The sequence below is a fragment of the Peromyscus leucopus genome, chromosome 2, assembly GCF_004664715.2.
Source record: "Peromyscus leucopus breed LL Stock chromosome 2, UCI_PerLeu_2.1, whole genome shotgun sequence".
In the NCBI taxonomy this organism is placed as follows: domain Eukaryota; kingdom Metazoa; phylum Chordata; class Mammalia; order Rodentia; family Cricetidae; genus Peromyscus; species Peromyscus leucopus.
Genome location: NC_051064.1, coordinates 73,955,351 through 75,108,783, shown reverse-complemented (window position 1 = coordinate 75,108,783; position 1,153,433 = coordinate 73,955,351). Strand labels below are relative to the sequence as shown.

Here is a 1,153,433-nt window from a genome sequence, read left to right as displayed (position 1 = left end):
GCTAACATGTATATCTTTGATTTATTCCTCTATCCATAGTACTGCCTCTTAATGTCTATAAAAGCATAGTAAACAGTTGTTGCAGGTTTTCCTTTTGTCTTTGCTGACAATAGAATTTTGCTTGTTTCTAAATTTAATAGAAAATTTTCAGTATTTTCTTTCTTCCTATCAATTAGCAAATATATTATGGACGTGTCCATCTCTGAATAATGTTGCTAAATCGAAATACATACTTTCTCTTGTCAAAAACCTTCTAACAAGGTCAATAGAAAACTCAGTCATGCCATAATGCAATCCACAAATATAATTTTAATTTGTCTATTAGCAATAATCTTAAAAGTAAAAACAAATGAGAGTATAATTATTTTAATTATAGTCTAAATACAGTAAACAAAGAGAACTCCATTTATAAGTAATTAAGATAATGAATATTCACGAACTATATTGTAATGTCTTTACTACTAAGTTTTTGACTATTGTTTTTATCTTATTGACAGCACATAACAGTAGCCCATGTTCAAGGCTCAGTAGTTACGGGGCTCTAGTATGGCTACTTACCTTTAACATTGTTTCATTGTCTTTAGAAAAATACCTATCTTATTTTTGCATCACATGCACACAACAGAGGGTTTTCTCCTGTAGATTCCATTTTGTTATTCTTCTCTGGACCTCAGAAAACCTATTTTCCTACTCAGAGCACCCTTGCTCTGTCATTGACTTAACTCCTGGGTTTCTATTAGTTCAGAGTCAAACTTACCTGATCTCAGGAAACATTCTGTGTTCTAAGTCTGGGTATATTTTTCTGCTTTCTGAATTTTTTCCTAACCTGTTTTCAAAATTTTCTTCTTTCCTTTCAAGATTTACAAGATTAACATATATATAGATATATAGATATGTATACATTTTAAATTTTGTTAAGATATGAATGGTCATATAGAGTACTAACTAATTCTAGAAAAAAGGCTTCAATTAGCTGCATATAGATGTCTTTGTGTTTGAGTCTCTTTCAGTTTTCTGCAGGAAATCACAGCCAGGTCTAACAACTGAAGTCTCCAGAAAGAAGATGGGGTCCCACAACAACAACAATTCCACATGGACAATAATAATATCATTAAGCTGACAAACATGATCTACAGATCAGCTTTGAACTACAAGGTGCTCAGAGCAATTTTGAGATGACTAGCTGAGATGATCCAGTCTCAAAGACTACTTGAATAAGGACTTGAGATAAACCCTGAACTTTGGCATTATACACAGACTGGATAATAATGAAGGATATAGTTACCTTTCCTAGAATTTGACAACTAACCTCAAATTTTCTTTGAGGATAAAGATAACTTCGCCCATACCCAGCAGGAAGCAATTTTAAGAATACAATGCCCACATTCCCAAAGAAGTGGTGTGGGCCATGTGGTTTTTTGGTCTTTTTAATGGGTTTTGGGTCTGGGATAATTTTCATTGTTTAGGGGGGTTGGTTACAAGTTGTTGTCAGGGGTTAGAAAAAAAGGCTAAGCAAAGGAGATTAGATTTAACGTTCTTGTTTAAAAAAAGAAAGAGAGAGAGAGAGAGAGAGAGAGAGAGAGAAAGGAAGGAAGAAAGAATGAAAGAAAGAAAGAAAGAAAGAAAGAAAGAAAGAAAGAAAAGAAAGACGAGAAAAAGACAATTACTAGTTTTAAATACTTTACATTGGATTGGACTGTTTTATATAGTATACAAATTTGAAATTGATATTGTTAGAAAATGCTATATGTATATTTCTAATTGTATTTATACCATTCATTTAACAATGTAATGCAATTTTCTGATCCTTGAATGCTATTATTACCAACTATTAGGATATAAAGAAATGAAAGTTAGTTAGACATTACAATAGAACTTGTAGTCATATTAGATATGTTTTAAAAATTGAGCAGATATATTTTAGACAGGTCATCTTCAAACCCTTCAGAGATCTACAGAATATGGCATTTAAAATTTTTTAATAACTTAGAAATTTTTCTTTTTTGAGACATGTCAGCTCCTGGCAGTACCAATCGACTTCAGAGAAAATTTGGGCATTGAAGAAACTGCATATGGAGTTAACTTTCATTGTGGCAGAAGTTAGCCACTGGACAACAAAGTATCCTCAAATCAACAGGACAAAATGGACAGACAGAACATGAAACAAAGGACTACTGATTCTTGCCAAAACAAGTGTGGTTATGGCTTTATCAAAAGGCATCTTCTGAGGCCAGGACAATATGGCACCATACCTAAAGTGGCCTTTGCAATTCGGAAAAGGTACAGTGCCCTTTCCTTCGAAGGCAGCTGAACAGGCAGTGGGCTGATGGCTTCTGATGTGCAATGGAACAGCAGCTGAAACAGTTATTCTTGAAGAGTAACTAAGCTCACACCTCTCAATAGTAGACTGGCATTTAATAGAGTGATGTGGAGAAGAAGGGGATGCTGAGATGAAGCCATATATACACAGCCAAGAATGGACAGCTGAATTAAAAAAAAACATCAACAATTTCCAGAATTGAAAATCCTGAATCATGACATGACACTAGTGGAATTCAGGTGTTTCTGGTACATGGACTGCTCTCACTCAATGTGAGGTGGAACTGTTGACCTTGTATACATCCTACTTCACAAATGAGTCTGTCAGATATGCCAAGCCTATCTAGAGGCTGAAGATGATGCCCCAACACTGCGGGGAAACCTCAGGTGACTGTACAGGCAGCTGGCTGTTTCTGTCAACTCACAATTTTTTTGGAAGTTGCTTGCATGCACTTCTTGTTTTTATTTTTGTTAGCTAATATTATTTCCTTCTTGGGTCTCTGAGGGAGTTGAAGATTAGTTAAAGTTGAAGATTAATTAGGATAGAAAGTGAATTAGATACATTGTGGACTTACCAAAATAGGATAGATAATGTAATTATTTTCTCTGATTTGTCAAATACAAATGGACTAGACATTGTTTCAGCATTTATTACTTGTTTATATTGGATATAGTTATTGTACTTTTGCATATAGTTTTTCTTTTGTTAGTTATAACCCTTTACTTTTTTTCTTTTTATTAAAATAGAAAAGGGGAAATATGCTAGTATTTTATTTGTACTGAAATGTGATTTTAACTGTATGTGAATAAATAAAGTTGCCTTGGGGTCAGTGCTATTAGAGCCATATCAAGAGCATGGCGGTGGTGGCACAAGCCTTTAATCCCAGCGCTTGGTAGACAGAGCTAGGTAGATCTCTGTGTGTTCAGGGATACAACCAGCATTGGAGACATATGCCTTTAAGACCTGGAGGGCTGTACTTACAGCCAGTGATGAGGCAATCATGTGTTTGGGTTTACAACCAATGAGAAGGCAGAACAGAAAGACTATGTAAAGACATACACACAGAAAGAAGCTCTCTTTCGGGGAGGTAGGAGCACTGCAGGAAGGGTAAGATTTTAGCTCTGAGCTCTGACCTCTCAGCTTTCTCTTTTACATTGGTTCTGTGTTTCTTATTTAATAAGACAGTTGGTTACATCTACATACTTGTCTATATTCTGTGATCTTGAGATCAGGGACTCCACTATACTACTCAAATTATATTTACATACATATGTACAATGGTCATAGTAGGTCATTGGCAAGTACTTACTTCATGATAAGGACATGTGATGACGATGACGGCTTGTAAGGTTGGGACTCCTGCCCAGCAGAGGAAAGCAATATGTCTTGGGCACAAGAAGAAATGGAAAAGTTTGGTCAATAGGAAGGAGGGCAGAAAGTTATATTAAAGTATTAAAAAAAAGTGATCAAAAAATGGAATGATACTTGGGAGGCAGAAGCTGGCAGATCTCTGTGAGTTCAAGGCCAGCCTAATCTACAGATCAAGTTCCAGGACAGCCAGTGTTACACAGAGAAATATTGTCTCTAAAAAAAAAAAAAGTACTGGAATCACACATTATTAAGACCCTATATTAAATTTCATAAATCATGACTTTTTAACATTTAGGTTATAGTTCATCAAGAACAATGGAAGAATGTGTCAGTATCTATCAACATATTATTGGGAAAAGAAGTGTAAATTGCAGGGAGCTGATGACAAAATGAACAGCTTTCTTCTGCTTTACTGCACTAGGAGCAGCATAAGTGTAAAGTGCCTTTTCCTTCTCTTTGTCTTTTAATGGTATGAGGAAAGGATGCTTTACCAAGCATTATCCTGAAGTTTTAGAGTATCATACCCAGGTAAAGTGAGCCCTTTTCAAGGCAGACTACTGGCCATAAAATCGTAGAAATGGGTGTTGTTGAGTGATTTTGATGTTGAAAATCTCTCTCTGCCTCTGGACTTAATGTTTTATATGTCTTACTTTCTAAGACATCTCTCATTGCTCCTAGAATGTTTATGGACTCTCAACAAAAGAAAGATGCATCCCTTTTCTGAAGATGACAACCAGCATGACCCATTTCTATATTTCTTTAGAAAATCACTGAATAATAACAACAATGATAATAATAATGGATGTCATGTCTACATACTTGTGAAATGTGTCAGATACTAGACTAAGCACTTTATCAACATCATTTCACTCAGACTACACAAGTTTTACAAGTAATTGATGAGTCTACAATTACATAGCTAATAATTTACTGAGCTGGGACTTGTTCCCAATCTATCTAATTTCAAAGCCCATATATCCCTATATTATATTTTATTACTTGCAGTTTGTCAAAGCATATAGAATGGTATATTGAAAGCCATTCATTAATCTCCACTTTTGGCTGACTCCAGAACATCTAAATATCACTTCAATTTGCTCATCTTCAGGGAGGACCTCATGCTTGATCACATCTGCCTTATGCTTAGACCAAAGAGAGGTGCTTTCACAGTCTGCTACTTCATTTTTCCCTCGTGAGGATGAGCAAAATGATTGGCCCAGAACCCTGCATACACGGAGACCACTGCAGCTCAGTCAGATACTTTCTGTGTAAAGATTAATTAAAATGTGTGCTTGATTTTAAACCAAAGAAATAAGGGACAGATGGAAGAGTTCAGTTGCGGTGACTGACAGCACTCTCACAGCTGCCGGGATGATGACATTGCCAGCCACTTGTTTTCAATGAAGATTGTATCTTGCTGATAACTCTTGAACAGACACAAAGTCATTTGTCTTTGAGATCTCATCTTTAAAGGCTCTAATGCTTACAGGTAGAAATACTGCCAGACACTCTCTGCCAATGGTATTCAGGTTAAACTGCACATTAGAATCAACCTAGAGAGCTTTCAAACTCTCAATGCTGGCTTAACACCCTAGGGGCCAATTTCCTCAGAACCCCTGGAGTGGAGAGTCAGGCATCAGTATTCACCATACCCTTTTTCCCCTGTGATTCCTGGGTTCAGTCAATGAGAAAATGACTGCCCTGAAAAGTATGTCTTGATTCATCATAATTATGGAAAAGAAAAAAAAGAAGATCCTACTCTTATTATCAATGTATAAGTCCATTGCACAACAGAAATGAAAGTGTCATCTTTTCATTAATTAATTCTCTGAAATATTTTGTAATTTAGTCAGGACCACATATCATAAAAGTACGTGCATCTGCTTGAAATATGTTTGCACTATGTATATTTTAGAAAATAATATAATATTTAATATCAGTGTTATTAAATAATATTCATGTATGCCAGAATATATAGAGATATATTAAATCTTATTATGTTGTTTGCTATGTATTTCTATTGAATCACTTAATATTTTTAATAAAAACATTTAAAAACTCTTATCAGTGATACAGTACTTGTAAATTTTATAAATGATGTATATTTATTTTTTCTGTTTTGAGGCTAGGTTGCTGAATGCATTAGTGTTCTTTATTATTTATTTTGCTGGGCATTTTTTTCTTTACTTAAATGATCCATTTCTTATTTCCAACAGTGTTACTTACTTGAATTTTATTTTCTGGAATGAATTATTGTCTCATTACTTTTGGTTAAATTAATAGATTTTTCCTTTCTTAACTTTCACTTCTGTTACAAATTTGATTTCACATAGTTTAAGAAACATTATAACTGGATTTTCGGAATATAGTCTGAAAAATGGGACTTAAAAGGCAATTTATATTCACTGGTATTAACTGGAATTATAGATATCTTTAGAACTGCTTCTGTTTTACTTTTAAATTTTTCTTCAACTTTCTCATTTCGAGATTTTGTATTTATTATTTTCATCCATACTTTAAGAGGGCCAAGGTGTATGTCTGCATTTTCAGATATTCTTCCATTTTTCTACATGCAAAATTATAATTTCAAGTGTTAAATACTCAAGTTTTTAAATTATCTTCTTATAAATAACAAATACCATAAAGCATGATTTACCATTAGCTACCCATTGTCATTGTTAGAAATGAGTCTGAGGTCCCAAAAAATTACCAAACAACCCAAACTATTTCAAAAAGGCAAAAAGATTTGGTTCTGCAGAAGGGTACATAGTCAAGCAGGCAAGACTATCCAGTTTTGACTGGAAGCAGTGTTCTTTCTAACTTGTGGTTCCTGTGCCTTGATATGAGGAGTCAGCGCTTAGCCCCACACTATTGTGTGGTTGTTAACTCAAAATGGTGCTGGAAAATGTTAGCTTTGAGGAACAGAACAACACCTTGTGCAGATATCTTGGTTTTAAGAAGTGCTTGACCCTGAAGGAATTTGAATTTCTGCCAAATGGCCTCTTTACAGTTTTTTAGTAGAATTTTGCCATTTAACCCTTTGATATAAAACAGTATATTTTGTTTACAGTTCCTGCACCACCATGTAAGTTATTGTTAAGCAATAATTTTAGATGTTTTATACAGCAATACTATTAAATTTACATGTAGTATTATTGGTGTATAATAAATCTGTGTTCAGAGAAATTTGGTTTTTCATTTGCCATTGTTTCTCAAATCCTTCTTACTGCATGTCTAGAAAGAGAATAAAAGTATTGAGTCCTCTTATATAATGCTTCATCTTCATTATATCTAAGCTAATAGTTTAACTGGGCATAAAAACGTTTTTTCTTCAATACATGGAGGTATTCATGGTTAGTTCTTTGAATACCATGAGTAACAAAGGAAAAGCATCATCTCTTGTCAGTCTGCATTCTGTTCCTCTCTTACCATCTGTCTTTTACCTCTGGGATTTTTAAAATTATTCCCTGTTTTTAAGATTATAATATAATTTCATCATTTCTCCATTCCCTGGACATTTTTTAAGCCTGGGGTTTTGTATTGTTCTGCACTTTTGTCCAGTAATATGCCATGGATTTGTTAACATAAATTCTTCTATGTAAACTCTTTGACAAATGGAATTGTGTGCCTTCAGTTCTAGAACAATCCAGAAATGATCCATTCACTTATTTTTTTCTTCCTATTCCTCTAGGAAATCAACTTCAACCCCTACATTGGAGAAGCTAAACTGGAACTTTTCAATCTGCCCTGGGAATGTATGTTGTCCCTTTTTATTTTGTTTCGGTTTTTTGTTGTTTTTTGTTTGTTTGTTTTTCTTAGTTGCTGGCCTCTCTGGAGACTCCTGGCTGAATTTCTGATATGCATTATATTCTAAATCACTGGCTGTCTTTATTTGTTAATTAATTCATACTTACTTCGTTATGTTTATGTGACTAATCTAATTTCAAAAAAATTCTGCTTTTTATGTTCATGATGTATTTCTCATTTTTGACTGTTTTCTAATTTCTGCTATAGATTCATGTATTATTCTCTGGGATCAACCTATGCATTCTTATTTTTAATCTTTGTCTAACACATTACAGCGATAAGTTACACACATTGCTTTAATGCTTTGATTATTAGTTTCTGACGAATTTTTTTAGCATTAACTTTCCACATATATGTGCCTGTGTTGTTTTATGGTAATTGATCTGTTCTATTTTTCCTTGTATCTGTCTTCTCAGCCATTCTAGGATAAGTCACACATTTATATGCAAATGTTGTTTAACTTCACTAAGCACTAGTCCCTATTCTGAGCTTTGGAGACATCTAGTTCATAAAACATGTAAAATTCCCTTCCTGCATGAGGATTACATTCCTAAAGAGTAAACAAACAACAATCACAGCATACTGTTAAATCCTGGTATCTGTTGATGGTCTGTATCTATTCTCACAGGACTCTACCCCGAATGTTCATTAGACCCTACTCTATACTGAACACTGGAGCTACAGACTGATGCTGATACATAAACCCATCCTTAGGGAAACAAGCACAGAAATATAGAAAATGGCACTGGAAACTTTTATATCAATTTGACAAAGTAATATTGTTTCTGTCATGTCTAACACAATGTGTCCTTGTATTTTGTATGTCTATTTTAATTTCATTTTCTATTTCACCTTAATTGAATTTTACTAACAACAAAAATATGCCTGAGGTTTAAGGGAAAAAAGAAGACATTTCAGCAGAGCGAATCTGAGAATCGTCAGTGTGGAAGTTCTTTGGCTGTGGCCACCAAGTCAGTCAGGCTTTACTGTATTCTCTGCCTCACACAGCTCAGTCAATGTCCTCTCCTCCTTCTTCTCTGTAATACTCTAGAAAGGTCTTGAAGCAGGAGCATGAAACAGGGTAATGAGAAGGGTGAATATGTTCTAATTATATTACACACGTGTATGAAGCACCACAATGAACCTTATTATCTTGTTTAATTAGCATATGCTAATGTTTAAAGAAAGCCCAGGAACAGTTAGATGTCTGTGCTTTTCAGCTCACCATTGTAGGGTGACTAGCCCGGTCCTCACTAAACTGTTAATTTGGGACAGAACCTTTGCCAAATGTCAGGCTAAAGAAGTCATTCATCTAATTATATCTATCACTAGCATTGTGAGGTAAAGTACAGATCCTTCTGCTTCTGGGGCATCTGAAGCAGTCAGATGAGATACTGAAGAGATGGGTAAACTCAGAGCAATGAAGCATTGATTTCCAAAGCTGATGTGAACACTGATGTGATGGTTGTCATTAGCTCTTCACTGACCTATTTCACCAGTTACTTTATAGATGCATTGTGCACCAGCTCTATGGTAAGTAAGAAAGTATTCATCTGTAAAGAACTTGCCCAGCCACACCTCAGCTAGATGAGTCTCTCCCAAAACCTTTATGCATTATTTTGTAAAACATCAAAGTTTCATGGAGCTCTAATATCCAAGGGAATATAATTCAAACTTTGTAAAATGCATCTTTATCAAGGCAGGAATGTGTGTGTGCTCACTGAGCCCTGCCTCTGGCTAGTTCAGTATTACAGGCAGATGCTTACATATTAGAACTGACACCCAATAAACTATTCCCCATTGTTGGGGCTCAGAAACTAATACTGGTAGATACTAGACAAGGTGTGGGGGGGCACATGACCTTGATGTCAAACAATGTGTGTTTACCCAGATATACCATGGGAGTTGCTGGGCAAAGGATTTGTATCACTGAGAGTCAGATCTGTACTGTCCTGATTAACGTATTGTTCTGTTCTTTTCTCCTCTTCATATCACTCTCTTTTGCTATCTTTAGTCTGCTGCACATTTTGAATCCAACATTTAGCCATATTATCTCTTAAGTAGACATCAAATTCCATTCCAAACTTACAACATAGAAGATTTCTGTAGAACAAAACAAAATTTTGGTATTTGACTGCTACGTGATATTTTGATTCATTTTTTCCTTTCTTTATCTAGTGACACTAAAATTTGAACTATTTTTTTTTACAAACACAATATTGATTCTTCATTTTCTATATAATAATCAGTCCTAAAGTGGTATTTTTTCCTGCAACCTCTGCTCATGGAAAGTCATATTTACAACCAAATGTCATTTGGCTTGAACTTGACAATAGAAATTGAATATTAATATGGGAAGTGTGCTTCTGTTTCACAGATTAGGGAACTGAGATTCCAAATAGATAGTCAACCAAGAATTTATAATTGTTAAAGTGCAGTAACACCATTTGAGGCCTTTAAGAATGTTCTTTTCTGTGTAATGTTCTAACACTATAGTTCTGTGAGAACCATAATTCACAGAAAATTGAGAATAGATGTATAAAAGTAGTAAATAATGTGTTTGTATATTCCCATCAAGGAGTAAATGGTACATAAAATTCACAAATGTTGGCTAGAGTGAGCTATCACTGTAGTGTTCTTTATTGTCTTTCTACCTCTGATTCTGTAACCACCAAAACAAAATTGGGAATTAATATATTCACACTATAGGGATAAGGCAGTAGAAATGGTACCCTTTCTTCCATTCTGGTTTAAGATACTAGAATTCCCTTCTGGAGCTGAGATCATCCATATTTGATCTTCAAGTTTAGGGATGTAGTGCTTCCTCCAGAACAGTGAAGCTAGTCTTAGCAGAAATAGCCAGAAATAGAAGCAGAAGCACCACTGCCACCAGCACACATTGTTCAATGTCTATAATGATAGGTTTCTAATCAAAGCAAAATCACTTCTCAGAGCAATATGTATTCTAAGCTGCACAGACTGGATGAAATATGTCCAAGCAATGCTATTCACAGAGTACAAAGGTGTAGTGGGTAGCTGTTCCAGCTTTGCCCTGGAAGTGCCACCCCCATTGAGGCTTCCAGTAACTGTCACACCTGCGAGGCAGGGCTGAGAGAGGAGCCCTTAAGACCCAAGATCCTAATGTGTGGGCTCTCTTGGTTCCTGGATCCTGGATGCTGGAGGTAGATTGAGCAGAGTTCTTCAGAGAACACTGCTGGACTGCACTACACCTTTTCTGGACACTGTAACCTATCCCTTTACTTGTAAGTTACCTCACAAAATAAACCTCCCTTTTAACTACATGGAGTTGCCTTAATACTTCCACCAACACAAAGGGTTATGCAAGTATTGACTTTTATTTCATCCATATTGAATTTCTCTACATGGCATGCATTTTATTGTAAAGAATGGGTTAACTTGTTGAGCTCCCAAACTTCAAGCATATATCATAGTAGTAACAGCAAATTAAAAACAGTTTGATCTTAACCTTATAGCAACTGTTTAATTTTTCTGTGTTGCTATATTCCTCATAGAACAGTCAAATAACATCTTGAGATAAGCAAGATTAGATATAATTAGGACTATCTAATTACACATTTACAAGGTGTGTTCAGGCACACATACATATCTTCACATTGTAAGTGAAATGCAAGTTCCTTGAAGTAAGGAATCAGATTTCTTCTGTCTGTAGCTTTCACAGAATTATAGATTGAAAAACAAATATTTACTATTAGGTCAGGAAAGCTTTGGTGTCCTTTAGAATAACACCCCCCCCCTAATTTTACAGGTAATGAAATAGGAATCTAGTATCTTAGCAAAGGAGGACTTGACTAAACTTAGAAGGAAACTGTTCTTTGATGTCAGCTTAGCTCCTTTTACACTCCATTATACTTTGTAGAAGGTATTGGACATACAGTTTTCCAATGAATGAGGAACAACCAAAAGGAATTCTGACTGGGTGTTTCACACAGTAGAAAGCAAATTCAAAGATTCAAAGATGGTTTCATAAATTCTGTGCTTCAAGAATTTTGTTTTTTATCAGCCATAATTTAAGAATCTCTAAAACATAATAATTCCATTCTGTGACAGTTCTTTGAACACAGATTTCTTTTAAATAACAAAAGCTATAATATATGTGTCCAATAATCAGAAATGGATGAGTACACTAGAATTAGATTACAATGACCTTAAATTTAAATATGGGCATGGCTTCTATGTCACACGGCATCACATGCCGTATTTACTATGGATGAAACTCCAATGTCAGTATCACCGTTCTTGCATCCTACTGGGCAGATAAGATGAACTGTCCAGAGCCTTGAAGGTTAAATATTTAGACCCAGAGACTCTGACATGGGGATTTTCTCCCCATCCCCTTGTGGGCTCTCTGTCTTTCTCTTTGTCAGTGGTGCCCTTTTTTCCTTTGGGACTGCATTTTCCCCTCATTTCATCCATATAATTTCAAATGAAAATATTTCCACGGATATCGACCTGGCCCTGTAGCAGGAGTTAAGAATTTTATCAGTGTGTGCCATATCCAAGCTGCAGCAACCTCCAAGATTTTCTCCTTGGAGCTCCTACTCTGCAGCTAAAGCTCATCTCTCACTGCTCCCCACCATTTTCATTTGCTCCCTACTCTCTAGACACAGTCCTCAAATATTCCAAATTATGTTCCCATTTCCTGGTTTTTCTACTTACTTCTTTTGCCCTGGAAATGCCTTTCCCTTAGAGATTTGCTGAGCTAATCAGCATGTGTTGACCTTCTGACTTCTTTACAGAAACAAAGCCTCAATAGACATAGTCTTTCCATAAGGACAAAAATATTTTGACATATTCACCTCAATTTCTCCTCAGATTGTAGCCTAGCTCATATTCATTAATTCATAAGTTGACAAGAAATCTCCGTGCTCATAAAACCTCTTAAGGTAGACAGTGTTGCTTTCCTTTTATAGTGGGAGAATCACAAACTCCAAGGGTGCAGTCATGCAGGTATGGAAGAAAGAAAATACTGGTCATCCCAACAGTGTCCAAACAGTTTTTCTAGAATCCATCCTCTAAACACTCACTGATTTCATACTGTTTGTATAGGACCCAAGGGGAGGAAGACCTCAGAGGAGATATTTGGGCAAAAGAGTGAAAGATCTGAACAGAAGCCAAATTCCAATCAAGGTATTTAGACTATGCTGGCAACACAAAGGAATGCAACCATACAACCCAAAAAGGCTTTTATCCCCTGTCTGTGCCTAGGCTTCACTCTGCAGCAGTCCCTGCTCTCAAGTCTGGGCCTAGAATATCCTGGAAGGCCTTAGATATTGCTCCTCTTCAGCTGCCAACCTCTAGCACAGATAACTGCTTTCTTGTCAGCAGGCTTGGATATGCATCAATAATAAAGGAAAAGGGATGGAAGCCTCTGGTACTCCCTGCTTTCATGTTGGGCAACAATGGGTCTTGCTTTACTAGTGAAATATACTTTTTACATATCCAGGAAAGGAAGCCAACAGATGGCAGACCAAGAGTGACCCCATGCACATGCTTCTTCCTGTGGGGATTTGGAATACAATTCTCTGTGTTTGATTTTCCACAAAGTTGGACCTCAATGAAATTGGCAGAGGAAAGTATTTCTGCTTTGACATAGCCAAATCAGAAAAAATAGCTGAGTTCTGTCCCATTCTTCATGTTGGATAAAAACCTAAACAGAGACTTGGAGTAGAATAAATTCAAAGTCAACAGAGAGTCGGATGTTATTAATCATCTGGAATGTTTTGGTTAATATCTGATATTCAACATATTTAATGTTTATAGCAATCTTGCAAAATTGACTTCGTTAATTTAAAGAAAGTTGGAAGCGAAAGAAGTTAAATGACTCATTCAAGATCCCATAGCTAGAAAATAACATTGAACTTGTTACTGGGAACCCTAGGTTATATCTATGTCCCTACCTATGTTAAGTTAATTGGTCTTGACTTTTGGAGAAAGTGTCACTTGAGATCTTTCCTCTTTGCTACAGAGTCACAGTCGCGTGTTCCTTTTACAGGCTTTTGTCACTGTCACCACCCAGTAACAGGGCTGCACAAAGGTTCCTGCATCTCCATGGCAACTGCCACCTCTGTTCTCATTCCCAGTTTCACTTTCCTAATCTCAAAGCAGTTTTGTAGACAGGTGTGATTCCAGGTTACAGACAGGGTGACACAGATGGTGGAAACAAGGTAGCCACAGATCTCAGGTCTCAAATGTGTGGCTGCCCTCCCAATACACAGGAGCTAGAGCCAGCACAGTTTATGACTCAGAGCAAACATCCAGAAAAATGGAAGTTTCCCCAACAACCCTTCTCTTCAAGACAAGTAATTGGCCTGGAAGTCTCCTAACCTGAGTACCCTGTGACCCCCAAGTAAATACTTATTCTCTTCAAGTCTTGGCTTCTCCTCTATAGAATGGTAACAATGGCAACAGGAAATGAGAAGATTAAGTACAACAATGCTTGTAAATACGCAAGGTGATACCTGACATTTACTCAACAAACTATAGTTCTCTCTCTCTCTCTCTCTCTCTCTCTCTCTCTCTCTCTCTCTCTCTCTCTCTCTCTCTCTCTTCTCTTTCTGATTTTACAAGCCTGCTACTTAGAATGACACTTCCAGTACTTGTTTTCATTGTTCTGGCCAAATGTTTGGGCTTTGTTTCTCTGAGAAGTTCACACTGTCTGCTTATAACTTCTTAAGAAATAACACAGAACCACGGGGCTCTGCTATTTCTAACACCCATAAGACCAGCCCTGGCCTAGTGCAAGAGTCTATGCTTCACCTGGATATGCCAACCCCAGAGACCAAAGTCAGCAGGTCTCCCAGGACTTCATTAATACCCAAGACATCTCTTTTCTAAAAAAAATCTTGTATTGATTTTGGTACATCAGAGATTAGCTCAAGTGTAAGACAAACAGAGCACTCATATGAGTTGCTGAATTTCTGTGCAAGGCTATATCTTTTTATAAAGTCCTTGATGGCAGTAACAACAACAGTGCAACAATTGAACAATAAGCATGATGAGACATTTCATGTACATCATCTGCAAGAGTACTCAAAGTAAATAAATCCTTTGTAGAAGCTGGAGAACTGACCTCAAGAGTGGGCCACAGAAACAGAGCCAAGACTGACCTTGGACTATCATATGTTAGAGAACTCCTTCAAAGATCATTTCTCAGTTTCCACTCAGGGCCATTCTATTGTTTCCAATCCAGCTATCAGAAAGCCAGCACCTCCAGTTGCAGGGAGCTTGCTACTGCACAAGGCAAGATGGGCTTGCCTCACTGAGTGCTGACTTGGTGGAAAGTTCTTCCTTTGGCTGTGCCTGATTATCATAGTTGAGCTTTTGTCCTTCTCAACTCTGGATCTGCCCTCTAGAAGAAATAGAAACAAACTTTCCTGCCTTTCCTATCTGCTAGCCTTATGCCAGAAATAAACCAGTTCCCCTGCTGACTCCACTCGGAAAGGAATATTCAAAGCAGAGAGGGTGAGCATGTATTAACAACAAGAATTGCTTAATAAAATATGCACAGACTTGATAATGCCTAACACGTGATCAAGTGTTTATTTTTTTAAGTGTGATTCTCCAAATAGCTAGGTATCTACCTACCAGATCCCTAAGAAAATTCTTCCATTACTATTGAAATAGTCATCTCTTTTATTATTGGAGACCTAGGGTCTTTGGCATAGCAAGTAATAGAAGTGCAATGCAGCAGAATATACAAAGAACAAAGAAGGGCTTTAATCAGACTTTAGCTCCTGAACAGAGAAAAGCCAGTAGTGACCAAACAGATCAGACTCCTCTAGCAATAAAGAAAAAGGCCAGCTTTTAATGATTTACTGGGATGGACTGGTGGGGTGATCAAAAGCCTAAAGAATTTCAGATGCCTAGCAGCACAAGGCTGGGATAGAAGATGGAGAAGTCCAGGAGTATAATCTGCTGCAGTTGCTGAAATTGCAGGAGAATGGAGGAAAAGCTCCACCAAGCACTCCACATGTGAGAGAATCAGGCTGAATGGAATTTGACTCACAAATGAAGGCCATATAAAAGGAAAAGGTGTCTCCTGTATCCATCCCATTCTAATCACAGATCTAGTCTCTGCAGGCCAAGTGAAGCTAGAGGTTTTATTTAGGTTTTCCCTCAATAGCAATTTTACCTGTGAGTCACAATTCCTACTGCTTTTTACCTCTTAGTCAACCATGCATTTGTATTCCATGAAGGGAAGCAGACTGGGTACAGTTTAGTGTATTGGAGTTAATTAGCTTTGTTTTTTTTTTCCCTTAAAAAATGTCCATGCCAGAGTGGATTAAAAAAAAGAAGAAGAATCTTTGTATTAAGAATAAAATCTGACAAACTGGTAAAGAAGTGCTCGTGGAAAAATTAGAATGATTAGTTAATAAGCCTTTCTGGAAATTGACTCTAAACGTCAATTTAATCTAGGGCTGATGATGATGCTAAGTGAGAAAGGACAGTAAGCATAATGGGGATATCTCAGGAACTGCCTCAGTGAAAGTGGCATATGAGCATATACTATGGTGTTCCTCCCATATCCCCTTGGCTCATGCCAGAGGTTACCAGACACTTCCTTTCCAACATGCTTGCATTTACCCACAAGTTCTTTGAAACAACAGGCATGGTATCAGCCCTCATTGCTGGGTTGGAGTGGGAAGAAAATGGAAGAATCAAAAGGGTTAATAGCTCAGAAACAAATTTAACAAGCAAGAGATGGGAATTGAAATCCCAAGTACTTCAGATTTTTTGAACTTCAGTGGGATAGTAAGACATGTGTTCTGCTTTTTCCAAAAGTGTCCTATGAAGGATTGGCAATCAATTCCATTTTCAACAGCACATCTATGTTCACTCCACCTCCCCTCTCCTAGATGACTAGTGTAGTCCCTCACCTTGTTTTCTAGGATGGCCTTGGAGATAAACTATTTGCAATCTAAAGCTTGTCCAGTGTCTGCCTGCAAAGAAACCTCACTGCAAGGTCCCTTTAATATTAAAATGGTGGCTGTAGCCTTTCCGTTTAGGATGAACATGAAACAGTATTTGCCATAGTTTGGCAAAGCCTGGACCATGACTTCTATTTAGTCTCTCCTTTATCTTCTGTTGGCTTCCTTCCTTTCTCACCACTTCAGGTGACTGAAAATTTAATCTGAAGGGGAGAGGCAATTAGTTACTGTGCAGAATGCTCAATGAACATTCAAGATAAACCAGTGGATACAAAAAATAGGTCTGGAATAGGAACACATATTCATAACTTTAAGATAAGAGGCTGTCATGTCACCTTCACTAGGCACCTACTGGACTGCATATAAATTTAACTGAGGAATTCCTAAAATGATAAATATTCCTCTGCTCTGTAAGCCACATATTCTATAGAAATTATTAAAGAAACATTGTTCTTTAATATAAAAATATATATAGAGAAATATAAAAAATAAAATCCTTTTGATATCAGATTTAGGGGACTTGGGAAAGGGTCAGTAGACTATAGTCCATCATCTGTTCTTATATGTAAAGTTTTTTTGGGACACAGCCATCATCACTTGTTCTTATGCTGCATGTGACTATTTCTGCATTACAATGCAAAGGAGGTGTAAATATTTGATATCTGGTTCTTTGAAGAATAATTTTCCTAAATCCTAGTCAAAGATACCACTTTCATTAAAATATATGTACACAGTAGAAGACAGTATAAATATGAATATATGTGGGTTCAGGGGATGGCCTAGCCAGTCATGTACCTGCCACACAAACATGAAGGCTTGAATTGGGATTCCCAGCACCCATGGCAAAAGCTGAAGGGAGTGGTTTGTGCCTCTAACTAATACCAATGCAGCGAGGGCAGTGATTAGGAGATACCTGGAGCCTAAGTGAATTGTGACCTCAGGTTCAGTGAGAGACACTGTCTCAAAATACAAAGCAAGGAGAGATAAAAGACACACAAAAATAAAATAAGTATATTATAAAAATGTGCATATGTATATGTACCCCTTCAATGTATATATTCCTTATATGTACATATTCCTTATATATGTGAAAAGTTTTTGTTTTTGTTTTGTTTTTTTTATAATTACACACTGTGAATTGCACATGATGTTCCAGTTTCCCAGTTGCATTTTTCTTTACTTTTCTTTTTGTTCCAAAGAACAATTTAGTGGGCAATAGAACGACCATTTAAAAACAAAAACAGAACTGGTTTTGCCTTTTTTAATTATAAAAGAGACATAAAGATTCACAGTGGAAATGACAAGATGTGACAAGGCAATATTGTTGAGCAATGGCTAGTCACTACACCCCCATCTCCTTGCTAATGGGCAAATAAAATCTATTCCAAGCGATGCTCAGGCCTTAGCAGTTCTATATATAACAAACACGATCCTTTTAAAAACAACCAAATTATACATAATACATGCTCATATTCTTAAACTGATCTGTTAAAGATGCTAAAAAAAGACTGCATATATTTCCATTTTCCCAAAATGTCTCATTCTCCAACACTATTTTTTCTCCATATAGAGTTCCCAAAAAGTCTGGAGATGTTTTCTTTAAAAAACATGCAAACCAGGTCTGAACATGTTATTCCATTATGTGAAAAACTCCAATGATTGCATCTATAGCCAGGATTACTTTAAAATATTTTGGTTCCCCAGGTCTGCTTAATGTGTCAATCTTTTATCCTGATGGTGACATGTCCATACTATGCTACCCTGCATACACAACATCACTCTTTCCTTCTGTTCCCTCACTTGTATCTTCTTGTTTTAGTTCACATTGCTCTTTTTATCCACAACATACCACTTTCTCTCATCTTAGTCTTTTTTTTTCCTTTTTTATTTTTGAGATTATAGTATAATTATAACATTCCCCCCTCCTTTTCCTTCCTTAAAACCTTCTTACATATTCTTCCTTGATCTCTTTCAAATTCAGGGCCTCTGTTTCTTTTCATTCTTGCTACATATATATGTATAAGTACATACAATATATTCCTAAATAAATTCATCTCAGTCTGAATAATGCCTAATCTCAAGACTGACCATTTGGTTCTGGGCAAAAATTGTTGTGCTCTTCCCTGAACAGGAGAAGCTACAACCACTTTACTAAAGCAGCACAGTCCCTAATGGTATTCTAGATGTTTGTCCATATACCCACAGATACGTGTAGTTCTCCATCTCCAACCAGGAATTTCCTGTTTCCCTCTGAGTGTTTTTGAATGTCCTCCTTCCTAACTTCTGTCCAGACATACCTACCTCAGGAGACTTGCTGAATTCTGTTGTTCAAAATTAATTTCTACTCCATCCCTCTCTACTTTGGTTATAGTTCTTTCACCTACCCAGTGATTTAAATCTGAACTTAAACTCATTCATAACATTCCTATTATTTTTTGTTTCCAATTAGTCTCCCAGCTTTGTCCACCTACTATAAACTGTTATGTGACTGTTGGTCAGCATGTTATCTTTCCACTACATTCTTGCTTTCTTCTAGTCTCTGTCCACTTCAGTTGATTAACTTTTCATAATATACAGATCTGACTACTTCAGTCCTCTTTTTTCAGCTTTCTTATGGTCTCACTTTATATTTGGAATGAAATTCCTATTTCTTAACAAAGCCTTCAAGGTAATCCCTGACACCAAACTCCTCTGATACACTTTGCTCTTATGCTAATGGTCAGTCAACAAATCTGAGGTTCTTAATTCAATACCTAGAATAATCTTTCATTCTTTCTTTATATTCTTATCCTAGGTTTTACTCATAACAAACAAAATGTCAAGTTTTTTGAGACATATTCCTCAACTCCTAAAACCAAACCATGATGCTCTTCATTCACAGAATCATTAAAACATTTCATCATGTGTTTAGCTATATGGTATTGGTTTGTCCTACCTTTCTGTAAGCACTATACTTATGAATAGTCTTGTCTTCTTCAACAGTCTTTACTTAATGCTTCAGTGTTTCATATTCAATAGGCCCTTATGAAATATCTGCTCAAAGAAGTGATTGAATAATTAAGGGAACAAGTTATAGCATTCACAATACCTTGATGAACTCAATTTATTGCACTTATACTAGGTTACGGAGATTCAGTTATCTTTAAATGCAGTTACCCGTCCCCCTTCTTAAATGCCATGCGTAAATAGTATCAGTTACTAAGTGTACTCTCATGAGTCCTAGTAGTTGGATCATAAATATATAATCAATAGGAATGCCTTATTCATTCAGCCATCATGTAATCTCCTTGAATATAAGCATAATATATACAATTTTTGTATTTACTTTTTGAATTTCATAGATGAGTACTGTATTTATATCACTTCCATCCTCCTCTCCCCATTCAAATTTCTCCAATTTCCCTACTCCTTTCAAATTATTAACCATATGTGTATATATATATATATATATATATATATATATATATATATTGCTTTTAACCTTCAGTATCTGATACATACTATAACTTAAATAATTACTTGATTAAAGGCCACATGTAACTTTCAGAATGTTGACAAGTTAGCCTTCTGCCAATGACCTCAGAAATTCAGAAACAAGAAATTTGACCTCTTTTTATCACTATTTCTGGGTCATTTTGCTTGAGATTTAGGACATTAAGCATGAAAGTTGCTGATACGAAGCACTTTACTAGTCATAAAGGACATAACACCGTAGGATCTTCTGAAAATGGAGAGGGATACATGAATGAATGCCAATGATAATTTGGAGTAGGAGATTGTTTGTAGCCTTACCCAGATGCTGTCTATAGTATGGAGTGCATCCAGATTCGAGGTTTTGTGAATGTTGACTGTTGTTTTGAGTTCATGGCTTCCTGTACTCTTTTCATAGGAGAACTACAGTTGTCTGTCCAAATCCACCATCTTTACTACAGGAATACCACAACCAACTAGATGCTGAGATAGCAGACAGCCAAGGTGCTCCAAGGAACACAACCTTGGAAGAGTTTTAGCTCTGGTAGCCTATCTGTTTGGACCATGCCAAAGCTAAGCTATGACTCAGACAGTGCCTGTGCTTCATAACTCACTCTTTCTTATACTTCTTCACTACATCTCTTAGAGGGTTTTTACTGAAGTTTTGTGAATATCCCTGAAGCCATCATGTCATATATATTTTCATGGGACACATGCTCTGCCATCACACGGCTGAGGTTTCCGGTATGGCTTAAAAGTCAAAAGCCTAAGACTTCCACTAAGGTGAGTGGTATTCTGTGTTCATCTTGTTCATGGGGACATATTTGAAGTGTATAATTAAGCCTGGTTGGCAGAAAAAAACAATGTAAGGAAATATATTTTCCAACTGCACTATTTGTATTTTTCACAGAAGCTTCCACACTCAAAAAGAATTAGTGAAGGCTGGGTGGCAATGGTGCACATGCCTTTAATTTCAGCACTTGGGAGGCAGAGCCAGGCAGATCTCTGTGAGTTTCAGACCAGCATAGTCTGCACAGAGTGAATCAGGACAGGCACCAAAACTGCACAGGGAAACACTGTCTCAAACAAACAAACAAAAAAAGAATTAGTGAAGGTGATGGAACAATGGCTTAATGCTTAAAAGCACTTGCTGCTCTAGCAGAGAACCAAGGTTTGGTTCCCAGAAACCAAACAGTGGTTTATAATCATAACTCATGTTCCAGGGAATCCAGTGCCCTCTCCTGGCCTCTGTATGCACAAGACCATGTGGTAAACATGCAAGTATGAAAAAAAAGTCACATAAATAAATAATATTATTAAATAAATAACATTTAAAAACTATTTTAAAGACATTAAAATTACCAATTCAGTATAGAAGTTTTACGTAGCCACTTTTAGTTCTAAATTTCTCTATCTTAAAATGATCTCTTTTACTTGTGACATGACAATTGTATTCCTTTATTAAAATACCCACAATGTATAGCACAATTGAATGTTCTATAAAATGTACATATATAATTTTATAGAATAAGTAATTACCACATATAAGCCTTGCCAATTTTCTCCTTTAGTCTGATTATTATGTTTTATAACCTACCCATGTAAATTCACATGAGTCTAGACATGCATTTTGATCATAAGACAGCATTCCATCAAGGATTCTTGTCTTGGTTTCATCTTCCCTTTTTTCTTACCATGTACTAGATTTATAATGTTATTCTTCCTAAGTTGAAAATTATGCATTAAACTTAGATTTAGAAAATATTCTTTAATTTGAACATGTATTCTATGTTTAATAAGGCTTGGAATTAATCAACACTTCTGCTTCCTGTGTGGCACATAAGACTATAACTATGAAATTCCTTTGGCTAGCTTCCATGTAATTGACAAGTACTTTACTTCTGGATCTTTGTAGCCTCTTTAGCGCACATGCCTATGTATAGATAGCCTGTGAATATGCACATATTTGAAGCTTATACTAATTTACAGAGAGCTAGTTATTTTAATATTATTTTTCAGAATTGAATCTCATATTCCATACTTTCAAGTTTTGTCCAGTTTCAGTTTTTTTTCCTCAACTCCTCCCTTAATATCATCTTTCCAAAGGCCAATGAGTAGACATCTTAAATTCTTGTTTTTCTGTCTGCATGAAGAGGCTATCATTTTATTTTAATTCCAAATGATACATTAATGTGGGTTGACCACTGTGAGGCAAATGATCATCTCTTGCTGGTGATCTCTCTGTCCTTTTGTTCCTGCTTTAAAGATTTTTTTCTTTGATATTCTATCATGTTGATCTAAAATTTCTTATGCATGGGTTTGTTTTTACTTATCTTGGCCAAGACTATGTGTGTTGTTTCATACATTTTTTAGAACTAGAAAAGTTATCCTGTTTCTGTTTGAATAACACTATCCCCTGCATTCACATTCTTACTATGAAGATATATGCAAGCTATCCTTGGTCTTTCTTATAGGTATATTTTTAAATAATTCTTTTGTTAGCCTCATAGCTATATTTCAGTTCACTAACTCTTTTCTTTTAGTCAGCTATACCATTCATTTTTAACATTTACTATCTGTACTAATTAATTTCTAGACAATTGGTTGCTGTTAACTTGTGTATTTATTTTCTTATTTTTTCAGTACTCTATATTGAGCATAGGGTCTCTAACATGTTAGAATATATTCTACTGAGTACATCACTAGCCCCCCTCATCCTTAGTTTATAGAATTTTCTTTCATTTTGGAGAGGTTTATCTTGCACTCATTTTTTAGGGCAGGCTGTCTTTGAACTTATAATCCTCTTTCCTCACTTAACCTCACAAATAACAGAAATTATAGGCATTTACTATCAATTACTACCAAGCATTATTCTTTTTAATTCTTTTCTTCTTACCTTACCCAGCTTTAAATCCAGTGAAATAAAATCACAACTGCTCTGACAAGATATGCCCACTGGTAAAATAGTGACATGGATGTCATGGGAGTAACCATATAATTTTCAGATTGGATTTAGGCTCATTCCAACAGTTGGATCCAATACCTGGCATGGTTATCAAGGCCAAGAACCTATGACCCTATAAGCAATAGTCTTGAAGGGAGAAGCTAAAATTATAATTCTTCAAAATGGAGATGGTATTAAAACAAAACCTAATAATATGTTTCTATACCCATACATAAGTGCTTTGCTCAACCCTCATCATAGAAGCTTCTTCTTGCAGTAGATAACAATTAATATAAAGATCCACAACTGGTTATAGTACAGAGAATATGAGATTTAGGAATTCTCATCCTTAAATGTACCATTTATATCATATACCTCCCTAGGCTCTGAGGTAGAGGATAATGGAAAGATTATAAGAGCCAGCAGTGTTGGATGACTACAAGGAAATTGTTTTCCACACATAGCAGTGCAACCACACATATGAACTCACAGCAGTTGAGGCTGCATGCATAAGACCTGCATAAGCTCAAGCCAGATAAACCTATCATAGCAGTGGAAGGCTGAACAGGAACTTCTATGCATAGCTGAGGAGCTATTGGCAATTGCTAGCAGCTTAGAAATGGAATGCCAGTTTTCTTTAGGATTATGCAAATAAAGAAATGGGAAGGTTTGTTCCAGTTTTTAAAACTGAACTAAAATGGTTATGACATATGATTCACCCTCATAGCCATTTTAAATGTACCATCTAGTGGCTTGCCACAAGTTCATCATCCCATAAAATTACAAACACAATATAATCCCAGGATATCAGCATCACTCAAGATATACCTGTACCAATTAAACAGTAGTTCCCATCCTTACCCCAGTCTCCCAGTGATATGGGGATTCCACATAAATGAGACAGTGTAATACATAGTTTATGATGACTGGAACATCCAACTGGCAAAATGTTTTCAAGATTCATACATATTTTGGCATGTCTCAGCACTTCATCTATTTCCATTGCTAAATATTCTCTTTATATGGATACTCTGCATTTTGTTTATTTATTTCTTGGTTCTTGGATATTTAAGTTGCTTCTAGTTTTATCATATATATATGTTTACATATATATAAGTATATATATATATAGAGAGAGAGATGTAGCATGAATCTTAAAAGTTCTTATTAATAAAATCAAACCTGAGGCCAGTTATTGGAGTGAACACTGGAAGATCAGAGAGCCAGAACAAGCCACAGCTACCTCACCTCGCCAGATCCTCAGGTGATCTTGCTTTCTTAGACTGGAGGCCTCTGAGTCCTCATCCAGAATGGGTCTCAGCTGAAATGCTGCTCAAAATCCTGAATGCTTAACCAGACCAAATGCTTAACCAGCCAAATGCTTCTAGTTTCCTGGTCCTCACGCTTATATACCTTTCTGCTTTCTACCACCACTCCCTGGGATTAAAGCCTTGCTTTCTGGGATTAAAGGTGTGATGAGTCACCATGCCTGTCTGTATCCTTGAACACATGGATTTCTGCCTCTGGAACACTAGGATTAAAGGCGTGTGCTACCACTGCCTATCTTTTATGTTTAATATTGTGGCTGCTCTGTCTCTGACCCCAGATAAGTTTATTAGCATGCACAATATTTGGGGGAATACAGTACCACAGATATAGATATAGATATTCAATATAAGTATGTGCAGAATATTTTGTCTGAACATGTTTCAATTTTCTTGAGTTTAAAGAAACTTATGGAACACTATTACCCAGCTCTACATTTTACCTACCTTTTACCCAGAATGTCTGCTTCACCCCACTGCCATAGAAAATAATAGTATAATTAATACTGCATTTTACTTATTTAAATTGTAGTTCAAATATTTTTTAAGTAAAACATGAATTAGAATATCTGGGGTGCTTTTGATATTGTTCTAATGGTCACAGAGTTTTGGTTAAAGTAAAAATATTCATCAACTGTTTGAAGAAAATTCATGTAAAGATTGGGAGAAAAGGAAAATGATGATTTTTTTACATATTAAAAATAGGCAACACACACTTCCATGACTCTCAGATATACTTGTTTTAGCACCTTTGAAATCATGATTCATTTTACGAAATCATGATTCATTTTACAACCAATGCAGGGCAACAGTTTAATTTGAAGTGATTTTTTTTTCTTAATGAAAAATTGAATTAGTAATGTGTGTACTTTGGTCTTCACAGATTGTGATATGGTAGAGCACCATCTACAATTCATGAGACATATTAAGATTTTCAAAAGGAGATGTGAAAATTCTTCCTGACTGGCCTGGGCATTTGTGAGTTTCCCTGCCCCTGATCTATGAGATCCTGAGATACAAGGGAGCAAGCTGCTCGGCACAGCAGGCAGCCCCAAAGCCGGTATAAATTATTTTTCATGCTCTACTCTGTCTCTGACTGTGTGGCCACCCTCACCCTAGAAAACCTCAAAGCTCCCACCATAATAGTTCAGTACTGGATAATCTCTCATTTCTTATTGTCCCTCATTGTATCTTAGACATTTAATTTTTTCCATTCATGTCCCCAATAACGTGTTTTACATTTCGGCACATCCATAGTACTGGATGCTTGGCGTGTCTTCACCACACACATGCCCTCCTCTGTCCCTCCTTCTCTTTTGTTCATTCAGTCCCTCCTCTTCAACAGTCTCACATTACACAGATGGAGCCACGGGAAAAGGAAAAGAAAACAAAACAAAGATTTACAAACAGTGTGCAAATTGTGAGGTTTTCAATGACTGTGTTTCTCCTACTAACATACATAAAAGGACAGAGAAAAAATAATAAGACCTCAATTTTAACAGAAGCTAACAAATAATGATCATTAGGAAGTCTTGGCAGATACTCTAACCTAGTCTGGGGTCAGCTGTGCTATTCATTTTTTTCCCTTTCCCACAAAGCAAGAGAGCTGGCTTCATGATCTCTTGGATCCCTCCACTCTTAACTTCCTACAGTTAGGCCCTTTCAAAAAAGTTCTGACCCAAACAATATACCTGTATCTTTTGTCCATAAAACAGTTCAGAAATCACTTGACAGACTGGAAAAGTGAACTCCCTTGCCAAAAACTTTAGAGGAAAAAGTAAAATCACAAGTTTTATGTTTAAGCTCAATAAAATTAGCTGTCCATTTCCAAAGTGTTCCACTCACTGAAAGAGGATCAGTTCACAGATAGGATGTAAGTTGGCGTAGTTTCCTAAAAGGCCAATCATCTTTGCTACCCCATTCAGTTACTGCTTTTTCTGTTGTTGCTTTTTGGTTTTCCAAAGTCATCCCTCATAAGAAGTCATTTCAAAACGAATGGACAAATTCATAAGTCTAATAAAAACAACTACAGGAACTTAACATGAATTATAAACCAGAGTATTCAATATCCCAGTGTCTCCTCTCAAGTAAGGGGAAGGAAACCACAGTGCCTCACCCATCCCGTTAAGTGTTTCTCCATCTTTTAACTTAAGTTTCCAATAAAAGAATGAAGTTCATGTCTTCAAAAACAAATGACTTTTGACATCAGGGCTTGCATCTTATCTTCTAAGAAAAGCATAGTTACTCTAGGACGAAAGAAACAAGTTACCTTTCATTCTGGTTGGCTAGTAACTAAAAGAATGACATACATGGGTTGAGACAAGCTTTCTAAATTTCTATTTAAATTCTGAGTGAATTTTAAGCTGTCTATAGAAAAGGTTGAAAGACTGGATTATTTAAATGAAGACTACTCATGATGTGAGTGATAGGACTACAAAGGAAACCATCTGTAAATACTCAAAGCACATTAAGTGAAAGAAAGATTTGACTCTTTCTGCAACCTCAAGGAAAAAGCTATTGGTACAACATGAAATGGACTGTCTGCAAATGTCTGCTAGCCAACTTTGCCCGAGAAATTATAGTGTACTTTAGAGAGAAATTGTCAACTGAAAATTGCCCACTGTCAATCAGTCTAGTTCCTTAATTGAATTTTAATAGTCAAATGACCACACTTCTTGACATTTAACACCCCTTTAAATCTGAGATCTTAATGACTCTCAATCTATGACAAGCATGCCAATTCTTAGCTGCCTCTGATAAAGAACAGAGGCTCTCCCAGCATCCAGGGGCCTCTGATCCAAATTGAAGAACCACTAAACGAATCAAATCCTTTGAAACCAAGGAAGCAATGGTCAGCCTCCCTTTCTCCAATAACCTTACATTTGCAACTCATAGACCACTCCTTTTCAGTGGCTTTACAGCTCCCTCTTGAATCCTAGCCCTCCCTGCAATTGATAGCAAGCCACTGAAACACCTGCACAGCTCCCACATCCTATTTGGAGGTATATTACTGGCCATGGAACCTACAGGGTTCAGACAAGCTGAGTTCTTTCCTAGTGCTGCAACTCCAGTAAAAAATAAATAAATAAAATGTTCTCTTTCAAGATGGATGACCCTCTTGCGAGCAATTACTTAGATGGAGTGTTCATTCCTATACTCTGGGCTACTTACCAGCTCTGAAATTGTGCAGGTAATTTCTACCTACCAATCTGTTGCTTGCCTACCTCACACCAGCTCCCATTCTGTCCTTCCCAAGATAGATGTAACATTATAAACACCACTTTAGGATTTCTAACACAGAAGGTGAAGTTAGAGACCTTCAACACCATATTAATAGGAGTTCTAATGAAGAACTCAAATAACCTACCTGTCACAGGAGTTGTGTCTCCCCCAGGGAAAATTAAAGTGGCATGGCACTCTACTGTGGTCTACTTTTATTTTTTCCCTTCATTCTTCTGCCTGATCTCATTCTTTTATTCCTTATGTATTATTAGTTCTTGCAGGATGATTTCTGCAGATCTCAGTTGGGGTTGCAAAATTGCCCATCCATTTGTGTGTCATTGCTGAGATGTGGCTCTGAGCCACTAAACTGAAGAGCTGAATAGGAGTTGCCAGCATCCTCTCTAGCTCTCTGTCCAGCAGGAACCTGTTATAAAGATAAAAGATGCAAATTCTCATCAGAATGACCCAATATCTGTGATATTGACTGCTGCAGATTCAGTATTGAAGACCAAGCTTCTCGACCCAAAATATTTTGTTTAGTGCAAGGGTCAGCAAATATTTTCTGAAATGAGACAGGTAGTAAATAATCAAGGCATTACAGGCCATAGAATCTATGCAGCCATTTATTTCTACCATTATATCCCAAGGACAGCCAAATACAATATTTTAGCATGTATCTATTGTGGTGGTTCACTAAAACTTCAATTAGGCTGTAGGTGTAGTTCAGTGTAGAGCAGCACTGGTTTTGCAAGTGTAAATCCCTAGATTCAATACTTACTAGTGCCATAAAATGAAAACAATAAAAGTTTATTCACAAAAATATGTGCTTGGTTGCATATGACCTTCAAGATATTATTTTACAAGTCCCTAAGATAATGACTTGCAGTAGTTTGAATAAGACAAACTCCCAATAAGTCTTAGGCATTTAAATACTTGGTCAACACTTAGTGGCCATTTGGGACGGATTAGAATGTGTGGCCTTGTTAGAAGAAGTCTCACTGAAGGTACATTTAAGGATTTTAAAGCCTCCTTTATTCACAATGCATCGTCTGCTTCCTGTACGTGGATCAGAAGGTGAGCTCTCAGCTGCTGCTCCAGGGCCAAGCCTGCCTGCCTACTGCCATACTTTCACCATGATCATGATGAACTCCTAGCTCTCTGGAATTGCAAGACCCAAATAAACCATTCCTTCCACAAATTATCTTTGTCATAGTGTTTTATCACAGCAATAGAAAACTAACTGGTACATGACTCAGCTGTTGAAATTGTGAAGTTCTCAGAAAAAGAAAAGCTATAGGGATTGATTGACTTGAACTTCTGTGTTTTGTAAGAATGGAATGTTGTATGCCCAGAGCCAAATTATCTTGGGCTATCTTAACCCACCAAATAGCTATGTGTTGCCAACCCCGATGTGTGACCTAACATCCTGTGATGGATAGGTAAATACATTTGAAATATACAAACAAACACATCCCTAGTTTCCACCAACCTAAAACCAAGACTATGATCAGGTATCTTTTGAAGCCTATAGCAGAGCTTCACTGGCTCTTCTATAAATCACCTGCCTCATGTTTCCATCAATGCAGGTTTAAAATTGTCTTGATTTATTTTTTTAATTCCATGACTATGAAGAAACTTCAAGTAATAGTTACCACAGGAGAACACAGCATTAGGTATAACTAGCATCTGTTCACAGGGTATGCTCACTCACATTTGGCTTCATAATAAACTATCTTTCATTTCCTTGGAGGTGAAAGCTGTGTTTTTAACATTAACTCAATGCTCAACAATGAATAATAAAATATAAGGGAAATTGTAGAAACCATTAAGGAAAACTTCTGCACAACAAATGCGTAGTTATTGGACTGAAAGGTATAAAACACTCTCCTGACACTGTCCAAAGATGTGAAGCCTGTTCTACTCCAAACTACTACTGAGTAGAAATATATCTGTGACAGAGAGTTCTTAGAGATTTCTAGTTCTTAGAACAAATGCTAGAGTAAGGAGACACCCAGAAGCATTCTCTCCTGTTCAGTAAGTGTGTGAGCTTAGACAAGTCACAAATCCAGATCATTCCTAAGTTTCAGCACATTCTTCTGTTAAAAAAGACATTAGAAATGGGAGAGGTATCTGTGGAAATCACTTACATTGCAAGCGTTGGGGATCTCAGTTTTTTTTCCCCAAAGCCATAAAAAAAAGTTAGTCTCTGTGCCATACACCTGATTCCAAGTACTGGAAATGTGGAGAGCAGTGGATCCTTGGGGCTTGTAAGCTAGCCAGTCTAGCTCCAAGTTCAGTGAGACACACTGACTAAAAATTAAGGTATAATATGATAGAGGAAGACACCTTGATTCCACACTCACAGGCACAGTTGCGTACACCCCTCATTCACATCTGCACACCCACATGCACACCCGTCCCCAGACCTGCAAAGAATAATTATAGTATATCCTGTAGCATATTATAAGGTTTGATTCCACTATTTTGAGTGGTTCTTAGCATAGAGTAAAAGATCCTTATATATGCTTGCTGTTATTAATATGACAAAACCAAGTCTAGTTCCTCCATAACAACCTTGTACTTCCATGGTGGGAGGGGCCAAGAGAAACTGCTGGTACATGCTAACAATCATTTGAAAATTCTAACCAACTTCTTCACTCCAGCCTTATTTGTTTGTTGTTTTAATCTCTCTGCCCTCGGCTGCTGCAGGAGGAGAGGAGTTGATTGACAGCTTAGCTGTTTAAAATCAATATGAGAAGCACTCGAAGATTAAAGCAATTTGAGCAAGGTACTTGCTACAGTTGGGAGCTAAAACTGCTCTTGAAGGAAGCAACAAAGTAGATGAAGAAAGTGGGTCAGAAACAGTGTAAAACTGTGTGAGTGGAGGTGAGATTACAACAATAGAGCAGTGAGACTTTGCCTTCAAAGACTGTTTCTTTTTATAAAAAAAAAAAAAAAAAAAAAAAAGAATCCAAAGCCCTAATCTCAAAATTGCCCCTGCCTAGTCCTGACTTGCACTAATTTAAACACGCCTGTCTCTAACCTCTCCTTACAGCCATGCCCCTGCCTACACATGTACTCACTCGTCACACCCTACCCCACCCTGTCTTCCATCTCTACAGGAACTGCCTGGTACCTGTTAGCAATGGAGAAATTAATATAGATCACCTTTGGAGTTCATGCTATATAAGACTGAATTCTATGGGAACTGAGCCATGGAGACTAGGAGGAGATGTAAGGGAAGAATGGTGGATCACCACTGAAACCACGCCTAACTCAATAGATGTTTAACATTAACCTAGTCTGATCCCCATAGTTAGGGACACCATTAAATGAAGGTAATTCCGTGCTTCATTCAAAGATTTTAAAGAAGCAAGAAAGTCTCATTGTCTTCATTTCCTATCTATCTCTGATATCCATAGAAACTTCATTTCTTGCTCATTCCCCTCTGCATCCTCCCATGTAGTCCAGGCTCACACAATCAAACTTTATTGACTTGGATAATGTTTAAGGTAGTTCTTTACCTACAATCATTCCAACCTAGCCTCCTAATATTTATTGCCATATTTGTATGCCAAAGGGGTTCCCTGCCAAGTTCCACTCATCCTGTAAAATGAATCCCGTACACACTTCACAAGTTGTTTTCTACTTTGATTATATAGATGACATAAACTTTTCAAGCAGCTTTGGTGGGGTGTGCTTATGTCCAGAAAGGTAGAAAGAAGAAAACATCTGTGGCACTGATCAACCAAAAGCTCTTGGAAACTTTAGATCACACAAAAGACCAATTATTAAGGAAAGAAACCAGCTACAGATAGAGTATTTTGAGCAGAATGTAGTCAACATTGTGGACTTCATGATTATGTACTTTGGGTTCTTTTTTAACATCATAAAATACACATGTACACACCTGAAATAGGAATTATATTTTTACAAAAGAAAACCAGTCAATATCTATCATGTAACTAAGAAGACACAATAAAAATAGAAAACGTCCTTTGTTAAACATCAAAGAATTAATTTGCTTGGCAAAAAGTCTATAGAAGTATAATATACACTGTTGTGTGAAAGTTATTGACAAGCAACATGCTCATTCAAAACTATCACCCTACATGTTGTCTAATTGCTGGACAAAATTAATCCCTTTCATTGTAGGTGTCCAGCAGCTACCAATATAGCCAACTGATCAAATATAGTAATAGCCATGATGGGATGAACTGACATTCTGAACCTGCAGGTATGACTCAATGCCAATTACACAACATCTTGTCTTAAACCTTTAACATAACTCGTCATAATTCCTTATGACAAAACCACACAAAACCCCACAAATTTGGCAACACTCTTAAGGGCATTTCCCTAACTAGTCCAGACTCTCAAAAATTTCCACTGACAAGACAATAAACACAGTATTGATAGATATATACAAACATAGATTGCACTCATTGCTTTTCTGTTGCTGTGATAAAATACAATGACTAAAACCAACTTATGGAAGAATTTGTTTGCCTTACATTTTTAGAGGAATAAGAGTCCATCATGACAGGGAGGTATGGCAGCACCAGGCATGGTGGTTGGAACAGGAAATTGAGAGATCACATCTCAACCATGAGCATGGAGCAGAAAGCAAACAGGAAGCAGAGTGTTTCTATCTCATCCCAAAGCCCTCCTCTAGTGATGTACTTCCTGCAAGAAGCCCACACCTCCTACACCTTTACAAATGGACCACTAACTAGAAACCAAGTGTTCAAATACCTGAGCTTATAGGGGACTTTTCCCACTCAAACCATCATCTAGATAAATAACCTGTATGCATGACTAGAGTAGATTAATGTTACATATTAAAAGAGAATGAATAAATGCATAAAAAGGAAGTGCAATAAGAGTTCTTTAATTGTATTTTGGGATTAATCCATGGAGTCTATTTAATGAGAAAAGGAATTTATTTGGGGGTGAACTCACAAGACAGAATAAAGGGATTTGTCACAGGATCCTGGAAGGGTGAGGCACAGTCCAATGCAGTTCTCTGGTGAGCTCTGCCCTGGTCTGTACCAGCATCCAAAACCATGAGGTAGCAAAGAGAGGAGAGCAATCATGAGTGCATTCCAGGTCTTAAGGGTCCCCCAATGGCCATCCCCAGGGGCATGTACTTCAAGGTCATAGGCAGGTGTGACAGCTACCTACTTCCTCACTAGGTACAGTGCTTTAGGGCATGGCTCAAATAGCCACCCAGCACAGTTGTGTCCTTGTTTTTTTCAATCACTGTGAAGGACATTTGAAGAATAATACTTGGGAAATTTTGTAGCTGTAAGTATCCTCCAATCTGACCCAGCCCCACCGTCCCACAGCTGCTTATCAAATAATCACTCAGGGGCTTAATATAATTTACAAACCTTATGGCCTATGGCAGGCCTCTTGCAAGCTAGCTCTTATATCTTAAATTAACCCATTTCTATTAATCTATGTTTTGGCATATGTTCCATGACTTTACTGGTCTGCTGGCATGTTGCTCCTTGGGCAGCAGGCTGGCATCTCCCTGAACTCTGCATTTCTCTTTCCTATCTCTTTCCATAAATTTCCCTCCTGCTTCTAAGCTGCCTTGTTATAGGCCAAAGTAGCTTATTTATTAACCAATGGTAACAACATATATTCACACTGTACAGAAAGATATCCCCCAGCAGGATTTGAATATGAGGTTATCTGTTAGACAGTTACTATCTCTGTGTAATTTCCTGGGTGTGATAATGAGAGCATGTTCATGAAAGACAAGGTCCTCCTGCTCTGCAAATACATCTTAAGGTATTTAAGGTTGAAATGTTATGTTATCTACTAGTCATTTTCCAATGGCCCACAAAGAGAATTTCCTCTGTGTCAGGGTGTGTACATGCATGTCCATGAGCTGTGAATCTAGGTGAAGGATAGAAATACTTGCCATAGTTTATTTTCAGCATATCTGAGGGCTGGACATATCTGATAAAAGTTTAGAAAGATGAGAATACCACCACCTCTTCCTTACAGGTATAGTGTCTTGAACTCTGAGAAAAACAAAAAAACAAAAAAACAAAATAAAACCACAACAAAAAACGAACAAACAACAATACATCTCCTCTGAAATTCCTGTGTCTTTCTCCTTCCTTTCCCAATCATTACCAAATGTTTAGACTTTGTACCTGATTTTCCCATTTTCTATACAGTTATAATTTATTATGTGGGGGATCAGTGATAGGTGTTGTACAGCTGATGCTGAATAAGAGAGAGAGGAGGTCAAAGTACATGGGATGAGGCTACAGAGGAGCAAGACAGAAGACAAAGAACATGGCTTGTAGTAATGGGTTAGAAATCATTAGGGAGGAAGGAGGGGGAACACCAAACATCTACCTCAAGATTTACCTCCACAAATCTACTCTTATTGCCATATTGGCCAGATGTTGTTCACTGCATGCCCTGTACCTGAATGAAGCTGGGTGTATGGACACCTCTAGCGTGTGTATCTTCAGATGTGATTATAAAGTCTGACTCTTTAAAGGCCTTCTTCTGATCCTACCCTCCATAAATTATAGTTTGTTTCATCTTAAGCTGCAGCAGGCAGGCATTCTTCCTGATTGGCCTGTTTCAGAGGCAGGAGACCCCCAAAATATGGAGCTGCAATCTCTCTCTCTCTCTCTCTCTCTCTCTCTCTCTCTCTCTCTCTCTCTCTCTCTCTCTCTCTCTCTCTCTCTCTCTCTCTCTCTCACACACACACACACACACACACAACACACACACACACTGTCCAGTTAAGTGACAGTTCACATGGTCTGAGCTCTACTTGCCTGGGTTTTGAAAGTCTCTCTGAACGTTGTGTCATAGAGAAGAAGCAAGGTCTCGGCACTTTTCTGCTTCTGTTGCTGTTGCTATTGTTTTGGCCTTTAATTAAATCTGACAACTCGGCAAGCATGTTTGAGCTGGAGGCAAAGTAAGGCCAAGCAGAATGAGGGCAGGGTGTTCCCCTGCTTGAGAGCTGGAGCTGCAGAACAAAGCAAGGAGAAATCAATAGTCCTCAGCCAGCCAGCCCCATTCATAATTGTGAGTGGGGCTTGCGATTAGTAAGGAGGTGTGTGCTGAAAAGTTTTTCTCAAATTGTATTTGTCACATTCATAGCTGTTGTTTTATTGTCCTTGCTGATCAGTCCAGTTCACCATTAATGTGAAACTTAGCGCTGAATCATGACTAGCTCAGAAAAATAACACATATTTAGGATATCTCCTCCTGTTATATCATTCATCATGTGATTTTTGATATCTTCTGAGTCATGTAGCAGCATGGTGGGCTTATTCTCCTCTGAAGGGAAAATGTTTATTGAAGGCCATTTCAAGTGCATAATTACTTACACAAATGGGTGCAAACCACTAAAGATGCCCCAAGAAAAGGAGCAGTCTACATGGAACAGGGACAGAAAATGCATTGGTGAGGAGATGATATTGGACTGAAATGTACAAAATGACAGCTCTGACCTAGGCATGGTGTGTCTCTGTGTGTGTGTTCTCTTGTCAGGTGTGTTCAGAGTGTGGCAAAGACTGTGGCTGTGAAGTAACCAGTGGAATATGCAGACACAGCACCTACCCACTTAGGAGGGAGGAGAAAGGGTAGATGGTGTATTAGCAGATTCACTCTACTGAGAGGAGCTGTGAGAGCTGAGAGGTGATATACATGTGGGACTAAGTGATGGTTGCCTGAGGTTATCTAGAAAGGCCTTTTTACCCCAGAAATATCCTCATTGTCCAGTATCAGCTGGACCTTAAATTCTACTACTAACCTATATCACCTTTAAATTACTATTGTTATTTATTCTATAGTGCAAAAAATAAGCCAATTATTCATTAACAGTTCTTCCAGCCAATATGCATGAAGTGCCTTCAATGGGCCAGGAAAAACTGATAGTATGTGCTGTGGGATCGTCTGTATGTCAAATTGCTCCGATTGGTCAATAAATAAAACACTGATTGGCCAGTGGCCAGGCAGGAAGTAGGCAGGACAAGGAGAGAGGAGAATTCTGGGAAGTGGAAGGCTGAGGCAGGGAGTCACTGCCAGCTGCCACCATGACAGGAAGCTTGTGAAAATGCCGGTAAGCCACGATCCATGTGGCAAGGTATAGATTTATGGAAATGGATTAATTTAAGCTGTAAGAACAGTTAGCAGGAAGCCTGCCATGGCCATACAGTTTGTAAGCAATATAAGTCTCTGTGTTTACTTGGTTGGGTCTGAGGGGCCGTGGGACTGGCAGGTGACAAAGATTTGTCCTGACTGTGGGCAAAGCGGGAAAACTCTGGCTACAAGTATGAGTAGAGGTTTTGGTAATGACCTTGACATGAATATTGCCTTCCTATATGGAATTTAAAGTTGGTCTTCCCACTCTGTAATGTCCCTATTGCTTGAAACTCCTTGTAAGGGAGCAAGAAGATAGGATAATCTCTCTCTCATGTACTAGTTTTTCCATTTAATCCAGTGGTTAAATTGATTGAGAATAGGCATTGTGCTAGCTGGGCCATGATGAAGAGAGAGCTTAATTCCTCTGAATTAAGAGGGCTTTGATTTTATCAGAACACTTCCAGAAAAGAAACGATGAGCACACTATATCAGTTAAATAAAAGGTGGTACTATGCTGTGTGTGTGTGTGTGTGTGTGTGTGTGTGTGTGTGTGTGTGTGTGTGTTTTCCTGGTGTGTATGCATACATACATTGTCATGGATTGGGTATTAGTCCAGAGAGGACATTAAGAATTTTCATGCCATAAGGATGGGTATCCAATGAGAAAATGCAGGTTTTATCATGGCCAAGGGCTTTAATTGAATAATATGTTAAATTTACATAGAATTCATATTATAGATTGAGGGAGATGTAATACTTATCTCTTCCATAGGGAACAAAGCACAAGGCAGAAAAGTGAAAGGTAACGACGCCCCATCAAAATACTTTACTACCTTCCAGTTTTGTTGTTAGCTTTCCTCCACTGTGACAAAACACTTGATATAGATCAGCTTAAAGGACAAAAGATTTATCTGGTTCATGATTTAAAGGTTTCAGCCCTTTGGTGGTTAACTCCATTGCCTTCAATTCTGAGGCAAAAGAGTCCTCATGGCAGGAGGACAAGGTAGAGCAAACTGCTCAAGTCATGTTAGGCAAAAGTAAAGGAATCTATGAGGGTATCCATAGCCAAGACTCCTAGTAATGGTGAGATGGAGCCAGAAGCAGCCATCTCTTGTAACCAGGAAAGACTTCCAATGGAAGGATTGGAACACCAACCTAGACACAAAAAACTTAGACCTACATTTTTTCATGCCTGCAAGATATGCTGGGGTAAAGGTAGCACAGATATCACAGGAATGGCCAACCAATGACTGGCACAGACTGAGACCCATGCCACAGGTTGGAGCCCACCCCTGGCACTGCCTGGAGGGCCAGGACCCAGAGGCTGGATAGCCCATAGATCTAGGATAGAACCAAACTCACCCAGCAAAATAAAGAAGAAGAAGGAGGAGGAGGAGGAGGAGGAGGAGGAGGAGGAGGAGGAGGAGAGGAGGAGGAGGAGGAGAAGGAGAAGGAGAAGGAGAAGAAGAAGAAGAAGAAGAAGAAGAAGAAGAAGAAGAAGAAGAAGAAGAAGAAGAAGAAGAAGAAGAAGAAGAAGAAGAAGAAGAAAGAAGTGATTCCTGGTAATATTCTGTTATATTCATAGACAGGAGCCTAACATAATCATCATCAGAGATGCTCCATCCAGCAAATGATGGAGACATGTACAGAGAGAGATACACAGCCAAATATTAGGTCGAACTTGTTGAATCATATGGCAGGAGGGAAGAATTGTAGGAGCCCGAGGGGTGAAGGACACCACAACAAAAACCACAGAATCAATTAACTAAGGTTCATAGGAGCTCACAGAGATGAAATCCACAATCAGGAGGCCTGCATGAATCTGACCTAGACCCTCTGCTTATATGTTATGTTTGTTGCAGCTTGATGTTTTTGTGGGATTCCTAGCAATTGGAGGTGGAGGTGTCCCCAGCATGCCCTTCCATAGCATGATCTCCAGTGGTCTGACTTCCTTCAAATGACGGCACATGCTAAAGCATCCACCAGTAGTCCACTAAGCTACAAATACATAAATGTGGGTTCATGAAGTGAATAATTCATTTTCTATGAGGTCAAAGATCTCATGACCCAGTCACTTCCCAAAGGCCACTCCCTTGAAAACTGTTATATCAGACACAAAACCTGCAAATTCCAACGTTTGAAAAGATGTTGCAGATACAGAGCAGAGTAGCTGACCACGATATGATTGAACTCTGTGAGAATGGTGTATTTCTTCAAGTGAGACAGATGTGAGGCCAGTGATCTCATGAGAGGAAGAAAGAGAACTCCTTAAGCAGTATGATAAAAATAATGCTATTTACATGCACATAGTTAGAGGAAGATGTGAAAGGAACAGTGTTGTAATCCCAGGGGCCTAATCATATTTTACGGTTCACCAAAGACACATTTGCTTTTGTTCTAGGGTTGAAAATGAACATGGGAGAATTCTAAGAGACACTTGAAAGGAAAAAAATTAGCTTCTTGAATATAATATGAATATAATGTAAGTTTCTTCATATCAACATCTCTGACAGTATTAGCTGTTTATTCATTTCCACTTCCAATAAGCCACTTTGTCAGACATATTTCCTTCTCTGTCTCCCAGAAATATTATTGAGTATGTGGAGTTTTGCCTACTAAATAATAGGAAAAACAAAACAAAGCGGCAAGCATGCAAAATATCATGGCAATTCTAGAGAGCTCAATAATTTTCCTCCATATTTACTGCAACTTACGGAAATTATCTTTGGAGAGATGAATGTCATAAACCTTGTGGTCTGTGTTGTCCAGGTGAAAATACATCCTATTGATTCAGCAATGAAGAAAGCAATGCTTGTAACCATGGAACGAAGTCCTCAGGAGGATTTTCTAAAATATATTTTACCACTTAAATTTTTCTTACTAATTGGGAGAAAAAGGTGAAAGAAGTAGTCTTCAACTCTCAGAGATACTGAGAACCCATGTATTTGGCAAGAACTCAAAGTTAATTCAAGAAAATTGGTGTTTCCTAGCAGCATAGGGACTCTAAACTGATGATTATCCCAGCAGCATCTACATAACCAAATACAGGTGGGGAGAATGTATCTCAGAAGCATAAATACATGCTCATTGACAGGGTTTCAATCACTTGTTAATTTTTCACATATACATAAAGCAGAGGTATATAAATATATGTGTGTATAGAATTGTTTCATATATATTTGTTTATATATAAGCAAATGTATCTTTGTAATACATATGTGTACACAAATACCTAATGTATATGCAGAGCATATAATAGGTAGTGAGCGTCTGTGTTTTATGTAAAATGACTACAAATGAAGCAATTTCTTGTTCACCTTAGGGTGTTCAGTTCTGAATAACCCTTTTTAGCCTGTGGAGATGGTTCATTGTGTGGGAATATTTGCTGCACTAGCACCAAAACCTGAGTTTAGATCTCTGGCACACAATGAACCACTAGGTATGACCAAATGCATATGTAATCCCATCTGTGCTGCAGGTCAGGAGTGTGAAGACAGGAGAATGGCTGAAACGTGCTGGTGACTAATCTTGGCAAAATAAAATTAGCTTCAAATTCAATGTGGGGTTGTCTCAGAAGCAGAGGAGGAAAGAAGAGGATATCTGATGTCTTCCTTTAGCATCTCAGTATCTGTGTACACATGCACACATACATGTACACACTTATTACTCATAAACTAGTAATAATAAAATAATAATAGAACTCCTTAACATGATACTATCCATTTTAAAACTTTGATATAAGTACTGTAGACTGTCTGAGACAGGCCACTTACCCTTAGATAATATGATGGTGCTAGCAGGAACCTCATTACCTTGAATATAGATCCTTCTAAGGAGCATTGGTATTGCACGTATTGCCTTATTTGTGTTTCACTGAGTTTCAGACCCAAATACTAGAGTCACCTTATATTTCCTTAACATTAGAGCCATGGTCATCAATAGCACTCACTCTTCCTTAACCACAACCAGATTGTTTCGTATAAGCCCATATGATTGGGTGTCCAGGACTCTAAGGTCAGCTGGGGAAATAGAGCCTGACATCTGCCAGTGCACACTCAGACTATGTGTGTGTTTGGAATAGCTACAAATTTAGCAATTGCATGGAGGGACAAAAGTAAAATAATGTATCTGGAGGTCATGTGTAGACTACCTTGTTTCCCTGCCAGAAGTTTACTTTTTATACCAAGTACAGACCATTGTAAATAAAATCATACCCAAGATATAAGAGAACAGTTTTTATCTAGCTCTCTTATTAACTCCCTAGCTGTTACAAATTTTTCTTCTTGTGCAGACCTACAAATTGTATGGTATGACTCATTTTGAAACAATGCTTCCTATTTTTCTAAGCCTATAAAATAGTTTTAGTATCCCTCTGGTTATTTTGCCCAATTCACAAGTTCCGTACTTTGAACACTGATGTCTTATTGGTAAATGTAGCCCATTATATAGCAGCTAACAACCCCTGGCTTGTACAGCGTGAGCCTGGATCTAATTTCCCATAGCAGTGCCCCAGCCAACCATGACCTCTAGAGCAGAGCTGTTTTCCACACTCAGGATTTCAGTACATCTACATGGTGAGTTACTTCAGTTTAACACTGTCCTTTCTTACATAGAATTTTTAATAGCTGGATGGCTTTGAGGTAATTTGGTATGATTTTATCTACCCTGAAGCCATGTAGATCCAGGCAGAGATTCAAAGGCTCCATCCTTCTGCCACGCAGTTCTGTTCTCCAATGGGGTCAGAAGGTTGTGCTCTTTGCTATGTGGGATTCCAATTATGTTGGCAAGTTCATTACCCCAGATCAAGTTGCACAGAGTGAATTCTTGAAGGCTTCCACTGCTTAGAGTTCTAGTGAACACTCTGGTCAACATTTTCTCATGTTAAGAAGTACTGCCCTTAAATGCATGTATCACTATCAATACTCCAGGATACTCTTTATAAGTTCAGTTTGCACATCCATAAGCTAATGATTGTCCTGTTGGTTCAGTACAGGAATTATCATTCACCCATGGACAGCCCACTTCTCACCTTCCTCACTTAAGAAAATGGACAAAATAACATGACCGAGGTTTCTGTGTATGTACACATCTCTTTCTATCCCCAAGCACACAGAGACATTAGCATTCTTCATATTGCCTTCCAGTGAGCAAGGATCATGTGTTTAGCGATGACCAATGGAATGTGAAAGGAGGTGGTGCCATTTCTGAATAAAACTTACTTCTGAAACTCTATATTCTTTATCCTGTTGACCATGGAAGCCATGCTTGTTCAGTAATACACCCATGTCACCATCTGGAGACAGTTACATTAGCTGGCCACTTGGAATTTAATGACTGAGTTATATCTGAGTTTTGCTAAACTACTGAGATTTTGAGATTGCTTATATTTGCAGCATGATTTGTCATTTATTAAGAAATAAAGATTTTTCTCACAGTTGGAGATCATCTCATATGGCCTCCCTTCCATAGCAGTTTGCTCTAGGGTTTTAACAGCATGTAGCTGTAAGTTTTATACTGCTGAGTCATACTCCATTGTGTATATGTGCTACATTTTCAGTATACATTCTTCAGTTGAGGGACATCTAGGTTGTTTCTAGGTTCTTGCTATTATGAATAATGCTGCTATGAACATAATTGAGCATGTGTCCTTGTGCTAAGATTGAGCATTCCTTGGGTATATGCCCAAGTATAGCTGAGTCTTGAGGAAGACTTATTCTAAGGGCAACACTCCTCAACTGTTGGAAAAACAAAAGTCTTTTTTATTTAAAATTATTTTTAAATTATGTTTCCCAGAGTACTATGAAACTACATGTTCAGTATTTCTTAGCTTTGTATTTACTTACTTTGCTTGTATTTACTTACTAAACCTTTTTTTCTACTTATTTATTTGTTTGTTTGTTTGGCCTTGGTCACTTAGTAGGTAATCTTTAGCTTGCCTCCTAATTTAACAAATAATATTTTCACATCATTTCCCACTTATTTTTAAATATGTATTTACTGATATGTATGGATTTTTGTCTACATTTCCTCTGTGTACCAAGTGCATGCCTGGTACCCTGGAAGGCCAACAGAGCCACCTGGAGCCTGGGGACTGCAGGAAGAGTTGTGATCTGCCATTATTGTCATAATATTGTTCCCTGAGTTGTATAAACAAAGATACATATTATATTTTTTTCCAAATTTACTACTGTTTGCACTATTGTTTTCATCTCTATACCAGTTAATTACAAAAGTTATTTCAACTTCTCTTCCAGTTGTGATTTTATAAAGAGAAATTTAAGATTCCTTTTTGGGTTTTCATTAGCAAGATCCCTAGGACCATCTCCTAATGAATGGCCATCTGAACACTTACCTTCTTTGGATACAGATGCGGAAAGCAAATCATCTGCTTGGAAAACTTGATGAAATGGCTAATTAGAAAATGCATGGTCTTAGAATCATAAGCACCTTGCCATAATTTCAGTTTGGATGTTTTGAGGTGAACAGACCTTACTGTGACCTCTGCATGGCTCCTCCAGGCTGCTATCTGGTAGTATGGCCCGAGGTAGAACAAACTATTGACATTCAGAATGGAGCCAGTTCTTTGTGTGCGTGTGCTGGGAATGATTCCTCTCGCCTTATTTCCAAATATATTTAGGAAACACCTGTGTGTTAGGCTCTGGTGTGAATTCTGATGACAGAGAAACAGACAAATTCCTAGCCACTGTGAAACTAAGATTTTTAATAAGATATTAAGGAAACAATTTATGTATTATATATGTGTATGTATGTATTTCTTAATAGCATACACACTATATCTATAACTACCTATCTCTATCTCTATCTTATTATCTATCTATATATATATATATATATATATATATATAGAGAGAGAGAGAGAGAGAGACAGAGACAGAGACAGAGAGACAGAGACAGAGACAGAGAGAGAATCTCACTATGGAACCCTGGCTGGCCTTGAATTCACAAAGATCCACCTGCTTCTGCCTCCTGATTGCTAAGATCACAGGCATAGGACACCATTCCCAGCTCTGGATACCATTTTTTTTTTTTTTTTTTTTTTTTTTTTTTGGTTTTTCGAGACAGGGTTTCTCTGTGTAGCTTTGCGCCTTTCCTGGAACTCGCTTTGGAGACCAGGCTGGCCTCGAACTCACAGAGATCCGCCTGGCTCTGCCTCCCGAGTGCTGGGATTAAAGGCGTGCGCCACCACCGCCCGGCTGGATACCCATTTTTAATCATTGTCTTGATTCTTCATGCATTTACAAGAAAAGCAGTCTAAGGAAAATAATAAAAAGTCTCTTCATTTGTATATTAATTTTACTCTCAGCTGAATGTGATCCCAGCAGCTTAAAGTATTTTAAGATTTTAAGAGGGTTGCTGCTAAAGATATAAAAGTGGTAACAGTGATTGTACTTTGTTTCCCAGGTACTGCTGATTGTAACAGTGCACATCCCTGGGGTTTTCCTCTAGAGGTATTGATTCTCATGTTTTTTGTGTGCCCTGGAATGATGATGATTTACCAGAGGTGGAATGGTGATATTTATGAGCTCCCTAACTTGAGAAACACGGCTACAGAGAAATGAAGCCATGGGCCCAGGCTCTGAGACTCATTTTCTTTATCCATCCCATCTTTTTGTCCAGACAGTAAGTCAAAGTCTCAAAGCTGCCCCCAGAGCCATACACTTCCAGCATACCACACTCTCTCTTTATTTGCTCATTGTTCATTCATTCACTCCATCAGTTCATTAAAGAAATATTTATTGATTCTTAGTCCTGGGGATATGATACATGAAGAGATGAATGAAAATGTTAAGAAATTTAAGGTACTCAACATCTACAAAGTACTCACCTTTGATTCAATTCTTTTTTTTTTTTTTTTTTGGTTTTTCGAGACAGGGTTTCTCTGTGTAGCTTTGCGCCTTTCCTGGAACTCGCTTTGGAGACCAGGCTGGCCTCGAACTCACAGAGATCCGCCTGCCTCTGCCTCCCGAGTGCTGGAATTAAAGGCGTGTGCCACCACCGCCCAGCTTGATTCAAATTCTTAAGGCATGCCACAGGAACTCAAAGGAGATGAATGATCAGCCATAGCTTGAGAGAGCCTTCCTAGAAAAGGTAACATTTGAGAATGTGGAAAGTTGGGGCTAGATTGCCTAGCATTGTATGTAGTAAGAATAGCATGTAAAAAAAAAAAAAAAAAAAAAAAAAAAAAAAAAAAAAAAAAACAGAGATTAGAAAACACAAATTACAGAGAATTTCATAAGTAAAGAAGGGAGATTTACACAGCCACACACTAGTTTTTGAACATTTGAAGCAGGTTGCACCTATGTAGCTAAGGATCTTAGAATCCCTTTGGAATATTAAAAGAAGAGTGATGCAGGTTTAGCTTTCTGTTGGGCATTGTCGACTGAAGCTAAGGCAGAACTTACACTTGTACTCTTTGCTTGAGCTCCCTACCTGGTGGGGGTAAGAAGTAGACCAAATGGCAACAGGAGAACTTAGAAGAGAGGTGGGGTTAGCCCCTGATGATTTCTTACCCCAGGGGCAAGTGGCAAGGGTGACTGATGGTTCTTAGTCTTCTGTGAGCTGCTTAAGTAAGGCCCTGCCTCTGTGGGTCGGTACAGCCAAGATACAGACACATCTGTAGATAAGTTTGCTCCTGCTTTGGGATGTATTGTCTGTTAAGCCTTTCAGGCAGTTTGTTCCACAGACAGGAAGTGGGAACATGGACAGGTATGGGAAGTTTGGGCCTGTGAACTTAACTGAACAGCCTTTTCTGACTAGGTAAACTTAATTGATGACTATGGAGTCCAACCTGTCCACTATCACCTTGGGGCCTGTGCAGTAGCTTAAATGTTAGCTCACTTTGGACAGCCAGGAAGGCAGAAATGATTTTCGGTGAAGGGAGGAGACCTACAGATTTCAAAGATTGCTTTAGCATTCTCTGAATCTAGTGATAAATGCCCCCACGGAGCAGAGTGAAGATAGGGAGGCCGAGAAAGACTATGTAAAGGAGACAGGGAGAAAGAAAACTGCAGAGAGAAAATTTCAGCAAATGTTGATTGGGCCTCTTTTATTTGCAGAGAACCCTTCCTAGTGGTCAGACTAGTAGCCAGACAGGTTTTGTGTTTTCCCTTTTGTTCCATTCCAGGGCTATTTTATTTTTTCTGTTTAGTAGACCACCAGAACTATAGAAATTATTTGTCACAATAAAAAAATACACATACATGAAATCCCCAGGTGAGTTAAGCCACAAACAGGTAGAAGTTCCATATCAGAAGCAGCCAGTTGTGTTCACCTAAACATGCTTGAGGCTGATTTTCATACAAAGAACTAAGTAGAGGGATGGTGATTTACTTCTGGGAAGTTGGGGTTATGACAAGAACATGAGTTTTAGTGCCAAGTTCATGGCTAAAAGCTGTACCTCCTCATGCTCTGCAGATGTCATAGGGCTTCCTATTTTGTAGGAGAGGCAACTGAATCGTCTCCTTTATTATGTAATATAATTTAAGTGAGGAGTGGAATTTACTGCAGTATTGTTCTTGATAGTCAAATTGTGGAGCCAGTTAATGTATCTATCAACAGAAAAACAGACAAAGAAAACATTATAATTATACTCTATGGGATTTTTTTCTGTCACAGAGAAGAATATAATTGTATCACTTTAAGAAGATGGGATAGAGCTGCAGATCATCATGTTAAATGAAATCTGTCCAACTCAGAAAGACAAATAGGTTTTCTCTCATACATTCATCCTAGACACACACACATACACACACACACACACACACACACACACACACACACACATATTAATATAAACGTATATACATGGCCTTATTTATCATATATACACACATACATATATTATTTGTGTGTTATATGTGGCACATATATATGCTGTTTATATATGTTTTATATATATATATATGTGTGTGTGTGTATGTGTCTATCACATATACACACGCACACACACACACAAAGCAAGATGACTCTTTGACACAGGAAGGAAATTACTAGAAGGAAAGACAAGAGTAGGGGTTATTGGTTATGGTCAGAGTACATGAAAGGATACTCTTCAGTCGAAAAAAATGTCTTTATTAAACCCATTACTTTGTACCAAGTACACATGTTAAAAGAGTTAAGAAGTCACATTTCAAGACACACAGTAGGCATTTTATACATAAGACCTCATTATCCCTTTCTAGCTTTCTTAACAACATTGCTTAAATCATTAGCAGTTCTGACTATTTCTGTTCAGTCTGGAGATTAGAAAATGGAATGAATTCGGGTCTCCCAACCTCTAAGTGAAAGCTAATGAAAAATAGATGTTCTCTTACTTCCTTATTTGGCTGCCTGCAAATTATGTTTCCTACTGCATACTGGCTCTGCTGCTATTCCATGACTTCAGACACTGAACTTTGAATCTTTGTCACATCAGCAGTGCCGAGTAATTCCATACAGAAGTCTGACATTTCCAGTTGAAAAAAATAAATTGATTAAAATTCAACAGGCATGTAGTGTTCGGCATTTAAAGGTCGAGGAATCTAGAGAACTATCAACTGTAAGATAATTCAACATTTAAGGTGGGTGGGGGCAACAGGCATGTGTTTCTTTCCTTCGCAGCCCTAGCATTTGACTGCTGGGAACATAATTGTGGCAAATTTAATTACAGCCCCAGACAGGCTATCCATCTTTGGCGTAGGGGTGTCCTTGGTGGCTGTGCTTCTCAAGAGATAAGTAAGATCGGTTTAAATTTCCATAGACTATGACTTCACCTTGTAGAGAAACAAAGATTTTCCTCACCTAAGCTTGATGGATCTAACCTTTTCATCCTGGAATTCCTGGGGTGATTGCAATCCAGCTGGTCATTTGCTTAAGGAGAAAGAGGAAATAGACATCCTATAGAGCACCAGTTTTGTTCTGGTTCTTTAACTTTATGGTTAACATGGTATGGGCAGGAGAGAGTTCTGTTCTGGTTATGGAGCAGATGTGTAGCACTATAGTGGCATATCATATTAGGTAAGGCTACAATAAATACTTACTAAAGAAATTAATTAAAAGGCTAAGTTGAAATCTAAGCTTTTTGGATGTTGTTATGTCTTACACAAGTTATCTACTCCAGGCCTCAAATTCCACCTTAGTAAAATAGAAACAATAATACTCATTTCAGTTTTGATGTCCATATACTGGCTTTCAGCTTTATTTTCCTCTCAACCAGTCAGTGAGTTGCTATAATAATGGGACTGGGCATGTAGGTTAAGGAAGCTTTCCACGTCCTACAGTGCACACCACAGTATCAGGAAAAGGGTAAGAGTTCAATCAATACAACATGAATTATAATACACATCACAAAGCAGCAAAATACTGACATGGAAGTTTGAAAATATGAGGTTTAAATCTTCATTATGTCACCAACGTATCACAAGACATCTAGGTCCCAGTGAATATTGATATGCTTTGATCCCATTTCTGTTTTGTGGGGGTTTTATTCATTAAATAAAATTTATTGATTTTAGCAGAGATTTCAAATTACAGCAAATAGAAGAGGGTTTTTTTGTGAAAAGGTGAGATAACTAAGAGATGACATAACTATTCTCTGTTAATATTTGAAAAGTCTTCCTGACAGGGCTACTGATGGCTTGCTCTCATTTTTACTAAGAGGTGTGGGCTTGGGTTATTCCAGGCAAGGATGCAATTAAATAGAACGAGAGATTTCTTGATTACTTCAGGGACGTCTACATTCAAACTTCTCTACAGGTGAAAGCTGGAGTCCCCAATGAATTAATCAATGAATCAACAAATATTTGCTAAGCCTGCTTGCTGCTCATTTTACTCCGCATGACATTTTACCCCAAGTATGGATCATGAACCACCTGCATCTGAATCACCTGGAGCTCATGTTCAAAATGTAAATTCTTATCCTCACTCCTGCTGAATCTGACTCTCGGGGCTAATGTCTAGAATCTGTATTTTAATAAGCTGCCCAAGTTAGATAAACACCATCCTTGAGTTCAAGAGTTCTCAGTAATGTTTTCTCCCAACCGTAGGCTATTAAATTAATAATAATGACAGACACCACTGTCTTATCTGTGCATGTATAACATTTAAATCTGCCCTAAAGTAGGCATTATGTCCACCTGAGAAACAGATAAATAGACACCAAACAACAAGGTGACACCATCAAAACTCTTCATCATCAGGAGTTGAACTCAGCTCTCTCCATTCTCAGCCTGCTCCTCCATAGCTGCCTTCCTGACATAATGACATGAAGGCATCCAGTGAGCACTATGTTCTATAGGCATGACCTTATTTGGGACTGAAAAAAAATGATATGAGGTTGAAGAAGGTCACAGAGGCAAGCTCACCCATATTCACTTAGGTCTGTTAACTTTGACTTTCATGGAGGTGACTGATTAAGAACCCGATGGCAAACTCCCTTTGCATACCTCCTAGGACAAGTTGCCTTAAAATGAAGGTTTCCCCCATTTCTATTAAGGAATAAAAGGGTTTGGTGTGTGACCTTACTGTGACCTCTACATGTTATTCAAAGCATAATAATGAGACCTCGGGGCCTAGGGAGGACTCCAGAGAGTGACTGTCAAATGGCCCCATTTGTACTATTCATTATAAATGCAAAGCAAGGACTCCCTCTAGACACTGTGTCTGGAGATCAGCAAAGGACATGAAGGGCTATCCCATCCCTGTGCTAATCAAGGAAGGTTAATAGATTATTAGCTAGTAAAACTACCAAGTAATGATTTCTATCATTGTCAGAGATTAGTTGTATGTATATTGGCAGTGAAAAACAAGTTTCACCCAAATGAAATGGGTCATGTTCAAATGCAGGTGATTTTAGAAGGCACCTACCTCCTCGTTCTTTGTACAGCATTATTGGAATATTTAGTAGACAGACACAGAGCATCAGTGTGTTTCCAGTCTGAGTTTTTAAAAGTTAAGATACCATCTAGAGACTATAGGCAAGTTGTGAGAGAAATACGATGGGTACAATTTCATTCCTCTGTGTAGTTCTTTCATTCAACTCCCCTTCTTGTAGACAAAGGGTCAGTGGAATTCAGGAGTTGCCTCATAAAATTCTCATTCTGATCTGCGGTCTTGCTTGTGGATTCCTGGAAATTTCCCTAGCACCATGTTTCTCTCTTAGCCCATAATGTCTCCTTCTATCAAGATAACTCTTACATTGCTCTCTCACTCCATCCATCCCCCAGCTTGGCCATCCCGCTCCCTTATATTCTCATCCTCCATCTCCTCTCCTCTATTTCCCCACTCACCCCCAGTTTACTCATGGAGATCTCATCTATTTCCCCTTCCCAAGGTGATCCATGCATTCCTCTTTGGGTCCTCCTTGTTTCCTAGCTTCTCTGGAACTGTGAGTTTCAGTCTGGTTATCCTTTGCTTTACATCCAGTATCCACTTATGAGTGAGTACATATCATGTTTGTCTTTCTGAGTCTGGGTTACCTCACTCAGGATGATATTTTCTAGTTCAATCCATTTACCTGCAAATTTCATGATGCCATTTTTTTTATTACTGCTGAGTAATACTCCTCAGTGGTATATATGTATCACATTTTCTTAGACTACTAGCAATAGACGAGAGGGTGCCTGAACTAACCTACTTAGTAATCAGATTGGTGAATATCCTTATTGTTATCATAGAGCCTTCACCCAGTAACTGATGGAAGCAGATGCAGAGATACACAGTCAAACAACAGGCCAATCTCTGGGAGTCTAGTCAAAGACAGGGAAGAGGGATTCTATGAGCAAGGGGCATCAACATCATGACAGGGAAATCTACAGAGACAACTGAACCAAGCTGAACTCATGAACTTTAGACCAATAGCTGTGGAACCTGCATGGGACTCTACTAGGCCCTCTGCAGACAGGAGCCAGTTCTACAGCTTGGTCTATTTGTGGGCCCCCTGGCAGTGAGATCAGGACCTATCCCTGGTACATGAACTGGCTTTCTCAAACCCATTACCTATAGTTGGACACCTTGCTTACCCTTGATTCAGCGGGGGTGGGGGGGGGGGGGGGGGGGGGGGGGGGGGGGGGGGGTGTCGGAGGGTATAGGGAGAGGATTGGTCCTGCCTCAACTGAATATAACAAGCTTTGCTAACTCCCCATGGGAGGCCTTACCCTTTTGGAGGAGGGGAGGAGGGGTGGGTCCCTGGGGGAGGAGGCTGGGGGAAGTGGGAGGAGGGATGAGAGGGAGATCTGTGGTTGGTGTGTAAAATGAATTTTAAAAAAATAATTAAAATAAAAAATCTCATCCTGAAAGCACTCGTGGTTTTGTAAGGGAAAAAAAAGTAACTTATACATGAGGAGCTTTCAATATTAGAAATGATAGCAGAGCAGGACTGTCACAAGAAAAAAAGGTGAAATTAAGGTTATGAAGAATGGACAAAGAGCAGGCCTCACAAGTAGCCAGAGAACCTTTGGGTGAGTTGTTTCACCTCCATGGACTCTGGCTGTGTTACCTCAAGTGGAAAGGAATCATACAAGGTGATATCACTTATCTTTTCATGCTTTAATAGTTCATGATCCTGTTTCTATTTTTGTAACATAAAAGCTACTGTAGTTAGATGTATGATTTGTACAAAAGATTAAAAAATAAAGAATTAAAATAAAGAATGGCCAATCTGAGTATCTTTGTGAAATTCTTCCGCCAAAGAATATAAGCAGGGACTGGGAATTATAGTTCAGTGATAGACTAACTAGCCTACTACAAAAGCATTATAATCCATTTCTCTACTCTTCAGAAAAATTGATACCTGCCTTATTATCTAAGACTCCTTATTGAGTAATTGCACTAATCATACACATTTAAATATGAGTATACTGAAGTTTGGAGTGAGAAAATAGTATGCCCAAGGTCATATGCAAATTAGTGATTGGCACTCTAGGAAGGCTGACTTCTCAGTTCTCAGTCAGAAGGAAGTTGACCAAATGCATCTCCACCTCCAACTTGGTAAGTTTATGCTAAGTCCTTGTGCATTTTAAATATTTTGTTTTAACTGGGCTTTGTGATCCTAGATTCTGAGAAGGCAAAAGAAGGAGAATCACAAATTCGAGGTCTGCAAGTATGCTTAGGATACAGAGTAAATTCATACCTCACTAGGCATCTTAGTGAGGCCCTGTCCCAAAGAGTAGAAATACAAACAAGGGAATATAGTTCAGTGGTATATTGCTTAACTAGGCTAGAATAAAATCATTAGTTTTAGAACATAAAATGCTTAACACAACATAGCCAGGATTGCATTGTGAACCAACATGTTTACTGATATAAAGGTGAAGGAAAAGTGGTTTTGTTTTGTTTTGAATACTTAATTTTTTCCATAAAATATGTTTTGACCACATTTCTTCCTCTCCATCAAGGGCTCCAACACCCTCCCCACCTCCTTACCAACCCAGTTTCATGATATTTCTCCTCCCATTTGATCATTTAAGGACAGCTGTTGAGAGACTAAAGGCAGAAAGATAGAGAGGCTTGGTCTGACCTTATGCAGGACGATCTTTGTTCACTGTGAGGGGCCATCTTTGTCAGCCATGTGTGTGAATGGCCAAAATGTCTACAGAGGAAGATGGGATGAGGCAACTTATAGGGGCATAAATATATTTCATAGTTGCAAGTTAAGGAGAAAAGTGTAGTATTTCTGCAGGAAAGTGTCATTCCTAACTCTAAGAGCATATTTTTTTTAAATGCAGAACAGAGGTCTTATAAATGTTTGCTGCTGAGGAAGATCTTCAGAAAGGTAGTTCTGGGTCTTCTGGTCATGTACCAGCAGAGATTCTTAACTTAGTAGCTGTGATGAATCCGGCAATTGCTATCCTGTATTCTTGAAGAGACTTGGGAAATTATTATTAGGAGGCTGTAAGCAGATGAGTTGGTAATGGAGTAATGGTGCCAAGGTAAAATTTAACAGTTGGCAAAGATCCAGAGTGTAAGTCCAGGGTAATAACTGTACATCTTTGTGGGGAACATTAAGAGGTAAATTTACAGGAGGCAAAATTTGGCATTGAGATTAACATGTTTAAATGCAATTATAGAACTGCCTGGACGATGTACCAGTGTTCTGTAGAAGGATAAAGTAATTATAATTAGCTGTTTGTTATATATCAGTCTCTTGCATAAGAGATAAGCACCTGGAAGCTTTGTGAAAGAAGTCAGGCAAAGTCTGTGGCTCATGAATGAATCTGAACAGGAAGTACCTAATATATTCCTTGTTTTTACATATAATAAATGTTATATATTTGTTTTAAATATTAACAATACCAGCTATTGCTTAATGAACAAAATTATAGTATCTCTAATTTTGATTAGAAGCAATTTGATAAGGGAAAATTTTTAAATTTGGGGCTTTTACATTAAATGACTATCTAGTATTTGAAAAGATGAAAATACATATTTTTGTTAACATCAAGTTATTAACAATATAATTTTAATTTATTTAAAAATTATGTTGAATTTTCAATTTAAAAATACTCCCAGAGATAACTGCTTTTCTTTCTTTTCAATGTGTACTTCTCTAGAACATCCCAAGTTACTACCTGAGTCAGTGACTCATGTCAGCAAATAATTGATTTTACCAAGTTTACAATGAACAACCAAAATGTTTTAATTAATCCTATTAATAGAATCTTTCAAAAAACTCCTCCATAACATTTTTCTTCCATATACTCAAACAACAGATGAAAGAAGAAATTAGTCAGTCATGGCAAATCTTTAATAAATGATTTATATGTAACTGACTGAGTTGACAAAGAAAGCTAAAGCCAACTCTTTAGTCCTTTTGTCAATGGGCACATCCCTAGGTCAACATATCCTGACAACATTAATCATGTATTTAACATTATTTTATTTAAAAGTAGATTGGTTGCTTAGGGGCATAATTTGTCAAGCAAGATAACCAAATTAAGTGAGTTTTAACAAGTACTGGCTTTTGGAATACTTTTTACAAAACAATGACAAGCACAGCTCAGCTCTTGGGAAAAAGTGATGTATCTTTTCCATTCACGCATTTTATTTTATTGACAAAGCCTGTATACTCTTTGTAGGCTTCAAGGTAAGAGTGTCAGCAATGGCCCTCAAGTTCTCTATCTGGGTAGGGACTGGATTTTATTTTCAAAACACAAGTGAGCCTAGGTTGGGGGCAATCCCCTTCATCTAAGTCCTTTCCTCCTGAAGAATCTGGGGGCTTGGGATATCACTTAAGAGAACTGTTAGTTGACTCTACAAATACAAAACCAGATGTCAAAGACACTACTTGACTATTCTGAATAACTTGCTAAAGCTGTGAGTTTGATGACAGAGTGTCTGGCATCCTCCTTAATCAGGGAATATGGAATTATCTTTTGCCAGGAGAAAGAATTGAACACCAGTGTAAAGGATACCAGTAGTTAAACTAGCATGCAGGCTTAGGCACAAGGTTCCCCTATTCACAGCACCCTCCTATTTCCATCCAGGAACAAGTGAGGGCAGAGTAATTGCTGTTTCCCTCTTTGCTGTTTGAGACATTCAGGATGTGGGTTCAGATTCTGATATCCTCCACTGGACAATTCCGTTGTCATGTGAGATATGAGGAGTAATTCATCTTTTCTGTAGATAAAAAGAGATTTTATTTTTCTGATTTGGTCTACATGGCCAGAGATGGTCAGGCCTACAAAGCTGGAACTGGTCAGCCCTGCCCAGTCAAAGGCAGTTGCAGCAGAATTCTGGCATACCTTCTTTGTTGTGCATCACTGTCCTGTAATGAGGCTGGTATGAAACTTACTCTGGTGGGATGGTGCTCCATCAAAGGGAGTTTGTACTCCATCCAAGGGAATAGCTGCTTGAGCCTGGGGGGTTTTCTTCCATTGAAATGTATTGTAAATTTAACCCATTTTACTTACACATTCAATTTTTATAACCATTTTTGTATACCTGATTCTGAATATTAAACAAACTTTAAGTTCACCTTAGATTCTTTGCTTTTGTGTTAATTTTTACATAACAAAGTTTGCAAAAAATTCAGTTTTTATATGATTCAGTTTCATCAAATAGCTAAAGTTTAACTAATGATAGCAAAATATTACAGTTTTTTTTTGGTATGGTCCAGTTTAAAAAAAAAGAAAAAGAAAGAAAGAAAAAGAAATCTCGGAAGCCTAGTGTTGCCTCCTGAGTTCTAAAACAGGAAATGTAATTGCAAGTAGAGGGACATCATGTGATCACATTAGATAAGATGGCAATAAAGTCTTGTGGCATGCTTCCATTCTGATGAGGTTACTAGACAAGACAGAGGAAAGCCCCCTGGTTGTTAGTTACTCCTATGTGAGCCCATCAGGCACACATTCTTTTCCTAAACAAGAGTTGAAACCAGTTTGTAAACATGGTATGCTAGAAAGTATTTGGTGCCTTCTACAAAGCAGGTATTAAGGCAGACAAAAGGAAGCTCCAGTGGGCTCCCAGATCTAACTAAGGCACATCTGAGTTATGTACACAGGTACATTTTGCTATGTTGCATTTGAGTTCTGATCAAATACAGAAAGACCTCCACCTAGCTCAGACTGTGTCAGAGTAAGACAGGAAGGTGAGAGAGAAAGGGCAGAGATAGAGAGTGAAAAATAAAAAAATGCCTGAGAGAAGCTAGTGACACCACTGGGCCCCAAGGGCCTGGAGCAAAAGCCTTTGCTTAGAGCTTTCAGTTAGGGGTGGGGAATGAAAGGATGTTCCACATGTCTTCCATTATACTAGATTAAGGACAGCTGTAGACAGTTGGAAGGCAGAAAGAAAGGCTTTGTTTGACCTTAGGTGGGATCATGTTTATTCACCAACTGGTGCCTGTGAACAAGATGCCTGCAGAGGATGATGAGATGTGGCATTTTATAGGGGCAGAAATGACTTCTGCAGTCTGAAATGGAAGCTGGGAAATGTAGTCTTTTACGAGGAAGTTATTATAGTCTCTGCGTATCTCTGTCTGTCTGTCTCTCTGTCTCTCCCTCCTTCCTTTTCCCACCTTTTCCCTCTCCCTTTTTTGTCTGTCTCTCCAAAAAAGAACAAACATACAAAAAAACCCCACAAAACAGGAAAAGCAGACTCAAAAATAAGTAAATAAAAATAAAAGTAAAACACATGAAGTAAAAACATGAACATCAAGAAAACGAACAGCCCAGTTTAAAAATGGGGTATAAAACTAAAGAGAGAATTCTCAGAAGATAAAACACAATGACTGGAAAAGACAAAGAAACACATTTTTAAGCCATCAGGGAATGAAAATTAAAACTACTTTGAGAATTTGTCTTTACCCAGGTCAGAATGGCCAATGCTGGTGAAGATGAAGGAAAAGATAACACATTTTCACTTCTGGTGGGAATACAAACTTGAACATCCAGTATGGAAATTAGTGTAGCAGCTCCCAGGAAGCTGAGAATTGATGTATCTCAATATCCAGCTATACCATCTTAGGCATACACCCAAAGGACTCTGAACCATACTACAGTGATAATTGCTCATCCATGTCCATTGATGCTATAGTTATAATAGCTAGAAATTGGAAAAGGGGGTATTTCAAAAGGCAAAAATATTAATGAAAAGCAAATATTTCCTCCACATAAGCCTTTACTTCTTTCCTTCACAGTTTGTTCTCTCAAGGACTTTGAGAAATGAGGCTGTGGATTTTGCAAAGATAAGCTTGAAAATGATAGCAGTTATGGAATAATGATATCAATACTAGGTAATGTTAGCAAAGTTTCTCAATTTGACTATACAAATTTCATATTTCAAAAATCTCAGGCTCAGAAAATAAAGGCATTCATTGCATCAAATACATAAAATGTGGACAGGTATACAGATAAGCTTCAGGTTAGGATAGATCCATTAGAACTCTGAAGTCACCAAAGAAAATGGCTTTGTGATTCTGTTTCCTCTTTCTACATCAACATAGGTTTTATATTAAGGTTGATTATGTTTATGATCTTTAATCTGGGGTGCATACCCAATTCTATTGTTCTGTTAAAGAAGACCATTTCCAATTTTTATTTTCCTATAAAATTCTGATTATGTTCCCTTTCACTAACTTAAATCACTTAATCCATCTCTGAACCAGTAACTACATAATTACTATTGTTATGTTTATTGGAATACTGAAATACCTGCCTTGGTTTTTCTGTTGTTGGTTATCTGTGTGCTTGCTTGTTTCTATTGTGAGAAATGTAGTGAATAGTCCAATTCTGTGGGTTCTACAAAATGGATAGGATAAAAATAGAGGCCAGAGAGATCATATCACATTGCCAAAGATAAAGGCTGTAGGTGTCATGGTATGGATAATAAAGGTGCTTATGATGAACGAGACAGTAAAGTCACTGAAATGATAAAGATGATGATGATGATGATGATGATGATAAAATTGAAGTTGATGGGAGTGGCAAGATTAGCAAAAAAAGCTATGCCAGTGAGCAATTATCTGGAGACAGTAAATAAATGAAGATCAGTGGATTTACAAGTCTGGCCCATGCACACACCTTAAAATTTGTCCATTTTGTTCCTTTGTATAATGTTTATATAACAAATAGGATTTTACCACAATTAATAGTCAATTATTTTAAAAACAGACACTTCAGGAAGACCAAGTCATTATTTGGGCTATACTAAATGAATATTAATAAGTCATTCCTATCAAGAATTTTTTAATATGATACAACTTACAGTTAAATTTGAAGAAATGACATGTTTGAGGTTATAATGCCAATGTGTTTTGTTATTATAGATCATACTGTTTGTTCCATTTCTATTTCTTTGTTCACCATTGGCATGCTCCCTCACCTGTTGACTTGGGGTGCTGCCATGTGGAAAGCCAGTGGAATTCAAAAAGTTAAGCTTCTAAGCTCCCCTGAACTTCTTTCTTCCACTTCAATCTGCTTGTGGCTTATCTGGGTCTTTATACTTTAGGCCAGTCTATGACAGAAGAATGTTCCAGGTACTGGTTTCTCTTTGAGCCTAGATTCTAGAATAGGAAGGCAGATAGAACCCAGCTGAATATAACAAATGTTTGGTTGACATAATCCCAAAGAAACCTAGTGAGAATTAAAAGAATGTGGATACAATTTTGAAGTGATTTGTTATACAGCATACCATATATAATCCTGACTGATACACCAATGGGTTGGAACTGTAATACTTTATGGAAGAACACATGCAAAGAACAGTTATGAGATAATGAAGAATCTCTAGGAACTCGAAGGAAGTTGTTCTACAAAACAATTAAGAAAATTTAATTTCTTTTGCAAGAAAACTGAAGGAATAAAATTGTGCAAAATATATACAGTAGCAGGTAAGATAGCTCTAGTCTTCAAACATAGCTGGACTTTCCTTCCTTCTTGGGCAATGTAAGAAGATTCATTTCCACGCTGAACTAAGGAGCTTCCATAGTAAGAGAAAGCTGACTGCTCACTGATGTCTTTCTCCTTCAGGGTAAGCCAAAGAAGAAGGCATCTCACCCCAGTGTACTCAACTGCTTTCCCTTACCAGTCATAATGTATTCTATAAATCAACATTGATTGAACCACATATAGTATTTCATAAATCAAATATCCTTTAGTCTGGGTCCAGTTTTGTAACACAAAATTATCTTCTGATTCATTTATAGATTTTGGTAAAACACAAGCATTCTGTGAATAGCTGCATTTTCTCCAAGAGAGAACTTCCAAAGGTAAGTTTGTTACACAATCAGAAGCCTTCCCTCATTTTTAAAAAAGATCACATAAATACTAGATAATCCCCACCAGAAATTTCAAAGATTACTCTAGACTCTCAATTTCACCTGTAGAAAAATAGGAATAAGAATACTTGTCTTGAGTATCCTGTGCCTAGAAAGTTTTCAAGTGCCTGTCAAATATTAAGCATTTCATAAACAAAAACTGTTACTAAAATTGAGGGAAACTATAAAGTGGGAGAGATGCAAGAAAAAAAAAAGAAATGGGACGAATTTTGGAATTGAATTGAAAATAGAGAGATCTACTTGGGACCTGTTTAGTGGAAAGGAAATGACAAGTTATGCAAACAGCAAACCTGTCCAATGCTAAAAGGAAAGAAGCCCAGAACGGATCCCATCTGTTCTCTGCTTGCACCTGCTATTTATTTACTTTTAGTTTCATCAGCAGAGGACACATTGTTGTTTTTTCTAAAACCATAAAACATAAGGAGGGAAGAGTTTAGGGGAAAGGAGAGCAAGAAGGGAGAGAAGGGAAATAAGGCAATTGTGGCCAATACTTGCTGAGCTCATACTATGTGCCTGGTGCCTGTAAATGCTTTACGTGAATTACCACCCTTACTAATAACAACTACTGGAGCAGGTTACTCTTGTCCCTATTCTTTAGAGAAGAACTAGCATAGAGATACAAATGTTTTTCATAAAATCTAGTAGCTGGGAAGCAGGAGAATTCACATTTATCCTTAACAATCTCTTTCCAAGGAATGACTGCTTAAAATTCAGTGTCAGGATGAGAGGAATGGCTAAGCATATAAAGATGCTTGCCACCAGGTCTGAGGATCTGAGTTCAATCTCTGGAAAACACATGATGAAAAGAGAGAACTGACCCCCAAAAAACTGTCCTCTGATCTTTGCAGACATGTACATACATATCCAAACACACGCTAATAGATAGAGAAATAGAGAGATGGGGAATACAGACAGGCAAACAGATAGACAGACAGATGTAAAAGAATTTAAACACCTACATCACAGAATGAGCTAGTATGGCATCAGATATTGTGTTCAGGAAAAAAAAAAAGACCAAGGGAAGGAATATTGTATATCAATTATCTGTGATTAGGCAGATTTTTTTTTGTGGGGGGAAAAAAAGATTTGATTTGAAAGCAAAATAGGTTGGCAGGTTAGAAACCATTCTAGGTGCATTCTCTACAGGTGACATTTAGTCAGTCATACTTGGGGGTTCAGACACCTTTGAACCTCAGTTTCCTAGTTGCTAAAATCTGTAATATTCTAGTTGAACTTTGGATATCAAATAACAGTAACACAACACTTTTGCAAATACACACAAAAAAAATGAATCATATATTGTAGGTAAGGAAATTAGTGCTCAGATGCTACTCAATAAATGATGGTTACTATTGTGGTAATTATATGTTATTGTTAAATTAGTTGAGTAGAAATAACAAAGAGGCTCACCACTTCACCAGGTTCTTGTGGGTGGAGAAAATATTTTCTAAATGTAAATAAGGGATTCCATGTTCTAGAAGGGAGAAGTGAGCATGGGGACACCTACAATCAAAGTTCGAAATTTTCTAGTTTAAAAATCAGAAAAGTATGTAAAATGCAATAGAATAGTCTAAAACAATTTAAAGAAGTGCTGAGTAGTAAGGCTGACTGTATTAGTTGAGATTAGTCGAAGGAACAGTAGCAATACCATGAACTTACATTCTGAAGAGTTTTTATTAGATTGGCTCACTCACAGAAGGCTGAGTAGTCCAATAATAAATGTCCATACACTGGCAATGCGGAAAACCCATGAGGCTGGATGCTTCAGCAGTAGCACTTTAGTACTAATGGCCCAGAGGATTCCTGAAAAACCTCTGGTCTTCAATTCACACTGGAAGGCCAAAGAAGCTGGCTTCCAACATGGACAATGGATGGCAGCAGTGGGGTAGATGTACCCACCAGCAAGTAGTGCACGTAGGCTGGCCAAAGAAGCAACAATTAACATTTAGAATAACACCAGAAAGAGCTGCCCACTTTATGGGGTCTTTCTATCAGTAGTCCTTCCTGGGAAGACACTCATTGTCTTGCTTAGAGGCATGTCTCTTAGTAGCTTTCTGGAGATCCTCTGGAACAAAGATAGATAAGATACAAGTTCTAAGTTGTGTTTAAATTGGGATCACATGTAATTGAGTTTCTTTAGATCCACCCATTTTTGTATCACACTTATATGGAAAAATGCCCATAATAAGAACAAACAGAATTGGCTTTCAATGAGAACCAGCATGCAAGGGTGAGATAGAGACAATAAAACCACACAGGACAATGCTGCTTCAAAGGATGAGAAACTGATGTCACAATTCTGGATGTTGCTTCACCCTCCTCAACTTAAAGACAGGTGATGTCTTCAATGGACATGGAGTCTAGGCTGTGAGAGAGCAGGTCCCTGGTTTGTCCTGGATTTTTCTTCTCTTCCGTTCAGAATTTAGGTAGCTGCCTCCAAACTCCAGTCCCTCATGTGCTCACCCTGCTTTGCACAAACAGTCTTTGTTCAGCACTCAGTACACTTCTTAACCAAGTTATCGCCTATAGGCAATTGAAGGCTTGGATAACTTTTAAAAACAGGAGAATCTCTGCTTCTTTTTTTTTTTTTTCTCGTATTAATGACGTATTGCTGATATAACCCCCTCAAAAGCCTTGTGGACTTCTAAATATCAGATTACAGTCCAAACATTTGACAAATCCCATATCTACCAACTTTTTAGCATTGCCTTCTTTATGGTAGCCATATTTTGCGTGTTATACTATTGTGCAAAAGATACTTCCAGACATTAAGAAACCCTATCTCTGAGAAGATTGAATATTCCAATGCCTTACACTCTTGTTTTTATAAAGTTCTTACAAGTTTTGTAAAACATGATTTTGGCCCCAAATTAGTCACTTATGGTCATTTGAACGCAGCATATGTGTGACAGAACACATTTTACACATCTTTAAGCCCTTTGGTCTGTAAATCACAGTTGCAGCTCTATACAGATTTGAAAAAGTTTCAAACCAGTATTCCCACAAATAATGTCTGGTTATAATGCCCTATTAATCATATTTTATTATCTGATTTGGCTTCACAATTACACTCCTAAAATAGGATTTTAATTTCAATTTCACAGCTAGAAAAAGAAAAAGAATTGCTCTGAGCAATTAATAGACATTGCAAACTCACACTGCTATCAGTGTAACTAGTATTTAAACTCCCATTTGTCTGTCTTCAGAGCTGGGAATTGACCACTTTGCTCTGCTCTATTTCACCTTCTTAAACTCCTCCTCTGGCATTATACTTTACCATTTACCAAGGATGATCTCATTTGACCTTATTGAATCCAAGCCTAAGATTAGAAAGGGAGTTCTCCATCATGGACAGAAAGACAACTATTGTAGAGTATAAAATGCCCTGTTCTTTTGCTATTTAAAACAAAATGATGTTGTGATAGAATATTTTAAGGAGTGTTACTTTTGGTTATATGGCATTTGTTTAACTCTGTGAAGCTCTGTTACTGTGCCTGTGTAAAACACCTGATGATTTATTTAATAAAGAACTGGCCAATAGCAAGGCAGGAGAAAGGATAGGCAGAGCTGGCAAGCAGATAGTATGTATAGAAGGAGAAAACTAGGGAGAGAGATGTAGGAGCCAGAGAAGGAGGAAGACTCCAGGGGCCAGCCATCCAGCTACACAGTCAGCCACAGAGTTAAAAACAAAGAAAGGTATTTAGGAATAGAAAGGGAAAAGCCCAGAGGCAAAAGATAGTTAGAATAATTTAAAGTTAAGAAAAGTTTGACTAGAAACTCAGCCAAGCTAAGACCAGGCATTCATAAGTAAGAATAAGCCTCCATGTGTGATTTATTTGGGAGTTGGGTGGCAGGCCCTATAAAAGAGTAAAATAACAACAACATAATGTACCTCTAAGCAACTTCCCTGGTGTTCTAGGGCTCCAGAAAAGTTATTTTACCTAATCATATCAACCAACTATCTCAATGTCATTCCCAGTAGGGAATACCTGATAGAAACAACACCATGGAAGAAGACTTCATTTTAGCTCAAAATTTAGTCATCAAGGCTGTGTTTATCCTGGGTCTGTGGAGAGGCAGAACATTCATTATAAGGCAGAAGCAGCCAGGAGAGAAGACTGCTTACTTCCTGGCTGACAGGAAGCAGAGTGTAAGGAAAGAAGCATGAGGTAGAAGAAATGTAACCCTGAAACAGTGGGACACTCTTCCTGAACAGATGTAAACAAATGTCTACTCTCTTCCCACAGGGAACCAATGACAGGTACCACCAATGTCCAACTCAGTGAACCAGTTGGCTTTATTGGAGGTGCTGACAGGAATAGAAATGATTCAAGGACAGCTGCACCACAAAAGCCCATTCGCGCCAGGGTACAGCTTACAGAAGCTAAAATTTGAAACTCACTGCACAACATGCAGGCAGATCAAGGGATTGGTGAGTATCATTTCTCAGTGGCTTAGTTGGTCTGAGCCTCTTCTAGGCAGCTCAACTGCTCTCTGCCTCTTCCAGGTGGCTTTGCTTGTGTCTGTTTCTGTTTTTCCAGTAAGTGTGGCTGGACTGAACCTCTTCTTTTAGCTAGATGTTTTCCTGTGTCCCACCTGGTCCATGGTCAGGACAAATCTCTCTCACTTGCATCCCCCAAGTAAACACACAGAAGCTTATATTAATTATAACTGCTTGGCCATTAGCTCAGCTTATTAAACTGACTAGCTCTTACACTTAAATTAACCCATAATTCTTATTTATGTTTAGCCATGTGGCTTGGTACTATTTCTCATTTCTGCCTTATCATCTTGCTTCCTCTGTGGCTGCATGGTGACTCCTGAATCAGCTCTTTCTCTTCCCCAAATTTTCCTCATGTGCTTACCCTGCCTTTCCTTCCTGCCTGGCTACTGGCCAATCAGAGTTTTATTTATCAACCAGTCAGAGCAACACATATCCATAGCATACAGAACAATATCCCATAGCACCTCCCCTTTTCTGTCTGATCAAAAAGGAAGATTTTAACTTTAACATAGTAAAATTACATATAATAGAACATTTATCAAGCAAAAATTACAGTTACAATATCTAGTCTATTTGTATTTTATAAAATTAAAGTGTTATATTAGCTATCTTATATTTGTGAGTCTAAAGTTTCATATCTAAAATATCTTTTATCATAACCAAGGAAAATTATAACTATGTAGTCTTCAACTATGTCAAAGACCCCAGAAGGATTTAATATTACTTAAGTAAACAGGAAGTGTAAGCAACTTCCAAGATTCTGGAAATGATAGAGACAGCTGTCTGCCTGGATAGTCATCCAAAGTTCCTCTGCAACATTGGGGCATCCTTCTTCAACCTATAGGCCTAGAGTCTCTCAGTCACTTCTCTGTGTCTCTGTGTTTCCTGTAGAATGTCTGGCAGTTTCCTCTGTGAAGCAGGAAACTAAAGGACCATCTCGCCTTGCAAAGTTCAGTGGTCACCTTCCTATGGGTCCTCTATGTCCAGTCAATACAACATTTTGTCAAGCAGTCCAGGCAAGAACAGTTTCTTGTCAAAAATGACTGTTTTTGACAAGAAGAAGATAAACTCCATATGGAGTGTCTTCCACACCCATCTTCCTCTTTGAAGTAAATTGGTGCTGCCAGGAGCAGATGTGCCTCACTGATCTAGAAAGTCTAAGATTTTAAAACATTTTTTTTTCTTTTTTTATTATTATTTTACAACACCAGTCAGTTCAACATAATAGCCACAGATTCCCCTGTTCTCCCCCTCTCGCCCCCCCTCCCCCCAGCCCACCCCCCATTCCCACCTCCTCCAGATCAAGGTCTCCCCAAGGACCGGGGTCGACCTGGTAGACTCAGTCCAGCCAGGTCCATTCCCCGCCTCCCAGACCAAGCCAAGTGTCCCTGCATAAGTCCCAGGATTCAAACAGCCAACTCATGCAATGAGCCCAGGACCTGGCACCAATGCACAGCTGCCTCCCAAACAGATAAGCCAAATGAGTATCTCACGCATTCAGGGGGCCTGATCCAGTTGGGGGCCCCTCAGCCTTTGGTTCATAGATCCTGTGCTTCCATTCATTTGGTTATTTGTCCCGGTGCTTTATCCAACCTTGGCTTCAACAATTCTCACTCATATAAACCCTCTTCTTTCTCACTAATTAGACTCCCAGTGCTCCACCAGGGGCCCAGCCGTGGATGTCTGCATTCAGATTCCTCAGTCCTTGGATGGGGTTTATGGCACAACTATCAGGGTGTCTGGCCATCCCATCACCAGAGTAGGTCAGTTCCTGCCGTCTCGTGACCATTGCCAGCAGTCTTTTGCCGGGGTATCTTTGTGGATCTCCGTGGGCCTCCCTAGCTCTCTGCTTCCTCCCCTTCTCACCTTCTCATGTGGTCTTCATTTACCATGGTCTCCTATTCCTTGTTCTCCCTCTCTTTTCTTGATCCAGCTAGGATCTCCCACTCTCTTTCCCTCGACCGTTGCCCTTCATTTTTCCCACTCATGACCAGGCTGTTCATGTAGATCTCGTCCATTTCTCCGTGTCTTTTTTTGGGGTCCCGTTTTCCAGGTAGCCTCACTGGTGATGTGAGTAGTAGTCCAGTCATCCTTGTTCCACATCTAGCATCTTCCTATGAGTGAGTACATACCATATTTGTCTTTCTGAGTCTGGGTTACCTCACTCAGGATGATTTTTTCTAGATCCATCCATTTGCCTGCAAACCGTATGATGTCATTGTTTTTCTCTGCTGAGTAGTATTCCATTGTGTATATGTGCCACAATTTATTTATCCATTCTTCATTTGAAGGGCATCTAGAGGGATGGCTCAGCGGTTAAGAGCACTGACTGATATTCCAGAAGATGTCGGTTCAATTCCCAGGCCATCCAGTGTCCAGTCATGTCAGAATTAAAAATTAAAACATTTTAAATGCCATGTTCTGTAGGTCTTTGAAGTATTTGAAGATTACCTACCTAATTGAAATATATCTTTGTATACCTAGAAAACTTAACTAACATTAACAATTAACTTTCAATTTTTATCAATTAACTAGAATCTATGGCAATGCAAAATATTTATCCTATATTTCTATATCATATCACCCTTTCTCCTTTAAGAAAGATATTTTATTTATAATCAACATGCTTTAAATAAAAATAAACATTCATAAATAATATTTTTGGAATTTTGGTGTAGCTTCTCATATTACTTCCTTCTGATAGAGGACACTGGTAATCTTATGGGGATGCTGAGAAAATTAAGAATTATGGCCAAGTCTTGACTGGAAGAGTCTGTGAGTCTACATTCTTGAGCCAGTTGCCTTGAAGCTGTTCTGGGTGTTGGATCATCTGGAGACCTCTCAGGGGTCTTGGCTGATCAAATCATATTAGCTTGGAAGCAATCCATAGGTTCTCACCTTCTGTGGAAACAAAATCAGAGCCTCTTTTCCAAAGCAACACATCCTTAGACACAAATTTTGAAGTCAAGATACTGTTTAAACGTACGTATTGGTTTAACTTAGTAGCCTTTACAATCAAATATCTCTCTGCAGTTAAAAATTCCAAAGACAATATAATCCAGACTCTGTGTGTGATTTCCATCTTTATGTGGCTTATTTTTTATATTACATTTATTGTCTCTTTAAAGACTTTATTTTATAAAACTTTCTATTTTTTATGTACCTGTCTATATTCCTCTTCCTATCTCTTCCAAGCCTACATATATTTTTACACACACTGTAAACTGTTTAAGGTTTATCCCATCTGAATCTGTCTTATTTGAATCTATAATCCTTCTCTGACCAGAAGAGATTTTAAACTGCTAAACTGCATGTTTAGGACCGAAGTAGCAGCCTTGGCTGCTGACTCTGCCCACCTCAGCTTCCTAATATGGATGAGGTAATTTACCAGCTCTGGGAGCCATGCTCTCTGCTGACTCTGGGAGGCAGTGGGTCCATGGCTCCATCTAGTAGCATGAAGCCCAGAAACCTCTTTTTTTTTCTGGTACTAGCAAAAGCTATATCCACCAGGTAACATGCTGCACAGCTTTCAGACACCACTGTGTACAGTGGCATGTATCTGTCATGCTGCTCTCAAGCCTACATACCATGAACCCGCCATACTGTAGCTCAAGTCCACATGCCATGGCTTCTCTATACCTTGGAGTGTCTATATCTTGACATACATGAGATATGAAATAGAAAGCTGTTTTTGCCTCTGTTACTATGTGTTTATAAGCCCGCTGTAAACTCTTTGAGGCATTATGGAAATTTGAGAGCCCCACATTGGAATGCCAAATGTAGATGGATGCTTTCCTGTGTACAATCCGGCCTGCAGTCTGGACAAATCTCTCCCACTCACATTCCCCAAGTAAACACACAAAGGCTTATATTAATTATAACTTCTTGGTTGTTAGCTTATCTTATTACTGACTAGCTATTATGCTTAAACTAACCCATAATTTTTATTTATGTTTGGCCATGTGACTTGGTACCTTTTCTCAGTTCTACCTTGTCATCTTGCTTCCTCTGTGTCTGGCTGATGACTCCTGAATCAGCCTTCTTCTTCCCAAAATACTCCTCATTCTGCTTACCATGCCTATACTTCCTGCCTGGCTACTGGCCAATAAGCATTTTATTTATCAACCAATCAGAACAATACATAGTCACAGTATACAGAACTACAACCCACAGCACTTCTTGCTAGCTCATCTAGTCTGAGGGTGTTTCTCAGTAGTCCTTAAAGCCATTTCACATCTAAAATATAATATCCACTAATCTATGATGACTGATGGCTGCCAAGTGTGAGCACTCAACAGCTTCTGATGCCTCCTTTCTTCATTTTATTTTCTTTACTAAGTTTAATAGAGTAGAAAAGGCAGATCTACAGTTAAGGAAACAGCAAACTAGGTCTTATCTATATTGTGTAGCTAATAGATAAGGCAGAATTATAGATATAGGAAAAATATCACTCACATAACTACTATGGTAGTCTGCTAGAAGCTGCTGTAGTTCACCACAATTTATTTTATTATAACCAGGAGGGAGTCATTTGAAGTTTACAAACACAAAGGATAAGAGGGAGGTGGAAATGATTACCCTGCTTTGTTTAGTGTGCAATCTATATTTCTATCAATTATTACACTGTACTTACAAGTATGATCCATTATTAGGTACCATGTTTTTTAAAGAATGGGTACTCTATGTGATGCTAAGGACTCATATATACCCAGATTTAAAAATCAATAGCAGCAATCTCCAAATATTTATTTAATATTGTTTGATATATGAAAAACTGAATACAGACCTCTGTGTATTTGCTGATCAGTCAACATTTAGACCTACCACTTAGGGGCACTGCCTGTCAGCAAAGGCTCTCAGTAGGCAGCTCTCCCATAATCTCTACACATCAGGCTTTGTTTATCCAAGTGATTGCCTTTATTATTGAATTTTGACCCTTGAATTCTGTATTTATGAATGGAGAGTGGAAAACGCAAGATCTACTACTTGCAGTAAAGGCAAGATATAATAAACTTAATATACCCAAGAAAAAGATGGAAATCACTTCAGCATAACACATGTCAGTAATCACACAGATTGTGAATAGAGACTCTACTTTGGATTTATATGCCATCAATTTGAAGCTTGATAATCCTAGCAAATTATGTTTCCTTCTGCTATAAAATGGCAACTATAATCTCTGTATGTTTTGTGAGGATTAAACTGTATAATTGTGAACAGTGTTGGTGACACTTAGCAGCAGTATCAGTGTATTCTGAGAACTTTTCTGAAATGTGATTTCTCAACCTCCCCTCCAGTATTCCCAAGACAGATACTTTGAGGATAGCTGCTTCAGACCCAGCCTTCTGGGTGATTTCAGGGCTTCCCTATGTTAGAACAGTGCTGCAGAAGGTAGAGTCCAGGTGGTCTGGGCTTAAGTCACTCTGCTTTTTACTACATGTAGATTCAAAATGAATTATGTCACTCGTTATTGCCTCAGTTTCTCATCTGCCAATTACAATGATGTGCTTCTCTAGGTCTGTAATGAGAGAAGAGCTGGAGAGAAGTGGAGAGAGGAGAGAGAGAGAGACAGAGACAAAGAGACAGAATCAGAGTCAGAGATATCACAGTAAGACCTGAATAAATGGTAGCTGGTTATTTTATGTTCCTCATTCTTTCATTATTTCTGATTTTAATTTCACTTAACACAATTAGTATCCTGATAAACTGTGAAAGAAAATAAAAATGAAAATGTACTTATAGAGTAATGAAAGTATATTATAAAAGGAACTTTTCTAATAATAGAAGCAATTAAGTTTTATTAGTCTTTCTGATTATCCAGGGATGGACCCTCCTCTACAGTATGATAGCCTGTGGTTTTAATGTTTCTGTTTTGACCATTATATGATTTGGGGAACACATCATGCCAAAATGTACTGTGCTAGTAACACATTGTAGGCCTGGGGCTATGTTATCTCTCCAAAGATTTACTGCTCTACCAAAAAGGAGAGAAAGGATGGGCAGAGATAGAGGGAGAGTGGCCAAGGTTTGTCAATCAGAGCCCTGAAGGCCAGGCCCTCCTGCAGTGTACTTGCTTTGGCTAGAGACTATTCCAAGAAATACCACTGGGACAGGAAACTCTGTATCCTGCCTCTCAGGTACAACCTGAGCAGGTGTGACCAGCAGGTGGTCTGATGACCAGTGCACCTGGGCCCAGCAGGGAAATATCACTAGGGATCCAAAAACAGAGGATACTGGAGAGAAAAGGCAGCTGCAAGCCAAATCACAGGGAGGGACAGACATGGGTCAGACAGCAGAGTACAATGCCCTCTTTGGGGAGGGAATTTCACAGAGGATGAGCTCCAAGAACCCAGTCCTCTATCTGCTACACAGTTCTTGTCAGGCTTTGGACAAATGATTGATACCTGCAAGTTCTTACACCTGAAAACTAAAGAAATTGCTGCTGTGAATACTCATGATTTTAACTATTTATATCTAAGCATAAACACTATCCAGAGTGGATATATTTTCTAAGAAATGTCCTTAACTGGTGATATTACCTTCTGTAGCTCAAATAACCACCCCCATCGCCAGTGTTGGTCCATATCACCACAGGTATCATTGCTGTTGTCATGGAAATCCTGGCATCTCTACATGCCTGGCTACAGGTCTTCTATCTACATGATGGTGTCCTAGGACTGCAGTGTTATATTGCCCCCAAAGTCTGGCCCATCAACAGCCATTGTCATATATCCCAAGATACACCTTTGCCCAAAGGCTTAATGATAATTTTTATAATATTTTCTAACTCTTAAATTTCCAGAAGGGTTGCCTTCTGGATTTCTCTGTCTTTTCCTTCTGTCTTCTCTTTGCTTCCTTTCACTCACATTTCCTCTAAGCCTGAATTTTGAAGAAATTGGTTATAGTTATGAATCATAGCTAAACTTCATAAAGTCATAAAACTAGAGTCCTCAACTTGCCTGTCTATAAAACCAGTATAATTATGTGTATCCCTTGTAACCTCTGGGAAGAGTAAATACATAAATAAGCACAGTGTATTTAATACTGGGCCTGTTTGCTAACCATTACTCAAAAATAAGCAAGCACTAATCCCACCATCTTCATCTTCAGTGTCATCATAGACTTATCTACACACACACACACACACACCTTTGACTGGTTCTGCTTTTTAACATGAACCCTATTAAACTTACTTCTGGTTCAACAACCAAAGGGAACAATTTGCATACCTATTCTCATGAAACATGATTATGAGTGTGTGTGTGTGTGTGTGTGTGTGTGTGTGTGTGTGTGTTTGCATGCATGTGTGTTGTGTTTGAAACACAATTTCATATAATCCAGGCTGGTTTTGAACTCTTCACTTGTCCAAGACTGGCATAAACTACAACCTTATCTTCCTGTTTCTATCTCCCAAGGTCTGGGTTATGCCTGAATGCTTGGCTCCAGGCAGACTCTTTTTTTTTTTTTTAATTAAGAAATTTTCTACTCACCCTAAATACCACCCACAGATCCCACCTCCTCCCTCTTCTCACCCCCCAGCCCTCCCTCCCAAGCCACCACACATCCCCTAAATCAAGGTCTCCCATGGGGAGTCAGCAGAGCCCAGCACACTGAGCCAAGGCAGGTCCAAGCCCCACCTCACTACACCAAGCCTGCCTAAGATGCCACAGTTGCAGCCACTGGGCTCCCAGAAGCCTGCCCATGCACCAGGGATGGATCCTGATCACCCTACCCGGGTGTCCTCCAAACAGTTCAGGCTAAACAACTGTCTCCCATATCCAGAGGGCCTAGTCCAGTCCCAGGGGGGCTCCACAGCCACTAGTCCACAGTTCATGGGTCTCCACCAGTGTGGCCAGTCATTTCTGCACATCTTCCCATCATGATCTCGAAGCCCCCCACCTGCAGAATCCTTCCTCTCTCCCATCGACTGGATTCCCAGAGCTTAGCTCCAGGCAGACTCTTAAAGTATGATGTGAGCATGAAGGTAGGTGTGTGTGTGTGTGTGTGTGTGTGTGTGTGTGTGTGTGTGTGTGTGTGTGTGTGTGTATGTAAAAGTACCTGTATATTTTGTGTCTGTTTTTGAGCTTGTGCTAGAGCCCTGGAGAGGCTGCTTTTATCCTTTCCTGCATATGTAGCTCAGCCTCACTGTATAGTGCAATCAGTTGGAATGGCTCTGTGGGAACCCATTAATGCCACTCTGATTTTGTGCCTTCCCAAATCATCAGCTTTGTCTGTCCCCTTCCCTAGGAAGTACCTCATGGCAACTAGGAACACTGATTGCATGTGCTTACAAAGTAATGTGAAAGAAAGGTGATGGCTAACAACATGAAGCTGATAAATAGTCAGCTTATCTATACTTAATGCTTTACAGAAGGAAGAGAAAAATAAAAAGAACTTAGGACCACTTATGTGATATTTAAAATCCCAAAACACAATTCTTTAAAAAAATTAGGCATGTCTTCAAGATATGCTAGAGCATTGGTGGCACAGAACTCATGGGAGTAGTCAACCAATGTCTGATTTGGTTTAAAGACTCACTCCATGAGGTGTAACCCATACCTGACAGTGTTTGGGTGAGCAAGAGTCAAAGACTAGATAGCCTAGGACCTAGGGTAAAACCAAACACTTCATTTGTTTAAAGACAAACAAATAAAATGTAACAATAAAATGACTCTTAATGCTATTCTGTTATGCTCATAGAATGATTCCTTATTCAATCATCATCAGAGAGGCTGTCTCTTATATCAAATGGGAACAGATACAGAGCCCCAGTTAAACTCTGCAGAGAGAAAACACACACACACACACACACACACACACACACACACACACACATACACACACACACACACACACACACACACACAGAGAGAGAAAGAGAGAGAGAGAATTGCAATAAAATATAGTGAAAGTGACAATGAAGAAAGCCCAGAAGACTAAAAAGCAACCATTTTACTGAAAAAGTCAGGAATTCTTTTTAAAACAGAGTAATACTTCAGCTAGGTTTCTTGGGAGAGTCTGAGTCACAGGTCATGAGAGCATGACATTAGCTGAGAATTTTAATTAGCTCAACATGAATGCTAGCAATGATTATAATGGTAATAGTAATTGAAGTGTACTAACTACTATGTGTATGTGTCAGGCCTGTTTTGAGTATTTTGAATATATTAACTCACTGACAGACTAGATAGAAGTAGAGCACTGGGGCTTGGAATAAGCTGGTAGAGGCAAGGCTTCAGAAATAGAGATGGGCCATAGCTTGATGTCCTCTGAATAGAGTAGGCATGAGGCTTAGAGTTTCATTATTGGGTTATAGATGTTAAAAATCATAGATGGGTATGAGTTGATCTTGGTCAACTTCCTATTCTCCAGTAATCACTGTTAATATGTATCTGGTGGTCATGAGGTTCAGATGGATGATGGTCAGACTGGAAGTTCAAAGGGTAGCAAACAGACTTCTAAAATTATTCTCTTAAGAAAGTTCAACATCTGAATTAGGGAGCTTGTCAGGAAAAAAAGAGGAATAACAGAATCTGACCTTTCATATATTAACTACAGAGAAAACACACACACACACTCAGAGAGAAAGAGAGTTGGCTATAGGGCATGAATGAGGATTCTCATTTACATAGGCATCTTACCAGTTGCTACACCACTGAGGAAAATGTCCCTCCTTCCCTGCATCAAGCATTATCTTCATGTAACTTTTCACAGATGTGTGGAAGCCCAGGAACCTCTTCTTTTTTATATATATCAATGAGGGTTAAGAAGTCTAATATTACACAGATCTTGTATAGATAATTACAGGTACTGAGTTCAAGTGTGCAACAGCCTGATAGTCAACATTCTGCACAGTTCCTCCTTTTACATCTTTCCAACCCTTCTTCCCTGACTTTTACTCTGAGCATTAGAGGAAAATTGATTAATATTCCATTTATAACTAGGCAGAATTTTTTCTTTTAGTCCTTGATTACCCCCACTGAAATGTGAGTTCAGTAGACCATTCTTCGCACATATTTGTAGTCCTTTTAGAAGATTGAATCTTAGTAGATGATTGCTGATAGCCAGTTTAAAAACCTGAACTCCCCAATATCCAAGTGTATGGAAAGAATTTTACATACACATAACCTTATGTTCAAACTTGAAGGCCAGAGGGTTTCAGTTTTTGTCTTACTTAATTATTCAGAGCAGAAGTTGCCAGCCAGGGGAAATGACTGCTTGAAACATGTAATTTGCCTTCCAAAGAAGCTCGTTTGGGCTTTGACATTTGACAGAGAAAGGTCTAGGGAGAAGAGCTGTTCAGAAAGTGTGTCTCTGCAATCTGACACTGCTTGAACTTCGGTGGGTTGATTTTTATAATCGCCAGATCATCAAAGGTTAAACTCATTTAAATTCTTACTTTACTAACAAAGAAAGAAAACAAAATGCCACAAGCTGCCTTAACCTACTGTCCTCAGCTACACATACTCTCCGGAGACTCTCAGAACATTTTGAATGTCTGCAAAAGGTGTAATGAAGTTGGCCAAGTTAATCTACCATTGTCTAATGGCGTTCACTTTCTGCATGATTTCTTCTCTTTAAAGATCCAGAGAGCAAAATCATCTTTGCATGAAGTTTTCTTCTCTTCCAATAGAAGCAATCCATTCTTACCTTTCCCCCTAGAACTATCCATTGCACTATTTGATGCCAGGCATGGAGCTGGGCACTAGATACAAACCACTGAATATATGCTTGTTGCTCTGGCTACTTTCCCAAGCTCTCTCTCTGATAAAGATATAATAATCTGCTGACTAATTTTCCTCTCCCATTGACTCTAGTCATTCCCTCACAGCACCATGAAATACCCTGATAAAGCACTTGTGTAACATCTTCCTCCAGTGATGCGATATCGCCACTTAGCAACTTAACCCTTTATTTTTTATTTAAAATATTTTTATAAAATTTTCAATATTAACAAAGACATTTCAAATAAAAAAATGATACACCAAAATTAGACTCAAAGTCTATGCAAATCAAAGAATGTCTATACAGTTAGAATAGCCGTTTGAAACAGAAGTGGTAGAACTTACACATTCATTATCAAATATATTTTATAACTTATCCATCATGTCCTTTATTTGATTAGTTTTTTTATTTTATTGTTTGTTTTTTGAGACAGGGTCTCGCTACATCATACTGGTGGTCTTGGAACTCACTCTGTAGACCATACTGGCCTCAAACTCACAGAGATCTGCCTGCTTCTGCCTCCAGAGTGCTGTGATTAAAGAAGTAGGCCATCACACCCTGGATTTTATTAGTTAAATTTATAAGCAATTATTTATGATTCTCTAGATGCCAGACCCACTATACTAGGTGCTTGGAGAAAAAAAATCACACAAAATGAAATGTATAGCTTCAAACTTTTTAATTAGGAAACACTCTGTAAAAATAAATAAAACAGGATTGCCTAATTAGATTTTTCTAGGAATGCCAAGGGAGGTTTCTATAGTCTAAGGAAGAGAAAATGTAGGGAAACTCAGAAACAAGAACAAGACAAAAGAAACTCCATGCTGAGCTGTAGGAGAGTACTATGTAAGCCTACATCTCACAGAGAATGGTTAAAAATGAGAATGAGCATGTGGGCAGGGAGCTAATCATGTAATACATTATAACAGTAATTCCTTGCTCTGAGTGAACATTTAAATCAACCAGAGAGCTTTAAAAGATGGCTGAGGGCAGAGTCAGTGAGATAGCTCAGTACATAAAGATGTTAAGCCTAATGACCTACCTGAGTTAAATCCGCAGAACAATATGTTAGGAGGAAAGAACCATCTCTGAAAAACTGTCTTCTGACCTCCATAAGCATGCCCTGGTGCTCACACACATGCCAGGAGGATAAAAATAGAAGGGATGGAGAGACTTAAAAAATAAACAAACAAACAAATAAATACATAGATAAGCATGTTTTTTTTTTTTAATTGTTGATGGCCTATCCTTAAAAAGTAAAGTCAATTAATTCTGAGTCATGGGAGGAGGAACTTAAATATAGGTTTTTAAAGATCCCCAGGTGATTCAAGCATGCAGTCAACATGAATAGTACTTGTTGTCAGGTCTTCACCATCTGTCCCTATGATCTCATCTCTGAATTACCCATAAATCCCCAGTAATATTCTATAATAACCTCTCTTTCCATTACACACTAGCTAGTTTGATTCTTTATCTATACTTATTTGGTTTTCTTAGCTTAAACTCCACTCTCTTTCTTCCCACTATTTGTTGGTAATATTTTTGGTTGCGAGTAACCCCAGGAATAGTTTAAATAAGCTAAGATTTATTATTCTCAGTTAGGCATTTCATGTAGTTGACAGGTGGTATTTTTCTGGCTTAGTAATTAAAAGACCTGGTGGTCACTCTTCAGTGAAGAATAAAAGGTGGGGGGCATGGATTTTTGGTCTGTCTCATAAGAAAAATAACTCCCCTATTTTATTTGTCATTTCTTTAATATAAGCCATCTTTAACTGTAAGGGCAGCTGGAAAAATTAAAAGTGGATATGACTTGATTGTCTTAGATATATCATGCCTGTCATCTCAGGCTTGGTGCTAGGATTCTCTTCAAAGAAATAAGAACAGATAGCTATTATATATAAAGCAAATACTTGATACCTTAAACTGGTAAATGAAGCCCTGTTGACTATAATAAATAAAATGTGTTTGCAACACTAGAAATATTACAAAACCAGGATAAGTCGTTCTAGAAGTGACAAGATGTAAAATGTAATGAATGTAGTTCTTGCCTCAAATTCCTCATGAGCTGTTTGAAGATAGAGAAAGTTGAGGATGAATGACAGTAGGAGTAGGAGCTCAGTGACAAGGGGAGAGACTTCTTTGTGAAAAGAAAAATGCTACCAATCTGACTGTCTACTTGGTAGTCTATGGATTAGAGAGATGCAGAAAAGCAAGAGAACAGTAATGATGTTCTATGGGGTGTCTTTGTGACTGTTCATAGAGAATTTGAGCTAAAGGTTCTGATAGGTAAGGAAGAGATTCTGTATTGAACTCCTGTCTTAACTGTGGAAATCTCTATAGATTTTAGAAGAAGTGCATATGCAAAAGGATATGTTGCCATGATGTTGGCATTGGAGGGTAAAGCTGCCCTTAATGGTTCCATCTTCCTTTGCGATTACTATACATGAAATCCCAGGAAGCAGACACTTTCTCCAAATGATTCTTTTAGCCCACACATTCATGCTTGGACCGCATCCCCAGATGTTCTCAAGCTTAGAGGAAAAACAAAGTATTCTATTCAACTTTCTTTCTATTGTGAATGGAAGAATAGATAATGGTTTCTTACTTTAGGAAAATGAGTGTGCCTTTCTGCCAAGAAATGTGAATGAAGTAGAAGCTTATCAAAATCCATTTCCATTCAGATCTTGTATTACTCAGCTTTGTGTTACTACAACAAAACATTGGAGGCAGCCAACATATAATAAGAAAATATTTATTTAGGTAACAATTTGGCAGGTTCAAAGTCTAAGATCCTATTGGTTTGGTCTCTACTGTCGTTAGCAGGACATCATAGCAAAAATTGGTGCAAGAGCAAAAGACCACATCTAAAACTGGAACAAAGGAAAAAGAGACCACATTTCCACAGTCCTTTTCAAGAGAACTTTCTTAATAATTTAATAGCCTCCTGCTCAGATCCACTTCTTAAAGGTACACAACACTTCCTGTAGTAGAAAAGATTTCTGTGTCCTGCCTGGCCTATGGTCAGGACAAATCTCTCAGCCTCAGTCCTGCAGCCTTTTATAAAATAATCACACAGAGGCTTAATATTAATTATAATTGCTTGGCAATTTGCTCAGGCTTATTACTGACTAGCTCTTACACTTAAATTAACCCATAATTCTTATCTATGTTTAGCCATGTGGCTTGGTACATTTTTTTTTTCAGTTCTGCCTTCACATCTTGCTTCCTCGGTATCTAGCTGGCAACTCCAGACTCTGTTCTTCCTCTTCCCAGCATTCTCTTTTAGTTTGCTAGCCCCACCTATACTTCCTGCTTGGCTACTGGCCAATCAGTGTTTTATTAAACCAGTGTACAACAGCATTATCCCACAGCACTTCCCTAAACTACAACACTAGGAAACAAACCTTTAATCCATGGGCCCTTAAATGACCTAAACTATTGAGCTTTACCTATGCCATAGCAGCTCCTGACTCAGGACTCATGTATAGTTATAATTTCATTTAATTTTTGATAATTCTAGATACAATAACATGTACTATCACTTGAAATATCCCATTAAATTCTTATTATCTCAAGAGACAGGTTACATGATTGCCATCATTTTTTTGCATGAAGAAGCAAAAGCAAAGAGAGATTGGCCATGTCTAACTGAAGTGGCTAAAGTTAGCCACTGTAGGATGAGAGCTTATGATTTTCACTGGTATGTTACTGACTTTAGTAAGTTCACTATATTACAATTACTCCCATACGGAATTTCTACCTCATATCTACTTGAAATTTATATTTCATTGACTAATCTAAAGCCAAAGCACTTATAATAGATTAATAGATGCATACCACCCATCATGTGAACAAAAGCCACCAGTGTGAGCCACACAAAAACCTGAATAATTTCAGTTGTCTCCTCTCTTTTCCCCATGTGCTTCTGACTTCCCATTCTTTTGCTTACTCAGTTTCTCTGCCCTGGAATTTATATCTTACTTGTGTTTAGTCCTCATGTTATGCTAAATTTGGTTTCTGGGATTTGAATCCATTATGTTTTTATAAGGGGTATCTGACATTCTGTCCTCAGATCAGGTCTCCTGGACACTGGCAAATTGATGGAGTCAAGTTAAGCTCCTGCAGCCTCAATTTTAATGTCAACCTAAGTCTGCTCCAGACCCTCAGAAAAGATATGCTTTGTCTTCCAGATAGGTTTTAGTCATTCTTACTGTTTATTTTTGCAGATAATATTTTTTGAGCTCTTACTCTGTATCAAGTACTGAATCTGTCTTTTCTAGGCTCATCTATCAACACTCCGAACCTATAGATAGGATTGGTCTCATTGTGCAGAAAAATGATTGAGTCAAGTGTGGTTTGGTTCATTTGTATAAGGTCACAGTGTTCTGTGGTTAGATAGAAAACAAATTCACTTTTATCTCTTTAAGACCAAATTTACCCATGTGGAGTTTCATAGAACAAGCTTAAATCTTCTTTGGCAGATAATACTTCCTGATAATTCTTGCATTTCCAGGAAACTCCCCTGGGGACGCATCAAGCTCAGGTCTTATATTCACATGATTTTACTTTCATCTCTTCATTCTGTGTTCTTTTTCATTAGGTTGCTTTTAGATTTTGTCTAGATTTCCTCTCACTTCTCCATGTGTGTTCTGATTAGCGCAGCATGTACAGTTGGCTAACATTTCTTTCTTACATACTTTATGGTCTTTTCTAGGCAACAAGGTCATATATAATTCTTGTAGCCCCTAAAACCTCCATCATCAGAAATGATAGCAGGAGAAAATCACTGCTGAATTTCTCTACTATTAACTATGAAATTGGACAAAGTATATGGAATTTGAAAAGATGCCAGGAGAAATTGTACCTTGAATGAAGTGTACCTGAGGAAACTTGCAATGGAAACAGAAGTTTTAACAAGTGTGCCTGTCTCTTATGCAAGATATTGTTCCACACACAGATGTCAATGATTCAGCTCTTTTCTGAAAATTTAGATGATGGTAAAGCTACCTCAAGACTATCTCCTATTCTTACCTTTGCGTTAGACTTAGGAGGTTAGTGTTTTGAATGCTGGGCTCTCTTGGTCCTTGTGATCTGTGACATAATGGAATCAAATTAAAGGCCCATTTACCAGCTTTATTGCTGATTATTTATAATACTCTGATTCCAAAGTGCTTCTTTATAGAGTGCTTAAGCTGCCATCTCTGGAAAGAGCTTGTCATAAATGCCTCCACATGTACTGAATGTTATGCCCCACAGTCACAGTAAGAAGGCAAAAAGATTATTCTCAATTACTTCATATAGACTACTTTATTATTTTATTGTAATAAATTGTCACACCTTATGCTACTTTAAAATCAATAGTTTGCATTAAAAATAATGAAACAGGGCTATTAATCTTGCTTAGCATTTCTATTACTTTTTGATAGTGAATACATAATATAGAAAAGATAATAATTATTCACTTCCAATCAATCAGTAGGAACATTTTCACATACTTTTCTGTGTCCTACTGTTATTGCACTAGTGAGAGCTGATGACAATGGGAGAGTATATATAAGAGCTCTTTGTTGGCATGAAATTCTTCATGCTCTCCAAGCACCTGTCTTTATAATTCCTGGCATACCAAACATCATTTTAAAATTCCTTAAGACAATACAATTTCATGGATGAGTGGATGGATTTTAGAGTCACTATTTTGGCTTAACTTCAACTTCAACATGTCACTAGTATGATTTCAAAGATGCTGGGAATGTATGGTGATTAATCTTAACTGTCAACTTGATGGGATCTAGAATAATTATGTATAGAAACATCTAGACTTATTTATGAGGGAGTTTTTAGATTAGATTGATTGATGTGGGAAATCCCACATTAAATGTGGACATTACCACATCTGTGTGTTCCAGACTGAGTAACAAGAAGAAAGCAAGCTTGAGTAGCAGCATTCCTCTCTATCTGCCTCATATTATTCTAAATGCAATGTGACCAGCTGCCTCCCACTCCTGCTGTCTTGCTTTCCTGCCATGATGGACTGAACACTCAAACGTCAAAGTAAACTTTTACTTCTTGGGGTTGCTTTTGTTAGGTAACTAGTGAAGAATAGCTGTTATTCACTGCCTCAGAATATATTTCTATAGAGGGATGATAAGGTCTACATTGCAGAATTATTGCAAATATTGCTTACAGAACTTTTTTGGATATATCTAAACTGCCAGCACTCTGCTCCAGGGTGAAATTTCTGCACAGAGTACTGGGATGAATATGTGAGTTTGCCAGTAAACTCAAGTCAAATAAGAAGAGAGTACAAACTGGGAAATGTGTATATCATAATTGATGGTGGGGCCTTATTTATTTTTTTATGATTCTATCTAACTCAATTTACCAGTTACTTATTGAGCAGCTAATGTGTGCCAGGAGAAAGTCTGGAAAACAAATAAGATATAATATTTACTGCTTAAATATCTTAACATTGAGCCAAAAAACACATGTCACCAAAATAATTTGAGTCCAAAGTTCAGAAAGACTGTTTTCTGATTTGGAAAGGTTATTTTAAGTAAAGCATTAAACAATGCATAGACCTTCAATAAGTAAAGTAGTAAAAGTGAAGGAAGAAAATATTATGGGGAAAGAGAACAACAAAGGCTAATATAAAAAAAGTTGGCAAAGATATGCCTTAATATCAGCACAAAATCCTCTCAGAGTCTTCATTGTAAAAAGCCCATCTCCTGGGCTCCGTAATCTCTCTTCCTAAGCTTCTATTCTGTGTACTATTCTTTTAACCCACACTATATTTCATAATATTCACTTAAAAAGAAAATATGTAACCTGTTTTTGCTTCTGTGAATTTTCACTTATTGTCAATTCAACTAGAGTTGATGTGTTCAACTGAAAATCTATTCTCCATGAAGACCCAGCTCATATTGCAGATCACCTAAGAAGTCTTCCTTGACACTCTCTGGTAGCAGCTCAGTGTAGTGAAAATTGTTCTATGTCAGATGCTCTGTTTCTTGGCTCTACAAACATATAAATTAATGAATAAATGAGCAGAAGTATGAAATCATATGTAGTATATTGAGAAAAGATCATGTGAAAGAGAATTGAGACGCCACCTATACAATGAACAGGGATTGATGATTATCTAAAACACTCCTACATTTTTTCATCTTTTTAGAGAGAACCATTGGAGACCTTAGCGGAAGTTACTTAGAATTGTTCTACATGAGAGCAATGTTCTACATGTTGTGCAGAACATCTTGTCATCAAATAAACTAGAAGCAATGTAAACAGTTCAGTTAATGAGATAATGAAATGAAATACGAAATAACTGCAGTGAGAAGAAGACAGTGGAGAATGTTTTGTGGGAAGATCATAGAAGTTGGATTGATAGATGATGGAAAAAATGTAAAAAAAAAAAAAAGATTAATCTTCTTTTATAGTCCCTCTTTGAACTGAAAGCATTATTGGGACAGGTTGTTCTCAAACCACTATCAATTTTACTGTGCCTTAGAAAGTGTGTTGCTAATTGCATCAAAGCAGACAAATAGTGTACAGATTTTGTAATGTATCCCTGTATTAGGGTCACTTGAGTATTAATAATTAATGCCTGAAAATGTGATGGTCCTATATATTCTTGCCTTTCACTCAGTCTAATCTATAAGCTAGTTTCTTTATCTCTCCTCATCAGCATCTCTAGGGCACTGATCCTGAAAGCATGATTTGTAAGGTAGCAGCATCAGAAGTACCAAGGAGCTTGTAAAAAGCAGACTCTTAAGTCCCAACTCAAACCCATTAAGTCAGAGTCCCCATTTTAACAAATCCCAAATAATTCTTATGCACATTATGGACCGATAAGTACTACTTCAGAATTTTAGCACTTTGATACCATAAAAGTAGCTGGAAAGAATGAATACAATTACTGGTATACACTAGAATCATTTGGAGAAAAATTTAAGCACTTTCATTATTATATTAGTATTTATTAATTATATAAAATAATGGTTTTTATGGCATTTTCATACATGTATATAATATATTTCAACCATATTGACATTTTATAGCATTGCTTATCCCCACTTCCTCTGACCTTCTTGATTTTTCCAAATAGTCTCCCTTCTGCTTTCAAGATTGTACTCTAGAATAGTTGTACTTGGAAGTTTTCCTGTGTCCTGCCGAGCGGGTGGTTGAGACAAATCTCTCCAACTCATATCCCCCAAGTAAGCACACAGAAGCTTAATATTATTTATAACTGCTCAGTCATTAGCTTAGGATTATTACTGACTAGCTCTTACACTTAATTTAACCCATAAATTTTATCTATGTTTAGCCGTGTGGCTTGGTACCTTTTCTCAGTTCTGCCTTGTCATCTTGCTTCCTCTGTGTCTCGCTGGTGACTCCTGACTCAACTCTTCTTCCCAGAATTCTCCTCATCTGCTTACCCTGCCTATACTTCCTGTCTGGCTACTGGCCAATCAGCGTTTTATTTATCAACCAACAAGAGCAACACATATTCACAGCATACAGAATGACATCCCACAGCAAACAGTTAAATCCAAATCTTTGACTAGATGTGGAACAAGGATGACTGGACTGCTATTCACATCACCAGGGAGGCTACCTGGAAAATAGGACCCCAAGAAAGACATGGGGATTGCCCAATGATAGAGAAATGGCTGAGATCTATATGAACAGCCTGGACATGAGTGGGGGTAATGAAGGGCGAAGGTCGAGGGAAAGAGAGATTGGGGGAGGGGGAGATCCCAGCTGGATCAAGAACAGAGAGGGAGAACAAGGAATAGGAGTCCATGGTAAATGAAGAACACATGAGAATAGGAAGAAGCAAAGTGTTTAAGAGGCCCACAGAAATCCACGAAGATACCCCTACAATAGACTGCTGACAGTGGTTGAGAGAAAGCCCCAACTGACCTACTCTGGTGATAGGATGGCCAAACACCCTAACTGTCATGCTAGAAACCCCATCCAATGACTGAGGGTACTGGATGCAGAGATCCACGGCAAGGCCCTGGGTGGAGCTCCGGGAGTCCAATTAGCAAGAAAGAGGAGGGTTTATATGAGCGAGAATTGTTGAGACCAAGTTTGGATAAAGCACAGAGACAAATAGCCAAACGAATGGAAACACATGAACCATGAACCAATGGCTGAGGGGCCCCCAACTGGATCAGGCCCTCTGAATAGGTGAGACAGTTGATTGGCTTGATCTGTTTGGGAGGCATCCAGGTAGTGGGACCAGGTCCTGTGCTCATTGCATGAGTTGGCTGTTTGAAACATGGGGCTTATGTAGGGATGCTTGGCTCAGCCTGGGAGAAGGGGACTGGACCTGCCTGGACTGAGTCTACCAGGTTGATCTCAATCCTTGGGGGAGGCTTTGCCCTGGAGAAGGTGGGAATGGGGGGGTGGGCTGGGGGCAAGGGGAGGGCACGGGAGGGGGGATAACAGGGAATCTGTGGCCGATATGTAGAACTAAATTATATTGTAAAATAAAATTTAAAAAGTAAAATTTAAAAAAAAAATCCAAATCTTTGGAGGTGAACAGCAGAGAATATATCCTTAATGACTGTCATATTATTCCAGCATCCAGCCAAAGCTAAATGTTACTTACCTAAAAGTAACATTTGGATATGGACATAAAGGAAGAAGCTGCCTTCTTTTCTCCTTCCTCCACCTAGATTTCATCCCAAGCTATGGGTGATAGCATGGTTTAGCAATTATATCATTTGGTTTCAGAAATAGGTCCTGAGAAAGATAATGGGCAACTTTTGATTTCATATTTGCTGTCATGATTTGTAGCTTTTATCCTCAGGATTCTTGCAGGAAGAATAGGTGATATGAGACAAGATTCAAGGATTCCCATGTATCTCCTAGGATATATTAATGGTAGTCCAACAACCAACCATTGCTAATATGAAATATGAACACTTGTTGTTTGAATATGAAGTATCATTTAAAGACCCATGTGTCAAAAACTCAATTCCCAAAGACTTGTTCAGACGTGGGAAATTTGGGAAGTGGTCAGATTATAAGAACTTGGATTTATCAGTGATTTATAACTTGGTAGCATTGGACGTGGTGGAATCCAGTTATCAGAGTCTGGTTGGAAGATCACCAGAGGCATGTTTTGGAAGGGTATGTCTTATACCCAATGCTCAAGTTTACATCTTCTCTCTCTCTCCTCTTTCTTCTTCTCCCTCTCTCCCTATCTTCTTCCTTTCTTCTCTCCCCACTCCTGCCCTCCTCCCCTTCTTCATGCCTGCCACAAGATAATCAGCTTTCCTCTTTCTTCCTTGGGTTGATTCTAAAAGCAATGGAGCCATCTAATAAGAAGCTGAAATCTGTAAAACCATGAACCCAAATAAATCCTGGTTCATGTCATTTTGCTTAGACATTTTGTCATAGAAATGTGATGAACACAGATGTTCATGCTCATGAAAATAGATATTCCATGGCAAACAAGGGAATGAGAATAGCTTACTTAAAGTGAAGCTTCACATGGAGCATGTTCTTCATTCCTTTCTTTCAGACAAACAAACACAATTCAGAAGATATACACTGGTATTAAATTTCACCTGTTGAATTCAGCTGATTAAGTTCTCTCCCACCCTTCAATATCATTGGTAAAACCTTCTGACCAGAGTTCCAAGTTAATCCATACTTCATACAATGTATTGTCAATTTTTAAAAAGAGAACATTAATTCTGGGATGTTATCATCAAAAATGGAAGGAAAATTCAAGGAAAGTTGGTTTTACTGTAATAATAAGGGACAATCTTTTATCTAAGTCAGGTTTTACAGCTGATTGTTCTAAACCAATGTGCCAACAAAGAACAAAGTGAATTATCTTCGGCCATGATTAAAGAACAGATAAGAGTTTTTAATAACCCAGGCCTTGTGTTGCTTTTTCATAAATGGTTTGGGTTAAGCTAGCTAGCTGAATGGTGAGGGAATGTGAAGACTTTTCTATAAATTAACCAAGTAGAAAAAAATGCAGGGATGGCCAAATGTATGTGTAGATGGATGGTAAGTTATATGGTTACAGAAATAAGTTGCAGAATCTATGGCGACAGAATCTTTCAAATGCCTTCAAAAATATGACAGGACTCCTTTGGGCAAAAAAATATGTTTCCAACATAAATAATAACAATATGTAACCAGATAAATCATAACAATAACTGTCAGTCATCATTTTCTGAACATCATTTCTGTGCCAGGCACTGAACAGATATACAGGGTAGGTATCATTTTTTAAAAGTAGTTTAATGCATAAAAAAATAATAATTTGTTTAAGAAACTTGTGGAGTTAGGATTTAAATGGATGTTTTTATTGCTTTTAAAACATGAGTTTCCTTTCATTGTACACTATTCCATTCAATTAGCATTAATGTTTTTCACCATTGGGGTGGAGGACAAGAAGACACTCTCACACATCCCTGTGTGTATAAGAAAATTTATCTCCCTGAAAAAAAAAATTCTACCAATATGCACCATTTATAAAATTTAATAGTTTCCTGACCTCTAAATTCAAATGAAAGTCCACACTAAGAAACATTTTGACAAAGACTAACAAACAAAGCATTAAGTAGAAATAGAAAAAGAGAAAAGCAGACAAGAAAATGCCAGAAGATAGTTTACAAAGAGTGTCTAAAACATACTCTGTTTAAAACAAATATATTTTTGGAATTCTGTTCTCTTAAAATTCTCTTTTAAATTAGCATATTATATGCATATATTTGCATAATTGTAAATTAATGTTTAAACACTCCTATCAGCCAAAATATAGCTGAAGCAAGGAGAGAATTTGCACCTTGCCAATTCGACTTTTGTAATGTCATAGTCATTGTCTGTTCAATTCCAGACCATGTTGTGCATGAAAAAATGATGTCTGGATCACACCTATATTAACCACAGGTCTTTTTCTACTCATGAGATTATGCTGTCATCAGTCTCCACTGTAATCAAACATGCTTTATTAGAGTGGAATAATTTTTTAAGGAATGCTTTCTTGAAATACTGCTTTTTAAGTAGACTACTGTCTACTGCCCTATACTTTCTCTTGCCTGTTTTGAAGCAATGTCATGTCATATATATAAAAACATTCTACAACATCTCTCAAAAGCCACAGCACTGGAGCGATGACTTTCCCTACTCTTAAATGTACTTTGTACCATACATGTGATATTCTGTGGCTTCTCTTGTGTATAGGCATGTGGATGCTGGTGCCTGTGTGCTCATGTATATGTGGAGTACAGAGGTCAACAGCAGATCTCTTCCTTTGAATGCTTGCTTGATTGCTTTCCATCTTATTTTTGGGAAAGGGTCTCTCATGAGATATAGATCCTTCTGTCTCCACATCCCAAGCACTAATATTATAGGTGAAAGCCAGCTTAGGCAACTTTTTACATAGGTTTTAAGGAATGGAACTCGGGTCCTGATGCTTGCACAAATACTGAGCTATCTCATCGACCATGACTTATCTTATTTGTATTCAATTCTGCTTAACTCATTCTATCTCGTTCCCTTCAAGGATGACTTCCATTTATCTCTCAATCTGAAGCCATCTAGATTAATTCCACTTATATTTGAAAGTATTTTGATTAGACATGACCTCCTAAGCTCTTACAGACAGTGTTAGAGTTGGGAAAACCATTAGTCACTTTTAGAGATGTATGCCATGATAAACAATGTAGACAATGGAATGAGGAAAAGTTTGTCTGAAGTTTTGGAATTACAGTTTGTACTATTGGAAGATGCTGTGATTAATGACACTTCTTTGATTTGATTTTTATATTATCAAAAGACAATTTTGGGATTCTGAGAAAATCATGGGGTAGGAAGCACCATGAGTCTGTCTCCATATCTAGTCAACTGCACAGGCAGAATCTGTTCACTAAAGATAGATGTTTGAGAATTCTGAGTTGATTGAAAGCTTGTAACTTGTAGGAGAAGGAAGGCTGGATGGGAAATTATGGTTAATTTTAGTCAATTTTAGCTCTTTTCATAGTAGCCACTGCCTGTGTCTGCCAGCCATGCACTTACTCCTTGCAGGAGCCAGGAAACAAAAAGCATTCTTTCTTCCAAATATCAGCAATTTATGCACTGGCTGATCACTAATTTCTGCTTCTGGCCACAGTGGTGCAGATGGGGAGGTCAGTATTCAATGTTGTTACCTATCCTTCCTTGTTGCAAGCCCCTCTTCTAGCTGAAGTGACTACTAGACAATGGGAAGAATCAGTGTACATTTTAATGTTTTTAATTAAAATAAAAATGTCATGACTTTCTCCCTCCCTTTCATCCTCCAGCTCCTCACAAATAACTTTCCTTGAGACTATCCCATGCTCCCCACTCTCAATCTGATTTCCTCTTTTAATTTGATTTTTATTGTTCCTTGTGTATGTGGGGGGAGGTACACAAATATATATAAATACAACCTGGTGAGTCTGCTTTTGATTTTTGTTTGTAAATGGTTTCAAGTCTGATAACTCTGCATTGGCTCAGGGAACATCAGGGAAGATGGTGTAAGATCCAGAACACCCGGAAGTTTGCTGTCAAGCCATATCTTTAACAATGGCTGCACTGTTCGAAACCTGAAGCAATGACAATATCAACAGACATTTCAACATTGAAGAAAGAAAAATTTTCAGGGTCCTACCCCTAGACAAAGGACTACAAACAACTAAAGACAGCTAGGAGAAGGAGAATTAGCATTTCCCAAGGATGAGTCCTGCCTTACTGGGTTTTCTTATTTGTAATGGCCTTCATCTCTTTATTTTTTCTCTTTCTTCGTTTGAGATGCAGATAATCCAAGACCAGAACATTCAAAAGCAACTCCATACATAGATTTATTTCTAAAGGACTACACATGCCCCAGAAAAGTAGAAGGCATAGAAAAGGCCTGGGATGGCCTTAAGGTTACACCACAGACTAGTGCTACAACAGCCAAAAAAAAGCAAACTTGGAAACAGCCAACTCTGAGGAGTGAAAGAATCTGACTTGCAGACATACCATATAACTCTATTCAAAATGTCCTGTGCTGTGGATATCGCTCTATATAAATAAAACACTGATGGCCAGTGACCAGACAGGAAGTATAGGTGGGACAAGGAGAGAGAAGAATAGGGGAAACAGGAAGAAGGAGGGAGAGACACTGCAGCCACTGCCAGGACAGGCAACATGTAAAGACGCATGTAAGCCACCAGACACGTGACAAGGTATAGATTTATAAAAATGGGTTAATTTAAGATAAAAGAACAGTTAGCAAGAAGCCTGCCATGGCCATACAGTTTATAAGTAATATAAGCATCTGGGTGATTATTTTATACGTGGATTGTGGGACTATGGGGTTTGGTGGAACCTGGAGAGAAGCCCTCTAGCAACAAATGGCGCCCAATGTGGGGCACGAGTTTCCACCTTAAACCTAAAAATATTTAATAACCAATTCTAAACAGAGCCAAAACCAGGTTCCTGCTTCATGTCTCATAAGGGCAGCTAGATACCACAAAACACTGGTTTGAACTACTGGTGGGTTCCTGGCATTTGCGTTTGACCAGCAGTATGGCGGTAATGAGGTGTCTGCCAGTGGCACATTACGCTGTATGGTAGATTTAGTCTTTACTAGTATTAAAAAAAAAAGGTTTCTGGGCTACACACTGCTTTGATAAAAGCTGAGACCCACTATTTCTGAGACTTGATGACTCACAGAACTGGCAGAAAATGCCATGTTGGTAAGCTGAAATGAGAGGAGCCAGCAGCCACAGCGCTGTTTCAGTCTTAGAATACTGCTGTTTAAACCAATAGATTCACGATATGTAGGCTTGAAAGAGACAAAAAAAAAAGATAAATTAATATAAAAACGTCACATAAAGATGAATATTACACAGACAATCTGGATTGTGTTGTCTTTGGGATTTTTAACTACAAAAAAAAATTGATCGAAAAAGATGTTGAATTGAACCAATATGTATATCTTAAAGGTACCTTGACTTCAAAATTTGGATTTAAGGATATGTTGCTTTGAAATAGAGGTTCTGCTTTTGTTTCCACAGAAAGCCAGAGGCTGTGGATTTGTTCCAGATTAAGATACATCATGTTTCACCAGCCAAGACCCCCTGAAAGATCTCCGATGACAACATGGCCCAGATGATCTAACATCCAGAGCGGTTTCAAGGCAACTGGTTCACACAATATAGCCTCACGGACTACCCCATAGCCTAAAATTTTCTTTGTGTCCCCATAAGATACAGCACCCCCCTTCAGCAGGAAGTAGTAAGAGATGCTATGCCCAGATTCCCAAATACAGCAAGCTGGCTTTAGAGGTGGAATTGGCTCACTCCCCCTCTAAACCCAGACATATTGCTTTTAAAAAAATGGTTAAGAGATTCTTGTGTCCCAAATCAGAAGAGCCCTCTGGTGTGGGACAGTGAAAAACCAATATTTTTATTTAAAACAGGTTGATTATAAATGTGATCTCTTTCTAAAAAAGAAAAGGGGATATGATATAGATATATAGGAGGATATAGAGATAATAAGATAAAAGGGTAGATTAATGAACCTACTTTTAAAGAACAACTTGTTTAAAATGTTTTACATTAGTATAGATTTTAGTTTATGTTTAAAATGTTTACATTGGTATAAATTTTAGTTTATTGATACAAACTTGAAGTTAATTTTGTTATACTGTATATATATATGTATATATATACATATATATGTATATATATACATATATATATTCTTGTTTGAGGTATTATGTTTATGTAACTCATTTAAAATTGTAATGGATAATTAAAAATAGTTTAATAATTAGTCATCTATGATAATCATATTTGTAGCCATGTTAGTTAAGTCTTCTAGGTATACATAGATATATTTCAGATAGATAGGTAATCTTCAAACACTTCATAGACCTACAGAATATGGCATTTAAATAACTTAGAATTCTGTTGACGTGAGACACAATTGCTCCTGGCTGCACCAATTTGATCTGGAGAGAATGTTGGGCTTCTAAGACATTTCCATTTGGAAGTTTGTCTTCTTGGCACAAAATGGTCTACTGGACAAAGAACTGCCCTTGCCTTGACGGCTGACAGTACGAATACAATGCTGTCCTTTCTGGACAAGCGGAACACAAGGAAAGTGACCACTGTACTCTGCCAAGACAGGGTAAAATGGTCTTTCAGAATTCCTGCTTCTGAAAATGGTCTGTCAGATACTCTAGGCCTGTAGCCAATTTGAATGCACCAAAAATGCTGAGAAACATTAGGTGACTGTCCAGGCTGCCAGCTGTCTTGGTCTACTCTTACATGATTCCCGAAAGTTGCTTGCATCCATCTTCCATTTCTCAGGTACCATTATGTTCCTTCTCAGGTCTTTGATGGGATTGAAGACTAGCAGTTATAGTTACAACTTAGTATATATAATATCTTAGATAGAACATATTAAGTATTAGATTCAGGTTCTTTAGGATAGGACACCTTTTGGAATGATCTTTATAACATGCCATTTACCTATGCTCTATACTTCTCTGGATTTTAGTATGTGTTTCTTGCTTGATATTGTTTGCATTGGTTGTAGTTCCATTTTATCTAGGTCATTATCCCTCATTATTCTTGGACAATATTTGATAACCATTCCTTTGTATATAGTCTTGTACTGGTTTAGAAACTTCTTATTTAGGCAAAAAGGGGGAGATGTAGTGGGTAGCCTTTCCAGCTTGGATCTGGAAATTCCAGCCCCCATTGAGACTCTGTCAACTGTCAAGCCTACGAGGTGGGGTGAAGGGAGGCATCTGGAGACCTGAGACCTGGATGGGCGAGTGCTCTCTCTGTTCCTGGAACCTAAACGGTGGAGGTTGACTGAGCAGAGCTCCAGAGAACACCGCTGGACTGTAATACACCTTCCCCAGACCCCTGTGATCTACCTATCCCTTCATTTGTAAGTCACCCACTAAATAAATCTTCCTTTTAACTATGTGGAGTGGCCTTAATAATTTCACAACAGGCTGGTAAGCCACCAGCCACGTGACAAGGTATAGATGTATAAAAATGGGTTAATTTAAGATAAAAGAACAGTTAGCAAGAAGCCTGCCATGGCCATACAGTTTATAAGTAAAATAATTGTGTGAGTGATTATTTTATATGTGGGACTGTGGGGCTTGGTGGAACCTGGAGAGAAGCCCCCTAGCAACAGTCCTGTTTCCAACATGTAGAACAAAAAGCATACAAAGAAAGAGGGAGCCATGGCCTGCTCCAAAGGATACAAGAAAAGCACAGCTGTCAGCAAATTGTCTCCCTGGAAAGGACCTTCTGCCAACTCCATTGAACAAAGGCTTTAAAACAACTTCTAAACAAATACTTTCTTTTTAGAGGGAAAAAAAACAGAATATTTGTTATACACTTAGGTTATGTTTTTCTATTTTATTTATTTATTTATTTATTTATTTATTTATTTATTTATTTATTTTTGAGACAGAGTTTTTCTGTGTAGTTTTGGTGCCTGTCCTAGATCTCACTTGGTAGTCCAGGCTGGCCTCAAACTCACAAAGATCCACCTGGATCTTCTTCCTGAGTGCTGGGATTAATGGCATACAATACTGCCGCCCAGCTGTTTTTCTATTTTATTGTTTGACATTTTTATTCACATATATAATATAACCTGATCATACTTGTGCCTCTATCTTCTCTTATGACCCCTGCCACCAAGTCACCATCCACTTTTGTGTCATTTGCTTTGTTTACCTTTTTGCTTTGAGTCCCACTGAGTTTAAGCTGGGTTAGTCCTATGGGCATAGGTGTGAAGGCATCCGCTAGAACATGAGTAACTTACCAAGGCTATGTTACAGAAGACAGTGACTTCCACTCCTTTGGTAGCTTCCAACTGTCACTGGTTCCCCTGAGCGGAGTTCCTTAAGGCCTTCATTAAATTGTGACTGAAAGGTGGCAATCTCAGTCTTGTACAGGCCTATGAAGGCTATTGCAGAAGTTATGAGTTTATGAGGGTCATCCTCCTCTGCCTCTGACATTCTCCCTGCCCTCTCTTCCAGAATGTTTATTGAGCCTTAGAGTGAGCAATATGGCTAATCACTCAAACATCACTTGTTCTCAAACCTTTCCTGACTATAAGACTCTGCATTAATAATCATTTACTGTAAAAAAAAAATAGCTTCTTTGATCAAAGCTGAAAACAGCACTAGTCTATGGGTATAAACATAAGGAGGAGGAGGTTTGACAACATTTCCATTGAGCAGAATGAAAGTAGTTAATTGCATCCTTCGTGCTTATGACCTCTCTAGTCATGGGACCTTGACCCGATTCCACAATACCAAGCATGAACTCTTTCAATTGCTGCAGTAAATACCTCTTGCCTGGCAACCTAAAACAACAATTTACTAAACAAAGATGAGGATAAAGGTAAGAAAACTGTATGAATATCAATGAAGATCTAAAAAACTTAAAAGCAAGAAAAAAATGTCTGGAGCTGAAATTCAGAATAAGTGAAGGGGAAAACTCGATGGAGTGATTCACAGACTAGAGCAAAAGAGGCAAGAAAATTGAAGATAAAGAAACATCTTCAATGACACACTAGACAGAATTGCTCACATCTGCTCAGATTCAAAGCCTGTCAATGAACTTCAGTACAAGAAGTGAGGGTAAGTCCTGGGGACTTCAGCTCCGATAAGCACAACTGGCCAATAAAAGCCAAGTATCTTGTGGCCTCAGGACCTTGGGCTAAAGCTGTCCAACCTAGTAGGAAAGAGATATGTGGACACTCAATTGGTAGAGCCTTGGAAGCTCCCAAATCCAAACTAGCCCCCTCTTCTTGCTGTGACCACAATGAGTGATCCTGGTTTCTAGGAAAAGAGAATGGTGGGGGAGGGTCCAGGGCAATGCAATATACATGCTATTTTTCTAATTTCAATGCTGACATAACAAACATTAAATGTTAAAACGTGCATTCTCATTCTGGTCTTAGTTGGCTTAAAACACATATTTTTTAGATGCTTGCAGAATTCCAGGTAATGTTGCTCAGTAGGGCCATGAATCACATTATGAATAGCAAAAGTACAATGGAAAAGGTCTAGCCTCACAGGGCCAAGTGATTTAATTATGATCAGCCTACTTTCTGTATGGGAGAATGGTACAGCTATTAGGATTATGTGAAGATTAAACAGAATAAGAGACAATACATGCTTACAAAGTGTAACAACATAATAAAATAAAGACAGAAAAGTCTAACATGCTTCTTATGCTTCTATTTCTGCCAGTTCCTTGGGAGCCAATCAGATGGGCTATTATAAACAGGACATTGAACTGGTCATGTCCACTGGATTACGAGGTTGACAGTTTTCCCATCTGGGTACATTTTGCCTTTTTAGAGACAAACCAAGTTTGTATCTGTAAATATACTTCATTTCACTTCTATCTATAGCTGAGTATCTCACAGTAAGATGCCTCTAATTTATAGGTGAATATTATCATATTGTCTTAGATGTCTAAGCCCCATTCACTAAATTAGCTTTATTTTTTCAATAGTACATTGCTCAAATGCCAGTCAAGACAAGTTTTGTTTCCTGTATTAAGTTTTTTTCTTATGTTCATAATCCCTTAGGCTGAAATCAAGCAGCATGTGTGATCAGGTAATGGCAGGCTACATTTAACCATCTTCATAGTGACTTCTGTCTTTCTGCAACCAGCTCCATCATTTTCACTGTCATCACCATCACCCTTTTCATCATCATCACCATCGTCATCATCAAGACTAAAACACAATTTCATTTGATTCAATTTCAGTGAAGCTCTTGAGTATCTGCATTGTGTGAGACACTGCAGTTCTGCCCTTGGTTTACTGGTGGGTGGACCAAACCATTTGAACAATCTAAGGGGGTTTGACCACTAGACACTGGGATACACCAGCAAACTCATTTTTTTTTTAATTTAGAAAATATTTTCATTCATTTTACACACCAATCAGCAAAGAAAAACAATGACACCATGAAATTTGCAGGCAAACATCCCCCTCTTCCCTCCTCCTGCCACTCCAGCCTCACCCTCCCAACCTCCCCCCATGCCTCCACTTCTCCCCACAAGAAGGCAAAACAGTAGAGGCAAGTCCGAGCCTCTCCCCCTGCCTCAAGGCTGCATGAGGTGACCCATCATAGATAGTGGGCTCTAAAAAGCCCGCTCATACACCAGGGATGGATTCTGATCCTACTGCCAGGGGACCCCCCAAGCAGATCAGGCTACATAACTATCTTGCCTTGCAGAAGACCTAGCCCAGTTTCATACAGGCTCCACAGCCATTGATCCAACTTTCTTGAGTTTCCACTCTACAAGTTTCCCCATCATGAACTTGGTGTGCTTGCTATAAAATCCCTCCTATCTCTCTTTGACTGGACTCCCGGAGCTCTGCCTGGTGTTTGGCTGTAGACCTCTGCATCTGCTTCTGTCAGTCACTGGAGAAAAGTTCTGTGATGACAGTTAGGGTATTCACTGATCTGGTCACTGTGGTAAGACATTTCAGCTCAGGCACCCTCTCCACTTTTTCTAGCAATCCAAGCTAGGGTCATCTTTGGGGATTCCTGGCAAATTCCCTAACACTCATTTTCTTTCTATCCCCATAATATCTCCCTCTATCATGGCATCTCTTTCATTGCTTTTCTACTCCAACCCTGTTCCAGCTCATTCCAGCTCGACCATCCCATCCCTTTATGTTCTCATCCACTATTCCATACCCTCCATTGCCCTCCTGTCATCCCCAGTTTATCCATGGACAGCTCATCTATTTCCTCTTCTGAGGGCAATCCACGTATTCCTCGTTAGGTCTTCCTTGTTAGTTATCTTCTCTGGAGTTGTGGATTGTAGTCTGGTTATCCTTTGCATTACATCTAGTATCCACTTATGAGTGTGTCCATACCATGTTAGTCCTTCTGAGTCTGGATTACCTGACTCAGGACGTTATTTTCTAGTTCCATCCATTTGCCTGCAAATTTCATGATGTCTTTGTTTTTCTCTGCTGAGTAGTACTCCATTGTGTATATGTACTACATTTTCTTAATCCATTCTTCAGTTGAGGAGCATCTAGGTTGTTTGCAGGTTCTGGCTATTATGAATAATGCTGCTATGAATGTAGTTGAGCATGGGTCCTTGTGGTATGATTGAGCCTTCCTTGGGTATATGCCCAAGAGTGGTATAGCTGGGTCTTGAGGAAGATTGATTCCCAATTTTCTGAGAAACCACCATACTGATTTCCAAAGTGGCTGTATAAGTTTGCACTCCCACCAACCATGGAGGAGTGTTCCCCTTGCTCCACATCCTCTCCTACATAAGCTGTCATCAGTGTTTTTGATCTTAGCCATTCTGAGGGGTGTAAGATGGTATCTCAGAGTCATTTTGATTTGCATTTCCCTGATGACTAAGGATGTTGAGCAATTCCTTAAATGTCTTTCCACCATTTGAGATTCTTCCTTTGAGAATTCTCTGTTTAACTCTGTAGCCCATTTTTTAAAATGGATTGTTCATTATTTTGATTTCTAGTTTCTTGACTTCTTTATATATTTTGGAGATCAGCCACTCTTAATCTTAAGGATAAAGGAGATCATAAGCAGCAGTTTAACTCAGTTACTGGACCAAATACAGCTCTCAGAGGGATGGTTTCCATTAAGAAACATAAAGCATGGAGGAATAAGAGATAAAAGCTGTAATTTCTCCCCATCTTACAAGATAAGATTGGGTTAGGAAGGAAAGGGAATGTTGACCATGAGCAAAGAGGGTGTCTGCTCCCACTTGCTACTGGATTCTTATCAAGCTTGGACATTATCTGAAATTAAAATCATACCTGACATATGAAGCCCTAGAAGAAACACACTGCCTTTCCTGCCTGAGATCTTATGCAGTAAGAAGGCTGACAGAGAAAGCTCAACTTCCTTTTTTTTATTTCTGGCAGGTAAGTGGTCTTCCTCCTATCATGGCTTTTAGAGAAAAATCTTCTGAAGGCAGCTCTCTTGGCCAGAAAGGTGTGCACAGGGACTTTTGTTAGGAAGAACTCATGTGTCTAGACCAGAATAAATGTCACCACCCATCCTTGTCTCTAAGTCTCTCTTAGAACTAACATGATCCTTAATGATTATTCTTTGTGGCACCAGGCCAGTTACTACTATATTTCTCACTCAAGCTTTTGGAAAACTACAGTAACTATGAATGACTAATTTAATGTTACAAATGAGTTATGGGTTTCAAATGACACACATTTTTTTAAACGAACAAACTTTAAATTAAAACTCAAGTCCTTTTACTAAGGCTCAATTTTTTTTCTTTACAAAATGGAGTTGATAAACTTACTTTTCAAAGATCATATAATAACTATTTGAGAACTTCAGCTGGAGATATACCTTAGTAGAGTGCTTGCTAGCATGCACAAAGCTCTGGAGTCAATCCTCAACTTGCATAAAACCATGCTTGCTTGGTGAGGTATGCCTGTCATTTTAGCATCCAGGAGACAGAGGCAGGATAAAAAGTTTAAGGCAATCTTCCATCACAGAGCAAGTTAAAGGTCACTCTGGAATACAAGAGATCTGGTCTCAAAAAAAAAAAAAAAAAAAAAAAGCCTAATAACAAAAAGGTAGTTGAGGCTTGGTGGGCCACAGGGTCACATCAGCAATTGTTCAACTCTCCAATTGCAGTTGGGAACCACCATAGATAACACATAAAAGGAGGGATGTTACTATGGTCCTATTATATATTATTTTGTTATTTATAATAGAAGTACTCATCCCATTCTATACTAGAATGTTTTTTTGGAATCTTAACTTATATAGGGATAACACATATGAGGATAAGACAAATGAATATTCTTCACCTCTTTATGACAAATAATACCTTGTTATCCAGGCCTGATTTAAAATCTTCAATCTCACACTCATAATCCGTGCATCAGACATGCCTCACATCAATTATTGACTCTATTGTATTTTTCCACTTAGACACAGACATAAATACAGAAGATGGATCATATGCTCTTTAGATTCTTGGTATTGCCTATTAGTTAACTTTAGCACTTCTATCACATGAGCAAAGAATTTGAGGACCATTGAGTTAAACAGGAGATCCAAACTTGCTTTCACTTTTCAGAAAAAAAAAAAAAAAATAACGCAGATGTGTTTTTGTTTTTTGTTTTTCTACTGGGAGGTTTTTCTATCAACCTTCTTTAAAGGCAAGGAGAAAAGTATTAACTTGTAACTCAAAAAAGTGTGCCATGGACCAAAGAGTATTACCTTGCTAGCAGACACTGGAGACAAATGGTTAGTTAGCAAGTCTATTAGACTTTACCAAAAAACAGATACTGTGAGAGAGGCCCTGAGAAGTTCTGGCTCTCATTTGATTCACAATCAAATCCTCTAATAAGGGCCTAGATCACAGGTAATTTCATTGTGGATTAAGGTAAAACTTACTGAATTTGATTACTCTGTGATACAGATAGAGAAATGCCAATATTCTACAAACACTTAAGAGTGTATCATTCACTTCCTACCCAGTGAAATGGCAGCTGGAATGGTACAAACATAATGGAAAGCCTTGATTTGGGATGTCAAACACCATCCTCAGTGTGTAGTGTTGAATATCAAGATCAAGAAAAAAAGCACGTGCATGAAATGGAAGCACAGTAGGGATATGGAAGAAGATGACTTGAGAAGTCACATACCATTATTTATGTACTTTGTACCCAGTTTCAATGTTTTAGTGCAAAAACACACCAGCCTTACCTGAAGGGCCAATACAGAAGGACAATGTATTTGTTGATTATAACCATTAATATTCAAGGTTGTCTTTTTATTATTTTTATTTTATGGTTGAAAGTACTTTATTCATGTGTATGTCTTTACTACATGCATACACTATCCACAGAGGCCAAAAAATGGCATTGGGTCCCCTGGAACTGGAGTTACAAACAGTTATGAGCTGCTATGTACATTCCTGGAATTAAATCCAGGTCCTCTGGAAGAGCAGCCAGTGCTCTTGGCCACTAAGCCATCTCTCCAGCTCTATATTCAAGGTTCTTAACAAGTAAAATCATTAAATACTAGAAATTTGGTGGTAATCTAGTTCCCTTGCAGTATACAGCAATACCTTAGTCAGCTTCTCACTGAGAAACATTTTCAAGAATCAGAAATCCAAGTATTTTGGTCATTCATTCACAGATTCATATATGTGTTTTTATTCATTTATGCATACAAGCATTCATCTATTCCTGGGTTAATTTGCATAGTGGCCTCCCAAGATCTATTTGAATGCATAAGTATAGGAATTCATTTATTCATCCATGCACAAAGTTATTTATTCATGCATCCATGAAACTTTGATTCACTCCTTCAATCATAGATTCTTAAAAGTACTCATTAATCTGTGCAGAAAATTGCCTTTTAAAACTTGCCGTACAAAAAGCATTGGATTAATCTGTGTGTAGAATGACGATTATTCCCTGTACTAGCAGACTGCACACATAGGAAGGAAGGAAGGAAAGATAAAACATGACTTTCAAAATGCTAAATATTATACCAATACAAAATATGTGTTGCATGTAAAGTCTGCAAGAAGTTCACAAGCAAAGAAGGTTTATGTCCATTTGAAGCAGATGGGTGAAGCACATCACTCAAGAGAACATAGTCCTCAAACTGATACATAGTAAGTAAATATAGGTTGGGAGCCAGGAATGTGCTGGCAAATTTTATGTCAACTTGACCGAAGTTATAGTCATTTGGGAAGAGAAAAACATAATTGAGAAAATGCTGTCACAAGACTGGCCTATGGGCAAGCCTGTGCTGCATTTTGTTGATTGATGATTGATGTGTGGGAAGTGCCACCCCTGGGCTTGTGATACTGGGCACAATAGGAAAGCAAACTGCACAAGCCATGAGGACAAGCCAGTAAGCAGCACTTTTCATGGCCTCTGTATCAGCTCTTGCCTCCAGATTCCCACCCTGTTTGAGTTCCTGTCCTGACTTCCCTTACTGAGAGACTGTTCTCTGGAGATATAAGAAGAAATAAGCTTGCTTTTCCCTGGTTGCTTTTACTCATGGCATTTTATCACACCAGTAGAAATGCTAACCGAGATCATGAATATGTTTAAAGAGATAAGAAAACATAGAGACATGGAGGAGAGTATGTTGAGTAATTACTGAGTTATTGCGTGATTGGAAAACAGGGATTAGAGTGTCATTGAGGCTAACAGAAGTTTTGAAGGCCGATGGAAGCCCTTTCATGAAGGATATCGGACACTAAAATAAGCTGGAAAACTAGTCTTGTAGGCACAAACAAGCTTCAGAAAGACTTTCAAGAGAAACTGTTCTGTCAAGAATGAGCTGAAGGAGGGCCTTGAAGAGATGTCTCAGTGTATAAAACAGTTGCTGCTCCTGAAAAAGACCTAAATCCAGCTTCCAGCACCTACAGAATACTTCACCACAATTTGCCCCTTGGTCCCAGGGGATTTAATGCCATCTTCTGATCTCCAAAAGCAACTGGCATCTATGTGATATACATTCATACATGCAGGCAAAACACTCACACACATAAGATAAAATAACTAAAAATGATAATGAGCTGGAGGGATTTTATTTAGGTGGTCATAGGTATGAGAATTAGGAGGAACTACTGTGAAGAGAGGGAAGACAGAGAAAAAAAAGAAGGGGAGGGGTAAGAAGGAGGAGGTGGAGTGGAATGGAGTGGAGTGGAGTGGAGGGGGAATATAATTGAAAGATGGCCAGAAAGAGAGAAGAACTTTCTTCTCTTTTGAAGTCTGTAATCTTATATGTCTGTAAATGGGATGCCAATTGGATATAATGAGGATGAGGGGAAGAGGTACTGAGCTGGGAAGAAGAAATGAAGCTTAGCTTGATATTCTATGACATCCTTGAAAGCAGGGATGAACGACATGAGCCAGTCCAGGATCTTCTTCCTGTGGACCCTTGAGCTGCACCCTCAGCTTCAATCTCTCTCACTTCCTTGTAAGAACCAGGCCGCTGGCAGCCTGAGAGAGAGAACAGGGCAGGATGGGGCAGTAGGGAGAGAAAACATACCCCAATGTAACTTCTGAAGCTTGCCTGTCTCCAGCACCTCATTTCCTGCCGCTTCTCAGGCTTGGCCTGAGCTAATGAACCTCAGAGAACAAAGCTGTCTTTTGTTTGTTTGTCATTTTGAAGTTTTCTAGTTGATTACGCTCTGTGCCAGCAGGAGGACATAAAATCCCCAGCAATTCTTAGCTGAGGATCACAGGGCATTTTCATCCCCTCTGACAAAATGCTGAACTCCATATAAAAACGCTGTCCCCGCTACTTTAGATGAGAGACACTGGTAAAAGGATTTTCCTCTCTATGCGTTTTTCTTTTCATCTGAATTGTTATTTTCCCCTCCTCTTATCATTTTCTGCTTTGTTTCACACCCCCTGTAAATCAGGTGCCTTTTTAAAAAGAGCAAAAATCGAATTCCTACTTACAGGCAAAAACTACAAATGAATCTCACTCTGCATGAGCCCAAAGGAAACAACAACACAAATCTGCTACCCAATGACACTTTGAGGTTGGTTTGACCTCATCAAACTGACGTGGTCTCTCTTTCCCACAGACCATTTTGCTACCCACCCTCTCTCTCTCACACACACACACCTAACCTCCATCTTCTAGACTTCTCACTTTAAGTGGAAAAGGAATTCTGCCTTAGCAGCTTTAGACTTCTGGGGGAATATAATTATCTAAACTGGCATGGATCCAGAACTCAGCTCCCCCATGAAAATGATTCCTTATTAAAGATTAAGCGGTAACAAGTATGTCAACAGCACTCCCAGTTCCAGAATAATTCTGAGCAAATAAGAAAATGGCAACAGTTCTTGTTTTCAGTCTGGAAACCCTCCCTGGGCCTCTTTGTACCCCAGGTGGCACAGACTTCTCCAATTTGTTCAGGTGTGGTATCATGGGAGCCAGTAGACAAGTGATGGGGACAGCAAATTCATCCATGGTGAGGATTCAGAGGATGGAAGCCAGGAAGCAGCTGGTTTTGAGGCAGGCTTGTGAAGCTTGACTGTTTCAGGGATGTCAAGCCAGGCCACTAGGCCTGCTCAATCCAGGCCTCCTTCCTGTTTCCTGCAGCCTCTGCCTTGGCTGACATGGCAACACTGCCCTCTGCTGGGACATCACAGTCATCACATGCCACCAGAGTTCCCATGGCCAAGGACAATGGCTGGCAGCATGATGGGGAGCAGAAAGGTTTCACAATTAAGAAACTTCTAGGGTCAGTTCTTGTGTGGCTAGAATGTCAAGTCGCCACATGTGACATCTACCACAATCCAAGCTTTTAGAATCAGACAGATTTGTCATGTATTTGTTATGTGACCCTGTGCATGCTTTACCTTTCTAAGAATCAGATGAAAAAGAAAGTCATCTTCAGTATGTGTCTATTGTGTATAAAAATCGAGGGTTCACCTTTTAGACAGGGTGATCATACCCCAAGGTTTCCTCAAGATTTTCTAAGTGTATACTGGTTATCCCAATGTAATTACTAACAACACCTTTGTTTGTTTGTGACAAATTATATAATAAGACTGTCCAAAGCACAGGACACTCTTGCCTGAAATAACCGGTCAATCGGTGGATCTAAGTTTTTCTCTTCTTAATTCCAGTGCTGGTCTTATTATGGATATGTCTGTTTGTCCTACCACTATCTCTCTCCAAGCAGCTCAGGCTAGCCTAGGACTCTCTATGTAGCCAAACATGACCTTGGAATCTTTGACCCTCCTATCTCTACCTTCTCTGTAGTGGTATGACAGGCATCACACCTGATTTATGCTGTGCTAGAGATCAAACCAATGCTCTATGCATGCTAGGCCCTCATGCTACCAATTAAGCTACATCCACAATTCAAGTGTCCATTTTGCAAAAGGACAGGTGTGGGGATGGATAGACAGCACAGCGGTTAAGAGCACTGTCTATGTTTTCAGTAGACACAGGTTTTATTCTTAGTACCCTGCCCCACTACAGTACCCACATGGTGGCTCATAACTGTGTGTCGTTTCTGTCCCAAGGGGTTTGATGCCTCCTTCTGACCTCCAGAGGCACCAGGCAGAGATGCAGTGCAAACACAGGCACACATGTAGGCAAAACATCCACACATATAAAATCAAAACAAAGGAAAACTTAAAAAGACAGACATGCCATTTTAATTCCTCTTCTTTCTGTGAGTCAAACTGGTTTTGGATGAAGAAAGAATATGACACCATTAGGAAAAATCAGTGGTAAAAAGTCTAAGCAAGGCACGGAGGGCGGGGGAACCCTTCAATGGGAGCCTGAGCAAATCCCTTCATTCTCTCATTGTAGGGGGAATGCTATCCTTTACTTGTCCCCCTGCAGGATTGCAGCAAGGCCCAAAACAAAGGGCATGAAAAGGCAAAAGTGGATAGCAGCAAGGTATCAGGGTCTCCTTCTAAGTGAGTTATCAACTACCCACAGCTGAAAACCTAAGAAAGAAGATGGAAAATTAAACATGTATAGGCACAAACTATGTGAATGTATTTATTGCTTCCAAGTCTAAGAAATGTAGAGAGTTAAAGAAATGTCTACTAATTTGGTAGTTCAAATCAGTGACAATGGCCAAATTTTGTAACATTGACATCCCTGAGGGGAAGTTGGCACCAATGCCAGGGTAGCAGCTGATCTGCATGTGTATTTGCATAAATTTGCATTGGCCTGAAGTTAAAATATAAATGCTGATATTAAGGAAAGTCATTTTCTCCCAGATTAAGGCATCTCAATATAGCAAGCCGCAAAGATGCACACTGGTCTTTTACCTTGTATTTGCATGACCTTGAGTGAGTGATGACCTCATAGTGCTGTTTCCTTATCCTGAAATGGGAATTATAATAGCACTCATCAAAGAAGGTTGGTGCTAGAATTAAAGGAGCTAATGTGACTGAAGGATTTAGAGCATGGTGTGGCTTATTAAGCACCCAGATATTAGCTACTATTATTATCCCAGAACCTGCCCATTGCCCTTCACCACCAACCCCTGTTACACAGCCTCTACCTTTTCCCTTCTGAAAAATCAGGAAAGCTGGACATTTAAAGCCAGGAGCAATCTCAGAACATGTAATCTGTCACTTTCAAACTTTTATTTTATTTCTTTTAAAATAACCATGGAACACTTTGGGAAAATGAAAGCTTACATGAAAACCCAGCATGAAGAGCTGCGGAGCATTGTGGTTAAGGAAATGGGTTCTGCAGACAGACAGGCCTGATTTCCAGCCCTGACAAAGCTGCTTATTAGCCTTCTGACTTGGGGCAAATGATTTACCTTGGCTTTAAGCCTCTGTTTTATAAAGTGTAACGTGGCAATAGTCGCTGTAAATATTTCATAACTTTGCTGTAGAGCTCAAAGACTTCACAATTATTGAGTGTTTAGTGCAATTCCTGGCACATTATAAGGACCCAATAATTACACTAACTCTTGAGATTTTAATCAGTGAAGTATATGCAACAGAAGCACTCTGATGTAAGTAGGCAAGAAAGCAACAAGTACACAGGGGGGCTCCATGGCTGCCTGTGACTGTGCTAAACCTAGTATAAAAGCTTCTGATAGAAGCCAACATTTAGAAACCAAGATTTAGGATGTTCTTGCCCCTACTCACATAGTACATTGATTGATACTTTCACCTGCTTCTTGCCAGGGTTCTAAGTATAATTGGCATTTGCTGGCTATAGTGACCTTCCTTTGCTTTTGAATCCAATCTCTTTGAGTTAACCATCTTTTCCAAGGCAGATTGAGCTGAATATTGTATGGCATCTCCTGCAGTTGGTTCCCAATGGTGTAAAAGTGTCCTGAACTTGTACTTTTTACATCCCCTGCTCTCTTCCTCTGCTTTTCACAGCTCACAACCAGAGGGAGGATGAGTCACTTTGTTAAAAATAAAACCACTACCCATCTTCTTTCTTTGTTCATGATCACTGCAGGCTGGCACTGATACACATGCCAAGCAGCCAAGGACAGGCAGTGGGCAACCCATAAAGCTGGCCTATCATAGCATTGTTATTACCTTTGTTCAGCTAAAACACAGAGATCTAGCCATGCTCACTCTAGGAACATGAGAATCTGGCTTGAATTAGCACACTCATTGTAGTAGCCAAGTTCTAGAAGAAAAGGAATATGATAAGCCCAGAGTATCTTGGAAGTTATAGGATTTGGGGTATAGCCCATCAGAAGATAATCTATAATAATCATGTAGCCTAGACCAAAAGTAGTATAGTAACTTCTCAAAGGTGACATAGGTTGTGAGTAAAATATAGCAAGATAGAGACCCAGGGATCCTGTCTGCCATAATTATAACAACAGAAGACACTACTATTCTTGTCCCTCCTTGCTATTTCCACTATCTAAGGTTTTATATTAATTTTATCATTTAGTCATCAGCACAGTTCTATGTGGTAGGCATTGTTACTTTCCCCCTATGGGAGAAGAAACAATGGAAATGTACAGAGAGGCTATTTGCCTATACTCCAGTAGAAGATACATGGTGAAAGTTACGTGAAATAAGTTCACTTGAATGCAGACAGAGCACAGTCTCAAGCTCTAAATCATCAGTGTTTGAGACACAAAGGGTGTTTGTTCATGGATGTTTGTGGTAACAGAGCAGGAGCATGCCTTAGTTATGGAATCCTCAGATCTTCGTACGTGATCAGAACTATGCACCATCAGAAACTGTGCAGCTCATATGTGATGGTGCGTCTCCCAAGGCCAAGCCGTTCCTTTAGCTGTCAAGAACTGGTGATTACCATATAACTGTTGTCAGGACCACTCCTTCTGGCTATTGTGGGGTGGTATTTTTTTCATACTCTATCAGATACTGTCGATAAACCCGATATATGCTGAAGCTAGTGACAGGGAATCACTGGTAGGGCTTAACTGAATTTCAGTGGATTAATGAGACAAGCCTTACTTCTGCTGTGGGGCTTTGGAAAACTTGCCCATATTCATTGACTTCATTTAACTAGTGTAAGGAAGCCAAATTATTTTCAAGATCCACTAAGAGTTTGATTTCACAATGACATGAAACAGAGTTTCTCAACACAAGATACCTTTCTGATGGGGAATCCTTCATTGTCAGAACCTACCCCATTCCTTGAATGAATCTTCTCAGCATCTTCAACTTCAGCCTAATAGATGTCAGTAGCTCTTCTCCTGTGACAAGTGAAAGTATCTCCAAACATTGTCAATATCTCCAGGAACCAGAATAAAAAGCTCTAGCATGAACCACCCAGGTTCTGCCCTAGCTTTGACATTATCTTGCTCAGTGTTTCCACTGAGTTACATTCCTCACTTCCTCTGGGCTCTTGCCTGTAAAACGAGGGAGGTTGCTCTATTTAGCCAAGATGACTGAGCCACTAAAGCTTCAGCTGTGATCTTTTGCTCCCTGTGTGTGTAGGTGGAGGTAATGATCAGTCAAGAGAATTGGAGCTGGATGCTTTGATGCAGGTATACACCTGTCAGATTGTATTGCTTGAATGAAGGGCAGTGTGGAGGTGTGGAGGGAATATTATATTCACTGTAATGATAAAACCTCACAAGTCATGTCTGCAACAAAAGGAAAATTGGATAAGCCTCATTTCAACCCCTGCCCCACTCCCAAGGTTGTGCACTCCAAGCTCTTTACCTTCATTTTCATGATCTGAACCCTGATTAACTTTGTGATAGATGCTAGATGGACAGATAGATAGACAAACAGACAAAGTAGGCAGATGAGATAGATAAATAGACAATGGATGTGCATATGGATGTTTAAGCAGAGATCTGTAAATATCTAGATTTAGATTTATCCACTAAGAACTAGATAATGGGTGGGTAGATGGATAGATGACAGACAGACAGAGAGACAGATGATAAATAGATTTTCATTTGTCTTTCTCTGGCTAAGGCAAACGGTCATCATCACCAACAATATTATTACATTATTAAGTCAGTTAAACATAAATGCAAAAAACTATCATAGCTTCCAGTAGTAGTCATGATTTCTCTGATGAGAGCAGAGAATTTTGGTTCTATATGTCTCAGTCACATGACCATGGACTTCCCTTTTGGACATGTTTATAACATGCTTTCTAACTACACCTCAGATTCTGATTAAGTTCTCCATAGGTGAGAAGTGGAGCAGCCTCCTATGTGCTTAGACCTCATTCTTGCTTGGAAATGATGTTTTTCATGGGAAAATCTTAATACCTATAGATTGTATGCATCCTTGCCTAAGCTGTATACTTTGCCCATGCTTTAAGTTCCTAGTCCTTATCTGAGTTCTATTTGGTATATAAATGAAATATCCTATATTCCTAGTGACCATCTTGAAATACCAAGGCAGCACCTATCCATGCTCACACTGAATATACAGGTATACAACATTCATACAAGAAAATCAAAGCAAGTCCAAACTAGGAGAATGCTTTTTCAGTTTCTCTTGAGCAACTGTTTTCAGATTTTCTTTAGAAGCAGAGCACTATCCCAATGGAAGCTTATCAGGAGTGCACAGCAGAACATTCAAGCACCTAAGGCCAAGGAAACACTGTGGAAGACAGGTAGAAAGATTATAAGAGCCAGAATGCAAAATTTGATCTGAACATTGATGACACCAATGAACGTGCCAAACTAGACAAAGAAAAGCCCATGAGGCCCGAACCCTGCACAAAGAATTGCAGGCAGCTGAGAAAGTTAGAACATGGAAAAAGCAAAACAATCTGTTGCCCACTGCCAAATGATCAATGCTTAAAATATGCATACAGACAGGGATATATGGACTAGATATGTTATATTTAGTAATATATATGTATATACATGTATGCATGCAATAATAATCAATGAAAAAGAAGCCATGAATTTGAAGGAAAGTGGGGAGAAGCAAATGGAAAGGTTTGGAGGGAAGAAAGGGCAGAGAGAAATTTTGTAGTTAAGTTACAATATCAAAACTTTTAAAATAAAATTAAATTTTAAAAAGAGTACACTGAATAAGACCGGAGACACAGACCAGTGCAAGTGCAGTTACCTAGCCTGTGAAGAGTCCTGGGTTCAATACCTAGAACTTTAAAGACTATATAAGACACTACACAAAATAGGAGCTATTTTTGGTTGAAGCATGTGTGTGGTGGTACAGGAGATAAAATTAGATCCAAAGAATCCCATCCCACCCACTCTGTCCCTTCTTATACTTTCTCAACTTTTTATTTTCTCTCTCCTACCCCAAAACCACTTTTGGCTTTTATTTAAATCTTGAGTCACTGAAAAAAATATATAATTAAGGAGAAGGGAAAAGAGATAACAAGATAGCTTACCAGGTAGAGGTATGTGTCATCCAATGATCAATGTGTAATTTCTAGAATCTATATTATGGAAAAGCAGAATGATGGACTCGGACTCTAGAAAGTTGTCTTTTGACCTTTACACACACACACAGACTAAATAAATATAATCCATTTAAGGAGAGCTGGAGAGATGGCTCAGTAGTGAAGAGTACTTGATGGTCCTGCGGGGGACTCAAGTGTGTTTCCTACACACAACCAACTCACAATCAGTTGTGACCCTAGCTTAGAGATCTGACACTACCCTCTTCATACTTTTAGGGAAAATTGCACATATGCACAGAAACAGATGCACACATGAATAAAAAAATGAGTATTTACAATTTTTAAAAGGAAAATATTAGCTACACAAAACACCTAAGAAGTGAAGGAAGGAGACAGGGAGGGAGGGAGGGAGGGAGGAGGGAGGGAGGGAGGAGGGAGGGAGGGAGGGAGGGAGGGAGGAGGCAGGGAGGAAGGGAAGGAAGAAGGCAGGGAGGGAATGAGGGGATGAAGGAGGGATGGAGGGGGAAGGGAAAGAGGGGAGGGTGGACAGGAGACACGTTGGAAGAAGAGGCAGTTGGTGGGATTGACACTGAAGTGATAGAGGGGAGTGAGGGGTAAATATCATCACAATGCATTGTATACAACTATATTTTCAAGTTTTTAACTAAAAAATAAAATGTTGAAAGAAATCCTGAAAAAAAAAACTTTAAAACTCTCAAAAAATTAGCCATAAATGTTTGAAGAGTTAAAAGAACATTCTGAACAGAATTCAGCCTAGCAGGCATCTGCCTCTGCCTCTCTGTGAGACCTCTCTCTGTCCAGGTATTTCCCTATTTGTGCCTCAGTTTCCCTTATCTAATGCAGGACGGTTGGAATAATACTTGGTGGTTCAAACAGTGGAACTGCTCATGTAAGCACCTGCATATTTTGTAATATTCTCTTTTCTCTTTACCTGCTGCTTCATCTCTTCCTCCCTGAAGAAATCTAGGGTCAAGGGGAGCCTAGTGTCACAGTGTCACATGACAGGACACCAACAGCCATCACAGCATGACTTTCTGTGGTTTCTGTGGCAATGCAGGTCCCAAACAATGCAATCAGATATTCACATGCAACAATCAAAAATGATGAGCAGGACAACAAAAGACCCAAAGTTGAGATGGGGTCTGGAACTCTACGCCTGGCTCCGGCAGATGGAAGCACAATACTGGGGCTATGTTCCAGGCAATTAAAGGAAATATCAGTGTCTATTTGCCAACTAATTGTAAAACGCCATTCAAATATCATTCAGCCAGAACCTGCTGCTGGCCCTCACAGGACCCTGATGGGTTTGGTTATCCTTTGAGTCTTTATATTACTCAGTTAATATTAGATGAGCATCTTGGAACTTCTCTGAGCATCAGCATGGCTGTGACTGGGACCTGCTTTCTCCAGAACTCTCTTATCCTACATTTATATGCACATTTTCTCTGTGCTGTTGTTCAATCTCAAGACTTCCAACTTCTTGCATTTTTATGCATCTGACAACTAAACCCATCCTTAAAATCTTTGGATGATGTTAGAAAACTTTTCTGAGCCTTGGATTTCACAGTTACTATTGACATCTTGGTCAGGTTCCTACATTTGTGAGATAATCAAATTATATTGTGCATTTTAAAGTACATTACAAATTACAGAACTATCATTCAAATGTTAGTGGGTTTTGTGGTCTAAACAGCTATTTACATTTCTAAAGCCCTTTCATCTCTGCAATCATTTCCCAAATTGGGTGCCAGGGAAATCTATTCCCATGAAATTATAATGAGAGTGCTGGGGGTGGTGGTAAAAGATTCAATAAAATTGGATTTTCAATTATGCAAATAAGTTTATGCAGACCTTCTCAGTACCTTTAAGCTAGTAATGGCATCTACCCACCAAAACTTGGGGGTTTTGCTTGTTTCTCTCAGATATTACATATTTCAATTTCCTGGAACAAATTTAGCAGGAAATAAATTTTGAGAACTATTGATCCATAGCAATGTCTATTAAAGGAAGTACATTATAATGGCCAGTTTATAACTAGAAATATTACAATCAGGAGAGCAAAAACAGTAAGGCATATGGAAATTAAGTCACCTGGTTTCTTCTAGGTGGTGTTAGTGTTTGGTTCTCTCTCTCTCTCTCTCTCTCTCTCTCTCTCTCTCTCTCTCTCTCTGTGTGTGTGTGTGTGTGTGTGTGTGTGTGTGTGTGTGTTTCTTTTACAGAATTACCTGGGAACGTGCCAGAAATTCCAACTCTTACTCTCCCCTAAAACTGAAGCAAACAGAAATAAAGGGCACAGCAATTTTTGTTTTCGGAAGTAAGCTAAAGTAATTTTTTTTTGTTATACATAAAGGGTTTTGATTGTCTGATTCTGAACCGCGGATTTAGTTATTTATTATTGCTAACTTTTAAAAATTATTTAACTTCACATTTGGACAGTCAATTGGAGGGTTACACCACATATTAACTATGGCAACTAAAATATCTTGCTAAATACTCCATTTCATTTGATAGATATTAATTGCACAAGCACACACACTCACGTACACAGACACACATGCCTGAACTCAAGGGTCTTCCTTCTCTATAATGTGCTGACCTCCAGACAAATGAGGCTAATAAAGAATGAATGTCTTCACTGAAGAGTCTCTTCACAAGAAATCATCATCATTACTTAAGGACAATTAAATGGCAGATGATAATCTCGGTACCTGCTATACAAGAAGAACTCATAAACAACACTTACATTTCCGGTTTTATAAGTACCTTCTCTATGGCATAACCCATGGTGAGTTGGAGGCATTAAAATGTCAAGAAGACAGCATGAGCCCACTTCCCAGGACTTGGGATCTATCTGGTGAGAGTGGCCACAAATGATCATGATATAGAGTGACACATTTGGCTGGGAAAATTACAGTTGTACAGCACCTCGGAGGACAGGCAACAGCAGGATATGGGGAGCTGGGTAGGCTGTAGGCGCCAACAATGACATATGGGGAAAAAGAGAACATGAGAGCAAGAGCCGGTATCACGAATCTGAGGAAATGGGAAGTGCCTCAGATTGACGAAAGCTTACTGTTATGTTTGGTATAATATGAGGAATGAGAAAAGATGAGCCTGAAGATGTTGGTGGAGGCTTGATCATCAGAAGCAAAATAATTTTGAGGGCAGCAAGGAACCATGCAAGGATTCTCAACAGAGGAGTGGTATGTTTAGATTAGTATTCTGTAGCTTGTTCTGGCTGTTGTACAACTGTGGCAATAACTGAGCTAGGAGCAGTCATGGAGATAATACTTCCCTAGGTGAGGTTAGTGGAGGGGGCATGAAGCCAGGTCTCTATAACCCCATTTACTGAATCTTGCTTCATACACTTGGAATGAGTATTTACTTTGAGTCTTTTGTTTTGCAAAACACAATGGTTTCACAGTACTCTGAGTACTTTGACCTTGTCATTGAGATCTCCTCTCTCGGTTTAAGTCTCTGATGGATGTCATATGTGCTGTTATCTAAGGATCTATATTACATTCTTGCTAATAATTCATTTGGCTTCTCATTTGATCCACAGCACAAATCGATGAGTAAGTGCAGGTAAAAGTGGAGATGGATGCCCTGAGAGAGTGGACCCTGCTGATGCAGATAGAAGGATGCCCACTGATCTTTGTTGGTTAGTTTGTTTGTCTGGGTTCCTTGCATTCACTGCAGCACAATGCTGCTGTCTTCCAAGTGTTACTGTGTTGAGGAAACTCTGAATGAGCTCCACTTTGACAGACAGAGGTCTACATGAAGGTTTGAAGTGAGCTGCTATATTTTCCCCAAACATCTGCATTCTACTTGGGCTTAGAAAGAGAGAGGTTAAGCAAGGACATAAATGGAGAATGGAGAAAGTGGGAAAAGAGACAGGTGCTGTGGCTGCCACCTACTAACACCACAGGGCAGTCAGTGTCAGAAGGCTCATTACAATAGATACACAGCTCTAAGTGGGATGACAGTCACCAAAACGTGCCTAAACTCTTCATAAGAGAGCTAGGAGCACATTAGTAAGAGGACTCAGCTGAGCCTAATTCTGCCATTGACCAGCTAGACAACCTCACTCTGTGTGAGCATCAGTTGTCCTGTATGTAAATGAAGACAATAATATCTATTCAAGATCTTAGCCAAGACTGTTGGACAGACTCAGTGAAAAAGCAACTGAAATGCTCCTCCCCTCAATGGCTACCTTTCCTCAGATGTCTCCTCTTCACGAGTCTATTCTTTTTTTTTTTTTTTTTATTGAAAATAGATTTTTTTTCATACCATATATTCTCATTGCAGTTTCCCCTCCCTAGACTCCTCCCAGGTCCTCTCCACTTCCCCCACAGACCTAATACAGGGCTAATCTTGTCTATTGCATTCAGTGGTAACAGTAGCATAGAGATGTAGCTCAGTGTAGAAGCCCTTGGTTCAATCTCCAGCAATTCAAAGAAAAAAAATTGCAACATAGTTCTCACTTTTTCTTTTTATTTTCCTTCTAACTTACACACACACACACACACACACACACACACACACACACACACAGGCAGGCATGCATGCACGCACACATGCCCCTGAGATACAGATTTTTTTTTCTTTTCCTCTATCGATGGTGTCTCATCCTTTCATATAAAATCAAGAATAGGTTGTATGCTTTGATCTTGGCTAAATCCCCAGTTCCTAGTGCAGTTCCCAGAACAAACTATGCAACAGACAGTGACTGAAGAACACTTGTTTATTTTTTGCATTTTCAGAGCTATTTGTTTTCTTGTTGGAATTGGTGCATTTTAAATATACAAATGGGGTCATGTGAAATCTATTAACCTACATGTACTGTTTCCAGACCAAACATGTAATAGTTCACCTTGACATTTAGGTTTAGAATCATGTCTTTCCATAATCACTTTAGAATACTGTAGAACAGGGGTTCTCAACCTTCCTAATGCTGCAACCATTTAATATAGTTCCTCAGGTTGTGATGACCTCCAACCATAAAATTATTTTGGTAGCTAGTTCATTATGAGTCAAAATGTAAATATCTGATATGTAGGATAAATGATATGTGACCCCTATGAAAGGATCATTCAAACCCCCAAAGGGTTCGTGAGCCACATGTTGAGAACCACTGCTGTAGAAGATTCATTCAACCTAAACCACCTTACAGTTTTATAATTCTATTCTTAGACCCCTTTTACCAGGGGATGAATTGAGAGAATAGCTGTATCTTTACAATTCCTAAATGTCCTCTGCAGTATCTTCCTCATTCCTCCACTGTTTACAGCCTTCTACTATCAGTTTTCAATCATCCTCTTTATTCTGTGAAATAGAGTGAAAACCTCCTTTTTAAGTTTCTCTATTGATCCCAAATTTTTATAAGTACCAATATCTTGATTCCTTGCTCCTTTGCACCAAGGAACAGATAACCTTCTTCTAAATAAGAATGTTGGAATGTGGAAAAATAATGACTTCAGTCTTTTGAATCAGCAGATACCTAGAGGATCATAATGATTCACACTTTTAATCTCATCACAGAGAACACAGAGATAGAAAGACTCTAATTTCAAGACCATCCTAGGCTACATAGCAAGGTCCTTTCTCAAATCTCCAAGGGCTGAAAATGTAGCCAGTAGTAGAATGCTTCTCAAGCACACCCTGTCTTAGTTCACCCATTGTGACAAAATACCCAAATAAAAGTAATATAGGGGAGAACTGGTTTGTTTTAGTCTACAGGAGCTGGTTACAAAGTATCATGGCCAGGAAACCAAGGCATCAAGTTCTTTGAGCAGCAGGTAACTGTGTGTCTACAGTCAGCAGAAGAGGGCAATAAATGCATGCATACATGCTAGTGTTCAGCTCTCATGTCCCACTTTAATCAAAACAGGTTCCCTTTCCCAGAGAATGGTGCTGCCCAGAGTGCACAGACCTTCCCATCTCAACTAATATAAGAACGGTAACTCCCCACAGGTTTCCAAGGAAGCTACAAGAGGAAGCAGTTCTGGCTATGTTGGGGATGTACAAATAGCTGGTGCTTTCCTACAAATCTTTCTACCTCTCTGAACCTTCCAGTTTTTCACAAGTTAAGTGATATTATCTCTCACCTCAGCACGTCACTTGTCTAGCATCTAATATTACAAAGAAATTGACATAATCTTAATGAGTGTCAATCCTCACACTAGAAGAGTGATTCACAATTTACATGGAGTGCAGAGAAGAGAGTTTTTTTCCTTAACATAACACTGCAGAGTCGACCCTAGTAGCTGAACACATCTAGCAAAAGTTCCTAAACTTTCTTCTCACTCCCTGGCAAGAAGAGTCCAAAAGGTGCAATGCCGTCTGTGAACTTGTCTCAATATTTCAAAAATGCTAACGGGAATCATATATTTCCTCAATAAAAATCAGACTTTAATTGCTTTTGGTGGGAATTATATCAACTAAAATCAGTACTTATTGGAAAACTAATTATATTTTAATGCAAGTAGCTTAATATACATACCTCTTGAGATATCAGCTATGAAGAGCATGTCACAAGAGGAGGACTTAATAGAACAAAGATGGGGGATCTTGGGCCTAGGAATATGAAGACTTAGCACATGTGAAAAGTAGAGTCCAGAAGTGACTTATAACCTGACTTTCCGGGCTTGTTTCCTCACCATGCCATCCCTAGACAAGACTTCAGTTATCCTCTGTCAAGTGTGTGCATTCAAGTCCCATCAGGGTGTACTCTGCCCCATACACTCCAAGCTACCCTTCAAACTTCAACCAGAAGGGACTTTTGACATGTAACTCTACATGCACATATACCCAGATGGTGTAACATTCTTGGATAACTTCTCCACTGGTAGTACTGTGGAGGAAAGGCTATTATTAAGAAACTAAACAATGAAGCCAGTTCCCATGAAGGTATTTTAACAAGGAGGGTTCAGGTACCCCAAACTGCTAACCTGGAATGACTGTTGCCAAGGAGCCCTATGCCTTGACCTTTGACCAGGACTGAACTTTGATCAATCAAGACTGTTATTTGCATGATCATGATTTACATGGCTCTTATTTCAATGGCAAAGACTACAAAACTAAAAATCTCATGAATAATCACCCATACTCACTGCTGTAAACTAATCACAGACCAATATAGACTGTACTCTTATGCATGTATTCCATTCTCAGAAAGTGTACACAGAGAAACTCACACTACCTAGAGAAGTAGTTCTCCCAAGTGAGACAACCCTCACTCCCCAACAACACACATTGCTCTGTGCTGAAGGCAGTTTTTTCCAACCTGATGTCATTTCCTTTCACAGGATGTCTAATAAACGTTTCTTCTTATTCAACCTAGAAGGGTAAATTTACTTATGGCTTGCATGTAACATGGGCATATTATTCTTCTTGGAATACAGTATTTTCATGGTCTTACCTGATTTATCACTGGATACTCTCGGTCTATTTCTATTCTGTTTGTGTCTCAGCTCATGGTTCCTTGTTCTCTATGCAGAAGGCCTTTCTCTTATTAATTTACTTCTTAACATTGATTCATCTTTCCAGTCTCAGCTTTGTCACCCCGCCCCCAGGAAGCTTTCACTGCTCGCACTCCTTTACTGCAGGAGAGACTGAGGGCCAGCTCTGAGCTTTCCACATACTCCCTGCTTCCCCGTGACATGCACTTCTCATACTGAATTTCCATCTTCTCAGGAAGCATGGATTTCTGAATGAATATGACAATTTCAGGGAGAAACAAAAGTTAACCACTGGGCCTCTGACTCCTGGCTGAAGGACATTTTGTGCCATCAAACATCACATGTGCTTTGAAAACCTCCAGCACTTGGCTTTTCCAGCAGAACAGGGAGAAATGATCTAACATTGAATTGATTTAGTAACAATTTTAGAACTAACAGGGAGGGTAAAAGACATACTTTCAGAGACACTAGCAGACAAATTCTGTCTTCTAAAATGGAAACACAAGGAGTGAGCTTAAGGGCAGAAGCCTAAAGTGGAAGGGCCTTCTAAGCAGAGGTGCTTAAAGCACTTTCACTACAAATATTGTTCAGATGCAAACTGAGCAGTTATTTGGATGGCAAAGAATGCACAAAGGAAAATCATATGCTCATACTAACTGCTAAGAAGTCAACACAGGACAGTCTAGACTGCACTCCTTTGAGTGCTTTGTATTCCATGCCAAGAAACTGTAAACACAGAAACTCACACAAACCAAAGAAGTCATTCTCCCGAGTGAGATTCCCAAAGTATGCTCCTCTGTGCTGAAGAAAGTACTTATTTTTCAAACTTATGGCATTTCCTTTGCTGGCAGAAATGAACTGAGCCAACAAGGTCCAGCACTGAGTCCCAGAGAGTGAGTAGGGTAGCCTAGTTCTATAATGCCAAGATCAGTTAAAGGACATATCCTATGATGCCCCCTGCTTTCCAGAATCCATCTAGCAACATGTTCTCACTCCTATTTACAGGTGCTTATGCTGTGGATAATTGATTGACAAATAAAATGCTGATTGGCCAGTAGCCAGACAGAAAGTATAGGTGGGACAAAGAGGGAAGAGAATTCTGGGAAATGGAAGGCTGAGGCAGAAAAACGTGGCCAGCCACTGTGAGGAGAAGTATGATGTAAGACACTGGTAAGCCAAGAGCCACATGGCAAGGTATAGATTTATAGAAATGAGTTAATTTAAGATATAAGAACAGATAACAAGAAGCTTGCCATTGCCATACAGTTTATAAGTAATATAAGTCTCTGTGTGTTTACTTGGGGGACGCTAGTGGGGGAGATTTACCCTGACTGCCAGCAGGCTAGGATACAGGAAAAATTAAGCTACATGCTTGTCTATGATCCACTGTATTCCCACACTTTTATTCTGTCTCAGTCTCACAGCCTCTAGGATGTGGCCACTAGCTGCTGCTTCCAGAGATAAGAAAATTAGTAGCAAGTAGAAATTCACCTCCAGCTTAAAATTAGGGGAAGTGGAGACTTGGGAAATCTGGGGTCTGTGGTATCTGGGAGGAACATCATTTCCATTTTAGGGTAGTCCCTTTAAACTCATTAATATATGTACATACATCTTTTTATATAAGATATATGTGTTTATCTTAGAAAGCTTCTACGGAAGTAAGTTTCCATATGGATTTATCTACTATCATTATTGTTAGTTATCCCCACTCTCAATACTCCCTCTTCTACCTTGTCCTGCCATTCCTACCTCAGTTAAGCCTTTGTGTTCTAAAATAGGATTTAAGGCTTGTGCCACAAGATGGAACCATTAAATGGGTCAAAATTCCATGGCTGGTTGTCACAGGGGAAAATGCAATACTGTTAGTCTTATAAATGAGCACAGTAATAAAATGGACCCTAAGTCTGTACCTTTGTATTCATTGATTAGGGCATCTCTCAACCTTCATCAGACAAGTTTCTCCTTGTAATATATGGTGCCCAATACAGAGACAATGAATCTCTGTATATGGTGATGAATACAGAGACACCGAGACTCTATTCATCATCTTAAATTGCAACAAGAAACTTCTCTGATGAAGCACTCTGTGGAGTGTTCACCTCTAAATGAGACATCTGTATCATATTCTTTCCTTGCAAGGATCATGGATTATGGAGAAACATGAGGTGGAATTATTATAAGAGCTAGAAGCAATGGACATCTGCAGCAAAATGGTATTTTCTGGACATGACAAGGATGTTGAATACATGGGCTTACAGTGGCAGTGGCTTCATGCACAATATCTGGACAAGATCAAACTGGCCCAAATGCCAGCATGGACAGGGAAAGGGTTGTAAAGCCAAATCCCTAGCTTAGAAGCCACTGGTAATTGATGACTGCTTGAAGGAGCATGAGTCAATTTTCTCCAAGGGTGTGGTCCCAGAGAGGTCACACATGTTCAAGTAGATGGTCCTTATACACATTCATATTCATGCAGTACTAGAAGGACTCAGTGAGCTTTAAAAACAAAGAACATGGAATTGAGAGGAAAGGGAGAGGAATTATAACAGAAAGATTGGGGAATAGATTTCACTAAAACTTACTATATGCATGTATGGAATTCTCAAACAATAAAAAACGTAGTTAAAAATATGTAGGGCCTATGTACTTCACATATTAAGCACTTTTTGCGTTGTTGAGATCTCTAATAATCCCACTCTAGTGGCAAGCTAGGGAAACTTTTAATACTACCTGCTTTTGTCAAATAAGGAAACAGGGACTAAAAGGAGGTTGAGTTTTGTGATCTGACTCAAGTAGAGACATTCTGAATGTATTCACAGGAAAACAACAATAATTAAAAGTTAAAGTTTGCTTCTGCTTTTCTAGAAAACATCAAGCAAGTTACTAATACTCTCTTCTCTTCTGTTTCTTCATCTGAAAAAGATGAGAGGACTTCTCCTAGTCTTCTTGGAGAATCTTAAACCCATTCTTTCAGGTGTGTCTTAACTTCTCTGCCTCTTCCAAAGTCATTGGAAGTAAAATGAGATAATGCAACTAGCAGAGTGTAAGATATGTACTGAATATCTTACATAAGATATTTGCATAGCACCAAAGATCCCAGCCTTGAACTTTTAACATCTCCTTTTCTTTTCTTTTTTTTATTCATTTTACATACCAACTACAGATCCCCCTCTCATTTCTCCTCCCACTCCCTCCCTCCTACCTCCCTAATTCTTCATCCCCTCACCCAACAGGGTAAGTTCTCCATGGGGTGGGGGGAGCTAAGCCTGGTACATTCAGTTCAGGCAAGACCAAGACCCTAACCACTTTATCAGGAGTGAGCAAGGTGTTCGACCATAGATAATGGGATACAGAAAGCTGGCTCATGCACCAGGGATAGATCCTGATCTCACTACCAGGGGCCCCTCAAACAGATCCAACTACTTAACTGTCTCCCATATATAGAAGGTCTAGTCCAGTCTCATGCAGGTTCCACAGCTATCAGTCTAAAATTTGTGAGTTCCTTTGAGCTTGGTTCAGTCTAACATCTCCTTTTCATGACCATCCTGGCACAAAATGTTCTGAGATTATGGGTGAAGGACTTTACCTACTGAGTGGAAGTCTCCCATCACTAAAGGAGGTCATGTGACTTTACACAGTCTCTTTCATCCCCTTTAACTTGGAAGGAAAAAACTTTCTCTCTGACAAGATTATTCTCATAGATAAAGATAATGCTTTGCAAGGGCTTAAATAAATACTTGGGACTTATGCAAGCCTAAACATAAATTTTCTACCATCTTTGTGGTTGTTATTTGCATCACTGGTTTCTTCTACCATAAAATAGGATGTATACCCTCTCATTCAGTGAGGTTATCAGACTCCAGTTCCATTTGGAAAAAAAAAAAGAGAGAGAGAGAGATGTGTTTCTAGTAATTATACTACCAAATGCCCCTCACATTTTTGTTTTCTTTCAATTGACAAAAAATCCATGGTCTCACAGATCTAAAAAAAAAAAAAAAAAAAAAAAAAAAAAAAAAAAAAAAAAAAAACTTTCAGTTGTGTCTTAGTCAGTGTTCTATTGCTGAAAAGAGATACTATGACCACAGCAACTCTTATAGAGGAAAGCATTTAATTGGGGCTGGCTTACAGTTTCAGATGTTTAGTCCATTATCATCATGGTTGGAAGTATGGCAGCATGAAAGCAGACTTGGTGCTGAAGAAGTAGCTTGAGAGATCTGCCTCTGGATCAGCAGGCAACAGGAAGAGAGAAAGCCCCTAGGCCAAACTTGGCTTCTGAAACCTGGAAGCCCATCCCTAGTAACAAGTTTCCTTCAGCAGGGCCACACCTACCCCAACAAGGTCATGCTTCCTAATCTTTTCAAATAGTGCCACTCTCTAAACTTTCAAATTATGAGTTTATGAGGGCCATTCTTATTCAAACCACCACAAGTGGCATCCACCTAATATTCACTAGCATATGCATCCTCTCTCTGATATTTCTGATGACCCTTAGACTTATATTTTAATACCTTTCGTTATGGGGGATCTTATCAACTTTTAAATCAGCCCAAAATCTACATTCTATATGCCAAGCTTCCTAACATTCAGTTCATCTGCAATACACATTATGCTGGCTTCTTCCTTTCTCCCACATCTTCCCTTCACCTCAACCTGGAACCACAAAAGTCACAAAGAATTTACAGAGCCAACCTTCTGCAGCATTTTTCTCAGGACTCTAACAAACTTCATTCCTATTTGTTACTCATTTTTCTCCCTCTCTTCTTCTGAAAAACATCTTAAGCACATTTTGCCATTGTAAAGATTTTTTTCTTACCCTTCTGCTAGTTCCCACTGGGATGAAAAGCAATAAAAAGTCAGAAAGAAGTATAGGTTTGCCTTCTGGCTTTGTCACTTAGACAAATAACACTGTAAAAAACAGTGAATGCTATCGGTTAAAGTGAACTCCTTCCTCAGTCCCGTGCATTTCACTGGATTCTGATGCAGAGGCTTTGGACAGGGAAATCTTTTCTGGAGATGGATTAAGTTGGTGAGTTAAAGATTTTGCATTAAAAACAGATTCTGGTTATAATATCCTCTCTAAGGTTGCATTTGGTCCCATGGTTTTGAGAGTCATGTAAATAAATCTCAGGGGTTATGGAGGGATATCTCAGAACATCTTGAACTCTCTGCCAATCAGGGCATAATAAATGGCATCAGCTCTCAGCCAGCCCTTGCAAGATATCAGAAAGTCTGTATGCATTCTTTCTCCCTTCCCGACCTTCCAGTATGGGATTTTCTTTATTTATGTGATGCCTTTTGTGTTTTAATCAGTTTCCTGGATCTACTACTAGCTTCAGGAAGTCACACGAATACACATCATGAGAGGATCTTGTAATATTTCACCTTCCAATGGAAGCTAAGTTGGCTGGGAACGTTAATATTTAATAACAGATAAAAGTATCTGAAAAGTTGTGGAAGAATTTTCCATTAAGATATAGAGATACTTGGAAAGAATTCTCACTTTGTTAGGAACCCTTATCAGGCAAGTAGGCAGCCTAAGGTGTTAGGAGAAGATTCTAGCAGAACTGTATATCTTCCCCTGTTGAAGGTTAATTGTGAATTTTAAGTTCAGAGCAAATGCAAAACAGAGAAAAGACTTGATTCTTCCTCTTCTGAGTAAGGTTGGGAGCAAAAATATGGACACTGCAACGTTGAAGTAGTGGGAAAAGTAGATGAGGGATTGACTTTGTCAATTGTCAGACTTGAACTGAAACTCTTTCCCTGGAGAATGTAGCCGCATTGGCACAGTGATACACCAATACACTGTAAGCAGAGATTCAATTTGTATCACAACATGTAATTTACTATATCTTCTTTCTGTTACATCATGGGAGACTCCATTTGGGTTTATTGATAAGAATCCCCATCTTTTTTCATCCAGGAGGGTGCCAAAGATCCGAGGCATGAAGTTATGAGCTAAAAGTCACAGGCTGTATATAGTTTGGGGTTGAGCAAGAGCTCTCTGACTTCAAGCACCTTACTTCGTCTCTTTTGTGTCTGTTTTCTCGCAGCAAATAAAAGAGATTGCAGTCTGGTTATGAGGGAAAATAATGGAGAGAGTGAAGATGGAGTTGACATCTGAAATGTTTCTGGCAACACCTTACATTATATTCAGGTTTTGAATACTACAAAGTGCCGTATCAGAAATCTCTCATTTCACTCTTACAACAACAATAAAGTAAACTTACTCTCATTATCTTTTAATATTATAGGTAAACAAAGTGTGAATCAAAGACATTTAGCAACTTTCTCAAAGCTATAAAGGATATAACCAGTTTTGAATAAATTTATTGTTTTGACTACCACCCCATCCACTCACAAATGTATGGGGTGGGTATAACTGTTAATTTCATTTGCCAATAACTGAGCTAAGAGTTTCCAGATAGCTGGTCCATTAATTACTTCTAGTTCTATCAATGATGGGGTTTCCAGAAGAGAAGACTTTTAGTATTTAGACTGAGTCACCATTGTGAGCAGGCATCCAGTCTGTTTTAAAAGCAACAGCCACCTTCTGATGGTTTTGGAAATCATCTCTCCTGATTTGGACTGGAATCATCTCATTGTCTGTCCTTGGGCATGTGAAATTCAGAGGTTGACAAGGAAAAACAATGCTAGTACTTAATCTATTCAGGACTTTGTTTGGTTGAGGATACTCGCAAGAGGCTAGCAACTAACAAGGGTTGGAAAGGATGTAGGATGTAGACCAATAGAGACAATTAGTCCCCAAGCAGGCCTTGAGCACCTCCTGCACACAATTCTAATATACAAAACAGCAAGTCAGATGTGGATTTCTGAAAAACACTACATTTTAAAATAAAATCATTTACTAGCGTGGATATGTATCATATCTGTAGAGGCAAGGGGCTAGATTTGTTGAATAGCAGTCATAAGGCTAAGAGAGAAAAGTCAGGCAACAGCAAAATTTGTAGTTAAAAAATGGGGGCACCGTACTAGAAAATAACTTAAAGGTAAGGTAAGACTTGATGATTTTCATGGGTTAGAGAAGAAAACAGTAGACAGGACAAGATTGGAGTTGTAGGAGAAAATGACTAATTAATGGGAGAGTGAAGTCTACGTGGGAAGAATACAAGTTAAGAAAGACAGTCACCCTCTTCTGGGGCTTCAGGCACATTCAGTGAATTATCCCAGATTTTTGCAGAGAGACAATCAGAGCATAAGCAAGGGAAGTCTACACTCAAACCCTGATTGTATCACTTTCTAACTCTGACCTTGCACAAGTCAATAGAACTCAGTCTCTCCATTTGTGAAAGAGGTGAGAAGTATATATGACATCACCCACCTCCCAAAACCAAAACATGGATTCCCAAGCTTTCTTGAATCACAGCATTACATTAGCATGTCCATAGTTCCCTTAGCCTGAAGCAAATTCAAGCAGTTTCAGTGATTAAGCAGGCCAAAACAATTTAATAAGAATGTATATTTTATCATTTAACACACATAATTTGAGGAAAAGCTAATATTATTATCTCATTCCTAAAGCAACTGATGGGTTGAATGAACTGTGAACATGGTATAGTTTCTCAAAGGTTGGTATTAGACTGGTATTACCTATCTCCTCTCTCGCTGTAATTAACATTTTCATCATTAAAATATGATCATGTAATCTGATGTCAAGACCATGAGTTATCTTTTAACTTGAATGCCATAGCAGCAATATAGTGTTAGTGGGTTATTTGGGCTGGTTATTTTGTCAATTTGTCACAAGCTAGAGTCATCTAAAAAGAGGGAATATCAATTAAAGAATTATATGAATCAGATTTGTTAAGCTAATTAAAACAAATAAGTTAGATCTATATGTATTGAACAAAGGAGATACTAGTGAAATAAAGGCAATATGCAGAGGAAATAGGGACAGTGCAGAATTTTTATATATAAAAAGAAGCAGGCTGGGGCATGATATTGTTAAGGGGCTTGCTGTGCAAAAATGAAGATCTAAGTTCAAATTCCCCACACCTATGTAAATACTGGGCACAGCTTACACATCTGTCACCTCTGAACTGAGAAAATGGATACAGGCAGATCCCAGGGGCTGGCTGGATATCCAGTTTAGCCCAAACAGTGAGATCCAGTACAGTAGGTGACATTGTCTCAAAAAACAGGGTGGAACACCTGGTATCTGCCTCTGGCCTCTATAGATTCACATGTAAACACATGTCCCTACATACTCATATGCAAGCCAATTTTTATGTGCAAAAATATATCAAAAAAAAGAAAACAACATCAGGCTTGCAAAAGCATCGGGGAAACCAAACCATATAAAAACTATATTTGATTGATGATATTTATTAAAATATATGTGAGGATGGCAAGATAGCTCAGTAGGTGCAGATGTTTTCCACCAAGGCTAGCAATCTAATTTTGATCCTTAAGACCCACTGTCAGTGGCATTAAACTGTATATGATCTCCACAAATGTGCCATAGCACTGTGCGTGTATTGATGCATACATGCATGTGTGTATCATAAACAAGAGAGAGTGAGAGAGAGAGAGAGAGAGAGAGAGAGAGAGAGAGAGAGAGAGAGAGAGAGAGAGAGAATCCAACAAAAAAATATGTGGCTGGAAGCAGGCAGATGCATATGAAGAGAGAAAAGGGAAATTGCTGACTTAATGTGTTTATATAGAAGTTGTTTTGCAGGTGGCAAGCAGCCTTTATGGCCCTAAGTAATTCTAACAGTAAATCCAGTGATGTGCTCGTGTGCTTCTCCCTTTGTAGGTGCACCAGACACACCTCCACCTACAGCTCTATGTCTGGCACCTACTGGGACTCAGTGGTTTATGTAGTCTCTGTTCTCCTCCCTGCACACTCCCATTACTGAGCTGTATTTCTCTGTATGCTTACATCTCCTTTTCCTTCATCTCCCATCTTCTTCCTTTCTACCCCTGGGGTTTTATGCTAAATGATGGAGACACCCACAGAGAATTAAACAGGGCACCTGCCCTTAAGGGGTTTGCAATCTGCCAGGCCTAAGCTGAGCACATTTTCAGATAAAGAGGAAGGTAGTCAAGGGGGATTGTGCCAGATGGATGTAATTTTAATGAAGGACAGGGTAAGTCATCTACTTAGGAAGGGAGGGAGTTGAGGACTTATAGGGAATAAAAGTGGCTTATATTGCAATATGGAGTCAACGGGAGATGAATGAAGGGATTGTCATTCTGTGATCCTCTCCGGGTGGTTTTGAAATTTATCTTTCTAAATGTGGGAGTCTTGGCTCGGGTGCTTCTGAAAGCCTCTGTGGAGTCTGATTGCTCCCTTCTTTAGGTCTATATCTGAGACACATGAGCAGAGAGGCTGAGCAGGGGTCCTTCCTCTGACTAAAGCTCCATTTATCAGTTAGGTGTACCAAGAGAGCACCCACTCCTGCTCATGTTCCAAACCCACTCCTGCTTTACACAAGCACAGAAACTCAGATTTCATCCACCTGCACCACATACCCTCCACTCACCCCCTCCCACTCAGCCTATTCACTGACCTCTTTTTAGCCCCAAGTCGACTAGTGCTCCTGCCCTGTTCCACCTGCCTCCTTGGACAATGGTTCTGGCAGAAACACAAGAAAGGTCAGATGGCAGGACCGCTGGGCTGGGTTCTCACAAGCTGTGTCCTAGTTTTTAAAACTAAACTGTCAGGGGTTACCTCTTATGGTCACTCCCCTTCCCTCTCCCAGATCCCTTTTCTGAGCCTGAAGAAACAGTTTTGCCAGCCCTAGGAGAAGCCTGCTGCCTCAGGCAAACCAGGCCTAAGGAGCTGCCATTGGTCCCCATTGTCTGTGTCCTGGGACCACTGCCAAGGCCTGTGCCTCTTGGCCGGGGATGCAAGAGGGCCCTGTTCAGTCCCATCTGTTCAGAGGTGGAGAGAGAAGCCAGATCTCCTCCTTTTCCCCCTCCCCTCTCTCCTCAAACCCCGAGCTCCATGGATGAGTGGCTTTTCAGAGATGAAAAACTGGAGCCCTGTCAGAAAAGTCTTCTTGCTTGACAAAGATAGGATCTAAATATAGTAAGGTACAGCTTAACTCCATAGCAGAGCAAGCAACCCAAACTAGCTCCTGGCTTCTGGGGTTTCCTCCCTTTGTGGCACCTAGCCAAGACCCAGTATGGGCTGGGACTAAGGAGGAGTCAACAAACATGCCAAATTGACCTACCTACATTTGGCCTAGTAACCCTTCTCCCACATAATGTAAATTGAGCAAATATCTATTAGGGCCTACTAAGGCATTCTGGAACCCTTCACTCCAATCCCCTAATACCCTTGGACTCGCTTCTACTACAAGCATGATAACAAAGAAATAATCAGCTTTTAAGGGGCCATCGCTAAGATGATGTTGAGGATCTACTACACCACACATATGTAGTTTTCCCTTGCAGAAGACTCTAAACATGCATGCATGCATGGCGTTGTTCAATCTTCACCATTACCAGGATATAATGACTCCCGTTTTACAGATATGAACACTAAGGCTAAGTAGTTACTGATTCATCAAAGCCCACACCTTTTTGGGAACTGTTCATCCCTTGCTCTGGAAAAGCCCAAGTAGATAGTGGAACTTTCTTTGATGGTTCCTTTTATAATTTACTTGAGGGAATATTTAATTTCCTTCTTAAATTATCTTTTTTTTTTTTGAAACAGTATTTCACATACCCAAACTAGCCCCAAATTTAATATATAGCTAAGACTGCCACTATACTCGATTCTTCTGTCTCAGCACCCTGGGTGCTAAGATTAAATGTGTGTGCCAGAGGATTTGGTCCACTATGACAGAGAGTGTGTGGTGGAGTGGAACCCACATCATGACCATGATGGGCCAAGATGTAGAGAAGGGGGAATGCATATACCACACTGGTCCTCTCCTCCTCTTTTATTCTGTCTAAAGCTGCCACCCCAAAGGATGGTGCCAACCACACTCAGAGTGGGCTAAGTGAGTACACTAAGCACAATAAAAATTAACACTAATAACTAATAGTAAAATAAATATAACGACATATTGTAGTAAAAAGTATGTGGATGTGGTCTCCTTTCAGAATAGCTTACTGTACTCTATTCACTGTTCTTATGGTACTATGGCATGTCACAAACAACAATGTAATGAGATGAAGTGAGGCAAATGGCAACATCACTATGACACATTGTTTGGCCACCACATAAAATTCCTTTGAGCAGCCGGGCGGTGGTGGCACACGCCCTTAATTCCAGCACTCGGGAGGCAGAGCCAGGCGGATCTCTGTGAGTTCAAGGCCAGCCTGGACTACCAAGTGAGTTCCAGGAAAGGTGCAAAGCTACACAGAGAAGCCCTGTCTCAAAAAACCAAAAAAAAAAAAAAAATTCCTTTGAGCAAAATTATTGTCAGTCTAATAAGCTATATGGTTATGATCCAATAAATGAATTGTATATACAAAGTAGATACTCTAGTAGACAAAGGATTAACCCATCTAGAACAGCATAGAGTGAGAGAATACTAGATTTCATTATAATATTCAGAAGGGTAAAAAAATCAAAGTATTTATTGGGCTAATAAGTCTCCACTGTCAACTTGACTTGATTAAGAATCAAAATGTGAACACACCTCTGGGTGTAGCTATCATGATGTTTGCAGGAAAGTTTAACTGAGGAGGAAAAACTGCTTCTGAATATTAGTGGCACCATCCCATGGGCTGAGGCTCCAGACTTAATAAAAAGAGCTAGACATCAATCAGCCTTCATCTTTCTCTACTTCCTGACTGTAGTGGGAATGGGACCTGATATCTCAAGCTCCTACCTCCATGGCTTCCCTTCCATAAAGGACTGTGTCCTTGAACTGGAAGCCAGAATAACCTCTTCCTTCCTCAAGCTACAGTTGTCAAGTACTGCGCCAGAGTCATAAGAGAAGTAAGCAATGCACTTGTGAGCTGTTTAGTTCTAGAATTTTCCATTCAATCTTTTTAAGCTGGAGTTGAACATAGGTCAATGAGATTGAAGAAAATAAATATGGGGAGCACAGTTTAACCCAAAACAGAAAATACTAAATGGTAACTAGGAAGGTGAACTATAATTCATGACCTGCCACTTGATCAGTTTATACTAGTATATCTCTTAGCCTCTCTGAAATCAATATTCACAGAGCAAATATAAGCATAATAGTGCACATTTAATAGGCTAATTGGAAGGAATCACCGAGATAATCCATACAGGGAACTGAGCACACTGCCTGGTATATAAGTGTGTGTCATATTCACTCTTCTATTGCTATGAAGAGACTCTATGACTGACGCAACTTTTTGTAAAGGAAACACATTTAATTGGAGGTTTGCTTACATTTTTAGAAGCTTAGTTCATTATCAGTGTGGTAGGGAGATTGGTGGCATGCATGGTGCTGAAGCAGTAGGTGAGAGCTACATCTTCATCCACAGGCATGGGGGTGGAAAAAGAGACTGACTGAGCCTGGCATGGGCTTTGAAGCCTCAAAGCCCATCCCCAGCGACACACTTCCCTATAAATCCATACCTCCTAATCCTTCTAATCCCTTCCAAGTATTATACTCCATGGTTACTAAGCATTCAAATATATGAGCCTATGGGGGCCATTCTTATTCAAACCACAAGGTACAAAGGAGCTTCTCTCACCACAGGCTGCTAGTTATGGACACAGATTCATAAGTCCACTGCCAGGGTAATCAGATATGGAGAAGTTTCTTCATCCCTAAAAGCCTCCATTTTATCATTATAAAATAGGACTAAGAATTATATCTATCTCATGAATCATAGATATGTAAGAGGATTTTGCAAGTTTCCAGTAGTTGTAGCTTTTATGATACTAATGTTTCCCATTTGAAACCATAAGATGAACTGTTTAGTTGTAATATGCTCATCCATCTGATGAAGACAGGCTGGGATTCTGGCAAAGAAGAACCAGAGCAGACCTTTGCAGGCCAGTATGAAATAGGCCTTTTCTGTTAAGGGAAGGAACTATAGGCCTGAAGTTCTGGGGGCAACCTTGTTTGTGATTGGTTGTGGTCAAGGAGGCTTTCTCTATATTTCTCTGTATTTGGTGAAGTCACAGGGTCACAGGAATGTGTAATTGCTTCTAGGATGATCATATACAGAGACAGACACGAAAACAAACACACAGTATACACATAGGTCTCCAGCTGACAGATGAAGGTGACCTAGGAGCGCAGGGTGGAGGATAGCTGGGAGCTGGGGGTGGAGAAGCAGCATGAAACTCATTAGTAACTGACTACTCTGGTGGAACAGTCCTCTCTCGGGAATCATAACTCTGTCTCCGGAAGAGAGAATGATGAGTGGGAAGTGGAAGAGACTGTGGCAGCACATAGCTGAGCCAGGCAGGGAGAGCAGAGCTGAGTCCCTGCTTCTCTACCCCACACACTCACCAAAAGAAAAGAGCTGCATCATGAAAAAAAAAAAGAAGGTGGGGATGGATTGAAAGAAATCTGGAAACTGGGCCACCATGCTTTATTTAAGTAAGCAGCCATCTGGAATGGCACCTGAACTATCAAGATTACTTCCCAGGCATGAAGAGAGAGTGTGGTACAAGGGAACATCAAGGATGTTGCAGCTCAGTTCCTCTGGATCCTGTTGAGTCTCCACAGTTATGGGTGTTTTTAGACAGCTCAGTTTTTAAATCCTCCATGATTACATCATATCTGTACAATGGAAATATTGTAGAGTGTTTCAGAGTTGTCATAATAATTAAATGATTTGACTTAAACTCATTCCTACCAGCCCATCAAACTCAGATTAGCTTTCCCCTTGGCCAGGATACCTTCCTAATGAGGTTTGTTTGGGTCTCTCTGATCAATGCCCTGCCAAGTCTTTATATCTCTCTCTGCCAGAACATTAACACTTGTCATCCAATTAAAATTCTATGTTTACTGCTCTGCCTTCTCAGACATGAGACTGAGAGGTCACAGGGGACAGAGGGTATCTTACCTTTAACATTAGTGCTATCCAGAATAACTCCTGGAAAAAAGTGGGTGAATAAGTCAATGAATTTGTCTTAAGTCACTTTGGAAAGGTTTGTGGGCTTTTTGTATTACATTAATATGTTTTTGTGGGGGGATGCATATTTGCTACAGCAAATATGTGGAGTCAGAAGAAAACTTATAGTACTTGTTCCTGTCCTTCCACCAAGATCCTGGTGATCAGCCTAGGTCATCAGACTCGTCAGTAAGTGCCTTTATCCACCTGAGCTATCTTGCTGGCTTTAGAAGGTATTTTAGGCAGTTGTTATAATCACAGCAGGCAGAAAGCACAATGGAGGGATACACTCACTGGTAAATGTTTCTCTCTTTCTTAGGGAGACTTTAAGAGAGACTCAGTAAGGAAAGGATAGGTTCATTTAGAAGTTCTTTAAAAAATGAGAAATGTTACTGTGTATTAAGTACCCACCTCTGAAATTTATGCGAACAATTCAAACATTTCCTATCCCCCTGTCACCATCCTTGATGTACTCAGGAAGAAACTGAGGCTGAGAATGATGCACTAAACTTACTAAGATCACAAAGTCATTGAGTGTCAGAACTGTCGATTGTAACCTCATATGCTCAGCTAACAGCTTGTTTTTTTTTCCTTCATACATAAAAATTGAAGTTTTCAATTGATAACTGGAGTTATATGTGGCATTCAATATAGATTAAAAATTGTTGGTGGGATTGTATTTAGACATATAAGCATAGTCACATGATTGCAAAAATACGTGTGCTTATCTTTATAAGTGGGTGATAAAACCACATGGCAAACAGCAGTACAGGTGGTTTTTATTTCTTCTTTTTAATAATTAGGATTTTTCCAATGTTCCGTAATGAATGCCTGTGGTTTTTGAAAAGTGAAAAAATAATTAACGCTTCTTTAGAACATGCATAACAAACATTCCAGCCACAAATTTCCTTTGATTGCATTAGTAAAAAGACCAGTTTACATGCACACAAAAGGGAGAAAAGAAATGTTATGTCTGCAGAGAAATCTGACTAAATAATTGGCATCTGCTCAGGGAAAGAAGAGTGTCTGCTTTGTGTCTCCCCAAGAGTGGATGTGTTTGAATGACAGCAGGATGGATTCAGGTTGAATACAAGGAAGGATAATGTGGATGCAATAGTTATCACCGCCCAGTGCAGACACATCTCCTATGGATGCTGGTGATCCACACAGACAGTAAAAGGAAGGCCAGGTTTGTCCAAGTAACAGGAACAATGTCAGCCATTGGGTGCAGCTTTTCTTATGAACTCCAACTGTCATTGGTCCAAGATAGCCACATAAAGATGAAGAAAACAGATCAATTAAATGCATAGCATAACATTTCTAGAAAATTGCAGAGGTAGACTTGGATCCCAGGTCTTCCAAGCTTCCAGCCATCTACACATGATGATGACTTTGGTTTGTTTGTTTGACCTGAAAGTATTCTCACCAAAGCTTGCTGTGGTGCCAATTATTACTTCAAAAATTGCTTTAAATTTTAGAATACACTGTGATTTATACAAAATCATGACAACAGTACCGAGTTCCCTTAAGTCTATATTTAAATTACTTTAACTATGCACATTGCACTCTGAGGATCACAGTTAATGAATTCATACTGATATGATATTACTTGTTAGCATTTAAGTGTTGTTTAGATTCTGTTAGGTAGTGCTGTGGGTAGCTGCATCCTGTGAATTTATTGCTCTGATTTATTAATAAATAAAATGCTGATTGGCCAGTAGCCAAGCAGGAAATATAGTATAGGTGGGCTAACGAGAGAGAATTTTGGGAAGTGGAAGGCTGAGTCAGGAGACACTGCCAGTCGCCACCATCAGTACCAACATGTAAGATACCAGTAAGCCACGAGCCACATGGCAAGGTATAGGTTTATAGAAATGAGTTAATTTAAGATGTAAAAAGTAGGACCGGGTGGTCGTGGCACACGCCTTTAATCCCAGCACTTGGGAGGCAGAGGCAGGTGGATCTCTGTGAGTTCAAGGCCAACCTAGGCTACCAAGTGAGTCCCAGGAAAGGCACAGAGCTACACAGAGAAACTCTGTCTCAAAAAATCAAAAAAAAAAAAAGATGTAAAAAGTAGATAGCAAGAAGCCTGAGTCATTAGGCCAAACAGTTTAAATAATATAAGCATCTGTGTGTTTATTTGGATCTGAGGGACTGTGGGCCTGGGCAGGACTAGAGATAACTCCAGCTACAAGTTAGTCTTGGCACTTTTTTGTCTCAGTGTCCTGTGGTACATTTATTTATCAGATCTCCTTAGGTTTGTTCTCACTGAAGCATTTTCTCAGGCTTTGTTGTTTTTTTTATTATGAAATCAACAAGATATCACTGAAAATATCGAACTAGCTTACATGGCCACAGTGGTGTTTCTTCAGTTTCTCTACTACAATTTTACTCTGTTTTTATGGTTTTTTTTTTTTTTGAAACTAAAATAGATTAAAAGGAAGCCATTATTTGCAGCTACCATTTAAGGAATAAGAGAAGCTGTACTCATCCTTGCGGAAGGTAAAACCTATACACAAATTATTTAGAAAGCTACATGGGATATATCTATATCCTCCTCTTTACTTAACTACCTCTTCATTGATTAAATCCACACAGATTCATGGCTATTTATCTTATGCTTTGGATTTAGCTCAATACAATGTAAACTTCTTGTATTTCCCAAATTGTTCCATGCTGGGCCATTGGGAGCTCTCACTATTGGCTCTTGTGTCTCTCTGACATGCCTCTATTACTGTGTGTGCTTACTTAAGGGAGCATCCTATTTTCTGGCATTATGAGATGCTGGGGATTTGCCTTGTATTGTTTTTTCACTACCCTTAAATCAGACATTTTTCCAAGAAGCTCTGGTTTCTTTCATTAGTATGGTGTTAGTAAACAAGATACAGATATTAGGCACACTTGTCACCATTATGTCGCAGGAGTGCCATTGCTTCTAAAGCCCCTTAGCCAATGAAACAAGAAACTATGTTCTATGCTGACCTACATGTGCATACACATACACAAGCACACACACACATACATACACATTAATACTTTTAAAACTTTGCATTTATTTATTTTGGGGTGGAGAGGGTACATGTCATAGTCAGAGGACAACTTTGGAAAGTTGGTTCTTTTCCTTTCAACACATGGGTCAAGAGTTCTGAACTCAGGCTGTTACATTTAGGGACAAGTGACACTAACAGTTGAGCCATCCTGCTAGCCCAAATATGTGTATATGTTATTATCTTTACCTATTTTCTGCAAAGCAAGACTTCATATGCTGATGTTTCCCAGTGTGACCCATCACCATTTTAACTTAGAAATTCAGTTCCAAAAGAGATAGACAGACAGATACACACAGACAGTCAGAGAGACATGTAGTGGTTTACCCTTATTAGCCTATTTCTCCTTGAGAAACAACTTTTTCAGCTAGCATCAGATTATTATCCACAGGGTGTTTTGGCCTGTAATCTCAAAGATTCCAGTCATTTCCAAAATAACCTGTCACCCCCCCCCCCACTCCCCCACACTTTTCAGTGCCATCATTTTTTGAATTTGTAACATAGTTAGATCCCTTTGTCACTTAATGCATTCCATCCTAGGATTCTTTGAACCTCTAAATTATTTTTTTAATTTGCATATATCAAGGTTCAATCTGTGTGGTGAAATAGTTTCACCAAATGTGTGTTTTAATGAGGCTGTGTCTTATGTGTCTTACTGCTATAACTTTCACACATTCCTTCCCAGTTCTGTAACTTTAGAAACTATGTTTAATTGACACACGATACTGTGCATCTCTCTGGGGTAAAGTGTGACAGTGCTTTGTGACAAGACTTTTCCTGGGAAGACTCAAAGCACATGTCTACTTACTCCAGATAGGGAGCCAGGACCAACCAGAGTACAGATACCAACAAAGCCTTACTTACAGGACTGTGGTGAGGGGTCATTTACAGGCTGTGGTGAGGGTTACATACAGGACTGTGGTGAGGGGTCACTTATAGGACCATGAAGAGGGGTTAGTTACAGGTCTGTGGTGAGGGGTCATTTGTAGGACCGTGGGTGAGGGGTCACTTACAGGACTGTGAAGAGGAATCACTTACAGGACTGTAGTGATGGTTCACTTATAGAACTGTAGTGAGGGGGCCACTTATAGGACTATGGTGAGGGGTTACTTACAGGACTATGATGAGGAACTACTTACAGGACTGTGATGAGCGGTCACTTATAGAACTGTGGTGAGGGATCACTTACAGGACTGCAGTGAGAGGTCACTTGCAGGACTGTGGTGAAGAGTTACTTACAGGACTGTGGTGAGGGGTTACCTACAGGACTGTAGTGAGGGGTAACTTACAGGACTGTGGTGAGGGGTTACTTACAGGAACAGAAATGACTGAGACAGCTACATCAACAAAGCCCCCGCCACAGCATGGGTGACAACTCATAGAAGCTGGAAACTTGGTGTATACCATCCAGCCTGCAGACAGCTCAACAGGCTGGCAAGTGTCCTTTGCCAGTGACTCGGTTGATCTAGACACCTTCCAGGCAGCTCTGCTCATTTCTGCTTCTTCAGGACAGCTAGTCTGGTCTCAACAGCCTGCTTTGCCCCTTGGCTTGTCTAAGAGGAGTGACTCTCAATGCTTCACTGTTTACTCTTGGGAGTGAGGAGCCTAGTCAATCTGGTCAGTTTCAGGGCCTTTCTGAAGCTGTTTGGTTGTTTGGGGTTTTGGTTTGTTTGTTTGTTTTGAGTTGTTTATCTTCTTTCTTAAAAAGCTCCCCTGCAGGATGGAATGTTTCATTCTTTGAGGAAACTCCTACACAATAGGTGTTTCTACTTACTGTTTATTCTCTTCCTAATCAAATTTTGCTTGAATCCCAGACCCCACAGTTGACTATGTTCTCCAATGCCCTACTTAGGTAAAATACGAATAGTAGGGGACAGGACTAATATGAATGACCTTCTCCCAGTTAGGTAAAGACCTGGTAAACTTTACAGCCTATCTTGTCTTGCTTTTAGTGCTATAATAAAAACCATGACCCAAAGCAACATGAAGAGGAAAGGATTTATTTAATCTTAAAAATTCCAAGGTCATAGTCTCACACTGACTGAATAAAGTCAGATCAGAAACTCAAACAGGAACCTGGAGGCAGGAACTGATGCAGAAGCCAGAAGCCATGCAGGAATACCATTTACTACCTTGTTCCCCATGGCTTACTCAGCTTACTTTTTAATTAACTCAGGAACGCCTACCTATCCATGTGGAGTACCACTCACAGTGAGCCTGACCCTTCACCATCAATCATTAATCAAGAAAGTGCTCCACATTCTTGTCTACAGGCCGATCTTATGGAAGCTTTATTTTTTTTTTTCTACTGAGGTTCTCTCTTCCAAGATGGCCCTAGCTTGTGTCAGGGTGAAGGAAAATCTAATTATGACATTGCCTATAGCACTAGCTCTTGCTATGGATCAGCAGGTCATCCATACACTGCAATAAACTGATGTGTGGGTGGGCCTGTCTGTACTCATCTAAGTCTTCATGAAGGGCTTCATCAAACTTGGTGGAGGAGTTCTTGAATCCCTGGGGGAGCCATGTCTAGATGAATTGTTCATTGCATTCCTTATCTGGGTCCTGTCATTCAAAGGTAAAGAAAGACTGGCTGGATAGGGCCATGAACAGGCTGAAGAAGACATCCTTTAGGTTTAGAATGGTTTAATATACTTTCCTTGGGGGAAGTGTGCTGAGGAGAGAGTAAAGGTTGGGGATCATAGGATCAGTATCCTCTACCCACATTTGTACCTCCCTTAGATCCTGCACAAGTCAATTGTCATTGGATTTAGGCTTTTTGACTGGCATCAGGAGTGTATTCTCAGCTGACTTGCAGTGATAAAGATGCCTAGGTCCCTCAGGCATCTAATGTAGAGGGCAATCACTTGCTTAGTATCTCTGGGCATTGGGTACTGTCTGATGTGGGCTGGCATAGCATTGGCCTTCACTTGTACCACCACAGGGGGCCCTGTGTTTGTCCAGTCTTGAGCCTCCAATCTCCATCCAGGCTTGATGAATTTCCTGGAGCCATTGCTGTAGCAGGCTCCCTGCCTACCCATTTCTTTCCCACCCTGGGAGATCTGTTAACAGCTTGTATTCATCTATGGGGGACACAGTGAGGATATGTAAAAGTTCTCCTTTTTGGTCAGTCACCATGATCCCAGCCTGGTCAAAGTGGATGTGCACCCCAATTTTGATCAGCAGGTCCCTTCCAAACAAGGGGTATGGACATCCAGTAATGACCATCACTTCCCTCTGTCCACCAGCCTTCGGGTAGTCCATGAATATTGGCTCATTCCTGTAGCCCCTTGTACCCATGGTTGCTTTGGGGACATTTGGTCCAGAGGTTGTTTTAGAATGGAATGTTGTGCTCCTGTGTCCACCAGGAAGTCAATGGGCCTCCCCTCCACTTTTAGGATTACCAAAGGCTTGGGGAGGATGCCAAGCCCTGTCCCCTTCAATCACTCAGTTCTCCTGGTTATGGTACCTTTGCCCCAGAGCTGTATCATTCAGGCCATTCATTCTTCCAGTATCGCAGCTTCTTGCAGTAAGCACATTGGTCTTTCTGTAGACAGGGTCTACTGTCCAGTCTCTGCTTTATGCCCCTCTTCCTACATGCTGAATCCCAAAAAGCCAATTTCTTCAGATCCTGTCTTTTTGCTTATGGGTTGGCTGATGCGGCTAGCATTATCTTAGCCAGCCCCCAAGTCTTCCCATCCTCTGGGGTCTTCCTGTTATTGTACACTTTCTCAGCTACTTCTGTAAGTTTAGCCAGTCTCTGACTTCAAAACCTTCCAGTATCTGTAACTTAGGGTGGATGTCTGGAGCCAAGCAGTTGACAAAAGCCAGGCTAACTGCAGGTTGATTCTCTGGTGCTTCTGGATTCAAAGGTATATAGATTCTACAGACTTCCATAAGTCTTTCTAGGAAGACTTCAGGTCCCTGCAGTACCTGACTTACTTTAGAAAAATATGTGGGCTGCCTTGCTGCAGCCTGGAAATGCCTCCATTAGAATCTGGCAGTAGACCTTAAGCCTCTCCCTGCCTTTCTCTGTGCTGAAGTCCCAGTCAGGCTGGGTCAAGGAAAACCCTCATTGATGAGGTCTGGATTTGTGGTGGACCTACCATCTGCACAACCAATTTCTGAGCCTCTGCCAGAATTTGCTCCCTCTCTTCTGTGGTAAAGAAGACCTGAAGCAGCTGGTAACAATCATCCCAGTTTGACTGGTGAATAAAGAGGACAGAATCTAACAGGTCAATGAGCTTAGAAGGTTTCTCAGAAAACTTGGGATTTTGCACCTTCCAATTATACAGATCTTTAGTGGCAAAAGGCCAATGAAGCAGCTGCTGTCTACCCTCAGCATGAGGAAGGCCCACAGAGCACAGGGGAAGGGCTGTGGAGTTAGATTCAGCTGACTGCCCTCCCTCCATGAGTGGGCACACATGCTTGGGGGGCTCCTCAGTACTTCCTCCATCCCTCTCCCTCCACACCCTTATTCCCCCCACCACCAAGTGCTACCTGTGGATAGAGTGGCATGGTGGAGGATAACTCTTCTTCAGGGTCCCTAAAAAGGGGAAAGATGGAGTAAAGAGGTGCTGAAGATTTCAGTTCTCCTTGTTGTTGGTTGTTCTTGCTCTTTCAGGGGACCCATCACCCAGCTCTTAAATATATCACACACACACACAGAGGCTTATTCTTAATTATTATTGTCTGGCCTTAGCTTGGCTTGTTTCTTGACAACTTTTCTTAACTTTAATTAAACCTTTTTCTTCTGGGCTTTTTCATTTTCTTACTTCTATAATCTTACCTTTATTCCATGGCTGGCTGCGTAGCTGGGTGGCTGGCTCCTGGAGTCCTCCTCCATCTTTGACTACTTCTTCTTCCCTCCCAGATTTCTCCTTCTATATATTCTCTATGCCTGCCAGTCCTACCTATCCTTTTTCTGTCTTGTTATTGGCTGTTCAGTTCTTTATTAGACCATCAGGTGTTTTAGACAGGCACAGTAACACAGCTTCTCAGAGTTAAACAAACCCAACATAAACAAAAGTAATACACCTTAAAATAATATTTTACAACGTCTCCTTTCTCCCTTGGTGGCATATTTTTTTCTGTCACCACTGCAACAATCATCTGGGAGATTGGAAGGAAGGGGTTTTTAACCATTTGGGTTTCTTTTTCTACCATCAACTGCCATGTGGTGATTTAGGGAACTTGGTTGAGGCTGTTCTGATGACCCATAGACTCTGTACTTAATCTGATAAATAGTTTAGTTGGGAGGTTAAAGGTTCCCTCCTCAGGCCATCCCACATCAAGTATAGACTATTCATTTCTGCAAAAGATGGAAGGCTTTTCTTTCCAGACAACAAGTCCCAGGTCAGTGGCCTGGGTCTGAAAGTCCTTAAAATGGTTCAACAAAAGACTTAGGATGACTGAGGTTGTTTGCCCCATTTCTTCCAGAAGAATAAAAGTGGATACAAAGCAAAGACACAGAAAAATAACATACCAGAAAAATGAACTGATATGGTAGGAGAAGAAGAAAACAAAATTAGGATTACAGCCTTTCTCAAGGTAAGCAAGCCCCATCTGGCAGGAGTGACCTGCTCTGTCCCACTTCAATGGGGACCCAGTTCCCCTCTGGATGGTCCAAATCATCTCACCACCCACCTGGCATGGGTGCCAATAACATGTTCACCTGACTCACCTGGGCCTCGAGGATTAGCTGGAGCCTTTAAGACAAAGACAAAGAACTGACAAAGACACACAGCTGATGATGGGTGATGCCGTTCTGTATGCTGTAAATATGTGTTGCTCTGGTTGGTTGATAAATAAAGCTGTTTGGCCAATGGTGAGGCAGAATAAGGTTAGGTGGTACATTCCAACTAGAGAGAGAGGAATGAGAAAGACAGAGCAGAGGCAAACACTGCTAGCCACCACCAAGAGAAGCAAGATATAAAGTACCAGTAAGCCACAAGCCAAGTGGCAAAGTATAGATTTATAGAAATGGGTTAATTTAAGATGTACAAGCTAGCTAGCAAAAAACCTGCCATGGCCATAGTTTAAAAATAATACAGGCCTCTGTATATTTACTTGGTTCTGAGCAGTTGCAGGACCAGGCAGGACAGAGGAATTTCATAAGTGGCTGTGGGGCCCCAGGAGCCAGGCAGGGCCAGGAAAACGTTCATCTATACACTGCACTCACTTACCAGCCCGTATTCTAAACAGTCAATGTGGCAGGGGTCTCTGGGGGGATTTTCGGCCCATGCACCAATGTTAGGGTCTGCAGGTCACTCCACAAAGACCACTACTCACACATGCAATCCATAAGAGCATTTACTTCTCAAGAGCAAATTCCAACATGCAGTGGCCAGACATACGACAAAATGGCAGTGATCCCGAGAGAGATTCTCAATCTCCTTTTATACACTGCTGAAGGAATTCCAGTGACAATTAGGTCATCTCCAGCAAACATGATTGGCTAAGCTAGCAACAGTCACACTAGTTTAAATTTGATTAGCTGTGGCACCTTTGGCTATATCATGGCAAGCCTGGACATGTATCAAAAAAAGAGGGTGGTTTGCAGCTTCTGTCCTTTTCTGATTGGTGGGCTCTAGCCTGCCAGGACTAGGCATGCTGTGTGGCTCAGCAGCTGGTAGGAGAGGAGCCCACAGTGCTGGCCTCAACCAAGAATGACAAAGTGGCAAACTGGAAGCAGAGCTGGAGGTTAATGTCAAAGACAGGGCCAAAGCAAGTGGGAGCAGCATGCAAGAGTTGGGCTTCCAGCTCCATGTCCATACTCACCTACGGTACCCTGCTTCACTGCAGCTTGACACTATCTCTGTCATAAAACCCTTACTCCATCACTGATGCCGTTCTCCATCCTGCCTTCAATGACATCTCTTCCCAGCACCTAGCAACATGATGGATCTAGCAACTCATACAATGCAAAACACGTGCACATACATGCACATGCACATGTGCACACACACACACACACACACACACACACACACACACACAGAGAAAAATATGAAAGAAAAAATGTGTTTTGCTTAGGTTTTTAATTAAGAGGACATAAACAAGTAGATCACTTCATGGCTTCCTGCATATAACTTTATAAGTAGGCAAGGTATTTTCTGCACTGAACAACAAAACTAGTTATATATTTTATTTTATCATTGTTTTCATTTAATATATTTTTATCATATTTATTCCTTTTATCAACTCTTCCAAGATACTTCCAACTCACCACTACCCATCCAACTTCATGTGTGCACCATCTCTCTCAAACAAAATCACAAAAATAAAAAAGAGAAAATTAAAACCAAAAGCTTACAAGACAAAAATATTAAATTTATTTTTAAAGATTTGAATTTTGTGTGTATGAGTGTTTCCCCTGCATGTAAATGCATCATGGGAATGTAGGGTCCAAGAGTGGGTGTCAAGACATTCTGAAACTGGAATTTCAAATGGTTGTAAGCCACCATGTAGGTGCTGGGAACTTAATCTGGGTCCTTCGTATAACAGTTAAACCATCTCTCCAAACCTGCTACTACATATTTTCTTTAATTTGGATCTGCATTATCTTTCAAGGCCTGTATGTTAAAATATTGGCCTCTAGAATAGTGCTATTTGGAAGTAATGGAATCTTTGGGAAACACGTAGGAGGCCCATGTATGATTGGGATCATACTCAAAGAACTGTGTGGCCTATCTTGTCCTCTTTCTCCTTCACCCCTAGCTCATGGTATAAGTAGTTTTGCTCTTTTATGTGCCCTTATGGTGATAAAAAGTTTCACCACGAGTTTTAGCAATGGGTCTGATGGATCACTGGACAACTTCTCCAAAATTTTTGCTCACAGTAAAGCCTTTCTTGATTTATCCTAAAAACATATCATACCACAGTTAAACATTCTTTTGCAAACTAATACATTTAAAAATTAAACAAACTTGATTACTGGTTAACTCATGCTAGATTATTTTGAGTTTACTTCAAGTTAGGTAGGCCACCCCCTTTTATTTTCTTTCATTCACAAAAATTCCAAGAAGAAAAGGTAGAGTTGATGATTTTCACAGCATATGTATGTAACTTAGTAATTGCTACCTAGCCACTCCAAACATAATGACCTCTAGTGGCATTCATAATTATTATTCTTGACTTTGTATATATCCAAATAATGGTTCTTGTCTTGGTTTGCCTACAATACCTGCCTGCAGTATACCTGCAGTCATCTGTGTACCAATTAGTCAACTCCAGTTCCAGTAAATTGCTCTTTGACAACCACAATTGTGTTTTCCTCTATAAAATAACTGATCTCACATCAGAATAGACACGAAGTTAGATAGAACAATAGCTTAACTCCCAAGAGCGTGAACAGAAGGTACCCTACAATGCCTAGACTCTGTCTTTTTGTATTTCTACTTCCACTTTATGCTCTTAGCAAATGTAAGTCAATGGCTGCACTTAAAGAACAAAGACTCCATCATTTATAAAAGAGAAAGTCAATTTGTTTTGCAAAAGTATATGTCCTGGGGAGAAATGGCATATTTGGGCTATGTTTACATTTGCTCTACACTTTTATAAAATTGTAACTATTTATCTTAAATGTGCAAAATGTGAGTTAGTGTTACATTATATGTATTCTGAGAGTTAAAAGTATCAAATCGGGGCCACTGTTCTGGTGGACTTATAACAATGAAATTTATTCAATAGCAAACTCTAGTAAAAGAGTAATCATGCTCTGTATCTTAGTTACTTTTCCTGTTATACACTACTCTGAGAAAACAACTTAAGGGAGGAAGTTTCAAGATCATAGTCTACCATGCTAGAAAAATCATAGTGGCAGGAGCTTTAAGCAGCTTGACATACTGCACCCACAGTCAGGAAGCAGAAAGCAGTAAGAGTATTTGCTCAGCTCACTTTGTCCTTTTAATAGAGATCATGATACCAGAAAGGGGATTGGTGTCACTTATAGTAGGCACATCTTTCTACTTCAATTAACCTAAAAATCAAGATAATCCTACATAGTCATTCACAGAAGCCTGTCTCCTAGACTGTTCTAGATCTCATCAAGTTAACAATTGATGTTCATCATTAAATTTCCTCAATCTCTGGCACACTGAGATGGTGTGACATGATATCTGATGAGCTGCTTATACATCTAAGATAGATGGAAAACACAAGCCCTAGGTACTCTCTGAATGAATGGTCTTATTTTCACACAAGTAAAGCATCATTCTGCAATAACAAGTTGCACATATCAGACCCAGATTATTTCTTTGATTTTGCAACTCGCTAATTATGAATATTTTAATAAGGTATATGATTTATATGCATATTCATGATTCAAATTGTTTTGTTTTTTGGACCAGCATTGAAAACTGAGCTAAAGATGATGAGAAATTTTATAAAGATCCCATAAGTTGGTCTTGAAAATATCTTTGTGACTTCTCTTTCTGTATGCTGTGAATACGTGTTGTTCTGATTGGTTCATAAATAAAGCTGATTGGCCTATGTCAAGGCAACTTAGTGGCAGGTGGGAATTCCAGGATGGAGACAGAAGGAAAAAAGGCAGGCACAGGAAACACCATCTCCCACCATCCAGAGAGCTGCATGTAATGGTACAGCCATGGAACACATGGTGACATACAGATTAATAGAAATGAGTTAATTTAAGATATAAGAGCTACCTAACAAGAGGCCTGCTACAGACCATGTAGTTTCTACATAATATTAATCCTCTGAGTGATTATTTTATAAATAGTTGCAAGAGCATGGGGCTGAGTGGGACTGGAGAAAACTTCTGACTACATATGGTGCCCATATATGATAGTAAGAATTCCACCCAAAACCCAAGAAAGCTTTAAAAAAAAAAAAGATTCTAAAACAGAGCTAAAAACAGCTTCCTAGTGTGTCTCTCAGACCAGCTGCAGACTGCATGTTTGAGCTATATAGTATGGCAGGTTTGTGGCATGTAGGCTTGACCTGCAGAATGGTGGATTCCTGCCACAGTACACAGAGGCATCTCCAAGCTGTGCAGTATGCTGCATGGTGGATTTAGATTTGCTAGTACAGACAAAAAAAAATATTTCTGGGCTACATGCTGCTGGATGAAGGCATAGTCCCACTGCTTCCCAGAGTCAGGGGAGAGCATGGCTCTTCCAGAGCTGGAGATGAATTACTTCTGCCATGTTGAAAAACTGAAATGTGTAGAGTCAGCAGCCAAGCTACACAGTTTAGCTGTTTAAAATCTCTCCTGGTCAGAGAAGGATTATAGATTCACCATAAAGCAGATTCAGATGGAATAAACCTCTAAATGGTTTATACATTATATGTAAAAATGTACATAGGCTTGGAAGAGAGAGAAGAGGATGTTATATAAAAATAATTTTTAAAAAATAAAGTCTTTAAAGAGACAGTAATATTAAAAATAAGCCACATAAAGATAGAAATTACATACAGAGTCTGAATTATATTGTCTTTGGGATTTTTAACAGCAGAAAGACATTTGATTGTAAGGGCTGCTGAGTTATCTTGACTTCAAATGTATCTTGACTTCAAAGTTTGTGTCTAAGGATATGTCGCTTTGGAAAAGCAGTTCTGTTTTTGTTTCTACAGAAGATGAGAACCTGTGGATTGCTTCCAGGCTAATGTGGTTTATCAGCCAAAAACCACTGAAAACTCTCTGATGTCACCATGCCCCAGATGATCCAACATCCCGAATGGCTTCAAGGCAACTGGCTCAGACAATGCAGCCTCACAGACTATTCCAAATAGGACTTGACCATAATTATTAATTTTCTTGAGATCCCTGTTAGATTGCTAGTACCCTCAACCATCAAGAAGTAGTATGAGAAGCTATGCCCAAATTCCCAAAATATTATTTAAAAATGTTAATTTTTATTAAAAGGGGTTGATTATAAATGCAATTTCTTTCTAATAAAGAAAAGGGGATATTATAGATAGATAGGATAAAGAGTAACAACTTGTTTAAAATGTTGTACATTGCTATAGATTTAGTTTATTACAAATTTAAAATTAATTTTGTATATATATATATATATTTACTCTCATTTAAGGTATTATGTTTATGTAGCTCATTTAAATTGTAATGGATAATTAATAAATAAAGATTAATAATTAGTCTTCTGTGAGAGTCAAACTTATAGTCATATTAGTTAAGTTTTCTAGGTATACATAGATATAATTCAATTAGGTAAGTAATCTTCAAACACTTGAAAGACCTACAGATTAAAGTATTTAAAATGTTTTAAAAATTTAGACTCTCTGAACAGTGAGACATATCTGCTCCTGGCAGCACTGATTTACTTCAAAGAGAAAAATGGGTATTGAAGACACTCTATATGGAGTTATATTCTTCTTGGCAAAAGTAGCCATTTGGGTAAAAAAAAACTGTTCTTTCTTGGACTTCTGATAATATGTTATACACACTGGACAAGCAGAACCCATAGGAAGGTGACCACTAAACTTTGTAAGATGAAATAGTCCTTCACATTCACAGAGGAGACTGCCAGACATTTTATAGAACACAGGGAAAAGCACCTGAAAAACTCTAGACCTATAGGCTGAAGATGGATGCCCTAACATTGCAGAGGAATATTGGGTGACTATGCAGGCAGCCAGCTGTCTCTGTCATTCTAGATTTTGGAAGTTGCTTACAATGCATTAACTGTTTACTTAGGTAATATTATATTCTTCTTGGGTCTTTGATGTAGTTGAAGACTAAATAGTTATAATTTTCCTTGGTTATGATAAAAGGTAAATTAGATATAAAATTTTAGACTCACAAATATAGGATAGATGATAAAATATTTTCTTTAATTTTGCCAAATACAAATAGACAAGATACTGTAACTGTAATACTTGCTGATAATTGTTATATATTTACTATATTAAAGCTAAAACCTTCCTTTTTGATTAGATAGAAAAGGGGAAGTGCTGGGGGATGTCTTTCTGTATGTTGTGAATATATGTTGTTCCCATATTTATTAAAATTAAACTGCTTTGGCCTATGGCAAGGCAGCTTAGAGATAGGTGGGAAATACAAAGAGAGAGACAGAAAAGAGAAAGGTAGAGTCTAGACAGAGAAGCCCACCTGCTGCCCAAGGAACAACATGCCAGCAGACCAGTAAGCCATGGATCATGTGGCAAAACATAGATTAAGATTAATGGGTTAATTTAAGATATAAGAGCTACCTAGCAAGAAGCCTGCCATAGACCATACAGTTTGTAAATTATATTAAGTCTCTGAGTGATTACTTTATAAGCGAGTCATGGGACTTCGGGGGTTTGGCAGGACCAGAGAAACCATCAGACTCAATTCTAACCTATCAGAGGCCAAGGCAGCATCCTGAACCCTAATTAAGACTGCACCCATGCCACTCTTCCAGCTTAACTCCAACCACATCTCTTCTCCTCATCACCATATCCCAGCACACACCTCTGGAGGAAGCCTTCTACTCTATCAGAAGCAAGGCTAGCTCCCTGAAAACCAAGTAAACCACCACCTCACCCAGCTCCCCACTCTGCCTTTACCTGCTCAGCATAACATTAACTGTCCCTGCTCTCCTTGCCTCCATATCCTGGCCCAAAGCATGACTGTAAACCTCCTACCCCACCAGGGGCCAAGCTAGAATCCTGAACCCCAGTTGAGACTACCCCTCTAACCTGCCCATAGCTGCCCAGCATGACCCCAACTGCTTCTCCTCTCTTTGTCACCAACCATATCCTGGCCCATACCTCTGGAGGAAGACTTCTACTCTGGGAGAGGCTAGATCAGCATCCTGAACCCAAGAGAACAAGCCACCTCCCTGAAAACTAGACAGAAGCCTCCTACCACACCAGAAGCCAGGCTAGAGCTCCAGCTTCCAACATGGGCAGCAGTTCTCTACTGGATCAGAAGCTATTCAGGCCATCAGAAGTCCAGCTCCCAACTGGAGCAGAGACACTCTACTCAACCACAGGCAACTCCAACCATATCAGAGAGGAACAGAAACTAAGGAAGAAAACATCCATCCAAAAAGACAAACCCAGAAAGCAGCACATAGACCTATAATGACTTCAAATCCAGATGCCTTAACATCAGTGTAAGAATACAACCAACAACAGCCAAGGCAATATGTTAGCACCAGAGCCCAGCCATCTCACTACAGCAAGCCCTGAATATTCAAACACAGCTGGATCACAAGAAAAATGACCTTAAAATCAACTTTATGAAGATGATAGGGGTCCTTAAAGAGGAAATAAATAAGTACCTTAAATATTGCCAAGAAAGAAAGGGAAAAAAAAAAACAGTTGAAGGAAACAAATAAAATTGTTCAAGACCTAAAAATGGAAAAGAAGCAATAAAGAAAACAAAAATAGAGGAAGTTCTGGAAATGTAAAAGCTAGGTAATCAAATAGGAATTAGAAATGCAAGCATCACCGACAGAAAACAAGCAAAGGAAGAAATAGTCTGAGGCAATGAAGTTATAATAAAAGAAATAAATACATTAGTCAAAGAAAATGTTGAATCTATAAAATTCCTGACACAAAACACTCAGAAAAATCTGGGCACCATGAAAAGACCAAAACTAAGAATAAAAGAAATAGAAGAAGATTCCCATCTCAAAGACCTAGAAAATATTTTAACAGAATCATAGAAAAAAATTTCCTAACCTAAATAAGGACATGTCTATAACAGTACAAGAAGATTAAAGAACACCATAGATTGTGCTAGAAAACAGAAGTCCCTGTGCCTCATAATAATGAAAACACTAAACACATAGAACAAAGAAAGAATATTAAAATCTGCAAGGGAAAAGGCCTAGTAACATATAAAGGTAGATCTATTAGAATTACACCCAACTTCTTAATGGAAACTTTAATAGTCAGAAAAGCCTGGACAGATGTGCTACAGACTCTAAGAGACCACAGATGCCAACCCGAACTACTATCCCCAGAAAAAAATTCAATCACCATAGATGGAGAAAGTAATATATTCCATGATAAAGTCAAATTTAAACAATATCTATCCACAAATCCAGTCCTATAAAAGGTACTAAAAGGAAAATTCTAACTGAAGGAAATTAACCACACCCACAAAAACACAGGCAATAAATAATCTCACACCAGCATGACCCAAAGAAAGAAAACACACACACACACACACACACACACACACACACTACCTGGAACAAGAAGAAGTGCAACAAAATAACAGGAATTAACAATCATTAGTCATTGATATTTCTCAAGATCAATGGGCTCAATAACCCAATAAAAAGACAGAGACTAACAGAATGGATGCAAAAATCTATCCTTCTGTTATATACAAAATCTATCCTTCTGCTGCATGCAAGAAACACACCTTAACATCAAATACAGACGTTACCTCAAAGCAAAATGCTGGAAAAATATTTTCCAAGCAAATAGCCCCAAGAAGCAAGTTGGTGTAGCTCTCATAATATCTAACAAAATAGACTTCAATAATCATCAAAAGAGTTGAAGGACATTGCATACTCATCAAAAGAAAAAATCCACCAAGATGATATTTCAGTTCTGAACACCTATCCTCCCAAATGCAAGGCTATCCACATTTATAAAAGAAATATTAGGCTTAAATCACACATGGAGCCTCACATATTGATAGTGGGAGACTTCAATACTCTATTCTCACCAATGGACAAGTCATCTAGACAGAAAAGAAGAAAGAAAGAAAGAAAGAAAGAAAGAAAGAAAGAAAGAAAGAAAGAAAGAAAGAAAGAAAGAAAGAAAGAAAGAAAGGAGTTAACAGATGTTACTAACTAAATGGACCTAATATATCTAAAGAACATTTCACCCAAATACAAAAGAATATACCTTCTTCTCAGCAGCTTATGGAACATTCTCCAAAACTGATCACAAAGCAAGTCTCAACAGATACAAGAAAAATGAAAAAAAACCCTGCATCCTATCAGAACACCACAGATTAAAACTGGATTTCAACAATGACAAAAGCAACAGAATCCTACAAACTTATGGAAACTGAACAACGCTATACTGACTACTGGGTCAAGGCAGAAATAAAGAAGGAAATTAAAGACTTCCTAGAATTCAATGAAAACAAATGCACAACATACTTGAATTTATGGGACACAATGAAAGCTCTGTGAAGAGAAAAAGTTCATAGCACTAAGTGCTTTTTATAAAGAATTTGTAGAGATCTCATACTAGTGACTTAACAGCACCCTTGAGAGCTCTAGAACAAAAAGAAGCAAATATACCCAAGAGAAGTAGATGGCAGGAAATTATCAAACTGAGGATAAAATCAGTGAGACAGAAACAAAGAGAATAATATATAGAATCAATGAAACAAAGAGTTGGTTCTTTGAGAAATCAACAAGATAGACAAACCCTGATTCAAACTAACTAAAGACAGAAAAAGAATATGCAAATTAACAAAATCAGGAAAAAAGTGGGGCATAACAACAGACACCTAGGAAATCTAAAGAATCAATTAGGTTAGACTTCAAAAATCTGAACACAAAATTGAAAACTCTAAAAGAAATAGGCAAATTTATGGATAGATACTAGTTACCGAAGTTAAATCAAGATTAGAGAAACAATTTAAAGAGACCTATAACCCCCAAGAAAATAGAAGCAGTCATTAAAAATCTCCCATCCAAAACAATCCCAGGGCCAGATGGTTTCAGCCCAGAATTCTACCAGACCTTCAAAATAAGAGCTAATTCCAATACTCCTCAAATTATCCCACAAAATAGAAACAGAACAACAATGCCAAATTCATTTTACAAGGCCACAACCACCCTGACACCCAAAACACATGACTCAATAAAGAAAATTATAGACCAATATCCCTCATGAACATTGATGCAAAAATACTCAGTATAATACTTGCAAACCAAATCCAAGAACACATCAAAAATATCATTCAGCATGATCAAACAGGCTTCATTCCAGAGATACAGGGATGGTTCAACATAAGAAAATCTGTAAATGTAATCCACTATATAAATAAACTAAAAGAAAGAAAAACACATGACTATCTCATCAGGTGCTGAAAAAGGCTCTGTCAAGATCCAGCACACTTTCATGTTAAAAGTCTTGAACAGATCAGAGACACAAGAGACATACGTAAAGTAATTAAGCAATATACAGCAAGCCCATAGCCAATATTAAATTAAATGGAGAGAAACTCAAAGCAATCCCACTAAAATCAGAAACAAGACATTCTTCATATCAATTCAATGCAGTACTTGAAGTTTTAACTAAGGCAATAAGACAGCTGAAAGAGATCAAGGAGAAACAAATTAGAAATGAAGAAGCCAAGTACTGTTATTTGCAAATGATACCAAAATTCTACCAAGAAATTCCTACAGCTGATAAACACCTCCATCAAAGTGGCTGGATTCAAGATTAATTAAAAAAAATAAGTAAAGTAAAAAATCAATAGCCCTCCTATATACAAAGGAAATTTGGCCTGAGAAAGAAATCAGGAAAACAACCCCATTCACAATAGCCATAAATAATATAAAATAACTCTAACCAAGCAAATGAAAGACCCGTATGTCAAGAACTTCACATCTTTGAAGAAAGAAATTGGAGAAGTTATCAGAAGATGGAAAGATCTCCCATGCTCATGGATTGGTAGGATTCACATAGTAAATATGGTCATCTTACCAAAAGCAATCTACATATTCAATGCAATCCCCATCAGAGAAATTCCAACACAATTCTTTAAAGACCTTGAAAGAAAAATATTCAACTTCATATGGAAAAACAAAAGACCCAGGATAACTAAAACAGTCCTGTGCAATAAAAGAACTTCCAGAGGTATCACCATCCCTGATTTCTAACTTTACTACAAAACTAAAGTAATAAAACCCACATGGTATTGGCATAAAAACAGACAGATGGATCAATAGAATAGAATCAAAGACCCAGATATAAATCCACACACCTATGGACAACTGATTTTCAACAAAGAAGCCAAAATTATACAATGGAAAAAAAATCTTCCAAAAGTTGTGCTTGTCTGTCTGAATGTTGGCATGTATAGTTTGCAATAGATCCATATCTCTCAGCCTGCTCAAACTCAAGTCCAATTGGATCAAGGACCTCAGCATAAATTCAGATACACTAAACCTGATAGAAGAGAAAGTGGGGAACACCCTTGAACACATTGATATGGAATACAACTTCCTGAACAGAACACCAATAGCTCAGGCATTAAATTCTAAAATTAATAAATGGGACCCCATGAAACTGAAAGGACACTGTCACTAAGACAAAATGACAGCCTACAGAATGGGAAAAGAACTTCATCAACCCCACATCTGACAGAGGGATGATCTCCAAAATATACAAAGAATTCCAGAAACTAGACCAAAATAATTAACTAGAAGCCAAACCAATTAATCCAGTTTAAAATTGGGGTACAGATCTAAACAGAATTCTCAACAGAAGAATCTCAAATGGGCAAGAAACACTTAACGAAATGTTCAAGTCTTTAGCCATCAGGGAAATACAAGTCAAAATGACTCTAAGATTCCATTTTCCATCTGTCAGAATGACTAAGATAAAAAACACAAGTGACTGCTCATGCTGGAGAGGATGTGGAGCAAGAGGAAGAATCCCCTATTGCTGGTGGGAGTGCAAACTTGTACAACCACTTTGGAAATTGTTATAGTGGTTTCTCAGAAAATTAGAACCAATGTACCTCAAGACCCAGGTATACCATTCTTGGGCATATACCCAAAGGCTGCTCTATCATACCACAATACATTTTCACAACTATGTTCATAGCAGCATTATTCATAATAGCCAGAACCTGAAGACAATATAGATGTCCCTCAACCGAAGAATGGATAAAGAAAATGTGATGCATTTACACAATGGACTATTTATTTTTCAGCTGTTAAAAACAATGACATCATTAACTTTGCAGGCAAATGGATGGAACTATAAAAAAAAATCATCCTGAGTGAGGTAATCCAGATCCCAAAAGACAAATATAGTATGTACTCACTTATAAGTGGATATTAGCTGTAAAGTAAAAGATAACCATGCTACAATCCACAAACACAGTGAAGCCTAGTAAAAAGGAAGGCTCAGAGCGTGGACATTGCTTGGATCTCCCTGGGAAGGTCAAATAGAATAGATTTTTGTGGGTGGGCTGGGGCAGGTGGAGATGAGAACAGGATGGATCAGGTGAAAGGGATGTAGGGGGAGAGTACTGAAAGAGATGACTGGAAAGGGTGGGTTCATTTCGGAGTGAGATAGAAACCTCGTACAATGGAGACTTCCAGGAATCTACAAGACTGATTCTAGCTAAGACTCCTAGCAATGGGGAATATGTAGCTCAAAATGGCGAGCTCCTGTAACCAGGCAAAATTAGTGGAGGCATTGGGACACCAACCCAGCCACATAACTTTCAATCTACAATTTGTCCTGCCTGCAAGGTGTGCTGGGATACGAGTGGCACAGAAATTGTGAGAGTGGCCAACCAATGACTGGTCCAGCTTGAGATCCATTCCACAGGAGGTAGCCCACCCATGACACTGTCTGGAAGGCCAGGAACCAAAGGCTGGATAGCCCAGAAACCTAGGATAGAAAGTACAGAACCAAATTTACACAGGAAAAATATAAATGAAATGATTCCTAATTATATTCTGCTATACTCATATACAAGAGCCCAGCATAGTCATCATCAGAGAGGCTCCATCCAGCAACTGATGGGAATAGATGCACAGACCCACAGCCAAATATTAGGCTGAGCTTATTGAATCCTGTAGAAGAGGAGAGAAAGGATTGTAGGGGCCAGAGGGGTCAAGGACACCAGGAGAAAACCTATTCAGTCAACTAACTCTGTCTCACAGGGCCTCACAGACACTGAACTGACAACCAGGGAGCCTGCATGGGACTGACCTAGGCCCTCTGCATATAAGTTACAGTTGTGTAGCTTGGTCTTCTTATGGGACTCCTAAAAGTAGGAGCAGGGCTGTCTCTGATTATTTTGCGGGCTTTTGGGACATTTTCTTCATACTTTCCCACCCTTCTTAAATTAACCCATTTCTATTAGTTTATACTTTGCCACACTTCTCGTGGCTTACCGGTACCTTACATCTCGTTTGTCATTGTGGTGGCTGGCAGTGTCTCTCTGCCTCAGTCTTCCACTTCCCAGAATTCTCTTCTCTGCTTGTCCTGCCTATACTTCCTGCCTGGCTACTGTCCAATCAGCATTTTATTTATACAGAGCAATATTCACAGCACTTCCCCTTTTACAGCACACCCTTAATATGAGGGGAGGTGCCTAGTCTTACTGCAACTTGATATGCCATGTTCAGTTGAATTTCCATGGGAGATCTGCCCTTTTCTGAATAGAAACAGAGGAGAAGTGGATGGAGAGACAGAAAAAGTAGAGGAGGAACTGATAAGAATGGAGGGAGGGGAAACTACAGTTGGGATGTAAAATAATAGTAATAGTAATAATAATAATAATAATAATAATAATAATAATAATAATGAATCATTCTTTAAAAGATAAAAATCTTTGTGAGCTGAGCTAATTGACTCACAGTATGGCCATATGTGGAGCTAGAACTCTCTGAAATTTCTTTACCCCTGGGCCCCCAATTTTAGAAGGTATCTTTCTGGCAATCTTCTTTTCTGAATTTCACAAAATAACCAACATTTGCCAATGTCTTAACAACTACATGTTGCAGCCACTGCCACTGTGGGCTTTAAAATGCATTTTTGCATACTGATTCATTTATTTCATTATCCTAAGTGGCCCTCAGGGACTATTAGGAGAAAGCTAAAGGAACACCAAAACAGGCAACAAATCCAAATCCAGTTGCATTTGGTATAAATAAAGTATTTACATTTCCTCTCCTCTTTCCCTATAAAGATTTGAAGAGATGAAGAACCTTCATTAACCTTATTTCTTATCCTTATTTATTATCAATAGTAATAATCAGATCTTTTGGGTCAATGGATCATGGATTGAGTTATGAACTCAATGATGATAATGTTATTATTCTTCATAATTATGATTGCATGATTAGATGCTACTCTTCCATGTTCACCTCCATTTCTGAACCTGCACTGATTAATTCTCACATCCCATCCTATTTAATTATCTCTGTTCTTATTTTTCACATGGTAAATTAAGGCACACAGAGGTTAAATGCCTTTTTCACTTCCATTGAAGGAAGTTGTTTCTAGATGCCGGTGTCTGAGCTCTGTACCCTAGGCAACCTGGAGAAAAGGAAACACTGATGATTTCACAGTTAGAATAAACATCATATGCAACCTGTTTCTACTCTATGACATTGAGTAAGGGGCAGATGGTGTGAGCCTCAGTTTCCTTTAGGTGACTTGGTAGGATTATTATACAGAACTTCTAAGGAAGTAGTATGCTGTGGATATCGCTCTGTATGCTGTGAATATGTTGCTCTGACTTGTTAATAAATAAAGTGCTGATTGGTCAGTAGCCAGATAGGAAGTACAGGCAGGAAAAGAGAGAGTATGATTCTGGGAACAGGAAGGCTGAGTCAGGAGTCACCAGCCAGACACAGAAGAAGCAAGATGTGAAAGCAGAACTGAGAAAAGGTACCAAGTCACATGGCTAAACACAAATAAGAATTATGGGTTGGTTTAAATGTAAGAGCTAGTCAGTGGTAGGCCTGAGCTAATGGCTCAGCAATTTTTATTAATATGAGCCTCTGTGTCTTTACTTGGGTCCAAGTTACTGCAGGACTGTCAGGTGAGAGAGATTTGTCCTGACCATGGGCCAGGTGGGATACAGAAAAACTTCAGCTACAGGAGTAGGAGACACTCTATAAGATTCTACTACTTCCCTTCAAGTTTGCTTCTGCAATTTCTTGAGATACAGAAATTTTAAAATAAACAAAAATTTCTCCAAGGTATATATACCTAGAAATTGCAAATATCTTTTTGTTTTTACTCATGTTAATTCAGAACTCATTACATTTATTTTGTGTATAAGACAAGTCTCAAAGCCTCCAAAAAAAGTGTTGTTAGGTTTATTTGGTGTTTTGTTTTGTTTTTAATACAAGGTCACTTGTAGCTCAGGCTAGCCTAGAACTTACTCTATCTCTGGCTTGTCCTAAATTCCTGGTTACTTGCCTCCACTTCTACAATGTTGGGATTAAAATAATGCACCAACATGCCCAAAACTAATAAAAGCCATTCCATAAATATAATCTTCAGATATGCATTAGAACCATCTGAGATAATTGCAATGAATCCAGTCCCCACATGCCATCAGGTGTCTACAGAAATACAATTCCTTTGTACCTTTAGAATTTCAACTTATTATTAAGAAACTTACAGAGGAGTGAACCATATATACAAATTAACTAACACAGTGCATATCAATTAAACACTCTAAATATTAATAGAGAGTTTGGAATAAGAGTGATCACTTACTCCAAAGAGCAATAAATGAATTCTCTCAGCAAAAGATGATATAACATTTTTTAAGGGGTAACTATAGCCAAAATTATTAAGTTTGTTCAAAGCCAATTTTATCCAAAATCACAAATTATTATGTTTACTCTATTATGACCATTAACATTATGGTAGCAAGAAATGAATCATTTACTTACCTCTCAGGCATATTGGGGATGCTTATATTTAATGTCTAGAATTATGAAATTCAAAATTTAATCATTTTTAAACTGCTGTTGAATTATGGGTTCCAAAATCTGACTCTGAAACTTAAAGGCTAAGAAGTGAGTAATTGTTTGTCTACATTCTCTTAGAATGATGTTTCCTAAAAGTATAAAAGTAGAATTCCCCATTCCTGGCCTAAAGAAAAGTTACAGCACATAAAACAAAGCCAGATAAGAAACATTAAAAGTCTCAAATATTACCCATTACACAGACCAGTATAGAACAACTCCTTTCTACAAATTTAGTGAAGATAATGCATTATGCACATCCATTAAGAATTATGTGATCATTTAATAATAAATATGTTCATTTACTTCTTACCCTGTAATACTTTTACAAGCACACAAATATATTAACTGACTCAATTAATTAATTTGAGCAATGGGTCTAGGAGGAGTAAAACCATGAATAATTCTCATCCCCTTCAGAGATATTTGTACTTAGCATTCTCATCCAGACATTTTCCTGGGAACAAATAGTTCTGTTTAGTAGATATGATAGGCAGTAGCAGGCAAGAAGCTGAAAATATTTTTCTTCTAAGTTCTGATGATAAAAAATGAGAAATATAAATATTAAGTAAAGCTGATCTTTCTCAAATCCTTGCCAGTAATGCATGGATGCTGCTATTGCAGCTCTACCTTTAAATGTGTATTTCCTTACTCTTTTTGAAACAAAAGAAGCCAGGTACAATTTGCAAAACTGAAAATGTGGAAGGAAAGAGTGTTCTAAAGAAAAGATTAATTTAAATGGACTAAGACATCATCTTGCAACAGCATCCATTCCATCATCTACCTTTATTAGATTTTACTGTGTGTTTTAGACAATACAATCTCTATTCTACATAGGAAACTTACAAGAGAATTACAGTTTCTATTGTTGTATCAATAGAGAGTCAAATACTCAAGGAATGTGATACTTCATTAGAGAAATGAAAATCAAAACAAAACCATCATGACACATCATTTCACCTAGTAGAATGGCTAAATATGAATGAAAGGAAGAAAGAAGGAAGGAAGGAAGAAAAGAAAGAAAGAAAACAAGTGTTGGCAAGAATGTAAGGAAATGACAGCTATTGTATATTGCTTGTAGAGCTGTATAAAAATGGTGCAGCTGTTGTGTAAACAGATACATGGTTCCTCATGAATGTAAATATAGAACAATCACAGCATTCAGTGAAAGCAAGCATAGAATGACCATATTACTTAGGAATCCTACTCCTAGGAATATGCCCCAAATAAATGAAAATGTGCCACAGACTCACACACTAGAGTTTACCACACATTACTCATCATTACTGAAAGGTGAGAGCAATCTGCAATCACTAACAAATGAATCTAAATGCAAAATGTGGCATGCACATCAAAAAGAGATATATCTTAATAAAAAAATTCTTGCATATGCTACAACATGAATGATCTTTAAAGGGATTACCTTAAGTGAAATAAAGGCAAAGCAGAATGACAAAGAACTTCCTCTTTCTACAGAAAGAGAATTACAGAAACAGAAGGAGATGAGAGCTTATCAGAGCCTGGGGTCTGAGAAATGGAAGTTATTATTTAATGAATATGGGTTTTCTGTTTGAGATGATGGAAATACTTTTAAAATAAAGAGTGATGGTGGTTTTTCAATATTAAGAATGCCAGTGAGTTTCTATGAATTCATGTCTACAACATGGATTGGAGATATTTGTCAGTAGGTCAAAGTGCATGATCCTCTAAGGTGAGAGGCTGATGGTTTGAATCCCCAGCCTCCATATAAAAGCTGGGCAAAGTCTGTCCAAGTCTTTACCACTAGTGTTAAGAAAGAGGCCAGAAAAGGTTGACCTTGAAGACTCAATGGCTAACAAGTGTAGAGAAAACAGAGAGTTCCATGTTCAGTTTTCACTGTCAAAAGAAACAGGTAGAGAATGATAATTGTGAACAAGGGCCTCCAAGATATTTAGTCACCACCTTCATCAAATCAGCTGTACCTGTTTACAAAAGACCATTAAGAAGAGGCATGTGAACTATTAATATTAACTATTAACTTAGAGAATGAGGAGTGTGAGAATGTCACTGGACCCTCACCTGATATTTCATTCATTCCTCCAAGCTATTTGTAAGCAATTCTGTCTTAAATGCATATGGCCTCAGGGTCTTCAGAGATGCTAGAGTGTAGAGACTATGGCAGATTAGCTGACAGGATTCCATCTACCCAGCTATAAGGAAGCAATCATTTACGTAAGGTGAAGGCTTTCCAGTATAAGGCTGATTTGGGGTTCCCCACAGCCATGCTCCCCTCACTCATGCTCTCTAAGCAACTCTACTAAAACTGTTGGTTCTGGAAGAGTCCCATCACATGGAAGAGGGTGGCTTGACCAACTTAGCTGCCACCTGGTCCCAGATCCAGCTCTGCAAGTCAGTCAACCCAACACCTATTCCATTTACGGGCTGCTGGAGGAGCTGGTGCTGCATAACCAGATCCAGCAGCATGATATTGCCACTGATGATAAAAACCTGAACAATGGCTGTGATCAAAGACCATGGCAGCAATTGTCTAGTATTTATGGTGCTTCAGAGGCCAAGAGACCTTGAGCCTGACCAATGACTTGTGGCAGTGAGTATTTGCACATAGAACCATGTGAGAAAAAAATATACTGAGTGAGGTGCTGCAATTTCCAATGCCACTGTCATGGATGATTTTGTGATGGGGTGGGAAGGTTGTAGGAACAGAATGGTGGGTACACTGTGGAGAGGAGGCTGAATCATGTCAAATCTGAGAACTGAGCAGCTGCTGGAGGCTATGTTGATATGCATAGCCTATAGTGCCATCTGAGGCCATATTGATGTCCATGGGCCAGGGTACCACTGGGGCCCATGTCTGGGTCCATGGTCCTGCTGCAGTTTATATGGCCCTATGGCCAGTGTTACCACTGAAGGCCATGTGGATGTCTGTGGTCTTTGCCACTACCTGAAACCATGTTGATGCTCTGGGCTGTGCTGCCACTGGGAGCCATGTTGATATCTATGGTCCATACTGCCAATGAGGGCCATGTTGGGGCTCGTGGTGTTGTTGCAGCTTGGGCCAACTTGATAACCATCCCATGTTACCACTGAAAACCATGGGGATGTTGTGGTCTGTGCTGCTGCCTGAAGCTATATTGATGTCTGTGGGATGGGCTGCCACCAAAGTCCATACTGAGGTCCTTGGTATGGGCAGAGGCCAGGTAGATGTTCATAGTAAGCGCTGTTGCCAGGTACCATGTGGAAAATCATGAGCTGTGCTTCTGCTGACTGTAAAGGACAAGGAAGATTCTCCTGCAATGGTGTCTATCACTGTAGACTCATAGTTGAGAGAGACACATGAAAGTCTTCTGTGACAACCTCCACCCCACCCCCACCTCACCCCCTGAAAAAGTAGCAACCTAGACAGGAAGTCATCTAAGATAACTCTTAAAAATTGTGATAAGGATGCTGAAGTGTAGCTCTCCACAACAGAGGACTACTGGTGGGGTGGAGGTGGAGGTGGGGAAGGACTCACTTTTCTTTAAAGGGCTTCCCATGAGGAATTTGACCTTGCTCCAGTTGCTGTGGGATAACACTCTTGTACACTGTAAGGATTTGATACTCAAATTAGTTTAATAAAACACTGATTGGCCCATAGCCAGGTAGGAAGTATAGGCAATATGACCAAACTAGAATTCTGGAAAGAGAATGGGCAGAATCAAGAGTTGCCAGCCAGATGCAGAGAAAGCAAGATGAGAACATTGCACTGAGACAAGGTCCCAAGCCACGTGGCTGAACGTAGAAAAGAATTATGGGTTAATTTAAGTGTAAGAGCTAGTTAGTAATAAGTCTGAGCGACCGCCCAGGCATTTATAAGTAATATTAAGCCTCTGAGTCAATCATTTTTTTAAAGAAATCTTTTATTCATTTTATATATCAACCACAGATCCTCCACTCATCCCTCCTTCTACTGCTCCTAGCCTACCCCCCACCAACCCATGCCCCAACCCTTCCTCCAGAAGGGTAAGGCCTCTCATGGGGAGTCAACAAAGCCTGATGCATTCAGTTGAGGTAGGACCAAGCCCCTCTCCACTGCATCAAGGCTGAGCAAGGCATCCCACCATTGGTAATGGGCTCCAACAAGCCAGCTCATGCACCAGGGATAGACCCTGATCCCATTGCCAGGAGCTCCTCAAACAGACCAAGCTACACAACTGTCCCCTGTATGCAGAGAACCTAGTCCAGACCCATGCAGTCAATTATTTAGGAAGCAACTGCCAAGTATTTGGGAACTGGTGGGCAGGTGAAAACCATCTGTCTACATCCAGTCACTATATGGACAATATAAACTGGACTTGTATTTCTTTTATCTTTTTTGGGAGGGGGGCCACAAGGTGGGGTGTGGACCTGGGGGCGGGGCTGGGAAGTAAAGGTCATCAAGCAAATTATGGGAAATTCTCAAATAATCAATAAAAATATTGTGTTAAATTAAAAAAAAAGTAATAATTGTGTGTTTCCCCTATGGTGAACTTTATAGTCCTCAAGCTTTGGTTTGTCTTTAGGACCATATGAGGAGTGCTAGACATTGTTTACATCTCCCAAGAGAAGGAGTTCTCACAACAATAAATGGAGATTTGCTTTTCTAAGTCATGCAGTGAAAAGGAGGTGGAGATGAGAAGGAAAGCCCACAGTGTCTCGGGCAGCTCTCTGTAACAGCACACTGCTCTCTCTTTACACACTCTGAAGGAGAGACAAATCACACATCGCCGTGGAAATGCACACCCACATTAACTTTTATCTGGTGTGGGAAGTATCTGGTTACTTACTTGTCATCAGAATATAGCAATTTGAAACAAATGGTTAATTTCTGTCATCTTAGATCCCAGGGTCCATGAACTTAGCTCCTCTCCTTCATCATCCCTAGAGCTGAAAACACCAAAAGCTGAAGAATTTTTTTTGTTATTCATGTTGTACAGCTTTGCTTGAGGAAAGATATTGTGCTGGTTATGAACTTCCTTGTTCCAACATTTGCCCCTTAATAAAGGATGTGTCAGTAACTAGTCTGTGGTAGGAAAGGCCATACTGTACACCACGCCAGATTAAAATACCGTGGTCTGTCCTGGAGTTCAAGAAACCACAGCATTTGTATTTTGTTCTTCTTTGAATTGTTTATAGATAAAAATAATAAATGAAACAGATTTTTTTATATAGTTCCCACTTAATGTAGGATTTAGTGTATAAATAATAGCTATGGGACAGGCTAGTTTTCAGCTTATTCTAACACTGACCAGCTTGGAAACATGACTGAAACATAATCAATACTGAATAAAATAATAGTTATTATGACTTTTAAACCCTGAGAGATGCTATAGTCACTATATCAATAAGCTAACATAGTGTGATATGAGAAGCCCAAAGGTCCCATTCTACCCATATTTTCTAGAATTCTAATATTTTTATGAGTAAAATTAGGAGAAAATCAATGCCCAGATCTATATCTTTCAATCCCTCTCTACTCTTGTTGGGGAAACTTTTTTCCTTACTTCTAAAGGTTGCTGTTGTTGTTAACCACAACTTATTGTTTCCACACTTGGGCTGGTTTTTCTTCCCAGGTCCCATTATCCCTCAGGTGAAATTGACACTTTCATGGCCTGGTGAGTGGAGTGTGAAATAATTAAATGTGACAAGCCTATTGCCTTCAGATTGAGTCCAACTCCCAAATAGTGGGATTGATTTTCCTCCAACTTATGACAAGACATGAGTCTGACATGTTACCACCATTTTTGTTTTTGTTTTTAGAGAATTACAAGCAGGCATTGGGCTTAGTATGAAAGCTGTCCATCATGTATCGATTTTGCTTGCATAAGCCAAGGCTAGAGACATTTACATTGAGTCAGACCATCATTTGTACTAAGTAAGAGAAGGTGAGAATATGTACTAATAGTCTGTGTATTGGAATTAAATTGAAGTCCCCATGGAACCCTAATGATGGAACTAGAAGAGTATTCATTGGTAACTAGAACACTATATGCTAGTTGTAGCACAGTGCTCAAAATCATGCTCATTTAAACTCTAATTGTACACCAGGGAGTCCACCAGGACCCACTGGACAATACCCAGGGTCATTCAGTGATCTGCTTAAACTCAGTGCATCAAAAAACAAAGCAAAATGTTGAGACCCTGGGAAAGGGACCCATATGTAGGAGGCAGGAGTAACTGGAGTGAGAGGGAGACAAGAAACAGTAAAGGTGAGAAGCCCTAACTTATGTACATGTATGAACTTGTCAAAGAATAAATTCAAATAAGAGAAAATACATCAGAACTCTATGATTGTTCTATATACTCTTCTACATAGCTTTAACTTGCTGATCAACCTTAACAGACATTGAAAACAAAGATCTTCATATGCTGTGAGTCAGGCCCCCTAAAATGATTGCTTTTAATTAGACTCACCTATTCTCAGCTTTGCTAGTTTTAATTTGGAGAAACTTCTACTAACATAATAGTCCCAGTTTTCCATATTCTCATTCAGAAGTGTCATATCTGATCAGTGAAATTCACCCTAAAATAGAAGTACCAATGCATTCCTAATTTCATTTTGTGTGTTTGTCATATATTGGTTGCTTTCTGTGTTTGTCAAGTGTTTGTTTATTTCAGGTGTGCCTGATGGGAGATGAATCCATTCTGGCCTTTTATTGTACGTTTAAAGTTAACTGGCCAGAGTCTGTCACAGACAGTAGAGGCCTGCAGTTGTTCACTATAGCAGCATGCAGGCAGGTGAGCTTATTGTGTTCAGAGACTTGGGCAACAGACTCCAGTCCCATCATCTGAGGTCCATAATAGTAAGAGAAATGATAGCCTGAATTGTTTCTTCTCATTCCTTCTAAAGGCATGTAGAATAAAATAAAATGTTATTTATTGGAACAAGCATTATATGTTCTACTGGTATCCAGGACAGAAGACTAAAATTAGCTCACTGGGTCTCTTTGTGACCTAGAAAGAGTAGACCTCTGGATTTCACACATTAGTGCAAAGGTCAAAACACTTGGAGGTTGGAAGATACAAACTGAAGCAGTGTTTCTAACTAAGCTGGGAGCTGGCCTGAATTCTGTGGTTAAGCTTCCTCTACCCACCAAGTTTCTCTAGGTTCAGGTCCATTATATGACTTTTATGTAATGTTCTTTCCTCTGTAAATGACAGAGTGTGGTGCCTACCAAAGGAGATGGCACTAGAGAGTAAATGTGATGGTTAGTGAAGAACCTGGCCTGTTGTTAGCATATAGTAATTGTTACAGTAACTATTATTCCTTCCCAAGTTCCTATACCATGAGAATGACCATCATTTTTGACCTTGGGAAAATTGCTTTTCCTCCTTACAGTTACTATTCTGTTACTTAGGAAGAAAATAGCTGTGTGAACCTAGTGCCAGTGTTGCTATAAAACCTATTTGTGATTTGCTTTTGCAGGCTCAGGATAAAAATGTGGTGCATGTGAATTTCTGTTTTTATGTAATTGTGCGATTTATTGCGTGCCTCTGGGGTTTATGTCCTTGCCTCACAAATTGTTGTCTCCTTGCTAAATCACCAAAATTTTATCATTACTGAAAAGCACCAACAGAGGGCATCAGGATTTAATTCTGGGTGAGTTGCTACTGGAGGCGAAGGTTCTTGTTGTCTGACAGGTCGCTAAGCAAAGCTATTTCCCAACAGGAACACTAACAATTTCACCCTCCTAGCCCTCCAGTAAACTCTGATTCCAGGGTGGAAGCTTAGGTTTCTGTTTCTGCGTTTGCTGTTCTATCCTTTTTGCCTTTAGCCTGCAGGACAGTGTGATGGCACATTAGGAAAACGGAGCCATGATTAAGGATATCTGAGCACTGCTGAGTACTGAACTGAGACATGAGGGTTACAGAACTGATCTAACCAAGGGCTGCTGTCTGGTCTGATGCTAGGGACTCTTTCAGCATGTGTACAGAGTGCGACAGCTGACGCAGAGGGGGAAGTGAGCAGGAAAACTGTGTCTTCACCCATTGCACTCATAGTCCTGTAAGATATGTGGCAAGTGGCTGGACTGTTTCATGCTTCCTCACTTTAATCTCTTACTAGAAGCTCAGTGTCACTTTATACGGAAAACAATTCAACATTGCACTAAGGAAAAGAACTACATTGGAATCAGGATTTTATATTGGGAAGTGTGTTGTTACAAAATCAATAAACTCCTAGAGACTCATTTTGTTAATCTGAACAATGGCAATGATTTCATCAGAACTTCCTATGACAGGAGGTTGAGAACAACGGGAAAATGTAAGAAAAGTCACAAGTGCCTACATGAAGGAAATCAGTACCCTCAGTCCTGGCAGATTATGATGGTATCAGCAGGATCATTATTAATAGTGTATTGGGCTATAGTTAGACTCAGCCATGCTGAATCTGGCAATTGTTATGAGTACCAGCAGGGTAAGTCACATAACCTCTCACATTCTTCCTTACCACACATATTGAAGCCTGCAAAATGAGATTCATAATAGTACTATCCATCTGTTTGGTAAGAACCATGTCAGAGACTACATGTCAAGCACTTAGTGCAGGTTGTGGAGTTGAGTAGGGATTTTTACTTGGTAGTTGTTATCAGTACCATAACTACTATTTCTTCCCAAGAAGAGGCATGCTCTTGGAACTTCCTAACACTTCCCATCCAGAAATTGACTGTGCTTATTAAAGGGCCCTCTGCTCCCTGTACTATTCCCACAACATGCTAATATTAAACCTCTGGCCAAAATTGTAACATTAGAAATATCCTTATCTAACCTACTTCTTCCATCTGACAGATAGGAATACTGCAGATGCAGACACGAAAAAAAAAAAGGCATTTCTAGTCCACAATTATCATGTAATTTGGATAAAATATGAAGTCAATTTGGTTTTTTTTTTTTTCTTCTTTCTGCACTACACTGGTCTTTAGAAGATAATGAATTCATTAGAGAACTCTAGCAGGTCTTCAATTCTAGGAAGCAAACCCAGACCTACCTTCAACATTTTCCTTTCTGATCATCCCAGAGACCAACACAGACACAGGTAATTGTGAAGACAAGTCACTATATGCCTGATGAAAGATAGATGGTGTGGGGGTTAGATTTGGCATAAAATGAAGAAAAGAAATAGGGAAGGAAGGGAGAAAAGAGAGAAGAAAAAAGTGAGGAAAAAATGGAAAAAGGTCTAGACAAGAAGGAAGAGAGGACAAAGCAAATTTCCGTGTGACAGGCACTGTGCTCAGCACGTAACACACATGTTAATTATTTAATCTGCATCACAGTCTTGAGCTATGACACCTAGGGTTTATTAACAACAGTAACAACAACAACAACAAGAAATGCTGCTTAGAAAGGCAAATAAGCTTTCACTGAGATTCCCAACCAAGCCTGTCTAACTACAAAATCTGCAGAGCTTTCAGCATTATGCCATCTCAAATGAAAGAACAAGCATTTCTAGGGACACAGATTTGTCAGCCCTTGACTTTGGATTTCGAGATATTTCCCTCAGCTTCTATTTGAGACACTTGTGTTTATTCGTTTGTCACGTACTCATTCATCCCATCATCTATTTATCCATTCATTTAATAGACATATGTTGTACACTTACCGCCACAGACGATGTATAAGACTTGGTGCCTTTTGCCTACCTATCCTGAGTGTGTGCATTTGTCTGTTCTGTGACTGTAAATGCATGCATGCACACGCACCCACACATATCATATCACCCATATTCATACAGACAAACCTATGAAGCTAGAGCACTCATAATGACCAGCTGACTTCATTTGGTCACTACAGAAAAGGGCTCAGAGAATATGAACTAGGAATACCTGGAGCCAGGCTGTGGATCAGACACACTCTGCGATTTACCATGCCTGTGCCCCTGGGACCTGAACTGAGGATTGGCCTGTGGCCAGAGTGGCTTTGATGGAAGGCCAGAGATGGTGTTTGCTTAAGTCATGACAGGTTGACCTGAAGAGGACAGTCAAAGAAAGAAAATATCCCAGCCAGGTAATTCATCTGCTTACAATAATGATAATAGTGATTGGTAGTTTAATTAATAAGTTAAATTTAAAAGGAGTATTTTGAAACAATTCCTTATATTCTTTTTATGTAAGAAAATTAGATGCAATGGAAGCATATAACAGAGTCAAGGGCTTTAAATATTTTGTTTACTTGGGTCAAAGTCTCATAGTCCTGACTCTCTGAGAAGTCACTCTATAGTAGAAGATATTTTTGAACTCTGCTTCCTGCTTTCCACCTCCCAAGTACTGGCAGCCTGTCTTTAACCACTCCGTGTGTGCTTGTGTGAGCATGTGTGTGTGTGTGTGTGTGTGTGTGTGTGTGTGTGTGTGTGTGTGTGTGTGATGCATACAATCATGCCGTGAGTGCATGTAGAGACCAGGGAAGTTTTGTGAGTTGGTTCTTCCTTCCAACCTGATACAACAGTCCTCTCTTGTTTCTGATGCTGTGCTGTGTACTCCAGACTAGCTCCCCCTGACTTTACCGGCATTTCTCCTGTCACTGCTCCCATCTTGCATTAGGAGTGCTGGGCTTCTGTGTGAATCCCCGATAACTGGGTTTTGGTTTTGTTGCTGGTCTATCTTGGTTTCTGGAGACTGAACTCAGGTTGTCAGGCTTGAACAGCTAACGTTGTCTGTGACCCAGTGAGCCACCTCTCTGACCCTTGACTACTGTTGTGTGCTGCTTTGCCTCTCTTGTTTCTGTGCTGCTATTTTGCTGCCTGTGAAATGTGAGTAACTTTCTATTGGATTCACTTGAGATTCCCCCACCGGGCTCATCATCAGCCACCACCCAAATGCTATTACAGAGACCACTCCAGGGTCTCTGGATTCTTCAGAGGGAATCAGTGCATGCTTTATATGGTGCTCCTGGTAAATAGGAGAAGCAATTACAACTGGAAAATCCACTGGCATGATCCAAAGGAACAACAGGCCTGAGATTTCAAACTTCTATCATCCTTTTACCTGTCAACTGGGAAGTCAGAAAGTAAGGGCTGAGCCCCCACTGGAGCCCTTGAAACTGAGCCTAAAGCTATTCTCAGCCCTCCTCCCATCAGCCTGCCCATAAATCTCAGCAGTTTGGGAACAGAGCCAATTCAGATCAGAGGTATTTTTCCCTTGAAGCATCTAATGTCTGGATATGTCAGGTAAGTGAGCCAGCAAGACTGTACAGGCATCACTGGCTTTCCATGGCAGCAGCTGATCCAGACCCATAGGACATTAATTAACACGATGTAGAATCTCTGTGCAGAAGACAGTTTCCCTGAATGCTGGTATCTGGCCTAGCTAGAGAGCCAGCTGCCAATGTCTCCTGCTTTCCATGCCCAACACAGTTTATCCCAATCAGCCTTAACTTTCTAGCCTGCCATCCCAAGGTAAGATGGTCTCTCTAGCATGGGCCAAGAGAGCTAGGTTCTGTTTCCCTATGTGTCCAAAGTTCTGTTTGTGTCACTCAAAAAAGTCACTGCTCCCACTTCACTTCTATATCTTCACTTGGTTTTTTGAGCTTTGGTGAGAATAATAAAAACAAGAGCTGGTTTATGCAGCTAGAATGAGGCTGTAAGTCATCATAACCAAGTATTTAAGAGACTTCTGAATCAGGCATACCTGAATTTCTGTCTCTTTTCTGCTGCTTCCCAGCTGTTTAACCTCAGGCTAGTCACTTTACCTTTCTGGGCTTCCCATTCATCACCTGAAATGTCAGAATCATGATGCTACCATAGTACAGAGGCACTGAACACATTAACTCATTATGTAAAATTCTCTTCTTTTCTGTGGCAAAAATCTAACTACTTTTGAATCATTGGTTTGCCATCAGTCCCAGCTGGTGGAGGCTGCATGGTGGCTTTCCAATTTTAAGAGCCACCGTAGAAACCATGACAAGTAGAATATGTCCTCCATGCCTGAGGCTATGGACCCCACTGCCTTGAACTTCACCAACTTTCTCGTCATGCTTGGCATAGGCTCATAAACATGCTTCAAGGCCTTTGCACATCACCTTTCTTTACACAAGCCCCAATGTACAATGAGAAAAAAATGCTTATTCATCCTTCTTCCACCTGGCACTACCCTCTGGAGACTTGTTTCTATCCTTAGCTCCTGCCCCTGTCTTCCCTGTTACCTCTCCTGGGACTTGAATTCATCTCTTCAATAGAACAGAAGTCCCTGGCACCCAAATTGCCTAGTAATGAGTTTGTCTCCCTTCTTTAGGTACAAAAGTCTCTGCTTTACTTCTTTGTCTTCTGGGTATTGGGACCCCTAATCTGATTTGAACCAGCTCTTCCAGGAAGCCTGGTACTCACAGACACATGCTCTGAGCTTAAATTATTCTGAGTGAAGGGTCCTCATGATCAGAGAACCATAAAAGGCACTTAGAAAAATCTTCATTTGTATATTTATTTAATCAGGAAATATTTATTGAACAAAGCCATGCAATAGAACCTGGGATATTATTTGAAGAATGAATACTTGCTCCCAGGCCTCAGGAAATTGATGATACAAAGAAGAAGATGATCAGATAGAAAAGTTCACAATGGGGAATGAAAGGGAGATAAAAAGCTGCCGGCACAGAGGAGAGAGTGCTTCCTTAGTAGTGGATGTTCCTAGCTGAAAACAACCTTTGCAGGTTATTTAAATAGAAAATTAATGAAAGGGATGTGTTAAACATTTCTCACGGAAAGCCAGTCATGTACACCATAGAAACCCACATCATAGTGTGAAATGTGCCAACAAGATCATACAGCTGTATGGTGGTTTGAGTCATAAGTACCCCTTGTAAGTTCACATGTTTGAACATTTGCTCCCAGTCTAGTAGTGCTCTTTGGGGAGGCTGTGGGACCTTTAGGAGATGGAGTCTTGTGGTGGAGGTAAATAATCACTGGAGGCAGGGTTTGAGAATCTATAATCTCACTGGACTTCCCATTCACTTTCTCTGCTTCATGTTTGTGGTTAAATAAGTGATCTCTCAGCTTTTTGCCCTAGCTATCTGCTGTGATGACTCCCTGGTCATTGTGATTTCGCCCTCTGAAACCATAATTTAAAATAAGCTATGCCACACATTGCATATATATAATATATATATATATATATAATTTTACAATACAATTCAGTTCTACATATCAGCCATGGGTTCCCCTATTCTCCCCCCTCCCACCCCCTCCCCTTACCCCCAGCCTACCCTCCATTCCCACCTCCTCCAGGACAAGTCCTCCCTCGAGGACTGAGATCAACCTGGTACACTCAGTCCAGGGAGGTCCAGTCCCTTCCTCCCAGACTGAGCCAAATGTCTCTGCATAAGCTCCAGGTTTCAAACAGCCAACTCATGCAATGAGCACAGGACTTGGTCCCACTGCCTAGTTGCCTCCCAAACTGATCAAGCCAATCAACTGTCTCACCTATTCAGAGGGCCTGATACAGCTGGGGGCCCCTCAGCCTTTGGTTCATAGTTCATGTGTTTCCATTCATTTGGCTATTTTTTTTCAATAACTGAGTAAAACTGAAATTTATTATAAGCCACAGTCGTCCTAGGAACCTCCTGCTATATTTATAGCCTCTATGGTTCTATGGGTTGTGGTCTAATTGTTCTTTATTTTATATCTAGAATCCACCTATGAGTGAGTACATACCATAACTTTCTTTCTGGGTTTGGGTTACCTCACTCAGGATGATTTTTTCTAGTTCCATCCATTTGCCCGCAAATTTCATGGTTTCATTGTTTTTCTCTGCTGAGTAGTACTCCATTGTGTATATGTACCACATTTTTTTCATCCATTCTTCCATTGACGGGCATCTAGATTGTTTCCAGGTTCTGGCTATTACAAATAGTGCTGCTATGAACATAGCTGAGCATGTATCATTATGGTATGAATCAGCATTCCTTGGGTATATGCCCAAGAGTGGAATGGCTGGGTCTTGAGGTAGTTCGATCCCTAATTTTCTGAGAAACTGCCATACTGATTTCCACAGCGGTTGTACAAGTTTACATTCCCACCAACAGTGGAGGAGTGTTCCCTTTGCTCCACATCCTCTCCAACATTGGTTGTCATTGGTGTTTTTGATCGTAGCCATTCTAACAGGTGTAAGGTGGTATCTCAGAGTCGTTTTGATTTGCATTTCTCTGATGATTAAGAATGTTGAGCATTTCTTTAAATGTCTTTCAGCAATTTGTAGTTCTTGTTTTGGCCACACATTGCTTTTGATCAAAATATTTTATCATAACAACAAAAAGCAACTAACACTGCTGTGGGATGGTCTGTATGTCAAATTGTTTTGATTGGTCAATAAATAAAACACTGATTGGCCAGTGGCCAGGCAGGAAGTAGGTGGGACAAGGAGAGTGGAGAATTCTGGGAAGCAGAAGGCTGAGGCAGAGAGACACTGCCAGCCGCAGCCATGACCAGCAGCATGTGAAGACGCCGGTAAACCACCAGCCATGTGGCAAGGTATAGATTTATGGAAATGGATTGATTTAAGCTATAAGAACAGTTAGCAAGAAGCCTGCCACAGCCATACAGTTTGTAAGCAATATAAGTCTCTGTGTTTACTTGGTTGGGTCTGAGCAGCTGTGGGACTGGCGGGTGACAAAGATTTGTCCTGACTGTGGGCAAGGCAGGAAAACTCTAGCTACATAACACTCTCTGGCCCCAGTCAAAGATGAGCCACCTCCCTCGATGACAGACACCACAGTTTTCACTTCTCTCACTTTAATGTTGTACTCTCTTTCTATCATTCTGGACAGGAAAGCCATTTTGTGGCTCTCTCCTTCCTTGTATTATTGACCAGGTCACTGACAAAGAAAAACTCAGTCAAATTGAGAATAAGTCTGGGTATTGCCCAATAAAAGAAAAAGATATTGTGTTTTCAAGCAGCTGAGTATTCAGAAAGCAAGTATCTACTGGAGAATTTAGAGACAGTAAGAGTGGAAGGGCATATTAAAGACTTCTGGAAGTTACTGCAATCTCCATTAAGCCTTGAAGAAAGAAAAAATTATTTTAACCAGTGAAAGACTGGCCTGAGGAAATACTCAAGGTAGATGTAATTCCAGATGCATGAACTTGGAGTTGTGTTTAAGAGAGCTGTATTCAGGGTACTGCAACAGTTTTCTATGACAAGAACATTGATTTGGAAAGGGATTAGAGTTGAGGCTGAAATGGTGAACAGAATGGCCTCCAAACCTTAACTCCTCCACGCTAAGAAATAAGACTACAAAACAAAGAAGCCAACATTCTCCAGAGACTCATGGCAGTTACAAAATCTAAGACCATTTTTAAGCATCTTTGTTATTTCATTTCTTTTTTTATTGAAGACACATCATTGCAACTCATTTAAAACCTTCATGTAAGTAGAAATCCCTTACCATTATGGAGAATTTCTTCCATAAAATCATACAGGCGTAGGCTGTTTATGGAAGTAGGAAACATTCCTTGCAGAAAGCATTACTTCATATCCTCAGTGAGAAAAATATCATCAGGCTTCCTTTAAAAATCAACTCAGGGGCTATGCTCTCTCACCTCTCTGGTCATGACTGCCTCGGACCTATCTTTTGCCTGTGCAAAGTGTATAACTATCTGCATACCCACTTCTATAGGATCACTTCTAACCCACCTTTCCCTAATCTTACTTCCTCTGACCCTCAGAACCTCACGTATCTCCTTCTTTCAAGTACATATGAATAATAATCTCATTATGCACTTTCTCAACGAAAAGCAAAGAGAGTTCTTGCCACTTTTTCTCTGTATTGATTCCTTATTGTGAGATTTTTCCAAGGCAAGATGCTCAAACCTAGTATGTTTACTTGGCATTACTGTTTGATGTAAACTTAAGGGTACCGAAAAGAGATTCTGTGCTCCTACAGAATTTAGCCTCAATGCTAAATTACAATGAGAGCAAATTCAAGGTGACCCACAGATATGTCCTCTCCCCCAAGATAGAATTACATCAATAAAACCACAGGGATGTGCCCACAGTTTCAAAACCTACTGCTCCAACCATCTATCATTGCAAATATTGGGGTTCAATGGGCAACATCATGGTCCCCAAGTTGTATTACTCTTTCCCTTTCATGACTTCTAGTAGATTTGAATGAGCATCTGCCCGGAGAAGTCATAGTTTCCTCATTTATGTTCCTATTTGTTTCTTGGGAGAAATATTTTCTCTATAAGTCACAATGGGGCCATGTGCAAGCCACTTTCTCTAAGTCATTCTATGGCTGTAAAACAAAGAGATGCCAAAAAAGGTGTATTATAGGCACCATGAAATACTTTCTCTTTGAGTCAAGTCCAAAACTCTGCCTCCAGGTAAGTATCCAAACATCTAGATTTACGAACGATTTTTGAAACTGATTTTGAACTCAGGATACTTTACAACGTAGAATCATTTAAATCAAGGAATCTGGAATTTCTTGAAGACCAAGCAGTTTGAGTTGGCACAAGAAGATTTTAAGGAGTTACTGAGGTCCTTCTGATCCCTTTGATATTCCTTTTCTCTCTTATCTAGATAAACAATTTTCTCATCAGTCCCAGGATTAATAGCCTCTTGCATTCCCTGTGTTGCAGGGCCTAACCCAACCTCAAACTTTTTCTTTCTTATTTAGCAGCTTCCACCTGAATTTGACTCCATCTTTCAGTAACACAAACACAAATCCCTGAAAGAACTGGGTGCATCTCTCTCATTGCGTCTATATCCAACTGCTTGTTCCAGCCTGCTGTCTCATTCCAAAGTGCTCACAGATGTGTTTTTCATTATGAGTCCTACTTTTACTATCTCTAAGTAAGGATGGGACTGAGCACATTTTAAGATATATTAGCTACTTGTTGCATGCCAAATGGCTGGGAACATAGATATTTATACCCATAACCCAGAGTGAGAACTAAAACATTGGTAGCATCTTAAGTGCATTATTGTAGCCCCAAATTTTCCATTCAGTTGGTGTCAAAATGTCAATCATTTAAAGGGGCTGGATGAAGGGATTGATGAATCTACATTGATTATGGATCTCAAACTCTTAAAAGTTGATATTCACTATTGCCAGAAGGAGTCAGCATCTCTCCATTCTAGTCTATTAATGGGCTAGTCTCAGTGAGTGATATTATGATATGGCTTCTGGTTTTCCCCTGAGTAAGCAACCAAAGATAGACTATAGCAAAGGCTACAATATAATTAAGAACCAAGTCATAGAAGTCACAGCTTTTTGTTTCTGCAATATCCTATTGCTTATATGAGTCATCTCTGTTCTTGGTGAGCTGGCACTATGCAATGGCATGGATACTAGAAGTGAAGAATGACTGTGGGACATCGTATAGGCTGGTAAATAAAGAACTAGCCACTGAAGAGGTTTCCAGGACAAATATGCAATATTCCCATGGAGTGGCTCCTGCCACACTTTTTTATTCAAGTGATCAAGAATTTATCTTTGACATTCAGTCTGGATCCTTGTTGTTTGAAATGCAGAGTTGAAACCAACTTTTTGTGCTTATGTGTATGGTATGTTGTGTAGCTGACTAACTACATAATAATGATTTGTTGGACATTATTCACTGAATAAATCTGCTCTAATTTCCCAAGAAATGTGTTGTAGTAACCTCTGCAGAGAAGAGAGCCTAGTTCAGTGTGAAATTCAACTCGCGGTATTGACATGTGTTTATTGATGGTAGTGATTGATTCATCATTGGAAAGCAGATACTCTTAAAGAAAGTAGAGGGGGAACAAAGAATTTCAGTCCTCTACATAGTGACTGTGAACACTCAAAGCTTTGACATCTCCAACACTGGACATTTTTCCAGAATCCAGAATTGGCAGAGAAAGCAAGAAGCTCAAGTGGAAAAATAATAAAAGATAATTGTATGTGCTCAGTGCCGAAGAAGAATGATTGCAGGGAAAGGGTTAAAATCAGAAGCTTGTACTGACAAAATGATGTGTACTTCAGACTTTTTGGATGAACAGAGAAAGGTTTAGTATAAGATGAGAAGTCAAGAGATCTGACTTTTTATCTTCACTCAGGTATATTGTCTTTGGTTAGTTCGATTGTTCAAAGAGACATGACTAAGAGTTCTGCTACTTGCTGGCCATGTAAAGTTAAGCAAGGAGTAGCTTTGTAAGCCTATTGTATATTCAAATGAATAACAGCCCCATACTCATCTTGCCTGCTTCTCAATACTGTTTAACATGCCAGATTCTGTACATACACAGCTAAAGGAAGTCCATGGGAGATCCTCATTGGTTCAATAAGCTTTAGAGACCCATGCAACCCTAACACCTTGAAAAACAGTGGCTCTTACACATGAGTGCTAGAGGGCAAATGGACCATTTCAAGTACCAGACACATAAATCAATATTGCTTGCCACCACAAGGGCCTCAGAAATGACAATCACCATCATTATCGTCATCATGGCCATCATCAGTATTATATTTTTACTTTGGGCTCTCTGGAAATAATAGAAACAAATGTTGGTACCATTTTACAGTGTGAAGAATAAAGACTCTCTGGGCTTTTGCTCCAGGGACTTGGAAAGCAAAACTTTGCACAATAAGAAGAATGGGGTGAAAAAAAGAGCTTTGAGAGACACGATGCATAGCTAGCACCCAATTTCCATTGTTTCTGGAGTCAAAATGCATAGCTGACCTTGAGTTCCTCAAAAGACTTCATCTCTCAATGAATTGAAAATGTTTCCTCTTCTTGTATAAGTTAAGTGTGTATGTTTGATTTCTGTTGTTCTGAATCAAAATAGCTTTAAACTATGCCATTCTTATCATAGAAGTCTATTTTTGAATTTATGATTCCACTGAAATTGATTTTTTACTTTCTCACAGCAAGGCTCTCTCTATTGCATTATTGAGAAATGGGGGAGCACAATAATTGGGTGTTTAGATTTAGGACACCAAATACCTAAACTTAAGTTCCCTAACCACTCCACGACCCATCTTCTTCATCTAGAAAAGGATGGTAATAACATTCCAACATGCAGGGATGTGCTGAGGATGAAAAGAGCGGTAACTTGATCAAAATCATTTACAGTTGATGCATCTGATGAAATGAAAATTTCTGAGTTCCTAGCTTTGGCTCCATTCTGAACTTTTCAAAGGCTAATTTATCATGTATACATTCAAGGGAAAAGAATACCTTTTGAAGGTTGAAAAGAGTCATTGTTCCCTGTGATAATGGGATGACTTCAAAGTAATCAAAATTTCATTTTAAGATGTTTACCACTGTCATTTGGAAGCAGCTGAGACCCCAGCCTTCCAAAAAGAACCCCCAAGTGAAAATTCATGTCCATGTTCAAAACCCCTGAAAATGGAGGTTGATAATTGAGATTCTGGTGGAAGCAGGATGAACAAAGATGCTCTAATTAAATTCTGCATACGAGCTAATTAACCCATTTATGTGTTTTCTTCCTTTGTTCAATAGCAAAATCACAGTACTCGCATCTATATATTTGCAACTAATAAATATCTTATGTGTGATTACACACACACACACACACACACACACACACACACACACACCTAGAGTCATGTGGGAAGCAGGGGATACTCTCTGTGGGATCTCCCAGACATCCTTCATCTGTCCAAGGTTTTTGCTTCAATTTGATGTTTAGCCCTGGAAAGCTGGTACATGCTTTGCTTTTCATGCAGAGCACAAAAGTCATCCTGCTTGGCTGTGACCACTAATCAGATCTGTCTCCTGACACAGGGTACTTCAGATAATGCTGTGGCAGGTAAACAGAGTCACCTTGAAGAAACAGCCTTGGAGCCTCTATCCAGCATGGACAGCCCTTCTGACTACTGCTCAATATGCAAAAGCTCTCCTTGTTTCTCTGCTACATGATTGGCAGTCAGGGTGAGTATTGTAGGAGGAAGAGTCCTCTCGCCCACTCTAGCCATGTGGCAAAGGTATTTGCTTCCTTGGGAAGGAAGTGATTTATCAGTGAAAGAACAATGTCTCAGCAAAGTTTGCGTAGGAACAGCCTCTGTGTCTGCAAGCTTGTGTGTGTGTGTGTGTGTGTGTGTGTGTGTATGTGTGTGTGTGTGTGTGTGTGTGTGTGTGTGTGTGTGTGTGTGTGTGTAAGGCCGCAGGAGTGGAAGGAAGATAAAGAACAGGCACTTCTTTATACAAATGCTGGAAAAATACAAGGCTGTGAGATTTCAGACCGGGTAAATGAATTGATATCTAGTTCAAACCATTCAACACACTCTCATTTCTTTAGAATTAGAGAGCCTGCATTAGCAGTTTTTATTATGTAAACCACCACAGAGATGGAAAAGGTCTTATAGAGAAATAGGTGGGAGAAGAAGAAAAGGGAATTAAAAAAAATGTTTGGTGGGGATAGAACAAAAGGAAAGCAAGTAGGGACATCTTTGCCAACCTTCAGGTGATAGCATTTTGAAGGATCTGCTGGTTGTCATGCCTCATGCTGGTAGGACATGTTGAAGACATGAAGACAGAGTGTGAGCGGGGGGATTAGGAGTTCAAGGCCAGCCTTGGCAACACATTTACTCAGTGTGGTGGTAAATGCTTTTAATTGTAGCACTTAGAAGGCAGAGATAGGTAGATCTCCATGAGTTCTATACCAGTCTGAGCTACACAGTGAAATCCTGTCTCAAAAACAAACAAACAAACAGCAACACCACACACACAAAGACATACCCTAGTGCATCTAATTAAGGATGGGCAAAACTAACTTTTTCAAACTGGTATACAAATTTAAGGAAGAAATACCTTCCTTGGAGAATTTTCTTAATGAACTGGAGATTCACTTTAGCAGATTTCAAGGTTAATCTACATATGTAAATAACTGTTTTTTTTTTCAGTTAGATGAATATAAAAGTTCATGTCATGGCCATTCATTTGTTTGTATAACTTATTCTTAACATAATACTAAACTATAAGAGTCTTGGCTTTTAACTGATGAAACGAACAACTCAGGAGGTTAATTAAGAAGATAAAATATCTGAGTAAATATGATTTGAGTATGAAACAGTCACATTTTTAGACTCTACTCAATATTGCACAGAATACTGCTCTTCTAGATTGAGACTTTACATCAGCAACTGCTGTCCTCACTATACAAGAATGTATCTCTTCAGTGGGTGGAGTTTATCTTCAATGGGCTAGAAGATATGAACTAATTAGCAACCAAGAGGTCTGGAAACATCTCTAGGTGGCTGACAATGGTCGTGTTTTAGGAAAGTGGTGTCTCTCTATGTACAGTGACTTTCTCATCTGTAAAATGAGCATAACAGTGTATTCTTTACTTACTTGGGATGATTTCTATGCAGAAGAAATGAAATATTATGGTTTCTTATATTTATTTATTTTTATTTATGTGTGTGAGTGTGTTTTACCTGCATTATATATTATTTACCTGCACCACATGCATGTCTCTTACCCAAAGAAGTCAGAAGAGTTTGTTTGATAACTTTAAAAGTCCATTACTTCAAACTGGATTCATGGATGGTTATGAACCCCAATGCAGATGCTGGGAACAGAATTCAGGTCACTCAAAAGCAACAAGTATCCTTAACCATTGAGCCATTCCTCCCACCCCAGAAATAGATTATAGTTGTGCAACCTCTTTAACAAGTTTAGCCTGGACCAAAATGGAAGTTTTAGTAAATCCACACAAACATCTAGTATTCATGTTCATAAATACATAATGGACACCACACTGAATATGCTGCAGGAGGTATTTTGTGCTTTGAATGTGTTTGCCTGGAGATCCCAGCTTGTAACAGCACATAATAGGTGTCCTCTGTGGAATGTAACCTAGGTGACACTCTGCTCGTTAAGCTGCACCTGAGCTCTAGCAGAAGGTAGTGTGCAGAGAGCAGTAAGGCATTCAACATATGACACGTTGAGAGAACAGCATCACTGGAACCTGTCTGCCCATCAAAAGCAAGCTAAAATGATACCTTCTTCACATGCTTTTCAGGCTCCTGTTATCCAAGGAAATTCCTTCTGCCCATGCCTACATAGTTACTTTATTTTATTAGTTTATTATTCCTTGCCTTCCTATCCTCTTAGCTCATAGTTGAAGAATTATGACCATAAGCCATATCTCTGATCGATTCCTTCCTGCTCTATTTGTGTTCTCCTGTCTTCCAAAACTATGTCACATTAATACTGATCTCTTCTACCTATGACCTCTCGTCTATGCTGTTCCTTTTGTTAGCCCTGGTCAGCCCCTCCACTTGTGTTAATTCATAAGATTGCATCTTATGTACCATTTCCTAGTGGAGGCTTCTCTGACACTAGATGACTTCCTTTTAACACAACAGGGCACTTATTTTGCTTCATTGAAATTGCTTGTTCAAACATTTGTCTCTCCCACTGTGAGTATCTCAGCATCATTACTGTTGACATTTCAGAGCCTACAATTCTTACTGTGGGTTCTACCCTGTACATGGGAGCATGTCTAACAGTGTCCCTGGCCTCTACCTACATGAACATAGTATCATTTTTCCCAGTCATGACAAGCAAGAATGTGTCATGAAAAACAAAATCCCTAACTGGACCTCTGTGTCAGATTATTCAAAAGACAAAAACATTGTCTTCTTCATTACTCTGTACCCCCTTTTTCCACAGCCTGACAAATATTAGAAGGCTACTAGCACATGCTGTGTGAGTAGAATTTCCTATAAGCTCCTTGGAGAAGATGGATATGGGTAAGAAGGTTGTATAGCAAGCTTTGGTAGTTCTGAGCTTGTGACTAAGTGGACCGTGCAAACATGGTGATCCTCTTTTGGTAACTGACTGTCTGTCCTGACAGATAAACCAACCAACCCGTCCAGACTCTTTCAAATGCACCTATCTGGGATGCTTTTCCCACATGTTTTCCCTCTACAGAACAGAAAAAAAAAAGGTGCTAGCTCTTGGAGTTTCCTGCTTCAAAGGCATTTAAGCTTTTAATGCATATCCTGATTAATTAACAAGGGCACAGGACTTACATGCATTTCAAGCTGCTTTTATCTCTGGGAGAATAGAAGGCTTTTTGGCAGATATTTTTCGTTCACTATCTAGTTCCAGCATTTCAAAGGGCAGACTTTGATGGACTGAGCAGGTTACCTTTGTGTGTGTGTGTGTTTGTGTGTGTGTGTGAAGGGCAATGACTAGTAATTAAGGGACAGGCCCCCATATGTCAACTCAAGGGGAAAAAATCAAATTCAATCTCAATTTCATCCACAACTTTTATCTGAACTGGAGGACTCTGGTTGGTGTTGAAAGGCAGAAGCCAGAGAGAAATGGGTGTGGGGCAAGAGAAAGCTAAACTCCTTCTAGCTCATTCTCATAGACAACATAACTAAATTTTACAGAAAGTGAGTTTAGGAGATGTTAAGTATATATATTAAGTAACTTATAAGTTATAAGTATATATATATATATATATATATATAACTTATATATATGATAAGCACTGAGGCATGAGCTGTAACATGGGATCATCACACTTATTCTTTCCTGTGGTTCTTCATTCCCTCAGTACACAGGCATTGCCCCTCATTCATGTGTGCCTATCAGAGTAGAACAATTAAAATCAACATTCCTTCTACCAGGCATCTGGTCAATGTCTCATCCACTTGGCGTTTCTAACACCCTTTACTCTTATCACAAATTTTTGACTAGTTATATTTTATTCTTCTTCTCAAGTCAAGTATTATGCCTTAGCAATTGGGAACTTTACCTTTCTTGTTGAGATATATATCGTTAGTGTTTCATATAGAAAATATCACCACATAAGCTCTAATAATTTCTTGCTAAATTTATTCCTTTCTGAAGATGTAGTGTGGTGAAATCACTGGTTTATTCCACCATAGATACCCTAATTACCCCCCCTTTTTAATAACATAATCTTCCATTTTTAACTTCAAGGCTTAACTCATAACTAAATGGTTAAAAAGCCTCCTCTAGATTTTCTGACATCAGTAACAAATATTTATCTACATTTGGCCCATGGAAGATAAGCAGGGGTACGTACGCTATTGTATTTTTGTGATGCTGTCTTTTATTCTGTCTCACTGAACAGCTGATGCCTGTGATGTCTGGAACTCATAGTCACTTTGAACTATGAAGACCAGACCCACATCTTGGGGCTGATACAGAGCTATAGAAGTGATTCACATCCATGACTACTATGGAATTGATGGGACAGTTCTTTCCTAGCTGTCCCTATGCTTGCTTTATGTGACAGACAAATGGATTTCTGTCTTATGCTGAGGCTTGTGAGGCACGGTGACATGGATGTCTCATGCTTGTGTTAACCTCACAGTTTGACAGAACAACAAATAGTGTCATGTCTCAGAGATCAATTGACACCTTGTCTTCCATTCACAATTTTTACTCAGTCTTCAAATGGCCATAACTGCAAGAGAAGAGAAGAGAAGAGAAGAGAAGAGAAGAGAAGAGAAAAGTGTGCATCCAAATCTGAATCACAAGACACACAGAGCATTCTCTTGCAGAAAAGGTCTTCAGTGATGGTCTTAAGCACTGTCTAGACTTGGGATCTACAGAAAACAAATGAGGTTGGAATGAGGTCAAATGATTCAGGATCAAAAATTGAAGAAGACACTTAGGAGAAGGCTAGAGACCTTCTTTCACAGACTACATGAAGAACACTAGAGAACTCATCAGTATGGGTCTGGAGGTAGACTGCCTGGGTTTGACCCCTAACTGTATTGCTTGCTAGCTTTGTAACTTGGGCTGTGGACTAACTTCTTTGAGCTCCAGTTTTCTCTGTGAATAATGAGGGTGGAAGCTTTTACCTTCATGGATTATTGTCAATATTAAATGAAGTTGTAGATTAAGAAGGGACAGAACAGTATCAGTTCCATATAAACAGTCCCCAAGTGCTAACTGTGGTGATCACACCTACCACCTGGGAAAAATTAGGAGGTAAATATTTAGCTAGCAGAGCCATGGAGTCCAGATTAAAAACTTTGGAGTGTTACTAGGGAGCTAGCAAAGAGCTTCTGTCAGTTTGTGAGCAAGAGTTTAGGTGACATCATCAGACCTGCTTCAGGAGTCTCCCTGTGTCAACATTTGCCATATTGTTGTGCCTTCTCTCCTGTTCCATGTCATCAGCAATATGACCCAGGGGCCTGTCCCTCCCAGGACACATCAGCCTTGGCAACTTCCCCAGGCTCCTTCCTGTCTCCACAACTCTCCACCTGGTGACTGACTTGAGCCAACTTGGCTGCTTTGCAGGGCCCTGGGGAAGGAAGCCCTGGGCTCACAGCCCATGGCCCTCATTCTTCCCTTGGGATTTGTTGAAGTATGTGATTCCTTCCTGCTCTCCCTGTCTTGGTAGACTGATGTTGCCAGGGCTGACATTCTGACTCAGCCCTGATGTACAGGCCACTGATTGGGTCAAGCTGGGAAATTTGAACTTTTCTTTCCTTGATGACAATGGGAATCATATAATGTTCCTAAGAGAAGGGCAACTGCACTGTTAGCTGTAGACAAGATTCATATGTGAAACCCAGCCAGAAGACCTCAATCTAGGAGACAGGGCCCTTGAGTGGGTAGGGGGATTAAAGTCAAATGTGATCAACATGATCATAGAGATGAGCTCTAATCTGGGCTACTGTAGCTTTATGAGAAGTTTCTCTCTCTCTCTCTCTCTCTCTCTCTCTCTCTCTCTCTCTCTCTCTCTCTCTCTCTCACACACACACACACACACACACACACACACACACACACGTCCTGTTTCCTCTTCCTTTCCCCAGCACATGTAACATACATGTAACATGCACCAAAGAAAAGCCAAATAAGAACAGTCAGAAAGCACGCAGCCACCCAGCTAACTCTTGGACTTGATTTTCAGCCTCCAAGAAAGCGAACATACAATTTATTTTGTCTAAATAACCTACCTTGTGATATAGCATGGGGTCACCCTGGAAAAGGCTAGCACCATGCTCATACAGCTGTAGTGAATTGTAATGTCTGCTACTGCACGTGCCTAACTTCCAGGCATAGGATTGAAGGGAGGGCTACCTGAGGCAACAAATCCTCTGTTGAAAACTCAACAATAACCTCCTAGTCTCCTAAGCCAGTGATAAAAAATGTGTTAGATTCTGTGGTACCCTGCCTTGGCTGCCAAGTTCAAGGTCAAAGAGCTAGTCTGCCTGTGACCATTTAGCACCTTTGAAGAGGTGCTTCCGCTCCCACCCCATACACACATACCTCTTTGCCAACTTAACATTGTCTTGATATTTTAAGCATCTTCTACTTAAGCATAAGGTATCTGTATATGAACACCCAGTGAGACACAAATCACAGCTATAGGAAAAAAATATTAGGAGACACTCTCAAGAAGGTGCTAGCCCTTGTACAGATAAAATAGGAAGGGGGAAAGAAAATGTCCCCTCCCCACCCCCAGCAAATCACATGGTGGTGTTTCACTCAATTTTTGTTCTTTAGAAAGTTAGCATAGGAATGAATATTCATGGTGGGAAATGTGAGGCTCTGGCCTTAGAAGCATAATTATTGTTGTTATTTCGAATTTCATTAGCGCTTTATAATTGTAAAGCCCATTTTAGTGGATAATTTTTTTTTCCTTCCTTCCTTGCCATTCTGATTCTGCTCCATGTTCCCACCCCTCTAAAAACTCCATCCTTTTCCAGGAGCTAACTCAGAGGCTGTCATTTTAACAGAAATGAAAAATCTGGAGCAAAGAGGAGAACTGTGTGTGGCATGGAAATAACCAACCATAGCTATGGAAATAATCAGCCTGTGAAAACCTGCCCTGGGCTGTTGGGATAGGCAATGTGCTGAGGTGGAGCTCAGTGCTTTGTATGCCCACCTCCAGCAGGGAGCTAAACTGAAAGCATTCACAAATGCTGTCCCTGAGTGCACTTTCCCCACCTTTGTGTAGGTGACTTTAACATGATTTCATCATTTCAAATTGGGAAGACATGAGTCTTTTCTCATTGAAGAAAGGCACCTTTGTCAACAGGTGCTGTGTGACAAAGACTAGACATGTGAATAGTTATTCTCTGTTCCAGTTGTATGTTTCTGCATCACACATTACCTAAAACACAGTGGCTTGAAAAAGTTATTTAAGATTATAGAAAAAAAAATCATCAGTGGGTTGGTTGGAGATTGACTGAGCTAGGCTGGGGTTATGAATGGTTCTGTAAGCACCCCAGAGATCAGCCTTAGGATGGGATTCATTACGACTGTGACACCCAAAGTAGGAAATCTTGGCTCTATGCATCCTCATCCTCTGGGACTGGTAAGCTAACATTTGGAGACATACTACAAGGCAGTGTCTTCTTGATATGTCAGGGATGCTGCACCTGTAAACTCTCAACAATATAGTTGCCTGCAGAAGACCTGTAGTGACACACTGACATGGATAGGGAAAAATTCATAAAGCCCAATACTTAAATGAAGGGCTAGACATTCAGTGGCTTTCAAAAGAGAGATAAACAAGTTTCTTTATAGATGAGCCCACTGATATGTTGTCCAATCCTAAGTTATCATTCCTAAACACATGCACACATAGGCAACTAAGTGGACTCAGAAAGTTTTGTGTATGTATTCAATCATCCACAGTATGTGTGTGTGTGTGTGTGGTTATACATATATACATATACACATATACATATGTAGAAGAGATCATGAATTTGAGTGGATAGGAGGGGCATGGGAAAAGTTGGAGAGTTGAAGGAGGATGGAGATGATATAGATATAGCGTACCCATGAATGAAATTATAAAAAATTAAAAATAAAAACTGACCACATGGTATATAACTTCCTCTTAAGTTATTGTGACAAGAGTAATCTCCAAGAGCAAACTAATGACAGAAGGACTTATTTTACAAACAATCAGAGAGGGTACAGTCTAACATGGTTGAAGAAAGCGTGAAGGACTTTATAACAGCATCGACTGTGCCACTGGCAACCTGATATCTTCAGAGACAAGAAAATAGAGAGCTCAAGTCTAAAGTGAAGCTCCCCTACCTGGAGGCACCTTCCTCCGAACATTTCCACAATCCCAGTGTTCAGACACAGGAGCCTAGAGATGTTATTTCACATTCTAATTGTATCCCGTGGTATTTTAACCAAACATTTTTTTGTTGTTATGATGAAATACATGACATAAATGATTTAAGGACAAAGTGGGGAGGGGTCATGATTTCCAAGGTTTCTCTTTGAGTTCTTGGCTTTCTTAATTCTGGGCAAACAGTGAGGAAGACTTTTATGGACAACTGGCACAGGAAGATGCAGAGATAAGATACATTTCTACTGGCTCTTGAGAACCTATTCTTCATGTTGGATTGCCTTGCCCAGCCTCAGTCCAGGGAGAAGTGCTTGGTCTCATGGCAGCTTGATATGCCATGCTTTGCTGAAGCCCAGGGGAGGTCTGCCCCTTCCTTAGCAATTATAGAGAATGGATGAATTGAGGAAGGGTGGAAGGGAAGAGGGGGACAGGAGTGGTAGGGGAGGAGGGAAGGGAGGCTGAAGTCTGGATATAAAATAGTTGTTAATAATAATAATAATAATAATAATAATAATAATAAAAGATAGAGTCCTACTGCATACATGCTTAGTGAGCTATTTTCTTTTGCTTGGCCCTACCACCTTACAGATTCAAGGTTATTCCAACCTCTAAATACCTGGGCCTTTGTGCCTTTTGTGGAGGAAGCACTAGTCAAACCACAATACACAAACAACCCCTGATTAAAGACATGATGCAATAGTCTCTACTACTTTTTAAGAAGTGTCTCTTAAATTTTTATTTTATGTGTATGAATGTTTTGACTTGCATATATGTGTATGTGGTTTGTGCCCACATGGGACAGAAGAGGGGTTTGAACTCCCTAGAACTGTTGTGAGAGACAATTGTCCTCTGCAAGAGCGGCAAGTGCTTTCCACTGCTAAGCTAACTCTCAAGCCCCTGCCCTCTGCTTCTTTAGGAAGAGAAATGCAAAGTCACATAGCAGAGGTCACAGATGAAGGGAAAGGGATGTTAAAAACATAACAAACTAACAATACAAAACAATGCATAGGTACATTCGCAGTACATATTTTATACTTTCTGTACCAACTTTTAGCTTACAGAAATTTATTTGAAATTCTGAAAAAAAAAATGTATTAAAACTATTTAGCCTGTACCAGACCTTGGGTTCAAGCCAAAAGACCATCCCAAAATGAAGAGGCTTGAAATGGCATTGGCATTTGGAGTATGGGTAGACACACATAATGGTTAATTTGTTTAACAAATGAATAGTAAAAGTCTGCTTAGCAAAATAATAAAGTAGATCTTAGTTTGATTTATTTAATTAAAGATGAAAGATTATCCAGGCATGAGCTCAGCACTGAGACAGGAGGATCTCAAGTTCAAAGCCAGACTGGAGTGCAGAATGTGACCCTGTTTATAAAACAAAAACCCACAAAATGAAATGAAGATAGTTCAGTGGTTAAGGCCTTTGTTCCCTAAGTCTTGACACTGAACTTTAATCCTAGGACACATACAATGGAAAAAAAAAAACTGACTTCTAGAAGTTGTCCTCCAACCTCCACCAACCACACACACACACACACACACGATAAATAAAAGTAACAAAAGTTATGAAAATTGTTTTCCATGTTTTTGTCAACATATTTTTGTGTGAAATCTTAATTTTAGCATTATAAGTTTTAAAATTGTCAGTTTTTCACAAAGTTTATTAAAGATGAGGATATATGCTGAATTAAAGTAATTTTACTAAGAAAAAAAGAACACAACAGACTTACTTGCAATATACGTGTGTGTGTGTGTGTGTGTGTGTGTGTGTGTGTGTGTTACAACAAACATGTGAAAGTCAGAGGACTATTTGTAAGGATCAGTTCTAGCCTTCCACCATGTATGTACCAAGTATCAAACTCAGATAATCAGATTGGCAACAAGAGCCTTTACCCACTGAGCTATATATGACCAGCCTCCCAGAATGCCCTATTTTAAGGGAATTCTTTGCCTGCCACTAGGTGGGTGAGGCAAAAAACCAAAGGCTTTTAAATTCTAGACACACTGTTTTCGTTTTAGCCAATTTTTATAGTTTGGCCCTAAAGGCCACATATAAACTCACATCCTTGTATTTTAATCAAAATTTTCTCTTAGTAATACTAGTCAAGACAACTGTACTCATTAACATTTCTTGCTGTGCTTCCTAACCATTTTTGATTATGGTTTTAGGTTTTACAAAGTGATCATCCTGTTGTTGGTGGTGATGCTACTGTTGATGGTGCTGATAGTGGTAGGGTATTAACTTCATCTCAACTGTGAGAATAAGGACTTGAAGCCAACAGCTGCAGTAAGACTACACAAGACTAAATCCTAGGTGTTCCTTCAAACAAAGACTTTCCCTTTTCTTAATTTTAGGTTCCTTGTGTATAAAATAGCAGTGCAGAGTTCTAGCTTTTAATGTTATTGAAAGGGCTAATTAAGATGGGATTTCTACAGTGTTTTGCACACTGCCTGCCATGTTCGGACCCAGTAAATGTCACTATCATTACTGTTGTTGCTAACATGCTAAATGGTGTGCACAACATACACCTTATCATCTTTAAGTTGGACAGTGATTAGAAAATAGATATCTGTGATATTTGTCTTCTCCACCAAAAAGTGTATTTCTTTACAGCCACTTTCCTCATTAGGATCTATTCGAACTTCAAAGCAGTAGTTATTAAAACTTGGCAATATGCCCCAATTTATTTTTTCAAGCTGAAAGGTGCTAGGATAAAGCCATGTGTTCTTTTTGGAGTATCATCTGAGCCCTGTGAAAGTTGTCTTTTCTAATCGTCCCTTTGTCTAAACCACCTGCTTCTTCAAAACACACACAAATAAACAAGAATTTCATTTAATAGTTAAGCACATGCCACATGCCGAATGGGAAAGTTTTACTGCCCAGTGGCTGCTGTCCAAGGCAATGGAGTCTTGATGTATGCCTGGGCTCTTTCGATGCTTTCCATGTCCTAAGAATTTCAGCCTACGGTCCTGGCTCCTGGGGTTATTCCTGTTCAAATGAAAGGCATCAGCCACAGGCTACCTTAACTGTATCTCTGGAGTGGGTGATGGCAGATGCAGGAGAATGTGACATAAATGCCTAGTCATCTGGAAAAGCTTCCAGAAAAAGACACAGGGTGATTTCTGTCTGAGTTCAGAAATAGTCCCTGATGGACAATAAGGTCATTGTCACATCTGGATGTCACAGATCCAGGTGTTTTTTTCTTCTAACCTACATCTGATGATACACTTAGACTCAGGAAGCTGAAAGCCTCTTTGTAACTGTAGAAAGGGACAGAGGTAGCATGCAGCAATCAGAAGATGACCAACCAATGCTTCTTCCGGTGACTTGTGGTGTTACCCCTTGGGCAGCTTCTACTAACTCATTTTCTTCAAATGGATGCGAATGCTTCTCTGGGATTTGCTCTTAACCTGAGATAATGGGAATCAGCAGTGAGAAAGGGATCCTTTTGCTCTGTTCTATCCATTATCTCTTCTCTGATTACTTTGGTGCCCTAGCATATGATTCAAGGATAATCAGCATTTGCACATTGACTGCATTATGAATCCTTGCTTGTGACATTCAGATCACAAACTCACATCTGCAAGCCAAATCTAGTGTGCTCTCACTTAATACCCTACTAGTAATACAGTTTTTGGCATAGAACTACTATTCAATAAATTCTCACTTGACTAGTAATTACCTTCTTCTCCTTGGATCTTGACTCGTTCTCTGGGATTCTTTCACCATTTGTACCAGGAATGTGCCCTGGAAGGTCACATGAGTAAAATGTGGTGAATCAGAATGTAGCTTCAAGAAACTCAACAATATAAGATGGGAGTTATGACTCTGGATCCGGCACAAAGATGTTGTGCAATAAAATTACCCTAGAACTCCTGACTGAATAACAATCAAATGTTTCTCACTCACATCTCTGCAGGAGGTCTGGGACAATCTATGCTTAATACTGGCTTAGTTAGGCTTGTCTTCAGTTTTAGGTTAGGTCCAGGTGCATTCTCACACATATCATCCTACATGAACCAGCAGGCTAGTCGGTGCATGCATGTCTCATGCATTTTACATCACATCAAGTGCATGTCACGTAGTCATGCCCATCATGAGTGGGCACTGGAGAGTAAGAACAAGAAGGAAGTAAAAACACGCTAAATAAATAAAAATAAATGCATCACAGTCTTAATTACGAACAGCATGTGTAACAGAAAATATTAAATGTGGGAAGATACATATATTAAAGTCAAAAATAGTATGTGGAAAATGTAAGAACTGGAAGTGATCCTGAGGAATTTCTGCCCTTCCTTTCTGCACACTCATCAGAGAAAAAAACCTACACAGAACTAAAAAGGAACATTACGTGTTTAAAGAACAGTAAAAGCATTTATAAATTTACATTTATTTGTGAGCGTGTGTGTTTGTGTGTGTGCATGCGTGCACTATAGGGCATGTGTGGAGACCAGAGGAAGACTTGTAGGCGTCAGATTTCTCATTCTGCATAGGTTTCCCAGGATTGTACTCTGGCTATAAGGCTGGGCAGCAAGTCCCTTTACCCACTGAGCCACCTCACTTGTCTGTATTTTGGAGAGCATGGCCTCCTCTTAGCAGAAAAGTAGTGAGAGAACAGACCAGAATGGGTCATATAAGATGCAGAGCAACAAAATTAATTAAGGAACAACAGTTGAGGATTAAATCTAACAACAACAACGAAAAAGTGTAGTGCCTTGGCTGGGTAGATGTTGGACAATATATTAGTTCCTAAGAATCTCCATAGTTGTCAGGCAGAATGAACTACCAGTAGGCTAAGGTGATAAATACCAGACATTATACTTTTTTCAAGTATTATTTTTTCTCAGTGAATCTTTGTGGGCATCTCAAACCTCAGACTTAATGCCACCACTGCAGTATATCTCCTCCTTCTGCAGCTCCCTCCCCCTTTCCTGCCTTGTCACCTTGAGGGAGAGTTTCTCTTGACTTGCAAGGGGAAGGAATCTCTGGAGCTGCAAGGGGAGGGCAACTCTGCAGCTGCAAGGGGAGGGCACCACCTCTGAAGCTGCTGGCCAGTTGCTTAGTTAGAAGTGCTTGTTACTGAGGGTCTAAGAAATACTCGACTCACATTTTTTTAAATGGCATTGATAAGTTGGAGTTGTAGCTCAGTGAGAGAGTACTTTGCTAAGCATGTATAAGGCTCTGAATTCAAGCCACCACACAAATTAACACAAACTTCTAGCTTACACAGGTATGTAATAATGTTTGATTTAGGGGTTTGAGAGATGGCTCAGAGGTTAAGAGAGTATACTGCTCTTCTAAGTTGAGCTGGCTTCCAATGCTCCAGTCAGGAGGTTCACATTGTCCTGTAACTCCAGCTCCAAGGGATCTATCTGACACCCTGTTTTGGTACTTACATGTATCTATGTGACACACACACACACACACACACACACACACAACACAGAGAGAGAGAGAGAGAGTTTTTAAATAATATATGATTTGAACTAGATCCTTCTTTTTAAATTGCAAATTACACACAATAGTTAACAAATAATGTATATTTATCCATTTATTTAACAAATACTTATTGTGTTGGGACAATCCTAAGTGCTGAGTACACAGCAGTGAATAGGACAGACAAAATCTTTCTTTTAAAGCTTGCTTACATTTGCTTACAAATCTGTGAATCAGCTCTGATGGGGAAAATATGATGTCAGAAATCATGGGAAATGGGTGAGTCTTTTGGTATAAAGAGTTGTGGGAGTGCCCTCTTAGGACATCTCTGTAAGGCTGGACAAAAAGGAACAAGTGAGCACCCTCTATTCTGGCATGATAAGCTGAGGCACGGAGCTCAATGTGCCCTAAGCTTGTTTCTTAGTCAGTATGATGGAGGATGAGTACATTCCTCCCACACAGGGCCCACCACCACCACCACCACCACCACCACCACCACCACCACCACCACCACCACCACCCACCACCACCACCACTTTCCCTTCCAACTTCATGTGCTCTCTTTTGAACCCAATGACCCCATTCAGTTCTTTCAGTATGTGTATGGATGTAAATCTATCCACAGGAACAGGAAAGCACAGAAGCTCCTGAGGGGCTGCATATATAGGAAACTGATGACCTCCCCTGGTAGCCATCATTCTCAATAACTTCTCAGCTTAGAAGTGAAACTTGCTAAGCCCCCTCTCCATCTGTGCTGGAATTTTGTCTTTCTCAGGTCTGGCACATGCTGTCACAGCCACTGTGAGTTCTTGTGTGCAATGTTCCTGTCTTGACCAGAAAGCACTCTTTCACAGAAGTTATCCCTTGACTCTGACTCTTACAATATTTCCACTTCCTCTTCTACAATTGAGCCTTGAGTAGAAGGAGTTCCTTTTAGATGTCCCATTTATGACTAAACATTCCATGTATCTTATTCTCTGTAGTTTGACCACTTGTACAAATAGATGGAGCTGAAAATAATCATTCTGAATGTTCTCTTTTGTATGTAGATCCTACCTATCCTTTGAATCTTTATATATCTGTGTTTAAATTGAAGTACAGTCTTATGGTTAGTTAATTTCTCCTATTATTTCTGGAATTTACTTTTGCAACAAGTTTAAGGTCTTTGGCATGATTATTCCTGTGTTATAAAGAACCAGGTCCCCAATGAAACACTATACCATGGCATTAGGGCAACATTAATACTTCAAGACAAGACACCAAACCACCCTATACCAAACACACAGCAACTTCCAATTCATTCACTAGTCTCCTGACCAAGAAGTTGAAGTCTGATAGTAACAGCAAATACTTGTAGATAGTAAATTTACTGATTATTGATATGCACTAGACACTGTTTCAAACTTATACTCTGTAAGATCATGCTATCTTTATCAGAGTCCACGAAGGGTGCACTCTTTTTATTCTCAAATCAAAAATCACAGCCCAGAGATAGAAAATAGTTTTCCTAGATTTAGACAGGGAGATTATTACAGTGAATGTCTTAACTTAAAGAATAAGCCTTATAGCAGAACCTATGAGCTTAGTATGTGTCTATGGTCCCCTTGACTCTAGGGTGGAAGAAGCTGGGTAAATGGAAATTGATGCTAATCAATTTTGTTTGTCTATTTCTGTGTGGTTTTGTGTTTGCCTTTATTTTAATACCAGAGAACAGTGAGGGAGCAAATAGGGCCAGTCATTCTTTGATAAAGAGGCAAAGATAAAAGACCTTCAGACACATGGAGGATCTTCATGGAAGTTGTTCTATGTAGCTTCCTTAGAATACAAAATTTGAATCAATAAGTAGTAGTTTCAAGAAGGAAGATATAAATCAGTACATACTATTGGTGAGCACAAGCAGGGTGGAAGCAGTTTTCAGTGGAGATAATACAATACCTTCTGTCTGTAAGCTAGCTTGGGGGCCTCCATGGTAGGGGAAGACTTCATTGAGCAAGGCTATATCCTGCAAAGAGTAGTACCTGGGAAATTGAGACTGGGTCTATGTTAGGCACCTCTATCTACTGTGTGTGTGTGTGTGTGTGTGTGTGTGTGTGTGTGTATTGTTTTTGTGTGGGTGTATGTGTATGTGTTGTATGTATGTGTGTTTGTATTGTATGAACACACATATGTGTTTGGGGGGCATACCTATTTTGCACATGTATGGAGGACAGAGAAAGATATAGGATGTCCTTCCTGCTCTTTTAAATTTTACCTTATTGCCTTGAGACAGGATCTGTCACTGAGTCTAACCCTTCCTACATATCCCAGGTTGGTACCAGGAAGCATCCTGCCCCTGCCTTTCCAGTACTGGGGTTACAAGTGGACATGTCCATGCTTGACTTTTTTAGGCAGATTCTGTGGGTCAAACTCAGGCCTTCATATTTACACCTAAGCTCTTTACCAACACAACTATCTTTCTATTGTTCCAACTGATCTTAACACATGCAAAGCCATTGTCTACAAAAGACAAAGAAGCATTTTAAAAATGTACATCAGACCATGCCATCTCTTCTCTTAAAAATCACCATGACCTTTCACATAAATTAGAATTAAATCCAGATGCCTCATCAAGGTCTACATGGGCCTGAATAATTGAAGCCACATTCATTTCTGGGTATTATTTCAGTCTCTGCTTGCCTTCCTTCTTAATTCTTTACCCATACTGGCATTAAAAGTATGGCCCCAAGACTTCTCATGTTTCTTTCAGGGTCCCTGTCCATGGCTCCTGCTGCTTTAAATCCCTACTCCTTTGCCATACGTACTGCTCATTCTTCATGTCTTCTAACTAATGTCACTTTTTTGCAAATTATTTCTGCACTTAGCATGCTGTTTCATAAAATCACATTCTTGTTTAGCACAATACATTTAGAAACTTCTAATTATGTGTTCTCTTTGTTGTCATTGGTTTTTCCCCTCCCCCCCCCCTCTCTCTCTCTCTCTCTCTCACACACACACACACACACACACACACACACACACACACACACACACACACTATAGCCTAGGCTGGAATTCATAGCAATCCTTTCTCTTCAGTCTACCAACCTATATTTATTTTTTATTATTGTGTTTCCTCTTGATTCTACTAAGAGCTAAATGAAGAGAGGGAACACTTTAGATCCTTTCTTGGAATAGCATTTCAGTGTCCCCCATGCCTAGAAATAGTGTTTTGTGGTATTCCATGACATAGAGGAGAGGAAGAGAAGCAGGGAAGGAAGAAGAGAAGAGAGTAATCTTGAATTTATTTTTCCTCTTGCCTTTGTAGACCAGAGGCTAAGTTTAAAAACAAAGTGTATCCCAGATACAGACTTCCCATAATTTCTCTTGAATTTCACCATCAGCCTCTTAGAAGAGGATGGAGTGAAGCTTCCCATTCAGGGGGACACAGAGAACATGCAGAATCTCAGCTTTGCTTAGTCTGCAGATTCTCACACAATAGTCATCAAATATAGCTTGGTAAGTGGGTCAGCAGCAGGAGTGGCCTCTGCCTCCCTGAGAAACATGCAGACATGGTCCTGGGAATCAAATCCATGTAAAGTTCCAGAAGATACCAGGAAAAAAGTGAAGGGTGTCTTTAGATTTGAAGGTCAGGGCAATGAGATTCCTGGTGTAATAGAATGGAAAGAGGCTTTAAAATCAGACTATTTTGGAGTTTCACCTCAGGCCACCAGTTAATTAACACCTACCATCAAAAAACAGAATTATCGAGTTCTTTAGATGAAGTAAAGATGTCTGCAGAGACAGAATACTTGTCTAAAGCATCAAGGCTACCAAGTGGAAGGGCTGGAGTTTAAATCCTGGATTGCTTGCTACTGACAACTATTACATATTACACAAAAATTGAAAAGAACATGGATACAACAGTACACACCACTTTTGGGTTCTCAGCCTTAAATAAGTCATACATACATCATATTGTAGAAAATAATCAGAGAATGCAGAGAACCCGGGGTGGGGGAGGGGAGGAGGTGGGCAGCTATGAAACACTACCCTCTGGATATATGCCATGGCCATAGTCATCGTGACCACACAGCAGTTGTGAGGAGCTATAGTAGACATGTACAAAAATTCACATAAAAATGGAAGGGAGACTAGTTGGAAAGCAGTAGTGTGGAGGTAATGGACAGGGAAGATAATCAAACTACATTATATACACATCTGAAATTGACAAAAATAAAAGTAAAACAACATTGATATGTACAGGATTTTAGAAGCTATCTTCTCTCTGCCTACTACATTGAAGTGCACAGATTTACTAAATGGTACAGTGGAAATGCAAATTCAGTTTGCTCTTATGTAAGAAACTGTGTTTCTAACCTGTAGGCATGCATTCATTGATCTATTCAACAATCATCATTGATAGTCTCAGATATATGAGGCAGCTGGTGGCAAGGGTGATAGGACTGTTACACTTATGGAAACTATAATTTAGCAGAGAGGACAAATATTAAATGACATACCTGTGGAAGATTCCTGACCATCTCTGCTATAAAAGTATGACACTCTTAGCTCTTACACTCAACTCTCTCTGTATGCCCCAAAGTTGGAAAGGCTTTAATTCATTTAAATTGCTGCGCATCTTTCAAAGCCTGCATTTTGAGTGTGTTCAAATGCTTCACATGTAAAACAAGCTTTTTAAAACCCAGTTTATAGTCTTTCAAGAATTCTATGTGAAAAAAAAAAATATGGTGCCTGCCTAACACATAGTAGGCACCCAGTCAATGTTGTGGAAACAATGACCGTATGCTGATGTTCTTTTCTGTTCAAAATATAACAATAAAAATAATGTGCTGCAGGCAGGAAAATGACCTAGTGAAGAGAACATAGCGGAGAATAAAGCTTACACTTTTCCTCAGCAGCATGCCTTTGAATGCACCAGGTTAGCAGTTCAGCTTGAATAAATACAAAGAAGGCACTGCAGCCCCCCTCCCCCAAATCAAACAGCATCTCAGAAAAGACTCCAGAAAGAAGGAGTCTGTGGGACTCAGAAGATGGACTGAGAAAATGTTCCAGGATTAAGATTTGTAAGAAGAGGTCCAAACAAGCATCACCCACTAATGTGTGTTAATGATGAAAGATTCCAGGAGTAAGAGAGGAGGAACGTGGATAGGTTAAATGATTAAAGAGGCAAAGAGGTACAGAGATTTGGGTACAAGCAAATGAATGATGGCAATGAATTAAAGATGAGTGGGCTAGAAAAGGGAAATGCAAAAGAATGAATGAGGACAGAGAGACTCTCACGGAGTACTGTGAGGATTTTGACTGTAAGAAAGATGTGAAAGAATTGCTGTAAATCACAGAAGAAGAAGAAGGGGGTGATTTAGAGGAGCCAAGACAGGGAAAGAAGGAGGTGGTGAGAGGTAGGAGTTGGAGGGAAAAAAATAAAGATAATAAATTTGAGAATTGTTAAGGGAAAGAGTAAGAGAAGTACTGAGCTGAAGCAGAAATCAGTCAAACAGCTGTAAGTAGGAATGAAGAATGACATCAGTGATTAAAATATCCTTTCATTTCTCATGAAGGAGAAGTTGGAGACAATGGTAAAAGTTTGCTCTAAAAGAGAACTAGCAGGAATGGTCTGAAAATGGAAGTGAGAAATGGAGAGAGGAAAGTAATGAGGCGACAGAAGTCACAAGAGGACCAAATAAATAGCTATATACAGGTGGAAACAAGCTACTACTACTATTACAGATGACTGACTATGTGTCGAACAGTAGTATGGGTACTTCCATTTGTACTCATTCCCTCATTCTATCTCCTCATTACCTTCTCCTATAGGTAAAGAATGAAGCCTCGACAGAGTTATGAGTCTTGACAAAGAATTTAGCCAGCTGGTGAATAGTAGAGAAAATAATTTGAACTTAAAGCACCAGGAGAGAACTCTGCCTGTACCAAAGAAATAGATAGCAGCAACAGATATATTTATAGTGATCTATTTTAGATCCAGCAACAATAAATGGACAAGCTTCAAGATTGACAGTAATATTGTCATTGATCCTAAACCTACTGATGGGGCTGGGCTCAGCACAGGCACCGATGGCCAGGGATTGGCAGAACTGAGGCTAAGAGGGCAAAGGGAATGGAGAGGAAACAGGCTATGCTCACTGATGGATGGAGACAACGTGCTGAGGAGAGCAAAGTAGGATTAAAAGGAGGAGGTGAGTTACCTAGAAGGCAGTGATTGAAACCCGAGAAAACAAACTGTGGAGATCCTGAGCACAAAGAGGATTGATGGAAGACTGAGCTCAGACAGAGTAGAGATGGAAGCTGAGATAGTATTCCTTTGTCCTGAACTGGAGTTTATTTGCAGCCCACTGATCATCTTGAGGCTTAAGAAAGAAGGGCTATTTTTATAAATTACTTGAATCATAGAAAACAGGGAGAGAGTGAGGAAAAGAGGTAGTGGGGATGTGCAGACAGACAGAGGGATTTGTTTTTGTTATATAATTTTTAAGAACGATGGTCTTTTATTTTTTGCAGAAGTAATAGTTAATGGCTATTTCAAAGACTGTCTCACAGTAATATTTCAAAAAATCTCCCATCATTTCTGGCACAATACTTTGTGTGTCTACTCTCTGGTGATTACTGCACTGGCTCGGGTGTACACAGAGTGGAACTAATATAGCTCTCATATATTTGTGTGTGTTAGTCTTCCTGTTTAAGGACGTGTGAATAAATGTATATGGGTGGGCACACGTGCACATGTGTATAGGTACATGCAGAGACCAGAGAACACACTTAGGGATTCATTCCCTAGATGCCACTTACCCCACCCCCACACACTTTTTTTCAGATACAGTCCGGTAGACTAGGCCAATTGGCTGGTAAGATCCTCTTGTGTTTGCCTTCCCAGCATTGGTATTACAAGAACATGCCACCGTGATTTGTTTTTTTATCTTTCCTGGGAAGCGAACACAGGTCCTTATATTTGCAAGCCAGCAGTTTACTGACTTATCTGTCCACCCCCTGCAAGTCCACATGCTTGGCATATTAAGGTTCACTGTTCTAGTGGGAAAATATATACAGAAACAACACTAGCGAATTGACTCATTAAAATATTGAATAAGCAGAAAAAAAAACTGTACTAAACCATAAAAGGATGTGGTGATGGAAAACTGAGAGTAGGTAACAGGCTGTTGCCCACTGGGAGGTCATATTAAAGAACATACTTTATTAATTGGCAAATAGAGAGTGGGATTGGCTAGGTGAAGGAAAGAGAGATCTATGTAGGCAGAGAGGGGAGTGGTTGGAGGTGCTGAGTCCAGGAGCTTGAAATACTTGGATAAGAGAAAAGAGATCTCTATAAGGGGGCCAGATGGTTGTGGTAAAGACTCTGTGACAAGAGGCTGGAGGAGAAAACAGCAGGAAAGATGCATAAGATGATTGGATTTACTTGTAACATTAATGAAACTTCATAGGTGCAGGACAGTTTCCTATGCATGGTCTCATTTATTTCCTATAATGACCCTGAGACATGGGGAGTACCTTGCCCGTCTCACAAATCAGAAATCAAAGGTCCAGTAGGTGCCTTTAAGTGGCCTAACCTAGTAGATAAACAGCAAGACTTATGTATAAGCAAAGGTTCCCTTCCCAGCCCCTGGTTTGCCAACCACTCCAGGTAATGTAAACAGAGAAAATGGGTGAGGTTATGAGAAATCATGAGAAATAGAAAGAAAAGAGAGAGAACCCTGAAAATTTGGCCTCTATAGCTAAATGTGAAATACAAGAGATGAAGTGACAGGAAATCTTTTGGGGGAAGAAAGCAAGAAGTTGAAGTCAAATTGTATTTTAGAATAGTAGAGTCAGAAATGGAGGTCTAGGGGACCATAGACAAGGAGATGTTAAGTCAATAATGAAATGAAACTAATTAAATCAATAATGAAGTGAATAGAGGACAGGAGGAAAGAGAGATACAACATGGGAAAGGAGCAATGTCCATCAAACACAAGGACAGGAATTTCAAGAGTAAAGGGACTGCCTATAAGGTGGGGGTGGGGCTGTCTTAAGCAGAATCAAAGTTGAAGAATCAGAATCTTCTGTTTTCTGCCTCTTGGAAAGTGTGAGATTAAAATCAAGTTTCCAGTTTTTTGTTTGTTTGTTTTTGTGGGTTTTTTTTTTGTTTTTTTAGCCTCAGAGCTCACATCTGTGAATGAATTGTAGACTAAAACGTCTTATTTCAGATGTTTCTAAGGTCATGTAGCAAAATAATAATTAGAATTTATTGCCGGGCAGTTATAGCGCACTCCTTTAATCCCAGCACTCAGGAGGAAGAGTCAGGCAGATCTCTGTGAGTTCGAGGCCAGCCTGGTCTACAAAGCGAGTTCCAGGAAAGGCGCAAAGCTTCACAGAGGAACCCTGTCTGGGAAAACACAACAAAACAAACAACAACAACAAAAAAGAAGAATTTATTGAGCACCCACCAAGTGTAAGACAGAAATTATCATCATCCACTGATACACATTCATGGTAATTTCTGGGGTCAGAGGTCATGTGTGCTGAAACCCTAGTTCTTTTCCTGTGGTCACTCAGGATTTGACACTAAAGTTGCTTCTGTGCTCTGTGGCAGACTTTTTTGTATTGCCCTCCTCCTTTCTCTCTATCTCCTCTTCCTCGTTGGACTGCCTCCATCTCCCATTATAATCTTTGCTCTTTCTGCCCTGTTTCTACATTCCTGGGTTCTCAGACAGATGTCTGAATGGCAAGCAACAGAAACTAATTCTGAATAATTTAAGTAAAAAGAGAATCCAAAATTCTGTGAGATTAGATCACACAGAATCACCAAATGAGTCCAAGGTCTGGTCTAAGAATCCCTGATTCCAGAGCACAGATAAAAATCACAACATAGAACCAGCCTGGTGGAGATATGATTGCAACAGCTATCATGCTATGTACCAGCCAGAAAAATTCACCAAGGATTTCCATTGGTTTATACCAAAAACACCAGGCTCCAAACAGTGAAACCTATCCTACAAGCAATGAAATCTGGATGTAATTGCCCCCAAGGTTGGCACTTTAGCCCTTGATGGATTCTGTGTGATGCCACGTTTCCTCTGACTCTGGAGTAGCTCAGTCTGATCATGTGCTCAAGTCTTAACTGCAGTGGAGCTGATACAGTATCTAGACATATTTAGATTCTTCTTGGTCTGTACCTCTGATGATGAAACACTTTCTGGTGCAGGGAAAAGATGCATTTAGAGACTGAACAGTTGCAATTGGAGTTTTAACCTACAACACCTACCAGGGACTGCCAGCCTTTATGGCTTAACTCCAGTGCTTGGCACCACCTCTAGGAAGCTTTCTCTGATTTTTCCAAATTGTAATCACAAGACACCTCACAGAGTCTGCCTTCCGGCCTGTCTGCCTGTGGTACCTGCGGTATTTCTGCACAGGTGCCTTCTCTAGACCTCCCCTATCCATCATTTTTTAGCTCTCTAAAGGCAGCAGTTGTGTTGATCCATCGCCACATGCCCATAGAGTGCTTGGTAGGACATTTGTTGGTGAATGAATGAATGAAGTGTTCATCTCATTTGACAGGCCTTTGTATCAGAGGTCCATGAAGGACTTGCACAGACTCTGCCTTACATAAGGGAGCCCTTTTTTTCCTAGTGTGCACTTCTATAAATGGACTATGTCAGCATATTTGAAGAAAGGGGCATAGAGAATCAGAAAGCCCCATGGCAGAGGATAGTGGCGGATTGTAAGGGCACAAAGGAGAGACTGAGGGAGTCAGGGCAACATTATCTGGTGGAGTAAATGAACTGGAGCAGGCATCAGGGAGGCAGGAGACCATTTAGAATCAGGACTTGAAAGGCTAGATGCCACTCTCCGCCCCTTTGCTTCACAGATAAGTAAATGAGGACAGGAGAGGAGTCCTCACAAATCTCAAAGCAGAAAGAGACTCAACTTCCAAGGTCACTGAGGACAATCCAAATTCATAAAAACAGCCTAGGTTTAGAGGTTGAGAGTTTGAATCCAGGTTCTTAGCCAAGCTACCTTGAAAAGTTTCTTCACTTCTCTGACTCCCTGATCTCAGTTTTCTCATTCAGAAATTGGAAATAATGACACCCACCTCATTAGACTATGATTATGTAGGAAGCTTATGTGTGCATATGTCTCAGACCTGGAGAAGGAGAACAGACCTGCATTTTCCCTGTGTTTTTAGATATCTGCCTTTATCCAAAGGCTTAGAAACAGATTTTAAAAATAGTGAAGGGAGATGGAAAGAGCAATCCACATGAAAGCTAACAGGGAAGAGTCAGAAAGGGAAAAGTTAGGGGGGAAAAAAAAGCCCTCCGATGCTAAGACTGCAGAAAGTACAGGTGGCCAAGCTAGACAGAGGAGGGAAATGGCTCATAAATTATAGGGAGGAAGCATTTATAAGATTAAAGTCAACGCAGGGAAGGAGGAAATGGGTGCAGAGATGAAAGAGAACAGAAAGAGGCAAAAAGATGAAGAAAAGCCTGAGCAGTCAAAGGAGAGAGGACAGACTCAACTCTTGAAGAGGGGATGTCTCCCTTTGGGGGCAGGTCTGAAGTATCTAGGTTAGAAACTGGAATCAGCCTAAGGCCACTGGGTGTGATATTCGAAGACCCAGATTTATAATTAAACTTGAATCTCCAGGGAAAAGGAGAGAGAGAGAGAGAGAGAGAGAGAGAGAGAGAGAGAGAGAGAGAGAGAGAGAGAGAGAGAGAGAGAGAGAGAGAGAGAGCATGAGCAAAGTTGGTGATTGAACAGCCCTTTCCTACGGGAACTGGGAAAGGACCCAGAAGCTTAGGGAGCCTGGATAGGTCTCTACCTAGCACCCTTTTCAGGAATTTCTCACTGAGAGAAGAAGCAGCCAAGTAGAGCTGCTCCAAGCTTAGAGCAGGGATCCAAAGTAAAAGTGCCTGAGTGGGCTGCCTGGCATGGAGGCAGCTAGGTGCCAGAGCTGCCTAGCTGGAGTCAGCTGGTGGAGAGGGTATTGGAGAATGAAGTTCAAAGCTTATGTGTTCACTAACATTTAATGCAATAACCCAGACCTGGATGGAGGAGTTAGGTGGTGTCCTGGTAGTGAGATTGGAGACAAGTGGTTGGGGAGGGGCTTCTGATGCCCACCGGAACTTATTTCAGACGCTACAACTGGGTAGAAGGTTGAAGAGACTTGTTTTTGAGACTGGGGTGGGGAAGAGAAAGTTACCTTGGCTATCCAGGGGCGCACTCAAACTCCAGGAAGGCAGGGCCCTGGTCAAGGCTAGGTTAAGGTGCACCCCAGTTGCAGCCTGGGGTTTGAGCCAAGGAAGACTTGAGTTGACCTAGGAGGCATTGGAGGAGACGCAAGAGGGCCCTTAAGTGTTAAGAATTTTAGAGAGGGGTGTTGGAGCTGAAGAACCCTGTGCAGGAGGCATAGGGGGGATCCTGGGAAAAGGGAGGGAGCTACTGGGACCCGCATGAGGCCGGGCGGAGCCTCAAAAACGCTCGGGGTCCGCCAGGGGAGCAGGTGAAGGGGGGGCCGGCGGCGGGGCGCGGGGAGGCGGCGCGGGGGGGCGGTCCAGGGCCGATCGGGAGGCGGAGCCCAGAGCTGGGGGCTGCTGGCTAGTGGCTCTCTAGGCTCCTTAGCTCAGGCGTCCTGGTTCGCTTCAGTGTCCGCCGTCTCCACCGCTGCTCCTTCTTCCTTCTTCACCACCGCCGCCGCCGCCGCCCGCAGCACCGCAGCCCCTCCCGCCATGGCCTCCGCCGGAGCCCGGCGGAGCCCCGGCCCCAGCTTGGGGCTTCGGGGGCGGCCGAGGCTCGGCTTCCACCCGGGGCCGCCGCCGCCACCGCCGCCGCCGCTGCTATTGCTGTTTCTGCTTCTGCTGCCGCCGCCGCCGCTGCTGGCCGGCGCCACCGCCGCCGCCGCCGCCTCGCGGGAGCCCGACAGCCCCTGCCGGCTGAAGACCGTCACGGTGTCCACGCTGCCCGCCCTGCGGGAAAGCGACATTGGCTGGAGCGGTGCCCGCGCCGGGGCCGCGGCCGGGACCGGAGCCGGGGCCGGGGCCGGAGCCGCCGCTGCCGCGGCTGCCGCGTCCCCCGGCTCCGCGGGCTCAGCCGGCACAGCCGCGGAGTCTCGTCTCCTGCTCTTTGTGCGTAACGAGCTCCCCGGACGCATCGCCGTGCAAGATGACCTGGACAACACCGAGCTGCCCTTCTTCACCCTGGGTAAGGGTAGGCGCAACACACGCGGAGTCCCAAGGAACCCAGAACCCCTAAGTGATGCCAGACGGGTGGGGGCGCCCTGGGGATCCCCGCTCCAGGCTGCCCCATCTAGGTTGTCAAAGGGCAGCCGAGGGGCCCGCAGGGCGCACAGGTGGTTGGAAAGGAGTGTGGGGCAGGAGGTCCTGGAGTGAGCGCTCTGGGAGCCCGGGGGCGTGCCAAGGATCCCGCAGTGGGGACCTGGCCCTCCGCTTTGCAATCCATTCTCTGAGCTCCACCCCTTGCACCCCGGACTTAGGAGACCCCAGGTCTGTCAGTGTGTTTTGACTAGGAACTGGGCAAGGAAGCCCCTTGTTCTAAAGCCAGTTCATGGTCAAGCTGCGCACTGCTCCTCTGGACAGCTCCACTTCTCTGCCCCCCTCTCTCTGGTCTCGGAGTTGTAGATTCTGCCTTTCCAGACGGGTTTTCTCAGGATTATAGCAGAGTAGCTACGCGTACAAGGAAAGCTCCAGTCCGCAAACGCTCTGCTTCCGTATGGGCTTGGTGACCTTGGCTAAGTCGCTTCCCCTCTGAGCTTCGGTTTTGGTCTTCTGTGAAATCGGGCTAGAATCGACTGAGTAACGTTTGAGGCACTGGGTTTCTGCGCCCAAGCTCTCCACTTTGGTGTTCTCTCTCCAGCAGCGTTATCCGTATCACCTTCTCCCTTCTCCATTCCTCCTGGTCGCGAGCAGGCTTGTCCTTGCTGTTCACTTACTGGGCTAATAATAAGAAAAGCAAGGAAATGGACAGGAGAAGAAGAAACTGGTGGGGGTAGGGGGCCTCAAATAGAAAAGTTAATCAGAAAGTTCGCCAGCAGCTTGCCGCCTGCTGATTCCCGGCGCGAATCCCGGAGGAGTCGGCCCTTCCGTGGAGCTGTGGGAAGCGCGGCTGATTTCCCACCCGGGTAATTGATAGCTTAATTATCTCAGAGAGCGTTTACAAAAATGTTGTTCCCCTTAGCTCTCCCGCGCTCACTCCTCGCTCGCTCTCTCCTCCCCTCTTGGGGGCGCGGGGCCCGATTGGTTGTCGGAGTCAGGCCAACCACAGTGCGGGAGAGGTGCCAAAGGCTCGCATGGAGAAGCTTCTGCAAGACCCCTGTTTTCTGGGGATCTAGAACTGGTTCCAGTGTCGTGAAGTGGCGGGCTTTCGTGGTTGGCATTCTTAGGAGCCCTTCCAGAACCTCCGGGGTTAACTCTATGCTTTCCGGAGAAGATCTATAGAGTAATGGACTAGATAGACTTCACTCCCCTGGGAGCCCTGATGTTTTCAAATGTATTTTGCAATACCCTCCCTCCTCTCCTTTCCATTTTGGCTCCCTTTTACGCGTTTGAGCCAGCAACTAGTCTGGCCACCAGGTTTGGAGGCCCTGTGCTGTTGTGAGTAGCTGTCACTTGAGTATATGGAGTTTTCTGGAGCGGGGGCAAAACAGGCAGGTTCCCAGGGGACTTCCCATGGCAGTGCATCTGGAATGACATGTGACACACAAGCACACACGCACAATCTCTCTGTCTCTCTGTCTCTGTGTCTCTGTCTCTGTCTCTCTGTCTCTCCCCCGCCATGCATCATAAGCACTCATAGACACACATACAAACTCGCAGTAGCCTTTCCCATGTGCACCCATAGGCTGCTCACATCCAAGGAAGGGGGTGCATAAGGGTCTAGGTGGAGTTCTTGAGGGCACTGAGCACTCTCAGGCTCAGTATTAGCTTCTGTTGCTTGGTGTGTAGGTGTGTTTTCTCCAAATACACAAAAGCTATCCTTACCACTTACAATCACGCCCCTTTTCCTCCATCCTGACAAACCTCTCCACCGGATAGCGGATAGCGTGAGATGCCCGGAATGGAGGTTCTCCTGCATGGCCATCCAAGTGAGGGCGACAGGGAGAAAAGAATGCTGGCCTTGGCCCCCGAGTAGTGCCTGAGTTGGCAGGCAGAACTCCAGAGCATTCCAGTTCATCAAAGATGTGGGAATCAAGTCCAGCTAGCTATAGAATTGCCTCAAAATTCCTGGAGCTAGCAGTCCTTGCCATTTTTAACTCTGGCTTTCAGGAGGATGGGTACCTCAGTAAGAGTCAAGCAAAACCCTGAGCCAGAAGTCTTGAGCCCCTCAGAATAAGCTTGAGAGTCCCTGGTACACTCCATTTGGAGCCTTTTATTGATACACAGGCAGGAACTGGTGACTGCGACCTTCTGCCCCCTGGAATGGCCAGATACTTGCCTCTTGGGCTGCACTAAGCTTTTTGGGCCCACATTGGGAATTGGGTTCCCAGCTCCACCCCCTCCCCACCCCAGAGTCCTGCATTGGCAGCTCAAGAGCTCCCGACAGGGATTTGGCTAGCGAGGTACTCAGCAGATGGCAGGGTATAGCAGGAGCTGTGTAGGGAGACGTGGGCTTTTTATTTGTGTTGGTCTTCGACTGTTTGCGTGTAAACACGGAGTGCACAATGAGCTCTTAGAGGGCCAGGCTGGCTGGCGATGAGGGCTGGTGGCAGCACCAGGAGGGGGCGGGCAGTGTGAATTATTTATAGTGACTTCTTTCCCAATGTCCTAAGGCAGCTCCATTGCACCTCTGGACCTTTATTTACGCTCTCTCTCTAGTATTTGCTTCTGGCCATTTAGGCTAGATTTTCATCACAACTTGTTCTTTTAGGGAGGGGTCATAGCTGTGTGTATAAAATTGAGGCTCAAATCCTGCCACTAGTGGGGAGTGTGGAGCCACCACTAGGGTATGATGGTGTTTGGTGCTTGGCAAAGCCCTCCCTGCCATGACTTGGGTCCTGGGCTTAGAGATGTTGACTGCATTAAATGTTGCAAAAATTCAAAAACCTAGTTGGGGCCCTTAAGGTACCTCTCTGCATATACTGTCTAGCATCCTCATTCATTAGAGTCATCTTCCCTCATTCCATTCTGTCTTTTAATGGAATTATTGGTAATTCCTGAAATTTTTTTCCCCTTTGGATCCATTCCTTTTTGTAGCTCTACATTCTCTCATGAAATCAAACCTGCTAGATGGGAGTTCATATTTAGATGTGAAAGATACCCTGAGTTTTCATGCTTGGGTCTCTCACTTTGCATTTGATTATGTCAATGGCATTGATAAAGTAAATTTTCCCTAAGAGTGATCAAGGAATAGCAAGTAGTTATTGAATCTTTAATGTCATGCTGAGAGTTTTACGCTTGCCATGTATTATTAGTTTGTGCAAAATAATATGGAGTATGAACTACTGTTATTCCCATTTAATAGATGAGGAAGCATTCTTGGATATTCCAGTACAAATTTACACTGTAAGTAAGTGGTAGAATTGGAACCAGGATCCTAATCTATTGGCTGCTTATAGTCTTGGCAGTTGTCAAGCTGGTATTCTGAAGGAAGCATACTATGTATACAGGACAGGTCCTAGGTAGAGAGACATTCTATGCATCAACAAGAAAAGAAACCATTTTAGTGGGAATCTCCACTATGTCAGTGAGCTGAGTAGGAGGGTTTGAAAGTGATGTTTGAATTAAATGATCAAGTGCTAGGATTCAGGGCTGTCTAGCATGGCTGATGAGTGTTATGATGCGACGTCAGGGAAGAAAGGCATCTCTATAGACTTGAGGAAATTTAGGGACAGTTTCTATACCAGAAAAAAATAGACTTGAGCAAGTGTGCACTGAGGATTGTAAAAGGAAATTTGAAGACAATCTGGGTGCTAAAATGTAGCAGGGGAGCTTACTTAGTGTTAGGTTCTAGTAATCTCTGACAAGGCTCCCTGTGACCTTGAACAGGTCACTTATCCCTCCAGAGATTCAGTTCTTTGTGCTATAATATGAGTGGGTAGATGAGCCCTAAAATAATCCTTTAGTGTAAAAGCTTCTATGAACTTGAAGTGCCCTGACCTACTCTGTCACTTTGACTAGCTCCTTGTGCTTCTCACTTCTGTTTGCCTTTGCTGGTAACATGGGGGTGTTGGTAGGGATAGATTGAAAAGAACGGGTTTAAATAGGAGTAAGTGCTAGTGCAGGGCTTCTGAGGTGAATCTGCATGTCACACGGTCCTTGTCCACCCTCTGGCAGCCCTTCGATCTGCTGCTGGATTTAACTTCCATGCCCATGGATAGGGAGATGTAATCCTTTTGTTCAGTTCATGATATTTGTGTGGCCAGACTGTTTACCACCTGCCCTGATTCAACCAAAGGAGAAAAAAAGGGCTAATACTGAGTAATCACCATTGTCAACATTTCTGAGTCATTTGATTTGCTGTGTAAACCTGACAGGAGAGCAATGTAATGTATAGTCAGTAGGGATGTAAAAAAAGAACAATCTTTCACTGTCTTTAAATGCACCCTCATGAGTAAGTCTTGCCAAATCCTGATGGTCAATCCTTGAAAGGATGCTCTACACAAGGAAGTGACCAGCTTGGGTGGAGAAAAAAACATATAATATGAAATGCCAATGTGATCTGTCCAATGGTCAGTTCAGTGAGAGTTTCTTGAAGTCTTCATAGAAATTGATACTCAAAGGTTGGGTAAGGGACTAGGCCCCTAACTGAGGATGGGTGAGAGCAGAGAATTTAATCAGAGAACAGTCTGCAGAGGGCTGAAGAGGTCTCCTTCAAATGTCACCAGTGTACAATGAGGAATCTGTGCGTTTGTGGGGAGTCTTTTTTAAAGAACATTCAAAAGGCTAAGATAGAAAGTAGATACAGGCTGGGGGAGCTGTCCAGCAGCCTTTGTGCTGACCCCAAGGTTATAGTACAAACATTCTGAGAGAGGATGAGATCACTGCTCACCGAAAAACTAGCAGCTTTCGGTTAAGTATTTGAAAAGGGGACACAGGGCCTTAGAGACTATGTATCTGTTGGAGTTTCTGCTTTGATTTTAAAGATCCACACCCTTCATTTGAAAGAAGGAACAACGGTTATGAGGGAGCTCTGTCTCCCAAGGAGATTTCTGCCTCCCAGAATATTTGTTAACATCGGTTCCATTGTTCAGTTGTGAGAGATTCTGAGATGGAAAGGGGGAGACTCTATCTCAAAATGTTTCAAGCAATGCTTGTACTCCACCAGTCACCAGGTTGGTTGACATTAAATGGGTATATTTGGGTAACAGTCAAATTTCGGTGTCCATGCAGGGATGGGGGTAATTGTAAACAGTGCCTTGGGCTGCAGCGAGGCAGGCCTTTGTTAAGTGAGCTCTTGACCTGCAAGTTTTTCCCCTTTCCTCTTCCTTCTGTCACTCCCCACCCTACTTCTTTCCCATTCAAATCTAATGAAACCTATGTAAGACTCAAGGCAGAGAGAAAGGCGCCATTTGCTCTCAGAGAGCACCATGATAGAGAGAAAGGAATGGAGTCATAAGTAGGGAAGGCCCCGTTACTCTTCAATCCAAGTCAGCCAGATTTGGTGTCTGAGGTGCTGCATGTGTGAGTATTGGGGTGTTGTTGACAGTAATGAGATAGCAGGCCTGTGCTAGCTTCGTGTGACCCAGAGCTTGACTGTGGTAAGAGGTGTGACCAGGCTGCTTGCAGATAAATCTGCTTGCTTCTCATCCCTTTGTTTGTTGTACCTTGGGTTTTATCTGATGTCAGAGGACATGAACATGTGTTCGGAGAGAAGGGGGGCTGGAAACTGACAGTGACCTCTTAGGTGATGTCCTGAAACTGATAGCATATTGTCTTCTTTGATTACAAACTGCCAGAAGGCATTGAATCCACTCTTTCCATGTCATATCATACAGCAACACCAGTGCTGGACAAAGGAAAGAGCCCCCTTCCACACCCCCACCCCCACCCCCACACAATTCACACTTGAACCTGGGGATCCTCTTACATAAAGAACTGGCTTTGATGCATCTCAATGCATGCAGTGTTGTTGATCATCATAAAGTATACCAGTCTTTTCTCCTCCACCATAAAAATAAATAAATAAATAATTTAAGGGGGAAAAAAATCTCCTTAGGGAAATTGAATTCGTTTCCTGCCCAAGTATCCAGCTGGTTGGCTTCAGTCTCACCAAAAGAGCCCTGTCAGATGATGTATTTTTGTCCTGGAGGAGAGGACCCTTTCCTTAGAGGGTAGATAGGAAAAGTCTGCTCTTCTCTAGAAAAAAGGAATGGTCATGTTTAACCTTGGGGTGGAGTAGAATCAGAGGCATGCGTGGTTTCCTGTGCTGACACTTTGCCTAGTTCTCTTACTGACCAGCTAGTGGCAACAGAAGATTAACTATAGCTGTTTTTCCCTTCCCTAGGAGTCAGAGAGCAAGCAGTGCTTGGCAGGGCTTGCTCTGTTTGTTACTACTTGCTGTCTGCTTCCAGCTGCCTTTTTCTACTGTCTGCAGGTATTTTTGGACAACAGCCTCCAGAAGGACTTCTCTTTAGAATGGAAGAGGTGGGCATTGTCCACAGAAATGTTAAGTGCAAGACTGATAGAGCTGTAGTTTCATCACTGGCATGCTAGAATATAGATGTGGCCAAATCTGTAAGCTGAAATCGGAGGGCATCGTATGCTACAAACTTAAGGTTTTAGCCATGAGAGGGAAGAACTCCCTCCATTGTATTGCTGCAGCTGATGGGCGGCTCAGCAACACTTCTCTATGCCACTACAGTTTCAGTAGTCAACTCACTTGTTTTCTGCTAGAAGTCCCTTTTCTAGTCAGTTTATCCTGTCCACTTGATTTTATCAAAACAAAACAAAACAAATATCATAATGGAAATTTTCACTTGGCATTTCCTTCTTGCTCTTAGACCATAGTTCAGGCTCCCTAAACTAGTGCATTATATCAGATTGTCCAACAAGGAGCTTTCTCCTCCAATCTCTAAGTGCCTCACTCCCTACCCTTAGAAAATTCCTATTTACCATCTAAGACTGAGTTCAAGTGCCAACTTACCACTGAAGTCTATCCTGAACTCTTTGCACCAGCAATGAACACTCACCATCAGTAGAAAAACCATCATGGTACTTATCAGTCCCTGGAGAGCTATAAAGCACCTATGATGTGCCTGACAGCTCTGGTATCATGGGACATTTAAGATCATCAATTACAATGTCTACTACATTCAGGAATTTTCTCCATCATCTGCATGTGTGCATATGTGTATGTACCCATGTTACTGTTCAAGGACAAAAAATATGATAAGTAAATTCTGAAGTATATGAAAGATGATAAGTTCTATAAAAGTAAACAAATAAAAGAAGGATAGGGAATTCAGAGTTCTGAGATGACGGACTTAGTTTTAATATAAAATACCGTAGATAGAGGAGTTTATTGAAAATGTGAGATTGGAACAAAGGCTTAGGAGAAATGAATTATTGTCCAAGAAAATCTAAGAAGGAATATCCTAAGCAGAGAGCTGTCCCAGAAATACCTGAATCAGGAGCACATCCTGGTCATCTGAGGCACAGCATAGGATGGTGAATGGAGTTGGAGTGGAATGGGCAAGCTGGCAAGCAGCAACCAAATCACATATGGCCCTGCAGAAATCTTTCAGGATTTCAGATATGGTTCCCTGTGCCATGAGATGTGCATGATTTGAGCAAAAGAAAGCCAAGCTCTGGCTTCCATTTCAAAAGCATTATACACTTCTCCCTAAAAAGAAGGACCTCAGGATGATGGCTTGGAGTAGAACAAGAACAGAGCTTATAGCACGTATTTCCTTGTCTGCCTTGTGCTACTTTGCTGTGCAAACTCCAAGCAGCCAACAGACCTCTTTCCTTTTGTACTACAGTGACTCACTTTGGTCTTGGCATGGCATAGTGTACAGAAGATCATAGATAATGATAACTTCATGTTTGGTACATCCCATTCCCAAATCCATACCTGAAAAAACTGGACAGGCATTTCAATCACACTTTTCCCCTTATAGATGAAACTGGACAGCACCTCTTCTTACATGGAGCCTTCTTTCTGCTGAGCTCCAAGAACCATTTCTGCCATTGTTTCCAGTGTCCTCATCTGCATTATGTGTATGATACTTAAGAGACAGCATGATTAGTGGGAATAGTGCTGGATTTGTGGAAAGGTCTTACTTTAAGAGTCTTGAAACCAGGTAAAGCATTAGAACTGAGTATTATGGCAAATAGAAAGAAATTGGACATTTGGGAAGATAACATGTTCTGGAATTATCAAGTGTCAGACATAGAAAGTCAAGATGTCCTTAGCAAATCAATGGTGGGGCAGACGTCAGATCTTATATGTACTGACTCGGTAATCTGCTGTGTCATCCTTCTGCTTTAGGGAAAGGCAACCATCAGGCAACCAGGGACGGGAGAAGGGAAAATCCAGTGGTGTCAAGAAACCAACATTATCCTAGAAATAGTGACCACATACTGATGACGATTATGCTCCATGTAACACCTGCTCCTGCTGCCTTTTTCTATGTGTTCTGCACATTGCTAAATGGCAAATGTTTTGTGTGTGTCACAAGCAAGAATAGACCTTAAAGGAGTTGAAACACATACTCAAAATTGCACAGCTATTATGAAGCTAAGCTTGGTCCAAACCCAAACCAGTTCTGCCTGGTTCTTCTGGTTCTGCATTTTCTCTGACTTTCATGCTGCACGGAATTAGGGGAACTGTCAACGTTGGTTTCTTGGTCCACCCCATATTACTTCTTGCCACTTCTCATTAGCAAGAAGTTTCAGCCATTTCTCATATAGGAACTAGGGTGTGACTGTCTTACAGGCACAAGGGAGCCAAGCACCTTGTTTTTGTGCTACATGGGGCTGACTCAGCATCTTTCCAGCACCCCCCCAACATGCGTGCGTGCGCGCGCACGCGCGCATGCGCACACGCACACACACACACACACACACACATTAGTGCTGCCTTGCTATGAGCACTGGGACTTGGTTCATATACTCTGGATGTTCCTGTCACCCATAAACTTGCTTGGGAAGCAAATTCCATTTCTTCTGTACATTCTAGGGTGCATCCTCCCCACTCTTGTTTCTTTTCTCTTCCAATCTTTCCTTTGCCCTCATCTTCCCTGCTCTTCCTTTCTCCCATGCCTTAGGGATTCCCCACCTTCACGCTGTGTAGTCTTATAGAAGACTTGTGACCTTGTCCTTCCAGGAATGTGTAGAAGTTTGATGTTCTCTTTCTAGCAATGACCAGGGCATCTGGTATCTGTGATACCCAGTTCCTATTTGACTGGGTGTACTTTCTTGTCACACTTCTAGACCCCATAAGGAACCAGTGCAAGAGGAACACTAGATAAGGTTTTCTGATAGAGAGGAAGTGAGCTGAAGTGAAGCATGTGCCAGCTTTGAGCATCCAAAACCTGATACAGACTCTCCAAGGCACTCATGTCTGAGTTAGGACTTACATATGCCATCTCTATAAGTCAACCTCTGATTGCTTATCAATAAGGTGAATGGAACAGTGCAATGATGTGTGTGGTTTTCTGCACTGTTTTTCTTTGGTGAACTCTCCATAAGCTAAACATTAGTCAGGACCCAGCACTGTGCACAATTTTTACTTACAGTGAGCCTTGTGATCCTCATGGAGGTCCTGAGTGCCCAGCCTAGCCCAGCATGTTCTGTGCCTCTTTGACACCTGAACTCTTTGTTGTTTTGTTTGGGTGGGGGGTAGAGGTATGAATAAATAATGGATGTGGACTCCACTTATTCCCTCCTCCTCTTTCAATATCTGGATTCATTGCCTATGCCTCTCCTCTCCCTCCCTCTTCCTCTCTCAGTAAGGCACAAAAGCATGAAACTGGCCATTGATCTCTGCCAGCTATGGGAAGGTGGGGGCAAGAGGGAATTCTGGGGTTGTCTGAGGACAGTTTAGGCAGAGAAGCACTGAGACACTGAGTCTAAGGCTGGTGAGTGTTGGCGTAGCAGGTGGGGGATATTCCTCTCCCTTCTGGTGGTGGCTGGCTGACAGAGCCTTACTCTCAGGCACGCAGGGAAGTCACGAGTGGCTTTGCAAGCAGCCGAAAAGGAAAGGAACATTTCCATTAGCAGAATCAGCAGTAAAGAGATTTCCAGTCACAGTAATAGCTGCATTTGGGGGAATCATTTCAGTGGTGGCTGTGGGTGGAGGAAGGAAGGATGTGGGATGGCAAGGAGAGGCACAGAAGATGTCTGCTTTACTTGATGGCTAACTGAGAGCCAGGTGTCAAAGGAAAAGTACCTGTTCAGTAGGACTGATCCTGTGACCAGCGTTCAGGATCTCCTGATCCTTTGTGTATGGACAGTACTCCCACTAAGGGGTCCTGGTGAGAGGATTCCTGTGTGTTGTCTTTGTTTCAATTACCTGGGTTCCTCCTTTCAGGATTTTCAGTCAGCAGCAGCCCCCTGGGCTCCTGAAATTTGCGCATGGAAAAAGGATTATTTAACTCATTTTTTTCTGAAGTTAGCATCTCGTATGTATGTGACACAGTCTAACTCGGGGGCTCAAAGCAAGAATTTCTGGGGCAAGTGGGTCAACAGGCTTGGGAACCTGCATTTTCATAAGGTGCTGACTTGGGTGTGTCTCTGGAGGATTTCTCAGATGCTCTGGCCCATGCATGACTCCAAATGACCTTTTGATGTTCAGTGCCTTATCTGAGGCCCTAGTCTCACTGAGGATGTGCACGTGGCTGAATTCCTGACCTCAGGGTGGAAGCACTACTCCCTTTCCCCCTAGATCACACCTGAGCTCTGAGTCCCCTGAGGAACTCCTAGGCTTGACCTCAGTATTGCTTCTTCCAAGATGCCTTGCTTCCTTCCCTTCCAGTAGGCTTAAATCTTCCCGCTGGATGCTTACACCTCCCTGGTAGGATTGCTACATGTAGCAATGGTAATATAAAATGGCTAACTCAGCTTTTAGATGAAGGATGAATATGCATTTCATATAAACATGTGACATGCATATTTGGGACATAGCTATGGTACTGTTATCTCAGTAGTTACCTAAAATCTCTATGTGAATGGGCAACTTGTATCTCACTTAGGATCCTTAAGGCCCAGTGTTTTTCGTTCCTGTTGGTGAATACACTGCTATTAGATTTGATTCCTAAACTCACTATACCTGTAGCTCCCCATCTCAAGAGATCAGTTATCTAAGCTAATGAATTACCTTCTATCCTTCCCCTTACCTCATGTTGTTTTAATTACCTAGTCCTCTAGAAGAATTCACTTGTAAAGACACTTTTTAAAGTCCCCTTCTCCTAGTTTCCACCACTGTCATCTAGGTCCAGACAGTGGTCCCTTCTAACAACCCCCCCCCAGCTTCTGATGTTTTCTTCTTTTTGTTCCTTGTAGCCCATGACTCATGGGCCAAATATAGTGCTGTGCTTGATTTCATATGACCCGTAAGCTGATTGACTCATCAAAAATAAGAAAAACAACATGTTCTGATACATGACAGTGACATGGGACTGTGATTCCCCTGACCATAGAAAAACAGATTGCTAGGACACAGTCACACTCGTTTGTTTCTGGGCTGCTTGCAACCACTGTTGCTCTTTGGTGGCACAGTCTGGTAGCCACAGAGAGTGTCTGACCTGTGAAGCTGAAAATATTTACTAATTGTTCTTTATGGAGAAGGCTGGCCAACCCCTGCTGTACAGACTAGCCAGGGTAATCTTTTCCAGGAAGCAAATTGCTTTTTGCTACTTCCTTGTTTAAAGTCTTCAATTACTCTTTAGATAAAATCCTAATTCGGCTTCAAGGTCCACAAAATCTTAAATAATTTGCCTTCTTCCTAGTTCATCTTCTACCATTTTCTCCTTGCCTCACAAAACTCAAATATTACCTCCTTTAAGATGTCCTCCCTAGCCAAAGCAGCACCTGTACTTTCTGTACCATTTGTTTCTAAAAGTCTTGACCCAGCAGCTTCTGGAAGGTAGGGAGGATTCTGTTTGTCCATTTTCTCTGTAAGACCTGAAGTTTAGGACACTGTATGTAATGTGTTCTGACTAAAATGTACAGGGATATTTAGGAATGTTTGTGCACACCAGGAAGCCCTCTGGGTAAAGGTCTCATGAAACCCAGCAGGTGGGTGAAATGGTCATATACAATTGGGTTTCTTGAGTTGGTGCCCACTCTGCTTGGTGTTAAAGTTGAGCCCCTCTTCTTTTCTGGGCTGTCTCTGTCTCGAATGTGATGTGATTAAACTAAGTCATCTGTGAAGCTCTTCTCAGCTATAGGCTTCTGGAGGGTGAGGGGTCTGTCTGAGCACTGCTGAGGCTGGAACTGCAGCCTGCCTGAAGCCTTCCTCCTTTCCCACTTCGCTTCCTTTGTGGGGCTTCTAAGATCAAACCCTCAGCTCTGAGCCCAGGTGTGACGGAAGTTTCAAGTCCAGTCTCACTAATTTGTGAGAGAACCTTCCTCAATTCCATCCTTTTTAGCTTCCTCCAGGGAGGGAGACTGAAGAAGCTGACCACTCAAAGTAACCAATTACCTGACTGCCAATAGTGGGCCTCCTACTGTCCCTACCCCCTCCTTTTCTCTCTCCTCTTTTTTCTCTTGCCTTTTTAAAACATCTCTCCAAACTCCAGAGGCCTCTGGAGAGTTGCTCCCCATTCACCTCCCTCCTTGCTTCCAGACAGAGAACAGAAGGTGTCTCCTGCCCTCAGAGGGACAGCATGTGTGAAAGCAGGAGGCCCGGGGAGTGGGGAGGATGAGAGTGGTCTGGGGAGTAGTGTAGGGACTGTGGTTCTGCGATGGCTGCAGCGAGGAGGATTAAAAAGCAGAACAGGTTTGCTAGTCCCAGAAGCATACAGCTCCGCTCAGTTTAGAGACAATGAAAGTCTGGTTCTGCCTCTGCCTCTGCATTTGCTCTGTGATTTCAGATGAATGGCAGTCCTTCTTTGAGTCCCAGCCAGGATTAAGCAAACTTCAAGAGGCTGCCCTTCTTCAGGGAGCTAGGGAAGATTGGGTCACATAGGCTATTCTGTCAGGAGAAATCATTCAGGCTGCTCTGCTGCTGGAATCTCAGGTGCCTGGAACGATGCCCAATGTGCAGTCGACAGTTAATAAATGTTTGCTGAGAGAAAGAATGAATGAATGATGAATGGAAAATACGTGTGGTCATACTGTCACTCTCCACTTCTGAATCCATGAGATACATTGCTAATCAATCACTTAATCATGGCTCCAGATTCCTTCCCGATGCAAGAACTCATCAGTCACTACCAGTCAATGGACGTTAGCATGGGTAATGACTTTAATTCACATTCCCTCAACTAAACCAGTTTACCCAAGGACCGTAGCCTCGTTGCCTGATGCTTACTCCTTCAGGCATTCATCAACTCAGACTGAACTGTAGTCAAGGTTTCTATTGCTATAATGAAACACCATGACCAAAACAACTTGGGAGAAAAGGGTTTATTTGGCTTACTTTTCTACATCATCAAAGGAAATCAGGACAGGAACCCAAATAGGAGCTAATACAGAGGCCATGGAGGAGTACTGCTTACTGTTTTGCTCTCCATGGCTTGCTCATCTTACCTTCTTAAAGAAGTCAGGACAACCAGCTAAGAGGTGGCCCACCTCACATACAATGATCTGGCCCTCAATCAGAAATTAAAAAGAAAAAATTGCTCCATAGGCTTGCTGATAGCCCAGTCTTATGGAAGAATTTTCACAACTGGAGTTCCCTCCTCTCAGCCTGTGTGACAAGCTGACATAAAATTAGCCAGCACAGACCCCGTGCCAGGGTCCCTGGAAGCTGGAAAGTGCATGGAGCTCTCAGTCTATTGGGATAATCACATTTGTATGTTTTGATCTGCAAAACACTTTTTCATGAGTATTTTTAGCATTCCCACATTATAAATGAAGAAATAGCCATTCAGAGAGATGAAGTCCATTACCCAGGGTCACACAATAAATAGTATTAGCAGCATTTACTTTGAAAAAAAAAAAAAACTTTGTATCACTGCCATGAATGGAACTCCAAAATAATGATATAGATAGAAAATAACATTTAAAAGTTATTATATAAGAATTTGTGACTGTTGAGTACCCAGACCTAGATGGGGCATCTATACCATATTCAGGGCTCTAGAAACATTGTGGAGGAGAGGGTGGAAAGAACCACAGAATAGGGAGGGATGCTGGGAAGTGTTTTCTGGAGATGGCACAGCTATTATACTCATGAAATCACAGAACCCGTGGTTACCTAAATAAGACCTTCTTGAGGCGCTATTGGCAATTAATACTTACAGAGGAAGAAGAATCATTTTCTCCATTGGTGGAGCCACTTTTAGGGTGCCCATGCCCCAGTAAATAGTAACTCCTGTTCATGCTCATGGGAGCAACCCCAATTCAACTCAGCTATTTGTCAAAACTAAATCAAGACCAAACTGAGTTAACCACAGGAGAGGGGATTAATGGAAGGAAGGAAAGTTCAATGAGAGTCGTCCCCAGGGTGATCAGAGGGGATAATTAGGGGTGAGATGGCCAAAGCACTTTGTATAAAGAAATACAACTATCAAATAGTAAATTAATTTATTAAATTAAAAAAGGGTATAACTATTGCCACACAGTCAATGCTACCTAAAGTTTTATCTCATGCATCAAGAAATAATGATCAGACCCAACATTGAAGACATGGATATTCTTCTAAAATTCATATTCATCCACTTCTAAGATTTCTTCTACCACATATAGTATATACACAATACATGTTTTGTTTAAAAGATTCATACCTCATAACTACTATCCCCTTTAAAGATCCAACCTGGATGTCATGTCCCTGGTTCTAATATCATTTTATTTTTGCTTCTCCAAGAAACAACTCCTAAATATATTGTATATCCCTTAGTACAGACACCCTCATTTTCAAGGTGTACGCTTCAGTTTTTCATCAACTTGACATAAGCTAGAATCATCTGAGAAGAGGGAACATCAACCAAGTAATTACTTCCATCAGATTGGCCTGTAGGCAAGTCTGTGGAGACATTTCTTCATTAATGATTGATGCGGGAGGACCCACACTGTGAGTGATGTTATACCTAGGAAAAGTGTTCCTGGGTTATGGAAGAAAGGTGGTTGAGCAAGCCATGGTCAGCAAGCCAAAAGCAGCACTCCTCCATGGATTTTGCTTCAGTTCCTGCCTCCAGGTTCCTGACTTGAGCTCCTGCCCTGACATTCCTCAGATATAGAGTGTGATGTAAAAGGGTAAGCCAAATAAATTCTTTTCTCACTGGGTTGCTTTTGGTCTTGGTGTTTAACCACAGCCATAGAAAGTTAACTAGAACACAAAGGGAAGATATTTGTCTCTCTTGCAGGTCTATAAGCTACCATAATTCAACATCATTTTTCTTTAATAATTGTAACTGTAGTAAGCAAGTGTTTATTGCATTTCTCTCCTTAATTTTTAATTTTAACACAAGGAATACAAACTTGTTATAGCCTTTATATAATTCAGGAATACAATGAAAAGTGTATATCTTTCCTTCAAGTTCATCCCAAGAGGTAGCTTGCTCAGATCCGTTTGCAGAAGTTTGCCTGAAAAACCATCTCTGATGCATCAGCAAAGGAGAAGAGACTCATGTAAGTTCACTCTGCACAGCTCTTGCAGGCAGTTCCTGAATATGGAAAGACTGTCTTTAGTAAGAACCTGGCTTTTTAACTGGGTTCCATCATAAGTCAGAGAAGCGTATTCAGTTCTGCAGCTCCATGAAAGAAATGCTCTCCTTTTATCTGTCTTTATCACTGGGATTCAAATTTCATTTGTACAAAAGTTTCTATAGCTTAGAAATCTACTTTGCAAGCACATCACTTTCCCTCAACTGCTGCATTGATACCCACTCTCCACATGGCAGATGAACACTAGAAAGATGGCAGCTGATGTTTCTGCTGGGTGTTTAAAAGGTTGCAGGACTAGAGAAAGCTCACTGACAATCTTATATTTAATTGAATTTATAATCTAACTTTAAATTTTACTACAAGGAATGCAGTCTTGTGGTAGAGTTCATATACTAGAAAAGAAATACTGAGAATGCCAGAAACACTGCGTTCCTGACAGGTGGTTTTATTGGGAGTATTGCTAGGACCTTTTTGGAGAAAATATCTGCCTGAAGAGCCATTAGATGTGACAATAAAGGAGAAGCAACTCATCCAACTTCACTGCACTTAGCTAGCTATACAAGACTTTCTTGAACATGTACTTATTGCACACAGACACACAGACACACAGACACACAGACACACACACACACACATGCACAGACACACAGATACCTTAAAGTCATGTATACATACACTTATATACTGCATCAGTTAGCTTATTGTTACAACCAAATATATGAGAGAAGCAACTTAAGGGAGGAGACTTAACTTGGCTCCTGATTAAGAGGATATATCCATCATGGCAGAGAAGACACGGTGGCTGAAGTGTCTTGGTCTGTGCTAATGGGAACTTTGTGATACAGCTGGTTCACATCATGATGGAAAAGAAAGCAGAGAACATTCAGAAAAGAACTAGGGTTGATCTATAACTCATAAGGCCTGACTCCATGACTAACTTCCTCCAGCTATCCCCACTTGTTAAAGACCCATGATTTTCCAAAACAGTGCCACCACTTGAAGACCAAGTATGCTAACACTTGAATCTATATAGGACATACATATATGTCTATATACAAATCATACATATATGTACAAATGAGATAGGGGGATGCTCTGAGAATATGATGCTTTTTCTGTCTGGAGAATTAAAAGGAGAAACTGAACATTTTTGGGAAAAAATCCTGACAGAAAGGGAATGATAGTCAGGAGTTCCTAGAAGAGTATTTGAGTATTTGATTTATGATGGATAAAGCCCTTCTTTTATTTCCTTAAACTTTTTACTTGAGTGGGAAGGTAGACTATTTTGGGAGGAGCTGTCTGGTTTAAGACTGAACCCTTGTGTCTAAGACCATTTGTATTAGCACTTAGAAAATCTATTAAAGCAGTGCACCATAAAAAAATAATAGATGCACATTAAAGATTTCATTTTAATGTGAAATACATAAGTGAGCATACATTTGCCAAGTTTGGGATGCAGGCATCAGGTCTCATTCTGAGTCTGGGTCATCTGGTTGTAGTTCCTTGCCATCTTTCGTGCATAAACCATGCTCATAATGCACCAAAGATGATCTCCAATGTTGGTTTCATTAAAATAGACTAAGGACTTAGGTGCTTGCCAAGTCATTCTTTTAGAGTTTTATGATTCCTTTCTAAATCTTTATGGTTGTCATGCCTGACCTAACTCACTAGCAGTATTTAAGTGACTTTGGCATTTTTTTTAAATACAGTAAAATCATCTTAGCCTCATAGAAACCACTTTCTTTGGATGCTCATAAATTTTTAATTTAGATTCTATTTCATGAAAATTTAAAATTGTAAGAAACACAATGAGCATAAATAGGTTTGGGAAACAAACTGATTCCCCATGGAGTGTGTGTGTGTGTGTGTGTGTGTGTGGCGGAGGTGGGGATAAAACTCAATTGGTGCTAAACTCCTTAGCATACTAGAGAGAAAATGCCTCACCATTCAGCCTCATCATGGTCTATAAACCTGGGATGTGCTACCTGTAGATATAACCTTTGATCTTGCAACATGATGTTGTCATCTAGAAAGTTTATGCTTGAAAATTACACAATTGAGTTAAAGAAGAGCAAAACAACAACAACAAAAAAAAACAAAGAAATCTCATAGTGTTTTATGTAAGTTTATAATTTTGTGTTGGGCTGTATTCATAGCTAACCCTGAGTGCAAGTAACTGGACACAACTGCCAGTGATGATGTGACACAGAGGCTAAGCTGACAGTTGGTGAGGCAATGCCAGATGAAAACTTTGTAAGTATATTTGGTTCTTAGAACTATGGTAGAGCAGTCTGAGCCCCTAGATACAGTTTTTTCCAAATCTTTATGTTAAGAAGAAGAAATAACACCTCAGAGATGAGTCAGAAATGTAATCTCTGGTATCTTAAGATTCATGACACCCCCCACCCACACCACACACACACACACACACACACAGAGTTGGGATTCCACTGCAGTTGCTCTTTCCTGTGGAGTTTGAGTGGTCTTTGGAGCAAAGCATCCTAATACTTTCTCTGTCTTTTGAATGACAGAACTGTGATATAATCACAGAGGTGATCCAAATCCATAGCTGTCAGGGCTCTCAGAGATCTTCCATAAAGCCTTCTGGCTGTGCAGAGTAAGGCCATGGCCAGAGAAGGCTCTCACCTTCCTGGAAGCCAAGGGATGGACTGAGGATGTTTCTTATTGCAGATGTGAAACAGCAGACCTAACTTCTTTCACATCCACCAGATTTTCCTGGATCCTTACCTTCTGGGAGAGATGAACACATGATGCAGGGACAGTGTATGTGTGTGAGGAGGGCTGCTAAGAGTTTTCCTGTTTTATGAGGTGCCAGGTATAATTCAAAACTCATTTTGGGGATGTCTCACCCCATAAAATCTCTTTAAGTAGGTATGGCTTAGAATTTGTTTTGATTTCCCCAGCATGTGTTTTTAATACCTCTTCTCTTCATCTCATGTTTCTTCTCCTTTCCTTCTTTCTGGTCTCTCACCAATTTCTCAAGGCATCTGCCCTGGGGTTTTCTGAGGGGACTTGGCTAGTGCAGGTGGCCTCGAAAGAAAGGATCCTGCAGTTTAAGTTAATGGGCTGGCAAATGGTTGTGAAGATTCTTGCCTTTCTTGGATGCTTCCTGGGCAAGGATATTGGTTCAGGAAATGACGTCAGTGATCTGCTTTCTGCAGCAATAGTTATACTTTTAGAAGGCATTCTTATTTGGGGCAAAATAAAACTCTTTTATGACCTACTACATTGCATCCTAAGAGCAGCTCCTCCTTCACTTTCCCTGCCTCTTTGAGGTGCTCTCAGTCTCTAACACTACCCCAATGCCTTCTTTAAGAGGGTGTATCATCTGCTGCCTCAAGAGTCATCCCCACATGTTTCTTCACCCTTGACTTGAATCTCCAATGGAGATTATAAAATTTGGTTATAAAATCAAGGGCACATTCTGTGGCATCTGAGACCTCCACATAAGAACCACCTCAGTAACTGTTCTTTGTTATAAGTTTCTGCCTATACTTCAGCCAAATTGGACATTTAACTGTTCTGGGAAAATAAGCTATCTTTCTCCATCTCTATTACGATGTCCTTACTCACCCCTGTTAGGATGTCCTCACCCACATGTATTTCTGCTGTTGGAAATCTATTGATGGAAACTTCCATTCCTGGTTCCTACTTCCCCCAATTAATCTTTCCACACATTGTTTTCATGAAACTTTATTTCAAATCTCTTTAAGCCCCATCTCCCCTGTTAAAACATTTATGCACATTGTTTCTTTACCCCTCTCCTTGTCACAGTGCAGCATTGTATACTTATGGTGACTGAAACAAAATCTGCAGAAATAGCCACATGTGGTCAGTGGCTTCTCCACCAAACTGCAGAGCAGAAAATTCAGTTATGCATCCGTGTATATGAGATTCGGAAAGGAGTGGAAGGAATCGTGGGCTTTTGGTTCTGTTACCTCGAACAAGATCTTTTACTAAATAGATGTCCATAAATGTTGGTAGAACTGATTTTTGTAACAAATGACTATGTAAACCCATAACTACCAAAAGATCTGGTTTTAAGTGCAAAGCAATTAATTTTTCAAACACACCAAGGTTTGCTAATAAAAATGCTACATCACGAGATTTCATTTGCAAAGTCTAGGATGTTTTCTAATCTGGGATATCTTATATTAATCCATTAATCACACTCACCAGTAGGAATTCTAGGCCCCTGGTGGGTCATTTCTCAGTACTTCTTTGCTTTCTCCTCTCCTCCTCCCCTGCATCCCAGCTCTGCTCACTGAGCATCTGAACCTTCCAGTGGATACATAGATAAGGGGCCCCGGGAGCTTTTAGTCCCTGCAAGAGGAGTGCAGATGGATCTGTCTAACATGAACACACAGGTTTGAGCGTCCATTGACGTTTTATGGAAGATTTATGAGCATTTCTTTGAGACAGAACTCCAGAAACCCCTCCCTGTGAGTGATGGCATGCAGCCTGAATACACCTGCTCTTCCCTTCTGCTCTCATCTCACCTCCCGTCTTCCTCAGCTTCTTCTTCATCCACACTTTCTGCATTCCTTCTTCTGTTTTCATTAGAGTCCTTTTCTCCCTCTTTCACTTTGCTCTTTAAAAAATCTTTTCTTCTCTCTTTACTCCCTTTCCTACTCTTTCTGCGTGTGTCCTTTAGGGCACTAGTATTTCTCCTCATTTTTTCATGTTATTCAGTGTCTTTTTGTCCTGTGCCCATCATCTAGAACATAGCTCCTCCCATCTTCTCACCTTGTCCAAAGGAGCTCATTGTTGATCAGATTGACCATTTCTGCAAACTGAAATACATACATACTGTTTAGAGCCAGTGAACCCTTACAGGTTGGTATTTTCAGTAGAGAAGATGGATGGACCTGGGTTGAGGGTGGCAGTGACTTGCAGGGGCAGCCCACATTCCTTCTGATTAGATGTCCTCCTAACTTCTAAGCTACCTCTACTGTCAAGCATGGTTCCAAATACGCTGAGTGACCTTAGGGTCCTTCCTGACCACTGGAAATATCACCCACAAAACTCACCTACCTTTTACATGTGAAACATATTTTTTGAACGCAGCTGCTGATAGAAAGGACCTGGGTGTTTTATTCCTGTTCCGCTGAATATTCAAGGTTATTTTTCTGTGATTCCAATGGCTCCTCTCTTTGCCCCCTCTGCTGTTCTTGTACTATTTATCACCAGCTCTTTTTAAAAGCTGTTGTCCTCAGGCCATGAAAACATCGACTGGAAAATTTCAGAAGAAAAGTTGCAAGACTCATAAGTCCTTTTAAGAAAGCATGGCTTCTGATGGGTGGTGACACAGGCCTTTAATCCAATACAGTGTCAAGCAGGTCTCTGTGATTTATAGGCCAGTCTGGTTTACATAGAAAATTCTAGACAAGTCAGTAGGAGAGAGAGACAGACAAACTGAGAGAGAGAAAGAGAGAGAGAGAGAGAGAGAGAGAGAGAGAGAGAGAGAGAGAGAATGAGTGAATATGAATGAGAATGAATGAATCTAAAATTTCAAGCCTTGAAATAGCCAAAAACTCTAAGAATGAGCTGAGACAAGCTAATATATAAAATATCATGTATTTTTTTATTCTGGGCAGAGGAATCTTATTTTGACCTTAAAGGCCAATGCCCAGTTGTGGTGCAAAGTCTAGTGGTCCTTTAAAGTAGCAATTGTAATGAGCTTAGAAAGTCCTTTCAACACTGAAAAAGCAAACGGAAGCACAAAATGAAGTGTGAGGTAAAGGGAAAGAAGACGGGGCAGACAAAAGTAAGTGAGTTACCTCCCATGCATTCTAGAGTGGACTTAAATTTACCTTTCCAGCAGAACTGGGGGTACCTGTTGTAAGTCTTTAATTTTTTCCTGTGTTTTGTTCCACTTTGATGTGTTACACCATTGACTCTACTGATTTCCCTCCCATTAGTCTATCCAGGTACATGCTACTGTTATGTGGGACCTGTAATTCAACAGTCTCCTATTTGGGCTCTCACTCTCTTGTTCTTCCTTTCTGTATAGTCTTGTGAGTCCCAACCTTCCGTGCTGCCAGAGGCTTTAGAAACATGTGCTTCAGGGACTTAGAACATCACTCAATCAGTAAGGTACTTACCTCGCAGTCATGAGGACCTGAGTTCAATTCTCAGAACCCATGTGAGAAAGTATTGAGATGGTCTGCTTGTAATCCCAAGACTTGGAGGGTGGAGGCAGAATGAGACTTGGGGCTTACTGGCAAGCTATCCTAGCCTAATTGGTGAGCTCCAGGAAAATGAGAAACTCTGTTTCTGTCTCAAAAGAAGTAAAGGGCACTTTTGTGGATGACAACTGAGGTTGTTTTTTACCTCCATACATGTACACACACACACACACACACACACACACACACACACACACACACATACACACATTTCAAGCATTCATGTGTGCACATATGCATTCATAGTTTTGATAACATGTTTAATTATGCCTCTGGTTATATTCATTGTGGCTTCCCACTGTGCTTATAATAAAATACATTACCTTTTATCAAGGCACAAAAATATTTAACCTCAGCTGTACATTAGAATAATTGGGATCTGCCCTGAGATAATTAAATTAATTAACTAATTAATTAATTAGGACTAGGCAGCTTGGCAGTTTCATATGAAATATTGTCTTACCATACGATCCAATTATTGTAGTTCTTGGTATTTATTCAAATGAATTGAAAGCTTATGTCCACATAGCAATCTGCATGCCTGTTTATAACAGCTTACTTGTAAGAATCAAAATCTGGATAGAAACAATATGTCTACCAATAGGTGAATAGATAAACAAATCGTGGTACATGTGAACAGTGGGCTATTTTCAGTAATAAAACATAGAGAATAAAACATAGAGGAAATAACATTGAGGAACCTTCAAAGCATATTACTAACTGAAAGAAACCAATCTGAGAAGGCCATACACTATGAATTCAACTATGTGACATTCTGGAAAAGGCATAGCTATTGAGATAAGGAAAAGATCAGTTAATGTCAGGCCTGAGGAGGAGGGGGCTGGGAAAGTGTCCTGAGAGAGCCATTGAGGACTCCCAGAGCAGTGGAACCTGTCTGTATGTCATGGAAATATTGGATGTGTGTGTTTACATACCCATTCAAAGCTAAAGATTTTGTATGTACCAAAAAGAGGGAGCTGTATTGTGAGCTACAGACTTTCATTCCTGACAGAATGCAGATGTGGCTCCTTGGTTGCAACCAATTCGTCACAGAAAATGCAAATGATGTGAAAAATGGTTGAGGTCAGGAAGGACAAAACCTGGAAACCTGCTGCATTTACAGCCAATCTCATGTAAATCTAAAATTCTAAAAACGTACAAAATGCAGCACATGCGCGTGCACGCGCACACACACAGCACACACAGACACAAACAGCACACACATGCACACACACAGCATACACACACACACACACACACACACACACACACACACGGAACAAACGAAATGCCTAAAATACATTGAGATTTGGGCCAGTCAAATCAGAATAAATGAAAACTGGGCCCAAGAATTAGTCTGTTTATTTTGTTTGTGATATTTCCAGTGATTTGTGTGATGCAAAAGTCCAGTTAGTTAGAAAGCCAGTGTCCACCCACACCTTGTCAGCCTTGCCCTGCACCTGGGTTACTTTCCTCTTCCTTGCTGGATTTTCTTCCTGAGCCCTTTGTCCACCTGATCTTAATCCATGACCACACAGACTCTTCTTTCACTTATTCAGGAATTTGAATTGTGTTACAGTATATGTATGTTTGCGTGTAAGTCCAGAGACATTACTAGTTTTCTTCAACATGCTATATCTCCTCTATCTCACAGTCAGCAAATATTTACAAAACAAATGATTGAGTGGACCATTAAGTTCAACCTACGTTCTCTGTCTTGTGGCAGGATAGGTCAGAGCAGTTCCCCAGGGAAAAGTGGTGGGAGGCAGGAATTATGAAAGACAGGAGTACCTCTACGAGTCTTCCATTCCCTGAAGGGGATTGTAGAACATGGAAGTAATTTCCTTCATGACTCAGGAACATTTCCCTCAATTTCTTATTCCCTGCAGTTGGTGACCAGAGTCCTGCAAGTAAGTAAGGGGAGTGATGAGCTAAATATGTCTCTGTCATTTTTATTTTCTTCCTCTGTAATAAAGTTAGTGATTGGTCAAACTGCTGTATAATACAATTAGGCTTGTGTGTTCCCATCTCCTTCGAGGGCCTTGGGGAGAGGCTTGTGCTACTGTTGGAAGCAGCTTTGTAGTCAGCAAGCAAGCTTAAAGAAAACAAATAAACAAACAAACAAACACCCAAAGTCTCCCCACTCCCACCAGTCTTCAGTCTCTTTTGCTTTTCTTTTTATGTAGGAAATTAAATTGCTTTTAGATTGTGAGTGAAGGAAAGAGTGATGTAGAAATTGGAGACTCACATGTGCTTTCTGAAGCAGGATAGATTGCAAAAGATTCCTTTAATCCCTACCTGAGTGGGAGAGAGAGGAACGAATATGCCATGGAGCAGCATGGTAGAATGCAGTTAAGAATTTATCTTGCTATTATTTGGCTTGACTTGCAGCTCCAGCATAATATCTATGCTTGCTTCTCTGCACACTCAATACATTCTTTTATGGGCAATGAGGGGTAACTGATCTGAGATATATGAGCAATGACCAGAGGGCAGGATAGCCTGTGAGCTCTGTGGTAGGATACATGGGAAGGAATGCAGTTATACTTTTAGTCTGTGTGTGTGTTGTAGTAAAAGGCTGGGAATATAGGACAGAACACTCAGGATTAAGGGTCCAATTAATATGCGGCTAAAAACCATTTCCCTGAAGCCATAGGCTGTGGTAGAGGACTGTGGTTTCTCTTTTTGGTAGTACTTCCTACTGAATGCACTGAGTAATCCCTCCCACATTCTAGCATTCTAGGCTAGCAGTCTGCTTTTAACTCCATTTACTTTGATTATTTTTAAGCAAATGAAACCTTCTGGAAGGATTTGGGACCATGCTACACAAGGTAGGGAAAATCGAGCTTCTCTGCCTAAGACCTTTCCCTGACCCGAAGTCTTCCCTTCCTTTTCCTGAAGTGGTTCTGGAGCTCCAGGAAGAACAGGGAGACACTGCAGGCTGTGCAATCCTTTCTACACTAGCATTTGCAGGAAAACAAGGCATCTAATTCAAGGACTGATCTAGAGGATGGAGTAGTTCTGTTCCACAGGGATAATACTGGTCCACGGGGATGATACTCCACAGGGATTTCTGGTCACCTTTTGTGGTGTGTGTGTGTGTGTGTGTGTGTGTGTGTACACAAAGGGCCAGTGTACACATGCTTGTGTGTGTGTGGAGGTCAATGTTATTTCTTAGAGAAAAGGTCTCTCACTGAATCTGGAGATGGTAGATGGAGCTATAGTGGCTGGGCAGCGAGTCCCAGAGATTCTCAGCCAGCACAGGGAGTGCAGGTGTGCATCAATGCACCTGTCTTTTTTTATCTGGCTTCTGGGGAATCAACCTTGGGTCTTTATGCTTGTAGAGGAAGTACTTTAGTCACTGAGCCATCCCCCCTGCCCTACTGATAATCTTTTGATGCCTCTAGTGTAGCACATCTGTGTCTGCCTCAGGGCTTTGCACAAGGTGGCCTTGAAAGGTCTACTTTTTTTTTTTTTTTTTTTTTTAAATGCTGGATGACTTGTGCTGATTTTTCAGATTGAAGTTGATGTCAACCTCGCAGAGAAGCTTCTTTTGATACCTCATGTTAGGGAGCTGTTCTCCCTGTTTTAGGTACAAGCTTCTGTGATGGGTGGTACCTCATTGGATGCTTCAATCATAAGTTTATCTCTGATTTTTTTTCACTAACCACTTAGAAACTCAGTGAAGATAAAAATAATATTTTGTTATGTAATGGATACTTGTGGAATGAAGAAATGAATTAATATTATGACAAAATTATGGATAGTACTTCAGCTCAGTGAACATTTATAGAGATTCTGCTGTGTACTAGGTCCTCTGGTAGAGGCCCAAAAAGGATTACAGAATGGTACACAAATCTAAGCGTAGAAGTTACTCACTTCCTTAAATTGGATAAATCCTCCACTTCAGCCTATATGCAACCCTAGGAAGTCAATAGGGTAAAGACTATGAGACCCGGAGAGTACAAAATCTTTTGTTCCCCACAGTTAGTCCGTGTCAAGGTAGGATTCAATGCAAAAGTGATTTTGCACTTTTCTCACCAATTAATGGATTTGATATAAAAAGACTATCTTGTACACAGCCCAAAGTTTCATCCTGCTTCCTCTTGGGAGAAAGGAGATTTGATTAGGCTATGATGAGCTGTATGGTGCAGGAAGAAGAAAGGAGGGCATGGCACTGCAATGGGTGTAGAATGTGCTGATCAGGAAGTGTCTACTGTGGTTCAGTGGTACCCAAGGCAGTTGAGGAACTGAGAGTCAGCATCCACAGCAGTATGGTGAGAGGAATGTCAGTCACCTCTATGGTCAGAGAAGAGCATTCATCTGAAGTCTTCAGTTGTTTGTACTCACTTAACCTTTTACTTCCTCCTTTTTGCCCCCTATCTTTTCTCCTCACTTCACATCACTTTCTCTATGTTCAAATGCTGAAGAACAGTCCCAAGATAGCATATGATCCTTTGTGGTCTTAGAGTACAGTATGGGATACATGCATCAGCTTGTCTTAACTTCTGCTGTTTGAAATGGGCATCCCTTTATGGGATAATGAGGTTTACAGGAGGAATTTGCAATAGAATCAGTGCACAGTCTTTCCCTCCTGACTTACCTATTTTACAGCCCGACTAACCATATGAAAGATGTCTGCAGCTCCCTGATAACTGGGAATAACTGTGGGTTCCCAGCAATCTCCAAGCTTGTGACATAATACAGTCCTGCTACAGACAACATAATCTTTGACTGTAGGCAGACTGTCTATGAATGTGTGACCTGGTTTATAATTTTCTTCTTGTCTAAGAGTATGAAATGTCTGCTTTCACTTTTTCTTCTCTCTTGATCTTTGTCAAAGAGTGACAGCTTCTCTAATTAGGCAGTTGACAAGGTAACCTTAGCAACTTAGATTTGGCAGTGGAGGGAAAGGCAGGGTTCCAGGTGTCCCCTTTCCCTCAGCACTGAGCACTCTGGGCTGGGCACTGTTGCCCCTTTCTCACTTTATCAGCTTCCAGTGTTCTCCAGCTAGGGCTGCTTCTTCCCGCTAGCCTTAGGGCATCCAATCATTGTCTTTTCTGGTCTAGGAACCAGAACTCCTTTGGCTCCCAGATTTTCCCACACATGTCTGTCTTTTGACTCTACTGAACCCTTCTTTCTCTTCAAAATTTCCTCAACTATTGTTTTATGTCTACATTTCTCTTTAACTTCCTTTAATCTCAACTCAGAAAGACAGAGGGCTAGAGTTGTATGCATGCTTCTTTGATCTGAACAGCCTACAACTAGCAATGACTCTCCTTGGTCTGAGTTAAACAATGTTCACTGCCCCTGACCCCCATGTCCCATCTCCTGGCAGTTTGGTTCATGACCATCTTTAAAATTTATTTTCTGATGAATATTTTTCATGTCCCCAATTTTTACAGATTCATTCAATTATTATTGTTGTAACCATATACTTTACAGATACTTTTAAAAAGTTATTTTTTTAACACTATATAGTTTCTTGAGTGTGTCTGATACTTTCCAATAGGTGAAAGGGACCATAAAGCCCCTTAAGTTCCTTTCACAGGTAGAAAATCAATAGGTATGATGCTTACCTGCAATTCAGAAACTTATTCTAAAACATGACGAGTGTGATGGTCTATTTTCTGAAGGGAAGGCCCCAGAAAACTTCAGAAACTCTGCAAACACATAAGTGGGGTTTATCCTAGTGAGTTCTCTATACACTGGGATTACATGTGGGAAAGGCAAGGAGGAGTTCCTGTGGATGATAATGCTCTCACATTTCTGTTGTCTAATATTTTACCAGGTCATTTTAATTCATTTTTCTATCTGTCATTCTATCACTAATCACTCCATCAGTCCTTCACCCAATTTTGCTTTCCCTCTCCCTTCCATTATACATCTTTTTGCTAATCATTAAGATATAAATGGAAGAATATGTATATTCTACTATACCCCAAGGTGCAATACGGCCAATGCAATGAGATAAATATTCTGCATCTTCTTTGCAGATGAGAGTAGGGAGTCCCAAATCTAGGAAGACCTTTAGAAATAGTTTTGTTCGCCCCTTAGACCACAGACAAGAAGAAATAACTTACCAGCTCATTAAATTATTCCATCAAAAGAACTTTTGAGGGCTTGAGAGGACATTCAGTAGTTAAGAGCATTTCTCTTCTAGAGGACCTGGGTTCATTTCCCATAATGTACATGATGTCTCACAACTGCCTGTAATTCCAGTTTGGGGGATACTGCACACATGTGGTAAACAGAGATTCAAGCAAACACACACACACACACACACACACACACACACACACATACACACACACATCTTTTTTTTTTTCTTTTTTTTTTTTCGAGACAGGGTTTCTCTGTGTAGCTTTGCGCCTTTTCCTGGAACTCACTTGGTAGTCCAGGCTGGCCTCGAACTCACAGAGATCCGCCTGGCTCTGCCTCCCGAGTGCTGGGATTAAAGGCGTGCGCCACCACCGCCCGGCAAACACACACACATCTTAAAAAATAACTTATCACCAGAATGTATTGCTCAGTCTATCCCCATCTCACTTTCCTAAAATGGTAGAGCAAGGATCAGAGGCAAGAAGGAGCTCATAGTCTCTCAATTCATTTACTTGGTAATAAACCAACATTTAAGCTGAGATTCCCCAACAGGTTAGACTCATGTCCTTTGCTAAAAAGAATCAGGGAGTCACTCAGGAGGAGCTTGCCTTTGTGTGGTGCTTTGAATAATAATGGCTCCCATGGGCTGATTATTTGAATGTTTAGTCATCAGGGAATATAACTCTTGAAAGAAGAATTAGGAAGCATGGCCTTGTTGGAGTAGACATGACCTTGTCAGAGGAAATGTGTCACTGGGCACAGGCTTTAGATTTCAAAAGCCCATGCCATGCCTAGGCTCTCTCTCTCTCTCTCTCTCTCTCTCTCTCTCTCTCTCTCTCTCTCTCTCTCCCTCTCCCTCTCTCTCTCTGTCTCTTTTTCTCTCTTCCCCACCCCTGTAATGGAGCAGGATGTAGCTCTCAGCTACTACTCCAGAACCTGACTGTATGCCTCTATATCCCCCAAAATGATGATAATGGAGAGAACCTCTGAGACTGTAAGCAAGCCCCCAATGAAATGCTTTCCATCATAAGAGTTGCCTTTATAACACCAGTAGCACAGACACTGAGAGAAACAATCAATCAATGGGACCTCTTGAAACTGAGAAGTTTTTGTAAAGCAAAGGATACGGTCAACAAGGCAAAGCAACAGCCTACAGAGTGGGGAAAGGTCTTCACCAACCCCACATCTGACAGAGGGCTGATATCCAGAATATATAAAGAACTCAAGAAATTAGACATCAAAATGCCCAACAGTCCAATTAAGAAATGGGCTATAGAACTAAACAGAGATTTCTCAACAGAGGAAGCTCAAATAGCTGAAAGACATTTAAGAAATTGCTCAACATCCCTTATCATCAGGGAAATGCAAATCAAAATGACTCACAGATACCACCTTACACCTGTCAGGATGACTAAGATCAAAAACACTGAAGACAGCTTATGCTGGAGAGGATGTGAAGCTAGGGGAACACTCCTCCACTGCTGGTGGGAATGAAAGTTTGTACAGCTACTTTGGAAATCAATATGGCTCTTTTTTGGAAAACTGGGAATCACTCTCCCCCAAGACCCAGCTATACCATACTTGGGCATATACCCAAGGAATGTTCAATCATACCACAAGGGCACTTGCTCAGCTATGTTCATATCAGCATTGTTTGTAATAGCCAGAACCTGGAAACAACTTAGATGCCCTTCAACTGAAGAATGGATAAATAAAATGTGGTACAATGGAATACTACTCAGCAGAGAAAAAACAATGACACCATGAAGTTTACAGGCAAATGGATGGATCTAGAAAAAATCATCCTGAGTGAGGTAATCCAGACTCAGAAAGACAAACATGGTATGTACTCACTCATAGGAGGATACTAGATGTAAAACAAAGATGACTAGAGTGCTACTCACAACTTCAGGGAGGCTACCTAGAAAACAGGACCCCAAGAAAAACACAGGGATTGCCCAATGACTGAGAAATGAATGAGATCTACATGAACAACCTGGACGTGAGTGGGGGTAATGAAGGTCAAGGGTCGAGGGAAAGAGAGCTTGGGGGAGCGGGAGATCCCAGCTGGATCAAGAACAGAGAGGGAGAACAAGGAATAAGAGACCATGATAAAAGAAGACCACATGAGACTAGGAAGAAGCAAAGTGCTAAAGAGGTCTACAGATATCCACAAAGATACCTCCACAATAGACTACTGGCAATAGTGGAGAGACAGCCCAAACTGATCTACTCTGGTGACAGGATGGCCAAACACCCTAATTGTTGTGCTAGAAACCTCATCCAATGACTAAGGGAACCGGATGCAGAGATCCACAGCCAGGTCCCAAGTGGAACTCCAGGAGTCCTGTTGGTGAGAAAGAGGAGGGTTTGTATGAGTGAGAATTGTTGAGACCAAGATTGGAAAAAGCACAGGGACAAATAGCCAAACAAATGGACACACGTGAACTATGAACCAATAGCTGAGGAGTCCCCAAATGGATCAGACCCTCTGGATAAGTGAGGCAGTTGATTATCTTGATCTGCTTGGGAGGCATCCAGGCAGTGGGACTGGGACCTGTCCTCAGTGCATGACCTGACTGTTTGGAACCTGTGGCTTATACAGGGACACTTGGCTCAGCCTGGGAGGAGGGGACTGGACCTGCCTGGACTGAATTTACCAGATTGAACTCAATCCCCGGGGGAGTCTTTGCCCTGGAGGAGATGGGAATGGGGAGTGGGCTGGGGGGAAGGCACGCGGGGGGGGGGGGGGAACAAGGGAATCCGTGGCTGATATGTAAAATTAAATTATAAAATAAAAGAAGAGTTGCCTTAGTCACAGTACCTCTTCACAGCAATGGAACAGTGACTAAGACCAAAATTAGTACCAGGGACCAGGTTATTGTGACAGGCCTCTGCCCATACTGCTTGTTGTGGAATGTGGACTTTGGTTTAGGAAACCAGTTGAAAACCTTAAATGTGGATGAATGGGTCATACTAGTAAAACATGGAAGACAGTGGTGCTGAGAGCAATGCAAATTATGGTTGCCCAGCACAAGAAGTTTTAGAGGTGAAGAATATTAGTAAGTGGCCTAGAAGAGACCATTGTGATATTGTGGCAAAGAATGTGACTGTTGTTTGTCCTTATTCTGAAAATATGCCTGAAGGTAAATTGAAGAGTTTTAGATTAATGGCATTGGAAAAGGAGATTTCACGACAGCCTATTATTGACGATTTCAGGCAGTTAGTGATTGTTCTTCTGCAGATCTATAATGGAAAGGGGAAAGGAGACAAAGAAAAATAAAAATGTACAGTGTGAGGAGAAAAGTAGTGCCAGGAAATGTGTTGTTAGAGTCAAGTTCAGTCCTCTAAAAGATGAAAAGTTTAAAGAAAAGCTCAATGCTAAATAAAATAAAGGGAGTGGCAGCCTCAAGGCAAGACCCTGCCCAGCTAAGCTTAAGCTCCCCACTTGTGAAAAGGAATTGAAAAGTTTAAGCTGTGGAGGAAACCATTAACAACAAAACGCTGAGGTAAATGCAATTAAAAGAGGCTGTGTTCCAGGCCCAGCAAGCAGCAGAATTTTGCATATTTGACCATGTGGTTCTGGCTTTATAGTCAAGCATACAAGGAAGAGGTTATAGAATTTCCTTTCATAGCTAAGGAAAGCCACTGAGGTCAGGCATGTGTCAGGGGTGTTGCTGCATGGAGGAACTGGAGATCTGAAGAGTGCTTTGTCTTTAAACGTGGAGACACAGCGTTTGAAATTTGCCCTGCTGGTTTTCCATCTTGCTTGGGTCCAGTATTTCCTCATTATGCTCCTTTTCCTCCCTTTTGGAATGGTAATGTATATTCTGTGCCATTGTATGGTTGGAACATGTGATCTGTTTTTTTTTTTTTTTTTAAACAGGGGTTTACAGTTTAAAGAATGCTCGAGTCTCAAAAGAGACTGAACTTTGAACGTTTCCAGGGTTGAGACAGTGATATACTATGGAGACTTCTGGAGTTGAACTAAATGCCTTTCTGCTTTATGATCTGGCTACAAGACTATGGCAGCCAGGGGGTGGAATGTGGTAGTTTGAATAACAATGGTTTTCATAGGCTCATACATTTGAATTGCTAGTCCAGGGAGTGGAAGTCTTTGAAAGGATTTGAATTAGGATATGTAGCCTTGTTGGAGGAAGTGTGTCACATGGGTGGACTTTTGAGATTTTAAAAGTTCTTTCCAGGCCTAGGCTCCCCCTCCACCTCCACCAGTGGGTCAGGATGTAGCTCTCAGCTACTGCTCCAGCACCTGCCTGGATGCCATCATGCTCCCAACTGTGATGATAATGGACTGAATCTCTGAAACTGTAAGCAAGCCCCCAATTTAATGCTTTCTTTCATAAGAGTTGCTTTAGTAATGGTGTCTCTTTACAACCCTAGAATAGTGACTAAGACACCTGTCTAGAACTTTTATCTTTGAATCAAAAGCCTCGTCCACTATCTGCAGGCCACCCTACCACTTAGACTTTCAAGGTACCTCATGCTCTGTACAAACCTAACTCTTCATGCATCCATTTGCTTTGCAATCTAGCCTGTCCTCTGTGGTCATGTTGTCTGTGCACTTTGTCAGAACCACCTTTTTCCCAAGTCTAGCCCTGCGCACCAACCCTATATCTCTGGGTACTCTTAAGTTGCCTTGAAGCTAGCTGCCAAAGCCAGATTGCAGGCGCGGAGGGAATGAGTTGTTGGACGGTGCAGAGAGATAAGTGGAGACGTAAAGGGTGATTTTCTGGCCTGTAAGCCCCTGTTCGTGGATTTCATCTTTTAATGGAAGTGCAGTAAATAAAAGCAGTTTTCACAATATGCCAGGCAACAGGTCAGGAATATCTGAGCCTCTGGAATTGATAGAAGGGAACTGAGCGTAACAAATCTCCCCAAATTGCACTGGGCTCCTCTTGTGCCAGCTCCCAGACTATATCTCCCAATTATTGTGCAGAGCAATTATTTCTGAGCTAGAGTCTTTGCAGAATAAGGCATGTGGATGAGGGTATACTTCCATTGCTTCTTGAAAAATAGAATTTTCATCCTATTTTTGTGGTTACTGTTCATTATTGAGCTTTGATTGAATTTTGCCCCTACTTTCGAAACATCCATTTTTTTTTCCATGCCTTGGAGGCCTTAGTCCTTCTTCAATGATCATCAGATGATACCTCATCCAGGAAGTGATGCCCCTGCTCCCATGTGGTTTCTATTCAAAGCTATACTTTGCAGTTGAGATTAGGTTCATACACAGTGCAATGCAAGCCACTAAATATTCATGTCAATAAGTTGACAGACACAGGAAACCTCACCTGGTCCAGACACAGACAAGATTGACAGACTGATAGCTCTTTCTGGACATTAATCTGATATCTAAAACTGTCCCATTTTATTTAAACATTTAAATTTTATTTTATGTGTATGGATGTCTTACCCACATAGATGTCTGTGTACCATTTGAATGCTTGGTGTCCCTGTTGGCCAGAAGAGGGCATTGCCTTGAACTGGAGTTCAAAGCTTGTGAGCTGCCATGCAAGTGTTGGGAATGCAACCAATGTCCTCTGGAAGAGCAGCCAGTGCTCTTCACCATGGAGACACTTCTCCAGCCCCTCTAACTGTCCTCTTTATAAATGAATACACATGGGGCGAGGTCAGCAAGCTATTGCTTGTTAAAGGAGTGCTGCCCATTGCCTCTTTCCTATGACTTTCACATAAAGAATAGCTTTTACATTTTAAATGGCTGGATAGAAAATGCAAGGAAAGATATTTCATACACAAATTTATGGTGCTCTTATTTGGGTGTTTATAAATAGATTCTTTGGCATACTGCCAAGCTCATTTGTTTACAGACTGTCATGGCTGCTCTCATACCATTTTGGCAGAATTATGTAGTTGTGACAGAGAGTGTCTGTCTCCAAAAGCCTAACATATTCAGTCTCTGGCCCTTTATACAACAAGTTTCCTGGCTTTCTATGGAGTAGACACTCTGCTGTTTCAGATCTCTTTGCTCAATATCACATTCCTGAGATTCACCTATGGCTGTGTGTGCCATTGGTTCACAGGCAGCCATTTGTGATGCTCTCAGCCAGATGTTCTCTCTTCCTCCTCTGAGCTCCCTGGCAGGAATAACAGAGATGCACTTCCCCACCACCACCATCTCTCTGTGCCCATGGCATGCATTACTGATCAATCATGGTCTCTTTTCCTGCTGGGACTGGGCTTGAGCTCAGAATTTGTCTCAACTCAGTGCTTCAGGCAGCCACTACTAAGAGACTGGAGTCGGATCTGTATAGAGAATTATTTGTTGTCTCTAGCTTTCAAGTTGCAGTGCAAGGCAGTAATGTAAAGAACAGTGGCATCAGACACCTGGATTTTATCCCTCTGTTACTACTTGGCTCTATCGGGAGGTTGTTTAGCCTCTCTAAACCTCTGTTTCCCTCTCTCAAGCAGTAGGAATAATAAAAATGAGCTTATTGTTTTTGTATGAGCATTAAAAGATGTATAGATATAAAATGCCTTATTCTGCTTCTGGCACACAGTAGGTAGTAAATGAATGATGCAGCAGTTCAGACTTCTCCTAGTTAGTGAACTCTGAACTCTACTAGTCATCCATTTACCAATCTCAGCCTCATTTCCTCTTGATCTTCCATCTTCTCTTGCTTGGCTCCATGCCAGCTGGTCAGCTCTTCTTGACTCTTTTTATTTTATGCTGCCCAACACAGGCAAAGAATATAATTATGTTATTTTCCTACATAACACTTTCTATCTGCACTACATTAGTGTGGGACAAAGACCAAGCCTAAAGGATATACATGATGTGCCCCTGCATTTCTGCCCTTATGCACTGTTAGTCTCCTTTGTTGCCATACACTTCAGCCACATTGTCCTTGACCTCAGCACTCTCTATCAATTATATTTCTTCTCCCATAATCATGTATCCTTTCTATTCCCTCTGGATGGAACGTTACTTTTATTTCACCCTCTTTACCCCATTGCATTTAAAAACATACTGAGAAATATTTCATGTGGGCTAACAGTCACTCTTTTAAATAAAATATACAGTCCAGTGGGTTGCAGTGAAATTGTAAATGCATGCAACTTTCACTACTGTGTATGTCTGGGACAGTTCATTGCTTTAAAAGAAATACTAATCACTTCCTTTCCCCCTCCATAGCCACTACATTTTGTGTTTTTATAGTTTTCCTATTTTGGATTGTTTTATCTTTAACAAAAAGATTTATTTTATTTTTTATTATGTATATGAATGTGTGTCTGTGGGGGTGTGTGCACATATGCACACAGTACCCACAGATTCCAGATTTATGATTTGGCAGTGCTCATACTCTATTCTTTAATATTATGGACTAATCTTCCATTGCTTGGATACATCTGGTTTTCTTTATTCATGCCTGTGCTGGTGGACATTGCGTTACTTCTAGCCACCTTGTGCTATTACAGCTGATGTGTCTGTGAACACTTGTGTAAGTCTTACATAAATATATGCCTTCATTTTCCTTCAGTATATATCTATAGGAGATTTTCTTGGTGCTATGATAATTTCATGCTTAACTTTTTGAGTAACTGTCAAAATGTTTTTTCATTTTCAAAGTAACTGCACCATTTTAACTTCACACCAGTGGAGCACGAGACTTCTAGTTTCTCCAACACTGATTGTTGCCTGTCTTTTTGACTGTAGCCTTCCCAGTTGAATGAAATGATGTCTTGTTTGCTTACTTCATTTAATGCATTCATTACTGGGATGAAATCCAGAGCATTATGAAAGCTAACCACACACTCTAACCACTGAGTCACACCCTCAGCCCTGGCTCTTTCATTCTAATTTATTCTTTAGGCTCTACTCCCTCAAAGAACACATCTTATTGCCCCTTTCCAGAAGACCTCAGTATTCTCCCTTAGTGTACAATGATTCTTCTCTCTAAAGTACTTATTATGCTTTCTGACTTATATATTTACTTTTATGAGCTTGGTGTTACTCCCATACTCAACTCTAAGCTCACTGTGGGTAGAAGACTATACTGTGTTCTGACATTCCAGTGAATGTATTGCACTTTAGTCCCTTCTGAGCTCACCTTCTCTTCTGGCCTGTACTCACAAACTCTTGTTTCTTGCTCTCTAAATCCTTTCCTGTTCTTCATATTTCTCCCTGGCAGTTACCCTGGTTTTTTCTTAAACATTTGGATTGACCTTTCTAAAATGCCCCTTTTTTCCAGAATCATGCCATTCCTTTTGTTTGTGTGGAAAACACATATAGCTGCCTGTGACATTTCAGGCAAAGAACACAGATGCCACCTCTTTCAATAGAAGGTGAGGCTGTAATCTGGCTTTTGATAAATATACAGAAAAGGAAGAATTAAAGAGCTACCATCCCACCATGTCGTGTGTTTGACTGGGCTGTCTTGTCTAAGGTTATTTGGAACACATTCTCCTTCCTACTCCTTGTGAGCTATAAGCTCCTGGAGGACTGGAAAGTGTCTTGTCCATCTTTGCATGCCTTACTATGCCTCACAAGTGCCTGTTTTGAAACTACTGTCAGTAAATGTTTGTTCACTTGAATTGAATTTTATTATTTCTCCCCAGAGAAACATTTATATGCTAACAGAGGCCTTCAAAGGCTTAACTGGAAGGATTAATGGTGGAATTTGGGGCTTTTAAAGCAGGCTGTTTGGGGAGATGTTCTAAAGCTAGCCAATCACCATTGTCTTACCTTGTCAAAACCTGTCCTAAACACAGACTTAGGGAAAGTTGGGGACAACTAGAGGATACATGCCTCAAAATGAATAGTTCAAATTTCTAGTGCCCTTCACTCATATGGCAGCATTTGGGAAACTGAAAATATTTTCCACATTTTAAGCTCACTAACTTTATTGAATTCCTTAGTTTCTTCCTACTTATGAAGAAGAAAAACAAATATGCCTTTGGGTAAAAATATGTCATCTGGGCCAAAGACTCCAATGAATTCCTAGTCACTGGAGGGAGCGAATCAGCAGAGAAAGGAAAGTATGAGGCAAAAGAACTGCCTGGAGGGAGAAAGAGATTTGATATTTAAAGTAGGCAAGGAGATGGACTAGACTGCTTTTAGACAGGCCAAGAACCAGCCCCAAGACCATGGACAGTACTGTCTTGTCCTTATCCATTGTCTCTGTCTGGGACAAGAAGGTCATCAATCACCTGCCAAACCTCTCCCTGCTCTCATGTATTGAGATACATTTCATTGTTTCATTTCTTTTGGAACTATAGACAACTGCCACCAGCCCCAAAGGTAAACTTATTGTTCAAAACTATGAAAACAACCAAATCACATGGTACAAAAGAGACAGTCTTCTCTCAGCTCTTGCCATCTCAGTTCCCTATCCAGATATCATTGTTAACTATTTTGTGTGTTATCTTCTCCATTTTTTATATCCATACCTGTGTGTGAAGACCAAATGCATCGGTCTTTCCTGCTACATTGAGTATCATTGCTTTATTATTCTGAAACGTGTGTATTTTTTTATTTAAAATGATAGAAAATCTATTAACATCAGAACATTTAGATTTACCTCATTATTTTTAATGACCTTATGTTATTATATTGATTACTATAATTTGTGTTCTATTGATATTTCCCATCATGGGCATTTATGTCAGTTTCTAAACTTTTATTGCTATGCATGCTTTAGAGTACAATCATGTGTGTGTACATATGTGTGTATGTACATATAAATCTGTTAATATTCCTATGGTATTTGCTTTTGCCTGCTAGATATCAAAAGGTGATATTACTAGGTCAAAGAATATGGACATTTTCAATTTGCATAAATGTTGTCCTCCAAAGAACTGTATCAATTTGTCCTTAAAGAGAGGCAAAGAGGAATTTTAGATGGTGTGGCAAAGGATGGAGATTTTTGTGAGTGTGGAACACTGTCCATCACCCCTTAAACTACCCTCTGCAAGCTGTTAGTGATTTTGTTTACAGGTGATTCAGGTCCTGCCCCATACACATTCTGGGCCTGGCTTCCTATAGTTGAGTGCTTGCATAGCTTCCAAAGCAGAGTTTTAGAAAAGGTTTTCCCAGAATGGGGATGTGGCTTGATTAACCTCCTGCCCTATTCAGAGCCCTATGTTTCCTGAAAAGTTCCCAGTGGATTGTCAATGGCTGGCAAACAGCTGTCTAATAGGGGCTATGGCATCTGGCCTTGCTCGGAAACCAGCCAAGTCCTGAGGAGTTCAAAGACCTCCGGTTCCCTTGTCCATTCCTAGCAGAGGCCTACCACTGAACTCCCTGAATAATGCATTGCATTCATCCTCTGCATCTGATGGATGGCTGCATTTTCCCTTCCCAGCCTGCTTTCCTTCCTTTGTCTGCTTTGTGACTTTAAGCCTGTGGCTAAGCTTTCAGCACAGGCGAGAGGAAGGACCAGTGGGTTTCTGAAAGATTAGTTGCACAACCATTGGTCCTTTTTCAAATGAAGCCCCGATGTCTTTGCTTCTATCTCTTGCGCCAGCGCAAAGGATAAGAAATAATAATGCCCACCTTTTATTGAGATCCTACTTGTGCTAGAGGCAATGCTATGTAACCCATAGGTTCCAGCTCATTCATCCTTCCTAAGGTTGCAGCCAGACTTCAAATTTAGACATTGATTTCAGAGAAATATCATTATGTCTTTATGACTAGCACTAGAAGAGCTGGTATGTGATCTTATAAGAAGCCCTGGCTTTATTTACCCTTTCTGTGTCTGGTTGCTGAGAAGGAAACATTTACCTTTAGTCAAACTCATCAGCATTCAGCTAAATCGGTGTGTGTGTGTGTGTGTGTGTGTGTGTGTGTGTGTGTGTGTGTGTGTATGTATTTCTTGGTACATCAAAGATACATCCTGGCAGATCATCTACCTTCATGTCCTGTCAACACAAATGACCACCTATTCTGTTTTAAACTGCCCCTAAAGACTCATTTTGATTTTGCTACTTGAGTGAAATATTTTATCAGTGCATGACATTCTCCCAGAAGCTGAATGTTGTAATAAGGTCAAGAGTGGGTGGACTTAGATGATATGCAACATTATGTTCAGATTCCAGATTCATATCTCACCATTTAAGCTTTTAAAAATTGTTTATTTATGTTTGAATGCTTGGCTTGAGTGTGTGTATGTGTGCACCACAGTGAACCTGGTGCCTATGGAGATCAGAAAATGGTGTTGAATGCCCTGAAACTGGAGTTACAGATGGTTGTGGGTACCCATGCAGAAAATGGGAACCAAACCTGGTCCTATGGAAGAAAAACCATTGCTCTTAACCACTGAGCCATCTTCCCTGTACCTACCTTACCATTTGGATTCCTTTCCCCATACACTCTCTCTATTACTGATGTGAAACTCAGTATTTACTTTAGGAAAATGTGTATTAGTTATCTCTTATATAATAATATTCCCCATCTCTTATTAGGCTGAATAATGTCATTCTTAACATGTTCATAATTTAATCCATTAACCTATAAACATGCTGTGGAACATACGACCATGACAAATAGGGTTAAATCAAAGATCTTGGCACAGGAAAATTATCCTGGGTCACAGGTACCTCAGTGCTGTTAAAAGAATCCTTGTCAGATTCAGATAGTTAGCATAAGAAACAAAGAGGGTGATGTGAAGACGGCAATGAAGTGACTAGAAGATTCTGTGCCATGTGTTTTGATGCTGGACAAAGGCACAAAGATATAAATGATAAAATTCTACAAGTTAGAAAAGGCCAAGAAACAGATCCCCTCTCAGGCATCCAGAAAGGAATATGACCCTCCTGACACTTGATTTGGACCCAGTAAAAGCCATTTTAGATTTCTGACCTCCATAACTATAATGACTATATGTTATTTTATGACTCTAAGTTTCTGGAAATGTATTATAGCAGACTGAGAAACTAAAACACAAAACTACACTGTGGGCATCCTATACTGTAGAATTGAGCTTGAATGTCTTGCTTCTCCAAAAAAGATGGTGTGAGACCTTTTGCCTCCTTGAGCCTTCATTTCCTGGAGTTTGGTATGGGGCTAATGATAATTCTTTAGCATAATTGATGAAGAGCATATGAGATCATGTGTTAAAGAGGTGCATACAATTGGCATATAACCTTGAAAGTGATTGGCTTTTTTGCCCTATGGTTGTGAATTAGTAATATAAACATCAATTGTGGAGGCTCTGGTAAGTGTTCATAGTTGAGTGAGAAAAAAACCATGAATTGTTGTGCAAGAAGTTACAGTACTGAAATACCTGTTCCGATCTTTGCTTACTCTGAACTTTAGATAATATATGTACATCTCTATGACAGATGATGCTCTTCTGACCGTAAATTTAAGCTATGTTAAACAAATGTACCATGTAAACTATGGTAAACATCCCCAATTCGAATCTGGAGAGCTGGGCAAGGACTTTTTGTAGATCCAGGTCTTAAAGACCCAGTCCAGAATATGCCACATTCTTCTTCCAGGGGATGTAGGTTGTAGCATCCGATTCCTGATAGGAGAGAGTTACAGCTAGTGGTATCATAATGCACTGTAAAATTCAGATGGCAGTCTAGGCAAGGTGATGGAGAAGAATAGGATTGGTCTTAAAGATGACTCATTAAATTTGACAATGAGAAAGAAAAGAATAGGGACTGGAGAGGCTAGATGGGACCAGATATAAGGGTTTTGAATTCTGTGTTGTTGGTATTTGGGTAGTTCATGCAGTCAGGCAACACACTTTTCTTTTGTGCCTTGCATATAGCTCCTCTTTACCTATAATAGGTTCTCATGGTGAGAAAACAAACTAGATTTTATTCAGCAAGATTCTGCTTATCCATTACCTTTGTCCAGTCCTGTTTAGGCAATGCCTGTTAACTAGAAGTACTGATAAAATCATACAGTGAGATCTTTGAGCTCTAGTGGATTTGAAGTTTTGTCTTGAATTTGAATTCTTTCCCACCTTAATTCCTGCTTCTTGCCTTTCAGTTAACTCCCAACCCTTGCAGCCACTCAGCCTCTCCCAGTCCATTTGAATTAATTTTTCACGAAACGTTTTCAAGTTATTGTGGTCCAGCTTAAGTCATTTTGTGATCTTTCCATCTGTTGTCTTTGTAATTCTACTGATAGCTATCATGTGTGTAAACTATGATCTGTGATTTTTTTTGTTTATAACCCCAGCCTGATGCAGTCTCATTTCTTTTTTATTTTTTCCCCTGTGTTGTATCCAGTTTGTTAATCCTTCTCATAGAAGACCGATTTAGAAAAAAGCAAAGCAAAGCAAAGCAGGGCAAGACATGGGCTCTGCAAGCATAAAACATGGGCAGAGTTGAATCCCAGCTTAAGCAATTGTCTCAGTTAAGGTTTCATGATGAAACACCATGAACATAAAGCAAGTTGGGGAGGAAAGGGTTTCTTTTGCTTACCCTTCAGCATTGCTGTTCATCACTAAAGGAAGTCAGGAGGAACTCAAACAGGGCAGGATCCTGGAGGCAGGAGCTGATGCAGAGGCTATGGAGGGAAGCTACTTACTGGCTTGCTTCTCATGACTTTCTCAGTCCCACTTCTTATGGAACCCAGGACCAGTAGCAATGGGATGTACCACCCACTATGTCTGGGCCCTCCCCCATTCATCACTAAATGAGAAAATGCCTTAGAGCAGGATCCCATGGAGACATTTCCTCAACTGAGACTCCTTCCTTTGTGTCAAGTTGAAACTTGTCAAGTTGAAGCTGTGTCAAGTTGAAACAAAACCAGCCAGTACAGCAATGATCAGTGGCTCTCCTCTGACAGTGACCTTCCTATCTAGAGACCTGCTTCCTAGCCTGGAAACCATGAAGAATACATAGGGATTGTATGAAATGCTGTATTTGAAAATGTCTATCACATGCCCGTTGGAAGTACTTTGCCCTTCTCTACACTCTTAAAGCTATTTCGTGTATTTTTCTCCTCTGTCTAAAAGATCAATATGACATTCAATGTTTTAAGAAATGTTAAGTGTATTTTTTTTCTGCTGCTGTTCTTCTGTGACTTTTCAGAAATAATTGTAAGTGCTTCAGTAACTGTATTAGCTCTCGCCTGGAACACCTCAGGATGCATGCTGTCCAACCCGCTGATTTGTGTTTTCCCCCAATCGCTAAGTATTCCCTTAACTGCATTCTGTCATTGTTGCTTCTGTGAGATCTTAATTACTTCCTAATTGTCCACATTTCTTCTCTTTCTTTCTTTTTCCTCTGGCTGGCAAACGACAGATTATCAAAGATGAGTTCAGGATCTTTGCCACCTTGGAGTCATCATTAATTTCCTCTTCCCTCGTTATGAAGCAGGGATATGTTCCAGTCTGCTATCTGATTTCCCACCTGGATTACTTCTTAGAACTCCTGAAAATCTAAGCATCTCTATAATCACATTTCCCTTCAAAATAAGCCATGCTGAATGGCTGTTTGTAACACCACAAGACGGTTCTATCTCTGAGTTTGACCTGAATGTTTTTCACTGCAGTGAATGACAATGCCTTTCTCCTTATTACACACAAGTCATATGAAATATGAGGGATGCCCAAGTAAAGAATCCTGTTCCTGTTCTGAGCATCTCGCATGGACAGATACACACTCAACTAAACAATAATTTGCTCAAGATCTCATCAGCATCCTGGAAATACAAATGAAGCAAGCATTAAGTTCATGAAATTTGAGCAAGGGGTATTACATTGAAAGCAATAAATGTTGTATTTTACTCAACTTATTTTTTGTTTCAGTTTTTCAATTGTTTAGCGCAATAAAACATGCCTGTGATCCATCTTCTTCACTGTGCTGCCTGCCATTCGGATTGTTCTTACTATGGTGGATTTGCAGTTATTGGAGGAAATACCATGAGCCAGTTCAGATCAGCAATATTTAGTGCACATCAAGAGCACTTCCAGTTCTTGCGACCATTCAGAAGTGACTTGGCAGCACATGCTTTGTTTTCTTGTTTCTCTAATAGCCAATGTTGGGCATTGGGATCTGGCCCTTGAATCCTTTCCTCACTTTCCTGTCCACACCTCTATGTTTCTCCCCATTACACTTAATTTTGAAATATTGCTTTGACTAGTGATGGATGAGATTTTTTTTTGTCCTCTTTTCCACAATATTGGGTTTCACTAGAGGTCTGAAGGAAGCCATGATACCTAGTGGAAATGGTAGCCATCTTTCAGGCAGAGGAAGGAGGAGAAAGTCTTAGCCAGCTTTTTTTTTAAGTCATAACTTATGCATTTGTAAAATGGAATTGTTAACAATAACTTTTCAGTTCGAGTATAAAGTTGTATAAAATTTAAACACACAGCTTATATTTAGTTCAATAATCACAATTTTTTTCTGGACTAATAAGTACAATATTGATCACAATAACAGCAGCAAAATAGTTGAACTTCTTTCCCCATATTTACGTTCAGGAGGCAGTTTAGGGAGTATATGTCCAATGTAGAGATGAGGAAACATAAGTCTCAGATAAGTTCAGTGCCTTTTCAGGCATAATATCACCACTAACATGTTCTGGGGGAATCAAGTAGAAATATTCTAGTTCCAAATACCAGCCTTTGCTTTCTGCCTCTTCATTTAAATGTGCTTGCAGATAGGAACTTGCTTAGTGAATTTGCAAAGGATTCTTTCCACAGAAAACACTAGCTAAGAGGAGCAGAGAAATATGGAAGCCAGATGATTTCAGCATTACTTAGTCAGATGCTATTTTAAAAAAAAAGGTTTTTAATCTATGAATAATATGTTAAATTAATATAGTAGCATTTAATGCCACTGTGTGTACCACACATTATGCTGTATGTCTTGTATTTATAATTTTATATGATATTGCAATCATTAGAGTTATGTACTTGCCAGAGTTATCTATAACTGTCAAGTTAACACAAACTTAGAGTCATTTGGGAAGGGAGAACCTCAGTTGAGGTTGCCTATATCAGACTGACTGTGGCCATGTCTGTGAGTCATTGTCTTAATTGCTAATTGATATGAAAGGACCCAGCTTAATACTGGCAGTGCAATACCTCTGCAGTTAGGACTGGGCAACATAAGAAAGGTAACTGAGCATGCCAGGGAAGCAAGCTAGTGAACAGTCCTCTTATACTCTTTCTACTTCAAGCTTCTGCCTCAAACTCCTGCTCTGGTTTCTCCTAATGATGGACACTGGATAAGTAAGCCTTTTTCTCCCCATGATGCTTTAGGTCAGTGTTTTGTCACATTAACAAAGGAGCAAATTAAGACAGCACTGCTTTTCCCAATTTATGAAAGCTAAGTTGGGATGATGAAACTGAAGTCCAACAAGAAATGGGTTGCCTAAAGATTACTGCTAGTAAGTGGCAATACTACAATTGGAACCATAAAGTCTAACATCCCAAACTGTAGAGTGGAAACATCCTTCTGCTCTCAAATGTCTATATGAAGGGGACATTGTGTGTGAGGACTTGGTAGATGTTTGATGCAAGCACTTAGTAAGGACTCAATGAGCCACAAAATGACCACTGGGTAATCCACCAGGGACATAATCAGCACTTAAGTCATTGCATTGGCTGGACATTAATGAGCCTACAATGGCCGTGGGGCTTGCAGTCTGGCCGTGTGCAGCTTCTGATTTGAAGATGTTCAAGAAGAAACTGGAAGCACAGTGATGACTATGCCAAATAGTATTAGGGAACTCCTCAAATCCTGTTCAAACAATACTAGCCTAGGACTCTTAAGCAAGAGATGGGAAATTGTGACCAGATGACCAGTCCTGGGATAAAGCCAGATTTTGAAAGAGGTATGCAGAAGCAGCAGTAGACACTGGAATAGGCAAAGGAGACTCATCCTAAGCTCTGAGTAAACTGAGAAAGTTTGCTCCAGGTCAGGGATGGGGGGACACTCCTCTTTCAAAGCCTCAGTAGCCCCCTTTATCAAAGAGAAAGTTAGGATTTGTGACCCTAGAAGGGACTCCCCGACTTAGAATCCTAATCCACTGATGTTCCATCAGATCTTTGGAGGATATCACAATGGCAATGACAAAAATATTATGAAACACTTCCAACTCCTGGAACTAAGAGCTTTGAGTATTATCCCATGAATCCTCATACCGACTCTGAGATAGGTACAATTGCTCTCTTCATTCCACAGGTCCGGAAATGGGGTGAGAGGAAGTTTTTATACTTGCTGAAGGTCGCACAGCTACTATAAGGGAAGTTAGAATTCAAACTTAGTTTGTCCAGTTCCTAAGTACACAATAAAATAAGGATATTTCTATATATTATTATATGTGTATGAATGTTTGCCTGCATATATGTATGTGTAGCACATGAATGGCTGGTACCTCTGGATACCAGAAGAGGAAATTTGATTCCCTGGAACTGAAGTTACAGGTAGGTGATTGTGAGCCCGCATGTGGGTTCTGGGAACTGAACTTGGGTCTTCTGCAAGAACAAGTGCTTTTAACTATGGAACCATATCTTCAGCCCTCAAGTGTACATTTTTAAGTTACCTGGGAACTTTCCTTCAAAATTTGCTCCCCAAAGGGTTGCTGGCAGATGAGAGGACACGTCTACAATAATAGCATCCAAGGAATTTAAGGAAGTCTATTTTTGCTCAACTGTTGCTTGGATGAACAAGACACCACAAGTAATGATGCTGCCTTATTAAAATATTTGCAACATTTTGGTTCTCAAATTGGGATAAGCATGAATCACCATGGAAATCACTCCCATTTGTGTGGAGCAGCATCCAGGTGGGTTTAGTCTTGGAATCTTTGGGAGGGAAGTTCTACATTTTCAACCCTAGTTGCACTGATAGGTTTTATGTGACGTTGCACAAGTCAAGAAACCTCCCTTTGGACCTGAAGAGTGAGGATAGCATTAGCCTGTGGTATTTAAAAGGAACTAGGTTCAAATTCTGGCAACCCACACATTAGCTGTATGTGTTTGAGTATACGACTCAATTATTCCAATCCAAATTCTCATTTATCAGGTAGGAAATATAATGACATCTACTCTGAAAGACTTTTATATTAAAGGTCTCAATGTAGATGGGATGCTTTCTAAACTGCAATTTCCTCCAGATATTCAAAGATGACCAGAATTCAAAATGACCCCTTCTTGGGTCAGCTCATTCTTGTCTTGATTCCTTGCTTTCTCTGTCTGCCAGGCCTACCATAAAGGCACGGAAACAGTTTAGACACCTTGTGCTTTGGTGCTCGCTCAGCCATTGCTGGGCCCCAGAGAATGAGTGTGATTGATGTGCTTACATTGACTGCACAAGATGAAAAGTTGTTTTTGTGCCCCCCTTCCTTCTTTGAGTCCTGGGAATTATATTTTTCTCAGAGTTGTTAATGGAAAGCACTGAACCAAATTCCCTCAAATTGAATTTGGCTGCCTGCATTGTCAGCTCTCCATCTCCTACCCTCTGTCTTCTACCCTCAAGCAGTAGTCTCCATGTTTATTTCATGGGCTCCCAAGCTGAACTGACAATGGGTGGGGTATGGAGGAGAGCATGCAAGGTACCTGAAGTAAGGTTCTGCCTGTAATTCTTGATCACTGCTTGTCAACCAATGTGGTGGGAAGCCACACATCAAAAATGCACATGCCTTTGATAGAGTAAGGAGACAAGTAGGCCCTTAGATGGCCAATGAGACTGGAAGTCAGGACCAGGATTATTATCTCTACTACTTAACATGCCTGCCTTCAGAGGAGTTGCTTTTTTGCCTAGAGCCTCCACATCTCTACATATTAGTAGGGAACATACCAAGCCATTTCCTTACCATGGAAAGAATAGCTACATCTACTCACTTAATTTCTGTTCATTTGCTCTGTTAGAGATATTTAAGCACCTATAGCACTGTGCTCAGGAGAGATGTTTCACCTTGGAGCAGGACCTACTTTTCTGCTTTCTGAATCATGAGTTGAAAAGGAAGACAGGTAATGGGTAGTAAAGTAGAAAAAGTTTAGGGTCACTGGAAATGCTAGACAAATAGTGAAAATAACCTGGATCTTGTGGTCATAAAAACAATAGTTGTATGGGGTATGTGATTTCCAGGAGCCTTAAGTTCCTACCTGGTATAACCTTCTTGCTAGTTTGTTATAAAGCTCACTGAACAGTGCCCAGACCCTGAAAAGCATACAGCAAATGGTAGCTATTATTAATAATGATGATGGTGTTAATAATGGATGAGAAAGTGCTTTCTAAGCTACAAAACCCTACACAAATATAATGAATCATTATAATCATGTTACATAGAGACTCTTTTCCCAAAAGGTTCTAAGAGCAATCAACATCACAAGGGGCTAGAATAATACAATAATATTATTATCCAGAAGTAGAAGGACTTCATGTGTGAATAGCACTTCTCCAGTTTTAACATATAGGCCTGGCATGGAGGAGCACTTAGAGACTTATTAATCCAGGCTGGCCTGTACGTTGGTTGGCAAGTATTATCTTCCATTTGTTGTAAGATTTTCTGTCTTCATTAGTAGCACTTTAGTTTCCCTTAAGTAAACGATGATTTATATAAAATTGCCCCATTTTACTTGACCTAAGTTCAAGCAAAACTGTTCTGTGCTGACACCTGCAATCAGGTTCAGGGCATTTCTTAAGCCGACAAATGACTATTCTTCATGCTGTGGTAAATGCACAGTAATCCTTTGTCAATGGGGACTTGGCCAACTGTGGATTTGTGATAATGGGATTTGTATTTATAAACCAACATGTTAAAATGTGTGTTATTTTTATATATGGGTTTTTAGATCCAGTCTCTTTAACGGTGTTCTATTCTGGTACTTTGGATACCATGGCATTCTACAGAACAGTATAGAAAAAGAGATTGTTCATTTTCACATTTTGATATAGAGCTAAAATATTGTCTCTCACTTTCTGCACCCTCACCATAGCACTACTCCATTTATCTATTTATTTAGATTTATATGTTTTATTTTATGCAGATGAATGTTTGCCTGCATGCATGCATGTGTACCATGTATGTGTCTGATGCCCATTGAGGCCTGAAGAGACTGTCAGATCTCCTGTATTAGGGGTTAGGGGTGGTTGTGAGTCACCATGTGGGTATGGAGCCTGAACCTAGGAGTTCTGTAAGAGGAGCAAACACACCTAACTGTTGCACCTCTGTAGTCTCTACAACAGTATTTTAGAAAGTTAACTTATCAATGGGCTGGGGAAATGGTTCAGTTGATAAAGTACTCACTTTGCAAGTCGGAGGGCCTGAGTTAGATCCACAGAGTACTCACTTTACAATAAAAATGCTCATGAATAGTATTGCACACCTATAGTCCTGGCACTGGGAAGACAGAAACAGAAGGATCCCTGGAGCTTGCTTGATATCTGCTCTGGATGAACTAGTGTGTTCCAGGTTCAGTATGAGACCCTGTATCAACAAAGCTTAGAACAATTAAGGGAAACACTCAACATCAAGTTCTAGCTTCTAAATGTAGGGCACATGTGTTTATGTACCCATGCACACACATACACAGAGTCACTTAAACACACACACACACACACACACACACACTCACTCGCGCGCGCACTGAAACAAACAACTTACCCATTATTAACATTGGGAAAACTAAGAAGCAAAACAGAATATAAAATCCTATGTTTACCTCCCTGAGCATAGGAGGTTTATTAGTTTATTCTCCAAATTTCAGAAAGAAGTGCAGGCCCCATAGCAGAAAACAAGTGTACAAAAATCTCTTTGTCAGTTCTTAACTTCACAGCAGTTTCTTGGGTACCCTTTTGTTTTGCTTTGTTTAAATAGTGCCTCCCTTAGCATTGAGCCTAAGATTCAGCTGTGAATGTATTTGGTTATGAGTGCATACAAGGATAATACTTATATTTCAAGGAATGCATATTTTGATAAAAAATTGTAGATCTCTCAAAGCTTTTCTTCTTGAATATTGTACTTCTCCAAGGTCGATGAATTGCTACATAAACGTTACATGAGTTTTGTTCTTCTTTTATTCTTAGCAGTGGCTTGTGCCCACTTGCAAATTGTTGACTATATTAATGTCATTTTCTATTCACCCTCACTTTCCTTATGGTCCAGTTGTGACATTGGAATTGAAATTCTATTCATAAACAAAACATTGAAGAAATATAAATTGAGATTGTGCATTAAAAGAGCATACATTGTATGGTTTGGAGAGAACTATGCAGAGATCAGCCTATGAAAACAAGACAAGTCATTGCAGAGGTTCCTGTTGTAGATGCGTGGAGTGTGACCTAAAGGTTTCTGAGATTCTAACTGAGCCTAAAAATAATCCTAGGTATACTCTATGTGCCAGGGCAACAGAAGCCTTTGTGACCTTATAAACCAAGTGTTTCCATGAACTCCATTAAGTTGCATGATAGTTCCATTAGTTTATAAAACATCAAGAAGAACTAGGGAAGTGTATGTATTTTGCTTTGTGGGGCCTGGATGACCTTGGAGTGAACACAGCATCTCAGATCTCCTCTTTTGAGGGAAGGTATATGGGAAGGACATAATGCACTTTTTTGATGGCTTATCATGATTGTTCATAAGAGTTTCATGAATTGCTACAATAATACTAAAATTTTTATGCATATGTCCATAGGTTACAACAAACAAATATGAAGCATAGATGTTGGTGAGTAGCAAAAGTCTGCAGAGCTCGTGTGTGATAGAACCGGTGTGACCACCTAAAGCTATCTTTCTTTCATGATGATGATTTCCCAAAGTACTAGACTGCCTTTTCTATTGATTAATCATGATAAACTTCTCACTCCTCTTCTGTGAAATGGGTGACCTTGCTTTTCCAGGAAACTTATGAGAGCAGCTGCACAGTGGTATGCCAGGTTTTCATGGTCCTTCACTAGTGTTTATTGTGGTTGCCAAGAAACAGCATAAAACAATGAATCTGTAAGACAACTTTCATTCTGCTTAGAAACCTCCTTGCTCATCACAAAACTCACAGAGAAGGAAGATGTTGCTGTTTGTGTTTCAGAGCAGTTGATATGAAAGGTTGTTCTTGCAGATATGGGATACTCACCAAGATTAACGTCACTGACATTGCTTGGGAGTTGAACAGGAAGAATGAAGGGATATTACAATAAAGGCCTATTTCTGTATTCCAAGGGCAGGAGAAGAAGAGAATTCTTACCTTCCTTGCACCATGGACTTCTGCTTTTTTAATTAATTAAATTTGTTCATTTATTTCACATCTCAACTAGAGTTTTCCCTCCCTCCTCTCCTCCCATTCCCTCCCCCATATCCACCACCTTCCCACAATTCACTCCGCTGTTTCTATTCAGAAAGGGGCAGGCCTGCTGTGGGTGTCAACAAAGCATGGCATATCAAGTTCAAGTAGGACTAAGCTCCTTCCCTTGTATTAAGGTTGAGCATTGTAATCCAGTAAGAGGAATAGGTTTAGGGATAGGTCTTGCTTCCACCGCTAAGAGTCCCACAAGTAGATCAAATTCCCCAATTGTCACGCATATGTAGCAGGCTTAGGTTGGTCCCATGCAGGTCCCCTAGCTGTCAGTCCAGAGTCCATGAGCTCCTATGAGCCCAGCTTAGTTGTTTCTGTGGATTTTCTTTCTTTTTTTTTTTTTTTGGTTTTTCGAGACAGGGTTTCTCTGTGTAGCTTTGCGCCTTTCCTGGGACTCACTTGGTAGTCCAGGCTGGCCTTGAACTCACAGAGATCCACCTGGCTCTGCCTCCCGAGTGCTGGGATTAAAGGCATGTGCCACCACCGCCCGGCTCTGTGGATTTTCTTGTGATGACCTTGATCCTTCTGGCTCATACAATCCTTCCTCCCTCTCTTCAACAGAATTCCCTGGGCTCTGCCCAGTGGTTGGCTGTGGATCTCTGCATATATTTCCATCAGTCACTGGATGAAGGCTTTCTGATGACAACTGGATAATTACCAGTTTGATTGCAGGAGATGACCAGTTCAGGCTACCTATCCACTTTTGCTAGGAGTTTTAGCTGGAGTCACCCTTATAAATTAATGGGTGTTTCCCTTGCACCAGGTTTCCACCGGACCCCAAAATGCACTCCCCATGAAGATGCTTCTATCGTTACTCTCCCACTTAGTCCACCTCCCCCAACCCAATGCTTCATGTTTCCATTCCTGCTGGTCCTCAGTTTGACTAGGAGATCTCTGAAGAAGAGAATTCTTATGGGACAATCATAGTAATGGTACAGAAAGCCTTACATTTTTATCCTGGCTGTCTGTTGACTGTTTGACCACGAGGAGAAGTCCACTAGAATCTTAGTTCCTTTCTATAAAGTAGATATAGCAATCTCGGCTTGCTTTCTGAAAGGGTTTATGGGAACAGAAAAGAGCAACCAAAGGAAAGAGGTCTGTCTGTATGTTGGAAGGTGCCCCATATGTATTATCTTTATTATTAATAATTTTTGCTCATCATTGACACTGTCAGAGTCATCACTGTTCATTCTAATTAAGACATCTACTGAGCTGGCTGAGCTGACTGCTGAAAGTCACTAGTTTCATGAAATTTAATCTGATCATTTATTAAATAAACATGCAGTGGGTGTCTCCAGTCAGTAAGGAGCTGTGCTAGGTTTTGCAAGATGAGTAAGACAAGGCTTGTGGCCTCCAGAAGTTTACAAGGGGAAATGAGCAGAGGCCTTGGATAACAACCGAATAGGGCTCGGTTGTGTAATGTGTCAGGAGCGCAGAGCAAGTAGAATGCTCCGTTAACTTGTCACATTCTAAAAAGGTAAATCCTCTGCTTGGGAAAATGCTGTGAAGGAACTCACAGAGCATCACCTACACACATCCAGCAAGAGGTGGAAATACCTGCCAAACGGACCTAGAGGCTCATAGCCCAGGGCCTCCCTGCTCAGGAATACAAGTAGTCTTCTCTCTTGACTGAGATCAAACACTTGTTTGGCCACCCTGTGTCATCAGAGAGTGCCAGACACTTCTGGGAGGTTCTGTTAGCCAAACTCTTAGAAATGTTTTCTTCAATATATGTGATTTCTACTTTTTCTAAGTACAAATGAAGGTTGAACTCTCTTATTTAGTGTTTCTATTGCTGTGAAGAGACACTGTGGCCACAGCAACTCTTATAAAGGAAAACACTTGGGGTTGGTTTACAGTTCAGAGGTTTAGTCTGTTGTCATCAATATAGGCAGATGTGGCACTAGAGAAGGAGCTAAGAGTTCTACAACCAGATTGGCAGGCAGCAGGAAGAGAATGCCAAACTGGGTATGCCTTAAGCATCTGAGACCTCAAAGCCTGCCCCTAGTGACACTTCATTCAGCAAAGCCACACCTACTCCAACAAAGCCACGCCCCTAGTAGTGCCACTCCCTATGAGCCTATGGGGGCCATTTTCTTTCAAACCACCACAAACTCCCAACATTTTCTTCACTCGATGACTTATATGTAGGTTGGAAGTAGAAATGGTAAATGGCAATGGTGAGCCATAGCATCATCAAAGACAACTCTCCAGAGTTCTCCTTTTCCCTTTCCTGTGTGACTTGGCCACATTTTGGATGGTCACTTTCCCATCTGCCTGCATTATGGAAAAACTGTAATGAGTTGAGGCCCATACTACCTTGAGAAGTGGATTGGTTATTAATAAAACAGAAGGTATTTTTGTTTAAGCCCTTGAAGATTTGTGTTGTCTCTGAAGCTGGCTGTAACTAATGTTAACTGATGCAGAAACAAAGCTGAGGCAGAGCTGGGGAGATTGCAGTTACTAAGGTCTGACTGTTTCCACACCCCTAGTTTATCTGTTGTAACCTAATCCCCAGTGTGGTTGTATTAAGAGATCTGCCCTTTGGGAAATGCAAATAATGAATGTATAAATTATGAAGCACTCAGGAATGGGATAAATGCCCAATAAAAATGCGTCACACTGAGGGAGGTTGTTCACTCTGCCCTTGCTATCACATGGAGATGGAACAAGAAGGAAGGCACTACTTATGACATGGTGTGTCCTGACCAGACACAAAATCAGTACCTTAATCTTAAACATATCTTCTGGAACTGTGAATAGTAATTGATTCTACATTATTTATAAATTATACAGTCTAAGGCATTTTGTTACAGTGACCTAAATGAACTAATACAACAACACTTGAAATTAAAGAGAATATTTGTTTTATTCTTGTTTATGGGTACATGTGTGTGGTGTGTGTCCATGTGGGTATATGCTGTTATAGACAAAGGCCAGGAAAGGGCATCACATCTGTTCAAGCTGAAGTTATAGGTGGTGAAATTCAATGACCCACCTGATATGTGTACTGGAAATTGGACTTGGGTCATTTGGAAGAGAAGAAACACTCTAAATTGCTGAGCCACCCTTCCAGTTCCTAATACTCTATTCGGTATTCATTGTACCATTCTTTGTTGTCCTTTAAAATGAATTTCGAGCTGGCCTTGACTTATTATGTGGTCCAGGCTGGCCTCAACGTTGTGATTGTCATCTCAGCTTCCTGAGCACATTGTTTTTCCAGATATAGACTGTAGACTGCCTCACGTAGTTTCTTGGGGAGGCCTTAGTGATGCTGTATGGTGGTAGTGGGGGTGGGGGGCTTAGAGTTCAGGGCATACTTGTTCACTCCTCCCCAAGGCTAGCTTGCCACACATCCAGGATAGTTTCCACAGGCTTGCCCAACTAGCATCTTTTCATTTTGGAAACTGTGTCAGACCTTTGTTTCCTGAAGCTTAACAGCCTCCCATTTGGCAACCACATCTCTAATCCCCTCCCAAAGTTGTTTATCTTCAGCTGTATGCTTTTTATAAAATACCTCATCAACAGTGTTTGGAAAAACTCAGTAAATCTTGCCTGCATTTTATGATGCACTAGATTAAACTTGTCAGAGAATTCAGGCAGGTTCCAAAGACTCATTTCGTCTTTGCTCACAGACAGAAAGAGCCACCTGGCCTAGCCCTTGTTTTACTCTTACGTTTCTTCTGATGAGTCACTTATCCTATGCCTTGCAATGCCTGGAAAATAAGCCCTAAGGATGGGTCTGTGTTAGAGTGATGTTCTGAAGGAGCCATTAATCTTCTTGAGTTAGACGTTGAACAAGTCACTAACTTCTTGGTATTTGATTGCCTAAGTTATAATAGGGGGAAGATGGACTGTAATTTACTTTTCTGAAATATATATTTGGTTGCTATCCTAGAGTGAGTGCTATGGATATTTAAGGAGGCAAAATATGATGACCAGAAGGTCTTCATGGTAACAATATGTGATATGGTGCTCTCTTGAGATATTGGGTAATGTCAGCAAGCTGCAACTCTCAGTCCCTATATCAAGAGGATGAGCAGAACATGATCTGTTGTTGATTTGTGACATTTCGCAGGTCAGGTGAATTAAATGCATTTTGATGAATGGTTTTCTACTGATGATGTGTTTACCTGGATATTGCTCTGTTGTAAAAGGAGAAGTGTTTATATATTGGCCTGTCTTCAGTCATTTGGCTTAAAGACTAGTGGAGGCAGGTAAGTAAGAAAATACATCAGATATTGTGCATCAGTGTCAGAAATTACTATCAGGATCCATTCCCAATTGTCATGCCACAAATAGGTTTAGTCCATATTTAGTAGGTGGATGTGGAAGAAAATCATCCACCTCTGATAGATGATGAGAGTGAGGTCCCTTAAAGACCTGATATCTGTGACTACAAAGATCTAGTGTGTTAAGAATAAAAGTATATTCATGACCGTGAATGAAGCATGTCTGCATCAAAGGGGCTAATGGTTAGTGATATGCAAGGTCTCTAATGCCAAGAGTCAGCCTTTCTGTCCCACATCTCTGTGTTATATCCTCAGCATTGATGACAAACCATCTTTATGTATTTCTGTCTGCTTTCCATGCTTCTCCTTGTGTTTGCCTTCAAATAGTTTCCATTCTTACATTCTTAGTATGTGTATACTTCTTGCTCTCAGGACTTCAGCTAAAACCAAGTTTATCCATTGCTCTTTTGCCACATCTTCTATGCATGTTTTACACAGGGTCTATGCCATGCTAAATGACTATTATCTTTCTTCACAAGGAGACATCACAGAAGAGTAGACTTACCTGAATTCTTGTCTCTGTTTTTCCATAAACAAGTTGTATTACTGTGAATATTTTTTTTTCTTATTCCATCTGTACTTTGGCTTGCTTGTAGGATGGGGTAATGATGACAGTTTTGCGAGGCTTCTGAAAGAAAGCGATAAGAGGATATTTGTAAAGTTCTTGTTTTATTTATCATACTGCACATAAGCTATCTTATCTGCTCTTCAGTATTCATCTTCTCTTAATTAACAAATATTTGAAAAGTGAAAAGAATTTGGGCCTCCTTCACTGTTCTTGCATGAACAGTAGAGGATGTAAGATAGATGTGGATAACACTAGAGGAACCAATCAAAGGTAACATACACTTCAGGCCAGCAGCAGGATGATTCAGTCACCTATAAAAGCATGAGGGAACAAAAACATACATTTGATTTAGGTGTTGAGAGTGATGATACTATACCTAACTACGAACATGCATGCTTGCATAGATAGACATACATACATACATAAAGACGTGCCAGGACTTACTGCTTGCAGAAATGAAAACTTTGTAGAGAATAAGGTGGCCCTAAAATGTGTTCAAGGCGCAGACAAGAAAATATTAAGCTGGACAGAGTTGTCCACACTTTTAATTTCAATCTCAGGAGGCAGAAGCAAGCAAATCTTCCAGTTTGGTCTAAATGGCAAGTTCCAGGCAAGCCAGAATAGTGAGACTCTATCTTTAAAAACAGTATAGGAAGCAAAACCAAACTACAATTGCTTGACACTTGAGAGTACTGTTATTTTAGAGGATTCCCAGTTTCATTTACAAAACACATGTTGAGTGACTTATAAACGCTCTGTAAGTATGCACACACACACACACACACACAAACACACACACAAGAGGGAGAGGGAGAGGCAACGGTTTGCATGGTTGGGATCAACAGCCAATGCTAAAAGGATAATGTATCTAAACTTGTAGGGAACATGGTGCAGAGAAAGATGAGACCTCAAAGCTGTCTGCAGTCTAACTCCATGAAAGAGTCAGACTTCTTCCCTAATCCAAAGTGATGCTCAGAGTGGTTCAGGGAAGAAAAGAATGATGCTACACAAGCAGGAGACGCCTTCGAGGTGCTGACAGGAAGACATTCCTCTCCACTGTTGAGAGCACAACAACAGAGATGGAGTAAGAGTTGTAAGTACTCCCCAACACATATGAACTGCAGTGCACTGATCTCATTAGCATCTTTCCTCACAGAAACCAAGGAAAAGAAGAAGGCAAGAAAAGCTGAATGACTTGTACATTCTGTGGAGGTCAGCATCCTAAAGAAGGAACACATAGCACATATCCTGGTGATAATGCAGGAGTAAATAGATGCTGGCAAGATGGTGTTCAAAACAAAGAAACCAATAAGATCATTCATCTTAATCTTACAGTTTATGTGATAAATGCTCCCAAGTTCATAACTTTGAATGTTGGCTCACAATGAAGCAGTGTTCAGAGGACCTTTGGGAAGGGAATGGATTATGAGGATTTTGACCACATGAGTCGATATTCTATATATTATTTCATAGTTTAATGGACTATTAGGTAGAAGATGGAACCTATTTTTTGGAAATAGGTCTTTGGACATGTCCTTGAATACTCTCTTCTGCATCTTCTATCCATGCTTCTGACCACTGTGAGACAAACAGTTTTGCTCCACTGCAGACTTCTTATTATGCTGCTTTATGTCTGATAGTCCTACCATCACTGAGGCAAGCTGACTACAACCAAACCATCTGAACCCATTTGGCAAAATATGTTTTCTCCTTTAAACTGATTTTCCCAGATATTTTGTCGTGGAGCTTTGACTAACATTAATTAGGCCTGTCTGGTTATGTACTTGTGTGCCAGGTGTGCTATTAAGCACTTTGTAGACAACATTTTATTTATTTATTTGTAATATTCTTCAGTAGGCTTTCATTTTCAACAGATGAGTTGGAGGGGTCAGAAATGTCTTAAACATGGGTGAAGCTAAAATTTGTCCTAAGCATGTAGACCCAATACTCCCACATATTATTCTGTGCTATGTGTTCCTTTTCATGTTTGACCATCATTCTCAACTTGTGGGTTGAAACCCCTTGGTGTTAAATGGCCCTTTCACAGGGATCCTGTATCAGATATCCTGTGTATCAGATATTGACATTTTGATTCATAACAGTAGGAAAATACAGTAGCAAAATACAGACATGAAGTAGCAACGAAAATAATTTTATGGCTGGGGATAACTACAGCATAAGGAACTGTATTAATGGTTGTAGCTTAGAAGGTTGAGAAGCTCTGTTGTATAGAGCCTGGGAAGTACCACATGTAAAGTCTCTGGAATTTCCTGCCAGCCTTCTGCAGAGGCCTAACCTGGTTAGTTTCATCTAGTCTTCATTAAATATTGCACATGTCCTGAGACTTTGATGGGTTTTTCTATATACTAAGATTTTCTTTTTATGTTTACAGCAGCTTCCTGAAGAGGAAATGGTATCTGCACTTTAGATCCAGGGAAACTAAGTCACAGAGAGAATGAAATGACCACTCAGGTCACACATGACCATGGGGCAGAAATAGATGTCTGAATAAGCCCTCAGAATGCACACATGGGAGTGATCTCTAACATTTGGCTTCCTCCCACTGATGCCCAAGTTATCTTTCACAAATACTAATCAAAGCCTAATGTTAAATGTTCTGCACCTGCTGGGAGTCTTTGAGGTACAAGCAGGGTGAAATGGCTTCTGTTGTCTTTTTAAAATGCCTAAATTTGTGTCTTTCTCTACCTTTCTCCTTTTCTTCTTCTTTCTTTTCTTCTCTCCTTTCTCTTTTGTTCATTTTTTTCCTCTTATTATTATTGTTTTTCAACTGTTATCCTTCCCCAGCAGTCTGACTTGGTACATTTTCCTTGGGTAAAGTGTTGGAGCCAAATCCCTGATGGAGGTCACAGAAGTGGCAGCCTCCATTTATCTTCATACTCCTGGGATTGAAAATTTATTTGTGATGTCAGGTCTGGGCAAGATTTAGAATAATTCAGGGATTTAAGTCCTGAGGATATGAAAAATAAATGTCAGCCATTCCATGTAAGAGGGAATAATGCAAAAAAAACAGAAGAGAAATGTGTTTCTACTAGAAATGCAGAGAGAGAGAGAGAGAGAGAGAGAGAGAGAGAGAGAGAGAGAGAGAGAGAGAGAGAGAGAGTTCTGGAAAACACTATGTCATTCTAAAGCAGAGAATTTTCATAGAAATCTATGCTTGATTATTTGATACAACCTTATCAGCTTGGCAGATGGAAATCTCCAGGCAGAGTGGGAGAGGTGGCCCTGGTCACAGAGAGAGACGCCAATACAGCAAGACTGACTGCTTAGTCCAGAGCCTTCCTTCGACCATTCCATGTACTGTGGTATCAGAGAAAGAGATGACAGTCAGCTGTTATTTATAAAGCTGATAAACATTATATGTGAATGTTTGTTTGCTCATCAGTCCCTCTATTAAACTGAAGTTCCATGAGGAATGAAGCCACATGCTTTCCTCTTTCCCTTTACTCTGCCAGGCCATCTTCCATTCATCTTTACATCCTCACATTCCATAGTGTTAAAATGAGAGCTCCTTGCACCTTCTGGCTAGGTTAGACTCTCATAGTTCTATACATGCATATTCTCTGGACTCTTCCTTCACTTCCATATTAAATTTCATGCTTACCCTCAGTGAATTTTCTGTCTTACCCACTGAGTCAACAATAAACTCCATGAATGTAGGGTTACATTCTTTACTCTTCTTTTTCTTGCTAACCTCCTATGACAGGAGGTGGTGGGCACATGCCTTTATTCCAGAACTAAGGAGGCAAAGGCAGGCAGATTTCTGAGTTTGAAGCCAGCCTGGTCTATCTCAAAAAAAAAAAAAAAAAAAAAAAAAAGAAAAGAAAAAAATTGACAGACAGAAAGAAAGAAAGGAAGAAAGCAAGCTTTCTTCTGACACAAAGCCAATGTTTGACAGATACAAGAAGTCAGAATAGTCCTAAACCAAGAAGGTAGTATAATTAAATGACCTCTATGTACTACATAATTATTCACAATCCCAAAGATTGAGAGATTAAGAAACCTATTCATTTCTATTACTTTACATATAATAGCTAGCACATGTCAATGGATTCTCATCTACTTTCCTTATTCCTTTGTTTATTCCCAATGATTAAAGCTACCATCCTTTAGTACTGGACTTTGTAAACCTGAGTGCTGTATGTTGTTCTTTTGCCAAGTTTATACCATGTTTATACAGTTGTTCCTCCTTCCTGACATCCAGAGGAAGTGAAGCTCAGAGTAGAGGCTGACAGGGGCTTTGTTGTTAAATCATAGCTGCATATACCATCCCCCACTCCATCCCAACCCTGTGCATCTGACAGTTTATGATCTAAGTGCCTGTACTCCTTCATCAATTCACTGTGTCGTCATTAGAAAATTCAGACTAAATATGAGGATCAGCATTTCGGTTAAATGCCCTTGGATGATTCGCTGTAATCTACAAGCCAAATAAGACCCTTATATCTCCCAGTTGCTTTTGGTCAGAGTAGTTTAGCACATCAACAGAAAGCTAACTAAGACAGAGACTGTTAGAATAGAGTGGGATGTTGCTGTGATGGATCTGAACATGTTGCTTTTGGGGGGATATTGTAGAAATGTTTGGAGTTTTGGACTGGAAGTGCTCAGCTTAATGAGCTGAAGTTGTGGGAGCTTAGAAAATAATGCAGATGGCAATACTGCCAATGGAGGCTTGGTTTGAGAAGCTTCAGAGGGGAGTTTTAGAGCTCCTTAAAGACTCTGTCAGGGCCATCTTTTGTGTTATTTTGAATAAAGAATTTGCCTTTGCTTTATTGGGACAATTGATACTGGTTAGCTGAGGCTAAAGAATCCACTGTTATTAATAATAGATCAGTTAAGTTAATTTTTTTTCTGGGAAGGATTTCCTAAGGTCAAAACACAAAAGCTGTAGTCCAGAGGAAGCCAAGCCTACATCTCAAGCTGGCAGCCAAGGTTGGTTATGTGTAAGAGCCTCCCATGTGGTACCAGTTTTGGCAGCATAAGATCTACAGGACTGAATGGGGCTGTAGTGAACAGTTAAGGCCTGGAACTGTGAAAATCCAGGAGATGCCCAGGGTGGAGCTACAGCATTTGGTGCATGGGGACTCCAGGATTGGAGAGGTCATTGAGAGAAGCAGAGTCTTGGCACCAGGTGTTAAGGTCAGAATCCCTGAAGAGATCATTGTTGAGAGTGAAACCCTAAGTAGTTTCATGAAGACCCCAGGATAATGAAGATACCTGAACTGTGGAACAGCCACAAGTATGAAGTTGAACAGGTCTGAGTCTGTGAGACATACTGTGTGTGCTGAGAATGACAGAGCCACAGAAATGGAGCCACTTCTGTTATTTGGAGGCCAGAAGATTGTAAATGGCTTCTCCAGTGTCAGACATTGAGTTACATCTTTGGACTTTGCCTTTGCTTAAGCATGGTTAATTGTTGTGACCTGGTTTTTCCTGGTTTGGAGTAAGAAAGTAATTAGCTTATTTATTTTACAAGAGTCTATAATTAAGTGAATACTTTAATGAGACACTGAACTTTTAAATAATTAGAATTTTAAAGACAGAATTTTAAAATTATACTCAATTATATATTAAGATCTTAATGTGAGATTGTAGGGACAAATAAGAAAGGAAAGTGTATAGCTTAAAGTGATGTGTTCATGTGCCAAGTTGACAAAATGTGGACTTGTGATGGCTAATTTTGGTTGTCAATTTGACATACCTAGGAAGAGGGAACCTCAGCTGAGAAACTGATTCTGCCACATTAGCCTATGGGCATGTCTGTAGGTCATATCTTGTTTGCTGACTGATGCAGAAGGGAATTGTGAGATGTAACAGGTGGTGCTGGCTTCTATAAGGAAATTGCTAGCTGGCAGAAGCAGGAAGCAAGCAAGTAAGCAGTGTTCCTCTTCTTTGGTCCCCGCTTTGATCTTCTACCTCAGCATTTCTCCTTGATGGACTGTAACCTGTAAGCCAAAAAATAAGTCCTTTGCTCTCCCATGATGCTTTTGATCAGTGTTAATATAACAGCAAAAAAGAGGGAAGGGAAATAATATATAAGGCTATATCCCCTTTTCCCATTTGATTATCACAGCAACACAATAAGTTTAAGCCCTTTCTTACCATTTCACAAATGGACAACTGAATGCTCAGTTATATGAGAAAAGTTACTTAGAAGCAGAGCATTTTGAAGGTAGAGTTAGAATGAGAAATAGAACAAGATTATCCACAGCATGTGTTTGAGCCTCTTTTTCAATGAGTTTTGCTGATTCTTTACCAGTGTTGCAGAGGAAGGGGTCAGATAGACCTGAGAATTACATCAGAATTTATTTATATGTCATTATATTTAGTTCTAATCCAACCCATGTTTACCTCACCTCAAATTCAGACATGGGTGATTCAGCATCCAAGGAAAGTTATAATGGAGGGGGGAGTAAGTTGGGCGGGCTAGGTTCTGACAGCAAGGTAGAATTTATGAAGGAATGTTTAGAAGGATGAGTAGATATTCAAGCAGAAGGTATGGGTGTACCCAGGACAGTATGAGGGATGTGGAGAAAAGAGATGTAGTGAGCTTTTGAAGGGAGTGTACTAGGCAGTTGATGATTCTGGAGACGACATTTCTGTATGCACTCCATGGGCTTTCTTTATTTCTCTGCTCTTGAGACTGACAGAAAACAGATGTTGAGAAACTTACTTTCAGACATGGCTTGCCATAAATTATATGATAATTTCTCCACTACGTATAGGTGCCACAAGAGGCTGGTGGTCTGCCAGTTTGTGATTGGAAGTGATACCCAGAGTGATGTAAAGACAATTGCCCCCAGTTTAATGTTGATCCATTTCTCATTCAAATGATTGGAAAAGAAATGAGATTTGTTTTGCTGGCATGTCCTAAAGCAGAGTTTGTAACACTGAGACTGAAATATCTGTAATATGATAATTCATGTAAGAGATGTAACCCCAACATTGACCCACTTTGTCCCCAGAACCTGAGCCTGGCATTACTCCAATTAATACTGCAGCCTTGGGTACATGTATGGATATACATGAACATGTGCATTACAATATGAACTTGTTGGGGTGAGGGCACTGTATAGTACATACCTTGTTTCACCCTTACCATTGTTCACTCTGGACATTGTTACTAAGGGTGTAGCTTGTTCAGAATCTTTTAGGTATATTTTCCTGGCTTTTGAGAAAACCAGAAAAAGATTTCCCAAGTGCATAAGTGAAATGATAGATCTTTACTGCAATATTTATTTTATCATAAGGAAGTCTGTTATAGGACTGTCCATAGTACAGCATGAGCTGGGCATTAAAAGAACTTGCTGGGGATGCAGAGATGGACGAGCAGTTAAGAACACTTTAAGCTCTTGCAGAAGACAGATGTTGAGTTCCCATCTCCCACCTAGTGTCTCACATCTGTAGCTGTAGTATCAAGGAAATCTGTCTCCCTCTCCTGGCTTCTTCAGATACCACATGCACTTGGCGCATACATATACACTGAGGCAAACATGCATGCACATAAATATAAATAAACAAACAAACAATTTAATGGCATTCAGGACCTGAAAATGATGCCTGATTGTGTATAAGCCTTGCCAGCATGTGACTCATATCCTTTTATCTTTATCAGGAAGATATTGAGCAGGATCTACTATTCTTTTTATGTTTTTTTTTTTTTCCCTCATTTGTACTTTAAACATCCCTGAGGGAACTCTTTTGATCTTCCCGTGTTTGTTTTTATATTTTAAGTGGTAATATTTTATCCAGAAGTCCATTGAAATGAGTTCAGTTCAACAGCAGTGCTACCATGCTGTAGTTAGCCACGTTGATTCAGGGAAAATAAGGAAGCTGCTTTTCTGCTTGACTTTTGCTTCTTAGGCTCTCTGAGTGAAGTCTGCAGGAGCTGATCTGATTTTAACTGGCAACTCTATCATCTATTGTAAAAAAAATTCACATTTGCTTTGCTATTTCAGTTCATCATACCAAACACAGGAGAATCATCATACTAGGGTATGAATAATGTCCCTAACTTGCCCACACTATGCACCTAAGAAACTAAATCTATGTTGATCTCTCAGGGTAACTGTAGCTCCTCCTTCTATTTTGACAGCTTTATTTAGTGTTAGGAACTCTTTGGCTTACACAAAATAGCAGAGATAATCAGGCACAGTTGGATTTTCATCCTGGCTCTTTCTACTTCAGCAAGACATTTCCTCTTTGACAGCCTAGGTAAGTGAATGCAACATGGTTGTAATAATGACTTTGATGTGACTTGGGAGATGGTCTGATTGATAATCTATGCTATAGTAACTTAAAGCCTTCTCTACACCTCCAATTGTAAGGAGTTACTCCCACATTTCCCTGTCTCTTACCCTAAGTATAGGGTACTTCCTTGCTTTCAGTTCTAAGTGAGAAGTAGTTTTCATTAGAGGTGCTGTGAATGGACAAGTGAGACATCTACCACTTTGACTATAGCCTGAAGCTGAGTGAACCTTGTCCCCCAGCGTCTTCTCCAGCTGCAAGCTAGCTTCTGCCTCCAGCTTTCCAATTCTGGCTGCTCAAAGGTATCCAGAGGGTGTTTGATTGCTGACAGACTCTGGCATCACAGCAGAATCCAATCAACTCTCTTTCATAAGAAGAATCTCCTTTAGATTGTAATCAGGGTCCATTCTGCCTCTCCCCATCGGTCATGGCCTATAGAAATCATGAGCACTTGTTTTGCTTCTCTGACTTGGCATCCCCCACTCTCACTCTATGCCTGAGCTTAGGGGCCAAGCTGCCAGCATCTGGCTGGTCACTTGCTCACTGTGGTACTTGTGTATGTCGGCCACATATACTCTCAAAACCCCAGTGGCCACTTCTAAAAGCTTTTTTGCTTTACCCAACATGTAGATTAACAAAAACAAGGTGATCTAAGTGTGCTTCAAAAGCATTTGATGAATGAGAAGAATCATTCTTATCATACTCATAAGCATTGTTATTGTTTCCATTTGCAGCAGCCTCTTGAGTCTAAAACTAAATAAGACCTAAATAGTTTCTACTGTAAAAAGCCAGAAGCAATGAAGAGCTTTGTGTAAAAGATTTCCAAACTTTTCCTTACATTTTTATGCAACAAATACTAAATTTGCTGTCTACTCATTGTGAATTAGGGAGTGTCCTAGGTTCTGGACATAAAAAATAGATAGTAATTTTGTAAGTACTTATTAAGTATCTACTTGGTCTATGGTAGATAGAAAACTTATTTCATTTTTCAACAAATACATATTAATAACTTCTTATTTGGCAGTAACTGTAGCAAAAACTATAAGGTGGGGTCAGAGACAGGACAAGAAGCTTAAATTCAAAAGGAGAAAATAAAGATAAACTGGAATTTTTCATAATTATTTAGTCACATTCTTTGTAAGTGCCTTAGAGGAAAAAGCATCAAGTATTTTGGGAAGTTATAAACAGGGCATTTATTTTAGGCTAGTAATTTAGAGACTTCCCTGGGAGGTGGGGTTTGAGCTGAAGATCTGAATTCCCTTTGGACTAGCTGCTCTCGGAGGAATAGACTGGTAGTGTTGCCGTTGAGAGTTGTTCTGTGAATGTGGCCTCCAAGATAGTGAAGAATCAGTTGAAAGTGGATAAAGGGGAGGAGGATTGGGACCCAAAGAACAATGTCAGGGCCAGATCCTGGGAAGTATGGGTGATACTGATAAAATCTACCCAGAGAATGTATGAACAGATTAGTAATAAAACAATGAGAGCCATGATACTTATTCAAGAGCATAAATACCAAAAGTATGAAATAGTTAATTCTACTTTCATAGTTAAAGGATTTATTGTTTGTTTGTTTTTGTTTCTGTTTTGGGGAATGGTTGGAGAGGGAGATTCTGGTCTTGGAAGAAATGATGCCTTCCAGGCTGCTATAGGAGAAAAAGGTAAGGAATATTAATTACATTTGGAAGGACTAGTCTCCTTGTTGAGAAAGAGCTGGGTGATTTAGGGAGTTAGTCCATGGGGACTGGGGGATATAGAATTGGAGGCAGTGAGAAAGGAGATCATAAGGGAGAGACAGCTGATTCAGGATTACCTTGCCCACAGAATCATAAGTTTCAATATCTTTTAGAAATAAGCTTTATTTTTAGAGCAATTTTAAGGTCATAGAAAACTTGAGCAGAGTACAGAGATTTCATGTCTGTTCATGTGAACCCCACTCCTCTGATAATCTTCCTCATTCTCAACATTCTTGCTCTATGGTGCTAATTCGTTGCTATCAACAAACCTATATTAATTAAGGCTACAGTTTACACTGGTTCATTCTTAGTGTTGAACAGTCTATAGGGTTTGACAAATGTATAATAACCTGTATCTACCATGATTCATCAGTATTGAGAACACTTTCCCTGTCCTCCAAATCTTCTGTTCTCTTTCTATTCATTTTTTTCTTCACCAATAGCCAATGGCAATTTCTGATCTTTTCACTTTCTTCATAATCTTGCCTTTTCCACAATGTCATTTTTCAGTCTGACTGAACATGTAGCCTTTAGATATTGGCCTCTCTTCCTGCCAAGATGCACCTAAGGATGGACTTAGTGGGATTCTAAGAAAGCAGATAACGTTATTAGGTTTGTTATTATCAAGATTGCTCTGAGTGATGGGTGGACTAGAGAGAGAGAACCAGAGACAAGGAAATAGGCTGAAGGACATGTGAATAAAATTCAGAGATTTTGGTATAAATTTTAAATTATGAAGTCTTAACTTGAAAGATTTGGATTTTTTTCAGTTGCCAAGATGTCATCTTTTTTGCAATAACATTACCTTAGATTTCTATGTGTCAACCCTTCAACTGCCCAACATGTAGCTATTATTTCAATTAGATAAAATTAAATTTTAAGTCACTCGGGCTCTTTTGCCATATTTAAAATCTTCAATAGGCATATGTAGCTGCAGCATACAGCATTGGGAAGGACAGAGAGCATTTTCATTGTTGCACAAAGTTCTGTTGGATAGCATTAAAATTATGCTTTTGTGAACCTTTTATAGTTTTCTAGACAGATTATTAGCTTTGCAGTGAAAGAAGGGTCTGAAATTACTGTCAAAACATTTATTATTGATGTAACCTTTTATTATATAAAATATATGATACATACTTTGTCCCTTTAATCACCTTCTAGTATACAACATAGTGGTACCAATTACCATCACTACCATTTACTTCTAAAACATTTTTCTGTCATTAAAAGCAGAAATTCTATAAACATTAAGACTCCCCAAGATCAAGCTAGTTAAAAGTCCAGCATGGATAGGGGAAGAGATTCAAAGGCCTCAGTTTTATTTGAGTTATTGGCAGTTGGTAAATGCTAGGGAAGAGTCACTTTTCTGTGTAGGTGTGTAAGTGGAGTTTTTTTTTTTTTTTTTTTTTTTTTTTTTTTTTTTTTTTTGGGACCACTGGCTCCCAAATAACCACCACACTTATTATTAATTTTAAATGTTTGGCCAGTAGCTTAGGCTTGTTTCTAGCTCTAGCATCTTAAATTAACCCATATTTCTTAACTATGCTCTCCCATGGGGAAGCATGCTGTTTTTCAGTATGGCATGTTCCTCTTGCTTCTGTCTGCATCTCCTTGCAACTCCACCCTTCTTCATCCCTGTGTTCTTTTTCCCTGTTCCCAATTCCTGCCTAACCTCTTCCTCCTTAGCTATTGGCCATTAGTTCTTTATTAAACCAATGATAGCATTACATTGTCACAGTGTACAAAAAGACTGTTCTATAACATGGGTGTGGCCAGTGATGTGTTACTCATGCTTCAGTACTTGGCCCCCATACCCATCCTGCATGTAGGTATGACTAATTGGACTCCGTGGGTTACATAAAAAAGGAAGAAAAGATATGAAATTTTGATGGCAATGTGATGGGGCGGGGTGTAGCATGCTTTCTTTTGGACCACTAATGAGCTCCCAAATCATGACAGGGAGACTTATTATTAGTTATGAATGCTTGGCCTTACCTTATGCTTGTTCCACTAGCTCGTGTAAATTAAAATAACCTGTTTCTCTTCATCTATGTTTTGTCTTGTGGCTTTTAACCTTTCTTTTATTCTGTATGTCATACTTCATGTTGAGCTGGCTGGCGGCTGCCTGGATGGCTGGTCATGGGAGTCTCCCTCTCTTTGTTCCTTGTTCTCTCTCCTCTCCTGTGATTCCTCCTACTACTTATTCTGTTTGCCTGCCCGCACCACATATCCCTCTACTGTCTCGCTATTGTCCATTCCACTTTGTATTAGGCCAATCAGATGCCTTAGACAGGCAAGGTAAAACAGTAACACATATTTCCATAACTAAACAAATGCAACATAAACAAATTAACACATTTACACACATCTTTAAGGTAATGTTCTATAACAGTGGGGGGACCAGGAGTTAGAATAGTACATGCATGCACATATGAAATATTTCAAGAGTAAATAAAAATTTCATCTAAAAATGACTTCCTACTCCTACACACATTCAAATTCTGGTAAACTCCAATCATATTTCTATTTCAATGAAATTTACTGTACTAGAGATTCCAAGTGGAATCATTCAATCTGTAATTTTATCATTTTATTTTACACCTGTCATTTTGTGAAAGCACCATCTTTGTTGAGTGACATATGCATTAGAACTTAGTTTCTGTTTATAGGTAAATGACATTCCATTGCAGGTACCACTCTGCTTATCCATCCATTTGCTGATGGGCACAGGCACTTCCAAACCTTATTTTACTGATGCTATTTGAGCAATTAACTTATTTGTTCTGTTCCATGTCAACAAAAGGGGATCTTAACCATTAAATACTATAAATGTCATCAGAACTATAAGAAACAGCTAAGCTGAAGTCCTACAATAATACTTCCAGTTTACATCAGTATTTCTCTTATCCCCATAGAACACATTTTCTAAAATCCCTGTATGTATGTCTGAAAATTAGGATTTTTCCCTATCTAGACTCTCTTATACTAACCATTATTAAATAAAACATGTTGTACTTGAAGATAAGCACTACAATACTACAACATAGATTTGATAACTCAGATGGCTATGAAATGATTAACATGTGAATTGTATGTATGATGACACAAAATAGTGCAACATATCATTATTCTATTAAGAATAGTATATCATTCAATATTTATGAATAGTTTATTTCTGAAATTTTTCATTTAGTATTTTTTTTTTATTCTGGTTGACTACAGATAACTGAAAGCAGAATCATGTATAAATGGAAATCATTATAGTGACCATCTTCCGGTTCCGCTTTTACTACTTCTATTTACCATACCCTTAGGGCCTGGATCATTGTGTGTTAGAAGTTCCTTAGTTGTTTATGAATTACTGAATCTCCATGGGCCCATTAGCTTAGTTCTGAGTATTGAACTGTAAAATGTGAAAGGGAGATTTTATTTGACCTCTGAGTGTTTATGTGTGAGAGGTTCCAGGTTGGTGAAAATAATACTTCCACATGTCACATGTCCTGAGATGCAGATGAGAGCCCATATTTCTCATTAAACTAATAATTTCTCTCAGGGGAAATGCTATGAAAATCAGTACTTGGCATTTAAAGGTAGTTGAAATTATAAAGAGATGATATCTTGGCCCGGCATAGCTTCCCTTGCGCCAGACTGGATTTCACATGGGAGAGTAATTGCTTTTGGGGGTCAGACCTATGCTCTCTTTATTCCAGGGCAAGAAAAAGGCATGGGCTATGATTCTAAGGAACAGTTTCTGGCTGGTGATGGTACATTGAAAAGGCTTTGGTGTTAGAAAAACCTACACATATAACTCATTTAGAAAGGTCTTAAGTATGTCTTCCATAACTACTACAGTCTTTATTCCAGGAAATTAGACAATAAGAACATTCTATTATTTCATGTGACCCAAAACTTAGATACAGTGTGACTTCACAGCTCAAGAGAGTGTCTTTGGTCTCCTCAGAGTTTCCCAGAGGAGGTTGGCCCACAAGCATTAACAGAACATCATAAATAGCCAGATGTGAGAGTACAAGCAGAAAACAGAGATCTCCCTGTGAGCTTTCTGCTTTTTAGAGCAGGTGTTTTTTAGAAGTTCTTCCAAGGATCACTTTAGAACTCTGTCAAAAGTGACTCACACAATCACCTTTATATGCAGAGGAGACTAGGAAAGTATAGTATTTTTCTTTATAGAGAAAATCCAGAAACACATAAAAATTGGCAGAAGGAACAGTTTGCAGTATCTGTGTAATTAGGGAAGAATTCATGACAATGGGAAAATATACATAAAATATTATTGAATATTGGTGTAATACTTGGGCCGAGAAAAGGCAGATCAGCCTCTAAGCACAGCTTATGAATAGGTACAGGACTGCGAACTCAAATTTATCTTATTTCAGTTCATTTTTTAAAAAGGATGTAAGATTGGGATACCAGTGGTGAAATTCTACATGGGGAGTGGAATATAAAAGTGATTGACATATGTGATCATTGATATTGAGTGGGAGTTTGCACTTGACTCTGAGATTTTCTGGGTAGATATGAAGGGTTGTGAGTGGGAGTTCCATGATCCAATATGCAAATTCTATTTTCTCATATTTAGTAATAGATTTTTCTGTCAGACTTAACCTTAATTTGTATTGTTACTCCATCTCATAGTTCTGTATACTTGCCTGTGTCCTTTACCCAAAATGGTATTCTTTGTTTCTGATAAGACCAATAATAAGAACAAGCAGGCTTCCACCTTTACATTTTCAAGTCAGTTCCCATTAAAGAAATTCTGCTTTTTTCTCTCCACCAACCAACATTGGGGGTTATGTCAGATCAGGGTACCCAGGGAAGGTTAAACTGGTATGTAACTTGCAAATTCCCCTCATTCCTTCTTTACAGCTGGACACAAACAACTCTCTGCTGTTTGTGCCAACTCATCTGACTAGATATTTGCTTTCCATGTGACAGGCTTTCTTTGCTTGAAACCCTTCATTGCCATGCTAATTTTCTTAGTAGTGCCCTTAAGAGTCCCTGTACTGGCATCTGTTTCCAAGCTTTATTTACCACCTGCCCAGCATGCTCTTACACCATACTAGATGCACAAGGGCTCAGAACACTCAGTTCTCTATCGTCCTGAGCATATGTTCCCCCTGACAACAGTGTCTTTGTTTGGTCTGCCTTTTTCTCCTCCAGACTGTCTTACAGGAATAATTAATCCCTCTAAACTCTTCTAAGCCACCTTGTGTTTTTTAAACGGCTTGTAATTTTGTAATTCTTATAAACTTATAACAAATGAGCACAGATGAAATAGTGCTACAGTTTGAATATGCTTTGTCTGCCCCCTCCCAATTCCTGTACTTTAACCCTTAAAGTCATAGGTTAGTGGCAATAAGATAATAGAAAGTTAATGTGATGTATTTCGATGTCCCTCAGGATTAGATGGATGACTGTATTGGATTAGGTTTTAAGATATAACGATTTAATCTTGGTAGTTTTATAGGGAGAAGGGATAAGTAGAGAGTCTAAACAAAGATACAAATATATTCTTGCCATGAGGTCAAAAGTCAAGGGGCTCCTAACCAGAGTCCTAAGCATTATATATGGACTTCCAAGCCTCCAACAGGTGAGCTAAAGAAACCTCTGTTCTTTGTACAGTATCTTGCCTTGAATATCTCATCATAGACATAGGCAGGTACATATAAATATCCTTTACTCAGAATGCTTTAGTGTTAGCATGATACTTGATCATGATCACGAAGCACATTCAAGCTAAGAAATCAGCATTTGTCACCATGCTATTGGTCAAATTACAGTCTGTATTCAGATTTCACTTGGTTTCCCCAGTGCCCATCTTCTCCCCTGTCAATCGATCCAATCACTGTTGATTTTTAGTCTTCATGTCACCTTGCTTTCTTCTTGATATGTTTCATTTTCTCACCTTTTCCTTTAAATAGATTACACTGTGAAATTTGGAGGTCAAGTGTTTTTCTCTTGTCATTGAGTTTGTCTGTGGTTTTCTCACCATTAGAATGAGAATATGTATTTTTGGGAAAGCGTAGCACTGAGCTGAAGTACCCTTTTCAACATGCCTATCAGGGTATGTATGATGTCACTTGACTTATCATTGCTGAAACTAACCTTTATTGCTTGGTGTTTTTTTTTTTTTTTTTTTTTTTCCTCATGGAAAGACTAATTTGTCTCTATTCGTTTACTCTGTCCATTAAAAATGAGTCAGCAAGAGCAGTTTACATTGAAGGGAAGAATTAAGTTGTGTACTCCTGAGATAGGCATTGCAAAATACCTCTTCTGTTAGAGCTTCATTTACTTCTGACTGGTAAGCTATTGTCTTTTGTGTGACTTGGATGTACTTATCTCCATGGAGAGCTTAGCACTTTACCATTAAACTGTGGACTCTTAAAGTCAAGGATAATACATAATGTCAAATCCTCATAAGTTTGTCCATGAGAGAGAGTGAATCTCAGCAACAAGTTTGATTCAAACTGTTTCTCCTAAATTGGGACACAAGCTGTGTATGTTGCTCAGCCCTTGCTTTCCTCACATTTAGTAAGTGTGCTGTTGAAACTCAATGGCCTGTGAGCTAGGCAGAGGTAATCATGGTTTTCTATCTAACTTTGACCTTGAAGATCTTTCCTTGGGCAAGGAAGTATTAAAGTAGAAGGGTTCTTGATTCTGCCTCCAGCTCCCTTCTGCAGATTACGTGAATGACTTTACCATTTGGTTTGAAGACAGAAGATAAAATCTGTTTTGACCCAGGTGCCTGATGATCAATGAGCTTCCTGACATGTTCCATAGCCCTTGCGGAGCTTGGGCTGTGGCACTAGTTGCCACTTGATAAATCCATATAAAGATAACTAAATTGTTCTGACTGGCCCACCTTTTCCAGTGATACCTTTTTTCCAGTTAATATGGCAGCTGGAGGAAAGCCCTAAGACCTGAAGCTGTGCACATTTTCTTTGTGGACAAAGACAGATGCTTTGGTGTGCTGACAGGATCATAAAATGTTAATTAGGGGATCGTTAGCAATGAAATATCCCAACTTAATATTATACCAAGGAGGTCCTGGCTTTGTGTAGTTTTGTCATTTACAAAATAAAAGCTTAGGCACAATTCTTTACTTTCCTTTTTTCCTACAGTAAATATAAACCAGAATTTTCTAAACCCTAGTCTAGAATGAAGCATGGTATACAGTGACCTATACTGAAATAAATGTACTACATATTGGATGAACAGAGAAAAATGAGAATATCAAGTAAATTAGCTTTGAGCAGCTTTGCAGCAAAAAGACTCATTGCTCTTTGCTTATCTCAGTGTTTCCAAAATTTATTTATAACCCTAGAATACCCTCCTTTCATTAATAGCCTATCAAAAGAGGGTTTGCTAAAACACATTTAAGCAAGGAGCTTTTACCAGCCCTTGCTAAGTACCTCATGGCTACCTGGGTTAAGAATAGAAAGTTGAAATCTGTATGTGTGGAATTTAAAGGGAAATAGAGCCAGTGTCTAATATTTTGCTTTTGTCTTCATGTGTCTCTTGTCTTTCAGAGAGAGTAATAATTCTACACCAAGCTTCTCGGTAAATTGCCTTGAATCTCTGCTTCATTTTTCTCTTGGCCAAATTGCTTAATCTCCCCTATCCTGGGAGCAGTGTTGACCTGAACTCCAGATCACAGACTGAGCAGGCCTCCCCAATTACCCACCTACGTTCTTATAAATAGATTATGTTCCTCTCTGATTTTAAGCTCAGTGCTGTGTTGGTTGAAAACATTAAAAATAATGAGAATGTAAGTTAAATGTAATCTTCTGATCTGGCAAAAGACTCTGATTAGATATTTTTTCATTTCCTCTAGATTCTACCTATGCAGTTTGCACAGAACTGCGGAATCCAATATGCCATTTTAAGCCTCACAAAGCTGTGCACACAACACCTAGGTCCCTGAGCCTTCTCTGCCCTTTAGCACATGGACTGTTGCCATCTAGGACTGAGGACTCAGCACAGCAAGAGGTGTGAGGGCAAATGCACCTTTTGCTCCTCTTAACAATTCACACCCCCTCTGCACCTCAGAATCTGTGTCTGTCTTTATGTAGCTACACCCTCCATGTTCTTACTTTTTAGTTATTTCTATTTCTGATTTCCAGAAGAAATGCTTACTTTATATTTATCTCTGTTGATATTCAAAGAACAAAGATTTGAGTGTAATTAGAGAGGAGAATTTCCTTAAATAAAGTGCAAGACTTTTTATCAGCTAGCTGTGTGATGCAGGCAAAATTCCCAACCTCTCGGAACCATGCCTCTTTGATTTCTAAAATGAAGGTAATGGTAGGATCTGCACACAGAGTTGCTATGACAATGTGAGGAGGCTGAAAAGAATGCCTGGCAAATCATACAATCAAAGAAGAGCCACGTCTTAAATAATTGGGTACCCCCTACCCTGCCCAGGTGGTGGCGTGGACAAATGAGATCCTGAGCCAGTGAGCATGGGGAGCTATCTATGTGTGAGCAATCAGCACAATGTATTTATGAAGCAATTTCTGAAGCATCTCACTGCAAAAACTCACCTTTCCACAAAGCTTGCTGTTTCACATGGAGAGTACTTCTCAACTGCCAGACCCTTAGTGATATTGGAGAAACGTGGCCATGTATGTTTTTCCTCTTGACCTTGCCTCTATTATGTTTTTGGTAGTTTCTACTCAAAGCCCCTCCTCCACTGCTTGAATGTCCTTGGGTGCCAGAATAGCAGGTCATCCTATCTCAAGTCTCTCTCTCTCTCACACACACTGATGAAGCAGCAGGGTGCCCTTTAGATGTTGGGTAGAGTACTGAGTCCTTCCCAATTTAATAATAATTAACTGCAGCTGTCACTCTTGGTCAGTTACCTTACGTTTCATTTTCCCCTAGAGTCAGAGGGAATACACACATATTGAGCACAGATGGCCAAGTGTTAAAGTCAGTTCTTCATGTGTATTCCCATTTAATTCTTTCAAGCAATTCTAAACAAGCAAGTGTTGGAATTCTCACTTCACAGACAATGAAATGAAGCTCAGACAAACTAAGGAAATTAGTCAAGGTCAAAACCAAGATTTATAAGCTTTGACCAAAGTCTATGTGATCTTGATATCGAAGTAATATGTCTGTTTCCTTGAGAGAACAGAAATGGTCCAGGTCAGATTCATCCACAACTCTAGCAGAAGTAGATGAAGAAGAACATCTTCAGGAATGTATGCCAATACATCATGAAAGGACTCTGGTGTTTCTTCTGTTTTCCTAATTGTGTTCCAGGAAGCCTAAATTCTATCCTGTCAACTTTTGTGCCTACACAGTGAAACAATTAGGCAATCTGTGTTAGAATAATATAGTAAGTCTGGAAAGAATAGACACAGTTAGGAGTTGGTTGGATAGTATGTTAGTTGCTCTCCTAATCACTGTAGCAAAGACCTGACAGAAGCAACTTAACAGAGAAAGGTTTATTTTGGATTGATGGTAACAGATGGAGTTGAATCAGTGTTGGTAGGAAAGGCATGATGGCAAGATCTCAGATGCTGGTGACAAGTACAAGGATTAGCCATTCACAAGGGATGGGTTGGGAGCCAAAATGCTAGACAGGAATCATGGGCAGCCTAACTTCAGAGGCCTTCCCTTGTTGACCTTCTCTCTGAGAAGGTCACCTTCTAAAGGCTTTTCAGGCTCCAAAGTTGGGGACCCTGAGCCTGTGGGAACATTTCAGATTCAAATCACAACAGTTGGAAAATACTTTCTACACAGGTAGATTATTGGCTCAGAGTTCAGAAGTATACAGTGGCATGAATTCTATTAGAGAAACCCGCCAATGTTACACAGGTCTCTGTATGTTTCCTTGCTTCCTGTGCCTTGCTTTCACTAGAGATCCATAAATCATTTTACAAAAATAAGTGAAATCCTGGTATAGTAGTAGCATGGTATATTGGACAAGGAGGCAGTATAAAAGAATTTAACTGTAATCTTCCCACCCCTCACCCCGCAACCATGCAGTTTTGAGAAAGTTTACTAGAACTCCCAAGCCTTCACAGCTGCTAAGCATTGAAACACTTGAGAAGTACCTAGTATAATCTCTGTTATTCTTTCTTCTATTTTATTGTTGCTTAACTGCAAAATGAAGACTAAAGTGGAGGTCATGAGGAGATGGCATGGTTGGTAATGTGCTTGTTGTATAAGCATGAGGGCCTGAGATCCAATTCAGTACTCAGCTAAAAAGCTGGGTGTGGCAGCATGCCAGAGAATGTGAGTAATTGAGGCAGGAAACTAACTAGAATAAAGAAAGGAATACAGAAATTCAAACCTTCAAAATTGAGAGTGCTGGGGGTGAAGATAAGGAAAAAGGTAAGGTGGGGAAAAACGTTAAGGCATAAGAGAAAGTGTACAAAGGAAGTATGTATATCTATCAAATATTTTTTTCTGTTGGTTGTACTTCTTTTGGATTCTTTTCACTTCTGATTTAGATGTTACCACCTCCAAGAAGCTTTACTGCCTTGCTCTAAGATGCCCTCTGCTTTAGTCCCTCTTGGTTATTGAGTTTCATTCATATTATATATGGCGATTGTTGCCTTGTATTTGTTTTTGCATAATTTCATTGTGGACTTTGAATACTGACCAGAATGTTTGTGTGTGTGAATACAGTTTGAATAAGGGCCAGCTCTACCATCTTATAGCTGTGTGACCTTGGGCATGTTCATCATCTCTCTGAGTATCAGTTTTCTTGTGTGTCATCTGGAGATTATCATAGGGTCTTTGTGAAGATGAAATGATTTACTTTATCTGAAACACACAGACTCATACCAGGCACCCTGAGAGCACTCACAGAGCAGCTATGTGTCTGATTCGTACATGTTGATGACTGTTGCTTATTTTAAATCAAGGAAGATAAGGGTTCTATCTTTTTATTCTCTCCTAATCAGCCACGATCCATGTCTGACATATATTAAGTATTAATTGTATATGTGTTGAATGGATAAAAAATAAAAGCATAATGAAGAAGGACTAGGAACAAGTATTATGGGCTGGAGGATATCTTGGCCCATGGATTTGGCTCCAGGTTGTTACCACCCAAGTTCCACTGTGCTGATGAAAAATATGGCTTCAATAAAAAACAGCCTCTTTTGCCTCTATACCTATCTGTCTTTACCCTGACTCCTTAGGATCTCAAACTTCTTCATTTAACCACAACTCTTTCATCCCCAGAGGGAAAATTGTTCTCTCTTTTTTTGCATAATGCACACACCAATGCCTATATCTACATTCTGGAGAAAATACTAAATTATTTTATGATTGGTTGAAAATGCATCAGGGTCCTTAGGAAGAATGAGAAGAGGGAAGTCACTGTTGAGCATTAGTATTGCATACAATACCTCCACCCAGCCTGTTCCCTCCCCTGCTTTCCTCTTGGCTCACCCTTTTCATTACTCTTCCGTCTAGAGTTGAAAGCATGTTCATTCTTTTCTCTTTTCTTAGCTTTAGGTTCAGGGATGAAGAAATGAAAACATAATCAATCATCAAGGAGTAGAAAGGTGGCCTGCATAAAGGAAACAGAGCTTTCCATAAGGGAGCTGTGTCTTCCACTGTGGAGTATGTGTGCATGGATTACATATGCATACATCTAGACACAGCTGCCCTGTTGTTTTCCAGAAGTCAGGGCTATTTCCACACTGTTTTTTGGTGCTGAGAGTTAATGGCAGCCCCTTTCTGTTAGGTTTCCTATGGTACAGGATGAATGCAGTTGAGGAAGAGTGGATAGTGGGGGCTGTGAGTTACTTTGGCTCTTGATTTTCCATGTTGCCTGTTCTTTCATGAGTCTTTGTGTATGACATTCTTCTCTTATTGAAACCTGCCTTCAGGATTCATTTCCATCTGAAGAAGGCTTTGCAGTTTTGTTAACTGAGTTGTGCTAATTTTCTCTCATTAATGTCTTTGGGAATAGTTTACTTTTACCTTCTCTCTGTTTGAATGTCTCTGTGTCTTTGTGTATCTCTCTGTGCCTTTGTGTGTGTCTCTCTCTCTGTTCTCTCTCTCTCTGCTGAAATGGATGATCGAGCCATGCTGGGGGATGATTTTTCCCAGGAGTTTCTCTAGTGGTATCTGAGAGGGAAATGCATCTCCTATCATTTCAGCTCTTCCCTCCATTCATTTTCTCTCCCTCTCTTCTCTGCTTCCCTTCACTGTCTCTGCCTTCCTTAGTCTCTTCCTTCTTCACTTTATCTTACTTCTTGCTCACTTAGCTATTAATTTATTCATGAAGATTATGCCAGGGGAAAGGGTACAAAAATGAAAAATACTCAATCTCTAAGAAATCAATATTTCAGTAAGAAGTATGAAGGTGGCATAGGACTAATTAACATGTGAGTAGGAAGGGAGAGGATATATGATGTATTGGTAACTGGGATCCTTCAACAACATCTGTGTGTGTGTTTGGATACAAAGCTTTTTCCACTCTTTTGTAGCTGACCATTGTTGGTTACTGACTCAATATCTCTATGCCTTGGTGTACTTTTCTGTCGATGGGGTTGAAAACAATAATGCTATCATCCACCTATTGAACTGGTATTTTTTGAAAGCCTATCCCAGGAAAAATTTAACTCAGAAACTGCAGCAACTGAGAAAACTTCTTGGATTAATCCTTTTAAAACTATTTCTTTGGGGTGAATAGGTATGTATGGAAATGGAATAGGAAGGACATAATTCCAATAAGGAAGATCATTGAGAAAAAGATAGCAACCTTAGAGAGCCATCAGCATGTCTGTAGTGTCCTGACAGTGAAACATCAGGTGCATCTGTCTGCAGCCTTAAAGGTGATGCTGTGACTCTGAACGAGGAAGAGCAGTGGGCTGAATGACACCAAAGGAACCTGAATAGTGTTACTTTACATGTGGAAATCATGTTTGCAGATCTACATAGGCTAATATTGAGATAAGGGGATCATCTGTATTATCTCGGTGGTTCAAACCCTTAAATAATAACAGCAGCCATTGACAGCCATTAAAAGTCAGAGAGACTCTTAATAATAACCTCAGGCATATGGGGCAGTGTAGTATATTCAGAGATGCAGAAATATTGAGGATGCAGTTACAAGCTGAGAAATTTCAACAGTTACCAAAACCTGGAAGGGCAGAGAACGCTCTACCCTCCTGGAGAACACCCAGAGGGAATGTGAACCTGCCAGAACTTTGATTTTGGGCTCAGTTGAAATGATGGACTACTGACTCCAGAATCAGTAGAGAATAATGTTCTGTTCCCTCAAGTCCCCAAGCAAATAATAAATTCTTTAAAATCACCCAAAGCAAACACGTTCAAACAGTAATGATGTGTGCATGTATTTCCACCAATGCAGGGTGGTCTTTTAGTAGATACACTACCCATATGTGGCAATGAAATGACCCCAGAAAGGACTGCTTGCTGCTTGTTGTTTCTTGAAGAACCACTTATTTCCTCAGCACTGCTGCCTTCCTATGGAACTGAAATGGAGTAAGGGGGAACCCTTGTCATCCAGACCCTCTATGCCAGCTTTATGAATCAAAGAGGAAGGAGCTATCCAGCACAGCAAACTTCTGAAATCCCCATGTGTTTCTGACCTGTCGTGTTGACTAACGTCACTGGATGGTGTCTCAGTGTCCTTGAGATATTGCTTTCCCACCAACTTCACTATATTCTATAATGCCCTGGATTTCTTATAGGAGATGCCATTAAGAATGGTAAGGAACACAGACTGAAAGGATGCTTTTGGCTCTATGGCCACTTTATACGCACTTTCTCTCTCTATTTTTTTTTTTGAAAGTTTAATTTTTGTATGTATTTTTTTAAAGTAATTCTCATGGCTGGCGGCATGGCTCAGGTAGTGAAAGTGCTTTCCTTGCAAGCCTAAGGATCTGAGTTTGATGCCCAAAACACATGTAAAAAGGCCAGGCATGATGGTACATGCATGGAATCACAGTACTGGAGAAGTAGAGACACGGCTATCGCTGAGTCTTGCTAGCCTGTGAGTATAGCCTAACTAGCAAGTCCCAGGTCTACGAAAGACCATGCCTGAATGAACATTGACTGCATTGCTAAGGATAATGCCTGAGGTTGTCTTCTGGTCTCCACATGTGTATGCATGCAACATACACAAACATGTAAACACATAAAATTGTTTAATAATTTCTGAAAATACAGTTTTAAACTTCTAGATTGGATAGTAAATCTATTTTCTGTTATTTGCTATGTGAAGAAGAGGACCTCATGCAGAGGAGACAAATGGCTAATGTTTTTTAGCAAATTAGGGCAAATGCTAGAAGTGGAACTGGACATGCCCATACCCACAAAATCATAGAGAGTGATGTGAGCAATAGTAGGATGCACTTTCAGTAACTCCAAATTAAAATTTAGTAATTTTTATGATTTCTGAATATATTTTAACTATCTTTGTTGTATAAATTATTACAACAAAGACAAAACTATTTTTGTTCATTTTTCAGCTAGTAATGCATGGGTTCACTGAGTATAAGTGTCTTGCCAACATTAAAGCAGCCAGAAGTGGCAGAATAGAGCATTCAAGCTTTTGGTAGGTATTCTCTAGCCTTTGAATTGAATTGTCTTGGTCAGAAAGTAGGAATAGCTTTGGCTGGGGTGAACCCTTCAAGCACTATATTCAGCTAATGTCAGTTAATGAATACCCATATTCTGCTTATGATATATGGTGTGAGATGGAGATGCAGAATTCTATTTCCTTTCCCATAGCGAAAAGGGATACTGACCAGGTTTCCACTAGCCATTCGTGGCTATCCCTGCAAACTTGGGTCCATACTTCAGCTTGAGTCAAACATCTCATATATTCTTGTTCCTCTAAATGAAGGATGCACTCAAGCAATTGAAAACAACTTCTGGGACAATCTTGTTCCATTACGTTAAATGGAATTGAGTGTATGTGGCACAAAATGTGTGCTGATATTTTGTAGAAGTGAGGTGGGATTTTCCCATTACTCTGTGGATGGATAAGACATGAAACTAAGTCCCCAGAGACCTCTTGCCTTGTCACAATACAGCAAGTGAATCATAGTAGAAGATTTGGGAAACAAAATGCATTTTCGACCATCTTTACCTGCAAATGCACTCTCTATCTTCCTTTTCATGAATTTCTCTCTCTGCTAATAAATTTGGTGGCACTAAGCCAATGTAAAAAGACCCCTGTGACAGAATTTGTCTGGCTATTTAAGGAAATGCCACTGCTGTTTGGAATACAATGAACCTGCTTTGAATGTGGTGTTGTTTCTGTATGAGTATTTGCTATTTTCCTTTTTTCATCTTAACCTCCCGCCTCATGAAGAATAGAAAAGTTTTCCTTCCAGCTCGGAGGCTGTGTCTGCCTCTGTCTCTCACCATCTGTCTGTGTATCTCTGCCTCTTGTGAGGAAAAAAAATGTTTTGGCAGATCATTCCTATCTCAGAGAATAAAGTAACCACGACAGAATGAAACACAGTGACAAAAAAATCAACTGTTTGATGCCTGAATATCTACCTCCTCTGGAGTCCATTTCTACCTGGCCATTGCTTCTTTCTCTCCACACTCACCTTTATTAAGTTGTCTTCTTCTGAGCATGACATGAGATTTTTTTTCTCTCAAGGAATTTAAGAAACACAAAAATCTAAGAAAAATATTTCTGAGAGTCCAACAAATACTATATGTCTCCACTCTGATCTAATAACCAAGATGACTCAGGTCCCCAGAGAAGCCAGCACCTTGTTGGAGCCACTCAGCAACCACATTTCTCCTGAAATCTCTTTAGTGTGTAGACACAACCACACAGGCCATGAAGGACTTTCTAGTAGGGTTTTAACCTGACCATGTTCTTGGGAGGACTCTGAAGTGAGCTTACTGGAGGATGTCTTTCATGGTCACTTAGTGAACCACTGGTAGAGCTAGGAGTGCAGCTTGCTCTCGTTCTTTCTTTGTGTATCATTGCACAGATATGAAGACTTTGAGATAGCTTATGTAAATTTTAACAATGTGCCTTCGATGGTACTTGGCAGTTTATATTAAGAGCTCTCTTCCCGGTAGTGAGCCTGGTGGTGATTCTGTATGATTTTCTGAGGATGCTGTTAGCATCACCATCTTACAGAATCATGAGGTGAAATACCCTGTCCAAGGTCATCACACAAGGAAGAGGCAGAGGCCAACACTTATATTCTATTCACTCCTTCTGTCTGTGCATGGCTTCATTTTCCCCCGTGGCCTAGGATAGCTGAAAGCAGTAGCCATTGCCTTCTCCTTCAGCAAGGCAGGATGAACTTGGAAGGAGATGCAGAGGATTTTTCTGTACAGACACTATCCCATTAGGTTAAGTATCCTCTGCCTTTTTTTCCTACAACCCCTTCTCTTGGTGTGGAGGTGAAGCCATGGGAATGTAACAACAGGCATTTGTACTGTACGTGCAGGGAACAAAGAACGTGCTCTGAACTGTACCTTTACTATGTGACTGCAGTTCTCATCTAAATAAAAGTCTACAGCATCAGGTAGCCTCTTTAAATTTTTTTTTTGTAAAAGAGAATATTTCCTGACTTAACAGATTGGTGCATTAAAATCCATAAATATTTGATCAGCATGTGGTCCTCAGAGAGGCTCCTGTCAGAATAGCTGAGTAGTATGTGTGCCTCTCTTCCCCTTCCTCTGACTCCCTTCACCTTCCTCCTCCCTTTACCCCAAACATTTGGGTAATCTATTTACTAATGAACTCAATATTAATGTATCCATTTTTCTCAGTTAGTGTCAGGTTTCATTAGGAAACACGGGAGGCCTGACATTAATCGCATGAAAAATGGGTCTCCGGGAAGCTGTTCGGTTCTTGCTTTTTAACAGGAAAGTTTCCCCAGGAAAAGTCATGGAGAAGCAATTAACTTACAAAATTTCCAGTATAAAGTGGGTATATCCTGGGTCTGTACATGAGAACAGCCCTCTGCCCCAATGTTTGCCTTGATTCTCCTTCTATTTTACTGAACTTTCACAGAGACAGGGCTTAATATTTATCATTATAATATAATTTATCATTTCTCTCTAAATCCCAGAGTATGCTGTATGATCTATTCTTTTCTACTAGCCACTGAGCCCCTTAGGGAAATAACATGTGCTTAGTACAAGGTAGGCCATCTATGAATGTTTTTGAAAGATTTGAAGATGTGACGATGAGTGAATAGATGGAGGGATAAGAACAAAAGTGTGAAGAGTTCTTTTATCCTAAAAGAAGTGAATTTGGGATTTTATATCAAAGAGGGAACAGAGTTAAGTATATTGATAATTTAGAAGTTCCATCTACCCAGGTCATCTCAAGTATGGGACTGGATTAGGACAACTGATCTTCAAACTATGGTAATTTGAATTTAAAACTAATAATTACAAGGTAGCTTATAATTGCATATGTGTTAGGCAGCCTTACCTCCCATTTTTAAAATGACATTCTTTCTACATCTACCTCCTCTATCCTGGTAGTCTCTATGGACGAGGAGATGATGAGGAAGTATTAAATGTGGTGAGGGCACAGGTAATATTTATTTATATTGTAATATAGTAACTAAGTTGGAATCAGATAGATTCATACGATGCAGATTTCAGTAGCAATTTTAATATGATAAAATTCATAGTACACAGGTTTCAGAAATATTTCTTACATGTCAAAGCTTGATAACATTTGTTACAGTATTTAGCTACATGAGGAAAGATGAGTGATCTTATTGTTCATGTTACACTGACTTTCCCAAGGTCATGAGCAACCCTCTTCATCCATTGTCCCACATATCCTGGGCCTTGGATATGAGGTTGGCAGTCTCTTGTGTTTCACTTTGACCATGATCCCATTCAATGTGCCCCACAAATTAGCTCAAAATGCTGTCTATTTGTTGGCATTTGAAGAGAACTTTCCTACTGCTTCTTCTCATGAGGCCTTATTACCTGACATCTGCACCATGGAAAGTGAAGATCAACAGTAGAAACATTCAAGGAGTCATACAAATGTGTAGAAGGTACTTGAGGGCTGTTCCACCTCTAGAAAATCATCTTTCTCTTTAATCCTCAATATATTTCTCAGAAGAATGGGTTTGCTGTTTCTAGGAATTTCCATGAGATTTTAGAAGATTTTAAGGAATCATTCTTCTTTTACTCCAGGCATGGTCATTTACATATCCTCTTAGGATATGTGGTAGATAATAAAGGAAAATCATTGCTCTTTTTTGTTTCTATTCTAACATTCCAAAGATTATTCAGACATGTCTTTCTGGTCTACAATTTTTATGCCTAAAACCCAGAAAGTATAATTTGCTCCTATGTGAGCAATAAAATCATTTTAATTCCTTGCAGACATGATCCAATATCTGGCCATTTGGCCATTGGCCTGTGGCCTCCTTGTTAAGTAGGTACTCTTATTGCATAGTATTTTTTTTTTTTGCATTGCTGTAGAAGTGCCTTAGAAACATAGTGGTTCCTTAGACTCTTCCAATTAACTGTGATTTGCATATATTATGTATTTTTAAAACCTGTCTTAATTCAGCATTAGCATTATTTACAATTATTTATATATGTTGCTTTGCTTTCCAAAAATAATGTCAAATTTCTTATTTGTTCATACTTGACTATGACACAAAACTGATATACAGCTAAGTAGAAAAGTAGAAGACTCATGCTTTTGAGCATGTTACTAGTGATATTTTAATGCTTTTCAAATTCAATCTTTATGAAAGAATTTTTCATGATGGCTGAAGCATCTAATCCTGGGAAAGTGGTGTGATATGGCCCCCTCAAAGGCACAGACTCTTCTGTACCTGGGGATTTAGAGGAAAAAACGAGGGATGGAGCCATCTGAGAAAGGAGTGAAGCAACAGGATAGTCCTTTGCACCAGATACTCCTTGACTGGAAAGCAGGGAGTCAAATATCCTATATCAGGGGCAGTGTATAAGACTTAATCTGTTCAGAACTGCAATAGCATTGGGTTATTGGAAATTGTCATGGTACTTGCAAATCACTCATTACCAAAGGGCTACAGAGTAAAAATGAGAAGGTATTATTAGTTCCCAGAATCTGGAGGCTAAGATGAGTTTCTTCACACACACAGAAGACTGCAGGAGCAGAGATGAGCTTCTCCTTGGTGCTGGGACAGAAGCATTAGAACAAAGGCCAATTACTCAGGGTTCTGGGTCCCAGAAATCCTGTTTTCCCTTTTTCAACTCCTAAAGAACTCACTTTGATTCATCTTAGCTCTCCCAAGCTAGATGTCAAGGAAACAAAGAGCAAATTAATCCCAGCAAGAGAGGGTTGGAGGTTAATTTGTATAAAGGATGAATGACAATTTACAAATGGATTATTCCTCATACAGTCTTTTGGGAGCTGTGCTCCAGCAAGTGTGTGTGTGTGTACACCTCCTTCAGAATCTCACTGTACCCCAGTACCTCCTGTCTGAGCCCCTGCTTTCCAGACAGACTTAGAAAAGAGCAGAATAAAACATTTTTTGCATGCCTGGTGGTCTTCTTCTTCTTTTTTTTTTTTCTCATTCCAGACCTCCTGCCTCCTTAAGCTGCCTACATTTGCTGCCAATTTGTTCAATGAAGCTGTCGTGTGTTGTTAATATTGTCAGGATTTATGAACATCACTAAATGTGTGCCTAGAATAATTTCATTTCCTTTCTTTCTGTCTTGTTTTTCTCCAAAGAGCAACATGAAGGGAGAAGGTCAGATTTCATCCCTGGGTGTATATAGACATTTGCTCTAGTAATAATCTTAACTGCTTAAATGCTCTATGATCTGGAGAAAACCCTTCTTTTCTTCTTGCTCTTTTTTTTCCATCAATTAGGGGTGGGGATTAGTTTGAAGATGATTATGGTGCCACTAATGTTTTATCTGCTGATTCAAGAAATTAATCATTCATTGAAGAACAAGACTATGAAAAGGTGCATTCTCTTCCTTTTTGTTTTGTTTTGTCAGTTTCCCCATTAGCAGAGTCCATAAGAAAGGATTAAACTAAAAACATTCACAGGCTTCTTTTACTATGGATGATAATGAAATGTCTTTTCTACAATTTGGATGCAATGCCAGTTCTTGGAAACCAATATCTGTAGAGATACAGATAGTTTGATATATATGGTTTTCATGCTCCAGGTAAGTCTGTACATAACTGAGGCATCATTACCAGACTGACCTTTTTAACATGGGGGTGCTTATACTGTGTTAAAACCAAATATTTCCTAATCACAGAGCTTAGATAGAGACTATAATCCATGAATTTGTAGCAAATTGGTGGGGGTCCATCATTCCTTTTGTTTTTGACTTTCAACAAGTATTTATTGAATGCCTACTATGTTCTGAGAACAATTTTATATGCTATTCCATCAGAGAGTTTCAATAAGATCCTTTCTAACCCAGAAAGAAACAAATAATATATCTTAAATAATAAGTGAGGAGATTTAAGCTAGCAAGAGGTCTATGAGGAAACATAAGTATGCTCACTGAAAAAAGTGCCTGAAGATGAGAAGTAGGAGTCTTTAACAAAAAACAAACAAACCAAGACAAAACAAAGCAAAACCCAGAAAAGGACAACTAGGAAAGTGAAAAGCATCAACTGCAGGAAGGTTTAAAGAAATACATGCCAATGTAAGGGAATGATTGGCATAAAGCCAGCCAGGCTTGAGAGAGCTTGATGTGCAAAATAAATTGAGCAAGGAAGATACCCTAGCAGAGCCCTAGAGGCAAGGTTATGGGAGTTGAAGGGTTGAAGATCATGAGAGGGTTTAACTTTACTTGTGATTATTTCTGTCCCTACTATCAAAGGTCAACCTGGCATATCATTTCTCATATAATCCTTATAATCTCTAGGATGTATACTATTGTTTGTATGTTGAACATAAAGTCTCAAAAAGTGACTAATGTATGCTGCTGTAGTAAGTCAGTGGGAGCCTGCCTCCCAAAGCATACTTATCTGAATTCACATCACTACACATCCCATGGGTACTAAGAAGGGACCATATCCCATCTTTTTTGAGGTTCAGTTAGTAAATGATCTTCTTGGTGGGAAGAGCAGCAAACTGACTACAGGCCAAATCTGCCCCCTCCCTGTTTTATTGGAATGCGGTCCTTCTCCCTTTCTGTGTACTGGGTGCTTTCTGGCTACTTTTCTCACTTCAATGGCCAAGTAAATCACTACAGAGCCCATATGGCCTGCAAAGATCAAAGTATTTACCATCTGCTCCTCACCAGGAACAGTTTGCTGACCTCTGGTATTGAATATGGATTGAAGCAAGAACTGATAGGAAAGTCCAGTTTCCCAGCCTGGTCTTTCACGAAGCAGGTTATTAATGTAGACTAAGAAGAACATGTGATATGGGAGTTTCAGAATATGGGCCTCATGCCCAGTACTATCTTTAACTCACCATACAATTCTGCAAGACATTATTCTTCTCCCATTTTGGTTATCTCATATTTAAAACAGGTAAAGTAGACAAGATCAGTAGCTTCAAACCTTCCAAATTATCTTAATAGTATTTCTATTGAATTTTTATATAGAAGCTCCATATCTAAAATAGAATTTAAAAACCACCCCAAGTGAACTTCTCCTATCTTCCTGCAGTGACCCCCAGCATCTTTATGACCACCCACACAATCACGGCATTTTGGAGGCAATTTGAAAATCACTAGACTGTTTTAGGAATTGTTGTGGCTCTTGCTTTCTCTGCTTATAATGAACCAGGGTATGTTCCTCATATATGGAGATGCTGAGAAAATCAGTTTTCTTCTCTGTAAATTAAATTTCCCTTTGGCAAGAGAACACATTATCTTTCCTCTATGGCCCTAAATTTCCCCGTTTATGAAATGAGAATAGTCATCCACACCTCATGGACTCATCCTTAGAATCCATTGAGGTGGTGCATGCCAAGGGCCAGGTGATGAGGTGGAATAAATGGCAGTTCGGAATAAATGGTAGCCTTCCAGGTACCAGGACTCTCTCTCTTTCTTTCTTTCTTTCTTTTTTTTTTTTTTTTTTTTTTTTTTTTTTTTTTTTTTTTTTTTTTTTTTTTTCTCTTCTCTCTCTCTCTGTCTCTCTCTCTCTCTCTCTCTCTCTCTCTCTCTCTCTCCCTTCCCTTCCCTCCCCCCTCTCATACACACCCTTCTCTCTCCTCTCTCTCTCCTTTTATTCCACCCCAGCTTTGTTGAGATAAAATTCACATACTATATAATACATAATCGATTAGGAGTGCACAATTCAATAGATTTTAGTATAATTCACAGATATATGCACTCAGTACCAGTCAATTCTAGAACATTCTCTTCACCTAAACAACTTACTTTTACATACTTCATCAGTGTCTTCTCTACTTCTAGACCGAGCTTAAACAACCACTAGCGCACTTTCTGGACATTTCCTATATGTGGAATCATATAATATAGAGTTCTCTCCTTGGCTTCTTTTGTTTAGCATAATTTTCAAAGTTAATCCCTGATATAATTTCTATCAATGCTTTATTTTTTTAAATCTTATTTTTATGTGTATGAGGATTTTGCCTGCGTGTATGTCTGTGTGCTGTGTGTGACCTGGTGTCCATGGAAGCCATAGGGTGCCACATCCTCTGAAATTGAAGTTATGGGCTGCCCTGTTGATGCTAGTAATCAAACCCAGGTCCTCTGGAAAAGAGGTCAATGCTCCTGACCACTGAGGCATCTCTTCAGCTCTAGCTTCATTGTTCTTAAGGTGCAGTAATAGCCTATTGTATGATTCTATCAGGCCTGGTTGTAGAATGTTCATCAAATGATGGATACTTAGTGTATTATTTACTTTTCCTGTTTCTCTGATAAAAATCCACTGACAAAAACAACTTTAGGGAGAAGTGGCTTATTTGGGTTCCAATCCATCACATGAAGGAACTCAGGAAGGTGGGAGTACCAGAAAGAAGCTAGTCACGATGCATCAGCCATGAAGAAACAGAGAGAGAGAGAGATGAATGTTCGCCCTCAACGAGTCTCTCCTGTTTATGCAGGCCAGGGCTCCAGCCTATGTACTGACATCACCCACATTTAGGGTGAGTCTTCCCACTTCAATTAACCAAATCAAGAAAATCTCTCAATGGCATGCCCAGAAGCTTATCTCATAGCTGATTCTAGATATGGTCAATTTGACAATTAATACAAACATCACATATGGCATGTCTCCTTTTGATTACAGGGAGTAGTAAACATCTGTGTACACACATTGACAGACATCAGCTACTTGTTCAGAGTAGTATCTTAAGCCCTCTAAAACCCCATCTTCTAGTTCTATATCCTCTGTATGTTTGTTTAAAGGTAAATACAGAATGACAACATATTCATACAGCTGTCAAAATGGAGATGTGAATTAATAGCTCCTTACCATTATTAAGAAGCAAAGTAGGATTTAAAAACATTAACTACAATAAAAAGACAAAATGTCTCATCCTTATTTTCTTTTCTTTCCTTCTATGTTAATCTCAGAGCTCCGGAGCTTAAGGATGCTCATCCCTACAACCCTACAACCCTACAACCCTACAACCCTACAACGAGACTTACTTTTTTTAGCTTTTGGGGTTCTGTGCCCTTGAGACAGAAGCTGAGGAGCCTGCTCAGTGAAGTCTGAAAGAAAATTAGCATCATAGAATATGTGTGAAAATTAAATGGGGCATGAATGGATGGTTATTGAAGAGGACTGGAAACACTGAGAAAGAGGAAGCAAATCATCTTTCCACCTTCCACATTTAGTAAAAGGAGGACTTTACTCTGCAATGCTTTTAGAGTGGAACACAAAAATTAAATTCACAGACATCCTGTAAGAATCCTAAATAGACTTTTGATTCATCTTTGAAAGCTCCCATCAGAGCCAAACATCCCAAAGGGGAAGGTACATCAAGGCTATTCGTAATTAATGTTTCAACAACACTGACAATAGGCAATGTGCTCAGTGTACACTACTTTTTTAGCCATCAGTTCTTTACCTGGGATTTACCATTGTTTATCACTGTCATGACTTGTTAGTAGCATTGCTAGAGAGAAAAGTCAGTGATCTACAAAATAATCCTGTCTACATGAGGGTGTGGCTGATCTGATTTAGTGCTGAGAGCCCCATCTAGTGGATGAGATCACTGAGGCTCTGCACATTCATTCTGCATATCTACTGCAATTCCTATCTGCCTTCAAAGCCCTTCTCTTTGTCAGGCTATATTGTTTGGAGGTAGCCATAAGAGAAAAATGTGGAATTCTTGCAAACAAGGTACTTCCAGTCTCCACTGTTTAATTTTCTTTGTGTTGGGACTGATGGTATTATGAGTGTGATAGAGTCCCACATTCTAAAGGCATATGTATCATGGAGGTTTGTTTCTAAGTATTCTGTGCTATATAGTAATTGTGCTTGGACCATGCCCTTTATTTTGATACTCCTTCGCCCATGGCATGTATTCCCAGTTCACAAGATTATCTGTCCATTGTGTTATAGATTGTGGTGATGGAAAGGAGAAAAAATTTCATCAGAAGGATCCAGTTCCTTAATTTTCGGTATTTTCTGTAAGTTAGACCAACTTCCATTTACTCCCCTTTCTGATGGCCAAAATGTCCAAGGAAAGGTAGAAATTGTCCAATAGGTTTTGAAGATTCTATTACTGCTGGAAGTAGAAGATGTATTCTCAGTTCTGGAGGGACAATGAGTGATCTATATTACATTTCCTTAAGACCATGAATCCATGGAGTTAAACACAGATGGGGTGAGTGGTGAGAATAAGGAAGAAAAAAGATTATTTGGACTGGAGGCAGCATTCAGTGGTTAAGCTGAGGTGTTGAAGTAAGGCTTGGGAATATGAACTTCTGGCTCTTCTCATGGGGCTGAGGGGGAAAGAATTTCATATTTGCCTTTTCCCCTTCTTCTGATTGGATTCTGGTTACTATACAATGCTGGGAACTTCCTTAGAAATAATCCAAAGGGCACTTGAACACCAAGTCATTGTGGAAATTCTGCTCTATTTTCCTATGCATCATCTGACTCTCATCTGTTTCACTACATCACAGTTAGGCTAATTGTCTACTATCTCAATTGGATTTCTCAAAAATCTCCAGAGAAAGTGTGTAAAAAGGAGCAGGGATTACATTCCAAGTATGGCATATAGTCATTCCCTTTTGAAGTTGCTTAGAGCAACATGATGGGAAGGTGTAATTGGGAAAGCCAGAGTAAGCTACATACTCTTTCCTGCAGATGCTCTGACCACTTGACTTGTTGCTTTGATAGTGGGAAAAAAAGAAGCAAGTCCTCAAATGAATACATAAGCAATAAAGAAGAAGGGCCCTGTCTGTTCATACACCTGAGCTTCAGTTCACATTGTACCCATTATTCATGACCTTGAATAAAGTAGTTAACTACTCTGAGTTGTTACATTTTCTTCTTCTGGAAATGAGAGTGGTAACTCTTAGCTTCATAGGTCAGAGTGTCAGTCACTTTTTCATCATTTCCAAATATCTAGGATAAACATCTGAAGAGGAAAGATTTATTTTGGCTCATAGTTTCAGCCCATGATCACCTGGCTCTGTTGCTTCTGGGATATGGGTAGACAGAACATCATGGTGGGGCACATGTGATAAAACAAGCAGGTCTCCTCATGGTGTTAGAAAAACAGAAAATGATACAGGATATACTACAACAAAGTGTATCCTTCTAGGATGTGGAATGTGGCCTAGAAAGTGGCCTAGTGGCTGATTTCCTCCAAATAATCTCTACTTCTCACAGTACCACCACCTCCTAAATCATCGATTCAAATCTTGAACACATCAATGAATTAAACCATTCATTAGTTCAGAGTCATCATGATCTAATCCTCCAAGGAAGCATCTTCACAGACACACCCAGAATTGTGCTTTACTAATCTTATAGACATCTCTCAATCTAATCAAGTTGACAGTTAATATTAGCCATCACAGACGCTATGAGAATGATAAGAGATAATGCATGGGAAATGCTAAGTGCAAGCTCCGAGGACAGTGTGTGCTTACATACAGTCATATCCATTATCATTTCAGTGTTGAGCCCAATTCCCGGAACATAGTAAACAATAAATGGTAGTTGTTATCATTACAATCTCCTGGCTTTTTCTGTTGCCTTAGTTTCTGACCTCAATATCAGGAGAGTGTGGTCATGGCATATTGGAGCATTGAGTGCCCGATGCTCTTACCAAGAGATCTGGGAGGGGGAAATATTCATGAGTCCCTCTCTCATCTTCTTGTAGTTTTCTTCTACTGTGTAGCTTAGTTGATTAAAAAGCTCATTTTCACCATACCTGATGGTGCATGCCTGCAATCTCAGCGGCTTAGGTAGGCTCATGTGGGAAGAACTCAAGTTCAAGGCCTGCCTGGGCACTTTAGTAAGACCTTGTCTCAAAATAAAAAAGTAAAAAAGTAGGGTTGAGGATATAGCTTTGTGTTATAATGCTTGCCTTGTATGCAAGAGGTCACCGTGGGCTCAATGAACAGTACCAAAAATCAAAATGGAACAACGTTTTCCTCTCCTCAATTCTGTAGGCCCTTCTACTTTGTCCTCCTTTCCCAAACCCAATCTCCTTTCATTCTCACTCACCATTGACAGGGAGTTTAACTGCTTGCCTTTAAAATGCCCTTGGTCTCCTCTTTCAAAGGAGGGAACATGCCCTCTGCTCCAACTCTTTCACCTCCTGCTGACTCCCAGGTGAGTAGCTGTGCTTTCTTGTATCAGTGCATGAAGAATGCTGAACACTCCCTGCTGCTTAGCTATCACTGGCCAAGACCTGATTCCCACACACATACAGAGTGGATCATAAGTGACAAGGACTGGTCTACGTCTTTATAAATTCTGTTTCAGTCATTTGAAGAGCCAGCAAATGCGTGTGACAAAACCTCAAATAAATGAATGTAGATTAGAAGCAGTGAGTTGGACAAATTAACTGCTGTGCCTGAAGAATGTAGAACAGCTGCCTCTTGCTTTTAGTTAGAGTAGCAACTTAATCTTTCTGCTTTTTGATTTAAAACTTGAAGGCTTTTTTTTTTTTTTTTTGCTAGAATGCTAAAATATCTTCTTTTCCTAGAAGTCATCCCTGATGTCTGGAAGAAGGTCACCCTTCTGTGACCCCAAGACTGCACATTGACCCCCTTATGACCTTCTAATTAGAAGTCACCTTTCTCCTTCACAGAAAATCATCTTCCCTTTGTCTGATCTGAGAGGAAGGTTAGGTTTCTCCTATAAATTCCTGACTCCTTGGGATGCCTTTCATGCCTTCATTTCTTCTTCCTTTCCTTTTCACATCCTCAGGGCATTCTTCTTCTTCTTTTTTCTCCTCTCCATGAGATTGTATTTGATGACTAACTCTGGAATGGATTTGCCATTACTTGATTCTTGCCCTGACCTGTTGCTCAGCCAATTCACACCTATGCTTCTCGGCTGGTTCACCAGGGGGCAGGTGATAAATGGCTGCAGAAAGTTCCCACAGGCCAGTATTGAATTCACTTCAGACTGGCTGAGTGGCCTTGCCAACCTTCAACCCTTTTCCATGCCCATTTCCCAGGGATGAAAGATGAGTCACTCCACAGACCTTGGCAGACACAGAGGTGGTGTGAAATTCATTAACAGTCATCATGAAAGTGCTTTCCCACAGTGTGTAGAATGCCTAGAGAACAGCAATGCATTCCCTAATCATAGTAATGAAAGTGGTGGGAAAGGGTGGCCATTCAGCCTGAGGTCTTCCAAGGGTGAGGTCATGGCAGAGAAATGACACTGCAAGTTGGCACACACTCAGTTCACCAACTGAGGTTCTCCAGTCTGGCTTCCTTCCCTTTCTTCTTTGTGACACTCTGTATTTCCAGCCCCAAATATTGTGTTCATTCTTTCTTTCCAACCTATTCCTTTGTTTGTTTGGATTTTATTTATTTATTTATTTTTTGCATAACTCTCCTGTACGTAACTAACCCACATTCCTCAAATTTGAAGATTCAGAAACTGACCCCAGCCTGGAGAAGAGGATTTGCTTAGGTTTATACAACAATTATTGAGATGTGCAACTGAAGCCCAGAACCCTAACGTAAGAATAGTACCATTTATGACCCTGGGTCCTACTAGAATTCTCCAGTCCTAAAACTTCATTTATGAATATTTGTTTAGATGCAGCAAACAGTTATTGTACACCAGTTACACGTCAACCTCTGTACTTGACTTTGCAAGGAATGAGACCCAAACTCTGCTCATGAAAGGTGCTTGGCACATACTAGGTGTGCAATTACTGTTGATTGATTGCTACATTTATCACTAAGTCTCTCCCTGGCTGCTAGGGAAAAAATGCCTGGAACATGTTACTTGTTCAACAAGTATTTGCTAAGAGATGATAAGGGAGCTCTTAGCAGACTCCCAAGGGATTCCTGCAGGAGGTCTTTCATCTTACAGTTCACTGTATAAGCAGTGCCAGGTGAATCTTCCCCAGACACAACTCTGATAATCATGCCACTATCTCTATGCCATGTTCAGGCTCTCTTTTTTGCTGGGTGTACTTGGCCTTCTCAAGTGTGGGCTCCATGCCCCCATTCCATTCTTCCTACCTGTGGCTACCTTTATGAACACAAAATCTAACAGATACTATTGATGCCTGCTGTGTAATTTCCATGTATTTCTATCTCAGGGCCATTGCTTAACTGTTGCTGCCCCCGAAACCTGCCTCTTTTAGCCCTGCTATATATCCTTATGGAGACTGATAACTTTCCCAGTCTTCAGTCTTCTCATCTAAACCTATTCATTCAAATGGAGCAAATAATTATTGAGTACTTACTGTACATTCAAACCATGTATTTGGCTCTGAAATTAATGGGACCAAAATCATAGGAATCACAAGGATGATCTCAAATATCCCAGTCTTCTGTGTCCTTGAGAGTTTGTTGCTCTGTCCACTAGTAAATATTACTATGTGTATTCTATCTCAAACATAATATTGTCTTTGAAGCTTTTCCAATCACTGCTACATTCATATGAATTTGACAATATCTTTCTGTGGCCCACCCTAGTTTCTGGATGATATTTTCTCTTGACACTTAGTATAACTACTTCTTAAATTCTTTTATGAGTCTGCTTCCTTCTATTTCTACCTACCAAGTGCTTGGAAGGGCATGGGGCATGACTATATCCAGAATCTTAATCTAATTGCCAACTGTAAAGGTGAGTGTTCCAGGAGTTTTATATGAATGTGATACAAGTTTCAGTACTTTCTGTACTTAGCCCAATCTCCTCTTGCCTCCTGCCCCAACTAAGCCACTGGCTTACTTCATTTTTTGCCATGTAGTTTGCTGACAGTAGTTTGAGATCTCCATAGTGCTCATCACTAATATTTGTGTGTCTCTTTTATTTTTAGAACTGGTGATCAGCTTCCCGTGTTAATTATTGTAAAAGATGACAGGATAGAGAGCCAAAGTTTATTTCAATCTTGTCTCCACGATTCACTTGCTCTGTGATTTTGGATAAGTCTCTCTTAACTTCCACATATTTATGAGTTTCCTCCTCTTTCTAAAAGGCATTAGAATAAAATTAGAGGTCTCCAGTCTGCTGCCCACAAGCCACATTTCTCAATCAGATATCATTTTATGTAGCTCTTAATATACTTAAAAAACAAAACAGATAGGTTTCCAAAATCAAGGTGGGTATAGAAAGAAATTTCATACAGCAACTGGATTTCCAGCTTCTCAACAAATGAGAAAGGCAGCCAGATACAGGCTTCCCTTACAAATGGAAGGGCCAGCAGGGGCCTAAGTTCTGTTGCTTCTGAAGGGGGATTTGGGTGTCCTTCCCTTCCCCTGCAGGACACATGTCAGTTGCTTTGGATCTCAAAGTTGTAAATTTGAGACTCCTGAGCTAGAGGACTATGAAGAGCCTATCAGAAATGTAAACCTTTATTCCCTGTATCCACCTCTGTTACATCCATCCTTTTCCAGCCATTGCATCTCTAAACTATCCTAGGACCCTGCTGTAGTCATTTGTTAGGAGGCATGGGGAACTGGCATTATCTTGACAATGGAACATTTCTCCCTTCTGTAATCCCTGCATGTCCATCCTAATTACTTCCTTATCAGTCGCCATGAGAACACACAGCAAGTAATTAGTGTGGGAATTGATGAGATGCTTCAACCCAAGAAGCCCCATGGAAAGGGAACAGGGGAAAGAGAATGGAATCTAAGAAGAATAGGACCCAGACCCACATGCTTAGCTCCTTTGTAATACGGTCAGGTTTGCTCTGGCCTGCTTTGACTTAGCAATAGGTAATGGCCTTCTCTGTGGAACACAAGATAGGGTGCTTTAGAGAGGCCGTGGCAATATAGGAGGCAGAGAAATTCAGTGCTGTCAATCTCTGTGCTCAGGACCAAAAAGTAAGAGGTGAGACCCTACTGTCTGTCCTAGTCAACTCTGTGTGGATATTTCAGAATAATCCTGTATCTTGAAAGGGAATCCAGGCATAACGCTGGAACAGCATTCTGGCCTATCATTGGCCTCTCTCTTAGGGCTAACAGCCAAAAGCAAGATCTTCAGATGGCGTCTCTTGTCTGCCTGTCTGCTTGCTTTATTAATAAATTAGTTATATGGACGATTCCACAGTCTCCAGCCAACCAGCTATTCCAGCAGTATCTAACTCTCCTCTCAAAATCAGCACTCCTGAAGCATACCACACAGTGTCCTCAGCCTTTTGTGCTGTAGGCTCCCTGCCCACTCCTCCTCTCCATCTCCAGCTTCAGGTGCCCCTGACCAGTCCAGCCTCCCTTGTTTCCTGCTCTTCCACTTTGTTGTCTCCAGAGCCTGTCTTCTTTATTTTATTTATTTTCAAGGAAAAAAGACAGAGGGATAGTCTCTTCCTAAGTTGTCTGAATATCTGCAGTGGATTCCCCCTTGGATAGCAGCTGAGATTCCAGATCCTAAGCACCACCTAGGAGATCTGTAATGAGTCTTCTCTCACCCTGTTTTTTGCCTTGTCATTCAGTATATCTTGTCCCTGCATCCCAAGTCTATGTTTTGGAGGATTTGTAATTAGATTTATTATTTCCCAAGTGTTTTTCAGTGCTCATTGGTAGAAGCCCTTTTTTCTTCCTTTCACTTAAGAAAACCCTACTCATCAATGTTTCCACTCTCAACACAGATGTCACATCTACCTGAGACACTTGTCTGACAGTGTGTGGAGTGGTTATTCCTCTCTGGCTCCCATAGCTGCCCATGTTCATTTCATCATTGTTTCTCCTATGGTACTAGGTGCTGTAATGGCTGACTAACACACCTTTGTCCTCATTTTGGAGGGCGCATGAACACATCTGTCTTGTACCTCTTTGTATTGCCAGAGTCTGAGCATTGTATTAATCAAATCAGCCCTCCGCAAACACTTACAGATTGATTAAATATATTGAACTAAATAGATACATATTGAATTCGGCTTTAACCTAAGATTTTTATTTATTCATCAGTAAAGTGGGTATATCCTAATAGCCAGCGCAGCCAGCACACAGACTAAAAAGCAAGAATGTGAAAATATAGAAAATGATTTAGAATGTTTGCAGTATTCTTCCATATAAGTAATAACTTATATTAGAGACAGGTTCAATACTGGATACATTTTCCATGGGAATATTGATGACTTCTAATATTGAAGATTTCTTTTGAATCATTAAATCCTCTCGCAACTATCTTTCAACATCTTTTAGTGAATCTAGTGATGTAATTCAAGGTAGAGTCAGGAGACAGGATCACACTCTGCATAGGAAGGGCTAGAATGTCACGTTGGTAGGGAAATTTCGATTGTGCCTTGTGTGCCTGTTTGCATATGAAAAATAGGTTTCAAGTGGTCACAGATGATGAAGACAAAGGGTCCGGACCAGTTTGACGTGGCTGGTTTTGGAAAATAAATGATTTTTTTCAAGGGACGGTTCCCTGTGTATGTACGTTTGTGTGTGTGTTTGTGTGTGTGTGTGTGTGTGTGTGTGTGTGTGTGTGTGTGTGTGTGTGTGTGTAAGAAAGATCCTCTATCCCTGCATCAGACCACTCATGGGAATGGATACCCTTCAGTCTCCAGAACTGTCAATCTAACATCAGTGCTGAAACTAAATTAAAAAGCAATCTTCAGAGAGGAGGAATTGGAATACTTTACTATCTTTTTATAACATTTATTAAATTCTGAAACCCACTGCAGGAGAGTGGAAGTGAAAATCATTGTTCTTATTCCAGCCCCCAAAGGTCCCCATTACTAGGTAGGCTGAAGGGGGATAATAACACCACTAGAGACAGGAGGGAAGAGTATTGAGTATGTCCATGGTCCTCTACTTTGATACTTGCTGCTGTGAGGGGGTCTTTTCATTGTCCCGTGTCTTTGGTTGCTTGACTGGAATGCCACTTGTGTCTGCTGGGGGCCTGGAGCATGTCTATTCACACTATTCATGCCCTCTTGCCCATTTTGTCGCTGTCTAGAAAAGAGAGTGCTGAAGCCTGGAGGAACAGCAACAGCAGCAGCAGCAGCAGAAGCCAAGTAACCCCAGGGGTGCAGCAAGGGACTCTGTAGTCAGCACTGTAGGGAATAAGACAGACCAGCATGCAAAACAGACAATGGAAGATCAGACTAGCAGAATGAGAATTGCATACACAAGATCATGTGTTCCATTGTGCTATCTGCTGTGTATTTCACCTTAGATGAATTATCTCTACTCACTGGGAGCCAATGACTCTCTGGATACCTGAGGCTGGTAATATCCTATAAGGAGGTCTTCATTTGAATACATGCTGCTGATATCAGAATTGTGGTAGGAATGAAACATAGTAAGTGATCATTAAACGTTAGCATTCTATGTATGTACATTTATGTGTGTGTGTGTGTGTGTGTGTGTGTGTGTGTCCACATGCAAAGATCAAAAATTGATGTTGGGTGTCTTCCTCAATGGCTTCCCGTCATATTTTATGAGGTAGAGTCTTTCACTGAACTTGGAGCTTATCAATTAGGCTTTGTCAATGGTAACTACATTCTGGCCTCCCTAGTCCTGGAGTTCCAGACACATGGTACTACATTCTAAGTGTGTTCTGGGGAGCCAAACTTGATCTTCTTGCTTGTACTTGACTGAGCCATCTCTTAACTTATTATCATTCTATTACTGAATTTATTTATTCTAGATATGCGTTAATCAGAATTCAGCCTTTACAGAGTGTAAGGTTAAGTTTAATAATACCAACATAATCACAGTGTTAGGATAAGGGGATTCAACTTGTGGCTGAACAGAAAAATGGTTTCCAGGCCCATTTTGGGAAGTTCCGGAAAGCTTTACAGAAGATAGAGCATGTGATCTAGAGTTGAGGAACAATGTAGACTTGACAAGTGGTAATCTAAGAAGGAGCAGAAGAGAAAATTCCAGGTAGAGGGGTTAGAATGTGTAGGCTGATATGTGTGTGAAGGTGCCATGTTTGCTAAAAAAAAAAAAAAAAAAAAAAAAAAAAACTGGAGATCTGTACATTTTTATGATAGATCTGTGCATTTTTATGATTTTTATCCCAAAGCTATGGAGGAGGACATGATGTTGACTCTCAGGAGACATTTAATGAAATTGGGAAGCATTTTTAGTTGTCACTAGTAATGGAGTAATGGAGTAGATGCTGCATGCATCCAGTTGGTAGAGGCCAGGGGCACTACTTAACATCTTAAAACATACAGATCAATACCCACAATAGAGACAAATTCTGCTCAAAATGTTAACAGTTCTCAAGTTAAGAAACCCTATTCGAGAATTTCAGAAGAAGCATGCCTGTCAGTGAAGACAGTTCCTTATTTGATTGAAATGAATCAGAGACTCTTACTGTAGTCCCAGTAACCCTTGGCCACTGCTGACCATTCCTTTCTTGGAAGTAAGGATTCATGATACTCAGTGAGATGCCAATGTTGCCAGGGACCTAGCCTCATCCTTCTGAATTATTTACTAGCAACCTATTACACTCTAGCCTGAATCAATTCTTCTGATTTTCCAGTTGTTAAGCAAGGACTACAAGAGTGGGGCACAGTCTTGGCTAAACAGCTGAAGAGTTCTGTAATTGTCTTGTTTAGAAGGCTGGGAAAACCATAGAGGAGCTTGTAGTCTGGGCATGATCCCTGTAGTCACAGTTATTTATTGCTTTCCAAGAGATAAAAATAACTTGTTGACCCAACATTGATTTAAGCATGCCACTGCATGATTTCCAAAAGAGTTTTATGAATGTTTCTATTCTGCAAAAATTTTTCCATTGAATACTCACTATATGCCATACACTATTCAAAATGTTGGACCTCATAGTTTGGCTTTAAATATCTCATTTCACACATTAAGAAACCCAGAGAGGGGCTGCTATTTCCATAACCCTCAGAACCTGGAAACATCCAGGGTACCTGATAACTAGGCCAGGCACCTTTCTGTGGATAGAGGTGACTGTGTATCTTTCAGTACCACTTCTAGTGCTTGGGTTTTAGTCTGTATCTGAGAACTGGAAATGAATGAAACTGATAGTGAATAATGCATGTCTTTGATTGACAGAGTGGTGGAAGATACATGCAATTTTAGACATTCTTAATGAGAAAGAGCAAATAGTGACCATCAAGCTACCCGCCAGCCAAGGATGCTTCTGTAAGATTCACCTTTTAATTCCAAGGCTTCCTTGGATACCTGAAGTACCGGGAAGGGCAGCAAAATGAATAGGGGACTTTGCCTTCCAATGAGCCATATAATCAGATAAAACTTGCACAGCGTTTTTGGTGCCTAAGGATAGAGGAGGCATTTCTGACTTCTTGGCTAAGAAAGTAAAAAAGCTGAAAAGGGGGAATGAGGAGATCTACACATCTGAAGACCAATCTAGTGTTGGGAATCTCGAAAATGCTCCCAAAAATGTTGTCAAGGGAGGATGTGAGTAGTGGTTTTAGTCCCTAAGGAAGGAACAGAGTAACATAGTAGTAACATTATGGAGTGAGTATCAACTGTACTGTTAGGAAATCAGCTTACAATCTCTGTGCCTTTGATCTCTTTACTTAACCTCTCTGAGTTTGTTTTCTTTGTTGGATGAGGGAACACAATTATCTTCACCCTTTACTTTGGTTGTTAGAAGGAACTCAAATATTTTCTTTTTTACTCTGAGAATCATGCAAGATCATTGTGTCTGATAATTTCCCAACTTGACTATGATATAAAACCACCCTAGTAGATTCCTAGGCTTCTGCTATACTATTTTGGGGACAAATGTGGTTCTGACAATTTGTGTTTCAACAAAAAGCATGGTGGCCTTGCTACTTCCACTTGTGCTTACTTCCACTTGTGCTGATTTTGAATGAGTAAAATCTAATGTTGACTTAACTTGATTGTATTGTGAGGTAGAAAAAGCACAATGTTGAGAGTTGGAAAGCCTACATGTCTCCCTAACTGTCCTAATGGATTTTTATACATACTACTTCCATTTTCAGATACCTTGGCCTCAGTTTCCTGATGTGTGAAATGAGGACTCACAGGCAAAAATGAACACGACCATCTCATTAACTCTTGATAATGCCTTGCAAGTTCATTGGAATGAAACTTTCACTCCCATTTTATGAGATGGTAAAGTTATTCCTGTGAGATAATACAAGTTACAAGGTAGTAGAATCATGACTTATTTGGCTGTGTTAAATGTCTCACTATACCACTGGGAGGAAGGACTGGACCAAAATATAGGTAACCTCATTGACTATTAGACCAAATATATAGAAGATGCAACTCCAGTCCTGCATAAAACCCCTCATTATTGGACCTTGCTGCCTATTTAATAAAAAGCACATCCAGCAAGGAGCAGAGCCCTTAATGATTACTTCGATCTTATCAGAATAAATGGTTTTTTGGAGCAAATGGCAAGGGGAGGGATTTATCCCTGGAGTCTCTGTAAGAAGCAATTTTCTAAGTGGTGACCAGGATAAAACAAATATGCCACAATTTTCCTCCCACAGTGACTCTCAGGCCTTCCTGCTCCCATTCCCCAGCTGAGAGAACAGTGGAGACAGTGCTGGATTCAATCCATCTGAAGCATTTTATTTTTCACAAAGTGGTTTATAACAGTGAGGTCTCAGAAGCTCTGTGACACCAGGACCTTTGCAAGGCAGCAGTGCCACTGCATGAGTGGAACAGCCATAGATGGCTCAGACACGGGGTTTATGCGGTCCCCTAACCTATGTTCCTGCTTGGGAGACCTCAGCTTTTCTACCAAGAAAGGAGGACATTGCATATATTCATCCTCTAGCCCCTCCAATATCATCTTTAGTGGCCTTGTTAGCACACCTATACCAGAAGCCTAATTGGGAGAGTCTCATGCTGGACAAACGAAGATGGTGTGACTCAGGCCTCAACATGTAACATGAAAAAATTAGCCTTGGCATTTTTTTTCTAGCTTCCCTTGTATTAGAGGTTCTTTAGCACCTGGTGATTCTTATGAGTGTATTCTTCTTCCAGATAAAATGGAAAAATAAGCCAAGCCAAGATGGAGTCCCTGGAGGATTTGGAGTTTATAAGTTATAAGGTTGATAAGGCTACTTTGGATTCTTATGCACATTTAATAACAATGGTTATCATGTACAGAGTAGGAAATTCTTTGCAAGGCAAAGTTGTAAGTGCTACTGTACATGATAATGCGTTGGGTCCTCATTTAACCCAATGATACTGGCATTATTAATGTCCCTGTTTTAAATATGGGTTATTTGAGTTATGGAGGATATGGCCACTTTGCAAAAGAACACCAGTTAGTGAGAGTCAGGAAAGAGATTTGAACCTAGTCAGTCCATCTCTTAGACCATGCCTTCGTTGTTTTGTTTCCCTGCTTCCTGTTGGGTATGATACAGCTTGACAATACTGTTCCATTCTGCCTGTATGTCAGTGGTTCCAACAGGAGCTTAAAGGAAAGATGAAAGACCAAAGAGAAAAAAAAAAGATGATCCTCTTACACAATTTAGTGAATCTAGCTCTCTTCCTTGGGTTAAAACCTATCTCTGGAATAGGCAGATAATTTTGGCAATAAGCCTACTTCATAATGAATCTGGAGCCTGCCAATGCTGTGTCTGGCAAAGCTTGTGTTTTCTTGCATGGAGGTCTGGGATTTTATTATCCAGTCTCTGCTGTGGTTTCAATGGTTGGCAATGAATAGAATTGCTGTGCCTAACAGGAGAATGTGCAGTCTCACTGGGACACTTTCAATGCCCTTAAAAAAAAAGTCAAAGGAGAACAAATAAACAAACAAAAAAACAAAACAACAAAAAAATCAGGGCTCTGGTCTTTACAATACTGATGGGGGATTGGCCAAAGAGATAAACTACAAGAGATGAGATTAAAATCTTGGTTCTCCTGTTAATTTACCATACATTCCTGTGAAGGAGACTTAACTCTCCTGGGTTCCTGGTTTTCCCACCTATAAATTGAGGTCAAGGAATTATACTCATTCATTGACTAAGTCATAATCTTGGTACCTGGTTCTTGCTGTTTCCCAGCCATTGTTTTAAGCTTAGCTGACTCAGCAGTGAAGAGTATATGCTTTCCTATCATTCTGGTCTTTAAGAGGTCTGTGGACAGGTGTATGGTGGACAGGTTGAAAGTATAAGCAGAGGCACAAGTAAGGAATATTTCTGAGGCCCTGGACTCCCCTCTGGGGATACTAGGTGATTTCAATAGCATAAACCTCTAAATATCTCATTTCTGCATCTTGAGGAAGATGGTTTGTAGTGAGGTGGGGTGGGGAAGGAGGGAAAGAAGACAGCATAAGTAGAATATAAGAGATAAGAGCAGGGGAGAATTAAACAGAGCCAGTGTTATCTTATACATGTGGGGCCCAGATGAAACCAGAGTACCTTCCTGTTTTTATACAGACACTTTCCATCATCCTTTAATTCATCATCTGCATTTTGATAATTACCAACCCCCTCCTGCATCTCTTTGTGGTAAAGAACCCTCAGGCTTCTCTCTACATCAGTGAGGTATCCACATGCTGTCTGGATGTTAAGGAGTTCCTCATTCTTCATCATAGTTTATTCTTCTCCCCAAAATATCCACAGGGAAGCCTAAAGGCAGGAGGCCCAACAGTGTTCTGCTTTTAGGCTGTCAGATGGTTCTAGCTATTTCGCAGAGGCAAGAGAATAATTATGAGCAATGATGTCCTCTTCCAAGGTCATATTATCAGATACAACATCACCCACATGAATCTGGGGCCTTCATGTTCATTATAATGCTATGGTACAGACACTATGGTCCAGTAACTATAAAACGCAAGGGTAAGAGTAAAATCTGTTACTTAGTGAAGAGTAGCTACCTTTCTCCCCCTCCTTTCTTTTATTCCTCTTTCTTCTTTCTCTTTGTCTCTTTTTTAAAATTCTAGCTCTCTCTTTTTGGAGTCTCAAAACTTTCTTGCAAGTTTGATTCAATTATTCTCATTTTAGGGATGAGATATGCAGATACTAGTTAGAAGCTGGCTTTCCAGAACATCAAGTGATGTGTTTGTGTTTGCACCTATAATGCCTCTGTCTAATTCCAAACACAGAGACCTTAGATTGTGTGTGTGTGTGTGTGTGTGTGTGTGTGTGTGTGTGTGTGTGTGTGGTGAATTGCATAGCTTGGAAAGCCAGAGTGGAGAACTCAAGCCAGAGCTGTACACATGTTGTCAGGTGGAGCACATCAGTGTCTTTTCACTACAGAGGTGGATATGGTATCAGAACCTATGCCCTGGCTATACAGAGGTTACACATATTTGTGTTTTATATTTGTGACTCAGAGTGATCACTGTCTATAATTGCCATCTGCTCCCAGTGTCTTTAGTCACGGAAGCCTAGAGATCTTGCCCATGGATTTACTCTCTTAAGTCTGGCTATATTCAAATAATCAATATAGGGTTTTCTTTCACTTCTTGTTGAGAAATGCCCCTCTCTTAAAATTAAGATCTGTGGATGAAGATGAATTCAACGAGACAGACTTGGGGAGAATTGAAACCACTCTATGATGACCTGAATGCAAGGAAAGGAAACTTTAATACACTGAAAGTTCCATTCATGGGTCCAAACACAGCTTTCAGGACAGAGAAAGGACATAAGCTTTTACTGAACATTAGTCTGTGTCAGAGATCATGGTGGCCCAAAGGATATGTTACTCTTCTTTTATAGATGAGGTGATTGAGCCTTAGATATTTGAGTGGCAAATCCACATGCCCATGGTTCCAGCTGAGACTGTACCACAGCCTGTCCCCCAACCACATTCTCTGCACATGCTCATAACAGACATAAGCTGTCAGTCAGCAGAGCTGACAAAGCAGGGAGCCCTCACTGTCTGAACACTCACAAGTTCATAGACAGTGCCTCTGGGATGTGACTCTTAAAGAAACCCAGAAAGGAGGTGTCAGCTTTGCACTGCTGAGGATTATGTAAGAATTTACTTATCTCTTGAAAAAGAAACAGGAAAAAAATGGCCTCCTATAGTTTTGAAGGGCATTAGGTCATTAGTTTTGAAAGCTCAGCTAAGGTTCTACTAAAGCTAGATGTCTCAGATTTAAAAGATTTTGCTAGAAAACATCAAGGCATATTTCAATAAGTATTTAGTACTGGTTTCATAAATATGTTTTGAAGGAACTAAGTATTTTATAACTCTGTTTTGATTAGATTTGAGCAAAGAGAGCAAGCCTACGACTATATACATCCTTGATTAAAGTTTTTGTAAATTTGGGGCTGGGTTTTAAATGTTGCGGTAAGGATGTGTATGAGTTTTAGGAGATAGAAGTGTTGGAATGCTTCAAGTTTGGTTACTAATTCTAACTCTAGGAACCTACATCATCAATTCTAATGAAGATTCCTGTTTGTCCAGAATGAGCTAGGCTTCTTATGTGCATGCCATTCTACTTATACATTCACAATGGGGCTGGTCAGCTAACTCTGTGTATTTACCTCTGAATAAGATATACATATTGTTAGCAGTGTTTTATGAAAGCAATCAAATATGAACCACAATAACTATGTATGCCTCTCTCTTTTCAGTGAGATGTCCTTGGAGAATCAAGCCTTAAGGAGTTGAGTTGTCTAGCAGTGCATAAGAAATCTGCTAAAAGCCTCCCTCCATTCATTAGGGAACTGAGATATCATGATTTTGTTTTCTTCCTAAAAAGGATAGGGCTGTTAGCAATAGAGGGGTAAGAAATAGAGCTTAGGAGACAGTGATATGTGGCAAAGTACAGAGGAAAAAACAAATTCAGGAAATATATATCAGGCTAAAGAAAGATATTGTTGGGTCTGGTGTTAAAGGATGTCTACATCCTTTCTCAGATTGCCTTCAGATGGTAAAATTTGGTCCTTTGTTCACATCAGTGACTATGTTCTAATAGTTCATGGAAGGTTTATGTATCTCTCCATGAATCCTTCCTCAATGTATAACATGTCAAAAATAAACAGTGGGGACTCATGGTTTTTAGAAGTTGAATGACTTCTCTAGGTCAGCAGAGAGATATGGTCTCCATTTGTGAATCAGTAGTATCCAATAACTTGTTTTTCCTCAATCCCTGCTCAGAAGACACTTACTCACCTCCACCTAGCAAACACCTTTCTATTCTTCATGACTGCACACAGACATCATCTTCTAGGAAACTTCCCAGTGGTTGCTTCTTGAGGAAATATCATCCATCCTCCTCTCTGTTCTCCCTATGTCAAGTGCATACATTTGAGGTTGCATTTCTCATGTTGCATTATAGTACATTTGTTTAATTGAATATCTACCCTACCACTCATAGGTAGAAGAGACCTAATTTAAATTTTTTCTGTCAATGACCTTCCTACTTCACAGAATGCTTTAAAGCTACAGCTCAGTCAATATGAGAATATAGCAATAGGGGTATTGATTCAGAACCCGAGCCCAGGGGTGCTTAACTGTGACTCGCCCATAACTATGCACATGCCCTCATCCAAACTCCACCAAAGTGCTGTACAAGGACTCAAGTATAAATAGTAAGGAGGGGGAACTGCATTTGTCCCCTCCCCCAGAGTTGGATGTGGTCACTCTGTGTGATATAATTAGTGAAGTTTCTAAACTTGCGTTCATCATTACTTTTATTAGCGTTAGGCCGAGTAAGAGAAATCAAGCACAGGGTGAAACCTTGTTAATAAAGATATGGGTGCCAACAAGCCTCCAGAGTGTGCAAATTTTAACTTGGAGTGAGATATCTTGAAGATAGACAGAGGCAGCCCCATGGGTGGAATATGTTTTCTATGTGTTTGTTATGAGGTTTTATTGGCATCTTTAAAGTATTCAACATGTTTCAAGGCTGGCAAAGAATTGGTTTTCTGATCCATCCACTTTAGTTATAGAAGGACTCAGGATCCAGGGAGAGTAATGGGCTTGTTCAAAGTCACAGAACACAGGGGAATGACAGGACTGGTATAAAGCCGCAGGTCCTGAATCTTTGTTTCACGGATTAAACTAATGTGTCCCAAACCTCAGTTATTTCAGGTTTTTCTTATTGTTTTGCCTATATCTACCTTTTCTTTTTTTGTTTGAGTTTCTCCCTCCAAGGCAGTGTGTATATTATCAACAAAGACTTTAATATCATAAGAATAAATAGAAAAATGGTATCACATGCTAACATTGAAAGGACACTATAAACACAAGCACAATGAAAGCCAAGCAGTGACATTGCATTCCTGCCAGCTGATGCTAACAGCCCACCTGGGACTTGAGCTTGCAGTCTGCTCTCTTTGGGTTGGTAAATACATTGGAGGATCCAACAGTATGTCCTCGTCATTAGCAAAGGGCCTGAAAGGAAGTAGAAGCATCAAATTTCCTTATTTTGTGCTTTCCTATTAACTAATCTGATGAAAAAAGCCTGTGTACATTCATTCTCTCTACCAGCATTACCAAAAGAATTTCCTCATACATTAACAATGAGAGAGAAGTCTTATGCAGGTTAGGGCTTTTTCTTTTTGATTAACAATGGTTGATAAACACTGATTGCTTTCCGTAGGATTTGACTCTTCCTTTACCATAATAGTCAGCTACCATACGTAGAGATTGGAAGGCAGAAGAATGGTAACTGGCCCAAGTCCTTATAGGGATTAACCAATGGAATGTGATCACTGCTGGTGATGTTGGTGAGATGTAGTGATGTGGCCCTCAACTCTTCTCCTAATTGTACTTTCTGGTCTTAAAGGGGATGGAATTTCAGGCACTTTGGAAGTGTTACCTTCTCACAGAGGCCAGAAAGAGCTCTAAATAGGATTTACCATGAATGTGTTAAAGAGAGAACTTATGAACTTAACAAACCTTTGTTTCTGAGCATTTTCTATGTGACAAGCACCATTTTAGGCTACAGGGAGACTTTGTATCAGATAACAGATAACACAGTTAAAACTTTTGTACCTGCATAGTTTGTGAACTAATGTGTATCTATGCATGGGGAGAGATATTATCAAATAATAACAATACATAAATCTGTAAATAATGAATTTGTTCAGGGGCTAGTAGCAGTCTATCTGAGCACTTCTGCACCTGCCCTTCCATACTTGGTGACTTTGGGTATACCTCAGCCACCCATTTCTGTGTTTGCAAAAGCAAGGTGTGGGTGAGATGTCTGGTGCCAGGGTTGTGATTCTGGATGTGTTTGTGCACCCTTGTGGCTGCAAAGGCTGGTAGAGAAATGGAGGACAATTTCATTAGCTGTCATTTTGAACTAGGTACCAGGAACCAGGGTGATAGATGATCTATGTTTGGTGGGAACAAGAGCCTGGAAGCCATTCTTCACTGGCCATGAGCAACATCTGTGGGAATAATTTCATCTGGAGGATAAATTTAGAAGTCAGTTATAAGAATTAACATTATTCCCATATCTTCTTACAAAGCAGCTTTATTGTGTATTCATACCATGCCTTGAAGGCTTGGTTCTATATCTGAAGTTGTATTTAGCACTCTACATGCAGCTCTGTGCTTTCTAGAGGCAGATCTTGGGACCAAGAGATGAGTACAAGTAATTTATCTAACAGGTAGGCTCATAACGGCCTCAAACAGAAAGATGGGTGGTTGGAATATGGAGCCAGTGAAAGCCGTGTAAGTGAGCAGGGATTTCTGTGAGCAGTGAAAACTTCCACAATGGAGACAATAACTGACATAACCTTATTTTTTCCCTGTTATTGCCCAAATTTCTTAACTGTTCCTGGTTAAGAAACGACACGGAAGGTATGATAGATAAAGTATATTAAAACCCACTGATATTATTGGTCTGTGAACATGAGGACTAGAAAAACAGTTGTGCAAACATTGTAAGGACCTACAGGAGCAAGTTCTTCTAGCCTACAAAGTAGTCCCTCAGAATCTACTGGACATTGGTTCTCAAGATCTTCTCTTCCAACAAAACCTAAGGTATTCAATAACTTCCATAAATTGATGTATTTGTATATAACCTACATCTATATTCTTATATACTTTAAATAATTTCTAGATTGTATGTAATATTAAAAAATGAAAAAGGTATATGCTATTATTGAGTCTTGTAGAGAAAATAACAAGTAAAAAAAGTGGATACATGTTTAGCACAGATGCAATTTCTTGTCCAAATGCTTTCAATCTGTTGTTGGTGGGAGTCTGTAGAATCTGTGAATATATGTAGGAAAGAATATACTAGATGGATAAGTGCCAAAGAAGATGTGGGCAAAGTTAAGATTGTGTTGGCTAGACCTCCTGTCAAGCCACAGTACTATTTCTCTTTCCATTCAAAGTTGAAAAAACTAGGAGCTCAGCAAAGGATATTGCCAAGACTGGGGCTAGACTCATGTGGTAAAAGGAGAGAACCAATTATTTCAGCATGTTGTCCTCTGACAGCCACATACTTGCCATCACACACACACATAGATACACATATGCACACACAACACACACACTAAATAAACAGACAAATACTTATAAAATACTGGAGCCATTCACAAAGAGATAATATGGGGTCCCTTATTAATAATTTGAAGCTAGTGAAAATAGTCCAGAAATAAGTGTGGGTACTTTCTTAAGTCTTAGCTGTGACTCTCATACTCTGTATCTACAAGGCCCTGGTTCAAAATTCTTGAACTATGAAGTGATACTTTGGGAACTTCCTGTGTTTTGCCTCCTGCTCTTGTGTCTTTGACCTCTATATGTGGTTGCTTCTTCGAACTGCTCAGAGTGGATAAAACAGGAAAAGATCCTAGGTTTCCTTTGAGAGAGCTTGCATATGTAGGCAAATCCCTTTTTCTCCCTGGGCCTCAGTTGATTCCTCTGTCAAATAGGGTTTTGATCTTGTAGCTCCAAGGCTGGAAGGATCACTGTTTCCAGCACTTGAGGAGAGCTTCCGGGAATCTGCCTTCCTGGACTGTGGATCAGCAGACTTGGGGTGAGGACTTCTCATTACTGAAAATGCATGCTTTGCCACAAAGCACTCTCTGAAACGCTGACCCTAGTGTCGGAAGGCCAGACCCCAGTCATGGTCCAGTCACCAGCTAAGACATTTCACCTCTTTTGATCTCAATTGTTCTATTACTAGATGATCTTCCAAGCTCCATCCATTTTTTGCTGTCTTATGCCAAGGAGCCATCTTGTGGGCATTAGCCAGCTATTATAGGTAGCAGTTGTGGCCATGGGCAGAAGTAGCAGTAAGTGCAATGTGTATGCTAAGGAACCAGAACTTTGACAGAAAATGTACGAATTGTGCTTCCTCGCTGAAATCTTGTGATCTTTGTTTAGTGTTTTCATTCTTCTGAGCTAAATATGTTTATATGGAACACATATAAACATATATGTATATGAGCTTATACATTCATGAATAAATAATGGGTACAAAAGCTGTATGTATGTAGGAGGATCATGTGGGATAATATGTGTAAGCAGCTTGGTAGATAACTAAGGACCTTTGTTGGGAACCTGCTTACTTCAAGGCATGACAGTTGGAAGTCATTTTATATCATTCTTCTCTCACTGATTTGGAAAACAAGCCAATATATTTTATCTTTTTATTACCTCTAATTTTTTGAGCTTATAATATTATTACATCATTTCTACATTCCCCCTCTATACTCTCCCATATACTTCTCCTTTCTTTCCTTCAAATTCATGATCTCTTTTGTCATAATTTTTGTTATGTGCCTAAATACAACCTGTCTAGTCTGTGCAATGTTATTGGTATGTATATTTTCAGAGACAAACCAATTTATATTGGATAAACATATTTTAAATCACCCAATCAAGCTTTAGCATCCTCAATAAGATATCCATGAGTCCTAGTAGTCTTTTAGTTCCATAGATAAGGTGCCCTGAACTGTCCACTCAGTACTGCCATGATCTCATACAATATCTGGCAGAGAGAAGAGCCTCAGTGTTTCAGCATGGTCTTAAGGAAAAAGGAGGAATTATATTGCCGACTACTGGCCCATTTTGCTCTCCTTTCCTACTCCTTTTCTCCCATAAACCATCTTTCCTTTCTCACTACCTTGTTCAATTCTGGATTTTTTTTTAACCAGGATAAACTGGTCTAGGAACTTCTAGGTATGAAATTCCTACAAAAGCACCTGAAATGAGGCAGATTGAGGCTAGATAGTTTTGTGGCTAGATAGCCTCTCTCTAGACTAGTAGTTCTCAACCTATGGGTCATAACTCCTGTGGGGTCAGACAACCCTTTCACAGGGGTTGTGTATCAGATATCTTGCATATCAGATATTGACATCACTATTCATAACAGTAGCAAAATTGCAGTTATGAAGTAGCAACAAAAACAATTTTATGGTTGACGGTCACCACAATAGGAGGAACTGTATTAAAGGGTGGCAGCATTAGGGATGTTGAGAACCACTGGTCTAGACCCTGCTGAGCAGCAGTGAAGGTGCTACAAGGCATGTAGAGCTGGGTTTACACTATACTCGTGCTCTATGGTTAACTACAACTAGTGCCTTCAAATAATGCCTTTACCTGGGGAAGCCTGTTTTTCTCCCTCTCTGTAAAATAGGCTTGTTTATAGTTCCTTTCACATTATGAGTATTAAAGGAATTGAAGTATGCAGCAGTGTCCAAGCATCACTCCTGCCTATACACGTATTGTAAGGAGCATTAATGCTTTACTAATGTTTTCGTTTATCTTTCTCTGACACCCAAGAGACTGGATTCAGCCTCCTGGCTAGGCTTCCTGCACAGTGTGAAAGCAAGCATCCCATGGGAATGTCCCCAGGCTGCTTGTGGCTCAGCATCAGTGGGCCTCTTTCTGCCTCATGACAACCTGTCTGTTTCAAGGACACCAGGCTGAGGGGATGAAATAGCAAGTTGGTAGCAATATTTTCCCCAGAAAAAAAAATCAGAAAAGATTAAGTGGATGGACAGCTCAGGAACACAGAGAGTGCTGCTCTTCTTTGCTCTACAGTAGCATGTCAGTCATTCTAGAAAACAGGATATAGGTTTCCAGAGGAAATCAGGAGAGGATTTAGATTGTTTTTTCCTTGAGTGCATAGGAAGGACAAATCCATGGTAGATCCTCCAAGAGTCAGAAATATCATTCAATGTCAGTATATGTGAGGGCACAGATGTTGGAATTGGGTCTGCTCTTAGGTTAAAAAATATACCCTGATCAGTGGGGACGTGCATGTTCATGTCTGCTCATGACAGAACTGAATGCAGACATGTGTAAAATGCCTTTGTGTACTTGTTAGTGTAGAATTTTGAGATGGAACATGCATGACAGAATATACATGAAGATGGACCAGTGAACATATATGTGGGTGTGCATATAAGTTATAGTGATTTGCCTATGGATGCTGTGTTGTCAGAATGTATGAACATGTACATATGAACACATGTTCATGGTGCCAACACAAGAAATGAACAGTTTTGCAGAATATGTGTATGGATGTCTAAGACCTCATCCTCTGTGGTATTGGTGTCTGTATTTGTATACACACTCATATTAACCTGTGTCTGTGTGTATCCATGTGTGTGAGGTTTCAGTCACATATGAGCATGTAGTCTGTGTCTTAGGTAATCAAATGGTTTTCTGTGAGTGTATAAAAGCATGCTTCATGAAATACATGCTTTATGAATGCAGTTGTGCTTTGGGAGAAAATATATACACATAAGAGCTCCCCTGTTGGGTTACCTTTATTTATAAACCTTGCAAAAATGACTTCTGATGTACCTGTAACTTACATGACCTTATTATCCTTGCATACTCTCTGTAAATAACTTCTTAAAGTTGGTCCTCACCTCCAACATGAGTAAGCAGTCTACTCTCCTTTGTTACGGTGACATTAGCTCATCATAAAGACATTGCTTTGGCTTCTAGCAACCTAATTCCTTTTAGTATGTTGCATACCACCTATATGGATAATAACAATGGTAGAAACTATATTATTATGTAAGGCCAACATTCAGAAAATGCCAATTACCTATAATAGAGTCCTGTGGGGTGAGCAAAATCAGGTGGATGAACCTATTTCCCAATTTCTATTGTAATTCTCAGAAAAACAATGCAAGTGAGATATGTATTGGATTTAGCATGTGAATTGTGGAGTGAGTGGGTTTTGTGATTTTCTCTGTAGTATGACCCAGTATGACATTAGAGCATGACACAGTATCCATCAAGACACAGATTTTTTTAAAGAGTGCGTTTCCCACTAACCAGTTCCCTGTCATTCCTCTACCTAGCCTTTGAAGACACTGGTCTTCTCTAATTTCCAAGGAGAGAACAGTGAGAGTTGGGAGAGAAGAACCTTTACAGGTGACTCAGCTGATCAGTAGTTAATCAGGGAGACAACACAAAACACGGTGGAATAGTGTATCTTTATTCTGGAGGCTAGGCTTCTTAGCTCCTTGAGACTTACCAGGACTTCCCAGTAAGGTTTAACTTTGCTGCTTCTAATTGAAAATCGGAGACTCAGAGAAAAGATACCCAAAAGCTCTCAGCCAAGGGCGGCATGCTGCAGAGGCTATTTAGAAACATTTGCTGAGTTGGCATAGTCTAAGTTTAGTTTCTGTGGCTCTGGAAATGGAGGAAATAAAAGGGGATAGGGCTGAGGGGAGATGTGATAGCTCACATTCGTGATTCCTAATCTGACACCCTGAAGATGTTCCAGATTGTAACCGTAGTTTCCTGCAGAGGACATCCGACAGATGTGATTCTTATTCTCGAGGAATTTACAATCAAAGACAAGCTTGAGTGCTTCAGAGCAAGCGATCCTAAATGTCTGTATTAACTAGAGTAAAGAGCAATTTATTTGTATAGCACAGGAGAAATGATAGTTGGAGCTGCATTCACTGCTGCAAACCTTACTGAGCACAGACTGGTGCTGGTCTCTGAGCTGACTCTGGTCTCAACACTGTGCATGTCTGCATTGATTGTTATCCACAATTAAGGGGGTTGTTGGGGGAAAGAAATGGGCAAATATACACACAGCCAGGAGCACTATAAATACTAAACCACTGTAAGTCATTCTATTAATTTTAGGTTGAGTAGTTGTATTCTACCCAGCACTGTTCTAGGCCTTAGGAGGCAAGAATCAGTAAGAATCTAGTTCCTGCCTACCTGAGTCTCACTGTAGAGAGTGAGACTTAAGTTTTCCTCTTGAGTTTACATGATGAAAGTGAGGCATGGAGAAGTCAGTTTTTTCACCGGGTAAAGTAGCAGAGATTTCTACTGGGCTGGCCAGTGACAGCGACCGAGCTCAGGCCCTCTGTTAGAGCGGGGAAATGAGTGGTTCACAAGTCAGCTGGAATTTTAGTCTTTCCCGGTGAGACATTTGACAACTGTTTATTAATAGACATCTTCTGTGATATTATTGGTATTAGACATGATCTTGACTTTTGCTTAGATAATATGGCATTCAGAACTTCTTCTCACACGTTTATCATTGGCACTTTCCAGTGGTCTAGGGAAAGGGTCCAGGAGAACAGTCACTACCCCCATTTAGCAGCTTCGAAGACTATTGTCCAGAGATATGAATGACTTACTTAAGGCTAGAGAGTGACAAGAGTAGAATTTCACTTTTCCCATGGCTAATCTTACAGTATAGAAATAGCCTTTGATCACATCACCTGGAGACAGGTGCCTGACATTTAAACTAAATAAACTCAGAATGGTCAGAGCAACATTGCCTATGCTTAGCCCTGCTGGAGAAAGTGTCGTTTGTTACTTTTAGATACTGACTGCCTTGCTCCAGAAGGATGCTAGGTTTCCTGATCTGGATTTTTCTTCCTCTGACTCAGTGAGAAATTCAAGAGGGACTATTCTTCCTCCCCAGGATGAGCCTGCCATACTCAAATCGTTCCTTCCTCGCCACTGGGCACCATCTGTGACTGGTCTAAATTGGACTGAATGGTGTGGAATTGCAAGTCAAAAGGGTCCTATAATCATTGCACTGACGCCCCGGGCTGTGCTCCAGTACCATGTTATAAATAAGGGTAATGGAGTAGATGCTGAATTACAATCAAGCCTGCTATGAACACACGGAACAGGCATGGAGCTTATTTAAGAAATATAGAGGTAGATTATGCTCCTCAAGCAGTGCAAGTTGGAACCAATCAATACCCACTCAGTCCTTCAAATCAGGGCCAGGGAGACTTTGATTGGGAGGAGGAGGGGCTGAAGGAAACAGGGTAGAATGTTGCTTAGGGAAAATCTTTCATTTCTGTTTGTTTTGTGTTACATATGCCTGTGGAACACTGGCTCCAAGCTGGGCATTGAGGAAGTATCAGACATCCAAGGAGATGTCTTTAGTTTGAAGAGGCTCTGAGACTCAGGGAGCAGAAGTAGGCGAGGTGTGAAATAGCAAAAGAAATGAGTATCTTGTAGTGTGAGAAGCATAGCAGTGTGAGGAAGTATAGAGCAGGGATATCCAATCCAACCCTGAAGGAAGCAGAGCTTCACAAAGAGTACATATCTGATTCATTCTTCTAGGTAGCTGTTGCTGTGTAAAACTTGGGGCAGTTAGCCAGGCAGTGGTGGCACACACCTTTAATCGCAGCACTCGGAAGGCAGAGGCAATTGGATCTCTGTGAATTCGAGCCAGCCTGGGCTATAGAGTAAGTTTCAGAAAAGGCTCCGAAGCTACACAGAGAAACTCTGTCTCAACCCCCCATCCCTACCCCACCCACCCAAAAAAAACTTGAGGCAGTTTTTAGCTTCTATTTAAAGAGACTGGTAATTTAGATGAAACTTGATGGATGGTTCTTCTGATGGTCTTTGTTGACCTCTGTAAACTTGCTCCTGTGTCTCTGGCCAGCTGTAAAGTTTATCAGTAGCTTTTCTCATGGAACTGGTGGTTAATGGTGGACTTTGTCTGGGAAAACCTATGGAAATGGCTCTGACACTCTCATCCTCTAGCAAGCTATCCTTAGCTTCAAAAGTCTCTCAAGAACAGTGAGAAAGGTGAGTTTTCAGACATGTTGGTAAGCCTCTCTCTTTTGTGAGTGTGTGTGTGTGTGTGTGTGTGTGTGTGTGTGTGTGTGTGTGTGTACTCTTAGCATCGGTCCACTGGTCAGAAATGTCATATTGTCAGTTTTGTTCAGGGCAAGAGAAACAATCCTACCTCTTGAGAGGTGAGTCTATACCTGCTCATTACGTTTGCTTCTATGTAAGCAGGAGATATGTTGTCTGCACTGTCAGCTTAAATAGTTAAGTTCTAAAGATTGAATTAGGCAAGGAAAAGAAAGTGAGGACAACCTATATAGGGAGAACAATATGGACACAGATCTTGGAGCTATGAGAATAAAGGCAAGGTAGTATGGAGGGCAGAGAGAAAGGGAGGACAAAGGGGAGGGGGAAGGAGGGAGGGAGGAGGAAGAGAGGAGAAAACAGGTAGAGAGAGTGTACAGGAGTACACATGACTGGCTTTCCTCAAGTGCCTTGATCCAGATTAATGCTGTTTGGATAGAGGCAAGGTTAGGTGGAGAACCAGAAAGTGAAAGGATAATGCAGCAGACAGACAGAAGGACCCTGTATTCCTGTAGGGAGCTCTTTGGTGCCTCCTACTTCTAGTGTCCAGTCTGTATCCATCGTTTCTGCTCTCTGTGCCTCAGTTTTCCAATACATGAACCTGTGACCACATGTCTCCCATGCGTTTCACTCCACCGATGCTTTAATTTTAATCTTGGATGCTCCTGCATTCAGTAAGTTCTGGCTGTAGTACAAAGCACTAAGCTGCTGCTGGAGAGACAGTGGAGATAACAGTGATTCATGGCCCTGGTGAATCTTATGACTTAGCAGTGGTGATGAGAATTAGGGATGAACAAGGTTCGTGAATCAGTACGGAGATTAGAAGCCTGACAGCTCAGAGGAAGGATACTACCTTGAGGGTTGGGCTCTCCAGAGTGCTAAAGTCAGCTGAGTTTTGAAGAGTGATAACACCTGTGAAGGTGGAAGGAGAGATGGGGACAGGTGATGAATTAGGAACAAACTTGGAAGCCAGGAACTTGCTTGAGTGTGGTTATGTGGCATCCATATGCAATGGATCTTGGTCAGAGTCTGACACAGGGGTAGAGTTATCACAGGAAGGTGTTCCTCCAAGTCTTCCTTTCTGCAAAAACCTGGTGGTGTTGGCTGCCAGTATGATCATCTTGTGTATTCTGGCTACTTACTCTGCTTCTGCAGCTCTCACCCTCCTCACTTGTACTGGGAGATTTTTAGGCTCCCCTGACTCATCACAGTTTATTGCCTGTCAGCTCTGAATCCATGCACTGACACTCACATGTTCAGCCTCTTGGGTAGGAGATCAACCCGTCTGTCATAGGAGCAGGGGCGTAAAGAGCCTTGTGCAACATTTTTAGGAGAGGCTTTGGATGATGCCAAGATACAAAATTACTACCTAAAGTCATGGAGATTTCTTCCTCTATCCTCCAATCTGGTCCTTTCGTAAATCTTCATCTATATACTGTGACAAGAGTGTTCAATTGTAGGGCTATGTGACTTAAGGCAAGTTCTACCCATCTCTGTTCCTTATTCTGGGTTGGTCAAATGTGTAGGTCAACTCTCCATCTCTTCATACTCTCTTCATAATACTGTACATCATTGCTTTAGGGTTAATAAAGGGGAGTGGAGCTCTTGGGATGAGTTAGAAGACACTTGGATAGTATTCACAAAAGTATTCAGTTTTATATCTATTTTGCTTCCTTTTTCTTTATTTTGATACTTTCACATGCATCTCCATTGCACTCAAAACAGTCTGACTCTTATTTCCTTGACAGAGGTGAGATGGAAAAGAATGACAAGAAGACAGACTATTGGCAGGGAATATCCACAAGCTAAATGCTTAGTCCTTCACACATTCCATTCTCCAGATTCTCACAACAATCATAAGACAGTTTTTTTATGATTCCCACAATTTTTCCTTCTGAGACAGGTAAGGCTCAGAGAGGTGAACCTTTTAAAGGTCAATTCAGTGAAGTGTATAGAAAGGAACAGCGTGACCACAGAATCTCTCCATAGCATGATAATTCCTGTACCTTTTTGGGGGGTGATATTTTTGGATGTTAAAAACAGAGGGGAGTATATATATAACCCTAACATGTGACTTTCAAAATGGTGAAACATATAGCCAGAACATCAGGGGGACCAAAAGGATGACTGTCCTTGTACTTCTCATATCATGTCCCAAAGTAGATTTGAACTCACTGTCTCTTTATTTCAACATATTGAATCCTTTCCTCATCCCAGGCAGGAGTGTAGGGAAAAACACTCAGTTTGGGATCAAGAAACCAGGGCTCTAATCCTCTGCCACTTATTAGATGGACGTGCATGAGGCATCAGAGCTCTCAGCTATAAAATTAATATAGCACTCTCTACTGTGCATACCCATGGCTCTGGTCAGACTAAATAAGGCAATGAACAAAAACTCCCAGCCTGACACTTCAGTAGGTGTTGTAAGTTTTCCTTTCTATTCCTCTGCTTTTAGCTACTTCTCTGCATCATTTTGGGGGGATGGGAACCTGTAAAACCCACTGTTGTGGTGGACTCAAAGAAGACCAGAAGAATCTTCAAGCACATGGAGAAAAGAAGAGTACAGTGAAGCTAAGTGATAAGGAAAGACTCCCTGAAAAAAAGAAGCAAAGAGAGAGGGAGATGGTTGTGGAGAGAATAGCTAGGAGTAATGAGAATCAATTCCATCAACCTTCCATCTATTTTCAAATCTAATCTGAAATGATATGCTTTTCTCCCTTGCCAATAACTCTTAATTCTTCTCTTCCCCTCCTCTTTAAACCCAAGCATAACTGTCTTATTTATCTCTACCGAGTGGCTTAGAAAAATAGTTTTATATAAAAGATGCAGGTCCCCAAGGATGCAGAAATGGGCAGATTGGAGACAGAGGCAGAGATGAGTGCTGACAGATGATGCTGGGAGGGGGACTGAGGTACTCCTGGGATGCTCCTCTGCAACTGCTGCTTCAGGGCCTCAGCACTGTCTCACCCCCACCACCTCCTCACCTTCCGTCCCCTCAGGCGACCTTTCAAACCCAGCACACCGTTGGTATCATCCTGAAGGCATGTAACCTGCCTGACGCCAGGATCTCTTAGAATCATAAACCACCCAGATCATAAATTCTGCAAAGCCTTGCCCAAATCCCAGATCCACAAGGACCAATGGCTGGCTTCACACACATTTCCTGTAGTATGCTATGCATCTGGTTTTGTGGCAACTACCATACCATCATCACTTTGGCTATTTTTTTTCTTTTCTTTCTCTTCTAGATTAAAATTTTCTTGAAAACAAGGAATCTCATGAATTCACAGGGAAGGACGCATTTATTTAACAAATATTTATTTTGCACCTACCACATGCTGAGGACAGCAGTGATTAAAGGGGTAGACAGCTAAGCAAGCTGAAGTATTATGGGGGAAGCTGCTGCTGCTTTTTGCTGTTGTTTTGTTTTTGTTTGTGTGTTTAAACAAGAAGAGAGGAAGGAGAAAATACAGGCAAGACAAGAAAGTCTGTGAGGGTAGCAATCAGATGTATCTCTCTCTCTAGTCTATTCTCTGGACCAAGCTCTGTGCACGACACATTTTAAATAGCTAATGATTTGTGAGAGGCACGCTGTTGGAGGACCATGGTAATGATGTTGTGCACTTTGGGACTAACTGCAGAACCCTGCAGATTTGTGAAAATGTTGCTATGTTTGGCCTTATTTTTCTCAATTCTATATTAGACATGATGTAAGTAGGGCAGACAGTGACCCCCATTTTTCAAATATGAAAAATCATAGACTCTATGATTTGTCCTCATGTAAAGCGGTCAGCTAATATAAAGGAAAATACCATTCTAAGTTTCCTACTCAAAATTCAGTGTTCTTTTCACTATTCCAGGCTGTTTGAGTATGTCAAAGCAACTGAGATACATCCATCATCCATCCAGATATCAGCTCATCTGTCTTTTTTTTTTTATGTTATATGGATAGCTTCAAAAACCCCTTAACAAGGGCTTACTCTGATTGAATGAAGGAGGCCTATATGGAACATATATTTACTGTTCTGAATGAAGCTGTTCCATCCATAGGAGGTGGCTGCCCCCTTTCACTATTTTGCTCTCTATGCAATGGATACAGCAGTCTCTGAGCTTCCATTACAGTGAGGAAGCTTTGTGCAGCTTCTTCTTAGTGCATCTCTTTACATGCTCGTTACCCTCTTTCCTCATCACCTTTGTACCTTTCTCCATCTGAAGGTCTTTCTGTCTTCTGGGTATTTTTTAAAAATCTAGCCCATCCTTTGGACTCCTCTATGAAGACATTAGATCCAAGCAGAAGTCATCTCCTCTCTCCAAGCTTCTCACTTTTATTTAGAACTATCTATATCATACCTTTGTTCTCAGTTCCTTGGACTGGGCTCCTGGGGACAGACTATCTCATTGCCAGATCTTAGAAAAGCTTGATTCACGACATGAATCTTTAAAATGAATGTGCATGTATTTGCCTCTACTACAGAGGTAATTTACTGTCAATACAGAGAAAATGTATCTGCACATGATTAAAATCACCTCTGATCCCACCATTTGAAGAGTACTCTTATTACTATTTTAGTGTATCTCTTCCCAACTCTATATACATAGGCTCATCTCCAGACAAAATCCTAAAATTGCCTGTTTTCCATATAAACATCCTCTCTCACGCTCTGTGACAAGTAATATTTTGAAAGTTAAATTATTTTCCTCTTAATTTGCATTCTCCAGAGAGCCTGCACTTGAACGAGATAATAGTAACATTTCTGTGAAGTTTCTCTATGGAATTCAAGCTTTCACTGATGCCCTGAGTTGCTGTCCTTTCCCTCAGAGACTGGGAATCTTAATACAAACTGTGAAATGTTTGTTGAGCCCCTACTTTGTGTTCATTCACAATATGGGCTACAGATTAAACACATATTTTCAACACATTCAGACTAGTATACAGTGTGTCTTACCACATACAATGAGAATGGGATATATATGTCAATAATGACAAGAAGTAGTCAACCTTTTATTTCAGAGTAGGTGTTGTGTGAGAGGATTTTGCTCCACTGTAAGCTAATGAAATCTGAACAGACTTAAGACTTGTTACACTAAGTTCTGATAAGTCAGGTATGCAAAGTACACTTCACATACACTATGTGCAGCTTACAAAATATTTATAAGTTTATACAATCTCATTATAGATTTGGGAGCATCTGTACATATCATAATTATAATACTATGTAGTGTGAAGTACTTACAATGTACATACTGTGTTCTTACTATGTGAGTACAAGGGTAAGAGTGAAAAGAAATGAGTAGAGAGGAAGTTATAGTTGGCTCATATATAGTCTTGTGTGTCAGGTTCCTCTAAATATATTCATAAGGAAAATTAGTCACCACAGAAGAGCATTGAACAAAAGAACAACAAGATCAGACTACAAGTTAGAGATTTCTTCCTGTTGGCTAATTGGATGATTAGTTAGAAAGACGGAACCTGACAGGTGTTAGTGGTACCAATTAAGGGGGCTGTTGAGTTGTCTCCATTTGTCCTTTGAGATCCATTTCTAGACTTCTGTGAAACTAAGAAGGCTGACCTGTATGATTTGCTGGACTTAACCACCCTTGGGTATCCAGCTGAGGTTGACCTGTATAAGACATTTGCAAGGTAGAAAGAGAACTGTGCAGTGTTTATTCTATTGACAGCTTCCACTCTGGGCCATACATTGCCAGTGTCTAGGCCATTCTATTAAAGGCTAAAGATGTTGTCTGTAGCATTTTTGTACACGTGTGGCTCTTTCAAAGTTCAGGAGAACAGTGCCTTCTCCACCCCCATGTGGTAGTTCCTTCCTGAAACTAACTTTGAGGTGCTTCACTCACTATTATCTGTTTGTTTTAATCCTACCCAAGCCTCTGTAAAGGGCCCCTTTTATGAAACAATTTTCAATGACCTTAGTGAATGTGTCTTTTCTGATGAGACCCTGACTATCCCATGAGAGTGATGATAAAGGTTTGCACTAATTAAATATTCCAGAGATTAAAAAGAGGGTGTGTTTTTGCAAATATTTTCTAGACCTACTCAGAGGGTGCGTGATGATCAGGAGTGAAGCTTTAATAGCTGGTGGCAAGGGTGGTTGGAATTAACATCACTACCTTCCCAACTCTTCCTGCCTGAGCAGTGAGTTCTTACAGGCAATTGTATATAATGTCTTCTTCCTCCTCAGTGAGGCCAAGCCATTTACAAACTCATCAGAAGCTCTCTCTGGATTTCTGCAAATAATCAACTGGAGGGTCAGCTGGTGCTATGGAAGCAGAAGGCTGGTTAGTTAGGCACTTGGGAGATGTTACCAGGATGGCTGGAGATCAGAAGCACTGCTTATTTTCATAATGACCTTCAGGAATTAAATAAAAATACAATGAGTGCCATAGATTAGGAAGAACAAGCCAATTAAAAGCATAACATGCCTTAGGGATTTTTATTTCTTTTCCAGGAGGCTGAAAGGCATCAGTAGCCTCTGAGGCATGATGGCCAGCTACCCAGAATTACTGATGAAGGCTGATCCTCTTGCTTGGCTTTGTGGGATGGTTGGGGGGATATGAGGCTATTGAATATTTCACAAGTTACTGCCCATAGGGGGAGAACTGAGAAAGGTGAAAAGGCAATCTCTGTGTTTCTTTATGATTCCAATATAAAACCAAGCTACACAGGGTGGGAGGGAGTCAGACGCTAGAATCAGCTTACCACCGGAAGGCATGGTGCACCAATTCTCCCACTTTAATATCTGCTATTTCATTTTATATTCATCATGTCAGCATAATCTGCCTTTATGGGAATCGTCTTGGTTCCCGACCAAATGCGTTTAGTCCCCCTTTGCTTTAAGTTTGATTGTAATATGACTTGAAGACTTCAATGAAATGTTTATATGGAGGGACCAGGGGAAGAAAAAAGGGAAAACGCAATTGGAAAATCAATCAGCAGGGAATTTCAAGAGCTGGCTTTGGTCGTGCTACAATTTCTTTGACCTGTTTTTTAATGGACACAGGACTGGCTCTCTGATCAAGCTTGCTCTGCCAGTTCCTTATTGCATGCCAAATAAAAGTGGATACTTTAACACAAGTACTGAAATCCTTACCTCTGTTGGAGTTGCATTTGTTGTACTCTTGCATGTATATTTTGCTCTATTTTCTGGATTGCCCAGCTGTTCTTCATGTCTTATCACCTCTGAAGAGCATCAATGTTTGTCCTCAACTGTGCCCATGCTACTCTGTTTGTGAGTAGTTCTTGGTCTCCAAGCTTTGAGTTGAGTTCCCAACAGATATTTTTCTTTCTTTCTTAATCCTCTGATAAGACTTAGCATCCTGAATTATATTTTTTATTAAGTCTACCTTCCTATTATTCATTTGCCTAAGTATCTGCATGCATATAGACATATGTAAATATACATTTACTTATACTCCAAAGATTCAGTAACTATTCACTGAAAAGTTATGATATGCCAAGTACTTTTCAAAATGCTTGAGAAACTGCAGGACATAAGGCATACAAGGTTTCTGTTCTCGTGGAGAGACAGAGAACAAATGCATACTCAAATAAATATGTTTGATAAATTTCTAATAGTAACAAGTGCTATCAGAAGTTTTTGTGAAGGGAGCATAATAGAGATTGGATGTTCTGAAAGAGGAGTCCTTCAGCTTAAGTGCTCAGGCACAGCTTCCCAGAGCAGGTGTCATTTGGAGTGGGGGATTAATACTGAGAAGAAACCAATTTTTTAAGCTCTGGGAGGAGAGTTCCAGGAAGATACTTATTCCCTAATACAAGAGGGAGCTCGCACATTTAACAGATATATTAAGGACTATAGGGCTGTAGCTTATGATGAAGGAGATTGAGTAGGGAAGGCATAAGTCTGGTAATTCAGACTCTCAGAGATCATGATAGGGGGCTAGGTGACATCAGACTACATAGAACCTTTGTTGCTAACAGACTCCTTACAGGCAATTCATTTATGTCCACACTCTGAGCTGCTAAGTAGCCTGAAACTGTTAAGGACCATGCTAAGCTACACTGAATGAATGAATGGGTGAAGGAATGAATGCATGAGTGAGTGAATGAATACCGCAGCTTTCTGCCTCCACTAAAGTAGTTTTCATTCTGCAGTCTCCTGCTGCCTCTCCTATTGCCCCAACAACAGTCTCTTTGTAATAGTGTAAGTCCAGAGCTATCCTCTGTGATTCAATATTTACTGTGTTTCACACACTGTTATTATCATTTAACGTTTACTGTCTGCTGACTGTGCACTCATCGCTGTAGCAAACAAAGAGCTCAATCTAGTTTTGTTCATGGGCTAATTTAGACGAGGAAAAGGAGATGCTGCAAGTGCAATTGGCATTGTAGGAATTGCGTTGACTGGAAATCCACCGAGTCCAGCTGAGAACCGATTCACCAGTGGCCTTAAATTAGTCACTAACCATCTGTAACCCTCCACTGCCTAATGGAAACGTGAGTGAGGAAAGCCTCACGCATGGTGGGATTTCACAGCTTCAGGAGACTGGAGTTCAGATTCCCACCAGTATCCCTGGGCTTGTTCTGCCTGTCTAAACCAGGCTGTATCAGCTAGATGTTTCTTGCTTTGGGTGTATCCTATAGATTTAGACTCCTTGGTGCTGGGTTAGCTCCAACTACTCAAGGGCCAAACATTAGTCTGAGTTCCCTGAATCTCTAGTTCCGAACTTGGATACACTTAGCAAAACAAGTGACATGCTAAGCAAGACCATTGATTCTAACGCCTTCATCTTACTGTGTCACAGCTGGCTGCTACCAGAGAAGAGTGCCAGTGTCCCAAGTGCTGATATTGGGAGGTGGGTTGGTGGCAGAACAGACCACTCCCACCTCAGAGGAGGGAAGGTGCTGAGAACGCACAGCCAGTGTCTTCTATTGAAGCACCACAAAACCTCTCAAGGCCCTTTGGTGTTTATGACTCTAAGAGCTGATGAACTTCTGTGATTACTTCCATCTCTGGCTAATCCTTCAAGCGGTCCAAGACTGTGCACTTGGAGTAATAATTCATCATATTCTGGTCACTTTATCTTTTATTTGGAATGAGGGAGGAGGCTCTGGAAGGGTTTAGAATTAGATCTTCAGTACTATGAGATGACATGTGTTGTAGTTTGTGGTTGAGAATAAACAGGAAGGCCGGGCGGTGGTGGTGCACGCCTTTAATCCCAGCACTCAGGAGGCAGAGGCAGGTGGATCTTTGTGCGTTCAAGGCCAGCCTGGTCTACAGAGAGAGATCCAGGAAAGGCACAACGCTACATAGAGAAACCCTGTCTCGAAAAAAACCAAAAGAGAGGAGAGAGAGAGAGAGAGAGAGGAGAGGAGAGAGAGAGAGAGAGGAGAGGGAGAGGGAGAGGGAGAGGGGGGGGGGGGGGGGGGAGGGGAGAGGGGAGGGGGAGGGGGAGAGGGAGAGGGAGAGGGAGAGGGAGAATAAACAGGAAGGCAAAGGGGTGGAAGCAATGAAGATAAGAAGAATTTGTAGGAAGACATAAAATAAGAGGATAATGCTTCAATCTAGGTGGCTGGATAGAGGGACTGAGAAAGCTGGCATGTTGGCTTTCTTTTGAACATTACTCAATAGATTGGAATGCCAAACAGAACAACATCAAGGATATCTCCAGCCTTGTTTCATAGCAAATGAAGACTGAATTAAATTCTATTCATATTAATAATTATGATGATTATAAATCAATAAAAATTAAAAAATTCATAACTAACTTTCTTCTTAGCCCTTACTAATTGCCAGGCATTACTTCCCTAAGGATTTTTGATTGCTAACCTCAGGAAATTAAAGTCTTTGGGGGTTGGAGTTTATGAGGAAAATTTAATGGGATTTGGTTGAGCCAAGGAGATTCTTCAGTGTCACCAGATGAAATGAAGGCTGCAAATTTGCCTTGAGAAGAGATGATTGGATAAGAAAAGCTTGAATTTGGCTTGTCATATCAGTCCTTCTCTGTGTGTGAGGGTGTACATAGGATCTTTGTGTATTGTAGGGATGATATCCAAATGTCACTAATGTGACCACAGTGGACTAAATTTCTAAGCCTCGGTTACTACTAAGACTTAATGTTTTATATGGGCACTACCATGGTTATCTGGCTTCCAAAGTAATTTTACTTGAGTGCAGACCTGGTAATTCTCCCAGAACCCCATCTCCTTTCTCCTTTATTCATAAGATGCACTCATAGGCTTTGTCTTTTTGAGATGTTTCTAGTGATGCCTTGCTTCAGTAGAAAGCACTAAGGAAATAATTTATAATATCCAAGCAAAACTATTTTTAAAAACTCTTCCATCACCCTTGTTACCTAATAAGAGACTATGGTCATTATATAATATTTAATAAAATTATTATTCATATGGTAATTTTAAAAAGTATTTACAAATTGATAAAAGCACAGAACTTAGAATCTTCAAATTAGGAGATTTGATTTAATAATTTACTAGAAAGGCTTAATTTCTTTCCAGTTACAATGAAGTTATGTAATGACTGGTGTGTGTGTGTGTGTGTGTGTGTGTGTGTGTGTGTGTGTGTGTGTGTGTATGTGTGTCTGTTATAAATGTATACTTACTCAGATAAGTGTGTGGGCATTTATACACATACCTGCTTATGTAAGTGGATACCAGAAGTCAATATTCGGTGTCTTCCTCAACCAATCTTCAGCTTAGAAATATTTTTTAGAAATAGTCTCTCTCTGAATCTGAAACTCACTACCATGGCTTTTCTGTCTGAGTAGTGAGCTTCAGAGATCTAACTCTCTCTGCTTCCTGGCTCTGGAGTTAAATAAGCATGCTACCACACCTTAAACGTTTAAGAGGGGGTTCAAGAGGATCAAAAGCCAGGTCCTCATGCTTGCGTGACAATCACTTAACCGACAGAACCATCACCACTCCCTTTCAGTTACTTTAAAACAGTGCAAGCATCTGTGACAAAGCTCTCTTGATTTGGAGCACATAACATACATTGCCCCAAATGGAGTTGTGCTCATCAACACTTGAGAAAGGCTTGCAACAGCACAAGTGTCCATCCCCTTCCCCAAATAGGCTTGACCCTAGTTACCAAAGCTGAGCCATATACTCTTTTGGGTCTTTTCAGCTCTGAGCGTCTACCCTGAAGACTTCCAGGTTAGTGTCTGTGAAATTTATACATGAACTTAAGGATGTTTCTCCTTTCATTTTTCTACTAGATGTGCAACCTCAGAAAACTAAAGCACTATTATTCATTTGCTTACTTTCACTATACTCTGGGAGAAGAATTACCTTTTCAAACATGAGGTCTTGGAAAAAGTGCCCCAGACACACCAAGATCAAGCAGTACCTCTGGTCCTATGTTACTTGAGGAGTATCTTGGCCATGCTTTCCCATCTATAAATGGAAGTGGTGACTCCTGGATCATAGGTGAAATAAGGAAAAATGTCTTGACACAGTAATTGGCTTCTGAGTTCATGACTGTGTGAAGCAGCTTTACTCCCTAACAAAGCCTGGCATGTATTTCACCCAGAGCTTTCGGTCTTGTCTTACAGAGATGTCTGGCACAGCAGCGGACATTTCTCTGGTGCACTGGAGACAGCAGTGGCTGGAGAACGGCACACTGTACTTCCATGTCTCCATGAGCAGCTCAGGGCAGCTGGCCCAGGCCACAGCTCCCACGCTCCAGGAGCCTTCCGAGATCGTTGAGGAACAGATGCATATTCTCCACATTTCTGTAATGGTGAGTGGCTGGGCATGGGATGAGGGTGGGGGACAGAAAGAAGCATGGGGTTGGCCACAGATGGAAGAGTATGAGTATGCCAGTAAGTGTGATCCTCAAAAGGTCAGGTGAATTCTCTGGTGTCGCCTGGAATGACACAATCACATCCGTCATCTGTCAGCTGTGACAAACTAATTGTGCTTCAGAGGAGAAAATAAAGGGTATCTAACTCTTTGGCCTTTTGGCTGACATGTCTGGGAACAGCTGTTTAACATCTGTCACATGTTTGCCTTGTTTGGATGAGGGCTAGGGTTCTGTGCTTCTAAATATAATTGGTCTCTCTAAGAATTACTAAACAAACGAAGTTGGAGCTGTACTGACAGAGGGGGATGTCCTTTCCCAAGTGCTCTGATACGGCAGGTGCTTTAAGGCTCATCTCTACCACCAGGTTGAACCAAGAGATGGGCCAGATGTAGCCAGTGCAGCACTTAGGATGGTGCCTCTATTTTTTTCAAATTCTAGATGTTGAGTTCTCTGAAAGAGGGGAGAAAAAAAATCACATTTACCCAGTGTGCCATAGCCTGCAAGCAATACCACTGCTCTTGACTATTCAAGCCAGCACTGGATCCTGTAGACTCTGTTGTCTCTCAATTGGAGTCTTTCTTGTTTATCTTTCATTTGTCCAGCATGGTGCTGTACACATTTGTGAAAATTACCTCATTGTAGTAAACCAAGAATGCATAAAGCATAGCATATCACCTGCATATTAGAAATGAAATTAGGAGCACAGAGAGGCAAAGGCATCTTCTAGGTCTGCTGAATGACATAACTCTGTGAATCTATTTCTCCTCTGAGGAGGCTGCTGGAATCAACTGAGCAATCTTCTATTGGTAGTATTATTTTTTTTTTAAAGTTAGAATTCAGGGTGTGTGTGTGTGTGTGTGTGTGTGTGTGTGTGTGTGTGTGTGTGTGTGTATCAGAAGTTAGCACCTACTCTAACTCTCTCCACTTTATTTCTTGAGCCACAGTGTCTCACTGAACCTGGAACCTCCTGGTTTGTGAGACTAGCTGACCAGCAACCTCTGGAACTCTTCTATCACTGGTTCCTGGTGCGGGGGCTACAGGCGCATGTTACCACACCTGGCTTTTTAATATGGATTCTGGGAAGACAAACTCAGGTTTTGTGGTTGTAAAGCAAGCACTCTACCAACTGTACCTTATCTTCAGCCCTACAATTTGTGTTTTTGCCTTCTAACCAGAAAAGTAGCAACAGACACATCCAGGATACAGAAAGCACATCTGGTGGGCTTGGGGTGACATCTGATGATCACAAGGCCAGTTGTCCCCCAGTATTGTACTCTTTCAAGCAGACCCTAAGTTATTTCTTCAACTTAACTTTTAGAAAGGATCTGAAAAATAAGTAAAAACAGGAAAGTGATGTCCCTAACCTATATAAAGAGAAAAGCAGAGCTCAGGAAGATGAGCGATCTGCATAAATGCCCCTTTTACCACTTTGGTGAGTTCTTCCTTCCATCAAGAGTCACTATTTACTGAGATTACACAGTGGAACAGAACTTTGGTTTATTTTCTCCTCAACCAACAAAACTGCAATGGATGTTCTGATTAGGGCTAAGTGAGATCGTGGAATTTTTCTCTTTTTGGAAAAACATACGCACACCCCAGCCAGATAGAAATGTTAATTTTGGACCTAACGAGTGCTCATCACATGGAGGAACAAATCAAGGCCTTTGTGTTATTCATGGAATGTGTGTGGTAGACTTTTTCCATATATATATTTTTAGCAAATGATGCAGCCACATGCCAACCCAAGTGGGTGCCTGCACGCTAATTTTGGGGTGCAAATTTGTAAACACCATTTCAATGTGCTTGCTCAGTTCCCCATGGGCTTTGAAGTACCATCTGATGTTAAGAGGGTGGAAAGTGTGACTGTTCTTCTGCCTTTAATGTTTGGGCATGAGACTCAGCTTTGATTAATATTTATTAGATACTTTCCAACTTATGCCATAACGTTTAGTTACATACATTTTCCCTGTAACCCAGTAACCTATATCAGATTATCTCAATTATAAATGAGCCCTGAATGTATCTTTTCTGACTCCAGGCCTAGTGTTGGTTCCAGTAAATCAGACAGTCTCCCTAGGATCATATCCCTTACCATTTTTTTCTTTGCTCAGCAAATTTAGCTTAAAAAGGATAACTCAACATAAACCAGATGTCACTGAAATTCCCTGCAGGATTTACCAGCAAAGGAAGAAATGGAGAGGCTGAGATACTCTATACTCTATGAAACACACACACATACACACACACACACACACACACACACACACACACACACACACACCTTTTACTTGTGGTTCACTAATCAGTAATCTAGATAGATTATTATTGTCTCTCTCTTACCCCCAAGGGTCACTTATGTCTTGGAAACACTGGACCAAAAGATGGCCTTTGCTGGAAGGTTGCTTCTGAAACATGGAGCCATGCTCTGGGGATATAGCCAGCCCCAGAGCCAGCACATGATGTTTGCTTTTCCCACTATCCTGTCTGGGTGTACTTTTACAGTGTTTAATTCATCTGTCCTTGTTTTGCCATGTATGGAATAGAAGCTGTACTGATATGTACAACTACACCAAGCCCTTGAATCAGAAAAGCTTGCATCAGAGCCATATAAAGGCATTCACTTTTGTTACTGGGGGCAGTTCAGTTGAAAAGGTAGAGATGATCTAATTTATTATACTCTCCCACTTGGTGAATGGGAAAATGGAAGTCCACATTAGACTCATCACTGTCTGTACTACCCTGAACAGCTGGGGATTTAACTCATAGTCTCTGTCCTTGTTCTCGTGGCTACATAGAGTTCAGCAAGAACACAAAGAGAAGTGCTGTGGGACGTTCTATATGTCCTGTGGGAACCCGTTCCTGGGTTCCTTGTGGCTTTACCCAGCAGGTCCGCATAAAGGATGATTAGGACCACGGGCCTGAGTGCAGGTGTCTGAGATGGTCTGCACTTGGCTGTGCTGTGGGATGGTCTGTATGTCAAGTTGCTCTGATTGGTCAATTAATAAAACACTGACTGGCCAGTGGCTAGGCAGGAAGTATAGGCGGGACTAACAGAGAAGAGAAATAAAAGAACAGGAAGGCAGAAGGAGTCACTGCCAGCTGCTGCCAGGACAAGGAAGATGTAAAGTACCAGTAAGCCATGAGCCACGTGGCAAGGTATAGATTTATGGAAATGGAATAATTTAAGATATAAGAACAGTTAGCAAGAAGCCTGCCATGGCCATACAGTTTGTATGCAATATAAGTCTCTGTGTTTACTTGGTTGGGTCTGAGCGGCTGTGGGACTGGCAGGTGACAAACATTTGTCCTGACTGTGGGCAAGGCAGGAAAACTCTAGCTACAGAGAAGCATTTGTGACCATTGAGAATGGATTTCAGGATGACTGGAACCTGTCTTCTTATCTCTAAGATGAGAAATTTGAAAATCAGCAAATTGACTTGTTCATGAGAGTGTGGTGTGGAGGCAGTCCCAGGATCATGCTTCCCCTATCCAAGCTCATGCCACATGGTTTTCATCTTTGGTAAATGTTAAAGATGATTTGTGAGAAGACCAAGTCATGCAGGGAAATCTCAAAGAAGGATGTGTGGAAGTGAGAATCCACAGTTTGTGTCTCATGAAGGAAAATCACTACCTTCTACAGTCCATGGCTATGTAGGTGGAGCCATATGCTCCTTGTGCTTCTTACATCTGGAAATGAGCAGCTCCCTAATCCTCAAATGGCCCACCATCTGATTATCAGTATCCCAATGGATGGTACAACAAAGATGTTCTCAGTGAACATGGTCCAGAGAGAGGCAGTGGACTGTCATATCATTCTCCTACACTAGCCTTAGCTGCTGTTAGCCTCAGCCATGCAGGAAGTCAAATGCCCAGAAGAAAGCATAAGTTTTGAATTCATCTGAGCTGGCTCTGAATTTAACTTCCCTTCCTCTGCCCTCCTGCCTCTTCTTCTTGCTTTTACCTTGACTGAGTCCTTTAACATTGCTCAGACTTAGTTTTCTTATCTATAAAACCATACTGATTATATCAGTCTCAAAGACTGAAAAGAATATATAAATAGTACTTAACATTAGTATGCATGATACATAGTGAGTCCACAGGGACGATGGCTATTAATATTACCATTGCATCAGTGAGTGTTTGAACAAGTATAAAGACACTGGTCTTCTCTTATTTGTGCTGCTCTGTTGCTATGTGATATAGAGGAAATTGTCATAGCATCAGACATTTCTTTTTAGTATTTATTATTTGCTGGGCTATTCTGCAAATTATTTTTATATGTGGATCATAACACATAGTGTTTGCTAGATCTCAAAGTGCATGATATTTAAAAAATCCCACAAATGCTAATGAAAATAGTTATGTTAGACTTTGAGGACTCAAAGGTTAAAGGTTAAAACTAAAACTTCATTAAAGCTTCATTTCTGTTTCTCACCTAAGAATATATTGACTACCATGTCTCTTCTTTGTTCTTTGCTGAAATTCTATGAAACCATGAGTGAATTCTTAAAATTACTGCCTTTTCTGTGGAATTTATATGCAGATTAAAGGGGTTTATGGCTGAGGAATCAATTCCAATTTTGAATACTATCTCTGTCATTAGCTTTATATCTTTGATCAAATCACCGCTGTCACTCATATTTGGTGTAATATTCCCCACTTCTTAAGAATTTTTCCCAAGTGTCAATTGAGTTCACACTTACAACTGCCATAAGCAGTAATGGCCACTGGCATGGGGAACTTTCTCAGCCTGGCAGTGTAAAGGCAGCACTTGTATCATTCTGCTTAATTGCCTCAAAGCCTCTAAAAGATGCTGTGGTTTACCCTGTTTGCAGATGAGGAACCTGGCAACGTGTGAGATTTTGAAGCCTGTTCATGCACATCACCAATAAATGCTGAAACTGAGATTCTGACTCCAGTCTGTACAAATTGAGAGTCTTAGTTCTTGGGCATGATTCTACATGGCGTAGTGCCTGACTGTCAGTAAGTGCTCAAAAAGCAAAAGCTGTTATTAAAATGTTAGCTGTAGTAAGGGTCTATCATGCCTGATATTTATGGAGTATTCACTCCGGGTTCTCAAAACACTTGATAGAACTTGGAACCTTGTCAGTTTGGGAGAGAGGTGCTGCTCGTGCCAGCAGTCTATCGATGGGAGAAAAGAAAGGCAGAGGAAGCTGAGCAATTCACCTTCAGGTACAGAGTTAGAGCAAGCTCTTGGCTTGAATCCTGTAAGGACCTTTTGCATTCTTAGTCAGCACCGACTCTCAGTGTCAGTCACTCTGTCCGCTTTGTTTGACTTCTGGGTATGCAGATGAATAACAAAAGAAGGTGTTTTTATGATTTATTTTCTAGATTATAATATAGTTACATCATTTCTCCTTCCCTTTCCTCCCTCTAAACTGTCCCATAAACTCTTCCTCTTTCAAATCCATGGCCTCTTTTTTATTAATTCATGAATATGCATGTATCTACATATATATTTCTATATATAACCTGCTCAATCTGTATAATGTTACTTGCATGTATGTTTTCAGGGATGCCCATTTGGTACTAATAAGCAACTGGTGTGCTCTCCCCTGCATAATAATTATTTCTCCTGCTTTCAACATTTCTTACTTGCCTGGAGTTCTTTGTGGAAGTTTTCTTATTCGGAATGGAAGAGTTCATCTGCTCCAGGTGGCCTTAGGTTAGATGCAAAATCACCTAGCAGACACTATCAGAATTTCTTCTTGTTTCTTTGCATTAATGTAGCTATTGTTTGTTGTTTGTTTGTTTTTACATTTTGCTGTTGCTACGTTTATTATTTTGACATTTCAGAATAGATTTAGTTTTGCAATTATCAGATTCTATAGCAAAAATAGTTACCAGTTGTCATTCACAGGGTTGGACATATAACTCCACTGTATGCCTCCTTTAAACAATGGTATCATTTCATTTTGATGTGCCATGTCTTGTCTTAAAGATGTCCACAGAAGTTATTAAAGAAACTGCTTGAGATCAATACCTTTTATCATGGATTTTTCTTTAAAAAAATCTTTGGTCTTTTTTGTGACAAATATTTTTAGAAGAGTGATGAAAAGAAATGTAGTTTGATGTAGAAGAAAGGACTTTTGAAAGCACCTTTCTCTTAGAAAGAGCTCCCCACAGAAAATGCTACAGATGTGTTCTGTTGGACCCCCATGTGATAACACTAGAAGAGACCAAAATTCCTATCCATGGCAGCACAGACCTTCTCTCGATGCTCTGAAACTCCCGAGCAGTAAATGGTGCAGTTATGGTTCAGCACAACCCTTGCCTGCATAGCTGTGTCAGCCAAGGTTGGAAGCCCAAACATTAGGATTCTGAGAGGAATAATAGATGAAATGACTATTGCACTTCCTTCAAATTTAGATGATCTATGATTCTCTGATATCATAATATATGAGAAATACACGAGGACTATAACATGCCCCATAAATCTAAGAAACTATTATTACCATTCTTAATCAGTAACTTTATATGAAGGATCTGTGTTATATTGGAATAAACTGGAATAGAACTTATTAAAGTTTTCTCTGCAATATGGCTTTACATCATTGTTCCAAAAAGAACATTCATTCATTCACAGCATATCACTAATTCCTTCAGCCCTTAATTTTAACAGTCATGTAATGATAAATAGGTGTATCCATGCAATCTAACAATGAAAATCTTACCTGTTAGGAAGAAAAGACAAATGAATAAAGCAGCGTTAAAAAGACTCTCTCTCTCTCTCTCTCTCTCTCTCTCTCTCTCTCTCTCTCTCTCTCTCTCTGTGTGTGTGTGTGTGTGTGTGTGTGTGTGTGTGTGTGTGTGTGTGTATGGGTGTGTGAAGATGCATTAGTTTGTGTGGATACACCTGCACCTAAGTGCACCTGGATGTGGAACCCAGAGGACTACCTTTATTGTCATCCACAGGAGATCCAACACAGAGATTTCGGTGTCTACAAGCCTGGCTTTAAGTTCAGACTCAGCTAGATAGCAGCTATAGAGAGCTACACAAGTCATCGTGCCACCCTGAGCTTCTGTAGTGTTAAGACTTTCCACACAGCAATCGAACTATAAAAGCTCACTGCAACACTGAGGCTGGAAGCACCTTAGGCTTCACAATACCCAACACTTCAAGACCATCCCGTTATTAGTTCCGCAGATACTTTCCTTTCAGTCTCAGGGACTGGCTGTTTCATTTCTCATGCATGTTAAGTGTGGGTAGCTGTAGGGGCCTGTGTCTCAACCATACATGCCCTGCTAGTCTGGAACTTTGGCTGAAGCAGAGCCCCAGTCAGAGACATTTGGTTTAAATGGCAGAGAGAATCAGCAAGACAGCTGGTGGGAATCTAGGAAAATACAGAAATGTATCTGATGCTCAGATGTTGGTTCTTTCACATTCTGTGGGCCAACACACATCACATGACCAATCACAGAGCCAATGGTGCAGGAAGCAGTTCTCTACAGGGGATGTGTGCACACGCCATGACAACACAGGAACAGAATGGCGCCATCCTTATTTACTGGCCAGAAAGTGAGTCTTCTGCCTCCAAAGGAAGAACTACAGGTTGAGAGAGGGAAAAATCAGTCTCCTCTTAAAACAAGCTCCCATATAGTGTGACCTATCTCCAGTCAAGCCTGGTACACATGCACATATGAATAAATGTAAATTGGCCCTGTCTCAGTAAGGTGTGTGTGTGTGTGTGTGTGTGTGTGTGTGTGTGTGTGTGTTTGTGTGTGTGTGTGTACATGTAACAATAATAAACAAGGGGTCATGAATTTAGGAGGGTGCATGAGAGGAGCTGGGGAAAAAAGCAGAGGCAGGAGTGACATAGAAGCAGTGTTTATGTATAATTTCTTAAAAAAATAATTAAGCAACAACAGAAAATAAGTTCTTAGAAGGAAGGAAAGAAGGAAGGAAGGAAGGAAGGAAGGAAGGAAGGAAGGAAGGAAGGAAGGAAGGACAGACAAATAGAAAATAAGGAGGCAGTTATCATGCCTGTTCAGTAAGTCAGATAAAGCCCTGTTGGAAAAAGATAACAAAGGCATCCTGGAGACCAAAGAAGTCAGCTTGAGAAAGGGCCCTGCAGACAGTTCCTCTGAGGCTTCTGGAGGATGAGGAGAATGTGTGTACCAATCAATTCTGTATTATAGAGGCAGAGAAAAATCTAGACAGGAAAGGTAGACAACTGTTGGCATTTATTGAGGAAATAGTCTCTCCTAGGTGAGTGGACACTACCAGAGGAAGAGAATGGCAAGCAGAAACCAAACTGAGAGAAAGTGGAGCCAGGAACAGTGAGAGGGATCCAGGAAAATAGGGGACGTTGGAGGAACAGACAAATCCTTGAACCACGGGTTTAACAGAGAAGCAATGACAAAGGGAGGCACAGACAGCAAGAAGCAGGGAAGAGTAGTGGGGGTGGACAGTGCAGGGCAGGGCTGGGATGAGTGGGGGCTCACATATCAAAGGGGGACAGAGGAATCATTCTGTGGGATGAAGAAGGTGTGTGACTGGGCCTTACAGACTAGGGATGAGAGGAGAAAACATTGGAGAAGGTGGCTTTGCAGGCGGAGCTGTTGCAGGGAGAGAGGGGAGTAGGTAATGCATTCAAATGAGTGACGTCTGGGAGGGGGCAGTGTCAGGAGGCTCAAGGGGACTTGGTGACTCCTCAGGCCAGTTTTACCCTAACCCCTCCTTCTGTAACTTCTTCTCCTTCAAGTATCCAATGCTATCGTGCAGTTTTCCTGTAACACTATAGAATCTCCCTCCACTCCCTCCCTCCTCCAGTGTATGACACTCTTTATTCTTTTACCCATATGATTTGAGTTCGTCCACATTAAAAATGGGTGCTGAGCTCAGTTTTGTAGTACTTTTGCAGATTCTGTCTTCCCTTTCTCCCTTCGTTCCTGTGCTCAACAGGCAGCTTAGCTTGGTGTAGTGGGAAATAATGTGGCCTTGGAGACAGACAGCTGTGTGTTCAATTCGTGTCTTCCCTTATTGCTGTTTGTCATTAGGTGTGGTTCTAAATCTCTCTAATGCTCCCTCCCGCCTCTGTTGTAAATGAGACCACGGAGACCACATTCTTTCTTGGGCTGAGGGCAGAATAAGTTAATAAAATGCTCTTAAAGCTCAGTGAATCCTTTTTTTCTTTAGCCTTTAAATTTCCGTTTCTGTAAATATCTTCTGAGTTAAGTTGGGCTGGAGTTATTAAGAATATCGACTTGGAAATGCTGCTAGAAGTAATCAACTAGCAAAACAAATGGGGCAGATGGGACAGTTCTTCTTTACAGTAGAGCTTCCAATTAATAAATGCAGAAGGAAATAGGGAAACAGAAAACCACTATTAGGCAGTTGCCACTGTAATAATTACTACTGACAAGATCCACCATGTGTACTAAAATAAATGGGGGAACTTTGAGAACAGGGTATTCACAGTTTCAAAGTACCATTACCCTGGATATTTATGAATTACTAGAAGAAAGTAGTTACAATTCTATTCATTTCTTGAGGCTGCCCTAACAAATTGTCACCAACTGAAGGGCTAAAACAATATAAATGTGTTCTAAAGTGTTGTAGGTACCAGGAATCTGAAACCACGGTGTAATCGGGGCAGTGCTTCTTCCAGGGGCTTGAAGGGGGATTCTGTCCTTGCTTCCAGCTTACCATGGGTCCTGATGTCCCTTGTGCTGGAGGCTGCTCAAATCCAAATTCTTCTCTACCCTAACTTTCTCACCCCTTCTGGTTCCTCTCATTTCTGTGTCTCTCACAAGCATACATACCACTGGGTTGAGGGCATACTTTGATGGTCTCCTTTTTGAAAAGTCCTTAACCAAATCTTCATTGATTTTGTTTGTTTGTTTGTTTGTTTGCTTCTTTTTCCAAATAAGGTAACACCTGTGATTTCCAGGGATGGGGATGTAGACAGTATCTTCCTGGCCTCCTCTATTCAACCCACCACATTACCTTATTCAAGTAGTCAAGTTTGTCCTAATCAGTAACAAGGTATGCCAGTGGCATAGGCCCCCTGGAATAATGAATTAAAAATGGTGTCCTAGTCCAAACTTTAAGTACTCTAATCACAAGAAAATGTCAGACAAAGCCTGTGAGAGATAGTGTCCTAATCACTAACTAGCACTATTCCAACGTGTCCAGAACATAAAAGGTGGGAAAGACTGAGGAATCTTCACAGATTAAAATTTCTGCAGGAGCCAGGATAGTTAAATGCTGCACAGAGTCCTGAATTATATCCTGGAGTCCCTCCCTACACACAGAGTATAGGCAGGAAATTTGGTTAATCCTTGTGTTTTATGTAGTAATACTGTGCCATTGCTGATTTCCTCCATTATTTTATTATGTAGGGTTTTTTTTTTTTTTTTTATACACTGCACAAGCCTGGTCTACACTATATATGTACACTATAATTCTCTTCACCATGGTGATTTTTGTAGTTATCTAGTCTATGCTTTGCATTTCAGAGTGAATATAAATACAAAAGCAGTGTTTTAGTGATGGACAGATGGCTCAGTGGGTAAAGTACTTCCTGTGGAAGTGTGAGGACCCGACCTCTCATGCCTAGAACCCATGTAAAAGTAGTACACGGAATACACACATCTGTAATCTCAGGACTCCTTCTGTAATAGGAAATAGAAATAGGAGAACTGCAGTGATAGAGACCCCACCAGGCCATCTAGCCAAGCATATGCTTCTGAGAAAAACAAGAATCTATCAGAGGATAGCTGAGGTTATCCTCTGACCTGGACACACATACTGTGACATGTTTGCATCCCACAATTACATGCACATACACATAACCACTCCTGGACACACACACACACACACACACACACACACACGCACACACACACGCACACGCACACGCACACGCACACACACACACACACACACAAAGCAATGCTTCTAGTTTTACAAGAGTGGTTATAGTGTTAAGACACAGGTTGGTGGCACTTAGGTTTTCAACTGGGTTGGTTTGCAGTGTGTGCATGTGTGTGTAGTTCCTACAATTCCTCACTCTCTGCCCTCCTGTGCTGTAAACTATTATCAGCAGAAAATCTGTTACTGTGGGGAGAGGGAACCTTACCTGGTGGATGTTCCATGTAACTATATTTCACTTCACCATTTCACTGGGGCAATCATCCTGTCTGCACATCCAGTGATACAGTCAAACAATTACCCAATTCAAGCTTCTGCTCATGTTCCCCAGCTCAAGGGCGTCTTTAATAGCAAAATAATACTTGTTTTTTCTTCCTTCCCTCTCTGTTTTTTCCTAATCTCTCCCCAATGAGACATAACATTAATTACAGCAGTTAACTGAAATTCTGTCTCTATTACTTCTTGCCACCTTCTTCATCTCGCCTGCCGCCTCCCCGATTTCCCTCTTGAATGAAGGAGGGGGGGTGAGCCATGGCAGATGTGTGGTTGTGTTTAGCATTTTTCTGCCTGCCTCCTCAGTGCTGAATCTGTGTTCTCACGTGTGTGTGTATGTGTGTGTGTGTGTGTGTGTGTGTGTGCGTGTGTGTGCTGGTTGTGTGATTCTGCTTCATAGTTTCACTGTCATTTTGAGCTAATTGTGTTGTTTCCTCTTGTGTGGAAGGAAATCTTATCTGTTTTGGATTAAAATTCAATGAAGGTCATAGCAGCTGGAAAACTTACCAGACTGCTGCAATTAATGTTCATTTGGCTTTGATAAATTGGACCGTTCCTTTCAATAGGACTGGAGTGGATTGCTGAGGCAATAATTCTTCTATTAACTCAATGATTCTGCCTGTGAGGAAGGACCTTGCCCTGCTTTTGTTTGTCATCTGTCACTTGAAGGATGTGGGCATATGTCAGTGATGATTTATTCTGATTGCAGTGTCTGGTTGTATCAAAAACACTTAAAGCCACTAATTATTTTGCTCCCTGTAAATTGCTTGATTAAACAAATGAGAGATTGGAGTTGAGGCGGAGAAATATTTTGGGGCCCTGACTTTCCACCTGTGGTTTTGACACTCATGGAGGTATTAGATGTTCCTTCCAAGAGCTGTTAGAAAATGAGTCTACCAAAGGAATTTGTGCATTATACTTAATTCTTACAGCAATTCTTTATGGTAGTTTGTTCATATCACCTTGGAGGACATTGAAGTCCAGAATGGCAAATGTTTTGTCCAATATTAGCAACACAATATTTATTACAAGCCACATATTTTGATACTAAATGTTCCTGTGTGGTACATCCTGGTCTGATTTTAGTCACTGCACATTGGGGTTTTTAAAATGGTCTAATATTACTAAATTTTACTATTTATTGTTAGTGTGTCATAAGATATGGAGTAAAATATACATTCTACACTAGAACCATATAGGGTGGGGCTGTTTCATACATTAGCTCATTTTCAAGTTTCCTTGAGATAAATTATTCTTTGCCATGATGATTATGCCAACCTTTAATACTTTCTACAGTGTACCAGGGTTACTTTTTCATTGAGCTAGTGTATGGTAAACTTGTACCCTTATGACAGGCACAGTGAAACACAGAACATTGAAACACTGAAGCAGGAGGATCACAAACTATGTGGTTCAAGGCTAGTCTGGACTACAAATAGAGATCATTTTGTCTCAAAAACAAAATGAACCACCCCAGCCTGGTAGCATATGCCTATAATCCCTGCCACTTGGAAGTCTGGGGTAATAGGTTCATGAGTTCAAGGCTTTCTCAGGCCTGATGAGTAACTTAGTAAAATTCTGTAGCTGGGTGTCTTAGTTAAGATTACTATTGTGAAGAGACACCATGACCACAGAAACTCTCATAAAGGAAAACATTTCATTGAGGTGGCAGCTTACAGTTTCAGAGGTTTAGACCATTGTCATCATGGTGGAGAGCATGGCAGCATGCAGGCAGACATGGTGCTGAAGAAGGAGCTGCTACATGTTGATGTGTCACACTGAGTGTCACACTGAGCAAAGCTTAAGCAAAGGAGACCTTAAAGCCTACTCCCACAGTGACACACTTCCTCCAACAAAGCCACACCTCCTAATAGGCTCTTTGGGGAGCCATTTTCTTTCAAACCATCACAATAGGTAATGAAAGGTTCTGCTTGGAGTGTGAGCTCATCTATTTAAGGTTCTGAACAGCAGATGTTATAGACTGAACTGTAAAGTAAACTCATAGACTGAAGCCTTTAGCCTCAGTGTGACTATATTTTAAGACAGAGCCCTTAAGGAGGTCATTTGGGTTAGAGGAAGTCATAAGCATGGGATCTGTCTTAGTTGGGGTTTCTATTGCTGTGAAGAGACACCATGACCACAGCAACTCTTATGAAAGAAAAACATTTAATTGGGGTGGTTTACATTTTCAGTTTAGTCTATTACTGTCATGGTGCAACATGGTGGTGTGCAGGCAGACATGGTGCTGGAGAGGTAGGCGAGTGTCCTACATCTTGACTTGCAGGCAACAAGAAGTGGCCTGTCTCACTGTGTGTGTGGCTTGAACACATATGAGACCTCAAGGTCTGCCTTCAAAGTGACACACTTCCCTAACAAGATTACACTTACTCCAATAAGGCTACACCTCCTAATAATGCTACTCCCTTTGGGGAACAAATTCTTTCAAATCACCACAGGGTCTTGCGGTATCTTTATGAGGAGAGAGAATGGGATGAATATATACAGAAGAGAGGCTATCTGATGTACAGGAAGTAGATGATCCCTCACCTGAAATCTACCACACTAGAACTTTGGTCTTGGCCATGAAACCCAGAGGGCCATAAAGAAACCAGTCCATATTGTCTAAGCCATCTCCTTTACTATTTTTGTGACAATATCTCATCTGGCTAATATAGCAGGGAACTATGGGTGATGTGCCTTCATCTCCCATGGCTGCATTGAGAGGGTGATGTGCCTCCATCTCCCATGGCTGCAGTGTGAGGGTGATGTGCCTCCATCTCCAGTGGCTGCAGTGAGAGGGTGATGTGCCTCCATCTCCAGTGGCTGCATTGAGAGGGTGATGTGCCTCCATCTCCAGTGGCTGCAGTGAGAGGTTGATGTGCCTCCATCTCCCATGGCTGCAGTGACATTGAGACTTGGAAGAAAGGAGGAGAGAAGCCAAAAATGTTTATGGATGACAGGCTGACTAAGTGCCTGGTATATAACTGGATAGATTGGAAGGGAGATGACTGATCCTGCCATACACCACCTTGTGACCTTTTCTTAGTTTACTGCACTAAATGTACATTCAGAGTATGCAAGGAGCTAAGCAGATAATGCCTCTCCATGTGGTCCCTTTAGCAAGTTTGAGTGTTTAGTATATTACAGCATTGTCTTTGTTATTTCTTAGCTACTTTCTTAAGTTTTATGAAATTGCCAGTTAGTGATGAGTAAGAGAGCAGATATGAAAGAATATGTCTGTTTTATGAATGAATGAAGTGAGAAGACTAAAGCCACTTATAGACCAATTCCTGAGACTGACATTCAGCATTGATCTTTCTTCCTTTCTTCCTTCCTTTTGTTCTTTCTTTCTTTCTTTCTTTCTTTCTTTCTTTCTTTCTTTCTTTCTTTCTTTCTTTTCTTTCTTTCTTTTTTTTTTTTTTCTTTCTTTCTTTTTTGTTCTTTCTTTTTTTCTTTCTTTGTGACCCCTTCCTTTAAGACGATGTTTTACTATGAAGCTGGCCTGAAACTTCCTATGTAGACCAGATTGGTCTTGAACCACAGAGATCTTCCTGCTTCACCCCCACATTCCCCAAAATCCTGAGTATGGGGATTACAGGCCTGTCTACTCCACTCCTGGCTTGATTCTACATCTTGAGGTCATGTTTTCCCAGTAGCATATTAACTGATATCCGTGAGAATGCAAGCATGCTACCTCAGTGGAAGGGCCAGATGTTCTTCAGTCTGTTTTTTTTTTTTTTTTTTTTTTTACCTACTATCTTTATTATCTACTAAAAGATGATGTTGAATGAAATGATCCAGCCTGGGCCTGGAAGAAGACATCTAACCTGCTAGAGCCTTATGATGGATCCCAACCTCTTTGAGGCCACTTGAGTGAAGTGGTTGGTATCTCACCTTTAGGAAGTGTTGCACAAATGGAAGCTGGAAAGTTGTGAATCTCTTCTAAGTGCTGATGCCCTGTTTCTATTTGTTTCTTTTTAAACAATAGTTTCATTATAAACTTACATGCATGTAATCAATGTACCTTGATGATATCTATTCCCAGATGTCCCTCTTCCTCTCTCTGATGTCTCCCTAAAGTACATCCTCCTCCCACATTCATGCCCCCTTTTTTAAAAAAAATTACATACTGAGTCAAGTTTGTAAAACTGCATGCACATGGCTGTGGGGCCATCCTCCAGAGAATAGGCAACCTAATTGTAGTCACACCCCTATAAAATGATACCCCCTTCCTTCTGCTGCCTGCAGTTCCTCAGCTATGGATGGGACCGAATGATGAAGTCTTCACTGGCTTTTTTTTGTGCAAATCTTACACAGGTAGCCACAGCTGATGTGAGTTCAAAATATACTGTTTATTAGGTTTTACATTAGGAGAGTATCTCAACTCTTAAAGGATGACTTTGGATAAAATGAAATCGCCCAAGTATAATGGCCAGCACGCTGCCTGGGACTTGGTAGGTACTTCAGTTCATTGTAGCTGTGACTATTATTACTCACAGCCACCCAGGCACTCTATTGATTGGAAATTCTGAAGTCAAGGAAACTCTCACATCAATGAAAGACCAAGCTTGTATTTTTCTGGCCAGCTCTACCCCAGGCTGCTCTCATTAGACTCCTGACTTCCAGGAGGTCCAGCAGCCATGGGCAGTGACAGTAGGGGGTCTCAGAACCACCCCGGGGAACCATCTGCTCTGGGGGAGGTGGAAATATGTTAGGTCTTACCAAGTGGTGTAAAGTGAAAAATGGGGTTGCGAAGCGGCACAGCATCTGTGTCATCGTTTCTACACCAGGAGGTCAACCGGCATCGCAAAGCGTGCTGCTGCCAGAGCGGTCTTTGTTTAGGAATTAATTAGGAGTGGCAAAGAACTGCTGCCCGAGCACATTTGGGTCTCTGGAAGTTATAAAAACCAGATGGATTTTACGCAAATGCATTTTTCACCCTTTAACACTTCATGAAAGGGGACACATTAGAGCAGGAAACGTAGAAGGAACAGGCATTGGAAAGGGACACCTGAGCCTCTCCCACTTTTATATGCTCACATGCATGGCTCTATCCTTTTGGTTACTGCTGTTTGTGCAGTGTAGAATTCTGGTATTAATAGCAAGGTATGAAGGCTTTTCTGTGTAGTGCACATTTACTTTATTTAATTGCTGCAACAGCCTAGGGAGGAGGCTATTTTCAACTGCCTATTACACATGAGAGGGGGAAATTAGTCTGCCAGAAGTAATATGTCTCAGACTTGAACTCAGGGTGTGGAACCCCTAGGTCTATGCCTTTAGCTGGGGTACCATTCCTGCACATTCATCTGCACATGTTGTTGCTGGTCCAGTTGAAAATATCTCTTGAAAGCTGAGTAAGGAACATGGAAAGAGGATCCTGTACAGCAGGGTTTTCATGCATAGGCCAATGAAGAACATGGGCTGTAATGAATATACTCTATGTTGGCAGAATTTAATCACTGTCAAATACTTAATTTGTTTGTTGTTAATAATGATACTGTAATAATAAAACTAACAAATCTGTATAGTGCTTTGGCAGCTTCAATATAGTTCTCACACATCTGTGATGACTGTATTAGGATGTCTGATTGACTGGGTTAAGAATTATCTACCACTGGTTAAACACATCTGTGTTGGTGGGAATGGATGTCCAGATAGGATTGATGTTTAGGACAGTGACTGGGAGAGAAATGCCTGCACTCAACATGACTGTCACTTACCTTTCAATGAGTGGCCCAGATCAGCAAAAAGCCCAATGTAAATTCAGTGAGCCTGCACTTGCTGAGGGGGTGTACATCTCACTGCTGTAATGATCTTCTATTAACATCACACTTTAGCTTCTTCGGCCTTTCAGTGTGAACTTAATATCCGTGACTCTCCAAAGAGTTCCTAGACTTTCATCCTAGAATGCTGAGTGTCCTGGATGAGGTAGTGACTAAGTTTTCTGCCTCTCTGGCCTACAAATGGCTATTTCCAGATTATCTAGCCACTATAAGTATTGAGAAACCCAATCTGATGAGTCCTGTTTATACATAAAGAACTGTTTGCTGAAGTACAGTAGAAAAGTCTTTTTTTTTTATGTGAGGTGTTGAGGTCTTAGAATACTGTGAGCACAGATTAACAAGCCGTTCATAATGCTGATGGAGATACAGACAGTGAATATTGGGCTCATGAGGTTTCAGATGGGAGTGAGCACTTTACTTGGAGTAGAGGCCATTCATGCTAAATATTTTTTCTACATTTTTTTGTCTCTGTCAGAAACTTTGTAAGAGGATGTTTAAAGGTGGTAGACTAATGAATTTGGTTAAGGAAATTCTAAGAAAATATACCATTCAGACAATGGAATAGTTATTGCTAGTTATTTTTAGAAAGTTGTTATTGAGAATCAGTAGGAAAAATGAGAGCATGAATATTTGAAAAGCATGCAGTATGACCAGAAAAGGATGCAGTTAAAAGTTATTAGCATTAAGGATATGGGATCAGTTAATTTGAAGTAAGTAAAGTGTTTTGCAATGAGATAATGAGAAATTGGACAGACTCTATCCATTGTAGGCTCTATGGTATAAAATTCTAAACTCACTTGATAGACTTTTTCCTTAGTAGGAGGGGTGCTTTGACCCTGTGCACCTGAAGACTAAGCTTTGTTTGGTTGTTTCCAGGGCATGAAGAGGTTGCTAACCAATGGTCCAAAGGGGCTCAGATGCTGCTTGAGCTGATGGCAGACCCTGGAATTATCCATGTGGTGCTGGCCTGGCAAGAATGCAAGAGTTTTGTGGTGATGGTGATTCGATCCAGATTTTGATAAAGGGTTGGGAGACTAGGCTGTATGTAGAAGGGACAAGTTCCCTGCAGGAGCTACTATAAAGTTGATGCATGAAGAGAACATGGGGATGCTAAATCTATAATGAAAAACAACCAAGATGCTAATTATGCATTCACGTGGAATAGCTGTGGAGGAAAATAGCAGGCAACAAGTGCAGCCAGCACAAAAGAGAGGCCAAATGTCAAGGCCAGAGGACTGGAGCACTAGGGCCTGATGGATCTCACATCAGGACAACATGTGTTTCAAATGTTGATCTTGCTTTGATCCCAGCCCTTTCTCTGCCCTTGCTCCTCCTTTGTAAAATAGGAATATTTACTGCTTGTCATTCTGCATTGAAGTATATAAACAGTTGTTTGTTTTATTGTTAAAGGGGTTTCCCTTAAGGTCTCAAAGGAGACTTTAAACTTGCCATTTTAAGTAACATTGGATCTACAAACTCTCAGGATTCTTGAAGCTGGATACAATGTTTTATATGATGTGATAGAGCATTTGGAGGACTATAGGTACAATGTTGCCATTTTAAAAACAATGTGTTTTGATGTCTAATTGAAAGTGATGGTTTGTGGTTGTTCTACATTATCATCTTCATTGGATTTAGAATCTCTTAGGAGACTGGTAAGGCTTACCTGTGGGTGTGACTTTTGTGTCCAAAAGAGAATTAACTGAGTGCAGAAGACCTATCCTGAATGTGAACAGTATCATCCCACAGGCTGGGTATCCAGATATAACAAAAGAGGAAAGAATAGAATACCAACCCTCCTCTCTACTTCTTGGCCCATAGAAACTGAACTGTTATGTTCTATATTTTTTTTTTCTGCCATGATGGACCCTTTGAAGCCATGAGCTCAAATAAATCTTTCATATCTTAAATTTTTCCTTTCAGATATTTGATCAAAATATCAAGAAAAGTAACTAATAACCATCCTTGACTAGGCAAAGATATGTTCATTTTTTTTACTATTAGCATTGGTATTGTTTTATAGAGGACAATAGGAGGTGGAAAGATGGTCACTATGGCCAGGATCACAAAAGCGCTCAATAGGATAGTCAGCTGAGTACCTGGATATCACAGTGAAAACTGGCAATCTAGTAAGAGTGTGTGGGTGCCAATGAGAAATAGCTAATGACAGGAATGTTGTAATCTCATGGTATGTGAGATGCAGGGAAGCATTCCAATGTTTCCATTTGAGAGTTTCTATGACCCTATTGTCACAGAAAGACAAACACTTCTGAATTATACCCATTTGAAAATGTATGAAATGGTCAAATTTATATAACCAAGAAGCTGTGCCAATGACTAGGGTCATGAGAAGTTAACAATTAATAGGCATAAAGTTTTAGCTAAGCAAGAGAGTAACTTCTGGACCTCCTTAGAACTCATGCTTACTCTTACAGTCATGGATTATACACCTGAAAACTTAAGAGAGTAGATTTTAATGTCCCATGTTAGTGTTCTTACCATAAAATAGTACTTTTTTATGAGAAAAGCCAATAACTTGACAGTTGGAAATTTCCATCTTTAAATCTCTCTCTCTCTGTGTCTCTCTGTCTCTCTGTCTCTGTCTCTGTCTCTCTCTCTCTCTCTCTCTCTCTCTCTCTTTCTCTCACCCCCCCACACAACCCCATACACACACATAAACACGCACACAAAAGGTAATGTAACATTAAGGATAAATAATGGGTGAATTTAGATTTATATATATATTGCTTCTATTTATGACTTTGGCTTCCTTCTGGGTACAGTAGGAAGAAAAACAACACTATTAAATGGGCATGAGAATTCAGAGTTCAGTAGATAGGAAGTCAAGAGCCTGAGCATGTAGTGTAGGAGGACATGTGCCTAGAAAGTGAAATGAAAAGCCAAGACCTTGAAGGTGGCAAATAGTCTTGAGTTCAGCTTTAAGCTCCTGTGTTTTTAGGCACCTAGCCATAGGAAAATGACTCATACCTAATTTCCACCTCTGCAATTTAGAATCATGGTTTTATTTAGTCCACGATCTTCCTGATTGCATTAAAAAATAGTCTATTACAAGCTGAGCCTAGTACCCAGACCACAGCTAATTTCACCTTTCTTGTCGTATATTTTATTGTATGCTTCCTATTTCTTCCTTTTCTTTCTAAGATAAGTTCTATTTAAGCAAATGAACAAAGCCCAGATAGGTTCTATTTAAGCAAATGAACAAAGCCTGTAGTTCTTTTCCTAAGGCAACATTATTAATATTTTTTTTCTCTGTACCCTAGAGCTGAGACATGGTTGTGGATTTCAGCCATTTCTATAAAAACATTCCTGAATTTGTGGGGTGAGATCCCCCCACCCTGAAACATAGAACTAGAGGCAGTTAGAACATGAAGTATAATTAAATTTGCACTTTTGAAGTTGGGGAATGCATTGGGGGGATTTGTCTTTAAATTTGTCATTCTCTTAGCAAAGACACCTGTTATGCTAATGGTTCTCCTTCAGTATCTCCACTGGGGGCCTAGATGTTTTCTTAGCAGAGCTTCTGTGAATACATTACACCCCATGCTGTACTTTCTGCTCTAGCATCTTTTTGCTTTTCTCAAATGTAAGCACCTTGGATTCTTAATTTGGCCTCCTTAATGAAGCACATGGCTGGGAGAAGTGCTTAAGTTGGAGCCCTCACTGGAGAGAATACCTAATGGGAAAAGATTAGAGGAGAAACAAACATTTATTGAGCCACTGCCAAGCACCAGGCTTCCTACTGAATGCTTGTCTGTGTTCTACTATTTAATTCACAGCCATCATGCAAACTAGGTATTTGTATTGTTATTTACCAGATGAAACCAAAATTCAGGAGGATACTTTTTACTAAAATTTTCAGCTAACATTTCTTAAACAATCCCCACCTCATGCCCCATGTGTCAAGTACCATGCTAGCAATCTCTGCTTATTGTCTGTCCTAAATGGCTTAACAGTAATATTAACTATAGTGGCCAATGTGAGATTGAGGCCCCAGAGACATTGTGTCTCCTTTTAGGTCATGATATAGGTAGTGTCAGAGCTAGAATCCATGTGAATATATGATCTAGGGTTGGTTTGACTCTTTTAAGACAAGAACACCAGGAGCTTGCCCATTCTCTTCCTTAGCTTTCAGGGTCCATCTCATTTGCACAAAAGACTCCATTAAACACTTCATCTTCATGCGTTATAAAGGGTTTCATGTCTTTGCCTAGGGCACTGAAACATGAATTCAGCAAAGGCCTGGAGGTACTGCCAGAGATACTGACCAGTGAGATCACAACAGAAAAATAATTTGTTTCCTACTTGTGAGATCAAAGAAAGCTCCCTGGAGGAGTGTGTGTGTGTGGGCGGGGTCATTGATTATTGCTTTCAGTGTAGCAGTTGGTTTGGGGCTACATTCTCTGTCATGATGATTTTATAATAAATAATATTGACAAGATCCTATTCAGAGTATTTTATTGAAATAAATACTTCTTTTCCTATATATATATTAATATATATATATAATATATATATATATATATATATTGAAAAGATCCTATGGCCAGATATATATCTCACACTGACTCCCAGCAGCCTGCACAAACTGATACCTGTTTACTGAAAGTTTCTTAGGTGCATGTGAGTGTGTGTGCATGTGCACATGTGTTTGCATGTCTATGGAGGCCAGAGGCCAATGGTTGTCTTCTTCAACTATTCTCCACTTTACTTTTGGAGGCAGGATCTGTAACTGAACATAGAGCTTGCTGATTCATCTATACTGGCTTGTCAGCAAGCCATAGAGACCTCTCTCTTTTCTGCTTCCCCAGTGTGTGGTGTCAGAGGTATGTGCTGCTGCCCATGACTTTTCCAGTTCAATTCAGGTCCTCACGCTGAAGTGGCTGGTACTTCACTGACTGAACCATGTCCTACGCTCCATAGTCACATGATATTGACCACTCAGCTATACTATGCAGCCTGAGGACTGATCAATACGGTGTGCTGCCTGTGAAATCTCTAAGACCAGAGGAGGAGGAAAAGAACAGAGGATTTATTACACTTATATAGATCAGAGACATTTTGTAAGGGAGTGGTGGTGAAGCTAAATTTATAAAGTATCCCTACAAACAATCGGACACAGTGCTTCTCAGCATTTTACAGCAGGAACTCTACATCAAATGAAACATTTTGTGCACTTCAAATGTATAAGAGTTCAAGAAAGATCTGTCCCTCCGTGGAAGTTTGGAGAAGCTGGGGAAAGAAGATCTGGGTTTCGCCTATTTCTCCCTGCACATCATCAAGATGTACTGTAGAGAACATAACTAAAAAATTACAAAGCTGCTCCCTGCATTGCAAAATTGACCGAGGAACTGTGAGCAATGGTACCTCCAGTGGGGTTGAAGTCTGGAGCCAACTCTGCTGTCTTATCTCAGAACAGGCTACAACATCACTCACAAGAGGAATTTTTGTTCATGTTTGTTATATGCTTTATTTTTTAATTTGAAGTAATTTTCAAAAAGAATATAGAAAATTCCTGTTTTTCCGTAGCCCATTTTCTCATAATACTAATATCTTCCATAATCTTGGAAAACTGATAAACACTAAGAAATTAACATCTATGAGCTCTTGTTAACTATGGATTTTTTTTCAATTTCTAAGGTTTATTCATTTGTTTATTTTATGCGTGTGTCTTTTGTCTGCAAGTATATAAGTGCACCACCTGTGTGCAGTGCCCACAGACCAGAAGGGAGGCTCAGATCCCCAGGAACTGGAGTTAGACAGCATTGTGAGCTTCCATGTGGGTGGTGACAACTGATCCTTGGTCTTTGGCCAGAGTAGTGAGTGTTATTAACCACTGAGCTGTCTCTGCAGTCCTTGTTTCCATAGTTTGTATTCTGATGCCCTCTTACATGCCCAATACCTGACCTATCTGACCCAGGACACATTGTTGCATTTAGTACTCATGTCTCCTTAGTCTCCTCCTTCTTGGTCTTCCATTGTTTAGTAGATAGATAATGGGATGTCCTTTAGTTTGATTTTTACTGAAGTTTTCTCATAATAGGACAGAGATTATGGATTTGGAGGAGGAATACCACAAAGTGAAGGGCCTTTACTTATCCTGAAGTAGACTTACTGAGGTTGTTAAATGTGGTCAGTTTTATTTGAGATGGTGTGTTCCAGGTGTTTGGACCTTCAGGTTACTGATTATCTATTTTATTCTTTATCATTTAGAAACAAGTCTCTAAGTGAATGTACATACAAAGAGAAGGAAATCAAGTTCTTATTATAGGAAAGAGGTTCAAGAAATTTTTGGACATTTTTAAAAACCACTGTAGTCATTAAAAAATATTTGGGTAATAGATGCTGAGATCCTGAAAAAATCCTATTTTTCCATAAACTTCTCTCCACTAACCTTCATTAATTGACCTTCACTGTAGCCATTTATCACACGAGTTCAAAGCCACACTGGAAATAGCCAGGCATGGTAACGCCTTTCAACCCAGGAAGTGAAGGCAGGAAGCAGAAAGGTATATAAGGAGTGAGGACCAGGAACTAGAAGCCTTTTTAAGCTTTTAGCTTTTAGCAGCAGTTCAGCTGAGATCCATTTGAATGAGAACACAGAGGCTTTCAGTGTGAGGAAACAAGAGCAGCTGTGGAATTGGCAAGGTGAGGTTGGATGTGGCTGGTTCTGTTTCTCTAATCTTTTAGCATTCACTCCAATACCTGAGTCTGGATTTGTTTTTATTAATAAAACCTTTTAAGATTCATCTTACATACATATAGTGTGTGTGTATGTATCTTTCTGTGGCAATATGTAGGCTTGTGCTTGTGTGACATGTTCTGTTTTGCCTTGATGAATATTCGTAGTTGGCTTCATAGTGTTTAGGGAAGAAATGGATCATATATCTTTCTGTTGGATATGCCCTTATCTTTGAGTAGTCATTTAGAAGAGTTTACATCTTTGGATTCTTAGTGAATTTCCGTAAGATCATGATGATATAGCAGAGTTGACTGGAGAACTCAAGGAGGGGGATGAGCAGGTATATCTATCAGCCCTCACCAACTGTTGTGCAACCTGGGGAAGCCTAGGGTGGGTTACTGGGAAATAAGCATATCATATTAGTTCATTCAATCATTAGAGCAAATCACATGTCAGAGGTAGCCTTTGAGAACATCTTTGAAAGCTGAGTTTGACTGAAAGCATTCTAGGTAGTTAGCATGCAATATCTGGGTGTAGAGGTGGCAAAACTTTGGATGGGGGGGAGCAATTAGGGGACTGTGGCTATGGTTGTATCTTGTCCTGGCCTCTCCTACTGGTGCTTTCTTCAGATTCCTTCCTACCACAATATGAACTACTTTGTCATGCTCCCCACTTCTATCACCCCATCCACAATGGACTGAGACCTCTGAAATCATGAACAAATCAAATCTTTCTTCCACAAATGGTTTCTATCAGACATATTGTCTTAGCAAAGGTAAAACAAACTAAAGCACCTTGGCGCTCAGGATGCCCCTAAACAGATTTGATGGTTCAACACACATACATAGAGGCATCTTTGACTCTGTGAGCCTGTGCTTCTTATTCCTAAAGTGAGATGTTGCTAAATCCCTTATTAAATGTGTGTTTGTGAAATACAAGTGTGTAAGTACCTGCTCAGTTATGTTTATGATTTCTAGAAACTTATCTAACTTGCCTTAAGTTTCTTTTCCCCCATTTGAAATAGGATCTATTAATATAGCCCAGGATATCTTCAAACTTGATGGAACTTTCCTGTCTCAGCCTCCCAAGTGCTGGGATTACAAGCATTGATCATCATGCCCAGCTTTTGGCTGATGGCATTTTCTTTCAGTGCTTCCCACCTACCATACCCTCTTTATGAAGCTTGACACTCCTAGAATTAAGAAAGTCTGTGTATTCTGTTTTCTAAGAGGACATAAATAGACTATGGAAAAGGCTGGTTATGTTTTTGTCTTCATCTGTTTCTTTATCCATCTCTGTACATTAGGTTTTTTTTCTTGTATAGATAGAAGAGGGCTGCATGACATGGAAATCTCCAAGCCCCCCCCCCCTTAAACATTTCTGAATGCAATACTAGGAACTCTACTTTCATTTGCTATATGCCAGGATCTATGGCCAGCAGTTTCTATACATAACCTTATATATTTCTACAATAGTGGAATAAAAAAGGTTCCATTATTACAAGAAAACAGAGATTTGGGGAGATAATGATGTTGCCTGAGGCCATGGAACCATGAAGGACAATGCTAGGATTTGAATCCAGACTTGTTGGCATCACAATTTTAATGATTTTCTGCATGATAATATGTAGTAGGTGCAGTGCTAGAGATGTTAATGCATTTCAAAATGGAATTGCTAAGCACTAGGTAAAGATAGAGGCAGGACCTGAAAAGCAACTAGTATACACATTGGAAAAGACAGGATTACTGGACAGTGAGCGAGCTAAGAGAAGAAGCAGTTTATTTGGATACACGAAGCCCCCCTTTTTTTTTTTTTCAATTTAGATTTCATCAATACATCCCCCATTGAGAACAGGGATATTCTGATCTGGTTAGTCATTTCTTGGAATACTATGTGTTCAGTTGTGGTGTTATCTTTATAAAAAACATTATCAGAATCAACCATGTCCAGAGAAGATTAGCCACAGAATAGTGAAACTGTTCAAAAGCATATTACCAGGATTCTGAAAATAACCTGGAGGATTTAGCCTGCAGAAGAGAAGACTTGGAGTTGTTGTGGGGAGGATTAGTACTTCAGAACCAGAGTCTCTCCATAGGAAGGCAAGATTTACACCTGACTGGTATGGCTTTGGGACAGAGGGATAAGTGGGTAGAAGCCACATGGTAGCTGGGTCTAGCTCTAGTTTCTAAAGGAAAGATAGGAAGTAAGCAGAATCTAAATAGCATATTTCAAGGGTATTTCTTACTCCACCATGCCTGTATTTGTCAGGATTTTGTTTTCTTTGTAAGCTCTATGGCTCTAACAGACCATAGGATAAACAACGAATTAAATTACTCAAAGAACTAAGAAGACCAAAACTTCTCTGAGTCTTAGGAAAGGAGAGATAAAAACATCCATAGGCACTCCTCAGGAATCTGAATTTCTCCTTTCCTGCTTTATTCAGTGTGGATTTCCTTCTTGGGCACGCTCTGCTTGCCTGGTCATAATTTGACTTCTTGTTTTCACATCTGTGGAACGAGGTGTTTTAATACAAAGCAACTGGGAAAACTGTCATTTGTTCATGTGTCCATTATTTATTTTATTTTACTTTTGTTGCTTTAATAAATGGCTACCAACAACACACATTTATCATCTAACAGTTCTAACTGAAAAATTAAAAGAGAATATGTCTTATTGTGTTAAATATGTGGACAAGATTGTTCTCTGTGGGGCTTAAAGAGATAATGCATTTCCTTTTCTTTTGTAGCTTCAAGGCCACTGGCATTCCTCTGGTGTAGCTTTTCCTCTACTCACAAAGCTAACAGGAGCAAGCTGAGAACTCCCCGTGCACTACTGTCTGTCATTTTTGTCTCTCTTCCATTTTTAAGGACCCTTGTGTTTCTTTCATTTTACATACCGACCAGTTTCCCTTCCCTTCTCTCCCCGCTCCCCTCCAACCCTCCCCTCCCATTTCTGAATGGAATTTTTTTTTCTAAGGGAACCATCCAGACAGGGTAGGGCAATTCCCCATAATGATGTCAGATGGGTAGTGACTTTAAGTTCACCTACAACCTTGACTGTCCTTTGTCCTATAACTTGACGCATTTGTATGTTCTCCTAATATGGAAATAGACATCTTTGGGAGTGCTTCTTCAGTGTACCCCAAACGTGAAACAAACTGTTGCAGTATTTTCATAGGTAAAACCAGGTTCTAGTCACCATCCTTGAACTTAGACTCTGGCTGGCCATATCTAAACAAGATAAATTAAGAATATTGGAGGAGATGCTACCTTATTATCAAATGTAACCAGGGTCTTTATTACAGGAGAAGAGGGATGCTTAAACAGAGGGATATCAGTTAGTATATGATAAAGAGATTCATTATTGGGTAAGAAATAAAATTAGCAAATGCAGTTTTTCTCATAGTCTCATGTTTGAATACCATATCCTGCAGTTCTGCCAACCCACGGGGAAAACAAATTACTGATTACTGATACAGATTCTGTTCTCTTCCTGGGTGAATCCGTGAGAATTCCTATGTTCAAATTTATTATCTTCTTTACATGGTTCTTTCATTCCTAGATGCCAGGGTCTGCTTGAACAGTGTTGTTCCCCTCTAAAAGGAAAGTAAATAAAGGCTACAATAATTACCTTCAAAATAAAGACTGCTTCCTTACCTGAGAAAAATACATTGAAGGACAATCCTAAAAGTACCCTATAGTAGACTTTGGTAAAATAATTGGAAGGCCAAAGTTGTGTAGGGGATGAAAACAATGAAAATTCTCTTTACCAAAAAGTCTTGTTTCTGGGAAAGCAAAAACCAGGGTTTTCCATAACTGAGCACTTTGCCCTTCCTGCCTGCTGCTAGCTGAAATTGAATGGGACCATGAAATCCTAACCAATTTCATCCCACCACAGGTGCCTTAAGTGATACATTTCCAGTCAAATGCACAGTTTAGGGCTACAGATGGTAGACGACATGGAAAGCAGAGGTAAGAACAAAGAGGGGGTCATCGTAGACACTTTATAAAAGGGGACATGATGTTAAAATTTCTGACTTAGATTCCCAAGGATTCAAGCAGAAAGCTTGGCTAGGAAGTCGGGGGAGATTTTCGGCTAATAAAATGCAACTCTAGAATGGTACAGGCATAGCCATGAAAGCAGAATCAGACTCTGCATACAAACCTTGACATCACCATAGATACATGATGCTCTTTAAGGTGAGGCCAAGTAAAAACAGCTGCCTAAGCAATACCTGTAAGAGGGACAGCATGTGATCTGAATGGGTGTAAGGCAACATTTTTGCTTGACCTGGTTTCCATCAAAGAGCAGTCTCAACTTGCTTTGGTCTCTGTGATCGAAAACATACATATGCTTACGATCCTAGACTAGGGGAAATTGTGGGTTCCTTTTTGTCTCCTCTCCAATATGACTTTATTATGTCTATAATATAAGCTTAATGAGAGCAGGGTGTGACTCTATTCATTCCTTTTTTCTGTAGTATCAGGAATAACATCCCTTATGTATTAGACTTTCAACATATTAGTGTCAGAAGCATTTATTAATCACATTATACTCATTTTCCCACTCACTCACTGAAATAATACTTAAAGGTAGCTGGGTGGCAGTGGCGCTCGCCTTTAGTCCCAGCACTCAGGAGGCAGAGCCAGGTGGATCTCTGTTAGGTTGAGGCCATCCTGGTCTAGAGAGCAAGACCCAGGAGAGGTACCAAAACTACATAGAGAAACCCTGTCTTGAGAAACAAAACAAAACAAAAAGACACTTAAAGGTGTATGTGTACACATGTACATACAAAAAGATCTACAAAAAATTGTTATAGCAACTTCTGCAATATATAAAGTGCCAATGAAGTGTCTGCCTTCCAATTCATTTCCTGCTAAGACTTTATATTCTTTGTCCCTTTATCTGTACTTAGTTTCCTCCCTGGTAAGGATATGTCAGGTTCCCAGTTGTTTCTTTGTTTGTTTTTTATTTGTTCTGATTGTTTGACATAAACTCAGCTAATTTCTCATAAGGGATCAATGAATTTTCCAGAGAATTCAGTGACCCAAGCTAAACAATCCATAGTCAACATTGTCAGCTAAAGGTGTTCTCAGGACCTTTCAAATTCTCCTCCTTGGTGACTCAATTCCAAGATTCCCTGATGAATCTTGCTGACCCTTCTGGATGACACCTCTCTTTCCCTGGCACTTGGTAGGATGTAGATTCTTATTATATGTGGTTTATGATATGTTTGGGATGAGATATTTATATTTGAGCTAAAGGTTTTATTTCTAAGATGCAAAGATTGGAATGGAAACCACATTGCTGACTTCACACACAGTCTTAGCATTTACTTACTGAAACATAGAGACAAATGATGGTTATTCAGGAAGGTATCCAGGATTCCCAAATGCTTTAATTAGAAATGACCCCTCACCTTCTTCTCACATGTAGACTGCTCAAAGGAACTCAGTGCTCAGTACAAGCAGTTAGTGAGTGTCAAATCACTGCCGCTCATGGCTCTATTGGTGGGTTTTAACGCTGAGTCGGAGTCCTTGAGGTCAAAGCTGGGCTGTGCCAAGAGCTCATGGTAAATCCCGAACTGTACTGTTTGGGAAAAGGAAGAAGGATAGAGCAGCAACGGAGGGAGGAAAGAAGTGATAAGAAGAGGGCAAGGAAAGAAAGAAGAAAGAGGAGGGAGGAGGAAGGGAAGAACAAAATGTATATTGGGATATGAGATAACAAGGAAAACTCCTGTGGAGTAGGTACTCTCCCTCATCCCAGGAAAGCTGTTTTTGAACTCATCATCTCAGTAATTTGGATCTAACATACATACTGAAAGCAGGCATGAGCAAACACACGCTGTTAGTCCTTGCAGCCCTCTGGGATTCAGAATGCACCACTCTGCTTACATGAGAAACTGACCTACTGGAAGGAAAGGGTAGGGCTTGAAAGGGCATACCCACAAACTGATAACTTTACCAAAGAAGGTTATAACTGGCAAAGGGACATTTAAAAACAAAGAAAGCTGGATGGTGGTGGCACACGACTTTAATACCAGCACTTGGGAGGCAGAGGCAGTTGGATCTCTGTGATTTCAGGCCAGCATGGTCTACAGAGAGAGAGCCAGGACAGGCACCAAAAGTACACAGAGGAACACTGTCTCGAAAAACCAAAAAAAAAAAAAAAAGTGAAAAAAATGTAAAAACAGAAAATCATCCTTCATGAGTAGCAACAATGGTATATGTGGAAGAACTAGTCTTTCCCCCCCTCTCTTTTCTCATTTTATGCTGAAGAAAACAGAGGGTCAGAAACTTGAAATGTCTTGTCCATTTGTCTTATTTTATATCCATTTTGGGCAAAGATTGAAATAGGCAGCCCCAGTGCCTCATTGTTGTACAATTTGCTGTGTTTTTTTTTTTCTTCTGGAATGACATTGGCCTCTGCCTTAAGGGATGATAGTTATATGTGAAGTGGATAGATGAGCAGATGTTCCCAGCAGAGATAGAACACATGCACACAGAGAAACTTCAAGGTGCAAAGGACAACATCTATGCAAGAGTGAAAGTTATGTGTTGAGGATGAGGCATAAGATTTATTGGCAAAGCATAACAGGTGGTAGGATGAAAGATAAAAGATGATAATGATGGCTGGGCTGGAATTTTATCTTGCAGGCTATGTAGGTGCAACATGCCTTAATGTGTGAACAAAGCACAGGCTTTAGCAACATGATGGAACATGGTTTGGTGAGAAGGCTCAGTGGGTAGAGGTGCAATCCGTCAAACTTGACTACCTGAGTTCAACTCCTGAGACTGATATGGTGGGAAATGAAAGTGGATTATTACAAGTGACCTTTCACCTACCAGGCATGCTATGGCATACAGGCATGCTCGTACCTCCAATCCCACCCTTCCTTGCCCCCACACACCTCCACATAAAAATGATTGATTGAATGAATGAATGAATGAATGAATGAATGAATGTGGGATAAAAACGAAAGAGGGGAGCAGAGTTACCTACTGCCTTATATGACCCTGCATGAATCCTTACCACTGCTCTGTCCTCTTTTCTTGCCTGAGACTGTTAACACTGACAATGACCAGGCAGGTGCTTCCAAATGAGCAAGAAAAGGGACTAGAAGCTGAGTTGTGCACAGAGGCTGAGCAGCGTGAAGACAATTTGCAACATTAAATTGAAATGGGCTCTGATTGGCTAGAAAGCACTTGGCCTACATTAATGCCTGCAGAGACACTCTGGGTCTGATTAAGCTGCAGATTTTGCCAGGCCCTCTCCTGGTGATCCATCATTATTCATGTCAGCATCAGGCCTGCCAGCCTCCCTCCTACACCAAAATTAATGAATTGAACTTCCTGACCCATGTGTTTGATGGGATAAGGCTCTCTAAGTCAGCACATGACCATGGGGATGGGCCAGCCTCACTTCGTCCTCTGTGCAGTGAAGAGAATAAGCCATTTCTCATTCTTCCTTTCATTTGCTCCAGCTGCTTGGCTGGTGACATGAAGACTCAGGAGTAAAGCAACAGGTTATATCTAGAGCTTAAGATCTTGGAGACACGGTCACCTGTATCCTCCTTCTGTGGCTGGAGAAAAAATTGACTGGCTCTATGGATGTCCCACAATGCAACAACTGTGTGGGAGAAAAAACAAATCTCTCCTATTCTGTGACATATCATTTAGACCTTTAGACCTTGATTCTCTTGTTCTCTCTCTCTCTCTCTCTCTCTCTCTCTCTCTCTCTCTCTCTCTCTCTCTCTCTCTCTCTCTCTGTGTGTGTGTGTGTGTATGTGTGTGTGTGTGCATGTGTGCGTGCATGCTCTTGTGTGTATGTGTGGACATTAATGCACATATGTATGCTGGTTTATTAAGGTGAGAAGTCAACATTGGATGTTTTTCTTCATTGCTATCCGAATTTTTTTTAAACAGGGTCTCTCACCGAATCTGGAACTTATCAGTTTGGCTAGGTGTACTACAAGCATTTGTCCAAGGGTCATTCTGGCTTTTTCTCTGCAGGATTAGAATTAGAGGTACAATCCACTGGACCCAGATTTTCACATGGATACCAAGGACTGGGACATGGGTCCCCATTCCTGCTCAGCAGGCATTTTTCTGACTTAGCCATCTTCCAGCCCCTGATTCTCTTGCTGTTTTACTTACCTGTCCTGCTTTCTGATACTAGAGAGGTGCATGTATTTCTCTTGTTTACCATCTAACCAGAATTTAGCATCTCTGTTTTTCTCCTGTGTCTTCTGTTTTCTGATTCTAACATTAAAACCAGAATTTCCTGTGGTGGCTGCTGTCATATAGAAAAAGACATTTTTTTCCCTGTATTTCTGGCCTACAAAGAAACTTCAAGGTCACCTTCATTCTATCTGCTGCATCCCTGACAGGAGATCCTCAGGCTTATCCTTGCATGGCTCCAGTTCTGGTGACCTCATTCCTTCCCTAGGCAGTCTTCCTATTCTGGGATCATTTTTGCATATTGAGAAAGACCTCTTCACATTGACCTAAAATTGGTGTTCACAGTTTCCATTGTGTGGCTGCAGTTCTGCCGTCTCTGCACGTTGTAGCCCTCTGGAGCCTTAGACTTACTTTCATGCTGCTCTGAAGACAGTAATATTCTCCCTAAACAATCCAGTCTTTGGCCCATTAGTAAGCTATTAAATCCATTTCATAAATCAGCAGCAGCATTTCTGCACTGAAATGGAATGGAGTAAGACAGAGTATAAGAGGAGGTAACAGAGAAGAATAACAAACCAGTTCCGAGTCTGTTGATGTAGCACAATATAGGCTTCCCAAGGAAGACTGTGGAAGGTCTTCTGGGTTTCACCTAAGCATCTTTAAGGATGGATCCGTTTCAGTTTGGTGACACATGTGTGTCTTCAAAAGTAACTTACCTTCTCTGAATTTCTGTTTCCCTATCTTGTAAAGGTATATGAAGGCATTCATCTTCTGTTCTTCACAGCCTTCCTGTGGGGATCAAACATGCTGCTGAATGTGAAACTCACAACGTGAGAAGATTTGAGTTACTGCTATTACCATCTTGGTAGGAGAGTTCTAGCAGTCATGAAAAAAGGGCAACAATTGTTTCTCTTTTTTTCCTTGTATTTCTTCTTCCCTTACTTCTATACTGCCCCTGCATTTTCATGCTTTATAAGTATAGTCTTTTTTTAAAAAAATAATATTATTAGTTCTTACATGAAGGGGCATCACATACACTATCACGATATCAATGCCATGGGCAATGCCAACAGGCAGCACTAAGCTCATGTCTAGTATCTTTTACTGATTGGTTTTCTTGTATCTTTCTTTTTTCCTGAGATAGGAATCCTTGTAGCTTAGTCACCTACTCAAGACCTTTTGTCTCAGTGTCCTACATACTATTCTTACCAGTGTGCGCCATCACAACCATCTTTACTCATTAATATTGACAAACACTTTAACCTTCAGTTGTTTTATCTTTAAGGAAGAGGATCTTGTTGTTCAACCAGCAACAAATTTTGTAATTGAAGTATTTGACATATGCAGCACATGGGTACCAGGGCCCTCCACTCTTGCTGTTGTATTTTTGAGCATTGTTCCAGCCAAGGATGCTCCATGATTCCTGGAATCACTGTGCAGTTCTGGCTCAGTTTTACTACACTCTGTACAAGTACATTAGAACAGGTTCCCTGATGGGCATGGAGAGGTGGAAGCCAAGGCTACAACATGAGTCCTGACAGTAGTACATCAGGCCTTGGTCCTGTAGCTTCCTGACACTTCCTGTACCCACTGCCCCATTACAAACAGAGAGGATGTTCACATCTGCCATGCCTATCCTTGGGGACTGGTGTGAGCATAGAATGAAACTGAAAATGAAGTAGCATTTTATTAGAGAACCAAATGGAATGATTTCATTTTTCAGGAAATCATTTTTGTTCAGGCGAATTTTCATCCCTTGGATAGATGTCTATATCTAGGTGTATACTTCCAAGCACAGCAATATTTTTTTTTTTTGCCATGAATTCTGCCCTTTTCAAACCGACACTTAAGCTTCATTTTTGCCTGAGGCCTGCTTGAGCCACCCTTTGGAGGAATGTGTGCCCTGCTGCTCTAGGGCGGACTGGGCCACTTCTCACTAGTCTTCTCTATGGACCATGTTGCTCCCAGGGCCTTAGCAAATCCTCCTCTCCTGTATTCTGTTTCATCGGATCATAGCTCCTCATGTTTCTCCAACATGCATTATGGCTCAGCCTTTTTTCTGAATTTTATTGACAACACTGGCCTTTTTCCAGCAGGAGGAAGACCTTGCCATAGCCCTACCATTGTGTTCATTTCAGGAAAAACTTTCTCTGTGTACATTTATCACATTATTCTACCTGTAATATATCCAGAATATCCAGGGCTTACAGAACTCTAGTTTAAATTCTACCCCTAACATTTATCAACATTTGACATTAGCCTACCTCTGAGCCTCTTTATCAGTGAAATAGATACATCATGTCTCTCAAGGGGTCAAGGACAGATCAGCTTTAGAACACAGTGGATGATCAATGTAACCTCAGAGAAGAAATTATTCCTTGTTTCCTGCTATGTGGTAGCTCTACCCTTGGTATGACACACGGTTGGTATCTCAGATTTATATATAAGTAAAGTAAATGTGCTGAAAATTTAAATAACTCTCCATCCTTTCTGTAGACTATGGTCTCCCTTGAAACATACCTTTACAATCAATATCAGCCCCCAAAGTGTCCTTACATTCTGTAGATGAGTGAAGAATACAAACTCTCTCCTCACCCAGAGTAACTTCCATTACTTATTACATTTATTTGTTTATTTGGGGAGGGGGCAAGTAACATGGCTTGTATGTGAAGGTCAAGAGGACAGCCCACAGAAGTCAATTCTCTGCTTTCACAATGTAGATCCCAGGAAATGAACATTGGCTCTCAGGCTTAGGGGCAGACAGCTTTCCTCACTGAGCCATCTCACTTGTTTGTAACTTTTATAATTTGTCTTTAAGATGCTAGAAGTCTCACGCTGTAAATAACCCATGACAGCTTCTTTTTATCAGTAGTTTTTGAGGGATGGATCCAAACTGTTTAATTGGCCATGAAATATTTAGTAGCTCACAGCAAATATTTTTAAGAGAAATAGAAGAGGACATAAAGAATGGTGTGTAATGGAATATAAACTAAAATAACAGGATGAGAGTTAAAGGACAAAATAAACCAGAAAAGAGTGAAATATGACAGAATAGAAAGTCATATGGAATGGGAAAGGATGGACCTGGACCTAAGTATAATCAGAAAAGAATGATATAGGCCAGAACAGAACATTTTAATGTATAGTCATTAAATTATTCACAAATAATTTGTGTGTGTCATTGAAAAATATTTAAGTAGATTATACCTATGTGTATACAAATCTATGCAGTTATTCTTGTGGCTTCAAAGGTCCCTGATATAATATTGCTCACCATTATTACTATTATTATTGTTACTATTATTATTAGTTCTTTGAGAGTTTCATAAAATGTGTGTTGACCATATTCACTCCATGTTCCCAGACCCACTGGCCCCTTTCCTATTCAACTAACTTTCATCCTTTTTTTTTTTAAACTCCTCAATACATTTGTTTTGCCAAAATATTCTTGGTTGTGTGGCCTTCCAGAAGAGCACTGTCAACTTCTCAGGGGCAGCACTCTTAATGAAAACTAACTATCCCTCTCCCAGCACATTCTCCCAGCTCATTCTTCAGGTAAAGGTGGAACTTTATGGCCAACTGCCCTCTTCATTCTGAGATTTATTCTGGCTTAAGCTTGTTGGGGCTTCTCCATGCTGTCACAACTAGTGTGAGTTCATATGTGCAACTGCTCTTATGTGTCCAGAAATCTCGGTGTTTGGGTTGTTTTGTTGTTGTTGTTTAGTTGGTTGTGTTCATTCGTCCGTTCGTTTGTCCATTCATTTGTTGGTTCCTTCCTTCCTTCCTTCCTCCCTCCCTCCTTCCTTCCTTCCTTCCTTCCTTCCTTTCTTTCTGTAGTTATACACTACCTCTAGCTTTTACACTCTTTCCACCTGTTCTTTCACAATGACCACTGAACCTTGGACTGAGGAAAGGTGATATATATATATATATATATATATATATATATATTATATGTATATTACTTATACACACACACATACACACACACACACACACACACACACACACACACACATATATATATATATATATATATATATATATATATATATATATATTACTTCAGTTTTTTTATTCTCTGCACTTTGGCCAGTGGTGCTTCTCTGTGCTAATCTCTGACTAGGGTTGATAGATCCATTAATCTGGGGGTATAAGGATAAGTCATTAACAGTTGTCTTAATACTTTCTCTACTTAGCATAATAATAGTAGTAAGTTCTCCCCTAGAAATTATGATCTGTCTAGCCACAGATTCTTGGCCATGTAATGGTGTCAGGTCTGGGTTTCATCTTGTAGAGTGGGAATGAAATCTATTCAGAAAGTGGTAGGTTACTCCTTTACTCTTTGTACACATCTTCCAGGTCAGCCATTACTGCAGCTTACAGATTCACAGCTGGGGTAATATTGATGAATACTTTTTTCTCTAGTAGATTGCACAGCACCTACCATCACCATGAAAGCTAGCTACCGAGGAAAAGCTTCCAGGTCAATACCAGCTTCATTTCCTGATGCTTTAAGACTCAACTATATGGTATCAGCAATAAATCTCACTGTCAACTCTTGGAGGTAACAAAGAGCATGGATAATAGCCCTTCACATTTGGAGGGTTCTATGGGACCTCAGTGGCCAATAGTTCCAAAAGAAGTAACCAGTTCCTGGCACTGATCTTTTTATTTGTTAGCTGTTGGCATTGTTTACATTGATACTACATTCCCAAATTAAGGCATCTGAGCTGAATCCCTGGAATCTGGATCCTTTCATGCTCTTGCCTTGAGTACATTATTCCTGGATTATCCAGATGTTAGTCAAATCAAATACAATGACACATTCGTTATTTTTGCTCTCTTCCTTAATTACTACCACTTACTAAATACTTAGGATGTGAATTAAGGCATCGTCCCATGTATTACCTACACCATACTTGGAAGATTACTATTAGTGCTACCCTTTTCACAGACGAAAACATTTGTTCTCACTTGCCCAAATAAGAGAATCTCAATAGAAGAAGAGCTAGCAATAAAACTTATATGTCCTGGATAACCTAACTGTTCCACCTCTCTGATTATGGAAGAAGGCTGCTAGAGTCAGCTAGGGTAATCTGTCCATAGATACTCAGACTCAGAAAGGCTCTGAATACTTTCCACTGAAAAAGCAAAATTCTAGATATTTGGATGAACAGAAAAGGGGGCCAGAAGATAGGTGTACTAGTCAAGCCGTTGTACTTAACTGATCTTAACTTCATTCTGGCCTGGAGGTATTCAGACCTTACATATCATGTTATACCTTGCCTCCCCTTTCATGGCTGCTCTGACAACAAATTTGATAGTACAGTGATACCCAGAAGTTGCCTAGTCAGAGGGACAGAGACAGCCAAGAACTGTACTTGGAATTCTCTTGTTTCCATTTCCTTGCTCTAGATGGAGCTGATAGTCACTGTCTCTGGTAGAGAGATGATGAGAATAAGAATGGGGAACATTGGAAGAGGAGCCTAGGATAATAAGAGATCCTCTGTCTTCCTTTTGTGACCAGCTTGACCAGAATTGCTAGACTTCTGCCCTGCAAGTTACTTCTCTAGTCCCAAGGAGCATTTTAGTAGGAAGTAGACAACTTTGAAGGCAATCATGGTTCCTGGGAAGGGTCCCTAACCTGAAGTTCTGTTTGCCACAGGGTATCCTTAGGGCATTGCTATTCCTGGTCTACTGACCCAGCACTTTGTCTATTCTTTCCCTCCCTTCTTCTTGCTGTAGAAAAACGAGTCATGGCGGATGAGTCCTGGGAGATTGCCATGACCCTCTGATCCAAAAGAGAGAAAAAAAAAAAAAAACAGAAATAAAGAGGAAGAAAATCTCATTAAGGAGATTCTCCTGTGGCCAAGGCCAGGGTTACCCTCCAAACTGGTAGGATGGATGATTAGGGTCTCTGACACTCATGCCAGTGAGTGCTTATGGTACTAAGCTGCAATCTGGACACAGCCTTTGTAATGTCCATAAAAATTTTTCAATGCATTTATGTTGTCAGTTCACAGAGTCAACACTGTGACTCAGTTTTAAAGTCAGGTACCCAATCAAAATAATGAAAACAGCAACAATGAATCAACTCACCCAACCTAGGATCATACCAGGATTCAGTACAGAGTGCCCTGGCTGCAGACCCTGACTTCTCCAAAGGTGGGAGGCTTTGAAAGATGAAGCATGGGGTTTGGGCAAAATCCTGACACAAATGCAACCCATGCTTCATAACTCAGGCAGCATTAGCTCTGCAAATTCCTAAACCTTTCTGAGCTTCGGCTTCCTTATTTGATGGATGAGCCTGGTGATAATAGCCACATGGAGTTGATGATTAAATGACACAAGATATGTCTAGTGTCTGGCAAATATAAAATTCTCTAACAACATAATGATGGCTCATTTTGTGATGATCTTGTGCAAAGAACATAGTTGGGAAACACTGGGACATTCTCACCACGTGCACCTAGATGATGTTTGTCCTGTCCTTTGTTCTATCCTTGCTAGGAATGCTGTGTCTGGTACTTTGAACATATCCAAAAGTAGCAGTTCAATTCTTTTCTAGTGGGTTGATTAAATAAATAAATGAGTGAGCAAGTGAATGAATGCAGTTAAGTTTGTATTTTCTAGTCTTCTTAATTTCTTTCTGTCTAAGCTTTGTAGTGATGAATATCATCATCTTCAGTTCTATCTTTTCTGTTCTCAATAGAGATGGACCTGGCTGAAATCAGTGTCTAGACAGTAGTCTCCTGCCTCTTCAGTACCATGCTCTACCCCTATGAAAAATAATGTGGATCTAATTTTCAAGTAAAGCCTACCTTTGACTTCCATATTATTTAGATATATTAAACCCCATTATCATTAGACAATCCTAAAATCTTCATTATCTTTTTTTAAAGATACTTCTCCTCTTACATCAAGAGAATGTAACTTTATCAGAGGATGCTATGAGGAAATTTAATATGAGAGACTATTCGAGCCATTTGTGTGTATAATGTTCAGAAATGACACAGAGTCTGCCTTTCTAGAGATGATATTTTCCATTAGTGGGCAACCAGGTCCTGGGTTGATAGTCTCTGGGGGCATTACATCTTTTGGAGTATGTCTCTGACTACAAATCTTACTACTGCCTGGTCTAGAACATCATCAATCTGGCAAAATTAGTGCTGCTACTTTGACATTGTTTTCCTGGCTTCAATATATCCTCTTTGTGATTCAGTCCTCACACTACAACAAACATAGACTTCCTAAAGTTCAGTCTTACCAGGGCAATCTCTTTCTAATGGAACTCAGAGGCCATCACTGAAGGGTATATAATGTGGCATTATCAAAGCAAGTACTTTAGATGAATTGGATCATTTTCTCATGTATGCACTTGGCCTTTACTGAGTATTGTCCATTTGCCAAGTGCTATAATAATTTCCATGTGTACAGCATGAATCAACCAAATATTATCCTGTCTGGTTAATATTTTTATCAGCAAGGATGATGATGTTACAATACAGACTGACAAATTTATAGCAGCTGTCATGAGGGCAAATGAAGTAGATTCATGGACATGGAATGGCAGGTAAGGTTTAGTTTTTAAGAGATGCCTGCAAGACATTTCTCAGAGAAAGCAGCACTTGTTTGGAATTGTGCATGAAGGATGGATGGAGGAAGCCATCAAAGTATCTGGAGAAGTAGAGTTTCAGCAGAGAACAGAAGTCTAGGTTGATTCCAGCATTCACTGTCTTCATGTTGAACTTTGTGATCTCCATTTCTCCTCTGTTAGATGAAGATGCTGAGATAGTTTTGAATTCCTAGCTTCACTCCCAGAAGTATTCACGTTTCCACCCACTAGATTAATCTTGACTCAGCTTCATCTCTGAGCACCCCTTGTTTGCTCCATCCCCATGGAGTCACTTAAAGCCTCTTCCCACTTACTCATAGCTCCATTTAAATGAATCATATTTAATTTTATGTTTTTCTGTTTTTTCTTTTCTTTTTTCCCATTGTAACTACAAATTCAGACATTAACTGAGATATCCCTTCATCTACAAAGAAGCCTTTGGTGACCCTCCCACCACAGTGCTGTGGTATGTGCCCTGCGGCACATCCAACTCTCTGCTTTCCTCAGTTTTGTCTGCTGTTCATGGATGTGACTGTAGGTGTACCACTCATGAGACTATGGAATTGCAAAGCCATTTCAGCCAGTGTTTGACACATGACCAGTACTATGTGAGAGTTTGTGGAATAAATGCATTTATAAATGACTGATTTGACTTGACAAGAGGATCAAATAACAATTAAGGTATCTTTTCAAAAACCGTTAATTAATTAATAGATGAATGGAATTACTTGTTAAGTATTAACCAATGAAATTGTCCTGTGCATGGGTAAATGATGAAATATTTACCAAATAAAATCACTCCTTACACATGTGAAGTACTTTATAGCCATTCTGTCTCTCTTCACTCATTTGATCTTTATAAGCTGAGAGATATCAAAAAGCAAAGAAAATTGTGTCAAAGAATATCAGCTATTTTGAAAAGCATAGGATCAATATTCAAACCTCCCAGCCCATTGTGCATTCTGCCTGTCTGAGTGCCTATAGCACTAAAGACTAGGCATATGGATAAATATATATGTGTATGTGCACACTTCTGTGTGTATGTATGCATGTACATGTGGTGAATTAGGCACGAAGTTCACAGGAAGCCTTCTGTTGCCACCTGGACTCAAATGTCCCTGCGGGGGCAGTGTGTGATATAATTCATACATCCGCTTCCAAAAAGCAGGGTTGGAAATGAGTGTGGGTGGTTAGTTAGTTGATTTCTAAAGAAAGGGAGAGAGCAGTGAGGAGGAGGTGATGCTCACTGGGGAGAATATCACCTTGAGGGCCCTTGAAACTGAGGTCTCAACAGGCTGGGGCAAAACAGGAAAGAAATCAGGGATGCAGCTGCAGCTCTGGGACCTGGATTCCAGCTTTACCTTCGTGGTTTTCCTGCAGTACCACTTGAGCCAGCACCCTCTTCCCTCTGGGACTTACTCCTGAGTCTTCCAAATGAAATGAAGAAATGGGGAGCGAGAAGGAAAAGGGTAGATCTCTGGTTTGTCAGTCATGATCCCTGGGACCCTAGGGACCTGCAGCTGTGCTTGGTCGCTAAGGGTGGAAATGGGAAAGAGAAATGAAATGCCTGCTGTTTTGTCCTCAATCTTGGGAAAAGTATTCTTTTACATGTTTTGTGGGGGCGCCTTGTGTGTAAAATTTCATGTGGATGAATTTTTTCTGTAAAATAAAGTTTGATCACCTCTTGGCAAAATGACCTTAATGACTTTGCAGATTGTGAAGGACAATCAGAGTGAAAACAACGTTTTCAGTTTTAGACACTCCATTTTCAGGAGACGGAGAACAGGTTGTAGGTGGCAAAGGTGAGACAAACAGAGGACAGAGTGAAGCCATCAACCTTCCCTGGCATTTTGGCATTTAAATTGTGAAGAACAGACTCCCAAGGATGTTTTCTCTCCCTCTTTTTTGCTTTATTGGTTTGTTTCTTTTTTCCCCCTCCCTTCTCTGAGCAGCTCAGGAAGAGCCTGTGAAGATTTGAGCAGCGCTGAACTATCAAAGCAAAGCTGTGTATGATCCTTCTCTTAACATATATGACTTCTAGAAGTAAGTCATGAGAGCAGTTATTCTAAATGATCATTGAAAGATTGGTTGAGAACATCCTTCATACTCCGGAAGTAAATGCAATGTAAGAGAGATCCTGGCTCAATCATGGCATTAAAGAGACCAGCAACAGAGGACTGAGCAGTTCATCTAGCTCCAGTGAGTTCTGTACTGTACCAAACAGAGCACAGGAGCCACTGATCTTGACCTCTAGCAAAAATCTGTCACTCTTTGGTAGCCTTTACTTTCTCTGCATCCAACTGTCAAAGGTTGGTACTTCTATCTTTGTGCTTTTGGTTAGAGAGTGATGAGAGATTATAAAGTCTGCAGAAACTCCAGGCTCTGCTACTGTATTTAGAAAAGTATACTCTTACTACACCTGTTCTTGTGAGTGCTTAACAGCATCAGACAAGGATACAAAGGCAGTCTCCACTATACATCTTTACTTAGAATGGCCCTCTGGCTACTAGTCTCTAGGGTCTATCCTTGCTCTGTGCCATCACTTCTGAAGCTCTCCATGCACTTCAGAACCAGGCAACTCTACTGTCTCTTGCCACCCACAACTTCTCATTCTAAGGGTGAAATACTAACTCTTGTAGTATTAGCAGTGCTCCACAGGGATTTAACAAGGACTGAACGACTCTCTCTTGAGAAACCTGCACCCTTGTCTTGTGTGTGTACTGTGCCTTTCCTAAATGACATTTTTTTTTCTCTTTCCAATGGTACCTTTGCTTAAGTCCACATTAAAATGATTTCTTAATAAATTCTAATTCTGTGCCATACTGGTGAAATTTTCTACAGTTGGGGAGGCCCAGGTTCCCAGAGTGGAGCCCGCTGAAAAGAAGTCTTCAGGTGGCTTGAGGCAGTGCTGTGGAGCTGTGTCTCCTGTTCCCTCCCAGCTACTATCTTCTCAGGTGCTCCTTCAGGATGGTTCTGAAGCACTGACTTTCACTGATGATCTCAGAATCTTCTCTACTTAGAGTGATGACCTCTCTTTATGTTGGTTCTACCTAAACCAAAGTATCTAGTGTTAACTATTTGGAGCTTCAATTCAAATGTCAGTTTCTCCATAATTGTGTCATGGATTCTGTCCACCACATTTGAGTCACATGACCTCCCTAAGTATGGACTCTCCATTCTCACTTCACTTCCATATTTGTACTTATATCTTATCGTCATGTTAGTCTCCTGTCTGCTGATTTGAGATAAGCCCATGCATCTTACTCTTCTGTCAGAGCTGAATGTTCTACCTAACATATAACAGTGGCAAAAAAGAAGGCCTTCACTAGATGTTATTGGTGGATAGGCTCCTTTAGACCTCCTTCCTTGTCTGCTGGGTATACAGATTTATAAGGCTATGGGGCAGGAATCTCTGAACAGTACAAAGGAAATATACTGTGTAAAACCATATAAGGGTCCATGCCTCACTTGAATAAACATTTTACTTACTTTAATACTTATTTATTTATTTACGTCCTTGAGGCAAGATCTCATGTTCTTTGCTAGTTGTAAATGCCCTGTATCACTGAGGCTAAGCTCCAAATCCTCCAATTCTAGCTCCCAAGCACTGGAATTACATGTTTAAACCCCACTCCTGGCTTCATGAGGTGCTGGGAATTGAATCCAGGGCTTGGTACATACTAGTAGAACACGCCAAGAAATTCTTGCCCAGGAGTTGTTTATATTACTCACATAGAGTTTGTCCATCCTGTCTATGCTACAGAGCCATCTTTAAGATGCCTCATATTTCTCAACAGGGGAGATAATGCAGATGTCTTCCTCTTCTTCACTTTTAGAAGTGGAGCTTTTTATTTATTTTCTCAGCTGTGTCTCAGGACCCACCATCTGAGGGTGGACTGTTATCTTAACACTGCACTGAAGATTCAAGTTTGAGGAAATGTCTACAGAGCCCTAGATGACAGCATTTGTCTTTTCATTCTAAATATATCACTATTCTGGATTTGCATAAGGTCTGCCTAGCACCAATTAAACATCACCGAGATCTTCATAACCACCATACAGTTACTGAGCTCTTAACACTAAGAAAATCAAAGCTAATCACAATGGCTTCCTTTTCTGTGAGGATACAAGAATGCATGGGCCAGATTCCACATCTGGGGAGGGAGTGATACAGAAAAATTGATCAATGGGTGCTAAGTTATACTATAAGAAAAAAATCAGTCTGGTATGCTATTATACGGTAGGATGACTAAAGATAACAATAACACACTGAATATTTCAAAACTGCTAGAGGAAAAGATAGAGAATATTTTTTTTGCTACATGAGCAGTAACTGAGGAGACAGATACATTTAGTCTAGTTTGAACAATACATGGATCGTTCGTGGGGAGAATCATCGCCAGGTACCCCTGGGTGATGTGCAATTTGCATCCCATTTTTTTTAAATAAATAATTTCAAAGAAAATTTCTAAAGGAAGCATTTTTCCTTCTGCCTCTTGGGCCTTATCCATGACAGTCACTTGTGGACAGGCTGCTATCCAGGATCCAGGAGGCAGCCTCAGTGATGCACAATGCAGCAAGGATTTAGAAACTTCAAGATAAGGAGGTAAGCCATTTATCTTGACTTTCCCTTTCTTTATCTTTACAAGCTTCTTATGAGACAGCCTCCCCACCTTTTCAAAGAACACTCCTGCCTGATTCCTTCTTACTCTTCTCTTCCACTTTAGTTACAATTTTTTCTTTCCTAAACTTTTCTTCTAAACACCTGGTAGATAGCTGTAACTTCTGGCCATGATATCACTTCAAGGGCTTCTGTCTTCTTGCCTCTTTCCAAAGTGTTCTTTTGGCTGGTGGATCAGGCCTTGTGTTTTCCTTACAAAACTGCTCACAAACCAGAATCCATGCCAAGACCTGGTGTTGAAAACTTGTGACCCCATCTCTTCTGGGGTTGAAGCAGGAGAATTTTGAATTCAAGACTTGCCTGGGCTAGAGTAAGTTCAAGACCATCCTAGATAACTTATCAGGGCTGTGTCTCAAAAAAAAAATTTTTTTTAATGTCTGTAGCTATAACAGCACTAAAGTACATGTTGAGAAACATGAGCACCACATAAGCACACTCATACACTCAGGTGAAATGAAAGAGATATAAAATGTCCATGTACTTCACCCATTTTAGAAGTTTCTTCAGGATTCTCTTGGAATGGTTACTATGTAGCCAGTATTCATTATCCATCCAATCATCCCAGCCCCTCAAAAATCTGTGAGGATCCCCTGCCTGTGATAAGCATCCATTCATCTGCCTCCTCCGTTCACTTCTCTAATTAATGGAGTCCACTGTTTTAGCAAATGTTAGCTGCCCAGTAAATACTTAGTGAATTGGGTGAAATGGTGCATTGGGTAGATTCTCCACACTCTCCTCTACCCTTCCTTGCCTTCTCTAGAATTGAGAATTCTAAGAGTAAGGTTTCAATATGACTATCTGTTCCGAAACTGTGCCAGCAGGAAGCTATTGAACTGACACTTCCCTAGCATTTTACAGATTACAAACCATTTTACACACATTAGCTCTGTTTGATTCTCACAACAACCTGTGGGTTCTCGTGGATCATTCTGCTGCACTGAAGAAGTCAGCAAAGCTCCAAGGAAATGTGTCACTGGTGTTTGGCCACACAACTACTATGCATAGTGCCATGATTTGCATCCTGAGTGCTTTTTGTTGCCCTCGGCTGAGGTTTCTCCTATAGTGAAAACACTGCATCTTAATTACATTAAATGGGGAGAGGAAAAGTCATGTTAATTATTGACGACACATTGAACAAATATCTGTGAGTCTCTTGAAAGAACAGAAATGCTTGTTCCTGTATCTTCAAGGACTTTCCAATTACTTATAATTCCTCACATTTGTATGTCAATTTAAAGGTTTGAAAAGTGATTTTTTTTTAAACCTCAGTTCCACTTGCCTCTTAGTCAGCTCAGTGGAATGGGCAGAATAAGATCATAGCAAGCATTCTTATTTTGTCTTCTCTGCGCTATGAATTAAGCTAGGCACCAAGCACATAAAGGTAAGCCATTTGACATGGTCCTTGTCAATGTGGAGCTTAGTGTGGGAGGGTAGGCTGTAATCATTTTGCACGATTGGTCAGAATAAGGAAAGCAAACATTCGATGCAACCTTGAGTCTTAAGCAATGAATGACCTAAAGTTATCCAGAAAGCAGCAGAGACCTGAAGAGTAGGAAGAAACTAAGTGGGCAAAGGATGGTGGGAGGAAATAGGAGAGAAGCAGAGAGGATATATGCAAACACCCGGAGACAAAAGTAAGTCTGCTTCAAGGTTGCTGCAAGTTGTACAAACAAGTGAATTGAATGTCATGGAAAGGAAAGGATGAGTTGGATCACCACTGTGTTCAAGTTAGAACCGGAAACTATAATGGAGACCTCCGCCTCCCAGCTCTGCATCCTGGATCCCTGCTTGCAGTGTTTATCTCTGCCTCTCTGGAAGCAGACAGGCACTTTAGAGGGAGGGTTTTGGCTGCTTAGGTCCAAACACAAAGGCCAGGGACCAGAGGAACCAGGCTCCCATCTGCTGAGCCCCTGGAGCCCCTGAACCTTGTCCCTTTGCCACTGTGAAAACTGGGCCTCCCGCCACTGGAAGATTAGTCACAGATGCTGTAAATGCATCTGCAATATTGTGTCAAAAAGACGTGCGGCAGCATTCTGATAGCAGGCTTATTAGCCTGTTATTATCCATTCACCCAAATATTCCGGCTAATCAGCCTTCAGATGGGCAGGATTAATTGGTTACAATCCTAGCACTGGGCACATCTAATTGAAATGGATGTATTTGCCTTTCATAATGGACAGCTTATCCATTGCCACTACACAGGGAGCACGCCCCAGCCTGTGGATTTTGCTGTCAGGGCCATTACAGTGGAGGCCACAGAAGGATGAATGGGGCTCTTTTCTCACTTTTGCTCAGGAGTATAACCACCTTCTGCTTGTATCATGATTATGTTTGTCACGTATCTGTCTTCCTAAAAGGACGGTGAATTGTTTGAAGGTGGCTCTGTATTCTTTAGTAGTTTGTCTGGCTGTATGCATAAAAACCAAAGGAGGGGCTGGAGAGGTGGTCAGTTAGGAAAGTGTTTGCCATGCAAGCAGGAGGACCTGAGTTCATTTCCCAGCATTCACATGAAGGGTTGAGTGTGAGATCCTGTGTCTGTAACCCCAGTAGTGTGGGCAGGTGTGGTTAGGCACATCCCAGGAGCTCAGTGATTGGCCAGCCTTTTCAAACTGGTGAGCCCCAAGTCCTAGTGAGAGACTGTCTCACAAATCAAGGTAAATAGGTCCTGAGGAACACCACCTAAGAGTTTCCTCTGGCCTCCACATATTTACATACTTGTGCATATGTACCTCCACACACATTGCATCCCTAAACATGTGTGTACTTTCACATACCCAAACACACACACACACACACACACACACACACACACACACACACACAAGCAAGCAAAAGTACTAATAACTTTTAAAAAGATGGGATTTGACAGGCATAGTGAAACATGCTTTAATCCCAGGACTTGGGAGACATTGGCAGGTGGATCTCTGCAAATTCAAGGCCAGCCTGGTTTACATACCAAGTTAAGACCAGCCAGGCTACATAGTGAAAGCTTGTCTCAAACACAACAACCAACCAAACAAAGCCATTTAAAAACCAAAATCTTTTTAAAGGGGGAGGGCTAGGGATATGATGCAATAGTTATTAAGAATGTTTATTGTAGACTGGCTCTTGAAACTGCAGTCCCTCTGAGCACTAGTCCCAGGACATTGGATGACCTCTTCTGACCTCTGTGCACACTGACTGCTTATGATGCAAAGACATATATGCAGGCCAAAAAACCCATACACACAAAATATATTTTGGAAAAAAAAAAAGAAAGAAAGAATGCTTCTTGTTCTTCTCATGGACTTCAATTTGTTTCTTAGCACCCATGTTGATGCACAATTATCTATATGTACAGCTTCAGATGATCTAACACCCTCGCCCTGGCCTCCACAGATACCTACATGCATAACATACAATCACACAAACGCATGCATATACACATTAATTAAAAAAAAAATCTTTCTTACACTGAAAGCCAAGTTGAGTCTGACTGAGCAACTCTGTAGTATGTGGGCAGGAAACTCAGTAATGACATTTGAGTCCCATACAGTGGGAAGGATCAAAGAGGAAAAAGGGACAAAGTAGGAGCCAGTCACATGTTTCAGGGGAATTGGCTCTTCTTTGAAGGAATTTCCTGAAATATATGTCTAAAGACATATGTATATATGTAGACTAGAATATAGTCAGTGAACTAAGATGCATTTGTTGGATAGAGTATAACAATCAGAAAAAATAAGAAAGAAAAGGAGCACATGTATTGGGAGCCACCTGGAAATATTTGACAACAGGTCTGAGGTTATCAGTGTCACTGTATTTCATGCACTTCGTGCATACCAGAAGGAGGAGGGTTCCAAATTTGAGATAGGAATATAGGTAAGACAAACTCTGATATCTACCTATCTGTATATATACATATAGAGATAGAGACATAGAGAAATAGATATATGCTCTGCTTTTTACAGTCTCTGCCTTGGGCAAGCTCTGTTTAATTTTTGAGTCCTGTTTCTTGGTTATGGTAATAGTCACACTGACTTTGTAGAATGGCAGTGGAAATGAAATGAGTGAATTCTAATGATCTTCTTAGCAAGGCTTCTGGCATACAGTGAGACATCAATAATTGATAACTTCCAGGATTATTAATGAGTGTCATGATCACTGAAGAAGTCATAGACATGGATAATGTACTACTTTAAGTAATTCTGGCCTTGAAGTGAGAAAATCCTTGTTTGAGATGTGCTTAATTGTTGTCTGGCCTCTGGCATGCCAATTAACCTGGCTGAACCTCAGTTTTCCTTGTGTAAAATGGGACCATTTGATCTGTTCTTGGTTATGAGAATCCAAGAATAACTTCTTGATGTATAACACAGTGTTACACAATCATTTGGCCATTACATATGGTGAGAAAAACTGGGAGCCAAGGAGCTAGAGAAACTGGCTTCACACCCCATCCCTGCTCTCTCTTCCATAAGCAAAAACAAGTTTGGCTACAGTGCATTATCACTTTGTTGAACCATGAGTGGGAAAAGGAGGCAGTAATACTTTTCTGGAAGATTTCATATGAGAATTATAGGGCAATATCTCTGTAAGTACAAGGGACCTGAAAAAAACGAAAGTCTCTAGAGACATGTGTAGCATGAATCTTACAAGTTCTTATTAATAAAATCAAACCTGAGCCAGGTATTGGGGTGAACGCTGGAAGATCAGAGAGACAGAACAGGCCACAGCCACCTTGCCTCACCAGTTTCTTAGCTGATCCTGTTTCCTCAGACTGGATGCCTCTGTGTCCTCATCCAGAATGAATCTTAGCTGAACTGCTGCTCCAAAGCCTGAAACCTTAACCAGCTAAAAGCTCCTAGTTTCTGGTCTTCATGCCTTATATATCTTTCTGTTTTTGACATCACTCCCTGGGATTAAAGGCTCACTTCTTGGGATTAAAGGCATGTGTCACCATGCCTGGCTGTTTCCAATGTGGCCTTAAACTCACAGAGATCCAGAGGAATTTGTACCTCTGGAATGCTAGGATTAAAGGTGTGAGTGCCACAATTTTCTAGCCTTTGTATCTAGTGGCAGTTCTGTCTCTGACCCCAGATAAGTTTATTAGGGTGCATAATATTTTGGGGAACACAGTATCACCACAGACATGTTCCTGGTGTTGGTGTTGGTGGTAGTGTTATTAGTGTTGTTGGTGTTGTTGTTGTTGGTGGTGGTGATGATGATAATCACTCAAAATTTATAGAGTTAATTCATGGAAGAATTTGCATCAGCAATAAACCAGAAGTCTGTGGTTATTTTCTTCTCCCTACAGATGGGACACACAGGACACACACAGAATTAAGTTTCCTATGGTATGCCAAAAGTGACTTTAGCAAGTCACAGTCCAAGTAATATTTGGATGGTATTACTGGTTCTACACACCAACCAAAACCACAAACTATTAATTGAGGAGCTTCCCTCTTGAACTCCTCTGATCATGTTCCTGGGAGAACATCTTTTTCAAACAAACAACAAACAAAAACAACAAACACACACAACATATATATATACATACATAATACATAAAAAAAAACATATATATATATATATATATATATATATATATATACATACACACACACACACACATATACACACACAGAGAGACACATAGGCTTGTTGCCTTCTCTACCAGGTCTCCAAGGCTGCCTATGTATAAGGTACTGGGCAGAGTACCACAAAACATTTATTTCTCAGAGTGTGAGATAATAACATTACTTAGGCTTTTCACTTATAAAAGAGACAATGCAACTTTCCTCATACCTCCAGCAGGTATATCCTTGTTCCATTCCCATATTAGTCTAAGTTTTTCAGCATCCTCCCAACTTTGCTCCATTAAGTATATCAAGTGCTAAAGACTTGGAGCTCATTCAGTGCATGCAGAAAGTCAATTATATCCACCAGTAGAGTGTAAAAGGCATGGAAGCTTGAGATGTATTTATAGGTTACAGCCTTTAGGTGGAAGCTTGCCAATTTTCAGTCCAGCAATCTATAGGAATGCTTAACAGGATGTCGGCTAAGTCCAGGGGAGCCATTCCAAATGGGAAGCACGCTTTAAGTGGATTTATAGTGATGTGAATGTCAAAGTTAGCTCCAAGTTAAATGAAACTAATTGGACCCTGTAGAACAGAGGTTGTAAACTGGGATCTCAGGACCATATCTAGGCCACAGATGGGTCTCATTTTGTCCATAATTGGGCCACCCAGTTCTAAAGAAGAATTAATAGCTCAAAACTTGAAAACTTGAAAGTCAATTTTATATGAACATGTAAGACTCTCTCTCTCTCTCTCTCTCCCCTCTGTCTCTCTGTCTCTCTGTCTTTGTCTCTATCTCTCTCGCTTTCTCTCAATATGTGGACATGTATGAAATTTGCATGCTCTATCTATGTCAATCCATAATAGTCAGGACTACTTGTGGTGACAGTTGTCTAAGTTTCAGATAGTCCTTTAGGAAGGTCATATGTTCTATGGTTTATCACCATCCACACCAATCCTTATTATATATTCTTTATTATAACTTGATCATGTCCCCATTTAATGTTCTGTGTATTTGTACTTCATTCTCCCACTTCATAGAATTCTCATTGCTTGTAGTAATACATGTGTCAAAATAACCTCCTGCTTGAATGAAATCAGATAGATCCTTTAGAAGGTACTCCTGGATCCTAGGAGTGTAGTTGCCAATGTTTCTTCCCACTGGAAAACGTACTCAGGCAATAGAAGAAGCTGATGAATGCTGCAGACTGAGGAGCTACTGTGTCAGCTCTGAAAAGCATCAAAAGGACATGTTCACCTCTGGAGTTTTGTTTATCTATCTCAGTACTTGTCAGAGCAGGTGGTCCCACTAGCTTTGAATGGCCTTAGGCTTAGAAAGAGCAGATGGCATGGACAGAATTGACCTTTTATCCCTCTCATCTTGAGTGGCTTTTTCAGAGTAGACAAAAAGGATTCCCAGAAAGACTCAGGTAGAAAGAATTGTAGCCAGAACTCAGTAAGTCAGTGAGAGAGTGGGAGCCTTACACTAAAGCCTCATGACCTGCAGAAAATGTCTGAGAAGCAAAGAAAGGGAGTGCTTAAAAGCATGTCATATCCAGGGAAGCAAAAGCTATATCAGGTCCTAGTTCCAGTCCAAAGTCCAACACGAGTTCTGATATATTCCTTTTCAATTGGGTAGCAGACCCTCATTTGAAAATGTAGATTAGGTTAATGAAGTGCTCAGCCATAAATGGGACATTTACATAATTCCCATCCTATTTCATTCACCCTAAAGGCTTAGGGACCACAGAAGAAGAGGGGATAGAAAGATTATGAGAGGTAGAGGATGGGTAGGACTGAACTGAAACAATGTTTTCTGTAGATCACAGGGCTGCTTTACTCATTTGCTCAAAGCAGGTGTGGTTGTCTGCATAAGACCTACACAAGATCAATCTCATTCAACATCCTAGCATGGAGGAATGCGATGCTCATGAGTTCTTACCTCTAACTGAAGAGCTATGAATATCTGATATCTTCTAGGGGTGGACAGTCAGTTTGCTTTAGAAGTGTGGTCCCTGATATGTCCACCACAGTCTGGGACATGGCCCTATACTCAACAGTATGGCAGCACAAATTGGACTGGGTAGGCTGTTAAATAAAAAAAAAAATAAGGCTGGAAAGATGGCCCAGTGCTTAAGAACACTTGTTGCTCTTTGAGAGGACCTAAGTTCAGTTCCCAGCACCCGAAGAACAGGTCACAACCATAAAAACTCCAGGTCTTGAGGATACAATGCCCACTTCTGTCCTTCATGAGGATGAAGCATGCATAATAGTGTAAGTACATACATTCAGGCAAAACACACATGCACTTAAATAAGCAAAAACTTAAATATAAAAAAGAAGATATGAATTTGGGAGGAATTGGGACACAGAAGGAAGGATCTGGGAGAAATTAGGGGGAGAAATGGGGGCCAAATTACAATCACAATGTACTGTATGAACAAATTACAAAAGAATTAAGAAGTGTATTTAAAGAAGAAAGTAGAGACTAGACCTTGATAATCTTTTGAAACTCTCTGGCAGATCCTCATCAAAGTAGAGGATAGCTGAAGACAGTTATTTCCTCAAGGGCAGGTCCCAAAGGTGTGCTTAAGGGTATCCACAGTGTCTGTCTTGGATCTATAAACAATTGCACTTAATTCTTCTACAGTCTGGCCTTTGCAATGGCTGTAATATGTTCTGATCTACTTACTCTTTCCTCCTTGTCTCACTTAGTTCCAGCTCTGTTCTGGGAATTTGCCAAGCAAATTTCACTGAGGACATTGCTTCACCCTGTAATGACCTTTTCTTTATTCTGGAAGGATCCTATCCAAGGCTCTGTCTGAGGCTGCCCCAGTTCCTTTATATCATCACAGTCCCCTGCACATGGTCATTCCCAAAGTTGCCTGATTTAGTGGTTGACGTCCTGGCTCTGTCATGTACTGAGAGTCACACAGTGTTCAAGGAGGAAGATAGTACAAGAGTCCTGTTGTTTTCGGTTCTTCCCAAGTCAGTAAACCACCTACATCAAGAAAATTTTATCTTATTCCCAGGTGTGAGCATTGCAGAGCACTTAACTTCTGAGTCCATATAAAGAAGATGAAAATAATGCTTATCTCAGAATGTTACAAACTATGTTAATCATATCACCAGTGTACTGTGATTCTAGGCCCAGAACCTGATATGCATACAATAAGCCCCAATCTGAAAAAGGGGCTGCATTCATTTTTATACTAGAAGTTGATGTTTAAGCCTTGCACATGCAAGGAGAATCAGTCCAGGAGTCATGTGTTTTTATGCCTGGCCTTTGGCATCCTATGAGTGCCATGTTTTAAAAAAGGAACTGTCACTTCTGTGAGAAATGAAAATGGTGCTACTTGGCTTTCAGAGAGCATATGTCTGTGTTGCTTTGGCTAATAAATGAGGGTGGGATAGAATGGAGATGTTTCTGGAAACATCAGAAAGCACTATGCAAATGTTAGCTCTTCATTATTCTTCCTAACACCAACAGCTTCTTTTCTCCAGTGGCAGCCCAGAGCCACTTGCTGCCCTGATAACAGTGGCCCAGATGTTGTCAACATCTGTCTGTTTCTCTGGGCCTTTTACAGAGAGCTAGTGAACAAAGGAGGGAGGAAATATCTTATTACAGAATCATTGGAACATGTTTTACCACCTCCTTTTCCTGCCCATCCCCAACAGACACCCCCTTCAACTCCCAGAGGAGGAATAATTCTCATTCATCTTTATGCTTAGGGTGTTGTGTTCAACGCCTGGATTTTGAAGATGCTTAGGAAACACTGGATGTATTAGGTTCAAAGGATCGTGAATTTTTGTTCAGGGAGCAGAACTGTCAGCCAAGTAGGGCAGATTCTAATTACACAGGTGGATATAAGAGTAGTTTGGGATTTTGGAATCTGAGTCTATGATTCTTTTGCTGATAGATCCTGATCAATACAAATTAACCCTCTGTGCCGGTTTTCATTTCAACAAAGTGATGCATCTAACTTTTATGAAGAATTCTTTGCTTGATTCATCTTTATGTATTATCAAGTATCTTACAGCTGGGAAGGACTGAAGAAAGTTTAAAATTTGCATATAAATTAGGCATCATTTATTTCCTGTTTGTGCATTTCTACTTGAGAGGTTGTAGCATGGAGAATAATTGCTAGTATCTTTGAATTTCTATTTTGTACCAGGAATTCTACGCATCCATTGGTAATCCCATCTGAACATTCTAACAGTTCTTACATGTGGGCAACAATATTCCTCTTCCTCTGTTAGATAAGAATCAAAGTAAGGCCACTTTCTCAAGTTCTAAGTATTGTCTTAAATATTGTATACAGCATTTTTCTGTTTCTTTGTTTGTTTTATAAAGGCATTGTTTCTTGGAGATTAATTTTCCTAGTGTTGTTAGGGGAAAGTCTAGTCAATAAACTCAACAGTCCTGAAAGTGGTGTTCTGCCCTGTTATGTTCAGTGTCCTACCCTAAAAATGATTCTTTTCTAAGTGAAAAATCAGTGGAAGAGGAACCCACAGCTCTTCTTGAGTTTTTCTACCCCAAGGAGCCAATGAGGTTCTCATGTATCTCTGAACATTCTCAGTTAAAGTCATCAGGGCCAAGTGAGACATGTATGGCACCTGTAATAGTGACTTGGAATTTATCAGCTCATAATACTTTTATAAGCTGTTCAGCACTAGGATGACCCTTGGAGATCTTCCATTCTAACTGCATTCTTTATGGATGGGAAAACTTAGGCTTTGAGACAAAAAATAAGGACTTGATTACTGCAATTTATCAGCACTAGCATCAGACTCACTTGGAGTTGAATTCTGTGTCTTATATCTCTGGTATTGCACTGTCCTTCTCTGTGACTGCTTTCAGAGGGAATGCAACCTTTCATGCTTATTCTCTTATTTCAGCCATGCAAGTCTCAGATACTGAGGGGACAGCTGGGGGTCTGGAAAATCACTGGTCTGAGCCTAGGGGAGGCTGAGTCTCCATGCATGTACTTCTTTCTTTCTTCGACTGAACGAGGAAAAGGGTATTATTATCCTAACACTCTCTTCTCTCTATCCTGGAGTTCTAAGAGATGGTGGAAACTTTGCCATGTGGTGACAGTTATACCATGATTTCACAGCATCACAGGCCCTGATCCAGGATTTTTGGGAAACAAAATTGTGAGTCTTCTGGGAGATGGGCTAGCCTAAGATGAATAGTCACTCTAGGGGCTGTGGACAGGAGATTCCTGAACAGCAAATGTTTGGTGACTTCTTCTTTCCAGATGATGTAATAACTCACATAAAGTGATGTTGATGTAGGACACAGCATAGCATAACGCAACACAATACAGCACATCACAGCACAGCATAATACAGGGATGGAGGTGAGTGTTTACAGCTGCTTGGAGCTAGGCTTTTCCCTCATGCCCTGTTTTTCCCTTGAGAAAATCAGTCTCTCCGAGACCCAATGTCTTTACATGTAAAACTAATCATAAATGAATATAGATACTAGAACCTAACTTATGAAATGTTTTAAATAATTAATTAATACATGGAAAGGCATGGTGGTTCATGCCTGTAGTCCCATTACGCTGGAGGCCATCATTTGAATTTCCAATTCAGAGGTTGCCTGGATTCTAAATATTGAGACATTGTCTCAAAAGAAACTAAACAAAAAAAAAAAAGAATCAATGAAAACAATACATGCAAGTTGTTTAAACATGGTCTTCCATAGTTCCGATATAATTCTATGTTTTGTCATCCAAATCCAAAAATTTGATATCAACTGTCAGACCCATAATACCTATTTTGTTTGCATTTCTAGAAAAACTTTATTGCTGCTTTAATAACACCTTACATTTATGCAGCACTTACTAGATGTCAGACACTCTAACCAAACAACATATATTAACTTATCATACCCACATAACATTACTATGAGGTATATGCTGTTATTGTATTCATTTCAGAAGTGAGGCAACAAAGGAAAGAGAGAGTCCTTTATATAGTATCAGGAATAGAACTGGGAGTCTGATTTAAGAACTGGGTCTTGCCATGCCCTGTTGAATCTTGAAGTCCATCTTTCTATGAAAGAGGTGCCGGAGATAAGACATAGTGACCAGAGTAGATATGGCCTCTATCCTCAAGCAGAGTAGAATACAGTGAAGAATGAGAGTCACTGTGAGGGCCATCCTCCAGGATAATAAAAGCTACCCTCAATCGCTCTCTTTTTTATGACAGGTTTTGGACATGTTTCTAACAAACAGTGTGGTTTTCCACCAACTGCCAGCTTCTCTACATTTCTTTCTCAGGTCTGAAACTTTGTGCTCAGCAGTAGTAACCACAAAGCCCAGTTCATACTGCTTCAAGAAGGTAGTTCCATGGCTTTCTGTGTATTATTTAAGAAGAGAATACACCTTGATTTTGGAGAATGATAGAAGGCAGTGTGGAAAATGGGTCCCCTGTGCACCGAGGTTGGTCTCCAGCTTTGTCTGGCTTCTTATTTGGTGTCTATGCCTTGGTTTTTCAGTTTGTAATGGGATTTTAGCTTTATTTTAGCACTGCAATGTCCTTACCACTCACAGCTAGATTAAAACATACTTACACCCTCTGGGGTAGGTCTGAAAGCCTAGACTCTAGTTTCCTGACAATGTAACTTAAAAATGTCTCTAAGATTTACTTTGCAAATCTGGCACAAACATTCACTTCTCCTTGTGAACTGAGGGAATGGAGCTAAGGTACAATGTTAAGTACCACAGTCACTTCAGACCCAGAACTTACAGGATTGCCCTGAAAATCAGGGGTATATGCATTTTGAGTTTTAAAACTTTACACTAACAGCCTGTCTTTCTTGATTGATGCATTCATTAGAATTCCCTGAAATGCTGCATACAAGAAAAATATCTGCTACTTTCCTCTTCATCCCAGATATGGTGCTAAAGGAGGGGGAAGCCTCATCCATGCTGGACAGATGCCACTACTATGTGGTGATGATGGTTTTGTTTGCTTTTAAGTTTTCTTAGCCACTAGTTAACAGTAATACACTTGAAGGTGGGAAGAGATTGCCTTGGAGGCCAAGAGAACTTCTCTCTCTCTCTCTCTCTCTCTCTCTCTCTCTCTCTCTCTCTCTCTCTCTCTCTGTCTCTCTCTCCTGTTTGAGAGGTCTCTGTTCTAACATTGACTCAACTACACATTAATATTTTTGACCTGGAGCAGATTGCTTAGCCTGCTTTTGTATCTGCAGAATGGATGTGTTAACATCAACCTCACCAATTTTCAGTGAGGACTGCTTTAGTCATTTAAGGTACTTAATTTGTGATTGCCAGTGATTGTCATGTAATAGGGGCTTAGGAAATGGGGCCCAGCTTTTTTTTTCTCTTTATAATACCCTGTAAAGCAGTGAGTGCCAATAGTCAACACCAAATCCTTGAAATCATATCATATGCCCATTTCTAGTTTTCTGCTTCTTCTCTTACTGACATAAGCCTGGAATTGACCACCAAGCAGCCAGACTCGAATCCTGCCTCTACCACAGGCCACAGTTGACTTAGAAAATATTTTAATGCTCTTGTCCTCACTCAGTCTTGATATCTCCTTTACAAAATGAAAGAAGAGCTTCTCTTCTAGTCTGTTGTATGGAGCCCTGAAATCTCAGCACCCCAGGCTCTACCTAAATTGCACCAACTCATTTGTTATGCTTTTATTCAGAAATAGATTCCCAATAAAATATTTTTTTAAAGGTTCAAAAGGTTCAAAGGTTCAAAAGCTGCAATACTCCCAACCATGTCTTCTAACCTTAAGAGCACTCATGTCCCATGGCTTGTGACATTTGGAAAGTGGGATTTGAGCTGAGCAAAACTAGTCTGTGTCTGGCTTTGCTGGCCTTCCCTCCAGCCACCTTGAAATATCTGTTTAGCATGGTATGGGGCACATGGCCTGTGCAGGAGGGTTTCACTGGCACTGGACGAAGAGAGGAGTAACAGGACGAGGTGCTCAGGATTCCAAACACATCTGTGCTGTCTCTGCTGAGTTATTAGTAGTTCCCTCCAAACCAAATACAATCTGTGCCTGCCTCAGGCTCCACTCTCAGACTGGTGGCAGGCAGCTGGGTACCTCTATGGACTTCTCTGGTCTGTGGACCCGAGGGATTGGCATAAGCCTTTTGCTTTCTGCCAACTCATCCATCTACTTCCCAGCCTTTTGCATACACCACGCTCCAAAGATACTCTCCTGTTACAGAGAGATAAGATACATTAACATTTTTAGCCCAGAGTCATTGGTCCAAATAGGATATTGCAGGTATCTCCTATTTATAAGACAGATAGAAACAACCATTTATAATGGAGAAGGTCTATCAAGCCTGCATTTAATTATCAGAATTAACCAATATATATTTTATCAGTAGCAGGAAATACAGAAACAATAATATAAGAAGTTAGGTCTGGACCAGTATCCTCACAGTTACCTTCAAAGATCCTCCATTGTTCAGAGTGAAAAGAAATGTAAAACCCAAAGCAGTTACTATCTTTGGTCACTCTTGTTGCCTACTGCTTATGGTAGATGTCACTTTACTCTGAGTGACATTTTTTGTTAGAATATTTTTTTTTTATTTTTTAAAATAATCATGGCGATTATTTCAGACTGTTAGATAAGTAAGCAAAAACAAAACATTTCAACCAGATGATGGAGGTTGAACTGATATTTCTACAGCATCCTTCATGTTGCTTCAACACAATGCTTGAAAGAACTTAAGGAAGGGAGCACTATTTATGCTCATAGATTCAGAGGATTTAGTTAATCATTGCTTGGCCCTATTGCTATCGGCTTGTACTGAAGCAGAACATGATAGCAGGGAACATGTGGAAGAACAAACCTTGCTTCAGGGCATCTGGAAAGCAGAAAGAGACAGTGAGAGCAAGAGTTCTGCAGTGAGACATAACTTCAGAAACACAACCCAGAGTCAACATCCTGCAATGAGGCTCCACTTTCCATCGTTTCCACCCCTACATTGTAGCGCATTTGATTATGGATCTGTCAGTGTGTTAATGCACTGATAAGATGGAGTCCTCATTCTTCAATCCCTTTCTGAACACTCCACTGTTGAACATCATTGAGGACCACTTCAACTCTTGTGACACTCCTCCTACCCAGATAACAGTAGGAGACTTAGATTTTTCTCTGTAATGTAATGTCTCAGTTAGGGCTACTATTGCTTCGATGAAACAAGATTAAAGCAAGCTGGAAAGGAAAGTGTTTATTTGGCTGATGCTTCCACAGTTCATCATCAAAGAAATCAGGACCCGAACTCAAGCAGGAATGAGCCTGGAGGCAGGAACTCAGGCAGAGGCCATAGAGGAGTGCTACTTACCAGTTTGCTCCCCATGGCTTTATCAGCTTGCTTGCTTGTAGAACCAAGGACTACCAGCCCATGTGTGACCCCACCCACAATGGGCTGGGCCCTCTCTCATCAATTCCTAATTATGAAAATGCCCTACAGTCTTGCCCAAAGTGTGATCTTATGGAGACATTTTCTCAATTAAGGTTCCCTCCTCTCTGATGACTCTAGCTTGTATCAAGTTGACATAAAACTGGCCAGTACAAATAGTGATAGTTTTGAGAGTATGTTGTGGTTGTGTTTAGCCACACACTCATATGTACATAACACTTGGTAATTTTCCAATATTTTCCTTTGCATCATCCAATCTGATTCTCCCATTCACCCTAGGAGTCAGGTAAGGTTAGCTATTGTTGATAGTTGATTGGTGATGAATGTAGGCTATAAGAAGCTGAGTCACTCTCCCAGTGTCTCATTTGAAGGATTTATTTCCCAGTTCTAGCTTCCCTGAGGTTCATTGGTTTTCTATGCTTTTTTGCTTTCCACAGGAACTGGAAACAGTCCCTCCTCACTGTTACCAGATGCTCCTGAGGCTCCCAGCTTTCTCTGCCTCACAGAAGGACAGAAAGCCCCATCAGTCTTCCTGGTGACAGGAAAAAAATTCCCCCAAACCAATCATAGACACAGAAGTGGGCAAGAGAATGGCAGGATTCCTCCATGAGTTAGGGACAGAAGTCACACATAGAAAGAGCCAACCTCTTTCCAAACACAATGAATGAAAAACAGGGGGTGGGGGAAGGGAAGGATCTGCACCTGTTTGCATTGTAGTAAAATTCTGAATATATTGATTAAAAAAGGGAAAACAATGTAGATGCTTTTGGAGACAGAGGAGGGGGAGCTTCCCTAGGAAGGTTTTTGTATGAGTATAGTAATAATAACAGCAATTTACTGAGAACATTCTATTGATGCAGTTAATGGATATTGGGTTTTTAGAATTCCTGTATCCGCCTCACCCAAATTCAAAACAGCTTGAAATGATGAGAACAGGAATGAAGCAGATAGAGACTAACATTTTGTTTTTACATACTTGAAAAGTTCCATTAAGGAGTATGATAACAGACAGGTTCTTCCTTAGTCAAACTAAGTACCAAGTGTTTGATACCCTACCATCTGGACATTCTTCTCTGCAAAACTGAAGTATTAGAGTCCTTCCTGCTGTAAAGGAGAAATGAGGAGATCCCAAATCCTCATTTCATATCCTCTCTCTTGCTTTGTGCTCCCTGACCTCTAACCTCACTGGGAAGCCTCAGAACATGGATAGAGAATAAGGAAGAATTTGTGACAAAGATAAAAGAATTCTCCTGGATATACCTGGCCACAGAATTGGACTGAACCAAGAGGATGGACATCTTTCTTTCTACTTTCTGCTCACCCCCATTTTCACCCACTCCATTTCTCCTTTTTCAAAGTATCCCCACATCTCCAATGTTAAGGAATGCTTTATCCTTCCCATGTCCTGCAAGCCTTCCTTTCTGTTTGGTTTCTTCAATCATTGCAGATGAATATTCACCCACTTCATTTGAATAACCTCATAAAGGAGATCACTAACCTTACCTGACTCCCTGGGTGAATTGGAGAATCAGATTGGATGACAGATGTACTTTCATAGACAGGACAATGAGATTCAGAGAAGAAATCAGCCTACCTATGAGCACTAGCTCAGAAGGTGTAATGGGTGATATTTGAACTCTACTGCTCCTCACCTGCCTCGGTTTTCAGCCCTAAGCTAGCACTACAAGGCCCACCTGATGACCATGCTTCCTGGGATAATTCTGCACGTTAGATACTGAACAGGAGGTTCTCTGTACTAGGCCAGTTTGGAATACTTAGTTCTCTCAGGGAGATTGAAGGGATAGTATTCAAACTGTGGATTCTTCTACACAAAATATTTTTGGTTATTTTGTTTTATTTGAGTCCTTCTCCTGGATCCTAATGTCCTCTTCCTACAATGCATGTACCATTTGATCTTCTGAGTGGGATGGACACCAGTAATTTGAGAGAGGGGTGCAGAGAGAGAAACCTTATTACTATCTCTCTTCACCATTTCATTCCTGGTTGAATTTCTGTAGTTTCCATAGTATAGATTTCTTCAGAGAGTGCTGGATTTGAATAATGGACCGAGTAGTCTTTCCTCAGCATTACAAATTGGATAGTACAGTACCAGGACTTCATGTCCAAACCCTCAGGATTGAAAACAAACATTTTCAGATGTCATTGGTTAAGGACATTGATTTGAAACTCACTTGAATCCATGACTACTATCATTTTGAAAAGAGAGGATGCAAACAGACAGAGGAAAGATGGTGGAGTTAAGATGAACACAGAGATTGGATGATGCTGCCATAAACCATGGGATTTTGATTTAGACGTTCATCAGTATAACAGTTAGTAGATCCCCTGAATAAATAGAAAGAGCACAGCCCACTGGCTTTCCTGAAGGATTAATCTCTATTGTCAAGGTGAAGTGTGACTTGAGGTTGTGAAATTATTAGCAGTAGTAAAACAAGGGCTTTTATAACAAGTTTGCAGTGTGGGTATTATTACCTAAATTCAGATCCCAGCACTCAACCACAAAGTTGGGAATGATGGTGCTGAGGGCCAGAGGCTAGGAGAGCCCTGGGCCTCTCTAGCCATCCTACTCTAACCAATCACTAAACTGCATATTCACTTGGAAAACCTGCCTCAAAATATGAAGTACAGATTAATAAAGATACTTGGTGTTGACCTCTGATCTTCGTAGATGTAGGCACACACAGCTGTACACACCTATGTACACACACACACACACACACACACACACACACACACACACACACACAAAATTAAACTAGTAGGTAGTTAGACAATTCTCTTTGCTAACATTAGGTTCTCAGTATTGTAATCTCTGTTTTGTTTTTTATTTGTTTGCTTGTTTTGTTTTAAGATAGGTGACCGATGCAGGAAGGTGAAAAGGAAAGGTAAAGCATCCCCACCCTCCCATGAGGAACAGGGGAAAATTTTGCCCCCTGCTCCTATCAATGTACCCACTGGCCTCCTATTGAGTCTGTTGTCTTTCCCCTTACTATTCCTGAGCATCTCATGCTTGATTCTCTGCCCTTGATAACTAACTGTCCTAGGGATTTCCTGATCAATCTCAGTGGGGGAGATCCTCAGGCCTTCAAGACAATTGTCAGTTCCATCACCAATGGCCAAAAAATGGCAGCAAAAATGCACCTCTAAAAAGACTCCTATTGTGTGACTGGTAATAGGTTTTGAAGAAGCTTGATGGATAGGTGATGGGAGCATGAGAAGCAGCGGAAAACCTCAGGATATGTGGCATGGCTTTTGGTGGTTGCAGTTATCTCTGCCGGAGTTAGTGGTGCTGTTTAGATTCCTCTCTCTTTGGTGACACTTTCTGTACTAAGCATTGTATATAAATCGCTCTGCAGCATACAGTTATTTTATAAGCAAGATCAGAGGCAGGGGATTCCTTGCATGAAGAGAGCCGTCATCATGATTATTTTTAAACTATAAAATCAAGGCAGCAGGGCTGGAGGGAAGGTTCAATAAGCAGAGCCCTTGAGGACTGGAGTTTAGTTTTCTATCATTCACCTAAATGCCAGATGCTCATGGCAGCACACCCCTAATCTCAATACCCAGAAGCCAGAGACAGGGCATCCCTAGAGTAAGGGGGCTATCTCAGTTTGCTGAATTAGTGAGCTCTGGGTTCAGGTGACTCTGCCTCTTTACATAAGAAGATTCTGAGTGTCACCCTCTAACATCCACCTGTACGTATGAATATGCATGCATACCACCCCCCCCCACACACACATACACACAACTAGGGAGGAAAAGAAAGTGATAACAGCAAGGCTTAAAATAAAGAGGCTGGCCCAGAGCTTTGTAGCCGATCAGCTTGGATTTAGACTCAAGTCATTGCCTTTGAGCTACATCTTGGCCTTCCTCTTTCATAGAAAGCTCCAGCCCTTCCATACTAATGCATATGCAGGAGCTGCAGTAGTTTATAAAGTTTGGAGTTTGGACCAAGTTTTGTTTTGTTTTCCTCAAACATCAGAGACTAGTTAGCCATGTAAATATGATTGCCTCCTAATAATTCCTATAGCATGCATGCCTTCACCAGAAAGGAGGATTAAAACATTAATTTCTTCATTTTTTAAATACGGTCTGGTCTCTGGCTGAGCATAGGATTCAGAAACAGTTCAGAAACATCACTGGGCTCTAGGTGCTGAGACGACTTGGAGAACCATTCACTCATCTATCCTTCCTATTCACTAATCTATCCTTCCTTCTAACCATACAAAAATATTTGTTAAAAGCCAGGAGTGTATTAAGAGGAGGTATTCTTCATGCTTAAAAGGAAAATAAATTATTGCCATTTATTAATAATCAAAATTCCATTCCTATTGGGGCATGAAACATTGAACTTATTAGCATGTAAGATAATAAAGTTCAGGGAAAATTAGTGCTGTAATGGAAGTTAAGTGAAGACAGGGTAGAGAGGTCTTGGTATTGAGGGAAGGTGAAGAGCACTATTAGAATGGGCTACAATGAGAAGAATAGGCTCATGAACAGAGTCCCAGTAGCAGGTATTTCCCCTGCCCTGGAGCCATACCAAACCTCCTTTTCTCTATTATGATTTCTAAAGAGGCCAGCGTCAGTCCTGACTACCTCTTTGCCCATAGGAAACATACTTTGCATGCCTTGCCCTTGAGTTCTAGCCTAATTCCTACTTCAGAAATCTCTATAGTTGGCATAGAGCTGGTGGTTGGCATAGGGATGAAAATCTCTTTGTGGGTTTGGGAGCCTAGATTGAGATACTGAGTGAAAGATGAAGGCTGTTCTCATCATCTCCTTCTCACCATCTCCTCTCTGAGAGCGACAATTTCAGGACGGTTGCAGTACAGGGATTTGGACCCTAAAATCAAATGTGTGCTCTGCCACTACCCAACCTTACAACCTCAGGCAGAGTGCCCTGTTCGAGGCTTAGTTTCCTCAATTGCCAAATGAAGTTAAGGATGCCTAGCTTATTTGGCTGCTGCAGCCCTCATGTTTATATATTTTAAATAACCATGAACGTGAGGTGTGGATTCTTTGTTGGCTTCTTTCGTTTATAAGGGACAAGGGGCAGATTAGGTTCTCTGATCCCTTCCTCAGTGCATTTTTTCTGAGCCAGAATTCATGACACCATCATTCTGTGAGCACTGGTGTGTTAGATCCCTTTTTGTGCAGTTGGGCATTTAATCCTCACAATGCTGTTCAGTTGAGACTATTGTCTTTCACTTTCAAATCAAAGACCAGAGACTCCAGAACAGACATTGACCCACCTAGGGCTTTCAAACTGGTAAATGACAGTGCGGACACTACAACTCTTACCTACTGTGCTACTCAGCGGGCTCTAGTAATTCAGTCCTATTTTGGGTGTGAATACACTTGATTGAACGGGTAGACCTCCTCCCTTTTAATTTGTGTTTAATTGGAGTTACAGGGAAGTGTATTTTATTCCTGCTCCCTCTATGATTTGCACTGGATGCTGTGAGAAACTCTTTGCTCCTCACTGTTTCCCCCTGGCATAGATTTTATCCAACTGTGCATGGTTGTAATTATCTTCTTGCATATCTATTCCCCTAAACAACTGCAACTTTTTCAAGGGCATATCTGTGCATTTCTAAATCCAGGCAAACAGTTTGGCATGGGGTCAGACTGTAACAGCACTGTGTTGTAACTAAGTCCTTAAACAGGAGGATTTTGAGTTTGAGGCCAGCATGGATAACACAGTGTTCCAGGTCAGAGTCAGGCAACATTGTGCGATCTTATCTCCAAATAGAAAACATTGTGCCATTTGATCTACTCTCTACCACAACTCATTTAGGTGAGTGTTACTATTCTCATGTTAGAGCTGGGAAAACTGAGCCTCCTAGACTTTTCTAAGGTCACAACACTGGAAGGTGACAGAGTGAAAAATTCTGAGCTTGACTGTGTCTGTTTCTATATGTGCTCTTAAAGCAGTTCAGTGAATGAATAGATCAAGAAATATGGGTATAGCCCCTCCCTGACTGCAGAGTCTATCTGTTTATCTCAATGACTAAAAGAATAGGAAGAAAATCAGTCCTGTTCAGTCTCCTATCCTCTCCATTAATCATCCTTCAGAGTGGGATCTGAGACAGAACTTGAGAGGCCACCTAAGGATGTGGAGTGGGGTACTGATTTGTGTTAATGGCTTGTGTGAATTATCCTCTACTTTCTGTTATTTACAGGTGGAGAATTGGCAGACAGCTGTAGGTGTATTTCAACCATCTAGCCTCAGAGAGGCATTCATAATGAACTCATTCATTCATTCTTTCAACAATTAATTGAAGATCTACTAGGTGCCATGTACCATTCACATTCATTCTGAAAGAAATAAAACCTGGCCCTTACATTCCCTGATTCTCAGGATAGAAATAGAGTAGGTGCATAATGACACCTACTCACTGTCAGACCCCAGAATATATCCTGAGAAATACACGGTTGATTAAGGGTACACTCAAGGGAGCAAGTAGTAGTCAAGTTGTCCTACAAATTCCTATGATCCCTGAGAGAAAAGCATGAGTCAGTGGGACTAGCAAGCGGGCACTAGACTCAGTCAGGGAAAGCATATTTTAGGGAAGCCAGGACTCTGTAGTTAATGCATAAATGACTAAATAAAGACTTTAGGTGGGGGCATTTCAGTCAGAGGAACAGTGTGCTCAAAAATATGGAAGCAGGTTATTCAGCTGATGTAGCACCTTCATCCAGAGTCGCAGTGCCAGGCAAAGGGGCAAAATCGTAGAGATTTTCCATCTGTCCTAAAGTCTTCAGGGCCAGCTTTGACTTTCCAATCTTCTAGACTATTAGAGCAAGGATGACCGTTGTCAGCCATTTGGGCTGGTCTTGGTGGCCCACACCTTTAATCCCAATTCTCGACAAGCAGAGGTAGGAAGATCTCAGGTTCAAAGCCTACTTGGGCTGAGAAGCAAGTTCCAGAGCAGCCTGTGTGACTCTATCTGAAAATATATTAATTAATAAAGAGGTAGTGAGAAGATTTTTAAAAGAACACAGTTTTACTTCTCACTCCAAAGAAGGGACATGGCCATGCCTCACAGCATGGAAGCAGTGTGGGATACAGTCACACTATCAAGACTATCTCATACCATTGTGTATGGGAAAATTTGACTTTATCAATACCTCATATTTAAATTTTTAGGGGAAATAAAGTCTGTCCTCAACAATAAGGGTGTTACCTCTCCTTAGATCTGCTAAACGCAACTCATTATGTTAAATGTGGTATTGTATGACATGATCTCATTGAGTTCTCCCCATCTCTTCTTAGTTACATGTTAATAACCCTGTTTGCAGAAGAGAAAGGAGGAAACATAAGTGGCTTAGCCACAGTCTACAACTAAAATGTAGTAGAGCTGAAATCCCATCCATGTCTGGCTGGCTCATGGTCAGGACTTTGTGCCTAAGTGTTTATTAGCTGTCCTTTGGATACATTCAAATTGTGGGAAGGTTTAGGTCCTTTCCTGATGTAGCCTAAAGATGATTAAGGATATTTAAACAGGAATGCAGTAGGTAGAGGATAAATGCATTCCAAAGAACCGCAATGTGTTTCCAATTTTACCCCCTGTGGCATTGTCTTGGGAGATAAAATATGCATCTAAGACATACATGATAAATTGGTGACTTGTTTAAAAGAAAATACTTTTTATTTTCTTTAATGAGGCCTTCTTAAACAGGTCAGCCAATATTTCCCTAGAGACAAAAAAATAAATCTAGATGAATGTAACTAATTATATACATACAGAGGGGGGGTGGGTATAAAGTTACAGATGTGAATCTGTATAAGCATTTTATGCAGCACCTTATCTTTTAATGTTCATTTATCTTCTTTTAGCTAATTGATTATTTTTGCATGAACATATCTTTCATTCTACTTTGGGCTGAGATCTTGCATAACCTAGGGTATTACTCAGGAAATCATTAATACTTAGATAGGTTCCTCTGTGATGCAATGACAGAATCCAGACCTCATTGTCATCATTGTTACTCCCTTCCTCCCCCTTTCCTGCCAGTCAATCTTCCTATTCTGTTGTGTATGTCCTATATCAATGCCAGTAGCTAAGTAGTTGACTGCTCACCTCCACTGCCTTAGTTTCAGTTTTCGTAATCTCTCTTAAACTTGGAGCTGTCAGTTGCTGGTATTAGTGACTCATGCACTTTCAACCAGTTGATTTTTTACATGACTTTTCTTACATTTAGTTCATTTTCCTAGCCTCTACTCACTACTCACTTGATGATAATAGCAATTCTTTACTACCCCTAGCTATGACAACCACAATTGCCCCATTTCCAAATAACTCCAGGGGTGCAAATTTATCCCATATAAGAACCGCTGTTTGAACTTGTCATCAGAAACCTCAGTGGCCTCCCTGATTTCTGTATCCCTACCACACACAGTGTGATCTTTCTACAGTTCACAGCATGTTTTATATTAGCCTATGTCAAAAATAAAATCCACTGAGTCCTCGTGAGTATCTCAAAAATGTACATTGAAGACTAGGTTACTTACAAAGATGGAGACCTGTGTGACAAGGACTTGAACTTCACACCACAAGACTCCCAATTGAGTCAATGGGAGACGAACTCGATCTGTTTGTAGTTCAGCTTTCATTGTGGTAGAAAAATGGGTTGAGAGTTACAGAAGAAGGGAGATAAAGCCAAGCCCATTCAGTATTCATTAAAAAGATCACAACGAAAGATATTGCAAACTGGGACAGGCAGGAAATGCAAGGTCATAGAACCTCTTTCATTAAGCAAATTTTCTTGATTGACAAGTTTATTAGCAGCTTTGGTAGGCACTGACTATAAACTGTGTCTCTAAAACCTTTGTAGGACATTCTGTGATCCTGGCCAAATCACTCTCATTCTCTCAGTGACAGAAACAGTTTCCTTATCTGCACCAGGAAGGAACTGGACCATTTTCTTACAATCCTCACAGCTTATGCATAGACTGAACCCCCAAGAGGGACTTCTCAGACAGCCTGGAGGCCTGTGCCACGCTACCATACTAACTCTGCCACTAGGCATTTGGCCAAATAGAACATCCAATGAGTCACCTGCCCAAAGCTATCATGGGGCTGGCCGCCAGGGACCAGAAACAAGTGGCAAGAAGGGAAGGACATTACTTGGGAGAATATGCATGTTCACAGCTCTGAGGATTAAAGGCCCGTGTTCTTATCATTGCTGAACAGAGTATTATAAATCCAGTCTTAGAATACAAAATCCCCTTGCGGCTTGGCCATTGTCAGAGAATATTAAAAAGGCTGGAGACAGAAATAATCAGTTTCCGAATGACACATTGTCAAATAAAGCATTTTCCACATTATCCTCATCGTTACTTTCTCTTGCTTCTTCTCCCATGCCTGGATATTTTAACATGAAAATGAGGCCACACTGAATGGCATCCTAACTCTGACTTCTCTGAAAGCTCTCTTGGTAGGGTGTCTTGGGAGTTTTACTACTGTTAATGTAAGAAAACTAGGTGAAGGTGCCCAGAGAAAACACAAAGCAGCGGTATGAACAGGAGCTCCGTGGCTGCTGTGGTTAGAGCTACTGACAGGATCTTACCCTTGCATTTTTCTGACATGTCTAGTGAGGATTTTAGGTACCTAGGAGTTTCTTACAATTTCTGTATTAAGTAATACACCCAAACTGGCAAATATCAGTTCAGAACCTGGACTGGAAAGCTGTCCAGACAGATGATTGGATGACAGCCGTATAGTCAGATAACTGGTAGCCCTGAAAGACTCTGAGAAAAAAGAAGAGACAAAGATCCTGTGATGGTTGATGTCAATTACGGACTTGATTGGACTGAGAATGTGTAAGGCACACCTCAGTTTGTATCTGTGAGGGTATTTCTGAATTCAGTGGGAAAAGTCTCATCTCAAATGTTGCAGCACTATCCCTTAGGTTAGATGGAACAAAGGGGGAAAAACTTGAGATCCTGCATTCTCTTTGTCTGCTCCCCATTGTCATATTATGATTCACTTTGCTTTTTGCTGTGATGGACTGAAACTATAACAAAATAAATCTTTCTTCTTCCACTCCTTGCTTTCTCAAGTGTTTATTCATAGTGATATAAAGGCAATGGAAATGTCTTCAGAAGACATAATCTCCAAAGTGAAAAGCTGGGGACTCATAATGAGCAGGTCAGCTCCCTGGGGCTCCTACAACCAACTATCCTAAGCTAGTGGCTTAAAACAAAATAAAAGAGTTATTCTCTCATAGATCAAGGTCAGAAACCTGCCCCCCCCAAAAAAAATACCAGCAGGGTCACTAATTCTGGATGCTCTGTTGAAGAAGTTGCCCCAGCTTGGGAAGAAAGACCCATGGACCAGAAATATTCTATGGCCTGCAGCTGAGTCACTCTAATCTCTGTCTCTGTCTTTAACTTACCTTCTTTCTATGAGTCCTTGCCTCTGTGTTCTCTCTTGTTAACAGGACAGTAGCCATTTTGTTTAGGGTCCTTTCTAATCCCATATGCTCTCATATTAACTAATCACATCTATAAAGTTCGAATTTCCAAATGAGGTCCCACGAGGGCATGTTCCTCTGGGTACATTATTTGGTGCATTTTGGAGAGTGAAAGATTGCTTTAGGTGAAGGGGTCAATGAGTTGACACAAGGGACCATTATAATTTGAGGACAAGCTAATCAGTCAGTTTGGCTCTAGGGTGAGATACCCCAGGCAGAGCAGGTAAGGCTTGCAGAGAATGGAAATATAAGAAGGAAGCAGGGCCCCAGTTTTGATGGATATTGAGTGCCAGGTTCAGAAGTCTGGGTGTTGTTCTGTGACTGGTTAGAGTACAGGAACAGAGAAACTAAAGGAAGGAGGCTTCTATTTGTGAACTTTCTGTGGTGGGGACCTTTTACTCAGATCATGTGTTGTCTTTTTAAATTCTTCACATAATTCTTCACAGTGAGAACAATCATTTCCAAAGGAGTCTATTGGAGCCCAAGGAAGTAAACTATTGCAGTACACATGTCGCAGCCATAAGCATGCAAGGAATCATAGTATCACATGTCCTGGACACAGGCTGTTCATGTCATAACCCTCTATGCACTCATCCTTGCCTGCCTCTGCTGGGGAATCTGTGTCTCATTCTCAGTCATGGAATAAGGAAAGTAGAATACTATTGTGGAGCGAAACCCGAGGAAGGAAGATTCCAGAAGAGAGGGAGATATACTTCTTCTTTTTTAATCTCTTCCCTCCTCTCACCTGAGAACACAGTGAAATTATCAGACACATAAAGAAGTAAATTGAATACTTTTGTACACACTTATGCACTTACACACTCATGCAAGCCAACTGCTAACTAACAGACTGCTATTTTTTTCTGGGATTTTCAGCCCTTCACCCGTCCTTGTTTATCTTTGAAAAAGACCCAAGATGTTCCCCCCTCCAATTGGATTTGGCATCAGGTTGAACCTGAGACCAAACGGCCTCAGTGTACCAGCCCTGAGCCTTGGCTTCTTCTTGACTTGCTTTATGAAAATTCACAATCCTTGACCCCTCAACCCTCCCTGCCTCCGTGACTCCTGCTTCACCCTGCAAGCTTTTTCAGCCACGATGGTCTGGTTTGCTCCTGCTGTGTGCTCAGAGCATGGATGTCCCAGCTCCACTGACACATCAATTGCTCTTCCTTTTGCTTTCCTTGTCCCTGGTGGAAGAAGCCGGAGTAGGAATGTGGCTCCCTTAGAGTGGGCCTGTATAGCAGCATTCTTAGCCACTGCTCATGACTCAACATGCTATTATCACTGCTGAATTGCTCATCCTCTTTCATGAGTAGATTGCCCAAATGAGACAACAATATAGCAGCTCTCTCAAGGCTGCTCTGTTTATGCACAGCCCTCCAGTTTGAAGTGACCATATTCCTGCTTTTTATTTTTTTGGACACAACTACCCTTTAGGTGCCATGACTGAGAACATTTATATCCCATGCTTACTATCTTCCAGTTTTCTGATAAGTTCTCTACATCTATCAGCTCTCATCTCCCTTTACAAAGAAACTTTTGGCTCACACATTTCACATATATCTGAAAAATTATACATATGCATATCTACATAAAAACACATAATGAGGATCTGTTTAATTTGTGTGTTGTTGGTTTCTAAGTTCTGATATCTAGGGAAATATTCCTTGAGACCTTAATGAAGATCACTGCCAATGTCAAGACAGGATGTTAGCTGTGTTCAATGCTCCTACCCCAACCTTATACCCAGCCACCCTTGAGCCCCACCTCCTTCAGGAGGGGAGAGGGTGCATATTTTACTGTAGTGAGTTTTTGGGTCTTGGATAACAGAAAGTTACACTTTTCATTGTGTGTGTAGTCAAAAGAATGTCAGAAAATTAGTGAAAAGACAGAATACATCTAAATAATATACACTATAGTAACCCTCTCTCAAGACACTGTGTTCAAGGTCAATTTCTGGCTTCTTCTTTGTGACATATTGTAGTGACCAGAACTTGGTTATGTCTGCAATAAGATTATGATCTAACTACTTGGGTGACATGGAAAGAATATACGCCTTAGAATTAAGAAACAAAAACACACTAAATAAAATAATAAATATAAGGTTCCAATCTGATTTTCACACCATGCCCACATTACATATAACTGAGGTGAGCCCATCTTGTGTGGGAATCACACCAACAGAACTGAACAAAGTGGCACCCAGTGTCCAAAAGTGGAATATGATACAAAGTGAAGAAAGAGATAACTGCAACACAGGTTTTTCTGGCATTGTGGATATTAGGGAGAACAGAAGAGTGTAAGACTCCTGCTGTCTACCTTTGGCAGGGACCTGGGAGATAAATGAATATTTGGAAACTAGTTCCCCATTAGAAACTCGAAGACCATATTATTTCATGAATTTTGCATGTCAATTTAAATATACTTATAGAAATACTGTCTTCATATTTCTCAGTCCTGTATAATATGCAGAGCTGGAATGGGTTAAAGATGAACTAGCATCAGTTTACTATAAGTATCTGATTAAAAGAGTCTTATAAATCATTGCTTTCATTCACCTGTTCATTCATTCATTCTACAAATACTTTTAAGCACCTGTGTTGTCCTAGCCCTCTTTTTGAAAATCAAAGATTAAAGGACTGAAAATGAATAAAATACACACTGTAGAAACATTTGGATTTGATAATGCAATCTAATACTCTCTCATAGTTGTAATGGGTTGTACGGAATGACACTATCACTTAAGCCCTTGGGGAACTCATTTTGTAGATAATAAAATAGGGCTGAGAGAGCTTGATGGATTGTCCTGGGGCTGCTTAGCTGGTGGGAAGAACAGGAAAGCAACAGCCCGCATTTAACAAGCTAGGTTGTTCTAACATGGCTGTTAGCAACAGCCTTTGCTCTTCAGATCAAACTTGTGAAGAAGGAAGAGGGAGACTCTTACCTATTCTTGATGGTTAGGGTACTACGGCCTAAAGAAGTCAGTTTCCCCAAAGTCTCACAGTTTGTTAATGAAAATGCTGGGCTGGGAAGTGGTGTCTCTAGCTACAAATCCATGACTGTTGGAACCCACCGAACCCAGGTAAAGTGAGACAGGTAGGAAAGCAGCCTGGCCCTGCAATCCACAGATCAGAGGCCCATACCTTTGCTCTTCTTTCTTCCTACTCCAGGGAGGACTCATTGCACTGCTGCTCCTGTTGCTGGTGTTCACAGTGGCACTGTATGCCCAGCGGCGCTGGCAGAAGCGCCGGCGCATCCCCCAGAAGAGCGCAAGCACTGAAGCCACTCACGAGATTCACTACATCCCATCAGTGCTGCTGGGCCCTCAGGCCAGGGAGAGCTTCCGCTCCTCCAGGCTTCAGGCACACAACTCAGTCATTGGTGTACCCATCCGGGAGACACCCATCCTGGATGACTATGACTATGAAGAGGAGGAGGACCCACCCAGGCGGACCAACCATGTCTCCCGTGAGGATGAGTTTGGTAGCCAGATGACCCATGCCCTGGACAGCTTGGGACGGCCAGGAGAAGAGAAAGTGGACTTTGAGAAGAAAGGTGAGCCCTTTCAATGTTCTGTCTTTCTGGGGGCAATCTGGAGCATGGAGAGAAGTGCAGGAGTTGGGAACAGAGGCAGGATCTTTCCAGATCAGTCATTGGGAATCTTAGACCTATTACTCTGCTCTGTTATCAGACTCCATCTCTCTTGGTTCTTCACTCATGGCAGAACTAATGAATTAGTAACTGGAGTTTTGAGGGCATCAGAGAGTCCACAGTCCAACACCTCTGAATGTTCTTAACTGCCTCCATCGACAGTCTTCTCACTGTCGAAAATATGGCCCATTTCTGCACATTCTTATTACAAGTTTTTTTCTTCTTCTGCAGTGCTTGAAAACTGTCTTTGTCCCTCTTGTCCATAAGAAAGCGAGTCTGATCTTCTTTCTCCAAGAAATACATTGAGAATTCTGTCAAGAGAAAAACAGAAAGTGCCCGTTTACTTCTGTAAATCAGCCTCTTCAGCCTTCTCAAGAGAAATACGTTTCAGGCATTTCGCCATCCTGGAACTGTCTTTGGGATGGAGATTCTCATTTTTCACATTTTAGAGTGTCACACCTTGGCTGACACCCTTCCTTGTCCAGCTGGGCATGTGCCGGTGTTGAGCAAAATAGAATTTTCACCTTCCTCTGCCTTAATGACATAGCCCACACCCCTAACATACTCTCTATCAAGCTTCAGATAGAAAACAGAAAACATCTTAAAGGGGGATGAAGCAGGTCACTACTAATGGTCTTGTTTGCTTTCTTCTTCTCACTCCATCCTTCCATGCCCCTCCTGTCCCCTCTGCTGCTCTTCCTAGTATGGAGATAGTACATTGTAATGGAGTCTGCATTGGCAACATAGCATTTATCAATAGGGATGACAGTAGAAACAGAGTTGACACAGTATTGCCACTTCTGTGAACCTAGGCAAGTTACACATTCATCTCCCATCAGATGGTATGGCTGCAAGTGTTTTGCTTTTCAGAGGGGTTGGGAGGTTTCAGTGAGTTAAAACATATAAAATCTAGGATTTGCAGTCAATGCCCTCCTGCTGCCTGCTTGCTATTGAAGTTACTCATTTCATATCTCTTCAAATTGGTTCCAATGGGCCAGATACAACATTAGACCTACAATAGAAATGTGGAGGACAAAACCTCTATCTTGCCCTCAGATAGCACGGTGGGAATCTTCCTGGAGATAAGTCACAGGAGAATGGTTAAGAAACAAAATCCAAAGCTCGAATAGAGCCACAGGTCTCTCCATGCTGCAAAGCCAGGACGTGGCAGGGCTGAGAGCAGAAATACAGGCCCCAAATGCTGTAGGAAAACAAAAACAAAACAATAACCCATCCTTTCTGTACTGTTATCTTCTTGTTTACCATGCATGACCAGGGTGGACCTTAGCACATCTATCTGATGGTCCATTTTCCTGAGGGATTGGTTTTTCCCAGGCTTTGTGCTTCTTGAAGTGGATAAAGTTTGTTCATTCCAGATTTCCCACAATTTAGCTTCTGAAAGAGGGAAAGAAAACTGACTATTAGGACTTTCACCAGAAAAGACAGGATAGTGCTGGACTGAGGTGACTCCTCAGAAGTGGAAGGAGGGTTCTAGTCCTCTTGTTTACTGAGATGTCCTAGTACCTGAATCTTTCGGATCTCCTACCCCTTAACATCTTAGAGTGACTCTTCCTCCAGTGTTTTTTGTTTTGCAAACAGAACTCTTTCAGACAAAAGTCTATTCTCAGATTCTCTGAAATCTAAACATCAGTGTTGAAAATGCCAGTTGACTGTCTGGAAAAAAATGAGTGTATGAATCCTGAAAAGTAGGCAGTGTAGTAGAGTGCAGGGGGCAGAACTGAGAGTTCCACTCCTCAGTTTACTGGCCAAATGTCTTAAACAAACAAACAACAAAAAAGTGTTATACATTATTTGTCTCCACATCTTTAATATCCATGTTTTCAGCTTTAACCTAAATAATTATTTGTCAAGTTCATGAGACTGGGGTACAAGAAGAGAAGTGGAGAGTAAAAGCTGGCAAGAAGGGAACAGAACATATTCTTTTTGAGTCCCAACATCACAAAGAGTTGCATCTGTCCTTGAGGAGGCAAGTGCTAGAAGCTGTCTCTCACCATTATGGTCCTGAGTTCACATCTGAGGTCCTCCTCCATCTGCCAGGACATAGAGATCTATCTATATCAGTGCAGTTCAAGTCTATTGTCTCTGGTGATATACAGAGATAACCATGGAAGTATGTTCTTTAGAAGGTACAAAGTATGAGCAATATGGAGAGATAGAAAATCTATGGGCACTAGTATCAGAATGCAGTTAAGGAGTAGGAATAGGCTCCAGTGTTCTAAGGATCATGAGGTGATTACAACCTACAAGCATTCATTAAGCATTTACAAAGAACCAGGAGAGAAATGTTTCAAGGTTCCAAACTCAAAAGATAATCCTCAAGGACAAAGAAATACAAATTATTCTGTTTTATCATTGTACATTGTATACCTGTATGCAATCATCGTACTATCCCCATAAGTATGTATAATTATAAAAACAACACTTAAGGATGCAAAAGTGACCCCACAGTCTTTGGAAATTATATAGCCAGAGATAATCCTATATGCACATTTCATTCTTGGAACTTGCCTTGGGCATGAAATTGTCTCAGCCCAGTTGAGTTGTACCAACCTCCTTTTGAGCTCAAATATGCAGCTTTGCAAGAAGCAGTATGGAAACTGAAGGGAGATCGTTTTAAAGTGACAACTCCTTGGGGTTGCATGGCTCAAGGATATTGAGAAGGGCTGATGTTCAAATGGGATGCACTAATATGACTATATCCACCATTAGATTTGGAAAAGCTCTTCTGATGCTAGTGGTATCCAACCTGTGTGCCCAGCCAGCACATAGTATTCTCCTATCTTCCTATTGCCAAGTAATGGCTTTGTGCTCCAGTATAATGCTTGAGTGGTTTTTGGCTAGTTAGAGTCTGTAACATGGAAGTTTTGTGAAGTTTTTAATGTCTACCACTATTGGGTACACACAGTGGGATATTTGTATACTGTGTGAAGGTGTATTGCTGTGATTGGTGTAATAAAAAAAGCTGAATGGCCAATAGCTAGGCAGGAAGTGTAGGTGGGACTTCCAGGCAGAGGGGAACACTCAGAAAAGAAAGGTGGAGTCACTAGCAAGACATGGAGAGCAAACAGGGGGTACAAGATGGGAGAGAGGTAACACCACATGGCAGAATGAAGATTAATGTAAATGGGTTTGTTGAAGTTATAAGAGCTAGTGGGACCAGCCTAAGCTAATGTCCAAGCTTTTATAATTAATAAGGTGTCTCCATGTCACTAATTGTGAGCCTATGGCCAACAAAAAAAGCATGCTGCATACCACCCTTGACATCAAGTGAGCAAGCTGCTGAATATTTACTTATGCCAATAAATGAATATTCATCACTATGCTTAATGCAAAAGGAAACTCAGTACATGTCAATTCTGATCTTTCTCCTCCCTTTTAAATGTACCTTTCCTTCCTATAAGATTATGCATGGAAGTATAAGGGGGTCAGAATAACAAATGTGTCAGTTTATTGAAGAATGGTGTAAAAGGTAATGAATGCACATTGAGATGTCTAATTGTGTTTTGTGATGACAGAAACGTGCTGTTTATAATAGAAGAAAAGAGAGATGGGAAAGAAGGAAGGGAAGAGATAAAGACAGAATACTGGAATAAGACTAGAAGAAGAAAGGGGGAAGGAAGGAATGAGGGAACAAAGGGATTGGAATTGCATAAAGCAAGAGCTGAATTCTACCTTTGACCAGCTGCTTCCATTAATCGGACTAAAAATTAGACACTTTATAATAGCTTGATTCATATTATCTTAGCATTTACAACTAAATGTGTGTGTGTGTGTGTGTGTGTGTGTGTGTGTGTGTGTGTGTATTTAATAGCAATGGGGTTCTGTTCCATTATTCTGAAGATGGGGTTGGTCTGCATGGAGTGAAGAGGAGGAAATAGAGATGAATACCACCAAAACTCATTGTCTGAAATTCTCAATGAATTAATAATACCTTAAAATATTAATGTATCAAAAGTATCTTTCCTTGTCAGTTATACATTCCTACCTTACTCTATAGATGCCATTATGTGGATATGCTTAGTATTCTGAAACTCACTTTATTATTTGCTGTGTTAGCCATCATTTAAATTTTTTGCACTAACAGGGAGATAGCAGGCATCACAGTATGTATCCTTACCTATGTAGTGAGCTAGGCAGATATTCCTGCAGCCTGTCAGACCATTTCTGTAAGGCAGACATATTCCTAAGTGCTGAATTGCTGCATCAAAGGAAATCCCCTTTGATCATATTAGAACCAAGCATATGTACTCATTTTCACAACGTATTTTGTATTCTCAAGGGAGTGTACGAAATACTGTCTACCCAGGCAGATCCTAGCCCATCCCATTGAGTGTTCTTGTAGAATTATATCTTTATTCACATGGTTGCCTTCATTTTTATGTGAACTTTTCTTTCAATATCTTCTGTTCCTCATTAGCATTAGTACTAATTTCTTTCTTTGTTGATGAATGGTCCTCTTATTTCTTCTATTGTAGTGATTCATTGAATGAAGGAATGCTTCAGAAAAGCTTCCCTCTGCTCTCCTACATTTTCTCGGGACCCCAGGTAGAGAAATCAAATACATTAATAGCATTATTAAATTAAATATATTAATAATAGCAATAGATACAAGTAGTAGCCCCACAAGGATGCATGCAGAGGCATCACAGAGTCCATCAGACACACATCCAGCAGTTTGAACTTTGCTGTGACTCAGGAAGATAGTCAAGTAATTCTCAGGGTCTGTAGGATACATGCTGGGAGGGTGAGGAATATTCTACATTTATTGAGTACCTGTAATGCTCCTGATGTTTCCCTGTGCATTCTCTCATTAAGCCACTGTCATTATCCTGAATGGGAGATGTATGAAAGTGTTGGGTAGAGAATTATTGCTGCTGCTGTTATCAGCTATTACTAGCTGACTTTTACTACTCTTATGGAATTTTCAGTGAAATATACCATTTGAACTAAACAACAACCCTATAGGGTGTATGTACTAACATTGTCCCCACACTTCACAGGAAAGAAAATGAGGTTAAGTAATGTGTTCAAGGTCACATAGCTTTAAAGTAGTTCAAACTTGAACATGAGAGCTTCTCTGGTACCCATGGGGCTGTGACTAAGTGCAGCACTCTGAGAGCTGGAGGCCACTGAGTTCTTAATTCTAGGGATTTCCTGAACACACAGCAAGGGTTTGCATCACTGACAAGTTTGGACATTAATAATCTTGGTAGTCAGCATATAATCTCTGGAAGTCAGGAAGCAGTTGCATAGCAACTCTGAACTTCTAAGTAGGAGATCACACTGCTTAGAGTGGTACCCAAGGTATGGCAAACTCATGTCTGATGTCAGTGCAGCACTCCAACATGTCAGAGATATGTCTCTTGAGACACCCTTCAGTGAAAGTCAGGTAAATACCATCTTCGGATGGCTTTCATGTGTCCTCATACATCTTTCATAGCCAAAACCCCACAAAATGCCATTTTTTTCCATTCATGCATTTTACACAGGTTCTCTGGCCTGTACCTCCAGATCTCCAAACTTCAGCTCACTCATCCCTCTCCACACTATATTTATCTTGCTAGTGTCCCACCAACAAACACCTCAGCCTCACACTCTTCCCTTCTGGCCTTTCTTCTTCTGTGGCGACCCTCTTCTTGTCCATTCTTCACAGAAGCAGCCACTCTGCAGTGATTACTTTTCTCCACAATCAACTCAGTTCCAGAGATCTCACCTGACTGCCATCCTCTACACTCTTAGCAAAATGATGTTTTCTTGGCTCTTTAAAACTGCTGCTCTTCTTTAACAGCAGATTACAGGGCTTCATGCCTTTTTATGATGATGATGATGATGTCTGGTCAGCTTGCTGTGCTTTTCACTCAATCTTAAGTCTCAATATCTTGAAATAGATCAATCTGTCCACCCAAGGGACCATTTGCACAAACTTTTATCTTATTATCCTAGGACTTTCTATCTTCAGCCTCCCAAACTCCATCACTTCTAGCTCTCTTCATGAAAAAACACCACCCAACGGAAACCATATCCATCTTTCTAACTTCCAGAGAAGGGAAACTATTCCTGATTGCTGTCCATCTAGACAATGCATGAAGGACCTATCAAGACTATGCTGGGATAACTAGAGGGCAGAGTATGCACAAGTGCATTACTTATAGTACGGCTATGTTGTATATACTCAGTAAGCTAGTTTAGAAAGATTCTCCAGCCTATGAAGAAAAGTTTGGAATGGAATTTCTAAAACAATGTTTTGGGTTAGCATACAAAGAAATGGGTCTCACTGTGACATTTTCATCCATGTATACCATCATGTTTTATGCTTATCCTCCACCACTCTCTTCCCACATTCCCCCTTTTTCCTTCTTGCTAGGAAGGAAAACAAGAGAGGGTAATGGAATACATACATCACGAAAACAGAAGGAGGACCTCTTTGGAGGAAGGAAGAGAAAGAATTTTCTTAACACCAATCTGTCCTGACTTCACTACATTCAATTGACTTCCTGTCCTGTCTTTTAACGTACCTTTCCAATTCAACATTTTAAAGTGCCCCTTGCAGTTAAGATGCACCCCGCGTCACCCCGACTCCTCCATGAGCCATCTGCACAGGCACAGTCAGTCAGACAGGGAGATGAGCTTAGAGCACCTGTATCTTCTCCTTGAGCCCATCTCCCCCTCCTAACTCAGTCATTCATTCACCTTAATCCCTGTTGATGGTCACCTGTGTGTAACTGTAGAACAGCAAACAACATAGAAAGAGGCACTTAGAAAGGTGGAAGACAGAAATAGTTGCTGTCTTTTGTTGACAGTTTCATATATTTATATAATGGATCCTCATCACTTTTGCCCCACTTCCATCTCTCATCATGCTCTGCCTCCCTCTGAAACCTATCTTTCCCACAAGCCCCCACCACCACCACCTTCTTTGTGTGTGTGACCTGCTGAGTTCAATTAGAGGTCTTGGCCTGAGCTCTTTCACATTTTACAGAATAGCTTCATAAATTTGAGTGGCTTGATAAACTGTTATTGACATTTTTGAGACACAATTTTACTCCTGCTCGAAGAAAGTAAGTCACTCACCTGTGACATAGCATTTTGATGATGAAGTTTTCTTTGTGGTCACCTCACTAAACTTCATGTTCAGTACTCTCGGTATGCCTGCAGTCTCCTGACTGTCATCTGGCAAAATGCTTACCATATCTGCATTGCCCTCCGTTGAGTCTGAATTATTATAATCTCATCTATGGATGCATTTAAACAAAAGTATGTAGCCACTGGTCCTCAGGGATGCCAAAAATGGGTCTGGGAATTAAACAATGTTTAAGTCATCCTTTCTAATCAGAGTCTGCAAAATTGTAGCTTAATCTGCTCTCATTCTGTTTCCTTTGTTATGCTGCTGGGGAAACAGAGGGGGAAAGACCTGTACTTCAAAATGCATCCCATAGACCTAACCAGGCTGGAAAGTATTCCCACTGTTGTTTTGTACCCCCTGTTATTGCTCCCCAATTGGTAAGAAGAGTAGATGATAGGGGTATAATGACAGCAGCTCATTTTCTTCTCGGTTAATCATCACAAGGAATGGATTAGTTAAGTTGGTCATCTTAGAGCAAGCCCTGGATAGTGCCTTTATGGCTTCATGCTCATTAGGTTCTTGTCCCCAGTGTGCAAGTGGCTAGACTGGGCAGAAGCAGAGAAGTGGAGTCTAACAGAGAGGAACTTAGTCTTCCAGGCAGACGGCCTCAGCTGTCTCCACACTCTCTAAAATAAGATATAGACAGAGATTTGTCATGGAATCACAAATAGGAATGTCACCAAAGCTGTCACCAGCACCCCTTAAAATGTCACTTCCCAGCATTAATTGCTGTGATAGCAAAACAAACGGATGCTCTCAGAGCCTGTGCTCTTCCTTCCTCCTCCCTCAGGATCCTCTTCCAGTGGCTTTGTCTCCCTCTCTGCACACTCCCTTCGCATCCCTTAGCTCTCTGTCTCTGGGGACCCTCTGGGCATGCTGACTTGATTAGAGTGTGCCTGGCTAGGCAGCCCTACCGCACAGTGACAGATGAGGGTGAAGGAGGTTGATAAATGTCAGGGGCTTCAAGACAGTTTCTTGATTGATCAGGGCTAGAGCAATTTCCCAGCAACCAGGGACTTGTACCCTCCTGTCCTGGCCTACCCTGCAGTAGCTGGAAATGGCCCTGTGGGGGCTGCCTGTCACCAAACGCCAGGAAAGCTAAGCCCCAGCCCCCTACAGGGACCAATTGGCCTCTTGTACCAGCCTCCCCTGCATCCCCTGCATTGGGAATGTGGAAGACCGCTCCACTGCCCACAAATATGCCCTTATTTGTCCTGGTATTTGCTAATCATAAAAGCTCTGCACATACTCATTGTAGAATCCCTAAAAATAAAAGAACACACCCTTTAGGAATTTATCACATTACTTTTTGAGCCCAATTTTCTATATTTTTCACACATTATTTTATTTCTTTACTTCAATCTTAGATCATAAACATTATTTGTATTTCCATCTCATCATTGCATCATCTTTTATTAATGAATAGTTATTTGCTTTATTGTTTGTTTGCTATTTTTCAGTCAACAGAAACAACCATGTTTGGGCTTAAACTTACTTTCCTCTGGGTATATTCCCAGGTGTAGAATTACTGGGTCCAATGACTGAATCTTTTGAAGTTCTTGTTATGTAATTAGTTCATATTTCCATGGATGCTTGATAAATAAGAAAATATTTGTTCATTTCTTTCTTCATCAACAATTCTAATTAAACACCTACTATGTGTCAAGAAATATTTAGGCCATTGACAATAAAACAGTGAGGAAAACAGCTTCAAGTCCCTCTCTAGTATGTTTTCTACTGTGAAAAGACTATCCATAAATGATAGTTTGGATGGGAGACAATTAAGGAGAGGACTAGTATCCTCACTTTACTGGTGATGTGGTGTTTGAAGGCAGGGCTGTAATGTTTGAAGAAATAAAACCTTTGGGACTTGAAGAAAGACCATTTTATGGAGTAGAAATAGCAGAAGCAAAAGCCTGTGGCATCAGTTTGCTGGAAGACTTAAGTGATATGAAGGAGAAGCATGATGAAGAAAGCTCTGGAATCAGTTGTGTCATATTAACACTGGAGCAAAGGTCTTAAAGGCCTGGGAAATAAGCTTATCCACTGTCACAATGAGTGCATTGGGGACCAATGGAAAAAGAAAGCACCAATTTCTTCATATCAAGTGATAAGAAATTGAAGCCAAAATGAAGAAGGAAGATTAGTAAAGTGTGTGTTTAATCTTGAGAGGGGAGGCTTTGATTGAACTGGGGATACCAGAGGACAGCAACTTCACCCTAGAATCTCACAGATAGAACTCAACCTACACATAATTAATTTGTTCTTATTCTTGTTTGCATACAGGCTGTATTTAATTTTTTATCTTTTTCTGTTTTGTTTTTTGTGTGTATGTGTCTGTGTGTGTGTGCCCATCTGCATGTATGCATGCATGTGCATCTCTGAGATTGACACAGGGAGTCATCCCCACTCTTCTACCTCATTTGTTGAGGAAGGATCTCTCAGTCGAACCTAAAGCTCACAGATATGACTGGTGTTGCTAGCCAGCTTGCCATGCAGATCCCCTTTCTCTGTCTTCTGAAGATAGAGATATGGACAGGCTTCCATGTCTACCTGGCATTTGTATTGTTCTAGGAACCTGAACTCTGGTTCTCAAGCTTGTTTAGTAAGTGCTATAACTACTAAGCCGTTCTTCCTGTAATGTATTTAAATTTTTTGAAACAAGGTGTCTAGTGGGTGAGTACAGGATTTGTCAAATATCTTCAGTGCAAAAGATGCTTTGGCCAACGCCATCCCCGAGCAAAGAATTTCTTGGAAGAAAATGTGTATTCAACTAAGACTGAGAAAAACAGTCCCCAAACCTAGGCATCAAAGCCACAACAGGGAGATGTGGATTTCAGAAGAATGCAGATGTCGTACACAGTTAGGGTAAATGCTTCTGTAGTCTGTAATGTACCATGCAGACAAAAGATGGCAAGATTCATGTAGCACTGTTATTCTGCTGCCAGCATCAGTGGGAGTTTGTTTGGAGGTGCTCCTTCCTGTTCTTTGTGTTAGCCATTCTGGCATTCCCCAGGAGTATTTATTTATTTATTTATTTATTTATTTATTTATTTATTTATTTATTACGTACACAGTGTTCTGCCTGCATGTGTCCCTTCAGGCCAGAAGAGGGCACCAGATCTCATTACAGATGTTTGTGAGCTACCATGTGGTTGCTGGGAATTGAACTCAGGACCTCTGGAAGAACAGCCAGTGCTCTTAACCGCTGAAGCATCTCTCCACCCCACCCCCCACCCCACCCCCACCCCCGCCAGGAGTCTTTATGGTTTATCTCTCCAGTCCTTCCTTTATTTGTCACCTTGTCATCGAATCCATCTCTCAGTACATTGCCAAAATAACACAGTACCCAAGATCATGCACACATATGCGTAACACCTCCTCAGCTCTTTTACCCGTGTCCTAGTTAATCGTAATTGTCAACTTGACAGAGCCTGAAGTCATCTGAGAGGAGGAGCCTCAACTGAGGAATTCCTTAGGTCAGATTGTTCTGTGGCCATGTCTGTAGGAGATTCTCTTGATTATTAGATATAAGAGGATGCGGCCCACTGTGGTTGGTCCTATCACTCAGCAGGTGTCAGGCTGTATAAGAAAGTTAACCTAAGCATGAGCCTGAAAAAAGAGTCAGCAAGCAGTGTTCTTCAGTGGTTCCTCCTTCAAGCTCATGCTTGAGTTCCTATCCTGACTTCCTTCAATGAAGGAATGTGACCTGGCATTGTAAGCCAAATAAACTCTTCCCTTCCCTAAGTTGCTTTTTGCCAGAGTGCAGCCCTGCTTTCTTTTTCTTCATTGACTTTGCCACCATTTGGCACATTCTCCATATTTGTGTGTATGTGGTCTCTAGCCTTAGGAATTCTATGGATTTTTTTTTTCAGGGCTAGATACTTATTGTTTAGAACCTGGAGTGTCACAAGATAGAGCACAAGTAGATAGTGAAGTGAGTGGATAAACTTAACAAGCATATCTACAAATGATTGCTCTGATATGTTTTAATTCAGCTTCTTCAAGGGTTGAAAGGACCCAATTCTTTAGTTTAGATAATGGAGGTTATGGTCAGTTGCAGGAGGAATGTTAGGCACTGTGGATAGACTAAGACTGTTGTCAATGCTAAATACTTATGATGTGCTCAAACGAAATGATGTAGTCAATAACTCCCCAGGTTCTGAGAGGAAACTGAAGCAGAAAGAGCCCTGATGTCCTCCATGGGAGCAAGAGGCTGTTAGAGGCAGGATTTCTACCTAGGTGTATATGACTCTGAAGTCATTTTTTATCAACAGTCGGCCATCTTTACTGTGAAAAAACACAGCAAACAGGCCTGATATGAAAAATAACCTCAGCCGTCTAAAAGAAAGAGCCATTGCTTGGATATGACAAAAATGTATACACTATTTCTACTCTGATGAATTCTGTATGCTCGTGTGTGTGTGTGTGTGTGTGTGTGTGTGTGTGTGTGTGTGTGTGTGTATGTGTATGTATGTTTCTCTGTTCTTCTCTTAGGGGGATCTGGAAATAACCTGCCTCTGCCTGCCCACCTGTGTACTCAGTTTTTATCCCCTACCTCTGTTCTTGAATCTCCCACACCCCTGCCTGTACAAAGAAAGGATTTAATCATGTCCAATACAGAATATTGTGATGGACAGAGCCTCACACCAGGCTGCATCACCATGTACAAGCTAATGGGAAGCTATGTGACTTTGCTCAGATCACATCAGTGTTACTGGGATGATAGTATCTTGGGGCACACAGCAAGGTGTGCTGTAGGCTATGAGGCACCTGTAGCTGCCTTCACTAAAGCAGGCACCTGTGGCTATAGCAGTCCCTTAAAGCGTCAATCCTGTCCAGAACAGCAAGGAGTCCATCTGCTCAGAGAAGGGCTGGTGTGTCCTGCCTCAGAAAAATCTGGTTTGTGAAAGGCTCAGCTTAGCAAATAGATAAATCGGGTACTGACACATTATTTTTCTAAACAGTTCTTTATTTTACAAAAGCATTCTCCACAGGTCTCCTTTCAATATGTCGCACTTCACTGGTGCATGGAAAAGACAAGGGGATTTAACTGACTTTTAGCTTGCCTGGATGTTTAAAGACTCTAGTTTAAAAACCAAAGCACAAACATAGTACAGTGCTTTCTGAGATTGGCCAGTAGTAGGATTTAAAAAGGACTTGGTACAGGGCAGGTGCAGGCATGAATGCTGTCCTCACAGAGTGCCTTGTTCTAGGAATAAGTTGATTGGCTTCTTTTGGTCTCCAATTTTTATCTATGAAATTTGTTCAACAAGAATGCAGACTGTCTAGGCTTTGTTTTCAGGATCCTGTGCAGTAATGTTTGGAGAATCTGGTACAGTCCTGAAAAAAACATTATCCCTTTCCTGAGCCCTACTCCTCCCATCTCTTTGATGAGCAGCTTGGACCCCTCCAGGTCTAAACCAGCAGTTTTCTCTTTCCTTCTCTTTGCTAGAATACATGAGGCATGGATCAGAAGTTCAGCCTCATGTGGCTGGCAGGCATGACTAATGGAGTATGTTTGGGAATAGATATTCTTAGGAAACCCTGGCTGTAAGAGAAGGCTTTCTTTCATGCAAACTCTTAGCTACTCACAGTTTCCTACACAGAAATGATGCAAAGGGGAAGAAGGGCATCTTAACTAGCAATCTGAGCCTTTGAATAAGTGGCAGAATCCAGTCCCCAGCCCGTGTCAACAGCCTTCTGGCTCCAAGGCTGTTTTGTAAGTGTCCCACAAGGAGGTCAGCAGAGAGAGAGATATCACTTCCTCCTCATTTCCCTGGTGAATGAAGCCTTCAGAGACCAGATGCATCCACTTCATTATAATTATGTTAAGTGCCGCCTGATTGGCGCTGCTCATCACTTTGGGGAAGTAGCCTCAGAGAGTGGACAGACAGGCTGCCTGCTTTGGCTCCCTGCGGCTCCAGCTGTGTCCTTGGCAGTTAAGGCCATGCTTCTCCTTGAAGACCACAGCTCTCCCTCAGGGAGGAGAAGTCAATGCCTAGGGTGGGGGTAGGGCACTATAGTGCACTGTGCTCTCAGCATGCACATGACTTGATTGCCCTTCCCTCTGGTGCCATGCACTCTACCAGATCTTAACTTGGAGGTTTCTCAGAAAAGGGAAAGTTCTAATCCTAATCCTGTGTATTTGTTTGGCTTATACCTGAAGTCTACAGTCCCCCTGTATAACATGGAGAAAAAACAATTTCTGTATTGTTTTCTCCCATCACCAGAAAATGAAGTCCCCATTTGTAGAGGGGCCAGACAGTGACAGTCTTCTTACAACAAGGACTTCATTTTTACCACCCCACTTCTTCTTGCATGACATTGGGTACAAGGCTGCAAGTATTTATTTATTTATTTATTTATTTATTTATTTATTTATTTATTTATTTATTTTTTGTGCAAGTAAAAGAGAAAGGGTGGTAAATTAGGAAAGATCTCATGAGGTGGGCAGGCTTAAACCAGAGAACTTGAGGCTGCAGAAGATCCAAGCATGAAGAACCAAGATACTACTGCAGATGGAACCAAGATACAACTGCAGAATGTTGGTCAGGAGTGCGGTTCTGAAGCAAGGCTGTCCAAGCCAACTCTTGAAGTCTGCTGATATTTAATACCAAGGGGGGGGGGGATTTGAAAATGTCTATGCTTCTTGCTGCCCTCATTTCTAAATAGGGAAACTAAAAAACATGCATCCCCAAGCTGTCGTAAGACAAAATGAGTTAATGTGTGTCACTAGGCTTTGAGGAGTGCTATTGAAAAAAAAAAAAAAAAGAAAGAAAGAAAGGTTCAATTACTGTTCCTTTTTTTAGACTGAGTCCTCTGCAAATAGATCAGGCACTCTGTTGCTTCATTTAGCTCTCACAAATATTCAGCAATTCGTTCATTCATTCATTCATTCACTCACCCACTTCACAAATAGTCATTAGGACTCAGAGAAAGGGAATGATCACTGCTGGCATGGCCTTTGTCCTTGGAGACATTATCGTCTAATAGGGACATCAGACTGGAGTCTTGAGACCTTAACCAGCACATCATGCACTTACTGATTCCATTAACACAGAGCATCCAGGAAGGAACCTTGCTGAGTGATCTTAGTGTGGACAGCGAGTGCTTTGCTCTGAGTTTTGCCTGTTCAAGAAGGCCTTTCTGAAGGAGAAAGATTTAAGATGGAGTCAGAGGATGTATGGTACCAACTAAGCCAGGGGACGTGGCTTTAACAGAGAATCAGCTCATCTGATGGCCCAGCAGACAAGTGTGTCTGGGGTGCATACAGGGAGTGTGGGTCCAAGGGTTCTGTTGCATACAGAGGGGAACTGAGGCAGAGCAGCTTTGCAGCGGTGTGACATAACTGGCATGGAAAGGCTGGACTCGCCTGAGATGAAAGCTTTTTTTTAAATAATATTTTTATATTTTACACACCAAACACAGATTCCCCCTCTCATCCCTCCTTCCGATCCCTGCCGGTTCCCCTCCACTGACTCACCCTACATCCCCTTCTCCAAAAGGGTAAGGCCTCCCATAGGGAGTCAGCAAAGCCTAGTACTTTCAGTTGAGACAGGATCATGAGTAAACTGGGGAGGAGGCAGGCAATAACAAGCTATTCTTGTAGCCCTCTCGAGAGGGTGCCATGGTAAGTGAGTCCTCTACTTTTACAGGGAGAAGAAGACAGCAATGGACTTGCAGGAGGGTGTTGGTGAAAATAGTAACTTAGAGAAGGGGAAGCAGGCTGGCAGAGCCCAGCTAAATTTGCACCTATCTCTTCCAATTCTCCTGGGGTTACAGGGTGAAACTGGATTAATTTCAAAATAACCCTGTTCGTGCTCCAGGGTTTAATATCTCCCATGTCTCCTGGGTCATCGTGGCACAAGGAAGCCCTGTTCTGATCAGTGGTATATAAAGTGTTTTCAGTTTTTCATTATTCTGTAAGTATGAGTGTGTGTGGTTCCCTCCACCCCTGAAGCATGCTGAGTTCACTGAGGAAAATGCATGGGACCTGGGTGAAATCTTATTTATTCTTTGGAAGGCATGCAGTACAAAATCATTTTTCTCTCTCTCTCTCTGCATAAATATGCATGATCCTGGCCTAGCCGTCCCTCCTCAGGAAGCCTGGGAAGAGGGGAGAAAACCTCATGTGGCTGATGTCACAACCCTGCCCATGGCTGCTGGCACCCCATTAATCAGGGGGAAACAGCAGCTTTGTGAACTGTGAAATTAGCAGCCCCCTGGCAGCCCTGGGGCCTAGTAGAGCAGGGACTCCATTTCACAGCTGGAAGGTACCAGCATGGAGTGGGTAGGAAGGGAACCAGGCCCAGCAGGGCTAGAGCAGTGCAGTCATGCTCACCTCTCGGTACTCACAGACCTCAAGTAAGCCTTGCAGAGAAGTTGCCTCTTGATTAAGGTAAGAGTGAGCAAGAAAGCAACTCACAAGCAAAGGAGCATTCAGAATAGTAATGATCTTTGTAACAGGTACCATGTGTCTGCCATCTATCCATCCATTTATCAATCATGTACCACTCTTTGGAGTCCCTGGCATCATGCTATGCACTCATTGTAGATTTCTTTATTCAGTTATCATGTTTGTATCATTCTGAGTCCATTTCACAGATCTGTATAAACAGGACCTCAGAGAAAAACACCATTTCAAGTACTAAGGTATGGCAGAGAAGTGAAGGAACTCTGTCTGACCCCAGAGCATCTGTCCTGTATCTACTACACAACCTGCTCTGCAGGATGATAGGATGTGGAAACAAAAATAGAGGAAAGTTGCATATTCACTGGTCATTTACAAAATGTCTACTCCATTCATAGAATCATTTCACTATATTAAATGATGAGGCTTATAGAGTAATTAATACTTGAGAAGTTCCAGGCAGGGTGTAAGAAATCTGGGATATGGGGGTTGGGGAGATAGCTGAATGATAAAAACTACATACTGTTCTTACAGAGGACTGAAGTTAAGTTCCAAATGTCCACTTATGTTACTCACAGCTCCCCATCACCCCAGATCCAGAGGAGCCATTACCCACTTAACACACATGCACAAACCACACACACATAATTTAACGTAAGAATAAGATCTTAAAAAGAAAACTGGGTAAACAATCATAGTGGTAACACATCTTTTTGATGGTATGGGCAAGGTACAATCTTCACTCTCACATCAGCTTGAAGATTTGAGGTAAGTTGTCTGACCTGTCTGAACCCTGGGTTCCCCATCTCCTAAACACATAAGCATATCTGCTTTGAAATTGCTGCAATGATTAAATGAGACTGTTTCATAAGATCTTTTAAACAGTGGTCAGTATGGAGTAAACCATCAGTTATTGATTGCTATCAGAGTGCTGGCATATGGCTATGAAAGGTCATTCCACCCTCACTCAGGAAATAACATTGAAATGGGCTGAGATTGCCAAAGAGGACTTCCCCCAGGAAAGGGCACGTGACCTGAATCTTGAAGATACATTCACCAGTTTATCCAGGGATATGAATGGGGGTTGGGCAAAGATCTCTTTGGCAACAGAAGGGGAAGGACAAATTTAAGATCTATAGGAAGAGGAAATTGGAAGGAAAAAGGGGAATAGCAGAGGCAGGGAGGAAGATGGGAACCTTGGATTTTGTCAGGAAGGTATGAGGGAACCACTGGAAAATAAAAACTACGGAGTTCTATACTTAGATATTTTTCTTCGTATAACATTTTGGCCAGAATAAGGGTAGAGAGAAAAAGATTGATGAAAGACCATTGCTAGGAAGCAAATGAGAACTATGGAGCTTGCAAGCTTGCACAGAAGGCACCACAGTATTGACCTCCCATTGGACCACCTTGTATATTATTTAAAGCTCTGTTGCACATCAGCCACTTGAATTTCACCCTGCCCTGGACCTAGATGTCTGTTAAGAGAGACTCAGTGTTCTCTGAGGGACCATCCACTTCCTACATGCTATGGCTTTCAAGTGAAAGGACAAAATAGAGGGAAATGTATGAGGGAAGGAGATAACAAAACAAAGGGACAGGAGTCCAACCCAGTGAATTCCTAAACGCAGATGGTCAACAGATCAAGGGTGGACACACCAGGGTTTAAAGAGAAACCTGGGGATGGGATTTGAGTGTGAGACAGCAAAGTACCAGTTCTATTCCCTAGCTCAGGAATTGATTATGGCAGACAGAGAAGCCCTGATGTCCTCATGATAAATTTTTGTTTATGGAGGGAAGGATGGGAAGGATAAGGGAGAGCACTCAAAATGGAAAGAAGAGAGCCCTCTCAGGAGCATGAGAATGGCACTGATCCCTTCCTTGCTACAAATTGCAAGCATCAATTTGTAGGACATTGTACTCGAACATAGAAGGATATTACTTCATCCTTCCTGTTTACTACATGGCAGATGGAAATGGTAATGAACTGGGTCACTTTTCTCCATACTATTTTATGTATTGATTTTATGTACATAGTTTTGTAAAATACATAGAGATATATCATCACATATGCACACATGTATGTGTATATACATATAGTCTTACGCATCCTGTAATAGAAATAGAGCTCCCTGAGAACCAGAAGTTTAGATGTGTTTATATATGCACTGTGCCTATCCATATGACTATTTCTTTGCATATAGCAACTCTCAGTGCATTTTGGTTGGATACATTAAGAAATGCACTAGTTATGTATGATGTTAGCTACAAAGCATTGTGTACAATTAACAATTATTTTGATTACAATTCTGAAGATGTGTCTGCCACATCTACCACTATACACAAAAAGAAGGAAAAATTCAGAGAGTATTGGGCTAGAGGCATCCTGTTCTAAATCCAAAGCTAACATTGTGGGTGTGTGATGGACTGAAGAGCTCTGTCTTCAGTATTTGTGTGTGTGTGCATGATGACATAACAAGGTCTGTACTGCTCTGTGTGAGCAAGATAGGGCCTGATACTTTGACTTCCATCTTCCTTGTTGGTGCCCTTGTTGATTAGATTGTGATGTAAGGACTATAGAGCTTGGGTGGTTGGGTGGGACAGGTTCTCCCATCCTTCTTTCTGACACCAGAGACAGAGATCTTTGTCCAATCATTCTGTTACACACAGAATGTACTTTTCTCTTACTGGATTATGCTCAAGGAGTTAATGAGTACCCTTGGGTAACTTGTTTCTGATCTTTTTGATGTTGTACTGGACACAAACCATTGGTCTTCATGACTTCAAGACAGAAACCCATGAGGACATTGAGTTTCAGAAAATGGACATTGGTACAACAATATCCAAACATACATTTGTAAAAACTAAGTGGTCTTTCTGTCTGTCTTCTATCTTGTTTTATTCTGCAGACTCACAGACTCTTAATACTGACTCTCTTTCGGACACAATCCAGATGGTGAGGACCGAAGAGAGATCAAAATGGAGAAGATCTTGTCTTCATGGAGCTTTGATTCTCCTTGATATCATTGTTCATTAAGCACATGAACCCCTTCATAGACATCAGGATGCAGGGTGGGGTTGTCATGGTAGGAGGTAAAGAATGAGAAGAACTGAGGATCTAGACATGTGTAACTGAGATAATCTCACAAAGCATAACTTCCATGGTTGAAATGGGTACTATAGCAAGCAAGCTGTAGCATGGAAATGGAGTGGAGAAAGAAAAATGGAGAAATATAGATGCTGAGATAGGAAATCTCACTGAAAGTCAGAATGCAGCAGTCCACAATGGTCATTGTGATATCCTGATGTGTCTTGCTCCAGATGTGAAGTGAAGCCACTGTAGGGGATAGAGCATATGAGTGACAGGTTGAGATTCATGTCCTGAAAGATATCTGTTACTGCTCAGATGTGTGTAGAGGATTCAGAGAATGAGCATGGAAGCTGGCAGGACAACTAGGGGATTGTTGCATGTCACAGTGACAGTCCTCATGAGTATAAACACAAGCGGTTATAGTGTCCTGTCTACCAATGGTATTGGCAATCTTCCCAGACAAAGGTGCCCAGTGGTGAAAATGTGGATTCCAGGATTGGCTTCTGAAAATAGGCTATTTGTTCACTCCTCTCTAGAGTAAGGTATTTTAAAATATAGAGATCAAGTTTCAGGTTTTGCCTTGAAATATTTGAAAAATATGTGGTACCTTCACTTCCCTGGGGAGAATATCTATGGTTCTCTCATTCAATCTTGCTAGAGGTCCATAGAGGAATAGTGAGCACTGTTTCAAGCAGTGAGCTGTTCTACACATGTAACTGATGGAAAAGTCAGACCTAGGCATCTTCACCTGGAGAGCGTCGAGCTGCTTTCATGCTCCTAGTTTTATAGCATGACATAACACAGGGTAATGGGAAGCCAGGCTGCTCAAGATCTATTCATGATATTTCCACTTCATCATTGCAGCATCAAGATGATATATTTAACTGCTTGGTTCCCCAGCTTCTTTATAGATGAAGTAGGGATACTGAGACACAAATAGCTTATAAAGACTGCACTGCCTACTTACATATAAGCTATTTTCTTTTTTTTGCAAATAAACCTAAGAAGCAAGCTAATATAGTAATTTCTATTAAATTTTTTTCATTTTAAGTATCCAATCAAAGGTCCCCCTCTTCTGTCCTCTCCCCCTCCAGCCTCCCCCTCCCAACCCACCCCCATTCCCTCCTACAAGAAGGTAGGGCCTCCCATGGGTAAATATAGTAGAGGCTAGTCCAAGCTCCTCCCTCTGCCTAAAGGCTGTGTGAAGTGTCCCAACATTTATCCTGGGCTCCAAAAAGCCTTCTCATTCACCAGGGATGGATTCTGATCCTACTGCCGGGGGCAGGGGGTGGGGAGCGCTTAAGCAGATCAAGCTACACAACTGTCTCACTATGCAGAGGGCCTACTAGTCCAGTCCCATGCAGGCTCCACAGCTGTTGATGCTGGTTGTGGTGGTGCACACCAGTAGGATTTGCTGAAGGAGGCAGAAGCAGGAGGATCATGAGTTTGAGACCAGCCTGGGCTACACATTTAATGGGCTGGAGGGATAACTCAGCTGTTAAAGGCTAGGCTCATATATGCTATTTTCAATACTAACGCTGCAGGAATTCACTCTTATTACATAGAATATGTAGTGGTAGCACTGTTGATGCCTCTTATAAGACACAGAGTGGGAACATTGTCCCAGGTCAATGTTTTAGAGCCAGCATCGGATTGCTGTCTTCTCTGGGTAGTTAATTTAGTCTTTTGGGCATTTATCATAACCATTATGTGTGTGTTTGTGTGTATGTTGTGTTTTTAATTTTATGGGATGCTCAGAATCTCCTTGGAAGTCCTACAAAGTACACCAAGACTTCTAAGTATCATTCTGAGTGCAGCTCATTATTGCAACTTTACTTTTATATTGTTCTATCTGCTGCCTTTTTGCAATTAAGCATTTAAAAATGTATTGTATGACTAAGCAGTTAAGAACATTTGTCTTCTGGAGGTCCTAGGTTCAATTCCCCACACCCACATGGCAGCTCACAAAAGCCTGTAATTAAAGTTCCAGGGCATGTGAGGCCCTCCTCTGGCCTCTGTGGGCATCAGGCCTGCACATGGCTCAAATACATACATGCAGTCAAAACACATGTACACATAAAATAAAATAAATTAGTCTAAAAATCATTAAAAACAAAAAAAATCTTCTCAGCATTGGTTCATTTTCAATTATGAATTGCTATAACCATGTAATAAACTTAATATAATAATATACATTCTTATTGTTTCTATCCTAATTATAGCAAAAACAATTATTGTGGTAAATATGTCATTTTTTACAAATGCAGTATTAAATAACACAGCTAGTCATTTATGCTGATTTTGCTTACTCATGATAAAAATATTGTTTTCTACCCATTTGAATATTTTGCTTCATATTCATGTTAGAATCTAGAATTGTCCTGTGATTTTTAAACTTTATTACTTACTCGTGTCTACCAGCTTGGATAAAACTTTCTCTTTCTTACATTCTTGATAACACAGATGAGACAATTTATATTTTGCCAATCGTTAGCATGTGAAATTATAACTTTAATGCAGATTTAATTTGCATGTCAGAGATTTATAATGAGCTTAAACATTTTTCTTACATTAAAATTTCTTTTTCATGTCACTTTTCTGATGTATAGCTTTCATACATTTTTTTTTCTGATAGATTGCTTTTCCTGTTTCTTTCTTTAGCTGATTGGCAAAGATTCTCTATAATTAATGACAATTATCAAAAATTTTAAGGTGAATAGGTCTTTGCCGTCTGAAAATACTTTCTAGTCTATACCTTTTAGTTTTTGTGATGAGAATCTTTTCTAATTTCAGTATTTTCATTTGATGGCTTCATTTTTCTACCTTATGCTTCTTGTGAAATTACTGATGGTGTCTTCCACTACCCTGATGTGTTAATGATTCTGTTCTGTCTTCTATATTTTTTAAGTCTTTGCCTGCCATTCTTGGTCTTTAACCATGAGATAAGTAGTGTATCCTCACGAGGGTCACTAACTACATCTGTTTCCTTCCTAGAGTTCATCTCTGCCCCGCTGCCTCCTAAAAGCCCTGTTGTGAGGCAAGCCTCCTCGTATGAAGAGCTAAGTCTCTAAGCCCTTGCTTTCTTTCCCATGACTATTCATCAACCTCTCTTCTAGTAACCCACTGCTTTTAGTTGTTATAGCTGTATAATGTATTGATATCACACAGGTAGGACCTGTACATTGTTGTTTTTATATAACTATATCAGTTGTTCCTTTTCCTTTCCTCTCCTATGTGAATTTTCAGATAAATTTGTATTTTGTGAAATGGCTTGCTGTGATTGGGATTGGCATTATATTGAATTTACAGTTTAATTTATAAAATTCGCAAAATTTCTCATCCATGACATAATATACTTCCTTATCTGGACTTTCTTTTATGTCTGTGAATAGAGTTTTACATGTTATTTATATACATGCCATCATGCTTTTATTGTATCTAATTTCTGCACACATCACTGCATTTGTTACTATTATAAATGATATTTTTCACTTTTATTGCATTTCTTAATTATTGTTTTCTGGCCTATTCCAGTGCCATCTTTTCATTGATTTTTGTATCTAGGAGATGCAATTCATTATTTTGCTTCTTTATGCCTGGGTGTTTTAATTTCCATGTGAAAAAAAAGCATGTAATTTGCTATTAATAGTTGTTTTGAAAGTCTGTATATATTGAATTTGAATTTTGTTTTTATCTTATAGTGCATTTACAGAATGCATCTTCTTTCAATTTAGAGTAAAAATTGTGACAGAGCACGTCATTGTCTTGTATCTGACTTTAAAAAGCAACACTCCCCAGTTGTAGTAAATAAATTTCCCTTTTGTTTCTAATCTAAGCCTGATTGCAATGTATGGCTGTTAGGTCTATCCATTTCTCTCTCTACCATTACATTTTCTATCAGGGTTATCCTGTTTTAACATTGACATCATTCTAGCTTCGCAAACTGAGGCTTGCACAGTCTTCCCTCTTAGGCTACGCTCCTATGACATTTGTCTAGGCAACCGTTTAACCAAATGGATGCAACTTAGTGAAGTTTGTAGCATTTGACTTCAAGATGCAGAGACCCAGTTTCCTTGTCTGTTCATCAGATGGGATCATTTGACAACAGGTTCAGTGATTATGTATCTGTTTCATTTCTCAAATTCTTCAGTCAATCTTAGTAATAGTTATTTTTCCTGTGATTCACAATGATGTATATTCATGGGCATAATGCTGTTGTTTGTAGTTTTACTGTTATTTGTTAAATATTTAGCAGATAGTACTACATAGGTAGTGTGTACCTACGTGTGTGATGACTAAATGTGCGCATGATACGTGATGATAACACATAAGCATGTGTCTGTGTGCATCTCTGACATACCCGTCTTCCTTCATTTTAATTTCAAATGAGAACTTTAAAATTTTGCCTGGACCTTATCTCTGACTATTGTTGCTTTTATGTGTGTTTCCTGCTGCTTTTAAAATTACTCATCATTTGTGAGTACTTTTCTTGTCATTGACTATGAGGTTTCTATATCCTTCAAAACTCACCTGACTTTTTAATCTAACAAGTTCAGTGGCCAGCTCATTCATTTTCTCCCTTCCTTCCTTCTTCCTTCCTTCCTTCCTTCCTTCCTTCCTTCCTTCCTTCCTTCCTTCCTTCCTCCCTCCCTCCCTCCCTCCCTCCCTCCTTCCCTCCCTCTCTCTCTCCCTTCCTTCCTTCCATCATGTGAGTTCCTCTAACTTTTGTTAAGTCTTCCTTTATCTTTAGTGGCTAAGTGTGGCTGTGCTATGTTAATATTTTTATTTAATTTTTAAACCGTTTTCAAATTTCTTTGTTCTCTTTGAGCAGTTGATTATCTGAAACACTTTTACTTAACATTCCTAAGCTTTAAAAGCCCAAGTCATTGACATCCATTCTATTGGATCCTAATAGATCCTCACATTTGTTAATTGTGAGGTTCACTTTTCACTCTGGATGTGGAACTCGACTTTATAACTGTGCCTTAGAAACAGCATGTGTTTCCTAACTGTTCAACATGCTATTTCATGAAGAACCATTGATACTACCTGCTAATTTTGCAGAATAAATTTCTAAAACTAATATTTTTTTCTTCTTGGTTTCTCATGATTGCTACAGTTGGTCTGAAGACTCATGTGAAAAAAAAAATTAAATCGAAACTAGACCAGTCAATTTAATCTATTTCTATCAAGTTTTCCTTTGCTCTTACCCCCATAACGGATTTATGGAAATTTTAGATAGCTACTCATTGCATGGTGTTACCTTTCATTGTGGAACAATGGGGATGTTTTGGTCACAATGCTCCCTGTTTGCTTTTAGTTGCAATGTTTCTGGAATATTTTCTTTCTTTTTTTTTTTTTGCCTCATTTATGAAAGAGCAAAGTTTGCAAGAACGAGTGTGCAAAGATCTCCAAGAAGAAGCAGGATTCAAACTTTGGGCAACACAATGCTCTTTAGTAATGGAAAATGTGTAATGGAATCTTATTAAACATGGTTTGTCCCCAAGCTAAGTCACTATAGGTAGTGGATGCTGAAGAAGCGGCCAGAGTATAATAGGAGCAAAGATTCCCAATTGTTCCATGGACTCCAAAACTTTCTCAACATCCAGAAGGCTGTTTTAGTACATCTTTTATCACCTAGCAGGTGTACTCAGTGATTGAATTGCTGAGTGAGATCATTGCACTGGGTCACTTTCATTACTTTATTCCCACTTCTCAGAAGTACTTGGACAGACTCTCAACCCACTATTGCATTCACATCTGTGTGACTCTTTCCAGGTCATATCCTCTTTGCAGCTTCAAGGGACACTAATGTAGATGTGATAAACAATCTCTTCCCCATACTGTCATGGGTTTCTGAGGAACCAATCAGGCAATGCCTGTAAATTAGCACTGTCCTCCTAATTTTGAAGGGCAACCCATATAGTAAAATTATCTAAATCACACACAGTGTAAATATATTCTCATGAGTTTTTATGCTGACAGATGCACCTGTTCCTCCCAAGATAGCAGCCATTGGCCATGTGTGACTATTTACATTTAAATGCACCAAAGTTCATTAAACTTAAAAATCAAATCCCTTCATCCCATGGGGTACATTTGAAGGGCTCAGGAACTACATGTGCCTACTGTATTATTGAGTGCCTGTTGTAAACCACCCATCTCAACTGATGGGTTACGATGTCACAGTCACAGATTTCTACTACAAAGCACTCTCAGTTCTCCAGTTTCCCTCTGGGCCCTCCTAGACAGTCTCCACCCCTTAGCAGCATGCAGCCCAACTTATCTCACCATTAGTTGATTCTGTCTCTGTGTGTGTTCCTGTGGATGTGTCCTGTTTTTTACTGGCTTCTTTTCACTCAGTATGTTAACTACTGAATTAGGTACGGATAATATACTTGATCTGATTGCTGAGTATTATTCTTATATAATATATCTTTACAAAAATATGCATATTCTTCCTTCCATACACTACCTAACCTTTATGACAGTTTACTATAAGTTAGGTACGAGGCTACTCTTTTACCCAGGTTTGGCCATTTACCCCAAACCTTGGCCTTTGGTACATTCTTACATTCCCTTTAATAGATATAGAAGTCTATGCACAGGGAAATTAACAACTCTTTATTGAAGCATGCAGTTAGGCTAAGAACTCAGGCAGGAGGATTTTCTCTGGAGCCTTGGTTCTAGACGTAACGGTGATCTCATTTCTCCTCTGTCAGACATTTCACACCTGTGAGCATTTCATTTGATTGTACTAAAGAGATTGAGTCTGTACTTTCCCTTTTTACAGTTTTGCTTTTGTTTCTGGCCTCATTTAGTTTAAATGTCTCCTGCAAAAACCTCAACATAATCATACATCATTCCAGCATCTGAGCTCTTGGATGTTGCTCACAGCTCAGGGCCACAGAAAGGTTCGTGAGCCTGACCCAGACTGCTCTGGCCTCCTGTGAAACAGAGGTGGAGTGCAGCTGGGCTCTTGTCTCTTCCTGAAGGCATGGCAGAGTCTAATATGGACCACCCTCCAAGAGTGCTTTTTTTTCCTATGTGGGAAGAACAGGGATGTTCCTGCCTTCCTCCCAGAGGCCAGTGTGGAAGATGGGCTGAGGCTGAGCATGGTCCTGCCCTGAAGCTTATCACCTGCTCTTCACTGTACAGGGATCTTCTTTCTCTCCAAATTCACCTGAAATTAGTAATCTGTTTGGGCCTCCGCAAGATGTCACTTTTTTCATAGCAGCTCGCCCCCCCCCCATCTCCCTGTTTTAAATAGCCACTACCTTCCCTAGGAAATTGTACCTCTTTGTGGCCTTATCTGTTTCATTAGTGCTTAGCTTCATGTGACATAGTTTGTTTCTAACTTATTGCCCCCTTTTCCTCATTAGAAGGCAAATTTCCTTCAGATAGGGATTTATCTTTCTTCTTCAATGGATGTCAAGTGCCAACACATGTACCATCATGTAGTAGAAACTCCACCAAAACTATTGAATAAATACATAACACATACATTATGATGCAGATTGACCCTGGGACCATCTAAAGGGAAGAGATGTTAGTGCTATATACACATTGTGTTTAGAGGGATTAGAAGGTGGGTGTAATTTGGAATGCAAGCAAAGAAAAGGTGGCATAGGAGTTTTTATCATCTACTGTGATGTCTGTATGCCTTGGATTTCACATGAGTTTCCATACTTAGGAAGTATTTTGCCTGTGCCACAAATGAGATGACTTGTGTGCCCAAGATTCCTGAATCAATGCAGGCTGTGGCAGGACTTCAAATGTGAAACAGCCTAATTCCTAGGCTGCTCCCTTTCTTCACACTAAGATGGCTTCTAAGAGGGATTCTGTGTGCCCTATTCTCCATGAACTTTGTTCTTTAGTTTGCTGGTCAATCCTTCCTCTACCCATCACATAGGAGTAGAGTCCCTTGTTTAGGAGAAGAATTTGCTATAGCCTCCAAATTACCACTGGCCTTTGCCCTTGCCATGTCTGACACAACTACTGCATAGCAAATAGTAGCACATAGGGGTGGGGGTGTTGCCAGGAATTCTGCCAATGACTAGCTTTGGGTGAAAATGTCTGTTGGCAACTCATGCCTTCTGTCTAGTGGTTTCTTTCTGCTGCATCATCCTATTGGTTGCGGAAATAATGTTAGCTATTTTTTTTTCAGTTCCTGGTTTTAATAATTAATACTTTCTACTTAGAAGTTCATTTGAGAGCAATCATAAGCAAATGAAAGTAAGCTGTGAAATTTTGGCTGAAGTGGAAAAAGCAGGGAGACTACTTTAAATAAACTCTGTACACACATGCCTCTTCCCCACCTCCTGACTCACACACAACTATAAATGTTTGATAAAGCATTTTACTTATTTATAACCCTGTCATAGCAAACAGAAGCATTTGGACTATGTTCTCCTCCCCAGAGCAAACAGCCACGCTTGGTAGACAGAAAGACCCCCTGGGTAGAAAATGAATGAGTGTTTTTCCCCTTCTTTATCCTTTGTATTTCCCCTCAGGCAAGAAGGCTTTAGCTATGCTCTACTTCCCCCACTAGCAACCGCTATGTATAGAAGTTACTGTTAACTGAACACCTATTTTCCGCCTAGTAGTTTATGTAGTTGGTGATTTCCCACAATATTTCCACAATATTACCTTAATTTTCTGAATTTCCAAGAAGTCAGTGTTAGATCCCCCTTATAGCTGACAATACAAGGGGTCAGACAGGATGTTTGTTGTACAAATTCACACCAGCAACGTGTGGACAGGGGCAAAACTAAGAGCTACATTTGTTACTCTTTAAACATGAATTTCCTAATTATCAGGTTAGGTTCCATTTGTGAATAATAGCTAACATTCTAAATCAAGAAAAAAACAAACTGCAATAAAATAAAACTGACAACAATTAAGTAGGTTAGAATAAAAGGTAGTTCTTTGTATTGCATTAGTAAAATGGGTGAAAGTAAAATTTACTATGATGTATTGCATTAGTATTGCTTTATGCAACTTTGGTTCAGTTGGCCAATAATATAAAATGTATGTCACCTTTTAAAAAAATATTAATTTACTTTATTTTATGAGTGTTTTGCCCACATGTATGTTTGTGTACCATGTATATATGCCTGATTCTCTCAGAGGCCAGAAGAAGTCATTGAATCACCTGGAACTAGAGTTATGGACTGTTATAAGCAGCCATGTTGATGCTGGGAATTGAACCCAGGTACTCTAGAAGAACAGCCAGTGAATAGCAAGTTACAGTATCAAGTTACTACTGTAGTGATTGAAGGTTTCTAGTCTTCCTGGAGTTCTTAAGGTGGGGTCCATGGATGGGTTTCTGAACTATATGAGGATTGTGCACAGAGTTGTGCTCTAAATATTAGCATTTCTTCCTTCCTTTCTTCCTTCCTTCCTTGCTTGCTTGCTTTTTTCCTTCCTTTCTCCCTTCTTTTCTTCCTTCCTTCCTTCCTTCTTTCCTTCCTTCCTTCCTTCCTTCCTTCCTCTCTTTCTCTCTCTCTCTCTCTCTCTCTCTCTCTCTCTCTCTCTCTCTCTCTCTCTCTCTGGTTTTTCTCAAGACATGGTTTCTTTATATAGCCTTGACAACTGTCATCATAGAACTAGTTCTGGTCTCGAAGGCACAGATATATACCTGTCTCTGCCTCCTGAGTGCTGGGAATAAAGGCATGCATCACCAATCACCACTGCCCATCTTCATTATTTACAAAAAAAGAAAAAAAAAGGACTGCATTTTGACTGGCTTCATGAGGGTGGGTCTCAGGAAATCCCACCCCACCTCTAGCTAGGGAGCTATAGGCATTTCAGAGCTGCTAGGTGTGGAGGCATCAGTTTTTTCCAGAGTTATGGCCCTTGGTAATATGTTATGCTCTTCGGTAGATGACCCTATAGCTGTGCATGCATAGGCAGTACTAATTGGGTACAGACTGACTGGGTTATAAAAGAGGACCTAAAGTTAGAGGAAGGACTTAGAGGTTTGAGAGGGGGTAGAAAGGGGCATGGAGGGTGAAATTATTATAATATACTTTATACATGTATAAAATTCTCAAGGAATAAAAAGTAATAATAACAACAAAGCAATAAAAAGTATTCCATTTTATTAAGTACCAAGGATGCAGAATTCTTGTCCTTAAGTATAAGTTAGCATCTCTCACATTTCATCCAATTGCCCTTCAGGTAGTCTGACCATAAGGCACCTCATCATATTGACTTGTGGACTTGAAGGTATAGATAAAGCTTTTACTCCCTTTAATTTCATGTTTTGCTGTATTTCCATGAGATTTCTATCATTCTTTCAAATGTTCTCATTCTTCTTGTAGTCCTTTCTATGAGCCTCTTAACTATTCCACCTTCTTAGTCTTACCTATCATCCTCTAGCTCTTCCATCTATTCTGTGAGCACCTCCCAGGAATATTGTTACACAGAAACTAAGAAGAAGAAATACTGTGAGACCAATGTTGAGGTGAAGACATCAAGTCTAGCAGGAACTGATTGACTATTGATCAGTATCAGTGGTCCCAACACTGACCAGTGTCTTGAGTTCCTTTCTCCTTTGAGCCAATTCATACATCTTTCTGAGATGTAAGTCATTTCATTCTCTCCTTTAAAAAAGTAAAAAGAAAAAAGGTAGCTCCTGTATCAGGCCAAAATAGACGTTAATCCACTGTTCCGTCTTCAGAAGAAGGCATAGGCTGATCACCAGATCTATTAATTATCCTTGTTACACTATTACTCTGTGTTTTCTGTTACAGTATTTAACATGAAGTTCATCCCTTTCTAGAACATAAGTCCATTAAAAATAAGGTTAATTTTCTAAAGCGATGTGGTCCATGATGGGTTGATCATTTTCCAGTGGATAACACTACATCCATGTATATATTGTCATCACTTGTTGTATGAAGTGGATTATAAAAAAAATACAAAAGAAGATGACATAAAATTAAAAGGGAATTCAAGAAAATGGAAGAAAGGAGGAGGAAAGATATGACTACTTTATATTGTTTTCATGAATGAAGTTACCAAAGAGTATATAATTAGATAGAAAGAATATAATGTTAATGTTGTCTGTGTTCAGAGCTTGGTATATAGCAGATGCTTAACATTAACTACATGTACCATTCACCCACCCCTGGGTAATTCACAGTTGATTTGCCCTGCACATTCAGATTCTAAAGAGAAAGTAATATTTTCAGCCAAATTTTCAAACTCTTGGGCAGTTGTTTCTTGGTTTCTGAATTAATGCACCCACAATATTTTCAGTCTTTGGTGTTATTTGATTGAATTCCTTTTTTTTTTCTTTTTACAGTGTGGCATTGTGTTAGAGAAAGGTAGTTACAGTAATGGAACAAAAAGACAAGTGGTTTCAGGGAATTTATTCAAATCACTCTAAAATATCCTGCCCATTAAGTATAATTGCTAAATAATGTTTTAATGATTCAACCATAGATGACTCAGAATTTTATGTATTTCATTTCTCTTCAGTCCATAAAAATTTAGCAATTAAGGAAAGGTGTTTGGAGGAAAATGTTAAGTGCAGTCAATATTAGATGGTAATGAAGAGATTATAGGTAGATAGATAAGAATGTAAATAGATAAATAGATGATAGGTTATGGATAAATGATAGAAAGAGATAGAAAAAAATATATAAATGAGAATGCCACTTGCAAGAGTTTGAGATATTCTTTCCTAGTTCAAATAACGATACATTTTTTCAATTGTTTTCCTTTGATTGCCTAGTTATATTATCTTTTAAAACATAAAACACACAACTTTGCTATTTGTGCAGCAATTAGTGCTACAAAATATACTTATACATCCTTTTATGTCTACTCCAATCCTATGTGGCAGGGAGACTTAATGTTGTAAGCATCTCTTTGCCTTTGAGGACACTGTAGCTAAAAGAAGGAAGACTACAAATACCATTCATTGTTCTTGGTACCATGATGGGTTCTTAACCACCTTCTTTGATTCTCCAGCTATTTGCCATCTGCAGGAAAGAAGATACTGAATGAGTCTATGTTATAAATGGAGATTCAGCTGCTATGGGTCATTTAACAGGATCAACCAGTCCAGAGGGTTAGCTGGAACTTCTCTGACTAAGCAGAAGGCTGATTTGAGATCTGAAAGGCATACAGAATATTTGGTGAAGGGGAAGCAGATGATTTGAAGTGGAAGAGAGGATGAGAACTCTCCAGAGGAATAATTAAGGTGGTTGTAGACTTAGCCACGAAAAAAAAAATGCATTTCTTGTGAGCCATGGGGAAGTACTTGGTTTGTCTAAAGATCAATGGACAGTATCTGGTAGATCAAACTGTCAGTCTAACAATGCTGTCCATGGGTAAAAAATATGGAGAAGAGAGATAGTAGTATCGAGCCAGAGAATTTGTAGAGACTCTTTCCCCCAGAGCCTGCATTTCCTTTATGACCCTTTAGACACCACACCTTCATCTATAATTTTGCTTCCTCTCCTCTCATCCTTTTCCAGTGTACCTAAATGAACACATTCCAAAATTTCAGTATGCTGTGTAGATGCTTGACATCATCATCAGAATTGTCATTATTAACTTATTGATAAGAATCAGTGTTTGTATATTGAAAAACCAGTTAACTGTGTAAGTTAGCTGTTGATAAGTGCTAATAGGCAGATTTGTTTCTCCTTATTTCATCATGGATTTGTTTTGCCATGATAATATTTTAGAGATTTAGAAACTTCAGATCATCGATATGTTCCTTCAAGTGCAGATGCTCCTATGATAATAACTTTTTTATTTTATTTGAGTGGACACCTAGTTCATTTTATATATTATACTACTTTCTCATTTCATCTTACAACCAATTTTATGGGGAGCTGATATTATCCTATTCTGATAAACATGGTAAGTAGAATTCAAGAAGCATGAAGTGACTTTCTTAGCAACTTATAGCTGAAAGTGTGAAGAAAGCAATGGTGTTTTGCCATTGGAATTTCAAATATCTGTAGTGCACAAAGCACAAGCTTGTGGGAAGTATAGACAGAACGTAGATGGCCATAGGGTTCTTAGGAACACTAACTCTCAGAGCACAAGAAATTATTCATGAATGTGATTTGATTCTTGATCCAGCATGGTGTGTGGTGCTATGTTCCATCACAAAGGCAGGGATGGCAAAGAGTGTTGGTTGAGGGGTCAAACAAGGCTACACCAAAAAGCTCTGGAAGGAGTCTTGCACTCAGACTCTCTGCTTTATGCCTTGCTGACCAGGTGACCTCCAGGAAGTTGTGCTGTTTCTTGGAGTCCCTGTTGCTGTCCCTACTTAGCAAAGATTGAAGGAGGGGACGGAGCGTTCTGTGAGAAAAACCATAAAGCAGTTATAACTGTTCAGGAGATTATTTGTACACTTTGTGAGTGCAAACTCATGATGTCAGGGAGGTAAGAAATAGGCAGAGCAGATATAGTTGACATTTAGAGAGGAGCAATGGTGTCCGCAAAACTATCAAGTCCCCAACACAAGAGCTTCTGGTTTCTAAAGCTTAGTGATGGTCAAGTGACGGTTTCTCTACTTCTGTTATCTGCCTATGCCATCTATGACACCCTAAGTGAGCAAGCCTGTGGCAATGCATTTTCTTTGTCTGTTAAAGAACTACATTGTTGGGTTATTGTCCACCATGAAAAATAATTGTGTATATTCTCAGCTCACTGCTGACTTATTGAAAGCACTTAATTAACATGGGTCACCACCTTTTGTCCTTCTCTTTTTCATTTATACCCTATGACAATCTTACCATGTGATGGCCTGTAATGTGAATCTATAAAAAAACAATCATTTACATGGCATGACAGGATTATTCAGCCTACTGAGTGCAACAGAGAGAACATAACAGAAATCCTTGTGCTTTTTTTTTTTTTTTTTTTTTTTTTTTTTTTAACCACTTGACCATAATACCTGACAGGAATAATGGAGACAAGATTTATTTATTTCAGTTCATAGTTTCAAAGGCTTTAGTCCATATTTTTTTGGTCCTGTGGCCTTTGGTAGAACATTATAGCTATGTGAGCATGTGACAAGGAGAGCTATTTACATGTTGCTGGACCATGAAATACAGGCAGAAGCTAAGGGCTGAGTATGACCTTCAAAGGCCCACTGCTAATGACCTACTTCTCCTAGTTAGGTCCCACTTCCTCATGGTTCTACAGCCTCCTAAAACAGTCACTGGCCAGGAAACAAATTCACAAGGTGGGCCAAGGGGAAATGTTTCAAATAGAAAGCTTAGTACCCTGTGCCTGTGCTCCAAGCTCCAGCTCAGGCTCATACTGCATAAAGATGTTTCATTAGCAGCCCCCAATACTGCTGTGAATAACACACTTCAGGGGCTACTGGCTGCCTAGAGGGGATGGGTAGCATGGGTCTAGTGAAACCAAGACGATGAAGATCTGTTTTGATTTGAAGATTATTGATCTTTCCTCAAGCTTCATGCAACATTAGGCTGGGATTCTCCTGCCTGTTCATTAATGCCAGAGTGGAAGCTTCCTCCAGGCTTCTCTTCACTTTTCATTTACACCCAATGTCAGTCTCACCAGGCAATTCCCTGTAGCGTGAATCTGTAAAAACAATCGTTACACAGAACTACAGGGTTGTTTGGTCAGCTGAGTGCAGCAGAAAGAGCACTGAACTTAAAGGTGGGTGTCTGCAAGATTTTTCCAACTATGTGTTATACCCACTCTCTGGGTAAAACATACTCAGTTTCTCAAAGGATAAACCAAAGCTTGGAAAATTTCAGCTACCCACAAAAAGCCAGAGCTCTGTAAATGATTTTAAAAATGTGATGGAGAATATGATTTCACTGATAATATATTTTAATACAAACATTTATTATAGTAATTATCTATTGATAAAAACAAAACAAAACACAAACAAAAAATACTTAACACTAAAATTATTGCTTTGAAACTTATTGAGTAAAAGCAATTGTAAAGGTTTTGTGGCAAAAGTGTATCCTGGTGATCAGAGGGCCCAGAAATGCAGCAAAAACCTTACCACACAACAGACCTCACACAGGAGATTTACTGGGGGAGAGGGAGGGGTAAACAGTGGCCTCTGAGCCACTGAGACTGAGAGCAGGCCATGATGGCATGGGAAGTTATAGGGGGGTTATTGAGCAGGTGCATAGGGAAAACATGTGACAGTGGTAACGTGGAAATGTGTCACATTGGCCTTTAGTTTTGATGATGACTGAAGGTGGAAATGGGGATGGGGGAGCACCTGGTTTGTAATGTGGGTTGTTCTAACATTCCTTCCTTTTGTTTATTATAAAAGGTAAGCAAATAGGAAGGTGTGACTGATGAGGTAGGATTGAGGTCCATGCACTTTAGACTGCTTCCTGTTCTGTGAGGGGCATAGACATCTTTGGGGACACCAATAAGCTGGGATGCTGGCCAAGTCTAGGAAGAGCAGACTGTTTCTGTTGCACTCCAGACTCTGTGAGATCATCTCTGCTTAGGGAAGTGCAGGGCTGCACTGGAGCAGTTTGCAGTCTTTAATTGATGGGAAATCTGCAGTAACAGATATACTAGAGACAGAAAGTAAAGTTAAGGAGTTTAGGGGAAATGTTTTTCTTAGTGTACATTTCAAACTCTTAGGCATGGTCCTGGTAGTTGGGGAAGGGAAGTCCAAAGACCAGGAAATGGGGATGGAAATCTCACCCTCAGGAATAGGCAGTAAGTAGGAAAACTTAGGCAGCTGATTGGCAGGAGTATTTGACCTGTGAGAGATGGATCCAAGTAGATTCCCTGAAGCTTACAAGAATTTTTTTTTTTTAATTTACAAAAAGAGATAAAAGTTTTAGATATGTTAGCATTGCCACTGTTTGTAATCTTTACTGAAATCCACATTGTAGAAAAGGCAGTAGACTCAAGACTTTGAGTCATAGTAAAAGCTTGGAGACCTAAAAAATGATTCTGAGTTAAAAGAATAAATGCTCTTTCATGAGGGCTGAATACATAGATTGAACAGACTTGTTTTTGGTACAATGAGAAGCACTTTTAAGTCTATAAATAGAAAACAACTAAACTCTCAAGCTTGTGACTATGATAATAGTCACTATTTACAAGAGCTAGATTAATAGTGAATCAGATTTCCATTGATGATTGTTAAAACTCTAAACATGTGAAGTCTTAATATAACAATATTAAAAAAGAGAGAAAAATCTGAAATATTTCTTAGTTTTTATATCTACACATCTTAAAATATTTTCTTAGATCAACCAACTTATTAAAGCTTTCATATCCTCAGACCTTTATAGATTGTATTTATATACCTTAGAGTACTTCCCTAACCCCTAGAAGTTATATAAACTTTAAACTTTTTTTTCTGTTCAATTATTTACCATGAGACACAGGTGACTGATTACTGAGAGCAATCATTGTAAATCAAGTCCCTTTAAATAAAGGAATAATAAAAGATTTGAAACCTGTTTTGTGAGTTTTTCTCTGTTCAGAGTGTGGTAGCAAGGTCTTGACTGAAGGCCTAGTAGCTCTCCAGTGAGGCTTGATTTTTACATATGAAGAGAAGGCAACTATAGCTCTGGGAAAGGCGCTGGTATAATTGCTGCTATCAAAGCTACTGTTAGTCAATATCATCAGAGATCTGAGAAGAATAAATTACAGCTGGAAGGATAGTCCAAATGACCTATCCTATGTATCAAATTAAAATGACAGAGGCTTTTCCATTACCTGGAGGGGTTACTCTAGGTTCCTGTGGTCTCCATAGCTTCTTTGGGGACAATGGTCAGTCTTCAGCTGTCATACAGGGCAGCATTTAATCTTCAGAAGGCATGAAGAGCACCATGACCTTTGGCTGTGAGACCCAGGTCTGAGAGATTTTTCCTGTAAAGGAACTTGGGAAAATTGGCCTGACTTTGACCTGGCAGAGTAGGGCAATCCACTCAAAAGTGTCCACAATTTGAGCAGAGCCTTGGCAGTAGGTGAGGCATGAAGCAGTTTTACCGTGGGTTAGTGTTACCACAATTCAGGTGAAGTTATTGTGCCCCATCCATTTTCTTTGGAGACCTTTAAGACGTCCTGTTAGAATGGGGAATTTCTGTTTATTAGGGAAAAATTTTTCTTAAGCATTTTAAATGCCATACTCAGCTCATCTCTGAGAAGTTTGAGGACTATCTAACTATTAATATGTATAATTTTAGGATTAACCTTGAAAATATATACAGAAGGCTAAAAAGAAAAGCTTATTCCTCTAACTAGATTATACTTAGTATGACTACAATTATAGTTCTGAACACATTAAAGAATTTGACCATTTATAAGGTGACTATTAAATTGCATGTCCTAATTATCTTTAATAGTTTACAATAAGTTTGTAGTTTTTTTTAAGATTAAGATTTTACAGCTTGGGGCTGGAGAGATGGCTCAGCGGTTAGGAACACTGGCTGCTATTCCAAAGGTCCTGAGCTCAATTCCCAGCAACCACATGGTGGCTCACAACCATCTATAGTGGGATCTGATACCCTTTTCTGGCATAGGAGGGCATCATGCAGATAGAGCATTCATACACATTATAAATAAATTTTTAAAAAAAGAAAAAAAAATTACAGCTTTATCCCTGTTTGAGCCTTAAAACTTTGAGTTGGATATTTAATTGAAGGTCCTTTAGCATCAAAACAAGCCATTAATGCAATAAACTTTAAACAATAAATGTAGTCCATAGAGAGGATGGAGACTTTCTTGATCATATTATAGTGTATCATTATAGAGTATCACAGTATTTCTGTTGTTTTTGTTTGTTTATTTTGGTTTTTTCAAGACAGGGTTTCTCTGTGTAACTGCCCTGGCTGCCCTGGAACTCACTTTTTAGATTGGGCTAGAATCAAACTCATGAAAACACATCTGCCTCTGCCTCCCAAGTGCTGGGATTAAAGGCATGCACCACAACACCCAGTTTAGAATTTCACATTTTTATGTATGACTTAGTTTATCTAAATAGCTAAAGCTTTGCAAAGTAAACAAGGACAAAGAAGCTAGACAGATATTACTGTGAACCTCAGTAGACCTTAGGCATTTATAAACCTTGATAATTCAAATATACCTTATTTATTTATCAAACATATTTTGTTACTTATCTAAATTTTTTAGAAGCCTGGTATTGAACACATAGCAAATACATAAGTAGTTAGGTATAAATCTCTAAATCAGCTTTTGTTAATCTGAATAGACTTTTTAACCTTAAAATTTTATCATCACATACAGTATATTTTAAACCAGGGTTGAATTACATATATAATATATTGTAGCAAATATAACCTTAAATTTTTGTCATCATACAAGAATCCATACCAATCCAAAATACTTTGGAGACTTGTTGTTGCTTTTTTTCATTGACAATGAGATACAATGATAAACAGAGCAGTCTTTAGGACTAAGAAACTTTACAATTGTTTTCTATGCCAGATGGTCATCCCAAGATGGAGGTTAAATCACATGTACTCTTTAACATTAGTAAGTGATGGCTGCTAGCCATGTGGCTGCTTACATTTTTATGAGGTTATCAGCCAAGATGGGGAAGAGCCACATGGTGGCTTTATTTTCCTAAACAAAAAGTTACATGTAAAATATTCTCTACACAAGAGTTAAATAACATATTATAAGCCTTTTGCTATAAGTCTAAAGACAACTTTTGTTACAGATTTTATAGATTTTTTAAATCATATCCAATGAACTTAGAAATCCTGAGGTGAAATTTACAGTTTAATCTTAAGATATTTTTTTGAGAGCAGAATGCAGAGAAATCATAGACAAAAAAAAAGATTTTTTTAAGAGTGGGACATAGAACCTTAGAAATAAGAGACTTTTGGAAGTGTAGAGCAGAGCAAGCTTAGATATAAGGGACTTGGAGATCATTCGTTTGCATAGTGGCAGTTGTTATGATTTGTAATACTTTGGAAATCAATTGCACCAATATTTGGCCATTGATCTGTACTAAGGCCAAACTGTTGAGGGCAAGGAGAGAAATAGTCACAAAGTAAAATTCCATTGAGGGAATTACTATAAATTCTCCGAGGGATCTGAGTGAGCAGAAGCTGCTGCCGGATGGCAGGCAGGACCAGAGAGATGAGAAGCTAATGGTTACAAAGCAGATAGGATAAAGCAGTAGCAGCCAGAGACTCGGACTATCAAATTAGGAATCAAATTTGGTGGGTGGCAGAAGTCAGCAGAAACAAATGATCTGTACAGGACTTAGAAGAGTCAGATCAGCAGCTTGGTTCAGAGTGGACACTGCAGGAAGAAGCAGAGAGATACACCAGGGAGCGAGGGGTGCGTGTTGGGTGCCTACTCCTTTGATTTCTCCAGGTCCTGCTAGGTCTGGCTACAGGCTCCTGTTTTTACAGCGAACAACATAACTGAAAGTCAAGACATTTACAGTATGTGTGTGTGGGGGGGGGGCATAGAACAGATGTAGGGGAGCAGACAAAAACAAACAAGGCTTGGAGCAGAGAAAATAGGGAATGAGGAATGGGGAACCTTTTTCCATTTCCCCTCATCACTTGCAGGATTTGTAAAGGTACCAAATAATATTGAAACCTTGGGTACTGCTGGTTGGCCACTTGGATTGATTATCTAAGGGTTATTGATGTTAGGGTCCTTGAGAAATCCCACAAAAGACCACCATTCACACATGCAATCAGCAAGAGTGGTTATTATTCCACCATGCTGGGCTACCCATCCTACACAAAGGCAAAATGGCCATGACTCTCAGAGAAGCTCACAGACTTCTTTTAAGCCCAGCCAAGAGGAGTTCCTAGAGCAAAGTCATTGCAGATATCATTGGCTTAAGCAGGAGGCAATCATATTAGTATGTTCTAATTAGCTAGGGTTAGTCAGAGGCTGGTTAAGTCTATATTTTTTTCCATTTTGGGGCAAGCCTGGTTGAACCCCAGGCTGTCCTTATTTGGTTATTACCTTGAGCTGTGGTGGGAGCTGGCTCAGGCCTGGGACAGGCCATCTCCTACTTCTCTGCTGTTTGGGGTGTGGATGATTGATTGTCCTTTGTTCATGGCTTTCTCAGAAACTGTCTAGTTCTTAAATGAGTTAATAGGGGCTGGCCATATTTGCCTGGCTTTCTCAATTGAGGCCAAGTCTTTTTGCAAAAGTGAATAAAATTGGGGCCCTTCAATTTGGGTGTCAGGTGGAGAGGCTGGAGGTTTTCTAAGAGGCATCCTAAGGGGGAGCCAGAAGGTAAGGACTATGCGACTCCTGTGAGTGAAGAAGAAAGAATGGTCCTAAGCCTGTAGTCCAGGGTATCCCCAGGACGCAGGGAGGACCTAATGAGGAATACACAATCTATTCAATGGGTCATAACTGTACTCAACAGGAGGGTGGGTGCTAGCATCCTGAGGAAACTCAGAGCCTGGTACCAGGGCTTTCAAGTGAAGCTAAAAGGTTAAAAAAAACAAGCTCCAAAATGAGGCCTCATGCAAGGGAAAGGGTCCAGAGTAGGGTGAGTACCTCTATCTCCAAGAGTACCAGAGACTCAGGGAAATATTACACCAACAAAAGGGGAAAGGAACCTATTACTTCTGGTGGATGGGGCGGGGGGGCTGAGCAATTGGTGAGATGGAAAGTTAGTCTGTTGTGGGTGGACTAGAGAGAGAAGGGATATGGTCCCAGTGCAGCTCATACCCCAAAAGGGAGCACAGGCACCAAGAAACCCTATCCTAGTCATGACACCAATGTAACGGTTTTGTGACAAAAGAGTATCCTGGCCAACAAACTGCTGCAAAAATCACAACACACAGAAAGCCTCACACAGGAGATTTATAGGTGGGTGGGAGCATGAAAGGCTGCCTCTGAGTGGAGATAAGAGTGTAGGAAAGCTAGGCAGTGGTGGTGCATGCCTTTAATCCCAGCACTCGGGAGGCAGAGCCAGGTGGATCTCTGTGAGTTCGAGGCCAGCCTGGGCTACCAAGTGAGTTCCAGGAAAAGGCGCAAAGCTACACAGAGAAACCCTGTCTCGAAAAACAAACCAACAATCAAACAAAACAAAAAAAAAAAAGAGTGTAGGAAAGAGGGCAGGCTGTAGTGGTGCAGACTTCATGGAGTTGGGGGTGGGGAGTATGGTATGGAGCACCTGGGAAGGGAAAATAGCAACAGTGGCGATGTGGAAATGTATCACATTGGCCTTTAGTAATGAGGATGATTGAAGGTGGGGTGGGGGATGGGAAAGCACCTGGTTGTGGAGTGTGGTCAGTTCTAACGGTAATGATTGATGTGTTAGACACAGAGTGAGTACCTACTCTGTGCTAGGTACTGCACTGGCCATTGGAGGAATAGCACTAAATTCTACTAGTATGGTCTTTGTCTTTACAGAGCCCATCAATCTTATGATCATAAGAATTAAATATCATTGCAGATATAAAGTGTTATAGGGGCAAGAGTCCATGGTAAGACAGGAACAAATTGCAGAAATGTGAAATCTGATGGGGAAAAAGAAGACTCATGAGTAGTCAATCAAGTTTTAACTAAAGGAAATGACATCATTGTTTAGTTCCATGAATTATAAATATTGTCTCATGGTGTGAAAAATGGTTCATGAGTCAGATGTGAAGTCATATTGTATCACATCCTGCCAAATAACTTTATCCAGATATGTTGTGATGACTCCATCAAAGCTTAAAAAGTCTCGATGAGGCTGGAGATTTAGCTCAGTGGTAGAGTGCTTGCCTAGCAGGTGCAAGGCCCTGTTTTCGATCCTCAGCTCAAAAAACAAACAAACAAAGAAGTCTAGCTGAAATGAGAAAAGCTAAATGTCAATACAATAAAGTCATAAATGTTACAAAAATAGTATTAGAAAGGTATAGCCCAGTGTCCTTTCCAAGAAGAGTTCTTGGGATGCCTTCACCAAGTATCATCATTGTCCTGTCCTGATATTCCAGAGAACTGTGTTTATTTAGGAACAACAGTCTCAGCTTCTCCTCAGCTCCCTGTATAAAAACTTGGCATTCTTTTGACTTAAAGCCTCAGGTAATACAAAGGCCAGCATCTCCTTACTGCAGCACAACACAGTCTTGACTCAGAGAGGTCCAGGGACACTTAATAGCCAGTCCTACTTGATCCACTGAAACCAGATGCTCTACTGCTCCTCCAACTGCGGCTATCACTGTAGTAGGAGCCGAGGAAGGTACAAGTATCTTTGTGGGGTTTGTTGTTGATTTGGGGTTTCGTTTTTTGCCTCAGTTTTTTCCTGTACATTTTGGCTCTTGTTCCTAATCTCTTTGGTTACATGAGATGAAAAGGTTTGAAAGGTAACAAAAGTAGCAATCCAGTCCTCTTTGATTGCCATTGTTAAAACACAGTTTAAACTTCCATGATCCTAGCAGATGTCAAAGATGGCTCTTTGTCTAAGTACACGTTCACATCTTCTCAGAGACTAGCTCCCATTCTTAAAACCATCATTCTTCTTTTGAGGCCTTCCCAATGCAATTTGATACACACCTGTTTCCATGTGTTCATTCAGTCTTTCTCTGAATTTAGTCCTCCCTCTGGCTCCTCTTGTGAGCTGTTTTCATCCCACTAGATAGCCTTAATCTATAGAATAAAACACAGCCCAGCCCCGGCAACTCAAAGTTTGTTGCATAACAATGTGCTATGTACTTTACCTAGACTTGTTTAATCCCCACAACTCTCTGTGAGTACAATCATTATCCCTATTTTATAGATAAGAAATCTGAGCTCAGGAAAGCTTAAATTCCTCCTCTGAGCTCCCACAGGTGGAATGTAGAGGAAGGAGCAGGTGAGAGCCCATGGAATGCAGCATAGAATTCAGGCTTTTGACAGTTCTCTGTCTTTCAAATTCCTATTGGTTTTCTCTGGACTTTGTAGATGACTCTGGGAGTACAGGCTCATCTTCTTATGGCTGCTTCTGCTTTCCTATAACTTTAGCAGCTGGCCAGCCCATTTTATTCTTTATCATTTTCTCTGTTGTTATTCTCATTTTATGATACAAGTTCTCACTGTGTAGCTCTGGCTCTCCTAAAATTCACTATGTAGACCAGGCTGGCTTCAAACTCACGGAGCTCCACCTTCCTCTGTCTCCCAGTGCTAGATTAAAGGTGTGTACCCCTGTGCCCTGCTTTTTAGAGTGTTCTGATTGTACTGACCATAGAATAGGAGCACCGTGTGAAGGTCTCTGAGCCATGTTGTGAAAGCCCTTGTCACTGCTCTCCCCACTAGAGTAGGCTTCTTCCCCTTCTTCTCCAAGAGGCAGGCACTAGAGCATCAGAATGCCTTCTACTGAGAAATCCTCTACATCCTTCCTTCACAAGTCATGTGACATTCTCCTGGTGGGACTGAACAGTTTAATAGTTCATTATCAAGTAGTTCTCCTTGCTTTTGACATGATTTTCTAAGTGATCTTTTTCCACTCATTTTGATGTCTGCCATGTCACTTTGGAGTCTCAGATGAAATTTCCATTTTCTTTTTTCAGTGAGCTACAAAGATGAATCTCTGCCTTTGAATCTCTGTTTCCTCATTTGAAATAGTACTGGCAACTTTTTATTTACCACCTGCCCCCAGTTAATAAGGATCAACTAACACTAAGGCTCTTCATGCTTAATGTAAAAGATACTATGAAAACAGAGTGGCATTTTTTCAGACAGTTGTGAATGTTACTGTTTTCTCCCTGTATACATTTTCTTTCTTTCTTTTCCCCTCCCAACTCTCTACTGTTAAGATGCTTACGTCTACCTGCTTTGATAAGACTGATTTTTTAGTATGTCTCCCTCCAAAACCCATAAGAATGTTACTGTCTTTATCACTAAAACCAGTTCCACCACCATCATTCTAGTACTAGTTATTTTGGGGTAGACACTTTCTCAGATTCTCTCAGGAACTTGATATATTGGGGCAGTGTTATACTTAAGCCAGTTGTAAGGACAAAATTCCTGAAAACTGTATAGATAAAAAGACCTGACCTGGCTGCTCAGCTGGAAAGACTTTAGTTCCCTTGGTTCTGCCTGGTATCTTTGGTGTTTTAGTTTAAAAATGAATTTTTCATTCATTAATGTCAACTAATCTGTTTGTGTGTATTGATAAAAGTGTATGAACATGTGTGTAAGAGTGTAGGTGTGGAGGCCAGAAATAGGAGTGAAATCTCTTAAAGTAGAGTTACAGGGTTTTGCAAGAAGCCCAGCTTGTTACTTGACTGCTGACATCCAAACTCTGGTCCTTATGATTGTGCAGCATGAAATGCCAACCTCTGAGTCATCTCTGCAGCCCCATCAGGGTCTTTTAAATGCTTACATACTCTATAATTTTCACCATCATTAACACTAACATCAAGCCACACCTATTTTTATCGTCATCATCACCATTATCATCCTATCTAAAGCTATGGTCCCCACTTAGCCACTGAGACAGTAGGCAATTTGGTGCAGCTTGTGTTATATGTATAGTATGTTTACAATTGGGGTATTTCATGCCTTGCATTTAATTTATTTAAAAAAAAAAAACTTGTGTGCTTGCTACATTCAGGCATTTCCTCAGTACTAGCAATATAACAGTTAATGAAACAGACATTTTCTTTATTCATTTAGTTTACATTTGGACAAATTGAGGAGGGAAAAGAATTAACACAGATGAAGAAAAAATCATCATAAAATGAGACAATGAAGCATGAGCATCACAAGAAGCAGTTTACTTTTCAGAACTCTTAAAGCATCTCAGTCACTCTTTTAACAAGCTTCTTAGGGAAACTGGTCCAGCGTTTTGTTTTTTGTGGTGTTTTTTTTTTTTTTTAACCAATTAAGAGGATGTAATATCCAGAATATACAATTTAGTGCTGCTTTGTGACACACCAGCTACATTTGACCTAACCCCCCACAGTCTAGCAAAGGGACCCTACATAGCATGATTCTCATGGAGAATATATTGATTGGCATGATAGCTTAGGTAATTGATCAGCAATATTCACTCCCAGTGGGCAGATCATACTTTCTTATCCCTTTGATGGTGACCTTAACTCTGTGACTGATTTTAGCAAATGATATGGTAACAGGTGTAACACATGCAAAGACTCACAATGACTTATGCAGTCATTTTTCCTTCTGGCACTTTATATCATCTATTATCTCTCTGAAGATAAGACTTGCATAATCCATTGGCCCAGAGAGAAAGGGATAGAGACAGAGACAGACAGACAGACACACACACACACACACACACACACACTCAGAGATACAGAGAGAAGAGAGAGGGGGGAGAGAGAGAGCTCAGTTTGTAACTCAGAACTGAGCTGCATTTAGCTGAAGAATGTTGTTTCCACTTAATAGCAGGGCAAGATTGAAAGCAATCTTGAACATTTGAAGAGGTTTTTTTTTTTTTTTTTTTTTTTTTTTTTTTTTTTTTTTAAGTAGAGGAAAGAAGCTCCTATTAGAATTACATATTAAACCTAACCTTTAGCTTTCTGGTTTATTTCTGTAAACTTCCTAACTTTTTGAACTTTCAATGCTTTCCTCTTTAAAATGGGGTGAAAAAAAAATACCAACAAAGTGCAATGAGATGGACCTGTAGCATCAGCTAGCTATTCGAGGGGCTGAGACAGGAGGACTGCTTGTGTGTCTACGTATTCTGCAGAAGGCTGGGCAACAGTGAGATTTGATGGGAAAGGGAATGTGTCTGTCAAAGGTAGAGGTAGACTGGGAAGATGATTCCTTTCAGTAAAGTGCTTGCCACCGGAGCCCTAGGAACTAAAGCAAGGCTCAGTGTGTCTGTAATCAACACTGGAGAGAGTGGGGAAGACAAGTGAATTCCTGCATATCATTGTCCAGCCAGACTAGCCATATCCGTGCATGGCAGTTCTCCTGAGAGACTGTGTCTCATAAATATGACGGACAGCGATTGAGGAAGATGTGTGCACATGAACCTACATGCATATATGTATATATTGAATGAACATATACATATATCTTCACACACATACACACACACCCCAAAATAACTGGCAAATTTCCTTGATAAGGAAATTGAGTTGGGTATATAAAGCACCTGATACACAATTAATAGTCAGTAATTTTTAAAAATCAGTTCCCCAAATCTCTGAGCACAATTCCTGGTTGCTCCCTGGAAAACCAAGCAAGCTTGTCTCCCCAGGCACACACTATCCCCAGGTTTTCTAGCCTGTTCTGCTCGAACCTTTGGTGACCTCACCAGTTTTCATTTTTCTCCCATAATAATGCTTCCAATAATTTCCCCCTTTTTGCTTCAGAAATCGCACTAAGCACACACCACTCACCGGATAGTTTGTGCTGGTTTGAGCTTCCAATGTGTGTTTATAATTATTCTGCATTATCTTAATTACAATGATACCAAGAAGGGCATGGAAGAGAGTTAAAAAATGGCTCAAAGGAAAAAAAAATGTGCCATGAAAAATAACTCACAGTTAGACGACGACAAGACTGTGGTTTGGGTTGTAATTGGAAATAACACTATTAATACGATAGTCATTCATTCTATATAATGAAAAAAAATTGAAGCCCTTTATGCAATTACCCCATTCCAAATGAAATTAACATTCCATGGCATTTTCCATAAATGGTTCGTTTGCATATATTGGTGGAGACAGTTAGCCTGGAGAAGACTGAAGGCTGTGACTGAAGATAGGATGAAGTAGGGAGCATCAGAGGAGAAAAGTACAAAAACAAACTCAGCCTTTGCTGCAGGAGAACAGGGAGGATCAGAATGTGCAAAATACCTGGTGTCTAGGAAAAGTGGTGAGACTTTCACAATTAGACTTACCTATGGGTGGGAACCATAGAAATTTTCAGAGGCCAGGCGGTGATGGTGCACGCCTTTAATCCCAGAACTCGGGAGACAGAGCCAGGCAGATCTCTGTGAGTTCGAGGCCAGCCTGGTCTACAGAGCAAGATCCAGGAAAGGCACCAAAACTACATGGAGAAACCCAGTCTAGAAAAAACAAAAACAAGAAAAAACGAAGAAAATTTCAGAGTACATTTATTAAACAGGGAAGTGCAAATATTTGCTTAAATTGTGTTTACTTGTATTGAGTGCAATCTCCTTCAAGCCCCCAGACAATTGAACTGGTACCCTTTTTGGTGATCTGCATGAATCCTCCAGTCCTTCCCAATCTCCAAGCCTGGGTCCAAATTGCTCAGTGACCTCTGCTCTGTTTCTGTCCATCCTCTGAGATTGGTAATGGATGCTGAAATTGCACCATGCAGGGTTTTTGTTTGTTTGTTTGTTTGTTTTTGTTTTTTTCCTGCAGTCAATGTTAGACTTTTGTTCTATAGGCAAGTTTTCAGTAAGGAAAATATCCCTGAGAAGCCTTTCTGTAATTTAATAAGTGATCATTAAGGCAATTTCTGGCTACAGAGGCATACTTTTAAAGCTTACACCATACACTCTGCCATCTTCTGGGGCATAGCTCGGATGTGTTCTTGGTATTAGGGACATCTTTCCTCCTTCAGTTTGTATTTGATGCCTGTCTGCTTTTCCCATTGTAACTTCTAAATAGATTCATTTTCCCCTAATACACAAATTGTTTTTATTTCCTTGGACACTGTTGTTGTTGTTAAGCTCAGTGTCTCTGAACTCATAGCAGCAGTGGTTACCTGCATAAGACTGGACCCATCTCCATTCCATTATTGGTGGGGGAGGGGTTAATGAAGCCTTACTTCTCTCTAAGGAACTATGGGCAAGACAGTGGTTGCTTGCACAGAGGGAGTCCCATTCCTTAGCTGCACAGCCATTGCTAAATTCCTCAGGTAAATAACCTCTAGCTTGTTTTCTGGGAAGTAACCCTAATGAAGTGCAGTGGAACACACACACGCTAATAAGACATGAAAATAGAAGGTGGTACTTACTGAAAAACAGGTTTGACAGGAGTGCTAGGACAATGAGGAAGGACAATGGGGGATGAATATGTTCAAAATGTATTTAACATGTATTAAATATGTGCACATATAAATAGAGTTGAAAATAATATTTGTGTTTTATTAGGTTAGGATATAACTATCCTTAAATAAGTCCATACTTATTAGAATGGGAAATGGGTTAGACTGGATTAGCATATTGACTCGATTAATAATTGAAACCATGAATACAATTTGAATTCTAGGTTTAATTTCTTGCACAATGAGCAAATTACTTGGGGGGGGGGTTACTACTTTCAAGTCGTTGTGATTGTTAAATTGGGGCATAGGGGTGCTAGAGAGATAGCTGAGCCATTAGAGCACTGACTGCTTTTCCAGAGGACCTGGGTTTAATTCCCAGCATCTACATAGTGGGTCACAACAATTTACTACTCAAATCGTTGGGAGGGGGCCCACTGCCCTCTTCTGGCCTTGGAGGAGACTGCACACACATGGTACACATACATATACAGAGACAAAAATACCCATAATCATAAAATAAAAAATAAACTGAAGAAGCATTAAAAATTAAAGGACAGGTGAAAAGCTTAGAACAATTCCTAGCACATGCAAGTAGCTGCTGTCTTCATTATTGCCACCTATTTTTCCCTAAATGCCCCTTCTAGTGATACTTTGATGTTTATAGATACATCATTGACAGAGTCATTTTTCTTATCAAAACTGTCTCTTATAACCATCTCATATGTTATAAAATTTGAAATTTCAAATCTTAGATGGAACTGAGTTCTCTTGGTGATGCGGTCTACCTTCCTCCCTCCTCATCTGCAACAGCGTCCTCCCAGGAATGCTGAGCCCATGCTATACAAAGTGACTCTTCAGCTTTTGGATTGAAGACTGCTTTGTAGTGCTATATCTTTATTGATGCCACTCATGTAAACCTTCAGCCTTCTTAGATATGATATGTCTCCCTCTACGTCCAAAGTTAGCAGCTATCACTGTGTTTAACAAATGCTTAAGTCCCCCAGCAGTTTCCACCTAACTTTCTGGAATAAAATACCTTAGCTTCCTCTTATCATTATTTTTCAGCTATTTGATGAATTCTCTTTGATGTCTATCCCAATTCAACTAAGCTTTAATTTCTCCCCAACTGGATCTAATTTCTCTTATCACTGGGCCTTTTGGGGCCTGAGTCTGAAACTACCTGGAAGATTGGCTTCCAATGTGCTTCCATTCCAGTCTCTAATTGCTTCCAGTGTGTACATCATCTCTTTGCTTTCCTCCTCTGAGTTCAGATACAGTTCAGAAGGTAGATGCTCTGAATGTGAAAAGAGGCAGGCAGAAGGCTATGGGCATCCTCCCATCAATACCTTCCATTTTCAGACATCATTAACTTACTAGAAACTTGCCAATTGGCCACTCAACTAAAGTCCTGTTACTGCTTTCTTCTGCTTAAATTTCCTCTTGGGTTGCTTGGTTTTGAGCCCAGGGGTGTGGGGCAGAGACCTGTTTCTGTTCATGTGGGGAAATGAAGAGAGTGGTGAGAATGTATCTTCCATTTTCAGACTTGGTAAAGCTAGTAAATGTGTAAATGTCTTCAGATTTCTGCTCTGATGTAACTTCAAATAAAGTTTTTTCTTCCATTATGATTACTGAACCACAGTTACTGAAAGATATTTAAAGTATACATAAGAACCATTGCATTTCAGTTTGCAGGTGATGAACATTAAGTGTAACCATGGTGTAAGTTACCTTTCAGTCCACCTTTTAACAAGTTTTATTCTTTTAAAATCACCTATTTTATCATTCTGGAAAAACGAAGGCAATATGGATGTTCTGTACCTTCCAAAAACAAAATTTAATCATTTTGTTGGACTTCACTCTTAGCAGACTCACTTGGCATTCTAAAAAGAAAATATCTTTCACTGTGGAGATATTTTTCCCTAATTTTTCTCTTAGTTCAGTATTAGTTCTCTCCCACCTCTTCTGGAACTCCATTAATTGAATCTATTAAAAAGAAACAAATAAAATAAATTTTATCAAATTAACTCACAAATAAAAATATCAAACAGCTATTTTAAGGAAGCCTCTCAAACATGTGCCCAGCCCCAAGCTCTATGAATCTCAGTGAACTTCTGTACTGGTAAAATGACTACTCTGAAGCCAAGGTTTGGAACTTTCACCATCAGTTACATTTTTATATACTTATCCACCACACAAGAAAGAAAAAAAAAATGATGATTGAGTTGGTACTATAAAAGTAACTGGCTTTATGTCCTCTTTCATACTTCATTCTTCACCGAATACTACACTCTCTAGTTCTCCTTTTTAGCTTTTCTATTGGGAACTAGAGAGATGGCTCAGTGGTTAAGAACACCGACTATTCTTTCAGAGGACCTGGGGTTCAATTCTCAGCTCTTATATGGTATCTCATAACCATCTTCTACTCTAGTGCCAGGGAATTCAACAGTCTCCAGCTTCTGATGGAACCTCCACCCAGGTGGTACACAAAAACTCACACAGCCTCACACATACATTTAAATGAAATCAAACTTAAAACAAAAAATGTCTATTGTCACACTACTCCAGATATGCCCAATCTCATCTACATTTTATAGCATATTCACTCTTGCACTTGTTTTCATATATATACAAAAATTATAGGCTGGTATTCAAATATGAGAGAGAATACGCGGTTATTTTTTGTGTGTGCCTGAGTTTGGGTCACTTCACGTAGTATTATACTTTTCATTTCCATCTGTTTTCCTGCAACTTTCATTTTTCTTTCCTCCTGGATAATGTTTCATTTCATTTATGGGCCACAGTTCATTATCCATTCACCTGCTGATAGATGTCTAGATTGTTTCCATTTCCTTGCTGTCGTAGAAAATGTAGCAATAAATATGGATATACAAAAATCTCTATGGGAAGACACAAAGCCCTTTGGGTACATACTTCCCCATACTTTTACTTAATTTTATTTCATTTATTAAATCATTTCTAGATTTTTTTGCAACTTGATACCTCTGCTAATTCCTAGATTCAGAGGACTTAATAATTTCACAGTTCTTCTGTGGAGAGAAAACTCTACTAGACAGTGAGATCAAAACAATAGTCATTACTAATACTATATATACTCTTTAGATCACTGGCCCTATGTCAGCCATCTCTGAGTTTACATCTCAAACTTCCTAACTACCATACAGGCCACCTTCATCCATAGATTCTCAGTCTAGGGAGATATTTCGCTGTTAAGGGTCATATGGAAACATCTGGAGACACTTCTGGTGGTCACTCCTTGAGGAGTCTACATGTGATAAGACAGGGCCATGGGCATGTGTTGCTGGAGGGCTTCTCTCCAGGCTCCACCAAGCCCCGCAGTCCCACAATCCATGTATAAAATAATCACTCAGACGCTTATGTTACTTACAAACTGTATGACCTTGGCAGGCTTCTTGCTAACTGTTCTTTTATCTTAAATTAACCCATTTTTATAAATCTATACCTTGCCACGTGGCTGGTGGTTTACTGGCGTCTTTACATGTTCTGGCCGTGGCTACAGTGTCTCTCCTCCTTCTTCCTGTTTCTCCAAATCTCCTCTCTCTTTGTCCCGCCTATACTTCCTGCCTGGTCACTGGTCATCAGTGTTTTATTTATATAGAGTGATATCCACAGCAGGTATGGATAAACATCCTGTATTCTCCAGGTGAATCTCTACAATCAGTAATTGTCCAGTTCCAGATGTCAACACTGTTAAGATTGAGAAGTCATATTTTTTGCAAAGGACCTTAACTCTCAGGGTATTCTCCAATCTATAACGTGAGAAATAATGTATCTTTACAATACATTGGGAATGGCATGGAATTCTATCTTCAAAGTCCTTTAAAAAATGCTTAGCCCAGTATAACGACTCTTCTAACTACAAGATACAAAGGCTGGACATCCCTAATCTAAAACTCTGAATTCCTTAATGTTTTGATATTTGAAAGTTTTTGAGTTCCCACATGAGGTTTTAAAATTTTTGCATTTTAGAAAATTTTAGGTTTTCAGATTTGGAGTGACCAAACAGTAAGTATCTATGTAATTATTCTTAAATTTAAAAATCTCCAAAATATGAAACACATCTGGTCTCAAGAATTTTGAGTAAGGGTTAGTCCATGTTAAAAATGCATGCACTTTGGGCCATCTAGAGCAACACAAACTCAAACATTGGTGTTAGAAGTGGTAGTGATATGACAGCCTTTCAGATAACTGACTGCCGAGTCCTACTGTCCCTCACGACACTATTTCAAGGGTCTGTGACAGGATTAGTCGCCCATTTCTGGACTAATCTTGCTTTGCTAATCATAATTTTATGTGACATTTTCTCATCAGAATTCCTGAGGAATGATCTGGGCCATGGAGAGGGAGACTGTCCTATTCTTAGTCTAGAATTATGTTTCTATTAACATAGCCTTAAAATAGGTCATAGGTCAACTAACAACTCATAGTAATTCTCTCTCCCTCTCTGTCTTGAAATATTGAATGAAAAATCAAAGAGAATAGGGGAAGCACACAAGTGAATGTATTTTGTAAAACCTTCAATAGTGATGGGGATTCTTCCCTCAAATCTGCCTGGATACCTATCTGTAACCCAGAAAAACAAGGTCCGACATCTTCCGTTTTAACTCAGAAGGTGACCAATGATAGAAAAGGGAGGGCAAGGAGAAGTAGACTGTCAAAGGTGAGAGCTGGCAGGTAGTGTCTCTGGCCCTGGGATCCCCATGCTCAGGAAAGAGGCTGGGGCATGGACTGCTTCACAGGTTTTCAGAACTCTAGTGCTGTGAGGACACAGCTCAGCCCTGAGATTCTATCACAGATGTCATCTCCCCTTCTCTTCTTCTCTTTCTTTTATCACACTGTTGCCCCTCATTGTGCACATCGGGCAAAATGAGAGCATTCCTCAAGATCCATGAGCCTGTGCCTGCTGCCTCTCTGTGCAAATGGCTCCCTGCGATGGATCTCTATTATTTCACCAAAAACATCACAGGAGGAATTTGTTCTGCACCACTAAAGATATGATTTCCATTCTCTCTGCTGCCTTAGCTCAGTGTTTTGGCTGTTCACTGGGAAAGGAATAGAGAAGAAAGAAAGTATCTGTAATACCTACCTGAGCCAGTTTTCACCAGGGATAAATAAGATTCAGAATTATTTAGCCATAGGATAAAAACAATTTCCCAAATGCCTATTGAATCCACATCCATATGCTAAACCCCCATAGGGATGTAACGTGGCCCCAACACTCTAGGGGCTGATTCCAAAGAAATGGAATCAGCCTCCTCCACACCTTCTTTCTCCTTATTCCGCTTGCATAATTTTTATTGTAAAGGTGACATAAGTCACCCAACCTTGGCTTAGGATCTGCCTCTGTCCTGTGATGATGATGCTAGTCCACCCACTTGCCAGACTAGTAGCTACTGGGGTAAGGAATTACAGTGCTAAGCATAGAGTAAACACTCAACCAATGGGAGTGAGTGGAATCATCACTGGCCTTATTTAGTCCTTTTTGCACTCATCCTCATCTCCAGTAAGAAAAGTCAGGACATCTGAGGCTCACAGAAATACCATATTTGTATTTGTACTTTGATGTCCATGACAATAAAATAATTTTACACTCTTTTTAATTATTGTTATTTGATTACACTCTTATATGTTCATCATATATTAAAGGCTGTGAGAAGCATAATCCTGAACTCCAGTTCTTTATTAGCAATAGCCAAGTATCAGTATCACAGGCTTCTACACTGATTCAGATTACAAATGCTTTAATCTATATCTAAAAAAAATATTTTATTGTTTGAGGTTCAGAGAGGTTAGTGAGGTATTCAGAGTCGCAGAGCAGCTGACCTGGAACTTGAATCTTAATTTCCTTCCTCTAAGTCTGCTGAGTTTCTACTTTAAATGCCCAGTTTCACTCCTTGGATTTAAACTTGTGATTTTATATGTAGTGACATGGCCAGTGTTTGCTGTCACAGAGAAATGAAAAATTGTAATTATAAGGCATTCGATAGAAAATTCCAAACCTCACAGAAATAGCAATTCAGTGTCAATTTATCACTGACTATATGTTTAGTTAGTCTATTTAAAAGGGTTTAATATTGAGAAATAGGATATATTTATAGTTTGGCTGAAGAACCACTGCTTTTTGCTGTGATTGCTTAGATGTGTTTAAATTTGTAACTATCATTTGCACTGGAGAGATCTGCCTTATTTTAAAGGAACATTGGTGAGAAATATGCCTATAAAAGTAGTGAGAATTCTACCAGTTCTATGTTCTGCTCTTGGTATCTGTCTAACAAGACTTTATGCCAAAGGAAAAGGACATCTCACTTTCAGTTTCAGGTGGCTGTTGTTTCTGGGATCATCTTCACAATTTTCCTTTTATTAAAGACACATTCTTTTCTCTTTTCTTTTCTTTTCTTTTTTTTTTTTTTTTTTGAGACAGGGTTTTTCTGTGTAGCTTTGGCTGTCCTAGAAGTAACTTTGTAGACCAGGCTGGGCTTGAACTCACAGAGATCCACCTCATGAGTGCTGGGATTAAAGGCATGTGCAACCACAACCCAGCTTAAAGATGTATTCTTATTGTTTCATTATGTGTATGTGGTGAGTATACACACATGAGTGATTGCAGAGGCCAGGTGAGGTATTGAATTCCCTGAAGCTGGTATTACAGATAGTTGTGAGATGCTTAGTATGGGTGTTGGAAACCAAACTTAAGTACTTAGGATTTCTAACAAGAACAGCAAACTCTCATAAGCAATAAGCCATCTCTCAACAGAATTTTAAAAATATTATCTAAAGCAAAGTTGGCTCAAAGTAGAATGTTTATTTTGTTTTCTCCCCTATGGAAGCTATTTTTTAAGCCCAGATTACTGGATTTACTGAAAAACTAGAAATAAAATTATATTTGAAGGTACCAGTGATGCTTTGCTGCTTATAGATTCTGTATGACCCTTGATAACGTACCTCCTATGCGACATACCCACTTGTGAGCTTTTTGGAAAACTTCTCTATCTATCTCTGCCAAAACAATGTTTCATAACAAACTTTTTCAAAATCTCAGTAGTTCTGGATGATCAATACTGAGGGGTTGTGTGCCTGAATACTACAAGGAGTATTATCTCACATGGGTTTTCTCCTTGTTTTCAGGTTGGCAAGAGTTATAGGCTATAAGATGCCTGGCCCATGCTGCTGGGCAATGAGTCTATGGTGATTCATCTTCTTTTGCTAGCAGATTAGCTGTGAAAGCTTTCCTCTTGATAGCAGCAGATGTACATGAAAGAGTAAAAATTTATGGTGTATCTCGAAGAACAGACTCTTAGCAATACTAACTTCTACGCATATGATATTTATCACAGCAAGTCATAAGGCCATGCCCAAATGAAGAGTTAGTCTTCAGTGGGGCTGTAGCAAGGATGTGCATTTCATGAAGGGCTTAAAAATGAGGCTTAATAGTCTATGTATTGTAGTTATTATGAAGTTTAAATTAAATGACTGTATTTCCTTTAAAATATTACCTGCCATATAGTAAGCACTCTGTAATTGGTAAATGTCATTATTATTGTTATTACAATTATCTGGCTAATGAAATGCTCTTGACAAACTAAAATTGTATAATGGGGAGAATCTTGGTAATAGATCAACTAGAGAAGTCCAATGTAACTCTATAGGGGAAGAAGTGAACCTGGAATGATGCTAAATATCTGGAGAGGAAGGATATTGGTGGTAAGAGAGTGGTGTTTTCCTTTCTCTGCTGTCCAACTACTAGGAAAACAGCTTCCCCTCATACACTATTATTTGATAAGCCTTAGCAAGAGCTTTAGAATTTCCTCATCTCTTGGGATAATGTACCTAAGCTTCACGACCTAGTAGTATCATGCAGGTCTTAGCACTTGTACAATGACTGTGACAGTGCATTGTGAACAGAGCTGTATGTCCTTAGGCTACAGCCATATTCTGGTTCTGGGTAGCCGCATGCTTCAGGCTATGGCCATGGTGGGGACTGACTGATGCTGAGTGGAGACAGGGACCGACTGACATTGGGTGGCAGTGGAAATACCAGTGATGGTTTCCAGGCCCCTGAATGATGATCTGATTTGAACATTGAATAAGACTGCAATCTTTACTCAAACACTAATGAGTTATAGAAACAAGATGTGGAAAACCTACTGTTTACTGTACAAGCCCCTTTGAGGGCCTGTCATTTGTGAACATGACAATAAATGATATACTTTGCTGATTGCTTAATCTACTTTGCATAGTTTGTTAAGCATCTTGCAAAAATCATTACATTAAATGTTAACCAAAATACACAAAATTTTAAAAAGGTACCAATTCTTCATGGTTTATACAACAGGTTTCACATAAGGTGCTGAGGTTCAAAAAAGTCAGTGAAGACATAATGGCATGAAAGATTGGACCTGTATCTCCACTGTGTGTACACAGTGCACCATGGCATTTGGGACCAGAGCCTAGACACAGACAAGGATAGCAGGGTGGGTATTAGGGTTACTGACTAAGATAAGATTTCTAAATTGGAATCTAAAGAAAGAAACAGGGATGAGTTAAAGATACCCAGACTTCTTCCTGACTGAAAGATAAAGTCTTATTGATGTGGAAAATCTTTTCTCAGTGTAAGTTGCAGAAAAAAAAAAATAAACTTGGTGGAATTTTTCCTACAAATTCTGATCTTTCTTTGCCTCATGCCACTCTCTGCATCCTTTATGGCTCAGTAGCTGGCACACCCTCTAGGAATTTTCCACAGCCTTACTAACCACAAATGCAGCTAGGGGATTCCTGGTCAGTGTTACCATTACACAGGAATTCAGTACACTCTTTTCTACTGTCTTTATGTTTTCTTTCACTATACCACTGATGTGTTTTAGAAAAGGGTGATGTTCAGTTCATCTCAGTGTCTATAGTTCCCATACCTGAATATGGCCTCCACCCAGAAATACCTTTGGAGGTAGAATTCCACAATGTATATGGCCTTCCAGTCTAAAGGAGTACAGAAACACATCGTGTGACTATCCTGGAAAGTCTTGGATGAGATGAATCTTCTAAGGAGGGGTAATTTTGCTAGAGACTGAATCCCATCAGGCTGTGCGACATAGGCTGCAGGGAGCTTTTGGACTTTTTTATGACTGATGAGGAAAGAAAGATCTTTGAAGCAGTACTATTAAGTCTCAGTTTTAAATAACTGTATCATGGACTGTCATAGGCACTTTAACATTTCATTTAGTCAAAAACAGTTTGTTGGAGTTGGGTCATGCCTCATTTGAACACTGGGGAAGGAGATACCACAGGGTTTAAATAAATGTCACTCTTACAGCCAGTGAGAAGTGTAAGAAATAAAACTGGTTAATTTCAGAGCTGTCCAGAGTCACACCTCACTGAAAGTTGCTAATGAAGTGAGTTTTGATATAGCCTGTCTACTTATTGATAATTTGGGGCCCTTTCTTCATGAACAGAACTCAGTGGCAGTTGAATGACAACTCTGCCCAGCCTTTGCAATCAACTGTCAATTCTGGGGCCTCTGCAAAAAGAGAGTTCAGTTGATCTAGATAGCGACAGCTGTAAAAATAATGTGCTGATATGGACAGAGAAGGGGAGCCCAGAAGACCTCAACCCTATAAAAAGAACTACATGCAGCTTAGGAAGGCTAAAAGTGGGAGAAATAGCTTGGCCCAGGAAAAAACACACCGATTGGTTATCCAATAGCAAATGGTCAGCCCCGAAAACATGCATACAAGTAGCCATACGTATACATATATGTATATGTATATATAACATACATACATATACACACACATACATATACATGTATGTAACAACAGTTAATAAAAAAAGAGGCCAGGAATTTGAAAAGGAATAAGGATGAGTATACAGAGGATTAGAAGGGCAAAGGGAAGGGGGAAATGATGTAATAATCTCAAGAACAAAAGAAATACTTTTTAAGTGCTTTGCAAACAGGAGAGCAGCTCCCGTGGTAACTACATTCATTTTCACAAAAGCGCATTCGTTTACATTTAACTACAAGATGTTGGAGCCGGAAGGAATCTTGGAGACCATCTGTGCTCTGGCTAGGGAACATGAAACCGGCTCCAGTGAACCTGGGCAGCATTGTGCTTTGATCAGAAGAGAGGAAAATATCACAAATTTGATTCTGTCTTCCAAACTTGATGTAGTTTTCCCAATTGAAATCACGACCACCCATAAGCCTTCAAGTTAACTGACAGATCCAAGATCCTGTGTATAAGAAAAGGCTGTTCCATGCCTTTTCAATTTATATTTGCTGTTATTCACTCATTTGTCTTGTCTGCAGGCACTTGCTTGAAGATAAGCTGGACCAGGCACCAAAGGTTTAAGAAAATATATGAGAGAAAAAAAACTAAAGAGTAAGAAAATTCTATCCATCATTTTTTTCCATCCCTGAGAGTTGGGAAGAGGTGGCCATTTTTAAAAACGTGAACTTGGGTTTTAATTTTTCCTAGTCATGAAGCATTTACATCTAGCTAAGAACAGTGGCTGTTTTCTTATTGATTTTTTTCATGAAAAGACTCCTTTAAACATTAGATGTTGCTTTCTATGGCTGGATTTAGACAAACTGAGAACTGCATAGTTCTTGTTTTTATTCTAGGTCTTTCTAGCTGAGGTGTACCAAGAGACTAAAGCATTTTCATTTACCACCTTGTTCTTAATCCTGGAGTCTGAATGTGTCCATTCAAAAGCCTAAAAATACAAATTGAGATAAGTATTAATGTATATAACATATGTACATTATTGGCTATTTGCATTCTGGATCTAGATCTCTACCCCTCAATACATTTCTATAAGATATTGGCTTATGTTGCTGAGGAGGGTAGCAAGCCAACTAGAGACCATGAGGACAGTCTACTCGAGCTCAAATATGCAGACAGCCTATTCTTTCTTCAGGTAGATCAGTCTTTCTTCTATCAAGGCCTTCAACTGATTGCAGGAGACACGCATACAATGTGGAAGCAATGAATTTTACTCAGTGTCCTAGTCTAATGTTAATATCTAAAAATACCACCACAGATACATTCAGAATAATGTTTGTTCAAGTATTTAAATATGACATCTCCCTCAAGACAATGCTGTAAGTTAACCAGTATCAGCACTAAGGTTAAATTACCCAAAAACTTGAAGGAGGGGAGAGGAGAAATGAAAATAGCAGTTGTCAGCACAGCGCTGGATGTTGAAGATAAGCTATATTAGATAACAAAGATTTAAGAAAATGTATAAGACCAGGGGATGGGAAAGCAGTATGGAGATGGTTCAGGTGGCCAAGTGCCTACTGTGAAAGCATAGGGACCTGGGTTTGGATCTCTAACACCCATGTCAACATGGGGTATGTTGGCGCATATTTATAAGCCATGGATGCTGTATTTCTGGAGCTTCCTGCATGATTCAGAGATAGCTAAGCAGATACAGAGACTCCTCTTCCCAGCAATCACTTATTACATTTATAAGTACATTAAGAGGAGTCCTTATGAATCTTGTAAGTTTCAGGACCTTGCCAAGTCTTAAGCCTTAATAAGACTGTGCCAATTTGGAGGAAATAGCATTTCAATGTACATGAAATAGCTTCAGGACAGCAGGTATTAAGCTTTGGCTGTAAAATGTTATCAGCAAGTTCATGTGTTTGAACACCTGGTCCCTAGTTGGTGTTACTTGTTTTGAAAGGTTGAATAACCTTTAAGAGGCAGGAAATAGGTCATGGGGGGCAAGAGAACCTTGAAGTTATAGTTTTTACTGCTTCCAACACCAGTCCCTGGTTGTTGTTAAGTACCATATAGAAAGCAGCTGCAGCAATCTCTCACAGCCATAGGGAGAAACTCCAGTCACCATACATTCTCCATCATCATTGACGTATCCTAGTAAACTGTAAACCAAAGTGGGTCCTTCCTCCTTTAGGTTGTTTCTGCCTGGAGTTTCCCCATAGGGACTAGAAAATGGACTAATCCAGTGAGTTTTCCCATCTTTATGATTCATTGGTTACTCTGCTGCATTATAACCAATGAACAGGCACAGGTTACCTTGTCTTCTTTTGTATAGATCTATAGTGAAGAGAGCAATGCCAGAAAGAGATGAGAATAGAGCCTGGACCTCCAGAAAGTCTTGAGATGGGCCCAGTCAGGTCTAGGTGGCTAGGGACTCCCTGCCTACATAACCTGAAGAAGGGCTGCCATCAGAGCACCTATTTAAGACTGAAGAAATGTCCTCCAAACTCGAATTCCCCATCTCTACACAGCAAGCTGGTTAGAAGCTATGCCTTTAAGGGTGATGCAGTGGATGGAGCTGGAATATCAGTCATTATTATGTGGGTTCAAACCCCGCTTTGTGGCTTTGGAAGATCATCTAAATTCTCTGAGTCCATGTCTACATGTGTCTAAACAGGAGTTAATGATAGTTGCTTTTCAAATATCTGTTAGGAGAAGGAAATGAAAAAATACAAAGAAATGCAAAGATCCTTTCCAGGCAAATTGTTAGTGCTTGGGAACTGTGATTTTTTTTTTCTAACACAGATTGAAAGTGTCTAAAAAATTTAAAGAGAACAAGGGATGTGCTACTGAAATTTGAACCCAAATCTATGCATATTTCAGTGGAAGAGCCTTCAGACATCACTGTGTAGAAAAAGCAGTGGATGGTAAATTGATTGCACAGTTGAGAGTTGAGTCTCTGTATGTCTGGGTATCTTCTGTAGGAAACATGCCTTCACTTGCCTTGCATCGGGAAACTGGCATGCCTCTGTGCCTCTGCCTCTGTGCCTCTGTAGAGTGACTTGGGGTTCTCTCTCTCTCTCTCTCTCTCTCTCTCTCTCTCTCTCTCTCTCTCTCTCTCTCTCTCTCTTACTCTTTGATTTTCTGCTGTGCCCTGCCTCTCCATTACCTTCCTGTTTACAACTCTTTTCTATCATACTTTCCTCTATCACTGAGTGTGATCCCCCCCACACACCTATGTTCACCTCCCCTTCCTCTTCTTTCCACCTCTTTTCTTCTCAGAGTTTAGGTCTCTTCTTCTCAGACATTAATAGTTATCCCCATTAAGTTGACAATCTCTCATGTGTTAGTCAGAAGGAGGTGGCAGCCCCCCTCCTCTCCCTGCGTTCTGGGCCTGCGAGATGCTCAGATCAGGCACCATCTGTTGCATTCATCCAGGCGATGGGTGAATATTTTGCTACTCCGGGGAGGCAGAGCTTTGCGGGTACCTGAAAGTAATGTGGCTTGTTTGGATAATTTGATATATTGATATTGAGAGAGCTGTTGAATGGGGTCAGAGGGGTGGAGATGTGGAGCAAAGAGTACAGGATGACATCAGCCATGAAGAGCTTTCCATGAGCACTGCCGCCCTAAGCTTGTCTGGGCTCTTGGCACTGTCGCCAAGTCAAGAGCAGCCAAACAGATGGATGGGATTTGCTACATTGGGATCAGAAGCCCTTGCAGTTCACAGGAGCAACCACCCCCCTCCGTGTGTTGTCCTCTGACACAATTAGTTAAAACGATATCAGCTTAGGAAAAAAAAATCAAACAGAAATAAGAGGAGAGGAGCCTACTGTCAGGAATTGAAGAATGTCAGAGACATGACAGCGTTGTGGATATTACCCCAGACAAGGCTTCTGCCAGATAAAGAAGGATGCTGGAATGGAGCTGGTAGGAGAACGCAATGAGGGAGCTTGTTGTGGAAGTGTAGGCACAGTGGAGGGTATCAGGATAAAAATATTAAGATACTTGGGCAAGAAATATCAGAGAGCCACCATAGACTGGAAACAAAGATGCAGAGATGGGAAAATGGCTTTATTGATCCCCATAAGAATTGGAACTGTGAAACAGGGGACCCTGGCAGAATCTATAATTATCTAGAATTCTAGTCTTTATCAGAAATATGCTACATAAACAAGGAGAGAAGAAAGAACTACTCTTATATTTCCTTTCCAGTTTCCTGCCAGAGCACCCTACTGGCCTAGTCCAGTTAGGAGCCAGATGACAAGAAGCCAGATGATGATCCCTCAGGGTCTCAGTAGGGCAGATTGAACCTGGTGGAGAGGCAGAGAACTGGTGATGCAAATAAAGAGCAGTTGGCTTATGTCAGGAGTATATACACTCTGTATCACTCCATGCACAGGGGAATGAAGAGTGGTTGAGCCCACTCTTGTTCAGAGTTAGAGTCTTCACAACCTCTCTTAATTCCGCTGTGCATGGAGTACCCACAGAGTATGCTTTCTCATGCAAGTTCATGATTGCATCCCTTCCTCTCCATTCAGATGTATCTAAAAGGCCACTATGTTTCTTAATCAAAAACTATACCCATGTTTATTTCTGTCAAATGTGGTCCTCATCTCACCTAGGCACCACCATTTCACAGTCCTTCAAAGCCAGAAAAAGAGGAGCCAAATTCATTGTTTCCCTTTCTTTTGCTATCTTTATAACACGTCACATTCTGTGGGTGTTTTACATCCAATATAACCCTCAACTTTGATGACACCACAACATATATTATTTCAGCATTCCCCAATTCTCTCCATTGTTTTCCTACTTCTGGACCTCCACCATTGCTACCCTACTCCAGGCTACCATCAGCTCTTCCTGGACTATATTCTATGCTGTGATCCCAGGTGCTGTGATCTTTTTACTTTCAGTCTTCTTTTCCTCCCCCCTCTCTCTCTTTTCCTCTGTATGAGCATGTATGTGCACATATGTGTGTAAAGACTGGAGGAGGACTTAGGGTCCTGTTGAACTTACTCTCCAACTTACCCCTGAGGGTCAGGGCCAAGGTTAAGGTTAGGCTTCTGATTTCATTTCCTGTATTATCTCACATGGCTTGCTATCACTTTATTTTCTTAGATTCATTGATACTAGTTTTCTGCTACAACCCCTTGTATCATTTACCATTCAATTACAGTACATGCTTGTTATACAACTCACACTCATTTGCCAATTATTAAATCATATTCATCATCCTTTCAGTATGATAAACATCACAAGAGAATTTTTTTTGCTTCTTTTAAAGGGCTGCCATAATAAAATACTACAAATAAAGACTTTCTGATGGATACTGAGGCTGAAAATCCAACATCAAAATGGAGGTTCCCTTGGTGAGATTTTCCTTCCCAGCCTGTAGATACTGCCTTTTCTCTTTTCTGAAGTTTGTCTCTCCTTCTCCCCAACCCTTTCTTTCTTCTTCTCTTTGTTTGAGAATTTCAGACCATTGCCTGTTCTGAACATTTGACCATAGCCTAGCATCCTCTTATGATCCTGGTCAAATCACTCTTTTCTATATATACTGAATTAAACTTGACATGGCACTGCTTCTCAGAATCATACTGTAACCTCTGATTAGAATAGGGAGCCTGTAAGTGGAATCTCCTTGGATCACCTTCATAGACCTGACTTGAGATATCTGGGGAGAAGACAGCAAAAGATGTAGGTGAGGAATCTAGAATGCCACCATATGGTTCATTTGCATTGTCAATTGTGTTTCTTAGCAATCTGATTCTTCCTGTGTCCCTGAAGATGGGGCTTCCCACAGAACCTAATATCCAAATCCACCCTCTGGTTTTGACTTACCTTGCAGACACATCTGTCTAAGTTGATAGTTTTTTTTTTTTTTTTTCCCTGAGAAAACAAGAAGTGGGTGTTGAGAGTTGGGGGGGGGGTGTTCTTTGTCTAATCTGGAGAAATCTCCGCAAAGAAAAATAAATCTCTAGTGCACGCCATCTCGTGGCATCAAGTGGTAGGGAGCTCCACCTGAGAAGAAATTCCCCAGCCTCTGCTGAGTGGGTGGAGGGAGACTGAGTTTGAAGATTTCAAAGTCAGGGCTGTCTTTGGGCATTTCTCAGAACGAAGGCACTGAGGCCATTTGGCTGTGTCCTGTTTTCTTCCGCTGCTTTCCTCCCCTGCCTTTGATAGTCTCTCACATCTCTCCCAATCCTTCCTAGTTTTTCGTTTTATGCTCTACAGTTTCTCTCTGTACTTCTGATCTCATTTTCTCTATTCCCTGGGATTTTCTATTGGTCTCAATTTGGAAACTGGAAATGTGGCCATGGAGAAGTCACCAGCAGGTTGTTCCACCTGGACTGGCACATTTGCAGGCTTGGCTAGCACTTGTTAGCATGGAGAAACATCATATGACTTGTTTGGAGGCCTTGTTTTTTCCTTGATAAGGGGTATGGACTTACATGACCTGCATCCCACAATACTGCAGTTTTATCACTAAGCTATTATGTGATCTTCACTGTCACTCTCCCAATTCAAGCCACCATTACCCATGGGTGGCTTATGCAGCAATCTTAGTCCCTGTCCACTTTCCCATTTCCATGTGTATTCCCCTTACTTTCATCAGTCATAGTTAGCAAAGAGACCTAACTTACTTATGTCAGTTTCTCCTTTAAAGCCATTCAATGATAATCTTCGCCATTTAAATGAAATCTAAACTAAATATTGTGTCCTCATCCTCCTGCTTCATTTTGTAGTACCCTCTGTGTGCACCCACACAGTACTCCTTTCTCTTGTTGAAAGAGCCTCACCTCTGTGTCCTCAGATTATCACACTTGCTTCTCCTTTGCTTAGGACAGTCTCATCCCAAATGTCCTCTAACTCCTATCCTGCTCTGCTTTCTTTGCTGCTTTCCACTCATCATTATGACCTCCGTTATAATAGTGCCTTTTCCAAGAAGGCTGCCTTGACTTTCTGGATGGCTAAAGTACCTTGTTGTTATATTCTGTATTCAGAATTGTGGCCTGATATTGGAAGTTCCCAGATATGTATATCCTACTGTATTAGGAATTATTTGAAACATGGATTGTACCTAAATTTTCACCATCATATCCCAAGGGCTTATTCCAATGCCTAACATCTAGTAGGTGATAGATAATGACAATTGTATCTGTCCTTAGGCTAGTGACTTGATTTGTAGTTTCTTATCATTAGTGGGTTAAAGATAGAGGTTCAGAGACTCAAGGTGGCCAATCCCAGTCCCCCAGGGACTGAGAGTGGGCCAAGCCTTAACCTCAGCCCCATTGCCACCCTGTAGCAGCAGCTGAGGCGACACAGGAGACAGTGGAGTCCCTGATGCAGAAGTTCAAGGAGAGTTTCCGCGCTAACACGCCAGTGGAGATCGGTCAGCTGCAGCCAGCCTTGCGCAGTGCCTCTGCAGGGAGGAGGAAGCGGAGGAGCAAGTCTCGAGGTAGGAACTCCGGCATCGAGCCAGAAGACAGAAGTCTGTCCTGTGTTTATAGATCCTGGGAACCTTCTTCCTCACCTCCCTCTTCCCCCTATCACTTCTGGAACTTCCCCTCTGTTAAGCCCCCTTGAAGATAACGGGGTGTGCCCCTGGGGTTAGAAATAACCTTGCTGAGACCCATGCTGCCTCCTCTGAGAATGACAATGAACACTCTAAATTTTTAAGTGGTTGTGAGGATGAGAGGAGATATATGGAAAGCTCCTCTTACAGGAACCTCAAGAAGCAGGTACTCTTCTCAAGGGCATCCCCACAAAGAGTGCAAGAGAAGCAGAGTATCCTTATGGAAGGCATGAGAACCATTGGTTGAAAGTCAGATGAAAGGGCCCCTAGGAACACTGTTGGGGAAGCACATTTTAGGACCCTGAAGAATACAAGATGAGTTGGCATCATAGATTAGACGGAACTGATTCTTATTTCTATTCTGTCACTGTGTCTAAAGTACACCTATCTCACCGCAATGTCTGCCTCCCCTTCTGTTTTTTTTTTTTCACTTCATCTCTTTCATCATCATTTCCTCTGACCACCTGTGTGACTTTGTATATGGGAAGACCCCACTTGTCATTGTCTGATTTCTGAACCTACTCTTTGGTTTTTCCCAGATTGCTCAGTGATCTTTGGTTCATTGCTCTCCTTTGTACCTCTCACTCCTCCATCTGCGATAACTTCATTCAGGACTTACTATTTGTATGTTCAAGCTAAAAATATGCCTTGAAAACTATATGACGTTCATATCTTTACTCTTTACTGTTTCTAGTGAGTCTGTGTGCTCTGACCTCCATAATTTTTCTTTTGCCATTCTCTCTGTGTGTCATAAACAAATAAACTGACCCCTATAAATTATCTTTTCCCATTTATTCACACCCAACTTATTCCAGGCAGTAGGCTAAATGATATATACACCTTATTCATCAGAGTCCTTTTTTAGCAGGTATAATATTTTGAGGATGCCCTAGAGTAGTGCTTCTCAATCTTCCTAACACTGAGACCCTTTAATATAGTTCTTCATGCTGTGGTGACCCCCAGCCATAACATTATTTTGTTGCTACTTCATAACTGTAATTTTACTACTGTTATGAATCATAATGGACATATCTGGTACACAGGATATCTGATATTCAACCCCTAAGAAAGAGTCACAACCCACAGGTTGAGAATCACTGCCATAAAAAGTGGTAGAGCCAGAAAATCTCAACCAGAGTCCCAAACCTAGTAGCTTATCTACCATGTTCTGTACTTTTGAAATCCTAAGCATTTTTCCAAACACTTAAATGGCACACTTCCACAAAGACATCATTAATTGTGGCAGTCACAACTCACTATGAAGTCTTCTGGATTTTCTTTAGATGTTAGTACTGGTTCCCTGTATATATGATAATTTGCTTTTTGTCTGGCTTTTTCCTTAGCTACATAGAGATCTTGGGATGGTTCTCCTAGTTGAATGATATTTACAGCTAGAACCAAATAAGCGTTTGAAAACATGGCAGGGTGGTGGTTGGTGTTTGTTTCAGTGATGTCTGGGTCCTAAAGCTGTGAACTTTGAATAAGGATGGTGGAGAGGCAGACAAGATCTTCAAGTCTACAGGAGGCCATGCATGAAAGCAGAAGGAATTATAGAGTTAATTTTTAAAATTCATGTAATACACAGCAATTTCCCTGAAATCAGCAATCGTGGCATACTAATGCCAACCCAGTCACTTTCAACTTCTACGGCTTTGGAATAATCGTCACTTTCTCCGAGTCTTGGTTTTCCAATTTAATAAAATGAGACTCATTAAACTATAAGAATGCTATAGCATTCTAGTAAAATGGTGAGAATGTCAGACAGCATGCATTGGAAGTACATAAATGCTGTCCTGTGTGTTTTCCTGGGCTGTACATTCAGATCACTTAAAAATCTTGCCCAGCTTTTTCTATGCATCTTTATTCTTTCAAATTCACCAAAAGTGCTCTTCTGCCATCTTATGTTTCACACCCCATGAACCTATTTGACTTCAAGTAAATCGTTTCTCTCTTCTTAAAGACAAATCTGAATTTATTTCTTTATTTATCCTAAACATCCTTATGTCACCTAACCCTTCAAAACTATCTATTTTATGCTTGACAATTTTTATAGGCAGACTTCTAATGTAAGACAACTGGGCAGTTTTTCATATTACATCAATATTTTAAAAATAGCACATAGAGTTCTTTTGTTTCATTTTTTCTGAAAATTTGACCTTCTCTTTGTAAGCTCTCTATTCCCTATCAGAGCAGAATTTTGGGATGAGACTGTTAATGAGCACACAACACTTGATCTTGACTGGAAATGGATACTAAATGGTCATCACTTGCTAGTTAGAAGGAGTCTCAGCATTCTGATGATTAAATCCAAGTGTAGCGCCTCAATGCACATAAAAATTATTCTGCCTTTCTTTGTCACACCACGACTACTGTCATTTCTTGCTTCCTCTCTGTAACTATACCCTGCTTGTGATTCAGTCTCCCTAGAACAGCTAGATTACTTCTTTCAGAATCCTAGAGCAGTTAAGATTTGCTTATGGCCTTCAGTAATTTTCCATTCTCCCTGGAATAGTATCTGAACTCTTAACTCTGAAATGCAGACGCTATATGATGAGGATCTGGTTCCTACTGTCTTCCCCAATACTGTCTGCTCTAATTTTTTTTTTGCATTCTAGCCAAACTGGCTGATGCTGTCCTGTTTCATGAACACAGCTAGCACATCCTTTCCTCAGAGCCCGGCAACTCACTAATGCTTCTGGTGCATTGTTCTTTCTGCATCTTCTGTTACCAACAGCTACTGTCCTACCTGATTCCTTCTCACCTTTCATCTCTCAGCTCAGATATCAGCACTTTCTCCTGTGTTCATCAGTCATGACTGTTTTCTCCTTTTGAATGGGCAACCAACTGTTCTATCAGCATGTGTATATATATATATATGGAATTTAGCCTAAGATTATTTTTCTTTGCTTGTTTGCTATCTTCCTCTTCTAAATAGATGCTTCATATTTATAAATCTAAAACATACAAAGTATTGAACAAATGCTTCGTGAATATATGAGCATCTGAAATTACTTTTAGTTTTATTTCATTGGAATTGATGGTGTGAAAAAAGTCCTTGCTGAACAAAAAGCAGCCTAATCTTCCAGAAATGCTTCCCCACCACAGACAGACAGACTGACAAGTAGTAATGAAACCAATGTCATTAAAACATTTCATAAATAGTTCACAAACAAGGTGATGGTGTTTCTCTTGCCACCCCTGGATCTGGCTGCTGCTGGAAGGAGGAAGGAGCATAGTATACATCCATACCTGTTCACCGCAAGCTGTTGAGATGTCATTGGCCTCTGGAGATGACTCAGTGGGCAAAGTAATTGCTTGCAGTCATGAAGACCATAGCTCCCATTTCCATGTAAAAATCGGTGTGTTGTAGTTCATATCTGTTATCCAAGTGCTGGGCAGGCAGAGGCAGAAGTGTCCCTGGGACTTATTGGGCAGCTACTTTTGCTGAATCACTGAACTGCAGTTTCAGGGAGAGAGTTTGTCTCCTAAAATAAGGTGGAAATTGATAGAGAAAGACACTGGTTGGTACTCTTTTTTCTCCACATATATGTGTGTGTCCACCACTGCATATTCCTAAGAACACATACACATTCATAACACACACACATACACACACACATACACATACACACACATACACACACACACACACATGCACATTTTCTTGGAGAGTAGCATTTCACAATCAAAAGCTGTACACACCCAATTCTTGGAGATTACTGCACTGTTTTTAATTCTGTTAAGGCACTGGGAAGCCTGCTGTATGAAAAGCAAGGCTGCTTTGTTGAATTCACTGTCTGTGATACCATCTTGCCTGCAGACTCTATTTTTACTCTGGAACATTTATTAACATCTCGTCCAACAGAAGCATCCTCAGAAACCCAACTTAGAAATGCCCCATTACCCCTCACAAGCCATCAGAAAGCTTAAATATGATGGTCTGGCTCCCCAGTCTTCCATCGTGTCATCCCTCCCCATGCTGCTGAGGTGGCTGTAGGCCTTCTGGCCCAGAATGAGAGCACCTGGCCTCTCTCTGCTTCATTAGGCTCCACGCCCAATGTGTGGTGCCCAGTAGTTCCCAGCAGATGGAATGGGTAGCTGAGAACCAGTGTCATGGAACTGAGCACATGGCTGAAAGCAGCTCCAGTGTGTTTCTGTAGCTCAGGTTTCCTCCTAAGAGGCCTGGTAGATGCTAAGCTGTAGCATACCTCATCTGACAAGGAAGGCTATTGGAGGTCTTAATTGCTGCCTTCATGTCTGTGACATGATTTTATGAGGCAGCTGTTAAGTAGCCACTCCCCAGTGTCCTGAGGGCCGTGAAAAGGAGGGGTCACACTCAAATAAAGCAGAGGAGGGCTTCTTCAAATGTGAGGAAGTGCTTCTTGAGGCTCCTGCAGTTTAGGCGATGGTTCTTAAAAGCATTTGAAAATTAATTCTGCAATTGTCTATCAGGGTGGTCTTTATTAAGTAAGTAAAAGAGGTGCATAGCCTCTGTTTCCCTTTCTGTGAGTTGTGTTAATAATGCTAGCCTAATAGCCTCACATGCAGGTGGGAAATGACATCCAAGAGAGGTTTGCCCCGGGGACTGGGCTGGGTGGCAGTGGCGCACACCTTTAATCCCAGCAGAGCCAGGCAGATCTCTGTGAGATTGTGAGTTCTCTGTGAGTTCGAGGCCAGCCTGGTCTACAGCGTGAGATCCAGGACAGGTACCAAAACTACACAGAGAAGCCCTGTCTCAAAAAAACAAAAAACAAACAAACAAAAAAGAATAGTCAGGATATTCACTGCCATCAAGACCCTACACCCTTGGTCTCTAGAGGCTCACAGATATACTCCTTATTTCTGGACCATAATCTATATCTTGTTTGGCACATCCTTACACCTAACTGGGATTCCTGAAGCACCCTTTTCATTTAACCTTGTCAAACACAAATCCAAATCCATCTTCTACCATGGTAGCATCATGGTCTTTTGAGATCACACTGAATCTGGCCACATCACTCCCTGCCAAAAACATTTTCCTTATACTCTGTCACCTGCAACAAGGGCTTATTTAGGTCTTTGTACGGCTTCTTCTTAAGGCAGGTGATCATGAACCAAAAGGTTAGCCTTTGTACTCAAATGACCTGGATTATAAAGTCTAAATTTCTGATTCCATCTTTTAAAAACATTCTACTGATACCCTGTAAATTCACTTGCCACTAAGCCTGACAACTTGTGTCCCATTATTGGAACCCATGAGTTGTCCTTTAACATCCATATGTACACCATGGCTGCCATTACATTTGTATAAACACACACACACACAACACACACACACACACACACACACACACACACACCAGTCATTCTGTTTCACAGTTGATTTGGATTTGTTATACCATTTATTAGCTAATTATTTAACAGTTTTTCAAATCTTCAGATAATATTGTATCCCAAGGAAAAGAACCATTCAGGGAGGGCGATAGTACCCCTTCAAAGTATTTTTGCACAATCAAATCAGGTAAAGCACTTAGCACAATAGCACAGAGCAAAGCATAAGATGCACAATGGATCGGTGCTCTATAATTTTGTCATTTGTTACTTTTTGTGCTCCTGTTGATATTATTGTATTTTAGTCTTATTGTAGTCAGTATTATTGCCCCACAGGAATATATTTACCTGGGTTCAAAATCAAGAACATAGAGGGTGAAGGACACAATGTTTAATAGATTTAAAATCTAGCAATGACTAGCTGCACAGTTTCTTTAGAGCCAAGACTCCACTCTTTCTCTGACTCTTAGCCGTAGGTTACTGTTCTTTATAGCCAATGCTAGCCTACTCTCCCTTGACCCAATTATTATATTAGTACTAAATGTGATCTGCTAGAAAGACCTGCCCCTCTTCACCTTCAAACTTTAACTATGGAATACTCTCTGTGAAGCATGTCCTCATCTCATGCCCCTCCTGAAGGAGCCACTGTTGTCTCTACTCCCTTTCAGTCATGGAACTCCTCTTTATCATTCCTTTATTGTTATTGTCCATTCTAAAGATAGGTTGGAACATCTGTCATGTTCTTCAACTTTTATGGTTCTGTAAGGAAAGCGCAGTCTTTTATGCTCTCTGTAGCCTATTTGTGTAACAAAGAATTTGCCTAGGATAATATTTCACTGCATGTGAAGATGAATGAATAAAAAGAGATGGATAGGTAGATGATTGGGTGAAAAAATAAAAGAATTAGTGAGAAGACTCATGGAATGCAAAGATTACAAAGAATCTATTTGGACTTTAATATATTCTAGACATAGTCCCATCATATATTATCTCATTTAAAGCCTTCCAAAAAGCCTGTGTGTTGTCCCAGTTTAATAAAGCAAGAAACCAAAGTTCACACTTTTTAAGTGACTTGTCAGAGATTACCCAACCAATAAACTATGGGGCTGTGAATTCATAGCCCACATTTAAATTACAAGATGACTTGAGTTCTGCTCTTAGCTACCCTGGCGATGTTCTTTGAGCTGCGAAATTATGTCAACTTTGTCTAGTAACTACAAGGAAGTATATGTAGTTTCTCTTGCATTGGCACATTTTTTTGTGTCAGCATTGCTGCTGTGAGAGTGTTAGGAGCTACAGTCTTCTGTAAGGATATCCTTTTCTGAGAGAGCATAGAGCCAGGGCTCCCCCAGTCAGGACTCTAGAGAGTTCAGAAATTAGGATATTAGTCCTGCTTTGTGCATTTTTAAGGTATTTACTCAACCTTTTCAGGATGATATACATATATAAGATGTGTGTATCACCTGTATCTCTGTCCATCAACAGTAATCATTTATTATCATTTATTAAAGAAAGAACAGAAGAATCACACACACAGCCACAGTGAGGTATTGAAGGTTGATGTCAAATACTTGCCAACATGGAATAATAATTAAGGAAGGCTTCACAGAGGATGAAACCCTCAGAAGATGTCTTGATATTAACCAGAGAGTAGGTTGGGAAGACATTTCTAGAAGGAAAAAATGAATGGGTCTTTTCTCTTGGGAAACTGTCCCTAGGAGCAGGCATATGTTAAGACACATATATTCTTCCTTTTTATTAGTAAGTAGCTATAAATTATTCACTTAGTTGGAATAAAGTAGCCAGAAACATTAATGACTTTAGAATAGTTGTCTTAATGGGTTGTTGCTCTGCTTATAAATATTGGACAAGCAGGCTCAGGGTCTGTCTTTATTTCTTTGGTCACCATCATAGTTATGCTGGTCTTTTAGACACTGTGGCAGTCTCCCCTTCCTGCCAAGGACTCACCTGTGCATTTCTAGGGAGACCACACAGATACTGACAAAGTTTGGAACGAGTATACATGACATTGTTATGACAAAATTTGAAAGGGTTTTATTGAAAAGCTGTCCTTTCTGACAAAGGGCCTTAGTCACTGCATCATCGAAATCAAGTTGGTTTAAAATAGTAGATGGTAACATCTCAGTTAGGAGGTCTAGATAAACCACAGGTACCTGAAGTCCATGCTAAAATAATCTCTCATTTCATTACCTTTGTGACATTTCTGCAGCTCTGTTTTGACCCCCTCCTCCATTGCCAGCATACAAAGCTTGCTTTTGAATCAGATTGGGGGGAGGAATCTAAAGCCACTTTTGTCTTATGAGGTCTTTTCAACTTTTTTTCCCAGAATGAAGGTCATGAACTTTTCCTCCAACTTTTTATATCCCCTTTCCTGATTTTCTTGAGCTATTTATCATGTATTGCCTTTTATTAGAATAATTTTATTAGCACTATCATATCTTCTTCTGCCTTAATGAATCTGCTCAAGTGCAGCAGTGGTTTCCAGGCAGTGCGTGAGTTCCCACTGACTCGCCTCCTTCCTGACAAACAGCAGATGCTCAATTAATGTTTGATAAATTATTGGGTGATTAATCAGTGTGACTGCATAGTCTGAGATAAGAGCTCCCATTCTCCATGCTATAGTGTTCCCATTTCCGAGGCTCTAAGATTCTGAAGTTTGTCCTTCAGGAGAGATACAGCCTTTGTCCCAGCTTTGAAACTGGGACATGAACTTTGAAAATAAATTATGTCTCCATTATCTAATATGCAATTCATACAATCATATGATTACTCTTATAGGAAGGCTGGGACGACTAGACTTAATGTATGTAAAGAATTCAGCAAGCCACACTGAACATAGTGAGTACATAATAAATCTGTGTTGTTAATTTAGGAAGGAAAGGTGATAGGCTAGGTAATTTGCACCAATCTTTTCCAACTTAAATTGCCTTTGATTGTAAATGTGATTGAGAAGTGCTGTTATTGACCAAACTTAGGAGTTGAAATAAACTTCTTGTTTGAACACTAGCCCTGCCTGAGTGTTGTGGGTATATAGCAGAGTTGTTGACTACCCTCAGGATTCCACCTCCAGCATCTGCAAATGTGGTATACTTGTCATTCTCCTTCAACTGATGCTGTGAATTAGCTGCATCCTGGATCAGAATCTTAGAACATTCAAAGAAAGGGAATGCTTTGCATCTTTGTTGAGGAAACCTTTCCACCCGGTCCCTTGCTTTTCCTCTATTGGCCACAGATGTTGTCCTAGGTGTACAGCCAGTGACAATACTACTACCATCCAGGTTATCCTCAATTGTGTCTGTATCAGGTGTGAGAGAGTTAATCAGAAGTCACAGCACAAAGCAACCTCCATAAATCTTTTCTGGCGTGCTTTTCAAAGAAGTTTGCTTTCTAGAAAGTGTATGTCACCTCCAGGCGATTTCCCTTGTCCATCTGAAATGTGTCAGGGAGCTCTCAGTCAATTCCACCAGGTCTGCCTATTGAAAGGCAACTACAAGGAGGTTAGCAGGAGACTCTAGACCAAGCTTTGGTGATGGCTAAAGACAGCACTCGAGGGCACTTCCTTCATCAAAATGAGATGTTATTATGTCACTTGGTTTTTCATATAATAAAACACCCCGAAACACATTGTCTTTATCAGAAGCCATTTATTTAGTACTTACTTCAAGTTGAGCATTTGCACTTGGCAAAGCTGGACAGTTCAGGTCTCAGTGGGGCAGGACCCAGACCTGAGTGCATCTGTTCACCTTAGTAACTGTTCATCAAGCTCTGCAGGCTCATTTATATGCTATAGGGTTTCATAAATGTGTCTCAAGGTTTTCTTAGCCAGCTTGCTTTTAAGTGTAGAAATTTCAGGAAAAGATTCTTATCTCTGTCAGAAATGAGCATATTTAAGAATGGATTCAAGTCCCTATTCAAGAACCTATAAATTAAACAGCCTCTTTTCATGGCGTTTGAGCATGTAAAAACATTTAGGCCACCTGACCCACAGTAGTGTTGGCTGTTGGAGAATTTTGATAAAGCACATAGATAGACGTTAGTAGTTATTGCTCGTTTCAAATTCAGCTGTAATCAAATGGGTAAATAGGTGAGACCATTACAGAGAGTGGTTTTGCATTCTCCTATGTTTAAAATAGACATGGTTAAACATATTGAGGCAATGTCATGGAGTGCCTGAGACATCAGCCGTTTTCAAGCTGTGCTCTAAATAGGCACTTGGAGCAAGGCATAAGGAGTTGTTGCTGAGTATGTGTGACTGTTCTATCAGGGTCTTACTATACTATACTTAGACATTAGGCATCACCATTTTTTTGAAAACTCTTAGTCTTAAATGTATATGAATATATATTCTTTTTTTTTTTTTTCACTGTTCAAGGTTTATTTGGTGTTTTCATTGGGATGACACTTGGGGAGTTGGTTACATCATCCATATGCACATCTTACTTTTTATATAGTATTTCAATGCACATTACAGACACATAATACACAAAATAATATCCTTTAGAACAGTTATGCACAAATATGCATGATGGATTTACCCACTGGAGCCACGTTATGACTGACTGGGAACTCACTGGCCTAGGCATGTTGGTGAGGGTGCGCAGCAGACACAGCAGGCTCCCAAGATAACGGAAGCCTGCACACAGTTGGCAGTGTGTCTCAGAGACAGTAGGACGACAGTGGGACTGTCACATCAACCAGGTTACCACTACACAAGTACCACTTAGCATCAGGGCAGAGCTGTGGGAATTGCCACCTTAGCACAACCACACTAAACACAGCTCAGATGAGGAGACAGTGTGTGGTCTCCATAGAAACCCTGTTGCAGCCAGGACAGTGAAGCTCTAGGACATCTGAGGACTTTAGAACTGCAGCTCTTTCTGGATGCCCCAGAGTGTATCTGCGCTCTTCTTCAAGCGGGCCTCCTCCTCAGAAGTCAGAGTCACCTTCACAACATCTGAGATTCCATTTTGTCCCAGGATACAAGGGACACTGAGGAAGACATCATCCTTGATTCCATAGAGACCCTTAATCATGGTAGAAATGGGATGCACCCGCCTAAGATTCTTCATCATGCTCTCAGCCAGGTCGGCCACGGAGAGGCCACCTCATAGACGCTGTCAACCACCTGCTTGTGAACCTCCTTCCACTGTTCCTTGTCTGTATTGCTGCCCAGTTCTGGGTTCAGGTTCTTCAGGGAGACACCAGCAACATTCACACCACTCTACACAGGCACACTGGAGTCTCCATGCTCCCCTAGGACCCATCCATGACAACTTAGTGGGTGAATGCCCAGTCTTTCTCTCATCAGGTAACGGAACGGAGCTGAATTCAGATTGCAACCACTCCCAATAACTCGGTTTTTGGGAAGCCACTTATCTTCCAGGCCATGTAGGTCAAGATATCAACTGGGTTTGAAACAATAAGCAGCTTGCTTGCAGTTTGGACTGTACTTCACAACATTGGGAATGATGAACTTGAAGATGTTCACATCTCACTGGACCAGATTGAGTCAGCTCTCTCCCTCTTGCTGACGGGCCCCCGCTGTGATGATGACCAGCTGGGAGTTTGCAGTCACATTATAGTCTTTGCCAGAGACAATTTTTGGTGTTCTGAGGAAAAGGCTGCCAAGCTGGAGATCCATCATCTCCCTTTTCAGCTTGTCTTCCTTGACATCAACAAGGGCAAGCTCATCAGCCAAGTCCTTCATTAGGATACTGATGGGCACAAGCCACGCCAACAGCACCAACCCCAACAACCGTAATCTTGTTCTGGGGGGGGAGGCTTGTTCTTCCTTAAGTAGATTCACAATCAACTGGTCCTTGAGGGTTGCCATCTTGGTGGACTTTGAACCTCTTGGGACCACTAGCGCATGATGAACAGCAGCGTGGTCTGGGTTGGCGACAGAGGCTCCAGCACCATGAATATATATTCTATATGTACTATTTGTATAACATTGCATTGAATGATTATGAACTGTCTTCCATGGGCTCAAGGGTTTGAACATTAAGTACCCCGCAGGTGGCACTGTTTATGGAAGAAAGGAGGACTAGCTGGGGGAAGTGGATGTCTGCGGATTGGGAGGGGAGTCAAGCCGTGAGGGTTATAGCCTATGATTGCCACTAGCTTCAACCTCTCTTGCTATCCTGACTCACACAGATGTGAGCAAGCAGCCTCATAGCCTGCTGCCTTGCATTCCTTGCTATCATGAACTGACAAAAATAAATACTTCTCTCATTAAATTGCTTCTGATTTATTATTTGGCTACAGTGATAAGTAACTAACATAGAAAACGGGTTCAAAGAGTTGAATCAATGTCATTGCTATAGGAAACCTGACCAAGTGATTCTTAGGCCTTTGGAGTAATTATGAGAAAAGTACAGAGTTTAGAGATGCATTCTAAAGAAGTCCTAGAATGTAGCATGTTCAGCTTAATCAGCCATTCTATTGCAAATGTAGAAGACTAGAGTATTGACTTAAATGAAGACAGTAAGGGGTCAACACTTAAAAGATTTCAGAGGGGACCAAGGATTCTTACAGGAACTGCTATAAACTATCCATGTTAAAGTCTGCCAAAGACTCTGACAGTGTTCTGCTGATAGAACAAAATTTTCATTCCTATACAGAATAAAAAGTAGGAAAATGCATAATAAACTTTTCAAAAGCTTATTAGAGTGAAAACTGCCTTTTCCTATTTCATATACATACGTGCACATTTATACAAGGGCTAGAAAAACTGTAACTTAAAGAAACAACACAAATTCATCTCAAAATGAAGGAAAAGGCCCATAAGCTAGAAGGGACGAGATTACAAACAAACTGTGAGTTCAGAAGTTGGCAACATAGTGACTCCAGATGATGATGGAATGTAAGAAAAAGTAAGACGTCCCATAAACAAGGAGAAATAAAAGACAATTAGATAAGAAGAATACTAATAGCCCTGGAAACACAATATGTACAGTTTATATTATTAAAATTCAGAGACAGATTGTGTTAAACAAAATCCAGCTATCTTCTGCTCTCCAAAGATCCATTTAAAACATAAAGATACAAAGTCTGACAGTGAAGGCATCTTAGTGAGGGTTTCTATTGCTATGATGAAACACCGTGACCAAACCAACTTGAGGAGGACAGGGTTTATTTGGCTTAAACTTCCATAGCACTGTTTATCATTAAAGGAAGTCAGGACAGGAACTCAAAGAGGGCAAGAATCTAGAGGCAGGAACTGATGCAGAGGCCATGGAGGTGTGCATCTTACTGGCTTGCTTTTTTTTTTTTTTTATAGAAACCAGCACCATCACAGGGATGGCCCCACCTACAGGTTACTGTCCTCCCCTCATCTATTGCTAATTAAGAAAATGCCTTATTGCCTGCAGCTCAATCTCATATGACTCTAGTTTATGTCAATTTTACATAAAACTAGCCAGCAAAGAAGAGGATAGCAGGGTGGACATCATACATTGTTAACCAAAGAAGACATTCAGAGAAATGCATGTGTATGATAGAATGTACTTTTCAATGACTATGACTAAAAAAATGATTTTTAGGAATAAAGAGAATCATAAATTTATCACATAAGCAACTATTTGCCACTGTGAAATGTAAGTTTATAGGCATATGCAAGAACAGCAGTTTTAAATGTGTAAAAATGAAAGAAATATTTAAATTGTTAGTATATAGTAAACATTGCAGAGTATTATATAGTAATCATTCCATTAAATCAAATGCACAAAATAATAACAACAAGAAAAATATTATTGAAAAGATGAGCAAATGAGCTTGCATAAAATTCTGCCCTGAAAAATGTTAATGAATTTTTAAAATTAATGTTAAATTTTCTTTAGGGTCTTGATATATATCATATGATGAAATTATCTGACTTTGTCCTAATTTCCTTTAATTCTATTTCCTTTTGAATCATGACCCTTATGACTAAATCTTTTGTCTTTTAAAGACATTTATTCCAATCCAGATTTCAATCTGGGGGGAGTCATCTATATTTGCTGGTTTAATTTTGTTGTTGTTGTTTCATGTATTTTGTTTTGTAAGGATATTGGAGTTAATAAGTATTCACAGGAAACAATCACTATGAAAGGAAGGTGGCTGTGTGTTGTTTCAATCCATATTTAACATATTTATTCTACAATTCATGGGAGTCATCATTTTGAAAAAGATACCATTCTGTCTTATGTACAGAAGAACCCTCCCCCATTATGGATCTAGAGTCATTTGGGAGTTTGGCATCTGAGCATGACTAGGGAACTTCATGTTTATGGGGTTAATTGAGGTAGAAATATCTGCTCTGTCAGTGATACTATTCTCTGGCCTTGGTTTTGGATTCCATGAAAAGGGGAAAGTCTGAAGAGCAAATGCATTCTTTGCTCCTGGCTTCAATTGTCAGTGCGGTGTGACTTGCTGGTTTTAACTCCTATCACCTTGCCCTACCCATCATAATGAACTATACTTGAGTTATGATATAGAATAACCCCCATTTTCCTTAGGTTTATTTTGTCAGGGTGTTTTATCATGGTGACCGGAGAAGTAACTAACACACCCAAATTTCCTGTACAGGATCTAGTTTTGAATACCTGCAGAGAACAGCTGTAATACCTGATCTCTTCCACACATGCCAGTCTTTGTAACTTGCAAAAAGAACTGTCTGAGAAGGGTTGGTGTGCTGTATAGCCATACAGTCCTGAATGAAGTGATATAATACTGAATGTGACAAATTTAATTTTTTCAAAAAGGCTAAGCAAGGGTGTGCCTTGGATGAGAGAAGAGTTGCTGTGATCCTCTTTTATAGAATGTTACATATCAGTAGAAATCATCATAGATTCTGAGATAGGGATCTCTCTAGTAATTCATTTTTGTTTTTAATTCATATTGGTTCCAAGTAGATTGTTTAGAAATAACTGTAGAGTCTTGTCATCTGTGGCATTGTGACTAGAACTGGAGTGTTCTGTTAAATGAAGTAAGCCAGACAGAGAAAGACAAACACTGTGTGATCCCTCAAAAGCTGAGAGTAGAATGAATGGCTGTTGTAAAGGCTGAAGGAAGAGTAAGGAGAAGAAAGGGTTGGGGAAAAGTGATCAATGGGAACCAAATTCCATTTAGTCAGGAGCCAGAAGCTTTCCTAGTAGGGTGATTATCCACAATAATCATGTAATACACATTTCAAAAAGCCAGAGAAAAGGACTTCAAAAGTTTTAATCATAACTATATACACTTTATGTAAAGACAGATTGAATAACATAATGTGTAGGTATCAAAGCATTACATATTGCCCCCTTAGTATGTATAATTCTATTTTATGTATCCATTAAGAAAGAAAAAAGGAATGAAATAAAATAATTTCTTTTGATCCTGAAAATACAGGCTGTGTATATAAAGATTACAATATCTCAGAGTGGCAAGGGTCATTATAACCTCAGACCTCATTTATGTGATGCTCTGTTCCTCTGTTCTCAGCACAACCATCAAGCCTCAGTCTGACAATTGTGTCTGCCATAGGAGAAGCCTCCTTGGCTGCTACAGCCGATTCTAGTTTCAAGCTCATAGCTCCTCCTCTCTAAGCTGATGTCTGGAGGGACTACCTCCATCAGACCTATGAGCTTGCCACTCCTATCAGGGTCAGGATATGGAGTAACAATGAAGCAGTCAGTAACTTCAGCATTCAAGTACAGTGATTATTCTTTATTATTAGCACATCACAGGATATCTGACCTTGGCATTGACTATTGCAACTGTCAATCAAATATGCCATGGCAATAATTGGGCTTCCTTCCTGCCCCTTTTTCCTATGGCTGAAAGCAATCACTCCCTCACATTTCTCCAACAAATGTGAACTTGTAGGAAGAAGCAGTTTTAAGGCCAGCACCATGGGGATGGCTTTGGGGTTTGTTTGTTCTCAGGGAATATGTAGCCAAGGGGAAACAATAGCTATGGGTCCCTGGTTTTGTTTACCTAACTGTTCTGGATTCTTTCATATGTTACTGAGCTGATCAGACACATGAAGCAGGTTTTCCAAGCTCACACAGTAAGTCATGAGCAGGACTGGATTGAACTTCATCCCTCTATGTCCCGCGCTGCTGCCCCTTCTTCCACACTTTGCCCGTCTGCATTCAGTGCCCCCTCCAAGATTTGTGTTTACATCACCTCTGTGGTGTGTCTGCACATTCACAGGCCTCATAGCTTGGGGTGAAATTCAGCAAACATGAATGCAACAACCTTAAAAAGACCCTTTTCTAAAAATCCTAATTACTCTGTTGGGATTTTTATTCATTTTCTTGCCTAATTATTATTAAGAATATGCCATCTGTGTAAATTAGATTTTAGGATTTTGCCATAAACTTTTGTGCAATTTAACTTAGAAAAAAGTAGCTTTTAATCTCATTTCATGATGGAAAATGTTGGTCTGATATGAGGGGCCTAATTGTCCCTACCACGTGTTAAAATCCAAATGCAGCTAAACATTAAGGTTAAATGATGATATTACTACTTCTTTGGTTTGTATTTTACATCCAATTGAAAACACAAACCTCTTGCCTCATTAATCCTTTGCAATCCAATTTTTACCCCCCTAAATGAAATGATCCTTTTGGGACACATTTATATCCTTTTAACAGCCGCCTGACAGTTCTGCTGATGGAGTTTGTATCCAACTTTGTTACTGGATAGTGACAACTTGCCCTGACGGATATGTGTACGTAATTATTCTCTCACAGTTAGATTTAATTAATGCTTATCCTCATCACGATCTTGCAGCTAGCAGGCTTTCTCTGCAGGAGCAGTTAATGGTAAAAGGATTTCCTTTTTAGCCAACAGAGACTCCAAAGGGCTTTGTAAAACTTTTTTTTAAACACTTGGAAGAAAAAAAAAAAGTGCATCCAACCATGATTAATTTCTCCCCTCTTCATGTTAATGCCAAATATGAACTAATTGGGGCTACATGTAGGGTTGAGATTTTTAAACCTGATTTTATACCACAGATATTGTCAACTTGCAGAGTTCTAACAAATCCAGAAAGAAAAATCTGTATTTTATTTAATACCAGGGCCTATAAACAAAGCACACTGTCTTCACGTTGCATTTGTGTTTATTCATAATATGCACATGTCCATTTTTCTAGCCTTCTCCCCAAATGTTGTTCAGAGTTCGATAATAAATTATTGCTTCAGAGTGAGATATTTAGGAGAAATGATGTAGAATATTGCACTTGAACAGAGATGATTAGGCAATTCATAAGAAGAATGACAGTGTATTTATAAAACCCTATTATATGTGAATACTTAAAAAATTATCTGCCCAATCCACACTTGTAAAATATTAATGTCTCATTTGCTTTTTATTACAGTAATAGCAGTGCCTTGTGTTTGTAGAGAGCTTAACAGTTTACAATAAATTTCCATAGCTATTGTTTGTAGTGATCCTTGCAATAACCCTATGAGGCAAGTAGAGAAAACTGGAGACTATAGTGCTTGAGCTGCTTGTCCACAGTTGCATGGCTGGAAAGCAAAGGAACGTGGAACGGAAGATAGAGTATCTCAAGCCAAGCCCATATTGTCTTCATTACCTTGCATACAGGGAAGATTGTGTGAGGACTTAAGTGGCAGTCCCTTTTGATTTTCATTTGTCTTGCTAAAGCATCCCGTATAATCTCAGCTAAAAAAAAAAAATCTATCTGAGATGGATCTCATGTGATGCTACTTACTTTAATGACCACATGCATGAAATATTAATGATCATTATTGCTGTGAGTTGTTATGAAAGATTTCATCTAGCAAGATTCCAGAGGCCTCTAGGAAAACGTGGCCACTTCTGGATGGAAGGAAACACGTCTGTTTTCCTATTACACAAGACAATGCTGAACAGCCTTGACCTTGAAGGGCAAAAATCCTAAAATGAAATGTCAGTTATATTAAAACTATGAATGGGAAGTGGGTGTGTATAAACTATCTTATAATACAGTTGAAAAAACAAACACAAAGAAGTGAAGCAGTTGCTTTTCAACCATGGGGTTAGTGGCAGATCATACAGACTCTGGGCTCATCTCTGTCCTCTCTATTGTAGCAATGGCCTTACACTGGGGAAAGCCTGAGAAATTGCCTTGTATGTGAGTGAGAAATTGATCAGGAATGGCTAATCCAAGGTCTTGTATTGACCACAGGCAGAAATAGACCCAGAACTCTGTTTAATTTCTGCAAATTTAGTATGATTCCACAAACGTTGGTTGAATATATATTGTTGTAGTGCTTGGCGTGTGGCATGTACCAATATGGCTTCTTTTGTTTGTATTGTGAATAAGAAATGTATGAAATTAATTACTAGTGAACTTATTGTGCACAATTAAGTGAGTAAATTTTGGAGTAAAGGCTAAGGCATCAGTATGAAGCAGATTTGGCTTATAGTTTCAAAACACAAGCTGCCTGTACGTGGCTTTTCCTTGCATCTTAATATTTTTACTTTTCTGAACCCCAGAAAATGAATTTTTAATTGAAGAATAAGGGCTAAAAAACTGTAGAAATACAATTACGTTTGTGTACAAATTATACATACAAAATAACAAGGGTTTGCCCTGTATCCTGCACAACGTTGCTTTATTCAATATCTTATTAGAGTAAGCTCTTGTGCTAGCCATGCAAAATAGATATTTGTGGTGATTGGAATGAAAATGGTTCCCATAGGTGCATATATTTGAATACTCAGTCTTTAGTTGATGGAACCATTTGAGAGGGATTAGGGAGTATGTCCTTGTTGGAGGAGGTACATTACTGTGGGTGAGTTTTGAGGTTTTCTAAAGGCCAAGACATTCCCATTTAGCTTTCTCTCTGCCTCATGCTTGTGGGTTAAAATGTATATTCTCAGGTACTACTTGATCATCATGCCTCCCTGACTGCTTCCATGCTCCCAGCCATGATAGTCAAGAACTCTAGCCCTCTGCAACCATGAACCGCAAATTAAATACTTACTTTTATAAGATGCATTGGTCATGGTATTTTGTCATAACAATAGAAAAATAACCAATATAATGTTATTGTCTTTAATATATCCATTTTGCAAGTGAAAACAATAAGGCTCACAGACAAGGTTACATCAAAAGCCAGATGTCTAGTCAGTGACTGTGGTGATTTGTGTTAAGTTTCAACTAGACAGAACTGAGAATTACAGACCGGTGAGGATTATTTTCTTTATTGTAGTTGATGTGGGACTACCCATCTTGAGTATGGGAGGAACTACTTTCTTAGAAGGGGATGCTGGACAGTTTAAAATGCACAAAATGAGCTGAACACTTAGGAACATTCACTGAGTTCTATTCTGAAAACTTGGAAGGAATAAAACGAGCTGCTTCAAGACCCTAATACCTTAACTTCCCCACTATGATGGACTGTACCTTGACCTGTAACATAGAATAAATCTTTTTTCTTTTAGGTTGCTTTTGTCAGAGGATTTTATCATAGCAACAGGAGAAGGGACTAAGACAGTGAGAAAGCTTTTACATAGCCCTAGTTAGTTGAATTGTAAAGGCAGACTCTTGACTGCAGCATATACAGCCTCTCTCAGGAAAGCTTGTGCTAGAGCAGTGGGTGGTGACACATGGTACCCAGAAGGTCATCATTGAGTTCTTGTTGCTATGGCCACAGTATTCGTCTCTCCTGAGAACCTGGCAGAACAGTGAGCCTCAGACTGCTACTCTAGGATGAAGCCTGCCTGGCTCCCTGAGCATTACCAGCTTTTTAGGTGATTGTGATCATGAAGTGGGAAAGACATTGTAGTCCCAAAATAGTGCTGTCTTTGTTTTCCTTTTTCTTGAAATTTCAAGACTTTGGAGGCCCTACAGGTCCACAGTTTCTTCCTCTTTGGGGTCTTTATGTTATTCACCCTGTCTCTGATTTTTAGGTGTGTGTTGTTCTCTTATGTGGATGATCAAAGCCAGCATGAGAGGGGTTCAGGGCTGTCAGCTTTGTGAGGAGGTAGGCTCCAGGGAACTTAGACATGATATGTGTTGTACAGTGAATTGTGACATATGTTTGGTAAAATATAGGGGGAATTTCCAGAGAATTCTCTGCCTCCTCCTCTCTAAAACTACCACCAGTATAAAACACAGCCAAGACTACTTTGTTGGGTTCCTTTATTTTCTCATATTTTCATTAGATTTTTCAGAATTTCAAACAGTGTCTTTTTATTATACTCCCCATGCCCCACTCAGGCCTTGGTTAAGGGAAATTTCTACCCATCTCTCTGTCAAGGAACTGACAAGCAAATCACACCATGTATCTACATATATCCTACTCTTGGATCTCTCCTAAACCACCATTTCAAAGTTCTGTCCCTAAAACAGCAGGGTCCATTTCTAGTTTGTATCTTTGTATCCACTGGCGGTGCTCTCAAATACTGTATGTCTGGTCTCTTCCAGCCCTGATACCAGATGGTCATAGGAACACAGTGAGTAAAAGACACCAGTCTAGCATGGCCAATGGCATCATATCTAGGAATTCTATACAGTCCACCTGTGCGCTCTTTCCTTGTTTGCACCTAATCCTGAATATGCTATTTCCATTTTATAAGGACACTCAGGATCTGAGCATAAGTTGAAATCATTGGGTCTCCTTGGAACATCTGTGATGTGCTATATTATGGCTATAGTTTGTTGAAATATTAGCAGTGTCTCAGGGACTTTTACCCCCTTACCACCCTAAATGAAATTTATAGGTCGCCAAAAGCCTGCAGGAGGATTTCAATTGCATGCCTCCTAATGGACACTACACATTACCTATGAACAACAGTATTACACCACAGGCTTCATTGGGTGACAGGGTGCATGTGGCAGTTATTTATATCACAACCCAACTACTAGTGCAGAGTCCTTACCTACTCTGAGGTCCACTCAGAGCTGGCAGCATTCCATGTCATGAGGCCATGGAAGTATTCCAAAATATATAATTTGTTGCCTTCAGATTCAGGATAGGTACACCTGACATCAGGCTTCCTTCTGAAGGACAAGGAAGAAAAGGAAGCCATTGCTTCTTGATTTTGGTTCTGTGGCATGACAGGGTTTACTGAATTTTTCACACTTCACTGATGAAGTGAACCACCAATTCTTCATAAGATTTATCTCTGACCTTCAAACATGTATGTTTCAAACCCATAGTTTCCCTTTTGTGGTCATCTGGTGTATGTATAGATTTCAGTGTTATTCTTTGACTTGTACACATTGCATTTGTCCTTCCAGACTACTGTAACAGGATGTATACTGTTAGCATAGCCATGGGACAAGACTAAAAATATGTAGTAGTGACTACCTCATGTGAACTAAAACTACTTCTGTTCTTCTTCCTGGAAGGAGTTTTAAAATGTGTTCTACAATCGCTATATGCAAATAGTATATGCCAACACTGTGTTAATTGCCTATAGCATGGACAACACACGTAGTAGCTAGAGTTGTTAGAGTTTATGCTACTTTATTGTGCAAACTTGAAACTATGTTCAAAAGTTTGGTAAGGTAAGTGCTCCAGAAGGTGTGAAGTAAATCCTATGTAGAGCCATGTTCACATCAGTGATGATTTCACATTTCAGTACCCTTTAACATGCCATTTCATCCCTTGCAGAATGAAGAAAAGCCTTTTATTTTGCATGGAAAAGACTGATAAATTAAATACTACTATGATGGAGCCCTCTATTCCTATTTTTTTTTTTAAAAAAAAAATCTTTAAGATGATCACCTATCACTTTATTTACCTTCAAGATGAAATATCATTCTTGGTGAAGTCTTTTGGTTGGTGGTGGGCATGGCCCTACTTGGTCTCTCCACTTGATGTTTTTAATCACCGAATTTAGGGAAACCATGAAAAGGGTGTTCTGCAAACTATTAAGTCTGTCATTGTCAATATGTACTTAGGGACTAGGTAAATGACCACCCCTGTGACTAAATCAGAACTCAATGCTTTTGTTTAGTACTCTCTTGGTTCTATGGGTCTTAATGTCAACATATAGTAAACTGCCTTTGAAATGTCCGATATTCTTACCTGTGTATGGTTAACCTGACAAATGGCCATAACTCCTCATGATAAAGTCATCCTAATATACTCTGTGTGTGCATGTATGTGTGCATGCGTGCGTGCGTGTGTGCGTGCGTGCGTGCGTGCGTGCGTGCGTGTGTGTGTGTGTGTGTGTGTGTGTGTGTGTTTTGGATCCCTTCTTCATGGATACCCAGGCTGTCTATAAATCATTGGTTTAGGTCTAAGAATTATTTCAGGCCCATTAACTGGGCATGTGATTGATATTTTGTTAGTGCTTACCAACATGACACACTTGCTCATTTGGCAGGAAGACCTGGAATGTGTGTAGGAAGGCAGGGTTTTCAGTTATCCTCAAGAGGCATGCTAAAAGCTTTGTATCTCTCCCATGCTGAACAAGAGCCAAAATATTTTGTACCTTTTCAGCATTTCATAATTACATAATATATAAATATATACAATTTCTTTTCTTTACAGCTCTGAAAATATATATCATTTCCTTTAATATAAAATAATAGCTATTCAGCATAACAGAGTCATTTTTCATGTTCTAGTGCCATTATCCTTCACTGCTCATTCTCTCTCTCTCTCTCTCTCTCTCTCTCTCTCTCTCTCTCTCTCTCTCTCTCTCTTTCTCAAGTCTGCTCACAGAAAAGCTTCTAAAGTCAGAACTCAAAAACCTTCCTGTAAAATATAGGGTAATATTCAGTGCTATTGCAGAACTGATTTTTATCATTTGTGTAACTATATTTTATTGGTGTGTGTTGATTAGTAACATTGCTTTTTTATGTTAATGCATTTTAAAATAAATTTTACTTTGAAGTAGATCAGAAAGATAATTTGTCCAAAACCAGGCATTGAGAACAAGCTGAGCTCAAATTGTGTACTCAAGCATGGGTTCTTTCTAGTACTCATATGTGTTGGCTCCACTTTGAACTATGGAGGGAGTAAATCTGCAACCATTTTTTGTGCCAGTGCACTGAGGGGTGTGTTATATGGTGCAGAGATCTCTAGAGAACACTCTCCTTACTTCCTTTACTGTCCTTAATAGGGGCCTTGCTACCTTGGTCATCATAGTCCTTGGTACTTACATTCCTTAAGCCAGAAATCAATTCCTGGGAACTGAGAACAGTTTGGGAAATAACATACCTTGTCTAATAAAATCAATTTCAGTACTTTCATTTCCCTAGTGAATTTTTCCACTTAAACAAATAGTTGAGTTCCTGAAAAGTGTATGTCTGCGCAAGAGTTTTACCAACCTGCATGTGGATCTTATCTGGGAAGGAGAATGAATTTATAATTTCCCTTCACCTGCTCTCCTTAGAGTTTTTTTTTTTTTTTTTTTTACATTGTTTTGAGCCATATCTCTTCATGCATTCAGCAGTACTTACTGAGCACACTGTGTGTCTAGGAGGTGTGTGTGTGTGTGTGTGTGTGTGTGTGTGTGTGTGTGTGTGTGTGTTTGTCACAGGAACAACTAAGACTGTGGTAATAAAACAGAGAGATGCTGATAACCCTAAGCCTGTACTGTCATGTAATAGAGAGGCAATGAATGAAGCTGCAATGTCTTTCAGAAAGTAGTAAATGCTACAGAGAAAATAGTGTAGAGGAAGGTGATAGAATGATGTGGTATCAGAAGAGGGGGTCTCAGATAGGGCGATTCAGGGAAGGGTTCTATATGAAGGTATTTTGAGTACAGACACCTGGATGAAGTGAATCCAAAGCATTATAAGCAGGGAAAGACAACGTGATGACCCTGATGCCAGAGGTAAGTTAATATATTTGAAGGCCCAGGTTTGGAGGCATGGAGCACTGTGCAGAGAGAAGCAAGGCTAGAGAAGCAGAATGTGGATCCATGACTTAAAACAGTTGTTGGTTTTAGAGCACCATCCTAGATTAATGAGCAGCCATTAGAAACTCATAAACAGAGATTATAAGTGGTTTGATTTCTATTTATAATATTTTGTATGGAAGTGACATTGGAGACATGGAAACCTGGAGACTGGCAGAGAATATTAAACATGGTTGAATAGAGAACATGGAAGTTTAACCTGAGATTACAGCTGTGGAGATGTCAATACATGACTAAGCCTCTGGGTTTTAAGGAGGAACAATGGGGCTTATATGGGTTGGATCTTCTCTAGGAGAGAGATAGAAAGGTTCACCATGACTATCATGTTTACCATGTTCTCTTCCAAGTTAAAGCTGGTGATATTCTTTTTGAGATGGAAGAGACCAGCCAAAGAACCTGATTAGGAACCATTTCCAAGAATGCTAACTATCCAGTCATGGTCTCTCACTAAACTGAGTATGGTTTACAATCTGTCTGGTAAATAGAAAATTGCTTTTCTTTTTTAAGAAGAGAAAAAAGAGGAGTTTAAAATGGTATATGGTATGCCTAAAGCTATATGGCAACGTGAATAGAGCCACAGTGCAGCCACTGAGATCCTGAGACTTAGCTGGTAATAATTTTCACGCCACTGGCTTTTGAATCCCTTCAAACAGTCATAACATTAGTTTGTGCCTTGCCCTTATGGGTGTAGAACAAAAACAGAAGTTACAGGTTCTTTTTACATTACGGTGATTTAAAAAAAAATGCGTATTGGTGTTTTCCCTGCATGCATGTCTGTGCATCACATGTGTGCCTGGTGCCTGTGGAGGATGGAAGAGGGCATCAGCTCCCCTGAGGCTGGAGTCATATACAGCGATAAGCTGTCATGTAGGTACAGGAAATCAAACCTATGTCCTCTGGAAAAGCTGCTGGTGCTCTTAATCATTGAGTCATCTCTCCAGGCCATAGAACAGCGATTTCAAAAGTGGGTTCCACCTACATCCGTCTCTATTGTCCTGAAATACCATACTGGTGGTGGTGGCAGTCAGGAGGAGGGGCACTTACATCCAGGGTATATGAAATTTACCCCAGGATTCCTTACTAGGTCTGAAGAACAAGTGTAAGGTCTGCTGCTCTGACAAGATACTGCTTCCTAGTGGGACAGAAATGGAAAAGGGCAGAGGGGCAGAGGTTGGTAGCTCAGAGAAGGGAAAATTCAGTCTCAGCACATGTAAAATATTTCACATTGGGATCAACAGGCTAATAACTTGGCAAATAGTATTAAAATGAGAACATCCTTTCAGAGTGTCTGCAGGTCTGTGGAGATCGTCCTGTGAACTCTTCTTGCTTTGTTCCTTTTGGCCAATACTCTCTCACACTTAGCACTTGTTAGGTGCCATACCAAAAACATAGGAGGGCAAAACCCATACTGGAGACATTGGGAGTGGTCAGAACTCTTCCTACCCACAAACACCTCCCTGCTACTCTTTCCTAAAGCAGTTGTATTGAAACAACTCTAGATACTTAGATTCATGTTGTTGGGTTATTTATTTTTTAAAAAATATTCTCCTACCCTCTTCTCCAAAAGCCACTTAAAACTCTAAACTTGCTCAAGAAAGAAAAAGAAAAGTGCAAATAGCCAATTGAATTTAGTCTATTCCATTTGGATCTCAGCTAATTAAAGTTAGAATTTGTCCAGAAGGCTTTATATTGTCTGGCTCAGAGGAAATGGACCTTTCCCAGTTTAGAGGAAATGGAGGTTCTTCATCTCCAATGGATGTTCTCCCCTCACCCCACTGAGCATGGACTGCTCTGAAAACTTCCCAGTGCCAGCATCAGCTTCTGTTCTACAGAATGTTGCCATACCATATGGAGAGCTGAGGACAGCACTGGGTATGGAGACCCTGTCAGGTCACTTCTGTCATCTCCTCAACATGTGAGTGAAGGCACACTCTGCTCATGTCATGCAGCTGGTAATGGACCTAATTAGATGACATGTGGGAAGATGCTCCTTTCATGAGGACCCCACAAGCCGTCACCACACATTCTCTAAGATATTCATGGATACACTATTCCAAGCAATTCTGCTAACCATGTAGCACCATCAGTCCAAGGCAGGTGCATTCCCATATAGACCGACTTGCTTGGAAAGATGGGCTTCATAAAGAATTTAGAACAAAACTCATATGATGGCCTCCCAGAATGAGCATTTTCTTGAACTATGTCTAGTGAGAGCCAGATAATGGAAAGGATTATATATTACCAATATATTTTCATCCTAACTTCATAGATTTATCATATACAATGCACTCAACTAATGGCTTAATTATACAAAAATTGGTAGTAGAATAGAACTCCAATATTTCCTTAGTCATCCAAAGTTTGCTGCATCCTTTGAATGTACCCTCTAATTTGTTTCACAATAGCCCTGAAGAGTAGGCATTGTCTTAGAGATGTGGAAACCAATGTTTAAAGAGGTTAAGCCACCCAACTAAGGAACTGTTACAGGTGATTACTACTACATAACAAATTGTCAGCCGGGCGGTGGTGGCACACGCCTTTAATCCCAGCACTCGGGAGGCAGAGGCAGGCGGATCTCTGTGAGTTCGAGGCCAGCCTGGGCTACCAAGTGAGTTCCAGGAAAGGCGCAAAGCTACACAGAGAAACCCTGTCTCGAAAAACCAAAAAAAAAAACAAATTGTCACAAAGCTTTGTGGTTAAGAATCATAGCTATTATTATCATTATCATTATTATTATTACTATTAATACATTTGTATTTGCTCACAGTTCTTTGTATTGGGAATATTGGAAGGTATAAACTAGTAGTGCTTACTTGGGGCATTAATGTGGTCGAGCCCAATGACAGGTATAGCTGTAGGTATATGAGGTTGTAGGAAGCTAGCTGTATGCTGGCTCATGCAAATTGTTGATTTCTGCTGGTGCTGTGACCTGTTTGCCTCCATGAGGCCTCTTGAGAGGTTCTGAGGAGTCAGATTCTGTAGATCAAGTCTGGCTTTTGTCAGTGTAGCCCTCCTAGGAAAAACTAGATGAAGCTGCATGTCCCCTTCTGACCTTGTTTTGGGAGGCCTATGGCTCCATTTTTCTGCTGTTCCTTTCATTCAAAGCAGTAAGAAGCTCACACAGATGCACGAATCAGAGGCCATCTCAACTCAAGAGGACATGTGCAAAAGAATGGAAAAGCTGTTTAAAGCCACCACAGAATTCAAGAAGTGAGATTCGTTTGCATGTTTTCACTCCAAATCTAGTCTTTTTTTCCTAGCCTATGTTGGATATATATGATGGATTTTCAGTACAGAAAATAATTCCAAGCTAATGTGGGATATAGCAAAAGTTTCCTAGTTGCTGGAGAAAAAGGGATTATTCTGCTGAAATCAGGCTATCTGATAACTCACTGAATTGTCTCTCCTCCAATTTCATGCCTGAAATGCAGAGGAGAAGTGAGGACTATTGTCCCTCTGGGATTACCTCTCTGCCCTTAAATGAGAACACCAAGAAGAAGGTGATTGGGAACAAGTTGTCTTAAATTACATATTGCTTATATGTGTAACCAATAACTGGATACACTTCTCAGTCTGATAAATGGCAGAGATAATGGTTCAGTTCACTGCAGAAATTGTGTGGGACTGCTGAGGCTCCGTGGTAGACTACTTCTCTTCTAGATTCAAGGATTGCATTACATCCCCAGTACCATAAAAATAAATAAATAAAATTTGTAAAGTTCCCCAAAGAACAGACAGAAAAAATTAAAAACAAATTGGATCACCCAGCCATCCAAACAGCACCTATAGTTAAATTTTAATCTGTTTTTTCTCAATTCACTAGTATTTTTCTATATTCAATTCTAAATCAAATTTACCAAGTGTAAGTTATATAAACTGCACTAATTTATAGTTTTCAGTTCTGCAAGTTTTGGAAAATATAGCCATTAGAAAACATTTCATATCCCCCCTCTAAAGAATTCTCTTGGCTTTTTGTGAAGTTCTACAGCACAAGCTTCCTTCCCCCACAGTAGTCAACCACAAATCTGCCTTCTGTAACCATAGTAAATATGTCTTTTGTAGTGTCACATAAGTGATGGAAAATAGTATATTCACCTTTGTGTCTGACATCTTAGCTTCAGCACAGGGATTTTGACATTCATCTGCACTACTGTACATAGCTCTAGGTCATTTTCAATGCTTAATGGCTTTGATATCTAGAAATATATTTCTATTTCATCTGCGGACCCATTGATAAACACTTGAATTCATTCCAAGGTTGTGTTACTCGGAGTAGAGCTGCTATGAATGTGTACAGTAGTTTATGTGAGCGTATGCTTGTGTTTCTTTTGAGTAAATAACTGTGTCAAATGTCAGCTGTGTATATTGCTGAGTTTTCTGTCTGGCTTTTTGTTTGTTTGTTTGGTTGGTTGGTTGGTTGTTTGGTTGGTTTTTGTTATTTTTTTTATCTGTTGCCTATTCTTTAGTGATACCAATGTTGCCTTGGTTTTGTGGCCTTATGGTAAACCTTGAAACCCTAGAGTGCAAACCCCTCAAGATTGCTCTACTTTGCAGCTGCTTTGCATGGCAGGTTGTTTGTGCTCCTCTATACATTTTGGAATTATCTCAATGATTTCTGTGTGAAAATGCCTGCTAAAATGACAACTAGAATTCCATGTAATATTTATATAAATTTGGGGTGGGATCTTAAAATGCTACTTATTCAATCCACTTGCATAGCATTTTTGTTCATTTGTTTAGCTTTTTAAAATTTCTTTTGGTGGCACTTTGTAGTTTTTGTAGAAGTCAAGCATGCCTTCTACCAAACATTTCATTAACTATTTAGACTCCACTTTGCACTAGTGTAAGAGGAAGTGCTTTGGAACATCATTTCCACTTGTCCTCTGTCAGTCTGTATAACTACAACTGACTTCTTGAATATTTACTTCACATTTTTCAGCCCCACTAAAGATCACTTATTCAAAGAGTTATTTCATAGATTCCTTGTAGCTGTTGTATATATAAATAGTCATGTCAACTGCGAGGAGATGCAGCTTTACTCCTTCCTTTCAAATTCTGGTCCTTTCCTTTGCTTTGCTGTATTGAAAAGGATAGAGCAAGAATCTCTGTGCTTCATTTCAGCAGTGACACTATGATGTTCATCGACTCTTGTGCCCTTCATGTTCATGTTGCCTGGTGTTCCCTGGGATTGCATCTTATACTAAATTCTGTGAATGTCATTCTTTATTCATTTTGTCCCCTTTCATTTCATTATTGACAATGTCTAGGTGTCTAACTTTAGGCTTTTTGGTATTGTCTCATGAATGCCTTGGTCATCGTGTAAAATTGTTATACCTTCTTCTGTTTCTTCTTTGGCCATGAAATTGCTGCTATTCTATCTTCAAAGTCATTAATTATGTTTCCCATCCAGTCAGGGCATCCAGTAATTCCTATTTATTCTTATTTATCTTTTTCTTTTAATTTTTACTATTCTTTCAAAATGTCATAGTGTATACAATGTATCTTGATCATAACCACCCCTCACTCCTCACTCAATTATCCCCTGTGACCCCCATCTAATCTTCCTCCCAACTTTATTTCCTCCTTCTATATCTGTTTGTTTGTTTAACCCACTGACTACAATTAGTGATGCCATTACATGTGTTGATGTGGAGTCATCTAATGGGGAATGAGGGATCCTATCAGTGGCCACACTCCTAAAGAAAAGTAGTTCTCTCTCCACTTGCAGCCATCAACTTGCCAATAGCTCCTTAGGTAGGGGCTGGGGCCTCAGGAGACCCTCTCTAGTCCTTTTAACTGGCTTGATTTTGTTCAGGTCTTGGGCAGTAATCACAGCCACTATGAGTTCATGTATGTAACGGCCATGTCACATCCAGACCACAACACGTCACAGGATTCTTCTCCATTTTCTCAAGTATTACTTTTTTTCTGCCTCATCTTCTGTGTTGTTCACTATATATCTACATCTATACCTACATATCTAAAATAGACACACTCCTATAGAAAAATGATTCTTCCTCTCCAACAGTCATCCACTTGCCAGCAGATATTATATATGCTTCCTGTAATGATTTTTACATTTTTATTCATTGAAAGCATCGTGTGCCTAATTGATTTCAGGTATAGTGACACCTATCTGATAATTCTGACATCTATATCCTCTTAAGGAAAATTTACAATTGTCTTTTCTCTTGAAAATAGGCAAGGTTTCCTGCTTCTCTGTATACTGAGTGACTTTAAATTGATTTAGGGGATATCTTGACTTATTGTGATGAGAACTCTTGGATTTTGTTGTATTTCATCACAAGCTACTGATGCTTTGTTTTATAACACTGTTAACTTGCCTACTTCCAGTTTTTCCTGGAATGGCATGCAGTAGCTCAAATTCCAGAATTGTGTTACCGGTAGCTGAGCTTGTTGGGACCTGCCTCATACCTTTGTGGCCCAGAGGGCAGCCAATATGTGAGCAAAAATTATATAGTCTTTGGACTTCCTTTTTTGGTTTCTGTCTTTCTTTCTTTAGTTTATCTGAAATGCATCCACCAGATCCTCAATACATTAAAAGAAAATGTATTTATGTACCTGTAGCCTGGTTAGCATGTGTGGTTTACCTTTCTAGGGATAAATATACATGCTCTTATTTTCTTCCCAGAACCCCCATGTAGTGTTGTATCTTTTGATAAATTGTATCATTGTTATGCGTAAGATGGTGGGGGGTATCAATATCTTATTGTCATGTAACACCCAGAATCTCCATGTTTAGTGCTAATAAATTGTTAATATGGAGTTTATGTTTTCTGTATCAAGTTGGACATAAAATTATCTATTTTATAATATGCTCAAATAGCATTAACACATGTATAATGGTGCATAAACCCCTTCTTATGTATGCAATAGTTCTTTAGGGTGAATTCCCAGAAGTGTATCAAAAGAGAAGGATATTTTTAACGTATTTCTTTTTCATATTACAAAATTGCTTCCCAAAAGGGTTGTAGAAATTTGCACTGCTCACAGCAATTTAAAAAAATGATCATTTCATAAAATCCTTGCCAGCACTGGATATTAGTAAAATAAGAACATTTCAATTTTAAAAGATGAAAATTCATAACCAAAAATTTAGGAGCATACACATACACATCATAATTTAATAGCAGAGGAGAGAACCTGCTGGTTCTTTGGCCAGAGATTCTGAAATGAAATGGATTTTTGCACAGAACACTATGAAAAAAACCTGAAGTACTTAACAAATAACTAAAAATAGCTGCAAAGAGAAATGACATGGGGATCATAAAGGGAAGAAATATGTTAGTATAGGAAACTAAAAGATGGGAAGGAAGGTCAAAATCCCTAGCAGTTTATCCTAAACTTCCAAGACTACTTCCAGGAAGGCTACAACTTCATATTTGTCAATGTATTACGGGTGAAACTGAAGGAAAACCAACAAAAATAATTCAAGGTTTTCAATTGCTTTTGGAACAATGAGAACAAGAAAATGATTGCCCCATTGCATCAAATAACCAAAACCTTATTACTAGATGAAAGTATAGAACTAAATTCATCCTGAAACTGTCAGATGTGTCACTTATATCAAGAAAAAGTCTGAAAGCTAGAAGAGGGAACATAAAGATGTTTCATACGGAATGGAAGTTTAACATGCATAGAAGTAGTAAGTATTTACTTTGAAGTCCCTGTCTCCAGGTACAAGCAAATTACTTTTAAGGTGCTAAAATGATTTGAGATATGGTTTCAGAACCGCAGGGATGATTATAATCTTGGAGAAATCAAGACAGGCTGAAAAGCTTGTAAAAATCTGTGGAAAGGTGCTAGAGAAATTGTTCAATGTATAAGAGTGTTATATAGTCATAACTACCTAGATTTGGTTCCTTAGCATTCATCAAAATGGTGGGAATGGATATGTGCCTATGTCCCTCACTGAGAGAGAGTAGTGGAGATAGGCATATTGTCGGGACTTGCTGGCCAGTTAGCCAAGTTGAAAAATGGCAAGCTCCAAAGTTCTGGAACAGACCCTGTCTCAAAGAGATGAGGTGGAGAGTGATAGTGTAAAACAGTCTATATCTTCCTCTAACTGTACACACTGTATCTATCTATCTATCTATCTATCTATCTATCTATCTATCTATCTATCTATCTATCATCTATCTATCTATCTGTCTATCATCTATCTATCTGTCTATATCATCTGTCTCTGAGACAGGTCTCAATATGTAGCCCTCACTGACCTGGAAATTGCTGTATAGACCAAGCTGACCTTGAACTCAAAGATATATACTTGTCTTTGTTGCCAGAGTGCTGGAATTAAATACATGTGCCACTGTATCTGGCTTGACTCTGTAGTTTTGTTCAAACCAAATACTCCTTTCAAACATTGCTTTCCTGATAAGTAATTCAGGGATAACCAAGTCAACATAGCAACACTCTTTTATATACTAAATGAGTTTTCAACAAATATAAACTTCTAGTCCTGCTGCCTGACATTTGGCAGATACCTAGTAACTATAAGTTCTTTCTCCCTGTGTTTATTCAATCCATATAGGAAATAAAGTCAAAGAATAATGAAAAGGAGAGATCAAACAGTTACGACAAAAGTATCTTGAAAGACTAGAAGAAAGGGCTGAATCATACAGATATAATTTGGCATTACAAAATATTCCTTACTTTGGTATAGAAAAATCAATTCTACAGATAGGAAAAAGACCTGTTTTGTTTGCAGTTCATGTGAACAAAGAACTGAGGGCATATTGAATATAAGTCAGCTGTCAGCAGAACTGCAGAACTCCTGGTAGTGTGATTATGTCTCATATGCAGGGCCAGCAACTGGTAACTGGTTTCTGCTCAGTGCAGGTCAGATCACTCCTGAGCTGTCATGACTGATTCTAGCCATCAAAATTCACAAAGTACTTGAGCAGACTTACTTTATGTTTATAAAAAGGCAACAAAATTAATTCAAAATATGAAAATCATATCAAAATCACTAAAAGTCTGAAATTATATTGCAATACTCAGTGCTATGGGGGATGATGGAGGATACAGTCAGTTGGCCATTCTTACATACAGCAGATCAGGATTACGTAGGTACATCTTTGCCAGAGATCATTTTGACAATATGGATCTGAGGCATGAATTGAGTCAATCTTGTTTTGTATAGCAACTCCTCTTTATGTAGGCTTCCTTCATATCACTATTTAGAAAAATAAGTGAACAAACATTTCTGATCAGTTTTCTCCAATGGGGGGTCATTGGGTACATCATCCACCCTCCAGGGCAAACTTCCTTCTCAGAGTATTTGGTCAACACAATACAAAACAAACTCCATGGGTTGTTTTGTTATTGTTTTTTTTTTTTTTTTGGTTGGTTGTTTTATGTTATCATTAGTTGTTGTGGGGGGGCATTTTTTAAAAAATTATACCACTGTTTTGTTTGTTTTGATTTTCAGTTCTGGAGGGTTTCTTTGTCTTTAGAAAGAAAGGATATGAAGTTGGGTGGGAGGGAGGTAAAGAGGATCTAGGAGGAGTTCGATGAAAGGAACACATGATCAAAATATATTATATGGAACAATATTTTAAAGGAAAAGTTTTCTAAGGCTAGTTTATTTCAGTGGTAAAGTGCTCACATAGCTTGTTAGAGGTCCTGAATTCAATCTTCAGCAACATTAAAAAAAGAAAAAATGAAAACCTTAGACACTAGGGGATTGGTTAAATAATGAAGCAAATATTAAATTATGTTAGAGATGAATATTAACACAAATGCTAATGTTTACAACACATTAATCCTTATTTTAATTTCACAAATGAGCTGTGTTTATTTCCTCCAAAGAGGTGAAAAGGTGATCAAATAGAAGAAAATTATTATTTAGAGGAAATTATTCTTAATGTTTTATTGGATATACATGATTATATTGACGATATTAATCTGTAGTCTAGGTATGTCCACACATAAAAATACACATGCATAGTATAGATAGAAATTATAAAGGAGAAAGATGCTATACATATAATTAGATCCCAATACATAGTTCAAGAACAAGAGAATATGTACTCAGTTTTTACAAAACTCAAAGGGTATTCTCATAAAAACAGTACACACTGTAAAATATATGCATTTTAAATATACAAAAAATAGTATTTTACTTGGTTGCTATGTTCATTTTGTATTATAATTTTTCTAAAATAAATTATAATCCCAAAAGTCCTATTTTAAAAATAAGTGAGAAATAGCTGAAAAGATTATTAATAATATTTATCTTTGGATGGGAAGATTACAAGTAAATTCACTAGCTGTCCTCTGAAAGGCTATCATATGGAATATAGGAGCAACCTGACCTTGTCATTCCCCATGGATAAATAGAATCTGGATAATGCAAATTACAGGAGACTTGATTCTCAGCCAACAGCAGAGACTCAAATATTCCCTTTTATCCAATTGCCCCGCCCCAGAACTCCCTTTGTATCCTATTTCCATTTTGCCATCAGTGAGCTACATGACCTTGAGCAAGCCATTTATAGCATCTCTGACCCTCATTTTCTTATCTTTCAAATGGAATAGCAATGCCAATCTCATCCAATCATCCTGAGGGACAAATATGTCCTTATCTTAAGGAAGGAATTAAAACTGTTAAGTGGTATGCAATATTTGCTGGATGCTAATATCTTTTTCATTTATCATCTTAGTAACAGGACAGATGTAGAACCTACATCTCTGGAAACTGAGTTCATCTTTCCATTGCACAGGGCTGGCACATGATAATGGCTTAAAAAGACAGTAATTTTATAAGACTAGATACTGTAGGTTTCTTATTATCTACTTCTGCAAAATATACCATCGCAGACTTAGTTCCTTAAAATTATAATCTTTTTCTCATAGATTCCAGAAGTCAAAAGTTCATCAAAGATAAAGGAGGCATGTATTGTCTCAGCTCCACAATAATCAGGCTCTGTCTGGGAAAACTACTATTGGAGATGGGTTAGAATCAATTAGAAGCTGTTTCCCCTACATTTTGCCACCAGGGATGGCTGAGGTATTTTGAAAATTCATCTCCTCTGGGTTGTTGATGACCCCTTCACATGGCTGAGCCTCTCACAGTGCAATGGCAGATTTCCAAAGAGACAACATACAGAGTGCCTGTATTACAAGAGAGCCAGAGAGGCTGTGCTGTCATTTAGATGAGCACTGGATGTCTCTCAGTCATTCCTTCATAATAAGTGGATTGCAAGATGATCCCTAAGGTCAGAGCAGAGTAAGAACTGAAACAAAAGATTCTACCTCTGATGTGAGCCAGAACTAATAAGGGCCAAAAGGAAAAAAAAAAAAAAGTAGAATGGGAGATTTTGTAAAAGACCACTTTGGATAATACAATCTTCCCTATCTAACACTGGGATGTTTTAGCAGACAGTGCTTTATTTTAAATTGGATTAAAGAGTTTATGTAGGGTATGGGGCCAAAATTTGACAATAAATTGGGATGTTTATTCTTGAAAGATGGGACATCCCTTTCTGGGATGCTGATGTTACAGTAGAGGTCAAATGACAACTTTGCCTAAGTTGATGCAAAAATAAGAAAACTTTTTCCCAAAATGTATGTCAGTTCTACTAGTTTTTATTGCCAAGAATTGAAATATATTGGAGAAAAATTATAAATTGGAGGAAAACTATAAAATGCATATCAGTAAAAATGAGAAAAGAAATGTAAATACCTCAAAATTTTTCACTGAAACAATCCAACCACCAGTAGCACTTCAATATATATCCTCAAATATCAATGTATGCATACTCATACTTAGAGAATATAGTTCAAAAATAGAATTGCCTTGTACTTTTGTAGGCTTTATACTTTAGTTTATAACCTTATAAACATCTAATAATGAATTTTTACTTCATCTGATTGATCTATTGATTTATTAATTGATTGCTTTAGAGAAGATTTTACTATTCAGCAAGGCTGATCTTACACTTTTTTGACCCTCTTACTTAATTCCCAAAAGCCCTGTGATAAAAAGGAGTGCATCACTAGCTTTTTATTTATGATTTAAAATATACCCATTTTCAGGGCTGGGCATTGGGTTTAGTAACAGATAATCTACCTAACATGCTTGAGGCCCTGGGTTATGTTTCTATTATCATAAGATATATACCTATGTATTTGTTTTTACTCTATACATAGTAAAATTAATATCAAGTATCAGCAAGTATGTAAAATTCCTTTTTGTATTATTCTTTGTACACTTTTGTGCTCAACAATGTATCATGGAGAATTGTGCCTGTCAGTAAATATATATTTATGTCCCAGCATTTTAATGATCTCATGAAACTCTACTTTAGAGATAAGTAATAATTTTTAATGTCTTTTATAAATGTATGCATTTCTATTTTTGTGAAATTATAAAAATCATGTTTAATTGTACTTTTATTGTGAATATATTTCACTATAAAGGCCAATTTCAAAATTCAGCATGAACCCCAGAGATGCTGCAGAATCTCCTAGGAATTCAGATAATCCAGGTTCTAAATCCAGATCTCATTGCTTACCTTTGTGATTCCCTAATTATGGCAAGGAAACACAGATATTCTTGCTTGTCAACATTTGAGAACTAAGCACATGTTTCATCATCTCTGCACAGTGTGCCAGTCACTACACATGGCAAGCAGATAGTAGTTATTGTCAAAATGACTCTAAGAATAAGCTAGATGTGTGGTTAACTCAGAAAAGCACTTGCCTTGCAAGCAAAAGAGCCCAAATTTGATCTCCAAAACCTATATAAAAATGCTACATATGATGACACACGCTAAGGCTTACTGGCTTGCCAATCAATTGGTGATCTCCAGACCAGTGAGAAATCTCATCTCAAAGTAGACAGGTAAAATTCCTGTAGACAATATCCAAGATTGCCCTTCCTCTTCCCCATGCACACATAAGTGTACACTATCTTGGTTAGTTTTTATTGTCAACTTGACACAATCTATAGTCACTTGGAAAGGAGAAATCTCAATTAAAGAAGTCCCAAAATGAGATTGCTCATATGGTAAGAGATAGCCTTGCCTGAGGAATGACATGGGAGGGTCCAGCCCACTGTGATTGTTGTCATCATCGTAGGTAGGTGGGCTTTGTCTGTATAAGAAAGCTAGCTGAGCAGAAAACAGTGATTGAGCCAGTAAATAGCATTCTCCATGTTTCTGCTTTAGCTTCCTGCCTTGAGTTTCTGCCCTGACTTCTCTCAAAAATTGACTACAATCTAAAAGAATCAGATGAAATAAATCTTCTCTTTCCATAAGTTGCTTTTGGTCAGAGTGTTTTCTAACAACAACCACAAAAAAAAAAACTAGAACATGATCACACATACACACACACACACACACACACACACACACACACACACACACACCATGCATAAAAATATCTCTAAGAGGTGAATGCATATGAATATCTGTGATTTAGTTACATACTGGGAGCAGTTGCTACTTGTGTGGTTCAAAGGATGTGGAAAGTTATATTGGTTTCTGTCCTCCACCCATGGCTGGCACCATTTATATTCCCTGGATGGTTAGGGGTCAGATGGGTTTTTGCATTCCTTAGACACATACTTCTCTATCTGGTGCAGTTTGGGACAATCTGAAAATGCAATATTGCTGTCACCAGCTTGAGGAAGACACGAAGCCTAAATAATTTAACATGTCACCACCATCCATCATGATAGCAAGAACAGGAGATGGAGTGTGGAGAGGCTAGAGGCACGCCTACCAGAAGCTAACAGAGCAAGTCTGTAGACATGGCAGCCCAAGCAGAGAAGGTGGATTTGCAAAGAAGAGCAACATACTACCTCTCATATACCCAGCAAAGACTGTGTGTTCCCTTGCCATAGCTTTCTTCATAATATGTTAGACTTATTTTGATGTACTACTTTGCCCCAGAACAAAATTGAGATCAGGTCCCCTGTTTGCAACCAGCTATCTATATATCATAATAAGCTTCTAAATACTCTGAATATCTCCACTTATTTATTTGCAAAATTCACACAAGACTTTATACACAGAGTTTCTTGCTAAACCCAAGAATGTTGTGCCCACAATATCTCAAATGCTTCCCCAGAAACGTGACTTGAAAAATTCAGGGGTGCTTGTCTGTCTTCTTTGCAGCATTAGAAGGCTGTTTGGTAGTGTGATCACTTAGTAAACAGCTTTTAGATTAATTAGTAAATGAATGAGTTATGTTGCTACAATATTTGAAGTGAAATCAAGGTCTAGGAGAGCGAAATGGTTACCCTCTTCATTCTGAGTACTAGACTGGTATCTGGGAAGTCTGAGAGTTTGGCTAAGAGCTTGGACCAAGGAAGCTGTGTATTACCTCCTCTCTTTGTCCCATATGTTTCTCATTTCCTTCCCTACATTCCTTATGCTGCATGTCTCTAGTGATGTTAGGAAGCAAACAAGGGCCTTCTTTTATTTTTTCACATTCTTTTAAACTAAAATTTGCATAATATAAAATGAACTATTAATCATTTTAACGTGCACAATTCAGTGACATTTCACACATCTGCATGGTTGTGTAACTATCATCTCTATCTAGTTCTAAGCACATTCATCACTAACAGAAACCAGTACTCATTAGTAGTCATTCCCTCTTCTTAGATCCCTCCTCCCAACACTGGCAAACCCTGATCTATCTATTTCCTATCTCTTTGGATGACTCTTCTCTGGGTACTTTATATAGCATACATCTTACTATTTATGACCTTTTATATCCCAGCTTCTTTCACTTCACAAAATGTTTGTGAGGTCTATCTGCATAGTTCCACATGTCAGCATTTATCATATGTCAATAATATTCCATAAGCTATATTTTGTTCATCCATTGACCAGTTGACAGACATTTATTGTTACTACCTTTGAGCTTTATAGAGAGTACAGCTATACGAATGCCCCAACTATTTGTTTAAATGTTTCTGTGCCTAGTGCCATATGCCTTAGAGTGGAATTCTTGAATTATGTAGTAAATGTGTTTAACAGTTTAAGAAACTTTCAAAATACTTTCCCATAACAGCTGTGCCATTTTCATTCCCATTGCCCTGGAATGCAGTTCATGGTTTTCAGTTTCTTCACTAACACTGGTTTTATTGCATTATTTTCTGAAGACCAAACTAGCATTCTAACCTGATATCAATGGTTTTAATTTACATTTCCTCAATAACTAATAAAATTGAGCAAAATTTTCCTGAGAACAGGAGTGTTGAATCGAACCAAATCCAAGTTCAAAGCTGAGTTATGCTCTTTATAATCTTTTGTGCAGATCTGAATGTTGATTTGTCTGTCACTAAAGTTGGAAATTACCCTTGCCTGTCAGACTTCCTTGAGGTGCAGATGCATTTTCACATGTAATGTGTCTGGCATAGCACTAGTTGTCCCGTGGTAACTGCCTAGACTAACATCTTTGTGGCTCCATCACAGACCACTTAGAACAGAGAATTGGGAGCTTAAAGAGTAAGGTCAGAAGCCACTGGTTTTGGCAGACAGATGGCCTCTTCTGTTCTTTTTCCAGTCTCTGACTAAGTGGAAATCCTAGAGCAGTCCTGAGTAATTAATGGCTCCACCTTAGAGCACTAAATCATCAATTTTATATCAAAACAGCAGCAGTGGGAGCCCTTTACCACCCATGTGAGTCACCCCCAAGTCAGTCTACAATTGGCATCTCACCTCTTCAGATTATATGGATACTCAGTGACCATGGACCTTGGATAGCTGCCACCTTTCTGGAATGTCACAGTGGAAGAGCGGCTACCTGGCATCAGCTTTTCCTTTCCTTCTAATATAGCCAAGTAAATATTAAGAAAACGAGGTGCCCCCATTCTCAAGCTTTTGGTCTCAGTGCTAATTGTTCACATGCAATGTAATACTTTGCCCGAGATGACCATGTGAGCTGGCAGTCAAACATGAATTCAGAGGAGTTAAGAACCTTGTCCAAGTCCACACAGCAAATGAGTGAGACATAGTCTTATAACTCATATCTGATGCCAATAACTTAATTTCCTTCTACAGATATATACAACCTCTCAAGGCTCATGAATTAAACCAAGGTGAAACCAGCTAGAACCAAGAACATTGAGAGCAAGGGCTGTGGTTAATGTTGTGTAATGGACTCTCATCTTCATCTTCCTTTATGTAATTCACATACAAATATTACAACTTATGGGGCCTGTGGCTTATTCATCTTCCTCCTGTGTCCAGTTCCTGGCCCAAATTATTCTCTGCCATAGTATTTGCTGTACAAGTGCCTCAAGAATTATGCTTTCCAGTGTGGTGGGTACATGAAATATGGGTTCTTTACTTGGAAACATGCTACAATCATGACATGCAGACTCAGTTTTAAAGACTTACTCTAAGCAAATAAATAAAAAATTTTGGTGTTAAGTTGCATTTGATTACATATGGACATAATATTTTCATATTTGTTGAAATAGATCATGAAAAATTAGGTCAATCCAATTATTTTTAACATTTTAGATTGTGTTTACTTTTATTTTATACATATTCATGTTTGCTGAATTTAGGTCTGTGCACCATGAGTGTGCAGTTCCCACTGAGACCAGAAGCGGGCATTTGATCTCCTAGGAATGGAATCACAGATGGTTTTGAGCGACATTGTGGGTGCTGGAAATTGAACCAAATTCTTCTGGAAGAACAACCAATGCTTGCAACCACTGAACCATCTCTCTAGCCCTTATTTTTACATTTTAAATGTGTTTATTAAAATACTCCTATATATATGGTTTACATTATACTTCTACCAGACAGACTGAAAGGCAAGCAACCATGCCAAACCTCAATTTCCACTCTGAAACTAAGTCCCTTAATACTTACAGAAAGGACAAAGTCAGAGGAGGTTTGAGGATGAATAGCAACTATCCTTTTTGGAAGTTCACAAGGCATGGTTTCTGTGTTCTGAGGCATATGGAAGGGTGGATAAGTGCAAATAACTTCCTAAGCTGACTCGTTGGGGGAATTACTATTGCAAACCCCAGAGAAGAAGCTGGGAGATGTGGAAAACATCTTCTCATGATAGGATGAAGGAAAAGATCTGCTAATCCACAGTGCTTAGCTTGTGGATTCCTTGCTCACACATAGAATTCCACAAAATTAGCATGCACATACACACATGCACACACATACACACTTGTAGCTAGAATTTTCCTGCCTTGCCCACAGTCAGGACAAATCTCTGTCACCCGCCAGTCCCACAGCCGCTCAGACCCAACCAAGTAAACACAGAGACTTATATTGCTTTCAAACTGTATGGCCATGGCAGGCTTCTTGCTAACTGTTCTTTTATCTTAAATTAACCATTTCCTTTTGTCTTAAATTAACCATTTCCATAAATCTATTCCTTGCCATTCCATATATCTATACCTTGCCACGTGGCTTGTGGCTCCCGGCACCTTCACATGCTTCTTGTCATGGCGGCGGCTGCAGTGTCTCTGGTCATGGCAGCGGCTGCAGCGTCTCCTTCTGCCTTTCTGTCCTTTTATTTCTCCTCTCTGTTAGTCCCGCCTATCTTTCCTGCCTAGCCACGGCCGATCAGGTTTTATTTATTAACCAATCAGAACAACTTGACATACAGACCATCCCCCAGCACAGCCAAGTGCAGACCATCTCAAACACCTGCACTCAGGCCCATGGTCCTAATCATCCTCTATACGGACCTGCTGGGTAACGCCACAAAGAACCCAAGAAGGGTTCCCACAGGACATACATTAACATCCCACAGCACACACTCACAAGCACACACCTTCTCCGTGGTATTCTAGCTATAAACATGACTTTGGAGGGAGACAGATTCAACTGCTACCCCAATTACCTACTTACTACCTTGCTTCACACTATTTAGATAAAAAGGTTTTCTGATGCTGTCATTAGAATGGATGTGGACATTAAATGAGGTATTTGTTTATATCTTATTGCATACCAGCACAGAACCTAAAGGAATAGACTTTAGAACCACTTTTGAGACTGGAATGGTAGTTCTATTACTTATAAACTGTATGACCCTGTACATATCACATCGCTTAATAGTCCTGTGCCTTCATGTTCTCATCCATGTCAATGAGAATTAAAATATTGTCTTGCCTCTTATGGCTCTCTTGGGGATAACATGATCATGTGTTAAAGGCTTTGCCCAAAGTCCTGTAGAGAAATAGCACTATGCTGGTGTAGTTTTCCTTATTATCATAGAATTATCTAGTAACTTTTCTGCCACCCTCACTAGCCTATCCCAGTAGGGAGGGAATTCTGTCTGAATTGAGTATACCATATAAATTCACTACAGTGAGAGCAGAGCAGATCATTTGTTTGCCAAAGGAAGAAATGTCAAATCAGTTAGGAAGGGAGGTAGAGTCACAGGTAGGAAGTGCAAGGAATAAGAGGTCCACTGGGGTGGTTAAAAGTAAGGGAATGGTTCTAAGGGACAGGAGAGGGCCTGATATAGTCCTATAGCCCTGTGATACTCCCTTTTACTCTGCTGCCAATAATATGCCAGATAGTAGGAAGATGCTTCCCCTGGTCCTTGGAGTTGCTTTGTCAAATATCTGGCTGGGAAATAAGTAGATGAAGAAAAGCCCTACTTCTCTCCCACATACTTCTTCCTTTTTTTTCTTTATGACAATAGAGTATTTTGATGGTAACTTTTAAAGTCCTACTGGTCTTGTTGCTATCCAGCTACTTCCAGAACTCCAAAGGATCCCTAGCAGCTCCTACTCAAAGCCCTTCTGTCTATGAAAGGAGGTAAGGAATACTCATCACACAAGACCTGGCACCTTGATACTAAACTGTTTTCAAAGGTTCCCTCTGGAGATGTTTCAATGAGGCTATCTTTGTTAGAGTTACTATTGCTTCGATAAAACTCCATGACCACAAAGACAGTTGGGGAGGAAAGGTTTTATTGGGCTTACACTTCCACGCAATAGCCCATCACTGAAGGAAGCCAGGACAGGAACTCAAACAGGGCAGCAATCTGGAGGCAAGGGCTGATGCAGAAGCCATGGAGGAGTGTTGCTTACTGGCTTGCTCCTCATGGTTTGCTCAACCTGTTTTCTTACAGAACCTAGGACCAGGAATGGCACCACCCACAATGGGCTGGGCCCTCCCCTATCAATCACGAAATAAGAAAATGCCCTACAGGCTTGACTACAGATAGGTCTTACAGTGTCTTACGGAGGGAGTTATTTTCCTAATTGAGGTTCTCTCCTCTCAAATACCATTAGCATGCATTATGTTGATGTAAAACTATCCAGCACAGAGGCCAATTTGAATACTAGAGGCCCCATATTCAGGACAAGAAGGCTAAGCCCTGAAGACTCACTCTCTTAATTTTTCAGCTACATCCCTAATTTAGGCAAGTAGCTTTGTCCCAGCATGTCCTTATGTCTTTGCTTTATTACAGTCTTCCTTGGGATTAACTCTCAACTTGACATAGCCTAGAATTTCCTGAAAGGATCTTCTCAATTTTGTAATTGTCTTCCTCATATTTGTTGTCTCTGGGTATGTGTGTACATGATTGTCTTTATTATTAACTGCTACTGAAGGGCTCAGCCCACTGTGTGTGGCACCATTCTCTAAGAAGATGGTCACAGACTGTATGAAGAGGCTACCTGAGCCTGACCAAGACAGTAAGTGAGCCAGCAATTTATAATTCCTCCATCGTTTCTGCTTCAAATTTCTTTTTGGGTTCCTGGCCCAACTTTCCTCAGTGATAGATTGTAACCTGTAAGATGAAATAAATCTTTTTCTTCTCTGAATTGTCAAATTGTTTGATCATAGACTCAGAAATCTAGTTAGAATAATTATCTAGATTTTTAATTAAATTACCCCTCTTTAATGAGTATATACCCCTGAGGATTTCATGCTGTCATGTATACAAATCTTCCAGCAACATTGCTGGGATGAGTAAAAGTACAGCACCATGATGTGGGCAGTGTCTGCAAGTGTAATGTCAGTGGAGTGAATGCCATTGCAAATCCCTGCCCAAGGAAATTACAGAGGAAATCCTTTTGTGAATCGAAGAACATTTTCCTGTAATCTATGCTTTTCTTTTCCTCAGATGGAACTTTTGAATGGGTAATAGGCTGCATGGTGTTTGATTCAAAAGATACAAAAGATTTATAACGTAGAGTAGCCTTCCTCTTTCCTCATTCTGCAGTCACTTAATTTTCTAACAGGAAAACTACTTTTACCAGATTCTTCAGTCTTCCTGGAGGTAGTCTATTACTTTTTCCAACTGATATAACATTTCTTTCTTTCTTTTTTTTTACTAGCTAACTCTTATATTTATTTATTTATTTATTTATTTTTATATATTTTTTTATTTTACAATAGTATTCAGTTCTACATAATAGCCACAGATTCCCTTGTTCTCTCCCTTCCTGCCCCCCTCCCCTTCCCCCCAGCCCACCCCCCATTCCACCTCCTCCAGATCAAGGTCTCCCCGAGGACTGGGATTGACCTGATAGACTCAGTCCAAGCAGGTCCAGTCCCCTCCTCCCAGATTGAGGCAAGCATCCCTGCATAAGTCCCAGGTTTCAAACAGCTAACTCATGAAACGAGCCCAGGACCTGGTACCACTGCCTAGATGCCTCCCAAACAGATCAAGCCAATCGATGTCTCAACTATTCAGAGGGCCTGATCCAGTTGGGGGCCCCTCAGCCTTTGGTTCATAGTTCATGTGTTTCCATTCATTTGGTTATTTGTCCCTGTGCTTTATCCAACCTTGGTTTCAACAATTCTCGCTCATATAAACCCTCCTCTTTCTCACTAATTAGACTCCCAGCGCTCCACCCAGAGCCTAGCCGTGGATGTCTGCATCCAGATTCCTCAGTCCTTGGATGGGGTTTCTGGCACGACTATTAGGCTGTTTGGCCATCCCATCACCAGAGTAGGTCAGTCCCAGCTGTCTCTCGACCATTGCCAGCAGTCTTTTGTGGGGGTATCTTTGTGGATTTCTGTGGGCCTCTTTAGCTCTTTGTTTCTTCCTTTTCTCATGTGTAACATTTCTTAAAAAAGCCCCTCTTTCCCCTGTCCACATCCCTGTCCTCACCATGCTCTGGATCTCTGACCTCCTTGATTCCCCTCTAGGCATCAAATTTCTCAGTCTCTTAATCCACATCTTTCACTGTCTTATCTTTAAAAAATTCTTAAATATAGTACCAGGCATGATTCCTCAAGCCTGTAATCCCAGCATTTGAGAGGCAGAGGAAGTGGATCAAACTTTAAGGCCAGAATGAGCTACATAGAAAGATGCCATCATAAAAACCTGACTCAACTCATCAACCCACTCACTCCCTAGCTCACTAACAAATGAAAAACAAATAAATAAGCAAATACAAAACTCAAAAAATAAAGATTAAGAATACTAATTCCTGTACTCCTCCATTCAAAGTAAAAGATGTTTCAGTATCTGGGTACTGTTCTTGCTACTCCTTTTTCGTTATTCTTTTCATAATCAATTATTTATGGCCTATTAATCATTGTCCTTCTCTCCTGCATGTTCCCCTGAATCCATCTCAGCAGCCTTTCTCACATTAATCCCCTCTTCCCATCCACTCTGTACATGTTCCCATTTGGTCTTGTACCTGTTCTTTCTTTTGGGTCATAACAAAGCCTTTAGCTGCTCTCTCAGCCTGGCACACATTCCAATACCTGGGTGCCCAGAGTATCCTTTCTGGTTCACATGTATAATTAATTCATTTTCTTGCTCTGGGACCTTCTGTGACAGTTAAAGAAAAGGCCCCACCACACCACCCCCACCCACCTTGGTGGAACACTCAAGCCTCCCATAGTATGACATGAGTCCCTTATTTTCAGTCAGTCCTGAGTTTAATGTTGCCTGTATCTGCCCAGCTCCCTGTCCTCAGGGATGCTTCACAAGGTGGCTCTTGGAAATACCTTTTTCTAGTGCCAAAGCCCCATCTATCCTTCAAACCATGACTTAAATCTTCAATCCTCCATAAAGCTTTCCTGGGTCCTCCAAGTTAAAATGAATTGCTCTTTCCCATAGTCCTAGCATCTCGTTGTGTGGAAAACATAAGCCATGAATTAAGTTTAAGGCTCCTAAGGATCCCATTTGTCCCCCTGACTAGCTTATGATACCCTGGCTGGTAAGGGCCGAATGTCATTTATCTTTGTGTCTCTGTGTCAGGATTTGAGCCTGGAATATCCTAAGTCCTTGTTTGAAACATATGTAAAATTAAGCCATCCGGAGAATTTTCCTAAGAGTTAAAATCATCATATATAGAAATAGTAATTATTTGGTACACACTGTGGACCTCTTTTTTTTAACCTGTCATATTTCTTTCTCATCTTCAAAGCAAATCCATGAGGTTAAGAGTTACTTCTCTTGTTTTAGAAATAGCTCAGAGCTCAGAAAGGTGAGATGTCACCTCAAGGTCATATACCTTGGAAGCTGCTATCTTCCTCACTGCCGATTAATCATTTCAACTCCTGGGTCAACAAGGATCAGCAATGAGAAGCCTGAGGATAGTGCTATGGGTCTTCAGGATGACTGGGGGTTTAACAAGCTTCTGGAGTCCTCCAAAGCTTACTGATTGATGGTGCTTCTCTGCAGGGGGAATCAGCTTTGGGAGAACCAAGGGGACATCAGGCTCAGAAGCAGATGACGAAACACAGCTGACATTCTACACAGAGCAGTACCGCAGTCGTCGCCGCAGCAAAGGTAATCGAGTCCTTGGGAAGGTTCCAGAACTGCCATGTGTATTTACAAAGTTCAGGGAACAGATTTCATGATAAATTCGAAATGTAAATCTGTTTCAACACATTTTGCACTGAACTCAGCGTCCCTAAGCCTGATCACACGATTGACCTTCAATCCTGCCTTTTCTTTTCCATTTCTTATTTATTCCCTATCTACAACATTCCCCAAAATAATTAGAGACAATTTCCCCTAAATGTATGCATATTGAAATTTAAATATATATAAAAACAATAATCACATTGAAAGGAAATTGGTGCTAAAAATAAATCATATTTATGTTAGGATGTGTGGAGGTTAATCCATACTATGGATAGTGAAGCAGTTCTTAGCATGAACTATCAATTTACTTTTGCAATTCTTAGCAGCAAAAGTGTAAAGGGAGTATTCTCAAGTGTTAATAAATAGTTTCTATGGGTAGATTTTAACATTTGTCCATGATACTTTGTTTCCCTAGATCTGAAATTTCTGTGGTTGGCCCCTGTCAACAAGGCATTGTGTGACCTACTAAAGAATGTCTTCAACATTTATTCATCACAATGACAATCGATATAAGGGATATGAAAATGCTGGAACAGAATCATTACAGGCCTGCACCTGCAGCTGAAGTCCACAGTTCTCTGATGATTCAGTGGTGTATATAAGAAAACAGCATATTTCAGGAGACATATATAAAAGCAATTCCTCATCTCTGAGTATTACCCAAGGCTAGAAAATTAGCAAATGTAAAGTAGTTTTTGGAGAAGAGAACCTGCAGTGTAATCATGTATTAAACACCAAGGATTGGCACAGATTGACAGGCTTTGATCACTTAATGAAAGGAGAGTCCTATGTTACAGGTGAAGGCATGTCTGTCACCTTGTATTGACTGTCATTATGAGAACTGTGGTTAATCACAAATATTGGTGGGTTATAGATATGTCAGAATTTCTTCCATCCACCATGTTTGTACAGAAGGAAGCTGAAGAGTTATCTGGGGTAGGAACATGTGTTCACCATAGACATTTCATAGTAATGTGATGAATCACATAGCTTTGGGCACATTTTGCCCTTAGGCAAGATATTTACATTCCTTCATCTGTAGAATGGGCCTTGTAATGGCTGCAACTTCCATTTGGAGATGGCTATTGATTTTTAGCACATTATATAAAAAGTCATCACAGTGCAAGGGGAAAATCGAGGTAGACATTATTAATGTGACTTCAATTCTCATTTCTTCGATCCTGATCCTAGTCTCCCTACCCTTGGTACCAGCCATGAAAAAGGACTCCATATGGGAAGTACTTCAATTGACACTTCCCCTGGGATAAATTTTCAGCCTCTACAACCCTTAAAATAATAGATCCTGCTTCTCAGTCCATCCCACACTGTAGCTTTCTGGGATCTATTGCACTGGAGATTTAGAAGTTGGTGATCAATGATTCTAAACTTGTCTTCTCCCTCCTCCAATCCCACAGACAAAATTAGAACCAGGGAATGGTGGGTCTCCTCAGAAGGACAGAGCTATTTACAGCTAATTGGAAAAACATCCATCACTGAGCATGCACCCTATAAATTGGAGTTAAACTTAAAAAAGAAAAGCAAAGGCAAGCAACAGGACTTGAGATGAATTATTTGGCTCAATGCCCCCAGACACTCTAGAAGGCCTGACTGTGTTCTTAGGATAGTGAGGGTAACAGGGCTGTGGCATCCTCTTCCTCCTTCCCCAGCCCTGCTTGTTAATCCAGTGCCAAAGCTACTGGCTTCATCTCTCCTACTTATGTCCCATTAATATTAATCTTCTTCTTCCTCCACTTCTAGGTCCTGGAACACATTTCTCTTCCTTTGCAAGATCCCATGTTTACTCAATTATCTTCTCATTTCTTTTATCTCTTTCTTTTTTCTCTTATCCCCCTGTCTCTTCCATTTTTTTATTTTATTCTCTTCTCATCATCTCTTCTTTCCCCATCTTCTTCCTTTACTACTCATTATTCAGGCATTTCCTAGTGAGCCTTTCCTTCTCTTCTCCCCTCCTTGCATATATACCACAAACAATTCTACAAACAGCAACCACATGGGGACAAAACCAAGTGAAAGTTTCAAAATCCTTGTCCATGTGGAGGTTGTACTATATAATAACATGAAGCTATTCACTGATGAAAATCAGCAAGGAAAAAAGACAGTGAAAAACAGAATCAAATGAAGCAAGAAATTCATATTAGACCCCAGAGCATACTTCCCTCCCTTTGTGCTGGATCACCAGCAGGTGACACTGGTCTTGATATTGCATTTGATAATGCACTTGACCTTGTTGAGGCTGTCAGTCTTCCTGCTATTCCTGAGGCTGCTACTACTGATCTTTTATTGAAGACATAATGTTGGCCAGGGCATGCCAAAGCCTCTGTTCCAACCCAGTGAGCTTAACATCCAATATCCAATTCTTCAGATGCCACAGTTATGCATGCAAGGGCTGTGGCCCCTCTTTGCTCTTCATATACTAAGTAAAGGAGGTGATGAGTCTTCATCACTCAACACATTATAGTGAAAAATACATGATGTAAAAGTGAGTCATGAAAGTTCCGAGAGTCCTCAGGGCTGCCAGAACAACAGAATACAGTATTAAGAATATGGATTCTGATACTAGGCTACCTGAGTTCAAATTCTATCCCTGACACTTGTTAGTATCATATTAAACTTGTGACTTGGACATCACTGTGCATTAATTCCCTGAACTACAAAATGAGGTTATAAGACTAATATTCTAGAAGAGAGTACTAAAGATTAGAATTGATTAATAATCTGTAAAGAATTTAGGCAGATACAAGGGTGGATTAAAGACATTGAAACCGAGCAGAACTACTGAGGAAGGACCTCTGGATTGAGTGTGTCTAGGGAGAGGGGAATCTCATTTCTCTTCTAGGTCAAGTCACTATTTGACATTAGTTAAGATCCAGTTCCCCAGGCTTCTATTCTCTGAAAAATGGAACCGTAGTAGGGAGAGCAGGATCTGGGCAAATCCAGTGTTGGAGCTCCCTTCTCTCTGTTCTATGCATTGGTGCAAATCCCTTTTCACTAAATGTGCCTGCTTTAGGCTTTGTCACTTTGAATCTTTGGTCCAAGGCCTTCCTATTCATTGTTTCTCAAGGGTGTGTGCCACAGACATAGGGATGGCTTCAGCCCTCTAGGTGGACCATGCTTCTCACCATCCTCTTTCCCACCATCCCCTCACTCCCTCCATCTCTGTGGCTGTGATCCAAGCTCCTCCTCAGCAAATGCAGTGAGTCAGAAGTTCCCTGTGGTCTTCCCAGCATGTATGAGCCAGTCAGGCTTGGAAGCAAAAGCTGCAGTATAAGGAAGTCAAGGAGAAAATGATAAAAATACCAGGAAAGGCAAATCCCTATGCTGTAGGAAACAGCTCTCTCGTAGCATTTGGGATTCCATACTAACTCACTGTGCCCTCTTCATATTCATCTAAAAATAAGACATGTGCTCTTTTCCCAAATCAAGAAGCACATGGCATTTGACTACTGCCATATTTGAAGTGCCCAGGAAAAAATATGAGATTTCTGGGGCTATTTGAGGACAGCAGGACCAGTGGGTTTCAATGGTTGCCACTGCTTTCTTGTGTGACCTTGAACAAGTTGTTTCCCATATTTGAGCCTCGTTTCATCAGGCACTAAGAGGAGGTTTACAAGGACTATTTAAGCACTCAGTCTACACTGGTTTACACTGGCTAAGTAAGAACTAACACTGTAAAGGCCTAACACTGGGCTGCTGTGCTATTGACAAAGATGATGGAAGATGAAAGAGCAAAGTGTAGCCAGTCTGAACATTTTTGTTATCCTAACTTTGAATGAAGAATAAGATTGAGAAAGGGTAGGGGCTTCCGTTTTTAATGTTCAGGCTGAAAAGTCACCTAGACCTCAGACATGTCTTCATCTCTTCTCATTTGCTGACTATGAGCCCACACCATCAACATTCTCATCTTTGAAATGAGAGAATAATCTGACAATTAGCCTGATAAGGTTAAGTGAGATAATGGTGATGTCTTTTATATTCTCCATTCTCTTCTCTTTTGTTGTGGTCTGGGATACCTGCCTCCTCTCATCCTGTGGTCTTGACCCCCACAGTGGTCACATATCAGATATCCTGCATATCAGATATTTACATTATGATTCATAACAGTAGCACAATTATAGTTGTGAAGTAGCAGTGAAAGAATTTTATGGTGGTGGGGGGTTACCACAACATGAGGAACTGTATTAAAGGGCCACAGCATTAGGAAGGTTGTGAACCACTGGTTTAGAATCTGCCAAAAGCTTCCCCATGAAGGTCTTTCTCCACACAGTGCAACCCATCCCCTATCATGTATCCAGAGTAATTATTCTAAAAATGTAAATGAGAAGTATGTTACTTATTTAGAAGATGCCAAAGCTTTCCTATTGCATTTAGGACTTTACACAATAGGTTACTAACCCATCTCCAAACCAAAGCAGTGGTTTTGGTGTTGTTTCCACAGAATCCCAAAGGCTTCTTGCTCTATTGTTCTAGGAAATCTTTTCCTAACATTCCTGACTCTGGCTTGCAAAGCTTTCATGTGCATACACAGACACACATACAGACACAGACACACAGACACACACACACACACACACACACACACACACACACACACACACACACACACACACACACACACACACACACACACACACACACGCTCCCCTGGAATGCTCTCTTCTGCTCTGACTGGTGTCACTCACTCTGATATCTGCACTTAAAAGACATCTTCTACATAGCTCTTCCATACCACAGAGAATTTCCCTGTGTTACTCTTTAGCAGATCCTGTCATCTTCCCACTTTACAGACTCCATACCACAGTATTTGGACATTTATTTAGGTGTTTTGAGGTAAGTTTATGTTCTCCATAGAACTGGAGATTTCAGGATGATAAGAAGACCATGTCCATTTGCCTCCCCCAGAACCAAATGCAGGCATGGGCCACAGTGGATACTGATGGCAATTTTGAATAAATGAGTAATGAGAAAAAATGAATAAAAGAAATGACACTGTGATAGGAATGATTATGAAGGCACAGGGTGGCTGCTACTTTCTTGTATGCCTCTCTTAATTATACTCCATTCCTATTTCTGACAAGTGGGTATTCTCTTCCCTTTCCTTCTCCTTCCTGTTCCTAGTGAGTGAAAATGAGGCCCTGGCCCTTTATATTTGTCTACTTCAGTTCACCAGAGAAAGTCATGCCTAAGGTTGGTGGGAGCACCAAATATTGATGGGGAAAGATGGACTCTTTAAACTTGTGTTCTTTGCACAAGGTTAGAATATGAGCCATTCTTGGTGGATATACTGAGACCTGAGACCTTGCATTAGAACATTATACACCTGAGGCCGATGTCTGAGGGAGGAACAAGGAATGAGAGAAGAGGGAATATTTACAACACATCTGACAGGTACACAGCTCTCTCTGTTAACATTTCTCATGAGAGACATAGAATTGGGGTTCAATTCTGCCAGACCTGACTATAAGCTTGGATATCATGTCATCTCTCTGGTCTGGGTGAGACTAACTTCTGGACACTTCCCTTTGTATAAAATCAAGCTATTAAGATGTCCTTCACACATCAAGCAAGTCCATGAAGAGAAAGCTTCCAAAGGTGCTTAATGATGTATTTTTCTTTCTGTGTTTTCACCTTCACTTAAATCATCATTCTCCAGTCCAAACTAAATCAACAACTGCAACAACAACATCTCATTTTTACCAATTGCATCTATGGAAAAAAGAGATTTGTGGCATGCAATCCAAGCTATTTGTAACACTGTTGTGGAAGGACAAAATATTGTCCCAGTAGACTTCATTACAAGGTAGGAAAGTGTAGCTATTACATGGTGGATGAAGAAATGCCAAGAGTGACAAAGAGGTGTGTGTGTGTGTGTGTGTGTGTGTGTGTGTGTGTGTGTGTGTGTGTGTGTCTTAGCATTTCCTAAATATATGATCAACAATGCTTTTTTTTTTTTTTTGTAAATGGCCAGTTAGTAAGCATGTTCAGCACTACAGGCTCTACATTCTGTTAGAACTACTCTACTTCACCGTCATTCTATAAAGAGACTCATGGACAGCATATAAATGAACATATGTAAATAAATGTGTTCCAGTGAAGCTTTATTTTCCATAGTATACTGATCCAAATTTATCCATAGGCCATAGTTAGTTGACTTCTGCCCTAAACCTACATCTAACAAGTAGCCTGACCTGTACATCTGGTCCAGAAAGAAGGTTGGAAATTTCTCAGTGCTTGGTGAAATGAATCGACCTCATATTATATGACTGTGCTGTCTAAAGAGTCTGTTTGACAAGCAAACGATGCCATGCTTGGTCAAATAAATATCCATCTGAGATAACAGTTGTTTGAGGCTTGCTATTGTCATGGTAGTCCATAGAATTAGCTAATGACGGAGTTGAAATGATAGGCTGACACTGGACAGGATTTTACCTTATTAGCTGGAAATGCTTCTGCATGCAGCAAGAAAGGCTGGACTTGGAGTCAGATGTGCACCAAAGTCTGTACCTCACCAGTACCAGTTTAGTGACTTGTAGGAAGCCTGTATCCTTGCAAGGACTCCATTTTCCTGTTAATCATTCAGGAATATTGATACCATACCATCAAGTCTGAATCTCATGCTCAATCTAGTAACATTGGTTACTCACAAATGCAGGTGAAACGTGGAGCTGGGCCATGTGGGAAATGGAGCCTGAACCCCATCATCAGATTTGGTATAATCTCCGGGGAACTGAGTTGCAGCTCACACAGGAAGTGATGCTGATCAGAATAAGCTAGCATATAATTGAAGGTCCAAATGAAAAGTGCAGATGGTGAGTCCAGCTCCAAGCACAGTGCTGATTAGGAGACACAGTGCTGATCAGGAAACACTGTGTCTGAATTGTTTCAGATATGCAAGTACCCAAAATGGGACTCCCAGTTCACCTCTCTGCTGTGGCTGAGTGGCCTTGAGTAGGTCCCTCTCCTTCTGTGGACCATGCTCATATGCTAATTGTTTAGTTACTTCTAGGGATCTGGTCTTTCTGATTCACCATCTGATGCCCATTACTAAGTGTTGCTGATGAGTTTAGCAGAGAGAACCAGGGCACAAACGAGTCAGTTTGGCTTTATTTTTTTTTCTTAATTTTAGTTGCCTATTTTAATTTGGTAACTTAAAGAAAAACATTTATTTTTTTAAATTTTATGTATGAATATTTGCCTGCATGTATATACATATGTATACTACATGAGTGGCTGGTGCCTGCATAGGTCAGAAGAGGACATCAGATCCCTTAAAACTGGAGTTAAAGGTGGTCGTGAACCACTACATGAATGCTAGGGACTGAACCCAGGTCCTCTGCAAGAACAACAAATGTTCCTACTAATGAGCTGTATCCCCAGCCCCAGAATCTGGAGATTCTTAAACTGGGATTTTCTCTTGCTAAGAACTTTTGAATTGTAAGTAAAGCCTTATGTGATGATGAATGGCCTTATGTGATGATGAATGGATATATGAATTTTCCTTATGATCCTGTACAGCAAACACTTCAATGTACATGTCCATGAACACACACACACACACACACACACACACACACACACACACACACACACAATTCATGAAAGTATTTCATTGTACACAAATAAGGACCAAAGTTTAGAGAAGAAAAGCGTTTCCCGGAGGTTAAAAATACCACCCTTAAATGACAAAAGCAAATGAGATGAAATGCTAATAGGTAGAGCTCAGCGATGACATATGGATGCTCTTAACTTTTCTAATCCTTGCAACAGTTCTGTAAGTTTGAAATTATTTCCAGACAAAACACTCATTTGCTTTTAGGATGTGCCTAGACTTCAGAATTAGCAGGTGCAGAATTCAATTTTTGCTCTGCCAGATTGGAGCTGCGTTGCCCTTTCCTTCTGTGACTGGAGCCATTCATGGTTAAAGGAGAGCAAGTCCAGTAGCTCTGTTTCTGCTCTCCCTTAGGCTATTGTGAGGCTTCAATGTGCAAAGGGGGTTCTCAGTCAAGTGAGGCAGTTGTATGCCCAGTTCAGCAACAGGTAGCTCAGCATGCCATGTCAGTACTGGAGACTCATGCCACTCATGGTCACTTTCCAGTGCCCTGGCCCAGAAACTGAGCTTGTTTCTAGAAGAGGAAAAAGCAGACATTTTCAGTGTGATGATGAATTTGGTTGTCCTGGCCTCCTGGGAACATTGTAGCAGCGCTTTTACTTTCACTGTCCTCTGCCTTTTGTCTAAAGATAGCTTTTCCTACAAACACAGCCCGATGCATGCTGGCAGCTGCACTCATAGGACCTGCTACTCAGGAAAAGTAAACACTGCAGACACATTGATCCGTACTTAATCAGCCTCAGAAGAATTTGTAGCCAGAATGACCTGAGAAGGATGGCAAGGCTTTATAGGGCAGGCATAATGTCTGTGTGGTGGGACCTCTGAGCCTGCATAGCAGATCCACACTGAGAAAAACATGACCTGGAGGCTCTAGACAGTCAGCTGGGGTTCCACAGGTGAAGGCAACAGCATCTTCATGGGGTGCCTGTATCTAACTCTCCTAGAGTGTGGAGGTAATTACAGGGAAGCACACACTGTCAGCACTAGGTGAAAGCTAGTTTTAGAGTGAGGCTCCCAGGAAGGAAGAAAGACAGGGAGGGGATAGCCAACTGAGATATGTTGGGTTTTCTGGAAGTCCTAAGCCTTGTCTGCTACTGGATATCATTTCATTTAGTTACTCAAGTCAGAGCCTCAGTTTCCCATCCATTAAACACCCAAATAAAATCTGATGCTCCCTAAGTCTTCAGGTATGCTCTTCTGAGAGTTCATGACAGGAATGGGAAAGAAGGAAGGAAGAAAATGGAAAGGAACAGGTGAAACCGTACTGGATTTATTGAGGTTTCTTTGTGTGGGTCTATTCCTTTTTAATAAATTGTCTCATGTACGTCACAGTAATGTCATTTTACAGGGGAGAAAATAAAATCGTAAGAAAGTTCATGTATGTGATATTACCATGAGGTAAGGGGAACATGATGGTGAACAAGTATGGCCAGGCCCCTCCATAGATGAATGAAATAAGTCAAGTAAAGTGCATAGTACACTGCCGGGGATATAGGTCAGTTAGCAGACTGCTTGCCTAGCATGCAGGAGGCCCTGCATTCTATTCTCAGCAGCATATAAACTGGCTATTGTAACACACACCTCTCTCTAATCTTGGGATTTAGGGGTTGGAGGTAGGAAAAGCAGAACTTCTCTTTTTAATTTAAAACTTATGTTCATTTTTTTAGCATTTCATCTAAAAGTACTATATTTACATCATTTGTACTCTTTCCTTTCCCCAAAAACTCCTGTGTTCATATACTCGCCTCAAATTTGTGACCTCTTCTTCAATTACCATCATTATACATGCAAGTGTGTGTGTGTGTGTGTGTGTGTGTGTGTGTGTGTGTACGTGTACGTGCACCCTACTGAGTCCATTTAATGGTGTTTGTAGGTACATGTGTTTAGGGCTGACTACTAGGAACTGGATAAACTATTAAGTAGCTTGTGTCTGGAGAAAAATGGTTTTTCCTCTCCCAGCAGCTATTGATTGCGTATGTCTGGGACCTTGGGAAATTAAGCTTGTCCACACTGCCGTGTCAACTGGAATTGCAATTATGAGGGCCTGTTTCATCAGCTGCACTGTTGAGATTTCATGTTTGTAGCTTCCCTGCCCTATGTGGAGCACACTGTCTTCATTCCCTAGCTCTTACAACCTGTTTGTTCCCTTTCTGCCATGGCCCCGGAGCCTTAGATGTCAGACTTATGTTTGTAGACATATTAATAGGAACCAGGCACCAGGGTCTTCAAGATCATCCTCAACGAAATGTCATGCCAGTCTCAAATAAAACTGTCTCAAAATAAAATACCCATTAAAGTGCCTGGCCCAGGTCTATGCCCTCAGGAAAGGGGAAGAGGATCTGCATGTTTATGCTGCTGCAGGAAACTCACAAAACCTGACATTATTACTGATATCATTGAGAATTTCCTACTGCCATCTCAGTAAACCCTTTGATAGTGAGGTAACCCCAACAGGGGACAGGAGCCAGGAATAAGCAGCATAAAATCCAGATCCAGCTAGCATTAAAAGGTAAGTTTCCTCTGAATGACGAACACAGCATAGTTGGACCAAATCCTCAGGGCACAGCCATCAGTGTGGGTCCTTGTCCGTGATCTGGTAGGAAAAAGCATGTCAAGAGGAACTTCTGATACTATGCCAGAGGCAGCTGAGCCCAGTCTCTGGGAGATGAATGCGTGTGTTTACACCACAGAAAGTGTTAATTTTTCATTTCTGCACAACTTTTCCAATAAGATGAAATAAAAACCTGTGGAACCCACCCCCTATAAGCTCATATATTTGAATATTTTTTTCTTGGTTGATGGAACTGTTTAGGAACGATTTGGAGGCATGACCTTGTTGATAGAAGTATGTCACTGAGTTTCAAAAGCTCAAACCATTCCCGTTTGTCTTTATCTTCCTCATACCTGTGTACCAATATTTAAGCCCTCATCTAATGTTCCAGCAACATGGCTGGTTGCCTGTTGCCATGCTCCCCACCATGGTGGTCACAGACTAGCACTCCAAAACTCTAAACCCCCCAAATAAAGAATTTCTTCTCTAAGATGCTTTGATCATGGTATCTTATCACAGCAATAGAAAAGTATTGAAAACAAAACTTACTTATAAATACTTGCCGTCAGGTGTACCCTTGAAATAGGGAACTTTCTTGCTAAGGGGTTTGTAGAAATTATGCTAGAGTTCATCAAGTGAATCTTTTTCCTTCCTATTTACTTGCAGAGAAAGCACTTCAGGATGGAGAGGGCTAAAAGCACAGCACTTTATCCCATATAACCATGTATTTTAGTAGCAGCCTTTGCCCAGAATGTCTTTTTTTACTTCTTATTACATACTATGTTTTTTTTTTTCCATTTTCTTCCCTCCCCACTTTCACATTTGCCTCAGTCATGCTGCTAGGCATGTATTAGCTGAAGACGGCAGAAAGTATCTTTCAAATTACAACTCAATCAGCAGCACCTACCCCCAACCCCTGGCCAGTTGATAAACAGGCTATTAGGCAGAGTAGCACACAAGCTCTGGAGTCTTAGATGGCAGACAGAGTGGTGCTTCCCAGACACAGACAGAGGGCCAGCTGAAGAAGCTGGATGGTTGGAACTTGGTTACCAAGTTGGACATATGCTGCTCACTACAGTTCTAGAACCTGCCCCAGGTTAGAGGCAAGTAACTGGGGAGGTGCTCTTGGTTGTGTAAGGGCCTTTCCACACAGTGTAGTCCCCTAACCTCAGTGAGCCTCAGGGCCAGTTCGAAAGTTTTAAAGAACTACCAGGTTCATGGATCTACCTCAGATCCATGGCAAGGGAACGCCTGAGTAAGAAGTCTCCACAATGGTATAAAAGCCTTCCTGGATTCTAATTTCCAACCAAGGTTAAAAGCTACCACTTCATAGCTTTCGCAACACAGTCCACAGCACTCCTTTGTTCTTATTCTGGCCTTTGGCCTCCTTGCCAACGATATCTTCTTCTTCCCAAGCCAAAAACTTGAGCAATTAAAAGAGGAGCACTGAAGCAGCCATTTATTGAGTGTCACTATTGTTCAGAGCCACTGCATAGCCACTTAACTTCCTAGGTCATCAACAGTATGCCTTGTCTCCATATTTAGAGGAATAAAACTACACCCAGACAGAGTAACCTCATGAAGGTCACAGAATCAATGATTGCAGGACCCAGGCTTGAACTGCATTCGTTTTTATTTAGCTAAAATAAAATAAGATAAGATACAATCATTGCCTATAGCACCTCAAATTGTTCCCCATGAGAATGCTGTAGACTGCAGTTCCCTCCCTCCTACCATTGAGAGGTGATGTTTTCATGATGCACAGTACATTGATACCTTACTTTAAGCAGCTGCCACAGCCTTTCTAGAAAGATTTTCATTTCCTTTTCGGGAGAGGAGTCTAGGAATTTGGACTCCTTTTACTGAAAGAAAGAACAATAACATAGAAAACCTAGCTTTGGTCTACTCCTGGAGCTGGCCCTATTTAACAAGACAAAGGATGGAAAATTACAGATTCAGAAATTATTATGGGCTTAGAAAGAGTCCCTCTGATGTCTTTCTTTTCTCCATTCCCTCAAGCCTCAGAGGAAATAGGCATTGGCTTTCTATCGTTTAAAGGTTCCTTGCAGACTTCCTCTGCACATACCTGCAGAAAAATCATGCAGTCTAGGCAAATGAGAGTTCCTTGAAAGCAGGGAGAGAGGCGGCCAACTTCAAACACTCCCTTCCAGGGCCCGCAGGTCTGTGAAATAGTGTTTAACTGTTCTCCTTTCTCTGGCTCCTTTGCGATGCCAACCAGCACAGTACCTGACAGCCCTGCATGCAAGGGAGGGAGATGGCTGTCAGGAATCAAATGGGAGACCAAAGGCGATAAAGCAAACATGTCGTTTTTAGTTGCTTACACTAGCAGGAAGGAATTATCAGTCTCTCTCTCTCTCTCACATCCTTGTTTTTCAGCTAAACTCAGCAGGGTTTTCCCTCCCTTTCCTTAGAATGAGAGACCGTGATGCTCTACTTCCAGTTCCAAGGGAGCACAGTCAGCCATCCTTGTTGTTCTCCCCTGTCCTACATGATAGACGGCATTCCCTTACCCCTACAAAATTCTCCATATGAAGAAGCCAGCTATAGGCTTTGGAGCACTCACTGTGTGAGCAGAGCTACAAATGATGCTTGTTTACATGACCTTATATAGTACTGACTCTTAATTTGGGTGATTTTCTTTTCCAGGCCTTACTTCACTCATCTCCATAATGAAGTAGTGGGTGCTGGAAGATGGCTGTTGGTACATGCTTGCCATGCAGCACGGATAGGAGAGAGATGCCCCACTACCCATCAATGCCTGAGGCAGGTGGAAGAGCTGGCCCTGAGGTCAAAAGAGCAAGAGACATAGCCCTGCCCCTCATCTGCTGCAGCACTCAGGAGAGTGGCCCCTATGCGACACCTGGGCAACACAGTAGAGCTGGCCAGCACAGGTCCTGAAGGTATAGATGTGGGAGATGAGCAAGCAGACTGGGCCCTCTGCTTGCTCATCACTCCAAAGGGTAAACTCTCCAAGGCAATGCCGGAGAGCTCACCCTGGTGGGGGAGGACAAGGGAGAGCTGCCATGCTTACCAACACTGCAACTAACCAGGCCCAGAACCAGGGTTATGGGTTGGTGCACCCCAACATCCACCCCATCTATGATCTGCTGGAGTACATGAAGGGACTGCTCCTGCAGACCCAAAGCTACTGGATTTCCACAACACAGGGCAACAGCAGGATAACCAAGAGAAGTCCCAGTGAGGGTCTAGCATTAATAGTGTAGCAGAAACCAAAGGCTTTGAACAAGACCAATGGCTCTTTGTAATGAACGCTTAGAAGTAAGGGTATATAGACAAAAGTGTTTGCTGTGTGACTCACTACGTCACTCTACAAATTCCATGATGTGATTCTCCCCCTACTTTTTTTTCTTTTTTGTTTTCTTTTTTTTTTTTTCTCTTAAATTTTATCTGGGGAGGAGGTCACTTCAAGGGCAGAGGGCAGATACTCGGGGACAGGAAATGAATGGGATCAAGATGCATGATATGAAAGACACAATAAATAAAAAGAAAGTTTTAAAAAATGCTTGCAAAAAAAAAGAAAAAAAAAAAAAAAAAAAAAAAAAAAAAAAAAAAAAAAAAAAAAAAAAAAAAAATGCTTGCCATGTAAACATGAGGTTCTGAGTTTTATCCCTGGCACCAAGGACGATGCAGGATACAGTGGGGTTTATTTGTAATTCCAACACTGGGGGCATGGGACAGAGGCTGGGAATTCCTGGGTCTTGTTGGCCTGCCAATGTTGCTGAATCTGAGCACTCCAGATTCAATGTGAGACCCCATCTCAGAAATAAGGTGGAGGGTGTTGGTGAAAGACACTCCATGTTAATCCCTGACCATCACATGACATATAAGTATGCTTCTGTATACACACATGCAAACACATATAAATAGAGGTGATAATCCCATCTTACCATGAATGTTATGGTGATTAAAAGTTATCAGGTGTTATTAAAGGTATGGGAAGCAAGACAGTAAGAAAAAGGCAAATGAAGGTAAATTGAGCTGGAATCAGACAGTGCTTGCAATGACAAATTCAATCATTCATTCAGTTAGCTAATGTGATCTCTGAATCTACTTCTATTAAGACCTCAAGTACTGATAGTGGGAAATAAACCAACAATGTGGTTGTCTTAGGACAGTTTATAGTCATGCCAAGGCGAAAGAAGAAGAGAGAGAAAGAGTATTTTACAAGTAAATACACATATGGGTATTTAATTCTAAGCCACGAGAAATGCCTTTGACAGAAAAGTAAAATTAGCAAAATCAAGAGAAAGCCAGGAGTTATATCATTGAAGAACCAATATTACTGATACATACACCCAAAGAAGGACTGGAATTTGACCCACTATTAAACAGATCCATGTCCAGGTCAGTAAGAAAAGCCTGGGACTTTAGCCACTATGCATTGAGGATTCTGGGGAATGATGAAGTTGAGGAATCCATTATCTTGTTTCTATTTTACAATGTCAAAATTTCTATAGTAGAAGAAAACCTAGAGGGGAGAGAAAAGGGGTTGGGGGCAGGGAGACCAGGTGGAAGGAGGAATTCTGAGTGAGCTTGTAATGGACAAAGATAAGGAATATGCTGAATCTATAAGGAGCAGGACCAGTGACCATTGAGGTTTAATGATAATAAGCCCTAATTTCTGGCATAGGAGCAGACAGAAAGGCCCACCATGGAAGGGAGAAAGAGGAAGTTTTATGGAGAGAAAAAAATGAACTGAATGGTGGAGCTACTGCCTTTGGGGCATCTATGGAGACCTTTGACAAGCAAATCTGAGCTCAGGTGTGAGTTAGCTGAGGGGAAAAGGATGCTATAGTCTCAAAGGTAGTATGTTATCATTCCATTCTAAATGACCAGTTCCCAAAACCTTAGCATTTGCAAACAATGTATACTTACAATTTAGGGGTTCTATAAGTAGGAAATACATTTGCAGCACAGCTGGGCTCTCTACTCTGGCCTTCACAAAGCTGTGGTTGTTAATGGATGCTGCAGCCTCATTTGAGACACAGAGAACTCTTCCAGGCCCATGGAGTTATTGGCAGAATGCATGTCCTTGTGTCTGTAGGAGCTGTGTGCCTGCTTTCCTGATAGTTGAGTACAGGAACCACTGTGAAAACTTGAGGCCATACACATGGCTTTGCCACCTGGCCTTCTTCATAGACAGTTCACTATGTACTGTTTCAAGGTCAGCAGGAAAATATTTCACATTCATTACCTTCCTTAAGATCCTAGGTTTTTTTTTTCAAGGATCACCTGAATTGGCCAGTCCTATCCAGGATAAACTCCTTTTTGATGCATACAGAGCCAACTGATAAAGGACCACTGTCATATCCTAGAAATCTCTGCACCCCTGTCATATAATATGACCTAATTATGGAATATCATATTCACAGCCCCATCCATATTTAAAGACGGGGGGCATAGTGTATATGTGAGGGCTGGAAATGTTAGAGACTATTTTAGACACTACTGGATTTTAAACAATGGTATAAGAGTAAGATGTGATTCTAGGAAATGACAGAACTAGAAGTAGAAGAGGCTAGGATACACCCTGCAATAATAGACTCAGGACTGAATCAAACCAGTTCAGGGAAACTTGTCATGAGAACACTTTAGGGGTACAGGACATGCAGATCCTGAGGACATGTGTTACAGCACCGTCACTCAGTCAGACCCATTATGTGTTAGAATGACACAGACCTTTCCTTTATGACTCTCAGTGAGCCAAATTGATAACCATGAACCTCTTCTAATTAGAGAGAACTTAAGACAATTCAGGGTCAGCTTGGCTTGAACTGTAAAACACTTAAAAACCTTGAGCAAGAAGCTTTGCCTCTATCAACTCAACAGGCTGTGCTGCTTGAATAAATTACATCTGAGGCCTCTCGATTCTTTTCACTTGCCATTTAGTATGCACTGCAAATTCTAGGAACAGTATGGCTTTCTGGATTGTCGAGGTCAATAAGACATGGCTTGAGACTGTCAGATGTTCCTCCCGCAGTTTCCACCCACATTCTACCCACCCTTAAGGCATCTGTACAGCGGAGGTGTTTCAGAATTAGTGAGGATGCTGTATTCACTGCTTTTACCTCTTCTTCACCACTGTAAAATAATGTAATGATGCTCCTCAAACAAACAGAATACACAGAGAAGAACAATCCACATCTAGGCCAGTGAACTCATGTCATACCTTCTCTGTCCACATTCCTGTGTGTCCTCTTTCCCAGTGCTGTGGTTACAATAGACACTCACATTTGTTCCCTGTTTCGGCACCATATTTTTCTATGACAATATGAATTTGTCATGAAGCTGTAAACCTGAATGTAGCCAATGTAGTATAATCTCTAATACTGAAAGATTAGCATGAGCCCGAATGTCCAACAAGAGGGGAATGGCTGAGTAAATGATGATTCATCAGCTTGTGATAATACTGTGCAGCTAGATAGTTGCAAAGTAGTGCAGAATTTATAAACCACAGTGATTGCTTCTGAGGCCAAACAGAACAATTCATTTAAAAAGAAATATGTGGGTGAATCACAATATGTTGTACATGGTTGTATTTATTTATCCTTCTGTTATTTATACCCTGCCTAGTTCTAAAAGGGACTTGAGGTAGGTGGATTTGATGGAAGTAGCCCAGGCTCCAGTATTTAATTCATGGTCTTTGGAGCTAAACACCTAGTGGTGAGTCCTGGCACTGTGAATGTGGGGAGATAATCACACACATTCACTGGCCTTTACTTCCTTAGTTCTGCTTTCCTTATAGCAGTTTGTTCTAACAAAGGTTTCAAGGTTGAAATAAAATCATCTGAGTCCATGACTTAGCACAATTTCTGGACAGATGCAAATGATAAACAAATAGTGGCTCCAGAATGGACCCCTTTACCTCACTATTAAGGAGCCTATCTCAGCAGCAAGGTCTTACCATCTCAAAGGTCTGTTATATCTTTAAATTGATTTCAAATTTGAGAAGTGTTGTTTGTACTTGTTTTATTATTCATTTAAATCTCTGCATACCTGGTGTTGACATCCCCAGAGGCGTGAACATATCTTATCTTCACCTAATGGTGAAAACAGAGAAAAAAAAAGGGGTGGGGAGAAGAATCAAAAGTAAATATTAACATCTTAGTTGGAAGGGTCCTGTCCCATGAGATTGATCTTGTATTCATTCTATCTGTGATGCATGAGTTTGAGGAAAGGGCAGTTTTCTCCCTTAGCATGGTTCCCAGAACTATGCACATAGCAAATATGCTGGACTTCTTTTTTAAAAAAATATCTATTAATTTTGGAACTTTAAAACAGAATTTAACAGACTGGTGCAGAACCAGGGCATTTTTCACCTGTTTTTGTGACCTTTCTCTAGTTGTGACTGTGGCTGGGAATCATTGCCTTAAGGCACCACACTGAAAGTGAGAAGGACTGGTAGCCTCTGCTCTTGAGATATTGTTGAGGTGTAGAGGGTGCTAGAATGCGGAACATCACTTCCCTCTAGTTCTGCAGCTATAATTTTTTTCTAGCAATGCACACCATGATTCTATAATGTCCTTGCTGGGTCTCCAATTCTGCTTTTCAGTTCAAGGTACCTTTTCCTTTTAAATGAAAGCAAATGTAATCTGGTATGAGCCGTATACTTATAACAAAAGAAGTCTAGAGGGAAGGGTTTAGGATACATAGGGTCTGTCAATCAAGAATGTCTCTAAGGAAGAATAATGTTGCAACAGATGCCTAAAGAAATAGCAGTGGAAAACTTGAAACAAAGAGATGACAGGCTCCTCCAGGCCACTGAATTGAGCTCAAGCAGGTGACTAGTTTTTGTTTTTTGTCTTTATTAAGGAATTTTTTATTCATTTTACATACCAACCACATACCTCCCCTCTGTTCCCTCCTCCTGCCCCAGCCTTCCCCTCCCCAACCCACTCCTATTCCCTCCTCCAAAAAGGTAAGACCTCCCATGGGGAGTCAGTAAAGCCTGGTACATTCATTTGAGGCAGGTCCAAGCCCCTCCTCCTGCATCAAGGTTGTGCAAGGTGTCCCATCTTAGGTAAAGGCCTCCAAAAAGCCAGCTCATGCACCAGGGATAGATCCTCATCCTACTGCCAAGGGGCCCTCATAGAGACCCAGCTACACAACTGTCTTGCTTGTGCAGAGGACCTAGTTCAGTCCCATGCAGGTTTCACAGGTGTTGGTCTGAAGTTCATGAATTCCGTCTTGCTTGGTTCAGTTGTCACTGTAGGTTTCCACATCATGATCATGACCCCCTTTGCTCGTGGAATCCCTTTTCCCTCTCTTTGACTGGACTTCTGGAGTTCAGCCTGGTACTTGGCTATGGATCTCTGCGTCTGCTTCCATCAGTTACTAGATGAGGGCTCTATGATGACAGGGTGACTAGCTTTTAAAGCTAAGGGTATTTCAGTTCCTGTGACTCTCAGCAAAAACATTCTATAGACCCAGGAATCCAGAGAGAACCGAAGCATGGCTTCACTTGTTCTCACCATTTGATGAGGAGGGTACAGTCCCAGGAACAGTTCCACAAAGAATGGAAAAGATCTGTGAGAAAGGGTAGAGACTTTCACACATGCTGACGTAAAGGAAGAATACCTGAGGTGGGAGACGGCTGAACTGAGCCTTAAAACAAGATGGCTTCACACAGAAGAACTGAGTGAGATAGAGGAAAATGTCTGACACACTGTAGATGCTCAAAATAATATAATAATATAAAGCCTGGGGGATGAGAGCTTGGACACTGGTTGGATTCACTATAGTGATGAGACCATCAAAGACTTTCACTAGTGAAGTGATGACTTCAGATCTATGTGGCTGAAAGGTCACTCTACCTTTGCTCGAAGCTGTACAGTGTGGAACAAGAGTAGAATGAAGGAAACCAAGTAAGAGAGGGTAGTCACAATTTGGGTAGAAATGGACACCATCTGGCCTAAGGCAAAAGCCATGGAGATAGAACAAGAGCACATTCTTTGTTGTCAGAGGCCACACCCATGGAGCTGCCTCATGTGACCCAGCCTGATAACCATAGCAACAGCCTCTTTAACATCCCTGGCCAGAAAGAATGATAACAAACTCTTACATCTGTTCCTGGAGGTCCTGCCTCTATTTTTTCCTTTTTTTTCCCCTCGCTTTGATTGTATCTGATCCAGCCTCACTGGGTAATTGAGTGTTTGAGAGTGAAAAATTATCTCAGCAGCTTGGCCCTTATCTTGACAGGGAAGCAGCACTTTTAATTTAATTTTGCTCAGAGACGCAAGGGTAACAAATTTCACTAATCGCCTGGCTGTCGCCCTCCGCATGGTAAGGAGCCGTTTGTTACCAGGCAGCCCAGCATAAATACATGTGGGGGAGCAAACAGGGGAGAAAGACAGGGGCTGAGGAGGAAGGAGGGGACAGCTGCAATCAATCTGGGCCTGACTTGGGCTCTGTTATCAGTGTGAAACTGGAGGTGGGAGGCAGGCTGTAGAGCATAGAAAGGGATTTGGGGTGTAGACCCACTTGAGCTCTTGGCCCTGCTTTGCCTCCTCTCGAGCCAATGACCGGCAGCTCTGCTCTTTGGCTGCTTATCTGTAACACTGAGATGTTACCCCATCCCCACCGCTCTGGTTGTTGTGAGAGTTCATCTGGAAGCCACTCTTATACACACATTGCTGCTGGATGTTAAAGGAAAAACCCTGCTGTGCTGTGGCTTAGTTTTCGTCAACTGGACACAAACTAGAATCATCTGAGGAACTGCCTCCATCAGACTGGCCTGCAGGCATTTTGTGTGGGGGTTTCTTGATTAATGTTTGTAGTTGGAGGGCCTACCCCACGATGGATAATCCCATCCTTGGATAGGGAGCTGGAAGTATATAAGAAAGCAAGTTGAACAAGCCTTGAAAAGCAAGTCATGGAGTGTCCCCCCATGGGCTCTGCTTCAGTTCCTGCCTCCAGTTCCTACTTGAGTTCCTGTCTTGGCTTCCCTCCGTGGTGTGACGTAGAAGTATAAGACAAATAATCCTGCTCCAGGTGTTTTGGGTCAGAGTGTTTTATCACAGCAACAGAGACCAAACTATAACACCTGCCAAGCCCTTCATCCAGTTGTTTCTTTCAGGAAATCACTTTAAATGACTGTCTGTTATTTCTCTCGCACCCCTCCAATGATGGAAAGCCTAATAATTACTGAAGCAGCTGATAGCTCCTACTCCTGGAGAATTATCATTCTTAAAGTGTTCATACCTTTAGACTCTCAAGTTAGCCTCACTCTGTTTTCTGGACCCTGCACACTTCTTCCAAAGTGATTCTCCTATGGCTTTGGATATTAAAATAATATTGTTTCTTTCAGTACCTAGCAAAAACTAGCCCATAGAAATGGCAGGCTATAAAAGCCTTTCTTATAAGTCATATGGCACTTGGAAACAGATATTTAAAGTTATCTAACTGCAGAGCTTGCAAGCATTTTGTTGCATTTTTGCTGGTAAGTTATGTAATAGCACAGGGGTGAAAGCTAGAAATGCAGTGTCCCAATGCCTGGCCACATACACACCAGAAAAAGGCCCATCCTAAAATATCCATTCTTAAAAAGCAGTTCAGATTCTCGTTACAGTGCACCCATTATAGCATCAGGGCTGGGAAGCAGGGGACACCATAAAAAAAATCAATCAATTACTTCCTTTCCCCACTTCCCCTGTAACCCTACCCACTCCCCACTCTTTCCAGATTCCAGTCAGTGAACCCGTGGTTCTAGATTTATGAGCCTTCTTGGGGTTTCTCTTTCTTCCATTTGAGAGGTCTTGACTCTTCCTTCTCTCAGCTAATTAAAAACCCCCATCCTGGGCAGGCAGCCTTGTATCTCAGGCTAGTGGACAGAAACATGGATACTGTGTTGATAAATCACTCCCTGTGGTGTGTGTGTGTGGTGGGGGAGACTGGAACTCTTGTGGAGTGGAGCCTGCTCATCCTATGCACCTCTGAACAATTCATAAAAATGGACCATGTCCACCCTACCAACACTAAAAGTAACTTCATTAGAAGCAGGAATGTTTTTAGGGTTGGAATGGCACTTGAGCTGGCTGCTGAACATATGTGCTATGTGGTCTGATTGCCTGAAATACCTATGATGAGTTACACTTTGCCTCCAGGATAAATCCTGGACTTCTCAACTTAACACTGGGTAAGATGCAGCCTAGCATTTAAAAACATTGCCTTCAGAAGCACATAGACTGCTGCATAGCCCCATGTGGTGATACTGTGTTCCCCAAAATATTGTAGACCCTAATAAACTTATCTGGGTCAGAGAACAGAACCACCACTAGATATAGGCCAGGAAATGGTGGCACACACACACACACACACACACACACACACACCTTTAATCCTAGCATTCCAGAGGCAGAGATCTGCCTGGGTCTCTGTGAGTTCAAGGCCACACTGGAAACAGCCAGGTGTGGTAACAAGAGTCTTTAATCCCAGGATGTGATGGCAGGAAGCAGAAAGGTATAAAAGGCATGAAAACCAAGAACTAGCCTGGTTAAGCTTTTAGGCTTTTGAGCAGCACAGTTCAGCTGAGAGGCATCCAGTCTGAGGAAACAGGATCAGCTGAGGAATTGGCAAGGTGAGGGAGCTGTGGCTTGTTCTGTTTCTCTGATCTTCCAGCATTCACCCCAATACCTGGCTTCAGGTTTGTTCCTATTAATAAGACCATTTAAGATTTGTGCTATAGCCCCAGTTTTTTTAGATGCATTAATTAGTCCCATGTTCCATAGTTTTCACTTATGAAATAAAATGAAACTATATATCTGACATTGACAGATATATGTATACATATGTGATATATAATTGCATATGTGGATATATATATCTATGTGCTTTAGGATCCACTCACACACATAATCATTAGCATATTCCTTAGCATCCCATACCACCAGTAGCTGCTACTACAACCCCTACAACAGTAGCCATTCCGACCATTGCTGTTGGGTGTGCTACTGTTTTGTTGATATCAACACCTAGATCTCAAACCTTAAATGCCATTCTCTGTGTTGATATTACAGAAAACATGCCCAGCCATATCCACATGCTAATGTCTTCTGGGCTAATTTGTCAGCCCAAGGCACTATGTTTGCACAGCTTTGTGAAATAAAATATAAATTCCTTTTAGAAATATTTGGAATGAATTTTCTAAAACTTCCCAATGTTTCTAGATAAAATATCAACATGGTGGCATGTCCCTTGTTTCTCTTTTATCATGGGGTCCCTCTCTCATTCTAAAATCATGATTAGTGCTGAGTGATTTGACAAACCCCTTTACAGAATTAGAGATAACAGCAGTGACTCTCTTAGACTTGAATTTCTGGTTCTTGGTATCATGTTTAACACAGGATACATGAAATAAAAGTCAGCAAATAGAATTCCAGAGAGTGTCATCCCTCTATAATTAAGGTTCTTCTCATCCTGCTAGATCTTTATTACTTAGTCATCCTTGAATTCCCTCAAGGTGAGGGCCAGTACTAATAATGGCTATCCCTGGGCTTGCATAAATGGAGTGAACTCTTGCCCTTTACTGGCAGGTGACTTTCCCAGACCACAGAGCAAACAGGTTCTCTCAGTCTTTAATCCTCTAGGATAGGCTTTGTTTCATTCTCTGCTTCATCTGCTGAAGTCTGAAAGGATCTCTGCAATTCAGTGTTATTTGCACCTTCTCTGTTTTGCAGATACCCAGGTAGAAGAGAAAAAATTTTTTACTCAATTTGTTCCCCCATAGCCCAGAAGAAAGAACTACCTGGGAGTGCCCCTATGTGGTGATGCACACAAGTTTTTCCTCCTTTGGGGGAAGGAGTACCTTGTCCAATTATTCATTCATTAGTCATGCATCTATCAGCCATGCATTGAGGGTATATTCTAGTCTTTACCCTGTGGTAAGTGCTTGAGATAGAAGATAAATCAAACCCAGTTCCTAGCCCTGGGAAATTTATACACAGGAAATTTATTTTCTGTTGGGGAAAGAAGGGTGACATGAACATAGAGATTTACAACCCTTTGTGACAAATAACATCAAGCATTCTGTGCATGCCATGGTAACACAGAAGAGGGTCTTCCTCTCCTGCCTGGAATAAGGAGTGGGTGTTAGGAAGAGTGGATGGAGGGGGCATTTGCTGATACAGATGAGGTCTCAAAGGAATAGACAGAGTCAAACAATATCTGAAAATACAGTGGGGGAGGGCCATGTAGGCACAACGTTGGGCTGAGTGAAGGGAGGGAACATTCAGCCAGGCCTGGTCCTGTGGGGATTGAAGACCCAAATCAAGATCTCGGACTCCATTGCTACAGGCATCAGGAATGCAAGGGAACATTCGTCCAGTTACCTAAACCCATACTTGCATGACTGCAGATTCTGGCTTTTGTCTCCTGTGGATTTTTGCTGTGTTATTTTTGCATTGACTTTCCTTTTTTCTCACACTTTCTCTGTTCCTATCTTCATGTTCTTTGCCCTTCCTTTTCCCCATTATCGATGTCCTTTTTGTCTCATTTCATGGCTTTAGTCTTTGTTTTCCTCTTTTTACCATGTCAACGTTAGTTCTGTTTTTCCTTACCTGCAAAACTCTCCGTTTCATCACAACTCCACCTTTTAAAACTTAGGATACCCAACCCTGGAATGCTGCAGAACACTGAACCCAAACTGCAAGTTCTTCATTTGTCCATTCACTTGCTGAGACTCATTAGTGACAGCATCTAATTTCAATGCACTACTAGCTTTGATTTATCTACTATGCCCAGCACCTACCACAGGGTAAAGAAGAGAATGCACACACTGTGTGACTGATGAATTCATGTACCTTCCTTTCGTCACTACTACATTTTGCATTAAATCCCCTTCCCTTATCCATAACTCTAGAAACCACCACTCAGTGCCTTGGGTGCTGATCCATAGGACCATAGAGTCAGAAACTCTAGGATTATGCTTTAATGAAGAGACTGGAACTTGATATGCAGTGTCTATTCTATTTGATGATTCCATTGTATTTTTCTTTCCCCTATCTCTGTCTCAATCTTCCCTCATATTCCCATGTCCTCTTTCCTAGTGCCTTCTCCCTCTGGTGCACCTACTACTAGGCAGCAAAAATATTTGTATCTAAATGAAAGTGCTAGCAAATGGAGAGAGTGATCTGTAATTGAAAGATGATGGTTTAGGCAGAAGACATTTGTTTTCATACTCCCAGTGCTGGGATTCACAGTGCCTCAAACCAGCTGAGACTTGAGGAGTCTGTATTAGATGTGGATTTAGAGGCTGCCCAAGGAGCCGGAAAACCGAACTAGACAAATTCAAAGGTATGTGCCACTCTGAAAAGGTTTCATTCTTAAAAACAGTAAAATTATTTTTTCTGTCACTCAGTAAATGGTTTGGGGGAGATCTTGCTGGTACAGCAGGGAGATGTGGGAAAGAGGATGAGGAATTGGTCTGCACATTCTTGAAAATACCTCCATCCAAAGCTGAGCATTGTTGGTGCCACTCTCAACAATTCTCTTCCCTTCATTTCAAGCTCTTTATTTGTAAAATAGGAATGATAGCATTGCAAAAAAGGCATGTTGTGCCAAATATGCATATTGACTTAATCACTTTTGTAACCTTTACTTTTATTGATTTTATTTATTTGTATGAGCATCTGTCTATGTGGATATCTGCTGTATGTGTGTAGACAGTTGCCTGCTGACATCAGCATGGAGCATCTGAAATTGGAGCTACAGGTGGCTATATGCCACCCTATGTGGATGCTGAGCTCAAGTCCTCTGGAACCAGCAGCAAGTGCCCTTAACTACTGAGCAATCTCTGCAGACCCAAATTAGATCTTTTAAATCATATGTAAAAGAAGAGGACATTAAGGTTTGGAGATATTTAATCACTTACTATACAGTGAGAGGATTAGAGCATTTACCTATGTGTGTTTGACCTCCACGTCGATACTTTAGTCTCTAGCATTATACTGCCTTATAGCTGGGTCTAGACATGGGATTTGGAGCTTATCCTAAATCCAGGATGATCTTAGCTTCTGATAGCGAACTTACATTCATCTATCAAAATCCTTTTCCCAAATACAATCTCAGTTCATAGTTCTGTGTGGACATCTTTTGGAGGGCTCAGTTCAACCCATGACAAGTAGACAATAGAGATAAAGTTAGAAGAAAGCAGACAGCAGCTATACACCAGAAAGTGGGCATTCTGGTTAGCACCCCAAGTAACTTATACTTCTTAATCTGGGTGATGCAAGGCCAAACTTCCCCTCTAGGAGTTTCTCCACTTGAAATATCAGAAATAACCTGAAATTACACTTAATACCTTCCTAATGGGGATTTTCTGGAACTCCAGTGTTTGGGCAAAGCCTCTTAACTCCAGCCCATCCCCACAAAGCAAACTGGATGTGAGCTACATGAAGGCATCTCAGAGGAAACCCCCACCATCCCAGAGGCCCCTACTGGACCATGCTAACAGCTCTCTAACATCAGTGTTAATCTTTAATTGCTATTTGATTTGATTTAACATCATCTTCTGCTTGTAAAACACCTTGAGATGTTTCAGCGTTGTGAGCGTGTCCTGGAAACGCCACTTTATTGTATTAACAAGTCTCGGCCTGAACATAAAGAGAGATAATTAGAAATAGCAAACTCCCCTGACATGCTCAGGGCAGCCAAAAAGCTCCCGGGAAAACAATCCTTTCAGCTGCTTTCATGTTTCCAAAAGAGAAAGCTGGAGAGGCAGGCCACAATGGGTAGGAAGCTTGTTAGGGTGACTTGGCATGCTATTTATGGCTCTCAGCTGGCTCTGCTTGTGTCCAGCTCATATAGTTCTGTGGATCCCCAGATCCCTAGGAAGTTTGTCCTACAACCCCTGGGGCCCCAACCTAGGAGCACACTGTGTTGCCAGCAATTTATCTGTAAGAGCTTTTGGCATACATAGCTTGCATTCTCACAAAAACAAGCAGAGAGTATACATAGGGGGGTAAAGTTCCCAGGCTAGCCTATAAATATTGATTTGTCTTACAGTGCATCCCAAAGTGCCACAATATTATCCTTAGATATCCAGATACCCAGATGAGACCAATGTGATTTTGTGAACTGAAGAAGAGTATCTTAAGGGTGAAAAAGAATTTTTTTCTCTAAGAATAGTTCTAGCTAATGCTTTACTATGTGATATAGTTGAATTAGAGTTATACTTGACATAGTAAGTACATAATGAAAATATACACAAATTAATTTGGTTCTGTTCTAAAGCTGTTCCATGAAGCTTATACTCAACCTCAAAATAAGAGAGTATAGCAGGGTTGGTTGCCTCGCTTCTGAGACCACTATCAGACAGCCTCATTAACCCCCACCTTGGTGTGCCTGAGGCATGGCAATAGTAAAAGTGATGGTTTAGAGGCTAGCGTAATCCCTCCTTTTTCTGCATCTATTGCCTTCCTGAGAAGTGATAAGGGTATGACTACAGATTAAATTTCTGGTTTTATCCATAAGCCTGATTAACCTGTTATATGCAAGAAATATGAATACTACTGCCTTCATTGTGTTAATTTTAAGAAATTTTAAATAATATAATCTGCTGTTAGTCTAGAGTCTGTGAGCTCCCACAAGCTTGGGTCAGCTGTCTCTGTGGGTTTCCCAACATGATCTTAAACCCCCTGGCTCATACAATTCCTCCTCCCTCTCTTCAACAGGACTCCCTGCACTCAGCCCAGTACTTGGCTGTGGATCTCTGCATTTGCTTCCATCAGTTACTGGATGAAGGTTCTATGATGACAATTAGGGTAGTCACCAATCTGATTACAGGAGAAGGCCAGTTCAGGCACAGTCTCCACTATTGCTAGGAGTCTTAGCTCCAGTCATTCTTGTGGGTTCCTGGGTATTTCCCTGGCACCAGATTTCTCCCTAACCCTGAAATGGTTCCCTTTATCAAGATATCTCTTTCGTTGCTCTCCCTTTTTGTCCCTCACCAATTCAGTCATCTTGATCCCTCATGTTCCTATCTTACACCCCCTCTCCCATACTTCCTCCCCCTTCCCCCAGTTCACCCAGGAGATCTCATCTATTTCTACTTCCCAGGGTGATCCATATGTCCCTCTTAGGATCCTCCTTGTTAACCTAGTTTCCCTAGGGCTATGGATTGTAGCCTGGTTATCCTTTGCTTTACATCTACTATGCACTTATGAGTGAGTACATACTATGTTTCCCTTTCTGTGTCTGAGTTAACTCACTCAGGATGATTTTTTCTAGACCAACAACTAAGGAGCCTACAAGGGAACAACCTAGACCCTCTGCATGTGGGTGACAGTTGTGTAGCTTGGTCTGCTTGTGAGGCTCCTAGCAGTGGGACCAAGATCTGTCCCTGTCATATTAGCTGGCTTTTCAGAACCTATGCCCTATGGTGGGATGGCTCACTCAGCCTTGATGCAGTGGGGAGGAGCTTAGTTCTGCCTCAGCTTAACATGCCATGTGTTGTTGACCCATGGGAGGCCTCAACCTTTCTGAGGAGTGGATATAGTGGGGATAGAAAGGAAGTGGGGGAGGGAGTGGGAGGAGAGGGAGGAAGGGAAACTGTGGTTGGTGTGTAAAATAAATTTTAAAAAATTTAAAAAAAAGAATATACTTTGTATATGGCTAGAGTCTTAAGCACAAATTTCAGTGGGTAAGTAGAATAGCTTGCACACTGTGTTTTTATTTGTGGGAGATATATACATTTGTGTGTGTGTGTGTGTGTGTGTGTGTGTGTGTGTGTGTGTCTGTGTGTGTGAAGGGCATCTTCCTGTGCATGAAGATGCCAAAAATTGTTGTCTAGTATCTCCCTGTATACCTCTCTGTGTTGCTTTTTGAATCACAGTTTCTCAACGCATCCTAAGCTAACTGTTGGCTAGACTGGCTGGCCAGTAGGCCTCCTTGTTCCATTTGTCTTCCTCATCAGGAACTGAGGTTAAGGAGTGTGCTGCAGGGTCTGGCCTCATTTTTAAAATATGGATGCTGGAGATCCAAACTCAGGTCTTCGTGCTTGTGCAACGAGCAACCTGTTGACCAATCTCCTCTGTCCCAACTCCCACTTTTGTTTATTATTCCCCACACTTTTATACATATCTAATGCATCCTGTTAACTCTCACCTCACCCTCTCTTTTCTCCCCCATACCTGTGTCACTCCCCCTACCTTTCCCACAAGCCCCCTTCCCACATCCATGTATTCCTCCTTTGTTTTGTGGCTTATTGATTTGAAACATAGTCTTCTGTGTATCCATGGGTTTGGAACCATCTGTTGGAGCCTGACGGGCTCTTCGCACGACTGAACATCATGACTGTCCCTCTACTAGGATGCATCAGTAGACAATAGTTCAATGGGTAGAGGTAGGGCATAATGATTCTCTCACTGATCCATGATAGACTGTTGATAGACCCAGTCTTATAAAGGCCAAGTATGGGCAAACTTGACTACTATGAGAGCATGTTTGCAATGGATAGTGTCATGCCCTTAAATTAGCATTTTGTGGTTCTTCCTCCATCTCCTGGCTCATACGTTTCTTCTGAGCTTCTTCCATAATGTTCTCTGAGCTTAGCCTTAGAAAGTATAGTGTAAATATTCTATTTAGGTGAACACTCAACCATAATTTATTCTCATACTTTGAGTCACTTTGGTTTTAATAGACCTTTCTCTGATTCTCCATCTAAAGGAGCAGCTGTTAATAATTCTGGGGTAAAAGAAACTTTGCTTTTAAATCATTCTTCTTGAGCCTACCTTATATTCCTTATTTTGTAAATTATAGGTAAGGTTAGAAGCATTTGATGAGCTCCATAGAAGATTCTGATCCAAAGAGCAATACAAAGTGTTATCTACTCAGTGAGATTCATAGGAAGTCAACTCCCTTCACACTTATGTATATGGTTTAAAAGATATGGTCTAGAAGGAATGGTATTAGTATTCTAGTGTGAGGGAAAAAGATGATCTAATGCCATCTAGATCAAAGCAGAGGACACCTTGGTAAATCTAAAGAATCACACTGAGTACAAGTGAGTCAATTGGCAGATACAAGTTAGGGGGAGCCCTGCACGAATTGTGTCCAAGTGAAGCAATGTTCCTCATTGTTTTGCAAATGTCAACCAAGCCCAATCTTAACCCAAGCTCCACCTCTTACAATCTTGGTGGTCTTGGGCAAGTGATGCTGTTTACCCTGAGTTCCTTGTTTTTCTCACTAGAAAAATAAACTGTGATGTAAAGAGGCTTAATGAAAACCACACAGGTAAAGAAATTCCTCTATGACATATATTAGGTCTCCAATAATTACTTCCTTCCAATTCTTTCCTCAAATACTCCACCTTCCTTTTTTTTTTTTCTGTGTGCACATTGGTAAGAAAGTCTTTAGTGAACGATGAATTTGGGCCTTTTTCTCCCTTTCCATTCACCCACTGAAAGATCAGCATTGAATGGATGACAGTATTTATTTCCTTGTTCAGAGAATGTAAACAAGCCACAGCCTGAACTGCCATTAACAATTTATACAACAAGTCACATAATGTGCATTTGTAATACAAGATTTATAGCCTCCCACTAACTCCAGAATCTATCCACTTGACTCACTCCCTCCTGCATGTCAAGGGCTCAAGCTGGATGCTTCAGACAAACCTGCATCATCCGTGTGCAAACAGAACACCTAGAAACAGTGAAGTCTTCTCCTTGGTAATCCAATTCAGATGTGTGAAATCATAAAAACTAATTGGCATGGGGGCAAAGCAGGTCTGGAATGAGGCTATATTTCCATAAAAAGAATGGTAGATATAGAACAAGAAATTAACTGAATTTTAGGTGCAATTCATGCTTTGCTATGTAGAGGATGTCATAAAGAAAGATAGTATTTCTTTTTAAGAAATGTCAGTTTATACCACACCCTACCAGAGAGCCAGTTTCTCTGAGGACTCCACAGAAGTCACATTTATGATTTTCAAGTTAGAGCACTTACCTTGAACACTCACTGTCTTATTTAGAGTTATTATTGCTATGAGGAAACAACATGACTAAAAGCAAGGTGGCGGGGGTGAGGTGGGGGGAGGTATTTGACTTACATTCCCATATCTCACTGTTTTCCAGGGAAGAAATTTAGGACAGGAACTCAAACATGTCAGGGACCAATGCAGAGACCATGGAGGAGAGCTGCTTACTGGCTTGTTTCTTTTGGCTTGTTCTGCATGCTTTCTTACAGAACCCAGGACCACCAGCTCAGGCATCACCACCCACAATGGGCTGGGTCCTCCCTCATCAATCCCTAGTTAAGAAAATGTCTTACAGGTCTGCATACAACCTGATCTTTTGGAAGGATTTTCTTAATTTAGGTGACCTCCTCTTGGATGACTTTAGTTTGTATCAAGTTGACATAAAACTGTCCAGCATACTCACTATGCATGAGACCCTTTTTCAAATTGCATGCTATTTTGTGAATTCCCATAGCCATCCATCTGATAGATGTAGTACTTAATTTCTAGCTGAAGAATCAGGTAGAAGAAATTCTAATGGTGAGTTTGCAGTGACTGGGCTTTGGACTTTGGTAACGCACATAGGCAAGAACAGGAATGGGTGCTTCTGTTAGGCAAATGGCTCGGAGTCTCAAGCCTGAACAGCCTCCATTTGAAGATAGCATGTGCTAATGGTGTACTTTAATGTAGATGGACTACTGTGTTAAGTCTTGTTTCTTTGTCATATCTTTAAAGGAATATGTGGTGTGTGTGTGTGTGTGTGTGTGTGTGTGTGTGTGTGTGTGTGTGTTATTTGGTGCACGTGTGTGTGATGGCATGAAGCCTGAGCATCAGTCTTTGCCTTCTACCTTGTTTCAGACAGGTAAACCGATTCTTGTCTTCCACTGCCAGGCTAGCTGGCCCATTAGCATCTAGGGATTCTCTTGTCTCTACCTCCCATCTCACCAGCACTGTTATTACAGACACATGCTGCTATATCAGGCCACTGAATGGGTTCTAGGGATTCAAACTCAGATTCTCATATTTTTCCAGGAGATATTGTATCCACTGATCAGTCTCTCCATCCCTATTGCTCATTTTTTTGTCCCCTGTACTTTGTTACCACAGGCATGATAGACTGTTCCAAGACAATGTTGTACTTTTTTGTATCATACAGCATTTGTAGTTCATATTTTAGGATGATATTCTAAGCACAAAGTATATATAAATTAATTTAATATTTGACTAAAACCTATCAAGTATAAATACATAAACGAGAATACTAAGACAAAGAAAATGTGCATTGCCTGAATATGCCTACTGAATATAGAGTTAAAATACTAACCTTGGTCTTTGGGATCCAGACCAATGCTTTCCTTCAAGGCTGTCAGCAGAGTAGGCATAATTTAAGGTGTATTATTAAGTGTTTTTAAGGGCTTAATGGACATGTAGCAAATACCATGCACATTAGCAAATAAATAAAGACAGTTGTGGAAACATATGCTTTCTGCCCATTATTTAAAATCTTCTGATAGCCAGAGCTCACTGCTGGGATGACCTATTGCTCTGAGACTTGAGAAATCCTTGTTCTAAGGCAAAATGTCATCAAAGTTCAGTGCAACTAAGGATATTTAAGAGTAAATGCGGAGAAAGGATAGCCTAGAAAAGAATAAGGGAAGAACAATAATAACTCCAGATGGCATTAAGTGTTTATTGAGTATCTTACCTCTGAGAAGTACTATTATATATATCGTATATAAATGGATGCCCATCTAGTTGGGAACTTGTCTAATCTGCACCATCAAAGAGTGTTATCAACAGGATTCAGCTAAGGACTCCTGAGCTCAAATTTAGCAATCTATCCAACTACTTGAAAATCCTTCTGTCTCACCATCAGGACTGAGCTTAGGCACGCCCTTTAAACAAACAAACAAAAAGAGTTTGCTTATAATACCTTGTTTGTCTTGGCATTCATCAGACTACAAATAATGCTTAATGTCTAGAGACTCCCACCCCTCTCAGACTGGAAACTTCCTGAAGGTGCTGAATACTAATCTTTATTTAACTTCCCCATGTCTGGCAGTATTTGTTTCAAGCTCTGCCTTGTCTGAAGGTTTTCTGTCATGATTCAAAAACTATCACATGGAATGTAATTTGTCAGAATGTTTCAGAGGCTGTGCCCTAAGGTCAGGCATCGTAGGTTCAAATTTTTATGAGTTTTGTGATCTTACAAACAAAATTTCATTTATATTGACTTAATTTAATCTTCCATAGAGTAACTACAGTATCCTTAATGCAGAGTAAGTACTTAAGTGTGATAACTCCTTTTTAACATTGTGAGACAAAGTGATATCTCTACGGAAATTCTTGTCAACCTTTCTCTCCGCAACAAGGCATCAAGACTGGACTTCATTCCTCTGTGAAGTCTGTCTTCTTTGGGAATGACAGATTTGGGGCTCTGTCCATTCACTCATTCCTTTACTCACCTATTTACTCATTAACCTAGTATTAAAATAACTGATATGCAATGCTTGGTACAGTATCAGAGAAAATATAACATGGAGTCACCTGGTGGGAGGGCATCCTTATAGGATTTCACTAAATTAATTTTCCAGATGCCTAATAGTCTATAAAAAGCAATGCATTTTGAGATATTATGTCCTTTATGTTTAACACTGGGAAGAAAACAGTCAAGGGACAAAAGGGTGTCTATCTTCCACAGTTAGATTGATTATGCTGTTTTATCATCTCAGATAACTGGTGCTACAAAGTCAGAAATGACAAGTCCAAGATAATGCCTCCAGAAAGTTGTGAATCTGGGAATAGAAGTCCTTCTGACTTTTGAAAGCACATTTTCCATTCTTTGAGCTGCTGAGTACAGAAAACCCAGGAAGGCAGTAGAATTCATAATGATGCTGGCCTTGGTGCTGGTTGATGATTGAAATGGAAGAAGAAACATGTAGTTATGTTTCCCTGGGCTATTGTTACTCCACTGTAAGCATACCTATATCCTGATTTCAATTCTAATACATCCATACATATAGTCACATCTTCATATATATACATAGATTCCTATAAAATTTAGTGAGGCTTCTATTTTAGCTCTTTAGGCTGTTCAGGTGTGGGCATTTTATAAATAAATATGTGGTAATGCTGTTACTATTATTGCTTTCCCGTAACTTTAACTGCACATGCAGGAAGCACCAGGTGTGTATAGCACCTGAATTATAGTTACTTAGGGAACCACCATTGCCTTGTTGTTGGCATATCTACCTTAATGATGCCCCTGCACAGTTCCCTGCAGGAGCAATCAGCTGTGCCCCTCTACCCCTGACAAGAAACTGAGGGCCCCTGGGGGTGAGTGAGGGATATTTTTATAACTGTATAAAGGTGTGACTTGAATGCATCACTGCTGTATACTCCCTCATTTAGAAAAAAACCGAATTCACAGGGTCTAGGGCCTACGCTCAGAGCAATGGATATTATTTGCCAATAACCATAAGTAGATGATAAGTACAATATAATGGTAAGTAATACTAATAAATAAAGTCCCTATCAGTCACTGCATTATAAGCATACACCAAACATGTACTGAAGGCTTTCTGTACAGAAAGGTGTGAAGTTATGTTTGAGGGATATTAGCTGACCATTACCAAGCTTTTATTATCACAAGCCATTGTACTAGAAAACTTCTTGATTTAACTCAAGCTATCTTGCAAAGTAGATATTTTAATTATTTCTGTTTTACAAATGAGAATAGCGAAGCTTTAAAAGATAAGACTACTTGTACCAGCGTCCTCAACTAGTAATGAACAGTGCCTGTGCTTGATCCCAGCCCTGTGGGACTCTCAGGGCCATGTTCTCTGTTCTTCTTCTTTATTGACTCCCGAAGTTCACAGTGTTAAGAAATTATTGAGCTGAATTTCAAACATAATTTCCTTGATTACAGAGCGTACAGTCCTCCTGTTTCACCAGCTTCACTTCTGAGACTACTGCGTGAATGGAGGGCCTTTCCACAGAGAGATGGAAAAGTCTTTGTAAAGATGAAAGGAAGCAGCTAACTCATTTCTTCCTCTGCAAAGTGGGTCTTGGTTTTGTTAAGCAAATTCTAGTGGCTGCTTCCTCTTAACTCTTACGAGTGTAAAATCGCCTAACAGTGTTAGCCAAGTCTCACAGTCTTGTGACTTACCCAAGATATGACACAGAGCATGTACTTGGGAATAGTCTTTTTCAGTATCTCTTCTAAATGTGAAGACCCGTGAGCTTCCAGCTAGAGATAGGAACTTTTAGCTTCTTTCACTTATGTAAATCTTGATATTAGTTATCTGCTGCTGTGTAAGAAGTATCCTGAAAATTATCAAAACAATGAATATTTACCAGTACCTCACAGTGTTCTTTTTCTTTATTCTTGGGAATTCCATACATGTAGTCAATGAAATCTGACCATATACCCTCCACACCAACCCCCACTTTCCCTGTGTCTCCTCCCATCGTATGCCCCAATCAATAACTCCAGAAGTACAGTTAGTGGTGCTCGTATGTGCATGGGTGTGATGTCATCCACTGGAGCATGCGAATCCCATCAGTGGTCACATCATCAAAGGAGAATTAGTCTCCCCCAAGAAACTACTCATTGCCAACAGCACTTCAGTAAAGAGCAGAGCTGGAGGTTTCCTACTCCATCCATGCTGAGATTTTGATGTTGTGCAGAACTTATGCAAGTAACCACAGCTGCTATGAGTTCATGACTGATACTAATGTCTTATCCAGAGACATCATTTCCCAGCAATTCTCTCCATCCTCTGGCTCTTAAATTCATTCTGCCTTCTCTTCTGCAGCATTCTCTGAGCCTACCTTGGTCAAGGGTGGGGATGTTACTGGTCCATTTGTTAAAGATTTCTTCTTATTGGATTTCTATGAAGTTGTGAAGCCAGGCTGTCATCCCAGTGCTAACTGAGGGAGGATCTGCTTCCCTGCTTACTCATGAATTTATCAGAAGGATACCATTTCTTGAGAGGTCGTATTCAAAGGCCACACTCAGCACCTTGGCATGTGGACCTCTCCATCGTAGAGTGCCATGATCATATCTGACTTGACCAGAGGAAAAAAGTGAGAAGATCCAGAAATAATGAGAGCAAATTGGAGATTGGTCTTTTGTAGTCTAGCATAGCATATAATATCCTGAAACTCCTGCTGAGTTTCATTCAAGAGAAGCAAGTCACTGGAGATTCAGAGTATAGACAGACTTGGAAAGCAGTATGACAAAGTCAATGGAACCTTTTATAACTCACTTATCTCAATTTTGTTCTCTCTTTCTTTTTTTCTCCAAATCAAGTCTAATTTCATTTTGAGTGACATATGCTTATCCATGTCTATATGCTTGAACAATGGCTTAGTTTAGCCTTGTGTGCTATAAATCTATCCAGGACATTCTCTAGACTCATCCAATGTAAATATCCTCCAGTATGCTCATAGTCTGTTTTTACAACTAAGCTTCCTCCCTCTCTCCCAAGTGCTTTGCCTCATGCCCCCTTAAAAGGTGTATTTCAATCTCTTTTCCACAAGGTCCTCAGGTCCTGACAGCTTTGAGATTACTAAGTCCCTGCTGTGTCCTCAGCACTCATCATAATACTTAACTACATTTTTGCTGACAATGTGATTGAGTGAGGATATTTCAAGATTGTAAAGTGCTGAGAAAGCTGTCTCCTAAAAGCCCTGCAGATACCATCTATGATAAAGCCTTATCTCCTGGTAAGAGACCACAGCTTCCTTCATGATCTCTGTCCTACCTCTCTGTCTTCCCATGTCTGCCTACATTGCATTACATATATTCGCTATTCCCACCATTCCACTTTACGGGCAATGACATTCTGCTTCATCATCTCCTAAACCACATACCACCTGTTTTCTACGCAATAAGCTTATGTGTGCATGACCAGCTTCAGCACTTGGTAATCATCATATGACCCTCAAATAAGGATAAAGGGTTTCTCTTCTGAGCTAACTTTAGACTCTCTGTTCAGAGGCGTGCAGGACATTATGGTGCCTGATGAATCTTCTGTCCACATTCCCATCCTCATACCATGGTGTTCAGAGCTGTTTGGACTCTCAGTATTTGTTGAATGAACACATTTTTATCCTGATAAAGATGAGGAGGCAGGATTTTCATTGAGGAAAGTGCTTGTCTCAAGGTTCACCTGTCAGTAATGGTAGCATCTGCTTTCCAATTTGGGTTCTGGAATCCCAGACAATTTGGTATTTCTTTTTTTTTTCCCATAGCCCTTAGTCACTGCTGAGACACTAGCAAGCCATGTAGAAACTGAATGTCTAGAGTACCCTTTGCACTAAGACTGCTATTGAATTTTTGGAGGTGGTATATTTAAGAGGTAGACTGAAGTGTCAACCTAAAATGAGTAGAAACATTATGTGAGGGTGCCTTTGGGCAGAAACAGTTCACAGAGTATTTTTCCTATATTGTTTTTTTCCCCCATCTTTTCAAGTTTTCAGATTTCTTTTATAGTTCCCTGGCTAAAGTCTAAAGGCATAGCTGCTTACCTCCAGATGGCTGTTTAAACACAATGCCAATGTGCTTTTGTGGAAACATTAGCAGTCTAAAGAATGAGGAATAGGTTAGAGAACCAGAAAATATGTTGTTTACCTTAAAAGATCAAGGGATGAGAATGTTCATCTTAATAACGTCTCCATTTACGTGTAGCTAATATCCCCGACCTCCCAAAGGACATCATCATCTATGCCCTGCAGAGGCTTTGATGCTTCCCTTTGCCAGAGAGTGAGAGGACAAGTGCTAAAACAAACCCAGGAGCTCTTCCTGCCTCAGGCCCTGCTCCTCATAGTTCTTTGCCCCTGCAAGTGGCTGTGATAGTAAACAAGCCTGCAGAGAACCAAGTAGAACAAGAATGTGGTTGCTGCCTTCCAAAGATGGGCAGGAAACTAATTCTACAGTATGAATCTCAGTGTCTGCAATTGCCTTGAAACTTAGAACAAATATCTGATCTCCCCAAGCTTCATTTTCCAGCTTTGTGAAATTGGAGTAATGGTATTCCTCTCTGTAACCTGCTTTAAGGCACAAGTGAAACAATGCATGTCAAGCATTTAGGCCTGCTGGTTTGGTTCATAATGGGTATGTGTGTAAAATACCTGCTTCCTTTCCCTTTTCTCTGTTTGACTATCTTCTGTGGTCTCTATCCTGAAACTTTTGGCTGGATATTTCTTATTTCAAAACTAGCTATTCTAAATAACTTCATTGAAAGTCTGATCCTCCTATGATCTGTAGCTCAGTCCTAACTTAGTCACCTGGAACATGGGCTACATGTGTATCTCATCAGAGTTTCACACAGATCTGAGCTACATGACCAACTCTGCAGCTGATGAGGTGTGTGATCTTGAATAGACAGATCTTTTCTGTTCCCTGTGCTTAGGTTTGCTGACTTACAGAGTAGGAACTTAAGGATCAGTGTGACAAATGTATTAAACAGGTTAAACAGGGGATGCAATGGACCCTGCAGAGGCCTACCATGTGGAACTCAGAGCATGTAGTAGAAACTCTTCTTCCAAACACATCTCCTTTCTTATATTTCTGATCCATCTAAAATTTTGTAGGTGTCCCCTTGGGAACAGGGCTCAGGGATGACATTTATTGGTTCTAAATTTGATGATGATTATAGTGGTGGTAGTGATAACGCTGATTATAACTACTATTCATTGAGCTTCTATCTAATGGGTATCACATAATTTAGTCTTCCTGATGACCCTATGGAATAGATGTTATTCATGTTTTATAATTGAATAAAATGGGGCTTATTTAAAACAAACCAGAAAATGACAGAGCTCACATTTGTACCTAAGTTTTTTTAAACTCTAAAGTCCACCATATTTCCATTACTATAATCTATGCACCAACCTCTTAAGATCATTTTGCGGAAATATTAGATGTGGCTCTTCTTGAGAAAGTATTGACATTGACTAAAATTTCTGATTCAATCCACCTAACACATAGGCACCTGCTGAATACTGTAGTCACCCAGAGCCACAGGAAAAATGGAAAGATGATTGATAGACTTTTTAATTAATGCCACTGTTGGTTGAGGTAGGAAAATATGACAGATAACTCTTGAGATGATGAATCAGAGAACATTGTAGTTAGAACTGAATTGATAGGATCTAACTGTGGCTCTGGAATGTTCTCCATATTCCAAACCTGTAGAATAGTAGGTTAGAATATCCCAGATCTGCTTTTCCTGGCTGCATGTGAGAAACAACTGACAATATCTGTGTTTAAAATATAAGGACGGGGACTGCATATTCCAATTTTAGATCCAAAAATATAATCTTGGAGGGCAGTAGGGACAATTCTGTGGGATTTTGAAGCCATTGGTGTGTTCTGCTGGCTGTTTCTGTAGGACTAGATTCTCACTCATCCTCTATAAGAATCTAAGCATGGAAAGTGCTAGTGAAGGAGATTACGTGATCACACTCTTAAAGCTGGCGTGAATCCTGGCTTTTCTCTCAGTAGTTACTCTTTCACTCTGCCTCTCGGCATCACTTGGCCTTCAGCTCTTCTTTGCCACCCTCCGTTCCAACACCAGGTTGGGCTGAATATGGTGATGCATGTAAATTAGATTAAACTTAATTTCTATGTGTAAACAGCCAGGGCACACTTATAAATGATCAAATAATGTAAAACCTATAAAAATACTTAGCATAATTTATCACAGATATCAAGTACCTTTAAAAATGTCACTTCTACTATTTTTGCTATTAACATTGTTAGTTGAACGTGTTGTGAGTTAACAATCTCCAACTTTCGGTGGTGATCAAATGTCCTAAATAGCACTAGGGAAGCATTGACAGGAATCACCAGCACTGTGTGACATGTTCAGGCCAGAGCCTTTAGATTTTCCTGTCATTGTGAGATCCTCTGAGTCAAATTAGAACAAATGATGTATGAGAGTGCACACAGGAGGAAAAGTGGGTCCCTGCAGTGGTAAAGGCAAATTCTTGAAGACAAGAATTCTCTTTGATCTTCAATCAATATTCTACTTTAGGCATACTGAAAAAAGTAGAAAAATTGATCTGGGGGGCATTGAAGATATAGGCAGCCAGTCACAAGAAAAAGGACAGATGGCTTGCAATAGGAAAACAAGTCCAATAGAAGGTTTGTGGAACATCAGACAGCACCAAGTTTGCATTATTATTATATATTGTGTGTCAAAATAAAGATGAAATGCAAAAGCATCATGGAAACTTAGGGTAGTTCTGTATTTTTTAAAGCAGAGTGGCTGCCCACAGTCACTGTGCACCCACAGGATCAAGGCAGGTTGAGGAAGTTTGGCTTACGCATTGAGTCTCGAGGTCAATAGATCTGTCTGTCTCTTACTAGTCATTAGTCTATGAGCAAGGCATTTAAATCCTTTGGATTTCTACTTACTCTGATATATTACTTAAAACATACAGTGGATATATTACATACAATATATTCTGCAGGTAAAGGACACATAACAGAAATCGTATGTACTAAATGGATATCAGATATTATTTCACTGCTCCTGTTTTCATAAACCTTAAACCAATGCTTGTTGATATAATCTAGTAGCATTCTACACTGTCATTTCTAGCATGCACTGTGAACAATGGAGTGATAAATGTGCCTTGAACAGAAACGAGTGATGACTATTCCTCATCTTTTATGGTAACAAAGGACTTTTGTGACTATTCTTTAGGTGTGTCCTTTAGCACTACTGGCCTTTAGCTTGGCTCTGTCATTCTCCATCCATCACTGGTGTGGGTCCAATATGGTAATACATCTACTCAGCCTATACTCTAGGAATAACCTAATAAAACAACCACAAGCATTTTAAAACATATTTTTTGTTAGCTTCAACTAATGATTACCTGTGAAATGAAACCTGATTTCTCTTTTTCCTTCCTCACTTCTCATTTAAATCTGAATCCTTCTAGAGTGTTCAGCCTTTTAAGCCATATTCTTTGCTATTTCTCATCTGCACACAGTAATTTCATCTATTGAGTGCAGCATCTCTCTTTAGAAACTCCTAAATTGTCCTTTTTTTTTCTGGACCTGAGGACCAAACCCAGGGCCTTGTGCTTCCTAGGCAAGCACTCTACCACTTAGCCAAATCCCCAACCAGCCCTAAATTGGCCTTTCTGTGCCTGTTTCTTTTCCTCCTTTGTATATCCTTTCCAATGAATTTAAACTATTTTATTTTGACACCTGGAACACAGATTAGTAAAAATTAGGCCTGGACAAAACTAATCAGGAGATCATCCCCCAAGATTGCCCTATTACCTGTTAAGTCTTTATTTTTCCCACTTTCAATGGAGATAGCAACCCACACATTGTCAGAGTATTCAGCAGTTCAATTAGAGGCTTGATGTAGTGCTTCCCACCTGTAACCAGTAATCCTTGGAAAGAAACTGAGACAGGAAGATCATGAAGTGAGCTCATAGACATCTTGGGCTATGTGGCAATACACTGACTAAAACTTTCCAGAAAAAAATGTAAAGATTTCAAACAGAATAAAATGTTCATATACCTTTAAGAGAGTGTCTGGCTTAGGGATAATCACCCAGTATTGGAATCTGTGGATATTACTAATAACCACCTTGTTATAAGTAATTAAACTAATTCATTGTTTCTCTTCTTTGTTCCATAGAGTGATGGCTATGTGTGAAAACAGAAGGTTAAGTTATGTAGAATTTAATTCAGCCCTTTCTAGGGATTTTAATACCAAACACCATTTTGGCACTTTAAGGGAGAACCACATAATGTAGCATAGTCTAGAATATTTGAACATGGGAAAAGAATCTGTAGGCACCATCTTGCATGAGAAACATTTCACTGGTACTCTGAGTTTAGATGCATTAGAGAATGGTGGAGAGAGGATCAAAGAGCACTGATTTTGACCCTGTCTTCACATCCAGCCAGCAACACCTGAGTTAGGCCCTCACAGCATAGTGTTACAGAAAGTGCTTGCCACAAGTCAGAAAATACAGCTTCAAAACCTAATTTGTGCTTGGTGATGGACCATCAGTTCACTATGGACTCTCTGATTCTTCATTTGTATGGTAGAGATGGCAACAGTTCTTATTTTATGGCATTTTGGTGACAAGTTAATGAAATCTTTGAGAATAATTAGTAAAATGATAATGTACCATTATATGTGTCTTCATCATGAATATCCCATTAAGACATCAGTTTTCAACACTTTGAAATTGCCTTTAAATTATACACATAACTGCCTGAGATTGACCTAGACAAAGCCAGATAGCTTTTTGTAGTTCCTCTCAGTATGTCTTGCTGGTGGCTCTGTCTTCAACAGGGAACCATGACTCAATCCTGAATTATAGAACCTCTCAAGCATAGAGGAAAACTACCAATGCCTATCTCACAGCGGCTCACAGGTAATGATTAGGCTCCTAAGAGCACAGTGAGGGTGTAATATTTTTAATTATAATTTTTGAGATTATAATAAAATTACATCATTTCCTCCTTAACTTTTTTGTTGTAACTCTTCCCTGTACCCTCTCCACTCTTTCAAGTTCATAGCATCTTTTTTAAATTGCCAATATATGTATTATTAAATATGTAAATAGAAGCTGCTCAATCCATAGAATGGTGTGTAAATGGTGTGTGTGTGTGTGTGTTTTCAGGGCTGACCATCTTGTACTTGATAATCAATTAGTTTGCTCTTACCTGGGAAAGACTATTTCTCCTGCTTTAAGTATTCTTTAGTTGCCTGTACCTCTTTGTCTATCATTGCATCTCATGAATTCTCCTTTTCCATGTGTGCATGCCAGTTGGTGCATCTTGGTTCATCTTGTTAGTGAGACTTCATGGCTGTAACTCCTGCATTTAAGGTTCTAAGATCATTGGAGAAGAATGGGTAGAAAGATTGTAAGAGCTAGAAGAATGAGAAGTTTTCTGTGTGATTATATCTCTGACGCTGTAATGTTTTAGCGCTGTAGATGAATATGGAAACAGCCTTCTAGCTTGCCTTTCTCTCACTCTCTCATCCTTTGGATGGTCCCTTCTGGTAATATGAAAAGGTGTTTGGAAGGCCTGTCATTAGAACAAGGTAGAACCATAAGGACACTGCTGCAACTAATCTTTACAGTTACTATCTAATAGGAAGACAGGGTATTTGCTATGAGCCTGACCTTGGAAATCAAATCATTTTCTGATTTAGTTTCATTGCTTTTGAACAGCACAGCCTTTAGCAATTGTAGCCAAACTGGTACTCTCCTCATGTGCAACATGTGAGGGATGAGAGGGGTCATCTTAGGAAGTTTCTATGATGATTAAATGAAACACTGCATAGAAGCATTTAGTCATAATGTCTGATATGTAAGTGTATAAATGTTGGTGATGGTAATAGTCATGAGGTGATCATAACAGTGGTAACATTCTTTACTAAGAAATGCTTTATAGGAAAAGCCAATCTTTACAAAGTATTATAAAGGGAATCAAAATATGACTTTAGTGAAATAAAATAAAACTAACAATATTTAGTTTGAAGAAAAGAACACTCAAGGCAATGTAATCAACTCTTTAATGAACTGCTCCAAAAACGTGTTAGTAGATGCATCTTAGTTAGCTTGGACAGCAGAAGTTGCTTCATAGAATAAGATCCTAGGACCCTTCAGATGTTAAACTTCTTGAAAGTATACTTGCTGCTTGATAAGTGTTGAGTTTGCTGTCTCAGAAAAGACCAGATAAATGTTCATGCAGACCTTATGAAGACAAACCTATGGAAGAGGAGAGATTTTGGAAATCACGTGTAACCCAAAAGAGATCATAGATTTGGGAGGATGAAGGTAAGAGAACACAGAGAATTAGATCAGGATTAGAACAGAGGGAACAGTGAAGGGGATGCATAGATTGAAATGGATGAGATTAAGGAAGAGATGCCCATGTTGAGGAATGACACTGTAATTCACCAAGAATCCAGTTATGAAAAAGAAATGAAGAATATTGCCACTCACTCCAGAGTTTCCGAGAAAGCTCTAATTTCATGTTTTTCTTCCTGCCTCTGGCCTGACACTTGGAATTGTCAGACAGTGTGTCCCAATTTCAGTTTCCAGAAATACAGCAGATTGACACAGAATCTCAGGAGCTCAGGTGCTACAGGAATCCCGTGGGGAACTCTATGAGGTTAATGAGGTCCTCCCATGATCTACACTTGTCACCCCTTGAGCTGCAAGCAGATTGGAGCCTCAACACAGCCTTGTGGAATGATTTCTGACCAGATAGAATCCAGCACTTACCGGAGATACTAAGTGATTACATTTGGCTAGGATAAATGCAACAATACTCTGATGCTGACATCTCTTGGTGGTAGAGGAAACAGCATTTAAACATTCGTTTGTGCTCAAATGTCCTATTTAGTAGACATTTATCGAGCACCTACTATGTTCAAGCTTGTTATAGGCACAGGAAAACTTAAAAGGGTATGCAGTTTGAGGCATAGCACATACTAGATGCACATTAAATAACTATTTAATGGGGCTAGCTATATGGGTAAATTGCTTGCCTTGCTAGCCTGAGGACCTTAGTTCAGTCCCTAGAGTATATGTTAAAAAGTTGGAGAGAAGATAGTTAGATCCCAGGGACTAATTGTCAAGCCAACATAGCTGAATTAGCAATCTCAGGATGGTAAGAGACCCTGTCTTTAACAAGAGGGTGGAGTTGGGTGGTGGTGGCACATGCCTTTAATCTCAACAGTTGGGAGGCAGTGACAAGAGGATCTGAGTTTGAGGCCAGTCTGATCCACAGAGAAAGTTCCAGGACAGCCAGGGCTACACAGTGAAACCAAACCAATAATAATAATAATAATAATAACAACAACAACAATAGATAGATCCTGAAGTATAGATGAATTCCTAAACAGTCTTATTAAATAAGAAACACAGAGCCAAATATAGAGGTAATAGCCGAAGAGATCAGAGCAATAGCCATGACTAGCCTTAGCTTACCACCAGCAGTCGTTTCCACACAGAAAGAGTTTCTTCCTGTCTCAACTGAGCTTTTATTACCCTCCTGTTCTGCCTTCTCATTGGCTCTAAGCCCAGCCACATGACTTCCTCGCCACCGCCTGTTTATACAGACCTCCAGGTCTCTATGGTTGATACTGGGATTAACGGCTCATGTCACCATGCTTGGTTGTGTCCTTGACCACACAGAGACTCTGTCTGCCATGTGATTTGGATTAAGGGTGTGGGCTACTACTGCCTGACTTCTATTTATGGCATGCTGACCTCTGATCTACAGGCAAACTTTATTTATTAACATGCAAGTAAAATATCACATTTCAGCATAAATAAAGTATCACCACACTGAAGTTCCACCCTAAGTTTGTTACCACCATATATATGTACATGCACATGTATGTACACATACACAATAATAATAATAACTGCTTCCTAAATTAATGAATTCTCAAGTAAAGACATCACATCTCATATGATAAGATTTGTTCACAGAGATCAGTAGCCAAGCACAAAACCAAGAGTTGCAACATAGGCCAAAGGACCACTTATCCTGTTGTTGCCCCTGAGATAAAGGGAAAGCCAATGAGAGCTTACAGAGCCCAAGGTGTTTGCCAGGCATTGTACTTGCTATTATCAGTCTGCTATCCCATTTAATTCCCAGCTTCTCTCCCAGTTACAGATTTTACTAACATTTTCCAAACAGAATGGGAAAAGATCTTCACCAACCCCACATCTGACAGAGGGCTGATATCCAGAATATATGATGAACTCAAGAAATTAGACATCAAAATGCCCAACAGTCCAATTAAGAAATGGGCTATAGAGCTAAACAGAGAATTCTCAATAGAGAAAGCTCAAATGGCTGAAAGACATTTAAGGAATTGCTCAACATCCCTAATCATCAGGGAAATGCAAATCAAAACGACTCTGAGATACCACCTTACACCCATCAGAATGGCTAAGATCAAAAACACTGAAGACAGCTTATGCTAGAGAGGATGTGGAGCAAGAGGAACTCTACTCCACTGTTGGTGGGAATGCAAGCTTGTACAGCCAATTTGGAAATCAATATGGTGCTTTGTTAGAAAATTGGGAATCAATCGCCCCCAAGACTCAGGTATACCACTCTTGGGCATATACCCAAGGAATGCTCAATCATACCACAAGGGCACATGCTCATCTATGTTCATAGCAGCATTGTTTGTAATAACCAGAACCTGGAAACAACCTAGATGCCCCTCAACTGAAGAATGGATAAATAAAATGTGGTACATATACACAATGGAGTACTACTCAGCAGAGAAAAACAATGACATCTTGAGGTTTGCAGGCAAATGGATAGATCTATAAAAAATCATCCTGAGTGAGGTAACACAGACTCAGAAAGAAAAACATGGTATGTACTCAATCATAGGAGGATACTAGATGGAAAACAAAGGATGACTAGACTGCTACTCACAACCACGGAGGCTACCTGGAAAATAGGACCCTAAGAAAGGCACAGAGATCATCCAATGACAGAGAAATGGATAAGATCTGCATGAGCAAACTAAATGTGTGTGTGTGGGGGGGGTAATGAAGGGCAAGAGTTGAGGGAAAGAGAGCTTATGGGAGTGGGAGATCCCAGCTGGATCAAGAACAGAGAGGGAGAACAAGGGGAAAGAGACCATGATAAATGAAGACCCCATGGGAATAGGAAGAGGCAAAGTGCTAGAGAGGTCTCCAGAAATCCACAAAGATACCTCCACAAGAGACTACTGGCAATGGTCAAGAGACAGCCTGAACTGACCTACTGATCAGGGTGATAGGATGGCCAAACACCCTAACTGTCGTGCTAGAAATCTTGTCCATTGACTGATGGAAAAGGATGCAGAGATCCACAGCCAGGCCCCAGGTGGAGCTCCAGGAGTCCAATCAGTGAGAAAGAGGAGGGATTGTATGAGTGAGAATTGTTAAGACCAAGATTGGAAAAAGCACAGGGACAAATAGCCAAACTAGTGGAAACACATGAACTATGAACCAATAGCTGAGGAGCCCCCAACTGGACCAGGCCCTCTGGATAAGTGAGACAGTTGATTAGCTTGAACGATTTGGGAGGCCCCCAGGCAGTGGGACCAGGTCCTGTCCTTAGTGCATGAGCTGGCTGTTTGGATCCTGGAGCTTATGCAGGGACACTTTGCTCAGCCTGGGAGGAGGGGACTGGACCTGCCTGGACTGAATCTACCAGGCTGAGTTGAATCCCCAGAGGAGTCCTTGCCCTGGAGGAGATGGGAATGGGGTGTGGGCTAGGAGGGAGGACAGGGGAATCCGTGGCTGATATGTAGAATTAAATCAAATTATAAAATAAAATTTAAAAAGTGAGGAACTTAGAATTTTGTGTGACTGGAGACACGGCTACGTGCTTAAGAGCACTTGCTTTGCTTCCAGAGAACCTAAGTTGGCTTCCTACCATCCATATCAGGTGACTCAAGCATGGGGGGAGTCCAGAACCTTCTCCTGGCCTCTGTGGATACCTGCATGGTTACACTGACACAGACACAAACACATGCATAAAAAGAAAAAGAAAACAAGTTATATACCTTGTCAAAAGTCAATTATTATATTTGAAAGTTTGAATTTAAACTTTCATGTTTACAATGAAATGCCAGTTTCTTTCTTGTCATCTTCATATTTCTAACTCCAAAACTCCTCCATCTAATGTCCTTCATTTTTAATACTCCTGTCCTTCCCCCCAGTGTAATATGCCATTTACCACTTAAATAAATTGACCCCCTACATTTGACCTAAGCATCCATCTTTCAGGGATATGAGGAAGAAGGCACCAATGAGAATATAGCAACTTTAAGTATTCCACACACAGAGGTCTGATAAGGTAACATCTATTTTCTCCATTGTAAATGTGATTGATTTAACTCCAAATTTAACTTAAATTTGATTTTCTTCTTTCAACTTGGCATTTCCAAACTAAGAATCAATCAAACCCCCAATTATAGGCAGTGTGTGAATCAACAATGCCAAGGTATTTCTGGTTGAATTTCTCCAGCAATGCATTTTTTCCACTCTCATCAGCCATGAGAGAGGGTTGGCGGTACTAGGGAGGAGAAATGAAAGGGAAATTGGATTATTTGCTTTCTGCTGCAACAGTCAATATGGCCCAGTGGAATCCCATTCCTGCCACTTAGCACCTTTCCCTGCTGAGTGATCAGTAAGGTGACTGCAAATGGTGATATGAGCCAAAAAACTATGGTATTAGACATCTGCAGGTACTTATAATAGGGCTTGGAAATATCATTCATTGAAGTTTGGTTCCAGTTACATTTATGTTATTTTGGCCTCATGTTGGTTGTGAAAGATGATCACTGTCCCCATGTCCCCATTTGTGAGATGCAGTTTTGTTTTATTTTATTTTTTTATCTTGCTGTGGTTGAATCAATTTACAAGTATCACACAGAGATTTTTGTGGTTAGGACAAGACTTAGACATGTAAATGTCCATCTCCCAAAGCCATGCATGTTTCCAGTAACTTCCTGATCCATTTTATTCCATGATGAGGTAATGATCTTCATGCCATGTTGAAGTGGGAGATAAGAGCCTTTTTTCCAACAGGAGTGGTTCTGTCTAGTCTTCAACCCTGGAACTGAGTGATCTTGGGCAAGTAATTGTATTTCTGTGCACCTCACAGGAAATTAGAGATGGTAGCAACAATCTTCTTTGATAATTAAATGAGATAATTCTTCCTCTTACATGTAAACTTCAACAACATTGGTTGTTTTGTTCACTGTCAGCTACTTCATGTCTTGAATAGTACTTGAGGTTCAATATAACTACATTAGATGATGGATGGGTGAGCAAATGGATAGATGGATGGATAAACAAATGGATGGATGGATGGATGGATGGATGGATGGATGGATGAATAAATGGAAGGATTGATGGAATGTACATGAATAAAAAAGTTGTTACAGTGTCAGGTCATAGTAATCACTCAAGAACTGGAGAGTTTTAGATCCTACCTCTGTTTCATGCTGGAGCAATGTAATAGCATGCATGGGGACTACTGTGAGATAGATATTTTTTAGCTTGCTTCTTTCTAAAGAACTTATCGTAATGTGTTTATTATCAATTCCTTTGGCCAAAAAAAAATCTTAAGAAGTTACCTTTACTTCTGTTCTACTGTGAAATTTTCTGTTTCCATGGCAACTCCCCAAGCCCTAGAGGCTGCTTCATCATCATCTGACCATAGTACAACTTGACCTATCTATGTCCTTCCTTCCTCTTGATCTTTAGGGACAACTATGGTGTTTCACACATTTTTCTTAGTAAATGGTTGCCCAAGGATGCTGTTCAATCACACTCTTTCTACTACTTTGTCCTCCATTGTATAAATCTCCCTTCAATGTCTATTCCTTGTCTTCTGTTTCTGCAAAGAACCAAACAATTCTTAATATATTCTGAGACTGTGTTGGACACAGAGGTAAATAAGTATAGAAACCATGGCAGACAAATGTTTGCATCTGAGTCAGAAACTATTGTTTGGTTAAGTGACTACTGTGCATCACATGTAAAGCATTTTATTATAGCTGCTGCATTAATACTCTTAACACTCTTAATGTATAGGTCATTTTATTACTGTTTCTTAGAGAAAGCCAGCCAATAAACTAATGCAACTCCTCTTTCCATAATGAGCCCTAAAGACCCTGGAATATAGTGAAGGATTCCATGACCTGGGAGATAAGATTAGTTCAATGATGGCTCATTGAAAGAATGTGAGCAATCTCTGTCCTGGACCTTGGGCATCTTCCTCACCTTGGAGTCAGCTTTGTGTGCCCATGTAGAATTCCTAATAGTGAAAAACAAATCCTTTGTCCCATCCATATCTACTGCTGCATGAACTAGTATAACAGAATGCTTTCTCAGAGGTCAAGGTTTTGTTTATATGACTCACAGGATGGGATGTCATCTTAGTTTCTTTTCTATTGCTTTTATAAAATATTGTGACCAAAGCAACTTATCTTTCAAAAGCACTTAAATTGCAGGTTTACATTGTCAGATTAGAATCCATGGCCATCATGGCTGTAAGCAGGCAGGCAGAGATGATGCTGGAACAGTAGCTCACATCTTAAGGAACAAACATAAGGGAAAGTGAGCTAACTGGGAATGGCACAAGTCTTTTGAAACCCCATCCCTCAGGCCACACCTCCACTGACAAGACAACATCTCCTAATCCTTCCCAAACAGTTCTACCAAGACCAAGTATACAAACATATGAGCCTATGGGGGCCATTTGCATTCAGACCCCCACTGACATTGTCTCCCAAGACATCAGCTCCAAACACTGCTTGCATCCCATCATCAGACTCTATTCATCTAAGAACTTTTTCATACTAGACTTTTCCTTCCATGCCTCTCATCCAACAATAGATTCCATAGACTCTGGAATAGAAACTGTCACCACTGTTATGTGTGAAATACTGAAAGATAGATGTTATGTTAGCTATTTAAGGTGAGCTCCATCCACAACTCTAGCCCTTCATGTACCTTCTCTCTCTTAGAGAACATTGGTGTTAGCTTATACATGCTGTAGAGTTACTAAAATAAGCACTTTAAACATTTGGAACACTCAGATAAGAAATAAAATTTGTTCTTTCTTTTTACCCTGTGGTAATTTTAAGTTTTAGGAATATCCTATCTCTTGACACCAGAACCAACTATAATTTAATTTATTCTTTCACTTACCTTTTGTCCTACAATTGTAACAACTAAAAATCTGTGAATACCTCCTTCTGTGTGACACATTGTCTTAGGAGTTGGAAGAAAGACAAGGATTCTCTTCTTAACCTAAGCAACTTCTAAATCCCAGGCATGAGCTGTGAATGAAAGACACACAGATGCTGGATATGTGATTTCCCCCTTAAGAAACTCACTGTATATTAACAGAAAATAGATATCCATAAAATCCCAAAGTGGGATGTCATGAGGGCCCTTGTTATGCTGAACCCTACTGGGATGGCTATGCTAGTTGGCATTCTCTTTGAATGATCAGTACCCATATTATGCTTGTTGACAATATTACGTTGCTTTTGGAAGTGATTATGTATGTACTGAAATGCTACCATGTTTCAGACATTGTGTTAGGCACTTGGATGATATTGAAGGAGTTTGTTGTGAGTATACTAGACTCGGGTCCAGTGTACACTTATTATTCAAGCCTTAATGCCTACCCCAATGACACACCTCCCCCAACAAGGCCAAACATCCTAATCTTTTCCAAACAGTTTACCAACTGGGGACCAAGTATTCAAAAATATGAGCCTTTTAACAAGTTATTGGGGGAAGCATTGAGTGTGCTTATCTGAGGAGAATATGAGAAAATCCCATTTACTGTGAATCTGAAAACAAGGATGGGAAGGGATAAGGATAAGGGAACAAGTGGAATAATGTCTGAAGAAAACAGCACACAACATGGAAACCATGATGATGTTGCTTACGGTGAGAGTTTTTCAGCAATTCAGCCCTATTAGCACCTGGGCCAGGTAGCACAAAGCACATGAGATCTGAATGTGGGGGTCTTTGAAATGCTGTGGATGCCATGTTGATAAATGTGGACCACATATGGTGAGCAGATGCTATAAAATAGCTCCAGGGGTTTCAGCAAGGAGTGAGCTGGCATATATGCCAACACCTTTCTCATCCTACAAGCAGGCGGCAGAAGGAATGAGAAGGGAGGGTGGCTGAAAATACCAATTTCGTAGAAAAAAATGGGCTGCTCACTTTCCTCAGTTATGGACTATGATCAGGAATCATAAGCTAGATTAAACCCTTGCCTATCAAAAATTGGCTTTGTTTAATGTTTTGTCTCAGCAACAGAAAACCAAACTATAAGAATTGCCCCTCATTATGAATTCATTTAAACTAGTTTCCTACATCTAAATTTAAAACATTCATTCCAGGGAAAGTCACATTTGAGATTATTTTTCCATATCTGAATTTTCAGGACACAGTCCAGTCTATAGTGTTATCCTGTCCAATCCATTAAAGCATTCCCTTGAAACAAATTTAGTCTAATAGGACTTTGGATCTTTCCCCAATGTATTTCTCTGATCAATAAGACTAATATGTGAAACTGTATTAAAATCTGTGTCATTATACAGTTGTAAATAACTTATTGAAATATTTCCCAACTTTAAAATCAGTGAAGGCTACATGACTGTTTTGTTTCTGTAAAGAGAGAAGATAAAGCCCAAAAGATGACATTTAAGGATCTAATCATTTAAATGGTAATACTTTCAATATTTAAACAGTCTAGAACAGGAGGGGATTTTGGGAAAACACATTGATTTTAATGGGTTGTATTTGGCATTCTTGTGGATGGTCTCAGGCATCTGTTCAGTCTCCCAAATGGAAAAGGTAAAGAAAATTTGAAAAATATAGTGTGTTACTAGTGGAATTCAGGTGTTTCTGGTACATGGACTGCTCTCACCCAATGTGAGGTTGAACTGTTGACCTTGTGTACATCCTACTTCACAAATGAGTCTGTCAGATACGCTAAGCCTATAGGCTGAAGATGATGCCCCAACACTGTGGAGAAACCTCAGGTGACTGTCCAGGCCACTGGCTGTTTCTGTCTACTCACAAATTTTTTGGAAGTTGCTTGCATGCACTTCCTGCTTTTATTTTTGTTAGCTAATATTATTTCCTTCTTGGGTCTCTGAAGGAGTTGAAGATTAGTTAATTATAGTTGAAGATTAGTTAGTTATAGTTGAAAGTTAGTTAGTTATAGTTGAAGATTAATTAGGATAGAAAGTGAATTAGATACATTTTGGACTTAACAAAATAGGATAGATAATGGAATTATTTTCTCTGATTTGTCAAATACAAATGGACTAGACATTGTTTAGGTATTTGTTACTTGTATATATTGTATATAGTTATTGTACTTTTGTATATAGTTTTTCTCATGTTAATTATAACCTTTTGCTATTTTTCTTTTTATTAAAATAGAAAAGGAGAAAATAAATAAATAAATAAAATATAGCATAAAAAAGAAAGAAAAATATAGTGTGTTAAAGCCAATGAGCTAAACCTTGAAAGTAGATACAAAGAAAAAAGCTCAAAGAACAGGGATCAGAGGGGTCTTGAGTCTCTTCTTACTTGCCTCAGAGCACTTCTGACCATGCAGATATAATCTACATATTCTACAGTTTCCACAAAATTACTCTAATTTACCCATGCAGACTCCTCCTTCACATGCTCTGCCCTCATGTCTAGGGTCTAACACAGTTTTCCTAGGAATATAATGAGGGGAGGACGAGTCTTGAGTTTTTCTTCTAACCTGTAAGCAAACTCCTGAGCGGTAGTGGATAATCTAGGATGAGGATTATAAGTACATGTTCCTATGTGTGCAGGTGACTTGTCTCTGGATGCACATACGTAACTCATATTCATATCTATGAAGGCCAGAAGTCAGCCACAGTTGTTTCTCAGGGACTGTCAACCTTGATTTTGGAGATACGGTCTCTCATTCTAGAATCTAGAACTTGCCTTGTAACTAAGCTTGCTGACCAGTGAGCACCAGGAATCTGCTTCTCTTGTTCTTCCCAGTCCTGAGATCATAATTGTAAACCACCATGCTGTCTTTTAAAAACTGTTATGGAGATTAAACTCAGGTCTTTGTGCTCAAAGCAGGCAATTTTCTGTCTGGGCCATATCCAAAATCATAGGCAGGAGCTATTCTTATTCTGTGACATTCGAGTTTCACAAATTAAGTGTTCAATCCAGGCTGGTGAAATTGACTTATGATAAACAGTTTCTGGTGATTAAATATTTCTATGTGGCAGGTATTATATATGCATCATCATGTAATCATCATGGCAATCCTGTGATGTATTTAATATTAGCCTCAACATGTATGACCATTATTCTAGTTACTTTCTGTTGGTGTGATAAAACCATGACCAAAACAACTTGGGGAGGAAACAGTTTATTTCAGTTTATAAGCTATAGTCCATCATGAAGGGAAGTCAGGGGAAGAAGAACTCAAGGCATGAATCTGGAGGCTGAAACTGAAACCAAGAACACAGAGGGATACTATTTACTGGCTTGCTTCCTCCGGCTTGCTCAGCTGTCTTCTTCATACAGTCTCAGACTATGGCTATGCCCATGTGTGGCACTGCTCACAGTGAGCTAGACCTTTCTCTATTAATAAACTACCAAGAAAATGTCACTATAGAATGCCTAAGCGATGATCAGATGGAGGAAATTTTTCAATTGAGAGTCCCTCTTCTCAAGTGAGTCTAGATTGTGGTAAATTGACAAAAACTATCCAGGACCCCAGTGAATAGAGGTTTAGAGAATGAATCAATTCACACAGCCAGTGGGAGATATAATAATCAACTTTACATCAGTCTGGAAAAATACACAAGACAATATACTTAAAGGATGGAGGTTTGGTTGATATTCCTCTGGCTCCATTGTTTATGGATCTCATTGTGGCTGGGAATCAAAAAGAGAACAGTATAGTGGGGAAGAAAGGATCACAGACAAGAAAAACCCTTGCAGGACATGTCCCAACTCATGATCTACTTCCTCTACCTAGATTCTCATCTCCACCCTGGCAGTTCCTCCAACCATGAACTCGTGAATGAATGCATTTATTAATTGAGAATAGATTCCTTATAATCCCATCATTCTTTAGAAGTCCCAGTTTGGAACCTGGGTATACTGTGAAATAAAGCTTCCAGTACATAGATCTTCAGGTAACATTTGAAATCCAAGACATAAGAAGGAATAAGCCTTGACTTTGAGTCCAGAATAGTCTTACCTCAAAGAACACACTTGTTCTGCTACCTATCAGCAAATGCAACCACATAATGTCTTTTCATTTACTTTCTAAAGGGAATTTAATACTATACTAATATTATCAAGAATGACCATCTAAATTGGAATGGTAGGATTGCCACCTTTTAGGAGCTGGTTTCTTTATTTTTTACCAAAAGAAACAGCAAGTCTATTTTCAAATATTTAAGTCAAAACTCAATGAGAGGCTGGAAAAAATGGTATGTCTACAGCCCTCTGTAATAAATGTAATTTTATATTTTATTTATTAATTTCTCTTTGATTTTGCAAGTTTAGTACATTTGTGCAAATGTCCACCCCCAATTCTTCCCTCCAAATCTTCTCAAATACTCTGCAACATAGCCCCACCCTAATTTCATGTCTCTTTTCTTTCTTGTTCTCACATCCCCTCCTTCCCTTCACCCTTCCTTTACATCTTCACTCCCTCCCTCTCCCTCCCTTTTCCTTTTGGTTAATATCCACACTAGATAACTATAGGATCCTCTACCTCCACACCATCTCCATATCCTCACCCAATGGAGTTATATCTTTGTGTATTTGTTTTCCAGGTTTATTGAAAAGCCCAGTGAACAAGACAGCCTTGACATTGATTGCTGTGAGTTCTTGCATCTTGGCCATGGTGTGTGGCAACCAGATGTCCTGTCCACTTACTGTGAAGGTGACTTTGCATGTGCCAGAGCACTTCATTGCAGATGGTAAGAACCCAACATCAAAAATAACCCATAACTACTTTTCACTTTATACCCCAGTGGTTAATATCACCATGCATGGCACAACTTTGGAATTCTTTAATACACAGCACAGGAACAAAGAGGCATCCCATAGCTCTAGAAGAAGTACTTACTTTAAATGCCTGATTATAGGAATTAGATTACAGAGTTCCTTTACTATATGTATAAGGATAAGGTTTGTTAGCTAGAGGAATATTTCAAAAATGAATGAAGAAGAAATGGGCTCCTTCAGAAAATTCTAACAGTTTGATCAAGCTTCTCCATCCTGTTCCAAATTAAAAATGCCCCCCAAAGGGTATTAGGTAATTAAAAGCATATGACAAAAAACGTATGAGTTTTACTACAATTTTTGAATGGTCTGGGGAATATTCATATCATGTTCCCTATTACTGTGCTTTACAAGTATCTTGCAAAATTCTACCATTTATTCTTCACCCAATTAAATTGAATTAATGAGACACTGTAGTCACCATGGTCATTAGCAAAATGTTTCCAAGGAACTGATTAAGATGCTTAATGTCTATTGCTAAAGTGTCCTCTAAAAATGCCCATGTAGTTTGTTTCTTCCAGTGGGGTGTGCCGGCAGGCACCTGCTCCCCAAACCTTTCTCTTCACCGTACTATCACAGCTGTGCTAAAGCTTGTCATGGTTACTTTTAAAAAGGTGTTCATGAGCATGTAACTTAATTTGCATTTTAGTCTTTAATAGTTAAAATATGTTCTTTGATGCCTTCAAACACATCTAAGATCGTATCCTATTTACTCTCACTTCCCACCCCTGACAGCCCCCATCCTCCCTTCAAGTTCTTCTCTCACAGTCATGTCTTTTGGTTTTGTGACCCACTGAGTTCAATCAAGGACATTTTTTTGTGACCATGGGCTTACAATTATCAACTATACACTGGAGCTTGGTGGGCTCATCACTGTATATACAACTGAAGACATTGTTTCTCTTTGTCTAGAATCATTCATAGCTAATAATTATGCAGAACATGGAGTGTACCCCATTTACTCTCCCCGATCTGTAGATCAACCTAGTATTTAATACTTTTACCATACATACAACTAAATTATTTTAAAGATAGTATAAACTTGTGACTGTAACTGTACATGTTTTGAGTGTCAGAATTTTTTTTATCCCTAATGAATCACATGTACATATAAGACAGTGTGTGTGCATGCGTGCGTGTGTGTGTGTGTGTGTGTGTGTCTGTGTCTGTGTCTGTGTCTGTGTGTATGTCTGTATGTATATGTGTGTGTGTGTGTGTGTGTGTGTGTGTGTGTGTATGTGTGTGTGTGTATGAGAGAGAGAGGAGGAGAGACAGACAGACAGCTGGACAGAGAGAAGAAGATAGAAGAAACAGAATTTATAAGAAAATATGAGCAACTTGTTTCATGGAGCTCAGGGCTGAATTGCCAGAGTCCATGTGTGGCTCCAAAATTAAGATGGGAGGACAGTGATGACAAGCATGAACTGCATAAAAGCCACAGTGAAAATTCATACCACTGTGAATGGCCTGTCTGCTCTCCCAACACACACTTATTATCACTCACCAGTCACTAGTCATTAGCTGTTATATTTTAAGAGATAGACATACCCAAGCTTTAGTTATTTATTTATACACATGTAGAAATGTTGATCACTGGAAGCTAACTTGCTCAACACTGGGGTAAAACAGTTCAATGGCTAAGAACACAGAGCTAGAAGTGATGCAAGCCTTAATTCAAATTTTTGTTATCTTCTCTACTTCTCCCTTCTTTGATTGGGTCTTTTTATGTACAAGATTGGGGTGATAGTTCTACCTGACTCATAGGTATACTGTCAGAATGATGCTTATTTCTTCTAAATGGTTAGCAAATTTTCAGACAGCATGTACCTGGAGAATAGAAAAATAATAGGGACACCTGTAAGACAAATCTTAAAGGGTCTTATTAATAAAAAAAAAAAAAATCTTGGGAGCCAGGTATTGGGGTGAATGCTGAAGATCAGAGAAGCAGAACAAACCACAGCTAACCTCACCTGGCCAACTTCTCAGCTAATCCTGTTTCCTCAAACTGGAAGACTCTGAGTCATCGTCCAAATGGATCTCAGCTGAACTGCTGCTAAAAGCCTGAAAGTGTAAAAAGTCTAAAAAGCGTCTAGTTCTTGGTCCTCACACCTTATATACCTTTCTGCTTCCTGCCATCACTTCTTGGGTTTAAATGCATGTGTCTTTCATAAGCGAGACAGGAGATCTCAAGTACTGGAATTAAAGTTATATGTCGCCATGCCTGGCTGTTTTCAGTGTGGCCTTAAACTCACAGAGATTCAGATAGATCTCAGCCTCGGGAATGCTAGGATTAAAGTCATGTGCTACCACTGCCTAACCTCTATGTTTAATATAATGACTGTTCTGTTTTCTGACCCCCAGATAAGTTTTTGGGGTGCACAATATATTAACCAAATTTCCCTTTTTTTGTTTAAAATAAATTATAACTAGTGTAAGAAAAAGTATATACAATAAGTATATACAATATATACAGTCAAGAATTACATTAACAATGTCTAGTCCATTAACATGTGACAGATTCAGACAAGAAACTCCATTATATATATTAACAACGTCCAGTCCATTAACATTTGACAAATTCAGACCAAAAAATAATTTCATTATTTATCCTATTTTGGTGAGTCAGTGCTGTGGGATGTTCTGTATGGCAAATGTGTTACTCTGATTGGGCAATAAATAAAACACTGATTGGCCAGTGGCTAGGCAGGAAGTATAGGTGGGACTAACAGAGAGGAGAAAAGAAAGAACAGGAAGACAGAAGGAGTCACTGCCAGCCGCCTCCAGGACAAGCCACATGTGAAGATGCCGGTAAGCCACGAGCCACGTGGCAAGGTATAGATTTATGGAAATGGATTAATTTAAGCTATAAGAACAGTTAGCAAGAAGCCTGCCATGGCCATACAGTTTGTAAGCAATATAAGTCTCTGTGTTTACTTGGTTGGGTCTGAGCGGCTGTGGGACTGGCGGGTGACAAAGATTTGTCCTGACTGTGGGCAAGGCAGGAAAACTCTAGCTACAAGTCAAGTACAAAGTTGTATACAATATACCAAAATCCAATTCAATGTAAAATATTTAAAACAAATAGTTGCCTCTCAAAAGTAGATATTCTACCTTTTAAACTTATTATTTCTGTATCTTTTTTTCAGATTAGATTCAATAATCTACCTATAGATTCAATAATCTATAGGCACCTAAAAAGATGTAGAGAATTTTGGGGGTCAAAATACAACATTGCCTCTCATAGAAAAAATTAAAGATAATTCAGAAACTGGGACATGAACCCCCATCAGATGGAAGTGACTTTCCCAATTCAAGAAAGAAACACACATGGTCATCTATCTTCTCTAAGTCCATGGGAATATTAAGTTCAGGTAGTACTTGATGTCAAGAGACTGGCTGTGTGTCCAGTTCCCCAGTTCAGACCCGAGTCCTCCTATCTCAGAATCTCTGCATGTGTTGTTCATCTTATCCCTTCGATAATAGTCCAACACGTTCCTTACTATCCACAACTGAAACAGAAGGAAGAGGAATTAATTGATAAAGCCAGTCTTCTGTGGAGTAGAGAAGAATTTAGGAAAGATCAGTCATTTACTTGATAGTGGGCAGGGCACTGGCTCTAGTTCCTAGAGAGAGAAGGCTGTTACATAACAGAAGGATGCACAGAACAACGGTAGTGCCTATTTTCATGGACCACTGTCATCATTTTGCACTGACAACCATAAATGAATGATGATCTATCTTAGCTACATAAGTGCAGACTGAGGGTGAACAGTTCAATGATATTTTATATGTATTTATACAATTAGATTATATGTAGTTTCCTTAAAATGACTGGATAGGTTGGTGGAAAAATCACAATGAGGCTTGTCAGGAGAGCAGCTCATGTCAGTTCTAAGGAACTCCAGTTAAAACCAGATCTCCTAAGGACCATATTGCTATAGCAGCTTTCATCCTTTTTCACTGTCCCCCAGGACTCCAAACTGCCAAGGTGTTGGCCCTTTCTCCGTAGGGAAAGCTCTCAGCCCATCTTATGCATTGAGCTGTCCATAGGACTGAAATATTAGATGGGGCTGAGTAATGTATCCTGTCTTCAGAAGAAAATGAATTCTGACCTTGTGTTACTTTATAGTTATACTTGATGCTTACTGCCTATTATGGGGAAAAGGTCAAAACGACATAGCACTTGTCCAGAGCCCAGCTGGCAAGAGCAATCGATAGTGACACAGTTGCTATCCAAGCCTTTGACAACTCTTAGCCTTTCCTCCCCCTCCTCGTGGACTCCATCAAGACCACGAGTGGCTTTTGTCGGCTAAGCACACACTGAAGCAAAGTAACAAATCTGCACATAAGCTTACCGAATTTAGCATTTTTTCTCTAGCTGCTATTTATAAGTCATCTGCACATGTCTTATATCCCCCAGAGCCTAGCATTAGTATTTGTGAGGACTAAGTAGTTCCGTGATGGAACTTGAGAGTTATGCTATATATTAGTTTCCTATGATCATAACCAATGCCTCAGGTAAACAACTTTAAAGAATCAAAGATCCTGTTGTGGCTCATAGTTTCAGAATTTCCATTCATGAGCACCTATCTTTATTGCTTCTTGTCTCTAGCAAAACTATAACATCATGGAAAAAAAAGCCATGATAGGCCAAAATGTTCATCTTGGGTCAACTGGGAAGCAAACAGAGTAGAAGCGGTAATATGCATCCTTGGAAGGTGCACTCTCTACCTAGTGACCTATTTCTTCCAACTATACCTGACCTCCCAATAATGCATATATATTGCAGTTATGCATCATTTGATTCCATGAGAACTTTCATTATCCACTTTCCTCTTAATGATTACATGTACCATTTTGGGACTAGACGTACAACACATGAGTCTTTGGGGGAGACTTTCTTTCCAAACCATACTATATGTCAGTATCTCTATAAGTCTGACTTTCTTTCCATGCAACACATTTAGTCACCCCTTGAGGTCCCTTGGAGTCTTCATGAAGCTATTTGGTTTGTCCTATACTTATTAGTGTCCCATGGCTAGGTCTGTCTGATATCATACCTCCAGTGGTTTCTCACAGCACTGAATGCAATGAGTGTTTTGTTGTTGTTGTTGTTGTTGTTAGTTTGATTTTTGTCTGTTTTTTTATTTTCATCACTAAGGTGATTGATGTATTTTCCTTAATAACAAAGGTTTAGGCTTCATCAATACTGCTAAGCATACTTGACAAATAGTTATCAACCAACATTAAAAGCCGATCTTAGCTGAGATGTTAGTTTACACATCCCTAGAAACATCCTTTGTAAGACAGGCTATCTTCACATTTCAATATGGAAAGCAAGTAAAAGAGACTACATGTGAATGAAAAATCTATTTAATTATCTATTTAAATCAATTATGTGAGGTAGTTCCAGTCTAGCATAGGTTCCCTGGTCCAGGATTTGCTGTGTCTTAAAAGAAAAACAAAAATTATTGAGCATATCTGTTATATATCTCATTGTATACAACTTGGTTACTTAGATGTAGATGAAAATTGTGAGGCAGAATTTATCATCTCCATTTAGCATACCTGAAAAAATAAGGGTTAGAGTGAAGAAAACCCATATGGAAGGGGAGAAAATATGAAAGCTTAATTCTGCTTTTACCACCGTTCCACATCCTACCATTCACCGAGTTTTCAGCAAAGAAACCTCTGCAATGATGAACTGTGTTACTTGGAGACCTCGGAATGTAAAACTAGAACTCTGAGTGTGGAAGGTGCAGCCTTGGTTTGGAAATGTCCTCCTCTGCTGTTGACTGTGTGACTTTGTGCCCACTCCCTAAACTTCCTAAGCTTCTGTTTCATTATCTATAAATTGGGGATAATAGCATACTTATCGAATGGAATTACTGTGCAGAATAAATGAAATAATTCTCATAAAGCTGTTAGCTCTGTACCTAAGACCTAATGGCTCAATAAGTCAAATAAATGCTAGTAGTTGTGACAGTGTTTTCTTAATATTAGAAGGGGGTCATTGCAAGGTAATGAGTCCCTATCACAGAGATCCTGGGAGAACAGATGACCCCCATTCTGTGAAGTCACAGAAGTGAGGAGAAGGCATGAGTTGCGTTAAGCATATATTCAGTTTCCGTGGGAACCATTTTTATCAGAATCTAAATTATCAATCAACTTAATTTTTGAAGGTTTTTACAATATGTTTGTTTCATCTTTAATATTCCATCCATGATTGTCATGCATTCTTTAATGAGGCTCAGAAATAATGTAAAACTCTGAAGTTTTGGGGCCGAGGAAACAGAGTGTATCCCAATAGTTTTCTAACCTAAGTCATGAATTTAGCTCCTATGCGCGCACACACACACACACACACACACACACACACACACACACAGAGAGAGAGAGAGAGAGAGAGAGAGAAGAGAGAGAGAGTATCAATAAAGCTACAATCCATATAGATATGATTATCATAGAAATATGCTTCTGTTAAAATGTGTTTTTTTATTCAGGTCAATTTAAACTATTAACCTCATCTTGTTGGTTGAAGTAAGAGGGCTGTCAAGCCTCCTCTGTTCTTTATGACTGAGTCATTTAAATTCTGATGGTTCTTTCTGAGCCTGGAAAATCAAGTATAAATGCCCACATATCAGGATGCCCTAGTTTATCAATATGCCACACTGTGGATGTTTTGAACACATATTTGTTTACAATGAATCCTGTCTGCATTTATCTGCTTCCCACGACTAGTTCTTGTCTTTCAACCTGAGAGAGTAAGCTAATGCAAGGCTTTGTGCCTTTAATGAGAAATGAGGTTCGTAAGTGACTGCAGAGCTAGTTTGCAGTGATTTGAACACATGGGAGGAGTATTTTCAGTCCTTAGAAGGGAAAATTGCACCACACTGAAAGTGACTGCTTAGCCACAAGCTGCCAAGCAATTTATTTTAGAAAGTAGTTCCTCAAGCACCCTGCTCTCTGGACTCATCCCAGGCTTTGTTTTAAAATGTTCAGCGTTAATCACACATGTTCAAAGGAACATCATGAAGCAGGTTAATTGGTGGAAGTGATGCACAATGTGGCCCCTGCTTTTTTCATTCCTAACTCATCTGCACAGACTTAATGTTGTTAAGACAAGTGGACTGTCTTGTTTCTGTCTGCTGCTCTCCAGACCCTGGCCTGTTCATTATTCTATGTGAGAAGCAACCCTCCTCTCTTCAATGATTTGCACTCCTCCCATTTCTAAGCCCAAACGACTTCTCTTCTTTCTCAATAACACCTTCATTATATACCCCCAAGATACTGTTACCATCTTTGAGTATTTCATATACCTGTATTTTGCCTTTCAAAAGACTGCACAGTCTCTCTCCAAACTGCTGCTTGTGTTTCACTGAAATGGCTGCATTACCCTGAAAACTTTTCCTCTGGCATTAAAACAAGAGTTTACACTCCAGTTTTTGAAATTTAAAATGATTATATTTTAAGAAAAAAACTCAATATGTTATGTTTTTCCATAAAATCATTCAGTGACTCCCATTGTACTTTATTATCAAGACTGAACATGCCCTTTCTAACCCTTTGAGGCCAAATCCTCAAATACTCCCTGTTGTCTGTCTTAAGGCCTTTGCATATGTGGCCCTCTCTACTTCTCCCCAGTTTGCCACCTTTGTTCAACTGTGATTAACTTCCCCTCCCCCACCTCACCTTATATAGATCCTTTCTTAATTGCTCTCTTTCAACCTAACTTTTTTTCCTTTATTAAAGGCACTTCTATTTGCAATTGCACAACTATTTGATTAAGGTCAATCTGCCTTTCTTGGTTGTAAATTATAGATTTTTTCATACATTGTGTTTAGCACTTAGAACATTACCTAGAACAGTTGTCTCTTTCCCTGAAACATTTTCCCAGTGGGAAAAAAATTGAAGTGGTTATAATGGAGAGAGTTAAATTTTCGCCAGGGCAAGGGATTCATGGTATTGATATCCCCAATCTATTATAATGCCTAATGGACACTCTGACATGGTAAATATGTAATAAACCACGTCTTTCGAAGAATGAAGGAAGCAATGGGTGGCAAGTAGATCCAGATGCTCTGAGAAGATACAGCATCAAGAATAATAGTGCCAGAACCTGAAGGATGCTGCCTCCTGTGATTGACTTTCCTCCCTACAGTTTCTGCACTCATCCCCGAAGATAAGCAACTCCCATCAAACTCACACCCCAACCCTGACACCAAAATGAAACAAGTTTTATCTCAGAGCCCAGAAAGAGGGGAAAATATAAATTGAGCTGAGATTCAGAATGCCCAGGGGGGGAGGAGGCAATGAAATACCAATAAACCATATTAATATGCTGAAACCAGGAAGAAGAAGTTGAACTCCAACCCAGACTTAATAACTATACGTGAGCAAGTGCAGGCAGAAGGGAAGGCTAGGTTTCAGTCAGAATTAAAATGAGATCTGTAATGAAACTGGTAATATAATTATAAACTGTGAAAGCTTTTTTCCCCTCTGTCTTATTCTTATATTTAATGGGCAACTTGCTCAGCAATGGCTTGGCACCGGTGCTGGGAGCTGTGGATGCCCCCTAGAGTGGACTCATTTTTTTTTTCCAAATCTCTTCATTAAGAAAGTCTAAATTCAGAAAACTGTAGAAGGAAAAAATATGCTTCAAGCCGTTTCTTCCTTAAATAGTAACCAAGCCCCAGGTTAAACGTGACAAGGAGTCTAGGGAAGAACAAATCTAGGGAAACCATTCTAAGCCACAGAACATGTTCAAGCCTTTATAGCTATCACAACAGCCAGTGGGATTGAGAGTTTTAATGACACTCTACGCTAAGATATTAGCTTGGCTTCCAACCAGAATGAATTGTTCCTAATTTGCTTCCTCGCAAAGGAGGAAACTGTGTTTGACGTCCACAATTAGAGACTAATTTCTATGTTTTGATCACAGACTGAGTTCAAAACTATGTTCCCAGGAACTGGAGGACAGAGGGTGGTTACAAAGGATAGTAAAATTCCATTTTATCTCAGTAATCATTCTATCCTGTTGTTTTAAACACAGGCTTCATTTCCTTTTAGACTGCAAGGACAGAAAGCAGGTTGGGAGCTCCCATGAGATGGAGCTCAAGTCTCCATAGGTTCATATTGTACCATTGACAGCCTGGTGTTTGCAAATGATGTGAGAGTGGGCTACTGAATTAGAATGTGGACGAAACACATAACGAATGCAAGTAGGTTACATAACACATGGAGAGGTGAGATCTAGACCCTTCTGCCTCCTTTCTTTGAGGCCTCCAATATATTATACCACCATCACAAGCTCCAGTTGCCTCTTCTAAACACAATGTTAGGCCCCTCTGCTCAGAGAAAGCATCAGTTCTCTGATGCCTTTGAATCCTCTTTGCCAACTTTAAGAGTGAATATGATGATGAGGGGGTAGTACCTGTTCTTATTACTTGTTTTTCCTTTCAACACAGGGCTTGGAATAGGGTTTTCATGGATAAAACTATAGAAGTAAAGGAACCAATGATATTGAGCTTACTGTCTCTTAACTAGAAAGAATAAACTAAGTACTTAAATTCTTGAAGATCACTGTTACTTTATTCTTACAGTCTATTACACAGTTTTTTTTTCCTTTCTCTTCTTCTTTCCTCTCCTCCTCTTTCTCCTAGTTTCCCTCTGGTCAGCCTATTTTGGGATATTATCGTCTCTGTGATATGCTCACATCCTAGGGATGTAGAGAGAGATAACACCAAACTGGCATCTCCCAGTTTAGTGGCAAGTACAAGATGAAATACAGTGTGGATGTCCTATAATGGTGTCTGACTGGATGCTGTGAAGAAGTAGATGAGGGATAGCTAAGAACTCTGAGTTGTGAATGATTCATGTTGCTGAGGAAAGGTGCTTAGAATATGGTACCCAAGCTAAGTGCTATAGCTACTGACACTTCCCTAGCGGGTTACAGGTGATGGCGTACTTCACACTAAGGGAACAGGACACTTCTCTCTGCATTTATGTAGACCTTATATGGAAATGTCCTCATATTGCAATAACAGTAGCAACTAATAATGAGAGTCATTTACAGAGCTGTTGTTAAGTGCCCTCCCCTGTGATAAATGTGTTGCAAAGTATTGCCTCATTTAATTATATTACCTTATGAACTATGTCCACTCCTTGTAATGTAAGGACTATGTGAACATACACAGGTCATGTAAGAACAAGCATCCTTGTTCTCTGTCATTTAACTCCCTTGGTGTCACACATGTAGAAAGAATCATTTCATATTAACATGGATAGAATTTGCTAAAAAAAAAAAAAAAAAAAAAAAAAAAAAAAAAAAAAAAATCACCCAGTGACTAAAATAAAGTCAAGTCTGGTCCTCCACTAGTATTTCATGACTCTGGGTGAATCTTTACTTCTTTAGACCCCAGTTTCTTCATTAGAAATTATAGGAGAAACTCAAAAATCTACTATCTTTTGAACATTTTGAAAGTGGAAAATACTAGTGATTAAAACTGGATGTTACAGCATGTAAAATAAGTCAGGCACAGAAAGACAAACACACATGTCCCCACCCATATAGAAACTAAAATATGTTGATCTCACTGAGGGAGAGAGCATAATATTGGGCACTAGAGTCTTGGGAGAGGGAGAGAGGACAGGAGAATAGAAAAGGATTGTTCGTTGGATATAAAAGTGCCATTAAAGAGGAAGATTATACACCAGTTCCTATAACATACTGTGGTGACATGGTTAACAATAATTTATTCCATTTTCAGAATGATTAAAGAAGAAGACGTTAACTATTTGCAAATCAAAAGAAATGATAAATAGTTTTTGGTGAGGGATATGCTGTAATATCATCCCTGAATTAATGAATATATAGTGCTTACATGCGATAAAGTATTGCACTGTACCCCCTAAACGTTTACATTTCTGGGTCAACTTAAAAATATCCATTGATGCTATGAGAGATGAGATCTCCTATTAGTATCATGTCAGTGTCCTAAGTCTTGTCTCTTCAAGCTGGTTCCACCCAATCTCTGTAGTGAGACCGTCCCTGGGTGTAGATGCCGAGAGCAGAGGCAGCTGAGCAAACTTTCCACAGCCCACAAGTTGCCATTTGAAGAAAGCTTAGAAGGATCACTGCCAAGTTTCTCTGGGGAATGCAAGCTCCCAAGGCTGTCTGGATGAAAAAGAAGGTAGTGGGAAGTGGCTGTGGTGGGGCAGCTCTATCCCCAACTCTAGCTCTCAGCTCCAGATGCCAAGGGATCTTCAGCATCTTCAGTGCTGCTGAGAGTATGGGAGGAAGAAGAATGCAGTGTTTTCAGAAGGAAGATTATGAGAGGAGAGGAGTAATTACAACCTGTGCATCCTCCCCCCAGCTCTCAATACCCAGCAAAGCCTTGCTATTTTGCTTTCTTCCTCAGGGGGCCCCTCTGGGTATCTAAAGCAAATATGTCTGCAGCTGCTCAGCCTTGAGGTTCACTGAAACTGTTGGTAACTTCTGGAATCTCTGCTAATGCCCTGGGCATTTGATCATCAGCTGGACTTGTTTCTGTCATCGACTACCTGTGATTCCCTGTTTATACCTTCCTTTGTTTTAAATGCTTCACATTTGAACTTTATCAGTGAATCCACACTTTCAGATGTGAAGCTGACATTTGCTGAGCCAGAATCAAGAATCAAAGCCATTGAAAAGCTCAAATGTGGCCAGGATTAAAAATGAATGGGTAATGAAGAAAACATGAGATATAGAATAAAAGTCCATCCATAGGGTTCAAATCTATACTCCCCCACTTACTAAATATGTGTCTTGAATGAGTGTTAACACTTCTCCTAGCCACCACTCTCATTGTCTGTGAAAGGAAAACCATGGATTCCTACCTTACAGGGAAGTGGTAAGGATAAATTAGAGAACTGCATGAAATTTTTCAAATGACTTGTTCAGTAAGTGCTAATCATGCCCTTAATGCCATCATCCCTTTGCTGAGTATTAAGACAGGTATATTGAAAGACTTTAATAGTTGATTAACCTGAAGCCAGGGAACACAAAACCAGAGTCAGCAAGGTTGCCAAGGAAGACTGAGTATTTCTCACTGGATAGACGTAGATGAATCTTAAAAAGAGTGACTTGGGTCTTTCACCTTTACAGGACATAGGATCAGTAGGGATTTAGAGTGAACATATGTATTTTTTTAAGGATGATATGGGAAGGATAAGGACAAGATAGATGGTCTTCCAGCTAAAAGGAGCGACACAAAGGAAGGAGTGGACAGACAAGGAGGAAATGCTGGGATTTGATGTGGGTATGAATGGGAATTCAGGGGAGTGCCAGACTGAAGAAACCTCCGTTTTTTAATAGTTTTGTGACTCAGATCTATAGCCTTTCACATGCTAATCATGAGCTTGTCCACTAGATGTAATGCACAACCCATGTCCAACCTTTTTTTTTTTTTTTTTTTTTTTTTTTTTTTTTTTTGGTTTTTTGAGACGGGGTTTCTCTGTGTAGCTTTGCACCTTTCCTGGATCTCGCTCTGTAGACCAGACTGGCCTCGAACTCACAGAGATCCATCTGCCTCTTGCCTCCTGAGTGCTGGGATTAAAGGAGTGCACCACAACCGCCCGGGTCCATGTCCAACTTTTATCCTAAAAAAATGACAGTGATGCAGCCACTGTTTGTTTGTTTGTTTCTTTGTTTGTTCCTTTGAAAGAATGACTGCAGGGGAAGAGGGAAAAGGGCAATACAAAAAAAGATTATGTATAGGTATGAAAATGTTACAATGAAACACATTGTTACATATAATTAATGTATGACAAAAACATGTTTAAAAAGGAGGGACTAGGAAGATGTTGGCTCAGTGGGTAAAGTGACTGCCATGGAACCATGAGAACCTGAGTTTGGATCCCTAAACTAAGAAGCCCAAGTTAAGGCTGATAATACAGCTTGGCGGCAATATGCTCGCCTAGCATGCACGAGGCCTTGGATTCTATCCCCAGCACTGTAAAGGTGTGTCCAAGAGAAAAGGAAGGCAGGTTGAATAATTCCCTCTTGTGGGCTGTAAAGTGTGGTAGGTGAAAGGTAGAGTACAAATGCTAGAGTCTGTGGATTCAAATCCTAACTCCAGCCTCACCCTCAAGAAAATGAGGATTCAAATGCACCAAAATTCAGGATGTCATTGTCAAGAATGGATGGTTACTAGCTGCAAGGGCCAGGCTTCTGATGAACACAGTTGAACATCAGCTATGATAGATTCCACTCATGCACCATCTCCCTGATATGAGATCATGAATCAGATGCCAGCCCTCTGACCACATTTGAAGGATATGAGTGAAAAAAGACAAGGAAAAAATGTAAGCAACTATGAAGAACACATAGTAGTAGGATCTTCAAAGCCCAGTCTGGGTGAAAATTATTAGTAAAAGATGTCACTGTACTGTGTAAGCAAAATTAATTTGTCAGCTATCAGAAGGCTGCTCTGCTGAATGTTTGATTGGGTGGAGTATTATCTTACCATTGTATTGGGGCCAAGGTTGAGGATGGAGAGAGTGTCAGCCCCCAGCACCTACACAGGTGCCGACCTGACCCGAGAATATGAAGCTTCCAGAGATGGATATTTCCTGAAAAGACTTAAATGCAGCATTAATGGGCTGGACACTGGACTTGCCTTAGAAAAAGAAGCCTAAAAGGAGGCCTAGGGACCTGATGTCATATTTGAAATATAGAATCAATTAAAAATGGCAGCTTCTACCACCTTAAAAGGGAGCAGATGGGCACAGCAGTGAGGGCACATGGTGGGCACACTGCCAAGAAACTAGCTTAGCAATTTTCTAAATTGTAGACTATTAGAACAGGAAGCTATCTTCACTCTCATATTTGATTATTCCCCACATTAAGGCTTCACACACTCCAGCTATATACACTAGATGTTTCCTGATGGCTCAGGTTCTCTTTTTGTCTCTTGCAAGTAGTACTTTTCTCCTGCATCAGTCTTCTAACCCCTACACTCCACCTACACATCGTCTTCCACATGCAACTCATGTGTAGATTCTGTAGACAATGTTCTGTGACTTTGCAGAGAAAGTGGACATCCTTGCTTTGGGACCCCAAAGTTTCCTATGTATTTAAATCCCAAGGCTGATGATATTCTCTTATAAACTGTTATAATACTCCAAATATACCACATTCAAGCAAGGATTCTTTCTTCCCCTTTTATAACCACCATATTCTCTCATAGTGTGCAGCATGGGATACTAGTTGTATATTTAGATCCTTTCCCCATTCAAAATAATAAATAAAACCCATAAGGTCTGAAATATTCAGTAGCACTACTGTAATTACAGTCACTATTGGAGCTTTATTTTTAAACCCCAAACACTAATAAACCAAGTAAACAAAAGCTTCATACTTTCAAAGCTCTATAAGGACTAATACAGAAGACAGATAATGATGTTTTCACTGAGGTTGTCCTGGAGAGCTTCATAGACAACATATAATGTGAAGTAAACACTACAGCTTTGTAAGACAAATTGCTAAAGGATCTTATTAATTTAAAAAACCTAGAGCCAGATATTGGGGTGAAAAGCTGAGAGATCAGAAGAATAGGACAATTCAAAGCCAATTTCACCTCACCAACTCCTCAGCTTCCAAAGAAACTTACTTCCTGTATACACACACCTCTTTGCCTTTCTGTTCTTGCCATCTCACTTCTTCTCTCTGCCTAGCTGCATCATTTCCTTTTCTTGCCCAGCTCTGTCACTCCCTGTCTGTCTGTACAGACCTCCAGACCTTTATGGTTAACTAGTGTTGGAATTAAAGGTATGTGCCACCATGCTTGGCTCTGTTCCCAGTGTGGCCTTGAACTCACAGAGATCTGGATGGATCTCTGCCTCCCTAATGCTAGGATTAAAGGCATGTGCTATGATTGCCTGACATCTATGTTTAATATTGTAGCTGGCTTTTTCCTCTGATTCTCAGATAAGCTTTATCAGGGTGCACAATATATTGGGGGACACAATATATCACTACATAGCTTCTCTCTAAAGAAACGTGTTTGAGGATGAGATGAGAATTTTTGAGCAAAAGAGAATTACCTCCAGCCTCTCCTCAACTAACCTGTTGCCTCCACCCTCAGGACCATATGGTTTTCTCATGCCCGATGCTTACATCCATGTAGGTAATAGAAACATATTGAGGAATCGTGCTTGTTTCAGAGTCAATGAAATATGCCAAGTTCCCATTTGGAAGCCTCTGGCTTCATCATTTCAATCTCCGAACTTCTAACTTTCCCCCACAGAGAACCCTCCCACTAGGAATCTAAGTAAACTTATGGTCCAATATTCATAATAATAACTAATATGTTATAACTGAGTAGCTTGGTGTCCTTGTGGGATTCCTAACAATGGGAGTGAGGTGGTCACTGACACTTTTGAATACCTATGGGACCCTTTCCTCCTACTGGGTTGCCTTGTCCAGCCTTGATGTGATGATATGTACCTGGTCTTATTGTAGCATATTATGCTGTATTTGGTTGCAATGCCTAGAAGGCTGCTCTTTTCTGAAGGGAGATGGGGAACATGTATCTGGGGGAGAGTGGAAATTGAGGGAAGACTGGGGGAAGGGAGGGAAGGAAACTGTGATCAGGTTGTAATATATAAAATAACAACAACAACAATAATAGAATAACTGGTAAAACTCATCATGTGCTACTGACATGTCTGGCAGTATGGTAAGCATTTTACACCTAATACTTTATTTAATCATTCAGAATGTGATCACATATAAAATATTCCATGTTCCATATGTGCTGTAGGGTAATAAAAATGCTCTTCCACAGAAGGCATAACAGGTTCTACTTCCATGATTCTTTCCTTCTCAATGAGGAAAGATTGAAGCAGATTTTCCAAGTGGTAAAGTAAACAGTGGTAGCATGTTAAGCAGCTGTGAATGTAATTAAATCTAGGAGGAAGAAGAGAGTTTGAACTTGCTGTTTATCATGGGGCTGATCTCTGAAGAGGTGGCATTTAAACAGATGTGAAGGGGTGAAAGGGGAAATGTGCACAGGCACAGGAAGCAGCAGGCTTGAAACTGTCTGAATGGCTGCAGGGATGGAACAAGGTCAACATGCCTGGTGTAAATGCAATGAAATGGATTGTAGAAATGACCAAGGGAGCAGGCACTCTTCCAGAGGAGAGGCATCTTTGTTGCCATTATATGCCCAAGAGAACTGAGACCGTGAGATATAGAGAGCTGAGAGCATTCTCTGGGACATTTGCCATCTCTTCTGATTATATGCATTTAAGTTGGGCTGCCCCACTTTGGGGTCCCATCTAACCTGTCGAACAGTCCTGAATAGGGGAGTGAGAATTGAAAAATAACAGATAGGAAAAATAGAGACATAGATGTAAAAGAAAAAGACAGAAACATGGGATCGGCCTTGAGTTTATTTCTCACAGACTTTTTACACCCAAAGCAAGGGGGGGATAAAAGACCACCCCCTCACAAGGACACTATGGTCCAAGGTACAAACAAGTATAAACACCTCCTTAATTCTCAAGACATCTGGCAACCACGCCTTTGGCAAAACATCCTGTTATCCAGTCTTGAAGAGTAAGACATCTGGTAACCATGCCTTTGGTGAAACAACCTGTTATCTAGCGTAAAGGGGCAAAGACATGCTTGAACTCTCTGACCTTGAGTCAAGATGGAATCAAGCCACAAACTAGAGTCACTGTGGGCCCCCACAACCACTCCACTCTGTAAGCTAATGCTCATGTGAAGCTTAACCATCTCAGTTCTGGTCACGTGCACCTCATTTCTCCCCACCACTCTTACTGTCTCAGACCATTCCATGTGTCTTCCTTCCTGCTGGCATAGGTGTACTAATTCTCCAGTTATCTCCATTCTTCCCTCAGAGTCAGGAATCTCATAGACTTGCTTCTAAATACCATGTCTCGAAATCAGACCAAATATGCATATAATACATATATATGTATATACACACAAACACACACACACATATCTACCCATATAATTCCCATAACCAGTTTATTTAACCTCTCTAGTGACCCTCATCCAGCTGACATTGGTCTTTATTAGGTCCATTCCTTGAAGAAAACTAATTATACTAAGCAACATGAATATCTAAATTTTCAAAGGTTGAATAAATCAGTCAGGTAAAATTTTAGACAGCATGTGCCAAAAACTCGTTAAAAGAATTCATCCCATCTCTAACATGTTCAATTCCTACCTTTCTGTGTTGCCACAGAGGATGCTACCTGGGAATCTCAGTGCCCTTTTCCATAATGGAAATAATGATATCCAAGAGAAACACATCAGCAAATAATGGTCCTTTTTACCCTGGGATACTGTTTGTGATTATTTCTCAGAAGTGATTTTTAATTGTTTCATCTAAAAGGTATGCATCTTCTCTGCTCCCTCTGCCTCTTTGTAGAGGCTTGTGAATTGGATCCAGCTATTAGTAGCACTTACTAATTTCCTCTGAGTCTTGCTGGCTGAAGCGCCAGGCTTGGAACAACTTTTAATTTTGTTTTTAATTAAATTTCAGTTGTTTCAAATCACTCACTTTTAATGCCATTTCTTTGCAGTCCTTAGAGATGGCAAGGGCTGTGCACTCTTGTTTACGCACACTCATGAGCTGATGTGAATGTATCCATGGCAAGGCTAAAGACTGACTCCTGGCTGAGGTCCAGAACAGGAACAGGCAATTAGCAAAGTAGAAATGAGTCACAAAATGGGCTTTTGTTTGTGCTGTATTACCTTGAGCTAATATGTTGCTTAAGCAGGAGGCTTGGTTATTGTATTTGTTTTTGCCAAACTATATTTGAACAAAGCTACATTCTCTTTTATTTCATGATAAGATTATCAAATATACAAAGGTAGTAATAGTACTGAGAACACTAACATTTATTAAGCACTTATTATGTGTCAGGTAGTGTTTTAAGCACTTTACATATATTGCCTCATTTACATTAAATGTGAGTAATTTGAAACACAGAAATTTAATTTACATATATTACCTCCCACATTCCTATGAGATCATTATCCACATTTTTATAGCTGAGTAACCAAAGCCCATTTAACTGGATAGTTATCATTTGGTAAGCTAGTGGCAGGGCTAGAACATGAATACTGGTTGCCTCATTCCCTGTTTCTGCTCTTCAATACTGCCTTGGATTTTTTTTCTCTCACTCTGAAAACACAGTAGGGCTTCATCATCTAAATGAATTTAACAATGAGAAAGAGGACTCATCCACTGGTTCTTTACAAAAGTGAAATTGACTGAACTTTATTCATCCTTTCATGTGGCTTCCATCGTGCCCATTCCTGGTGGGTAGATTGTGTATGCACCATAGGGTTTGATGTAGAGACACAAAATCATGGCCTGGCTACTGAACTGTACATTCATCTGGATTCTTAACACCCAAGAATGGGCAATTAAACTTGAAAGAAAAAAAACATAAATATATACAAGCATCCTGGGAATCTCCTCGTTTAGTTAAAATCGTTTGCTAGATGGTAAGCTGGATGAAAACGGCACCATCTACTTTCTATTTCAGAAGCTCTGCTACTTTGTGGTCTTTGCAGGGGACATGATTTTACTAAAACTATCTGCGCTCTTCCTTTTCTACTACTAAACATGCACACATATATTCACACTTACATTTATACACATATACATATAGAGGTATGCACTTACATATATACACATATACATACACACAAATAAGCATATACACACATGCACACTTGCATATATACACACACATACTTTGCTTGATACCCACAGAGCTTCTTTCCTCCTCCAGAATGCTTGTCCACAGTTGTGATCATCGTGTGTGTTGGTGATACTACTTGTGCCATGCCCATCTACCTAACATTATATGTTCTCTGTAGACAAATGCCCTGTCTTGTTACTTGCTGTACACTAGGCAGGATGGACATGTAAGTGGTGCTCCCTAAATTTGTTAATTATTGAAATAAGCACACTCATTAATTAAACACAATACTGTAAAGAAGTAAAGTCACAGGAGATGAAGTAGAGAATCTGGAGTGTGCAGCTCACAATTCTACTTTCAAAACTATGTACCTTGGACAAGGCAGGAAAAGGCACTTGTTTGTTATCTTTAGCTTATTCATCTACGGTATGGGAGTGAAAATGCGCATATATGAGAGCAGAGTATAATTGAGTGCCAACTACTCTTAAAAACATTTTCCACCCATTAACATACTTCTTCTTGACAATACTCCTAGAAAAAGGAAGCATTAATTTCCTCATTATTTTCAGAAGAGTATGTGGAAACACAAAGTAGACAATATACTTGTCCAAGGCTACAGAGATATGAAAGAGCTCTAGGTGACTTCAGCACTTTGAGTAACTCTTTCTGGAAAGCAAAGTTTGGTATTGGGTATTAAGGTGCAGGAATGGGGGGGTGGTAACTATGCAGTTCGCCTCCTTTGCCACCATTTGATAACATTTAAGACTGCTTTTCAGACAGTGGACAGGAAGTACAATTTGTCATTCATGCATTCATTCAGAATGTTTTAATGATTGTCTTCTAAGGGCTAACCATCATAATAAAAGAGGTCCATCCAGCATGTATTGGTTATGGTTTCCTTCAGAAATTTCATTTTCTTCTTATGGAAGAAGCCCCAGGACATCCACATCTTGTCTCATGAGGGAATCTCAGTGAGTATGTGCTAAAATCAGATTCTTTGGAAATGACACTACAGTAATGAGAAAGATGCTTATGCCGGGCCATCAGGGAAGGGACCAGGTTTTTTAAATTATTTATGTGATTGCTGTGACAGACATGATTTAAGGAAAGGAGGGTGTATTTACACTCACTGAGGATATGTTCCATCATAGCAGAGAAGGCATGGAGACAGGTGTGTGAGGCAGCTGGTCACATTGTACTCAGTGTCGGGAACCAGAACGATGAATACTCACACTCAGATGGCTTTTGTTCATTCCAGGACCACGGTCCATGGGTGCTTCTCCCCACCCTAATTAACTTAACCTAGAAACTCCTGCACAGACATGCTCAGAGGTTAGTCTGCTAGGGGATTCTGCCAAATAGGCAATCAAAATTAGCCATCACACTGAGTCACTCGTAGGTTAAAGGGAGACAGACATGTTTCATGGCCCTGCATATTCCCGAATGTGTGGACAAAGACAAGGAGGTGAGAATCTGAAAATTACCCACAGGTACCGTGGGTGAAAAGAAATATACCATTAGTCCCTGAGCCCTGGCTTGGCTCTCTTCTTTTTATTATGCCAGCAGACTAGGACTATATTTCTGGCAACAACAACAACAAAAACCCACCAATACCAATGTGCCTGACTCAATACTACAACTTTATATCAACTCTAATCTTTATTTCTTCCCAACTATCCAAACAGGACAATGTTACTCATTATCAGGAGTGTTACAAAAGAGTGATATAAGCATTAGCAAGAGATACAATATCAAACATGTCTTCATTCTCATTTCCATTCTCTCTCTGCTGAGTTGATGACCTTTTGATGTTTATCTTCTGAATTTTCATTACATAACTATATATACATTCTAAATTACTGTTTTAGTCATGATTGTTTCAGCACTGAGGTAAGATCCTAAGTACCATTGGGCTAACTTACCTTTCTCACAAATTGCAATCACCTCAATATGAAATCATGCACAGAAGTATGTGCTACTCGCCACTGTCCTATTTCTCAGCAGAGGAGCCCCAAGGCTCACAAAGTCAGGCCATAGACATAAAGGTCATCAAATGGCAAATGACAAGGCTTGAGTTCCATCAGTCCTGCTGGCTGCAGAGCTAGACTCTTTCAAGTTGTCCCTTACCAAGTCTTTCTGAGAACGGAAAGAATGATTTCATTCTTCATGTATTGTATACTTGAAATAAGCATCTCAGCCACACAAATCCCATCTTGAGCCCTAGAGTCTTCTGTTTGATCCACAGATAAAACTTTATCCTTTCTTTTTTTAAGCTTCTAGAATTCATAGCAGTATTAAGCAGGCGAACGGCTAATTGCTGAGGATGCTACAGTGTGGATAAGCTGCAGATCTCCTTTCTTATGCCACCCCAAGTACCAATATTACATCTTTCGGCAGCTGTTCTCATCTGTGCCAGACAGTAAAACCTGTTCCATCAACATGAGCCTGACTTTTGGATGCTTTGCCTCGTGTAATCTTTTGTAGTATCATAAAACAATTAGATTAAGTCTCAGCATTAATTTGAATTGTTGTCCAGTTTCCAGAAAACAGCTCTTGGAAATATTACATGTCCTTGGAGATATAAGTATCAAAGTACAATGTTATGCAATACAATACCTCTCTACTCACTCTAACAATATGATTTATGCTTCAGTCATCATCTTTGGAAGTACAGTAGTTAGAGAATGAACTAGATGTGAATATTCACATATTCAAAGTAAATTAAAACAAATAATTCCTTGTAGTGTGGACAGATTTTCTGTGAAGTGAGAATAGGAGACAGCCTAATAGCATTACAGAGTGCATTCTAATTTCTAGTTGTCAACAATGTAACTGTGTTTCAGGGTATATACATATGAAGTCCTGAAGCCTCAATTTCTTTGCTTTTCCTGTAGAGTGGGAGTACAAATACTACTTCCCCTCTGGGGACAGTTCTAAGGCTGTTTAAAGAATAGCATCAACAGCAGTACAGATTTCCATCTGATAAATGCAGAGTGTCAGACACTCACAGTCCTGTAACATGCATGCAAGTGCTACATGGTAAATGCCCTTCACTGTCTTTTAGAGGAAGAGCCTGAGAAAGGAAATAGGAAACCATAGCCACACAAATGGTGAGATAATGGGACTTCAAATCCATTTGGATCCAGGTCTGCCGATTTCAAGGCCTGTGCTTTTTTATCTGAAATTCTTCCCAGATGAAAGAAGAGTGTAGAAGGCAAGAACTCCAGAGACAAAACAGCAACACACACACACACACACACACACACACACACACACACACACACACACACACACACGAAGTGCGAGACAGAAAGGCAGGCAGGTGCCTGGGTCTAATTTGGTTGGTTGGCTTGAACCAATGTTGTAGTAATGAAACAGATTCAGGGAGGAATTGCTAATATGGTTATTCTTAGTGCTCACAGTTGTGAGCTACCTTTGCCAATAGCCTTTGACATGTGTGCAGGCTCCTTGGGAGGAGCAGAGAGAAGCACATCATATAGATGAGGGCAGAAACAAAGAAGAGGGGAAGAATAGGGAGCATTGCTAGCTAGGCAGATGCAGAGCAGTTCAAGGGTATGCACTTACTTCTTATTTGCATCATGATTCACACTGTGGTCCCATATTTGGGGGACATTTTCCTTCCAAATGTGCTGATCCTGATTTTTCCAGGCATCCTTCTTGGGATCTGTCACTCCTGCAGCATGCCTTCACTCCCCTCCTGGCTAAGTCACCTTAGATAAGATTGTGAAAGTAAGAGGAGGAGATGCTGGGATGTGGTATAAGGTAGCCTAGGGGAAATGAATAAATGGGTGAGAGCAAGGGGATGTTAAAGAATGAAATTATAGGCAGGACTATGCTATTGCACAAATTCAGGAGTCCTTTTCTACACAAAATACAATTACTAATAGAATTGTGTGGACACATAAATATACAAATATTCCAGGACAGTTGTGTACACACACACACACACACACACACACATATATATATATATATATATATATATATATATATATATATATATATGTATGTATGTATATATCACATGCATTATATGTGTGGGTAAGAGATTTAATTATATTCAGAAATACATTGCTTACTGTGAAGATTTTCCAAAAATAGCACTCTGTAAATCTCTAACCAGAGACTACAATATTCATGGGTAATTCACATTAATTTTACTTAATGACATTGGAAGCTCTGTGAATTGTATTCCCAAAATTCAGACAAGGAAATGAGTGAAGCTTCCAGGATCGAATCTTCCTACAGTAACCCAGAAACAAAGGGCTAGACCAGGCTTGGAACTGCCCTCTTTGCTTCTGACAAAGCTCCTATCCAAGCTCCATTTTTACATTCATGTCTTACTTGGTCAGCAACAGAAAGAGAAAAATATTTTCCCTGTTGTAAAAGTCAAAACAAAGAACTTATGTGATTGGGAGTAAACGTCTACTATGTGCCTCTAAGGCCACTAATCTAGGCCCATGGGATGGCTCAGTGGTAAACACACTTGCCACCAAGGCTGTGAACCCAAGTATGATCCTGGCAACTACAGTTTGGAAGGAGAGAACCCACTCTGGAAAGTTTCCTCAGACTTATATTTGCATACATTAGTATGTATACTCCCCCACAATAAATGAATAATTTTAATTAAAAAATTAAGAACCACTAATTATATATCTTAAGTAAAGCTGATATTTAGTTTGGATCTGACCCATAAATCCCCAGTGAAGTATTGAAGGAAATCTGAAAAAAAGAAAAAAATTAAGAGTAAATAGCTACTTTCTACCTTGCACCAAAATTATTTCCTTAGAAATTTAAATGAGTTAAAAAACACAAGAAAGCATTTTCTGGCTTTGTTCTTTTTCCATTACCTAGCTTGGTACCAAATTGTCATGTTCCTTTGGGGAAAATGTTCTTTTGAAATAGTGAAACTTCAAACAGCTTTTTTCCAGACCCCAAACACCCCTAACTCAACTTGAAGCAAGACCAAGGGCATATAAAAGCATGTAGAATTCTGTGACAATCTGTTTTTAGCCAGACTTTGATCACAGTTTGAGATAGGGAATATAGAAAATGTTATTTAAAAAAAAAAAAAAAAAAAAAAAAAACTAGTCATTGCCCACAGGAAATTCCACATGGCACTTTTAAAAAACCTTTCATTTTAGTGAGTTTTGGGAAAGTAATAAAACTATTTATTTAGAAACAACTTTTTTTTTCTTATGTAGAACACTACATTTCCCATTGGCCTTCCCATGCCCATGTTGATTTTTCTCTGGTACCTAGTGATGAGCTCTTAGGTGATTCTCCTGTGATGTGATCCTCTCCTTCTCGAAAGAAGGAATGTTGTGAGCTGTAGCTTTGTGATGGGTCATTCAGCTATACAGGATCTGCTTTTGTTGGTCAGTGTTTATTACTTTAACCAACTGTGATCTTAGGATCTGTTCTACTCCTGACATGTTCACATAGTGTGGCCTTTGGAAAGCCAGTTTACACAGAGTTCTAGAGGTAGTTCTGGCCATGCACTTCTTAATAATGGGGATACATGCTATGCCACTGTTCAGGTATTATAATGTGTGCTTAGACAAGCTAGGTGGCACCTCTTCCTACACACTTGGGCTACATATATGATATATATTGTTGCTCATATTGTCATGGTAAACAAAGCACCATATGATTTAATTAAGCATAGGAGAAAACAATATAATCAAGGGATGTGAAAAAATGAGATGTATGTGCAGACTACTGATATGTAACCCAATACAATGTTTTATAGAAAACTGCCTTCTTAAAATCCTATAGATGATCTATACTCTAAAACTGATAAAAAAAATTATAGGATACTAAATATGTAATGCAGTAACATTTATATTTAATAGCCTTGTTAAATATTATGTATGACACATATCATTGTATATACTATACTTTACACGACCACCATGAGGAACCCAAACCCCTGAGTAATGCTTCTCTTGTGGTGGTGGTAGTGTATGCCTTTAATCCCAGAACTCAGGAGGCAGAGGCAGGCAGATCTCTGTGAGTTCAAGGCCAGCCTGAGCTACAGAGTGAATTTCAGGACAGGCTTCAAAGCTACACAGAGAAACCCTGTCTCAAAAAAACAAAACAAAACAAAAAACAAAAACCAACTACTATAATGTCAAGAGGCAATAGTAATTCTCAGCCCCATGATAATTTTAGGGGACCACTGCATTATACAAGGTTTCTAGTTGCTCTTTATATAACACATGATGGTACTTGGCCAATCCTCATGGGATCTTGAGCATATCCTTTCCTGCCTTTTGTTCTAGGTTTGATTGTCTATTTAAGAAGAAGGTTTGACTATAGTGTGCATCTTCAGTGAGTATTATCACATACACAAAGAGGTGAAAAATGGGTTTCAGGGTAATAAAAATACTTCCCCCTGTGCATTGTAAAAGTAAACTATAAATAAAGTACAATATACAATGCATTTCTGGCATTAAAATGTCACTAGTAAGAGAGAGTTTGTGGGTGGAAATCAGTAAACTTTCCTTAGGGAAAAATAAAGAAAAGTGTTTGGAAACTTCTTTTAGATGTCATGTGTGATTCTCATAACATCATAAAGTTCTCATCTATTATATGATTTCCAAGAAGATTATTCCATTTTTAAACAAGTTTCTATTTTTGGAAGGGCCCAACAATACAGTGGTTTCCATAAAATGACCTTCTTTAAAATAGCCATTGGGCATTTTCAATTTCTCCTTAGTTTCCATCTTCTTAACATTTGTATCTTACTCACATGATATATATTATAGCCTACATACCACTTCCTCTGTCTATCCAGTGATATTGCAGTATTTAGGGCCAGATTGGACTTCTGGGGAATCAATGAAAAGGGCTTAGTTCAAACTAAGTTTTATATTTAGAACTTTATGCATCTCCAGGAATTACATGCATAGAACTTAATTTCAATTATTGGCTTTGTCATTTTACATTTATTATTGTATATGTTTTGAACAAACTTTATTCTGAGAAGTGATCTCTAGGGTTCCTTCATAATAAATAAAGGCTAATAATCATAACGTACATAAGAGATATTTGCTTAATATGATAGAAGTAGTATATTAGTTTACTAATGTTGCTATAATAAAGTACCAGTGTCAGAGTGGCTGTAATGTTAGGGGTGGTTTTCTCATAGTTATGGAGTCAGCAGTCAAAGTTCATGGTGTCAGCAAGATTGAATTCTTCGCTATCTCTGTCTCTGGCTGGTAGGTGGCTATTTTTTTCTCATCTTCATATAGTCCCTCCTCCTTACACATGTGTGGTTAATTTCTTCTTAGAAGTACATGGGTCATATTGAATAAAGGCTCCGATCAATACCCCTTTTTAACACTGCCTTTTTAAAGACCATGCCTTCACATGCAGTCACATTCTGAATCAATGCATGCTAGGCCTGCACCAAGTGAACTTGAAGAGGACACAATCCATCCCCTAACAGATAGAGGGCATGTAGGTGATGGTGAGAAGGTTGAACTTGATCCAATGTAAAGAGAGATTTAGTGGCAGAAGATGATATAAAAGGAAAAGATGGAGATAAGGGAAAAGACACAGAGATAAGTGGCTGAGAGCCTTGTTTGAAAACAGGCCCACAATAAGGATACTGTTCTCAGAGACCAATTGCTCCCAACCACCTAGGTTGGCTTTGCTTCCACTTACAAAACCCTCACATTTTTGTTTGATCACCCATTTCATGTATCCACTTTTCAACGGATAGTAGGTGGTAGAATGTAGCCTATACTGACTTATGGCTTTGTAAACTGGGGCAGGAGCCGGAGTCAACGTGCTTCACATACCTGCTGGGCTGATAATAGAAGTGGTCCTCATTTCTGCTTCTGAATTTGTACATCATCATACTTCCAGGAAAGACATTTCTCATAGGTCTGAGACCCCAACAGAGATAGCCTCTGTGATGGTGTGACTGAAGGGAGAGTGCTTCTCATCATTTAGCAACCAAAGGGAGAAAACAAAGAGGACTGAATACTTGTGACCAAAATCCTTCCTGCCCTTCATTTGTGGAGAGCATCTGCTGGCCGTGCACCAGTGTGACCAGAGCCTTGTTTTGAAGTCTTTTACCCATGGCTCTCATTGGTCTGCCTCATGGTGCACAGTGTAATGAAAGGAATTTGCAGCTGCCGCCTGCCTCACCAGGCAATTTTTGTCTGGTGATACCTACTTCCGTGGTATTTTTAGTTCTCATCTGTAGCTTTCTGTTTCTTTTGCTGGATGTTGTGCGTCTGGCTTTTTGGAGAACATTATGGAGTGGCCTGAGCTTCCCAGCTTACCCCTGATCTATTCTGCACAATTACAGAAGCAGGCTTATAATCAATGTAATTGAAGATCAGAGTTAATGAGGACCTCAGCGCCTGTGCAGTCCCCTGAGCAACACTGGGCTTCAGATTCTAGATAAGGAAATGATTGGGCTGAACTGAAAATCCATTTGGCTAATTAGATGATGTATATTCCCACAAGGCAGTGGGAGAAAAATGAATATATATATATATATATATATGCATATATATTTAAAAATAAGGAAACATGACATTTTGAAGTTGAGATTTTGGCAGAGATTCATTTAAGAGTCATTGCTCTCTGGGAGGATCTAAATGAGTATCTCAGAGAGGAATGTTACATCTTATATCTTACATCTTACATTGCCCAATACGGGAGGGAGGGCTTTTAATCTAAAGCCAAGAAAATAAGACAGACATCCAGAGGAAAATAAGGGAAACATGAGACACAAGAAATAACACATTTTTGTTTCCTCGCGATGCAGTTTTCTTTCCCCTAGAAATGTGGCAATTTATTCAGAGAGCTGTTTGATACTCATTTAACTTACTAGGGCATCCTTCCTCCTTACTCCACCTTGTATTTTCTTCTCAGATTCTCTGCCCACATCCAAATGTCCTCTGAACCTCCATCACACACTAAGAACTATGGTGATCACGAGTTAAACAAAGCATGGCCTTTGCCTTCGAGAAATGAAGAATCTAGACAGAACACAAAGTAAAGGGGAAAGAGCGTAGGCACACAGGCTTTGCCTTGGAATTGCATGTTTGATCTCCATCGCTGCTACTATCACACACTGTATTTTAGTCAACTGGAATCTGGTACAGGGCTTGCTAACTACTTTATATCCAAAGGCACAGATGAATGAATTGATTGCATGGTATATGAAAGTTCACACTGGATGAAATTTTGTCATAAGTATGGCAAGGACTGAGAAATATGAGGCAAGTAAGGCTTTCAGCTCTGATGGTTAAGTTTGCTGTGTACTACCCAAGCACCTAGCTCTTTATGGTTTGCCCCTTTAGCCTCTTTTGAGTGATCTTTGCCCATAAGCTTAAGTTAAAGGCCAATTCGCAAGGCCTGCTTTCTGACCTTCCCTGATTTTTTCCAAAGGAAAAACCCAGCTTTTCAGATAATCCTCACCACACTCTGGTTTGTGTGGTACATAGTTTCACATGCATTTGCTCTATATTATTTAGCTCACAATAATCTCAGTGGCTCTAACTTATTTTTCTGTCTCTGTGAAAACTGTTTTACATGTGGGAAGGCTTTACTAGATGCTGGACAAATAAACACAATAGACTTAGCACAGAAGTCTTTCCTCAACCATCTTTCAGATACAACATGATCTTTGCATCTCCTTTCTCCTTCACACAGGGCCCCTTTACTCAAGTCTGTATTTTACTCATCCACATCTCAAGCCCATGAAAGTGAGTCACTTCCCTCAAGAGCCATGAAAGGGAAGTTCAGTTTTTTAGTTTGAAACTGTTGAGATTCTTAAAGTGCTAATCTTGTTGTCTAGGTTTTATGGAGTGCAAATAAAATTAACCTGGACCAATACAATGGCCTTTCTACTTCCTGATCCCAGGAAGAAGTGAGCTGAAGTTCTCTGTAGTCAAACATGGGACTTGATTTCATCAATTAACTTTAACATTTGCTAAATCTCTACATTGTGATGAGTATTTTGCTAACAGATGGATTGATAAGGACTAATGACTCCCCACTTTCTCCTTGTAAGAAATCATAGTCCATCAGAGGAGGAGAAAATATCTCTAGCAATATATATGATACAGTCACCAAAGTAAGCATCCAGGCTTCTGGAGGAAGAGCAAAAGGACCACAACCCTACCAAAGTTCCTTTTACTCAAAAAAGCCTGAAATACTGGAAGGTCATAGCTTTAGAGAATGAAAACATTTCTCAGTTTCCACTCTTGCCCCTGAGTAATTATGCAAATTGGACAGATCAATTTTTCTCTGTACCTTATGCATTCTTCTGTGAAAGAGGAAAATGACTATCCCAACAGACTATTGTGAGCAGAATATGTAACATATTTATATCAGGAATGAATAATCATAACACTCAAAGGATAGTAGTTTCCCTCTGCCATCAAAATGCCTGTACATCTCTGCAAAATACCATTTCAAAGATGTTAAAGACAACTTACCGATTTAGTCCATTTATGATGCTTAAACAAAATACCAGAGTGCTAGTGCCTTATAAACAGTACAAGTGTGTATCTGAAAGTTCTGGAGTCTGGAGAGTCCAAGATCAGGATGTTGTAATGGTTGGTGTCAGGCAATGGTCAGCCTCCTGGTTCATTGTGAGCTATCCTTCCTCAGTGTTCAAAACAGGTTTCCAAAGTCTATGATAAGGGCACTAATCCCAATTGTAAGAATTCCATCTTCATGATCCAGTTAGCTCTAAAAGGCTCAGTCTTCAAATACAAGGAGCCTGTTATACCTGTTTCTAGTCCAATCATATTTCTCATATTTGAACTCTGTTGATATATGTGTAGAGCTTTGAACTTCATAAGAAAACCAAATAATCAGAATTGCTCTCATGAGTCAATTTCATAAGCCACCCAGAAATTTATCTGCTTTAGAAGATTTGCCATGCTGCATGCCCATCTCCATTAAGTGTTGCAGCACTCATTCTCCCAGTTGCAAGGGATGTTAGTGGCTGGCCCCTCTCAGCTGGGTATTTCTCGGATAAGCATCCTCCATTTTGAAGGACTATTTCACCCAAGGTTATGTCAGCTTCCCAGAAATAGCCTATAGTCCCTTACTGAGCAATATGAGGGCACAAAATGCTTGCCTTGATTTAAAACCAGTATGAAGGACTATCCACTGTCAGTATCCTGTGCAATCTCTGAAGGGCTTTTGTCTGCATCCCCATAGCAATTTAACATCTCCCTCCATGCCATGTCACTTTGTCCACACCCTTTCAAGACCATAGTAGCAAACAATCCTCTGCCTTTGAGTCTTCTTGCAGGTAATGCTGACCTAGAGCAGATGCATTGTCTTACAAAACCTTAATATCAGCTTCTGGGGGAATTGTCTAATCCATGCTATTGATGTGTAGTAACTGGGATTGGGGGGTTGTTTTCTTGCTCACGGTTATATATCCAGGAAGTAATATCATGAGAATCTGAACTCACTTCTTGCTGGCTGTTCTCTTTATCATGGCACTATGTAGCTTTTCTGAAGCAGCAGGATTAACCAAATTCAGCCCTGGGACACAATTCAATATCTATCCCTCAGTCTTTAGTGAGAATAAATACAAGAATTATCCATTTAAACAGCATGACTGTGCTTTTTAAAAGAAAAATCTGCAGTTGATACTGATGTGTAGTGCCTTGATCAAGGACCCATGTGACATGTTTCTGTTTGGGCTTTGTTCCAGTGGGGGAAATGTGGCTTTGCAGATAGATTTGCATAGATTTCCTTGCCAAAAGTTTGAAATATGAAATCCAACAGACTCATTCCTATTTTTTCTTCTTTCCTTTAGCTGCCAAGGACTTTAGGGCCAACTTCAAAAGTGGTCATTTCCTTATCTCAGCTTGATGTCACTCATCTACTCCTGCTGTCTCACATGGATGCTTCTGGCATTCACACTGAAAATCGTGTTGCCTCCTGTGCCTTTACATAGGAACTCCTTCTATAGAATGATAAACATTCTGTGACTGTGTGAGTTAAAGAATGTAGGCATTAGCCCTTGGTCTCAGATACTTAGAAAGCCAGGCATGGTTTGATGTGACCTCACCTCTCTGAGAAGTTTACACTGGGCTACAACAGATGATCTGATCCAAGATTAGCCCAATCGTAGGTCAAGAACAGTGTCTAATATGATCTGACAGAAGTCCCTGTTAGATGTAAAGGATGCTGAAAAACTGAGATGCTCTTTAGAAAACTTGAATTTCCTCCCTGGAAAAACAACTTGATTTTGTTGTTGTTGTTATTTCCTGGTGTGATAAAGAGACACAAACAGGGTAGAAAAACTTGGGTATATTAATTTTAGGACACAGTTTTCTGTTCCCTGTGATGCAGGTTGACAGATATACCACAAGTCCAGAACTGTTCTTCAAGTCTTATTTAGTCCTATTAAAACTCATATTTTTCACTCTGTGAAGCTTAATCTCTGCTTTGCATGATTGCTTCAAACATATATTCATCATTTACAGTATTATGGTAGTCAATCTGAAGGATCTTCTTGCCTCCTCCAACTAGGTGTACTTATGAGCATGTGTGATTATGTATAGAATATATGTGTGTATGTGTGTGTGTGTGTGTGTGTGTGTAAACATTGTAAATTATACAGTAATTGCATTGAAATGGATAATGTATCACATGTGCATGTATATGTGTATATATATATATGTGTGATATCTTATGAATTAATGAGGAATATTTCAATTCATAGATTACATAGCTAGAGGCTTTTGTTGACCTACATAAGTTTCTAGGAACATCTTAAGATCTTCATTGGAAAATAGATTGATTATAATATAAACTTATATTTCAGCCTCTTCTGGCTTTTAGGCCCATGTATAAAGATCTAACTGGAAGAGACTCATACCTGCCATTCTGGTGGGGCTTGACATGACCCTTTGATCCCAGCCCCCACATACTTCTCTTCCTGTACTCTCCAAACATAAAGCATCTCATTTGTTTGCATGCTTACTTTTTAAGACATGGTCTTCCTCTGCATCTCTGACTGACCTGAAATTCATTGTGTAGATCTTAATGGCTTGGAATTCACTACTTCCATGTTCTGAGTACTAAGGTTATAGGTATGTGCCTCCAAGCTCAGTATCAATGTGTGTGTGTGTGTGTGTGTGTGTGTGTGTGTGTGTGTGGTGTGTGTGTGTGTGTGTGTGTGTGTGTATACAAGCATGTGTGGTATCTTTCCTTAAAGGTTCTAGGAATTTCCTTGAAAATACCTCTATGTCTTTGTCTACCACTATCTACATTTTAATCTCATATCTCCCTTAGAATAAAATAAATTAGGTTGAGAGTACAGCTCCATGGTAGAACACTCACCAAGTATGTGTATGAGTCCCTCATTTTGAATCCCAGCACTACAAAAGTCATGACAGAAAATACAGCACACACTCGGAGAAAAGGCCTTGATTCCGTGTTTTCTTATCTTGCATGCAGTTATCACCCACTCAGCTATGGTGAGCATTAGTGCACTCTTTTCTGAAGGAATGCCTGGGTGACAAGGACAGTCACTTTTCCTTTTGAAATTTAACATTAATCATTTTTTACTAACACCTCTCAGGCTCTATCTACACACTTTACATCAATCTATTGCATTCTCACAGTTGAGGTGGCTCTCATTAATATTTCCATTTACAGATGAAGTAGCCAAGACCAAAGTAACTAAGCAACTTTCACAAAGTCAGTGTTCTGTAAGGGCAATGTCTGGATCTGAACCCAGTCCTCAGGACATACTCTTACCCACTAGGCTGAACTAGTTCATGTCGACTTTTGACACCATAATGACACAGGGTAAAGGTTCTTCAAATGTTCTTAGGTAAGTGAATTGTAACAATTGGGGGTTGATTATTTGCTCATTTGTTCCTTTAGCACCAGTAATAACTCTGAAATTGCAGAGGAAGTAGCTGTTGCTTTCTCTTCACCTACAGGGAGCAGCTTCGTCGTGAGTGAAGGAAGCTACTTGGATATCTCTGACTGGCTAAACCCTGCCAAGTTGTCCCTATACTACCAGATCAATGCCACCTCTCCATGGGTGAGAGATCTCTGTGGACAGAGGACGACAGATGCCTGTGAACAGCTCTGTGACCCAGAAACTGGTAAGTCACGAGGTGTGGGACTTGAGATAAAGGCGGTGTGGGTTGAAGAAGAGTCTGTATTCTTTCCATTTAAGTAATCATAGATTGCTGAGCCATTGACAAAAGACTTGACGTAAGGTTGGTTGGCCCAATCAATTGTTTAAACCATGTGCTGCCATTTCCTGGTAAAGGAGGAAATTCTTAGAAAACCACATAAGCTCAGAGTTGAAAAAAAAAAAAAACACAGAGGGCATCTAGGTCAACCTCAGCAAGGCTGAAAATCTGAATGCCATCAGACACTGCTGAGTTCATGTCCTGTTTGCTTTTAAATCCATATTCTTCAGTTAAGATACTATTGTATCTTTAACTACTAGCAAAAGAAAAGAGTACCCAACACACATGATTTCTGTTAAGCTTAAACAAATAAATAAGAAATTATAGATGATCATATGGCAGGAAAGAGGAAGGGGGAAGTAGATGGGTTGAGGGGAGAAAGAAGACCAGTAAAATAGACATAAGGGATGAAGAAAAACAAAGTAGAGTGACGTATGAAAACATCAAAATAAAGCTCAAGTCTTTGTATGATCATTTATAAAATAAAAACTAAAATTTAAAATATAATGATAGTATACAGAATTTCTCCATATGTTCATTTGTACATCTAATCAACAGGAATTTCTTGTAGCCAGGCATATTTTTTAGGCAAATTCTCTGCCTAATGTAATAATACTCATATGTAATCTCCATATGAGTGTCTATGGAAAGGAACAGCAAATCTGCACAGTTTCATATGGTAACTAAAGCCCATATATGCCTATTTATCTTAAATTAATTGAAATTAAATAACATTAAATATTCATATCTTCAGTCACATTAGCCAAATTTCAAGTACTCCATGACTCTGTATGATTAATGACTACTTTCTTAAACAACCCAGGTGAAGAACATTTAGAAAGTTCTATTGGAAAATACTGTAATAAACAAACATTGACATATGTTACATAGAGATAGATAGATAGATAGATAGATAGATAAATAGATAGATGAGAGATAGATGAGAGACAGACAGATAGATAGTTAATAGATAATAGACAGCAGAGTTCAAAGTCTATGCATTGATAATCATGGAGTAGGGGAGAACTTATCATTGTAGACAGGAAGGTGTTATTTGAACAGGAACCTCATGATGTTAGCAGATAAAACCATGTCATTCTGGTAGACAGTTTTCTTTAATTTAACATTTTTTTTTTCATTTTTACATACCAACCACTGTTCCCCCTCCTTCTCTTTTTCTCATTCCCCCCTACCTCCACTCATCCAACCCTCCCCCCATTCACTCCTCCTAGGGGATAAGGCCTCCTTTGGGTAGTCAACAAAGGCTGGTATACCAAGTTGGGCAGGATTAAGTCCCTCCCCACTACATCAAGACAGAGTAAGGTAACCCACCATAGGTAATAGGCTCTAAAAAGCCAGTTTATGTACCAGGGATCCTGGTCCCATTCCCAGGGGCCTCATAAACAGATCAAGCCACACATTTGTCACCCACATTCAGAGGGCTTAGTTCAGTCCCATGCAAGCTCACCAGCTGTCAGACCCCACTAGCTCAGGTCAGCTGTCTCTGTGGTTTTTCCCATCATGATCTTGACACCCATCCCCTTGCCTCTATAATCCTGCTTCCTGGTACAGAGTTTTCTAAATATAAGGCCCAGCATGTATCAGTTCTTTGCAACAGGAACTCATAAATGGGTCATAGAATGGTTGGACTTCCCAGATGCCTACAGGGGAAGGAAGGGGTACAAAGTACAATTTAAAGTGCATATTTAGGGGACAAAGGTAGTTCAGACCTTGTATTAGAAAGATGTGAACTTTTAGTCAAATGGACAGTCATTGGATATTTCTAAGCAAAGGAGCATGGGAGCATGAGTTCTCACCAATATTTTAACTGGTGCACTCTGGCTGCTGTATGAGGAATCATTTCTGAAATGTCAAAACACACTATTACTATAATCTAGGCAAGAGTTGGTAATGGCTTAGGCCATGAGATGAAGGGAAGAAAATGGTGAGATTTTAACAGAGACTGGATGACTTTAGTATAGGCTTGACAGCATTTGTTATTAGATAGGAGATGTGAGAAATGGAGTGCAGTCAAAGATGATTGCAAATTTTCCAGTCTGAATGGTGAGACAAATCAAGTCATCATTTCCTGAGTCAGGCATGCCATGGGAAGGTCAGGGTTGGGTGAGAGGTATAAAGAGCAGAGTTGTGATATTAGTTTAAGAAAACTACTACATATCACACAGAAGTGGAGAATGAACATTTGGCTTGATCTCCTGACTGTGTAGGTGCTCTAAGACAACAGCACTCAGCAGTCCTGCCCCACTGAGAAAAGAAATGGATGTGGGCAGCTCCTTTGCAGTATTCCTTCTCCACTTTATCTAATGGATAGAATGATGTTGAAATATCCCATACAAGAAACTTATTCATACTGACAGATGCCACACTCCCACTTCATGGCTCTTGTCTGATCCACGTCTAGTTCATGCCTACCTGACCACTGCTCTCAACCTTGTGCTTTCCCACAACCTTAAGGAAAAAATAGCTTGGAGCTGCTCCAGATTCTTCAGGCCAAAGGCACAAATTCTTTACACTCTCCAAACAGAAAACAAATTTGAAGACTTACTGCATAGAAATTAGGAGTAGGGATATAATGTGCGGGAGGGTAGTCCTCCTCTCTTCCTTCATTACAAATGGAATGTGGAGAAGTTAGGGTAGGGCAGTTAGCAGTGTGTATTTAGAAGTAGTGTTTGGTTACTTCACATTCATCATTAAGTATTTAAGTTGTTTAAAGCAACTGGCCAGAGGACAGGCAGAGAAGTCAGGCTGCTAGCAGGGAAGATGTTCTGAGTTCTTTTTTTTCCACTATTTTTAATTAATAAATTTTTAATTCATTTTGCATACCAATGACAGATCCCCTCTCATCTCTCTTCCTGCTTCCCCTAAGCCTTCCTTCCCAGTCCACCCCCCATTCAATCCTCGGAAAAGCTAAGGCCTCCCAAAGGGAGTCAGCAAAGCCTGGTACATTCAGTTGAGGCAGGCCCAAGCCCCTCCCCATCATGAAGGCTGTGCAAGGTGTCCTACTATAGGTAATGGGCTCCAAAAAGCTAGTTCATGCACAAGAGATAGATCCTATTACCAATACCAGGGGCCCATTAAACAGACCAAGCTACACAACTGTCTTGCTTATGCAGAGGGCCTAGTCCAGTTCCCGACAGGCTCTAAAGCTGTTGGTCTAAAGTTCATGAGTTCCCACTAGCTCAGGATGGGGAAACTTACAGATACAACCAAACCATGCTCCAAGTTCTTATCTCTGCTCACTGTCTTGAGCCATGTGGGTGCAGCATGCTGTCTAATACCCAAGCAGTCACATTTGTCAGATCATCCCTGGCATCCCTGACATCTGTGTATTTGTCAGATATCTGAATCTGAATCAATCATACTGTAGAAGTAGGAGACGAACACTTACAAACTGTATCAAAGTGAGTGAACCTTGCTTCATGTACAAAAAAAAAAAGGAAAAGGTGTACTAATATTCAAAAAGGAAGGCAAAATAAGAGAATAAAAATTCACTACAGGTCTATGATTCAAAGAGGAAGTCTTGGACAGAGATAGAAATTTTTATTCAATAGCATCCTATAGTTGGAAGTTTTCCTGTGCTCACCTGGCACCAAGGTCCCACAGCCATTTATAAAACTAATGTGTCCCACCTGGTCTTGTAACCACTCAGACTCAAGTAAGCAAACAGATGCTTATAGTATTTTTAAACTATGGCCATGGCAAGCTTTTTGCTAGCTAGCTCTTACATCTTAAATTAACCCATTTCTATAAATCTATACTTTGCCACATGGCTTGTGGCTTACCTGTACTTTTACATCTGACTTCTCCTGGTGGCAGCTAGTAGTGTCTCCCTGATCTGTCTTTCTCCTTTCTCTCTCTCTAGTTAGAATGTCCCCCCAACATTATTCTGCCTCACAATTGCCAAACAGCTTTATCTATCAACCAATCAGAGCAACACATATTCACAGCATACAGAATGACATCACCCATCAGCATTTAGATGGTATCCAAATCTAAAAGATGCTGTCTTACTTAAAATGAATACTTCATACACAGACAATACCAATGCATTGTTTATAGATGGTGTTCAGTACATGGTAGTTCCTGTCATCCACAAATAGGAAAACAGGAAGCAGAAAGAGGAATGGACTTGCCACAGTTACAAGAAGGACTCTAGAAACAGCTATAACTCAGGTCTTTTCACTCTCATGGTGTGTCTTAGAACCTTTTCTTTGAAAGTTTATCCTTCTGTCCTTAAGAGCCTGGCAAGTCTTCATGACAAACTGTTTATACAGATGTCATGCTGCCTACTGTTGTGCAGAAGACAGAGGTCTCTATGCTCTGTGTAGTAATCACAGTCTGGAGTGGCTTCAGTCCTCCACTTCTCTAAAAGTGCAAAGCTAGGGAGTAAGGAGATTTTTTTTAGGCTAACTATTGAATCTCTTCAGAGTAGGACCAGGATCTGAATTTAAATCCTTATCCTTTAGTCTAGTCAAGAGCCTGTTGAGACTCCTTTTCACAGCCTTTTCATGGTTCTACCAGGGACACTCCTTGGAATATCAGTGCAGTTCTTACACCATCTTTTCAGCCAGTTGAAACTGGAGGGAGAGTCCATTTTCTTTGGCTATTACTCCTGATAGAGGCTGCTAATGCTACAGCAGATGGCCTACACCCATGCACATCCTGGTAAGACTAAGTGGACTCGGTAAGTTTATAAGAGAGCACAAGAATTTTGAAAGTGGTAGGGAATACCACAAGAGTTAAAGGGAGGGAGTGGGGTTGGAGATGTCAAATACTTTTTATATCTGCACATAAAATTTTCAAATAATAAATGTTTAAGTGGTTAAAATAGCATAATAATAAGAATGATGATGATGATACTGATGATAATAATAAGTTACAAGTTACTACCATACAAATGTGTTTTTCTTTCCCCTTTCCCCTTCAGACACACACACACACACACACACACACACACACACACACACACACACACACCCCTCAGCTTTATGGCCGTGAGTACTGATGCAAGAGAAGATGAATAACAAGCTCAAGGTCCTAGCCAGCTGACGGCAGAACTGAGATTTATTCCCAGAGTCCTGTGTCCTAATCTAGTTATTCTCAAGCTCTTGTAGACCACAAGAATGGAGCCTCAGATTCTGCATTTCAAGCCCATGACTGACTGTTGCTGATGCTTCTGACCCAGGGACTACCCTGATGTGGCAAGGTTGCAATAATGACTCATCCTAGATAGTCTTCTTGTATTCAGTCTACTCAGTGACAGTCTCAGCTGCCATATTCACTGATAGGGTGATTTTGACAGAATCATATTCACTTCTGTCTCCTCATCTTCCTGCAGTTTGTTGAAGGTGCCAGACCCTCACATTCTTCCATTCCTTTCTCAAGGCTTTTCTTTTTTGGATCATTTTAAACAGCTTTCTCCTTTTAGTGCGACACTAATGGCACCATTTCCACACAATTCACATTCAGTCAAAACACATTTCTTCTCATGCATCTTCATGAACCCTTACCTGATTGTGGCCAAATGAAATACTTCTGTTTTCTGTGGTTATAAACTTTGATACTTTCATATGTCATTATTATTGTTGCTCTGCTAGGTCATTGTTCATTTTTTTTGGCCATATCTATCACCAGGCTGTTAACTTTGTGAGAGGATAAGAATAGTAGTCATGATCTGTGTTCCCTTAATCTGTCATTGAAGTTCAATATGATACCTGATACTCAATAAGAGGAAAAAGGAAGTACTTCCTTCCTCCTGCTTCTAGAAACACTTACCTACAACTATTACAATCTTTCCTCCATATGTGTATACACCAGAATTCAGAATAAATACTTTCAAATTTTGAAAATTAGCTCAACAAGAACTATCAAGTAACCAGTCACATTAACCAGGATTATCTCCTCTCACCTTGCCATGACCCAAATCCCTGAGAGCCTCTGTATATTGTCCTCACTACACATGCTCACTCAAGTTTTTTCCTCCTACATCCCTTACAATGTCTCCTGTTGTGACAAAAGTTCCTCTTACCATCTGAAGTGTCTTCCACTCTTTAATCACCAACCCTATTCACTTAATTACCTCTCATTTTCTCTCAGTATAAAGAATGAGTTCTATAATTTATTAGAATTCTTTGATTAAAATAAGGTTAAAATTCAGAGTTATTGTTTAAAAATTTCTGCCAGCTCTTACAACTTGAGCTCAAAGGTCCAGAACCTGTGTCTAGTTTATCCTTTCTACCCTAATGGCCAGGAAAATATCTCTCTTATAACCCACTCAAGGTATAACTAGATGGGAGTATCTGTAAGTGAGAAGTCACAAATGAGACCTAAATATACTTTCATGAGGTTTGACTCAAACCCACTTTTGAAAATTTAGTTCAATTCATTAGAATAAATTCAAGCAAGATTTCCTTAATTCCTCAATTCATAAGTCTCTGTGTTAGGAGCTATGAAAAATCACAGATATATTGGATAGTGTTCTTTTCTTTGTGGATTTTACATTCTTACAGGGATAAAAAAAAGAATCTGATAATATAGCTATTATAAAAAACATAGTGTGCCATAAATCAAGAAGAATGCATTAACCAAGTGCTTCCTTCCTGGATAACGGTGAGAAATGTATTGAAGATGGGATTTCAGGAGAGGAAAGGTATTGAGAGACAGACGACCTCTCAGCTCAGCCTGGGAGAATCCATGGGGAGTGGGTGTAGGAAGAGTGCTTAGCAGAGACTCCAGCATGAAAACAGGAAGAAGAAGGTGTATGAAGATGCAGAGAGCACAGAGTAGTAGAGTTGAGCTGGCATCTAGGAATATTCTGAATGTAAGTGGAGACAGGGGAATAAGGAAGTAGCAGGGGACAGATAGGGAAAATAAAATGAAGCAGGCTCACAAATTGCCTATCCTGGCTGGATAGGTAGCTCAGTGGTAGAACATATGACTAGGATACATGAGGCCCTGAGTACTATGACTAGCACCCCAAATTTGATTGATAATTTATTATATTCTTAAAGTACCTAATGATTTTGAGAATAAACAGCATATTTTAGTAAGACTATTGTACTCTGAAGCAGAAGAAATTACCTCCACATTTAATTTTAACCATTCAGGGACATCTAACTTTGCAAAAGAACTTCTGGATCTACTTCTCAGTTAACTGAATTCAATTGAGAATGATAATTTTGGGGCAACAATGGAAGAATGAAACCACTCCCCAATCCCTGTGTACATTCTACATTTAGATCGGGAATAAGTGGCCTGGCTTCTTTCACAGAAGCCATGCATGCACAGGCAGTGTGAAGTAGACTCAGCAGGTTTGAGAAAGACAGCAGAAGATGTTGGGATGAGTAAGTGTGGAGAGGAACAGAGAAGGAATTGGAAAGGAGGAAATGGGGTAGATTCAGTCAAAGCACATCATGTACATGTATGAAATTCTCAATAAAAATAATATAGACATAATTTGGAAACAAAAGAAGCCCTCCCTTCTGTGGATCAATCATGGATATGAGCAAAGTAATAGAGGCAAGCTTTGGTCATTATGCCTCAGAGTATAGCCAAGTCTTGATAAGAAGGCTTATTCCTTCTAAGTGACAGAGAAATAGAAGTATTGAGAAAGATGCTGTACATGGAGAATGATTAAGAGCCATGATACAGAGAATATATTTTCCTAGCTATGTTCCATTGCCAAGATCAACTTTATTCATCTAGAGATTTCAACTGTTAGTATCACCTACAGGAATGACTGTGGAATGGGATCCTTGACGTACTAGAAACAGCTCACGTTTACTCGTGGGAGTTTATTGTTAGCAGCTAAGCCCAAGTATTTGTTCAGTGATATCACATGATTGGCTTGGAAGTTGAATAGTCTGATTATATTTCAACCAAGAAAGTTGGTAAACACCACAAGATAAAGATTTATTTTCTTAAAACAGCCAATCAGTAAGCATTTACTCCCATAACACTGGGTGGGATGCAAACAGTCTAAACAAAGATTGAGACAAAGAAATGATTAGTCTAGACCTGAGCATGTTACCAAAGCATGGCATTATACTCCTTTCCATAATAGACAGTTCTTCATCTCTCTGATAACAGAAGGCAACCCAAGGCCACAGATAAACAGTTGAAATGGTCAGGCTTCAACACACAAGAACATTAGAATTGGTAATGTTTTGTGGGAAACCAACCTTATTAAAGTTCTGGACCTAGGTGAAATGTTGAATTTTATATATAAAAGATATAAAAACTACCTAATAGATTGACCTAGTAATTGCATAATACAAATTTTTTAGTCATATATTCATTGTTCTCTTCTCATCTGGTTAGCCATTTGTTCAAGCATTTAGAAAACCAGAATAGAACTGTACTTTATGCTTGAGTCAGGATTATAGATCTTGACTTCTTTGTCTATTAGTAGGGTTGTGTCTCAGCCACTTATTATATAAGAGCTTTCTTCCATTGTAACTGTAAAATATGACAACAATTCCTAATGATTATCATGCATTAAGATAAGAAGGAAAATAAAAGTTGGTATTGAAGTAGTGAAGTGCCTGACAGATGAGAGCACTCATTATATGTTAATCTTATTTTTGCAATAAGTTCTTTATAGTATCTTCATGAAATATTTAGTTTAGCAATATGAAACAGTATTACATCATAGAGAAAAAATAATGGTGTCTCTTACATTTTTGAGTTAACAACTATTATAGTAGGGAGACTTAAACTAGATATCCTTATGCATTGGACTTTTATTTAATTCTTGTGTGGTTTTTAATCATACACATTGAAAAATATCACAGATTCCAACTCATAGTGCCAGACTTGACTCAAATATGTGACTTGCCCTTGAATATGTTATACACTATGGACTTCTGAGTCTTTGTCTTAAGCAAAGTGTTGAGTAAGAATGTATTTTAATGCAATAATGGTCCCTAGACATCATGTCATCTCATCTAATGAGGAGAATCAGGGACACAAAGGCCTAGCAAGTTTGCCAGTGTCACTCAGTAAATTAGTAGCATGATACAAATTACAATACTAAATAATCCCTAAGATATTTTCCAGCTTGGCATTCATGTTTCTATGACCTTCTAAGCACTAATAACTTAGAGTATAAGTATGATAGAAACAATTTATAAATGGCATTTACGGCAAATGGAATTTCCTCTGCACAATTGAGATGAACTTCACTCATATTCAACCATAATATCTAGTTTATTTTCATGTCTCCAACAGTGACTTTTCATTTGAAATAGTATATTAAATGAAAATATAGTGTGTGTAATTATATACAGTGATCTTAGGTTGTACAGAACATTTCTAGTATTTATAGAGTGTTTCAATTATTTTGTTTAGCCCCGTGTTAATAAAGTTTAAAGGTCAAAAAAGGACTTTATAAAACTGTAAAGTCCAAGACTTCTCAATGATGGAGAATGTTCCTGATTTAAAAGGGATGATAACATTGAGATTTGTAGGTCTTGTAGAAGATATATTGATGTGGGATAATGTGTATGTGACATGCATAGGTAAATAGCTAAGACATAATTATAGGTAGTAACTTTGACACAGACTAGGAAAGAGAGACTATAATAGCATGTGTTTTAGAAATACTTGGCTTTTATTCTTCTTATTAATTGCTTTATCAAATGAAACAGTTCCTGGATACGTATTTTTTGTCTTGAATGTATGAACAAATTATCTAATGAATGAATGGAACAGATGAATGGATATATTAATGGTTGGATGGGTGGGTGGAAATCGTTTCAATTGCTAAGGGGGCAGGCTGTCTTGGTTAAAGATATGATAAATCAGGTGTCAGCACCATGGATAGCACTTGGTGAGCTTTAGCTAAAGATATTGTGACTAAAGCATGTCTGCCATTACTAAATAGAGGCATATCAAGCTAAATTTCTTCTGAAAATCACCTGACATGAGCTGGGCACAGGCAGTTTTCTTCAAAACTCAAATAAAGTCAGTTCTGTATTAGTCCAGATTGAGTTCAGAATTAGTCTAGTGGCTAATCCTCCTTGAAGCATCAATGTGAACCTCAGACTATATAATACTCTCCAACTCACCAGTCTTTGTCCCTGAGCTTCAGTAGATCCTTGGTAAAACATAATTTGTTGAAAGTACAAATTCTTAACTTTTTATTTATGTATGCAAGATAGTGGAAATAAGCTTTTAAAAAATCTCCAATAAGAAAGCATTGAAAAAAAAAAACATCCATAATCATCCTGTTTACATTTCATGAAGTGAATTGGTTATAAAGGCCTTTTTTTTAAAATAACTTCAGATCAATCAATTTGATGCACGTTCATTATCTATATATGGCAGATGGGGGTGGTAGACAATGGCCAAATACATGGTTAAGAGAAGTAATGGGTAGTCTTGGTGAGACATCATGAGATATACAAATACTAAAGTGACAGTGGTAGAATTTGTAATTCATTATGTATATATTGTCAATAGAGCATCATTGTGAGACTTCACATAATTATTTTAGTCTTCATAAGCATACTTTTATATAGTTATTATTTCCATTTTCCATATACAATGCTTATATTAAAATGGTTTATTTGCATTGCATATTTGCTAAACATCACTATTGGAATTTGAACCAAGACTAAAAGACAAACTACCATTTTTTATAAGCTATTGTAGAACAGAATTTATTTAACACTGAAAAAAGGGAGACATTATATCATTTTTATGTTAGGAGGTATTTGAAGAGAATTCTCAGAGGTAGACATAAATGAATCCTTTGGCCAAAACACATACAGAATAAGTTGACTTGAAACAATCAAAGGACCAAATTGGATTAAGGACAAGTGAGGAGTGTTGAGACATAACAAAGAGATAGTCTCTTAAAGCACTGGTGAACTGTAGAGAATTTGTTTCATATCTCTGCTTGGTTCTCTTACTATATTTGAGTTGAATGTATTGTGAAATATTGTGTTGTGCAAGAGGAACTTGGTCTTTTAAAAAGGGGTGATCTGGGTCAAGGATGAGGTCATGAAATTTTGGAGAGGCTACAACAGCACACAAGCTTGGCTGTTCAAAAATTGAGGACAAGAAGGTTAGAGTGTTTTACAAAAGGAACTGTGAAAGCTTTTCCTTAAAGAGAACTTTGCAGTGTCAATGAAAGTCAAGACAACATTGCCTCAGAAATTGAAAGATGTTGTGAAAATGCTAAATTTTACATTGCAAAGCAGCAAATAAAAAGGTGACTTGTAATATCTCTGACAGCCATTTTGGAATTATTAAAAGAAGGATCATACATATACAATCTTTTAACATTTAAATTAAATAGTATTTAATTTTATCCAAGCATATCAAAAATTTTATTCAGCCACTGACAATTGTTTATGTCCTGATATTTAAAATAGTAAAATCTAAATATATTGGTAGAACTTATAATCATGGGTTTATTAACAGAGGTTTTGAAATAGGTGACAGTGATTAATTCCTACTTGAGATAGACAGTGACCAGGATACATGGCTATGCTGCAAAGTGTCCCGTACCTGCTAATGCTGAGTCATTTCTGCTTATTAATATGATGGGGGCTGTTTGGGTGCTATTCTCTCTGCATTGAACTGTCTGCCTTTCACCAGCTTCACTTTTTGTATGTGCTCTTCTTTAGTTGCTTCATTACCATTATCCTTTGCATTTCAGGTTCAATGTTCAATCCTCAAAGAAGCACCCTTCTAGACTTGATTATTCCTCCTCAGTACTTTAGTACTCTGTTTTTCTTTCATAGTAAGTAGAATGAACAGGTCACATTGAGTTAGAGGAAACTATGCATATTAGCCTCTTCTAAGTCCTTCATAGAAATCTCATTTAATATGTTAATTACCATATTATGTAGATACAATCATTGTAGTCAATCCAAAACTATACGTATATCCTGGTATTATACCCATTAAGACAATGTTGCCAATAATCAACAAAGTATACTAGAAACTATTAGCTAAGGCTTCATGTCAGTAATATTTGATGTCAAATATATTTATTTGGATTGATGTAAGGACATATTTTTATCATCATTTCACAGCTGAAGTCAATAAATCACAAGTAATTAAAATTCTTTTCCTGAAGTCATCTGTGAAGTGGTAGAGTCTAGTTTTTGTTCCAAAGTCTGGCATCAGAGATTATTTTCTGAACCACAATCCCATGTTATCAAATGCAATTGCAACCTGCAATTGTACATTTATTTATATCATTACATGTTTAATTACTAGTTGTCTGAAGGACTGTGTGATGCATAAATGTCATGAGTCTTCATTGTTCACTGCTTTGTCCCCAAATCCATCTCACTCTGTATCTTATCCTTAATATTTAATAATGAATACTGGAAATGATGCACATAAGATGATATGCTGGATTTAGATACCAGTCTCAAGAAATTCACTCATATATTTGCAAACCCTAACAACCTTTACTGTCATCTGCAGTACTTGGATGCTTTGGGACCCTTCCTGAGCTCTTGTTTCTACTTCCAAAGAAACAAAAGTAATATGATAAACAGCCCTTGGAGGTTATTATTATTAAGGGGCTAAACAGAGCTTTGCTGGCCACAGTTAGATAGGAATGGAATCAGAGTTTAGTAAATAAGGAGTGTTGGACACAAGATATAAGGAAGGTCTTATTCTTAGCTGATGGTCTTAGATTTATACAATCACTTGTGTCTTCTTAAAGTTGGATAGGTAAAACTATCAATTCATGACCATTACCACTATTGCATCAATAGCTATTTCTGCTATTGCATCATTGGGCACATCTTGCCTGCCAGGTCAGTAGTGTAGCATTCTAGGTCTATGGCTGAATAAGACTGTTGAGGACAATTCTCCGCTATCAGCCTGCATAAAACTTTAGGTATGCTGAGGGCTAGCCAGCAGAGGAAGCTCCTGGCTTAGCTTGATTTCTCTCTGACAGGTGACCAAACAATGTGGTGTCTTAGAGAAATGGAAAAAATGAAGGCATGTGGGTAGGATCAACTAAAAATAATAAATATGAACCAAAAAAAGGCTGTAATAAAGCCTGATGCACAGTATGCCCATTGTGGGAAAAGACTGAAAGGAGTGGATAAAGCTAGTCTCCGAAGGCATAGGCTATTCTGTGAAAATCTGTGCCAAGTGTAGGCTAAGTTATTACAAGGTGTTGATCGGGGGGACCCATGAAGCACTTAATTCAACACAGGCATTTTTCCATGTCTTTTATGCCACTGGAAGGTGGTGGCTTCTGTCAATGCTTTAGAGGACCTGTCTTGCAGGTATGTGTTCAACAATACTCATTCCCAATAATCTTTTTTTTTTTTTACTTTTAAATTTTCTTTTTTAAAATTATTTTTCTTTATTAAGAAATTTTCCCTCTCTGTTCTTGATCCAGCTGGGATCTCCCGCTCCCACAGGCTCTCTTTCCCTCGACCCTCGCCCTTCATTACTCCCACTCTTGTCCAGGTTGTTCATGTAGATCTCAGCCATTTCAAGGAATAGGAGACCATGGTAAATGAAAAACACATGAAAAAAGGAAGAAACAAAGTGCTAGAGAGGCCCACAGAAGTCCACAAAGATACCCCCACAATAGACTGCTGGCAATGGTCGAGAGACAGCCAGAACTGACCTATTCTGGTGATGGGATGGCCAAACACCCTAATAGTCATGCCAGAAACCCCATCCAAGGTCTGAGGAATCTGGATGCAGAGATCCATGGCTAGGCCCCGGGTGGAGCTCCGGGAGTCCAATTAGCAAGAAAGAGAAGGGTTTATATGAGCGAGAATTGTTGAAACCAAGGTTGGATAAAGCACAGGGACAAATAGCCAAATGAATGGAAACACTTGAACTATGAACCAAAGGCTGAGGGGCCCCCAACTGGATCAGGCCCTCTGGATAAATAAGACAGTTGATTAGCTTGATTTGCTTGGGAGGCATCCAGACAGTGGGACCGGGTCCTGTCCTCAGTGCATGAACTGGCAGTTTGGAATCTGGGGCTTATACAGGGAAACTTGGCTCAGCCTGGGAGGAGGGGACTGGACCTGCCTGGACTGAATCTACCAGGTTGAACTCAATCCTCGGGGGAGTCTTTGCCCTGGAGGAGATGGGAATGAGGGGTGGGCTGGGGAGAAGGCAGGGGTGGGGTGGGGGGGAGGGGGGAGAACAAGGGAATCCATGGCTGATATGTAAAATTAAATTTAATAAATTTTAAAAATGAAAAAAAGAAATTTTCTACTCATTCCTCATGCTATCCTCAGACCACCCCTCTTCCCTCCTCCCCCCCCCAGCCCTCTTTCCCAAGCCACCCCACATCCCCACATCCCCCAAATCGAGGTCTCTCATGGGGAGTCAGCAGATCCCAGCTCACTGAGCCTAGGCAGGTCCAAGCCCCTTCCCACTGCACCAAGGCTGTGCAAGGTGTCACACCACAGGCACCGGATTCCCAGAAGCCTGCCCATGCACCAGGGAGAGATCCCGATTCCCCTGCCTGGGTGCCCCCCAAACAGTTCGAGCCAAACAACCATCTCCAAGAACCTGGAAACAACCTAGATGCCCCTCAACTGAAGAATGGATAAAGAAAATGTGGCACATATACACAATGGAGTACTACTCAGCAGTAAAAAACAATGATATCATGAAATTTGCAGGCAAACAGATGGATCTAGAAAATGTCATCTTGAGTGAGGTAACTCAGACTCAGAAGGACAAACATAGTATGTACTCACTCATAAGTGGATACTAAATGGGAGGGAAGGGATGGCCAGACTGCAACCCACAACTCCAGAGAGGCTAGATAACAGGAAAAGACCCTAGGAGGGACACATGGATGACCCCATGAAGGAGAAGTGTATGAGATCTACATGAGTAGACTGGGTGTGGTGGAGTGGCAGAGGGTAAGGAGTGGGGGATGAGAACATAGGGAAATGGGAGAGTCAAGCTGGAACAGGGACAGAGTGTGAGGGCAGGGAGGACGATACTATGATAGATGAGGACATCATGGGAATAGGAAGAGGCAGGGTGCTGGGGAGGCTCTCAGGAATCCACAAGGTTGACCCCACCTTGGTCTGCTGGCAGTGGTCCAGAGGGTGCCTGGACTGGTCTACTCTGGTGACTAGCCTAGCAAATAACCTAGCTGTCATCATAGAGCCTTTGTCCAGTGAAAGATGGAGGCAGATACAGAGATCCACGGCCAGGCACCAGGCTGAGTTCTGGGAATCCAATTGATGAGAGAGGAGAGAAACTGCAGACGAGGGACATTGAGATCATGATGGGAGGACATGCAGAGATGACCTGCCACACTAGTGGAAACCCATGAACTGTGGACTGGTGGCTGTGGAGCCCCCATGGGACTGGACTAGGCATTTCCAATAATCTTTTCAGTGAAGAATATGTGAGGCATGTTGTCTTCTCCAAGCTTCAGGAATGTCTTTATTTCACAAACATTGAGTCCAAAATGAATTCAGTCACCAAGGAGGGGTCATAAAAGAGACTACTGAAAATCTAGATGGGTTAATGGTGTGCTGGCTTGGTTTTGGAGAGGCAGTAGAGACAAGACAGGAAGAGTCTGAACATTGAAATCAGACAGAACTGGATCAAAATCTTGGTACTGCCATTGATTGTAGGTACATTTTCAAGCAAATCAGTATTCCTAGGCCTCAATTGCCTGTTCTTTTAATAAGGAAAATCTGTTCACCTCTACTGTATTACTGCGATGATTATAATCAGTGCAAAGTACTTGATGCATTCTATGGTGAGTACACATGGTAAGCAAATAGAAGTTATTAAATTAGGGGCAAAAAGGACTCCCCAGAGTTGGCAATGATGAACCCACAAAAGACTTAATCATGATGGAGTGGAAAACACAATGACAGATTTCTGAGCATAAGGGAACTCCTGGAAGCTGTTTAAAACACAGCACTTAGCAATAGCATGAGCCTTTTCTCAGGATTTGATTCCATTGCTCCACACGATCCTCTTTCTTCTCCTTTCACTGCAGGCTGCTTTGATACAGTATGATTAAGAAGTGTGTGTGTGTGTGTGTGTGTGTGTGTGTGTGTGTGTGTGTGTGTGTAAATGTGTATCAGCCTATTAGTTATCTTGTCGAATTTCCTCTTAAAAAAACAAAAGCAAAAACTTCACTAAATGGGTTTGTATTTAAAACAGACAGGACAGGGCAAGGTGTGTTTTTATGTGGCCACACCAGGAGTCTCCCTCAGAACATAACAATCAGTAATATAAGATACACCTGACCAGTCAGGCAGCCCAGGTGGTTTTGCTCTATGTAGTATGAACAGCCTGACGCAACCTCTCCTTGATCATAAATGGGCAGTACAGGAAAACGAAATTCTAGTGAAGTCAAGTGTGGGGCACTTGGACACACACTGCTTAATTTTAATTATTCATGATTGTCCATAATATACAAGGAAATGCACCATAAAATATTTTGTTGGAGTGTGTACTTCAGTAACATGAACTGTAGCATTTCACAATTAGATTACTGAAGGAAAGGAATGGGTTAGAAACTGTATTCATGGTTTGTGGCGGATGGGGTATGTAAAGAGAGTGGGATAGGTAGAAAGGAAGAGGAGGTGAAGGTTGAGGCACTGAGAATGGAGGAAGGGAGTGAGGGAGGAAGGGAAGGAAGGAGAGAGGGAGGTCAAGATATGACAGAAAGAAGGTATGGGATTAACATGATGTGGCTGTATTTTTTCATTCAAGGCAGCTTTAAATGCAGTGTATTATTTAATCTTTACTTATCTCCCAAAGTACACTACTTTTCATAATTTATTAGTAGATAAGCAAACTAAGGTGACTCTGAGTGTTTAATATGAACTTCTCTGACTCTAGCCTCAAGTTTCTCTCACTGAAAGGTGCTATGAAAGACAGTCATAGAGAAAAATAGACAATGCAGAATATGTAGATACACAAATAGGAAGACAGTGACAGAGAAGCGTATACCAGAGGGGAAACTGAGGCAGTTACAGAGACTGAGAGAATGAAAGCTGAAAGGAGAGTCGGAGAGCAGAGTTTTGACAAGAAAGAAAGGGAGAGAGCATTAGGTCAGACACCAATAAAGTCAGCACTGAGATTAGCAAAGTAAGAATTAATTGAGTTCAGCAGAGTGCACATATTATGTCAAATAACACAATATTCCAGATGGAGAGGACTGGCTGTGACAGTTCTCTGGTGTCTTTGGGAAGTCAACTATGCTCTGTCCCTCTGCCTACAATGGAGTTGGAGGTCAGTTTGAGATTCTCCTGCAACAGAGGAGAGACATGGCATAGCTGCCCATAGCTCCTCCACGTCGCCATGTGATAGCTAGACAATGGCAGAGGTCCTGTTCTACTTAGATCCCCTTGGGCATCATCCTTCTCAAATCACTTTAGGTCTGTGGACTCTCATGGCATGGGATTGATGTAGGGATGATCCTTTGCATCCAAAATATTCTGTTAAATCTCAGTAGTCTTTTAGCTTTGGTTGTATAAATGCAATTTGATTTTACAGCCCCTACGATAACTCATACTTTGGAGAAAAAATGCATCAATAAGTCTGTTGTTCTCCTTTATTCTTCTCTCTCTCTCCCTCTCTTGAGTGAATAAACCTTTTGCAAAATCAATAATTACCCTTAACTTAATTTATTTTGTATATTTCATTTCACTCTTTCAGGTTTTGTTCATGTAGGCAACAACTGCATTATTAATCATCATATGTTCTGACGAGCCTTAGTATATATTTTATCCCCACAGCAATCTCATGGAGAGGAGAGGACAGAGCTTATGTTTACTGTCTTTTAGAGGAGAATGATGACTCTCAGAGGGGTGAAGTGGCTTGAGGGAGGGCAACAAGCAGTTTGCAAGAAACCTGCCCAGGGGTTTCATGTCTTTGATGATCACATTACCTCATTTGCAGCCTTTAAGATCCTGTAAAAGTACAGTGAATGAGCAAGTCAGGTCATCAAGTTCATTTGCGTGAGACTCAAGGTAATGTTAAGCCCTTTTATCTTTTATATTGGGAAGACATGTTCTGGTTCTATAGCCATGTAAATTGGCCTTGAAATCCTAACCATGTTTGTTCTCACTATGGAAACTGGGGCCAAATTAAGTACCCAAGGGATTCCATTTCATACCTCTTCTGTAAACTCTGGGCAGCATTAGCTCTTGCCATAATATGTTTCTTCAAGTTAAAAGTGAGGAGGCTTGGTGATCTCAATACGATTCCTATAACCTTCTCTTTTTCAAGTTATAATGAAGGGGATCAAACTTAAATTCATGGTCAGGAAGGGACATTTGTTCTTTTGTTTGTTCATTTTTTGTTTTGTTTTTGTTTTATTAACTAATTTTTTTCATTTATTTCACATTCCAACTGCAGGTTCCACTTCCTCCTCTCCTCCCATTCTCCACCCTACCTCCTTTATGCCCCCCATTTAGTCCTCCTATGTTTCTGTTCAGAAAGGGGCAGCCATACGATGGGTGTCAACGAAGCATGGCACATCAAGTTGAGACGTGACTAAGCTCTTCCCTTTTGTATAATCAGTATCTCTCACAATCATCATAGCTATTGCAGGCAATATTTATGATGCATTGATTGACTATTCTTCATGTTGGTGAATGAATAGGGCAGGGATGATTAACTTGGAAATTAAGGATATGAATTGGGTCAGAGACAGGTAATTTTACAAAATCACAAAGCCATGGAGTTCAAATTCCACTCAGATACCTGTGACTGTCTTTGTGAAACTGCCTTTCTCTGCTCACTTTTCCTAGACTCAGCACTTGAAAGTGACTATTTTTGAAGAGACAAATTCCCAAGCTCTGGTTCCCTGTATTACTAAAAACAAGCCAAGATGCCAAGTACACATTGAGTCTTGCACCACTGTTTCCCTCTGATTTAAAAAAGCAAAGTGACCCTGTTAGTATCTATTCTGTGACCTGCCTTTGCTCTGTTCTCCTTGGTCTGGAAATCCCATGATTACTATGGGAAGGGAGGAAGGATGAACTGGGATTATAACACAGGCTCTGAAGCCAGACTTGCTGGAATCTAATGGTGCCTCCTGGAGTATTGCAACATGTTGGCCTCTAGCAAGGTAGCTATTCAACTTATTCTAGGCTCAATATTGTTTTCTATAAGACAGTGAACATTAGAACCTACATTATAGGGTTATTTGAAGGTGTCACAAACTAGCAACAAACATGTAGGACTTCCAACACTACTCAGAAGTTAATAATGACCTTTGTGTGTGTCTTTTCATCCTCCCTCACTACCATAGTACTATTCTTGTAGAAGCACTCACTGACCTTGAGAGTGAGCTCTGGGCTCCTTTCTTTGGTTCAGTGACTCTTTCCACACTCTTTACTTTCAACTCAGACAAACCACATCTTGTAATGGTGATGTATGTTCCACCCAGTTCTTGAAGCAGAAAATTAAGTGGATTCATCTCTAAGTCCTCATCTTCCCCATACCAGGTGCATACAACCTGTGAAGAGAACCACAACCACACCATACTGAAGAAGTAAAGTCTTAACTTTTGAGACAGAGATGAGACAAGATCCATGGGAAGGGGAGAAAGAAAAACATGCACCATAGCAAGAATTTTAAGAGGAGAGCTATAACCATAGAGATGAGAAGTCATGAAACCAATAATGATGTCCATGCTAGCAGCAGGAGTAATGACACCATTTTCAGTAACCAAGGAATGTCTATGTAGCCAGAAGTATAATCATTGCTTTTTGTATTGTCTACAGTGCCTGTAATAAAAAAATTTGGTTTAGTATGCTCATTTTATGATTGGGAAACAGAGTCCTGGAAGTATACCAATTTGGTGCTAGAGGGATGGCTCAGCAGTCAAGAGAGTATACATAAACTACCTAAGTTTGGTTCCCAGAATCCAGTTCAGGAGACTCACAGCTGTCTGTAATTCTAGCTCCAGCAGTTTTGATATCCTCTTGTGATAGCTGAAGATATTTGTAATGTACACCCACACTGATAAACAAATATATACATAAATGAAATAAATCATTTTGTCTGAATCCTCAATCAACTACAACTTTGAGGGAATCTTCTTTTCCCTCTTTGACATTAATATACCAATAATCATTTGCATTGTTCATTTAAAAGTGGATGAGGCTAGAAAATAGGCAATGAAGCCAGTGATGAGCGGTTGCCTTGGCTGAGCCATGGGGCAGGGGATTTTGTGTGACCCAGTGGTTGGTGTCTTCTCAGAAACCCAGATCACTGGACATGGGTCTGCCACAATGACAGAGCCAATGTCAGTTAGACCTGATTAACTCATGCAAGCAGAACCTTTCTACCTGTAGTTAAAATTTCCTCAGAGGCCTGATGGTGCATGACAGTGGAGAAGCAGCACCTGAAAAGCAGATTTAGATCTTGGTCTTCAGTGCTTTTGAAATGAGCAAGGCTGGGATCTTGTTGACATTTTAAAGAAAGAACAGATAGTAAAGGTTCCTGTTCAAAACTGATGAACTGTCAACAGGATGTTACACTGTATTGATAAAAAAAATGGAATCCCAGTGAAGTAACGGACCTTCCCCAAGTGCAACAGCCACTTGGCTGAGCAACATCTAAAAAACAAATCTCCTTGTACAGAGTTCTTAATGTTACTTTCTTTTTATTTCATGCCAGCTATGTTTCCCAGTGGACCACCTCGAGCCCATATTACCCAAAAACCCAAGTTATCCCAAATCATCCATTGACAGGACACATACTGACTTTAAGAGTCAAAACCAGATTGTGAAAGAGGACCAGAATTTGACCATGTTTTTAAGGGTGTTTGGGGGAGTCTGTAAATTCTGCCTTCTCACTTTACAGATGGGAAGGCCAAAGCAGAGAGAGAGATAAAGTAATTTGCAAAGGGAATAGTGCTTTGAAATGTAATCCTTGATGGCATTTGTTATATTCAAAACTGCTGTAATTATCTCATTTCCTTTAAATAATCAAACTCCCACTTATGTTTCTTTTCTTCTTAAACTTTCTTGACCTCTCATTTCTTTTCCTCTGGTCTCATCTTTCCATTACCAGGCTCTGCTTTTTCTCAAGGAGTGGGATTAAGGCAGACATTCAGGGGCTGTTGAAATGACTCAGGGATTAAGAGCTTTTACTGCACAATCATGAGGACTAGAGTCCAGATCACAGTACCAATACAACAAGCCACACATCCCATTCATATCTGTAACACCACCTCCAAAGGAGCATTACTGGGACTTGCTGACTTCTAGTGTATGTGAGAAAATATGAGGCTCATGATAAGGAAGAGAGCCTACATCCTAGTAATAATAAAGTGACAGAGGGGACCATCCAGCATCCTCTTCTAGCTTCTACATGTGCATGCTTATACACATACACATAAACAAATACTCGCATGCATCCATACACACATACATACACGTTTTGTGTAACATTCCTAAAGTAAGAAGCTTCCTGGAGTCTGGAAGAACATCTCAAATGATCCTATTCAAGTATCTGTGGAGGGCTCATCCATAAATGGGACATCTATGTTGCTCTCCCACCCTTGAAAGCTCAGGCAATATTGCAGAACAAAGAAGCATACAATGACATGTGTCAGCTATATTCCATTGCACTATGAAACAATCTGGCCCTCAGTAATGCCATTCCTGCCCTATCTTTCTATTCTGTACCTGACTCTGGGATAGGTTACAGAGACATAGCAGCTCATTGAAGTCATAAGAGGAAAGCATGCCATGATCAGTTCTCTGAGAGACCAGGGAGTTGTCTTTCCAAGCAACAGGGACATAAAGCGTAAATAGGAAAGTGAACAGAAAACAGCATCCCTGGCCTGTGATGATAAGTGATGACTGAACTGTGAGCAAGTGAAAATGGAATCATAAGAGGATGACAGGGAGGGAATGTGGGAGTCAGAATTCTAGGCTGAGCAAAGAGACTGTATATATCCAGTGTCATCCTTAAGGCTGCAGATCACCCTCTGCCTATACCCTGCATCTATGTGTATCTCCTTCAACAGGAGATGCCATAGACAGAGAAGATGATAGGTACCAGAGCTTCTGGAAAGATGGAGAAGAGTCATGGGGACTGTCTCTTTTGACATGTGCAACCCTTATAGATTAAATGCAAAACAGAAATCCACAATGTCTTTGACTTTGAAAAGCCATGCTTTGTTCTTAATTCCCTTTTCTTCTACCAAAACAAGATGCCAAATGGGTCTCATCCATCCAGGAGCAGTAACAACTCAAGGGTATATAACAGCTTCAGCAGCAATAAGAAGTGTGCTAAAGATAGCACTAAGGACTTTTAAAGTATTTCTTGAAATTTACAGCAGATACTTGATCACAGTCTCATTATATGTAAGGAAAGGGACCCAGAGAGAGAAACAACTTGACCTGTTTATAGCACTTCTAGTATCAGATGCAGAATTTGAATCAAGAACAAGGAGTTTGCAAGCCCCGCTACTTCTCCAGTCCATTGGCCGTCTATAATTAACAGAAGCGGGCTGTTTACTTTGAAGTGCTTTGGATAAGGATAAGTCTGATTTGCTCACCAGGAACAAGCTTCTGTTGTTTCTGAATAAGAGTTTATGAAGAGAGAATGCATACAACATAGAAAGGGAGAAGTGGATAAATAGGACTTAAGAGATAAGAAGAGTAAATATTTTAAGGCCAACACAGCTTATCTGTAGCCAACGATACCAAGTTTTAGTAACTAACATGATGGAAATTGGCTTAATTGAATTCCCTTATGGGAACCACTTTAATGAAGAGATTAAACATTTTTTTTAGGTCTGCGTCATTAACTACCTACAAATGTGTGTTTGGCTTTTATCACTTGTAGCAGGCTGCTCAACTCACAGAGATCCGCTGCTCTGCTCCGAGTGCTGGGATTAAAGGCGTGCGCCACCACCACCCGGCTTCATTTTACCTTTTTTATAATATCTGCTTGGAAATGTAATATCCTCATTATAGGAAAGTCAGAAATGTCAGAGGAGTAAAAAGGGTAAAGGTTCCCTTAAAATGGTTTCAATGTGCACTAAAGAATTACACCACCAAAGCCGCCTGAAGGGTTCCGACGGTTCTGGTAGCCATGAGCCATTGGCTCTAACCTTGGCTACCCCAGAGATTAGCCTGGAGATTTGACAAAATCTCTTTAGTTTCTGAACCTTAGCTTCCTCTTCTCAAAAATGAAGGTTGGAAGATCTGAACGCCAGGATCTTTAAGGGCCTTTTCTGCTCTGATGTGCAGTAGAATTCTGTTGTGGACATTTTCCTCAGCTCATGTTCACAATGACTGCTCTGCTGGCAAACACCTGATATGAGTGGAGGCTTTTTCCATCATTATTCTAAATAAAATCAGCTTGAATTCATGAATACTGTACTTATTATGTCCATTAGTCTGTCCTTCCTTCCTTTCTTCCTTCCTTCTGTCCATTAATTCAGTAAGTCAGATACCCACCCTACATCAGTTACTAGTTGATTAATTGTGATACAAGGTGACTGATAAGAACTCCCTGCAGTAAGGAACAAACCCAGAAAGAAAGAAATAACTTAGGTTAGTGTGGGGAATACACAAATAAGAAACTGACTATCCCACTTTCGAGTTATGTCACTTCACTCTTTAGCACTTATTTCTTAAATGCTTCCATGGGTGAGACAGTGCATTAGGTGCTGGGATGCAGCCCTAACAAGAGAGGTGGACTATGTCTGTTATGGAGTGTTCACACTGATGTTAGAGCTCAGGCATTCACAATCAGCATAATAACATGCTAACGTGTGTCCCAGCAGAGCTATTCTTGACAGCCTGGGCAAGCAGAGGTAGAGTGGAAAGTACCTACCCAGAGAAGGGGTTAATAACCCTTACTTCTGGAGGCCAGAAGCTTTTCATCAGACGAGAAGGAAACGCTTAGTTGCAAATAGAGAAGAATTTGCTGAATCAGCAAAATAGGAAAGAGGAGTCAATAAAGCCAATAGCCATGGCATTGATGGAGATGTTGCCGGAGACACCCAGCCCACCACTAAGAGTGATCATAGCCACAGCTAAAACAAATTGTCCAGAGAGCAGAGGTTAGGGATTCAGAAAGGCAAGGCAAATGGCTAAATGTTGGTGTTGAGAATTGATGGATATTTAATCCAACCCTCAGCTTTGTAGCTGGAGACACTAATGTCCATGCAAGAAAATACATGTGTCCCTAGAGAATATGTGGACACTACCAGGGACCATGTTAGCATTAAAGCTAAAGAGGAGGAAAGTAACAGACTGACCATCAACTCCTGTTGGCCAAAACTGCAGCCTCTACTCTTTAATACCTTCATTTGCTCTGTGAGATAGTTACATCAATGTCATTTCATTTCCAGTGTATAGATGAGAAAACTGAGACCAAAGAGGTAAAATAGATTCTCTCCAGACCTGCTTCTCTAGTCACACAACTAGATAGGAAGAGAGTGGGTACTGAAATCTAGTCTGCCTGCCTGATCCCAGCCCCATGGGACTTTGCCTTCTGTCTACTTCCTATACTCTAGCAGCCCTATGGGGGTCCCTAGGGTGGATGCTTCTCATTTGTAAAATACATATTTGTTGTATCATGAGTGACAGTAATTAATGACTTATCTGAGTCAAGGAAAACTTGTTTAGTAAGCACACAAGGAAGAAAGAGAAAAATATAACAGTGCCCTTTCAGGAAACGGAACAGACTTCTCACTGTCACAGATATTCCCAAACAGACATGGGAGGGGTGAAAGACCATGCCCTTTCCTGGAGAATCACTGGTAACCTAGACAGAAACCAAAGGAGCTTTCTCTTTACTCATTATAGCCTGACTTCCTTTGCTAGGAGTAACCATTTTACCTCTCCCTTTATGAATCATGAGGTCTGTGTCTTTTGGCAGATCATAAATCAGTTCTGGGAGTCTCGAGGACAAATCCCAGGACTTTTAATCTTTAATATTAGGCATGTTTAAAGTGGTGAATATTTCATGAAGGGGTTGTTGCATTTTAACACATCATTAGCAAGTCCTCCCCCTCCCCCATTGGCAAATTACTGCAATCCAAATTCAAGGCTCTCAGTCTTCTGAGTCAATTTCCCTTTCCTCCTGCAAGAACCAGTTCATTAGATCACACATACAGCACTCCCACTCTGTGGACCACCCCAGGTCTGGTGGTGGAGGAAGGCTTACAGGAAGCATTACTGGCTGTAAGAAGGCACCCTGATGATTTACCACATGCTCAGGAAGAGGAAAAGTAGATTTCTCTATTCTGTTTCTCCTTTGTCTTCCAACAATCTTTTGAATATTTCAGATTTTACCCCTGACCCATTCATTCTCTGACTCCATATTCCTTCTTACTCCCATTTCATTTTGACCAGTATTTATGAAACCCAGGCTATTTGTCATACACTTGCAAGTTGCGGGCCACACAAAGATTAATACACATTCTAATACATAGAATGAATTAAAAGTTTGTCTTTCTCTCAGAATGCTTTATGGAAGGTCAAATGTATAATGCTCCTGGTTCCTTGTTGACAAGAAGAGGCTTACTGGGTAAATATAAATGTCTTGAAACAAGTCATTGTGAGTATAATTTCACAACCTACTCCTTACTGGTCTTGCTTATATGGTCTTTGCTTTGTTTACACAAAGCTGAGAAAGCATTAATTCATAAGATGTATAGTAGGTATAGATGATTACCTCAACCATGATGACCAGATTTCAATACCTCAAGCCCTTGTAGTAGAACAAAAGAACTTGTTGATTCTTACAATTTTTTCTGTGACCTCCACTTTTGGGCCATGGCATACTTGAAGCTCCCATATGTGTGTGCATGCACACCCACAATAAATAAATCGATGTAAAAATTAAATACTTAATTCACAATTCCTATTTCAAATAGCTTGAGCTTATTAGAATATTGACTCAGAGACTCATAACCTTCTTCACTGAAGCAAGGATGACAGAAGGCCTTATTTTTTTTTTTTTGAGGTCAGTTTGAAATAAATCTAACTGGAGTTGATATGTGGACTCTTGCCAGGGGGTCCTCAACTCTAGAATGCGACTTCTGCGTGTCTATCATGTTTTTTTTAATTTTTAAAGAGATTCAAAATGAAATACAAGAAAAATTAAAGGATGAAATTGAGAAGTCCTTAAATCTTCCACGTTGAATAATACATATCCCTCACCATGTTGTAAAAAGTTTCAGTCAGGTCAACTAGAATTGCTGTGATTCACGAAAAGATGGGAATGAAGGCACTTGGCCATCAGTAAGCAGGAAGTTTATCAAACATAACTGATGCTCAGTTGTTCACTGGGCCTCATATCATTTAGGGCTGGGGCTGACTCTCTTCTAGGCACTTCTAAAAAAGTTGCCCAGGAACATTTCACAGAATGATGATTCCTCACATTGTCACACCACCAAAATTGTCTCAATATTTTTTCAGTGTAAGTACTGGTGATAGAACTTAAAGCAAGGGCCCTACCACTGAGCTCAAGCCCCAGCCCTGCAAGTTTCTCAAACTAAAGTTTGGGGAAAGTGCTGTGTATCATCCCCATGGAGAATCACTCCACTCCACGGAGAGCACTGTATCCCCCAAATTTATTTTTTAGAGAATCTATTTTTAGAGCAGCATCTGTCAACATTTCACAAGTATACCTTTGGTGGAAAATAGCTAATTTAACTTTAAAACTTCACACCTTCTGAAATATACTGAGCAGTTATCATAGGGAACTTTCTGAAAACTGTTAGAGAAGTCTGAACTTTGGAGATAGAGAGACAAGGCATGCTGGAATGAACTCAGCCAACCCAAGGAGATACTTACACAGTGTGGACTGCTAGGGGGCACTAATGCAGCCCCCAAAAGACAAGGCCAGTGAAGAAAACGAATGGGCAGAGTAAAGGGTAGATAGATAGAAGGAAGGAAGCACACAAGAGATAAAGAACAGGACAGGAACAGAGAAAGAGACTGAAAGGAGATCACAGGGGAGAGGTGAAGACAGGTAAACTGGAGGCAAAACAACTTTCCAAAAGAGGAAATCAAAAATATTTTGAAGGAGTTTTCATTGACCAAGGGCTTATGTGTTGATGGACAAGGCTGGCTCATTCTACTGGAAAACATTTAATTTTCTGGTTATGCTTGTAAAATACATATTCATTATCATAATATATAAACATTTATTTATATATACATGTAACTATTGTATATATAATCAAATATACATACAGGGGTTTTTTTTTGTTTGTTTTTTTAGAAAATAGGCCCTCTGTCACTATCTAGCTACTTTCTGCTTCCTTATCAAATTGAGAGCCCCATAATCACTGAGTTACAACTTTTGCCTTTGTGTCTCTAGTATAGAGCTGAGAGCTTGGTTAAGTGTAGATGAATTTCTAAACAGTCTTATTAAATAAGAAACACAGAGACAAATACACAGGTAACTGCCAAAGAGACCAGAGAACTAGTGAAGAGCCATGACTAGCCTTATCTTACCACCTCGACGCCATCACTTCCCCAGAGAGAGTTTCTTCCCCTCTAACTTGTGTTTTTATTGCCTTCCTGTTCTACCTTTTCATTGGCTCTAAGCCCAGCCACATGACTTCCTCGTCACTGCCTGTCTATACAGACCTCCAGGTCTCTAAAGCTGGTATTGGGACTAAAGGCTCATGTCACCACGCTTGGCTGTGTTCTTGACCACATAGAGACTCTGCCTGCCATGTGATCAGATTAAGGGCATGTGCCTGACTCCTGTTTATGGCTATGTGACCTCTCGATGTGACCTCTCATCTCCAGGCAAACTTTATTTATTAACATACAAATAAAATCACATTTCAGCACAGTTAAAATATCACCACTGTTAAATGTGTCCCAAATGTATTGGATGGAAGAGAAGTAGCTGAAGAAACAAAGGAACAAATGCATAAACCCTGTGCTACCCACAGTAGTCGGTGGGTGCAGCACCCTTCTTTTTTTTCACGAGGCCTTTCCAAACCTTTCAGGAAAACAAGGGAACCAAGAAACAGCATATGTGTAGAGGCAATGTATCACAACACTTGTTTCCTTTTAATTACAGGGGAGTGCAGTTGTCATGAAGGCTACGCCCCTGACCCAGTTCACAGACATCTGTGTGTTCGCAGTGACTGGGGGCAAAGCGAAGGGTGAGTGACACAGGATCGCAAGGCTGGGCAGTCGCGCACCCATTCCTTTACTTCCTGCTCTAGAATCTGCAGAAAATAAGAGACTGCAGTGTGCTCAACCCTACATGGAACATCTGTACCAAACCTCCCCCAAAGGCTTCAGAAGAGGGGCTAGGATGATTGTAAGAAGCAGAGGTACTGGACAAGCAGAAGGTGTTCTCCAGACACAAGGGAACAGATGCCCATATGAACTCCCAGGGATTATGACAGCTTGCACAAGCCCTGAGCATGCTCAAGCAAGAGAAAACCCCAGCAGAGAGTGGGAAGAAGTGGGTGTGAAGTCCCACCCATAACTGAGGAGATAACAGCATTTTGATAGTTTCTGGTAATTGTCTTAAAAGGGGTGACCTTTGGTAGCTCAATCACTCCCCAGGGCAGGCCTTGTAGCCAAGAGTATTTGGTCAACACAAATTGAACTTGATGGGTTTGAAAAGGGGGAAACAGAAAGAGAACATGAAGTTGGGTGGGTGGGGAGGTAGGAGCAGAGATTAGATGAGTTGAATATTACCAAAATACATTGTAAGAGACTCTCCAATGATAAAATGTTATTTTAAATATAAATCAAAACCACACTGCGCGTGTGTGTGCGCGCGCACACACACACACACACACACACACACACACACACACACACAGAGTCCAGTGAAAAGTGAAAGCCATTTTCCTACTGACTCACACACTTCAGTACTGGAGGTACATAACTGATGAAAATTCCAGAGAACAAGCACTGACACTTCATTCATACACCCAAATAATACACCAGGAAATAATAAAGTATGCTGAGGAGGAACTGGGTTTTCCAATATCAACTCAGGAATGGACAAGTAAGCTTAACAAAAGTGTTGAATCCTTCTGTGATGTGAAGAAATTGCTTTAAAATGTACAAAGTCACATCCAGTAATTACTTCAATGGAATGTGACTGTCTGTATAGCTTCTCTTGAGCTGTGTGGCTCTCACTTGCTTTGGACTAATACCATGTCTTGTCTTCTTGTCTTCCATTTGCTCCATTATCTCCTCAGACCTTGGCCTTACACAACACTGGAGAGGGGCTATGATCTGGTGACAGGAGAGCAGGCCCCTGAAAAGATTCTCAGGTGAGTTGACAGTCTTATTGGGATATGATGCTCGGGAAAGGAGAGAGGTTAGACAGCGTGTGTGTTTGTACAGTCTTAAGAGTGTTGATCCTGAGCCTCACTGAATATAAAAGAACTCTTATTGGAACTGTGCAGCATCATGGCCTGGGTTGCTATGGGAATCTGGTTCCTGTTTGTCTGGCTTCTAGACTTACAGACTCAGGTACTTGGACTAGAAGAGGCATTGCTGATTATTCAGTCTACCCTCTTAAAAAATATTCTATAACCTCGGACTCTTCCCATTACCTCTGCTACCTCTATGAAATTGTATGGAAAACTTCAATATTTAAGCAGATAAAGGCACACAGTGAACTAAGTGGCAGACCAGGGAATAAGATGTTGATTTGAATTGATTTAGAGTCCGTGCTCTCACCTCTGTGCCAGACTGCTCCTTCTGACTTTTTATGGAACTCCTGCTGGGCATCAGGACTGTTGGGAAGCTGAGCTACAATAGTCTCTGTCTTCACAGTGTCCACTCATTACTCATGCAAAGATAACAAGCAACACAAAGCAATGCAATGGCCAAATGATGAATAAACTTAAGAGACAAGCGTCTCAATATGAGCAAATCTAGATAACACTGTGCTTTGGGAACTAGAGAACACTCAGGTGGGTGGAAAAATGAGAAAATGCCCTATAAGGGAGGGGGAGAGGGCCCCCTTTTTCTTTTTACTCTTTGCTTCCCGGGGAGTTCCCCAATGGAAACTCTTACATTGCAGGTCTACTTTCAGCTTGGGCCAAGGCCTCTGGCTTCCGGTCAGCAAAAGCTTTGTGGTTCCACCGGTGGAGCTGTCCATCAACCCCCTGGCCTCCTGCAAGACGGATGTGCTCGTCACAGAAGACCCTGCAGATGTCAGGTAGGGAAGTCATCTTTAAGATCCTGTGTAGAGGACTGACTGCAGTCATGGACGTCCTTTTGCTCCAGCATTACAGGCATCCTTGTAAAGGGAAGAGTTCAGTAATGTTGATGGAGACCTGGTATATGTAAAGAATGTTGTCAAATCCATCTGCTCTTAAGTCTTACATACACTATCTGTTGCTGTGCTACACTGGCTTACAGTCTACCATCATTGCTCTCCTTCTGTGATTTTTATTAAAAAAAAAAAACCTATCAGAGGCTGATATAGCACCTCACTCACTGTGAGATTTATTATAGATGAGCTTATCATATGATCATCATTAATTAGCTATATGTTGGAGAGTCATGCAAGTTTAAAGGATGGGCTGTTTTCTATTGTGAAAATGACTTTTAGAAAATCCACAAGTGTCGAGTCCCCTTGATCTTCACTCATGAAATAAATGTGAGTGCATCTCTCCTTCCATGTTTTGACCCTCACAACCAATTTTCTTGTAGACTTGTTCTGCTTTCTTCTAATTAGGGCTTATATATTATGCTGCCCCATTATGTGGTGCACTTCTCAAGGTCAAAGAAAATAACTTACTTAGCTCTGTAATCCCCAGTTCCTAGTGCATATTGGACATCTACTAAATGTTTATTGATTTCATTAAGTCAAGGGCCTTAGATCTGATCCTAGTACAAGTCTGAGTTTTTCTAGTAGAGACTTACTTCCCTGTCTCTAATATGATTAAAGGAAATGTTCTAGAAATTATGATGTCAGCATAACTGAATTCTAGTATTAATTATGAAAGCAGCTTGCACACCACTTACAGATATGGAAACAAAAATAAAAGCTTGGCACTGATGACTACCTGTGACTATAGTCCTACCACTCAACAATTGTCACAGGTTCATTATGAATGGAAATGTTGTCAACGTGTATATGTTGTCTTCTGAGAACTGAGAAGCAATTCTCAGCATCTGCTACATTTCATATGGAAGAATGAGACTAGCCATTAATATTTTTCACAACAGTGATCTTTCAAAAAATGATATAATATTGGTGCTGAGGTGATGACTCAGCAGTTAAGAATGTTTATTGATCTTCCAGAGGGCCCATTTTCAGTTCTAAGCACCCACATTAGGTGGTTCACAACTAGCTACCTGTAACTACAGACTCAAAATATCCAGCATCCTCTATGAACTCCAGAGGCACCTGCACTCATGTGCATAAGCCAACACATATGCACACATAATTAAAAATTTTAAAGAAATTAAAAATTAAGTTAGACAATAAATGTATAGCATTTGTAAAATGCAGTGACAAATAATGAAAAACTAAAGAACAAACATATTTTTGTACATACAAACTGATTCATCAAGATTTCCATCGTTTCTATGTTTTTATATAAGAATTGAAGTAGATGAAACTTAAGGAAAGCTTGTTAAAGTCTCTGGGTGTTCCATATCGCAAAGGTAGAACAAGCTACATCTAATAGAACCACTCTCAAGGAGCTCTAATGACCTCAGCTAAAATCCCTTGAAAGGCACTCTGCTAGCTTTCCACAGAGCTAGTTGCGATTTGGGATTTTAGTGAAGATGTACGTGTCAGATGCTAATGACCACTTGCTGTGGAGTTGCAAGGGCTGGGTGAGAACTCCATTTCCACCATGTGGAAGCAATATGATGCAGCCAAGTCTAACTTTGTAAGTTTCCATTTCTTTGTCTGTAAAATGAAAATAGCAGGCCTTCCTCATCAAGTATAAGAATAATAGCTCAAACCCAGTGATGTGAGAGTACCCTATGTACTAGATTCTTTACTGATGCGATTGCATTTTATCTTTGTACCATCATCCCATGTAGCTATGCTGCTATTTTCGTTTTATTTATAAATGTTAAGCAAACAGACAAAAAAAATGGACTTAAAGCCCAGATTGTGTTCTTACTAGGTAGCAATGAAGCTAAGTTTGGGCCTTTACTGAGCAAGGGTGCATAAAGATTATAGCCTTCCATGTGAAGTGATTTGTCCTAAGTTGGTGGAGTTTTCTAAGCTACATTAATAAACCTTGTTTGACATGGCATTGCCCAGGCAAGCATATCATGAGTATTTAAAGAATTAATAAGTTCAAGTCAGGTTCAGGTAATATGTTAGAAATTAATAAATAATAGATCATAATTACAGATAACCAATATTGCTGACATAGAATCACAGCAAAGAGATTAGAATGAAGACGGTGGCATTTGAAGCCAAAGGAGACAGAGGCGCACATTACAGTGAGATTGCAGGAGTGACTAGAAGGTGCACTGCAAGTTTGTACTGGGAATCCAAATATGGGGATACATTTGGGGAGAAGTATGGACCCTCTCACAATCAGAGTCAGAACAGCTGTGACCCATGGGAGCTAAATTTAATACAACTAGTATTAACAAAATATGGCCATCCTAAAAGCAATTTAAAGTTTTTATATACTTATCACAGGAGAGCAAATTAGTGTGATGGTTTGAAAGAAAATGGCCCCCATAGGGAGTGGCCCTATTAGGAGGTGTGGCTTTGTTGGAGTAGGTATGGACTTTTGTTGGAGGAAATGTTGACACATTTCTTTGTTGGAGGAAGTGGAGACAGGTTTTGAGGTCTCCTATGCTTAAGCTACACCCAGTATAGCACAAAGAATCTTCCTGTTGCCTACAGATCAAGATGTAGAACTCTTAGCTCCTTCTCCAGCACCATGTCTGCCTGCATGCCACCATGTCCCATCATGGTGATAATGTACTAAACCTCTAAAACTCTAAGCTAGTCCAATTAAATATGTTTTCTTTTATAGGAACTGCTGTGGTTATGGTGTCTCTTCACAACAATAGAAACTCTAACTAAAACAATTAGCATGACCACTGTGGTAATCAGTCAAGCAGTGTCTACTCATGTTAGATGTACAGACACCACTAAGTATATATGTAAGAAAAACTTATGTGTATGTGTATAATAGTATTGAACCACAGGATCCAGACACAAAAGAGTATACATGCTCTTAAAATGATTTATACTGTGAAATTTACTAGTTTGTAAAAGCTTTGGTATTACTTTGGGTGATAGAGGGTTAGTGACTAAGGGAAGGTTGGAGGGCTTCATCTTAGCTATGCCTTTATAAACATTTTTTTTTTCTGAACATTCATCAAATTACACAATTTCTGGGAGAATCTTTAATTTTGATTAAAAGGTTCTGTGTTTAAAGTTACAAAGCTCGGAGCTCAGCTGAACGACCCCAGTTCACACCTTCACTCATCAAATACCTGCACGTGAGGTGTTTTTGTATTTATGTTTATGCTTGAGGACACTGGAGATAGATTTTTGTTTTGTTTTGTTTTTTGTTGTAGTTTCTGTTGTGCTGTGTTTTTATATTGCACAATAAAGGAGAGAAGATTAAATGGTCTAATACAAGTAAAGCGCTGAACTTGACAATGGTTAGTCCTCTAAAGACATAGATTATCATGCTTATGATGATAGCACAATGGATTTTCTCCTCTTTCTTTTCTTAGTTCTTTTCTCTTTTCCCCTGCAAAAAAAGGATGGCTCTAATTGAGGATGCATTTTTAAATCAACAATGTCTTGGTGCTGAGAGCTTACGCTAATCTTTGTGTCATGGAATTTAAATGAATATGGGCAGTCTCCTGTGGTTTGCCAGGCCTGTGGCTTTATGGACATGAGTATCTTTATTGAATAAATGAAGAGTCACACGTGGGTAGTCAGAGATGCTTTGAGAGGTGGAAAGGAAAGAACAAGTTGTTTTCAGAAGATAGAAAGAACATTGGCCATTAACTATAAACTGTGGGAGGGCTTGCCTGGGCAGAGGTGAAGGTGGAAGAAAAAACTTTCAAGTCAGAGGGGTAAAGGAGCAAAAGAAGAGAACTCTTGCCTGGAGGCCTCCTATTCTCTAGCATGCCTCAGCATGAAGCTGCTGGAAATGAGAGTTTAATACTGGAGACACTAATCATACCAGCTACAAAGGTGGGGGAGCTAAATTTCATATGAATTCCTTTCAGTTCTTTAGAAGGATACAAACTGCCTTTACCTGGTGCCTCTTGTGTGCCAGGCATGGAGCCAGCACCCTAGGGTTACAGACATGAATAAGGCTTACCTCTGCTTTCAGGAGTCTCGTGGCTTAGCAAGGAGCATGGAACAAGAGACTAACTTGAAAAAGGAAATAAAAGTTCCTTGGGGAGAGGGAAGCATGGCAAACAGCACTTCTTGCTGCACACTGGGCCTTCTTCACAATTTCTCCTGGAGCTGGATCTTCTTATAAGAGAAATGTGAGAATAGCTATTGTAGTTAGAATAATAATCATCCACAAAGCCCAGCATTTGGAGCTCCTTGGTGATTTTTCTATGATCTCAATCAATGAAAATGAAATAGTAAAGTGCTGTTAATTCCTGAACAATGTTGAAAGAATAATGGGATAGCGGAATGCAAGCTAACATTGCACACTTGGTGATCGCTTTCACATTGAATTCTTTCTGAATAGAATTAAGAATTTCTTCTTGTTCTTTTGCCCTTTCAATTCCAAGCCCTGAGAATTTATTGAACACATATTATGTGGAGGGCTGTGTAGTAGAGATACAACATATAAGACAAGAATCTCAATGTACTAGATGAGACAGAAGCCACACAACACATGCCCGCGCACGCACGCGCACACACACACACACACACACACACACACACACACACACACAAAACAAACAACAGGAAAAAAAGTACTTTGTGGTATTCAAAAAAGAGGGAAGTTTCCAGGCAGTAAGAAAATATAAAGCTAAAAGTGGTCAGATACATCTAGGGTTAAAAGGTGGTTTTCATAGACATGAATCTCTAAGACACATATGCAGGATGTTACTCTGTCACCCACTGGTCCAAACTTACCAGGTCCAAATTCACACTGTAACTATGGCAGATTGACAGCGACACCCAAACATATGAGGTCTTTATGCTTAATCATCGTTAATATTGTTTTTCTAAAAACTTTTTATAAATGTTACTAAGACTCTAACATAGTCTGGTTTTCCTGGCTTATGGGTAGGAGTTGAGAACACCACAGCTAATGCTTTTGTAAGAGAGAAGCAGAGTGTATTTGATGCATGTGGAAGAGACAATGTGAAGGAGTATGATGTTGATGTGTTACAGTCATGAGCCAAGGAAAGCCAATAGCCAACAGAACCTAGGGAACATTAAAGCAAGATTTTACACACACACACACACACACACACACACACACACACACATCACCTCCACAAGAAGGATGACCTTGATTTTAGCCCAAGGATACTGATTTAATGCTTCTGGTTATATTTCAAGCCACCTAATTGTTTGATTAGCTATAAGGAACACAGGAAACAGCACCTACTGAATCAGATATTCTGGAGATTAGCCCAGCAATTTAATGGAACAAGCTCTTGGATGATTCACTCTCTAAAGTTTGAGTCCAAGTGTACTAGGAAATGAAACAAAGAAGAAAGTTACCCTGCTTAACTAGAAAATAAAATGTGTGATGGCTTGGACACTCTAGGGTGCCCTTACCTCCTAGCATGGTGGGCTAATATATTCCCAAATGTTACTGTGGTGAATTGCTCCTATCTCTTTTTATCCTTCCTTTCCATTTTTCTTCTGGATTGACTTCTTTCTTGTGCACACAGTTGTAGTCAAGCCTAGTCTTATCACCTGAGACTGACTCATTGCCAGAGTAAAGCAATATCTACCTCTCAATACTCCAGTATGCCTGACACTCTGCAGCACTAACAACAGCCCATGTAGCTCAGATAATTCACGTCAGCTGCCCAAGGCCACAGCCAGTAAATGTCAAATCAGAATTTGAATCCTGGAACCAGGCCCTTTTGAGTCCATGCTTCCCATCTGTAGGCTCTGATGCCTCTGTTCATCTAATCATGGGATATTAGCCAGTGTTTCAGATCAATGCTTGAAGGGGCAGACTGCTCTATTTACCTTGTCCTGAATCACAAACTCAATCTCTAAACCAAAATGTTACAGGACTTAACTACATACATTGTGATTACAAGTAGTATAGTCCCCAGGAAAAATTAAGAATAGTATATATAGTATAGATGGGGAACAAAAAAAAAAAAAAAAAAAAAAAAAAAAAAAAAAAAAAAAAACACAGGTTTCAAACCCATGAACAAAGTATGTTGCCTGAAGCTGGAGCTTTCACTTTGGTCTGACTGCCATGGAGCAGAAAGGGATGCATGACTCTGGGAGAATACTACAGATAGAACATCTATGCTATTTTCTCCCTTCTCTTTCTTTTCAAGCTGTGGACCACATGGACTAGAGGCAGTGCTAGTCAGGCAGTATGTTCTGCAAATGTGAGCCATGCAGACTAAGATGAAATCTTCAACATACACATGCTGGGTGATAAAAAGCATGCTAGGCTCAAAAACTGTAAAGACTAGCAAGGAAAGTGGGGAAGGCATAAACTGTGACCTCAAAGGGAGCTGAATGTGAGTTCTCACTCCACAGCTTAGATCAAGTCAGTTCTCTGTTCTGAACTTGTAAGTGAAAATCCAGAAAGAAGAAGCTAATTTGCTCCATTCATTTGATGATTGTTAGGGTACATGATGTGTGTAGAGGGGCTTGCATGTCACAGTATGTGCTGTTGGTGTTCAGTGAGTGAAAGGAATATTTATCTGTGTATATATGTATGTATCTTTGTATGTATGCATCTATCATCTATCTATCCTTTTGATGGAAGAAGTGTGGAAGGGTCTGGGAGCAAATATGAGTAAGGTACCATGATACATACATATGAAAATACCATCCTGAAACCCATTTCTTTGTACCCAACTAAAATAGTTGATAATAATAAATATGTTATAGAGAAAAAAGCATAGGAGGTAAAGACATTGAAGAATGTCATAGGTCAGAACATGACCTTGCAAGTTTGGAAGGATCCAGTCAATATGTTCTGATGGGACAGCTCTTGACACGGGGCTGATATCATTTGATAGTCAAGATACCTGTCTTTTAGTGGAAATGAACACAAATCGGTGGCCGACTTTCATTCTTTTCCTTGATATTAGTACTTTATTCTTCGAAATTTTCATTTATTTTGCAATACACTTTGACTATATCCACCCCACCATCTTCCTCCAGCTTCCTCTAGGACCCTCTAGCACAGAAGCTCCCAAACTCTGGGTCCTGACCTCTCTGGGTTGAATGAACCTTACACAGGGATCACCTAAGACCATCTGCATATCAGATATTTATATTAACGATTCATAACAATAGCAAAAGTACAGGTATGAAGTAGCAACAAAAATAATTTTATGATTGGGGTAACCACAACATGAGGAACTGTATTAAGGGAGGTTGAGAACCACTGCCTTAGCATGACTCCTTCTAAACTTCATGTCCTTGCTTTTACATAATTAATAGCACATTGTGTCCAATTAGGACTGCCAATAGCAGCCTATGAGAGACCACATCCCAAATAAAAGTGAATTTTCCTCCCTCAGCAGCCATCAACTGCCAATAATGCCTCAGCTATGCGTGGAGCCTCAGAACACACCCCTCCATCTATTCTGGTGAATTGACTGGCAGGAGCCTGTGCAAGTCTTGTGCGGGTAGCCACAAATGTTCTGAGGACATCATTTCATGGCTTTTCTCCTCGATCTCTGGTTCTTACACTCATTCTCCCCCTCTTCCATTTTTCTTGAAACTTGGTTGGGAGAAGTTCATAGAGATGACCCATCAGTGACTGAGCCTTTAAAGTCACTTACTCTCAGCACTTTGCACACTCATGAATCTTGTGTCAATCATTACACACTGCAAAAAGGAGTTTCTCCAACCAAGGTAAAGAGCAGCAGCACAACTCTATGAGTATAAACAGAAATATGGAGATGTCAGTTTCACAGAATGGCCATTTAGCAAAACAATGACAGTAGGTGCTTTTACCCCCCAGAGTTCAGGACTTCCCAGACATGGGCATTTGACCAGGTTTACATTATGTTACATGAAATTCCTCCTCTGGTCTATGTCTCAAATCCAATCAGAAAGTAGTTGGTTACCCTGTAATGTCCATGCTTGTATTGCATCAATGGGTACAACTTACCTAGCAGGTTGGTAGTGTAGCATTCAGGGTCCATCAATGGTTCAGACTATTCATGTCTTCTCTCCTGTGAGTTGTACAGCACCTTATGACTCTGGAAAGCTAGTCAGCAGATAGAAAGTTTCCTGATCAGCTTGAGATGAATTTCTCTGTTTCTACCAAAATGAAATGTGTTTTTGATGCCTCTGGACCTCCCTGACTATAACTCATAGGGAGAGATCCCATACCTGACACTGAGATTTTCATTTGCACCACCTTGACCTCATCAGACTTTATTAGAGAAAGTATGTTTATAAGCATGTATTCGTAGACAAGTTAGAAGTGCATTTCTGTTTCCACACATAACAGTAAGAGGCTTTTATAGGGGAGTTGGATTTTGACATCTGAAATAGAATCTCAAACTGTCATACTCCTCCCACCCCTTACTCTTTCCTTACCAGTTCTAAAAAGATGCTTTTCCCAAAGAGCAAGAGATCTTTAATAAATAGTGAAATCATTAGTTTAAAACCCCAAGATTAGAGTGAAGTGCATAGAACAAGTCCTTGTGACAAACTGCATAGGTTCAAATTCCAGCTCTACCTCTTGCTAGCTAACCTCCACCAAGTTATGCAAGCCTTCTTAGCCTCAGTTTCTTAATCTGTAAATGGGAATGATAATCACAGTTCTGTCTTTGGATGTTCCTGAGATGTGAACAACATATTTAAATTCTTAGTTGCTATACTTGTAAAGGATAATGACCAGCTCTGTCTCTGGAACTGTCTAGATCCCTTTTTATAAGTACAAATTGTGACTCCTTCCAACTAATGATGTAGTTACTGTTTATTTTTCAGTGGGGAAACCAATGATTTAAGTTCTCTACACAATATAACTTGAGTAGCCAGTCAGTTTTTGAAACTAGACTGTGAGGCTAGTACTTCATGCTGGCTGCTGTGGATGCACAGGAAAGTCTCAGTAAGACAGAGGGAGAGGGTTACTGGCTTCCCCCCTCTCTCTTTACTTACCATTTATTTGGTCACTGAGGGAAAGTGATCTTTCTTAATTTTTATTTTTTAAATTTTGTATATATGTGTAGGCATACATGTTTGTGTATGCAGGTACACACGTGTGTGGAGATGTAAATGTACATGTATGTGCATGCCTGTGGAGGCTAGAGAATGATATAGAGTGCCGTTCCTCAAAAACTATATCTTGTTTTTAAGACAAAGTCTCTCAGTAACCTACTTCTTGCTGAGAAGGTTAAACTTGCTGGACAGTGGGCCCCATAAATCTGTACTCATCACAATACCTGGTGGTTTTGTTTTTGTTTGGGGGTTGTTATTTGTTTGGGGTTGTTTGTTTGTTTGTTTGAATACTGCAGGGCCAATCTCAATTCCTCGTGCTATCTCTCTAACTGAAGGCATGCACCATTTCTGCAAATATAAAATAAGATATAAATGAGAAAAGAGAATGTAAGTAAATTAAAAGTCCCTTTGACAGTTAGCTTGGTTCATGGAATGTGGCATCAGGATTTGCCCAGTATCACCACATTCCTCCTTTGTTTTGGAAAATAAAGCCGTTTTGACAAACATTAGTGTATTGACTGCCACACTTGCTACCACATGGATCGACTCTCTCCTATGTCTTCCTCCTTTTCCGCTGCCTGTCATTCAGCCAGTGAGCCTGGAGACATATATATTTTTCCCATTTTAGTTTAGCGATCATAATAAAAGTGAAGTCTATTAGGATGAGTTTCTGCCCAGGCTCCGTAAATCTCCTCAAACACTGCACAGCATGGGATTTCTGTTAGTCTTTGCCACAGGGGAAGCGGTACCATGCACCAACGGGCAGCCCAGGTGGAGGGCTCAAGACACAGCCTCTGCTAAATGAAACTCAAATGGAGACTTTAGAATATAAATATTGAAGTGACCTAGGTTGGATAAAGGGGAACCAGTTAGCTAAGCGTCTATCTTACATACAGGAAATGCTAAATTATTAAAATTTTAATAAATGTAATAATAAATATTTGATGTTGAATTATAGACGGCTTTGCAGCTACAGTGAAACTGAGAAATGACTTGTTATATCTGCATTAGAAGTTAAATACTTTTCAAATGGGACTTGTGAGGCTGCTGCAAGTCTCCACGTCTTCAAATTAAAAAGAGAGACAGACATGAAAGTATTTGTGGCAAGTACACTGAGCTGGTGGTGAGAAGAAGATCCCAGAGTTTGAGGTATGCTTATAGCCATTGCCTAAGGCCAAGCCTATTTCTTTATTATCTGTGAATGCACAAGGGGAGAAAAGAAGCCAATGTCAGATGTCTTCCTTAGTCACTCTCCATCTTATTTTGGGGGAAAATGGTATCTTACTGAATGTGTAGCTCACTGAGTCAGCCAGTCTGGTGGATGAATGAGCCTCAGGGATCCTCTTGTCTCTTTTTCCCTGGCACTGGGATTACAAGAATGGGTTTCTGCACCTGGTTGTTAGTATGTTTGTTTGACATGGGTGCTAGGTATCTAACTCAGGTCATCTTGCATGCATGGCAAGCACTTTCCTGACTGAGCCTTCTCCCCAGGCTGCAAGCCTATTGTTAATCTCCTGTTTCACAGATAGTGAAGTTAACATTTTAGGGCTCAAGCAGGGCAGTTGGTGAGGGAAAGCACTGGAGCTGGAGTGAAGACTTCAGACTTAAGATCTGTGTTCCCTCCATCATGCTATAGGACCTCTCTCCCTGCAGAGCATTTTTCTGCTTGGTCTAAATAAGGGTGATTTTAGTCTCAGGGAAAAACAACCTGGATTGAATGACTTCAGTGAGTCTTATATTGGAATGCTGTTCTGGGAAAGGTGAGAGATCAGCTCACAACAGAGATGAAATGGAGATTAAAAAGAACATACTAATATTCTATCGTTCCTTCTTCATTTTTCTATTATGATAGCTTCATTCTCTCAGACTATGTAATTCATGCCTTTCCAATCCCTGTTCCCTTCCATCTTGCAGGGGAGTGGTGTTGATTCTCATGTGTCATTAAAGATATATGCTCCTTGCCACCAAGAAGTAATGTTTTGCTTCTAAGATTTGGATTTTGTAGAATTCCGGGGAAGGAATATTATTGGTCTGAGTACTCTTGGCTTAGTCACCCATCATTAGGTGACAGGACCACCAAGTACAGACATGGGCAAAGAAGGAATCAAGGAGACAACATTCTATCCCACGTCTCCCAAATTCTTCCTAGTATTCTTATTATTAGTCTTTCCTATAGGTTGGACTAAATCAGAGATGATTGATATGAGACTTCCCACATGCCAACTCAAATAAATAGGTAAGCACTACCTCAAATCTCATGTTGGGAAGATTTAAAGACTAAAGTGGGTCCTTCTAATTTTCTGTCTCATGACTTTATGATGTTGTTCCTCTGTCAAATGAAAAAAGATTACTGGTTTCTGAGACACAAAGAAAAGACAGGCATATAGATAGAGATGTTAAAGATGAATTAAAAGTAGAATTGTCTTATCTAGGGCTTTTTATTGATCTGTGATCTTAGAGGACATATTTGGCAAAAATCTCATCTTGGCACTAATATATTTCCTGAGATAAATTTCTGGCTTGTAGCAGACTCCTGTGTGTTTCCTTGTAACACACACACACACAACACACACACACACACACACACACACACACGAGAGAGAGAGAGAGACAGAGAGAGAGAGACAGAGAGACAGAGAGACAGAGACAGAGACAGAGACAGAGAGACAGAGACAGAAAAAACAGAGAGAGACAGAGAAGAGAGAGAGAGAATGGGATTGGCAGGAGGGACAGAGAAGAAGGAGTATAGAGAGACACAAAGACAGATAGAGAGAGAGAACATATCACACCATTTGGCCAGAAGGATCCAAGCATTTCAATGAATAGACTTCACTTCTTTTCTTTCACCAACAGAAGAAAACAATATCAAAGAGAAACACAACAGCAGACAGATTGTGTGATCAAGTTGGAAGCATGTTTTCCCAGAGTTTGGGGAAAGTTTCTAAAGAAGCAACAAAGGAAATATATGTATGGTGTAATTAAGTCTGTGACTGAGTCAGCCGCAGGTAGTAATGGGCCAAAGTAGAGCAATGTTACTAGAATAAGACAGTCAGTAAGGGACACAAAAACTCACTGCAACCTTGCATGAGAAATGCTGAGAAATTCCACCCCACTCAGGGGGAGAAGTAAACCCAGTGGAAAACCAAATGAAGAAGTCAATGAGGTGGTCCAGCACTTTGAGGTCCATGTCAGGGAAGGCTGAGCTGAGGAGTCTGTCGGCAACAGAAGAGATCCATCTATATGCTTGTACTCCAAATACCTGTACTCCTCTATCTTCACTGACATCCTTGGCTTACACTTTCTTAAATAGCATCCTTGTCTTCAGTCCCTCCTCTATCCATGGACAAGTCATACACAACCTCTGTACAGTTTGAACCATTCTTGTTCTGTCCTTAGAGTCGCCTTGACATCCCTCAATTCCAAATGCTCAAAATAAATGTCCAAGAAATATATGACAGTAACTCTCAGCCTGTGGGTTGCGACCCCTTTGGGGGTCGAATGATCCTTTCACAGGGGTCACCTAAAACCATCTGCATGTAAGATAGTTACATTTCATAACCATAGCAAAATTAGAGTTATGAAGTACCAATGGAAATAATTTTATGTCTGGGGGTCCTCACAACACGAGGAACTGTACTAAGGGGTTGCAGTATTAGGAAGTTAGAACTACTGATATAAGATGACACACATTTCAATCCAAAGCTGGGATACCACATCCAAATACAAAGCACTCCCCTATATTCTCGCCTTCTCCAGTCACTGCCCCTTGGCAAGACATTCACATTGTCCCCCTTGTCCTCATTCACTAGGCTTCCAGCATGGTCACTTTTTCAGACCAGCTTTTGTGAATTTGTCACCTGGCATTTACTGAAGTCATAGCCCATGGTTGTTTCATTTATCTTGCAAGAACATTTTGTCCTAAATTAGGGAACAGTGCACTGATTGTACTTAACTGTAGACAAGGACCCCACTCTATTTCCACCTGGTAGTCTGTGTGTTACTAAAGGTCACAGGTTGAATCTTAACCATTCAAAACACCATAAGCAGCTCAGAGAAAGGGTCCAAAGCATTTGATGACTCTAGTTGGATGAAGTAATTTCAATACAGTAGGGAAGATGTTTTTATATTATCAACAGATACTGTTCTGCAGATACTCCTGTATTACAACCAATTATCACCTGATCCTCTGTGTACAAATAATCTGCTTCACAGTGTTTACTGTAGCACAGTAGGCTACATTTGCTCAGGGGATTGCACATAACAGCAGCACTTTGGGGCAAGTGGAATAAAATCAAAAGGAGAAATAATCCTTAATTTGAAAAATCCTATGGCTATAATTGAAGTAGTTATGCCCATGTTTCAGACAGAAGCTTTCCCATAGGTATTGATGTGTTAATGGACATCAAGAATCTTTGGAAGAAAATCCCACATGTTGTGCCCTTCCTGCCTTTGATCCACTAGGAACAGGTTAGGTGTCTGCATTCCTTGAGACATACTTCAAGCAATGCCACAACAATCCTTCAAGGTTTAGAGTCTATGCAAGTTAAACCAATTATCAGAAAAATGGGATATAATTCCCAGGGGCCTCTTTCAAGGTACACACATAACTAGAGGAAGGTGAAAGTGGGAGCTAGGCTTTCTTCCTAGCCCAGTTCTGGAACCCACATCAGTCAACCCAATTTCAACAATCTCCATGTCCTTATGGGCATCCAGAATTATTTGCATCCTCACATACCCTACTCCATTCGGCGAGCCCTCTTGATATCTCCGCTGATTTCATACTATAATTGAACACAGTATCCTCACCACATCATAATAGTAAAGGGCATAAGTAGATAGGAAGATACCAAAAAGAATGTATTAATATATTAATGGAAAGATATTTGCAATTTCAGCTTCCTTGGATGTTCTGTGAATTAATGAAAATAGTACTCCGTGTGTCTAGTTGTTGACTTCTAGTTCTTATCCTCCTTTATCTATACTATTTCATTGCAATCTAGCATTTTTCAGTCTAACTTTCAGACAGACTCAACATCTTAACATCTTACTCCATGTTGCTGGATTCTGCTGTGTTTTTGGCGCCGCACTCGGACCACATCCTAATAGTAGAACAAGTAGTAATGTATCTTATCTTCTGCCTCAGTTTCACACTTTGAAATGGAGATGACTGTAGGATTCTAGTTGAGCATCAAGTGATGATATGGAAATGTTTTGCATGAACCATTTCATTATTATTATGTTTTGTAACTATTTGGCCTAAATAAGTTTTTGCATCAGAGCCCCTGTTAGGTTGTTCCTGGACCCTTTTAGTGGGAATTTAACGCATATTCTTATGTTTCTCCCGAGTTTTTATGTGCATTGACAAGATAACTGACAAGTTGAAGTACAACTCAAAAGTCCTTCAGAAAGATGTAAGATTCATGCACTGTTATTTGCAATAGTTAAAATATGGAAGTATCTCAAGTGTCTTTCAGCATATACATAGTAATTAAAATGTGTTATAAAAATATAATGAATATTATTTGCCCTGAAAATGAAGACATTATGACATGTGCTGTAATATGAATGAGCCTAAGGACATTATATTAAGTAAAAATAAGCAATTATAAAAGTGTAACTGTGAATATTCCACTTCTACGAAGGATTCAGAGAAACAAAAATCTCAGAAACAAATAGCTGGTGTCTAATGACTTAGAAGGAGAGATATGAGAATTAGTCTGTTCTGTTATGGCACAGAAACAAATTGTCATTGGAAAGAACGACCCTTCTAGTAACGATGCACCGCTAGTTGCACTAATTCCATACCCTTGAAAGTCCCCGAAGCTTACATGTTAAATCAATCACGACGTTATGGAATTTACTTCCATCTGTCATTTCCTATATCCTTAAGAGCACCGAAAGAAAATAGACAGACACCCGTGGCGACCACCTACTAACCGTCCTCTGCAGCCCAGATCTAATGCACCCATCATACATGTACCCTCATTTAATCTGGCTTCAATAGTGCTCCTGTTACGCAGAATCACTACTGGCCAAATACCTAACATCATGTCTCAAATCATCAATCCTGTTTAACGGTCTGTCTTCACCACCTCTCATCCACGTCCTCAGGTATAAGCAAGCATATTCATCATCCCGCTGTTTGTTGCACTGAGAAAGCTTCCTGGCAAGTCTGTCGCACTACATCTGTCACTTCAGCCCATCTCAGATCACTCTGGTAATGGGCATATTGCTTGGCTGACACTCCCTATTCAATCAAGGTCTCCTACTATGCAGTTCCACAGGGTAAACTCATACCGAGTTAAAACATCATATTCAAACACCTTGGAGATGAATACCCCACATATTGCACAAAGCATAGTCTTAGCAAATATATTTTAATACTTTTATAGATTCATTTATTGTAGAGTATTGTATGGTATGAATGTTTTGCCTGATGTATTATGTCACCATGTGCATGCCTATTGCCTACATAGATCAGAAGACACTTATCTCTTGGAACTAGACATACGAATGGTAGTGGTCACCATATAGGTACTGGAATTGACGCCGATCCTCTGCAAGAGCAACAAGTGCTCTTAAACAGTTGAAAACCATCACTCCAGCCCCTTGGGGAAATATCTTAATGCCCATAAAAGCTGAAAATATCATAGGTGAAAAAGAGAAGCCTCTCACCTGTAAAAGAGTTTAGAAGGGATAGTTTGGACACACCCCTAGGGAAATTAGGTAACCTCTGGAAGCATTTCTTTCGTTCACAACCTACAGGTGCTATGGCACCCATGGATACTAAGATAGGCATACTTCTAACATCCCACAAGGCAAAGAATCCATAATCTAAAAACGAGTAACCCAACTTCAAATGTCAAAGATGTCAATGTTGAAAAGCCCTGCCTTAGAAGAAGGTATACTGTCCCCCTTAGACAGATGAAAAATTGAGATGTCCTTTAAAATACAACTTCTTTTTTCTTTTAAATCTTTTCCATTAAACCTAGAATTGATGTTACCACAAATATAAGATAGGAAAACATTGCTTAAGCAAACTATAGAGAGAAAAGTTTCTGGAGAAAAAGCAACAGCAGCCTAGCTTGAGGGTTGAGCATCTGCCCCAAGTGTTTCAAAGTCCTACGGCTGCCGTGTCAGAAGAAAGCTCTGCAGATGTAGGCTCTATTGTTCTATGTGGAAACATCACTGGCAGAGAGAAAATCAAGGTCTAACAACACCCTTACCCCCTTTAAAAGTGTCTAAGACTCTCTACCCTACTTTACTATGACGGATTTTGAACATTAAAAAAAGTTACAATCCCAGCTGGCTGGCATAAATCACAACGCTGTGACAGCAGCAGCAGACATACTTATGGCCCCATCACTATGGCAACAGGAGCACACCTGCAGAAGCACAAAAGCGCCACTCCGCATGACAGGCCGTGGCTGGCCCTGAATGGAGAGGCAAGTGTTCCAGAGAAAGGATGCATTCTCCGGAACTCGCTGCCCATTTGTCTTCATTCAGCTCAGGAGCAAGCCCCCTGCTCCATCTCTTCTTTCATACCCTCAGCTTCAGGCTCGGCATCTCTTCTAAGTGGGATGTCTTTTCTCCTTTGAACCTTTCCCACTGAAGCTTTACAAGAGAAGGGTCGCCCCCCCCCCCAAGTCAGAGCTTGCAAAATTCAGAGCGGGTGTGCCAGGCCCTGCTTGCTAAGCTCTGAGTTATGGTGACAGGTTCTCCATGCTAACCATCAATACATATGTACCCTTCATAGATGATTTCCTCCATGGTGTTGCAAGTGGGTCTCTTAGACTTTCTTCTTTCTACCAGCTCAGCAGGCTCTTGTGCAGCCAGCATGGATCCATCTCAATTGAAAGGTATCTTCAGTCCCAGCCATGGCTCCTCTTGCCTGCTACAGGCATTGCTCAGGTCAACGCTGCTCCTCCCAGGGGCCCTTCTAGATGTGCTGGCTGTGAGTTCTTCTGAGTTTTCAGGCCTCTTCTGCCCACAATACACATACGTCTTCTACCAACTGCCTTCTCATCACTTATCAAGGTTCCCCCCATAACACCACCTTTAGAAAGCCTTTTCTGACACCCCTACTCCCATCCAGTATAGACACCTCTCTTCGCGCACAGTGTCTGATCCCCTTTCCTCTTGTTGCTATGCTCATTCTCCAGAATCAGTGCTAACATGCCTCAGCCTAGGTACCTTTCCCTCTCTTGGTCACTGTTACCTACAGCCCCTACCTGCTGCCTGCATCCCCCCCTTCCTGTGTCTCACCTTCCATCTGGTGCCCCATGGTAGTCAAGGACTGTGTTCTTTCCAGTCTTCAAAATTGATCATCAATTCAGGAATTCTTTTTGCCTTTATGGAAGCCCAAACTCCATACATGCTCCTGAGGTACCTCTTGCCTGTAATACTACATTTGCATTCTCTGTTGGCCAGCTGGACTCAGTTAATTTCTAGGGAGCTTGTATGTCTTCAGGCCATTGCATTCCCAGCATACCTGTTAGTCCATTCTTACCAACTTCCCATGAAGAAGCCTTTTTTTCCACTTGTCCTTTAGACTTCAGTTTAAATGCCTCGCTTTCAAGAAAGACCACATTTACCAAACCAGCTTACTCACATGGTTCCCAACCCTGGATATATTTCTAAAAGTTGGAGACTTCTTAAAAATCTCAAGTGCATATTAGAGCTGTAAGAAAATTTAGAGTCATAGAACATCCGAGTAGCCTTAGAATAACTTGTCATGAGTAACTAGTAGCTAAGAAGAGCAAGATTATATCTTAAATTGAGACAGCAATACAATCTTTATCACTGACCAAGTCAGTAACAAGGCCCTGTGTGCCTCTTGATAGGATGATCTGAAAAAACAGCATCCCTTCTGGAGTGTGCCTACCTAAAGTATAAATCCTGAATCTAATCATAGGGAAGCACGCAACTGCACCCAACTGAAGTCTATGAAGCAACTAATGAACATCTTTAAAAAATATGAAAGTCATGGACACAATAGAGACAGAAGAACTCTCCAAATTGATTTCAGCTCATGAGCCTGGGCTTTCTTTGCTTGGAGGACATGAGCAACTGGGGAAATTGTTCAATGGGTGTGTCACTAACCACGTTTGGATCCCCAGAACCCACATAAAATGCCAAGTGTGCACTGCAGTCCACCTGTAGTCTCAATGTATGGGAGGCAGAGACAGAGAAATCCATTAGCAAGCTAGCTAGCCAGACTAGCCAGACATTGAGCTGCAGGTTCAACAACAGATTTGCCTCAGTGAATAAGATGGAGAATGACTAAGGAAGATGATTGACATCTACTTTGTTTCTCCATAAGTGCATGATGACCTGTGCTCACATCTACTTTGTTTCTCCGTAAGTGCATGATCACCTGTGCTCATAGGCACATGAAGACACACACACACACACACACACACACACACACACACACACACACCTCTCTCAAAAACGTCAAACAAAGAACAAAAACAACATAGCATGAGTAGAATACTTAAATGACTATGGAATAGTACCAAGGCAGTTATAACCTTCTGATATAGATAATTCTAGTAATCAAAGGCGATGTTCTTATTTTCAGAAAATTCACACTAAAGTATTTCAAGAAAAGATGCTTTGTGTCTTTTAACTGATTCTTAAATACTTGAGAGTGAAAATGCATGTGTGTGTGTGAATCCAGCAAGTGCAGATGGGATGAGAGAGGAAGCAGAAGGAAAACTGTCCTTATGAGTTCTCCAAGGTTGATCTTCGTTCTTCTCCAGTATTGTTTGGCTCATTCCAGGCTCCTTATATTTCCATTTGAATTTTTTGTTAACGTTTGTTCACAACATGCAGCTGGGAATGCAGCAGGGACTGCATTCAGTCTGAAGATCAGTTTGGGGACCATGACCGTAGGATGTCTTTCTCTACATTTAAATCCTCTTTTATTTTCAGCATTGTTTTTGTAGTTTCCAGAGTACCAGTCTTGCACTGAATTTATAAGTTTATTTCAAAATATTTCATCTTTTTTGCTACTGTAAATGGTATTGCTTTCCTAATTTTTTTCTCAGAATGTTCACTACTTAATAAGTAGAAATACAATTTACTCTTGTACATTGACCACAAATCTTGCATCCTAATGAAGCCAATAATTAGTGTGTGTGTGTGTGTGTGTGTGTGTGTGTGTGTGTGTGTTAGCATTTGCTGTATACAAAATCAACTGGTCTGTAAAATAGAAATAGTTTTCTTTCTTTTCCAATCTGGATTTCTTTTATTTATTTGTCTTTCAGATATGCCTGACTACAAGCCCCAGCAAAATGCTAAATAGAAGCAACAACAGTTTATATTTAATTTTACAACTGTTCCATAACCCTCATATTGCATTAATATAAAAGTGCTAAAAATATATGCCCAAAGCCTAGTCTTAAGAATACTGAATCGGATGGTCTAGGGTGGTACTAAAGGTAGTGGCAGTTTTACAAAACTTTCATTTGCTGTGCAGAAGTTTTATAGATACATAAAATCAAATGCACACAATGGTGTGAAAATGGATGCAAAACTGTCTTGGGAAACAAAGGGAACTGATGAGAAGGGAAGGGGCCTGAAAGGGGAAGACAGTATGGCATAAGGAAAATGTTCCAAGTACTTCATATGTTTGCATAAAAATAAATTTACAGAACACTGCTTGATAAGAAAAAATACAAATAAATTTAAAGGTAGCAAAAGTGGCCAAAGTATGTAGACTACTCAAAGAACGAAAAAAGAAAAAGAAAAAGAAAGAAAGGAAGGAAGGAAGGAAGGAAGGAAGGAAGGAAGGAAGGAAGGAAGAAGAAAGAAGAAAGAAAGAAAGAAAGAAAGAAAGAAAGAAAGAAAGAAAGAAAGAAAGAAAGAAAGAAAGAAAGAAAGAAAGAAAGAAAGAAAGAAAGGAAATAAAAAGCAAAACAAAAGACCTGAAACCTTTCAGTTGTTCTAATGTCTAGCCAGGGTTGATCATCCAGCTCTCTGGAAAGAGGCCCTAGTTGTTCCCCATTTCCTCATCATAGCATGTGTCCGAGTTGACTTAGATGACTTGCTCTGTTTTCCAACAAACTGAAAATCCTGCCAGAGCTGAAGTGTTTTGTTGCTATTGTTTGTTTGTTTGTTTGCTTGCTTGCTTCTTCCATCATTTTATCCAAAGCAATAGTCTTTACTACTGAGGAGACTGAAAAAAAAGGAAACAATGTCAAAATCTGTAAGTCTCACAGTATCATGAGGTGTGTAACAGGGACCCTCATTTGCAGATAAGAAAAATGATGCTCTTTTTGAAACAACTGGCTAAGAACTGTAGGGGGTGGAAAGCCAGACCTATATAGATTTGAAGGTAAAGTTTTCCATCTCTAACAGGATCCCTACCTTACAGTACATAGTTTCTAGTCTCCATTCAGCTCATAACTTTCAAGTGAGCATTTGTATTTGTTAGCATGTCCACAGTGTAGAATGGAATACAGTCACACTTGTTTGGGTTATTTTTCTCACATTTGTACTTGCCCATCTCTTTGTACCTCATATTCACAAGCTTCCAGTTTCCTGGCCATGTATCTATCAGTCTCTACCATAATGATGGCAGTGGCCTCCTCTTCATGAACTCTTCCTATGAACTAAGTGCTTAACAGATGCTTTGTGAGTATCACCTGACTTCAGTCACTCCTAAAGCTTCCTGACCCTTTGAAACTTTTATGATGTTGTTTCAAATGAAAAAAAAAAAAAAACTGGTTCAGAAAACCTGTTTGTCCTTGGCTACAAAGTTAATCCAAGAGCCAGTATTTGACATAGCTATAACCAATACCACAGCTTAAGTTATTTACCCTGTCATGTGTTGCCTTCTCCTTTTGCTAAAGTTCAAGAGCATTGCCCACATATCACATGTCAGCACTACTTCCAGATTATAATAGAGCATAAATAACAATCTAACAGAAGGCTTAATAAGCCATGCATTTCTAGGCTCACTCATAGATTCTCTGATCAGTAAGTCTGGTGTGAAGTCTTTATATTTGCACATCTCCTAGGTTATCACATGTTACATGTGCTGCTAGTCATCAAACCTCACTTTGAGAAATTTCCATGACACTACTTAGGGTTGTATCAAATTTCTGTTAATAGGACAAAATGCTAGAGTTAAGAAAGCTAGAGAGACTGAGGCTATAACAATGTTAGTAAAGTGCTTGCCATGCAAGCATGAGGCTGTGAGTTCAGATCCCCTGCACCCATGGAAAAAACCTGAGTATGATGGTGGCATGCCTCTATAATCCATGCAAAGGAAGAAAAGACTGGGGGATAACTAGAGCTCATTGGCTGGCCAGTCAACTTAGTGGTCAGTGTGCTTCAAGATCAGCAAGAGACCCTCTCAAATAAATAAATAAATAAATAAATAAATAAGTATAAGTATGAGAGGAAAAAGAAACCAACAACAATCTCTAGCTTCACATGCATTGTACATACACCCACACGCACAGTTATACACTCCCCCACAAAAACATGCATAGGTATATCTATGTTTGTGTGTGCATGAGACACAAAAACTACAAATAAAAGATGTAAAGGTTGTAAGGGAGTATATTAGGATGGTGGCACATAACAAAGGTGACTCCTTCACCTTGTGACACCTGCAAAGTGAGAAAGAGAGAAACTACAATACCTATATGCCATTCAAGGCCATACTCCCAACAACTTGGCTTCTGTAAGTTTTTCCTTCTGCTAGTAGTGCCATAGGATGAGAACTAAAACCACAACACATAAGCCTTTGTCTTTTGAAGATGTAAAACACCTAAACTACAGTAAGTGTGGAAGCAGGAAAGAAAAATAAGTGGACCCTATGGAAGCCCATTGATCTAGAAACCCAGTTGCAACTATTGGCAAATTATTGCTGAAGCAATTCAGCCCATCATCTGTTACATATAAAATTTTATTAGAGCATAGCCTCTTTCATTTTTTAGCAGATTATCAGTAGCTAATTTATTGCTACAGTGGTGGAATTGACTAGCTGCAACAAATAGCCTATGGTCCACTAAACGTAAAGTATCTACCATCTGGTCTATGGCTGAAAAAGTTTGATACATAGTGACTCAAAGTGTGGTCCCTAGACTAGTGGAATTGTGATCTCTGTGAAACAAAGAATCCTGGTTCCCAAATCTTGACAAGCTAAATTGCAATGTACAATTTTACCAGATCCCAGGGTGATTTATCATCATAGTGAATATTAAAAAATGGTGCTTCTAAATAACAGAGTATCTGAGAGACTGTATTTTAAAGTCAAGTAATTGAAACTCTGCTAGTCACTAACCTTATGCCAGGGGTGGATTATTCCCATTCTAGCCTCACACATCTAAACACAAGTCCAATATATCATTATATTAAGGACTGGAATGAAGTTAAGCATTGAAAGTCCTGGTCTTTAATAATAGTTGAATAAGAGATAGTTGTCACTATGCTTATTCTTCTTAGTTTGCAAATGGGAGCCCAATGTGTGCCTAGGAACAAATGTGACATTCAGAGTCACATGGGCACAGGTTCTCTGGGTTTGACTAGATGTGGCTTGTTTTATTCCCCTGGTTTTGATGAGCAAATAATGATAAACTGTGATAAAACTCTGTCAGTCCTTAACTAAGCAAAATGATGTTGGGAAAATATTTTCTTCTGTTCTTTTTACACCCACAAATGCAAACAACGAACCCCATCAGGCTGTTATTTGACTGAGCTTATCAAAGGTCAGGTAGAATTGAAGATCTAGTCCAGGACCTGGTATGTTGGAGATGGTCAATACAGGACACCAAAATTGGGAGGGGTTAAAAATAAGGAAAGAAACCTATGATGTCATCTTAGGTTGTTCGGGAGAAACCCAGTCTCCTTCTGAATAGACATAGTTTTAGCAACAACTGAATCCTGCAGGATGATCAAGAAGCCATCATGGTTCAAGGTCCTAATGGTCTGCTCCTTTATCCAAAATAATCTCCAATGGAAGAAGCAAAGGTTTGGGAGTAAGGCAGATGTAGATCCAATTCTGTTGCTATCCAAAATTCCCTTTGCAGCTTTGGGAGCTTCATATAACTTTATTCCTTAATTTGGTCATCGGTAAGCTGTGCTAACTCACCTTTCATTCAGTTGTGAAAATCAATGAGCTGATTCATGGCTAGCAAACAATTTCAGTAACAGATGTTGTTATTTGCCTTGGTGGATAAAATCCACTTGGAAGGAGTAAAAATCCACACTGCCAACCCCATCGCAGATAAGTGTGGGTGACCACTGGGGTTAGAGATAGAAAGGAGGTCTGAGAGAAAATGAGATAGCCTTCTATATTGTGTATTTTGAGAATGGAGAAGCTGAGGCATGACGTTGGCCCAAGGCCACGCCATAGAAAAGTGGAATAGGCCCCCACCTTCAAGGGGCCCTTCATATTTTATTAAGCTATATCTCAACAGCCTTGGTCTTCACAAATATTTCTTGTCTTCACAGTCACCAGTGACTGAACAGGAATTGGGCTTTTCATCAGAGATTGCAATCAAGGCAGCCTTGAGCCTTAGAGAGGTATCTCAAAGGCTGTTGTTCAGCAGGCTGAGGCAGAGGCTTGAGGCCAACGTCAGCAGCCCTGGGCTCCTGACAGCAGGTGTGGATGATGAATGGGCAGCTTAACGTGATGGAGCAAATTGATCATTGCATCACCGACCACAACTTATTCATTTCTGCAAGGAGGGCAATTCATTACCCTGCATGTCACGCTGCCCATGTCAGTGCCAGAGATAAAAGCCTGAGGCCTCACAGCCTGTGCCTCTCATCACATTTTCCCTCTTCTTAATAGGAGAAAGAGGATGCTGAAATAGAGTGCCAGATGCTCAAGGCTGTTCCATGTTCCTCAGTCTTGCCAGATCCTGGAGGCAGTTTCTTCTTTACTAAGAAATCAACTGAGACAACCCCCTAGGGCTTTTAAGCTAATCAACAACAACAAATAAGTTGCATCTTTCAGGCTAGTCTTATACACTCAAGGGCAGTGATGCTGAAAAGTTTCAAGGCTTCATATAAGCACAATAAGAATGAAGTCAAACATTGATTAGTAGGGTCTATATGGGTTTACAATAAGTACACTTATGCCATGTATTACCATACAAAAGTAAACTGTTTTACTCAATTCCCTATTGCTATCATGTGTTCATCAGCATTAAAATGGAGACAAAAAATTAAGTATGCAATTAATGAAAAACTAACCTCTTATTGTTATTATAGGGGTAGCTATCAACTTCACTCTAACACTTATGTGTTTGTCTAGATAAATTTGAGGCATACTAATAGTAGTGAAATTACTTAAGTTTGAATATATTTTCTCCTACAAGGCTCTTTAATACTCTGGATTACTTTCTTGAGTGAAAAAGAGAAAAGTGAGATCATGAGTAATTATCTGGTAGTTTCACCCTGGTGAATTCGTACCACTTCAGCTGAGGTATATTCCATAATTCCTGCCACCAAATAAACAAATGAGCTTCATTGACACTACCCTTTTCTCAGTAATGCCCATGCTATGATCCTTTTACAGCCTATGGCAAATTGCTTTGTCTGAACTGTGATCTCCTGCATGCCAGCCTGCTGAAAGGCCTTATTATATTGATTATGTCCCTTCTCTCCTTTGTCTTTGTAATAGAAGCCAGACCCCTTTCCTTGCCCTGTGAAAATGCACCCTACATAACTTAAGTGTGAATGGTAGGTATTTCAGTTCCCATCAATGTGATTCAGATGGTCTCTCCCATGGCAATATCCAGAGCAAGAGAACTCTGCGCTCATCACTCACTCTTTTATCTCAGTTTATGTCTCCGTTGGCTACATTTTTCCACATGCTCCATAATGTGCAGGGTTTGAATACCAGGTGCTCTGGAGACCAATCTTAAGGGTAGATTTTGAACACAGAAAAGAAGCTTCTATCTTTCTCTGTGTTGCACAGAATTCCACAGAAGGGTTTGTACTGGTGCTGTGAGGTATATATGCCTTTCACTGTGACGCAGATAAAGAGAATCAAGCACCAGGATGGTCAAGTGTGCAGTATAGAAGTCAGGGGAGGGTTCTTACACATTTATATCCCCCACTCCAGAGCCATGAGGAGTAAGAAATGGTAACTCTGTAAAGGGGATTAAAAAAGAAAAGGAAAATAGAGTGGTGCTATCAGGATAAGGTTGCAAAGAGGCTTTCCAAATTATAACTCTCCATGGCTGTCTTTACTGGGTTCCATATGGATTCTTTCATTTCAGTATTTAAATATGTTCGACCATGTCTCTTTTTAAATGTGATTATCATTTAGACTAATAATAGTGATTTTTTCTCAACCCTCACATCCTTCTAGCTCTTACTAAGCCCCTCATCCCTGAAGCTAATTTATTGAATGAATGCTGTATGTTTGTCACTTCTGTTAACTCACTTCCCATTCATGTTTTATCTCACTAGAAGAATCATTTCCTATCTCATAATGGTTCTTACTCAGGAATAGCTTTGCCCCTCTCCTCACCGGAAGTACTTTCCCAGTCATTCCAAAAGAAGTACTGATGCTAATCATTGGAAGTTGCTTCCAGTGCCTAGGAAGAGGCCAGGTATGTGTTGCTGGCTATGCTAACAGGTCAAACAGCACAACAATGAATTATTCAGCCCAGAATGTAAATAGTTGCCAGAACAGGAGACCTTGGCCTCTTCTAGAGCTAGCTCTTTCATCTTATAGGAAAGACCTTGCACATTGTCCCATATGTGTCTCTGAAGAGATGCCAACAAATTAATCACACACACACACACACACACACACACACACACACACACACACCCCAAAACAGAAAACTGAAAAACCATTGATATTGCTTAAATAATTGCCACATCCCAGGCAATGAGTTGAAAAAAATCCCTGAAGCTTCCGTACCTCATCCTCACCAAGCATAAGATATTCTAGTTGTTTCTAACATCATCCAGCTTCTCACAGGTTACCCCAAATCCAAACTCAAATCTACTTGGTTCCAAAACTGAATCTTATTATGAACAAATGAAGGCAGCATGTCCTCTGGGACCCTCACTACATACCACGAAGCCTCAACCTCACTTGGACTACTTGGTCAGTCACACATTTGTGAAATGGGCACAATTTGACCCTGTATCTACAAACATTTCTCACTCCTCCAACCTTCAAAGACTCATTCAGGCCATAGCATCATCTTTATATCAGCTACCCCCAGGTCTTTGCCACATGGAGTATCGCACAGCCTTACATCACCTTTTTTTCTTCATATCCCAGAAGAAATGGCAACCTTATTGTTTCTGAAGCTGAGTGTGTGGGGGTCGAGGTACATATGTATATACACTCACTTGTGTCAATGTGTATAAAAGAGAGCAGCGTAGAATATCAATATTTCTCTAGCATTTTCAAAGAGTGATTGTATTTTGTAGAAAGCTAAATTATATGAACATAAATATGTATGTACAACAGTTTATATCACTCAGAAGTTGCAAGCCATGTTAGAATTAAGACTGACTTAATGTGAAAATGACAGCCAAGTGCAGGAGTATTTTCAAGCCTCAGGGAAGTCCAGTACTTGGTAGCCAAAAGTCTCTTTGCTTCAAAGAGTATTTATTAACAAGACACTGAAATGTGTTTTGGAAAGTGATATTTTAATAATAATCCTACATTATACAAAGAAACCCAAGTCCTTTTCTCCCATTCCACCAGCACAGCTCCTCCTCCTCCTCTTACACACACACACACACACACACACACACACACACACACACACGAGCTACAGTCTGCCTACTTACAGTGCTACAAGCAGCAATTATCTGTCCTCCAATCCTTTTTATCATCATTAATAATGAACAAACGTAGTCTCCACATTTTAGCTTCTACATGCCACTTCTACTGAAAGGATTCAGAGCTCCTTAGAGAAATGATTAATTCTAGAGTTGGGGCAAAGAATGTAAAAGATGAGCCTGTAATATCTTACACAGAGAAGGAAACCTCAAAATATCAATATATGTTAAAGGACACAGGATTCATCTTGGAAAAGCTTACACTGGCCAAATATGATATAGGTTAAACATCAGAATAAATAATTATGGTAATATAACCCAGTAAATGAACAAGAAATTACCACTCAATACACTTTCTCATTAATAAATGGATACATTGAATATTTGATAAGGAATGAAGTAATGTAATTTCAAATTAAGTCTACACAAATTGGTAAGTTGTTACTTTACAGTAAAGAAGACATACAGCACCTTGATGGAATGATTAAGTGAATTATCATCTAAATAAAATAAGACCATGTGCCATCTGACCTAAACCTAATCTTGAAGAAACATCACACAGATAAAGAAGTTTCACATGAATCAAGATTATGAAAGACGAGGAAAAGCAGAGGATTGATTGTAAATAGAATACATTACATATAAAGGCAATTCTTAATTTCAAACTGGGCACTTTCCACTAAAGAATACTGTTGAGAGAGTTGGCAATATTTAATTGGACCAGAGAAATGATAGTAATGATGTATTGATGACAGTAGTTACACTGACATCACTTAAAACTGTTTATTTTTGTAAAAAAAAAAAAAATACCAATAAAGTACTCTGAGTGATGGTTCATCTGGTTGGGAATTGACTCTCCAGTGGAGCAAAAGTCTTCATTCTGAATAGGACAATGAAAATAGTGCATGTGAATGTCTACAATGAGAATGAGACTCTTCTCTCATGTCCAAATTCATATTAAAGTGATAGCTCTCTGAATATCCTCATGGGTAACACCTTGTGGATATCTTCTGCTCCTTTCTGCCTTTGGGAGAGTGGATAGAGTTCTGAGATACATGGGTGGAGAAAGAGAGAAAAATGTGATGGAAAATCAAAGTCATTTACACATTAATTACTCAGTGAGATTGGCAATTCAGTTTTCCTGGGAAATCAGGGATTATCTTCCTAGAAGAAATAACAAGCTTTTACACCTAACTCAGATGTCTCGATGAGCCTTCCACGTCCATTATCCTCATATTCCTTAGAACAGCTCATGGGGCAAAATGAAAAAGAATGTGAGTCCCATTTCACACCATCAGAAGCAAAGACACAGGTCCAGGGTTCTTACTTGGTGTCATTGTGCTTATATTATTATGTGCATGGTATGGGTTTTCATCCTGAACACTGCAGAAAGAAGCAGGGAGATGGAGAAGAAGGAGAGTTGAGTGACTTCCCAACATCATACATTTGGGTTGTAATGATTTAGGAAATAAGATGCAGAACTAGCTAATTACAGCACTGCAGAGAATCCATGTACTGCCTTCCAAGATACATACCAATAAAACATCCCTCAAGAAAAATACCAATGCTTAGTTTATATCTTTTGACATCATTACCCCTTCACCTTTATCTTCTGCATCAGATTCATTCAATACACTCTGGGTAACTTTGGTCCATTTTCCTTCACTTTGAAATTTACAAACAACCTCATCCTTTAGGAGAATCCCTCAAACTTACTGAGACTTGTAGTCAAATGAAAGGTATGGATGTTTACACTAGATTTAGGAAAATCTTTCCAAATAAAGGTGGTACACTGGTCTTTTGCCATGAGGAGATCCTGTGTTACACAGAACTTCATTTATTCTGTCTATAGCCTTCCCACCTCAAGATCTGGAGATTAGGCCCAAATCATTGTCCTTATACACACACACACACACACACACACACACACACACACACACACACAACACAAACACACATTGATCTCCTTCCCTGGTTTCTATTTTATTGTCTTCATCCTTCATCCTAGTACTAACACTTGAAGATCATTATTATATTTCAAGAAAGTTGTGCAGCTGAGGAATTTATTAATTTTGCCCTCTGGCTACAGAAAACCAATAATCATCTTCAGAAAAAAATATCTGAAAGACTGAAAAGGAGAAGAGGGATTAAGTTGGAGGAGGTAGAAATAGATAAACAGTCTGATTCTAAGATGCATTTAATGTCCACAGTATCTTCTATAGGATGAGTTCTTATTCTTACACACAGTTCTTAAATAACCAAGCAGTCTCAGATATGGCAAAATTCTTGGTATTGGGGAGAGATCTCTGGGGACTAGCATCTTCAAAAATGATTTCTATAGGATTTAAGGTGAGGTGAGTTTAAACAATGATACTTATTTGCACACCTGAAGATTCTAGGGGGATAATAATAAGAATGTGTGGTGCTCAGAGCAGTAGCTCCAGCACTAGGAATGATAATGACCAAATTAAACCAGAGAAGACTTGGCACATCTGTATTTTACAGAATAACAAAGAAATGGGGATAGAAGGAGAAGTTGGGTAGAAAGGGAAGAGAAGGAGAGGGGCAGGTGGAAGAGAAAGATAGAGGTAGACTGGAAAGAATGGGGTAAGAAGGCAGTGGAGGATATGAGGAGGGAGGTAATGGGAAGAGAGAGGAGTAGAGGTAGATGCCTGTTAAAGTGGTGAAGACAAGAGAAAGATGAATACACCATCGTTTCCAATTATCTGTCCAACGTGTCTTTGCCAGGCTTTCCCTCGACATCTGCCACTATTGCTTTCATGAAGGATGCTTGGGATCTCTCTCAGAAGCATCAGCTACTCTAGACCCACCCCCATCTTCTTTCTCATAGAACACAGAATTGCTACAAACACCTGCCACTTAGACAACTGGTTCATAGAATGGAAGGTCCAATTCCTGCTCAAAGTTAAGTCATGATTTGTCTGATCCTCTGTGGTCGATTCCTCTTCCTGGTGATTACTGATCCTCATCTCCAGTTAGTGAGATTCAAGGGTAATATAGAGACTTCTGGAAAACTTCTCCTTGATCTGAAGAATCAGACACCATAGCAGTAGCTTCTTTCTTGGGAGGTCATGTATCACTGAGCATTTCTTGTCCTTGATGATACCCTTGAATAGGCAAATTATACAACTCTGAAGTTCTGCTGTGGTATGTTTTTCATAATAAATGATTGAGATGCATCAATCTATAAAGTGCAAAGGTTTATTTGGTCTCATAGTTTTAATTAATCAATAATCTGTTGGCTCTCTAGTATAGCAGAAACTCATGGTATAGTATTGAAAACACTTATCTCATGGCCCACCTACAAAAAAAAAGGAAAGAAAAGAAAAAGGGAAGAGGAATATGACTGGAGCCAGTTAGCCATAAGTTTCCAGTACCACTAATAGGAGACTAAGTTTTGGATATCATTTAGGGTCCATGACCCTAAATATAGCATCACTCCACCTCTGTATTTTCTAATAAAAGCAGCTACTTTTGTATTTGTGATATGAGTCAATTCCCATCATGCTTTATTTCTGTCAGGCAAAGATATCCTTACTGACACAGCACTTCCATCTCATGTAATCCAGTCTCCTACAAATCTAGAGCCCCATCTCTAACTATCAGTGCCCTCCCTCTCATCACATAGGTTATGGTCCACATCAAGTTGTTTGAGGGTCTCAAAAATATAAAACATTGCATGCCTGTTTTCACCTGCATTTCATTGGATTTCATGTCTCACAGTTTTGTTGGCATATGGCATCTCTTTCTCTCTCTCTTTTTCTCTCCAAAGAAAAATAGAGATGTCACCTTCTCAGGGGACATTTCTATCACTGCTGGGTATGTTCATTCTCGATGCCAGAAGGTTAATGTTATGAATACACTTTTTGTGTGTATTTGAGGACCACATATATAGTTATACTTGGTATGTGATAATGATATATCTTGATCTGTGGCACTGGTCCATAGCTATCACTGTATTATATGCTCATAAATGCTCATAATAAAAATCTCTGATTCGGCTCTCCTATCCTTTGTACAGCAATATTGTATTAATTTTAAATTCTGTACAAAAGAACATAAAAACATTACAACCCAGTAATGAGATTTCTTCCGCAATATCAGGGTTAGATTAATACAACAAATGTAAATGAGCCCTCAAACATAGCCCTAATCTATATAGCTCGTGATATGCTGATGTGTATAGTATATATACCCACATTAACATAAAATGTTTAATTACGACTCCTTATAGAATTATAGATGTAATACACTCCTATAGAATAAATGATGAATAAGAATATATAGAAAATATAAACTACATAGGAGATAAGAGCATTAACAAAAAATAAAACCCTTCACAAAGTTAATACTTCCCAACAAGACAATAAAGTTAATTTTGTCTTAAAGAAATTTGAGCAGTATTCATGGTCTTGGTCTTCAGTCCTGTATAGTCCCAAATCTATCCATAATATGGAGCTGCCATTTTAGGGATATTTTGAAATATACTGTATACACAATAACTCACCCACTTTAAGTGTGCATTTCAATGGCTTTGGTAAGTTTCTAATGTGTAGCCACCAAACCAGGTTAGTCCAGAAAAGAAAATGGCGGCTTCAAGAATGAATATCTGTCCATCTCTGTCCCACACATGAGCTCTCTGAGCTCTTCCTTATAATCACAAGTTTACCATGGATGCTTGTCCTTCTATCTTTCCTATTCCCTCCTCAGAGCCAGCATTTATGTACAGTTTGTTAGATGTATTTCTTTTGCTCCCTTCTGTCTAATCTGTGAGCTCCTTGGTGTCTACAATCGTATCTAGTTCATCTTTGCACCCACATTCAATGAATGCCGGTAGCAGGACCAGAGCATAGTATGTACACTTAAGATGATTAAGGCACTCGGATACTGTTGTCAGTTCTAACTCTACTATGGAAAGAACATTCATTCCTCATTCCTGTAGGATGTAACCAACTATCAGATTCTAAAATGGGAAAGGTAAGAGGGAAGTTACAAAAATGAACCTATTTGGCAATTACAGGTCAACAACATTGGCCACATTCGAATCTGCCACTGATGTCCTTGTACTAAACCAACTAAAACATTGCTGGATGTCCCTTGAAGCTCTTACTTTATATTGAGTTGAACTTAGCCCCTACTTTTTTCAACCTTCCTCACTCTGAATGGCATGTAAAATGTTTTCTAAATGTCATGTCCCTCAACTGCCTAGCTTTTTAAGTGGGGACAGGACACCTGCTCAGGGAAACTCCCACAAACTGTTCTTGCTGGACTGGACTTTGTGTGTGCTCATCTGCTTTCTGCACAGTAAATCAATGCTTCAGACTGTTCAAGAAAGCCAATGCTTTTACTGTAGCCACCTATTTCCTCACAAAGACATGATGGGATAATAAAATTGAAAGGGAGGCAAGGCAGACCCAGTACTTTAAACCAGAAGGAGGAAACTAGTTCTAGCAGAGAAGCTTTTAGGAACAGAGCAGTCATGAAAGCAAGCACATCAATACAAGGTCTAGGGCAAAAATAAATTGGAGATGACTTCAGGGAAAGTGTGAAGTAAGCTGAGGCAGCTAGCCATTAAATGTGACTGGGAGAAGGTCAAGGTTTCGACAGAGCCCATCAGCACTAAAGATGGATCAGCAAGATGCTAGAAGCAACCTAACTCCACTGAAAGGGATAAGACCTTCTTTGGGACCACAGTACCATAATGGGTTCTGGGGTCTCTCCCTCTCCCTCTCCCTCTCCCTCTCCCTCTCCCTCTCCCTCTCCTCTCCCTCTCCCTCTCTCCTCTCCCTCTCCCTCTCCCTCTCTCCCTCTCCTCTCTCCTCCCTCTCCCTCTCTCCTCTCTCTCTCTCTGTGTATTGGTATTCTGTGTGTCCTGTCCTATTCTTAAATGTCTGGGATTTTCTAGCATGAAGGCATTCTGGGTTATCTACTCCAATTTTATTTTATTTTATTTTGGTTTTTCGAGACAGGGTTTCTGTGCATAGCTTTGCACCTTTTCTGGAGCTCACTTGGTAGCCCAGGCTGGCCTCGAACTCACAGAGATCCGTCTGGCTCTGCCTCCGCCGCCGCCGCCACCACCACCCAGCCAATTTTATTTTTTTAAATGAAGAGTAAGAACATTCGTATCATTTCATAAGGTCCTAAAACCTTTTAGTGCCCAAACTCATATTTGAGTCCAAGTGCTTAGCTGACTGAATCAGTATTCTATTTCTCAGTTAGTGTTTGGGGCTAAATTTCTGGATTTGCTGTGTTAATGTACATCCAAGAGTCACAAAGTGAATGAATACTCAATACTGATTTTATCCAATCTACATAAAGCTTATTTTAATGAAAAGACAATTGGAACACAAAGTCTGAAATATGTTAATGTTAGCATGTGTTAAATGATGGTTCAATGTAAATGTCTGGTTTTGAAAACTGCTATGGTGTGATGACTAATTTTATGTTGCAAGTAGAAAATGAATGCCCAGATATTTGTCCAAACATACTTCTTGGTGTTACAGTGACTAAATTTAAATGAGACTAACATACAGACTGAATAAAGGTGATTGCTCTCTCTAATGTTGGCAGTTCTCAACCAGTCACTTGAAGTTCTGAACAGAATAAAAGGCTGGCTTTCTCCAATTGAGAAGAAACTCTCTTTCCTGATTCCATTTAAATTTAGGAAGGTCTCATTCTTCATGATAATATAACAACATGTACTGGGTTCTGATCTCAAATCAAAATGTTGCTGGGTAGAATTTGCCAGCTTCCTTAATTCTATAATAGAGTTCTTTATGATAACTTAGTTTCTCTCTCTCTCTCTCTCTCTCTCTCTCTCTCTCTCTCTCTCTCTCTCTCTGTGTGTGTGTGTGTGTGTGTGTGTGAGAGAGAGAGAGAGAGAGTGAGAGAGAGAGAGAGAGAGAGAGAGAGAGAGAGAGAGAGAGAGAGAGAATGTGTGTTAAATTATTCTAGAATAAAGGGCTTCAAGGAAAGATGAATCCAGAGTCACTAATTCTAGATTAGAATACTTGCCACAGAAGTGATTTCAAGGTCCCAGCAGGACCAATAGAGCTCAGTTCAGTGGTAAACTATGTGCAATAACCAATCCTGGATCCCAGGTGGTAACCTCAACCTTTGTCTCTGGATTAACTTTTTTTCTAGCAGAATCATTGTGAAATTTGACTGTTCTTTTGTCAGTTGTTCCTTCCTGCAGGCACCTGGGATTTATAACATGAGAACAGAGGAGGTATTATATATATATATATATATATATATATATATATATATATATATATATATATATATAAACAATGGAAGTTTAGGAAAATGGTTCAGTTGATGCTTGCCAGGCAAGCCTGGTGACCTGTGTTCAACCCCTGAAACTCATGTAAAGGTGGAAATAGAGAGCCAGTTCCATGAAGTTGCCCTCTGACTTCTGCATGTACACTATAGCACACACATGACCTTTTACACACTGTGGCACACACATGAACTTTTACACACATTCACAGTAAAGAAAAATGGAATTCAGGTAGGTGGATGTGATGTCTAGCTGCTGGAGGCTGAGGAAGAACTAGTTGAGCCAGGAGTTGGAGATCAGACTTCACAACATAGTGAGATACTCTCTCAAACAGATATAAGGGAACAAATAAATTGGACCTATATATAATAGGTTTCCACAAAAGATTGCTAATGCTATCAACTGGAATAAAAATTGCAGAAGATTGTGATATATCTTGATTTCTGTTTATAAATGAGTCTGTATAAAGAATGTCTAGATTGATTTTGAGACTCTAATGTGTTAGGAACTCCTTGGTAAATATGAACAACGAGAGTCAACAGGGAAAATGCCACATAGTACACCTCCCTCAAAGATGAGTTGTGTGGGAGTCCCTGAGAGCAAAATAAAAAACTTTAAAACTATTTAAATTAAAAAAATCAATGATTCTTATTCATTATTGAGTATATGGCAAATGTTATATTACATCCCTCTTTTTTGACTGCCACTAATAGCTGACTATTACGTTATCCTCAACTAAGATCACAATGTTGGTACTTCCACTGCTATCTTTATCATTCTACATTAGAATATTGGAACACTATGAGATTACAGTTGCTGATCTAAGGATGTAGTGTCAGTGAGCACCAGAACTGGGGTTTGTACCCATAGCTGGCCAACCATGTCTTTCTGAAGTCATATCCTGGTTCAAACATGTCTTTTTCCCTGTTAGTTGAGTTTTTAATTTGCATATAAAGTAATAGGTTTCCCTTGACATTTTTATGTATATATTGTTTTGGTTTTTCCTTCTCCCCAATTATTCTTCTCCATCATGTCCCAAGTCACAGGCTTGTATGTTTATACCCCTTTATAATAGGACCAAGACCCTGTGAAGAAGGGTTGTCTTTGTTCCTTCAAATTTTTACAAGATGCTCGGCACAAAGTAAGCAAAGTAAATGCTTATTGAATTGAACTAAAGAAATAGAACCTGGGAACACCAGGAGGACAGACAGAATCCCTTCTTAGGAATATTCAATTAGTGAGGTTTTTTAATAGGAAGAAATCTATCAGAGAGATGACCAGTCCTCTGGAATTATCCCCCTGTGTACTTAAAGTAATGAATTGTCGTCAGCCTACAGAAAACAATATTGAGATAATATATGGTGGCCCCGATAATGTGATTTCATTTTGGTCAATGTGCTGTCCTTGGAGCTGAGAGCAGGTCATGCTCTCTGGGGCCCTTTGGGATAGTAGTGAACAGGGGAACAATAGATGAAGTCTCAGTATAAGCACTGCTTTGAGACAGGGGGACTGGCAAGTACCCATGGGGCCTGTGAAATGGCCAGTTCCAGACTGAGAACAGGGCCATCCCCTGTCCTGGAAGAGAAGGTCACTTTTTTCCGTTTTTTGAGACACTGTTTCTGTGTGTAACAACTCTGGCTCTCCTGGAACTCACTTTGTAGACCAGGCTTGCTCAATGCTTCTTATGCAGGAAAGAAGGTGCCTATTAGAGGTTAATGGAACATGATATTTTATAATAAATCTCTAACGTGATCAGGAATAGAATTTAATATTAAGAAATCATAATTCTCTTCTTATTTGCAAGTATATGTGACCTAATCTCTAATGACCTCAATTGCCCTACCCCATGAACATAAGATTTTAATAACTTTCTTGTCTATATCAAAGATAGACATTTATAAGCATGAAGTGAGGTATGGTGAATACAAATGTTCACAACTAGACAAACTTCCATAACACTGTGCTAGTAGCACAGTAGAATGCAAGCATTTTTCAAGTAAAAATGGCTTTACACTTCACATGTCCTAAAATATCTGAGATATATTATTCTGTTCTTGGTTTTGAGTTTGGATTTTACCATGCACTGGTGAGTTTACTAGAGCATGAGATGTTATATTTTCTCTTCAGGTAAGCACAGCACACTGTCTTTGGGAACTGAGGAAATTCTAATAAGCATTTATAAAGTAGGAGGATACCAAGATCAACTGGGAATCAGAGAATTATTATTATTCATTTTTAATTCTATTTGTAATTTTATCTTGTCCTATAATTTAAATGGATTCCTTTCTACCTACCTCCCAAGGTCGGTATAAGGTAATCCATGAGCCTTGGAATGCTCAGTGTGTGTATGGGAGGGGGGGGCTTGTGCATGTAAATGTGCATGTGAGCATGTTAACATTGGTATCATTTCTCAGCATTGTTATACTTTGTTCTATTGATACTGGGTCTGTCTTTATCCTGGAATTTGCCAATTCTGCTATTCTGGCTCACCAGCAACTGTCGGTGACATTACTATCTCTGCCTATCCAGTGCTAGAATTGTAAGTACCTGACCTCAGTTCCTCATGCTTGCATAGCAAACACTCAATTAAGCTATCTCCCCAACCTAAATGCTCATGGTTTTATCCATCCAATCAATAAATACTTAGGAATGGCCCAGTTATAATGTACTGTGGCTAGTTAAAAAAAAAAAAAAAAAAAAAAAAAAAAAAAAAAAAACTATCTTCTCTGCCCTTGGTGAAGTGACAACAGATAAGGCTAGATGATGAGAGTTTGGGAAGGGGCAGTCTTTAACTGTACAGTCTGGCTTCCTCCCCAAAGGAAAAACAATAACTAACACATTCCAGGACACATAAGTTCGCCTATGTAATGGATATGTGATGGACAGTTTTATGTCAACTTGACACAAGGTACCATCATCTGAGAAAATGCCTCCCTAAGATGGGGTTGTAGGCAAACCTGTAAGGTATTTTTGTCATAAATTATTTAAGGCAGAAGTGCCCAGCCCATTTTGGAGGGTGCCATCCCTGGGCTGGTGGTCCTGTGTTCCCTAAGAAAGCAGACTGAGCAAGCCACAAGGAGTAAGCCAGTAAGCAGCACCCCTCCATAGCCTCTGCATCAGCTCCTGGCTCCAGTTTCCTGCCCTGTTTGAATTCCTGTCCTGACTTCCTTTGATGATGAACAGTGTTGTGAAAGTGTAAGTCAAATAAACCCTTTTCTCACCAACTTGAACTTTGGTCATGGTGTATCATCACAGAAATAGAACCCTAACTGAGATAACCTGGAAGACTGGAGTGAAGATTGGTAGCAAGAAACTAAAAAACAAAGGAAAAGAGAATGTCTGGTGCCAGAACCAAGTATGAACAGTTTAGCAGAATAGGTAAGGAGTCATGCCTTTCTCTTGGGGAAACTTGAAACCATGAAAGAATGCTAAGCATAAAGAAATTCTAGATTTCCACTCTAGAACCATGATTCTGGCTTAGTGTTGGGAGACACATGGAAAGGAAAGTCAAGATTGCTGTTTTAGAATTGGCTGAGCCCTAGATTCTCTTGTTTAATACTCATCCTATGTTTATGAAGTAAACTAGATTAGAAATCACCATATAAAATCCAGTGGTAAGATATTCAGACTTCTTATATCTGAGGTTCCCAAATTCTAGTATTTCCTATCATTTTGTTGTAACATCTACAACTGTGACAAGCCCCTTAAACTGTTTACAGGATTCTGCTACCCAGCTTAGCTGATCATCCTTCTTTTCCAAAGACATAAACAAGGTGACAAGCCTTGGGCAGAACTGTTCTAATGAGGACGAAGTAGAGATATATATGGGTCCCTTTGTTATCTGAAGCAACTGGATTCACCCTTCAATTCGGACAAGGGGAAGAGATTGATACCAAAATTACCAAATGTTGTCAGAAAACTAAACCTTTACATCTTACAGATTCCTGGAAGAGGAAAATGACTATGAGGAACAGTCAGCAATGTGCTTAATAACATGTGGGCGCTTTTATGATTCTTAAAATCTGATAAAATGCCTTAGAACAAGGGTTTGAAAACCAGTTACTTAAGTCAAATGCAAACATTATCCCTGTCTCATTGAATGAGCTTGAACGAGTCAGTTAACTCACCCAGAGGGTTGTTATAACAACAAAATGAAGCCATGCATGGAATCTATGCACAGTAACAGACTTGTGCATATAGCTGTTTGAGGTGGTGCCTGTGTTCAAGGTTGTGGTCTGAAATGAAAGTATGGTTGTAATTCTTGCAAAGCTATGTGGCATCTTTTTCTCAACAAAACGTGAATATTGTGGTTACCTCCAAAGGTTGATAGGAGCAAATGTGACAGTTAAAATGTGAGCACAGTACCTGGCATATGATGAGCATGTTCATGTGAAATGCAGGTGTCTGTAACTTTCAAAACATAGCAGAGAACATATACACACAGAAAGCATCTTTTCCTTATATTGTAAATTAAGAAACTGACACAGAAAATGTTACAGCCCAAGTCTTAATTGTTCCCTAGAAGCCCATGTGTGAACAGTAGTTGGTAGCACTACAGGAAGTAGGGGAAAACTTTTAATGAGGCAGGGCCTGCTTGAAGCAAGTAGGTTACCAGGAACATGCCCTTGGGAGTGTGTTTGGATGCTGCCCTCTTGCTCTTTCTCTTTTAGGTTTCTGGAAGCTGTTTGAGGAGCAGTTATGTGCCACCATAATCATTGTCATTGTGGTCAGTCTCCTAAGCCCAAAGCAATGGCACCAAGCAGCCATAGAGTAAAACATGAGTCAATATAAATCTTTCCTCCTCCTCAGTTTTTTGCCTTATGTGTTTCTGTCATAGTAATAGAAATCTAATAAGGCAAGTGTCTCAGAATTTCTATTGCCGTGAAGAGATACCATGACCACAGAGAGTCTTATAAAGGAAAATGTTTCACTGTGGTGGCTCACTTAGCAGATCAGTGTTAGTCCATTATTAGTCATGGCTGAAAATAATTAGTCCATTATTTTCATGGCTGAAAGCAAGGCAGCCTGAAGGCAGACATGGTGCTAGAGAAAGAGATGAGAGTTCTTACATCTTGACTCGCCCACCGACAACAAGAAGTAGTCTGTCTCACTGGGTATGTCCTGAGCACATATGAGACCTCAAAGCTCACCTCCACAGTGACACATTTTCTTCAAGACCACACCTACTCCAACAAGGTCACACCTTCTAATCGTGCCACTCCCAATCGAGGCCATTTTCTTTCAAACCACCACAGTAAGTAAAGAGAAGAAAGGGGATGCAATCCCTTGTAGTTCTGAATAGGGTAGTGCTAGTACTGTGGACAATGTGACCAGAAGGCTCTTTTTCTTGTGGGCCATCCAAGATTCAAATTGAACCTGCAGCATAACATTCTTCTGGAATCATGGGAATCTTTCTAAAATCACATATTTACTCAATTCCTCCTATTTACTCAGGCCATACATTACTTCATTCTTTCAACTGTCCCTTGAAGAAGACAGCATTGCTTTTATGTTAAAGGTGAAGACTACAAGGCTCAGAGAAGTGTAGTTTCTTGCCCAAACCTACTCAAGAGATGTAAACTCAAGAACAAAGCTCACATCCTTCCATATATATTCTAAAATCCAGCATTAAATATTAACTCTATGTGCCCTAAATTCCCACTATATTGAAGAGTGGGATACTCTTCTTGGAATTCAGTTCAATATCTGTGTCATTTAAAATGTAAGACCAACAAGTGTCTGCTCAACCAGCCCCGGCATGAAGACTGATAAGGGAAGCATCCCTGAATTAGCACACTTTGTAATTATTCTTAAAAGCCCAGCAAGGCAAACAGTACCCCCCCTTTCCTCTTTGCAAGAAAAATACTGGCTCAGAGAATTCAAGGAACTACCATAGATTTGCACAGATAGAGTTGAAAAGAACTGGGCTATGCATGCCAAGGACTCCACTCTAGAAAACTAAGCCTGGTTTCCCAGCAGCCACAGCATAGGGACAGAAGTGAGTATAAATGTCAACCTAAAAGAATGAAACAGCCATTATTTGTCTGCAGTCTACAGAGCTAAATGATTCAAAAGCAATATTTTTTAACAAGGCCATCACTTAGGTATTTACTAGCTTGACTAACTTCATTACACTCCCAAGCTTACTTGGGGACATGGCTTTCCTCATAAGATTCTTGTAATGGCCCACTCTGCTCCGTTAATTGGAAAGTGTTTTGCGTGCACTTTCTGCAGCTGCTGTTGCTCCCAGTAGGTACTCTGGGGCCCTATTGAGTACTTGGAAGAAAACTTGCAGAGTGTTGGTGCCTCTGAGGCTGAAGGAAGGAAACTGGGCTTCTCTGATTCAAGGTATCAAGGCACCTATTTAGTGCAATTGCTTTCATTTGTGGAAGTCTGGCCAGTATTCAGAAAGAATGCAGTAGGATACTGTGTGGTTATTAAATAGTGTAGTGCCCTTGGACTGGTATTTAAGTGATTGCTGCTTCATCCTTATGTGTCTCTGACCCATAACTATTTTGGTAGATATTTTCTGGGTTTCCCAAATATTCCCTTGTACAAGGACTGATCTGTGATGCATGAGAGGGCTATAGGTGTAGTAGGGCAAGCAGACCCATAGTGTCGAGGAAATTGACTCAAACCAGTTGCCAAGGCCTGCACACAATGTACTTTCTTATGAGTCAACCTGAAGTCTTCCTGAGGGCCTAGCAACAGGTGCTGTCAGAGTTCCTGATTGTGCCCAGCCATGGACCATATACTGTGTCCATATTTGCTGCTAAATGGTACACCCCATGTACTTATTGTTGTATATTTTGACTGTCACCTATACCTGAAGATAATATTTAGTCAAAGGACAAGGCCTCTATCACAATTAGACTATCCATATTTTGCCTTCACTGTTGTTTTCTGTCTTATCTTTCATTAGCATGCAGATGCAATTAACACAGTCTGGCTATTGTGCTAGATTTTGGGAGTTAGTTCATGCTAGACTCCAGTGTGTGTGTGTGTGTGTGTGTGTGTGTGTGTGTGTGTGTGTGTGTGATAAATGTCAGAAGAGGGCATCTGATCCCTTGGTTCTATAGTTACAGTGGATTGTGAGTTTTCTGATTGCAGATGCTAACAGTCAAACTCTGGTCCTATCGAACTACAATAAGTGTGTTTAACTGCTGAGCCACCTCTCCAGCCCTGATGCAGAATCTTCTTGAGCTCTTTTATCTCCTCTTCTCTTTTTCTTTTCCTGTTGCTCTCTGCTATTCTTCCTTCTTAATGACATTCAAGAACAGACTTTGACATTAAGGAGTAGTTTCAGAGGAGCTACCATCTCCATGTTTGTAAGTTCAGTTTTCCTCTCTGACCCCACCCCCACCCCCAGCTTGTGAAATAAATACTCTGATTTAATTGCTTGAGTGTTCTTGTTTCCAAATGAAACTTGTTTAGACTTGCCTGGCTTATAAGCATGGGACAAGATTTTTAGCCTTCTCTTAGGAAGGAATCACCTGAGACTCACAATGGCTTTTGTTCTGTCTGCTTGACTTGCTATATCAAGGAGACAAGTGAGTGGACAGAAAGCCATCCTCAAGCTTCAAAGAGAGATGGCCATACCTATGTCTATAACACTGAGCTAGGATGTAGAGAGTTATAAGAAGAAATGAGGAAGAAAGTTCCATTTAAAAAAAGAAATTGTGCTGGGCATGATGGTGCACGCCTTTAATCCCAACACTCGGGAGGCAGAGCCAGGTGGATCTTTGTGAGTTTGAGGCCAGCCTGGGCTACAAAGTGAGTTCCAGGATAGGCTCCAAAGCTACCCAAAGAAAACCTGTCTTGAAAAACCATTAAAAAAAAAGAAAGAAATTGTACTTTCTCCCTCTCTATGTAAATAACTCCCAATACATGATTAGCACAATGAACCCATAGGATGCAGTTGGTCTTCCATAACAAAATAGAACCTGATACTACAAGGGATGTATTTGTAGAAATGTATTTATATTTATATCTTAGCTAACACTTCAGAAGGAGCAGTCTAGGGCTAAAATTACAACTCTTTGAAGTGCTCAAAATCCAGACTGCCATATGCTTTGGGTTCCTTCATCCGTAAAGCCCATCTCTCACTCATAATGGCCATATATGGTCTTGGCAGGGGAAGGAACCACCTGTGTAAAAGCATCTGTGACTCAAAAGGGAGACCTGGAGCTGCTATATACATATCTTTGAAGTTAGAAAGTAAGCTTATAGCCACATCTGGCTTCAGGGATAGTGAAGAAATATATTGTTTATTTTGAGTTACCAGAAGCTGGACCAACACAGCTCTGCCTAGTACAGAAGAACAGCAGTCACTGAGACTTACCATCAGTTTGCTTGTCCTTATATTATGTCAATCCCCACCATCAGAATGAATCTCAATTGACTTTATCTATTCAACCATTAGAGAAACATGATGGTAATTTATATAAAGCACATGCACTTTTGTCGTTATACCAATTAAAGCCACAGAGCCTCTGTTTATCTTTGGAATGGAACGTAAGCAGATTTCTGGGACATAGCTCACTGGGAGGCTCACCAACCAACACCCCCAGCAAACTACCCTATGAAGCCCAATCTGTTCACAGCCATACTCTTCTATACTATGTTCAAATAGAGACATACAGATCCAATGTGCATACTTCAGCCAAAGTGGCATTGTTTCTGTTCTTACAACTTTCTGAACTATTCTTATTGGAACCTTCTTGTTTACTGTTATCTTGAGTGAATGTTCCACCACCACTTTCCATACTTAATAGATGATTCATCTTCATTGAGTTCTCTGCAATAATCTACCTTTTAATATTTCCTTGATATCACCAAGCCGAACATACAAATTCCCCGATAGCCTCCCCATGTCTTGCTGTCCCATAAGAAATGTGTCTTCTTTGATATAAAACCAGTTACACTGAACCTGTTAGAATAGAAAGTACAAAGTAGTCTTGAATACATTGGCACAGAAGACTACTTCCTAAATATAACACCAGTAACACAGACACTGAGAGCAACAATTAATAAATGGGACCTCCTGAAACTGAGAAGCTTCTGTAAGGCAAAGGGCATGGTCAATAAAACGAAATGACAGCCTACAGAATGGGAAAAGATATTCACTAACCCCACATCTGACCAAGGGCTGATTTCCAAAATATATAAAGAATTCAAAAAACTAGACATCAAAATACCAAACAATCCAATTTTTAAAACAGGGGGCTACAGAGATAAACAGTTAATTCTCAACAGGAGAACCTCAAATGGCTGAAAGACATCTAAGGAATTGCTCAACATTCTTAGTCATCAGGAAAATACAAATCAAAATGACTCTGAGATACCATCTTTTTTATTAAGAATTTTTTATTGATTTTACATATCAATCACAGATCATCCTCTTCCTTCCTCCCACCCCTCAAGCCTTCCTCCACCCACTCCTTATTCCCTCCTAAAAGAAGGTATGGTTTTCCATAGGGAGTCAGCAGAGCCTGGTACATTCAGTAGAGGCAGGTCCAAGTCCTTCCCTCTGCCTCAAGGCTGTGTGAGGTCTCCCACCATAGGTAGTGGGCTCCAAAAAGCCAGCTCATGAACCAGGGATGGATCCTGATCCTACTGCCAGGGGGCCCCTTAAGCAGATCAAGCTACACAACTGTCTCACTTATGCAGATGACCTAGTCCAGTCTCCTGGATATGGTTAAGCTGAGATACCATCTTATACCTGTCAGAATGACTAAGATCAAAAACACTGATAACAGCTTATGTTGGAGAGGATGTGGAGCAAGAACACTCCTCCACTACTGGTGGGAGTGCAAACTTGTACAGTCACTTTGGAAATCAGTATGGCAGTTTCTCAGAAAATTGGGAATCAATCTACTTCAAGACCCAGCTATACCACTCTTGGTTGGGCATATACCCAAAGAATGCTTAATCATACCTCAAGGGCACTTGCTCAACTATGTTCTTAGCATCATCATTAATAATAGCCAGAACCTGGAAACAACCTAGATGCCCCTCAACTGAAGAATGGATAAAGAAAATGTGGCACATATATACAATGGAGTACTACTCAGCAGAGAAAGACAATGACATCATGAGATTTGTAGGCAAATGGATGGAACTAGAAAATATCATTCTGAGTGAGGTAACCCAGACTCAGAAGGATAGACATGATATGTACTCACTCATAAGTGGATACTAGATGTAAAGTAAAGGATAACTAGACTACAATCCACAGCTCCAGAGAAGCTAGTTAACAAGGAGGATCCAAAGAGGGATGAATGGATCACCCTGTTAAGGTGAAGTAGGTGAGATCTCCATGAGTAAATTAAGGAATGGGGGGGTGGGCAATGGATGGTAGGGGATGAGAACAATAAGGGATCAGGATGGTCGAGCTAGAACAGGGATGGAGTGGAAGAGCAATGAAAGAGATACCAAGATAGAGGGAGACATCATGGGGATAGGGAGAAACCACATGCTAGGGAAGTTCCCTGGAATCCACAAGGATGACCCCAGCTTAGACTACTAGCAATAGTGGTGAGGGTGCTTGAACTGGCTTACCCCAGTAATCAGATTGGTAAATACCCTAACTGTCATCATAGAGCCTTCATCCAGTAACTGATAGAAGCAGATGCAGAGATCCACAACCAAGCACCAGGCTGAGTACTGAGTCCAGTCGAAGAGAGAGAAGAGGGATTCTATGAGCAAGGGGCATCAAGATCATGATGGGAAAACATACACAGACAACCAAATCAAACTGTGGGAACTCATGAAATTTAGACCAATACCTGTGGAGCCTCCACAGGAGTGGACTAGGCCCTCTGCATAAGCAAGACAGTTGTGTAGCTTGATCTGCTTAAGGGATCCCCTGGCAGTAGGATCAGGATCCATCCCTGGTTCATGAGCTGGCTTTCTGGAGCCTACTATCTATGGTGGGAGACCTCACACAGCCTTGAGGCAGGGGGAAGGATTTGGATCTGCCTCTACTGAATGTACCAGGCTCTGCTGACTCCCCATGGGAGGCCTTACCTTCTTGTAAGAGAAGGGGGCTGAAGGGGTGGGAGGAAGGAAGAGGGGGATCTGTGATTGGTATGTAAAATGAATTAAAAACTTTCTTAACTAAAAAAATGTGCCTTCATATCTTTTTTCAATATCACAAGTTTCATTTATAATTATTTATTTACTTGTTCATTGGTTGACATTTTGATCTTTCAAATTAAAATAAAATCCCTTGTGGGCAAAGATTCTATCTGTTTTGTCACCTAGTGTTATCATGCCAAATAGTGTTTAATATCTAGCAGTCTGACAGTTACCAAAGTGATAAAGATGATATCTTCAAAAGTAAAATTCCATTTTTATATTACCCCACAACACTGGAAAGTAAACCCCAGGAGTCAGTCTTAACATCCTCTAGATAGTCACAGATTTGCCCCTACCCTTCTCATGTAAAGGCACTCTCAAGAGTGCCCTCACACCATCTCCCATGCCAGGGAAGAAAAAGTCTCCACTTGGAAATCTATTGCCAGGATATTGAAGTTTTCCCAGTCTAAACTTCAACTCACATCCTATATCTACGCAATAATAATGTGCGCGGGATACAAGGAATGGGCAGACAGCAAGGAGGGTGGGAGATTCCTTGGAATGATGATGCTTCACAATAATATCTCAATGACATGTGTTGAACAGCACCCAGCCAGCTCCATCTCAGAAAGCTAACTATCCTCTTTCAAAGATGGTGAAATGAAAGTTCAGAAGGGAGGGAATGAGCATGCTTAACTATTTTAAGACCAAATTGAGAAAAGCGAGACAATGCAATCAGTAGGAGATGAGGCCAAAGAGGTCATCAGTTACAGGGCGAGTGGGGAGGGGAGTGGTGGTTGGGGGATGGGAGGATTTAATAAAAATAAGATTGATGATAGTGACCTAGAAAGTGATGGAAAAGCCAAGGACTAGGAAATGAAAAGTAAGAATAGAGAAGAGAATCTATTTCTGAAGCCCTGGTGGAGGATGATCTGGAAGCCTTCAGACTCATTGTAATTGAGGGGAGGGAGGAATGGACCATTGTGGAAAAAAAGTAAAGGTCAAGGATGATTCCCAAATACCGTCTGCCTTGGGAGTTTGCTCAGGGAATTTAAGTCTTTATCATGCATACAAAGTACTCAGAAAATATCTATTGAGTTAAATCCGTTTTCTTTCTTTCTCTATCCTTCTGCTGAGCCTCTCCTTTGTCTCAGACTAAATACAGAATTTTCTGGTACCCGCTCTTACATGGCTCTTACACTGTTACTTCCAGTCCTTCAGAATAAAACTAACACCTCTCATTTCATGCCAGTGAGTGACCGACCGACCGATCCTGAAAGAAAGACTAAATCTCAAGATATTACCTGGCATTAGAGCCTAGGACCATGTCACTATGAGCAGAGGTGAGCAGTTTAGGGAAGTATACTGTCTCCAGACTACTCAACAGGCCCTTCCTTATGTATGTCATTTACAAAAAAAAAAAAAAAAAAAAAAAAAAAAAAAAAAAAAAAAAAAAAAAAAAAAAAAAAAAAAAACCTTCAAACACATAGCCTCATTAGGAGTGATAAATATTTAAAATACACCAAGTAGGCTATCCCAGGAGTAACCATCATGCCATGAAGCCCTGTCTGTCTTGACCTCTGTTCCATTTATCGTTCCTATCATTCCTTTCCATACCTATCACAGGTTCCCATTAACTTTAGCAATGTGAAGTCACTGATTTTCATGTACATCCCAGGACCTGGGTGCCCTGGATCTCCACTGAACCTCCTTCCCAGTTTGTCCCATCAGCTTCCATTAATATCTTTGGACTGACAACTGAGATTGACTGCCTCATTAGCAGGCATCGTGTGGAACTCTGACAATAATTAACAACTCAACAGTCTCATTTGCTGGCCTATCAGAGAAGTATTCAATCAAAAATGTAATTTGCCCGATGCCTCCATTTAGCATGGGAAGACTATTCCTTCAAAGTTTTAAATAGTCTAATTAAGAGGGAAGAAATAGAAGGGTAGAAATTATTAACAGTATAGGTTTAATGTGAAATTGCTGAAGCAAATTAATAATGCAATAACCATTTTTAGCAGCTGTCTATCAGTTGGTGGCCAAGAGTAATTCAATTAGTCAGCAAAGGGTTGTTCAGATTAGGTAGTGAGGAATAAGTGCCATTTTATCTCCCAAAGGCACCATGGATTTTATTTCCCTGGATTTGGGAGAAATAAACACAAAGCATTTTTAGGAGTCTGCACAGAGGCAAAGCTTGAAGCTAAGGTGCTAGATCCAGTGAATGTGCTATCATACAGAAATCAGCTTGTGACTCTCCTCTGGGGTGACTTCTGCATAATTAACGTCCCTTGATTCAGAGCAAAGAGTCAAATAAAGTGAAGTACTGAACGTAGGCCTAATTTTGAACTAAGTCTACTTCAGCTTACGACTGTGAACACACTAATGGATGGGTTTCCTCTTTTCCTCTTGCATGTGCTACATATATCTCTGCCCATGAAGACCTTTCTTTGGAAAATGCTTTTGGTATCCCCTTGTCTTCTCCAATGAGATCCCATTACCTCTTCTTTGTAAATGGAGATAATATTGCCAGTCTAGCCAGAAGGTGATGAGATTTCCCTGAGGAATACCAGAAACAAAGGTAATGTTTCTCTCAGAAAGATCACCAGTGGACCCATGCAGGCACAGATTCTGATGTTTGCTCTGCCACTTGCTGGCAGTATACATGCACTTGTTTCTCCACCTCTCATAAGAAATCTGGTTCCATTCCACTCTTGTCAAGATGCTGGATAAGGTGTGAAAAACCCAGAGAACATCATTAGATGCTTCAGATTGACACTGTTGATGTTGATATTAACATACATAAAACCATGTGGGGATTCCAGCACCTGTTTACTAAATGTTAGTTTCTTAGCCCTCCTTGACACGTACCTCTGTGCATTCGCTCGCAATTGTCTAAGAGAATTCTAACAGTCGGGAATTTTGTTATTCCCCTCCCCAACCTTCGCTGCTCCATTCTTCAGTAAACTCACAAACCGTACAATTTAGTTCACACACGACTTTGCACTCAAGCAATGCTCAGCAGTCTTGTAGGACAGAGCACTCACTGCAGAAACTAGAAGTCCTTGTGTAGTCACAGGAGGGAAAACTGTTACCAAGAAGGGTTGTGAGTAAATGAGTCCTGGGGCATATGACTGCCCATTAACATTAAAATTTAGCTAAGTAATTTTGTTTGAATATCGGCAAGAAATAACGATCAGTATTTCTACTTGCAGGTATGTTGTAGTGTAATTATCAAAACGCTGAACATGGATGTCAGCCACAGCTGAGTCTGCAGCTCAGTTATTTTTCTTAGGCTTGTGAAGTCTCGCTAAGGTTGTTTCTCCTTTTTAAAATGACTATAATCTGTATTATATTATATTATATATAATGATATATATTCCCATTTTTAAAAGAATGTAATATCTATTTGGAGAAGGTTATGAAGATCCAGTGAATAATTTTTTCGTAAATTTCCTGCCTGATAATAAATTCTGCATAATGACTATAGCCATTGTTGTTATCACTGGAAAAGAGGCAGGTAGGAGACCAGCATATTGGCAAAAAAGACAGTTCAGTTGGCTGTGCAATATTATGAGAAATGAAGAACCCTACCAAGACAAGTAAAGGAGGTCTGATGTGTTCTTGTGTATACATGAAAGCATGTGCACAGGCCTGCCTGTGTCCTGCTGCCTGATCAGGAGAGAAAACAGCTATAGAACTAACAGGTGTCTCGTGACCTGGGCAGGCAGGCACCACTGTGATGAACATGTATGTAGTGGAGAAATGGAGAGAAAAGGTGCTTCTTGAGAAATGTGGAGAGAAGTGAAAAGACACCAAGATGGTGAGAAACAGGCTGATATGTGTGGTCTATGCTGCCACCTGGGGCAATGTGATGCCTGGGCCTATGCTGCCACTTTGGGCCGTGTCTGGGCCCATGGTCCTACCAAAGCTGGAATCTGTGTTGATGTCTGAGGCCCATTACCACTGAAGACCATATGGATGCCCATAGTCTACATTGCCACCTGAGGCCATGTTGATGTCTGGTCCTGAGCTGCAGCCAAGGGCAAAATCTGGGCCCATGGCCCTACCATAGCCAATGTCCCAGTTGATGTCTGTGGCCTGTGTTACCACTGAAAACCATGGGGATGCCTGGGATCTAGCTACCACCACCTGAGGCCATGTTGGTGTCTAAGGACCATGCTGCCACTGTGAGTGGCATACCAATCTGAGTGTCTTGCACAGCCATCCACAACCATAGTAACATCCAGGCCTGAGATATATCAGATGGCCATGTCTGGGTCTTGGTCCTACTGCAGCAGGGATCTGTGTTGATGTCTCTGGCTTGTGTTACTATATCCTGCCCCTCACTGGCTGCCTCAGCCAGAAGGCTGCCCCTTCCTCCCAGGAGAAATGGCCCCCAGTAGCATGGGTGCAGGAGAGCTGGCCCAGGCTTTTAGCATCCCTGAGTGAACTGCCTCCCACCCTTGCTGGCCACAGCAACTATATAACTGGCCCTGCATGCATGCTGGAGAGCTGTATGGTATATGTATATGTATGGTATATATGTATGTATACCTGTATGGTATAGACATGGGATGCTCGCCTGAGGTGGGTGGGGGATATTTCCAGTGGAAGCCCAGCTGGATGAACTCAGCTACAACCCAGGCCAACATCCAGGGCTTTCAGTTGGTCCACCCACTATCTACTCCATCTATGACCTGCTAGAATGGGTAAAGGGACCAGTAATTTGGAACCATGAGTCGGGGCAACAGCAGGATATCTGAGAGTTTTGGTGAGGGTCCAGTATTGATGATGTACCAGAAGCCAGAGACCTTGAACCAGACGAACAACTCATTGCAATGAACATTTTCAAGTAATACTACTAGGGCAAAAGGGTATACAGAGTGACACACCAAAGCTCCCAAGGCCACTACAAAAGAATATGTGATGGCCAGGTGGGAAAGACAGAGGAGCGAAATACATTTTCCTGTTTTATCGTTTTGTTTTCTTTGGTGGGGGAGGCTACAAGGATGGGGCCCTGGGAAGTGGAAGGACTGGAAAATGAGTGGAATCGGGGTTCATGCTGTAAAATTCCCAAAGAATTAATAGAAAATTTTTTTTTTAAAAAAAGCATGTGCAAAGAGAACTAGACCAAAGCTCTACTGATGCAATTTCCTTGAAAGAGAAAACCCCAAAGAGAGCTGTTAGCACTGACCACTAGCTCCATATAGGGAGAGGGAAATGAAATTTCTAATTACCTCCATTTCTAAGAGCACATGCCAAGCATCTGCTGCAAACATGACAGTTTTTATGTGATACGTAGCAAACAAGGGAACATCAGAAAGATTCCCCCACCTATCATGAGCTGCTTATGACTAGAAGGGAGCTAACTACTTGGGCACTGAAGGTTAGAGCCTAGTTGTGCCCTAGCACCATTCCTTGGGCTCCTGCATGTAAGAAAGACTCTGCTGCAAACTGCCTTCATAACCACAGTCCACTCAAGATGCCCCAGACAATTTTAATAGATGCTGGCAATCAATCCCAAGCTGGGAGCCCTGCAAACACTCATGAGTGGATTGTTGCACAGATGAGTTACTAGAACTAGCTAAAGGGAGAACAGACTGTGAACAGCAGTGAAGGCCAGGAAAGCAAAATCCACCAGCTTCCGGTTAATAAAGTATAAACAGAAGAAAGCTATTACTGCAAGTTGTACAGTATCTCTGCATTTATCACACCGATGCCTGTGTGACCGGTTCCTGTGTTCAGGGTACCATGTGCATTATCTCTTTTAAAGGTAGGAACTAGTCTCTGTGGAAATAATAAGGCATGTTTGCACACTACAAAGAGGTTCTGAAGTGTGCAGTAGTGGAGACCATCCCAGAAAAAGCAGAGGTGCTGATGATAGAAGAGAAATGCTCCCCACCAACATTCCTCAGCTAAATGCTCAGCAGAGGCAATACAATGGAATTTCTTTGGTACTCCCATTCAGTCTGCTTGACAATAGCTAGCCCAGGCTGACCTCGTCACTGTATTCTATCTAATTAGTTTACCTAAAGCTTGTAAACCATGATTTGTTGCTCTCAGGTTGTCTACTCAATTATTCTTGCTTCTCTCTGGTTTATAAATCTTGTTTGTGCTTTTATTTCTAAATAATAGCTTCTCTCATATGTAGTAAACTGCATGTAACTAATTAAATGTCAATGGGTTATTCTCTGAAAAGCCGTCAAGAGTTTGGATTTGGGAATCAGCCCCTCCTGGGATTCAACTTGTGACTCTGTTCTTCTGAGTGACTTGAGTAAATTTTTTCAAGTATCAGTTTTCTCATCCATAAAATAGAATTTTTTCAAAAGGCTTCCACTCACAACTTTATGAAAACTTAAAACCATGCATGGAAAGAACACCCTTAGGGCAATGCCTGGTAGATCGGTAATCACATGTCCTACTTAATTTATTAATAGCATGAATGATCAAGCTTAATTGTGTAAAAATTTGTCAAAATGAAAATAACAATGGAAAAATTACTTGCACTGTCTTTGTGAAGGTCAGAGGATTGAAGTGGGGCCCAATGACATGATGTTAGGAAATATAAAAGAAGAAGAAAACCCAAAGATTCTTAAAAAAAAAAAAAAAAGATAAAGGTGCCAAGGCTGCAGAAAATACCAATGCACTATCAAGAAAACTCTGATTTACTGTTGGATAACTAGTTGGAGGACTCTTTCCTGGGGAAGACTCTTTCTCCCATTCTCAGCATTCTTTAGTTTCCTATAGTTCTTCGTGTAGTATGGAAGCCTCTTAGGCTTTCCTCCATCCTCATTAGCATGTCTGCTGTTGTCCATGGCTCATGTTTAGGCAGCCACGTTGGTGAGACTTTCTGAATGTAGATTCTGATACTTGTTGCATACACAATCTCACAGCAAACTCCCTGATCCTCTGGCTCATATGCTCTTTCTGCTCCCTCTCTACAATGCTCCCTGAGCCTTAGGTACAAGAGTTGTATTGTAGATGTATCTGTTGAGCTCCATGACTCTGCATTTAGATTGGTTGTAGTTTTGTAATGATCTCCATCCATTGCAAAGAGAGGTTTTCTTCATAAGAAATAAACACTGAGCAGGTTGTGTTTATGGAAAGTGTGTGTGTGTGTGTGTGTGTGTGTGTGTGTGTGTGTGTGTGTGTGTGTAAAACAATTAATGAAAAAGAGGCTGGGAATTTGAAAGAGAACAAGGTGAATAGGGAAAGTTTGGAGGGAGAGAAAAGAAGAGGGAATGATATAATTACATCATAATCTCAAAAATGTATATATAAGAGAAATTTTAAAAAGAAAACTGAATTGGAGGGGCAGATGACAAGTAGGGGATCTGTATCCATTTGCAGGATCATTTGGAGGGATATATATCTTAGGACTTTGAAGATGGTCTTAGCTCTAATAAGAAAAAGGTCATTCATGGCAGGAGTCCTGGAGTCATCACTGACAATATCTTAGACATCATAGAACTTTTAAGTAGACTTGAATAATAGCACAGAGGATGGCATCCTGAGTAAGGGCTACATCTCAGAAAAAGAAACATATGTATGAAACAGTTTGACATGCACATCATGCAACCATGAAGGAAGCTTGAAGGAGAATAGAGAAAGGAAATTATACAGGAAGGCATGCATTTAAATCATAAATGTTGTTTGTTTTCAGACTAGGTGTTTAAGTTTTATGCTATCAACTATTAGTAACACTGAACACTTCTTTGAATGTCTGGTTATGACTGTGTGCTCTTCTCATGTGCTCTCATTCTCTCTCTCTCTCTCTCTCTCTCTCTCTCTCTCTCTCTCTCTCTCTGTGTGTGTGTGTGTGTGTGTGTGTGTGTGTGTGTGTGTGTGTGTGTGTGTGTCCTTGTATATAAAAAGTAAAAATATGCTGTCTGGTTACCAATAAATTGGTCTTATTCCACCCAGTGTGTATAAAGAAAGGGCAGAAAGAAGGAAGGAGGGAAAGAAGGAGGAAAGAAAGAAGGGAGGGAGGGAAGGAAGGAAGGAAGGAAGGAAGGAAGGAAGGAAGGAAGGAAGGAAGGAAGGAAGGAAGGAAGGAAGGAAGGAAGCAGCCAGGAGCAGGGCCTGATGATTTGGGTTTGTTTGAAAATCTGATGAAGTACTCAGCACCTGCAGGTAATTTCTAACCAGGAAGCAATTCACTAAGTGTGTATCCTCTTCCTTTAAAATATCTGTGTCAGAGGGAATCTGGATGGTATATGTATGGATTCATAACCAGATATTTACACTCTCTTTCACTATGACGAGAGCAACTCAACTTTTTACTGCATAGTGTGCTGGTTAGTTTTGTTCAGCCTGAAACAAACTAGAGTTACCTGGGGAAACGAAGCATCAATTGAGGAGTTAAGTCCATCAGATGGGCCTGTGAACATGTCTATGGGACATTTTCATGACTGATAATATAGGAGCTCCTAGGCTAGTGTGGACAGTGCCACACCTGGACAGTGAGTGATCATGAGTTATCTATGAAAGCAAACTTAGCAAGCCAGTTAGCAGATTCACTGTGATGGAGATGTGCAAGCCAAATACAACCCTTTCTTCCACAAGTTGCTTTTGGTCTTGATCTTTATCACAGAAATAGAAAATACACTGGAACACACTGAGTCTCGAATTCCAAGATGCTGAGATTCTTCAGGAAAATAATTATGTGCCTTCTGCAGCATTAAAAGGCTGTTTCAAGACTATCACCCCCCCCCAAGGAGTTCTCCAGAGGTTATCTTTAAATACAGGACACCAAAGAAGGCTGGCACATAGCTGGCACTCAGTAATAATCTTCATTGTTTGGTGATAGTGGTGGTGGTACGGGGAATGGAGGCTGTAGTTCCCAGCAGACTAAACTTACATGTTTGATTTTTAGGGATTGGGGGTAAAGAAAACATTCTTTATATTTTCATATTGGAAAAGCAAATGTGAATTTCTCCTTTGGGCATAGATTTGAGGGCAATGGGTCGTGGATATTAACAAAATATCTGCTCTCTGGTCCTCATGTATCATGTATCTGAAATGGGAGATTGAGGCTAATGATACGCTAGCTCATACTTCCTGCTGATTGGTATTTGCTTAGTCAGTACTGTTCTGTTGCTGTGAAGAGACACCATGATCATGGCAACTCTTAGAAAGTAAAACATCTAACTGAGGCTCACTTACAGTTTCAGAGGTTTAGTTCATTTTCCTCATGGGAGGGAGCATGGTGGCACCCAGGCTGACATGATGCTAGAGAAGTAGCTGAGGGTTCTACATCTGGATTCACAGGCAGCAGAAATATAAAATGTTACTGGGCCGGGAATGGGCTTTTGAGATGTGAAAGTCCAACCCCAGTGACATACTTCCTCCAACAAGGCCACACCTCCTAATCCTTCTCAAGTAATGACACTCTCGGATGACTAAGAATTCATATCTATGAGCCTATGGGACTATTCTTTGTCAGACCACCACAGGAACTTTGGGTGGAGCTGTGTAGTACACAAAGGAGACACTTCAGGGCTTTCCTACAGAGTTCCTATAGAATTTCCCACAGTGTTCAGTGCTACAGACAGAACACAGTGTCTCAGTTATATAAGCACATACTTTGTTACTAAGTTACACGAGTCCCAGAAATCTCATTTTTAAAAACAGTTTTGAAATGAAAATGCAGAAATCCTTTCACATACCACTCTTGAAGCCTATCTCAAAGTTCCCTCTACTTATAAATTTGATATGCCTTTCAGAAAAGTTGACCTTACAATTATATAGGTAAATTTTAACTCCATGGAATAATACACCACATATTTTTTGTTGAATTTGAATTACCTACTTCTTTAAATCATTAAAGATGTCTCTGTGTCAGATCATATAATCTGCAGTATCCATTGTCACAACTTTTTAATACTCTGCAATACAAATTTATCATTCATACTAAGCTACCAGTTAGCACTAGTCATTACAAATTATATTTTAACTAATATAAATAATGCAATGATTACCACATGTATTTTATTACCATGTTCAACATCCCTCACATTGAGTCATATAAAGTGGAATTTTTTTGTTTGTTTTTTCAAGACAGAGTTTCTCTGTGTAACTTTGGAGCCTATCCTGGATCTCGCTCTGTAGACCAAGCTGGCCTCGAACTCATAGAGATCTGCCTGGTTCTGCCTCCCAAGTGCTGGAACTAAAGGTATGCACCACCACCACCACCCGACTTAAAGTAGAAGTTATTTTAAGTGTTGATAATCACTCTTAATTCCTAACCTCCCAAATCCATTAATTCAGGAAACAAACTAGTCATTATTGAATAAATTTTTATGAAAAACAAATTATGAGTCGGGTATTTTGGCAATACATGAAATTAATTGGACATAGGGCTGTTCTTGAGAGGTTTATAATTTGTTATGAATACATATTTTGTAAACAATAATAATTCAATGTGTAAAGAGTTGAGACACAGCTTGGGGTGGGTGATAAGCAGCCTTCCCAGGGAGAGAAAGCTAAGAAGGCTGTGAGTATGATCAGTATTGATGAAGCTATAGTATTCTTTGCTATAACTAATTTATACTCCACAGTAATGTCATGTGTCATGAGCTGTTTAACACCAGCCAACAGTGGGCCTCTAACTGACAATTAATTAATTAATCAATTTGTGTAAGAAGTTATTCTTTTCCTGAGACAGGTTCTCATTCATAGCCAAGCCTAGCCTGAAATCCCTATGTAACCCATGCAAGCATCTAACAGATGACAATCTTCTTATCTCAGTCTCTTGAATGCTGGGATGACAGGCATGTGCTACTATGCATAGTCCTAGGTTATTATAATTTTACCATTATAAATGAATGCACAGTGATATAGGGTAATTATATGTAGTTTTCTTCTGTTTCAGAGACGTCATCAAGGAGGACTTTCTGAAGAAAGAGTCTCTGTAGCAGAGATCCTCCTTTAAGGAGATGGTGGTCAATGGGAGATAGTCAGGGATGGTAGTTGTTTAAGGGCAACTAGTGTGAAATAAGTGCACTTTGAAGTCTAATAGACCTGAATCCAAGATTGACTTCTACATGGCTAAGATGACCTTGACCAAGCAACTTAATCTTTAGGAACTCAATTGTACTTATCTGTAAAATAGAACACAGATTTCAGTATGTTTAAGAAAGCATGTATCATTTCACTGACTACTTGATGAACACATCAAGAAAGCAGACATGTAGCACTCAACAGGCCAGTCATTATCCCTTTATTCACATGAAACTGACCTTCTAAAAGAGAGCAAAATGAGGTTATATATGTCAAGAGGTTGGCCATAACCTCCCCAATTTGCTTTTGGTCATGATGTTTCATCATAGCTATAGAAACCCTAACAAGGACACCCAGTGCTGAGAAGTCAGAAAAAGGCAGACATGGGGCTTTCTAGCCAGGCAGCCTAACCTACATGAAAGCTCCAGGCCCATTAGAGATTCTATCTCAAAAATCAAGGTGGATGCCCCCCTGAGGTTCTCCTGTCACTTGTACCTTCACATGCACATGCATGCATATACACCTGCACTTACATTTGTACCCATATACACATGCAAAGGTGAATAAATAATTTAAATGGATGTCTGTTTTTAACCTGGGGACAGTGCTGGACAGTATTGCTCAAATTGTCCTCAAATTTCTAGGCTGAAGCGTCTTCCTGTCTGAGCATCAAATGTAGTTATATGTAGTTATTTACCACTGTACTGGCAGAAGTGATATAAAAATTACACAACCTAAAATCTATGGACTCTCCTGAGGCCATCAGAGGAGGATGGGCCCTATAGCTTTAGGAAATGGGGACAAGATATTCTGGTCTTGAAAACAATGGATCTTTAATTATCCATCGGTCAGCAAACCTCATAGGGTAAGGTAACATTTGAAAGACCCTACTGTGTTTGTCCAGTGTAATACCTATTATTGCAAAAGTATTCACAGTTTGTATTCCAGGGGCAGGGGTTGAGAGCTTGTCTTTCAGATATGGAACAGGAAGATCTGCTGACACTGGAGACCGAATTCCTCTTCTGCCTTTGATAGGTGAAAGCTAGAAATGAGAAGGGATTGCCAGGGCCATGCAGCTGGTTAGGAGCAAACTTGTTTCCAAAGTCAAGGTGTCCAGAATGATGCCCTCAACTCCTGTCTCTTCCACATCAAGTTCATCCTGGTGTTGGATGCAATCTGTACAGAACAAGTAAGATAAGAACGGTACATCCACACCATAACTGCTAGGGGCTCAGCTCTTAATCTCAGGCCTGGTCCCATGCCTAACACTTGATGGACACAATCTCAAAACAAGCTGGGTGGGAAGCATTGCTCTAATCTTAGCTTAGAAATGAGAAAAGCAAGGCTGGGTAAAGTGACACACACCCTTCAAATGACACAGTGAAGAAGCAGCAACAGTTTAAATGTGTAGCATTTCCTGGTTTCTCTATATATTAAAAGAGTGGAAATTTAAATGAATGTCTTCCAAAGGCCCAATACAAACATGGACATTATTTGCTATACCTCCAGGTTTGTTTTTAAATATTGTAACTACACAGAATTATTCTTATGAGGTTGTCATCATATGTTCCTACAACTTTGTACTCAGCTTCTTAAATGTGTTCCAGGTTATTAAACCATCTTTGTAGTCATCATTTCTAATAGATGTGTGAGCATCTGATAAAGGATGTGCCAGAGGGAGGCTGAGAAGGGAATCAATCAACTTGGGAAAAAACACACAGTGTGTGGACAAGAAGAAAGTGGAAGATTGACATTTGAAAGCTGGATGAGAAAAAAGGGAGGGAGGCTGAGAGAAGCCTGTGGGATTCAGGTGTTATCTCATCTCAGGGTGTTGTAGTTAGATTTTTTTCAGGAGGATGGCACAATACAGGAGAGACCTGAAGTGAGAAATGTCTGAAGATGTTTAAGTATCCCAGATCATTGAGACAATCTCCTGATGCCTTCCTCATCTTCAAGTCCAATAACATCTGACAGCAAACTCCAGTGCCCATGAGGCTGCCCCTGTACTTTCTTCTGAAAGTCAACACCAGTTATGATCAGTGAGCAGCCTCTTGCTCTACCCCTTAATGTAGCTCTGTGGCTCTAAGTAATTTAAGGCACTGTGTTACAGCTATGTTAAATAACCACTTAATTGACTAGCCAACATGGGCTCCCTCCTCCTCTTTTTCACCTCTTTTTGTTTCTATAGTCCTTATTAGTCATTAATGCACATGGAAATTATCTGGAACCATGTTAAAAGGCAGAGTAATGTTTAGGTTACTTAGACTGTAGCCTGGTATTCTCCATTTCCTAACAAGCACTGAAAATAAGGTTGTGCCACCTTAAAACACAAATTAGAAAATCTTCACATATCCAGGTCAAGGTTAGAATTCTGTACTTTTATGCATTCATTCAGTCACCTGCTCATTCAATAAACACTGATTAAGGATCTACTGTACATGGAACTGGGAACTCAGTTTTCATCCTAGTAAATGTGGTCTTTGCCCACTCAGAGCTTATGGTCTGGAAGATGGGGTCAACATTAATCCAACCATGCCCCAAGCAATCAGTGTTTGCAAATGGAGCCTTCAGCCAAGAAGTAAAGTAGGGCAATACTGAGACTTAATTGAGACCAGAGAACCTAAGCAGGGGTCAAACAGGTTCTGTGAGCTACTAAACGTTGACCTGAGAGCTACTGGAAGCACAGGATTAAATGGTAAAGGTGGCAGGAAGAGGGAGAGTAGCAGGAACATGGTCAGTGTAAGCACAGTTTCTGTAATCTATATAAGGCCATAGACTCCCTTGCCACTTAAGCCTCGTGGTGGCTAGGGAAAAATCTCCACAGAGGAGCCAGCATCATGCTTTCTTAATATTGGAACCTAACATTTCCTAAACAAACTGTAAAGTCTTGGACCTCTGTCAGAGGGGGATGCAAGCAAGGCATAGAAGCCCAAGTCTACTTTCTCCTGGTAGAGGAAAAAATACGCTGTTGGCTATCAAGGTCCAAGCTTGAAGAGGTCACACAGACAGAAGTCCTGGATTCAAATCTTCACTATATCACTTACCCTTTACCTTGGCTGGTGATTTAAACCTTTCTGAGTCTATAAGATAAGAGTGATGATAGAAAAAAGTATTGGCATGATTGTGAACTCATTTACACAGGGTAATCTCATTTCTCTTCCTCTCTTTCATCTTTTCTATGTCAGAGACACTGAGTTCAGACATGTAAGATAAGCTTTCACCTTCATGGCTCAGGACTTTGTACTGATGAGGGGCCCTCGCCCCTAGGAAGGGGCAGTAGCCACCATCCCATCATAGAGAAATGGTATTACTTTCTAAGGAAAAACATACCTCTAAATTCACAGTACTTTGAACACAAGTGTGGGTTGCTTTACTCCCCAACCAATTCTTAAACGCTTTCAACACTTCTTGGGTGACCTATAATTTAATTCATATCTGACACTCTCTAACTGGCAGTGTTAAAGTTTAAGGGTTCAGTCCTAGAACACTGACTTCCCTTCAGAAAATGGTCACAAAAATCTGTTTCCCATACTTCTGCTTGACAAGGACACACATTCAGGGATTCAAATCAAGTTAAATAAATTTCCATAACAACTGACAAAACCCAGGGAAACATTGACTTGCATTTAGTGGTTATTACAGAGGATCTGATAAAAGATACAGGTGAAGAGACAGATGGGGAAGAACAAAGAGAGATGTCCAGAGGTATGGCAGACTCCTGGCACAGAAATGTGTTCAATGATCTGTAAATTCCAAACCATGCAGTGCAGGCATTTTCATGATGGCATCATCAAGAAGACATGATTGATGCTTAGCTCTGTAGCTGTTCTCCTATTTCTGTGGGGGGGACAGAGCTAAAACTTTTAAGCTCCTCACAGTTTGGTTTTTCTAATGACCATTCTTCCCAAAGTCAACCAGCATCCAACCAAAGACCACCTCATTAGAAACAAAGACCTTCCTATCACTTGGAAATGACAAAGGATTTAGAATCTCTGCTCTAGGGAACAGAAGAAAAAAACGTGTGTGTGTGTGTGTGTGTGTGTGTGTGTGTGTGTGTGTGTGTGCTTTATCTATGATATACTTTGCAATGAGTAAATGATCGGAAAAAAAATCAGTATCTAGACAAATGCAAATGTGTTACTTGGCTAGCCAAAAGTATTTTTACCAATAAGTCACGTCACAACCGGGCAAATTCATTGGCCTTCTAGCAAGTCTATGATTTGTTGATACAAGCTGGAAAAGATAGTGTCCCAAGTATATCCCTTGTGACCATGGCAGTGATATGTCTGAAGGGGTGATGATGCTTTCCAGGAAAGGTGAGAACAATCTAGAAATGTGGCATGTTGAGGCATCTCTGAGCAGAGAACTTGTTAAGAGCATCCAACACTTCAGGGAAGGAATTGTGGAGCCCACCCAGTCTTGGACCCATCAGTGGATGTGTTGTTTGGAATAGCCCAAAACAGGAGATGGAGGTTTGCTGCCGGGTAGAGTTGAGGCTGAAGCCCAGCTATAGATGTGTGGGTTTTACGGGTAGGGAGAGGTGATTTCCTTCTGCCCAATTTTCACTTAGTCATGTGTCCACCCTGACCTTCTGCGACAAAGATTATTTCATCCAGTGTCTTCCATAGGAGGTGCCATTACTGCCATGACAGTGGCTAGAGAGAGTAGCTGCCAGCAAAGGCAGATATGACTCTTGGGGCTGCCACCCTCACAGTGCTGGGTGACACAGGCACAATTCCCAGCTCTCTGAGCCTCAGGCTTGAAGAGCACTGACAGACAACACGTGACAGTTAGCCAGAAAGGGGAGGAGCAAGAGTCCGTATGTAACTCTGCATTCTGTGATTCTCCTATCATCCTTCAAGCCATGGAGGTTTTCCTTGAATGGTTTATCCTGTTCCCATTTTACGGTGAATAACTAAGTCCAAGAAGTGGATGTGTCTTTATCATGTTGAAAGAATAGCTCCTACCTCTCTGATCTGGACCTGTATGGAGCCTGAAGCTCTTTCTAGCATGCCATTCCGTTCCATTCCTTTTTTAGAATTCTAGCGTCTCATCACCCAACTTCTCTTTCCAGCTGTGCCTTTCCTCCTTTCTGGATGAGAATGTCTCTCCATCATGGCTGCTTTACACGCTGCCAGGGGAAAACAACCTCTTTTTCTGCCCTCCCTACCTTCACCCTGACTTGATCCAGCAGTCCTACAGTTCCCTTTTTCTTCTTTGCACCCCTGGTCCTCTGGACACACCTGCAGAAGGGCTCTATGAAAGGATGTGGATTTCCAGACACCCAAAGGCATGTGTTCCTCATCCCCATGAGGAACAGATAGGAACTCGGTCCACGTGGCACCACTCACCTTCTTGCACACGCTTGAGAGTTATGAGCAGTGTAGATTATTTTAATGATAGTATTACTTCCAACTGCGTTTCTCCCATCTGTTCATCCCCAATTGCAAATGCAGAAACTCAGCATGTGTCTCCATTCTGGCAGTAGAGAATGAAATATAAGTGCTATAAAAGGGTGTATATTCTTCGAACAATACAGTAGGCACCTATGAAGCTTGCCTTGTGTTTCAGGTCTTCCTATGTCTTTGCAAGGGAGTCAGAGCCTCCTTGAAGAAAGTGGCACAACATGCCCAAACCATCCTTAACCTTGCCACTAACTCAGGGGTACCAAAGATTGACAAAGCCAGTGGATTTTCACAAAGTCCAAGAAAGAGCCAAGGGTTCCTATGGAAATTACCTCAAATCAAAGCAGAAAAAAATAAAATAAAATAAAGAGTGGTCCATTTGCACATCAAATACACAAAATAGAAGTTGAAGCTGATTGAGAATAAAGAAAAAAAAATGGTTCTGTGGTTGAGGGAATAATGGCAAGGCTCAGAAGTAGTTCCAGCAAATAAAACAGCAAGAGCTATGGTCAGGTCACTTTATGTGGTCAGCCAACAGCTCAGAAATGACACCTGTCTGAAGTTCTCACTACATGGAAGTGACATAAGTGAGATCAAGCCTTGCTCTAACGTGGAAGTCGCTACACTCAACCGGAAGCACTGCCCTCTAAAGTGGGTGAGCCTCCCAAGCCCCAGTCACCTGGGAACTCACATACAGCCTTGACCAAACAGAACCTAAGCTCACATTTCACACCTCTGCCTCTGCCATGGCCACAGCCACAGATGGGATTCAAGGCAGAAAAGAAAATAAAGGGCATCCAAGTCCTAGATTTCAGGAAACAAATTATTCTCTGGGCAAAATACACTTTGGTAGGGAAAAAGAAATCCCTAAATGTTTTATTAAAGGAATTCAACAAGTACAAATATTAACAGCGAGGCTGTGAATTATTTAAAATGCGACTACCTAAACCAGGCTGTAAATTAAACATGAAAGACTCTTGTAGAAAAGAAAGAGGCTGGGTGAGCTCCCAGCGCTTAGCTTTTAAGAGGAAAGAAAGCAGACCTCATGGCTAATGAGCACCTACTGTGTGCCAAGTACTCTAATTCTCTCAGTTGCCACTTACCTTCTAGCTCCAAGCTCAGGAAAAGGAGAAATTATTGGTTACATTTTGACATATGCAGGGAAGTAGAGAGGGATTCTGCTACAGCCATGTCTGGGCAACAGGGATGCTGAGTATCAGCCACTGCTTGCTGATTTTCAAAGTCGTCTCTTTCCACTGGACCAAGCTGCCTCTCTGCTGGAGAACATATGGAGCTGGAAAAGCAGAAAGCAGAGGCCTTAGACACAGCAACACTGGACACAGGATAATGATCTGTACAGATGTCAACATCACAAAGAGGCAAAGCCTCCTACAGGTAAAATGCCAAAGAGTTAATCACAGCACTGTCTCCCACAATAGCTGTTTTCAGGCAAGTTTTTATTGTAAACTAATATATTAGATCCACACAGTTGCAGAGGTAAGAGGGTATCCATATTTGCCTCACCTATTTTCGTGTGATGCTAACACCTGACCATGGAACATCTGTCACAACTAACCAAGCAGCTCTGGGATGATACTATTCGCTGGAGTCCAGACTGCTTTTTTAATTCCACCAGCCTGCCCATTCCTGCCCTCTTTTCTGTCTCAGACTCCAATTGCAGCTAGTAATAGTTGTGTTTAGCTAGCCTCCTGTCTCCCGAGCTTGCCCTGATGGGAGGCAGTTCATTCATCCAGTGTGTCATAACATTGAGTGCTGTGAAGAAAACTGGTCATGCATTTCATAGAATGTTTCCCAGTTTTGGTCATACAACTTTTTCCAGCTCTATGGTCATGAAAATGTGACTGAACTTATTAAATTGTTAAGGGAATATTAAGTGAGACAAACAGAGGTTCCTCTTACCCACCACACATAAAAATGATTACAGTCTGACTCCCCCATAGTCTCATGTTTCAAATGTTGTACCCCAGCTGGTATTTGGAGTATTTGGGTGTATCTATCACAGGCCACTTCCGTGTTGTGTTCTTCTTCCTGGTCTGCCAGAACGTGAGCTGTCCTGTCTACCCTCATTGCTATGAATGAAACCTAAAACCATGAACTGAAGTAAACCCCTTATCATTTTAACTCTTCTATAAGATATATTGTCACACTGGTACAAATCTAACCCACAGGGTAAATAATTTCAGACACTACGATGGCTTGCTGGGACTCCTTATCACCTCTCACATAGTGGTCAGTCCTTCCTGCTGGAAATAATTTCTTTCTTTTGCATCTACGGCAATATCGTCTCCTGTGTTCTGCCTATCTACTGAGTAGGTCTTGTTCATTCTCCCTGCTGGATCCTCCCCACTTCCTAACCTCTAAATGTTAAAGGACACCAGGACATAATGCTCAGGCCTCTCACTCCATTGGCAATTTCCTATAACACTCTGGTTTTAAAACCTTAAGTCCTGGCCCCCATCTCTAATATGTCTCCATTTAGATGACTAATAGACATTTCAAAAATACCTGGTCTGAAAATGAACTTGTTATTTTCAGCCTGGTCCTCCCACAGTCACAGTCGGCTCCATCCTGGACATGGCACCACTATGTGTCCTAATACTCAGGCAAAAACATTTGGAGTTATTCTTGATCGGTATTCACACCCAAGCCAAAGTCAACCTTCTATCTTGAGAATGTATCCATTACTTAATATCACCTAGATGCCTTCCAAGCTCAAGTCATCATCACCCCTGACCAGGATGTGTCCTCACTGGTCTGTACTAGCACTCTTGCCTGTCTCTACAGAATTCACTCTCCACTGTTCCACAATAGTGGGCTTGCCATGCTAAGATAAAGAGTTTATCATAAATCTTTGGTTGGTATGTAAAATGAATAGAAAATCTCTTAATAATAAAAAAAGAGTTTAGCACCTCCTGCCCAGATGTTCTCTGCCCTTGGCTTTTCAAGAACACTTAGAATGAATTTCTTGTCATCTCTACTGCCCTTAAGTCCCTTTCTGCTCTGACCCCTCTCTACCTCTATCATTTCTTGCAGATCCCAGACTCACTCCTCCCTAGTTCCTTAGCCTGTTTGCTGTTCAGTGCTTCAGGACCTTGGCCATTAGTATTTGCTCTTAGGAAATACATATCTCTCAGACAGTAAACTTACCATCACACTCATGTGCCTTGAACCCAATCCCCACATACCCATGTGGTATTATAGTTCATAGTATACATGCTCATATGACTTAATATTGTACGATGCATATTTATTGTATTCAATACACATATCCAGTCTCTCAACAATAATGGTGGTAACAGACATATGTCTCTCTGTGAGCAGGAGTGTCACTGTAACTTTGAGGACTGACTGGGCTGCATGCTGATGGCTTGTTCCTATAAGCCCAGTATCGAGGGGGGGGGGGCAGCAAGATCACTTTCAGATTGAGGTAGTAATGGGCTATGTATTGAGTTCTGGGACAGCACAGGTTACAGAGTAAAACCATGTTTCAAAAACTATACAAATAAAAAGTAAACGAAACTACCAATACCAGTGAGCAATAGTACACAAAACAAATGAAGAATGTGCCGGCCCCATGCCATCTTCTCCCTGCTCTTTGCCTACTTGCTTCCTGTAGCTCATACCTGTCAATCCAGCTTCCCATTGGGGCTACACAGAACAGCCTCCACCTCTTGCTCTGTGAAAGACTTTAGCTAAAATGCCAGCATTTCATAACAAAGCTTCCTTATCTTTGCCAAAGATAATGGGGATGATTTTTGGTGGTGAGAAGGATGGAAAGGGTTAAGTCTCCACAGCCAGTCAGACTCTGCCTTTAGAATCTGTAAGCAGGTTTTCACTTCACACTCAAAAGGAGCTTCATGGGATTTTTTTAGCCCACTTTACAGATAAGAAAATAGCAGACTATGAGAAGAGCCGTGACATGTCTGGGTTTGAAGTTAGCAAGTAACAGAGCTGATACACACCCCACCCTAACCTTTTTTGACTTTAAGTCTGTCTTCACCATATATTGCTTGATTCTTTAATCACTCTCTGCCTCTCTGAAAATACTGGCTCAGCATTAATTATGTACAGGTTATGGGAACATATTGGGATCTGCCCAGGCAAACCTATAGACTCTGTTCAACACCCCAACTCCAGACAGAGGGGCAGCTTGTCCCAGCCTTCTCCTCAGGGGATGATCAGTCTCTCTATCAATTTTCTTCACCTTCCTTCCCCTCCTGTTTTTCACCACTTCGGTCACATTTTGTGTTTTAGTTCAAACAGCAATGATCTAGCTCTTACAATGCCCCGTTCTGCCAAATAGAACCTTGCGCACAGTACAGGTGTTGGTAATGGATATTATCTGCCATCTGTCTTTCTTAATCACATGCCTTTCCTGAGAAACAGTCACTTTCAGGGTGAAATATGGCCCCCATTTAGCCATGCTTAAGACTAACGGGAGAGTGCATGGAAGCAGGCCTACTTTTCTCAGCAAAAGTAGAGCATGCCACCAAACAAAGGTGAGCAGACTTCCTGTGGCCTGAAGCTGAGACTCAGCATTGGAGAGCTGGACTGAAGAATGAGGTACCATAGCCCCTAAGGAGTACCCAAGGCACAGATAACCTAAAACTCCATACTTTTAGCCTCCAGTAAAAGAAAAACTACTCTGTCAGTTTTGGGTTGCTTATGGCATAGTAACAGAGACCAAAAAGAATTACAGATAAGGCTAATTTTGACTTGCTCTTCTGCTGCAGGGTTGGCAGGTTACACCCTAAACTTTATTAGATTTCTTACTGGCACAATCCAGAGGAATGCTAGAGCCCTAGCCAAACTGGCTTTTCTTGCAGCCCCACTTTCAAAATACCCCACTAGTTGAAAGAATGGATTATCATATCAGTAAAGACAGTCTTAATCATCTCTTCAAGGTGACATTTACTCCCATCTTTTACTATCTCATAAGGAAGATTAAATTTCAGCATGAATTTGAAATAGTCATATCATTTTTAGACCTTAGGAAATGCATTGCCCAGCACTGTAACTACAAGTCAAAAGAAAAAGTTGTTAGTCCCCTGAGTCCTGACTACATCACCTTCTCATGAAGTGTTCCACACATGAGTAGTTTCGGTTCTAAGCTGCACCTACTACTGTAGAGCTGGGAGCTCTTGGGCAAGTCCTTTAACTTCTCTCACCCATAGAAAGGAAATCGTCGGACTGTCTGGAAGACTTGTTCTCATAGTAAAAAAAAAAAAAAAATGCATGCAATGCTCTTTGTAAAAATGACGTGGCAGCTGCTCAATAAATATGGGGAGTTGTTATTTGAAACCACATAAGGAATTAGTGGTCAAATGCTAGACAGAAAACTAGGAAAAGGATATAATGTTGCAGAGTCAACATGACCCTAAAAATAAGTGATAGTAATAGAAGTGTGTTACTTCGTTAGTATTCATTCTTTCCAATCCTCTCCCGACCCTTTCCCATGATTTCTTTGCCACCGATACACACATTTCTTTTCTTCTCTAAAAAGAATCTCAAACATCCATTAACAGCTGACATCTCTCATTTACTCCATTTTTAAAGTTTCTTTGTGTGAGTGGAGATAGTGTGTACATATATGATGTATGTAGTGTGGATGTGAACATACAGGTGTGTGAGGTTCAGAAGCCTAAGATCAATGACAAGTGTCCTTCCTCAGTTATTCTTTATCTTTATTGCCTTCACACTTCCTCCAACTGAGTGCCGGGGTTTCAAGAGCATGGTTGCCACCCCTTGCTTTTTAGGTATCCAAAAAGTGTAGCTTTACTGGGTATCCAAACTCCAGTCCCTGTGCTTGTGTAGTAGGCAGTTTACCCAGTGCACCATCTCTTCAGCCCCTCCTTCAACCCACTTTAACCCAAACTCTCTGACAGCCACCTCGTGCAAGTTGCTGTGGCACAAAAGGAAACAGATCCCAGCCACACTTCCCAGAAGCTACCAGTCCACAGGGGCAAACCATTCAACCAAATGTTCTCCCAGTATGTAAAGCGTGTGGAGTGTCGGTGTTAGAAGTGCCGGGCCCAGATCACCAGGCATGGCCTTGGGGGTAAACATGGGAGGTGGAGTCTGCACTGTTGGAGTCTCCATGCCCTGCCCCCAACTTGTCTGTACCCAGAATCGCCAAAGATGCTCTCCACGTTGCTCTCTGACCATATTTGCCAGAAAGTAATGTTGGCTTACAAGTTTCTCCTCCCTTTTTAATTTTTTCCCATAACATTGACCAAAGATTTATTTTGGCCTCTTTTAAGACTGCCATACAGAATTTACTACTTAGGTGTACCTGTCTTGCACACATATACTCTTCTTGACTGTGTTATGTGGTAGTCCCTGGGAGCCTGGGTATCTTCCATTCTCCTTGGAACTCTCAAGGAGCAACAAGACAGGATTATGTAGCCTTTCCTGATTTTCTGCAGCCCCGCACAGATCTTGGTGTAAACACACACACACACACACACACACACACACACACACACACACACACACCTCACACAGACCCTCCTTAGAAGTTGACTGATAATCTGAGGTTTAGGTGTTCTATGGAAATCATGGACCCACTGCTTCTGCTGGCCATGGGAGGCAGGAGTGAAGAGATGAAAGAAAAAAAGACCAAAAGCTACAGAGAGTCAAGCTCACACTCAGAGGACAGAGCGTTTTCTACTGCCCTGTTTGAAACGTGGGCTTCCTAAGCTCTTACAGCCAAAACAGAACAAGGGAATCACTGAGAGCTGTGACTTTAGGGAGGGACACCCCAGGCCACCTGCCTGCTGAAGGAATTCCAAGTGGGCTCATTTGAGCCTCACAGTTACAGGTTGCTTTGAAGGTATATTTAGGGAGATAAAACACATTTATTGACTCGTTACTTGAATGTATTGCTTTCAATGTTTAGTCGAATTGTAGGTCGGTTTCTGTTTGTTCTTTTGCCCTCAGCACCTAGAATCCTGGAGGAGGGCTATCTGTTTAATGGGACAGAGGCAAATGCAGGAGTGGGGGGCACAGAAGGAGAGGTGTACCTGGCCTTTCCTACCCACATTCAAAGTCTTCTTTCCGCACGCCACAGAGAAGCAGTGGCGTCTTTGAGAATCTAAAGATTGCAGGTCGGGTACAGTGATTGCTTTCCTATATTCAGGGCACGTTGCTTTCCTGGCAGATTCGTCAGGCCCTTCCTTTCTTTTTGTATCCTGTGCATGTCTTGGTAAAGTGCTAAGTGTTTTGTACCATTACAAATGCCCCTTTTGTATCACACCAACCCCTGCTGGTGGCTCCTCGCCGCTTACAATAGGTTGTACATTTATTTCCGCTAGGACATTTCAAAAGGAACACACGGTCTTCTGTACAGGAAAATCTGCCTCCCCCACCTCCTTTCCAGCCCTCCCAGAAGTGAAGCCCAAGATTAGCTCCCTAGGCTGTCTTTTACAGTTTCCTGAAATAGCCAAGACTGTAAGAAAGGAGGTGGTGGGAAGCCTCCAAGGCAGGGGCCAGAGAAGATTTCAGAAAACTGGTCATCATTCTCATTCTCTACAAAACATGGTGCCCTGGAGAGCATTAAAAGGACTTAAAGGGGGCATTTGCTCAGTTTTATGATCACAAAGAGCCAAAACAAGGAGCTTGACTTTTCCACCAATTGTAAAGGATCAGTCACACAGAAAAACATTACAGGATTGAAACACACAGCCTTAATCTTGGGTTTATTTCTGTAATCCTGTTTCTTATCTGAAGTTTTAAAGAAACTCTCATGGTTTGATGTGTTTGAACCCACAGGTCTATACATTTGAACACTTGGCTCCCAGCTGATGATGCTGTGGTGGAAAGCTGAGGAAGCTTGGGGTCATGAGGCCCATAGGGGGAGGGGAGAGTACTAGAAAGTTGTCTGTTGTTCACCACTAACTCCAGGCCAGTGTTCTGCCTCCTGATCTGCTGAGGTGTGAACCAGCAACCTCATGCTCCTACTTCTGTGCATAGAAGCTGGTCCCACGGACATGCTTCCCTTGCCTTGCTGAACTGCATCTGCCCTGAAGATGCTGTGCCAGAAAACATAATGGAGCAGGCTATGTCTTTCCACTATGTCAGAATGTACTGTATTACAATAAACTCATAAAATTTAAGGAGTCTTCAAAGGCATCGGTTTGCCTGATAGTTACACTTTTCTTGGTAATCTGGCCTAGACAAATGCAGCTTCTTTTATTCCAGTCTCAGTTACTAATATTAGCTCTCATTTCTCACAACAAACAGAAAATGTATCTATGTATCTGTGTGTGTGGTGTGCACATGTCATAGAAACAGATGCAGAAGGACAAAGAGGCCATAGCAGAGTTCAAAGGTTTCAGAAGTGGGTTGACAGAAATGTAAATGGTGTATGGGTAAGACAAGGAACCCAAACATCTGCAGAGTCAGATGACTGAGGAGTTAGGGCTGAGAGCAAAGGCGCAGAATTAAAACTAGTTTTGAGGTAAACTGGCAGGACCAAGTTCAGAGCTAAAACAAGTAGACAGAAGAAGGTCAAATGGTCAAGGCAGGAACAGAAGAGATCTGGTTGCAGTAGTTGAATGGGCAACATCAATATCAACATCAGTTCTAGCTGAAGCCCTAGGGTTGTTAAGAGTACTCAGCTTGCCTGTCTTTGACACACACCCTACAGGACAGAAGACAGGTCAGTGGGGGCTGTTGTCATCACAGTGCTCAGTGTCCATCTCTTTATGAGATCCGTGTGAAGTCGGTACCCTCTTTCTGCTATGTCTGCTAAATTCTTGCCTGTGTTTTCTCTAGGATAATTTTACTATGTCTGTATATCCCTCAGTCCAAATTCACCCTGATGATTTTATAGGATGCTACCCTTATTTCTACTGTAGGAAATAAATCAGTTATAAGTCTGTGCATCATGGATGGTACCAGACAGACATGCTTCTTCCAGATCCACTCAGGTGCAGACCTCCATCCTCCAGACACTCAGCTGCAGTCCTCCATCTTCCACACACTCAGATGAAGTCCTCCATCCTCCACACACTCAGATACAGTCCTCCATCCTCCAAACACTCTGGTGAAGTCTTCCTCCATCCTGAAAATGGAACCAAAAACTGCTGGTAAAATTGACTTTCTCAAGGCAAAGCACAACCTGATAAACCATGTTTTACACAATATGGATGATGCAATCTGCTCTCAGCAGTGTCTCTGAGCTATGATCCAGAATAAATTCTTCTACTATTGAGTTGTTTCTGTCAAATATTCTGTCACAATGAAAAAAGAAAATACCAAAAAAAAAAAAAAAATGTTACTGGAAAGTAGAGTCCTAAGTCCAACCCTGTGGTTCACAGGGCTTTGGAATTTGTCAGATGAATAAGGAAGAGTTCACTGATAAGGCCCAGAGAAGCCATACAGTGTTGTATTCAAGGCCTGTGGGTGATTCTGAGGAAAATGTGGAAGACCCAAACACAGAGAGAAGTGTGGACAGTAAAGGTAAAGGCTGTCCTCAGGATGCTTCAGAGGGGAACAATGACTTTATCAGGAATTGGCCTTGAGGCTTTTCAGGCTACATTCTAGACCATGTTCTGCTCTGTCCTGAAATCTTGAGTGGTGGATGCTGAATTCAAAGGTAATGGGTTAATTTGTTTGGCAGAGGAAATTTTAAAATAGTATAATGTTCAGACTGACAAAATTACCTTTCACTTCTCTTAGCTAGATTTACGGTGGGAGAAAGAAGAAGGTAGAGCAGAAAAGATGGGGGGGAAATGTGTAGTTCTGTGAGAGAAAAAATAGTGAGCAGAGAAAGCTGAAGACTGAGAAAAGGGGTTAGGGAAGAGAAACTGTCTCGGGAACAATAAAAATGATGCTGTCTGTCAGGGGCAAGATGCCACCCATATTAGCTTAAGAGTAAGAAAGTGCAAATTTATTTGAAAGCAGAGTGTGTGAAAAGAGTACTCAGAACTAAAACCTGTAGGAGGTTGTCCTGATAAACATGGTAAGGGGGTCACCTAAGGAAGGTTGTCCCAGATTCACCTACAATAATGGCTACTATGGTTGTAGCCTAAGGGGCCAAGCTATTGTCCTGATCTGCCAGCTGAACTTGATGTCTTTCTTCTATGTGGCTGTTGAAAAAGAGTTTTAAGGTCATGGAGACTTGTATCATGGTCCCCAAATGCCACCAAAGACAGGCAATGTGTAGCAAGATTGGAATACCAACACAGAGCTCGTTAGTGGGCTGTGAAGGCAAATAATGCCTAAATTGTGGTGGAGATCCCAAGATATTGGAGATGCCAGAAAGATGAGACATCCACTGAGCAAGACTGCAAACACCAAGTGGAGCAACCCAGGTGACAGGCCCCGTGTGCCACAGCTGCAGAGGTGTGGAGGTACAGAGCCACACAAGACTACTGGAGAAATGTGATGCCACTATTAAGCACATGGAGCAAACTCTGCAGAGTTTCAGTCTTGCTTTGCTCCAGTCTTACCTTGGTCTGGCCCATTCCTCCCTTTTGGAATGGAAATGTTTCCTTTGTGAGGTAGGTTGGAAGGATGTGACTTGTGTTCTGATTTTATGGTGATCCGTAGTTAAGATGCTTAGAGGAGACTTCGGACTTAGTGGGAACTCTAAATCGATGACAATCTTGGAAGCTGGGCTGAATGCATTTGGCATGATGAGATGGCCATCATCCAGTGGGAACTAGGGGCCCAATATAATGGTTTAAATGTAAAATGCCCCCCACAGGCTTATGTGCTTAAACATTTGGTCGTCAGCAGATAGAATTGTTCTTAGAAGTTGTGGGATCTAGACATGGAGCCTTGTTGGCAGATATAGACTGTCTCGGCAATGTTTGTGGGTTATATCTTAGCCTTGCCCCCAGGATAAGCTCTTCTTCGAGTTCTGATTCCTTGTGATAAGGCCTAAAAGGCTCATATTCCTTTCATTTCACTGTCTTCCATGCCATACTGGACTGTACCCTCTTAAACCATTAGCATAATAAATCCTTGCTGCCTTAAGTTGCTCTGCTAAGGACCCTGCTACAGCAATGAGAGAAGTGACTAGCTAACACAGACCTGTCCTTGACCTTTGTACTGTAGGAAATAGGCTCAGGGGGGAAAATAGTTGCTGATATTTCTACCACACTCAAACTATGCTAAACTGTGGCTATCTGCCTGCTACTTCTTTGCATTTTTAAGCTTCTGAAGTGGGTTTACTTCATTATTACCTCTTCATGGATGAGAAAATGAGGCCTGCATGCTGTAAGTAAGTTGTCTGTGATCCCACAGTTACTAAGTAATGCAGGAAAGGTTGTAGAGTGGTCCATATGAATCCCATGATTATTACCGGATCAACTCATGGTCTGGCCTTTTCAGTTGGATCAGCCTGACTAGATTGAATGTTGACTTGAATGCCTTCTGCATGCTCAAAGCTCTATATAGATACTGCATCCCCAAAGAAGCCATGCTGCAGTTTATGAAAGTATCTGCCCTAAATATATGAAAATCTCACACATACATACACATTACACACACTTCATATTTGTGATTTATAATAAGAATTTATGTTTAAAACACTGCAGTCACATCCACTCATGCTAAGATGAACTGTGGATGGATTGCTTCATTTTTATTAATTATCATTAGATCTTGAAAAAGAAGTAAAGGAAGGGATGGAGAGAGAAGATGGATTGAAGAAAGGAAGGGAGGGAGGGAGGGAGGGAGGGAAGGAAGGAAGGAAGGAAAGAAGGAAGGAAGGAAGGAAGGAAGGAAGGAAGGAAGGAAAGAAGGAGAAATTCATTATTGTGTGGTAAATGAATTTGCCTCTTTGAAAGCCTGGAGAAAACCACAACAGAAAGAAAGGACAAACAGAAGAATTAGCATCCTAGTGGTCTAGAAAAAGCAAGTTATTGTGGCTTCATATCTATTTCCTGTGGAGCCTGATAACTAAAAAGGGATAGAGGTGGAAGAAAGGGGAGAAGAAAAAAGAAAGGATTAAGGAGAAGGGGGATGAGAACGGAAGGAGCAACCTGGCTCTCCTTTTCCCTCTTGGAAGATTAGCTGATAAAACTGGCAGTCCTTCTGCTTTGCCTACATTAAGTCTACTACTGGAAGAATATTCTTACTTATTATTTAGATACCTATTTTTTTCTTTGACATGCACTTTAACTTTAAATCTTTCTGAGAGTTAAGCCTAGGAATATAACTCTCTATAACAAAAATCTTTGACAATGATTTCTCTCTATAATCCCATCTCACACAAACCGGGGACTGTGGGAAGCCATAACTATGGGAAGGAGTGGATGGAGGTCATCAAATACAGAGCCTGGGAAAACAGTGTATCTTCTCCAGCTCATGCTGCTCCACTCTCCAAGCCTTGATTTCTTCTCATATAAAACAGGATGCTTAGTTTAGGATTGTCGTAAATGTTGGGGGAAGATGTCACCTGTCAGTGGCTGGAAAGTGATGTCACTCTCTGCAACTGGTAGTTCTTATTATTATCATGCCCATTATCATCTTGTGGGATACAGTGGGCTTTATCTACAAAATTATCCTGAAAATAACAACATGAAGAGAAGATTGCTTTCTTTAACTGATCATGTTGGGAGACAAACATCTTCTGATAGTCGTGCCCAGGTAGTTTTGACTTTAAAAGGTGGCTGGTCTCTTTCATTTTCAGTGATAGGGGTCTGGGCTGTTGTTTCCAGATTCTTGGTGTCTTGTTCAAGAATAAAATAAGAAAACAGCATATCAAGATCAAACCAGTCAACAATCAAGCATGGAGTGGAGAGGGTCTCACAACCCTGCTATTGCTTGAGGAGTCAATTGATGGTTTCTGGAAGAGGGTTAGTTGGATACCAAAGAGTATGTCCCCTTGTAAGTTCACCATGGTCTAGTATATGGTGCCTGATCATAAATATATAAACCTAAGAAAACTGAACAGGTGGGTTAAAAAAAAAAAAAACAAAGCAGAAACAAGAGGACATGAAGTTGGGAGAGCATGAGGGATGGAGAGATACATTTGGGGGAGTTAGGGCAGAGGATTAGGGGTGAATATAGTCAAAATATGTTGCATGAATTATGGAATTCTCAAAGAATGAAACAGTGATATATATATATATATATATACATATATATATATATATATATATATATATATTACAAAGTAGCACCAAAACTTCATTCAAAGCAAAATGATAACTCAGGGAAGATAATATGTTATCAAGAGTAACAGTGGACCACGTGAGTGAGAAAGTGTCCAGGGTTGGGATTGTTTGGGACTCCCTTCTATGGCAATCAAGAGAAGGTGGAGTTTGGTTACTAAGTGGCATTTCAAAAATAGTTATCTGCTCTGATTGGCAGAGTTATATAACCATTTCTCTACTGTGTTTGTCCTTTCCCATAATTCTTCTGGTTTTAGTCATATGCATGTCTGGTTATGCATAGGCATAAGATGATAAATGGGGATTCTCCCTGAAAGTTCACTTTAAGGACACAATTTGTCTTATTGTGCTTGTACCCAGAACTGGAACAGTGTAGACCAGATGGGCCTCCCTTATTTCCTACCTGTATATAACTAAAATATGCTTGAATAGAATTTGTTCAAGTTAAGGGAAAGAAAATGTGATTCCCTTTATTCAGTTAGGAGTACATTTATGTACAGATCTATGTAGCTGGTAGTTATAGGTTGCTATCTGTGTTATTATTATAGTACTTGCAAGTAAGGTTCTCAGGCTTCCATGTACTTTATTGGAATAGTGGGGATACAGTCCAAACCAAGTGGAGTTCCAGGTTGCCAAGCTAGTCCCTGGACTTTCCTGCCTCACTTTAACTTTGATACTAGCCCTCAAGATTATCATCATGGAATGTGTTCTCCTTTGTCATTGCTCCCCACAACCTCAAGCAAAATGTCATATCCATGTTCAGATGCAACACTGCTCAGTGCTGATGTGTTTTGACAATTAAGAAAACATTAAAACCTTTGTACTATTGAGCCAGTACAAACAGACTCCTGATTCCCTGTGGTTTAGGCAGCAATCTCAACTTCCAACTTATTAAGTGAATAATTACTCTAATCAAATAAAAGAAATAGCTAGACTATGCATGTCTTGCTTTGAAAAGAGCAGAGAGCAGTTAGAATATGCAAATATATGTCCAGAAAGAAGATATTTGAGTTCATTCCTTTGACATTCTGCTTTGCAAAACTGCATGTCCATTTTGCAACTGTGAGGCAGAGAAATACAGGTCCTTGCAGAGAAGCCTCTTGACAACATCACTAGGTCTTTCTGTTTCTGTTTTCCAAACTCTTTCCCTATGATCCTGTGATGTCAAACTGTATACCAGACAGCCACCTCTCTTTAGAACTTTTCTGAAAATGGTTGGGTCACTTGTACTTTCATGAGGTAGAACCATGTCACCAAAGCTGAGATCGCTGTACTCCACCTACACCAGTGCTAACTCTGTACTTCTTCCTGCTTTCCTCTACCCAAAAGTAGCCACTCAGATGAATGTGTTTTTTAATTTTCTAGGTCATTCCAAAATAGCGTTCCGTGACTTTGGTGTTGTCATTTCAATCCCTTAAATACACTGTTCTATATCTGTAACCTTCTCATAGAAAAACTCTACTGTGTGTATTCTTAAATGGTGTCATGCTATATTTAAAACATCTGCATTGTGTGCTTTTTTCTGCTCAGCAATATTTTTATGAGCTTTGTCCATGTTGATACATATAACTTCAATTCATTCCTTTTCGCTGCAGGAGAACAGTCCAGCATATGAATACTCTAATTTTATTCAGGCAGGCCTTAATTGAAGGGTATTTAGGCTGATTTTGAATTCTACTTCTCCAAACAATGCCTCAGTGCCCACTGTGTACATACTTACTTTTGTGTGTGCATTCAAGTGCTTGCACAGGCCACATTTTGAGGTGTTTCCTAAAGGGCCTCTAATTCTGGTTCTGTGTGACCATCTAGTTTTCACAGTTGCTGACACCCAGTCTTAGAGACAATGTAAAGATTCAAACTGTACTTTGTAGAGTTACATACTGATGCCCAGAAAGACATGTTGCCTTGATTGTTGCCCTGTATGGAGCTCAAGCATGCCATCCTTTACCCATTAGTGCTGTATAGTCCTTGTCACCTTCATCTTCAATGGTTTGTACCTGAATCTCTCTCCAGGAGGCTGGAAGAGGGGTACAGATTGAATAATGACCCTTTTTGAGAACTCAGTTGGAGAATCAGCCTGTCTGGGGGCACTGTGATGGATATGTCAGGGACATATGAATGGCATGTTGTTTTGCACATAGCAGAACACTTAAAGTCCCATCTCTCCTTACCTCAAGGCACTGCTCGTTGTGCCCAATACGTCTGTGCATTTATTTTATTTTTGACACTAGGTTTTGCTGTGTAACCCCAGCTGGCCTAGAATTAGCCATGTAGATAAGCCTGGCCTTCAACTTATAATGATGCTACTGCCTCTGCTTCCAGGGAGGTGGGATTAAAGGCATGTATCACAATACAAGGCCGTGCCTGTGCATTTTAGTTTAAAGGCATTATTTTGTAATTCAACCAGTCTTCTCAGCAATCCATCTGACTAAATGAAGTTTTATTGTACCTAATAACTTAATTCCACTCTTGGATTTTTTTTTTCTGTAAAGACTTGAGTAAAATATTAATCCTGAAACACAGATTTTAACTAAAAACCAAGATGCTGTATTGGCATCTCCATTTTTCTGATCTATGTGTTTCTCTTTCCTCTGCCCTTAGTAAACGTTGATGTTGCATTCACCCCAATCGGTACTTAGTGCTTCTGGTCAATTTATCTCATTTATTGATCTAAGCAGAAAATCAATATCGTCTTCATTTGCTGTCCTGTCTAATATAGAAAAATCTGAGTCCATAGGAACAATATACCCTTGTTGTACCCAAAGTCCCTTTTAGAACCAAGTCCTAATTCCATGACTTCAATGCTCTTAAGAATGGGGTTCATACAGTATCCTAGCCAAAGCTTGCTCCCTGGTGCTTTCTAAGTACAAATAGATGTATTAAGTTTGGTTTCAGAATATGTTAGCATCAGGGGATGCTTTCTAAATGCTTCCACTCACAGGACTACTTACATCAATGCATAGTGAGGTCAGATGTTTATGGGAAGCATGCATAGCATGACCTAGAACACTGCTGAATAGCCATTTGCTTCTCCACACCCGAGACATCGCTGCAGATTCAAGACTGTGCTTATTACAGGGCTATGAGTACTAGACAGACCTTGGATTCTAATGTTAGTTCCTCTCTGATTGACTGGGACCGGAGGCAAGCTGTCTACCCTTTCTTGAAAGTCTGTTTACTCACCTATAAACTACGAATGACAATATTGCATCTATCCCGGGGTTTGTTGGCAGAATCACAGGGAACACTGGGGAAGCTCTCAGCAGGATTCCTGGGCTCCTGTTGTGATGTGATTGCTACCATTTGGCCCTTTCTTTTGTCTTCTTTTCTTTTGTAATTGTAATGTGGTGTCACTGTCTTTTTAAGAAGAGGTATTTACAATTGTTTCTCTCACTATCAAGTGCCAATTAGCACTCATGCGTCTCTGCCACTTACCCACCCCCCATACACACGCACCATTTTTTCTTTTTACAAAGGATTGTCACGAAGAACAAGAATAACTCTGGAATGCATGCTGGGTCCAGAGAAAGGAGAATCGGGTGTTTCCTGTCTAGAAACTGGCAGGCAAATGTCTAGGGTCCAAGCAGTGCCTGCAGGGTCAGGGAAGCTGGGTGTGCTTTCCTGCAGGTGTTTAGACTTAATGGCGCTGGTGAGCACTTGGGCAACACTCTAGGCTGGCATCCAGTGAGATGTGGATACCCAGAGCAGTTGCTGGGAGAACAGGATTTCCACAACACTTCAAGGAAAGATCCCTCCAGATGTCATCAAATCAGAAAGAGTTCACCTGGGGGTGGGTTTTAGGAAGAGAAAGATTACAGGCCTAAAAAGGAAGTTGTGGAGGCTTGACAGAGAATGGGTTTGTCCCATGGGATAAATTGAAACAATTACTAAAATGACCAAAGAAGAGAAATATGATCAGGGATAGGAAAGGTACTATGCAATGATAGCATGATATTCACTACTCACAACATACCAGGCATCTGCTGGAAATGCCAGTACTGTTACCCCCACATTTTACAGGTACATGGACTGAAGCCAGAGGAGACAGTGACTTCCTTGTGGTTCTTAAATTTAAGTTCAATCCTGGACAAAGAACTAAGGTGCCTATTTAATATATCCAGCCAGGCGGTGGTGGCACATGCCTTTAATCCCAGCACTAGGAAGGCAGAGGCAGGCGGATCTCTGTGAGTTCGAGGCCAGCCTGGTCTACAGAGTGAGTTCTAGGAAAGGCGCATAGCTACACAGAGAAACCCTGTCTGGGGGGTGGAGGGGAGAAGAAGAAAAAAAAGAAAAAATATATATATCTAAGTAGACCTGGCCTCCAGGTTCTCCCAGCATCCTTCAGTCTTTGCCTGTTCCAGGGTATGACTGGCATACCCTGCCCTCTACCCTGAACTCTCTAGCCTGTCCTTCCCCCGAGGCTCTTCCTGTATAATCTAGATATTTTGGTTATCCGTCCCCTTTGTAACTTTGGCCTCCTGGCTGCTACACCTGGTTCTCTTTCTCACCTCTCTACTCCCCTCCCTCTCTCCCCACATGGTCCAGCTCAGCCTTGTCATAACTGCTCTATGTTCTTACACATGTCCCTGTCCATGTCTCTATGTCTATGTCTTGACCCACACTCTCCCTTTTATCTACAATAAACTTTCTCCTCCACCATACGTAGTAGTAGTGGTCATGTCCTTTCCTTTCCTTTCCTTCTAATTTTGTTTTTTCATTCAAGGGTCACTGAGGGTAGAACCAGAATCTTGCTTAGATCCTTCTTACTTCAGGGTGGACAGAATCCTGAGCACAAACAAGCAATCCCTCCAAACACTCCATCTGAATTCAACTGTACTTCCCAAAATGGTGAAACTACCAGACATCTTTAATAAGTGATTTAATTGATTAACTCTGAAGGATACTGTATTCTCAGAATTCCTGTGTTTGAAGAGGGGGTGTTTCTTGAAATATCCTTGGAATCCTTTTAGGAAGAACAAATACATACAAATACATGTAATTTGCTGTGAGTGTTCATGAATGTGATCATGGGTATGGGACACGTACTCTTACGAAACGTTGCAAATACTTCAATGAGTAAAACAGAAAATATATACCTTTGAACAGTTTATATTCTAATAGGAAAATACAGAAAATAAGTAATAATTATAATAAATTAGTTGTGTTAGTTATTACATAATGACTTGTACATAAAGCTTGTAAAGAAGACTTGGATAGTGAGGGGATGGTGAAGGATTGGTTGCCAGATAAAATACTGAGGGCCCAGTTAAATTCAAAATTCAGACAAGCAACAAATTGCCACATTTGAGACACGTCTACACACAAAAAAGTGGTTATTTATGTGATATCTAAGATCCATGTTGAATTGGGTGCACTGTATTTTTGTCTGGTTAATCTGACATCTTTGATATTTGGTCATCATCCACCAAAATTGCAGAGGGGCTCTGCCGCCATGAGGCTGTCAGAAAGAACATTCATGCTTGGATCAATGAGAGCAAAGGGTGATTGAAGATCTCTCTGGGAGGTGGGATCAATGGATATGTTTTCCATTTTACTTTTTGGTGTAGTCTAAATACTCTCAACAGCAATATATTACTTTTATTTAAAAATAGATTAAAGCTCAGTGAGCTGGATACTATGTATTGTGGACTGATGGAGACAGACATAGTCACACCTGCTTTCTATCCGTTGTACTTTCTCACTCATTCTTAAACCTTCTGGCAAACTCTCTGACTTCAGCTGCTACCTATCAGCTTGTATGTGCATATGTGTGTGTGTGTGTGTGTGTGTGTGTGTGTGTGTGTGTGTGTGTATAGTATATATGTATAAGGTAAGCATGTATGTATACATATATGCATGTGTCCACATGTGTGTATATCTTATATTATGTAAGTTGTACAATGTACCTTGACTTTCAGTAGAGTTACATCCCCGTAACCCATTGTTAGTTAAAATCATTTTTAAGTGGTAACTGCGTTAAAAGCACCCAACCTTCTTAATGAACACCCCCACCGTGTTCTGTAGCACTCTCTTTGTCTCTCTATTTATGGTCTTGGGGATGAGTAAGAGCTTTAGCTCATTTACTGCCTAGCATCTAAATAGATTATTGTACTATATGCCACAAATCAAGTGAGACTGAAAGTTGGAAGCCCAGTTTTTACTGGATGCATAGAATTTTTTCACAACATCAAACAGGTGGAAGCTGTAAGCCACCTGTTTGTGAGTTGGACTGTGTTCACAGTGGATTGCCATGTGCACATTCATCACCCAGCTAAATCTCCTACCTCCTCATTTCAGGCCCCAGGGCCCATGGGACTTCAGTGTCTTCTTGCATCCAAATCGAAGTCCTCAAGGCACTTGCTTGCTATGGGACCTTGCAAGCTCACTGTGGCTTGCTATGCCGTTCTTCATCTATAAACCAAGAAGAGTATAGCTGTTCTCTCACACCACTGTGGCAAAAGTGTGCGTGGCCAGGACCCAGCTCACTTTGAAGCCTGGTAAGCACACAGTAAACATTGCTGTCAAGTTACTGTCATGTTCCCCACTGTAATAGGAGCTGCAAACCAGAGACAGTGGCCACATACCATCAAAACAATGGACAGGCACTCGGTGAAAATCTGTTGAATGACACAAAGTAAACTATCTTAGCACCAAAGCTCCACCACCCAGCTGTTTATTCCCTGGCCAGAGTTCACAGGTAACACCACTCAAAACTTTCAAAATATCATCAGCCTTTAAAAGAAATTGTACATTGATGTGAATGTCAAGGCACCTCCAGCTACTTTTAGCAAAACACACTGAACAATGGGCATCTTCGTACATCGGTGCCAGACATTTGCATTCTAATGACCTAGCTTTGCTGTCTCCAAGAGGTCTTCTGAGTTATTTCTAGATGAAGTGCTGGGAAATCTAGCTGGGAGCCAAATTCTTTCTGTGCAAACCTCCAGGTCACTGCTACCAAGAAGAACTGGAGGCCAAGGATAGAAGCCAAACCACAAATAAAATGGACAATGCATTTTCCTTATTGGAGCCGCTAGCACCATGGGTCACATCTCATCTCTGCACTCATCACCCTGGAGGAGGTCACACTCACTTCTTGAAGTCTCTGCTTCCATGTTTGCAGAAATCACCGTGTTCTCACGATGCGTGAGATCACATGGCACGGTGGAGGTTTCTCTGTCTTGCCCTGGTTAACTCCTGTCGTTACCTCTTTCCCCGCAATGGCATTGCTATCTTCCCATTTTTCAGGCAAGGAGACTGAAGCCCAGCGGGCTTAAGTGACTTACTTGCTCGCGATCACACTGCTTTATCAGGGACTTAATCTCACGTCTGGCATGCCAATGAGCCGTTTTGCAGTTGTATGTTTGGATGTCATTTATTAAAATAGAGAGAGAGCAATCAGTGGTGATGTCCTGTTGGGTTCTGTGCACGGAGTTCAGATGCACGCAGTGCTAGAGAAAGTGGACGCTCTTGATTATAATATATAACGACTGGAAGATTTTCTTTAACTACCACGTTGAGCTATCGCTAGCAATTTGAAATGTTTATGTGGGTCCCTGGCAGCCAATCATCTGGGTGGCAGGTGCAGTTAGAAGCAGGGAATAAGAAGGGAGTTTATTTATAAAAGGCCAGATGAACTTGTCAGTCAACTCAAGAAATGTAACTGTGAAGGAACAGGAAATTAATGATTGTCCCCCTTGGCATAGACAGGCACTCCAATACTGGGGGTATGATTTGCTGCCTGTCAGCACATTCTCCACTCCCCCTTGCCTGCTTGCCAGTTATTTCTGTCAATAGAAACACAGTTCAATATCTCAGAAATGTTGATCAATACCTGCAGTGCTTGGTGGTTGAAATGAGTTTCAGCATTGTCTGGAAAGGGAAGAAGAATTAGACTCCTTTACCTCCTCCCTTCCTCTTCTCTTCCTTTTTTCTTCCCCAAATGTTTACTCCATCAGCCACAGATCAGACTCTGTGCATCCCCGAGGATGCACAAATAAATGAGAAGAATGAGCCTTGTGATCCAATAACATCCTCCTGTGCAGTAGGACGTGCCTGAGTAGGAATGTATCAGGAGATCAGGGAGGTAGACAGGCTGGTGATGGTTCAGTCTGAGTGGATGGGTAAAGGGAGGGCTTCTGGCTTCATGAAGGAGATAATAATTGAGGTTGGCCCTGGAATGTGTAGAGCAGTACAGAAGTTTCCCAAATAGACATATACAGGAGCTCTCTCTCTCTCTCTCTCTCTCTCTCTCTCTCTCTCTCTCTCTCTCTCTCTCTCTCACACACACACACACACACACACACACACACACAGGAGAGAGGGAGAGGAGAGAGAGAGAGAGAACTGGTCCCTCTTATATTGTCTCCTCATTTTTTTTTTTTTGCTTTTATTTTCTTTCTTTTCTTCCTCAGGAAAGAACAGTAGGTTTTTAATATTTTAGTAGATTCATTTAGTAGATTTTTAATATTTTTAGTATGCATATACACACACACACACACACACGTGTGTGTGTGTGTGTGTGTGTGTGTGTGTGTGTGTGTGTGTGTACATGCATGCACACACCACTACATGCATGTAGAAGCCAGAAGACAACTTTTAGGAGTCCGTTGCGTTCCCTCCTTCCACCATGTGAACGTCAGGACTCACACTCTGGTCTTGGCAGCAAGTTTCCTTCTCTGCTGAGTCATCTTGTGGGTGCTGCAGTGGAATTTTAAAGGAACATTTTTATTACATTTTATTTCTTTATTTTATGTATATGTGTATGAGGGTGAGCATTGCATGCTGCACATGGAGAGGTTAGAGACAACTTGGGGGAGTTGGATTTCTCCTCCTGCTACCATTAGAGTCCTAGGTATACAACTCAAGTTGACAGGCTTGGCACCAGGCACCACTGAGCCGTCTATCAGCCAACCCATACATTTTAGTACTGTACAGATAGGAACATGAACAATGGATCATAGCAAATCATCCCTTATCAAATGGGAACCATTTTCTGGGCATCGCCCTTGTGCCAATAGTATCACCAGGTGGCCTGAGCACCAATGCTGTCTCTGCCTCCATCTCTAGTGCTCTATCTAATATAGCTATACATAGCAGGCACTGAATCCATACATTTCTTTTATATTGATGATCGGACATTTCATGTATGCTACTGATAATCACCTCATGCTAAATGGTAAACAATGTCATTACTTTTTCACATCAATGATTTGACATATCTGTCATCCATACTTGGAAGTCAGAATTATTATCCTTCACACACACACACACACACACACACACACACACACACACACACACCAGTTCATTTTATCCCTGCTCAAAACTTTCCAGTGCCTTTGCTTTCTGCCTATAATCAAACCCAGAGTCCTTACTGTCTGAGACCCTCTGGATTTGACTCCTGCTTCCCTTTCGTGGGTCCACCCAGCTCCTGCCCCTGGGCCTTTGCATCTGCTTTTCTCTCTGCCTATGAACAAGCTTTTCACCAGCCTGGTTGTTTACAGCACTTTTATGCTGCCTCTGCTTAGAAGCCATCTCCTCAGGGGTCCTTCTCTGCCATCCAGAACACGGTACCTAGTTGGCACTCAATAGTCATTGAATTTGTCGTGCAAGTTTATTTATATGCTTTTCCAAATTTAATCTATTCAGCAACCTTATGAATTAGACATAATGTCCCCATATTCAGGCAAGGAATTTAGAACATAATTAACAATAACAACATCAACAGCAGCAATTTTCTGAGCCCTCGCTCTGTGCCAAATGCTACAGTAATCACTCGATGATCATTACGCCATTTGATTATCTCCATGGCCCTACACCTTGATGACTTATCGAGGAGGCTTTCCCCAGACCACCTTAGAAAGACAGCACACTCTGCCCCAGCTGTCCTTAACCCCATCTGTCATAGTAACTATTTGACACCTAAGGGATAGAACTCCTTAATCCTTGTTCACTGCTTGTTGGGGGGTGGCATTTGCTTACTGCTGTCTTCAATACACCCAGAACAATGCCAGACAGGAAAGAGATCCAGGTTAAATCACTTTTTTTAAAACTATTCTCCAAATTCTTCCTTACTAAGGGGACAGGGAGGAAGGAAGGAAAATAATTGCACAGTACTTGGCAGGTGGAGGCAAAGGTACTGGGAGTTGAAGGCCAGCTTGTTTACAGAGCAAGTTCAAGACCAGCCTGGACTAATGAGGCCTTATTTCAAAATTTAACAAAAAAAAAAAAATGAAATTGCAGTAGGTGTCAGTTCTCAAGTCGTTTGTGCATGGCTGTATTTAAACTACTTTCCCCAGCATCACTGTGTCCACTGTGTCCTCCCTTACTTATTTGCTCTCATGGATCCACAGGCAAAAAAAAAAAAAAAAAAAAAAAAAAAAAAAAAAAAAAAAAAAAAGCCTTATTTAGAACAAGACCAGCAGATCATCTCTAGGGCAAATTATTGTATGGATCCTGGTCCTGTAGCTCTCTCTGACAATGCATCTGGCCACAACTAGCCTTTCCACTGCCCTATAGTCTATGTTCTATGTTCTCATAGACCCAAGAACTGAGAAGCTCACCATCCCTTTGATATTTAAAAAATTTTATGTTCTTTATATTCTCATACAAACTTGGAACTAGTGGTAGCACCTAGATGGGAACAGTGCACACTGAAGAGATATCTGGACTGAATGAATGAATGAATGAATGAATGAATGAACAAATGAGTCAGTAAATAAACACGATCTGCTAGGAATGAGTAGCAGTAAGCCTTGTTGAAAATAGAAAAATTGAGAGTCAGAAGATGGATGTTTATTGACTTGATTGTGTTCTGTCTCGGTTGACATTGGAGTCCTCACCGTTAGTACATCAGTGTTTGACTGAACTGGGAGATGGAACTTTAAAGAGCTAATTAAAGTTAAATGAGGCCATTGGTGTGGGGCCTGATCTGACCTGACTAGAGTAATGAAAGGGGAAATTCAGAGGCAAGCATGCACACAGATGGACCACAGTATCATGATGACAATGATCAGAGTATTTCTTATGAGCCAGGGAATGCCAAAGATCACCGGGCAATCACCAGAACGAGTGAGGATTGCTGTCCTATGAACAAGAGGTTAGAGGCCAGTGTAAACATCTGTAGGTGGAGAGAGGACTTAGCATGAAATCAACCTGTTTATGCCTTGATCTTGAAATCTATGTCCTCGGAGAATATAACACTTGACTGTTTAAGACTATTCTACAATGCTCTAGCAACTATCCAAAGTCGCTCATGGCTGAAGCTGAGAAAAGCCTAAATCTGCCTCTCTGAGATTCCAGGTTCAATGCTTCTTCTTGTATTCTGCGGCCTCCTGAGCAGCCCAGCTTCCCTGACCTTCAGGAGTATGAAGCTTGGGTTTTCCCTCTACTTTCTCCATGTCATCTGAGATCACATTAGGTCCAGGCTTCTTCCCACTTCATCTGCTCACTGCTTGTCTCCCTCAGGTGGCAGAAGACAGGCACCAGCCTTTGTCTGACCACCTAAACCTCAGTGTCTTTTCTTTGTACCATGTGCCCAGAAGCCCAGGAGTTTTGGATCATTTGGAGGCAACACTCGGGCTATGGCTGCATCAGGTCCAAACACCCTGACGTGTTTCTTTAGTGGTTTATAGATGGTCCTGTTAGTGCTATCATTCCATCTAGACACATCCAATAAGTGTCTTGTGACAGTAGTTAGCAAACCAAAGTTTGAGCACACAGATTTGTATGCCAAAGACTGAATTGTAGTTGATGTGCTCACCCTGTAAGCAAAATGAAGATAAGACTATTAACTGATACTTTTATATGGAGGTGGGAATTTTCATAAACTCAATGTGGTATGATGTTGCTATAAGAGATAATGTATGAATTAACACAAGAGCTGCACACTGGTCATACTCTTATCTGCATATATCAATCTCAGTTACATACTATCTCTTTCTTAGACTGTATTTTTGCACTACATATGTCTGTATGTTCATGCTTATGTAACTTTCTCTTGCTTTTTCTAAAATTGATGTTATAGCATAAAACTTTTCATGTTATCAGCTAGATGTGGAAATGATAATTTTAAAATTTCATGTGGCATCCTGTTGTATGAATAATACATAATATCTCTAATCATTTCTTCACTGTTGGGTATATGAGTCACTCCCATTTTAGGCAGCTGTGTGCTTTTACATGCGTTGTGGAAATCTAAACTCAGGTCCTTGTGCTTGCTATCCACTGAGCCATCTTCCCAATTCAGATTGTTTCTCTTTTTAAACGCGTTATAGACAACCCTGTGATGAACATCCAGGTATTAATCTTCACCTGCATTGCTCATTTTTCCTGTAGAATTTATGACTATAATCACTTGGACAAAATGTAAGAACAAACTTCCGGAGTCTTGATGCATTAGGCAAGATTGTTTGCCATAAATTTTGGCAAGTTATTACCCCACAAGTAGAATGGGAATACAGCATTTCACTATACTCCATCAGCACTGAGAATTATCATGTGACAAAAATATTTTCCCACTTGATTGATGGCAACCAATAGTATCTTGTCAAGAGATGCAGACTAAGACTTCGGCAAGCTATTAGAGATCAATTTACCACAAGGTTCTCATTTCCCCAATGCCATTTTCTTTACGATCCAGGCTTGGGTGCCATTCATTACACTACCTTGAATTGAATGGCTGCTTTTAGTCCTTGATCCTCTGTGCTTTCCCTGTTTCTCTGCCTCAACTCTTTTTCTTTTCTCCTCCTTCCCTCAGAGTCATCACAGACTTTTTGAAGCAACAGTCTTTCAGTTTAAGTAAATGCATGCATACATACAGTTTAAATTTCAATCATAAAGTTACTGACACCTTCTTAATCCATGTATCCCCACCATCATCCTTTTCTGAGCCTTGGTGAATATTCTCTGACACTTTCCCCCATATTTTTCCTACTTTGAAAGACCAGTGGCTTTGCTGCATCCAGAGACTACAGTCTTATGCACATCTATATCTCTGGCACTTCATGGGATATGGCAAAGCACAGTAGGTAATTAATAAGTAATATTTTATAATGATATATGGAATGGTGGGTGGATAGATGGATGAGCCGGTAGATGGATGGAAATTTAGATAATTATTCTGTCTAAATAAATTAGCAATTATCATTTAAGGTTTTGAATACATTGCAGTCTTATTATTGATGATCAGAGGACAATTACCTGGTGATTTCCACCACATTAAAAAAAAATCAAGTCATATACAGATAACCCTGATGCTTTGGTGTAGCCAGAACACTTATTTAGCAAATAAATGAACTAACTGGTGTCTAATTACCATATCTTACTATCTAGTATTTTATTTTTCAAGCTGCTGATAGGCTGGGCACAGCCTTTCTCTGCCTGTGATTTCTATTTGATGGAATAAAGTAATTCCTGCAGGTAGAGGTGACATGTATTTCACATAAGCTGGCTCTTTTGAGACACTGGGCTTTCTCATAACCTGTCAACACCATGCAGACAGCTGCCACCCTGCTGGGAACTGAGAAGAGCAGTAAAAGGGAATTTGCACTGGCCAGACATTCGATCTGAGCCTGGCAGGTAACGCATGTGGTACTTTTAGCCACTTCTCTCATTTGTGTTTTCATTCCAGTCCTGTGGGTGGGAACTCAAATCTCCTTTGATAAATAAGGAAATCAGGATCAGTGGAACCAAGGGGCACAGCAAAGGCCAAATCAGATTTCTCTGCTTGGGATGCTCAGTGCTTTCAAGCACTATGAGCTGCTCTTTTTGCACATGCCTTTTTTTCATTTGTTCCAAGGACACTTGGAATATTATCCCTTCCTCTCCTTAATGTGCTTTTTAAGTCAACCCTTTGCACTTGTGTGGCAGAAAGTTTTTCTGCTCCATAGGTCTAGTATCCCACAATGCACTTATGTGTCTTTCAGCCTGAGTTTAAACCACTTTTCTCTAGGTCCAGCTTCTGCCTACCACCATCAGTCACTGCAAGATGTGGGCAATGCCCCCAAAACACCAGGCTCTGATTTAAGGGAGCCATTTTCTCTCTTGTGGACTCCATTACTCTTCTCTTGGGTATATAGAGCAGGACCATTTGTGACTCCGACAACCCAATAAGATAATGCATGTGACAACCATTAGGAAATGATACAAACCTGCACACATGTACAGGGTTATTAAAACAATGAACACTGTGCTTCCAGGTGCTAATTTAACAGTTCCTCTCTAATAGGTCTGCCATTGGTTCATTTCTATGTATCTGTAGCAGAGCTTTTCCATCTGAACACAAGCTATGTGAAGACATAATACATCTCTCCACACCTGCACAGGCTTAGAGCTCAGCCTGGTATTGAGAAGATACTCCACAAAGGTGAATTGAATAAAGAGTGAGTGTAGAGATGGGCCATAATAATATGAGTCAAGGAAACTTTCCCTCTAGGACTCACTCTTTGAAACCTTCTATTTCCTTACTCTGGGAGCCAGAGTCTTCTAACAACCCATAAAATTACAACACTTCCTCTAGGCTTTACCAAGAAGAGGACAACTGATCAAAACAACCTGGTGTCTGCCTTCCCAAGGGAGACCAAGTGGCATCCTAAGCAGCAATCTAAAGGAACATTAAATCAAACCTTCTTTTCACACATGGGGAAACTGAGTCCCGGAGAACAGAAGGTGCTTACTCATAATCATCATAATTGGGTAACAGAGTTCAAGTCTCTGAATATTAAATCCAATTTTTCCGACTATTGCAACTATCAACCAGCCTGCTCAAAAAGCATTTAGAGCCTAAAGTGGTTGCACAATTTCAAGGTTATCCATGTTTCTCTCATCTCATAGAGGCTTTAGCCACCTCCCTTCCTGGGTCTTTGCAGAATTTCTCATCACCACAATCAAGATAAAAAGCATATAAATCAACCCTTGGTGGCACATGCCTTTAATCCCAGCACTCAGGGAAGCAAGGCAGGTAGGTGAATCTCTGTGAGTTCAAGGCCACCCTGGTCTACAGAGTAAGTTCCAAGACAGCCACAGCTTCACAAAGAAACCCTGTCTTGAAAAACCAAAAAGAAAGAAAGAAAGAAAGAAAGAAAGAAAGAAAGAAAGAAAGAAAGAAAGAAAGAAAGAAAGAAAGAAAGAAAGAAAGGAAGAAATATGTAGTACACATTATTAACTATGTTCTCTCTGTGGTATGGCAGGTCTCTAGAACTCAGTCATACCTGCTCACAAACAGCTCTTCATTTCACTGGGTCATAAAGAGCAGAGGGTTCAACATGAATCTTCACTTTTATCCTGTATCCCACACAAACTACATTACTGTCATCTTCACAAGGGGAGGTATCAAAGTGAGAGAAGGCTTCGGTTCTATGAAGCTTTATGATATTATTTAAAGCAAAATCTAAAGGAAATTTGGGAGGCAGCACTCTCATTAATTAACTCCTTGGTGATTTCTTTCATTGTTTGTTTACCCATCCATCCATTTACTTACTATTTCCAGAAATATTTACTGGCTCATAATGAGTGTCACTGAGCTGAATTCCATAGAGAGATTTTTTTTTGCATTGTCAAACCTAAAACCTAGAAGGAAAAAGAATTTATAATATCTCCCCATCACACTTCCATTCTGGATCCAACTACCTCTTCTTGTTTTCCTCTTCTTGTTCCAACTATGCCTTCTGCAGGCTGGATTGTCTACACTGGAGTTGAAGTGTGGACATTTAACCTCCTAGAATGAGTTGAACTTGATTACAAGATGGCATGGAAGTAATGCCCTCATCCCACACAGAACACTCTTCCTTATCCCTTCTCCTATCCTCTTTCTTTTGAAATAAGGTGTTGTGGAACAGTTTTTGTACAGTGTAAACATATATTACTCTCATTGTTAATAAAAAGCTGATTGGCCAATGGCTAGGCAGGATTTTTGGGACAGAGAGAATGCTGGGAAGAAGGAGGGTAGAGTCAGAGGAGTCACCATCAGATAGAAAGGAAGCAGGACATGCAGGAGAGATAAAAGCCATGAGCCTTGGGGCAGCATATAGATTAATAGAAATGGGTTAATTTAAGTTGGAAGAAATAGTTAGTAGTAAGCCTGATTGTAGCACGAATTGTTAGAGTTCTTGTTAACAGAAACAAACCTGGAGCCAGGTATTGGAGTGAATGCTGGAAGACCAGAGAAGCAGAACAAGCCACAGCCACCTCACCTTGCCAATTCCTCAGCTGATCCTGTTTCCTCAAACTGGATGCCTCTGAGTCCTCATCCAAATGGACTCAGTTGAACTGCTTCTCTAAAGCCTAAAAACTTAACCAGTTCTTGTTCCTGGTTTTCGTACTTTATGTACCTTTCTGCTTCTTGCCATCACTTCCTGGGATTAAAGGCATGAGTCACCAAGCCTGGCTGTTTCCAGTGTGGCTTTAAACTAACAGAGATCCAGATGGATCTCTACCTCCCAAGTGATAGGATTAAAGGTGTGTGTGCCACCATTTTCTGGCCTCTATGTCTATCTAGTGGCTGTTCTGTTCTCTGACCCCAGATAAATTTATTAGGGTGCATGATATATTGGTGAGCACAATATCACCACACCTGACCTATTGGCCAAACGTTTATAATTAATAACTCTCTGAGTGGTTATTTGGGAAGTTGCTGACCATGATCCTGACAAAAACTCTGTCCAAAAATAGGGTCTTACTATGAGATCAAGATTGGCTTAGGATTCACTATTTAGCTCAGGCTGCGACCAGACTTTTGGTCTTTCCTGCCTTAGCTTTCCAAGGGCTGGGGCTACTTATATATGACTCTGTCAGGGCTTTAGACCGCAACATTGTCTCTGTGACTTGCAGCAGCTCTCTCTTTTCTCCCTTTAGCCTTGGGTTTTACATCTGTACAGTGGTTGCATGAACTTATCTAACCAGGCTGCCGTAAGTACTGCATGAAATAACATGGGTAGAGAACTCAGTGTCTTGGCTGTCCCATGGTCAGCAGAGATACCATATACTCAGTGGTCAGTAAGGCCCTAGAGAACGAGAGTAAATGGGGCTCAAATGCATGAAAGAAATAAGTTGAAAAGGGGTTCAACAACCTTTAACATCATGGAAATGCAAATTATATTGCTTAGAGATTCCCTTTTACCTCAGTCAGAATGGCTATCAAGAAAATAAATGACAGGAAATGCTGTTGAGGATGGGGAAGCAAAAGAACAATGATTCACTGCACTGGGTGTATAAGCTGGGGCACCAGTATGGAAATCAACATGAAGTTTTCTCAAAGCAAACAAAGAATAAAAAGCAATCTGAAAGATAGAACCAACCTGTGATCCAGCTATGGCACACCTGGGTATATGCCTAAAGGACTCATAAGTCCTACCACAGAGATGGTGCTCTGCACACAATAGCAAGGAAATGGAATTCATGTCGATGTCCAAGAACAGATGGAGGGATAATAAAAACATAGTACATATACTCAATGAGATTTTATTAATCCACAAAAAGTGAAGTTATGGAATTTTCAGATAAATAAATGCAGCCAGGTAGTGGTGGCACATTATGCCTTTAATCCTAGCACTTTGGAGACAGAGACAGGCAGATCTAGTCTACAGAATGAGTTCCAGGGCACCCACAGCTACACAGAGAAACTCTGTCTTGAGAAAGGAAAAAGAACAAAAAGAAAGAAGAAGAAAAAGAAAAAGACAAATAGATGCAACTAACTGCAAACCATTATATTATGAGAAATAAGCCAGACCCAGAAAGGCCAAAAGAAAAATGTTTTTTTTTATTATATACAGAAACTAAGTTTTAGTGTGTGTGTGTGTGTGTGTGTGTGTGTGTGTGTGTGTGTGTGTATACATACACATGTGTGCATGTGATGAAACTATAAACAGGACCATGAAAGGGTGGAAAGAAATTTAAAGGGAATTAGAATGGAGAAGATAATGGAATGCTTATAACAGGAAAGCAGAGGTGGGCTACTGAGGACAAGGAAGGGATATAAAAGGAGTTGGGAATGAAGCAAGAGGGTAGAGACACGGTTGCATAAGAATAATGAATAATGAAAAGCAATAATCTGTATGCTAGACTTAAAAACTAAGGAGAGAGAGAGAAAGGGAGAGGGGGGAGGGAGAGAGAGAGGGAGGGGAGGGGAGGAGGAGAGAGAATAGAGAAAAAAGAAGAGAAGAACCAGACAATGAAAAGCAATGAGAATTTGTTAGCAGAGTAAATATGACTGACCTGGCTAAGGAGAAACTGGTTTTGGAGAGCTCAGGCCCTTTACATCCATTCTTTTAACCACCCAGCACTTCTCATAAGGTCTCCCCATGGCTCAGCAAGAGCCAGATTTTCTTGGGCTCTATCTAGCCTCTACTGTGTGTCATTGGCAGTCCCTTAGGAGAAAGGCTAGAGCTGGTTACTCACTCCTGTGCTGATCTTGAGTACTGCCTGCCAGAATGTGGCAGAGGCCAGGCTGGTTGGGACAGAAGCCAAGGCAGAGTCTCCTGGCAGGCACAAGTGAGGCAAGAGAGAGACAAAGCTTGGGACCCAGCTGGATCTGCCTATCGGTTCTCTGCTCACTGGAGAGCTACTGTGATCAGCATACTCTTTGGTGCTTGCTCTCTCCAAGGCTCCCAATAGGCTCAGAGAAGAGGGAATGTGCAAAGGAAGCAGAATGGGGCTATTTTAATGTGGAAAGGGGACAGAACTTTAACTGATAAAGTCCAACTCTAAGGCATTGGTTCCTGAGTCTGATGGTGGGACTTTGGAGGACCTAGTCTGCTGCAAATGACATTTGTTCCTTAAGGGTTTCAGGATACAGTAGGACTGCAGCTATGGCCCTATGGAGTTGTCAAATAGAGCCTGTCTTCAGGACAGCTCCTCTTAACCTTGCTGGAGCTTGGAGCAAGTGATTTCTGCCTCAGTGTACAGAATATAATAAAATACAAACAGTTACCCCAGGTTCCCCCGAGTTCTCCACTTTGAGCATCGCTGTTCTCACCTATAAATTTGTCTAATCATCACTACCTTTCAGGGTTAAGGTAGAAAATGTTCCTGTTTTCAACTGCCCACTGTCTGCTTGACTCGTGGGCTTGCTGTTTGTTTCTGCAACCCTCCTGCTCCCTCTGCTCTTCAATCTGTGCCTCTCTGTGTGCTGGTATTTAATACCAGAGCTTTTCTTCCCTTCCTATCCCTCTTCTCTTCTGCTTACTCCTTCCCATTCTATATCTCTATTTCTTTATCATCATTATCCTCTGATTTCTTGAGGCCCATTGCATCCTTCCTACTCAGGGAAGGCTTTTCCACTCAGACCAGGAAGAAATCACGGCTTCTTTGTGAGGATATCCTGACCTGATTTCACACATCTCTATGTGTTCTCTTGGCTGTGTCAAAGGCTTTGCTTGCTCTCTCCACCCTGGCCTGTGTACTTCCTGAGGGCAGCATCTTGTCTCAGCACCTCTATAATGTGAGACATGGCTAGCATGGAGCATGACACCCAGAAAATGCTCAAAAATTAAAACTGCCTCTCCACCATGTTCTTACTCAGGACTAACTGTGATGGCCGTAATAAAGTACCTGCATTAGAGCCCCCACCCCCACCCCACCCCACCCCCCAAAAAAACAGAGGTAAGGGAGACAAGGACAAGGAGCTGCATCCTGTACAGAGGTACAGTGTCTTCCAGCCAGATCCATAGCCAAGTTTTTAGGAAACACTGCAGTGACATTTGATGAGGAGATGGAAGTCAGGGAAGGGAGGTGACTTCTGCAATGAAAAGACCCTTGGGAATTTTATATTTTTCTCTCACCATATCCTATGGGGCTCTCCAGGATGTAATTATATTGCTGTGATCATAGCTGAGTTTTTTAATTTCCTGTCACTTCTTATCTGGACCCAAGCATAGGATCTTTTTCACAAAGTGACATGCATTCGGGGAAGAACTTTATACAGCCAGGTTGTCAGCCTAGGCTGTAGTCCTGAACCTGGAGTGCAGGATGGAGATCCAAGAAATGACTCAGGAAAATAATGTGTCTTGAGTTCTGCCAGATCTCACTGAAATTTAACATTTCCTCCCTCACAAACAGCAGCAACAAACATGGTCTATTAAGAGCATCTGTGGCTTTGTTGCCAATGGAAATTACATAAAGCTTGATATCATATTTCATTTGTTGCAGATGCCTTAAAATATAGCTTATGTTCATAGCTACTTTGAATTTATGGTTATTATTGCATCTGGTACTGGATCTTTTAATTTGATGTGTCACTGAAGAAGCATATATATTATTTTGTTGCAAGTGGTGTTTTTAAAAAAGATTTTGATAAATGATTTCTCTTTAGAATGCTTTTGTATTTGGTTCTACGCATGCAAAACAGGATTATAAGATGTGGGGGGCCTCGGGCTTCACTAGACTGACAAAGAATTCTGGATATTAATGCAAAAACAGGTGCAAGAAAATTCTCTGGATTGAGTGATTTTCAGGCTGGATGGAAAGCCTGCCGTGGTTGGTAGTGGCCATTCCTACATTGAAGTGAGTGTCGTGACCTCTGTTTCAGGTCTAGAGCTTTGCAGAGTGTTTTCATGTGCCCATCTATTGATGCATTCACTATTCTGATGCAACTATTCATGTTGATTTGTGACCTCTGTTTTAAGTCTAAAGCTTTGCAGAGTGTTTTCATGTGCCTATCTATTGATATGTTCATTTATTCTGATTCAGCTCTTCATTCTGATTATAAATCATTCTGATTTTAAGATGCTATTTATGACATTGGTCAGTGAGGAGTATGACACAGCTCTTCCCTCCTTGTAATTGTCGTTATCTCTGGATCTGCCTGGTAACTTCAGAATTAGATAGTGTTGTCAACTGTTTATATGGAAGAAGTAATGCTCAGAGAGCTCATAAGTGGCAAGGCTGTTTTGAGCCCTCATCGATGTTCTTCCTAGTGATATGCTGATATTTATTTCATATTTCACTGCTGATTGCTATAAGCCCCTTTATTTCCTTAGGTGTGTTCATCCCTCTCCATTCTTTTTTTTAAATTGTATAATTTAATTTAATTTTACATATCAGCCATGGATTACCCTGTCCTCCCTCCTCCCACCACCACCCCCCACCCCTCCATTCCCATCTCCTCCAGGTCAAGGGGAGTCCTTATCCCTCTCCATTCTTACACTTGTACCTTATCTTTGAAATTGACAGTGGACAACTGAAAGCAGCTGACAGCCTTTCTGGGGAGCCATAAAATATTCTTGACAGTTGAACCTGGAAACACTCTTGAGATCTAGTTCTAGTGTGGAATGAGAGACCCAAAGATAGTTGGAGGACACACAGAAAAGGGAGACAGGGCTGGACTCAGATTCTGCTCCTATCATCCTAGGTTGGCGCTTTCTCTTCTGGATGGCGTCAGCTCATCTGCTGCCTAATGGTGGGCTCTGCTGGCATACAGCAGACCCTCTGCCACCGCAGGCTCGACAAAATCTCCCAGCTCCCAACAGCCTGGAGCACTCCCAGCTCGGGGAAGGAGCTGGCTTTCTAAGAAAGCCCTCCAGAAAAATGAGACTTCCCACCACTGATGCCTGTCATAATGGGCTTCTCTCTGAGGTGTGAGTCCTGTGGGGCAATCTGTGACTCCATGTGGGTATTTCATGAATAAATAATCCCCAAGATTCAGAATTTGTCATTGAACCTTATTTGTTGTTGTTTCTTTTTTAAAATTATGATGGGACTTTCAAAGAGAGGTAAGGAGGGGGGAGGAAGAGAATTCCCATTACTGAATAGTCAGATCAAGTACAGGGAAGAAGAAAGATGACCTTGGAGATAAGGAGGACACCATTGTCGATGTGGATGTTGGAGGTGGGACACATATCATAGGACACTTCTAAGGAAGCCCTTGTGGCTTATCCTCATCAGGCCACAAACTGAACTGGCCAAGGGTGTCATACTCTCCAGGGAACTTTCCCCTAGTTCCAACCTCCTCACCTACATGAGATCTCTATCTTTGCCACATATTTTTCTGGTGTGCAGTATTTCAGAGTATCCATCACAGCTCATAATTATATCCTTAGATACAGATAGAGACACAGGCATGGAGAAAGACACACAAACACAGATGCATAAATTGCCTAAACATAAGCCTGGTCTTAGAAACAGACGCATCTACCACTACAGAGACAGGTGCCTGTCCAATGTCTGTTCTATTTACCAAACCTCAACCCGCATCTGCCCTACTCACACTTAACCTCCAGCCCACATGGTGAATGTGGATAAATATTTATCCAGGGAACAAATACATCCTGAAACATGCTGGCTCCCTGTGAAGAACACCATTTGAGCCTGGTTATGATCAGGGGCTTTAATAGCTTTTAATTCATTGAGTTCTGACCCACAGTCCTGTGAGTTGAATGCCATTGTCTGTTTTACAGATGAACAATGGGCATCACAATTATTTTCCCTTTGTTCCCAAGGCCACATAGCTAATCAGTCTTGCCCATCCCCTCCTCTGATCCTTTTGCCCTGTCCTTATTCAGAGAGCAGCTGCAGCATGCTCAGTGCACCAGGAGACATGAGCAAGGAGTCTTTTAGTATGCAGGAAGTTACAAGCTACTCAAAGACACAAGATGCTCACAGGAAGCTATGAGACCACTCTGCTCAGCAATCCATTCTCTCCACCTAAATTAGTGCAAACTGTAATTGCTAGAGGAAGGGGAATATGAAGTGTCAGCTTTAGCACCACTCCCAGAATCACTGGATAGGAAAGAATCATAAAGAGGAAGCCAGGACACCAAGGACACTGGAGTTAGACACTCCCATGATGAGCCTAGCTCCTAGCTCCATTGTCTGGGTTCTGTTCTGGTCTCCTCAGATCTGCAAAAGGCAAGTACTATGTATGTGGACATATATTTTTATATTAAAGTAAAATGTGATAATAAGAGCACTCTATGAGACTAAGGCAAGAATAAAATGAGGTAATGCATGCAAAATCAAAGTGCTCCTAGCTTCCCAAAAGATGTCAGACTTGTTGCTACATTACATGCTATGGTACATTCTCCCCCCACAAGCATGATTCACCTCCACAGCTGTCCCAGCAAATTCCTGTCTGTCTTAGATACTTATTCCATTACTGTAAAGAGACACCATGACCAAGGCAACTCATAAAAGAAACCATTTAATTGAGGCTTGCTTACAGTTTCAGGGGGTTAGCAGGCAGAGAGAAGAGGTGGGGAGAGGGAGTGGGGGGAGAAGGAGAGGGGGCGCTTTCATGGGCTTTTGAAACCTGACCACCTCCCTGTCCTGTGACATACCTCCTTACACCTCCTAATCCTTCCTCAAAACAGTTCCACCAACTAGGAACCAAGCATTCGAATAGATGAGCCTGTGAGGACCATTCTTATTCAAACTATCCCTCCTCAGACTGTGTGTATCATCTTTGCTGCTTTTCCAACAAGCTAATGCCTCAGTTTCTTTTGTAAAATGGGATGATTTATGATTGAATCACTGTGTTTGGGAAAGAGTTAAGTGGGTAGACACACTCAGAGTGCTGAAATTATTGTGCGGCCCATTATGGATGTTGCTATAATTTTTTTTTTCCACAAACTATTTACCCTCATTATTAGCCTGAATAAAACTTAGAGCTGCTGCTAGAATCCTCTGGTGAAGCCCATAGCTCCTCTGATAAAGGCCAGGAGTCATCAGTGCCTGACACAAAGAGCCCTCTCTAGCTTGCCTGCCGCCCCTGCCTTCTTGATATTCTATCCCTCCTGCATCTCAGGAAGGTCTCCCAATGAGGCTATGCACCCTCTTCTACTCTGGAAGATGGATTGTTACCCATCTTTGGTGTCTCAGGTTCAATAATGATTCACGGTTTTTGTGGGTCCTTTAGACCCACTAATATTGTTATGTTTTCTGTTTTCCTGTCTCTAGCACATGTTATATCACATCCAGGAAATATATGTTATATCACATCCAGGAAATAAATAGCCCAGTGCCCAGAATAAAGCAGATACCCATAGAAAACTACATGAGTGAATGGACCACCTGTGACTATAGGCCTTCTTTATTGCATGGACTCCTCATATTTTTAAGGCATAGTTTTTACAACATTTATCATACTATGCCTTACTAATTGTTCAAGCTTACCCTATACTTGGTATTACTGGGTATTTCAGACTCATTACTGAATTTCTTTTTTATGCAAATGCAATAATCTGGATATTAGTAACCCCATTTTTAAGTATTTTTATTAGGAAATTTTTTGTTCATTTTACATACCAACTAAGGATCCCCTCCCCTCCTTCTTCCTACCTCCCAGACTTCCCCCATCCCAATCCCCATCCCCACCTCCTCCAAGGCAGGGCCTCCCTTGGGGAGTCAGTAGAGCCTGATACACTCAGTTGAGGCAGGTCCAAGCCCCTCCCCCTGTGCCAAGGCTGTGTAAGTTGTCCCACCATAGGTAGTGGGCTTCACAAAGCTTGTTCATGTCCTGGGGATAGATCCTGATCCTACTGCCAGGGGGCCCCTTAAGCAGATCAAGCTACATAACTGTCTCGCCTATGCAGAGGACCTAGTCCAGTCCGCATGGAGGCTCCACAGCTATTTGTCCACAGTTCATGAGTTCCCAGTAGTTTGGTTTGGTTGGCTCTATACGTTTCCCCATCGTGATCTTGATGCCCCTTGCTCGTAGAATCCCTCTTCTTTCTCTTTGTCTGGACTCCTGGAGCTTGGCTGTGGATCTCTGCATCTGCTTCCATCATCTACTGAATGAAGGCTCTATGATGACAGGGTATTCAGTAATCTGATTAACCAGGGTAGGCTAGTTCAGGTACCCTCTCTGATATAGCTAGTAATCTAAGGTGGGGTCATCTTTGTGGATTTCTGGGAACTTCCCTAGCACCCAGTTTCCCCCAATTCCCATGGTGTCTTCCTCTATCATGGTATCTCTTTCATTCTGTCTCTGTTCCAGCTTGACCATCCCTTCCCCTTATGTTCTCACCCCCCATCCCCTACCCTCCATTGACCCCCTCACCCCAGTCTACTCAGGGAGATCTTATCCATTTTCCCTTCCCAGGGCGATCCATATGTCACTCTTGGGGCTCTCCTACTTAGCTAGCCTCTCTGGAGCTGTGGGTTATAGTCTGAGTAACCCCATTTTTCATAAGAACCTGGCAGCTTGAAGTTAAGAGACTTGTTCAAAAAACTCACAGTCTGTGTAGCTGATACTGTGCTGCAGGCCAGTCTGATTCCAGAGGAACCTTTGTCCATGCAGCCTGTGAGTTCTGCAAGGGGTACTGCGAAAGATAAGTGGGAGGAGAACCTGACTCCTATCAAGCAGCTGTTGCCTCTTTCTCCTCCACTGTAGCTCAGAAAACCAAGTTTCAGGTTGTTACCAGGGAATGATTAGTGTGCATCAGTGGGGGGCTTGTCACGGCCTGGGCTCTGAGTCATACATTCACACCTCTCTCTGAGTGGCGCAGACCTTTCCTAGTATCTATTAACAGCAAGCCATGTCAGCATCTGTTCCCAGCTGCCCTGCCTAATGCTCACTCTGTGTGGCGCAGGGGCTGACAAGGCTCAATGGCACCCAGATGATATCTTTGCCCCTGACCAGTCAGGTGGTGGGGGCTGCAGTCTCACCCAGCCTGCTGGGGCCTGGCTGACTCCATTTTGACATCTGAATTTTCCAGTGGGGAAAGAGGGAGCAGAATTAGGGTATGAGAGCTAGAAACACACTTGGAAATATTTAGATAATGCCTGGGCTTTTGTAAAGAGATCAAGCTACAGAGAAGTTAAATAAAATCTAGATTCATCCTTAACCTGCCATGCCATAAGCACTCAAGTATTTATTGAATGAATGAACAGTTAGTGTATTTTCAAGTTTGGAGAACACATTTGTATATATCAAGTTATTGTAGTTTTATAACAGTCTAGAGTTAAAAGCAAAACAAACAGCTCCCATTTTATAGATAACAAAACAGTTTCAGAAAAGACTTCACATAGGAGGAAATATGTGAGTTTTGGAAGTAGGCAACACAGAATTCCGTGTTTTTGTGGAATCAAATTAAAGGGATGGTTGGCTTAGCCCCTTGTGCTGCAACAAAACGTATAGGCTGGCTACTTTATAAAGAACAGAAAAATATTTCTCATAATCCCAGAGCTAGGAGGTCCATGATCAAAGTACCAGCAGGGTCATTGTCTGGTGAGAGCCTGGTCTTTGCTCCTAAGATGACATCTTGAAGACTGTGTCCTCTGAAAGGATGGAAAGTTACAACTTATATAACACATGGGAGGGTCAGTCAGAGGACATGAATCCTCCCATTAGGGCATCTGAGTCTATCTGCATGGTCTCAATTCTCATATCACCATCACTTCCTGAAGGCATTCTGTGTAAATTATGTTGCCTGTGTGATTTTCAGCATGAATTTTGGACATATTACAAACTTTCACATTTTAGAAGTTAGCAATGTCCTTTAAAGGAGAGGGAAGTACACACAGACACAGGGAAGAAAGCCTTGTAATTCTCCTGTTACAAATATTAGCAAATATAGGATCATAAAGTTCCACACCGTAAAAAGAAGGAAAGCTAAGAATGGTCAGGAGCCCTCAGGCATTATGAAGAAGCAAAGAAGGATTAGCCCCATATGGTGCTGAGGGACCATGGCTCTGTCAATACCTCAATCTCCTGTGACTTGAAATCCCCACACTTGGGATAGAACTTACCCAGTTTACCCAGGGTGTGGTATGTAATATGCATCTCCAGAGAAGAAGCACAGCACTTGAACCTTTTATTTTTGTGTTGGTTGATAGTATTGTGGATCACATGCACTGAGGGGCCAGAAATCCGTGTGGCAATTGCATAAAGAACAAAGAGCCTTTTTCCATCCATCTTCCTCTAAGTCACAGAGGAACTGGACACTGATGTTTACAGCTTGAACTGCTATGGGGGCTCTTATCTGCCATCAACAACAATTTGTTGATGCTTAACTGTGGCATGGAAAAACTCAAGTGCATCCGTGTGCATAGTCTTTCCTTGCCTGAGTGACCAAGGAAAGTGACAAACCTCCCCTAAATCTACTCCCTGCAGTTGCCCAGTGGAAGGAAAAAATCTGTAGCTGACAGGGCTGTTAGAAAATCAACAGGAATTACACAGGAAGAGAAGCTACACAGAATATGCCTGAAATCATTAATTGGGAAGATGGTGTTGATGATGGTGGTGATTTGTGTCAAGGACTAGTTTCTCATCCAAGTCTCCTGGTGCCCTTATCCTACACCTATCAATCCAACTTGCCTCTGTCTCTGGGGTGCCCACTGAACCCTTTATTCACCCCTCCCCATGATACTGGGGCAGCTCAAAAGACAACAGACCCCCAAACCTAGACTCAGGCCAGAATGATGGATTGAGTCCTCAGACTTTAAGGAGAAAAACATGTGGTATCTTCCCTGAACTCCTTTCTCTCTACACTCAGCTGCTTCATTTCTGGTCTGAATGTAATCACTCCCCTGTATCAGGCCTTTGTGTTATAAGAAGGACTCTCCATGTGTAACTGATGTTTATGCAGAATTGATTTTTTTAAAAGCCAGCAGTCTGCTCATCTGTAGTCTCTAGACCCCACAGAAAGGTGGCATCTTTTGCATATTTTCCCTTCTCTTTTTTTTCTCTGTTACTCTTTTATTTTCCACTCTGTCTTTCACTTACCTCTCCTGGCTTTCTGAATCTTTCTCATCTTCTCTATGTATTTTCTTTTCTTGTATTTCTCTTTTTTTTTTTTAACCTTGCCTCCATTTCTATCTCTGTTTTCATGTACGAATTCTTCTGTTCCCTGTTTGACTGTCATTCCATCTCTGAGGAACTCCTCTCTCTGTGTGTCTCTCTCTCCCTGCTGGTCTGTCTGCCCATCTGTCTGTCTGCCTATTTATTTTCTACCTCTCTTTGCTCATCTTGCTGTGAGTGACTATGTGTCTGTGCCTCGGTTTCCTTCTTTGCTTACCCATTTCTCTATGCTTGTTTCCTTTCTTGTTCTCATTTTCTCAGACCCCCTTTCCTCTTGTTTATATCTCCTACTTTTCCTTGCTTTTTCTAATACCTCTGGTTGTGCTGACGCTTTAAAACTGTGCCTTCTCAACATCTTCACCTCTTTCCACCCCTCAAACAGGACAAGTTTCCTAAGAATGTCATTTTATAACTGTTAACTCCTCCCTCCATATATGTCATCACACTCTAGCCTAAGTTAGGGACAATCACACAAGTCTGCTTATATAATCTCCATTGTCTCTTTCTATGGAACCAACATGAGGGACCTGGAATGGGAACGCAGGATCAGAACAGGGAGCAACTTGGATAGAATCTTTATAAAATACAGGTGTTGTGGACCATGCATCTATGCTTTCTAATGTTTTCTTTGTTTCGTTTGAAAGCACTCACTAGCCCATAATCCTCCAGGCTCTGTTTTTGGGAACTATATAGACATGAAAAAAATCCTAAACCCTTTCCTCCAAAAGCATTCAATCTGTCTAGTAGACAATAGAACTGTCTACTAGGTAATGATAATCAGTTATGTCATAGATTTAAGCAATGTACTCACAGGATAAAGGAATTCAATCTAGTGGGAAGAGGAGGCTCTATAAATGAGATAACAATGAGGTGTAGTGATAAGGATTTGTCCAGTGTCACTGCTGTATCCCAGGACATAGAAAAGGGTCTAGGTACATATTAACTAGCCAATTAATAAACATATAAAATATATGCACATTTGTATGAATGATTGAATGAATTTAATCAGTTTTCAAGGTATCTTGGGACTTCGTCAGGAAAAGAATGCAGAAATGAGTATCTCAGAAAGGAAAATGTGATTAAGCATTTTGAGAGGTGGGTGAGGATACAGGTTGTAAGACAATACTCAATTTTGCAGATTTCATAGCATTTTCAAATTCATACTTTTGAGTCAGGGGTGTTGAATAATAATGAATGCCATATATGCAATCTACACTTCTCACCACCACTCAGAACTCCTAATAAGAGACACCTCTTGTCCCAAATATTTTGGGTAACTTCAGCCACAGGGAACTGCTTCACCCAATAATACCCACTTGTAGTCTTTGCAATGGTCAGAGGATGTGGGAATGCAAAGGCCCAAATCTGTTATTATCATCTGGGGTGTTAATAAAGGTCCTCCCCAACCCATGAACTCCCCATGGGATCAACTGAGGCTTTACTGTGGGTCTTTTACTGAATCCTGACTAGGTCTCTTTGTACACAAGCAAGTCCCAAGAGGACTCCCCAATCATCCCCTTGTGTATAACTGCATTCCAGATTCTGTTTTTATGACAACTGGCTTAAAACTCAGTTTTCAAAGAATGAGAAGCGGGAGACCAAGTAGTAGAAAATATGAGGATAAAGTAAATATGGTTTAATATTGTATTAGTTTGGGTTCTCTAGAGGAACAGAAATGATAGAATGAATATATGAATAATATATTTATATTATATAACATATATTCCATAAAATAAGAACAGAAACTTTTGTCTGTTTTGACAAATACACACACACACACACACACACACACACACACACACACACACACACACGGAAGAGATTATAAAGAGCCAAGAGGACCAAAAAAACTGATATTCATATATATACATATATATGTACATATGTATATATTATATATATATGATTTATTAAAACATCTTAAGCCTGTGGTCCAGGTAGTCCAACAATGGCTGTCTATAAAGGGAAGGCCCAAGAATGCAGTAGTTGTTCAATCCATGATACTGGATGTCTCAGCTGATCTTCAGTATACACTAGAATCCTGAAGAAGTAGTTTCTAGTATCAGCAAAGGTGTGGGCTTGCCCGAGAGAGCTAGAGAAGGCAAAGAGAACAAGCTTCCTTCTTCCATGTCCTTTGTACAGGCTTCCAGAAGACTGTGTGGCCCAGATTAAAAGTTGGTATTTTCTCTTCAAATAATTTAATTGAGAAAAAATATCACTCACAGGTGTACCAAGCTGCTTGGGTATTAGCTAAGCCCAGATGTAGTCAAGGAGATAACTAAAAAGAGCCATCATAAATAGGTATCTAGGAAAGAGATTATGAAGACCCATAAGAGCAGAAAATGACTCTAGGTACCTTCTGGAAGTACTGAGGAATTACTGAACAGAGGAATATCTAATTAGAGCTAGGACTTACCAAGTTCACTGCAAATCACTATAAAATTCAGACTGAAGGGATTAAGACTAGAAAAAGAAAATGAGTTTGGAAACCCAACCTGGGAACTCCAGGCTTGAATGGAGAAGGAATGGAAAACATCATCGCTAGAATCTATCACCATTCTTATGATTCTATCACTGTTCTTATGATTCCTTTTTTACCATTCTGGGATCTCTGAGTCAAATTTCATGGGAGAAAACACTGCCTTTTCCCATTGCCAGTGAGGCATCCTTAGTAATCACTGCATGTGTGGGAATCATTGTAGTAGTACTTTCTCATCAGAACTACCAGCCCACAAATAATGACATGGAGAGTTATAATTAATTATGAAAGCTCAGCCTTAGCTTATACTTGTTCCTATCTAGTTCCTATAACTTAAATTATCCCAGGCTTTTTTAATCTATGTTTTTTTCAAGTAGCTTGTTACCTCATCTCTGTACTGCCCATCCTGCTTCCTCCACATCTGGCTGGCGACTCTGACTTTCTTCTTCCTAGAGTTCTCTCTCGTCTTGGAAGTACTGCCTATACTCTCCTGCCTAGCTGTTGGCTGTTCAGCTTTCTATTACACCAATGACAGCAATGTATCTTCACACAGTATGTGTCCCACAACCATCCCCCATTTTTTTCTAAGTAAAAAGGGAGGGTTTTAGATCTAAGATAGTAAAACTTGATACAATAAGAACATTTATCAGGTATGAATTGCATTCACCAATGTCCAGTCCATTTGTATTTGGCACATTTGGAGAAGATAATCTATTATCTAACCTGTCTTGAGGAATCTAAAATTTTATACCTAAACCACTTTTATCAGAACTGGTATTACCATCCTAAAAAACATCTTTTTAGACCTCAAAACATTTTCTTAGATAAACAACTTAAGCTTTTATGCCTCTCATCCTTTATAAGATTTACATTTCTTTTTTGAGTTTCATTTTTAATTTGGTAACAAAGAAAATAGTGTTAAGTTAGTTATCTATCTAGTCTTCAACACCCATCAGAGACCCAAAAAGGATAAAATATTATCTGAGTAAACAAGAAGTACAGGGTAAACTACTTCTAAAACTATAGAAAGGACAGAGACATCTGGCTGTCTGTACAGTTACGCAAGGTTCCTCTGCAACATTGAAACATCCATCTTTGACTTATAGGCCTAGAATATCTGACAGACTTTTCTGTGAAGCAAGAATTTTGAAGGACTCTCCAACCTTGTCTTAGCCAAATTTGACAGTCCTCGTTTATGTTCTTGTTGTCCAATTTGGACAACATATTGTCAGCACTTGAGGCAAAGGCAGTATCTTGCCCAGTGGCTAACTTTGCCACAATGAAAGCAAACTCCATGTGGAGGTTCTTCAATGTCTCTCATCTCTTTTTGAAGTAAATTGGTGCTGCCAGGAGCAGACATGTCTCACTGTTATGAAAACCCTTATGTAATTAAAACATCTTAAATGTTGTATTCTGTAGGTCTCTGAAGTGTTTGAATACCATGTGTCTATCTAAAATATATCTCTGTTTGACCTTGAAAACATACCTAACATGGCCACAAATTTGATTGTTAGATGACTAACTACTGACCTGTATTTCTTAATTATCCTAAATAGTTTGTAATAATACTTTCAAAGACAAGAAATTTATATTACATTTTCAAATGAGCTGTATAGATACAACACCTTAAACAAGAAAAAAACATATATAGAGTATAATAAAAACCAACCTACAATTTGTATGAATATACAAAAATCCATACTTATATAAAATATTTGATATTAGTAGTTGCTTTTTTAGTTGGAAAGGAGATTCAATAATCTACCCTTTTATCCTCTCATTTTATATGCTGCAGTTGGAAGTTTTCCTGGCCTCATCCCACACTAAGGTCCCACAGCTGCTTATAAAATTCCTGTATCCTGCCTGGTCCTGACACCACTCAAACCTAAGTAAAAACACAGAGGCTTATATCAATTACAAATTGCATGGGCATGGCCTATGGCTCAAGCTTCTTGCTAGCTATCTCTTATATCTTAAATTAATCCATTTCTATTAATCTATGTGTTGCCATGGCTTACTGGACTGCTGGCATGTTCCTTCAGTGGCAGCTGATATCTCTCTTTGCCTTCTTCCTATCTCTCTATTTGGATTTCCCACCTACTTCTAAGCTGCCTTTCCATAGGCAAAATGACTTTTTTATCAACCAATCAGAGCAACACATCTTCACAGTGTACAGAAAGGCATGCCCCATCAATATGCCCCATTTTTCTTTTCAGAGTGAGAGCCCTGAATCTAATCTCCTTTTCTTAGTTTCCTTCCTGACCATGACAAATAATAGCTTGCAACCAATCCCTCCAAAACAATGCCAAACATCCACCAAATGACCATTGCACCTCTAGGAAATATGGGTGTTGTGTTCTCTAGACTGTTTCTTGTTGTCTGTAGATGATGGGATCATTAGGGGGCCTGACAAAATTGGGATAATGGTCACATTCTGGGAGAGCTAGCTGTATTATTTTTTGTTTAGTCTCTGTGTGATGGTAAAATGTAGAGCTTTTCTGAAGTCCTGGCTGGAGTAGTCTGTGAGACTGGACCTTTATAGCTAGCAGCTTTGAAATTGTTCTAGATGCAGAGTTTTGAAGAAACTGCAACAGAGGAATTCTAAGAGTCTGGATCACCTGTGCTACTTGTCTTTATTGGTGTTTGTTTCTTTTTCTTCTTGAAAACATACGAACTTTTAAAGGTAACATATATATCTACACTAACACAAGTATGGAATGTGTGATGTGTACAAGTCAGCAAAGAATGATTTTTTTATTCTATGTTTGAGCAGGTAAAAGGCATCTGTCAGCTTTATAAGTCTGGATGGACTGCATAATCAAACTGTAATATAAATCTCTATCCATGCCATATGAAAGGATGACATGTAACAATAAGTCATGAGGACTCTGTAGCCAACAAGATTTATCATGTCTCACCCAGTCCCAGAGTTGTTCCCATGTCAAGGTATCAGTACATGTGTCACTTGACTTGTGGTCTTTCTTGACTTTTCCCCTCATGTCTGTAGTGCCAGATCCTGAGGAGGTCTCTCCTGATCACATCTGCTCTTGATTAACTTTGAAAGAATCCATAGCTTTTTGTTTCCTATGTAAACAGCATGACCTCTCTCCAAATGCAACACATTTTCTGACTTCCATTCTAAAGCCAAGACATCCCTAAGGTATATAGTCTGGTTTACTTCTGCAGTCCCTTCCACAATCCAATATCTCTTAGCAACTGTCATTCTCTGTTTATTAGCATTCAAAAAATTCAAAATTAAGGTCCACACTCCCTATGTTATAATGTTTCCCATCCTTAGTGGCTTATTCTTTTTATACTAGTTTATTTTAAAAAAAAGAGTTTACTATTATTTTTGAACTATTTTATGATGGTCTGTACCCATATTTTTCTTTCTTCAGCACCTAAGTACCTCTTTAAGCATATTGTACATTTTTGGAGGTTTTCTGTGTCTGTACCTGGATTTCTGCATGTTTTCAGCATTCTCTGACAGTGTGAGCCAGCCTTAAAGGGCCAGTCCATATGCTGCACACTTCCACTTAGCACATGGCACTTGTGGTTGGCTCAAGCTCCCACACAGAAGCTGGAAGACAAACCTTTGTGTGCTGTGAGCATCAGCCAGCCTAAAAGACTGTGGAACTAGCAAGCCATGTCTAGCTCCTTGTCCACAATTTTCTCAGCCTTCTCAGGCCCTATGTTTGGATACTTGAGTCCCACATTGGCTGCTATATGCAGTAGTACTTTCTCATCAGGACTGCCAGCCTGAAAACAATGACATGGATACATTATTAATTATGATAGCTGGACCTTAGCTTAGACATGTTCCTAACTAGTTCATATAACTTATATTAACCCATATTTTTTAATCTATGTTCTTCCATATAACTCATTACGTCATCCCCATATTGTCCATTCTGTTTATCTGCATCTGACTGGCAACTCTGCCTTTCTTCTTCACAAAGTTCACAAAGTGCCTAGAAGTCCCAACTATATTCTCCTGCCTAGCTATTGGTTGTTCAGCTTTTTATTACACCAATCACAATAATATATCTTCATGTAGTGTACAAATATCCCACAACAAATCATGTCTACCCCAGTGTAAGCATATCACTTCAGAGGAGCTCTTTATCCATAAAATAACAACCAAAACTTTTATCTTTATTGCCCATATTATAGAATCCATCTTATGGAATCCAATCATATTTGTGGCAGGTCTATAAAGAAAAGTATCTTTGAGGAAACTCATTTGGTGAGAATCTCATGAACTTCCCAGCAATGCTTATTGACAGTTAACAATGTGAGCTGAACACAATGGTTTGAAAGCAATATTCTGGTGTCCAAGGGCCAGAATCTTGGGTTTCTGCTGGACTCTCTTATTCATAGCCTGTGCAACTTGCAGATAAGTCCTATAACCTTTTGTAGCCTCAATTTTATAAATTGACTAGATCAGAGTAATATTTGAATCGTAGAGTTGCTATGCATAGATTTCTAGAACTTGAATAAACATGTGGATGCAATTTTCTTTTGGGGGATGTGGGATTCAGGTAGAACTTGATACAAACTTTGGTTCTGTTACACTGTAAAATGGGTCGTCCTTAGGAAAGAAAATTCACATTTCTAGTACACAGCTGCTCTATTTGTAAAATTGAAATCTCATAGGCAACCATCTTACACAATTATGAGGATAAATGAAATAATGTATGAAGAAGATGTAAATCTCTTTTTCTTTATCACAACAGGGTGTAAGCACTATGCTCTTCACTGTTCTGACCTTTAATCTTTTATTGGCATTATTTTCCTAATTATAAATAAAATAATGGCTTCAAGTTTGTTGAATTTGTATTAGTTTTTTTTTTTTTTTTTAAAGCAACGATGAGGCTTTCTCTGAGGTTTAACCATGCCCTTTTTTCCAAGGGAAGAAGCAATGCTGTCCACCTACTTTGAAACCATCAATGACCTGCTGTCCTCCTTTGGTCCAGTCCGTGACTGCTCAAGGAACAATGGGGGCTGCACCCGAAACTTCAAGTGTGTATCTGACCGCCAGGTGGACTCCTCAGGATGTGTGGTGAGTGCTCATTGGCACAGGAGCTTTTCTTATACTGGGGCCCCTCTCTGCAAGAGGATATGGGTGAAAGAGGATCACACTGCTTAAATCTACTGCCCCTGTGTCCTGCTGAATACCAGGCTTCTGGAGTTTCCTCTTCTGTGAAGTGGGATGATTAAACTTACCTCTCAGGAATTTTAGAAAAATAAAATGAGGCAGTGTAACTTAAGTGTCCTTCCAGTAGGTTTTGCATTCTAGAAGCTTGTAGTACTTCTGACATTAAAACACAACCATCTTGGCTCTGTAAAACAGTGCAGGCAGGGGAATGTCACTAAGTTGGAAACAGTACCCAGTATAGATTCTTCAGTGTGGTTTAGAAGATGTGCCACCTGTGACCCAAGGTTGGTAATAGGCTTCCTTGGGAAGTTGGTATTAGAAGTATCTTTGAAAGCATGAATCAATTTAGTATTTAAAAAAAAAATGGTGCAGATGGCCAAAAAGGGAAGAGACCTATTCATTGGATGCTAGTATCTAGTGTGAAGTAATAACACAGGAGAAGATATGTGAAGACCCCCTGTTGCCTATAAAAAAAAACACCCTGAAATTGATGGTTTTGTTTTTAAGAATGCCCTAGGGTATTTGTCCAAACATGAAGTTCCAGAGCTATAACTACAGTAAGGGTTATGTCTCATGAAGTTTCAACAAGTAAATATGTGTGCAAGTCTACATATGTGCATGTGTGTGTTGAAGTGGGGGAAGTCCAGCTATATGCTTGGAAAACATTGCGATTGCCAGAGGCTCAGCCTGGCATTCAGTGCTCTTCATTTGGCTCTTACCCAAGCCCTCCTTGCACATCGCTCATCACTTAACTTCATTCTACACTAGAGCCAAATGGACCCGATTAGATGCTATTCTTTGAACATGCTGCTTGTTTAATGCTTCTTGCCCTTCACTTACAGTCAATTTCTCTGCCAGCCTGTAAAACAAATAAGTGGACATGCTTTCAGATCTTTGTTCTTTCTGAAGATATCCCCTTCCCACCCAGCAAGTAGTAGTTATCTTGCTATTGTTTGTATTTACTTTTTTTTAATCACCTGCAATATTTTATAGTGCAGACTTCTGTGTGTTTGTCTCAACCAATAAGCTGAGTGAGAACTCAAGAAATCTGCTAGCTGAAGTCACGGTCCTAGCAATATTCTTCTTAGTAAGAACAGGATGCAGAAAGAGGCAGGGTCAGTAATGGGAGTCACTTTTCCAGACTAAGTTCTCCAAATGAGACCAAAGAAAGATGGAATGTACAGTTGGCACATCCCTATAGCAGAGGAGAAATAGCCAACGCTGAAGAAACCAGTAAAGAATCTTCTGGCACATGAGAGGATGCACTGAAACTGTATTTTAGATTCAGAAATCAACAGAAGTTTCTTAAGAGGTGAGTGGAGAGTTTGGTGATTTAAGTTTTCAGGACTGTAAGTGACAGAAAGTTGACACAGAGTTGTTCAGGCAAAAAGCAAAAACTCATTGCCATAGGTAACGTTCAGGCACACTTGGGCTTAAGAGGCTCAAACAACTGGATTAGAATTACTTTCCATTTCCTTTCTTTCTTTAATATCATGTCATTCTCTGACCAGCCACAGCTTCTCTCTTCTGAGTCCTTTGTGACAAGAACACCTCTTTCTTACTCACTCTAATGACATACACTGAAGTATCTCATTGGGCAAACTTGATTCTCAGCCCTAGCTCTTCAGCCTTAATCCTGGGCTCAAGGGGATGGGATAGACACATCTCCAAGTGAGTCACAGGGAGAATTTCAGCCAGAGGCAGCTGATTTTGAAATATGTAGCTCAGCTAGATACAGGCATAGACTCCCAAGGAAATGTAAGTCTCAGAAACTAGAAGACTAGTTGTGGGTGCTGCACTAGCCTCTGTGCTAGCAGTCTGATTCAGGACACTGTAGTCAACCCTTCAGACTTCATACTGAGAAGTGAGACACAGTGAGGAAGAGGAAGTTTTGCTCACATTGTAGAGTCGATCCAAGGACAAATAATTCCAATGAATTTTCCAAATTTGTGTCTCCAAGCATGATAGTAGCTTTTATGAAGAGTTTACCATCATTTCTCTCCTCAAGTAGTTAACTTCCTTCTTCATAAGGATTGATGTCCCTGAGGAACAAAACTCAAGATACAGAAATGCGGGTGGACCTCCATGAGTATAGTGTGGTGTGGTGTGCATGTCTGGGAGTAGAGTATCGCTCTTTTATTGGTGAAATTATTAAGGCCACTCCACATAGTTAAAAGGGAGGTTTATTTAGTGGCATAACTTACAAATGAAGGGATAGGTAGGTTCCAGGGTCTGGGGAAGACATAGCACAGTCCGGCGGTGTTCTCTGGAGAACTCTGCTTGGTCTGCCTCCAGCGTCCAGGGTCCAGGAACCAAGCAAGGTGGCGCATCCGGATCTCGGGTCTTCAGGGTCCTCTCTTGGCCCGGCCTTGTAGGCGTGACAGTTACCGAAGCCTCAATAGGGGTTGGAACTTCCAGATCAAAGCTGGAATGGCTACCCACTACACTCTTTTCTGTTCATTAACATAAACTGGAAAAATAAGAGGAGAAAAAGACATTTTATGTAGGTTAAAAGAAAATTCAATAATCTGATAAGTTTTCAGAGACATTCCCTCTACAGCAAGAGGATACTGATAAAACTCTCCCTCTCCAGTTAGAGGCTAACAATGAGTGTTAGACAAACTCTGCTGCATGGAATAGGTAGGACAGTACCCCTGCACACTGATGTTTAAAATATGTTTTATTTCAAATGCCTCCTCTCCTAAGAAACGTCATCTTGTATAAAAAATAATCACACCTTGTATTTTTGTGTGTGTTCATATGTGTGGAGGTGCATATGTGTGTGCTTGCATGAAATGCAAGAGGATAACCCCTAGTGTCATTCCTCAGGATCCCCCACCTCACTTTCTTTTTAGGTAAGACCTCTTACTGGCCTGAGCCTAGTAGACTAGGCTGATTGGCCAGCAAACCCAGGTATCTGCCTGTCTTTGACTCTACCACATTGGGATCACAAGCACATGCCAACAATGCATCCCCCTCCTCAACCTCTTTTTAATGTAGCTGCTGGGGATCAAACTCAGTTCTTCATACTTGCAATATAAGCACTTCAACAACTGGGCTGTCTCCCCAACCCCAGTGTACTTTGCATTAAAACAAACAAACGAACAAACAACCCCTCACAACTAATGTGCAACATGGGGTCCCTCATGGATGAATAAATGAGTCTATGGGGGATAGAGGGACCTCCTGAGGTCTTACTACCAGGTGGCGGGATAGAGGACCAAGACCACACCTTTAACATCACTCCTAGAGTCAATACCATTTGTAGTTGTTTTCCTGCCAAGGTGAGAGGAGTGGGATGGGTTGATCTGAATGAGATGGGTTCCCGTCATAATTTGATCATTGGCTAGCTGTAGAAGTCAACACGGGCCTCTCAGTTTCTTGATACTTCCAAATGGAACAACAGTTCTCACATTCGCAGATTTTCTGCAGGATGAAATAACACAGCAGGGGGTTGGGGGATGGCTCCGCAGCTGAAGTGCTTGCTATGGAAGCAGGGGGACCAAAATTCTGGTCCCCAGGAGCCACATTAATGCTGGGTAGGTATGGCAGTCTTCCAGTACTTACAGCATCAGAAGGCAGACACATGAGATCCCGGGAGCAAGCTCGCTATCAGGACTAGCTACATCAGTAAGCTCTGAGTTGACTAATAAACCCTGCCTCAAAGAGTAAGGTTTAAAAAAAAAGAACAATAGAAAAAGACCCCTGATATCAACCTTGGTGCCCCACATGCACATGGCCACACATGTACTCACACATATGCAAACATGCATACATACATGCACACATACTACATACTCAAATACACGATTTTAAAAAAGAGAAAATAAATAATTTAATGGACAATGTTTTGGATTTGCAAAATATCATTTCTTTATAAGATAAGACTATATTATTAATGCTTTACATAGAGTATATGATATTGGGGCTACACAAATTTATGAGCAGCTGAATTGAGGGGAACCCTCTATGATGTTTCTGAAAATGAATATCATTTTTTGATTTGCTATATCTATTGCTCCCACCTGATTCACAGGCATGTGATCTATATTGGTATCAGCTGTTTGGTATTCTTCATCTCACTGTGGGTCATAAAAGATCTGATGGGTCTATCCCATACAATAGCTTTCTCTACCTCACTAGTGCATAAGAAATATTCATGCATCCACTAGGTTTTATATACCATCTTTATATGAGCAAGGCTGTCCAAAGCTCTCTTGTTCTACATTTGCCATGAAGGCATTTGTAGTCAGCAGTTTTCATAAAAGTGAGTGCAATGGACCATTCTGCCATTAATGAGAAAGATTCACACCTACCACTACCAGAAAGGCAAGCAAAGCCTTCCTTTGCCTTCAGAGCCCTCAGACTCACCTGATGTGTGTGTCTGCTAAGTGAGTGCTCCACCATTGAGGGATAATCCCCAAACACAGCACTTGATTTTCTAACAGTCCTTTATTCCCTTTATCCACTTATGTATTTAGCCTGATAGGAACAAAGCATCAAGTCCCAGTTGTTCAGGAAAATTGCTAGCAATTACAAGGTTCTCTTATTGACTTCCAACAGTCCACCATCCCAGTTCACATGATCACACTTCTTCCTAGTGAGTGGGAGGAAATCAAAGTCTATAATACAACACAGCTCCTTTTCTTGCTTTCTTGTTTTGTTTGGCTTGATGATGATGATGATGATGATGATGATGATGATGATTGATATATTTGTATCTCACTAATACAAAATAACCTTGAATTATGACTTGTAGTTATCAGCAGCAGCGCAGAAAAATATATCCTTCTAACAATGAATACACCATAATTCTTAAAATCAATGAGCATAATATGTTATCTTACAACAAAAAGGGAGTTTGTGTGTGGAATTAACATTAGTGATTGACTGACCTTCAAAGGTGGCTTTTATCATGGAGTCTCAGGGCACACCCAGAACTATGGCAGAAAAGCCCAGAAATAAGGATGAGGAAAGCAAATGCATGGGAGGGACAGAGTGGTGCTAGCTATAAACATGGAAAAGAGGGTTGATAGTTAAGGAATGCATCTAGGAGAAGTCATCTATAGAAGCTATAGAATCTACAAGATTCACACCTCTCACCACCAGAAAGAAATACTTCCTGGCTATCTCTGTGATTGCAGTACAGTGAGGTCCCCTTTGGACCTCTAGCCTACAAAACAGTAATATAATTAATTTGTGTTGTTTTAAGTGATCAAGTTTCAGTACTAAGTCATGATAGAAATATGCTATTAATGTAGAATAAAAATAATATGGGGATTAATGGAGTAGATAAGATATAAAGAAAGTTTGTGTTGTTTTTATTTTCTAACATATCTGGAGTATCCTAACCTCTTGACCAGGCATGGAGGAAGTAATAGTGAATGAGGAAGGGAGCACAATGCAGAAAAGTCACAAATCTGTTGAGCATGGTGTCAGCATGGCATAGTTTCACATGCAAGCTGTGGGTCTATTTATTGTGTGGCAGCATATAAAATTTAATCAAGACAGACAACTAAAACAAAGAGAGCACTTAATCATGATATGGTGGCCAAGCCTTCCATCACCACCTCAGAGTGATCATTGTTCCTGAAACATTCATGTATTCTATGTCTTTGAGTTGTTCCAGTTTACTCACCATAGGGAGGACACCTTGGGACTGACCCAACATCAGGCATTCAAAGTCCATCCTCCTCCTGTCATGAACTACTAACTGGGGTTACTTGGCTCTATTTAGATAAAAATCATGAACAGGTAAGGGAAAACTTTTTCAGTGTTGACATCTCAGAGATCCTGAATTCAAGGGCTTTCAAACCTCTGGGACTACAAGTCTAAGACCAGAGAAATAGAAATTTATGACTCCAATTGTTCAAAGCTCAAAACTTAGAGCTCTAAATATTGGGGCAGAGAAAACTCTGAATAGTCAATGCCAGCAGCTAGTGCTGCAGCCCTTCGATTTGGAGATTTGGAACCTTGACATTTTACATGGGCTAGTGATATAGCTCCTAATAAAAGAACCCTCACTCAGGTCTTAGTCCTTCTCAGCTCTCTGGAACCCTCCCAGTTACCTGGTATTATTTTTTCCATCCTATTTTTTTCTAATTAGCATTTTAAGTTAACATGCAAAGTAATGAATTCACTGTGTCTTTATAACATTTACCTTCATAGTACTTAAACTGTCCTTCATAAGTTCCTTGGCCTCTGCTGCCAACCACTCTGTGACTCTTCAGTTGCTTTATAGCTGCCAAGTAAGCTTAAGGCTTATAGCACAGAGAGTCCCAGAGTTTTATAGCCAACTCTCAGGTGCCTTCTAACTTCTGTTGCTGCTGGGAGCCTCATTTTAGAAGTCCAGTATTTTGTCTGCTCTTAACATTAAAATTTAGCCTGTACTCAACCCATGATAAAGGCCACAAGTAAGTGAGTGAAAATGAGGACATGGCCACTCTTAGATAAGGTTGAGGAGAAGGGTTTTATTATAGATATGAGGGAGAGAAGAGTCAGAGGCATCTGGAAGGGTCCAGGCTGCACACGGACAGCAGAATAGACTGAGTCATGAGAGGAGAGGGAGAGATGGGAGATAGCAAGAGAGGAAGAGAAGAGAGACTGGCAAGATGGAACCAGGAGCCAAGAGCAAAGGAACCAAGAAAAGAGAGGAACCAAGAGGTCAAGACAGTATATGGGAACCAATAGAGCATGTAGATAAAATGACTGATGTAAACAGAAGCTGGGGGAAGGGAAGCAAAGCCCAGGCCTTGGGCTGGAAAGGTTTAGGGTAGGGGACAGAATAAAAAATGCTGAGAGGAGCCACAGGTACTGAGTGACATTTGTCTCAGGTTTCTTTGGAACCTGACAGCAACTGATGAAGACCATCCAGAATAGGGTTGTTTTGGGGATTTTTGTTTTGTTTTGTTTTAAGACACTGTTTTAATTTATGTGCACATGGGGGTGGGGTTGAAAGTATGTATGTATACACATACATGCATGTGCCCACGGAGGCCAGAAGAGGACATCTGGGACTGGAGCTGCAGGTTGTGTGACCTGTCTTAAGTGAGTGCTAGGAATAGAACCGGGACCTTCTTAACCATTTAGCTGTGTCTCTAGCTCATGGCATAAGATTTGATTGGACCCTAGTGTTTGTGTGTGTGTGTGTGTGTGTGTGTGTGTGTGTGTGTGTGTGTGTGTGTAGACAGAGACAGAGAGACAAACTGGGAACCATTATACTAGAGAAAAGCCTCCTTAGACTAGCCTGCAAACAGTTAAACAAAACCTGCTCATATAGACAAAACGGAACATGACCTGCTTCTGCATAACTTTTAGTACATGAGAGAAGCACAGTCTTGTTTGTGCACAGCTTCTATTTCTATCTATCAAATGCCTCAGATAAGTACCTGCTTCAAGCTTTTTACAGAGTAAACAAGAAGGTGTTCCTCCTCTTGTCCTGACTGAAAAATCTACAGGATCCTTGGTGTCATGTAAAGATCGCCTACAGAAGTTTAGTATGGCCAACAGAAGGCTCCTGGAGCTTGTATAAGTTGTATAAGCAAAGCCTCCTGAAGCAGAAGTCACAGCTATAGTGTTCCTCAGAATAACCATGAATTATTTGAAGCAACCAGGCTACAATGAGGACATTTTGGTGGATGGTGGAGGGGAATAGATTTACAGCTAGAAAAATGACTCAGATGTTAAGCACTTTCTATGCAGTCTTGAGGACCAGAGTTTGGACCCCTGTCTTAGTCAGTGTTCTATTGCTTTGAAGAGACACCATGACCACAGCCACTCTTATAAAAAAAAAAAAAATTAATTGGGGTTTGCTTATAGTTCAGAGGTTTAGTCCGTCACCATCCTCGCAGGAAGCATGGTGGCTTGCAGGCAGGCAGACACAGTACTGAAGACATAGCTGAGAGTTCTATATATAGATCAGCAGGCAGCTGGAAGAGAGAGACACTGGGCCTGGCTTGAACATTTAAAACCCCCAAACCCACACCCCATGACACACTTCCTCCAATAAGGCCACACCTACTCCAACAAGGCTACACTCCTAATCCCTACCAAGTAATGCCGCTCTTTAAGAACCAAGCATTCCAATATGTGAGCCTATGGGGACCATTCCTACTTAAACCACCACCACCCCCAACACCCACGTAATAAGTCAGGTATCTTAGTTATTTTATTGCTGTAAATTGACACCATGACCAAGTCAGTTTATATAGAAGAAAGCATTTAATTGGGGGCTTGCTTACAGTTTCAGAAGTTAGTCCATCATCATGGCAGGGAATGCGATGTAGCTGAGAGCCTTACATTCTGATCCACAGGTAGCAGACAGAGACAGAGAGCGACTGGATTCAAAGTGGGCTTTTGAAACAATAGAGCCAGCCTCCAGTGTAACACCTTCTCTGAGGCCACACTTACTAATCCTTTTCAAGTAGTTCTACTAACTGGAAAAAAAGCACTCAAATTGTGTGTCTATGGAGGCCCTTCTCATTTAAATCGTAACATAAAGCTTTATGCAAATGGCTGTAACTCTATCTTGGAGGGACCTGATGCCCACTTTTGGCTTCCATGCACACACACACACACACACACACACACACACACACATCTGCACATACATTCACAAAGACACATGAATATAAATAAATCCTTTAAAAAAAGGAACAGCTTCATTTAGTTAAAAGGAAAGAAAAGAAAACACTAAAAAGTTCTTATAATAAAGGCTGGCTATAACCTTGATATTCTCAACAGTTTTTAACCATGTGTAACATCTAGACAAATAACTGTAAAGACCATTGAATTCCCCCTACTGTGTCTCACTCAGACCCTCTAAACTGCCAATTCACATGTCAACTTCATCATTCCAAACATCTTTTACTGTATAAAAAGGTACCTCAAAAAACATAATGATTTAAAATGTTTATTTTGTTTGTTTACAATCCCACATATCAGGAATGTATGATGGGTACAGGTCGTCTGTCTCTGACAGTAGATGTAATGTCTGGGCTGGAGGGCTGATTTTTAAATGGATCCCTTCATCAACTTGCTTGATCTAAGAGCTAGTGAAGCAGGCAGACAACACTGTTTACTTCAATTTCATCTATGGAAGATTACTAAACTTCAAATGGTCTGTGCATGTGGGTAGACTTCCTTACACAACATAGGCTGGACTTTCATGGAGATCATTCCAAGATCAAATATTCCAAGAACTCAGGTGGAAGCTGCAAGACTTCTTAGTCACCAACCTCAGTAGTCCTAAAATATCATTTCCACCTCATACTATTAGTTAAGTAGGTCACTGAAGTCATCCCAGCAGAAGATAACCAGATTTAAGAATAGTAGACTTTGTGGCCATTTTAACTGTTGACATACAGCATTGCATTGCAGACAAGAGCTCCTGGCAGGGCAAAGAGGCAACTACAGAGTTGTTCTAAACCAAGCTACCATCGATCTCAAACATAGAAACAAAAAAAAAACAAAGACCAAGAATGATGCAAAAGTTATTCAACTTAATGGATAGAGGCAAAGACAAAGTTTATATGGAATTTCAAGACTCCTTCCACCCAATTGCACCTTCCTACAGTAATGTCCTGTATTCATCAGACGCTGTGTATTGCTGTAATCAAGTACCCAGTAAGAACAGTTTAAATAAGAAAGATTAATTTGCCTGAAGGACTTAGAAGATTCAATTCATTAAGGTAGGGAAAGCGTGGCAGAAGAGAGCAGTTCACATCACATCAGCCAAGAAACAAAGCAAAAAAAAAAAGATATAGGAAGAAGCCATGGCAATATATAGTACACACAGACAGTGACCTGCTTCTTCCACCTAGATCCTACCTCCTGTCTTTACCCAACTCTCAATAATGCTATCATTTTTAATCAATTGATTATATGAGAGTCCTCTTGATCCAGTTGTCTCTGGAAATGATCTCACAGACAAGTGCTCTTCACTAATCTCCTAAGCATTTATTAATCCAGTCAAGTTGACAGTTGAGATTAAATAGTGCAAGTCTGCCTCTCATCAGCTTGACACTTACGCATATTATCCCCTTAAACCTTAGTGTTCCACCTCTGGCCTCCCAAAAGGCTAATCTCAATCTCATAATACAATAAGCACTCCATCTCATGAGTCTCAGTAGTCTTCACAGTTTCAATAGATTTCAAAAATCCCCAACCAAAACCTCCTGTAAGACGCAAGGCAAATTTTAACCACAAGTCTCTGTAGAAATCAAAAAGAAAATTACATACCTTCAATGTACAATGGCACAGAGTAAATATCCCTTTCCCAAAATGAAGAAGGAGGGCATGGGAAAAAAAGTGTGAGACGAAAGCAAACCTAAAATGCAGCAGGGCAAACAACACATGCTGTAGCTCTGTCTTGAGTCTGGTGTGATTTGTATTCTGATATGAGCTCTGACAAGTGCTGGATGCCCTGCTCCTGTGGATTTGCCATTTGCAGAACACACAGCCTCTCTTTTGGTATGCTTTCACCTGTTGCCTCCAGCTTTTCTGGAGAGACTTTCTATTTTCACAGCAGTTCTAACTTTCAGAATTCTCTCCTTCAACTTCACAGCCTTACACAGAGGGCACTCAATTCAGGGACTTCCACATAATATACAAGACTTGACACCATAGACCTTCCTTGGACATCTTTAGGGAAGGCCCTATGACATTGTAATCATGGTATTCTGAAGGCCAGCAAAACCAGCAGCATGTAAGTAATGCCAAGATCTACTGCTACCTCCAGTAACCTCTGAGTTCCTGGATGACTGAATTTGAGAAACCATTTTCCTAGTTTGCTATACACAAGCAGGGTACCCCTTTGGCTCTCTGTTCTTAGGGGAAAGTCTTTCAAATAAGATGACAGTTTTGTACCCTAGAGTTTACAGTGGGTATGGTTGACTACTTTGAGGTACGTGATTCTTATTGATTCAATGCTGTAAATCTGGCCAACAACATACATGCCACAGACTGAATGCTATGTTGTCCTCAACTTTCCTTTGTGAAATTAATCATTCCATCACATTTAAGCTTAGCTCACACAGTGTTTCAAGACAGAGACAAAATGTGGACAGATCCTTTACCTAAATGTAACAAAGATGGTCTCTATTCCAGTCCTCAATACTGTCCCTATCCCCCTTTGTAATCTCATAAGCACAGTATGTATTGTTCACACTTCTTCAACATTCTGGTTATTTGAGCTCCCTGCAGCAAGTATTTATTACAATATTATAAGATTTCTTACACCCAAATTTCTAAACTTTTAAAAATTCTTCTCACAAATCAGTTCCAAAGCTGTAAGGACCACATAGTTGGGTTTACACACTATCATGACCCTGCTACTGGTACCCATTTTCTGAATTAGTTAGTTTTCTCTTTTCTTTGACATGTTTAATATAAATAATCTGAAAAAGAAAGAAAAAAGGTAGGATGACTTATTTTGGGTTCATTATTTCAGAAGATTCATGCCAGAAGGTCTGGCAGAGTAGAGAAACTCACACTGCTGTGGATATTGCTCTATATAAATAAAACACTGATGGCCAGTGACCAGGCAGGAAGTAGGTTGCCAGGCAGAAAGTAGATGGGACAAGGAGAGAGGAGAATTCTGGGAAGCGGAAGGCTGAGGAGGGAGACACTGCAGCCACCGCCAGGAGAAGCAGCATGTAAAGACTCTGGTAAGCCACCAGCCACGTGGCAAGGTACAGATTTATAAAAATGGGTTAATTTAAGATAAAAGAACAGTTAGGAAGAAGCCTGCCATGGCCATACAGTTTATAAGTGATATAAGCGTCTGAGTGATTATTTTATAAGTGGATTGTGGGACTGCGGGGCTTGGGGAACCTGGAGAGAAACCCTCCATCAACATCACACCATGGCAGTCAGTCTGGAATCAGGGAAAGACAGACACAGAAAAGGAATGGAGCAGGAGTAAGACAAGAACACAACTCTAGAGACGTACTTCCTCTAACCAGGCCTGACCTTTCACTTCTGCCCAGTAAATCATCATCTTATGATTTATTATACTCATAGACACAACAGGAGATGTGATTTACTAATCCCATATTTAGGCATTTTTATAAGATTAATTTATTTTATTTTATCTATATTAGTATTTTGCCTGCATGTATATCTGTGCACCATGTCTGTGGGAGTGCCTGTGGAGGCAAGAAGAAGGTGTCACTTGCCCTGGAGCTGGAGTTATAGACACTTGCAAGCAACCATGTGGGTGCTGTCAATCAAACCTGGGTCCTCTGGAAAAGCAACCTTCTCTACAGCCCTTTCTGAGCATTTCTTAACACACTCAAGTGTGCAACCATAACTAACTGTCATATCTTCCTGTTGCCACTGTATCAGATGAAACATTTATTCCACAGCATACCTGTATCTAGCACTGTAAATGGAAGAGGAGACTCAAAACCAGCAGTCCCCTTTATCTAAGATATTCTGGGAGGCAGTGCAGAGTTCAACGGGGCAACAGTGCTGCCCTCATCAAGTCTCTTTACTTCTTGATGTAAGAAGACTACAAGGATTAGTGCCAATGTTGAGGACAAGGGGACAGTGGATGGGGGGAAATGATGTGTATTCAGCACCTACTCCATGCTAGCTCATTTGTGTTCATGGTAATCAGTTGTTTAAGATTCCCCCCCCCCCCACCCCCAGGTTGACACCACTTTTCAGAAAGAGAAATCCAAGTGATATGCAAGCAACCATCCACAGAGGCTGCATTCAACTGAGGTTCTAAGTGCTTTGCTTGGCTTAACCAATTTCATGCTCACAGCCATCTTGTGAGCGAATTATTATTCGCACCTCCACTTCCCATGCCAGGTAAAGGAAATTACCTTTTAGGAAACTTGTCTGTGAAGAGAAGCAGAGTAGGAAAGGAAGATGAAAGGAGGACCGACGCAGCATAGATTTGTGTACTTGTAGGATCCTGTGAGTGATGGTATCTTCTGGAGGTGTCTTCACTATCATTTCTCAGCCCTGCCTCTGAATGCCAGCCCTGTTTCAAGCTAGTTCTACACTCCCCATCCCTTAGAAAGCACCAGTCACATTTTCACCATCTCTTTTCCATCTTTTTCTGTTTCTGTTTTGACCTAAAATGCCATCTGGCCCCCCAAATAGCAGGAAGGACCAGAGGAGCCATGATTAACCACAGATGTTGAAAAGGCAGCAAGAAGTCTTTTTAAAGGCAAGATGAGTAAGAAGAATGTTCATTTATTATATGCTAGACATCTTGTGATACTGATCAGGAGGCAAGAGCTGGAATCTTGTTCAATAAGCTCTTTTCCATTACTCATTATTCTCCACTTTTAATGATGCAATTGGGCTGTAATTAAAGAGAAAAACTTAGGAGGGCATGAAAGACAAGCAGGAGGAAGAAGCAAAGTGAGAAACTGCTTTGGAGCACAGCCCAGGCACAGCTGACCATCCTGTCTGCATGGGCCTCCAGCTCTTGGGGGCCAATATAACAGTTGGGGCTGAGCTTCAGTGGGAGTTGGCCCCTGGACAGCGGTTTCTCCTTCCCAGAAGTGGACTCAGGTTTAGTTCATCCACATACAGCTTTCCAACAAGACCGTGATGAATTCAGAGCACAGCCAGGAGGGCCTTGCCAACATCTAAAATGGGAGGAATGATGCTTGCCACATTTTTCCTTTTTGAAAATTGTTAGAAAGATGCAAAGTCAGGATGAAGGCATCTTTATGGGAACTATTTCAGACTTCTAGACAGACTGTCCTCATCAGACTGCTCTCTCATCTAACAGGTCCATAAGTAGAAGATTCTTTATGTGTACCTTTACCAGGAAAACTGGGGCTGATATTATTAGTGTCATTAATAAATAAATGAATGGATGCTATGGATAATATGTCAGTTCTAGGTTGGTCCCCTCATAAGATGTCTAAGTGATGATTCCATGCCAGGCTCTGGGATAAGTGTTTGTAATGTGCCACACTGAACTTTCACCACGATCTTATTCATCTCAAGTGCTATTATTGCTCACAAGATATGCATAAGAAGAGACTCAGAAAGCATGCCATGCTTGTCCAAATCCAACCAGCATGGTAAACACAGAGCCAAAGTTCAAATTTAAGTCTTTCAGATTCCAAAGTGATATCTCTTAGTGCATGAAAGAGCAACGTCCATTGCCTGAGGATTGGTCCCCAGAGAAACAGTAAATGCCTTTCATGTCAGAGAGCATCTCTTTCACTCTCCAGGTCCATGATGCAGCCTTCTCTCTCTATAGTAAAGGGAGGTAAGTGTTTTGAAACAGTGAGTCTGCATGGAAATGGAGATTGCCCTGACTTTGGTGCTTCAGTACAAGGCTCAAACTTTGAAATTGCTCTCCCATCAGGGTTTGTGCATTTGAATAAGTCCTTTGTAAGTTTCCAACTGATCCAGCCCTCTTCTTTTCAAGCTATGCAGGGAGAGGATAGGGCAGAGTGGCATTCCCAAGATTATAATGTGTGGCATTCTCATAAAACCTATGCACCCTTTTATGCATTAAATACTTTATTCTTCCCGTGACATTTGAAGGCTTGTCTGTTGTTTTTTTCCTCCTCATTTTATTTCCCTGGGATATGTTCTATCCTGTGTCTGATGATATTTCTGGAAAGCTGGGTTTATTGTGTGGAAATCATTATTCCTTAAAATCAGAGAGTTGAGCCTGCCCTTCCAACATGATGGGTTTTACCCTTTGATTCATGGAAGAAAGGTCTGGGGAAAGACACCTGATTAAAGGCACAAATTGGAAAATGTAAGCATGATTCTGCACCTGTTGACAGTAAGCATTGCATAAATTGCTTTAAGAAGGTGGTAGCATTGTATATGTGGCGCCTCAGAGACCAACCAGGGAAGATGGCCAACGTATTGCTAAGGTTTCTCTTGGCTTCAGAGCCCATGACATTATGACAATGTTAGCAGGGGCAGTGGTTCTGGTGCAGAAAGAGCCTGAGAAAAAAGGACAGGACAGGGTAGAGAGTGAAGCTTCACTCATGGGATGGAGAGAAAACTTCAGGCAGGAAAAGCCCCATCATTTTATTTCCTTTTTATAGGTATCGTTAGACTAGCCACTCAGGTTCTAACTGAATTTTTTATGCACCTACCTCAATCATCTGAAAAGACACCCTATAGACTGTATGAAAGCCTACTGTCACTCCCTACCTTCAGTTAGTCAGTCTAGTGTTGAAAAGTACAGGTTCTGCCTTATGAGAAACTGGGTCAACATCTTGCTCTGTTGCTGTGGATATCACTCTGTGTGCTGTGAATGTATTGCTCTGATTGGTTAATAAATAAAGTACTGATTGGCTAGTAGCCAGGCAGGAAGTATGGGCAGGACAAAGAGAGAGGAGAATTCTGGGAACAAGAAGGCTGAGTCAGGTGTTGCCAGCCAGACACAGAGCAAACAAGATATAAAAGTACCGATAAGTCACAAGCCATGTGGCAATTTATAGATTAATAGAAATTGGTTAATTTAAGATATAAGAACTAGATAGCAAGAAGCCTGCCACGGCCACACAGTTTATAAGTAATATAAGTCTCTGTGTGTTTACTTGGGTCTGAGCAGCTGTAGGAGCCAGGTGGACACAGAAAAACTCCAGCTACATTCTGTCACTCTCTAGTCATATGATCTTGGAGCAAATTACTTAAGCCCTCTGAATCTGTTTCATGTTGAGTAAAATAGGGATCATAATACTTACCTAAGTAAGTTAGTCTTAGAACTGACTGAGATAATGCATTCATATAGCCAACACCTGCCCCTAAGCATTCAGGAAACACAGTGGCTATTATCGTGATCTGTCTCCTGCAGGGATGATGGTCGTGGTGGGGATGATGATGATAACTAAAATTGTTTAAGTACATGCTATGCTCCAGTCACCTAAGGCAATACAAGAAAGTTGACCTTGCTAAAGTCTATGCAGCTACTAGGATGTAGAGCATGGGAATTTACAAAAAGCAGCCTAATACAAGAACTTGTCATTAACCAGGGAAATTTTTTTATAAATATCATTCAAAATGGTTGGCTAATATTTCATGCAAGGAAATATATCATTGATTGTTTAGGCACTAGAACATTTATTGTTCTTAGGCACTTTGCTTCCAAATTAGAAACCACATCATTCTCACCAACTTTGACAGGGAGCTATGCCTGTGCATTGAATCATGTCTTTAGAACAGATCCTCACTCATGTTTTAAGGACAATTTTCTATTGCTTCATGATTTTGGTGATGGTGTCCCATAGGTTTTTTGTTTTGTTTTGCTTTGTTTCCAAAAGCAGCAGTGCTACATTGCAGCTGGTGTTCATCCCTTCTGGTTTAGGATCTTCCTCCTTTAATGCCTTCATGTTCAAGGGCATGCTAGGGTGTTTGGCCAAATAGGCCCTTAATCAGAAAATGATAATCAAAAAGTGGCACTTTAGGGAGTGAAGCTCAGTGGAATGTGCAAGATACCCATGGAGAGAGATCAAACACAGGGGTGTACAATGTCAACAAGGCAGTGGGCCTTCTGCTTCTGGAAATTGTGAGACTGTCACAAGCCATGTATACACAGCTTGGTAGATGCACTGAGCACCTGTGAAGCCTGCCACCTCTCAGTCCAGACACATTGGATGCTGGTATTTGAATGGATGCCTTTTGCTTGGCTCTGAAGTAAGAAAAAAAAACTAGAATAATTGCATTCATCTTAATTGCAATAATAGAATTTTTATATTTGTATTTTCCCCATCTGGTCCTCAGTTTTCTTGTATTTAAGGTTTTTATTTTCTTTTGCACATTGTAAAATTAAATGATTTCAAACATGAATTAGATTTACAAAGAAAAACACAGGGTCTTTTTTTTCCCCACAACTCTCCCACTTAAAAGATAGCTGTGCCACAGTCACTCTATATAGAGACTTCCTATACTTGTCTCCGATGTGCATATGCAAATATAAATAAGACTTTATACATGTAAGTTTAAGAATGGAAGCAGAGGACTAGAGCAATGGATGGCTCAATGATTGACAGCACTAGCTAAACTTCCAGAGGACTGGGGTGTAGCTAGAGTTTTCCTGCCCTGCCCACAGTCAGGACAAATCTTTGTCACCCGCCAGTCCCACAGCCTCTCAGACCCAACCAAATAAACACAGAGACTTATATTGCATACAAACTGTATGGCCGTGGCAGGCTTCTTGCTAACTGTTCTTATAGCTTAAATTAATCCATTTCCATAAATCTATACCTTGCCACGTGGCTGGTGGCTTACCAGTGTCTTCACATGCTGCTGGTCATGGCGGCAGCTGGCAGTGTCTCTCTGCCTCAGCCTTCTGCTTCTCAGAATTCTCCTCTCTCCTTGTCCCACCTACTTCCTGCCTGGCCACTGGCCAATCAGTGTTTTATTTATTGACCAATCAGAGCAATTTGACATACAGACCATCCCACAGCACTGGGGTTCAATTCACAGAGCCCACATAGCATCATTTCACCCTCTGTAAGTACCTGTTCCAGGGGATCTGATGTGATCTCACCTCTGCAGATACCAGGCATGCACATGGTATACAGACATGCATATAGGCAACATATATACAAAATAAATTTTTAAAAAACAAAAATCTGTTTATAATGGAAGCATAAGTAAATTCAGGTGTGTTTGTTTGGAATTCTTTTCCATTTCAGAACTACATATCGCTATCTGTTTTAAAGAGCATTGCCTCCCCCTTGCTCTTTTAAGAACAGCAAAATCCACAGCTTGATAACCATGTATAACCATGTGTTTTCCTTGTTCAGAAATAAAGATGAGCTGGGTGGTAGTGGCGCATGTCTTTAATCCCCACACTCATGAGGCAGAGGCATGCAGATGTCTGTGAGTTGGAAGCCAGCCTTGTCTACAGAGTGGGTTCCAGGACAGGCACCAAAGCTACATAGAGAAACCCTGTCTTGGAAAAAGAAAGAAAGAAAGAAAGAAAGAAAGAAAGAAAGAAAGAAAGAAAGAAAGAAAGAAAGAAAGAAAGAAAGAAAGAAAGAAAGAAAGAGAGGAGAGAGAGAGAGAACAGAAGGAAGGAAGGAAGGAAGGAAGGAAGGAAGGAAGGAAGGAAGGAAGGAAGGAAGGAAGGAAGGAAGGAGGAAAGAAAGAAAAATGAGTGGCTAGAGGTGTGGCTCAGTTGTAGTACATTTCAGAAGCATGCTGGAAGCCCTCAGCCTAGTATTGAGAGCTGAGAACAAAATAAAAAATAAATAACTAAAACTGAGCACAAAGAATACAACAGCTATAGTTACATGTAACTGATAGGTCCTACGTTTCAGTCCGAGACTTTCCTCTACCTGAACAGCATTTTTCTTTTATGCTTCTCATAAGTTCCTTTATCTTTCATCATACATTCAAGAGATAAGTATATGAGAACTGATAAGTGTATGAGAAATGATGCCACAACCACTACCATTATTATTACTTTCAGTATTAATTACATAAAGACTTAAAATTATTATGCCTTATGCTCTCCAGCTTCTCCTTGACTTACCTTAAAAACTTTACCATGATACAAAATTGGAGTCATGTATCACCTCTGTCATTGGGAAACTGTGGTGTGAGGCAAACTGATAAAGTGTCTTATCAGTCTTATCTATAAACTGGTCATGGTCACTACAGTTCATGATGTTGTTGGCAGGGTCCAGTGTGAACAGCAGGCAGGCTCTCCCTTCCCAAAGTAGAATAATTGCATTCATCTTAATTTCCCTTTTGGAAGGGAGGTACATGATAAAGATGGTCACATGGTAACCTTTTCTGGCTTTCCTTGGTCTTCAAAACTGTCCACAAACCAGGTATATGGCGATGCATACCTTTAACAACTTGCTTAGATACAAGATCTTGCTACGTAGCCCAGGCTGAGCTTTAAGTCATGTTGAAACTGATCCAAACTTACCATTCTCCTATCTCTTGGTCTCCAGAGTGCTGAGATTACAGGTGTGTGTTATCATGCCTTGTTTGCTAAAGATATATCTTTTTAAGAATAACAAAACTATGGTAGGCACATGGAAGAATATTTAGAATGTTTAGAGGGGAAAGAACAGTATACCATTTGTTATGCCCTCTGACAATTATCTTTAAGAATTAAATGTTTCCCCTCAGTTTTTCTAATTTGTGTTTATATATTTTATTATGAGATGTACAAGCTATAGAAAAAAATGGGTAAGCATCATTTACAGTTTTACCAATACTAATTAAGGAATATGCTCAAACCACCACCCAAGTCAAGAAGGAGGATATTGCCTGCATTGAGAACTCCAGGAACTTTCACTTCTTGTTTTTACCCCTACTTCTTGTCTATAAGCAAGGGTACATTTGACTTTTATACTAGCTATGATCCTTTATTTTGTTCAGAATTTCTCCATCTAGAACACATTAGCACAACACTTTAATTTTATTTTTGGCTAGTGGTGGTAGAATATCCAGCATACAGCACATCTCACCAAGCAAAGTTAAAAAAAAAAAAAAAAAAAACTTTACCTTTAGCCCGAGTAAAAATGGGTAATCATCTATCTGCTCTTCAGTTTGATTCGAATTTTAAAACTCTCTAGCCAGATCATAGCACCTAAGTGTTTCCTATGTGTTGGATGTAATTCCAGGAATGTGCACTGACCTGCAAAGAACTCACATCCATTAACGTGGTCAACAAGTGCCGCTTTGGGTCCAATGCTGGACTCATATCTGGATACTTATATACACTGGCATGAGCACCCCTCTTTCAAAGAATCCACTCTGGTGCAGGCTGTCCCTTGGGCTGCTGCTTCCATCCATCTTTGGCACATACATGTGCATATTCCTCTCCCAAGCTGGTCCCAAACCTTCCAGGCCTTTTCTGAGACTCCGTTTTTAAAATGCTACATCTTGAATCTATCCTTGGTGTAGGGAAGACCTTGTAGGCAGAAAATAAAGTAGGGAGGAAGAAAAAGTGTCTTTAGCCACTTTAAAGCATGACCCTAGATGCTTGACTCTTCTCAGCATACCGGCAAAACGGTGTTGCTGTCTTCCTGTAGAATATGAACTAAGGAACATAAGCAACTTGCTTACCTTAGGTAAGAATGGGGGTTGTGGTTTTCAATTCAAGGACTGTAGTAGCTGCTACTGAAGGTTGCTGTGGACTTCGATTCTTCTGATCTGAGACTTTGGTCCCAACCTACATATTACTACTGCAGTAGCTGTAGCCGATAACATCAGACGATGGAATATTGGCATTCTCACATGTTAAACTACTCAGTCTGGGTTGCTAGAAGTGCTGAGTGGAGCACCCGGCCTGTATTTATGTTCATCCAATAGTACCTAGAAGACAGAATTAGGCAGGTTGGTAGGCAAGCCTTAGAATAAAGATCTCAGGACCTGGCTGGGAGCCAACTTGGCAGGTGCCTTCTCAAGGACATCAGAGTTAACACCTGATTCTCACTGCTTGTGAGTCACCCTCCACCCACCTCAGTTCTTGGAATGCTAGATTGGTGATCCTCATCTTTATTAATTAATTACTTGAGAGTCCAACATACACACACACACACACACACACACACACACACACACACACATTAGCTATATGTCTGTAAGGCATCTGTCTCCATTTAGTGATGAGATTTTTTTCTTCCTTTTTTAAAAATTTCTCTCTGCGACAAAAAAAAAAAAAATATGCAAAGCATCCAAAATTACACTCAACATAAGCTGAATAAATATATACCCACAGAAGCATATGTTCAATGGCTGCCGCTCTATGCTTTTCAAAGCCAACTAGCTTATAAAATCGTTTCTCACTCAGAGTCTGGGTGATCAATGAGAAGGTACAGTGTGAGGACACAGCCTTGAGCTGCAAATTGAGTTTTTAGTTACAAAAGATGGAGTAGGGAAATGAGCCAGTAAAACCCAGCAGGCCTGAAATGGTCCATCTCTGCAGCTCTAATGAGGGCCTGGTCTGACCCCTGAATGAGCAGCTCATAGCTAGATACCATGATGAAAAGGAGTTCTTTGAAGTCAAACTGCACGGGTTCAAATCTTGCCTCTACCAGTAGACTTTGTAACATTGGAGAAGTTGCTTTCAACTTCCTTCTCGAACTCCACTGTGTACAATCGAAAGCCTGTGAGTATCTCCTGGTGACACTGTCTACTGATACAGTACCTATCTACTATCTTCTAGTCCTCAAGGTATTTCTCCTTTCATTTATCTTTTTGTGAGTCCATTTGTTTACTTGAGACAGGTTTTCATATAGGCCAGACTGCCTGCTATCTAGCCAGGGATGACTTTGAACTCCTGCCCCTCCTGCTATAACTACCAAGTGCTGAGAGTACAGATACACACCACCATGCCTGATTTATATGGTATGAGGAATCAAATTCATGACCTTGTGTGTGCTAGATAAACATTCTACTGCTTAGCTCCATCTGCATCCCTGCCCCAACCTGCTTTTCTTTGAGACAGGATTTTGCTCTTTGTCACCCAGAATGACCTTGAAATCACTATCCTGTTGCCTTAGTATTTCAAGCACTAGAATCATAAGTATGTGCTGCTATACCTGGCCAAAGTGTCTTTGACAAGGCAGGTAAGTTGACAAGTAGTTCATAGCATCTCAGTAGGCTCGGGGTGAGGACTGAGTAGAGGAAAGATCTAGTTAGGATTAGAGGGGTTGGACTTTTATCCTCACCTCCCAGCCTCCACACAGGGCAGAGGGACTGAAAGCCAGTTTGATCTCCAACAAACAGGGACTTAACTATGATTATATAATGGCATTTCCATAAGCACTCCTAGGAGTTTCTAAAAATAGTAGAGGTTCCTGTAAACTGAGGTAGCCTGAGAAGGCCTGGAAGCTGTATGTGCCCTCTGACATACTTTCCCTGTATGTCTCTTCTGGTGTCCTGTAAATACATCCTGTGTTATAAACTAGTAACTATGGTTCCTCTGAGTTCCTCCAGTTGACAACTTAAACCTGAGAAAGGGATTATGAAAATCTCCACTTACAGCCAGCTTGTGATAAACATGGGTGGAGTCACCATGAGTTGACATTTGAAGAGAGGCTAACTTTGTATTGCCAAATCTTCAAGCTGTCAGGTCCAATGCAACCCCTCGTAAAGTATGGCAGAATTGGATGGAATTAGAGGACATATCACTGGTCATCCTTCAAGAAGCCACTGCAGAATCAGGTGCTGATAGAGAGAAATCCAGTAATATGTGATTGCTGGGGAGTTCTGTTCTTGGTGTGTTTTGGGGATCAATAGTAGGAGAAGCTATGTTTGTTTTCTTATCTTCCACGGGAGTTGTTTGAGAGAGAATAACTAAAATGATTCTGAGGCAATGAATTCCAGCTAAACCACCTACTGACTTTGTGACCATCTCTGTGTTTCAGATTCCCAGACTGTGAGGTAGGCATGATCATTGTGTTTATAAGGAAGAGCTACTGTGAAGACGAAAGGGTTAATGGTAAATCCTAAAAATAGGAGTAGTAGCCCAATGCCACTCTAAGTCATTTTTTCTAGTTGACCCCTTGTATATAGGTCGGTAGCGTGTACACCTTGTCAGAATGTCAGTATTCCCTTGGTTTTTGTGTTACAGTAAAAACCAGGGCTTTTGTGAACTAAATGAACATGAGTAGACTTAATATAGCTTGAGTCCAGAGGAAGTTTTCTCTTCTGCCCCTGCCTCATTTTCCCATCTTTGAAGATGAGAAATATTAATACACCCTTTCCTGACAATTGAGAAGATGGGGTGTATTAGTCACTCATCTCATTGCTGTGAAAAAATATCTGACAAGAGCAACTTAAGGCACCAAGGGTCTGTTTTCACTTACGTTTCCAGGGGCAACAGTTCATCATGACAGGGAAGGTGTGGGAGCAGGAGCAGGAGGTGCCGGTCACATTGCATCCACAGTCAAGAAACAGAAAGAGATGCATGTGTGCATTCCTCTTATTTTCTCCTTTAACTCAGGCTATGGATGGTACCTACCACAATTAGGGTAGGTACTTCCACCTCAATTAACTTCATTTACATAATCTCTAGCAGTCATGCCCACAGAATTGTTTCCATGGTGATTATAAATTCTTTCGAGTTAATAATATTAACCTTCACATGGGGTAACAAGATCCAGTTTAGCACTGTGTTGGCAGTTGGGGAAAGCATGGTAGGTGCTGTTTCCCTACCGACATTTTAAATCTAAAATGTGCCTGAACCTGGGTGGAAGATGTTCAGAGCTTATTCTAGGCAAGAGATATGGCTTCTTCTCTGAGCTTTGCCATCAACCCAAGGGTCCTATATTTAGAGTGATACCGACGACCCAAGTTCAGCCTCCGTTCCATGGTACTCATTATGGGATCTGAGGTGATCCCTCACATCTGTGTCTTTAAGAACATTCTCTTCCATTGGGAATGTGGATCTTCATCATGCAATCACATGAAACAGGAGCAATATAGTGGTTCCAGAAGTCAAATACTTTAGAAATATCAGCATATTGCTAAGAGAAGCATGGCCTCGTACTCTGCCCATACCCCTGACTTACCCTTTGATTTTTGCACAAGTTACAAATCTGTCACTGCCTCAGTTTACTTCTCTGAAAAATGTGTAGTATAATATCATCAGGCTGTTCTTCATGTTATGAGTTAATGTTCCAAGCACATTTAAACAGCGCCTGGCACACAGTAAGCACTATAAACTGTTAGCTATTATTATTATTAATGAGCTATACAAAGGCTATTTATTACCATGACCAGACAGTTATTGAATAGACATTTTTCAAGATTCCTGGCAGGTTTTCTCAGAAAGTGTTCCCTGGCCTCCCTTCCCTCAGCCCTTGGCTCTTATTTCCACCACATAAAACCTCAAAGACTCTAAGAATGTGCTTATGTACCCCTCCACCCCATCAGAATAGTGCTTTTTGAGAACTCAGCTGGGGCTTCATGAGACCTGGGAGACCAGAGGCTCTGATTAGGCATTTGCTGAATGAAACACCTGCTCAGTCACAGCCTAAGGGAGCTCCAGATGGAGATAATCAGAAGGGTGATCAGCCTTTTGCAGGGTGAGCTGTGGGCCTGAGCTCAAAGCAGCCTCACTGGAGCAAACCCTTTCTGCAATTCCCTGGCTCAGGAGCTGAACATGTCACCCAACCTCCCTTGAGCTTCCCCTGAGTTTCTTGCAAATAACCATAGGAGGGAGATTCATAGTGAAAAATCAGAGAACAACTTGCATATCTATCACTATACAATTAGAAAGACTGAGGGACCAGCAAAGGGAAGGGCTGTTCTGAGAACAAAGATGGCTGCCTGTGCCTCCTAATTCCTGGATCACCTCAAAAACAAGAGTCACCTGGTCATATGCTCCATTAATCAGCCATGAGCAATGAGAGAGTGACAGACACATGGAGAGAGACAGACACACACAGAGAGCGTGTAGGCCTGCCATGCAGTGACATCTTGCTTTCCTAACATGGATGCTGCATCACAAGCCATCTTCAACATAGATTTACTCTCCCTCTGTGTCCACCCAGTCCTCTAGGTGGTCTAGGGTCTTCTTAGTGTCTGTAGTAATCACCATACCTTCTACCTTAATTTTTTTTTTAATATTTTGATTCTGGTTACACATAAGATAGAATTTCCCACTCCATTACTTTTCCTGGTGCTGTGATAAATATCCCAACAAAGCAACTCAAGGGTAAAAAGATTTACTTTCTGGCTCACAGAAAGGAGAGTCCATCATGGCCAAGAAGTCATAGTGGCGGGGGCTCTAGGCAGTTGGTCACATTGCATCTGTACTCAGGAAGCAGAGTGATGAAAGCCTATGTTCATCTGGCTTGCTTTTTTTAGCAGTCTAAGAACCCCAGACCATAGAATGGGATGTCCATACTCAGGGTGGGCATTAACCTAATCTAGATAACCCTACATGGACCACACAATTCTAGATCCTGTCCAGCTGACAATCAATATTAAGCATCACATCATCTTGACCATTTTTATGTGTATGGTAGAGTAGCATTAACTGCATTTGTGCCATTGTCCACCAATGCCCACAACCCTTCTTACAAAACAGAGCTATGTACTCAAAGACAACAACTCATTATCTTTCCCCCCAACTCATGGGAACCTCTATTTCATTTTTCATCTTCGCTTAGTACCTCATGGAAGTGAAGCAGAGTGTTGTTTTTTTTTGTGGTTTATTTCACTCAGACTGTCTTCAGGGCTCATCCATAGTATCACATGCATCAGAGTTTCCACTTTGTGGCAGAATAATATTCCACTGTATGCATGGACCCCATCTCTTTTGAGCCATTGGTTCATCAGTAATTCCACCTTATAGCAACTGTAAATAATGACAAACAAGATCATACAAGTATCTCTCCAAGACCTTGCTCTTGTTTATGTTGGATTGATGCATCAATGTGGGACTGCTGGACCACATTATAGTTTATTTTTCATTTTTTTTTTTTTTTGGAAACCTATATCTTGTAAGCAGCCATACTGTCTTACAATCCCATCAACAATGTGCCCACTGATTATAATTTTTACAAATCTTCATTACTATGTGTTATTATTAATTTTTGGTTGGGTAATAGTTACCCTAGTGAGAAAATGTAGAAATCATTGTGGTTTTGATTTGAAATTCCCCAATGATTAATGACATTGATATGCTTGTTTTTATAGAATTTTTTTTGTCCCTTCATATTTCTGCTTTAGAGAAATGTCTATTTGGTTCTTTCATCCTTTTTCTTGCTTTTGATTCAAGATTTGTCCTTTGTTCTTTGGCACAAGGCTATGGCTTTAGCCACAAGTGCATTCAGTCTAGGTGTTGACCTGTTCCTCCAGCCAGTGCAGATTCTGTCTGAGGTCAAGAGCGGTACACTTGAACTCACCTACTATTCCTCATCCAAAGCTATCCACTAAGGGAAAGGGTGTGGCCTCAAAGCCTGTTTCCTCTTTACCAAACATGTGCTGTTCCCAGAAAGGTCATCGAACTGCAGCAGAGCTTCATCAGAGTCATGCGAGGACAGCACCATGCACAGTGCCTGGCCCATGGGATGGCCTGAAAACATTTCAACTTCCTTTGTCGTGCCTGTACTGAACATGTTTCAAATGCTGCACAGATGGCTGGCATGTGGAGAGACTGGCCTGTTGGTATTTCACTGGAAAACAAGCCAAAAGGAAGCAGTACAACTAGACTTACATTACATTTCAAAAATATTTACCAGGCATCAAATATTAAAAGTGATAATTATAATCATATTAATGAATTTCATAACATTAGGAATTTTGCCACATGTCAGGCACCAAAGTGGGGCATTAAACGTTTGAATTTTAATTTTTCTATAACAATTTTAAGTTGGTATAAACTAGGCCCATTTTACATTGAGAAAATTAAAAAGTGTTAATGAAGGAACTAGATAGCATCCCATGACTTACATGTGGCTACACCAGGAGATGCATGGGCCCAGCCCCGCCTAACCAGAAAGGCCATACTTGCCTTATCTGTCATTTGGAGCTGAAAACAGGACAATTTGTGACAGTCCTTCTCTTCAATAGCCAGGAGTCCTGGGAGACAGACTGCATAGCAAGAATTATCTCAGCATGGTATGGTAGAGAAGGAAGATTTTTTTTTTTCTGACCATTGCAAAAATGGGAAGGAGGAGAGAGGCACCAAGCACAGCAGTAAAGCAGTTGCCTGGCATGAGTGAGACCCTGAGTTCCATCCTCAGCAGCACTAAATATAATAACAAATAATCACCACAGGGAGGCTGAACGTAAGTATTTATTACCTGTGATGGTACTATGTACTACCCACAACCCAGAGGGCCATTATTTGTCAACTAGTCCACTTTAAATCCAACAGAGGAGAGATGTCATGAGTTGTCTGATGTCACACAGTTAGGAAGCTCAGCTTTTGTACAAGACTTCATTGCCTTTTTTTTTTTTTTTTTCTCTCCTGAATGTTCTAATATCAAATATCAGGAAAAGACACACAGGAAAGTACCACAGGAGCCATAATATATGGCATGTAGGTTTCTTTAGCGACAGGGACAACCAGAACAGGGACACATACCCAGAGCTTGGATCCTGTAGAGAATAGAAACTGTTTGAGGGGTCCCTGTGTGGAATGGGGTTTGCCTTTGTGCTTGGAAATCTCCCAGGAGTTGGAGCACTCTCTGCCTTCTCCACCCTGAGGCCAGAGGACCCTGATGGGGACGACAGCTGCTGTTCCACAGTCCAGGACTATTGATCCCTTTAATTCTTACTGCAGTCCAGTCCTTCCTTTCCTGTCAGCACAGAGACCTCGTACAAACTGAATGGCAACTGAAATGGCATGAGTTGATTAAAACTCCCAGTAATTACATGCTCCTGACTGGCCTGTTTGTCCAAATCAATGTCAGTATTAGTTTCTGGACTAGCTGGCCTTGTTGACAGATTGAGCCCTGAGAGGTGGGGAGGGCTAGGACCATGGGGCCAACTTGGCCTTCCCCACTCATATTTATTCTAGGCAGCATTCAACAGGCTCTCTGGGACCAAGGAAGCTGAGTCTGAGTCCCCTCATTCTATTATCAAACAACAGTTGTGTTGAAAAATTCAGCAGCCATTTCTTAGCTTGTATGATTTTCCATAACTTGTCTGTAAAATGGGTGTATCTCCAAGGAATCTCTGGGCTTTGTGAAAACTCAGAGACATTAGATGGCAAAGTATGAAACACACAATAGGTGCTCAATAAACATCCGTTGTATGCCCTTCCTTGTTTTCTGACTCCTTTTTCTTGTTCCCAAGATGCTGTGTCTTACCTGCATATCCAAGCCTGTTACAAAGAACCTCTCTGTTCTTAAAGCTCCCCAGGCTGCTTGTGACCGGGCAGAGAGCTCCTCTCAGAAGGTTCCCAGAATCCCTTGTGGATCTCATCAATCTGATCCACTTAGATAGTTCAGCTTCCATAAGGATCAGGGAAACAGATTCACATTTATAGTCAGGGACTCTTCAATGATAGGTTCCCACTGCTACGCATTTTCTGTGTGACCTCAGGCAAGTCACAGTGTCTCTCTGAGCTCCAGTTCTCTCATCAAAGCACCCAGGAGCGTACTGTTTCAACTTTAGCATCGCCAATAAGAACAAAGGGTCATTCTACCCATGTCTGCTGACTTTTCTTTCTTTCTTTTTTTAATTTTATTTTTTTTGGATTTTTTTGTTTTTATTTTTTTATTTTTCTTTATTAAGAAATTTTCTACTAGCTTCACATAACACCCACAGATCTCCCCTCCTCCCTCCTCCCTCCTCCCACCCCTCAGCCCTCTCTCCCAAGCCACCCTGCATCCCCACATCCCCAAAATCAAGGTCTCCCATGGGGAGCTGCTGACTTTTCTTAGATGATCTTCTAATTCTCACTGAAAGTTTCATGTCTGGAGAAATTAGCCAAGTGTCCACTTTCATGTGTACCTGTTTTGTGTCAGGGTGCAGGATCTTACTTGGTCCTCTCAAAAGCCAACCTCTCATTTACTTCTTTCACTACGTAAATGTGGAAACGAAGGCTCAGAGAAGCAAAACATAAACCAAAGAAATAGCTAAGGAAGACTTCACTGTAGTTCTGTGTATTCTATGAGATTGACAGCATGCTTGGCTAGAGCCTCATGGTCTAAAACCTCATCACCCACCGCCTTAGAGTGTGGCTAAGTTTTCACCAATATCATAGAGCTGTGCTCAAAATAACAGGAACATTGTAATTAGGGGTAGCCCTGTTATTATAGCTGCTCTGATGAAGAGATCTAGGGACAGGGACTACTTGCAAATCCCCTGGAGGATAGTACGGTTTGATCATAGTTAAGCAAAGCCACCGGCATCCTTATCAAGGCTCTGATGTTCAGTCAGTTCCTCTCAAATGCTTTCAAGATGGTCTCTCCTTTACACAATACTTTGAAAAAAAAAAAAAAAACTGGACACTGAACAGCTTCTCCAACTTCCACTGCACAGTGCCTTCATTTCATAGTGGAGGAAATAGTCTTTTATGCTGTACTGAAGCCACCTAACCACTTAGAGGCCAAGCTAGGGCCAAATGAAACTCCAGTTTCTAAGAAATTGTTTACCCCAACCTGTGGGATCTGGCTCTCTTGTCCTCTGGCTAAGAACTGAGGTCAGAGAAATCCACCAACCAATTCAGGGTACACATGCAGTAAGAGGCCAGGTCCCTATGGGAAACATGGATAAATGTGGCACCCACCAAAGTCTCTCAGGATCCAGGAGAGACAGGTCCTCTTGGGGTGCCACAAAGAAAGCCCTTAGCCTTATTTACCTTACAATACACTCAGGCCCCAGGAGAAGGTGTTTCATTGTGTTGTCTTGTAAGCTGGTGGTTTTTCCTTCTGCTGAGAACAGCTGGCCCACCTTCTAGACGTGGGGGTGGGGTGGCAGAACAGCTCATTACAAATTTTGCACTCGGAGCAATTTGCATCCCATAATTAATGAACATTAAAATGCATAATTACAAACAGAAACAAATGGCTTGGTGATGATGAAAAATGGGGCTGGGAAGCATCGAGAGCAGGCACAGGGAACAGAAGAGGCTGGGGGAGGGGAATTTGGATAGGACCAGCTGATGGTGGAACAGCTGGGAATTTCCCAGGCAGCCTTGGTGTCTTCCTCTAGAACTGAGATGGATTAAGGCTCGGGGCCCCTAGTCCTGAATCGTTTTATAGATCCTTCTCGGAAACGGAGCAGAATGGGAGCTGTGAACTTACATATCCCAGCCGACCTGAGTTAGACTCCATCTCTCTCACCTACTTAAGCTACAGCACTGGGAAGAGCGGCACCCCCTGAGGGATGGCTCACTGCTGCATGGACTTGCCCTCCTCAGCCATGCCCATTCCCACTCTCCTAGAGAGCCTGCTTCCCAGGGCTCCTTTTGTGAGCTCAAAGAAAATGCTTAGAGATAATTGAATTCACTAACTTGGGTAATCTCTTCAAAGTAGCAAATCGAATCACTCTGTTCCTCTGCTGACAACCCTCCCCAAACCCTCCAGATATACTTAGAACAAACCATACATGTCTTACAGGGCTGAAGCCATGGGTCAGCAGCTAACTTTTTCTTTTTTTAAGTATAAAGTACTACACAGTAAATATTTTAGATTTGGCAAGTCACGTGTGGTCTTTTATTTTTATCTCTTGTTCTCTCTTTTCTAAAAAAAAAAAAAAAAAAAATGAAAAAATGTTAAAGTCATTCTTAGCTGCAGGGCTCTGTAAAACAGCCTGCGGGGAAATAGACGTATTTTCTCTATTTTTCTCTTGTTAACTACAACTAACACCCCTAGACATTATATACAACACACATCCCCCATCCCACCCCCATCTGTCTCAGCGGTAGAGGGAAAGCTATCACTTGTGGACTTTGATACTCAGGAGAAGGGAAAGAAAAGGGAGTGTCCAGTCCAGAATTATCTCTTTGCCAAAGTAGATAGCAGCTCAGAAATGCCAATAGGCACATTTGAGCAAAAGAAAACCGAATTCCCAAGGAATCCACAACATGCTAACTCTAGTCAGTTTTTAGGAGAATGGTGACTAGGCAAGGCTGAAAATTATTAAATAATAATGGCTTTACCCCAAAACCACAGGGGGAAAATGTGGACTTGCCCTGCTTCCAAGCTAGCAAATGTCATGTAAAGGGTCAGAACTTTAATTTCCATCGTCAGGTAATGAGCACCTTATTCCTGTCCTACTCACTGTCAACAGGGTTGACATTGTCAACAAGAGTTCATGAAGAGTCTGAATTTCCACTGCTAACACACAGCCCTGAAGCAGTCCTTCACAGATTGATGTCACAGGAAGACTAGGAGAAAGTCGGGATGTCCATCAATGACCAGCACTAAAGAGGCCCAGCCTACTAGTGTGGAATCAGAGAGGCCAAGTAAGGAGCATATCTAGACTTAATCCTTCCCATCTTGGAAAGGACAATGTAACTGAAGTACTATGTGAAGTCAGATTCCCATCTCCCACAGCCACAAGGAGGAGCCTTACCTCTTAGATGTCAATGGAGTCCACGTGGAGAAGATGCGTTTCTCTCTACTTTTATCACATATAGTCTTCCACTACTGAAGCAGTATCAGAAGAAACACATGAAACAGAAGGTTATTGGGATGACAAATAGCTCCCAGGGGAGGCCTGGGCATTTCAGCATTAAGTTACTATGTTTTGAGTTTAGATATTGTTCACACCTGTTTTACAGCTGAAAAGGGCCCAATTTTTAAAAAACTTATAGATTAAAAAAGCTAACCAAGTGCTAAGCACGGTAAATGCAAAGGAGTTTAACATGAACACATATCAGATTTTTTTTATATTTTAAAAAGTCTGGTGAATGGAAAATAAAATTTGACCTTATTTATGAAAGTAACATATTTTTTAATGACAGTAGAGTTTTCTTGAGAAACCATAAGGGAAAAGACACATTTTGTGTGTATATGTGTGTGTGTGTGGTTTTTTTAGGACAAGGTGATTCTAGGTATCCCTGACTGGCCTGGAACTCATTATGTAGATGAGGCTAGCCCAGAACTCCCAGGTATCTGCTTGCCTCTGCCTCCCAAGTGCTGATATAAAGTAGTCACCATCATAACCTCCAAGTCCAATTCTTTTAATTACTGAATGATGAAAGATCCAATGTCCAATGAACACATCCCCTATGAATTAAAGAGAAATCAAAACATTCTCAGCTACAGGAAAAAGAGAGATTGTGTCCTGCAAACTGTCTGTGAACTGTGAATGAATGGCTGAGGCTATTGTCTAAACAGAAAGGAAAAGATAAACAAGTAGATGCCAGAGGGGTGGGGGGCGCTCGGGGATATGCCTGAAATTCCAGCACTCTGATGTCTAAGCTGAGAGACCAGCCTAGGCTAAAGGAGACCCTGTCTTAAAAAACAAAAGAAAGGAAGGAAGGAAGGAAGGAAGGAAGGAAGGAAGGAAGGAAGGAAGGAAGGAAGAAAGGAAGAAAAGAAGTCCATCCATTAATCAATCAAAGAAAGAAAAGATCACACGAGGAATTTTGAACACTGAGAAGGAAAGAAGAAGAAAAAAATACAGGGAGACTCAATAGACATTCTTTCTCTTTCTTTAAAATGTTCTGTTTGATGACTGAAACAAAAATTTACGGCACTGTCTGATTGGTTCCAGATGTATTTAAAGTAATATTGAAGAAATTTCATTACATTGGGGAAGAGCAATGGACAGAAAACATAATGAAAAATAAAGTTAATAAACATTACTTCACCTGGGGGGGAAAAAAAAAACAATGATGCCTGTCAGCTCTGCCAACTTATGTAAACCTAAAGCACACAAACTCTAAAATTACACAAGGAAATATACTCAAGAATAGATAAATCCAAATGGAACTCGTAACTATAATCCACAGGAAAGAGAGGAAAAAGAAGGAGAAATCAAAGTGAACAGAAAGCAGACCATCACCTGGCAGTACTGTATCAACTGTCATATTAAATCTGAGACATCTGAGTCCACAAACACTTTTCAGTTATATGCTGCCTCTCCAAAATTCATTCCACATCTCCAGGTAGAAGCTTAAAAAAGAGACCCAAATCATATACATAAAACAAGAGTGGGAGGGGCTGTGTTGATAGCTGATAAAATACTACTTATTAGAAATCACCAGGGGAGAACATCATATAGTAATAATGGAATCATTCACAGACATAATCACCATCAAGGTTTATACACCAGACAACAGGGGGAAATGAACAAAACAAAAACTGAGAGAATGACAAGGAAAAAGACAAACCCACCATTATGGCTGATTCCTTCAGTATTCCTCCTTCAACATCTGGCAGAACCACACACAGCAGGATTCTGTGAAGAACCAAGCAGCACTGTTGCTCAGAGAATATAGACTACTTTGATAGAATACTGTGCCAAAAACAGAAACTTAAATATGTCCCAGTGGCTACAATATACATGGTAAGATAGAACATATATTCTTGGCCAAAAAGAAGTTCTTAGTAGATTTAAAGAACTTATATATGCAAATTAATATTTTCCAGACATAATTTCCAAGCTAGAAATAAGTAATTTTTCAAGTCAGACTGCTGTAACAAAGTGCCACAGACTGGGTGGTTTAACTACCAGACGTACCTGGCAGTTCTTTTTCTTTCTTTTTTTTTTCAGCTTTTTTTAATTTATTTTTTTTTCTGCCGAATGCCATTTAGCCATTTATTGAAGGAGGGAGGAGGTCTTAAATACAGGCTTACAGCACAATGGGAGAACCCCAGAGGGCAGAAGTTCTCTAGGGATGTTTTACAATCTTGCATCTAAGCTGTTAACACCCATTATGCAGGATACACAGACAAGGAACTTCCCTTAAGCATTCGGGAGGGTGGAACCCAGCAGGGAATTAACACAGGGAGGATATCAAGGTCAAGGTCAGCAAGCAAGGCAACAGTTATCCAAAATGGGGGCCAGGGCTGACTATAGTGGGTTAAGACTTCTGTTGGTCTTTTCTGTGTCAAACACACAGATTGCTACTTTGAGATCTTTGGCAGCAGTTAACTCTGCAGCTCATACACAATTGAGCCTGTATGATAATGAGTATTCAGAGACGGGTAATGCCTGGGGGGGGGGGCGGTGCGGCGCTCACCAGCCTAAGACAGAACGCCTGTGTGGCCTGGGCAGGTGTCTCCATGTTGGGTAAGGTGACCGGCTGACGTCCCACGCAACCTAAGTCAGAAGCTCATTTTCTAGTAAAAGGGGGACCTTTAGGGCCCTGTCCCCAATTTTTTTTTTCCCCGAGATAGGGTTTCTTTGTGTAGTTTTGGTGCCTGTCCTGGATGTCGCTCTGTAGCCCAGGCTGGCCTCAAACTCACAGAGATCTGCCTGCCTCTGCCTCCTGAGTGCTGGGATTAAAGGCTTACACCACTGCCACCCGGGTACCTGGCAGTTCTGAAGACCAGAATTCTGAAACCAATGCTGACTTGATTCACTTACTAGGAAAAGGACAGTCTCCTGACTTGCTTTATTCCGTATCTTCATGTTTGAAAGAAAGGGAACTGTGATTTCCTGTCCTTATCACGACACAAACACCACACATGAGAGCTCTGTCCCCATGATCTAATGACTACACAGAAAAATAAATGAAACAAACACCAAAATAAGAGTTAAGATTTCAACAGATGAATTATGTGGGGATGTGCACCTTGAGCCCACTGTAAAGGTGACCCAAACATCACTGCATACTCAGAAGCAACATATTTTAGTGTCCTGTGGACCAAAGAGGAAGTCTTAGGTGTTTTGTGGCATGAATTTGAAGTCTCCCAAAGGCACATTTGCTGACACTTGGTTCCTAGCTCTGGTGCTCTTTGGGGGGTGGGGACAAGGGTGGTGGGGTAGAACCTTTGTGAAGAGGTCTAGCTTGAGGAAGTAGGTCACAGGAGGGTGTGAGCATAAAGTTTCAACCTGGTTCCCAGTCCTTTCTTCATTTTCTGTTTCCTGCCTGTCCCGATGAACAGTCTCCTCTTCCCCATTCTCCCCATGACCAGAAACACTGACCAAAAGAAATCTTTCTTTATGTTGTTTCTCTTAGATGTTTTAGTCACAGGGATACAAAAGGAACTAAACCAGAAAATCAATGTCTCAGAAGTGGGGCTGTTGCTACAATTGAACCTCACCTAGTTCTTAAGTCTTTGAACTGATTCCCAGGCAGATGGAGATGATGGAGACAGAGCTGAATAGGTGATTCTGGTACGAAAGGATTCAGAAGACCCAAGTGTCAACAGTAAACACTGTGCATGAAGTTTTAGATGAGACTGTGACTCCAGGGGGAATTGGATGCTGTACTCTGTCAAAAAAAAAAAAAAAATGTGTTTACATTTTGTCTATGTCTTGAGATTTTTATGGTAGGCTAAAGTGACAGGCTAGTTAATTTGGCAGAGTAAATGCCAAGAAAGTCCAAAGACATGATGTAAATTTTGCGTAGTTATTTTACCCACATTTATAGTGAGTATAAAATACAGAAGGTTTAGCAGAAAGAATTGAAAAACTTTAGTTTGGTCAGAAAAGCCCAGGTACAGTTTGGTTTCAGGAAGAAATGCTTTCTGAAGAGATTTGCAGTATTGAAAAGCAGCCATTGGCATGGAAACACCAGGCCACTGTGGCAACCTGTTTCCTCTGAAGCATCAGTAAGGACTATGTTTGTTATCCAACACAGAGCTGGATAACCCAGCCATCAAGACCAGAAAAGAAAATAGAAAACTCAATCAGAAAGGTGACAGAAGGCTGGAGTGCTCTTATTTATAAGTCACACATTTATTTACTGGCCAGATGATGAGAGGTTTTTTGGTGTTGTTTTTTAAATTCTAAGCATGAATAAGATTCTATTTTTAAAAAGTGTGTGTTGCGGGCCAAGAGGGGGCGGGGTGTACACAAGTGATTGAGTGGGAATGGATGCCAGAAGAAGGCACTGAATCCCCTGGAGCTGAAGTTACAGAAGATGGTGAACCCCCTACTTTTCTGGGCACTGATCTCTGGTCATCTGCAAGGGCAACACCAAGCCCCCTTAACTGCTAAGCTGCCAGTCTCTCCCCTCAGCTGTCCTCTTTTATTATTACTTATATTTTGCAGTGAACTTAGGGACAATGAAATAAAAATATCACCTACAATTCCTAAAACATAATGAAATATGTAAACAATAGTTTGACAAAATATGTATGGGACATGTGTATTAAAACTTAAATACTAATGAAAGGAAAAGAAGAAAATCTAAAGAAATGGAAAATCATGGTATAGCCATGAATTGGAAAACATGCACAGTAAAGCTGCCTATATTTCTCAAACTGATACAAAACTTTCAGATAAATAGCCTGAGCCACTTTTCAAATAGAAAGTCTGTTTTACATGTATGTTGTTAAATCATGTTTCCTTCACCCCATCCTTTTTAAACCTTTATCACAGTATACTGCTTGTAAAGATATCAGTGATTCCCTGATACAATCATTTTACTTATTTAATTTTTGTTTGCCCTTGCTCTAGAATTTAAACACTATAAAAGCAGGAGTATCTTACGTATTACTTATTACTTTGTAACTAGCACCTAAAACACTTGCTCAATTTTGAGTCAGTATTATTTGGCCAATAAGAAGTATCTGTAAAGTGATTCAGTGAAGGACTTGACCAATAGGAAAGGGAAAGTAAGTCAACCATGAGTTCTAGTTCAGTTTTCTGTGGGGATAGAAGGTCCATGCATTTATCATTTTATATTTTATGCATCCATATCTTTTTTACATACTGAGTGCTTATTGTATGTCAGACCCAAAGCCAGACACAGAAAACATGGTGTGTTTTCTCACAGTTTACAGAAATGCCATCAAGAGAGGCCTGATCATTTCTATTTACAGGTGAGTCCCCTGAGGCACAGTGAGATGCAGCCAGACTTCTTCTATGGCCCAAATGGAGTGTGTGGACAGAGAGCCCACAGCTGAGGCTAGAGAGACCTGATGCCTTTGCTGAGCATCCATTTGGGATGTGCTTCTGTCCTCAGAAGCTCAGTGGTGGAGTAAGGTGGTTAGATCAGCTGAGGCCCAGTCTTGCTCTACCCAATATGTCTCTCAGCTTTTCATTATTGAGACAAATACCCCCAAGAAATAACTTACAAGAGGAAATGTTTATTGTGGGTCATGGCATCAGAGGAGTCAGTCCATGATCAGCTGGCTCCATTGCTTCTGGGTTGTGGTCCTGCACAACGTTATGGTAGAAGGGCAAAGTGGAGGAAAGCTGCTCACCATACAACAGCCAGACAGCAGGGAGAGTGAAGGAAAGGGGCAGGATCAAGATGCGACCTTCAGAGGCATGCCTCAGTAATCTCCTTCCTCCAACTAAGTCCTGTCTTCTACAGTTCCCCTGCTTCTAAATACAATACTCAAATTTGGGATGCATCAGTGGATTAAACCCATGATTTGATCAGTGCCATCATGATCAAATCCGTTTTTAGAAATATCCTCATAGACACCCAGGGCTTCGATAATCTCTTATGCATATCTCAATCTAATTAAGTTTGCAATCAAGATTAGTTACCACACACAAAATTTAGTGAAGAGCTCCAGAGTTGACTAACTAAGGAAGTCCTGCCTTTCCCAACACTCACTGTGTAACCTCTTCACTTTCCTCATCTGTAAATGGAAACAGTGACAGGATCCAGCTGTTTCCTCTGGCTACTGTAGGTAATTACACACTGAGTGACTGAAAACAGCACCAAGGCATTCTCTGACTGTTGTGTAAGCCAGAAATCTCAGCTGGAGGTACTGATTGGTAGGTGCTGCTCCCACTAGGGGCCCTAGAGGAGAATTTATGCATTCCTTCTTCTAGCTCCTGGTGACTGCTTCAGTTCTGATTCATGGCCATATTGCACTCATCTCTTTCTTCACCTGCATATTGATTACTCTGTGGAATTTTTTTTATTTTTTCATAATTTCATACATATATACAATGCATCTTGGTCAGATACAACCCTAATTTCCTCCCCATTTCCTCAGAACCTCCCAACATGACTCCTCTCACCTCATGCCCTCTTCTGTATTTTTTTTAATAACCTTCTGAGACCATTTAATACTTCCTGCATATATATGGGTAGCCTACTAGCAGCCACACCCCTGAAGAAAAATGAAAATTCCTTTCCAAACAACCACCAATTACCAATAGCTTCTCAGCTAGCCGTGAAACCTCATAAGCTCCTTGTCCATCAGTACTGGAATGCTGACTGATCTTAAGCCAGGTTGTATGTAGATAATCACAGCTATGGTGAGTGTATAAGCCCATGTCACATCTAGAAGACAGCATCTCACAGCACTCCTCCACAACCTCCACTTATATTCTTTCTATCACCTCTTCTGTGATATTCCTTGAGTCTTGGGGATCAGGGCAGGGGTGATATAGCTGCCCACTTAGGGCCAAGCACACAACAGGCGCTTATTCTCAGCCTTTTGATTAAGTTACAAGTCTCTTCATTGACTACTGCTGTGGGTGTAATTTCTTCGTGCATCTGTCTTTTAAGGACATTTGTGTCGACATTTAGATTACCCTGTAAAATCCAAAAAAGTCTCCAGAGCTTTTCCTTAATCGCACCTGCAAAGACTTTACCATGGATGGTAATATCACAGTTTCTCATTCACAGTTTCTGGGGCTTCTGTAGATGCATATATTCAGGGGCCATTGCCCCTTACCTGTTTGTTATAAGGACTAAAGAAGCAAAAATGAGTAGCTTGGTAGAAAAACACATACACACACACACACAACCTGGAGAATCCATTGAAAGAACAAAAGCAGTTGGAGCCAGGAAGGGGTGGAAAGAACTTTGACAAGTACCTTCTGCCAGGTATCTCATGTGATTTGGTGAGAAAGCCCAAGACTTGTTTCTGAGTATTTCCAGGTGGACAGAACCCAGCCCCAGTATAGCAACGGGCTCTAATTAACCACATGATCAGTGTCCTTCTGCCTAACCGTTGATGTTCAGAAACAGGCAAGGCCTCTCCTGAGCTTGTATTAATATGTACAACACTTCACTCACATGCAAAATTGATTTTTCTTTTTAAGCACAAAATGTAGCAGTTTTATAGCCTTTCTGCAGCTTGACAAAAGGCCATTTATAACCTAGTTTCTCCATCACCCTTGCTGGCACCATTCTCAAATGTCTCGAAGAACTCTCTTGTGCATTTGTAATTACAAATCATACTCAGGCAAAATTTAATTTCCAAGAGAGCTGACCTCCTTTTTTTATTGCTGTGGTTTATGGAAATTAATGTGGATGTGTGTGTTGTTGTTCCTATAATTTTAGGATCATGGGGAGGAGACTGTAGAGCTGTCAGGGGAGGCAAGGAGGGGGTATTTTAATCAGTGATGTCTATTGATGGATGCAGAGGGCTGAGCTCTGGGTGTTATCTTAGTGGAAATGACAGCAAGGTGACTGAAATTAAAACCTGGTTCTTTGTTCAGAAGGCAAGGGCATTGGAATTGCTTCTCCATCAGCAGATCTACAGATGAGCTTAGCACACCCAGTGATGGGAATTAATAGACAGGTGAACTTCAACCCAAGATTTCCCATTCCCAGAGATTCAGAGTGACAAGACACATAGAAAATGTGTCACAGCTGAGGTCCTAGAAGGTGTGGACCTCTGGGGTTTGCTTAGGGCTGAGAGTTCCATGCATGAATGTATACATGGATGACAGAAGATTTGCAAACAGTCTGTAGAGGACTTCTATCACCAGCTTAAGGAAAATTCAAGCATTTGCAGACTCATTTATTTACAGATGCTGAGGCATGGTGCTATTTAGGAATATCATTTCAGTGACTATATAGAAGACAATGTAGAGAAGCCAGACTAGTTAGGAGTCTCCCCACACTGTGGTGAGTATACAAGTTGATCACTTAGGGTTCCAGGAACAAGGGTGGGAAAGAGATCAAGTTAACATAGAAAGGTAATACACATTTTTTTGGGTACCAATTATGTGACCGATTCCAAAAGGTATGCATTTGTGCTCATGCTTCATATTTAAGCTCCACAGCTATTCTATAGTTACACTATGTCCACTTTCTAGACAATAACACTGAAACTCAGAGAGGGTAGTAACTTGCCTAAGGCAACACAGTGAGAGCAGCTGGAATTTAAACTCATATTATTAGACTTTGGTTTGTTGTTTTTTTAATACACCTAGAAGCCTTTCTAGATGAGTATTATAGCAGGAGACCTGGTCCGGGCAATAATTATAAAAACAGTGAAGATGATCCTAGCACTGTTGGCATGAAGGACATTTACAACGTGTTTCTGTGAAGTCTGTGTTCTAAGCATTTTGACAACATTATGCCCCTTCAGTTTCACAATTCAGTGGAGAAGATGACCATAAGAGTCCTATTTACTGTGAGGTATGTTGAGGTTAGAGAAATAAAGAATGTTATCCCAGGCCATACTGTTCAAATAAGACTCTGGTCTCCATCTGTGTGTGTGTGAGGAGAGGGATGGACCCTGCCACCTCCTGCATTATAACCACTCTGTTGTCTTCTCTCCAGTGTCCTGAGGAACTGAAGCCCATGAAGGATGGCTCAGGCTGCTATGATCACTCCAAGGGCATCGACTGCTCTGATGGCTTTAATGGAGGGTGTGAGCAGCTTTGCCTGCAACAGACACTGCCTCTGCCCTATGATGCCACCTCCAGCACCATCTTCATGTTCTGCGGGTGAGTCTCCATCTCTGAGGTCCAGGAACTCCCACATAGCCACAGGGATTCCGTGGATGAATGCTCAGGAAATACTAGCTGACCAGGCTAGGGCTGACTGGCAGGGCATGGCCTTTTACTTCTTTTGATTCATATCCTTTTGGGTATACAAAAAAAGAATGGATAAGAAAACAAACAATGATTGAGGAACACATACACTCATCTCTAAGCCTTTTCCTAAGGTATAGATTAGATATTGTCCCATTCTGGTCCGTGTCCCTGACCTTTCTCTCTCTTTCTTACATCCCCATCAATGTATGTACAGACAGATTCAGGGATGTGAAGGTGTATGCATAAGTACACACATTGGCTCTGCTGGGTTGCAAACTAGGCCCTGTGGGAGGTCAGCAGTTTAGCTTTACTGTTTGGCCTCTCTGGGTCCCATGTCCATCTAGGTCAGGGCAACTAACTGGGGAGTGGTACATGTAAAACAAATCACACAAGTAGAGTTTCTAGACAGCTTCTGGCTCCTGATGAGTTCAAGCCCAGGTGCTTTTGTTACTATTTTTATTTTTATTTTTCCTTTTTTATTGGTTGGAGAAGGCTTGGGATTGAGCCCAGGGCCTTTCACATGCCAGGCAAGTGTTACTTGCCTGAGCTACATCCCCAGCCACACAAAATGAGTTTAGAAATCAGTGTGAGAAATGAAGAGGAGAACATATTCCGAGCAGTTCCCATGGCCTCTGTTCTCTCTCTGGGCTTCAGTTTACCAACCTGTGAAAGATGCTTATTCTCACACACAGGGGCAGATGATGTTTCTTCCAAGTGACTGTGTAGATGACACTTGTACCACCTCAGTGCCTAGACTGGTGTTTGGTCCTCAGTAAGCTCTCAAGAAAATAACAACATTTTTGTTTTACTTCTCCTACTTATTCTGTCTCTGATTTGCTCATCTTTGGCTGTCACTCAAGAGTCCTGTGATCCCTGTGAGAAGTGTACCAGACTTTCTCATTTCTAAGCAAAGCAGAAAAAGAGACTTAGCAACCTTTACAGTCCTATGCATGCCCCACTTCCAAAAAAAAAAAAAAAAAAAAAAAAGTGGTGGGAGCAAGCATGGATTTAGTCCCAGTTTACCAGAAAATCAATTTAACTTTCATGGTTCTAGTACAGAGTGAAGTACTTATTTCAGGGTCTCTTTTCCTGCCCCTTTAGAACTCGGGGCTGCCGGTGCCTTCAAGCAGGTGTTGAAGCAGCTCGCTGGAGGCCTTAGATATGTATCGATAAAATAAATAAGAAATAAATTAGTGTATGCAGACCTGAATTTATGGCAGTCTCTCCTCAGCTTAAGTGACTGCAGGGCAGTGTTGAGTAAATTATGCATGGATTCAGATCTGCAGGCTTGCATACGGAATCAGCTGTGTTCTTATCATCGTTATTTTCCTGGCTATGCACTTTGTGGGAGGGAGGGTGTTCTGCAGAAAATCACAACAGACACAGCAGCAGCCACAGGAGTAATGGATTTTGACATCAGAAACTATCAATGCCTTCTGCCCAGTGTGCACTGCAGGGCACCTTAGATTCAATGGACAGCTTCTAGTCCCAGGACTACCTCTGTCCCTTAGGCAGTAGCCTCCCAGGACTCCTGTCCTTCTGTGTCTGTAAAATGTTGATAATACCTGTCTCAACCTAAAGATGGTTGTGGAGAGTACAAAGTACTGTCTGTTTGACTGTCCTGTTAAATAATACATTCAAGGCAATAGCATTGGTAATGTAGCTTATGCCCTCCTTGCTGGGTGACGTTTGGCATTTGACTTATCACTGCTAAACTCTGAACCTCAGTTTCCTCCTCCGTAGCATAGGCATAATAGTCTCTCTGTGAAGGGATATTATGGGGAATGATGCTTTGCCTACACCACATTTGTGTGAGTACCAAAAGAGCTTTGGAGCTACATCCCGAGAGGAGCAATGCACGATGTGGCCTGGTGACGGCTGCTCGCCCCTTCCTGATGACATGATGCCCTCCACTTTGCTGTGCTGGTCTGTGAAACCGGACTTGCTGACCTTTTGTACCGTGAAATTTCTGTGAAAGTGTTAAACAAGATTGGATTAGAGCGTGGGTGAGCTGTTAGAGCCCCTTCGCTGTTGGTAAACAGAACAGAAAAGGAAATGGAATGCAGGCTTCCTAAAGCCAACTGTAGTTTCCACATGTTTGGGAAATTGTCTATTAAAGATGCAAATGAGAAGTTACCCACCCTTGTTGGGAGCACTGTAAACAATGAAGGCTATTAGCAGGTGCTTGTGAGAGAGTTGGCTGAGGGAGAAGTAAGGTGCTGTTGAATTAAGCAGGGTAAACAAAACAGACCCTCCCTTGCTCAACTCCTCCTAAAGCTCTGTGACCTTTCTAAGGTCGGATGGGAGGAGGCTGGATAAATCTGTTTGCAGCCAGGTTAATAACAGAAGCTAATGATTCATTAAGTACTTCATACGTGTCATGGCTGCTCTAAGTGACTGCCCTGTTAATGTTCATGACAACTCTGCAAGAGAGGGGCAGTTATGATTTCTACTTTCCTGATTAGAAAACCAAGCACAGAGCGCTCAGGCTCAGGGGCTTGCCCAAGGTCATGTAGCTGGTAATTGGTGGGCATAGGAATTCCAGCCCAAGCTGTGTGACTTCAGTTTTAGGCCAGACAGACCCGCTAATAGTTGCCAGCCTCTGAATATACCCAGTCACGGGATCTGGGTGAAATGACTCAGTCTCTTTGAGCCTTTGCTCTTTCATTTAGGATCAGAAGTAACTGTACACAATTGTGGGGATTAAGTGTAATTATGCAAACAGGGAGACTGGCACGTGGAATGAAGCATTCAGTAAGCTGTATAATTATTAGTTTAATAGGTAGAAATCCATAGCATTTAAGGGTTCAGTTATTGAATTTTTGTTTGTTTGTTTTGGGGACCAACAATCACCAGCTGCTGAGGGATCAAAAAATGAGGCTTCTGAAGTCTCTTCATATCAGTTCTGCAGGCAGAGCAGTCGAGTTGCCCTACGTGTGCCGCTCCTGACAGAAGCCCTTTTTCAATAACCGAATTTTACATTGTGCTTCCTACTCCGTCTCCAGTACCCAGAACAGAACCTAGCACACAGGAGGTGCTCAACTTGTAATGATTTTTAAAATGTCTTCACTTAGTGTAAGTCAATGTAAGGCATTGCTTGTCTGGGGTAATTCAGTTACTCTTCTCCCCGTACCCAGCAGCCGCTCTTCTCCCCGTACCCAGCAGCCGCTCTTCTCCCCGTACCCAGCAGCCGCTCTTCTCCCCGTACCCAGCAGCCCCTCTTCTCCCCGTACCCAGCAGCCCCTCTTCTCCCCGTACCCAGCAGCCCCTCTTCTCCCCGTACCCAGCAGCCCCTCTTCTCCCCGTACCCAGCAGCCCCTCTTCTCCCTGTACCCAACTCATCCCATTTGTCTTCCTGGTCCTTTAGCCTGGATACTTCTTTGTCACCTTCTAGTCTGTTATTTTGTTGAGAGAGGCGGGGGGGGGGGTTCTCTGTGTAACCCTAGCTATCCTGAAACTCACTCTGTAGATCAGGTTAGTCTTAAACTCAGAGATCCACCTGTCTCTGCCTCCTGAGTGTTAGGATTAAAGGCGTGTGCTACCACCACCTACGTTCTATTCTTAAGGCAAACAATGTCTTTTTCAGCAAATTCTCCTGAGAATCATGGGAGTCTTGTGAATGAGTTGTATAGTTACCTCAGTGCTGGGTAATAATATCAAGACTTTCAAATAAAGACTGCTTAAATTACGGCTCAATATTTACTAAGTGGGATTAGAGGACATATAGAGAGGATTTTTTCTCTTTGTCATTCTTATGTTTATGTGTCTAATATATTATATACATATGCATAATTATAGGGAATGGCATACTGAATGAAACATTCAATAAGCTATATAGTTAATAATCTATTTTTTTCATTTCTACCCATCCTCTGATTAAGGAGAGAATACTTACATGTACCTGTAATTCATTTTTAGGAGTAGGGCAGGGGGTTGAGGCAGGATCTCATGGAGCTCAAGCTGGCTTTGGACTGACTGTGTAGCCAGAGATAACCTAAAACTCCTGATCTTCCTTGCTTCTACCTCCCAAGCATTGGATTACCAGCATGCACCACCATACCTACCGTTTGTGGCTAATCTAATTTTACTCATGATACCTGGATGAATCTTACAGACTGGATCTCTGGTTAACTACCCACATTGCCAGTCTCTTGCCAGATGACACATCCTGGCACATTTTTCTCCCTATTGAAACTCCACTGAATTCCTGACTTCCATGTTTTACTTGTAATACCACGTATCCTTTAAGAAAAGAAGCTATTTCTTAGCCACGTAGGTGCCTGTCTTAGTCACTGCTCTATTGCTGTAAAGAGACAACAAGACCAAGGCAACTCTTATGAAATAAAGCCTTTAACTGGAGACTTCTGCACAGTTTCAGAGAGTTAGTCCAGTATCATCATGGCAGGGAGCATGGCAGCAAACGGACTTGGTACTGGAGAGGTAGCTGAGAGCTGCATCCTGATCCATAAGCAGAGAGAGATTGGATCTGGCATCGGCTTAAAGCCTATGCCAGTGACACATTTCCTCCCACAAAGCCACACCTACACCAACAAGGGCACACCTACTAGAGCAAGGTTACACCTCCTAATCCTTCTCAAGTAGTGCAACTCTGATGACTAAACATTCAAATATATAAACCTGTGGGAGACATTCTCATTCAAACCTCCATTGTGTTTGTGCTACCATTTTCTACTGCTTGACCCCAAGGGCTTCTTCAGAGCTTTAACACCTGAATGAGAGAATTTGCTTACCTTGGGTTTGTTGTATCCTCTCTCTGTTTGGGATTTTATGAGATGCTAATAATGTAGTGAAGCACTGATCACAGGTTCTTGTCCACCAAGGACAAAGAGGATACTGAGAGCAGGTTGCTGAGCCTTTCCTCCGTCCTGATGGATGAGAACAGAGGCCAGGTAACCAGGGTGGCTGACAGAAGCTTTACTAAGCTGAAGCATTTAGATTGAATTTTATAGATGGGGAGGCACTGCCTTCTGTGAAGACCCCAGCAAGTTGCCTAGCAACTGAATTTATCTGCTGTGTTTGTGTGGGTGTGTTTACAATGTCTACCACACACATTTCCAAGAGAACTTAATTTTATCCACATAAATCTGATGCATTTTTGTAAGTTGCTAATATAAAGATAGGGTTAGGTAGCAGTATATATAAGAATGAAAGGGGAAAAGAGAAAATAGTGTTGGGAGTCTGAAATAAGAAAGTCACTCAGAATAAATTTAGCTTTGTGATTCTTGGCAATGAAAGTAAACAGTTATGAAAACAATCCAGTAGATTATGTAGTTGTCTTTACTTGAGAAAAAGATTCTGTTGTTTGTTTTTTAATGTGTTTTGGGAGGTGTGTAGTTTCTTGTTGTTATTAACTAAGACATTTACCCACTTGTTCCCATGTAAACAATGGTGAGAATTTCATCATCAGTTTTGGAGTTTCCTTATTTCTCAGGGTGATTGGAAAGAAAACCAAGGCTCACAGTCACCTGAACTACTCTTCAGAGGAAAAGTCAGGAGTTTGAATCTTCCCAAGTATTTCTCAGCTCCAGCTCAATGAAAATGTATTCACAGGATGGCAAGATAGCTCAGCAATTAAGAGCACTTGTTGCTCCTCTAGAGGATCCAGGTTCAGTTCCCAGTACCCACATGGTATCTTGTAGCCATTTATAACTCCAGTTCCAGGGGCTCTGATGTTTTTGTCTGACCTTCATGCACATCAGGCACACGAGTTTTGAAGATCATACATGCAGAAAAACACTCAGACATATAAGATAAATATATCTTAAAAATTGTTTTAAAAGAAAGTGTATTTACACACATGGGCTCAGAAACATGCCATCCTCAAATCATCCTAATTGTCCCTTGAGTTGAATGTTCTGATTAGATGATTTGGGGAGAGAGAGGAGACAAATGCACTTGAGTACTATCTGTAGCTAATGGGAATTCCTGATTCTCATTCCCCAAACAAATATCTGCTCTAGATTTAGACAATACGGAACTAGGGAGTAAAGACACTGGATATGATTTTAAGCATTTATAAACTGTAGGTAGAGGCATCCACTCAAGCACTTGTTTTGTGGCACTTTCTGCCTGAGGGGCTAGGACCAGACCTCTCTCCCTTTGGGTCTGAGCTGAAGGATGTCGACTCTACCTCTAGTAGTGTTAGATACTCTTCTTAGTGCTCTGACAAAGTGCCAGACAAGAAGCAACTGCAGAGAGGAAGGGTTTATTATGGCTCTAACTTTAAGGGTACAGTCCATTCTTGGTGAGATGCCTTGGTGGCAGGGGCTGGAGGCAGCTGGTTGCATTGTATCCACAGACAGGAAGCAGATAATGAACAGGAACGGGGTGAGGGGGTGAGGGGTCCGGCTATTGAAGGTTCCAGAGCCTTCCCAAACAGCACCTCCAGCTAGAGACCAAATGTTCAAATACATGAGCCCATAGGGGACATTTCACATTCAACTCACACTACTGAGTTAACACTGGACGCCTACATACTAGAGAGACTTTATAGTGCTGAAGACAAAATCTAAGGTCTCAGCAAGTTAGACAACTGAGCTATATTTGAATACCTGAATGCCAGATTATTATCAAACATTATAGCACTGTGCTGTTCATAAAGCATTTTCAAATTATCAGCAAATTGAAGGAAACACATAAAGTCTACCCATGGGTTTTGAAAGGCACTTTCATATAGGTTATAGGGAATGCTGGTCCTGAAAATTGGTCAAAGATTTACAAAACATGAAACAGTTGAGTGTGAGGCTCAAAAAGGAAAGTCTGTCCTTCAGGTTCCCAGTGTATCTGGCAGTGGTCAAGGCTATGATGAGTTCTGTTGCAGAGAAATAACTGTTTAATGTAAAATACACACATTTCCATATTTTATAGAATTAAAATTAAAATAACTTTTTACCAATGATTTTGACAGAGTTGAAATGATATTCTTGTTTTTCTTCCCTAGTGTGAAATGCTAGTGTTTCTTATAATTATAGAGAGTAGATAAAGTCTACTATTTAATTAACCTGAGATGTTCTGTGGAAACTGTCATCCTTCCCTTCCTCCTTCCCCTCTTCCCCTCAGTACCCTTCCAACTCCCTTCTCCCCCCTCCCTGGCTCCTCTCTTCTCCTTTTCCTTCTCTTTCCTTGGCTTTCTTTCATTTTTCCCCCAAAGGACTTCAGTACATTATTTTTAAAATATTTTTTGTACAAACTTCCTTTCTTCTTGAAGTAAAACCTTTGGATCCAGACTCTACAGAGACAAACTTTACAGGTCTTCCTTTTGATTAACATTGGATCAACTCTGAGCCTCCCAATAAGAGAGGCTCCTGTAACACTAACTAGTGGGAATAGGACTGTTGAGGTCTGAGGCTACTGGCCCTGCAGAGTCAGCTAAAAGGAGCCTGCTCCTATGTTGCCAATCATCATCAGATTCTAGGTTCATTCCCATATTGGTCCAAGTCTCTGGTGTGCATTTCCTTCAGTTCCATTTAGCCTTAACTTTTCTTTATCTTCCATCTTTCTGTAAGGATTTGGTTCCCTACTTCATTTTAAGAAATACTTTCTAGTTTATGTATTTCAATAAATAATTTTATTGGCCCCATAAACCACTGAGGAATGATGGAATAAGCAATCCAGAAATCACAAAAATAAAATTTTAAAAGTATGCGCTTTGAGAATTTGACTGCTTTCTATAGGTTCTTATCTTTTTTCTTTAAAAAGTCAAGATGATGAGACAGGGTAATTTATGCTAATGTGGAAAGAACATTTCAATTGGAGTGAGATGACCAGTGTTGAGGTCCTAGTTTTTCCAAGTAGTCATGTGACCTTGGTCAAAGAAGTCAGCTATCCCAAGCCTCAGATTTTCAATGGCAATGAGAGAATGAAAGGGCCCATATCTCCACATTACCATGAAGGTTAAATAAACAAACATGCTGTTGACCAGACACAGAGAAAGTTTTATGAGGCTCTTTACAAATCCCCATGCAGCTCTACAATCCCTCCAATGTGATGAGCATATTAAAGGAAGCACAGTCATTTCTTTCAGCCAAAATGCCTGCTCTGTGTCTCTACCTACTTTATGTTTTGCATTTGGCATATGTATAAATATATAATTTCATGCAGATCTTGGCTGTTTTCCTGTGAGCCTACGCTCTTTCAAATTTCTGTAAGAAAAACCTCCCCGACAACAGAATGTTCTAAAGAAGCCGTATAATTATGTGGCATCATACAGAAATAAAATTTAAAAAGAAAGCAACAGCTAAACAGACCTTCACATAAATCTTTCTGTGGGCTAAGGTGCCCTGGGGGAGAGAATTGTTCACATTTCAAAACTCAGAGGATCATTTGCCTTCATGAATCTGGTTTTTTGCCCTGTGTCTATAAGGGTCTTACAGAGCTTACCCCCGGCTGTTTTGTCTTCTCGCTCTCTTCTTCCTTTCTTGCTGAACCATAATCCCTTTCTACCCCGAAGCAAAAGAGAGGTCCCTGGAATCTGCAGTTTTGATGTCAAAATTGTGCACATGACTCACATCCACATGCAATCAGACAGAGCTTGAGGTCTGACACCCTGGGTCCACCTGCTAACACCATGCTTGAGTAGCTCCTTCTTGTCTCTGATGCTTGGTTTGCTCATTTGACAATGGAAGCAGGGTGGTAATCCTGTATGAGGATGGACCTCCTGCTGTTGGTTTTGTAGTGAATCCCCACAAACTTGGTGACTAAGAACAACACAAGCTTGCTATCCCACAGCTCCAACTGTCAGAATTCCTTAAATCTAGGCACTGGCCACAAGGGTTATGTTCTGGAGACTTTAGTAGTCTTCATCCAGCTGCTGGGGGCTAATATTCTCCTTGGTTCTCTTTTAGCTATCTCCTAAGGGCTTGTCTGACTATAATATGGTTTATTTGAACTCCTGATCTTAGAAGTTTCAGTCTGTGAATGCTAGGCCCTGTTGCTTTGGGCATGTCACACACAGCACAGTACTTGACTGGCAGGTGAGTGTGACAGAGAAGGAAGGCTGTTTACTTCATACTAGTAGGGAAGCAAAAGAAAGAAGTGCTAAGATCTCAGTATCTCACTAAAGGACATCCCACCTCTAGTGGCATAAATTGATTTCCACTAGTCACTACCTCACAGTGGTTCCACAACCCATAACAGAGTCACTGACTGGTCAATCACACATTAAATACATCTATTATAGGTTATAAGTAGCAAATCAGGTAGTCTACAGAATGTGCATCTGTGTTGTTGTGGATACAGAATTGAGCTTCACACATACAGATGAATATAAATGCAGTGCACTTATTTTGCTTATATATTATACATGTTAGTTACATATATAAAAATATAAAATGCTCATATCATTCATTCCTAATGACCATCCCATAAGAAGTTCCTATTTTTTTAATTTAATTTAATTTAAAAATTTGTAATTTAAGAAATTTTCCCACTCATTCTATATATCAACCACAGATTCCCCCTCCCATCACTTCTCCCACTCCCACTCTCAGCATTGCCCCAAACCCACCCTCCATCTCCTCCTCCAAAAGGGTGGTACATCATGGGGAGTCACCAAAGCCTGGTACATTCAGCTGACAAAGGACCAAGCCTCTTCCCCCTGCATCAAGGCTGAGCAACGTGTTCAACCATAGGTAATGAGCTTCAGAAAGCCATCTCATGCACCAGGAATAGGTCCTGATCCCACTGCCAGGGGCTTTTCAAACAGAATAAGCTACACAACTGTCTCCCATATGCAGAGGACCTAGTCTGGTCCAATGTGGGTTCCACAGCTGTTGGTCTAAAGTTCATGAGTTCCTACTAGCTTGGTTCAGTTGTCTCTGTAGATTTCCCCATCACGATCTTGATCCCCATTGCTCATATTTTTTTTTTTTTTATTTTTTTTTTATTTTTTTTATTTTAAGTAAATTTATTTTACAACATCATTTAGTTCAACATAATAGCCACAGATTCCCCTGTTCTCCCACTCTCGCCCCCCTCCCCTCCCCCCATCCCACCCCCCATTCCCACCTCCTCCAGATCAAGGTCTCCCCTGAGGACCTGGATCGACCTGGTAGACTCAGTCCAGCCAGGACCAGTCCCCCCCTCCCAGACCGAGCCAAGTGTCCCTGCATATGTCCCAGGATTCAAACAGCCAACTCATGCAACAAGCCCAGGACCCGGCACCAACACACGGCTGCCTCCCAAACAGATCAAGCCAAATGACTGTCTCACCCGTTCAGGGGGCCTGATGCAGTTGGGGGCCCCTCAGCCTTTGGTTCATAGATCCTGTGCTTCCATTCGTTTGGCTATTTGTCCCTGTGCTTTATCCAACCCTGGCTTCAACAATTCTCGCTCATATAAACCCTCTTCTTTCTCACTAATTAGACTCCCAGTGCTCCACCAGGGGCCCAGCCATGGATGTCTGCATCCAGATTCCTCAGACCTTCCTTGGATGGGGTTTATGGCACAACTAACAGGGTGTCTGGCCATCCCATCACCGGGGTAGGTCAGTTCCTGCCGTCTCTCGTCCATTGCCAGCAGTCATTTCTGGCGGTATCTTTGTGGATCTCCGTGGGCCTCCCTAGCTCTCTGCTTCCTCCCCTTCTCATGTGGTCTTCATTTACCATGGTCTCCTATTCGTTGTTCTCCCTCTCTTTTCTTGATCCAGCTAGGATCTCCCACTCTCTTTCCCTCGACCGTCGCTCTTCATTGTTCCCACTCATGACCAGGCTGTTCATGTAGATCTCATCCATTTCTCCATGTCTTTTTTGGGGTCCCGTTTTCCAGGTAGCCTCACTGGTGATGTGAGTAGCAGTTCAGTCATCCTTGTTCCACATCTAGTATCTTCCTATGAGTGGGTACATACCATATTTGTCTTTCTGAGTCTGGGTCACCTCACTCAGGATGATTTTTTCTAGATCCATCCATTTGTCTGCAAACCGTATGATGTCATTGTTTTTCTCTGCTGAGTAGTATTCCATTGTGTATATGTGCCACAATTTCTTTATCCATTCTTCAGTTGAAGGGCATCTAGGTTGTTTCCAGGTTTTGGCTATTACAAACAATGCTGATATGAACATAGCTGAGCAAGTGCTCTTGTGGTATGATTGAGCATTTCTTGGGTATATGCCCAAAAGTGGTATAGCTGGATCTTGGGGGAGATTGATTCCCAGTTTTCTAAGAAAGCGCCATATTGATTTCCAAAGTGGTTGTACAAGCTTGCATTCCACCAGCAGTGGAGGAGAGTTCCTCTAGCTCCACAACCTCTCCAGCATAAAGTGTCTTCAGTGTTTTTGATCTTAGCCATTCTGACAGGCGTAAGGTGGTATCTCAGAGTTGTTTTGATTTGCATTTCCCTGATGATTAGGGATGTTGAGCAGTTCCTTAAATGTCTTTCAGCCATTTGGGTTTCCTCTGTTGAGAATTCTCTGTTTAATTCTAAAGCCCATTTCTCAATTGGACTGTTGGTCGTTTTGATGTCTAATTTCTTGAGTTCCTTATATATTCTGGATATCAGTCCTCTGTCACCTGTGGGGTTGGTGAAGATCTTTTCCCATTCAGTAGGCTGTCGCTTTGCCTTGTTGACCGTATCCTTTGCTCTACAAAAGCTTCTCAGTTTCAGGAGGTCCCATTGATTGATTGTTTGTCTCAGTGTCTGCGCTACTGGTGTTATATTTAGGAAGTGATCTCCTATGCCAATGCGTTCAAGATTACTTCCTACTTTCTCTTCTAGCAGGTTTAGAGTAGCTGGATTTATGTTGAGGTCTTTGATCCACTTGGACTTAAGTTTTGTGCACGGTGACAGATATGGATCTATTTGCAGTCTTCTACACGTTGATATCCAGTTATGCCAGCACCATTTGTTGAAGATGCTTTCTTTTTTCCATTGTACACTTTTGGCTTCTTTGTCAAAAATTATATGTCCATAGGTGTGTGGGTTAATGTCAGGGTCTTCAATTCGATTCCATTGGTCCACATGTCGGTTTTTATGCCAATACCAAGCTGTTTTTATTACTGTAGCTCTATAGTAGAGCTTGAAGTTAGGGATTGTGATGCCTCCAGAAGTTGTTTTATTGTACAGGTTTCTTTTAGCTATTCTGGGTTTTTTGTTTTTCCATATGAAGTTGAGTATTATTCTTTCCAGGTCTGTGAAGAATTGTGTTGGTATTTTGATGGGGATTGCATTGAATCTGTATATTGCTTTTGGTAAGATTGCCATTTTTACTATGTTAACCCTGCCTATCCATGAGCATGGGAGATCTTTCCATTTTCTGACATCTTCTTCAATTTCTTTTTTCAGGGACTTAAAGTTCTTGTCATATAGGTCCTTCACTTGCTTGGTTAGTGTTACCCCAAGGTATTTTATGTCATTTTTGGCTATTGTAAAGGGTGATGTATCTCTAATTGCCTTCTCATCTTCTTTGTCCATTGTATATAGGAAGGCTACTGATTTTTTTGAGTTGATCTTGTATCCTGCTATGTTGCTGAAGGTGTTTATAAGCTTTATCAATTCCTGGGTGGAATCTTTGGGGTCACTCAAGTATACTATCATGTCATCTGCAAATAGGGAAAGCTTGACTTCTTCCTTTCCAATTTGTATCCCCTTAATCTCCTTATGTTGTCTTATTGCTCTGGCTAGAACTTCAAGTACTATATATTGAATAAGTATGGGGAGAGTGGACAGCCTTGCCTCGTTCCTGATTTTAGTGGAATTGCTTTGAGTTTCTCTCCATTTAATTTGATGTTGGCTGTTGGTTTGCTATATATTGCCTTTATTATGTTTAGGTATGTTCCCCGTATTCCTGATCGCTCCAAGACTTTTATCATGAAGGGGTGCTGGATTTTGTCAAATGCCTTTTCTGCATCTAGTGAGATGATCATGTGGTTTTTTTCTTTGAGTTTGTTTATATGGTGTATTACGTTGATGGACTTTCGTATGTTGAACCACCCTTGCATCCCTGGGATGAAGCCTACTTGATCATGGTGGATAATTGTTCTGATGTGTTCTTGGAGTCTGTTTGCCAATATTTTATTGAGTATTTTTGCATCAATGTTCATGAGGGAGATCGGTCTGTAGTTTTCTTTCTTTGTTGTATCCTTGCTTGGTTTAGGAATCAGGGTAATTGTAGCCTCATAAAAGGAGTTTGGTAATGTTCCTTCTGTTTCTATTATGTGGAACAATTTAGAGAGTATTGGTATTAACTCTTCTTTGAAGATCTGGTAGAATTCTGCGCTAAAACCATCTGGTCCTGGGCTTTTTTTGGTTGGGAGACTTTTAATGACTGTTTCTATTTCCTTAGGGGTTATTGGGTTATTTAAATAGTTTATCTGGTCTTGATTTAACTTAGGTATGTGGTACTTATCCAGAAAAATGTCCATTTCTTTTAGGTTTTCCAGTTTTGTGGAGTAGAGGTTTTTGAAATATGACCTTATAATTCTCTGGATTTCCTCAATGTCTGTTGTTATGTCCCCTTTTCATTTCTGATTTTGTTGATTTGGATTCTCTCTCTCTGTCTTTTGGTTAGTTTGGATAAGGGCTTGTCTATCTTGTTGATTTTCTCAAAGAACCAACTCTTTGTTTCATTAATTTTTTGTATTATTCTCTTAGTTTCTAATTTATTAATTTCCCCTCTCACTTTGATAATTTCCTGGCGTCTATTCTTCCTGGGAGACTTTGCTTCTTCTTGTTCTAGAGCTTTCAGGTGTGCTGTTAAGTCACTAGTGTGAGATTTCTCCAACTTCTTTATGTGTGCATTTAGTGCTATGAATTTCCCTCTTAGCACTGCTTTCATTGTGTCCCATAAGTTTGGGTATGTGGTGTCTTCATTTTCATTGATCTCTAGGAAGTCTTTAATTTCTTTCTTTATTTCTTCCTTAACCCATTGGTGATTTAGTTGAGCATTATTCAGTTTCCATGAGAAAGTAGGTTTTCTGTAGTTTTTGTTGTTGTTGAGATCTAACTTTAACCCATGGTGGTCTGATAGAACACAGGAGGTTATTCTAATTGTTTTGTATCTGTTGAGATATGCTTTGTGGCCAAGTATGTGGTCAATTTTAGAGAAAGTTCCATGGGGTGCTGAGAAGAATGTATATTCTTTCTTGTTAGGATGGAATGTTCTGTAGATATCAATTAGGTCCAATTGGGTCATGATATCAGTTAAGTCCTTTATTTCTCTGTTAAGTTTCGATTTGGGAGATCTGTCCAGTGGTGAAAGTGGGGTGTTGAGATCTCCCACTATTAATGTGTGGGGTTTTATATGTGGTTTAAGCTTTAGTAATGTTTCTTTTACATATGTGGGTGCCCTTGTGTTTGGGGCATAAATGTTCAGAATTGAAACTTCATCTTGGTGGATCTTTCCTGTGATGAATATGTAATGTCCTTCTTTATCTCTTTTGATTGATTTTAGTTTGAAGTCTATTTTGTTGGATATCAGTATGGCTACCCCTGCTTGTTTCTTAAGACCATTTGATTGGAAAGTCTTTTCCCAGCCTTTTATTCTTAGGTAGTGTCTGTCTTTGAATTTGAGATGTGTTTCTTGTATGCAGCAGAAAGTTGGGTTCTGCTTTCGTATCCATTCTGTAAGTCTATGTCTTTTTATAGGTGAATTAAGTCCGTTGATATTAAGGGATATTAACGACCAGTGATTGTTCATCCCTGTCATTTTTGGTGGTAGTGTGTGTGTACTTCCCTTCTTTGGGGTTTACTGTTGTGGCTTTATCTATTGCCTGTGTTTTCGAGTGTGTATCTGACTTCCTTAGGTTGGAATTTTCCTTCTAGTGCTTTCTGTAGGGCTGGGTTTGTGGATAGGTATTGTTTAAATCTGGCTTTGTCTTCGAATGTCTTGTTCCTTCCATCTATGATGATTGAAAGTTTTGCTGGGTATATTAGTCTGGGCTGACATCCATGGTTTCTTAGTGTCTGCATTACATCTGTCCAGGTCCTTCTGGCTTTCAAAGTCTCCATTGAGAAATCGGGTGTTATTCTGATGGGTTTACCTTTATAGGTCACTTGGCCTTTTTCCTTGGCTGCTCTTAATATTCTTTCTTTATTCTGTACATTTAGTTGTTTAATTATTATGTGTCGAGGGGACTTTTTTTGGGGGTCTAGTCTGTTTGGTGTTCTATAGGCTTCTTGTATCTTCATAGGCATTTCCTTCTTTAAGTTGGGAAAGTTTTCTTCTATAATTTTGTTGAATATATTTTCTGTGCCTTTGAGTTGGTATTCTTCACCTTCTTCTATCCCTATAATTCGTAGGTTTGGTCTTTTCATGGTGTCCCAGATTTCTTGGACATTTTGGTTCATGACTTTGTTGGCTTTAGTGTTTCCTTCGACTGATGAAACTATTTCTTCTACTGTATCTTCAATGCCAGAAATCCTCTCTTCCACCTCTTGCATTCTGTTGGTTATACTTGCATCCGAAGTTCCTGATCTTTTACTCAGGGTTTCTATTTCCAGCATTCCCTCTGTTTGTGTCTTCTTTATTTTTTCAATTTCCTTTTTCAGTTCTTGGCCTGTTTCCTTTGTTTGTTTCATTGCTTTTTCATGATTTTCTTTCAGTGTTTTATTGTTTTCTTCCAGGACTTTAATGTTTTCTTCCAGGACTTTAATGTTTTCTTCCAGGAATTTATTTTTTTCTTGGAGGGCTTTATTGTTTTCTTCTAATTTGTTTGCTCTTTCCTCTAGTTGTTTATAGCGTTCTTCCAATTTCCTTGTCTTTTCCTCTACACAAGCCTCTACCTTCTTCATGAAGTTACTCATAAGGCTACTTTCTTCTGCTTCTTCCAATTTTTGGTGTTCAGGTCTAGATGTTGGAGGCGGGCTAGGTTCTGGTGATGCTGTATTGCTCTTCATTTTGCTGTATGTACTTCTGCCTTGACGTCTGCCCATCTCCTTGTGGTTCTTTCTTCGTCTTATCAGTGTACTTGTTTCAGAAAGAGCTGACAGATTCAGGAAGACTCTCTCTTTTGTCCAAAAGGGAGTTCTCTTGTCCAACTCTCTGGTCCAGAAGGGAAGTCCGGGGCGGGCTCTCTGGACCAGAAGGGAAGTGGGGGTCCGGCTGGGAGCTGGGGGCCGGTCTCTAAGTCTCAGGAAGTGGCTGGAGTCTCGGGCAGATGGGCGTGGGGGCGGGGCGCGGAGATCGCAGGGGCTGCCGGGGGGCCTCTGGACCAGAAGGGAAGTCTGGGGCAGGCTGGGAGCTGGGGGCCGGTCTCTCCCCATTGCTCATATTATCCGTCTTCCCTCTCTTTCACTGGACTCCTGGAGCTGAGCCTGGTGGTTGGATGTGGATCTCTGTATCTGCTTCCATCAGTTACTGGATGAAGGCTCTATGATGACAGTTAGGTATTCACCAATCTGATTACCAGGGTAGGCCACTTCAGGCACCCTCTCCACTATTGCTAGTAATCTAAACTAGGGTCATCCTTGTGGATTGCTGGGAATTTCCCTAGGACTAGGTTTCTCCCTAACCACGTAATGTCTCCCTCTATCAAGATATCTCTTTCATTGCTCTCCCACGCTGTCCTTCCCGCAGATCGACCATACTGTACCCTCATGTTCTCATCCCCCATCCTCTCTCCTCTATTGCCTACCACACCCCCAGCTTACTCATGGAGATCTCATCTATTTCACCTTCCCAGTGCAATCTTAGGGTCCTAATTGTTAGCTAGCTTCTCTGGAGCTATGGATTGTAGTCTGATTATCCTTTGATTTATATCTAGTATCCACTTATGAGTGAGTACATAGCATATTTGTCTTTTGGAGTCTGGGTTACCTCACTCAGGATGATATTTTCTAATTCCATCCACTTGCCTTCAAATTTCATGATGTCATTGTTTCTTACAGTTGAATAGTACTCCATTGTGTATATGTACCACATTTTCTTTATCCATTCTTCAATTGAGGGCATCTAGGCTGATTCCAGGTTCTGGCTATTATGAATAATGCTGCTATGAACATAGTTGAACAAGTATCCTTGTTGTATGATTGAGCATCCCTTGGGTATATGCCCAAGAGTGGTATCATTGGATCTTAAGGTAGATAAATTGCCAATTTTCTGAGAAGTTGCCATACTAATTTCCAAAGTGACTGTAGAAGTTTGTACTCCCACTAACAGTAGAGGAGTGTTCCCCTAGGTCCACATCCTCTCCAATATAACCTGTTATCAGTGTTTTTTAGTGTCATCATTTTGATAGATGTGAGATAGTATCTCAGAATCATTTTGATTTGCATTTCCCTGATGACTAAGGATATTGAGCAATTCCTTAAATGTCTTTTGGCCATTTAAGACTCTTCTATTGAGATTTCTCTGTTTAGATCTGTAGCCATTTTTAATTGGATTGTTTGATATTTTAATGTCTAGTTTCTTAAATTCTTTATATATTTTATATAAAATTATAAATTAGCCTTCTGTCAGATGTGGGGTTGGTAAAGATCTTTTCCCTTTCTTTAGGCTGTCATTTTATCTTATTTACCATGGTCTTTGCTTAAGAAGCTTCTCAGTTTCAGGAGGTCCCATTTATTAATTGTTGTTCTCAGTATCTGTGCTACTGGTATTATATTTAGGAAGTAGTCTCCTGTGCCGATGCGTTCAAGATTACTTGTTACTTTCTCTTCTATGAGGTTCAGTGTGGCTGAATTTATGTTGAGGTCTTTGATTCGCTTAGACTTGAGTTTTGTGCATGGTGATAGATATGGATCTATTTGCAATCTTCTACATGTTGACATCCAGTTATGCCATCCAGTTACACACACACAAACACACACACACACACACACACACACACACAGTACATATCATTCATTCCTAGTGAACAGCACATAATAAGTTCCTAAATTTATATTTTGACAGGAAAAAAATGAAAAAGGAAGGAAGAGTCAATTACAACTTTAGGAAATCTGGATCTAGAGAGAAGCTAGAGGTCAGAATTTAAACTCCATGGAAAATATAACTGACATGGAAAATAGGCAAATGACAATACTCATAACAAGTGTAATGGGTAACACACTGATTTGCTACTATATGAAAAATGCAATATTATACTGTCTCTAAGTAATCTCTAATTCTCACATCAGCCTCTTGATGAGGGCTACAATTATCCTCATTTAATAAACTATGACACTGAACCTAGGAAAGTTAATAGACTTGATCAGGTCAAATAGATGGTGATAGCACAGCCTCAATGTGAACTCAGGAGTAATGAGCTCCAAAATCTGAATTTGATACCTGTGTCTCCCTTAGGTAAGCCAGTGTGAAATCTCAATGAACCTTCCAAAGTAGATTATACACACTCCTCTCTCAGACTGGGATGCTATACTATTATGAATTAACAATGAAAAGGAAACAGACCTATTCGGAAATTTAAGAAAAACAACAAAACAAAACCACCCCCTCTTTGGGGCTGTGGAGATGTTTCAGTGGAGGGTCTGAGTTTAAACTTCCAGAACCTACATAAAGCCTGGCACAGTATTGCCTGTCTGTATTCCTACTGCCCTTACAGTGAGGCAAGAAAGAGAATCTCAGAAGTTCAAGGGCTAGTTAGTCTGGTATACACAATGGCCAATAATATGAGACATTCTCTCATGTATGATAGGGGGTGCAGATCTATGCCTGAGGTTATTGTTGTCTCTCTCTCTCTCTCTCTCTCTCTCTCTCTCTCTCTCTCTCTCTCTCTCTCTCTCTCTGTGTGTGTGTGTGTGTGTGTGTGTGTGTGTGTGTGTGTGTCAACGGGGGAAGCGGGAGGGAGGAAAAGGGACAGCAGAGGGGGAACAAGAACGGAGGAGGGGGAGAGAATAAAAACGTACCTTCTAAGAACCACCCAGGTATGAAAAGCAAGTCAAGCTGAAATGACCCTCCTTAGAATAAAGAGGGTGGCATGGAGGCAGAGCTGCAGTCAGGAGCTCCATGGAGTTTGCTAAGGAGCCAGAAAGATTGAAAATAAACAAACAAAGCATCTGACTCAAGGATTCCAGAAAGAAAGCAGCAGGAAAGAATTGATACAAATAAAAGGGTAAGTAAATGAAATAGAACAAGGAAAAGACACATCAATAACATGCAGAACACTTGTTCAAGGGGGGGAGGTATCACAAATAAATACACTAGAAACGAACAAACAGGGAACAAAGGATAGTACTGTAGCCACACAAAAGGTAAAAAGATTTAATGAGAATATGGTGCACAGTGTTATAGCAACACACATGGAAATCTTGATAAAATGTATTATATCCTTAGAAAACATAAATTCCAAGTTGGAGTCATGAATATGTAGAAAATCCAAATATGCAGAAAATGTAGAAATAAGAGAGCTAAATATGTATAACTAAAGAAACAAAAAGGACAGTTCTCCAGCTTTTGCTAAAACCCTGACACTCAAACATGTGACCACACATCTAGGAAATTCTGGTGCACATATTAGAACTAATAAGTTTGAACCACAATCAAGTCACAAAAAATAGTAATAGCTTTTCTCTAATCACAGATAACTAACAAGAAAATGTAAGTGAAAAGTGATCATATTCATTGTTCTAGTCAGCTGTTTTGTCAATTTGACAAAGGCTGGAATCATCTAGTAAGAGGGCCCTTCTGTTAAGAAAATGACTCCATCAGATTGGCCTGTGACCAAGTCCATCAGGCATTTTCTTGTTTTTTTGTTTGATATGGAAGGGCCTATTCTACTGTAGATGATGCCGTCTCTGGGCAAGTAGTCCTATAGAGTATATGAACACAAACTGAGCAAGCCATGGTGAGCAAGCCAGTAAGCGGTATCCTTCCTGGCACGTGCTTCAGTTCTTGCCTCTAAGGTCCTGCTTTGAGTTTATTCCCTGACTTCCCTTGGTGATGGAGTATGACCTAAGGTGAAAGCTGAATTAAACCCTCTCTTCCCCAAGTTTTTTTGGTCATAGTGTTCTGTCATGGTACTAGAAAACCTAACTATGGCATTCCTGAAATGGAGAAGATTAGGATAATAGAAACTTGAACTCTTTTCACATATAAGCACAAGACATTTCCTCAGTGTCTCTGTAAGTCAGGGACTTCATTATAGATAAGCAAAAGTGGTAGAGAGAGGGTAGGCAGTTTGGGCAAGGTTACACAGCTCCTGAGAGGAAGAATCGGGATTGAAACTTTGTTGGCCTGGATCCAAAAGTATGCAAGTTATATAATTATAAACTTGAAAGTATAGTGTCTCCCATAAAGTCTGTGAATATTCCTATAACCAAAAGAAACTTATGATGAAAACAATTTGAAAGTTCAGTGAAAGTTATTATTATTATTATTATTATTATTGTTGTTGTTGTTATTATTATTGCTTTTTGAGACAATGTTTCACTGTGTAGCTTTGCACATTTCCTGGATCTCGCTTTGTAGACCAGGCTGGCCTCAAACTCACAGAGATCTGCCTGCCTCTGCCTCCCGAGTGCTGGGATTAGAGGGGTATGCCACCACCACCCAGCTCAGTGAAAGTTTTAAAGAAAAAATGCTTGATGAATAGGCATTCAAACTCTGTTTTTAAGTTGGAAGATTCTAAATCATGATGTTACTGCAAGAGTCAGGATGAGATAAGCTTTCTTGCTGTAACAAATTAACCCTCCACCAAACCAGAAGCATGCATAAACATGTAATCTCTTATTTGGCAGCTCTCATCCATTATACAGTATTTATCAGTAACATATGGTCTCCAAATAATTCATAGCAAGGGAGAGGGAACCTAAAAACACACAGGTTACTTTGAATAGGTTAAATCTGGCAATGACTCTATCAGTCCCATGCAGATACACTGTACAGAATACAATGGCATGGTTCCTCCATTCAGCTATAAGGGAAGCTTATAGTTATGCTATAGAGCATGCCCAAGAAGAGACATAGTGTAGAGGGTGAAAGATGTTTTCTCTGACACAATGAAAGCAATCTCCAGCACAAAACTATCTTATCAGGGGCTGGAGAGATGGTCAGTGGTTAAAAGCTGCACCTATAGAGGAAATGAGTTTGAATCAAAATACCCATGTTGGATGGCTCATTTTATTAATGTAGAGGTATTAAATAGAAAATAAACTCAACTGTGCATGCCTTCTGTACATTCATACTTAGTATATAATAAAAATGACATTTCAAATCACTTGGTTAATGGATGGACCCTTCTGGTGATTGTCTGGCCGGTTTTTAAGTTATTGATATCAAAGAACTAATTCTGGAGGGGTAGATTAGAAACCAGCACATCATATATATGTTTGGAATTCTTAAACTATAAAAAGAAAGTGAAGTAGTTACTCCTACTAAACACAAAATAAATTCCAGCCGGGCAGTGGCAGTGCATGCCTTTAATCCCAGCACTCGGGAGGCAGAAGCAGGCGGATCTTTGTGAGTTCGAGGCCAGCCTGGTCTACAGAGCGAGATCCAGGAAAGGCGCAAAGCTACACAGAGAAACCCTGTCTTGAAAAACAAAAACAAAAACAAAAACAAAAACAAAAACAAAAAAAACCCACAAATAAATAAATAAATAAATTCCATACATATGAGGTAATGAATGAAAGATGGAAAAAATGTTAAAAACACTAAATTAATATGCAAAAAGACAATTATATTATCCTGTGGCTTCCTAAACATTACAAAAAAATACCCCCTCAGTTTACAGAGGTTTTGTGATATCAAAATCAAGATTAAAACACAAGCCTAGAGTAGAAGAAAGTCTGAAAATGTATGAACAGTAAAGAGTTACCATCCAGAAAATACACAGTCACGTACATACCAATGAGGAAGGGGCAGATAACATAGCAGGAAAATGGTCAAAGCACAAATACGATCCACAGAAAGGGAAATAAAAAGGGCTGCTTCATCAGGGAAATGTAAATCCAAAGAGGAAGGAGTTATTTTTCCCATCCCAGAGTGACAATAATGAACATGGATGATATAGAAAAATCAAGTCCCTCATTTATCAGTGATGGGATTGTAAACTGGCAGAGCCTTTACAGATGGCCATTTAGTAGATCTATCAAAATTTTAAAATTCATAAACCATTGACCCAGCAATCCCTCTTCTAAGAATCTGTCTTACAGAATACACACATGTGCACAGTGATATATCTACAAAGATCTTCATTCTGGCAGTATTTGCAATAACAAATAGCTACAAATGGCCAAAGTGCCCATCAATAAAAATTAGTTAAAAGCATTATGGTACATTTGTACTGTGCAGTGCCAAATAACCATTTTAAAGACAGATCCATAAGTCACTGGCTTGAAAAAACATCTCTATCAATAGTAGGTACAAGTGAATATCTTATGAAAATGTATTGTAAATTTTTATGTATATAATTATATGTTTGTGTTTGCATATCTATGTATATTGTATATGATGTTCATATAGAAATGTGTATTTAAATGAGTTGGAAACATTTTAATGGGATATATAACAAATAATAGTGATGGCAGCAGTACAGGAAGTATGGAGTAGGAAAACAAGTTCCACATTCTACTTTACACATTTTGATTCTGTTTACACATTTACCACAAGCACATATTTAATCACAGTTTGCACAGACATTTGTGTATATGAATAGGTAAAGAAAGATACAGAGAATAAATCTCACCGGGTTTACTAAGTAAATCATTTCTTCAAATTGGGAGCCTTTTGGGATAATGGACACAACTAGACTTTATGGAGCACTTGCGATATGCTCTGCACTCTGGTGTCCATTCAGTTCCCCTCTGTTGAAACTGTGTTGAGGAGGATTTACTTATACCTAACAGATGTGGAAAAGATGGTAGGTGGAAAATTGACTTCAGCAAGAATCCTGGATGAGGCCTCTTTCTGGAAACTCTCTGCTGCATTTTGGTGAGGAAATTGTGACCTTTAGACAGGTCACCAAAGCTTCAAACAATACACAGGACAACTCCAGGGAAGTCACCAAAGAGTGACAGCTTGCTTTAGGCATGAGGATATCCTGGCTTTTCACTAGAGTGATCTTGAGTCAAGTGGTCAATGCAACCTGTGCATTTTCTGCCTTCAACTACCTTCCAGAAACATAGCTACATTGTCCAGCATCCATCAGCTGCAAGTTCCAGCACCATAGCTGCATTTTCCATCCAAACAACTCCACAGAGACTAACTTGCTCCTTTGAGTGCCTGAGTCATCTTACAGCCAAATTTAAGTAACCTCCACTGTCTTTGGAAGGAAATAAAAATGAGAGAATGCATGCTGCATGATGCTTCAAATGTAACATTTTAATCAGGCTCGAGTGTAAATAGAAAATACAAGATTTGGGAAATACTAGACTTGCAGAGAAGATGCTTGGTTACTAAACAGACCTTGGACTTGAATGTCAACTTTGTCCCTTATTATAATATGCTTCATCTTTGAGTCTTTCTTTTGCTAATATGTTCAATAGGGGCTGATATTAATTTTACTCATTGTGTTAAAATGAATATATGAATTTCCCAGTGGATAGGACAGGCTTAATACATAAAAATATCCCCATGATTGCTACTACTGTAATGAACTTGATAGCTTCATTGCAGTCTCATTTTTATAGTTGACCTATCAAGTAACTTAATAGTATTCTAGTGAATTATGGTCAAATGGGAGGGCCTAGCTGGGGACTAAAGAAGTTAAGTGACTTCCTCATGCTCATAGGCCCCCAAACAGCAAACAACACATTTGCCTGAGTCTCTCCAATTATGCAGCTTATTCTCTTGCCTGATTGTTAATTTATGCACAGGTACTCTGTGTATATAATTACAAAAGAACCAAGAAATGACATATATCCAAATATTACTAGTTTCTGTGTTAATCTTCAGATATGGAGACCTCCATTCCCTTCCCTCTACTTCTCCTCCACCTCATTACTCCATCATTGTGTAAGAAAACCCTTTTCTACTACAAAAATCTTTGAATTGGAAATCTTATTTCCACTCTCCATTCAGATGTCTGTTTGGTGCACAAAGGAGCCCATCCCTGCTTCAAAGACATGTCAAGGGCTCATCTGGCTGTCAGACACTGAGAGACCAGGGGAGACTACTAACACTGATAATTGAGCAGAGGTTGCTTCTGTAACTGTGTGTACTGTCCGTGTCCTGATGGGTCACCTTTGTTACAAGGGCAATATAAACTTTAACTTTCCTACAGTATTCAACCTTGGTTGACAGATACACTGGGAATAGATTCTTATTTGAGAAACTGGTTGATAATTCCCTGTGAATTGGTCTGCCGTGCTTTTTAAATCTGTGTGTTCGTGGAAAATTGCTTTTAAATCTACTTTATGTATGGATGTGCATGCCAGTGTCCTCCTTGACTCCTTTAAAATGTCACAAATGACTTTCCTTGAATTTGTCTGTTTTCAGGATTAGTGTGCTTCTCTCCAGACACCTGTGCCCTAGATAGATTTCAGCCAAAATAGCTCTCCATATGCTTAAACTATGACCTGTTTTCAGGCAAAGGAAGCCCTGGTTTGAGGTCACTTCCAGTGGGGGCAGCTGGCATGTAGTGTTAACTCTTGGCTGTTTTGTCATGCAGTTGTGTGGAAGAGTACAAGCTGGCTCCTGATGGGAAATCCTGTCTAATGCTCTCAGATGTCTGCGAGGGACCCAAGTGCCACAAACCTGACTCCAAATTCAATGACACCCTCTTTGGAGAGATGCTACATGGTTACAACAACAGGACCCAACATGTAAACCAAGGCCAAGTCTTCCAAATGACCTTCAGGTATGGGGTAGATGCTTGTTTGAACATTAACAGTCACCGGGGCAGAGTCTGGGCTGAGAAAGGAAAGTATGGGCAGGGTGGAACAGAAACCTGTTATGTTGGCTAATACTCTCCAAGAAGAGTTAGAAATCATCAAAATATATTCTGTCAGATACCTTTACATTGACTTAAAACTTATTCTATACTTCCATTCTTCAATGGCTATACACATATGTTCATTTCAACCTTAAATCATCCTCTTAGTACACTTAATGGAATTTTTTAATTCAATTAATCTTCCAGTGTATTTAAAGCTAAGTGTCCCATAGGTGCTATTCTAAAATTTCAAAAATAAAGACATGTAGTGAATTAAAAAATAAAAATGGTATCACCTAGAAACATTCTGCATTAACATTTTCCCCGAACACTCCTAAAACCCGTCTCCCTCACTATCCGCCCTCGCCCTCTCTATCTTTCTACACATGCATACTCCTGCTCTTCATATCTCAATAGAGCTACTTAGAAAGTGCTTTTTTTACCCTAGTAGCATGATAAAGTCTTTTTTCTATGTCAGTGATTCAGTAGTATGCGTGTAATTGAAAGAAATGCTCATTCAATGAGAAAGAAGAAAACAATAGCTTAGTTTGCCTGGGTTGTACAAAGACTCACCATTTGGACTGATGTGAAGGGCTTCCTTGGACAACTGAAGAAACCAAGGCCATTCATGAAGGATGAACTGGGATAGAATTTATTTACACTTTCTTAAAGACCTCTAAGAAAATAGAATGAGATTTCATCCATGTGTAAAAGTAGATTTCCTTAAAACAGCAAAAGGCCCCATAATTTTAGACAGTTATTCTTTAAAAGGGGTATGAGCTATTATTATAAAGCAGAGTCCCCCTTATCACTGTAGAGATCATAAGAATCAGCCACAATCCATCATCACCCCACTCATCATCTTATTAATACAAACAATCTCTGTCATAGGAATGCCAGTGTGGCCATCTTTCATTAAGAATTAACCTATGTTGCTGGGCAGTGGTGGCACACACCTTTAATCCCAGCACTCAGGAGGCAGAGGCAGGCAGATCTTTGTGAGTTTGAGGCCAGCCTGGTCTCCAAAGTGAGTTCCAGGAAAGGCGCAAAGCTACACAGAGAAACCCTGTCTCGAAAAAAAAAAAAAAAAAAAAAAGCCTATGTTAAACTCATCCCCACTGTTTTAACCACAGATACCATTACTTCTCACTATCACTTGGCTGATCTTTTCACCACTATTACAGTTAATAGCAATGATAATTGCCATTAACATTAATTCAGAACATGCCTCAAGTATTTCAGCACTCTGCCATCTATTAATGTGTGTAACCCTGTTATTTCCTTTCCACAAATGGGAAACAAACATTTAAAATAACTTTAAATAAACCCCCTTTCTAGAAAATTGGAGATCACAGACACTGCCACTTTGGTAAATTAGAACTTTTTTTTTTTTTTTTTTGAGTGACCTCACTCTCCCTTTTACTATTCAAAAGTTAGTGCCAAAAGAAAATGAGTGACTGGAGTCACTGACAGGTAAGGTTCAGAATCAAGTGTAAATCTGACTCCAAATTCTTGATCTTGTCTTTTAATTCATTATACCGCCTCAATTCTCATTTTAGAGAATGAGAATGGAAGTGTGAATTCTTTGGAAGCATTTATCTTTATTGTCATTACGTGGTCTCTGAGTACCTCCCTTTTCTCAGGTACTGTCTTAGCCAAAGTTCTATTGCTGTGAAGAGAGATCGTGACCACTGCAACTCTTATGAAGAAAAACGTTTAATCGGGGATGTCTTATAGGTTTAGAGGTTTGTTACATTATTGTCATGGCAGGAATCATGGTGGTACTCAGGCAAACATGGTGCTGGAAAAGGAGCCAAGAGTTCTTCTACAGCAGGCAGCAAGAAAAGAGAGAGAGAGAGAGAGAGAGAGAGAGAGAGAGAGAGAGAGAGAGAGAGAGAGAGAGACTGAGCCTGGCATGAGCATTTGAAACCCAAAGCCCACCCTCAGCAACACATTTCCTCCAAAAAGACCACACCTACTCCAACAAGGGCACATCTTCTAATATAGGGCCACTCCCTGGTGACCAAGCATTTAAATCTATGAGCATATAGGGAGAAGGGGCATTCCTATTCAAACCACCACAAGTACCATGCTTCTTATTAAGGATGTGGTGCAAAATGAGACACCGTGACATCAGATACCTTAGCATTTAGATACAGCTGACACAAGGACCTTATGTGTTTAAACAGTCAACAATGGAATCTACTGTGGTTTGAGCAGAGTTTTAAATGCACCTCTGTTGAGTTAGATAGTAATAGTATGGCTTAGAGTCAACTGCTGATAGAAGTATCACTTAGCTAATACTTGGAAGAAAATAGAGATGTTAGCACTGGACATGGTTTCAACGGAAGATAATTTTTCTAAGAAGGTAACAAGGTTGCTTGTTTCAGGACATGAGAGTGTTGTTGAGGAGGACAGTGTAGAAATGATGATAGGCGATGAATCTGAGGCCCAGCCTGAGGGTGTGTCAGCCAAGTCTGTTTTCTAACAAGCATGGGGGTACTCTTAAATCATGCAAAGAGGGGAGTATGCAATGAATAAATTGCAGTTTTCAACCTCACTGGAGGGTGTGTGGAAAGTAGATTATGTGGAAGAGTGTGAAAACAGAGGTGTCAATCAGGTGTCTGTTGTGGAAGCTATATGATGAGTGTGTTGGAGGCGTCAACTAAAGATGACAGAAATTATATCAGAGAGAAAAGGGAATTGAGAAGAAAATTGAGGTCCAGTGAATAGTTGCAAGGAAAGGGGAGAGTTGAAAGAGAATTCAAGAGTGAAAGAAGTGATTGGCAGCCTCAGTGTAAGCTTTAATAGCCTTAGCCTCCAATTCTCAGTTCTTTTCACTGCTCAGGTGTTCAAACCAAAGCTCAATGCAACTTCATTGGAGAGTCTGTGAAAGAAATTGAAGGACTGTCTAGATGAACTATTTCTTAAAGCTGAGATTGTACAAAACTAGCGTTCCATAATTTTAACAGTTTGCAAAAGTGTCTTGAGTATCGTGATGGATAGAATAATACTGCTTATAATCCAAAAGGGGGAAAAATTTAATAAATTACCCCTTCCCTTTAAGGAAGGAAATTACAAGTGTAGGGGATGACATGCACAATTGAAGAATAAAAGTAAAATTTAATTGATAAAGCACCATCCTGAGAAAGGCTTGTGTTTTCCAAAGAGTAGTTACACACAGGCTTTTAAGAGGAAGTAGAAGAAAGAATAAAGAACATTACTGAGGACAAGGCATAGGAAGTGGAGTTTGAAGAAATAGCAAGGAACAGTGCATCTTCAGGGACAGCTTCAAGGGCATTTTCTGGTCTAAGAAAGTGTCCACAAAGTCCAGACATGTAGATGGATGGGAAGAGAGTCAGGGAATGAACCCCAGATATACTTGCCTACATGTCTCAACCCTATGACAAGCATAATTCTTCTGCCTCTTTGTTAATGGGGACATTTTGTCAGGTGCCAGTTAACGGTAATAAGCACCTTGCATGTTGGATACTGGTTGATTGATTTCTCGTGGTAACTACTGGAGTGTCTGACCCATGAGAAATGGTCAAATGAGCTAGTTTCTATTCTATTTTTATGAGGATTAACTTAATCCAAATAGAACATCCAAATGTACACAAAGCTACTAAATCCTGAAGAGAGAAGAGGCAGGGGATACTATGTCTGCCCAGATCCAGAAGCCTTCAAGTTTTTCACCATCAAAGGCAGTAGTCATTTCTCGCCTCCTCCTCCTTCCTCCCCTTCTTCTTCCAAGTAATCTCTAGTCCAGCCTAGAGAGTAGCCAGCAGGCACTTCCACCAGCCGTCCTGCCATATGCTTCCTTTCCTGACAACAGCCTAGCCTGAGAGATCCATATCTGGACTGGCTATAAGGTGTCCATGTGACAGCAGAGCTCTGCTTTTTCTCCCCCTGTTCCTCTCTATATGACCACATCTGACAGCTGCTGATGAAATTGTTTTTATTGCCTCCCTTGAAAAACGCCTAAAAGTACAACCTGGATTGCTTTGCAAAATGCTTTAAAGTGAATTCTGAGTCAGACAAGTGCACCAAGACAGACTCTTTGAGGCCTAACCTTTTGTTGCACAGATGGAGATGTTTGTATGTTCGTGTTCACCATGATTTGAAACTTCTCTGGAACTGAAATTTAGATTCCTAACTCTTAGACCACAGATCTCTTTTATTTCAAGTTCTGAAAAAAAAAAGAGAGAGAGTATGCCACTTTCCTCATGTCCTGCGTTATCATGTGATGGGGGCAGTCATGTGTTCCACCCCCTCTCTCAGTGCACAGTCAGAAGCCAGATGCCATGGGAGAATGCCAGGTTCACCACTGAAGGGATATCTTGGGCAAAGGCCACCAGCAGGAGGCTCCATCTTTCAAGCTGCTGTATATAGGCTGCAGTCTGTCCCTGAGGGATATATTTATATATATCTAGAAATGTTTAGAATCCCTGCCAGGACAAGGTTGTGTACAACATGTGAGTAGTAAGCACAGTGTACGCCTGCACTGCGGAATGAAGGATCAGAGGCAGGGAAATGTGTGCAGAAAAGAGGTCAGACTCACAAAGCAGAGCCATGGAAGGAGAAAGAAAGATGGAGACAATACAGGCAAACCCAGAGGCTGCTAAAGAAATTGACAGCTTTGTAAAAGGGCTGAAGTAATGATGAAGTAGACCAAAAAAAAAGCAGTGAGGGAGTAGGGACAGTCTGAAGGCTGGAAAGGCTGAATAAAAAAAGGAAGAAGAAGAAATGACAGAGAAAGAAGGACACTGTGCTCATATGGAAGTAGAAACGTGGTTTCTTCCAAGAGACCATGAGAGGCTCACTTTAAGAGACTGCAAGTTTCTGAGAGAGAGGAAGAATCTGGTTCAAATGGACAGGAGTGGACATAAAAGCTTTCGGTAAAAGTGTCAAATGCTGTGAAAATGTGAAGAGCCGGTGATCTCACATCAGAATTGCCCCTAAACCCAGGCAGTGGTCTGACTTTCTTTCTAATCCCTTTTGCTGCAGTATTGGTCTTAATGACCCAGGCAGAGATGCTATCATCTTCCTGCTTCCCTTAGCTCTTGATCAGTGTGGGAATCAGCAGACCTGTGGGAGTGAGATAAACTCATAAAGCTGATGGCATTTCATGGTTTTTTATTTGTTTGTTGTTTTTACTCCAAATGTCTTCTATCCAACCTATTTCATTGCAATAAGGAAGAAAGGTCAACTTGGGTCATAGCTTGTGGAGGTTTAGATAAATATCAGTCAGGAACTATTATTGAGCCCGGAGACTAAGAAAATGGCAGAGGACAGGATGCTTAAGAACAGGCCTGAGCATATTACAACGGTAGATTTTGCAGAAGTCTCACAAAAAATAAGGCAGCCCCATTGGAAGCAGACATTTAGTCACAGACTTCCAATAATGACCTGTGAAGAACACAGGTTCATGAGAGATTTACTAGAAAGGCAGTTTCCAATCTGCTCTGATTATCATATGTACTTATCTTATGGCAAAAGAAGAGAGTTTTGGATAAGAGGTGGGATTTCAGAATTCTGCACCCACCCACCCACGCTGTGTGAGACAGAAGGGCTCTCTTTAAGGATTTGAGGAAAGCTGGTCCTTCCTTGTTAGCAGTGCTGACTTGCTCCATGTATGAGGAGATTGAGTTGGATCAGATGGAGTGGTCTCCAAAGCTGTTCTGAACTGTTTAATTTTTTTTCCCCTCACAATTTCCTGAGAGATGGTTAATTATGTATTCTATCTCTGGATCTTTCTTTTTCTTTACTCTCTTTCCTTTTTCCCCCTCTTTAAATATGTATATAGCTTTTATATGTCTTGTCCTATATGGCATAGTATATTGTTTGATTTTTTTCAGTGCCTATTATGAAGTGGCCATCAATTTGACTTCACAGAAGGAAATGAATGTGTGTCAAAATGCACTAGTTTGTGCCTTAGAAACAATCAATTTCTAAACCTCAGAGATGGGTAGGACAGTGTTTCTGTGTCAATTATATTATATTTCTCACAGAATGACAGGGATCCTAGTCATTCTGGTATTTGGGAATCTGGTCTGACAGAAGAATCATAATGTACTTCTGTGAACCCTGTTGTAGGGATGGAAGGTATGGGAGCATCCAACACCTGGAAATAGCACGGAGTTCATGCAGAATCTTATATGAGAGGTGGCATTTGCCTAAGATTTCTACTTAATAATTATGGATTTACCAGCTCCCTGTAGTATCTGAGCTATGAAATAAGTACCACTATCATTTAATTAACACAACAAAAGAAATCAGACCTTAGTATTGTAAGTATTTCTTAGATATGGAAGGGAACTTGACTCTTACAACTTCTTACTACAGTAGTAAAATGACTTAGTTCCTGAGGTTTTAAAAAAATGTTGACTCTCTCTCTCTCTCTCTCTCTCTCTCTCTATATATATATATATATATATATATTATATACATGCCACATATGTGTATATGTATATATATATATGTCAAATTTTAAAACGTCAGTGATGGTTAGGAAAGCATATCTCTCTCTCTCTCTCTCTCTCTCTCTCTCTCTCCCCTCCCTCTCTCTTGTGTGTATACATAAGTGTGTGTATATATATATATGTGTGTGTGTGTGTGTGTGTGTACATATATATGAAGTACAAATATTGAATGTACATGATTCAGTTTTGGAGGCAAGTTCTTGAGCTAGAGTCATCCTCTCAAGTCTCAGCCATCCAAAATATGTATTTAATGAATTCACACACACACACACACATACACACACATATATATATCAATGAATGCACATATATTAATGGATGCACACATATTACAAATGCACACATACATCACTGGGTGCACACACACTAGTGAATGCATGCGCGTATTAGGCAATGCTAAGTGAAATTGTCGAGGGAGAGGCAGAACCACTGCCTTTTGTGCTGTGTGCATGAGTGGGAGGTAGACCTGTGAGCTGCCTAGTGGGCTAGGTGGAAAGAACAAAAGTTCAGTGTTTCCTCCTGGAGTGCTGAAGACAGCCTTGTTCAGGAAAAATAAATTTCTTGAATGTGTTATTTCATCTGTGACCCTTTTTTGTGTGTGTGTGAATGTCCTGCAGTGAAAAAGATCTCATCGGGAATGTGGGACTCAGATAGAATACATATGATGAAGTTTGATGTTGGATAGTGGTGGGTTACTCCCTTCCCTCCAGCATGATATTGAAAATATTAGATGATGAGTCTAGCCATGGCATACGTCACCACAAAGGGAGGTCCATGGCAACAGTGAGGCTGGCTGGGCTGCACATCAGTCGTGCTCACTTCCTGCTTCCCTTCCACTGTTATTGACTTATCATACTCCCAGATCCATTTTAATGTTCTTGTTCATAACTGATATGGTAAAAATCATTCTTTTCTCCTCTTTTCAATGTCTCTCTGCAAATAACATAGGTAGATGTTTCCCCCATGACATGTAGAAAGAGTAATGTAACCATTATATTCTTTTCTTCTTCTACATATTTTGGTCCTAGGGTCTCAGGGTCCTTTGAATGCTGAGCAAGTATTACACCACTGAGCAACCCACCTCAGCTGTTTGTTATACTTTCTGATATGAGTAGACAAGCTGAGAGGAGATAATACATGGCACACTATCAAAAATCACAGTCTATAAGCAGTGGAACCAAGTTCTGACTCCCACTCTTCTTTTTCTCTCATTTTTCTTTATTAAGAAATGTTCTACTCACTCCACATGCTATCCACAGACCCCCACTCCTCCCTCCTCCCAACCAATAGCCTTCTTTCCCAAGCCACCCCACATCCCCACATCCCCCAAATCGAGGTCTCCCATGGGGAGTCAGCAGAGCCCAGCACACTGAGCCTAGGCAGGTCCAAGCCCCTTTCCACTGCACCAAGGCTGTGCAAGGTGTCACACCACAGGCACCAGATTCCAGAAGCCTGCCCATAGTCCAGGGACAGATCCTGATCCCCCTGCCTGAGTGCTCCCCAAACAGTTTGAACCAAACAACGTCTTTCATATCCAGAAGGCCTAGTCCAGTCCCATGGGGGCTCCACAGCCACCAGTCCACAGTTCATGGGCTTCCACTAGTGTGGCTGGTCATCTCTGCACATCCTCCCATCATGATCTCGATGTCCTTCACCTGCATTATCTCTCCTCTCTCTCATCAATTGGATTCCTAGAGCTCAGCCTAATGCCTGGCTGTGGATCTCTGCATCTGCCTCCATCAGTCACTGGACAAAGGCTCTATGATGACAGCTAGATTATTTGTTAGGCTGGTCATTAGAGTAGACGGGACCAGGTACCCTCTGGACCACTGCCAGCAGCCTGAGGTGGGGTCAACCTTGTGGATTCCTAAGAGCCTCCCCAGCACCCTGCCTCTTCCTATTCCCATGATGTCCTTATCTATCATAGTATCTTCCTCCCTGCTCTCCCACTCTGTCCCTGTTCCAGCTTGACCCTCCCATTTCCATATGTTCTCATCCCCACTCATCACCCTCTGCCAACCCCCCAACACCCAGTCCACTCATGTAGATCTCATCCACTTCTCCTTCACAGCTGACCCCCACTCTTAACCAGTCTACAGTCTTAAGAAGTATATATGTATGTATATAGTCTGATGTATGTATGTTTGTATATGACCTTAAGCCATATGCATCTCTGAAATCAATAAAGCATAATGCCCGCCATCAATACTGTATTGTCCCCTAGGATTTGTCTCCTTAGAATTCAGAACATACAAATTGGTACCAGTGCTTCTGAAACTTTTATTTGCATATTAGTCACTAAAGGGAAAGTCCTAAAATTCAAGCTCTACTTGAGTGGGTTATAGATGGGACATAAAAACTAGAATTTACAATGGGCTCCTGAATCTGTGACCCCACTTTCAATAGCAAGATGTTAGAACACAATTTCATTCTCAGTGGAGAGCATAGCTGCTTAGATAGTGCCTGAAGATGAAGGATTCTTGTTCTTGCATTTGACTGTCTGGAATTAGGCTCCACATGTCAAGGCCCATGACACCAGAGAACAATGGAGTCCTACAGAAGCTCTTTCCCAGAACTCCTTCCCCATTAACCAACTTCAGAGAACATTTTTCAGTTTTCAGCCCCAGGGCAAATAGTTTTCCCCTTCTACCTGATAGGCCCTCAGATCATAATACAGTGAAGTTTGTCTGGTGTCCATTCACCCTGCTCACACTGATAGGCACAGGGATACTCAGAGATCAACTCTGATGAGGGAGTCATGTATATGAAGGAAGCTCCTGCTTTGTGTAGGAGAACCATAGCTAAGACCCAGACCCATGCCACTTTTATGTGCTCAGGCTGCAATTTCAGCCATTACTGGATGCAACTGAAAGCTACTTAACAGAAAAGGTTTGGATTGTAGCCTGCTTTAAGTCAAAGAGAGAATTCCAACTCCTGAAAAGTAGATAGAAACCTGTCTAGACTGGGCATTGGCTAAAGTACAAACTTGGTCTTTTTCAAATACTGAGACTATTAGTTTAATTGGTGAAAATATAAAATTTAAAGCTATGGAAGATACTTTGTGTGTATGTGTGCAGGAGAAAGAAGAGGAGGCAAGGAATTGCAATCCACTTAAAAATGAGCCCCTCTAATCTTTCCCCTATATATACTAAAAGAAGAAAGAGATCTAATTTCATTTCATTTCAAGCTTTCTTCTTAATGCATGCATCTCTCACTATACTGAACATGGTTGTTTCCAAACAGTGCACAGTTCATTTCAATGTTCTCCAGCTAACCAAAAACTGCATTGCCAGTCTGTATAAGGTACTAAAGCAACAAAACCAACAAGGTCTATTTTACATCAGCACACAGTTCCCGTCCCCTCTTTTAGCTTTGTTTTAGATGTTCTTGCTTCAAAATCCCTGACTACATGCTTTTTCTAAGAGGGGGAAGCCTCTCGGAATCATTGAGACATCTGAAGCAGAGACAATTTTTGAAGAAGTGCAATTTCATTACACTTGAATGAAGGCAGTAACTCAGGCTGGTCTAAGCACTCAGAAGTAAAAGTCCATAGGGAACCTACAGAACAGATAAGGATAGATTGTAATTAGCACAGTAATTGTAATTAGCAGAGCAATTGTAATTAGCACAGTGATTGTTTGTTCATAATGGGTGCTTCCAAAGTGACTCCAGGCAGTTTGTTCTCCTAAGTATCTTCTGCCATTCCCCCTATGATCTTGTTTACACTGCTAATGCACTAATGTGCTTAGCCATCTCTTTTATAAATAAACACTTCAAAGGTATGAGCCAGCCCACCCCCTGGCCAGGCATTATGCATCCGTAGTTAATGGTGTCCATTGCATTGAAATTTTTACAGTATTTGCATTATGCTAAAGCAACATTGGTACCTAACTCTCAGAAGAGCTCATGCTTCAGAAGTCATTTGTTATTGTTTTATTAATTGTAAGATGGAATGGGATGACACAAAATAATGCATTTGGGCTCCAAGGTTCCAGCTGGCTTTTCCATTTATTCCCATTTGTTAAATTTCTCTTGAATACCTGTAACATATCGGGCTACATTTAGCACTTGGAATTACAAGATGAAAGTGATAATTAAACGTTTTATTCTCACATACATGGAGCACTCACTGCCCAAGCTCACTTTGCCCAAGTCCACTTTGCATTGTACTATGGGTCATAATGGAAGGATGTCTGGAGGCTAAGGAATCATTATGTAACCCCATCAAACCCCATCTTGGCTATGGGAGAGCAGCAGGGAAGACTTTCTGCAAAGGTATCTTGAGCAAGAACTGGAGGATTCAGTAACTTTTAGCTATGCAGAAGAATGTTCCAGAGATATAATAGAACAGGGGATGTATGGATAAGAACATCAAGCAAGTAGGTTAAGAAGAAAGATGGGGTCGGGCGGTGGTGGTGGTGGTGGTGGTGGTGGTGGTGGTGGTGGTGGTGCATGCCTTTAATCCCAGCACTCGGGAGGCAGAGGCAGGCAGATCTCTGTGAGTTCCAGGCCAGCCTAGGCTACCAAGTGAGTCCCAGGAAAGGCACAAAGCTACACAAAGAAATCCTGTCTCGAAAAAACCAAAAGAAGAAGAAGGAGGAGAGAGAGAGGAGGAGAAGGAGGAAGGAGGAGAGAGAAGAGGAGGAAGAAGAAGAAAAAGAAGAAGAAGAAGAAGAAGAAGAAGAAGAAGAAGAAGAAGAAGAAGAAGAAGAAGAAGAAGAAGAAGAAGAAGAAGAAGAAGAAGAAGAAGAAGAAAGATGGGACAGGGCTAAGGACATAGCTTAATGGCACAGTGAGTGTTCAACATGAACAAGGTCCTGGATCAGTCTCCAGGATGAGAAGGATGATGATGTTGATGATGATTATGATGGCAGGAAGATGTTATTGTACACCTAGACAGAGAATAGGCAGTCAATCAAAAAGTTATGTGAGTACTAGTGTAAGGATGCTATTACTAGCTATAAGGTTGTATGTGGACTGGTAACATTTCTTAGTCTTAATTTGTTTGCCATTAAATCAGAGGACATAGCAGTACCTACCCTATAGTAGAATAATGGGGAGGTAATCAGAAAAATGAGGATAAAATGCTCTATAAAGATGTGCAAATGTGAACAACATTTCCCTAACAGGAATTCAAGGGTATTTTAGGCCCATCTTATTCAGAAATGTTGTGCTGTAGTGAGCATTCTGTCATATCTGAGATTATGTGAGATGTGAATTTATTGATATTGCTTTCTTTGTGTTCTTTCAGAAGAGATGAGAAAGTCTATTCTAAGCTCACATTAATAAGCCTACACATGCATATTGGGAAAATTAATTTTTAAGGAAATATTTCCATTTCAGGGAGACTCTGGATAGAAATGTATTTAGTAACAATTCAGTGAAAGATAGGATCACACTGCATTGGATGTAAATTAATACAGAAAACTCCAAGGGCACTGGCTGGGGTTTTATGTATGAATAGTTACTATTACTTATAATCTTGTGGAATGCCTCAAAGGTGGATTTTAGGAGTCCAATATGAACATTCATTTTTATGTCACATGAGATTCCCAGTGGTGTCAACGTGGGCAGTTAATTAGCAGGTATAAGACAAGAGCCAAAGCTGTAGGCTTTGGAATTGTCCAGGGCTGGTTCATTCAGATCTTACTTGTGGTTGAGTCAGCCAGCCACTGTTCCATCTGTCAAGAGGTCTGTGTGACCTTGGAGCTTCTTGAACTGTATTCAGTTGTTTTCTGGAGTGGGAGGAAAGGAAAGAAAAGAAAGTAAAAGAACTGGTCCTTCTTGCCTTATCCTAGCTAAGAGAACAGTCCTTCAAATGATACACTTACAAGTCTCTCCTATTTCCCTAACTATATTAGTAATTTTCTGCAGACACAGCCATTGGAAACTGTAAGCCCAGGGGCCTTTCTGCATTTCTATTTGCAAAGGAGTAGGAATATAGCCTGAAAATTAAGCAAAATTACTTTAAATTCCCCTTCAACTTTGCAATTCAACACATAAATATTCGTTGCATGCTTATTATGTTCCATGTCTTACGGATTCAAGTTGAACAAGACTAAGAGTATAAAAAGGGAAAATGATATATTCTTTTTCATATGTTTTCCAAGTTTACATCCCTTAACATTTTGTCCCCCATCATTACTCTATACCCATTGAGCAGCATTAAAATAAGATTGCATTCTCCCCAGTGAGGGACTTTAGTACTAAGAGATAGTGTCTTATTGGATACAGAAGAACATTAAAGGGCCACAGTCCATCTAATGTCCAAGATGCCTTTACACATTGAAAAATAATTTCTGCTACAATTGAAGAAGTGATACAAGTACATTTACTAATATCAGTTCACAAATGACAAAATTCAGACTCAGTGAGGTCTGTTGACTTACGTGTAGTTCATGATGGCTAGTATCACAGCCTTGCATAGTTGGTTCTTTCTAAGGCTTAGATGGCCTCTATACCATAGCTTATGCCTTTTCCATACCTAGAGAGGAGATATGTCTGTTCTACATGTTTAATAACTTTGTTTTTAATTGATACATAATACTGTGTATGTTTACTGAGCATATTATGATGCTTTAATATCGGTATCTATATGCATATAAAGAATGATACAACCAAGCTAATTAACATATTCATCATCCCACATGTTTATCACCTTACTTGTATTGAGAATACTTACAAGAGCCTTTGTGGCACTGGAAAAATGACTTGCTTGGTAAAGAGCTTGAATCCCCAACACCCATGCAAAAAGATGGCCAAAAAGAGTCCCTAATGCTAGCACAGAAAAGCCAGAGATAGGAGGACCCTGGGAAGCTGCTAGCCAGCAGCTCTAGCTGAAATGGGGAGCTCCAGATTCAGTGAGAGCCCCTTTCTCAGAACAATAAGATAGGGAAAAATCAAATATCATCCAGTGTCATCTTCTGACCTCCACACACATCCTCACCAAAACACATATGCTCCTCACACCAGACACACTATAAAGATCCTTCTTAAACTGGTTCAAAATATGTGATTCAGTTTGAGCACCATGTTATAATTGAGATTTTGTGCCCCCTTGACCAAGTCCTTATTTCTCCTGTCTCTGCTGGCACCACTCTGTTTTCCTCCAGGGGTTCGATTTTAAGACTGTGAGTAAGAACATGCAGTTTTATCTCTCTGTGTCTGGTTTATTACACTAAATGACAATTTCTATAGCTTCAGATAAGGTTATATTTTAAATATTCATACTTGTTTAAACAGTCTTGATTGATGAAGAATTCTCATACATACTCTGCCCAGTTTTCCCTGATATATTTGCATAGTATAATTATTACTATTAATAAACTAACATTGATTCCTTATTCAAATTTTCTTAGGCTTTACCAAATAGCCTGTTTTTGAGCTACTACTCAACTGTCAAAGCAGACATTTCCCTGGACAATATTAAGTAGGAAAAGAAAAATTTATTCAAGGCTATAGCAAGGTCTTATGAAGTTCTGTTGGGACAAAGGGTCAAGGGGTTTTAAACACAGAGAAAAAGAACAAATGGGAAAGTGCTAGAAGAAAAGAAAAGATTGAATGAGACATGCCCAGCATATCCCAGTGAATTGTGTCCATCTTTACAAATGTATTCTCTCTGATTAGACCATCTGTGTTAGCTAATTGGCAGCCATGGAAGTTAGGCTTTCGTCTTCCCACAGAGCCTGGGCAATGGGGCACTTGCTTCCTTGATGAATACATTTTAAAGGGATTGTTCTCACATCCTGGAGAAACTCAGTCTCTCGGGTTATAAAGCTAGACAGAAACTTTTTAAGAGATTTACTTCTTAAATGGACAGCAAAGAATTTACAAGCATTTCTAAAAAGGATTACAAGAATAGGTTGTTAGTCCAGGGACCCCTAGTCTGGAAGCAGGTAGTCTGAAATACAGAAGGAATTTGAAGGCCATCGTTTTGTATCTAGCAATGTGCCTCCCTAGCCTATTCTTTGGTGTAAGAGTTAAGTGACATCTTAAACATTGCATTGGCTGTGACTTTTAAAGTCTAACAAAATTATATCTGTGTCTGTGAAGATCTCCCACTCTGCTTCCCAATTCAATTGCTTGTTTATATTTTTATTAATTATTTGAGAATTTTATACAGTGTGTTTTGATCAGATTCACTTCTGATGTCTCCTTCATCCACCACCACATCTCTTACCTGATAAACTTCTTGTCCTCTTTTTTTTTTTTTTTTTTTTTTTTTTTTTTTTTTTATTATAGTAACCCCTGAGACCAATTTATGCTGCCTATGTACTCCTAGGAGTGAGGACAGCTATTGGAATGTGGTTGATCTACCAGGAACCATACCCTTAAAGAAGACCTGCTTTCCTCCAGAAGCCATGAACTGACATTAGTTCCTTACCTTTAGATGCACATGAACCACTTTCCACTCCATGCTAGAACATTTACTGGCTTGATTGTGTACAGGTCTTGTGCAGGCAACCACCTGCTTCCTGATTCTATTAGTTATTTGGATGTCTTTCTGGAGTTTCACTGTGTAAATATAAGCAAATCAGAATAAACATGTCTCCCTTTCACAAAAGGAATATCATAATCATTGTTTTTTCCAATATGTTCCATGTAATGATAGACCTTAAAGGTCTTCCACAGGTATGAGTTTTATTACAGTAACAGATACCATTCTACACAGGGATGTAGGACTCCATTGGTGAATACCATGATGCCATGTAATCTGGGCTTCCAAAAGGCAGAGGGACATGGGTTTCAGGAGCAGGAAATTCCATTTCTTTGGATTCTCACAGGGGCAATTTCAACTTTCTCAGCCTTAGTCCCTGGGTGAAGAAAATTCCATAGTATTGTGAGGTAGCTGAGATAAGTTCTTAAGAACCTAGTCCTGGATAGACCATTACTGTAACAATGATAGTAAGAATACCTTGTACACACACACACACACACACACACACACACACACACACACACATTGGTGTAACTTCATTCAATCAAAAATATTTTGGAATACCTATAATATGACACTTGCTGCTTTGGAAAATTTGAAATGTAACATATAAAACCCTTTCTTCAAGAGTGTTCATTGGCATGCCTGGATATCTGTATGAATTTAATAGGCATCATCTTCTCTTTTAGTAAAATTGTTCTCATTAAGGTAGTTAGAGCCAAGGGTGAATTGAAATGTGATTCAAATATGCATAGGTTTAATCAACGTAGAGTTTTAAAATTATGCAGTGATTAATGGACCATTGGAAAAATGACTTTTTCTTAAGTGTTGAGATTTCATGTGTCCCTTATCTATTTTGTATAATCCCCATTTGTTTCCTATGGGGAAAAACCTTTTAATTTTTTTCTTCTTTTTGTCACAATAAAGTGTACTCAATCCTTTGTACTTAACAAAATAGTTACATCCATGGGGAGAAAGGCAATCGATAACTAAGTAAATACTCTGCCATGAAATAAAACCCTAAGAGAAAAAGGAGGTTAAGTAAAGGGACTGGCATGTACTAGACAGGGAAATCTACTTTTTATAGTTGGACACAGATGAATTCTTTGATAGGATGACATTGGTGGTAAGATCTTAACTAGGGAGGCAGTGAGCTGTGCATGTATCCAGGGACTAGTTTCCAAGTAGAGGGTACAACAAGAACAAAAATCCTTAACATATTCTGTAAGCAAAATGGATCCCAAATGCATAGAACCAAATAGAAGTACTAAGCATGAAGCTGGATAGATTGATCAGTGGTTAAAGCACTTCCACAAAATAATGAGGACCTGGTATTCTGTTACCCAGAACACTGTAAATGTGGCATGGACATGTCTACCCACTTAAAATTCCAACCTTAGAAGGTTTATCCAGGAACCCCAGATTAAGCTAGCCAGTGAGACAAGCCATATCTGTGAGATCTAGGTTTGACTGAGAACTTCTGCCTCAATGAATAAGGTATTAGAGCCATAGAAATGATTCACAACACCAATCTTAGCCTTCACGTGTACACATACACACATGTGCATGAACAAAAATATTTACACACACACAACATACACACACACACAAATGGAAAAAAGGAAAAGAAAAAAATCATAGGCAGAAAAGTTGAAATAAAGAGGAAATGATATAAAGGAGCAGGGCAAGTTCGGAAATATACAGTGAGTCAGAAAGTAGAGTACTATAGATTTTACTTTGAGCAAGAAGAAGAATAATCCAGTGCTTTGTTTGAGTGACAGGGGGATGTGATTTGACAGATGTCTTAAAACAATTGTTTCAGCTAGGGTCGTAGACTGGACCTACAAAATCTGCGTTGAAACAGAAAGCAGCTCTAGCTTTTTTTTTTTTTTTTTTTTTTTTTTTTGAAGGTTTCTGTGTAGCTTTGCTTTCTGGATCCTGTAGAGTGCTCGAACTACAAAATCCGCGCTCTGCCCGATCTGAAAAGCGCCCACCAGCTCCTAGGCTTTTGCAAAGGTCTAAGTGAGAGACTCTTGATATAAAGCATGTTGATAAGCATCAACATGGTATGGTGTTGCCAGAATTTGGGTGGATCCTGAAAGTGAAGCAACCAAATTTACTGATGATGGAGAGAAATCCAGGAGTCAGGTTTGGTTCTGATTTTGAAGTGAGCTGTTGAGAAGACAGAATGCCTGCCATTGAGGATGTGAAGAAAGATTGTAAGAAGACTGGGCAAGAAGAATGGGAGTAGAAAAAATGCTTTTGGAAAAAATGTTTTTGATCATGTTTTAAAAGTAATCTTTTTCTGGTAAATTTCAGTCACTTGTAAAAGTATGCAGTAGTATAATGAATCCCTAAGTGTGCATCATCCTGCTTCAGTAATCACCTCTGGTCATGTCTAATAGACTTCCTCGTGGAGATGGCAGGAAATCAGTAGGACATAGCAGTCTACAAGAGAAGCCTGACTTGAAGCACAGAGTTCCTATTATTAAATATACAAAAAAATACAAAAAAGAGAGAGGAGATAAATTAACTGCCTGAGACTTTAGTCCTGTTATCAAGCAATCAAACAGATTAGGAAACACTAGTACAGGAGACAAAAGATGAACTCCCATGACATTATCAGAGAACCTAGAAATCCAATCCACCTATCTTAATATATTCAATTCTTAAAACCTGAAACATGGTCTAAAGATCTAAGACACTATTACCCCTCTGACATTCATCTACTCCTCTTCTCTTCTCTTCCCTTCCCTTCCCTTCCCTTCCCTTCCCTCCCCTCCCCTCCCCTCCCCTCCCCTTCCCTCCCTTATCCTATCCTATCCTATCCTATCCTATCCTATCCTATCCTATCCTATCCTATCCTATCCTATCCTATCCTATCCTATCCTATCCTATCCTATCCTATCCTATCTTATCCTATCTTATCTTCTTCCTTCCTCTCCCCTCCCCCTCTCTTTATTAAGATGATTTCTCACTATGTAGCCTAGCCTCAAACTCGCAATCTTCCTGCCTCAGCTTCTTAACTGTTTGGAATACAAATCTGCTTCACGATTTCTGCTATCTATATGCATTTATTTTTACCAGATGATGACATTTAGGTGCTAAGAGATTAAATACTTCTCTCAATGCCATCTGTCCTATAAATAGTGCTGCCAGGATTGGAATCCGGGCAGTCCAGCTCCAAACACATCCTCAAACATCTCCCTATTCTTAAACTGCTTGCTTGGTCACACATTCTGCCTTTGTCACTATGCTAGCCTGAGGGACCCAAGAGCAATGATAAAGGGATGGGGAAATGCTTTAAAAACACTGCCATGTCAAAGATACCACTGGATACTGTATGCAAAGGAACTTTGTCAATAATTCAATAGTGCCAAATAATAATAATGATGATGATAATAATTCTTATTTTGTGAGCATATACCCATGGGACTGCCATCCTGCCAAGTGGCTCAAATGCTGTAATTTTTGATCCTCGTGCAGGCTTATGGGGAGGAGCCAATGTTGTATCTATTTTGAGTATGAAGATGAAGAGTAAAAGAGCATAGAGAGGTGAGACCTTTGTTGTGCTCCCTAGTGACTTATGGTTACATTATCCCAGAAGAAAAAGAGGAAAGGGAAACAACAGAGCCTTTGAGCTAAAGCACCTATGGGCTCAAATTCAAGTTCAGCACATTGGGAACTGAGACCTTGTAGTCTTTTTGTCTCCTCATTCTTATGATATTCCAAAATGTAGCCAAGCATCCACCCACCAAGTTGTCAGCAAATTGGAGTTGTATGTTAAAGGCTAGTTTTTGTTATAAAACTTGTAAATTAAAAGAGTATTTTCACATTGACTATAGATTATTTCCTTTATGTACAGGGAATGAAATTGTTGTGTATCAGAGAAACATCTATTCCCATCTCATACTGGTAGCTACCATTACTCATAATTCATCATGTTATTTCCTGTTTTGCATTTTAGTTTTCCTCTATAGAGTTGAAGTGATAGCTTAATTTGGTAAGGAGTCTTTAGTTTGGGACTCAGGCAGACCTAGAATTTAATTCAAAAAAATTTTCCTATATCACATATATGGTCTTGGTCAAATCACCTGTCTCAGATTCTCCTGTCTTTTCCTTGTGATTTCCTCATTTGGTACTTGGTTAAATAACACATTGCTTAAATCAATTCGTACATAGTAGGTGACCAGTACATGTTGATGATAACTTCTTTAATTCTCAAGGCTGAATTCATATATATTTACATGTCTCCTGACAAAAAAAAAATAAACATACCTTGGGCCAGGGGATGTCTTTCATGCTGGGATGCTTCCCTAGCACATACAAGGTCTTGAATTCAAATTTTCCCTGTGTTTTGGTCTACCCTTTACTACTATTATTACTACTGCTGCTACTACTACTACTCTTCCTCCTCCCCTTCCTCTCCTTCCTCCTCTTCCTTCTTCTTTTCTCCTCCTTCTCCTTTTTCCTTCTCTTTATCCTTTTTTTTTTTTTGACAAGATTTCTCTGTGTAGCCCTAGCTATCCTGGAACTCACTCTGTAGACTGGACTAGCCTCTAACTCACAGAGATCAACCTGCTTCTGACCCCAAGTGCTGGGAGTGAAGGTATGGGCCACTACTGCCCAGCTTGGTCTACACTTTCTTTATCAGTGTTGATTCAGTTTATTATAGCCACTCTCTGTATCACTAGCCTTCCAGAAATTAACTGGTCCCATCAGAGTCTTGGTAAAAAGCACCGCTCAGCTAACCTGGCATCCCTTTCTTAGTCAAAACATAACTCTGGATAAAGTGTGAATTTATTTTCCAGCATATGTGCTGCTCATTCTACTGGTATTAACTTCTCACCTATTCTCTGTGCTAAGTATTGGTATTTAAAATAAAGAAAGAAAGCTTAATGTGTAGAAGTTGATTAACAAGTTGGAAGGTAAGAAATAAGAAATAGGGAGGGAAGAAGGGAAAGTGGGAGTGAAGACAGACAGAAGTCAAGCCCAGACATTTCTATGAGTTTGCTTGTATGACTTGTTGTAAGAAAAGTAGCCATTTCAATTCATTAATTCACCATGAATGTATCTACACACTTATTCAACATCGTACACTAAAATTTAACTCCTGTATCAAAGATACAAAATGGGAGTTGACAGTGGCAGTATATGATCACATGTATGTGTATAAATTCATATGCATGTCCAGATGGCTATGCATGTCCAGATGGCTATGCAGTTGTGTGTGTGTGTATGTATGTGGAGGTTAGAAATCAACAGAGGTGTCTCTTCAATCACTCTCTGCCATAACTTCTTAATATTTATTCTTGGATAATTTCATAGATATATAAATAAAATATGATCATATTCATACCCCATTTTCCATCTAGTTCTCCCTAGGTCCCCCTAATGCAGTGGTTCTCAACATGTGGGTGTCAAGTGGCCCTTTCACAGAGGATGCCAAATACCAACAGAAAACACAAATATTCATATTACAATTCATAACAATAGCAAAATTATAGATATGAAGTAGCAACAAAAGTAATTTTATGGTTGGAGGTCACCACAACATGTGGAACTATATTAAATGTTCATAGTATTAAGAAGGTTGAGAACCACTGCCCTAACTTGTTCCCCTACCAACCTCATGTCATCCCTCTCTTTTTTTTTTTTAAAATAGCCCAGTAAGCCCAATTAGCACTATCCGTATGTGCAGGTATATGGGTCCATCCAGTGGAGCATGGGCAGCCTACCAGTGATAACACAGCAATAAAGATGATTCCCTCTCCTCCAGTAGCTTTCAACTGACAACAGCCTCTCAGAGGTGGGACCTCATGAACCCCTTCCCCATCCATGCTGGAATTTCATCTGACTTGATCTTTTACAGGTCTAGTGAAGGTAACCTCAGCATATGAGTTCATGAGTGCAATCTGCATGTCATTTAAAGAAAACACCATTTCAGAGCATTCCTCCCAACCTCTGGTTCATACATTTTTTTTTTGCCTCCTCTTTTATGTTCTTTGAGTGTTGGACAGGAGATTGATAAAGATGTACCAATTAGGGGGTGAGTACTCACAGACACTTGTTATCAGCATTTTGAACAGTTATGATTCTCTACACTGACTGATGCAAAGGAGAAGGAGGAGGAGGAGGAGGCAGCTGCTGCAGCCCTGATCTATAGGTATAAACATAGATATTTAGAAGGCAACATGATCATATAGCAAAATAACAATAGTCATTCTGCCATATGCTCTCTCAAGAAATAAGCTTTTGATAAGGTGTACAGTAATACACATGTACATACACATGTATGTACAGTAATAGACATGAATTCCCTTCTGTGGATCAGGCATCAAATCCAATTATAAAGTATTTGGTTACTCAATAACATCATGCCACTATATACCAATGGGAACATCTTGCCGGTGAGGTCAGTACTGTAATATGCAGTGTCCTGCACTGTGTAAGAACATTAATGTGTTCCCTCCATGAGAAGCCTGCAAGACACCTTCTGGCATTATGAACACTTGCCAGCAAGGTATCTTATTGGGCCAGGAGATTACTGATTCAGCTAGAGTGGGTAGCTGGAAAGTCCTAGGGATCTTCCTGTCTTTAACTCCCCAGCACTGGGATTAAAGGCAGGGTCATCCATGCCTGAGTTTTGTTTAAAATTTGTGTGCTGAGGAATGAAATGAACTCCTTACATTTGTGAACCAAGCACTTTACCAACTGAGCCATTTCCTGACATCTTTATGCTCATATTTGGAGGGTGATCATATATCCCATTTTAACTAGAATAGTTCTAATTTATGACTCTTCTTCTAGAGACCTTTTCAGTGCACCATTTATCCTAGACAGAAGTAGCCTGGATTAGATGACAAATTATATAGTTATTCAACTTACTGAAGTCATAACTGACAAAAGAAAGATGCTCATTCAGTGAAATTCAATAAAATTGCCAATGCAGTATGATTTGTGGAAATCAGAGGGCTATATGGGCTAATCTGCATGGATTTGAAGGCTCCGTGTAAATACCCCTTAGGAACTAATTTTCAGAGCTAAGAGGTGAAGGGTAAGAGGTTGTCAAGTGAAGGAAAAGAGGGGTGCAGATTGCTGAGCAAATAAGAGTTGGGGTTGGCTGCTGTGAATCTCTATGGGAGATATAAAAAAACAAAAAGGACTTCAAATCAGTGTGCTGAAAGGAGCCTGTTTGAGAGTATTTTCCTGGCCTTCATTCACTCCATAGCTCCTTAAGAAGAGAAGTGCCTCTCTGGCTGACTTAAGCATCCTACGTGGGTGACAGTCTCTAGGGAGGTGGAAGGATAATGGAGGTTTATGAAACTTGCACTCTTAGGTTGGCCCAAAGGGACCTGTCATTGAAGTGCCAAAAAAAAAAAAAAAGACAGAGACTCCCTCTCTCCCCAAAATTAGCTTCACTCAAAAAGACAGAGGGGAAGCTTTCGTTCCGACAAAGTTATGTTAATATTGTCAAGTTGGTGCACTGGGTCGCTGAACTGGTGCTTGGGGACTGTCATAATATTGATGGGGAGTTTGGCAAGTTAATTTTAAATCTGTCACTTCACTCTTCTACGACTCTTGCTCCTTAATAAAACTCCACAGTGATTGTGGGCTTAGCTGACAGCACGGGAGTGATCTTTGAGTCTGAAGCCGGCTTGAAGTGATTCCCTCTCCTTCATCTTGTCTTTCTTCTCTTACTACTTCTTTGTTCTCCCCAATCCCAGGCCTAGGCTACTAACCTATACCAAGAAATCCCTGTCATACTGAGACCCATTGTTGGGAGCTAGCATAGGGTCCTGGAATATTAGGCTATCTGGATTGGAATGACAATACCACTGTGAACTAGATGTCTAACCTTGTGAAATCTACTGGAAGTTTCTGATCCTTGGGCTCCTCCCATTGTGGTGTTATAAAATTAATGTATGCCAAAGCCTCTCTATAGTTCACCATCTGCCAAAACCTTTCCCCCTTTCAACAATGTGAAGGTCATGGACTGCAGGTATCCACCCATGGCCACAATGACAAGTGAAAGCTATATTTCCATAAATACTTAACATAGATCAAATGCTCAGATTTGCATCAAGAAAACCATGGAGGAATCAAATAGACTGTAATTATTTTTAAAGTATCCAAAATGGTGAGAGTCTCAATGAGTGTCAGATGACCTTCTTATATGGCAGAATATAATAATTCTGATACAACTCATACCACAGAGCTAAAACCTTCATTTTCTCCTTCATTGTAATGTTATTTATTTTTGCTGTTGAAGATCTTGGACCAAAAGAAATTTCCAGGAAATTGTGGAAACATCTCAATTATATGGCCATATAACACTTGTCCTATGGATCTGAGTCTGCCATGGACAATTTTCTGTCTGCTCTAAGACAATCATATTCATATCCTCAACTTTGATCATGTTCTCCACCAATGCTTGGCTTTAAGTTTTCCCAGTGTTTCTTCTCTACTTTATGGATGCTGACTTAGTTTATTTTAGTCACTGTCTGTATCACTAGTCTTCCAGAAACCAACTGGTTCTATGTAGCATGAATCTTAAAAGTTCTTATTAATAAAAACATACCTGGAGCCAGGTATTGGGGTGAATGCTGGAAGATCAGAGAAGCAGAACAAGCCACGGCTACCTCACCTTGCCAATTCCTCAGCTGATCCTGTTTCCTCAGACCGGAAGCTTCTGAGTCCTCATCCAAATGGATCTCAGCTGAACTGTGCTGCTCAAAGCCTAAAAGCTTAACCAGCTCTAGTTCCTGGTTTTCATGCCTTTTATACCTTTCTGCTTTCTGCCATCACTTCCTGGGATTAAAGGCGTGAGTCACCATGCCTGGCTGTTTCCAGTGTGGTCTTAAACTCACAGAAATCCTAATGGATCTCTGCCTCCCAAGTGATAGGATTAAAGGTGTGTGTACCACCATTCTGGCTTCTATATCTAGTGGCTGTTCTGTTCTCTGACCCCAGATAAGTTTATTAGGGTCACACAATATTTTGGGGAACACAATACCACCACAGTTCTATGAGCTATTTAGTAGGAAGTCCTACTCAGCTGAACTATGCATTTTTTCCTTTTGCAAAATGGAACTCTGGGTAATGTGTGGATCCATTTTGGGCATACATAATGTTCATTCTACTGGTATTAACTTCCCATCCCTCTGTCAGGTTCTGTGCTAAGTACTTGTATCCATGAAAGTAAATAAAACCATTCACAGTCATAGTTGGGAAAACAGAAATGAAGACAGGTAAGGTAGCTACATGAATGAAAGGAAATAAGGTAAAAGACAGGAATAAACTTATATTTGTCCATGCTCAAGAGATACTTCTGACACTTTGTTTTGTTTCGCTTTTGTTTGTTTGTTTGAACAGAGTTTCTCTATGTAATTTTGGCTGTCCCGGAACTCACTCTATAGGCCAGGCTAGTCTCAAACTCACAGAAATCCACCTGCCTCTGCCTCCCAGAGTGCTGGGATTAAAGGTTTCTGCCACCACTGGCCAGCAACTTCTGACACTTTCTTGGGAACTCATTCATAAGTTCTTTTTCAGTTACAACATTCTCTCCACCCAAGAAAGACCTAAATGCTCAACAGAAATGTATTGTTTCTTCACTTTTAATTACAACTCACACCTTTCTAGCTTCACTGCCCCCATATCATTTCTCAGAAATGCTAGTCTAAGTTCAGACATCTCAGTGAAATTCAGTTACCAAAGAGTGGTTACGAGATTAGACAACAGAGGGAGAAAGTGTGGCCTCAAATCCTAACCAAGTATATTCGATAAGCAAACTTGATGTCATTGTTATTAAAGGGATGGGGATGTTTGAATTAGATAATGCAGGCAAAGCACTGAGCATATGCAGTTATGACCTACTCTTTCCAGCCTTGCATCCTTCTCTGCTCTACCTTTACTCTCCACATTCATTTCTTTTCTTCACTGGTTTGTGAGTTTCTCAAGAATATTTGAACACATATTCTAAACTCTGTCTGAGACAGAGCACCCTGTGAGCACTACTGTTCAATGTGATGCATGAATGAGCATGTAAATGAGAGTTGATATATGAGTGAAAACCGAATCAGCTATTCATTGGATGAATATGTATGCATGAATATATGATAAATATGTAGATAACAAATGCATGAAGGAATGGTCCCAGGAATGGATTAATAAAGTACAACTGAGTTAAAAGGTAAATGAATGAATAAATTATTAGCCCAGAAGGAAATGGGAAGACCCTGGATGTGATCTTGGCTACATGGAGCAATAAATAATATATATTATAGGGAATTTTTTGTGACTGTAACAAAGCTATTGAAAAAAAACCTAGTTATGACTTTGCTATAATTTGAGAAACATTAAGAAATATGTTAATATTTAGAATCGTCTATTGTGTGGGACACTAGGGTAAGAGAAGCACATAAGGTAAAAGACTAAGATTGAAAACACAGAATATGAATAGAGAGGTGTTCCTTTGTGATGCTATGACAAAAATAACAGGAACTTGATAATTTGTCAAGAATATTTACCATAGTTCTACAATCTAACATCTAGACATGGATAGACTGTGTCCATGGAAGGGGTTGATCTCTCCCTGGAGTACTAGAGCAATTTCTGCATCATATGAAAGAAAAGAAAGCTGTGTCCCCACACGGATGAAGAAACATGAAGGATAAAAGGAACAAACATGTTCCTGCTAATGTCTTCTCTTACAGTATTGATCCATTCATAGGAACAGAACATCATGATCTGAACATCTCTCAGAGGCATCACCTCCACACATTGCTTTACTAGGGCTTGAGTTTCCATCACATGAAATTTAGGGGCACATCAGAACACAGCAAGACTATGGGGAGAACAGGAGAAACTTACAGAGATTGAGAAACTATCTGGGGTAGAATTCCATAGCTCCATGTGTTACTGGATTCTCAAATACAAAGTCTAAAGCAATATTCTGTTTTAGTGTACAAAAGTAATCACAACAGCAATTCACCATTTAATCCTGACTGCATCTAAAAATATAAATTTATCTCTTTACTTTCTCACTTTTGAGTGTGCACAATGCTCCAAGATGAGATAGGTCAAGGTCAGGTTTCCACCCTTAGTCAAAGAACTACATGCAACTCATAACTACTGCAGAGAGAGAATTAGCTTCTCCTATGGATAATCCCTTTCATGAATTACCCAAAACAGAGTGATCTGCCCTGAAATCATATGCATACAAGCCATACTAAATGGACTCAGCAGGTCATAGGTATATATTATGCATATGTACATCATAATCACAATCAAAAAAAGAGGTCATCAGTTTGAGAGGGAGTGAGGGGCCATGAGAGGAGGAGTGGGAGGAGCTGGAAGGAAAGGCGTGCAAGAGGATGGAGGGAGGAAAGGAAAGAAGGAAAGGAAAGAGAGTGAAATAATTATATTTTAATTTAATTTTAATGTATAGATGGTCATCAAGTGGGAGAGAATAGTTAACACTACATACTGAGAACAATTTTGTCCTTGACTTTTCATTCAAGGAATGCTGTCAGTATTGTAGGTATGTCTTCAGCAGTCATCTCTAACAAATCTTAAGAGTATTTTTTCCCTATAGAACTTAAAAATATCAAATAATAACCATACAGATAATAAAAGAAGTTAAAAGGATTTCCCCCAAACATAAAGCTAATAACAGAAAGACATGCCCAAACACTGAAATTAAATCTCCCAAATTATGTTCCTTTTATATTCTCCTCCCTCCTCCCTCCCTCCCTCCTCCCTCTCCTCTCTCCTCCTCTCTCCTCTCCTCTCCTCTCTCTTCTTCTTCTCTCTCTCTCTCTCTCTCTCTCTCTCTCTCTTCTCTCTCTCTCTCTCTGTGTTTTCCAAGGTCTGTTTTCTATATATATCCCAGAGTCAAGAGCGTAGTCCAGACTAGCTTTGAATGCTTTTTATAGCTGAGAATGTCCTTGGACTCCTGAACCTCCAGCCTCAGCATCCCAAGCATTGGGGTTAAAGGCATGTGCCACCACTGCCAGCTTGCATCCAAAGTAAATTCTTGAATTATAATGCTGTCTTCTTAGATTTCCCATGTTTTAAAATCATAACATAGCTGTTTGCTACTCAAGGTGTGATTTCACTCCTCAGCATGGACATCATCTGAGAGCTGAGAAAAAAAAATGCAATAACCCCCCTCGCATTTCCCCAGAAAATATACCAAATCAGAATCTGTTTTAATGAGATCTCCAGGTGCTCTTATGCAAATGAGTTTTTGAGCAGAGCTGGAATTGTGCAGGTTTCTCAGAATGTGGCTGCTGGACTATCAACACCAGGAGAGACTGGAAATTGAAGGAATGCACACTCTCAGAGCCTGTTCCCTTCAGACCCTCTGAGTCAGAGACCTTACACGTGGGACATAGTGACAGGAACCCTCCACAAGCCCTCTATTCCCACATCTGTACACACATCTGTGATTATAGTGCATGCCAAACTTGAGAATTCTGATTGTAGAGGAAAGTACTTCAGCTATTAGAATCAGACACTTCACGGTTAGAGCTCACAGGGGCTTCTGTTTCCCAAGTGTGTGAAGCCTCCTTGACACTCCATTGCTTGTAAATTTACTTATGGGGTCAGTGACGAAGAGGATAAAAGGACAACACCCACACCATGGCACAATGGTGATAGCTAAATCCTTATGAAAGTTCCTTCTCCTCTGCTACCCTAGTATCTTCTCTACTTTATACAAATCTGTTTCTTGCTTCGAGTCCCAGAGGTCTGATATCCACTTTTAGTCTACCCATGGGGGCCAGACATCATGGACTCTGACCTCTAGAACGATATCATATGTCAGCCACTGATGGCTCTATTCTACAACTATCTTTCATGACACTAATCCATAGGGTGCAGCTTGAATCAGAGACAATTTGAATTGTGTTAGAAACTTGGACATCGCATGCAACATTTTTCAACATTCTGCAGGAGCTCAAATTCATAACCTTTACTAAATCTCCTACATCCACTAATTCTGTAATTTTGTCATTTTGTCAGGAAAAACTATCAAGCTGTCCAGGGTGATTTGTTCTGCATGAAACACCAGTGTTCCTTATAGCTCAGTATTCCATTATCGCAGGTTTTGCTCTGGGCACATTCATCCAATTATTTTACTAAATATTGACACCAGGCTTACTGGACAGTGATTTTCAGGATTACCTCTCATTAACCTTCTTGAGAGATGAGTTCTGCACTGGGCCAGTTTCTGAGCTGCCACAGTCTGACTGCCTGTATCCTCCTGCACAGGTTTTTTAACTCCTACCAGGCAATGGTCTGTGTTGCTTGACTTGGTGAACACCTCTGCTCTTCCCACAATGCCAGAGTAAAGGAGACCTTTTAGACACAGAAGCATAGAAAACCCAAAGTAAAGACAGCATAAATGAGGAGGGATGCTATGAGGGCAGGACATAGAAACTTTGAGAACCTGAGTCTGCTGGGGTTTTAGTCTAAGGTTCTCCATGCAAGTGTTTATGTCGCCTGGAGCAGGTAACTACATACTTTGAGCTTTTGTCTATGGAGTGTGAATAATTAAACCTTAAGGGGCAAATACTTTACATTCCCAGTCCTGTGCTTGGTGGGAAATTCTTGCCCTTCTAATGGTTGGCCCCTTATTTTGCCCCTTATATCTGATTCAACATCATCCACGTACTAAAAGAGACTCTCTTTAGAAAGGAGATGTATAAAAGGCCGAACAGAATGTGAATCCCATGGAACGCAGGTTTTTGATTGCCTGTCCAGTATGAAATGCTATGTCACTTGTGACCCCTTCATGTTAATTATATAGAAGTGGGTGGAATTCAGTGCTGCCACTGAACATTGAGAACACTGACATTGAGAACAAGGATCAAGTTTCAATACATACTTAGTTGTCCTCAGGACCCTCACATACACATCACATGGACAATGACATGTAGCACCAGGATTTTTGGCTGTGTCATACAAGATAAGCTGTGAAAGCCTCCTCCAGCCCTGGATTCCTCTGGTCTCTCCTCCTCTAAGATTTTAGAGACAGACATGCCTAAAGGCCTGGCTCCCCTTCCATTTCTTTTTCTCATCCTTTGTTCTTTGTTCTTGTGGGTGAAGATATCTGGAGGAGGAAAGATGTGAATGCCTATAGGGGTATCTCATCCAACTCCTGTAGAAAAACAAACATAAAGAATGGGTCCACATTAAATTAATTTCATTGATTTTTTTCCCCCTGACTTTCCTTTGAAACCTCACAGTATGCAGGTTATAATTAGGCTGTTTATAATCCTCTGCTGAGGGACTCTGTGGAGCTGCCATCTCGGGGGGCCTGGGGCTTCTTGTTTACGTATCACCCTTCAGGACTGGATAACAGATAGCCCCCTTTCCCCGAGTCCCATTCCATTCCATTTTATTATGTGTCCCTGCGATTCTATTACCTGTTCACGGTCTCAGTGACTCAACCCCAGTGGCTGCAGTAATGATGGCTTTCCGAGCTCAGCTAATGACGCAGGCACTGAGGTGTCTCCAGACCCAGCAGCCAGCGGAATCTCAATTTAGCAAGATTTGAGACTGCCACGTCATGCATTATGCATGAGCGCATGCCTGCGTGTGATGTGTGTATGGGTGCGTGCGGGTTTGTTGGAGGGAGGGTGGGGGTTTGCACATTTATACTCAAGACCTTGCATATTGGCGGTCACAGTGAGGAAAATGAGATGTCTGATCGTGCAAAGCGTTTGCTGGGAGATTGGCAGGAAGGGAGGGAAGGACATGTTGGTAAATTTGAATGAGCTCCTAGCCTTCACCGGATTATTCCCACTCTTTACAGGACAGTATAGCAGACTGGCAAAGAGCTAGGCTCTAAAACAAGATGGCTAGGCTACCAGCTGGGTTACTGAATGCTCAGGAATTAAGACACACCATCCTGACCTGCCTAAGGAGACCCTAATCTGATGATTTCCTTAAATGGAACAATGTAAACAGAGATTTTCACATTGTGCTTAGCTTTGCACCAAGTACTTAGTAAATGTTAAACACTGTTAGTATTAATATTTATTGTTCTTTTGCCAGAAGAGCAACTTCCAGACAGCTTGTCTGCATAGATCAAGATATGCCTTCTCTTCGTGGTGCATATGGCTTGGTCATGGTGTAAAATAGAGAACATAAGATAAAATTCTTATCTCTGTTCTGCCTCAAGGTCACTGGGTAACCTTGAGCAAATCCCTTCTTGGCCCTGGTCTTGAGCTTTGTCACCCACAAATGAGGATCCAGAATAATTCAAACTGTAAATCTTAGTGGGGCATGGGTTCTTCAGAAGATCACAAGAATCCCCTAAAGAGATGCAGCCAAGGATTACAAAGTGGCTACAATGTCTGTTTCATATATAAGAATTGAAAACATGGATTCCCCTATTAATGAAGCAAAGATATCTGCAAAACACTCAGCTACGGGCTTTGAATTTCTAATTAGTACATCAGTACAGATTACTAATGTACTTACAGTCAGGGCATCCTATGATTCTACAACTTGTTACAAAGGAGCCAAATAAGAATAGTGACCTCTGAAACAATAAAAGATAAGTGTTCTCAGATATAGGGCTAATAAGGGACAGCACATGCCTTAGAATAATGGGGACATCTTAGGTCTATGGAGGCCAGGGATCTGATTCTAAAGTTGAGAGGAAGGCTTTACACTGAAACAGAGCTGATTCAGTTCCATGTTCAACTCTTCACATACTTGGTGATAATGAAACTCAGACTTCTCCAAGTCTGAGAATTATCATGACTAAAACAGAAGATAATGACTCCTACAGCTAAGAAAGGTGGAGACATGGAAACGATTGAGCACTATTAGGTGGATGTGTGACCTCCCATCGCTTGCTTTAAGGATGACACTAGTATATTTTCTCTTCCCCTCTTCCTCACCTCCATCCTTGGTTCTTTCCTGAAAGTATCCAGAGCTCGTCACTCATGACCCCAGCTGATTAGCTGCTGTGAAGTTGTTCTTTCTGGTAGTCCTAACTTGGTGCACCCCCATTCTGTAGCTAGAGTTTTCCTGCCTTGCCCACAGTCAGGACAAATCTTTGTCACCCGCCAGTCCCACAGCCGCTCAGACCCAATCAAATAAACACAGAGACTTATATTGCTTACAAACTATATGGTCATGGCAGGTTTCTTGTTAACTGTTCTTATAGCTTAAATTAATCCATGTCTATAAATCTATACCTTGCCACGTTGCTTGTGGCTTACTGGCGTCTTTACATGTTGCTTGTCCTGGCGGTGGCTGCAGTGTCTCTCCCTCCTTCTTCCTGTTTCCTTCTCCTTGTCCCACCTATACTTCCTGTCTCCTCTCTCATTGTCCCGCCTATGCTTCCTGTCTGGTTACTGGCCATCAGTGTTTTGTTTATACAGAGCAATATCCACAGCACCATTCCCCACCCCATCTGACTCTCCCACCACCACAGCCAATCAAATATAGCATTGCCTCGTTATAAGCCATAGGCCCCTAGGGTAAGGCTTTGGTAGAAATTTAACCTGGTAAATGGAAACTTCAAAAAAAGGAAAATCTTTTTTGTATCAGATTGGGAATTCTAACACAGTAACCCACCTCCCCTCGAGATATAAAAGGTATATGTTAGATCAGATTTTGAACTGGAATTGGCAGGAATCAAGTAAGGTCTACTAACCAAAGGCCAGGATATAAGACCAAAATGTATAGTCCTATCACTTATGGTGAGAGCATCATGACAAAGCTTACAGGATAGGCTAAGACAGATATCTAGGAAACTAAATAGAGATCCAATATCCCCAACTAGTTACTAGAGAGGAACTAAAGCTGGAAACCACATTATTCCTTCATCTTTGACTCCTTCACTTTTCCTTCTTGCTTTTTATTTTGAATCTTCTAGGAAATCTTTGCACTATCAAAGATAGACTCATCTGTAAATAAATAATGACTGTACTGTTTGTTTTGTACTTAAAAAACACGAGTACCAAGTTCTAACCTGAAGCTAAGTTTTTCAAAGCTCTAAACTAGGAAGGTCATAAATATTCTATGACTGGAATAAGGTCCTAGAGAGTAATGTCAAGGTGAAGTACTGGCTGAGGGACATGCGTCTAGTATAAGGTAAGAGAATTGAAGACATGTAGCTGAGAGGGATGAGGCTCCTGGGAAAGGGGCTGGTCATTTCAACCAATGCTAAACCTCTGGCTGAGAGCATCATATAAGAAGTAGTGACTATGAGAGCACTTATATGTCTAAGCCATCGACTTATCTGATTGGATGGCCTTTACCTGACCTGAACTTGGCCTCTTTCTAGCTTAGAACCACTTGATGTATAGTTTGAGGATTTGCAATCTGCTCATCCTGTTTCTCATCATCCTTCTTACCCTTGCTGGCAACCTAGGACTCTGCTGTTTCAGATAGTAAATACTGAATGTGTTTCATGAATATGATTGCATGCTGAGAAGCAGTCTGAATGAACCCCAAAACTATCACATAGACCATTAGTCATAAACAAAAAGAAAGTTTGGATGCAGTGGTGTCTGTGGAGGGTTAGTGCTGATACTGATTTCTCAGTTGCTTCTACTTAACATTTTGTCTTTATTAGTCTGTACTTTTGACTGCCTGGCCTCTTAACCTCAATATCTCTATACAGAGGAAACCAAATTTTATCTGTGCAAGGCCGATACCACTGTCCATGGTCCTTGAAGAAGTCTCTGAGTCATCAAATGAAGATGGTATACTCTGAGAGGACTTATTTTTTAATTTATTTATTTTTATTTCATGTGCATTGATGTTTTGCCATGGGTGCTGGGTCCTCTGGAACTGGAGTTACAGATAGATATGAGCTGCTATGTGGGTGCTTGGAATTGAACCCAGGTAATCTGGAAGAGCAGTCAGTGTTCTTAGCCACTGAGCCATCTCTCCAGCCCTGAGAGAACTTATTTTTGTTCACTCATTTATAAATCAACCCTTACTGAGTGCTAGACTCTGCATGACATAATGATAAGGGAACTAGTTTAAATTCCATCCCTGCTCTCTTGATGGTGTTCAGCCAATGTGGAAAATGCAACCATAAACAAACCATGGTCCTCTGGGAAGTATTACAGGCCTTACTACCATTGGTTGTGTGGTGAGCATCAAATAGTGTGGACCAATATATTTCTTTTCTGAAACAGCCCTATGATTCACTATTCACTATGTCCCTTCTACAGCTGGGAAAATAGGGCCATGACAAGAAGAAATGATATATTTAGAAAGTCCTTTGTGCCAAGACTTATCTATTATAACCAGCACCCATCCCCATTAATCTGTTCTCTTGGTCCTGTGCCCTCATAGTCCTATATTGTGATAAAAGGTACACGAACTGGAAGGAGCACCTGATATATAGCCAGATTATCCAGGGAGGTTTCTAAGAAGTGATACCAGGTTTGAATTTGGAAGGGTAAACAGTTGTTAGAGGCGTAGAGATTTTAGCAGAGAGATCTGCAGGTGAACGAATTACATGGTACAGAAGTGACAAACACAAGATGGCAAGTGACGTGGCCTCAGGCTGTGACGGTCTAGGAAAAACAGACAGGGGAGGGGGGCGGCATTCCATTGAGTGCTGCCCTTGAATCCTAGAAGGACATCTCACTTGGCAAATTGGTTTAAGGAGGAAACTAGATTGAAGTATGTGGAGGTGTCCTTAGAGAAAACTTTCCACTGTGTCCTCAAGAAGTTGTTGTTTTTTTTGTTTTTTTTAACTGAAGAGTCTTGACTTTTCCATAGGGAACTCATTACCACCTTGAAAAAAGTTCATGCATGTTCAAAAACAGGAAACAGAGAACCTGGAGGGTGAGGCAGGAGAGTAAGAAAACTGGAAAGATGATTGATTACACAAGAAGTACTCAAAGACTGGAGTTTCTGATGCCAGATAAATGAATACTCAGAGGGAAGACAAGCTGACGTCAAATCTCAAAGGTTATGGCAAGGTGTTGAGTAAGCAAAAGAGCCAGGGAGCTGGGGACAGAGAAGCTTGTGAGGCCTTGGGTAAATTGCATCACCTCTCTGGGATACAGGTTCCTCAGGGTAAAAGACAGACTACCTAGCAGTTTTTCAAAACTAACCTGAGAATTAAAGACGCTACATGTGAGGTAGCTAGTACATAACCAAACACCCAACATGCAGTAGCTGATGCTACACACATTATTACACTGTAGACATACAGAGGTGAAGAAAGGACTCACCTTGTTTACATCCTCAGACCTGAATTGACAAATTCAGTACCATTATCCCAACCTGAAGACAATCACATGTAGTTTGCATAATCCACACCACAGCAAGCTGACAATTATCCCACCCATGGGCTCCAGCAACAGTGCTCAGCACTGGCAGCTAGTTCTCTTGTTCTTATCCTTTTCCCTTTCCAGAAGTGAATGTTTTCAAAACTTTCTTAGCCTTGGTTTAAGTCCCTAGTACTATCTCATTTTTCCTTTATTCCCTGCCCTTTTAAAGAGAAAAATTTGAGACCATTAGGCAGGAGAGGGCATAACTTCCAAACCTCCTCATATGCATTCCTACCATAGAAAAGAAATATCTGTCTATGCCTAGTACTTTTCTCACCCTTCTGATCATAAGTAACCTGATATCACCAGGAATCAGCCCCTTTTGTCTTACGTACCTTCCTTCACCCGAATCTTTCTCATTGGACCACAGATCTCTCCAGTCTCACCCTCTCCTCGAACTTTCAGTTGCTTTCAGCTACCACCTTATGTCTTCCATTCACAGCCAGACTTCTAGAAAGAGGCGTCTATGCAAATGGTCTCTGCTTCTTCACTTCCCACTTTCTCCTCCGCCCACCACAGTCTGGCTTTTATACCCGTCACTCTCACACACTACCTCTTCCGAGGCCAACAGTGCACATGTTCACGGCTCTATACACTTCAATCCAGCTCTACATTCAGTAATGCTGTTTACTCTCAAACACATCGCTGACTTCTCTGGATAGCACATTCCTGGTTTTCTTGCCATCTTTTTAGAAACTTCCACCTCCTGTGGACTGAGGCTCAGCATGCTTGTCTTCTCTTTCAATACATTTTTTTTGGGCTGTAGAGTCGCAGAACATCCCATGAATACCATCTACCAAATTTGTACCCCAGGACTGAGGCTTTCCTCAGAGCTAAGGACAGAGTTATGCACGTGGCCACAATAAACCTACGTGATTAGAGAAGTGGTTTGCTGATGGAATCTCAAACTCAGTCATTTGATAGTATCAGAATATAGATGAATTTTTAAATAATCATTTCAGACGAGAGTGTCATCTTATTCCAGGAGGACTGGTGAACACAATGCTATAAACTGGGTAGTTACAAAGAACAACTATTTTTTCATGAGGGAACTGAGACCTGGGAAATCCAAGAGCAGGGCAGATTCTGTGCATTGAGGACACTCTTTCAAGCTCATGGAGGGCAGCTTCTAAACATATCATCACATGGTAGAACAGTGGTTCTGTCCTGGGCTTCTTTTATGAAAGTATCAATTCCATTCATGAAGGTATTTGCAGCCTTCCAGGGACCCCACATCCAAATACAGTCACTTCACTTGAGTTACAATTTCAACCTGTTGAATTCAGGAAGATGCAATATTCTGAGCACAGCAGATGTCTTGGGAGAGTACAGGTGGCAAAATGAACCAAGGCAGATTCTTTGTGAAAGGGGCAGCTAAGGATCCAGCCAAGATGATGGAGGAATATGCAGGGACAGAGGTGGGATGCCATGGAGTCTCCAGAAGAATGTGCTTTGGAGGAAGGCTTGGTCAAGGAACAGGACCATGGGAACTAGTGGACAAGGCAAATTGTGTTCTCAGCAGTGATAAAGGGGGATGTTTGAGGGGGGTGCTATAAAATGCTAATTAGAATTCATTGAGACGAAAAAAAATTTGAGGTGGTGAACTAACTCTTTTTCAAGGAAGAATTTCTCCAGAAAGTGGAGGCAAAGCATGGGATGTGGGGAGTTTACAGTATATTCTAATCATGTTGTCTAACTCCTCTGCTAAATGGCTAAGTGTTTGAAGACAGGCTCTTTGTCTGCTTGCTTTGTTTTCTTTCATTTTGATCTTCAATGCATGAAGTTTGGCATAAGGTGGGTGTATAGTAACTTTTGTCTTGAAAAAAAAAAAACTAGCAGTATCAACAATTGCACAGGTTGTTTTCTGAGAGAATGCATCCCTTTTCATTGTAGATAAGGGATTAGAAAATGGATGGTTTCCTCCTCCTGTTCCTCCCTCCTGTTTTCTTGCTTTTCCTCTTCTCCCTGTGTTCCTCTCCCTCTCCCTCACCTACCTTTACTTTCAGAGATATTTAGTGACTCCATTGTACTGTTCTATCATTATATCCCCAGGGCATTCTCTGTGAGACAGGAGCCCTACTATATGGTGGGTGTGTGTGTGTGTGTGTGTGTGTGTGTGTGTGTGTGTGTGTGTGTGTGTTTTCTGAGTACTCCCCAGGGGTGTCTATCCTTTTTCTGTGATGAGAGGGGACAGCGTGCGCTGGAATCAAAGTCATGCCTTTGAAGCTCATGGCCTCTTCTTTGGAGCTGCTCAGCTCACAAGCACACATTTTATTAGTGTCTCCTTGTTACTGTGCTATTAGAAGCTGTCAGCTCCCTCCCTTCCTAATGCTCTCCTCTGCTTTGAAATGTTTTGTCAGGTTTGCATATGCCTAGAGAACAGGGGTTCCGGGTTCAGCAGAATGTGTCTTCCAGTGTGTCCTCTAAGCCTGTCTCTGGGCGCCATGCTTAATTAGACTGGAACAATCACTCTCTCCTCTCCCAAGCCACCCCTCCCTCTCCTTGCTTCCAGACAAGCTCCTGAAGCTAGCAAAGCGCTACCAAAATCTGCAGAGGCGACTTGGAGCATGAATAGGTTGATGGGTAAAGAGGGATGGCTTCCTACTGGGTCAGTTCTGAAAGCTTGCTCTCTCCTTTTCTTCACCCCATGTTCCACTACGTGTGTTTGTATGTCCATTTGTATACATATGTGTTTTCACAAGTTTGTGTATGTGTCTGGGTATGTCTGACCCTGTATGGGTATGGATGTTTACTTGGATGCAACGTAGCTGTGCCTGACTATGTTTGAGTAAGAGTATGTGAATGTGAAAGCAAGTGTGTTAATGTGTGTGTGTGTGTGTGTGTGTGTGTGTTTAAGGGCTTGTGAGTGTGTTTATGTGCATATAAATGAGACTATGTTCGTGCAGTGAGGATGTATGCTTATGCATGTGTGTGGGCATTCTTGTTGAATCATTCTTGTCAGAATGAAGTGTGTACCAGGCTGACTCTCATCTCTTTGTTAGAGCTCTACTCTGTTAGGGAACAGCCCCCATCCCTGCATCTTTAGGATAACTGCAGCCACTGATATTTGACAGTAGCCTGTTCTGTCTTGAGCTGTGATTTAAGCACCTTAAATATTAACCGTCTTTTCGTAAAAAATTGAAAGAGAAATCATTTTCCTAACTCCTCAGAGACTTTGTCCTTCGTGCACTGTCACCCTAGAGGTAACATTTATTCCTATAGGAAATTCAGCAATACTTTCTAAAAAATAAAAAGTCAGCAACAACCTGAAGTTGCATTTGCTGAGGTCTGCTTTCATGTTTTAGTGAATTTTCATCCAAATGTACCTCAGTGCTTGAATTACATATTATATACAGAAAAACTTACAAATGAAAACACAGCATATGTTTATCTTTTTTCACTTCCCAGTATCCCTTAGAGCTCATTCCCTCTAATTTATGAAGATCAGCTGTATGTTTTAATGTCTATTATCTAGATATAATTTGTTTAATCAATCCCCCACTGATAGGCATTCAGATTATTTCCAGCCTTAGACTATGTTGGACTAAGCAACCTTGTAAATACAGCTGTGAGCATCTGACTGCTTAGGATAATTCCAAGAAGCAAAACCATTGGGGGCAAGAGGTGTACATATGTAAATGCGGAAGTGAAATGCCTCATAGCCTTAAGAAAGGTCAAAACAGTTTATATGTCAAGTCCCTGATGTAGTAGTGGCTTAACAAGTTCCTGAGCTAGCCAGAGAGAGGGCAGCTGGCGTTATCTGGGCTCTCATGTAACTCCAAACACTGTTTAGAGAGCAAACTTTTGATGGCAGTGGCCCTCTAGCTAGTTGATCCAGGTTTGGCGCCTGGAGCTGTTGGTTAGGTCAGCTGCAGGGTGCCAGATAGACTAATGGCAGAGAACGGAAGAAGAAAGGGGCTGTCTCTGTATAGGAAGGCTCATTACACTGCTCCGCCACTTCAGAGGATGCTCACAGGTAGAACCTGGCCTCAGATCAGGAGGAACCCTCTTGGGCTGAATTACCCTAATTCCGACCCATGCTGTCTCAGTCCTCAAATTTGTCATTAGCAGGCACATTGTAGAGGCTTCCAAATTTCACACAGCGGCTCTCAAAGATAAAGAGGACTGAGACAGAATGAAATGAGGAGGAAAAAAGAGGAGACAAAGGCAGGGGTAGTGGGGCTGAGTGCGCAGGCACACTGGGAAGAATTGAGACTCAGATGGCGGCCTGGATTAGATCGTTAGTGTTTTAAAATTCCAATTAAAAGAGCAGAAGCCATTAAAAAAAAAAAAAAAACAGCGCTCACAAAAGGGTAGGAGGACAGTTGCAGCAAAAACAACAAAATATTCAAAGAAGTGAATTGATGAATGACGTTCGTTAGTCCCAAATGTATCCATAGAAAAACATTCAAATGGAGAAGTAAGCAGAGGCAGATCAAATGTCAGCTTCCTTGTGGCTGTCCTGGCAAGCTGTGCTTGCTCCAAAAGCTGAATATTCATTAGCAAGGGTTTGGGGGTTAATGCGATGCCACAGAAGGCAAGATGCTGAAGCAGGTTGGCCAAGGAACTGAGCTGCCTTACAGCTTCAGCCACAGCTTTCACTGACCCCTTGGGTGACTCTGGAATGAAGTCCTTCAGTATTAACTGTAGTTGGACTCTATTTCCATGCCTTTCACTCCCTATGACCTTCACACACACAGTGAGCAGTTTAAGTGTATGGGCTGTTTGATGAGAAACCATACCCTTAGGGGGAAACAGCTAAAGGCTGCAGGCTAAAAACACCCAGAGAATCTTGGTAGTATTCCTGGTCAGAAGAACAATCAGGACAGGGTATCACAGTTTGTGCCACACCATCATGTGACCTTGGCCAGCTAATAGAATTTCTCTGGCCGGCTAGCTTTCTTATGTGTGAACTAAAGTGAACACAACAAGCATGCTGGAAAGATGCTCTGCCTGACATTCAGCCCCTAGGGAGCATCAGTAATCACTGCATGCTGGTCTCCCTCTGGGCTTCGCAGCTTTATTACGCTGCTGCTGCTCTTGTTGGCTGAGGGTTTCCCACCCTCGCCCTGATATTGCTCTCACACCAAGGGGCCTAATCCTAGGATAATGTCTTGCATGTGGTGGGAAAGGAACAGCTATTAGGCTCACTTAGTCCCTACTACAGGGTAGATGCCGACAGTCACTTTCTCTAAACATTATCTTGGCAGTCCTGTCCATCAACAGGGCTCAGAGAGAAGAATCTCACTGCAGGCCACACAGCCAAATCATGTAGGAAGTGCAACAAACAGTTCAGGTCTCTACTCTACTGTTTCAAGCACACACAGGCTGCATCTGTCATTCCACTCTTTGGTTTTGCCTGTTTTCAGGAAGTCTGAAAGACGAGTTTGCCTGGAAAACAACCCCCTCCCCCACCTTTTTTTAGGGTGTAAGATAATTATTTAACTTCATTAATCGGATACCTGCATTTGGAGTCACTTAGAGTCTGCACGTGGCAAGCAATGTTTTAGCTAGAAATGGCATTACACAAATGTGTTTTCTTTCATTTTGAAATTTCTGGTGTTTTGTTTGTCATAGATGGGATCTCCCCGTGTTGTAGACTGGCTCAGGTCACGGCATGTGGCATACGCTGGCTTCAAACTCAGCATCCTCTTGCCTCCACTTCCTGAATGCTGGGGTTATGGATACCTGTCACCATGACTGGCATAAATTCTGGGTCTTTTGCAGAGACCCATGACCAAACATTAGGCAGAGCTTGGGGAATATTGCCAAAGAGGGGCCCAGAGGGGACAAAAAGGTACCACAGGAAAACCCACAGAATCAACTCCCCTGGGCCCATAGGGGCTCACAGAGACTGAAGGACAATCAAGGAGCCTGCATGGGTCTGACCTGAACCCTCTACATTCATGTTATGGTTATGTGGTTTGATCTTCTTATGGGACCCTAACAGTGGGAATGGGGGCCTGTCTCTGACATGATTGCTTTCTTTTGGAACCCTTTTCCTCTGGGTCACCTCACCCAGCCTAGTAGGGTAGGTGCCTAGTTTTACAGCGACTTGATAAGCCATGTTTGGTTAATATCACTGGGAAGCCTTCCTTTGTCTTAAAGGAAATGGAGGAAGAGTGGATGGGGGGAGGTGGGAGAGACTGGGATAAGGGGGGAACTGTGGTTTGAATGTAATATAAGACAACAAAATGATCTTTAGAGCCCCCCCCCAAAGCTGTGTGAATAGAATAGATATCAAAGTCTCCAAAATGCTGCACTTGGAGACACTTACACACATCTCCAAAACAGTAAAAGGAGAAAAAGAGAATATATTACAAATGTGTGGCTGGCCAGCTAGGGGATTTGTGAAAGAGCAGAATGGTTACCCACAGCCATGCATATCCCTACAGAGCAATGCAACACCCTACAGAGGTAGGTAAGTGCAGTAGTCTCTTTCTCCCTTCACAGAGTGTACAGCCACTGAACCTGTCATTACTAGACAGGTTACTCTTCAGACAGGGAAGAAAGCGGGCGTGATGGATGGCTCGGTGGGTAAAGTGCTTGGTGCACAAGCATGAGGACTCAGCTTAGATGCCCAGATCCCATGCAGAGGCAGATATGGAAGCACACATCGCCATGCTACCACAGTGAGATGGCAGATGGATATAGGAGAATTACTTAAAGCTTTACGGGCAGCTAACCTGGTATATGCAGTGGTGAATAGCAAGAGACCTTGCTTTAGACAGGGTAGAAAGTGAGGAACAGCATCTGAGGTTATATTCTGACCTCCACGTGTATACTGTAGCATAGGAACACCCACACTCATACACACAAATGCACATGCGCATACACCCTAGAGAGAGAGAGAGAGAGAGAGAGAGAGAGAGAGAGAGAGAGAGAGAGAGAGAGAAGAGAGAGAGAGAGAGAGAGAGAGAGAGAGAGAGAGAGAGAGAGAGAGAGTCCTTCCCAGGGTTTCAGGGTAAGAAGAAAAGACAAAGGGTTCTGAATGAAGGCAGTCATGTAGCTGAAGTATGTTCTGTCCAGAATCTCTTGGAGCAAGTTATCCAATTTTTCTGAACTTTGGTTTCATCATCTGTAGAACAGGGGCATAAGGACCAACTTCAAAGGACTACAACGAGCAGATACATCACTATATTTCAAGGAGGGGTTAAAAAACTTGTTTCTGCAGAGAGCTATTTTGAGCTATGCAGTCATATGATCTTTATTGTACAATAAATAAAATAATCAATTCTGCTTCTGTAGTAGCAAAGCAGCCATGTATAATGTATAAATGAAGCCATCCCTCCACCCATCCACTTAAGTATGTCAGGGTTGTATTCCTATAAAACTTTATTTATAGACATTAAGTTTTGAATATCTATAATTTTCACTTGTCACAAAATATTATTCGTCTTCTGCATTTTTTAAATAACCACTTAGGAATTACAAAAACACTCTCTGCTCATAGTCTGTACAAAAACAGGCAGAGGGCTGGATCTGGCCTACAAATGGAAGTTTGGCAACTCCTAGTCTAGAATATGGAGCTCACAGAAGCTGACTAAAGGATTGGAGTTCATCTCTGTTTTCCTTCCAATATACTAAAGATTTGTGGTTTTCAGAGCATAGCACATAGACTTTTATGGCCAGCCAATCAGGTTAGCCCTCCTGGTAGTCCTACTAAGTAGAGTAAAAGGAGGGCAATGCCCCCCTTCATTGCAGAGGTATAAAACTGAAGCCAACAACTGGGGGAACTTTCCAAAGCCAAGGCTTCAAGGCTCCAATTTACCACCACTATCTATTTCTGGATATCAGTTACCAGAATGAAGGACTGTGGGACATCATGATCAGGCCAGTATCATTGCGGTTATTAAATTGCTGATTAGTGATGTGTCCCCAGCACCTTTAACCTTTTTGACATTTGTTACTTTATTGTTCCTCATTGAATTCCACGAGGGGGAGATTATTCACCACTCTCTCCCCCACAACTCTTAGGAGACTGGACTGACTGCCCTAGGAAGTCACCAAGTGCTGTAAATAGCCCAGCTACCAATGTCCACTTCTGCATATCTCTGCCAGGACCTTTCTCCCCAAGCTTTTCTAAAGGTTGTGTAATGACCAGGCTACCTTGAACCGGAATCTGAAGACATTCTCTTAATCAGCGTTTACTTCTAACCCATTCTACTCTACTCTCCAAACAGCAACCAGAACCATTTTCTAAAGCACGGGTCTACCAGGTTATTCCTTGCTCAGAACTCCTCAATGGCTCCCCATTTTAGCCAGAATCAAGGCCAACCTCTGCAAGTTGGTGGACAGCTCTCCTTAGAACTGAGCTCAAGCCCGTTTCCCAAGCCTGTTCCGTCACTTCCCCATCCCTTCTTTGCCTGCGGGCACACATGTCTACACAGACACCGGCAGGACTGAGTCTTCCACCAGCTCTTTCCTGTGTCTGGCCTTGGCAGGTGCCGTTTTGTCTACCTGGAATACTCCTCCAATGTGACTTCCTAAAATACTGATTCCTCCTTGATTGCTTGCAGGAGTCTGTCACCTCCTCGGGAAGGCTTCTTTAAACATCTCTTCCAAGTCTAGGTGACCTGTGCTCCTTTGCCTCTCTCTATCAGTGCCCCTATCAATATCAGACAAGGTTATGTGCATGTCTCCTTAAGAATAATATGGTATATGTCTTGTTAAAAATATGTCATGAGCAGATATTAAATAATCAAATATATGAATGAATGAACTCCTTAGAGACCAGCCAAAATAACAAACAAAACAAAAGCCAAAAGATACCCATGTGCTCCTACATGCCTTGATCCAGGCATGGTCCACTACAGGATTCTGCAGTTGTTTCCTGAATTGATGAGAGGAACGGATATGAAAACGGGTAGATAGACTGGTAAGTGGCACAAATAACGCAGTAGGACTTAAGCATTACACCAGCCATGTGTGACCTGGTCAGCACAGGGCAAGTTGAGGATTACTAGTTACCCAATGTGTCATAGGCAGGAGGCTCCAGTCTCAGCGTCCTCCCAGCCTCTCTGCCAGGCTCCAAGCATAGCTCCTCTCCCTTAAAACTGCTGAGACGTGATGCTTCCCCACCTCCACATCCTCCTTCCTCCCCCACCCGGAGAGTAGGTTTGGTGTTCCTACAGATGTTTGTATTCTCTGCAGCTGATGAAAATATTCATTATCTTGTTAGCTGTGCTGGAGAAGGAAGTGCCGATTTGCATTTTCCCAGCTAATCAGAGTGGCACAAGTAGTGCCTGTCACCCGGGCCTGTTCCCCACCACCCCCACCTCTTCAGCATGTGGTAGAAGGATTCCCCACCTTGCAGACACTGCCTCTCTCTCCCCTCCCCATTTCCAAGGCACAGTCTAGAAGGAGAGCAGTGGAGGCCCAGCCTGTCTGCACACGCTGCAGACTTGCTTCTCAGAAAGGATTTCTGCTCATGCGCCTTACTTACAAACCTCTTGTGGCTCTCAACTCTCAGTCAGGTCTCAGCCACTCAGCCTGACTTTCATCTGCTAAGGTTAAGGTTGTACCTATGACTGATTCTTGACATTTCCCCAAATGCCTTGAATGCCTTTAATTCTAGTGGTGCCTTCAATGCTTGAGTTTAGCCCCGTTCACACACAATGTTACCCAGCCAGCAGGGGCTGCTGTGGGAAAAGCTTCCCCTCCTCCTTGAGTAAAAGCAGTCATAGCTGATGTCTTAGTGGGAGCTGTGGTCTTGTTTGGAGGAAGTTCAGGGCTTTATGATGAGGCTGTGCCTTCCAGCCTTGGCAAGGTTGGAGGCCTCTGGCCATGACATGCATTTTTGTCCCTGGAAAGAGTGAATGATCTGGGCCCATGAAGTATGTGCATATGCATCGAACCAAGATTTAATTTTGGGTGAGTTCTTAAACCATCCAATGCGTTTCACATGTATTCTGGGAAACCTCGGGTCTGACAGCCTGTATCTTTTCTGCCTTAAGAATAAACTTGTCCAAGAGATGATCAGATGGCAGACAGATGTTTAAACTCCTGACCCAAGGTGGCTCAGCTATCATCTCAATCCTTCCATACATGTTGAACATTTGCATGTATCAGTCTGCCCTGGTGGCTTACAAGACAGATAGCATCCTTGCCCTTCTAGCTTACCTTCTGGGAAGAAATGGAGATGTGGACAAGACTAAGAGAAATCAAAGCATGTCTCTGATAGTGAGTGAAATGAAGCAAATAAGCAGACTAAGGAACAGGACACGTCTGCACTTCTCCAGGTAGTCAATGAATACTTCTCAGAAGAGAGGACAGCTAAGCAGAGGCATGAATGGAAGGCAGGGCTGGACCGTACACAAGCAGAGGGAGCTATAGTAGACAGAGAGACATGTTACCCTGATGGCTGTCTACCCAAGTCAGTGAACCACCTAGTGGAGAAGGGCACGGCAAAAGAGTATTGAAGGCAGTGGACAGAACCAAAGCAGAACCAAACTAACCAAACAAAAGCACTTCTGAAATAGGCATGCTCCTCTGGAGCTGCTAGATCAAAGCAATTGCCCCTCCCCCACTTGTCAAGCATAAGAGCCCAGCCCCATCTGTAAATTACAAACAATTTGCTAGGACGCTGAATGAGGTTTAAAGGAGCAGTGTCACACCTACAGCTTTTACTACTGTATCTGGAACAGAACTAGTCCTTGATACATCAGCTGCTTCTTCTCCTTTTGTGTAATTCTTCTCCACCTCCCTCTGTTCTGTACCCATCATGCATTTACACAGCATGCCTTGCGTCTATACAACATTATAGCTTGAGACACACACACACACACACACACACACACACACCACAGAGAAGAGAGAGAGAGAGAGAGAGAGAGAGAGAGAGAGAGAAAGAGAAAGAGAGAGAAGATAGATAGATAGATAGATAGATAGATAGATAGATAGATAGATAGATAGATAGAGTACAGTAATGTGGGCCTGACAAAGTGGTTCAGCAGGTAACAGCGCTTGTTCCCATGCCTGACAGCCTGAGTCCTATCTCCAGATCCACATGCTAGGAGAGCTGACTCCCTCTGGTTGTCTTCTGACTTCCATACACACTTGCAGTCTACACATACATATACCCAATCAAAATAAATCAATAAAATGCAAAGAGAGAGAGAGAGAGACTATAATAGGAGCTAGGCCTGATGGTACAAGCCTGTTAAGGCCAGCACTGAGGCAGGAGGATCGAACATTCCTGGCCAGCCTGGGCTATATAGGGAGACCCTGCTCAAACAACTACCATTTCCACCAGAAATAAAAAGGGCCATTTGTGATGGCTGGCATGGCTGTCCACCGAGGACTGGCAATGGATCTGACACTGGGGACACAGAGGTGAGTAAGATACTGATTCTGGTCTCATGACTCACCTGACTGGTGTTCCAGGGCTTCATATACTCATGCCCTCGGCTGCCAACGCAGCACCCATGCATGACTTGAAAAAGATTTATTCCCCAATGAACACAGAGCTGTATAGAGTCTTCAGAGTCTCCTATTGGGCAAAACACTTTTGTGGACATCTCAAGAAACATCCCGGGACACTATTTCTCAGCATCATTCTTTCCCAAATGTGAGGCGGTTTCTCAGTCAGACAGCAACTCCTGAAACTGGCCATCCCCCTGCAACTCTGAACATGACTCTATCTCCATTCTGCTCAGAAGGCATTAACATGTGGGTAGGGATATCCCTGACTTATAGTATAGGACACATCTCAGATGCTATTCTTTGCATCCTGTCCTCTTGCTTGACAACACCAAGCTTTCCCATTTCATTCTTAGGCATAGTAAGGGATGCTCATTCCATTCCAGCCAGTCTTTTAAATTTTTACCTGTTATTTCTTTTAATCATCAAGGTGCTAATAAGGGAAATGGTCTTATTATCCTCACTATCCAGGTGAGGAACTGGGGCACAGTGGGAGCACTGGGCCACAGTTTGATCTCTCAGATTTCTTCAAGTGGTAATTCTGCTATAGATCCATTCATGCATTTGTCCATTTTCCAATTAACCAATGTGTGCTGAGCACTCTCTACTATGTCAAGGGCTGTCTGCTATGTATGTGCACTTAATCTCATTTAATCCCTAACTACATGGTAGGATGAAACTTTCTTCTGTTTTTTCTTTTCAAAATTTATTTCATTCTTCTTCCATACATTATATCCTAACTGCATTTTTCCCTCTCTCCTCCCTCCCAGCTCTCCCCACCTCCATCCAATCTTGCACGCAACTTTTTTAATCTCTGTTCTATAGGTGTAGAAATAAAAGTTTAGGGGGAGTGTTTATGCAGTGTGTGTTGTAGGTTCCTGTGTGTTGGGGAGACATTATTCAGGGGAATTAAGGATAGAATTTGAAGGGGGCCAGGGATGATCTGAACCCTACATTGTCATGCATGAAAGTTGGCCTCTGTTTAAGGCTATGTACCATCATCAACAGATGGAGGTTCTGGTGACATTGTGTCCCACATACAATGACACAAAAAAGCATAAAAACTCTACCCTCTGCTAGTCAAGTAGCCCCCCATCCCCTCCATTCCTCATCCATATAATTCCACTGCCTGAACCATGGGCATGCTTTGTGACCTCCTATGCCTCTCGGGCTCCCAGACAGCCAGGAGCTTCCCATAGTTTCTGTAATTAGCCTCACACATGCCAGAGAGAGAAATAGCATCACAGATGTGGTCACGAATCTTAGCTAATTAACCATATGGTACGGGTTGCTGGTGGAGCAGGAAGGCACTCTGTGGGTGTTCGTTTCCTGGTATCCTAGGGGATGGGACATTAGGTGTGGTGCCTCATTCTCCAAGATGAGGGCACAGGGACTTGAGTCCTGGCAGCTGTGTGGACTTGTTCCCTCTGTATCGCCAGCAAAGCTGCCTTCAGAAAAGGAGTGCCCTAAAGGGAGGAGACAGGAGTATTATCCTTAAGAACAACAGGAACACCCTAACCCATTTCGGCAGGAGACCCTGCAGGTGGGAAGCTCTGTTGTTGACAGGAGAACTTGGATAGACAGTTCAGCAGGTGGCTTGTCAGCTGGTATAATGGACAACACATTAAGGGAGTGTGTCTTTTAGCTGTGCCACCTTAGGCAGGTTACTTAGCTTCTCTGAAGTTAAACTACTCCATTGCTCTTAAGTGCAGAAGAGCAAGCCTGAAGTCCATGAATACAAAGGAAGTGGCCATTATGAATTCACAGAAGCTGTGCCAGAGCTCAGCTCCTGACCAGGACTTCTAAGTTCCTCAGTAGCTCTGGGAGATGGAAATCCATTACATCTGGGATGATGACACGGCATGAAACAAGTAGTGATAACGGGCATCACTATTACTCACTAAAGCTAACACCAACACAACTTATTCCAGATAATATGTGCTTTAACTTACTTATTTAATGTCCTCATAACAAACATTACTTGACACCCATTTTCTGATCAGGAGCCTGAGGCTGAATTAGAGTAAGCAGTATCTTAAGATCACTTCTGTGCTCTCAAGCAGTGATTCAACATTTGTCTAAGTTGATGCTGAAGGTTGTACTTTATGGCAGTGGAGTATTCCACTCTCCCTAGCTAAGGACACTGATCCTATCTGAGACTGAATCCTTTCTGAGAGTTGATGGCTTCAGGTATGATCTGGAGACCAACCCTCAAATGGTGTCTAACTGAGAATAGTAGAGTGTGCTGCTGTAACAAATTGTGACCACATCAGTAGTAGCTGAAACACCACATTTATTCTCACAGTAGGGAGGCCTTAACATGAGGTGTTAGGGCAGTTTCCTTCTGGGGGACCCTAAGGGATAATCTGATGGTAGTCTGTTGCTACAGCATTCTTTGGCTTGTGGCCATATTACTCTAGTCCATGTTACTTCTGCCCCTCTGTACTCAAATAGCCATCTGTTTCCCTCTTATAGGGACATAAAATGTGATGGCACTTAGGACCCATGCAAATAATGCAGGATAGCCTTCCTACTTGAAGAATATAAATTTAGAATGTGCAGAGAAATTGGACTAGAAGATTATTCTGTAACTAAATCCCTTTGGCAATATATACTGGGTTAGCCAGCTTGGGCTGTCATATAAGGTGCCACCAACTAAGTGACTGGAACAAATAAGTTTATTTTCTCACAGTTATGTAGGCTAGAAGTCGAAGATCAAGGAGTCAGCAGAGTTGGAGTTTTATGAAACCCTTCTTCTTGGTGTGTAGATAGCCATCTTCTCCCAGTATGACACATGGTCATTTCTCCATGCATTCACCTTGCTGGGTTCTATATGTTCAAGTATCTTCCTTGGTTAAAATGATCAGTCACATTGGATGGGCACCCATGTTAATAGCATTGTTTTAATTCAGTAACCCTTCAGAGACCAATTTCTAAGACTGGCTGGTGCTGTGAGGAGGACATGAATGTACAAGACATGTTTTGTGGTTGTTGCTGGTTGAGGTAATTTTTTAAGGGGAGGGTGGGTGTTGCAGCACAACTCAGGTCCCTAATATTGACAAGTTCTAGGAATTAGGACCCCAATATACTGGATGACTATGATTTAGTGCTGCATGGCACTTTTGATTAAAATGGAATGTAGGAGCAAGAGCAGCAGTGGGGAGACTTGGATCTAGCATTGAAATTCTAATTCAGGAGCAGGGACTGGGAGCAGGTTGAAGAAGGGTCAGGTCAGAAGCAGGGAGACACTGGGTCAAGGAAAGCAGTTTCGAAGGAACGAGAGCTGTAAGTGATGAATGCACTCCCAAGCGACACACTGACATCTTATTTCTAAACCACAAAGAAGCAGAGGATGTAAGAGAAGGTGTTTACTCATATCATGATTAATGTGTGAGAGATCATTACCAGCTGGGGTAGTGAGGCCGGGACACTGCTCCTCCTAGGATAATGCGATTGCAAAGATTCTGGCATTTCTCGGTAATTGAACTAAACAATTCTACAACAGGAGTCAGCCAACAGTTTCCATGAGACTCCACATAGTAAACATATTCAGCTTCGTAGGCCATGTGGGCTCCATCACAGCTGCTCATGTCTGCCAGGAAATACCAAAGCAGCAAACTAATAATACAATCTTATAAAAATGCATGAGTACAGCTATGATCCATGACACAGCTGATAAAAATAGATAGAAGCCAGATTGACTAGAGGGCTATGTAGTTTGTCAGCTCCTACTCGGAAACAATGTGAGTTGATAAAACAACCAACTAAACCATGCCTATAATGATTATTTTAATTACTAGCCTTTGGTTTTTAAAGCTGTTCAATGTTTATAGAGACATTGAGAAGGTAGAGTCAGTATATCCCTCCCTCCCCATTTTCTTCTGTCATTATTGCATGAACATGGCATATTTGTTAAAATCGATGAACTAATATCGATATATTGTTATTAATGAGAGCTCACAGTTTAATGCTATGCTCTACATTTCAATGAGTTTTGAAAGAAGCATTATGTCAGGGATCTGTCATTATAGTGTCACACATCATGCTTTCCATGCCCCAAATGCACCCCTCTCCATGCCCCACTTATTCTTCCCTCGCTTCTCTGAACTGTTGGCAATGAGATCCTTGCACAGGCTTTATAGTTTCACTTTTTCAGAACGTTGGTAGTTGGAGTTGCATGGTCTGAAGCCTTTCCAGACATGATCTTTTCATTTAGCAAGAGGGCTTTCAGTTCCTGTGTGTCTTTTCATGGCTAGAGAACACAGTTCCTCTGCTTGATGAACACTACCCAATGGGTGTGTGTGATTTGCTTATTCAGTCACCTAAGAACATCTTGATTGCTTCAAAATCTGTTGAGAGTGGATACAGTCCTCTGCACACTGTGTGCAAGGTTTTATGGAGACGTGTTTCCCATGTATCTGAGAAATACAGAGGCACATGCTTACTGAACTGTGTGGTGAGAGTGCTTAGCTTAGGAAGAAATTACCAGTCAACCTTCACAAAGTGGCTCCATCATTTTTATATTCTGATCAGCAATAAACTTTCTATTTCTTCACTTCTTTGCCAATATTTGGTATTTGTGTCTTTATCCGAAGTGCTGGGATTAAACATAAAGCTTCATATCTGCAATCACTAACTTACATCCCCAGTCTCATGTTTTGAATTTTATCAGTTGTAATAGCTATGTAGAGGTATTTAATTTGTAATTCCAGAATCATGTGTGATTCAGTTGCTATTTTTTTTTTATTTTTGTGTTTTCATTGTCATTTTGGTTAAGAATCCTTTACTAGATATATACTGGCAAATACCCCCAGTCTCTGGCATGACTTTTGTTAATGGTGCTTTCCACAGAACTGGAGGTTTGTTTGTTTGTTTTAATTTCAGTTAAGTTTAATTTGTCAGTCTTCTCTTACATGAATCTTGTGCAAAATACACACCATCAAACCCAATATTACCAAGATTTTTTCCTATATTATTTTATAGGAGATGAATAGGTTTGTTTTTTTCATCTAGGCCTATGATATATTTAATGAAATTTTGTGGAAAGTATAAGGTTTTTTTTGTGTAGACTCTTCATTTTCTGTTCTTTTCTTCTTAGTTTTTGGTTTCGGTTTTGCGAATGTGTAGCTGTTCCCGAAATATTTCTTGAGAACACTGTCCTTTGTATCTTCTTTTGAATTGCCTTTGCAATTTTGTCAAGCTTTCATTTGAGCACACCTGTGTGGGTCTGTTTGGAACTTCTGTTCCACAAATCCATTTGTCTAGTATTTCACCCACAACTCATGGTTTGGACTACTCTAGCTTAGAAAGTCTTCAAACTGGGTAGTTCCACCCTCTGACTTCATTTTCTTCCTTAAATTGTGCTAAATAGTCTGGGTCTTTTACATCTTTCTTAGAATGAATTTGTTACTTCTAGAAAATAGCTTGAGGTTTTGATTTGGATCACACTGAGCCTCTATAGGTCAATTTGAAAAGAATTGACATTTTAATAATATTGACTATCAGTCTATAATCCCTTTTCATTTTTTAATCACTAATTTTATCAACATTTTATAGTTTTGCTTATATAGATCTTGTTTGAACTTTGTTAGATTTGCAACTAAAATTTTGTGGTTTTCTTTTTTGATGTTACTAAAATGGTGTTGTGTTTTTAATTTCAAATTCCAGTTGTTCATTATTGACATACAGGACAGTAAATGGCTTTTGTATGTGACCTTTATCTTGTAACCTTGCTGTAATCACTAAGCACAAGAGACTTTCATTTCAGTTTCTTGATATTTTATTCTCATTCTTATTTTATTCTAGTTGGCAGGTGTTGGTGGTTATGCTGTGTAAGCATGTATTCATTCATATTCATATGTGTTTGGGTACAAGAGTGCACACAGAACTGTGCACCTGCATGTGGAGATCTAAAGCTGATGTGTAGAATCTTTCTTGATTGTTCTCTACCTAATCCATTTGAGTCAAAGTCTCTCAACTGAACTCAAAGCCCATCAACATGACTAAACGAGTTAGTCAGCTTGTTCCTGGGATCCTAGTCTTTGCCTTTAGAGTGCTGGAATTACAAGCAGACCACCCTGTGTACCTGGCATTTACATGGTGGTAGAGATCTGAATTCAGGTCCTCATACTCACATAGCAAGCATATTACCTCCCCAGCCCTTATATTTTCATTGCCTATTATTTTTAAAACCTAAGTCACATTCCTATTAATAAGAATAAAAGTTAATTTTTATGAATCACATTATTTATAGGGTGCTATCCTGAATGTATCATCTTGCTGCTTCCAACACTGATACTATTTTATCTCTTTTACAAATGAAGAAATGAAGTTTAGTAAGGTGTAATAACTTGTTTGAAGTTATAAGAAGCTGAGGTATTCTCTTATCATTAAAGGAGTAATTATAGTACTAAATCATAGTAACAGTAATCAACAACTAACCAAATATACATGTCAACCATTTATATCTATTGTCCACAGGAGGCACTCTGTGTGTATGTGGTGTAGGTGTGTGTGTGTGTGTGTGTGTGTGTGTGTGTGTGTGTGTATGTGTGTGTGTGTGTGTGTGTGTGTGTTGGTGGAAGTATTAAGGCAACTCCCTATAGTTAAAAGGGAGGTTTATTTTCTGGAGTAACTTACAAGTAAAGGGATAGGTTATGGGGTCTGGGAGAGGTGAAATGCAGTCCAGCAGTGTTCTCTCGAGAACTCTTCTCCATCTACTTTCAGTGTCCAGGATCCAGGAATCAAAAGAGCCAGCACATCCGGATCTCAGGTCTTAAGGGCTCCTGTCTCCGCCCTGCCTCAGAGGCATGACAGTTGCTGGAAGCTTCATTGGGGGTAGTACTTCAGATCAAAGCTGGAGCAGCTACCCATTACATGTGTGTGTGTGACATTTTTATTTATTTTTACTTTCCTAAGATTGATTCTAACCATAGCTCAGGCCCTGGATTTCACTGTGTATCTCAGGCTGGCCTCTAACTCACAGAATGAATCCTGTCTCAGCCTTTCAAGCACAAGGACTACAAGAGTGGACTACCATGCCTAGCTTCATTATCACTTTGGGTCTTTGTAACTGAGGTTATAAAAACAGGTGCTTTTTGGAACTAGCGAGATGGCTCAGCAGTTTAGAACACTGGCTGCTCTCCCAGAGGACCTGGGTTTGATTCCCAGTGCCCATAAGGCAACTTACAACCATCTGTAACTCCAATTCCAGGGGTTTGATGCCCTTGTCTGGTCTCTGTGAACACCAGGCATGCTTGTGGTATATAGACATACATGTAGGCAAAACATCAATACATATAAAATAATAATAATAAATTAAAAACAGTTGCTTTTATCATCCAGCTTCACAAATGAAATAGCTGAGGGTCCTGCAATTAAGAACTTCAACAGGAGCATACACTTAGGAAGAAATACAGCTTAAGATCCCATCCCACATGTAGAGTTATTACAAACTGATGGCCAGTGTGTATGTGATTGTATACAACATGATCCCCAGTAGTTAACAGGGTGGGAAGCTAGAAAGAGGGACTCCAAAACTGGATTCAATTACATTGTGATGCCAAATTTAAAAGGACAAAAATTGCGTTCATTAATTGGATGTTTGTTTTCTTGGGCTCTCTGTGAATGTCTTGACATCCCTTGGTTTTAAGGAGCACTTAAAAACAATCTCCAGCTGTCCTATAATGATATGCACACTTCACCTTAGTTATAAAACAGACTGGCTAAAGTGCATGTGAGCAGGGTTCCAGATTTGGCTGCAACTGCTGTCTGTTCTACAACAAGGGCGATGAGACGTGGTGGGATCCTCATTAGCACAGTGCTGCACAAAACACAAGCAAATCATGCTGCTTTCCCCCTGCCTTTGGGTGTTTTCTTTCTCTGTTGCTAATGACTAATAAGAAAGGGAGAAAGAGGAGAGAGTGTGTGTGAACAAGAAAGCTACTGCTATTAGATTTTCTTCTACTACAGTGGGTTTCTCATTTTGCTAAGCTCATTAGAGGTGACGGTATGGAAAGAGCCCTGAAGTGCCCCAGGGAGAATGGAAAAGACAAAAAGGGAAATGAAACTTTCAGAGCTTTGACCCCAGCCACAAATTCACACCAGAACCATCTGCCTTTACATCATTTGTTCAGATTCCAAAGTTCCACCTCCTGTTTGATTTTATATGTAACATAAGAGAAAAATCATGTCTTTTTCCAGCTATTTCTAAGAGTAACATTATGAATGAATGGATACAACATGGTTAAAATTATGGCCTTAACCTTCCTCCTGTTTATCTGTTGCTTTAAGTCAAGAGTTTTGAAACATCTCTTACATTTAATTTGCAGTTTAGTCTACGAGAAGTTCAATGGTACAAACTACAAACTTTTTTGAATATATTCTATGAATTGAATGTTTTTCCAGGAGCTGGATAAGCAGGGGAAGGGTGCTCTCTCCTTGTAAAGTCAGGGAAATGGCAACACAGGCAGTGATTTCAGTGCCAGATGCTGAGGGGGAGAGGTGTTATGGCACTATGAGTATTGTCATGGCATTCAAGGCTCTTCCAGAGGTTATGGACAAGGTATGCAGTTTGGGAAGAATCATATGTATTAGAAAAAGAGGAAAAAACCTCTAATCCATAGCTGCATGTCCTGTATTCTTATTATCATTCTATTATGCTATGGGTCTATGCTGTCTGGGCTGGAGGGGAAGAAAAGCAGGTAGAGGTCCACTCCAGCTCTAAAATTTTTCTTCTTATTATTCCTAATCACAAGCCTTTGGAGTATGCTAAATTAAAATCTTCAGTAGTACATTCTGAGCATCAATAACCACCATTTATTGAGAGCCTACTCTTCTCGGCCCTTACGCTATGCTGCCTGTTTTATGGGCTTTTTTCATCGTTACAGCAAGTATGTGAGACTGGAATGATTAGTATCCTCTTTTTTTTTTTTTTGCTGATGAGGAAACAGAAACCCAGGTTAAAAGTTCAATGTTCTGTCTAGCCAAAGCCACATCAGAGATGTGAGGCAGAAGCAGGATGCGAAGACAGTATCTGACTACAAATAGTGTTTTTACAAATGAGAGAGACTTTATGGGGGTAGTTTCTGACATTATTAAGAGACACAATCTCACAGAAAACTCCCTGATCTTATGGTTCTTTCAATCTTTCTGCCTTTGCTTCCACAATTTTCCCTGAGCCTTGGATGCAGGAGTGTTTTATAGATATATCTATACATCTATAAAAATGATCTATAAATCTATAAAAATCTATATTTAGGTCTGCCTAAACATGAGCCGAACAGGGCTGACACCAATAGGCATGCCAGAGTGGATGGGGAAAGCTCACAAGACCTCAGCCCTACTACATACAACTAAGAAATGCTGAAAATGAGAGAAATGATCTTCTCTAAGGAAGAACACACTAATTACTTATCCAATGCCAAATGGGCAGTTCTGAGAGCATATATACAAGTAATATTATGCTGAGTAGACTATATTTAAGAATATACATATATGCAATCATGCTTATAACAGCAATTAACGACCAGCCAGGCCATGAATTTGAGAAAGAACAAGGAGAAATATATGGAAGGAAAGAGAATAGAGAATGATTTAATTATATTATAATCTCAAAAATAAAATAAAAAATGTGAGAGAGTAATGGGTACGTAGCACAGTTGATAGGGGCTTGCCTGGGTTAGATCCTCAGCACAGCATAAAAGTCATGATGATCATATATACTTGTAATCCAGATGTGGACCAGGAAAACTAGAAGTTCGAGATCATCCTTGGCTAATAACAGATTCAAGTTCACTCTGAGTTATTTAAAAAAAAAAAAAAGGTATAAGAAAAGTGCCCATGAGAACACAGCTCCCTGTCGCGAATTTGTAGGAATTTTCTCTTTGCCTTCTATGTTAGAACTGTTTGAGGACACTTGTGTTTGTCAGAAATGTCTTCAATGCTTAAAATACCCCAGAGGTGGGAATTTTGTTGCTTAAAACAATAGAGCCCCTGTATGGCAAAGCCTCCCATAGCTTGTATAAGTAGGATGACTGACCACAGCAGGACTGAGGACAATGAGAAACACTGATGACATGAAAAAGGAGCAGAAGTCTGATGCCTTGGCCCTTGGTTTTAATTGGCATCAAAGGCTTCATTGATAATGTATGAATTTTTATGCGATAGCCCATGTAACAATATGAATGGAGTCCAGGCCTTGCCCTTGAGGAGAAAAATAGTGAAATGGTGGGTAGAAGGTTGCTGAGAAAAGAAAACTCCATGAGCAGCAGAATATAAAGATCCTAACTGGACTTGATATAGTTTTGATAGGTACACAGACATTAGTTTCATTGACTCTGATACAAATTAGTAGCTAGAATCATGGTGAATTTGGGGAGCTAATGCAATACTGGCCTGGAGCCAGCAAGCTCTACTAGAGGCACCTTTCCATCAGAAGGGTTGGCAGCCTCCTTAGACCAGGGAATCCTTCCTTCGGAGCCTGCACATATGTGGAAGGAGGCAGCTTTAGTGCTAAATCTGTTTAGCTGCATCAGGCCTATCATCAGGACAAGGCTAATTTTCTTCTGTGATTCTTATTTACAGCATCTAATAAATATAGATAATGGGAGCACTTTGTCAGAAAAGTGCAGAGATTGGGGCTAGCAATGTTGAACTCTCCTCACCTCCAACTCTAGAGTTGCATGTCAAGGTATAAGGGTCATTGATTTCTTCCTGAGAACTAGGAAAAAAAAAGAGTCTGAGAAGATGATCCATGAGCCACAGTGAGAGTAACTCAGTGTGTTCCCAGTGTTAGGACAGGACACATTCGGAACCCCTGTGCTGACACACACAGGCAAAGAGATGGAGGGCGAAGTGGCTAAGGAGAAGATAATGTTTCTCTAGCCTGCAATTTCTTTCAATTTTAGGGATCGCAATTACCAGGGCAAGAGTTAGGAGTGGCCGTGCTTGGGATGCATAAGTGAGTTTGATGCCACAGGTTCTTTTGCATTTAGAAAGCAGAGGCACAGGCAATATTTAACCTGGCTGAGCTCTGCATGGGTGTGTACAATTGTATATGAGAGAAAGCAGGACTGGAGCCAGGAGTAAAAGTAGATGTGATGAGTAGGCAGTGGAGTAGAATGAATGGCCTTGATTCCACCCTAGGCGACACTAGGAGGGTAACTGCACCTCTCAGAGACCCGGTCTCCTTGCTACCACCTTGGAGAAATAGCACTTATTGCACAAGATAGTCTAGCATGTCAGGAACAGAGCTTGCAGATCACCTAACACATGGTATGCATTCAATAAAGGACATTCCCGTTATTGATGTCAGCATCCATATGGGATATTCAACCAGCACTGGTATTTTCAACCAGCCAACCTTTACTTTTCATTTATGAGCAAAATTAAATATTCACCAGCATATTTTTGCATAGTTCTTAAGAACACAGAGTTACACTGTTCAAATGCTAGTTTTTTTTAAGCTTATGGTTTTTAACCTCATTATGTCTCTGCATGCTCTCATTCTTCTCTTTTCCCCCCACATACCACTCAGTTATTGTACATAAAAAAATACAATTTGTGCACAACCCTTAGAATAATGGACTAGCGTATTGTGAATAATCAATAGATACTAGTTTTTTTAAAATGAGACTTGGGAGCCAGCAAGCTGGCTGGGCTAGTTAAGACACCTGAAGTCAAGCCTGAGGACCTGAATTCTATGCCAAGATCTGCATGAGAGAAAGAGAGAGCTGACTTCTACAAGTTATTCTCTGATGACTTGCAAATGCATCACATCAATAAATATATAAATGTAAAGAATTTTAAAATGAGACTTGCTATTATGTTAGATATTTCCTAGCTATCAAGGAGAAAGAAACAAAGAAAAAGGAAAGGAGAAAAAGAGGGAGGGAAGGAGAGGGAGTGATAGATTGAGACAAAGATTAATAAGGCAATAACTCAGTCCATTGGAGGGAGATTGATATACCACAGCTGAATAATTTATTCATTCGTTGAGTAAGCACTTACCGAGCCCCCAAGCATGCATCGGCGACTACTTTAGTTTTCAATGCTTAGCAGTTCATAAGCAGACATACATGGCTCTTGCCCTCAGTCACTCCTGGTCCAGTGAGGGACACAGGCAATGACCAGGACCAGTAGTATAGTGTAAAAATGTTGGCACTGTTCTCAAATTAGGACTGTGAAAAGGCAGAGAATTCAGAGAGAAGACATGGCGACAATGTCTTCATGGATGATGGGGTGGGAAGAAATCTTTGAATTCTTTCCAGGATGTTCATTTCCTTATCCTCGGAAACTATGATTATCTTGCATGGCAAAATGGGCAGTAAGCAGATGAGCAGATTTAGAGAGATTATTCACATGATCCTGTGGGGCCCAGTGAAATCAGAAAAGTCCTTAAAATAGAAGAAAGCCAAGAATAAAATCAGAGTTCGGAAGCGAGGATGGCTACATTTGAAGATGGAGAAGAAAGCCAGGGAACGTGGGTAGCTCTGAGGAGCTGGAGATGGCAAGGTGTTTGTCTGGGAAGAAAGCGGCCTGTTGATATCTTGTTTTAGATTAATGCATGCCACAGTTATACCTACAGATCTCTAAGACAGTAAGTTTGCTCTGTTGTAAGACGGTCAGTTTAAGGTGATTTGTCACAGTGGGGCCAGAACATGAGTACATGAATACATGCATCCAAAGGTATTTGTGAGTTAGAATCATTTTAATACTTTTACATTTGTGTGTGTGTGTGTGTGTGTGTGTGTGTGTCTGTTGCATGAGAGAGAAATTGGAGGACTAGTTGTGAGTTGTTTTTGGTTTTTTCTTTCAACTACGTTTCCCAGGGGTCAACCTCAGGTGATCAGACTTAGTGGTTGGCACCTTTACCAGCTGAACCATATCACTGACTCCGGTAGGATAACCATGGTAGAAAATCACTCTGGCTGCTTGATAGTTAACAAATTGGAAGGGACATGGCTGGATGCAGATAGCATCGTTAACAAGCTGTTCCTGTAGTCCTATGAGATAGGATGGTGGCCTCAATCAGAGCATATGGTTATGAAATGCTGGCTCTGTATCAGACCCTGAAGTCAGCCTGATGGAAAAGGGATTCAAGAGGAGTGAACCAAATCCGTGGTCTGAGCCAGGAGACAGACACGTAGAGAACACTTACAGCTGGTGAAGTGTAAGGGCTTTGACATAGGAACCAGACCCAGTGTTATAAAAACACAAGGACACTACTTCCGAAGGGCCTCATGATGGTGCCCTGGAGGAAATGCCACTTGGAGTTGTATCTGAGAAGCTCTCAGGAAGACTCAGTGGAGATCTCTATGTGCTCCCAGTCTCTTTTGGTCTACTCTCAGCCTCCTCCAGCATCCTTGCCTCCATGGGAGCCAGAAATCTTGACAGCTTTATCTGATTTCCCCTCTGGGTCAGAATTCAGGAAAGGGCGTCATCGACTTTGGGCTCTTATGAAAGTACTTGTCTTACTGAATGAAGGGGCTTATAAACCCCATACAATATGCTCTGACTCTGGAGAAGAAAATCTCATGAGCATTGTTCACCAAAAATGTTCACCAACTTTCTGTTTGTATTTTAGATATTTTGAGTATTACCTTTGTTTTTCATGTGCATGTGCGGAATGCTTCATTTCTAAAAAGCAAAATGAGGGTCTCTGGGACATATCCAATTGAACTCAGACCTCTTCATCTTCCTCTCCAGCAGTTTCTTGACACACTAGTGGCAGAAAAAAAGGGGGGCATTTCCTTTTCCTGTCTGTGAAACCCCCTTGAGGTCATTACCTGCCCAGTCTATATGTTAAAATAAAACACAATAATGTGAGTTGCCTAGACCTGGTTTTTTATATAAAAAGTAGTGCTTACTCTTGGAGCTGAATGGCTTGAAACACAACAAAGCCTGCTTTAAGATGCAAAGTTGAGCAAAGAGTCCCTCCTTTTCTGGGTGGTATCTGTTCTTTTACCAAAAGGATGGATGACACTGACTTAGTATGTGTTATGCCAGAGAAATATGGTCTCCAGGGAAGGAAAAAGGCTTTGTTTTAACATTTGAAAAACATTAACTTATAAACACACACATACATATACAGGAAGCACGTTTTACATGGTTCCTCATGGCTGCAAGTAAAGGGTACAGAATGGCTTTTTTGTATCCCCAGTGCCTCACATATTGAAATAGAGCTCAATGGGTGAACTAATGAAAGGTTGAATGAAAGAATGACTTTAGATTGAGGGCTTGACCTAAAGCTGGAGCTAATATCCAGTATTAAAGAGTGACATCATACGGAAATTAAATGTGATAGCATACACCTGTAATTCCATTGCATGAGCAGCTAGATTCCAAGTTCAATGCTAACTTGAGCTGTATAGACAATCCTTCACAGTGAGACCTATCCTTCTGACCTGTCAACTATTGGAGCACGAGAGAAGCATTTCTAACTCTTCCCTGGATGTGGTGAAGCTTCAGGATAAAAGTGACTAACCCAGTGTTAATAACCATTTAATCACCAGATTTATAGACCCTTGATGGAAATGTTAAGTTTGCATCAGCTCCACCCTGAATCCTCTCAGTTCCAAAGAAGGGGAGTGGTTTCTTCAAATCCCACAGCCAGGCTATGGCTGAGCCAAGAAAGGAACACATGTGGTTGCTTAACATTAACTGAGGGCCCCTGCATCTCAGCCAAAGCGCTCCCTCTTTCTTGGCAGAAAGAGGAGGGATAGGGCACACTTTAAGAGGTGGGTAGATGTTCTCATCAGCATTAGGAAGTTTGATGGGACCCTTCCGGAAGGCTCCGAGCAGCCTAGGAATAGCCAGAAAAGCAGCGAGTCCCATCCCTGAAACTGAAAATCTCAGACCAGCTTTCTCCTAGCCTTCTCCAAGTAAAAAGGCTGCAGACAGCCCTATCTGACTCCGAGGGTGATTCACTTCCTCAAATACCTCTATTTAAATGCTAATTTCCACAGAACAGAGGGCTGATGGTTCTGGCATGCTGGTCCCTATGTCTTACTGCACCCAAAATGCTCACACATGCTCTTAAAGGAGGAAGTAGGCTGGATGGGAAGCAAGGCATGTGGAAGGGTGGGGAGAATTTATGTAGGAGGTCAGTTACCTGTGCTTGTCCTTGTTAGCATGGCTGATCAAATGGAAGTGAGACAACTGCAGCAGCTTTGGAGAATTTGTGTCACCTAGAGGTGATGTTCGGGTGACAATGGAGGATGAGGAGGCCTTCCCTCATGTCTATACAGGCGTCAGCAGCTGCTCTGTTGTGTATAATATAAACTAGGCCATGGCCAAACTGTGTCTGAAAACCCTTGATGAGATTCAGATCCTAATGTTGGATTTGAGAAAAACAGACAGACAGACAGACAGACAGAATTAGCTCGCATTGAAGATAATACCTTCCCCCTTACCCACATTTTGCTAAGACTTAATGGAACTCGCGTGAATCCTCCTAGACAGAATTTGATCCGTGGCTATATGACTTCTAAGGCTCTGCACATCCCACAGTCAAATACCAAGTACTTCAGGAATCTAGTCACAAACAAGATAGATACATGAGAGAAAGGGATGGGAAGGATTTATTTTAACTTGGAGACATTAGGCCACTGTCATGAAAAGCTGACTCCTCCTCAGTTGTCTCCCCAACAAACCCCTGTATGAGTGCACACTTGAGGCCTAACTCAACCTGTTTAGAAAGGTCTTGTTTTCCCATCTGGCTCCCTCAGTTCAGCAGTCCTCAGGCCCTTCTGTTTAATCTCCTTGGAAGCCACAACATCTGCACTGTTGATTCAGAATACTTCCTGTAGACGGAAATTTCTCTGGTCCTGCCTTGCCCAGCAGTCCAGATGAATCTCTCCCACCCTCAGTCCCATAGCGACTTATAAAATAATTACTCAGAGGCTTATATTAAGTACAAACTGTATGGCCTATTGTAGATGTAACCAACCGTCTTATTAAATAAGAAACACAGAAACAATGTAAAAGAGAAAGCCAAGAGGTCAGAACTCAGAGCTAAAATCTCACCCTTCCTCCTGCTGTCCCAGCTTCCTGAAAGAGAGCTATTTCCTGTGTGTAAGTCGTTTTTTTCTAGTCATTCTGCCTTCTCATTGGTTGTAAACCCAAACACGTGACTGCCTCATCACTGTCTGAATGTACAGCCCCCTAGGTCTTAAAGGCATATGTTCCAATGCTGGCTGTATCCCTGAACACACAGAGATCTATGGGATTAAAGGCGTGTGCCACCACCACCACCACCACCGCCACCACCACCACCACCACCACCACCACCACCACACTCTGTCTATGGCTCTAATAGCTCTGACCCCCGGGCAACTTTATTTATTAACATACAATCAAAATCACATTTCAGTACAATTAGAATACCACCACAGCCTATGGTTTCAGCTTCTCTCTAGTTAGCTCTTTCATCTTACATTAACCCATTCCTATTAATCTATATGTTGCCATGTGGCTGTGCATTACCAGTCTGCTGGCATTTTGTTGCTCCTTTGGTGGTGGCATCTCTCTGGACTCCACCCTTCTTCTCTCTGTATCTCTGCTTGGATTTCCCACCTGACTGTAAGCTTTCTTGCCATAGGCCAAAACAGCTTTATTTATTATCCAATGGGAGCCACACATATTCACAGCATACAGAAAGACATCCCACAGCAACTTCTTACTTCAAAGGGAATAAGAGATAAATTATTCCTAAATCAAATAGGAGTGATCATGGCCTGAGAACATGAATTTAGGGTACCCTGAATAACATATTCCAACATAGAGATAAACTCATGAGATTTTTATAGTTCTGAAGCAAAAGAACATCATAAATAGAGGCATTTATTCAAATGCATTGGTAAAAATATGCAGGCAGGCTACAATAACATACAGGAAATCTCTGCTGTAGGCCTCAGATGCTATCTGATGAAGGTCTTACTTAGCTTTTGGATTGGTGGAAGCTAATAGCCATTTAAGCTAACATGTTCCAGCAGCTTTGAACTGGTAGTCACCAAAACACTAGGTAAGACAGAATTGGCCAATGAATTGCCCTTGAGGTGAATAAAGATAGCCCAACACAATTGAGCTCTGCCTTTTAACATCCAAACTCTCTACAAATTATGAAGTTCTAGTAAGTCAATCAGCCTAATAAAATATCTGGAATCATCTTATTGAAAAACTAGATTCAACTTTACTACTGTCTGGTGAGGATCCATTCTGGAGTTACAGCAGCAACACAGGGAAAGAGCTAGCAAAGGCTAGCGGCTGCGCACAGGCTGCCATCTTTTCTGTGTTTCCACCACGCTACCCGCAAATACTTATCCGAGCATCCATGCTTTACTCAACTTTACTCAGTCTCACAGTTTGGCCCTCAGGGCACCTCGGTGCATTGTTTGGGGCCACAAGGAGTCTGCAGTACAGTGAGAAACCAAGGTCTTCCATGAGTGGATCTATGGTTATAAACTGTAAAACTTTTCTCGGAAGAAAAGAGCAAGATCTGAAAGGTGGGTGACAGATTTCATCTGAAGCACTTTCCTCAAAGCAGTGACCTGTTGTCTGGTCTGAGTGGTGAACAGGAGTGGCCCCTGTGCAGAGAAAAAGAACACCCTCCCAGAGAGAGGACACATTCCAGCTGGGGACTGTAGATTGGGAGTCTGTCCCAGGAGAGGACAGTGAGTGCAGCCTGGCAACAGCGGTCCTGAGCAGCAGGAGTCAGCAGGGGCTGGATTGTGTGGGATCCTCTAAACCATAAGACAGCATCCTTATTCTTTCTTGGTCTTCACCAGTGGAGGAACATCCTGTGCTCACCTCTGCTGTCACCCTGGCTCAAACCATGCACTGAATTCATGCAGATTTGCAGAGTGAATGCTACCCACTCAATGTCAGGGTTCCCAAGATGCACTTTAAAAATTTGCTGAGTTATCTCCATATATTATCAGTTCAGATTTAAGTTTCACATGGATGCATTTTTGAAGACATTTGTCTAAACAGTGACTCTGTGCTAATTTTGCAATAACAATATTCACTTACAAGATATAGACACATACTATCCAACTCAAACCCCTATGCATAAAAGCATGTTCTCTAGTGGATGTGCTCATGAGTGCTTCCTGCTCTCATCTCTGAAAGTATGTGATTTAGTCCATGATCCTGGCTGCATTCGCTGAAGGTGAGTACTCAGTTGAACACAAACTTGCTGAGCACAGGCACCAAGCACCAAGCTATAAGCCAGAGGGGTTAGCATGAGCTGTAGGTACCGCCATTCCCAACTATGGACCTCAGTCAGACAAGGTTCTTAACTTTTCTGAGTGCCTGTTTCATCATCTATAAAATGAGACTATTGGTGCCTGTCAGCATTTTTATAAAGCTAAAACCACACACACACACACAGAGAGAGAGAGAGAGAGAGAGAGAGAGAGAGAGAGAGAGAGAGAGAGAGAGAGAGAGAGAGAGAGAGAGAGAGAGAGAGAAGAGTGGGGGTGGAGGAAGACAGAGAGGAGATCACCTAAGGAGCAGAACTGGTTTTCCTTGTTCTAAGCTGAGCCAGCACTTGCCACCTCCGGGTCTTTTCTTCAGCCTGGGACTTTCAAGGTCTCTCAGCTTTCACCTGAGGTTTCTTCTGCCTAGCAGAACTTCCCCAGGGCTGTCCCGCCTGCACCCTTCCTCCCTCCCTCCCTCCGTCCCTCCAAGTTTGTCTTTTGCCTCGTTCAAAAGCAGATTGATGTGAAGGCCCTGGGCGCCCTCTGCTGGCGGAGGCTGTGCAGGACTGTGGGAATTGCCCAGCCTGCCGGGAATGGATTTATTACTTGGGAAAGATGTAGCCGCTGCCGTCCTATCATTCAAGGCTTCATCCTTGCCTGTGTGCTCCCCTCTCAGCTGACTATGACAACAGATTCCTCCTCCCTCCCATATTACCCTTCCTCATGAGCTTCGTCAGGTTACTCTCTGGAAATCCTTTTCTGGAAACTCAAAGGGAACTATTTATGCAAGAAGAGATACTTTAAGTCATGTTTCCTGCCACTTGGGGTTACCCATGTGCATCTTTTAGTTGTCCATTGATGTCAGATGTCCCAAAATCCTAAGACTGGCTAGGCCAGAAAGCACAGGAGTTGGAGGAGGAGAGCGAGGGGTACTAGTGGGTGTAACTTCCCTCTCCTGCAGTTTAGGATGTATATACAAAAGTTGGTGAATATAGAGAGACCCTCCCCTCCTGAGGTAGTAAAGGAAATTAAGGAAATTTCCCTCCAAGGCCTAGTTACCAAATGTGCTCAGACTGTAAATCACTGGGAGCCACTTCACATCTGGTAGAGCCACCTGCTCCACGTTGCTTAAGTAGAATAATGTGATCGCGCCCACCTCGTGGTGAGGACTGCTGAGGTCCCAGTGAGAACAGAGCCTCTATGCAGTCAGGTTGTAAGATGCCACAGCTCCTTCTCTCGGCTTGTGGCCTGCTTGGGTTCTGGGAACTTCAGTCTGCATATCTTGGGGTAAGACTTTCAACTCTTACATTTACTGAGATGAGAATTATGGACTCTGGGACCAGACTACCCAAGACCTCACACTATCAATTACGTGACCTTGACTTGTAAAGGTTCTTTTAAATTGAGTGTTGATCTCCACACTGGGGATTTTAACATCACCTACTTCATGAAGTTGCATGAAGTGCTTACCAAGGTACCTGACACACAGTAGGTGTTAAATAAGGCCATTTCCACTCTTCCATTATAGCAGCCTGGGAAACTTCTATGATCCTCATTTTATAGATGAAATAATTGAGATTTATGAGCTTTGTCCCAGTTACTCAGGTAGGACATCAAAGGGGGAGACCTGGAGCCCAGTGTTCAATACCTCATCAAAATTAATTTTCTGACCTACAAACCAAGTACTTTTTGGTCACATGATGAAGGGGTTCTTCCAATCCAACTCGAATGCCTGACAACGAGATCACTGGCTGCACTGCATAGCCAACGTTTCCCTCTCTCTCCAGGTTGGGAAGACCTGGGAAACAAAGGACAAAGCCAGTCTTTCTGTCTGTCCATAGTTCTCAATCCAGAGCTCTGTAACCAGCATCTGATAGTTGCTGATTAGAGCCTGGGATACCCTTCCATTTTACTGCACATTTGGGGAAACATCTGTAGTCCAGCAACCACCTCACTGTTCTTACGGTGTGTGTAGTGTTTCCATTGCCTGGAATGCTGTCTTCTCTCTTTTTGGGCCCCCAGATTTGTAGACTACGTGGCTCCACAGATTGACATTCAACACAAACAAAATACTATGCTACACAGCAAGAGTAGCTTGGAAACTCACCACAGTGCACATGTATCCCCTGAAGAAAGGCCCAAACTTTGCTAGACCTGGCTTTAAATTCTGTTCTCATAAACTTAGAATCTTGTCGTTACTTATCTGTGATTTACACATACTAGCCCAAGAGCCACAGTGAAGACTACATATTCAGGTATAAGTAAAATACTTTGCTAAAGTCTAGCAAACTAAGGATGCAGTGAATAACAGAGATGGCAATGAGAGTGAAGGGGAAGATGATGGTGATGCTGGAGATGTTGAGGGTGGTGATAACATCGCCTTCTCTGGACCCAGCCCTAGAGGACATGTTCACTAGACAAATGGATTGGTGGCAGACTTTGAAAGTGTCTAGGAGCTGGTATGGGCATCTGCAATGAAGACAAGAAGGTAACCCAAATTATAGTTTCTCAGCTGCTTCTGCACTGCCTGGAGCCCAGGCTTCAAGAGCCGTGGTTTGCCATCATGTATTTTTGTTTTTGTCTCTGGTTTTCATTTCAAGGTTGCCCATGGCAGGGGACAAAATGAAGGGATAAGCATCCTCCTGCTTTTGTTATTTCCTCCCTTCCCCTCCTCCCTGTCCAGATTGTAACTAGTGTTGCTAACTCTGACCATAAAGTGATCATACAAGTCAGAATAGATAGGGAAATGCCCCTGGTACCCTGCTCAATGACTGACTTCCCCATTTCCAGCTCGCACACTCCTCGTATCAACAATCTTCCCATCTCCCGTGGCTGGCTGTTCCATTTTTAGGTCAGTCTATTGTCTAGAATAATGAGGTTTGTGTCCTTTTTCTGCAGTCTCTGCCACCACTGTCCTCTTAAACCATATCCATCCAGGACCCCATATTCTAGGGTCACATTGGGGTTTGTCTTGTGATCCGGCTGCAGGCAGGCCTCTCTGAAGTTAGAGCAGGGCAAAGAGCACTAGTCTGGGAGTAAAGAGACCTGAGTTTGTGTCCAGTCTACTGGTTGTGGTTAGGCAAGGCCTTCCACTTCTCCAGGCCTCCGTTTTCCCCATCGGCCCGAACCAACGTATCTTTAGCGTTCCTTCTCCCTTAACACACAGGCAGTTTCCAAGCTTCCCCTCCTTCCTTCAACTTAGCCTTGTTGCTACCTCAAACACTTGGTGCTCCTCTCAGCTCCCTAGCATCCAGGGTTACCCACGCCATTGCTTAGGCAAAGGGATAGTTCACAGCCAAATATATAGTTTGCAGAGCCTCAGAGGATGTCTGAAACAATGGGTAGCTTGATCCCATTAAGTGTCTACAGCAGCCCTGAGATGGAGGCCTCATTTGTAGAAATTGAAACTTGGTTGCAAGAGAAACAGTAAGTGGCTATGGATTGTCCGGGCTTTGCTGCTCGGCCTGCCTGAATTCCACACCCTGTGCTCAGGGCTATGCTCTCAGAGCTGGGACTCAGGAGGCTTCACGGCAAAGCCACCCAGCCTGTTCCAACAACAAGCTTCAGGCCTCCTTGCCCGCCATTACCCCCTGTTCCTTTCCTCCGCCCTGTAATCTCTTTGCTCTGCCCCCCAGGGAGAACAATTTCATCAAGGACTTCCCCCAGCTGGCAGACGGGCTGTTGGTGATCCCGCTGCCTGTGGAAGAGCAATGCCGGGGGGTCCTCTCCGAGCCCCTTCCCGACCTTCAGCTGCTCACTGGTAAGACACACCCTTCAGGCCCCTGCACACTCACTGACCACAGCTGTATCAGTTGTATGAACTACAAGAACATAACAAGATGCTCCAGTCCGGCCGACTCCCAGGCCTCTGCCTTGTCTTGGGCTCCTGCTAGGAACCATGTAAAAGGAGGGGCTTAAGGAGACCCCAGCTTCTTGGCTAGGACCTACTTTATGAGAGGCACCTCGCCGAAAACAAGAAACGATTTTCCCATTGAGACTTTGTGTCCAAGTATCAAACCACTTTCCATGCAAGTGACATTTTTTTTCTGATTTTTCAATACTTTCAGAATTTTGTTTTCTTTGTTCATTTAAAAATCATTCTAGAGTTAAATCAGTGGACTCTTGAATCAAGACTTTCTCCACATGGATGCATTTGAGTCATGTGGTTTATTATTTACAGATGGTCACTGAGCCATTTGCTGGGTGAGTTTTATTTATCCAAATTTGAGAGTAAGGCATCTAGGTTCCAATAAGTTCAACGGCATCCAAGACATTCACTAGGACTAGACCCTGGTGAATAGTGTTGCATTTTTTTTTATCCTTTCAATCCCACCCTGTTATTTTCACCATCCCAAACCTTCAGGCTCTCCTAAAGTGCCAGAATTTTCTGTCTAGTTCCAAGGTATGTTTCTTCTCTTCTTTATCTTCTCTCAACTTTTCTGCTACCCTTTTGGGAGGGTGGGGTTGATTTTTCTAAGACAAGTGGACCTGGACTCTATTTTTTGATGATATAATAGTGGAATGATGTCCACTACCCAGATTAGCCACCCTCAAGTACGATTGAATCCTCTCACTTAGAAAATGATTGTCCCACAGGAATTAACCTGCAATGTAACAGACACCCCATCACTTGCAAGCTCTGAGTGGCCAGGAGCAAAAAATCTAACTACGATGAGCCTTTCCTGTAAAATGGCATAGACAGAGGAGCCCCCACATGGGTTAAAGGTGTCCTTGCAGAGCAAGGCTACTTCTATTGTTCAGCCCACGTGACCCTGCATGAGTGTTGCTATTCTGATTTCAGATTATTAAGGTGCCATATACTCCTCCAAAGTCACATGGCTAGTGTGTAAATTATCATCAAGTATTAAACCTAATTAATCCGGACTCCAAAGTGGGTGCCTTATCCATTATCTTACATCACCTCCCAGACTTGTCCCACTTCAAAGAAGATGCAGATCAAATGGACCCATAGATGACATATCTCTGCAAAGTGTTTTAAAGACTCCTATGTCTTCCTTAATTTCCTCTTCCTACGATCATAGAAATTCTAAGTGACATGGAGTATTCTAGTTGAATTCTCTCTGCTGATTGGGCATCAGGTTTAAGAGAGACTTGCCTCTTTGGAAAACCCCAGTAAGGGCAGCTCAGCATCCACAAGAGCTCACATTTCTCTACATTGTCTGGTAGGAGAGTTCTTTTTTTTTTTTTTTTTTTTTTTTTTGGTTTTCGAGACAGGGTTTCTTTGTGTAGCTTTGCGCCTTTCCTGGAGCTCACTTGGTAGCCCAGGCTGGCCTCGAACTCACAGAGATCCGCCTGGCTCTGCCTCCCGAGTGCTGGGATTAAAGGCGTGCGCCACCACCGCCCGGCTAGGAGAGTTCTTTAAAGACCCCGACACATCGTTGATTGTGTTTCCTTGGACAGTTTCCATCTTTGCAGCATGGACAGAACAGTTACTTTTTTAAAAAATGTGGTAAGGAATGAAGGTCATGTGTATAAAAAGTTTGGTCTACTATGGTTCTCTAGTAATTTTGCAGGTTGTTTTAACTATATGTCTTAGCTCAGGGACATTTGAAGGGTTCCTAATAAGGGAACTGCTAAAACTCAAGAGATTTTTTTTTTTAAATTACCAGAGGCTTGAGTGGTGGCATAGTAGTTAAAAGCACTGGCTGCTCTTGCAGATGACCTGGGTTTGCTCTCCAGCACCCTACATGGTAGTTCACAACTATCTGTAGCTCTAATTTCAGGGGATCCAACATCCTCTTCCAGCATTCACAGCCACTGCACACACATGGTGCACGGACATACATGCAGACAAAATACCCACATGTATAAAATAAAAATAAATCTTTAAAAGTAGAATTACTGAGACAAGTTAATCTTCTCTCCCAGAGCTTCATTCTATCTCCTTTCCCTAGAGGAGGAACTGTACAAAGAGTATGGTGGGTGGGGTGAGAATCGGGGGTAGTTTCAAGATTAAGAATGAAGAGAAAACCATTCCAGTTGGGAAATTGTAAATATCCAATTGAATTCCAGGATCCATTCTGGACTCTGTAGGAGAACTGGAAATAATGCAGCATGGCCTTTATGTCAAGAACCTGACATACTACAGAAGCCTATATTCCAGGTGTGAATCCCAGCTAAGACAGGGACCACAGTAAATGAAGGATGGGATAGAGGCCACTTAGGAGGGAGGCCCAGGGATAGAATGAGGGGCAGGAAAGATGGTTTTATAAATTGCTTGATAAGCGGAATGTACCTCCTCCCTTTGAATACCACACCATGGAAGGAAAGGGTCCTTTAACAGCCCACACCAGAATGTTCAGCTTTCTTCTGTCAGAGGTGGGGCTCAGTTGTTGATTACCCCTTCCCCACAAACAATAGCTGTGAACATGGCTAGGCAGTAACAGATGGGACAGGGGACAGAGTCTACCTGGATTTTGGTGTCTAGGACTCCTTGAATAGACGAATTTCTCAGCCCTGGGTCAGGAGCCTGGTCTTCTCTTTCCTTTTTCCATCCCCTCTCTCTTTCCTTCCCAGCGTCACATAGAGAGCATAGGCAAGACAGAGCAGATAAACAGAGACAACATATTTATAACTAAACATTCTCACTCCAATGGACATATCTTAGGGGATCATGAATATTTTACTTGAAAATGAAAGCCTCTAAAATTATATTATTCCTGAAAAGGCTAAAGAGGGAGAAAAAAAAAATAGTTGACAGTAATGGACAACTTTAATACTACAGAAATGTCCAGGAAGAAATCATTTGTTCCAATGAGATTCTCATTTTAATATCCGTATCAAATATCTCTTTAAGTGCCTCCTCACCAGGGGACAAGAGAAAGGCATAGGAAATGTGCCTGCTATTTGCAGAGGTGCAAGAAAGCACAGCTACATAACAACACTAATAACTGCTAACGTGACTAGCATTTCTTTTTAATGCATTTGTTCGTGATTATAAAGAGGAGAGAATGCAAGGCTTTGGGTGGAAATTTTAGAAAATGGAGATAGATACAAATTAGGGGGCAGGATTTTTTTTTACATGTATCTGGTATCCTGCTTGCCAACATTTTTGTTGTGTTTCTTCTTTGTTTGTATTTTATCTTGACAGTACCTGTGATTTCTGAAATGCATTCTGTGGAACATGCATTCTTAATGATCCCTCTATATAAAAGAAGTTCCATGAGCAGCAGCACCTTCACAGAGACTTATTGTGTATTTTAATTATTGTAATATGCTCAAAATTAAAAAAGTTCAGTTTGTTTAGCCAGTATTTCTCATTTATTTGAATTAGAAAACTATATGTAGGTATACAGGTTTGCCACATAGTGATTATAAATATCCATGTTAACAACCAATGGTTTATACCAGGGTCAGCAAGCATAAAGGGATGGGTAATTTTTCCCATACATAGGGATTTTTCAAGTGGCCTCTGCTATTTAGTGCAAAATCAACTGCAAAGACTATGAAACAAATGGGCTGAGAAAAATATACCCCTGACCCTGGTCCTACAGGCATAGACTTTCTAGTCACTGAAAGAACTTTCACTTCTGTTACCATATTCAAGTCTCATATTATGCCTGCAATGTCAGATGAGAAATCTGAAACAACGAGATGTCTAATGTCCATGACACGTTACAGATGGACTTAGGTAGGTGGGGTATAAATTTACCTTTTATGTGTGAGGTAGAGGGACACTGAAAGCCCAAAGAAAACATAGAGATGTGTCTAAAGAGCATGGCAGTGGAGAACAGTGCTTGGTTCTAACAGTGCAGCAGTCAGGACCCAGACCAAGCTTCTTCTCACTTTGAGCAGAACCCGGGACTGCAGAGTGTGCATTGTGGTTAGTATCATGAACTCCGAGCTCACATGCTATCTTATTTCTTCCTCTAGGAGACATCAGGTATGACGAGGCCATGGGTTACCCCATGGTGCAGCAGTGGCGTGTCCGGAGCAACCTCTACCGTGTGAAGCTGAGCACCATCACTCTCTCAGCAGGTGAGGACCACTGTCCAGCTAGCAACCAAAGGACGTGTGGTCATTTCGCACATGGTCTCCAACGCTTAGGATGCCCCAAGCCCTGGCTGGTACTGATGATGCTGAAAGAATGAATGCAAGAGCATCTAGGTAGGCCAGCACAGCAGGCAGTGGCATGAACACCCTGCAGTCGGGACAGCACAACAGCGGGACAGTAGGACACAGAAGGAGCTTCCTAGAAGAAAAATTGCTGAGTGGGGTGAAGAAATATGCTAACAGGAAGGGAGGAAACAGTAACCTAAGCAATGCTGTGGAAATGTTTCTGGCTTGTGATGGTACCTTCTCTCAGTTCTCTCTTACTTCTTTCGTTGTCTGTCTCTACACAGCAACAGCGTATGACCCCACTCTTCACCACTCTACACACATGCGTCACCCATTCTTTATCCATGCGAGCCCTGAGCTCTAGCAGGGAGGGTGTTTGGTAGTTTTTGAAATGGAACATGTTTGTTCATAACTTTGCTTTCGCTGTAACCTTCTGCCTAGCTTTCCCTGCCTGGGGTATGCACACTAAACTCTTTGGTGCCTCCCCCACTGCCCATTCTTGAATAAACAATGTAAGGAATTGCAGATGTTGGAATACCTCCAGCAAAGTACTAACCAGTACTTGATTCGTGTTTGAATCACATCTATCTACCCCTCTGACCAGAGAACTGGAGCTAGGTCATGGAATCTGTTTATTCCAGAAAGTAACAGAGAATCAGCACATTGTTGGTGTCCGTGTTTGATGGAAGAATAAGATAAATAAATGAAAACTGGAGAATAAGGTATTGAATAAAGCTTCCTGGGAAGAAGAGCCCTAGTCTGAGGTTTTGTACTCTGGTTCTGACAACACTATCACCGGCTTTTTGTCAGTGTGTCCCCTAATTATCTCTTGAGTTCTCGCTTTCATTCCTTTTTATTTCAGTACTGCTTTGTTCATCGGTAAAATGGAGCTCTTTCAACCTGGGGCTGGGAGGACTTTACCCTCTGGGCCATACAAACAGTGATTGTTGCTGACATCTGTCAAGCATGTTATAAGGTTTCAGGTCTTGTGGCTTGCAGCAGTCCTACAAGAAAGTAGTAATTTAGCTTATCTATCATCATGCAAAGGAACTGAAGGTCGAAGAGGTCAAGCAACCAACCCAAGGTCACATGGCTAGCAAGCACCAGAAGAGAAAACAGAACATGGATTTTGATTGCATTTTTGTCTGCCTGGCTGAAGAGCCACAGGGCATCTCCAAGGCATTGACGTTTTACTTAACAGAAACCATCTCATTATTAACCCTGCTGCATTAATTACCCAGTTGCATGAGTTAACAGGTTGATAGAGAGAGAGTGTTCTAATCAAGCACCTTTTCTTTGAGCCCTATTTCTGTTTCCCCACCACCCCCTCACCCTGCACTTGTGAATATAACTGTGATGTTCCTGTTAGAACTACAAAGGTGTACCTGCTTTAATTAATCAGTAATGATGTTCCTGGAAGCTCCTTGTAAATCAAATGTTGGCAAATTGGAGCTCATTTTCAGTGTTGGAGAGGGGCTTGCCCTTTGATGTGCCATTGCCTGTTCTGATAATAACCATGGCTGGCTGTTTGCTGTGTTCCAGGAGTTGGTAGTGTGCCCGACCAGGGTGGGTATCGGAAAGATGCATTTGTGGATTTAGAGACAGATAAAGAGGGCTTCTATCTGTAAAGGTGGCAATTCTTCAGAGTGTGGGGGGAGAGAGCGGGTGCTCTGCACAGGAATAGGTGAGAAAGGTTTCTAAGAAAGGGGTGACTTCGTGAGATCTTGGCGCATAGGGTGTGTCTTGGGAGGCAGTAATTTCATGTATGGAGACAGTGCTGAATACATAAAGGAAGGATGAGAGAAATCCCAGGTTCCAGTAACTGCAAATAAGGAAACAGGAGGTAACTCAGGCATTCCTATAGGGCCTAGATATGGTCATGGAACTTTATCCAGTGGCAGGCAGGATTACAAGAAGGCCTTTAAGGATTTGGGACATAGGAAATTTCAGAGGAAGAGTAAATGATATTCAGGAGAATGAACAGTGACAACAGCCTGGGACATTTGTCTGGACTTCATTTTTAGTGTCAACTCAAGTCTACCTACAGCATGCTTCAGACTCCCCCAGTTGATGATATATGGGGAGAGAATTCCGCCTTTAAGGTAGATGGAGAACTCAGAGAGCACTTCCCAACATTTGCTGTTCTCTAAACACCCTAAGTTTGAAAATCAGAGCAGTGTGTTTTGGGGTGGCATTACTCTGTGTGAAACTCCCCTAGGAGTTTCCCATACTAAAGCTGAGTTGGTGGCTGTGGAGAGAATTGGGTTAGAGGCTGAATGGTGAGGGAACTAGTCTCCCATTGTTGGAAGGCCCTGGAAGAACAGGAAGAAGAGTGAAGTGGAAACAGCAGCTCCTGAGCCACGGCTCTGTGGACCGGCCTTGTGCTAGGTATGGCAGACTTAGCAGAGTACCAGGACAGTACAGCAGGCAGCAAGAAAACTCCACTGTCCCAGAAAATGAGGACAAAGGTGGAAAAGAAGGCGATGTAGCAAGAAGCTAGAGCAGATATGCAATCTGCACTGAGCTGGGACAAATATAATGCCGGGACTCCAGCCATCTTACTTGAAGTTAAAAACAAAGGAGTGTTTGAGTCCAGCTCTTTTAGATAGAGGGTCAAGATACGTTATTTCCAGTCTTTCAGCTTTGGCTTCTCTTCAGGTTAATGAGGGTGTGGTGGCAACATTGCAGTGTTTGAACTAAGAGAGTAAAGACATCTAGTGGTCTACCTGTATGCATCAGCTGTTCAGTAAGTAAGCATCAGCTCCAACTTCCTGATGGTGACCTTAAAGTCATCATCATGTAGGTTGGCAAGTCTTCCTTGTCTGCAGAGTTCTACTATGTCACAGTATCCAGCACTGAGAGTGAGCCTTTGCTGTAAACATGTAAGGCTAGAGCTGCCAGCCTGCTGCCATGGTGATGAGGATGAAGGCCATGAATTCTGGCTGGGAGGAGCCCTTACTGGGATATAATTTTTCGGCCACCAACTTCTGAAGTCTAACCACTCACACATGCTCTTCTCCCTCCAGGTTTCACCAATGTCCTAAAGATCCTGACCAAAGAGAGCAGTCGGGATGAGCTGCTGTCCTTCATCCAGCACTATGGCTCCCACTACATCGCAGAGGCCCTGTACGGTTCCGAGCTCACCTGCATCATCCACTTCCCCAGTAAGAAGGTCCAGCAGCAGCTATGGCTCCAGTATCAGAAAGGTAAGGGGCAGGGGGCGGGCTGGAGGTGGTGGCCAGGTGTGGCCCAGAGGGAAAGTAACTGAGAAAACAATGGAGCCTCGCCAGATCTAAATCCTGTTTCTCCTATCTGAAAATTGCGTAGGCCTTGGCAATCCCCTGGCCTTCTCTGAGCTCACTTTGCCATGGTCAGGGTAAGGAAACACGCTGTCTTAAGATTCTTTCATTTGGGTGTTTTAACTCTTTTCTTATGCTATAGGCTTCTTTTTTTTTAAAACCATGCTTTCCCCTTGAAACAGCTGCCAGAGATAAAGGCAGAGGATGGGCATGGTGTCTCCATGATACTTTCTCTTTAGGCTTCTTGGCAGAGGCAGGAAAAGCTCTCACTTGCTCCTCAAGTCCAGGGGACGGTTTCAAGTGTCACCCACAGAGGGGCTGTTATCCTCATGGAAGGTCACCCTATCTTAAATCCCTCTTCTTCTCAGTTGTCAACAGATTTCTAACTCCTTCAGTCTAAGGTGGCCTAGTGCAGAAGACTAGTCTCTGCCATTGGCCTTGGAAAAGTCATTCCCGTGTGTGCTCCGTATTCCCTTCCTATGAAATGTGCACTGCGATAATTATTCCTATCTACCTACCACATGCAAAGGGGGAGGTGATGAGCATTTACAAAGTTGGAAATACCACATGTATGTAAAGATGTCTTCTACTTTTTCATGTGTATGTGTGTGTGTGGTCCATGTGTGTTTACACGAGTGTTGATGTGTACATCTGTATGTGTAAAAGTGTATTCAGGTGGGAAGGCTGGAGGCTGACATCAGGAGTTTTCCTCGATCACTCCCCACCTTACCATCCAGGCAGCCTCTCTCACTGGAACCCATTCACCTACCCAGCTGATTTAGCTAGCCGACTTCCTTGGACACCTCCTGTTTTCTACCCTCTAGCTGCTGGATATGAGCAGCCTGCTGTGATGACCATATGGGTGCTAGGGATCCAAACCCTGGTCTTCATGCTTTCTCGTTGTACAGCAAGCCCTTTAACCACTAAGATATCTCCCAGTAGCATGCATTATACATTAATTAATATGTCACTGTGCTTGAGAAATGGAGTCTCACACTTGAGAAACCCAGTCTCAGACACACAGAGGCAAGTGCCCACAGAGACACAGCTGAGGAATGGCAGGGCTCATGTTGGAATTCATAGCTGGAACTGGTGGGCTACAAAAACTGTTTTCTTTTAGCTTTCTTTTTTTTTCTTCCTCCCTTCCTTCCTTGCTCCCCCTCATCTATCTATCGATTTATCTATTTATTTATTTATTCATTCATTCATTCATTTTCTAGCTATATCAAGGTGTTTTCTGTTATGGTTAATATCATTAATTGCTAGAAAGGGTGAGGATTGATGATACCAACCTGCTTGCACCTTCTCCACAGGACTCAACCACTCTAGCTCCAGGAGCCCCATAAGTCGTAACTACAAACCCCAGAGCACTGTGGCCCTTGGAAGCCTTATTGAACTCAGCTCTCCAGCTTGCCTTGGGGAAATTAAAACTCAGTGGGAGAAGGAAGTCTGGGCTAAGTCACACAGCCTCACGTGTCAGGGCCAAGGCAAATCGAAGCTGCATCAGGCCGTCTTTCAGTGCTGGTCAGCTGCTGACTGTGCCTGGTGAGATGGAACCCCCAATGTACCTTGGCTGTATCTGTAGCCTTTGGTTCTGCCTCTGGGCTTTTTGCATCCCCAGCTGTGTCTGCACCCCTGCCTGCTTCCTGTGTGCAACTGAGTGGGGCATGGGTGGTTTATAGGCTCAAAGGACATAATTGAGTTGTCAGGGAATAGCTTGGTTTTATGGCTGTGACAATGACAGTCTTTAAGGAAGTGCATTAAATCAATAGAAGTCTCATTGCGCCACCCTATAAATAATGTGACACATCATTAAGCAGGGCAATAAGCTTCAGGACTTTGAAGTAATACAATTAGGTTATGTTTATAAAAACTCTCTCTCTTGCTGTGGCCACTGAACTAATTTGCTTCATGCCACATTCAGGGTCTGGGACACTACTGTGATGCTAAATGTCATCCCATCTCCATCCTTGGTTGCTTTCGGGGCCTAGACTTCCTTGTTGAAGAACATCACATTCTTTGCAATAGACATGGAATCTAGTACAAGAAAGAGAGGAGAAGGAAGAGGGTAGGAAAACGCTGACACGGCAACTGGAGTCCCCCACCCCTCTTCGGGGACTGAATGACTGGTGTTGGAGCTTTCCGTCTCTGGGTCTCCATTCTGCAGAGACCTTTACCCCCTTCTTGGCCTGTATTTGTTCCAAGAAGAACATACCGACACTTGGAAACCAAGGTAAATGTTTTCTGTGTTTCTTTCTTTATCTCTACCTGCTACGGCATATCAGAAGTCTTGACTTATCTTATTTTTGATAATGGGGCATAATACACGGGACTGGGAGGTTAAAAGAAGAAAAAGAACACTGTGAGCCTTCACACGCCGAGACAATTGATACAATTTCTCTTCTAGGCCACCAGTCATGTAACATCAACATCTTCTAAAGGCCCCGGGCCCAGGCCAGTTAAGTCTGGGGTTTGTGGCAGATAACTGGGAGCAAAGCTTGGGGGAAGAGGAGCCGGGGCAGCTGTGAAGTGGGGCACATCTGGACCCCCTCTTCTTCTTATATACCCATTGCCTAGTAGCTTCCAAGTTTTCCGATTCCTCATGCTAAATGAGAGATAGTAATTCTCTTTCACAACTTCAAGTGAGTGAGATGAAATGCAGAGAAAAGTTCCAAAACACAGTGGGTACATGAAAAACAGTAGCATGAAAGAAAATGAATATTTTAAACCTCAGCTAAAGATTCTAGACATTCCCTGTATCTCCAGACATCGGAAATAAATGCCCCAGCCCTTTCCAGGCCTATAGATTTATTTGCGAGTTCCACCCATTTGAAGAGTGGCCGCTGGGAGAAAAAGTTCAGCTTAGTTAGCACTGTCTCCTGTAGAAACAAAAAGGGGCCCGAGAATTTTCTTTGCTGTAATAGGAGAAAAGTAAAAACCAGAATAATATCCCCTGGGCATGCCATGATGAGTGGAAAGATCCAGCCAGATAGTTATATTTCACCAGATGAGGATTTGGCTTCTGCCAGTCTGAAGGAGCCTGGAGGACCAGGCAGGTCAGTAGAGTGGGATCTGAACCAACCCTAATCCAGGAAAAGGTGGGCCCTAAAGGCAAGTGAGTATCTGAAGTCATCTCTGGAAGCTAGGAATCCTAAGCAAGGTTAGCATGTTCAGCCTGTCAAGTTCCTATAACCATCGCCTATGGCCACATGCCTTTCTCCAAGCCCATGTGATGGTCTGAGTGTCCTGTCCCAGAATTATACTTGCAAAACATGTTACGGTATCCCTCCCCTCCCCTGAATGGGGCTTTATTTCATCGCCTGCCTTGATATCTGCATTCTCCACTTATCTGTGACCTTGATAAAGAGTCTTCAGTTATGATTGCATGTTTATAAATTCATTCATGAATAACATCTTTCATTTGGGAATAAAACAAAGTTTCATAGTCAGCTGGGCCCTCATTAAAATCACAGGCGTGCATTTGGGTACTTGTGTGATCATAGGCAAATTGATTTCACGCTCTGAGACAGTCTCTATATTTGCAAGCAGGCTGGTTGTGTAGTCTGTATAAGGAAATAAATCAGCGGATAGATGTGTCTAGTACTGAGCTGGAGCATTGTTATCCTCCTCCAGCTGTCCCCTCTACCCATTTAGATCACAGTGTTCCCAGGTGTGTATTCAGAGGGGTGAACTGGAGTGTGGAGGAGCTGTAACGGAGACTTTACTAACATGGCTTAGCAGTCCATACAGGATCGGGAATGGTTCGGATTGGTCTAGGGTGGGCAGTGACCCAGTGAGCTCAGCTACAGTAGTCGACCCAGAGGAGACTGTAGAGGTAGAGCGGAGAGGAATCGACCAGGGTCTGTGACACCTCCTCCTGTGTACTGGACTGTGGTGGATCCAGTCTCACAGGTTAGGGTTGTCTTTTATTCTGTGGAGAAAGTTCTGTTTTAGTGGATGGAGGTAAATATGTGAAATAATTGTTCAGCCTCTGTGAAGGAACAAAGAGAAGGAAAAGGAGGAAGAAGGAAAAAGGAGAGACATGGGTAAACCCAAGTCCAAAGAAGTAGAGAAAGTCTGGAATCATGAGCAGAGCTCTTCTGAGCATTTGTCCCTCTCTTCACATACCCAGTTTTTGAATTCTCTTGCATTTGTGGTTTAGAGAGATGTCCCCACAGATAAATATCCCTTTTAAAGGTGTCTTATGTCTACTATAATTTTCCAGGCTAGTTCTAGGGAATGCACTGCCATCTGAATTACCAAGCACTTCTGAATGTCAACTGAAATATTCCTGGGCTACTTTTTGGAAAGTCTTTGGCTATTTGAAAGGCAGAGCCAAGCATCAGGCTGTGAGGAAGAGAATACCAAGATGTAGTCAAATGTCACTTCCTCTTGTGTTGACAGGTGTGGCCCACGGCTGTTGTGAACTAGAGAACTCTCCGGAGATCCCTATTTCCTGAGGGAACTTGCTTCAAAGATGTAAGGAGACATGAAAGGGCTTGTTCTTGGGATCTGAGACCTCCAGGGTGCCAGATGACTTCCCCAGTGATTTCATAACCTGCGGCCATTTTTTCTTTTCATCTTGCCTGACCTTTCAGTAGCATTTGACAGTCTGCTGCCTCCAGCTTGGTGCATTTGTGTGCTTGCTTCTGTGAAACCAGATCTTCCTGTGCTCTCTCCTCCCTCCTCTTCATCTTTCTTTGCAGGCTTATCTTCCTCTGCCAAACAAGTAAAGCTGGACAGGAGCCATGTCCTTCTGGCCGCTCTTTCCTGGCTATCTCTCTGTCAATCTATTATATATTATACTCTTTGTGTTGTCTCTACACTTTGGCCTTATCCTATACCTCACTTATACCTCCTGCTACAAGTCTTCCTCTGAGGTTTGCTATCCTGCTTGTTCTCCTGCAGTACGAACTCAACTCCATACAACCCAGTGCTTTTCTAGAATTCCAGTGAATGGTGCCATTGCCCATTGAGAAGTCAGGGCCTAGGAAACCTCAGCACCTTCTTTTCTCTTACTCCTCTACCCCATTTCCAAACCATGTCAAGTCCCATCAGAGCTCCTGCATGCCCTCACTGTTTCCACTTTCCTGTTTCCTTTGTACCCAAAGCTGACACCACGGCTTGTCTGAGTTTCAGCGGCAGTCTCCTACCGGAAGCTACTCTTGCCCCACTTTAGGCCACACTACACAACAGTCCTAATGATGTATATGATAGCCAGGGTTCTCCAGAGAAACAGTACCAGCAGAATGAAACACACACACACACACACACACACACACAACAAAAAACACACACACACACATAAAAAGAGTAGTGAAAAGTATAGCCATAGATACATTTCTTGAACTAGTTCACACAGTTACAGAGACTAAGGTGTTCCAACACCTGAAGTTAGCAGGTTGGACACCCAGGTAAACTGATGATTTATTTCTAGGCTGCTGGTATTAGCTGTAGTCTGGAGGTTGGCAGCTTAACTCTAAGGAAGAACCAATATTTACATGCGGGTCTGAAAGCAGAAAAGACCAGCATCAAGCTGATGGCAGCCCAATAAGAGGCATTCTTCAAAAAATAAAGAAAAAAAAAAAAAAAAAAAAAAGAGGCATTCTTCCAGCTCAGTTGTCAGCCTGACTATTCTGCTGAGGCCTTCAATGGCTTAGATGAGGCCAACTCACATTAGAGAGGCCACTCTTCTTCACACAGTCCAATGGTTTAAATAGGACCCTCATTCAAAGTCACTCTCCCACATATCCCCAGGATGTTTGACCAGACATCTAAGCTCCAATGACTCCATCAATTTGACGCATAAATGTAACCATCACAGATCAAACAGGGAGGTCTTATTATGTTGTTCATTGGATTCAAACTCCTGGAGGTCTTATCATTGCACTGAGGATAACTTCTAAACACATTCCCATGGCCTCAAGGCCCTATAGGTGCCATCTGTCTCCATCTAACCTCTTCAGCACCATATGTCCCTGTGTTCTTTACCCTTCAGTCTTATTACCCTCCTTCAGGTCCTAGAAAAATCTGTCTTGCTTCTGAAACTTAGCCTTCTTCTGGTTTTGACCTTTATAGTCTAAATCACTCAATTCAAAAGCCATTTTTGCAAGAGATCTTACAAAAAGAATGGGGCTAGGTTAAGCATCTTCATTACATTCTCATTGAAGGAGGGTACATATAACTAACCTCAGTATGTAGCTTTACACTCATAGTTTGTGTTTATCTCTGTTACCTCACTGGAAACTCCATGAAGGCAGAGGCCATTCTGCTTCGTAAACATTTGTAGCATCATGCTTAACCATTGATTGGCATATAGATACCATTCAGCAATATTTGTTGAAGAATGAATGAATGAATAAGCCTGGGAGAGTCGTATAGATCTTAACATCTTAGTCTAAGTGTTCTTTCTTTTTGTATTTTATTGGGGAAGAAAGTATACACAGCCTTCTTGCTATGTCCCAAAGAGAATCTGCTTCAGGAAGATTGAAGGCTACTGCTGGGGCAAAAGTACTTTACAGAAGATCTCAGAGGACCGATTTGGACTCAGATAAACCTGGTTCCTTCTTTACCAAGGTGCATGAATTCAGGGTCTACCTCATTTTCCTCAACTGTAGCATGGGTTAAAATGCTCAGCCTGGAACACATTCCTCTTTCCTTGGGACCAGCACAGGACTGGGAGTTGGCCAAATATCCCTTTCCCTATGCCTTGTGTCCCGACTTCTGTGCAGATGATTGTGAGGTCAGTCTAGCAATGAGGGAGTGTTATTTCTTATAGCAAGTAGGGAGAGACTGGGGGAGGTTAAATATAAGCCGGACACCTACTTTGCAGCACACCAGAAGAGAGAGCCAACTTATTTCTTCTCAGAACCATGCAAAAAGACGATACAGGATGTGGTTCATTAAACACAAATAGGCCCATGAGATTGCTGTTTCCACAAGATGAAATTACCAAAAAAAGCATTTGTTCCCCGTTTTAGATTGAGTCCATCTGGAACGGAACACCCTAGTCTTTTTTCCTATGGGTGTATACTGAGAATAATAATCCTTTCCAGGCGCTCAGCACAGTGTATCTTACAAGGCACTTTTGCATACATTACTTCATCCAATGTACGCTTCATAACACATCTGTAAGGTAGGCATTGTTATCTCCATTTACCGCTTGAGAAAACCAGGGCTCCAGAGGGTGAGATGACTTGTCAAGGGTTCACAACAGGGAGCTTGGTGGAGCACAGATTTGAACCCAGGCTACTTTAATCACAAAATCGGTGTCCATCCAACTATATCACAGCTGCCTCAGAGAGCTCTTTAGATGTTAGCATCTAAAGGGAACCATTTGTTCCCTTGCTCCGTTTCTCTTATGTCAGTTGAAAGAAGGGAAGAATGCTAAGACTCAGAGTTTACTCCCAGCCTGGGCAGAAGTAGAAATACTCTTTACTCACCAATTCTCCTTAGTACAACTTGCTTCCAAATCTTAGTTTAGGGGCAGCATTATAAGGTAAAGCAAAACAAAAACAAAACCTTAAAACGTCACAGTGAGAAGAGACACTAGAAATAATCAAGCCTTGTCTGCATTCTCTTAGGACCATTACAACTGGGTGGTAATGGATGCTTGGAGTATTGTGTTGAAAGAGATTCTGGGCTAGGACCCATCTCAGGAAGAATACAGAGATCTCTTAGCAATGTCTGCCAGGGGCTGAGACTGGGAAATAATGACTTGTGTGTGAGGTGATTTCTTTTCTGTGTATGTTAATTAGCCATTCCCATGCTTTGTATGGGAAAGTTAAGGTCAATTTATTCTCACTAGTACCCACAGCCACAAAGGGAAAAACAATGAACTAGAAGTATTTTTTGTCTTAACTATTCTAAAAATTTAGAATAAATTCAAACGTCTGTTGCTAAAACCTCATACATATTCATTAATGACAGTCGTTGTTTGGCAGACTGTTTATAGCATTATATAATATAGTGCATACATATGTGTGTGTGTGTGTGTGTGTGTGTGTGTGTGTGTGTGTGTGTGCACAAGAGCAAACAGACTACGCTATACCTGAAACTCTGAGGACTTATGGGGACTCACTTAAGGGAACAGTCTTGGTAGAAATAATAAGAGATTGACACAATGGTAAACTAGTTGTCATGATTATATTTAAACTGGAGCCAACTCACATTGATTTTGTCATAGAATCAGGCATGAGATGCAGGGACTAAGGGGACAGTGTTGTTAGAAAGGACATCGTTCTGTCAGCAGTATTGTACCAGGAATATGAAGTTTCCTTGGACACAATGAATGGGGCTTTTGTTCTGTATTCTTCACTTTCTCAGCGAGAACAAACGCTCTGGATAGAGGACACACCCACTGAAGCTTCTTTCTTCGGGCCAAGGGCATCCTGAGAGGATGCCTGCCCACAGTTCTCAGGGATGCCTCAAACTCACTTTCATTTTCCTCTCTGTCCCACGTGGTAGTTTTTCTTCATCCTCCTTACTTCCCCAGCATGCTGTAGTAGTGCTTTGACTTCCTAACATTCACACATGCTCTGTGCAACACCTAAGAATAAGAAGGTAGGTAGGATGCAGCTGGTTCTCTCAAGAGGCTCGCAGTCAAACAGGGAAAGTTAACATACAGATTGTCCAAAAGTTTCTATTTTTAATTTTATTTTTTACCTTAAAGTTTGTGGAGATGATTACAACGTTACAATATTCCCTTCCTTTACCCTCTGAAACCCTCCCATATGTCCTTCCTTGCTCCCCTTTAATAACTGCTCTGACAGAGGAGGCCAAGGTATGTGTAAGGCACCGAAGCTGGGGAGCAGAGGTAGAAGCCTGAGAGGTGGACCCCTGAGCTTGGGGAGTTTCTTTGCATGCCTAGCAGAGCACTGGGGCTGGGGTGAGTGAGTGGGAATTTGCCATTAAGAAACTGCAGAGGACGGAGAGTCTGGGCAAAGCTGTATGTGGAGAAAGGCCTGACATATCAGAGTACTAGTTAAACACCCTGGGACAACCGAGCCTAGCAGGCCCCGGCTCTCCTTACAGAACTTGGGATGTTGCTGTTCCTCAAGTTGCGTAGTACTTAGAGAAGCTTTCATACCTCTGTGCTGAGAAATTTCACAAACAGAAGGACTGAATCACCAGATGCAAATGAAATACAAACAACGGGCCAGTGGGGAAGCACCAAGAAATGGCTGTGGAAGCATTTCATCCAACATGGAGGTTCTGAAGATGGCAAGAGAGCCTGTGATGACCAATTGGTCCACAGCAGGGACTCAGCATGAGTTAGTCATTGGTACCCTCTGAATGAATACCACACACCACACACACTCTCTCTCTCTTTCTCTCTCTCTCTCTCTCTCTCTCTCACACACACACACACACACACACACACACACAATCAGGCTATGTGTAAGACATCTGTCCTATTGTCCAATGTGTGATTGGATCAAGGCATTTTTGTACTCTGAGTCTCAGTTTCCATGATCTTCAGAGTCAGCCCAGTAACACTTGCATTGCATTATTGTTATGCGAATGACAATTAAACAAAACAATGTTTATAAAAATGACTACCATTGCATCTGACATATAATAAATGCCAGGAAATGCTAGCTATTATTATTTTTGTTTACTATGGAGCTATAATGAATCCAGTGATGATCACTCATATTATTAGTTTCCCCAAGCAAAAAGTATGATGATGTAGCTCTTTCTATTCCCAACTACAGTAGTAAAGATATATTACCTCTTTTTACAATGTGACGATGAGCACATCCCAACAAGAAATGTAGAATCTGCTCATCATCACATTGCTGATAATAGGCAGAAGCAGAATAGCAGTCTAAGATTCCAAGGTTCTTTGAGTTCAAATTCTACATGACCCATGACATTCCTATCACAACAGGGACCATGTACTAGAATTCACTATTCAGGAGGTATGTTGAACAATTTACATCAGTTTAATTGAATTTTTATAGCTTCAGAACTTGGTAAGTTTATGAGTAGGAAACTAAGATATAGGGGGGCATGGGAATAAAATAAGTTATAAAAAGCAATAGAGATGGCAAATGGGAACGTCTCTTCCTTTCCCTATGTTTTCCTGCTTCAATACCCTCATCATTTACATTTTGCTATCATTTAGTCATAGGGAGTGATTCCAAAACTGTTTGTTCTGAGAAGCATTACTCTCTGCAATAAATCAAAGTACTTAGTCAAGGAGAGTGAAGAAAGAGGCATAGAGATCTATGTGATTTCACTCTGGCTCAGCTCTGGGACAGAGGGCAAATTCTAAGCCAGGTCTTAGAAACTGGCATGACCATTGAGTAACTGAGCTGACGCTGATTTTAGTACTGACCAGACATGCCAGGCCTGGCCTCAAGCTTTCCTCCTCAGAATCCTTGTTCTCAAGGTCCTGATTCCCTCCCTCTCCATGGAAGACCTAGAATACGGAAGCTGGTTCCTTTGGAGATCACAGCTGCAAAAGTCCCTATGGTCTGGTGCATAAAAATAATTAATGTTAAAAAAGGAAAGATCTTTTATAATGTAATACAGTTATCAGTAGAGAGAAAGTAACATGCTCTAGAGAACAGCTAATTTTATCAAAGGAAGCCATAAATTAGGAGGAGGATCTGGACACAGATGATAGGTAACTCCTTTTCTTCTCTAGGATGAGAGGAAATTCAAGAGGCCATGTATCTAATTGTATCTCTTTGGCTTGCAACAGCTTTAGTAACACAGCTTACAGACCGCACTATTGAAAATGCATTCTTGAGCATCTTTCTCTTCCCGTGTGACTTTGCATCAAGACAAAGAAGATGACTTCCACTTAGTTCATAGTTGAGATAATCCTCCAAAGGGAAACAAATCAGAGAGACCCATTCCTCCCACTTTGAACCATAGGCCATCATGTGTTGTGGCTGGACTTTGAATTCAGGGAGACAGCTGGCGGCAGGGACAGGAGGTAACAAAGTCAGTTGATATCAATTGTGACCCAGAGTCTTCATATAAACCTCAATATAGGCACGAAGCTGACCCCTCTACCCTTCCATTATTCAGAAACAACTTTACTAGGATCTGTGTTTTGGGCACTGTACTAGATGTAGCAGTGAATTAAATGTTGCTCTGCATCTCATGACATTCATTGTGGATGTGAAGAAGGGTAATAGGAGGGGCACACTGCAACATGTAATTGTTAGTGGAGGAAATAAGAAGTGAGTTGTGTACACCTCACACAAACAGTAATGCAGGGTCTGTAAAGCATTCTAGGATGCCCAGAGGAGATAGGCCATAAGCCAATGATGTCAATAAAAAGAAAGATGTTTCCAATAGTAAGAAAAGCATGTGCAAAAATATGTCTGGGGTAAGCAAATAAAACAAACAAAAAACACACAACAACAACAAAAACAATTTAGATGAGTAGATGGAGCTGGAAGAGAGGTAGTAGTGGGGAGATGAATATAAAAGGATAGAAAGGAACCAAACCCCACTGGTATTTAAAGGTCTTAAGAAATATGTTCATTACCAGGAGCAAGGAAAGGCCATTTAAAGGTTCTGCACATTACTTATGAGCACTTTCATTTTAGAGTTTCTCTCTAGTGTGAGGTCGAGGCTTGTCTTGGGGTGGGAAGAGGTGTATGTGGGATGCTAGATTAGAACCAAAAAAATCTAACCTAGGAAGCTACAGTAGTGTTCTGAGGAATGAAACAACAGCTGCTGACCATTCGGTTGTCCTGGGATAAAGAAAAGAGTAAAATGGTGTGAAAAAATATATTCAGTTGGTAGTTTAATGTATAATGATGAATTAGCTTTGCATTATAAAAATATGCAACTCAAGCTGCATATGAAGACATTTATTTAATTCACAGTTTGGAATTTCAAAGTCCTCAAGTCAGTCAGAAACCATTGGGTGTTTGGAAAGGTATGAATAACAGTGGTGGGTGCTTACATGGGGCAAGAAGTTACATCATGAGTCAGAAGTCAGAAGACCAGATGAGGCCAGATAAAGGCCTTTTTTTTATAAAAATCATCCCCAGAAAATCAATATGGAGCCTCATTAACTACTGCTTTCTGAGGGCATTCATCCAGTAACTAAGGATGTTCCACCTAGCTTCACTCCCTAAAGGTTTCACTGCTCCCCAGCAATCAGAATGGGCACTTGGTGTGGGAGGGACTAAACTATGTGCAAGCTTTAGCAAATGGTTTTGTTTTTTTTTGTTTTGTTTTGGTTTGGTTTGGTTTTTCGAGACAGGGTTTCTCTGTGTAGCTTTGTGCCTTTCCTGGAACTCACTTGGTAGCCCAGGCTGGCCTCGAACTCACAAAGATCCACCTGCCTCAGCCTCCCGAGTGCTGGGATTAAAGGTGTGTGCCATCACCGCCCGGCTTACAAATGGGGGTTTTATGATTGAGTCATGGAAGGTGGAAGGAAGAAGTACTGAATGATTAGAGAAGGCTCCAAGCTTCCAGGCTCAGCAGCCTAAATGGCTGCTAGTGCTCCATCAGTGGAGTCAGGAATGGGCATCAGATGTGGCAGAGCTGAAGTCATCACTGAGCACACTCAGTCTGAGGCTCCCAAGGCTATAAAACTGGCAAAATAAAAAGGCAGTTGGATATACACCAATCCAGTGAGAAAAAGGTTAAGACATGAAAAATACAAATTTGGGACCTGGTTGCAAATGATGTTGAACTCACAGAAGACAGTATCTCCTAGAATAAAAGTTAAGTTCCTTTTTGCAGTTTGTTTCTCTGGAGAGTTACTCCCCCATCAAACTCTGTATTGCTTCTGACTTTTTATTTATATAGTCTGTATTACATTCAGACAGGCTGCCTATGCTGTTCAGTTTGGGTTCAGTTTTTTTTTTGTTTGTTTTTCGAGACAGGGTTTCTCTGTGTAGCTTTGCGCCTTTCCTGGGACTCACTTGGTAGTCCAGGCTGGCCTCGAACTTACAGAGATCCACCTGGCTCTGCCTCCCAAGTGCTGGGATTAAAGGCGTGCGCCACCACCGCCCGGCTTGGGTTCAGTTTTATTTGTGCAAAACATTATAGGATATTTAAGAATAGTCCTCATACATACTAAGTGATTGGAATTCATTGATGAGAAAAAAAATGTATCCATGGCTATTGTCACCAGCGTAAAATGGTTTTGCTTGATTTTTTTTTTTTTTTTTTTTGCACCTTCATTTCACTAACAATTACTGTCTCTGAATGGCTCAGGTACATCCATTCCTCATTCTATGACCTTTCTTCAAATGTATCAATTAGTGTAAGTTTCTTCTCCTGGATCTAGCCTGTAAGTCCTGGATCAGGTGAAATGATATGTGTACCCTACCCATCTGTATCCCTTGAGCCATGTTATTTAACTTTATTCCTAATGTCTTTACAGAATCATTAAGTATGTCAAACAACTTTTACATCCTGAGGCTTAAGAGATTTATAGATTTAGTATTTTTAAGTTTTAATATTGGACGCCATTCCATGTGGCTGCTCTAAAATTAAACTTACCATATTCTCATATATCAGATTATGAAGTCATTTTCAATATTCAACTCTAAGGCTTTGTTGTCACTCTGAAGCAGGGAGATACACCCCCACACCAATAATATTGAGGCTGGTGGCAAAATAGACACATTACAGGATATGAAACGATGTATTGCTTATATAATGAAACTTTTCAGAAGGAACAGAGGGGGCTCCCAATAGCTTGAGAGGACAGGAAAGAAGGGTAGCTCAACTTTTTTGTTTATTTTTGTGCTTGTATTTTAATTACAGCATCCCTCTCTTCCCCTTTCTCTCTCTAATCCCTCCTGAGTATCCCTCCTTGTTCACCTTCAAATTCATGGCCTCTTTTTCCATCAAGTGTTATTGCAAGCATGTATCCTGCTCCCCAGCTTTACTTACTTACTGTACTTCCTTGTGTAGAGTAGAGGCCTCATGGCCTCAGTCCATCCAGTTTGGCATGGCCGTTGGAATCCTCCTTGTTCAGCTTGGCTTTTATACAGTGGTGGTAATGGGGGGTGTAGAGTGGGACTAGACTTGGTCCCATATGTTGTATGGGGCTTGTATAGTCTTCTCTGGTATCCAAGATGGGAGGAAGCTAGCTGTCTTGGCGGTTTGCCCAGATGTGAGTCTGAAGAGGGTAAGAGGGCCACGGGGCTTATAAGCTTCCTGCAGTTAATATCCAAGGTGGATTTAGGACCTTCATTGCAACCCACTCCTGACACTGGACGGCTGGAACATGAACTGTTTTCTTAAATGGAATTTGAACTTGCTTGAGTAGCATTCATGGCTGTCTATGAGGTCTGAAGCATGTATCTGGGAGGAAGTGGAAGTCCTAGTAAGTCCTTTCCCAAGAGGCATGCTCACTAGTTGCCATGCCTGGAATGCTGGACGGAGTGAGAAACACATTTGCATAGATTTAGTATGTGTGTGGCTAATGTTGATTTATATTATGGAAAGCAATTCAGTGTTATTTCACCAAAGAGGCTGTCTTGGGTAGGGACCTATGTTTGCTGCCATTGGTAGGGACAGATAAGCAGGTCACTGGCTGTGGTCCAGGAGTATAATGGTTCTGGGCAAATGGGGCTGATTGTGGGCAAGGATATGCAGTGCTTAAAGGACCACATGAAGTTTGGCTACTTGCGCCTACTCCTGGGTCCTTCCCCATGATCAGGGACAGCCCAGCTCAGGCCTACACACTGACAGTTTTCCAACAAGCTTCTTTGCCTATCATGGTGGTACAACATTTGTGAAGTGTATAAACACACTTTGTTGTTAATCAGTTGACCCTAAGGACTAGTCCACTTACCCAAGTGTCTGGGAATGCAGCAACTTTCACCAGTACTGAAGTATCAGCAAGGACTAGGGGAAACCTTCTATAACAGATGGACTACACCATATGGCTCCATGGTATGATAAAGAGCCCTCACTAAGATTTCATGATGCTGTTTCCATGACCCAAAGTTTAACAGGCAGCTAAATGTGGAGAGTCTCAGGCTCAAATCCCATGACATCCAACCTACTTCTAAAATAGCTGAGTATGTAGCCAGTAATTGTATCCTAATGTCAGATAGCAGGAGCTAAAGAGACATCAGATGTAAAGAGGTAACTTACAGCTATCCAGTCTGGTCCATAGACTTCAGGAGGCATGAGAGATTTCCAAAGCATTGCCATATAAGACTGTATTACAATTATAGAGCCTTCTGTTACACAGAAGTCCAGTTAAGGTGGGCACATTTGTGAGTCACTAGATAGAAGGGCTTCAGTAAAACTCAAAGTGAGAAATATTTTGTCTTCAGAAGTTAGACATTCTAGAAATTAACCAATGTGTCAAGAATTTTTACCATTTGATTCAATGATCCATCTTCCTTGATGAGATTTTTTTTTTTTTTTTTTTTTTTTTTTTTTTTTGCTGAAAATTTATTTGCATGCCCTTATTGGAGGTGTCACATGGATTGTTTGGAGAAGGATATGATCAGTGTGATATCATCACCGTGCTCCTGAAGAAAGATGGATGTGCTTAAGATTTGTATACAAAGACTGAGTGAGGGCACAGCCATTGAGGTGCCCTCCCAACAGGTAGCCCAATAAAAGGGTGTGGTGTCCAACGAAGGCGAAGGCCAACTGGCCCAGCCTGTTAAAACAGGCACAGAAACTTAACACCCCCCCCTCCCCCGATCTGCAACTGCAAAGTATTTAGCAGTTGTTGGTCAGGCAGAGTTAGTAATTTCAGAAATAATTAGCATGGTAGCTTCAATAGGTGTGCCCCCAGCATTAAAATTACAACAATGCACTGTGAGGAGCCATTTGTTATGTGTGGGTTTAGGAACAGTCTAAATTGAGCTATTAGTTGGTGAAGCTTTGGGGATAATAACTCTTCTCTAAGTAGGTCTGCTATATGGGTTTCAAACCTCAAAGGCCTTCTTTTCATTTAAACTGGGCCATATTAACCATTTTACTTAACAAGAGGATGGGGAAGCCAATGCAGTCCCATTTTGGCAAGGCAGCTGCTTAGAATCCAAGACTTAATTCAACTTTATTACTCATTTGGTCAACATGTCCATGCCCACTGTGGGCCAGTCAGGGTAATGGGTAATCTGGGTGATGGGGAATTTAGCCAAGGCTGTACGTTTGTTGACTAAAATGAGACATACATAGTTGTCTTCCTTACGTCTCCTGAAATGTTCTCAGTAGAGCTGCCTTAAGATTACAGGGCACCCTATTTAAATTCAGGAGAATTCTCAGATAAAGCTATAATTTGAGCCCCACTATTAAGAACACAGAATTTTGCCAATTTCAGCCAATGTTAGAAGTTAATTTACAAGGCAGGTTGTAGAGATATAAAAGGCAATTAACAACTTTCTATCTTGTTTTGTTGTGGCAATATAAATCATTTTAATAAAGGCTGGAGTTCCAAGTTTAGTAAAGTTTGGAGTTTAGTAAAGTTTGGGTCACGCCATAGACCTGTTTCTGTCTTCTTGTTTGGGCAATTACTAGATGTAACTGGGATGGGGAGTCCTAGCTAACCTGCTTGTTTCCTCCTCCAGTCCCAGACCTGCTATCAGCAGGACCAGGATCTCCTCTGGCTACCATAGTTACTTTTAAAGGGTTTAAGATACTGGGCTTACGTTATGTTTAAATTCATCCCTTGGCCACACTGTGCAGGTACTATGGGTGCTTTAGGGATAACTTTTCTCTAAGTAGGTCTGATATATGGGTTTCAAACTTCAGCTCCAAGTCTGAGGATCAAACCTATTTTGACCAAGTGGCACATTCTATTCAGTCATCTGGACCCATCTGCTTTGAGAGCATTGGCTTTCATATTCCACAAAGCTTTCCTCCACATGGGTAATCTATAGGCTCCCGCAGTGCACAGGCTATTACCATTTCCTGTGAGTATTGTACAGAATGGGGGTAATGTCTGGTAGGGACAAGGGACCAAAGGTACAGGCTAAGAGTCATTCGTCCGAGTCTTCGTTTCAGTCACAGCTTGTGCTAGTATTCAAACTTTTCAGAGACCTCAGGTCTGGGCTGATACATTATGAGCAGGATTAGTGCTTTGTTCTGAAGTGGCTATCAAAAATTCCAACCTAGTTGAGTGTATCTGTGATAACTGGTAGGGCTCAGCAAATGTAGCCAGTCAGCACAGCCCAGGTGACAAAAGCATGTTAGCAAGCTAAAACAAACCGAGAGCCCTCTAATGGTAGTGATTACCTAGACCTCCAGCCTGCTGTGTCAACTACTGTAGTCATCCCCATAAAGCAGAACCTTTTTACCAAAAACTTGTTTCCAATATTGAAATCAGCACTACTCCCACTAAACAGACATGAACATGTTTATTACCCACACAGAAGGCTTTCCGGAAGAAATGCTGTACGCCTAAGAAGGTCCAAGGATTACTTGAGCAGCAAATCAGATCAGCTTGGTTTTAATAGCCTGGAGGTAGGGAGGCCAAGGGATCTTCCGGTTCACAGCTGTGAGATTTAAACACAGTGCAGGTACTAAAGGCAGAAGCACTTGAGCTTTCTTACCAGTATGTCTGTTTATGGGGCAAAAGCAGCAATGGTGGACTGTAGAAATTTCCAGCAAAAAAATAAAAACAATAAAAATAAAAAATGGGTGAAACTCAGCCGGGCGGAGGTGACACACGCCTTTAATCCCAGCACTCGGGAGGCAGAGGCAGGCAGATCTCTGTGAGTTCGAGGCCAGCCTGGTCTCCAAAGCGAGTTCCAGGAAAGGCGCAAAGGTACACAGAGAAACCCTGTCTCGGGGGAAAAAAAAAATGGGTGAAACTGTTCTACAAAGTAACAGTACAAGACTCATTTGGTTTATGCTTTTGAGAAGTGGTTTCACATTATCTCATGATCTTAAAAATAGAAAGATAATTTAGGGGACAATACCAAACCAGTGATTGCAATTAATGCTGTCTTTGCCTTCTATCACCGAAACTCCTAGATTCTGATCACAAGGGAAGCCTCATTGAGCCTCAGAGTCAATGACAGGAATGGGGAGGCTCATTAATAAAGAACCCTTAAAACTTCCAAGGCAAGTGGACTGATCTTTGGGGCCCTCGCTCTGCTTTTAACTTGCTGGCACATTCCTATCCTTCCTTTTAACACTATTCTTTGTAAAGTTTCTCTTACTTTGAAGGCGCTTCAGCAACCAGTCCCTCAGCCAGCTTTTTTTTTTTTTTTTCCTGCAACACTTGCCATACTTTCTTATGCCATTTATCTTATCCTTCGGTGTATTTGTTTGGTTTACATTATTTTATTTTGGCAGCCAGACTACAAGCTATCTGACTGTGTGGGTCATGATTGATCTGTCTTTGCTCTCATTATTCATCCAACTATTGCTGATAATACAGTAGATGTCTCGTGTGTTTAATGAGCAGTTGAATGAATGAATGGGATCTCAGGCCCTATTATTTCTGAAAATATGCAATGCTGTTATAACCAAGTAAACAGTAAATCACTAGAGGGAACTTAGATTTCAATTGTATAGAAAACAAAGGCCCATTCATTCGACAGGTACCACGTGTTAATGTCTTTCAGTCAGGGTTTCTGTGAGTTACTAAATAATTTTCCTTTGGTGTTGGGGCCAATAGTTTCCTCACCAATCCCTATCCTCACGTGACGAAAATGAAAGCAGCTTTCAGGTCTATTATCTAGTTCACATGTGGTTTCAGAGTGCCCTGTAGTCTGCTACTTTACACCTACCATTTCTTCATCACTGTGCAGGAGAGTGGGAACCAGAAGCATAGAGTGCAGAGGAAGAACTGACTGCTAGGCCCTGTGGCTGGTCATAGAGCTAGTAAGCAGGGAAGCAGGAAGAAGAGCAGCACCTCCCGCTTCTGAAGTCCAGGGTATAACTGTATGTCTTAACATCTCTTCCTCAGAATGTGATTTGTGGCTCTTACTTCATATGATTCAATGAATACTGGATTGAAGGAAAACTCATTTTATGCTGGCTGAATAGGAAACATGCATGATTCCAAGTTACAAGTTTTCCTCTATGCCCTCATTTTAAATCCCGACTCCCTGAATCCATCTGCCTCTCAGAGTCAAGATGTCGCCTTACTGCCTTTACTGAAATTAGACTAGGATCTCTGCAGCTTTCCTAGTGGGGGAGCTCTGCCTGTACCACTTCAGCGGTCCCACTCTTGGCCCAATTGGCCTTTTAATTAAGAAGCCAAGCCATGTTGAACAAACTGTTTCTTCACCAATATAGGCCTGGAATTTCCAGCATTTACATTAAAAAAAAAAAAAAAAAAAACACGTGGACCAACTTCCCACAAAAAGCAAGTCTTTGCCCTCTACAATAACAGTCATTTCCTTAATTGGGCAGTTTTACATATACCATGGCATTATTATCTTTTAATTCTCATAACCTTCACCCTTTGAGATGTAAACTGTCACTTCCTTTTACTAGATAAGAAAACTATAGTTTAGCGGGGTTACAACTGGCTAATAACTGAGACAAAGTTATAACTGCTGGAGAAGAGAAACAACTGGACTGAGCTGAGGCACATCCCAAAGTGCTGGTTCTTTTGTGCCTTCTGCTTTCCATGAACACACAACAAAATTATAGCAAATAATATGCAAAGACATTGGAGGAGAAGCAAACCACAATTTATGTTAGGGAAAACTTAGGATCATAGCTAAAAGTGGTTTTACTGGTTTCTCCCAATACCCTGGGTATGGAAACTGAGGTTGTGAGGTCACCTGCAGCACTACAGATACTTACATACGAGACAAGAGCCTTAAGTCAGACACAAGCCTGACTAACTCCAGTGATCTTCCCACTTGGAAACATTGCCAGTCCCAGGGCAGCCTCAGCAAGCTTGCATTCAGATGGGGTCCCATCAGCATTAATATTGACAAGATAAAGCCACAGTTTGCAGTCTGCCGCTTTTTATCTCACCACCATCCTGTTTGCTAAATTCACCCAAGCATCCTTTGTTTCATGACTGTGATTTCTTGTGCAATCCCTTGAGGGGCTGTACATCATTTGTAAACCAACCTCCTGCTCGGATGCAGAGAAAGACCTGAGTGTCACATCAGACCTGTCTCCCAAGCTCTCCTATGGGGCTGGGGAGTGCTTCTCTTAAAGAGGCCATCAATTAGGACTACACAAACCACATGACCACTTCAGCATTACTTGCCTTGCCGCAGAAACACTACACAATTCAAGTTCACTAAGTTCACCGTGATTAACAGTGGAGTGGTCCTATGTATTCTCAAAGAGTGAACTGCACTCTTGCTGTCATTCAGTGTATGCAAAGAAAAGACACAGTGGCAGAACAGGGACTTTAAAAACTACAGACAAGCAAGATGCTGGGATAATTACAAAAAGTTAACTAATTAATAGTTTCATTTTTTTAAACAGTTGGCAGAGTACCTAACCTCTAGCACTTAACAAAAGCAGACAGAATGAATCTCTCTGTATTTTAAATTCTCCAAGAATGACATGGGAGCAAGAGTCAGACCAATTGCTTTTCTTATACATCTTTCAAAGGGCTTGCCTGGCAATCTCTTTATCCATTGTAGGGGGACTGCACTACAAGGTCTTAAAACCAGGTAGAAAACTGCATAACGAAGTGAGAACATATTTTAAATGAGGCACAGTGCCCTGTACAGGCCTCAGTAAAGCTCCGACACACAGACAAAGAGTGGCATGGGAATTTTAACATTAACTAGCACCTAGGAAGGAGCAGAAAGACTTATAAGGACACTTGTGCCTGGGGGAGGAAACATCTGAGGGAAGTTCCAGCTGTCAAATATAAGCCTAGAAAGCATGAAGGTTGGCAAAAACAAACAAACAAACAACAAAAAAAAAAACCAGTTACAACACCAGACACTTCTGCAACTAAAAAAATGGTCAGTATTTATGAGTACTCTGGGACTGGGAAAACACTCTGGGAACTGGGCCAGGTGTTTTCACATCGATATTTTCTTACCTTTCCCAGACACAGGGGGCACTTTTTTTTTTTCTGTTTTCTTCATTAAGCAAACTATCCAGTCTCCATGACTGATACAAAGGAACTGATTACCATGCTGGAGCTTGATGACTTTCAGAAAGTATTCTTGCGGTGGTGGCATAGGAGTTGTAGTGAGGAGAGCCCCCCACCTACATCTAGAGCCATTGTTCTTAGTTGATTTCACAGGACAGACTTGTATGTCAGACGTCATTTGGTTAGAGGGCTGCCATCGTGAAGGACAAAAACTGATGCTATGATTAAATGTTTCTTGGAGCCGCATTCTGTTTATTTAATCAGCATGGTAGGGAGCTGCAAAATCACTGTATTCAGCACGGCCTGAAATATCACTAGAGAAAATCAGCCAGATCACACCATCAGACACCTACCTACTGTTTGAAAGCCAAGGCACGACTGTGCTGCAGAGATGGGAGAAATGAAAATGCCGAATGGAAAGGCAGTTAGAGGGTTCCTGGCCCTGCTTATCTCAAGCTGACCTAGAGCCCTGCATTCATTCTCCCACTGTACATCATGTCACAAAGGCTTCAGTCACTGTTACTGCCTACACAAATGCCCCACCTATAGCTAAGAGAGTCTGCTTCTGGGAGCCACCGGACAGAATGGCACTAAGAACCGTTGTGATGCACTTTTTTTTTTTTAATTGGATCGACTTCTTCTCAGTTCTATTATTATGGAATATCAGATACAATTTCATCATCAAGATATGGAGCTTTCTCAGCCAGGTGGTGGTGGCACATGCCTTTAATCCCAGTGCTTGGGAAGCAGAGGCAGACAGATCTCTGTGAGTTTGAGGCCAGCCTGGTCTACAGAGCAAGATCCAGGACAGGCACCACAACTACACAGAGAAACTCTGTCTCGAAAAACAATTAAAAAAAAAAAAAAAGACATGGAGCTTTCTCTAATGGAAAGCAAGAAAAGCTAGTTCCCACTATTTCTTTACTCACCCTCTGACAGTGCCACCAATAAACAATTTGGGGTCACTCAGTTTAGCAAGCTTGTTTCTAGGAAAGCAGAAGTGTGGCTCTTTGGCTTGTAATCACTTCTGAACTAAGATCGAGGCATGTTGCTTAGCAGATGTGGAAGCCTGTGAAATATCATCACACATTCTCACTTCTAGTCTGAAACACACAGGCCTAGCTATCTTCCTTTACATACTACAATTTTTACAACAGGCATATGGGGGAGGCTTAGTTTTGAACATGGAGATGCTAGGCTGATTCTGTTCAAATCCATGTGGGAGTGGGGGTCTGTTTATCGTTACATAATGGTATTTTGGGCTGCATTTTGAACTAAGTAAAATGCTATGCTGTCAAAGAACACAACGGCACAACACAACCCTCTGCTTTCCCCAGCCCCATATGTAATTAAGAAATGAACATTAGTGATGAAGACAGCTATCGATTAGTTTAATGTTTGCTAGCACAGAGATAAATCTCAAACAGTCAAACAGTATGCACTCACTTGAAGAAAATACAGAGTTACCCAATAGTTTGTTCATTGATAACGAAAATGGATGCATCAACCTTCCCACTTTGGTGGTCGAAGCCCACGTTATACAATTCTTCCGGTAACTCTTAGCACAGGTCAGTGGAAAGAGTATGAAATGTTTTGAGACGTAGAAAAAAATCCCAAATTTGCTGGCTATGTTGTATGTTCCCATCTGCCTTGGCTATGGCACAGTTCTAACCTATGAACTCCTTTAGAAGGCAAGCGATTTCTAGACTGACGTTTTCAACACCATCTAACTAGGGGCAAACCATCTTCTGGCACATCTGCAATAAAAAGACAATCCATGGTGGCAGAAATCCCCCAGCCAAGAGGTCCTGCTTCTCAAAGGGGCCGTGTGTGTCGCCTTTGGTGGCACTTAATGATTCAGTCTCACACTGGTAAAGGTGATCAAAAGAGACACCATGCTACAGAGATATAATATCACTGAAGGGTGGAGCAGATCCCACTGGAGCATGCGCACAGAATGCAGCCAGAGTTGAAGTATCACAAATGAAACACATTATAATAGGAAGGAAACGGATAGATTAGGGAGATCAGAGTCCAAAGGAGAAAGATCAATGATGATTCAATACCAATACAAAGTTCAAACACAAGGGCAAAGGCCTAAAGTGGCTCTGTCTACTACAGCCTTGGAAGGGTCTAACTTCTAAGCAACTTCTGCTAACAGCATCATCTATCCTATTTGGGATAAGGTACCTGTTAAAGGTCTAAATTTAGGAGAGAGGGAAAGGGGAAGTGGGAAGAGGGGAATAACAGATAAAAAGCACTGAAAACTAGAGCTTCTACGATTCTAGAGCAATCTGGCTAGATTCAGGACATAGGCCACATCTACTCTACAGTACCACCAACAACCAGGGACGGAAAGGGAAGGAAACTGGTTTGGGGAAAGAAGAAATTGGTATTTCTCATCTTTAAGGGGTGGAGTATCTTCTCAGATGGTAGCTGTAGATCTTGACGCAGTGATCCCAACAGTCCAAGACCAACAGTTGCCCCTTAGGTGTGAGGGCGATGCCCACTGGACAGGTAAGACCCTCTCGAATAAGGACGCTGTAGCCCCCACCCTTGGGAAAATGGAGAATTTCCTTGCGGCTGCTATCAGCCACAATGAGGTCACCCCGAGCATCCACACACATGCCAGCGATGCAGCGGAAATCCTCATTTTCGGAGAAGAAGTGGCTGATCTGCCGGCCCAGCTGCCCGTCGGGCCCCACAGAGCCGATGGAGAAGCCACCCTCCAGGTGGTGTTCATTCTGTCGGTTTTCCACATTGAGACCCAAGCCTTGGGTGAAATAGACTGTGCCTTCAGCATCACAGGTGACAAATTTGGGCCTCACAGCACTGCAGAGGCAGCTGTATTTGACTACTCCTGCTCCTCGGTCCACAGTGAAACACCAAAGCTTCCCACCTTCCACGTCAGTAACCACAAACTGGCCAGATGGTAAGGCTGTGATGCCCCATGGTTTGCTCAGCTGGCTCCTGTGACAGGCCACACAGTGGCCATCCAAGGTATAGACTTTAAGGGAGTTGTCATAGCTGTCAGTCACACCGATCAGCCCGTGGCAGTTCATGGCTACTGAAAGAGGGGTGAGATTGGGCAAATCAGCTCCGAGGAAGCTGAGCACGAAGCTGTCAATGCCACTGGGGCTGCGGCGGATCTCCTTCAAAAAGCCTTTGCGGTTGAACACTTGGATACGATAGTTGCCGCGGTCAGCAACCAGCACCTCACTCTGACTGGTCACGTAGAGACTGACCGGAAGATTGAACATACCTGGCGTGCTGCCTTTTGCCCCCATCTTCTTGAGAAAGAGACACTGCTGGATACTGGAGGTTGCCTCGGAACTCCGCTGTTTCGCGGGCGAAGCCCTGGGGCTGGGAACCACTTCCTCGGGGCTCATGTCCATTTCTCTAAAGGTAACGGAGGCTGAGGCAGCAGACGCTGCTGCCTCCTCCACTGCCCAGGAATCATCCATGTTCACTGTCCGGGGCTTCTTCACAGCCTGCCCGATTTGAAGAGGACCAACGTGGCCTACTTTAAGGAGCTCCACGTCTTGCAGGGTAAGCTCCCGGGGTAGGCTGGCAGTGAGCTCTGGCTCCTCCTCATCTGCTGTCTCCTCCAGCAGTGCTACATCAGCCTGCTTGATCTTGGCGAGAAAGTAGTCACAGCGAGACACGGCCTGCACCTCTGCAATGTTGAGGAGGTAGCTCTGTTCCTCTACCACTTGACTGTTGGACTTCTCAACCTCAGCCAAAGAACCTGTGAAGAACTTCCGGGAGCGGGCTAGCTCTTCCTGGACCCTGCGCTCTTCGTGGCCATACTCTTGAAGAACAGCCTTATATCTTGCCTGCAGGTCCCTGGAGACACCCTCCAAGGCCACCTTCCGCCTCTGCAGCTCTCCCATAAGTTCCCTTAGGCGCGTCAACTTCTCCCCGAAATCCCTCCGCCGTTCCTCAGCTGCCTCCTTGACAGGGAGTGTACAGTGGCCGGGAGGTTGGTGATCTGCCTCCCGGCAGGGTTCACACAACACCAACCCACAGCTTCTGCAGAACTGTCGAGGCAGCCGCCGGCCACAAGCTCGGCACATGAGCAGCCCGACGGCCTCACTGAGGCCAGCTGTGTCGATGATCTTCAGCACGGTTAGGTTGTCTGTCAGCTGGGTCAGGCTGGTGATGCGAGTAATCTTGCTGCAAAAGGGGCAGCGGACACCATTGATGCTACTGGCCAGGAGCTTCTCCAGACATTGGCGGCAGATAGTGTGGCCACAGTGCAGCAGCTTGGGCCGCAGCTGCTCTTCAGTGAAGGACTCCATGCAGATGGGGCATTCCAGCACTTCCCGGAGGGCATCCAGGTTCAGGTGAGAAGCTGCAGCAGCAGCAGCCATTGCTCTTCCTGCAAAGGTTCCTGCTAACACAGCCTGGAGCTCAACAGCTTAATATTCATGCCCCAGGGTCAAATTCCTGCTAAAGAGAAAAAGAAACCATTACTCATTTGTCCACTGCCTATAGAAACAACTAGTGTAGAGCCATAATCATCCACTTCATCATTTACTTATTTAACAAATGTTTTATTGCGGTCATTATGTCTCAGGCAATGGTGACACACACGGAAAAAAAAATAAAACCTTATGTATGGGTGAATTCAGGGAGGAGCCAAAACCCCCTGAAAGGTCAGTTTCCCTATCTACAAAACAGAAACAACAGCATCTATCTTATATGGTTATTGAAAGGGTTAAATAATATGACATACAGCAGAAAAGCAGAGAACAACCCTGCCCAGGAGAGAAAGTCACATGAAGGTCCACACCATTTCCGGGGGGTACGGTGGGCAGTGATGGAAGCTGTCAACTGAGGAAGGTCACTCACAAGTGCTGCTACTTGTAAGAGTAAGTCTCGAAAGCTACGAGGCAAGGAGACGGAAAGGTATTTTAAGCAAAGGATACTGTGTGAGTTTGGTGTGGAAGCCTTTTTATTCTGTCATAGAGTGTATGGTGTCTGATGTTTGGGGGCCAATGAATCAGTCAGAGAAATAGAAAATTTTAATGACTAACCCTAACAACTGATCTGCAAAACATCAGATAAGGATGCCACATCTTTTCCATTTGTTTCTCTCCCCACCTAGCCACCCACTGAAGCCTAGGCATCATAGACTATACAAGACACTGAGTTTCAGCATACACATCCTGCCCTATGTTAGAGAGACAAGATATGTAAGTTAGGAACCAAGGCCAACTCAATCTGACAGATACTGCAGGAGACTGATTCTTACTTAAAGGAAAACTGAGTTTTAAAGAGGCTGTAGCATGTATCTGGGCCCGGAAGGACAGAGAAATGAGATGGGAGAACAAAGTAGCAGGCAGAGGGCATAGCCTTAACCAAGCCGACAAAGCAGGTGGCAAACACTAACTTCTGAATACTGGGAATGGAACAGAGACCACTTGATCTCTCTCTATTTCACTTTCTGCATCTGTAGAATGGAAGCAGCACATCCTTTCCTGGGTTCACGGGAGGATCAGATGGAACAACACACTGCTGTGAGTGCCACTGATATTTACCTCTGCACCAGGAATGCCCTATGTGAACTTTGGTTCTCTGTTAGCCTTATGTTAAAACTGTAAGAGAATGAATATATGGGGCACCATAAAAATGCACAGAGGGGTATCTTCAGGATGATTAGAGATATTCAGGCTACAAAGTGGCTTTCTTGTGAAAGGAAAATAGGAAATTCCTTGGGACGGGTATGCTGGGACAAGTGCTTTGCAGCGAGGAAGTGATATGTTTAAAATTGAAAAGGCCTGTGTGGGAGAGGGGGATGGTGATCAGAGAAACCAGTTTAGAAGCTATAAAGAGGTAAGTGAACTTGAACTAGGGGGCAGGTAGAAATGCAGACACAGTTGAGCAATACTGCAGAGGTATAATCAGTAAGATGTGAAATCTAATGGGTTTATGGTGGGAAGTAGCGAAAAGCAAAAGATGGCCAAGCACTCAAGCCCAGATGATTTAAAAAGCAGTGGTTCCTTAGCAAAACAGCTCATTTCTGACTTGAGTACCATCCATGTCACCCCTACTCTTCTGTAGACATAATGCTTATGAAGTAGACTCTGCAGCCTTATGCCATTGTTGACTTATACCTAAAATCAGAATGAATATATCCAGCAAGGTAAGGCACATGGATAAATAAGTCTTTCTTAGGTGCAAACCTTATATGCAGTCCTGTGACAGGCAGTCAGCCATTAAGGAGGAGGAGGCAGTATGGGGTTAGCTTGCTTTCCCAGACAAGCAGCTAGGTAAGGAAAGCCCCATCTGCATCATCAACTTCCTCCAGGTATACGGGAAGGAGCAGTTAATGGAAACATAATACCCATTAAAGTAAATATAATGTAATATGGGGGTATGATTTTTAATGACCTGCTTTACCAATGAGAAAACTGAAGTTTAGAAAAACTGGCTCAAACGTCTGAGTTGAAACATGGTAGGACTTTCTAGAACAGATACCTTTACTTATTTTTTAACCCAACATTACTTCTAAGCTTAAGAAAAATTATTCAATACTTATTAATGAATGCTCTTGCTTGTACTCGAGGATACACTGCCTTTAAAACATATACTTTTCGAACAATCATCTGGCTCTGAGATTCAGCCAACACAGGGCGGGTTAAATCAATTTATTAGCTGAGGCATCCAGTCCCACAATCTTGCTGTGCAACCCATTACAACTAAATCTATGCCCAGACAAAAGAACAAATTACGGGTAGCATGAACTTTAAATGGTCTCCTGTGGACAGCACTGACTTTGACTGCTGAATCCTCAAATGCCGTGGGCCTGGGGCAGTACCACAGAGACACCAACAGAAGCCCTGACTCGGGATCCATGCAAGCCTCTCAGTCCTAAGCAGTAGCTTTTTTCTGTCTCCTGTCATCTGGGACAACAGACTGAGGGCAACATTTGGTGTTTGGATCCCAAGCGTGTTACCTTACATTGTGCAGGGACATCTGTTCTTCTTGGAGCTGGCACTGCAGACCAGCTTGCTAAACAAGTCTGCCAACTTGTAAAAATACCAGCAAATTCTTTCCCCAGATTTCTGGAATATTATACTACCTATTTCGATTCAAAAGCTTCCTGCCCATGTAAACTATCAGCTTTATGAAGTGAACTGACTATGCTCACATCCAACCACAAACTATTTCTCCAGTCCACAGCTTCTCCGGGTTCTCCAAAAAGATGTCAAAAATCCATGCCCTGAAGCTTCTGGATCTGGAGAAGCTTAAATGTCAAAAATTCCAGAACTACTACTTCTATTCCCACCATCACAGAACACAGCTTTCACTGAGCCTGCAACAGGACCAGAAGCCAGGCAGACCCAGCCTCCCCCCAAGAAGGGCATGTCTGACCACTAGTAATAATGAATCACATGAAAGCTCAATTTGACTTCAGCTTCCCTGAAAAGACTATTCAAGTGAAAGGAACTGCCTCATTATGCCCAGCCTTTAGGTGTGCTGCCCAACTCCAGCCAGCCATAAAAATCTGTAAAGTCAATACACTATTTACAATCTTGGCTGCCTCCACAACCCCTTGAACACACTTCCCATTGTTCACTCTGTACCCCCAAGTCCTGCCCTTCCACTTTATGCAACCTCAATTTACCTTTTCCCCTTACCCCCTCAGCATAATGATTTACACTGTACATCCCATACTGATCCCAGCACATCTTGTTGACTCTAGATAATGTATCTTGTAAAGCTGTTTTGTTCTCCCAGATCTAAAACAGCCCTATCCTCTCTTGACACCCCTGAGTTTTGCCTGTCCATGAACTAGGTAGCCAGGCAGTAGAAAGAACGAAGAGGAAACAGATAACATAAACCTTGAAGTCAAACAGAACTAGACAGAATTTTAACACCATCACTTACAGAATGTGAGGCAAATGGCTAACCTCTCCAGGCCTGGCAAGTTATTCAATCATTCTGGCCTAACAAATTCTTTAACCTTTATATATACACACCATGAGGACTAGGGAAAATGCATATAGATACTTTTCTGGTAATTGATAGGCAAGCAATGACTTTTTAATAACTGATGACAATAACTATTTAACATAATTGTGTTAGCAACCAAGAACATTAAGAATCATACCCAGTGCTTATATTAACAAATAATTCAGTTTATAATCTACATTCTGGAGGGAATGAAGAACTGTCCATTTCATGGAGTGCAAAGGCATATAAAGATTAATAAAAGGACTGGTCAGCTTGGAAAGGATTCGATTGAGAATGTAGTCACCCAGGCTAGAAACTAATGAGTAAAAGAAATCACAACTTCTGATCAAAATATAAACTGCTGGAGCCCCTTTCCACACTTAGCAGAGTGAGTAGTGATCTCAGAGCAATACAAATAAGGAAACTGAGAGCAAGAGAGGGAAATTATTCACACATCACAGGGCAGAACTAGGATAAAGGGGCATGGGCAGGAAGTGAACAGTGCTATACAGATTAAGGAAGTGCATGTAGGACTTGGGCATTCTGGCTCTACCACTTACCAACAGTGGAGATTTGGACAAGTTACCCAACTTCTCACTTATCTATGAAATGGCCTCTCATGGTGATACCTTCTCACAGGGTAAGGTTTAAATGAGACTGAGCATAAACCACTTAGGACAGCACCAAGCTAGGCACAGAATTCACTGTGTAGAATAGCGTTTATTATTATTAGCAGGAGCAGTAACAGCAGTAGCTACTGCCTGCTGTAGTCACTACCCAGCTTGTATACGAAATAAACAGGCCCCTTTCATAAGGCATCAGACATACCTTTAAATCACTCAAACTCAGTCTTATGGGAGATTGCTACCTGACCTCAGAAGAGAAACTTAAGAGCAGAGCCAAGGTACGAAATCTTCAGTCAGTGCTTGAGTCTCTATCCAATGCTATTCTTTAGGTACCTTTATTCCCCACCGCCCACTTTGTTCCTTGGGAGTTTATGAGTTCCATGAGCTAAAATGAAGAACCTTAAGCAATTAATGAAGTAGATCTTTACTGAGCAATTACTACTAGTCTAGCCTTGTGGGTGGGGCCAGAGACATAATTTTTAGAAATAGATGTGAAATTTTTATCTAAAAACTAGACACAAAGGACATTCCACAGTTAATACACTCACGTGGTTTGTGGTTTTTCTGTTTTGTTTTTTAGGCTTACCACTTCCTTTCACGACAGCATTCAAGCTGCATTTACTCCTTATGCACTTTAACCCAGTTCTAACTAAATGTGAAACTGTCTCAATGCCACAAAGGCCATTCACTAACAAAGCAGATTTCCAGCCCATGAGGTTACCACCTGCTACTCCCCTAGCTCTGGCGGTGGAGACAAGCCTGTGCACTTTAGATTGTGGGCGTGTGATTATGATGCCTGCAGATAGCTAAGATCCTGCCTAACTTTTAGCAAGCAAGGAGTAACAAGTGGCAGGCACTTTTTGCACTCGCATGTATTCTCTTAAACGTGTGAAGGACGGGTCATTCCTCGACCTAAGTAACACTCAGAACAAAGTAACCTGTCTAGGTTCTCCCATGGAGCTATGCAGTAGAGCAGCACCTCGAATGTCCACATGTGAACACTGACACAAAACTGCATTCACTCAAAACATGTTCTACTTCCATAGATGACCAGACTACCATTCCCTCCAGGCAAAATCAGGCTAAGTAAGAGGTTGGGAAATGCATCCAGGAATGATTTTTAAATTGTGCTGTTCTATAAGAAAGGCACAGTGGAAGGAGTCTCTCAAAAGAAACACACCTGCATACACAAGATAGGACACTTCAGCAGCCTTGCCCACTGTGACTTCTGGACACAGGGACAGGGCCCTTCAGTCAGAAGATCTCTAAAACTAGTATCAAATGGAAGTCAGGAGTCAAACAGAACTGAGTTTACATGCCACATTAACCATTTGCTCTGTGGTTTAGGATATGGCACTTAACTTTTTAACTTTCTGACTACAGAATAAGGAATAACATTTGGACTGTCAACAAGACAACTAGGAAGCTTTACTGAGAGAATGTACTTTAATCAGCACTCAATATAGCTGACTGTGTTTTTAGACAGAGGTTGACACATGCTGGACCACCAACAAGCAAGCAGTAAAATAGCTGATTCCAAGGCTAACTCAATCCCTACCAGGTATTTTCCTAAGCAATACGTGCTGATATTCCAGCTAAGTCTTCTGCCCTCGACTCCAGTCTAATTTTGTTTTTTAATGCTGACTTCAGTAATGTTGTAGCTAGGTTTGGAGTTGATAAAGGCAATGTTACTCTTCTGTTCCAGAGACAAGACACACAAAAGAGGCCATTCAGAGCAGAAGCTACTCTCCCAGTCTAGGACTGCCCTCAGCCTGAGGCCCCACTGAGGGATTCTGTCAAGCTAGTGGCCTCCTTATCTCAGCTTGGAGCTCCTTATACCTCATCTGCCTAACCTCAAGCTCTTCCCATTCTCTGTCCACTGGTTCTGGTCTAACAGCAAACCAAAAACAAAGCCCAGGGCTTCTCCTGATCAAGAATCACTCTGCTTTAGATTACTAGGCAATCCTCCTTTTCATTAGAAATGACTGAAAAGCGAAGACAAAGCAGGCTGTAGCAAAGAAGCAAGGAGGGAGGGAACATACTGTGGTGGCTATCTTCATGTGTTTACTTCTGCCATTTTTAGTTACGTGGCCTTGGACAAGTGACCTCCTAAGCCTTAGTTTCATGTGTAACACTGGACATAGAAAAGCATATTTAGACGACTATATAGAGAAGCAAGTACATACAGAATTTCCTACAGCAGTAAATCCTGAGCACTTACTGGGCACCAGACAGTATGCACCCTGCTTTATTCACTGGGCCCTCACAACAATCTTAGGATGTAGGTCCCTGAAGAGCTAGTGCACTGAGAGGTCAAGTAACTCTTTAAAAAATTACAAAGCAGGAAGAGAAAGCCAGGATTTGAACCCAGAATATCTGACACTGGAGTCATGTCCCTCCATTTTGGCAAGATTCGCATTTTGGGCTAGACATGCTTTACTGGTGGGGTTGTTATCTAGAAACCACTAGCTCCCAAACCCCCTCAATGGTGACAACTGACAGTGTCTCCATCTAGATCCGGTCAAATGTTTCCTGGCAGAACAAAATCAACCCTGGCTGAGAACCATGGCTTTAGACTGTGTGTGACACAGGCTAAATACTTAGCACATGTGGGGCTCTCCCTTGCTCCCCTAACATTGTTTTGTTTCTCTCCCAGCCCTAATAACACTTCATTCACAGATGCACTGCCTCTGAGTTATAACTGAGCTTCTATAAGAGAAAGTCAGGTTTAAGATCATTTTTGGCTCAATACTTTGGAGGGCTTACGCATCTCTCTCACAGCTTGGGGGTACAGTGAAAGGGACAGGTAGCAGAAGAACTTAGGGGGTTTCCTGCTTCATTGCCCCCACTCCCTCTCTTCTTCCCCCAGGCCTATAATGCTGGGTCTACAGGGGGTAGGTTGAGCTGGTCAGAGAGTTAGTGAGAGGGTTATGCCTGTCTCAGGATAAAAGGGGCCTTTAGTTAGTTAAGAGGAAGACTGCCCTTCGGAGAATGTCAAACTCTCCTTCAGGATCTCTCAAGACTCGTGACTTTATTCCCAAAGCCCTGCATTCTCCTAAATTCCATCCATTCATACACGGTTCATTTGTATATTATTTTCAGGTCCCTGGGTCTCCAGAACACCCTGTTGGTTCAATTATGCAGGGACCAAAAACAAATGAACAAACAAAGAAACAAATCTTCCTTTAGAAGCTAATGAACCAATTCACAAACTACAATCTAGTTACAACATTCATTCCCCACCATTCCCAACCCTAAATCCCAAATCTAGAATTCAACCTTCTAGACTGTATGTTGCAACCTTGCAACTCGCCAATTACTTTTGTGTCCCACATCGCTCTGAACTATCCTTTATTCAATCTATTTTCAAATTTCCACATCTATTACTCCTGTATGCCAGCTCCAAACTCCAACCCTGTACCTCAGATTTCTGCCCTCCTTCAATCTGAGCCCTCATCTGCATTTCCCCATCTTGCACTGTGCAACACCCCCCACCCCCACCCCCGCCCTGCCTCACGTGTTGCCTTCAAGCCTTTGCTGCGATTTGCTAACTGGATACTGGTTCCCCTGGGAACTCACCCCTCAATCTCTCCCAGATTCTACTACAGAAATCCCTTTCTCTTCAGCAATCAGGATTTTCCAAGACCCTGACTGTTCTGATCTCAGATTTCGCTCCCATTCCACCGATCTCTTCAAAGCCTCTGAGATTCTGCCCACCAACCCCCAACCTATCTCATCCATGCCTCCCAAATTCCTTTCTCTTTCTGATAATTCTGCACCCAGATCCCTCCAGGGACTTCAGATCCCCCCATCTCCCACATGCTTCACACCGTCTCTCCGCACGGCCCCCACATTACCTCATACCTCCCGAGATGCTGCAACTGCAAATCTCCTCAGCCCCTTTGCTCCCCTCCCCCAGCTGCATCTCAGCCCCGCCGAATCGCTCCCGAGCCCGTCCCTCCCCCACCAGTCCTGCCACTCCGATCCAGTCCCCAAATCCTGCCATCCAGTCTTGGAGCCCCGCGACCCACCACAGGCCCTGTTCGCAGACCCTCCTTCCCTCCCCCTACCTGACCGCCCGCGGCTCCGACGCGAGTCCACCGCTGCCAGCCCACCCGCCCGCCGCCCTTTGCGCATGCGCCAGCGCGCACTTCCCACGTCGGCCGCCAATTCGCAGGACGGCCTGTCCGTCACCGTGCCCCGCCTTCCCGGGCATGCTGGGGTTTGTAGGCCCGCAGGCCCAGCGCTCGCGGCCCAGCTGAAGCGATGGGGTGGCTCTGGAAACCTAGGCCACCACAGCGTTGTGAGCCAGTTTTCTGCCGTGTGTCGGAGTCTAAACCCGGCCAGTCAATGCTGATCTCCCAGTAGCAGCCTACGGAAAGCCCGGGCGCCTTGCAGAAACGCCCCTTTGTACCTTTGTTCAGCTTGGGAAGACAAACACGCTCCTTTCAAAGAGCTGGTCCTGGGGCTAGGTATTTCTGCCCTGACACATCCCTCACCCTAGTCACTGAGCACACTACGTTTAAGAAGGAGGTTTTCTTCGCCAAGTAGCGTGACGGTGGACAGTAGAGGTAGAAAGGGGCAAAGCCTTGCATTGAACCTTGTCAGGTGAGAGGTATTTGTGACCCACTGATGAGCCAGGACCTGCTGGGTCCTGAAGATAATTTGGGGACAGATATTACCCGCTCCTGAATGTGAACACACTTTACTAATTAGGAATCTGAAGAAATCTGAAATATTATGTTTTCAAATTTAAAATTCCACCCAGTTGTGTGTCCCCTGCACAGTGATAAGACAATAAACAAAAAGAGTAATATCTTCGAGCACTTTCTGACCAACTACAGCTAAGCACTTAACTGGCTTAGCCCAACCCTCAGAACAACTCTGAGATAAGGAAAGTGAGGCCTGAGGGTTAAATGCCAAAGCAACCTTTCAGAACCTGGATTTCAATCCAGCCTTCACAAGAATATTTATCCTTGTTTTATCTTTTTGTCTGTTTCTTTATCTCAAAGTAAAGTCAAGGGTTGTTGTGATGATTGAGTGAGGTTATGAATAATTCACACTTTATTAACAATAGCTTTTTTGAAAAAAAAAAAAAAACTAGAATAAACTGGGCATAGTGCCACATACTTGACATCCTAGCACTTGGGAGAATGACCAAGGAAAACTGACAGTTAAAAGGCAGCCCATACTGTTCTAGTTTGCGATCTACTGCTGTGGTAATGGCCATGGCCAAAAGCAACTTGAAGAGGACAGGGTTGATTTGGTTTACACATCCTGATCCCAGTCCATCATGGAAGGAAGTCAAGGCAGAAACTCAAGAAGGCCAGGGACTTGGAGCAGGAACTGAGGCAGGGATAAAAAGAATGCTGTTCACTGGCTTGTTCACCAAGCTTGTAGTTAGCTACCTTTCTTATATCTCCCAGGACCACCTGTCTAGGGCTGCCACAGCTCATATCAATCATCAGTCAAGAAAATGCCCCACAGACTTGGCCACAGGCCAAGCTGAGGGAAGTCTTTTCTCTGTTGAGGTTCCCTCATCTTGGATGTGTCTAGATTTGTGTCAAGTGGACAAAAAACTCACCAGTACAGATACATAGTGAACAACAGGCCAACCTAGGTCACACCACAATCCCTGTCTCAAATAAACAAAACAGGAACAAAGTGGTAAATAGCTTTGACAACCTGTCATACAGCTAGATCTGTTGTCCCAGGTCTCTGCATGTCAGATATCAGGAAAGGAAAGATGATGGGACATTGTATTTCTCTACTTTATTTTTTTGCTCCCAAAAGAATTGAGTCAAATGTGAACAACTATGCTCTGCAAACACAGATTCCTGTTGTCCAAAATAACACACCCCACAGTGCAAGAGGCCTATGTACATTTATATTCACAGAACAAAAGAGTCCTAAGTCAACACACTTACCAAATGCATTGTGGGGGATATCAGATAGACAAGCTGCAGCAGGCTAGGGAAACTCTTTTACATTTTCCAGATGTTCTAACATTCTTTTAGAATTAGTGGAAACTAGTGGTCTGCTAAGTTTAATAATACATTCCCACAGTTTTACTTCATAGTTACAAGAATTTTAGATCAGATTCAGAGGTTGGTAATAAATGGCTATTAAGAGGACCAAAGATTGGACTTTAGTTATCCATTTGCCTATTTATCTGTCACCTTCACCAGTGAGCTGCAAAATCCCTGAAGGACATTGTCTGCTTACAGCCACATCTGTTAGCACGGTGTCTAGCATCTAAGATTTTCAGAATAAATGAGCCAGACTCAGACATGTGACTCTAGGAAAATTACATCCTTGTCTGACCCAGGGCTATTGTAGCTGCAAAAGGACCCAGTGGAATAAAACCAGTAAGAGTTGGACATTTTCTGAGCACTTCATAGACACTCACACATCATAACTGAGCCTTTCAATGACACGGTAGGTATATACAAGAACTATATAGCATGTTAAATTTACCTCCTGGAAGCATAGAGCTAAAGTCCAAAACTAGGTCAATCATGCCCATGAAATGCTCCAAACCACCCTCCATAAACAACCTCCATTTTATAAAAGGAGCTATCTTTCTATTTTTTTTTCTATTTTGTTAAGTAAAGATTGTTCAGAATACTAAAAAGAGCTGATGAGAAATTACAGTGCTAAATCAAGGAATATGCCACAGACTGGACTATGATCACATGGTGATTGCTTTCCTCTATCTTGAGCCATTCTGAGCAACATCACCAGCAAAGAACATGATTTCCCTTTGTTCTGGATTTCTGTCACATCAGAGGCTTGCTGTGGTGTCTTCCTCTAGACAGGTAGGGAAGCCTTCTGGAAAGGGTCCTAGGGTGGTTCTACTCACTGTGTTGTAGGTAGAGAATATGGGAGAGCTACTGTCAAAAGGTTTCTGAATTAAATTCAATTCCAGAACAAGGGGGTAAGAATGAGTATTCTGTTTTCTAAAAACTACAATTAACAGCTATGGTGGTTTAAATAGGTATGACCACCATAGACTCAGTGTTAGAGTACTTGACCCATACAGTGTGGCACTATTAGAAGGTATGGCCTTGTTGGAATAGGTGTGTCCTTGTTGGGGGAAGTGTGTTACTGTGGGGCCAGGTTTTGAGATCTCATATGCTCAAGCTACACCCAGTGTGGTACATAGTCTCCTGCTACTGCCTGCATATCAAAATATAGAATGCTCAACTATCTCTCCAGGACCATGTCTATCTGCATGCTGCTATGTTTCCAGCTATAATGATAATGGACTAAACCTTTGATCTGTAAGCCAGGCCCAGTTAAATATTTTCTTTTATAAGAGTCACCATGGTCATGTGTCTATTCACAGTAATAGAAACCATAAAGACAGAAGTTAGTACCAGGTACTGGAGTATTTCTGTGATAGACCTGACCATGTTTTTGTTTGTAGGAATGTGGACTTTGGGAGTTTGGATGAGAAAAGCTTTAAGTGGGGCTTGTAGCTGAAGTTTATCTATGTCCCACCCAGTCTACAGCCACTCAGACCCATGTAAACACACAGAGGCTTATGTTAATTAAAACTGCTTGGCCATTAGCTCAGGCTGACTACTGACTATCTCTTACACTTAAACTCAGTCCATTTCTGTTAATCTATATGTTGCTATGTGTTCCATGGCTTTACCTGTGTGCCATTACATGCTGCTCTCCGCAAGGTGGGCTGGCATCTCCTGACTCAGCCTTCCTCTTCCCAGAATTCCCTTGTCTGCTTATCCTGCCTATACATCCTGCCTGGCTACTGGCCAATCAGTGTTTTATTAAACCAGTGTACAAATGCATTATTCCACAGCAGGGGCTTAATTGGCCATACTAGTAGGAGCATGGAAGACAATGGTACTGTACTGTGGAATAAATCCTCTTGTACACAGTAAAGAATTGTCAATTGAATTGGTTAAATAAAATGTTGATTGGCCAGTACCCAGGCAGGAAATATAGGTGGGGCAACCAAACTAAGAATGCTGGAAAGAGGAAGTGATATTCAAATCTTAACTGGTGTTATTAATTAAAAAACAAAAACTTGGAGCCTGATATTGGGTGAAAACTGAAAGATCAGAAAAGCAGAGCAAGCCACAGCCAATTTCACCAGGCCACCTCCTCAGCCAATCCTGTTCCCAAAATTTCTCAGACTGAAAGCCTCTGAGTCCTCACCCAAAAGGGTCTCAGCTGAACTGCCTTTTTCCTATCTTTTCATGCCTTATATACTTTTCTCTGTCCAGCCATGTCACTTACTGGGGTTAAAAGTGTGTATGTTTCCCAGTACTGGGATTAAAGGTGTGTGCCACCACTGCCTGACCTCTATGTCTAATCTAGTGGCTGGCTCTGTCCTCTGATCCTCAGGTAAGCTTTATTAGGGTACACAATATATCACTACATTTCTCCTTTTCTGTCTAAAATAATAAAAGGAGTTTATAACTAATATAAGAAAACTATGTACAATAAGTATATACAATATATACAGTCATTAATTACATTAACAATGTCTAGTCCATTAACATTTGACAGAGTCAGAGAAAATGTTCCATTATTTATCCTATTTGGTGAGTCCAAAAAGTTGTACCTAATTTACTTTCTATCCTAGTTTATTACCAATACAAAACTTTCTTTTGATGTTTTCCAAATTTATACACTTTACACCACTTTAGTGAGTTTCTATTCTGAATTTGTTAACAAGGAAAACTATAACCATCTAATTTTCAACTCCCTCAGGGAGTTTCCCAATGGCAAAGGTAAAGAATTACCTTGTCTGTTGCTTCTTGATTTATATTCATTAGTCCAGTGTTTGCCTTTGTCATACCTTCTGCATAATCCAGAAAGGAGTTCTGTCCTGTTGGGATTATTCCTTGAAAAAACATTGTTCCTAGGAACTTCCTCTTTACAATCCCTTTTTAGGTGACCTTGCTTACCTCATTTGAAACATCTGACATTACTATTTTTCTTCAAACCTCTGGAAATCACCTCTCCTATCCAAGTATCATCATGATCATTAGATTCAATATTCATTGTATCTCAGATCCATTCCTCCATGGCTGCTGATTTTGCCTTTAATGGCTTAATTACTCTTTTGCATTGTGCATTAGCATTTTCAAAAGCTGGAGATTCAATTATTATCTGTCTAGCTTCTGAATTTGGTATCATTCTATTTACTGCTGAAGACAGCCTTTGTAAGAAATAAGTGAAGCTTTCTCTTGGGCCCTGTATAACTTTTATAAATGATTCAATTTTCTTTCCTACTTCTTCAATTTTTCCCAAGCATTTAAGGCTGCCGTTCAGCATAAAGCTAGGATGTGGTCATCATATAGATATTGCCTTTCTACATTAGCATAATCTGCCTCTCTAAGAAGTTGATCTTGAGAGATTTCTATACTTCTAGTTCTACTTCATTGTTCAACAGTTTTAGCTTTATCTTGCCACCAGATCTTCCATCATAATTGGGGACCAGCTTCTAAAACAGATGTAACTAAACTCTCCAGTCTTTAGGGATAATTCTATTACACGTTGATAACGAGTTTAACATCTGCTTCACAAACAGGCAATGCATACCATATGACACTATGACTTCTTTGAATCTCCTCAAATCTAACATTGCTCAGGAGTCCAATCAGCTCTTACATAGCCTTGAGCATTTAGTAGTTCCTGTAAGGTTACTGGATAGATTAAGTTTGGCTATTTGAAAGCCTTAGGCTGTTTCTCTGTAACCATATAATGTAATGCTGAGACTGATTCTTCTGTGTGGGTCTGAATGTCTCTATATTTGGTTTTTAACAAGTTTTTCTAAAACTTTTATCTTGGCACTCATATTAACCAACTTTTTAAAGGATAAAACAAAAATGATCAAACAAATAATATTTATAATTGACATTACATCTATCCCATCAACATTAATTATCTTTTCATTTAATTGTTCTACTTTCAGAATGCCAATTGTATTATCAAGCAGAGACCAAACACTCTCCATCGTAAAAATATTTCCCATTTTTTAATGTGGGGAAAAAAAAACTTTCTTTTAACTAATTTCTCCCTTTAAGAAATCTTAATTGACTCACCAAATCTGTTGATAATGACAATTCAGATGATGGTGTGGTAGCAACCCAAGGAGGGGGCCCAGGGAAAGCCAGAATCCACCAGGAGAGGAAAGAAGCCAAAAAGCCAGCTTTCTGCACTGGAGAACATACAAAAGCAGTTAATTCTGGGTTGTGTGGAGCTTGAGCCTAGGGCGTTTGCTACAGAGAGGCTACAGCAGAAACTTAGCCAGTGGGGTGGAGACTCTGGCCACATGCAGTTCAGGCTTGAGCTGAGGCCTGTAAGACCACAGGCAAGTGGCTTTTTCATGAAGTTGTGCCCCACACGTTGGACACCAGATGTTGTTCAAATGTTTAATGTTCTTATAACAAAAATGTCTTTCTGTATTGCTATGAATATGTGTTGCTGTGATTGGTTAATAAAGGAGCTGCTCTGACCTATGGTGAGTCAGGTTATAGCCAAGCGAGAAATCTAAGAGAGAGACAGGAAGAAGAAAGGCAGAGGCAGAGGAAACACCTCGCCACCACCCAAGGAACAGCAAGATGCCAGCAGACCAATAATGCCACATCCACATGGCAATACATAGATTAATAAAAATGAGTTAATTAAGGATGAAAGAGATAGCTAGCAAGAATTCTTAGCCATAGGTCATGTAGTTTGTAATTAATATTAAGCCTCTGAGTGATTATTTTATAAGTGACTGTGGGGCAGGGTGGGACCAGAGAAATTTACTACTACATGGGAGGGCAGGGTCAGGAGTTGTCACCAAGCAGATGCAGAGGAAGCAAGATGAGAATGTTGTATTGTGAAAAGGTACCAAGACAAGTGGCTAAACACAGATATAAATTGTGGATTAATTTAGTAATAAGTTAGTAATAAGTCTGAGCTATAGGCCGAGAATTTGTAATTTATATTACTACTTCTTGTCAATTATTTGGGAAGTGGCTACTATGTATTTGGGAGCTGCTGTTGGGACAGAATCTTCTGCCCATAGTACTGAGAGTGATTTGAACTATGGGGGCCTAGATCAAGAGGTTTCAGAGAAGAATTTTAGTATGTTGCCTAGAGACTGTTCTTGTGATATTTTGGCAAAGAATGTGGCTGTTTTTTGCCCTTGCCTGAAAAGTTTGCCTGAGGCTAAATTGAAGAGTATTGGATCAATTCCTTTGGCAGAGGAAATTTCAGAAACAGCCTAGTAGTAACTCTGTCATGTGGTTACTAGTGTTCATTCTTATTGAGATTTATAATGAAAAGGAGCAAACTGAGTAAGTAAAAATATACAATGTAAAGATTAAGGAGAAAAGGAGCACTAGGAAGTGGAATGGAAGTAAGTGCTATATTCAAAGATACAAACAGATTAAAGAAGAGTTGGATGTTAAATGGAATAAAGGGAGTGGTGATAGGGTAAAGGGACCAGTCAAAGAAACCCACCCTGGCCCTGAAACAAGAACAAAGAAACATACCCTGACCCTGAAACCAGAGCCAAAGAAACACACTTTGGCCCTGGAACCAAATTCAGTGAAAGAAACACATCCTGGCGTAGAAACTAGAACCAAAAGGCTAAAAAGACCAGTGAAAGAAACATACTTTGGCTCTGAAGCCAGAGCCAAATCTGCTCCTGACCAAGAGAGCACAAAACCAATCAATCCCTGAGCAGGAAAAACCTACCAATCCTTGAACAGAAACCAACCAACCTAGCCAAATTGAGCTTGTCAAAACTCAAGGGGATTGAAAGATGACCGATTCCCACCCTGAAAATCTTCTCCCTGGAAAAACTCCACGCCCTAAGAATCCCTATGTAAAACCTGAGCCCTGTCAGTTTGCTGCTGCCTTTTCCCACCCTGACAGAGGCAGCCACCCTCCTGGATTCTTGCCTCCTAATAAATCTCTTGAATAAGGTTTAGGTGAGACCTTCTTTCTTTGGAATGGAGTAGAGCAGAGAAGTAAGCCTCTTGCTGGAGCAGAGTGGAGCAGAACTGTAACAACTGCAGGTCAGAGCAGGACTGTGTGCAACAACTTCTCTGGGGAAGCCCTCCCCTGCTGGAGCAAAGTTGTTTCCTTGGGGAAACCTTTCCCTGCGGCACGGCTGTAGCTGCAGTGCTTAAGAGTGACTTTGTGGTGCTCCTTGGATCCTGACTGACTGCCAGGATCCCTTTCCATCCATGCTTACAGTGGTGACCTAGGGACAGACCACACCCAGCAAAGATTTCATCTTGTGAAAAGGAATTAAGGAAAACATTAGGTCCAGGCTTGCTAGTACAGGCCTTTAATCTAACACTAAAGACACAGAGGCATGCAGATCTCTGAGTTCAAGGCCAGTCTGGTCTACAGAGCAAATTCCAGGGCAGCCAAGCTTAGGCAGTGAAGGAAACCATGGAAATCAGAAAGCTGGTGAAAATGTAGCAATAGCAACCAGCAGAACTTGGCAGCTTCAGTCATGTGGTTCTGGCTTTACACAGTCAAGGACACAAGAAAGGGGTAATGGAATGAATCCCCATCTCTGACTAAGGAAAGCTGCTGAGGCCAGGTTTGTGGCAGGGGTGTCCCTGCATGGAAGCCTAGCAAGGCCATTGCATGAAGCTGTGGAGGTGAAACCTGGATTGCCTTGGAGGCTCCAACATGTTGGAGATGGTAGAGTTATGGGATAGGGGCCGAGAAGGGCTGCTGGCTGGGAGTGGAACCAGCCCAAGAGAAAGAAGTGTGTTGCAGTCAACAAAGCTGAAAGGATTTAGAGATTCCAGGACTGTTTTGACATCAGACATGGAGATGTAGAGTTTGGTGTTTGCCCAGCTGGTTTTTGGTCTTGTTTTGGTCCAATATTATTTCACTGTGCTCCCTTTCCCCCCTTTTGCAATGGTAATATATATCCTATGCCATTATATGTTCAAAGAATGCTATCTGGTTTTATATTTGATTTTATAGGGGCTTATCGTATCATTGCTATATCCCCACTTTTCTTTTTAGAATCTAATCTCCTTTTAGTGCTTTTTAAAATCATTACCAATAAAAACTTATAACCAGTTCCCTTTAAATGATAATAAATGTTCATAACCTATTTTTTGGGAATGTGGGCATAGTTTTTTAGACTACTTCCTGTTGATTAAGGGTACTGGTAATCTTTGAGGGAAACTTGAGAAAGTCAGGATAATTGTTTAGTCTTGGTTGTAGTATTTTGTGAGGCTGGATCATCTCAGTCAACAGCCTGGAAGATGTTCTGGATGCTGGATCACTTTGACCATCTGTTTTCATTGGTGTCTAGTCTTCTTGCTCTGAAAACACATAAACTTTTAAAAGTAACATACATAATCTACATTAATAAAACTATAGAATGTGTATTGTACATAAGTTAGCCAAAGATGTTTTTTTTTTGTTTTATGTATGAGCAGGTAAAATATATGTTATGTGTCTTGTAGTTCTTCTAGGTTTATTTTTTTATGTTTGTAGCCAGGATTATCAGGGTGTCTTCCTGGATCAAAGCTGAGCACCTTTAACCTGGAATGAATCCACAGCCTCTTATTTCCTGTGGAAATAAAAGCATAACCTCTCTCCCAGAGTTACATTATCATTTGGCTTAAATTTTGAAGTCAAGGTATTTTAAAATGTATGGGTTGGTTGAATCTAGAAAGTTTTATAATCTAGTGTCTCTTAGCAGCCAAAAATTTCAAAGACAACAAAATGACATACAGGATCCAGATTCTCTGTGTATTCCCCATCTTTATGTGACTTATTTCTCTTAAGAAATTTATTATTATTTTAAAACTATATATTTCTTTTTATGACTGTCTATCCCTTCTTTTTTTCTCTCCCAAGCCTGTATATATTTTAAACACATTGTAAGCCTTTTAGGGTTTTTTTTTTTCTTCTTCTGAATCTGTCTTACTGCATATCTCTATCTTTTTCTGACAACATGAATCTTTAAACTGCTAAATGGTGTGGCTAGGACTTCTACCTCTGCCCTGGGTGCTGGCTCTGGTCCTGCCTGGTTCCCTAGGAGCCCAGCTTCATGGTGGAGGCACTGATGAGAGCCATGTTCACAGCCCCAATTCAGGGAAGCTTCTGGGTCCATGCTGCCATTGAACAGCACACTGCTCCCTGCTGCTTACAAACCCCATTCAAGTGTCCAGTAACAGGGCCTCTCAAAAGAACCATGCCACTTTTGCTGCTTGCACTGAACTAGGAAGCTGTCTCTTAAAGGGGTTGCACCTCTGCTTGCTGCCAGCAAGCAGCCTACCTGAGAGAAAATGTTTACCAAGAAGCAATGCTTAGCTCTGTTCTTTTGTGTGTTTAGAGTCAAAAAACAAAACAAACCAATAAAACAAAAACAAACTCGGGTTTTATGTGGAAATTCTTGATTAATGTTTGGGTGTCATATGTAGGTGGAGTTTTCACATCCTGGCAGCTGCTTCCAAATTACCACACAAAGGCTTATATTAGTTGTAAATGCTCAGTTGATAGCTTAGGCTTGTTATTAGCTAACTCTTACATTTAATTTAATGCATTTCTAATAATCTATGTATTGCCATGTGGCTTATGGCTTGTTACCTCATTTTGTACATGCCCTGCTCCTTGTGTGTCTGGCTAGTGATACCTCTAACTCCACCCTCCTTCTTCCCATCATTCTCAGTTTTGCTTTCCCACCTAACTTCCTGCCCAGCTACCAGCCTGACAGCTTTTTATTAATCAATGAGAATAATACATATTCACAATGTACAGAAGGATTATTTTACAGCAGGCTCTGTAGACCACACTGGCCTCAAACTCAGAGATTCCCCTGACTTTGCCTCCTGAGTACTGGAATTAAAGGCATGCACCACCACCACCCAGCTAATGTTGGATATTATTATTATCATTGCTAATCTCAACAAAAGAATCTCTTTCTTTTCCTCATTACCAAATTAATTATGATAGGAAAGAAGAGTGAGTGTCTTGCTTGCAAAATATAGAGAATAAAAGCATAAGGAACTTATCTTCTAATGTTTCATGTGCAAATTTGTCAGAGAATACCTATTTATAATTTTAATAAGAATTTTTATGGAATAATATAAACTCATATAATTCAGTCTATCTGCATTGTTTGTCTACCTGTACAATAAGTGACCTACCCCATAATACTTGAAGTCACATATATGTATTATCTCAAAGTTTCTGTGATTTAAGGAATCCAACTACAGATTTTCTGGCCCCCATGTTTCATAGTATCTTCCAAGGTTGAGGTCAAGTTCTTGGCTAGGTTGGGAGTCTCAAATGAAGGTTGGAGTTGATGAAGTATCCATTTCCAAGACCATTTTAATAGCTGTCAGCTAGATTCAGTTCCACTGGACAGAGACAGTCTCTAGTGTTTGATCCTATCACCTTTATTCCTAATATGATTTTTTACATCATTGTATATTGAATATTCTATGTTTTGAAAGTGAGAACAGGTCATAACTATTATAAAATTTAAAATATAATACTGAGAAATAATAAACTGCTCTTATTAAAGAATTCTGGCCCTAGACAGCATGAAGATAGTAAGTAGGGGTGCCATGGCAGGGGAAAAACATTACAAAAGAAATATCTGGTAGAGAATTTTAGGAAATTAAAAAAAAATTTTAAATGCAGCTATAAGAAAATAGGCAGGGCCTTGGGAGATGGCTCAGTGGGCAAAGTACTAACAGTACTGAAGCATGAGGACCTGAGTTTAGAAACGCTGAGCATGGTGCTGCAGCACACCTCTAATCCTAGTACTAGGAGTGGAGACAGGAGGATCTTGTGGACTCACTGGCCAGCCAGTCTAGCCAATTAATAAGCTCCAAGTCCAGTGACAGATCATGTTTTCATTTTACTTTGTTTCAAAAAGTAAAGTGTGGGCCTATAGCCAAAGACAGCCAACATCAACTCCTGGTCTCCATGTGCACACACACAGATATGTACATCCCCTCTCCCCATGCATAATGCACATGCGCGCACAGAGAAGCAGACAGACAGACAAACAGACAGAGACAGAAAGATAGAGAGACAGAGGCAGAGGCAGAGACAGAGAGACAAAACAGACAGAGACAGAGTCAGAGATACAAATGAAAATATATAGAAAAAAGCAAACATCTTGATTTATAAGATGGATCAAAACCTTAATAGATAGCTCACCAAAGAAGATACACAGATGGCAAAAATATACCCCATATCATATACACCAAGGAAAAAACCATAACTAGAACAAGACACCTCCACATGACGGTTACAACACCCAAACCCAGAACACTGACAACGCCAAAGGCAGCTGCTGACAGGAAATGCACCACTAGGAACCCATTCATTGCTGATGGGAAACAAATGACATAGCCATTTTAAAAGACAGATTGGAAGCTTTCCACAAAGCAAAGTATACTCCCATCATGAGACTCAGCAGCCATGATCTCTAGTATTCATCTGAAGAAAGTGAAAACATATATCTGCACAGAGCTTGCACATGGATCTCTCTAGAAGCTTCATTTGTAATAAAACTTGGGCGCATCAAGTGTTGTTTGCTATATAAATGGAGAAACTGTGGAATATCTTCTGGTCCACATGCCTCAATGAATGTTAAAAAAAAAAATAGTTCCTAAGTCACGAAAATACATGCAGGAAATGTAAGCCAAAGAAACCAATCTAAAAAGGATAATTTTAAATAGCTCCAACTATATGCCATTGTGGACAAATCAAAACTGTAGAGACTCAAAAAGATCAGTGGTTGTCATGGGTTGAGCAGGAGTGAGAAAGCAATAAGTAGAACATTGATGATATTTTAAGGCAGTGAAAATACCCTATATGACACACTCATCATGGGTTCATGTCATTATATATTTATCCAAACCTGTAGAACAGCATTGGGAATTTCTCCTAATATAAACTGTGGTCAATGGGTGATTATGATATATCTGTGAAGGTTTATCACTTGTATTATATCACACTTGTGGGAGCTGTAATAATGGAGGACAGTTATGCTTAGATTAGGACGGGAGCATATGGAAATTCCTATACCTTCCTCTTAATTTTGCCATGAACCAAAAATGCTCTAAAATTGTTTTTAAAACAATATAAGTGAGCATACTTGTAAAAGAAAGGTAATGGTACTGTGGTGGTTTGAATGAAAATAGCCCCCATAGACTCATAGGAAGTAGCATTATTAGGAGGTGTAGCTTTATCAGAGGAAGTGAATCACTTGGGGTGGGCTTTGAGGTTTCAGATGCACAAACCAAGCCCAGTGTCACTCTCTGTTGCCTCAGGATACAGATGTAAAACTCTAAGCTACTTCTCTAACACCATGTTTCCTTCATGCTGCCATGCTTCCAGCCATGATGGTGATAGACTAAACATCTCAGAAGTTGGTACCAGGGACTGAGGTATTGTTATGACAGGCCATACCATGTTTTTGTTTGGAGGAATATGGAACAGTTTGAGACTTTGGACTAGGAAAGCTATTGAAAATTTTAAGTTGTACTTAATGGGCCATACTAGCAGGATCATGGAAGACAGTGGTGCTGAGGGTGATTTGAACTATGGGGGCATGTTCAAGAAGTTTCAGAGGAGAAGAAGGTTAATGTGTGGCCTAGAGATTGATCTTGAGGTCTTTTGGTGAAGAATGTGGCTGTTTCTGCCCTTGCCCCTCAAAAAACCTCCCTGAGACTAAATTGGAATGGTTTTGGATTAACTGCATTTTCAGAGGAGATTTAAAAAACAGCCAGTGTTGACTGTGTCATGTGGTTATCAGTGGCTAGTCTTAGGCAGATCTGTAATGAAAAGGTGCAAGCTGATCAAGGAACAATACAAAATGTTCAGTTTGAGGAGAAAATGGGCACCAGGGGGTGTAAACAAGCTAAGTCCTGTGTTCAAGGAAACAAAGAGAATAAAGAAAAGCCTCAAGCTAAGGGAAATAATGGAAGTGGTGACCTAAGGGTGAGACCCCACCCTGCTAAGCTTCCATTGTGTGAAAAGGAATTAAAGAACAGTTTAGAGCCAGGTGTGGTGGTGAATGCCTTTAATCCAGCACTAGGGAGGCAGAAGGTGATAAATTTGTGAGTTCAAGGCCATCCTGGTCTACAGAGCAAGTTCTAGGACAGCCAAGCTTAGGCAGTGAAGGAAACCATTGAAAATATAAAGCTAGTGAAAATATATTTGAATGAGGGAGCCATATTCCAGCCCCACCAAGCAGCAGAACTTGGTGTCTTTGGCCACATGGTTCTAGCTTTAGACTCAAGGATATAACAAATGGGTTATGAAATCTCCCTCCACAACTAAGGAAAGCTGCTGAGGCCAGATGTGCAGAGGGATGTCCCTGTACAGAGTCCTAGAGAGGCCATTGCATGAAGCTATGAAAGCTAAGCCTGGATTGCTGATGGAGACCCTAAGATGTTGGAGATGCTAGAGTTGTGGAATACCTGCTGAGGAGAGCTACTAGCTGGGGGTGGAACTAGTCCAAGAGAAAGAAATGTGTTGCAGTCAGCAAAGTTAGAAAGAGTTGGAGATCTGAAAGGCACTTTGGCATCAGACACGGAGATGCAGTGTTTGATGTTTGCCCAGCTAGTTTTGGGTCTAATTTTGGTCCAGTATTTCCTCACTATGCTCTCTTTCCTCCCTTTTGGAATGATAATGTATACCCTGTGTTATTATATCTTAGAAGAATGTAATCTGCTTTTTGATTTTGATTTTATAGGGGATTACAGTTAAGAGATTGCCGTGAGTTTCAGAACACTTTGGACTTTTAAACATTGTTTACACTGTGGGGACTTTTGAAGTTGGAGTAGATGCATTTTACATTCTGATATGGCTATAAGCCTATGGGGGCCAGGGAGTGCAATCTTGTGGTTTGGATGAAAATTGCCACCAGTAGATTCAGAGGACTATTAGGAGGTATGGCCTATTGCAGAAAGTGTGTCACTAAGGGTGGGTTTTGAGGTTTCACATGCTCAAGCCAGGCCCAATATCACTCTTTCTTCCTGCTGCCTGCCCATCCAGAGGTAGAACTACTTCTCCAGCACCATGTCTGCCTGTGTGCTGCCATGCTTACTGCTATAATGATAATGGATTAAACCTTTGAACTGTAAGGCAGCCCCAATGAAATGTTTTTCTCTCTTCTTCTTTTTCTTTAATAATATAATTCTTGCCGGGCGGTGGTGGCGCACGCCTTTAATCCCAGCACTTGGGAGCAGAGCAGGCGGATTCTGTGAGTTCGAGCCAGCCTGGCTACAAGTGAGTTCAGAAAGGCAAAGTACACAGAGAAACCCTGTCTCGAAAAACCAAAAAAACAAAAAAAAAAAAATAATATAATTCTTTTTCTTTCTTTTTTTGGTAGGGGTTGAGACAGGGCTTCTTTGTGTAACAGCCCTGGCTTTGTAGATTAGGCTGACCTTAATCTCACAGAGATACACCTGCCTCTGCTTATTGAGTGTTGGGATTAAAGGCATTCACCACCACTCCTCACCCCTGCAGCATTCCCCCTAAAGAAATCCCCCAAATAAATTAAAAACAAAACAAAGAAACCACTTCTCTCCTCCATTTTGTCCATCTCTCCAGCACCTCTTCATTCAGCTTAGTGGCGTTGGGAGCTGTGGTGTGTCATACAGTATACCTTTATTTCAATCAGCCCCAACTGCAACTGTGTATTGTAATGAGACATTGGTCTGGTTCAAAGTCTCTGGCACACCATGATAACTAGACCCTCATTGAAACCCCTCTTGGCTATCCTGCTGTTGTCCCGAGTTATAGAGATTCTGTGGCTATTGTTCCATGGGACCAGCAAGTTATAGATGGGGTAAATGTTAGGGTGGGTCAACCCAAGACCCAGGATGTAGATATCAGTGGTAGTAGCTGATCTGGATCTGGTCAGTCAAGGCCACTGGGACTGTCCCCCTCTGGTGAGAGGTGGAGGCTCTCCCATGAGGGACAGGACCAGCTCTCCTGCTGCAGTGTCCAGTGAGTTGCAGGGCCAGCCATCCCAGATCCAGTGAAGGGTGGGGCTGCTCATCATAGCCCTCAGGTTTCAACTTGCATGTTTCACATGATCCCTATGGTAACATGAGTGGGCCATGAACATCAACACAGATCCTGGTTGCACCAGAAACATGGACCCAAACATGTGCCTCGGCAACAGCTCAGGCCCAGACATCACCATGGCCCCTGTGACAACACAGGTCACCCAGGTCACTATTGCCCCAGTGGCAGCAAGGCCCCTGGACACCAACATGTGGTTGACTAGACTTCGATCATCTGCACAGCCCCTGGTGGCAACAGGAGCCATGGACATCACCTCAGACCCTGGCTGCTTTAGAGCCACAGACCCAGATACGGTCTTTGGGAGCAGCCTGGGCTCAGATGACAACAAGAGCCAGTGTGGCAACACAGGCCACTCAGATCGGCATGGCCCAGGCAGCAGGGTGGCTCTCGGACACCATCTTGGACTCAGGTGACTGACTGGACACTAGGCATCCTTGTGGCCTTTGATGGTAACATGGGTCATGTATGTCAACACAGACTCAGGGTGTGTGTGGTAAGACCACAGGCTCAGACATGGACCTAGGTAGTAGCCTGGGTCCAGACATCACCATCACCCTTGGTGGTCAGTAGGCCACCCTCATTCATTCGCCTACTACTCACAGCCTTTGCTTCTTCAGTTCTGCCTCTGTCTACAGCACATGAACTGTTCTGCCTCTTTTTCTCCCCCATTCCTCTATCATATATTTGCTTATCTTAATGGCACCTTCAGCCAGTCCAGACTGGAAGGACCCAGGCTGACCTGTGAGTATCTTTCATTCACCTGAGTCAAATCAAAATATTTTCCTCTTTAAGAGTTCTGTGGCCATAGTGTGTCTTCAGAACAAGAAAACCCAAACTAAGAAAAATATATAGCATAGAATAGGAAAACTCCCTATTATTTACTCCCTGCAGGGATTGCCTTTCTAGCTTTATGCAGTCTGCTGACAGGTGTCAGAAGGTTTTGTTAAGGAGCGTGTTAAGCACACACTGGCAGGGGAAATGGCATGGAGAATCTCTGTGTGCCCATTACCTAGCTATGATTGCTGCCAATATTCTTCCCAACATGGTTTCTGCTTTTCCTCATCCCCAATTTGTTTCAGTTGACTGATAAGTTTTAAATCAAATTCCAGATACTATATTCCTCATCCTGTAAAAACCCTAGTATGTATCTTCAAAGCTATTTTAAACATAATTTTGACATAGCTGTTCAGTTTTTAAAATACATTTTAATTGTTTGTATGTTTGAATAGTGATCAAAAATGTCTGCATGTTGCGTTAGTCTTTTCTGCTGTATGGTGGCTACAGTCTCTATTGTTGGCTATGCTGTTATTTGTTAAAGACCCTGCTTGGGTCATTTGAACCTTTAACAGACTCTTTCCTCCTGGGCTTAACTTATGCCACTTTCTTAGAGTGTCAACACTTTTGTTTGTTTCCTAGATTGCCTTTCTAGAACATTGAGTTCTTTCTCTCTTTTCTTTTTTAAAAAAGATTTATTTATTTATTATTTATACAGTGTTCTGTTTGTATGTATGTCTACATACCAGAAGAGGGCATCAGATGTCATTATAGATGGTTGTGAGCCACCATGTGGTTGCTGGGAATTGAACTCAGGACCTCTGGAAGAGCAGTCAGTGCTGTTAACCTCTGAGCCATCTCTCCAGGCCGAGTTCTTTCTCTTAATATGATTGTAACTGCATAAACTAAAACACATATATGAACCGTAAAGAAAAAAAGTGATGTCAAGATAGAGTAACTCAAAATATTTTAACATGTAAATAACACATGTTCATTTGTTAGAGATAAGATCCAGTAGAGTACAATGGCTCTCATGATTTCTAAGTAACACTGAGCATAAATAATTTGAGGCAATTGGAACTTTTGTTGTGTGATACAATTATATGCAAATTGAATTATATCAAAATCATAGGGAATGTTTGAGTTTTTCTGGTATGTTACTTGCATATACAATGTAAAGAAATGCTAAAATCCCATTCTAGGACCCTAAAAAAAGGTATATTGTTTCTCCTACATATTCGCAAACCTTGACTTCTTCTAGAGTAGACAGACAGACCTACACACTTACTGCAGCATTGAATCAGGACTTACTGTGCACGTGAGTGGCATTTAGTAGGTTTTGTTGTTGGCAGTTTAATCTAGCCATGAGAAATTTTCACAGCAACTTTTCTCCTAATAGTTTTAGGATACATTGATGATAGCTATCTAGACAAATTCTTTTATTAGACATTGAAAACACAGCACTTTTATGATTATCTCATTCTTCCTTCTTTCTTTCATTTTAATATATATATATGTGTGTGTGTGTGTGTGTGTGTGTGTGTGTGTCAGATATTTTATTCAAGTGTGTGTGTACCATGCATGTGCCTGATTGTAGCAGAGGCCAGAAGAGGCATCTAATCCCCTGAAACTTGAGCTAAAGATAGTGAACTGCCATGTGGGTGCTGACTTTATTACCTGTGATACAATATTTCCTTAAACAAAAGTGTGACTACACCCAAATACAGTTCATGAGATAAAAATATGACTAACACGTGGTTCCTTTATTCATTTTCAGAGCAGTATGCTGGTCTCTTAGCAGTCTCCTATAGTGGACCAAAAAAGTGGGTTTAGGGATATAGCTCAGCTGGTAAAGTACTTGCTGCCTCAGTGTGAGGACCTGAATCCAGATCTCCAGAATGTACACAAAAAGGCCTGGTGAGTGAGATCAGCCTGTAAACCCAGCACAGGCATCTGGAGACACACAGAGTTCTAAAGAACATTGTCCCAGCTTCATAATCAAGAAGGAGAGAGCTTCAAGTGATAGGCTCTGTCTCAAAATTAAATGTGGAAAGACACCTAATGTTGATATCTGGCCTCAATATGGAGAGAGAGAGAGAGAGAGAGAGAGAGAGAGAGAGAGAGAGAGAGAGAGAGAGAGAGAGAGAGAGAGAGAGAAACAGAGACAGACAGACAGACAGGAATGAGCAGTGAGCTGTGTTTGTTGATTATTTTATTTGTTCATTTATTTATTTCTGCTTTTATTTTGAGAAATAATATGAGTTCAAATAGAAATTTATTTTTGGATAAATCTCCCATCAGTTGCGATTATTCTACTTTATGTTTAGATTGCTTGACTTTAACTCTTTACAATGGCTCCCATGTCCCTTTGAAATGACCCATTGTCCTTGGCCTTTTGGTGCAGAAAATGTCCTCTGCTTAGCTTGTTCTGCACCTGGTCTAACTTTGAAATCAGAATTGTTTGTTTAAGAGTCCTCAGTTGCTCTTGTCTGGGAGCCCAAGTTTGAGTGGGAGGGCTATTTGTTTCCAATAGGTGGTCATAATTTCCAGACTCTTTCAGTATATACAGCTATGGAATTTTGATTTTTAATCAAAATGGTAGCATACAGAATTTTTCTTAACATCTTTGTCTCTGTATCTAGACTGCTTTTGTTATGCTGAAAATTGTAATTCCTAATGCTAATATAATGATGGCTTGTTTGCTGTAGCCTGCAATATATATGCAATAGTTTTAGAATAACAGTCCCAGTATCTCAACTGGGAGGCCCCTTAAATCTGTCTTATCATTTGCACCTAGATTACTTTCTATATGGAACAGTATCACTAAGCATATAATACACAAATACTGTGTTTAAAGACTAGCCATTACTCTTCTCATCTAGTTTTTTATGTTTATTTCTATTTTATGTGTGTTCCTGTTTTTGTCTACATGTATGTCAATGCACCATTTGCATGAAGTACCATGGAGGGCAAAAGAGGGTTTCAGATTCACTGGAACTGGAGTTACAGACATTTATTACCTGTCATGTTGGTGCAGGAAATCAAACCAGGGTCCTCTTCAAGAGCAACAAGTGTTCTTAACTACCAAGTCATGTTTCCAGCCCCTCTATTTAGTTTTTTTTTAATACTTGGATGTACAGTAGATATCTTTCAGTTTGTATATAATATGAAGATATATGTATTTCTTCTCTTTTAAAAATAATATAAAAACTGTCTAGAGCATCTATAAAGTTTAATCTTATAAAACAAGATATAAAATATTATTGGCTTTGTTTCTCTGCTATCCCTGTAGGTAACCATTTTATTAGTTTGATTAGGCCTATCAGTATTTCTTAGGAAAAAGCAATACAGATATTCTATGTTGTCTTGGATATGCATCTTTGTACTCCTTCTCTTTATTCACAAAGAAGAACTTTAAATACTGCTGTGCACATTCTTTTTCCATTTGATGAAATGTGCTTTTGATTACTGCATCTCATACATAACAAAAATTGTTCTAACTCCAAGTTCCTGGTAGTGATCCTATTATTTTAGATGCACCATGGTTTTCCAATCAATTTCTTGTTGATTTTCTATACACTTCTTATAGATTGTTTTAAAGATTTATGTATTTATTATGTGTACAGTATTCTGCCTACATGTATCCCTGCAGGCCAGAAGAGGGCACCAGATCTTATTACAGATGGTTGTGAGCCTCTATGTGGTTGCTGGGAATTGAACTCAGGACCTTTGGAAGAGCAAGCAGTGCTCTTAACCTCTGAGCCATCTCTCTAGCTCTTCTTATGGATATTTAACTTTTTAAAAAAATTTGTGTGTATTCATCTGTATCTGTGTGTCAGTATGCCCATGGAGGTCAGAAAAAGACATTGGATTCCCTGAAGCTCCTGGAGCTGGAATTTCAGACAGTTGTGAGCAGCATCAGGTCTTCTGCTAGAGGAGCAAGCCTTTTTGAACAATGAGCCATCTTGCCAGCCCCTCCTGTATTTTTTGAGACAGGGTCTCCTATATCCCAGGGTTGCCTTGAACTTACTATGTAGCAGAGGATGACCTTGAACTCCCGTGCCTCCTGCCTCTGCCTTCCATGTGCTAGGATTACTGTAGTGCAGATACCTGGTTTGTTGTAGTGCTGTGAATTAAATCCAGGCTCTGTGAATGCTAGGCAAGAAAGTCCTCTAAAAACGGAGCTGCATATTTCTGATGTTTTTTTTTTTCATTTTTCTTTATTAAGAAATTTTCTACTTACTCCACATACCATCCACAGATTCTCCCTCCTCCTTCCTCCCACCCCAGCCCTCTTTTCCAATCCACCCTGCATCCCCATATCCCCCAAGTTGAGGTCTCCCATGGGGAGTCAGCAGAGCTCAGCACACTGAGTCTAGGCAGGTCCAAGCCCCTTCCACTGCACCAAGGCTGTGCAAGGCATCACACCATAGGCACTGGATTCCCAGAAGCCTGCCCATAGACCAGGGACAGATCCTCATCCCCCTGCCTGGGTGCCCCTCAAACAGTTCGAGCCAAACAAACGTCTTCCGTATCCAGAGGGCCTAGTCCACTCCATGGGGGCTCCACAGCCAACAAACCACAGTTCATGGGCTTCCACTAATCACTTTTGCTAGTCACTATGATATCATGAACAGAAAAAACAGAAATTGCAATTCCAGTTCTGGAATGTATAACTATCCAGACCTGAATCTTTAGTACCACTACAGAGGGGAAGACAGTTTAACAGAGTAGAAAAGTGCTTAGGAATAACACCAGAAAATGTCAATCCAGATTTTCATAAACCCAGTGGTATTTTTTGTAGAATGGACTCAAACCTGGACATACCTAGGAAGAAGGAGTCTCACTTGAGGGATTGCCTACATCAGATTGGAGTGTAGGCTTGTCTGTGGGGGCATTTTCTTGCTTGCTTGTTGATAAGCATAGGCCAGCCTATTGGGCATGGTACCAGCTTTGGGCAGGTTTGTACTGCATAAGGAAGGTGGGTACCTGAGCAAGCCAGAGGAAGCAAGGTAGTAAATAGTGTTCCTTCATGGTCTCTGCTTCAGTTCTGACCTTCACAAATTAACACTTTCCCCCAAGTTGGTTTCAGTGTTTTGTCATAGCAACAAAAAGAAAATCAGAACAGACCCCAACTTTACACCTATAATTGGCCATCTCCTCCTGTTTAAAAAGCAATGCTGCCGGGCGGTGGTGGTGCACGCCTTTAATCCCAGCACTCGGGAGTCAGAGTTAGGCGGACCTCTGTGAGTTCGAGGCCAGCCTGGGCTACCAAGTGAGTTCCAGGACAGGCACAAAGCTACACAGAGAAACCCTGTCTTGAAAAACAAAAACAAAACAAAACAAAAAAACAAGAAAAGAAAAGAAAAAAGCAATGCTGATACCTACTTCTCATAGCTATCAGGATTCAGAGGGACCAAATGTATGCAAACTAAGTACATAAATTATGGCCTGGTATGTGCATCTGTAAAATTTGAAGTAGTTACTATTCATTTTACTCATTGTCGAAACTTTAAGAAAGGGAACTTATGATGGATTGCAGCCCTTTAGTTTAATTTTATTTTATGTTGGATGATCTGATCAGTCCTCTGATGCCAGATGGTGTGCAGTTACCAAGAAGAACACAAAGAACAAAGGAATCAATGCACTCGGGAAATTTTTATAAAATGCTCTTGAATGTGTCTGAATATGTCCTTTGTAACATGGGTAGAGTTGAGATTTGGTAAAACAGAGAAATGTGAAAGAGAGGCTATGGTTCTTCTCTAAAAATGAAATGGCAGTTGGTTTGCCATGGTTCCTCCAACCAAAGCCTTTAGCTGATTCCTACAACAGGCATGGGTACGTTTGAATCTGGCTTCCTCTTCTTGAGCTGAGGGTGACTGGTGTGCCTTGTGAACTGCTCTCCACCTCCAAGCCTCATCACAGCAGGATAATACAGAAGTTCCCATCCAAGGCTGAACATTAGCATCTTCAAGATATGTTTACCCTTAATCCTATCTAAGACTTACCCCCCTGGTCTCCCAACCATCTAAAACTGGAATGAGGGAGAGGGAACTGTGGAAGGACTAGTCTTTGAGTCCTGGGGATTGAGTTTTAGCAGGACATGAAAGGGCAGTGCATGAACTGGATCCCAGGGAGGAGAACTTGGTACTAGTAAAGATGTGATAAATAACATACCATCATGCACGTAACAAAACCTGGAAGGTTGGGAAATGTTGCTTTTCTTCTGTCTTCCCCTTTCATTTCATCTAGCTGCATATTAGAAAGGTAATGACACTTTTATTGTGGGTGTAATAATGAGGCTAGAGAGCTGCCTCAGATGCCAGGAGTACTTGCTGCTCTAGCAGTGGACACTAGTTTCAGGGGATCTGACATCTTCTGGTCTCCACAGGTGCCTACAAAGATGTGGTGCACATATATACACTCACACACACACACACACACACACACACACACACACACACACACACACAAATTGTTAGACCTGTAGAAAGTCATTTTATTAAATTTTAATAGCTGTATTGTCATTCACCTTACCCATATTTACAGATAAAAAAATATATATATTAGTTTTACCTAACTGTGGTCACATAGAAGCCTGTAGATAGCCTGTAAGTCATTTTTATATGGAGTATGCAAAGATGGTCCTCTTCTTGAATTCAATTGCATGGACAATAGCCTGGCAGGCAGAGATCAGACTGAATGAAGTCTTGATCACATGGCTTAGTTTTGAGCAGTCTGAAAACAGCTTTTTACCCTTTCCTTTCCCCTGCCACCTGGAAGTTTATCTTCCCTGTTATCTTTGACCTCTTCTGTATCTCTAATCTCTTCCCATCTCTGTTTTTTCCGTCCCAGCATATATCCTCAAATGTCTATACTTGAGGCCCACAAGCCCTGAACACATTGTTGTTATTCCTATGCTCACCCCATGGTGCCTACCTCCAAACCTGGTACTGTGTGGGTCTCCTAAGCAAATGGCATTCTGAACTGTTAGTTATCACAGTAGCTTTGACTCTGTAGCCCCGCACCTTGTAATCATAATCTTTCTCTGGGAAAAAGCAGTAGTTCCTAGGAGCAACCATCTTAGGCAGACACTAGAGGGCAGCAGGAGATCACACATGGCCTAGTTTTCAGCCTTCTTTGACTAGTCACAACCTGGTCTCAAGAGGCAGAAATGAATACTATAAGCACATGCTGACTGCTTCCTGCCTCTGGCCAAAACATTAGCTTCCACTTTCTCCTGAAGACAGGTGCTCTCTTCTAGGTCATGCTTGATTACTCTAAGCCTGGAGAAGATGACAACAAGATGCGACTTTTATTGTATGATAGGGTCATAGGAGCTCATAGGCATGAACTTCTCTCATTTGGCTTTCAGAACACTTGCATGGGGAATTAAAATCATCAATTTACTAAAGTTGGAGAAGTGAAATTATGTGCCTGTGATTTGAAATGAAGCAGTCAGACTCAATGGCTGTGGAATTGTGCTCAGTCCTTGCCTGATCTACTCAATAGACAGAAAGAAAACAGTTTAAGAGAAATTCCTCATTGTTAAAGCACCAAGCAGATGTCAAGAGAAGACTTACAGATTCACGTTTGCTCCAGAACTGAAAAATGGTGTGATGGAGCAAGAAGGGCCAGATTAAATGAATTTTGATCATGCTTTTGACACCATTGTCATGGACAGTCTTCCTTGAGTTCTGTTTTCCATTAATCCCTCAAACAATAATAAAAAAGAACTAGTAAGACATTTCAAAGCTGAGAAAACAATTCATTAGAAAGGTAAATAACTAATCTAAGTTGCCAAACTGAAAAACACAAGGAGCTGAAATTCAAATTCAGGCAAGATGTTCCGTTGTAGCTGTCCTACTGCCTGAATGCTTAGTGGAAAAGCCACCAAGTTAGCTTAGATGGGAAGATCATCAGATCATCTGTGTGTCTGCTTGTAAACTCACCTTCTTCTTGTTTGGGGACTCTGTGTTATTGCCTCTCTTTTTTCCCAAATGAGCACATACACATAGCATAAAACACAGACACATATTTTATAAGAACCCATTCCACAGTGCTCTACAGTCTCTGTGGTGTGGATTTTATCCATCTAGCTAGTTTGCTAGATTTAGCATGTTGAGCAGGAGGCAAGTTTAGATACTGCAAGGCACCCAAATAGCATAAACTCTGGATTTAAGTCTGATGCTTAGCATGAGAATGGCCCCATTGGACTGCTAGCCTTAGTTTAACAGTACTTACCCATGAAAAACCCAGGAAACCAAGAAAGTTTCATGCCATTAAAAGTGTCTAGAAATAATTGAAGGGTGATTTCATAGTAAATAAAAGATTGGGTGGTATTTCTGACTATGTGACCTTTAAAAGTCCTTCTATCCATGAAAACATACTAGCTCATGAAAGTGGTGGGAAAGGCCAGGTGTATTACCTGGGAGTGACAGGAACAGAAAAGAGACACATATGTGAAACAGGGAACTCAAGCAGGACTCGTGTAGTATAGAAATTGGCACCAAGAATTTCTACAAGAGGAAATACATATGAGAAAAAGAGAGTATTATGGTCTAGAATTAGCTAGACTCTTTACCAGTTATATGGCCTTGTGCAGTTACTTCACATTTGTTAGTGGGCATTGGTAAAACACAGTTGAGACTTGCTGACTTTAGCCTGCTTGGTAAGCTGAGATAGGTTTAGACTCTAACATATTGTCATACAGTTAGGAGCATTAAAGTAAAGGGAGTCACAAGTACAATTCATTCATTCATTCATTCATTCATTCATTCATTCAGATATTTCCTTCCAAACTGTGACAATGATACAAATAATACTTTTTTGTGTGCTGAGAATACAAAATTTCATTAAAACTGGCCATGGTCCTTGTTCTGTGGTTGGCATGACAGAGATTTATTTAATTAGCACATTAGCTAAAGTTACAAATATGGTAAGTACTGTCACAATTACCATTTCCATTGAGTGTTAAGTGTGTGTGTGTGTGTGTGTGTGTGTGTGTGTGTGTGTGTGTGTGTGTGTTGGTTCCCATATTTCTTTTAATTCATTCATTAGGACAATGTTCCTTCACTTTAGACACAAATCACATAAGATCACATCTGCTTGGTTATCACTTGTAAAATAGTGCAATAGACATTTTTCACTGTTAACATGCTTTCAACTATGGTAATCCAGTTGAAGATATTATCTTTAAATAAACCCCCTTGGCCTACTCAGCAGTGGCATGGAGGGGGTATGAGTGGCCTTTGCTGGAATTCTTGTGCTTCTTATTCTTCTACCTCCATTATCAAAGCAAAGAAGAGAATGTTAAAGATCGTGATGGTCAGACTTTGTCTGACTCTGCCCTTCCCAATTCCAACAGACTTTTAAAGCTGCCCTTTTCTCTTGGGTAAAAGCCTATGCTACGATGCCCAGTGTTAGAGATTTCTCTCAAGACCAGGGACATTGTGATTTCTCTTTTACTGGTTAATGCAGATCTGCCTTACTTACTGTTTTTTTTTTTTTTTTTTTGTTTTTTTTTTTTTTTTTTTTTTTTAAATAATTCACTTCGTGAACACTATTAGGAATCCTTGGGGGAAGACTCAGAAAGCTTCCATGCCATCTCATTCTTTGGTCCATAGAAAAACTGATTATTTCTTTCCCAGCATCATCTGGATGTCTTGGAATCCCCTTGCAGTCGTTTCTGCTCTTCTAACACAGAGTTTCTTTGAAGGTAAACACTGGCCTACTGTCTTTCCCAGTTTCTAACAAGTAACAAATTCTTGAAGTAGCACTAGCAAAGGTCCTTTTGAAAAAGTTGGGATCAGTAGATAAAATTCTCTGATGTCCCTCCTAAGATGCTGGAGACTGCAAATATTGTAAAAGTTCTCTCAAAGAAGATATCCCTGTATCTTTCCTTTATACTCTCTGGGCTCTTTTTGTTTGTTTGTTAGTTTTTGGTTTTGTTTGTTTGTTTGTTCTTGTTCTTTTGCTCTAGCTGAGGTTTCCAGAGTTATGAAACTGGTTAAAATTCATTTCATTTTTAAGTTCTATGTCTATGGGCTTGAGGTTGGGATCTCACTTCATTATTTCTTGGTGTATCAATAGAAATTTCAATTTTAACATCCTGTTACAACAGCGACGATGTAATTATAGCCACCGCAGCACCAACGAACAACAGCAGCTCACAGGGGTTGAGTGTGTAGCCTGTGCCAGGTACCTCATTTAATCCTCACATGGACTTTTATTGTATACTGTCATGTGTAAAGGACACACTGATGACCAGGGGGCTGAGTTAGGCTGGTAGGTTCACACTGAACAACAAAGCAACATAGAGCTCGCTGACCACATTTCAGGTGGGTATTCTCCCTTTGTTTTAGATTTCGGTGTGGGTCAGGCCTTGTATTAAACAGCTTTCCTCCATCAGGGCATGATAGCTCCTCCTAAGAAAGGATTCCATTTCAGTAATTCCTGGGAGGCCACTACTGAAGAAAGGCCACTCTTTATGATGTAAACGTCTCACCCTTTTCCCTCCTCCCTTCGTGTTTCTAATTTGAGCTCCTGTCATCCCTGTGGAGCCTTTAAATGCTTCAAGTAGGAGCCCATTGCTAAAGCAAAGCTTGTCTAACTAGGGAGGCAATGTCCTGCACCATTGCTGGATACTGAACAAACACCCTCGCAGCTCTGACTCTCCCAGAAGCCTTTAGTCTGATGCCTTTGTTTTGTTTTCTGGATGAGGGCAAATGGTGCCATCACCTCCTGCTGAAAAGCTCTGGCTGCTCTCCCAACAAGGAGTTGTCACTTCAACTGAGGCTTTTTTTTTTTTTTTTTTTTTTTTTTTTTTTTGGTGGCAACAAAATAATACCCAGCAGGAATTTGGGAGCAGAAAAAAGAGAGTTCATTTGGCGGGTTCTCAAATGAATGGGTTGTAGTGTCATTGGGACTGAACTGGGCTTGAAACCAGACATGATCCTATTTTGGAAGCATTGTTCAGTGGGATGGGAAATGTGAGTAGAGGGTAAGTCTCTTCAAAATGTTCTTTATCTTTTTCCCGTTGAAGACAGACAGTCTGTTTTAACTCAACTCTCCCATCCTCTCGACGCAAAGGACCACGTGTAAACCCCGAGGTCGAGACACGGGAAGTTAACCAACTGCCTTATCTGTTGGCTTTCCTTTGAAAATATGCATCTTACTCTGAGAAGTGTTCCCATCTCCCTTGTGATTCTTGATTACTTGTCATGTTTCTGACCCCAAATCCTAACCCTTGTGTTCAAGGGTGCTCTGAAAGTCGAGCACAGTGGCCAGGGCACACAAGCACACTATGTTTGCAACAAACATTTTTTGAAATACAGTTAAAGCCAGGCCTAGTGGTGAGGTCCTGTGATCCTAAGAACTTGGAAGTCTAAGGTAGTTGGATTGCAGTTCTCAGGATTACAAAGTAAGTTCAAGGCCAATTTGTGTAACTTGTAAGACCCAAACTCAAGGCAAAATTTAAAAAGAGTTCAGTGGGAGAGTACTTGCTTAGCATGAGGGAGGGCCTTTGGATTAATCCCTAAACCTTAAAAAAAAAAAAAAAAAAAAAAAAAAAAAAAAAAAACAACTTAAAATTCTGTCATGATTCATGAAGTGTGTGAGGTAGATCTGGACATCAGCAAAAACCGATACTGCTTTTTCTTTCATGGACTTTATACTTTTGAGACATAAGATATAAAAATCAGGGTGCTATGAGGATCTGTAATACGAAATTTTAACATACTTTAATGATATTAGAAAGTCCAGGGAGATTTTTTTTCTGAAGTATTAATATTTGAATAAAGATTTGTGTCATGAATAGAAGTCAGCCAGGAGAAATCAAGGGTCCAGGATGAGATGGAAGGAAGACTTTTGTAGGAAGACTTTTGTAGGAAGAGGAGCAGAGATGCAGGGTGTATGCGATAAATTTAGAGGTCAGTGCAGCTGATAAAAGGAGAGAGGTGGAGCAGTATGCATGAGAGCTCAAACTGGAGAACAGTGTGTTGTCTAGATCTCATACTGTATGCCCACCCTAAGAGTCTACTATATCTTAAGAACAGGAAAGTATCGCAGATGCCTTTGAAGCAGGAGACAGCTACATGGTTTGCTATTTGGAAAGATGACTTTAGCCACAGGGTGGGGCTGGATCAGAAACTTAGCTTTCACAATTGTAGTGTCTACAGAGGAGTAATTAATGGAATGGCTAATGGTCTTCCCCGCTGTAACTCTCATCTAGATCATAACTTAGGCATGGCACAACCTTTGAGAAAAGAATCATTGTTAAGAATTATGGGTGGGGCCTAAAGGTGGGTCTCTTTTCCTATTTTGTTTTCAATTTCCTTACCTGTTAAAAAAAATAATATTGGACCAAATGACTGCCAATCATCCTCCTTTTGTAAAGCCAGCTCTTTGGGTCATCTGTTAATTCTACACTGCTGCGGTATTAGTGTTTTTAGCCTAAGTTGTTACCTTTTAACCCCACTTACAGAGGGTGATGAATGGTAAAAGCTAAAGATTTATTGATCAAAGCAAAGTACCAAAGACTATTGATTATTTGATTAGTAAATGGATAGTTATATCTTTAACAAGACACCTAGGTATGTTTGTTTGATGAGGGATTTTTTTTAAAACTCACAGCACCGAGTAACATTTCTTTCGAAATAAATTATGTGCATATAGCATAGTGTCACTGGGGAGATGCCTTCTATGTTTTAATATTTAAGATATTTAGCCAAGAGTGGTGGCACATGAGGACTAACCCCAGCACTTGAGAATCAGAGGAGGAGGAGCATGAATTCAAAGCCAGACTGAGAAATAGGAGACCTCCTACCTGAAAAGCAAGCAAACAGATAAACTTACCTGGAACACTAATAGCCTTGGCTTAGTCCTCCAACTTGTAAGAATTAGACAAATAAATAGAAAAGAACAGAAATTCATGTGGTTAATTGGTCACCAATTTTGTTGTTTAGTCTTGGAAGGTAATTTTCCTTCATGAGGGTTATATTCTATAAGAGTTTCTAATGAGTATCTTTTAAATAGTTTGTTGTGTCTTGATTTTGAAAGATGCCCACTAAATTTTCACTCTTTGGAGAGTAATGGTCCAAATGTATTGATTGTTTGTTTGTAATGTTTTGCATTTTTACCCAACCCATCATACTTCAGTACTTACTAGAGGTAAGCCCCATGGATCTGAAACTCAGTGTTCTATTCTGGGTGCTAGAAGTACACATAGGAGTTGCTGAGGATTTCCTGTAAAGAGACATAAAGCACATGGTTTTAGCCTTTGTGTACGTAGAGTCCCTAGTGTTCAATTCTACTGGTATGGTCATATATAATATATAAATGAATGGGCATTCTATTTTCCATTAAAACTTTATTTACAAAAGCAAGAAGTGGAATGGCTTTGCCTCATGCACCATGCTTTTGTAACTTCCAGGGCAGAATGTGGACTGATTTGTAATATGCTTACTGTTTGGATTTCTTCCTGTTCATTTCTCCAAATGGTTGTTCTCTTCCATGCTATCCTCCTGTCTGTACATAAGACTCTCTCAGTCTCCCAGCTGCTGGGATGCCTTTTTCACAGCCTTGTTTTGTTTATCTTAGTAACTACCCATTTTTAATCCCTCTGAAGCAATGCTTAGCTGGAATTCTCCTAGTCTTCCTCCCCCAGAGCCTTTGATCTGAGGCTCATATGCATTTGCTGACAGCCAGACAGAAAAGGTGGAGCCCGGATCCCAGACCTGAGGGCAGAAAGAATAATGAATGAAGGCTGAGTTTATTTGTATTTCTACTTGGCAAGCCCATTTCCAGATCAGCTGCATGTCACTGCAAGCCAGAGCAAGAGCAGGAGAAACCTCTTACTTTTCCTTCTGACCTTACTGCCTAAGGCCTGCATGGCCACTGAGGTAGGGATTTACCTTCATTTCTCCAGGATTGGTAGAAGCTGCCATCTGGAGGACCATGCTCTATCCCTTAGTGTAGGGTCCCTCTGTTTTGGCATTTAGATTGTACCTTACACATATTTGAAGTCACTATCCACATAACACATATTGTCACCCTCTGGGTCCTATGAACTGCTGTGTATCTTGGGACTTTTGGTATAGCATCAAGCCCCCATTTTTTTAAATATAAAATCTTATATAGAAAGCCATTCTACTAAGGAAGTAAAAGCAGATCTGCTGTATTTGAAGCTGAGAAGTGGGTAGGCATTAGCTCCTATCTATTTAACTCTTGTCCTGTGGAAGCAGTTTGTTGAAGCACTGCCTAGCATTTGATTATCTGTCTGTCTGTCTTTCTGTCTGTCTATCTATCTATTTATTTTTAAAGTCTATGAGTGTTGGTCTGCAAGTATTTGTATGTACCAGACATGTGTCTGGTACCCAGAGAGACCAGAAGAGGGCTTGTGATCCATTGAAACTAGAGTCACAGATGGTTATGAGCTACTGTGTGGGTACTAGAAACTGAATCTGGGTCCCCAGCAGGAGCAGCAAGTGCCCTTAACTGCTGATCCATCTCTACAGCCCCTACTGTTTCCATAAGGTGTAGTGTCTTTTTGTATGTGCATGACATGGGTACGGGGGCAGGAGGACAACGTTGTGGACTCTGTTCTCCCCTTCCACCATTATGTGGATTCCTGGAATGGAACTCAGGATGTCAGGCTTGTGTGGCAAGTGCTATTTATTATACACTGAGGCATCTTGGTGGCCTGCTTCTTATGAGTTTTTAAGGGATTCTTCAAAAATCTCTGAATTGGATCATCAATGTATTTTCCTCCATTCATAATTTCCCAAGCTCCCTTTATGAGTATCAAGCATATCCCAGCATCATGTTAGATACCAAAAGTAGACAGGTGACAAAGGCCTACGTCATCCAAAGTTGGTAATATAATTTAAGAAGTCAGAGAAAATGAAAGGAAAAAAAATTAAGATAAGATCCCCCCACACACAAAAAAGAGATGTATTTATTTAGATTTGATCAGCTGGGACAACAAAGAAACTATTCTTGAGGTAGATTAGAGCATTAATGGATATAAAAGATTTGCAGAGGCAGAAGAGAAAGTCAGGACACAGTGAGCAAAGCCAGAGAGACAGGAACTACAGACCACAATGTAAAGCACAGTAACTGTCTGTGCCCAGACTACATCCAGGGAGCTCATGACAAATACAGGATACTAAGTTTCCCAATGGAACAGGTAAGCATCAGAAGAGGAAATAATGCCCATTCCAGACAATTCCATCCATCTCCTTCTGTATCATTTGCTACTTATAACTGATTTCATTGTTTTATTAATCCCATATCAAACAACTAGTGATCCAAATGCCCAGATATTAAGAGTTTTTTTTTCCCCCCAAAGCTGAAGAAGTTATAGCAAGCAGAAGAACTGTTATTTAAATCAAAATTGGCTTGACCCAATGCTCATGCTTCTCTCATTATATTGTTTTATGGAAAATATAAAACTGGAGCACAAACTTAAAAGAAGGGTATAATTTGTGTTAGTTGATGATAGAAGAGAATGTCTGGTTGGGAAAAATATCTTTGAGTATTTACATCTTGCTTGTAGAATCATTTCGTGTGACCTACAAATTTAACATGTGGAAAGTAAGGGCTACACAAAACTACAGACTATCTAGTATAAGTAGTACGGCAAGACATCATACTGTCCCCTTAACCATTAGGCCAGTGGTCTTTCCAAAGAAATCGCTTTATTACCTCTGCTTTTTTTTTTTTTTTTTTTTTTTTTTTTTTTTTTTTTTTTTTTTCTGACCAGCTCCTCAGTAAATGCTCTTTATGGGCCCAGGAATTTAGTCATTTAAAGAATATTGGATTGACCTATGCTACTGCTTATTTTTTATAACCCTCTAGAGACCACGGAGCTGGGCAGCAAAAAGGAACTGAAGTCCATGCCCTTCATCACCTACCTCTCCGGTCTACTGACAGCCCAGATGCTTTCAGATGACCAGCTCATCTCAGGTGTGGAGATTCGATGTGAGGAGAAGGGCCGCTGTCCATCTACCTGTCACCTTTGCCGCCGGCCAGGCAAAGAACAGCTGAGCCCCACCCCAGTGCTTCTGGAGATCAACCGTGTGGTACCACTTTACACCCTCATCCAAGACAATGGCACGAAGGAGGTGAGCTTTCCTGGCCCAGACGCCAAGTAAAACCTGACCCACCCTCCTAGCTCCTGACGTTATGGACCCTTTGTCCATGTGGATTATCTTCCTTATCAACAATGACAACATGGTGATTCTGCCACTTATTTACTCATCACTCTATCCTATATAGAAGGTACCTATATAATACCTATACAATACCAAGTACCTGTATAGCACTCATGACACTAACTGCAATAACTAATAAATCCGCAAATCTTAGTGTCCCAATACAAAATTACTTTATTTGTGCAAAATCCCAAATTGATGCTCTTGGTTAAAGGTGGCTTTGCTCTGAAAGGTGGTTTAGGGCCATAGTCTGGTACACTTTTGTACCATTAACCTGACATTGCCAAGATCACTGTTGAAGAATATAGAATTTGGGGGGTCATATATCTAAGCTTTCAAAGGCTTTGAAGGCAGCAAATGTTAATTCCAGTCCCTTGAATTATAGCAACTCAGTCATTCTCTACATCTGTCTACAACAGAGACAGAGAAATGCATTTTACCTGAGGAACCTACAGGAAGAATTCATGGTAAAATTGGTAAAAACTTAACAATGCTTGCCTCATTACTTTCAAGTCTACAATATACCTAAAAATATTGATCCATATGAAATTGCTCATGTTTGACCAATTTTTTGTTACATGATGACAGTTCTATGTGATTGATCCTGCAGAGAAAACCTCACAGATGTTGTATTTTTCTCAGATTCACTCCCCTGTAGAACTTACATGGTTAACAATGAAATGACACTAACTCTGTGTCTCTTACTTCTTAATTATAGCATATCAGTACTTGGAAGGGGCCATATGACCTATTTGGTTCACTGATCTACAAACTTATTTTTATAGAACACCTTTTTTTGACACTTCCAGACAATTTTATTGGAGTTTAGAACTGGACTGGCAAGATTTATATATCAGCAGGTACCCAGAAGAAGAGAATGAAAAACCAGGGGAAAGAGCATGCCGTCTGAGTTGAGCCACCATGAGGGCATCCACATGACGGCAGCTATATGGTGGGGAGGAGAGATTCAGAGAAAGAGCAAATCCCAAAGCATTAGGGAAATCATGCTTAGGGTAAACAAGCCTGAGCTTTACATAGATTTAGAAAGCATTTCTCATGGTTAAGGCCAAGAGATAGAGAGAGATCCAGGTGAGTCCAAAGGGGTTGAAAGGAGTGTGACCATATGGGATGATGTAAGGTTGGAATTCATGGACTAATTTTAGAGCAATGAGATATTAGAAATGTATGATTAGCAGGAAGTTGGTAGGATTGGATTTGTGTCACAGATTGATCCCTGTGTAAACAGCCCATATTACCATCAATGGTAGAGCTGTCATGTAATGTAACGAAGTAGACACTTAAAGAGTTCCAAATTAATCAACTGCAGTGACGTTTCTCAATGTGATATGAATGAACATTGCATGAAAAAAGGAAAAAATATTCCAAAGATAGATTTCTATATAGCACATACCCTTTATCCTTTTGTAAGTTAAAGCAAACATACACCTCATCATTTCAAATGTACTTCCTTTTATGATTAAATATAACATGGTATGACTGTATTCAAAATCAAACAAAGAAATGGCAAATATAAGCATGATGATAATCTTGGGTTGGCAAAGTTATGAAATGGTATGAGGAAACAAATGCATGTTCTTAGGCAAGTTTATAACTTGCATTTTTGTTGGTAGATTTATTGGAGTTTTTGATGACATTAAGACTGACTTGTGTCTTAAATAACCAAATAAGTAAATGCATCCTTACATGACATTGTAATGATCTTGAATTTATAGCCAAGCATCATATATCATGTGTAGTCTAAATCTATAAGTGCACTGAAGACCATCAAACTAACTGTGGTTGTGTGAATGAGTAGCCCCCCACAAGTTTTAGGCATTTGAGTGCTTGGTTCTCAGTTAATGGCTATCTGGGAAGAATTATTATCTGTGGCCTTGCTGGAGGAAGTACATCAGGGGAGAGGTACCAGACTTTGAAGTGTCAATTGACTTGTACCATTTCCTGAGTGCTCTTTTCCTTCCACTCTTAGTTCTGGCTGCTGCCATGTCTTTGATATGATAGCATGGACTCTAACCCTCTGAAACCATAGGTCCAATGAAATATTTTCTTTTTTGAGTTGCCTTGGCCATGGTGTTTTGTTACGGCAATAGAAAAGCACTACCAAAGACCAACAATCAAACAATACAGGTGTTTTGTACACCTCTACCTATATATAACCTATAGTAATCTGGTTTCAAATCAAGGGACTATAAAACTGGAAACAGGGATGCCTGTGAAGAAACCCTTGCACTTTCTGATGAGCAACACAGGTGGTCTAATGGGTGTTGTGTCAGCATACTGGTACCTATGCAGGATTGTCTCTCTGGGACTTCATGAATGAAGCTGTGAATATCTTATTTACTACTCTGTGAATATTTCCCGATGGATGCCTCTGTAGGTCAAACTTTCTTCATCTGCATTGTGGTACAGTACAAGCTAAGTTGTGCGGCCTTTACAGTTTGTTCTTAGTATATGTGTGTAGTTGAGATGTTTTGGGTTTCTTTTTTTGGCTTAAGATCAAGAATCCCCTGTCTGGATTTTATGCCTGCTTTGCTTAGCGTTGTTGAAATGCTCAATGTTTTGTATTTCTAAATTTCTAATATAAAGTATTACTAAAATCAATTCATGGTACACCAGAGAATCTCAAGTTTGGGAAAGTGGTCACTAGATGTCACTGTGCTCCTTGTAAGAGACCTGATAAGCTGCAAGGACTTGTTATCCATTTATTAGTTCAGTAAATACTTTTTAGTGCACTCTTTATTTCTAGTACCATGAGAAATGAAGAGTAGAACAAATAGATGTGGTCTCTACATGCCCCAATTCTGGGAATCTAAGCCAGCTCCTTATGTATAATCTGTAAGAACTGTAACACTGAACAACACCCATTTTCGTTATATGGTCTTTAAGTTCATGGGATATGCAGACTTGTGGTGAAGACAGATATTCATGAAGCAGTTACATATTGTGAAGCCAGACTGTACAAAGTACTAGAGGCAAGTCTCAGTTGGTGAGTTGAAAGTGCATGCCAAGGAACTTTGTGGGATCCAAGAAGGCTTCTCTGAGGAAATAACATTTAAACCAAGTCCTTGTCATTAGCTACATAAACTGAATGTGGAGAACTGGGCTTGTTGGAGGAGACAGAGCACAAGGACATTCCAGATTGGAGATCCAGGTCTAGGGAACACTTGATGACAAATACATTATATTTTAGGAACTGAATGAGAACCAGTGTGGCTGGTGTCAAAACTGAAAGGTTTCTGTGTCAGTGCTGTGAAGAGTTCAGGCAGAGTTGTGACAACTATAGAGCAGAAGAATTTGCTTCCAAAATAGCAATGAACCTTAGAGAGTTGAGGCTAGAGAGGCAGACATGGCTGCTGTCTCCTTGGCACCATGATTTTTCCTCTTAGAGATTCCTGCAGGAAAGGTTACTACACCCAAGTTCCTCTAAGTCTCCAGTTCTTCCTGCCTCTCCCTGAATCAAATGACAGGCTTTTCTTAAGTGTCATGGCAGTCCAAGGACTGAGATGCATCAGATATTTTCAAGAGATGCAGACTGTATGTAGAAGAACCCCACTGCCTATCCTCGAATGATCTTGACCAAGGGAAAGATGGCCATCCAAGAAGGTTGACGTGGTGATAGTATTCACTTGGCATTTTGTCAGTTTGCTTTCCCATTTCTGACTTAATCCTCTATCACCCCTTCTTCTATGGCTTCTCCCTATCCTTACCATTTCTAATATTGAGGAGGGACTGTGTAGATAAAACACTAAAAGGCCTAAATTCCATGTTGGGTTTCATGACTGCACCACTTCATCTGATTCCCTTAGAAGTAGGTATTATAAGATCACATCTCACAGATGTATAAACTGAAGTTTGCAAATATCACTGAGAATTACACAGTAACTAGGGGTAGAGGCAAGATTCCAAGTCAAGCAAGAATAGGACGGAGCCTACACTATCTGCTTCTATGAAGACAAAGTTTCCTGTGGGAAACTCAGAACAACATTATTTTTATCTCATTCAATCTGTCTTCTTTTTCTGGTAGGAAAAGTAAATCCCTACAGGGCAAAGGACTTGCCAGGGCCTTGCTGTGATTCAGAACCCAAGTCCCCCTGCTCTAGTCTTGACCTTCTAGTATTTTATCTATGAGATTCAGAACAGTGTGACCATTTCCTGTGCTTGCTTTGATACCTCCTCTTCTACCTAATACTTGATGATTTTGTTGATGCCTAAACTGAATGTTGTGTTCAAGTCAGAGTCACAATTTGTATGGGACATCTCATTGGTTGACTGAATTATAGGTGGAGTGTGACTTACCGGATTTTTGTGAGAGTGTCCTGACAGCCATAAAACTATCTGGATGTTTTTTTTTTTTTTTTTTTTTTTGGGGGGGGGTCTGTTGGATACTACTGCTTCTGGTGACTGGGGGTCTCTTAGGATCAATTCCAATGAACATGTTAGAAAAGATGATACCAAGAAGCAAATCTTCTTTTTCCCCTTTTCCTTTTCTTTTTTTTTTTTTTTTTTTTTTTGGTTTTTTGAGACGGGTGTCTCTTTGTAGCCTTGGCTGTCCTGGAACTATCTCTGTACACCAGGCTGGCCTCAGTCTAAGAGATCTGCCTGTCTCTGCCTCCAAAGTACTGGGAGTAAAGGTCTGTGCTGCCACTACCTGGCAAAAAAAGAATATTTATATTTTGTGCTATGATTTTTGATCAAGTAAAATGTTAAAAAAAAAAGGGCCTTTGCAATGGAGAATTTGATTAATGCGTAATTCTCCTCCCTCCACCTGCTAAATGGCCCATACAAAGCCCAAAGTCACGGATCTTGGCTCAGAACAACTGCTACTTAAGTGTACTAGACTTTGTGTGCTTGCTAATTTAGCCTTTGGGTGAAGTAGAGTCTCCAAGTGGGGAAGACAGGAGTGTCACAGTGAAAAGCCAGACAGCTGGATTTGAGTGCCACATCTAGCATTTCCTGTCTATGTGACCTTTCTTTTACTCATTTGTAGAGTTACAATTATAATATCCATTTCAGGGCTGGATGTTTTGTTTGGGTGAAGTAGACAGTTGAAACACTAGGGGTCTAAATTAAGCATTCTCTTTCATTGTTATATGCCATCACAAGGACTTCCATGGTCTAGATCTGGTCTCTGTTTATATGAATGAGAAGAAATACAAGCTAACTTTATCCAAAGTCCCCTTTTGGATATGATAAAGTTAGGCCTTCTTCCCCCTCTCCTTCCCCTCCTCCCTGTCCTCCTCCTCCTCTTCTTCTTTTTCTTCTCCTTCTTCTTCATTTTTTTTTTCAAGGCAAGATTTCTCTGTGTAGCCCTAGCTGTCCTGTAGACCAGGCTGGCCTTGAATGCACAGATTTGCCTGCCTCTGCCTCCCAAATGCTGGAATTAAAGGCGTGTGCCACCACTGCCTGGCTTAATTTCTTCTTTTTAAAACTTGTTTATTCAGTGTTGTTTGATTAAGTTTGTTTTATGTACTTCAAATGTGTGTGTTTGTATACATGTAATCCACATTCAGCACACCTCTCCTTATATATTATCAATCTCAATAGTGAAAATACCATGGTTTTTTTTTTCTCCAAGGAAACTATTCCCTCCCCCATAATCAATTAGAACATATCAAGACCATGGTCTCCTCTAAGAAGTTATAGGAGAGTAGCTTCTGTTATCTATTGCTATGTACCCAGTATTGTGAACATTTTTATAGTTCAAAATGAAAAGCACAGATATAAGATTTTGAATGACCAAAATTTTAAAAAGCAAAAATATTTCAATATATTACTATCCCAAGAAGACTGATGAGTAATAACAGAAGCTGAACACCATCAATCATTAGGGAAATGAAAATCAGAACCAAAGTGAAATGCTCCCTTACCCTCAGTAGAATGACAAATGGCAGACAGACATTTTGAAGCAACAGAGAAATTTGGAGGCAACACACACTATGAAAACAAATATAAAGGAAATCTTTTGAGGTCGAAAGAAAAATGGAATCACCTACAACTTACTTCCCCCACGGAGGCAGTGCCAATTTTACTTCTCAAATTTAGGAATGAGAAGAAAAAGATGTGATTATCTTATACCCCATCCCAATGGAAACCCATTAACTTGCTGAGATGTATTAAAATCTTATTCTGTCCATCTTACAGGCTAACCTCTTCATTTTACAACTAGTAAAACTAAGGCTTACACATAAAGAGTAACCTTATTTAGGCTTTATCTCAACGATATCTTTGTTTCTCTGAAACTCAGTCTCCTCATCTGCAAAGTAGGTGTGGATAACTTTACCCTCAGAGGTCTCATGTAGAATAATTAAGAGACCATGTGATAGGATTCTGAAGGCTGTGAAATACTTAAGATCTGACGATTCACTTCAAGTCCAGTGAGCATTTTTGTTTTCGTCTTGCTGTAGGAAAAAAAAAAATCACATGTAATTTTGGTCTTGTGGTTGTTTGACCTTCCTGCAGATCTTTATTCTCTGCCAAGAATACTTATTTGCTTCATTCCATTTCTTGGCTCAAACTGAGAAGAAAACTATGATTAACTTTTAAAAAGAAATTAATGAAGTCTACCTCAGCTATTACCACCACATGGATGATGTACCACAACTACTGCCATCACTACAAAAATGACAGCTGCTGTTATCACCACCATCACTTTGCCACCACCACCAAAGATACCACAGCCACCATTACCACAAGCATGACCATAATCATTACATCACTAACCACCACCCTTACCATCATCAAAGCACAGCAATCATTACTGTCATCACCACCATTACCATCACCACAACAATGATCCCACATAACTTCACTACCACTATCACCACAACAATGATTACAACAATAACTTGACCACAATTACCACCATAACACTTACGACCACCAATCATCGATATTGTCATCACCATCAATATCACTACCACAGCCATCACCACCTTAAATAACGACTGCCACCACTCATGGTATCATCACTAGCATTAGTGTGCCATCAGCACCACTACAACTACTTCTAGCACTGTCCCTATCATCACTGCCCTAAGCACAGGTACCAGCACCACCATCACTGTACAATTACCACCATCACTATTCTTATCAATGGTCCATTGCCATCACCCCATCACAGTCACTGTGCCATCATCACTACAGCTTTGTCCCGATCATGTTCTTATGTAACATACTTACTATGTGCCAGATACTGTGCTAGGAAATGTGACACTGGAACCATTAGGATGGAGACTGTGACTTCAAGGATGGAGACTGTGACTTCAAGGATCTCACAGTCTAGTGGATAAAGCAGCTATAATCACTTGCATATGCTATGTTAATGCATGACTTATTTTTAAATAATGAAATAAGCATTCCAAATGCATTAGAAGACAGTGAGATGCTTTGACTTGGTGGATCAGGAAAATATTCCAGGAAACTGAAGGTATATAGAGGCAAGTAGTAGATATATCAAATAGCTTGGGGTAGGTTTATTGATGATGAAGCTAATAATGTCATATATATATATATATATACATATATATAAAATGTTATACATACATAGACACACACATATATACTCACACACACACATACATATATATAGTGTCACACATTTACATTGATCCAATATCTTAAATGGCTCCAGATATCTTACACAGACCCTACATTCCTCAATGTAACACTCCAAGTTACCCTCACTTCTAGGTACTGGGCTTCAACTTACCAGGGAAATTGCTATTATTACTCCGATTTGACAGATAAGAATATTGAAGTTCAGAGAAATGTACACTAACGTGTGTATTTTGCCAAACCTAGAGGCAGTGGAAGATGATGTCCCTGCCAAGTGCCAATCCAGCCTGTTTTCTATTTTTGCAAACAATGTTTTTATTAATATACTCATATCTGTTGTTGATTTCCTGATAAAGTGGCAGGGTTAAGTCGTAACCACAGAAAACACTATGGTTTTTTGATAATTCCCAAACTATTTTTGATAATTGGTGACTATGATAATTCCCAAACACCCCCTCTAGGACTTAACATTAAATATTTATCAAACCATTATCTGTACTAAAAAAGACATTGGAAGGAAGGTGAGAGGAGTATATCAATGAATCAGTGAGTAGAGGCACTTGTCATTAAGGCCGATGACCCACGTTTAATGCCTGGGACCCACATGACGGAAGGAGAGAGCTGACTCTGGCAAGTTGTCCTCTGACCTCCACACATGTGCTATTGTGAATGTGTGCCCAGCCACACACACATAAACACATGCAATAAAATAGTATGTGACAAACACACAGAGTAGAAAAGAAAGAAATATTGATAATAATTAACACCAAATGTGTGTCTAATACTTTAAAATTATGTTATGTGTATTAACATTCTTCCTTACTCTTTTTCCCCCACAGCACATTTAAAGAATGCACTATTATGCTAATTTCAAAACTGGAAAAATTAAAAACCCTGAGGTTTTGAGCTAAATGAATTCTCTGTGATCATACAGCTATTGAATTGAAGAGTGAGAATTGGAACCCAAGATGGCTAATTGAAAGTTAAGGATTTGGGCTGGATAGATAGCTCAACAGTTTAGTGTATACTGTTTTTACAGGGGACCTGAGTTTGGTCCCTAGCATCTGCATTGAGAGCCTTACAACTGCCTATAATTCCAGATCCACAGCATCTGAACTCTTCATAAAGACTCTGCAGGAACCAGAACCCCCATGCACATACCCACACAAAGACACACACAACTACTCAAAATTTAATAAATTAATAAAAATTAAAAAGGAACTTAAGAATTTAAAGCCAAGATTCTTGATTCTAAAATTTTCATATTTAATATGTCACTATTTGAATAGTTGTAAAAGACTCAGGATTGAGTAAGGGTACTTGTTGGTAAGAAGGGTTCCAGTGGCAGAGGAAATGGAGGTGAATATGACTAAACTTTACTATATAAATGTGGAAAACTGCCCATTGAAAATGGGAAAACAGTAAAAGGATTGTGTAGAAGGCTGAGTTGTGGGTAAATTTGAATGCTGTGTTGAGGAATCCAAGGTCTGAAAGCTTTATGGAGTACTTTAAGATTTGGGTCAATTGAAAGGTGTGACTAGTGTGATGATACTTTATTTGTGCTGAAATGTGATATTTTATTTGTATGTTAATGAATAAAGTTGCCTGGAGATCAGAGGTCAAATAGCCATAAACAGAAGTCAGGCAGTGGTAACCCACACCTGACCCAATCACATGGCAGGTAGAGTCTCTGTGTGGTCAAGGACACAGCCAAGCATGGTGATACAAGCCTTTAATCCTAGTACTAACCATAGAGACCTGGAGGTCTGTATAGACAGGCAGTGATGAGGAAGTCATGTGGCTGGGCTTAGAACCAATGAGAAGACAGAATAGGAAGGCAATAAAAACAAAGGTTACAAAAGAAGAAGCTTGCTGTGGAAGATACTGCTGGTGGTAAGCTAAGGCTAGTCATGGCTATTGCTCTGATCTCTTTGGCTATTACCTCTGTATTTGCCTCTGTGTTTCTTATTTAATAAGACTGTTTAGAAATTCATCTACAGACTAGGTGTGAATGTTAGGCTAAACATTACAGCAATACCAGACATGAATTTCAAAGGCCAGACCTACTTTTAGAGCAGTGCTATTAATTTGATATTTCTATATCTTTGACTGTAAAAGGTTTTTGGATCAAAAAGTTCATTCAAAAATGCGTGTGTGTGTGTGTGTGTGTGTGTGTGTGTGTGTGTGTGTGTGTGTGTTTTCATGTGTGCGGGGCTGTAAGTATCTATGGAGGTATGTGTGCATGAGTGTGTGTATGTCCTTGTAGAGGTCAGAAAATAACCTTGAGTGTCATTCCTCAACACTGTCTACCTTTTAGCTTTTGACACAGGGTCTCTCACTAGTCTAGAACTTCACAGGTAGGCTAGGCTGGCTGGCTAGCAAGCCCCAGGTATCCATCTCTTTCTGCCTTCTCAGAATTGGAATTATAAGCACATTACCATGCCTGGATTTTGTTTTAAAGATGGATTCTAGGGATCAAATTCATGTCTTCCTGCTTGCAAGGCAAGCACTTTACCAGCTGAGCTATCTCCCTAGCCCAGAATTATGCATTTTTATTATTGTTTTTCCCAGGAAAGAGATCTATGGCATCAGCAGCTTCCCTGACTGCTCTTCTCTCAGAAGTTAGAACATTCAAATAAGTAGATCAATTAGTTGGGAGAACCACAGCAGATGTCTGCTTTTGTGATGTTTGGGGAGAGTGGAAATCCAGTTCAATTCATTTTAGTAAATATTGACCAAGGAGGTGTCAGGTACTGTTCCAAGCACTTGGGATACATCAGAGAGCAAAGTGGATATATATCTCCATCATCTGGAAGCTTTATTTCTACTAGAATATATACAAGGAAGAGGAAATAAGCAATTTAATAAATAATATGAAAAGGTAGTATAAAAGAGTATGAATAAGAGAGATGTATATGTGTAGTCGAGGACAGAGTTCTGGGTCTTGGGTATCTCAAAGAGGACCACAGTCACTGGAATGATATGGAATAAAAATGCAGATTCATGTCCTCTTTAATCAATTATGTTTCTCTAAGAGCTGAGAACCTGCCTTTCTCTGAGTTTCCCAGGTTCCTTCTAACACTTATACTTGATATTCTTGGACCAAAGTTTTGCTTCATATATCTTTGCCTTATTGGCCAGATTCTGGAAAAGTGAACCACATCCGCCTGCATCGATTCATCTTCATTTACTCTGGCTCATTGCAGTTACTCAGCTTCTCCCATTTGTATCCCTGGCAGACTTCTGTGCTTTATCTGCCATGAGAGGCCTCATCTGTTTTCTCATGGTGCTTTCCATCTCAGTTTTCATTATCCTAAAGCCAAGGAAACATCTACCATTCATGTTGTTCCATTCTAGCTTCTGTATCTCTCCCTACCTCCAACCCATTAACAGATCCTGTAGATTTGTCTTCTTCTTAAGGACTTCCCAAATGTGTTCATTTGATCCAGCCTGCACCAAGTCTTTCCTGTGCTACTGCCTCCTAATAACTAACTATGATTCTGTCCCTTCAAATACACCCCTTAGCATGTAGTCAACTTGATATTTTCAAACTAAGTCTCTCACAAAGTTTTCCTGATTAGATTCCTTACCGACTTACAGTTGCTTTTAGGATCCAGACCAAAGTCATCATCATGACCCATGAGGGGCTATGGAGCTGGACATTCCTACACTTTCCCCTTCCTTGTTGCCTTGTACTGTCCTCCAGTTACAGTGATTTTCCATTTCCTCAAAACACTTTGATTCATTCATACAAAGAGATTCTGCATGTGCTGTTCCTTTGAAGATATGTATGCATGTCCTCCCAACTCATACTTTTCTTAGTTTTGCTCACTCATCAGTTGACCAAAACTTTATATTTGCTGAATATAAATATTCAGCTCTTGCTTGTTCACTTATTTTTGTGTCTCAGTCTTGTCTTCTATAGGAGTTATCACAGTTAGTAGTTCTGGCTTTATTTATTTGTTTGTAATTGTTTCACTGCTATCTGTGTTTCTTCCTCTACATTGTATTATTTATAATTATGACAGTGCTTGTGGGAAAGAAAGAAAGGAAGGAAGGAAGGTAGGAAGAAAAAAGAAAGACAAGAAAGGAAGGAAGGAAGGAAGGAAGGAAGGAAGGGAGGAAGAACGGAAGGAAGAAAGGAGAGAAAGAACAGGTGACTTCAGGAACAGAAAGGATTATATAGGCATTTAGTTTTCTTTTTCTCCCTCTCAAGAGGGAGTGTGTGCACCTGTATGCATACACACGTGCATGACATGAGCAGAGGAGGATGTTCAGGTGTCCAGTGATTTCCTCTATCATTTTCCTTTATTGAGACAAATTATCCATGTGACCTGAAGCCTACCATTTTCATTAGGTTGGCTGGCCAGCAGCTTCTGGGGTTTGCTTATCTCCATCCTGCAGTGCTGAGGTTACTGCCATGAACAAAACATGCCTGGCTCTTCCCTGGGTCCTGGAGATTTGAACTCAGGTCTTTGCTTTCCCAGAAAGCAGTTATTCACTCAGCCATCTCCCTATCCCTAAGTATGTTTGTGTCTGTTAATGTTGTTGTTGTTGTTTGATACAATCTCAATAGGGTGATCCCAGCTGGCCTGTAACTTCCTATGTAGACCAGGCTGATTTAGAACTCATGGAGATTCATCTGCTTCTGCCTCCCAGGTGCTGGGATTAAAGGCAAGTGCCACTACATCTAGCATCTTCACATTTTTTCATACTTTTCTACCACATATTGTTAAAGGCATGGAACTTATGATTGACCATTCTCAGTTTTTAAATTTTTTTTTCAGTGCTCTCTGAGAATTGTCTTTCTCTCCGTGAAAGAACACTGTTTCTGCCATTTAGTTAAAATATTTTCCTATACATTCAGGAGATGACTTCATGAGGTCAGAGACTGGACCAATTGTATTGTACCAGTGGCTTATAAACAATATAGTGTATAGTACATAGTAGAAACAGTAAATATATTTAAAGGAGAACAAATGAATGAAAATTAATAAAGGTCACCAATTTGCAGTGGTATATTTACAGTGTAGTTTCACTACATGAACTACACCAATTATCTCAATAGTGTTATACATTTATCTCCATTTTAGAGAAAAAGATAATTAGGCTAAAAGCATGCAGACTACCATTCCTTGAGGTCCATCAAATGCCAGAGCCATAATTAGAACCCCCTTTCTAGCTATTCTACAGCAACACATTCATCACAGCACCATCATTTATCTGAGGGTATCATGCAAAGGCTGCCCCAGCCAGAGAAGTGGGAACTTCCAGAAACAGAGAAAACTGCAGGCCCCATCCCTGCTGGAGTTTAGTCCTCTTCATCAGGGGGCTCTTGTTGGATCATTAGACAACTTGAGTCAGTGGTGATGCCCAGGACCCAAAGAGAATTTAAAAAATAACAAACCAACACTCTCTTTAGATTTATCTCTAATCTAAGAGGAAGAAGAAAAAATTCGATCCAGATGATCCTCACAATTTGTCAGGCATGTGCACTTGAAGGCATCAGTTGTACAAATGGCCATTCTATAGAGGGTTTTCTGGTCAACAATCATGGACTCCATGGCATCTCTGAGCAAAAGCGTTTTAGAGTGTAAAATTATACCCTGAGCTGAGGGGAAGGATATGAGGAACAAAGCTTCTCCTTGCACCATGAGGTGTTGTTCTTGTTCAGTTTCGTTCATACATTATACCACTTTTGGGGAACACTGTCAAATTCCAGAATCTTCTGCCACCTTAAAGTTAATTTTGTTTAGAAAATCATAATGGATATAAACACAGTATCACAGTGGGTTTCCATGTACCTGTCACCGTATTTCATCAATGAACAGCTCATCCCAAGCTTGTCTCTCCAGGCCTTTCCCCTGTTTTGAAAAAAAAAAAAAAAAAAACCCTCAACATTAGGTAATGTTTTGTACAAATGTTAAAGTCCACGTCTCTAAGTGATAAACATCAAACCAACTCAACATCACTACCAAACTTCCCCAATTAACAGCAATTCCTTTATATCACTTGATTCAGGTGTTGTCCAGGGTTAACAAATTGTTTTTGTTTCCAAATTATTTGTTCAAATTGAGACCTAAATGAAATAAAAATCAAATGTTCTGGTTGGCCTTTATAAAGGTTTCTTCTAATCCCTCCCTCCCTCCCTCCTTCCCTCCTTCCCTCCCTCCCCCTTCTCTCTCAGTATTTTATGATAAAACTCAATTATTTGTCTTTTAGGCATCTCCATAACCTGGATTAGTTAGATTTCCATCCAATTGTGCTATTTAATATGTTCTCCTGACCTTGTGTTTCTAATAATTCTATCATAGGTCTAGAGAGTTGATCACACTTATATTTGTTTTTACTTTCACTGTTTATTTGATTTTGGTGGTCCAGCAAAACCAGTACTAGGCCACGTCTAGATCTATTTGACCTAGCATAAGAACTTGAGCTTTGTGTGTAATTAATGGTCTATCTTTGACCAGAATGAACATATCCTCAAGCTGTGTTGTTCCCTCTCCCCTGTGTGACTTTTGGGAGGGCACTAGGAGTTCTACTTCTCTCACATATGATGCAAGCTTCATACTGATTGCTAATTTATTGCATTAAGTGAGTCAAATAATAATATGTTGAGCCTTGTGCATCACATGTAATAAATGCCAAGTAAGAACAAGCTATTACTTGTCTTGCACTTTATCCTTTCTTTTCTCCCTCTTGGTCCTTTCCATCTCTGTATTTAATATATTTTTATGACCTCAAAAGTGTCCATGATAAAAAAAATAGAGTTACCCAGGCATCCAGGACAATCTATCTCTATTGCTTATTCTTTATTGGCCTGCCTTGCAGGAAGTTATGACCAACTATCATCAGTAATGGCTTGTTCAGTGATGACCAAGTAGCCTTTCTCTTACTCACTACCAAAGTCACCATCTTATGTTGATTTAAAAAATCAGTCCTATACATTTACTGTCCTTAGCATGGGGTAGTACACATGCCTTTAATCTTAGCTCTTGGGAGGCAAAGGCAGGTGGATCTGTGAGTTTGGGGGGAGTCTGGTCTAAAGAGAGAGTTCCAGGACAGTCAGAGCTACATAGTGTCTTAGAAAACAAAAACAAACCCAAACCAAAACATTTACTGTCCTTGCTGTTTGTTATTTCACCCATCAATACTCTCCATAACACACTTTAGCTATTTACTTAATAGAGCTTATGTGTTTGAATAAGGAAAATGAGAGCTCAAATAAAAGCTTTGCCACAAAATGTCTTTGTATCTGCATATTTAGATGTATATATTTTAAGCTTTTGTTTCATTATAGTAAAATGGGTTTAGTAATACCTGCTTTTTAGAATTGTCTTGCAGAGTAGCTAATAATCTACAGACAGTGTTTAGTAGCAACACTTGACATGTAGAAGAAGATAACTTAGTCCTCTCTCTTACTTCTAACGGATAATGTTTCAGATGTGTGACCCCATTTTAGGTCTCTGCTGGACTTTCTTTTTGGCTGGCATTCATTCGTGGTCCTTGAGCATGTTTTTAATTACACAAATCCAAGTCTTCTGTTGGACACACCTTAGTCTACTTGTGCTGCTAGACTAAATTACTTGAGACTGGATACTTTATTGAGAACAGAAATTCACTTCTGTGGTTCTGGAGGTCAGGATATCCACAAACAATCTGCCAGAAGGATTGCTGTCTACAAAGGGCTGCTGTCTGCTTCCAAGATGATAGCTTTGCTGTTTACCCTTTAGAGAAGATGGACACTGAGTCATCATGGTAGCTGGACCTGAAGAAAGCACTTTCTTCCACTTCAGGCTCTAAGAGAACGAACCCCATTCATAATGGCAGTGGCCTTATATCTTAATTACCTACCAAAGACCATGCCCCTTTTTTTGCCACAAAGACATGATTTCACTATGTAACCCAGGCTGACTTCAAACTCATGATCCTCCTGCCTCAGCCTCCTCAGTACTGGATTTAACAGTTATGATCCACCTAGCCCAGTAGAGTATATCTCTTAACACTGCTCTATTGGGGATTTTCAACATTACTTTGGGAGCCATTATTGAAACTACAGCAAACATAATTTTCTGCCAGTCATCCATATTAGTCCCTAAAAGAAGTTAATCAGCTTCTAAGTCCTTAATGATGTATTACTTATGAAGAGATTAGTTAAGACACACAGAGACTGTGCCACTGCCCTTCAGCATTAAAGATAAATCTTTTGTTTCTTTGTTTGTTTTTACATCCAGACTGCAATTTTCCTTCCTCTTCTCCTATCAGTCACTCCCACCCACACCCATCCACTCTTCCTCCTCTGTTTCTCTTCAGAAAAAAGATAGACTTCTGATGGATATCAGCCAGTCTTTATATATCAAATTCCAGTGAGACTATGCACCTCCTCTCCTATTAAGGCTGGACTAGGCAATCCAGTAGGAAGAAAGAGTCCCAAAAGGAGGTAACAGAGTCAGAGACAGCCCCTGCTCCCACTGTTTGGAATCCCACAAGAAGACCAAGTTACACAGCTGTAACACATATGCAGAGTTCAGTCCCATGCAGGCTCCTTGGTTGTCAGTTCAGTCTCTGTGAGCCTCTATGAGACAGGATTAGTTGATTCTGTGGATTTTCTTGTGGTGTCCTTGACCCCACTAGCTCCTACAATCCTTCCTTCTCCTCTTCCACAGGATTACTCAAGATAAGTCTGTCTTTTAGATTTTGGGTTTGTCCAGAGTCATAATAACTATAATTTTTATGACCAAAAGCCTAGTAAATATTTAAAATATAACTTTTAAGTAAGCAAAGAAAACTGAAGCTCAGGAGGAAAAGCCATATATTTCAAAGACTATTAGCATGTAATGTTGATAAATAAAGTTGCCTGGGGGTCAGAGCTAATAGCAAGCCATAGCAGAAGTCTGACAGTGGTAGCACAGGCCTTTAATCCCAATCACATGACAGGCAGGTCTCTGTATGTTCAAGGATACCACCAGCATGGAGACACATGCTTTAATCTCAATACCAACCATAGAAGACCTGGAGGTCTGTATAGATGGGCAGTGACGAGGAAGTCATGTGGTTGGGTTTACAACCAATGAGAAGGCAGAACAGAAAGTCTATAAGAAGACAGATACACAGGAAGTAGGCTCATGCTGAGAGGAAGGACAGCAGTGGCAGCGAAGGGTAAGCTCAGCTCTCAGCTACTGCTCTGACCTCTTGGGCTTTTAACTCTGCAATTGGCTCTGTGTTTCTTATTTAATAAGACTGTTCATCTACAATGCAACCCACTGCTTTTGTGTGTATCTTTGACTAGACCTATAACTTCAAGGGCCACTGTCATTCATGGATCCTTCTTCTATACATTGGCATGGACAACCCTCTTTATCATCAGATGCTTTTTAGCAGATACAAGAATCCATCCTGTCACTATCATCTTCTTGGCCTTTCCTTTATTCTCATGTCTTAGTTACTTCTCAGCCTATTAGAAGACTAGGACAGTCCCACCATCCAAATGACACTTTATTTTTGCCATTTTATTTAAATAACTTTTTTCATTTATTTTACATACCAACCACAGTTTCCTATGTCTCCTCTTCTCCCCAAACCCCCTTCTCCCATCTACCTCCCTCCCCTTTCACTCTTCTGTCTCCATTCAGAATGTCACTTTTATAAAAACAAAACAAAACAAAAAACCCAAAAAAACAAAAAACAAACTCATCAGGTACCTCTGATTCTTCAACCCCAATTATTTTTCCTCACTCTTTTTAGAGAGCATCCATCTATTTACAGAATAGTTTTGACTTGCTGGTTCAACTTTTGCTTACTATAATATGACTTCTTTCTTGTAACAACAAGAGGAATTATTGGTTCTCTTTAAAAAAAATCAGATGACAGGTCAGTAATAGAAACTTGTTCTAATCTGAATCTTTTTCCTTTTTTTTTTTTCATAATTTGATCTTTTAAAAAGTTAGATGGACACCAATGGTAGAAACACAGTTAGTAATATTGTTGCACTGGGGAATTCGTATTAGTAACAATGCTCACCCAAGGGCTTCCCTGGTCACTGTTTCTCAAACGCACATGTACCTAGTTTGAAGGGAACTGGAAGTAGATGTATACTGGTATAAAGACAACAGTGTAAATGTAGACAGGATCATCATTTTCTTATTTTTAATATATCCAATGTGGTGTTAGCTATATCTAAGACAGACACACTTATCAATGGCGTGTTGGGAGTTTTAGGGGGTTAGTAACATAGCATCTTGGTTTTGGGGTCAGATAGATCTAAGTTTCAATTCTGACTTCTAACTCCTATGCATTTTCTATGTGTCAGCATGTTAAAGCTCCATGTCTCATCTCTTCTGTGAGATGAAGATAATGAAGGTACCCTTCTTCACAGGGCTCCTACGTGGTATAGTGAGCATGAAGAAAAGTCAGTACACAAGTCAGATCTAGGTTAGAGGTCTGTTTCACCACATACTGTGGGGATATAATTTCATTCCTCAGAATCTGAACAGGAATGCTATGATAATGGTATTTAGCTCACAGAGTTGGTAGACTAAATAAGATTATGTTGGGAGGCATTTAGCAAATTCCTTGTCCATTAAATACTTGATGTAAACCAGTTGCAGCTTCGTTCCTCTCTTTACGTTCTTCATAGCCCCCTCATAGTATTTGTATTTGCCCTCTTGTCATCTGCAGCTCTGGCCTCTGATTAAAGCATCTGGTGCAGAATACATACAACACATAGCAATTGCTTCACCTTCACAACATTCATTTATTTTAACAAACAAATGAGCAGTCAGCTCAGAGAGACAAGAAAGCCATTCTTTCCGAAAGGCAAAGGCAGTATCTCTGAAAGTTGTTTCCATTGACATGTTTTCCAATTGAAAATAAATATAATTAAAATATTAAAATATTAAGATAATTCTAGGTGATTATAGATGTGTCTAGAATTGCTTATATCTGTAAACCAATGTGCCTAGCTGCTTTTATTGTTCCATTCACTAATATTCTTTGATCTGTAGACTGCTACTACTCAAGACTTAGGCAGTAGTTATTATTTTTATCAGAATGTGTCTATGTGAAGCAAAGTGTATAAGTCTGGCATTATTTTAAGGCATTTTTATGAATGATACAGTGGTACTTACAGAATTAGAGATTAATATACAAATTTCAATGTGCAGAAAGCTAAGTACTTCAACATGCAAGGAGTTGAAGTTACTTGTATCAGTATTTGAAACAAGAGTCTTGTTCCAATCACCATGCTCTTGACTTCTCTGTTCTGCTGTCTACCAAGCCGGTATAAAATTTTACTCATTCTAGGTTAAGTAACTTGGACTTTTCTGATTGCCTTGTTTGAAACATGTTTATAATGAATCTGATAAGAGTCTCTCTCACTAAAAGCCTGGAGTTGTTGCTCAGTGGTAGATTCCTTGCCTCCTATGCATGATGCCCTGGTTTTAAGCCCAAGTATTACCCAAGAAATAACAATAAAAAAGAATTTCCCCATTCATAACTTTTCTGTCAAATTCACACATCTTCCTTTCAAATGCCAAAGTAGGCTCAGTATGGGTCTAGACCTTCCTAATTCTGCGATCCTTTAATATAGTTTCTCATATTGTGGTGACCCCCAACCATAAAATTATTTTTGTTGCTACTTTATAACTGTAATTTTGCTATTGTTATAAATTGTAATGTAAATATCTGATATGCAGGATGTTTGATATGCAACCCTGTGAAAAGGTCCTTTTGCACCAAAGGGGTCATGACCCACAGATTGAGAACCACTGGTCTAGATTAAGCATGCCCCTTCTTGTGCTCTGAATTTTCTCTTTCTACCTCTTCCCTTACTTACAGTCTTAACTATGGAATATCCACAAACAAAGGAAGTTTCTTCTCCTGGATGCTTCCTACAGGATCATCATAAAAGTACTGGAAAATGAGGTCACTGGTGGCCACAGAAGAAAAAATTGCCATTAACTTCAGCTAACATTTAGCCACGTAATCTCTGCAGTATTAGACAAATCATCCCCTTGAAACCTTCCCACCCGCCTCTCATCCCCAGATGTTCTTACCACAAGGGAGAGACATTACTATCTGTCAGAGAATAGAAAGCTTTAGAAGACAGATCTTGTCTGTCGGGTGGGGCAGAGATCCTTGGTTAGTAGCTTCCCTTAGGAAAAATATATGTGTTCCATCCCATGTTCCCTTTCCAGGACTCAGTGGGCCAGGAACAACGCCTTGTAGAAGACGGTTTGAGAATAGGAACTTAGATCTGTCCAAAACTATGAAGCCTTTGGCAGTTCAAGGTCACAGGGCAAGATGCCTTGGGAAGATGACTCACAGTTAGATGGATGAGGCTACTGATATGGCTATGTCTTCTCCCTGGAGTTATAACTGATGTTTCCTATTGTTTATAATTGGTCTGCTATTCATCACTTTCACAATTGCTATCAGCTCAGCGACAGGAAGGACAAATGGCCTGGAGATAGTTTAGAACAATGTCAGCGCAAGCTGTTGTCCTGACGACTGAGGAATTTTACTTAGGATCACACAGCTAGCCATTCAAGGAGCTTCTAGCCCTCAGACTTTCCTACACACTCCTTCAATACTTGTTCATACCCTGAACATTTAAACAGTTCTTGATAAAAATAAAGAACTCAGACCCAGTGGAAGGGGAATACAAATCAATAATTCAATAAAATGGTAATTCAACAGATGTGCAAGATGTACAGTAGGGCTTTTAGTTCTGAAAAGCAAGAGAATGATTTTCAGAGAAAATTCCAGTTGTCGTGAGTCTTTTAAGTTTGACTTGATCAGAAGTAGAATGAAAAGATTGTAACGTCGTATGTTATGGCAAAGGGACATAAAAGTGTCCCATCTTCCAGGATCATGACTAGTGATTAGGTTAGTTGATGTGTGGGGTGGGGAGAGACCAGGGTAGTGGGACAGGAGAATAGTGTGGTTGTTTGGTATCATTTTGTGAAGGGTCCTATTCAAGTCAAGAAGAATATTTATACTTGTCTCAGTCCAAATACTTTTATTTATTTATTTATTTATTTATTTTATTATATAAACAGTGTTCTTTCTGCAAGTTTGCCTGTACACCAGAAGAGGGAATCAGATCTCATTACAGATGGCTGTGAGCCACCATGTGGTTGCTGGGAATTGAACTTAGGACCTCTGGAAGAGCAGTCAGTGCTCTTAACCTCTGAGCCATCTCTCCAGCCCTCAGTCCAAATACTTTAAATGACACAAAATTGGAAACAGTTGAAACTTTCTAAGCATAAAAGGAGATGTTGCAATATTTTAGTTGTTTTTTGTCTAATTAAAAGATGGAGCATGGATGAGCCACGCCAATCCACATTTTAATTCAGCAGCTATCCTGGAGTCTGTTGCTGTTTCCCTAATCATTTAAGCTTATTCTTATCTTATCTTATAATCCCAGCTTCTGCAAACCACTTGTGCATCTAATACAGTTTAAAACACCTAATGGTCCACACCTTTAATCCCAGAACTTAGGAGGCAGAGGCAGGTAGATCTCTGTGAGTTTGAGGCCAGCCTAGTCTACAAAGAAAGTTCCAGAACAGTCAGGACTGTTACACAGAGAACCCCTGTCTTGAAAACAAACAAACAAACAAACAAAAAGAAAGAAACCACCCAGCAAAACTCAAATCCAAATTCCTAAGAAAAATCCCTACTGCTATAGTGTGTATTAACCAACTTTAGTCCTATTAGCCTTGGTTAAAATAGTAGGTTTATTTAGTTCAAGTTTTGCCAGCAAAGTTTCATATTTTATGTGATAACTAGTTTTTAAAATTTCAAAGTGAGGTGCTCAAATCCAAATTGATATACTATGAACTGCCAGCATCTATCCAAAGCCAATGACTAAAAAGACAAGAAAGACTCTTAAATTTCATCGTTCATGAGCATACCCAAAGAGTTTATGAAAGTGCAAGGTTTGGAGCCCTCTGAGTCCTTCTGCAAAGAGTGTCAGTGGGTCTGAGGTCAGCCTAGGATTCTAAATTGCAGCAGCTTTTTTTGGTCATTAATGATACAAGCTGCAGGGGGTCACCATGTGAGGATTATTTGGAGTAAGAAAACCCAATTATAACCCAGTCCATATGAACCAGATAGGTGGCGTATTCCTGATATCTCAGTATTTCACAGTCTGAAGCAGGATAGTCATGAGTTCAAAGCCAGTTTTGGATACCTAGTGAGACCAAATCATAAGCAAATGAAGAAACATCAAGGGCTGGGGAGATAGCCCAGTGTTAGAACTCTTACTTAGTATACAAGAAGCTGGGGCCTTAACGCCCAGCCTTGAGAAAATAAATAAATAAATAAACAAAAAATCCAAAGAATAACTAATCCATCTTTTGCAGATTATATAATTTATATAACTTTTCCAGACATAAAATATTTCATTTGTTCCTACTATTATTTGTGATACTGTACACAAAATTTAAAAGAGCCTTCCATATTTCTTGGATGGTGTGGAAAGTTTCCAAGTGGAAGGTATTGGTTCTTTGAACTCCCAGGCTTTTTGCAGAACTAAAGGCAGCATTGAGTAAGAATATGGCAAAGATTAAGAGCACAGAATTATCCTGAGACTGGGCAAGGGGGAAATGTGTTAAGCTAAGGCAGAGAGATAGGGAGACTTTTTTTCAGTGGGCAGCAGTAACTGGAGAAACACATAACTAGTCAAATTTCTGAGAATAAGGAACTGTTGAATACTCAACCCTAAATGATACTATTTTTAACAGCCCCTCCCAGACCCAAGACTCAGAGAATGTTGGGGAAGTGGTGGCATAAAGAATCTAAGAGCTGCCGGGCGCTGGTGGCGCACGCCTTTAATCCCAGCACTCGGGAGGCAGAGGCAGGCGGATCTCTGTGAGTTCGAGGCCAGCCTGGGCTACCAAGTGAGTCCCAGGAAAGGCGCAAAGCTACACAGAGAAACCCTGTCTCGAAAACCCCCCCCCAAAAAAAAACAAACAAACAAACAAACAAAAAAAAGAATCTAAGAGCCAGAGAAAGGATCAGGATGAAGTATTGTATTTGGAGCATTATTTATCAGACAGCAGTTATGATTATCATCACATGACCTACACAAGATAAAACTGTCAATATCCTGCATGGGAACTCCTAGAAACTTTGACAGATAATGATAACTAAAGGCCAGGGAATGTCAGGCATCTTTGAGTCTCCATAGTAAGTTAATGGTCTCTGGGAGATGGAGAGGCTTTTTTTCCCCATGGTATAAACACTGGTAAGGTGCCCATCTTATATATAAAACCTTTCATCCATGACTTTTAAGGAAACCCCAATATAATGGAACACAAAAAAATAATAATATCACAATTTAGAAGGTAGAAACAAAAAGACTATTTGGAAAGTCAGTGGGGATGGGAAGGGTACAAGAGAGGGTAGTGGACATGAATAAGCTAAAAATACACATGTGAAAATGTTACAATAAGCACACCATTATGGATAATTAATATGTACTGATAGGTAGAAAAATGATAAGGGAGAAATATAATAGGACCATGATTCTTGATATTAACTATGATGAACCAATTGATTAATCAATTAGTCAAACACAAGAGACTAAATAGTAGGCCAAACAGACAGGGTCCCCAAAGTCAACATGTGCACAGTATATTGGGAAAGACAAGTTATCAATTAAATAGTCAATAATGTATAATGCAGTAAAGAACAGTTTAGTATAGGAAAAGTTAGGAGAAGATGCATTACAAAGGAAAGACTCTGTTCCTGATTCAGAGGATCAATCCTGGCGGTGAGCTGAAGAAATATTGAGAGGAAATTATTATTTTGAAAAAAAAAAAGTGTATCAAAGAGAAGAAATGATATATTAGGGCAAGAAGGGCTGAAAAAAGTGTGATTGGAGCATAAAATGCTAAATAGTGTTTAGTGGCAAGAAGGATGCTGGAGGTAGAAGGAAAGGCCAGAGATTTGATGAGCGCAGAAGAATCCAAATGGTGTATACTAATTGAATGGCCAGAGTCATGTTAGGTTCTATCTATAAGACACATGTGCTGGAGGTCTACTTAGGAAGTGACTTGGACTCATGGTAACACCAGAAGATCTGGTCCTCAGAAATAAGATATCCGAACTCATCATTGAATAGGGAAGATAATCAAGGCCCAAAGATTCACCTATGCATGGACAGTTACTTAAGGATTTGGGATAGGCTTTCTTTACTGGGCACCTATTGAGCAGTGGAAGGCTTTGTGTTCAGCCTAGAATCTAGATTGGTACAACTTCAACAAGAGTTCCATATCCCCAGATTTCATCTAGAAAACAAAGTTGTATGGATGCATGATGTTGGTAAATGCTAAATTTTTATGACTTTTTGGGGCTTCTTAAAAAGTAGTATCTTAACAGCTTCAAAAGTCTTTTACAGAGAAATGTATTTGGTTGTGTTTGATCTTTTCCAGATTTACTTGTTTGCTTTTGTGTTTGTTCCCATGGGGTGCGTGTATATGCCTGTGCATGCGAAGACCAGAGGTTGGAATTGATTAAGTCTTTTTCAGTCACTTCTCCAACTTATTTTTTGAAATAGGGTTTTTAACTGAACCTAGAACTTACACATTTGTCTAACTAGACAACCAGTATCATTCTGTCTCTGCATCCACAATACTGGGGTTATAGGCGCCTGGTACCAGACCTGGCTTTCTTTTTAATTATTCTTTTTTTTAATCTTTTAAGATTATTTTATAATCATTTCCTCTTTCTCTTTTATCTCTCCAATCCCTTCCATGTACTCCTGTTGATCTCTTTGAAATTCATGGCTTCCTTTTCTTTAACGTTGTACACATTTGTGTATATGTATTCCTAAATATATAAATGCAACCTGCTCAGTCCTTATAAATATTACTAGTATGAACACAGAACTGGCTCCCTGTTCATGCTAGAGATAAAACTCAGGTCTTCATTATCACAAACAAGCATACAGCCATCCTCTTCATGGCTCCAGATTTTTTTGGCCATAGGAATGACCTTCATTGGGATGGCCAAACACCCTAATTGTCATGCTAGAAACCCCATCCAACAACTGAGGGATCTGGATGCAGAGATCCACAGCTAGGCTATTAGCGAGAAAGCGGAGGGTTTATATGAGCGAGAATTGTTGAAACCAAGGTTGGATAAAGCACAGGGACAAATAGCCAAACGAATGGAAACACATGAACTATAAACCAATGGCTGAGGGGCCCCCAACTGGATCAGGCCCTCTGAATGGGTGCGACAGTTGATTGGCTTGATCTGTTTGGGAGGTATCCAGGCAGTGGGACTGGGTCCTGTGCTCATTGCATGAGTTGGCTGTTTGAAACCTGGGACTTATGCAGGGTCGCTAGGCTTGGCCTGGGAGGAGGGGATTGGACCTGCCTGGACTGAGTCTACCAGCTTGATCTCAGTCCTCAGGGGAGGCTTTGCCCTGGAGGAGGTGGGAATGGAGGGTGAGCTGGGGGGAAGGGGGGGCGGGGGGGGGAAGAACAAGGGAATCCATGGCTGATACGTAGAACTGAATGGTATTGTAAAATAAAAAAAAAGAAGAAGAAGAAATGACCTTCATTTCCCCCATCCCATGTTTTCTGAACTTGGTCAATACAAGTGTATGCTGGAAGATGATGCTGGCCAATGCATACTCAGATTTCACCAAAACAGTTAAATTGTGTCTTCCAGAAATTAAGTAGTGCACCCCCACTATCACCAATCCTTACCATTTAGGAAATATGATTAAGGCAGAGAAGATGCGCAAGTGTTTGGGTGTTTGAAATACACACATGTTTGTGTCCTAATATTAAGTCATTCTGATTTGTGATATGAACTGTCATCAAACCACAGATGCCGCAAATTATTAAAAGTTTCAACTTTTTAAGGGTTTAGTGGAGACAATGCAACTTAAAACAGGTTTGATATATTAAGGTAGCTCACAATAGTTAAGCATTTGGGCTTAAGAAATATGTGTATGAGTTTTGCTCTGCTAAATATGGGTTATGTGAATATGGAAAAGAATTTCAAGTCTTTATGGCCTCAGTCTCATCCTCTACATAATGGAACAATGTAAGTACTCAATTCATGGTGTGACTGTGATAATATGATTTCTTGCATGCCACATACTAAATATTGTGTCATTCATATAAAGTTGTTAAAAAATGCTTGCTATTATTTTTAATGAATTTCTAGTACTTCAGCCCCTGAAAGATGGATGGGAACTGAAATATGAGACAACTGTCAAGAAAAATAACTCCTTGTCAGAGGATCACATAACCCTGTCATCTTGCCTCTGTATCTCTTAGAGAACATAGAGTTGACAGACCCCCATATGGATGTGTGTGTGTGTGTGTGTGTGTGTGTGTGTGTTGTAATTTTTTTTCATTAACCACACTGACTGTGGCAAGACAGTTGCAGCTAGCTCTAAATGCCTTACCCATGTCACCTAGATTAAGGAGCAGTTTTGTTGGGCTCTCGTCATTTAGGGGAGAATAGCTTCAAAAGTACTGTGTCCTGACAGGGGAAATTGGGTGTTGTTCTCATGATTTATAGAGCCATAGATTGAGTTGTGTGATTTCTCACGTTGGAGAGGAGTCCTTACAAATTGGTATTTCATCACAGGGTAGAGGGATCTGAGGCTAGAAATAGATGATTGGAGGAAGTTGGGAGTAAATTGTAGGGTTTAGGGCTTATCTTAGTTTGCTTTCTTTTGTTGTGATAAACATCATGACCAAAAGCAATCTGGAGATATAAGAGTTTGTTTGGGTTACACATCTTGATGGAAGGTAGTCATTGAAGGAAGATAGGATGGGTACCCAAGCAGGATCAGAGGCAGAAACCATGGGGGAATGCTGCTTCCTGATTTGCTCCCTATGGCTTGCTCAGTCTGTTTTCTTATATAGTCAATGACTACCCGCCCAAAGGGCAACCTCTGCAATGAGTTGGGCCCTCCCACATGAATCATTAATCAAGAGAATTCTCCACAGACTTACCCATAGCCCCCAATCTGATAGAAGCAATTCATCAATTGAAACTGCTTCTTCCCAGATAACTCTAATTTGTCGGAAATCAACATAAACTAGTTAGCATGGAGCTTAATATTGAAAGTAGACTTTTGTGCTATTGGGTTTAATCTAGGTGATTCTGAAACTGTACTTTTCTGATACTTGACTTGCTTATCTGCTTAAAATTACTAGAGATAGGAAGGACCGTTATATCCACAGATTGTTGGGAGGCTCATAGAAGTTGACAAGCAGAAGGTGTAGTGCCAGGCTTTGAGTAAGGTGAGAATCAGTAGGCATCTGTCTCCTTTCCCCCATTTCTTTCTTGGTCAAATTTTCAGTAGTATGTAGGGTAGGTGCTACCTGGCTAGATGTCAAGTTGAACATTTTGTAGGTTCCTGGTAAAACTGACAGACCGCACAGGGAATATCTGTATGTTCCCTACCTACATACTCCCACAAACTTCTCAACTCCCAACCATTTCACATTAAAGTAGTACAATTTATTATAAGTGATGGATATGCACTTCCATTATCATTATCACTCAAATACCATTGTTGATACTTTTTAGAAGTATATATTTTTTGATTTTTGACAAATGCATATTGTATGTATATATGATTATAGTGCCATGAAGAAATCAGTGGCAATGAAACATCTAGATACCCTTAAGAGCTTTACTTAAGTTTGTATGTAGTTGAAGGTTCCCACTTTCCTTTGCTCATGTGTTATTTATTTATACCTCCTTAAAACAGTCTTTGAGATGCACCATCACACAAACATTCTTGCTCTGTTTGGGAATACAAAGACTGATAACTAGTACTACCCACTTCTCTCCCTACATGTGTTCTCACACATGCTACTTAATTATGCAGTCACTGATTCTTTAATAAGGTGACTAGACAATCTCCTTTTCTTTGTCATACTTCATGGGCATGATTTATTTCATCCTATCTCTTAAAGCTCACTTATTTCATCCCAGATCACTTAAAGCTACTAGAGGTGTGAATACCTGGAATTCTTTCCAGCCAATAGAGGTGGTCTGCTGATGAATGGATCACAGCACGTGGACCAGTAATGGTTTACCCCTGAGATCTAATGTGGCTAGAATTCTCTATTAATTGTGCTGAACTTACACTGCTCTTTTGCCTTCTTTACCCCTTCAGTAGACCTCTTCAGTCCTAACCAATTAGACATGTGGTGAGCATGAGCTCAGCAATTAGTTTCCAAACAGATCTAGGATGCCAGCCACTGTCCCTTCCTCACATCTCTAGTATCTTCCAAAGTAACTAGAACTTCTTTTTATATTTCCAATCACTTTTCTCCAAACAGTAATTACAACTATCTCCAGAAAAGATTCTAACTTTATAACTTTTGTATCATATAAACCTACTTTAAATAGCTTTAAAAATTAGTCATTTCATTAGTTAGATTAATTAGACTCTATTAGTTACTTCTCCCATTGCTGTGCCAGAATATCTAACATAAGCAGCTTGAAGATGAAGGTATTTATTTGGTTCATATTTGGCAGGGATAGGGTCCATTATGGTGGAGAAGTTGTTCCTTCACCTGAGGCTCCTAATAGTATCATCTGGGCACCAACAACTTAGGGTATCCCATATACCAATTCTGCCACTGGCAGCACACATACATAGCCTCTCTCTTGGGTCTGATCCTCTCCATGCTTGCAGCTTTCTTTTGTGAACATCACCACACCATCATGTGGACTCCACTGTCACTTAAGACCATTTTCCACATTACTCTCAGAATTTTGTTCTCCCACCCTCCTATCACAATGGTCCATTAAGCTTTGTTTATGTCATTTTAGGGCTTCTGTTAGACAACAGGCCAAAACCATTCAAATTTTCTCTACAAACCAACTCTAAAGACTTAAAAATCAAATGTTAAATTTGCCACAGCAGTGACCCTTGGTACCCGTTTTCTGTATTAATTAGTTTTCTTATTGTTGTGACAAAAATACTCAACAAAAGCGGCTTAAAGCAGGAAGGGTTTATTTTGGATGACAGTTTGAAGAGATACAGTTCATCATGGTTGACAGGCATAGTGGTGAAACAAGAGGCAGCTTGTCACATGGCATCCTCAGTGAGGAAGCAGAAAGAAGTGAATGCAAGTACTCAGCTACTTGTATTTTTTCAGTTTTGGGACCCAGTTCATGCGGTGGTACTATCTACATTCAAAATGGGTCTTCCCTTCTCTGTTTAGTTCTTGACAGAGAGTCTTATTCTTATTCTATATCATTTATTATCTATATTGGAGCCCTTTGTATACTTAGTTTTTTTTATAGATGGAGACATATACATTACTCATATTTATAACTTTGATTAGATGATTTCACTATCTGGAAGGTAAGAAGAATAGTAGATGTTCAAATTGCAAGAAAGTATGAAATTTATAATTTTTTTTAAAGATTTATTTATTATGTACAGTGCTATGCCTGCATGTATCCCTGCAGGCCAGAAGAAGGTACCAGATCTCACTACAGATGGTTGTGAGCCACCATGTGGTTGCTGGGAATCGAACTCAGGACCTCTGGAAGAGCAGCCAGTGTTCTTAACCTCTGAGCCATCACTCCAGCCCTGAAATTTATAAAATTTGAATGAGAGAAAGTGGAAGAAAGAAAATGTGTCAAAGTATGTTCAGTTGAACAAAGGGATCTTCCTTCAGTTCAGCAGAGAAAAAGATGTATTGAATGGGCATTTGCAACCAAAGAGTATGAGAAAATGCTTGTGGATATGACATAGTGCAGTTTCCTGAGAAGTGGGATGATCTGAATCATAGAGTGTGAGCAGTAGAAAATGCACAAAAGAAGAGACATAATTTATGATAAGGGATGACGAATCTCAACTTCCTGAGTAGAGGCTTTAACTGGAAAATAGTGGGAATTTTGAGATGTTCAAGCAAGAAGACAGAAGAATTAGTGATGTTTCAGAAAGCTCTGAGAGAATGTGAAGCAGTATCTGAATTTGTAGCTTGGATTCTAGTCCAGAAGCTGTAACAATTGCCCACAGAAGAGGCATGGCTACCCTCTTAGGGGATATAGCTGGGGACCAAGGGAAGGAGATTGGTTTTGAGACAGAGAAAGAAGCTCAGATTGACTCTCAGCTTTTGGATGTAGACACCAAATTGACATGCATGATATAGTTGTTCTTGGGAAGAAGAGGGTCACAAACCTATTTTCTTTTCTTTCTCTGTTTATGAATTGGTTTGTTTCCTACAACATTCCACATAAGATTTTAAATCAATTCAACAAGCACCTACTGATTATTTCATGTTAGTTGCTGCATTAGGCAGTAAAATGGAGACAGAAGATATGAAGATAATAGACTATTTTGTCTTTAGACAACTTTCCCCTTGCTTATTTGGCAAGAACTGGGCAATCACAGGACCAAACATTAGTGCTGTACAGATAACAAAATGCATGAAGCATAGACTGATGGCTTTAGGGTCTCATTCTGGAGTCTTACATAACCCTCTCAACATCAAAAATAACTCATTTGTTGTCAACAACGAATACCAATTTTTAGTGTAAAAATGCAGTCATAAAAATACAGGCACGAGAAGTACTGAAAACAGAATTTAATTCATGGGCTTAATGGCATTCTGTGTACATTGTACTAAATATCTTAATGAAACACAGGTTGTTTACTTAGAGTTTAAGATTCCTAAGGCATTGTTATAATTTTAGAGTTGGAAAGGCCCCTTTCTTTGTCTTCCCACAGCCTCCTGTGTATATGAATTCACAACATTTGAACCATAGTAATTTTAATTCTTTGTGTGTTGTCTTTACCATTAAACTATGAGTCTTTGAAGTTAGCCCCTGGGTCTTGTTCATCTCTTTCTTAAATTTTAGCCAGTAAATGGTAAGGAGTAAGAAGTTCAGTGACTATTTACTAAGCTTAATTCAACCGCCAATAATGTATCATTGTTCTCTCCGGTTTGCACACGGGAAAATTGAGACTTAACAAGAGGAGTCGCTTATGCAAGTTCAAATAAGAAAGTCACAATAGTGTTAGGAATAAATCCTAGTTTATTTTGATTGCTTAACATTTCTGTGGCTGCTTTTCTCCTCCTGCTCAACTTGGTTTACTAATTAGTTTGAACTTGGAAGCATTTATGAGTTCTGGAAATGCAAACCTTCTTTGTTCTGAAAACCAATGACCATGCTAAAGTTGATCCTCTCAAATGCTACGAGTCAGATTGCCTCCAGTACACATATTTATTTATTTCTGAGAACACACACACACACACACACACACACACACACAGTACAGGCACCCCCCCCCAAAAAAAAAATACCCTGCATGATCCAAAGCAGAGAAACTAAAATTAAATTTTGGATGAAATCCTTGCATTTATTTTTCTGGATAAACTAGAATGATCAATGGCACAGGATTCCAACGGACTTCAATTCTTCATGCTCCTTCCTTCTTCATGCTCTTCTGTATACAGGGATAGAAAACCCATTGCAGAGGGTAATTTTGAGCATTAATTGAAGGAAGAGAATGATCTTATCACTGAGAATATCTGTTACCTTGGGGTAACCAGCTAGGCTTTCTGGGTCACTGTATCTGCATCTGTAAATGGATTAGATTAGATGATTTACAGACCCAGTCCTGTGAAGCTGGAACATTCTATGATTTCCTTCCCCTGGGATCTAGATGGACTGTAGATGGAGTGTTGCAAGGACTGAAGACGTAAGGAAGAGTGATCCACACTGACACCGTGCTGGCTTCTGATGCCTTGCAAGAGCTCCCTGTTTGAAGTTAGCCTTTTATCAGTCTGTCTTTGTGCTCTATCCAGGGCTTGCCTGGCCATTGCACCAGTCCCCATTCCATTCTCCAGCATTCTGGGAATCAGCCAGTGGATGTGGAGACTCATAGGCAGGATTTCTTCCCAACAACTGCCTAGATGGTGAAACTCACCAAGTCCAGGGAGATTTCCTGTTTGGTTTTCCACAAGCTCAGTTTCCTTTTGATGACAGAAACCACACATGCATTCACATGTGCATGTACACACACACACACACACACACACACACACACACACACACACACACACAAAACAGGATGTTCTCTCTCCACGCTGGACTCCAATACAGTCTTACCATCTGTGTCACTTTCCTCCATGGCCCTGGATTTCACTACTGAGGTAATTAAGCTTTTGGCTCTGTCTAGAGATGTTGCAGAATCTTTATTTATGAGCAGTTAGCTGTGCACACTGATTGCACTGAAGAGGAACCTACAAATGAGGGAGAACAGGTCTGACAGTCAGTATAAACTTACACTTTCCTGTCTGGTTCCTGTATTTACAAATGTACCTCCTTTTCTCATTCTATTAGAAGGAACGTTGGCCCCCAACATAGATTCTGGGACATGGTAGGAACAATGCTCATACTCTGGAGTCAATTCTGGCCCAAGTACTTTACAGCAAATATTCTTATATTCAAATAAATGTCTGAAGTTTAAATTTAACTAAGCATGTTCTGTTTTAATTTACTGAATCTGGAAGTTAATCCCACGGATCTTCATGTTTGAACCAAAAAGACCTGCCCTTTTGTAAGTGATGGAAGTATAGACTTGCATTTTGCTTGCATCATTTTCTTGCTGTGTGGTCTTGGAAAAATTGCTTCATGCCCAGATTCCTAGTCTTTTTATCTGTAAATATAGGTTGTATTATATAGCTTTCAGAACTGTTATGGAGATCACATTTTTTAAAATACTTTTTTTAGTTTTTTGAAATTACAATATAATTATATCATTTTCTCTTTTTCCTTTCCTCCCTCCATTTCCTCTCATGTACCTCTCCCCTTGCTCTTTCTTTAATTCAGGGTCTTCTTTTCTTTAATTACTGCTTTACACACACACACACACACACACACACACACACACACACACACACATCTAAATACATCAATACAAACTTTTTGGCCTACATTCTGTTACCTTAGGGTTAACCATTTTGTATTAGATAACCAATTTGAGAAGGTTCTTCCTTGGTGAAGACCATTTCTTCCAGTCTCAGCATTGCCTACTCGCCAGTAGCTCTTTGTCTAGGCTTGAGAGCCTGTCAGCTTTCTCCTTTCCTTGGTAGTAAGTGTAATGGTATCATCTTTGTTCCGGTCTTGTTAGGCAGCCATATTGATGAGACTTCATTGGTATAGCCTCTCTAATGCTTCTAGGAAACACAATCCCATAACAAAGTTCCTATTCCTCTTGCTCTTAAAATCTTTCCACCCACTTTTCTTCATTGATCCCTGAGCCTTAGGGGTAGGAGTTGTGTTACAGATGTATCCGTTGGGACTGGGCACCAAATAGTCTTTTGTTCTTCTGCATTTTGATTGATTGTGGTTTTCTGTAATAATCTCTGTCTGTTGTAAAAAGAAGTTTCTCTGATGAGAGGTGATAACTACACTTATCTGTGGGTTTAAGGATGAATGTGCCTGATGTAGTTATAAATTAGGCTGGTTTAGTAAAATGGTAGTTACAGGTTTTCCTCCAAGCATGACTTCACTAGCCCCAGGTAATTGGCTAGGTTTTGAGTACCAGGCATGGTTTCTCTCTTGTTGAGCTGACCTTAAGCTCAATTACAGAGCTGTTAGCAACAAGATGTGCACGCCACTATTGCACTTGTATGGTTATGGTGCCATGCTGGTCACTGATGTGATTCATAGGTGTCATAACTGGGTAGGACTACTGATTGCATTCCTCTTTTGGGAACTTCATTGTGCCTTCTCATATCATGAGACCTAGTTCTCAAAGAGAAGTCTTTTAGGTCACATCCAGTTTAGGTCCTCTGCATCCTGTGTCCAAATTATGTGGCATTTTTAGCAGTAGGGACCTCCATTTCACACCTAGGAGACAACTAAGGGCAGCAGCAATAGCCTACAGTGGTTGGGGAGTCTCCTGTACAACCCTGACCAACAACTCAAAAGGGGTGTTCTCATGACTCCTTTTTTTTTAAAAAAAAAAAAAATAGTCTATGGCTCTCAGGAGAGCATTGCCAGCACAGATGGGAAAATTCCATTTATATTATATATGTATATGAATACACAGGCTTATGTGTATTAGATGTAATTGTAATTAGATAATGATTCATCATGGCTTTTTCAGACATTCTTACTGTTGTTTTACCTTCCTCTCACTTACTTATTTTTCTCCCTGCTGCATAATTAGATTCACCCACATATTTTTCCAATTTCCCTGTTCAGTTACTTCTACCCTATTATTTCCATCTATTGCCCCTCCATCACAATAAACCTATTTTTGCTTTTCTCGTTTTTTGTAGTTACTCCAGGTTGTATACTCACATCTGAGAACATGGGGTTAAGATCCTCAGATGAAAGAAAACCTCTGTTGTTTGTCTTTCTGGGTTTGCATTACCTTACTCAATATGATCTTTTCATTTACATTCAAATATCATGATCTCATTTTTCTTTACGCTGAATCATATTCTCTTGCATACATGTACCACATTTTGGTAATCCATCCACCAGTTGAAGGACATTCATTTTGTTTCCGACTCCTAGATAATGTCAATAGAGTGGCAGTGAATATGGCTGAGCAAGTAAATATGGTATAAGATGTCAAATCATTGGGCATATGTCAAAGAATGGTATAGCTGGATCATAAGGCAGATTTAATTTAGTTTTTGAGTGTTTTCCTCGATGATTTCCAGAGTGACTAGACCAATTTGCAATCCCATCAACAGTGTGATTGAAGGTTCCCTTTCCCTCATCCTCTCCAGTATTTGTTATCAGCTGTTTTGTTCATCTTTGTTATTATGATTGGAGTATGATAAAATCTTCAAATTCTTTTGATTTGTATTTCCCTAATTTCTAGGGATGATGAACACTTTTTTGTCATTGTAAATGTTTTATTGAGTGTATTAGACAATAAACATATTTATGGAAGTTCCCTTAATATTGTATGGTCTCCTTACATTCTTTTTTTTTCCATTGTTTTGTTAAGATTTTCTTCTCATTTTACACACCAATCAGAAATCCCCCTCTTCCTTCCTCTGCCCCCCCCAGCCTTCCCCTCAACTGACCCCCCCCCATTCTTCCCCACAAGAAGGCAAGGACTCCCAGGGGGAGGCACATCCAGTAGAAACAAGTCCAAGCCCTTGCCCCTGCCTCAAGGCTGCATGAGGTGTCCTTCTAAAGATATCTAAAGATACTGTTTTTGTTTGAGAATTTCCTGTTTAGATCCAAGCCAATTTTCGAATGGATAATTTGTTTTCTTTGTTTGGTTACTTTGTTTTTCAGTGCTTTATTGTTGTTGTTTACACATCCTGGATATTAATCCTCTGTCAGATGTATAGGTGATAAATATTCTTTCCCATTCTGTGGGCTTCACTCAGTTGATTGTTTTCTTTAGATGTGCAGAAGATTTTAGTTTATAAGGTCCCACTTGTCAACTGTTGGCCTCAGTTCCTGGATAAATGGATTCCTTCTATTCAGAAAGTTCTTTCCTACATCTGTACCCTGTAGAGTGTTGCCTGTATTTTTTTCTAGCAGTTTCAGACTTCACATGTAGGTTTTTGATCTATTTGGAGTTTCTAATGCAAGGCAATAGATGCATGTCTAATTTCATTCTTTTCCATGTGGACATCCAGTTAGTTTCCCCAGCACCATTTATTGAAGATGCTGTCTTTTTTCCAGTATATGTTTCATCATTCTTTGTCAAATTAGATGACTGAAGTTACACATACTCATGTTTGGGTTTTCAATTTTTTGTTTTTATGCAAGTAACATATTGTTTTTATTGCTATGGCTCTGTAATATAAATTGAAATATGTAATGGGAGTTTTCCAACATTGCTGTTTTTGCTCAGGATCTTGTGCTTAAAATACTTTGAACTGTGAAGTTGGGTATTAGATTTTATTATAGTTCATGTTTGTGTCCTTAGATATACACTTGACTCAGGAGAAATTGGATAATTCATTCATCTCTAGCAGAAGATATTGGTGAGAACACAAAGGACAATTCATTAGAGGTTTCCTGTTTGTGTCTCTGGGAAAAGTAGGATGGACATTTACACACAACATTCTTGATACAAACCTTCTCCTTCTAGATCAGTGATTCTCAACCTGTGGGTCACAGTCCTTTTGACAAACCTCTCTCTCCAAAAACATTTACATTATGATTCATAACAGTAGCAAAATTACAATTATGGAGCAGCAACAAAAGTAATTTTGTGGTTGGGGGGGGTCACCACAACAAGAAGAACTGTGTTAAAGTGTTGTAGCATTAGGAAGGTTGAGAACTACTAACTTAGATTTATGTGCCTCTGAGGAGGTGAGGATGGAGAACCCATAGTTGCTATATTAAAATATTCTGTTCCTGAGTATTTTGAACAATTGCAGAATAAAAAAAGTGACATCAGAGTAATCAGGTATACTTGGTGATATGTAATATGCAAAGTCCATTTGTAAAACACAGAAAAAGTAACATAAAAGGAAAGAAAACACTCATGGTTGGCCCAGCATATACTGGCAAAGGAGCAAAAGATCAACATTTTCTGGAGTCCCTAAGTTTTAAAGAGCTGGATCCCACATCCTCAATCCTCAAAGCTATGGAATGTCAGCACAAAGGAAGTGACTTAACCAGGGCATTTTCTCAAATGAGAAATGTAGAAATAACAATACAAGAAATACTTGAGCCTGTCATCCACTGGGTGCAGGAAACTCCTTTCAAGTTATCCTTTTCCACCTGATATTAATGATCAGTTTTTAAGTGACTGTTCATTTGTTCACTAAATACTAACTGAATCACAATGGGTCCTGTGAGAACACTCCTGGGAAGACAGTCTATCTTTTGCCCCTGATAGCAACTAGGATTAGAATATGATGGGTAAGACAGATACAGAGATGTGATGGTAGAGTGACCTAGTGTCACAGTGTCCAAAAAAGCATGATTGGTCTCAGGTTTAAGGGAAAGTCTTATTTAAGACCAAACACACTGATTTGGAATTCAATGAAAATGGAGAATTCCAAGCTTAAAAGTGTATATTTTTTAAAAGAAACTGAGAAACATTAGAATTAAATAGACCAGTGACCATCATTTAAAATAAGATTAGCGAAGCAAGACTATCAAACCCAATCTACCCCACTGACTAACATTGCCAATTAAATCCTTTTTTATAACATACTATTCACTTAAAGTATTGTTGACATTGTTAGCATAGTACAAAGGCAGTATTAAGTAATTATAACAGAAACCACCTGACCACAATGTTAAAAATGCTTATTTCATGGCCCTATGCAGAAACAGTTTGTTGCCTCCTAATTTAATAGACAGGAATTGACTACTGGGGGCAATTATTAGTGCTTCCATGAAAGTAGATAATAATGTATACTGAAGGTCCTAAGACTTGTGTAAGTGGAGTATAGAGAGGAGGCCAGGAACTTAAATAAGGAGTTTAGATTTAATCCTGAAGACTGTGGGAAGCTTCATATTTTTAAGTAGGGCAGTGAGATAATCAGATGTAGTATCTCTAGTAGGACAGGCTCTGGGACCAGGAAGCAGATGAGACTGGGTTTCTTTAAGATAGTATCCATAGATTGGAGCCAGGGATTCAATCCAAGCTCCGTTACTTCCTACCTGTGAACCTTAGTTACTTTCTATGTGCTTCAGTTTTCCATACATAAAATGAGAAATAACAGTAATATTTATCATGTGGGATTATTGTGAAGAGGATCTATGTTAGTAGGTAGAGTGCCAGGGTCAAGAGAAGTTCCCAACATACTGTTAGCATTAGGTCTCAGTGATAATTCTGGACGCTGGAAAATGAGTATCTCGGGATGGAGAAGCTGGATGATAAGGCCACAAATGTGTAAGCAGGAAGGTTGCTACAACTGTGGTGGTATAACATTGTGACCATCAATACACCTTTATTGCCAGTCCCTATCATCGTTGTCCCTTCTGTCATTCTCTCTTTCAGGCCTTCAAGAGTGCACTGATGAGTTCCTACTGGTGTTCTGGGAAAGGAGACGTGATTGATGACTGGTGCAGGTGTGACCTCAGTGCCTTTGATGCCAGTGGGCTTCCCAATTGTAGCCCACTTCCACAGCCGGTGTAAGTATGTACGGCCCCTCTTCCTTTGCCTACCTCTTTCCATTGGCTCACACTCTTGTATTATCAGACAAAGCTATGATTTTGTTGTGTTCTCAGGGTGTCTACCCAGATCACTAAAATCTCTGGTGCTTCTCTTCTCCTTTGGGAAAGATGAAGTTCTTGGAAACAGAAATTGGCACGTGCACAATTCGCAGTGTATAGTGTCTTAAAATGATGTCTTGTGATCCATTTCTTCTTCCTGTGCTTACCCACTAAGCACTGTTCTGCTGGGCAACCAACTTGCTTTGCCAATGCCTACTTTGACTACTGCAGCTACTGAGATAAACTATTGAATCTATCTTATTTTATTCAGTTCTCAGACAATAATTCCAGCCAGCTTCTGTGTGTCGGTCACTGGGTTAGAAAATACCAATGATCAGGATAGAGACAAGCCACACAGATGTAGGAAGCTGGTAATGAGGTAGGAGAGATAGGTTGCTAAAAGTAAATAAGACATGGTTTATTGTTAAATTAAAAACTAAAGAAAAACAAAGTTGGTCATTGGGAGACTCATGGGAATGTTTTAGGTAGAAGCAAGGGTTAATAAAGAAAATATCTTTGAAAGGACCTGAATTACAATAGGAACAGTGAGTTAAGTAACAAGTGCTAAGAATTTTCAGGCAGATGGAACAGCCTACTAGAAGTACCTGACACCAGAAATTTATTTGAGGACGCAAAAAAAGGTCATCTTGTTTGGAGAAGTGTGCTTAAGAAGAGGTGGTGTGAGGAGGAATAGTCAGGAGCCAGTATTGGCAGCCAGAGTTCCATAAAACACCTGTGTAGGAAGAGAGAATCCATAAGATTGTCCTTGTAGAGGCAGTATAGCATAGCAGATATAAAGAAGGAATCTAGACCTAGAGTAGGCAAGGTTACCATGATGATCTTGTCTGTGTCTTGTCATATGACTTTGTGCAAACTGTTTCGCTTTGGGGATCTTACTTTCCCTACTTAGTGAAATGAGGGAATGGCAAACCACTGTCTCCAGAGACCAGTCCAGTAACAATGTTCAACAATTCTTTCTTCTTGCTTTGCAGAAGTATTTATTCCAACGCCCCTCTCTCTTATTGAGAGTGTATTAAGTACCAATTGGAGAGACTTGAGAATATTAAAAGTTGACTGATGCATTCTCGAACTAAAGGGACTGGCAGGAAGAATGAAAGCATCTGCACTTAGTCCTTGCAGATTTATTTCTGTAAAATGAAACACCATTGAAAATGTTGTCTAAATAAATCAAGCACTAACCAGTTTTCATTGATACATACTGTGAGCATAGACTAATTTATAGAATATTGTATTGCTTTTAAAAGAGGCTTTTTATATCTTTGATTTGTGGATGAAGAAACAGAAGCCTTGAAAACTGAAGTAGTTTATTTAAGGCCATGCAAAGTTGTGGTAGCAGATGGAATCATGATTTGAACCTTGGATGAAGCTTTTGCAAGTGTTTAGGGCCCCGTATTACACAAAATGGCAAATGAGCAATCTTTTTGTCACCTCATCCCCATTAGGTTACGGCTTTCTCCAACAGTGGAGCCTTCCAGCACTGTAGTTTCCCTAGAATGGGTAGATGTTCAGCCAGCCATTGGGACCAAAGTCTCTGACTATATACTGCAGCACAAGAAAGTGGATGAATACACAGACACTGACCTGTACACGGGTAAGTACTTCTCTCTTTGCGGGGTGGGGGAAACCAGATTCTCTAATGTCTTTGGTGTCACCTGTCTTGAGAAGGCACTGAGGAGTTTTGGTGTGATTTTCAGTAAACAACAGCAACTAGTTATAGATGCAAAGAGTTCCTCTGACTTGGACAGTCACTATCTTGTGTGATTTGAAGATTACTCTATGTGAAGGGGACTTGACCTTTCTCCATGTGAGAAAGCCTACATATCTTGGGTTTGAAAGCATTTGTACATAACTATACTAGCCTGGGAATGAGAATATTCAAGAAATTACCTGTCCTGGTGAGATGTAATGGGGGTACTCTTTTTGAACTGGTGTTAGGGTAAAAGAGAGCTAGAAATGATGCAAGCAAGCAGGAGCTTTGAGAAATGTGGATTTTAAGAGAGCTCCATTTGGCTGTCACTGAGAACATTAACTCTGCATTCTCCTGTATTCCTGACATTGCAAAGAAGATTTGAACTCTACTATGAATCTATGCTCTATACTCTGTTGAGACTTCCAGGCAGTCATTATTCTTTTCCAGCCAGAAATTGATTGAGCACTTGTTTTCTGTGCTACACACTAACCTGCCTACACTATTCAGCATCTCCCTGAACTGCTCCAAGTTTAAAGGATTGCTGTACTGTGCTTGTCTCACAGATCATGAAACTGAGGCCATCCCAAGGAAATCCATCTGGTGACATCTCCACAAGGCCATAGAACAAAGCCACAATTGAAAGATTATAATCTTAAAAAGTGTAAATTCTTGCTTATTCAGTTACATTAAAAACAAAACATAAGATGAAGGAATGTGTTGCATGAATCCTAAATTATCTTATAATAAAAACCTGGAGCCAGATATCAGGGTAAAAGCTGAAAGATCAGAGAAGCAGAGCAAGCCACAGCCACCACCTCTTACCTCACCAACTCCTCAGCCTGAAAGAGCCAGAGTTCCTGTCTCTTCCCATCTTATATTCCTTTCTCTGCCCAGCTATATCACTACCTGTCTCAACCTTCCCAGTGCTGGGAATAAAGGTGTGTGATCCCAAGTGCTGGAATTAAAGGTGTGTGTCACCACTGCCTAGCTCTGTTTCTCTTTTAGACTGGATTAATCTTATGTATCCCAGTTTGGCCTTGAACTCACAAAAATCCGGATGGATATCTGCCTCTGCATCCTGAGTGCTAGGATTAAAGGTATGTGCCACCACTGCCTGACCTCTATGGCTAACTCTGTGGCTAGCTCTGTCCTCTGATCTTCAGGCAAGCTTTATTACAAGCAATACTTTACCACAGGAATGATTTAAATTTCTTAAATCAATAAGAATTCTCAACATCTACCATAAAGAATGGCATTCAATATTTGTGGGATGAATAGATAAAAGTAAACACTGAACACTGAATTGTTTCATTTTTGTTTTGTTCCTTCTCCCTGAGGGTTGTTTTTTTTTTTTTTTTTTTTTTTTTTTTTGTCTCCCCAACTTTCCTTTCTGGGCTACTTTTGCTTTGATTTCAAGCAAGGCAGAATGTGATATACATGGTGAGACTTGGGTTATAGATGACAGAAGAAAACTCATTGGCTGGAACTTAATATTTTCGTTTTTTATAAGTTGTCTACTGAATGCGCTTAGGAACTTTGTATCTGGGTTCCGAATGGAATTTGAGGTGCATGTATCTTTTCATATGCTTTGTTCTTTGCTCCCAAAGTGCTACCAGCTTTTACTTTATGCATGCCAAACTTGGTTGTTCAGACCATTTACATCTTTTTTTTTTTTTTTTTTTTGGTTTTTTGAGACAGGGTTTCTCTGTGTAGTTTTGCCCCTTTCCTGGAACTCACTCTGTAGCCCAGGCTGGCCTCGAACTCATAGAGATCCGCCTGCCTCTTCCTCCCAAGTGCTGGGATTAAAGGTGTGTGTCACCACCGCCCAGTGTCTTTACATCTTAATAACTATTTTATTTGCAGTTTTTGAGAATTTCATACATGTGCACTGTATTTACATCATTTCTAGTTTATACTCTACCCCTTCCAATTTCTGCTGTCATCCCTACTCCCTCTTAACTTTATTACTATGACTTCTTACTCTTTAATTATTATTCTTAATCTCTCTCTCTCTCTCTCTCTCTCTCTCTCTCTTTCTCTCTTTCTCTCTCTCTCTCTCTAACACACACACAACCTGCTGATTCCAATGACTATATTTGTATGCATATGCATTTAGGGATTCATACTTGAGATTAGATATCCTATCAGGTAGCTTAGCAGCCTTTAATTGGCTGAAGTTATAGCTGTTGGCTATGTGGACAGAGATTTCCTCCATCCACATAGGAACATCAAATGGTGTTGCCATTGTTTAGGAGACAATTTTGTTAAGATTTCATGCATGTAGCTCCCTGTCATTTATAGGAAATCATTATTTTATACTGAGTATCATGGTCCTCTGACTCATAATCTTTTCACCTTCTCTTTTATGATGTTCCATGAGCCTTAGGTGTAGGGAGGGTGCTATAGATATATATTATTTGGACCTGAGAACCAATAGTCAGTTGTTCTCTGAATTTTTACTACTAATAGATTTCTGTAATGGTCTCCTCTGCTGGGGAAAAAAGAAGCTTCTTTGAGACATGCAGACAGTTACATTTAGCTGTGGCTATAAGGAAAAGTCTTTAAAATGCAGAGAATTATACTGGCTTATGAAAATGGCAGTAGTAGGCTTACCTCTAGGGTCCATGACTTCACCCACCATAGGCAGTTGGATAGATTTGCAGTATTGTGTGTGTGTGTTCCCTCCTATTGAGTGGGCCTTAAGTCCAATTAGGTGACTGTTGGTTATTCCTGAGATAGAGATTGCATTATTGCACTCTTGGATCTATTTTGCTGTACTGATTGGTATGGTTTACAACCTTTACATTTGGGTAGGAGTTTAATTCCTTTTCCCCTTGGAACATTGCCTAACACCTTTGGATACTACAAGAGCTCATCTTCAGAGAGGAGGCTACCAGGTCAGTTCAAGCTCCACACCCTGTGTCTGAAGTGTGCAATGTTTTCACCAGTAGGGCATACCATCAAGTTCTGGGGGGCAACCAAGGACACTGGCAATAACCTCTAATGTTTTGGGAGTCCCTTGGACTTCTCTGAGCATCTACACAAAGGCAGGCATGCCTGGTACTGGAAATAGTCTGTGACCTTGGGGAAAAACATTATCATCCAAAGTAGTGTAACTTCTTTTAAATAATTTCATATATTCATATATACTTGTATATTATATATATATTTAAGTGGACATGAAATAATTTGTTTCCTTTTGGCTCTTTAAACTCACCTTAGTGTTATTTACCTCGCCTTCTTCCCTTAACCTCAGTCTAGCCCTCCCTGCCACTTACTCAGATAAAGCACACACCTTGTTTTTCCCATTTTCTCCTTCATAGCACCAGTGCCAGGTTATCCTTTCTCTGAAGTCCCCTCCCACGGTTCCCATTTTACTTTCTTGCTTTCTGTAGTTCCTCCATGTTCTATGCACACATATAAAGATTCCAAATTAGGATCCAGAAATAAGAGAGAACATGCAATGTTTGTCTCTCAAGGCCTGGATTACCTCTCTTGGAATAATATGCTGTAATTCCATTGTTTTACCTGCAAGTTTCCTGACTTCATTTGTTTTTGTAGCTGAACAACATTGAATTGTGTATATGTAACACATTTTCAATATCTATTCATCTGTTGAAGGAAACAGTGGTTGTTTCCATTTCCTGTCTATTGTCAATGGAGCTGCAATGAAAAGGGCCGAACAAATTATCTGTGGAGTCGGATACTGTTGTCCTTTGGTCACATGCCAAGGAGTTGTAGAGTTTGGTCATGTAGTAAACCTACTTTTAGCTTTGTAAGAATTCTCCACACTGATTTCCAGGGTGGCTGCATGGGTTTACAACTCCATGGACTAGTTTGAAATCCCATTGACAGTGAATGAGGGGCCCCCACTCCCCCAAATTCTTTCCAGCATTTGTTGTCAGTTGTTTTCCTGATCCTAGTCATTCTATGATGAAATCTCAAAGTATCTTTAATATTCATTTCTATAACTGCTGAAGATGTTGAACACTTTTTACCATTTCATACAGTTCACATCATTCAGCTAGGCACCCTTTCTGGTTTAGCTCTAGAATATAACATGCCTGGATATGGACTTTGGTGTTGACCAATTTGTTTTTCCCTAATTTAATGATGCTATCCATTTCTTTTCTTCTTTGCCTTATTCCATGTGAGAACTAAATCATAACTCTTAGCCTGGTTTCTCTGTATGTGCACACTAATTTTCTCTGGCAGCCACTAAAATTCTCTTTATTACTCATTTTGAACAATTTCAGTATTTCTCCTGTCTGGCATTTATTGACCTTTCCTAGATCTGTGGGTTTATAATTTCATCACTTTGGGGAAACACTTTGGCCATTATTTTGTCAAATAGGTTTCTTCTCTCCTCATTTTTCTTCTTCAGTAACTTCAATTACATGTGTATGTAGCCACTTGAAGGTATTACTCATCAGTGATGTTGGCTTTATTATTTTTTTATTTTTCTTTCCATGCTTCATTTGAATAATTTCTCATATTGCCTCTAGTACCTTCTCTAAAATATAATCTGTTTTTAATTTTATCTAGTGAATTTTTGTCTTAGTTGCCCTTTTATTTCTTGAAAGTTATGTCTGGATATATTCACTATCTTTCTTGTTGGCTTATTTTATTTTGTTGAGACAGACACTCCCTATGAAGTCATACCTGGCCTTGAAACTTTGGTCATTTTGCTCATCCTCCTGAGATGATGTTACAGGCATGCTTTTCCCTGAATGGACTATTGTTTAATGGTTTCACACTTGATTATTTATTTGGGGGTATGTGCATACTGCTTGGGAGTATATATATGAAGGTCAGAGGACACTTTGTTGTAGTTAGTTATCTCCTTCTACCACGAGAGTTTTGGGCATCAAACTAAGGTCATCAGGCTTGATGGAAAGTGCATTTACCCACTGAGCCATATTGCCAGCACAATATTTTTCACATGGAATTTAATTTTAAATTTCCTTTTTGCTAATTCTAACATCTGTATCAGTTCTGGGTTGGATTACTGATTCATTTTTGTACTTCATTACAGATTTCATTTTCTCTCTCTCTCTCTCTCTCTCTCTCTCTCTCTCTCTCTCTCTCTCTCTCTCTGTGTGTGTGTGTGTGTGTGTGTGTGTGTGTATGTTCGTGTGCACAGTATTCATGTGATCATAATATGGAGGTCAGAAAACATTTTTGGGAGGCAATTCTTTCCTTCCATCGTGGGTTCTGGGAATAAAAGTCAGATCATTGTGTTTGTGTGGCAAGTACTCGTACACTCTGACCCATCATGTTGACCTCATACTTGGTAATTTTTTTATCAGATGCCAAGCACTGTGATTTTTACCCTATTAGTTACTGGATATGCTCAAATTCCTAATAATAATTTGAATTCTATTTTAGGAGACAGTTAAGTTATTGAGCAGTTTCTCGTGTGTGCGTACGTGTGTGTGTGCATGCACGTGCGCGCGCGCGCGCACACGCGCGCGCAGTTATTCTTGTGGTAAAATCAGAGGCTGACACCATGACATCATCTTTAAATGCTTCTCCACTTTATTTTTGTGACAGTGTCTCTCACTGAACCTGGAACTAAGTATTTCAGGTAGAGGAGCTGACCAACAAGCCATTAGGGACCTTCTTTCTTCACACTGTGGTTACATGGATGTTGATAATCTTAACTGAGGGCATCATGGTTGGACAGCGAGCACCTTTACCATGGATCCAGCTCTCTAGCCCCATGAAGCAGTTTCTTTGGCTCAGCAGGTAAAAGCACTTGCAGCCTCATGACATATACTCACCTCTTGACTGCCATGTGTTAGTTATTATGCTGCCATAAAAAAATACCCAGAAAAAAGATTGGAAGGAAAAGAAAAAACAGAACTTGAGAGGAAGAAAGATTTATTTTGTCTCACAATTTTGGAGGCTTCAGTTTCATCAGCTGGGTCAATTGCCTTGGGACTGACTGGGGAGAAGCAGTAGAAGTGTGCATGAGAGGAGTTTGCTTACCTCATGGTATCCAGAAAAGAGAGAGTGGGGAAGAAAGTGTGGGGGGAGTGATGAGGAAATAAGGACAAGAGTTCAAGGACACAACTCCTGTGACCTGCCTTCTCTAACCATCCTCACCTAGATTTCACCACCTTCTAATAATTCCTCAGATGATGATATATCAGTGAATTAATATATGTATTAAGGCAGAACTCCCAGGGTCCATTCACCTCTCCATGACTGGATCCAGTAGCTGAGGACCATGTCTTTAACATAGAAGCCTTTAGTTCAGCTGTTTTTAACCTGTGGTCATGACCCCTTTGGGGGCTGAATGAGCCTTTCACAATGGTTGCCTAAGGCCATTGGAAAACAAATATCTTTCTATTAAAATCATGGCAGTAGAAAAATTATAGTTATTGAGTACCAAAGAAAATAATTTTCTGGTTGGGGGTCACCACAACATGAGGAGCTATATTAAAGGGTCACAGCATTAGGAAGGTTAAGAACCATCGCTTTAGTTGGTGACACTTCAAATCTGAACCGTAATACCTCTGAAAAATTAACTTGGTCCAAATTTGAATCCTTAAGCTTAATTGCATGAATTTTACACTGAAGAACATAAATCCAATGAAAGAATAGGAACTTGGAGAAGATGGCTTTGGGCTACAATTTTAGCTTCTTCTCCCTGAGAGATCTAGTATGTGTAAACATGTTTGCTAGGTCTCAGTTTCCTCATCTAGGGAATGGGTAGAACTATTTTGAGGATCAACTATAGAACAGTTCTTGGGGGCACAGTAGATACTTAAAGATTAGTTTCTTCTTTCTTATTTCCATGATTAGAGCAGGGAGAGAAATCAGGAGGGGGAAGGGAGGGGAAGAGAAATGTGAAAAAAACAAAAACAAAGAAAATATAGTTAAGACTTGTTTTGGAAAGAGAATTCAGCATAGTTGGTCAGGTGCTGCCAGAATAGGGAACCCTGGGCACTAGCCTTTGATCTTTGGGTTTTTACAGCATCCAAGTTCAGTGCTGCGATTATTTATTCAGAAGCCTTGTGTGTGCACATGCAGACACAGGAGCATACACAAATCTTTCTCTCTCTTGCTCCTGTGTGCTCATGCAAACACATACTGCTTATGGTTGCCATCTGCGGCACACTCCTGCGAGCTATTGAAATGCTCTCCCTTTCTTCTGTCCCCTACCCCTGCTCCTGCCCCCGCCCCAGGTTTGGTGCCCCCTTTGTTTCCTTCAGACAAGGCATTTCTCTATGAGGCCCAGGATTCTGTTAAGAACGCCAAGCATAAGCCTCCTGTTCCAGTTCTTTTGAGCAGAAATGGAGCTTGTTTTGTGGGGTGGCTAAATTCCCCGCACGCTAATCTGTCATCAGTATTAAAAACAGACGTCTGGTTCTCCCATGCGGCCTCATCAGAGCAATTGGCATGAGCTTCAGCCTCTCATGCAGGGTAGACATGTGTGGAGTGGGGGAGTGAGAAGTGGAGCTGAAGCACAAGCCAACTTAATGAGTCCAAGGCCCCTCTTTGACCTACAGACTCAGAGGAGAGGGACTTGGAGGTTGCGGGGGGAGAGCATGCACATCAGGAGTTAGTGGTAGACCCATGGCCAGACCTAGGGTTTTGGTTTCTTTCCTTGACCACCTCTACCCAGGGACCAAGAGCCCATGTTGTATCTGTATAGTTTTCTGTAATTGAGGAAAATCCTGGAGGCAGATGCAAATAAGATATATTTTTATTGCTGGGTGGAGTTGAAACTACCCACCATCTAGTCATTGGTGGTGGTGGTGGTGGTGGTTGTGGGGTTCCTGATCTTTAAGTGGCAGGTCCCATCAGGATTGTTACTTCTTTGTCATGTGTTTATCAGCTGCTGAGATTCCCATGAGTTGGGGGTAGAATGACCTTAAGCATGGAGTCCTCTTCAGTATGAGGATTAAGAAAGTGAGACTAGGCCGGGCGGTGGTGGTGCACGCCTTTAATCCCAGCACTCGGGAGGCAAAGGCAGGTGGATCTCTGTGAGTTCAAGGCTAGCCTGGTCTCTCAAAGCGAGTTCCAGGAAAGGCGCAAAGCTACACAGAGAAACCCTGTCTTGAAAAACCAAAAAAAAAAAAAAAAAAAAAAAGTGAGACTAGAAGGGAACAGGTTCACCCTCAATTATAGTCTCCCACTTCCCAGTGTGGCAATGTCCCTACCACATATTTTCTTCAGGTATCTGCTGCTCATTTGATGGATTTTTTTATCATAAAAAAATAATAGAGACTTCTGTCTTTCCCCATTGAATTTCTAGCTTCAGCTCATTTAGCTCAGGGCTAGAAGGCCAGCTGAATATTGGCTCTTGAAGAGGCAGCAGGCCCTTTCTCTCTGCCCCCTCCCCTCCTCAAAAAAGGCTGCAACATCTGGAGCTGGTCAGTGCCTACTTTCTGTCCTGGCATCTGGGAGTCTGATGGGCCTCTCCCAAGCTGATTGGTAGCAGGCATTAGGTTTATCTCTTGCCAGCTCTCAAGTCTTCTGAGTTTCCCTTTCTCCATCCTTTTCTTTCCTTTCTTTGTTTCTCCTTTCCCTTCTTTTTTGTTGTGTGTATCTCTCATGATATCTGCCTCTTCTCTTCAAGTCTCTATGTTTCTTTCTTTCTTTGTTTCTCCAAGTTGGCTCCAATATACATGTTCATCTAGACTCATATTTGGATCAAGAAGAAGCTTTAAACTGTGAGAAGTCATTCTTTCTACTCTCAGCCCTTCCTACATCTTCACTCCCTCATGCCATTAAGCCTCATCTTCAATTGAGAAGACTCTGTCCTCTACATTTTTCCCCCAGTATACACTCACCAACCCATCTTGGATCTTAGAGTAAAGACTTTTTGAAGAGAGAAGAGCATTTAGGAAAATGCTACTACAGTGGCAGAGTGATGTTGTGTGGCAGATACACTGAAAGTATTTATGACATCCTCTGGAAACAACCTAGATCTCCTCAAACCATATGGGTTATGCCTCAGCTATTCTTGTTGTTGAGGAATCTAAAGGGGCTATCAGCAGATTGGCATCTTCTTGCCCTGAGCTAGCTTGAGGGAAACAATGTCCCTAGAGTCAGAACTCCACCCCTTCAGCTAAAATGGAACAGGGGTAGGCGTGGTGAGGGTGGCAAGTAAAATATGTTCTGCAGGGTGAGGTACAAAATGACATGACTACAAACATCTGGAACTAATATTAGGACCTCAGTAATGTTTCTGTCACTCCATCTGCTTTTTGAATGAGATATTTCTAAAGCCAAGAGCCTCCCAAAAGAATAGGTATTTATATCTTAGAGAGTTTTAATTCTGTCCATTTCCCTATGCTACCAAGTCTACCTTCTTATCACATTTCTTTACAAGTCTCAAAATGCTACTTATTCATCCATTAACATGATAGAACTTTTTCTAGTACAGGTACTCCAATAGAAAAGAACATGGGGGCAATAAAGAATGATTCCTCTCCCCAGTGGGCTTTTTGTCTACTAGGAGAGATAAATAATTTTGTGAGAAATGTCTGTAATTGCAAGATGGATGATGAGATAACTCATATGGTATAAGATACAGAAAAGGGGTTTCAAACACAATACAGTGGGATTTGTAAAAGGTGCTTAGAGAAAGTGAGACAATTGAGATTCTTGTTCCAATAATTAGTCATCAGGTTCAAGTCACTGTACTCAAGATTTCCAGCCCCCATGGGGATCACCCACAGTTTTTTCCGGTCTTCCTTCATGGTGCCATCTCTTGCCATTCTTGTCCATAATGCCATCTTCCCATTGCACAGAACAAGAGAATAAAACCTATATTTCTCTGTGTCCTCACCAATATCTCTTTCCATAACAAGTATGAATAATGACTGGAGGACACCCACCTTTCATACAAAAGACTTTTTTCAATGCTAAATCCATCTTCTCTTATGTCTTAGATGTTCAGATATCCTCTCAAAGGGAAAGACATGCAGATTCCCAATTCTATCTTTCTGCTTCAACTAAAATTTGTTCTAAAATACTTAAGGTCTTGGTTTAGAACTTTCTTTTCATGATCATATCATTCTAAGAGATGAATTTATGGTACTTGTAGATGACCTTTTTTAAACAACCAAGTTCTTGACCCATTCTTCTGCAGTGAACTTTCATTTATTCTTTCTCAACCAACCACTCCTAAGCCACACTGAAGTCTCTGTCCCCACAGGATATTGTTCCGTCAAAATCATTAGTTTCCACACCCAACTCTTTGACCGTAGTAATTTTTTAGCTTTTTTTTTTTTTTTTAGATCTTCCACTCCTATCATGCTGCCCTTTGACTCATCAGCACTTGTCATATAATTATTTTGTCCATATATCAGTTCCAACTTTTAAAAGTCATTTCCCTAACCATGGTAAGGTCCATGGTTTATGTTTTAACTACTCTTCTCAACAAGCACCTGCTTTCTCTCTTCATTCTATCTTTGACTGCATTATAGGTGTCCTTCCTCCCTGATATTCAAAGAGCTTGAGCAAAGCTCAGAGTCTGGGACTGGGTGCTTATCTATCATTACTCACCAATGTTAGCTGACTGCTCTGTGCTCCTGGTCAGTCTTTCCACATTTGTCCTATGGAATTTCACTTACTTTATTACCCTGAAGTGTATGACAGTCACCTTTCAATCACTCACCTCCATAACAATTTAAATTTATAGGCACTGTGGTGTATGCTCTTCTTTCTCTTTCTTCATGTAATATAGGTGGCACCCTTTCAGTTTGATTATTCTTCTAATAGCTTCCTTATATCGTCCTAGATTCTTAGCTGACATATTTATTTTTCTCCCTATAGCCTACATTTCCTTTCAATTTTTAGCATAATATTTTCCCTGGCATGTAAAGGTACTTATAAGCCATTTATATTAAAACAAAGAAAGAATACTCCACATTCCATCAAATAAAATCCATTTTCTCTTCCTCTTAAACTCACACTTAATGACATATTTTGTGGTAACTGACTCTACTGAGCTTCAATTTCTACTAATTTATCAACCCAGTCTATTCTGCCTTCTCTTACCATAAGACTACTGAATCATTTTACTCTGTGAATATTTCTGATCTTCCTGTCATTGAATCCAAAATTTTAGTTTAAGTTTTGTGCATCTTTTCATAATTTCATATATGAATACTATGTTATATATAATTCCTACCCCTCCCCCTTCCTATGTCTGAGTTCATTTATGTCAATGTATGTTTCTAGTGTGTACATGTGCTTTAGACTGACCATATGGGACAAGATAACCTTTCAGGGGGTTTCCTCCTTGGAGAAGACTGACTTCTCACTCTCTTTCAGAAGCAATTATTTGCCTGTAATTCTTCACCTAGTGGTGGGACATTGTGAGGTTGCCTTCATCCACATTGGCCAATGACTTTAAAAAAATATTTTTAATTAAAATATTACATCATTTCCCTTCCTGGTTACAGCCCCTCTCATGAGGCCACCCTGTTCTCTATCTTTCAAACTTAATGCCTCTTTTTCTTTATGTACTATTGCCATATAATATATGTACATGTTATGTATCTTTGTTTTGTTACAAAATACACACACGCGCGCGCACACACACACACATACACACACACACACATATAAAGAAATTACTTAGTATTAGATAACTAGGGGAAGACTAATTCTTCCTCTCTTTGAAATTATTAATTGTTAATGGGTCTTTATCTAGGGGTGTGGCCATGTGATATTTCTCCCATTCATGTTGGAATGTCAACTGGTACTGAAATTGTCCTGGTCTGTTAAAGTAGCTATATTGTTGAGATTTCATGGGTATACCTTCCCTGGCATATCTAGCTTTTTAAATTTTTCATAAATTTATCTGATAGTTTTTCATATTCTATAAGATTGACTCTCTTCTGAAATATTTTATTACCCTGGTTCTTTGCTAATATACTACCTTAGTTTTCTACTCCCATCTTTGACTTACCCTCAGTCTTCCTTGATGGATCTTATTATCTTCTATTTAAATCATCAAGATCTTATGGCTTGGTTTTGTAAATTCTTCGCTCGATTTGATCTATCATTTGGATACTTATCCATATCGCTAGCAAAAGTATGTATAGTTATTGCTCCTTGTTTTTGTTTATTGCCATATGTCATATATTTATTGCAAAAAATAATGAATCTCGTAACGTTTTCATATATGTATACCATGTATTTAGCTCATATTCATCCTTCCATTACTGAATATTTCCCCTTCTTCTAGTCCTGTTTCTCCCTCCCAAATAGTCTTCTTCTGCTTTCAGGTTCCATGTTGTCATCCAGTGTGTGTGTGTGTGTGTGTGTGTGTGTGTGTGTGTGTGTGTGTGTGTGGTTTATTTTGCTTGACATAATTGATTCTTTCTTTTGGCTGAACAAAACTCCACCATATGATTATTTTTCACATTTTTCATTATCTGTTATTGCCTTATTGTCTGCGCCTTATCCTTGGCCAATATACAGCTGACTTCTACACACATCTGCAATTTATTGTCCCATAAACAATTCAAAATCAAATATCTTAAACTGAACATCTCACCTCCCTGCAAGCTTGCTGCTCTCTGAGTGTATTTACAATGCATTTACTGCCTTAAGAAACTGGTACAGTTGTAAAGCCAGAGTCTAAAACTTCAGAAACTTCTTTCTCTTGCTTATTTATTATTCAGCTCATAATTAAACTATTTTGCTCCAGTCACCATTATATCAGCAATCCATTTCTATCTATCTCTACTGCCTAATCTGGACTATGGGTTATGTTTTTATTCACTTTCTAATTAATCTTCAAATTACCCATCTTTTCTCTATTTCAGTTCTTAATTCCAAAGGCACAGTTGTCCTACACAGTATACATGTGATCTTAGCCAGTGCTAAGCACACTTCTTGAAACACCAGGACCTCACTAAATATTAAAATAGGTATGTGATTTACAAATAAGATTTTCCCTCTCTTAAGCCTTTTTAGATATTTCTATTACTTTATAACTGAATGAAAACTTTTTTGACAAGTCCTGATAGGTCCTAATAATGTCCTTACCTAATTCTCTGCTGTTTCTTCTTGTCACGGCTGATTTTTCCCTCTGATCTCAGCTTCAGTGCCACTTATCTGAATCATTTCATTAAACTTACTCCTTTCTTTGACCTTGTGACCTTTCAGTATTTTTACCCCTCTAGGCATAGTAATGTACTTTCCAATACTGAATATATTTTGATTTGGTACAGAAATCAAAGATTAATCTTTGAATTTCTCACTAGACTCCTTTTTATTATTTTATTTCATTTTAATTTTTTATTCATTTAACATACTAACCATAAGATTCCATAGCATACCCAATCAACATATGATTCCCCCTCTCATCCTCCTCCTGATCCCCCCCAGCTTTCTCCCCTCCTTACTCCCCCCCCCATCACCTCCTCCAAAAGGATAAAGCCTTCCCTGGGGGGATAGCAAAGCCTGATACATTCAGTTGAAGCAGGACCAAGCCCTGCCTCAAGGATGAACAAGGTGTCCCACCATAGGTAATGGGGTTCAGAAAGCCAGTTCTTGCACCAGGGATAAATCCTGATTCCATTTCTAGGGGCTCCTCAACCAGATCAAGCTACACAACTGCCTCCCATATGCAGAGGGCCTAGTCTCCCATGCAGGTTCCACAGCTTTAGGTCTAAAGTTCATGAGTTCCTATGAACTTGGTTCAGTTGTCTTTGTAGATTTCCCCATCATGATCTTGACCTCCCCCCATTTTGCTCATATAATCCTTCTTCCCTCTCTTTGACTGGATTCTTGGAGCAAGGCCTGGTGCTTGGTTGTGTATTTCTACATCTGCTTCCATCAGCTACTGGATGAAGGCTCTATGATGACAGTCAGGATATTCACCAATGTACTTACCAGCATAGGCCAGTTCAGGCACTCTCTCCATTATTGCTAGTAGTCTAATCTGAGATCATTCTTATGGATTCCTGGGAATTTCCCTAGCACCAGGTTTCTGCCTTACCCCATAATCTCTTCCTTTATCAAGATATCACTTTCATTGCTCTCCCACTCCGTCCTTCCCCCCAGATCGATGATCCTATTCACTCATATTCTCATTCTCCATCCCCTCCCCTCTATTGCCCCCCATCCCCAGTTTACTTATAGAGATATCCTCTGTTTGCCCTTCCCAAGGCAATCCATGCATCCATCTTAGGGTCCTCCTTGTTTTCTAGCTTCTCTGGAACTGTGGGTTGTAGTCTGATTATCTTTTATTTTACATCTGGTATCCACTTATGGGTGAGTACATACCATGTTTATCTTTCTGAGTCCGGGTTACCTCACTGGGGATGATATTTTCTAGTTCCATCCATTTACTTACAGATTTCATGATATCATTGTTTTTTCACAGCTGAGTAATACTCCATTCTGTATATGTATCACATTTTCTTTATCCATTCTTTGGTTGAGGTGCATCTAGGTTGTTTCCAGGTTCTGGCTATTACAAATAATGAGGCTATGAATGAAGTTGAGCAAGTGTCCTTGTGGTATGATTGAACAACCTTTGGGTGTATTCCCAAGAGTGGTATCATTGGATCTTGAGGTAGATTGATTCCCAATTTTCTGAGAAGTTGTCACACTGATTTGCAGAGTGGTTATAGAAGTTTGCACTCCCATCAACAGTGGAGGAGTGTTCCCCTTGCTCCACATCCTCTCCAACATAAGCTGCCATCAGTGTTCTTGATCTTAGTCATTCTGACAGGTGTAAGATGGTCTCTCAGAGTCATTTTGATTTGCACTTCTCTGCTGCCTAAGAATGTTGAGCAACTCCTTAAAAGTTTTTGAGCCATTTGAAATTGTTCTTTTGAATATTCTCTGTTTAGTTCTGTAACTCAATTTTTAATTGGATTATTTGGTATTTTGCTGTCTAGTTTCTTGAGTTCTTTATGTATTTTGGAGTTCAGCCCTCTGTCATATGTGGGGTTAGTGAAGATCTTAGAAGAGAAATTATGAAGTAGCCTAGAATGCATTTGCACAGGAGACCACTCCCTAAATATAACACTAGTAGCACAGACACTGAAAGCAACAGTTAATAAATGGAGCCTCCTAAAAGTGAGAAGCTTCTATAAGGCAAAGGACACAGTAAATAAGACAAAACAACAGCCTCACTGGACTCTTAACATCCCCACTGTTAATTATTTTTACCCCTCTATCTCCTATTCTTCATACGATATCTGATCTATGTTAAAAATTGAAAAAGGCCTAAGGAACTAATGAGATAGTAAAGGCTAAGTGGTGAATAATGGTGCCTGGATTATATATTTTTAAGTGGTGGAAAGTCTAGAAACTTTAGTACTGTGGCTGTTCTATGAAGGATAGATTGAAACCCTTAAATCCATGATCTCATTTAATCCATAAATTAATCTTTTCAAGTGGTTGCAAAATATTCCCTTTCACAAATAAGAGAATTGAAGATTGGGCTTGTGAAGGTTAAACTTCTAATAAAAATGTAGGACTAAGAATTTGTTTTATGTTTCCTGATTATTTAACCTACATTTATTTCCATCACTCACTACTGGCATGATGTTAGCCAGAATTCAGAAGCCCCTAGTTCTTGGGAGCAGGAACATTTGAGTGGAATTTAAAGAACTGAATCACTCTGAGAAATCATTCTGTGTATCATCAAAGCATGGATGAGTTCATCCTGACTCTAGATGAGGGCTCAGGCTTTTTTCTTTCTTTCTTTCTTTCTTTCTTTCTTTCTTTCTTTCTTTCTTTCTTTCTTTCTTTCTTTCTTTCTTTTTTTTGGTTTGGTTGGTTGTTTTATCATCCCTGGAGGGGAAGCTGTGACCAAGTAGAGATAACTCAAGGATTATGAGAATGGCTATGTCTGTGATGTAATCCCTCATTCTACACAACAGAAGGATCTAGAAGACAATTGAGAATCCCTCTCTAAGATACTTTACAATTGACTTTTAAAGCTGCAAGTATAGCTAAGTGAGCTAAGTGAGCCTTTACTCACTACCCTCAGCTTGATCCCAAGTAATTTGCAATATAAGCAAATAAATAAACAAGCAATGTCTTACTCCATTTTATCTCAACTCTGACCTTATTATCTTTCCCATAAAAGCCACACTAGATAGAAGTACCTAGAACTACCATTACTTTCTTGCAGGGTTTTCCTTCCTCTAGTCTGGTCCCTATTTTCAGTCTTTCCATGTCACCATAACCCTATGGATCTATAGTATTTCCCCATCAGAAGAAAGTTCAGAATTAAACACCATTGCTTCTCATCACTGCTGTAAGCATCCATCAAAATGATGTGTGATGTGTGTGAGATGCTGTCAAGAAATCTCATTCAATAATCATCTCTTGCTTTTTTCTTTTCTTGACTCCTTGAAAATATATACAATGCTTTCAATTTCCTTGAAGATATGCCTTAAATCAGAGATAGAAACCCAGTGGCTACTTATACATTAAAGTATTTTTAATAAGTTGACATCATTGGAAATATGGATGATTTTTATATGGAAATCTGGACTCAAAAATTCTGTTGAAAAATAGTAAGTCCTGGAATCCTTGGGCTTATAATCCCATATGACAGGAGTAGGCAGGACACTTGTGTAGCAACTGCTCGCTTTAGAGAATATATGTAAACTCTAGTTTTCCATACCCCTCTTTTTTTTCTCTCTGATTTTCTATCATTGTCTAATCTAGTATGTTCATTTACATAGTCTGCTCTGCTATGTGGCTCTTCACTGTAGTATCTCTCACTTCTACCAAGACATAGAATCTCGTCTGAGATCTTGCTCTTCTCTTGTACTATGTCTGCTTGTTGTTGAACCATAACATAGCATTGAACTTTGACTAATTTGATTTGATTGAATTTGAGTTATTATGTTCAATAATGGCAGAACAGTGTCCACAAAATTGCTTTCATTTTGGAGTACATGCTATGAGCCATACCTCACTATATATTTCCAGATCTGTGAACTTAATTCTAGTTCTTCACTATCAAATTATTCATCTTCTAGGACAGAGCCTGATCTATCTCAAAAGCCTAGTAAATGAGTACACTGAACAAAATAAAAATGCTGTGTTAAATTTCATCCTCACAATAACTCTGTGTTGGAGTTTTGCTGTTGTTATCTTCATTTTCATAAAGGAGAAACTGAGGTTTAGAAGCTGACTACTCCATCCCATCCTTCTAGAATCCTAAACTGTTTTGTTTACAAGGTACTTACAAACTAGTTACAATAGTCCCCTCATTTCACAACTTAGGAATCCAAGTCTGAACATCAAGGAATTTTCTCTTTAGTTTCCTTATGAGCAACTTTTGATCAGCAAATAGCCACTGTCTCTTGTGTCCTACGCCACTGCGGGCTTCCAATCCCAACTCCCTCTGGGACTATCAAAGTTTAGATTTCTCTACCAATCCCATTCTAGTGTTCATAAACTTCCCGAATTTATGATCCCTTTACTTGGATCATGATGTTGTGCCTCCCAAGAAAGGGACTGAGGGCATCTCTGGAGCCTCATTAACTGGGTATTCCTAATTTCTGTACCATCTACATCACTGGAGGAAGCTGAGTTCTAAAGAGAATTACTTCCGGGTTGGACTATACTATTTCTAAAAACAAACACAAATGGAAGCCATATATTCTATGAGACACAAAAATTGATCCCTTTATTAAGTATTGCAAGTGATATTTTCTTCATATTTGGGAAAAGAGAGCAATATAAAACAATTCATTTACTTACTTGAGTTGGCTTTCAGGAAGCCAGTGACTAACTTAGCATGTGAGGGTGGTAAAAGCGTTATCTGCCTCCTGTCCTCAGACACACCAAGCTTGTTACATCACATCTACTTCTCTATGTTTAGACTTCTCTAGCTTTCTTTGGGTATTTACCCAGAAGCTGTGTAGCTGGGTCATATGGTAGTTCTACTTTTAGTTTTCAGAGAAGCCTCTATACTGATTTCTACAGTGGCTTCACCAGTTTACACTCCCACCTGTGGTTAATAAGGGTTTCTTTTTTCTCACATTGTTGCCAGAAAAGGGACCATGGGAGGGGAAGAAGCGATCTTAAAAGGGAAGGTGACTAATAGAAGACATGTGACATGGAAGTAGAAGGAGAACTGTTGGGTGAGAAGGGGACCAACGGGAGGATGGGGCAGTGATGGAGAGGAGTAGGGGAGGGAGACAAAGAAGAGCAGAGTATGTATGGAAATTCCATAATGAAACCTATTGCTTTGTATGCTAATTAAAATAATTAAAAAAGAATTCTGCACCTCCCCCACCCCATTTGCCTGTCCTGTTAATTTTCACTGATTGTGAAGTGATCCCACTCTCATCCTCATAGAAAGGCTTTCTGGGCCACCTGGATATAAGGGTACTTCTCTATGTTTTATGTCACAGTCCCCTTTATTATTGCTGGTATGTCACCTAGATTTTAATTTATTTATTTATATGCTTATTTTACGTTTTATTTTCTTTTTAGAAGTAACTTTATTGAGAGTATAATTGACATACATAAAATTGCATTTAATACACATGTTGTTATTGAATGTGTGCACATACATGGGATGGCACCACCACAAATATGACTACATACCCATCTCCACACAGGTTTCCTTTTGTTCATTTGTGTGGCCATGAGTGTGTAGGTGTAAGAACAATTATCATGCCATCCATCCTTGTAACACATTTTAAAGCATGTAATACCAGAATGCTAGCTGTAGGTGCTATGTTTGGTAGCAGATCTCTGAAACCATCTCATCGTGCAGAACAGAAAGTTTATATCCCATTGAAAAACAATTCTTCATTTCTGCATCACCCCAGCTGGTGGAAAGTACCATCCTATTCTGTGTCTCTTTGAGTTTTGCTATTTTAGATACTTTATGTAATTGGAATTATGTAGCTTTTATTCTTCTGTGGCTGGCTTCTTTCATGTACTTCAGGCTCATCCATCTTCCTGCAACTGACAAAGTTCTTCTTTTTTAAGGCCAAACATATTTCATTGTATCTTTATATCACCTTCCTTTTCTTTCTTTCCTTTTTAAAAAAAATATATGTTTTAATTACACGTATACAGTTGTCTCTGTGTAGGGGTCTGTGCACATGAGTACAGATGCACACAGAGGCCAAAAAAAGTCAATGAATACTCTAGAGCTGGAGTTACAGGCTGTTGTGAGCTGACCAACATAATTTTGGGAATTGAACTTGGCTGCTCTGAAAGAACATATCACTGAGACAGCTTACCATATCCCCTTTTCTTCCCTTTATTTAAAAAAATCTGTTTTGAAACAGTCTTACAAAATAACCTAGACATGACCCCCAAATCATGATCCTCCTGCCTCAGCTTTCTGAGCATCAGGGTTATCTATTTATCAGATGCTTTCATGCTGCAGAGCTTGTGATGGGATAGAAGGTGTGTGCTCTCAGGACACCTAACTATATCACATTTTAAAAATAATTTTCCATTAGTGGAAAGTTGTGTTTTTCCCTATCTTGGTTTTTGAGAATAATATTGATTATGAGAATATACCTCTGTATTTTTAATAGGGGATGGCTATTCTTGGCTGCCAACCTGACTATGTATAATTAACTAAAACTCAAGGGTACAGTTGTGAAGGGTTTTTCTCTTAAATCATTTGAAGTATAAAGACCCATTCTAATAATAAGGACAATGTTGCAACCAAGAACAGAACATAAAGGTTCCCTTACTCTTGACTCTGTCCTCAGTGTGAATGAGGATCTTGCCTGTCTTGTTGCACTCTGCTTTCCTAGTATCAAAAAGTGAATTACAGAATTTTCAGAAGTCATGAATGCAGGTAGTAACACCACCAGCTAAGGAGCAGAATGGCATCTAATATGACTGAAGCACAGCACTGGGAGCAATACTTAGTAAGCAACTACTCCATCCCAGGAATTCTATAGGCATGGTGAGAAATGTGGAGCTTCTAGAGGGAAAGAGGAGCCATTACTAACTACATGCTGTTATGCAGCCATCAGAATTATTTAGAAAAAATAGTTACAAGTATCATCTCACAGATGAGAAGTTCAGAAGGGTGCAGGACTTGTTTAAGGGCATATAGATGCTAAATAATAGAGTTAGGGGTTTAAACCTTAACCTTCTCATTCAAAACACATGCTCTTCATCCTTTCTCTTGATACCTTCCATGGAATTTTTGTAAGTAGAAAGATTGTGTTTTGTGTAGTGATATTTTTTTGTTTTTGGTTTTGGTTTTTGGTTTTTTGAGACAGGGTTTCTCTGTGTAGCTTTGTGCCTTTCCTGGGACTTACTTGGTAGCCCAGGCTGGCCTTGAACTCACAGAGATCTGCCTGCCTCTGCCTCCGAGTGCTGGGATTAAAGGAGTGCGCCCACCACCGCCCGGCGTGTAGTGATATTTTAATTATACTGAAATGTGATTTTATTTGTATGTTAATAAATAAAGTTTGTCTGGAGATCAGAGGTCATTTAGCGAGCGAGCGAGCCAGGAACAGAATTCAGGTGGTGGTAGCCCACGCCCTTAATCTGATCACATGGCAGGCAGTGTCTCTGTGTGTTCAAGGACACAGCCAAGCATGGTGACCCTTGAGTCTTTAATCCCAGTACCAACCATAGAGACCAAGAGGTCTGTATAGACAGGCAGTGATGAGGAAGTCATGTGGCTGGGCTTAGAGCCAATGAGAAGGCAGAACAGGAAAGCAATAAAACTGAAGACACACAGGAAGAAAGTCTCTCAGTGGAAAGACGACAGCGAGTGGTAAGCTAAAGGGAGTTGTGGCTCTTGCTCTGATCTCTTAGGCTTTAACTCTGTGTTTGGCTCTGTTTTTCTTATTTAATAAGACCATTTAGAATTTTGTCTACAGTTTTGAATTAAAGGAAGGAGAGAAGGATGTAGGAAAATATAGAACATTTTGGTTGTATATTTGGTTGAAATGATGCAAGGAATGATGGCCCTGGGAGCTGCTTTCATGTGAGCTCTGAGCCACTTTGGTCAAATTTGGGCCAGGGTATGTAGTTCACTATATTTCATGCATTGGGCACAAATGTTCTATCATGGAGCACATGATAAATCTTTCCTTAGGAAGATCAGATGTGGTTGTCCTAGAGCACTATACTTCTTGGGGGATTTCTGGTCCCATAGAATATAGAGCAAGGGATGATTAAAAAAAAATTATATCCAAGGAGTACAGTCAATTAAGTGAACATGCAGTGACAGATCAAAATCAAATGTCAGCAGGGTGTACACTGCTAACATTTCTCACCTAAGACTTGCTTCATAGATGGTTGTCTTAATTATGTCCTTTCTACACTAGATTAAATGACATTAATAGGCCTTATTGTCAAGTTTATTTCTAGTTGATAAGTGGCTATTGACAATTGGTCCTTGGTACTAGACCAGAGATAGACATAAATGTAATTTAAAGGAGAAAACACATATTTATTTATTTTTTTGCTTCCACTTTGATAACCCTTTAGACAGAGTCTAAGCAAGGGTGGCACAGATAGTTTATTTGTTAGATATACATAAGGGGTAGTTGTGATGAATCACAGTGGGATTGAGGAATAGACCAATACAGTTTCTGAGAAACTTAATCTCTTATTACCTGAAGAATGTAGAGGCCCCGAGTGTGGGCTATACCCCACTAGCCCTATCATTTGAAAATTTAGTTTTCTTTTACTTCTAGGCTGTGCTGGTCTACATGCACTGAGGGAGCTCCCAAGGCTTCAGAGAAAGCCTTCAGGCAGAAAACACAAAGACTTAACTAGTAATATACCCGAGGCAGAGGGTATCAGAGCATCACAAAATGATTCTGGATGCATACCAAAAGTACTGCAACTGGGGCTGAAATCGGAGTATTCTGAAATTGGAATACTCATTCAGAAAATGCTGATAGCATGTAACTGCATTTCAGACACATTGCTGTGCTCTCAGAAAAGCAATGCAGGATGTAATATATATCATTTCTTTCCTCTTGGAACACTGGAATGGAAGAGAAAGATACGAAAAAACAGGGCAACTCTATGACAGTATGATAAAAATGAAAGTAGGTTTAAACAGTACAAAGAGTTACAATGGAAGAAATGTCACTTTGGTTGAGATCCTGGTAGTCAGGGACACCTTTATGGAGAAATAGTCTTTGAGCTCAATCTCGAAAGATTTCAATAATGGGGTGGGGGAATTCAGTTAAAGGGAAGGACATGGGACAGAATGGAAGGTACCTAGAGGAGCACGGTGTGGAGAAATTGGGGTTTGTGATCAAGTAAAAGACACAAAGAGCTGATGGTATCATAGATAGCATTATGATAGACACTCTTCTTCTTCTTTGGGCAGAATAGGGTGATGGGAGGTTCTTAGGGCTTTAAGTTGTGATGAGAACACAGTTTCTCACTCTTAGTCAAGAATGGCTAGAGGCAGGTGAAAATCATGGGTGGTTGTAGGATGGAGTATGCCCTGCCAGCCTTGGCTTACTTAGGCCATTGGCAAAAGAATAGAGGATCTAATTTGGACATGTAGAATCAACGTAAAGATAGAAAGCGGGTTGCACCCTCCAGACATTCTCTGTTTTCAACACTTGATTAGAGAATGGCATATTATTCTACTCTACCATTTAGGATAGGTTAATATTTTTTATTAATGTGTGGCCTGGTGAGTTCCCTTAGCCTTCATCTATCAACCTCTGCATTGTGCCTTCAACAGCAGCCCACACCCAGTGCCTCAGAAGCCCATACATCATGCCTTGAGGCAGAGAAGCAGATTCCCTTTTATCTTCCTTGCAAAAGCACAGATAGATGTTCAGAATGTCAGTAAATGCACCCAGACTTCTCTGGGATTCAGGCACAGCATCTCCCTGGATGACCTCCTTGGAATCTTCATTCCCATTGCATTCCAGACAGATAAACTCTCCTTTTGTTCCTTCACTCAGAACTGTCTCCACCCCACTCTTTCAACCCATGTGTCCTGGACAGCACATTTGTGTAGCCATTTCTGCTTTCTCCAGCTGTTGAGGCCATTTGTGAGGCAGATATTGTATTAATCATCATCTGAAAATGTGTGTGCCATGACATTCTGAGATGCATGGCTCATTTTTAGACTTCAACCACATCTCCCCTTCATCATCTAATTAGGAAGGCAGCATCATGAAGAGCAAAGGACCATGAGCTGAGTATTGCACAAGACCTGGTTATGATACTGAATCCTTGTGTGGTCTTGGTATTTCTATCTATGTATTTGGTTCACTTTGTCTGTGAACTGAGGTGGTTGAATCAATCAACTCTGAGGCTGTTATATTTTTAAAGTTTAATGGTCCAAAGTTTCTAGGGTTATTAAACACTTAAACATTACCTCTGTTTCTTTCATACATTCATGACAATATGCCTTCACTTACTTTTTGAAGTTTTGGTAGAAATATAATACTCATATAGAAAATTGCATTAATCATGAACGTAAACTTTGTACATTTTCTTGAAGTGAATAAAGTCACGTGCCTATATCCAGGTAAAGAAAGAAAACATTATGTACCACACAAAGCCTCTCCACCATAGCCCCTTTCTTAAGGGTAAACACTGTCTTGACTTTTAACATTAGACATAGGTTAATTTTGTCTTTTTTAAAACTTTAGACTTTTAACAAAAAAAGTGTATTATGTATTCAATTTTATTTGATTTCTTTTGTTCACTGTGCTATGAGATTCACCCGTATTGCTAAAGTTGTCATTTATTTATCTTTACTTATTACCCTCCTTTCACCCCTACTTTCTCCTTTTCTTTCTTTCTCTTATTCTCAGGTAAAGCTTTTATTTAAAAAAAAAATCTAGTACCTATCTTAACTATAAGGATTGATAGGCTGTAACAGAACCTTTTCTCATTAAAAATCTCTTGGAAATGGCTTCTCTTAGTTATATAAAACCAAACCAACAAACAAATTAAACCAGTAGATTTTAGTGGGAATGGTAGGGCAAGAAAGAAAGTTGTCCCTTCATGGTATGTTTAACTCAAAAGCCACTGGAGAATAGTTTGGAAAATTCTATCCAGAATTCTGGAGCTGCTAGGGATGGGAAGGCAGACAATCCTTACCTCTTTCTTTTGTGAATTTTAGAACTTTTCAGGTTGCTTGAGTTTATCCCAACATCTACAGATCTTCAAAACAGAAAACAAGAACATTTGATTCAAGACCATACTTTGTATACATACCTTGACACATGACCCAACAATGAAGTGAAGAACATAAACTAATGAGTTGGACACTTAAGCTTGGCCTTGAGGCTGTGGGATTACTGGGGTCTGTATACTGATTCTTTCTAATGCCTCTCTCTGTACTATAGCAGCCCAGGGCAATATGGACACTTGTTTTCAACTGTCACATCATGTGATAGTGTAGGGATTACTGCCAAAGACCTTCCAGAAACATTAGGTGCAGTGTGGAATCTCATTCTGTAAGGAGAGCAACTACCTCTGAGGAATACAGGCACTTCTCATTTTTGTGCATATGTGAGACTAAGAGAGCAATTAATCTAAGTTTTAAAAGAATTGTTTGTACTTCAAGTGGATCAAGTTGTTACCATTCATTTATTCAGAATTTATTCATTGCGTTTTTATTTAATCATATAGTCAACTATTTAGACACTTTTAGAAGTAGCACACCTTCAATTAGAATGTGCTCTTCCCTTCAATATTCTCTAGTCCATTTATTTGTCTTAAGTACCCAGAGGCTCCATGGGTTTGATTGGTGATGACTTCGCTTGGGAGATTTGTCCTCATAGGACATTGTATGTACTAAATAGACACTTGCTCATTATTGAGATCATTTTTACAAGTGTAAAAGTGCATGGCCTTCTCTTTTATTTACTTCCCAAGTCATTCTCTGGAATTAAGTTTTCTTATTTTAAAGTGAAAACAGTGTAAGTTCTTTATAAGTCAGTGTCTGCACTGCCTCTGGAGCTGTACCCATCTGGATGGCCTTGGCTAACACCTGCGGCCATGGTGCCAGCCAGGCCTAGGCTGCTGCTAAGGACCATGTATTGGTCCATGGTCTTACTGCTGCTGAGGTCTATGTTGTTGTCCATATCCCATGGTGCCACCAAAGGCCACATGAAGCCTGAAGTCTAGGCCACAGCCTGACATGAGTGGCCAGAGCTACCACTTGGAGCTAGGGTGTCCACCAGGCAGAGCTGCTGCCTGAGACCATGTCTGGGTCTGTGGGCCAGCTGCAGCTGGAGTCTGTGTTGAAGTCTGTGGCCCAGGTTGCCACTAGGGCCCATAGAGAGGCCCAGGATTTGGGCTAGACCCTGTGGCTTGGTTGGAGTCTGGGGGCCATACCACAGCAGGGGCCATACAGATATGGGTGGACTGTGCTACCAGTGTCTTAGGCTGACCAGCTTGGCTACCACCCGGTCCCACAGCTAGGCCTTTCATTGGTCCAGCCTAGCATCTACCCCATGTAGGACCTGATGGATATCGTGACGGTGTTGGTCCCATGGAACAATACCCAAAAGATCTCCAAGACTCAGGGAGGCCCCAGGATATCCCAGAGGAGTTCTAGTGAGGATCCAATAAGGATGATATACCAGGAACCAGAGACCTTGAACCAGACCAGTGACTCATTGCAATGAACATTTGCCAGTAAAGCTGATGAGACAAAGGGGTGTATTATGTGGCACAATGAAGCCTCCAATGCCACCAGGATGAATGAAGAGGTGGTGGAGAGGCAGGAAAGAAGGAGAAGGAAAGAGATTTTTGTTGTTGTTATGGTTTTTGGTTTGGTTTGGTTTCTGTTTTGTTTGTTTGTTTTTGCTTTGTTTGCTTGCTTGCTTACTCTGTTTTATTTTTCTTGGTGGGTGGGTGCAGCAGGGATGAGGGGAGGATATGGGGGGACTGGGAGGTGAGCCTAATTGGAATGCATGATATGAAACTCCCAAAGAGTCAATAAAGAAGTTAAATAAAAAAAATAAAATAAATCTGTGTCTGTTAGGTCTCTGAGGAATCGTTATCTTCTCCTTTACTTATCTTGCCTATGACTCTATGACATGAGTCAGCCACTCATAAAAGTGAATAACCCAGACATTTTTTGAAAACATGGAGATGGGAATCCAACACTTGAGATTTGTACACTGCACTGATGTTCTTCCATTTAAAAAAATGAGCATAGATAGGTGTCTGGGAAGAAAGCCACCATGTACTGAGCTTTCTGGCGTAATTATATTCAGCAGCCATAGGAAATCATGTCCATTTTACTGAAGCAGACACTTGTTCTGGGAGATTAGCACATCAAATGTCAAGTGGTATGCAGGCCTAACCTATCATATTGTCAAAAGCTACTGCAATTTTAACCATTTCTGCATTTATGTTAAAAAATATTTGAGTTCTTCATATATGAGTATTAGATCTGTATCATTCTCATACCGCTCCTATAATTCCACCCTGTCCCACTGCAGAGAAGTTTTTCCCAATTCCTACCTCAGGACCTGTTAAGACTCCAGGCGCAGAGATGTCTTTCATCCTGAATTTCTGATACAATTATCACTTCCCTGCCTGTAGTTTTTGGAAAAAAGGTCCTTTTGTCTCCAAGACTATCAAGTTGTACTTGTCATTTAATTTATTTATTCAATTGTTAATTATTTTGGTAGTGTGGTTGAACTCATGTCTTCATTCATCGTATGCCTGTCCTTTACCCCTGAGTTACATACCGAGCCCTGCTCTATATTATATGTCTTTAACTAAAGGCTAAAGTGGTTACAGGCAAACAAAAGCTAGCCTTTGAATAGGTGACAATCTGGGAAGACTTTTCTTTGGGCTTTAATATTAATATGGGCATAAAATTAAATATCAAGCAGAACTGTACTTTCCCATTGGGTGTGAAGAGAGGTTTTCAGTAGGAAGTTTTCAGTTTTTATTTGGGATCCCAAAAAGCAGAGAGTATATATTCTTGGCATGGTTCATGACCAGTGTCTCATTGTTTAGTTGACTTGGACTTCTGGGTAGATGATGATGATGACCTTTTCACAGGGTAGAAATGAATAGAACCTTTGAATTCTTGTTCACAAGTTCATCACTGGAAGACCAGAAAAATAAAAGAAAGATTTTTGTTATAGAAATAAGCATCTCAGGCAAGAGAAATGGCTCAGAAGAAAGGCACTTTCTACCAAGACTGCTAACCTGAGTTTGGTCGGTGGAGCATGCATGATAGAAGGAGAGAACAGCTACCATATGACTTCTGTGTACGTACTAAGGCGCGCGCGCACGAAAGAGACACAAACACAAAACAAGAGAGAGAGAGAAGAGAGAGAAGAGAGAGAGAGAGAGAGAGAGAGAGAGAGAGAGGAGAGGAGAGTAAAAATGAGCCTCTCTTGCCTCTCAGTAGTATCTTCAACTGTAAAGAAGCTCATTGTACCTTGTCTCAAATGCTTGCAAGAGTCTTAGAATGTGAGGTATCCTTGGACTCAGGTTCTAGACCTATGGATAATCAGAAAGGGAACATGAATTATACAAAGATATATGGCTAATAAGAGGCACAGCTGGTACCAACACTGCTCTTATTGCAGCTAGCCACTGTGCAGGAATTTTAGGTAATCAGTCCATTATTTCAGCTAGTCCTAGAAACTTGTATTGTCATCCCTAGCATATAAATGAGGAAACTTAAATTTGGGGTTAAGGGGCTAATGAATATGTGAGGCCAGAATTATTTGTATGGCTCAGTTACCAGGCGAAGTGACCCCAGGATATCTAACCCCGAGTCTATACCAAGGCCCCTGATAGTAAAGTTTCACATGGAACTAGGAGCTTCCTTGACAGCTTGGTGTTCTGAAATAGTGTTTGTTTTCTATTCCACATGGCCCATTACAGAGAGCAGCTTCCTCCAGCTGTTAGTCGGTGGCCTCTGGTAGACATCCAGTTGCTGATGAGTTTGAAGAGTCTCTCACTTGAGAGCACAGCTTCTTCTGAAACTCAACATGTCTATCAAGATTTTATTCATAAAGGTTGCATTCTTGAATAATTATCCAAAGCCCCAAGAGCTTCTTGGAGTAATCACTACCATTTACTTCATACATCTGTGTGCCAGACACTGGGCAAATGGTACTGCATATGCTTTCTCAAATCTGTAAGGTGATTTTTGTGAACTAAATGTTTTTAAGTTCACCAGATTCAAGGGGAAAAAAAAAAAAAAAACACTGGTGCTGTTGGGAGAAATCATTCACCTAAGATATAGTGGATCTTGAGGCCATTTCTATCAGAACCCCTGACTTTCCAGTTTCCTGACATTCTCTAGCTGGGCCAGGGACCAGATGTGTTGGAAGAGACTTTGCATGTCACTGTAGCTAGGCTCCTTTCAGCTCCTGCTTTAAGAAGGTGGAGATGACAGCCCCAAGGAGGTAAGGGACTTGTTTATGAGGAAGGAGTTTTCCCACACCCCGAATCAGCCTAATTTCCAAGGCTGGCATTTCCCTCTTGAGTTTTCAGGACTGTAGTTTAACATTCATCATTGATACCAGGCCTCTTAAAGTCATGGCCTTGCCTCCAGCATTTTTTTTTCTTGGGCCCTGGAACACTGAGATCCAGCATACACACCCCTCAAATTCCCTGGAAAATCTCCTGTAAAGAGTGATCCACCCATTCTTGCCTAGCTTCTTTGCTTCTTTCTGAGTGAGATATAATCCTAGTGACTGAATTACGTCACATTTTACTCTGGAGAGGATCAGGTTTTACCTCCTCTTAATTGAGTGACTGAGTCTCTTTGAGCTCACAGATTTAATCTTGAGATTCGGGTGGTTTAGATTTGGCTATTGAGACATAATAGGAAGTGATATTTTGGAAACTTTGGGTTAGAGAGAGTGGTGAGGGTTTCTCTCAGTCAGAGGCCTTGTTTGGGGACAGTTAAAGGTTCCTCCCATTAAGATGGAACCTTCTGATTGGGAAAGTCCTACTTTTGAGTCTCTCTGGGGTAAATTCACCACAAGAAAAGGTTGGGAATTGTGTCTGCCTTAAATTATATTCTTTCTTTTTCTTTTAACATTTGCTGTGTGTGTGTGTGTGTGTGTGTGTGTGTGTGTGTGTGTGTGTGTGTTGTGTATGTATGTAGGCATGTGAGTGCCATAGTGTATGTGTGGAGGTCAAAGGACAACTTCAGAAGTCAGATTTCTCCTATATATGTGTCCTGGAGATTGAACTCAGTTTATCAGTCTTAGAACTAGGCATTTGTCTATGGCTCTCCAGCCCTGCTCTGTCTTTTTTTGAGGACCTATAGGGTTCTTTAAGACACAGGGATTGTGATTTGGGTATGGAAAAGCAGATTAGATAAGATACCAGGTTCTTTATTGTGACTTCAATTAGATAAGTTTCTAATTGGTGTTTGGAAAGTCCTCTCATATTCTGTTCCTTCATCTTAAACAAAGAAAGGAAGAGGTTGAGACAATCAAGGTAGGAATATGTCTACCATGGTCTCATTTTGAATTAGGTTTTCTGTAGTTAAGAATTATTTGATCCAAATAATTAGTCTACCAAATGTCTATAGTTTGCTAAATAAAATAGTGCTGGAATTGCATTGTTGAATAATATTAAGCAAAATTCTGTTCCTTTGAAATTTGGAGATAAATGAGGGACATGGACAACAAATAGTTACTGTGAAGCTCAGTGACTCCATAGAGGGAGCATGGTACTTCATGGTAATATGGAATATATTTTAACATATTGATAGAAATCTATTTTGAAATATAATAATCATTTTAATTATTTAAAAATAACCAAATCAAATGTGTTCCCTTTTCACAGTGAAATATTTCTGCTTGATTAAGAGGATACAACATTGTTGGGTGACTATGTCATGAGTCCAAAGAAAACTATGTCACTGTATATATATACATATATGTCCTGACGATTTGCTATTATCAGTGACCTTATATCTATTGTAACTGGACCACAATAGTGTGGTGGTATTGTGTTCCCCAAAATATTGTGTACTCTAATAAATTTATCTGGGGTCAGAGAACAGACAGCCACTAAATACAAAGGCTAGAAAATGGTGGCACTCACACCTTTAATCCTAGCATTCCAGAGATAGAAATCCCTCTGGATCTCTGTGAGTTCAAGGCCACATTGGAAATAGCCAAGCATGGTGACACACACCTTTAATCCCAGAAAGCCAGCCTTTAATCCCAGGGAGTGGTGGTAGAAAGCAGAAAGATATATAAGGCGTGAGGACCAGAAACTAGAAGCTTTTGGCTGGTTAAGCATTTGGCTGGTTAAGCATTCAGGCTTTTGAGCAGTAATTCAGCTGAGACCCATTCCGGATAAGGACTCAGAGGCCTCCAGTCTGAGGAGACAAGACCAGATGAGGATCCAGCGAGGTGAGATAGCTGTGGCTTGTTCTGTCTCTCTGATCTACCAGATGGACCCCAATAACTTGCCTTTGATTTTATTAATAAGAACTTGTAAGATTCCTGCTACACAATAGTTTTAAAGCAATGCCTAATATTGTATCAATATGTTGATTTGATTAAAATGTGTGAGCTCCAGGAGAACAGAGACTAAGTCTATGCCACTCAGCATGTCTAGATTTGTATAGCATCTGGTGTATGATTAGCACTTAACAAATGTTCAATGAGTCAGGAGAACAGGATACAAGACAAGGGCCAGATCACAGAGGGATGAGAAAACAGACTTCCGTATTTGTGTTTTATCCTGTAGGCAAAGGGTAGCCTTTAAAACCCTTTGAAGAGGATCATAAACCTAGTCACAGTGTCACTTTGGAAAAAAAAGATAACCTTTCTAAGCCTGCTGATCAAACTCTGAATTTCCTCGTGTATCACTGTGTATGCTTGCTTATGTTAATAAAGTTTTATTCAGACAAAGCGCATATGTAGTAACGTTTGTGGCATGAATTGATGGATGAGTAAACAAACAAATGCACAATAATAACTGGCTGATAGGTAGAGAGAATGGTGTATAACACAGTCTTAGAATCAGCCTGAGACTTTTTTGTGTCATTTATTAGCTATATGGCATTGGTATGATCTCTTTTCTTCTTTTTTGATGGTGTGGTCTTGGTTTGATTTTTAGCTATGAATGTTAGTGTGTGCTTCATAATAAGGACTCAATATGTATCAGCTATTATTACTTGTTAATGGTGGAGAATCCCTGAACTTCCCTGCCATTCTCTATATGGAGTATAGTAAAGTCTTACAAACCTCAATGCTGCCAGAGTCCATGTAACACTTGTACTTCAACCCCTTTATCATATAATGAGAAAAGAAGGTCAAGCCTGGGATATAGGAAGGAACTGATCCTAGATATTGCACTCAGTTAGAGGTAAGTCTGAGGTCTCTAGAGGCAGAGTGTAGCCCCCTTAACCTTACAAAATTGAACAAAATGTTCTATGGGAGCTTGACATACAGTTTCCAACAAGGTAGGAAGGGAGCGAGAGAGATTCACACAAACACAGAGAGAGAGAGGGAGAGAGGGAGAGAGGGAGAGAGGGAGAGAGAGAGAGAGAGAGAGAGAGAGAGAGAGAGAGAGAGAGAGAGAGAGAGAGAGAGAGAGAGAGAGAGAGAGAGAGAGATTGATTTATGAATTAGGTAGAATGAGCTATTCCATTCCTTTTGCCCTAAAAGAAAATTTGGGATCCTTGTCCCATCTTCCCAAGGAAAAATAGAAGGTGGGATTAGTAGTAAAGATAAGAACTCCTCTAAGACTGAGACTGTTTTATCCTTTGTCTGGGATTTTCTCATAAACTTAAACTGCCCAAAGAACTCCTGGGACTGATGTGTGGAGGGATCCAGAGTTTCCTGTGAACTATGAGCCAGGTAAGAGACTAGCAAGTTAAATAAAATGATCATAATTGCATCATCATATAGGGTCAGAGCAGTGGCAGGTCCAGAGGACAAATCCTTCAGCTTTCCCACTTTGTACAGAAGTGGGGGTAAAGTTGGCACAGGTCATCTGCTAGACCAGTGTAAAGATTAACTCAATTGAGCCTGGCGTTGGGTCAATGTAAAAGCTGAAGGATAATGGGAGTCAAAGATGGCATCTTCTTAGCTTGGCATACTTCTTCTCTGAAAACACTTAGAATGAAGACTTAAAGTATTATATCTTGAGTTCAGTTTTTGATGTGGTGAATCCAAGGGCACCCGGAAACATACAACTAAAGATGGAGTCTAATAGTGAGGCAAAGCAAGAGAAACCTGGTAGGTCTACTATAAAAGTAGGGAACAGAGCAACCAGGGAAAGAAAACTCCCATCTTGAAGAAAGTGGCCATCGATTGAAGACTTGGGATTTTCAAAGTCATTCTAATGGGGGAAAAATGGCAGAGCTAAAATTTGAAACCATGTCTGAGATTCCAGAGGCCAGTCCACTGCTAAAATGCTGTGCTTCCACTCAGCTAGGAAGCAAGCTTGGAGGCAATGTGTCCATGGTTCCAAGCAGAGCTATCTTTCTTCCCTGCTTCTCTTCCTCCTTAGACCTCAGATGCCCCCAGAGAAGACTGGGGCTTAAAGGAAGGTCATTCAGACTTGGAACTCTGAGAACACTAAGGCTCCTTTCTGCCAAACTTCTTCCCCACCCCCATCCCAAGGGAAGAGAGTCCAACAAGACTCTGGTTCACATGTAATTGCTCCACTCCCAGAATTAGAAAGACTTTTTTTTCCTGTTGTTGGTCTCCTTCTAGCATCCTCAACTGATCCTCTTACAAAATTGTTATTTTAGGGCTGTTTGGACTTGTTTTCTACATAGCTCTTGTTTTCTATTCTTTCTTTCTTTTTTCCAGGGTTCAGACTAATTAAAGGAAGTGTAAATCACACCTCGTTTGCACAAAATACCTTTCATGAGGCCTGGAAGCAATTTGGCTCCTGTTTGCCAAAGATCTTTAGGAAAAAAAAAAATCTCTTTGGTTTAAAAAAGATTAATTCCTCAGTGCCAAAGAAACCCATTAAGTGCAACTCCCATTTCTGGGACCTTTTATGGTTTCCACGTGAAAATGGCAGCCAGGGCAGGAGAGTGGAGGACGACTAAGCCGATTCTGCTGTTATGTCTGGCTGCCTATGCTAACAACAACTCAGCTGCCTTACAGCAAAGAGAAGCTTTGAAAACACAGGCTGTCCCAGCATTTGGAACAATGTGTCACCAGCTCTCTTCTGATCCCTTTTGTACCCCAGTCTGGAACCAATCCCTAGGCAATGTCTCTTTAGGGCTGAGAGTCCTTGATTAAGGAATTTCTGGACAAGAGGACAGAACTGTCACCTTGGGCTGTCTCCTGTGCTTCCCATTAGAGATCTCTTCTTTCATGTTTCTTTGCTCTTTCTATTCTCACTCCAAACCTCTGCCTCTTTTGTCCTGTATATATTCAATTTTGTGGTAATAATTTAGCTACCTACATTTCCCCCTGATGTAGGCACATCCTGGAATGTGAAACCTGAGGAATCCTTGGCTATCTACTTCTAAGCTTTCATATTTAAAGATGGTTAGACTGAGAGCCCTTGAAGGGTATGGTGCATCCATACTTTCACATATGTTTTGTCTAGACCCAAGGACCAGTCTCAATTCATCATTCTTCCCACATTTTCATCATGATGACTTCATAACAGCAAGATTTTAGATGACAAGATGGTGGAAGGAAAATAAGACCCTGGTGACTGCTCTCCTACCTTCTCACAAACTCAGCTCTAGGAAATGAAAGGGAAGTGGAGTGTCTCAGTTAGGATTACAATAGGTGTAATGAAAGGCCATGACCAAAAAGCAGGTTGGGGAGGAAAGAGTTTATTGGGATTACACTTCAACATCACTGTTCATCATTGGAGGAAATCAGGACAAGAACTCAAGCAGGGAAGGAACCTGGAGGCAGGAGCTGATCCACAGGTCATGGAGGGGTGCTTCTTATTGGTTGTTCCTCCTGGCTTGTTCAGCCTGGTTTTTATAAAACCCAGAACCATCAGCCCAGGGGGTAGTAACACAAACAATAGGCTGGACCCTCCAGCATAGATCACCAATTAAGAAATACCCTACATAAGCCTGCCTACAGCCCAATCCTGTGGAGGCATTTTCTCAATTGAGGCTTACTCCTCTGATGACTCTAGCTTGTGTCAACTTAACACAAAACAAGCCAGCATAGCTGACTACTTCTCAACTTGACACACAAACACATCAGTGTTAAGCAGTAACATTGTAACTGGAGAATTTCTCTCCAGCTCCTACCAACCCGCCAGTCCCGGAGCCCACTTATAAAATAAACACACAGACTCTTATATTATTTAAACTGTTTGGCCTAATGGCTCAGGCCTCAAGCTATCTAGTTCTTTTATCTTAAATTAACCCAGTTTTATTAATCTATAAGTTACCACATGGCTCGTGGCTTACCGGTACCTTACATCTTGCTCGTAATGGCAGCGGCTAACAGGTCTCTCTTCCCTTCCTGTTTCCTCAATTCTCCTCTCTGTTAGTCCCACCTATATTTCCTGTCTGGCCATTGGCCAGTCAGTGTTTTATTTATATAGAGCAATATCCACAGCAAACCTTTCCTTGTTCATCCTCAATATCACACATTAATATTGACATCACAATATAAAACACTCATTTTGCAAACTTAAAAAGTTCCACAGTCTTATAAATCCAAATAGTTTAAAAGTTGTCTCTTTTAAAATATCCTGTCTCTTTTAAAATCCAAAGTCTCTGTAAAACTCCAAAACCTATCTTTTAAAAGTTTAAAGTCTCTTACCTGTGGGCTCCTATAAAGTTAAAAAAAATTAATTAAGCAGTTTCTTACTTCTAGGGGCAAGAACCAGAACACACTCACAATAAATCAATAGAAAACAAAACTCTGAGTAAATAACTCAGTGTTCAAAGTCTGGTATTGACCCATGATCTTCTGAGCTCCTCCAAGAGCCTGGATCAGTTCTCTGGCTCTGGCCTCTGTAGCACACACAGATTGCCTCTACATGGGTCATCCCATTGTACTGGGGGCTTCAGAATCTTCTAGGGTTTATTATCTAACTGGGCTGCATCTCCTGGGCTCTCTTCAGAGACTCCAGCCTTGCCAACAGTGCCAAGATTCAATGACTTCAAAACCAGTATCACCTGGGTAATTCTTACAGTACCAAGTTTAGTAGACCACATAAGGCACAATCTTGGCTGTCTCTGGAACACAGCTTCTGTGCTATAACACTCAGGAAACACTTCCCTGAAGATTTCACCTCAGTGATGCTGGTCTCTTCTTAATCACAGATGAGTCTTCAGCCCCAGCTGACCAGTACACATTGTCCCAGCAAAGCAAGGTTTTACCTTAGTAGATCTGGTCTCTTGTTACCACAACTGAATCTTCAGCCCCAGCTAACCGGACACCATAGATTCTTGACACAAATGGTCCAGTAGCATCTTTGCTTCCCTCTGAAACTTCGTAAGCCAGATCTCTACTGTATGCACCGCTCTCAACATTCTTATTTTCGAAGCTCCTACAGAACAGCCCACTGAGTTCTCAATACTCAATGACTTTTCTAGTCCAAAGTTCCAAAGTCCTTCCTCAATCCTCCCCAAACATGGTCAGGTCTACCACAACAATATTCCACTATTTTAATACCATTTTTTTTTGTCTTAGGGTTACTATCACTGTGATGAAACACCATGACCCCAAGAAAACTGGGGAGGAAAGGGTTTATTTTGCTTACACTTCCACATCATTGGAAGAAATCAGGGTAGTAACTCAAGCAGGGTAGAAACCTAGAGGTAGGAGTTGATGCAGAGACTATGGAAGAATGCTATTTACTGGCTTGCTCCTCATGGGTTGCTCAGCCTACTTTCTTATAGCTCTCAGTACCATGAGCTCAGAGGTGGTCCCACTCACAATGTGCTGGGCCCTCCACCATAGATCACCAATTAAGAGAATTTCCTATAGGCTTGCCTACAGCAGGATCCCACAGATGCATTTTCTCAGTTGGGACTCCTTCCTCTCTATGACTCTAGTTTGTATCTACTTGACATAAAACCAGCCAGCACAGGGAGGATGTAGTAGATGCAGTAGAAAGAGAAAACTTTTTTTGTTTTGTTTTGTTTTGTTTTTCAAGACAGGATTTCTCTGTGTAGCTTTGGAGCCTGTCCTGAAACTCACTCTGTAGCCCAGGCTGTCCTTGAACTCACAGAGATCCGCCTGACTCTGCCTCCTGAGTGCTGGGATTAAAGGCGTGTGCCACCACTGCCCGGCTATGAGAAAACTTTTATTGGATAAATCATGTGTGAACGTTTTCAGAATCCAGAGCACTGACCATTGCATCCTGGATGTATGGTCCATCTATTTTGACCTGGGTGTTATTGAGAAAGTTCTTTGAGCCTTGTAGACATTAGTTCCGTCATTGTAAGGTACAGACAAAAGCTCTATCCTCCTAGGATTGCTGGGGCAACTAAATCAGCATGTGTACAGTTGACCATAGTAATGAAGGCTATTGGTTTTCCAGGTAACTGACTTCTTGTCAGTGAATAAAAAGCTGTGAATGTGGCCACTCCCTGGCCCTGCTTCCCTCTGAGTGGAGAATTCACTTCCTAAGAAAATAAGTAAATAATAATACCAAAATATTTGGAACTTATTAAAGCATGAAATTTCCAGGCTGCTTTTCTGCTCCTCTGAACCTTCTGTAATTCTTCCAAAGAGAAGAAACACTGGACAAAAATAACCTTATCCAAGAACGTATTACATACTATGTTTCCGCAGTCAGTACTTTTTTCCATTTGAAATCCAAATTTTTAAAAATAAAATGTGCTGCAGCTTGGGCAGGGGGCAGGGCATGGGGTAGAAGAAGCACGGGTATTGTTTCAGAGCCTGGCATGGTAAAGTAAGAAGAACAGAGGCTTGGGAGCCAGACAGTCCAGGTTCAAATCCTGGTTCTGTGACTTGCTGTTAACATGACCTGAGACATTTTTGTCTGTTTGTTTTACTTTTGGCTCTGTTGCTGATTTTATAATTTCAAAATGATGTTTAGAAATTGAATCTAGTGATTATTGTAAGAATTAAATATGTGCTTAAAGATACAGGGGCATGTGTAGTTTAAGGTAAGAGTTCAGACTAAGAATGAGCATAAGAGAGATTTTTAGAAGAAAGGGTGTAAGTAGCACCCAGAATCAGAGACCATAGTTTGAGTCCCAGTTCTAACAATAAGTTTTTTTTTTTTTGAGATTCAGTTTCCCCATTGTTAAATGGAATGAAACTTGTCCTGTCATTCCGAGCACACCACCCTTTCGCCTTGAACCTTATTTCCTTTGCCTATCATTGCTCTCCTGGGACATTTTTAAACTAGTTTTCCTGCACCCTGTGATATCTTTGATTCACTATTTACCTTGAAATTTAAAGGGAGGATCTTAAAACCCACCATGATTTCCTTTGTCTTTAGAATAGAATCCTCATTTTAGTAGGATTACTTTTATTAGTGCAGATTAATTTTTCTAAGTGATTCTCTTATATTTTCATACATTCCTATAACTAACTTGGGTCGTAAACTTCCCCTCTAGGACTTCTCCTTACCCATTCTACATCCTCCCTTTTCTCCTCCCCCTTCTACTTTCCAAGTGTTTGGTTTGCCCTAACCTCTACACAATAAGAGAAAACATATTTATCATCTTTGCATAGTATACTGATTTCCAGTTCTGCCCAGTGTTCTACAAATGAATCATTTCATTTTCCTTTGAGCTGCTGGGCAACTAGGTTGCATCTATAATTTGATTATTACACACAATCCCTCTACAAACCTGGTTGGGCAAATACCACTGCAGTGGACTGTCCACACCCATCACGATAGCATTCATGGCTTGTTTTCTTGATGATGACCGTTACATTGAAATAGTTTTGATGTTCATTTCCCTGTGGGCTAAAGACTTTTGAACATTATTTCTTTTCAGAAATATCTATTGGCCATTTGTAATTCTTCATTTGAAGAATGTCTGTTCCAGTTCTATTGTTGATTGGATTATTTGCCATTTGCATTGATAATGTGGTTTGTTGGGCTTAAACGTAGGGCCTCTTGCAGGTAGGCAAGCATTCTATCACCAAGTTACATCCCCAGCCATTGTTTGATTTCATGACTCATATGACTGGTCACTCTGACCACTCTCAGTTAGTTCTCATCACAGCAAATGGTAAATCATCTACTAAAATGCCCTGACGTGTCTACTTAAGAGCCTCTACCTCAACTTTCAACTCTCTTGGGAATTTTGCTTTCAGGCTCCCAAATAATTAAATTTACATGTGACTCCTCATCTGCTGGTGTGTCTAAATTGCTCCTCTGTAGAATGGACTGACTGATTCCCTTTCATAGAGTAAAAGAGTGAAATAAATGAGATGATCAACATAATATATTCAGCACAGGACAGAAATGAAAATGCTTTCCCATGATTAGTATTCTTTCTTCATGTTCCCTTTAACTCAGACTCTTATGTTGTCACAGGAAGAGTGCTCACCACATTGAATAACACCAACACATTCACTGCCTTCTTTATTATAAAATGTATTGTGTACATGTGTTTGTGTTTTGGTGTGGGAACATAGGGAAGCATGTGTATGGAGGTCAGAAGAAAACACTGAGAGCCATTTCTAAGGAAGTTTAGACCTGTTTCTTGAGACAGGGTTTCTCACTGTCCCAAAGCTTTCCAAGTAAGACAGGCTGTCCAGCAAGCTCTGGGATCTACCTGTCTCTGCATCCCCAATTTAGAACTATAAGCACCAATCTCCTGACTTTTTAGTGAGGGTTCTGGAGTTCAAACTCAGGTCTTCACTCTTGGGAGATAAGTACTTTTCTGAGTGAGTCATAGCCCCAGCTCAATGTCTTTCTTTTTTACTGAACCTTGAGAGGTTTTATGGCTCTATCTTGGATTCCCATGTCAAATTCCAGCTCCTGGCTTACTGTTTGTATCTTTAGGAAATTACTCTGAGTCTTGAAGGGTTTCAGCTGTAAAGCATAAATAAGGATGGCATCTTTCCTCAGAAATTGTTGTTACAATAAGTAAGAAAATGCACAGAAAATAGTTTGCGGAGCTCCTGACGATGCACAGTCCACTATGCATGTGTGTTATTACTGTTGATGTTTTTATTTATGCATTCCTATGCCCAGCCCAGAGATAAAAGGATGAAAACAGTTTATCATCATATAGGGTACAAGATGAGCTTTCTGATAGTTTTCAAAAGAGAGCTGGGAACAGATACAAGGTGAGACTTGCTGTATGCGATTATAGGATCAAGCCAGGGCACTCTTGATCCCCTGGGCCCTCTTCTCTCTCCCTTTTGTTTGGGCCTTCAGAAGGGGGAGAGAAGTGAAGAATGCCAAAATGTTCATCATGGGGCAGGCATGGGCACAGGCACACAGCAAACCAACAATTCATGAGCTGATGGGGCTGTCCTTGCCAGTGTGCAGTAATCCTATCCCGAAGCACTTCCTGCCAGCCTGCCTCAGCCTGGCAGCCTCTCATGCCCTCCCTAAGGCCCTACCAACCAGTGGAATCATCTTCTTTTAGTGTACTGCCCTGTGGGGCTACATCGATTTTCTTGTCTTTGCTTGGCCTTATCAGTTCTATTTTGTTTTATCTTTTGACTGAAACACCGTGCACTATGACGTAGAACATCCTGAGCTTGAATTTGAGCTTCGCTAGTTAACAGATTTGTAATTAGGTCGAATGACTCAATATCTTTGAGCCCCAGTTTCCTTGCCTGTGAAATAGGGATGTTAATCTCCACTCACAAGGTTGTCACGTGGGTTACGTGAAACACCACAGGCAGCATGCCAAGTCAGGGCCTGACATATGGTAAGTGCTTCTTAGAGGATTAGTCTCCTTCCTCTTGCCATGGTTTGCACTTGCATCTGGACCCTATTCCACAGTGATTTCCTGGACATAGGATGAGTTCTCACAATGGAGAATGTTCAAAGTGAGGCCAAGTGATGCTCGAATGCAGTTGGAAGGGTAAGGCTTAATGGCCCTCTCGGTTCATTGGAATTTATAATTCTGCTACTCTGTAAATTGCTCCCCAGTTGAAAAGGTCAGCATGAGGATGAGGGGGCACTTATGGGTTTTTCTCCTCCCCTTCTTTCTCCCTCTTTCCAGTGCCCCAAGCTTTCCTCCTCCTAGTCTGAGATGTACGTAAATGGACAAGTCTTAAGCATGTATTCCTCAAATTACCATCATCAACTCACTGTGGAAAAATCCACTCACAGTCTTTTGCCTAGCTTTGATACATGGGCCAACATATGGGGCCACTCAGTTACTGTTTTGGATGGGAAATGATTAAGGTCCCATTCATGGGACCTTCTATAGGATACAACCCAGCTGAAATTTTTGCTACATAGCCACACACATTCCTTTCCTAAAGGAACAGTGTTAGAGAATCCAGTTAAGGCTAATTTCTCAGCATAAGACTCCATAACCAGCTCTACATTAATGTAAAAGATATTTATGAGTTGACTACTGTGGGTCAAGCTAAGCACTTAGTTGGGATATGTCGTATATAGCTTTTACTCTGACAATATATAAATCAAGACATCATGAAAACCACAAAATTTAGGGTGCTCTGGACCCTGCCAGGTCTCCATCCTCATTGTTCATCAGTCTTCTTTCAGGAACCATTTTCTTAGCTGTAACAAAGCCACTGAATTCCCTTTAAGGCTATATCATCTTATCCTTTTTACCCTCCTGAATTTTTCTCAGGGTTTATTCTAGAATGCTTGAATCTTCAACTACTGTTATGCATTTTTGTAATTGTTGAAATGTTCATTTCATTTTGGAATATAAAAGATAAAAGCAGCTAAGGAAAGTGGTGTCGCTAAGAAGTACTGTACCTGGTTTGGAGAACTTAAAATTTAAGAATGGGGTGTCTTTACAAGACAAAGAGAAGAGCTTTAGAGTAGAATTTGGATGAAAGGAAGATATGAAGGTATTGGAAGTGTAAGTAAAGGTCTGAAAGTCAGTCGAGACTTGTAAATAATGGAGAAAACCTCAAGATGTGGGACAAGGGTGGGGTAAATTAGACTGAGAGATGATGGACATTACTTTGAATACTATGCAGTGGTGCTTGATTTGGATCTTTCCAAGTGGACATTACTAAACTTTAATGAGCAAACATGTAACAATATGGGGCCTAAGGTAGAGACCAAAGAACAAAGATGCTTTTCCAGTACATTTTATGGGATGAGTCTGGGACTTCTGAAAAACTGGCATGAGTAGCTGTCAATGGGCAGGTGGTCTACTGAGTGTGTAGAAAAGGCAAGTGTTTTAACCTTGGCCTTGAATGCTTGAGAGATAAAAAGGTGGTGGGAGGTGGAAGTGGTAAGGGGTGTGTGGATCCAATCATTTTGTTCAGTGGGAAACTAGATATTTCTTTCCCACAGACTAACTTTAGGCACAGTCTACAAGCACCTTCCATTGGGATGGGTGAACTATTATTCAGCTTATCTCAAATGCAGGCAGTGTTCTCTTTGCCTAGCTGCAGTAAACTTACCCCCAGGGCTTAGAATACAATGGAAAGGGTTTGAAGTGGAGTTGGAAAATAAACAGGGACAGTTAATGTCAGGCTTTGTGGCCTTCTCTTGAGTGTATTGCTTCCCAGTTCCATAAAATGGGTCCTCTTGGCCCAGAAAGTCTTTACTCACCTCTGGCCTCCTTCAAACTCAAGAAATGGCCAGTTACAGCTCATGCCTTGTTTATAGATAAAGTCTTATTGGAACCCAGCCATTTCCTTTTATTTACATATTATCTGCTGCTGCTTTCAAGCTACTAAGCCAGTACTGAATGCTTTCACCACAGATTACACAGCTCACAAACAGGATATTTACTATCTGGTGCTTTACATTAAAAAAGTTGCTGGCCCTTGATCTAAGGAAGCTATCTCCATCTTCAAAGCATAGCTCAACTGTAGCTCCTCTGGAGAGCTTAACCTGACTGTCCCAGTTCCTGTCGAGTTCTTTGACCTCGGATGTACATTGCTACTTACTAACTAGTAATGTTTTTAGACAGTCTTATATAGATGTGGCTGGCCTAGAATCCATGATGAAGTCAGGGCTGACCTTGAACTCTTGATAATCCTACTACTTCAGCCTCCTGAATCTGGGGATTATAGGTATGCTCTACCCCTCCTGGTTTATATTCTATTTCACAGTAGCTTGTTTCCCTCTCTTTTTGGTTTCTGTTCCCCTTCTTCTCCCTTCCCTTACCTTGCTTTCTCTTTCCTCCCTCCCTCCTTCCCTCCCTTCCTCCCTTCCTTCCTCCCTCCCTCTGTTTGTTTTCTTTTCTTTCTTTCTTTCTTTCTTTCTTTCTTTCTTTCTTTCTTTCTTTCTTTTTTTTTTTTTTTTTTTTTTTTGGTTTTTTGAGACAGGGTTTCTGTGTAGTTTTGGTGCCTGTCCTGGATCTCTGCTCTATAGACCAGGCTGGCCTTGAACTCACAAAGATCGGCCTGGTTCTGCCTCCTGAGTGCTGGGATTAAAGGCATGCACCACTGCCACCCCCCAGTGGTTCCTTTGTTTTCTGAGACTGAATCTTGTTAAGAAGCATGGTCTGATCTTGCATTGACTTGGTACAATGCAGGCTGGCCTCACACTTGCAGTGATGTCTTGCTCTAGCCTCCTGAGAGCCGGGATTATAGGCATGTATGCCAATATATTTGTCTCTTTTCTCCTTTTACATGCATGTCCTTAAGCATCTCTCTAAGAACACTGTGTAGTTTCTGGGGGCATATTCATATTTAAACTTTCTGAAGCTGGGTGGTGGTGGCACATGCCTTTTTTAATCCCAGCACTAAGAGGCATAGCCAGGCAGATCTCTGAGTTCGAGGCCAGCCTGGTCTACAGAGTGAGATCCAGGATAGGACCAAAACTACATGGAGAAACCCTGTCTCAAAAAAGCCCAAAAACAAAAACAAAAACAAACCAAACAACAACAACAAAAAACTTTCTGGAGACAGCTATGCTCACCACTATACCCTCAGCACAGCTGTAAATTCTGCCTAACACTGTCTGTTAACTGAGGAGCTCATGTGTTTTAGAGAGAGGATCCTGGTTTCCTTTTGCTCTGTCACTGCCCCCTGCTGTGACCTGAGACAAGTCAGTGTCACCTCTTTGAGTCTTTTCCTATTTGTAGTTTAACATGGTAACTTGATGCCTGTTTGTGGATGTCAGTACAAGGTCTATAGAAGTAAACAAAAACACATGTATAAAAGGAAGAAGAAAAGGACAATTCTCAATGTGACAGAATGTATTTCCATACGATTCTGGGGTGGGGAGGAGAAATGCCTCCATATCTGTCTTTTATCAAAGAGTTGGTACAGTCCCCTCCTTCCTCTTCTGGAAATCCATGATATGTTACCATTTTTAATGTTCTGAGATACCAATTGAGAGAAAGAAGTCTGCTTAACTTTATTTACCCCTGTAGTTCTCAAGTTTATATGAAATAACTACCAGTGTCTCATAGAAGATAAAATTCTGTATGACACTCTTTGAACCAAATGGGCCAAGTAGGTGGTCCTTTGGTCTACCTACAACTGCCATCTTGAATTTACAGAAACAGGCCCTCTAAGCTGAGCTCCTTCTCTAATCATCAACAAAAAGAACAGAATGAAACCCCCTTTCCCCACCTGAAATGTACTGTGTCTTCTTCTGCCTCTCCTGTGACTCAAAAAGTAGTAAGTGGTGCTTGTCCATGAGTGAAATCATTGATCTCACTGGCTGATGAGTATCTGCCTCCTGATGCATTTGTGTGCATGTGTCCACAAGTGTATGTGTGTGTATGAGTATGTGCATGTGTTCACAAGTGGATTTGTGTGTATGGGTATGTGCATATGTTCACAAGTGGGTTTGTGTATATGAGTATATGCATGTGTTCACAAGTGGGTTTGTGTGTATGAGAATATGCATGTGTTCACAAGTGGGTGCACAGATAAGGTTACAAGACACACCTTGGCCAAGTTCTGGCACTCCCTTGACCATTCCTGTTCTTACAAGGGTGTCTTTGACCTGCTTGTGTTAAATCCCCTGGGAACTTCTTGCACAGCTGTCCTCTTCTACTCTCTGTACCTGGAGTCTCTCGGCATCATCCTTGGGGTCTCTGTTGCATAGAGAAAACTGAAGCCTTGGGTAGTTCATGCTTCTAGGAGAGCATGAGGTCACCAGAAAGTATGGATTTGAGATTCTCACTAAAATATAAATGGAAACCAGTGAGTTCCTTCACTGGTTAGTGCTAACACATATTTTGAGGCTCATTTCCAAGGGGCTATGACTTGAATAAGGGTGTAGGAAATCTTTTTTCTGAGCTGTTGGTTCTGCATACATCAGTGTCTGTGTATGTTTAACAGCGCTGTCATCATTAAAAGTGTCAGGCTCCAAGTAATAACTTATGTGGACCCATTCCTCTCTTAGGCTATTAATTAGTAAAGATGGAACTCTCCGAGACTATCAAGAAAGGGAAGCCTAAGCTGATTTCTAGGGCTATTTGTGAATATCACAGCCAATAGAGGGCACTCCCACACCACAACACTGTGTGGAAGGCTCTAGGCAGCCACAGGGCTAAGGCAGCCAGCTGACCTTTCTCCAGGCTGTTCTTGGGTTGCCAGAGCAGCCGAGGTGTCAGCTGAGAGCAGTCACAGCCTAGTGAGGAGGAGGGAGGGAGGGAGGCTGGGGCACCCGAAAGGGAGGAAGAGCTGGCCAGGAAAACATTCAAACACACATCTCATTGAGACAGAGGCCCAGGGAAAGCACAGAACATGAGTGTGTACCTAGAAACTACAAATATAACCTACCCTGCTCAGACACAGCTTGCAAACAAGGAGATCTTGTTTGTGAATAACATGTCATGTAAGACCACAATGTGAATGCAACCCATCACAACAGATGCACACAACATAGTCTTCTCACCCATCTAAGCAGCAAGGACAATATATGGATGTACATAAACACTTGTAAGTACCTCACCCCTTAGGGATATTCAGAATATGTACAATATAGAAAGGGGAGACATAATAAAGACATACAGTACCAAACACACACAACTTGCACACAAACACACACACTCAGAGAAACAGCACACACATTCAGTGGATCACAGTACATACAGACATCCAAAATATGTTAAAAGCACAGCCCACACAGACAGTGTGGATCTCTTACTCCCTACACAGCAGATCCCCCAGGAGTCATATCCTAGATAAACAACAGAGATGCATAAGCAGAGCCATCTCCCCACAGGCATACTGTAAAGGGTAAGTGCCAAACACCCTGTCAGTTCACCAAGCACACACAGGCATGGATAAGACATCAAGGCATCTATCCACACAGCACACATTGTGTGCGACACTCACACATACTGTGCAGACATGATGCCACATACATAAAAAACTCTTAGAATTCAATGTGTGTTTTGGTAAAAAGAACCAGTCATGGGGAAGAGCAGGCGAAGTGGGTGTGTGAAGGTGAAAGATGGGATGATAAATAAAAGTAGCATTCTGAGGAGATACAGGGAAAGAAAAGCAGGATCAGCTATAACATTCAGCTTCTCTCCCCTCTGCCTAGCAGACAATAGCAATGATCCAACTGATTTTAGGTGTATATACCCAGAGGCTAGACCGAGTGGCTATAGCAGGAATTAAGGATGTCCTAGGAAGAATGAGGCTCAGGCTCAAAGCCAAGGCTAGGGCCTCAATCTCGGCTATGAAAATGGCACCGAATCACATCTCCATGTCCCTCCCTGCATGTATGTCCCTGTGTCTGCCAGCTCATCTCATCTCCACAGATGTCTGATTCAACTCCACCCATCTCAGTTATCCTCATCAATGAGTTATAAGCCATCTACATCTCACCCCACCCCCACCCTGCATCGAGTGTTATAAAGAAACTATTTCCCAAAGTTTCAGGAGATGTACTTCCTACTGCCTTTTAAAAGCATAGCAAAGAAAAAAAATGAGTGATCCCAAGAAGGTTTGTTCTGCCAAAGAAGACAGGATAGGTCAGGATGGTACAGAACTCAAGCAAATCTTGCTTATTATGTAACTAACCAAATAAAAGTCAGTTCTTGGAATCTCAGAATTTTCTGTGAAATAGATTCAGATCAGCAAACTTTCTCAAGCAGCCAAGCTAGGCCAGACTATTGTGGGATGCTAGGTTTAAAATTAAGAAACCAAAGTCCACCTTCCAAAGAAACACAGGAGAAGACAGACCTATATAGGTGAAGACAGACATATAATATAAACATTATATGATGGGGATTGAGAGATAGAGAACTGTAGAGAATATGGCTCTTTTCATACTGATGAGGGAGGAGGACATTGGTTGAAAAACTGGTACATATACTTCTTTGTGGGCAGTATATACCCAGTATCTGAGTCAATATTCATAAAATAAATTAAAAACGGATTATGAATACATATTGTGGATGAAGAAGCCAAGACTACAGATATAAAGTCATCTGTTCCAGATGGCAGAGTCAGAAAGCCAGATTTCAACATCCCTTTGCATTTCTACAAGATGGGCATAATTAATTATTTTAAAGCTTGAGTAAGAACCCACAGAAATGGGTGTGATCCAAAGTAGAGAGACATCAAGGTAGATGCCACCAGGGAGCACTTCAGACTCTCCCACCTGGAGGAGCAATCTTATAAAACCAGGCTGAGCTGCAGACGTCCCAAGGACCTCCGGCTCTGGGGTCTAGGTCTGGCATCAGGATTGCACATCAGTGCTGACATACAGATTTCTTGTTATTCATCAGGGGCCCTCTGTCCCTGCATGGTGCAGCTTTTCAGCTGGCATTCTGATGTCTCCAGCATAAGTTGGTTGTCAGGGATATCCCTCTGGCTTCTTGACTCTCTCCAGCCATCTCTAGGCAGGAAAAGGAAGTTATAACAGTAAAATCCGTGAACAGAGCAGAGAAGTTTCAGTGGATAAGGTACCTGCTGTGCAAACTCGACGACTTTACTTTAGATCCCAGACCCTACCTAAAAGTAGGGCACGGCCGTGTCTGTGCACAGCTGTGAGCCCAGCCTTGAGTGGCATAGGGCAGCAGAGACAGACAGATTCCCGAAGCTCATTGGTCAGCTGGCTTAGCTGAATCTGTGAGCTTCAGGGTCATCATCGGACATTGTCCCCCAAAATGAAGAGGGAGTGAATTTAGGAAGGACACCTACATTGTTCAATGCTCCCATATACATGTGCACGCATGTGCACACTCCACAAACAAACAAAATTTCACCCAGAGACATACACACACATCTTGGTAAACACAGATATGGTTTGGTGCATAGTATAGACAGACGTTGGTCTCTGGTTATACACCTGTTCTTTTTCTATATTACTATATTTCTCTTGTGTATTTTCAGGTAGCAACAGAGTTGGAAGGAAACTCTGAGGCTATTTAATTGTTTTAGAGTGGGAATGTGGAAGCCCAGTACCATGTCTTCATTTTTTACTTCTGTGTTTGATTGTTAATAACAATAGCAAACATTTATTAAACAGTATTGTGCAAAGAATTATGTTATGGCTAGCTTATTAAGCTCACATACTGGGTTAGTAAATGCCTTTGTTGGGCAGGCACTATGTTTGTGACATTAACCTGAGCATTCCAAGGCTCAGAGACATTTAGTGACATGTCATGAGCTGCACAGCCAGGAATAACACTGATGTTCAAACCAGGAGTATGTGGCTCTAATATCACTTTCTTTCTTTTTTTTTTTTTTTTGGTTTTTCGAGACAGGGTTTCTCTTGTGTAGCTTTGTGCCTTTCCTGGAACTCACTTGGTAGCCCAGGCTGGCCTCGAACTCACAGAGATCCGCCTGGCTCTGCCTCCCAAGTGCTGGGATTAAAGGCGTGCGCCACCACCGCCCGGCTAATATCACTTTCTTAATGCCGTGTTTGTGTCAGATTACTTTCTTATCACTGTGGAGAAGAGAGCAGGCCATTTATCTCTGAACTACAATGAAAAAAATCATTAGCCTAGAGAAGAGTATCTTAATCAAAATCAGTGAGCCAATAACACCCCCAGCTCTGAGCATCTCATCTGCTTCTCTCTTCTCACTTGCTGAACTAGGCTTGGTCCTGCCACTTGTTTTCAGTCTGATATCATTCAAGAAAATCTTCTCTTTGCCAACAAAGTAACTTTGTGGGATACTACAATGTCCCCTTTCTCTGTCCTGGGCCTCATTTTCTTTTTAATGGCCATCTAGCTGTTGTTCCTTATAGGCTCCTTTGGGAAGATGGGAATCCTGCCCCTCAGCTCCCTAAGTCTTGTTTAACTCAATAGTGGAAGGCCCTGCTCCATCTAGAGAGTTCAAGCTTCCCTCCGTTGGGGCTGAGCTGAGTTTCTGCTTTGGGGTTAGAGAGGAGCTAAGCTGGGGTTGTTGAGGTTGCTGTTGTCAGAGTCTACCACCTAAGTGGTTAAGGGTGAGGACCTAGCTGGTAACTCTAGGAGGCTACAACACTCAAATATTACTGTTTGCTCTCTCTTATTCAGTAGGGGGATTTATGCTGGCATTATCCAGCTGTCTGCTGAGATTTGGCTCCAGCCTCAAATTCCCAGGATGGGAAGGTTAATGGCTGCCTTTGTTCTCAAATACATTAAATTTTCTCCTTCGCTTTTCTTGGTCTTTAGCGAACGTCTCCAGCATTCCTTCCATGTGATGAGTTTACTCAAGGTTGGTCTGCTAGAGTAAGATTGCCCTGAAATGCTCAGCATTCTTGTCCGATCTGGGTGGATACACTGGGTTTTCCATCCCGGAAATAGAACAGATGCACTTTTTTCCTCATGGCACATTTCCTCATCACTGGCCAGATCTAGAAAGGAGACATGAAAGAACATATAGCTCATGTTTAGGAGCTTAATCAAAACTCTTATTGGCACGTAGAACAAGATACTTAGAGCTTGATCGTGAACAGTAAGTCTTTGAAATCCTGTCTCAGCTCTATCACGTTTGCTCAATCACATCATTAAAGTGGCTACAAAGTCCCCGTGCATGTAAAGTTGCTATTTTTGAGACCTCTGTCATTACTGAAGGGGCCGTCTCTCTGAAACTTGCTTCTACATCTGCAATGCTGGACTAATAGTTCTCACCTTGGCAATAGGGTAAAGGGAATTGGAAATGAGAAAATGTTAGGCACAGAGCTTGGCGGGTGATCTTCCATAACTAGTGACTAGGGTCCCTCTTTCCCACCATCTCTCCCTTCCCTTCTCCTTCCTCCTTTCCTGCCTTGATTTCCTACAGTTCTTATACCATAGTCTTCATCACAATTTTGTTTCTTTTTTAAAGTACCTCTTTGTAGACTTTCTGACATCTGCTTCCCTTTCAATCTTGTTTCTTATGACTCACCCATAAAGGTATTCAAAAGTCATTTTTACATATAGGCTTTCTGATACTGTATGCCACCTAGCAGAATATATATTCATAGGAGCCTAAGAACTCCTGTCTATCCCTTGACCAATGGAGCAATGGCTTGAGTACAAGATTTCCAGTAGACCAACAGGGCACAGGGCATCTTCTCAGCAGAGCACTCTCGAGTAAAACAGAGCTGGGAGGACTGTCTACGATGCCAGCAGAGGCAACAGCCACACAGAGATGTACTACTGCCAGCTTGTCTGGCTCCTAAGGACAACTGTGTACTACCCTCCCCACTCCATGTTCAGGAAGTCACTTTGGTAGTACGGAATTGCCCAGGATGGAGGTAATTACACCCTGGAAATCAGCCAGTACTACAAATCAGCACCTTTTCCTTCCCCCAGAGAGCCAGTTGTTAAACATTGCCAGTACTCAACTGAACCTGAGTCTCACCAGTTGTTTGTCAGTCACGTGACTACGCTGGGCCTCAGTCCCTTCAAATATACATTGAGAATATAGTGCTAGCTTAGGTCCTCCAGGAAAGAGATCATGAGACAAGGTAAAACATGCCAGGATTGTTGTGGGGAAAGACTTACGTGGGAGAAGAGGTGTCTCATCTATCCTGAATTGTGCACTGTGTCCTGGAGATAGAGAAATGTTCAAATATGCACTTCTTAAGTGTATAGTCACCCTACAAAGGAGATAGTCATGAGCCATATGGGCATACGAAGAAGAGCATACAGGAGAAGTAGGTGGTTAAGAGGTACTTCTTAGAAAAACAAGCCATTGAATCAATCCTTGAATGAGCCCAGTATTAAGTGAAATGGAAATTCTGCTTGAAAAAGCATAAAAAGTCTGGAGATATGAAGAATGGAAATTCTAGGCCTTACAAGTGACTATACATTGATTCAGAATAAGACTCAAAAGTAAAATCAGAAATAGCCCTGTAGGAGGAATCAAGGCCTGTCAAGGCTAAGGAATTGATACATCTAGTTATTTTGTACATTGTAAGCAAGTGAGGGATATTACAGAATTCCTGAAAATGTGTATATTAGAAGATCTATGACTCCAGTTTAGAGACTATACTATAAGCAGGAAGTCAGAGAGATAGTTTGGTCTACTTTGGAAGAAAGAAGTCTGTCCAATGGTCCAGTGAATGGCAGGAAGTAATATCAATCAGGAGAAAAGTAGTAAATTAGGAGATGCAGCCTACATCAGTAAATGAATGTTGGAATTGGAAGGTGGTTAAGAGTGGGAGTTTAAATTGCTCTCTAAGTATTGAACTTATAACCTTGCTTATAACCAAGCATATGTCTGTAGACCCTTCTAGATCAATTTCAGGCAGTTTTTAAGCTTCCAGTCATAACTTAGTAACTGGCTATGAAATCAGTTTGCTGGGGCATGATCTGCATTTTTAAATAGTGTAATAGATTGTGTCATGTATATAGCAAGGGAAAGGACTATTTCAGAAGGCATTGCACTTACATCATATGCACATGCATTTGTACAACTATCAAATTCAGACAGAAAACCAAAGTTTTCTAGTTTGCGACCTCCACCAGTGTAGGGCTATGTCTTGTGTTTCTTGAGCTCCTGTTCTTACATGTTGAAGGGGGCCTTTAATTGTAACAGACACAGGAAGCTGGTGATATCAGCTTTCTACCTTCTGCCATTTTCTATTTTAAATCTGATTGTAGAAGTAACTTTAGCATGATTCAATAACTCTCTTAACATCCCTGCCTACACCAAGGATGTTTAAGAAAGCGAGCGGATCTGTGTTTGCATCTAGGAATGAATACAGACTAGACATTAATATAATTGAGTGAAAGAATGAATAAACACCTAGATAGATGTACAGGTATGAAAATGTGGTCATAAAATAACAAAGGAAGGAATGAAGTTTGGGAGGGACACACAGAGAGAAAAGACTACAGACTGTGAGTCTCTAGCCTCCCAGCTGAGCAGTGAAGGATTTCTGAATGACCCCAGACTGGGGATCACAGCCAATTGGAATTAATCATGTGGCTAAACTTGAAGTGATGATGGCCTTGCAATAGACTTTGTTATGCACCCATTTATTGGGTAATCTATTAACTGGCCCGGCATGGGGGTAGCAAGATGCCTGACATTAGAGAATGAGTAAGGTGTTGTGTGTGTGTAGCGGGGAAACAGGCTGTGTTCCTCAGCTTTGGTCTGCTGAGTCATGCTGGTATTAGCTACCATGCTGTTATTCATCAGTCTCATGAGTAGGAGCCATTCAGTTCCCTGTACTCTGGCCACATCAGGAGCTGCACGGTCTGTTGAAGAAGGGCACTCACTGGCAGGGAAGAAGAAGCAGTCGAATTGATCACTAAAGCTTAACAAGGACCAAGTAATTTCAACAGCTTGAGTCATAGCTGTGTTTGAATCTGGACTTCTCTGTGTATTTTCGGCTGACACCACATTAAGCCACTTAAACTGTTGGAGTTTTACTTTACCCATCTACAAAATGACCCTGAACTCAATCTTGCCTTTTTATAAGCCCATGTGATTTGTGAAGAGTTTATGACATAAATCTTTTTATTCTCTGTTTATTCTTTGTCCTTAAATTTTCCCACTCTTTTCTTTCATTCATTAATTCATTAAATATCTACATAAAGAACTATTGGATTCCTGGTGTGTATCAGGCTAGTATACAAGAGAGAATCAAAGAGACAACTTCTTTCCTCTATTTTGTGCAAACAGTAGGGAGAATTATGTTCACTGTGGCACAACTCTGGGGCACCATTTCCTCAGTGTTAGGGGGAAGAATATCATTTCTCATATGTGACAAGCAATATCACAAGTAAACAAAAAAAATCGGCAAAAGAAGGAAGAGAGATGCTGCCTGATTTTAAATATTGTAGTTAGAACAGGGCAGCTGTAGAGCAAAGAGGAACAAGAAGAACATCCGAGGCAAGAAGAGTCCATTCAAAGGCCCTGGGATGGCATCATGTGTAGTATTTTTGAAGGAGAGTAGGGGTATCAGGGTACATGGCCCTCTCTCTCTTTTGATTGGGAAAATTTTAAATTCACTTTCAGGCTCCATATACTTTTCTTCTGGGCAGAAAAATCACTCATGAGTATTTGTTTACATCTCTTTTTCTTCTTTAGAATACAAATACCATAAAGAATGTGTTCCTACTTCTCTTGGTCCTCTGTGTATTTTAACACCAAGGATGTATGACTCAGAATAAGCACTCTGTGGATCTTTACTGAGTGTAGTATTAAGCGGACATATGAGACTTCTGAACCTTCCCTGTCTCTTCTGCCTGATCCATGCCTCCTCATCCTCCATTCATCCTGAAGGGTCTCACACAAAAGCTTTCCATCTTCCATTCTTTAGCTTATGGAGACTCTACTCAACATTCTTGAGTTCATCTGCAGAGATTGTAAAAAAGAATATTAGTTTTATGAAAGACTAATATATGTGTCATAGTACATACATAAAAGCTCTCAGATGAATCAGTTTAAACAGTTGTTCAGCAAGTATAACCAGGATTCATCATGCACTGACTTCAGAAATCTTATGTTGAGTACTGTGAATCTCAAAGAGAGGGATATTTGAATGAGGTACATTTTATCTTAGGGAGAAGTGTGCAAGAAATCAGTTTTAAAGACTAAGTTGAATGTTTTTGTTGATTCCCCTTTTGTCCAGAATGTTCCTTGGTTTACCCTCAGCCAACCCCTGCCACTCTAACTTTATAATCCAAGGCAGCCATCTTGGTTTGTTTCTACCTCCTGCTTCCCTCTCAAGGAGAAATGATCTCAGACTTTAAAGTTTTCCTGGACAGCAGGGAACCCCTAAGGAAATATAATGAGCCATGGTTATGAGAACTGGAAGTCAAGGGAGAAAAGAGGAGACACCTCTGACGCCAGCCTGTAGATGACAAGGGCATGGCTCTTTGCTTTGTACCCTCCTCTCAAGTAGTTTCAACAATAAAATCTTGGCAGGTCAGTTCATGCGGTATAAATTAAATTAGCGATGGTATGTAATAAATGCAGCTTGATACCCATAAGGATGGGATCTTTATCTCTCCTCCCTAGGGCTGATGGGAGATGCCAACAGGCCTCTTCCAGGTTTCCACAAAGGAGATTTGTTTAATTCAGTCTTTTCATCTGTCTTTCTAAAAGTCATTTTCTATTTCTGATTTTTTCTCTTTGGTGGTCTCCTTTGTCTCATAACTTTGGATTGACTTTTTCCAACCTGAATCATGATAATCTAGATAAAGAAGCATGAAGACGATGAAACCTGGGAGCTTAGAGAGAAGAACACAACAGGCTTCACCTTAATGTAGAAACAAATACACACACACACACACACAGATATACACACAAATGCATACACATACATATACACATCTCATTCATATACATACTTATACACACACATCCATACACACATCCATACATGAATATACATTCAACTACCCAAACATAAACACAAATACACACACATATACACACATAAACATAAATATACACACATATTTACATATATACACATGTATACACACATACATACACATGTTGCACAAACACACATACACACATGTAGCCAGAACTTTCTCCGGTTCTGCCCAGACCCACGGTCAGGATGAATCTCTTCCACCCATGTCCCACAGCTGCTTGGTCCCAAGTAACACACCGAGGCTTATATTAATTACAAACTGAATGGCCTGTGGGTCAGGATTCTTGCTAGCTAGCTCTTACAACTAACTTAACTCAACCCATTTCTATTAATCTATGTGTTGCCACGTGGCTGTGGTGTTACTAGTCTGCTGGTATCTTGTTGCTCCTTGGGTGGCGGGCTGGCATCTCCCCTGTCTCCACCTTTTTTTGTCTCATGTTCAGTTTGAATGTCCTGCCTAACCTCATCCTGCCCTGCCATAAGCCAATGCAGCTTTATCAACCAGTCAGAGCAACACATATTCACAGCATACAGAAAGACTTCGCACAGCACACACATGCACACCTATACTAACATGTCCATATAGACATGTACACACATACATGCATATATATACACATACACATGTATGCACACATATACACATATGCATACATATATACCTACAAACACACATATGCACACATATACATCCATGTATATATATATATCACACAGAGTGCATACACACATGTATACATATACTTACACACACATACACACATGCATACATGCATATACAAACATACACACATATGCATATATATATACATATTACACACACACACACACACACACACACACACAATTTTACTTCAGTGTTTTTCCTTTCAGTAGGCATCTCTTGAGATTATACCAGAATCCCCATCACAGACATTGAGGGGACAATTATGAATCATTTCTAGACATTGTTCTAGCATAGTAAGGCATCTAGAATCACCAAAGGCACCATGATGCATTCTCTGTTAGGAGATTCGGGCAGATTTATGATGATGAGGTGAACTTAAAACATAGCATTTGTTTTTACAAAGGATGCTGGTTTTCAACATACATGACTGCTTCACATTTATTGTCCCACAGTCTCTTCTCAACTTCATTTACCAACTGCCCTCAGTTCAGGTAGTCAGCCCCATGCTCACTCCACAACACAGCAACATGAACACTTGCCTCCACTCCACAACACAGCAACATGCACATTTGATCCCTGTTTCCCTGATGTCTGTCCTGCTCCTTTGACTGTCATCCACAGGTCATGACACTGCAGTTCAAGCTCATCACTTTCACAACCTCTGAGAAGCTTTCTATCTTTCCTCTCTACCTCCTTCCAGATTTGAATACTAATCCTTGAATTATATCCCCCAAATGCTATTTACCACTTTGAAGATTTGGGGAGTATACACAGGATGCCTCCTGGGCACACAGAGGTTCTGCTAGAGGTTAGATGTACATCCTTTAAGAAGGAAAGATGTATCTCTGGCTACCAAATGCTTACAGTCCAGTGTGTGAGACAAACCACCATTTGAATTAGAAAACTAAGAAAATTTTATGATAGACAATCCTGAAAATAAGAACACTCATGCCCTGAGAACTTGAGGCTGGACTGCCTGGAATGAGGACTGCTGGGTGAACTTTTGAAGGCTGCTACACTTGGAGAAACTGTGAGGAGGAAGGGACCCAGATCTCTGGGTCTCCTGGAGGCCTTTGGGGTTTACTTTGAACTTGGGAGGATTGTGTTTACTCATCATTTTCTTCCTGGTGATGGTAGAGGTGGGGGGAATGGGTGTCTGCCATAAGGTACTCAATAAACATTTATGGAAAGATTTAGTGTATGTGGTAAAATATTGTTTTACAAATATCAGCAGTCTGACTATATGGGAATCAATCAAGGAGATGCATATATGACACAGAAATGTGCAAGTCATGAGTTATTACAGTGAATTTTGGTCCTCAGTAGGCTATAGCAGTATCGCACCATGGCTATAATTTAAACCATTAGAACCTGTCACTTCTGATGCCTCAGTCCTGTCATGGGGACTTTGGGTAGCATGCAAAGCTTTGGGTAATTGTTTCTTTTTTTTTTTAAGATTCATTTTAATTTTATTAGTGTGCCTGTGTATATGTGCGTGCCAGTGTGTGGATAATCATGGACTTGGAAGAGGAAGTCAGATCTGTTAGAGCTGGAGTTACAGCCAGTTGTGAGTCACCTGACATAGGAACTTAGGTCTGCTGGATAACCAGAAAGTACTCAACTACTGAGCCATCTCTGCAGTTCAAGAAGTTGTTTCTTGATCGATAAAACAGAAAGGATAAAGGTAGCTCCTCCTATTGGCATGAATAAAGAAGAATAAAGTGCTCAGTGCATGATCATAACCCAGGGAGAAAGAAGGTAGTATTATAAAGATGTGAAGAACTCAGGGTCTTGAAGCAGATTGCTCAGGTTCAAATCTGGATTCTGTTACATTATCTATAAATCCCTTAGGTGGTATAGCTTAGGACTCCAAATTTCATTTGGGGTTTTTATAAAGGTTCAATCATATAATTTTTTTCTGTAGTATTTTCATTGCACTTGCAGACAAAAACGTGTATAATCAAACTTATAACTCCTCTAACTAGATACACACATTTGCAAATACATACAGTAAATGGGATCAAAGAGGTAAATCCCCACATAAACCAGAAGCAATTCTGTAGCCAGAATGTTTCTCAATCCTGCCCAGCCCTGCAGTCTGGATAAATCTCCCCCACCTGAGGTCCTGCCACATAGCGGTGGCATTACTGCTCTGCAGGCATCTCATTGCTCCTTGGGTGGCGTCTCATGTCTTTCTGGACTCTGCCCTTCCTCTCTCTGTATCTCTGCTTGAATTTCCCACCTGGCTGTAAGCTTTCTTGCCATAGGCCAAAATGTCCAATGGGTACCACACATATTCACAGCATACAGAAAGACATCCCACAGCACAGTTTAGATTGAATTTGCTGCCACGTAAGTTGTGAAGGGACCCAGACAAATGGCTCCTGTTATTTCTCAGCACCAGCATTGTGGCTAAGGCAAGGGTGGGGCTGTGTTTACTACGTGTTCTTCGAATTTCCTCTCCCAGATGACTCCCTTGTCCATCTGCCCTGAGGAGACATCCAAATTCTCAGCTGTCTGGATTGGCCTGTAGGGTGGAATAAGGTTGGGGGCACAGGACTTACAGTGTGGAAAAGGGTTCCAGAGAAGACTTCACAATGCTCCACTGCCTGAAACATTTAGCACATGAAAGAGGAGGAGGGGAGGTCTCCTACAGCCATGCAGGACTTGTGCCTCACACAGAAGGCAAGCTCCTTTGTCACTGACTGACAATAGAGAATGTCAAATAGGATCATAACCACCAAAGGGCAACATCTTGAGCACTTGACCAGCACCTTCCAAACTGCGGCGAGAGTGACCAGCAAATGAGAAACAGTAAATAGTCATCAAGTTAATTGTAATAATCATTTATTAAACACTTATTTAGCACTGATGTCAGGCAGTTTCATATGCTCTCCCTGATCCTCACATTCATCTTATATAATAGTTAACGTTACCATCTTTTTACATATGGAGAAACTGTGGCTCAGACAAGCTCAAGCCACCAGGATCCATATCTTGTCTTTAAGCCCCAGTTCTTTTCTGTGTCCCAACACATCAGGTGCCTCATAGAAGACAGACTGACCTGGGATCTGTCATGTGTCTCCCTTCATCCCTGGCAGAGCAGGACAGAGTGATGAAGAACAAGTCTGATGTATCAGCTAAACTGGGTAGTCTGAGAGAGGTTCAACAAACAAATGGGGAGGTCTTTAAGGAAAGACAAGACTTCCTCAGCCCTAATGGCCCCTGAACTGCTTGGGTCATCTTCCTAAATTGAACTTACTGGGACCAAGCAAAACCAGGTCATTGTCCTGTAACCATGTGGGCCTGATACAAAGGCATGTCCTTCCCTCTGTTTTCATGGAGCACAGAGGAGGTGGTAATTCTTATTCCACTACTCACTGGTCTCGTGACCTTAAATGGTCACATTTTATCTCCTTTGGTGCAATGAAAAAGTTAGCCATGTTTAGTTTGAAGACATGTAGAGTGAACCATAGACAGTCAATGAATGTAAAATATCACAGTCTTGATTAGTAAGCTGGAAGCTACTAACATTACCAGTGTTTTCACTGAGATTTTATCTGAAGGACTCAAGTTGGTCGACTGCATCATCAGCTAAGTGTGGAGCTCAGTATGACAGCTGGCTATGTGCTGCTGGCAGTGTGCGTGTACCATGAGGAAGGACAGGAACTCTGCCCTACCTCTCACTGTTCATGGCCCATAATGGGCTCCCCATACCTCATTTGTTGAACAAAAATCTGATGTACAGGTTAAACACAGTTGTTAGGTTTCTAAGCCTGTAACTCTGTGATAAGACTTCTGCAAAAGCAAAACTTTTTAAGAAAATATGTTGATGCCTACACCCTTGGAAGATGGTCAGGTTTGAGGTACTAGTACAGAGAGAGCTGCTATGGGCCTGAATCACAAAAGGAGAGGTGTGTCCTTGCATGTTATACTGACGAATTTGTCTGTATTGTTGCTAAGATTGTTTCATCCTAGGGTTTATAGTTGCTTGAAGACACAGAACTCATTATATTTATTAATATATGATTGGAAATAGTATGGATAATACTCAGCAAAATGTCAGTCATACTTTCAAGTGGGGTGACTGCAGAAAGTTATATAACTTTCTTCTATCTATCTATCTATCTATCTATCTATCTATCTATCTATCTATCTATTCTAGGTATGGTTTCAGTACAGTACCATGCTTTACTTAGGTAAATTGTTTAGGAACATAAAACAACAACAACAAAGAGCCACAGCTTACAATAATTTCACTTCTGTATACTTACCCAGGTGTCAATGTCCCTATCTCAACTGAGAGCAAGAAGGTGACAGAGAAAATGGCACAAGCCCTGCCTCGATGCTTAAGAAGGAACATAAGACAGAAGGAGGAACATAGCACCTACCCACTTGAACTGGTGTAATACCGTGCTGAATGTTCTAACTGTATACCTACATCTAACCACAAACGTCTAAAAGTGACTCATTTCCCCGCTATTTCATAGGCAAGATGGAGATAGTCAGTAACATCCTGCAAATGACCTATCTTGGAAGTCATAATAAATTAGACTCAGAAATACTACACTTGTAGTATGTCGCTGAATTTAGCAGCATGAAGTTAACATCAGTAATGGATGTGTCTCTATATCTACATCTTTCTGTGTATACATATATTCTACATACACTGTAGATACAGTGTGTACATGTATATAGGTGGTAATAGCATCAACTTTGCAGATACAGAAAAACAAATGTCTCAACGAGGGTAGAAGATGTTAGGTACAGTGATTGAGATACATGCCAGTGATTCCAGCATGCAGGAGGCTGTCAGGGAGATCGTGAGTTTGAGATCAGCCTGAGTTACATGGTAAGATCCTGCTTCAAATAAAGCATACAGCAGCACAAGGGGAAAAAAAGGTGGGTGGGTGGGGCGGCAGGGGGAGGACAAAAACTTGGGTAAAAACTGCTTCAACTTGTGGGTATGGTCTGAGACAGGTTTGGCTACGATGCAGTTACTGAGTTATACTTAGAGACATTTTTGTATCAAGTACTAGGACACCCGTATTGTGCTCTAGAAAGCCAAGTTGAAAGAATATAATATTTGTGATCATTTAGTTGAGTTACCGTCAACGTTCTCCCTCTTCTTTTTATATCATCAGAGTCCTTTGTACATTAGAAAAGTCCAATGTATTACTAATAACAACGGTAACAGTAATAAAAATAGCAAGTCACTTTTAAGGGTATGGTTGAAGCCTATATCTCAGTGACCTATGAGTACTTCTCAAGGGTTTTTGGACATAAAAATCATAGATCTGTGCGTCTATTCTCTAACCCCTAACATACTTTGGTCACCTTTGAGAAAGACAGGGAGGAATATGGAGACTTGAGTCTAAGTCCATCAGAAACTTCTAAACATGGTGATGTTGGAAAACATCCATGATATTCTCCACTGCAGCCTCAGTACCTAGCACAGAGCTCTATGCACACAGCAGGAATGGAAGACAGGGATACTGCACAGATGCTTACAAGTGTGTGCAGAGATCCTTTGGGCCCAGTCTGGTTCTGTCATCTGAGTTTATGGAACATCCAACATCCAAATGATGAGTTGTGATACTCACTCACACATAAGTATGCTCTCAGAATGAGCAGCACATGAACTTAGATGTTAATTATCTCAAATATTAACTCATCTTTCCCGTGCCCCTGTGCCCTAAGGCCTCTCCTCTTTCCATGGCCACAGCACTGAGATACGGGGTTGGGGTTTTTTCCCCCTTTCCTTTTGTTCTCTTTTTAAACCAGCTGACTCCATTTATTGCTCAGTGGGTGCTAATTACATAGAGAAACCCACAATCCTTTCTTTCTCTTCCCTACATAGAGGTACTCCTCCTCTCTTCCTCTCTCAGCCCTCTTTTCTGACTTTAGAGCACTCTCAAATAGCTTTTTCCGAGATCAGCTGCAGGCTAGGTCTCCTGTGAGCTGTGATGTCCTGGGGAAAACTGAATGGGATGGGGATGAGGGTAAAGTGCTTTGGGTAGGACGGGGGAAGCACATCCCAATCTGACTTAAACCCATTTTCTGCAGTCTGTGTTTGTCCTGGTTTCACCCTCATCCTTTGCTATATTTCACTGAGAATGGGGGCAGTGCAAGAGAAGGGGCCCACATCTGGGTCCCTGACTCACACTGGCTCAGCCATCCCAGCCCTGCACTAGAAGGCCTGTCTGTGCAGCTGGCCTTGCCTTTCTTCTTGGCCAGCGAGCAGAGAGGCTCCAACTGGGGAAGCTCAGAACAATCTCAGGGCCTCTTGCTGGGGTGGCTCTGGGCAGCTGTGGGCTGTTTTCTCTGGCCTTTGCAGTTTAAAGCACTTGACTCTTTCCAGAGCATCTGCAGGCCTGCTATTTTCCCCTTACAGACACAAGATGAGGAGCATAGTTGCTCCTCAGTGTCCGGGTATCACTTTAGTCAAATTTGTTTTTCCAGAAACAAAGTTCACAGGACCCACATTGGAATGTTTGGGGTGTAAGTTTTGGGGTTCAAAGAGTCCAGTTCATCTGTTTCCCTCCTTGAAGGATCCTGGGAACCATCAGATGTGATTTTTTTTGCCATCTTTCTAGCATCTCCTTCACATCTTTACAATACCTGGAATATTAACTTCATGTGTTCTTAAAACTGACTCATTTCTTTATTCCTCTATTTTTTATTTTTAGTTAAAATCAATCATTTCAAAATGGAAATTTATATCACTACCGGTAAGTGGGAAACCAGGATTACTTGCCATAAATAGAAAATAACTCTAAAAATCAATATAGTGTAAACAAAACAATTTTATAACATTCTCTGCAGACATTGTTACCTCTGGAAGCTTTCAAGCCAGAGCCTTGCTTACTTTCATTTTTTTCCAGCTAAGACACAAGAACATAGTCATGCATATTAGTGAGGTATAATGTAATATTTGGATACAAGTATATGTTGTATAGTATTTGAATCAAGGCAAAAATATCTAAATCTTATCATGTATCCAAAAAACTCAAAGTGGTAGCTAAAACACTGACATTAATACCATAGAGACAGTGTTTTGTTTTGTTTTGTTTTGTTTTGTTTTGTTTTGTTTTGTTTTTTAACCCCTTGACAAAACACTTACCTATGAAAGCTCAGTTCATTAAGTTGAATTCATCTTACAAAGAGGCAACTTGGTGTGTGTTGGGAGAGTTGTGAGGATCTGCTTTGGGGTCCAGTGTCCAGTGCAACAACTCTCAGCCTGCCATGTGCTTCGTTAAGTCTCTCCATTGAAACAGAGACACTTCTAAATATTTTGCCCATGTCACCCTAGCCTGAGCCAAGGCCGGAGCAAATCTTTGCCTTGGGCTCAGCTAAAAACTTTTTGACTCCAAAGCATCATTCTCTTCCCCAGTGCATTTCCGAGCTATATGCTTAAGAGCATTCTGAGCATGGTGTGCTTTTCTTACATGTTTTCTACTTCATTACATAGTTTGGACATGTGACTGCTGCATATAAAATATAGAATAAGGATAATGGTTGGAAGCTGAGAACCAAGAGGAAAGGGGGAAGAAAAGAACTCCTGGCCACAGTTTCAGCACTCCCTAGACTCCATCCTTTACCCAGGGCCACTTTGAGGTGAATCCTATAAGCATCTATAAAGTTGTGCCTTTTTATTTCTTTTTAATTTTGGAACTAAAATGAAGTGAGGTCAGACTGGTTATTGATCAGTCTTGTTTTAGAGATACAGGTAGACTTTCTGGCCTCTTTGTTGGCATGCTTGCAGATCACACAGAATATTCCTCAAGCCAGAGAGAGAGAGAGAGAGAGAGAGAGAGAGAGAGAGAGAGAGAGAGAGAGAGAGAGAGAGAGAGAGAGAGAGAGAGGAGAGAGAGAGAGACTATTCTTTAAGGTTCCATAATAGATATGCTTTTACTTGAACTTGGCTTAGACATCTCCTAAGACACTCAGCCAGAACAAGCCTTTGGTTCTGTCTGTCCTACTTGACCCTATTCTTTGATATCAGATGTTGATGAATCTTCTCTGTGGTAAGTCCTATTGGTCTACTGTCTTAATTAGGGTTCCTTTTGCTGTGAAAAGGCACCATGACCACGGCAACTCTTATAAAGGAAAACATTTAATTTGGGTGGCAGTTTACAGTTTCAGAGATTTAGTCCATTATCATCATGGCGGGACATGTTAACATGCAGGCAGACATGGTGCTGGAGAAGGAGCTGAGAGTTCTACATCTTGATCCACAGGCAATACCAAGTGAACTGTGTTACTTGTCATAGCTTGAGCATGAGAAACCTCAAAACCCATCCCTACAGTGACACACTTCCTCGAAAAAGGCCATACCTACTCCAACAAAGCCATACCGCCTAATAGCACCACCCCCAATGGGTGCCATTTTCTTTCAAACCACCACACCCATACTGGTGGCCTTTGTCATTTTCTTCATGATGATAATAATTTCATAGATTGGACAAGGAGGCTGTGAGATTTCACCATACACTCAGTGGCCATACTCATGGACACTTAGATGGGAGTGACTGGCCCCAAACCTGATACAGGTAACACCAAATTCCAGAATACCAGGCCTTGAAATCTTCATTTTTCCCTTGGCTCCTGAGCTGAGTTTGGTATGAGTACACATAAGAGAGTCACCTTGATGGAGGAACAGGAGTGAGAGCCAGGGAACAAGGGATCAAACCCAGCTCTTCCGTGGCTTGATCTGCAACCCTAGCAAGTCTCCCTTTCTGTTTCTCACAGTGATAAACCAGACTGGGCTGGTTTTTCAGAGCTATGCTGTTAAATGCTAAGATGCTCTGGGGTGCAATAGGAGTCACACAAAAGGCAAATTCATTTCACAGGATAAGTACTTGTGCCCCTTCTTGCTACAGCCAAACCTTTTACCTATATTTGCTGGACTCTCTTGTAAGGTCTTATTAGGAATAAATGATTCCTGAATAAATAAAATAGTTTGGAAAACAGTCATTGCCTTCACACATAGGCATACCAGTTTCCCAAAAGAAAATAAAAACAAGATATCATTTTCTTGGTAAAAATGACAACTGTAGATGATGGCTCTGAAGTAAGTGGCTAGGAAACCAAGAAAATAATTGTCTTGTGCATCTACATGATTACATATCCCTTGCTGAAAGAATCTTAGAATCTTTGGCTCCAAGAGAGTACAGTGTGTCAACTTGGGCTTCTGTGAGCTACTAGGAAAAGGAAGGAAAGCCTAAATGGATGCTTTTTTGTTTCTTTGCAGTTACAATCATAATATACATGTATATGGGGATGTGAGGTGGCTTGAGAGGGAGGGCTGGGAGGTGGGAGGAGGGAGGAGATGGGATCTGTGGGTAGTATCTAGATTGAGTAGAAAATTTCTTAATAAAGAAAAATGAAAAAAAATGTATATATAAAATCACATTTTATATGTAGTATATCTTAATTCTCTCTATATATGCCTGCATATTATATGCTTGAGTCATATGTATGCACATACATTCATATGCAGATAGATATGTAGTCATGCACATACATGACAGACTATTTGAGAATCAGTTGACCACATCTTTATGGATAGAGAAACAAACTTAATTAGAACATTATCTTACTTTCCTCTGCCTCCTTCTAATTTGTAACAGCTCTTTCCATTTTCTTAGACTCTGAGGTGAGAAATTCCTGGCCCTCACCTACTAGGCTAATTTCTTACGTTCTCATTTTCTGATTTCCTGCCCCAATAGACTCCAGCCCTCTAGGGAAAAATGAGAACTAAAGTGGATTGGCCATGGTGGGGATGAGGGGAGTGATGAGAAGTAGAATCCTTAGGACTTCATTGCTGAGTGTGTGCACATGTAGAGGATGCAGCAGGAGAAACCAGAATGGACAAAGGGAGAAACATGGATTCTTGGACAGTCCCCAGAATGGACAAAGGGTGAACCAGGGATTCTAGGATAGTCCCCAGAATGGATAAAGGGTGACCATGGATTCTAGGACAGTCCCCAAAGTGGACAAAGGGTAAACCAGGGATTCTAGGACAGTCCCCAGAATAGACAAAGGGTGAACCATGTGACAGTCCCCAAATGGAAAAGAGTATAGAGAAAACAATTCCAGAGGCAAAAAGATAGCATGGCTGAAAGAACTAAGGCCCCCAAGAGTCATAAACAGTGAAGACTTCAGAGATATGGAACTCATAGGCAAGGGTTAGTCTTTTTTTTTTTTTTAGATTTATTTATTCATTATGTATACAGTGATCTGCCTGCATGTATGTCTGCAGGCCAGAAGAAGGCATCAGATCTCATTATAGATAGTTATGAGCCAGCATGTGGGTGCTGAGAATTGAACTCAGGACCTCTGTAAGAACAGCCAGTGCTCTTAACCTCTGAGCCATCTCTCCAGCCCAAGGGCTAGTCTTATGGAAAGCAAAATCCATCCTTTCCTAATCAAAGACCTACATGAAACATCAAGTGGAAAGTATGGGTGGTGGTAGAGGAAAGGGGACAGATTTACATATTTTTTATCCTGTGTTTTCAGTAAAAGATGCGTTTAAGGGGGGATATACCAGGTTGGGATGAGAGAAAGCTGATTTAGGTCAAACAAGGCACCAAAGTGTTCAGCAGTGTGTGGTCCATTTAGACTGTGTCATCATGGAGAGCATGTTAATAATGCAGATGACTATGCTGACCCCCAAATTACTGGAATAGCCGTAGGTGGTTTATTCTCTGTCTCTCTCTCTGTGTGTCTTTCTCTGTCTCTATCTCTCTCTGTCTGTCTGTCTCTCTCTCCATCTCACTCTCCCTTTGTATCTTTCCCTCTCCATCTCTCTGTCATACACATGCATTTACACACACACACACACACACACACACACACACACACACACACACACAACTGTTTTTTTCAACTCAGGCTTACATGGTACTTCCTTTGTAGCTCAGACTGGCTTCAAACTAGCAGTCCTCCCGTATCAGACTGGCAAACAGGTAGGATTTAAAGCATGTACCACTACACCTGGCCCCAGGGTGATTCTTAGGTATATTAGCATTGGAATTCTTCCAGGAGTACAATTCTCCTTAAGACAATGAAACAAAATAAATGTTTTCTTAAAGGATCCCTCAGGCTTTGAGTGCCCACTCTTCCTGGCTCCACAGTCTTAGGTGGTTTCATGTGAAGAGCAGGAAGGCCATTTCACTGGCTTTCTTGAATCACAGTCAGCACCCTCCCCATTGTACCGTAAGAATTTCATCTTTCATATGGAGTCTGATGCTGCTTCTTTTCCTGGCAAGCAGCAGACCCTTGGAGTCCCGGACAGCCTGAGTTCCAGCCTGCTTTACCTTCCATTGGGTAGGAACTTTGTTAAAGACAAGAATTCCTGACTAGCTCTTAGAACTGTTAGGTGGAGGGACTAAGGTCATAAGCATGAAAGTTACGTCAGATCTGCCAGGCTTCATCTCATCAATAAAAGGTCAGCCAGCATCTTTGCATTCCAGCATTTCAGGATTCATTCTTGTCCCTCTCTCTGTCTCCTCCTCATCCATGTCATCACCACTTTTAGAGAGTGAACGAGCTTTCATTGAGCACTATAAGACATAGTCTTGAAGACCAATGCAGGCCAAAAGCCAAACAGGTCTTTGTTTTAAAGCTGTTGAAGGTAGAGAATGAAGACTACATATTTCCCATATTCCTAACAAATTGTTCTTTATGAATTATGTATGTTGAAAACCATGACTACCATAAGAAACAAAAAGTTGACATCTTTGTCTTGTGGATGAGGGTGCCCCAGTGCAAATGAATTCCAAGTGGTGAAACCTGGGCTGAAATCTTGGTCTGAGCCATTATCTGGTCCCTTATCAACCTTCTAATTTTGTGATTTCAGTAGCAAGTATCTCAGAGGACACAGTGAGGATTAGAGGAGGAAGAGAGGGAGCAGAGGAGGAAGATGAGGCAGAAGTGGAGAGGCGGAAAGATTCAGCCTTCTGTGGTCTGAGGAAGCTAATAAGAAAGAATGAAATTCCATGTGAAGTGTGTGTGTGTGTGTGTGTGTGTGTGTGTGTGTGTGTGTATGTGTGTGCATGAGTGTGTGAAAGGTGCCTATCAGTCCATTTGAATAGGGTAATTAGCCACACTGTAAGCAAAGGCAAGAGGTAGGGAGCCTCTACTCACATTTGGGCAAGAGCATGCTCTTATTGTGGTGTAAAAAAATAATGTAAATAATTACAACAGAGATAGCATGGACAAGCCTTGAATGTCATGTTAGGAAAGTTGTCCTGTGGAGGAGACTTCAATAGAAATGGGCTTCAAACAAAGGCCTGGAGACACTCAACGATGGACAGGCTTCTTTATGAACTGCTCAGCTATTTGCCATGGCAGGATTATGGGGTCCCCTGACCTTCTTTTTACTCTGAACCAGACTCCTTTGGAAAGGTTACAGGGCCCTCGCTGCAGGAGTCATCTTGAAAAAGGGCATCCCTCCCTCCTGCTGCCTGGATTGAGCAAGAAGCTGGACACAGGGTGAGGCGGCAGCAGCTGTGAGTCAGACTGCCCCCACACAGGCGCAGGCGCAGACTCCAGCCCTAAGCTTGGGGCCCCCAGTTGGGATAGAAGTTCTCTCTTGCTTTCATTTGCTAAAAACTGCCTGTACAGCCAAGTGTGGCTCAGTGCTACCCTGTCCCACTGGGAATGATCTGAGCTGTTCATGTTCCTGTCTTGCCTTCTGTTCCTCTTCTTCTTCCTCCTGTACCCCCATCCTCCCTCCCCTTACCTCCCGTTTTCTTTTGCTTTCTTCTGCTTTGTCCCTGTTGATTTATTCTCCTCTCCTTTTCCTTTTTTTCCTACACCACCCTCTTCTTAATATGCTTTCTGATTTGTGGTGTGATTCAGAAGACCCAGGTCTATGCTTTCCCACCACCAGTGGCTCTCTATGAGCTTTCAACCTCATTTCCCTCAAATCCTCATTGAAATAGTGTGATTAGAAGGTGTTTTAAAGACAAAGGCCCATCAGCATTTCTCCCAGAATCATCTGTTTCAATTGTACATTTTTTACATGGATTCTTTAAATGAGATAGCTCACAGGGATCTCAGCATTAAGCTGCCTATGAAAAATCCTCTAAAAATGTTATATTGCCTGCCCCCCCAGCCACCCCATATGAGACTAATTGGATGAGAACTTATCAGAGAGTATCTCAAGCTGTAGTTTTTAAAACTCCCTCAGCTGATTATACTAGGCCATCAGGGTGAAGAACCATCACTTTAGAGACAGCTGCCTTTTGTTCAGAGGTCGAGGGACAAGGGCACTGTGGCCCAAAGCCGGTAACGGGACATATCCAGAATGAGTCAGTGTGGACAGAACTAGAACCATTCCTCTTGCCATCGCTGTCCCCTTGGCCCCAAGCTTGAATCACCTTAAGCAAGTGCCAGGGCCTCCAGTGGAGCCAGGCAGGAGAGCAGCCTCCTGACTCTGCCAGGGCCTGGCGTAGAGGCAAGGCCCAAACACAGCCCCATTAAGGCAGGCAGTGCCTTACGGGAATCACTGCTGGCTCTGGCTTAGAAAACAAACAGAGTTCTTTGGCTTTTGTTGGCTGCATCCCGGAGTAGGGGAGCTCAGAGGGGAGCACCTAAGGACGCAGGTTTGCTGTTCCTCTCAGAGGCAAAGTGGGGCTGCCAGGAGCAAGACCAGAGACAGGTGGGCAGAGCTCATGGGTGGGGGTGAGTCAGGAGTGCATGCCTCCCACAGCTGCTGCCAATAGGCCTCCTGAGAATGCACCCCACACAGAGGCCAATGCCTACAGGGGAGAGAGTCCAGTGCCAGATCTCAGCCTGGGTGGCAGCTCAGGAAACGCTTGCACCCTGACCTGCCTCCATACAGACCCTCTCAGGTGTATCCAAGCTCCAAGCCTTCTTCCCAGAGGTATTGGCCACAGTGAAAAGATACTACAGTTGGGATCTTACTTGTAACTGTATTTGTGGAGAGCTCTCTATATCTTAAGCACTGTTGTAAATTCTTGGTACAAAATATATGTGTGGATTCCTCACAGACTACTGTTGAGGGAATATTAGCTTTCTTAGTGCACAGAAGGGGAGAGAGAAATCACAGAGGTGAAGTCCTCTGCCCTAGGCACACAGCCATTAAGGTTCCTTGTATAAGTACTACAGCATTCAAACTCGAGCCAGTCTGATGCCAAGACTCAGCCTCAACCACTGCAGGACACGATTTTCATATGAATGACTCAGCTGACCTGGGTTGGACTCTCCACTGGGTCATGACATGCCACGTGACTTAACATATTAGGTGACCTCTCTGAACATCAAGTTTTTCCTCTGTAAATTGATGCTTTCTCTGCCTCTTTTCTATGGCAGGTGTGGGGATCAAACAAAATCTGGACATGAAAGAGATTAGTAAATAGCAAAGGGATATACAAATGCAAAAGATTACTGCTGTTATCACCAAACACAGCTGTGTCCACATGTGGGGAACTACCACCCCTGATACACCTGTCCACATTTGTGACCTTGACTGTTCTTGGCAAACTGTTTGGTGCCCAAGGACTAGAATGGAGGAGAGGACAGGGAGAAATAAAATAATAAGAACATGTTTATAAAATACTTTACATCTCCAAGATGAAAGTTTCTTGAAAATTTCAAACCACATAACTACAGCAGATTAAATACTATATTCCTACCATCTCCAGTTGCATGCTTATAGACACTCTCATAGAACCTGTGAGCCACTAGGTCAAGTACAGAGAATAGGAGGTTTGGAATTTGTGACAAGAATTCAACTCTTATTCTTTCTATGTGTTGTTTGACCCAGGGGCTAATAACCTGGGCTTTCTCGACTTTGTTTTTCTTATCAGGGTTAGTGTGTGTGTGTGTGTGTGTGTGTGTGTGTGTGTGTGTGTAAGACAGGAGGTGGGGAAGAGGAGACCAATGGTTGTAATATTAACTAAACAAGTTTCTATACATATCTCTGGCATAGAACCCACCATTCTACATGATGTTTATTTATTTACATGTCTATCTTTCTCGTTCTAATATAAATTCTAAAATAGAACAGCTATGTTTTATCTTGAAATTATGATTCAAATGCCACTCTGAGGACTAAGAGCATGGCTTAGTTGGTAAAATTCTTGCTATACAAGTATAAAAACCTACGCTGAGATATCCATCACCCATGTAGAAAGCCAGAAGCCATAGCCCCTATCTGCAATCTCAGTGCTGCTAAAGCAAAGGCAGTTGGATCCCTGGAACTCATTGGTAATACAGCCTTGATGAATCAATGAGTTACAAGTTCAGTGAGAGATTCTGTCTTAAGAAATTAGGTGCATGGCCCAGAAAGATGGCTCAGTCGCTCTTCCCAAGTACCGGGGTTCAATTCCTAGCACCATATGTTGGCTCACAACCATCAGTAACTCCACTCCTATGGGATCAAACACTCTCTTCTAGCCTCTGTGGGCAGACCTACAGCAGGTAAATCATTCACACGTATTTTAAAATTCATAAGATGCAGAGAGATCAAGGAAAGCATTCAGTGTTCACGTGTGATGTCCACATGCAAATAATCATATGAATGTATCAACACAATACCCAACAACATCAACACACCTCGTAATGACTTTAAAATATCACATTTCTCTCTTCTCTAGCTTTCTTTATACTCCTAGGCCAGAATGCAGACCCATTCTGTTCTCTAACTCAATGTAAATCCAACATGCAAAACTCAAGATCAAGAGCCCTTATTGAGATGTCTTAGTCCTGCTATTCATCACTTACCTGATTTTAGGCAGCTGAGCTCATGTATCTGGGGCATATAAAGCTGGACATACAGTTCATGGGCAGTCACCTACCTGACATATTCAAGGTCCTGTGTTCACTCCACATCACCTCCAGAAAAAAAAAAAAAAGGAGGAGAGACAGATTTAATCTGACTCAGTTTCTCCATTTCTGAGATGGGAATGATTTCTTTGCTGCTCTTTCTTGATCTTTCTAGGAAGATCAGGTTTGCTCCTAGTAGTATGCTGACAATAAGCGTTTAGGAGGCAGAATGAAATGTTCTTTATAATAGAAACCTGTTGTACATTAAATGGTGTATTTCATTTTAGTGTCATTTCTGCTAGGTTCTGACTTTCAATTTTTAGAGCCCTTTTACATCATCATGTAAACTCCACCACCTTTAGTCTCTACTGATGCATGAGAAGTCTCAGGCCTTACCATGATCTCTGTTCTTTCCAAGTCACTGCCATGGTTGTCTCTTTGCTGAATCCCCTCATACCCATTCATTCAGGGAAACACTGCTCTAGAGTAAGTAAGCAGACTGGAAGTAGGGGCAGCATCTCAAATCCACTGTCCACTATGGAGCTCAGTTTATTTTTGTGTAAAGTAAAGAGGTATGAACTTGAAAATAACTTGATCTCACATGCTTATATGCTTTGTTTTATAAAGTTACAGATCAACAGATACTTAGGTAGGTACAAAAGGTTTCCCCAAGTTCACTGAGTAAGGTCTGTGTTACTGCCTGAACTGTGGCTTCTCTGTATCTTCATTTCCCATGCCTAGGAAGTGCTAAGTTTATGCTCTGTAGTCAGAAAATGCTTACATTTCTAGCAGCAATTATGGGCAGAATTGCTTAAATATTTTTCCTGCCAAAAAAGTGATCATTTGAAAACTAGACTTTAGGAAAGAATGGATTTGTTTCTAAAACTCCTTAAACCATAATTTTCAAGTGAGTTTCTTTGAGAAGTTAAGGGGTCTATGGATAGAATCAGAAGATGACAAAGTACACAACGGAATTAATGATGGGCAGGTGTGAAGGCTTCAAAATGACAGCCTTCTACTCACCTACATTCATGGACAATGCATGTATAAACTTCTTTAAAAGATGGATTTTATTGCATTGGTAATGTTTCAAAAATGGCTACTTTTCAGGTCAAAGGAAGGAGTTGAGATATTCCCCCAAAGACATGCTGAATATAGAACAGTGGGTACATATGAAGTCTTCAATCCATTTTCAATTTTGCGAGCAATACTTTCTATATAAATCTTTGTAGAATTTGCACCATTTAAGAACCCAGTATAATTATAGAAACCTACTGGCTACTTCTCAGCTGGTTCTATGACTCCAGGCTCTCTCAAACTGTTTTCTTGAGGATAGCCCATGGCCTCAGGCAGATGCCCCCCTACATGCCAGGTCTGGCATCCCTAGCTAGGAGTTGGCCCAGCTAGGCACTTGGCCTAAGTTAGAGCCAGGAGCTGCTGGTGCAGTCCAAGAACATTGCTGGGAAGCTGGAAGGAACTGTCCTATGGGCTGTGGGGGAGCAAACCCCATCTATGCTTTCTATGGTAGATGGGGGAGCAGGTAGCTGGACCAGGAGCCAGCCATGGGCATTCTCACCCAGGGTCTTCTGATGCAGAGTCCAAAACATATGAGGCAGAATGTTTCTACAGCTGGGAGAATGAGGGAATCCCTCTGAGGCTTTTTTATGCTTCATGACTTTTTATATCCTTAAAGCAGCTGCAAAAATGTCTCTTAGATTCATCTTCTTTGCCATGTTTCCCACTGATTTGGCTCCTGGAAAATTGCTCTTGTATTTGCTGCTCTGGTCTGAAAGCCTGGCCCCCAGCACATAATCCATACTTTGACCAAGTTGTGTCAGAAATAGGAGGTCTGCATGATCCTATTGTGTTCCAGTACAAACTTCTGACATCCCCAAGAACCAATCTACCAAACAGTGCATGAACAAAAAATGTGTAACTGTCAGAAATGTGATCGAATTGTTAAAATCACATGAAATCCATGTAAATAGGGGAGTAAGATCACTCTTCTTTTTCTGGCATGTGTAAAAATAGCAAATAACCTATAAAAAGATGGGAGAAAAATGAGGTAAACCATTTCAGATAAAGGCCTACCATTAATTGTGTCATTTGTCAATGAGATTTTTGATACCCAAATTCTTTGGGAATCAATGGAGAAGGGTGCTATCACAGGGTGAGTTACTTAATTATATGTAGAGGACTTCTGTCTAGAGACACTCAATTTTTCATTCAGATATCTCACTTCTTGCCAAACACAGTTTGTTCCTTAGTATGGTTGTTTCATTGTGAATTTCCAGGTTGATTCATCAGAGCATACAAAATACCAGAGACAGAGTGCCTCCTTAGTCTTAAAAAAAAGTCTCTTCCCAAGAGCCTCTGCAGGAGGCTTGAACGTTGCTGACTCATCCCCTTTCTCTCTGTTAGGACTCGATTATGTCATGTTTTAACCTGAAACATTTGAAGGCCTTATTCATTTTCTACAACTCATGTTGGCTTTGTGAGGGCCAGTGACAAGGTCTGACCACTTCATCCTCATGAATGAAGAAGACACCAAGAGAAACTTCTTAAGCATCTCTAATATTACAGAAAACTCTGAGACCAGCAGATTTATCATCAGAGCCTAACAAAGAGCCAAGAAGCTTCTATCAGCTCCAAATTCACATGGTAGGAAATCAAATTCCATCATAATATTAACCATCTGTGGATGATAACAATTTTTCCAGAGGGGACACCAGAAAGATAAGGTAAAGGGAAAGCATTGTCTTAAGGAAATATAATCTAAAGGCACCAATTAGCAGCCAAGGCTATGGTATATCAATAGTCATCCTACCTTGTAGAAATCCGGACCTTTCAAACAGTTTTGAGTTTTTTTATTTTTATTTTTTTAGTGAGAATTTGATTGAAAACTATGATAATCAGTGAGTATGCCAGGTTACTTTTATGCTTGAATCCCCAAACTTAGGAATATGAAGGCCTCTCTCATTTCTTTTCCATAATTTCTGCCATCAAAAGAAAAAAAAATCCTTTATATATGTCTTAGAATATTATTTTATTGAATCTTTGAGAATTTCATACAAAATATTTTTATTATATTCACCCATTCTACAACTCCTTCCAATCCAGCCCATTTTCCTATCCACCCAACTTAATGTACTCTCTCTGTCTGTCTTTCTGTCTCTGTCTCTCTTTGTCTGTCTGTCTGTCTGTCTGTCTCTCTGTCTCTGTCTCTCTCTCTCTCTCTCTCTCTCTCTCTCTCTCTCACACACACACACACACACACACACACACACACACAAAACACAACATACACCATGTTCTTGTCCATATCCAATTTCCATTGCCCAAATATTCTAAGGCGTGGTGTCTGGCATGGAGTGTGGTGAATCTACCATGGGTCATACACACAAAAGTTGCCCTCTCCTATCTCACTCCTGACATTTATCAGTTGCCAATAGCTCCTGGGGTATGGGTGGGAGTTAGTGCCCACACCCTCCCTTTCCATCTTCATATTTTATCTGGCTTGACTTTGCACAGATCATGTGTACAAGGTCACAGTCTCTGTAAATTCCTATGTGAAAAGTGCCCTGTTGTGTCCAGCCAACATTGCTTCCCTTTTTTCATCCACCACTGTGTCTCTTACAGTCCTTCTGCCCTCTCTTCCACCAAGATTCCTGAGCCTATGGTGAGGGGTATGATATAGATGTCCCATGTAGGGTTGAGTAGTCCACAGTCTTTTGTTATCTGAACATTAACTAGCTGTGGGTCTATGTAATAGTAGCCATTTACTACAAGAAGAAGTTTCTCTGACAAGGGTTGAGAGATACACTAATTTATGGGCATAGCATTAAGTCATTACGAGTCTATTTAGTTAGGGTTTCTATTGCTGTGATAAAAACACAATTACCCAAAACATCTTGGAGTGGGAAGGGTTTATTTCATCTTATAGCTTGTATTCAGTTCATCAACATGGGAATTCAGGGCATGAACTCAATCAAAGCAGGAACTTGGAAGCTGGAGCTCATGCAGAGGCCATGGAGGGCTGCTGCTTACTAGCTTGCTTTCCACGGCTTGCACAACCTGCGTTCTTACAACACCCAGGATCACCAGCCCAGAGGTGGCACTACTCACAGTGAGCTGGACCCTCGCACATCAATCATCAATCAAGAAAATGCACTACAGACTTGTCTTAATACATATCTTTTGGAGATATTTTCTCAATTGAGAATCCCTCTTCCAAATTACTTAAGCTTGTGTCAAAAAAAAAAAAATACTTGACCAGCATAGAGTCAGTTTAATGTTATATCTGCTTTGCAGTATAACAGCAGTAGTTACTCCCCTAGGGCCTTTGACTTGTCTAGCCACAAGTTCTTGGCCTTGATGATTATACTAGGCATGGGTTCCATCTTGTGGAGTGGATCTTACATCAAATCCAATCAGAAAGTGCCTAATTACTCTTATAACATCCATGCCACTAGTCCCACCAGTTACAAGCATATCTTGCCAGGATAGCCATCACTGTAGTTCACAGGGTTTATATCTGGGTAAGACTGATGATTACTTTTCTCCTCCAGTGTTGGACATAGCCCCTTCTAGCACTGTGGAAGCTACCAGGCAAGTCAGAACCTGCTTGATTTCTCCATGTTTTATAATTCCAGCATGCATTGTCTTCTGCAAAAGAGTTCTGCAAACATTACAGGTTATTGCCATTGCTTTTGGTTACTGTGCAGAACTTGACAATAGACCCATTACACATTTTCATAGTGGTTCTCTAGAGGAGTGAATTTTCCATTTAAAATTTATACAAAATGCTAATTTTAGTCCAATAACATACTATATGAATATTTTTGTCTTGGGGGAAGTTTTTCTTTTTGGACCAGATGAGTAAAAAGATAAATATCAGTTATTCCAAAAGGAATGGTCTTAAAACAACACATTGATGAATATGACTCTTGATATTAAAATATTCAAAAGTGCTATATATGGATCCCAGAGCTTATAACTTGCCTTTGTTATATTTTCAAAGTGGTTTTAATAATTACTATTAGTATATGTTGATTGCATATATGAATGGGTTTCACTGTGACATGTCTACACATGCAGACATTGTCTTTTGTTCTTATCTACTCACTAGATTACTCTCTCTAGCCCTCCCCTCTTTCCACTTCTTCAAATTCCCCTCTCTCTCCCAGGAGGGTATGTGTTACTTTCAGGCTGTCTGTCTGTATTTTTGTTTATTATAAATTCCACATATGGGAGAAAATGTGTGGCGCCTCATCTCTGTGTCTAGTGTATTTCACTTAACATGATGACTTCTAGTAGCATTTATTTTTTATGAAAATGGTGTTTCATTTTCTATTGTTGAATACTTCAGTATGTGAGAGAGGTTGTATTTGCCCTTCTTTCTTCTGTTGATTAGCAGCTGGTTCTACAGCTGACTTATATGAATAGTGCAGCAATAAATATGGGCATAAGATAATTCTCATGGGGCTGGAGGGATGACTACCTTGGTAAAGGCATTTGGCTCCAAGGCTCATGGGCCCAAATTTAGTTCCTGAGATCCACACAGTGCAAGGAGGGTACTATGCCATATACTTTGACCAAATTCCCTTCATATGCTTTTCCTTCTCACTACACATCCTCCCATTTTTCCTTCCATAACATCTAGGACTCACAAATAGAAAACATGGTGTTTGTCTTTGTGATTCTGTCTCATTCATTAGATACAATAATCAAAAATTATATTCATTTTCAAACAAATGATACAATTTCATTCTTATTTATGGCTTAATAAAACATTGCATATACTTACCTACCATGTTTTTTTAAACCTATTGATAGACACCAAGGTAGATTATATAGCATGGCTATTATTAATAGAGCTGCAATTAACATGGATGTGCAAGTACCTCTCTGGTATGTTGACTAGAGTTCTTGAATAAATACCTAGAAGGGATATTATTGGTTAGTATAGTAGTTCTATTTTTCAGTTTTAGAGGAATACCCATCCTGATTTCATTATTGGCTGTATCAATTTATATTCCTACCAACAGTGTGTAAGAGTTCCCTCCCCCTCACATTCTCCTAACATTTCTTGTTGTTCTTTACATTTGTTTGCTTGTTTGTATAATAAGGGTTTTGTCTGCATATATGTCTGTGTACTACATGCATGCCTGGTGCCCTTGGAGGACAAATGAGGGTGTCAGAGCTCTTGGAACTGGAGTTATGGGTAGCTGTGAGCTTCCATGTAGGTACTCTAAATCAAACCAGGTTTTCTGGAAGAGCAGCCAGTGCTCTGATCCAGTGAGCCATCTTTCTAGTCCTTTTACTTGTTTTTTTTTTTTTTTTTTTTTTTTTTATGATAGCCATCCTGACTAATGTAAGACAGAACCTCAATTTATTTTCAATTATCATTTTCCTAGTAGATAAAGAAGTTGAAGAGTTTTTCATGTTTATTGGCCATCTGTACTTTATCTTTGGACTGTCCATTTCATTAACATATTTATTGATTAGAATTTGGTGTGTTTATAGGTTTTTTGAGTTATATATATATCTTAGACATGAACCTCATCAAATATTTACTAACAAAGTTTGTTTTCACTTCCCATGAACTGTTTCTTCAAACAACTGTTTTTTTGTGCTGTGCAGAAGCTTTTTATTTTCATAGAACGTTATTTGTTAGTTCTTAGGATCATTTCTTGAGCTATTGGTGTCCTTTTCACACTCTCTTCCTATCCTTATGTTTATTGAGAATTTCATATGTGTATACAGTGAAATATGCTTGTATCTATACCTGTTTCCCTCCCCAATTTCCCCCATATCCACCAACACACTCAACATCTCTTTCATTGTTTCTTTCTTTTTCTTTTTCTTTCTTTTTTTTTTTTTTTTGGTTTTTTGGTTTTTTGAGACAAGGTTTCTCTGTGTAGCTTTGGAGCCTGTCCTGGAACTCACTCTGTAGCCCAGGCTAGCCTTAACCTCCAGAGATCCACCTGCCTCTGCCTCCTGAGCGCTGGTATTAAAGGCATGCGCCGCCACCGCCTGGCTTTATTGTTTCTTTCTTCCTATCTCTTTTTCTTCCTCTTCCTCCCTTTCCTCCTCCTCCTCCTTGTCTTTTTTTTTTCATAATTCACTATGTCTGGTTACACCCATGTGTACATGGTGTTGCCACTGGAGCACAAGAGCCCTATCAGTGACCACACCTTAGAAAAAAAATCTCCCATCTTATGAGGAGCTATTGGCAATTGCTAGACAGTAGGTTAGAGAGATTCATTCTGTGGCTTCATTGATATGTTTATTTCTTTCTTTGATTTATAGAATCCCTTCTAATATCGTCTGTTGTACCACATTAGTGGTCATAAAATCTTTTAGTTCATGTTTATCATGAAAAAGTGTTTTCCCCTTCAATTTTTCTGGGCATAGTAGTCTTTGTTGGCAGTTACTACCTTTCAGATTTTGAAACACATAGTACATTTCTGTCTGGTCCTTAGTTTTTCTCTTTAGAAGTCTTCTGTTGTTCTCATGGGTTTCTGTTGATGTGCAATTTAATGATTCTCTCACAGTTTTGAATATTTTTCTTTGCTTTGTACACATAGTGATTTACTGATATTGGGACTTTGGGAGATATATTTCTGGTTTTATGTGTTTGGCATTCTGAATGCCTCCTGTATCTGAATGGCCATTTCTTTCCCATGAGTTAATTGTTATGATTTTTATTGCATGTATTTTGTATGCTTTCACTTTAAACTTCTTCCTTTTCTATGCTTATGATTCATATATGTGGACTTCTATGGTGCAATAGGTCTCATATATTCTGTTCATACCCTTACTACTGCCTGAGTGCTCTGCATTATCTGCATGCCACAATATTCTATCTCCCATTTAATCCACTTTAGTAAGCATTTTGCTGTTTTTATTTGACTTTTGAGTGCATGGTTTACAAAACTTCAATTTGATTTTTTTCAATATTCCTTTATTGAATCCCCCTTTTGTATTCTGTTTTTAAATATCTCACTTCATGAATAAGTTTGTGTTTTCTTTGGATTTATTCAGGAGTTCATTCCTGTCCTTTTTAATATTTTCTTGGCCATTTTTATAATCATTCTATTGAATTCTTTATCTGGGATTTTATCTACATACTCTTAGTGTGAGTGTAATTCAGAAGGTAGAAATTGGGTGTTAAGATGCAGGGTGGGTGATGTCAAACTGTAGTTTCAGTAGGCTATAATTTTAAAGAGGAAGTCGGGGTAAGAAGAGAGGGAGGGAAGGAAAGAATGAGAAAGGGGGAGAAGGTGGGAAGATACACACATACACATACACACACAAAGACAGAGATGGGGAAAGAGAGAGAGAGAGAGAGAGAGAGAGAGAGAGAGAGAGAGAGAGAGAGAGAGAGAGAGATCCTCTTTTAGCAATGACAAGTGACCATTTAGAAATGATTCCTGATGAGCCAGAAGTACCTAACCGTAGAGGCATAGGTCCTTCCTTCCTTCATGGTTCACTCTGAGAACCCAGAACAAATATCATAGATATGAGATATGACCTGAAGAACACCTTTAGGTACAGAATTAAAACTCTGAATCAAAACTGCTCAGAACACAATGTTCTCTGGTATGGGCACATGTGCCAAACCTGACTCCATGTGCTTCATTCCAGTATGTGGCTCACACCGGATTCTCACCTTGTGGAACACTGTGTAGTTCTGATTCAGAGCTTTTTTATGACACTTGCTTTGAGTTCCCAGAGTGAACATTGGGAGGAGAACACACCCCAAATAGACTCTGAGTGTTCTTCTCTCTCTCTCTCTCTCTCTCTCTCTCTCTCTCTCTCTCTCTCTCTCTCTCTCTCTCTCCTGTGGTTTTCTCAAGGGTCCCTTCTTTGCTACTGAAATTAATACTTTTCTTCTGTCAGGCAGCTTGTAGGGTGGTTGCTCTCCAAAAAATTCTAGTTCTCCTCTTTCTCCTTCTGCACTAGTATTGAAACCTCCTCCTCCTTTTGTCAAAGAACCTCATTAAATTTCTCAGGCTGGTTTTGAAATTAGTCTTCCTTGTCTCAGCCTCCAGAGTACCTGGGTTGATAGGTTTAGGCTACCCAGGCCAGGCTCCTTGCTGTCCTTAGATTTGTGTGATAGTTCCAGAATTCTCTCATTGGCACTGTTCGATAGTACATGCTCTTTCTAAGGCCTGGCACACAATTTAAAACCTTTCTCTAAGGAATTCTCTTTGGTTTTCTAGCTTTGGAAACTCAAAGATTGTCAACTAGCTCTAAAGTTCAATGCTGTACCTCCCAGGGTTTTGCGGTGTGCATGGACTTCCCAGTGTCCCGACGACGACTCACTACACATCATGATACATGCCACTTGACCTCAGTTCCTAGGTGCAGAGAAAACTTGTCAGAAGTTTTAAAGATATGTTGAATGAAAATAAAACTATCAATATAAATTGTGAGACCAAAATCATAATTCTGTTTATGGTATTAGTATGTTAACACAAATAAATGTGGGTGAGCCATAAGATTTCAAAGGAAAACAGCAAACTTTATGAGCTACAGTAAACAGAAGGATTTACATGTCAAATAGTGCTTTACAATTTCAGTTCTGTCTGTCATTCTGTTTTGGTGCCCATGTGTCTGTACTTAATACATAAACACAAATGAAAGGTGATTCTGATGTGGAGATCACAATTCATAAGCTGACAAACACAGACACAAATAAACTTAGCTCTAGTGAGAAGTGTTTCCATGGTGGCAGAGTAGAAGTGGCAAGGGGAGTACAGAATGTACCCATCACCCAGGGGCACAGGGCATTAATAGTTATTAAATAAACTTTACCTTTCACCTTTACAATTTTTTTTTTTTTTTTTTTTTTTTTTTTTTTTTTTTTTTTTTTTTTTTTGGTTTTTCGAGACAGGGTTTCTCTGTGTACCTTTGCGCCATTCCTGGGACTCACTTGGTAGCCCAGGCTGGCCTTGAACTCACAGAGATCCACCTGGCTCTGCCTCCCGAGTGCTGGGATTAAAGGCGTGCGCCACCACCGCCCGGCCAAAATTTTTTAAAAATAAACATGTTCAACCAATGCGTATATTTTTAATGCCTTTCATACTCTGTCCTAGGAGCTGAGTGTGTGTGTGTGTATCAACATATGTGTCCACAGGCAAGTGGTGATCAGATGTCAATCTTAGATGTTATTCTTCACGAGCCATCCATTTTCTTTGTTGAGACATGGTCTCACAAAGGCCTGGAGCACACCAATTGGGCAAGGTTGGCTGACTAGGGAGCCCAAGGGATCCGCTCGGCTCCATCTGGCACAGGGATTATAAGCAGGTGGCCCCAGGGATTACAAGCAAGTACCACTGTGTCCAGCATTTTATGTGTGATTTTTACTTGTGAGGCAAGCACTTTACTGGCTGAGTTGTCTCCCCAGCCTGGTGCTGAGTGTTCAGTGAGCAAAAGGGAAATGGTCTCCATCATCAGGGAGTTGTCCAGTGCCACTGACAGAGATCATGCCACAGACACACACACAGGCAACTCACACTATGGGGAGTGGTACAAAGGGAAGTTAGATGTCACTGCTGTGACTATCAGGAAAACTCTAGTGTAGTGTTCTCATATTAGAGGAGTCTTCTTTCCTATTTCCTGACTCTTTACTGACTGGTGCAATTTTCTATTCACTCATTTACCCACTCAGCAATTCACCAAACATTTTGTTTTTATTTATTTCAGTTGACAAAAATTATATATGTATCCATGGCACCCGTCACTTTCTGGTATGTGTAAACATTATGGAATAGCTCAGTTGGACTATTTTGAGTTTTCATAGCCCCACATACTTATCTATGTTTGAGTGTGAGTGTATGAGAACACTTTACATCTCTTAATGATTTTCAGGTATACAATGTATTTTTTAGTAACTATAGTCACCATGATGTATAATAGATTTCTGGGACTTATTTCCTAGAAATAAATTTTTGTGAAATGATAATAATGGTGTGTCATTCTAACAAATCTTCATTTCTCTTCACCTTGCCCTTGCCTCCAGTAACTACTATTTTACTCTGCTCTATTGAGTATTGCCTGTCTGTTTACATTCTGCTTCATTTAACATAGGGTGCTCTAGGCTGGTCCATGTTATTCAAGTGATGCTTTCTGTTTCCTCTTGAAGCTTCCTAAGCTTTGTGTGTGCATATTACATTGTGTGTGCATATTGCATTTTCTTTGTCCATTCACTAGTTGATGAACACTTGAGTTGATTCCATATATTGTCCATTGTGGCTTTTGTAACCACTGGATTTGTACCCAATCAAGGAACTGGTAAAGCATATGACACTGTATTTTCCATAATGGCTATGCTAGTTTATATTTTCACAAGCTGTGTACTCACACTAACATTGTCCCATGACTTGTTCTCTTATGTGATTTTTTTCATCATAGCCATTATAGCATTGTAAGGAAACACATCATTATGTTTTTCATATTAACTTTCCTGATGATTAGTGATTCTGAGAATTTTCTATGTACCTTCTTTAAAAATAGTACTTTAATTTTTTTTATTTTATGTGTATGGGTGTTTTTCCTGCATATATGTCTGTGCACCATGTGAATGCCTTATCTACAAAGGCCGGAAGAGGGAGATGGATCTCTTGGGACTGGAGTTACAGATGGTTATGAGCTGCCATGAAGGTGCTAGTAAGTGAACCCAGGTCTTCTGGAAGAGCAGCCAATGCTCTTAATCACTGAGCCATTACTCCAGACCCCTTGTTAGCTATTTTTATATCACTTTGAAAAATGTCTATAGATACTTTCCCCATTTTAAATTAGGTTATTTTTTCTATTTTGGGGTTCTTTATATGTTCTAGATAGGAACCACTTATCAGATGGATGGTTTAAAAATATATCCTTCCATTCTTTGGGTTGTGCACTAACTATTTGAGTTTGCCCTTAACTGCACAGAATCATCTATATTGATGCAGCTCCTTTTATCTGGTTTTACTTTTATCACCTGTATTTCAGTGTTATACCTGAACCATTAGACCAATGTAACAAAACTTTCTCTATGTTTTTCAATAGTTTTCATTTCAGATGTTTTTATTCCATTATAGGGCAATCTTTCTGCATGATGTGAAACATAGCTCTAATTTCAAAGTTCTAAATGTGACTCCCATAGTTCTGAGCATCTATTATTGAAGACATTATTGTCTTTTCCCCATTGTGGAATAGTTTGGTTAAAATTATTTTTTGTTAACTATGAAAGGTTATTCTGAGGCATTCTGTGGGACTCCATTGATCTCACCTGTCATTTTTTACCCACATTTTCTGAGCCAGATTTAAGACAAAATATTTAGATACATGTACCAAGAAATTAAGAATAAAGACCGTCCTAAAGATCACAGGATCAACTGATTATGTTTCTAAAGTTAGAATTTGCTTTATCTTCCATTACATTTCTGCTCATACTGATGCAGCAGAATAAGTTTTATGATTATCCTCATCTTAAGATAAGCAGAGGGGAGAGGAATATACTCCAAGCTGAATCTTATGGGTTTGTTGTGAATGAAGTCATAGAGGACAGCTACAGTGTATTATAGGAAAAGGAACAAATACAGCCATGGGGACAGTGTAAATAAGAGAGTCCCAATAACCTGGTAATTTAGTTGAGCCTTGGAAATGAGTGGAATTTAAATCAAAAGACAATTATAGGGTCAGGAAAATGGACAAAGTATGTTGATCTATGAGGTTTTGGTAGAACCCCCAAAAAAGAAAAAAAATCAAAATAAAACAGAATGTGAGCTGCTGAGTTTTGTTTGGGCCTGTGCCTGGGAATGTGGTGGTCACTTATGGACAGAGCCTGTCTAGGACAGTCTTGGAGCTACTCTGTGTAGGGCTACTCTGAAGGGCTTTGAACCTTTTCTGAGACTGGCATGTTGGGGACTTGCTGACAATGCTTCCAAATTTTACAGGTCATTTCAAAGACTTCAAAGTTCCTTTGCTGATGTCACCTTCCTTTCAGCCCACAATAGCCCGAGGACACAACGACTTTCTTGACTGGTCAATAGACACAAAAGCTGAGACTTGGAGAATTGAAGGGTCCCTTGACAAGCCAAACAGGAAAGGGGTATTGGAACTCATGTCGTCATGCTCTAAATATAGAGCTCTTTCCCAGACACCATGCTGTGTCCCAGAGATCAGTGAAAGCCTGCAAGGCAAAGGTGTGTCTGGCACCAACATGCAGAAGGGAACGCTTGACTCCACTTTCCCATGGAAACATTTTCACCCTTGCTGGTTCCAGTCTATGGCTCAGACAGAAAAGTGCTGTGCTGGAGCAATTTCCTCACCTTCCAGCCAATCTAGTTAGTTACACTCCACATAGCTCATTTTTATAGGTGATGCTATAACAAAGTAGAAAATGACTTGTGGGAGACACAAACATATGCCAAAGCTGTTCAGAAATGGGAGCTCCTTAATATTTCTTTTTTAAAAAATTTGTATTTTATTCATTTTATATACCAACCGCAGATCTCCCACTCATCCCTCCTCCCAATAACCCCTGCCCTCCCCTCCCTCCTCCCATCCTTCAAAAGGGCAAGTTCTCCCATGGGGGCACAGCTAAGCCTGGTACATTCAGTTGAGGCAGGACCAAGCCCTTCCTTGCTTTATCCGGTGTGAACATGGTGTCTGACCATAGATAATTAGATCTAGAAAGCCAGCTTATGAAACAGGGATAGATCCTGATCACACAGCCAGGGCAACACAACTGTCTCCTGTATGCAGAGGGTCTAGTCTGGTCTCATGCAGGTTCCACAGCTGTTGGTCTAAAGTTTGTGAGTTCCTTTGAGCTTGTTTCAGTTGTCTCTGTAGAGTTCCCCATCATGATCTTGACCCCCCTTGCTCATTTTATCCCTTTTCCCCCTCTTTGACTGGACTTTCAGAGCTTGGCCTGGTGTGTGGTTGTGGATCTCTGTGTCTGCTTCCATCAGTTACTGGATGAAGGCTCTATGATGATAGTTAGGGTATTCACTTAATCTGATTACCAGGATAGTCCAGTTCAGGCACCCTCACCACTGTTGCTAGTAGTCTACATGTCTGATAGAGGTTTGATCTCCAAAATATTTAAAGAACTCAAGAAACTAGACAGTAAAATACCAAACAATCTAATTTTAAAAATGGGCTACAGATCTAAACAGAGAATTCTCAACAGAAGAATCCCAAGTGGCTGAAAGACATTTAAGGAATTGCTCAACATCCTTAGTCATCAGGGAAATGCAAATCAAAATGACTCTGAGATACAATCTTACATCTGTCATAATGGCTAAGATCAAAAACGCTAATAACAGATTATGTTGGAGAGGATGTGGAACAAGGGGAACACTCCTCCACTGTTGGTGGGAGTGCAAACTTGTATAGCCACTTTGGAAATCAGTATGGCAGTTTCTCAGAAAATTAGAAATCAATCTACCTCAAGACCCAGTTACACCACTCTTGGACATATACCCAAGGAATTTTCAATCATACCACAAGGATACTTGCTCAACTATGTTCATAGCAGCATTATTCATAATAGCCAGAACCTAGAAACACCCTAGATGCCCCTCAACTGAAGAATGGATAAAGAAAATGTGGCAGATACACACATGGAGTATTACTTGGCAGTAAGAAAACTATGACATCACGAAATATACAGGAAAATAGATAGAACTAGAAAATATCATCCTGAGTGAGGTAACCAAGACTCAGAAAAACAAATGTGGTATGTGCTCACTCATAAGTGGATATTAGATGTAAAGCAAAAGACTATCAGACAACAACCGACAGCTCCAGAGAGGCTGGGAAACAAGGAAGACCCTAAGAGAGAGTTTGGATCACTATGGGGTGGGGAAAGAGAGAAGATCCCACTGAACGTTTCTTATACAATAAATCAGTTTTCTCTTTCATTCACCAGTCAAGGAGTCCAACTCATGTTAGAAATGTTCTGTTAAAGAAGTGGGGAAACAACATCCATGGTAGAGTTTTACAACAAAACAAATGTCAGTCCAATTCTAAGTGTTTAAGCTTTGCCACTGTGTGATACTTCATTTTAACATTTTGGCTATCCTTTTTAGCTAAAACTCCAGCCAGGACAGAACATTAAATAGACTCCATGCATCCTAGATTCAGGGAGTATATTCTCATGAAATTCACCTCTGATTCTTTGTCTGCCTTGAGAAGTGTTAATTCTCATTAGAGGAGGCTTCTGAATCAACAAAGCAATGGTTTGTGAAAGTCCAGGGACTGCTGAGCATATTGTAACTTGAGAAAATAACTCTTGAAGCTGATGACAAAGCCTGGTTAACCAGAAAGTGCCCTCTCTATCCAAGCCAAGCTGGTAGGCAGCCACTCCTTTTGATTCAACCTCCCTTTTCCCCCCACAAACATGCTCGTCACGATCAAAATTACAAGACTGCCCCATTCTTTGATCCTTACTTTGGGTCAGGTACTACTAAGCCTTGAAATTCTGCAAAGACAATAATAGAAACTTCTATATTAAAACAGAACAAAGAATCTCAGAAAGCCTCATTGATTCACCTCATATCACTATGCTCTTTTCTACACCCTGACTTGCAGGGAGGCTGAGTTAGCTCTGCTAGTGACCTCATGCTTTGGGGTTATTTAAAGAAATGGGCTTATTCTTCTCTTTCCCTTTGTCCTACAAGTCCCAGTTAGAGTATTTAAATATTTTCAAATTTGATTTTAAATTTCTGTAAGTGCTTTTAAAAGTCTTTCTAACTCTTCTTTACAGTCACACAAAGTTAAACATAACATATCCCCAGGCCTCATCTTAAATGATAAGTTAGTAACCCTCAGGTGATGCATGGAACAGTCTCCTAGAGCCTCAAGATGATGTTTCTGACTTGTTGCAGGGCACGTGTACGTGCATGTGTGTGTGTGCACATGTGCGTGTATGTAATGTGTGTGTCTGTGGATGTGTGTGTATATGTTTGTGGGTATGGGTGTATGTTGGGGTGTATTCTGTAAATGAAGATGTCTTGTTAGTTATTATGGAACAAGAAGTATACTAAAAGATGAGAAATCCATAGAATCCCTAAATTTTCTTCTTCTTATCCATAGCTAACACCTGTGTTGATTCACTGAAAACATATGAGTCATTTAAAATAATTACATAATTTAATGTCAGATAGGCCAGACTTTGAGAATGAGCCCAGGAATCATTGCTGTGTGACAGGGTCAGCTCAACTAGTTTCAGTTTCCACACCTGTATGATGAGAATCCTTTCCACTTTGCTTCTGCCTTCTCTCCTCTCCCCCGCCCCCAGCTGCCTCCCCATCCTATGTACCACCATAATGATCTTTCTCATGTGCGTATCAAGTGAGATGATAGACACAGAAAGTCTATTACAAATTCTAGAGGATGACAAATGCACGCTGATGATATCAGTTAGTTACATTTTTTTATCTCAGACTCATGTTGGTAGCTCCTTCTAGATAGAATATGAAAACAGAAGACTCAGACCATTATCTTTCCATCATTGGATCTGCTCTCCTGGATTGTCTGAGTCTAAAACAACCAGCATCTGGAGACTTAAACTTATCCTTTACTTACTCATTACACACATGGAATGAGATAGTCCATGTGGAACAAACTCCCCTAGAAGTTCCCAGGTTCATGGTTACAGCTATAAGCCACATTTGTTTGCCTTCATTTTTTCTGCATGTAAAAGCTCCAGAGCTTGGTCCCTCTGTCTGTCCAACACAGCTGTGAGAACAGAGAGACCTGAGCTCAGGTGGAGCAGAGTTTTTATCATAACAGAGGTTGGAGTGAGGGGATTTCCAGGATCCAGGACCCTGATTGGCTAACAATTGTGGGGGGGGGGTTACCTTCTTTTATCTTGTTCACTAAGTCATATTTGTATGTATATGATTATGAAGGGAATTATTACATGGTTATGTAATTCTGCTATTCTCAAAATGTAATGCTCTACCAAGCCTCATCAATATGACCTGAGAACTTGTTCAAAACTTAAACTCTTTAACACTTACCCTCATCCTGCCCTTGTTTCTCTTCCCCAAATGTGCATTATTTTCTTCCTTAGACTTCCTGCAAGATAGATTCCTGACACCAACCACCAAATGACTTGTAAAGCTCTTATGCTTTATATACAGATATGCTCAGAAGCAGAGATATGCTTTCTTCTATCTTAAGAGAGGGAGAAATCCTTTCTTGGAATCCCTTCATCACATTCTTCCTAATATCTATGTCAGATGCACCCCACTCTACACTAATTCATTTTCAAACAATGATCAGCTTATGATTTGGGCATTGCTGTTTTCTAAGATGTAAATGCCTGAACACAATTAGGGTGAAATAATAATAAATAAGAACAAAAATCAAGATTCCTATTGGTATCCAAATACAGTTTAAAAGTTCAGCTTGCTAGGAAACATGTTTAAGGACTCAGAGGTAGACGGAAAGTATATGATGGAAATTAAGCTACAGAGACTTAGCACCACACTCCTGTCACCACTAGAAATAGCCCCTGTGTGAATTTTCTGGAGGCATGGCTTCTTTACTGAAAATTCTGATGTTTGCCCCTTAAGAACCTCTTTGATGGAATCATTTCTTTCTTGACATGCCCATCATCACATTATCTGGTGTATATGGCTGACTTTGACAGGGAGATAGAGCTGAGTCCAGGTATTAGTGTTGTTTTCACAACAATACTAGTCTCTTTTTCACATCATCTGTCTTTCTAACTCAACTTTAACCTTCTAAAACTATAAATCTGCTCTGGAACAGATAAGGGTGTTATAAGGGTGAAAATACAGAAAGAAAAATGAAGTGTCTTTGAAGCTATAAAGTGTTATGAATGTTAACAAGGGTTCTGGTGAGTCTTCAGAAACCAAGGTTGCCCAAATTGTGGGTCTTCATGTGCATGCATGTGGAGACACACACACACACACACACACACACACACACACACACACACACAGAGGTTCTTGACTAGTAGTGTTGTAAGAACTTGCTCAGTAGGAAGTAAAGTTCTATGAGCTTGTGTGGAACACACTGAAGTTCCTTCAGGCTATAGAACTGAATTAACTAATGCAGAGGGTGGTCACTGTCACCTCCACTCAGGGACTATGTGATCTTTACATCCTTGAATTCACGTGACACCACAACTCTCACAGAAGCTCTCTGAAGACTCTTGGGATTGTTCCCTATGGCATAGGTGAAATAATAAAGGCTTAGAAAAGTTCTCAAACTTGCCCAAGTTTGTAGGATGAAGGATAGAAAGATAAGGTAGTGGGAATGGGTGTGAGTCTAAAAGCTGGAACCTAAGCTTTGAGACTGAAGAATGGAAAGAATGTGTCAGACAAGGTAGAAAATGTGAACAAAAGTGCCAGTGTGGGGAGGTTCCAAGAATAGTAGGGAGACAAGGGTGAATCTGGCCCGGGAATGTGTATAAAGAAGCTATACACATTCATTAATTATATAAATGGCCTGTAGTATTTCAAAATAGTTTGTATACATAATAGTTGTTGGTATTGGGTAACAGGACTATTAATACCATAGTCAAGAGGAAGGCTTGGAAAGGCACTTTCTGTAGGCATTTTTGCACACCAGATCAGTAGGAACCCCACCTTCCTGACTGGAAAATATTGAAGGCATGTAGAACATTGGAATATGGGTTCTCTTTCTAGTTTAGTTAAGAAATTTGATTTGATTCTAACTAAATTTTGCTTTTATTTCTTTGCATGGTTTAGGCATTCACTTTCCTTTCTGTGCCCATGTTTGTCTGTTTTGCCTGAAAAGAGGTGATTCAGTTCTTTGGTCTCTGTAGGAACTTATCTGACCCCAAAGTCTGTCAAGAGACAAGACAACCACTTTGAGGTAGATAAATACTTGCATGATTTGATACCTCTGAGTTCTAATCTCATATCAGTTGTTCACTGTCTATGGAGTTTGTAGATGTCATTAGTGTGAAAATGAGCATGAGGATGCCAACTTCGCAGAGTGACTGTGAGGATTAGAAAGGCCCTCTGTGCAGAACACAATGAATTAGAGTCCGGAGTATAGCAAAGAAGTACTTTATCTTTGGCTCATGCAGAAGTACTTGCCTTTCTCCATCTCTTTCAATCCAATCCCCAGAACGCATCTAAACCCAAGTCTTTAAATAGAAGAGAGAACCAAAATCCAGTAAGGGAAGGTGAGTCACAGAGTAAAAAGAAGGTAGATCACAGCCCAAATTCACGCCTGACTTCCTTTCCTCTCCAGAGATCTGAGAGGCACTAAGCTGCTCCCTCCCCTGCAGGACTTGGCCATGGTCAATAAGCAAATGGAAATGTAGGAGCAATAAAGCCATCACTCTTTATGGAGTGAAAAATAACACTGAAAGGGCAACTGAACACATCCCTGACTCCTTGGAGCCTTAGGGGTAGCTGGAGAAATTCTTGCCCTGTCTTCTTCTTTCATTCTCCTGATTGGAGATAGTTTCTTTCCTTATTTTTGGCTGTTAGTGGTTGGTCTGTCACAACTGGCTCTGCTACCTATTCTCAACCAGGAGTCTTGTTTCCTCCTGTGTGTCTAGGTAGGAAATACACTGGGAAGTCTCTCCTCGTTTCACCATTTCCTGTGACTTCGCATTTAATTCTCAATATAGACTTGGAAGTGAGGGCAAAAATAAGAAGAAACACAAATCAGTGGAGGGGGCAAGACCCTGGATTTGAGTTTGACAACTTAGTTCAGTGGTGTCAACTATGTTGCCCTTCAGATGAAGGGCTTTGGATCAATCCTTAACCAACCTGAGCCCTTAAATTATTAAGAAGCCACATACTGAGTAGCTACTATGTGGTAGACATTATCCTACAAAGTGAGGATAAGATACAAACAAGTATCTACCATGGAATGTCTTGTGGTGATATGTTGTGTACCCTAATAAAATTTGCCTGAAGATCAGAGAATTAGATTAAACTAGAGCCACTAGATTAAACATAGTGGCCAGGCAGTGGTGGCACACACCTTTAATCCTAGGACTCTGGAGGCAGAGACCCATATGCATCTCTGTGAGTTCAAAGCCACCCTGGACTACATGAGATTGACTCAGTCTAGGAGAGGAAACAAAGCCAGCCAGTGGTGGCATATACCTTTAATCCCAGTACTGGGAAGCAAATGGCCATTTATCCCAGGAAGTGATGCCTGGTGGAAAAAGGTATATATGGCATGAGGAGACAAGAACTAAAGGCTTTTCAGCAAAAGTATCCCTTTCAGCTAGAAGCCCTTTTGGCTAAAGTTTTTTTAAGGCTGAAGAGTCCTAGAGGTAAGAAGTATCTGTGGTTTGTTCCTTTGTCTCTCTGATCTTTCAGAATTTACCCCAATATCTGGTTTTTTTTTTTTTTTAACTAAAATGACCATTTCAGAATTCGTTTGACAATGTATATACCAGGTGTGGGTAAAGATAATGATAAAATTATAGCTGCACAAAATAATTCATGTATAATGAGTGTTTCATAAAAAATTAAGGAGGATGCTGGAAGAGAGGTTGGTAATTCCCTTGTGGTGTCGTGGTGGTCAGACTACCTCCCTGAGAAGGTGATGTTTGAATAAAAGCCTAAAGATGTGAAAGAGTGAACACATGGTTGTCTGAATGAGCCTTCAGCAAACTGAGAACAGAGCAATAGCAAAAGCCCTGAAGCATGTGCAAGGATCCCCCAGAGGACACAGTATAGTGAGCAGAGAGAGAGAAGGGAGAAGCTCCTGGAGCAGAAGTAAGCTCTCGAGTTTCCTGAGTCAGACATGATGGTGAGGACTTGACATAGATAAAAGGGCCATATACACTGTAAAGTTCTAGTCCAATCTGAGTGTCCCGAAGCAGGTCCACATCTTGTCTTAGGAATGTATTTCATTCATCAAGGATAAGTATTAGTCTAAATACATCTTAAGATTTTAAGTGTGTGTGTGTGTGTGTGTGTGTGTGTGTGTGTGTTTGCACATGTGCACACACACATTTGCTTATACATGTGTTTGTCAAGACATGCTTGGAATTCAAAGGACAACTTATAGGACTCTACTGTCTCCTCCCACCATGTGGATCTTAAGGAGTGACCTCAAGGTTTTAGACTTGGTATCAACCACCTTTATCTGCTGAGCCATCTCACTGGCTCCAGCCTAAGGATTTTATATTGCATCAAATCTTTAAAACAGATCACTGACATGGATGTACTTCTTCTTTCTACTTTACAAAAGAAAAACCCAATTGAGTGGAGTCAAAAGACAGCCCTGTGTCCATTATAATACACTACTGGGTTGTGTTTAGATTGGTTTACTCCTAGGTTAAAAATACCTGCTTTCTCACCATACGTCTACATCCATTGAGCTCTTAGTGAAGGAGAGGGGAAATAGGGAAGCAAGATGGGCATCAGAGAGGAGTTAGATGACAGTAGAGCCTGTGTCCCCAGAGGAAAGACTCCATGAATATGTGTCTGGGAGGTCCCCTTCATCTACAACCTCAGTGTGGTTTAATGAGATGAATAACCTATCAGAGACTGGGAAACACAGAGACTGAGTCAGAGATCTGCTATTGTTTCTTTTTTGGGCTCAGCATGAGGTGATCATGCCCCTGCCTGGATGTCAGTGCTCTGTATGACAGTAGGTACCTCTGATGTGCAAGGATAGTAAATATTTACTGAGAACGTGAGATATGTTATTCGGCTTCAGAGCACATGAAAATATCTCTAGTCTTTTCTAATAAAGCTCAAATCTTGGCTCTGCAATTTGCCCTGTGATTTGGGCACGATACTTCAACTCTGAATTGTGGTAATTTCCTCTGCAGATATGTGTAAGGAGCTAATTCATAGAGTTGCTTTGAAGATGAGATGGAATATGTGAACTGCTAGGAATAGGATATAACACTGTGAGTACATAGATTATAGTAACTATCACCGTCATTAATAATAATAAGGTCAGTTGAGAATACAAGATGGAAAAAAGTAACAATTACTATTTGCCCCTCTGACACATGTACCACATGCACCAAAAAAAAAATGTGCTTAATAAACATTAATTTTTGTTATCTCTTTTTCTTAAGTAAAATGTGCTGCCTTCTCCAACTTTTAAAATAAAGGTCATTTCCAGTTGTGGCCCCCCTCCCCTCTCCCATCTCTTTTGTGCACACATATACTGTTTGGTTTGCCCAGTGCTTGGCTGAGCACTGCTCCCAGGAATGTCAAATGTGGGAAAATGGGTTTCACAGGTTTTGATGCTGATGCCCGCCGTTCCAATAAATTCCCAGTAGACATGTGTTAAACTCTGATCATAGGTTTTGTTTTAGGAAATCAGTGTGTTAAGAACAATTTATAGCTATGTTGAAAGAAAGTATCCCAAGGAACAGGTGCTACTTTTTAAAAATATTTTTAGAGTTTCTTTTGAGACAGGGTCTTGCTACTATACCTAGTTAGCCTGGAACTCACTGTTACTGGCTCTCTTTAACATTGCAGTCTGTAGACTTAAGACATAGGGGTTGTGTAGAAGATGCATCAATTGGAGCTGAGCACCCCACAGACAGTTGTTCTCTGAATTTGAGAATTATTGGGGGACATGAGAATGGTTGGAGAGTGAGAGGGTAGAATAGAAATCAAGTAAATACAGTAGCAATGTATGAAATTTTTAGAAAGAAAAAGAGTTTTAAAAATGAAGCCTTAAAAGTTATAGCACTTCTGGCTTCCCTTGGCTCTAGTCCTTGAAGATCCAGAAGTTGGTGCTGTACCATTTGAGCTCATGAAATTTATATGTGGGATTGTGGATAGGGGAAGCTGTACCAGGAACTAAGACCCATTGGAGAGATTTGGGTCCCCAGAATCTTTACCTCAGCCACAGGTACCTGCAAACCAAGGGTGATCATCTTATGACCTACTATCTCTAGGATGACTGTAAGGATCAAATGTAGGATGACTGTAAGGATCAAATATAGAAAGACTGATATTGAAAGTCTGGTGAATTGTCCAAAGTTAGGTTAATAAGCATTCACAAATGTACTTGCACACTCATTTTTGTATGTATGACTTTGTTCACGTATAGTATATAAGTGTTTGTGTAAATGTGTCTTTGTTGTGTGCATGTGTATATATATAGTATTTATAAACATAAATGTCTATATATGTGTGTATGCAATATATATATATATGTATATACACACACACACACACACACACACACACACACACACACACATATGTAGCTAGAGTTTTTCTGCCTGGCCCACAGTCAGGACAAATCTTTGTCACCCACCAGTCCCACAGCCGCTCAGACCCAACCAAGTAAACACAGAGACTTATTTTGCTTACAAATTGCATGGCTGTGGCAGGCTTCTTACTAACTTCTTATAGCTTAAATTAATCCATTTCCATAAATCTATACCCTGCCACGTGGCTGGTGGCTTACCGGCATTTTCACACGCTGCTTGTCCTGGCGGCCGGCTGCAGTGACCCCTTCTGCCTTCCTGTTCTTTCTTTTCTCCTCTCTGTTAGTCCCGCCTATACTTCCTGCCTAGCCACGGGCCAATCAGTGTTTTATTTACTAACCAATCAGAGCAACACATTTGCCATGCAGACCATCCCACAGGACAGCCAAGTGCAGACTATCTCAGACACCTGCACTCAGGCTCGTGGTCCTAATTATCCTCTATGCGGACCTGCTGGGTAAAGCCACGAGGAACCCAAGAACGTGCTCCCACAGGACTTACAGAACATCCCACAGCACATATAGATTGATAGATGATAGATAGATAATGAAAGATACATAGACATATAGATACATAGACAGATGTTGTAAAAGCACAAGTTTGGGTATGAGTTAGAAACTTATAAAACCTGTTTACTCATTCAGTACAACCTAAGCCTTGTATTTAACAGTAGGAAAAACTCATCTGCCAACTTTTCCAATCTTAGCAAGCCTTTTATAGCTTTCATTGTAGACAGAAGAGAAAGCTTGTTTGGCCCCTCTTTTCTATTTAAAGGAAGTACTCAGTGTAAGATGACCACAAGGGAGTCATTTTAATAGAGAACGAAAGCAGCATATATGTGGGAGACACAGATGGAGAAAGTTGAGTGGGAATGGTAGTCTATCACCTACATACTGTTTCCTTTGGTATCTGTACGACTTACTCAGGGTGAGATAGGAACAGGGGTCACCAACATTGCTTTTCTCAACTGTCATGGGACATTTATCTCTAGTGGATATTCTCTAGCTCACTTCTTCTTTCCTGTCTTCCTTTCTTGCTCCATTTTCTAGTGTCTCCACCTCTCTCCCCCTCCTTCCTCTCCCTCTATCCCTGTTGCTCCTCTCTTTTCCCACTTCTGTCTAGATCTGTTTGTATCTTTAAGTATCTGACTCTCTTAGTTTCTTTGTGATTACTTTTCTACATTTTCACCCTGTCCCATACATACACACACTTGGAAATCTACCCTTTTTTGCCACCTTCCAGATTCCATCTCTTATTAATGATTCATCTCAGCCTGATGAAATGGTGTTAGTTGCATGAGCAGGAAACTTGACTCATCTTTGCCCAGGGTGTCTCTCCACCCTTCTGGAATGGATGAAGAGCAGGAGCTACATTTGTGTGTGTGTGTGTGTGTGTGTACTTTCATGTACATGAATGGTGAGGAAATGAGTTGAGGTAAGGAAATGGGCCCAGGTTCTAATTTAACCACCTGGTTCATTCCTGGGGCCCCAGAGGATGTTTTTTGAGGGTCCTGATCAAATGTTCATTTGAGAAAAGAATTTTTTCCCACTCTGAGGGAGAATAAAAAAATAGAGTCTTGTTTATACACTGCAGATGCCCCGGCTATCTCTTACCCCTGGCTTTGAAGTTTATATTTAGAAAAGAAAGAGAAACTTTGGGCATTCAGCAATTTCTAATCTCTGGGCACCTAGTTTACACTGTTCTGGTTTAGGAGGATGAAATGTGCTAAATACATGAGGATAACTCACTTTTCCCGGATTTGCTGGGCTTTCATTTTACTTATCTCATAGGAAATGTCTCATGAATTGGTATTTTTCATAACAATAATGATGCCAGTGAAGCTCCCACTCATGGAGTGTTGGCTGTATGCAAGGCAACATGCCAAGTGCTCTGTGCACACTTTAAATTAGTCCCTGATATGGTTCTCCTGACTTGGGTGAAGTAGATGTGTTCGCATCCATTTTACAAGTGTAGAAAATGAGAGTCTAAGGACCAGTGTCACTGAGTCAAGAGTCAAACCCAACCTTAGGACAGTGTTATATTTCATGATGCTTTTCTCCCTGAACGGGGCATAGTTGTTGGTATCTTAGTTAGTACTCCTGTCTAACTCAGTGTGGATGTGTAGAGGTCTCAGGAAATTAAGTTGTGGATAGATACCATAGGGTGGTTTTATTGCTGTGTTTGTCATGTCAGCTTATGGCCTGAATGAGAGATAGGATTGCAAGGAACTCCTGGTAAAGATGAGAATTGGGAGTTAATAAATGATCTGGTACCTGTACATAATTTAGATGGATGCATTCCTTTTCTGTGCTTAATTCTCCTCTTCCTTGCAATGAGAATTTTCAGACTTATCTTGTACTCAACTCAGCTTGACTTTTTGAAGCTCAAATATGACAAGATAGTGGGTGCCCATGGCAAATGGTCAAGAGCTTTACTAAAAGAGAGAGCTGTAAAAAGATACAGTAGATCCTTGTTATCAAAAGGGAAAGGGTCACAATATTAATGAGCCAGTATGGATGACAGGAAGTTTGTCTGGGTAGAATTACTAGGGTTGGGCAAATATCACCAAATAATAACATTAAGCAAGGCTTGGTGGCACAAACTGGTAAAACCAGCTATTCAAGAAGCTGAGACAGGAGGATGGCAAATTCAGTAACTGCCTGGTATATAAGGAGAGGCAGTCTAGGCAACTTGGTGAGACTTTGTCTTAAAATTCAAAGAGGAATGGGATGCAGCTCAGTGGGGTGAAGTATTTAGTTTTCAGTATTAAGGGGGAACAGAAAGAAATAATGTAATTAGGAAATTTCCTATAGTAAGGAATATTTAGCTAGACAGAGCAGCTCAGGGAAATGGGGAAATGTATGCATATATTGAAAAGATGAAATGTTGGATATACCTGTAAAACCAAATCATGTAAAGGCTGAGAGATAACCTAGTGAACATTTCTTCTTTTTCAGTCATTTCATTAGGCAGAAGGGGGTAAGATAATCTGTGTAGACTCTCACAAGGAGGCAGAAGCACAGGCCAATCTTCTGAGTCCCTACATGGTTATTTTTTTATATGTAAAAGATTCAGTGACCTTGTGGGATGACTCTTTCCAACACCATTCAAAGTTTGATGCACAAGGAAACCCTAAAATTTCCCAGTGCTTATTCACCCTGAACACCTGTTTCCAAATGAGGAAGAAAACCATGCTTGTTCATTGATCCACTCATCCTGAATAAGTCCAAAAATATGGTTTATATCATAAATAAGACAGGATCAGGTCATTTACATAAATTATATCAGTCCGTGGGGTCAGGGGGAAAATGCTAAAAAATGATTTAAGGAGCACAATAAGCGGGGTACAGCTGAACTGTAGAAAACCCTACAGTTTCCTCCAAAACCCTAGAGGATGTCAAGAGGTGTGGACTGATGAGCAAAATCTTAAAGGATGAACATGAGTTTTCCTAGCATGTTTGCAAAGTCTTTGTTGAATCTTTAGTTTGCTCTCTAGCCTCATTTCCTTCATTTATTCAGCATATCTTTAATGAGTAATTACTACATTATCCATAATCTCCTAGACACAGGGAGATCATGACCAAGATAGACAAGGATTCTGAACTCATAGGACTAGCATTTTAATAATGAAACAAGGAAGAGGCAATAAACTAATAGCAACTCCAAGTTGTCCTAATGATGAAAGAATCAAGTTCTAAGATGGAAAAACACTGGTAAGTGATGTAGTATGGGTTTGAACTAGATGGCATGATACAGGGAGAACATCACTTGAGCAGAGAAAGAATGGAAGCTGAGCTGAAAGGTGATAATGGGAGAAGAATTCTCAAAGCCACAGTTAACCCTAGATGTTTAGAGTATCTTCATTCTCCCACTCCTTTCTGTATGTGGAGTTTATGAGCTCATTGGCTCTGGAATTCCTCCCTATACTGTGGGTATGGTTCCAGGTTTGTAAAGGTCCTTCACTCCCACATTTCTTGTTCCCTGCTATATCCTTGGGGCTGGAAAATTGATATTCCAAAATTACACATGACAGGTAAAATAGGTGGTAGTGTATATGTTTCTCTTAGTACAACCTCTTATATATGCATCACACTTTGAAGACTGCAAAGTACTTCTGTAGACTTAATTTACTCTTTATAAACACAGCATAGATGCTGCTATCTTCATTGTAGAGACAAGACGACTTGAGGGTCATAGGACTGGGAAGTTAAAAAGTGTGTGGTATTGAAAATAAAAGCACAAACAGCTTCGAAGGTTTGGAATGAGGAGAATATAGCATCAAATCTAGGTTTTGCTGTGCTGGAAGTAGCTGTGTGATCGGGCAGCTCACCCCAACTCTCTGAGCCATTCTTTTCCTTCCTCACGAATTGAGAATAATAACTCCATCTTTGCCAGTTCAACCCGGCTTGTGCTATTTCATCACATTCTGAGCTGGCCAGCAGTAACTTCATGGGTTTTACCTTTTTAGACAGAAAGGAAGATGTTAGCTGAAGTGTTCAGTCCAGAGCAAGTTGGAAGTTTGAGGAGAGCTGAGCGCCCAAAGAAAAGCACACTCTGTATGGTGCTCTGTATGGTCAGTCCTTCCCTCTTCAAAAATAGTGTAACATTTGGGAATTGGACTTAGAAAAAGGAAAGAAAGAAAGCAGTCCATGAATGAGTGCATCACAGGAAGTGAACACACACTGTGGTCCTTAAGAGCAATTGAGATGGGGTGGGGATGTTTGGCTTCCTCATCTTTCCCAGTCTGGTTCCCAAATCAGCTCTCTTCACACATGGTAGCAATACCCACTGCAGCCAAATACATTAGCATCATTTGTCCACCAAACTGTGGGGATGACGAGGGCTTTTATGGCCATAATTAATCCAACTGTAGAAAAGAAATGACTTGATTAGCCAAGTGCATATTAATGCTGCAGTTATTACTATTAGATTCTATATTAATAATAAGTTGCAGGACTCCTCAATGGGTCTCACACAATAGCAACTCTCTCAATTCTCCCTCGCTAAGCTTTGGAACACCACAGGCAGGGCTTTGTTCACGTGGCTCAGAGCTATGTCTGCAGTTGTAATCCTTTCCTTGACACCTAGTGGGTGTCCAGCAACTGTTTGCGAACAGTTACAACAGCAGGTCTAACAAATTAGACCTAGATCTCAGTAAGCAAGGCACATCAATTGTTCTTCTTTTCAAACTCCTTAACAGCAGAGAATAGATCATTGTAGACAGTGTGTTTGAGGCTCTGTTGTACTCTCTTGTCTCAGAGCTAGTTCAACCATACCGGGGACGAGCAGTTCTGTGTTCACCCAGGGTCACCTTGAGCTGCCAGTGATCTCAGACCCACTTTTGGCATTATGTACCAGAGCCTAATATAAGACTGAGGGTACTCCCCAGATCCATGAAGATCACAGTTTATCACTTCAGGTGAGAGGGCTCAACGAACAAGAATCAGCATCTGGAGGGTGGGCACTCCAGCTCCTTGAATTCCAGCAGGACAACTCTGAGATATTCCATTCACTTTGTCAAATGTGCCTGCAGAATCAAGTCTATGCTACTCACACCAGCAACCTAATTGACCTTATAGTAAAATTTCTCCTTTGTTACCTCCCCCTTTGATTTTTACCTTTCTTCTTTCTGGGATCTCCTCCCAAATAAGCTATATGCATTCAAGCTATTGTCATAGAATGTGCAATGGAGAGAATGCAAATAAGTTTTTCTTTATGTTTGTGCTTCTGGACACCAGCTTAATTTACAGTATGCAGTCCATCTATTTACTCACTAGACAAATACCTACAGAGAACCTGTTGTGCACTGACTCACATCATTCTAAATGAGCTTCTTTGTGGCACCCACAGAGCATAGATGCAAACAGTACAATAACTCATGGATTTATGAGAGGCATCAATTCAAGTAAAAGCCATCTCTTGGAATGGCAAACGGCACAATATGTTTCCAAAGAAATGGGGTATGAAGGGTCTGGGTAAGAAGAAGGGCCGAGCGCGTTCTGCAGATGTGAAATCACAAGTGTAAATGCTGTGCATGTCCCATCATGCTTGCCATGTTACAGGGCGAGGAATGCCAACATGACTGGAATGAGTGGGGAAGAAAGGAAGAACACAGACAATAAGGAAGTCAGGTAGGGGACAAGGAAAGTAGGTCTTTGGAGATAGTCAGTGGATTGTTGTCGAGGAGGAGAATCTGTTCCCTTCATCCTACACAGTGTTTGATGGTAGGGAACTTCTGGGGTTTGGAGTCTGAGAGAAATGAGTATAGGCAGAATAAGACTTTGGGCAAATAGTTTTATATTTTTGAACTAGTCCCTTTTACTTGTACAATGGCAGTCATGAAAATAACCTCAGTGATGCAGATCTGTGGGACTGCTGGTTGCAAGTAACATAAAACAAATGGAACCTCTCTTTGGCAGAAAAGGAAAAGTACTGGCTTGTCTATCTGGATAGCCAAGGGTAGATCAAGCTTCTGAGGCCATTGGATCCTAGGCTTCAATGATGACATCATGATTTGGTCTTTGTCCCAGGAGCTAGCCCAACTGAGAAGGTCAGGGCCACTTTATTTTTTAAAATTATTTCTGTATATGGGTGTTTTGCCTGCATGTATGTCTGTGCTACACATCATGTGTGATTGGTGCTCTTGGAGACCCAAAGATGGTCAAATTTCCTGGAGTTGAAGTTTCTGATTGTGGAAAGCTGCCATGTAGGTCCTCGGAATATAATCCAGGTCCTCTGGAAGAAGAGCTAGTGCTCCTAACTTCTGAGCTACATCTCTAGCCCCTGGGCCATTTGTTTTATTCTATTATTTTGTCTCTGAGATGGGATGTATGGCCTTTGAGCATGCATCAATTTCAGAATAATAGAAGAGCCCTTAGCTCTACCTAAAGGCTATTAATGGTGATTGTAGGAGAAACACTTCTCCAGTGGAATTACAAAAAGAGGAGCATGACTTTGAGCAGGTAAGAACAAAAGATGTCCACTAGAGTGGTTATGCAGATAAATCAAAAGTCCCTTTGCCACAATGCCTGGTTCATAGGGGTTGTGGACACCCACATGCTAGCCCACCACTGGTTCTTTTGGAAGACTCATTTCCTACTGGTCTCCATGATGCCACGTGAGCCTTATTTACTACTGAAAGGTCACAACCCAGAAAGCAGCATGGGCCTCCCAAGAGAGACTTCTTTTAATGCCTGTTGCTGGGGTTGAGAGAATGAGATCCAGGATCCAACTACAGAAGTTAATTTCACAGAATTCTGTAAACAGCTGCATGGCCAGCTCTCACCAAGGGCTGGTGACACAGCAGTGATCCAAACACAGTTCTTTCTGGAAGCATCTCCTGGTCTGCAAGCCAATGTGTAGCAAACAACATGAAGACTTTGGGCCCCTGATGCCTAACCTTCACTTGACCATTCCTTGGCAAGTTATCGAACCTTCCTGAAGCCCATTCTCTACCCCATAAAAGCACAATAAACCAAATCCATTCAGTTGCATTCAATTGCTATAAGGATGGGGGAACTTCCAGAGTATCTAATTTGACAATTTAAGTAAAGGTGTCTGCCATCATTGTTGCTGTGAAAAGAGATAAATACTTCCTTTGTTTCTTTCCCTTCAACTTCTTCTTTTCCAAAAGCATTTGCATTTGCAAAATTGCTAGGGAGTTAGATATTATGTGTTGCAGCAAAAAGCAAATGGATTTTAATACTATGAGTCTGGCCATCAGATAGGTTAGGGAGACCTGCTGGGGGTCAGGTAGCAGAAATAAGGGACCATCAATATACACAAAGCATCCAGATATCCAATGCATTGTATGTGCCGTTATCTCATTTTCTCCTTGCCTGATTCTCTGAAGTACATGGGCTCATCTCCTTTGCTGATGAAGATGGAGCTTCTTAGAGTGCAGTCATCCATTCCTGGATGAACTAAGTAGTTCCAAAGTGGTGAGCCTGGCTTCAAAACCAGACCTCGTTTGCTCCTCAACCCGCTCTATTTTCTCTACTCCATGCTGCTATCACAATAAAAGTAAGGATCGTTATTATCACTCGTTCCTCTGATTTAAAACAACATCACATTTTAGAAGAAACAAACCAACTGTTGCTGATAGCTGTGAGGCCCCAAAGCCTATTTTCTTACTGATAAGTTCTCAGAATGCATGTCTGCATTTTCCAAGTAAAAAGGCAGGCAAATGTGGGGAGGGATGGAGGGAGAGCTGTTTGGTGTGTCCTGGAAGAGCGTATTTGCAGGTTATAGAGAGGTCAGCCCTGGAGTGGCTAGAAGTTCCCCTGATATTTTCGAAAAAGCATGGAGTCCAGACATGGAGACCTTTCTTCCCACCTGAGCTCCCCTTCCATTTGGAATTGTCTGTTGCTTTTCTACCAGCCTGTTTTCAATTTGCTCATGTGGCCAGTTTCGACTGTGACCTGAACCCAATCAGAAAGGAGAGGGTGAGGTGGGTGAGAGGGAAATCAAGCAGAAGGAGGTTTGAGGGGAGTGCTGAAAGGAGAGGAAGGGAGAGAATTGAAGCTCGGGAGGGGAGGGGGGGGCGCTTTCAGAAAAATCGCTCTGTGCTTTGTTGATTCATGCTGAAGCTGCAGCAGAATCGCTATTAAACTTCTCTGTGGAACGTGAGGAGAGTGTGAGTGGATAAAGAAATGTGTGGGGGTCTGGCCCCAGCCACTCGGGTTGCAGCCCCAGAAGAGCTGTAATGGGGAACAGGCACATTCTTTTTACAACAACTCCCAACTCCCTATCTGTTTTCAAGGAAAGAAAAACAACAACAATATATATATATATATATATATATATATATATATATATATATATATATATATATATATGAATGAATGAAGGCTTGGACAGAGTTGGGTGAAGCAGCAGCAACAGCCACCTGGGGTCTCAAAGGTCTCTACCAGGACAAAGGACATATATCAGGAAGGAGAAGACAGGGGTGTCCAAACAGGGTGGCCAAGTGGAAGATCCATGAGGCTCAGATGCAAAAGAGCTGATTTGGTTCCAGACTCTGGTCCCAGCAACTGAAAGACTGCAACTGTCGTTCAGTGACAGGGTGCGACACTTTTGGGGATTCAAACTTGTTAAACAATAAAACTTTTAAGCCAGGTTAGGCAAGATGGCCCCATGGGTAAAGACACGTATCACACAAGCCAGATGATCTGAACTGGATCCCTGGAACCCACATAAAGGTAGAATAAAGAAGGACACCACATGTGACTGACACCTTAAGCAGCCTTGGTGGCTGTGGGGAGGGGCTCGGACCTGCCTAGGCTCAGTGTGCCTGCTCTGTTGACTCTCCATGGAAGACCTTAATTTAGGGGATGTGGGGATTGGGGGTGGTTAGGGAGGGAGGGCTGGAGGGTAGGAGGAGGGAGGAGTGGGGAATCTGTGGGTGATGTGTAAAGTAAGTAGAAAATTTCTTAATAAAGAAAAATGAAAAAAAAAAAAAAGAATAACACCACAAAGCACAAAGTTGTTCTTGGTCTTTGATGTGGGGAATATGGCAATAATACCACACACCCAGGCAACACAGATTCTTTTTTATGTTTCTAAAAATAGAAATAAACCTTTTAAACCAAGCTTGTATAAACATTTTTGCACTTTTAAAGTAAAACTAAATGGGGCTGAAGGGATGGCCCAGTGGTTAAGAGCACATACTCCTCCTCTAGAGGACTTTTTTGGAGGTAAGTGTTCATATGAAGATTCCTCACCACCACCCGAAACTAGCTCCAGGAAGATCCAATGCCCTTGGCCTCAGCAGACACATGCACTCATGTATATAAAGCCACATACACAAATCAAAATAAAATGAATATCAAATAAAGAGAAAAACTAAGTAAAACATAGATCGCTAATATGGTTGAATGTGGATATAGAGGAGGCCAATGGTAGCTCCCCATGGTGTTCAACCCTCACCCTGGGTTCCATCCATTGTAATTTGCAAACCACTGTTAGAATATATTACACTAGAGACCAATTCAAACTCTTCTGTTTGTGGTGTACTTTATATCTTTCTCAGAAATTGCAGGTTTTAGGATGATGGCAGGGTGGGATCCTACACCTAATGTGGAGTCTACTACATACTAAATGCCCAAAAAATCTGTGCAGTGTTCACATTGAATGGAGAAGTCAGAAATTGAAGAGGAAGGTGTCCAGTGACAACTTGAAAAGCTCTTAACATCTGTGTGTCTGCCTGAGAAAAGTGTTATATATTAAAGGGGTGAAGAGAGCAAAGCTCCGTTTCAACTCCCATGTCTGTGTATAGTGATGGAAACATCACTTCTCCAGGCATCATGTACGAGTGGAGAAGCAGAGACAAAATGATCTCTAAGAATCCCCTTCTCTACACTGTGGTGATGGCAACAACAAATACAGTCAAACAATAATAGCAGCTTTTTTTAAAGTTCTTCCTGTGTGCTAGGCATTTTGCTGATTAATTTGTATGTGGTATTTTGTATATTTACAATGCTACATTTTATATACAATGTATGCACATTTATATACCTTTTATAGACAATGCTATTTTATTTCTCCAGATTGAAAAAGGAAATAGATGCACAGAGGTAAGGATCTTATGAAGAGCAGCCAGTATGTGAGATTATACAAAGGTTTTGTCCTCTGTAGAGTAAATGCAGAGCAAAGGCTCTTACCTACTGCATTACGTTAGTACTTAGTAAATTGTAGCACTGTCAGACACAGAGTACAGCATGTGGCAGAAGCAAAATACACATGGGTGAACTGCTCTGATCTGCATTTGTGCACTGACAAGTCCCCTGAGGTCTTTCTTAGGCCCCTGACCACTAGGTAAGGAAGGACACTGAAGAGTCATTCATTCACCTGTCTCCACATTGCAATGTGAAGCAGAAAGCCAAGAAAAGCAAACTTCATGGGTCTGTTCTTGTATTTAACAACCCTTCCTGTTGTCAGATTACAAGCTGTAGAAGGTCAGGGACCATTTCTTTTATTGTTGCATTCCACAAGCCCATAGCACTAAAAGGGTGCCATGAACTTAATTATAAATTGAACAACTCCTAGAAAATCAGCTTTTGATCAGTATCCCCCTAAAATCTTCTCCAGGAGGCAGTATAGTATAAAAGATGAAGCTTCAGCACTGGAAGATTAGAGGTTCAGGTCTTAAACCCTTCTTTTGCAATTTTAACCTCCACTTTACTGTAGAGTGATGATTTCAAACTTTTTAGTTGCTTTAAGGATTAATTGAAAAAGGTGATGTACATACTAAAATATCAGTTCCCTTCCTATTAAGTTTCTTCAGTCATTATTTGCACGTAACCCCAATGAGAGCTGGACACTATGTATTTCTATAGTGCCCTCCTTATGAGTTGCTATACTCCAGGTCATCTGGGTTTTTCACTTGAACTATAGTCACAATACTTGGAGCTACATAGAAGTTAGAACTGTGCCGACTGACCTAACATGCTTATAAAGCTTTAATCCTTGGCCCAAATGATTCTGAGATTTGTGGAAATATCTGGAAAGCTGTGTCCATTTGAAAATGAAAGCCAGCCATCTTTTTGCTTCCAGAGAGCTAATTAATATTAGTTACAGGCATACTAACTTCCCTCATGAAGAGCCAATTTCTTCAATGGATCTCTGGAAATAAATTGAAAAGCAGACATGGAACCAAGCTGTATGAAAACAAATACAAACAGCCAGACTTGCAATCCTGAGACTAAGTGAAACAATACCTTTACTCCATCCAATTTTCTCCTTTCTTTCGCATTTGTTAGTCCCATATACTATTTTACTTTGATATCTACTAGAATGAAAATGTTCGGTGACATATGATTATGCTATCAAAAAAGGTCACTGTAAGAGGCCTACAGTAGATATGTGGTGTCTAAGGCTACAGCAGATAAAAGCTTCATTTACATCTCAATAATAAGCATGCTTCTGCTTCTAGAAATCTTTGTTTCTTTCTAGACTCAGGTTTACTTTCTAGCTGATGTTTGGGCAGTCACATGGGTGAGACTCTACTGGTGTAACTTCTGATATTGCTATAAGATAGTCTCACAGCAAACTCCCTGATCCTCTGGCTCTTAAAAATCTATCTGCTCCCTCTTCCTCAGTGTTCCTTGAGCTGTAGATTGAGTTGTTTTGTAGATGTACCCACTGGGACTGGGATACTAATTCTGCATTTTCATTGATTGTGGTTTTCTTTAATGGTCTTTTGTAAAGAAGTTTCCTTGATATGGGATGAGGACTGCACTTATTTGTCAGTATAAGGACAAATATTTAGAGTATAGTAAGGGATTATGCTGGTTTAGTAAAGGGGTGGCTATAAATTCTCCTCTAAGATCCATGACTCCACTAGCCCTGAGTAGTTGGCTAGGTTTCCAGTACCATTCTACTTCCCTCTTGTTGAGTTGTCTTAATGCCAATTATAGAGCTATTGGTTGCTGTTAGGGTAAACATGATGTGCTACTACTATACTCTTAGAGTTATTGTGCTGGTTATTGTTGTAGTTCATAGGCATCAGAGCTGGGTGGGACACTCAAAATATAGTTTTATTAATTTTTTAGTATTTCATACATACAAGCAGTATATTTTGATCATATTCACTCCACTTCTCCACCTAACTTCTAAGATCCTCCCCATATACATTTTCTCCTTCTCGATTTCTAACCCACCTAATTCAGTTTGTGCTACCTACATAATAAGGGATTTAGAATTATCCACTGGAACATGACTGTCCTACCAAAGACCATACTTTTAAAGAAAACTGATTCTCCTTCCCCAAGAAGACATCAACTATCAATTAGCTGCTTGGTTTGGTATGGGTGTTCCTGAGCCATCTATGGGCATTCCAGCCCCTATCTCAGCTGGAACATTGACTGGCTTGATCTTTTATAGATATTGTGTAGGCAAGCACAGGTTACTGTGAATTCACGAGTGCAGCAGTCCAGCCATGTTCAGAAGACATCATCTTGCTCCATCATTCCTGACTTCTGGCTCTTACATATTTCTCCCCCCACTTTCAGGATGGTCTTGAATGGGGCGGGGTATGATAAAGATATTTCATTTGTGGCTGAGTACTCTACTGATATTTATTCTGTGTGCTTTGACCAGTGGTAGATTTGTACATTAACCACCATACATTACATAAAGACACTTTTCCATTAAGATCTGAAAGCTGTTCCAGTCTTTGAGTATAGAAATAAGAATTTAGAGGGCAGTTTGATGCTATGCTCATTTAGTAAAGTAATGATAGCATGTTCATTCCTGGGGCATTTGTTCTCCTGAACCTTTGATTCTTGGTCAGGTTTATAATACTAAGCATATATTTTCTTCTGTGAAGTGGGCTTTAAATTCAACCAGAAAGCAGTTGGTTACCCCCACAATGTTTATACCACTATTGCACCCATGAACATATATTGCCCTTTAAGTATTATTGTAGTTCACAGCTTGGTTGTTGATGACCTTGTCTACCAAGCATCCTGCACAGCAACTTCTGATACTATGAAAGCTACCCAGTAGAGGGGAAGCTTCCTGGTCAATTACCAACTTGATTTTTTTCATGGCTTAAGACCAAAGTGTGTCTTGTCTGCAACAATAGGGTCTTATCACAAAGTTCTGGTAGACAATCAAGAATCTTGACAATATCCTGTATTGCTTTGGAGAATTTGAGACACATATGACGAACAACTTGAGGGGTGATATCCTATATCTGATAATAAGCTGTTTATTTTGTCACCTCTGGCTTCTGGGAAGAACATTATCCCCACGGGAGGGTAACTAATTAACTCTTTTATATGAATGTATGTAAGGAAGCAATGGATGGAGGACTCATAGCACTTCATGCTGTGTGGTATAAAATATCTCCTCACATGCTAGTTTTGCTTCAAAATTATCCAATTTTTAAATTTAGAAAGGAACTAAGAGGCTGTTTAGGCCCATTTACTTTATCTATTTTCAGTAATTTTTATTGATTTTTATTTTTACAAAAGCTGTATGTTTTTATTGAAGATAATTTTAAAATTAGGGATAAGCAAAACTAAGACAGAAAAGTATTCATTGTTTCACTTCAAAAATACAACTAAGCATTTGCTATATTTTTGTTCCTCTTGTTTTAAAATCATTGTGTGTGTTTGTGTGTAAAATTTCCACAAAATTATATTCTATAATTGTCCTATTTTAGCTTAAAATGTGTCATAAACTTTTATATACCTTTATATTTTCACCAGAAGTTATTTTTAAAGTCTATACAGTATTCCTCTGTATCATTGAGCTACAATTGCCAAACTGATAGTCATTTCTATATTGTTAAAGATTTAGTTATCTCTTAATCTGTGCCAAGATGAAATAGTAGGACACTGTCTCTCTTTACATATTTTTGCACATCTATATTATTTTTTCAAGAATTATTGTGGTATAGCCGGGTGGCAGTCGTGCATGCCTTTAATTCCGGCACTAGAGAGGCAGAGCCAGGCAGAGCTCTGAAAGTCCGAAGCCAGCCTGGTCTAGAGTGAGATCCAGGACAGGCACCAAAACTACACAGAAAAACCCTGTCTCAGAAAAAAAAATTATTGTATACTTTCACCTTACATAGAAGAAAACTAAGGTACAGAAATGAAAATTCCACTGTCTGAACCAATGCAATGAACTCCTGTCAGAGCTAACTCTAGATTATTAAATTCTAAAAGTTTAGTTATCTTACCAGCTTTTACTTCCTAGTCTCTCTCATGGAGTTCTTTTTTCTAGTTAACTTCAACTGTTTCCTTAAATCCAATGACTGAATTAGCTTTCAGGAACCATTGAGTTTGGGGACTCAGACTTACTTAACATGGCTTCTGTTGTTATCTCCTGTGCCCATGGCCTTCATCACTCATCAATCATAGAATTCTTCTCCTATAACTCATCTAGATCTATTTCCACCTCAGAATAACACTCTATGAATCCAGCATGAGCACCTAAGAGTGACCACGTAATATGAAAACTCTTTTATCCTAAATCCAACTCCTTCAGTATACAAGGAAAAATCTGCAGCTTTAAGGAAAGTCTTTAAATATGGAGTCATGGCTGTGACAGTATTGAAACAGTTATTCTACACAAAAGAAAGAGTAATTCCTTTGATTTTACATACATTTTGTTATAGAATAATTTACTTCATTTTAGCTTTGCCATATCTTCCAAAGTTCTGCATTAGTATTCTTTTATTTCACAGGTAGTGAATCTCAGGCATAAATATGAACAGTCATCATGTGCCTGGCATGGTGGCTTATAGCTATAATTCCTACAAATGGGTGGTGAACTGCAGAAAGTGATTAACAAGTTCAAAGCCAATGTTTGGTACATGGCAAGAAGCCATCTTAAAAAACAAACAACAAACAAAAATCATATAGAGACTAGACACCAAAGATGCCAATTTGTGACATTTTCAGATCTGCCCTTTTCCCTGGTAATGTCTTTTCACCAAGGCATGCACTGGAGAGCTCATCTGTTTTTGTCTCCTTCCAGGAGAATTCCTGAGTTTTGCTGATGACTTACTCTCTGGCCTGGGCACATCTTGTGTAGCAGCTGGTCGAAGCCATGGAGAGGTCCCTGAAGTCAGTATCTACTCAGTGATCTTCAAGTGCTTGGAACCGGATGGTCTTTACAAGTAAGAAGCAATGGGTTTATAGGGAATATGAAGCAGTGAATGTGGGTTTAAGCCTGGGAGGGATAAATGGAGTAATTCTTTTCAGAGCAGCCCAATGTTTCTTAGCTTATCTATATGTGACCTTGGGAGTCAAAGGCTTATAAGTTTCTGTTTAGAATGTAGACCACAGAGAGGCATGCAAGGTGACTACCACAGGGCCCATAGAGGCTAGATACTAAGTTCTATTTTATTTCTACTGATGAATAATCTGCAACCAAGAAAAAGTCAATAATTTACTCTGGGTCACAGAACAGCTTATTAAGGAGAACTGGCGTGGCAATCCCTGCCTACTGCTCTTTTCTGATTTTCATAGTATCTCTGAGATAAGTATATGTGTGTATATGCATATATTCAGTTATACTGATATATGCAGCTCAAATATACATCTTCTTTAATATATATATGTATGTATGTATGTGTGTGTTTATGCCTGTGTATATAAATGTATACAGATATATATATATATATATATATATATATATATATATATATATACATGATATACATTGGGATTTAGTGGACTCATTATATCTAAACTCCTAGAAGTCACTGTCAGATTGAATTGATAATGTCAAAGGAAACAGGAGGCTTGGTTTTGTTTCCAGTCACAATGAGTATTGCCACATCTGGAGGCAGCCATCATAAATAACACTAAAGAGCTCTAGAGACCAGATCAACATATTCCTAATGATGAAATCACAGGTCACCTCCTTTATTACCTTAGAAAGCTGTAACTGGTGAGATGTTAACTGTATTAACAGATACTCTAATAATTCTTTTATTTGCATCATCATTATTTATTCCTCTTTTATTTATCTGCTTAACCATTCATCTATCCTCCACTTATCTCTCCTTCTGCGTCTTCTTCCACTCATCTATCCATAAAATTTATCCATCTATTTATATAATCTCATGTAGAATTTTCATTTCATGCCCACATTTTCTAAGGATTTTTTTATGTCTTCCTACTGCACTAAGGTATTCTTGAGCATGCATGTGGCTGACACCAAAGGCCCTATCCTCTGTTAACTTAAAATATGACAGTGATATGAAAGGATACACACATATGGGTTTGGTACATTAGTTGTATAACCTTAATTAAGTTGCCCTACAAATACATCAATAGACCAAACTTAAGAATGTCACTGTGAGCTGGACCTTGTAACTCAGACTCTATGACCTTGCAGTTTTTATGATTCAAACATTCTCTTCAATCATGTGGGATCAGGAAATGACAGAAAAGGGGGGTCTGTGGTGCACAGAGCTAGCCGGCAAGCCAACCAGAGAAGTGTGATGTACTCTGTGCCTTATGGAACGTTCACAGACTTGATGGTGAACACTGGGACTGGATCTAGGCTTTGAGAGCCCAACTGCCCAGTCTCGGAATCAGTAAGTACTGGGTGTCTGGACTCTGGAGTCACTGCACCTGTGCAATGTGGCAAGCACACAGCTAAAGTCAAAGCTGTGAGATCTTGTCTGACACTAAAAACTATGGTGCTCTCAAGGAAGTGGAGTTTTAGACTATTTCCTGATGACTGGCTCCTGATATCTATGCCCTTCCTTAAGGGTGTACACTAGAGGCAGACAGATCTCAAATCAAACCCATGCCTTTCTCTTCATTAGTGTTCATTCTCTGAGCCTCCAGTTCTTTCTCTATGAGAACGTGTGTGTCTCCCTGAGACTTCCCTTTTATCTTTTTGTCCATCTTTCCATCTATCTACCCATTCTCATATCAATCTACCCTTCTAGGCTCCTTGGTGTGAGCCCCTAGTTAGAGTGTAGCAAGTGGCAACTGTTATCTCTGTTGCAGTTGCTACCTAATTGTGACAATTATGAATTTCCTCATTGCCCTGTTTATCCTCCAATTGATGGGTCAGATGAGTAAGCAGTGAGAAATAGGTCAGAGCCTTACCTGGTGGTTCTCTCCATTGGGTCAGAAGGAGTAGCCCTGCCTTTGGGTGGCACTGTAGCAATGTGGTATTAGCTTAGCTAATGTCTACAGAAAGCAATGAGATGTGTTTATAAATTCCTCCAAAGCAATTGACACTGAGAGCTGATGAATCGGCTACTATTCTTTAAATATGATAAATATTTCCCCTCGTTTTTTCTTTTTCCAATGGTCTGGCACCATCTCTGCTTCCCAATTCCTGGGGTAGGGTCTCCTTCCTTCCTCTGCTTTGGGAATGTGTTTGTCATGAGTTTGTCTTTCCTATCTCTGGACACCTCTTTGTTTTATTTATTTTCTTTTTAAATAGATTTTATTAATGGCCCTGGGATCTGGGCTTCTCTGACAGGGAGCCAGGGTGTTGTTTGGAACTGTCTCCCATCCCACTGGCGGCTCTCCTCCCGTGAAGTCTGACCGACTTGGTCTTGAGTTTTAAAATAGCTCCCGTGTCTGTTCTTGGGGTTTCTCATTTTCTGCTTGCTCATTCCTCGGCAAAATTTCTTTTCTTTCTTCTGAGCCAAGAATACTGCATGTGGCCGTCGAAAGAGCACAGGCTTTGGGGACAGGCTACCCTGGGTGTGAATCCTGATTCTGCACACACACACCCCGCCCCCCTCCCCATGTGCTAAGAAAGTGACACCAAACAAGTGATTGTTCACTATTCTAAGTGACAAGTTCTTCCTCTAGAAAAAGGGTCGTGTTTTACAAGGTTCTAGAACAGAGAACTTTGTTAAGAGTAATAAAAACTAGGAAAAGGGCAATTTGCCAGAATTCTGGTGCACAGGAGGCCAGCAGGAAGGTTTAACTATTTTCTCCATTTTGATCTCTGACTTAACCCCTCATTATCAGGGTCCTTTTCTTTCGAGGACAACTCTGGAGGAAGTTTCCATGAAGAAAGATTGGGTCATACCAGTTCTGAGAAGTGTCCTCTGGGGTGTCTAGAAAAGGGGAGGGGGCAGATTCAGAGGAGGAAAGACTCAGAAAGAACAGAGCTGTCATGACAAGCACAGTCAGACACTAGGTCCTCCATCCAAGCTCCCCAAATGATTCAGCTGGCCGGGGAGAAAGAACAGGACCACATATGTGTCTACCCAAGAGCCTGGGCTCCCGCCCTGCTCCCCCAACTTCTGCTGGGCTCAGACTCCATCTGCCCTCCCTGGTCTGAAGCTTCAGCAACTTTGAAAGGAAGGTGCACTAGAGTCACTACAGCTTGAGAGTTCTGGGTATCATAGTGCCTCCATGGAATCTATTCTCCATCCTTGCCCCAGGACTCCTGCCCTTCCCAATTATCTGCTTCTGCCACTTTCCTTTTGCCCCTGCAGGGCTTCTCTGTTCCCTTATTAGCGTCTCTTTATCTTGTAAACTTTCTCTGGTTATTTTCCATATGGATTCCTGGCTAGGTCTGGCCCTGGCCTTCCCATGTTACTCTCCTAAGATTTTATTTATCAGAGTGCATCTCAGTTTCTCCGCTCTATTTCTCATTTGAATTTTTGCCTCTGCCCACCCCACCCCCGCCCTCCACCCCCCGCTCTCGTACAAACTCCCTTTTTTGCCCTACCTTGGAAGGCAAATTGCTTTTGCAGCCCCTCCATCCATGTAATTTTACACAGTGCTTCAGGGTGAGACCAATCGGAGGAGTGAAGGTCAAGGCTTATTTTCTGTCCTGAGCTCACCCCCGTGTAACCATCCAGAAACATCAGCAACCGTACCCCATTTAAATTGAATTTCCTTGTTTGTTTCATTTGTTTTGCTTTGAATGAAAACAAACAAGAGCAAAAAAAGGAGAGGGTCCCCCAAAGGCCCAACAGTGGGGCCAGCTTCTGATCCCCTGGGGAGTTGGAGTCCAAGGGTGATCTTCAGTGGGAGTGTCCCCTTGGGTCAATGGCTGTAGCATGGCTAGGCTGTTGTCCCTGTCCTTACCTGGCTAGGGGCCTAGACACTCTTCTTGTAACTGCTTTCCAATTTCCTATTACTCAAGGTAATTAGCCTCCGTCTTGTCTTGGCTGCCTTGCCTCCTCTAATAATGGCTGGCTGCCAAGGGGTCCTCAGTGCACATGCCAGGAGCAGCCAGGCTTGATTCCTAGGGTGGGGGGCTCATTCCCACACATTCAGAGGCTTGCCTCAGGCCCACCTTCACCTCTCTGGCTTCTGCTCTATGAAAGGAATGCCAAAGGAGCCTGGGTATTGCATCCAAGTGCCAGCATCCATGATGGGAACAGAGTCTCAGGGGAAAGACTTCATAGGGGTGGGTGGGGCTGGATGAGTAGAAGAAAAACCAAGGCCCTGGAGGAAGAAGGGAATTGCATAAAACAAGGTTCTGAGGTCAGAAGGCAGACAGCCATTCTCCATTCTAGATGCTCAATACCACCTTGGGCCAATTCCTCCTCCTCCTCCTCCTCCTCCTCCTTCTCCTTCTTCTCCTCCTTGTCCTCCTCCTCCTACAGAAATGAAATTCTGCCTGCATAAAGAAAAGTTAGACTCAGTGGTCCTGAGAGTTATGCACTAGGTAGACATTCAGAATCCAAACCAGAATTCTGGTCCTCACAATGCTACACCTTCCCTTTCTGGATAACGGTAATAAGGAACACTCTCACATGCAGAAGTCACTGCGCCAGGAACCATGCAAGGCATACACATGGTCTCATGTAATCCTCACCACAGCCCTATGATGTGGTAGCTGTGCTCTTATCATCTCCCCTATCCTGTATATAGAAACTGGGCTTTAAGGAGCAATGATTTTGCACAGTCACATAACAAAGAAGGACTAGAGATGAGTTCACATCCCAGGTGATAACAATGCCCCTACCATGTTCTACCCATGCTCTTGCCCACACATGTGGGTGGAGTTGTAGGAAAAACCAGAGGGAGGCTTTCTAGTAGTGAGCAGCACTGATCACAATGGGAGGAATGCCAGGCTTGGGTACTAGAAGACGGAGATCACAGCCTTTGCTCTGAGACAGTACTTCAGGCCTCATCTTTCCCATCTATACAATTGAGATAATTAATCACCTCTGTAAACCAGGAAATAACAAACTGTACTTTCAGAGGTTGTTCTAAATATCACATGAGATATTAGGTGAAATGATAGATTGATATTTCCTTAGATTGTGGGCACATGTGAAGGGTTATCAAAGAAAAGTAATAGGAAAGACAAAGAAGCTTGTGAATCCACATACCCAGTAAACACCCCTCTTCTCTCTCCCTCTCTCTCTCTCTCTCTCTCTCTCTCTCTCTCTCTCTCTCTCTCTCTCTCTCTCTCTCTCTCTCTCACACACACACACACACACACACACACACACACACACACACACACCAATCAGGCCTCTGTGGTAGACAGAGGTAGGTTTTATCTTGGCTGCAAACCTTTGATTTAACCACAATATGGGCTTGGACAAGTCTGTCCACCTCTCTGTTTCACATGTAAGGTAGAATTATGATAGGACCTACCTCAGAGGTGAACTGATACATGAAAAGGACAAAAAAAATACCACCTCACTCATTCTTGGTACTTTAGGAAAAGCAATAATAATAATAACCACTATTACTATTTGTGATGCTGTATTATACCTCAAAAGCAATGCCTTCCATGGTTTCTGTTAGCAGCCTGATGCTTACCATATTCCAGTGAGAGAGTATGTTGTATCCATCCCTGACTCTGGCTACTTCCCTTATCACTGTCCAGGAATAGCTGTTTCTTTGAGGCACTTATCACCAATGCCCACTTTCCCTTGACTTTCTCCACAGTGGTTCCTGACTTTCCTTCTCACTCTTCTTTGACCCTGAAATGGACCCCACTTGCCTCATGCACAGTTTTAAGAGCCATAATGTAGCTAGAGTTTTCCCCAGTCCTGATTGGCCCTGAAAACTCTAGCTACACCATAATGATTTAATGTGTTTGTTTCTCATCTGTCCTTTCACACTGGAAGTCCATAAGAACAAAATCTATGCTTTTCATGCTATGCCCACCCTGTATTTATAATGCCTAAAACTGTATGATACCAGGCAAACCGCCAATTAATAATTGTTAAATGTTGAATAAATTTCTATTTTAGAGCAGAAGTCTAGCTCACACCCACTTCTCTTCAGTCACTCACAACTCTCTCCTCCTTCCCTTACCAATCAAGAAATTCCCACTCTATACTAGAGTGACTTTTCTGCTGCCATCCCCCAACACCTCCTCTGTCTCTGTGTCCTTCTTCATCTTCTCTATTTTTCTTTCTCTTTCGAAAACCCTATATGAATCAATCTTTTAAAGGTTTCTGCATCCAGGTAGAGTAACTAATGCACAGAGGTTCTTGACAACATGACCACAAGTCCAGTGCCTGAGCTCAAAATTACCCTCACTAGAAGAATAAGACAATAATCTAATGAAGGCATGGTACATGTCATGGCACGGAAAGGGGACTTTTCGCACAAAGATCCTTGCACAGATGAGTTGGGAACAATATATGAAACCAGCTTTCAGCTTCCCCATGAAATCCTACACAACCAACTCTAGAACTTGTACTTTTGTTATGCCCTGCAGTCTCACAGCACCATAAAACAGTAAACCCTGAGTGTCTGTGCTGCCCACTCTGCCTAGGAACAGACTCCCACCCATTTTAGGTGGTTTTACCTCTGGCTTTCATGTGATGAGCTGGTCCCGAGTCTCTAGACTCCCATGTTTCTGTGAAAAAAGCTTTGGCAACCAGCCAAGGGATGCCTTTCCAAACACTCAGGGGTCCTAGAGCCTTGGTCAGAATGTGTGGCCTTTCTACCACCCTCACGCTACCCTTCATTCCTGTACCATCTAGAAAGCCCATTGCAAAAGCAGTTAAGGGCACTATCATGGATCCTAAATTATGTATTAGATGACATTCAAACGCTTTTTAAAATTTACATTCCTACCCTACCCTCTTCACTTCCTCTCCTCATGCCAAGAATCAGCACAGAATTTACTGGAAACAGAATGAAAGTCATCAAGAGTCTTCTAGGGCTAGCTTTCCAAAGTGCTTGCCCAGTTGATGAGAGGCCAGAGACCCAAGGGTCACACTGTCTCTTATCCTTAGTGGCCATGAGGCCTTGGCCAAGTGATTTACAATCGGGATGTCTCGCCTTATCCATTTGTAGAGACGTGAAGAGGCCACCTCCAAAGACATTGTCAAAATTGAGAGCTTGTACATCTCCAGAGATTGGAAGAAGTGAGGAGATATAACAAGACTCTAGCCAGCCTTAGTCCGCACAAGAGACTTTCATTCAGGGTACAACTGAACTCTCTTCCTTTCCCTTGACTTCTGAGCCAAGTCCCAGACATGACCCAGACAACATCTGAGGGACTCCCAGCTCCCAGGAGAGAGTGTGCTGGGAGGAAGTCTCCCTGGCTGGGCATGTTGCAGGGTCTGAACCAGCATGGGATGAAGCTGTGGCCAAAGTGGGTCGAGGACACACGAGGCAAAGAAGCCAGAGGGGCCTGGATGTGGTTCCTGCCCTGCTCTTCTCTGACCTTTTCTTTACCACTGCAAACTTTTCTGGTTTTTTCTCTCCTTTCACCTCTCTGCCCTTTATTTTTTCCTCTTTCCTTCATTGCACCCATTCTTTCTTTCTTTCCTTTCTTCCCTCTGTCACCCCCAGACCCTCCCCGTTCTTAATCTCCTCTTTGCTCTCACTTCTGTCCACTTCTTTATTGCTTCTGCTTGTTCTTTTCCATCCTCTCTCTCTCACTTCCATTGTCCTTCTCTTTGTCATGGGGATGACCTCCCACTCTGTGTCACTCTGCCCGCCTGCCTGTCTTCTGGTTTCCTCCCCCCCCCCCCCCCCCCCCCCCCCCCCCGAGAAAGGATTTCTCTGTGTAGCTTTGCGCCTTTCCTGGAACTCACTTTGTAGACCAGGCTAACCTCGAACACACAGAGATCTGCCTGCCTCTGCCTCCCGAGTCCTGGTTTCTTCATGGAGCTCTCTTTGACTTGCTGTCTCCGTGTCTGCATCTTTGTTCCTTCTTTTTCATTCTCTTCACTTATCATTTCTCAGTGTCTGCCTTGTGAAATCTCAGGATCTTTCTTCTTCCACCATTCTGTACATTAGCTGAGCATGGCCAAGCATACCTGATGTCACCAGGGGCCAGAGTCTCTGGGGTCTCCCCAGTCATGAAGAGTGTGAACTTTCCTTGGCTATGGTACCCAGCTTTATTGGTCAGACAATGAGGGTGAGTGGGGCAGCTTAGAGACTTAATTCTCTTCAACATCAGGTCACACTGACCTCTCCAAAATGCACATTTGGGGCCCCAGAGAGGGGAAGAGCTGTCTTCAAGCCAGAAGCAAACACAGCCATGTATCCCTAGCCAAGAGAGACTCACAGAGGAAAAATAATGCTGTTTTCCAGCCGACAGACAGCGAGGCTCCTAAAACCTGCTGGGGACTCTAAGGCAGGCTGTTTCTTTCTTCAGACTGCGTCAGGATTTCATCCAGAAATGGGATACCAGCCAGGATTCCAGAAGGACAGGGCACAGACGGCTCATATGAACTTGTAGAGGGTGGAAATGGGTGGAAACTGACTCTGAACTACAAAGATAGTCCTTGAATGGCAAGCAGAGGAGCTGGACTTCCTTCTGCAGGTAACAGGGAGTCATCAAAGTCTTTTGAGGGGATATAGAATGGATTTTAACCTGTGCTTTAAGGTAATGATCTTAACCATAGTGTGGAACATAGGCTAGGTTGGATTGAAGGTCAGATAGACCTTTGGATGCAGGCAGAAAGAGAAAGATTGGGTCTTATAGTTTGGAACTTTGTGAAAAATGTGCTGGGCCAAAATGGAGCAGCATGGCTTAGCTCATTTCCAAAATATCTGGAGACAGCTCCTTCTTTACTTCATACACGACTGGCAGTGTGAAAAGCTGTAAGAAAGGTTGTATTTGTTGGTTTTGTACAAGGTGCCTCGAACTAAGCTAGGCACCCTTGTGATAATTTTTTAGGGCAGCCATAGGAAACTAATACAGAGATTAAGACAACACCTGGCAGAATACAGAGTATGAGAATTAGAGAACAGGAGACATTGTGGTGCAGAGCAGAATATAGCTGAAATATGAAGGGCCAGGATGGGAGAGGTCATGTAACACAGAAGATGAGAACCTCATTACCAGTGAACAACATGAGGAAGCTCCACAGTAGAGACACTGTGCTCTCTGAGCTCCCTGGCAGCAGGGAAGAGGTGAATTCCAGCCAGCTTACAACTGGTCACTCAAACAGAGTATCTGCAGGTCATGACTCAAGGAATTTAAGGTCACTTTCTGTGTGTACAGATGAAAGAATCAAGATCCTAAAAGACTTGTATGTTCCATAGGCAGACAGAAACAAGATTAACATATAAAATCTTTGAACCCAAGGCTCTTTAAAGGTTACTGTTACTATCACTGTCTATGTTAGCATCACCTTTAGGGACAAGCACAGAGACAGCTCAGAATGGGAACAGATTTCTCCCCTGTAGGGAGAATCCTCACCCAAGCCAATCATCTTAGGAGCATGGACAAAAAGCCGTGTCTGTCTAAACTTCCTTTTCCTTGCCAGTACCACAAGCAGGCCAGTCCGAGAGTCCCCTCCTGCTCTGACTGAGACTCCAGGAAAGAAGCCAGGTCAAAGGCCGGGTCTCCTAACCTTTCCTCTCCCCTTGGCTACAGGCATAGGCCCTGCACAGAGGCCCCCCTTTCCCCTAGTTTCCTCTCACTTCCACCTGTGAAGGAGGAGGCTTTGAACAGAATTACACTGTGAAGGTGTTAGCAGATTGTAAGGAAACAGCGTGTAGAGAGGCAGAGGCCAGACAAAATCCAGACTTCTGATACTTTTCCTTTCTACTGTGTTCTCTTTTTTCCTGAGGATAGACCCTTCCATCTACCAATAACCCCAATCTGTGTTTATATTTGAAGTACAAAATAACAGTGTCTGGGAGTACAGACATCAGTGACCCAAACATCCCCATAGCCTATCCTATGTCACTCAAAGTCAGAGTGGATTGGATCAGGGCTCTTAAATCTACACTAATCCACATATTACTTTCTTATCCTATATCCATGCATCCATGTACCCCAAATCATCTGAGGCTGAGGACATATAATTGAGACAAACTGCCCTAAAGCCATTCTAAACCTCACATTGTTTCTGAGTGTATAAGATATTTATTTTTTGGAGGGATGTCATAATTTCCATATCTGTGTAAAATAGAGATATTACCGTTGCTTGCTGTAAAGGATCCTAGTTTTGTTTCTGTTTTTATTGTAATCGAATCTCATTCTGAAGCTCAGGCTGACCTGGAACTTGTTCTGCCTGCCTAGCTGGCCTTAAACTTGGGATCTCCCTGCTTCCACTTCCTGAGTGCTAGAATTGAAGGTGTGAACCACCTAGCTCATGTGAGTTTTGTTGTGAAACAAAAACAGGATTATTCACCCATACAGAACCCCCAGGCATAGTATAACCAATAGAACATCAAACATATCAAATCCATGTAAGATTCTTCTTTAAATGTGAGTGTTTTGAGACAGGAAACAAAATCCCCTAGTCACTCTTTCAACATGAAATGTGGCCAAATTTGGGTCATTTTCCCATAACACATGATAAAAGAAGAGATATTTTATGCCTCCTTCTGATTACCCTTTACAAGTTCCTTGAACCTGTCTCTAATATATTTCTTGTCTTTAGATTCAGAGAGAATCTGCCACTGACCAATAGTAGGGCAGACTTCAGAAATCATGTGTTACATGTCTGCAAACTCATAACAACCAAATGGCCTGGCACTTGGTTGATACCTTATTCAGCAAATACCAAAGATCAGTGATAAGCATCCCTCCATGACAGGACTGAGTTAGTGTTTGATATAAACAGCTATAGCTATTAGTCACCAACAAAGCAATGACAAGTACCTGCCTACCATTACACCATTGTTAACCATTTGTCAAGCTTGACGGCTACATGCCAGCATTGTGCTAAGGTCTTTAGGTCAACTAACACTTAGAAGCTTAGCATTGTTGTTGAGTACCTCTATGATAGGACTATAATTCCCTAACCCCCTATTTTGTAGATAAAGAAAATAAAACTTAAGCATGTCTTACCAAGGTCACTTAACTGATAAATGGCAGAACCTTGATTTGAACAGAAGCTTTCTAACTCCAAGGTCAGCAGTATACCCATGCCTCCCTTACCCAGAGATTGACTTGGACTTGGAAGTTCTATGGCTCATTTTGAATAATCTTTACCTGGTGTTAGAGTCAAGTTTGTAACAAGTAGATTACCTAGGGGTAGATTGGGATTGGCCATACAATGAAAGCATGGGAGTTATAAGGAAGCTATCATCTGTTATAGCCAGTGCTCCTAGGAGGAGGTGTCTTTGAGCTTGGTTTTGGTAGCACTGAATGGAGAGAACAGGGTAGTTTACATCCTAAGGAGAATAAATGGTTGAAACAAGAAGGAGATGATATATTGAAAGAACCCCACATTGAAGATGATAGAAAGTTGAAGATAGTTGAAGCTCACAGTAAACACGGCCGGAGAAGTAGGAGTACTCAAGCCCTATCATGCATGCTAGGCAGCCATTGATGGATTCTGAGCAACAATGAGAAGGGAGATTCAGATTTAAGAAATGTGTCTGTGGTACATGACTTAGTAGAGGAGACTGCTGCTGGCAGAATAGTTGGATGTGTTTATAACAGTTCCGATAAGAGGCTCAGGACTTAGATCTGTGTCAGGGGATGGAGGGCAAGCGATAGATGATGCAAGTCATAGGATGTGGACCAGTGGTATTCGGAGTTTCCTTTGGAAGTCTGACAAAAGACAACTAATCATGTAGCCTCTCACAGACGATAAGGGTCAAGAGTTGAAAATTTTCAATTTCAAGCTTTAAATCTGATTCAAATCCTGACTCCACCAGTTGGTCATTGAGTAACCTCTGAAAAATTACTGAAGGCCAAGTCAAGAAGATTACTACAAGTCTGAGGCCAGTCTGGGCTACACAGTGAGTTCCAGGACTTACTGGGCTAAGAATTACCCCCTGTTACAAACAGATAGACAATGCTTAGCCCCGCCCCCACCCAAAGCATTATTTTGTCTTTAAAAAGCAAGAAGAATAATATATTGTACATTTAAAATGCACATGTACAATTTAAATGAAAGGTTTCAAATATTGGTTCCTGACACCTAGTAGGCCCTTTACACCTGCGAACTCCTTCCCAAGTTCTTCCCTCTTACTACCGTATACATTCATACTAATCCCGGCTCCCTTTCTCTCTCCACCAAGCTTGTTCTTTCACTGCCCAGCTCCCCTCCGTCAGCCCTCTTTCCCCAGGATGCCAGAAATGCAATAACATTCTTGGCGTGTTTGTTCCCCAGTGCCTGGCAGCCTTCCCACAGACCCCTGGCTGGGTCAGGATTGATTTGCATTAGCATGTGCAGGCCAGTGCGGAGGGGAGGGAGAGGCCCTGTTTACAGGGAGGTTCATCAGGTTCTCTTGCCAGAAAAAGGAGAACTGAGTATTTCTTTCTGGGAAACGTTCACAGATTAGCAAAGAAGGCTCCAGGAGGTGCCCCACTTGTGGATGGGTTGTGGGTGAGTGGGTTGCAGATCTGACCCAGGGGCTGTGTCTGATTCCTCTCACCCTTATCGCAGGCCAGGAACTTAATAAGGTGAAATTGTTCTTTCTGAATTGGATCTGAGTTCTGCAACAGGTTGAAGAGGCATTGCTCAGGGCAAGGAAGACACTCAGAAGCCACAGGAGAAATAAACAGCCATTTTTCTGGGTTCTTGGTGGATATGAAATCCACAAAAACATCCTTGAGGGAAAAAGACAGAGGTGGCCCCACAGATGTGTTTTTGTTTGTCCTAGCTTTAATCTTGTGAAGTTTTGCATATTATCCATCTTAGCATCGTGTCTTTCTTCCAGGAATCTCAATATCCTTATGCAGATCTAGATAGCCAGTGGCAGGCCAAGAGACAAGTCCCTAGAGGTGTCTCTGGAGTAACATTGCTAGTGTGAGGTGTCTGCTCCTGAAGGCATAAGTTATACCATTTGGAGACAGACAAACTGAGTTTTTTGCTTTTGACTGAATAATCCTTGCCTGTATGCTTGTGTGTGCGTGTGTGACTTATTTAATTACTGTACTGAGTATTGAACTCAGGGCCTTATTCATGCCAGAGAAGCACTCCACCATTAAGCTGTATCTCTAGCCTCTTTTTTATTTATTTTTTCCAAGACAGGGTGTCACTATGTAGCTCTGGCTGTCCTGGAACTCACTGTGTAGACCAGGCTGGCCTCAAACACTCAGAGATCTACCTCCCTCTGTCTCCAAAGTGCTGGGATTACAGACTGCTTGGCTGTCCTTTTTTTTTTTTTTTTTTTTTTTTTTCAGAGAGAGTATTTCCCTAAGTAGTCTAGACTAACCCTGAACACAGTCTGTAGCCAACCTTGAACTTGCCATCCCCCTGCTTCAGATTCTGAATATAGGCCCACATCACCAGGTTTAACTTCACCTATTTCCTCTTGACCTCTTCTGGTACTTCTCTGGAATATGTTTTCTCTAACTAAGACCTTCTACTTCTATTTCACATTAGTGTTTTCATGGAGTTCCAAGAAAATAATTAACAATTTGAATTGTGAGTCCTTAAAAACATGCTTTTTAAATAACAGACACCATTCCAAATGCTTTCCAGAAGTAAGCTCACCTAGACCTCTCAATGAGGACAGTATTCCATCATTGCCAGTTCACAGATGAGACAATCAAATCCCAGAGATGTAAAAATATTTAACAAAGGTCAATATCAGAGCCAGGATATGAACTCACACAGACTGCCTCCTGAGGGCAAATTCCCCATCACTAACTAATTGGGAATCCACATTAGCATCTAATGAGTGCCTTGGACAGCAAAGCCTACGTTCTCACCCACCACAGGGCCTTGGCACATGCCACAGGTCTTCTTTGGATTAATTTTGTTCATCTATTAGTTGTTTCCTAGAATGGTACCCTCTGACTTATCATCTGAATTATCTACCCACTACAATTATCAAATATGATTATACACATGCACACACACACACACACACACATATATATATAACATATATATATATATATATATATATATATATATATATATTATATATGGCTTCTGTTAGTCCGAGAAGTTTGTGGGGTAAAGAGGGTATTTATTTTGTTTTTCTGTATCTACTTAGCTGCACATACAAAGGAAGGCAATAAATATTTATTTTTTGTGATATATAATTTATTGTATAAATGAATGTGTTGTGTAATGTGCCTCTAGTCATAACTATAAGAATGAGGTAGCAGCTTTTTCTCTTCACTTAATGGGTAAGTAAGTAAAGGGTCCTGGTAGCTTAATAAACTAGCGAATGTCCCAGAGAGTGAGAGAATAAATATCTGTAAGACCTCCAGCCTCTAAGCTCAAGGTCTTTGCTCTGACTCTGCACTGTGCTTTCTTCTACTAGGCCACATAAGGGACACATGGAGAGATTCAATATAGTACTGGCCCTGACAAGTTTCCCATTCTTCAGGGAAGAGTCAAATGTGCACGACCACTATGTCATAAGTAAATTAATCGGTAACTGGCTTTGTAATATACAGATTATGAGCTACGGGAAAAAGTGGTTGAGAAAACAAAGAAGGTTCTGTTTGTTTTGTTTCACCAGGAAATAAGGCCCCCTCTTACTTTTCTTTACCCAGCTACCAGTCTCTAAGCATCTGCTCAAATGTAACATCCTCCCTATTAGCATTGGTGTTTGTTTATCCCACTGGTTTTGGTCGACTTCTTTGTAGCATTCTGTACTGCATTCTTGGAACTCAGAGATGAACCAGACATTGCCTCTGCTTCCATGGAACTCATAATGTGCGGTCAGTGATGTGAGCCCTCAGAGGAGCAGGGCCTTTCTGCCCAGGGGGCGGGAAAGAGTGACAGGACATTGGCATTGAACTTTAGAAGGTGATTAGGATTGGTAAGATAGGGAGAGAAAAGCCAGTGGTTTCCCAGGGACAGAAGTCTCACGTGGAAAGGTATTGAGGAGTACGACAACCTGTCAGAGTTACAGACCATATCAGGTCATTCTGTTGCAATGCAGCTATGCATGAACATGCCAAGCCTAAGGATATTGGTGGGCCTCAAATCATGAAGGGACTTTAGGCCAAGTTAAGGAGTGTGAATTCTAACTTGAGAGTCAAGGCAAGCATTAGGTTTCTTGAGCTGGCTGCTCAGTAGACATTGTCAGACTTGCTCTAGCCTCATTTTGACCAATATACTAATACTAGAGTTATGGTAAGGCAGAGCTGTGGAAGCAAATCAGGAAGTGAGACTCGAGTGGCCTTGCTTGAGTAATGTCACACTCCTGCACTAGGAGGCCAGGACATGATATGAGTCATCGTGCTCAAACTCCATTCAAAGTTGGAGAGACAGTTCTTCAGTATATAGTGAGCTACCTAAGGAAGAAGGATAATTTGGCAAGGAGAACAAATGAAGTTCAAAGACTTCTAACCCCAACAGAAGCCCATGAAGCTAAAGACTAAACAGAGTCTTTTCCAAGCCAATGCCATGGATCCTTACCACATTGCTCCACCCAACAGATACTTTAGCTTCCATCTGAAGTGGGAGCAGGAAGCATAAGGGCCCTACTGAGGTGAGACAGCCAAACTTATGAAAAGAGAGTAGGTCACACAGCGAATGGGTCCATGTGAAATGTGAAGCACACTACCTAGAAGTCCTAGCATTGTGTCTAGGCTTCCAGAAATAGTTGCTGAGCCAATAATGGCAAGGCTCATTGCTGCTTGATGGAGTGAGGTAAAGTTGAGTGGCCAAGAGGCTGGAGTTCATTAGTACCCATGCTGTCTCAGTCCTTGGACTCATGGAAACCCTATAGAGATTTATTTTCCTTTAAGAGGGGAGCAGTTGTGTCTTCAAAGTCAAGGTGAATGCAGCGCAGGGATCTCTAGGTCAGCCTTTGACTAAGTGCCAGCTCTATCATGCTCCAACTATGTGTCCTTGGTTTAAAAGCCCCCTTGCCATCCTCCTCACAAAACAACATATTCTCCGAATGCAAAATGTGGCCAATAAACCCTGCTTTGTCTTGCTCTCAAGGTTATTTGTACAATAAGCTTTGAAACGTGTAAATTGATAGGTGTCAGGGTTGCATTTGTTTCTTTTAATCCTGAGAACCAAAACTAAAAGCAGGAATTATTAGGGAAGTGTGATAATCTTCCACATGCTGCCCATGCATGTCAATACTGTGTCACATTGGCTTCAGGCTCCAAAGAAATCAAAATTAAAGAAGCACTTACAGGCTGAGTTGCCCACCCCTGTCGGTCTCATTTTAGCCCTCCCTCTGAAAATACCACCGCCATCCTGAATCTATATTAGTCTAACCCAAGAGCAAAGCGGGCTTATATTTCCTTGTTGCTTACTCTTTCATTTACACTGTCGTTCCTGGTGTCTTATGTCCACACATTGAAACTCCGGCTGCTTCCAGCGGACACGTGCAGCCTGCCTTGCTTTTGTGTATTGTTAATATTCATTTGATTTCTGGAATAACCACATGTTTAAAGCCATGGCACAGAAAGGCCCACAGGGTCTTATCTGTCGCCTGGGAACCTCCCCCACTCCCTTTTTTATGTCAATTCCTGCAAGAAAATAAATATTTGAATAATGTATTCTTCTAATCTTGTGCTTACGCAAAGCCTTACGTCTCTGTGAGCTTGGCCAGCCATGTCAAGGTCTTATCAGCACTGGATGCCTCAACCGTGCCTGGCCAGCCCATTGCCCCCATTCTGGTAACTCAAGGTTTCAACAGCTGATGTGTCCAATCGACCAGGGAGGCTTATCTTCATGGGGCAAAGGAAGCCGGATGGTGGTTGAAGCCCAGAGATATTAGATGAAGGCTGAACAAGGTTGTGTGAGTTCAAAACAGCAATCAAATCTGCTGTCTCAGACAAAGAGAAGCAACATTGTGAGGAACACACAGCTGTTGTAGGGGACATTGACAGATGATAGGTTTGATGCTATATTCCACATTTCTCAAAATATATCCTTAAGTAGTGACTGCACCACTGTTCTGAGCCTGTTTCCATATTGGGAGGGTCGCCTCACTGTAAGATTCTTGTGACTGTAGGGAATAGGCAGAGCCCATTGTGCCTTTAACACCATGCTTGTGGCTGCATACTACATGTATGGCTCGTGGGAAGAAGTGGTAAGTGGATCCACATTGCAAACAATGGCCAGAGCAATGTGGCCAGTGACTTAACAACAAAGGAGTGGAAGAAGGAAAGTAAATAACAAAACCCAAATAGGAAGGAAATTTCCCTTTACAAATATTGAAAGCCACACTGGTATCTCACACCAAATGGAATGGAGTCAAGGCAAGAACTTTGAGAAAGGCACCTCTTTTGACACTGTTCTCAACCCTTACTAAATGTTATTCACAATTCAGAATGTTGGAGTGCTTTTGTTCACCATGATGAGGGTCTACACAGCACTGCACCTTGGATTTGTGTTGAGTTCACTGTGAGACCTAGGGCATTGACTGCCTTTCTGATCCTAAGTTAAATGAAGGGGTTGAATTGGAGACTAGCCAAGACTACATGGTGAGGCTCACAGTGCCTCAGTGATGAGATTATTTGAGTTCCTCTTAGGAACTCAGAGCTGGTGGAGGCATATATTTGATCTTTATGCTATACCATTGGCAGCACCCAATTCCATACTCCTTTTTGAGTCAGTGAGGGTAACAAATTCCAACTTCTGCCAGGGATGAGCTTTAAAATCTTACATATTCTCTTGGCTGTTTGAATAGTGCTAACCTTATATCCTGTCTTATTTATCTTTCTTTTTTTCATGTGACTGCATCTTATTTACTCAAATAGGGATGTGTTAACCATTTTCAGTCAAGACATTGTTGATTGATGTCACAGATGCTATATAACAAAAAGACAACATATTAGGGGTCAGATAAATTCTGATACTGGATCCTGCCTTGAAATTGACTATCCATGCGATTCAGGTACCCTATTTCATTCATATGTATATGGGACATGATAGTTAGATAGATCCCCTTGAAGAGTAGCACTGGATTGCCATATCCCCTCTAAATTTATTCTATAATGCTTACTGATACACAAGGTTGCTATGCAATATCTGTATTTATAACAGCTGCACCAAAGGTACATCAGTGAAAGCAGAGTTCTAGTATTACTGTGGAACAAGAGAATGGCCACTTTAACAGCCATAGTAGATTGTAGGCTTTCTAAGTCAGTTCATTGTTGAATAGTATAAATTTAGGGTGTTTGTTTGCCTATGTTAACAGCCTTGACTGTACTGAAAACTCTCTTTGTAGACCAGGCTGGCCTCAAACTCATCTGCCTGCCTCTGCCTCCTGAGGGCTGGAATTAAAGATGTGCTCCATCATGCCCAGAATAGTATAACTTCTTGTGTTCCTCTTTTCTTTTTTCTCCATGTTCTCCTTTCCCAAGACTTCCATTGTTAACTTTGAGAGAAAAGATCTACCTCTCCCCTGAGTAATTCATATCCAATGTTTTGTATTTTACCTTGGCCACCTTACTCCGAACTTACAAAACACACACACACACACACACACACACACACACACACACACACACACACACACACACCCCTCATAGATGTACTTATCCATATGTGATTGGATGTAAAACTGTTCCCAAGGAAGTTTATGGTAACTAAATTTCTGAATGCCATGTGCCAGCTGTTCTGGGAAGCCTCAACATCTACACATTGCAATTTATAAGAGTCTAGGTGATATGATGCCTTTGTGTCCAAATCTCATAACTGACAAATAGTAGATGTGTAATTCTTATAAACACTGAATTCCAATGCTAAATGCTTGAACATGGGCTCCACCATCACCTAACCACCTCCCATTCACTACAACTACACTTGTCCACCCTTATACACATTAGCACCAGACTTAAGGATGTGCAACCTTGCAGTATCTATAAGACAGTATACAGATAACTGGATTCAATGATAAATATATATTTAGTCATTACTTCATGTACGAGGTAAGCAAATATTGAATGACCCTCTTATGTGTATCATATTCTGCCCTTACAAATAGTATCAAGATGCTGCCCCAGCCATCAAGGAGATAGATCACAAGGTACTGTAAGACAGAGGGTAGAAAGCATAGCTCGGGGTGCAGTAAAGTTCTGTGACCAGCATTGAAGAAAGCATAGACACACAAGTTGTCTTTCTCCTCATCTCGAACACCATGTTTCTTCCTTCTACAGAATAAGTTGGTGAACATTTCTTAGAATAAGGAACATTCGAAGTAGGAGTAGAATGTTCCTTGTAGTGAAGACAACAGTGACCATTAAAGGCAAAAAGAGCATCCTATAGGAACACAGCATAAGTCTCTTAGCCTGAGGGACAATAGCATGTCTGAGACAAGGTGTTAGTGTTTGACTGACATTAGCGAAATGTGTAACCAAAAGTGGAAATTTGGAGGAAGCTGGACAAAAATTGTGTGTGTTGTGCTGGCTTGTTTTAAGTCAACTTGACATAAGCTACAGTTGCTGGAGATGAGGGAGCCTCCAATGAGAAAATGCCTGTATAAGATCAGGCTGTCAGCAAGAGTAAGGGCATTTTCTTAATCATTGAACAGTGTGGGAGTGACCGGCCCATTGCCAGTGGGGCCACCCCAGGGCAGATAATCCTGAATTCTATAAGAAAGTAGGCTGATCTAGCCATGGGGAAAAGCCAGTAAACAACACCCCTCTATGGCCTCTGCATCAGCTCCTGACTTCAGGTTCCAGCCCTGTTTGAGTTCCTGTCCTGACTTTCTTCAATAATGAACAGTGATGTAGAAGTGTAAACCAAAGAAACCTTTTCTCCCTAAGTTGCTTTGGTCATAGTGTTTCATCACAGTAATAGAAACTTTAATCCAATTCAAAGGTATAGGTGTATTTCCAAAGGTCTTTGCAGCTGAGCTTGAAAAAGCTCCGTTCCACATTATAGGTGGTGGGAGGAGATCAAAAGATTTTTGGAAAGAGGTATGGTATTAATGGGTCACCACCTCAGTAATATATCCTGGAGAAAGATTCAAAGTAAACTAGAAAGATGTCTATATGGATGGGGAGGGGGTGAAAGAATGCTTAGGAGATGGCTACAGTTGTCTAGGTAGGAAATGCTTGGAGATTTTTAACAGCCCTGTACCGGAGGGGGACAATGGATAAATGGAAAAAATGATGAGAATTCAGATTCAACTTGGAAATTTCTTGTATGAGGAATGAGGTGGAGGGGTAAGAATGATAATGGAGAAATCACTGAGTGGTTGGATAGATGTTGCTGTCATTCTAAATGAATAGCCTAAGTAGGTGAGTCATTTGGAAAGTTGGGGCATGAAAAATGTGGAGGTGGGGGTTTGATTTGTCAATGGATATCACAATGGAGCTGTTCAGTGTGTCAGTGGGTTACACTAACTACAAAGAAAAATTTATGTAGGAAGGTGTACACAGATATGTGTGTACACAAAGACATGTGCATGTTTACCCTCAAGCACACACACACACACACACACACACACACACACACACACATACAGATGATAAATTGATAAATATGTTGACAGGAGAAACCTAAAACCTCCCCCCTATTTTTCCCCCTAAGGCAATATAGGGAATATTATCTTACTGTTTCTATATTATAGTTAAACAAACTAATCCTCAGAAAAAAGAATTCATTTGTTAAAGCTACTGAGAAGTCAGTAATGAATCTAGCACAAAACATTGGGCTTTCACTTTAAGCATTTCACTTAAACACTTAAAATCACACACACACACACACACACACACACACACACACACGCACGCACGCACGCACGCACGCACGCACACGCACACATGCACATACACATACACAATTCTGCCTATTTCCCAACATCTACCACCCCCAAGACAAGAGTGTGCCTTCTTTGTGTCCCTTTTGGAAAGAATATAGAATAACCCTCAAGTGGGGTAAAGTGATCTAGGAATTCATTAAGCACTGAGATATGGCGTGGGCAGAAGGTTTAAAGGCCAGAGTTTTGAAACCAGGCTGCCGAGCAGTGCATCCTAGCTCTGCCATTTTCCAGAGAAGTTGCCTAAACTCCCTGTCCACTCACTCTGTTACAAAGTAAAGATTATCAAACAGAACAGATGAGACAGTGCTGTGTTTTGATGGGCCTGCTAGTACATTGCAGGTGTTTGCTCCGTGGGAAGGGAGTACATTTGGAGTGGAGTACTTAGCAATGTCCCACAGGGGCATCACATTGTAGCAGAAAGAAAATGGCATTTGAAAGCTGACAAACTTGGGTTCAGAAACTGGCTTGCTAGATCCTCCTGGAATGAACTTGGACTAATAATATCAGGTCCCAGCTCATTTTCTTCAGTTATAAAATAGTGAGGATAGTTGGCAACAGAAAGGGAAGGTCAGAGAGAGGTCAAGCCTTTCCAGCAGGGGACCTGAACTACACATGTAAAATATATAGTTACATGATCTACCTTTTTCTTTTAATTCTTTGAAAATTTCACATAGGAATAAAATTTCTTTTTTTATTTTATAATTTAATTTAATTTTACATATCAGCCATGGATTCCCCTGTCCTTCCTCCTCCCGCCCCCCTCCCCCCAACCCACTCCCCATTCCCATCTCCTCCAGGGCAAGGACTCCCTGGTAGATTCAGTCCAGGCAGGTCCAGTCCTCTCCTCCCTTCACCCAGGCTGAGTAAAGTGTCCCTGCATAGGCCCCAGGCTCCAAACAGCCAGCTCATGCTCTACGGACAGGTCCCAGTCCCACTGCCTGGGAGCCCCCAACTGGATCAGGCCCTCTGGAATAAAATTTCTTTAAATATATCATATCTACTTCCCACCACTCCCTTCCACTCTACTCCTCCTGGACCCTCCTATTCTTTCATATCTTCCTCTTCCTCCTCCTCCTCATCTTTCTGTTCTCCTCCTTTATAAGCCAAAGTCCAAATAGTGTTGATCATATGCAGACAGGTGTATGGACATTCATTGGAGTATATGCACATGTTTAATAAATATCTACTGAGGGCTTACCTTGTAATCTGACAAAGGTTTTGGCACATAAATCAATGGATGAAACCCTGTCCTAATTCTTATGAACGTAATATCCTAGCGGTAAGGGCAGTTGTACTAACATAATAAACAGGTGAATATTCAGCATATTGTGATTTCATGAATACTTTAAGGAAAAGATTAGATTTGCGTCAGTGATATCAGCAGTTTGACATAGTTGAAATTTCAAAAGGGAACCTCATTGAAACAAAGTATTAACCACAAGAATTTGAGGGAGATGAGGGAGGAACTGGGGTGAGAACATTTTAAGGAGAGTAAGAAGCCAGTACAGGCTTCTACAGCATGTCTGGGATTCAAGGTGCAACCCTACTAGATAAAAGTTATTGACTTATTTCTGTTTAGTAGAGAGCCAGGAGATCTAGAACAGGACCTTAAGATTAGAAATTCTAAGTCCATTGTCTTTTGTCAAGAATCAGGCAAAGAATATCTTACCAACTCCATAGAATTCCCCAAATAACCCCTTGAGTTAGGTGGAACTTCATGCATTTTCTTAGCGTGAAAACTAAGACTTACAGAGACTAAATGCTCACCAGTGTCATAGCCTGAAGTACAGAGATGTTTCTTTAATCTAGAATGTTCTCTACTTTCATGTTCATGCACCTAGGCTCTAAAGCAGTGGTTCTCGATCTTCCTAAAGCTCCAAACCTTTAATACAGTTCCTCATGTTGTGGTGACCCCCCACACACCATAAAATTATTTGTTTGCTATTTCATAACTGTAATTTTGTTATTGTTATGAATTATAATGTAAATATCTGATATGCAGATGGTCTTAGGTGATCTCTGTGAAGGGATCATTTGACTTCCCAAATGAGTTGTGACCCACAGGTTGAGAACTACTTCTCTATATCAACCTAAGGATTCAAACAGTTCTATGCAGCTCTTACACTCCCACATTTACAAATAAGCCAAAGATATGGCTGTTCACTTAGGAGTTCGTTGAAGGTTTCCAGTTTTCTGTTTAAGTAAACTTTTTGGTTACATGAAGAAATTTGAGATAGGGTTGGAGCAAGAACGATAAAGAAGAACCAGCTCCCAAACCTCCACCAAGGAGGTTGTCCAAGCAGACTTCTGACTTCATTGTCTGTTTATTGCTATTGTTACTGAGATTGAACTCTTGGCTATGCTCATATTAAGCACACTCTACCACCAAGCCACACAGCAACCCCCCCCCATTTTCCACTCAGATTTCTTTTAGATATATTTCCCATACTATTTTAGACTTCAGATACTTATAAAGTTGAACAAACATCACAGCAAATTCCAGAACATTTCCCTCACATGTAAAGAAACAGGAATTCGCCCCCTCTACCCAGCTCCTGGCAGCCACTAATCTGCTGTTTGTCATTAGGAATTTCTCTATTCCATACATTTTACATGAATGGACTCATACAACTTTTGATCTTGTACATCTGATTTTTTTTTCACATAACAATTTTGTCAAGGTTCAGTGAAACTGTAGCTTGAGTAAGAACTACATTCCTTTTCATGGCTGAATAATGTTCAATTATATGGTTGTACCAGATTTTGTTTATCCATCAATTGATGAATAATAGGGTCATTTTACACTTTTTCTGGCTATTAGGAATAATGCTTCTATGAAATTCCCCATGCAAGTTTTTCTATGGATATGTCTACAGTTCTTTTTAGTCTGTGCATAGGATTGCTGAGTCATATAGAAACTCTAGTTTGATTTTGAAAAGAACTGCTAGAATGAGCTACAAGAGCTGCACCAGAAAGTTCTGGGTTCCAATGAGAGACTATGCCTCAGTATATAAGGTGGAGAATGATTGAGAATGATACTCACAGCAACCTCAGGCCTCCACATGCATGCATACACATGTAATTGTGTACCTGTGTGCACACACATGCACCCAGACACATTAGAGAATGCATGTCAGCATGTGCAGTCACACACAAAAAAAATGCATGAATGATGATGTGGTACCTTGGCATACGTGACTTATGATGAAGTTTGAAATTACTTAGATTATTTTAGAATTGCTGAAATACCATACATATTTGTTGAAGTCATAGAAAAATGCAATTAGAAAGGACCTTCCAGCCAACCAAGTCAATAGTTTCAAGTATTTTCTTTGTTTTTGAGACAGAGTTTCATGTAGTCCAGGTTGGCACTGAACTCTATATGTGGCCAAAGATGACCTTGAACTCTTGATCCTCCTGCCTTCCTCTCTCAGTGCTGGACTTACAGATGTTCACCAAGACTCCTTATTTATATGGTGCTAGGAATGAGACCTAGGTCCTTAGGCATGCTATGCAAACAGTCTACCAATTGAGCTGTCGCCAATCAGTTAAAAAAAATTCCTTTTTAAATGGTCTACAAAAAAAAAAATAGTGAAAAAGATTGAAATCTTACCTAGACAAAGGTAGTTGTGTGCTTAGAACACAGTTTTTTCCATTGTTGATTCTCAAGCTCCCCAAGTAATCACTTACACTTTAGAAAATGTGTTGTGTGGGTTTTTTGTTTGTTTGTTTGTTTGTTTGTTTTTAGGGGAAGAATGCAGGTGTGTCAATGTGATATATCACATTCTGAACCTGCTATGTTCTTGGTATACAGGTAATACTAAATAAGCTCATTTAACAAGTTGAGGATGGGTGCATGTTTTGCTCTACTGAATTATCAAAGTACTTTGGTCAAACAATAATTGATAGTTCATATATGGTTTAGTTCCATGTTCTTGGGTTTTATTCCATTGGTCTGTGCATAAGCCCATACTACAATCAGACATGCTAGGCAAGTGCTCCACCACTGAGCTACATCCCCAGCCTACATCGTAGTCTTTTTTTTTTAAGTTATTTATTTATTATGTATTCAGTGTTCTGCCTGCATGTATGCCTGCATGCCAGAAGAGGGCACCAGATCTCATTATAGATGGTTGTGAGTCATCATGTGGTTGCTGGGAATTAAACTCAGGACCTTTGGAAGAGTAGCCAGTGCTCTTAACCTCTGAGCCATCTCTCCAGCCCCCATGCTATAGTCTTTAGGACAGTTTCAGTTTGGCTGACATTTTATTGTTTCTACATTTATAAGTTGTTGGACTACATACATGCAGTTTTTTTTTTCTTGTGCTATCAAAGTAATTTTAGTCTCATTGAATTAAGTGCTAGTATCCCCTCTCAGTTATTTATGTAAAGGGTTTTTGGAAGATTCATGATCATTTAGTGTAATTCCATCAATAACATCTGATAGCCCATTCTATTTTTTTAATTGCTATACAGAATTTTTATTTTTTTATTAAGAGATTTTCTATTCATTTTACACACCTACCACAGATTCCACTGTCCTCCCTCCTCCCACCCTCACCCCCCCAACCCCCCCCCCCATTCCCACCTCCTCCAAGGCAAGGTCTCCCATGGGGAGTCAGCAGAGCCTGGTACATTCAGTTGAGGCGGGTCAAAACCCCTCGTCCCTGAACCAAGTGTTCAAGCTGGAACTGATTGCCCATTCTTACCAAAAAAAGCAAGCAATTAGAAAAAAAAAAAAAAAAATCATTACCCAAGATCACTACGTTGACAGGAGGCCGAGTCAGGGTTTACCTACAGTCAACCTGCAGTTTAGCCCTCACTCAACCAGTACCTACCATGTTACTGCTCATGCTTCATGCTCTGACATGCTGTGGCTCACCTATCCAGTCAGTGGCCAAGCTGGACTCCATCGGAATCTGATAGATTCCGTTGCTCCTGTTGCTTTTACCAGCCTCCAGGACCACTGCCTGAGCATGGAGTCAATGGGCTCTGATTTTTAAGATGCACCAGATGAATTTTTTTCATCCTTTGAGCTTCCAAAGTGAGTGAAAGCAGCTCTGTAACATTCAGTGCACCAGACACTGTTCTGGCTGCATCCCAGCTTCTTTCCTTCACATCACAGTCTTGTAAGACAAATATTTCTGAGTCCATCTTATGGAGAGGGAAACTGAGGCTCTCGGGAATGCTATAAATAGGAAACAGAGAAGCTGTGATGCCATTTAGTCTCTCAGTCTTCCTGTGCAGGGCCCCACCACTCTCCTACTCCCACCCCAACCTGTGGGAAAGCGCAGCAGGTCACAAATGAGGTGGGGTTGATCTCAGCTTAAAGTAGATGAGAACTATCCTATGTACAGCCTTTTCCATCTACAGCATTTTCCAGCTCAGTGTTTAAGGATAAATCCACATCAGTAGACTGTGCTTAAGGCCTTTCTTTCTCTGAGCTTTAACAAAATTTGATGGCCAAAGGTACCATGGGAATAAAGGCTTTAGGTTGGGTGTGGAGAAAAGAGTGATATTAGCATGGAAAGTGGAAAAGATCTATTCTCTGTGAAAGTGTGGCAATGTGAATTTCATCCTTCTAATAAATGATAATCCCTCTGAATTGTGACTCAAGACTCAGTTGTAGCCAAAGAATGCCTAATAATGCTGTCTGTCTGGAAAAACCACTGGTCTTTGAGTAACTAAGCCTGTACTGGACCCCACTCACTTCCTACCCTTGCCTTTGCAGCTTTGAGAAACTCCATTCAAATTTGCATGGCTTGCATGCCTTCTCAGAAATGGTTTTCATCCTGCACACACCTCTGGCAATTGCAAGGAAAGTGAAAGACAGCTGTGTAAGCACTCTCAACACCTACGCAGGGTAGGCACCTAGGAAAGGTGTATGCAGTCTCAAATGGACCTTCATATCCACAATAACTGTGTGTTTCTTTTCTAATACCCCTGTGGGATTATCAGCAGTATTTGAGGCACAGAGAATGCAAGAAATTTGATGAAAGCTGTGGCGTGAATAGCTAGTTAATGATGAGACAACCCAGAATCCATGTCCAAGACTTCTCTGCTCCTCAGCTACCCCTGTCTGCAAAACCCTTTTTCTAGCTGCAGCTGTTTAAAAATTGTCCAAATCTTGGTTTTCAAGATGCTGTCCAGTACAAAATGAGGCTTAAAAAAGATCCCACAGTTTGTTTTAGAGGTTTCAGAATACAAGTTGGAGAAGAATAAATGGACATTCTGTGCTTAATTCATGCTTTGTCTTGGGACCACATTGTTAGACTCTGCCTGTTTTACCATTAAGTAACCTAGTAAACCAGGATAAGTTTCCAATAAAGAGGAGTAGTTAGTCTAACTCTGTGTTTTGTAGTTCATGCCTCTGAGAGGAAATAAGAAATGCAGGCAAAGAAAGGGATGGACAGGGATTTAAGACTCTTGTACAAGCCATGCCAAGTGCCAGTCTGAACTTCTGGTTTAGGTTATTTGAAGAATGTGTGAATGAACTAAAATGGCCATTTGCACAGTGTTTCCATATTTAGACACTAAGCATTTTGTTTTCCTTGCTTGGTTGGTTGGTTAGCTGGTTAATTGACTGATTAGTTGTAGGCTGTGTTTACTATACAAATAATTTTCAGGTAGGAAGGACAGGAATTGTTACCACTTTCCCATGGAAGCAAAGACAACCCTGTGGGTGACTGACAGTCCTGTCATGCAACTGAGAGTCCATCTAGTTCAAGGTCCCCTTTGAGTACAGATATAAAGGTTGGGCTACTGTTTTGAAGGAAGGAAGATTCCTGAAGCAAACATGAGGCCCAAAATACATTTTTGCTGAAGGACACTTTACATTGCATGTCATTTCTTACAAGCCTGATCCTCTTCAGAATCGTCTACAAGCTCCATGAAAGCCACACTCTTCTTTTCCTTCCTCATGGGTAACTGTCCTCATGTAATAGCATGTTTGGAACTTAGTAGTAATTTCACTGGTGACCAGGTCCACGCAGTATGATGTTACTGTGATAATCACTCACTTTTCAGTCAAATATTGGAGACATACTTGACATGTTTTGCTTGAAATCAATTTGTTATTACTTAATTTTAGATGTCATTGTTTGTTTCAGAGCTCCAAGGTTCTTGGAAAGGTGATTTTTAGTGTAGCTGCACCTGTCGGGGAGACTGGAAAGTCATGGCAGACAGGAGTGATCACCATACTGATGCTAGAGGTGGTTACCTCTACCTGAGCCTAGCACTGATGTTGGCTTTCAAAGTCAGCCTTCCTCTAGGATTCTTCCAGCTGGCTCTCTCACCGTTTCCCTGACTCCTTGCTTGTTTGTTTATGCTGCTGGAGTGATGTAAGGGAGTAAATGTTTGGGGAGTTGGCATTAAGAATTCAACCACAGGAGCTAAAAAGATAACATAGAGGCTAAGAGTGAGTCCTGCTCATCAAAGGACTTGAGTTCAGTTCTGAGCACCCATACATGGCAACCGAAAACCACCTGTTACTCCAGATTTAGGGACTCTCATTACTTCTTCTTTCCTCTGTGGGCACCCTCACTCATATGTACATACCCTGCCCCTCACAGACACACAGACACATAATTAAATAAATCTTCAAAATGTTATGGAATTTAATTATGTACTACTTCACATTTGTCCCAGCCCAGGGTTTACAGTCACTACCCAGATTGGGTTATTTTAAAGGCTGAAATATAGCAAGAGTCTTTACTACTAGGCTACTCAGACAGGGTCTCTGTGTCAGACATTAGAACTCAAATTTATAGTGGTAGAATATGTGGGCTATTAGCCTGACCTGGAAAATGGGAAGGTTGGGTTCTGGTGCCAGGGGTGAGAGGGATGCATAAGACAGAAGATGGGTCCATAGCAGTCTTTTCTTACACATTCTGTCATTTCACTTTAATATTCCAGAACTAAAGGAGAACAAAGGTATTTTACCTAGCAGTGAGTACTCAGCTTTGGGAAACGGGACACCTGAAAATCTGGCATCCACTCCAGACCTTTTATACAACAGTCTTCACATTCAAAGCTTGCACAAATCTATGCTACTCATTCAGAATCAGTCCTAAAAGTGAAGTTTAGGTCTTGAGCCAGCAGATGTGGTATTAGAAGCTAGAAAAGCTATGGCCTCAGACCAGTGGCCTGAATACTCTGAGCCTATGTGTAACCATGGGAATAATTTTTAACTCTGGGATCAAATGAAGGAATGTAAGCAAAGCCATTTCCTTAAATACTACTGGAATTCTCCATCAAGGTCTATAAATGTTCCCCTTGCGTCTAGGACCCAGAAGCACAGACTCTAGGATCTATGGTTGCTGTCAACCACTCTTGTTTGGCCTTCTAGTATGAAAGTGGCCATAGAAAACACTTTTTCTTTTTAAAGAAACTGTTTTCCATTAAAGCTTTATTTTAAAAAGTGGACAGCAACCCAAGTTTATCTTCAAATCGTGCTCTCCATGCTTACAGGTTGTCACAGTTACTATTGATGGCTTAACAAATGACCCCTGAACTTAGAAGCTTCGTATAGCTATTTTGTTCTGCACATGAATTCTGGAGTTCAGAACTTCAGTGCAGACACAAGTTGGGCTCTTTGTCTTTTATGAAATGTGGCACTTCAGGTATTAAGAATTCAGCTTATGGTGACTCAAGTCCTCAGGTTGAAATGATCTAAGTTTCTCAGGCCCCAAGATGACTAAGATTCATACATTCAACCTCTTCATGTAGATTGACTTTCCTTCTATTCTAGGGACAGCATTTAGATTTCTCATCGGAGGCCCAGGATTCTAAGAGAGATGTTTTAGTGAGCAGGAGGAAGGTTCGTAGCTTTGTACAACCAGACACAGGAGTCGCACAGCATCTCCACCATTTTGCCCTTCTGACCAAAGCACTCTTAAGGCAACTCCAAATCCTAGGTGAAACATCAATTACTGGATAGAACTTATTCCATCCTTGAAAATATTAATAATTTAAATACACACTTCATGCATGTTTAGTACATACCATATGCCAGGCCCTGCTTCAAGTATAGTTTCCCTCTGATGTGAAAACCATTGTTCATGATGAACAGAGAGGATACCATACATGCCTAATGTCTTAAGTATGATAATTTGTAGAACCAACATTTGAACCCAGGGTTCAGGTTCAGAGTCAGGTTCCAGAGCCCATTCTATCCCCCCCCCCCCCGTATACCCTGCTTCACTACCATCATGAGAATGAGACGCTCTTCTGACAGCATCCAATTGCAAACATTACTCCTCACATACTCCAGACGATGTGGGTACTACTAAAGGTGGCAAAGGAGAAAAGACATGATACAGTATTTTTTTCATAAGTATTCTAAACTGTGGTTCAGGAGATTGAATTCTAGCTTCCTTTTCATAACTCGTAAGGTTTAACTTTGGTTCTCAGCTTATAGACACAGAAACCAAAGTGTATTGGTAAAGTTGCTACTTGTCCAAGTAACTGGTGCAGCCCAGACTGAAAACTTGAATAATCTAATTTGCAAGCCCGTGCTTTTTGCAGGAGACTCCCATGAAGGACAATCTGGAAGGGATAACAACAACTCTATCTGAGAAGAAAATCTTCTGAATCTTGAATGTCAGATCTAACCCATCTTCTGAGGTTATATTGCCTCCATCCCTGACTGCAGAGCCTTGAGGCTGAGACTCAAAAAAGGGTAGTTAGGAGGGCCTGGAGTCCAGCTGCTCAGACCAGAACTGTCCTTGGAACTCTTGAGTTTCCCCCACCACCCCATTGTGCTGGGAAGGCAGGGAGTAAAGCCATGGCAATGGGGGTGGGGAGATAGAGGGCTGGGGGTGGAGAGGTGAAGGGGTGGGTGTGAGCTAATGGGAAGTTGTTTGCCAAAGCCTTGTCTGGGGAAGGAACATTTTATAAGACCAGGGCCTCTGGCCTGGAAACATCTGTTTCCCTTCAAATCAGCAAAGAGACTTTTGCCTCCCCAGAATGCCTAAATCATGCGGTGGCTGGGGAAGAGCAGGCGTTGGCTTTGAGACTTCAAACACATTCTCATGTACTCTAGGGGATGTGAGCCTGACATAGGCCTCTGGGACTCCCTCCCTGCTCTTACCCCCTGTCAGATTCGTGAGAAGCTCTCACCGCCAATTAACTTCTCAGTCTCATTCTCTCACCCCTGCTGCTAGGAGGTCCGGGGGTCTTGAATGGGACCTGCAACAGCTCCTTTTTCCACCCACCCACCTACCTCTGATCTCTAGGAGGGCTACTTCCCCCAGGTAGGTTTGAAATCAGAGCCTTGGACAGAAGCAAAATAATATCAGTGATAATAATACCAAGGGCTATTGTTCATTGATTGCTTAGCAGATGCTGGTTGTCGGGCCAGCATGCTCTCTGCCACTTTTGTTGTAAACCAGTTCCACCCTATGGCACATTTTAATGTTATGATTTCTGTTTTATAGGTGAGAAAGTTGTGATAAATCTTCACACATCCCATAAATGAGGAACTGTATATGAAAACCAAATTACCAACTTCCTTCTGCTATACCCTAGAACCCTGCCATCTAATCATCTTTTGTTCATTTCATAGATAGAAAAATTCATTTCCAGACAAGGGCTGTGGCTTTAGTAGCATAGATGGATGTCACTCACTCTGGCTAGTATTTGCTGATTGGGGAGGTACCAAGTGTAAATATTTACAGAGAGCGGCTGTGTCTGAAACACACAAACTTGTGGATAGAGAAATGTGCAGACCCTGCATCTTTTTGGAAGGATAAGAAACAGGTTTCCTGCAAGAGATGAAGTTTGAAGAATGTTTCATGGACAAGGAGAAGAGTGACTCAGCCAGAAGACTTAACAGCTACGAAGACAAAAAGGTGGCATCCGCCTCCTGGATCAGTCAGCTGTAGTGACTGTGGACACTGGAGGAAGAAGACCCAGAGGGGCTGGGGTCTTTATGTGAATGTAGTGACTGTGGACACCGGAGGAGGACCCAGAGGGTCTTTATCTGAATTTAGTGACTGTGGACATTGGAGGAAGAAGACCCAGAGGGTCTTTATGTGAATGTAGTGACTGTGGACACTGAAGGAAGAAGACTCAGAGGGGCTGGGGTCTTTATGTGAATGTAGTAACTGTGGACACCGAAGGAGGACCCAGAGGGTCTTTATCTGAATGTAGTGACTGTGGACACTGGTGTAATTCATTTCTCATCTCAGCCCTGCTTTTGCCATCTATGAAGTGAGGATTCGAAGCTACAGGATGGAGCTCCAGGGTTTCCATCCGCTGTATTATTGGGCTTCACTCTGCTTCACAGGGAGCATAGGAGAACCAAACAGAGTGTGGGGGATACCTTACTAATCCCTGAGAACCAAAAGTCTGACTATGTGCCTGGATATCAGCCCCTCCATATCAGGTTCCACCACTTTCCCCCTGTCACTAAGACTGCCCCAGCCCCTGCCTGATTTTCTAACAGATTTCAGATGTGTCTGTGGGGCAGTTTTCCAATTACAGCCGATACAAGCAGAAAGCTCATGGCCTTATGACTTTTGACCCAGACCTGTGAGGTTGATACCTTCCTTTTTCTCTCCCATTCCCTGCCCCACCACTCTGACACACACATCAAACAGGGTGGCCTAAGGCCCCCCTCTATTTGGTACTTTTTCTGACATATTTAGTTACTGTGATTGCAAAAGCCAAAACTACACTTTAAGGATCAAAGATTAAATCATGCTTATTATGACATCTCATTCAGTCTTTTTTTTTTTTTTTGGTTTTTCGAGACAGGGTTTCTCTATGTAGCTTTGCGCCTATCCTGGAACTCGCTTTGGAGACCAGGCTGGCCTTGAACTCACAGAAATATGCCTGGCTCTGCCTTCCGAGTGCTGGGATTAAAGGCATGCACCACCACCACCCCGGCCTCATTCAGTCTTGATCCTCAACCTGTGTCACCATATTTTACAAGTGAGAGATCTGAGAGTCTGGGATGGTAACACAGCTTCCTAAAGAATTCTCCACATGCAAATGGAAAATGTAAGGTTTCTACCCACCTTTCACTCTTCAGGATAGATTTGGGGTAGGGTGGGATATATCTCAGTGGTCTAGCACTAACCTATCATATGCAAGACCTGGCTTCAATTGCCAGCACTGCAAAAAGGCAAAACAACCCTAAGACTGTGGTGATATAGTGTGTACCCTAATAAAGTTTGCCTGAGGATCAGAGGCCAGAGCCAGCTACTAGATTAGACACAGAGGTCAGGCAGTGGTGGCATACACCTTTAATCCCAGCACTTAAGATCTCATGCCTTTGCTTGGGAAGCACACACTCCTTTAATCCCAGGAAGTAATATGGTAGGGTAGAGAAAGGTATAGAAGGCACGAGGAAACAGGAACTCACTCTCTTAGGCTGAGGATTTCGAAGAAGTAAGAACTAGTGGCTGGCTGTTCTGCTTCTCTGATCTTTCAGCTTTCACCCTGATATCTAGCTCTGGGTTTTTTATTAAAAGATGATCTAATTATGTAAGATTACTTCCCCAGTATGGTATTATTAATGCTGCTTGAAGAAGCAGAAAAAACAGAAGCACCACGGAAACATAAATGGCCAATGAGAAAGAAGCCTTAAACATCTTCTGAATCCTTCTGTCTTGAGGCTTCTAGTGTATTCCAAGCACTCCCTACAACTTTCTATTTGTTCTTCAGTTGCAATATATCTTCTATTCATGTTCAAATAAAATACTTTTCAAAAAAATATGTGTTCTAGCACAAATAAGTATTGTATCCATGGTCTTTATAAAAATCTGCAACTGCAAGCCATTCTTCATGCCTCATTCCCTATAACCCTGGAGATAACCATATGCTGTAAAATTTTCTCCATTCTGTGGATGGGGAAACTGCAAGTGAGGAATGAGATGCAGTTTTTTCATGTTCACTGATTTATACGAACATTGAGTGACTTGTGCTGTGTTAAATGATGCAAACAGCCATGCTGAAGTGCGCACTTGCTGGAGCTCCAGCTGTGACTGGAGTCCTAGCTTCAGCAGCTTCCAGACAAGCTGCTGTGCAGATGGAAGGACTTACCTGGTGTTTTCCAATACAGTGCTTTCCTTTTGACTTTGCCAATTGCCTATTCTCACTGTCCTCAATTTCCTTCTTTTTTTCCTCTTTCTTCCTTTTGTGAAGAAGGTTTTCTTTTGTTGTTGTTATTACTGGTTTTTTTTTTTTGAGGGGGGGAGGGGATTGTTTATTTGTTTTAGGGTTGTTTTTGTTTTGTTTTTACAACGCTTTTGCTATACAACTGAGGATAACCTCAGTGTCACAATCTAGACCAGGTTAGCTTTGAACCCCAAATCTTCCTGCCTCAGCCTCCAAAGTATTATAATTATTTTTGTATGTCAGCATATCTAGCTTTAGGGTTTCTTCTTTATCTTATCCTTGCCCCTCTACATGGCTTTCCAGAGAACACTGAACCTGAGGACAAGTGAGTCTACCTGTCATTGACACTTGGTACACAGAGATAAAGTAGGCTCTGATAGGAATTCCAACCACTCCCCCATGGTCCTACATGCCCGACGGGATACCTAGTCATCTCTGCCTAGTCATTTCTGGGTCATATGTCCTGTGTAACCTATGTCCCATGGCTGTGTGGTCACGTAATCGTGTGGATGTGACCATGTGTTCTATGCACATGTGTGGAATAGCCATGTGGGCTTGTGTGCATAGGTGGGCTCTGGCCTTTAAAAGGCAGGCCCCATGTTCTGCCCCTCCCCTGCCCTCTTTCTCACACGTGTCCTTCCACAGGCCTGATCACATCTATCCCTTTCTCCTTGTCGTGATAAAACTCTTGTTAGTGGATTCAATTGTGTTTTGTGACTTTTCCTTGGGGGTAAGAGCGCCACTGAAAAACCATCAGGCTCAAAGACATAAAATGATTTGCCCAAAGACACAGTGCAAGGGTCAGAACTAGAATAAAACCACGTCTGGTCATCTCTAACACCAGGATCCTTTCTCTGTCTTCACCTTTCTTTATACTGAGAAGCTCCTACTCCCTGACCCTTGAATGCAAACAACCTTGAGACTTGAGGTCATGGAGTGTCAAAGCTGGGAGGGCCTAGGTAAATTACCAAGTCCAGACTGGTTTAGCCAGTGAATGTTGGAACTGGAGGCGAACAGAGTCACTCAGAGCAAGAAGGTCTAGGCTACAACAGATCACAGGCTTGCCTCTTTCACTCTCGAAGCCTGTGGCTCTGTACAGATTGCTTATTATTTTACCTTAGATCTCCTCTCCTGAAACAGGATAATTATAAGGATGATTATTTGAGAATGGTTTCCTAAGATTAGAAAAATACCTGAGATGGCACCATCTCAGCATAGCTGGGGTTCCACAAGTCTAGCTAGTTGGAATTTTATCTGTATATGGTTGGTATCTGAAGTGAGAACCCACGGGAGTCTGGTCAATGCCATTTGGCTGAATGGGTCGAATTCCTACAACAGATATCCGCAGATCTGGGTCCAAAAGACAGCAATTGGCAGCAATTTCATTCATGGACTTTGGAGTCAAACAAATCTAAGTTTGAATTGTCAGTCCCAGTAATCACGGTGTGATTCTGGGCAAGGTGCCTTTCCTTTCTGAGTCTCAAGTATACATTAAAGAGGGTAATTGTATGTCTCCTTTAGAATTGCTTGGTGAGTTAAACTGTTTAGCTCAGTGATTGAAGCATATCAAGGTCTTAGTTTATGATAATAAATTTGTGCAAGGAATGTATATTTATTAAGTGCCCAATATGCATAGTCAATTGGGACTGACTGTTCTGCAGCTTCATAGTCAGGGCACTAAGTCCATTTTATAACATGAGCTCAGTTGGGGTGCTGAGTAAGTAAGAATGGAAATAGGGGAAGTAGAAATCAGGCTTTTCTACTTAACCGAGGGAACCCTCTATTCACTTCATACATCTGCCTGTGCTCCTGGTAGAGATGGGTGCTAGGACAGCACTTCTCTTCTTGCTATCCCTGGTCTCTATGCTGTACCTTCTCTGGAGAGTATTGTCTTCTCCTTCCTTAGACTTTGTGTAAGCTACAGTGCTCAGAGACCTGAAGAGAGTAAGGGCCATAGGACCTCCTCAATGTTCAGAGATGCTTCTCTCAAAGGAACTCTGTTCTCTGAATCCACCAGGTCTGATGTCACCAATCTCTCTAGCTAAGCCCACAGGCTGAGTTGAGTCCCACCTAGGTAGCATTGAGCTTCAGATGAAATGAGAAGGTGGGGACATGCCTTGTAGTTAGAATAATTACCAAATTTCTTGTCACAGCTCCCAATATCCTCCCCTCTCAGTTGGCTTCACCTTGGCCATACCAGCGGCCTCTTCCTCCGCCTGTTCTTTCTCTCCTCGGGGCCTTTGCATGTACAAGGATTCCTTTATAGTTCTTGTGCATTTACCGAGCTTGCAATGTTCTTCTCCCGATGTTCCACCCAAGCATTGCTTCTTTCTCAACGGCCAGGTCTTAGCTAACATTTTCTTACTTAGAAAGACATCCAGGGACTATCCTCTCCCAAACGCTCATGCATCCTACGTTGCCACTTGTTCTTTTCCATTGAATCCTGCTGCATTTTTTCATCACATTTGCCATCATTTGGTTGTTCTGTTGTGGATTTTGTTGTTTTAGCTTTTGATTAATGTTATGCACAATCTCTTGTTCCAGAAGTTTGGTCTAAAATAATTCCCAGGAAACAGTTAGTGCTTAGTAAGTAATTTTAAAATGAATGAACAAGTGAATGAATGAATGAACATGTAAATGAGGATATTCATCCAGAAGTCTATCATTGAGGCTCACTTCTTATACCCTAGATTTAGACTGTTTGGATCCAGACCTCTATTCTGCTTTCAATAACAATGAATCCAAGAAAAGATATACATTCTAAGGTTTAGCATCCTCATTGTGAAAGATGGTTCATGGTATGTCTCTGCCTTTTGGGTTTGCCTAATTGCAAATTAGGAGACTAACTGCGAAGTGCCCAGCAGGCCTTTAGCGCCTGATATGTGCTTTGTAATTTTATAATTATCATTATTTTAAAAATAATTTTCCAGCAGCTTAGGCAGCCCTGAGTTCTTTGGAACATTCCCTGTGGCCGTGTTTTTTTGTTTTTCCTTTCAGCTCTCAGACCCTTCTGGAAGGTCTCACTCTGGTGTTATCTTGTTGTGTTACAGGTTTACTCTGTATGCTGTGGACACTCGAGGGAGGCACTCAGAGCTCAGCACAGTGACTCTGAGGACAGCTTGTCCACTGGTGGATGACAATAAAGCAGAAGGTAAGTCACTCATCTCTGCCTTTATCAGGGAAGTTCTGCCTTTTCCCTATCTACATTCTGTACCCAAAGTCACTAACCACCACAGAGAGAGGAGGGGTGGGGCGGTCAGAACTAAGGAGCAGTCAGAACATAAAATTAAATTAATCATAATAAGGAAGGAACAAATTGAGATGGACTACTAACATCTTTGCTGGTGGTCAGACTTGCTCAACCATAGGCAAGAAATGGTAAGGATAAGGGCCTGTATCTAGCCGTAGGAGCTTACCAATGACTTTTACTGAAGCCAGAGCTGGCAAGTCAGTGACACCTTGAAGACTAATCTTTTTGCACCCCTGGTGACATTATCTTGTCACAGCACACTGTCCCATTCTACGAAATAGGAAGTAGCCTCTGAACCTTCAACCCTGGACAACCACTGGTGTCTGTCAGTCAGATTTAACATACAAAATTAAACTTGTTTTTGTTTTGTTTTTAGCCTCCCCTGATCTATGAAGGTGAAAACATTAGATAAGCACATCTGAAACTAATACAATAGTCAGTCAAACTGACCACATACTCAGACAGCATGTAGATACAGCTTCTAGATCTAGACTGTCAAACAATGATGGTAGCCACAGGTCCTAGTGCCTTACATTGGGCAGACATTTCCCCAATGACCTGGTCCAGTCAATGTAGTAGAGGTAAGTTTGTAACCTTTGGAACTTCTCATTGTTGATGGAGAGACACACGCTTTTATTGACTTAGCAAAGAGCTTAGTAATATTGTTTTATGTGCTACTGGATAAGAGGGGCTAATGGGCTCCTGAGCCTCAAGACAATGGGATTTGTGATGTTTTCTGGATAGTTCCAATATCATTTTAAAACAATGGATACGCTGTTGAAAAAATGGAGTAGAAAATAGTACAAATTAGGTGCCTTTCTCATTCTAACTCCAAGTGCCTTAGATTCTCTTGAGGTCAACTAATGCTAATAACAAAGTGAAGACACATACAGACTTTGAACAGAGCCTTCAGAGCTGAGGGGATGTACCATCTACTCATGATTCATTTAAGTCACATTGGTTAGTGGAGTCTGGGGGAGTGAGAATGGCCCTAAATGACAAGATGAAGCATCTGGACTTCCTTCATAAGGTTGTTGAACACAGATCTATTTAACCTGACTGCAGAAACACATTGGGAACACTTGAGATGTGAGACAGAAGGAAGACATCGAGAGAAGGCAAGAATTTATTGGAGCCTTCGCATTTCTTTGGAGTTTTAGTTAAATCCTTAACACAGTGCTATTACCTCTAATTAAGCTTAGACTTTGAGGGCTAACTTTCTGTCAGGCTCTACGTTGACCACTTTGCACTTATTTCCTAACTTAGTTCTTCCAGTACACCCCTAGAGGAGTCATCCTTATCCTTAGTTACACATAGGAAAACTGGACTCAACTAGTCGATGACATATTTTAGGTGGAATGGAGATTCTTCTATCCCCAGGGACCACTCAAGTGAAACCCCGTCCAGCTATGCCTTGCTTTTTGTGAAGCAGGTGTCCATCACCCCTTTTGCCTTTACCGTCAGTGATGTGCTCTTGCTTCTCCCCCATCAGAGATAGCAGACAAGATCTACAATCTCTACAATGGTTACACCAGCGGCAAGGAACAGCAAACTGCTTACAACACACTGATGGAGGTCTCTGCCTCCATGCTCTTCCGAGTCCAGCACCACTACAACTCCCACTACGAAAAGTTTGGTGACTTTGTCTGGAGGAGTGAGGATGAGCTAGGACCCAGGTATGGATTTAGGAGTGTGGGTGGTGGACCAAATGCTTTTTGCCTCTCATTGATTTTCCCAGACCTTCTCTCCCTACCCTGACAGGGGCTGTGTCAAATAAAGAAAGGTGGGTGGTGATGAACACAGTCATGTCAGGATAAAGGTTGGGAAGCAGGAAGAGATGGCTGCTTACTGGAAATGGGTTTCACTAAAATAACACTGTATCTTCTTGTAAGGGAAAACCAGTGCTAGCCGCCCTTAACAGAAAAGTTACCCTAATCACTAATAAAATAACTCAAGATACTAGAACAACAAAAATGGAACAGAAGAAGCATATTGTTCAATTCTAGAAGAGCATGAAACTGCCTTGTGAAAATATTTTCAAAAGAAGTGTCAAGGACAGAACAGGAAGTTGGGTGGGTAAGGATGTAGAAAGAATCTAGGGAGAGTTGGGGAACAGGAAGAATTTGATCAAAATACATTGTATAAAAATTAATTTTAAAAAAGGCACAGCATCTTTCAACCAAGATCACTTTTAAAAGCAATTTTTTAAAGCAAATTTTAAATTTGAGGGAGGGAAGGGAATGAAGGAGGAGATCTAAGCACTTTTTCAAATCTGGCTCACTGCTGTTCAAATGAAATCTGGGATTTTCCTGAGTACCAATCTAAATCCTTTCCCCTGCCCCACAAGAATTCTTTCTAAACCTTTGGGGAGCACAATGTTGGGAGGCACTAAAGGATTTCTGAGCATTTGGGGCAAAAGGTTTAACAGCAGGAAAGGAGAGACCAGCAGGGGCCAAATCTTGAATGTCCTTGAAGTGGGCTCCAGGAGTTCAGATTATCTCCTTGGGGTAATGGGCAGCTTTCCAAGTGTTTTTACACTGGGGTGTGAGGGCAGCATTATCAGATCTCACAGGGAGAAGAATACCTCAGACTGCAGTCGGAAGCAAGGAGCACAGGAGGTGAGGCCACCAGGAAGCTCTGAGTAGTGAGCCCTTCTACAGGCTGCTGAGGTAGCAGCCCCAGGGTGCCCGTGCAGTATTCTCAGAAAGGCATCAAGTAGCATTGGAGAGAAATGTGTGACTTTCTGAAATACTTAGTGGGTAGTAGTAGTCCATGCTTTGAAAAGCTTCAAAATGTCCCCCACAGGATAATTGTTCCCACATCTCAGTGGTCAAGAAGTGGAAATCCCACGTGGTTTAAGTGAATTTCCTAGAGTTACACATGGTGGCTAAAGCTGCCTGGAACTCTCATGCTGAGATGAATTTGAGGCCATTCTGGAATGCTAGGAGATTTGATGAACACTTGTTCAAAGGATAAAAAAAAGATCTCTCCCTGCAGTGGGTCTTATCAGTTCTGTTGGGCCCCTGAGTGCAACTTTCTTCCTTTCACATGAAAAGAAGTTTCTTTAGATAAAAGCTAAAGGAAGATTGGTCAGCAGCAGTCCACAGTCTCGGATGAAAACCATGTGAATCACCTCAGTGCTATCTTACCCATGGACATAGCAAAAGACATTCAGCTTTATTGGGCTTTCCCACAGGACTCAGAGAGTTTGGGTAGAAACAAAACCAGAGCCCCACGCCTCTCTTTATAACTTGATAGCATCCTTTATGACCCTCTAAGACATAAATTTTCCAGGAAGGCCTTCTAGCTGCCCATAGAGGAAGGCTACTTATTTGGTAATGGGCAGTGATAATCAGCCAACCTTCAGACACCCGGTCCCCAGCCACTGTCTGTAGCCCCTACACATGTCTCCCAGCTTCCTGAGACTGCTCTAGTGACCCACACTGGCATGTCAGCAAGAGTCAAAGGGCACCCGCCTTTTTCTGTCCTTTAGCTAGCTTGTTTATAAGATGATCAGGGTAAACTAACACAGTAGCATTCTCAGCTTCTCTCTCTCTCTCTCTCTCTCTCTCTCTCTCTCTCTCTCTCTCTCTCTCTCTCTCACACACACACACACACACACACACACACACACACACACGAGTGGAATTATTTTCCTAAATGAGTATCCTGCAGTACCCCAGGTCTTAACTAGAATGGCACTCCCTCAGATATTCTAAAATCCCCACCCTGTTACTATATGCCAACCTTGTGTTTTCATTCTCTATCTTGCACTCACTCGTTGCAGTATCCTATTGGTTTCTGTGCTTGCTAATGTATCACCTTTCCTCTCCACTACAAAGTAAGTGATGCATGCTCGGTTAGTGATCTTTTGCGCCTTATTCACTCTTGAGAGTAGATGCTAAATTATTAGCCACTGGTTAATTGGATAGTGGAATGAGTCCATGAGTATATACACAGATGATTTAGGATTCATTCTGATACAGCCCATCCTCCAAATATCTGCTGCGTATTTCCACACTCATTAAACCTCAAGTGTCCCTTAATCCTCTCTATGCTCTCAAGGATGTATACATTCCATTTGGAAATAATGGCATCCAGAACTCTAAGGTCAAAAGAATGAAGTGACCTTCTAGATATTAAAGGACTTGAGACTTCTCTTCATTCACCGATGTACAGATGCATTTTACGTGATAACTTCTCAGGCCCTTTGCTGAGGGCTGGAAATGAGTGAATAAAGCTGCTCAAGCTCGGTACATAGTTTAGCATCTAGAGAAGAAAATACTGTCAGCAGACAATTACAGTGGAGCATACTACAAGAAGCATTCTGTGAAGAAGTAGAATGAAAGAATGCGCGCAGCAGAGGGTCCCAAATGTTAATGTGTATCGGGTTAAAATTCCTGTCTACTCAGTAGACTGGGAGGAACCTCAGAGTCTGCATTTTGAACACACTATCAGGTGATGCCAGTTTTGCTGGTTTAAAAATGCCTGAGAGTGACAAGGGTTTAGGTCTAGGCAGATAGAGCAGGGAATGCAGACCCAAACCCCGAGGAGAATCCCTGCCACCGAAAGGGACGCTAATGGTTAAAAATCAAAGAATGAACAGCCTGCCAGGTGCAAGGGGGATGGGGTGTTTTCATCAGGAGAAACCCAGTGCAAAAAAATGAGAGTAGTGGTGAGGTAAGAGATATATACTGTAGTCAGGAACTATAAATATCACTGAAACAGAGAGTTCAAGGTGAGAGAGTAAAGGGGCGGGGAGGGAGAGGGGTGAAAAAACCAAGGATGGAGAGTTTAACTAGGGTCAGATCTTGATGGCTTTTGTGAAGTCCTACTCAGAAGTTTGTTCTTTACCCCAGAAGTTACATAAAGGCTTTTAAAAGAGCAATTTGAATAAATTTGTTCTGCCTCTCCAGGGTTAGCAAGTGTGCAGAACCAACCTGTAAAGGAGAGGGGGCAAGACACTTGTCTGGGCCAGGAGCCCCAGGTTCATGTCCTATTTTGCCACCTATTTTACTGTAAGACCTGGAATCAGTTCTACCTCCATTCTGGACCTCATTTGTAATACAAAGGGGCTTAACTCTAAAGTCTCCTCCAGCTGGTGCCAAGGAACCAGAAAACCCTGAAGGACACAGAAACCAGAAAATGAAGACAACATGAATGTCATTTCACCTCGAGCCTGACATCCTGTTTCTGCAGACCCAGGATGACTGGGGAGAAAAAGAGCTTTTCCCAAGAGTTGACACAAGATGAACCCTGTTCGAATTCTCTTGGTCTATATCATCTCCAACCCCAAATGTTTTCAACTCCTTCCTCGGTCTGGGTTTGCATGCCCCCATAAAATTTAGTGACAAAAGGACATCTCTTACCTTGGCCTAATAAATCTATCAAGCTCGTTTTCCCCAGAGCCTGGTTCTCATGACAACTATAGGTTACTGCTAACAGCTGCTCAAAGAAGACCCGCTGACACCCAGCTGTCCCACCATAAGGTTCCTATTAGGAGACTTGAAAAGCTGAGCTCATAGGTGACCAGGAACCAGAATTTTCTCGGCTTAGAGCATCCTTGACCACTCTTGAGCTTCACAGTACTTTCAGTTACGTTTGGTCAAATGAAAGGGTAATAGGAGGAGAGGAAACTGAAAAGATCTGGTTTCAGAGAAATTGGTCTATCTGAGCTAGAAATGATTGATTGATTTTGTCAGCCATGTTAACTTCTATGGAAGACATTGCTAACAGATCACAGAGTTATCACAGGCTTGGCTCAACCTGAGATCTTTCTCAACCTTAAAAGACAAAGGTACCTGCCTCATCTGAGAAGAGCTGGCACAACCATCACCGGACCCTTAGGGAGAGTAAGTGAACCTAGAAACATACACTAGAGTCTTCCAAGATCATACTGACTCCTTCAAGAAATGAACTCTTTGCCAAGTTTCATGGGCCAGGCCTTGTAGTGCATCCTTGTAATATCAGCACCTAGGAAGCTGATACAGGGAGATTTCAAGTCTGTGTCCACTGTGGCCAACAAAACATAAAGTATTGTGGTTTAAATTGGAAGTGCCCTCTGTGGCTTATACGTTTGAACACTTGGTCCCTAAGTTGGTGGTGTTGGAGCAGGCTGTGGAACCATTCAGAGGTACAGCCTGGCTGGAGGGAGTAGTTGCTGGAAGCAGCAGGCTTTGAAAGTTAATAGCCTTTTCCCCACTTCCTGCTCACTCTCCTTCTGCTTCCTGTGTGTGATAGAGATGTGAACTCTTAGCTTCCTGCTCCTATTCCAGTGCTTTCCCACCATTACGGACTCCAAGCCTTTGGAGCTGTCAGCCACATAAACTGTTCCTTAAGTTGCTTTTGGCAATGGCAATTTTATCACAGTAACAGAAAATAACTGATATACATAGAGAGGCCCCATGTAGAAGAAAAAAGAAATGAAGAAAATGGATCCCATGCTTTCTTATGAGAAAACACAGAGGAGAACCAAGCAATGTAAACGTTCTTTTAACACGTTTTCTCCAATTATTAACATGTTGAGAATGTGCATCTACTGAAAATGCTGACATTCTTTTGGGGCAAGAGGTTGAGGCTAAATTTTGACTGAGGATTTTTGAAAATATTTCTCATGAACTATTAAGAAGCCATTTCAGCATGATTTTATTACTCCAGTTGACCACACAAGCTCAATATATGTTAGTGCACTCATGTTTTCCAAGTAGAAATACTGTTATTTCATTCCAATATAAGTATAACTTATTTAACAGCATACAAACCATACAGAGGTATACAAAATAAAGAAGTAGAAATTTTGTAAGTATGAATACTGTCATTCCAGACCGACTTCAGAAGTAAGATAATTGACTGTATATAACTTTCTATAGACAGATGTGAATATAGACACATATATTTCTGGGAAAGGGGAATAGACATGGGTTTCATGATATCTACATTTGCGACCATGTCTTCATATCTGATCTATGCTGTGTTTACCAAACATGCATGCCATCATCTGCTTACTTATACTTTAGCAATACACTTGCTGAGAGTCTTCCCATTGACACATATCTAAATGTGGTTTTAGATGAAGTCCTATGATCGGGGAGCTGTAAGAATGTATACCACAGTATTCCAGTTCCCTATTATATACTAACTAGCTATCTTTGCTATTATAGATGAATTTGCACAAACCACCTGCCCATTTGTCTAACTCCTGCCTTGGGTCCACATGATGTACTTGTGCTACTTCATTGCCTTTACTGCCCCTTGCTAGAAAATTGAGATGTTTTGAGAACTGAGGACTGAAAATTTCCTCCATTTGTGTCAATTTGTATGTATTAATCCATTCTTCTTGCAACAGGGAAATGTTAGCTGAGCAACTATTATGGACCTGGCCATTTACATATCACTCACTTTCTGAACAGTAGATTGGTAATTAAGCAACAGAGAAGCCTTCTGGATATGTAAATTGTTCAAGGTCACATGAGTCAAAGTCCCAATTCAAAATACAGTCTTGCAATGTCAAACTGGCATCCTGTTCTGTGTGACACATTGTATTCCAAAATGTGCACACAACTGGGAGGGGATATACTATGCTACTGAACAGAGAAGTAGAATGTGTCAGTAACAAAGGGAAAGCCTAGCAGAGGTAGCTGGGAAGCTTTGGGAGATGTCCTGCAGATGGAATTTCCTAATGACCTTGAGGCATGAAAAGAGCCTCACAGAATGTGGTCTTCTCCTCTCTGGAGTGCAGTGTTTCAGTGAGTGTGTCACACTAGGTGCCCTCGTGAACTGCTTCTCAAAGGCACACTGGATGGCATTTCCCTGTAAATCAAGGCACCTTCCTTTCACTGACAACACACAAGTAGGGACTTGGGGCGATAACTCAGTACCTAGGATACTTGCTGCACAGGAAGAAAATATGAGGACAAGTTTGGAGTTTGGATCCTAACAGGGACTATGGGGGTCCAGCTCCTCAATAGCCCTCTTCCAGGGTCCAGGAAGAATCTACAACCAGCTGATAATCTAATCTTTGATTATATTAAGTGAATCTATGTACATGAAACTCTTTAGTTCATATGCTTCATTTTTCTGAGTCAGTTTTCTTTCTACACAGCTTCTTTTCTGTTCTTATACTTAGCTCCTCTCTGTCCCTTCTCCTCCTGTCCTCTCATAACTCTAATTCTTTTTCATCTCCATCATCTTCATCCTCATTCTTCTCCATTGTAGTTCCTTCCCCTCTTTCTCCTGGAACCTGTCTGTCTTACCGGCAGCCTGACCCTTACCATACCAAGCAAAGCTCCCAAGCTCCCTACCTGAGCTGTGATAACCAGCTTCATTTGCAATCCAAATGGTGAGGAAATAGAGGAGGTCAGGTCAGATAAGGCCTACAATAAGTCAGAAAGGGAATTTATGTGCTCAAAATATATTCTTATAAGTGGTTAGGTGAAACATTACTAGTCTATCATAAATGTACTCAAATACAATCTTACAGGTGGTTAGGTAAAGGAGTCTATAAGTCACTGAAATAAAATTGACTCTATTTTCCTATGCTGCCATATACTGGCAGGGTGGAGTAACTCTGCTTGGAGCTAGGAAGGCTGCCTTATAGCTACATTGCACCTGGTATGCAAAAAGCCCTTTTGTTCTGAGTCAGTTGCTCTGGAATGCCATTTGGGCTGTGAGAGAAAGGAGGGTCTGAGCTTCATTTGCACAAGAAATAAAGCTATACACCTAGCTGTCCCCTAGGTGGTGTTTCCAGAAGGGTGTTTACCTTAAGTCAGGAGACTGTTTGCTGCTATACCCTAGAATGCTTGAGAAATATATTAGATAAATACACTGTTAGGAGTTCTTGGAAACATACATATCATACAAGAAAATCATTGCAGGAAACAGCTAATATATATACAAAAGCTAAATTATCACCAAGACCCCTTAAGCCATGGCTTGACCTTTGGAAAAATCCTTGACCTTTCTAAGTAGTAGCTTTTGTGATAGTAGCTAGATTCTATTACATTTTCCTGTGGCTTGCAGCAGGATCCCAGCACTTATGTAAATACTGGGTAAGTGAGATGGCATGCATAAAATTCTGTCATTCCTAAGGCAATGGCAAAGGATCCCCAGAGTAAACTGGCTAGGCATGCTAGCCATGTCATGTGAGCTCTGGGGTTAAACGGAGAGAGTCTACCTCAATGAATATGGTCGAGAGTGACTAAGGAAGACTTTCCCTGTAAACCTTGAGCTTACATACAAATATACATGCATGCACACACACACATACATGCATGTACACACAAAGATATACATGCAACACCCACACCTGTATACATGTAGCTACACATATGTGCACCACACATATATGCATGAAATACACATACATACCTGTATACATATAGTTACACATGCTTGTTCCACATACATATACATGGAAAACACACACACACACCACATATACACACAAAAAAAAATTACAAGAAATACTCACTCAATTCTGGCTATAGGCAGGCACTTTTGTAAATGAAATTAATGTGGTCACCTGTGTTGTGCCCAGATCGTGACCCCCAGAGAGACCACCAAAGACGAGCAAGCCGGAATGCAAAAGCAAGGTTTAATCGTGGATATCCAAATGCAATACAAGCCTAGGCAGGGACTTCGTCCAACAGATCCAACACAGTGGAGGCTGGAGGAAGCACCCACCTGTCTGCAAGCTCAGTTTTTAAAGGGAAAAGTCACAAGGTTACATCATTTAGGGGGTGCTAGTACAGGTACAATTCTGATTGGCTCGCTTGTAGGAATTCCAGAAATCACAATTCAGTTTTCCTTCTAAGGAAGTAGTTGCCCACCACCATTTTTCATTGGCTGCCCCCAGATGGGGGCATCTGGTGATTATACAGTCACTATGGAAACTAGGGTTGGGACATTCTATGGTCAAGCAGTTGCCTAGGGGGCCAGGCAGAGGACATTCCATAGTCCGGCAGCCATTACCTCCTGACTACTTTGTGACTCTGTACTTTTACACTTCCTGGTTTCTGGAATCTGAACTGACTGGTTTCAGTAACTAATGGCCTATTCCTAAAAGGAGAAATCTTAGGCCTTAGTTTTAGGGTGAAAGCATTTTGGTCTTATTTCTAAGATGGCTCATTTTGGTCTCACACCTGCAGTGAGGGGGAGCCCATGACCATATTAAAAAAATCACATTAATCTTATAAGACTCAAGTTCTAAGGATGTTTAAAAAATAACTATTACAGTGACATTGTTAGGAGGATGTTTTCTTTGTAACACTTGGTGTCTTGCAGCAGAGACATGAGACAAATCATGTATTTGTCACTGGCTCATTTTTACCACCCATAGAATGGGAATTGAACATAGACTCTGGTGTTGTGATGAGTGTTGATGTTAGATGGTCTGACATATAGTGGCCACTCCATCCCCATGCTCAGCTCTTTGCCCACTTGCCTGCACTTGCTAAAACAGCACAGTTTCCTGATTGCCTCTCTTCCCCTCTCCTCCTGCCCTGAGTTCAGAAGGCTAGCTTGTCAGAAGTCCTCCAACATCTCAGTCTGACTACAGTTTATTGATGTCATCTGTTCCTTTTACCAGAACAAGTCTGTTTCCTCCAGCTGTGGCCCAGCCAGGGCAAAGTGAATGGAGACTTTATCTACTTTAATCTGCCCTCTTCAATTCTGAAAATTTCTTTCAGCCTTGACGTGCATGCCCTTGACTCTCATTAACTTAGTATTACCTAACCCGGAGACATTTAAGATCAACTTGAGAGGTAGGGAGGAAAAAGAGGGGCCTGGATCAATGACTAATTGGGTAGTAGTGTTGGAAATAGAATGTCCATCAAAGGTTCTGCAATTTCCAGAGAGCTGGTAGCTAGGTCTAACTCCTGACTCCTTCATTAGTCACCTTTCCCAATTCTTTCTGCTAATACAATAGAAATTAATCTTCTTCCTTCATCTCTTGCCTCCTATCTCAGCAGACATCTGTCCCAACTCCAGCGAGGGATATTTCATTTCTTGTCCTTGCAAAACATGGTCCCTCTGAACTAGGATTCCCCTCCTGGGAATGCTTGAAGCATATCTGATCTTTGATTTATGGTTCTCCATAGCCTAGATCTTATTACCTAGAACTCTGGCCTTTGGTGTCTTTTGCTCATCCTTGTCTTTGGGCACCTCCAACACATCTGTACCTGCTCTATTCCCAGTATCCTCTGTTGTCTAAATGCAAAGTTTGATTTGGTGGCTGCTACATGCTTGCTTGTGCTGGGTTCCTATCCCTGCAGATTCAGTATCCTGAATCCTGCTTTTCTAGTGGTGAAACTGAGGATAAAAGAACTGGAATGGGTTCTAAGGTCCAGCTTTTCTCCCATCAATACCACTCTAGTGTGTGTCTAACATTTACTTAGAGCCAAGCAAGCACCTGTGCTGTCTCATCTGCCACTATCACTATTGCCATTTCTACTTGACAGCTGTGGAAAGTAATGAGTCTTGTTGAAGAATTTCCTCATAATCCACATAGCTGTTAAATAATCGACCTAGAACTTGAATTGCGGATGCTAGAACTAATGACTTTGCATCAACTCCATACCATCAGGAGTACTGTTCTGAATTTATTCACTATTAACAGAAGTCATTCCTTTAATATAACTTCCTCATACCAAAGCTCCATTTTCCCATCTTTACAGAGGGAGGCTTTGAATAATTGAATTCTATAATTCTTTCTGAGGAAATAGCCAGGCTTTGGGAGGCAAAGCATTTAGGCATGTTGGGAAAAAAATGCTCTTTCCAGACTCATGTTGTCATTTGTTGTTTATATTTATGACTGCCTGGACCAGCCAATGGCTCTCCATTGCCTAGAGAATAAAATAAAAATCCATGAGTATTCCATGAGGGAAATCTAGATGATCTTGTCTCGGCTGTGGCCTCCCATACATTCTTTCCACCATCCATTTTAATCAACAGCTAGTTTATGTCTCTCATTTATCTGAAGCCTATGTTCCATCATTGACCACACAGCTTTGCCATTACACCCTTTGAGAAGACCTTTCTGAGCCTCTTCCCCAGCTGATGATTACGTACTCCTCTTACATATTCACATAGTATATATCCTCATGTTTTCCATTCATAACTACTGCTCCTCAGTGAGAAACTGCTACTATCTCTGTCAGCCTCCTGCAATATTGACACTTAGAGTTCAGCCAGATCAAACCTATCCCCACTGCCTGATTGACAAACAATATCTAAGAACACCATAATGATGGTGTTAGCTATGATGGTGGTGGCAGAGATGGCCATGGCTGTGCTGGTAGTCACAGTGAAGACATTTTCTAACATATACCACATGCTTTCTATCCTAAGCCTATTGTGTTATAGCTTTCAGGGATTTACATGTGTTAGTTAATTAACTTAAGACCTACTATAATCATATGAAGTGAGCCATCTGATGTTCCTTTTTTGGTAGTTGAGAAGTCAGAACAGGTAGCTTTTCACCAGCTCAGAGAAAATTCAAACCAGTGTCTCTAAGTACAATAATGGGAAATAGCTAATGCCCAGATGCACTCCCAGGCTGGCTTCTGGGTGTCAGTCTTACCTTCCACTACTCGATTTCCAAAGCTGCCAAAAACATTTTTAAATAAACAAGATCCCATTCAGTTACATTTTCAGTTTAAAGTTTAGAGAGGCTGAGTACAGATATGAATGGGGCCTGATACAAAATTGTTCATGTAAAACATTTTATGACTTTTTGTGATTTTTTTTCCATTGTAACTCCATTGGGTGGTTCTTGTGTGTGAACTGTACGAATGATAATGTTGTATCCCATTAAAACATTGATTTATCTACTTAATTTGACAAGGGAAATTGGGGGTGAATATGATCAAAATACATTGTATACATGTTTGAAATTCTCAAAGAATAAATTTAAAATAAATATTTTTAATGTTTGATTTTAAACTCCTCACTTACCTGCAAAACAGCTCTATAACCAAAAGTAGCACATGTGGAAAGTTTAACATAGATTCGTGATCCCTTTTCCATTATACTTATTTGTTTATTTGTTTTTTGAGACAGAATCACATGTGTTTGATGTGACCTCAAATTCACTGTATAGCCAAGGCATGGCCTTGGGTGCCTGATCCTCCTGCTTCTGCTTTGAGGATGCTAGGATTCGAGGCCCATGCCGCTCTGCTGGGCATGTGCATTGCTGAAGACTGAATCCAGGAATTCATGCATGCTGCACACACATTCTGCCAACTGAGCTACAGCCACAGCATTTCCATGTTTTTAATTTTTGAAACAATATGTTATAGAGAGAGAGTTATTCACACCGCATAGGTAAGACAAGGAAACTGAGGCACAGTGGTGAACCGACTTGCTGACTGTCACCTAGTTAACAGGTGGCTGAGCTGGGGTTTAAACCACTATTACTGGAAACATTAGCGATAACACTGGGACATGGATAGTAAGCCAACATCCTCTTTCCTTCCTAGCGCTTCAGGGCTGTCGACCCGCCCCCAGAACCCTGTGAGCAAGCACTGTGTTGTAGCTGAAAATCCCCAGGACTTTTATGCATTCCTCTATCTCTATCGTTGCCACTGCTGCCTGCCAAGCTTTCTCTTCTGCATCCAACAGTCAACACAAACTCCTCTTCCACTAGGAAGCTTTCTTACGCAACCCCAGCCCCACTCTGCTGCACGCTCTATAGTCCCGCTAGACTCCCGTGTGCTCCTACAGTGCTGTGACTTACTTTATAACTCCTCGCTCTTGGCTCCTCTGTCACCGTCTCCCCCTGTCTGGCTTTTCTCATAGAATCTACTGAATGAAAGCTTGGCTAGAAAATATTCTCAACTAACAAGCATGAATTTACTTTATTTCCTTTAACTTCCCATACCCCCTTTTTGATGAAAGCAGGTTTAGAGATGACAGGTAAATTTCTCAAGAATGTAGAACCATTAAAAAACAGAACAAGAGGATTAGAGACAGATGGCTTAGCGGATATAAATGCCACACAAAGCCTGGTATTCTGAGTTCAGATACCTGCGACTCATATAAAAATCCAAAAGAGAGGTGAGTGTTTGTAGTCCCTGAATGCTAACGGCAAAATGGGAGCAAGCTAGAGAATCTTCCAGAAGCTCTCTGGGCATCTAAACTGGTATATGCAGCACAGCAGGGAAATAAGAGAGACTGTAGCTCAAAAAAAAAAAAAAAAAAAAAAGGAAAGTAAGGACCAAGTTCCAAGGTTGTCCTCAGACCTCCATTGTATACCATGGTGTGTGCTCACCTCACACATAAACATGTACACACAGAAATATTGTATAAACACATATACACATGTAAATAAATACTTTTAAAAAGATAAGAGCAGAGGGACAAGAGAGACAGCTCAGGGATTAAGAGCACATGTTGCTCTTTCAGAGGATCTGGGTTCCATTTCCAGAACATACATGGTGACTCAAAAACATCTCTAGTACCAGCTCCAGAAGATTCATGTTCTCTTCTGACATCTTTGGGAACCAAGCATGTATGTGGTACCATGCATACATACAAGCAGGCAAAGAACTCATGCACATAAAATAAAGTACATAAATCTGAAAAGTAAACAATAAAAAATAAGAATAGAGTAGGACTTCAAACAAGGAATGATGAGAAATACACTCCTCAGGCTCATCATAGGGGTAGGAGGGAGAAGAGAAAAGCCTGTGGAGAGAGTGTGATCATAAAATAGTGAATTCTTGGCTTCTCATAAAATATTCCACACAAGTGGTGAACTATACAAAGAGGACTCTTTGAAAAGCACCTCATAAATCATGTCCACGAAATGTAATACACAAGTCCAGTTCTTTTTCAACCACCACACAGGTGCCTAACATAGCCTCCAATTTGTGGGGTCTGTGTTTTAAAATGCCTTCTCTCCCAGGGTCTCAAGGGGTCATAGAAAATGGAGAGACAGAGACAGAGACATAGAGACACAGAGACAGACTTTCCTCAGCCCCCAGCACCCCTGGGTATCTTAAAGATGCCAGATGCAGATAAATAAGAGTTTCATGTGTAGCATGATCTGGGAAAGAAGCCTTTCTTTTCTTCTCTAAGCTTCTGTTTCTACATCCTTGATGAGAATAGGACAGGCTAGATAAGTCTGTGGTCCTTAAGAGGTCCCTTGAAAGGATATTTGGAAATGTCAGGAACCAATTTCATTGTCCTGACAGATGTGTGGTGCTCTTTCCACCTCATGGGCTGAATCCCAAGGATGGTGACCAGCATCTGACATGACTGTCCCTATAAGAAAGAATGACTAGTAGTACTGTTAAGAAATCTTGGACTAGGGGATCTCACAGATCTCCCCTAGCTCAGACTCTGCAGCCAGCAATCTCTACTGCTGAAAGAAGATCCCAGGTAGGTTCCAAATGGTGATCACCACTCAGAATGACTTTTACTTAGATCAATATTCAGTTTAAACTTGGTCCTGACACATCATAATAGTGATGTATTGGAAGCATACTCCTTGCCAGACACTGGGCCTGCCTCATCTGCACTCTCAGAAGCAACTTATGAGGGCAAGGCAGTCAGCCCTAGTCAAGAGACAGGGTGGAAGACTAAAGAGAAGTTTTCATTTGCGGACATTCATAGTTAGGCTTCGATGAAAGAGACAGCACAGGGGGCGTGGTCGCCAAACATCATGACAGGGAACAGGTGCATGGGACTGACAGAAACAAAAAGCAGACAGTTGGAGAAGGGCTGGATTTGAGAGATCAACCTAATATTTGACCTTAGTCAAATTGTTTTATTTTTCTGAGTATGGTTTCCTCACTTCTTAACTGGGAGTCAAACAAACAAAAACAACAGTCAGGAGTAATATGAATATTTGATAAAAATGTAGAAGTTTTTAAACATATGTGAGATACATATTCAATGAATATGCAGCACATGGTGTCAAATTCCAATTATCAGTTTCTGTGAATATTTTTGTCATTACTATAATAATGTCTGTTGATCAGAGCTCCAAGGCTGGTATTATGCCACAAATCACAATGCAAGTCAATGCAATTGAAAAAGATAAATCTAAGGTCATCCTTCTGGGAATGGAGGGAGGCTTCAGTCCTCAGCTAGAGTCTTGAATGTCAAAGGAGAACACTCATCACAGTTCCAGGTAACTCTTGAGTAGTTAAAATTTGTTGGAAGTGGTAAGAAAATATAGCTTGGGTAAGACGTCGTCCAACATCTGTTGACCCCAGTTATGACCCCTTCTGACTCCCCCTGTTTCTGTCTCTCTGTGCCCTGTAGGAAGGCACACCTGATCCTGCGGCGGTTGGAGAGGGTCAGCAGCCATTGTTCTAGTCTCTTGCGAAGCGCCTACATTCAGAGCCGTGTGGATACCATACCCTATCTCTTCTGCCGCAGTGAGGAGGTCCGGCCCGCAGGAATGGTGTGGTACAGCATCCTCAAGGACACCAAAATCACATGCGAGGAGAAGATGGTGTCCATGGCCCGAAACACGTATGGGGAGACCAAAGGCCGGTGAGGGAGGGTACAACCCTCCTAGAGCACAGAGACGCTCTTAGGGGGAGCACTGCTTTCATGGATCCTGGGGCCTGGGTGGGCTGGGGGACAGTTGAAGGGCCTGGCACAAGACACTTGCCAGCAAGGCCAAAGCAAACTGTTTCTCCGTGGACAGACAGCAGAGAACTTTGTAACCAATGGAATTATTCATTTTTTTCTCTTTTATTTTTTCTAAGATATTATTTGACTCTATCAAATGTCTCTCCTTTTTAAATCTTTTCTTATGGATGGAAGTCATTGTGGAAGCAACAGCTTTCAGGCGGAGACCAAGTAGCCTTTCCTCTTCTTCCTCCCTTTTGCCATGGACCCCTGGAAGGAGGCCTGTGGAGAGACAATTTGACTACTTCAACATTAGCAAGGATGCCCTAGAACCGTTGCAGCAAGGAAGCTTGGGTCTTTAGGCCTTCTCCCTCCCTCCTTTTCCTCCTCACCTTTCTTCCTCCTCTTCTCCCTCTCCTTTCTCCTCTCTCTCTCTCTCTCTCTCTCTCTCTCTCTCTCTCTCTCTCTCTCTCTCTTCCTGGACACTATTGAGTTTGCTGGCCCACTGCTTCTTTCTGCTCCCTGTGGGTCTCTACAGGACTTTCTGTGCATTAAAATTCCTATTGTCTCTCTTTTTGCTTGGGTGATGTTTCTTACCAATGAATTATTATTGGTGGAAGTATTAAGGCAACTCCACATAGTTAAAAGAGAGGTTTATTTTGTGGGGTAACTTACAAGTAAAGGGATAGGTTACAGGGTCCGGGAAAGTTGAAGTGCAGTCCAGTGGTGTTCTCTGGAGAACTCTGCTCCGCTCAGTCTACCTCCAGCATCCAGGATCCAGGAACCAAGAGAGCCGGCACATCCGGGATTTGGGGTCTTAAGCACTCCTATCTTGGCCCCACCTTGTAGGTGTGACAGTTAACGGAAGCCTCAATGGGGGTGGCACTTTCAGGTCAAAGCTGGAACAGCTACCCACTACAAAGTATGTTTAAGGAACCTCTGTCTATTCGTTAAACAAACATTGATTTTTGAGATACTGTATGGAAGGCACAGGATGAACAAAAAAGAGAAGTTATCTGTCCTGTAGGAACCTGTAGTCTAGTGGTTACTGTAGAGCAATTTAGTATAGTGTCAGGCTGGGCTGGGAATGAGTGAATGCTTTCTATAGACATGTCTGGGTCATAAGACATTCTGGAGGAGTTAGAAAGTGCTTGCTTGAAAATGCAATAGCTTATCCCACAGAGTGAGGAGGAAAAGGGCAGACAAAAGTGAGAAAGGTAGGATATGCTCCAGGGAGAGGCAAGGCCATGGCAAAGGTGGGGGAAAACAAAATCTAGCTTGTTAAAGGGCCAAACAAGATTTTATTGAGTGTAGACAATACTAAATTTAGCACGAGCACAAGGAGAGCATTGTTTACTGGATCACAAATAACTTATCAGTGGCCACACTATTGAAAAAAATAATAGCCTCTCCCCCAGTGCCTATAACTCCCATAATCTCCCAGTGAGGAGTGAGGCCTCATGAGCCCCTTATTCTTACATGACGAAAAGGCAACAGATCCACCCTTGTGCAGCTCGTGTGTGCAGGTAACTGTGGCTGCAGTGAGTGAGTTCATGGGTACAAAGGTTGTGTCATGCATGGAAGAAGAGGGCATAAGGGAGGGTAGCGGGTGCTCCAAACTCAGAATGTATATGTATGAAATTGTAAATGAATTTTTTAAGCCCAAAGATTTAAAACTAGAAATAGGAACCAAAGTAAGAAGTAGTAGAAAGGAGGCTGGGCACTCAGCTGCTTGGGAAATCTTTGTCAAGAAGTGTCATATTTTGAAATAACCAGACACTATTGTATGACTTTAGCAAAGAATAGTCAGTATTCTTTAAGAAAAAATCCACTCTAAGTATAGTATCCAGAAGGAGTGGAGACAACCTAAAAGAGAAGCTAACTATTTTCTATTTCTATGCAAGAAATGGTGGCAGCCTAGATCTCGTAGTCATGAGGACACATTCCAACTATGGAATATTTACTTATTTGCTTATTTTACTTGTTTAATTTTATGCACACGTATAGAGGCAGAACTGAAATTTCAGTTCAAATGGCAACCCCACTGCTACCCTTGTGTTCCATGTGTGGAGGCAGGGGGTGTGGTGAGTTTAAAGAGGTGTTTGTACATTCTCAACATCTTACCTTTAACTCAGCTATGATGTTTCACTAGAGGGATTGAAACGCAGATCAAGTTATGTCATCATGAAACGAAGGTATCTGTCACAGAGAACAGAGTAGGGTACTCTGAGGATCCAGAGAAGGAAAAGATGTGGAAGCGTTTAAAAATACACCTATTTTTTTCCTTTTTTCTTTCTTCCTTCCTTTCTTTCTTTTTTTGTTTGATTTAATCAGTGCTTCTAAGATCAATTCTTGAAAGCCTATACATCGGGTTATATTCTCCAAGGTTTTGATCCACATGAGAAAAATGGGAACATCAATTGAAATTGCAATTCTCTCAGACAGGTTGGGTACTTAGGGCTCCCTTAATGTTCAGCATCATCTTCTCTGAAGAATTTAATTATGATGGAGTCAATACACCTGTAAGTATACAGGTAGAGCTTTGATGGTCAGTTCTTTCTGTAGTGTTGATGTTGCTTTTCTCAGCAACATTTCACCAGCAATTAAAGATAAATACAAATAAAATTAATAGTTACCATGTAATGAGTGCTTCTTCCATGCAAAACTTGTTCTGAATGCCTCTGTGTTTACCTTTTCCTAAACCTGAAGTCATGCCTTCTCTAGGCTAGCTTGTCATAGCAAAAGAAAAGGCTCAACTTAGACAGTTGTGGTGGCACAAACCTTTAATCCCAGCACTGACGAGGCAGAGGCAGGCAGATCTCTGTGAGTTTGAGGGCAGATTGGTTTACATAGTGAGTTCCAGGACAGCCAGAGATGCACAGTGGTGAGACCCTATCTCTAACCAACCACACATGCACCAACCCCCTCCCCATCCGAAAAAAAAGAAAAAGGAAAAGGAAAAGAAAAGGACTCAACGTAGGGAAAAATAGGACCCAACAACTGACAGAAAAGAAACTGCCCAGTGTGTTGGGGACAGTGATCTGAACCTGCAGAACTTTGACTCTACCTCCACCACTCTCCACCAACTATAACATTTAGGTGAGTCATTTGAAACCTTAGACTCATTTCCTTGTCAGTGAAATGGGTCCACAGAGGTCCTGCCTGGTGGGATTGCTGGACAAGTTGAGTGAATAAGAGCTAGGATGTACTTGACACCACTTATAGTGGTGTATGGAAGAGTTTCTTTGAATGCTAATGCAGATAATATCAAGACCATACATTATCTTAGGGGTAACATGAATTTTAGGGAGATCATTAGGAAAATTGGACTTAAAAAAAGGCCTATTGAACTCTGATTAGTAGGTGAAAGTAGGGGCCTAGAAAGATGGCTCAGTCAGCAGTGTTTGCTGCAGAAGAAGGAGCTCGGAAAGGTAAGACGGATGGCAATGGTGGAAGACATTGATGGCAACTTCTGGCCTCCACACCTGCAGGCCCACCTCCCACACAGGCCCACACCCACACCCACACACCCCCCCACACACATACTCCTAACCTCTTCACAAAGATAGAATTAATGACTAACTCTTGACTAACTCTTCTATCAGTTATGATACTATAAATACTATCAGATTTAACTCCAAGAGAGGTGTTCATAATGTCAGAATTTAGTACAATATCATTATGGCCCCATAAAACCACGTGGTTTTTCTGAAGCTCTCCGGGATGATGGTGGTCTCTAGATACTTCCTATGAGGCTGCACCTAGCTCCTTCTCCCCTCTACACCCTCACTGGTTTCAGCTTCCTTTCTGTGTACTGTGGAGTGCCTTTTTCAGCCATTGTAAGAGAGTAGGAAGCCAGAAGCTTGGTAAGACAGGTGTGTGTGTGTGTGTGTGTGTGTGTGTGTGTGTTTATGTGCTCTGCCATGGCAGCAAAAGAGGTTAGACCAATATTTGTTAAGATGGTTCACTGGAAAAAAGGAAAATTCTTCAACTGTGAATGCAGCTGTTGGGCCAGGAGCCCTGGCATCTGTACAGCCGGATTGATTCCGGTGTTGCCACAGAAAATACCAGGGAGCTGACATTTCACTGGGGGTAAGGATGGGACTTCCCATGTAGTTTCTCTACCATCAGATAAAGAAGTTGTGAGCACACAGAGGTGTGCGCTAGAGGTGCATAGGAAATCACCACTAGCTGGCTCCTTCTTTATTATGGTCAGGAACTATCTTCTCAGGACTGAGGAGATGGTTAAGAGTGTTAAGAGCATTTACTCTGAAGTTTTGAGATTCTGAGTTCAAATCCACAGAACTGACATAAAAAACTGACCTGGGTATGAATTCCTGTAATCATGTCATTGGGGGCAGAGACAGAGACAAACAGGGTCTAGAAGCTCAAAAGAGCAAGCTTCAAAGTCAAAAAAACACCCTCCCTGTCTTTTTGTTTTGTTTTGTTTTTTCGAGGCAGGGTTTCTCTGTGTAGCTTTGCGCCTTTCCTGGGACTCATTTCGGAAATCATCCTACCAATGTCTCTACAGACTCATGTCACTGAACCATCTATAAAGCATTCATGCCCTGTTGTGATTCTGTTTTCAGGAAACTGAGATTTTAGGCAAACCTGCTCTAAATGCTGCACCTCATAAGTGATGATATTGGATTACTGGTGACTAAACTCTGGCAGGTAAAGGAATTCCATTTGGTGAGCACTGTGTTTGCTACAGCTGAAAACAAATGGATGCAACATCTCTTTGTTGCATATGTCAATAGCTCTTTCCTGAGTCTAAAGCTAAGTCTACCTTCCAGCTGGGGCCTGAGGATTATTTTCCAGGTGAGGGACACTGAGACAAAGAAGACTCAATTCTGCCCTTGAGGATCTCCAAGAATTTAACTAACTAAACACAGTGTGATAAAAATCAGACACGCTGAAATCAAGCCCATCTGATTTTAAATATTAGCTAGGAAATTTACAGGGTAGGGGAAAGGCTGAACTCAGAGAGAAGTCTGGAAGGCAAACTGGACAAGTCTTGCTAACTAAGAACCTGAAGTTAGGCTTGTAGACAGCATGTAATCTGCACTAAGTCTCAATTTCTTCACCAGCTGAGGGGTTAAATACATCATTTCTCATGAATGCAGAGAATATTAAGTGAAAATTGGAGATGTTAGTAACTTTTATGTATAAAGTTATGATCATGACTTATTTATACAAGAAAGGATGGGTGTTATGGTCTTTGCCACCAATGCAGTCTTCATGTGGATGAATTGTACGTACAAGAGATCAGCAAGCAGAGCAGGAAAGAAAGCAAAAAGACCAGCATTTCCTTGAAAGTGTGCTATGCTTGAGGAAAAACAGTCTGAGCGGCAAGGCAGATGGTGTTTGGAGAGGTGGTCAGAACCAGTTGTACTAGTCATTGAAAGTAGGAACGTGGCATGCATAGATCATCATTTCTGAAGACCTATCTGCTTTCACGGTAGAAAAATAGGGAAAGGACACATAGCTGGTGGCACATGGAGACTATATATTCTTTAGAAGGGAGATGGAAAAGCCTGAGTTGAGGCCATGGGAAGGAAATACTGGATTTGAGGCATGTTAAGTAAGTTGACTCAAGACAGACTTGCTAGGTAGTAAGCCTGATGACTCGGGTATTCTGTCGGCCACGGCTGTGTATGTCAGGATGAGTAGAACCAGCTGCAGAATGAAACAGCTATGGAATCCCGTGGGCTCAATGAGCAGTGCATGTATGAAGCATGATTTGTATCATGCAAATACTTTACACCACAGTGGTTCTCAACCTCCCTAATGCTGTGACCCTTTAATGTAGGTTCTCATGCTGTGCTGACCCAATGAATTTTATTTTTGTTGCTACTTTGCAACTGTAATCTTGCTACTCTTAGGAATCATAATGTGGACATTTGTTTTCCAGTAGTCTTCTAGGGCTCCCAACCTACAGATTGAAAACTGCTGCTAGTGTCAAGACCATTGTTTAAGTGGAAATCCTGCATGGGCCTTTGTTTGACTCTGAACTGGTACAATGGTATATGACATTGAGCAGTCACTTGTCCTGTGTACACTCAGTTCTCCATATTATGCCACCAAACTGGGAGAAGTATATGTGTGTCCTGGGCATGAGGGATGATATCACATGATGTTTTGTGTACAAAGAAACATATCACTTCTTTTCCCCTTTTCTATTCACCATCTCCCTTTGAGGTGTCTCTGATGACCCTAGGAGTGATTGGTCTCAGTAAGGTCAGAGAAGGTCATAGGGAACTGGGGTCCCTGACTTTTAACTTTTTCCTATTATTTTTTTTAATTATCACAAAAACTGCTGGTTAATGACCTAATAGCCCTAGGCAAATGACAACTCACCTGTGCCTTTGTTTCTCTTTTGCCATTTGGGGAAAATAGCCATATTCCTCTTACGGTCCTTGAAATGATTAAATTGGTCAATAATGTCAGATACTGAGAATAGCACCCAGCATGCAAGAAGTTCTACATAAGCACAAATCACTGTGTTCATCCTTATACTCAATTCTTAGTCTCCAGGCACATAAAAATCTTAAAAATGCCTATATATATCAGTCTCTGCTGTTTCTGCTCTTTGAGAATTGTTTTATAGCTTGGAACAATCTGGCTGAAATATCATTAACTAGTTCTCTGAGAGATTTTGCTTCTTTTAGAAGCAACTGATATTTTCTCTTCTGGATTCTGAGTGTGGACTTAATGTCTTTGTTTTAGTTCTTTCTGTATCCCTTATTATTCTCTTTTTAGGACTGTCAGGAATACAAAGGCATGGTCTAGATCAGATTCTCCATGTATTCTAGAACTCCGCACTGGATTTAGCTTCTAGCTGACTGTCAGTAAAATTGAGCCTGATTCTACATGATGTCCTTGAGAGAAGATTCCCCAGAAACACCAGAAGACCTGTGATCCTTTGAGAACAGTGACCCTTCCAATTTGTACCACCAATGCAGCATACAAGGGGCCTGGAGGGAAGGTCATAGCCAAACAAAACCCACTAGCTTTGTGTGGGGTACGCTTTTAATTGGCCTCTGCCCATAAAACTGCCAGAACCTGAAAGGTGTTCACTGTCTGTCTCCCTTTGGAAACTTTGCCCCATGTGTTTGTACATATTATAGCCAAAGCCAAGCTGCCCTGCTTGCCTGTTTTACAAGGGTTGGCAGCAGGAAAGGACAAGGATCTACAGGTGTGTCCTGCTGGACAAGCAGCCATGTGTGCCTCTCTCCCTCTCTCTCTCTCTCTCTCTCTCTCTCTCTCTCTCTCTCTCTCTCTCTCTCTGTGTGTGTGTGTGTGTGTGTGTGTGTGTGTGTGTGTGCATCTGTGTAAGTGTGGCAAAGAGGTAAGGAAGGTTTTCATTTTAGGTGGTAGTGAGTATCTAGTTCATATTCTTGATACAGATGTGACACTGGCAGGCTACAATTTCTCTCCAGAGGCAGTCTCTTCCCAGATGTGCCTTCAGTGTCTCTTCCTGTACAGTTGCTTGCACTAGAGCTTTCTTGGGCAGTCATTCAGCTTTCATGTTCTAGGACATGCAAGCTCTTCTGGCCTGCTGTTAGAAAAGTTAGAGGCAAGCCGTCCTGGGTATTTGCAGAGAAAGTTGGTGTTTACAAAGCAAACTCTTGGAAAAAAAGAATGACATTTTCCAGGAAAGCTGCTCTGAACATCCAGATTCATGATAAAAGAGAAGCCTTTTCTTCTCCTAGACTCCATATTCCCATGATGGTACCACTGAGGCAGGTTCTAGATGTGCTTCTGTATGTCTGTTTTCCCCTGTGCTTTGAGATCCTAGATAGGACTCTGTTGTGTGTTTCTGGTATTCTAGGATAAGGTGAACTGTTGATAAAAGGCTCAGAAAACATAAGCAAATACAGTGCCATGATATCTCAAAACCATTCTTACTCATACCTACTAGGGCAGAGCTCATGAGCTGTATGG

The 1,153,433-nt window shown here is 40.5% G+C and overlaps 2 protein-coding genes, 1 non-coding gene and 1 pseudogene across 8 annotated transcripts; 1 reads left to right on the top strand and 3 right to left on the bottom strand.

Annotated features, from left to right (window-relative positions):
• Positions 1 to 197,204: 197,204 nt before the first annotated feature.
• Positions 197,205 to 1,146,058, top strand: Astn2 (astrotactin 2). Of its 5 annotated transcripts, none has more exons than XM_028887866.1 (23): positions 197,205 to 197,834; positions 324,794 to 324,981; positions 397,823 to 398,207; positions 461,919 to 462,071; positions 508,002 to 508,109; positions 562,769 to 562,915; positions 595,700 to 595,867; positions 623,999 to 624,083; positions 625,143 to 625,217; positions 625,988 to 626,113; positions 736,107 to 736,257; positions 776,336 to 776,502; positions 801,094 to 801,282; positions 868,855 to 868,979; positions 873,113 to 873,217; positions 876,325 to 876,504; positions 942,874 to 943,139; positions 980,758 to 980,891; positions 982,436 to 982,584; positions 1,091,529 to 1,091,670; positions 1,128,706 to 1,128,806; positions 1,130,398 to 1,130,581; positions 1,145,172 to 1,146,058. In XM_028887866.1, the coding sequence occupies exons 1-23, from the start codon at positions 197,363 to 197,365 to the stop codon at positions 1,145,407 to 1,145,409; spliced, it is 4,038 nt and encodes a 1,345-aa protein (XP_028743699.1). In that variant the 5' UTR covers positions 197,205 to 197,362; the 3' UTR covers positions 1,145,410 to 1,146,058. The 5 variants fall into 5 exon arrangements, with proteins under 5 accessions (XP_028743699.1, XP_028743698.1, XP_028743701.1 ...); XM_028887865.1 differs by having other exon boundaries at positions 625,976 to 626,113; XM_028887868.1 differs by lacking the exon at positions 461,919 to 462,071 and having other exon boundaries at positions 625,976 to 626,113.
• Positions 471,950 to 473,441, bottom strand: LOC114705786 (annotated as a pseudogene).
• LOC114705790 lies at positions 779,444 to 779,555 on the bottom strand. Its single transcript, XR_003736446.1, has one exon. It is a non-coding gene; the product is annotated as a U11 spliceosomal RNA (small nuclear RNA).
• On the bottom strand, positions 898,954 to 910,328 carry Trim32 (tripartite motif containing 32). 2 transcript variants are annotated; one of them, XM_028887872.2, is made up of 2 exons: positions 910,245 to 910,328; positions 898,954 to 902,038 (listed from the first exon to the last, which is right to left on the bottom strand). In XM_028887872.2, exon 2 carries the CDS (start codon positions 901,957 to 901,959, stop codon positions 899,992 to 899,994), a length of 1,968 nt encoding a protein of 655 aa, XP_028743705.1. In that variant the 5' UTR covers positions 901,960 to 902,038; positions 910,245 to 910,328; the 3' UTR covers positions 898,954 to 899,991. The 2 variants fall into 2 exon arrangements, with proteins under 2 accessions (XP_028743705.1, XP_028743706.1); XM_028887873.2 differs by having other exon boundaries at positions 898,954 to 902,035.
• Positions 1,146,059 to 1,153,433: the final 7,375 nt, after the last annotated feature.

Coding starts and splice junctions, on each gene's coding strand:
- Astn2 (XM_028887865.1), top strand. CDS start 197,363: ATGGCCTCCGCCGGAGCCCGGCGGAGCCCCGGCCCCAGCTTGGGGCTT. Junction 736,258..776,335: donor TGGACTCCTCAGGATGTGTG/GTGAGTGCTCAT, acceptor TCTTCTCTCCAG/TGTCCTGAGGAACTGAAGCC. Junction 982,585..1,091,528: donor AGACACTGACCTGTACACGG/GTAAGTACTTCT, acceptor GTCTCCTTCCAG/GAGAATTCCTGAGTTTTGCT.
- Trim32 (XM_028887872.2), bottom strand. CDS start 901,959: ATGGCTGCTGCTGCTGCAGCTTCTCACCTGAACCTGGATGCCCTCCGG.